Below are 1,153,433 nucleotides of genomic sequence, written 5' to 3' on the forward strand. Positions count from 1 at the left end.
TTAAACTCACAAGGAGCCAGAGGACCATGAACCCAGTGGGTTTACAGGTTAGTCTCCTGAGACATAGAATAGTGAAGGAGGGAGTAAAGGATAATCTTGGGAAAGTGAGACAGTGGAGAATAAACAGCACCTACCAAAAATAAGGAATACTAGAGACTGAATGCTTTGACTCAAAGAATTTTTTCCCCCTAAAAAATGGAGTTTCAGGCATGAAAAAGAGACCCCTCACAGTAAGACAACACTTCCTAGGAAAAGGCTGAACTGATCTCAAAGTTTGCATAATTCCCTTGAATATGTACAAATATAAATGTAGTAAATAATTTTTTGAATTGTCCAATTCCTACAGAAATCTTAATTCTCACTGGAAATTCTAAAAATATAAAGTGATTCAAGCTGACACTGAGATTTGACCATTGTAAATTGTAAGAAGCACCAACTTGTTCCTGACAATACCTGAGGGAGATCATAAAACATAATTTTAAGGGCAATCCAATCATACTATAAAAGCCATGAAATCACAAGCTGCGAAGTGTTTGGGTTTCCTCTCCCCGTCCCCAAATCAAATTCTCCAAATTGTTGGGTTTGGAGCTAAGTGAAAGAGAAAACACCGTACAATTGTGTTTCTTTTCTATGACTTTTCTTTAATTTTTGTTTTTTAATTTTGAAGAAGCAATCCTTTCTTTGAGAAAATTGCAAATATAGAGCATAAAAACATTTTGCCCCCTGAGCTATTTGAGACTATGCTGCCAATAAGATGCCCCGTTGCTCCCTAATACTTTAGTTTATATTTCCTATAAACAAAGGCACCCCTATACAGTCACAATGCAGACATCAAAACAAAAAAAATACTATTCATGCTGCATCACTAGCCAATACTCAGACCCATTCAAATTCCTTCCACTTGTTCAAAAATTGTTCTTGTGGAGCAAAATATTTCATTTCAGAATCACCCATGTATTTAGTTGTTATGATCTTTCTGCTCATTGCCTCTGAAAGGTTCCCCACTCCTTCCTTGACTTTCAAGATCTTGAGAGTTTTGAAGATTACAGATCATTTATTTTGTAGAACATTCCTCATGACTGTTAACTGATACTCTAAGAAAAAAATGGGCTTTTTTGAGGTTACCTCATGATTGAATTCAGGTTATATATATTTGGCAAGAATAGCTCAGAGTATGTTGTGTTCTATGAAAGTTCTCTGCTCAGAAAAGTCAATTTCCCCTTGGCAATTGATAGCTATTGTGTATGCGTGCCTGCGTGCGTGCGTGTGTGTGTATGGGGGGGTGAGATTATATGAAAATCTTATTCCTCATCAAACTATCAATATATTCATCTATATAATAAAAACCCAGTGGTCGTAACACCATAATGATCAAAGACCAGTCATTAGGAGGTGCATTGAACACCTCTTGGTCCCTCCGCCCTCATCCCTCAGCCCGTGAGCAGAGGCTTTTGTGGCAGGTATTGTGGGGCATGAGCTACTAGCGGGGCACAAGCTAATATCAGCACAGAGCTAAAAACAGTGGAGAAAGGACGACCAGCTGAGGCAAGCAGAAGCGAGCTACTCGCGCACAATTTTGTTCGCACTGCGTCTGGCCTCGACTATATACATCATACAGTATGAACTCATAGATTCCTTTTATTCAATGGCTAAGAATCAGTTATGACCATAATTTTTAGGGAGGGAGGAAAGGATGGGAAGATGGAGAGAGAGAGAGAGAGAGAGAGAGAGAGAGAGAGAGAGAGAGAGAGAGAGAGAGAGAGAGAGAGAGAGAGAGAGAGAGGGAAGAGAGAGAGAGAGAGAGAGAGAGAGAGAAGAGGAGAGAGACATTAACGTAAGAGAGATACATTGATTGGTTGCCTCCCACATGCACCCGACTGGGTAGGGATAGAATCTGCAACCCAGTTATATGCTCTTGACTGGGAATCATTCTAAGCACTGGGCAACACCAGCCAGGACTATAAATATTATTTTAATGCCCAAATTGCCCCAGATATGGCCACTGGAAGCCTCTTTAAGATGACTTCTGTGTCACTCTGACATGTTCCCATAATATTTTAAGAGCATTTCTTCACTTTCTGGCATAAGATGTTAGAGGCTCTCATTGTGTACTCTCCTTGCCCTGGTTTTTGAACCAAGCATTTATTCCAGCTCTGGCTCTCTATACAGAAGAACAGTATTGGAAGCCAAGACCATGGACAAGTTGTGCTGGTTGTTTCTGTGGTGTCACTAATCTTAGTCCCCTGTTAGTGAACAGAAATAGGTAAGTAACATAAGGATGATATGAGATAATTTCCTCTATACATATATATATGTTTGCATATAACTAATTTCATATCATTTTCTTTATATTAAAAATACTTTCATCATGATATCTTGATATCTCTGCTCATTATTCTAAAATCTCCTGCCTTTAAGAATAAAAGTTTAGGGGCAATCCTTTGGCCCCAAGCAGAGGACACATTTTTCATTTTTACCTATTTGGAGGAAGAGGAGAAACTCCCATGACCCCCTCATTTTGATCTGCACCTGTACCTACAAGATCAGGTTAGTAGGAGGACTGAGTGGATACATTTAGCGATGTTCCCTTTGTGATGGTAACCTTTGGGAGATAATGGTCTGTCCTTTTTAAAAACAGACAATTAAACTAGATTGATTACAAGGGTAATTATAGTGTTTTTAACCACTCTGGAACTTATTTTATTATCCTTTCCTTATATTTTATAGCCAATACATCTGAACAAAAACCCATCCCCAGCCAGTATTTTCCATCAGATGGATTTGGAGAGGAACTATTGTCAGGCTGCTGGCGAGACAAGGTTCTTCAGGTCAGCACACCTGAGCTTCCAGCTTCATTGTTCAGGCAGGAAATCACCCAATTTCCCTGCATTGTATATATTCTCTTCTTTAAACTATACATTTTAAGTGTACTTTTATAAATGAGTACCACACAAACTGACAAAGGCCTTGGGGAAAGTTAATGTTTTGTTGTTATTAACTTATCACGCAACTACAATCCCAAGGCATTCTTTCAGGCAATAAACCATATTCCTTTTGCTGTTGACTCACCCTTTATTTTTATGGCCCATTAACCAGTGCTGAATTAAAATCGAATTTGTATAAATGATATAATACTCATATAAATAGTCTTGCAATCTAGCTAGTCATCTGAATATTCAGTACATTGCATTGTCCAGAGAAGTTTATGAATCAAACACAAGCTTAGACTTTAAATCATCGATGGTCAAAAACATTCTTATTTTAAAACCTATAGCTAAAATTGGGGGGTGAAAAGATGTTAAAAAGTGCCAAAGAAGATAAATTGGGCCCAAACTTTAGATAATGTTTCATTAACACAGCAAAGCTGGAGTTTGTGGCTGAATGAAACCTGTGCTCTTTGTTGGCAAAGGTAAAGATTATGAACTTCGTGTTTTGTTTATGTAATTGTGCCATTTCATAGTGACACTGAAGGTTTATGTACTAATTTTCCCACTTCTCAATACTGATACCATCAAGATATACTAAAGCTTTTCTGTGTGCATCCACTCACTACCTTAAAAAGAAGAAGAAGAACTAAACAATTTTTAAATGGAAAATTTTCTGTGATTCTAATGAGATGTTTGGAGTTCTCCGAAGCACTAATTATAATAATTTGATTCTCATTCTCTTCCTCAAAGTAATAAGCAGTTCTTATTTTTGAGAGAAGAATTTAACTCCTTTATTTCCTCTTGAATGAAGGAGGTGAGCCTCTCAGCTCCTGTAGGGTTTTCCACAGAAAAGTTGTTCATATTTGCTTTTATTTTATTAATAGAAATAATAAATGCCCCCCCCCCCCTCGGCCTGGCCCAGCTGGGCCATATGACAGAAGGGTGGGAAATGTCACTTGAGGTTCAGGTAGTCAATTAGCAAAGCCATCACCAAGGAGATGGCTTTCTCAGAATCAATTGCTACAGTACTGTGATGCATCCTGCTCCCAAATATTTCTCCCACATTGCATAAAGTATGTCATTTCACTGTGTGCTGCTGGAAGGAATTTTGCCAACCAGACATCTATTGATATTCGGCTGGTATGCTACGCTTTGAAAATAAGAGGAGGTCATGTGATAGAAAGATAGGAGCTTGGAGTCAAATGAACTTGGCCCCATTTCTGACTCCACCATATAAAAAACTCTTCTGTAAAAGGGAGGATGGGACCTATCATTGGGTTAATGGTAGCAATTACATGAGGTGACACATAAAATGTAGTTTGAAGCTTGGTTATCCTAGATGTCCAAGACCTAGATTTCTATTAATAAAATAAAAGCAAATATGAACAACTTCAGGTTTTGAAATCTTCAGTTGGATTAATGTAGTATTTCACTCTTCTAGTATAATTAACCCAACTAAGTACATGGGAATGCGAGGAGCAATGCCTCTCAGTACTCTCAAACCCAATCGCCCCCTTTTAAAACTATACCTGGTAAATAGCTTTTCAATGCTCTACTTATTATCTTGAAATGAAATTACAGATCATAAAACCTAAAATTGGATATTTAAATTTTTAAATGCCATTATTATAAACAGAATCAAAATCAAAGCAATTTAAAATAAAGTAATTCACATTTTAGAGAGTGAAGTCTTGACTCAGGAACATTACTATAAAAAGTTAAACGGACCCTCACCCCTTTGTGTAGACTCTCCATGAATACAGTTGATACAAATTCAGGCTGACTAAGATGTTTCATGATGGTGATGTCAATACCATGAACAACATCATGGGATTTGCTAAAATTATGACTAATTTTGGAAACTACAAGGGGGAAAATAGGATCTTCCCTAAATGTATATGCAACTGTATGGTTGGAAAAGACTATTTATATTAAAATTGTCCCCCAAATAATCTTCATTAACAATTAATCAACCCAGGCACATACCCTTGACTAAGAATCAAACCTGAGGCTCTTTGGTGTGCAAACTGATGTTCTAACCACTGAGAAACACTGGCCAGGGTGCAAATTGGTATTTTAAATACTTGGCTTTAGCATCCCTCTGAAACCTTGGAACTTTTTATTTTGTAAGACCAAATTTCAAGAATTATTAAGGTATAAAACTAATTGTGGTACTGGCTATAAGAAACATATTTCAATAAAGATGGGTGGGCTTAAGGCAGCTCTGAGTGAATCAGGGAGGAAAATATTTGTGGAGGACTTGGGAGGATATTCAGGGTTGGGAGAATGTTCTGAGGAAATCTGTAGGGGAGAAAAAAAATCATCATACACTCAGGGATCGATTTGACTAAAGCTAAGCTTCATGTATAATAGAATTGTAATAAAAATGGGGCTCAGTGAATTACAGTGTGATACAATTGATGGGAGAAGAGATTTCTGTCAACTGAGAAATACTGTACAAGTATCAAGTATTGTTTTATTTTCACCAAGAGCCTGAAATCAGCAAGTGAAATATGAAGAAGTCTTGCAGGAGATAATGCCCAAGTCCAAGGTCAGCCAATCATGTCCCAGTAGAAGCAGAGAACTAGAAAAGCTATTTAACTTTCTGGGAAATAGGCAGTTATGCAAGTAGTTGGCATCAAGGGAAAGAACTCAAGCCTCCCCCCCCCCCCCCCCCCCCCCCGGCCCCGAGAGACTACTAAAAGCAAGGGAACACTTAAGTCACAAAGAAATGATATATCTTCAGCAGGTGACCAAGATATAAACTTAGATCTGGCACCACATACAAAGGATCCCAAGAAACAGGTAAAAAACTCAGTGAACAGAACTAAAATATAAGGTCAGAGTGGTACCAATAAAGAGGCTTCCTTGCTTTTGAACCTCTGAAGTACTACACGAGGTTCCTTAAACTTTTATCTTGGCTGGAAAGGGTGGCCTCAGCTCTTAGTTAACTGTTTCTAGCCATAAGGATTGGAAAATAAGGGGGTAATGGAGAAGACACCCAGAAGAGCAGTTGTATTTAAAATCGTATGTTTACTCTGACCCATTGCCATCTGCTGGATGTACTGAGAAGATTGAAGATCTTACTATTCAGCAGAGGAAAATATCATAATCAAGTGATGATGCCTTCCGTGGGCATGGGACAGAGGTCAATACATGCACTGCATGCCCATCATTCCTTCATAAGAACATTCCAAATTAGTGATAAGGTCCTGGAATGAATCAGGGTCAGAGCGTGGCAGATCACAATTACCAGACTGAAAGATCATGATTTTATGTGAGCTCTAAGGGTTGTTCCTGGAAGGTCAGGGTCAACAGAGAAGTGCACTTCTGGTGTTAGCTTAGGTTAACTGAGCAGGTTTGCAGAAAAGGTAGGTTCCTCAGGATAGCTACTATTCTTCGACATCTGGGTTTGTGGTTCTCAGTTTCTCTCTAGTGTGAGAAATGGGATTCTGTGCCCTCGTGTTAAATTTTCTGTGCAGTGAGTTGTAAAAGCAATTGCCAATAAGAATTATTTCATGTACACATAATCCCCTGTGTAGCATGCTGCAAATTTATTCATGATCTTCTCCAGCTAATATGAGGCAACTCAGCTGCAGTGCTAAAAATGACAGGATGATTTATATATGAAACTGAAATTCACATTAAAATTCTTCTACTTGATCTCCTGCTCTGGAATTTGAAGGGGTGTTTAAAAAATAACCTTTCCAAAGGTAAGATGAGCAGGTGGGAGATTAGCATTATTGCTCATCTACGGTAGAATTTGTGCTGCTTGTGAATATGTGGAATAAAGATATTGAAGAAATGACACAAAACTGATGTATATATTAAGCAAAATTATAATTTTAATCTGAAAATTGATAAATATATATCCTACTGAAAACCCATTTTATAGATGAAGAAAATGAGACCTAGAGAACTGTAGAGTCTCACCAAATTTGTATAACAGAGGCAGAAAGGTGATTTGATTTAAAGCTGCCATGCGCAAAGCGCTTGTGCTTTCCTCCCTATCATGATGTTTGAGTTTTTTCTTGAAGTACCATTAGTATCCTCCAGTTCCAAAGATTAAAAATCTCTGCGCACTTCCTATGTCTTTCTCCCCGACTCCTAGGTACCTTATTGTCAGGTACAAATATCTGCCTGTTCTGCAAACCTAACTTTTGCATTTGTCTCTTCCTTTTTTTTTCTTCTTTTTTTTTCTTTTTTTTCTTTTTTTCATTTACTCATGGATTTCTGAAATGGTCCTCTGTAGGAACATCTTCATTACCTCGGTGGTCTTTTAAAAAAATATATTTAATTGATTTTTTTTTTTTATAGAGAGGAAGAGAGAGGGATAGTGAGTTAGAAACATTGATGAGAGAGAAACATCGGTCAGTTGCCTTCTGCACACTCCCTACTGGTTATGTCGCTGCAACCAACGTACATGCCCTTGACCAGAATCGAATCTGGGACCCTTGAGTCTGTAGGCCGACACTCTATCCACTGAACCAAACTGGTTAAGGTGCCTCGGTGGTCTTTATATTTTTTCTTCTTTGTCATATTCCATAAACTACAATCCATTTTAGGTTTCTACACTATGTTTTATACCATCTCTCCCAGAATCAAATGCTTCAATGATATCCATTTCCTGTTGACTCAAGTCCAAGATTGTTATAGATTGAGGTCCAAGAAGGACGAGATTCTAAAACCTAGCCCCAAGTCCTGACCCACTTCCACAGAAAATCACTCTTTTATGCCCCATATCATATTTTATGTATATAAATATAAATTACATAAAGATAATACATTTTGTAGCTGTATACATATAGATGTGTGTCACCTTATAAACTTGTATTCATATATTACATTTAAATTTGCTGAACTCCCCAAAGGTTTGGCACTCAGAGAGCACTTCTGACCTGCTTCCTCTGGGCTTGCTTGTTGACTGCTTTGTCATACAGGCTCAGGCATATAGTGAGTAGCTGAAACTCCCCTCCCAATGATTTGTTCCACCAATTCCTTATCCACGCATTTCCATTCCACTGAATTAGTCCAGTCTCTAGGAATGAGTACTGTAGTGGCTCCATCTACTCACTCCTCCCCATCATTCTCTCTTCCTCCCATCACTGCCATCCAGACTGCGTTCTTTTCTACCATTTCAGTTTCTACCCATTCTACTCAAACACCATTTTTTCTTTATTCAGCCTGTCTTGATTATTCAATTGGAAGGGTTTTGTCCCCTCAAGTGTCCTATCACTTAACATTTACAGTAGAAGGCACTTAACAGTAAGCGCCCTAAATGCCTTGTATTGAAATTATTTGTTTGCATGTTTTATATCCTTGTGTATAATAAGGGTTGCTTTGCCAATGTTTGATTCATAGAGTAGTTAGTGCCAAAAGAGAGAACAAATATGAAATGCTAGTTCAAGATGGAACACTGACACATTTCCTAACATTAATAATAACAAAAATGGAACTGGGAGTAAAAAGGAAAGGGATTATTAGCAAACTAAAATCTTGAGGGATTTCTGAAGAGTAGAACAACTTGCAGATAGATATAAACTGGCAGGCATTTTAGAACCCCATAGAAAGAGAAAGATTCTAAACTGTCTTTTTAAAAAAGCAACATGTGTTAAACTAACACTAGACTTTGCATTAGCGAAAGCTAATATTTGATGTCAATGGAGCAATAATGATATGAGAGAAATCACATTAACAGTTTAAAAAAAAGCAATAAGAAATTCAAAAGGATGTCTGAGGAAGAAGAGGATACGTATGTGTTTTAAGACAGGTGGCACTGACTTATGACCAGGAGAAAAGATAAATCTCAGAGCAGCTTCTTTACTGCTGGCAAAGAAATAATCCTTCCAGAACGTGAAGTCTGAGGGCTACATGAAATAGTCTTCATGCAGAAAATAGACAGTGTCATACAAATGAGTGATATCTTTACTGACAGAAAGAAAGGAAATTACAAAGTGAGATTAAGGAAACAAGATGAAAATAAACCATGGTCCCCAAATGAAATATTGACATTATTTTTTAGCAGTTGACGAAGTTTTTAAATAACAAAAATCAAACAAATATTACTAAGGTGATTCATAGGAAAAGGGAAGGTTGACTGATATTTTCAATTCAGTATAATCACAAGCCATAATTACTTTACCATGATTTTCTTTTCTAGACAGTGATTTATCACTTTTTATATAAAGACCAGCTTTTAAAAGTTTTTGAAAAAATTTAAACTTTATAGGAATCTAAGAATGTGTACTCATTACTGAGAGAAACTTTTTAAGTTCAGCAAGTTCTTCAGTTTTTTTATGTCCAATAAATGAGCAAAACTAAGTGTAATATTTTAATGGATTATTTAAGTTCCTTTTTATTATTTTTATTTAAAAAAATTTTAAATTACAGTTGACATTTAATATTATTTTATATTAGTTTCAGGTGTACAGTGGTTAAACATTTATATAATTTACAAAGTGATCCCCTGATATGTCTAGTACCCACCTGGCACCATACATAGTTACTACAATATTATTGACTATATTCCCTATGCTGTACTTCATATGCCCATGATTATTTTGTAACTGCTAATTTGTAATATTTAATTCTTTCACCTTTTTCACCCAGTTCCCTCAACCCCCTCCCACCTGACATCCATTATTTTGTTATTTGCATTTATTAATCTGTTTCTGTTTTAGTTTGTTCATTTATTTTGTTCTTTAGATTCCATATGTAAGTGATATCATTTGATATTTGTCTTTCTCAATCCAACGTTTTTACTTAGCATGATACTCTTTAGGTCCATTAATGTTGTCACAAAGAGTAAATTTTATTCTTTTTTTATGGCCAAGTAATATTCCATTGTATATATGTAACACTTCTTCTTTACTCAATTGTGTATGGATGGGCACTTGAGTTGCTTTAATATCTTGGCTAGTATTCTAAATAATGCTGCAACCCTAGCCAATTTGGCTCAGTGGATAGAGCATTAGCCTGTGACTGAAGGGTCCGTGGCTCCATTCTGGTCAAGGGCAAGTACCTGGGTTGCAGGATCCTCCCAGGTCCCGGCCATGGTCAGCACGCTTGCAGGAGGCAACCAATTGATGCATTTCTCTCACATTGATGTTTCTCTCTGTCTTCCCCTCTCTCTTCTACTATTTCTAAAAATCAATGGAAAAATATCCTCAGGTGAGGATTAAAAATAATAATTAAACAAATAAATAAATAAATAAAACTGCAATGAACATAGGGGTGCATGTGTCTTTTTTGTATTAGTATTTTGGATTTCTTCAGATAAATACTCAGAAATGGAATTGCTGAGTCATAAAGTATTAATATAATACTTTAGTTTAAATATAACAGTTGTTTTCTCATGATTATTCTATTGTCCACTTTTCTAAACTTTATAGTATGAGCCTGTACTATTTTTAAAACAAAAATATAATGTATCATTTAAAGTAAATAATTGTATTAAAAGTCCAAAATAAATATCTTGAATGCTTTCACTTAGAGTATTGTAACCCATACCAGAATGTGCTCAAACTTAAAGAGACATGAAGTAGTGTTTCAGTCTACTGTGCTTTTTATTCTTTCACTTTTTAAATTAAAAAGTCAAGTAGCCTATTTACTTTGAGCTTAGAGTTTTATTACTTCTGATTAATTTAACTAACATCAATGTATAACTCAAAATTTCCTTTTATTTGGAAAAAATAAACTTTGAAATTTTAAATAAAATTTATCAAGATTTGATTTAAAAAATTTAATTGGTGTAATGTGTAGCCAAGATAAAGAATTCCTGATTGAAATTCATTATGTCCACAAATAAATGTAGCTTAAAAATCGGGGATTGCAAATTGACTCCTCTGGTATAAAAATGATGCTACCACACACTTGCTCTGGATTCTAGTTCTAGAAATGATGACCGTCTTGGGTTCCATAGCAAGGTCTAATTTAATTGAGATAGTCTGAACGCATTCCACAGTTTACTAGTAAAGGCTATGCGATGGCTCTTTAAGGTAAGTAACTCACCATAATAAGCCCTCTCGAATAAATCTTGGAGTAACACAGAACACCTGTACAAGGCTGCTGGGGAAGTCTAATGTTATTGAACATGTCATTACTTAACAAGTATTCAAGTGCACTTTATATATACTTATACCAAAAAGTTCTCCCCTAGTGATTTGCTTGTCTACACGAGGCTCCCCAAAATGGAGATAGTATTGAAGCTATTTTTGCCTCTGTTTTCAAACTAACTAATAAAGACAGATGTTTTCCTACTCATGGTCCCCCTGGGGCTAATCTCTATGACATTAGCAGATCTCTGTGTGTAGATTTATTATTGTTCTACCCTTGCAAATATGCATTGAATAATTAATTGATGTATTTATTTATAAACTTACTAGAAGCATGGTGCATGAATTCATGCATGGGTGGGGTCCCTCAGCCTGGCTGGTAATGGGAGCTGAACAGAGCATCTCACCCAGTCCCAACTGGGGCCACAGGAAGTTGGCCAGCCAGGGACAGGGGCTGGGAGAGGGAGGGAATAAAAAGGTGAGGGGCTGCGGGAGGTTGGCTGGCTGTGGGAGCACACTGACCACCAGGGGGCAGCTCCTGAGTTGAGCCTCTGCCTCTTGTAATCAGTGTACTGCTTAGTGACTGGTCAACCGGTTATTCTGGTAATGGTAACTTAGATTTTTATGTATATAGATTTGCTTATATTTTTCCATTTAAGTTTCCAGTAAAGATTTAAGACAAAATGACTTCTAATGCATGCCTTGTCCCCTCTTCTCTCATCTTCCTTTGCAGAATGTATTCTAGGGCTCCAATTCAGGCTGAAGTGGCTAGTGAGTGTCATGCTGGGTTGCCTGTTTAAACACCCTGACTCTGTGTGATGTGGCTGTAGTCTGTTTGTTTACTCCCCAGTCCATATGGCCCATTGACAGCAGAAAGCAACTTTGCTCATCTTTACAGTTGGGGTGCTGACAGATGACAGATGTCAGTAAGAGATGGCTCTCTCACACATGGCCAACCAATCACCAGGCACTCCCCAATGGTGGGGACAAGATTCCAGCCAACAGATGGCTTGGCCTGTCTCAATTAGGCCGTAATTAATCATTTTGCCTAAAAACCTTCTTTTTTAGGTTTCTCTTAAGAGTTGTCACTCATTCCCATATGCCCTGATTTTCTCAGTCTCCAAACATTCTTTCACAATGTCATTCAGGCACTTGACATTTCACACAAGTACATTTCTACAGATTCAGCCAAACAAAGTCCCAAAAAGCTAATGATGAAACCAGCAATGGTTAATACATCACAAAGAAACAAATTAGGGATAGCTGCTTTATGAATATTTTAGGAAAAGATTCATTGCTTCTTTTAAAAACACGCATGTTCTAAGAGGCACAAGTACTTTCTTACAGCTTCTCCCTCTTTCTGCTATTCTGTATGTCTCAAGAAGATTGTTTTTTTCTCAACTGGGATTCTCCATCTAATTATTTGTGTAAAAAAGTCCCAGGTCTTTTGGCTAAAGTCATGTATCACAGCCTCACTACAGAATGGCCTGTGATTGGAAAGAACTTCATTAGGAAGTTTTTCAAAAGAAGCAGTGGTATCCAGAGAGGTACTCCTCATCTGATGGCTTCATGCAGACCCTGAATCCTCTTCTCTCTCTCTCTCTCTCTCTCTCTCTCTCTCTCTCTCTCTCTCTCTCTCTCTCTCTCTGTGTGTGTGTGTTTCCTGTTGCATTGAATTCTTATTGTGAGAGATTTTATGTTTCACAAATATAAAAGTATTTTAGAATCCAGTATATATACCTAATAGAGAAATACAATACATAATTTAAAAGGCTATAGAGTATTCTGACATAAAAAATGTGAAAAGTTCTATTAAAGAGTAAAGTCCTATTTATTTTGTCCATGTCTACTACTAAGGAAATAACTTTCCCCAAGATAAATGGTATTTTTTTTTAATTATGTGGAACAGAAGTTTTCCAAAGGGAAAGAAAAATATCTCTTCAAAAATCTGAATATCTTTGACTCAGTGAGTGCACTAGAAAAAAATATTTAAAATAAACTCATATCCATGATTTGTAGAAGGAAAAACCTGCCACATATTAAATTATGGTGGGAAACATGTTGCTTTCATCAAATCTTGGGTTTTATGTAACTTAAATTAAATTTAAGTACTTTTTTCTTGAAAAAAAATTAGCCCTCGCCAGTTTGGCTCAGTGGATAGAGTGTCGGCCTGCAAACCAAGGAGTCCCTGGTTCAATTCAGGTCAAGGGCATGTACCTCTATTGCAGGCTCCTCCGCGACCTGGGTCCTGGTCAGGGCGTGTGCAGGAGGCAACCAATCAATTCATTTCTCTCACACTCTCTCATTGATATTTCTCTCTGCCTTTCCCTCTCTATTCCACTCTCTAAAAATGAATGGAAAAATATCCTGGGGTGAGGATTAAAAAAAAAAAATTAAATGTCCATAGGAATACATCTCTTGAACTCTACCACAATGTTATTACCACCAGTTGGCCACATTCCTTACATCTGGGGACATCACAGTCCATTGATCGCTAACATGATGACACTTCACAGCTTCCACAAGTCATTACCATGTGGGGAAAAGGTGTGTAGTGAGGAGGTCTCCATCCATGGATCAGGACAGGCTGAGGAGATATATACCTTCCCAAATCTACATCTTATGAAGCCAGCTGTCAGGGCTTATTAATTGTGCAGCATTGGTCCAGTTGCCTATCATACTAGCAGTTCCTTCAGAGTTGCCCTCATTTGTAATATTAAAGTTCATGCAAGAGTTCTAACCTTTAGGCTTGTGTTAAAAGCCTTTGGGAGTGTATGCAACTTGCTTTAGTAATGTTCTATGTCAGTGGTCAGCAAACTCTTTAATCAACAGGACCAAATATCAACAGTACAATGATTGAAATTTCTTTTGAGAGCCAAATTTTTTAAACTTAAACTTCTTCTAACGCCACTTCTTTAAAATAAACTCCCCCAGGACATGGTATTTTGTGGAAGAGCCACACTCAAGGGGCCAAAGAACCACATGTGGCTTGTGAGCCACAGTTTGCCGACCACTGGTCTTTGTAATCCACACATATAAAAAGCAAGTAATCAGAAATTGTATTGAAAATAATGTATAACAATTTATGCTCTTAATTTTACCTTTAGCTGTTTTTTAAAATATATTTTATTGATTTTTTACAGAGAGGAATGGAGAGAAATAGAGAGTAAGAAACATCAATCAGCTGCCTCCTGCACATCTCCCACTGGGGATGTACCCGCAACCAAGGTACATGCCCTTGACTGGAATCGAACCTGGGACCTTTCAGTCCTCAGGCTGATGCTCTATCCACTGAGACAAACTGGTTTTGGCTATCTTTAAATGTTTTTAACAAAATTACCATTTCTAACAGTTCATAGAATTAGTTTGTCAGAATGAGACTACACATAGATAATTAATTTGTAGAAGCTGATATTTTATGAAAGCTATTATAACTCTAATCTGTAACTGTTGGCTATTGTGAGGTAATGAAGCCAGAAAAACAAGATCAAATCTAGGCTTGGTAATCTTTTAATTTTTGGCCTTACTGAGAACATGACCTTCTATGTTTGGGTTCTCTCAGGAAACAAGCATCTGAGTGTAAGCAATATACTAGGATGCTCTTCCTCCATGGGCAATAAAGCAGTTTAGAGAAGGGAGAATCTGAGCAAAGGTGAGATTTCAGAAGAAGACCTGGACTTCACAGGATTCTGTAGGGGCTCTGGAGAGTGTGTCCAGACTCAGTCCAAGTACTAGGTGTTTCTACTTCCACACTAGGCATTGGCCTTGAGCTGCTGCTGGTGGTGGTGATTGAGGGGATTTCTGACTCTTTACCAGTTGGGCCATGAACCACGTGGCCAAACCAGTCTCTGAAGGTGGCTGATGTGAGCCATTAGTGGGCAGCTCACAGAAGTGAGGAAAAGCACAGAACTGGTGAAGAACAGATATTACGTTACTTGCACAGGGGTTGGGTGAGCACAAACTCTGCCTGCTGTGCTGACTTTGGCAAAATTACGCTCTCAGAAGACCATATTCCTAACCCATAAGAAAAAAAATGTGCATGTGTAGGTGGGGTTACATAAAAAGACAATGCTATTGGGAGGATTAAATGACATACTATCTGAAAGTGCCTGCCACAGTATTTCAAATACATGAACCAATTAACAGCTCTTACTTTACTCTTCAGGCTTTTTAAAGTAAACTGTTTTTCTTTTTCTTTTTTTAAAAATATATATTTGTATTGATTTCAGAGAGGAAGGGAGAAGGAGAGAGAAATTGAATCATCAATGATGAGAGAGAATCATTGATTGGCTGCCTCCTGCATGATCCACACTGGGAATCTAACCAGCAACCCAGGCATGTGCCCTGACCACGAATTGAACCATGACCTCCTGGTTCATAGGATGATGCTCAACCGCTGAGCCACACTGGCTGGGCAATAAACTGCTTTTCTATATCATTCCCAGCTTAGAAATATTCAGTATTCCTTATTTCCCATAGAAAGCACCTTATTTTGGCATTGGAGCTTATTTACCAAAGTAAATCAAACACTTTTACCAGCTACACCTTAGATCAAAACTATTTAACTTGAAGTTGTTGGAACCCACAAAGTCCACCATGAACGCCTCTGAAATAGTGTGGGCAATATAGATTGCATCTTTTTCTAGAAAAAAAGGGCACATCACTTGGAGAGAGAAGATGGTGTTGAGCCCAAGTTCCATGTCGTTCGTTTGTACTGAATGATCTTTAAATCATTCGCAAGTCAGTTTTGTCATCAGGTAAATGGAGATTTTGGCCATGAGACCTCATGAGTTGTGAGGATTAAGTGAGTTAGTAAAAAGCACTTATATGAAAAATAATGCATGGAACATTGAAATTATGTGTGTTACTGTTTATATTACTGCTAGTACTGTTAGCAGGGTTACTATTATCATGATCATATCATTATAGGCTTAAAGGGGTCTGTGTTCTAAAAAATGTTTGAGAACCGCTGCTGCTGAGTAACAGCAATGCTGGCTTACAGTCTTGCTCTCTGAAGCCCATATACATATTTCCGCATCTGTGCCTTTGCTCGTGTGCTAACTTCCTCTGAAGTGTCCTCTCCTAACACACTTGGGCCAAATCCTTCATTTGCCCAGCTGTTATTGATGTTTCTATCTCTCTCCCTCTCCCCTCCTCTCTGAAATCAATAAAAACATATTTTAAAAAAAATTAAGCACAGTAGAAGGCTAGTCCCTGCTTATATGACCTGATGTTCAGCAGCAGCCTCATAGAATCAGTAAATCCTAAGCATAGGACACTCAAATACTCTGTGTTCAATGCATCACTTTAATGTAGCTTATCCCTCTTGCCAAAGTAAAAAACAAACAAACAAAGAATGAGTTAGTCCCTTAAAAAGACACATGGATGTTATGGGTGCCTTACAGAATGCCTGGCACATAGTAGGTGCTCAATAGTTACTGAGTAGATAAAATAACTAGTAGTAAGGTTTTACTTAAGTTACCGATGGAGTATCAATATTGATGAATCCTAGGGCATCTTTACTTATTAAAATATATTATGTAAAGGAGGAAAAATACTATTCCTATCACAGTCAGGGAGAAGTTGAAGCGTTAAAACAGAACCAGAAGAAAGAACTAGATTTTTCTAGCAAAGTGTCACTAACTATAGCAAGCTATTGCATGACACTAAAATAACTGTTGCTGTGGGGCTGCTTAATGATACCTCGTTAGTGATAGAAGATAATGACATGATAAGGGCAAGATTCATTGACCTTTCAAAGGCTTTTGATTTACTAAATGACACTGTTGGATAAGCTAATTAAATTTGGCTTTTCTCCTGCAGTGATGGCTAGGTTCTGATCTCATTTGATTAGTAAGAAAAATCAGGCAGTGTTTTAAGGCTATCAGCCTGATTTATTACTATTCCTAACTGATGGTGCCTTAGGGCTCAATAACCAATTGACTTTATTTATTTTAAAATGATCTTTCTGATGCTAGAGATAAGCCAAGAATTCACTTATAGAGCAATGATAATACCCCTTCAAATAATGTTTCCCTTATAGTGTCCCAGACCTTAATATATTTTTTCCATCAGAGTCACTACATTTGCCAACAAGGAAGATTTTGAACAATAAACTTACTGATGGTGAAAACATTATGTGGTGACAAACTCCCCTGACGCAGATAGAAGCAAACACATCCGAATCTAAGAAAAGCAGAAAGACAAAAGGTTTGGTATAATTTAGTTAGTCATCAAGTCTACCTAATTATCAGTTTCCAGGTAATTGGCTGCAGGTCCATGCAGCTCTATTTCAATGATAAGAGCTTGGAATTTTTCTCAATAAATACCAGTTTGGTCTCCTACACCCAAGTCCTACATTGAACTACAGACTAATCTATAATGGGGAAAAAATAACTACATTTATTTTCTAGACTGAGGCATATATTTAAAATTTTTGACACCTACAAAATCTCAGAATTATATTCTTCATTTAATTTGAATTACATTCTTCAATGACTATGGTTAAATGCAAAGGCTGTAAAGCAATCTTGTTTTTAACTAAAATAAAGTTAGTTTTTAGAACTTGAAAGTTTAGATTTATTTCTCTTAGACGTTCAAAGACACACTTGTAAATAGTCATTCAAAATGTGGAGCTGCACTCTAAGGGTGAAATAAGTCATATTTCATAGCTAGACTTTTTAGGAGAATGATAAATTGGGCTTCTGACCTCTCTATTGTATAATAGAGAACAGCACAGAGTTACAATCCTATTAACAACATACACCTACCATCTGCCCCCACAGCCATTTTGCTCCTAGGCATTCAACCAAGAGAAATGAAAGCATATTTTCATAGGCAAGTATTCATAGGAGATTTATTTGTAATAGCCAAAAACTGAAAGCTACTTAAATGTCCATGAATGGTGGCACATATATACTATGCTACACAATTCAGCAATAAAAAGGCCAGTTATGTATACTTGCAATGATATTGATGAATCTCAATTTCTTTTGTATGAAGTTCCTAAAAATCCAAACTCATATAATGACAAAAAGCAGATCAGTGTTTACCGGAGGCTTGGGTGGGAGGGGGCCAGTGGGGTATTGGGATATATGGTAGTCATTGTTCTCTAGGCCAATGATTTTCAACTGGTGTACCACAGCAGGCACTCTGACATGTAGTAAACATTTTTTAAACATGCAGAAAATGATTTGGCTCAGTGGATAGAGCGCCGGCCTGCGGACTGAGAGGTCCCAGGTTCAATTCCAGTTAAGGGCATGCATATTGGTTGCGGGCACATCCCTGTAGGATGTGTGCAGGAGGTGGCTGATTGATGTTTCTCTCTCATTGATGTTTCTAGCTCTCTACCTCTCTCCCTTCCTCTCTGTAAAAAAAATCAATAAATTACATTAAAAATTTTTTTTTAAACATGCAATACCTGATTATTTAGTCAGGGGCCTACCTCATTTCCCTTAGATTATCAAATTTAAAAAAAAAATGATGACAATAGCCAATACAATAGTGGCCCAGTGAGAATAAATCAAATGATACCTATTATTTTTCTCAGATCAGCAAAAAAGTATATATATATATTTTTGGTGAACTGAAGAATTTTAAGTAGTTTATGTGTGCCATGATAGGAAAAAGGTTGGAAACCACTGCTCAAGAGAAAATGAACTAACAGCATGTATAGAGATAAAGATAGAGATAGATTTATTTTAAGGAATTGTCTCACATGATTGTGGAGATTCAAGTGTAAAATCTGGAGGGAAGAGCCATCTCCTGGCAGTATTGTTATCACTAAAAGGGTATAAGACTTTTCTCTTAAGGCCGTCAACTGACTGGATGAAGCCTATCCACATTATAGTGGGCAATCTGCTTTACTCAACATCTACTGATTTAAATATCACTCATCCAATAAAACACCTTCACAGAAATATCCAGAATAATAGCCGTAACTGGTTTGGCTCAGTGGATAGAGCATCAGTCTGCAGACTGAAAGGTCCCAGGTTCGATTCCGGTCAAGGGCATGTACCGTGTCAATAAAATATATTTTTAAAAAAGAAATATCCAGAATAATATTTGACCAAATATCAGGGCACCAGGGCCCAGACAGCTTGATATATAGTATTAATCATCATAAGAAGTGACAGGAGGGAAGATTACAAAAGGGAAAGCAGGAAATTGGAGGTTTTGAATACGCCGATTCTCCTAATTGTAGTGATGGCGTCATGACTGTATACATAGTGAAAGTTTACCAGTCTTTACACTTTACACATGGACAGTTGATAGTATGTTGATAAAATTTCAATAAAGTTGCTAAAAAAAATAAAACAGACTCAATCTTAAAAAGATAACAGCTGAGTTGGCTGTTATGAGCTTGGGAGGAAGAGGCCTCCACAGGCCTCACCCATGTGCCTTAAGTGACTTCTTTTAAAAATGTCCACAAACAATGAAATGGAATTTTTCACATGAGAATAAACTATGCACAATAATAATTGTCCATAAGTGTGTGTTTTTTTAATTGCATACTGAGAAAAATGAGATAAACAGTATGTTTGACACTCATCTGGTAGCATTGAAGACTGCAGATTTCTAGTATAACTATTTTCTTTAGATAAAGTAGGTTTTAAAAAGAGCCCATTATATGGTGTGTGGTTTTCCGATGCTGTAAAATAGATGAGGGCATGTCATATTTTTGTACAAAATTCATGTTGACAGGGGCATTGCATACCAATGGATGGTGACTTCTGGCAAGATAATTAATTCCTAAATGGGATGCATAGTTTATCTTTTTCTTTCTCTCCCAACCTGCTCCCACCCCCAACTGGTAATTGGTAGATAATTATTTTAGTAGCAAAACAAACCTTTAAATTATACACTCTTTCTTGTGGAAAAATATGAATTAAATTTATTTCATGGTTGTAAATGCTAATGAGAATCTGAGAGATGTGTTAAATGAAAGTCTAAATGGTCAGTTAATATTATTTAGGCCCACTAGGCTCAAGGCCTTCAAAAATAATAATGAATCATTCTTACTAGTAAAGGGAAGCTTTACAATAATAACTAAGTTGAACTTTTAACAAATGTTGTTTTCTGGTCTTATACTTCAGCATTTGAAGTTGATATGACTCCCTGATCTGTAGGATAGGTGAAGGTTGTCTTTCATTGATCTTCAACTTATATAATTGATTCACTGAGTTGACCTGGGTGAAAATGCCTCTCAGAATTTGCCTGGCTCAGCAGAATTAAATGGGGATCTTTTCAGAAGTCATGCAGACTCAGAATCCTCCCCAATACAGTGTCTCAGGAAGCACTGACAATTAATTGTATGGTTACAAGGGAACTGAAACAAGTTTATTATCATCAGTGCAAATGGCTACTACAAATGTTGAAAGATCAACTCTGAAAACATCCTATGTAATAAAAGGGTAATATGCAAATAGACCAATAGCAAAATAACAGAATAACCAATCAAAGTGTAATATGCTAATGCTGCTCAACCGCTCGCTATGATGCTATGATATGCACTGATCAACAGGGGGAAGACAGTTAACTGGTTAACCAGTCACTATGACATGCACTGACCACCAGGGGGCAGATGCTCCAACCAGTAGGTTAGCTTGCTGCTGGGGTCCAGCGTATTAGGACTGAGCGAGATGGGCCAGACTGCCTTGGAGCCCTCCCAGTGGAGTCCCTCAGCCTGGCCTGTGCCCTCTCATAATCCAGGACCCCATGAGGGATGTTAGAGAGCTGGTTTCAGCCACTCTCCTTGGGAAGGTGCCTTCTGCGGCAGCACAAGCCTCTTGTGAATCGTATTGATTGGGTGAGACTGATTGATTGGGTGTGAGTCCATGGCAGTGGGACTGAAATGAGCAGGACTGGCAGGTAGGAGCTGCAGGGGGCATTATACTGCTGGTTTCAGCCCTAGCCCTGCAGGCCACCTAGAGAGACACCCCCCCCCACCACCACCCATGCATGATTTTGTGCACCAGGCCTCCAGTATAGAATAATCACACTTAAAAAATATAATTATACCCCAATACTTCTTATACATCTGCCAACCACACTCCTTTCTTAGCCTACATGTATAGAAAGAATCGACTCTACCCAGAAAGCTGAAGTTGTGGGAGAACATTCTCCTTTTACTGAGTGATAAACAAGTTTAGTTAGCTTGTGCTTTCACTCAGGGTGTCTAGTTCCAGGAGACACTGCACTAGGCTGTGGTTCCTCATTAGTATTCTCCCTGGGATGGTAGAGACACTCTCATCAATATCCCAAAGGGGATAGTCACTTATGAATCAATTTATGATAGTCACATAAATACCTTTGTAGTTGTTGTATAATTTACATTTTTTGTAAGACTCCTGTAAAAAATTAAGGAGTGGCCAACATTATTATTCCCTTTTTATGTGCAAGGGAGCAGAGCCAGAAGGAAGTTAAATGACTTGGCGAGGTTGAAGCTGGTTTAGGCAGAGGAAGAGCAATGCCTTGTCTTTTATTGTTGCAAATTAGTTTATTTCTCCTGGGAAGGGGGTGGACTCTACCATCCACCACTTTCTAGTTTCTTATTACATAAGGAAACCAATGCTTTTCCCATAAATATTTGTCTTCCCTCCTCTAACATGATAAGAGGACTGAAAGAAATGGAATCAGGAACTTTTTTTTTCTTGATGCAAACCATGTATCAAACATTATTTCTCCAGCAACGCTAATAACCTCAGTAGGGCTTGGACTACCTTTTAAATACAGGCCTAAGTATTCTGTGACTTCAAAGGGAAGCTACAGTAATTGGGGCAAGGGTGAGGGGGTTTGCTTTATGTTCATTTATTTTTGCATCACTAGAGGACAAAGGGATACTTGCTAAAATGCTTGTCTGATTTCCCCAAATTAAACCTGTGTTTTTGAGCAAGCTTTTCCACTTTCACCCTGTATGTGTCTCTTGTGATCACTTCATATCCAGACAGGAGAAAACAACTGCAGTAATTGCCGACTTAATTGGCAAGCATGGATCTCCAGGCTGCACTTACATGTCTTGTCATGTCAGGTTGCTAGACAATCCTCAGCCGCTCCAGAATCCCGTTATTCCCAAGACGGGCACTTGTGCATGCCTTTCATTTTCCAATCTCTCTTAAACCTCATACTCCACTCCTGCTGGTTTTAACCACCTAGATTGGGGGGGGGGGGGGTAGACAGACACCTGCAGCCACTTAGCCAGTCACAAGGAGGCTTCTGCATGTGTGTGTGTGTGTGTGTGTGTGTGTGTGTGTGTGTGTGTTTGCAAATTCTATTCACGAAATGTACCCACTGGTGGATCTGAGCTAGCAAAGGGTGAGGTATCCCTCAGGGGTCCGTCTTCACAGTACGCAGGCCCCAGGGTTGTTATGGCAGAGGAATGCAGGCTTAGGATTTTTCAGCAGGCTGAGGATGAAATTGCTTATTGAAACTGGAAATAAAAATAATGAAACGACAAGATCACAGAAATCTAAGGATTTTAGAGTTGAAAGGGACCATAGAGAACATTTAACTTAATCCTCTCTTTTGGGATAAAATGTGGGTCTAAGTCCCGATGAGGTTAAAAGATTTTAAGGAGGATAATTTTGTATTTCTCTTTATTTCTTCCTCAAGGGCTTTCAATATTTTTTGTTTGTTTTGTCTGTTCTTTGAGAGGCAACTCATAATTATACTTGATATTGGGGTGGGAGAGGCAGATAAACTGAAGGTAATTTGCATTTTTATTTTTGCATTTTACATGTGAATAAATTATGTCTGAGGAATTCACAGTGTTATTGAATGAATCTGCAACCCTAATACCGTCCTAATGATAGAATTTAAACTTATTGGAAGTGGTCCAGATTTCTGATTTTGATCACTGTCCATATTTAAGTCCAACCTTCTCTCTTTCTATTCCCCTGCACCCCAACATAACATAAACCATAAGGGATCAAAGTTGATTGTCTTCCTAAACCCTCTGAAATAACGATACACGTGCTCACTTAACAATCAGATAATTATATATCCTCATCTAAAGCAGGCCTCATTTATCAATACAAAAGGTGAAAATATCAATAAAATTTTAAAAATCTTGGGGCTTTTCCTGCTTCCACTCTTGGTTCAGCATCTATTTCTACGTTATTTGCCATACTTTTGGAGTCATAGACCTTTTGGACATGATCCCTCAGCCAAAAAAATAACATACATACTTGTACAGAATTCTGTTTACAACTTCTAGGAAATATAAATATATTAGGTTAAGAACCACTATTTAAAATCCAATCCATATTTTTAGAGTTAGTTAATGGCTGAACTTGTGCTGAGAGTCAAGCTGAACCAATGGTAAGTCAACTGATGTTAAGAAGGATATTTAGCTAAGACTGAGGACAGAACCCAGTTTAAAGCCATTAGCCAGACCACAAATATTTGTAATAAATGAGACTTCTTGCAAATGGACATAGTGGAGACTCATCAATGAAGAATTTTGATAAATTTAAGGATAATAACCTTAGTAGTAAATACACATAAAAATAAATACAAATGAGATGAAAAGTCAATGAAACGTTTTAATAAATGTTATTATTTCCATAATACCCAAAATATGGGGTGCAGATGTGGTTAGCATAAAAAGAGTTTTCTAAAACAACTTTTCATCGAAGGTGAGCCAAAGGTCACAATAATGTAATTCATGTAGAATGTATATATTTCAAGAAGAGCAGAATTATGTGATGAAGTTGCAATGCACACAGAGTTAAGGAAAATAAACATAGTGCACTGGACCTTGAAGATTCTTAAGTTTACACTTTGCTGAAATTCCAGAAACCGTTTAGAGGTAAGATCTTGAAGAAGAGAATCTTCTAGTTTGATGAATTTTAGGAATTGTAGAAAATGGAGAGAAGTCACATGTTATTGAAAGACACATATCCTTTAGTACTTATACAACACAAAGACGAACTGCAAGTTATCAATTTAAAGAGCCTTAACGTAATGCAATTATTTATTGAATATTTACTATTTGGGGGACTGCATGGTGTAAGACAAGATAGCGAGGGAGGACAGCAACCCCAGTAAAGTCTAAATTATGATTTCTATAATCAAAGATATTATTGAGAAAAAATAGTATACATAAAACTGTTAACACTAGGCAAGATTTGAGTATTGGCACAAGAAACGATTTTAAAAATAGAGCAAGAAATATGAAGGAAGAAAGAGATCAATGAAAACATATTTTGTAGAGGATGTTCTGGAAGAGCTGGGAATTAAATGGATTTGGGGTTTGGAGAGTATTTGGAGAAGGGGGAGAGTCTGGAAAAAAGGGCCTGTTGTCTTTAGTTACCTCATGCTGCAGGAAAATAGGCCCCTGCACTTGAACTTGAAGGTGGAAGAAAGTGTTCTAATCTGTTACCATTCTCTGAACAGCAGCACTGAGGAACAGAGGGACAGCATAGTCCTTCTGAGATGATAACCTTAAATGGAGAGTAGCCTGCCACCCCATCCCTACCCCCCACATCCCTTTTCAAGGCTGCATGGAATGGAACATTGCAAACCCAGGGTGTGCCTGACATTTTGTAGCAGGTGTGACCAATTAAGTCAGTGAAAATATTAGCCAACAGGGCTGTTGGGTGTCATGTAGACAAAACAACAGAGTGGAGTGGCCAAATCTGTCATTTATATCAAGCTATTATTTTGAAGACATGTAATTACGGATCTCACTTCTTATTGCAGGCTTTGCTGATATCTATTTTAATGAGAGTAGGGAGTAAGGTGTTCTGGGGGTGGAGGGAGAGATAATGTTTTCCTCAAGGGAAAAGGATTGCCTTCTCCAGCGGAAATTATTGCATGGTAATTTCCAAGCGAGGGGATGCGAAGAAAGAAAAGGTTATTTATTTCGGGGAGGGGGGGAGAGGAGATTTATAAGGTGAGTGTTTCATAAGATGTATCCCAGAGTACACTCTGGATTTACCTAAACAAAGTCGAACAGATAAATGCCCTTGGTTAGTGAAATGATTTATCTCAATTCTTTCAAGTGTGAAATGCCTTGTTATTTACATGATCCAGACTTGCAAAAACTGTGTGTTGTTGGTTTGGATTCTCCAGGGCATAAGATCCCTGTCACCAGGGACTTCAGAGCAGAGTTTTATGTTTGCTTGCTTTTGTTTTTACTTTTTTACTTTTTAAAAATCTATTTACTTTTTAGTAAATGTAGTAAACACTTCTTTAATGTCATTTAAAACTCATATGTGTATAATCTCAACCAAAAAAAAATCAATGATAATATTGAGTATGCCTTTCTAACTACCCAATCACTGGAGAATTCAAAATGCCCTATTGGTCAATTGAGTCCTCCATGCCCCAATTTATCAGTCTTTGAAGGTTGGAGAGATTTTAATGGCCACAACCTTGGGAATATATTTTTATTCTCTATTTTTTTGTGCCCTTTCTCTTAGCAAGGCACTTTCAGATACATCTTCTTAAGTTACAAATACCACTTAGATATGGGAATGAGCAAATAAAAATGAAGTAACATAAATAGGCACTTATGTACTCAAATATAAATAGCTAACTGAAACCATATCCATTTTTGTTGTTTTTTTCCCCCACTTCAAGAATTGGTTATAGAAGTCTGTGCATGGGAGTCTAAACTCTGTTGATAATGTGAATTCAGATACATCTATGTAAGCATGAAGGGCCAGAATCTACTTGTCTTACCAGAAGCTTCTCTCCAAAGTGAAGAGGAGGCTGATGAATGGGGCACAAGGGTTATGGGTTGTGGTTAGAGTGAAGGAAAGAAGTAGAGAGGGCCCTGGCCATTGTGGCTCCGTTGGTTGGGAATTGTCCCATGAATCAAAAGGTTGCTGGTTGATTCTCTGTCAGGGCACTTGCCTGGGTTGCTGGTTTGATCCCAAGTAAGGGGTATGCAGGAGGAAGCCCATTAATGTTCTGCTCTCACATTGATGTTTCTCTTTCTCTCTTCCTCTCTCTCCTTCTCTCACCAAAAATAAGTATTTTTTTTTAAAGAGATAGATGATTTTGAAAACCTATGTGTCATCAGATTGATTTCCCATCTAGGACCTTAGGACCCACACCAACATCCTTGGGTGAGAAAAGTATTTTAGAGAGTGAGTAAAGAAAAAAGATGTGCATGTGTAAAACTTCTGAAAGATACCACAGCACAGAGAAGCACTGCCTTTTGCCCTGTGGACAGAATGCAGCAGAACAGAAAGATGGTATCTACACCGTCACAATCCCCACCACTCATAAGGAGTTGGCTATACATGGGGGTACAAAGGAGAGCATGGAGGGTAGTATAGTCAGCGCCAGCAGCAGAAGGTTGAACATGCAGTCTATTTCTGGAATTTGGCCACAGAAATGAGGCTGCCACCAAAGACCCAGGTGATTTTCATGGGGAGGAGAAATCCCGCCATGGTGGCTGGGGGCACCTCATGTGACACCACAGTAAACCCCAAGTCTCTGTAAATTTCAAGAGGGAAATTGACAATCTACTAATTCTCTACTGGGGGACTGAGCCAAAGATCCTGTTATTATTACCACGGGAAAACCTGGGACACTCACCAGGATTCTTGGCAGGGGTCGGGGGGAAGATGTTTCTCATGTCTCTAATTTCCACTGTATAATAAACCATTTTGGTTTGTTCATATCTGTTAGGCATAAGAGTCCCCCCACCCCCTCAAAGTTTGAATTCCCTAGCCATCTAGCTTTGGTCAAGTTATTTCAGCTTTTGAACTCCAGTTTTTTCATCCACAGAGATGTATAAAGTCACTATCTCATCAGTTGCTTTTGGATTAAATGAGATGTACGTAAGGTACTTTCATAATCAAATTGGTGAAGCTGGAGGGTCCTTTTCTACATGTTGCACTGACTGCCAAGTTGGACCCCTTGGGCTGACCAGCATCTCTGTGCCGATGACTCCCATGTTGACATCTCTGGGTCCAAACTCCATCCTGAGGTCTAGGCTTGTATACCCAGCTGTTTACACAGTCATTTGAGAAATGGCAGCATCAGAGAAGAGTTGGGATTAACTTAGCCCTCCCCCAACTAATGCCATTGGCTGCTATAGAAGTTACTCTCTTTTGCCTCAGCTTCCTGCTTATTAATTGGGTTTATAACAATACCTACCTCTGCTGCGTTAAGAAGATTAAATGAGTTGATATATGTAAAATGCTTAAAACATGTGTGGTCCATGGTAAGTACAGTAATTCCTCCCTTAACATTGTCGATAGGTGCTGTGAATTTAAGTAAAATTAGGTATAACGAACTCAGTGTTATGATAGGCTAATTGATAGAAACAATAGTTAAGCTCTTAAGCCATCTCATCCAATATAATGAAATGATATTGGATAAAAAGATGTTATTCAAAGATCTGTTGTACTTAGTATACTTTGGATCTTATTGTCACCACTGAATTTCTAAAAGGCATCTTATCTTTCAAACATTGAAACAGCTCTGGACATCCTGTCATGTCCAAGGTCACTCATTCCAATAGTCATTCAATGAGTATTTATAGAGCACTGCCTGATATCACTCTGGGAATATGGATTTCTATTCTCACAAAGCTGATATTCTAGAGCAGAGGCACACAACAAACAAGTAACAAAATCTGGGTCTGGCCCATTTTCATCTGTAGCCCCATAAGCTAGGATCTGCCATGTGGCTAAATCTCCCACCTCATTTCACACACATTGCTTTTTCTCACACTGCAGTCACACTGTTCTCTGAAAAGAGCATGCAGAGAATAATATAATCAGAGCTGTGGTGGAGAATTATAATGAAAATTCAGAAACTCATACAAACTTCTGATTTTAATTTTAGGGTCACTGAGAACGGTCTCTCTATGGTCCTTGGTTTTTTTTTTTTTTTTTTCTGTTCTCTAATGATTTTGTTTTCTCTAGGCTTCCTTTCCTGGTATCTTTATAACACTCTCACCCCCTGCCTCGTACTTAATACATTAAACAGTTCCCTTTCAATTAAAAGAGAATAGTCTTTCAAATGCTCATGAGACAATAGATTGCTAAAAAGTTTTGCATGAATATTTAGCCATATGAGTTATGATAATTAAAACTACTTGTACATATGAATCCATAATAAGAGATGTGAAAATTTACACATGAGGATAGATGTTCATCAGTGTTGCTTCCATTAGCAAAAAATATGAAAAACAACTAACTATATAACAATAAGATTAAATAATTTAATGTGCATGTACAATGTGTATATAATGACAAAAAAGATATTGTATTAGGCAAAAGGAAAGGGTTTTAAGACTGAGTGCATTGTATAGTTCCATTAAAAATATTTATCTACCCCTAGAGGCAGGCTGGCAGGATACACTCCAAAATGTAAAACACATGGGTTAACCTATGAAACTGGGATTGTTTTCTTATTTATATATTCTAAAATAATAAGTATGCATCAGGTTTTTAATGAGAGAATAATGAAGTAAAATCATAAATGAAAGGAATAAAAGTAAAAATGGAAATAATCAGTGGTGTGGCTGAGAGGACACAAGAGAGGAGAGGTTCTAGGTCATTTGATTGAAAATTATATTTTAGGTGTAGGGAAGAAATGTTCCCATTGTATTCTGCATTTAAACCCATCACAGGACTTACATTTCTGCATTATATTATATATATATATATATATATATATATATATATATATATATATAATATATATAATTTTTTTGTCATTTATTAATTAAGGTATTACATATGTCTCCTTTTCCCCTTATTGTCCCCCCAGCACATGCCATCACACCCCCCCCCCAGTGAGTGTGTCCATTGGTTATGCTTATATGTACGCATATGAGTCCTTTGGTTGATCTCTCCTGCCTCCCCCCACCCTTCCCTGCCTTCCCTCTGAGGTTTGATGGTCTGTTCAATGCTTCTCTGTCTCTGGATCTATTTTTAAAAATCTATTTTTGTCCATCAGTTTATGTTGTTTATTATATTCCCCAAATGAGTGAGATCATGTGATATTTATCTTTCTCCAATTGGCTTAGTTCACTTAGCATAAGGCTCTCACAGGTCATCCATGCTGTTGTGAATGATAGGAGTTCCTTCTTTTTTGTAGCAGCATAGTCTTCCATTGAGTAGATGTATCACAGTTTTTTAATCCATCTGCTTATGGGCACTTAAGGCTGTTTCCCAATCTTAACTGTTGTAAATCATGCTTCCATGAACATAGGGATGCATCTATCCTTTCTGATTGGTATTTCTGGTTTCTTGGGATATATTCCTAGAAGTGGGATCACTGGTCAAATGAAAGTTCCATTTTTAATTTTTTGAGGAAATTTCATACTGTCTTCCACAGTGGCTTCACAAGTCTGCATTCCCATCAGCAGTGAATGAGGGTTCCTTTTTCTCTACATCCTTGCCAGCACTTGTCATTTGTTGATTTGTTGATGATAGCCATTCTTACAGTTGTGATATGGTACCTCATTGTCATTTTGATTTGCATCTCTTGGATGATTAGTGACTTTGAACATGTTTTCATATATCTCTTGTCCTTCTGTATGTCCTCTTTCAAAAAGTGTCTATTTAGGTCATTTGCCCATTTTTTGATTGGATTGCTCATCTTTCTTTTGTTAAGTTGTATGAGTTCCCTATAAATTTTGGAGATTAAACCCTTATCAGAGATAACATCGGCAAATATGTTCTCCCTTGCAGTGGGGCTTTCTTGGTGTTTTGTCGATGGTTTCTTTTACTGTGCAGAAGATTTTTATTTTAATGTAGTCCCTTTTGTTTATTTTCTCCTTAGTTTCCATTGCCCTAGAAGATATATTGGTGAAGATATTGCTTCAGCATATGCATGATATTTTGCTGGCTGTGGATGCCTCTAAGATTTTTATGGTTTCCTGTCTTACATTTAAGTCCTTTATCCATTTTGAGTTTATTTTTTGTATGTGTAAGTTGGTGGTCTAGTTTCTTTTTTCATATATCTGACTAATTTTCCCAACACCATTTATTGAAGAGACTGTTTTGATTCCATTGCATGCTCTTGCCTTTTTTGTTAAATATAAATTGAGCATAGTGGCTTAGGTCAATTTCTGGGTTCTCTGTTCTGTTCCATTGGTCTATCTGTCTGTTCCTATGCCAGTGCCAGGCATTTTTGAGGGCAGTGGCTTTGTAATATAGCTTGATATCTGGTATTGATATTTGTTATTCTTTCTCAGGATTGCTGCAGCTATTCAAGGTCTTTTTTTTATTTATTCTAGATGAATTTTTGGAGAGTTGGTTCTAGGTCTGTGAAATATGTCGTTTCTATTTTAATGGGGAGTATTGAATCTATAGATTGCTTTGGGTAGTATAGACATTTTAATGATTTGATTCTACTAATCCATGAACATTGTATGTTCTTCCATTTGTTTATGTCTTCCTCTATTTGTTTTTCAATGTCCTGTAGTTTTCTTAGGAGAGGTCTTTTACCTCCTTAGTGAAGTTTATTCCTAGGTATCTTAATTTTTTTGTTGCAATGGCAAATGGGATATTTTTAAAATCTCTCTTTCTGTAAGTTCACTATTGGTGTATAAAAGTGCCATAGATTTCTTGGTGTTAATTTTGTATACTGCTACATTGCCAAATTCATTTATTAAGTCTAATAATTTTTTGATGGAGTCTTTAGAGTTTTCTATATTGAGTATTTTGCCATCTGAAAATAATGACAGTTTTAGCTCTTCTTTTTTTCAATTTAGATACCTTTTATTTCTTCTTGTTGTTTAATTGATATGGCTAGCACTTCTAGTAATATGTTGAACAGGAGTAGTGAGAGTGGGCATCCTTGTCTTGTACCTTTCTGTTATTAGATTAAATGATTTTAGTTTTTGCCCATTTGCATTTTATATTTTTGAAAAATATATTTTTATTTATTTCAGAAAGTAAGGGAGAGGGAGAGAGATAGAAATATCCGTGATGAGAGAGAATCATTCAGCAACATAGTCATGCTCTAGTATGACTTACTGAAAACAAAAACACTGAACCTACTGAGGGGTTAGTCTTGCTTCATATTCCTGCTGCACCAAAACTTAATATAGCTTAAGGTCACAATGGTACCCTGCCTTGAACTTTTCCCTTCTTGGGATTGTCCAAATATATGGATGCCTATTTGGGGATCAGAAGGTGGCACAGCATTTCTACAGCTCACAAATACCATTCCAGTCTGTATTGCTGTGGGGAAACTTTAACCAACTTCTGGGGTTGGAGTGGGGCACTCAGAAGTCATACACCAAATACTTAGGAACCAGTGAGGCACAAGACATTTCCAATAAAAACACAGACCAGTCTGATATCTGAAGCTGTATCTAAGGCTCACTGTGGGGCCAGACATGAACTTTTCAGTTACTGGATAATGATGAGGGTCCCTAATCAAGGCCCTATGAGCAGTTGCTATTTGCCAAGTATGGAGATGTTTGGGTATTTTATCAATGGGTAGGCAACAAGTGCATCCTAGTTTTGGATGGGTCCTGTTTGTAGTTTAATATGTGCTTCTCCAGAGGATTCCCAGGAGAGGTAGTCTGTGAATGCTAGAAACAGAACTGTCAGATCTTGGGGGGAAAGGCTTTTTTTTGTGCAAACCAATTGATATGGTCCAGGTCTTGATGGTGGGGAAGGAGAAAGACTTTCAGAGAATAAAACGGTTGTTACGGAGTCCAGCCAGGTCACCTCCTGTGCCTAATCAGTTACATTGCTGCAGAGTGCTGGCTGGCTCTGCCCTGGCATACAAGAAACAATGGGACACTGGCTTTATTAATTACAGTGCTTGCCCAATGGAACTATTTGCCTCCATTCATAATTCATGGACATCTTTGCTAAATAAATACTGGGTTATCCACTCATTCCAAGCAATTATCTAAAAGAAGTTACATCCATCACAAGAATTCATAAACTGGGAGGCTTGAGTATAAAAATTTCTAATTAAAGGAAGCCTACTTTTAATAGCATATGCCCCCATTCTCATGCCGATGCAATAAATACATACCAGAACTGGAAATAAGATGCCAACTGGGATGATACATTAGAATGCATCCACAGGCCCTCTCCTGTGGAGTGCGGGTACTATAGTGGAACATTCATAAAGCTTTCTTCACCGTTTGACAATGAACAGTAGAAGCTCTGAGTGTCCACACTGAGGCATCTGGATTCTCCTATTGGCACCAGGATTCAGACAGAACATGCCCAGGGCCATGGCAGTAGGGCCTGTGGGCCTCAGCCCTCTTGTCTCTATATTGCTGCTGAATTCACACCACTTGGACACCCAGCAGTCACACCGGCCTGTGTTAACATTCAGTGAAAGCCAGGCCAGGTTGAAAATCAGGACCCACACATGTTCCAGGATATCAGAGATCAGAGGGTCTCCGCAGGAGATTGCCTCATTCCAGCTTTCAAAGCCTCAAAGGAAACCTTAGCACCAACACGTCTCTCTTCCATGCCTCTGTGTTTGAATAGCAAATCATTAGGGCTTCCTCGGGTCTATGTCAGCCCATGAGTTAAGTAAATTATGCATGGAAACAGGTGGTTTCTTGCTGCCCTTACTCTCCCACGTGATTACAGCAACCAGCTCAAGTGAAGTTGGTGCCTTTTCCAGTGTTGTAACAAAATCCTCCTGTTGACTTTGATGTAAAGACTTGGGCGACTATTCAAATGAGTTCTTTCTTTGGTCCAATCTTGTTTCCAACTTTTACTTCTTATAGGAAACGGCCTTCTTCTCATCAAACATATTATTGGTAATGGTCCTGGGTTATACATAAATATTTATGCCACAGTCAGTCTTGAAAATTGTTTTAAAAAAATGAAACTGAGCTTCTCATATAAATGTTGTCACCTGGCTCCCCCATTTGTTTGTTGATTGGGATAACACACATAAATAAGTCCCAATATCCTATAGGGCCCATTGTGACCACCTGTTGCCTCACATTTTACCAAACATGAATAGAAATGGAAAAGATTATAAATTAAACATTCCATTAAAAAAAAAAGCAGAATAAAGGATCAGTATGGAACTTTATTTTTAAGATTTCACAGACCCATAAAACTAAAAGCAAATTAGCTTCTGTTGCCTAGTCTGACTCCAAAATATTTTGGGGCATTTTGGGGCCAAATCTTTGAGTGGCATAGAATGATGACTACTTTAGAAGTTTGTAAAAATAAATATTGATAATAATGATTTGAAAAAGCAGAACCATTCTAATAAAATTGTGTAAAGTTGTTTTCAAAATAGAACTTGTCATGTAAGCATCATTATTCCTCTATTCTGGCTCTATATTTAAAGGTCTTCATCTTTTTGTTTTCTCATCTTGAACAGTGAAATAAGATTGCCTATCTTCCACCTAGTTATAACAATTAATAAAGGAACATGTGTTTGGCATTTGGAATTTTGTATATAAGGTTCATTCTAACTATTGCGCAGTCTTATGCATTTTAGTTATCTACACTTAAAAAAGAGAAATATGCAAATTGACCATACCTAAACAATGCCCACCAGCCAATGAAAAGTATGCAAATTAACCCAACAAAGATGGTAGGTTAATTTGCATATGCAGGCATCCAGCGGCCTGGGTCCTGGGAACATGCTCAGGACCCAGGCTGCTCAAAGCCTGTAGGCCTGCTCCTAGGCCCTGAACATGTGGGACCCCAGAATGGCCCTGGTCACTTCTGGGTGGGGTGGCAGAGGCTTGAGCAGGTTGGGAGCGGAGCAGGGTTTGGGGGGCCTTGCCCAAGCCATGGCAGAGGCTTGATTGGAACTGGGGGACCCTGCCCAAGTTGTGTCACAGGCTTAATCGGAGCAGGGGGGCCCTGCCCAATCTGTGGCAGAGGCTTGAGCAGGCCTGGAGATGGGGGTGGAGGTGCCAGCCTTGGCTTGCCAGCAGTCCTGCCCCTGCACGTAAGCTGTAGAGGAAACAACTTTTCTGACCTCTCATTGGCTAAGCCACTGGTAATGTTCTTGGTAACTTGGGTAATAAGAATCCAAAAAGGTGATCTAGGGTTTTTCCACCACACTCCTGGAGGAAAAAAGAGGGCTAAGAAATGTTAGATCTTTCCCTAGCCAGTTTGACCCAGTGGAGAATGCCTCGGCCTGCCAGCTGCAGGGTCTGTATTTGATTCTGATCCAGGGCATGCACCAAGGTTTCAGGCTCCTCCCTGGCCGGGGCCCAGGTCAGGGCTCATGCAAGAGGCAACCAATCAAAGTGTCCCTCTCACGTTGATGTTTCTCTCTGTCTTTCCCTCTCTCTTCCACACTCTCTAAAAATCAATGCAAACATATCCTCAGGCTATGAAAAAGAAAGAAAGTAATGTCATATCCTATAAAGGCGCATCTTGAAAATGCCTAAAGAAAATTGTCATTTTTTCATGGTGAAGGGACTGGAGTCCGTGTTGATGAAAACACATTGATGGCTGCAGCGGCTGGCAGTGGCTGTAGTAGCAGGATGATTGAGCTGGTGCCTTCCCCTGATCAGCCCAGTCGCCTCCCACAAAGGGAGACTAGATTGTGGCTTAGGCTTGCTCCCCATGGGGAACGGGCCTAAGCCATCAGTAGGACATTCCCTGAGGGCTCCCAGTCTGTGAGAAGGGGCAGGCTGGACTGAGGGACACTCCCCCTGTCCCCCCAGTACACGAATTTCATGCACTGGGCCCCTAGTCCTATATAATAAAAGGTTAATATGCAAATTATCCCCTCAACCACAATTTAGACTGGGAATTTAACCAGTAGTTTGACCAGGGGGCAGGGCCAGCTGGCCAACCACCCTCAGACCTCCCTTTGGCCAACTCCACCTCCAAACTTCCCTTCTAGAGGTCAGGGGCGGGACCTGCCAGCCAACTGCCAGTGACCCCTCTTTCTTGTTGGCTGACCCCTGATTGGTCCTTCCACCCTGATCAGGACGGGCTGGCCAGACCCCACCCATGCACGAATTTGTGCACTGGGCCTTTAGCTTACTATAATGTAGAATTAAAACTATCACATTTTGTAATTTTCAACTATCATACCCTACAGTCTATTGTCAGTCACAATGAATATTATTTAAAAACTGATTATTGCTTCTTTTCTGATGCATTGCATTGTGTAGAAAACAGTGTTGCATGTATAAATGACAAAACAGCAATTCTTTATTGTAAACATGAAGTATTATATAATTTTTCTTCATCCTGAGAGCAGCTATCATATTCTCAGAAGGTTTTGTTCTATAAAAAATAGCAAATTGAGCCTGTGTGAGGTCTCTGTCAGTTTTCAAAATTTCAAAGAGCACTTTCTAAAGAAAGAAATGTAATATTCATATTATAAATTTTTCTCAGAAATGTATATTTTTGAGAAAGCATGGTTAGATTTCAAAAGATGGTTATTGCTTTGTGATGAGTCAATAAGTGTCAATTGCCTGCATAGCATGATTCAAAATAATCTAAGCAAAATAAAATAATTATAATGATAACATCTTGAGCTTATATTTATTCTGAAGAATACATATTGAGTCATATAACCTAATTTAGTTGTAAAATCTCTGAAAGTTAGTGGGATATTGTATTCCAAAATGCAGCAATACAAAGAAATTCACAAGTATTCTACAAGCTATGAAATTCACAAGTTGACAATAAGTTGAAGGTAGAGTCTCACTTCCTATCCCCTATTAAATTAATTTCCATCAATAATTGTATACAAAATATTGGTTTGGAAAAAAGTGATAGGTTTCTATAAAGCTGCTTTCTTTCCTTCATTTGTTTCCTGCCTTTCACAAACACTAATAGCAGCTATTTATTCAATTGTTTATTCAACTCCTATAGTATGTTGTACAGTGTATTGTGCTAGGTACTGAGAATATGACAGTAAATCAAAGAGAAAACATTTCTACATCATTGAGCTGCTATTATAGTGGGTGTAGAGAGAGAATGAACTCTCCCCTCTCTTTATGTGTGTATATGCATACTAGGGTATATTAGATGTTGTTAACTATTGAAAAAAAATTAAGCAAGAAAAAGGGTATGGAGGACCAATGGTGGAAATAATAATGGTATAAATTTAATTTTCTTTTTCAATAACATGACAGACAACTTCTAGGAGGACAATATTGAGATAGGCAGCTACCTGGACTGGTTATCATATTAGGCAACTACTATCCGAGAACCAGTCACTATCAGGAGAGGCAGCTGCCAGGCCAGGCACTATATGGAAAGGCAGATATAGGGGCTTGACCATGTTATTACAAGCATCTACATTACCATTCTGTAACAGGTAATAATAAAAAGTGGGGAAATACAATATGGTCTCAAATGGAAAGAAAAAAAAAAGAGTAATGAAATAGGGGATTCATGGAGAGACCCCATAAGACAATGTAGCCAGGCACTGAGCTCAGCACAAGGATAAAGATTAAAAGTTATGCCGAAACCGGTTTGGCTCAGTGGATAGAGTGTTGGCCTGTGGACTGATAGGTCCTGGGTTCGATTCCGGTCAAGGGCATGTACGTTGGTTGTGGGCACATCCTCAGTAGGGGGTGTGCAAGAGGCAGCTGATTGATGTCTCTCTCATCGATGTTTCTAACTCTCCATTCCTCTATCTTCCTCTCTATAAAAAATTAATAAAAAAATATATTTTTAAAAAGTTACACAGCCCTTTCTTGTGCAGAGAGGTAAGGGGCAATGTGGAAGAAGTATAAGAGAGAATAATTTGTGTGCTAACAGGTACATGTATCAGACTGTGATTTTGCTTTCTGAAAACCAGTTCAACTCTTTCCCTTTTATTTTACTTTGCTGAAATGTCTGGGAAAATAACATTCTTAATAGCTGAGCCTTCTGTGTAGCCAGGGTTAGTCGCATGGCCCAGTTCTTACCAGCAAGAGGCAAATAGAAATCCCTAAAGAAGACATCTCTTTTCAAAGAAGAGGGCAAATCCTGTAGAACAAAGTCCGCTACCTTCTCCCTCTTGCTTCCTGGGATATTTATTCAATGCCTGGAAGTTGCAGAGGTCTCCCCATGATCCTGAGGACCTGGAATAAGGCAAAGGAAGGATGCTGTGTTTCTGTGACATCATTTGCAGTTACCCACTTTGGACTACAGATTCTGTCTCTTTTGTAAATAAAAACAAAAACAAAACAAAACAAAAAAAAACCTCTTTGCCAGTAAAGAAGTTCAGGAAGCCACTGCTTGCCAATACTGTTTTGAGAAAGCACCAAGGAATGGGGAAGGCCGATGGATCCTGGGCATTAGCAGGGTTGATGCTAAGCACCAATTGTTTGTGTTGACATAGCGGTGGCTCAAGGCAATTCCCTAACCCAGTGGTTGGCAAACCGTGGCTTCCAAGCCACATGTGGCTCTTTGGCCCCTTGAGTGTTCTAATGCCACTTCTTCAAAATAAACTCTCCCAGGCTGAAGACCAACTTCAGCCTGTATGTTTCAATAGCACTGTATGTGCACACCTGCGTGTGGTATTTTGTGGAAGAGCCACACTCAAGGGGCCAAAAAGCGGAATGTGGCTTGCAAGCCAGGGTTTGCTGACCACTGCCCTAACCTAATAATCCTTTTACTGTTTACCAAACTTTACCTTTGATATACCTGTATGCATTGCTAAAGGGAAAATGTGTATTCAAGTAAATAAAAGGTGGACCATGCCAGATGTCACTTTGTTCCTTTAAGAATGAGGCTCTACCTGGCCTCCAATGCCTTCTAAATTCATATTTCTTGTATAGCATTTTCATTTGTGCATGGGTCCCTCCTTCAGATCCTGAACCTTGCCACAAAAGTAGTGGTAAAGGAGGATTTTCATTTCAAGGCCTGCAAGTTTCATTAACAACTAGTGGTCTGGTGCATGGATTTCTGCACATTGAAATGAAATTAATTAGAAGAAAGATTCCTGCAGTAATCACATTACTGCAAAAAATTTATGTTAAAATAGTATATGTAATATATTATTATAAAGTTAAAACAAACATGCAATTGGCATCAGTGAGAGCTTTATCTGTATTGTGCATGTATGAGTCAATGTTTATTTTTAAATTGCCAGTGTACCTCATGTACTAGCCAGTCAGTTGTTCAGATGGTCAGACAGATGGACAGACAGATGGACAGTCACTTAGCCTTTTATATATATAGTCTAGAGGCCTAGTGCATGAAATTCGTACATTAGGGGGTGGGTGTCCCTCAGCCCAGCCTGCACCCTCTCTAATCTGGGACCCCTCGAGGGATGTCATACTACTGGTTTAGGCTTGATCTCTCTCACAATCCAGGACTGCTGGCTCCTAACACTCGCCTGCTTACCTTCCTGATTATCCCTAACCACTTCTGCCTGTTGGCCCAATCGTCCCCCTAACTGATCCCCCGCCAGCCTGGTAGACCCTAACTGTCCTTCCCTGTAGGCCTGGATGCCCCCAACTACCCTCCCATGCTGACCTGGTCCCCCTCAACAGCCCTCCCCTGCTGGCCATCTTCTGGCAGCCAGTTTGTGGAGGCCATCTTGTGGTGGTCATCTTGTGATGACGTTAGGGCATAGCACTAGGGCGTGAAGGCCAACTAGACTTTTATTAGTATATATGGCCTAAACAAATAGGGGTCTGTTCTTTTGTAGCAGAAGCCTTAAAAAGGATCTGAACCATTTGGGTAGGAGAATTAGGAGAAGGTAGTCTTTTTTTTTTTTTTTTTTTTTTTTTTTTTTCCAGAGAGAATGACCTTGCTCCTAGGCCTTGAAAATCATTAGAGACTTTCCTAAGTGGCAAAGTAGGGAGTGTGATGAAACTAATGTCATCAATGGTATCACTCTGAAAGGGGAGCAGTTTTTGGAAGAAGGTGGAATTTACTGGGGAGCTCAAAGAACTTTTGTTTATGTGGATTACAGCTACAGATATTTATAAGATTGGACTTAAAAAGGGAAAAGTTGTTAATATATTCACTTACTAATTCTTAAAGAGTAACAATAATGAAATCAATGTTAAGATAAACAACATACATGGATGAAAACAACCATATTTTCCAACCCATAAAAATGTGAGAATCGTGACATTAAAGACATTTTGCAAATCTCTTTAATGTCTGGCTTAATGAAAGACAGCTGGGTTCTCATATCTGCTTTTGTATGCATGCTATTGTGATCTATTGTTTTGGCTTAAGCAGAGGGAGGAAAATCTGGCCTCACACAGATATGAGGCTTTAGAAGAGAGGAGTACTATATAGTCTTTTCAGAAAGTTCTCAATGTTCTTCTTTAGTGCTTAAGCACAATTCAACACAGGTTGTTTGGGAAAGGTCAGGTGAACATGGTAACTAAAATCACATCATTGCACTCCCCATGTGCAATTACTTTAAAAGTCATTGGTCTAGCTGGCACTTTGATTGGATATTTTACTGGTGCACAATTCGGTAAGTTATGCAGTTAACACATATTCATATGCAATATTTCAACAATCACATTTCTTATTCTCACCACTGATCTAATCAGAAAACTTTAATTTCCAGAAAACCGTTAAGCTCATAATTGCAAATACTGTGTCCAAAGTTCCAATTTCTCTAAACTCAGCATTTGGCAACAAATACTGTCAATTGTGTGTGTGAGAGAGATGATGAAATCACTTTATTCATTCTGGAGAAAATATTTGCCAGCATCCCACATTTAATGGCCATAGTTTGTCTGTCAGCTGTTCTTTCAAGTAAAAATATTGTTTCATGAAAAAAACTATTAGTTCAGCTCACAACTCAGTATCATTAGTATTTTTCCTCAATCACCCTGTTTTGATTTCCAGCAAAAGTACTTCATGCATACTTCTTATTTCATCATTCAGAATAATAAAAGTACCTACTTATGGGGCAAGTTTTAATTTTAAAAATTAATGTGCAATTAAGAACATATTTAAATAAACTTAGGTTTTCAAATAATTTCCATGTTATGGTACTAAAAAAAAAAAGTATTTGTGATAGGCATTTAGACAGACCTGAGCAGAGCAAACACAATAGGCCAGGTACAGAGGTCACTAGGGCAGAAAGCCCCGGATATTTAGCAAAGGGCAATATAAGGTGGGACCTGCTCCTCAGGGTGAGTTTTCTTCCCCTAGCATTAGCCTGGTCATGAGGTTTGGACTCCCGGACCTTTCTTCTCTAGAGATAACATCGAGGCCTCAATTGTATTTCAGCTCCTAGCCCAGAAAAATAGCAAAACCAGACAAGCAACTCCATGCCTAACCTCAGGAGCAGCTGAAATGAATAATGACTTCCAACCAATCAGTGGAGACCAAAACCCTAAAAGAACACACCTGGAAAGCTGCTGAATATTCTATTGAGATCTTCCCCTGGGACATCCCCTAAGATCTCCATCTTTAAAAAAACCCTTAGGGCAGAGTACCCAGCAGGTTCTTTCCAGAAGCATGAGCTCACCTTTCCCCTCCCACCAGGCACCTCACCTGTACCTTTCTCACTTCTAAGCTCCAAGGGCCCTTTTTTGTTTTCATCTAGAACTTGTTTCCTAAGCCCATTTCTTCTACAAATTACTTCTTCCACCTCTGTGATTTTATAAATAAACTAGAGGCCCCAGTGCACGAAATTTTTGCACAGGTAGGGTCCCTAGACCTGACTGGCGATTAGGGCTGATTGGGGCATTTGGGCATTCCTTCTCCTGGCCAAAGCCTTCCTTCCTTCTGCACTGCCCCAGATGGTCAGCACAGGTCATAGCGAATGATCGAATTCCAGGTCTCCTGGTGGAACTCCCAAGGGTCCCACAGCCTGGCCTGTGTCCTGTCATAATCTAGGACCCCTTGGTGGAACGTAAGACTGCCAGGTTTTGGCCCGATCCTTTGGCCGTGGTCTGTGGCCTGCTATGATTAGGCTGAAACCTGATCTGAGGTGTGTAGCAGTGCCAAAGTGGCAGGCAGCCGGGGAGGAGTCCCAGCTGGGGCTGGACCCAACTGCACTGCCGCTCATCCTGGCCCTGCTGTGCTTGCCACTTCTGCCGCCTCAGCTTGATAGCATTGCCTCAGAGGTGGGAGAGGCTCCCACAGCTGCACTTGTCAGCTGTGAGACTGGCCTCTGGCTGAGTGGTGTTCCTGATGTGGGAGCTCACTGACCACCAGGGACAGCTCCTGTGTTGTGTGTGTCTTCCCCCTGGTGGTCAGTACATGTCATAACAACTGGTTGTTCCAGTCGCTTTGTCTTAGTGGTCATTTAGGCTTTATAGATTAAAGATAGATAGATGATAGATAGATAGATAGATAGATAGATAGGTAGATAGATAGATAGATATTCTCTTATTGTTTGGGTCTTGGCTTTGAATTATTTCCTAGCCAAAACTCAAGTACAAAGGCTGTTGAACACAAGTCTAGTCTGACCTTACCAATCTAACACTTGGTGCCATTCCAGCAGTTGGCAACAAATTGAATACTTGATCAGCAATGTCATTATACTTGCTTTCATATCAAGAGGGCAAATGTTAATACAGCATAAAAGGCAAGTAATACCTAAGTATAATTTTAAGAGTAGTTGATCTTGACACCTGAAAAGGTCTCAAGGATCCCCAGGGGCCTGCAGCAATACTCACTATAGAACTGTGGTTTTCAAAGATTAGTTTGCATTAAAATCACTTTCGGGGCTTATTAAAATGCAAATTGTTGGGCCCCACCACAAGAATTTCTAGAAGTTCCCATGTGCTGCTGCTGATGATGACTTGGAGACCATAGTTTGAGAACCACTGTAGAAGAAAGTAACTCAGTTCTTTAATATTGGAAGGTAAGATCCATATATGTACAATTATAAGCATGCTCTACATCCTTGTAGCATTGTATTTCACACAAAAATTGCATTATGTCAATAATTTGGCAATCAAAATAGTTTGTGTAGTGTTGTTGCTATTGGAATATTTTTTCAGACTAGCAACTTGGAAGAAGATAGGATATTATAAATATACCATGGCCATGTCATGAGGGTACCTGTTACACCACTTCTCATCAAGGTTCTCAGGAGGTAAGATCATGTATATTATTCAAGACCAACATAACTTTGGGGGCCTGTTTCCTGAAATGTTTCTAGAATCAGTAATTAGGCAACTGCTCAGTTATAGCTATATGACCCATAAAAGAACTGCCTGTAAGGACAAGCTGCTTTTGTGCAAAGCCCAGATCTCTCTCAATGTCCTCAGTTTCCAGTAGAAATGAGTGAGTCTGAGATTTTATTTTGCCTGTCAAGGAAATCTCACTGAAATAAAGAAGGCTGCTTATCAGAGTTTCAGAACTAGCCTTCAAGGTTACTATGTCTAAGTAACTTCAAGGTCACTTTAAGTTAAAAAAAAATAAGTTTGATGGCTGAGGAATGGTACAGTAGACAAGCTCTCATTTCAAATATCAAAATAACTCAAAAATGTCCACACTATAATTACTTTTGTCAAACTATATATTTTAGATTCATTGAGTTCAGGAAAGGATGGTTAAACGACATGAAAAATTGAACACATATTTTTTTCTTTCTGCAATGATGAAGTAACATTGCATTTCTCAGTACTCTGCTGTTAGCTGGTTTTTAAAAATTTATTGGCATGATATCCCAGTCAGCCCCAACATCACTCAAATTTTTTAAATATTTATTTTCTGCTAAGGAAAAACACAAGAAAGTGAGATATAGTAATAATCAAGTTCATGAATGAATATCAAAAGAAGCAATTTTCAGGTGTCTAGTATCAAATGTGTCACTTTTATTTCACTTATAAACAGCATTTCTAGATATTTAACATGTTTTATTTCTCATAGATATAATTTATATTAGAATAGCACAAATACATCTTTTACCCATTTTGGTTAGATTTTTAAGACATTCATTACACACTTTAGAATTACAGAAAGATTTAAGTATAACATTTTGTATGCCGTCAAGAAAGAAGGAAGATGAAATCCTGGTAAGGGAAGATGCTAAATCACACAATTTGCTGTAGTGGTTGAATAATTCTTAGGAAAGAATAATGTCCAAGTTCTTAGGATCAATGAAGGTTTTATTTGTCTAAAATTATCACCACCAGTATTGACTTTCAGAAAGTCACAGAACCGGAATAGGTCATTGTAGTTACTCTTACCTGTTTTCAAAAACAAAGAACTAAGACACTTTAAAAAGTGTATTATTTATTCCACTTCTACACTCATTGCAACATTCACTAGTTGGTGACCTTGATGTAATCCATTCACCTTCAGTAGATTTATGGTTGGTATATATTTCAAATAAACGTTTGTAGAAAACTAAACCATCAGCATTCTCTCAGTTTTCCTTGATAGCATAAGTGAGGTTTTGCAAGCAGATAAAATTCTGCTTTTCTCCCAAATGGACCATGTATAATATGGAGAGGTTAACCAGAGTGTATAGGGCCTCTCAGCATCATTTTGCATTAGCTTTGTGGTAGGTGGCAGGAACGACACCAGGTTTCTGACCAGTGGGGTCAAATTGGACCTGGGTTCAGCAACCTCAGTACTTGAGCTCTGGCTAGGAAAGAATTCAGATTCAAGACTCAAACTCCTAGGGAAGATTTGTTTGGGCAAGCAAAGAGAAAGTACACTGGAAGAGAAATTTTGAGAGGGCTCAAAAAGCTCTTCCCAGGGAAGTGAGCTAAAATTCCTTCTAACCTCTCAGTGTGTGTGGTGTGTGTGTGTGTGTGTGTGTGTGTGTGTGTGTGTGTGTGTGTGTGTTTGTGTGTGTGTATGTGTATGTGTGTGTTGGGGGTGAAGTGGGGAGGGATTGAGTTTAATTGCTTTCTTCTTCAAACTGACCTACCAGGATCTGTAGTGTCATCTTCTGTCCTTGTATGGAAGATACATGGGGCTTTCCTCCAGCCCCCTTGTTCTCTAGAAAGGTGGGGATCTACCACATAGCTTAACCATGTGCCAGGGGAGGTAAGGTCAGGAGAATGTGACATGCATGACCAGAGGCATTCTAGGGTGGAGAGGGGTTCTTAGGGGTGAGGTCCTGATTAGCAGTACTTACCTTCAATATTTGCTCTACCATTTTTTTTCCATTGTTAGGTGTCCGGGACATTCTGTCCTGATGAACTTCTATAGTTGACCCATGGTCCTTGCTCTGCTCCTGTCTAACTGCCTACCACGGCTTCACCACAGAGATCTAGCCTCCTGCATTTAGGATATCCACACAGTCCTTGTTCACATGAAAGGCAGCCCATTTAGGGACATCTGAAGGTTTCTAATAAAGTTGAAAAACATTGAAATATCCCCAAATATCTGCTTAATCACAGCAGCTATAAACCAGAAAGAATGAAACTAGGTGCACCTCTTTATCTCTTCTTTAATATATATTGTATATTAATATATGGCTTTTTTTAATATGTATATATATTTATTGGGTTTGTGTGTGTTTTTTTACAGAGAGGAAGGGAAAAGAATAGAGAGTTAGAAACATTCATGAGAGAGAAACATCAATCAGCTGCCTCCTGCACACCCCAAAACAGGCCGGCAACCAAGGTACATGCCCTTGATCAGCATCAAACTTGGGACTCTTCAGTCCACAGGCAGCTGCTGTATTCACTGAGCCAAGCCAGCCAGGGCTTTGCCACTTCTTTAACTGCTGTTTTTCTTTCCAGGACTTGACTTTTGGCAAGATGCTGAATGCTAGAGCCACCAAATAATTGCTTGGTGGTGGTGGTGATTTCTCTGATTTGGCTTTGTATTCCTCTATCTTTTAGAACTGTGCTTTTCAACCCATGTGTGGAAAGAATTTTTAAAACATGTGATACCTGACTATGTAGTCAGGTGCACTGACCTTTTTTCCCTTATGTTGTCAAATAAAAGAAGATGACAACAGCCAACACAACAATAGCAGTCCAGTGTGAATGAGTCAAAATTATGCCTATTTTCCTGTCAGAACAGCAAAATCATATTATTTGGTGTGCCACAGAATTTTAGTAATTAGTTTATGTGTTCAATGAGATGGAAAATGTTGAAAATCACTGTTTTAGAAGATTGCTTTCAAAGCATGTGGCTGTGGAGTAGAAAAAAAAAACCCAAAACATTAATGTTCTCAAGAGGAAAATGAGAATCCTTGGATTCAGAGTGCAATGTGAAAAGATACTCCATGACTGTCAATGGCAGATCCCCAACTTCTCAGAAGTTTGCACTCCATGCTTATCACAAGTATAAGAGAGAAAGTGCTCAGTGATTCAAAGAATCAATTTCATAAAGAAAAATTTAAAATGCTTATTTAATATGTAAGGAACAACTTATTTTTGAGCAATAGTGCATTTCAATGTGTTTTAGAAAATTTACTCAAACTAGTTAACTCTATGAGAATAAGAAAAGGAGGGGGGAATAAGATTTGACACAGAGCATTGGGTACACCAAAAATATGCCAACGTCTTCAGGAGTCACTTTTTATTTGACTATGTTAACAATTGTCTATTTAGTTGCCTAAATCTTACTACTGAGCTGGATGTTATATAGAGCATGAGGCAGGAGAAATAATGGTCTTATCCAATTTGAGTTCAATAAATAATTATTTATAGCAATATAATCCTAGAAATTAAAAGTAAGTCAAATCCTTCTTAAATAATCTAGTGAAAGTTATCTTACAGGGAGAGGTAGTTGACATCATGTTTCATTGAAAATCAGAAAAGCAGAAGATGGAAATCTAATGCTATAATGATCAATTGTGGATTTTTTGTTATATAATTAAGGTATTGACCATATGAAAAAGGTCAGTATAAATGTGCAGAGAGTTCAGCAAAACAGAAGTCAGAAAACACAAAATTATAGTATGCTTTTATTTTTTTAAATATATTTTTTATTGATTTTGTACAGAGAGGAAGGGAGAGAGATAGAGAGTTAGAAACATCGATGAGAGTCATCGATCAGCTGCCTCTTGCACACCCCCTACTAGGGATATGCCCGCAACCAAGGTACATGCCCTTGACCGGAATCAAACCCGGGACCTTTCAGTCCCCAAGCTGACGCTCTATCCATTGAGCCAAACCGGTTTCGGGTATAGTATGCTTTTAAAGAGAGAAACCTGATTACCCGAGCAGTGTGCTCAATTTCAAAACCTAGAGAACTCACTAAGTTTTCACGTTATCTGAGGAAATTATTTATTAACATTATTGAACTCTCACTCTGATTCCTACCTGTCTTTGGATTCCCTGAAAACTGCATGGTAAAAATTGTAAATTCTGCATAGTACATTCAAGTACTTTGATCTCTGTAAAACATACTTCTCCTTTTTCATATTATAACTTGAAATGCTGGTTTATACATTGATCTCTTAGAAGTTGTCAATGTAAATTAATCCTCCAAACTTCTACATGTCGAAGTATATGACAAAAAAACAAAAACAAAAAACAACAACAACTTTCTAGACAAGTAATCTGAGAGTCCAACCCTTTCACACAGCAACCCCACTAAATCCTTTACCAGCAGTGAAGTCTTGACCTAATGGAAAACGAATGACTGTCCTCTTTGTGCTAACTACATCAGCACTTACATTTTTGCTCTGACGCCATTATTACCAAAACCTAATTACATATCTGCACTGTATAATTTCTGGATCCCAGGACTAACAATAAAGTTGAATGTGAATATTACCTGGGATCAGAATGCCATTTGTAGATCCATGTTTCTTGGAGTAGGACTTGAGGTTTTGCTAGAAACCTATGTCATTGCAGGTAAGCCTTTTCTGTAGTCCCATTCCACAGAGAGCTGAGGAAATAATGCACTTGGGAAGGTAATCCCAGGAACTGTGAAGAGTGGCTGGCTCTCCAAGCCTTTGGACAAGTCTCCTGAAGTGGTCTCTGGTATCACAGCCACCATACGTCACTCTGCTGTCATCTGTCTTGAATAGGTCGTGGTGAGCAGTACCCTCTACAGACCTACAGAATGAATGGCTGAATATGTTGCTGTCACTACAATGGCAGGGACATCTGTTTTGTTCCATTCCAGGAAGCCACTGTTTATAGCCTACCGAATGGATGCTTCTAATGCTTCTTTTGGAGTTAACATTTCATGAATTAGGTAGTTTGTCAGATTAAGGTAAACTCATTCATCAGAGATCATTTAAGGACCCAGAGGCATTTAAAGACTAGTATGGATGGACCTATGAGATTTTCTCAGGGAATGACAAACAGGTTTCAACTCCCATTTCTAAATGATGGATCATAGCCACCAACCCAATAGTTGATGCTGTGTATTATTTAAAAGAAGTCTGGAACTCTGTCTAGACTCAGTGGTAGAAAGTACCCTGTTAACTCATCATGTCAGCCGTGTGTGTAAAAGCCACTTCTTAAAATATCTTCCAAATGTAGGCCACTCCTAATCTTCTCCAAATATCTTACTTCATAATTGGGGAGATTGAGATTTAAAGAAAAAAATTCCTGTATTATCATTTACTTATTCACAATGAATCATCCTCAGAAGAAAAAAGTCATTGATGCCCTAACGATGGGGACAGTGAAGCATTCATTAATTTCTTCATTATAACAAATAAAAGTATCACTCCTTACAGGGAATTCTGCTAAATCTGGAAGTCCAGCATCTCTGTTTTAGATATTCTGTCATTCTAAAGACCTGGGCCTGAGTTTTAAGGAATATTTAGGAGAAGAAAGATTTTATGCCTAATAAATTTCTATCATTTTGCATTCAGAACTTACAAATTGTTAAAAATTGCATTGGCAAGAGAGAATGTGTGATGAGGAAATTAGAAACAAATTTTGAAAAACTTTGAAGGAGTGTTTAGTACTTGATGGAGGGCTTTGAATACTGGAAAAAATTTTAAATATATTTTATTGATTTTTTTACAGAGAGGAAGGGAGAGGGATAGAGAGTTGGAAACATAGATGAGAGAGAAACAGTGGTCAGCTTTCTCCTGCACACCCCCCAATGGAGATGTGCCCGCAACCAAGGTACATGCCCTTGCCTGGAATTGAATCTGGGATTATTCAGTCCGCAGGACAATGCTCTATCTACCCACTGAGCCAAACCAGTCAGGGCAATACTACAAGATTTTAGACTCACTTTTATAGACCAGGATTTCTCAACCTTGACAAAATTGGTATTTTGGGCCAGATAATTCTTTATCGTGGTAGGCTACCCTGATATTGTAGGATGTTTAGCAGCATTCTTGGTCTCTATTCACTAAATGTAAGAAGCACCCCCTGCCCAAGTTTTCAAAACAAAACAAAACAAAAAAATTTGTCCAGACATTGTCACATGTCTCTTGGGGAACAAAAACATCTCAATTCCGATTCAACCTCTGATCTAACTACATCAGTAGCTAAAAGCCTCTGGGAATTATTACAAAAGGAAGCACACGATGAGGGATTTAAGGAAGATTAATCTTTCATTATAGTAGGATGGATGTTTTATTTAAACTTTATAACCTACCTATTTATGTGGTATTTTAGATTGTTTTAAATGGGTAGTTTAAAAGGAATTTAGTGAAGGAAGAAATGACTTTTTAGGAAATAATTTTATTTATTTATTTGTTTATTCAAAAAATATTTATTGACCAACAAATATGCTCTAAACATGAGAATAGGAGGGTGATTGGAGGTGTGGCTCCTGGACATACAGATCTTAGTCTACAGGGACAGGCAATTAAATAAATAATGCAGTGTATCAGTTGTTCTTAAAAATTAACAGAATTTGATGTAACTGGAGAGCTTGGTCATCCAAATAGCTGGGTCCCACTCTCGGAGCTTCTGACTCAGTAGGTCTGACTTAGGTGAAGCTAGAGATTTTGCCTTCTGACAATTCACAGGTGACTATACTGCCCAAGGAACTACACTTTGAGAATGATAGCAACGGAGCATGCTAGAATGAGGTAATGGCCAATAGCAATGAAATTCACCTGTAAGCCACCCTTAAGAATGTCTGGGGTTAAACTAGAGGAAGGGGACAGGTAAACCTTAAGGCCAAAGAGTTATGATTCCAGACACAGGCCTAAAAGTGAGAGCCAATGAGGCCCATAAAAAGTTAAGTTTTTTTGTGTGTGTTTTTTTTTAAACAGAAAATCATTACTGAAACTTGTGACAGTGTGTCAGTGTTAGTCACAGTATGGACTTTCCGCACAGCAAATGGAGAGCTATGCTTTGTGGCTCTAAAAACAAATACAGAAATATTAGGAAGAAACTTTTGTCATGATATTGATCACACTGAATTTATTTGCATGCCTTTCCATCCTAAACTGAGCATGGAGGTTAGAATAGGTTTATTATTTTCTGCCAGTCTCCAGGCAAATGCCTGGCACAATGTATCTATCCTCTTGCCTGAGACATTGATCACATTTTAAAAATTTATTTTGTTTTCTAGTTTTTATATCCAATGTTTTTATTTTCAGGTTGTGGCTTTGAAAATACTAACAAAGTCATGATTTCCTCAATATCTACTAATAGCTATTTCCATTATTTCTATGTTTCCACTGTTAAAGGAATCTTGCCAATGGGGTTTGTTTGTTTTCTTATAAACTGAAAAGGATGCCAAAAATAATAGATATATTGAGCTAAATCTTAGGTATATTTACTTTTTTTTCAAATATGTTTTATTTATTTTTTACAGAGAGGAAGAGAGTTAGAAACATCGTTGAGAAAGAAACATCAATCAGCTGCCTCCTGCACACCTCCTACTGGGGATGTGCCCACAACCAAGGTACATGCCCTTGACCAGAATCAAACCTGAGTCCTTTCAGTCCTCAGGCCAACACTCTATCCACTGAGCCAAACCTGTTAGGGCAGTATATTTACTTTTAAACATGGAGTCTTCAGAATTTACTTCAGTGATTATCTTGCCCAATGTCTTCCATATGACAACTGACAAACAGCTTTCCAATGTTCGATAATTTAACTCAGAGCACACAACTAGGTATGAGAAGACTTAGAAGATGAATCCAGGTCTTCTTAAACACAAAAAAGTATTCTTACCTATCTTTGTCAGTTAGGTCATATTTGGCAATACAATTGTGTATTATTTGATAGGATGTGTTAATTGGTACTGGCAACTAACTCCTAAAATTTTTCTGCAGTTTCTAAGCAGGGTTTGATATGTTCTAAAAGGAGTTGTCCTCTACCTACCTGTATTATGGCCCCTGGCATGTTTGCTAAGATATGCACATGTAGGTACAAAAAGAAGCCCCATTGCCCCTGGCGAAGACAAATCACAAACTCCATTCTCTGAAACATCTGCTTCCTGGGGAACAGAAAGAATGCTTTAAGGATGGTGGAATTTAGTATTCTGTTCCCACCTTAGGCCCACAACCTTCATCAACTTCATTCTGATGAGAATATAGATTTCTGAAAGCTCCCTTACATTGTTCTCCATTCCAAATATTGTATAACTGCCTTGCAATTCTCCAAAAGATTAATTTTGTAATAGTTTGGTTGTTAAAATGTTCCTTTAAATGATTGCAGTTAAGAATATCTCAAATTGTCAAGATAATAATAGCACCTTGTGTTTATTAAGAGTTTTTCTTCATCTGGGGATCTCAGTGTTTTCCAATGTACCCCTCAGGGCCTGCAGAAACACCTCGCTAAACAAAAGGGAATCCTTTACCCCTATCAGAAAGTGCCTTCTTAGTTTGAAAGTGAAGCATTTTTGTTAAATCTGTCATGGCTTTTTTTTTTTCTTTTTTTTTTTCCCCATGTGAATATTGAAATCTGGTACTTGGAAATTGGGCAGGTTGCTTTGATCTACTTTAGAAATGCAATCATTGAAACATTTCTCCTTGTATCTCTGATTATCCTGTTCTCCAAAGTATTATGCAAATTTCTTAAAATGCACTCGCTGATGATGAATCTTATAAAAAAAAAAATGTCCTATTGATGTGCTGTAAAGAAATGCGGTTTTAAAGGCGTGGAAAAGGTGTTAAGAGAACAAAGTCCTTTCCCAGCTCTTCGCTTCATTAAACACTCTGAAGGGGCTATCTAAAGGGCAAAGCCTTGAATGGTTAGGTTATCACAACGAAAACCTCCGGCCCGAGGAACCTACTTCAGCAAAGAGACTCCTAGTTGCCTGTGTGTAGATGATAAAAATGAACAAAAGCTCCAGCCCACTTGTGAAAGCAGAGTTTAGAATGCACTGAAAGCATAACAGAATTGAGGATAACATTTACTCCAGAGTTATTGCAGACGTAGGAAGACAATCCCTTCCAATTGGGGGAGACTGATTTTGAGAGCAGGAGCATCAAGGTAATTAGTCAATACACATATCATGATCATGAAGGAGATCTGGATGATACGCACAGATACAAATAAAGATAAGGTATAACAGTGAGGCCTTCAAATAAGCAGCATGTGTTTTATTCTTTGGCTATATCTTTGTTATTAAAAATAAATTGTACTGTGATCAAGACAGAATAGCATTCACTAATAATAAATCCTGCTCTGAAAATACATTTTGGTAAGTATTATGAGCTTTTAGACTTCTACTGTTCCAAGCATGCAATAAAGGAGATAAGAAGAGATCTTTATTGCTCACCCTTGCAGGTAGACATCGGACCAGCTCTTTGCCAAGTTAACATTAATCATAAAACCTTTTGATCTTTTTTTTCAGCAAGATAGAAAGAAAATGAATTACAAATATTTATGTGGAGTTTAATGTCTCAGGCAGCACGGTTGTAAAAGATGGAGACCCCCATAATAAATAGCAAACTGCTGGGAATGTTTTTAATTCAAAGACTTGATACCCATCTCAGCATTGTCCAATTTCTATAGCAATGGACATTCATGCTGGGAACGTGGTTTAAATATATAATGTTTTTGTTTTATAGTTGCGGGGAAGTTACCCTGTCCTTTATGTTTATTATCAATTTAATTAATGATTAAAAGCTTTGGTCAATCTTTAGAATGTTTCTTTTGGTTTTTACAATGATCAGTTTCATTATTAACAGATCCTTTGAATTAATGTGTATCATGGGAGGGTAGGTAGAGCCATCCCGTTGCTAGGCCCCGAGTTTTCTCTTAATGATATTTGTCTGAAAAAATAAAGTTTTTTCAGAGTCTTATTTGCACATACAAATCTTCAAACCTAAAACCTTCCTATATTTTACTTTTGTGGTGGAGAAAAATATTGAGAAAATAGATGATACACAGATTTAAACAGAAGAAAATAAGAAAATGTTATTGGTTTGCTTGCGATTAAAAAACAACAACATTCACACAGCAAAAACATTCTCCTTAGTATGAAACACTTCAGCGCGCCCACCTGAGCACACCCAATTCTCTTTTATTCTTAAAGTCCTCCTGATGCCTCATATTGTTCCCACTTCAGATTTTCTATATAGTTGAGAGTAAATTGAACTGAAATGGAATTCTTAGTAGGCATAATTTTCTCTACCTTTATAAAAAAAATTCTAGGCCAGAATCTGATGAGCTGATCTCATTGCTTCTGCAACAGTTAGATAAGCTGAGGACTGATTCATTCAAAACTAGAATAGACTCAGAGCTAGAGAAACGCAAGCCTTAGCTTCTATCAAATGAAGTTACTCCATTTACATATATTTCTGTTTTCTTTAAGTCAAAATATGATTTATATAAAACATCGTTTTCAATTTCATATTGTACTAATCCTTCGGAAGTTTTGGCTATAGTGATTGTTTAAAGTCCAGTTATTGACCCAAAAGTTTGTCACAGGTTTAGTTTTGCTTTCTTTTACTCATATTCTGAAACTGACCAGTTCTCACCTGATAACATGTAAAACACTTAACCAATTAAACACATATCTAATCCCCCATAAACTCAGAAATCTGGCTGGGCGTGGGCTTTTTCAGGTCATATCTGTTTCTCCTATGGTCTACCATTTGGCCATCTTCTTAATATCAGTAATGGACCGGGGGAAAGGTAGAAATTATGTTGAAGGGCTGGGCACAAATTTAATGAGGCAAATTGGGATGAGGCAATTTATCAGTACAATGCCTGGCAGAGTTGTTTGCTGATCAAAACTAGCTGGGTGCATTGCCATTCTGGAGTGTCACTTAGCTTGCAATTTCACGCATCTCACAGGGCAGGGATCATTATTTGATCCCTTTTCTTCTTTTGTGTGTCATTGTGAAACCAATCAAATAAAATATTAGCTTTAGTTCGCCATACCCTATGCCATTAAAAAGACATTCAATCAATCAATCAGTCTTGTCTCTAAAAAGTTCCCATAGACTTATCGCAACATAAATTCCCAGGCAAACTAAATTTGAAATGAAGAAAAGTAGAATACTTCCATTAGATTGCTTTTACAGGCTCTTGGCCTCCTCCTTTCCCCAACTGGGCTCAGCAACTGAATATTATTAATCCCACCCTGTTTTCTTTAAGACCATAAAGGCATGTGGAATACTATTTATTTCACAGCTTCATTGCAATGCATTTAATTCATTAATAAAATAGCAGTAAAATTCACACCAAATTTATGTTGCCAGGCTGAGACTGTGTCTGAGAGGTTTATAGTTTTGTGTCAGCCAAATAAAATATGATGCTTGACAACATTCTCTTTGTGATATATGACACTTAGAGTTGCTACTGAACAGTTCATCCTCACTGAAATATTATTTAAATAGTATTATTCATCATTGAGATACAACCATGAACCAAATTCCCCTCATTATAGATCTAGATCCTTCACCTTATTAATGATCTTTAATGGCTGGGAAGAGTAACTGCTAATAACCACTCTATGCCAATTATACTATAGTAATAAATAAATATCTCCTAAGGTTATGAAATGGTTATTTTCTCCACACTTGAAATTACATGAGGATAAATGTAGGGAAACACAGAGATAGGATTTCTGATACTTACATGCAGACAATTGGATGACCCTAACAAAGGAAACATGCTATTTAAATAACACAGACTCTGCAGAGCCCTTTATTACCTACTTGATTATGCTTGAGTGTCCTACAACCTATCTTTCTTCCCACTGCTACGGGGCCTTATTTAGGCTGTTGTCAAAATTTCTTCACTTAGCCACTTAACTATGTCCAAAATATTTGTGCCTTTATCCTAGCTGCTTCAGTACCTGTGAGAGCTTCCTTATATTCTTCAATGCTTAAGGAACTTTTGCTCAACTCCAAGGAAACATTTCCTCTTCTTTGAAACCTTTCCTACATCCTGTAAACAAAACTGAGCACTCCTCCTTGGGAACCCCTGTAATGATGTATGTATCTTAGCACATTCAGTAGTGTTTGATTACATGCCTCATTCCTCAAAAGTACATATTTCTCAAGTTAATCTTTGTGATCATAGCACTTGGTGGAATGTGTTAAACTAAGCACTCAACAGGCAATTTGATATATGAATGAATGAATGAATGAATGAATGAATGAATGAAGTGGAATCTAAAGATTGAAAAATATTTTTTATTAATTTCTAAGATTGTTGCTGGACTTTAACTCTTTCAATGTGTGCTAGCTATTTGATTGCTGCTGGTCACCTAACATAGCTATAGTTCTCAATTAGGGAGGGTGCTCATTTATGATTGCTTATTTGTTTTCTTTCTTCCCCATAAATAGGAGCTTCTTAAGATTAGATCTTTAGAGTTTGGCTTCTCTGTATTTCCATCTTACACTGTACATGGTGCTCAAGAGAACTAAAGCCATAATCTTTGCCAGTAACACCTGCAGGTAATGGCCTTTATACAGTCTCTTAAAAAATGTGCACTGCTTTGGCCTCCTATAAAAATCATGAAAATTGGAAAAACACTTGGAACTACTCAGAAAATGATATACATGTTGTGTTCAGTCAAAAAATTTTTAATTTGTGAACTATTTTGCAACAAATAGTTTGAAAGGTTTCACTTTAAATCTCCAGGATAATTGATACATTTGATTATATATTTGAATATCAGATAGACATGGCTAAATTCTAATTTTAAGCTTACAAATTTCAGATAAAGTTTAAATACTCTTTTACATCTGAGAGGACAATACTGGGGATGTTTATTAAATTAAGTGAATATACTAAAAACAAAATCATTGCCGAAACCGGTTTGGCTCAAAGGATAGAGCGTCAGCCTGCGGACTGAAAGGTCCCAGGTTCCATTCCAGTCAAGGGCATGTACCTTGGTTGCAGGCACATCCCCAGTGGGGGTTGTGCAGGAGGCAGTTGGTCGATGTTTCTCTCTCATCGATGTTTCTGGCTCTCTTTTCTTCTCCCTTTCTCTCTGTAAAAAAATCAATAAAATATATATTTTAAAAATCATTACTTTTACTTTGTTGTAAGATGTAAACAACCTGGGTTTCTTTTGTGACATTTCTGGTAATTTAATTTTTGGACAGAGGAAATGTGAAAGTTTTATAAATAAAACTAATTTTTGAAAATGCACACTAAAATGGACTGTTTGGAGACACTGTATTATGTCTCTCCTTTAAAAAAGGTTAAATGTCAGTTCATCTGGGCTAAGTTCCACCCAGTTACAGATGCTCTTTAGCCTGCAGGTCCATTCCTCGGTGGGTGGGGTCTAAAGTGAGTCTCTCTCATGACTGTTGTTCCTGGAGCCTGAGCAGAGAGCCTTGCATGCTCCTTGTTCATCCAGTTATGGCCTCGCCCCTCTACTCCACTGTGTTTGTTTAGTCTGGGGCTGAGTGTTTGTCTCTGTTTCCTGACTTGGACAATTATTCCCTTCTGAAAATGAAATTCTGCCCTGGATTCCAGCTGACTTGGGTTTAGCTGGCCAAGCCCTTCTCCTCAGGGACTGGATTATGGCCCATCTCCCCAGCCACTCACTGCTTCAAACCACAACGTTGTGTCTGGAGAAAGGATCTTGTTGAAGTGTGATGTGTGTTGTTCATTGTTGTCTTCCCCATGCCTAGCATTGCATCCACTACAGAGAATATGAGTATCAGGTAAATGAGAGAAAGAATGAGTTAAGCCTCCCAAAACTCCTCAGATAAGGACCCTACTTCCATTGTAAGCTTCTATTTACAGTCAACTTTCACAGAAGAGTCATCCTTGCTAACGCTCTGTTTCCCATTGCAAAGGTACTAAGTCTCCTAGAAATCTTACAGTTAAGATTCCTCCTATGATGCCCATCTGGCAGATCAGTCTTCTCATATATAAGAGAAAACACAGACTAAAAGTTATTTTATGCCACAACTTGATAAATTGTTATTTGGACTGTTGTTCACTCACCTTGGGCCCGCATTCTATGCCACTGACCACTAATCCTACTTGGTTTATTCATGTTTTCTAACCATCACAGCCTTTCAGTCTATGGAATACAGACAATTATTCTTGAATATGAATTTGCCTCAAATGAAGATGGGGAGGCAACCCAGAATTTCCACAATAGTTTTCAAGCTTAATGGGCTTTCTGAAGAAGTGAATACTTCTCCCATGCAGAGAAGCAGAGAAGAGAATGTAGAGAAAAATTTGAGAACTTTGTGTTAAGCTTTGTAAAATCAATCTTCTCATCTGAAATATAAGTATTATAAAGTTTATCTTAAAAGTTTTGGGGCTGATATTTAATAAAGTATTCAGCAAATTGTTGTGACATGCTATTCAGATTAGGCTAATGGTATCAAAACTCTACCAAGGAATCTAAAACATCCATTCATTTTACCACAAATTATATGAAATAAGGGATCCAAAATATTTTTATTTAAAAACCCTTAAAAATGGTGTATGTATAGTAATGATATTAGACCAATTGGAATAATTTTTACCATTAATTTTCCAAGATTGAAATTTTAATTTAAGAGCTACACAATTAGGAAAAATAGTTCACAGTGGTCCTATTGATTTAATCATATAGTAGAATCCTTTTTACCTCCTATTAATTTTTTAAAAAGTACTTTTCTTTATATGATAGTAATACAATTATTTAACATTTAAAATTTGTTCTGCTTTCTTCCTCTTTAGCATAAAAATAACTGGAATGAAAACAACAACAACAACAACAACAACATTGCATTACATCACAACTGGTTGACTAGATATATACTTAAACTCTTGTTCTTGCTGGTATATTCCTTCATATGATGCAATGGACCATTTCATGACTTCAATTTGACCTTTTAATTTGTCACATGGACAAAAAGATGTGGTTTATGTAGGCCAGGATATAATAAAGTGTTTACCATCATACTTCATAAAACTGAAATCTGCATCTTGAGGGGTTTGGGAGATGTGAGGAGAAGAGGAGGAATGTTTGAGAGGGCAATGCATGCCAGGTACTGTACCACTTTGTACACAAATCAGTCTCATTTCCATTTTAATTCCAATACTGAAGATGGATAATTTCCTCACTTTACAAATGACAAGCTTAAATTTCAAAGAGATTAAGTAACTATAACAGGATTACCTAAGTAGCCAGTAACTATCAGAGTAGAGAGTTGAATGCAGGCCTCTCTGTTGCTACATCCAACTTTGTTTCTACAGCATTATGCTGCTACTGTTTCTTCTCCAGCTACTCATTTCTTAATTGCACAGTAGAATCCTAACATTTCTGCTCACACTTCTTCACTAAAACAGCCTTCTCCAAGGACACCAACGCCCCACACACTCCAAACCAATTGGTCTCCTATTATAATAGTTTTTGTTTCTGTGATGGCTGAGTAGCTTGGCATCCTATTGATTGGACTGTTTCCTCTTCCAACTCCTGTTTTTAGCAACTAGCAAAACATTTTCTCTTTTATTATCTTCTTGTTTCTTGGGCCATCTCTTTGGTGACTTTCACATTCTTCTGTTTACTAAAGTGGGCATGTTACAGGACTTAAGACTGAAATTTGTTCTTTTTCCTTTTATTTTCTCCCCATAGAATCAGTCATCAAATTTGTGTAGATAACTCCATGTCATCAACTTGTAATATATTCACTTCAGAATATCTCATTGGACATCCTCTTCTCATCTCTGCTGTTTGTTTAAATTAGCTGGTTTGATTTCCTGAATTTTTTTTAACTTGTCTCATTATATAACATACTCTTTTCATTTTGCTGAAGACTCTACCACTCCATTATTTATATTATCACAGTTATGTCAATTGGTAGACACTGAAGGCAGTTAAGTTTGTGATCAATCAAAAATCAACTTTGCAAGTGTCAACTCATCTAGTGTAGGGGTCAGCAAACTCCTGTCCATGGATTAAGTCTGGCTTGCTGCCTGCTTTTATACATAACGTTTCTGTGGAACTCAGCCATGACTATCTGTTTTGTTTTTTATTGTTTATGACTACTTTTGTGCTATAACAACAGAATTAAGTCGTTCTAACAGAGAAAATATAGCCATAAACAATATTTATTAACTGGCCTTTTACAGAAAAAGTTTGCCAATCCCAAATCTTACTCCTATTTCAGATTTCTTTGTTTTGAGTGATAGCACTAATGTTCTTGCTGTAACTCAGTTAAAAGCTACATGTCATCATGATTCTTTCACCTCTTTCATTTCTAATCACAGGACATTCCATACATTTATTTCTCTCTAAAGTCTCTCAAAGCCTATTTTTTTCTTTCCTCAGAGTCATTTCACTAATTCACATTATACTTATTCTTCAACTAATTTCTCCACTTTTACATTTTTGCCTCTTGCTCATCATATGATGCACTTACTAATTTTCTAACAGTTCCTTCAGAACTTCTAAGGAGTCACTCATTAGACTATGTCACAGATTCACCTTATTAGTAATCTTTTATCACAAAGAGCTTCAATTATCACCAGTCCACACATGGCTTAACAGCTAACACATGATTTAAGGAAGGTCACTAAGGATAAATAGTATGTCTAAAGTTATATACCCTGGCCACAGCAGAGTTGGAATTATAATGAAATTATTTTGGCTATTAATACACATCTTTATTTATTGATTGATTTTTACTATTTAGCCTCTCATACACAACTGTCTGACCTCAGTGTAGTCTCTAAAGATCTCCTGTTACTGTCCTAAATGAACCTATAGTTCTGAAAAATACTTCTACTTCCCATCTTTACATTTTAATTTTAGTCTTTGTTCCTGAATACCACACCCTCTCTCTACTTTGCATTTTTTAATAGGCCACCTCAAAACCTTTTCCTCTATGAATCTTTTATGAGTTTTTGTACTTTCTCATGTTCTCTTTTGAGATTTATTGTTTGTAGCAATATTATAAACACAATTGACTCATTATTATTTAGATTTTGCCAAATATATTATATGTCTAAGTGTATTATAACCCTAAATTTTCTGGGTAGGAGCTCCATTGCTAGCATTGAGGTGGAATGAGTTGTGGGGCATGCCAGAACCTAGGAACAAAATGCACTGGTGGGATAAAGAGGAAGAAGCCAGGCCTAAAGGGACTGAGGTTGAGGAACAGCAAAGCTACCCCTTAGAGCATGCCCTTGATGAGGGTGACCAGAGGTCCACTCCAGTTTCCTTCTGGTAAGTGCTTGTCCACACATAGTTTCCATTTTGGTTGAGGGCATACTCATAAACACTGCATATGCAGGCTCTCCAAGTTCAGTAGGACACCTTGCTTTAGGAGGAAGTTCAAGTTCAAACATAGAAAGTGGAGCTGATAAAGATATGGATATGATGGCAGGACATTAATTCTGGGGGCTTGGGTCATGTAAGACCTTAATCCCAATAAGAAAAGAGAATTCGGAACTGAAAACAGAACCCAAAATCTATTTACAAAGACCAATCCACTGTGGCAGGGATGTGGAGAGTCTTATGATTTTGTTAGTCCTCCTGGAACTGCTGGTCCCTAGGGGCTGGCGGTCTGAGAAGATTGACTCATAAGCTGTGTTTGGTCAGTTTGGGCTTGTGAATCAATGGAGCTAAACCTGCTTGTTGGAGCTGAGAAACCTAAACAATAAGAGGTTCTGGGAAATATAGGGACTAATGTCCTTCTCAGATGCCAAGCACTTATCACTGTATTTGACTTATATCAGCCTTTCAATGCATTTGTTGCTGCTACTGAAGAGAATCGCAAGTCATCTTGTGTTTACTTAAGGCACTTACAGCAGAGCAATGGTATGGAAGGCAAGGAGATAGAAGGGGAATGGAGACGAAGCCACAATTAAAGATGGGTGTGAAATGTCATTTATGTGAAATTGTCAGAGATGCAACTTTTCATTATTCTGCATTCATTTGGTGACAGAAAACCTGATAGAAAGGAAGAGAATAAAGGGTTTGGGAAGAAGACACTGTAAGATCATCCAAGGTCAGAAACTATTTATTATGCATTCATCTCCAGAACAGGCCTGGCCCATCCATGGTGGATCCCTAGAAATATGATGATTGATTGATGGGAAGGGAAAATAGTTTGTTTGTTTGTTTGTTTGTTTGTTTTAAGGGGGAGAAAGTATATTCAGAAGGAGGTGGTGGCATGGAAATTGACCACCATGCTGGAAAATGTTTGCTCAATTTGAGAAAAGTGTCTCCTACCTTGTCAAGCTGATGACATCTATTTAAATAGACAAGTGATATCACTGGGAAAGGCTAGATGCCCTGATTAAGGCCACCTAACAAAGTCCTAGATGGATCCAATAACATGTTTCATCTTATTTTGTTTCCTGGTCACTTTTTACTTAATAGTCTTTCTTATGAGAGAAGCAAATGACACTGATCAGAAAAACAAACAAACAAAAACAAAGAAAAGAAGAAAAAAACACACACCACATAGTATCCTTTAGTTAAAGAAATAGGCAGCTTTCATGGTGGCTTCTGCTTAATAGGTTAACAGTTAAGGTGGGAAAGAAAAAGTCCTGCTTGGCTTAGAATCCTATTTTAAGGTAATTTTAAGGTCTGTTCATGCTGAAATTTCACTGGCATTTTGGGAGCAAAATGGAGCCTGTCTTCAATCCCATGGCATCTCCTGTTAGCCCTCTCCCTCAGAAAAGCCGTTACCAAACGCAACTCACAAAGAGTGTTTATTTAAAAGATATTCTTTTGTGACAAACTGGGATTTATTCTTAGAGCTGCTGATTGAACACTTTAATTTACAAACGGGTTTCCCAAAGCCTCGCAAAGCCACCAGATGCAAAGAAGAGTGGCCGCATCCCCTTGCTCAGCCTGTTTAATGCAGGCAATATGGTAAACGGCGCTCTGGGGGAAGGTTTCAGAAGTGCATTTAATTGCATTTTCCACTTCTCTTAACAGCAAGGGATTAAGCTGAGATGGAATGTAATGGAACCTGCTCCATCCCAGCACCTCGAAGGGGAGGAAAGGAGAGGAATGCACAATGGTGAGCTTGTCGGGAAGAAATGCCATCATCTCTATATAAATAAGTTCAGGGAGGATCAAGAGCAAGTGCATAGATCTATATGGTAAGTTTTCTGGTGGTCAGTCTGCAATGACAAACATCCGAAGGTAACTCCCGTTTATTGAAAGTGACTTTTGTCTCCTGTAATGGCATCTTGGTTTCAGAAATAAATTCTAATATGTATTTTATGTGCAACACCGTATAAATCATTTATATCCTATTGGTCCAGACAATAGAGAATCAGGGATATGTGGACTGGAGAAGCTGCTGCGTCCTGTGTGCTGAACTTTCCATTTCTTTGGGCAGCTGTCATACCAGAAGGCTTATGAAGAAACTCGGCTATGTAGTCAAAGGTGAGCTAGGGGTTAGTTTGCAACATGCCACTGAGTCACATCCTTTTAGCCCTGCACTTATGTCATTTTCATAGATTCTGCTTAGTCCCTAACAGGGCATGTTGAATGAGTTGCTTCATATTCTCACATGTAGTCTCATAAAGTCTGGGCTTCCTCAATAGATTAGAACTTTGGTAGTTTCTCTCAAAATGGGGTTTGCCCTTAACCATCTGTGTCAGGATCAATTAGAAGCTTATTAAAGGGGAAAATTCATCCATCTTCAAACCTTGTGAATTAAAATCTGAATTTTCCCCCAGGTGATTGATTATTCTACACAATAACTTTGAAAGCTGGTATCATACAAGAATATTCAATGGTCCTGTTTGGTCTATTCGTTGGTTCTTATGGGGCTAGTTAGAAATTGTTTCAACAAGCACTGGCAAGTCGTTCCAAAATGGCATAAACTAAAATTTGCTGGTGAAATTTGAAGAACATGAGAACTTTCATGATTTCACCCTATAATTTGTCACAGTGTCAGTTCCTGTCAAACAGCAAACACCTCAGTCATGTTTGAAATACATACCACCTCCCTCCCTAAAACCAAACCCGAATCCAATGTGCTCAGGGTGAGCTTGCTACAGCAACCATCTCCAGCTCTCAGTGGCCTCACACCATGCATGGAGGATTATTTGTTCCTCTTGCCATTGGTCAGAGACCAGGGCTTCTTCCATGTAGTGGCTCCATGGTGCCCTGAGGCTTAGAGTTCAAGGTGATGGTGCCCTGCTTCCAACCAGCAGAAGAGGGAGGAGAGAATGAATAGACATAAGCTTGCAAGGGCCAGGCCCTGAAGTGCTAAGTGTCAGTTAAGTTCTGACTTCACTGAGCAGAAATCTGTTCCCTGACTATACATCCCCTGCCACTGCTCCTGAGGCTGATTGTATCCCTGTATTGCTAAATGGGAAGATAATAACTGCCCAAACATTTAAATTTAATCCTTAAATGAGATAATATACGCAAAGTGCCCATAATCGTGGATGACATACAATAGGCACTTAATGCAAGTGAAACCTTCCCTCCTTGACTCTTATAATGCTTAGTAATAGCTTTTTGAAACTAATTACATTAATTTTTTGGTTTATAGGTAATCTGCTAACTTTTCCTACATAGTGGGAAATTAATTTTACATTGATAGTACACAAGCAAAACGCTTAGTGAAACTTCAGAGGTGAAGGCTTGGGCTGAAAATCTCACATCTGCTATTTAACAGCTGTTTCATATCTTTGTCTCAATTCTTAAACCTTTATACTAGAGATAGTAACAGTTCTTACTTCTCAGGGCATTATGAGAATTAGCAAACTCAAATACTTAACAGAGTGTCTGGAAAAACATCTATAATAATAAAAGCATAATATGCTAATTAGATTGGAGTCTTTCCAGACGACCTTCCACACAAAGCTGGATCTTCGAGGGAAGCCCGGGTCCCAGGTGCCAGAGGGAAGCCTGTGCCAGCAGCTGGGTAATGGAAGGCCTACTCTTGAATTAATTTTGTGCATCAGGCCTCTAGTAGACAATAAATGTTAGTTACCATAAGTCTTAACTTCCCTGAAAGGTTGACAATGGAATGTGTGAGACAGAAAACGCTGGGAAGAACAAGCACCATTCAATGCCTCCATCGGTTCAGAAAAAGCTTCTGTGAAGTAAGTTGGTAGATTTTTAGTAGTATATTAAACAATTAACTTGGAAATTTATAAGTGTTCAGGGGGATAAACAAAACGACAGTTTAAATTTTATTGGCAAGACTATAAGTGTTCCCAATAAGACCATATACACTCCCATTGGATTTTTTTAAATAAAAAGATTTTACATTCATTCTCTTAGACTGCAAAATTTATCTCTCAGTTAGGACTTAACAAATCTGGAATTCTTACATGTGGAGGTGGAGGTGGAAATGGTGGGAAGTTTCCAAAATGTACATAATGAGTCGGTGGTAGACAAAATATATCCAATCTGTTCTCTGGGAAACTATAGTTTTTATTTTTCAGTTAGAACTAAAGTCTAAATGCTGGTTAACATTGCATTTAAAACATAAGAAAAAACCATATAGAACATAGTTGTCAAAAATTAATGCACTGTAATATCAGTAATTATTAATACTGCAAAGTCTTTACAAACTTGTTTAAGCCTGGTTAATAAGAAAACCGTCTCTCTTTTTACTCTTTACAAAATTAAGCATTAACCAGGCAATTCTAGTAACCATATGTTGTTGTGACCATACTGTGGACTTTCAGTCCAACACAGACAATTCTTTCATACCTATACATGCCCAACCTTAGATAAAGAAAAATCAATTCACTCTATGATATGGTGAAATGCTTTGGAAGTTGGGCTTAGGTAACAATTACCTATTTGCTTTGCCACCACCAACTTTGACCTCTAATTCTCAAGAAGGAAAAAAAAACAAAACAAAAAAAAACCCCACCTCATGTTAATAGTTAAACAATTACTTCATTAATTGTAGATTTAAAAGGGTCTTAGAGAGATGGTCTTTTAAAATGGCAGATTGACTATCCTTTCCCTAAGAGAATCGCCATGTTTCTGCATTCTTGCTGTGAAAGAGATAGGGAGTCCTCAAAGATCCACAGTACAATGAAAGGAAAAAAAGACACATCAATGACTTCTTGTTATACGTCTTAAAAATATGACAATTGCCCTGACTGGTGTCTCAGTTGGTTGTAGTGTCATCCTGTAGACCAAAAAGTTGTGGGTTTGATTCCTGGTGGTGGGGACATGTATGGGAGGCAACCCAATCTCTCTCTCTCTCTGTTCTCTCTCTCTCTCTCTCTCTCTCTCTCTCTCTCTCTCTCTCTCTCTCTCTCTGTTTGTCTCTCTCTCTCTCTCTCTCTCTCTCTCTCTCTCTCTCTCTCTCTCTCTCTCCCATCTCTCTCTCCCATCTCTCTCTTCTTTCCTTTCCCTTTTCTCTAAAATCAGTAAGCAGCTGAAACCGGTTTGGCTCAGTGGATAGAGCATCGGCCTGCGAACTAAAAGGTCCCAGGTTCGATTCCGGTCAAGAGCATGTACATTGGTTGCAGGCACATCCACCATAGGAGGTGTGCAGGAGGCAGCTGGTTGATGTATCTCTCTCATCGATGTTTCTAGCTCTCTATCCCTCTCTCTTCCTCTCTGTAAAAAATCAATAAAATATATTTTAAAAAAATAAAATAAAAAAATAAAATCAGTAAGCATATCCTCAGGTGAGGATTTTTAAAAAAAGGATATAAAAATTGGCCAAATTTTAAATTCCCAGACAAGTCAGAAGACTGCCAACTACCACTTAATCATAAACCAACTATATAAGGTAATTGTATTTATTTTAAAACAACCTGTATAAGACCAGGCATAATGTGGCTCAATGCTGAAGAATGTGATCAGTAATTTTGAAAGCTAGTGTGGTTACTTCCAGAGCTTTACAAGTTTACCTTGGAAAACTGACATAGCTTTGTGAGACCCGATTTTCTCATTTATAACACTTCTAATGATTGATAACAAGGCAGACCTGAATGTACTGGCAGAAATATTGTATCCCAATTCTTTATTTTTTTTCACATTGTAAAGATAATATAATAATTGTACTTAATAGTTATTTGCCACTTTATATATTTCAAAGGCTTTTATAAGCATTTTATAAGCACTTGCCCAGTAAATCCTCATAATAACTCTATTAGATTTATATTGTGATTATATTCATTTACATATGAAGCAGCAAAGGTAAAGGGAAGTTGAGTACTTACCTCAGGTCTATTTGAACAGTTTGATGTCATAGCCCATACTCCCTATCATTATACCAGACTAGAGGCCTGGCTAGCACAGATCCGTGCACCAGTGGGGTCCCTTGGCCTGGCCTGAGTAGGTTGGACCAAAACTGGATCTTCAACATCCCCCAAGGGATCCCAGATTATGAGAGATTGCAGGCCAGGCCAAGAGACCCCACCAGTGCATGATTGGGGCGTGAGAGGGCTCCAAGGTGTGTCTGGTCCAACTCCTCCAGTCCTGCCTAATGGGCCAGACCCTGGCAGCAAGCTAACCTACTGGTCAGAATGCCTGTCTCTTGGTGGTCAGTGTGCATCATAGCAAATGGTTGAACTGTCAAATGAATGGTTGGAAACTTAGCATATTAGACTTTTGTTACATAGGATGCAGGTCAGGAGCTATTTCTGGAGTATATATGCTGTGTTAGTCATTGATTTGGGATGCAAAATCAAAAGAATGAACAAGAGACACAAATGCCTGTCCTTTGGAAAAACATTTTGGTGAGATTGTAGATCATAAAAATAACTTACATTTATTGAACATTTGCTATGTGATATGATAATCTTATATAATTTAGAAACTATTCTTATAATGTGGGTAATATTTTATTCCATTTTCTGAATAAGATAAGGGTTATTTCTCAGCTACAAGCTTTTTATATAACTATACAGAGCACAGTAGTAAGAGAAAAACATTTTTATCTGCATTTTTGAACTAAATTGGAGGAATAAAATCAATAGCAATATTGGTTTGGATCAAGCTTGGGATCTGCTGACTTTTTAGTTTTCCTTCAAATAAGTCTAGGCTGATTTATTAGATACTCAACTTTTTGTCTGATAAACACAATATTTGCTTTCCATTTGTACTTGTCCAACCAAATTGGTATGGGATGTGGCAGGCTGTGTTCCCAGGCCAACTTTATTGGTTAGGCTTCCTCCTATGTAACACTAATCAATTCTCATACTTGTCTTCAAATGGTTGTTGTGACTATTAAATGAAATAACCTACTTAAACCTTTACCTGGATACCTGGCATGTATCAGGTACTTACTGTGTGTTGGCTGCCAAACAGCCACCAGGAGGGTGTCTAAAAGGCCATTTGGAAAGTGCTTAGGGGGTCTCACCTGTGCCCCAAATTGATGGACACAGGGACTGAAATAAAACTACTGAATACCCTCAAAGACAGTGGGATCTCAAGATGAGAAACACAATAGGCACCGACGAACAAAGAGAAGTAACTTTAGGGAACAAACTGAGTTGGGGATCAAGTGGCGCAGAAGAGATGAGATGGAGAGAGGTCCAAACAAGAGGCAATTGCAAAAGGCAGAGTCCGGTGTTTCTCCCTCACCATGAGGAGCTCACAGGTCATGAGAAAATTGATGTGTACATTTCAAAGAAAGGGGAACTATATAGGAGAGCTATGGGCTATTTGAAAATGGATTTGACATTTAAATGGGATTCACGGTGGGAAGACTTTAATTTTCTGTTTATAATTTTCATTCAACTTCTGATGACACCAACTCACCTGAGAAAATGAAACAGAGTAACATAGTCTACACTTTCCTTTGTTATAACATACGCTTATCTGTGAAATTCAGAACCCAGCAGAGTGTTCAGAACTCTGGGCCTGTTTAAAGTTTGAAAACAAAAGGGAAAGCCCATTGATTATCTCTTCAAATATTAGCTCTAGAATGCCACCAAAGTAGAATTTGAGGAATGAGGAAGGCACCAGGGGGTCCACAGAGGCAGCAAGCTATATTCTTGTTGCTAAAAAGTGTTCACTTTATATCAGTCTGGAGTTGCAAATTCATTTTGAAGACTGCTTAAGCAAACTTCATAATTACTTCAATATTTAATCACTAATTGTTTATGCCCTGTTTGGAGCTCACAGGAATTTCATTTCTCATGGAAATCATTATTTCATTCAGTAGTTCTAATTGTTACAAAACTCAAGTCTGTGTTGACTTGAAATCTACTTGAATTTGACTTGAATTAAATAAGGATATTGGTGGCCAAATGGATCAGAGTGCCTCAAACTCATTGCTTACTTGAGAATTTAGTTTTCTTAGAAGAATCCTATATAATAAAAGCCTAGGTGGCACCACATCCTCATGTAATGTCATCACAAGATGACTGCATGCTCAGTGGAGGTGGGGCCCAGTGGCCACTTTGTGTTGTGAGGCCTAGGGGTCTCCTGACTTTTCATGGCTCAGAGGAGGCTGATCCTTATGTCTTCACCCCCTCACATGGAGGAGGTGAGTTGCAGTAGGGGAGGGCAGCTGTGGGTGGTCAGGCCAGCAGGGGAGGGCAGTTGTGTGTAATCAGGCCAGCATGGGAGGGCAGTTGTGGGCCATAAGGCCCGCAGGGGAAGGCAGATCAGGCCAGCAGGGGAAAGCCAGCAGGGGAGCTGTTAGGTGTCAATCAGGCTGGCAGGGGAGTGGTTAGGGGGCGATCAGTCTGACATGCAGAAGTGATTAGGGGCAATCAGGCAGGCAGTGAGGTTAGCGGTTAGGAACCAGCCATCCCAGGTTGTGAGGAAGATTATGACTGCCAGTTTAGGCCCAATCCTGTAGAGGTCCCAGATTGGAGAGGTTGCAGGCCAAGTTGAGGAACACCACCCTCCCCCTCCCCTACCCCCCCGCCCCCCCGGCCCCATGCACTAATTTTGTGCACTGTGCTGCTAGTAAAACTATAAGGAAAATATCTGGTTTTTCAGAACAGCAATAAACAAACAATATACCAACAAACAAATAATAAACCAAAAAACACATTTATTGTTTTGTTTTGTTTTAATTTAAGTAAAAGTGTCTTTGGTAAGAAATTCAGAAGGTACAAAAACACAATAATTTAATTTGAAGTGATTTACATTATGGGGATAATAAATCACAGGTTTGAATTAAACTACAAAGCACAGAATTTAATCCATGAAGGATATTGGTAGCTATTCTTTGTCTCTCCTATATCTTATTAATTTAAAATGAAAAGTAAAACTAAGAAACAAGCACTTTCAGAACATACAATACTAATTTTACATGTAATTAGAACTAACAATTTCTTTTCATTTATAGAACATACTCCAATGACCTTTGAGGCTGGTGGCATGATAGGACATTAGCTTATAATTATGCTTTGATTTGCAATGAAAAGTTGAAATGACTGTTCCTGTCAAATCTAATAACAGAATGTTAAAATATGAAGCATTATTGCCCTCCTCTGGTACATTTTGATATAACATTTCTAGAAAGGATTTTAACAAAATAACAATTTTAAAAAATCTTTTTACACACTAGAAATGAACATTTTTCCTTATGAATTTATACCTAATCTATTTAAAAATAATTATTTTATGTGATTTTTTAAAATTAAGAATGGTGTATCAATCTTTGGAAATCCAGATATAAATTAATGAGCCAGAAAATGTAGGAAAAATAATAATGGCTGTTAATATCATGCATTCATAAGACATTTTCAAAGAGCACTTAATACATGTTTTCTCATTTAGTCCCACATTATCCCCAGGAGGAAGCAAATCATTACATTTTATTTGTTCAACTTCCTAGGTCTGTTGTTTCAGTTTATAATTGATTTTTCAAATGCAAGTGAAGACATCCAATTTGCATTTTTTTGTGATTCAGCCATGCTTTTCATCCTACAATACCAGCAAAAGACAGTGTGTAAATATGTGTAAATAAATTATAAGGTCTCTAGGAATGATACTGATCCCCACCCAGAACCAAAGGGACAACTATTTGTTTTCCAATGAAACCTAATCCAGTGAGGGATTTCCACCATCCCATCTGGTCTTTAAAATGAAAATCTTAGATCAAAAGGCGAGATAAGGCATCATTTATATTTAATTATAATTTATGATCCACTTAAGCGTTGACCCCCCTGTTCCAAATCAGACTTTATTTCTTATTTTCATATCCAGAAGAGAAAAATACATGTATCCTTCGTTTAAGGACTCGAGGGATTACAGAATGATGGCTACACTCTGGTTTCTATCTGTGGCCGCATGAAAGAAAATACAGATGGGAACTATTTGCTTTGTATTTGTGTAAGAAATTGTCAGGGTCTTGTTTATGTGTATTTTATTTTCCTCTGTCTTATGAAAACTTCACATTTTTAGGGTCTGCAACGAGGTTACTGAAGGATATTCCTATCTGTACATTTGGCCCATTTCATTAATAATACTTCCCAGGGTTCAGCTGAGTAGTGCAGAGACCAAATCTTAAAGCTTTGTCCTAATTGCACTGCTAAATAAAAACAAATTGCTTTTTATGTGTCTTAGTTTATAAAGCCCTAGAGTGTTCTCATGTTATAAAGTGCTTCATAGCAAGTTTGTTATGATACTTAATAACTGAAGTCTAGGATGAAAATCAAAGCGGACTGTCTTTTACCTCATGGTAGCCCATAGCAACTAACATTCTGTCACTCACACACGGTGAGCTCCCAAAGGAGGTTTTCAACCACTGATTCAGGAAACCCAGAACTATGTGATGAAATCCAATTGTGAGCTAGTCACTTTGTTGGCAGACTATATACTGGAGTGAGCCCTACAGATGTGGCTTTACCTTTAAAGACCCCAGTCGTGGAAATAGTTATATAGCAGATCAAGAGACAAATTTACTACTGGAATAAGCACCTGGAGGAGAAAAAAAGAGAGAATAACAGGGAATTATCAAGAGATTATGAAGGCCTCTGTGGGTCTGGTGCCGGATTTTATCACATCTCAGATGCTCTGATTATAAGGTACATTGATATTATATGCTCCACTTTAAAAAGGTTGCTAATTAAACTATAACCCAAAGCTCCCCTTTAATTAGAATATCTATTCATATTTATCAGAAGATATTATTCTAGACATATTTTGTCATAGATTTTTAAAAATTATATATATAATCTTTGGGTGAACATAGAAAGAAAAATATGAACAGAATAAGTTAAGGTAAATCTAAAACTTTCGTGTGTGCAGTGTTCTTTTGAGAGGGAGTGGAATAAGAAGCAACAGAAAGACCTGGTATAGAAAATGATGAGACTTCTTGCTGTCAGGGGAGCAGAGAAATAGGGCCATACTTGTAGGTGGACATGTTGGAAGAATATTGGGGATATTGATGAGAATAATGCACAGAGTGCAAAGTGGAAAGAGCAATCCCTCTATTTGCTCAAGTCACTGTCTCCTCCTGACATCTGAGTGCAATAATCCACAGAGTGCAAAGTGGAGGAGCAGATCCTAAAGAAGGTAGAGGGGGACGTGACCTTGGACTGGTGTGTGCATTGTTCTCTACTAGGAGACGGGTTGCTCCTTTTTTTGAAAGGGCAGAAAGAAGTGGGAGCTGATTCAGGTGGGGTGTTAGACTTGAGATGAAGAGATCACAGGGTTTCAGTCTGAAGTTTACTAGTCTCTCAATTGACCATGACACCAACTCATCAGAGGATTTGTGAGAAGGAGGTTACTAGAGATTTTAGAATTGAAAAGAGTTATCAAATAATTTTTGCAAAGGGGCAAAAAATGTATCTCACCAGAAAACTTGTAAGTTTGTTGGACAGTGTTGCAGAGACTACTTGCATGCTGGAGAGATCTAGCAACTATTTCCTATATGGGACAGGCCAGAGATGTATATGTTTGGATTTTTTCCTACATTAAGGTTTTCCCTGCAAAGATATTAAGATAAACCCCAAGGAAGTCAGATTAATTGCAAGGAAATAATTGCCACACTTTCAGAGCATTTACTATATGTTAAGCTTTGTTTTCGAACAATTTGCATAAATTAACCCATTTAGCACTTACAATGATTCAATGAGACAGGAATTATTATGATTATACTAGCGCTCCCATTTTATAGGTGAGGAAACTAAGATACACGGAGGTTAAATGACATGTGTAAGGTCACAACCAGTAAATGGGAGAGCCTGGGATCAAAACTTGTTAGTAAGAGTCTGGAGGCTGCGTTGACTGTTCTTTCAAATGCAATGCTTTAATCTTGTGATTTCATTGGAATACAGTTATAAATAGGGAAAAGAGGAGTATAAGGGATGGAAAAAAAATTGTCCAGTCAATGAATTAGAAGATTTGATAAGATCCTGTTGGGTCTAGATTTTTCACCTATGTGTGACTTGAACGTATAAAAAGAATATTGTATAAAAAGAAAAGATAATCAGTTTTGTGCCTTTTTAAAAAATCCTGGTGCCACAGGGGAATAAGAGATTGAGGACAAACAAGACTGGAACACAGAGATCCTTTAGAAGATTCTTCTAACAATTTACTAGAAGTGTTAGTGTCATACTAGGAGAGTATAGGAATGAAAAAACAATGAACACTTAGGAGACACACTGAAGTGGTAGAATCAACAGGACTCTAGGTTTGCTAGAGAAAAAGAAGGAATCAGTGAAGAGTCTCAACTTTCTGAATGATGTAACTGGAAGCTAGAACCATCGATCAGGACAGACACTGAGAATCTTGAAAATATGTTTTCAACTGTGGACATCTTGAGTTTGAGAAGCCAAAAGGATATCTTGAAAAAGAACTTTCGTTGGGATTTGGTGGTTACATGAATATGAGGCACAATGGAGAAATCTAGGTTGGATTTAAATAAGACTAAAAGTTACCAGCTTGTTGTTTATAACTGAAGTCATGGAGAGGCTGTGCTCACCCAAGGACGCAGTGGCACAGGGGAAGGATTAGGGCGGAAGTCTGAGGTGGGCTGAGGAGACGGAGGAAACAGGAAAGAAGGAGGAGGGGGACTGGGTAAGAAAGGCCAGAGAGCAATCAAAAGGATCTGAAGTCATGGGAGCAATGAGAGGAAACAGGTCAAGAAGCAGGGAGTAGTGACCAAGCGCTGCAGAAGGTCAAGAAAGATAAAGCTAAATGTGTCCACTGACTTAATTGACAAGGAAATCATTGATGACCTCAATGAGAGGCCTCACGCTGAAGCAAATGGGTAGATGATAGATTTTAGGGGTTAAAAAGGGACAGGAAGGTGAAGAGGCAGAGACAGCAAGTTTAAACAAGTCTTTGACAAAGTTAGTTAAAGTGGAGGAAAAAGCGCTATCGCTAGTGGGGTCAAGTGTTTATTTTAAGATGGAGGATAAAGAATGTTTAAGTAGTGCTTACAAGAATCCATTTGGGGGGCGGGAGGAGGGGGGAAGCAAAAGATATAGAAAAAAATTATTGGGAGAGAAAAATCCCTGAAGATGTCAGGAGGAGACAGTGACTTGAGTACAGAGAGAGGGAACTTCCATGGCCAGTATGTGACATATGTGTTTGGACACAAGTGAATGATCACAGTAAGTGACAGTAGTGACCGAAAGATAGCTTGTCTTTTCTCTGAAAACTGGAAGGTGAGGTCATTTGCTGAAATTCAGTGGATATTAGGAAAGTCAAAGGTCTGAGAAGGGAAAAGACTATTTGAAATAACCACTGCAGAGAACAGGAGAGAGAAAGCATAGTTAGCACAATAGGAGTGTTTGTTTTCATGATCAGACATTCTTTATTTGTAGGGGCACCAAGCAGCATTATTGTACTTTTTTTTTTTCTTCAGGTGCTCTCAGCATCCTGGGTAAAATGTGGGGGGACATTCATTATGGATGGGGTTGTGGCTGGAAAGTGTAATGAAGAGAATCTGAGTTACTGGTGTAGACAACACATAAATCATAATGGTTAATGTGGTGGGTCATAGAATTTAAACTGGGTAAGGAAGGTAATACGTCCAAGGTGGGCCTGACAAAGATGTGCCTGGACTTGAAGTCCCTCCCTGAGGGCAGGTCCCACTGAAGTGAAAAAAACTTGTGTGACTGGTATGCTAAAGGGGGAAAAAAAGTGCTTAAGAGTTCAAAAATTTGATCACAAATTTAACTTTTTGCTTCCTAATCTCTGTTCATTTTATAGAGTATAATATTTTTCTGCCCCTGGGTGAAAACTCTTGCATGCCCCTGATTTTTTTTTTTTTCTCTCTCTCATAGGTAATAGAGAATCCTATGGCCACTTCATATTCTAAACACTGCTTTGAAGTGTTTAAAACTCTCATTCTCAGTTGATAATCACAATGCTAAATGTGAAGGGGGTTCTGTCTCTCCTTGCCACCAGCTGCAACATGCTTCAGGATAAAATAATACTGAAGGATAAAGAGTCTTCTTCTGTCATCTTTACTGTCCTCCAATTTACCTGTCACACCACAGAACTTTTCTTCCTCACTCCATGAATATCCTTCATTGGTACTTAACCCATTTATTTTATCTACTGAACGCAAATGTACATTATTTTGATATTTGTACATTTGTTGAAGTGCATTTTTCTTTATTAAGGACTATGTGTGGCAGAATAATTAATTAAAATGGTAAAAAGGTTAATCTCTTATACTTTCCCTTTTTCTTTGATTTCAGGCTGATGGCGCAAGCTTTGCAATACACTTTCTCAAGAAAAACAAGAGTAACTGGAATTCAACAGATTTTCTGTGTTCTGTAGGAAACCTTCGCCTTAGTTGGAATTAACCTACCTGGAGGGGAAGGGAAGAAGAAGAACATTTTTGAACATGAAGACGGAGAGAAGGAAAAAGCTAGGAGACCGTTGAGGCTCATGGCCTGAGTCTCACAAGGCAACAGGGGATTCAGAATCTAGACTCCTGTGTTCCCATCCTGTATTAGTTTCCTGTGGCTGCTGTAACAAAGAACCATAAGTGGGGTTACTCAAAACTAGTGTCAAATATTCTTCTGAAGTGTTCATATTTTCCTTTCTCCAGTGTACAGCCATTCTAACAACCACAAAAAAGCCAAGGAAAAAGATTTATAAAATATGAGTGGTCCAGAGCATGAAATTTGTGCATAGAGGGTTTCCAATCAGGGACCCCTAGGGGGATGTACGACTGCTGGTTTAGGCACAATCCCACAGGAATCATGCCTAAACGGGCAGTTGGACATCCCCCTTGCAATCTGGGACCACTGGCTCTTAACCGCTCACCTGCCTACCTGCCTGATTGCCCCTAACTGCTTCTGCCTGCCTGATTGCCCTTAACTGCCCTCCCTTGCTGGCCCGAACTCACCCCCAACAGCCCTTACCTGCCAACCTGATCTCACCTCCTACTGCCTCTGCCTGCCTGATCACCCCTAACTTCTCTCCCCTGCCAGCCTGGTTGCCCCCAACTGCCCTCCCAGTCAGTATCAAAAGCTCTGCCTTTTAGGCAGCCATTGGCTCCTCACAATTCACCCAGATTTATTTATTTTTATTTATTTATTTATTATTTTTTTAAAATATATATATATTTTTTATTGATTTTTGTACAGAGAGGAAGGGAGAGAGAGAGAGAGTTAGAAACATCAATGAGAGAGAGTCATCGATCAGCTGCCTCTTGCACACCCCCTACTGGGGATATGCCCTCAACCAAGGCACATGCCCTTGACCGGAATTGAACCCAGGACCCTTCAGTCCCCAAGCCGTCGCTCTATCCATTGAGCCAAACCGATCTTGGCAATTCACCCAGATTTAGTTCTGATTGGTCAGTTTCTATGCCAGTCAGCATCTCTGGGCCTATCTCCAAACCTGATCAGAGAGGCAGGCTGATCTGCAGCCCCCACAGAAGCCTGGAGAGAAATAGAGGCATGGCTGCTGGTGAAGAGAAAGAGAAAGTCAATGGCTGATCAACAGCTGCCATGGAGGCTGTGGATCAGATCTTGCCTCTCTCTTTGGGCCTCTCTCCAGGCCTGATCCGGAGTCCCCTTGGCAATCAGTGATGGGTCGCTACACCCGCACTGCAGCAGTCAGTGCTGGGTTGCCACCTCAACTCAGCACTGACTGCAGGACTGACTTCCAGTGTTTGGTGGAGCCTTTGGTCGGTTGTTACAGACCCTGGGTTTTTATATATTAGGATGATTTTCACTGTGGCTATGTTAGAGGAAACTTCCTCAAGGACATCTTACATTCATCCAAGAAGAACTATGTCTGTGAACAGGGTTGATTCTGTCAATTTGGATTGATGACATAAATTCCCATTGCAGGGATTCATATCAGGTTTTGAGAGACTTGGAAGTTAAATAAATCAATGGATACCTTAGTACACTGCCCATCTATTTAATTCTTAGGCTGACTATGACCCATTAACCACCTCCACTGATGGCTTTGGAGCAAAACACTGAATGACACTACACTCCTGCTTCCCATTTCTATAATTTCACCCCTTGTGTCTAGCTTTTAAAGACTTCCATATGGCCTCTGTCTCTCAGAGCTTATCACTTCTACTAAAATCAAGTTGCCCATTTCAAAGGATGCACCTCTCACTCTTCTCCCTGTGATGTTACCCAAGAGCTTTCTAACGTTTCTCTTAGCTGTGAAATTTTTAACATTTTAGCAAATGATTACATTCTCACATAGTAAAGGAGTAAGTGAACTATTTGCATATAATAATCTACCCCAACATTGCCAATTCCCCTAAGCTTTTTGATTCCTTTCTCTACATGATGTCAGTTATGGAATTTCAGCCACATTAAATTCAGTACATCATTCAGTCTATGCTGCAGTCACCCAAGCAAACTGCTTCATCCACATCAGCTGCTTGAACTACCACATTAAATTTATATCCTCAGGAAAGTATGCCCCAAGCAATAAATTTGCTCTGACCCAACATTATAGTGGTCTTGTTGGCCTAAAAATCTTACATTTCATTCCCACAAATACATGCTACTTTTCTGCTAATATAAATTGGCACAATGTAGCAATGACTTATGTGTACAAGTTGTGTCTTCCAAAATAAAAATTTATAATATTTCCATTCAAAATATGCTGGAAGAAGATTATATTTTTGAGTCTGCAAGAAAAAGTGTTTGGTGGTAACCCCTTGTAATAGAACTGTCTCAGATGAAATTTCATACCAGCTTAAGTAAGCACAGTCCTCGCTCATACAGAGAAGAGGGTCACATCTGTAGGCAAGAACCGGCTTAGCAAGATTTGGCATTCAAAATTCTTATTTTCATCTTACTCCAAAATCTCTGGGTCATACTCCTGTCTAATCCTTTCCCTAGGCGCACTTAATAACTTTGGCAATGGTGTGAATCCAACTTGCTTCATAAATATGCAACCTGAATAATTTCATATTTGGTTGGAGTGTTTTGCTAACCTACTCGGTGGCTATCAGAAGGATGGCATTTTTAAAGCCACTCGTTCTTTGACTGTAAATTGAGTTGGGAGCTTAAAGCCCTGTCCTAACCTTTTCTTTCTTTATGATCTTTGTAGTCAGAAATAGATATTCTAGCCCATAGTATTTACTCATCATATGTGCTTCCATACTGTGACATTTGGATGTAGCACATACTTGATACACCAATACCTCTCTTTTCACCAACACATCAACCCAAACAATAGGTAAAAATGTCACTTGGTAAATTAATACAAACAAGTTGCTCTTAATAAATACATTTGGAATTTTTTTTAACTTTAAATGTTAACCAGATTTCTTTACTGCAAAAGTTCTTGCCTGGTCATTGTGGTTGAGCAATTGACCCATGAACCAAGAAGTCACTGATTTGATTCTTCCTCAGGGCACATGGCCAGGTTGTAGGCTCAATCCCTCATTAGAGATGTGCAGGAGGCAGCCATTCAATGTGCCTCTCTCATCCATGTCTCCATTTTTCTATTTCTGTCCCTCTTTTTCTCTAAAATCAATGAAAATATATATTTATTTTTAAAATAAAGTGTAATGTATATAAAGAATCTTTCCCCCAGACAATCTCATTGAAGCAATGTTCCTCAGGATATACTTAGAAAATACTACATTAAATCTTAGCATTTTTTTCAATGTACTTGTATTACCTGGATTAAATTCTTGTGATTTTCCTGTATTATTTTTCTATTGCAGTGTAATATATATATATATATATATATATATATATATATATATATCCTACCTAATAAAAAAGTAATATACAAATTAAGCATCACTCCACTCAAGCCATGCCCACCAGCCATGCCTGACCAGCCAATAGAACGACTATGCAAATTAACCCCAACCAGGATGGCTGCAGAGCAGTTGAGAGCAGTTGAGAGCCTTGGGTTTCCCTGGCAGCAGAAGCCAAGCTTTCCACCTGCCCTAGTGGCCTAAGCCTCCACTCAAGGATACAAAGTTTCAATTATAGAAGATAAATCCCAAGAAAAATGGTGGCAGCCACAGAGCTGGAAAGAGCAGGCTAGGGTTGCCCCCAACAACAGAGGAAGCAAAGCTTTCCTTCTGTCCTGGCTGGCCTAAGCTTCCACCCAAAACTACAAAGTTTCAATTATAGAAGATACATAGAACCAGTGAACAGGGGGCTTGGCTCTGCTTCAGGCTACAAAGTTTCAATTGTAGAAGGTAAATAAATTCCAGATACCAGGGCCTCCGCTTGAGGGGGGGGGGGAGGGGGGAGGGGGGTGGCCAGTCTGCAAACCACCACAGGCACCTCTCCAGGCCCCCCCACAGCCCAAGGGAACCCTCACCCTGATCCAGGACACCCTTCAGGGCAAACCAGCTGGCTCCCACCCATGCACCAGGCATCTATCCTATCTAATAAAAGAGTAATATACAGATTGACCATCACTCCAACACACAAGATGACTGCCCCCATCTGGTCAAAGATTCTACCCCCATGGGTAGAATCTTGTGGACACAAAATGACCAACAGGGGAGGGCAGTTGGGAGGCACCGGGCCTGCAAGGGAGGACAGTTGAGAGGGACCAGGTCTGCAAGGGAGGGCAGTTGGAGGCTATCAACCCTATAGGGGAGGGCAGTTTGGGGTAGTCAGGCCAGAAGAGGAGGGAAGTTGGGGCCAGACAGGCTAGCAGGGGAGCAATTAAACATCAATTAGGCTGGCGTGGGATTGGTTAGGGGGTGATCAGGCTAGCAGACAGAAGAAGTTAAAGACAATCAGAAAGGCAGACAGGTGAGCAGTTGGGAGCCAGCAGTCCTGGATTGTGAGAGGGATGTCCAACATCCCTCAAGGGGACCCAGATTGGAGAAGGTGCAGGCTGGGCTGAGGGACACTCCCCCTCCCCCCCCGCCCGTGCACGAATTTCATGCACAGGGCCTCTAAATATATATGAGAGAGAGAGGGAGAGAGAGGTAATATGTAAATTGTCCATTATGGTGTCACAGTAATGACCAAGGCTGTGCACATGTAGCACATCTAGGTCCCCATCCCACCCCCCTACGTGCGGTGGTGGTATCTCACTCTCACCTCCCCAAGCTGCGCAGCTCCCTTCCACTCCAGTGAGTGGCTCCTGCCTCCTGTGGGGCAGCAGCCACTCGCTCCCACCTCCTGAGGAAGTGTGCAGTTCCGTGGAAGCAGCAGGACTCCCACTGGCTCCAGCAGTAGTGACAGCTTACTGAGCACAGTATCATGGACTGGGCTACTAGTTTTATCCTGAACATAACTTCTTTAAAAGATCCACATAGATTTTTCTCAGTTTCTGTAGGTCAGTAGTCCATAAATGTTTTAGCTAGATCACTCTTAGGTTCTCAAATGTTCTTAGTTGAGTCTCTCAGAACTGCAGCATCATCTGAGACTTTGCATAACTCAGTTCCTTAGTATTGTGAGATTGGTGGCTTATTTGTTTCATTAGCAAATTTGCTTGTTTTATGCTAACTGCTAATCAAAGACTACCCTCAGCTCCTAGAGATCACCTTCAGTTTCTTGCCATGTGTGCTTCCCAACATGCACAACCCTCAACCTGGAGCTTGACTCTTCAAAGCCAGCATGGGAGGATGCCACTGCCATCTTACAAGATACAATTATGTAATTATATGTGCATAAACATGTATATCCATCACCTTTCCCTATTCAAGGGAGGGAAGAAAGTTATAGAACCCCTTCCTGCCCCCATATACACTCAAAGGAGAAGATGATCCAAACCAGAAGATGATCCAAACCAGTATTTCTGCTACACTTTCCTTTTTTTTTTTTTTTTAAATATATTTTATTGATTTTTTTTACAGAGAGGAAGGGAGAAGGATAGAGAGCTAGAAACATCGATGAGGGAGAATCATCAATCAGCTGCCTCTTGAACAACCCCTACTGGGATGTGCCCGCAACCAAGGTACATGCCCTTGACCAGAATCGAACCTGGGACCTTTCAGTCCACAGGTCGACGCTCTATCCACTGAGCCAAACCGGTTTCGGCTACACTTTCCTTTTTGAATATGTGTTTGTTTCTCACTTAGGGGGAAATGGTTAGGTTTATGTATATATTCCATAGGCCAGATTGCCAGGTTTGCATGTTCTGTTACCTAGTCCTTTTAAATAAAAATACAACGAAATGTTACCCTATCATAGCGAACTCAGCAGACAACGTTTTTTTTTGTTTTGTTTTGTTTTGTTTTAGCTTTGTTTGATGCAATGTCCCATTGTCTACTGTCAAGAAAGTCCCTGGTTCAGCTTTACATGCATAAAGATCCCAGGAAGGTATGAAAAGGAGGACATGAGTTAAGAATTAGGACATGGGGAGGCCATGAGGAAATGTAGGCTACATGAAATTTTGTGGTACTCAGTAGGAGGAATTCTCCATTGGAATTCAGAAGACTTTCCTTTGTGGTTAAGCTCTTAATCTTTGCATGTGACAAATATTGGCAGCTATCAATAGTTTGCTTTAAAAAAATTTCCTGGGATCATCTGCTCTGAAATAATATTATATTCAGAACATTTTTAAAACTTTAAGAAATGATTCTCTCAAGCTGTTTTATGTGATATTTCCCTGACATAATTTTGTTAGTGTACAGGAAGTACTATTTTTAATATTAAGTGAATGACATTGTTCAGATGAATCGGGTACCCAAACTCCATGGAGTACAGGCCAAAGCCAACCAAAACCACCTGGGGTTATACATGCTTTTTCAACATCTCTATTTTCTTTTCCCCCATTAGCATGGATAATTAATAATTAGTTGTAGTTTCAAAACAGCATTGGTATAAAAAAAATAACTGCAGAACTCATAATATTCTATGATTATGGTGTTCCCTATTTTGAAAATATCCCCTCAACTAATTTGCTTTTCTTCCTTTCCAAGATGTGTCCCCTCCAATTTGAGGAACTTGGAACAAAGTTGTCTATTTGGTTGAACCTAGTATTTGTTTTGGCTCATAATCCCATCACATAGCATACAATTGACTTTACATTTAGAGTAGAAAAATCTCTATGCCAAGATTTGCTAATAACACTATCTCTCTTCAGCCTGGGCAGCTAATTATTCTCCAGGTAGAACAAGAAACATAAAGAGATGTTCATTATTTTTTACTTGTTTTTAAACTAATTATTTTTGAAATAAAGAAATTCTTAAATTTTTGTAAAAAGAATTGGTTATGATCTAAAAGTTTATATTAAAGTTGCTGAATATTTAATGCATTTCCCCATAAATGAAATGATATGAATTGTGGTTAGGTTTCTAACATAATAACAGTAACTACTTATTGACAGTCTCATCAATTTTTCATTGTTCCACTTTTTCCCTAAATTTCTGTTTTATCTCTTCTGTAGGTTAGCAAACTTTTCCCATAAAGATGCAGATAGTACATACTTTAGGTTTGGCTAACCATCCATCTTGGTTACAAACACTCAAAGCTGCCATTTTAATGAGGAAGCATTCACAGACGATACATATGAGTATGTATTAAAAAAAAATACCCAAAACTTTATGGAAACTAAATTTTGAACTTTATATAGAAAAATAGTTTTTATGAAGAACCAAAATTTTAGTTTCTAGTATTTATCAGCTTTTAGATGAGGTAAAGTGTGTGTGTGTGTGTGTGTGTGTGTGTGTGCATTATGTTTTATATTGTTTTTAGAGATAAAAGGAGAGGGAGAGAGAGAAAGAGAAATATCAGTGATTAAAAAGAATCATTGATCTACTGCCTTTTGCATGCCCCGTTCTGAGGACTGAGCCGACAAATTGTGCATGTGCCCTTGACCGGAATCCAGCCCTTCAATCCGCAGGCCTACATTCTATCCACTGAGCCAAACCTAAAGGCTAGGTGGAATATTCTTCATATCACAGAAATAACTCATTTAATAGCTTGAGTGATTTGTTCACTTTCCAGCTCATGATTTTCTGATGTTTTGACCTAGATTCAGACTCTAAAATAAGACTCTATGATTTCACAATATCCTTACAATGTTTAATTTTTATTTGATTTTCATGAATTTTTTTTCAGTTGTAAATTGCTGTAGCAATGCTTAAATTTTGCTATTTACTGTTTGTTATTTGAGAATTATAGTGGCAATGCCAACTTGTGTATATTATAACAACTTCATTTAAAAACAAGAACACTTCATTATCTAACAAATCATTATGTAGCTCAGAAGACATTAGCTTCAACTATTAATGGACATAATATGAGTTTCAGAGTCCTTAAGAATGGGCTATAATATTAGCTAATTTTCAGTTTTGGCTAAGGTAGTCATATTTATAAGATAACCATATTTATGTATAAGGCAGTCACACCATGACTCAGAATGATATTGATTTATTTTGTTAATGAATATGGATACCTGTTTTTTTGCATAGCCTAACCATACTAAGTATTTGATATTGAATATTTGAATAGTTAACTATCAGTCAGTACTAAATTACATTGCTAATGAGAGCTAGTGTGCAGATATTATTCCTATATATGAACAAGTGTTCTTTGTTGAATTCCAATCTATAATTAGGTCTATAGATTAAGTCTCAGAGACCAATCAGACCATTCACAAATTTGCACAGGAGAATGAGAGAGGAAATTGTGCAAACCCAAATTATCTTACTAGAAAATTAAATCAAGTGTTTGATCCACTTATTAATAGTCATCAGGATTGATGCTGCAGGCAAATACTATTATTTGTTATGGGTTGAATTGCGTATTTTAAAAAGATATGTTGAAATTTTAGCCCCCAGGACCTATAAATATTACCTTATTTGGCAGCCCCAGGACCTATGAATAAGACCTTATTTGGCAAACAGATATACTCAGGTTCAGAAGAGGTCATTAGGATGGGCCCTAATCCCAAAGTAGAGGAGAGACATGGGGAGGAGAACACCAGGTGAAGACACAGAGACACAAGGGAGGAAGATGACCATGAGACCATGAGACCATGAGATAACAGAGGCAGCGATTGGAGGTATGCAACCAAAGGCCCAGGAACTCCTAGGGCTACCAGAAGCTCCAAGGAGCAAGAAAGTACCTTCCCTTAGCAGTTTCAGAGGGAGTATGGCCCTGTCCACACCTTGATTTTGGACTTCTAGCCTCCTGAGCTGTGAAAAAATATATTTTGTTGTTTTAAACCATCCAGCTTGTGGCACTCTGTTTAGGCAACCCTAGGAAACTAATGCAGATTTATTCACATGAGAAATTTTTGGTGAGAGGGTAGAGGTGGAGGGGATTTCCACAATTTCCAATTGTGGAATTAAATAGTAGTTATTCTTTCCTGTTTGAAGTTTGAGCTAAACACACTATTTGGGGATCATACAGCACCATCTTCTGGGCATCTGTCTTAACTGCTCAACTTACTGAATAGATTCTTTTGTTGCTTGCAATATAAAAACAAAATACAACAATGCAAAAAAAACAAAACAAAACCCCAAAAAACTTTTTGAGCACTTATTATTATTGAAATATTGTGTAAGCTTTCCTGGGAATATTGCTTATACATCCAAATAACTACAATACAAAACAAAAAACTTACAAGCACCACAATTTAGGGTGAAAATGGAAGGCTTGATTAGAATTCTATTTAAAAAATTAAAAATTAATCCCAATGCATATTATTTTACTTTGAAAAGTATTGAAACAAATTAAAATGTCAACCTTATTTTTAAGTCAACACAGTATTTAATCCAAATAATTTCAGATTCATTTGCATCTCTAGAAAACTCAGTTTTAAAAATTTATAAATTTTTATGTACACAATAGAGGCCCAGTGCATGAAAACTCATGCATTGGAGATTGGAAGGGGGTCCCTCAGCCCAGCCTGCCCCCTCTCACAGTCTGGGAGCCCTTAGGGATGGGAGATGACCCAGTTATCAGGAGATGGGATGTTCCCATCACACCTCTGCTGCTGCCATTGCAGACAAGATAGCCTCAGCAGGCCCTGGTTACCTGAGCCTTGGGATGGCCCTGGGTGGCTCGGGGGCTGAGGGTGGGTCAGCCACACTGTGTGCCTGCCACCAGGGCTGAAAGGATTGGAGACTCTGGAGGAGCTGAGGGGACTGGGTGCTGCCATCTTGTGGCTATGAGTGCCACCATTTTTGTGATGGCATGATGGTAAATTTGCATATTCCCTCTTTATTAGATAGGATGTTCATGATATATATCAATATAATATGTAACTATAATATATGTAGTGTACCATAACTAGTACCACTATTTGCCAAAGAAACAATGTAAATCGGTGTTTATAGATAGGAAGTCTATTTATAACTTGTGAAATTGCATAGGAAATAAAAAAAGTAGTGCTTATAAATATTTAACTGCTCTTTATACAGATTTAATGCAATATGGCTACTTTACTAATTAAACATAAATGATACATGTATATCCACACTTATATCTACATAAATTAATGATTATTCTTTTTTGTTTATTTGGGATTTTTTTAAAGGTTCATATAAGGACATATTAATAAATATTGATCTATTCATCCATTATTTATGTAGGTTAAAAAATTGTCAGTATAGTTGCCCTTTATTTTTTATATCTTTGGAGAATTTAGGTGAATATGGTATTTATTAATATGGTAAAAATCTTTATAATTTTTATTTCATTTTCTGCTATCTCAAGACACATAAATATATCATGAGGATCTAACTAAATTTATAAATTATACATTTGTATTGACTATTTCAAGAGAACTTCAAATATTTTGGGGGGGAGAATCAATTAAAAAATAAAAGAGGTTAAATTCCCTTGGATATGTTGTCATCTACTTGTTAGACCACATGTGTCAAACACAAGGCCCGTGGGCCAAATCCGTCCCACCAGGCCTTGCAATGTGGCCCGCACCACGCTGTCATCACTGCACTCCGCTGCGTTTCCATCACAATGACAGTTTATGACTGTTCAGTAAACCATTCGGCCCGCGATTTAGGCTGGATTTTAGATTTTGGCCCCTTCTCTGATTGAGTTTGACACCCCTATGTTAGACTTTACATAGGGAAGGAGCTGGAAATGGTATGCTGAATTACTACAAAGCATTCAACTATTTTTACTGACAGGACCCATAGATTTTTCATCTAGGTTCACAAAAGACATACTTTTTAGTTTAATTTTTCTTATAAAATAATTTTTTTTTTATGGAAGGGTAATGCTGGTGTCATAAAGTGAGTTGGGAAAAATTTCTCCTATTACATTTTCTGAGAGAGTTTTTACTGGCTTGTTTGTTTTTTTTTTCCTTAAACATTTGATAGATTCACTAATGAAGCCATTTTATAGTGGAGCTTCCTACAAAATGGTTTGGACTATGAGTTGTAGGGCTCCCACTACAAAATGGTTTGGACTATGAATTCAATTTTCATTGATACACACAGAGCTATTTGAGTGACCTATTTCTTCTTGAATGAACTTTTGTAGTTTGTGAGATCTTTGAGAGACTTTTAAAATTTTATCTAACTTGAAATTATTGGCAAAAAGTTATTTGTAATATTATCAGAGCATCATTGTAATGCCTATAGCATCTGTAGTTATAACCTGCTATTTCTTATTTGGTGGTGTGAGTTCTCTCTTTCTCCAGATGAGTCTAACTCTAGGGCATTGTCAATGTTGATCATTTCAAAAGCAAGCTTTTGGCTTTGCTACTTTTCTCTATTTTTATTTTGTAATTTTATTGACTTCTGTCTGTGTCAGTTTGGGTTGATATAACAGACTATTAATATTATGAAATGAGTGGTTTAAACAAAAAACATTTATTTCTCACAGTTCTGGAGACTGGGAGGTCCAAGATCCAGGTGAAGGCAAATCCAATGTCTATTCAGGGCCCTGTTTCTAGTTTGCAGATGGTTACCTTCATGGCAGGGAGAAAGATTGTCTCTCATGTGACTCATCTTATAAGGTACTAATTCCATCATGGATGTTAGTCTTTCATGACCTAATTACATTTAAAAAGCTCCATCTCCAAAAACCATCACATGGGGAATTAATGTTTCAACATATGAATTTGGGGTGGGGGGAGCACAAACATTTAGTTTGTAGCAATACCTGCTCTTATATTATTATTTCTTTCTTCTAACTGAAGTTGAATACAATGAATGTTTCTTTCCTTATCTCTTGGTTAAACCCATTACCAGTAACTTGCTTATTATATACTAGAAGCTTGATGCATGGAGATTTATGCAAGAATGGACCTTCCTTTCCCTGGCTGCCGGCATCACCTTTCAGCTCCAGCCCTGGAGCTGCCTCTTTCTGCTCTGGCCCCGCCTTCCCATGTTGCTCAGGGTCCTGAGCAGTTCAGGCAGTGCCTTGGTGACAATGCAAGCATCCCCCTCCACCCCCAGTCACTCAGGACCTGACTATGCAAATTATCCTGCCATCTTTGTTGGGTTAATTTGCATGCTCACTCCTGATTGGCTGATGGGTGTCGTGAAGGTACAGTCAATTTGTATCATTCTCTTTTATTAGTGTAGGTTATTTTGAAATATAGTGCCATTTGTAACAAGATAGATTGGCCTTGAAAACATTATGCAAAATGAAATAAGTCAGTCAGAAAAAGGTAAGAACTACAGTATATGATTTCACTCGCAGGTGGGATATAAAACTGTAACTCATGAACACATACAGCACTGTGGTGATTATCAGAGGGAAAAGGGTAGGGGAGGAAGGGGACTCTAATGTAAGGTGACATAAGATTTGACTTTGGGTGGTGGAAGCATGGTACAATACAGAGATGATATAAAATAGAAACTCACACCTGAAACTAAGTTCATGTTGACCAATGCCACCCCAATCAATTTAATCCTATTTAACAATAGAGTAACCTGCAAATTAACCATCACTCCAAGACAAGAATGGGGACGCCCATATCCACAAGATGGCAGCACCCAGTCCTCTTAGCCCCGCCAGAGTCCCCAAGTCTGCCAGTGGCAGTCCAGGGAGTCTAACTGGGAGATGCCAACCACTCAGCTATCCCTGCCCAGGGGTGGCAGCCCAGAGTGCCCCACTGGGAGGCACCAGCGCCCAGCACTATCCCTCGGCCATAGCAGCTGCAGCTTGGGCTGGGATCTTAGTCATGTAGAGCCATGCAACAAAGCCGGGCAATCCCTGGCAGCTTGGGCTGGGGTCTCAGAATGGCAGGGCCTTGCACCTAAACTGCAGGACCCCCTGGCCCCAGCGGCAGCTTGGCTGGGGTCTCAGACCTGCAAGGGCCTCGCACCCAAGCTGCAGGATCCCCTAGCAGCTGCAGCAGCCTGGGCTGGGGCCGTGCACTCCCACTACACTATCCCTGGCCAGGGTGAGATACCTGCCTAGACTGGGATCTCAGTCTGGCCAGAATGTGATCCCTTTCCAGCAGTCTCAACCACTGAGTCCCACCAGCCAGGCAGATATGGAGGAATCTTAAGTGTTTCTTTTTTTATAACATATATTTTATTTATTTATTTATTTATTTATTTATTTACAGAGGAAGGGAAAGGGATAGAGAGATAAAAACATCTATGAGAGAGAAACATTGATCGGCTGCCTCTTGCACACTCCCCACTGGGTATGTGCCACCAACTAAGGTACATACCCTTAACCAGAATTGAACCTGGGACCCTTGAGTCTGCAGGCCAATGCTCCATCCACTGAGCCAAACCAGTAAGGACTGTCCAATATGCTAAAGAAAAAACACCCTACCTAATAAAGAGGGAATATGCAAAGGAGGGCATTTGGGAGTGACTAGGGTGTCAGGGGAGGGCAGTTGGGGACAATTGAGCTGGCAGGGGAGCAGTGAGGCATCGATCAGGCTAGCAGGGGAGTGGTTAGGGGGTGATCAGGCTGGCAGGCAGAGCAGTTAGGGGCAATCAGGAAGGCAGGCAGACAAGTAGTTGGGAACCAGCAGTCCTAGATTGTGAAAGGGATGTCTGACTACCTGTTTAGGTCTGATCAGGCCTAAACAGGCAGTTAGACATCTTCCAAGGGGTCCCAGATTGGAGAGGTGCAGGTTGGGCTGAGGGACACTTCCCCTGACCCCCGTGCATGAATTTTGTGCTCCGGGCTTCTAGTAAATATATATATATAAAAAAAACTCAATATATGTTTAAAAATGATATATCTTGCTATATATAGTTATGAAAATACTAAATAAAGGGCCACAGGAAATCTAGGTTTTTTTGCAAGCAGATTTTTATGAAATTATAGAAATTTTTCTGAGCATCCAGAAAATATAGATTCTACAGAGAATTTCTAACCTCCTTTATGATTATTAATCCTGAGCTGTATGTAATGTTGGGTTTATAATAAGACATTACTTAAATTTACATGTCTTGTATAATATTACTTAGGTTCTCCCTTTTTATATATTTTCCTGAAAAACAGTAATTTTTCTATAAATTTTGAGAGAATGAGTCCCAACCACAAAAATTATTGGACACAAAGAAAATGTCATTACTTGAGAGCAACAAAGGACTATAAAGGATTAGAAAGCAAATTCTCTTTAAGCCATATGACAATAACTTTCACTAAGTATAAACTTCTCAAAATAGAATGTAATATCTCTTTTTCATCTTGACTTTCACCCTGAATACATGTTTGTCTATTTTAAATCATGTCAACTGATTTTCTCAGGAATGCCATACCCATATGGTATGATCATACTCATTCAATATTGAACCCAAACTTTTTTTAAAAATGTATTTTGATTGATTTAAGAGAGGTAGTGAGAGGGAGAAAGAGATAGAAACATCAATGATGAGAGAGAATCATTGATCAGCTGCCTCCTGCATGACCCCTATTGGGGATCGAGGCTGCTACGTGGGCATGTGCCCTGACTGAGAATCAGACCATGATCTCCTGGTTCATAGGTTGATGCTCAACCAATGCGCCACACTGGCTGGGTTGAACCCAAACTTTTATTCTAAGAGGTTTGGTAACTATAAATCTGTGGCTAGAACACTTTGTAAAATCATTAATCTTGAGGACCAAAAAAATCAAGAATGGAAAAATGGGAACTCCTTTCACCACCTAATTTTATTGCATTTCTCTTATATTTTTGTCAATTAAAAATGCAATTTCTTTCTATTACATAACGTTATAATTGAATTTTAAATAATTTTGTTTATTCTTGCTTCTACCAGATGAGCAAGATTATATTAAATATTCTGTAAGGGGGAGAAGAAGGTCCTGGTTTTAGAAAAGTCTCCCTGTGTCTAAGCAAAGGAGTTCCTTGTCGTGTGAACTTGCCTCTTCTGGCTGCAGCCCTGAGGCTCTCTCCAGTTCTCTGTGCCCTGCACGAAGATCCCTTTGGCCTCTGTGCCTTTGCACATGGCCACAATTTCTGTCTGCCCTTTGCTTGCTAAACTCCTATTTGTTTATTAAGATGTCACTTTATCTGAGAAACTTGCCAATCAGAGTTGGCCACACTCTCTGAGTCTTGCAGCTCCTCCAAAAGTTTAGGATTAAAAAAGGCTTTTATGCAGGCTTGTTGAAAGAGCCAGAAATGAATTATTAGAAGTGTCTGACCCTGACAGATGCTTAAAGAAAAAGTGATGTCTTTCTTTAGCCTTCTTTGTTCTAACCAACATGGCCCGGCATCACTCATTTCTCACCAGAGGTCTTATTTTCCACAGTTTTAATCATTGTCATAGAAAGTTGATATACCTTTCCCACACTCTCCCCTTCATCTGCATTGATACAGCACATAGGGTGTGGAAGAAGGACGAGATTAAAAAGCCTGGGCTTTTGCTGAAACCGGTTTGGCTCAGTGGTAGAGCGTCGGTCTGCGGACTGAAAGGTCCCAGGTTTGATTCCAGTCAAGGGCATGTACCTTGGTTGCAGGCACATTCCTAGTAGGGGGTGTGCAAGAGGCAGCTGATTGATGTTTCTCTCCCATCGATGTTTCTAACTCTCTATCCCTCTCTCTTCCTCTCTGTAAAAACTCAATAAAATATCCAAAAAAATAAAAATTAAAAATAAATAAATAAAAAACCTGGGCCTTTGCATTAATCTCAGGAGAGGTACCCACAGGATGTTAAAGGGGCAACAAGTAAACATCAACTGTGCTAAGCTGTTGGATATTTTGTTGTCTTCTCTTCAGGGCAGCAAGTGTTGTCCTAACTAAAAGAATGATTCATGCTGCCTTGAGGCAGTTCCCCAGGATGCTGCTCATATTTCCAAAGGTGCACAGGTTGTCCTTGATCCCAACTCTGTTCTTTCTGGGTTCTTGATTTGATGAATGGCTGCACTGGAAAACTGAGGTTCCCCTTTATATATTTTTCCCCTTTCTTAGTCTTTATCACTCATATTCAGAAAGATTTCAAGCCCCATTAATTTTACATCATAGTATTTCTCAAATTCACCCCTTTTCTCTGTCTCATTTGCTGCTGCATTTGTTCAGATTCTCATTATTTCTCACCAATATTGCAGTCCTTTAGTGCCTTCCTTCCTTCAGTGTGTGCTCTATACTGCTGCCAAGGGGAAAATTTTAAGTGCATAAAGTTCATTATGCAGTATTATTTTTTTTGAAAAGTCTAATGTCTTTATTTAACTTTGAGGGTCAAATCCAAACTTCTAGGCTGGGCTAGGGGACCAGCCTGCTCTCTCTGTAGCCCTGAAGCTCTCTGCAATTCAGTGGCTGCAGGAAGATCCCTTTGACTTCTGTGTTTTTGCTCATGGCCACAATTTCTGTCTGTCTCTGCTTGCAGAAGTCCTATGTGATTATTAAGATGTCACTTTAGCTGTGGAACTTTAACTCCTGCCAATCAGAGTTAAATGTTTCCAGAGTACTCTAAGTTTCCCATGCTCTTGACTTATCTCTCTGCATTATAATGGTATGCCCACAGTGATCCAAAAATACTTCTTTTGGATATTCCTGCAAAGTCTAGCTTAGTTCCAATGACATGGAGGTTTCTCAGTAATTTTTTTCCCCAATTCCTATAATAAAAGCCTAACATGCAAATTGTTCCCTGGACCAGGAGTTCAATCGGGAGCTTGACCAGGGGCCAGGGCCACCATCCTATCACAGGAAGGAAAGTCCTGGACAGCAGCTGACAGTGCTAGGAAATGTACACATGCATGAATTTCATGCATTAGGCCTCTAGTAAATGAATAAAACTCATTAATTTAAGCAGTTTATCTATCCATCCTATCTAATAATCCTATCTAGTAAAAGAATAATATGCAAATTGACCATCACTCCAACACACAAGATGGCCGCCCCCATGTGATCAAAGATGGCCACCACAAGATGGCCAGCAGAGGAGGGCAGTTGTGAGGATTCAGTCCAGTTGGGAAGGGCAGTTGGAGAGAACCAGGCCTGCAGGGGAGGGAAGTTGTGGGGGGACCAGGCCAGCAGGGGAGTGCAGTTAGAGACAACCAGGCTGGCAAGGGAGAGCAGTTGGGGGTTACTAAGTCAGCAGGGGAGGGCAGTTGGGAGCAACCAGGCCTGCAGAGGAGGGCAGTTATGGGTGACTAGGCTGGCAGGGGAGGGCAATTAGGGGCAATTGTTCTGGCAGGGGAGCAGTTAGGTGTTGATCACACTGGCAGGGGAGTGGTTAGGGAGAGATCAGGCTGGCAGGGGAGTGGTTAGGGGCAGGCAGGCAGGCAGGTGAGCAGTAGTTGGGAGCCAGCAGTCCTGGATTGTGAGAGGGATGTTCCAGATTGGAGAGGGTGCAAGCTGGGCTGAGGGACACAACCCCATCCATGTATCAATTTCATGCACCGGGCCTCTAGTTTCATATAAACTAATAATGGAAATATGAGCTATAATTACTCTTCTCAAATGTAAATTAGGGTTTGATTTTAAGATTCAGGTGTATGTTTTTTCCCCCTCCCATTTTCTGGAAACTTCAATAAACTAAAACAGAAAAAGAAATCTATATAATGATACCTTTGACTATCATAAGACACATTTTTATTACCCAGAAATTTTATTGGTATTCATCGTGTGATGGAAAAGAGAAATGCCATTCTGCTCCCCCACCTTTTGTTCTGAGTTGAACTTGATTGCAGCATCAGCATGATGCTCCCTCCTCTCCAAGGAAGAGCTTCAGCAATCAGGGTGCAGGCCGCCTAAGAGATGGAGTGTTCAAGTGGCGTGTTGCCTTCCCACATGATGAACGCTGAGTGTACCAGGGATGCTGTGACAGGGATACAAATCATATTGTACCCAGGCTTCATCTGTTTTCCTCTGATGTCACCGAAAAATAAATTCTCACTGTATACTCACCTTTAGGAGAGGCGTAGGGATAACTAGAAGATTAATTGATTGGCCAACTTCAGAGGGAAAAGAAAGAAGAAACTGATGTTAATCTGTTCTATGGATGAAATCCCATGCTGATTTGACATGGTAAATATATATTTTGCAGGATTTAGCTATTTGTAATTGCACGGGTATGTAAAATTCAAGATAGGTTAAAGAATCCATTTTCTTTAGTCTTATGTCTTTCAAAATATGTCTGCACATTGAAAGCAATAGTGCTATGATTGTATAGTTTTCAAAGTATTCAGACAAATACAAAATCAGTGGTTTTGTGGGGGTGTTTTGGGAAAGTTAGAGACTTATAAAGATGCTATTACTCCGTAAAAATAAAAATAAAAAAATTCTCAAGAATTTAAAAAAATATATGTTCAATAAAATTGTATTTCTGTGGAGGTTAAATTTTCATTTCAGTGGAAATGCATGACATTTTAAATATAACATTTTGAAAGTAATATGTGTAAATACAAACTTCTAACTTTAGAAAAACCAGTCATAATTTGACTCTTCAATTTATTCTTATGAGAGTATTCACAATCTGTTTTCCTATGTCATTTAGAAAACAGTATTTCTTTGTGAGTCATTGTAATAGATTATGGCATCAAAGTTGTTATTTTTTCCTAGAAAAGTAAAGGGTCGTGGCTGCCCAACTAAACTTATTCTAATAATGCAACATTTAATACATTTTACCACTGTTCACACTACTTTTCTGATACCATCACTGAATTCTTTTCATTTCATGGAAAAGTCTATGGTTAAACACAACACCAACCCTAGTGTAGCTCATTTCAAATGATCCTGGAATTGAGATTTAGAAAACTATAAAAAGACAGCTTTTGAAAAACCATAGGAATTAAATAAAAATGTATGCTATCTCATGGGGAAAGGCAAGCTGCAAAACAAAAACAAAAACAAAAACTCTGCCAAACTTTACATTCTAATTTTTGTAAAAATACCTGAAAACATTTTACATGTTTTATTTATCATAATGCTGTGCATTTTGCATATTCAAAAATTGTATTTTGCTGTATCATATTTCAGAAGAAGGAAATTGCCTTAAATCAAAATGCTTTGGCTCAACCCGATGTTTATCTACAGCTGTAACAAATGTTTCTCCAAGATTTTCATCAAAACTGAATCACTATTAAAGGCTTAGAAACTAACTTTGTTTCTATTAGATTTCATTTGCTGATAACTTTTGCATACCCTTTAGATAAAGGAGAAGAAAAAATAGATATATGATTTCTGGTGTTTGTTTTTCATATACAGTTTGTGAGGGGGTAAATTGATTCATCATTTTGGATCCCATCTAAATTCATCATCATTTTGGATCTTATCCAGGTTTATGAATTTAAATATAATGTGTATGCCCATGGTAGATGAATAATTTTGTTCTCATTCTTTACTTCCCTCTGTATCCATATCATTTTACCCTTTCTTCCACAAGAAGTACAGTGACACTTCTCACTTTCTAACTTTGGAGTTGGCCTTGACAGTTGGTTTAGCCAATGGGATGATGTTAGGCAGAAGCTTGAACTATGGACTTACTCTCTTATATCTCTGCTATAATAAGAGGGTAGCTGCTGTCCTTTGGTGTTTCTCAATAGTGAAATCCTTGTCAACTTCCTCAGCAATAGCCATGATTATATCACCAACTCATCACCTGTTGTACCTAGAAACATCATGAAGGTAGATGTTGTGTTTGTGAGCCAAGGCAGCAGCAGGACTAATCCAAGTGACTGAAGTTGCCTTCACTCCTTAGCAGGGGTACACTGGTCTTTTTTGACAGATTAATAAAGTTGGCAAAAACTACTACCTCAACTGTGCTGTTCCATTTTTTTCATAACCACATGTAAATGTAGCTGAGAATAATAAATTAAGGCACAAAAGAGAAAGAAGTTAAACAAAACACTGAAACCATTACAATTAGATAGGTAATATTTTGGAATCCCAATCAGCAAAATGATCAAAGTTAACATACATGTTTGCATAAGGAAGTTTATATTTCAATATAATTCTATTTTGAGAGAAAACATTTGGGTCAGAAACATAATGGTAGTGAGAAAAAAAAAAAAAGCAAATTAATCTAATTTGTAACCTAGCCATCCAAAGAAATAGACATTAATGAACCTTTGCAGGGGCTTCCATAGCCTTGTAATTTTTAAGAATTTCATATTTTAATGATTTTAGAATTTATAATTTAAGAAATAAAGCATTTCTCGAGTTACTAGCATATTATATAATGATATAATGAAATTTACTTTTCCTCACATTATTCTTAGTCTCTCAGAATTGTGTGATATTGAATTTTTATTTCATGCTTCTATTCACTTAAAATTTATATTTGAGTGAATTAAGAAAAACAATTTTAAAATTATATGTTTATAGTCTTGTCTCTATTTTTAATGTATCACATTATCCAGAAAACTTAGAAAAATTGGAAATATGGCTCATTAAGTTTTGGTGCAAACATGAATATGCTTACTATGATACAGAAATAAAAGTCATATAGAGGAAAAGGAAGAAAAAGAAAAAGTTAAAAGAAGAATAATAATCTTTAATTCAAACTTTTTCTAATGTGTACATAGAACTTTAACTTTTGCCTTACTTTTTTCCTCCTGTATGTTATCTATGGTGCAGTGAAATAGTCAATGAGAAATAAACATAAGTTGAAATTTTCTTTTCAAAACAAATGACCCCTAGTTAGATAGCACTCAGACAACTGGAATCTTGAAGCAGCCAGTGTTGCAGTGAGCTGAAAGTTTTAGGAGGAACACTCACTGTTTCTATATGCACAAATCAATAGCTTATATTCATGGATCAATGTTCATCTCCTGGCTTTCACCTAAAGTTGTAAAAGTGAGAGCATTTGAAGATGTTAGTTATAGTCAGAAATATGGAGTGGGCTAAATATAATCCAACTAAAGGCCCAGTGCACTGAGGGAGGGGGTCTCCCAGCTAGGCCTGCACCCTCTCACAGTCTGGGACCCCTCGCTCCTATATCTCCCCAGTCTTGAGCTTGGCTTCTGGCTAAGCCACACTCCCCCTGTGGGAGCACACTGATCACCAGGGGACAGCTTCTGTGTTAAGCGTCTGCCCCCTGATGGTTTATGCACATCATAGCAACTGGTTGTTCTGCTGTTCAGTCAATTTGCATATTAAGGTTTTATTATATAGGATATGAATGGATTAAGCAGTGATCTTGGTTAACCTCATTTCACTCATTCTTATCTCTCATTCCATTTGGAATTTAAGAAATAAGGCATTTTTCTAGCTACCAGCATCTCACCCATTGTGTGAGAGGTGGATGGAATGGGAAGAGAGATAGGAATGAGTAAAATGAGAAATGTTAATCAAGATCTAAGCTTAATCCATTTACTTTAACTTTATCAAAACTTCTGTTTTCTTCTAAAATTTTTTCAGTGTGATTTTATTCCATGAAAATAATAGTACTTATGTACAGAAGAGATGTCAACTCATTTTAGACATATATTCATGCTGAAAAAGATTCAATATAATGTAAGGTTGTTTCTTTTCCCTTTTTCTTTTTGTTTAATGAATCCAGGCATCAAATATTTATACTTTAAAAAATATTCATGGGTACTTAAAAAACCCTTGAAGGTTGCATCATTATTTCCACTGCTACTTCAGATCAAGTTACACTTGTGCATGATATGACCTCTCAATTGTTATGGACTTCTTTAACTTTTGCTTTAGTCAACATGTTTGTTGGGAGTGGGGTAGACATAAAGAAACAAACTCTGTCTATAGAACACATTTTATTCTATAACATATGAAAACTCTTTCAAATTGTGTCCAAAAACTCATTGACGATCGGTTTGCTAAATTAAAGATGGGAAGTGTTTCTAGAAGAAGTAATTCAGCAACTCTGAAAGATTTTCAGGATCAGTCTCTACAAACAAGCAGAAAGACTCACTTCATGAATAAGTATCATTATAATAAATTATTGCTGAGGACCCATTATATTCAGAAACATTTATTTTTTTTATTTTATTTAAGCCCCAAATCATCCCATGAGATATTTTAACTTCATGAGGTCTCCTGTTCCAATATATAATTGGCCTCCCTTGGTCACATGATCAGGGGTGCCAAACATGGTACCCAAACCATGGCTTTACCCATAAGATCCCATGCTTCTTATCTATGTTTTTTTAAAAATAAAAAAATTAAAAACCCTTAAACCAACCACTTCTTTGCTAGGTGCTTCATCAAGGTGCTTCCATTGACCCCCTTCACCTTTACTTCCAAAATATTGAATAGTGCCACGGAATGAATTGTGTGCAAAGGTGTTTGTCCAAAGATATTGGATAGCTTCTTTTGTAATTTGTAATTTTTAATCAATACTTCGTTATTACATAAGTAGCTGAGAGTTTGAAGAAAGTAAATTCTACTCCCAAAGTATGTTCGAAACCTAAAAATCTCACTGTGATCCAGAGCCAGATTTTGAAATTTGCAAATAGACTTGGTTTGAGTTCCACCTTTGCGTTGCTTATCTGTGTGGCCCTGGATAAAATAGCGAGGAGATCAATTGCTTTTAACTTTAATCTGAATCTTCAAAGCAAAATGCATCTTTCATATTTTGCTTTATGCCTTAAGTTTTATTATATGGCAGGGGATATTATCATTAGTTAGAGTATTTCTGGAATTTGAAGCAGGTCGGTCATCCCTGTAAATGTCATGGAGACAGGGCTGTAAGTGCCACTCAGTTTCTTTCCCTCCTCTTTCTTAAAGCTTTGTCATTCACCATCGCCTACTGTCTTCATGCCATATTCAATATTTATTATGCATCATAAATTGTTGAAAGATAGACAAGATTCTGGATATTTCAAAATTATTAATTCTTCCTTAGTGGAGACAGTTTGAGAGTCTGTTTTCCACACCAAAGATAAAGATTTTGACTGAGCATGCTGCTCAAACTTTAGCAAAAATTAGACATCATTCATCATAATGTTATATGTGTATTGTTATGGACTGAATAATTTTGTGCTTAAAGCTTTACTTATAAGCAGTGTTTCTACATCTATATTTATAAATATTCATGTGACATATGAATCTGCAATGTGAAACCCACAGATACCAATGGTCTACTGTAATTCCACTTATGTTGACATTTGACTTTTCAGTATCAATATATTCCACACTCTGGAATTTTTCTAGTGTAGAGAAAAAGGCAATCATAAACTTGGGAAAATCTCTTTTATACATTTGTGGAAAAAATATTTTCTTAGTTTTCAACTTGCTTTCAAAAATAATTGTTTTAATATCATAATTCATTATCCAGTATTCAATGATTATTCACTAAAAGAAAAATGGATCAAGATGGTGGTTACAAAGGTGCAAGGTCTTCTTTTTTTTTCTGTCAGGATTAATGTATGTACAACATCAAGCATGTGTAAATAGAAAAATGACTGTAAGGATCAATGGGTGCAGAGAGATTAGCATTTTCAAATGGCCGTTCTTGACTTTGTAAAGGAGTCATTGCTTATTTGGATTCTTTACCTGACCCCAGGAAAAGCTGCTTCAGTTCAGTGTGTCAGTGGAAATATAGAGGAATGGTCACACACGTTTGCTAATAAGTACTAGGCACTGGTATCATCTCACATAAGAAGATAAATGTGCATGGTAAGGAAAAAATCCTACAGACTATTCCAACTTTAACTGACTTGTTGGAGAATTACAAGTCACATCCCTTCTCTCCTTACATCTATTCTTGACCTAAGTTATAGTTTACTTACAATTAATATTGCATTGTTCCTCTCAGTTCTTGGCACTGTCTTCTGGATGTCCTACCTCTTGTATAAAGTATTTTTGTTACCCATCTTTTGGCTGCCATTCTCCCCAAACTAAAGCTAAGTGGAACCTTCCAGTCCTCTTCTACTGGAAAAGAACTTGTATCAGTTGCAAAAAATATTAGGGGAAAGCAAAACTCTACTTGTGAAGGAATATTGTTTTGCCCAGTGTCTCGTGGGTGGAACTTGTATTTTTGTCGATGGGTCATTTTTCTGAAAAGAAAAGAAAAAAAGATAGAAATGCGTCTGGCATGAACAGAAGCATAAGGGGCATTGAGAAATAAACTTCGGAGTGGCTTTTGCACAGCAGAGGTAGGTAAAGGTCATAACAAGCTTTTCCTGGGCCGTATAACTCAAAGTCCTGAAGATGTCAGTTGAATAAGAGCTCACCAACTAAGTTCTTCCTCAGGAGACATCGGCCACCCCCTCACCCTCTGTCATTGCCCCCCCCCCCCTTACTTTCCTCATTCCCTAGCTCCACTAAATCTACATTCTACCACCAGGTAGGCATTTAAAAATGCTCATTCCTGTAAGTGTTTAAAATATGCAACAATTCAAAGCCCATCCCCAGCCACTTCGCACCCACATGTCCCTAGAAATAGCACATTTCTGTAAAACAAAACTACTGTCTCTCTACGTGTGTGTGTACATATGAATGTGTCTGCACACGTGAATGTGTTTGCATTTGTATGAAAAAGACAATTTTTCAAAAAGGAACAAAAAGTAGAGAATTTTGTATTTCGGTGGTGTTTTTGTTTTGCGTTTTGTATTTGCACAGACCATTTTAGGATTTGCAGTCTCAACAAAACACTATTAAAACAAAGAATCTAGTAAAATATTTGTGCATGTTCTGCTAAACAATTCTAGCAATTTTATTAAGCAATACCTTTATTATTTTTGAATATTCTTAACAGACTGGAACAAAACATTTTTTTTTATTCAAAACAAAATATGCATACTATACGCATGTCGCAGGGTTAAGTATGATGCAGAGATTAAAGTTTGTTTGAACAAAAACAAATGCCTGGGGGGATTTCATAGCTATAAAGTCAGTAACTAAATTTTGTTCGCTAAGAGGACCTTTTCTATGGTTTTCCTTCATCTCTCGGCTACACAGCAAACATATCTGAAGTGCACTTCCCAAGTGTAGTTAGAGAATAGGAAGGAATGTAAAGTATTTTTTTTTAATTATTTGTTTTGTTTGTTTGGTTTTTTAAAAACAGCCCTTATTAACTCTTCCTTCCACTGATTCTACTGTAAACTCATAAAAGCCTTTTTTTAATATATATATATTTATATATATATAAAGCAAATTCATAGACACTCAGCGGGTGAAATGTTCCCACAAAAAGAAAAAAGTACAAACAGAGCGATCAGATTTCTCCTCTTTTCTTCAACTATCTAGAGCATGTTAGAGTGATACAGTTTTTGTACTTGAATGAAAATGGCTAACCTATTTTTTTTTTTTTAAGAAAAAGTTCTTTTTTTTGTGATAATGCAGAATTGCATACACTTTATACCTGGAATAATTTAAAACCATATGTTGGGGAAGTCCTGGAGTAAAATCGTGTATATTCTGTATACTGCAGGTGTTTGAGCATGTCTCTACTATCTCCTTTGCCAATGATGAAGGAGGAAGAAGAAATCCAGATTGGTGTTCTTGGCCTCTTTGTCCCCTTACAAGGGCCAAAATGGGGTCCCAGGTCACTGCAACAGAACTGACGTCACAATGAAAGTCCACCTTTGCCTCTTCTCACCCCGATGCCAGGAGGCCACTCGGAGCCACCTGACCGGTGAGAAAGGGCTGGGGGCCTTGGGCAATGGGAGTGGGAGCAAAAAAGTTCATGGTAATTTTCTTTGCTTTTATTTTGTTTTCAACATAAAAATATGTTCAACTGTCTGATTCCACCTATCATGGGGAACACTTGTTTGTTCAGCTAACCCCCTTGTCTGTTGTCTGCTCCATTGCGGGGTTTGTGCAACAGCGGCTAAGAGGCCTACCAGAGTGTGCACGTCCGTTCACTGTGGCCACACAGACAGAAGCAAGCGGATGTTGTATGCTGAAGGGAGAGAGGAGGGCCAGAGGAGGAAAGGCTGGGGAAGGTGCGGGTTCTCAAGGCAGGAGGGAGAGTTAGGAAATTCTTTTTAATTTTTTTCTCTCTTTTTTTTCTTTTTTATGATTTTTTTTGTTTTGTTTATTTATTTATTTATTTTTTTTTTGCTATACCACAAAGTCATAGCAATCATTCCTCTAATAGAAACTGACAGGACATAGAGACAGAACTATCTGATGAACATACACAATGACTAGAAATATATATATATATAGAGAGAGAGAGATAGAGAGAGAGAGAGAGACAGTGAAAAGACTTAGTTTACCTCTGAGAAAGCATCCCCTGAAATAAATCCTGTATTAACAAGTGCAAAAAACAAACAAACGAAACCAACCCAAACCAAAAACCAAAGCGAATTAAACGCCCAAACATTAAAACACAGTGTATAAAATGGTGTGAGAAATAGAAGTCCCTTGGCAGCCTTTCAGTCAATAAAAAGCTGTGCGTGTGTCCTTGTTTGGATTCAGGCCCATCTTTTTCCATGTTACCCTACAGGCCCCGCAAGAAGTGATCGGAGGGTAAAAGCACCCAGTCTCTATGACATCTGACCAGTTGCGTTTTCTTGGCGGGGCCAAGGCTGCTCTGGTGACCCTTGGCGGTGATACTCTGTCCTTCCCCTGCTACTCCTCATTGGCCGAGCTTTCCTCCAGCGTGTTGATGGCTCCAAAGCTCAGTGCCGTGGTGTTCTGTGCAGCGGAGGCTGTGAGCACTGTATGTAAGAGAATCAGTACCAGGACACACAGTTTGAGTCTGCTGTTGCACAGTCTTGTCGCTGAGGAAACTGGGAGCGACGTCCTGTGACGGGAGCCACTGTTCTCCACCTCTCCTTTGGATGGGTTGCTTTTTGGCTCCTGTCTCCTGACGTCACAGCATTCTGGTTCATCATTGGTGAGAAAGGTCTCGTAGAGCCCTGCAGGATGAAGACAGTGGATGGTTAACAGGGAAGGAAGACCTGGGAAGGAGCTCATAGTAGAGAGAAGCTGTTATGTCAGCGTTCTGACCCACAAAAAAAAAAAAAAAAAAAAAAAAAAAAAAAAAAAAAAAAAAATCATACAAGTAATGCAGCATTTTGTAAAGGGAAGGAAAGTCAAGACAGTCTGGATAAACAGTCAACTGTTCTCTCAAACCAGTCCTTTTAAGTTCCTCACTGTGTTCTTTTTATTTTCCTGGTGGTCATTCTATGAAAGCTCTGGGTTGTGACGAATATAGAATGAAAGATGTTATTAGATCCAAATCATAACCTGAGGTTCTGAATCAACTTGGTGACCAAGGACATGCAACAATCCTTTTTCTTTAACAGGAACCTGACTAATTAATGAATTCCTAAAGTAACATTAACTAGTTGTGCTAAGTGAAATAACTAACCAATCAAAATATCATAGCTATAGGAACCAACTCCTCTCATGCACCTCACCATTTCCTCTATTCCCCTGTGTTGGGGGGCAGATATAGAATGGGCATAACTATCTACACATCCAGTAGGTGACCATTTCCTTTTAATTTATTTCCTAAATATTTCTTTTATTCTCCCATATGCTATTCTATCGATGACTGCCTAATGGGACCATTTGAGGCTTAAATGAAATAAATAATGTAAGCGCATCTTTTGCCTGTTCCACTACAGGAGGAGCCACTCTCTGCTCTTGGTTTTCTCCACTTCGAAAAACTATCCTCACTCAGCACTGCCTTTCAGTGAATACCTATCCATATCACACCCTCACTCTCACACTCTTTCTTTTTTATTCCCTCCTGGAGAGCTTCTTCTCTTGCTCCCTTCCCTTTTCCTTCTTCTTTTAAAACTACATATTGTTCTTATATTACAATTGATAGATGGGTAGTTCTGAAACTTTCAAAATGGTGAAAAGAATAAAACCACTGGTGCCTTAGCCAGTGGCTCAGTTGGTTGAAGCATCATTCCATACACTAGAAAATGGTTATGTGTTTGACTCCCGGTCAGGGTACGGCTAGGTTGTGGGTTCCATCCCCATGTGGGATGCCTAGGGGAGGCAACTGATCAATGTTTCTCTCACATCAATGTTTCTCTCTCTCTTCCTCTCTAAAATCAATAACACATAATCTCAGGTGGGGGTAAAAAAAAGAAAGAAAATAACTGGCTACTCACTATCTTTCAACATTGTTTCTTGCTATATTATATTAATACATATGTCATGTTTTATGTAATTGTATAAACCATTTTGCACTGGACTGAAACATTGTCTCAAACTGATATAATGAAGTTTCTACACAAATTTTATTATATTACACTCAAGCTTGAAAAAAACTAAAAAATAAGAATGGAGCAATTGGAATGATTAAATTAGAGTTTGTATGTAAAGTGCTTGGCTCAGTGCCTATCACATAAATAAGCTTTAAAAATTGGCTACCATTAATAATAATAGCAATTAATAGTGAGTCATGACTCCACATAAATAATGCAATCTAAAATATCCTTTCCTCTCTCTCCAGACTCATTGCTACTGTTCCAGCTATCCTGAACTCCTCCCGGCTCTTCTCAGAACACGTGGTACTTTCTCCCAAGTCTGTATCATTGTCCAGGCTTCTTTCCTTCCTGGTATCTTCTCCATCTACTCATACAACACCTATTCACATTTTTTTCTTCAACTTCAGCTCACAGAAAATCCCTTGTGTGAAACCTGCACACACATGCCTGGGCTGTGAGTGCATCTTGTGTAACTTCAAGAGAGCAATTATTATTAGTTCTTTTACTCTCAATTGCTCATTTTCATGTCAATTTCCTTACTCATTTGTCAACTTAAAAGCAAGAAATATGTATTTTCAGCTTTGCGTTCCCAATGGGTTGCAGAAGACCTAAGCAAAACAGATACTTGATGAGCATTTATTACATGAATAAACTCAATATATATTTATTTAATAAAATAATTTATTAAATGATATATTATACACTGCAATCTTCAGTTTCCTTGAAAGAAATGAACAATATATCCTTATAACGATGCTTACAATATTCATTTCTTCTTAGGCATTCAAAGGTAAACTTCACCTTCGCCTAGATAGAATATGGAAAAAAAACTGAATTAATGAGGTCTGTAGCTGCGACATTTTTATTGTATGATATTTTCTTATATCATATAAGTTAACTACTGGTAAGACTAATCATTTATTGAAGCATAAGTTTTCCAAAATTATACTCTATACGGAAGAGAGTTTACAGTTAAGATAAAAATAGAAATCTAAAGGTCATTTAGATCAACGTTTTAGAATGTTCATAGTCAGAAAATGTTTAATAATGTCACTCCAATAAAAAGGTCTTCCAAAAAAACAGACCCGTAAACAGGGAAGCATCGATCAGACTGTCAAGCCTCTCAGAGGGAAAGTAGGGGAGGGTGGGAGAAAGGGGGATAGGTCGACCAAAGGACTTGTTTGCATGCATATAAGCCTAACCAGTGGTCATGGACAACAGGGGGTGGGTATATGTGGGGAGGGGTTTGGGATGGGAATGGGGGGATGAGAAACAATTATGTGATACCATAATCAATAAATTTAAAAAAAAGATTTTCCAAGTTAGCTCAATAGCTAGATTGCTGATTTATAATTATCAATAAAGTTAGCTCAATAGTTAGATTGCTGATTTATAATTACCAGTAAAGTCATTTCAGAAAAGTAACGATGTTCAATCAAACAAATACATGTATTCTTCTTTTTGACTGACAAAATGAATACTCTATATCCCCTGTGCATCTTGTAATTTGAGTTTTTATTCAGACATACATGCATGTATTTTAACAACCACATAAAACTTCTTACAAAATAATAAAAAAATGTCCCTACCCCCATCCTGAATTCTTTCTTCTTAGAGTCAATTGTAACTCTTTTAGTGTCTCTGTACTTAGCGCCATATTGTAAATAGCTTGCTTTGTGCTTTTTTTGAGTTTTCATTTTTAATGTGAGGATAAAACATTCCTTCTCCTGCTTCCTCCAGCTTATATGATCCCCACCATACCACCACCATCCCCATTCCACCCTGGTAGTGAGTCTGCTGTTCATTCTTTGCTTTATTAGGATGTTGTAAAAACAATGCTAATTCAGACAAGTAGTAAATTTTAGTTTAGTTACCATTATTAAACCATTTTTTCCCTAGAGTTTTCTATGTACTTATAAATTCAATCCCAAATATTTTACCAATTATTTCAATTGAGTCAGATGTTCTATCAAGTTGATCTTTCTGAAGAAATATCTCCTGGAGCCTACCACCTGGACTGGTTGTTTTTTATGCCTGGTACATAACTACCAGCCTGAAAATCCTAATAAAGTATCCTCTTGGGATGCTTGCTGCCTCTCTCCTTTGGACTCCCTATTTCTTATATCCTCTGCCTCCTTTTTCAAATTGGTGGACCATGTCATCTAGTACAAGGAAAAGCTCATGGGAGTAAATGTCTAAAAATGTGTTTATTTTACTGCATATTTAATTGATTGTTTGGCTGAGTATGAGATTCTGGTTTAGAAAATCTTATCCTTCAAATGTACTCGAGCATCATTCCCACATTAAATTGTTGGACCTTTGGGACGTGTCCTTTAATTTTCTTATCTCATCTCTCCTATTTGATATCACTTCATCCCTTGCTCTGATTTTTGGAGGGTTTGGTGAGCTTTATCCTGTAATAATTTTATTGAGTTTTTCTCTCTTTTTTTCCTACCACATTTTAATTTCCATGAGCACTTTTATGTACTCTCAATGTTATTTTTTAAGTGTTCTCATTTTATAATTGCAATATATTCTTTTATTGGTCTCAGATATTTGCAGCTATTTTATTTCTCATGTTTTATTTCCTCTCTGCATAGGCTCTGTTTTCTCCAAATCACTTTGTTGATTTTTTTGTTTGTTTGTCTATTATTATTATTATTATTATTATTTGCATGGAAAGCCTGCACATTCTAGATTGTCTGCCTCTATGAAAAAGTATTGGGATCTCGGCACCCAAAACTGATTATGAGCTGTGAGCTGCACTGTAGAAGGACCTGCGTCAACTGTTCTGATGGAGACATTTTTTAAATGTCTTCCTTAGGTTGTTTGGGTTACCCAGAAAATGTCCAATATCTGTTCAGCAGTGTGAAAGCTGGGCAGCCAGTTTCCTTAGAGCTGATGGGAGAAGGCAGTTTGGTGGGGTAAGGGCTGGTGGAGAATCTCAACCTTCAGTGTGTATGTGGCACTCACTTAATCCCCATTTTGGGCCCCTACCTGAGCTCCTCCTGGTGTCACCAGGACAATAATGCTCTGGAGTCATCTCTGAAAATATAGTTCCCCTCCTCCACACACATATTCCAAGTCTTTTCTCTAAGGTGAGGAAGGGGAAATTGCGAGGCTGGAGAGGTGGGCATGGGCTATGGAGATCTATCAGCTTCTTAAACATATTTTGTTGCCTCCTCCAAACGTCTTCCACTGTCAACTCTTGTGCCTGGAGGGAGTCTGGGAATTACAGATGTGCAGTCTATAAATCTGCTTGATGCTTGGTTTCCTCTCTGCTGCTTCTAGCCCTCAACAAAGCCTTGAGCAGGCATCAACATTCTTTGTTGTTTCTAAGAGGTTTGTGGTTACTGTCTCCTTATCTATTCTTCTATTCTTTTGGATGTATGCCTCAAAACAATTTATTTTCTTTTGGGTTTGCCTAGAAAATGGTACTGCTTTTTTCTCTATATCATTGTGCCCTGTCTTGAATTCTGACAGATGTCTGTTTCTCTGTTAGATACATTTATGAATAAACAGGACCTACAGCCTGCTAAGTGTTTCTTGGTTTATGTGATGGACGGTGGGGTGCATCACCCAGAGGTCCCCCAGGACATGGACACTTGCCCTTCCATCTGGGAATGCTGTAGGCAACTAGATCCCACCTCAGTGTCTTCCCAGATACCACCCATGGATGAGCCTTACCTAAAGTTTCTGGGACCCTGGGCAGCTGCCTTCAAGAATCAGGGAATCTGTGAACTGCCATCCCAGCCTCAGACCTTTTCCCTCTTCCAAATCCTCCTTCTCCGACTTCCTCACAAGTATAGTTCCCAGTGTCCACCCCAGTAAACCATTTGCACACAGACATGCTTCCGGGGGAAGCCTACTTATAGCAGCTAACTCTTCTCATCACTCAAAGGAACTATAAGAACATATTTCCAAATGAAAATAATAATAATATTTTAAACTATAATCATATTGCACAAATATCTAAGTGATTATGGTTAGAAAAGAAAAGCACATTTTCAGATCATGAAACGTTGTTCTGATATATTTTGCTTGCAAAATGTTCTATTTGTAATATATAATGAATCATTGCCTGCTATTTGACATTACATAAGAATAATTATAGAAACTATTGCTCAATCTTATAATACCAACCTCATGGAGGTTGTTTTTTTTTTTTGAGGATTAAAAAAATACATATAAACTATTGAGAATAGTACCTAGAGGATAGTAAAATCTCACATAATATTTTAATTATTCCCATTATAAATTAGGAAGGAGGTTAAAATACATATAATTAAAATTCTTTTGCTGATTTCAATTAGTCTAACCCACTCACAGAAACACCTTGTTTTTCACTGCTCAACACAATTACTCTATTCTACTATGGTCATTATAAATATTAGTTAAGTACAGGGAAGTCAAATATTTTCAGGAAATCCTTAGAATAAACACATGATATTATTTAAATGTAATCCTTCATTATCCCAAGCAATTTACCTTTTATCATCTTTAAATCCAAGGAGTTATGAGACTAATTTTTCTTTTCTTTTTTTAATATATATTTTATTGATTTTTTTACAGAGAGGAAGGGAGAAGGGATAGAGAGCTAGAAATATCGATGAGAGAGAAACATCGACCAGCTGCTTCCTGCACACCCCCCACTGGGGATGTGCCCGCAACCAATGTACATGCCCTTGACCAGAATCGAACATGGGACCCTTCAGTCCACAGACCGACACTATCCACTGAGCCAAACCAGTTTTGGCTGAGACTAATTTTTGAAATATTTGCACTAGTAACTAATTTAATATATTTTTTTTAATCCAAAAGTTTAGAAAACAGTGAGGTAAAAAGAGGAGGAAAATCACCCCAAATGTGAATTTGTTAGGATTAATACAAAACAAAACAAAACAAAACAAAACAAAACAAAAAAACAGTTGGAATTTATTTTCACCATTTAAAAGGATAATACAAACATACATTTACACATACATAACATTTGCATATGATATATAGATTTTGAGTTATTATTTTTTGTGTGGGAACAAACTGTAATATAGTTTCATCTTTTTGCATGTGCCTTTCCAGTTTTCCCAGCACCATTTATTGAATAGACTTTATTTTTTCCACTGTATGTTTTTGGCTCCTTTGTCAAAACTTATTTGCACATATACATTTGGTTTTATTTCTGGGTTCTCAATTCTGTTTCATTGGTCTGTGTGTCTATTTTTCTGCCAATACCTTGTTGTTTTGATTGATGTAGCTCTGTAGTATAATTTGAAGTCAGGTAGTGTGATAACTTGGGCTTCTAAATTCTCAGGATTGTTTAGTCTATTTGGGGTCTTTTGTGGTTCCACAAAAATTTGATGATTTTTTTGTTCTATTTAACTAAAAAATGGCATTGGGATTTTTATGGGGATTGCATAAAATCTGTATATTGCTTTCAGTAATATGACCATTTTAACTATATTAGTTCTTCCAATCCATAAACATGGGACATCTTTCCATTTTGTTGTGTATTTTTTAATCTCTTTTAATAACCATTTGTCATTTTCAGTATATATCAATAGGTCCTTCACTTTCTTTGCTAAGCTTATTCCTAGGTACTTTATTCTTTCTGTTGCCACTGCAAAATGAATTTTTTTTTCTTCATTTCTTTTCCTGAAGCTTTCATTGTTTTTTTTTTTTTTTTTTTTTTTTTTTTTTTTTTTTTTTTTTTTTTTTTTTTTTTTTTTTATTTTAACACTGTTTAAGTCTATATAACGGCTCATCTCATAGAGGAGGGGACCGGAATAGGTTAGACTTTGTTGCTATAGCAAGCTCAAATTGTGTCAGACAGTGTCCATCATCTGCCACAGAGTGTTGTGAAGCTTTCATTGTTTTAATCTTTATCTTGTTCTATATCTATAAGTTTCACAATGATTAAAATGGAGATTTTAATCAATTTACATTTATTTTAGATTTGTAGTGCTTGGTCTTGCTTTCAGTAGATAATAACATTTCCAAACATTTAAAAGAAAGTTTCTTTATCATTCCCTTTGCTTTCCATCATATACTCTCTGAGCATATTTAGATTCATATTTTCATAATTTCTTAAATGTATGCTGTTATTCATTTTATTAGAACTTATATTTTTAAAAATTATATCCATTTGAATCTAAATGTACCTAACTAATAAGGAAATTAAAGTTTTACTTCCTTAAACTCCTTATCCCACAACCTCTTTTGTCTATAATCAGATGTTTTATACTTATTTATTGTCAAATTACTATCATTTTATGTCTTCCATACCAGTGGTTATTAAAAATATTCACATATTATTTTATAACAATCTCAATTCAGGGATTATTTATTTGCAATTAACAGAAACCCACTGGAGCTAAGTTATGTGAAAAACAACAACAAAAAACAGGTGGTAGAAAGAATATTAGAAAAATTCCATCCCATTTAATGAAATACAAGACCAACAGCGTGCCAGGCAATATAAAGAACAGCATTATAGCATAACATGGAGTTGGGTGTGCTTCATCTGAGTGGCAAACATTGCACTGTAATTAATCTGTTGCCTCCTGCACACCCCCAATCCCTCGCAGGCAAATCTTTGCTGCTTTTCGTGTATATGTGCAAACATGACTTCATTGCTTTGCTCTCTTGGTCAGGATTGCTGGGTTCCAACGACACACTTCTAGGGAAGCAGATCTATTTGATTTGTTTTTCTTGTCCAACCAGTTACCCTCAAGAGAGATTCCATGTAACTAACAAAACTGAGAAAATTTCTCTTTGAAAGAAAGGTGTGACCTCAGTAATTTTCTTCCTAATTAAATGTGATATTTTCCTCTTGCATCTTGCAGAATATTCTCTTCATTTTCAAAATTTAAGAACATTTTCAATTAGATATAATTTCCATAATTTTGGCAGAATGAGGAGAAGCATAGTTAGATAGATGGATAGATAGATAGATAGATAGATAGATAGATTTTTTATAGGAGGAAGAGATAGGGATAGAGAGTTAGAAACATTGATGAGAGTGAAACATCATCCAGCTGCCTCCTGCATAACCCCTACCAGGGATGTGTCCACAACCAAGGTACAAACTCTTGACCGGAATCAAACCTGGGACCCTTCAGTCCTCAGACCGACGCTCTATCCACTGAGCCAAAAACGGTTTCGGTATAGGAAGAGTAGCACTTTTATCTGTCAATAGGGTGTCTGTAAACTCAAGATATTTCCTCATATATCTTTGATTCTTCCTTTCTCCAGTTTCATGTTTTGTATGTTTTCAATTTATCACATCGCCCTGTCATCATTTTTATATTCTTCATCTCCACTTTGAACTTTGTCTTTGCATTCTTTAAGTTTATCTGCCACTTTGTTTTTCCCAACTTCTCTATGGTTGATATTGTACATCTATATAGATTTGCAGTTTTGTCCTGAAATATTTTATTTTTTTAATCTAAATCCATTGTTAGTTTTCCACTTCCCAGCCAAATTCCCATTCACCCTTTTCTCCATATTTTAAAGGGTCCTTATATACTGAATTTTATTGAGAGGATATGGTAATAAGTTTATTCTTGTAGAAACTTTTCTCAAGTGTATGCTATTCTGCCTTTCAAAATCTGTCTCCCTTCTTTTATTAGGTTCCGTATTTCATTTATGTGTGCTAAAGGCTGAATGAAATCAAAAGTATTCTTAAAAATCTAAGTCCTAGTACCACAGAAGGTGACCTTATTTGGAAATAGTATTAAATGACTTAATCAAGTTAAGTTGAGGTCATTTTGGGGCCATAATCCAATATGACCTTTGGAAGTTTTTTGTTTTTGCTTCTTGTTTGTTTGTTTTTATGTTGGGAGTGATTACCTTCATAATTATAAACAATATATTCATGCAACTATTTCTTATTTCAGTGATTTTTAGATCATAGCTAATTATTCTCAACTGAGATAGCTGAGTAAATTCATGTCACTATAATTATGTTTTACCCTATTAATCCCCAAAGTTGGCCAGTCCTTGCTTTTGTTCTAAAACTATCGATACAGTTACATTTTCCTGTTTTTTGTTCCATATGTTAAATTTAAAAATTAAAAGTAAAAAATAAAAGTCCTTAATTTAATTTCATTTAATTACAAAAATTATTCAAATTATTCTAAATACAGGCATGGGGAAAAGTAGGTTTACAGCTGTTTGTATGGAAAATAAAACACTGGTTAATAAGTAATAACACAAGAATAAACTCTGTTTCACATACTCACATCTGTAAACCTACTTTTACCCACCCTTGTATTAGGCAAAATAGATGATCACTTTTTAGACTTACCAGTTCATAAAATTTATGAAAATGTTGGTAGCTTTATATTTAAATTGTCTTTTATTTTTTAAGTAATCAGAAAAAATATTATACCATCATCCTTATATCACTAACTTATCCAGATTTATAACTATACCAAGTTCAATGTTGTAATATGAACAGTTTACTTTGTTGCACAGATATTATCTTAAAATTTATTATTACTGTATCATCAACATGGAGATGCTGTATTATCCTCTTTCTTCTGTTACTTGTTTGTTCTACAGTAAAACTTCAGTTTTTTTCATATGTGATGTATGGAAAGTAAACTTTCAAGAGTATGTATATTTAATTTTAACAAACTTTATTCTGTTTAAGAGATATTTCTCCTGGGCATCACATCCTACATTCATAATCTTTTTCTTCTAATACTGTTGGCAACACAACTTCACTGTGTCTTAGTATCCAGTTTGTGTGTAAAATTCTTATTGATGTTTAACAAATTACTACAAATTTAGCAGCTTAAAACAACATGAACTTATTTAATTACAGTTCTGTATCTCAGAAGTTAGAAGGGTTGACTGGTTTCTCTGCTCTGTGTTCACAAGTCCAAAATCAAGATGTTGGCAGGGCTGATTTCTTTTCTGGAGCTTATAAGGAAGATTTGCTTCAAAGCTCATTCAGTTTGTTAGCAGAATTTGGTTCTCTGTGTGTGCAGGACTGAGGTTCCAATTCCCTTGTACGCTGTTGGCTGGGTTTGTTCTCAACTTCTAGAACTCGCCTGTCCCCACTCCTTAGATTATGGGCCCTTTCTCCACCTTCAAAGGCAGCAATGGCACACAGAACCTTTCTCATTTTTCCAGTCTCTCCAATCTCTCCTTCTGCCATATCTTTCCTGTCTCTTATATGGTGTCTCTCTGATCGACTCTGCTGTATTCTGTGTTTTTTTCAGGGCCCGTGCATTTAGATTGGTCTAAGACAGATAATCCAAGATAATGTCCCCATCTCAAGGTCTTTAATCTTAATAATATTGACAAAGTCCCTTTTGCTACGTAATACATTCACTGGTTCTGGGAATTAGGTCAGGGCCATCTTTTGAAGGGCGCATTATTCAGTCCCTCTGGCCCCCAAAGATTCACATTAATGCTACATGCAAAACAGTCACCCTATCCAAGGTCCCCAAAGTCTCCAACCAATGCAGCATTGACTCAAAGTGCAGAAATCTCTAAATCTCATCAGTTTTAAATCCTCCCAAATCTCATTACCTAAATCATCTAAATTAGGCCTGGATGTGATCTGGGCATAACCCATGCAGAGATAAAATTTCTTTCCATCTGTGAAGCTAGAGCAAGTTATGTTCCCAATGTACAATGGTGAGACAGGTGTAAACTAATAATTACAGATATTCTGCTTCAAAAAGGGAGAACATGGAAGAAAAATGGGTCCAGTTCAAATTTGAAATCCACCTACGCTAACTCCATTAGGTTTTCAGACCCGGGAAAAATCCTCTGTGGTTCTCAGCTCCATCCTCTGGGTTCCAAGCTTTGCCCCCTCTGATTTACCCTTCTTTTTTTTTTTATGAACAGGAGTATATATTTGGAGCTGAGTAGTTTCATGAGCATGTTTCTTGCCAGATAATGGGGGGGAAGGTGTCCAATGGCCAGCATTTCTTTATTTTATCCCATCTCTGTTCCTTTTAGTCCAAGCTGGCAGTATTTTTGCTGGTGTAACATTCTCAACAACTTTGTGAGAATCTTATCTGTGTCACAGGGATTCACTCCATTTGATAAGAAGCTCCTCCACGGATCTTTCCTAGATAATAGTTTCTCTATTTTTGGCTGTTGCTCAGATGGCTGAGGGTATCTTTAATCTCCTCAGAAGCCTTTTGTGTAACTGAACACTCTGACCTTGCAAGCTTTCCGAGGTGTCAGAATGGTTGCACAGCCACACCCTCGAGTATTTTGTTTTGTTTTCTCTAGAAATATGCTTTCCTGGCAGCAATGTTTTAAATCTCTCACTGTCTTGGTAGACTGTAATTTTTCCAAGTCATCAAATCACGGATTCTTATTGTTTCAGTTTTCTAAATTTATCTTTGCCTTTTTGTGTTTTAGTGTAGGCAGTAAAAAGAAAGCAGGTAACACCTTAAACATTTTGCTGGGAAATCCCCTCAGCTTATAGAGCCAACTTCACCACTTTAACCATTTCTGCTTTCCATGTAACTGCAGGTGTAAACTATCCTGCTAAGCTTTCTCATACTATATATCATGTTTCCAATTTCTATGAACACATTTCTCATTTCTTTCTAACCCCTAATCCACAGCCTCTACAACACCTATTTCTACTAGCATCCTTTGCAAGGCAATCTGGGTTTTTTCTGTCATGCCTCTCAAAATTCTTCCATCTTTCCCCACTGCCTACTAGCACAGCACTTCTATATTTCTAGACAATTATTACAGCAGCACTCAACTTCTAGTACCAAAATCTATATCTATTTTCTATAGCTGTTGTAAAAATTGTCACAGATACAGTGGCTTAAAATGACACCCATTTATTATCTCAAAGTACTGTAGGTCAGAAGCCTGAGTTGGTTCAATTGGTTTCTCTACTCTGTGTCCTGAGGCTGAAATTAGGGTATTGGCCTTTATTATTAAGGCTGATAGCGAATAACAGAATACAGTTTCATGTAATTGTGGAAGTGAGATTTCTGTTTTCTTGCTGGCTGTTGACTGGAGATTCTTAGCTTCTGGAGGATACCTGAATTCCCTGGCTCATGGCTCTTTTCTCCATCTTTAAAAAAATATATATATATATATTATTGATTCTTTTACAGAGAGGAAGAGAGAGGGATAGAGAGTTAGAAACATCGATGAGAGAGAATCATCAATCAGCTGCCTCCTGCAAACCCCCCATTGGAGATGTGCCCGCAACCAAGGTACATGCCCTTGACCGGAATCGAACCTGGGACCCTTCAGTCCACAGGCCGATGCTCTATCCACTGAGCCAAACCTGTTTCGGCCCTTTTCTCCATCTTAAAATCTAGCAACAGTGGGTGAGTTCTTCCCATTATTCTATTTCTCAGATCTACTTCATCTTTGTGGCCAACCCTTCTGTGTCTTGTGATTATATTGGGTTCACTTGGATGATCCAGGATGATCTCCTTACTTTAAGGTAAGCTGATTAGTAAATTAATCTTATGTGCAAAGTCCCCTTTATTATGTAATGTAGCAGATTTATAGGCATAAAATCAACGCAGAGCTTGGGGGATCAAAATCCTGCTACCACACTGATATCCATACTCTCCTAATTTCATGAGGACTTAAGTTGCTTATCCTCTATGAAATCTCTTTGAATATTTCATATATCTGTTGTACACTAAAATCTGAAAAAGATATGTCTATATATAGCTTCTTTTAGTAGGCCTTCCAATCAGAAACCATGGTTTTCCTCCATTGGATAAATTCCTTCAAGGAATGCTTTGATAATTTATAATTTCCTCCACTTCCACCTTTCTTTTCTTTTTTTGTTATTGTTCTTTCCTTATCTGGTTTACAGTCAGTGGATACTGATCCTTCCACATAACATTTTACACTCTTGTCACCTTCAATTTCAAGTTTGTCCAGGAGGCACAATTCTTCATAGCATGGGTGCATGGAGATCAATTAGACAAATTGCAGTTCCTTCCCTCTGACTCCCAAAAGTCATTCCTGTGAAGGCTTGCTCACATCCTTCTCAATAGCTCACTCATCTTTAGAAAGCAGATAATGGTATTTGTAGGCAAACACCACCATTACATAGATAGGAATGGGAATGACCATATTTCTGCCAATAGTCGTTCACCCTCAGGGGATTTCTGGTGTTTTTATTCTGCTTCCCTCTGTACTCCCCATAAACAAAACCAAGATCATCAAAGAATCCTATTGGAAGAGCAGTTCTCACCTCTGCTGAGATCTGTTTTAGAGCCTGCTCTGGAGGCTCTCCCAATTCTGGCAGTATGCTAAATGGTACATCTGCCTTTTCTCTTATATATGCAATTTTACTCTGTTTTAATAACATCTCATTTTCTAGGTTTCATTACCTCTTGAATGTACCTTATTTTGTAGTTTTTACTTCAATTTTCATAGGTTTAGAGACAGTTCAGAAGTAAAATTTTGACTTTAGCTTGCCGATTTGAATCAGAAGTCACACTCATACATAGTATCAAGACAATTTTTCTTTTTCTGTAAATTATTAATGTTGCAGAAACAGTTTTTGTAATTAGTGTTTCAACTTTAATATCTTTTCATTTTATATTTGCTACATAGTGATTTCACATGATTATAATTTAGGGTTTATTTAGAAATTACTTACTGAAATACAAAATCAACACTGGCATAAAAATTGTGCCCACTATTTTTTAAAGATAATGATAATAAAATAATGATTTCTAGAGAATTCACTAATTTTCTAGTTATTTTATAATTAAGCTGGTAAAACAATATAAAATTAGAGGGCATGTAAAAATCACACCTAGAAAACAATTTCCAAATCAAAGTGAACATCTGCAAAAAGAACTAGACTTATGAATGTTTTATATATTTATAGAGTATTATTTTTAAGCAAGATAAATTGTTAAGTAATTAATATATATAGTTTAAAGGATTATTTCTTTTCTTAGGGGTATAGGAGCACGTATATCAGATATGTATAATGAATAAAGCCTAGAATCACTTTTATATCTAACTAATATTAATAGCATTATATATTTTTTTCTTCTAAGTGACATTGTTGAAAGTAAGGATCATTTATTCCCTCCATGCTGATACTCTAAACACCTAGCAGGCTGCTTATCTCCGAAAGAACATACGTATTTGCTTAATGAGGGGAAGGAAATAGGAATAATACATGCACTAACACCTTGAGTTGTAAGAGAATGTTTCAATTGAATGCATTAGATAACAAGACAAATCAATGTGACCTAATGGTAAACTGTATGTACACATATTAGAGATACGTGACACAGACTCTCAAGAACAGGCCATACAAATAAATACATGGCTGCATAAAGGCCTGTCAGAGCTGAACGCTAATTATATATTATATTGCTCTAAAAAACTGAAAATTATGCTAATTAAACTTAAAATCGAATGCCCACATTAAAATGGCAGAGATATTCTACAGTGAGTTCTCTCATTCTTTGAAACCTATGTATGCTAAGTTGATTAACTCATTGGGCATTTGAAATATCTTGAAGCTAAGCAGAGAATTTCCTCAACAGAGTCTAAAGTTTTCCAGGATTTTACTGGAACAAAGACTGTCTGCAGCCAGAGAAAATAGAGTTTAAACAGAAAACTAGCAAATGCTGTTAAATATCATATTTCACATTGTTGTTTTCCCCTAAAAGCTTACAGTGATTTTTTTTATTATGAAAAATGTATTGTAAGAAACTAGAAAACAGTTAATGAACAAAGAAAATACACACTCACCAAATATATCATTTAATTTTCTCTAATGAATCCTTTAGTGGTTGCCTTCATGAAGACTTTATAGGGTGGTGTGGAGGAAAGCCATAGCAATTACTGGAAGAGAGGTTAGGCACTGGAGGGCAGCTGTTTGCATCTGCACCCAGCATCAAAACAATGCAAAGTTCAAGCACTGAGTACTGGGGGGCAGAAAGACTCATCCTTCTTCTTGTTCTGATAAGCTACCATGTACCAGGGGCTCCAGGTGGATCTGGTAAAAGTCACATGCAAAAGGAATAAAAAAAAAGCTCAATTCCTTCTCTTTCATCACTAGGAACAAAGTATTGTTGCAAGTGGCTTTCACTTTTTCGGTTGGATTGCTCTCACAAGAAGGAAGGGTATTTAAAGGAATTTCTCAAAGTACATTCAAGAATTCACAGAAATTTGTAAAAGTGTGTCATGTGAATCTATATTACAGGAGGATGTGAAAAAAATTGGATCTCTCTCCTGGGATGTTTCTGTGACTTCCTGTTGAGCAATATAGTGAGTTCAGCGTCATTGCTCAAGAAGCTATGTTAAGAAAACTATGTTCCTTGTTAAGAACAGTACCTATTATGTTCTATTTCTCTTTATTTTTGTTATTTTTCTCTGGAAATGGCTCAGTGGGGTTCACATATTGTAAATCAGTGTCATTAGTTACTATATATCTCAGTCTTTTTTTAAATTTAGAAATCCTTGGTAACTATGAGTCTGTAAAGGAAATATCCTTGAAAAACAGGAAACTATGTAAATAATTCTGTAGCTGCAGTATCTCAAACCATGAGTTGTGATTGAAGAGACAGTTTTGCTAATGCTTTGATCCATCAATGTATTTAGAGTATGAACAACATTTCCTGCCTTTCTTCCTAAAGAGAAAACCAGACTTTCCGTGTAATCACAGAATACATACAAAATTATCCCTACGTCTGTGTATACTCATGCATATGTAGACACACGTTAATGGCTTCAAGGCATGTAAACACCTCATAAATAGACCCTGACTTCAGAAATATGCTTTATTTTCAATGAGTTAAGGGAAAATCATTTTCCTAATTTGATGCACCAGTTTTTGAAACACTAAATGGGAACAAAAACAGTTGTGATTTGAATCAAAATGATTTTACTCAAAACAAATGCCAGAACTTATGTTGGCAATACACTGACTCTAATGAAAAGAAAATATTCTAGAACAGTTTGTGGAACAGATAAGAAAACCAGTCTCAATATTTCAAAGTCAATATGAAATCTAACAAAGAATAATTAACCACCTTTATTTTTCAGATTTGAATTGAACTGATTTCCAGTAGTTTTGACATTTGAAGTAGGACATTCAAGTGAAAATAAAGTAATATAAAAAAATTAGAAAAAAACATTGGAAGCAGTGGCATTAATGGCAGGCAGGTAGATGTTTGAGGGATGGACTGTGGGTCCATTTGAAGAATATATCACTCATTAGAGTGCATACTTCCACTAAAAACAAAGTTGTATCATACAGTCACACATATTTTCCACTGAGTGAGATTCTGGCACATCAGTTGCCAAAGGAAATGTCTCAGGCAGCAGCATAATAATTGTTTAATCTCCTATTTTCAAGACCAAGTAGAGGGGCATAATTATGATTCATTTAATCCAATGGCACCTTAAGTTATTTCTATGTGTTTCTTCCTGACTATTGCTCTCTGGTATCACTGATTTACATCTGACTTCGAAAAAGCAAAACTCAAATATTCACCCAATGAAAGGAGTCTAACAATGGCTGCTAATTTGTAAAAGAATAAGGTTAAAGTGATAGAGACACAATAAAAAGTTATTAGTCTCTCTCTCTCTCTCTCTCTCTTTTTTTTTTTTTTTTTTTTTTTGACAAATAAAACCTTAGTTACAACTCTTATTTGAGATATATGGTCATTCCTTCAATGATCTCTATTGTCTTCCATGGATTACTTTTATGTGTGTGTATTTAGCAAGACCTATTAAACAGAGAAAATATGTATGAAGAATAATAAAAGGATGTTTTATATTTGTCTCCCAGAAGCAATAAAATCAATATAAAGCAATGTTTTGAATGAGAAGTTAGGCTCCTTGGTCCCCTCCGCTTGACATTTATAGTGTTTGTTACGTCAACCATTCTACTCCAGGTGAGTAAAAGTGCATTCTGTTTTCTACAATAAACAAAGATGTTGGGAAAGGAAAATGTTCATGGTAATGACAGAGAGAGAGAGAGAAGAAAGGAAGAAAAGTATGTATTAAATTAAGAATTATCCCTAGCTGGTTTGGCTCAGTGGATAGATTATTGGCCTGTAGAATGAATGGCTCCAGTTTCGATTCCAGTCAAGGGCACAGGCCTGATTATGAGCTCAATCCCCAGTAGTGGGTGTGCAAGCTTCTTTCTCATCATTGATATTTATATATCTTTCTCCTATCCTCCCTTCCTCTCTGAAATTAATAAAATGTTTTTAAATTAAAAATTAGACAATAAGAAGCAAGTAAAAGAGAAAGAAAAAGGACCAATGTAAAAGAGTCTAATATTATAGCACTTAAAGAATTGAAAAAAATAAGGATGTGTAATATTTTACTTATAACAATAAGAAATATTCATTATAGCCTTGGCCAGATGGCTCAGTTGGTTAGAGCATCATTCCGTACACCAAAAAAGTTGCAGGTTTGATTCCGGTTCAGGGCATATAAGTGGGTTGTGGGTTCATTCATTCCCTGGTCTGGGATGGTAGGTTTGCAATTGGTCAATGTTTCTCACATTGAGGTTTCTCTCTCCCACACCCTCCTTCCTCTCTCTAAAAATCAATAAGCATATCCTTGAGTAAAGAGAGAAAAATACTCATTAAAATTCCTTGTGCCCACAAAGGCCTGAGAAATGAGGGGTGTAATACACTGTTGGGGAAAATCTCTGTTCTTATAAACTTTCTGAGTTTTGGACAATAAATATCAAAAGCCTAAAGGTTTTATGTGGCCTTTTACCTTCCAAGTGAAATCCATGAGTTTAAGGAAATAAATCAGAAGTGAATGTAAATAAGTATGCATACAGCATTTTTATATAGCAATAATATAAATGAAAAGTTTTACAAATAGTAAATAACTTACATAACTTACATTATACTTATTTGCTTTATTATTATAAAAACTAGAGGCCTGGTGCACAAAATTCATGCACTGTGGGGGGGAGGGTATCCCTCAGCCCAGCCTGTACCCCTCCAATCTGGGATCCCCCTTACAATCCAGGACTGCTGGCTCCCAACTGCTCCACTGTCTGCTTTCCTTATTGCCCCTAACCACTTCTGCCTGCCAGCATGGTCACCCCCTAACCACTCCCTGCCAGCCTGATTGATGCCTAACTGCTCCCCAGCCAGCCTGATTGCCCCCAACTGCCCTCCCCTGCTGATCTGGTTGCCTCCAACTGCCCTCCCCTGCAGGCCTGGTCTCCCCTAACTGCCCTCCCCTGCAGGCCTGGTTTTACCCCAACTGTCCTCCCCTCCTGGCCTGATTGCCCACAACTACCTTCCCTGCCAGCCATTTTGTGGTGGCCATCTTTGACCACACAGGGGTGGCCATTTTGTGCAATGGTGTGAGGTTCAATTTGCATATTACCTTTTTATTATATAGGATATTAAATTGTTCTATAGAAGCACATTTAATAATTTGAAGCACTACTAATGGTATAAAATGATTTCCCCTTGTGAATAGATTGTAGTTTTTTCTTATTATTTTATTTTTGCATATATGCACATACATTTATGCACATAAATGTTTTGAAAATGATTAAGCATACATTTTAATTTTCCTTACTGTATTTGACCAAAATGGTTAGATTGTCAAAGACATGCATTTCTTTAACTATTGGGTGGCATAGGAGCAGTAAGCCCAATATTTAAGATGAGAATGCTTTGAGCTGTCACTGGGCACTTACCAGCAGAGTCACTCTGGGAAATTCACTTGGACTTCCTTGGTCTCCTTGGAGACAGGGGCAGTATTATAGTGGGTAACTGTTATTAGTGTGGGGAACATCTATTGTCCCTTTTGGGAATAGCATCCAGATTTTATTTGGGAGAATAGTCCTCCCCCACTTGTTGGATGCAATGCAGGTGGGGCTGGTGTAGCAGCTCCATATACAGAAGGGCCCTAACTAACCTAACTGAACAGGGCATTCCATTCTCCTCCTACAGGGATTGCTCAAGTGTGGGCATGCAACTTCAATCAGGACTGTGCGGCTTTAAGGCAAGACTCCAATGAAAATTATTGGGAATGAAGTGATACCATCCTGCTGCAGTTTCTAAACTGAGAGGTTATAAATACTTAGCTGCTAGTAAAATCAACTAACAAAGAGAGAAATTGAGCTCAGAGGAGAAAAAGATCTAAAGCTAAAGCTGGAGCCAGAACTAGAAGAAATAGTTCCATATCTATAGTTAATATTCCCATGTATTTCTATGTGTCAGTATGTCTACATATGTCAACATATCTATCTGTCTGTCTGCTTGTCTATCTATCCATCTATCTATCTATCTATCTATCTATCTATCTATCTATCATCTCTAATAAATATCCTGATAATTATCTCTGGAAATTTCAAGTATATGAACCAATAAATTCTCTTTTTGCTTAAGTCAGTTTTAGTTAGGTTTCTTCCACTTGCAAGAAACATCACCAATTCATCCAGTCTCCTCACAGAGACACTGTCAAGATTTAATGAGATCATGTAATTTAAGTGCTTGGCTGAATGTCTTGTGCATACTAATCACTCACAATTACTAGCCAGTAATAATGCAGGGAGTAGTTATAATAATAATGGTCATGACATATATACACAGTAAGCTAGTCTGGAGGCTATTAAATCTTCATCACGGAGTTTATCTTTGTTTAGGAAATAATTTGTTTAAACCTGGGAAAACATACTTTCTCTGTATTCCATTTTCACTTCTGTAGAGTTCTGATAATAACTACACTCTCCATACTTATATCCCAGGAAAGTTATAAAGATATAGTAATTTGTTTCCTTCCTCTGCTCTATTTGTTACTTGACATGTAATGCCTTCAGTCCAGAATTTATTTATTTCTGCAGATTAACATGAACCACATCTGTTAATTTTGTGTCAAACACCACAATCTAGCATAATGCCTTGTACATAATAAATATTGTAGGCAAAATGACAGGCCCCTGAGATGTCCACATTCTCATCCTCAGAGCTTGTGAATATCTTGTAACATGATAAATAAGAATTAAGGATGCAGGTAGAATTAAGGTTGCTTATTAGCTGAACTTATAATAAGATAACTTTGGATTTTGGAAATGAGACTAATCTAATCACATGAGCCTTTTAAAAGGGAAGAAGAAGGCCAAATCCTGGGTAAGAGAGATTTGAAACAAGCACACATCTTGTTCCCCTATTGCTGACTTTGAACATGGGGGAAGAGAACCACAAGCCAAGAAATGTGGGTGGCTTCCAGAAGCTGGGGATATCCTTGGTGGACATCCAGCAAGGAAAGAAGGTCTTACAATATAAAGAGACTGAATTCTGCCAACAATCTGGATGACCAGGAACCATATCCTCTCCTGGAGCCTCCAGGAGGGACACAGCTGGTGGGCACTTTGATTTCAGCCCAGTGATATCCAAGTCCAACTATGGCCTAAAGAATGTGGTGCTAATGCATTTGTGTTGTTTTAAGCCGCTAAATGCAGGGCAATTTATTCAAGCAGCAATAGAAAACAAATGCAAGGGGTCTTTAGCAACTTCTTGTTGAATGAGTGGACATGCAAGAGAAAATACCTAGGGGAAAGAATACAGAACATAAATTTTATATGCATCCACCATCTGTATTCTTAGACATTTCTCTGTAGTGTAGAGGCATTTTATAATGAAAGCAGGAAGGATTTACAACCCTCTGGAGTCAAGCTTGAGAAATGAGAAAGTGACAATTAAGAGGAGGTTACAAAAAAAATTATTGTGAAGAGTACAGAAGACCAATAAGCTATGTTATGTCGGAAGTCAGATGGGTATTGGCTTCTACTGCTAGCCTTTCTGTGAACTTGGTGAAGCTACCTAATTTCTCTAATCTTTAGGGTTTTTTTATGTACTATAGGTAATTGTTAAGTATCCTGTTGGACAAATATGAGTCAAGAAAGCTCCACCTGCTACTTCATTCCTGCAGACATTTTGTAAGTGGTCACCATATCTATCATCTCCAATGAACCAGTCCAAGAGATCCCAATTATCCTTAGCAATCCAGGCCCGATAGTTTATGGAGCCAATGTGAAGCCCACCCAAGAGAGCTGGATAACAATGTGGGTCCTTTTAGCTCTAAAATTCTATGCCTTTACGTCTGAAGTTTCCCTTCATTATATGCTCACATTTGCTTCTTTTTGTGCTAACGATGGAGCTCGTGATGTTTAATAAATCTTATGTTTTTATTGATAAAAGTTTCTCCATGCTTTTAAAAGTTATTCCTTTGTGAAAAAAAAGTAAAGAAATGAACAGAGAAATAAATCATTTTTTATAAGGATTAAAACTTGGAATTTGAAAGCTACCTACAAATTTCATAAAACTGTTATATAAAACTATATCCTTCTAATACCACAAGAGTAGGCTAGAAATGACTAGATCAAACACATTCCCAAGTAAAAGACAATTTATTTGTATATAGCTTATTTGGCTTGATTTTTTTTTAAAGAAACCCTCTTCTCTTCAATAGACTTTATTTATTTTTAGAGTAGTTTTAATACTGAGCAGAAAGTACAAAGAGCGGTTATATTTTTCCAAATAAAAATTCACTAACTGAAATTTTCTGAGATGAAGGGTTTTTAGACTTGGACACAGCACACAAACCAGCATTGCAAATTGACAGTGGTTCTAAATGTCTTCAAAAGGAGAGTCATGAAATTTATAAAAATGATTTTATTTTATAATTTAAAATTAACTGTATAGGTTAATGCTCTCTTCTTCATTATTACTATACATAATTATTATCCTCTAAATCCTCTTGACTGAGCTCCCTGTTGCCCTTATAATTCCTTTTTATTGCTCCCTCTCCTCTAATCCTCTAAAATGGGAAATTTGTCTTCATAAAAGAGTTAGACATTATTCTATGCTTAAACACACAAATAGAATATATTTGTTTTAGTCCAAAATTGTTAGGCATTGCTCAGAGCTGCTGTAACAAAGTGCAACAGACTGGGTGGCATAAACAACAGAAATTTATGATATTATGGCCTGGAGGCTGGAAGTCCAAGATCAGGGCATTGGTAAGGTTGGTTCATGCATGGCCATTTTTCCCCCCTGGGTCTCTTCACATTATCTTCCCATTGTGTGTGCCTGCATGCCCAAATTTCCCCTTTTGATAAATACACTAGTAGCCCTACACACAAATTTGTGTGCCAGTAGCTCTCTGCAGGGCCTGCCACTCCACACCAGCTTCCCAAAGGCTCTCCATGGCCCAGCGGCCCATCTGTGGCCAGGTGCAAAATGCTTGCCTTGTTGGCGGGGCAATGATGAAGCTTTCTGCGCCCCAGCCTATCCAGAGATCCATCCATGGCAGGGTATGGAAGTCCGCTCATGCTGCCTGCTCTCAGTGGCTACCCCCCACCCTCAGGATTGGGGGACTCTGGCGGGGCTAAGAGAACTGGATGCCACAATCTTGTGCCATCTTTGTGATGGAGTGATGGTTAATTTGCATATTACCCTGTTATTAGATAGGATTGTTAGAGGATAAATTGTGTGCCCTAAAGTTAATATATTGAAGCCCTAATTTCCTCAAAGTACCTCAAAATGTGACCATATTTAGAGAGAGGGCCTTTAGAGAAGTGATTAAGTTAAAATGAGGTATTTAGGGTAGATCCTCATCCAATCTGATTGGTGTCCACATGAAAGGAGAGAAAATGAGTTTTTAGAGGGGACATAGTCCAATCTGATTGGTGCCCTCATAGAAAGATGGAATTTGGGCAAACATGCAAAGGCACATGCAAAGGGAAGACCATGTGAGACACAGCAAGAAGGAGGCATAGAAGAGAAACCTCCAGATATATAACTCTACCAACACTTTAATCTTGGTCTTCTGGCCTCCAGAACTGGGAGACAGTAATTTATGTTGTTTAAATCACCCAGTCCACACTATCTTGTCACGGCAGCCTAGCAAATCAATATATACATTAATCAGTATTGGATTGGGTCCCACCCTAATGACCTCATTGTAACTTAATTGCCTCCATAAAGACCCAATTTTCAAATTAGATCACATTATGAGGTCCTGGGGATTAGGATGTCAGCATATGAACTTAGGGGATAGGGATCACACTTGACCTGTGACAGTCAGTTTGGGAAACCCATTTAAAATGTAAATTCCATAAGGTAAGCTATCACATAATTTATTTGGACTTTTTTTTTTTTTTGTAAGTCCCAGCATTCCAGGTGAGTAAGGAAGGCACAGAAGGATGGTCTCAACTTGATTCAACAGGAGTCAATATAATTCCTGTGACAGGAGGATGGAATGTGAGGGACAAATGGCTTCAGAATGAAATATTGATATTCTTATTGACTGCAGAGGGGAGATGGTTTGTTACAGTGCATCTAACTGTCAACCTTTCTCTGTGTGTGTGAATGCTAATATCTCTGGCTGATGGAATCAGGCAGAAGGCACCTGGTGGTCCTGCAGGCCATCACCTGCACCTCTGCCTGCCCCAGACTTCTCCTCCACCTGGGAGGGCCTCTTCTCACTTATAACAAAGATTGCCACATATTCATTTAGGCTATCACTCATGGATTAATTCATTCCATATTTGTTTATGGAGCACTATGTGTCAGACACTTCTGTGGGCACTGAGGATACAGCCATAAACTGCAGAGAGCTCACCCTAATCCAACTCCCTGTGAGATGTAAGTAAGTAAGTGCTGTGCAGCACAGTCGGTGCAAAGCAGCTGGAAACACTGGATGCTGTGTCTTATATGCTCTCTGCCCAGCCCTGGGCCATCCAAGAAGGCCTCCTAATGGAATGCCAGTTGCTGAAGGATTAGTCAGATGAAGGCTTGAGGGAGAAACCTGTGCCAGGCAGAGGAAACTAACATATTGGCTGGCATTTTAAGTGCTGGATTCCAAAAGGGAGATGGTGAGGCTGGTGGGGGATGGCGGAGCAACAAGGGGCAGATCCAGCCTCATGAAGGAGCTTAGGGACCCTCCTGAGGACATTTAGACTTTGAGAGAAGGACACTATCTGTGCCCAGAATGGGCTGCATGGTCAATATCTCCCAGCTAGTCCACTTTCACTTCTTTATATCGTGTTTATTCTCCAGAAAACATCATGTAGGAAATAATCTTTGCCGAACTGAATTTAATAACTGAAGATAAGAAATCACCAAAACAGCTATCAGTTAGGAGCTGATTAATCACTACCTGCTGAAGAGGGGAAAGAGCTGGCTTAATTTTCACTCTTCAGTATCTTTCAAATGTTGTGCCATGTGCATGGATTGCCAATTCAAAAATAAGTAAATCCAATTTATTTATTTCAAGTGTATTAATATAATACCAGTTACTTCAGTTCCAGCAACATTGGTGTGTCATATGATTTAGCTCCTATTCATGGAGGTGGCAATTCTATTTTCAAACTAAAAAACAGAAAAGCAGGGAAAGTGAGGGGGAGTTAGGGGCACAGTTAAAATAAATGCTCAAGCAGTGAAAAGGTCTATCGAACATATTGGCAGGCATTACTTGCAAGAAAAAAGACAGCTATTAAGAACTGTATTGGCTTTGTATTCAGTTCCTAAATACTGGCCTTTAAAATACAATATTGTTGGAAGAAATGTTGATTTATTGCCTTACATGCACATAGATCAGACTTTAAAAGAGACCAGAGATAGCAGCCTTTGACTCTTGAGAGTTCAAAAAGAGACTATATTTTTACATGATCTTCGTAAGAAGATCCATGACGCAATAAGAAACAGATCCTATCTCGGAACAATTATTTCCCTTGTGGTTGGAGTTGCTTTAATTTTCCTTGCAATGCTTGTTTCCAAAGTTGGAAGGAAGAAGTTGGACTTCCTGGGGCTTTCCAAGTCCCCATGCACAGAGAAAGATTGACTAGTGGCAAGTGCTCCGAATGAGCCCCAACAAAGCTCCCCCCCCCCCAATCTGATAGTGACATGTTGGGTGAAGGAAGGGCTGACAGTGCAGCCACCAGGACCCTGCCTTACCAGGAGGAACAGAGCCTGTGGTGAAGCCTGCATGCTCACACTCCCGGCCTGATCTGATCATCCTTCTGACAGCACAAAGTGGTCGCTGAAGGGATAATGTATCACATTTGGAAGGTAATGCAATCCAAAAGGTAATAAAGGCAATAAAACAGCATCCTACAAGTTTCATATACAACTGGGCTTTGTATTTCCAAGCTTTCATGTGGGGAGGTTACTCATTTATTCTATTTATGTTGCTCTTCCTAAATTAATTCCCTCCTGTTTTTCTTGAGTTATTTATTTTTGGTGTTTGTTTTTGTTTTATTTTGTTTTTGAACTGCCTTTATTAATTTTAAAGCCACACTTAAAAAAACTGGATTTCAGCCCAGTGGGTGTGGCTCAGTGAGTGAGTGTTGACCTATGAACCAGGAGGTCATACATGCCTGGGTTGTGGGGTTGATCCCCAGTGTGGGGCATACATGAGGCAGCCAATCAATGATTCTCTCTCATGATTGCTGTTTCTATCTCTCCCTCTCCCTTCCTCCCTGAAATCAATAAAAATACATTAAAAACTCACATACATACACAAACAAAAACTGATTTTCAAATTTTAAATCTAAAATGTTCCCTCTTATAATTACCTACATTACTTGTGAAATTCAACTGTATTGATTACATATAAATAAATTATTATGTGTGCTTATATATAAATTAACTATATGTGATATAATATACAGGGCTGTATATCTCCAAAGCACAAAGAGAATACTATAGAATATGAAAATGAAATTTTCTAAAGAAATTTCAAAAATTATTTTGAACAGTGACTGCATCACGGGTATAAAAACTATACCCAAGTTTCTAAATTTTACTAATTTGAAGAAAACTGCACACTGAGGAGATGCTAATATTCTTCCTGTAAAACTGGACATTTGATTATCTGATAAATTAGAAATGATGAGTACCAACAACAATCTCATCGGGTAATTTCAAGCCAACCCATCAAAATGACAAGATTTCAAAATTGAGAATAATTAATTTTTCATTTTAAAAGGTATCACATGTATTATTTGCCCACGGGACACAAACATACATTTGCAGCTGGACACAAGTTAGAAAGTCATTTAAATTCACAAATATTATCTACAGGAACATTTAGAAACTGTGGTGCTTTCTCTTTCACACTAACATGTTTGTAAGTATGCAATTCACCCATCTGACCAAAAAAATTTAGCCAGTTAAGCACATTTTCTAGACAATAGTGAGCCAGACAGTTCTTCTTTCTTTAAACAGAAAAAGATGTTCTAGGCAGAAAATACTTGTCACTTTCATTTTCAGTGTGATGTCCTGACCCCAGGCCATGGTGCTTCATGGTAGAAAATGGCCTTGCACAGACCACAGGCTGTGGGCTGATCTCGTTCACCAACTGACGGACTTTCTCCAGCTGTTCTGCAGTCTGGAAACATTTGCTTACAGACTAATTTCAGGATGGACTGACTGGTCATTTCCTGTGATTCAAACACTGGACTAATAGCCAGGAAATGGGGGTCTATTAACAGGTTGGGGGTGGGGACCGGGCTCCGTGTAATCCTGTGTAAAAGCAGCATCAGACTAGATGACCTGCACTTTGGGCTTGCTCTGAAACTGACTCAGTCTGTAACCACGTGAGATAATTGTTGTGTCCAAAGCAGTTCAAAACAGCTACAAGGTGGGGATAAATGTTTCACAGAAGTGATTAATTGTAGAAAAAGTAGGTAAATATCTTCATTAAGATTTCACCTATTCTTGGAAATCCCTCTTTGCCTAAATCATCCTTCTTAAATTGACATTCCAGGATGAGAGCTCTTCCTTTGGCTTATTATTTCAACCGCTACCATGTCACTTGTAAACACCGCTGAGTATTATTGGGCAGGTAGAGTTCTGGGGAACCTATGCAATACTGTAATGATGTAATGGCGTGATGACATCATGATGTGAGTCTCATCTCATCCCTGCCCTGTTCTAGAGAAGATCTCTAAATTTTGATTCAATTTCCACCTAAGCATAGACTAACCTACTCAGGGTCCAAGTGCCCTGCACTGCTCCTCTGTTCGGGTAGCTTTTGATAGTTCTGGCTGAAGCTAAAGATGCTGTCATTCATTCCTAGACAGTTCACTGGGCATGTGCTTCACATCAAGATCAGTGTCGCTTCTCTGATGAGTTAACAGGCAATTGTGGTCCTATGTTATTAGGATCCTCCCTAGATGGCATCAAAGAGGACAGCTTCCTTCTCAGTCTACCTTCTATCCTCACTTTCCTGGTGACAGGTAAGGAAATGGCCACAGGCTCAGCCTTCATGGCCCTATGGAACAAACAGCAAGCTCACTGAACCTTTTTTTCAGAGATGATTCCACTCTGGGCCATGCAACTGCCCCGGGCAGGTTTTCTCAACATTCCCTAGTCTAATCCCTTTCATTTCTCCTCTGAATTGGGTGTACTGTAGAGATGAAAGGAAGAAGGGCAACTTGAATTATGTTAGGATTTCCCCCAAGGTTTGTCCAAATGAATAGGCTTGGAAGGGTATGGTCCCCATTATCAGCAACCCTGGAGGTAGGTAGAATTTATCTACAAATTCCTCCTGGCTCTGCAGTGAAGATCATTCACGATGACTTAGAGCCAGATGGCTTCCTACCACAACACAGGCAAGCATGATGTCTGCATTCTCCTCTGGAGCTACAGCAGTCTGTCCTTCCACGAGTACCGCCTGCTGGGCCAGAGAAGCTCACATTGCAATGACTCTGTTCTCAATAACCTCGTGGGCTGAGTATTCCAGAGGCTCAGCAGTGTTAGCCACTTGTAGAGACAAGGAAATGAAACCCAACTAGGTCTGACTTCTCCAAAATTCACAGCTATTGGCAGCATCCAGACATCCTAATTTGTCCCCCAGAGCTCATCTCCTGCATTACGTCCCTGCACCAAGGCAAACTTGAGCTGTTGGGAATGCATTCAGAGACGAACTCAGGAAAGACAATCTCAAGTATGCATTTGCTGAAATCAGGTCTAAATATATGAACTTGAATAAACCTCAGTATTTTAATGGGTGAAGATGTCCCAAACACTTGAAGTTACTACAGTCTACTTTTTAAAATAACCTCTTTTAATGTTTCTTTCTTTTATTCTGATCATACCATCTCCCTTTACATTTTTCTTTTAGAATAACACTTTAATTTATTTACGGAAGTATTTTGAATGACTTCAAATTGTGCTATAACTGGTCATTTCAGCAAATGACACCTTTCTTCAGAACACCCCTCATTTTAGAAAATAATAAAACATAGTCTCACACTGAGGAAACACAGAGATTAAAAATAGCATAGACGTACAAATTTAAATCCACAGGTAGCAGTTTTTTTTCTATTAAAATAACTCTTTAATGAGAAAATATTTTATGCTATCTTTTAAAATTATTTATTATGACTCCCTAATGATGCATTCTGGAAATGATCTTTCATAGTTGTGAATTCTCTCATATTAATTATTCAACATTAAACATTAAAATCTTCCTTTTTAATATGATCAATATGCATGTAAAATTATTTTCTCTCTTTTTTTTCTCTCAAAGGATTACTTATTTCTCTTGCCTGTAGGCAATAATATCCTTAAATTCCTCTGCAGTAGCGAACGTCAGCCACCAGGGGGCGTGCACCCTCCAGCACATCATTACCAAGCCTGTCAGTAAAATACAGCCCACAGTATTATATTTTCCCAAGAGGCAGAAACATAACCTTATTCTTGTCACAGCTAAAAAAATGAAATGCCGAATTTACATAAAATTATCAAAATATGTTTTATTTCAATTTTCAGTAACCCCCAGCAGACCAACTTTTACTCTTTCTTTCAATAATTTTTCTATGAAAAATATAGCAGCAAATCATGCCAGTTCCATTTTACCTATCAATCAAATGGTAATTTTCATAATGTGTGTTACCATAGCACCCACAGCCTGTGATATTCCGCCACTCTGTTTTCTTACTGTTGGTGCCCTATTGCAGGTAAGCAATCAAGGATTCCTCTAGGGGACTGGAGAACAAGGAAAGGAGTGTAATCACCTCAGTGATGGGTTGACAACACAGAATCCATCGACGACTCCACCCCCTCACTTTAAAGATAAGGAAACCAAGTTTCTAAACTAGGAGTGCATTGTGCGAACTGAGTTTGCGAACACAGCCCACCTTGGAAAGCTTTAGCTCAATAATGACTGACAGTAAGTGACAGGTTCCCCTGACAGTGCCTCAGAGTTCCTCCCTAATTAATTCCTAAAACACTCCTTCGGCAATGAGTCAGCTTTATTCTTTTTTTTTTTTTTTGTGTGTGTGTGTGTGTGCTTTATTCTTTAATAGGAAATCCAAGAGAGATCGCAGACAAAAGTGTCTTTCCTTTTTCTCTTAAAACGAAAGCAGTGTTAAACATACAAAAAGGGGCTCTTCTTGTCATCTAGACTTGTGGGTAGAACATTTGGTCATGACCTTCTGTAACATCCTCAGTGAAGGCATTATATAGCAATAGACATGCATTCTCAAGTATTTCAGGTTTTTCCATACATCGTGGACAGACAGGATCATAGACACCTGAAATAGCTGATGATCAAAACATTAACATTTAAAATATTCAAGTTTAGGATGTGGGTAAGTTATGTAAGCATTTTAAAGAAGAGATGTACTAAATATTGAATCTGATAACTGTCACCACAATTATGACCAACTCCAGATTATTTAAAGAAATATTGTCTGCTCTGAATCTTCTAATTGGCTCATTGATTCCAAGGGCTGAGAGGCACTTTTCCTGAGTCAGATAATCCCTAAGCTTCAGTATATATCTAGTAAAAACCCATAGGAGAGGAAGAACTGACACCTTATAATTCCACATCTTTAAAAGGCTGCAGACAGAGACCTCTAAGAAAAAGTCATCACCACACCACTAGTTTGTCATCTTGGAGAAGCGCCTTGAGCAAAATTGACCCTCACTTGGACAAATTCTGGCAACAAGTCAAATGGAGTTATATGCTTACTGAATGCTTTCTTGAGTTGACTCTTAGAGGAGATTTCTATCCTTCAGGAAGCTGTGAATTGGATGTATTTCCAATACATAATAGGAAAATCAGTATAATTAAATATGTTGACTTTAAAGAAAACTCTATTTTTTCAACTCTTGGTGATCAATGATTATATTTTTTATTATATAGAATGAAAATAATACCGTTTATTAATTTATTAAGGGAGAGATTGTTGGAAGCAAGATTAAGACCAACATAGTTGATGAATTCCTTTTAATGGAATGTGATTAGTGACTGTCATTATACCTTTTTGCAATGAGAAAGAAGTGCAACATCTGCTATTGCTTGTGCACCTGAAAATTTGCTATGAGCCTACCATTCCAGGTGGCTTTAGGTTGTCTGCAGCCAATTGGAAAACTAGGGAAAAAATACTCCCATTTCTCTACTATATTTGGTCTAATTATTCCTGAGTATGGAAGACATTTCATTCAAAATGCATAAAAAGTCATCTGAGATGACTCACAATCACTCCAAAATTATCTAAAAGGCTAGTTATTTGGATTTTCATGTCCATCTATAAGAAATGAACCTCCAAAACTTGTGGGATAATATTTGGAACAAATATATAAGCCTCACTAGTTTCCCTAGAAATGTGACCAGTCCCTTGGCTTCATAGATTTAGCCAGTGATCCTTGAGAACATTCTCTGGGTAACTTCTTCCCAGTCAGGGCCTATTCTGGGTCCTGTCTGAGGGATCCTCACCCTGAGACCTAAGGTGGAAAATGATGGATGCTAGTTATCAAAATAGAGAACAATCCTTCCAGGAGACCTCGGTCACACCTTAGAAAAGAGGATCAATCTGAAAAGTAGTATTTTTATTGCTGAAAACTTTCATAGAACTTCAGAATTAAATAACTTCAGAATTTATTCTGTACATTGTTGAGAAGTTTAGTAACAAAAGGAACTTGAGCCCAACTGATGTGTACAGTGGAAGGAGAGCAAGATTCTCACTTATTCAGTGAGGAGATGCTCCCTGATAGCTTTGCATGTCCATGGCATTTCCTTCTGGGCCCAATGACAAATATCTTTCCTGTCTTGGAAAAAAGATGGAATGTAGCTATGGCTAGGAAAGGTGATTTTACAAAATCCAAAAACAATTAGAAATATCATATAAGGTGGGTTTTCTGTTCATGTTGTGCAGAAAGAGATTAAATCTCATCTTTGGCTTTCTGATGGCCTTGAAAGCATACAAGGAAAGTCACTGAACATTCAAACTTGTATTTCAGATTCACACCAACAGATAAAAGATCAGGAAGCAGATGATAAAGACTTCATTTGTAGCCTTACTCTAATTTGAGAACCCGGTGAAAGCTCCTGACCTTCACTAGAAAAAATAATCTATTTGCATGTGAATAAGCAAACCTATGATCTTTACATAAAATTCCATGAGTTTCTCCAAAGTCCTAAAATTGTCATTGAATTGAACACCTTAACTTAATGAGCCTTTATTGAAAATTTTATGTGAAAAGTCAAGTGAATTGATACCCTGTGTCTAGTGAATTTTGGTTCAGATTCAAAGAAAGAAGATATTAATATCCTTCTTCCCTCTCCCTTCCCTCCCTTTTTTCCTTCCTCCCTCTCTCCATCCCTTCTTTCCTTCCATCTCCTCTCTGTCTCTCTCTCTCTCTCTCTCTCTCCCCCCCACACACTTTCCCTTTGTCATCCATCAGAGAGAAACTACATGAAAGATGATATCAGTGTCAAATCAGAACAACAACAATTTTGGCAAACCAGTTTACATTTCACAAATCACTTTCTCATGGACAATAGCTATGGCCTATTGACAACATACCTTGTGTTTCTCCCTTATTTGTAATATTTATAGCAAACATGCATCAAAACTGTTAATATCACTAATTTTCTAATGAGGAGATGGTGCCTCAGAGAGAGTGCACAGCAGAAATAGGTCAAAAGTGCTGATTCCTAACCTTTCCTCAATGCTCTTCCCACAACATGGGGCAAAGAAATTCTCATCCAGTGCGTAAGCAGGTTCTTACTGGAGAACTTCGGTGAACTATTTCTTGATGGCTTATCACTTAGAAAAGGATGGTTAATAGATAGGCATGTAAATATTGATATAGAAATAATTTGATAAGTGTTTTGTTGAGCATTTCAATTTGTTGCTCTGTCTTAGAGAGGTTACATAAAGTCTGGTGTAAGAAGAGGGATTCTGTGTTTCTCAATACCTATGATGGTGTGTTTTATTCCTAAAACTTGAAAACATGTCATGTTGCAAGCTAATCATCTAATTACAAGGATGCTGCCCAGCACTGTCTTACTAAGAGGACACAGGGCAAAGCTCTGCAGGTCATGCACCAGGCAGGCTGTCTTGTTCTCCCCCATCCCTCACCACTGATTTCAGAAAACAGCTATTACGCTTATCCTTGGCATCTTATTCTGTCTACATTATGCAATGCTTATAAAGTATACAGAAATTGAATGCTGATACTGGTGTTTCGCCCAGGCTGAATCCTCTGCTTAAAGAAGTAAACACTGTTCATGGGAAATATAAGATAAAATTATATCTGGCCATCATTGTGTGGCTCTAACACACACACACACACACACACACACACACACACACACACGATAACTGAGGTGGACATTGCTTTATGCTCTTGATAATTATTTAAGGTAACACTTCTCAGAAAACAAACTTGGCACATAGACTTGTTATCAATTTGAAGAAACATGATTTTATTAGCCTCATCACGTCAGCTGTTCTTAGGAAATATAAAGGCAATGTAGGCAGAACCCAACCTAGTTTAAGTCAAATTGAAGTATATCTCATGGTTGCTGACACTTTGCCCTCAGAATTATCCTTGGACAAAGCTAATGGCTGTGGTCACAGGTAGACTGTAGAAGAATCTGGCCTTTCCAAACCCAGGCCTTTCGGGGAGTCTATGAAGGCAGCGTGGAAAATTACCAGCCATATCTTCAAGGTTACATCAGTGGAAAGAAGCAACAAAGCAAACCAACATTATGTAAGGAGAGGCCGGGCGACAGAAGCCTGCCGCACCCTCTGTACCTGTACAGATGAAACTGGAGAGTCCCCCGTAGATGACTTCATCATTGTCGGGCAATATAAACGGACACCTCGTCTGAACCTCCAAACAGTATTGCTTGCAAGGAATTGTCTTTCTGCAGTTAAACTGTGCGACTTCAAAGTACTGGGAACACAGCCAGGCTTTGTAGACAATCTGGAAAAAGGGAAAGAGAGAGAAGAATCAGAAATAGGGAGGAATGACAACAGTCTGCCTCTAATGAAGAATATGCTGTGGTTTTAAGTGGACCGTGAAAGAAAATTCTCATTTTGAACCGACATATTTACCCAATGTCAGCTGCAAGTGATAAAAACGTAGCAACGCAAGTCTGCAATAGAGCAAAGCGGTATTTGCTGAATCCCTTCAGAGAATACAAAAGTAATGTGACGTCTGATTTGGTGTAACTCATTTGAAAAACAGTGGAGGTAAGTAGGACCTGAAGTTTTCCAAATCCAGTAACAGAGAAAGTGAAGGAAATCACGGACTGTGCCCATACATGGTTATTTACTGCAGTGTGCCTGGTGAGTGGGCTCTCCCAATAGGCATTCCCCCAGCTATGCTTCCAAAGGACACTAGATGGCGCTGAGTCCTCGACAACGGCCCCACAGATCCAGAAGCACAGAACTACAATAGTAGCAGTGAATATTTACTTTCATGACTCACATCAAATGCATTAAACATCTCATCCTCTGAAAGCCCGGAAACACCCAGCCTAGGTCAGCCATAACACACTGTGATGCTACAGGACGGAAACTCATCAGAACCACAAATGGGACCTTTGAGATACTGTGTGATCCACATGAACATTTCTTCCTGTTTATTTAATTTCATAAAAATGTGAAATGATTATGGTTTCGTTTATCTCTTTGTTTTTTGTTTCTTATAGGTATTTAGGAAAATAAATGTTGAAAAAAATGTCGTTTTTCTAATAGAAGGAAGTAAGCTGAACATAAACTCAAATACTGGTCTACAGTAGAGATCACGGTGATTCAGGGATTTGCCAGACTTTTGGCACCAGTGGCTTCTGTCAGTTATGTCCACCAGACAAGTGGATGTTTTACAGTTAAATGTACACTAAGGGATTATAAATACTTGACTATAATAACAGGAATAATAACTAGTATTTAGCAATTTCATACTCTGCTTTAAGAAAGTTACATACATTTTTCCACACGCCATTCTCAGTACACTCACAGAAGGTAACTATTATTCATACTTTTTATACAAATAATAAGTAGTAATAGAAGTAAGCAGAAGATCCAAAATCCAAACCCAAATTCTGTAGGATTCCAAATCCTGCACTCTTCATAATTACATTTAATTAGAATGGTTTTTCAAAAGATCTTAAGAAATCACAAGAGAGTTTGCAGATTAGTCTGAAATCAGCACTGAATTGCATGTATCCAATCAGTGTCTATTTGGTCTAAGAAAGATTGAATTGAATTTTTATTTATAACTTTTTATTGGTTTGATTAAAATAAAGCTTTATTATTTGATCAGAGGAGTCTCAGTGGGGATAAAATGGGATGCATGTGAATTCAGCTAAAACTTTAGATACCTAAAAGTAATTTTACTTGCTATTTCCATGGGTTCATAATCACCATATAACCTGGTGAAAACATATACAACAATCAGTATTTTAATAGGTCTTTTGAACAGATCTTACCATAAAATATCTGCATTGAAAATTGCACTAGAAATAATACTACTATAGCTGAGGAAGTCCCAAAGATTTCTTAAATTTTAATTGGGAAGTGGGGTGGAGTGTGTGGTGAGGGACATGAGGTAGCTGTGCTGTGATGTCATCCCCACACAGAGAGCTAACAGCATCAGTCTCAGGACAGAGGGGGGGAAAAAATGCCATGATTTTCTAACTGTACTTTGGGGAAGTTGGAGATAGTTTTCAAAATACCATTAGTATTTGTCCAATATGACATAATATGGAATGTGATAGATGCTATTTACGATACAAACTGAGCTGTCATCCAAGAATTGTCCATGTCTGCTTTGGGAGCCCTGGTTTAGACTTCCTTTTTTAGGTACTAGAGGAAGTTGACCATGTTTATGTATACAGTTCTAACAACAGTACAATTCCATTACAAAGAAAGCTTACATTCTGCTCATTTGGATTCTAAAGATTAGAGTCATTGCTTTTCTCTCAGGGAATGGCCCTGTGTAATTCCAGAAAATTACATGTATGTATTTTTTATGGGCCAGACTGCTCTCCATTTGTTCTCCCAGTTCAGTTTGGCAAAATTGTTCTAATTAAAATGGCTTATGACTATGAAGTCACCCGTAAACTCTATCTGAAGAAACAATATCTCCTCTCTCACGGGTGATGGGGTATTATTGAAGTCTCTCAGGATATATGCACATCCTCTTTTTATTCAGTCTCCTTAGCATTGTCGGATGGAAAGAGATCCATGTTTATTCTGGATTCTTAAATACTATGTCAGCTATATTTCCTTCGTGGATTTTTGGCTTACACAAGTCATCAAATCAGTTTTTATAAATGTCACGTTGTAGTGATAAAGAAAGCGATGATGATTTGCAGAGTCACCAGCAGAATTCTGGATCACCCATAGCAACCTCTCTGTCCAGGTTTCAAGACATCATCAATTCTTTTGACCCAAGTCCTAGACTTTTGAAATGCAACAGAATATTCTTCATTTGAGTTTTAACTATTTTCTAAAATTTTAATTCCAAGGATGCAATATGTCTGAAAGCAATCAGGGGAAACTTTGTGGGCGGAAAAAGAAAGCGAGGTGCTTATTGTTGCTTCAATATCTGAGGGAATTGTTGCTATGTGCTGATGTTGATAGCTTTCAAATGTGAAATTAGATGATAAAGACAAGAGACAAAATAGACAGGTGAATATTGGTATGAAGAAGAACTTTCTTGCCAGAGGTACAAAAATAAAGTGGGCTGAGTTGTGAGGTCTTGAGTTCTCTATAACTGGAAAAGGTCTAATAGAGTTTAGAAAACTCTTTTCAATATGCTGTGCGAGGATTTGTGTTAGGAAGATGAAAGAACTAAATGGTTCCGATATAATTTCTAATGCACTTTGGCAAGTGTTTTGAGAGAAAGAGGCTGAGAAAACATTATTTTGAATTGGCACAAAGCTGAAGAAACAAAATAATTAGTTTTTAAAAGTACTAAAACATTTTAAAATTAAAAACAAACATGGTGCCGAAACCGGATTGGCTCAGTGGATAGAGCATCGGCCTGTGGACTGAAAGGTCCCAGGTTTGATTCTGGTCAAGGGCATGTACCTTGGTTGCGGGCACATCCCCAGTAGGAGGTGTGCAAGAGGCAGCTGATTGATGTTTCTCTCTCATCGATGTTTCTAACTTTCTATACCTCTCTCTTCCTCTCTGTAAAAAATCAATAAAATATATTTTAAAAAAAACAAGCATGGTGAGAAGCAAATATACTAATCTTAATTCATAAGAACTCCAAACTAACAAAGAAGGTCAGAAGTCTTGTTTTATAAAATAGACAGGTGAATATTGGTATGAAGAAGAACTTTCTTGCCAGAGGTACAAAAATAAAGTGGGCTGAGTTGTGAGGTCTTGAGTTCTCTATAACTGGAAAAGGTCTAATAGAGTTTAGAAAACTCTTTTCAATATGCTGTGCGAGGATTTGTGTTAGGAAGATGAGAGAACTAAATGGTTCCGATATAATTTCTAATGCACTTTGGCAAGTGTTTTGAGAGAAAGAGGCTGAGAAAACATTATTTTGAATTGGCACAAAGCTGAAGAAACAAAATAATTAGTTTTTAAAAGTACTAAAACATTTTAAAATTAAAAACAAACATGGTGCCGAAACCGGATTGGCTCAGTGGATAGAGCATCGGCCTGTGGACTGAAAGGTCCCAGGTTTGATTCTGGTCAAGGGCATGTACCTTGGTTGCGGGCACATCCCCAGTAGGAGGTGTGCAAGAGGCAGCTGATTGATGTTTCTCTCTCATCGATGTTTCTAACTTTCTATACCTCTCTCTTCCTCTCTGTAAAAAATCAATAAAATATATTTTAAAAAAAACAAGCATGGTGAGAAGCAAATATACTAATCTTAATTCATAAGAACTCCAAACTAACAAAGAAGGTCAGAAGTCTTGTTTTATAATGGTTTAGCCTTATCCTATAATGAGAAACATTAGTAGCTCGTTTTTCTAGGTGTCACTAAATGATGTACATTATTATAAGATGCTTAACCATTATTTTGGAAAGAAACAAGTGTGTGTAAGGTGATGAGCAAACAACATCCCCCTACATCCCTCATTAAGAGCTTGTACCATGTTCTACCTGTAGAAGTCGTTATGTTTGCCAGGACAATTCAAATGTACCATTCACCCACACTCTCACCTCTGTGCTTGGAAATTACCTTTGACTATATAAAAAATGTGCTTGGAGAGCTGCCCATCTTTCAGTAATAGAGACTATTCTTCACTTACAGTTAAGAAAAGGAGCAGAGTAAATTTTTTAAATGGCCTAACTGAGAACACTAATTTTACTTAAGACTTGGGTAACAATTTTCCCTTTTCTCTCAAAGCATTTATCATTTGTTATTTTTCTTCATGAAATCCTTGAGATGGGTTTGATAAATATTTTATGAGAGAAAAAACAAACAGTTACAGAGAGATTACAGTAACAAACAAATGGAATCCAGTGTATGAGCCCTAATGTCATTGGGAACTCTTACAACTGTAACTCCTCTTAGAGAACATAGAAAGTGATGACTGTAGAAAAAAGTGTGGGTCTCTGGAGTCACCAAGGCATGATGTTCCAGAGCGAGAAGGTCCTAGAGACTGCCCACATGAGTCTCATGTCACCGTGGGAATTGGGAGCTGGGAGGACTACAGGTGATGGCACCCCACATCCCTGACAAACAGGCCATTGTTTTTATAATGCACCACGGTATTTGGAAGGTACCATCTGAGTATTATCCATTCCTAACATATCCTTTTTTGTTTGTTTGTTTGTTTGTTTTTTATTCCTGCAAGTCACTTCATTTCAGGCTGCTCTTTGGAAACTCTCCCTAACAATTATGCACAGTGGGCTGCAATACACCACCACCTCCACTTAACAGTGGGCTGAATTCTGCATCTTCTCTGTACTCATATTCACTCAGTGACAAAGGCCTGTTGGAAGATGTGGGTGAGGAGAGCAGCGGTGAGGAGAGGAGGGGTAATCCAAGGTAATCCTGACTTAATTTCCAGACTCTCGATGAAGACTGGTTTGTTTTTTGAAAGATAATTTTCAGGATTCATCAAGGTTTGGGTCAAACATGATTGAATTGAAAAATTCGGGAGATAGACAGAAGGAGGGTTCTTTGCCTGCCCCTGGCTAAGGGAAGTAATGTTAAACGGGGGCAAAGGGGGTACTGGCTCCGGAAGGGAATGCTTTAAGTGGATAGAGGATGAACATGAAATAGTCACCATTTTGTTCATTAGAAGTTACCCCAGTGCTCTCAATAATCATGGTTGTAAGAATTACCTTCACAAGTGACCTCACTCTATTCTATGTCAGGTTCTCATGACCTCTCTTGGCCCTAGATGTCCCATGTGACTGAGGTTAATGCTGTGAATAGCTTTTCACAAAATGCCCAAGATTGGTATTTTTCCAATAGAGGCTTAAGTTCTCATTTCTTTTAAATATATTCCTCCCTCCTCAGAATTTATATTTATGGCTTAGAACTAGGTAGAATATTTATGCTTCAAATATCTGTTAGCCTCCTGCAAAAATCATGCTGGTTACAAATTTTTATTATTAAGAAAAAATGTCAGGTAGGGAAAATGGCTGTCATCGTCACATTAGAAGGTTGAGTTCCCTTTTCCCCCAAGTATTGGCAAAAGCTGACTCCTTTTACATTTATAATATGTGTTGATACATTTTTTGAGATCCTTTTCTGTCAACTCTTATGTGTGAGTGGCCTGAGTTTTGAGTGCGTGGGTGAAATAATTGGTTATGTAAGCAGTAGTCTGCTATAGCAACTGCCTCGGGCTAAGGCTTTTTGATGCATAACACATGTTACAATTATAAGTGGAGGTGAAAGTCAAAATAAATTCTCACATTCATGCATCTGAATGTCTTCTTTCTTCTATATGTGTCAGTGTCTGGTTAAAGCACATTGCACTCAGAAATTGGAAACACTGATGTATTCTAAGATGAAAACAAGAAAATAAAACTCCTGCCTAAGGATAGGCTAAGTCACCTGTGGAAGGATATTAAGAGATGAATAGTATTCTGAGAACCAGGCTCCTTGATCCATCAAAGACTTATACTGCAGCACACCTTGTCCTCCAGGGCCATATCTTGACTTCATTTCCTAAATAAAATGCAAATGTCTTTCTATTTTCTGATGATGACTCACATTTTGGGTCCTGTTATAAGACTTGGTCTATTCTCCTGAACTTCAGAACGCCCCTATCTTTTGGAGCCACCTTACATTTTCAAGTCCACTGAAATCATTCTCAATACCGTAGTATAACACCAGGCTCCATCTATACAGGAGAGGGGATTGGTCTGTAAAGAGGCAAGGTCAATCTGGCCCACAATGCTAGACAGATGTGGTATCCTGTAGGTCTACAGACACATGATAGTAAAAATGACACAAAATAAATCAACTCTACTGAGCTCTCTTGAATAGGGAAACTGGAGAAATTTATCAGTATGTTTCTAGCGCTATACAACTAATACAAAGCCAGATTAGTTTCTTCTTCCCCTCTCTGCCTCATTAATATACACCTTGTGTTTTATGTGCTCAATGCCTTCCTTGTATCATCTCCCTTTCCCTCCCCATCTCACTATGAGTTGGAGTTAGCCTGAACTGTTTGTTCCACAGAAACTGTTCTTTCTATGCCACCCGGCCTCTCTAACAGTAAGCCCAGCTGCTACAATTGGTTATTTTCTTATTTGGCCTCTTGGGAGCATTGAACACTATTGATGAAACTCCTTCTTGAAATGTAGTACCTCTGAGTATGGAATGCCATTTATCCTGGTTTTCCTCTTACCTTTGAGCCATTCATCTATGTCTTTATTTGTAGCAATTATCCTTTGTTTCCTCTGCTATTACTCAAAATGTTGATATTCCTTAGGCTTCTGTGTTAAACTTTCTTCTACACATTCTTTTAGGGCAATCATCTACTCTGATGATTCAGCTATTGTTTTTGATATTGTGAAGCCTAAATCTTTACTTTCAATTCATATCTTCTCTCTCTCTCTCCCTCCCTCCCTCCCTCCCTCCCTCCCTCCCTCCCTCCCTCCCTCCCTCCCTCCCTCCTTTCCTCCCTCCCTCCCTCCCTCCTGATATATCTGTAAACTAGCTTGCAGATATCTCTCTTTAACAGCTTTCTCATCTCAATCTCTACATGTCCAGAGCAGAGTTCAGCATCTTCTCTTCAGAAAGAAGCAAGATGTGATAAATCTGGGAGTCATCGTTGATATCTTCTCCTGCTCCCTCCCACAACTATTTCATCACCAGGCCCTATGAACATACTTCTGCAGTATCTTTAATATCTGTTCAAATATCTTGGTTTTCTATTGACATCCTATCATAATCCCAGCTACCCATTTTGGTATCTTCAGTCATGAAATCCTCCTCCATGTTGTTCCCTAAACTGCCAGTAGTGTGATATTTATAAAATTAACTTGATATGTTACTATTATGTCACTTAAATTACTCAGGATCTCTCCACACAATCATGAAAAATTCAAACTCCTTAACCATCTCAGAGCTTTGTGACCTTGCCCTTCTTAGTACACCAGCCTCATTTCTCTCCACTCCCATCCTGACACTGTGCTCTCTGGCCATGCAGAGTGAAGTGCAGGGTTGCTAAATATGGCATGCACCCATGCTCTTCTGTCCACCTCCTTCACAAATCCCTCCGCCTGGTTGATTCCTGGTGTGACCTCCTCTGTAAGCCGTCCTTGACATGACCTAAGCTCGACTCTGAAATGGACTCTTCCTATGGACTTACAGTAAGTGCAACATTCTTTCTTCACCTGCCTCCCCTTCCAGGTTACCCAAATCAGGTCTTGTGCACTTTTATTTTCTCAGTACCCTAGGTGTTCCTGGGAGTAATACATCTTCCGTGGGATTGTCATTTGAAATTTGTACCATGGTCTTCTGGCTTGCACAGCACTGTCTTGTGATTTGGTTAGTGTGAGCCAGTCCACCTGGCTCTGAGATCCTGCACAGAATAGAGACTCCAACTATGAACCCTGAGAAGCTTCTAAGACCTTAGGTGCTATGAATTTTCTTTTCTTTTCTTTTTTTTAATGATCAGCTAACTTTTATTGGAGGTCAAATAAATCCTTTAGGATTTTTATTTTTTATTTAGAAATAAAAACTTTATTACCTACTTCATGAATTGAACCTCTCTTTGCAAACATATATTGTGGCTTAGGTCCTGAGACATAACATGGGGTTTTGTTCCAAGCAGAGAAAATCTTCTGCAAAGAGGAGACAAAGTGTGCTTTAAGGCATAGAGCTTATGGAAAGCCCACAGAGCTTCAGAGGACAGAATTTATTCTGAATTTGTTATTTGAAATGGACAGACATTCTTGGCAAAATGTGTCTGGCAGACAGATCACACTAACTCATACCTTGCCCAAATAATTCAGAAATGTAAATATTAAAAATAATAGTAATAGGTGAATTAAGGTCACAGTTAGTAAATAACCATTTCTTTTGGTGTCAAGAAAGATGTGTTTTAATGAGCAGCTGGCCTTCACTGGATTATCATGTTAAGGGCAAAGATGGCAGTAGCTCTGCTAGTGGGCATAGGAAGAGAAGGGAGGTCTTCCATGGAGACCACTTCTGAGTGTGAGCCACAGGTGGACATAACTGCTGTGTCTCAATGGCTTTCCCTAAAGCAGGAAAAGACAGGAATAAATGAAAGCTCCTTTTGTAGAGGATCAGCTAATCAATACCTTTAAATGCAGCAGTATTACATGTTTTATGGTCCTCTAAACACGTTATGTATTTAACCCGGCCTGTGTCAACTACCACAAAAGTTCCAGTGATCCTATTACAACTTAGAGCTTTTAAAAGACAGCATGTGAATACGTCAATATGAATTCACTTTTAAGCTCCATACCTTAACCAAGTTGAGAATGTTGAAAAGGACTTAAAAGGTATGAAATCAATGAAGAAAGAGAAGTGAGAGTCTGTAGATAAGAAATCTGAAACAAGTAGTAAGCATATGAAGGAATAGTATATTTACCAAGAAATGAGTAGAATTAATATATAAGGCTTTCCTTGTTTTGTAGTACTCAAACAGGGATCCATGGACCACTTAATTAATAAATAAATGAGTGTGATAATCCATAATCTAGAATAGATTTATAATAAGAAATCAGTAAATTCACTAAAAACTGGAGATGTATTAATTTCTCATAAAACTAGATAAATAGAATTGGACTTACTATATATGTCTCACCTCATAAATACAAAAAGGTCTAAAAAAGTTAATTCATAGTTTTGTCACATAATACAAAGTAAAATATGTAAAAATGAAATAAAGTAAAATTAGCTATCTAAGAATCCAATAATTTTATATAGCCACATGTCTCATAGAACTAGAAGATAAAATGCTTTGGGTATATATCTAAATTTTCTTCTTTGCAATACTGTTGGGCATTTCTATAATAATAATGCATAACAGAAACCCTACTTTACCAATATCAGATTTGTAAGAGTTTTCAATTGAAACAATAACAAATCTATTTTTACTCAAAGAAGATGCTGCTGCCCCTGGGTTGAGCAGGCTCTTTGCATTTTTTATTTTTCCATGGAGGTGAGTATGTCTGAGTTTGTTATCACAGAGGCAATGCTCAACAGCTAGTGGCTAATAATACCATGCTATCATTTACAGTTTCTGCTTTATCCTAACATGTCCTGCTTGATAAGAGCAGGTACAGGATATGGTGATATCAAACCATGCATGGCACATGGTTTTAGAAACATGCTATTTATTTAAACATGGTCTGTGTTGACTGTCAGGAAAGTGCCAGTGGTTCTATTAGAATTTTTAGCTTTAAGAAGTCACATAGTGAACACTTCAAAATTCCATTTAGAATACAGAGCTATTGCCTATTATCATGAAAAGAAGAAGCTAATTGATTCCTATGAACATTGGCTTCAAAGGTATTATTCAATCTATCTGTTAATCGAAAATTATTTATTAAGAGCCAGCTCTGGGCCTCCTCTTGAGATCAGGAATGGAGAACAGGTTGAAAATTTCATTATAAGATATTTTCCTGGCATCAGAAATAGTATCTTCAAATTAAAGGAGACAAGGTGAGATGTGCTTAGAGGTGTGTTACTATCAGGGCACCTCAGCTTGGAGAAAGCAGAAACCAGGGCTGACTGAGGGTGGAGGCGGTGTCTGGGGAAGAGAAGAGAGCAGTCCATGAAAAAGAGTTACATGGCACTTCAAAGAGAGGACTAGAGTGGAGGTTAGTGTGCCTGTGATACAGGAAAGAAAAGAGGGGGGGAAAAAGGGGGGAGAAAGTCGGGAAAGAAGGAAGCAGATAATTCAATATCTATTCTACTCATTCTCTCCACCAGGTATCTTCAAGGCATCATCTATGTGAGTGTGACTATTCCAATTATACAGAGATGAAAAGAATAAGACTCAGAAAATTTCAGCAAGTCACCCAGCAGAACATAGCAGAGTCAGGCTAATTCGGGTCATTTTACCGGAATGTGGTTTATTATTCACCATAGTCTAGTGTAAACCAACACTAACTCCTGATAGTTTACATGGAGTTTTTACTGAGTTGCAAGAAATATCTCTTTTAGGGGTAAGCTGTGGAAGTCAAACATTTTCAACACTTCATAGTTTGTTTCATTTATCAATAAGATATTTCAGCAACTACTATGCATTTTACACTATAGTGAAATATTTTAAATTCAGCAAAGGATCACAACGTTTCTGATTGTATTAATACATGCTTAAAACTCCAAGCGTCAGTGACATGAGTAATACTATTGTTAATGTGAAAAGAACTAGAATTATGTCTGGAAAAAAAAAAAAGCCTAACACTAGAACCAATAGCCATTTCTCTAATTAGGAAGCTCGTTTCTAACCTAGGTCTGAAATTGCTTCTCTCCTTTCCTCTTCTCTCCTCTCTTTTCCTTTCCTCTTCTCTTTTTCTCTTTCTCCCTTAGTCTGACTGATTATTTCTCACATAAACATTTATTCAACTATTAAATTATATAGAACTGACACTCAGTTGTATATCTTCTAGGCTATACTTGCTAAATTTTCACTCTATCCATTTAAAATTTTAGCATATTTCCCTTACATCAAGAATTCTTTAAAAGGATACACATGAATTATTATATTGTATGTACATTTAAAAATATACACGAAACATAAGTAATTATAAAGAGTAGGATAAATAATAACTGTAGACAGAATTTTAATATTTTCTTGTCATACTCTAATGGATCATCCGGTGTGTAAATGCCTCATTTATGAGAAGCCTAAGAAGGTTAAAAAAAATTGTAAACTTTTTGAGAGCTGAAAATATGTATAAATTGTGAATCTGTGTGGCACAGACATTGAAAACTGAGCATTTTCTTGAATTATACAAGCAAATTTTAATAAAATTTATCTAATCAACTAGACAAAAAAATCAGAATAAGGGTAAAAACCTGGTATATCTTTATTCTACAATTAATACTCCATCAGTGGCAGGATTTGGCCTCTGGAAGGACTCAGTTATTTCTTGCACAAATGAATGAGTGCACATACATACAAGTTGAAGGTGAATCTAAATGGCCACAGCCAGTGAAATAGACTTTTGCAAATCCCTCCTGTTCTATTTAGTTGGGTTATTTTCTTGACCAATTTATTATTATTATTTGATTTTAAAAATGTAGACATTAAGGGCATCCATATACGTTGATGAAATTTTGTAGGTCGTGCTGAATGTCCACAGGCAGGTGGCTGACTTTGCACCAATCGAGAGGTTCCAGAGACATTGCACCGGTAGACAGCTTCAGACCATACCAGGTTATAAACCTACCACCTTCACAAGTGACACATTCTAGGGTGAACTTGGTGAGCACAAAGCCCCACTGAAGCAAGTCCTGCTTCATGGATTTTCTCCTCTGCAGCTAATCCTTCAACTGTAGTTGCAACTGGTCCTTGCAGCCAGTTTGCCTGGGGGCGGGGGGGAGGTTAATCCCTCCCAGTGTCACCAACAGCAATGAAGGCTCAACTACAACAAGGCACACAGCCCACACACAAAGGCACATCTGGAGTTCCAGCTCAGGTGACAGGGGAGGCTGTTTCACTGGGCCTTACAGGACACCTACTGCACAAGGTCACTCTACTAAGTCCAGGAGACATAGCAGGTCTAGCTAATTCACAGAAACAAACATTGGGAAGCAGCCAAAATGCAGAGACAAAGAACTAGCTCCCAAATAAAACAATACAGGAAATAGAATACATGTCTAATAAATGCAGAGAGTTCAAACAATGCTGATTGGTAAAACACAGTCCAAAACAATGCTGATTGGTAAAATGTGAGGTTTGGTTGTATTCATGGTAATGCCTTAAAATTTAAAACTAACAATTTGCCACCATATAGTGTGTTTTTGCTGTCCTGACTACCATAGTCCCTGAAATAAGCACCTTAATAAATTATTTTTACTCAATTTCAAATAAGGTTTAATGATTATTTTAAACCAACTGCAATAAGAAACTTTTGTGGTTTAGTACTGATTGTGAAAAAAGAAATGTGTTTTTATTACACAAACTCCAAATTATACAAACTCCAAAATAAGACATTGGTTATTAAAAGTTTACCACTATGTGGAAATCGAGGAGAGGATCCAAGATGGCTGCGCAGATAAACACCTAACAGCAGCCACACAACAATTTCAATAAAATACAACTAAAATATAAAATGGACATTGCCCAGAGCTATAGGAAGTTGACTGACTGAAAATTCTACAACAAGAAGGAAAGAGAAAACCAGAAGGAAAATCAGAGGAGCTGTAAAAGCCTAAGGTACGGAGACAAGATGCGTGCGCGTGCACGGAGAGGATGGAGCCGGAGAGGAGGGGGAGGCTGAATGCCTGGCTGGCGTTCCCTAGAGGGAAGGAAATAAAAGCTCCGGACTGGGCTGAACCCCAGACCAACAGCACTGAACTCCAGTTCTAGGCCAGACCTTGGGGACCCAGGCTCAAACAGAGGGAGACAGGGCTGTGAGGTGGAATCCCAGAGGAGCAGCGAAAAGCAGAGCCCTTGGAGTCACACACATTGCAAGCAGAGGAAGGACTGTTGACTCTGATGCTAGACTACCCTGGCAGGAAGGAAACAAAGGCTCCAGGCTGGGAGGAGTGCGATGAGGAGTGGGAGCCGCCGCCGGGCACCGGCAAGGACCTGGGTGACAGGGCCCCCAGACGGGGAGGCGCCACTGGGCCCTCGACCGCTGATCGCCGGCCACGGAGACAAGGCCGGGGGCTGCTTCCTAGGCGGTGCCAACCCGGGCAACAGGCTGAAGCCGCGCAGGAGGCCAAGGAGAACAAAGGGGCGCCGAGGGCCAGCCTGCTGAGCTTCCAGGACAAGGAGGAAGAAACTGAAGAAGTTTTCAATGTGAAGAAATCAAGTTATAGCAAAAAGATAGTAAAATTACTTAAGAAAGAATACAAAGAAGATCTTGAAAAATCGAACATTAAGACAGAACTCAACTCAGTAGCCAACATTGCAACATAAATGCGTTTAAAAAAAAAACAAAAAAAAACCAATGTTGGAGTGGCGGCTGCCAGGCCTGGAGCAGCCAGGCCTGGGGAAGTGGCAGCCAGGCCTGGAGCTGCAGCAGCTGGGCCCGGAGCAGCCAGGCACAGAGAAGCCGGGTCGGGAGCAGCCAGGCCTGGAGCAGCAGCAGCCAGGACCGGAGCGGCAGCAGCTGGGCCCGGAGCAGCCAGGCTTGGAGCAGCAGCGGCCAGGCCCGAAGCAGCCAGGCCTGTAACAGCCGTGTCAGGAGCAACCAGGCCCAGAGCAGCAGCATCCACGCCCAGAGCAGCAGCAACCGGGCCCAAGCCAGACCCGGAGCAGCTGGTTGTGGAGCGGCCCAGAGCAACAGAGGCCAGGCCCGGAGCAGCCGCTGGAACAGCTTGCTCCACACCTGCCCATGCCCCAGGGCTGCTTCTCTGACATGGCTGGAAACTTTTGGGGGAACTTGAGGGTATGCGGAATCAAGTGATGAAGGCTCAGATCTGGATGTGTTGAGTTGTTGTAGCACTGGGGTGTTGATCTGTGAGTGCCTCCTGTGGGGTCTGGATGAGGTTGGTTGATCTATTTGGAAATGTCTTTTGTGTGAAGTGTATCCTTGGGCATGTGGAGGTATTATTGATTTGAGAAAATGCTAAGTAATTGATTTACTACCTGAAAAATTTGAAGTTCTGAAGGTTTAAGGTCTCTTGCCAAAAAGAGGTTTTAAAGCTAACACCTTAATTTTAAAGGAGAAAGGGGAGGACAGGCCCTTCCCACCCAGAACAGGTAATCCAATTCCAGCCAGCAGCTATCTTTAAACAATGTGTTCATTTACATTTGAATGGCTACGCCTTTTGATAGCCTAAGGGCAAGTTTACATGTAAACAAGTTTGCTTCTCAGTCCCCAGGGCAGAAAAAACAAGGTTTAAAATTATTAGATTTTAAAATTTAATCTTAAAAATATAAAACTTTATTAATTAAAAAAACCCCAAAAACCAAGGAAATTAAAAGTTTACCAATATGTCAATGGGAGAGAATCCATAACTGATAAATTGATATTCTATATGATTTCTCACTGAAATACTGCAACATAAAGAATAAATGGAAACAAAACAAGCAGCAATTTCATACCAAAATGGGAAGATTTAGTTAACATTTAAACTTAAACACTGCCGAAACCGGTTTGGCTCAGTGGAAGAGCCTCTGTTTGCGGACTGATAGGTCCCAGGTTCGATTCTGGTCAAGGACATGTACATTGGTTGCAGGCACATCCCCAGTTAGGGGTGTGCAGGAGGCAGCTGTTCTATGTTTCTCTCTCACGGATGTTTCTAGCTCTCTATCCCTCTCCCTTCCTCTCTGTAAAAAATCAATAAGATATATTTAAAAAATAAAATACACTTAAATACTGACCAATCTCTCAGGGGGTGGGGCAATGAAGTGTGTAAATGGAACTCAAATAACAAAGTGAAATTATCATAGAGAGACTGCAGGCACAAATCAAAGAACCATCATTTCCTCAATACTCTCACCACACACACACACACACACACACACACACACACACACTTTCTTTACAGTTTGTCAAGTCACATCCTATATAATAAAGAGTTAATATGCAAAAGATCATCATCCCCTTGTACAAGAGGGCTGCCCCCATGTGGCCACCATAAGATGGCTGGCAAGGGAGGGCAGTTAGGGGCGACCAGACCTGTAGGGGAGGGAAGTTGGGGGTGACAGGGCCTGCAGGGGAGGGCAGTTAGGGGCGGGCATTCGGGCTGCCAGGGGAGCAGTTAGGCGTCAATCAGGCTTGGAGGGGAGTGGTTAGGGGTTATCTGGCTGTCAGGGAGAAGTGTTTAAGGGCAATCAGGCAGGCAGGCATGTTAGTGGTTGGGAGCCAGCAGTCCCAGATTGTGAGAGGGATGCCCAACTGCCAGTTTAGACCCCAATCCTGAGAGATCAGGCTTAAACTGGCAATTGGACATCTTCTGAGGGTTCCAGATTGGAGAGAATGCAGGCTGGGCTGAGGGACACCCCCACCCAGTGCACAAATTTCATGCACCAGGCCTCTAGTTATCATATAAAGGAAAAATACTTGTTGCCTGTTCCACTTACACTTACACTGATACTGAGCTATGACATATGAGTTAAAAATAAAAACACCTTACTACTTTCCACATTTATGAATAATCCTTATAGCTTTTGTTTTTTTCTGGATAGAATTGTGATTCCAATAGTCTTTACAGAAGTTAGTTCCCTTGATAAAGGTTGTTTTCTTGAAGGTCAGTGAGTTGAAAGGAGAATGATTGACCATGGCAAGTGGCTAAATTTAAACACACACCACTGCAGAAGTAACAGAGCAGCCAAAGCACAGACTGGAGGGAAGATTCCAGGTGAGAGAGAGCAGAAAGGGATACTATCTGTATGATATTAAGTAAAGAAATCAGAAAACCTTGGCAAAAATACAGTTTGGATTTATTCCTTAGAATTTAAGATGTTCTCCATTATTTAAAGTCAGTTTCATCCACAAAATGTCTTTTATATTTCTATTACAAGGCTAAAACAATGTTAGTTGCATGTCATTGGAATGTGTAAACCTTTAGAAGGGAAATTGTTTATTTTAAAGTGAGAAAAAATTACTCAATAACCTATTTCTCTTGCACATAGCACACATATAAGAGGTCATTCAGAAAGGTAAATAACAAAACAAGATCCTGGTCTTTAAATTTCATAAACCTACAGTCTGAGGGGTTTTAATATCAGTTTCCTGATTGTTCTTAATTACTATCAATCTGAAGCATTATAATAATGATCACAGAAAATAGGTGATTTAAGATCTTACAAAAGCAACACGTTGAGCAAAAGCAAAAGACAACCACTAATACTTCCCTAACACTTACTAGTATGGATAAAATTATCACATGTAGTAGCTAATTTGATTTTCACATTTGATTCTCTAAGGTAGATAGTAGTATTTCTTCTTTTTTATGGATGTGAAAAATGAGACCCAGAAACTTTAAATCCCTAACCGAGGTAACCAAGCTAAGCTGAGGAGGCAGCATTTAAAACCCAGGCTGTCTGTCTGTTTTCTGATCCCTTACATTTAGTCACGTGGCTACATGGCATCTATGATGACTGCTAGATATTTTACATTCAGGAAAGTATGTAGTCCACTTTTTTTCACTATATATGTTATATGTATAATAGATATTCTTGAATTATATCATTTCAGAAGATTTATTTAAGCCAAATAGACTAAAAGTGTTGAGCAACTCAAGACACCATTGGAGCAGCATGGAACATTCTTTGAGGTTGTACTCAAACCTCCAATCCCTCTCTACACATCTTCCATTTTATAAAACATAGGTGTTGTATACATCTACACAGACTTTAACTGTGTAAACATTTTCTCAATATTTTTTTGTGAAAAAAGAGTATGACTGTCTTTAGTTACCCTCAGGCAAGCATTACAAATGCCTCTAAATCCTGCAGTTCTGACTGGTTGTGAATCATATGATATCTGTTCATTGGTTGTATTGATTTCTCCTTTGAAAATGTGGGTGTTAAAGCACTGTATCACCCACTAGACTCTTCATAAGGACAACACTTTGATATTCTAGAGAGCCTACCATATCTGGCTCTGTGCCTTGATGTACGAAGAGTTGTTGAATGGGCTTGATTATTGCCAGCTGCTGAAGATGTTCATGACACAAGGTGTGTCAAACTCCTAAGGAAAATAGTTGTAAACACCATGTGTGCAAAGGCCTTTAAATATCAAAACAGTGATTAAGAATGAATTCAAACCTTCTGATCAAATATTCTTAGTAATTACTTTAACTTAAAATTCTAGCAAACTGCTTTTCTGAAATATATATCTTCTCCATTAAGTAACCCAAGATTGCATAGTACTGGTGATTTTCATGTCTTGATAGACAAGAAAGTAGTTATGGCTAAAAACAATCAAACTCCTCTTCATATATGCCAGTTTACATCATGAAATTGACAACAAAATGGAAAAGAGTACATAATGGTGACATAAGAGTCCTTCAAATGAGAAAGATCCCTGGGAAGCCATTTATTACTGGTTATGTGTTAAAGAAGTGCATTTATTTGCACTTAGCTTATTTATTTGCTTTTTAGTTAGTGAAAATGGAAGATAAAAGTGACCATATATTGATATATGTGAAGAAAAATAAAATTCAGTCTAATAAGACTTTGCTAATGGTAGGTGTTTCTGTCATCACAGGGAAAAGAAGCATAGAAGTTAAAGGTATACCTCTCTTTGTGGGAGCATGGTGGGGGTGGGGGTGCTATGACATAAACTACTCATGTTCTATTGTCACATCATTTCAAATAGATACCAAAAAAGTTCAGTCCTTTTGAGATGCTTATATTGTTCTTTGGAACAACATCAAACACAGAGAATAATATACAATTTGAAGAGTTTTGGAGATTCTTGGTTGATGATGCTTCTGCTGGAAAATCCCTCCATTTCAATTATTAAGATTCTCTTGCAGCTTCCCAGATGCTATGTCATTTGAATGTTTTATAGTATTTTTCGATATTAGTTTGCCTTTAGCTCCGAGCATAATACTCTTCGGACCAGAGCTCACTCAGATAAAATATGAACCATATTTTAGACGCATGTACTCAGCTACTGTGAAGTATGCAATAGTAAACTTAGATGAGCATATTCATTTTGGATTTAATTTAAAAATTTTAATAAGGAAATATATCATGGGAAATACTACATGCTAATCTAAAATCAATACCAATCATGATGATGGGGGCTAAGGGCTGCTGGAGGAAGGCATATTCTCTCTCTGAGGACAGGGTATTTTCATTATGTCAGCCCTGCGATAATAAAGAGAGTGTCAGGATCATTCCTCATACTGGGGGGACGCGCAACACCTGCAGCATAATTAGGCACTCAGAATCTGTTTGTATCTCAAAAGTGCTTTATATAACTGTTATTATGCATCAAGGGATGCTTCTGGCTCAGCCGCTTTTTCACAGCAGAGTTCAAGAGAGCAGGTCAAGGAGTTCACAGGAGATGCAGAGAGCGTGAGAAATCTGGAGGAAAGCTTGTTTACCAAGAGAGAAAGCAAAGCTTCTATGGGAAAAGCAGTGCGTGGGACCCAGGAACACTTATAGTTTCATGCTTGGTGCTAAATCAATTCCCCTCTCTGCACCCTGGCTCTGGGAGCAGAGATCATTAAGAATACATTTAAGTGCTTAATTGGGTTTTGAAGGAGGTTTCTCCATTAACATTAATTAAAGTCTCCCTGGGCCCAAGAAAGCTCATTTGGCAGGTAGGGGTTTTCCGGGTTTGCTTATCTTTCTATTGCTGCCTCAGCAAAACTCTTTTTCTTGCCACTTTCAGAGGAGGCTTCAAGCATAGACAAAAAACAACCAACCAATCAAACAAACAAAAACAAAACAAAACACACAAACAAACAAACAAACAATAACAAAACAAAACAAAAAACCACCCCTTTTCATTCTGTGATGGAAGATTTGCACATTACAAGAAGTCCTTCATAGGCTTTTGCCCTTGAGAAGGAAGATAATTAGAATTATGGTGAAATAATATGTTAGTTGTTGCTAACTGTCAGCAGTTAACTTGTGATGGAGATGCAGCCTTTATGGGTGAAAACCCTTCTGAATTAAAATTATTATCTCATGAGTATATTGTTTATTAGATTGAGCCATACGAAATTCCTGATATTCAACCATTCTCATCTATAAAAAATGGCAATTTTGTATGGTTCAATTGAATACATAAGAAACTCTAGATTTTATACAAAAGTAAAAAATATACTCACAAAATTTAAGGAGACTTTTTTTTTTTCTCTCCATCTTTATATATCCTTGAATTTCCAAAGCATATCTATCAATATATCTGGGCATGTGGACTAGAAGCACAAAATGTCAGCCACTTTATCTCTGGTTGTCTTTGTGGTGAAAAGCCTTTTTTTGTGTTTAACATATTATCATTATTGCATTTATTTCGATATGTTCATGCATCTAGTCTTTGATATTTTTTTCTTTGCCCTTCAGTATGTAAGGAACAGTGGAAATCAAATAGGAAAATTACAAACTTCATGATAATATGTATTGCTTGCCTAGTAAGTGTTGTGATAAATACAAATATGACATAATGAGAAAAAATGGAAGCAAACCACAGAAAGAGCTAGACAAGAAGAAATAAAAGAGAAAAGCAGTCAGCCAGGCTACACAGTACAGGAAGTGAACCATTGTGAGTACCTTAGATATTGAAAACCCAGTGATAGCAGTGGTGGCTCTAAATTCAAGAGTTTGCAACTTACCCATGGAAAGCTAAGGAGCATGCGTTTTGAAATGGAAAATGGGCCGATATAGTTTTTGTAAAAATATTTGCCCAGGGTAAGAATGAATATGAGATCTAAGACTGTCCACATGACACAAAAATCTTTATATAAAACCTTCACATTTCTCAGTTCTTTGCATATTGTGGTGTTAAATATCTTGTGCAATATTAATGATGTTAAACATTACAAAGGTATAATTTATTAGAGAGTAAAGTTTTCTAGGTGGTGGCTTTATGGTTTGTATGATCAGTGTTTTCTTTTTTTTGCCCTGTGCTGTGAATAATTATACATATTGGAAGTTACATTAACTTTAGACTAAAAAAAACCCTGCCTTTACATAGAGAAGTTCCGCATAAGAAATTGATGCCCCATGTTTTGTTTTGTTTTGTTTTGTTTTTGTTTTTTTTTATGTCTTTGCTTCTCATCACTGTTATCAACCAGCTACATTTAGGTCACTGTTTTTTTTTATCAGCTTCTGGCTATAAGATACAAATAAAGCAGTTAATTATGTGTGTATGTGATTTTGAAAACCAATCGTGATTTGTGCATTTAAAAGCATAACCCAGAACCATATGAGATGGCTTCGAGGTAAAGGGAGGAAGAACTAAAAATATTAGAACTAAAAATATTAAAAATCTTTTAAATTGTCTTCTTAACTGATGACTGCAGACAGTATCCCTGGCAGCAGACAAGTTTTGATGTTTCATATTATGTGAAAGCAGTCTAACATTTTAAATCTATTTCTTTTTCTTTCCTAATAATAGCATTCAAAACGGGTGGGTGTTAAGAAGTGTATCGAGACATCTATGAAAGTTAAGGCACTTGATATTAAGCAAGAGACATCTATGAAAGTTAAGGCACTTGATTTAAGCAAGCTTGATCTAGCACTCTGATCTAAAATTAAGCATTTGCAAATAATGTCTGGAAAGAATGAAGAGATATGTAAGTCAGTCTTACAAATCACGGCCATTTCCTCCTTTGCAGTCACCATTTGCGTAAGCACTTGGAAATAAAGCCAAGGCCATTAGGTGGGTAAGGAAGGGCATGCACTTTTATTCCTACCATAGTGTCTGGCATTGACTTTAGAGGATGACCAAGTGGGGAGTTCAAAGTAAGGGGAAAAATGGAGCTAATCAGTAAGGCTATCAGATAATGGAAAAAAGACAGTCTCAGATTGCAATCATCTTGGTAGCTAGAGAGTACTAGAGATCTGAAATATGGAGAAGAGGGAAACAATGACGCAACTTACAAATTCCTTTTATTTCTAAGATTCTATGCTATTTCACCTAGCACGAGAAACAGATCTAGAAATCAATCCAATGCATCATTCTGTCCACAAAGGTTCTGCCCACGACTTGGGAAAGTCACAAAAGGACTCTTCAAAGTACCTACCCAGTTGATAAGCTCACATCTTTAGATGTATACTTAAAATTCAGGAAACTGCATTATTTTAAGAATGTTTCTCCCTTCATCAGAGATCTAGGCTGAGATGACACATGCATTTTCTCAGGATGGACACAGAGTACTCAGAGACAAAGAGCCAAAGCCCCTTGCAAAAATATTTTGTGCATAAACTCCTGGAAAACCAGTAACATACAATAAAAAGAGCCTACATTTTTGAGCACTTACTCTTTTTCTAGTTGTTCTACTTTACACACTATGAATCATGTTTATCCTCTAAATCATTCCATGCAGTAGGTGCTACTGTATGCCCATCTTTACAGATACAGGAACTGAGTCTCAGAGAAGTTAAGTAACTTGCCTAGGACCACACAGGTCATTGGTATTGGAACAAGACTTTGAACTGAAACAGGCTAACTTCAGAACCCATGTTCTTCTCTGCTTCGATATACTGCTTGTGTTTTAGAGAGTGTTTTTAAGTTAAAGGGGAAGCTTTTTTGGTTCTGTGCCATTAAGAATTGGCATAAAATAACTAAAATAGTTAAGTTGAAAAGGGATCTGCTTTGATTCTGAATTTTAAACAAGAACAAATGTAAAGCAGATTCCTCTCTGTGTTACATTGTGAAACCTCACATCAGAAAGACGGGGAAGAAACCTGGAAACAGGCACAGAGGGGAAGGTGAAATGCAGGACACAATTCAAAGACCATGCAAGAGGGTCTCATAGTCATATGGATATTGGCATCTTCTTTTTCTAGTGAGAAAAGATTACAAGTTGAAATAGAAGAGTTGGAGTTTGTCATATCTGAAAACAACAAGCCATTTAGAAGAAGGTAACAAGGTGTAGCATTCACATTCCACAGCGTGAGCCCATTAATCCTCCATCCACTTAGACTTCTTAAAGCCTTGAATTAGAGCACCTTGGTGGGCACTGAAATAGATATTCGAGTGGAATACACCCCCAACAGAAAACTGCAGCCAAAATTTGGGGGCATGAAAAATGCAAAAATACCCATGAGTGGTTTGCTTCCAGAGTTCCGAAGGCGTATTTCTGTCTGGCTCTGCTCTGTGTTACATAAGCAGATCTTAGGCAGGAAGAGCCGAGCAACAATCGATACTTGCTAAATTGAATTTAGTGCCTGAACAACTACATGTACCACACGAGGCCACATGAAAAGAAAGAGAGAGAAAAAAAGAGGGGAGAGGGAAATCTTAAAATAACACACATACAACTGTTTTATTCCTAATATAACTGGTCAAATAATAAAATGAACAATAATTTATCCCCTTATATTTAAAAAATATTTTATTATTGAAATGCATTTACAGAATCATACTGTTTATTTCCAAATCTACTTTGCATCCAACCATTGACTGAAGGAAAGAATAATTTCTTCTGTTTTTTTCTTGTCTAAACATTATGTCATTTAAAAATGCATACTTTTCTGATGCCAAGGGAAAATTGATTGTATAGGTATTTAAAAATGCAATGAGTAAAATAATCATAATTTGGAAGAGTATAATTCATAAAATATGCACAAGACAACTAACACACCACTTTTAAAAGTTTTCATTCTCAAATTAAAAAAAAAAAAAAATACTATGATTAAGAATCTACAGTCTAGGCCGAAACCGGTTTGGTTCAATGGATAGAGCGTAGGCTTGGGGACTGAAAGGTCCCGGGTTCGATTCGGATCAAGGGCATGTACTTTGGTTGCGGGCATATCCCCAGTAGGGGGTGTGCAAGAGGCAGCTGATCGATAACGCTCTCTCATCAATGTTTCTAACTCTCTATCTCTCTCTCTTCCTTTCTGTAAAAATCAATAAAATATATTAAAAAAAGAATCTACAGTCTATTTGTAAAATGGCAAAGAATAAGAGTTCTAGATGATATAATACTATTATCTTGTTGTACCACATGAGCTTATTCTATTACTACATCCCTTTTATTACATTATTTGAATGATTACATTACTGTACAAATTACATGACAAATAGAAGCGCAATAGAATAAAGAAGTACACTGCTAAAAAGTATTTAATTTTCCAGGGGTATAGACAAAGGATTAATTCCAAGATTCAGAATCTCAAATGAAAAAGTACACATTGGGCCAATGTTTATTTTACATGGATCCAGCACACTTAACTGGAGATTTTTGTATGCTCCATTTAAAAATATATATATTTAAGAGAGAACCAAGATGGTGGCATATGCAAACACCTAAACTGCTGCCTTGCACAACCACTTCAAAAGTACAACTAAAAGAAAAAACAGACATCATCCAGAACCACAAGAAGGCTGGCTGAATGGAAATTCTACAACTAGAAAGAAAGAGAAAAGCACACTGAGACTCAAAGGAACTGCAGAAGGCAGAGGTCAGAGGCGAGCACACAGAGAGGGCAGGCAACTGAGTATGTGGCTGACTTTCTCAGGAGGGAGACACAAGCTCCTAACAGCTCTGTACTCCAGTTCCAGGTGAGACTCTGGAGACCCAGACTCATTGGGGAAGAAACTGGACTGTCTGGCAGCGGGCGAAACTCAAGGGCAGCTTTCCTTCAGAGGTGCTTGCAGCAATTACCGTGAGACACAGACCCAGAAGCCTCGGGAAGCCATTGCTGTATGCTCTGTCCTGAGTCTCCGCCCCATTCAAGCTAAGCCCAGAGGCATTTGCAAGTCTTGTCTCCCAAGGCTGCCTCCAGCACAGAAATTCTCCCAGCATAGACACAGCTGATCCTCACAGCCAATTGGCCTGGAGGTCAATTCCTCCCAGTGATACCAACAACAGTCAAGACTTAACTATAACAACACTGTGCACATAATCCACAAAGGAGTATACCAAGAGTGTCCACCTCAGGTAACTGGGGAGGATGAGCCACTGGGCTTTATAGGACACCTAGCACACAAAGACATTCTATCAACTCAGGGAAGTAGCCAAAATATGGAGACAAAGAAACAGGTCACAAATGAAAGAAACAGAGGAAAGAAAATAACTGAATATAAAGTTCAAAACCATGGTTATAAGATTTTTCAAGAATTTTCTAGAAAAGGCTGATAAATTTAGTGAGACCCTCGAGGATATGAAAAAGGACCAACTAGAAATTAAGCATACACTGACTGAAATATAATTAATTGATTTTACAGAGAGGAAGAAAGAGGGATAGTTAGAAACAGCGATCAGCTGCCTCCTGCACACTCTCAACTGGGGATTGAGCCCACAACCGAGTTAATTGCCCTTGATCAGTATCAAACCAGGGACCCTTCAGTTTGCAGCTGATGCTCTATCCACTGAGCCTAACCAGTTAGGGCTGCATGCTCTATATTTAAAGACTGATAAGTTAGCATGCTCTTCCAAATTCTCTCTATCTTTCCTCCATGTATTTTTAAATTAAACAAATTCGAAATCAAAAGGAAAAGGAGACTCCCGGAGCTTTGGTGAGCCCCTCTCACTAAGGGAACATGGGGACTGTGCCTGTGTCTTCAGGCACAAGGCAGAGCCACCTGCACGGCAGAGTCTGTGCCAAGAGCGACCTGATTACCCTTTCACACGGAGGAATGTCCTTGAGGTGGCAACATTTTGAGTTCTCTGCTTTAATGAGGATGCCACTTTTATAAACATCAAAGACAGGCTGGACAGCCAGCCTGGCAAAGCAGAGGGTTTCCACCAGCCAGCCCTGTGGTGGACAGCTGATTGGGCCATGTGGGAAAGTAGCAGAGTATTCTCTGCCAAGATCATCCACTCTCCTTCACCTAGGGCTATTTGGCCTTGCTGAGAGCAACAGCAAGTGACTTCCCCCAGTCCTTACTATTGTATCTTAGGCACAAGCTCATTAAAAAAAGAAGACATTAGGTTAAATCTTCTACTCCTTTGCTTTAAATTTCAAAATGCCTTCCAACATGGTTATTCCTAAGAAATGGTCTATGACATCTCTATTTTGAGTAATTACAGTTTGACTGATTGACACCCAGAATCCCTTCCTCAGACTTCAGACAGACTTGACATGATAATCCTCATGCTCTGCTTTCTTGAATGCTAATGAGCCACAGTGCAGCTCCCATGCCCCCCTGCCTCTGCACTTCCTTCATCCTAATGATTTTCATATCAAATGAATCCCCGCTTATCCTTCCTCTGACTGTGGAAACCTGAAAATCTCCATAACATTCATGTTTTATTTTTCACATTCTTTGTCTGTATAGATTACATGGCATGATACCACTAATCATTTTACCACCTATTAGAAATAATACTAGAAATCAATAAACATGCAATATTATAGAAATACAATTCCTTCCTATTGTTTAAGTAACCCCTGAAAGTAGTTAGTTACTATATAATTATGAATAATTCCACCTTATTAAAATTTTGTGCTACCTAAACAGTAACATAAAAATAATTCAAGTTTGTGAACAGAAATAAAAAAAACCACACACACACATATTGTGTCCAATGCAAAATAATTTGTTTTTAAGTTTCAAAGAGATACCATTTTTAAGAATATGATAAATCAAATGTTTTTCAAGGAATTATGACAGAATTATATGAAATGAAAGGTAGCAGCTGATATTATTCTAGTCAGTTCAATTAATACTTAGAGTGGGTTTACTCCTTGAAAGGCATTAGTTAATATTGTTATCTTCCAAGCTCTCTTCACTTGTGAGTACTATCATGACAATTGATGCCAAGTTACAGAGAAAACCCTCCAAAAGAAAAGGACGTCTCCTATATAAATGTATAATAATTGCCTGCACTCTCCTAACGGTGCTGGAGAGAAATTTGCAGCAGGTGCCATGTCTGCTGCCTCTTTCTCCTCTGACCTCTGCCCCAGTGCCATCTGCTGAAGATGGCAGAAAAGGTGGGAAAACTGACATCTCCACAGCCTGCTAGTGTGGGGCTCTCTGCTTCCTGCTGGAGTTTGTACCAGGTCACAGCATTCTGACTGGTCTCGGACATGCTGTCTACTAGTAGACACAGAGAAAGGGTATCGTATGGAAATAAAGGTCCAGCGAAGCATCAGAATTTTTCAGGTTGACAAAGCCGGCAGCCTCTATAGAATGTTTAAAACGGTCCAGGGTAGCTGCATTCAGCCAGAAGTCAGTCTCTTCTGATAATGTGCAGGGCTGTTGTCAAGATAGAGGAGAAGAAAAGCCTGGCTGCTTTCCCTGGAACAGCCCGGGGATAGCAGAACTGCAAACTCCCTGGTGAGGAGAGCTCCCAGGACTCATATCTTCATTGTAAAACGGAACACAGACACAGAGTGGTGTGTTCTCAATGCAACACATCAGATGAGTGACACAAAAACTGTTAACTCTCATCTCTCCAGTTAGTAGTTAAGTTATATTTGACCAATATAATTATATTCCTGGCACCTGGTATAAGATACACATTATATATTTTCCCCTCTGTTATTTTTCTGTCCTCAATTATTTTGTGAGATGCTGTAACAAACACACACATTGTCCATTATAAATAATTTAGGTTAGCCAGTTAGTTAATTATAGAAATGGGAATATTTATTTCAAAAGAAAGGCTGAAGATAGGTATGAAGAAGTTAAACTCTCAGTAGGGAGATCTAAAACACACATCTATAATAATAAAAGCATAATATGCTAATTAGACCAGATGTCCTTCCAGACAAAACCACAGCAGTGGGGGCTGAGGCAGAGGCGGCCTCCGGGGCGGGGGGGGGCCAATCTCCTGGCAGGAATTTTGTGCTTCGGGTCTCGAGTTTAGAATATAAGTAGGTAAAACATTAAAGTTCTAAGCGTGAAGAAAACATAAAAATATTTAGAAATACTCAGTGCCCTAACTTTATAAAAATAATAACCTCAATTATGTGCTCTAAATCATATCTATATGACTCTGGTGTTGCTGGCTACACATCACTCATGGCCTTCTACCTGTAACTCTGAGTCTTCACATGGCACTTGCCTGTTCTGTAAGGATACTGGTCATAATGGACTAAAACCCACCCTTTTATCTATAAAGACCTATTTCCAAATAAGACCATGTTCACAAGTACAATAGGGGTAAACCTACTTCCCAACTTGTAGATAGGCACTTACTAATACATTCTCTAAGGCATGTACTCCTGTAAATATAACAATCCCACAATTATTATTGCTATCCCTGTTTTATAGCTTAAGAAACTGAGATTGAGATAACGTAAGTAACTTGTCCAAGGTCATATACATAGTGAGAGGAACAGCGGTCTAGAACTCAGGAGGTCAGGCCCTCTTAAGCATGATATACCACACAGCCTCTTTGTATGAGGAGGAAGAAATAAAATAATGCGTGGAAAACACCCAGAAATGGACCTGGACACATTACCAGGTTATATAACTGTTTATTCAAATATTTTAAACAATCATGACATTTGCTTAATGCCTATTTTTCTGTTATACTATTAAAATCATGGAGTTATATACCCCTACTATGTAGTATATAGTAGGATGTAATTTTATTGCATGAATGAAAGGAAGTTTCATTATCTTGAAATTATTCTTTCAATTTATTGTTCGATTTCTACCAACCACAGGCATTATTATTATTTATTTATTTTTTTGTAGAAACCATTTGTGTTGGTTTGATAAGGGTACCATAACAAAAGACCACAGACTGGGTGACTTATACAACAGAAATTTATTTTCTCACAATTCTAGAGACTAGAAGTCCAAGGTTAAGGTGCCAGCAGGCGTAGTTTCACCTGAGGTCTCTCTTTTTGGTTTACAGTTGACCCTCTTTAGCTCATGTTCTCACATGTTTTTCCTTCTACCCCCGTCTGTGTTCTCATTCTCTAGTCTCATAAGGATACTAATCATAATAGATTAGGGTCTACCCTATTGACTTCCTTTTAACTTAATCACCATTTTGAAGGTCCTATTTCCAAATATAGTCACATTCCGAGATACTAGGGGTCAGAGTTTTAACCCAAATATAGACTCAAGGGAGATACAATTCAACCTCTTACAGCATTGATACATTAACCCTCCATTTTGACCTAGAGTGACTTCTAAGCTATATTTTCTAGAAACAGAAATTAACTTTCTTCCAGATTTGCCTTAAGAGAGCTCTGAATCTCTGGACTCCTTTGGCTTTCATGATGTCTTCCTCATGGTTTTCTTCCCATGACCATTTTCCATCAGGTATTTTTCTTCCTGCTTCTAAAGCGCTTACTTCCCAAAGGCCTATGTTACTGTTCTTTCCCTCCATGGCTCCGAGGAAATGCACATATTTTTGTGTGTTGATGGCTCCCAGGTTTATATTTTAAACCCCAGTCTCTGTCCTGAGCTCTAAACAGTGTCCAACCACACATTAGCTTTTTTCACCCCAAATGACCCAGTAAACTCATCTGCTTTCTTCCAAAACTATGCTTTAATAGTGTCTTACAATTAATGGCACTAACTTATGTAAGCTAAAAACCTGTTACTTGTTATGGGTTGACTTGTGTTACCCCAAAACATATGTTGAAATTCTAAGTACTTGTGAATGTGACCTTTTTTTTGGAAACAGGGTCTTTGTGGATAAAATCAAGTTAAGACAAAATCACTGGAGTGTATCTAATTCAACATGACCAGTGTCCTTATAAGAACAGCAAGTGCCACTTGAGGACACAGAGATGCAAGGAGAAGGCCATGAGTGATTTGCAGCCAGTGACTAGAAGATAGGAGAGAGGCATAGAAGTTTCCCCCAGAGCCCTCCAAACAGCATGATTATGCCAACACCTTGACTTTGGACTTCAGTCTTCTAAGTGTGAAAGCATAAAACTGCCCAGTTTGTGAAATTACAACAGCACTGGGAAATGGGTACAGCACTCAATCTAAAATTCCTTTCCTCTTCTTTTATTTCCCACATTCAATCACGTTTGTTCTGTGTTTTGTCCTGCAAGTTCCCTAAACAATCTTCCTCTTTCCATTCTTATGCCATAGTTCAGGCCTTCATTATTTCTCTTTCTGAATGTTATCGATACATGCTATTTTTTCTCTTTCTATAATCTTGTTCCATTATAACTCCTCCTTCACACCACACAACTGTTAAAATGCACTAAAACAATCCTCCATAAGGCTCTACCTTTTAAAAAAGCACATATTCTTCTGTAGCTTATCTTCAACCACATGATAAAATCCAAGTGTTTTGGAATGACTTATAAGGCCCATTTCCTTGATTGATTGCTGGTTTTCACGGAACCCATTGCCTGCCTTTCAATTTACAAGAACAGCAAATTGCTTGATACTCTGCCTACACAAAAACCAATTGTCCACGACACTTATTTAGTGCTGCTCTTGTACCATCTGTCTGGAGGTCCCTTTTCTTCTTGATTTACTGGACCAATACATACTCATCATCCCAGTTTTAGCTCATAAAGAAACCTTGATTTTTTTCCTACACTTAGCCACATGTGCTCCCACAGCATTTTAGATGGAGCTAACTGTTCTGGTTTTACACTCTATGGACTGAGAACTCTTTTATGGCAGAAGCTATCCTCAACCAGCAGTCTTCTGAGCTGGAGGTGCTCAATGAAAATGTGCTTATCTGAACGGCTTCCTTACTTGTAAATATGCTAGCCATCCATTTTAGAATAAAAGCCGTGGCACCCATACCCTTCATCTAATTCAGAGAGGAAGATGAGGTTTTAAGAGTTAAATGACTTTTTCTTAGGCAATGCGATTGATAAGCTGTAATTTCAAATCCTAGATGTATCATACTGCACCATGCTGGCTCTATGTTTTATGATTATGACCCTTGCCACAAATTATATCTACTGAACAAGTAGGGCCCCTCTTATACATGTTTAGTTCCATCCTGGAAAAGGAGCCTTATTTTACACTGTTATCTATACTTTTTGTGACCATTCAGATTAGAGATAATAAATTTGTTCACTATGTTTATGTGTCTTCTATGTAAGATTTTGGAGACACACACACACAGAGAGAGAGAGAGAGGAAGAGAGAGAGAGAGAGGAAGAGAGACTATTGAATATTTCAAGTCTGTAGGCCATTGTTTTGTTTTCTATATTTATTGCTATGCTTTTGTTTGGATTTTGGCAGATTCGGTCTCTGTGGTATAAAATAACGCTATTGTTATCCCATCTGTCCCTGGTGATTTATTTTTCTCAATACTTTCAAGGTAGCTCACTTCACTTTCTAAAATTACAGGGTTTTTTTCAGAGGGATCTTATTCTGAGAGGTCTAAAATCCTTCTGTCTCCTCTGTATAGATTTTCAGTATACTGTTTCCACCCTCCCTTTATTTTCTTCTTATGTTGATCATGTCATAGTTATCTACCTCTATGTTATAGTAATTGAAAAACTGCATTCGGTATTCTAACCCTGCTTTTATCACCTTTTACTCTTCTCTTTCATCTGTCTTTAACAACCTTCAACGTTTCTTCTGTCCTTCATCTGATTTGTCTTTCCTTTTTTGTTTCTAGCATTGTCTTTTCCCTTTCTTTCTTTCCTAATTATTTGCTAGTTTTATCCCACAGTTCTTTTGGCTCCTGGTCAATAAAGTTTAAGGGTATAAATCTTTTTTTTTTTTTTCATGTTGACCTTAAATTCATCTGGAGTGTTATCTACCTTACATTTAGGCACTATGATTCTCTTGGTGGTTCTCTTCTTCAGCTTTGTTCTCATGTTTGATATTAACAGTTCATGGTCAGTACCACAATCTGCTCTTGATCTTGTTTTCACAAAGAGAATACAGCCCCTCCATCTCCTACTTCCAATTGTATAGTCTACTTGATTTCTGTATTGGCTTTCTGGTGATGCACATTTATACAGTCAACTGTTTGGTTGTTAGAAGCATGCATTTATGATGTACAAGTTGTTGGCTTCACAGAAATCCATGAGCCATTCCTTCTGCTTCATTCCTGACATCTAGTCCAAATTTTCCAAGACATTTGTTTCCATTTTATTTCCTGCTTTTGCATTCCAATCATCTATAATTACTAGCATGTCTTGTTTTGGTGTCTAATCAATTCCTTCTTAAATATGTATGTAAAACCTTTCAACTTTATCTTTTTCAGTCTCTTTAGCATAGACCTGAATGATGGTTATGTTAACATATTTTCCTAGAAGTCAGAGCTTGTATGATATAACCTAACTCCCTGTGTTACATCTTGCCAAAGTATCAAAGTCACCTGCTTTTTCTGAGTTTGTCATTTCCAGAGTAGAACACTTTATAGTTACCTGGCCATAAATATCCCACCTCAGTTATTTTAGTTCAATAACACCAAGCACTTATTGTTAGATGTTCCATTTCTTGCTCTACAATTTCCAGTGCACCTTAGTTCATGCTTGTGTCCCATGTTCCAATTATACATGTGGTGTAGAATCATCCTTTCCTTTCATGTGTGTGCACATCAGGCACCAAATGTCCTTACAGCTTTGGTCAAGTTGCGTTATTGACAACCATGCTATTCATACCTATTCTCTGCTCTGCCCCCATAACAATTTGAATAATGTCTGACCTGGGATTCTCATCTTTCAGCACTATCTCATTTTTCATTTTGGATGATTTGATCATATGATTTTTCAAAGTAAAATGAAAAGAAAAAAAAAAGAATAAGAGAAGAAAAATTAGCAGAGGCCACCATTGTTTCCCCCCCGCCCAAACCACATGTTCTTGAGCCTGTGGTGTTTCAAGATAGTCTATAGCTAAATAAAATGTGCCATCAGCAGAGCTAAAAGCACAGTTATCATAAACCATGTTAATTTTCAATGTCTTTAACATCAGAAGTTAAGACCAGCTGGACTGAAAAGTGCATTGGTGTCCTGGCTGATCACTACTCAGTTACAGCATCTCCAACAATTTGAGGTAAAATAATAAAGGGAGCTGGAAAACTTGGTATCTATTCAAAATAATTGCCTGAAGTTTTAACAATATAGTGAAGTCTACTTGATAAGGACATGAATTCTTTTTATTCACTCATTAACTTTGTAATCATGAGCATATATCTGTGCTCCTCTGTGCCTTAGTTTCTTTCTATTTGTAAAAATGGGCTATGAGTGATACTCAGGTCATTAGTTGTGAGGATTTAATGATCAATAGAAGAAAAGTCATTGAAAGTGGCTGGCATACAATGGGTATCTGTTTTGATGTTGTTTGGAAAGCTTACACAGATCCATGCTCGGCTACTGTATGTGTAATCCAATAAGTCATTTAATTATTCTAACCCTCAGTTTGTCTGCAGAATGGGAATGTATTTCACAGGTTTTTTTGATACTGGTAATAAGTAAGTCATAAATGTGACATGTAGTCAAACAGTGATTTGCATAGAGTTGACAAAAAGCAGTTCCCTTCTTTGTTCCCAGAAGAATCAGCACATGTAAATTTTTCTAAGGCCTTGAAAGAAGCAGTAAAGCATATCAAAAAAGTACCTTGGCTGGTACATGGGGGAGGGCCTGCTGACTCTGCAAGATCTTCAAAAATCTTATTTTCCAATTAGCACTGCTCTTGCTGTTGAAAAGCCTCCAACTTTTTAAACCCTTGGATGAACAGAACACTTAGTCACTCACCCCTAGTTATATTCCTAGCTCAGAAAAGTATGTAAAGATATCTTCAGAGAGGCTCTTGTACAACCAGAGAATGATTCTGCTCAAAGACTTTCTGGTTCTAAGCCTGGAATTGTTTTTTTCTGCCTATCCCTTCTCCACACATTCCTGCAAGCAGCCCTGTGTCCTCACTGTGGTGGTGACAGAAACTGTGGAGGGCAAGGAGGACCCCTGCTGGGAAGGTCCTTCCATTTTCCTCTTCCATGACCTGCTCCAGGTGAGCACGCAGCAGGAGCTGTCAGGCTCTGACAGCAAGAAGGAATGAAAGAGAAATATGGAAGGACAGCTAAACATGCTGAGTACAAGGAGTTTTCTTTTAATTCTTTTACGGAATAAAGTAACATGTTGTGTTTTGCCATTGGTAAATTGCTTTTCTCTCATAATATTTGAACAAGTTGTGGATAATATGTTTTGAATTAATTAACATTTATTTTAATTAATTGATCAACATTAATTAACACAGAATTCATAAATAATTTAAATGTATGGCTGTGTGCATATTATTTGCTACTATGTCTCTCTGTTTATGTAAAGATCGATTTTGCAGTATGGCATATGGAAATAATACCACAGAGCAAAGACAGGGTTTATAGAATCTGCTACTCTCTAGATATAAGTAGGTTATATAAAATCTCTGGCTCTTCCCATATAAATTGAATTTGGCTCTAGCCAATATGCTTCAGTTGATTGGCATCCTGTGCACCAAAATGTTGCTGGTTTGATTTCTATTCAGTGTATAACATATAGCCAGATTGTGGGTTCAGTCCCTGGTTGGGGCATGCACATGAGGCAACCGATTGATGTTTCACTCCCATATCAATGTTTCTCTCTCACTTTCCCTTCCTCTCTCTCTACTATTGATAAAAAAACAAAACAAAACAACAACATTAAAAATAAATTTAATTTCTTGGACAGATAATCTCTCAACTATCTTTCAATTTCTTCTCTGTTAGCAAAAGCACTAATATTCTTATCTTGCATCAATCATACCTCCAAAGAATCTCTAGAATACATTTAAGTTGTCCCTTTACTCCCTAAGCCAAGCCGCCCTCTGTCTTAGCCACCCAATTACATTCTGGCTCCAACCCAATCCATCTTCACACAGTGGGCAGGGAGTGTAACTCAAACTTAATCAGTTCCTGATTCCAAGCCTTTGTTGCCCTCTCATTGCACTGGGAAATAATTATACTCAATATTTCATGCCTAAGACCTTCCATGATCTGACCACTGTCTAGTTTTCTGACATTTTTCTTAAGAGTCTGCTACTTTGTAGTTATTTCATATCTTCAAATAGGCTAAGTTCTTTCTGCATCTTATGCATTTTATATGCTGGAATGCCACCTACCCTGTCCCTCTTCTTTTTTTCTGATTTCAGTAAATGCTATGTCCTTAGAGAGTACTCCCACCATTTGATTGATTTGAATTTGGCCCCGGTTCTCACTCCCCTTGTTCCCTGTCCTGCTGGTTTCCTCTATGGAACTTATCGCCATGGGTACAGTTATGCCTTCGTGTACTTGATTACCATGCGTCTCCATCCAAATCCTAGGCCTTCTAGAACCACATGGGTCTCATTTGTTGCCCAGCATTGAACAGTATGATTGGAATCTGATAGAAATTCACTAAGTATTTTAAAAGCAATGAATGGACAAACAAATGAGCTGTGCATCTGTACACAGAAAGATCTAGAAAAGGGCTTTCAGATATTTAATGTTACCGTCCCTTTCAGTATCCTTTTTTTGTTTTAAAGTTTTATTTTGATTTCTTTTACCCACAGTTTTGATGAACAATGCTGTCTGTACATGTAAGCAGGGCTGACAGTCAAGCATCAGTAAACTGAAAAATACCCTCTGTTGTGGCTCCAGGAGGCAGCTGGAAATGAGAAAAAGAGGCGAGATATCCCCATTTGACTTCATGCTGTGCGTTCTGTGAGGAATTCAGTTTTGCTAAAAACTGCTCAGTGGTTGAAGGGTATTTCCTATCTGTCCCCTTCCTTTCCTCCCTAATCCAATCACTGAAGAAACATACTGCATAAAGCCACGCTGAAGCTTCTGAAGTCACAAATATCAGGTCAGCTTCCTGAACCATAAGAAAGTTGACTTTGTATTGAACTCATCAATTAAAAGGCATATCAAGGACTTTGAAACAACCTGTACCACCATGTTGTGCCAAAATTTGCTATAATTTTCCCTCAACAGGTCATTTAAAATCCTGCAACAAATTATTCCATTGTTCACATTGACTCTGTGCAATGACAATGCAAAAACAACAACAAAAAACAACTGATCCAAAACAATGATGTTGGTAAAATAAATATTAATTGCTGTGGTGATTTGGCTTGGGAAAATATGTTTATTGTAATTTCTGATCATCAAAAAAGTATACTATCAATATAGTATTGAAAGGAATTTAGGGATAAAATAGGCAAGTTTAGGGAGTCTTAGGAATAAAGAGGGTCCATCGGGAAGGAACCTGTTGGATAGGGCTTGGAGCTGCCAGAAGGTACATATTCACAGAGAATAGAAAGTTGCCACATGATAAGGCAAGAAGAAGGTGTACATTCACAGAATATAATTAAAAGTGACAGAGTATGGGGGGTGGGGAAGAAACATATGTTCCCAGGAGATAGAAGATTGTTACAAAATAAGAGGAAGGGAGAGAGTGGATACCACGTTGGTTTTGTTTGGGCTTTGAAGCTGATATTCTGCAAAAAAGAGTGACCAATTAGAAAAGCACAGTCATAAAATGGGAAAGAGGTCCAATTAGAAGAGAACATGAAGAGACAAAGAACTACAGTTTCTATGATCCTTAGAAAAGGGGGGCTTAGTGGATAACCCCCTTAGGAACTCCTTTCCTGTGTAGGAGTCTTTATTTGCTTCCAATAAATTTCCACACTTTTACTAACAAGTCCTTTTATATTTTATTTTTATTTTCTTAAAATATATTTTATTGATTTTTCACAGAGAGGAAGAGAGAGGGATAGAGAGTTAGAAACATCGATGAGAGAGAATCATCAATCAGCTGCCTCTTGCACACCCCCTACTGGGGATGTGCCCGCAACCAAGGTACATGCCCTTGACCGGAATCGAACCTGGGACCTTTCAGTCTGCAGGCCGACTCTCTATCCACTGAGCCAAACCCGTTTCGGCTACTAACAAGTTCTTTTAGTCTGGAGATTGTATTCTTCAAACTTTGTGAGATGAGAGCCCCCAAGGGGGAGATCTACTCCCTGAACCCCACTTTTTAGTATGTACTGTCACTATAGTTGGGTATTCATGCCACTATTTATTATTTAAATGCTATCTGAGCTTTATCACGGTGACCTAGCATCTTCTGAGATTAGATTCTGAAAGAAAAGAGATGGTGAATATGAATGTTAGTCTTAAGAAGATTGATTTGTTTTTCTTCGTGTGTAGATGTGGTTCTTATTCTGACTTGGATTCTTCATATCAATAGTCAAATACTTCCAGTGTTTTGGGAACTTACATTATCTGGAACTTATACAAATTTTAGCTTAATTTTTTATTTCTGTTTTCATTTAGTCTGAGCAGTCCTACCTCATAGTGTTGTAATGAAAAGTTCAATTTTGCTTACCAATTTTGTTTAGTTTCAATAGCTACTAAGTTATCATCTGACCTGATAATCAGCAGATAGCAAACAGATAAGTCTGCCTTTCTTACTATTTATTAAACTAAGAATCAATGGCCTCACCAAGGGCCATTTGCACTTCATAGTGCATTAGCTGAACAAAAATACAATTATTTTGCAATTTAACACTAACTTTAATTTATAAAGCAGCTATTTATCAGAGCCAGGCTTAACTAATTTTGAAATCCTAGCGTCAAAGACATATGTTGAATATGGCAGCATGGGAAACTGTAGCTCCTCATTATGGCTTTGTGACATTAAGAGTTTATTTCTAAAATTGGAGGCATAGTAACAAGCATCTGTTAAATGAAAAGTAGCTATTTTTTTTTCACCTGAGTTTCTTATATAAAGAAAAATACGGTTTTCATGATGATTTGTAGCAAGTCATGGATTTGTTAAAATTTTAAAATTTACTTTCCATTGTTACCAGTATAGAGTGAAATCAAACTAAAATTTTATTTCATTCAGTTTTTTAAAAGTTACACACAAGAAATTATTGTGTCCTGGATCATAATTTATATATCCTGTAACTAATATAACTTATTCAGAGCCATAGCTCACCAAGAAATAACTGATTTCTAAGACAATACATTTTTAATAGCTTTGCTTTATCTTACCCTGCTGTGAAATAAGTCCTAAGAAAGTAATTTTAACCACTTTATGTACTGGTGACTTATATATTATTTTCCTGATTTTTTTCTTAGTATTTTTTAAAATATATTTTATTGATTTTTTACAGAGAGAAAGGAAGAGGGGTAGAAAGCTAGAACCATCGATGAGAGAGAGACATCAACCAGCTGCCTCCTGCACACCCCCTACTGGGGATATGCCCTCTACCAATGTACATGTCCTTGACCAGAATCGAACCTGGGACCTTTCAGTCCGCAGACCTACACTCTATCCACTGAGCCAAACCAGTTTCGGCTCCTTAGTATCTTTTTTTACCTAGAAATGTTTGCCTTAAGAGAGAGGCTCAAATCTTGTCAAATGGGGGTGGAAAGGGTAATATTTTGATATGTTTTCCAAAATAATTTTCTCTCAAAAAATTTAAAGTAAGGGAATTATTTCTGGGATATTCAGCCCAAAGCAAGTTTCTGCCTCCCATTAGAGATTTGTCACTTCAATGTGGATGACTCCCAATCCATACCTCTAGGCCTCAGACTATTTTTTTTTTTTTTTTTGTGAGGGTTAGCCCCACATTCTGAATGGAGCACAAGCATTTCCTCTGGGAGGAACAGATGTCACCTCAAACCTGAGCTTAGTTTCATCTAAAACTGAATCCACCACCTTCCTCCTCAAGCCAGCATATCCTTTCAGCATATTTGCTCTGCTAATTTTGCTGGTACCTAGAGTGACCTCCCCTCACTCCAGCCACATGCCCCATCTCATTCTGCACAAACAGCAATAGCCTGCTTCTCTGAAACCCAGAGTCTTTTGTACATGCTTCGTCTGTGTTTTTTAAAATTTAATTGGACATGCTTCAAGCTGTATAAAATACTTTACTTGCAGTTGTAAGTGTTCTAACAACAAAGACAAAAATCATCTTTTTCATCCTTTAAGGTCCAGATCTCTCCCAGCGTACCTCAGTTCATTATCTTAGAACTATTTCTTTTACATTATACAATACATTAAGTTGTGATTTTGTGATATATAACAATTTTTTTAAGAGAACAAAGCAGGCAGAGTTAGAATCCTGCTTCAATATCAAAACTAAAGCTTGAAATCCTATTAGAAAATGCAGGATATGTTTTATCCATTCATCTTCTTTGCTTTCTCTTTCAAAAATCGAATTCTCCCCTTAAAACGCTTGTTTTGTTTTTCAGAACTTGGCGAGATGTGACAGAATTCTCATGGAGTAAAATGTATGACTTTCAAAAAGATTGTTCCATTGTATTTATGTATTTTGATCCCTCATGAGTATCTGCTGAAGATGATAATATCTGATAAAAGCAGTAACAACAAAAATATTGCTCCATTTGGGATGTTTTGGGCAGAATTTTTTGCCACAGAAAATATTAAACCTGAATAAGACTATTAAAAAATATATGGTTATATTGGCTCTAGAAGAAAACGCTACTGTGGAGATTATTCTTAATTATGTTACCAAACATCCAAACATCATGCTTATGCTGGGAAGTAGGAAAGAAGGAAGTTTCACCTTCCAGTGGCATTTCCAAAAATTATAATAAACAACTAATGAGATGGTAACTTTCTGGGTTAAAAGAACATTTCTATGTCAGTTGTTGCACTGATTTGTGAAAGTTTCCACTGGATTACTTTCATTTATGAATTTTAGTGTTTCCATTACAAAAGTTATTTGCAAGGATTTACTTCCATCTGTAAAAATTTACTCAGACTTGTAAATGAACCTTTCCTAGCCAGGGAATAAATTCTTCTTACCCAATTTCATTTTTAATAAGTTTGGCCTTTTTGTCTCCTTGAGTTAACATGGAGGAAAAGGAAACTGTTGGGAACATTACAGGGATTCTAGATTAATGCTACCAATAACCTGCTGTTTGAAACACATAATAACAAAATATTATAAGGCACTACTAAACCTGTGGTTTCTTCTTCGTTGATATTGGCAGGGCAAGTTTTAATAATTTATTTTATTTATTTTTCAAATTTTATCTAGTGTCATCTATTGAAATAAAATAACTGGGCATGATGATGACAGACAAAATCTATTTACTTCTTTTATCTTAACAGACAAGGATAATCAATGTTCTTCATGATAATACCCCAAAATGAATTTGATTTGCATAACCATTCAGAACAAATAAGAAAACAAGAAATATAATTTGCTTATTTTTGAATAAATTCTGATACAAAGCAACTTTTAGGAATCCTTTGTGAAAAGATGCTTAATGGAAAATAAATGAAAGAACTGCCTCAGATTTTAGGAATGAAAATAATATTATACACCAAGATCACAAGTTAAATGTATGATAGAATCACATGTACTCGACAGAGCACTCCACTACTCAAGGGAGATCTGGGAATATCTGTTATTTTGATTGAAATGGAATTTAATGAATTTGATGTAGTAGGAAACAAAAAGTAACAGTGATGGAATCAGGTTAAAATCAAGAAGGCAAAGCATGAATCTTAAGAAATGACTGTGGGATTTTGAATTCACAGAGCCAGAAACAAATAGCAAAACCATCCATTGGTTCAGTCTGCCTGACTTCTGTAATAGAAACGTGCTGGCTAGGAATCAGTGTGCCATGGAGCAGGTCACACCTGGGCATTTTGTTCCAGTCTAGCACATCACTATAGCTTAGTGATGATGTGTAAAGAAATAGGAAAGATCACTGGCCATTATCAAGCTTCTCGGTGAAAATTCACATTGACAGGATAGCTTTAAGCATTTCAGATGAAATGGTACCCTACCAAGTATATCAACATTATTAACACTACCACCACTTTGCTGTCCCAAAAGTAAGTGGGTGAGGGAAATTATTTAGAAAGGTAAAGTTAAAATGGGGGTATGAAGACAGAAGAATGTGAGCTCTTCACAAGGGAATAGGACTGTCACAAAACAAAGAACATGAATTAGGAAAAAAAACAAAACCTCAAGTATTCAGCTAAATCTGGAATTAAATTTTATGCAAAAGCATTTACTCTACAATAAATGTGCAGGTGCTCTCTTTAGCAAGAATGCTACGCTTAGCATTCAGGCTACAACATATAATTTACTGCTGAGGTCTTGCTAGCTTAGTTATCCAACAGATTATGGCTTACTCTGCGGTCTTGTTGACAACCATTGAAAGTAATTCCATTCACCAAAATTCTTGCAAAAATTTGGCAAGTCGAGACTTTCAAAATTCCCTGTAGCCAAAGGAAAAGCTAACAGTAAAATGGAATTTAATAAAATCTAACTTCTAATTTTTTTTCTGAAGCTACACTTTCAGACATGGAAGCCACTGACCACATGTGGCTTTTAAAATTAAATTTGAATTAATTCAAAATAAAATAAAATTTACCGTCCAGTTTTTCAGTTGTACTAGCCACATTTCAAGTTCTTGATAGCCGCATGTGCTCCTATTGGACACCATAGGTATAGAACATTTCCCATCCTTGCAGGAAGTTCTAATAGACAAGTATTATTAGTCTAGAGTCATGGTGGGCAAACTGCAGCTCATGAGCTACATGTGACTCTTTGGCCCCTTGAGTGTGGCTTTTCCACAAAATACCATGGCCTGGGCAAGTCTATTTTGAAGAAGGCATTAGAAGAAGTTAAAGTTAAAAAAATTGGCTCTCAAAAGAAATTTCAATTGTTGTACTGTTGATATTTGGATCTTTTGACTAATGAGTTTGTCAACCACTGGTCTAGAGAGTTTACTAGAACATGTTCATGATATGAGAACTTTGAGTGTACAGACTAATGTACAGTATTTTATCCTCATAAATAGAGTGCAGAATTAGGCAGTTTCTAAGTAAAAAATTGATAGATCTGGACACTACATTCTAATAAAAACAAAAAACATTTAAAACTTTTTCTGGAAGACTGATTTAAGAAGAGAACTATATAAAACAGACGTGTGATTTGTTTACATGACATGTAAACATACATTTTCAAAGCAAAACTTATATTTTTATGTGTTTATTAGAGGCCTGATGCATAAAATTCACTCATGGGTAGGGTCCCTAGACTTGGCCAGCGATCTGTCCCAGTCTGTGGGGTGACCAACAGGGTGACAGGGGACTTCCTTCCTTCCTTCCTTCCTTCCTTCCTTCCTTCCTTCCTTCCTTCCTTCCTTCCTTTCTTCCTTCCTTCCTTCCTTTTTTCCTTCCTTCCTTTCTTCCTTCTTTCCTTCCTTCCTTCCTTCCTTCCTTCCTTCCTTCCTTCCTTCCTTCTTTCCTTCCTTCCTTCCTTCTTCCCTTTTACATCTACATTTAAAATATATATGTTGTCAAATCATGTTGTCCTTTAGTTTTTATCTAAAAGTTTTTGTTTTGTAAAAGTTTTGCTTTTGGAATTACATGTGTTAATCATATGTTTGATTTTTCATATGGACTAATGAAATGCAGATCAATTAATCACTTTATAAACACACACCTGGTTTTCAGGGGCATTCCCTCAGTTATAAATCACTGGTTATCAACCCTAGATGCTCATTAGCATCACTTGGGGAAGTTTTAATATAGAACATGATTTGTTTCCAAATCAGAACAATTATAATAGATCCTGTAAGAATTAACTAGGGCACTGATAGTTTCTTTTCAAGCCCCCCTAGTTAATATTACTGCACAGCCAAGGTTGAGGAGTATGAATGAGATAAATCCTTTACTATTACTGGGACCCTAAATTAGAATTAGATGCAATTCTGGCTATATATCATAAAAAATAATCTATTTATTTAACAGACATTATAACATAGAGGAAAAGTATATTTATATAACTGAAATAATCTAAACTCTATTTCTGTTATTAACCAAAAAAGGTATTTAGGGTATTCATATCACACACACAAAAAGAATTTAAAATATGAGCCTCAACAATAGTGAAAATAATTTTAAAATACTAAAAAACAAACAAACAAAAAACTATTGAGCCAAACAAGGGAATAGCAAAACAAACAAACAAACAAGCAAAAAAAACCCCACAATGATGATCATAATTTATGTGTTATTATTACTTTTAAATTTTTAACTTCATTTTCCTCATTTGGGGCAGTAGTAACATTAGACTCAGTCAGTGTGATAGAAGTATTACCCATTTTAGTTTTCACTAACATCTTGTGCTATAATTTTCTTTTTTTAAGGGAATTAAAAAAAAATATATATATATATATATATATATATATATATATATATATATATATATATTTCATTGATTTTGTAAAGAGAGGAAAAGAGAGGAAGAGAGTTAGAAACATTGGAGAGAGAATCATCGATCAGCTGCCTCTTGCACACCCCCTGCTGGGGATGTGCCCGCAACCAAGGTACATTCCCTTGATCAGAATCAAATCTGGGACCTTTCAGTCCACAGGCCAATGCTCTATTCACTGAGCCAAACCGGTTTCGGCATGTGCTATAATTTTCAGAAAGGATAGGAAAATGCAAAGCACAGTTTTTCACTAGTTTGGGCACATTGTGCAGCTGAACTTGTTCTCCAAGGAATGCCTGCATTTCAACTTCACAGTCACCTTCATAATTAGCTGGTTAATATTAATAACAGGAAGAGAGCAAGGAGAGGCCAGGCATTATAGGCATAGGTAACTGGGCAGCTTCACCAGAAAACTGCCACTTCATGCTCCCAGGGAACCACCACCGGTCCATTCCCTGCAAATCACTGGGGGAAGGGATCGAACAAAGGGGAAGATGGGCGCATGTACAGTGAAGTCAGGATGACATCACCTAAGGAAGGTACATGACTGTCAGTCTAACTTGGGAAACAAAGATAATTGGCTGGGCGAGTGGAGCCACTGCAAGTGCAGGAAATCCTGAAGTCATCATTGGTTAAGCTCCTAGTTATAAGCCCAAGACAGAGAAGTTCTGGCGCTCTCATTCTTCTTGCTAGCCTGCTCTTGCACTCCTATTTCTCACTTACTCTGTGACCCACACTCATCCATTGTCCCTCCTATGAATACCCTATGAATTGGCCTTAAGCAGCTGCATGGCTCAGGGCCATGTGGATCCTACATGCAATGGACTGCAGCTAGGGACACAAACCAAGCTAGCCAGACACTGACTGGACTCGACTGGACTGTGCTTTAGTATGGAGCAGAAACTCTGAGCAGTGACTAATCCTAGCTCTATTGAAGACATTTTCCATGGTGAGATGAGGGAGATGGGACCTTGGAGGGGAATTCCCTTAATGTTACTTCATCAACAAAGCTTTCCATGATGCCTCATCCTCCATCAGTGCCTCAGGAGATTCCTGTTCCCATAGCATCCCAGGAGCCCCACTTCCACCAGTGACACATGGGGACGCAGAGGGCATCCCACTGATAAAAATTATAGTAAATTCAGAAAGCAGCAAACCCAAAAAGTCAAAGAAAGTGATATCTCTGGGTGATCAGAAAAAAAGTCACCGAAGTAGAATAATAAAATAAGACACTGATCTCCATTTTGTCTCAGTTTAAAAAGATATACATTTTGTAAAAGCAGAACAGAACATTTTGCTTCTACAGACTTAAAACCTTCCCCAAGTATGCTAAGTGCTCTCATTAGAGATCAGCACAGCCAATGGGCAGTGACCTCGGAACCACTCTGGAGTAAAAGATTACAAACTTTGATGTGTCTTCAAAAACAAGAACACTGTAAACTACAGATAGGGGAGTCGTGGGATGTAATTATAATAAAGCCAAAGATGGGATAATAGAAGCAATATAAGACAAAATGTGTTGGTAGGATTTATCAATTTATTTGTATTCTACGACTAAGAGGGACATGCTCTACTCACATACATTTGGGAGTTTCATAGTTGAATTTTGAGAAAGCAAAGATTGTGTGAGTCTATTAAATAATGGTATTTTGGATGTGTCAGATTTGATTTCCTATAATTGTATATTGTATGATTTTCTAAAACCAGCACATATAATTTTTAAATTAATCCACCTTTGCTAAGACCTTTGAAATAATGTATTTCATTCTCTTTTGGTGGCCATCCCTTTTCCCCTGGTTTGATTTATTTTTCTTGTCTATTCTCGGAATTCTTTATTCCCATTTATCAAGGGAAAGCTTTGTTTTGGGAGCCCTGAAGCATGTCTACTTAGCAACAAGTTAGACACCCAGCAGGTGGTTTCTAAATCCATTTGCTAATAAAGTACAAGAGACACTGAGTGACTGATGGCTGGTACTCCTTTGGTAGCAGGAAAACTTTGGACTGTTTTCAGAGGCACAGGTCTCCTCAGGATGTCATGCACCACAGCAGGAAGCCAGCTTACTCCCTTTAGCAAATCCCTAGACTCCACCCTAAGCTGTCAGGAAGTTGCTTCATCCTCCCCCTTTTCAACTGAGTTTGTGTTCTCAGCATCTCTAACGCTTGTTTACATGATGTAATCAGATCATATTCTAAAATACTAACTAGAATAAACTGGCTTATGAAACACTAACTCCTTAGCACAACTCTTGCCTATTCCTGTAACCTAATCTCCTGTCATTCTCTTTATTACCTCTCTCCAGACACACAGGTCCTTCCACTTCTCTCTGAACATACCAAGCACATTCCTGACATTTGTTGTATCAATTCCCTTCCTCTCATCATTCCCTGTCCCAAATCTCCATATGTCAGTTAATGTTCGGCTTAAATCATAGCTCTTCTGAGGAGCCTTCCCTCTCAGTGCCCACACTGTCTCTATATCCTTCATAGCATATACGCCTGACTCTATATTATATTCTTGAGTTTACTTGTTTATTGTGTGTCTTTCCCATAAAAACATATACTTTGTTGTGACAAGGATTTTGTTCTATTCACCACTGTATTCCCAGTGCCCCAAATAACATCTGCATATCAAAGATGTTTAATCAGAATATATTAAATGCATTTACTTAAACTGTAAGCATTCAGGAGCTTGGTAAGAATAAGATGAGTTAACAGTCACCGAATGCCAAGTGTACACACTGTATGTGTTCCAACTATTTAATCCCCACCATAGTTTCATGAGGGAGAGGTTGTTCTCATTTTCATTTTACAAAATAGAGATGGAACACATTAGTCTGTCAAGGAATACAGCTAGAGGTGAACAAAGTTGGAATTTGAACTCAGGTCATTCCGTTGAAAGCTCACACTTTGGGCCTTACACTATACCAAAAGGCATCACATGAGAACTAAGACATGCTGAGTGCTGAATAGTAAATAGAAAGGAGAGCTGTGCATATTACAAGACAGAGATGAGGATAAATGGAGGGCAGAAAGGTAGTGGAAAAGGCTTAGCGAAGGTTTCTAGCACCATAGTCTAAAACATTGGTCGGCAAACTGCGACTTGCGAGCCACATGAGGCTCTTTGGCCCCTTGAGTATGGCTCTTTCACAAAATACCATGGCCTGGGCCAGTCTATTTTGAAGAAGCTGCATTAGAAAAAGTCTAAGTTTAAAAAATTTGGCTCTCAAAATAAATTTCAGTCACTGTACTGTTGATATTTGGCTCTGATAACTAATGAGTTTGCCGACCTTTGGTCTAAAACATTACCAAAGTAGGGAACTGTTTTATCTGTAGCCACCACTACCATTTGTAAAAGACTATCCTAAAATAAATAAGGCACTGAGTGATATGACATAACCTTCAACTGTCTCATAGGAGACATTTCTTTTAAATTATAATCATCACTAACAGAACTTTTATTGTATCATTATTTATTTCAATCTCCCCAATGGAACTAGAATTTTGAGAAAATCGTATTTGTCTTATATAATTTAACCAAGCTATTGTTGTTAGCATATTGATTTATAACCTTCAAATATCCTGTTTAATTACATTAACTCAAGGAAAACACACACAGTAGTAGTTAATAAATATAATTGGACCTATGGAAATCCATATTTACTTAATCTTTTCAAAATTAGTTTAGTTCGTTTCTTAAAAGATATGCTATTGCTAAACTCAGGACATAGTTAATTTATCTTAATTTTCTCATCACAGACATTTCACAAATAGCCTTTAGAACCTCTACTCCACAGGAAAAAGAGTTAGTAGTGCTTGGAAATATCTGTCTATTTCATTCATCAACCTGTAATTCCTATTTTAAAGCAGGAAAAATTAACAAATCTCTCAAAGGCTGCATATTCTGTCCCTAAATGGGGGCATACTAGCAGAAAACACAATGAACTCTTTCATCCTTTTCTACATTTTTCTGTTTTACTGATTAAATGTTTTTGTTGTTCTTCATTCTTACCAAAAAAGATCTTTCATTTTTCTGCTCATCCCTTTATGTTTTACTATTTTCTAGTAAAGTAACATTTAAGTCAGAGTGTGAGTTGGTATTCGATTCTGATGCAGCAACTATGTGTATTACCCAAAATAAGGATCAAATGTATAGATGGCTCTACAATGTACAGTGAGGACTCTCTGAGGAACAGAGTAATATTCACAGCCTTATTGAGTCTGGACTGACATCCTTGGAAAGGCAGGAATAATTAACTCTATTTTATAGATACACAAATTTAACTTCTATTTAAAGATAGTGGGAGGCCTAATAAAAAATCTACAATAAGTAACATTTTTCAAGTTCTTAATATATGTCAAGCACATGTATTATATACAGTATATAATGCTTATTACAAATCCAGAATGCTGTTATTGCTATTATCATCATTTTATAACTTAAAGCGACATGGGCCATTTTTTTCCCCTCCACTTCTTGTAAGTGACAGATCCGAGGTATAAACTTAATTTGTCTGTCTCTGGAGCCATCTCTTTAATCACTTTTTTTTTTTACTGTTCAAATAAAGAGGTAAAATCTTGTCAATTGATCATGCATTTGCTGGCCATCTAATATAGGAAGGTATTATCAATATCTTAAGAACTTTGAGAAATCAGATATTGGCACAGGCAATAATGACCAACATTATTTGACAGTGGAAAGCCCAATGTTAAATTTTCAGGAATTTTGCAAAGTAGTTATCAAAATAGATATTACTAAAAATTAAATTATATAACTTTACAATTAAGTAAATGTTGGGAATAAATACTCAAAATGCATCTCTACTTAATTACTTTATGACATTTTACTATTATTATTATTATTATTATTATTATTACCTGTGTTCTTGAAGTTATTTACATTGAGTGTGTTTGGATGGTGAAAACGTTGCTAATGGAAGGCTACTGTACATCTCTTCTTAGTTCCACATTCAGGAATGTCACATTGATATCTTGAGATCGGCCACATGTAAGTACTTACACCACAGAAATAGGTAAACAACATAAATTACTCATACAGCTGGCCTAATTTATTGTTTTGTTGATTGGCTAGCCTTAAAAAATGATGGAGAAAATGTTAATAAGTCATATAAAGCTTAAAAGTTCTGGCATATTTGGTAGCACAGCATTAAGAAGTATTTTTCCATGGTTCAAAAGCCACCATCCAAACCAGGAAAAAAGTTGCTCTTACATCACTACATGACAGATGAGTGAAGTTTTAATTTTTGTCATCACTGTATCACTTTCTTCGTACTAGTTAATATGACCAAAAATATCAACCAACATTCATGATGGGATTATAATAATTTGTCAGTTGCAACCATAGTTTGGTTGCACATACAAAAGTTTGCAAATGTCAGCAAAATATTCTGTATGCATCATTTGGCTATATAGAATTTATAACAAAGAGTAGTGTGTATTTTTCCTTTAGTAAATTGTGTGTGTGCTCCAAATCCACTATATCAGTAAAATGTATAATAAGCTTAGTGTACATATGCCTATCATATGCCTTTGCATCTGCTGTTGACCAGTTACCAGTATGGCAGCAAGTAAGACAGTCATAATCTCATCTCTCATGGAGCATAGAATTATTCAACTTAAGATAGAAAATTTTAAATACTTGATTCATCTAACATATACTTAAAATATCAGTGTATAAGAGCTATCATGAATACTCATGAGACTTGAAAATCATTCTTTCCAATTTTTTTATTGATTTAGATTTAATCTCTTATAGGTTCTAGAAGAAATCACTGGGATAGTTGTAAAGAGCCCAGAGCATCACTAAAATGGGTTTTTCTCTTTGATCTTGAGAAATGGCAGCAAGAAACTCTCCATCTGTGAAGAAGCCAGTGACCTATTTCCCACTACCTGATGCCCTGAGGTATCCAGAGGCATGGGCAGTCATCACTGCAGATGGAGCCTTTGCTGCTGAGACACAGGACTTGCAGAAAGACTGACTTGGGCTGGGGCGGGGGAGATGGAGTGTTGTAGGTCTACTGAGAATGGATGAGGGACAAAGCAACACTGTTAAGAGCTCCTGAGCCCTCCCTATGGCCTCTGCAAGTCTTTTTCCTACCAGGACTGAAATAGAAGGGAGAAAAACGTGGCTCTAAGTGACGGAAACATTTAGCAAGTTACAGAGCTCTTTTTCAAAGGGAAATATGCTTCTATAACAATCAATAAACAGTGAAGAATATATATATGTGTGGACTCATATATGTACATATATATGTAAATGACTCTAGTGTAGCTCATAGAGTAGTTTTTGAAAGGATTATTTGTTTTCCATACAAATATACTTTTGTGAAACAACCTGGCATATTTGGTAATAGCAGAAGACTTAAAAGAAAGTCTTGTTCTTATCTTAAGTAAAATGTATATAAATTAAATAATTTAATTACATAATAAATGTGAGAATTATTTTTTATTTTAGGATTTTAAAAATATTTATTTATTTATTTACTTACTTATCCTCCCTAAATATATTTCCTATTGATTTTTTTAGAGAGGGAGGAATAGAGAGAGATAAGGGGAAGGGAGGGAGGGAGAGAGAGAGAGAGAGAGAGAGAAGAGAGAAACATTGGTGTGAGAAGGACACATCTATTGGTTGTCTCCCACATGTGCCCTGACCAGGCTAAGGTTCAAACCTGGAACCCAGGTCCGTGCCCTTGACTGGGAGTGGAACCCACAATCTTTCAGCCTGTGGCTGACTCTCCAACCATTGAGCAAAACCAGCCAGTGCTTTTTATTTTAATTTTAGTTTGCTTAATTGGTACTTTAGGCATAACAAACATTGTTCCAGTTTGTTTTGTTTTTAACAGTGCAGACACCCACACCACTGCCTCCCCAAATATTTAAAATCCATAAAACAAAATGTTTTATGCTGCTATGTTTCATTCTTCTAGAACAGAGAGTCAATATATAGCCCAGAGTCAAATGATCATAATTGGCTTGATAGATTGGTCAAATCTAAAATGGTGAAATTTAATTAGGATAAATTCAAAGTCCTGACCCTAGTAAGTCTGAAAGTTAACTGTATAAGTACTTGAGGTATGATTTATCTGAAGCTAATTGCATAAGTTTGATATGATCCATCAGGATGATATGGACAGCAATATGCCATTTTGATCTCTCAGTTCTTAGAGAATGGCACATTACAAATAATAGTAAGATTTATTTGGCACTAGTGATAACAACACAGAGTGTTATGTTCATTTCTTTTTGCTATGTTGACAAAGTGAAAAGCTTCCACAAGCAAGAGGACTAGAATGACAAATGGTCTATAAAGATCAATGTGTATATTTAGGAATAGCTTACAGAATGAAGAATGTTTTCATGGGCAGAGACAGAAAGAAGTATAAGGTGCTTTTTAATATGTGTAGGACATTCATGGTGAATCAGGATGTGTGGCTCCCCAGTACAAAATTTAAATGATAAGGTGCTACTTTCACAGAATTAGCCTTTTTTAAAAAAAACAAAAAACAAAAAACATGTATTTTTACTGATTTGAAAGGAAGGGATAGGGAGAAAGATGGAGACTTCAATGAGAGAGAATCATTGACCGACTGTCTCCTGCATGCTCCACACTGGGGATCAAGCCTACAACCCCGGCATATGCCTTGCCCAGGAATTGAATCAGGACCTCCTAATTCATAGGTTGACACACAACCACTGAGCCACTCCAGCCAGGATCATATAGTTAAGATCTGCTACATTTGGCTCTGACCTCTTACCTTTAAAAAGGATGTAGGCAGAAACCACATGATCATTTTTGTAGAGGAAGTTAGAGCCTCAAAACATGGAATAGAAAGCATTTAGTCTCTTTCCAAATATTGTCTGAAATTTTGTAAAATCCCACTCATATGTCGAGACACAGAGATCATCATAACAAGGAAACTGGGTTCTAACTCAGATTGTTGTGCAAAAGTTGAGGTCAGGAAGCCACAAAAAGAATGTTGCAAAACAAGTAACAACAAAAATAAAAAGTGGGAGAAAAAGCAAATGTGATCTACTATTGAGAACCTGTGCTAGAAGGTCCAAGGATATAAGAAGAAGGAATTCAGAATTAAAGGAAAGCAACATGAAGTCCCTTAGCCAACGCATATGGAGGTAATAGCCAAGGAAATGTCAGATAATACAGAGAATGATCCATTGGATTAAGTTGACTTCAGAGACTGAACTACCTCTAGAATTCCAGTCATTTGAGTAAATAAGTCCCTTCTTATTAAAAAAAAAAAAGTAGTAAATACATCAGAGGAAAAATATCTCAACTATTACAGTTTAAAATTAGAAATTTCAAGGCACAGTTTTATAGGCATAAAAGATTTCCTTTAACAAAAAACCACCTTAATTTCTACAAAATATCAAGACATGGAAATTTACCTAGGCCACATGTATATTTCCAAAGCAGTTCTGGGATCATTTGTCCACAGCTAGATCATTAATTTTGAAACCTAGATTAATGTTCCTGAGTTCAACACTATATCTCACTTAATTCATTTTATACTCAGTGTGGCAGACTTTCCATTTCATAAGATAATTTTCAAGTAAAGCGAAAAGTATTATTTGTTTATTTCAATGCACTTATAATGTGACAACAAATCATATTTATGAATTTATTTGTTATTTCCTTGTGTGCTCACACACTAGCACTCACATTAAGGAATAAACAAATAAAGTTAGCAATCTTCTACCTATTATTATAACAAATATAGCTATCATTAGGGACATGTGAAAGATTCCATAGATAACACTTATACTATACATCAAACCAATACAACAGTCCCTTCCAAAGAATACAAATATATCCAAAAGGCATTTGATATAGGCACAAAAAACAATTATTACCCCAGAAAAACAGATTTTTTTTGCATGCTGAAAATTTACATTACTATTTGAATAACTACTGTTTATAAAAGTACTAGAGGCCCAGTGCATGGATTTGTGCACCAATAGGGTCACTCAAGCCTGACCTGCTGGGATTGGGCCGAAGCTGGCTCTTCAACATCCTTTGAAGGGTCTTGGATTGCAAGAAGATGGTTTGTGGGTGGCACACCCCAGAATCGGGCTCCCTCCTCTCTAGTTCTGGGCGCTTCACCCAGGAACCACAGCTGCCAAGTCACCACAGCTCAATAGCTCCTGCATTGAGTGTCTGCTCTCTGGTGATCATTGAGCATCATAGCTACCAGTCAGATGGTTGGCTTAGGCTTTTATATATAAAGATATCACTTAGGCTACCTGACTGGATGGATGCTCCTAACTCTGAAATATTTCCTATATTATCAGGAAAAAAATATACCAAGGGACTCTACTAATTTGCATTGCCTTAGGGTCACTCTCTCACTCTTGGGCAAGATCACTTCATTGTACATGGGTGACCTCAAGATATTGTAAAAATAAAAAGGACAAGTTACTTGACAACATCTTCCATAATTGTACTGTCTGCATGTAGTGCCCAGTGTATGAGTATTTGGGCAAGATAAAGAGAATTACAAACTTGATGCTCGTATGGGGAAGATGCAAGACTCCTCCATCAAATGTTTAATAGCAGGAGCAATGAACTTAAATGGTTAGCAAAAGTGTAGAAAGACCAGGGAGGGCTAAGGTGACTATCCATCCTGGTTTGCAGGGTCTTTAGCAAAGTCCTCCATCTGAAAGAAACAGTCCTGGCTGATCAGGCTGGTTGGTCACCCTTGGAGGACTCTGCTTAATCTAAAACTAAACTCTATATCCTAGGAGTGGGCATATAGACTCCCAAACTCTCCAAAAATGACAATAACAGCATATATACACATATACATACATAACTATATGTGTGTAAAAATACAGTTGACATGAAGAATGGGTGATTTAGAGGCACTAACCTCTTGCAGTACAAAAATCCAGGTATAGTTTTTGACTACCCCAAAACTTAACTACTCATGGAAGATTGGTTCTAGGACCTCCAAAAGATACCAAACTCCAAAGATATCAAAGTCCACTAAATCCTTTACATACAATGGTGAGAACAAGCATATCAAACTGAAAAGCTAACACAGGCCAAATAAACAAGGTTTAATTTTATGTGGCCACAAATAAGAAAGCTTTAATTTCCATAGAAAATTATTTCAGTACAGATTTGCTGAATACAAAGGGCTGAAATAAATGAGTAATCTATATATATATAAAACCTTAGTGACCATTACGACTGATTGATTGGAATGACTGGTTGACCTGTTGCTGTGATGCACACTGACCACCAGGGGACAGATGCTCAATGCAGGAGCCCCTGGTAGTCAGTGGGCTCCCATAGTGGGAGTTTCATTCAGCCTCAGCCAGAAGCTGGGCTCATAGCTGGTGAGTGCAGCTGCAGCAGCTGTGGCAGCAAGATCAGCAGGAACAGCGGAGCTAGGTAGAGCAGCAGCTGAGCTATGCCCACCCCAACTGGGGTTCCTCCCTAGCTGCTTGCTGCTTCAGCACTACTACATTCCTCAGGATCTCAGATTTTGAGAAGACACAGGCCAGGCTGAGGGACTCCACACATGCATGAATCAGTGCACCAGGCCACTAGGTCTTAACATAAAATAATAGGACATTTTAATAAAAATAATATTTTTTTTCTTGAACATTCACTTACCAGACACTGAATAACTGCCTAAATTAATAAATATAACACAAGTAATCCTATTTTTGTTGTTCTTCAAAAGCGAAATATTTCCTGTTGCACACACCAAACAAGTCAGTACAAGACTAATGACATGGCAAGAGGCAATTGCCTGCTAAAATATTTGCTGCTAGAATTAGTGGAAAGAAATGATGCATGATATGCCTATGCACAAGGTGCAAAAGGGAAATGAATGCAACAAGATTATAGTAATCAGTCATTATTGAATGTTTATTAATGATTATGTATAAGAGGATACTGTAAAAATTAAGTCACAAAATTTTTACTAAAATGTTTCTTACTATTAAATTGGCTGGGCCATAAAAATATTCATTGTGGGCAGCATGCTGCCCATGGGCTGAGAGTTTGACATGCTTGGTGTAGAACAATGCATACAATTAACCCTCAGATTTCCATCACAAGTCAAATGTGGTCTGTTGAATCTGAAGATGGGAAACTCTTGAATATGGAGGGCCAAATATATTTATTGAAAAAAAAAAATCTGAGTAGTTCAAACCTGTGTTTTCAAGAGTCAACTCTATACTTATTTACACATGCACAGACACACACATATGTATCAAGGGACTCACATATGTGTCTATGACTCTTTGCTTGATTATTACCAATCCATCTTGATTTTATTGTAGTTCCTGAGTGTGCAGACTACCAAATCTTTTCATGGCTGCTGTAATCCATTTATTTGTTAATGGTCCATAGAATATATTTTATTATATCTCCCTACTGTGAAAATTATTCTGGGCCTTTATTTGAATTGGAAACAAGTGGTTAGGGCTTATAACTTCCTTTTATACCTAACTGTTATTCACAGCCAACTCACAGCAATAGCTGATGCAAATCCTTTGGCTGAGTTAGGGATGTGGTTGACTATTCCTTAGAAAATGGTATTTAGATTTTAAGTTGATTAATATAAAGAGTACTTTTAGCAGATTCAGATACAAAATTGATTTGAGAGAAAATGTGCATTTACTTTTTTTCTCCATTCATGATATTCAAATTCCAAAATGTGAGAAACATGCTATTGTTTTTATGCTATCTTTATTTTCTATAATGCTTAATGGACATTTTTTTCGGTTGTGGTAAATCAATATTAAGTTTTTCATCAACTGTTGCCAAAAATTGGTTTATAATCATTAGTTTATATACACAAATGACTTCTTTCTCATCTCTTTTTAAAGACAATTCATTTAATGGGTTTCTTTTAGAAGCCTATTAGGAAAAGCATATGGTTCTTTGACTAAATTGAAATAATCATTGAATTTTGTTTTTAAATGAGTTGGCCAATTTAGATATGTCTAAGGGATTATCTTGCACATGGGAGGCAATTTACTAGGTTGAGAGAGGGGGAAATACTTGATTATTTTGCTCTTGATCATCATTACCTGTACTGCTATCAAAAGCTTTATATACTCCATCATCCATTGGATCAATATACTTTATTTGTTAATTATAAATAGTACCTTCAGTTTAAAATATTTTTAGAAATATGGAAGTGTATATGATTTTTTAAAGGAACAAAAATATCATTTACAGCAAACTTTACCCCACCCAACATCAATGCCCACACCCTGCTCTAAAAGAAACAACTGTCACTAATTTGATGTTTATTTTTCCCATTGATTTTCTATGCATTTATATTTGTATGTATCTGTGTGGCTGCTGCAATATTTTGCAATGATCATTTAAAATATATCCATAATAATAAAAGCATAATATGCTAATTAGACTGGATGTCTCAGAACTAAGTCAGGGCTGCAGTCAAGGCTACGAGGGAGAGATCCAGGCAGCAGCTGTGGCTGTGAAGGCCTACTCCTGCAGGAATTTTGTGCATCAGGCCTCTACTAAATAGAATAACATTATATGTTACTATTTTATTATTAGATTTGATTTTTTTTCATTGATGCTGTCTTATATATTAATGTGATTATACAATGTTCATTTTAATGGCTGTATGTGTGCTTTGAACTTTAATTAACCATATCCTGATCTCTGGGCATTTGAGTACTTTCTAATCTTACACTCCTTCAAACACTGTTGCATGAAATAGGCTTTCACATATATTTTTATGTACAAGAAGTACTTTTAGCCCTAACTGGTTTGACTCAGTGGATAGAGTGTCAGCCTGTGGACTGAAGGGACCCAGGTTTGATTCTGGTCATGTACCTCTGTTGTGGGCACATCCCCACTGGGGCATGTGTAGAAGGCAACTGAATGATGCTTCTCTCTCATTGAAGTTCCTAACTCTCTATTCCTCTCCCTTTCTCTCTGTTGAAAAATTATTAAGATATATATATTTTTTAAAAAAGTACTTTTACAAGAACAATTTCTTAACAATTACCTAGCAGATGAGAAGGCACTTTACCTTTTGTGAAGTGCTGTCAAATGTACCTTGTAAGAAGAGCTATATGTCATCCACTTTTTTATTTTTACAATTGGTTGATTTTAGAAAGGAAGTGTTTTATTCTGGCTGTAGTATACTTTTTCTGATTATAGTAAGATGAAATATCTTATGTTTTTGACCAATTATTTTTTCCATGAACTATCGATATCTATACTTTTCCAAACTTTCTATTGAGTTGCTTGGTTCTTCCTCATTGATTTATTGAATTTCTTTCTATATTATTCTCCATCTAGACCCAATATTAAATTTGGTTATTATTAATACTAGAGGCCTGGTGCATGGATTCATGCACCAGTGGGATCCCTTGGCTTGGCCTGTGTCCTCTCGCATTCCTGGACCCATCAGAGGATGGCAGGCTGCTGGTTTCAGCCCGATACCCACAGGCCAGGCTAGAGGGACTCCAATGATGCACAAATCTGTGTACCAAGCCTCTAATATTCATGTAAGATTTTTGGTTTATCTCTTCCCACCCTCCCCTCTTTCCCTTCCCTCTGAGATTCATCAGTCCGTTCCATGTTTCCATGCCTGTGCGTTGAGCATCTTCCCCCTGGTGGTCAGTGCATGTCATAGTTACTGGTCAAATGGTTGAATGGTCAGATATCACTTAGGTTTTATACCATATATAGATAACATATGACTTGATTCTCCTTAGTTCATTGAGTGTTTTGAAACATTAATTTAACTTCCAAATGTCAAAAACATTTTTAAGCATTGCCACGGTAGTTGCGTTTTCTAAAACGATATGTTTAGAGAAATTACCACAGTTACTTTGGTTTGTGAATATGATTATTTTTCCACGTAATTAATATTTTGGAAATCTTGTCATTTTTCACAAGAAAATGATATCAGCAAAGATTAAATAAAATGACTATTTCTGAAGTATTTCTTAATAAAGAAATTAGCAGTGTAGCTTCAGTGTCAGGAATTATAAAAATATAGAAGCAAATATTTGAGTTTTCCCTAAGATGTGAGAGATCATTATCTCAGGTTCTCTTTCATTTATCCTCTTCCTGGAAGGCATGCCAAGTGTTATAATCTATTTCCAGCAAGTGAGACAAAGAAAGGTTAAATGTCCTTGCAAAACAATCCAGCAAATATAAAGTTTCAGTGACCCATGCAAGGTAACCTATAAATTCTCTTCACAAGCTAAATTATAGTATAAATTTTCCTTTTTTCATTCAAGGTACTCTTTCCTATCACACTGACAGATTTTTAGCCACCTGGTTAGTCCCAGGGTGACTTTGTCATGGATATAAACACTCAGGCATGTTTTGTGTTTTTTAAAATTTAACTGAAAAACTGTCACTATTATTTGTCCTCCTAAAATTAAATAAATTATCCTTGTGAAGAAGGATACAAGGTTGTTCACTGCAAGTTAACATAGTGTTTTGCGTACATAGATTCTAGCAAATATATGGCCACCTCTATTGCTGATTAACAAGATTTCATACTATGTGCAAACATCTGTTTTCTTTGTTGGCATTGATTTCTTCTTACTCAGCTTATTACTCCCATTGCTCTAGGTTTCCCACCCTGTGTTTGGCCTTCATCTGCAGAAAAATTTGATACCTGTGATTTACTTTATCTATTTTTAAACTATGAATACAGGAGTACAGTGTGATGGGAAAAACACATCACAAACATTGACCAAAGTCACAGCACATCAGAATGTAATTTCTAACTACCATTCTTTAGAAGAAGAAGAAAAAAAGATAAAAGATCATGAAACATAATTATGTTAAAAACCAGCTGTGTGAGTTATTATTATAACAAGATGCCCTTCTATTGTTTGATGATAGCACTTTGCTTTGTTTTTTCAATGGGGTTAGATTCTAGCACTATGGTTAAATTAAACAGCGTGGAACTGAAAAAACGCATGGCCACAGCACTGAGCTCCTTCGTTTCTGACCTGCGTTGTGCTGCACACAATCCAGCAAATATAAACCTGGTGTGTGCAGCACAACGCAGCTGGAAGAGTGTGACCCAGAGCCAACCAAGTCCTCTTCCTGCACCATGATGTTTACAGAGCAAGTGCTGTTTCAAGCCTTGTTCTGCCTCATTTTACACAAGGCTTAACTGAGGCAAGTATTTCACTGCTGGGCCAGTCCTAAAATTGAGGTTTCCCTGAAATCCCTTGTTTTCCGGCGAAGGCTCCTTCCACCATATTTTATTGTATTTTCTGTTAGGATCCATCAGTCAGTCAGTAAATGCTTATTGATCACCTATTTTGTGCCAAGCAGTGTGACAGAAGCTGAAAATAAATGTCAACATAGAGTTGAGTCTAGCTGAGACTGTAGCTTAGATACCAAATAAAAGTGAACAATTAAGATACAGCCATGTAAAGTGATGCCAGAAGCACAAATTGATAAACGAGGGAAGTAAAAGGGAAACTGCAGAACAGATGAGTGGTTGCCAGGGATTCAGGAGGGGAAGGTGAGAGTCGGGAATGGCTATAAAAGTCATATCAGGGATATTTGTAGTGATCAAATTGTATTTTGTCTGTGGTTGTGCGTACTCAAATTCACAACTAATCAAATTATATACAAACTAGAAGCCCCCTGCAGGAAGATTACTGCAATAGGGCTTCCTGCTGCAGTCTCCGCTGGCCCACCTGCTTCCCTCCCTTCTCTGTAGCCCTGCCTGCTTCTCTCACTTCTCCCCGCCCCTCTTGCTTCCCTTCCTTCTTCACCGCCTCCCTTGCTTGCTTCTCCACAGCTTTGCTCCTTTTTGCAGTGCTTGGCTTCTTTCTAAGCCCTCTACAGTGTTCACTCTGGCCTGGATATGCAAATTAACCGCCATCTTAGTTGAGTTAATTTGCATGCTCGCCCTGATTGGTTGGTAGGCATGGCTTGTGGGTGTAGCAAAGGTATGGTTGATTTGCATGTTTCTCTTTTATTAGAGAGGATAAACACACACATCATCACACAAATAAATACAAGTAAACCTGGAGTAATATGAGTAGGATTGATTGATTGTGCCATTATTAATATCCTGGTTGTGATATTGGACTACAGCGTTGCAAGATAATACCACTATGGTATTATGGAATATAAGGTACATGGAATATCTCTGTAGAATTACTTCTACAGCTGCATGTGAACTTACAATTATCTCATTTAAAAGTTCAATAAAAATAGAAGAGAAGGCTTTACTATTATAGATTGGTGAATCAGACCATTTTCTGAAAGAAGTCATGTTTAAACTAAGACCCAGAAGACAAGTTAGATGAATGAGGAGAAGTGGGAGTCAGGGGGGTGGTATTTGAGAAAAGAAGAAGTAGCATATTCAAAGGCCCAGAGCCAGGAAAGCCTAACTAGTTGTAGACACTAAGAGAAGATCAGTCTGGTTAAAGCATAGAGAGCAGGAAAGGGTGTCTCAATGTGATTTTTAAGAGTGAGCAAGAAGCCAGATTTTTGGGGACACTGAAGTCATAATAAGTATTCTTCTTGCTTTTTTTTTTTTTTTTTACTTTTTGCCAAGGGTAATCTGTTTTAAGGAGAAGAGTAATATGATTAGATGAGTGTTTTTCTATTATCACTCTGGCTGTAGAGTGCAGATTGAATTAGAAATGGGGAAATAGTGAGTGGGAAGAGAGTACTTGAGAAGCTACAGCAATAATGGGGGTGGGGGGGAAATACAAGTACCAGGCAAATTGATATCAATATGAGTGGAGAAAATAGATGGACTCAGGCTTTATTTAGAAAGTAAAGAAATGGACTGGGTAATTGATTAGATAAATCTATGCCAGAAACACCTGAAAAAAGACTGGGGTCAAGGGGTTCGAGAGTAAGATCGATTTTTGGAAAGGATGCCTATAGTATTTTAAATGGGTCTATCTGTAAGTTTGATTTAATTTAATTTTTTATTTCTGTAAGTCAATTCCTCTGTAGCAAATCATTCTATAGTTCTTAGAGTCATGCTTTGAAATATAATAATTGAGTATCCTTTTCTTTTTTTAAATATGGAGTGCCTTAAGAAGTTACTAGCACACCAATCAAAGTTGCAATACAAATGTCAACATAATAATATAACATGCAAATGCACATACATATATAATATATATGTATCCAAATAAACACACATAAAATTAACATGTTTGCTGACCAATAAGCAGAACTGAGAAATTTCTCCCCAAAAGAAATTCATTGTCAGTGTTTTGGATGGATATTTGTTCAGTCACATTTGAAGATTCCCTCTAAGCATGCCAAACTTTTGGCAAGGCATGCAGCCTGTCAGCCACGAGTCAGATATGCTTGCCTACACAATTCTGTACACATTTTTACAACTGTAAGGAAGTTAGTTTGTTTAATAATTCCTGTCTTGTACAATATATAGTTCATGCAATGATGTTGAAGGCTCATCAGGAAGTTATAAATCAGTAGTAGAGCAGATTTTTAGTCCTTCAAGCCTTTTACCCACTTAATAGACCATCAAAACCATTAAAAGCCTTTGAGAAAACTTTCAAGCAAGGGGAAAAGTGCTATAAATCGCAGTTTGCTTTGAAATGCCAACATGTTTATGGTACTATTAAAACTAAGAAAAGCTAAAGTTGTGAGTACCTAAGGAAATCTGATTATAGCCAATAAAGAAAGGCTGTTATATCAGAGATGAATATTAATACTGACATAAAATAAGTAATACACACTGATTATAGCTATAATATAGATATAAGAATAAAGCATGTATACATACATATACATGCTTTTACCAGAGAAAGTATATGGCATGAGCATGCTTTAACACAGCATGTAAAGTTCATGATATCATGCCATATTTTCTCAATAAGTTTTGGATTGTTTTCACTGTCTAAGTTATAACTATTTTATTAATAGTATTCTCAAAATTAACTTCCCTTTCAGGCGTCTTCAAACTACGGCCCGCGGGCCACATGCGGCCCGCAGAGGAGTCTGATCCAGCCCGCCAGGTTTTTTGGGCAGTGAGCGCAGCCGAGGTGTTACAGTAGGAATTAGTAGTTCATATAGTCCGGCCCTCCAGCTCTCTGAGGGACCGTGATCTGGCCCCCACTTTAAAAAGTTTGAGGACCCCGATAGTCAAGCATTATCAGAAGCCATGCCAAGAATCGGATCATCCCAAGAACCTATCCCAAAAGAAGTTCTTAGAAAGTGTTTTCCTTATTGTTGTTCTTGATGATTGAATGGCCATTTTTAATGTAACAGAGGTAGATGGATGAGAGAAATATTATATACCAGACACTACACAGAACATAGAAGGAGCTGCATTTACATTGTGAGAAGAAATGTTGTGTCTGCACACAAAGTGGGTTGAAAACATATCAGTACAATGAAAGACAGAGAAATAGTGAATTTCTGCATTTTACAGAACTAATTGATATGCAATCATCAGAAATGGAATACTGTATTGAAAAGGACATTCAGCATGCCATGAAAAATATGTGGCAAAATGACAGCAGCAGCAGCCTCTGCCAACAATACTTATATCCAAAGGCAGAAAATAGTCTTAAGCTTTTACAACACAACACAGAGTTATTCCAGCCTATCACAATTCCTTTAGAGTAGCAGTGCCTTCACCGAGCTCACTTTGCAAACGCTCAACAATACCACTCAAAACAACTACCTAAATGGTCTGAACTATCTGAAAATAATTGAGCCATGAAGACAGTCTTGGTTTAGTAAGGTTGTTACATTTTAGAGGGGTGCTTAATTTCTTCTTTTCACTAACTGATTCGGTAGATAACAAAATGGAAATTTCTGTCTTACCAGGTTTTTACAAGTTATAGTCATCTCTTAATTCTTCTAAACAAATTATATCCAAAGTTTTTACCAATTTTCAATATATATTGTACCATGGAACAGAAAGTGTTTACTTATTTGGCTGGTATTAATTTAACTTTGTTATATATTAGGCACCAGATTTTTTTTTTTTTTTTTTTTAGCTGAGTGCAGTGTTAATAAATTGTACTTGGGCATTCTGAATAAAAGCTTCACTTTAGGATGATTTCGTAGCATCAGTGTGTAAAACATGCACCTTTTCTAAAAACTTGTTTTTCTTATAAATGGGAAATATATCCTGGTTTTACATTAACTTAAAATTAAATTTAAGTATGATGCACTCGGTATTGATTTGAAATATTTTATGCGTGGCCACTTGCAGCCAGAGCTATTATGTTATTTGATACGCTTCTGGCCATATTGTATCCCTTTGACTTTACCAAACCATTTGTTGGCTAAGCAGTCTTTCTTTTGAAAAATATTTATGAATTTGTCAAACACAGACACATACTAGGAATATCTCAGTACATATATAATTGCTTCAGCTGCATCTCTTTTCCTCAGTCATAAAATATTTCTGAATCATCTATAATGAAATTAACTTTAAGACAGACATTAAATAATCACTATACTCAATACATGATATCATCAAATTTTAAATGGGTACATTTCTTCCAGCTCAAAGATCATATTCCCTGTCATTTCTTGCAGCTTGAAATACCATAGATTTAAGGAACTCCCAATGAGATATAGGTAGGGAAGTGGAAATGTCCTCATAGGAATAGGGTGTACCTTTTTGACTTTACCTTCTTCCAGATGCTTTGCAGGTGGATATAACAGCTGGACCTTCTGCCATCTGGGAACATGCTCACCATGGAAAACCATATGTGGGGGAGCTGTGGTCTCTGATAGCAAAAAGTCCCAATTGCTGTGCCCACTTTATTGGACTGAGAGTCATAAATTCCTATTTTGCTCAATGCACTATAGTATAGGTCTTTGTAACTTGCAGCCAAACAAAGCTCTAATTAATAGAACAGCAGTACCTGCTAACACTGATGTACTGAAAGCACTGAGTGTAAATAGCTTTGTAAATAAGTATATTATCCTCATTTTCAATAGTTTTAAAATGTCTCTTTATTGATGCAGCTTGAGTTATTAAATTTACTGTGAAATTTGGATCAATAAATCATTCATACAGCATCACACAAAATTAAAATTACATTGAACACTGTCCAGTGTCTCCATATTTTTACTTACTAGACAAGACAAAAAAAAACAAACCACTAACACATTTATCTGTCCATCTATGAGAGATAAATCAAGGCAAATAAATCTAGGAAAGATTTATTCCCACACTATGCAAATAAAAAGTTTTGAAACTTAACATATAATGAAACATTATGTAATATTTAACAGACATGAACATGTAATACCATTAGGATCAAAATTTAACTTGGTTACAGAGGAGAGCTTCAAATATTGAGTTGGGACACCATATTTTAATATCTTTTGGAGTGCAGATTGACGGAGAAAAGAAAAAATACTATCAAGAACCAAAAATTATTGAGGGGGGAGGGAATGGCAAACAGAGTTTCTGTGGAAATAAGCTTGTTTTAGCTGGGATACATACCATGTTTCCCCGAAAATAAGACATCCTCCGAAAATAAGACCTAGTGCATGGAAAGATAAGATATCCCCTGAAAATAAGACCTAGCGCAACTTTGGGAGAAAAAATTAATATAAGTCACTGTCTTATTTTCGGGGAAACAGAGTAGTACAGTACAGTGTTGGGCTCGTGCCAAACAACTGGGAACTTCCCAAAAGAAGATGCTGAGCCAGCATCCTTGTGGCCTCCCTGGATCAGAGAGGTGTAGCGGAGTGCAGAATTAAGAAGACCCTCAACTGCAAATTCGTATGGGTGTGGAGACCTGCATTTTGCCAGGGAGAGGAATTATCACCCTAATAGTTTCTCAAGGAGTCTATGATATTAAAGAAGTTTAAAAGAACCCAAATCTTCAGACGCTGAGTGGTCTGTTTTACTTATTTTTTCCTACTTTCATACATAATTTTGTACTGGTGAATTTGCATTTTTGCATAGATGCCCACACAGCCAGTATCTGCCCTTGCTTCTGCACCTGGTGGTTATGCAAATGAGTGAAGATATGCTACATTTCACAAACTTAGGTTACAACAGAGCTATTTTCTTCTGTGGGACTTCTAGCAACCAGTGTATTGCAATTTGATAATACCAATACAATAGAAGCGTACAGTGTGGCAAAACAGAACAAACGAGATTTACAGCAACATTAGATTTTCAGAAGACATTACTTCTAGCTCAAAACATGTTCCACCCATTCTCTTGGTTAAGGAAAGCAAGTAAAGCTTTTAGAGTGTGGAAGTAGCATAATGGTTGTGATATTTCAAAAAGATGGATGCTGGCATGTGGAGATGCTCTGGGCATGTAGAAGATTGGCAGGGAGATCAATTAGAAGACTAGGGTAGTGGAACAGGTAGAACTGATAAAGACCTTATCTGGCTCTAAGGAAAACAATGAGAAAGAAGGGAACAATTTGAGAAATGTTGCCAAGAATGACATAACAATACTTAGTGATGGTTAGATATAAAGGGAGACAATTGAAAAATATTGCTTTCCTGATGAACCCATGTTTTTGATGGATTGGTGGGATCATATATATAAACTATGCACAGTTAAAAAAGTTGTAAAAAACAAAACACAAAACTTTTTTTTTTTTTTTGCTTTGAAATGGCTAGTGCCAACAAACCCTCTCCAAGCATCATTCTGCTAAATTTCTGATTGCCACAGTTTTCTTAAAGAGATGGATTATTTTAAAAATTAAAATTTCAAAAGTATCTATGTATTTTTGCAAACATTTCTCTAATAGGGATATGAAAGTCGTATCTCAGAAGTTATGTTTCAATCAAGTGTTTAAATTTAAATTTTATATTCTCCCATCTCCAAAGTAAGACAGTTTATATCTCTCCCATCTCCAAATTTTATAACCTCTTTATCCTAAAGAGATAGACCCATTAAAAACTATAGAATAAATTACCCTGTTGGGGGTCCGATTAGCAAACACCATACAACTTTAAGAGTTAGATAATAGGTACTATTCTTAACTTTGCCTCATTTTTTTTTTCTCTCTCAGGAAAGGAATAATGACATATTTTCCTTTCATATTTTCCTACTCTAGGCACATTCCCCTAAAAACTCAACTACCCAGAAGGAAACTATCTATTCCTCCTCTAGGTCAAATCTTAGCTGTTTCAAGTTACCTACAGCCAGGAAGAGCCATTATCAGTATCTAAATTTGGTTCTTGGCTGTCAGGCTTGCTCATTAGCATTGTACTGGGAAAAGGCTACTTGAAATCACTCATCCTACTATAAAAATTGGCTTTTAAAGCCAGTCACTAAAAGATGTAAATATGTTTGCTATTTCTGGCTCTTTCCTCCATATCCCCAGCTTTTACTTTGCCTCCTTCCCACTCCACATTATCAACCAATTCCTAGCATTTCTTCTGTTTTCCTGCTATTTCACAAAGCATCAGTGAGAAAGTTTATGAAATTGATTTTTAACTGTCGTATCAAACTAAAATTACTCTAAAATGAAATAGTGAGAGTTTAACAAATGAAAATGATGTCATGGGCACTATAAGTTACTTGTTTTACATATTCTGTCCCACATCAGTGTCACGGAACCCTCCCATGTGGACTTTTTAAAAATGTAGTTGGTTCCATTTACAGTGTAAAGCTTTTACTATATGCTATTATTCTCCCCATGAATTTGACATTGCTGATTTAATAATTGAGGGGTGGCCGAAACCGGTTTGGCTCAGTGGATAGAGTGTCAGCCTGCAAACTGAAAGGTCCCGGGTTCGATTCCAGTCAAGGGCATGTACTGGGTTGCGGGCACATCCCCAGTAGGAGGTGTGTAAGAGGCAGCTGATCAATGATTCTCTCTCATCGATGTTTCTAACTCTCTACCCCTCTCCTTTCCTCTCTGTAAAAATCAATAAAATATATTTTAAAAAATAATTGAGGGGGGGAGCGGTCAAAAACAGCCAAATGTTTCAATTTTACACCATGATTTATGGGCAAGTTGTTGCAAGATGTTTAAAAATGTGTCACAAAAATGGATTACCTAGTTAATCATAGGTCACCTCACCATTCAGTACTTTTTTTGTCGTTGTTCTGAGGATATTTAGTAGAGGGAAGAGTTGGTTCGGGCTAGATTGTTTGATTTTGATACCAATCAATCTCTAAATCAATCTGGACTCAATTTTGATCTTTGTCTACCAAAGCAGGTTTTTCAAAAATTTAAGAATCACTCTAATAAGTGAATTTTATTTGATATTTGTCCATGCAGGATAGATAGATAGATAGATAGATAGATAGATAGATAGATACAATGAAACAACAGACAATAAACTCCCTGGAATTAGGGGTTGCGGGTTTTTTCCTCCTCTTTATTTCTGGTACTTCTATAATATTTCTTATCACTCAATAGTACCACCAATGTGATGAATAAGTGAATTAATGAAAAGTGAGGGAGTGAGTGAATGAGTCTAGCAGTTTCTCATAATCTAAGATCCTGGAGCAAGAGAAGAATGCCATAAAGTCCGAACACATTAGCTAAATTTGGATGCTAATAGTATCAATAGTTTATGTAAAATAAAACCATTTACCAACTAATTACAAGACTTGAGTTGTTGGGGTTTCCCCTTTTTTTTTCAGGGGTGAGAGGAGGGTAATAATAATAGTACCTTTACCTAATCTTATTTGCCTACAAATGACTAGCTATGAAGCAGAGTTACTGAAAAAACGACTATTAGCCTTTGAAGATTTTATGTGCTTTAATCTTCTGCTAAACTTTCCACATTGCAGCAAGGTTACTGAAGAAAGTCAGTAATAACACTGATTAAATTCAAGGTAAATGAATGTCATTTGTTCTCAACTGTCCATCTGCATATTTGTTTTTTGCAGGACATTTTCTTTTTTCCCCAAAAACATCTGCCCTCTCTTAACCCCCACAGTTTCTACATTGAACTCTGACTGGACTGAGATAAAGGCCATCATAATTTGAGCTCTCAGAATTTTCCTCAAAAACACTCATCTACTCTTTATTTCACACAGGAGGAAATATCTTCCCCTTTCTTCAATTCTTTCTACTAAAATCATCCAGAGATGCTCTTGAAAACTGCTCTTCCCAGACCTTCACCAACAATTATCTCATTATCTCTTAGTCTTTAATCTTTCCATCCCCAACCACTCAACTCTGCCTACATAATGCTTTCTTGTCTAAAAATCCTACCTTCAATTTTGCATCTTTGCAACAAGCAGTCTTATCTCTTCCCTCTTTTTTTTTTTTTAAATCATCACTCCCCACAATCTCTACTCCCTACTTTCATTTCCTCTTCACTTGATCAATAATGACTTGCAACTATTGCTTCCCAAGGCCAGCAGTTACTTTGTAAAAGCCAAACTAAGATGGCATTTTCTCAATTCTTTCTCTTCTGTCTTCTACAGTTCCTAAACTAGTTTATCTGCCTCTACTTTTTGCATTCTCCAGATGGATTGTCTTGTTACATGATCAATACTGCACTTTGTGCCTCTGAACCTTGAAGTACTCCCACTGACAATTTCCAACTGTTCCATTTCCCTCTTTACCATGTAAAGATCAAATGCTCTTATTTGATGAAAACGATCCCTCACTACTGTGAAATTTCAAGTCTCAATTTTTCTCTCTTAAAAAACTTCAATCATGTATGAGTTAGTAGTATAAATGTTGCATTTCTCTTTTATAAAGGGAACTGCATAATATATCTTTTCTTTTTATCTTTGCATCAACATTATGATAATTGAGGTCTCATCAAACACCCAGGAGTGTCCCATGTTTAATCACAAAGAAGTTGCTGATTGACTAAATGATAAATGCAGACTTGTTAATTGATTAACTTCCAAAATATAATCACATGATGTATAAACAGAAGGTAACCTATATTTTAAATGCCTTTATTGTTTGAAAGCAAACTATTCTTAAGATAAAATTTATCAAAGTTGAATAAATTTTATCTGAATGAATATTCATTCAGAGATCATAATAATCTGGCCACTCAGTGTGTGTGTGTGTGTGTGTATGTAATATATATATATATATATATATATATATATATATATATATGTGTGTGTGTGTGTGTGTGTGTGTGTGTGTATTATTTATATATTATAAGGATTGCACCCTTACAAATATTTATTTGTTAACATTTTAATTTATTCCAAAATTACCAGTTGAGTACCTGCTGCATGCATAATACTTCTGGTGTTTTGAAAATACAAAAATAAATTAGACAAAAATCTTGCTCTTAAGGGACTCAATATAATAGAGAATACAAGAAATATACACAAATAGCTCTGATTAAAGGTTGAGAGTGATATGTCCCGCAAGACCATTACAGACGAAATGCCATGGGAGGTCTTGAAATAATGAGGTTCTTTTCACAGCATGAAGGAACAAGAAAGGCATCACAGAAATGTGGAATTTGAGCTGCTCCTTTAACAATTGGCATAATTTGGACATGCGGGGAGAATATTTCAATTAAAGGAAACAAAATGAAAAGAGGCAAAGAGGTCATTTCAGAGTGTCTATGCTTCTGCTTATGGTAGAAACAGAACACAGAGACAGAGAAAGGACTGCCAAAAGCGGTAGCAATTAAACCCTTGAGTGGTGATGTATTGTAGTATCTCTCCTGGCCTATGAAGACGGTGGATCCACAGTCCTGACTTCCTTGAACCTGACCCAGGAGGCTTTCAGTCTGTACTGACTGTACTGCCCACCGAGAAGACGCACCTTAGTGAAAGAAGAGGGAAGAATCAGGAGTGCAGACTCTCTCAGCTGTTACCTTAGTTAGTGTAATAAAAATATGACACTGCTGATTTGGACAACCCTGTCTCCACTACCATTTATCATCAGTAACACCAATATTCCATCCCATGCAAAGCCTTTTGAGATCAGGCTTAAATCATATGGCAAACAATGAAATGAATAATCACCAATGCCATCAGCTTCTGTGCTAGGTGCTTTAACCAAAATATACAATGTTTTCACTTAAGTAAGGCCTGAGTTAAGGTTATAACAGAGACAATGGACAGAAAGGATAAGGGAGAGGTAGAATTGGTGAACTTGTTGACTCATCAAATAGTTGGTGTGGTCGCCAGTTCCAAGTTTGCCCTAGTGATTCTGGCCTCTTGGTGGGGTTAGTGACCTTATAATAATAAACAAACAAACAAACAAACATAGAATGTTATCTCTTTTTCTCTCCCTGGATAAATCAAGAAGAGATCCTATTAGCCTCAGAGAAAATGAACCATCTATAAGCCAAGAGAGCTTTTTGCACTTCAATATTGGATTTATGCACTCCAAAACTGCCAGAAATAAATATAAGCCACTCAGCTTATGGTATTTTGTTATGGCATCCCAGTTAACTAATATAGTAATCCAATAGAAATTGTGGAGCTGAAAAGTACAATAACAGAAATAAAGTAAATGTTAGATAGCTTCAAATGCAGAGTAGAACAGACAGAAGAAATATCAGCAAATCTGAAGATTAAACAATTAAAAGTATCCAGTATAAGGAGTGGAAAGAAAAAAAAAGTGAAGTGGACAAAATTCTAAGGAATTTATGGTAACTATCAAATTAATCAATGTGTAAATGATGGGAGTCTCTGAGGTAGAAAAGAGAGGAATAAATTAAAGGGGGGGGGGGACACTTCCTAAATTTGTTGACATTAAATAACTGTATGAATTCAAGAACCTCTAAGAATTCAAGTAGGATAAATGCAAAAAGATCCACATTGGAACACTTTGCAATCAAAGTTGAAAGCCAAAGAAAAATAGAGAATCTTATACATTACTGACAGGAATATAAAATGGTTCAGTTGCTATGCAAAACAGTTTGGAAGTTCTTATAAAATGTGAACATATAATTACTATATGACCCAACAATAAAAGAATGAAAACAGGTACTCAAATACAAGATATATGTATGTATACATTCACAGTACTGTTGACAATAGCCAAAAAGTGATAGAGTCCAATTGTCATTGTGTTTATATATATATAAACTCAATTGGCAATCTTATATAATAAAATCCTAATATGCAAATTGTCCCCTCTGGTGGTCAATTAACCTAGAGACCAGGAGTTCAACTGCTCACTATGACACCAGGGGGTGGCATGAAATGAAGGAAGGCCCTGGCCAGAACCCAGAAGGCTCCAATCAGCCCTGAATGCTGGCCAGGCTTAGGGACCCTATCCATGCACAAATTTTATGCACTAGGCCTCTAATTATCTCAAAATTTATTTATGCTAATATGTATACAATGGAATATTACTCAGTCATAAAAAGAATAAAGTACTATTACATGTCACAGCATAAGTGAACTTTGAAAACATGCTAAGGGAAAGAAGTCAGACACAGAAGACTGAATACAGTGTGATTCCATTTATACGAAATACCCACAATAGGAAAATCCATAGAGACAGAACTTAGACTGATGGTTCCAAGGGTCTGGGGGAAGAAAAATAGTGAAATTTTGATTAATGGAGAGATGAAACTATTTTAGAACTAGATAGAGGTGGTGTTTGTACAGCATTGTAAAAAAAAATGTCAATGAAATAATTGTTCACTTTAAATTGGTTAATTTTATGTTATGTGAATTTTACTTGAATGAATTATTTTTAAAATAGACACAGACTCATAAGCCTGTATAAGCCATATTTCCAGAAAGGAGTGCAATATTACCTTACTGCAGAATTGATAAGAGCTGTTAGTGACAATATATATGATAACTATAGTCTTCACTCCCATGCCTCAAGATACACTATTTGGAAAACTGTTCTGGTACAAAACAGTTTGTACTGGTTCAGTCTGTGTCATTAAAACTTTACAGCAAACACAACACCATATAGTAATCAATCTGATCCCCTCTGTATAAGAGTATGTTTTAGGAAGTTCAGACTTTCTCCTTCTGCAGTGACATCCCCAAATCATAGATAATGTAAACTAGTGTGTTACTATAATTCTTGATTGCTATCTTAGAAGTTATTTTTATTTTGTTTGATCCTCTGATACCCTAAATAGGTCAAATAAGGAGTAAGCAATTAAGATTTCTTCCAGAATTCACAAAGCTTTTTCAAAAGGGAGGCTTATTATATTACATGGAATTCTGATTACCAAAGATGAGATATGTATCCTAAATGATCTGAAATTTGCTTAAAGTTTAAGAAGTCATTATTAATGAATTTAAGATCCTGTGTGTTTCTGGGTCTGTATTTTCACTGTGACATACAGATACTTCAAAAGACTTGATCTTTGCTTTTAGGTCTTTCTCTATTAATAAAGGATAACAAAATACCAAATATAAAATTTTAATAACTAACTCTATCATAAAACCCTGATAAAACCCCTTCTTTATCATAAAACCCTGTCTAATCAAAATTCACAACTGCTTTTTTTAAGCCATATTTAATAGCAAACCAGCTTTATGTCTTGGTAGAAAATATAGAAAATATTTTTTATGTGTAGATAAAGAAAACTATTGCATAGGTTATATGTTCTTATCCCTAGTACAAGTTCTCTGTTAGCTAAATTTTAGAGTTAAAATAACAACAAATTCACCAAATAGAACAAACAGCTCAAAAAAAATATATTACAAAGACTATGCGAAAAGAAGATATGCTCATTCTCCTTAACAGTGTCTCATTTACTATTAATAAATAAATTAGGTTTATTTTTATCCAACCTCCATTGCCTCAAGGCACTTTTGCACTTTTTATTCCCTGCGCTTTAAATGTTTTCTCCATTCTCTCTTTATGGAGGTTCCGTCACTGATACTATATTATATACTTACCAGAGGGCCTGTGCACTAGAGGCTGAGCAGGGGTCCCTCAGCCTGGCCTGGGGGATCGGACTCAAACTGGCTCTTTGACCTTCCCGAGGGGCCCTGGATTGTGAGACGGAGATGGCCAGGCCAAAGGACCCCACTGGTGTACGATTAGGGCAAGGGAGGGACACAAGAGGTTGGCCAGCTGGGGAGGGACCACAGGAGAATTCCACGGCAGGACCCCAGCAGCAAGTTACCCTACCTGTTGACTGTCTGCCCCTGGTGGTCAGTGCACATCATAGTGAGCAGTTGAGTGGCCTTAGCATATCATTAGCATATGATGCTTCAATTGAACAGCCAACCAGATGACTAGACACTTAGCATATTAGGCTTTTATTATGTAGGGTGTGCTTACTTTTATCTACCCACTAAAATATAGGCATCATGTAGTATCAAAGCTTGTCCTGTTCACTGCTGAATCCTCATCACTTAGTACCTGGCACAAAATAAATGCTCTATAATTACTCACCAAAAGTGTTGTTATATATCGCTTCTCGGCCTTTTGGCTAAGATCAAGTGTAAAAGTGTTGTTATATGAGTTCTCTTAAATATCTTATTTTCTGTGTGTTTTTATTTTTATAATGTAAGTAATACATTATAGAGGTATACATGGTATAATACAACATACATATATTTTATATGTATACTAGTATGCCCATACTATATTTTTGTATGCGTACACAGTCTCACAGATACACACACAGACACCTCTTGGGGAGAGGTCTTCAAAACTGTTAACTGATGGTTTGGAGACCATTGAACTACATATATACATATACAACATACATATATTTTATATGTATACTAGTATGCCCATACTATATTTTTGTATGCGTACACAGTCTCACAGATACACACACAGACACCTCTTGGGGAGAGGTCTTCAAAACTGTTAACTGATGGTTTGGAGACCATTGAACTAGGAAGATAATCCAAATTTTCTGATCCTTCCAGGGAGTGTAGACATCTGAGTGTACACAATCAAATCCATCATCTCCATCTGCAGTCATCCAGCTGAGTCCTTTGTGGCTAAAACAAGCTATTTCCTGGATGAATTCATCACCAACACTCTACCAGAATAGCTTAGAATATAGATGTTTCAATGCCTAAAGGAACATTAAAAAATATGGAGATCCCTATGAGTCAAAAAATGCAAATGAATTGGTATTGAAGAATAAATGAATTTAAAGACAAGCCATTTCCTAGGACCAGTAGTCACAGTAAAGGCCTTGTTCAAATGCGGGCAAGTGCTCACCATGAGTTTGTCAAGGAACTTTCAGGAGAACAAGAGTGGCAGGTTTTCTGATAGAAAAAAAAAAAAATGGCAGAACTGCCCTATATTTGCAGTACACTGGGACTTCAGTAGAATTCACTGGCAGAATTCATTTGTCAAGCTTTGGAAATGCTAAGAATCCATTATCTCAGAAATCTTCCAATCTCACCTTTCTTTCAAGTGGAAACTAAAATACTTTTCTCTAAAAATTATGGCAGATGATTTCATGTCAGAAAACTTCTTTTAGTGATATAAGTAGCAAATATAATTCCCACTTCCTTAAAAAAATAATTATAAAAGAAAAATGTATTGCTTGTATCAGTATTTTTTTAATAAAATTACTTCTAATTTTCTGGGGCTTTCTATTCTTTGAAGCCACTCCAAAATTATTAAAACAGGTGGAGAGCAAGGGGAAGAGAGGCGAAGAGGGAGGAGAAGAGCAGGGGAAACAGAAGGGAGAGGGAAGAGAGCAGAAGGATAGACAGGGAGAAAGGGGAAGAGAAGATGACAGGGCAGTAGGAGAGCAAGAAGCAGGAAGACTGCTGATTAGCTTCAAACTATAAGTATTGAATTACTTTGATTTTTGAACTAAAGTATTGATTTTTAAAATCATATTTTATTTCTTTAGAACAAAATCCTATGGGCTTAAATTTCACCTTCACCTGTCAAAAACTGATTGTTTAAAGCAACACTGTTTTAAAAGTTTCTCAAAAGCACTCAGAAACTACTATCTTAATTTTCTGGCAAGTTGATATTTTGAACTATCCATGTAAATTCTGAAACAATTTCTGACTGAATTCATTTCACATGCAAGAGTTTAAAGAACTAAACAACAAAAATAAAAAAGCAAAATACAGGGAACATTCAAAACATTAAAAAAAATTGCCAATTAAGCTCCATTTCCAATTTTATGTGCATTTCCTTATCTAATTTAATAAGAAAAATTAATGAAAATGAGAATTTGCACAGTACTATCAAATTAATAGCAGTGCCCCAAACTGTATTTCCTCTGCCAAAAATAAACACTGCCAAATGAATAATTGTATTGCATCCAACTGAATTTTCAGTTGTAATCAATTATGTTTATTTTTAAAATTTCTTTAAATGTATCAGAAGAATAACGGGAATATACACTAACCCAACGCTAATAAAAATCAATTAAGTTTGTTTTTTGCTTATTTTTGTGAGGTTGGCTACCTTTTTAAGGAAGATTTAGTGAATATTTATCAGTGAAACAAAAAACCTATGAAAGTATATGCAGACTGCAGAATGACTAGGAGGGAGCTAGCACAAAGATGAAGAAGCATTAGTTCCTAACTTGGGAGTAAGCATTGCCCCCTCCCCACCAAAAAAATCATTTCTTTCTTTAAAAAATATACATTTTATTGATTTTTTAGAGAGAGGAAGGGAGAGGAATAGAGAGTTAGAAACATTGATGAGAAACATTGATTAGCTGCCTCCTGCACATACTGGGGGTGTACCAGCAACCAAGGTACATGCCCTTGACCAGAATGAAACCGGGGACCCTTCAGTCCGTAGGCTGATGCTCTATCCACTGAGCCAAACCAGTAAGGGCCACACACACACACACACACACACACACACACACACACAAATAAATAAATAAATAAATAAATAAATAAATAAATTTCATTAAAGCTCTTACTTCACCTTGTTAGTTTCAGCTACCCTGAGAAACTTATTTTTTAATTTCAATTAATTTTAATTTTTTCTTTTTTTGTTGAATATGTTGGGGTGACATTGGTTAATAGAATGATATATGTTTCAAGTATACAATTCTATAATACATCACCTGTATCATGCACTGTGTGTTGCCCATCCCAATTCAAGTTCCTCATATCACCATTTATCCCCCCCATAGGCTCTTCTACTGCCCCCAGTCCCTTTTCCCTCTAACAGTCACCATACTATTGTCTGTGTCTATTAGGTGTCTTTATGTGTGGTGTTTTTTTGTTTGTTTTAGTTTTTGCTTTTTTTCACTTAATCCATTTATCTTTTTCATCCAGCCCCCCAATCTCCCTCTCCTTTAACAACTATCAGTATGTTTTACACTGAGAAACATTTTAAGAGAAAGCATCTGGCTTTATATTGACAAGCAGTGGGTATCAGCTGACCCTAGATTTCATTCTTTTAACAAATATTTTGTACAGAGTGACTCATCCGTCAATCTTCTAGGTCACAGCAGCATACCAATGCCAAAATCCTTATGGAAGAGAGAAAATTTCCAGGTAAGAAGTGAATAAAATAATAACCTTGGAGAGTGGCAAAAGCTGATTATAACAAGGTAATGTGATTTAAAGTGTTTGCAAATTAGGTTCTAAGGAAGAATGAGGTCCTGAGGGTCAGCTCTGCTCCATCCAATGTCAAGGTGGAGCCACTCACACAGATAACTGGGAGCAGATGTTATCGTAACGTGTCTGGAAAACTTATAAAATTAATGCCACATTATTAATCACCACCCAGACCCACATAGACTATTAGAGCTCTAATAGAAAATACAAATTAATTGATTTGAGCTCTAATAGAAAATACAAATGACATTCATGTTGGGTATTCCTAACTTTCTGAGTCTGCATAAGGGGTCTCTCCTCTGGGACTTTATTGTGAATCTCCATCTGAGCCATATTTTAGCTGTTGATCCTCCCCCCCCCCCCCCCCCCCCCGCATTCCCACCTTTCTCACTAAATGGAAAGTTCTATGGGAGGAAAAAGTTATGTCTGAATTGTTTTTACATTCAGAGGACATAGATACACAAAAGGAGTGCTCTCTGGATGTTTAATGACTACTTTGATAATGAAAAATTTTTTTTTCCTCAAATTACCAGTAAAATCATTGAGATCTTATACAATTCATCACCTGTCTGAGTCTGCTTTCTCTCTCTCTCTCTCTCTCTCTCTCTCTCTCTCTCTCTCTCTCTCTCTCTCTCTCTCTCTCTCTCAACTTCTATGTCTAAAACTTAGAAGGATAGGATATCTGACCTTCGTATATTAAAAGGAAAGGGCACCTTTATCTTTGTATTTCACACAAGAAGGCAGCCAGTTATTTCCAAAGGGCTAGATTTTGGAAAATGTAACTCCTAAGAAGAAAAGGAGAAAACTTCAATAAAACTTATTTTTTTAAGTTTTAACAATCATTTTTGAAGTGATTTAACATATGGCAACATGGAGCAGACTTAATGAATTATTGCTGAATAGATTATAGCCACATGGATGTGATCCATGCATGTATTAGGAGCAAAATGAGAAACAGGACACATTTATAAATATCTCCATGAATCAACACAAGTCAAATAGTGTTATCCAATTCTCTGATGAATTCTTGAAAAATTAGAGGGAGCACTTATTATCGTAGAAGCCACTGGCTATCCACTCAAAATATGTCTCAAACTGTAGCCAAAGTTTTCTACAATATTGGGAAAATTTTATAGATTAGGTTTTGATTATAATCTATACTAATAAAAGGGTAATATGCAAATTAGTTGGGACACCCTCATGCAACAACTGAACAGTAGGCTGCGTGGGGTGACCAAGCTGGCAGTGGAGGGAGATGGGGGTGACCATGCTGGCAGGGGCGACAATTGGGTGTGACCAGGCCAGCATGCAGGGCAGTGAGGGGTGACCCCGCTGGCAGAGGGGGGCAGTGAGGGGCAGTCTGGCTGGTGGGAGGGGTAGTTGAGGGTGTCCAGGCTGGTGGGGGGGCAGTTAAGGGTTACCAGGCCAGAGGGGGGGACAGTTGGGAGTGACCAACCTGGCAGGGTGGCAGTTAGGGGCGACCAGGCCAGAAGGGGGGGGCAGTGAGGGTCAATTGGGAAGGCAGGCAGGTGAGCTATTAGGTGACAGCGGTCCCAGATTGTGAGAGGGATGTCTGACTGTCTGTTTAGGCTTGATCCCCAGGACTGGGCCTAAATGGGCAGTCAGACAATCCCCAAGGGGTCCTAGATTGGAGAGGGTGCAGGCTGGGCTGAGGGGACCCTCTCCCCTGCAAGAATTTTATGCACGGGGCCTCTAGTATGTATACACACACACACACACACACACACACACACACACACACACACACAAAATCTATAAAATTTAACAGAGGCTGCTAGGTTTACTTAAACCATCCTAATTCCTAAATTTAATGGTTTGTACAGTGGTTTTGCTGCTTCCTTGCAGTTTTAGCCTATTCAACATCCATCCATGCATTTGGTCATGTGTTTATTCACAAATTCATTAAGCAAAACAGAGGACCATTGTGATATGAAGAATTGAAAAGTGAAAAACTAATATATATATATAGCAATGCTTCCAATCTAGTAGGATATATACAACAAAGGTAAAAATTACTGAAATATAACATAATCAGTAGCATCAATAGAAACCTTCAAACACAGTCCCAAATAAGCACTATAAATAACTTTTGCAGCAGAATTACCTCTGATATTACATATTATGTGAATTTGAAAGGGTCACTTTCATTTTTCACCTTCATTTTATCATGTGAAAATTAGAATACTATAAGAATTAGGTTTTTATGAAATCATCACTATATACTTATTCTATAAATTATTTTTTAGAATGAAGTTATTTCTACAAGTTATTGTATAGCACTTTTATTCTCTAGCTCATTCTTAAAATAAAACTTTTTGGTGACAATTCTTATAGTCTATATTTAATTATTCTAATGTACTTTGCATGGTAAAAATGAAGAATAAATATAACAACAAAAGGGAATGTGCTGCTTCATATTCAATTAGCCTTGGTCTAGCTTGTAAAAGATGGCCCTAAAAGCAAGAACAATTGAAAAAGCTAGGGTAAAAATCTATTTGCATAATTAGTTACCAAAGATGTGAGAAGTTGAGAACCCATAACCTTAAAAAGATGGGTGACACAGAGGTGGACCCTTTACTTAAACGTTTTCTTGTCCATTTTTACTTGAAGCATTTGTTGACATAAGCTGTGGTGTATCAGGGATAAATACTTGACAAAAGTTGTGCTTTGGGCCAGATTTGGGCTGCAGACTCTTCTGATCTAGAGCCTCAGGTAATCTTTTTATTTCCGTTCTTCGTGAATTAAACATGATATTCTCTACATTCTTGACCACCTTCTTTTGCTTAGTTGTTGCTATTCATTTTGTTATAGCCATCAAGTGGATATTGAAATAAAACTTCATTGTGGTTTTGATTCTCCTATTTCCCTAATGATGTATGATAAGCATTTTTTCATAGGCCGTTTGTATATTTTCTTTGGAGAAATGTCTAATGAAATATTTTGCCCATTTTTATTTGTCTTTTTGTTGCACTGTTATAGAAGATTTTTAGAAAAAGATTTTGTGGATATTAAATTCCTATAATAAAATTCAGACAAAAATAGCTTGACTTGATCAGAAACACAGAAATCAAGAGAGAAAACTCATCAAACTATACATCTATTTTTTATGCATTTTTCTGCATGTATATCATAGTTCAACTAAAAATAAATTTTAAAATTTCACATATTTGTGCCATAAGTGTAAAATTATTTTGATTTCCAAATTTCTTCCTATTTGAGATGCTTGTTATTATAGATAGAGAATAAAAAATATCAGAATTGTGTAATCTAAATTTCTCAAGTTCCTAAAAGCCATGAAACTCTTGGACTTGGCATCATTCTCTCTTAGCTATTACAAACATGAAGTAATTTCTTTTTCTAAAATTTTCATTTTTGCTACACATTACATAACTCATTACTACTCTAAATTACTTCTTGATGTTCAAAATTCATGAGGAATTAGCTGTTCTCTTCAATAATTATTTTTCTTCCGAAACAATTGAATTTGGAAAAAGGAAACTAAAAATAAAGCACATACTATCTTTTAGCAGATTGAGATTTTTTTTCCAGGAAATATTCAGATAGTTAAATAGTCTACATTTATATTTTAGTAAGTGTATCTTAATGTATTTCTTTATTTTAATTTTCATGATCAGAATCCTTTTGAAAAATATATCAAAACACAATTTCTAACTCTGGGTTTAGTTTCATCCAAGATTTAAAAAAAAAAAGATATACACACAATTCACAATTTCTTATGACGATGTCATTTTTTACCATATAATTTTGTTCTATATGATTCAGAAGAGATAAAAATGTGATTATAAATTTAAAAGTCATGGTTAACATTGCAGATACTCAGAGGAGCATCACCCTTCTCATGTTAGACATAGTATTTTCATATTTGGCCACACTTATTTGTTTTTAGTAGTATAACTGATCCCTCAATATTGAATTTGAGGTAGTAATCAACATTAAATTGTGATTTTAAGAAATTTATAATTAAAATTTAGGCTAAAAATAGAAAAATATGGTTTTGAATTTGGGACTTAACAACAAATACATAAGAGATAGAGTTGTGGAAAGAGATGAATTTACTGAGACTACTAGTATACAGAGAGCACAGTAATGACAGTGTCTTAAATATATATGTATGTTTATTTATTTCAGAGAGGAAAGGAGAGAAAGAAAGATGGACATCAATGATGAGAGAGAATCATTGATTGGCTGTCTCCTGCATGCCACCCACTATGGACCTAGCCAGCAACCTGGCTAGGAATTGAATATGCCCTGACCTGGAATTGAATCATGACTTCCTGGTTCATAGTTCCATTGAGGCACACCATCCATATTGCATTGCATTTTAAAGAAATTTAAGCATTCAGAGAGTTGGACCACTCTAAATGTTCAAAATGTGGGTCCAAGACTAGAATTCTTAATTTCTCATTCTTTGTCTACTGATCCTTAAGAACCTTTAATAATTATATTGTACTTCAGACTAGGAAGAAAATCCAATTAAAGAATACAGAGTGGAGTGTAAGAGGAGAGCCACACCATGGTGGTTCGCCAAGGAAACCCAGTGCCAATGAGATGGTGATGATAAGAATGTCAGTTGCTGGAGAGAGGTCGGGTCTTGGTCAAATTGTAACCCTATGCAAATATTATCTCATATTTATCACTGTTGTTATTATTCCATGAATGCACTAAAGACCATTAGGTAATTATGAGCACAGGCTAACTCCTGGAAAATAAATGCGGAAGCCTTCCAAGGTCTTACTGGAGTTCTTTTTTGAATACAAAATAATAGGAATGCAAATGAGGTCCTTCATGCACAGTGATGATAAGCTATTTAAAGAAATGCAGCCAGCAGTTTTAAAACAGTCTATTGAACAAAATCAACACTCCCATTCAACTCTATGCCCACACTTCCAAGTCATGGTCTATGCTAGTGTGTTCCCAACTTGGGGCACACACCCCATAGGGGAGCAGTTTGATTTTTAAGGTGGGAAATTTGGAGAATGAGTTATTAACAATGAGTGTTTTGCATTTCTTATGGTACTAGGAGCCTCATATACAGTGTGTGTGTGTGTGTGTGTGTATGTGTGTGTGTATATATATATATATATATATATATATATATATGCATATTTATGCATTTCAGTTTTCTATTATATGTTCTGAAACTTTATTTTCTATTTTTTCATATCACTTCATAATATTATTATTATTATTTTTAACAATTTCTTAGTGATTTCCTCAGTACTTCAATTAGTCTTTTGTTCTTTTATTTTTCTCTTTCCTGGAAGCCATGTTCTTTGGGAAGCTTGTTTAGACCAATCTTTTTAGGCTTCCTCCATGTGAATAGGAGTTCACTTTTAATAATAATTATATGTCATGGGGTGGTAGGGGCGCACATCAGAATGTTAGAGATGTGTAGGTGGGGCCTGGCCAAAAAAAATGTTGGGAACCACTATCTATGCACATCAATTAGCTGGTCATAAGTCAACAAATCATACTATTTCCCATTGCCAAGTTAAAAATACTTATTGTGTCTCTACAATGTGATCAGGACTTTGCTTTAGAGATCAAAAGGAGGCATAAGAATTTCTTTTCTTTACTGTCTTTAGGTTATTTTTATTAAAAACATCAACATAATAACTCATAAAAATCACATATGTATATATTCCTTATCTGGGAAGTACTTTAAAGTATCAATTATTTTGGTATAAACACAAAAGTTTAAAGGTGGATGCTTATAGGTTAATGGGATTTCTAAAACATCTGGCATAATAATCTTCACACCCTTCATTTATTTATCCAAGTGCTAACTTATTTATTTGGGTTAAGTTAAAAACATCAAAGTGTTTTAAACTTATCTATCTCCTTCACATGCTTTAGATGTCATGAAAGGACAAGTTTATATCCATGAGAAATTATAACTCTGACACAGTGAGGTTGGCAGAAAAGGGCCTGGATCCTTAATGGCATCACTGATTTACCAAACCAACCATATGCCCCATTGAATCACACAGCCATGAAAAGAAATGGAAAAGTGATACTTGGAGAAACATAGAATATCTTATAGATTTCATGTTGAGCAAAAGAAGCTAAGCACAAAAAAATGTATACTGCATATTTCCTTATAGCTGTAATTTTAGTAAAAGACTCAATAATCAAGTACTCATATCAGTAGCTGCCTCTGGAGATTGGGGGCTGACTGGGAGGTAATAAGAAGGAAACACTTTTGGAAGAAAAAATGGTTTATACTGTGAAAAGATGTAGATTACACATGTATATCCATTTGTCAAAACTGTACTGCTGAGATGCATGCATTTCAATGCCTGTAATTTTTACCTTAAAATGTGTGGGAGTTAGGGAGAGGGTGGAAGTGTTGATGAAATAAGAATGCAGAACTGTTGAAGTTAGATGACATGTGTGTGGGGATTCATTTGTTCCTTTTCTTTTGTACATGCTTAGTGTTTTCTGAAGTTATAAATTTAAAAGATTACAAATTAAAAAAAGATAAAAATGTTTATATAAATAAATTAAATTTAAAAATTATCTCAAAGTAATTATTCATTCTATATAAAAATATCTTTATTAGCTTCTTTGAAAATAATAATGGCTCTTAGATGGACCAAATATAAACACAAAAACAAACAAACAAACAAACAAAAAACACAGGGTTTGATCTCTCACATTGACATAAGATCAATATTGCATCATCGGTATAGAACTGAACCACTCAGGTGCTCTCCACTTCCCATCTGTAGCAGACATGCACACTCGTGGGTAATATAGCAACAGTGAAATCAAAGTCAGAGTTCACTGCCATGTTTCACACTCATGTTTATGTGTGATTTTGGCCAATGATTTTGTTGTCACTTAGTATCAATGAGGACTAGTTTCAATGATGAAATTTGGAATTTCAATGATTTGCAAACACTCAACATTGAACGGATTAACATTTACAATTTGGGGGACTAAAAGAACAGGTTCTGATCCAGATCTGTCAACAAAAGTGCCCACCATCATAATCACCACAAGGACAAACATTTTATTTTCAGCCAAGAAGTAACTGGAAAAAACTATCTTACCTAATATTTTTACTGTAAGAATGAGGAGCAACTTTAATTTTATTTTAAAGACACCCCATCTTTTTTTAAAATATATTTTATTGATTTTTTACAGAGAGGAAGAGAGAGGGACAGAGAGTTAGAAACATTGATGAGAGAGAATCATCAATTAGCTGCCTCTTGCACACCCCCTACTGGGGATGTGCTTGCAACCAAGGTACATGCCCTTGACCAGAATCGAACCTGGGACCTTTCAGTCCACAGGCCGACGCTCTATCCACTGAGCCAAACCGGTTTCAGCAAAACATCCCATCTTTACAATGTTAAATATCACCAGGAAGTCCTGACATGACATTTTTTTCCTGAATAAGTTTTCCCATACTTATGCCTATTTCCTCCTAAACATATGCCACCACTCCCTATGAAAGCCCTGCTACCTTTGCGGGTCTTACTCCCTTTAATTGACAGCATGCACACCTATGATGAAGTAGTGGCGCCTCAAACTACTTGTCACAGCTTTTACTCCCATTAGAATCACCAGGGGAGCTTAGAACTTCTAGTGCCCAGCTGCACCCTATTAAATCAGAATCCCTGGGGTTGGATAAACTCCCAGATTATCTCAATATGCAGCCAAGTTGGAGAACCAGCAGCTTAGAGCTTCTGTTGTGCTGTGTTGCCTTTCCCCTTACTAATAACTAACTAAAGGCTGAGAAAATATTCCTCCTCAGTTGCTTTTATTTAGTGTTTTTTTTTTCCAGTGCCTTCTCTTTATAAACAATCAAAATAGTAAATTCCATTTATATAATTGTATCTTTAATACAACAATAATAAATATTATTACTACGACTGCTATACTTATTTGTCTCTAAATCACTCTTAGTGATATTTTATTGATACTCATACCTGAGTCACCCAGGTAGCACACCATCTGTGCTCACCATGTAACCACTCCAACGTGGCCACTATCACCCCCACATTATAATGAGAAGACTCAAAGTCAAAGACTTCATGTGATTTCCCCAAATTCTAGAGCCTGTAAATAGCAGGGTTTGAACATGGGTCTCCATGGGACTGTTAGGCCTATTTAACATGCTATGTCTTACAAATTATTCCTGCTCCAGCAGCCTTCTTTGTTCCATTTATAAGAAATCTGTGCAGTGGTTTTTATTTTTATTTATTTTAAAGATATATTTCATTGATCTTTCTACAGAGAGGAAGGGAGAGGGATAGAGAGCTAGAAACATCGATGAGAGAGAAACATAGATCAGCTGCCTCCTGCACACCCCCTACAGGGGATATACCCACAACCTAGGTACATGCCCTTGACCAGAATCGAACCTGGGACCCTTCAGTCTGAAGTCCGATGCTCTATCCACTGAGCCAAACCGATCAGGGCTGTGCAGTGGTTTTTAATATAGCCTGTATCCAAATCCTCTCTTCACTCTATTTTGCAAAATGAAACAAAACTTTATATTTTGCATTAACTCCCATAAATTACAAAGGCAAATACTAAACTACAGAATATAACTTTTCAGTATTTAACCAGAGTAGTTGCAATAAATATGCATGCTGAAACAAAATAAAAGACCTCCTCAATTGCTTTTAAATTAAACCCACATTTATCTTTATTTCTACAAGAGTTATAAAACTAAATACATAAATTCTATCATGGTATTGGGGAAACTAGCACTCTCAGATATTGTGGATGTTAAAGGCATACTCTTTAAGGAAAGCAGTTGCAATACATATTAGGGACTTTTTAATGCTCGTACTTTTGATTCACTAATTCTACTTTAAAAGCCTCTTCACTATCTGAAATGTGAAAAATATTTATTAATCAACATATTTATAACAAAATTACTTATATCAGCAAAAAAAAAAAATGGTATGCTCTTACAGGGATGGCCCCATAGGCTATTCTTTTTCAAGCCAATACCTGTTCATGGGTATCAGCACACTATTTCTTCTCCTGACATTAGCTACCAGCCTCTTCAGACTTGAATTCTGTCCAAACTTTCCATTTTAAAAATTCCTATACATTTTTTGAGGTGCTTAATTTATTTGACTTCTAATACAATTAAAGGCATTGTAGGCTTCAGACCAAATACATCTTGACTGCATGTGTATCTTTTTTTAATGGAGATGAACAAATTTTTTAATGTTTCTTTTTAAATTGATATTTTAGAGAGAGAGGAAGGGAGATGGATAGAAAGATAGAAACATTGATGAGAGAAACATTGATCAGCTGCCTCCTGCACTCCCCCTACTAGGGATTATGCTTGCAACCTGGGCATGTATCCTGACCTGAAACTGGAACCAGTAACCTCTTGGTTCATGGGTCCAATGTCAACCACTGAGCCACTCTGGCTGGGCTGTGTGTCTATCTTTCACAAGAGCAACATTACAATAGAAATGTGCTTATCAATTTGAATGTGTTAACTAACCAGGGAGTTTATTAATGGTATGGACATTGTCTCGTTCATTTTCATATTTGCTGAAACTTTGTAGTTCCATCAAAATGCTGATGTGTGAATAAACAATACCATGATGAGCAAACAGAACTTGCTTTTGTTTGGTGAAATGCTTTCTCTGTGTACACAAAAGGTTAGAAACAACAGACATGAACATAGTGGTTTCCAGAAAAATGTCATCCAGCCCTTCTAATTTTCATCTCAGATTCAGTGGCATCCGGAGTCCTTGACCATATTAATTGCACCCAGAAATATTCCTGCTTCTAAATACCAAAGAGCATGATCACTATCATTTTATGTTTTTCAAAATTCTAAGAGAAATCTCAAGTCAAGTATGACTCAGACGTTGACAAGAAAAGGCAGAGTTTATTTTAATCGGGAAAGCAAGAGGTGACATTTAATAAACTGGCATCAACCTGATAAGAGATCAAAGCACACGTCTATAGCAAGGTGTCCAAAAGATAAATCTGGAGAACTTATTCCATTATGAGGCAACGTTGGTTAAACTTAAAATGGAGGTTGGGGTTTGGTAGAAATAATTTGTGTGATCAATCCCAATTCTGAGTCTCAGTTAACATTTTGCTCAGGTGGCACTGACTATCATATAGTTGGAACATATAGCCAATTCCTCTTAAAAGCACATTGCTTTTGGATTTGTAATGGATTTGGTTATCATGTGGTTCAAATTTCAGCCTTACATTAATTGTATAGAAATCTCTTATAAAACTCATTCCCTGAGTTCTACAATAAAGAAGACTTCTCTTAAGTAAAGGCTTACAGCCATTATATTTTTTTTCATTTGAAGAGCAGGGAACCCTGGCAGATTATGCTAAACATCCCAGATGTCAAGTCTATATGGCATTTTGATTCATGAGGCACCAGCAAGTTGGGATGCAAAAGCAGGGGTGGGTTTTTTGTGGGATTTTGTTTTCATGTATGTGTTTGTGTTTATTTGCTTCTAATATCTTAATACATCAGGTCTAAAAATGTGGTTTCTATTGAAGAAGGAAATACATTTTTGATGCCTCTCAGCAGTGATGTTTATGTGAAAGTATCACCATGAATTACATTTAATCAAATATAAAGAAGAAAGGTAGCTTTCCTAACATGAAAAGAAAACTGAAGGACAACACAAACCCCAATTTTTTTTCATATAGAATTATATCAACTACTTTATCATAAAACAAATTGAAATTATCTGTGATTATTAAAGACCTTATTCTGTTGAAAAGACTAGTGTGAAATTAGAAAACGTGGCCCAAGGGAATAAAAAAAAAAGGTATCAATCTGATAAGAAAACAACTCAGAACTAGCCAAATATCCTGAATGATGTTATAACACATCTCTTCCCCTGACACACACACCACAGAATAAGATAATTTTTCAGCTATTCCCATCTCCATTATCAGTACAATTTATATTATTTTTGCTTGAAAGTATCTCATCTATAGTCCCAGTGGGGGAAAAAACCCAAAACAGTGAAGAAGTCTAGTTCAGGAAACTAGTTCCTGTTACCTCCCAGCATGCCTCTTTTAAAGATAAACATGGTTACAATCCAATTAAACTATAATTGAAAGTGTATGTCAATTTCAAAAGAGTCATTAGAAAAGCAAAAGAGTTAATGTTACCTATTTAATCTGAAAACCACCAGATCTTGAAACATGTCTTATCATCTACAAATAATTTTCTAATTAATAAAACACCTATTTATTTTGTACTTTATTAGGCTTACTGGCTTAGAAGTGAATACTGTAGCACATTAGTCAAAAAAGAGTTTTCTTAAGACATATAGCCAAAACCAGTTTGGCTCAGTGGATAGAGCATCGGTCTGCGGACTGAAGGGTCCTAGGTTTGATTCCAGTCAAGGACATGTACCTTGGTTTCAGGCACATCCTCAGTAGCGGGTGTGTAAGAGGCAGCTGGTCGATGATTCTCTCTCAGCGATGTTTCTAACTCTCTATCCCTCTCTCTTCCTCTCTATAAAAAATCAATAAAATATATTAAAATAAAGACTGAACTATATGTAATTGTTCATTAAATTATACAATACTCTCAGAGCAAAGTCAACACAATTCAGTTTCCTAAAAACAGCTCAATAAAAACCTACACAGAATTAAATGGCAGACTTCATGTTTTAAGATGACAAAATTCAGATAGTTCTAAACATGCTTTCTGCACTTAGAAGTCATAAATATAAAATTGTGTTTCGAAGCAGAAACACAATTTTTATGAAACTCAGGGGCATTTAAAACCCAGAATTGTAATTTATTTTTAAAAATTATGAAAGCAACAGAGAAGTGGTTAGCACAGCAAACTGCAATAATTCCAAAATTCCCACCACCAAGGAGAGATTAGACACTCAGCTTTTTAAGTGTCTCTCTACTAATCACAAAAATACAACAATTAAATTTCACAAAATATTTGAGAAGTTTCCTTACTTACCATTGAAACCAAAACAAGGCTACAGAGAAAATATGGGTAAACTGTCATAATACACAGAGCAGAAGAAAATGCTGATATTACGAATATGGTTATTTTTCACAGAAATAAAAGAAGAAAAGCTGCATTCATGACATAAGTATTATGAAAAGAAACTAAAGAAGAAAACAGACCTCTCGAAAATGTAAAATATAGTAGCTGAAATTAAATAACTATAAAATTTGAAAGATAAAATGAGGAAATCTTCATTAGGAAGTAACAAAGAAAACACAAAAGACGGGAATTAAGAAACTAGCCGAGTGCAGGATGAAGAATAGGCACAAATAAGTAATCAATGAAAACATCCCAAAATATAGAATGTAGATGATAAGGGATAAGATTTTTTTTTTTTTCAATAAAGCAATATAAAGGTATTCTCCAGGATTTAAGGCATGTGTATCCAGATTAAAAAGACTAATCGTGCTCTGGGTTGGTAGCTCTGTTGGTTAAAGCATTATGCCAATACTAGAGGCCCAATGCATGAAATTTGTGCACAAGTGGGGCTCGTAGGCCTGGCCAGCGATCAGGGCTGATCAGGGCCAGGCCAATCAGGGCCGGGCCAGAGAGGAGGTGATAGTCGCAGGGCGCCATGGAAGAAACAGACACCGGACCCTGACGCTGCCATCCTTGGCGCCTTGCCACAATGAGGTTCTCGGCCTCCCCCCATCCTCCTTCCCTTGCTTCTGTGCTGCCAACATGGTGGTCGGGTGGTGGGCAGATTGGGACCTGTTGGCCTGGGGAAGGAATGAGGCAAGAAAGGTTAGCTACTGGCCCTGAAGAGGGAGTCAGTCCTCAGGACCCCTGGAAAAATGGACCACGTCTACCACCACCCTTCCTCAGATCCCCATCCCAGCCCAGGGCCTGAAGGCCCCAGCAGGGTTCGGAGTAGTGGTGATGGTCGCCAGGCTGGGAGCAGAAGGAATGGATGCTGGACACCAACGCATCTATCGTTGGCTCTTTGCCACTGTGTGGTTCCCTGCCGTCCCTCCACTCCTCCTTCCCTTACTGCTGCACTGCCACCATGGTGGGTGGGCAGTGGACCCTTGGGGCCCGCCTTCCAGGGGGAGAGGCAGGGCATGGGAAGTTGGTCACTGGCCCCATGGAGGGAGTGATCCTCAGCCCCCTGGGAATGGGATCATATCAGCAACCACCCAGCCCTGGGTCCCTGTCCCAGCCCCTAGCCCAACCCCAATCATGCAATTAGGGCCTGCTTGCTCAGGGGGGTGAGGGGGGAATGGAGGAGGTTGGCCAGCCAAGGGCAGGGCCTGCCAGTCTGGGGGAGGGACTGCAGAAGTTTGGGTGGCCAGGGGAGGTTGGCTGTGGGAATTCACTGACCACCAGGGGCAGCTCCTACATTGAGTGCATGTCATAGCAACTGGTCGTTCTGATCATTCCAGTCCTTCTGGTCGCTTAGACTTTTATATGTATAGGCTAGAGGCCCAGTGCACGAATCTGTGCACAGGTGGGGGACCCTCGGCCTGGCCGATGATCGAGGCAATCGGGGAGGAACTGCAGGAGGTTGGCCGGCTGTGGGAGGTTGGCTGTGGGAACGCACTGACCACCAAGGGGCAGCTCCTCTGTTGAGCATGTGTCCCCTAGTGATCAGTGTGCATCATACCCAACAGGTCAACGGGTCATTTGGTCATAATGGTAGCTTAGGCTTTTATACATATAGATGCCAAGGTTGCAGGTTTGATCCCTGGTCAGAAACATACAAGAAGCAACCAACGAATGCACAAATAAGAGGAACAACAAATTAATGTTTCTCTCTTTCTCACTGTAAAATCAATAAAATTTTAAAAAAATGAAAAGACTAATCATAACCACAACCCCAATAATCTTAAAGAAAACTTGGACAAAAAAAAAAAGTACAACAGCAACTCACTATTCATAACTTACTAGTTTGGTCATCTTCTAATTAACTTGTAAATCTACTCATTTTCTCTTGAGCCTCTCTCCCAATGCCCCAACAAGGGCCATCATCATTCCTGTCCTAGAACACTTTGATTGCCTCCAAATTAGATTTTGGCCTCCAGCTGGCCTCCTGGAATCTACTTTCCACCAGATACTATGAATAATCCTCTACAAATGCAAGTCCTTTCATCTCCTCGTTGCCTCAGGATAGTGTACTATTTCCTTAATGAGACTCTGCATGATGTTCCCCGATTTAGCCTTTTTTGATTTATTTTGCACCACTCTCTAAACTCCACTTATCTCCTCTGAGTTGTAGTAGCCAGTTAGACAGGCATGAGCAGAGTAGGAATGACAGGAGTGGTATAGAACATCACCATGGTGGGAAGTCTTGGGTGACTAGCAAAAGACAGTTATAAGAGGGGACATCACCCACAGGGTGTCCTTTCCTTCCTCAGCATATTGCTGGTCATGCAGTTCAGCCCTTTCCCTGACATTCCCTCCCCTGGCATCTCACTAGTCATGCCCAGGGGAACAAAGATGTCAGAGAATAGCTTCATATGACTTCCATACAAGCCCTTGCTCAACCACTCCTTTCAGCATCTGATGAGGTTCTAATCCACATAAAATAATCTTAGGAATAAAGCTTTGGGTTTGTTGACAACAGAGGCAGAGTACTGGTCAAACTAGAGACAACTTCTAGGCCTCAGTTTTGTTTCAGTTCCAGGCTGGTGGGGGGAGGGGAGGTTAAGGGGGCAAGGGGCTGGGAGAGGGCAACACCATGGTTGACATCATTAGGACCAGCTTTGATGACTAATGACCCTCTGCCCTGGCACCAACCAATCCAGTGGAGACCAGGATCTTGAAAGGACACACCTAGAAAGTTGCACATGTAAAATGCTTCATTAACACTTAAAAATATTAGCTGGATTAAGAAACAAGCACCCAGCCAATGCTGTTGAGTGATTGAGGACCTATTGAACCAGGAGGTCACAGATAGGTTCCCAGTAAGGGCACATTCCTGGATTGCATGCTGGATCCCGAGTGAGGGGGAATTGCAGGAGGCAGCTGATCAATGATTCTCATCATTGATGTTTCTATCTCCCTCTCCCTTCATCTCTGAAATAAAAACAAAAACAAATATATATATATATATATATATATATATATATATATATATGAAAAAGAGCTTATATTCCAAATTCAAATAATGAAATCAAAGCAAAATAATTGCCAACTTGTAGAGTAAGATAACTAGTCTGAAAATACTTTCAGTGTTGCTCCTTCATTTTTCCATAATAATGTCAACTCAAACATTCTTGGTTATCCTGTGGACTGCCACTTATTCTTCAACAAGTAATTGGATACATCCATGAGAATTTATTGCCCTCACCTAAATCCAACTTGAATAAAATGAAAAATGTGACATTTTCCTTCAGACTGGTTCTCTTCTCTGTACCATTTTTGTGTATCATAACAAAAAATGTGAAAGAATTCAGGAATTCTTTTCTGTTGTTTGTATAAACACTTAGTCATAAGTTTTTCTTGTTTTCTTTAAAATAGCTATCATACTCACCCAGCTTCATGAACTGTAATGTTAGCTCTGTGACTGCTTCACCTACATGAGCATTACTGACAAATTCATACTGTTTCTCATTGAGAATTTTTGGTACTTACGAGTTACTGTATCCCTGCTGCATGGGAGCTTCTCTGTCTGACTTAAAAAACCTTCCTTAGTCTTACCTTGACTGCCTTGTGTTGGTTGCTTACTTTGTCATATAAAAGCCTAAGCAATCAGTCAACTGACCAACCGAAGGACTGGTCAACCAACTGCTATGATGTGCACTGACCACTAGGGAGCAGACGCTCAATGCAGGAGCTGCATCCTGATGGTCAGTGTGCTCCTACAGTGGGAGCACCACTCAGCTAACAGATGGGAGCCAGATGCTGAGCTCACATCTGGCGAGTGCTGCTATGGAGGTGCAAGCCTCTTCTGATGGGATTGACAGGGCACAAGCCCATGCAGATGCAGCGGGGCCAGGATGAGTGGGAGCAGCACAGCGCCAGGCCCGGGCTCAGGCTCCTCCACAGTACTTCCTGCTTCAAGCACTGCTACATCCTTCCGGGGATGTAGGACTGCAAGTTGAGGCCCGGTCCCCGCAGGCCAGGAGATCAGGCCAAAATCTGCAGTCCTATATCCTCAGATGGGTCTAGGATTGCGAAAGAGCACAGGGCAGGCTGAGGAACCCCACTGGTGCATGAATTCGGGTACTGGGCCTCTATTATAAAATAAAACATTACAGGCAATTTTATACTGGCATTGAGTAAAAGAAATGTTCAATGTTCTTTGTCTCCCCCTCTCCCCCAAGATGTACCATTGAAGTGTTTTCTATCTTCAAAATTCAGTTCTAGCAGATCTTCCAAACTCATCAACTATTAACTATGAAAACTCTGGAGCTCTTTTCCATACACAGCTTCAGTCTCTATTTTTGTTTAATGGTCTTTTAAAAAGTCTACAGCATATTTCTTTGCTTGAAATTTTTACTTTTGGCTTCCTCTTCTCAAAGTACTAAAAATAATCATATTCTTTTCCCAATAAAAATGATAAATGCAGTTAAACTTTAAAGAATCTTAAAACAACACTTAAATATTTCATTAAGCCATCATTGTAACTATAACAACACAGAATAAGTGAAGAATACTGAAACATTTATAAAAGTAAACACCTCAGTTTTAATTTTAATTCTAGTAATATAAAAGCAATATATTTTCTAGAAAGAGAAAAACAGGTTGCTCCTTTGTAGATATGAAACTTCTCTAACATTATTGTAGAAACATTAGTAGCCAAGACTATAACTCTGATTTTGCAATCAGAATAATTCTTCTTAGTGTTATGTTTACATTTTTAAATCAACTATGATGGAACTTATTCAGCAAAATAAAAGATTATTTGAAAGTACAGTATGGTTGTTTTCAGGTAAGGTAATAGTCAAGATAATAACTATTTTCTTTATTTAGCAAGCTGGTATATAATATTCATTGAGACAGGAACACTTGCCTATTTATATATAGCTGTTCCTCAAATAACGAGTTTCATTCAATATCATGTTGGAGTTTGCACATTCTCCCTGGTCTGTGTGGGTTTCCTCTACGTACGCTGGTTTCCTGCCACATCCTGAAGATGTGCATGGTAGGTGAGGTGAGTGGGTGAGTCTGATTGTACCAGTCTGAGTCAGTAGGGGGGTAGGTGTGAGTGGGCCCTGGAATGGAAGGGCATCCTGCCTAGGATCGGTCTTGCCTTGTGCCCTAAGCTACCTAGATAGTTTCTGGACACCCTTGACCCTGAACACTGGAATAAGCAGGTTTATTATCATTTCTCATTTTTATTAATCTTTCTAAATTTATTTCAATGTTTAACATTCTAAGTTTTTTTAAGTCTTTACTTAGAAGTTCAGTGATGCTTCTGTGGCCAGAAATATGTTGTAGTAATGTAATTCTTGTTTATATTAATTAGCCAATGACAAAGCAGCACAGTAAAGGGAACTCAACTTGCTAAACCATCTCAGTCCTAAGAGCTTAAAAAAATGTTAGAGGACAGATACAAGATATTAATCAATATTGATTGAAAAATGTGAGAAAGGAAGTGCCACAAGATAAGGCTGGACAAACTGACTATTCATAAATGGGCTCATAAAAAAGAAAAAGAAAAAAAAAGTGGGGTTTAGATGGTAAAACAATGAGTCACAAAATATTGAAGAGATAAATATTTAACAGAATGCTATGGTGATTCAGGGTAAGAACAAAGATGGGAAGATTAAGATGATGCCAAGGTCACAACATGGCTACATGGCTGAAAAGAGCTACCACTAATCTGATACTGGAAATGCACGAGAAGCTCGATTGAAAGGTGAGACCCAGACACCAACTTAGAGTTTAAATCTGAAACATATGTGATGCATTCATTTGAGACATTTAGCAGGAGCTTAGAGAAAAGGACTCTGGTTACAAATGTAGCCTTGATGGCAAATCGACTATTCATGAAAATACAGGCATCTAAGTGATTTCCTAAAAAAAGGGATCTCATGACTTTTGGTTTGTCCTGTGTAATGTTATACATACAGATTTATGTAGGAAACCAGGTGGAGGAGGGCAATGCGAGGGGAGGGGGGGAAGGGGACCTCTGTGATACTTTAAACAATAAAGATTCAAAAAAGATTTAGTCATAAAACAGCATATATTAAGGTAAAAAGGAAAACACCTCTTCTGTAGTCTTTCCTTTGGTACTTTTCCCTTTAGTCTTCCTACTCCACAAAAACAGAACCTCAAAGAAAACCACCTTTTCCTGACCTACCCTGCTGCAAGTCAGTAAAACCTATCTTCCAGACCTTTAAGGCACTTCCACACATGAATCCTTCATTTCACAGAATGAAGTCAAGGAGCTGAAACAGAGTTAGACTGATAGGTACATATGCAGGTTCTGGAAAAGATAATAAAATAGCAGTACCGGGGAACAAATCTTGAGACAATCAGTGACTATTTCTACAAGCCTTCCATTATTAATAAATAATTGTTTAATATTGCAAGAATCAAAGTTTCTTTGAGTAAGGAACAGAGGCTTAATGAACATTTACTGAGTTCTTTATCCTGGACAAATGATCGGTGACAGGGCAAGCCTGCTCATGTCGCCTCAGTTGATTGCAAGTCTTTATCTTATGCTGATATGATAGATTGTAAGATCTCTGATATTCCTCCTGGCTGTGAATCTCTATGAATAATGAATGATGACATCGTCTCAACAAGAGCTATTGCATTTTTAAGAATCTTATGTCCTATCAATATTTATAAAAATAGTTTATGTGACCTTGTAAGCCAAAGGTGTTTGAAACGTGGGGAAGTTTGCAATATCATTATACACTGTACTTTTAAGATAAATACCAAAACTTACAATGGATGAAGCAAATCTAGAAGACACAGTCAAGTGGATGACAAGTATTTTTTATTTTCCCTGGTAATATATTCATTTTACTTTTCCCCATCAATATTCAACATTCTAATTAGGGGCCTTTAAATTTGAAAAGTGTAGTTTCTGAGATAAATTAATGAGTGGAAGGGAACAGGCTGGCTAAAAGAACAGAACAAGCGATTTTATTTTCCTGAATATTGAGACTAAAATATGAGAACATTGCCAGTGATTGATAATGAGTATTAATCATTTTCCCTGTAATTTGTGCAATTTTCACTTGTAGAAGAACATCTCGAACTCCACTGGAAACATTAAATTTTCTTTGAGAATTGAAGAAAAAAGCTACACTTAGCAAGTTTGTTCCAAGTGTTTAATTCCTGATTTCAGGAATAATTAGTAAGGTGACTTTCTGAGGATCAGTACTTGCACAAACTTTTTCTCACTGGAAAAGTAGCCCATTCTGTTTTTAGGCAACTCTGAGTGGTAAAAAGGTTGTGCTCCTCTGGAATCGAACTCCAGTTTTCAGTAATTTCTGTGGGTTGTTCCTGGTCCTGCATCTACACTGAGTGGCCAGATTATTATGATCTCTGAACTCATAATAATCTGGCCACTCAGTGTGTGTGTGTGTGTGTGTGTGTGTGTGCATATATATGAGGTCTAGTACATGAATTCATGCATGGGTGGGATCCGGCCAGCCTACCAGTGGGAGGGGACATGGGTAGTTGGCCTGCCTGCCTCCTGGTCGAACTCCTGGTAGAGGGGACAATTTGCATATTAGCCTTTTATTATATAGGATATACACTGAGTGACTAGATTATTATATGTTCAGAGATTATAATAATCTGGCCACTCAGTGTAGAAATACATGGACTTTGTCTATTATTCTTTAAAGCCACCTTTTCAGGTGTTTCTACAGATTTTCTATCTGTTAACACTTTTCTGATTATAATTTTGTCAATATCCCTGACTTCTAAAGACTAAAAAAATAAATTTCTGACATAGTCAATTCAGATGAAATTAGATTTTTACCTCCTTTTCTGTATTAATGGAGCCTAATACCTTACTATTATTATCTTTTAGTTGCCATACCACTCACCCTTTTGGCTTACACCGAATATAGTTTTTGTTAAACTACTCAGCTTTGTCTTTGTGCAGATTTTATCTGAACCTAGTCACGACATCCATATTGACCCCTAGGATGATCATTGTTTCAATTGGTTGGCCATGCTTTGTATAAGCCCTGCAGTTCGTTCTCCTCTCAGACTGCTATTTTCCTCTTCACATTCTCCAGAAACAACTTCAAACAGCTATCATCTCACCTACCAATCCTATCTAATAAAAGAGTAACATACAAATTGACCATCACTCCGACACACAAGATGGCCACCCCCATGTGGTCAAAGATGGCCATCACAAGATGGATGGCAAGGGAGGGCAGTTGTGGGCAATTAGGCGAGCAGGGGAGGGCAGTTGGGATGGACCAGGCCTGCAAGGGAGGACAATTAGGGGCAATCTGGCCAGCAGGGGAGCAGTTAAGCATTGATCAGGCTGTCAGGGAAGTGATTAGGGGGCAATCAGGCAGGCAGGCAGGTGAGCAGTTGGGAGCCAGCAGTCCTGGATTGTGAGAGTGATGTCCAACTGCCCGTTTAGGCCCAAACCCATTGGGATTGGGCCTAAAGGAGCAGTCAGACATCCCTCGAGGGTTCCCAGATTGGAGAAGGTGCAGACTGGACTGAGGGACATCCCTCCCCCTCACCCCCGTGCATGAATTTTATGCACCGTGCCTCTAGTACTATAAACAAACCAATTTATCTATATCTTATCTAAAAGGCTGCCATAAGACATTTTGTTAAATGCCTCATTAAAAACAATAAAGAATCTCTAGAAAATAAATAATCTTTGGCCTGAGATTAGATTTAACTGATTTTGGATTTTTATGATGAGTTCTTGTTTTTCAAGCAAACACAAGCCAGTCACTGGATATGACAAAGCAACTATGGATTTATTATGCTATCTGACTTAATTCCTTTTTGTCTTCCTTTGAAGATTAGAAAAAAATATTGTCTGAAATTTTCTGATGCCTTCAAGATAATCCCAGGTTTCTGCATGAATGCCAAGACTTATTTTACACCACTGATTTCACTTGCACTTTTCCAATAAAATTGAAATGAGTGGTTTCTCTGTTTTTCAGGGTCTTGTATTTTCATGAAGAAAGACTTGTCAATGCATAAGACAAGCAAGGACACAATGCTACAGTTCTGCCATTGCTCCCTTTTTAAGCTCCCAGCAGCAGGATTCAGATCTATCTCCAAAAAAAAAAAAAACTGCAAGTGCCTTCATGCTGCACAACTTCTGATTAGCTTTAAAATAGTTCAATTAAAGAATATTATACCTGTAAATTCCCAGGATCTATTGAGCAGCTTTAAAAGCTCCACTCTCATTTTAGAATACTTAACAATCTTGCTTCATTTGAGGTTTTCATTTTCAGATCACCACTTTAAATTTTTTTTGAGAAATCCATCTCTTTGTTCCAGATATTCAGCATTATATCCCTATTGCTCTTTTCTGGGGGGTGAGAGGAGCAGGGTATCTGGGATTGTTTTATTAGCCTCTGAGTTTCTGAGTTTGCCCTCCTAATTGTTTCTCTACTTTGTCTTTGAAGTTATCATTTTAAAATATAAATTTAGCCCTGGCCAATGTGGCTCAGCTGGTTGAGCATCATCCTGTGTACTGAAAGGTCTCTGGTTTGATTCCTGGCTGAGGCACATACCTGGGTTGCTCATTCTATCCCCAGTAGGGGGCGTGTTGGAGGTAGCTGATTGATGTTTCCCTTACACATCAATATCCCCTCCCCTCTACATTTCTCTTCCTCTCTCTCTAAAAATCAATAAAATATTTTAGAAAAGTGAGAAAACAAAATATGAGAAAGGGAAAAATAAGAAGGAAAAAAAGTAAAGAAATGATTAAAAAGAAGAGAAAACAAGCCAACTAGTCCAAGTCCAACAGGTCACAAAAATCAGCTTCCTGGGCTACAAAGTCCAAACACCTCAGCCCAGCCAGGGAACAGTTAGTACTTCCATCACAACTGCACCTTATGGGGACAGAGCAGGAAAAGGACCAATCATGGCTGGTAATAAACCACTGTGTTTTCTCACCTGTGGTTTAAGACCCTTTTACTCTGGGGGAAAAAGGCCCCCAAAGAGTTTTTTGTCTGTTTCTTTCTTTATGTGGGATATTACAGATTGATATTTATATTATTAGCAATGAAAGTCTGTAAAACAAAACAACAAAAAAGAAAAAGAAAAATCTAACTTATTCTCATGCTCCAGGTCTCAGTTCAAAAATCACCTGCTTAGCCCTAGTCAGTCTGCTCAGTGGATAGAGCATTGGCCTGAATCGATGTGTTTCTCTCACATCAGTATTTCTCTCTGTCTTTCCCTCTCTCTCCCATTTTCTTTAAAAATCAATGGAAAAATATTCTCAGGTGAGGATTTTAAAAATATTTATCACCTGCTTAGAGAGGGCCTCCCTGATCCATCCATTGCTACCTAGCTCAATCAGCTCATCATATTTGTCTGCTTTATACCACTAACATATATATGATTCTTGCTTACTACCTGTCTTTCCCATAATGGTAGGAGCACATGACTACAGTGTCCTCCATGTCTAGAACAGTGAGTAGCAACAAAATATGAGTTTAATAAATATCTGTTGGCTGCATTAAAAGATTTTTGAGAACAAAAGAAGATGTGGCCAACTTGTTATTTAATAAAAAATGATTCATAAAATATCTTAAAAATAAACAGTATGGTTCTAACAAAGATTGACCTTGAGAAGATCATGCTAAGTGAAATAAGCCAGGCAGAAAAATCTAAGAATCCATATGATTTCATTCATATATGGAATATAAAACTGAAACTCACAGACACGGACAACAGTATGGTGATTACCAGAGGGAAGGGGATGGGGAGACAGGAAAGGGTAAAGGGAATCAAGTATATGTTAACAGAAGATGATTTGACTTTGTGTGGTGGGCACACAATGCAATATACAGGTCATGTATCAGAGAAATGTGCACTTGAAACCTATATGATCTTATTAACTAATGTTACCCCAATAAATTTAATTTAAAAATTCACACATACACACACACACCACAATCATGTTCTATCCTCACTCAGCTCTTAAGATAGGAAGGAGAAAGGCTGATTTCTGGGTTTCCAGATGTGGGTGCTTGGTGAGGCTAAGGAAAGGCCAACTGGTAGGAGCCTGGCTATGAAAGAAGACTATCCCTTCCACCAGTGGTACTTGCCAAGGGAATGTGAATTTGGATCTACAATGAGACTGCAAGTATTTGCACACTTTGGGAACCCATTACCAGATCACACAAAGGACTTACCAGGTGAACTTGAGTAGGTCACTTAGGTAGATTTCTGTTACTTAAATAGACCACCTCTATGGGGAGAAATAACGTGAAGCTTGTTAATTTACATTTGTAAAAGTACTTTGAAATCTCTGTATGAAAAAAATTCTGCATAGGTACAAAGTGTGAGTTAATATGTTGGGTCATATTTTACTCTTTTATGGTGATATAGAGGGAATAGGCAGGCAGTCTGAGGACACTTACAAGGAGCCTCGGCATATTATATCTAATTTTTTATTTTAAATTTGTATACCGAAAGACATGTAGGATGTACATATTCTTTATATATGGTATAAACTTTTTCAGCAGTAGGAGAAACAAAAGTGGCTTTAAAGAAGGTTCATTTTATTGTTGTTCCAACATTTTGACAAATATTTCCCAGAATTGCCTATTATTTTTCTAATTCATAGTATCTTATAGTTTAAATAAAAGTTCACCTCAAAATGACTACATTTTAAAACATTTTGCTTTTTTTATCCATGAAAAGCTTTTTGAAACCCATTTTAACCTTCTTCCCCCTTTAGGTTTAATCTATTTACCTACATTCACTAGAGACAATTTCAAATTTGCATTTCTGGGTCAATTTTAAAGTGATTCACCTTGTAGTGAATTTACTGGTAACAAATGAAAGTATTACATTTTTAAAATGCAAAGAAGCAAACAAAAATGTTTTAAGCAGTATTCAGGGCATCTTTGCATATTTAGAGGCACATTTCTATAAGAAGTTTAATAAATTCTAAGAAAGTATCTTATGCTCAATGATAACATTGCATAAAGGTCTAAGTGTTGGTTAATGCATTCCACTTTTTCACCATATTTATACATTAGTTCTTGGTATAGTGCATCTGATTTTTGTGAGAGAGAGAGAAAGAGAGAGAGAGAGAGAAAGAGAGAGAGAGAGAGAGAGAGAGAGAGAGAGAGAGAGAGAGAGAAAGAGAGAGAGAGAGAGAGAGAGAGAGAGAGAGAGAGAGAGAGCGAGAGAGAGAGAAGGAAAGAGGGAGAGAGGGAGAGAGAGAGAATGCAATAGATATGTGTGTAATCTCATGAAACAGAGCCAAATTCTCTTGAATTCTTTTCCATTTGTCAATAATTTATATTACTTTTAAAGAAATTGTTATTCACTGCAGAAGAGAAGCTAAATGTATTGATACAGAACAGCTATGCAAAAATAAGTACTGTCAACACAACATATATTATTAAATGCCACATAGACAGTTTTTTCAACTATGATATTAACAAAACCTAGAAGAGCCAATTTGCTCACTCTGACAATCTTAAATGATTTATGTTTATTGCCACAAAATGAATTTGCTGAAGCAATTGAATCAATTCAAAGATAACTATTGCCATCACTCCATCCTGCCAAAGATAGTCCCTTCAATCAAATACTATCTTAAAATTGTCAGTGGCTTCTTTATAGATATAGAAATACCCTGTTAACAATAAGATTTATTTTCCCTGTTCTAACATTTTCATGGTACTTAATGTGAAAAGTGTATGTGCATATTACTATAAAAATGGCATAATATAACCTATAATAATAAAAGGGTAATATGCTAATTAGAACAGACATTATTCCGGACAAAGCCAGGGCCAGAGGGTAGCCCAGGTCCCAGGTGCCAGAGGGAAGCCGGTGCCAGCAACTGGTGGAAGGAAGGCCTACTCTTGCATGAATTTCGTGCATCAGACCTCTAATACAATATAAATAAAGATAAAATAAGTCAAAGGCTGTGATATAATGGTTAAGATTATAATGCATAATAATGAGATACCTTTTGAAGTGTCTATGTTTTTCTTCTAAATTCCTTCACTTTTATTTTTTAGTTAATCCTTGGGACAAATCCTGTGAGACATATTTTATGGTCCTAATTTGACCAATGAAGAGAAATTCATGGAAAATAATAACTTGTTCAAAATCTGTCAGTTTCAGAGCTAAGAGCAAAAAACATTTTTGAAGTAAATTTTCTTTATTCTATAGTAACTGCTAGTTTAAGAAAATAATCCTATTTGTTATCTGATCATGTCACTAGCATAAAGTCATCAGACAAGAAAAATATGCATATTTCAAAGAATATTTTTAAATTTGTGGTAGTAGAAGTAATTTTGAATGCTGAAAAGAGAGGTGTTGGATCTTGTTTTCTGTTCAACTCAAAGCTCTGTTGAACTATACTCTTTGCAAGAGAAATCATTTTATAAAACAAAGGCAATATGGATGAGATCATCATGTCTGAACTATTCTATAATGGGTAATATTCTAATAGGTTGTCATTTATATACTTTAATACATTCTTTCCTATTACTGGGCTTCGGCATAATTACCACTTCATCAAATGTCACTGAGTGTCCTGGATATAGTAATATGTGAAGCTTGTGAATAATTTCAGGTTGATGAAACATGATGATAGCAATACTTCTCAAAACTTTCACTGACTCAAACCACCAGGCTTCAAATACATCTCACTGTGGGTGACCATCTCACTTTCTCTACTCCTTAGGTATCATCAGAGATTGCAACACCAACCTGCAAATGGCTAATAATACCTTCTTAGTAATTAGTTTCAACAACCATCAGATATCAATAGTGTGATGGTTAATTTTATGTGACCAGTGATGGTACGGGTTACTAGGTCCATATCTTTGCCCCTGTCATTCCGTCTTGGTAGTGTCCACCCAATTCCAGGCTATCTTAGCCTAATGTAATTTTCTTTTTAATAATAATCCTTCTTCTTTCAACTCCACACATACACACACACACACACACACACACACACACACACACCACACATACATACACACACACACACACACACACACACACACACACACACCACACACTTTGGTTCAGCTCTCATTCTTACAGTCTCTCACAGCAACTTGTAATCCCTCCCCACCCCAGACTTGTCACACTCTACTCCCAGTGCCTGTCATGGCTTTAAAAGTTTAAATCAAACTTTTCTTGAAGTTTGTACAAACTTTTTTAAAAAAATAATTATCTAATTTATTTCAACTTAAACTCAAGAATCCAACCTGATATCAGAAGCCTTCACATAGAGCATTTTTCTTCTGTCAGTTGCAGGGCACTTTATTTTATTATTTTTTATATTTTTATTTTTTTAATATATTTTATTGATTTTTTTTTACAGAGAAAAAGGAAGAGGGGATAGAGAGTTAGAAACATGGATGAGAGAGAAACATCAATCAGCTGCCTCCTGCACACACCACCCCTCACCAGAAATGTGCCTGCAACCAAAGTACATCCCCTTGACCAGAATCGAATCCGGGACCCTTCAGCCCTCAGGCTGATGCTCTATCCACTGAGCCAAACAGGTTTCGCAGTTGCAGGGCACTTTAAAGGGCTTTTATACAACCGGTAGTTTCTCTGCTCTCTCCTTTAAGGTCCATGAATACACAAGTGTTTACAGGAATAAAACATACTTCTAAACAAACAGCATAGTGCCTCCTAAATCATTTTATCCACGTTCTTGGAAAACAACTTTCCCATTTCATTTTTTAAAGGAAGAAAATGGAGGGATACACTTGCCATCCACAGCCTGGGCCTGTGCATGCACAGGAGGGAATAAATGGGAGGCACTGGTGGTTCCTGGGTTCCTCCACACAGTGGTTGTCTTAACCATCAGACATTTACCACTTTTGCAGCATCCCAAGGAATTCAGTTCCAGTACTAATCAAAAGGATTTTCAGGGACAAATAGTTTAAGCCAATATATCTATAAAAAATATTAATGAGGTTTTAAATCAGAGATTTTTAACTAGCATGACATATAACATATTAGCTTTTATAAATGAGATAGAGTTTCTTAGTAAGACTAGATTATCAGGATCACGAGATATGTAATACTCAAGACCAAAAGTGCACCTTACATACTAAGTATCCTTAAACTATTATTTTAAATAGCAGGTTTTCTTAGAAACTGAAAATGTGCCTTGTGAAACTTAGAAAAGCACAATGTCAAAACAAAATCTTAGTAAACATTAAAGTTGGCTTTGATAAAAGAGATTGAGTTTTCAGTGCAAGAAAGTTTGCAAAATTTTCCTGGAAATCCATTTAGCGATTTAATAACCAAATGATGTGGAAAGGAGTCTTCACCTTAGTAAACAAAGTCTCTTGTCAAGAATCCAGGAAACAGCATGTCCTGACCTAGGTAACTGTTTTCCAACAAATGTAATTTTCAAGTATCTAATAGCTACCTTCCAAAGAAAATCTAGCTTGACTCTTTAATTTACTTTTTGAGAAAAAAGTTGTCCCCACAGGTTTTATTGTCTAACTTCGCCCTTTAACATTTTAGATGATTTCTTTCCTCTTCCCTTTTATTTTGGATCTATTGTAGTCTAAATGTTTGTGTCCCTCCTCCCCCATTCATATGTTGAAGCCTTAACCTCCAAAGTGATAGTATTAAGAGGTGGGGCTTTTGGGGAGTGATTAGATTAGGTCACAAGGGTGGGGTCCTCATGATGAGATTAGTGCCCTTTTAACTGAGAGCTTTCCCTCCCTCTTCCCTTGCTATGTGAGATTAAAGCAAGAAGACAGTTGTCTGTAATCTGGAAGAGAGTCCTCACTAAAATTCAAACATGTAAATACCTGATCTCAGACTTCCAACCTCCAGAACTGTAATAAATAAATGTCTGTTGTTTATGCTACCTAATCTGTGGTCCTTTTTTATTTTTTAATTTTTTATTATTATTTTTTTTTTTTATAGCAGCCTGAACTGATTAAGACAAGGTCCTATGACTTGTAGAAGTGCAGTTTGGAAATGAGACTTTTGCTTTTTGCTTGAGAGGCATCAGCACCCTTGATTCTGATGAACTCAAAGACAGGAAGCTCACTGAGAAATGTCCAGGTACTTTCGCCTAGCCTAGATGCTTTTAGTCTCTAGCCTCAGGATTTCCAGAGTGAAGGGTGAGGGAAGCTTGAGGTTGGCTTTATTGAATATTACATTGAGCAAAATCCTAGTCAGACATTTCAAGGCAAGTGGCTCTTGTCAAAACTGCAGTATATCTGACTTAAATATGCATCATAAATCCAGGAGACTTGCAGCCCCATAAGTAGGAGGAGGAGATTGGTTATTCTGGCTCTGATGATTAAGAATGTGAGACTTTGTCTACTTGATGGCAAAGGGGAAAAGATGCTGACAAATACATAAGACACATGTCTCCATGATGCCTGATATTTACCATCTATTAATGTCAACATAGTATTTTAATTTTTATCTGTATCTTTTTATTAAGATGGAATTTAAGAGAATAACACCCTGAATTAAACTAGTTCTCCTTTAATTTCTGTTGAGGTGAAAAATACATAGGGGCTATTATGACAGAGATAGTTTATATTTATAACCCCAAATGAGAAAGGAAAACAAATCAAAACAAAACAAAAAAAAATAGTGCTGTATATGCTGGGGTTTAAGTATATTTGCTTTCACTTTCTTCTCTCAACTGATCTCTCAAATCCAGAATTATAGCATGAGGATTTTTCATAGATGCAGGTTCTGTGAAATTTTTCAAGCCATGGGTCTGTGTCACCATGGTTACACAGGGATACTGGATAAAAGTGCTTCCAGCAATAATTGTTTCATATTTGTGTACTAACAGCTGAACTGCATCTTTCAATTTAAAATGTGATCAGTCTAAATTCAAACTCTGTCATGAAGAACACCATAGAATGTTCCAAAAAAGAATAAAAATGAAAATGCTAGCCTAATTCTTTTTAAAATACATGAAAATAATTCTATCAACTTATCCCCTTTTCTACATCAACATCTGTACATTCTTTAATTATATAATGAATCTTTTCAATCCCTGACTATAACCTGTATTATGAAATAGAGAAATGTAAGATGGTCCAGAACTTATATAAATATATAGTAATTATAATAATATAGAATAGGGTGGTAAGAGAGCTATAGATACTAACAATTTTAAATGTTCACTTTTTCTAAAGTGTTTAAAATCAATTTTAGCTTTATAATATTGAACAAAAATGTCTATATATTAATTTTATTTGTGTTAGCATTTAGAGGAATTTCAAGCCTGACTTTTTTTCTCCTTATATCTTTCTCAGTAAGTGTTTTGAAGATATAGAACAATTGTTCAATTTTTTTGTGAAGACTGAATTGGTTCATAACTAATAAAAATGACATAAGATATAATGACAATGTTTTTGTGGCATTATGAATGTTTACCAGGTGCACCTCATCACATTTTAACCAGATGATACGTACCAGAGAAGAAACCCAGTCTCAAGACCTCATTTCACAACTTGGTAAACCTAGCGCTTCCCCCTCCCCAATTCAAGTAACTTATAGAAATCTATATAGTGAACTAGTAGCAGAGTCAGTATTTAAATCTTGTTCTCCTGATGGATATCCCAGGCTCTTCCTATACTTTATTGTAATATTATAATAACTTTTAGATAACTATCCATTAGAACATAATGAGATTTTTAAATATAATATGTACAACTTTCAATTAATAGAGGGTATTATTGTCCATATTTAAAATACTCAGAAATGGTCAGGCACTTAGAAAAGAAAGCCTTTAGTTCCTGGAATAACCACCTTCTGTATATAAAACAGTCTGCTTTTGAATACATAGATGTTGTTAAAACAACAATAAACAGCCTACTTTGAAAAAAATTCATTAGTTCCCTAACAACACTGGAATGACCCTTCCTGCCCTGCATAAATTATGTACTCAGCAGAAGGAACAAAAACACATTTAACCACAGTGCCACCTGGCACACAGATAGAGAATTTAAACACGGGAGAGAATTAAATGAAAACTGTTTAAACAGTGAAAAAAATATTCTGCAGAGGAGCAGCAGGAGTAGAAAAACACAACCAAAGGGCACCCCTTTCACCTACCTCAACAGATGGCATTTCTCAGAGCTACAGAGAGGAGCAAAGGGAGCCCCTTTGTTCACCAGAGGTACAAGGTCAGATTACCAGAATTACAAACACTGATGTTTCCACTCCTGGGCAAACCGAAGAACAGCTGCATTAGCCTGTTTCTATGAAAACCCACTGCTGAAACTAAATCTTATCTGTATTCAGAAATGATTTTAAAATAGTAAAAGATTAATACAATTCTACACCTGATAAAATTTTAAAATAAATTGCAAAATATTTACAGTAAATTTGTCCCTCACAGCAGTTATGTCCTATTAAGGACATTATTAAGGACATAACTGAATTAGTGAAGACTGTGCCATTGGTACTAGGGGGAACACAGGGTTGGGCTCCTATGAGCTTCCGCGCAGAACATTTTCATCAATCAATCAATGCATGAATTTGTTTTATGTGTGCTTCTGTTTAAAGGCAGCTTATATAATATATATTGTTGATTCAATAACTGTGAACTCATGACAAACAGCACAGTAACTTGTGGCTGAATGACTCTTCTCTAACAGATGCATTTTCCCATATGGTACGTCACAGCCTTCTAATGCTCTGAGGAACCGCTAGACAGCACTTTAGCACTATGCTTGGGAGCCATTTTAAACAGCAAAATCCCCAGGAAAGAGTATTAAAAAAAAATGTAAAAAATATGATACTACATAGACTACAAAAAGAGCTTAAACAAGAAGCAAACAAACCATTGCCTTGGGTGACCTCAGCTGGGAACGTGCCCCTTGAGCAAATTTGTCATGGTCCCTGAATGACCATGGAGGTACCCCATATGGACTGTGGGGGGGGATGTTACAAATAAATTTTATTTTTTTAATTAAAAATATTTTATTAAGTTTTTACAGAGAGGAAGAGAGAGGGATAGAAAGCTAGAAACATCAATGAGAGAGAAGCATCGATCAGCTGCCTTTTGCACACCCCCTACTGGGGATAGGCCCGCAACCAAGGTACATGCCCTTGACCGGAATCGAACCCGGGACCTTTCAGTCCAGAGGCCGATGCTCTATCTGCTGAGCCAAACCAGTTTTGGCTACAAATAAATTTTAGTTTGAAAATACAATATCAATGAAGGACTATGAGGCAGAACTTAAAAAGGGACATCAAATATTCAAATAATTGAGATCTCCTAAATGGGTTGCTCCATAAACAGTGCTCTACAATGCAGAGCAAGTGAACTCAACATGGAACCAATGAGCTGCCCCTCCCTTCTTTCCTCAGGAGCACAGTGAATGCTTCCAATCTGTAAAAGGAATTGCTTCTGATGGTTGATTTGGGTTGTATTTTACTTGCTATTCAAAAACTTATTGTAATTTGCAAGTTTCAGAATTCCTCACTGATGAATAATTGAGAAAAAAGGGTGTATCTTTATTTTTGTATATTTATTTTCTTTTGAATTCCCCCTAAACAAAGGGAATGGATTCATTTATTCATGTCAGTGCTTCACTCATGAAGCTATGTTTAGAAGTTAACAAATGCTTCAGCAAATTTAAAAATCCACATTGTAAAGAAAGCTAGCATTAATTAAATATTCTTGCTATATTTTAATTCATGTGATGGCAGATCAAATTCGAGGAAATCAATATTCAACAAATCCTTATTTAACATAGTACTGATATTTTAAGGTTTGCATAGAGGGCCATGATTATTCCATAGGCAGATTTTCCCCAGAATATGTATATTTTGAAAAAACAATGCTTCATTGCAGAATCTGATCATCTGATTTGATCATCCAGTTAAGAACATGTGACCCATCAGGTCAACAAGCAAGCTTCAACTCCTCACTTTGACCCTCACTTGTGTATTCAGAGACTTTCCCAATGTCTCCCTCACAGGCACCCTGCCAAATGAGCTCTGATTCTGTAGAATGTTTCTTTAAATCTTGGTTACACATTCTTCCATAAAGCTCTGTCACCTCCTTAGTGAAAATTTTCAGAAATTCATCAGAGGCAAGATATTTTTTAACCTTGAAAAATGAAAGCAGGGGGAAAAGTTGTATTTAGAATTTGCAATTCATACTAGAAATGGAGCTTTTCTCAGGCCCCACTTAGGGCTCTGGTTTTAGTGTGTGTGTGTGTGTGTGTGTGTGTGTGTGTGTGTGTGTGTGTAAGTTTCTTAAATGGCTCTTTACACAAATTGAAAGCAATTACCTTCCTATTTGGGGGAAATAATGGAGTATCTAAATACAGGAATGAGGAACAAAATGTGAGGTTTGTTTACTAAGGTGTTGAGCCTATCAGTGTTGCGATGTTTTGTTTTCTGAGGGAAACAAAAGCAGTATTCTAGGCACAGGCAGAATGGTGATGGAGACTTATATTACCGCTTATTATTGGTGATGGTGTTTTTGTTATTCTGTTTTTGGGATTTTGAGAGTTGCTGTCAGAGAAAAGGAAACGGTGGGGAAATCTAAAAGTCTCACATTCTTGAGTCTGCAAATCTCCTCAGTGGCATGGTCAGGCTGAGGTTTAGAGGAATGGATCTGGAGAGAACACTGTCCCCACCCTGCCTGTCTCAAAGCCAGTACAAATGTGCTGGGGAGGGCTTTGGTTTGGGGGGAGCCGGAAAGACTACCTTCTGCTAAAGAGAGAAAATAAGCTGGAACTAAGTAATTTCCATCTTAAATCTCCTGGAAATTAAAATTGGTGGCTTGGGCTAGATGAGAACATTCAATTCCCCGGGACTTTGCATTAAGTGATACCTCACTGTGGAACAGTTACCAAAACAACGGCTCCCGAATACCCTGCATTAAGGATACTGCAAATGACCGAGTGTTTTGCAGCTATAAGCGGTCTTCACCAGGCCTCAGAAAGTGCCAGGGGAAGCACATAGAAAACTTCCAATTAAATCTCACAGAGCAATGACCTTTTCCTTTCTTTCATCTGCAATTAAATATCTCCTTTTAATTTTCAGCCACTTTAAAAGTAATTTGAAAATCCCAACCAGGAGGCATGTTTGTGACATCGTCATGGCCACCTCAAAATCAATAGCTATTGAGAAGTAGATTTTTTTAAAATATATTTCCAACCAACTATACTTGATTTTAATTAATAAAGATTCAAATTCTAAACTTTAACTAGTTCTTTTTTTCAGTTGTTTTAATTGCATCTTTCAGGTTTTTTTTTTTTTTTTTTTAATTAAAATAGTAAATTAGTGCAGCAGAGAACTGCAGAAAAGATGAGTGTTTTGGAAATGGTGAAGGATTTCTTTGTAGTCTTCCTCTTTCTTGTAAAAATGAATATCTTATTAGTATTTAAAATCCATTAATAAATTAATGACCTGGAAAATTCTATCCTAGAGCCCTCACACTACAAACAAAAATAATTGAATTATTATATATTTAATTTGTGGGTTGCTAATCACACAACAGACACACATTTGCTGAAATCATATAGAGGAGAACCCAATCTCTGTTTTCTAACATTGTCAGGAAGACAAGTTGCAACAACTCATCACAGTCTGAACCTACAAGGTTTCATTTTTTTTTCTGTGGTAATGTACATGAGTGGTAATCCCCATGTAGCCTGAAGCTGCGAGTGAAGGCCATTATCTGTGGCAGTAGCTGTTTTTTCTTCTCTTATTATGAAACAACCCTGAAAATAATCTATTGCTGAACAGCTTTACATTTTCCCCCAACAGACTAATTCAAGCAAGACTCTTCTGAATGGAAAACAATAAATTCAGGTTTATCGTTTAGCTTGATTTGAAGCATCTCCAAGTCATTTCTTTCCGATTATTCTATTTTGCAGAAACAATAGGATCCAGACAGAAAATTAAGAACACTATTGGAGAGTCTGTTTCTAATCAATATTAATGCATTCATGAATTGTCAATAACAGGAAAAGAGACCAGTGTTATTCTTCTTTTATCTTAGACAGGAGGTTGTCCTAAGGAGAAAGTATTTACTTTTGTTAGCTATAAGAATAGGTTAGAAGAAAAGGGCTTATTCTGGGCATGACACCTATCATGCTGTGGGCGATACATTGGGACATACAAGTATCTGGGTGGTTAGAGAGAAAGCCTAGGACTGATCCTTTAAAATGCCAGGTATTGATGTACCTCTCTTGGACATCAGTGAAATATGGAAATCGTAATTCTATTATTTCTTTAATTTTACTGATAGGGTGATTACTTTGCAGCAGAGAAAACTTACTGTGTCCATATTTACAGACTAAAACCCAGTACTATATATGTTTGGCTTTCAAATGTAACCTCTTTCTTTTAAAGTTATTGTGTATCTTTGAATTATTGAGAGAATTGAGAGGAATTTTGGGGCACCTCACTTAGATGCTAAAGTTTGTTGATGTGTATAATGTATTTCCGGAGAAATTAATACTGAGAAAGACGAGGAGAGAAATACTTTGTCTTGGCATCATGCCTGCTATGCTACTCCATCTCTCAATGACATGTCCTTTTTCTCTTTGTGTCCTGGGAAGGCCTTGTGAGGCCATTGTTACTGCAATTTCCTCTGTGAAACAGTCAAGATACAAGAGCAGAAATACTTAGGTAGAGAAAAAAGTTAAAGAAAATATCCAGGGATTCGGAATTGTGAATGCACCATAGTGCAATATGGTTGAAGACTTTGGAATCCGAGAAACTGAATGTCAATCTAGACTCTGCCACTTAAAGTTTTGATTTTGAACTGCTTAATATCTCTAAATCTCAATTGTCTTATGTGCATAATAAAAATAATACCATAGCAGATTGCTGAGAAAATTAAAAATAAATATACATACTGGGCCATCATGCACATAATAGCAATGTAAAATTTTGTAACAGTTATGATATTCTGGGACAATCTGACATTCATCACTGATTGAAAACCTAATATGTATAGAGTGTTATATTTTATCCATTAAAAGATGCATGTATGTCCACATTTTAACATCTCTGATACTAGGATGTTTCTTAGCTAAAATAACTTCTTAAATTCTATGAAATAGAGTATTTTATATAGTTATAGAATAATGAAAAAAATCTTTGCTAAATTTGAGCTCTTACTATGTGCTGAGCAGTAACCTCTTTGTATTGATTATTTGGCCTAATTCTTATAACAACCCTCCTGGGGAATAGTTCCTTCCTATAAAAGGTTAAGTCCTTTCTTTGGTATTGATTTGAGAGAGAGAGAGAGAGAGAGAGAGAGAGAGAGAGAGAGAGAGAGAGAGAAAGAGAAAGAGAGCCTCTGATCAATTGCCTGCTTCCCCATACCCCAACCAGGGATCAAACCCAACCTGGGTATATGCCCTAACCATGAATCAAACCCACCATCTCTTGGTGCACTGGGCAATACTCCAAACAACTGAGCCACACTGGTACTTAGGGAAGTAGTTAGAATAGGAGATCAAATACTAGTTTTGGAAGGAAGACAAGACTGGGTTGCTAATTAAGAAAATATTTAACCTTTTACCTTTCTTGCCAGTAAAAGAACATAAATATATTCACAACGAAATTAATTGTATTTAGTAGTTAAGACACACTCAGTCTATAATTAGGTTACTCACCTTGGATTACTTGCTTTGTTACTTATTATATGTATGACTTTGGCCACTGACCTATCCTTGTAAATCAATTTTCACATCTGTAAAATGGAGCTGATAATTGATCAACATACTCTGAGTATGTTCTGAGGATTAGGTAAGTTAATATTTGTAAAGCTCCTAGAAAAGTTCCTGTCATATACTAAGCACTAGTTAAGATTAGCTCTCGTCTAATACATCTGTGAAGTTTAAAGGAGACTGCTTAGAAATATCTGCTGCTATGCAGTGAGGGGCCTTTTTAGCCTGTGTCTTTCCTAAAGATGCATATATAAAACAGACTACAAACAGAGTCCTATCTTAAATTTAAACTAATTTCAAAATTTACATTTTACTTTCCATCTATTTTTTATCTTACTATTTTTGTTTATCCTGTTGACTTAAGAGATTTATGTATTGTGTTTATTTAAAATGTGGTAAAATCCCAGCAGTTACTTAGGGCAAAGATGCTCGTCTATCAAATAATCATATTTACATCCTTTGACAGCACCTCTCAAGTTTAATGAGCATGCAAGTTGCTTGGAGGTTTTGTCAAAATAATAGATTCTTATCCTCTGGTTCAGTGTGTGTGTGTGTGTGTGTGTGTGTGTGTGTGTATGTGTGTGTGTGTGCACACACACACACGCATGTGTATGTGTTCGTGTGCATACACATACACATATAGATTCATATGAACATACACACATTTCTTAATATGTTCCACTATGATTTTTCTCTTAAGAAAACCACTTTCCTTTTCAATTCTTTTATTATATTTCCTATTCTTGGGTAGTTCTGCTTACTGTTTGAGGCTAGAAAACATTAAAAACAGTTCTCAATTTACCATGTAAAAAGTCCTAAGAGAAAGTCACCCCTGACCTCTCTATTTCAAAGACATCAGAACTTCCTCAGAGATCTGGCCCAGGTCAGCCATTACCATGCTAATCTGTTATTCCCTCTTACATTTGTATCTTGTCATGTGCATTCCTTTAAAAGCTTCCTTTTGAAATTTTTATTTAGATAGGAATTAAAGTGTGAAAGAAAGAGAGCATTTGTGGGAAAGTAGGAATTGCTGTCTATTTTACTGAAAGCAGAATACAAATAGACTCATTATGTTTGAAGGATACCAAGGGCCACATACAACCTAGCTGTCTCTTTTCCTTTCTACTGTGGCCATGGGAAGTCTACCTTTGGTCCATTTTCTGTTTCAGTGTTATAATATTTATTTCTTTTTTAAAAATTCTATTGATTGATTGATTTTAGAGAAAAAAGAGAGAAACATGGATTTGTTGTTCCACTTATTCATGCACCCATTGGTTGATTCTTGTTATGTGCCCTGATGGGGGATTGAACCTACTTTAGCATATGAGGACAACGCTCTAACCAACTGAGCTACCTGGCCAGGGCTGAATATTTTATTTGTATTCCTGATTTATTTCCTCATAAATTCAATTTAAGCAGAACATGTTATTTTAAACAAATAGTGTTCGCCTCATACTGACTGCAATGGGGCAGCTCTTGAACCATCACATTTATGTGGACAAGTCACCAGATCAGGGAAGGAACTTTAGAGACAGGTTTTTGCTCTGCAGAATGCCAGTAAATTTTAGAATAAAAGTTAGTTGAAAATTTTCAGAAAAAAGTAAAGTTCAGTTACTGTCTAATTTTTTTGTTTCCTAATGCTTTTTCCCTAGAACACCACATACCCTTTCTGTCAACATGCTGAATAATGGCAGTGATTTCTGACACTTGATGCTAAGGACAACAAGGCCAGACTACAGCAATAATAAAAACTGAACAAGTCTGGGACCTGATAAGACACTTCCCAGGAGCCTACCTTTGTATAAAGTATTAAATATTTGGACCAGGGTTCCTATATAGAAGAGTGCCTTTCTCTGTTGGTGTACTTGATAATGTATGATACAATGGAGTGATATGAGAAGCACAGTTAACTTTTGAAAACTGACCTAAATACATGAGTGATAGATAGATAGATAGATAGATAGATAGGTAGAGGAAACAAGCCACCACTTAAGTGTATAGATTATATATTAGCTCTTTAATCCTCACCACAATCCATTGGTACTATTATTTCCCATATATATATATATATATATATATATATATATATATATATATAATTTACAAAAACAAAATCACAGCAAGAAGACATCCATATGACAATGTAAGCAGAGACTGGTGTGATGCAACTTCGAGCCAATAAGCACCAATGGTTAATAAGCAACCACCACAAGTTAGGACAGATTCTTCATCTGAGCCCCTGAGAAGGAACCAATCCTGCTTTTATACTTTTGGCTCCTGCACTATTGAGAGTATACATTTGTGTTGTTTTAAGCCCCAGTTGCAGTTCTTTATTGTGGCAGCCCTAGGAAACAAATACACCACCTGTGAGGCAGGTGCTATTCTCTCTTCCACAGAGGAAACCAGGGCATGGAGAGGTAGGGGACCTGCCCAAGGACCCACAAGTGGGAGGGAAAGAGCTGGAACTCAGATGTTTCTGAGTCCATGCTTTTGACAAATCTCCTTTGCTGCTTATATGAATGATGCATGGTGAAGTATTTTTCTCTTAAGATTGTGAATTTCCTCATTTTTCAAGTAAAGTTTTGATCTCTTGTTAAGATCTGGCTCAAAGCCATCTTCAGACATTGCTATAGATAGATTCTTGTAAGTCCCTTTCTTCACAGTTCAAAATTTTTGCTGAGAATGCACCATCCAGAAAAAATAGCTCCCCTGGGAGCAGGCTGGGTTGACAAGCCATGATTCTACACAAGAAGAATATGTCCACAGAAATTCATTCCTCACATTGAAAGATGGTCTTCCCCCAGCCACTGCTCTTGATGTCTCAATTCTATGAAGCTATTATAGCCCAATTTCTATGAAGCCTTTTACTGGGATGTGCCGTTCTATACTTTCAAATTCCTGTTTGTTGTTTAACAATAAAGTGTTAATTTAGATTTTTTCCCCCCATGGGACAGTGGGTACTAGGTCCCTCTCCTTAACTATTAGCACATACATGAGAGTTGTATTTTATTGTGGTTCAAAAACAAATAACATGATTTATTTTTATAAGGACAACAGCATTATTGGACTTAGGACCCATGCTTCTCCTGTGTGACTTTATCTTAATTTAATTATATCTACAAAGACTTTATTTCAGGTGAGCAGGACAACAGCTGACAGGACCTCAAGGGCCAGTCAGGCTCCCCGAGGGTTTGTGCAGGAGCTGGTCTGCTAGGTTGGCTAGGAGAGAGTGTGCTGCCCACCTGGCTTCTGGGTGACACTGCTGGGGGCCCAGAGGGCCATGCTGAGCCCCAACCTGCAAGCATTTGGCTGTGCTTACCACATCTCCACATGGGGACTTGGAAGCTGTAACTCAGGCAGAGTGGGACGCATGGGGGCTAGGGGGCCCATGTGCTGCCTAAGGCCCAGAGGTCAGCTGGGACTTGCCTTTCATGCCAGATGCTCACGCTTCAATTGCATGCCAGGCCTAGGGACTGCACCCATGCACCACTTTTGTGCACCGGGCCTCTAGTAAAATGTAATTGTTCACGTTTGTTTATGAAGGAAGGAGACTACAAAAGCCATAATCTGGACCTTGGAATGAACATCTTTCTTCAGTTTTATCAAACCTCTCTCCAAGGAGCCTCTACTGATGATGGCTGGCTGTGGCTCTGCCTTGACCTACCTGCCTGTGGAGTAAACTCCCTGCTTGCCTAGGGGACCACCAACCACCTAATGCCCTTTCCTTTCTATAGATCATTCTACCTGAGAAATCAAGCATTCTTTGGCACCTGAAATTTCAAAGGGACTATGGGTCCCCGGATGAGCAAACACACGTTTTGACTTGTGAAGTAAGGTACACAAAATAGTCTATGTCATTACTGCGAGCCTATGCCAAGCTCCACTCACGCAGCTACAACACAATCTACTTTACAATTCTATCATCTTCTGCTTCACGGGCAGACTATCTAGCCACGTCAAATAATGATGAGCATAAAATGCCTGACCCTGAAGTGAAGAGTCAGTCTGTCCTTATTTCTGGGCTCTTGGTTAATAACACAGAGTGCAAATAGGAAAGTCTGCATTTGAATCAAACGAAAACAAAGCGACTTTGTAATTGTCAACCAAATCTCAGTAAGTGGTTGCTTATCACAATGTATAAAACTTAAACTTCAGTGTCTGCTGAGCATGTCACAAGGTTGTCCATGAAGGGTTCCAAGCTTTTAAGATGCATGGTCATTATGATGCAAATGCTGCAGAGAGTACACTCCCCTAATCAGCAGTTACTCCACATGGGGCTGGATTTGATCTTGTTTGTTTGTACCTCACAGCATAAGGAGGAAAAGCATCGCCACCCCTTCTCATTCTAAAAAGTGTCCACGCCACTGACATGCTTTCTGAGACACCATTTTAGAGAATTGAAGTTATTCTATTGATTAAACTTAACTAGCTGGAAACATTTCTCAATTGTTTTTACACTGTCTGGGACTAGCTTGAATGTTGCTTATTGTGTTCAACTTCTTGAGAAACCATAAAATAGATTATCAACATTTCATTGAATGATTGATTTGTCATTTTTAGAAGAAAAATTAATTACTTGTGCAATTTATGGATCAAGTAAGTTAATTTAATACACATAAATTATGAATTATCAGACTTTATAAAGAAGCATTTCATTGACATTAAACAGGCAAGTTTACTCAGGAGCAACTTTAGCCCTTCAACAGATATCAAGAAATGTGTCAAATCTATTGGGGAAATGTTACAAATGAATATAATAAACATATTTTTTTAATCATTAATGAGGAAATGTTCACTTATCTCATTTGGTGACAACTCATACATATTTTAGAGCAAGCAGACATTTATTGTTTTAATGATTTAAAAAAATATATGTAGAATGATATTTTTAAGTCATTTAAACACATATAAATAAAAATCAATGAAATCTGATATAATATACCCTTCATGTTTATTCATTTCTATTTACTTCGTATTAAAACTCTCTTGGGTTTCAAATGATAACTTTTTCTTTATGAACAGTAGAGAGCAAAGATGCCTAGATGAGACCCCAACCCTTCTTTGAGAGTGTGTGTTTTTTTTTGTTCCTTGCCAAATGAGACAGAAAAAAAAAAAAATTCCCACTGAACTATTTTTGTAACCTCAAACTCATCGGTATGTCAAACTCATCGGTATGTCATCTTAAGGGACAAAGAGTAATTAATTAATCACTGAGAGTTTTGAACACAGAAGAGAAAAGAACAGGAAGAGGGGAGTGAATTAAGTTACAAGGTGTTTCAAGCAAGACTATGTATGAGATCCAGTCTCTTTTATCAGTTAGATATATATTGGTTTTGGCAACAGTAATTTTGGCAAAATAATGGGTTCCACTATATATATTCCATATATTTCTGAAAAAGATGTGCAAAAAATGCACACTAGAATTTGAAAAAAATTAAAAATGAAATATTTTAATAAGGTAGGACACCCATTTCTTAGTCAAGGTATGTGAGTGCATTTAATCATTAAGGTTTCTAATTAAATTCAATGAAAATCTAGGATTAGTGGCTACACACCCTCTATCGAACTAAAGGCCCCTTTACTGTGACAAATTACTGTCTGTGATATGGGGTCCTGGATATCCACCCTTTAGCAAACACAAGCAGATGCAGTACTCCTAACACAGGTGCAGTCAGCACAGCCCAAAACCTCAGAAACTTCATAGATTTTCTGCAAAGCTCTAAATACATTATTATAGTACTGATTCATGTTTTCAACAAACTAGTAGTTCTCAAAGATAATCTTTATTAGATATTTTAGGCAGAGGAAGATTTAATGAAAATAAAAAGTCTACTACACTGTGGGGATGCTCAGTTAATTAAGTTTTCAAAATGTCAAGGGTGTACATTTAAAAAAATATATGTGGGATGATATTTTTAGGTCATTTAAACACATATGAATAAAAAAATCAATGAACTCTGCTATAATGTACCCTTCATGTTTATTTAGGTCTCTCGTGAGCCCAACACAGTTTCCTAACTTAAAATTCTTATAAATTATTACATATCTACTAAGGAACCTTATGTTCTTGGAAAGCGAAATTATAATTTGGGTCATCTTTATTACTTCAAAATTAACACAATTTATCCTGTTTTTCTAGCATTCATTTGTTCTGTAGCCTGCTGACATCTCTCATTCCCTATCCTCCTCAATGGGTAGAACTCAGGATCAGGAAAGATGATATAAATAATAAGATCATGCAAATCATTCCACTGGGGCAAAGCTTTAAAAATTTATGATTTCCTATAATAACTGGCATCTATGTTTTTTAAAAGTTCATGATTGAACAAACAAAAATAAATAAAACTCTTGTTAAAATACATTTCTCTTATTAGCAACACTTGATAGGAACATATTCTGTGGTCAAATCCATAAGGTCCAACAAATTTGATTGCCAAACTTCCACTAGAAATTTTATTTTATCTTCAAACAAGAATTTGAAAGACATAAGTCAGCCTTGGTTGGGTAGCTCAGTTGGTTAGAGTGTCAACCTGATATGCCAAGGTTGTGGGTTCCATCTCTGGTCAGGACACATATAAGAAGAAACTAATAAATGTAAAAATAAGTGGAAAAACAAATTGATGTCTCTCTCCCTTTCCCTCTTTCTTTCCCTCTCTCAAGTTAATATATAAAAAATGGGGAGGAAATGATTCCAACCAAGCAAAATTCATTGATTCTGCTTTACTCAAGCCTTTTCTAAGTTACAATCCCACTGTTTAAACAAATGTTTGGTGAATCATAGTACCCTATTCATAAATATACAGTGAGAGACAAGGAGATGAATCAAACAGAAAGAAGCATGAATCCAAATGGAGAAATCAGAGATGTACAAGAATAACTATATATAATACAGTGAAGAAATTAGAGAGGTATTTTTTTTAATGTGATGACATGCCTTTGAAAGAGAGATGATTTCTGGCTGAAAGACCAAGGGAAATGTCATGAAAACAGCAGCTTTGAAGAACTTGCACAGATGAATGAAGAAGAGAGGCATTTCAAGGGGAGAGCCCCTGCTATTTTCCCCACAGTACTGCATTCACTCTGACAAAAAGTAAATGTTACCACCAATGAGCTGAGACATAATCTGAAAATAATAATGGGGAATAATTCCATATTGTTCTTGCAGAGCAATGTAGTAACATATGAGCATAAATTAGAGAACTTAGTTTAATTGGTTATTTCTTAAGGAGCTTTCAAATAAACAACACAGATCGCTGATGGAATAGGGGTCACTGTGGGGCTCTCCATGGGCTGTTATTTGCATTAGACAGTATCATTGAGTTTAATTGAATATAGTATTCAGCAGGCCATTTAGGCTTACACAAAAACATAAATTTGTAATAAAAAAGAAAAATAAATAAATTTAACTCTAAATAAAATAATTATACAATCACAGTGAATAAAATAGACAGATAAATTATATATAATATATGTTAATATAAATTTATACAAATAAATGTTTCTGTATATATATATATATATATATATACTCACATATATAAAAACATATACATATTCACATATTTTTTCTATCCACCTAGTTTTTACACTTAGTATTTATTATCAAATGTATTAATAATGTAATAGTATTAACTGTGTATGTGCATACATATATGCTATAGTTATATTATTATGATTACATTTTATATATAAAATAGGATATTGTCATTATATTGTATAGTCCATAGTGTGTGTGTGTGTGTGTGTGTATATATATATATATGTGTGTGTGTGTGTGTGTGTGTGTGTATGTGTGTGTGTGTATATATATATATATATATATATATATATATATATATATATATATATATAATTTGTTATGAGTTCAGGCTCTGGAGTACAAACTAGGATTTGATTCCTGGCTTCATTGTTTGTATGCTATTTTACCTTAAGAAAATTATCTAACTTTTCTGAGTCTTAGTTTCCTTAACTGCCAAAAGAGGAGAATAATGGTAATTATCACATAAATTATTTGAGTTTTAGAGAGATAAAGATGAGAAGCACTTTATAGTACATGAATTTAATAAATGTTAGCAAAAAGGATACTTCCCCAATATGAACCCACTTATAGCCTATGTAGTCCACTCAACCACATGCTAAGAAATATAGAAAGTTAATAGTTAATTAAACTTGAGGACTAGGCCTCCTTGTTTAAGGAATCCTGAAGAAGAAACTCTCAGCACATGACTTTTTTAAAATATCCAAAGAAACACAGTGTGTGAATTAAGAATACAATGTCTTCTGCCATCACTAGGAGAATAAACCATATGTGTGGCCCCTGCATCATTGAACACACTCTATTATGCAAGAGAAATTAGTCAACATCCCCAAGGTGGGATTTATGCTCATGTACAAGCCTGAAAACCATGACAACATACATAATTGAAATGGTGATTTTGAGGAATACTGTGCTTTTTTCTATTTACACACTGGTTTTTGTTTGTTTGTTTGTTTGTTTGTTTTTTTGCTTTTTTTTTTAAACCTGGTGAAAAGACAAAGCAGCATGGAAAGAATATTTATACTGCAGCTCAAAATTTTATCAGCATTTCAACCACAGTTTTAAAAATTCTTAAAATTAACTTTGTGTCAATTCCTGGTTTTCAAAGCTGCTTCACGTCCTGTTGGAGAACCTGAACAATTCTGCCGAGTCTTGCTTTAATTTTACCTTCTCTGTTCTAGCCAGACCAAAAGCCCTTAAAATATGCTCTGAACAATCCTTCCCCTGAAATTGTGTTCACTGTTCTCTATTATTCAAATCTATTCTCTCTACTCTCAGATCAAATGATTCCTCTCTTACAGGGATTTTTCTCTGGATACTCTAACCCACCGTGAACATCTCATCTTAACATAATTAAACTATTCCTTTGATTTGCAGCATAATTATATTGTTCCATTGATTTGCTGTATGTTGCTAATTTATGTATTTTGTGATTGTCCTGTTTCTTTTACTAGACTTCAAATATATGAATTAATATAGACTTTGCTTTTCCACACTTCAGTGTTAAAAATGGAAGAATGTGTTATCTAGTTAGATTTATAACTAACTAGATTTTTTATAACAAAAAAGAGTTATTGAATAACTGCTGTGATGTCATTTCATAAAAAACACAAACAGAATATCCCTTTATAAATGGCCAGCTTAATAAATATTAACAAAGCATTGAATGCTGTGTTGATAATAATTATGAAGTTCTACTTTCTGAAATGTTCTTCCCTTTCCCCTTCCCTTCCCTTCCCTTCCCTTCCCTTCCCTTCCCTTCCCTTCCCTTCCCTTCCCTTCCCTTCCCTTCCCTTCCCTTCCCTTCCCTTCCCTTCTCTTCCCTGCCTTTCCTTTCTTATTCCTTCCTTTTCTATTTCTTTCTATCACTTCCTTCATTTTTTCCTCCCTTCCTTCCTTTTTTTCTCAATGGCAATATATCTCCACTTTAGGATCCAAATAAACAAACAAACAAACAACAACAACAAAAAAAAACAACTTTGCTGACTCTAGAATGTGGAATTTTAAACACTTTTTAGTGTGTCAAAATCAAAGTGCTCTTTTGGGCTCCAATTGTTAGTCTCCCATCTGAATGGAGCCTGTGTTCCCGGACAACAGTGGCAGAAGGATACTATGCAACTACCTATGATTATAATTTGTTCATCTGCACTTTAATGAATAAATTAGCATGCCGCATCAGTTCTGCTCCACTGTCATGATAAAACTTGCATTTGTATAACCTGTAATCATTTTCACTATGGGCACAAGGGAGAAATTGATTTTTAAAGTTGACAACCACACGTGTGTTTATGCTATTGCATAGATGTGAGAATTTGCAAGTGACTTGTAGCAACATGCAAGAGACCAGTTAAAATCAAATGCATTACAATAAAAAATTACTCTGATGATATCTGGCTATTATGCCACTAATAGACAATAAAAGTAGGCACTTTCATGCATTCACAAGTCAACAAATTGCATTGGAAATAAAGTGAATCAGAGCCTAAAGAAAGTTATGTAATATTGCTAGTTATTTTTGACTCGATAGTGTATTAGAACCCAAACTGGATTTGAATTGTAACACAATCGCCACTAAACTATGGTTGCCAGATCCCCAAATAATTCAGGCCCCAAACTCTTTTCCCTCCTCACTTCTATATAAAAAACCTGTTGGTATCATCAAATCCACTTGGAACTAAACTGCAAATGAGATATTTTTACATTGGAGGAGGCTTATTTATTTATTTATTTATACCAATTTCAGCTAATCTTTTTTTATATGAAATTTTTACCCATATATGGAGAAAAATAATAATAAATGAATCCTTACATACCATCATTAAGTTTCATCTCATAGCAAGTTATAATTGATCTATATCCTCAGCCACTTTTCATACTCTACATTATTGTGAAGTAAATATCAAACATTATATTAATATACTTCATTTCAAAAATATACTTAAAATCTTTTTAAAATTTAACCTCAGTATCATTGATTATCAGACCAAATTTTAAAATAATGTCTTAATGTAATTAATATTTTTATGTTATTGCCTAATTTATAATAGTTTGTTCAAATCAGAATGGCTAGCATTAACACATCAACAAATGACAAGTGCTGCCAAAGATGTGGAAAAAAGGGAACCAATACACTGCTAGTGGGAATGCAGACTGGTGCAGCAACTATGGAAAACAGTATGGAGTTTCCTCAAAAAATTAAAAATGGAACTGCCATTTGACCTAGTAATCCCACTTCTAGGAATATATCCCAAGAAGCCAGAAACACCAAATCTGAATAAATATATGTATTCTGATGTTCATAGCAGCATTATTTACAATAGCTAAGATCTGGAAACAACCCCAATTTTCATCCGTAGATGAATGGATTAAAAAAACTGTGGTACATTTATATAATGGAATACTATGCAGCAGTAAAAAAAGATACTGCTGATAGCATGGAGGGACCTGGATTTTATTATCTTAAGTGAAATAAGCAAGTCAAAAAAGACAAGTATCACATGATCTCACTAATATGTGGAGTCTAATGAGCAAAATAAACTGATGAACAAAAAATATCCAGAGCTGAAACCGATTTGGCTCAGTGGATAGAGTGCCGGCCTGGGGAGTGAAGGGTTCTTGGTTCGATTCCTGTCAAGGGCATGTACCTTGGTTGCAGACACATCCCCAGTGGGGGGTGTGCAGGAGGTAGTTGATCGATGTTTCTCTCTCATGATGTTTCTGACTCTCTATCTCTCTCCCTTTCTCTCTGTAAAAAATCAATAAAATATATTAAAAAAAAAAAAAAGATCCAGAGACATGGTAGCATTCAACAGGCTGACATATTTCAGAGGAAACGGTGGGGGTGGGAAGAGATTAACCAATGGATTTATATGCATATGCATAGCCCATGGACTGACAATAGTGCAGGGAAGGCCTGGGCAGGGGGCAGGAGTGGGGTGAAGGGTGTCAGTGAGAGATAAAAGGGGACATCTGTAATACTTTCAACAATAAAGATAAATTAAAATGAGGTTTAAAAATGTTAACATTTTCTTTCTATTTCATCTAAAGGTAGTGATGATCTTAACATGAGTGTGGACACATGGTTGGACACAAGAAAGGTCACAAGTTCATCAACACTTGTTCCTAATAGCCTGACAGGCTCGCCCAGGACCATGTGGTGTTGACAGTGAGACAAAGAAGAGATGATACTTTTCATCATTCAAGTCTAGGACTGTGTTTTGTGAAAGCTTACTTTTTCCCCCTATCTTTGCCTCAAGAAGAGACAAGTCGAATGTTTACTTGAAAATACTCACTATACATTATGATGGACTTGCTGTTGTAAAAGGGGTCAGACCAGTCCTACCCATTTTGACTCGGTGGATAGAGAACCACCCTGTGGACTGAAGGGTCCTGGGTTTGATTCTGGTCAAGGGCTCATACCTCGGTTGCAGGCTCCCAGCCCTAGTTGGGGGAATGCAAGAGGCAACCAATCGATGTGTCTCTTTCACATTGGTGTTTCTCTCTGCTTTTTTCATCTCCCTTCTACTCTCTCTAAAACCCAATGGGAAAAAAATGTCCTCAGATGAGGATTAAAAAATAAGTAAAATAATAAAAGTGGTCAGACGAAATTTGAAAAGGTCCAGAAAAATACAGCTGAAAAATATATATATTCACTGCAAGCTAGGAGCATGTTGGCAGGTGTCAGGGCAAGCGTGAGATGAGATGACTGTTTGCTGCTTTCCACTTGCCAAACGACCTTCATTATTTTCCAAAGCTCAGAATTGTTCTCTCCGAGCTCTCATTATTTTAACGCTTTTGCCTGGCATCTGAACAAAGGAACTTCAAGCCACAGGTATACAGCTCTCACTTCAATCTTCTTCCTCTACTTTACAGTTTTCTCTCTAGAGTTTTTGACCTGAGGAAATGTGGCAAAATGTGCAGAAGCAGAAATAAACGACAGATGCGTGGATACCATACTTAGGCCCTTTTCTGTTCTGCTGGTGCTTATGGATGCCGAGGATGCCATCAAGTTGCTGGAAAGATTGTCTTCCTCATGCAGAGGCATTCTGATGAACAAAGAGGATGAAATCTAGCCTCATTTGTGTGTAACCCAAGTCAGACAGTAAACGGGCTTGTTTAAATCCAAACATCACTAATTTAATAGCTCTTCTGAGTTACAGCTTCTTCGGATTATCAAATTATTCCTCAAACTATGCAGTTATGAATTTTTCTACACTCTTGTGTATTATTCAGCATTACCAGTATCCCTCATCCCCCTGTCCCTAGACTATGCCTGAGCTCCCTGCATAACAAGTACCTTGCTATTTGGTTACAGTATTATAAAACTGGACAGCCAATTAGCATGCAACAATCTATACTAATAATAGTCAAATGTGTAAACTGACCACACCTCTGTGATGCCTACAGCCAATCAGGAGCAAGTATGCAAATTAACACGACAAAGATGACAGACCTGTGGGCAACATGGAGGTACATAGGCTCTGAGTGGCCTGGGGTAGGGTGGACATCCCCAGGACCCTGCCCACGTCGAACCTGTGACCAGCACATGCACACGCCAGCGCCAAGTGGCCAGAGTCCTGGGGACGCCACTGGAGTGTCCGGTCCTGTCAGCCAGGTCTGGGGGCAGCTGGAGTTCACAGTTATTTTCCTTTGTGCGGTCCCTGGACCAGAAGCAGAAATTAAGAGAGCAGGAAGCACTCGGAATTCTGGGAATCGTAGTTCTGTTGGCAGATGCATTGTGGGATCTCCTAGACCACATGTGTCAAACACATGGCCGCGGGCCAAATCCGTCCCGCCAGGCCTTGCAATGTGGCCCGCACCGCGCTGTCATCACTGCACTCCGCTGTGTTTCCATCACAATGACAGTTTATGACTGTTCAGTAAACCATTCGGCCCGGGATTTAGGCTGGATTTTAGATTTTGGCCCCTTCTCTGATTGAGTTCGACACCCCTATCCTAAACACTAAAGCAAAATGGATCTGGAGCAAGTTACTGTTGTGGGTGGGGGATGGAGGGAAAGCAAAGGTGAGAGACATAAGTAAAGTCATCGTGTCAAGGAAAAATTAAAGGGAAGATATCCTTCAATTTCTAGGAAATCTCCACCAATGGAGCAAAGAAAAAAAAAAAAAAAGACCTTTATTATTCTGTGAGCAACACACCAAACTGGGTTGGGGTATCAGAAAATTCGCTTATATGATTGCAAAGAAAGACAGAAACTCCCGGATTGGAGAGGGCTCCCCTGAGGGCTCCCAGATTAGAGAGGGTGCAGGTCGGGCTGAGGGACACCACCCCCCCATATATGAATCTTCATGAACTGGGCCCCTAGTGGGATTATAAAACCTACTGTGGCTCTGCTCTACATTTCCCTGTGTGCTGAATGCATTAAAACAAGTTACACAGCAAATATAGATATCACCCTAAAGCACATGGAGACACATAGAGTGATACTCATTCACACGTTATTTTGATAGAATCAACAAAGTCATTCTTAGCATGTGCAGATGCTCAATCCAGAAAGAGCGCTGGTGTAACAGCTTCATTCAGGAAGAACTTCTCTATGACTAATGGTTTCTATAAAATCTGGATTCCTGTACATGGGAAGTGTAAAGCAGAAAGCGTGCTATGATTATTATGCACACAGTATGTTAGGTTATACACAGAGGTTGATCTCTCCTTAAGATGGGACATTTTTTCAAATATCTAAACTTGAAGGAAAAATTATAATTATTGGACTTTCTGTTCTATTCCTCCTGTTCCCTTTTGATCTCTGCCTGCTACTAAGTTCCCAAATGCAAAACAAAGCTTGCTCAGGGCTTGCAATCAAAAACAGGCCTGCACATGTGGGATGAGTAAGTTCATATAAATGTACAAAGTTCTCAGGCCAACTTATTTTTGAAGCAAGAGATTCTTATAGTAACCATTATTTTCCCTTTATTTTATTTCTTCAACAATACATTGTCAATACAGATAATGTGGACCATACCTTTAACTCTTTCAAATGACTTCTGCTTTGGAAGAAAAATTAAGCTGTGGCATTAAAAAATGCAAAATAACAGTGGCTTAAGCAATGCAGAAGTTTATATCTCTGCCAATGAATCACGGCCCATTCTCTCTTCCCTGTGGATCTGTGGCCCTCAATATACAGTTCCCACACCAAGGCATCACACCCATAATGAAGCTTCCAGAAAGGAAGAAATGGTAGAAACAAGGTCCTCCCTTTCAGACACTTCCTGGATGTTCTGAACATCTCTTTTATCTGCAGCTCACTGGCAAGGGCTTTGTTATATGGGAAGTGAGGCTTTATTTTGAGTGTCTGTCTAGGGGCATGGCTAACCTCTTGGGGGAGAGAGGAAGGAATACTGGAGACAATTAGTTTCATACTCGAAAGAGTAAAAGTGAAAAGGCAAGAGATAGAAACTGAAAGTTAAGATGAACAAGACAAAAGGGGCTAACTATATGGTGATGAAAGGAGATTAGACTTTGGGTGGTAAGCACACAATATAATATGCAAATGATAATCTCAGAGGGAAGGGGAGTAGGTAGGAAGAGATTTACCTAAGAATGTATATCCATACTAGTGGCCCGGTGCACATTAAAAGGAAACTAATTAGAAAAAATATTTTAATATCACTATTCACCCTTTCTTTCAGAGATGAAAGAAAATCAGTAAAATGTAGGTGAAAATATAGATTAATAAAAAATAATAACAACATGATATAAAAATGAATATTTTCCAAGAAATGTTTACTGTCAGAATCTTTATTTATCATTAATTTTTAAAAATATGCTGGGCATTCTGGAAAACTTATATCATTTGGACAAACTTTGCCTTTGCTATAACATTGAGTAAATTTTCCATCAGATGGTTTTTCATCGAAGAAATTTAGGGATAGGCAAAATTGACATATGACAGTCATTCCACCACAACTGTGTTAGATAATTGCTTCTTAGTTTACCTCATTTTTGCTATGAATGCAGTTCCTACCAGTATTGGTAGTACTTGTAGATGACTGTTCTTCAGACATATTCTATCAACAACATCACTTTCAGCTTCAGAGGTACATTGTGGTAATAGTGGTCTTCAGACATATTCTGTTGACAATTTCGGCTTCAAAATGTCAATAAAAACATGTCATTCCCCAGTTCATATAAATGTACAAAGTTCTCAGGCCAACTTATTTTTGAGGCAAGAGATTCTTATAGTAACCATTATTTCCACCTTTTGCAGGCTAGGCTGGGCTGGGTTGTGGACTGCATTTTGTGCCATGGCGGCATTGGCTGCTTTTTGGTGGGTCATTCTAGGGTGACCGCGGGGCCTGTGTTCCACTTGGGGGGAAGCCAAATGTTGCTTTGTCAGCACCAGGTCTACTGTGCCATTTCTCTGTGTGCATCACAGCAGCTCTGTGTTGAGCATCTGCCCCCTGGTGGTCAGTGTGTGTCATAGTGACCAGTTGGACAGTGGGAAGGATACAACATATTAGCCTTTTATCTATCTATCTACCAATCCTTCAATTAACCATACCTTTAATTCATAGTTGTGGTGGAGTGACTGTCACATGTCAATTTTGCCTAGATAGATATAGATATAGATATAGTTATAGACATAGACATAGACATAGACATAGACATAGACATAGACATAGACATAGACATAGACATGCATAATCCTGGACATAGACAATAGTGCAGTGAAGGCCTGGGGAAGGAGTAGGGAGGAGGGGCTCAATGGGGGAAAAAGGAGGCATCTGCAATACATTCAACAACAAAGATAATTTAAAAAAAAGAATACAAAAGAATTGTACATTTCAAATTTATATAACGTATTAAGCAATGTTTAATAAAAGTTTAGGCAAGGAAAGAAACATTATAACTAAGCTACATATTTTTAAATTTTAGAAATTAATTTTAAAAACACTGTGGGAGTAATCCCTTACCACACACTCCATCTTCCTCATAAAAACACAATTCAGGAATGAATTATAATAAAAGAATGAGCCATGGATCACTCTCCGCCACATCGCAGGCCTGTGCCCCATCAGTTGATGCTGATTAAGGGTACACAGGTTGCTCAGCCCTGAATTAGATTGACCTGAATATTTTTCCAGAATTCACTCTGTCCTGAAGTCTTATTTCAGATGGAGAAGCTGAAGGACAAAGTCTTGTCCTCATTTCCTGTTTGTATATATTGAGTATGAATTTCCTATTTGATTAGCATTTCTCCTGCGTGGCGGAAGAAAGCCAAACTTGAAAAGGAATTAATTACAACTGTGGTCTGAATTTTGCTCCACCTAAAGGACTCTCATAAAGCCTGCGGCTTAATTAGAAGACTCACTGGCCCGAGGACAAGGTATCTAGCACATTTTCATAAGATCACATCCTTATCATGGTCAGGAGTTTCCTACAGAGACACAGATTCTCACATCCAGATTTACATCTCATTGTGCAAAAATAATAAAGTACTATACTATTTCATTTTTATATTCAAACTATTATGAGATGCAAAGAGAGGAAATATCATTATCCAATGATAAACTACTAGGCAAGCATTAGGATAGGCTAAGAAAATTGCTCATGTCAGGACTGGGCTTAAAGATTTCAGGTAGACTATGACCCTGTACAAAAAAGATGCATTTATATAAGTAATCTTAGTTTTAAAGGGTATGTTTTTCTAAAGATGTTATCTTTGACTTCAGTGCAACCGTTATACTGATTATTCGATTCACTATGTAAAGTGCTAAATTATTGAGCATTTTATTTTATGTATGGAAAACATGGGGTTCTGTGTACTAAAATTATATTCATAAACAGACATAAATTGGGTTTTTATGCTTCATTTTAATTCTTAGAAAAACTCATGAGTCATTGCATCTAGGTCCCTCAAGCCATTTTCCTATACTCAGAGTTGTAATACAAATATAGTGGCTTCACTCCCAAAGTCCATATAAAGCTCTTCATTATATGACATACGGTACTCTTTGTATTAGTTTCCTGTGGCTGCTGTAAAAAAGTACCACAAACTTGGTTGCTTAAAAACAGCAGAATTGTATACTCTCACAGTTCTGGAGGCCAGAAGTCTAACCCTGAGGTGTTGGTAGGGCCATCATTCCTCCAAAGGTTCTAGGAGAGATTCTGTTATCTGCCTTTTTTTTTTGGTGTTTGAAGGGGAAAGCTCCTGCATTGAGTGTCTGCCCTCTGGTGGTCAGTGAGTGTCATAGCAACTGGTCAACTGATTGTTCTGGTCATTCTGCATTTGGTCGCTGGGCTTTTATTATGTAGGATAATAAAAAGATAGTTGGTATTTTTCCCCCCACACTCTTAACTATGGTGCCTTTCCAAAGATTGTCTTGGGATAAATATGATAAGATAATTCAGGTCTTATTAAAATGTCTCTTTCATTTATTTATTAGACTAAAGAGGAGAGAAAATATGCAAATTATCATGGCTTTTTTTTTTTGGGGGGGGGGGGAGGGTGTTAATCCTCAACAGAGGATATTTTCCCATTGGTTTTTTGAGAGAGGAAGGGAGACACAAAGAGAGAAACATCAATGTGAGGGAGATACATCTATTGGTTGCCTCCTATACAGGCCCCAGTGAGAGCCCAGTATGGAGCCTGCAACTGGATGTATGTCCTCTTGAACAGAATCAAATAGGGACCCTTTAGTCCACAGGTTTATGCTCTATCCACTGAGCCAAACTTGCTAGGGCATAACTTCTATTTTTTTTTTTCTTCATTCATTTATTTATTTATTTATCCTCACCCCAGGATATTTTCCCATTGATTTTTTAGAGAAAGTGGAAGACATAAGGAAAGGCAGAGAGAAACATCAATGTAAGAGAATCACATGAATTGCTTGCTTCTGCATGTGCCCCAACCAGGGCCTGAGCCTGGAAACAGCCTGCAACCAATGTAAGTACCCTTGACCAGAATTGAACCTGGGACCCTTTGGTCCACAGGCCAATGTTCTATCCACTGAGCCAAACCAGCTAGTGCACTTTTATTTTTTATGAATTAAAATAAACAGGAATTGCCCCAAAGGAGAAAAAATGATCATGGAAATCTTGTAGATAGAATGCCATTATTCTGAAACATACAATTTTACTTTCAATAGTTAAATCTCTACTGACTGGAGGAACAGAAAATACAAGTCTGTGTACTTCACAAAGAATAAAAAAGAAACTCCAGTTTCATTTCTGCCTTCCAAATTGTAGTTTGGGGGTAGGTTATCTTTCCTGCGACTACCTGTCTGGAAGCGATCACTGAGGAATCCATACCTGTGTATACCACATGCAGTGAGGTGAATCAGCACTGCTGGAAGAAGTACATCTCCACAATAATGTACTCCTGGCTTCACTCTGGAAGAAACTCGATATTCCAGAGTTCCTAGGGAGAATTCTAACACCTTCTTTCAAAGATCTGTCTATTACCTTGGCTTCTCAAAATGAGTAAACTCAAAAACTACAAAGGCCAAATCAAAAGCTGGTGGACCACTGGTGAGCCAAAGTCTACCCTTAGTGGTCACAATGAACTCGGATCAACATAGACTTTAATCAGTCAGATGTAGGTTGGTCTTTGAATAGATATGAAAGTGATTTCATGTGAAGAAAATATAAAGGCTTCATAATTTTTAATTTTTCACCTATTTAACAACTTACTCCTCAGGTACTGCTTCATGCAGAGTGTGTTAGAAAGCAAAATGACACATGGAGTTGAGAGAGCCTAATTTTAGTAAGTCCTTATTCTCTGGGCCTGAGTTTCCTCCATGGCAAACCTAGGTGAAAGTTCTGGAACAAGAGTTTTAAGATACCATCCCAAGAAAACCCCCAAATGTAAAATAGGAAAGGTGGTACTTTATTAGAATAAGCATATGTTATGATATTGATCGTCCTTAAATCTTTAATTATGAGGAAGTCAATTTAGCCAGAGAAAATATGTCTTTTTGAAATTAGCATTTATGATGGAGGGTTTTGGTTTTATACAGGTCTTACTATCCATTTATGTTCTTGTATTGACTCTGTGAAATTGTGATTAAAAAAAATTAGTAATTAACCTTCCAATTCAGGATATTTTTAACCAAGAAGAAATGGTGGAAGTTAAAGAGCCCTGGTCAAAGGATAAATGACATCTGATGCATGAAAACTGTATTAAGTTTTAGAAATATTTAAACATAGCCTGTGAAATAGAAATGTAATCAAACTTTCCCAGACATTCCCCATCCATTTCCTACAGAGTTTGAAAATAACCTGTCAACATGACCTCTAAGAGCTCTTCCAGTCTGAAAATTCTGTGACTGTGTATTTATCCTCCAAGCTCCAAAGGGGCCTGTTGAGTGAGCTCCTGTTTGGACTCTGCAAAGCTCAGGGAAGTCTCAGCTGCAAATGCAACAAGAGTAGGTGAGATGCTAGAAAAATAAATTATTTCAGATGAACTCAAGTCTCTCTTTCTTTCATCTTTCAGACTCATCTAATCCCTTCTAATGCTAAGGTTTTAACAATGTGCATGTGATTTAAAGACTGGGAAATCTCCTCTCGATCAAATCCTTCCCTGGCAGTGCCACCATGCCTGCGATTTCTATTTTTGCTACCCTTCCTTCGGGGTAAGATACAAGATGCCTCTATTGAAACAATAATAACTTGACAGGGACATGGGACATGGCAGCCATGAACACCTCCGGCAAACTTAAATATAACTTGTAATTTGCATAACCACATCATTTTATTCTCATATGCCACAACTATTCATTGAAAGTCATATTACTTATCTCTAAGCTAATTTCTGCCATCTAGGAATTTGAAATTTAGCAGAGAAGAAATATTTGATGACATTATAACACTAAAATAAAACATACAATACGTTAAAGGCAAAAAACATGAATTAAAACAAAAGCTCTGACAGGTGTAGTAATTAATTAGGGAAGATCTTCGATTAGATGAGATACTGGAAAACAGCCTGCGAGCATTCATCAGTGCTTCAATGTGCCCTTCAGAACACTAATCTCTGATCAGATAGGTTTGGAGAGATGCAAGAGTGCATCACTGTGGTGTTTAGATACCCAGGCCATAAGAAACTCTAAGGAAAATTTGCTTCATGCTGTTTCCCTCTGCATTTCTCAAATAGAAATAACTACTAATATAATTTGCTCACTCTCTGTAATATTTATAGCTTAAGTATCAAATACATCTGGATTGGATCCCAATTCCTCCACTGCTAGCCTCTGCTCAATGAGGTCATTTCATTTCTCTGAGCCCCTATGTCTTTACTTGTAAACTGGAAATAACAATGCATACTCTGATTTCTTAAGGATTCATTCCTATAACTTGAGTTACATAATCATTGCATGAATAATAAAAATGAATTTATTGATATATCAGGCATAAAGAACACCTAATGGAGGGCAAGATTCTTTCTAGGAGCTCAACACATGTGGGTTCCCATTTCCTTTGCCTTTTATTCTTTATTACAGAAGAATAAGGCCTACCAAGAAAGTGAGTTTTTAAGGATCACACCTGAAAAGCAGACCTGAAACTAGTACCCAGCATTCTTGGCAGCTGGCTCTGGGTTTTTTGAGATCTTTGACAGAGAAGCAGACCCCAGGACAGACTGAAGTCCAAAAATGGAATCTAGTTATGGCAATGAGTTTAAATTCCATTTTTAAGGACCGTTATGTATGAGACAGCTTAGTGCAGTGGTTCCCAACATTTTTATGGCTATATCCCATCTAAGCATCTCTAAAATCCTGATGCCCCCCAGTGACATATAATTCTTATTATTTAAAAAGTGAACTCTTTACACGTGAAAGAAGCTTAAAAGGCCATTAACTTGGTCTAAACAAGCTTTCAAAGAACGTGGCTTCCATGCAAGAGAAAAAAAGAAAAGAATTAAAGGACAGTTGAAAGGACTGAGGAAGAAATTGTTAAAAAATAATAACACGAAGTAAAATGAAAAAATAGCAGACAAAGTTTTAAAGCATGTAATAGAGAACTGAAATGCATAAATGTGTCACAAGATAGATTTACATACTGTATATGAAGCCCTTAGAACTGTAAGAAATGCAAAAAATTTCCCTGTTAATAACTCATTCTCGAATCGCCCCCCTTCAAAATCAAATTGTTCCCCTGTGGTGTGTGTGCTCCACATTGGGAACCCTTGATTTAGTGACTCCACCAACATTACAGTGAACGCTGGGATCCCAAACCCCTACTCACTTTGGATTATACTCAAGCTCCTACAGCTACTGAAATATGGGTCCTCAACTGTCCAGTAGCTTTCCTAAACCAGACCAAGTAAAGAAGGTTGTTCAAATTTCCAGAGATAACTTATCTAACTTTGAAAGATACTCCTCATATCAGGCCTTTTAAACCTGCTCTTTGAAACAACCACAAGAGGGCAACACTATCATTTTCTTAAATAGCCTTCAAAAGCGAGAGTTAGTCCAATTTACCATACAAAACTCATACTTTCAATTTGTTATCAGTCAAAACAATCTATTTTATTTATATAACTTTTCATTCATTTAAAATCTTTATGAAAAATAGGTTGAAGATGATCAATAGTTTTAACATCATACTTAATATTCCTTAAAATGAAACATTGTTCTTCCTTTAACCCTTTAAAAAATGACTTTTAGAATGTTTCTTCTCAAGGATAAGTATTAATATTAAAACATTGATCTTTCCAATGTTTCTTTGATTAGCATGCTTCCCATGTTATTTTTAAACTGTTATCTTCCCATAATCACATCATGTTTCCCCAACCTATATCTGCTGGACTTGTCCCTCCATGGAAATATGCATTCTGTGTGGAACAATTCACAGTCAAGAACATGGAATTATTTCAGGGAGAATTCAGCCACTCTGATTCAGCACATGACTGCATCAGACAATCTTCATTGGGCTAGTTTTCAATCCAAGAGATTAAAAAGGTAGACTGTCTATCAAATTCTGAAATATAATTTATTTCTCAATGTTTCTTGTTTTATATTACAGGCTCAGCAGTATTTAAAAAATGACAACTTAAATATCATTAAGCAGCTTTCATTTGTTGTAATCATCATAGAATAGCTTGAGGAAATACTGAGTGAGACACTACAATGTACCAGATCTTTTGGACAGACACTACAATGTACTAGATCTTTTGGACAGAGAAGCTGGAGGCTCTGACCTAATCTCACAAGGACAATCTATAATAATAAAAATGTAATATGCTAATTAGACTGGACAGCTGGATGATCTTCCAGAAGTCCTTCCGGATGACCTTCCAGACAAAGCCAGGGCTGCTGGTGCCAAGGCAACCCACTGCAGCTGCAAGGGTGGAGCCCCTTGCACGAATTTCATGCGTTAGGGCCTCTAGTGTAAACAGAAAAAGAGAATTCATTGTCCAAATTTATTTTGTGTGATTTTTTTTCCTCTGAGGTCATTTGACTGACAACTCATTTTGATAAGATGAGAAATGTTCCCTGAGTATTTTTACATAAGCTTGGCAAAGACATACAATTTTGTAAGTTAAACTAATATGCTCTATGGAAAGGTGGAATTTAAAAAATTCAACTTCATATATTCTAATTATATAAATGACTCAATTATGTATTCTCAGGTTCTACAGGCAAAAAGTACATGCATAAATCCAATTGCATTAATTTTGATAGAGTAAATATAGCATATTTTGAATTGCAACAATTATGATTCCAGGAATAAAAATAAATAAATGGGGTGAGTTGTGATATCACTTATGTATGCATTTGTGTACATGTTTAGCTTTCAAGTATATAGTTTTAAAAATACATTTTAATGTAAAAGTTATACTTGACATTTTCTGCCTAACCAATCCAATGAAGACAAATTATACATTCTTTTAGTACATCATATGTTATCATAGAGTGACTCTGGAAAATGCTCGGTCACATTCCTCAAAAATCTCATTACTATGAAAAAGCATATTAAAGAAGAAAAAGCATTATGTCATAAAAATATCTATCCTGTAGATAATTAGAAAGTAACTCATCTTTGTATTTTGTCCAATTTCAGTGCTTAACAGCTTCATATTGTACATTTTCCATCATCAATTGAGAAAAAAAATTACAGAACAAGAGTAATAGGTAAATTACTGTAAGCTTTAATTTAGAATTTTTAATAATTTAATATTTTAATACTTTAAATAATATAACAAGTCATAAAGTAAAGAAAGACTAGGACAAAGAAGTAGCTCCAAGTTTTGGAAAAGGATCAACACAGATCACTACTCCCTTATCCTGATAAACATCTTACCTAATAATAGAGAACCATGTAAATTGACCATACCTCTGCTATGCCCACAGCCAATCAGAGTGAGTATGCAAATTAACCAAACAAAGATGGGGGTTAATTTGCATACATACCTGGGTCTGGGGCACACAAGTCACTACCAGCTGGGTATTGGAGGGCAGGGGTGGGGTGGGGGTGGGCCCTTCCTAAGGCTGAAGCCTCCGCCAAGGCTTTAGGCATGGGAAGGGGCCTAGCCTGCAATTGAAGGGTCTGGGGTTGCCCGCTTCCCAAGCCTAAAGCCTGGGATGGAAGCTTTAGGCTTGAAAAGGGGCTGAGCCTGGGATTGGAGGGAAGGGGAAAAATCAATGGAAAGAGCCGGGACTGGTTTGGCTCAATGGATAGAGCGCTGGCTTGGGGACTGAAAGGTCCCGGGTTCGATTCCGGTCAAGGGCATGTACCTTGGTTGCGGGCATATCCCCAGTAGGGGGTATGCAAGAGGCAGCTGATTGATGACTCTCTCTCATCAATGTTTCTAACTCTCTCTCTCTCTCCCTTCCTCTCTGTACAAAATCAATAAAATATATTTAAAAAAAAAAATCAATGGAAAGATATCCTCAAGTGAGGATAAAAAGAAAAATAAAGAAATGTCATAGCCTATGACAGATACATCTTGAAAATGCCTAAAGAAAGTTGTCATTTTTTCATGGTGAAGGGACGAGTCTGTGTTGATGGTGGCTATAGTGACTGGCAGTGGCTACAGCAGCCAGGTGAGGGGGCTGGCACCTTCCCCTGATCAGCCTGGTGGCCTCCTGCAAAGCCATCAGTAGGATATCCCCTGAGGACTCCCAGTATGTGAGAGGGGGCAGGTTGGGCTGAAGGATCCCTCCCCAGTGCATGGATCTTGTATACTGAGCCCCTAGTTCACAATAAAAACAAACAAAATTCTAGAGAAAGTTTAGAAAGGATATACCAACCAAATTAGGTTAGGGAGTGGAACTGGGAAGGTGGGAAATGGTGTGATAGCTGGGCTTGAAGATGACCCAAATAATAGCCACATGCTACTAGGCACTACCCCCTACACACACACACACACACACACACACACACACACACACACACACAAAATAACTTTCATTTTCTTTTCTAAATATTTCCTCCTTTCTTTTAGATAATAGCAGTATTCATGTAAGCATCACAAAAGCAGCTACTCTGCCTATCTTGCTTACCTCTGTACCCCCATGCTTGGAAAAGTACCTGGCACATAATAGGCTTTTAATAAATGTTTGTTAAATAAATTCAGTGAGTAATCATTTTCAATTAAAAGTCTGAAGCTGGTGATAGATGAAAATGACCAGAAGACCCTGCAAATATAATAAAGTATGTTCTCTCTTCAGGGAGTTGCTGGACAATGTAACAGTCTTCAAATTATGTTCAATATCTAAAAATTACTGCAGCTCTGACCTATATAATAAGGCAAGCCCATATAAATACACCAAATGTTTTAAAACCCAGAAAAAGAAGGCCCATTTACCAATGATAAAGCTGTAATGCATACTTGCCACAGTAGGAAAGGAGGATGAAAATTTACCTACTTTGTCACATATGGTCTACGAAAGTGAAGACAATTGCAGAACCAAGAAGATTGATTGTGCGGCAAGTTCATGATCACTGGCCTCAGCCAGGTCCTCCAAATGTCCAGCGATTGTGTGTTTCTCTTGTCAACACCCTTGCCTATCCCCCCACCCCCGCCTTCCTCCTGTTCAGCACAATGATGGTTGTGAAGCCTCCTTTACTCCCTCAGAAACTTCACACTAGCTGATCTCCTTGTCCTCCCTCTCAGTCTAATGTTGCCTCCTATTCAGCAAAGAAGATAGAAACCATGGAAGGCAATGCATTCACCATCTAGTAAGCTCACCTGTTGTCCTACCCTGTTCTGATAAGATAGCAGCCCTGCCTGGCATGGTATTCATCCTCTTCCTACCATCTTAGGACTGGGGCTGGACCTGTTACCAGACCTCAGGTGTGTCCTTTCTCCTAATGTAAGGGTTAGATGAGCCCTGGAGCCAGGGATGGATGGGGACTTTATGGGTCCAAGTGTGACAAGGAGACAGCTCTGAGCCTGGCACTTGGGAGTGGCTCAGTCACCACCTTTTCCCCTGAGTCACAATGTCACTCAGCCCTGGGCCTGCATCCCAAAAGGGAAGCGGCGGAGAAACTGAGTCATGCACTTCCCTTCTGCACTTCACACAGTTGTCAGCAGTGGGTTTTAGAAATAGAAGGAATTCCAGAGGTTCACAAAGAAGAGAAAAGAGACAGAAACTGGGAGAAAGCCAACATCTTTTCCCAGAATCAAGGCTTGGGCCCTGCCCTTAATTGTTATTTCTCAAATTTGTATGACAAAGCATAACATGACCTGAGAGATGGACATCAATTTATTTTCAAAATAATCTTGTTAATAAATCACTTCTGACTCTAAATTTAAGTGAGGACTGGATGCATCTACTGGACACAATCTATTTATGCCAATATTCATTTCCTAAAACAACCTTTTCTTCTTGCTCCTCTCTGTCTTAGCTTTAATAGGACATGATTTATTTGCTTAAAAGCCATCCCCTCGCTCTTTCAAGCAGCTTCTCTTTTGTGGCTACCTCAGAGTTTAAACAGTTGCAATTTAGAATGTAACAGACAATAAGTTCTGAGTGCCCAGGAGTTGTCTGAAAGTTAAAAGTTATAACAGTTCCTTTTATATTCTTTACAATGCTAGGAAAAATGTTTTTCTCCCAAGAGTAAATAAGAGATTCTTACAAATTTGAATAATGCCAAAAAGTACTGGATTTCAATACCTGAGATATGCTGTATATGAACAGTGAATGGTGGTTTATTACATTGCAATGGCTCTTTTCCAGGTTAATAATTTGGAGATCTATAAATATATGTAGATCTATATTAAATATACTTTAATATAGCCAATTTTGATTTGTAATTGCATTGTCAGATTAAACATGCAAAGGCATACCTCGCCAAGTGCTTTTAAACATTGTGAAAATCCATTTCTATGCTTATTCGGAGAATAAACTTTCTCTGAAGATTGCTTCACTTTTTTTTTTCATGGCCATAAACACTCTGACAAATTAGTACAAATTCTGGCTCACTGTGCTAAGAATATTTAGTTGAGTATTTAAAAACATGGAAATTCATTTGATTTATTGACAGTGCTCTTATTGAAAAACACAGCTAAGAAAATGTATATATAATTAACCTTGCAAGAAATCCTAGGTACTACAACAGAATTTTTTTCAAAACTTTTAAATATTATTGTTGAAAAATAAGATATATAGGCATTTACCCGCACCCCCTTTTTAAAAAATACCTATTGTTTGATATAAAAACAAATAGTATATTTATAATCATGAAACACAGGAAAGTCAGGGCTTAACATATTAAACAAAAAACAAAATCAAGAACACATTAATTTAGTATGCTTTTATTCTTGGTAGCATTTTGACCAAAGTAATGATCACCATGTGGGTTGATAAGTTTCTGCTAACACAACTCCTTATTGTATCTTGAAAAAGTAATTATTGTGCTAGGTAATTTATAGGGCCTCTTCTAACAAAATTATTTTATCTTTATAGACCACCTTGTATGTTACCAATTATTTTAAATAGGTTTGGAAGGTTCCATTCCTTAAGTAGCTCAAAAAAGCACTTTATGTTCTGTTCAGTGATAACCCAGAAATAACCATTGTAGTAGGCTGTTAATTAATTATAGCTTCTCTTATAGCCAAGGAACATGGCCCAAAACAAATCACAGTGTCTATAAATGTCCTAGCCCCAACCTAGGCCTGATTTGGTTATTGCTATAGTAACTCTCCATCGGTTTCTAAAAATGGCCTAAATGTCTGTGTTTCCATAAAGCCAAAATGATAATTTGTGAATATGATGTTTCCCCGCTCTGAGTGTATTTCAGAGTTCATGGGAGAAAACCAAGTCTGAGAATCACATTGGGAAAAAGCAAAGGGTGTAAGACAAAGGGTGTAAGCTTGGTACCCACACTGGCATCACCAGGGAACTTCCTTCCTTCATAGGGAGTGTTACCACCACCAGCTCAGCCTTGCCATCTGTCAATCATTTTCACTCAGTACTCTGTAGTCCCACCTAAGAATTCTCTTTTCTTTCCTCACCCAAGAAAACTTGTCTGGTTAACTGCACCTCAGCCTGAGTCCTTTATTCAAACTAATTAAGCTTCAGACAAAGATACGCTTTCAGACATGTCATAGAATACACTTCTATTTCTAGAGAAATGATCACTTGAATAGGTCACACAAGTTTTATACTCAAGGCTAAGATAAAAGTCTCTTAAATCAATAGGATGTAGATATGCCAAAATTCCAAGAGAGAGGTGAATAAATGCTCTATTCTAAAGACCACACTCCCCTGTAAATTCATTATGAACACCTTTTAAGTTTCAAGAAAACAAAATTATACACATGCCAAGATTTTTTTTAATGGCAGATTGTTTTTTTTTTCTTTATGACACTGAGAAAGTAATATAATCTTTTATAGTTATATCAGTACATTCAGTACTCATTTATATCATCATTTGCAGTCATTAATTGAATATACCAACTAAAATAAGAATTTAAAAAGCATTCGTATTTTTAATGTTTTCACTTTTGCAACTTAAATAAACGCAGCCTAAAAAATTCCAAATTTCCCAGCCTTTGCCAGATTTTTGATACTTGAAAACTGTTTCCTTTATGATTCTATTTTTCTTAAACACACACACACACACACACACACACACACACACACCTATTTATTTATGTGACAATGATTACAAAAATAAAATATAAAACTAGAAAAACAAATCATCTTAAGGGGAAAATCTTATATGAGGATGGAGTACTTCATAGTATTAACCAAAGAAATGCAGAACTTGGGTGCATATTTGTGTGGCAAAGAGACATAAAAGTATTAATTTAAGGCAGTTCTGAGATTTCAAGTAGAGGTGCCATTCTGATCTCCTCCTCCCTTGAAACTTCCCTCACGCCTCTTTCAGCACAAGAGACATAGGTTGTTATTTTGTTGAGGGAGTATTTTCTAAAAACAGACAAAGAAAACAGAGAATATTCCATTTCTGAATAAAAGAGAAAGGAATTTGTCAAAAGATGGAGATTAAAAATGGATATATTTTAGTAGTACAGGTTTGCTTTCATGTCCTATATATTGTTTTGTGTGTGTTTTTTTTTTTTTTTTAAGGTTTTTATTAAAGAGAAGAGTGAAATCTGGAGAGAGAAAAAAAAAAGATGGAGAAAGAAAAAAGGGAATATCAGTCCTTTCTGTCTCTCCAAGACTAAGTTCTAAGAGGATGGGCTGGCATGATAGATATGGGGACCCATGAATCATTGATGGGTTATCTAAGAAGAAGGGCCCATCATAGGCTATTTCCCAGACACATTACTGCTAATTCCTGATCCAGCAGGCACAGGAGCAAGGTCACTGTTCTCTTCCTAGATCTTCTGTTCTTTTTGGTGCCTGTGCTCCATTCTGCATCAATATCCAATAGCTACCCCTGGTGGACAAGCACCCTTTATATCCCCCTCCTTGAATTCCTACCCAATCTCCATTGTCACTTACTGTTGGAACTGCACTCCCAGTTCCACCTCCACTCCCCACTGCTGGCTGTTGTTCCTCCCTTAATATCTCCCCTCTCAGAAGACAGCAACCATCACTAACTCTATTGTGTAGGCAAAAAAACAAAAAAACAAATAACACACACACACACACACACACACACACACACACACCTCAAAAACAAAAACAAATAAAACAAACAAAAAACAAAACAAAACATAGGAGTCATCTGGGCTTTCTTTATTTTCTTCTATCTCTCTCCTAATCTATTAAATGGTTTTTGCTCCTCACAAAGGTCCTGCTCTAGCAATCATTATCTCTTACTGAGCTTCTGTAATAGTCTCCTCACCAAATCCCTTGTGTCTATTCTATACTAGGGGTGTCGAACTCAATCAGAGAAGGGGCCAAAATCTAAAATCCAGCCTAAATCGCGGGCCGAATGGTTTACTGAACAGTCATAAACTGTCATTGTGATGGAAACGCAGCGGAGTGCAGTGATGACAGCGCTGTGCGGGCCACATTGCAAGGCCTGGCAGGACGGATTTGGCCCACGGGCCTTGTGTTTGACACATGTGTTCTATACTATCAGGAATATTTTATTCTCAAAGTAGCCTGAATTACCTGCCCCAAACCTACATTAATCAGATCATGTTATACTTCATTCCACTACCCTCCAGTGGCTTTTAATGCATTCAGAGTAAAATGCAACCTCCTCACAATGATTACTAGGCCCTAGTTGTCTAGACCCGTGGTTGGCAAACTGCGGCTCACAAGCCACATGCGGATCTTTGGCCCCTTGAGTGTGGCTCTTCCACAAAATACCATGGCCTGGGCAAGTCTATTTTGAAGAAGTGATGTTAAAAGAAGTTTAAGTTTAAAAAAATTGGCTCTCAAAAGAAATTTCAATCGTTGTACTGTTGATATTTGGCTCTGTTGACTAATGAGTTTGCCGACCACTGGTCTAGACCTTTCCTGATTCTTCAAAGTCTTTTCCAATTTATCCCGGCCATGTTCATTCCCCTGTAGCCACATTGGCTTTCTGGTGGATCTAAATTACACCAACTCATTTCCTCCTTTCTCAAGACCATTGCACTTGCCTTTCTTACCACCTAAAATTATTTTTACATTTTCATGTTTTAAAAAATATTTTAACTGGTTTTCGAGAGGGAGAAAGATAGGGATAGAGAGATAAAAACATTAATGAGAGAGAATCATAGATCAGCTGCCTCCTGCACACCCTTTATTGGGAACTAAAACTGCAACTAGGCATGTGTCCTGACCTGGAATTGAACCATGACCTCCTGTTTCATAGGTCCATGCCCAACCACTGAGCAACACTGGCTGGGCTACATTTTCATCTTTATGTAATGACATTTCTTTAAAAGGCCTTCTTGGACAACAGTACTTAAAATGGTCTGCCCCTCTTCACAATTAACTTTTCACCCTACTTTATTTATTTCATATTTCTCATTACTTTTTGAAATTGCATTGGATATTTATTTAATTATTAATTTCTAGCTTTCTTACTGGAATATTAGATCTACAAGGGCAGGAACTTTCTCTGTTCTCCAAGTGTATTCTCAGGTTCTAGAACAGTGCTTGGGATAAAGTATAATAGGAGCGACACAAATAGCTGTTGTATAAATGAATAAAAATAAGGTTACAATATAGTGTCTTTAGGCATGTGTGGAGGCCTCTGATTCTCCTCCCTCTAACTCCAAGAGAAACATTTCTATCTGGCCAATTGCTATCTATAACAGAAAAAAAATTGAATGATCATATAAGTAGCTAATCTTAACTCAGAGTCTATCTGAATCACTAGAGGTTAAAAGGAATGGAACTCACTCAAATGAGTTACACAATTGAAATTTTCCAATAATCTGAAAAAAATTAATGTAATGAATAAAACTGTAACTTAATTGTTTTTGTGAGAATTTTTTTGGCTAAAAAATAGTGAATTTGTGTTAAGAAATAATAATACCCAATTTTACTTCACACCACTAAAACATTCACTTAACCATATTAATGTTGTCACTTCCTATAATTTACAAATAATGATTTATAATCTTGCATTCTTAAAATCATTAGCTAATGATATAAATATGAGTTTTTCATTAGGCATGCTAGATAAACTCAGAATTATTGTTTTACTTGGTTGACTCTATAAAATTTTATGGCTACATGTTCCCAGGGAAAGGAAGAGGCTTATGGACTTGAAATGTGCTATTTGCTAAAAATGATTTTTAAATTTATAACACCTAAAGAGCATAAGTGTGAAGCCATTTTATAATGACGATCATGTTATATACATGATATGTGATATGTTTATTGTAATATGTACATAGTATATGCATGATATGTACACAGCATGATTATGTATGGTGATAGATAAATGATGGCTTGTTTATAGTCTTTCCCTGTGTTCTCACAGACCAGAAGAATCAGAAAGCTTGTTGTGATCTCTTTTATGTAAGTATTAGAGGCTCAGTGCACAAAATTCAGCCTGTGCCCTCTCACAGTCTAGGAGCCTTTGGGGGCTATCCAACAGGGAGCAGGCCTAAGCCGGCAGTCGGACATCTTTGGGCTACCACCACTGAGCTCACCAGCCATGAGCCTGGCTCAGGGCTTCTGGCTGAGTGGTGTACCCCCTGTGCGAGTGCACTGACCACAAGGAGAAAGCTTCTGCATTGAGCATTAGTGTGCATCATAGCAACTGGTCTGCCATTCAGCCATTTAGTCAATTTGCATATTAGCCTTTTATTATATAAGATTAATCCTTCACTAGGGCTCTACCCTCATAATCTACCCACATCCAAAGGTTCTACTTCCCAAAACCATCTACTTGGAGGTTAAATTTCAACATATGAATATTGAGGATACACATTAATTCTATAACACTTATTATTCTGGAATCATACAACTTTATCTCATTTCATGTGTTTTCTTAATTTTTTTCACTTCTTATTTTGAAATCATTTTAGACTTACAGAAGAGTTTCAAATAAATAGTACACAGAATTCCTATATATCCTTCAACTAGGCTCTCTTAATGTTAGTTAACATATTATGTAATCACTAGAGGCCTGGTACAAAAAATCTATGCACAGGGGAAGTGCTCAGCCTAGACTGTACCCTCTTCAATCCAGGGCCCCACAGGGAATGTCCAACTGCCAGGATTAGGCCTAAACCAGCAGTCAGGCATCCCTCTCGTAATACGGGACTGTTGGTCCTAACTGCTCGCCTGCCTGTCTGATCAACCCTAACTGCCTCTGCCTGCCAGCCTTATTGCTTCTAACCTTACTTCCCAGCTGGCCTAGTTGCCCCTAACCATTTCTGCCTCAGTCTCCACCACCATGGCTTTGTCTGGAGGGACTCCAGTCTAATTAGCATATTGCCCTTTTATTAGTATAGATAGTGTAATGATCAGAACTAAGAAATTAAAGTCAATATAATGCTATCTATTAACTAAAGAACAATTCTTTTCCCCCTCAAATGTGTATTTTATGAAAGGAATGAATTCAAGATTCCATATTGCCTTAGTTGTCCTGCCTCCTTAGGATCCTTCAATCTGTGACCATTTCCCTCTTTCCTTGTCTTCATGTCCTTGACACTTTGGGAGAGTAATGGTCAGTTGTTTGCAGAATGTCCCTCAGTTTGACAGTGGGCACTAAGAAGGGTGTCATCTGATATTGAGTTCAATATTTCCCCCCCTGAACTCTTCTGCTCTTACAAGATGCATCAGCTTTTGGCTAGGTGGCTTCTGTTATCTCTGCTTTAGCGCGTAAACTTAAGTGTGAAACAGACAGCAGAGAGCTGGGACAGTGTGAAGTGATTACAAGATACCCAGAGATTACAGCCCCAAAGCTCCTAGCTGCAGCCACTAGGGAGAGGAGAAATGTAACACTAAGACTGATATATAGAAATCTAAGTTTTTAGCACATATACTAAATGTTTATATACTATAACTTATTAGTTGGGTACATTTTGAAAATTTCATGACCTCATTACACTAAGGGTGTGTGTGTGTGTGTGTGTGTGTGTGTGTGTAAGTATATATATATATATATATATATATATATATATATATATATATATATATATATATTGATTTCACAGAGGAAGGGAAAGAGAGGGAGAGAGGGAGAGAAATGTCAATGATGAGCAAATAATTGATCAGCTGCCTCCTGCATGCCCCACATGAGAGATCAAGCCCACAACCTGGGCATATGCCCTGATCAAAAATCAAACCATGACCTCCTGCTTCTTAGGTTGATGCAAATAAATCTACCTCAGAAATAAGCCACTTTTCCTGGGGGTATTATATGATTCCTGCTATTTAACACACAATTTTAGTATTAAAATCACAAGATAATTTTGTGGCCCTTTTCTTCTGAAAATGGTCTTTGCTTTTATTCACCTACAATTGAGCTATTGAATAGTTAAATTAAACCTATTAATATTTAACTATTATATGATTTCATCTCATTTGCAAACAAATGCTCCATCTGCTGGTGTTCTACTAAAATGGTTATAATTTAACATACTAATTTAATGTCCATGAACATCAGTCTCTTTGCTTTTAACATGTAAAATTAATTTACATTTTAGTTTTTTAAAAAAATTCTCCTACAACAATCAACTTTGAAGTTGAATGCTCCAAAGCTCTACATGTTTAAAAAAATATGTTTTTCTCTGTGGGTAATAATTGATGTTTATCCCCTTGATATGCTTAAAAATATTTGGGGTGTTAAAATATTTGGGGATATTTTACTAGGACCTCCTGCTTCATAGATTGACACTCAACCACTAAGCCACAGCACCTTAGTTCATATTTAATGCACTCTCCTAGTACAAGTAGGTATTATTTGCTTTATCAATTCCCATTGAATGCAACTTAAAAATTAAAACACTTTGTTAAAGCAGCACATTTACACCTCACATGTCCATGTGTGTCTACAGAAGACTGGATTTGGCTTCTCACTTTACTTTTTAGAAAGTCTGGGAATTTAGTACCAGAGCTATTAATAATTATTATATTTTTGAGAAAGCAAGTCATTCTTGTGAATTTTTATTTGAATTGGGAACAATTTGTTATTTTCCCCCTATAATTTATATTTTTATAGTGATTAAAGTAAAATAACATTTCTCCCAAATTTTAAGTGAGTCAATTATAATCTAAATAAGTGAAACCAAGCAAGGCATATATTTTTAATTGCACAGATAACATATGAATCTTTGTTTATGAGCATCCTCTATTGATTTTTTCCAATTAACTTCTCTCCCTCTGAAGGTAATTATATTAAGTGCAAAACAAGCTGAATCAGGCTGATGAAAGAAAAGGTTAAGTAAGACCCAACTTCATCTATATGATTAAAAATAAAAACAAAACATATAATTGATAAAGATTCCCATATGGAAAATATGTTAATTTTGCTTTCTAAGACTTGATGTAACAAGTAGTTTACTTCCTAATGATTATGCCTTTAGAATTGAGAGTGTTTAGAATTGGGAGTCAGACTTGTACATTCTGCTGTGGGACTTCAGACATGCAAATTAGTCCCTGTAAGTCTGTTTCTCCATCTGTAGAAAGCAGATGAAAATATCCATACCCACTTTATCTATATATTATAAAAGGCCTGTGCCGTAACGCCTTAATGCCCAGTGACTGGACTGGGAACCATGGGGAACTCAGTGGATGGCGATGGCGGCCAGAGCGAAGCAGCCCGGGTCACCAGAAGGTGCATGGAGCACCTCTTGGTCCATCCCTATCAGCCCATGAGCCACTTGCAGAGGTAGGGCCGGGCTCCGGGCTCCTGCAGTGTGACCCACAGACTCTGATGGCAGCAAGGCTGGTGCCTAGCAGGTGGGCGGGTGGGAGGGGCATGGGTGGGTGGGCGGGGCTGTGTGATTTCATGCACTGGGCTTCTACTATAGTTATAAATATTAAATTACCTAATGGCAGCAAAGAGGTTCACATAGCTCTGGCACATATTAAGGGATAATTAAATGTTACCTATTATTCCCATCTTTATTATTTCAAAAATCTCTAAAATTAACAAAAAAGCTTTATTTTTTTCAAGTTCAGTTGAAAAAAACTTTTCATCTCTTTTGTGTTTTTTCCTTTGCTAAATAAATTCTTTTATTAAACTCAAAATCATGTCTATGACAAGGAGAAGTAAAGCCAAGGTTCTTAACTTCTTGGAAATTAATTACACTGAGAGTATCTTAAAGTAAAAGGTTTACATGCTACTTAGAGTACAAGATTTTGTTTTATTTAATAGTGTGCAAACTGTATATTCCCATCCTTAGCACATAGTGTTAAAGGAACAAATTCTTTATTTCCATATTCTACTTCTATTTACAGAAAGTGCTATTTCATAGTATATTTTAACATTTTGTTCTCACTCATTAATGATATTTAAGTTGAACAGAAAGGACCTTTCTTAATTCAATTCAGATACAGAATTAGAAAGAAATAGTACTTATTAGAATATGAATAGTCCGTTAGATCATAATCATAAAATTAAAACAATATGTTCCTATATGGAGCCCTAAAATGGATGAGAACGCCTCAAACTCAAAAACCAGACACTTTCCAATTTTAGTATTAAAATAGAGAGAACAACTTTCACTTTTAAATGACATAAAAATCACACTTTTTATAAACTCGGCTGAACATGAGATTATGGTTTCTTTATGTGTTTAATTTTCTCAGTGAGAATTGGCTTATTAAGCTTGACATTGAGGCTTGATAATAAATTACAATTCAAAGATAGAAATATTCATTCAAAATACCCTTTCTTAAAAAATTATGTTCATGTAATTTTTAGATTACTTACAAAAAAAGCATGTAAAGGTTTATGGACAGAAGCCTCTTTGGTTGGCTCTCTCTAAGTCAAATTGATATATCTTGAATAATGTTCAACCACTTCAGTTCTAAGAGTGAAAAAATTGTGTGAAGGATATTCCTTCTTAATTTGTGAGCAGTGTGCACTCTCTCGTTATTTTATACAACTGTTCTCACTACTTGTAAAGCCTCTCCATACTCCATATTGCTTCTTTGTCCATTAGGGTTTTTGTACCAATGTACGGGGTGGCTTAAAAACAGTTCTGGAGAATGCAAGTCCAAGGTCAGGTGCCAGCATAATCTGATTGTGGTGAGGGGAAGGCCCTCTTCCTGGATGCAGAAGGCTGACTTCTCACTTTAACCTCCCAGGGCCGAAAGGGGCAGGAGATTTCACGAGGCTCTTGTTAAAAGGACACCAATCCCATCATTAGGGCTCCACTCTCCTGATGCCCTCACATGGGGCGGAGGGGCGGGGGTTGTTAGAATTTCAATATCCAAATTTTTGGGGAAACACAAACTTTCAATCCAAACACTCTTCCAACTAGTCATTCTCTATAATGCCACACTGGATTGTCACCTGCTTTGGAAATATTTTCCTGGATTTCTAAATCCAAATAACTCTTGATTTTGAGATAAGAGCTTCAGTCCTTATTTCAAAATATTTAACTGCATGATCCTTTATAATTATGAATTCTAGAAAATTAGGGAAATGGCTTGATGGCCAAAAAATTTAATATTCTAATGAATGTATGATAACTCTATTGTAAATAGGGTCACAGATTTTTCCCTGGCCAGTCCCTGAAGCTATCCACCTGTTCTCACCTGTACCTCAGGTATCACTCGAGTTTTTATACAGAGATCTTAGAGATCAAAGGAAGATAATATAAGATGATGGGTATTCCAGGGACGTGATAAAGACAAAGTTATCTTTTAAGTAAAAGCGACATGTTAAAAAGAGAGCTGCACACAGATTTTTCATGTAGTGAACTGCATCACAAATTAAAGACTGACACATTTTCTCAGTCTAGAAAGACTTCACTTTATGTATTAGATTCCATTCCTTCCACCTCCCAGTACCCCCGCAAATACACACACACACACACACACACACACACACACACACACACAACTTTAGTGTCAGTATCCTTAGCTACTTCAAATAAATAGTACAATGATAGACACATCCTGGGAGAGAGAAGAAAAATAGTTGATAAAAGGCATTTCAGGCATTTAAAATGGCTTACAGATTTGGACAAATCTGACAGAAATTAAGTTATTTTCTGCAAGTGATCCAAATGTGAACTTTTGAAACTCAGAGGCATTTCAGAAATCTGTATTACTCGTTGTCTGAACTGATTTGTCTAGTTGTGTGACCACAGGTGGGATGCTGTTTGACAGAGAGTTTCTGTCCCTGGTCTCACCCCCACCAGGCAACACTGGACAGCAGGTCCTTTCACTGCTTCACAAAGCTGAAGTCTCCAGAACAAGACATGACTTATCTTCACACCTGTAATAGGCTCATGTCAGCCCCACTGATTGGGGTTCACTGCTTGCCTGTCTACTGCTGTCTTGTTCAATTGAAAGCACACTGCTAGATTAAAAGGAGAATTTCTGGGATCGCACACAAGATCTACGCAGCGCCAGGAAAACTGAATTCTCCTGAATGTGATACAAGTTCAAAGATAAATCGTGATCTGAGATTAGGTTTATGTAATTCGTGTCATGAGAGGTTAAGTTTTCCCCAAAACTGTCAGCTGAACTGTAGATTCAGAATGTGTGCAGGACAAATGGTGCCACATTTTCAAGCCTGTGAAGTTGACAATTGGTTGAGCAGCAGCCCACATTATGCATAAAATTGGCTGAAATTCACAGGTATTTGCACTTTTCAAAAAAGCTAAGTCATTCTTCAGCCTGATTAATGCATAAGCCTTGGCGCACCTAACGCATGGTAGAGGTGTTGTCATGGGTCTTCTCATCAAAGCTAGTCCCTGTTTTGTCTTTTTCTCTCGCTCTCTTCATTGGCACGATTTTGGAAAGCATGTGTTGCACATCCATTGTGTACCTTTCCCTGCGGACTTCCTCTTGCTGTCTCCTTCCTTCTGCTAATGTCTGAAGCACATCAGCAGCATCAGCCTCTGTCCTCACCCACCCGCTTCCCTCTGGCCACTGACTCTCAGAAACAAGAGTGATGATCTTTGGTCTAGTAATTAAAGAATCAGAGGTATAATATAATGTTCCCAAATTTCTCTCATAGTGCTTAATCATTTATAATATTCACCATTTGAATTTAACAGAAATAGATTTTTTCAACTCTGATCTCATGTAACAGGGGGAAAAAAAGTCATATTTTATTACCCAGAATATTTTATGTCTATTGACCAGGCTACTGTACAAAGATAGAGAAGCATATATGATCTCCATTTTTCAAAACCTCTGTACTAAAGTCTCTATTCTCAAATACTTGAAAATCTGTAAAACTACAGGAGACCAAGTAAGCTGCTATGCCCATACATAAATCTGTGCTCTATTCTTATACAGATGTCTGCCCTAACACTACCTGTGTTCAAGTATTTAAGAAATTGGAAAGACTGAGAACGCAATCATCTGATCTATATTTATAAAAGCCCAAGTGACCGTTAGGACTGAACGACTGGAATGACCGGTCAACCACTCACTATGATGCGCACTGACGAACAGGGGGCAGAAGCTCAGTGCAGGAGCTGTCCCCTGGTGGTCAGTGAACTCCCATAGCCAACCTCCCATGGCCAGTCAGCCACTCGCGCTCCCTCCCCACAGCCAGCTGGCCCTCATCAGCCCCTGGTGCTAAACAATTCATAGACAACCTGCTTCTGGGCTAAGGTTTCCTACGTAGCAGAGCAGCTCCCTCGCTGTGATTGATTGAAAGTCAGACCTCCACACAAGGATTTGTCTAACTCTTTTCCTCACCCTTCCCAGGGGCCCACCTGCCCACTGTGGTGGCAGTGGTACATGGTGAGGGAAGGAGGAGGGCGGGAGGCAGGGTACCCTGTAGTGGTGGTGTGCCCACAGCAATGCCGGCTTTCAGCATCTGTTCCTTCTGCACCTGGCCCTGCGACCATTGCCCTCTCTCCTGACCCCACCAGGACCTTAGGACCCCGGACTGGGGCAGGGAACCAGGGGTGGGTGGCAGTAGATGCAGACCCTTTCCCAAAGAGGGCTGAGGGCTGGCTTCCTCCTCAGGACCAGTGGCCAACCTCTTGTGGTACCTCCCCTTATTTCTCCCCCCAGGTCATCAGGCTCTGATTGGCCCAGCCCCAATCAGCCTGCCCAGATAGGCCAGGCCTAGCCCCGATTAGCTCTTATCACTGGCCAGGCCTAGGGACTCCACCCATGTATGAATTCATGCACCAGGCCTCTAGTAATAAATAAGACCTTGGTGTCACGCAAACAAATCAGGTATACTTTGCAACCTTAGGGAGAAACTCTCGCCCTAGGTAGAGAAGGTGCAGGTTTTACAATGAAGTGCTTTTAAATTCAGTGCTCTTCATCAAGTAAGACAGATGACCTGCTTCTCTACCCCTCTGTCATAACACACACAGCATGCTGTGGAGGAAAGAAAGAGGTCCAGCAGGAGAGTCCATAAAGTGCTAGAATCACTTGCTATGGTGCTAACATAGCAAGATCATCCCAATTCACAAGAGAAGACTCTCAAGAAATGAGCAGCTAGAAATGCAGGTTCCCCTTGCCCGCCCACCTGGCAGCACCTCCAGCTTCTTTGCACTACACCCTTTGTCTCTTCTGCTGCTCCATAGGCTTGAAAACCACCTCTTAGTTGCTATCTCCTATACAAACCCATGCTGAACACTCATGAATCCCTTTTTCTGTCATATTCTGATATTCTACAGGACGGATATCAGACAGAGACAGTCCCATCATGTATCAACTTTTCTTTACTGTTTCTAGAAGTAGCTGGACAGGCTCTCAATGGTCAGTTTTTCCAAGGGTAAAGGAGACATGTGTTTCTGTGTCTATAGGTGTGTGTGGTCTACAGTCTCAGTTAAAAAGGTAGCATCTATTATCTTGGGCCTTGGAAGAATTAAAAGTGAAACAGTCCCATATTAACATCCTATTATACCAAGATGGCAGGAAGGTTTCTAGCCAGAGAGGGCAGACAAACAATCCATGGAGGAGTTATGGTCCTCGGGAGGGGGGTGGGTGGGAAGAGGTTGAAGGCAGTACCTAGGGGGACAAATAATAGCTCATTTTAGGAACTGAAAGAATGCCAGTGTGCAGCTGAGTATAGCAAAGTCCAGAGGAAGAAAGGAAGGAAGAAATGGGGTGGGGGAGGGCAGGGGGAAGAAAGCACATAGTAAAATTGTTTTTCATGTGAACTTAACAATTCATTAAAGAGATTTAAAGTTACTCTGATATTTTAGTGACCATAAAGAGTTAGATGGGAATGCAGAGGATCCCTTAATTTTGACTTATATCTTATGCAGCTTTAAAAAATTTCTAGATTTTTCAGTATGAATCATTTTCTTAAGGAAAAATACGAGGAGGTGTCAGGGGAGGAAGAGAAGGAGATGAAGTCACTGATTTAGCCATTTGGCTTCTTGGCAATTTACCCAGATTTTATAAACTTTTTAAACTTATCAATACTTGCTGGAAGCAGTGGGCCTGTGAAGGTCTTTGCCATGAAGCTGGAACAATTAATTGCTACGTGGCATGAAGCAAATGTCTACCCTTTGTTGGGACCCTTTCCCTTCTGGGGAAGGAGATGCTATGTAATTTTCAATAACTTTCTGGCTTAATGGGCCCATGGCTTCCTCTGCCAAAGGGAGAGAAAGAACAGGAACTATTAAATAAAATAGCTTAAAAAATAGGGATTATGTTTACATCAGCCAGCTAAAAGTTAGTGATGATTAAATTAAGTGTAAGAATATAATTCTCTGCCAGGCATCTCAAAAAATTCAACAATGGAATTGAGCCCAAATGACTTGAGCAGTTTGGGGTTTTAATGTTTCATTGTAAAACCTTATCTGTACATAACTATGTGAATTTTAATTCAAAGTTGATAGAAATGGAAAAAAACAAAACTGACTTAACATAATATATCTCTATTAGAATTTTATGTACCGCAGATGACAAAGAAATGAAAAAGAGGCACATTCTAAGATCCTATGTAATAAAAAGGTAATATGCAAATCTATCGCATGGCCGAACAATGGAACAACCATCAGGAAGACCATCTGGGACCATGCTATGACACTCACTGCTGCCAGGCTAGCCAAGGCAGGTGAAATGCGATTGGTTGGGGCCTGGCCATTACCCCATGATTGCCCTGCAGAGGGAGGCCCAGGCCACCTGCTGTGGGATGATCAACTGGGAGGCTCCAGGATCACCCCAAAGAGGGAAGCCCAGGCCACCAGCTAGCAGGCTGCAGCTGGTGGGTGGAGCCTCTCTTTGTAAGGGAAGCCTGGGTCATAGTGTTGGAGGGAAGCCAGTGGGAAGCCTAGGTCCTGGGTGCCAGAGGGAAGCCTGTGCCAGCAGCTGTGGGAAAGAAGGCATACTCTTGCACTAATTGCATGCATTGGGCCTCTAGTGTATAAATAAAACAATAAAAAGTAAAATGCTACATAATAAATGTAGAGATTGATAGGTAAACAAATAGCATTAAAATGTCTAGGAAGTGAATAATTGCAGCCAGTCCTGGATAAAAAATGGTAATTAAGTAACATACAAATAACTTCACACCAAAGATATTTTACGTAATTATACTAATCTCTTTAATAAGTTGCAATACCTTTTTTCTTATTGGCTGTCAATTTAATATTACTATTTTTTATATATTTTTATTGATTTTAGAGAGGAGGAGAAGGAGTAGGAGGAGGAGAAAGGAGAAAGAGAGAGAGAAAGAGAGAGAGAGAGAGAGAGAGAGAGAGAGAGAGAGAGAGAGAGAGAAACATCAATGATAAGACAGAATCATTGATTGGCTGCCTCCTACATGCCCCACATTGGGGATCGAGCCCACAACCTGGGATATGCCCTGACCATGAATTGAACTGTGACTTTCTGATTCATAGTTCTATACTCAACCAGAGCTATCCTGGCAGGACAATAGGTTAATATTATAGCAAATACTTACATAAGGTTGATTAAAAATACTAATTTCCATTTTATTAGAAGTCACTTGTTCAATAACTTATTAAAATTATAATGGGAAATATTTAGACAGCATTCAGACCAACACTGGCAGTGAACAATTAATGTACTTGAGAAATCTAATCAACTTAAAATAAATGAGACCTTAAAATTATGCAGGTTTTTTGTGTTTTTGTGTGTGTGTGTGTGTGTGCGTGTGTGTGTGTCAAAATTGCCTTTGTAAATGAGTAAACTCTATGTGATGTGACCATATACCACACCATTCAATATGGGACACTTTTAATAGTGAAAGAGGAGATATTAACAGGCTGAGATATAATTGTAAACTGGGGCCATCAAAGACCAGGTATACATAATCTATTTGAATACCAGGCATCAAGGTTGGTGAATTAATCTCTGCAGTACAGAGATTAATTTCATTATGGAAGTATTTCTTAAAGCTTGTTTTTGAACTAAAAACAATGAAAAGACACAATAAATTGTTAAAATTATCGAAACTTCTGGGCAAGGATCATTCTTAGAGACATTTTGTGAAGTTAAGATACATTAAGCTAAAGTGAGATTTTCATAGCAGAATAAAACATTGGGTTAATAATTGATCAGAAGGCATCATCCAGAAATGTATGGGCCCTGCTGAATAGATGTCGACCACTGAACAGAGGCCAGAAAAGGACAATGGGAGCACAAACGAAAACAAGAAACAGGGAAGGATAGTAAAACAAACTCGTAACATTTCCAGCATTTCCAATATGGCCAGCAAAGTGGCAGGGATGGGACAAGAGGGTCATTTCAATGGGGATATCAGTAATGTTTTGCTTCATTAAATTAAACAACATATTTTTGGGTTTATGTGCTTGGTGCTAAAGGCGATACAAAAATATAAGGAATAGGTCCCCCCACCCACTAAAGATATTAATAGGCTGTTGGGAAGCAGCTACATGAGAAATGAGAGTGTTAATGTTTTCAAAGAAGACCAGCTTTTACATGACAAGAAAACTAATTAGTCAAGTTGATTGCCTTTGTGTTCATAGCAGCAGTCAGTTGAAAAGACATTTTAAAAAACTGAGATAATCTTATCCACCACACTAATTGAATTGATTCCACTGCTTATATTGTACTTTCACCTTCTGTGATGGTGGTTGAGTTGACTGATGACCATGCTCACTTGGTCAGCCCTGAAGTGGCACTAGGAAGACAAGACCTTAGCAACATCGAAGTCAATAACAGCCTCACTGAAGGTCATAGACTGAAGGCCACAGTAAACCTCCCAGTAACTACTCAGAGCTTTCTAAGGAGGTGCAAGTAAAATTAGCACCTCCTCCCACTTCCCTCTGAGGTCCAAGGACTACAGGTCTGAGATTTATCACTATGCACCTACAGGTATGTCTTTGAGGTTTACCCCTTTTTATAATGCTTTTGTTGGACAGCATGTTTGTAGTTTTCTCTGAAACTGTATTAGCTTGCTAAGGATGTCACAAGAAAGTACTCAAGAGGGTGGCTTAAATTACAGAAATTTAATGTCTCACAGTTTGGAGCCTAGAAATCAGAGTTGGTTTCTTCTGTGGCCTCTTTCCCAGGAATATGGATAGTCACCCTCTCTCTGTGTCTTCACATGGTCTTTCCTATGTGTCCATTCCCAAATTTCCTCTTCTTACAAGGACAATGAGCATATTGGATTAGAACCCACCCTAATGACTCCATTTTAATTTAATTACATCTTTAAAGATTCTATCTCCAAATACGGTCACACTCTGAGGTATTCGGGGGTTAACACTGTCTTAGTGAGCTAAGCTGCCATAAAAAATATTTCAGAACGGGTGGCTTAAACAGTAGAAATTGATTTGCTCATAGTTCTAGAGACTGAAAGTCCAAAATCAGGGTGCCAGCCCAATTCGTGTCTGGTAAAAACTCTCTCCTTACATTGTAAATGCTGTCTTCCTGTGTCCTCACATCCAAGTAGGTCTTCCTTTTTTTATAAATGTGCCAGCCTTATCAGATTAGGGCTCCATTCTTTTGACCTCATAAAACCTTTGTCATCTCATAAATCCAAATATAGTCATATTTAGTCATATTGAGAGTTAGGGCTTCAATATATGAATTTGGGGTACACAATTCCATCCATAGCAGAATTGACCATACACATTTGTGGGGTGCATAGTTTACCCATTATGGCAATATTTTGTTATTCAAAGAACCTTCCTATGGCCATTTCTACCTTTGGTTTTGGAGGAGTGCAAGAAAAATCACTCAGGGAAGCTCTCCAAAATTGGTGCTCCAGCAGGCACAGCTGTGCTACCAAGAATAGCATGTACAAGGTTGGTGCTTGTGTTTTGTTTTGTTTTGTTTTTCAAGCAGGAGACATTTTAATATCCCATTCAAATGCTTAAAATGTTTATGGATACTGATCTTCTATGACTAACCATCAGGAAAGAATGACAGAAAATGACCATTATGGCAATAAACAGACTGCAAGGTATCATGGAGACAATCCTCACAGGTAAGGCCAGGTAAGGCTAAGGCTTAATAATAACATTGGGCACTCATGAAAAATATTCTAAAAAAACCCATCATTAACACTTAATGAGATTTTTTTTTTAGAATAAAATGCTCTAGTGCCATACTTCCTTTAAGTTACATGTCAGAAGAGTTAGTACAGGTCTTTTACACTTTAGTGGAGATGGGTTTCTCATTAGAGTGTATCTTGCTTACACCCTCACTTATAAAGGGGGTGGGGAGAAAGAGAAAGAGAGAGAGAGAGAGAGAGAGAGAGAGAGAGAGAGAGAGAGAGAGAGAGAGAGAGAGAGAGAGAGAGAGGGAGAAGAGAAATGACTTATAGGAGATTATAAAGTAGGAAATTATAAATATTAATTGATTGATATTAAGCAGACTGTCATTATCTTAAGTGATTAAGATAATGACAGAGACTAAAGAAAGCAATATTACCCCAGGGGCATATTTAAAGGATAGAACACTAACCTTTGTGAAATTTCTGACACCAGGGACTACAGGTCAAGGTTCTCATTTGCATTGCCCCACACACAACACACATCTGTTGGCTGGGTCTAAACTGGTGGATCATAATCCTAGTAGGAAAATTAGGACTATCCTGAGGACCACTCCTGAAGTCTGCTGCTCCAGAATCCTCCACAGAAGCCCACTTCTGGTGCTTATGCCACACAATATCCATAGCTGATTGCCTTCTTCCTGACCCTTTTTTTTCTATTCTCTATCCTCACAATTGATGAGAGGAGGAAAACTTATAATAATTAGAGATGATCCAAGGCCTTCCCTTAGTTCTTTGTATTCCTGATACTAAGGTATGAAGAATGACAAGCAACCTTGATGAGAACTTGGAAACGCTTTGCAAACTCATTGCTCTGACCCTATATGTCTAACTTAGACTAGTATGCACATCAATTACTAATTATAGGACAAGTCAACAACAAAGATAATTCCCAGGCACGCCTATGCCAATCACTCAGGGTTCTATTCTCATTGTATGTAAGCTATTCTCCAGCCTGCCTGAATTTCAGTCTGTACTTAAACAATACTTGGTATTTACAATTGGCTTCCAACAGTTGGATTTTCAGAGTTTCTTAGAGCTTCAAAGTCAGAGTCTTAGACTAATCACTTTGTTTCATATTTGTCAAGTAGAATAGCCTATTACAGTTTCCAGCTTTAGACCTTGGAACCTAATTCCTGGCTAGAGTCTATTAGTGGTCATGGAAAGGAGGGGTATCAGAAAGGTACTTTGGTGTTTAATATTAATGTCTTTCTATATATAGAGAATTCCAACATCCTAAAAGTAACCCAGGGATTGGCGTATAAGGCTTATGATATAAATTATGGCCACCAAGAAAAGTGGTTAAAATTGGAGTGGCTAATACACTGTTACATAATTGATCCTGTTATAGATGAATTTGACTGATATTTATTCATTCTCCTTCAACAGCTTGACAAGGTTCTAGAAGCACAGAAATAATGGAAAATTCATATTTCACCTTACTTGTGCTCTTCAAAAAAAGAATTTGGTATTTGTTCTCTAAACTCCACAGTTAAGGTTAAAATTCTAACCTTTAAATATCCATTTTGAAGGAACAAGGAGTGATGCATCTCCTTGTAAAATGATACCTTTTTACACGTTTTCTTTTATTTCAGCTATCCAAATCAGAGACTACAAAAGCTTAAAATTGGTGAGATACAGATTTCTTCTGGTTATATAATGGATTCAGAGAAGGGAGATTTCATCTTCAACTCAGAAAAAAACAGACATGGAATTTTAAATGTTGGCAGTGTGAGAAATTTAAAACTATAAACAAACATCCAAAAAATCTCAAGTAATATAGATTAAATAAACAACACTAATTCTAATATTTAATAACATGCATCTCATCTAATCAATATTTATTTTTTAAAATATATTTTTATTGATTTCAAAGAGGAAGGAGAGGAGAGAGAGAGAGAGGAGAGAGAGAGACATCAATGATGAGAAAGAAAAATTGATTGGCTGCCATCTGCATACCCCAAACTGGAGAAAGAGCTCACACCCTGTGTGCTCTGGCTGGGAATCAAACCATGACCTCTTGGTTCATAGGTCAACCCTGAACTGCTGGCTGGGTCTAACAACAGTCACGTTAATGGATACTTTTTAAAACTAAGAGGAAACATTTTAAAATCATGATTCTTACTGTATTGTTCTTATGTGGAATAAACATATTTTAGCTGGTTTTTCTTCATTGGGAATTTATTTACTTTTCTCTATTACTTTCCCCTGGTACAAATTATGCCCATATATGTTATTGACAATACGCTAATTTGACATGTTAATACAGATGAAATATTTTGATACATGTAAGTGTCTTGATCACTGATATGTCCCTGAGCACATAGCTGAGAACATATAGATGTGTATGTGCATGAATGTGTGCATTCAAATAAATGAGCACTTACTTTGGCATATCCAACAGAACTCCTACAATATAGTGAAATGTTCAACACTTATAATTATCCAACTTGCACTGTACTTCCCTAAAATAAATAACTCAAAATCAAAACAAAACACACATACACACAAAATGCTTAAGAGAAAATAAATTTGTCCAGTTGGTGAAAGAGAAAGGTTCTCCTCACATATCTGCTCAGCCCCAGTGCTTCTCAAAAAATACCATGGTTCTGGCCATGTCATGATAATGTGTGCTCACTGTGTCTTTAACTGCAGAACCCCGGTTAACCCAAAGTCCCTGGCTTCTCACTTAGTAGAAGAACTCAGATCTTCACATTCCACTAATGCCTTCAGAGTCTCAAGTAATGGGAAAATCTTGAGATGCATTACCAAGAGAAAAAAAATAGCAGAATTCCCTAAACCCTTGCTTTGATATTTATTAGAATTATTATGTAATTTCTTTGATTATTTTTTCCATGAACATTATGATGAAAATGTCCATACAAAAACAAATTTGAAAGCACAAAAGAATGTTAAGCTATGCAATAATTATATCATTTTGCATAGCTATTGCTGCATAGGTGAATTATTTATATTAAATTATGTCAAATAAAGTCATTGCATAATGATATTTCTTTTTAAATCATAATACTTCTTTTAAAAGCATTTTACAGCCCATAATGTATAATAAAAATGACACTAGAATTTAAATTTTTCTAATTGTGGGTGATGCATTCATTTAATGCCACATTTATTTTAGATCTCGACCTCAGGATTGCATACTATGTCTCATACATGTTAATTGTTTAATAAATTGATTCACAAATTATCCAATTTTCTAGCTTTTCAAACATAATTAGGCATATTAACATATATGAGTTTAGCATATTATCAATTAGTTATGCAAATTGAAGTATGGATTATTCAATAGAAAGCTAAGTATTTTTAATAGTACACAATGCCTCTAATTTCACTATACCTCTCTAATTTTTCTAAAATTTTACCACCTTTCTGAATTGTCTTTTCTTAGAACGCTAGTAAAAAATATATAAATTTAAATCTGCTTTTATTAACTGACCTTAACACAATCAATTGTACTTTTTATCCTTAAAAATGTCTTACAGTCTTTTGTAGTGGCATAGTTTATAAAACAAACCTTGATATATCACTGGGCTCACAAGTAAATGACTGGGTCAATTTAGATAAGACCCCACGTAGACACTCCTTCCCCAATGAAATTATTTAGTTTCCTGATTAAACCAATCCCCGAGATGGGCTATAAGAACTCTTCAGAGGAAATAAAATCTTAATTACATTATATATATATTCCAATTAGGCCAACATATAAATCCTGGTTAAACACAGAAAACCTGAAGTCAAACCTGGGATGCTAAAAGAATTTCATTTTCTTGTTCAGTAGTTCACTGATGACTATGCAGTCTCTTTTAAAATAATATTTGAAATATCTCTATCACAACAAATACTGCATATAAAACAAATTATTTATTTTGTCAACTGCTTTTTGTATGACAGGCTTTTCTTTAGAGTTGTTCATTTCCATGTCAAAAGGAAAAATATTGTGCATCACTAAAATAAACAGAGCATTTTAAAAGTATCATCACTCAACTGAAAGAATTGTCACTTTTAAAAACAATGTTGAGCTTCTATTCCTGTTGTAATAATTGCCAACCAGTTCTACTGGCACTTGACTAGAGGTAAATGATTGCACAATATATATATAGGATAGGGTAAAGTCATAATCACACCCACATTGAACAGCTCAAAGTGATCAGGGACTCTTAACACAAACAATCTGACTTTTAATTATTTTTGAATTAATTTAACTTCTCATTTATTCATCTTAGCATTTCTTACAAAAAGGCATTTTAATCCCCATACTTGAAGAAGTCAGACTCTTAGAGAACCCTCAGTGATCCCCACTGTCCTGGTATTCATGTCCATATGTAATCATCGCCCCCAGAATGGGGGCTGGCCTACAGAGCTGATGGGATGTCCCTTCCATGCCAACATTTCATAAGGCACCAACTAACACACTCACTCCTTTGCTGGCTCGGCTGAAGCAAGCAACCCAGCTGGAGAGGCCTCTGTAGTCTGGAACTGAGCAGGGCCTGCAGCCAGGAGGGAACTGAGATGCTTCGTTCAACAACCCTCAGAACCTGAATCCTCCCAACAACCACAAGAACTTGGAAATAGATCCTTCTACAGTCAAGCCTTCGGATGAGGCACCAGCTCTGCCCGGCACTTTGAATGCAGCCCTGGAGGTACTCAGAACACAGAAGCCAGCAAAGCTGTGCCTGGCTATCCGATCCATTAATAACGTGAGAAAATAAGTGAGTGTTGTTTTAAGGCACTAAATTGTCATAATTTGTTGAACAGGAAAAGGCAACTAATACAATACAATACCTGACAATATACCATGGTTGTATTTGGATTTTATGTTATTAATGGCTGGCTCATAAATATTTCAACTAGAGTTATCATGTTACAACCACATTTTCATTGAAAGACACAGAAAATAAAGACTGAAGTCAAACAGAGCTGAATGTCAAATCTGTGTGTTTATGCAAATATTGTAATTTAAATTCTTGTGGCTTCAGGTTTCTTCAGGTTTCCCTCTAAAAGGGGTGATATTGTTCTTATTTCAGAGAGTTTTAGGAAGTATATGAAGTGACAGTGTGCTCACTAAACAGGTTATATAAAATCATGACTTAAAATTCTAAAAAATATAATCCATGAATTTTAAGATATTTTCCTTATTTTTGCCCACTCCGAGATTCTGCCTTACCTACTCTCTATTTGCAACACAATCTATTGCCTCAAGTGTTAATCCCTAGCAGTTTCTGTTTATTTGAACTTTAAAATGCATAATGCAACATTTTAAATGTGCTTTGAAGGTGAGAAAGAATGCCCTTTTCATATCCTATATGGCATGCCCAATGTAATACTTAAGCAAGTTGCTAAGTCAATCCTGCAAAGCATAAAAAGAATGCTCACTGGATTTAATGCTAAGCACTGAAGCAAGTTCTTCCATGAGGAAATTCAATATCCCCCCGCCCCCAGAAGATAAAAGGAAAGCAATGATTTACCACTTTTAGAACATTCTAGAGGTGGTGAAGTGAAAGTAAGTTTATAGTTGTGAATATGCAAAGCACAGACTTTATTTGTGTACTATTTTTATAAATTATTGTATTATTTTCCTTATGAACAACTGTAAATCTACTTTTGCCACACCTGTATTTACAATTGAAATTATATGACTTTTACATTATTTTTTTACTTTCTTTTTTTAAATTTCTTTATTGATTATGGTATCACATAATTGTTCTCATCCCTTCATTCCCATACCAAACCCTCCTCATGTATGCCCACCCCCTGTTGTCCATGACTTCTGGTAGGCTTATATGCATGCACACAAGTCCTTTGTTGGTATCTTCCCTTTGCCTCCACCCTCCCATACCTTCCCTCTGAGGTACGTTATTTTTTTTTTTTTACTTTTTTATCTGAACTAACAGAATCTTATATTTACTTTATGTTAAAGGTGGTCAGATGATGATTTTGATCTATAAAAAAAGGAATAAAAGGGGAAGAATTACTTTTGCACCATAATCTTTTGAATTAGATAACATAAAAGTGAGGCTACAGATTCATGAGTGTGAACAGTTGTTTTTATCTGTATTTTATCAGGGTGTAATAAATAAAATATTGAAAACTATAAAAGTTTGTTCCTAGATATTTCTACAAGACACAGACATGAAAGTATATCATTGTCATAATAAAAGTAACCTTAAATTCCACCCAACAGAAATACTTGGAGCTGAGCACTGAGTTACTTTAGGCTGTGTTTTTTGAAATGTGCAAGAAATACATTTCCTTTAATAGCGAACTTACATTTAAACTATCAAGATCCTAGGGCTGGTGTGAACAAAGTCTTGTGAACAAGGGATTTTGGAAAGTAATGTGAAACTCAAAGAAACATAAAGACATTTAAGGAGGGTTGTGGATTTTCCTTTGTTGCAGGGCTCATGACACATTTCTTTCTTCTGAGAATGCTTTATTGCAATCCTCCCCACAGGCGGAATGTAAAATATAAAATCTGAAGTAGAAATCAAGAATGTATTTCTCATTTAGACATTCAGGTGTTCAGCTCTCACTGCAGGCCAAGCGCTGTGCTAAGCACTGCAGACAGAGCATGGAAAGCAGCATTGTTCATCCTTCACTGTGCTTCTCTGCAGCAAGGAAGTCAGATATTGGACAGGTGACAACATGGACGATGAGCGTCATCAAGAGGAGCAGGAAATATTAGGGGGGTCAAAAAAAAAAGAAAGAAGAAAGGAAGGAAGGAAGGAAGGAAGGAAGGAAGGAAGGAAGGAAGGAAGGAAGGAAGGAAGAAAGAAAGAAAGAAAGAAAGAAAGAAAGAAAGAAAGAAAGAAAGAAAGAAAGAAAGAAAGAAAGAAAGAAAGAAAGAAAGAAAGAAAGAAAGAAGCACATTTACTGAGCACATACACTCACGTACCACACTGTGGCACTGACCTCGGGAGGGCATCAGGAGTAACTTCCCAGAAGAAGTCACTTTAAAAAGGTGAGAATAGCCGAAACCGGTTTGGCTCAGTGGTAGAGCCTCGGTCTGCGGACTGAAGGGTCCCGGGTTCGATTCCGATCAAGGGCATGTACCTGGGTTGTGGGCACATCCCAGATAAGGGGTGTGCAAGAGGCAGCTGGTTGATGTTTCTCTCTCATCGATGTTTCTAGCTCTCTATCTCTCTCTTTCCTCTCTGTAAAGAATCAATAAAATATATTAAAAAAAAAAAAAAGGTGAGAACAGCTGGGCAGTTAATGGGACTGAAATAGAGGGCCATCCCAGGAAGAGAAGACAGCATGAGAGAAGGTTCAGGCAAAACACAATAGAATGCCAGCAAGAAGTTCATTTGGAACACCTCTGCAGATTCAGAGGACTAAGGGTGAGGGGAGGGAGGTGTGGGGTGTATGGATACTGGGGAGGACAGTGGTGTGCAAAAGAAAGCAGCTGGAGTTAAGACCAAGAGGGTTGTCAAAAGTCAAATAGCATACTCTTAGAATTATGAGCATACATTGTTCCTCTCTTTTCTGTTTTATCTTAAGAACAACTGGAAGCTGCTGATATGATCGGATGTGTACTTCAAAAATCTGATAATCCACAAGTTACAATTTCCCAGCTAAATGAGCTGTGACTCTAAGTGACAGGGACAGAAATACCATAAGGTCAAGATTTCCACACAATTAAATGGTAGTTTCCCAGGCGAAAGTCAGTTTTCTCTGAAATGACAGCAATACCAACGGTGGCTAACACTTATTAAATATTTATTTATACCAAGCACCTCGCTAAATATGGCCCAGAAATCATCCATTTAATCTTCAGCATCATGCTATAGAACAGGTACTATTATTTTCAGTTAATGGATAAAAACTTGAATATTACTGATATTAAAAACAAAACAACAACAACAAAAAAACCTTGCCCAGATTGAAAAAGATTAGTAAATGATCATCCTGTTTTGGTATGCATTGCATCTGCTGCCTCCAGGGAAGCCACTGCTTGGATCATTCCATATCCTAATGTTGACTTGTTGCTGCCATTATTATTAAACTCACAGACTGCCAGACATACTATCTTCACCAGCACCATGCATGTTCATAAAGGAGATTAGCAGCATAGTGCTTGCTATGCTTGTGTCCCCCGAAGCAAGCCACAGTTTCATAATTGCTGAGTTCATATTGCATTTAATGTGCTTTGCATATCACTGTCACATAATGTTATGTCTGTAACATAGCATAAGACAGTTATTCAGTCAGATGCTGCATTGAGAATATTTGCAGAACTATAATATCAAGAGAATGCAATCATCCATTAACACATTAACCAATGCAGCACAATGTTATGACTCTAGTTACAGCTTCACCACAAGAGAGCTTCTAGCATAATGAAATCATCTAAAAAAGGAAAAATGGATTTTATACTATATGAACTAGCAGAGTCTTCATTTTTAACAGTAAAAGAAATATGCTTGTACAAAGGTGTTTTCTAGCAAAAACACCCATTTTTTCAGTCTGGCCCAGTGGCTCAGTTGGCTGGAGCATAGTGCTGGACACCAAAAAAGTTCAGGGTTCATTTCCAGGTCAGGGCACATGCCTAGATTGATAGTTCGATCCCATGTCAGGAGCGAGTAAGGGAGGCAACCAATCAATCTTTCTCTCACATCCATATTTTCGGTCTCTCTGTCTCTTCCTTCTTCTTTCTTTCTAAAAATCAATAAACATACTCTCAGGTGAGAATTAAACACACACACACACACACACACACACACACACACACACACACGCTCTCTGCAAAAAACACCCATTTTTCTCATTAGAGAAATATGAGAAAAATTTTTCATCCTATGATATATGAAAGCCATGCAGATTTTTATAAACTTAATCTGGATTTTTTGAATGTATTAATAGTAGTCTTCTTGCCAAAAGGAGGAACCAGTTACAAAGGAATACAATGTAAATAAAGAATAATCCCGCCCTAGCCAAAACTGGTTTGGCTCAGTGGATAGAGTGTAGGCCTGCAGACTGAAGGTGCTTGGGTTTGATTCCAGTCAAGGGCATATACTTTGATTGCAGGATTGATCTCCAGTAGGGGTTGTGCTGCAGGCAGCTGATTGATGTTTCTCTCTCATCATGTTTCTAACTCTTTATCCCTCTCCTTTCCTCTCTGAAAAAAATCAATAAAATATATATTTTTAAGAAGAAGAATATTTTTTTCTATCTGCCAAGCTGGGGAAAAAAAGGTTTTAGATTTTATGGGAAATATTTAATATTCATTATAATGCAATGTATGCATTAATATCATATTTGAGCAATTGGCTCTAACTAAATAAGCTTGAAAGGAATAATTTATTACCACATAATTCTAAGAGCATGTTATTTGCAATGATTTAAAGGTTAAGTGCTAACAGTCTTAAGTTATATTTTGAGTATAAGAAACAACATTTTTACATTTAGATCTCATCCATTAAATGCCTCTGCCAAATAATAACTAAAGAGGAAAATGGTAAAAGCAAACTTTATTAACCTTCTTAAATAATATCTGTATAATTTTTAAGATTATGTATGTTTAAAATAGGATTGGTATAATTAAATTGTGGATCCTAGCTAATTGAAGTAAAGTTACATGGTAAGTAAAAAGAAAAAAAAACCTCATGTCTTTATTGACTATTTTTCTCCTTTTGTGAATCATCTCTGTATTTTACTAATTTTTCTAATTTGAAGCTACTTTTTTTTTACATCACATTGATCACATATTACAAGTATATATAAAGAATATAAAGATTTTGTTATATATATTGCAAAAACTTCTCAGGTTTTTATTCAACCTTCATTCATTTAAATAGGAACTTTGGTCATATAGAAATATCTTTATGTTTTAAAATTTATGTAGTCATAATTACACCCATATATACAATACATAAAAATCTAAGTGACTGAATGACTGATCAACCAATTGCTATGATTCGCACTGACCACCCAGGGGGCAGATACTCCATGCACTCCCATAGCTAACCTCTCATGGTCCCTCGCCCTGGTTGGCCAACCTCCCATGGTAAACTGCCCCCAGCTGGCTGGCCCTGATTGGTCCTGATTGCAACTGGGCAAGAGGGCCCCAATCAGCCCAATCACTGGCCAGGCGAGGGACCCCACCCGTGCACAAATGTGTGCCCTGGGCCTCTAGTATTAAAATAATTTACTATAATAATAATATGTTTTGAAAAGCCTTACCTTACTAAACATTATAAAAAAAACAGACATGTATATTTATTGTATTTTATGTCACTTTTTAATATTTGACCTTAACATTAATTTAATAAAAAGTGGGAAGTATAATCCAGTTTTCCTCCTTCCATCCCTTTTTCATTCCCCCTTTCTCCATCTTTTTTTAAATTTTATTTTAAGCAGCTACCCCATCATCCCAACTGTATTTATTATTAAGCAATAAGTATTTCTTTATTTGTAATTCCACTAATAACATAGTTGTTTATTATGAGCTCTCTATTCTGTTCCATGACCTGCCTGCCTGTTCCATGTGCCAATATCACTATCACTCCAGAGGGGTTGCTAAAGACAACCCTGCCAAGAGCCAACTCCCTGAAAGATACATTTGCTGAAGTTCCAATTCAGTTCATTGACCAATTTATTAAAACTGTATTTCTCAGACAGGGGGACTAAGAGAGCTCTATGGACCCATGATAGAACTGGGACTATAGGAGACCCTTTTCAGTTTTCTTTTCTCAAACACCTCTCTGCTCTTCCACCTGCCTGCTTCCTACCTTAACATGTATTGATAATAAAAGTATTTTCTTTCTCTGCAACCTTTGTGGAAAGGTTTTCTGGTTTGGGAGTTTTTGCTTTTAATTATATTTCCCCAATAAATGCCACTGAATCAAATTCCTTCCTCCAACCTTTACTTTTCTGATCATTTTCTAATATTTATTCAGACATACAATTCAGAATTAATTTCTGGAGTTAAAAATTAAAAGGATTTGTAGATTCAGACTGAGTTTAAATTTAATATAAACATTAGACTTGAGATTAATGTTTTCGTAGCCTTGGACTTAACATAGAGAAGGTAATTATTTGTTTGTTTGTTTGTTTGTTTTTGCATTTCCCCCCTTTTGTTTGTCCTGATAGTCCGTAGGTTTCCTTTTATAGATTTTGGTATCCTTGTTAAATTTATACCTATAAGTTTTATGAATAACTGATTTTGTTTTGTTTTGAAAATACTTTTATCGATTTCAGAGAGGAACTGAGAGGAAGAAAGAGAGAAACATCAATGATGACAGAGAATCATTGATCAGCTGCCTCCTGCATGCTCCCTACTGGGGATGGAGCCTGAAACCCAGGCATGTGCCCTGACCTGGACTTGAACCCTTGATCTCCAGGTTCATAGGTCAACACTCAACCACTGAGCCACGCTGGCTGGCTGATTTTGTTTTAAAATTAAATTTGTACGACATTTTTCTCAGTAACTGAGATCTATGAAATACTATATTTTTAATATCTAAATATAATAATATTTTAAAAAATTTATAAGCTTATTTTTATAACATTGTTAAACTGAGACACAAAAAGTGAACTGATTTTACTACATATTTGGATATAGAAAATATGTCTATGAAATTCTCTCTGCTTAGTACATAAACAGCTATCTTAATTTTTTTTTTATTATAAGGGTGAAGGGCCAGTGAATTAAAAGAGTAAAAGGATTCATCAAAGAATATATTATATCTGGGAAGTAAAAGTTTATGGAATTTTACATCCACTTCCAAATGTCCAACATCATGAGGAAAGAAATGAGGATCAAAACGAGAGACTTTTTTTTTTTTTTCTGTGCACAAAACAGTCTCCTCTGCTTGGAAACAACAGTACATACTGTACTACCTAAATTGAAACAGATTTAGGATTAGTGGTGGGCGAAAACTGGCAAGTTTTCCTTCATATGAATCTTGCTGACAACATAGCAGATTTCCTTATTCTGAAAGAAAAAAAAAAGCTCTTGAAACTTTCTAAAGCAATAGAAAAATGATATTTATGACATTTCACCCAAATTAATTATTGTTACTGTCACAGGCAGTTCACTCTGAATATGTGGAAAATTAAATTGCATGATCACATTATGTAGTCGTATGGTTTAGCTTTCCTCTAACTGTAAATGCAGAAGAAATTAGTTCATCCAGTTTTGCATTCTACTTTTCATTTGAAATCTTTTGTAAGATTTTTTGATAGACATGCCCAAATTCTGTGTTCCAATGTGACCTGGTACCTAAGTAGGTTTTCCTGTATCTAACTACAACATTGAGAAGTCCTATTTTCGAACATAAACTCTAGACTATAGGAGAGATTTGTTATCTGACATCCAGGACTTACTTGAGTTGAAAGCCTGATCCCTGAGTGTTTTTTATAGCTATTTTGCACTTGAATTCTTCTTCTTCTTCTTTTTTTAAATTTTAGCTTCTTTGATTGGCATTAGTATTTTATTTTATGTTATTAAATTTCTTTATTGATTATGGTATCACATAATTGTCCTCATCCCTCCGTTCTTCTATTCGCCCTCCCAAATGCGTGTTCTTAATAGCAGTATTTGCATATTTACTTACACTATTTCTTATGTTTGTATTTTCCTGTCTCAACTTGATTCAAAACTTGAAGTGAAGAAGGAAGAAATCCTCCCTCCCTGCTTCTGAGGACCTGTTGGTGAACTGACTTCTCCTTCTCAGGACCTTGGGTTCCTGTCACACTGGTGCTCATGTGTGCAGCTTCCTATGGAGTGCTGAAGTAACAATTTATCATGTCTGGTACTGATAGGACCCGTCTCAATATATTGGCAAAACTGCAAAAATGAAAAGTTAAAAAAATGGTAGCAAGTTTGAGTTTGCTCTCTAGAGAGGCAATTACTTTCTATATCCATTTTCAATTGCTATTAGGACATACAGTTATACAATTCAACTTCCTTGTTCCCCAGAAAAAAAAATGAAAAGTTTAATACTGTTTTAAATTAATAGTTTTGAATTGTTTTCAATGTTGAAGAAAACAAAAACAAGCGAATTCAACCACTAAACTGTTTTATAGCCATACTTATTTTATTCAGATGGTTTCTCTAACATAAATTTTTCATACATTGATGACTTGACTTTATAAAAATGTATTCCTTCTTTTCTTGAAAGAAACTAATTAATAAAATAATAATTATCTGTAAGGGAAAGCAAAAAAATAGGTTTTATTTTTTATTGTCAGATAGCATCTATTTCTAGCTGAGAATAATTTTGTTGGAGCTCATGTATCTTTGATGAGAAGTTACAGCTGTAAAATGAGAGCATAGAGGCAATCATCTAAAAGTGATGATAGCCACGTGTATGGCTTTCATTTCAGAAATGATATTGTCTCCTTAGGGTTTCTAATGGAATCCATTCAATGCATTAATCTAGGAAAAGTCAGCCACACACCATACAGGCATATATGGATATATTTGCATATTTTATGTGCCTTTATTTATCTAGGAAACATTTTATAACTTCCTACTTGGTGTTTTGTGTGTGTGTGTGTGTATGTGTGTGTGTACGTGCGCGTATGTGCACGCGCATGTGCATTTCTGCATTTTTCCAGGCAATCTATTCAGTATCCCTCTGTTGTTGTTTCTTTATTTTAATTTTAGGGGTTTCCTTAACTATGTTTCTAAACAACAAAAATAAAAGTTGTAATTGGTTTTTATTTCATCAACATACAACACTGAAGTGACTTTAAACATGGAAGGAGCACTGGCTGGGTAGCTCAGCTGGTTGGAGCATTATCCCAATACACCAAGGTTTCAGGTTCCATCCCAGGTCATACAAGAAGCAACCAATGAGTAAGTGGATGAGTAGAACAGCAAATAGATGCTTCTCTTTCTTTCTCTAAAGTCAATAAATCAAAATTTAAAAAATATAAACATGGAAGGAAATGCCACTTTTATACCAAATATCCACTTTTCAGCAATGCATACTTAATTGAAACAAGGAAAGGGAATCTATTTCACCTAGCCCCATGACCTGTGCTGTAATCTTACACAGTCCTCTCAGAGCTCTGATGATCTTTACTGAAAAAAACAAAAGCAAACAAACAAACAAACAAAAACCCTAATCACAGATTTGTGCTGTTTTTTGGTGTTTTTTTTTTTGTGTGTGTGTTTGTGTGTGCGCGCGTGCGTGTGTGTGTGTGTGTGTGTGTGTGTGTGTGTATGTTTTCCCCCTTCATTTATATCCCAGAACTGATTGCAAAGGAGAATTTTAACTGTCTGTTATTTCCAGGTAGTCATAGTTGTATATTTGTTTACTGGGGATACACTGTGCTATTTAGGGATGTAAAATAGCTACTTAATAAAAGAGGACATTGCAATTCTGATTCAGAAAGCAATAAATTATAAATGAAAGTGAAAACAAAGTGTGCCAAGTACATCTTACCAGGTATTTCATTCAATAAACATAATAAGCCAGAAAGGTAGACATGAAGGTAGTTATGCCCTGTTGTTACAGTGCTACTCCTTGAGCTCTATCACCCTGATGTATGTCACACATGCAGGGTGGACTCCATGATGCCACCTCAGCGGACAGGGAGAAAGAGCTGAGAAGCTACGTCAGGAAGCATCACCATAAGCTTCCGTATTCATTCTGCATTCTCCCTTTTCTGTAAACATTGAAAGAATGGTGCTTGGTGGCATAAAGGGTCACTGTGTTGCTGATTTTCAGCTCAATTTTCACCATAGCACTGACTAAAACCCAACTTTGGAAGAGGCAAACTGACAATATAGAGAATTTAGAAGCAGAACAACACGATTTGTATTTTCTGAAGGGGACAGTCGATAAGGCATGCGATTCTCCTTAGATATTCTAATCCTTGTGAGGTAAAGGCTCCTTCCATGTCACTTTTAGAATCTTATCTCTGCAATGCACTCCATGTAATTTATAGGTCACTTCCCAGGGGAAGTAGTACTGTTCCCATTCATCATCATGGTTACAGCCATGCTTATGAAAAGACTTATCAATTGCTGTCTCTATATATCTAGCTAGGTATCATACCAAAATATTAAACTCATTATCCTCATTACTAGGAGTTTACTATTAAATACTGATGAGATTGATATTAAAATACTAGAGGCCTGGTGCACGAATTAGTGCACCAGTGGGGTCACTTGGCTTGGCCTCCAAGAGCAGGCTGAAACCAGCTCTTCGACATCCCCTGAGAGGTCCCGGATTGCAAGAGAATGCAGGCCAGACTGAAGGATCACCCCCCCACTCCCCCAATGCATGATCAGGGCTGGGGAGGTACTATGAGAGGGCTCCAGGGCATGTCTGGCCCCCTCTCACTTAGTCCCAATTGGCCAGATTCCAGCAGCAAGCTAACCTATCTGTTAAAGCATCTGCCCCATGGCAGTCAGTACATGTCATAGTGAGCTATTGAGAAGCCTTAGCATATCATTAGCATATTACTCTTTGATTGGTTGAATGGCTGACCAGTTGATCAGACACTTAGCATATTAGGATTTTATTATATAAGATATTCTGATTGTATTTAAGCCTTAGGATCTCAACTATTCACATGCATTTTACCTTAGTACATGAATACAATGAAGAAGAGCTTAACTCATCAAACTATTCACTGGCCATATTTTATTTTAAATTAGGGAAGTATTCCATGACACCTTAATAAAGCTTAAGAACTACTGCATGAATAATAATAATCACATTCAACACATTAATGGGCCTTAATAGAGTAAATAATTGTTCAAATTCCTGCTTTATATTATTTTCAAGACATTAAGATAGAAAGTTGAGTATAATAGGCTGCCATTGCCCAGGTGCCCACTTCCTAATCTCTAGAACCTGTGTGTGTGTGTGTGTGTGTGTGTGTGTGTGTGTGTGTGTGTGTACACTAGAGACTAGAGACCCAGAGCATAAAATTCATGCACTGGGCCAGGGGAGGCAGGGAAGGTCCCTCAGCCCAGCCTGCCCACTCTCACAACCCAGGAGTTTTCGGGTTTTCGGGGGATGTCTGACTGACAGCTGGAATTCCTTAGTGCTGAGGTGGAGGTGGAAGGGGCTCCCACCACCACTGTCCCTGAGCTCGCCAGCTGTGAGCCTGGCTTCTGGCTGAGTGGCCCTTCCCCTGTGAGAGTGTACTGACCACCAGGGGGCAGCTCCTGCATTGAGTTTCTGCCCCCTGGTGATCAGTGCATGTCATAACTACCAGTCGTTCTGCCATTCAGTGGATTTAACTATTAGCCTTTCATTATATACTAGTGGCCTAGTATACAAAATTCATGCATGGCAGGGGGAGGGGGGAGTTCCCTCAGTTGAGCCTGCACCCTCTCCAATCTGGGACCCCTTGAAGGATGTCTGACTACTGGCAGTCAGACATCCCTCTTACAATCAGGACCTCTGATGGTCAGTGCATGTCATAGCAAGCAGTTGAGTGGCTTTAGCATATCATTAGCATATTACACTTTGGTTGAACAGTCAACATGTCACCGGATGACTGGACACTTAGTGTATTAGGCTTTTATTATATAGGACATATAGCCTATATAAATGCTAATTCACTGTACCTTCGCCTTGCCCACAGCCAATCAGAGGTGTTATGCAAATTAACCCAGCAAAGATGGCAGCCTCCATGTGCTGCCCTACCTGCCCCCATCGCTGAGGAACCCAGGCAGAGGTGGTGCTCTGATCACTGAGGGACCCTGGTGGTGCCATCATCACCGGGGTCCAAGCCCTGACCCTGAAAGAAGGTGGAAGGCAGTGGCCAGAGCCAAGGCCTGGATCCCCAGTGCCGGAGGAAAACTGATGCTGGCAGCCAGGTGAAGGAAGGTCTATTGGAAGGTCTATTGCACAGATCTTCATGCAATGGGCCTCTAATATATATATATATATATATATATATATATATATATATATATATATATATGGCAAAGGAAACATTGTAAACAGGAGTAAGTTAGGGACTTTGAGATGGAGAAGTTATTCTGGACTATGTGTTGACACAACATAACCACAAGAGTCCTTATAAGGCAAAGAGAGAGGCAGGTGTGTTAGAGGAAGATGTGACTATGGAAGCTGAGGTGAGAATGATGTGATTTATGCCTGGAGATCAGGAGTCAAGGAATGCAGACAGTCCCTGGGCAGCCACTAGAAGCTGGAGAAGGAAGGAAATCAATACTTCCCTCGGATCTCCAAAAGAAATGCAGTTGACATCTTGGTTTTAACCCAGTGAAAGCAATTTTGGTATTTTGGCCCCCAGAACTGTATGATGAGAGTTGTGTTGTCTTAAGCCACTAAATTAGTGATCATTTGTTCCAGCAGTGATAGGAAACTAATACAGTGATAATGCACTGAGTCAGAAATACGTCAGTTGTGTTCATATCCAGATATGAACATGTCCACTCCTGCCTTGGGAGACAGCAATATTCTGATGCATTTCTTTTCACTATTCACTTGAAAAGGGAAAGCCAATTTGGAACTAGTAATGTAGTTATTTGAGAGTGGATTCTGAATAGCAATGCTCAGGAAAAGTAGGACAGATACACAGGGGCAGATAATTTGGAGCATAAGTTCCTAAGTCTAAAAAGTCCAAGATGTACTTAGTGGAACAATGAGCCAGAAGCAGGAAAGTGACTCTGTGTAAAGGTGTTTGTCATTTTATGTTCAGTAAACCAGGTGTTGTACTGGTCATTCTCCAGTGACTATTCCACCTTCACTGGTGGGAAAACCAGTGCTCTGAAAGAAAAGCTTTCTTCACACACAGCAAATACTATTTCAAAAAGAGGACAAACAACTTGAAGAAAATACCCTTTTTCCTTATTTTCTTCTCAAATGACAGAAAAGAGGAAAAAAACATGAGAGAAAATGTACAAATAATTCCTGCATATACTTCACTGTTACTTTTTATTACAAATCGTATAATATTCTCATATTGAATATTTTCAGCTCACATGAAAAACAAAATAAATCTTGGAGACCCAGTAACATTTCTAGCTTTGAAATTGCTCTGGGAAGGCAAGAAGTTATTATTATGAATTTAGTTAAAACATATGGACAATCCTGGTGGATCTGCCAAAAGCTTTAGAATGATTTCATACACTGAATATAATCCTTCAAATTAATATGTTTTTACCTCAAAGCAAAATTTGATTATATGATTTAGACAACTTATTTAAGTAGTCCTTAGAACAATTATTTTTACTTTTAGAATGACTCTCAATTTGAGTTTGCCTAATGCTTCATCATGATTAAATTCAGAGTATGCCTTTTTTTTTGAGCAACAAAACCACAGAAATGGTGCTGTGCCCGACGCTTCATATCATATCAGGAGATGCAGGATGCTGACATGTCTCATTACTGGTGATTTTCACTTTGATTACATGGTTAATGTGATATCTGTCAGGTTTCTCCTTTGTACAGTTATTATTTTCTCTTTTGCAATTAATAAATATCTTACAAAACTATGCAAAAATCTGTTCTCTCATTATAGTGTAAGCTACTTAATTTAGCATCCACTGATGCTAAGTGTCTGAAATAATTATTACTGGAATGTCAGCTAAATGGCAATTTTCTATTTCAATCATCGTTTCTGTATGTATTAACTGTAATTTTACTGTAATGAAGAAGACACAGCCAATAAAATCCCTGTATGGTGTTGTGGGACAGGCCTGGGGATATGGTAATTTCTACTTCCAAATACAGTAGACAGATGTATACATCCTTCTGCTGCTATAAACCATGAGGATAGCACACATAAGAACAGATGATAGAGGATGACAAAGGTGGAGGACAGGAAAGAAAAAAAGAAGAGGAGTAAGAAGGAGAGCAGCAGCAATGCTTAGAAAATGAACAAGTTTCAATATTCTACTTGAAAATCCTGGCTAACTTCAAACAAGCACTGGAGAGATATTTGATTTGGGACTTATCATCTAGTGCATGCAGTATCATTGATCCTATTTATTTACCATTCTTCAATCTATCCACCTCCTTTTCATCAACTTCTTATGAATGTTCCTTAATGCTTCAGATACAAACTATTAGCACAGATCAAATTATTTGTCTTTCATTCCATGTAAACAAGAGAAAAATCTTCCCTTAAAGGGAAAAACAAATTTGAAGTCATTGTCTTTCTCCTGAATTGAGATACCCCCTGCCCACAGGCTTATATTTCTGGGCTATAGTATTCACTCATCTCCACTCCCACTAAATAAGCAGTAGGCTGGTGGCCTTTTCTCTCCTGTCTAACAGATGCTTTTCATTGTAGGTAATAGCAGCTCACATGTATTTGGTGCTCCCCATATGCTGACTATATGCATACTCTCATGGCTCTCCACACAGTATTTCATTTAAACCTCTCAACCACAGTACGAGATAAAAACATATTGTTCCTGCTATAAAGACAAGGATGGGAAGGTAAAAATGGTTTCAGAAGCCCAGGTAAATGTCTCCTTGGTCAGGAGAGTCAAAGCAACCTGACTTTATAAAACTCAGCTCTGTACACTGTCCATACCACTTCCCTGTTGAGAATGCCAACCAGGGGGAAGCAATTTCTGTAGGTTTCAAGTATTGTCATTAAATATTTAAGAACTATTTTCTACATATATAGAGTGTTAAAAATATCATAAAAGGGCCAAAAAGTATTGCCTCACATCTTATTTTCTGCTCATAAAAACAGTACCTGTTTATTGAGCAGTATTCAGTAACAGATTCTCTGCAAGCATTGAGTATTCATATCCAACTATTGAAGAGTTACTAAGATTATCTTCACTTTGCAGATATGCTGTGTCATAGATATATGTAAGTTGTCAAGCCAGGACTTGGTTCCAGACTTCCTTATTCTAAAATCTGTTTATAATCATTTTTTGACACTGAGTAATTAGCATTTTTAAAAAAGGTTTATCAGGGTTAACAGAAACAAAGAATTAATAAGTTAGAGAGGGAGATACTTGATCTTCACTGATTCCAGAACCAGAATTAGACTACCTTAGTAACCATGGAGCCAACATAAATACACCTATGCCTCCAGAAGCTTGGGGCAAACTTCTTTTGTTTGACAATTTTCCAAGGCTACCAACCCTAGACAAATGAGTATACATCATGTGATTTAGCAAGTTACTTTTAAAGAACATCAAATTATTAACCCAACAGAGCCATTTGTATCTGTCAGCATTTATCTAGATCTTGAGAAATAGTGTTTCTACGTCTAATAGAATTCTTAATCTGCTTCACATTTCAATTGTTTTTGAATGCATGCATTATTATCAGATTTCATTCAGTACTAGCTACACATCATATGAACTGGTACAGCTGACTCTTGGAGAATTCTCCAGAGTAATCTGAGATTCCTTCCTCCATCTGGAAATGAGCTGTCTTCTCATGTACACAAAGGCAGTTCTGACATGCCATGTACCAATAGACTGCTGTTGTATACTGTTACCAGAATACTATTTTAATATAAGGGATTATAGATGACTCTATAAAAGCCAATTTATCTATATCATCACAATTGAACAAAATAGTTGGGTAAAGAATCAGTGTCATTGTTGGGAAGAAACTTTAAAACATTTTAGATTTTACTTAGAAATGTAACATTGATAATATACCATCGTTCTATTCAATTCCTATTGATCTCAATTTCTGTGACTTTTGTTCAAGTTCACTTGATTTTCAAGGAATCTTAAGATTTCCCAAGTAATTAGTTATTAGCAGGTCACTAAAATGTTTATTTACAAGTGCTTTTGTATTCTACATGATGAAATGAGACTGCTGGCTATACATCTCTCTATTCTTTAGTATTTTCTTATGAATGGGACACAAAAAAACACAGACTTGTCAGTTACAAAGTTCCTCATTCTTCCTGTTCAGTGAGAAAGTAGTACCTGCTCTGAGAAGCTTGTCCTGTTAGACAAACCAAACCTTCTCTAGAAAATCAAAGTTGCATTTTGCTCCTAATTTTCCCTACTGGCAACAGTAAGGAATTTGATTGGATCAAGGTCCCAATTGCTAGCCAAAAATAAATTTAGAGAAAATAAATTTAGAAAAAAATTACTAATGGTATTTACTTTAAAGCAACACTGGTTGAAGCAATAAGCCTAACCACAACCACAAATTAAATGTGGATAAAGATTTAGATACATTCTTCCTGTTGGTCAGTAATTTGGCATAAACAAATTTCAAAGGAGAAAAAAACAACAACTCATCAGTGAATCAAGCTAAAAACATAATAAAAGCATTTAAAAAATAGCATAAAGGGTACATATATTTAACATCTATATATATATAAAATCCTAAGCAACCCCTATGATGGAGTGACCAGAATGACTAGAATGACAGTTCGCTATGATGTGCACTGACCACTAGGGCATATATACTCAATGCAGGTGCTGCCCCCAGACCTCAGGCCAACCTCCTGGTCCCTCCCCCTGACTGGCAGGCCCCCAGGCTGGGACAGGGAATGGGGGGTGAGTGGTAGTGAATGCGGCCCCTTCCCCAGGGGGGCCAAGGGTTGGCTCCCTCCTTGAAACTGGAGGTTAATCTCCCAGGTCCCACACCCTTATCTTACTCCCGGCCAGCAGGCCCTGATAGGCCCAATGCCCACCAGCTATGGTGGTGGTTGGCCCCTTCCCCTGGTTGGCAGGTCCCAATCACCTGATCAGGGCTGGGCCCCAGGCTGGGACAGAGAACCAGGAGTGGGTGGCAGCAGATGCGAGTGGTAAGGGAAAGGGGGGGGGGCAAGAAGGTGGGCAACTGCTCTGTGATAGCATGTGGGTGGTAAGGGAAGAAAGAGGCCTGGAGGCGGGGAACCTGATTGGCCCTGATCACCAGCCTGGCCTAAGCCCCCCCACCCCCACCCCGCACCTGTTCATGAATTTTGTGCACCAGGCCTCTAGCAAGTAGTGTAAAAGGAGAAGAAAAGAGAATAGCAAAGTTAGGAATAAGCTATTAGAAAAAAATTGACATCCTGCTAACTCAGATTTTTATTTGTTATTTGTGAAAATAGCATATTGAATAGCTCTGTACCAGAAAATGTTATATATTTTCCGACTCAATTGCTTGCTCAATCCTATCACCACTCAGCCTACTCTTCTTGGAAGAGGCATGCTTTACTGTAAGTTCCAAGAGAACAGAAATTGTTGAATAAGTGAATAAATGTGCTTCAGCATTTTAGCAACCTACAGACAGAACAGATACTGGAATTTTCACCTGACCAACATTAGGGCCTATGGGATGTTCACCTCTTATGAATGCTCAAACTCCTCCACCACCTTTGTGTTTTTTTCTTCTGTGTGTTTTTTTGTTAATCCTCACCTGAGGATGTTTTTTTCCCATTGATTATTAGAGAGGGTAGAAGGCAGGGAGGAAGGGCCACAAAGACAACGAGAACAAGAGAGAGAGAGAGAGAGAAATTGATGTGAAAGAGACACATCTATTGCTTGTTTCCCACACAGGAGGGATGGAACCTGCAACACAGGTACATGCCCTCAACGAGTTATCAAACCTACAACCCTTTGGTGAGTATGGCTAGGCTCTATCCAAAAGCAACACTGGCTAGGGTTCCTCCACCATCTTTGAACTGCCTAAGTGTATTTGGGATCATTTTTTTTCTCATATTTTTGCAGTGAATCATTAATATACACGAGGAACATGTAAAAGGTGCAATCACATTTGCTCTTTAGAGGAATGAGAGTTTGGCCATTAGAACTCTACAGCAAGATTCTATCCTGTTGATAGAAGTGATAATGTAGCTTTAGAATTTCCACATTTTCCCAACCAAATAAGCCTTCAAATACTTATACCAATGGTTTTTATCAGACTGCTTCTAGAATCATGGTTTCTATTTCTTTACCTCTCAGCAGCTTGCTTCTTGGAAAAGCTTGCTCAATGATGTCATGCAACTTTGAGTCATACAATAATACAGATTTTAGACTCTTGATATAATGGAATAAAATGTAATACAATCATTAAAACTAATCATTATAAAGACTATAAAATTAAGTTATCTCTTATATTATGTGAAATAATTACCTAGATTATATAATCTATATAATGTTAATCAATTACTTCAACTATTATATTAGTATATTCTAAATTTACATGTAAAAGAAATTAATAAGCAAAACTAAAATGTTTCAATGTCAGGATTTTGTGTTAACAGATAATTTTTTATAATTTAAAAAACTAAGGATGTTGACATTTAAAACAGGTACTCAAAATTGAGGTGATTTAAATTTTTATTAAATCATTATTTTACCTCATTTCATATACAAAATAACACTATATATACCATATTCCCATTGTTTTTTTTAAGATCAACTTTACAATACTTGTGGATTTTGTTCACTTTTTTATACTCTTACTGCATTTCCTCCAAAATATTTTTAGCTCCAGACTGTAACAAAAAGGATATATATATTTTTTTAAATTTAAAAAGCAGTCTGACATAATTTGGTAAGTCATTTTTTACTGTTTGGGGAATTATATTTTACCAAGAGATATACTACCTGAAGAATAAAAATACACATTTCTTTGAATTTCATTTCTTAAAATATAAACTTCTTAAGGAACAGGATGAATATTCATGAAACTAGAGCTGAGTTGTCAGTTTTAGATAATAAATTCTTAAATAATACTTCAAATGAGTCAAGTTTGGGTGGAAAGAAAGAAGAAAGATGATGGCAGCAAAAAGAGATGGAAAGCGTAGATTTTAAGAAAGTTTGGTGACATCCTTGCTCTTTTTAATTAAATAAATAAAGCAAAACACCTGTCTTGTGCTGTCTAGGGCATGCTCAAAGCTGGAGCAATTCGACACAGGGAACAGAGTTTCCTTCTCAGATCCAATTATGAGCTTCCTCTTTGGAGTGGTCTCAAAAGATTTGCTCATAACCTGGCTGAGAGCTCTGTTCCAGGAATGCCAATTCTCCATCTAAGCACTATTAGAGATGGGGAAGAAGACAAAGCCATCTCTAAAATTCAGTATTGAAAGGAAAATGTACTTCAAGTCAACAAGCATGTATTTAGTTGGAAATATTCCATTAGTTTTCTAGGACAAAGAACCTTGCTTAGGGAGAAAAACACCCAGCTATCTACAGCAATAAAGTAATTGATGAGACAGAATTACTGGGGAAGAAATAGATGAAATTGGTTGGAAATATTTCTTTGAAGAGGGGGTGCAAGAGCTTATCTCTGGGGTATGGTACAGTACTAATAAGTACAGCTGACTCTAGTAAGATATAGCACTCGCCATGAGCTGGGCCTCTTCTAGTCTTTCATACTTAATTACTCAGGCTCATTCCTGTTACAATTAGCCCAATGGGGTTAATGATAGTATTATCTCATTTTGGAGATGAGGAAACTGAGGTTCAGAAATTATAAGTAATTTATCGGGGATCACAACACACCTTCTATAAAGGATCTAACTATAATCAGAACCTTGGCAATATGGACCCACCTGGGATTTTCACCATTACCCTATGCTGCCAACTGTTCTGGAAATCAGGAAATGTGGGTTATTGACAGCTTCATGTCAAAACAATTTCCAGAACCCATTTTTATCACCAAAATTTGAGAGGTATTTGAAACTGGATTACTTTTATGTTCTTTCAGATTTCTAAAAATCTGAAAACAGAACCTTCCAGAATCAGGAAAAAGCCCAAGAAAAGGTGCTGAACAGCAAAGTTATGGGAACTATGAGAACAGAGGATGACACAGTAGTATGTTGTTAAATTCTAGATCCTCAAAGTTCTAAGCGAATACTTTTTTAAACAACACATTTATTTCTATCTATCTATTCAATCTTTAATGCTTTTAAGGAAGTTTCAAGCTAAATATTTCATTGTTAATTAATTGTTCATGGTGCTCGCTTGGTATCTTATTTTAACAAACTATGTGCTTTATGTTGCAACTTAACATCAATTCTGCTAATAACAATCCTACAACATTTTCATTATTCAAATAACCCTCCATACAAGGGTGTAAGGAAGTCATTAGACATTTAAAGATAAATTCTTCAGCATGGTTATTGAGTGTTTAATGTGAACCAGGTGTTCTATGGGGTTTTAATCATATAACTTTGTCTCTGAAATGCTTGCAGTCTGGATTGTTTAGATCTTTAATACAAAGGATTATAAAGTAGTCAACATGTTGTTCATATGTATTGTATGATGCTTACTTCCTAAATATAAATTAATAATATTTCTAGGTAGAGCACCAATTGCTAAATGAAGGAGAATGAAGAGGCCACCTAATGCTATCCTAACATTCTGTTTAGATAACATGGCAAAATCAAAGTGGAGTAATATTGGGTTCTTGCCCACTGGAGAACCACATTCACTAGTGTTCCTGAAACTAACTAATGTGCAAAAAGAGAAGAGTCTACAGTGAAGTGCAGTGTGTTCGTCCCTTCTCCTTTTCTTATGCAATATTGTTATCAATGACTTAAGGCTCCTTATCAATTTGCAGTGCTTACAAACTGCTAGAATAATAGATATAAAGACAGAATCACAATTAAAGCAGTCAAATGTTGGAGAAACATAAAACTAAAATACCTGAGTTAAATTTAACAGGGGTAAGTGTAAAAATCCTAAATTCAATCTATCAAATATACATATACGGTTTTTAAGGCATTGTTAAAGCAACTTGATGTCAAACCTGAGGATTTTCGATATTCCAACTTAATAAGATCAACACTTCATAAAACTGTTAAACACGTAAAGTATTAGATTGCTTAACTTTCCTATATAAGAGCTCAGTGATCACATTTGGATTTAAGTGTTCAGTTCTGAGTCCTAATATTGAGACATCAATTTCTAAAGAATACATTCACAGCAGGGTAAATCAAATGAAGACAGATTTTGGAATATATATATTCATTCACTTGTCCACACATTCAAATATACTTCTAGCAAAGCTATTACCATATGACACATCAACCCTTGTTTTGGGTATCTATCTGAAAAAAAAAGGAAAATATTTACTCACAAAGATATATGTACCCTTATGTTTATTGCAACATTATTCACAGAGGTCTAGACATAAAAACAGCTGAAGTGTTCTTCAATAGATGATTGAATAAAGATGTGGATATATATACAATGGAATACTGTTCAACTATAAGAAAAGTTGAAACACTGCCATTTGTGATAACATAAGATGGATCCTGAGAATATCATGCTAACCAAAATAAGTCAGACAGAAAAAGTCGAGAACCATATGATTTCTCTCATATGTGAGATATAAAACTGAAAGCAACAAATGAACAAACAAGAAAAACAAACAAAAACTCAGAGACAGACAACAGTATGGTGTTTACCAAAGTGAAGGGGAGTGGGAAGGTAGAAAAGAGCTCAAATATATTGTTATGGGAGATTTGACTTTGGGTGGTAGGCACACAATGCAATATGCAGCTGATGTATCATAGAATTATATACTTGACACATATAATTTTATTAGCCAAAGTCATCGCAATAAATTTAATTTTAAAAAGTTGATCATGTAACAACAACAAAAATGTTATTGCATGATATAAAATTGGAATATAATATTGATCAAGACAGAGGATTCAAATAACCAGAATTGGACCTAAAAAGACTAAGGAGCTAACAGATGCTTAAGTTCCTAATCAAACACAGTTCGGTCTGACTCCAAAGAACATAATTTAGTCACTCTACTACTTTGCTCTTCCTAATGCTGTCCTCTTCATGTTGGCCAAGTGAATCTCTTTCTTAATCACACTCCTCATTGTCAAGCACTAGCATCAGTTGGCTTCTAGATGTGCTTGAGGAGGTCCCAGTTGATGTCTGATGTGCCAGTTTAACCATAAATAGTGCCTCCCAAAACTCACACATGCACACACTGTTCCAGGTTGGACAATCAGTAATTTGGTCACGTTGACTAGCACCATGATGCCATTAGGTTTCTATGCGTAACTAAAACTGATTGGATTTTTTGCTGCTAATAGGAGAAAATGATAAGTAGGTTTGTGTGATAGAGCCTTGGCTCAGCTTCTAAGAGTGCAATGAATACATAGCCATGTCCTTAATGGGCACAGCACTATCTCAAGACCATGTAATGTACCCCAAAATATGTATGCCTCTATACATGCAGTTTTCTCTTCCTCTAATTCCCCAATCACCTGTTCTGTCTACAAGGTTCAGTTAAAAAATTGAACCCCCAGACCCTAAGACAACCATATGCATTTAGGAGAGCAGCAGTTACATGAATCCCGAAGAAACTAAAACAACAACAACAAAAAACAGTAGTCACCAAAATAATTTTGCATGTTCTATAGTTCAAATGAGGAACCTCATTCCAAATTTCTTGGTTACATTACATTTTCAGCATTATATTCTCTGTTGTCACAAATTTCAGTGCTTCTCTATGTTGGCTACATGCTAGAAGGAGCTTGAAAATAATAATGATGTTCAAGTTACATCCTAAAAAATCAATCTTTCTGGAGTGGGGGCCAGGCATTAAAGGCTGTCCAAGTGATACCATTGTAATAACCTAGTTATTATTTAATCAGGAAGGAGGGAAAGGGAAGACAAAGTCATATAAGCGTGCCATTTATACAGCCTTGGGAAATAGCTGCCTTTGAAACTTTCCTAGTTTGTTCCCCACTGATTGATGGAAGAAGGGAGTAGACAAAGGCAGTTTAGACTCATGCTCAGTAAGATCTGAGTGAGGTGGAAAGGTGTTTACCTGCTTACCCATCAATCACACCTGAAATCAAGCCAGTGGTCAAGATGGGGTGTGGCCACTGCAAGTGTGAGAAACCTGAATATTTAAACTTCCAAATAATGCTAACTCCTCTGTCTCTCTCTGTCTCTCTCTCTCTGTCTCTCTCTCTCTGTCTCTCTCTCTTTCTCTCTCTCTCTCTCTCTTACACACACACACACACACACACACACACACACATTATATATATACATTATATATATATACACACAATATATATATATATATATATATATATATACACACACATATATATATATATACTTGCTGGGCCCTCTTGAGACTCTTATTGCAGGAGCAGGTTCCCCTGTGGCCACACAGGTCATGGCCATGTGGGTTTCCACACATGGACGATCAGACTTTAACTAGCTGCAACATGGAATGGAAGCCCTGGGCGCTGGCCTTGTTTCTGGCTTTTTTGAACTACCAGCTGCCCCTCTTTCAGGACTGGCTTGAGGGAAATGGGACATTGGAAACTGAGGAATGTAACTCTATGCCAATAAAATATCTTACCACCTCTCATCCTCACTTGGGGGCTTCTGAAAATTCTTATTTCAGTGGCACCCCAAGAACCCATAAACAATGGAAGGTTCCCACTGATGTGGCCCTCTGGTAGCACAAGGATATTTCAATATGCAGTCAAGGTTGAGAACTACTTCTGTGAATAAGCAAATGTGTGGGGAAGCCAGTTGTCAGAGGCACCCAATCATATACCACTAGATAGATGGGCATTCATCTAAAATTCCCTGCCTATGCAAATTCAAACCTTCAATGAGATTCTTCAACTTCCTTTGGGCCTTATGTGCTCATGGTCACTCTGCCCCCCAGGCTCTGTCATCTACTTGTGCTGTTTTCAGTTTTCATTTGGGATTTCAATAATTTTTCCATTCAAATGAGTTCAGATTATGATTGGCTCTAGTTATAATTTTTGACAGTGGAGGGTACATTTTTGTTTATGAATGCAAATACTTAATGATCACAAATTAGATATTCATCTCCTAAAATATTCCCACAAAGATGCTGCATCTCATCCCATGGAGCCCTCAAGTTTACACCTTCTTACAATCTCTTAACTCCCTCGCCCACCTCTTGCTCTTTTATTTCTATCTCAAAATAAAGTAATGCTTGACCTTACAGAGAAATCTTGCCATAGGAGTTAACCATTTCCTAATGCTTACCTTCACTTTCAAGCAAATTATGGAGGTATCTTCTCAGAAACAGCCTAACCCTATGAAGAATTCTGGTACTAGTAGCTAATATTAAAAAATGCTCCCTTTTTATAATTACTAAATAAATGAAAGAAGAATAAATTTATTTTTATCATCATGCAATATACTAGCTTGAGGCTGGAAAAAATGACCAGTTTTTATATAATACATAACACATAATAATGAAAAAGACCAGTTGCTAATAATATTCTGAGGATAGATTAACTATTTCTTCTGCAAATACAATTATCTTTAATTGTCTGAGCCATATTTTCTTAACCGGTCACAGACTGAGTTTCGAGGGTAATTTGCCTGTTCTATCCCAAATTAGTCTACTGCTAGTGTTTCACATTATGGAAAGAAGATTTAAAGAGGTAATTAGTTCTCTTTCTTCCTGGAAGAGCAGTTTCCACTTCTTCAGTTAAAAGTGGTTCATTTCATGTCAAGATGGAAGCACTATGATCACTGATTATGTACCATCAAAAATTCTTAGAGGAGTGAAAGGGAAAGATTTCCCTAGAGATCACTTTCCATTTACGCTATAAGGTTAAATAGACACCCAGATGCTCTGCTTAAATAAACACATCTCAAGAAACACACAAGCAGAAGATGTGCCAGCTGATGTGAGATAAACACTGGGGAGCTGGCAGAGCTCTAAACATGCCAGGAGGACATGGCCAACTAGCCTTGTCCACTTAAGACTAGAAAATAGGAGCAAATTAGTTGTCCACTGAATGAGGAGGATGGGCTAAAACATCAAGGAAATGTCAAGGGAGAATCAGGAGCCTGATATCATTCCCTACTAAAATCAAAGTAAATTGACCAATTGCATATCCAATTTTATTTTATGTATTTTAATATATATTTTTATTGATTTCAGAGAGGAAAGAAGAGGGAGAGAGAGAGATAGAAACATCAATGATGAAAGAGAATCATGGATCAGCTGCCTTCTGCATACCCCAAACTGGGGATCAAACCAGCAACCTGGGCATGTACCCTGACCAGGAATCAAGCCCCAACCTCCTGGTTCATAGGTCAACGCTCAACCACTGAGCCATGCCAGCTGGGCTGCATATCCAAATGTAGAATTTCAGAACTATATATTCCATTTTGTAAACAAGAGGTCTCTGTTGTTTTTTAAATATATTTTTATTAATTTCTAAGAGGAAGTGAGAATTAGAAATAGAAAAAAATCAATGATAAGAGAGAATAATTGATAGGCTGCCTCCTGCATGCCCCACACTGAGGATTGAGCAGCAACCTGGGCATATGCCCTGACGGAATTGAACCATGACCTCCTGGTTCATAGATCAATCACTGAGCTGTATCAGCCAGGCAAGAGGTCTGGTTTTAATGTCAGATTATCCCATTCTTTATTGCATTTGAAGGATACTTTATTATCATGCAAAGATAACTTAGAGTAGTCAATGAATGCCATAGTTTTGATTTGTATATGAAATTAGAAGCTTTATACCAATTTACTGTAGGATGATTTTTCATTACCACTTAAAGTTAATGTGCATTTTACTCCTTTCTCAGTAGGTAAAGAGAAATATAATCTCTCAACTTATTTGTAAAGATCCATCATCATAAAGATGATAAAATCCACACTAATCAGATTTATAAAGAATTTCATATAATTCATCTGAGGCTATTCGGTTAGATTTTTCTTTCTGCTTATTATGCCAATCCAGCCCTCCTGCAACTTTCTGTGAGTTGGTTCTGGAATCCCAAAATTTACACATTTCCAAAAATAAACAATAAAACTCACAGATTTAGTACAACTTGCATCACTAGACCTAACTCCTAGGAGTATAGCTACTCATACTGAAGGCAGCATTCAGTGTTTGAGAACACAGACCTGGAGTCAGACAAATCTTACTTTATATTATAGCTCTGCCACTTTCTAGCAAGGACCTCTAGCAACTAGAATATCCTCTCCAAGATACATTTTTCCTGCTTTGCAAATATGGAAAATATTGCATATCAAAGAATTCTTGTAGGGATTTGATAGGATAGCAGAGGGCCCAAAATGTGGGGAGTGCTCAGTCGATGTAGATGCGTTCATCCATATTCACAGGAAGACGCATAGGAAGAAGCATTACCACACTGCACATTCATACCCATTTTACCTATAGCATCAAACTTATCTCTAAGCCGGCCTCAGAAGGTGACAGTCATCAAATAACTAGAGATTTCTGGAGACATTGGGTGTATTTCAAAGATATATTTCTTAATAAGGCTCTTGCTTCAGTTTCATGAAGAAATTAGCGAGATTTGTGGGGGTAACTTAGACAATGCATTACCATTTATAAATATGTGGATAAAAAGCCCAAAGCTCAAAGATTCCAGCCACTTCTACTTGAGAACAACAAAATGGGCACATCTCCCTAATCCTGGCTCTGAAACATCAAGCTGTGGGTTTCTGAAAAAGTTTCCCACCTGTAGGAGAGTTGAGAAAATATTAAAAATATAATAACCTTAGAGATTGATTAGAGAGAAAAAAAAAGTCAAGTTAGCTCAAAATGATGTTAGCAGACCCATTTTAGGTATTTTATTAAATTAATAAAATCACAGTTTTACCAATTTTTCTAAGTGACCAATCTATGAGTTCCTTAAATCTCTTCTGCATGATTATATATGGATACAAAGGTTTGTTTCCCATTCATAAAATGGTTACATCTTGTGTTAACTTGGTGAAAAATATAGCAATTTTGACATAGTTAATAACCCAGCCATTGTTTACCTGAAGAAAACTTAGAAGTAGTTGAGCTTTTACTCTGTTCAGACAAGTAGATGATATAGAATTGCTGAAGATGAAAAATAATTCAGTGAAATGGGTAACAAGCCTTTGATAAATAGTCACTCCATCACAATGTCACTGAAGAAATGAGAGTGAGAAGGAATGAGAACAAGAGTGGGGGTGGTGAAGAGAGCAGAGAGAAAGGGAGAGGGAGAGAATGAAACACACACACACACACACACACACACACACACACACACACACACAGATCGAGATTATATCATGTAAACAGCACAATAATCTGATGAGAGAATGGCCCTTTCTTTTCTGAGAACTTTGATTATTGAGAGTACAGGGCTCTATCATTCCCAGAAGGAACTACTGCAGCCTCCCTATTCAACCAAAAGCAGAGTTTCCTCCCTGAGATCCCTAGCAGCTGTTAGTGCTGTAGGACTCAGCCCAACACATCCGAGTCACTGGAATTTTTGTCACAAACAAAACTGGTCAGAGGTTCAACTCATTAAGATCATCTTCCTAAAATCAAACTACATAAAAACCTTATCTTAGACAGAAAAGTATAGCAACAATAACAGTAAAGAAAGCAAGTTTGGCCAATAAACTTATAGTCCTTATTAATATATTTGTTCTTCAATTCATAGTATTCTTAATATGCTTCTAAATAATTGCTTAAACATGTTCCCAGAAATAATTCTAGTAATTACCACTATCTCTGCTCAAAATATAATCCAAGTAGAAAATTTGCTTCATTGATAAAAGGTAAGCAAACAATTAAACAATACATCTTTACAAATCTAGAAATATTTTTAAGGTAGAATTCACTCATTTATAAGAAGGATAATATATCATGACCAAATGAGAATTATCTCAATGTAACTGGTGTAAATTTTGAAAATAAACCCTTGACACTTCCTGTATTAGCATAATAACAAGAAAAATATTTGTGATCACTTTAATCAATGCTGAAAAAAAGCATTTGACAAAATGCAACACTCAGTCATGATAAAAACTGCCAGCAAACAAAAAACAAAAGGGAAATTCTTCTCTTTCTGATAATGAGCAGTGAAAAAATAACATCATAATTAATGGTGTATTTATTGAACCTTTTTTCCCCTTAAGATTGAGAACAAGGCAAGAATTTGCATTCTCAATACATTAACATTAGAGGCCAGTGCACTAATTTGTGCATGGGTGGGGACTGGCTGCCCCCCGCCCCTCTTGAAGGAGGGCAACCAGGAGTGGGGTCGGCTGGAGGGAGTGACCATGGAAGGTTGGTCAGATGGCCTCACCCTCAATCTGGCCAGTTGGTCAGCCGCAGTATGTGTGATAGTGTCTGGTCAATTGGTCATTCTGGTTATTCAGGTTGCTTGGCTTTTATATATATAGATTGTGCCTGCTTGCTCTCTTAAGGACTTTTAATAATATATACCAACAACATAATCTTATACATGCCATGTTCATTTATTTAAAATCATATTGTTATGTTTTTAGTGTTTATGTTTAAATTCAGAGATGTCATCTATTGTTAATGAGTTGAGGGAAAGAGAATTCATGCAACCCATACAGAACAAGTGTTTTGTTTTTTTGTTTTAATCACAAATATTTGAAATCACAGTAAGCATATTTAATGCTTAGCAACCACAATGCTGGATGATTGTTATCTTTATTCTAACATAGATTTACATGTTAATTTAATGTAAAGAGCCTGAAGACAGAGACCATATATCCTTCATATTCTGTGATTTTCACTCTGAGCACTTAATATTCTGGCCCTGTATCCAACAGGAGAGTTATGGCATCTAAAGAAAAATATAGACCTAGCCTAACCAGTGGTCACAGACAACAGCGGGGTGGGGGCATTCTTGGGGAGGGGTTTGGGATGGGAATGGGGGGATGAGGACAAATATGTGATTCCTTAATCAATAAAGTAATTTTAAAAAAGAAAAATACAGACTAATTTTCTAGAAGGAAGATAGCAAGAACATTCAGTATTAATAGGACTAGCACTAACAAACCAACCTCTTTTAGTCTTTCTCTTTACAAGCTGGTTTTAACCAGGACCTAGTTCTTGGCCTTGTTCTCATTCTTCTGTTGTTGCTAGTGTTGGCTGGGTCTTCACAGTGGAGAGTGACACTATTTCCCAAATATCTACAGAAAACGCCACATGCCCTTGGGTTGTAATTTTATGAGGAAAGACAACTTACATGCCTGGATAAGTTCTCCTCTTCCTAATGCAATGTTGCTCCAACTTCTTTCCACATTTCTTTCCCTCACGTATTGTCTTCCTCTAATTACCCCATTCTCTATATGCATTGATCTATCAATCTCAGTGTTATTAGGGCCATTTTCTTTCAGCCAGATAGAGTTAAACCACAGTTACTCCACTTCCATAGCATACTTTATGGTTTCAATATTTCTTTGTCCTCTGAATCTATGCTCAAAAGTCTACCTTCATAGTGAGACCAGATTTTTGCTGCCAAACTAAAAGAGTTTCCCTGGAAATAGCCTCAGATGATTCAGGGCAGGGGAAAGAAGAGGAAGGAAAAGAGAAAAAAAAAACCACACATCTTACTCTTGACTGTATTATCCCCTAACTGTGATTGAAATTATAAAACAAATTACAGATTACCGATACTGATAATCTAAAATATATGGGCATTAATTGTGTATACACACACACACACACACACACACACACACACACACACACACACATATATATATATACACAGTATGTATATACAATACATATATACAGTATATACATATTTGCAGTATATATAGCATGTATATATACAGTGTATATATATATATGTTTTAATATCTAAACTTTTTAAAACAAATGCATCTATTTATTAATTCAGAGTATCTGACTTTACCCATTACCACTGCAGTTTATGCAGAATCAGAAGAATGCAGCAGGAAGAGATATAAGACGTTTTCTAGCTCAGCACCTTTCTTTGAGGCATTAGAGATATATTTTGAAACTCTAAGAGAGGTTGACTAATATATCTCAATATTATTTTGCATTACGATTCCTCCTTTTGTAGACAACAAAAGGTCATCCTAAGTACTTGAGTTTCAGAAAGGGTTTTATGGAATATAAAAATGAGAGGGTTGTGGGGGATGAGAGGAACATCATAGTTAATATAACAAAATATCAACTCAATAGAGTTGCTTTAACTGGAGTAACTTACATTTTATATAGGTGGTGCAACTAAGCAAACCAGAAGTCAAATAATACGTCACATTCTTCTTTAAGTCAACAAGTGTTTATTTAGTACCTACTAGTGCTGTTCCAAGTGCTGGGAAAGTAACAGAAAACTTTTTGTTTATTTGTTGTTTAAGTCAGTGGTAGTGCTTGGATTGAGTATATGGAAAAAAGAGAAGGGGATGGTGTGTTCTGAGCTATGAGTAGTTCTACTGCTGAAGCACAATGTGTGAAGGAGGGGTAAACCCTGGGACACAAAGCAGAAAATCAAGCATTTGTTTAGTCTGCATATTTATTGCGATTTATTTTTATTTATGAGGAAGATGGCACAGAATCTTGCTTGAAAATGAATTTTAGGGAGTTAACAAAATTCAGTAAATTTAAAATCTAGGTATTTAAGCCAATTTCTGCCATTAGAGTAAACTTGTTCTATATTCCTTGAACTATGTTGTTGTTTAGAGAACTCCTTCAGACACAACTTCATCTCAATCTCAGACAAGCTTTCAGTTATAATTTTCTTTTGGTGATTTTTAATAAAATAAACACACAACTGCTATTGTCTTCAACCAGTGCAACCAAGTCACCAAATTGTAACACAGGTAGATGTTAGCTAAAAGATCCCTCGCGAACCCCCAAATCAATGTTTTAAAAATTGTGTAGGAGAGTCAAAACCAGTTTGACTCAGTGGATAGTGGCTCAGCCTGTGGACTGAAAGGTCCCAGGTTCAATTCCGGTCAAGGGCATATACCTTGGTTGCGGGCACATCCCCAGTAGGAGGTGTGCAAGAGGCAGCTGATTGATGATTCTCTCTATCATTGATGTTTCTAACTCTCTATCCTTCTCTCTTCCTCTCTGTAAAAAAATCAATGAAATATATTTAAAAAATTATGTAGGAGAGTCTGTTATGACTCCCTTCAAGTATTTAGTTCTGTATAATTTTCCATTTTAACCAAATCCCAGAAAACTCATTCTATTAAATAATATGAGACTCTTGCTCCTTGGATCATTTCTGTCAGAGACAGAATTTTGATATCTGATGATATTGATGTATTTCATTATTAATTCAATCATCAGAAGATGACATAGTCAGAGAAGACAGAATTTTCCTGAGGCACATAAGTCAGTTATTATGAAATTGTTCTTCTCTACAATTAGGTTAGATCTAGAAAGAAATGTAACCTGAGGTAAATTAAGGAAATGTATAGATCACTGCAGTTTATGCATAAACTTTTATGAAATCAGATGTACTGGCTTGATGTAAAGAGGGAGGACACCCCCTAACCATGGAATGGCACTTCATGAGAATGAGGCAGAAATAATCTTATCTTTTGTAGTGTCCAAACTTGAAGGTGAAGAAGAAGGGCTCAGGGGAGGGTTTAAGGTAATTAAGATCAATTATGGATTGGTTGCTGCTTCTGAGTCAGAACTGGGAGGGGCAGGATTGACTAGTGACTGGATGACACCATGGAGCTAGGACAGTTCAATAGTTGTATATGCCAATGATAGAAAAAAAGAGCCAAGTGGATATGTTCAATGGTTGTATCCACCAGTAATAGATGAAAATAGCCAATGGACATGGGGCTTTATTGATAGGAAAGTAGGGGTTGTTATGGCAATCTTCAGCCACTGCCAAGACCTTGGGAGACACAGTATTTCCTGCTCATTTGCAACTTAATCTGAGTCTGTATTCTCAGATGCATTCCCTATAGGCCTGCTTTCTTTCCTTTCCAGTCCAGCAGCTGATCTCCATGAGTTGCAGATGGTATGTTGGACCATAACTCAGGCTTGGCCTTTAGCTTTTTAGGTCTACAAGTTATATGTTTCAGATTCCATTAGGAAATATTGATGATTGAAACCAAAATGCTGATTTAATATTTTATCATTAGAGATAAAGCTATTCATAAGTTGGACAACATGACTTCTGCAGGCAGAACTATATGGTAAGGTTTATCATAATTAGAATCTTGCATTGTGAACACAGAATGAATAAAATCATATGCAAAGATAAGAATATTTATGGCACCAGGTGACATAGCCTGGTGAGTTCATCTTAGCCTAGGCAGAACACAGATGGTGGATAAGATTACCTGTTTTGAAATTTTGGCTCCACTACTGTGTGACCTTGAATAACTTACTTAACTTCTCTGTGCCCCAGATTTCTCATGTGTGAAGTCAGTATAATAATCTACTTCATAGGGTTATCAGGAGGATTTAATAAAATAGGTGTAGTATCTAGTACAAAATCTGTATAGAAATATATTGGTTGATTTTATTCTCATTACTAGTGTTATTACTATAGATCTACAATTCTTATCAGCTTCTGTCTTGGCTTATTCAGATAGATACTTCGTGTGTGTGCGTGTGTGTGTGTGTGTGTGTGTGTGTTTGTGTGTGTGTGTTTGTGTGTGTGAGAGAAAGAGAGAGAGAGAGAGAGAGAGAGAGAGAGAGATTTTTACTAAGTTTTCTGGCTTAATAATCTTTCTTCTAATAAACAATTTAATTAAAACATATTTTAATTTGGTAAAAATAAAGTGTTATAAAGTCTTATTGGCCAGGAAGACAATTTTTAAACTCTTTGCTCTGACTAATTATATGCTTATGTTCTCTATAGTTTACTTATTACTGAGGAGCTATAGTTTCCAGGTTCTCAAGGAAGAGGTGATAATGGGCTGGTCTGAGTAATTGGGGACAGTCTTGGTTTGAGGAAACCAATCTTTTCATCTACTTAACATTTTTCTGTTTAAAATTATTGTTCTTTGTACAGTTTCACTTACATCTAAATCATCAGGTCTGATTTACATCTGTTTGAATTGTTGGGCTTCGGTTTAAGATTTATATATAGGAAGAACTCAACCAATCAGACATTCAAAAACACGTTTTTGTGATATGCATGTAGGTATAAAGAAGTGTTATTGTATGTGAGGTCCTGCCTAGATAAGAATTGGGTAAATGCCTTCTGTGTTCTAGGTTTGCTCTATATTCCTCTGGCTTGAGGAAATTACATATGCATTGGGTGATTCTAAAAGCTACAGGGCACAAAACATCAATAATCAAGTTTTAATGTGTCCTTCCTTGTCTCTTATGCAAATTGCTTAACAAAACAATGCCATATAAGAAGAGAAGTGCATCTTGACTCAGGAAATGGGGAAACCAGTATAGGGTTGGGGCTCAATTCTTAGGAAAGATACAAATGTCCCTCTGAGTCACTTTTTGCTACTCTAAGAGCCATGGTTGCAGCCTGTATAAGAACCATAGGTCAGCTGCTATAGCACAAGGCACATTTAATTTGAAAATTTGAAAGCAAAAATGAAGAGAGCAGAAATATATATGTTAAGTAATTTTTCCATTTCTCTCAGCAGTAGATTCCTCATTCATGACCTAAATTCTATCTGCTAATTTTTTGGAGAACCAGAAGAAATCAATGGTCAAATCTTGTTGATATTTCCAACATAGAAACCTTCCTCCATCCCTCATCATCTTTCTCCTCCTCCTACGACCCCAACCATTTTTTTAAATGTATTTTATTATTTGTTTTTTTACAGAGAGGAAGAGAGAGTGATAGAGAGACAGAGAAACATATTATAGATTAGCTGCCTCCTGCATATACTAGGGGTGTGCCCGCAACCAAGGTGCATTCCCTTGAATGGAATCAAATCTGGGACCCTCTAGTCCTCAGGCCAATGCTCTACCCACTGAGCCAAACTGGTTATGGCCCAACCATTTCTTGACCATAAAATCTTTGAGGTCACCTAATAATCTCACTCCTACTTTTTATTTGGAAATTAAGGCATCAAGACATGTTCACCTAAGCAGTAATCTTTCCCAAATCTACATTAGTTCATGATACTAAACTGTGTATCAATGTGGGATAATCTTATCAGTGAAGCTTAATTGCTATATGACAACTCTAAAACTCAGTTTTCTCACATATAAAGGAGGGATCATATCCAATTCCCAGGTGGTTATGAGAACTAGATGTTACAATAAATGTGTTTGCCAAGCAGATATTTAATAAAAACCCAATAAGCTTCATACGTGTTTTAGAAAAATGGAAAATAAAAACAATTTGGTAAATAGGATGCCAAACAACATATTTTATTTCATATTATGTGAAAAATAATGTTTTATTGGCTGTAAACTGAGAGGTCATTTTATTTAAAAAGGGCAATTTCATATTCTGGAATTTTTCTGACAAGGGAAAATGTAGAGTCCAAAGAACATTAACCACCTAGTATCAAAGCCCACAGCTACTAAGTTCTTCTAGCCACAGAGCCTGCAGCATCAGAACCTGACAAGTGCAGCCATTGTTCAAGTGCAGCGGACTCCCTGCACTTGACCTTGCCTTGCTGCATTTAGGAGATGTTGGTATGCTTCTGTTACAGCCAGGAAAAGACTTCTTACAGCATTTAAAAGACATCTTACCAATCTTATAGCTCTGAGGAACTGGTAACTGCTCTTTGAAATACTGTTCAATTCTGCTTACCTCCTGCCAGTCCACTGAGGCTTAAAGTTGCTCCCTACCTTTCTCATAAAGTATTTATTAGCCCATCTCCTAAGCCCCAGTCAGCTTTCCTATTTTTCCTTGAGTTCTACAGTTACTTTGTGTCTTGGTCCCACCTTATACATCACTAGCTCCATCTCATCATGGGGCCATGTATCCTGTCAAACAATGTCTACTCGTTATGTGACAACAATTGGAACTAAATTGATAAAAAAAAAAAAGATATCATGTAGATATACTAAAGAGGAAATGTGAATTTTAAACAGTGTTCTCTTTCCAGTACTTTAACCTAAGGAAAAGTCCCAGTTTCAGGAAACCTAGTCACAAGACCTGGAAGTTAGAGGAGACAATTTTTGACAGTTAGCATCTTAGATCATTTTACTCTACTTCAGCATAGATTTGGCATTGTCTATGGAAATGGTGAAGTAGAATACTTATATAATATTTACATGGAAGAATATGTACAAAATGGATCATGTAGTAGATTGGTGGTCATACCTATGTGTACACATTTGCATTTTCTTTATGTGCTTTCATATGCATTACAGATTCATTCAACCATTGTAGGAACATACAGTGAGTTGTTTTAGGTGACAAGGAACTTAAAACTCTGCAATGGACTCTCATGTGTGTATATTAAAAGCCCTGGAATTGTTTTTGAACATTAAGTTCCTAAAAGTGCCACAGTGGACTTCCATGTTAGAGTCCCAAAGAAATGATATTATTATATCCTACTTGTGGTTCACTTAAGCATTGTGATAGATGCTGCAGGGCTATCCCTGGCTGTCCTATGAATTTCACCTAACTATCTGCAGAGCAGAACTGTACCATCAAAACATCACAGAGGCAGTGGGCAGGATCCAGAGGATAGGTTGGGCAGCAGGTGAAACTGGAACAAGAACTGGTTGGGAAATTCCATTATTGTCTAAATTAGGGAAGAAAGCCTGACCTAGATTATTGACAATGAAGAATAAAGAATAAAATGGATGAGAAGGAAGAGGTAACATTGTCAAGGGTGTATTAAAGGACTAAAGAGATAAAGGAATTAAAAGTGACTGAGAAGTTCCAAACAAGAAGACTGGTAACATATAACAAAGATTAAAAAAAAAAAAGTATAGGGAGGTAATGTTCAAGCGGGTTTGCAGAAGTGGAAAGGAGAAACTTGATGTTCAACCTGTTGTCAGGTGCTGGGGGAACATGAGATCAGGACATCAATCTGGCCATGCAGCTCAGAAGAGAGATAAATTCTAGAAATGTGGGTTAATGAGCAAAGCTGTGTTTAATAATAATAGCCAACATCTATAAAGCTCTTAATGTGTCAGAGTCTATTCTTAGTCCTTTTAATACAGAAACTAATCTCATCATCACAACAATCTATGTGGCAGATCTCATTATATTCCAAACTTTACATATATGTAAACAGAGGTACAGAGAGGTTAGATGCCTTGCCTAGAATTGCACAACTAGTAAATAGGCAGAGCAGACTGCCTCCTATGGCTGCTTTCTCATTCACTATGATACCTTGGCCACTTTGGCACCAACAATTTTCTTTAGAGTGTTTGTCCAGGAGGAGGTGAGGTTGAGAGATAGTAATTTCAGGGTGATGTAAATAAGGTAAGAGATTAAAAATGACATAAAAATGGCATACTTCCTCCTATTTGTCCCCACTGGACTCCAAGCCCGGTTGCTGCATTCTAGTTAGCAACATTATAAATAGGATCTACATCTAAGACTTTATGCTCAGGTGTAACATGATAGATGATATTATTAAGAAGACAGTGTAGCTGAAAGATAAATCTTTAAGAACACCTCACCTACATTTTTTAGGACTGGTGAGAGCAAAGCAAATGAGAAAGACAGGAGAGGAATAATCAGCAAGGATGTGGAGAAAAATAGACAGGGCTAATCACAAAGCCCTGAGACTGAAACAACCCAGGGGAGAAAGGGGATTCTGAAGAGTGTTTGAGAGAGAAGAAAGGTGCAAGGTGCTGGGGGGGGGGGGGAATGGGGGGGGTGTTGAGGACCAAGAAGAGAATTGCACATAGGCATTTGAAAGATTTGTGCACAGATTTTAATAGAACCGTTTCTGCAGTGTGATTCAGGAAACCCAACTTCAAAGCCATGAAATACAGAAGTAAGATGAGATGAAGAAAGCATTCAGGTTAGACTGCTTCCCAGAGCAATCTGGGGTGTGGAATCGATTAGGCGACACAGTATTTTTAACGTGGGGAGAAGGGAATAGAAATAAAAAGGCCATATGTAAGGCATCTTAGAGATGGCACAGGTGACTTCCTCGGGCTCTGTGGCCTGAACTGGTTTAAAATTGAGAATAGAAGCAGGACTAGGCACTGCCCAGGAACCTCATTTGTTGCCAGTCTCATTAGGCATCACTAATAGTTACAAACAGATAATTTGCAAGAAGATGAAAGAATCCAAATTCATGTTGCCAATACTAGATATTTAACTAATGGAAAATATAGGCTTTGAATTCACTGTGAAAACCTCGAGAGATGAGCTAAATTTTAACTACTTTGTGCCCTGGAGAGGATGTTTCAATGCCTGGTTGTACCAGATGGGGTGTGAGTCACAGAACAGGAAATGACACTGGATTTCACATTATTTTGCTTACACAAAGGATGTGGACCTTCTGAAACCAGTTGCCCTGTAGATGAAATAAAAACCCAGAGGGAGGCAATTAGGACAACTGTGCTCCGCTGAGCCGTGGTGAGCAAGGGATGCAGGCTGGGTCCGAGTTCTGTGGTAGAACACCAGAGATGGCAGGATCCTGCCAGCGCAGACAGGTGGGAAATCTGTCTTCTTATGCTGGATGCAGAGGCCAGATGTGAGGACCCCTGCCTGAGATTTATATGGTTATATAACCCTGCAGATTCAATCGGTCCAGGGAGTAGGTCTGTGAGTTAATTAGGTTCTCCCAATTGCCCCTGCTATTGGTCATACTGTGGGTGTCAAGATTTCTTCTTTTGAAGCACACAGGCTGGATTAGGTGAATTTAAAGGGTTATAATAACATATTGTGTCTTGATCATGTAGGGGTTGTAATCCTCAGAACCAATAGCACTTATTAAGCTGAGAGACAGAGAGAGAGAGAGAGAGAGAGAGAGAGAGAGAGAGAGAGAGAGAGAGAGAGAGAGAGAGAGAGAGAGAGAGAGAGAGAGAGAGAAAGAGTCGAGCACACTATGTGGGCTTTACAGAATGACAGGAAATGGTGTTATTTTAAAAATCAGCGGGACAAAGAGCATATTTGAAAGATGCTCAGGATATTTTAGTCCATTTTCTCTTTCCTCCAGCATTTTTATTCACCGTCCTCCTCCCTGGTTTTCTCACTCTGCTTTATACCTGAACAGACACCTCTCTTATCCAGAAAAATCATTTCTCTATTGACATAATTGATCTCCATGATTTCTGATCAATTTCTTTTTTAAATGAATTGTGCATGATTCCTTCTAATTTTTCTTTATCTTTATACACTGATTGGCCAGATTATTATGATCTCTGAGTGAATAATAATCTGGCCACTCAGTGTGTGTGTGTGTGTGTGTCTGTGTGTGTGTGTGTGTGTGTGTGTGTGTGTGTGTGTGTTTATATTAGAGGTCCCGTGCATGAATTCGTGCATGGTTGGGGTCCAGCCAGCCTAGACAGGGGGAGGGGACATTGTCAGTTGGCTGGCCTGCCTGCTGGTTGAATTCCTGGTCGAGAGAACAATTTGTATATTAGCCTTTAATTATATAGGATATACACTGAGGGGCCAGATTATTATGCATTCAGAGATCATAATAATCTGGTCACTCAGTGTATTCCCCACTCCTTTAATGAAATCCTAATGCTTAAACGATATCATAGTGTCAAAGTTCAAAAGTAAACTTACTTGTAAAACAGAGTGGACAGTCTGCAGCTTTCATTTGGTGTGCAAATTGCTGAGACAGGATATGAGTTTCACCCATCCTGCTTGCTTGCTTATTTTCTATTTTATTGGTTTCCCTGATATCTCTCTCTTCCTCTCATATCATATCTCTCTCTCTCTCTCTCTCTCTCTCTCTCTCTCTCTCTCTCTCTCTCTCTCTCTCCCTCCCTCCCTCCCTCCCTCCCTCCCTCCCTCCCTCCCTCCCTCCCTCCCTCTTCCCCTAACCCCTGCCTGCCTAATATAAAAGAGGGGCATGGAAACTCTATACATCAGCTTCAGTGCAACTAAAGGTAAATCAACTACTTGCTGCCTGACATGGAACTCAGGGGACCAGGGAGGCAAAGCAGACCACAAAGAACGTCTAGACCAAGAAAATTCTTGCAAAGACTGAGTAATAGCTGCTCACTTGTACCTTATCATTTACCCATACCATAAAAAAAACACACAAGCCCCCAAAATATACCTTGTAAGAGTGAAAGTTAATCCCAGCATGTTCTGCTCTGTACTTCCATGTATCCACAAGGTTCTAGAGAAACTACAAGCTGGTATTAGCTCAACCTCTAGAGATGGTTGGGTCTCTCTTCCTTCTGTTGTGAAGAAAGTCCTCCACTCTGTCTAAGCCTTAGACTCTAAGGAATGGCTTTTCCTGCTTGTCAACCCACAGGTTGAGAACCGCTAGCAGGGTCACCTAAGACCATCAGAAAACACAGATATTTACATTACGATTCACAACAGTAGCAAAATTACAGTTATGAAGTAGCAACGAAAATAATTTTATGGTTGAGGTCACCACAACATTAGGAACTGTATTAAAGGGTTGTGGCATTAGAAAGGTTGAGAACCACTGGTCAAAAGGCATGACAGTAGGTTAGGGAACCTGTGTGGACCTTCTTCATTGCCACAGGCCGGGCGGGGGGAAGCCATGTTAAAAAGTAAAAAGGCAGACGGGAAATTAAATTTGTCAAGAGTTAGGGCTTTCCCTCCCCTAACACCACAGCCCCTGTGAAACATATAAAAGTGAAAGCAATGGTGAACATTGAGAACACAGCTACCCAGATTTTTGTCACCTATGACATTTATTACTACTTTTTCAGAATTTATTATCTAAATAATCTAACAACTTAAAAAGTCATTACTTGGGACCAGTAGGGATCACCTAATAAATAATGCCACATCTACTTGGAACTCTCTTCCTAGCCTAATCAGTTTAATAAAATATTTAGGGTTTCTAAACAATATTTCCTGGCTCTTCATCAGACTCTCCTTACTTAGTGTACAAATGGGGAAACTCTTTCTACCATTTGTGATTTCACAGTAGGAAGGTTTTTGTTTGTTTGTTTTCTCCACTGTTTATATATTGTGTCTTATGAGATTTGATCTTCTATCACAGTCTCAGATTTCTTACCGGTTTTGCTTCAGGAAGATAAAACAAAACATCTCTTTGTTCAGAAGTTGTTACCTCTTACATAGATGACATGTGAGAAGTCTCCTCTTGTGTTGATATTTTTTTAAAAAAATATTAAAGTCACGATAAGTTCTAGGAAAAGGTATCATCTCATTAAAGAGATAAGATCTGAGCAATATGAATCTTCTCAAAAAATGTCATAAGAAAGAATAAGATTATATATGTTCCCTACCCCATTGAGAAGCTGTATAAATTAATGGCTTTATTTAATCCAGGAATTTAAATGTTAAGATTTACATGCTATCATGTGAGAGCATGAGATCACTATTAGAAGGAAGGAGACATGTAGAAAAATCAGTGCTCAAATCACTAGAATGAGTGTTTTCATACTTAGTTTTTCTACTAAAGTTGAATAAACCCTGCTTTAATGCTAAAGAAGTTTACATCCAACAACTTGATGGTATGATTTAAAGGGAAAGCTTTCCTTGAGGCAATGACACATTTAAGATATTCAAATATCAGCTTCAGGAGGGACATTCAAAATATTTTATCTAAATGCCTAAGTTTACTGGTGCAAAGCTAAAACCTGCAATGGTTTACCCTTGGCCACCCCTTAACCAGAGATAGCCAAGTACTCCTCACTGGGCCTGTGAGAAATCCCAGATGGAAAATCAGAAGACAGTGAAAGAACATGGAGAGTTCTGAGGTCACATGACTATTGTCATTGACCTAAATCATGAGATAATGTGCTAATCGGCAAACACTGTGCTGAGCCCAGGAATGTGTGGCAGGCAGGAGAGAAGAAGAAAGGGATTCTATTCTATAACTCAAACAATTACTAGAATAAAACTTGATGGTTTAGACTAGAGAATGCTTAATATTCCATTTGTTATCCTGGTAACTACATATTTATAGGCTAAGGTAAAATAAAAATAAAATGTGCTTGGTTTTGAACACTCCACAAATTTGTTTATTGCTCAAAGCCAAATGGCCAATTGAGGATAATAGGAAGAGATGTGAACAGAAATCTAAAATAGTTTTCTAAAACAAATGGCCTAACGTTGATATGGGTTAAGAAAGCCAAACAAATAAACACTTTCAAAAGCATGTTTCTATGGCTTTATTTTTAAATTTATTTTTAGCAACTTTGTTCACATTTATTTTTCCACGAGCACAACAGTGAAACTATAGTACTCTTAAGAGACATTCCCAAATGCAAACAGAGATGTTGTTGGCACCCGTCTATTTATTTTTTGTTGTTAATTCTTTTTCATGTTGTTCATACCACATTGTTTAACTGAAAAAATACTCTGCAGCACTATGGTAACCTCTCATGCTCTATCCTCTTATATTTCACAGCTCTCAAAAATCACAGCAGCAGGAGGAGAATAATGCAGGGAAAAACGTTCTGCATTAATGCATCTGCTCATTTATGTTTTTGTTAAAAACATCTACTTAATGATGATTTCATGCTAGACACAATATAAGGAAAGCAAAGAAAAAGTATATCCTATGTCAGAAGATAGGTAAGCCTGGTCAGTGTTGCTCAGTGGTTGAGGTCACGGTTCTATTGCCCCTCAGGGCACATGCCTGGGTTGTAGGCTTGATGTCCAGGAGGCAGCCAATCAATAATTCTCTCTCATCATTGATGTTTCGATCTCTCTCTCCCTCTCTCTTCCTTTCTGAAGTTAATAAAATACATTTAAAAAATTAATAAGCTATTTTTTAAATCTATTTCTTTATTGATTTCAGAGAGGATGGAAGAGGGAGAGAGAGAGATAGAAACATCAATGGTGAGAGAGAATCATGGGTCAGCTGCCTTCTGCATGCCCCCTTCTGGGGATTGAACCCTCAATCTAAGCATATGCCCTTGGCTGGAATCAAACCTGAGACCCTTCAGTTCTATCCACTGAGCCAAATTAGCTAGGGCAAGAAGTTATTTTTAAAAGCAATTTAGATACAATAACAGAGACATGATCCAGGGAGAAAAAAACTGATAAATTGGATTTTATTAACATTAAAACTTTTGCTCTTTGCAGACATTGATGAGATAATCATCCGACAAGCCATAAATTGGGAGAAAATATTTCCAAAACACATATCCAAAGAACTCATAAAACTCAACAAAGGAAACAAGGAACCCGATTTCAAAAAATGGGCAAAGATCTGAACAGACACTTTACCAAAGAAGATATACAGATGAAATAAGCATAATTTTTTTTAAAGATATCCTTTCACTTCGCAAAGTGATGTCTTTAAAGTAAATATATATTTTTTAAAAAGTATCTTTATTAACATGCAGTGAGAAAAGCTGTTCTCAACCTACACATAAAAGAGGGCTCAATAAAGCAAGAGATTGATAAATGGTACTGCATAAATATAAAAACAACCTTTTTTCATCAGAGGCCTCATGATAGTGTGTATTTTTATGGTACACTGCCCTTATTTTCACTGACAGAGTTCAAGAAATAGTCTCACTCCAAACCTGCTGATTATGAAAGCCTCGGCTCTGCACGCAGAGCTGTGCTGAAGAGAAAGTACAAGTCCCTTGGGTGTCAGAATATCCTTTCAAGGCTTCACATTTTCACCAGTTTTTTTTTTTTTTTTTTTTTACATCTTTTCTGTGCCTGAGAACTGAAGTCTTACATTTTGGAACCAAACCAAATGTTTAATTAAAAAGTGAAATGAATATTCCTTTATATCTCACTTCTTTCATCTCAACCCCAAGGAGGCAAGAGTGGGAGGTGACAAGATGATAAATTAAAAAGCTCAGACATCCCCAGAGATACACAGCCTCCACGTTTATCCCCAGGAAGCGCAGCTATGCATCCCCCTAGCCAGACTCTGCACCAGAGGGACCTTAGGTGGGAGTGTAGCCACCAGGGTTATTGACACTTTACAGAACATTCAATTATTTTTCTATTTTAAACACATCTCAAAACTCAGAGATTTGGCACCTACCTCTAATATTATTAATTAGCAACTGATATCTAGAGTATTATTCTGTGTGAGGAGCAGGTGGGCTCAGTTCCAATATACTTACTTTTTTTCTAGGCCCGTGGTTGGCAAACTGCGGCTCTTTGACCCCTTGAGTGTGGCTCTTCCACAAAATACCATGGCCTGGATGAGTCTATTTTGAAGAAGTGGCGATAGAAGAAGTTTTAAGTTTTAAAAAATTGGCTCTCAAAAGAAATTTCAATCGTTGTACTGTTGATATTTGGCTCTGTTGACTAATGAGTTTGCCAACCACTGTTCTAGGCTGTTTGTTCTATAGAAAATGTTCCTGGGCATCAAATTCAATTTCTGCAGAAGGTGCACAGAATTCTGTGGTGAAACAAAGCATTGATCTATTTTGTACCTTGAAAATTTAATGATAGATTTTGATATCATGCTATATTTTGCAAGGTGGCACATAATATATGTCTACATATTTACTTTATACATATTATAGTTATATCTGGTATTCTATATGCCAGACTGTGTATAATGATAATAAAAATTTGCCATAACTTTTCTTAATGTCATTTTGTTTTTGTCCCAACTCATATTTCTCAGGCAAAATTATTCTACAAATTATTTTTCTTCTGAAAATTCTTTACAGGCTATATCAAATTTAGCCTTTAAATACAAGAACAACTTTGACTAATGGCACTATAATCTAACCATGGGTAGTAGAGGTTTTTGTCAGCATAATCCTATTTTATAAAAAGGACTCAGTTGGTACATCAGAGCACATATTTTAATATTTTATGTGGAAGTTAAACCCAGCTAATAAGATATAGAGTATAAAATCAGAGCATACTGCCTTAATTTTTACTGACTACCAAAAGAAGATTTTTTTTTGTGAGGCCCCATACCACAAAAACCTGAAGGCTAAATAAAGCCCAAAGCTATGGACTAGTCCTCAAAGTCTAAGATTTATCAATTTCTTTTAAAGTTAAAATAATTTATATTATTTTAAAAAGATTAAATCTAATAAAATTATTTTTGAGAAACTTATAGTCTTATTGAATAAAAAAAGTAAACATTAATTGCAAATACCCTTGTATTAATGAAAATGATCATTACCTTGAAGTAATTAAAACTGGGTGAAATCATGCTATGATTTGTTTAAAGATCTGCATGTAACGCCACTTATTAAATAAATATGTATAAAGCATATTAGATTCATTGTCCAGTTGAAAAATATTTATAAAAATGCTTTAGAAGCATTTCTTTATCTCTGTATTGAACTTCCAAAACCCTGTGTTCTACATAAGAACAGTCTAGACATTACCATCCCACCATGAGGTAGAAAGAATAAAAAATATATCATTTTCTTGCATGTGTATTTTGCCTTCAACTAAGTCAGAGATATCTTTTAAAAATGATGCCTTCCATTTTTTTCTCTTTATTTTCCCATTTCTGCATTCACTAAGTATATCCTACAGGTTTTCAAAACATGGTTTTTTAACGGTGCTTTTAAGATGCGATGAAATACTAAATTGAACTGAATGAAGCAGCATGGACTTTTCTTCTCCCTCCTTTAGCCTTGGTCTCAAATGCCAGCCTTTTCCAGTCATCACAATGATAAAGTTAAAAATAAAAAAGCTTGTGTGGCTCAGTTGGTTGGAGCATCATCCCATACACTGTAAGGTCTTGGGTTCCATTCCTGGTCAGGGCACAAACCCCAGTTTAAGTCAGGGAAACTGATCAATGACCAATGTTTCTCTCTCTCTCTCTCTCTCTCTCTCTCTCTCTCTCTCTCTCTCTCTCTCTCTCTCTCTCTCTCCCTCTCTCTCTCTCTCCCTCTCTTTCTCTCTCCCTCTCTTTCTCTCTAAAATTAATAAGAAACATTTCCTTGGGTGAGGGAGGTGGGAAGGTTAGTCTCATTCATATCCTCGGGCAGTCAGTCAACATTTAGATGTTTCCCTTGGCTTTGTAAACACTGGATTTGACCCTCACATTTCTAGTATTTCTGCTGAATTGAGGTTGAAAACTTCCAAAGAAGATTTTCTCTGTTTATCCAAACATTTTGCCATTTTATATACTCCACATTAAAGGAAAGATCAATGTTGAGTTCCTTTGCTAACTGTCACTGCAAGCTATCAAAATTTTTGAAAGGCTCTTTGATAATCCAAGAAATATGAATGCAGCATACTGAAGTGTGAACAAACATAAAGTTTATATTTTAGCTGGTTCCCTAAAATAAAAGGAAATGTAAAATATGTAAAATGTAAAATGTGCCTTATTATTATTTATTATGAATCTATAAATACATAATGGATATTGCACATATGTAAAGAATGTTAGGTCATGTTAGGAGTTTCAGAAATGCATTTATATATTTTTACAACCACTCAAGAAGAAATATTGAGTTGAAAATGCTGAGTATTGAGAATGTAGAAGAATAAAGCCTGTGGAATTATTGTAATAAAATGTGGTGTGCAATAAAGGGTTCATTCAGCAGATCCTAGTGGTACAAGTCCTGCACATCACAAAAAAGGCCTGTTCCAGGAGGATGGTCCTTAACTGGATCCTGGGGTTATAACCTCTCAGCCCTAGAAGATCCTGCTTGATAACAGTGTTTGCTTATCCCTTAGGTTCTATCTCTCAGGTATCAGTAGTTTGACCAGAGTTTATGTTTTCATGTAACTTAAAGTAAGTGCCTTTTTTTCTACCAGAATACATTCCATTTAGCCAAACTCACTGAGGTCTTACTTCCACAGATATAACCAGTTTTTTTTGTTTGTATGTTTATTTGTTTGTAAATGAGATTAAAATATATTTTTAAAAATCATAGGGATGAAAAATACCTTCTAAGTACCTCATTTTCCACAAAATATTTTCCTATATAGTACATTTGTTATTTTCCAATATGAGCTAAACATGAAGTCTTTGAATATGTCATTTGAATTAAGTCACTCTTATCTAAATCTTGCTGATAAAGCTAGTCATTCTACTTGGAGATGCTCAAAAACAAATACATGGGTATCTAGGCACAATATTTGAAATAGGTACCATCCAGGAAATGGAACAAAAAGTTATCATTAGAGAACTCAGGTGGGGCACTAGATTTTTAGAGAGGATGCTAGAAGAGCTGAAACTGAGAGGCAAACAAAGTAATAGGTCACAACTCAATGGAACTTACATTCAAATTCAGCTATCACTCATTGACTATATGGGGAAGCTACTTCTCTGTAGGGTTCCACATATAACATTTTGTTTTCACACAGAAGTTTTAATTACCATCAAATAATCAAATGCCTGATGCTTTGGACAATGGGTTTATTGGAGAGTCTTAGGATAATAAGAATTTACTCTTCAATGTAAATTTACTCTTAAAGATACCCTGAAGAGAAGAGTAATAAACTAATAAAATTAAGTATAATTATAACTTAATTTTATTTTAGAAGTTACTAAAGAAATTCTCGGAGGAATCATTGTCTCTCTCAGCTCAATGAAATGGACAGAATTAAGTCAGAAAGTGACGGAGCTTGAGGGAGAAATTATTTTCTCACAGAGCTCTTTATGAAGAGTTCTTCAATCTGCATAATGTAGGAACTCACATAGGGAAACTCATACCCACAGTCTTCACCCAACACAAAAATGCAACTTTTCCTATAAATTGCTGAGACAGGATGCCTCTGGAGACACATTTATTGAGAAGAGAAGATTCCAGGTCTGCAAACAACCATATTCTTTTGGGAAATCAATCAGTACTGAGTTTACACATTGAGTTTATGACAGAAATATATATTTCAAAAATGAAAGCTTCTAGGATTAATGTAATTACTTTTAAAAGTGGCACAGAGTTACAAACAACATCCTATCCTTGCAGGCCACTTTATGTCTGATTTGACATTTTATGGACACAAATTACCTCCATGTTCTCTGCACTTTGAAATATAAGCACATATCAAAGACAGTGATTATAAAATTAGATATTTTGGTTTGTTAGCTGTATAGTATAAAGATCTGATACATAGGTTCAGAATTTCTAATTTCTATCACCAACTATCTGACCATTTCAGAATATATTTTCTCATGTATGACATGTATGTTAAGTTAAATTACATTTTGTTTGCAAAAGTATATAATCTGCTTTTGAAATACAGTGAGGATATTAAATTAATCTAATTGTAATATATTGCAAGCAAAGTGAAAATCATTCTGAGTTAGAACTCTAATATATTCCTTTGATATTTGGAGAGTATCAGGCCATCCAAAACACTTACTCTTTCATATAGCAGCTAATAAATTATAACTAACTTTTGATTGTTTTATTAATTCTGTTTATAGGTACACCTCAACTTAGGCAAGTGGAGTTGAGTGGTCTGCATTTAATCTCATCAGACAATGATGATAGATTTCTGTTGGAATAGCTAAATGGACTCACCTGGTAGAAATTCTCTGGCAGCAGAGACAACCACAGAGACCTTCTGCTGGGTCAATTAACACAAGTGTTCCTCTAATGAGCCAAGAGAGGTGTTTAGAAACTCAGGTATCAATTATTTTTTACATCAACAAACAATTTAGGAGAATAACTAGACTTTTTGAGTGGACAGTAATTCTTTTCAAAATATAAGTCATGTTAATGTGACCTTAAAAATATTTCCATGTGGCCAAAACCGGTTTGGCTCAATGGATAGAGCGTCAGCCTTCGGACTAAAAGGTCCCGGGTTCGATTCCAGTCAAGGGCATGTACCTTGGTTGCGGGCACAACCCCTGTAGGGGGTATGCAGGAGGCAGCTGATCGATGTTTCTCTCTCTCATTGATGTTTCTACCTCTCTATCTCTAGCCCTTCCTCTCTGTAAAAAATCAATAAAATATATTTTTAAAAAATATTTCCATGTGGTGCTTAGAGATTCATTAATAGCAACTGTAGTCAGGGAAACTGAGTCAAGGAACAAATCCAAGTAAAATGACAGACAGTGGGCAGTAACCAAGTTAATAAGCGTAAAAACCAATCCCAAGGATGTTGCTAAGGCAAAATTCATTGAAAGGACCAGTCTGAAACTAATAAGCTTCCTCTCCCCTAGCACACTAGGTTCTTAGGTTGATGGTAGGACATAGGCTCCCCTGTGCCCACATGGCCATAAGCCATGGAGTATTAGACTTTAAGTAGGTTGGATACTAAACTACTCCCTACTGTAACATGGAAAGGAAGCTCTGGACACTGGCCTGTTCCTGGAACCCTAGATGCACCTTTTCCAGGAACGGCTTCTCTCAATAAACTTCAGTTCCACTTACTCTTTTTGTCTGAGAGTACATTCTTCGATTTTGCAAGACAACGAACTTGGGACTCAATACCTCACATTTCAGTTTCATTATGACTTTGGTGATTAAAATTGCTAAATAATTATTTTCTAAACAGAATTAAAGTGTCAAATGAGGTTTTAAGTGAGATATGGTCCAAAAACAGGGAAATGAAGTAACCAATACTTCCTTTTTAATTATACTCCTCATTCATTAATATCCTGACTCTCAAAGAGAATCTTATGCTTCTACAGTCTTAGTCTATTGAAAAACACTGAGACACAGGAAATGTATTTGAAACCTGTAGTAACTTTTTAAAGTCAAAGTGGATTATTTTTCAAGAAATATGGAGGCAATTAATATTGTGGAAGGGATAAATGATTTATTTATATTCATGCACAATTATCTCCATGCAATTTCTCTTTACCCCGTTTTTTGTTTGTTTGTTTGTTTGTTGTTGTTTTTTGTTTGTTTGTTTGTTTGTTTGTGTGTGTGTGTGTGTGTGTGTGTGTGTGTGTGTGTGTTTGTTTTTGTTTTCTCTTCCCCTTTCTCTCTCTCTAGATTTCCTTCATGAAAAGTTTTGCAACACTAAGTATGAGATTGAAGCTCAGGAACATGAGCAACTTAAAGCACTTCTGTCTTGATATAGGGCAGGGGAAATTTTTTTTTTTCAAGATGTTTGATTTTCATAAAGAAGCAAATACACTGATCAGTTGAGGGGACTTTTATTTATAACAAAACCTCTAAGCTAAATTGAGCTATTGAAAGCCAACTTCTTTTAGCAGTATTTCTCCTGGCATTTTTCTCCTTTATAGTGAGGACAATGGGGCTCAGTGAGGTTAGGTAGATGGACCAGGAACACATTGCTGGTGAATACAAGAGCCGAACTTGAAACCAGGCATGCTGATTTCACAGAACCTCTTTTAACAACACTAATTTTGCCTTTGTGGAGGTAAAACTTACTCATTAGCTAGATAATTCATTTGATAAGTCATTCATTTGAAAAAGCATTTATTAGCTACATCATTCCAGCATATCTGCCTTGCAGTATTTTCACACAAATTTGTTCTTCAGTAAAATTCCAAATTGCTATATCATGTGTCTTTGGGATCTTTATAGCATAGTTAAATCTCTTTATATGAAAGGCCTACTGTGTTTTGTACTCTGGTCCAAAAATGAAGTATTTTAGAACTTTAATAGAGATTATATGAGATAAGGTAAACTCTATAGCCCTAAGTATTCGATAAAAATAGGATTGCTTTTAAATTTAATTTTAAACAGAATATACTGATGAAGGCATTCTTATATCCTCTGGTTAATATATCTACTAATCTTACTATATTCTTTATAAACATTACAAAGTAAAACAAGCAAGGGGGAGGAAGCTTTGATACTGAAGAACCCCTTGATGTTACTGAAGATTAATATCAAAATATGTTAGTTCTTTTGACCATCAGAAAAGTTCTGTAGCATCATCCAGTTCTTTAAGGCTAAAAATCTTTTCTTTTACTTATTGCGTTTAAACTGATCTGTCAAACATACAACTATTAGACTGATTGCTAAGAATTTGAGTTACATGTTAGGGAATAATTGCAGTGTTCGTCTATTGAGTCTATGAAAAAGCTACTGGAGAAAAATGTTCATTCCATGCATGGTTGAATAAATTTCATACCATGAAACTTCTCTCCAGAAATGAAAATTGGACATACCAAAAATTCCTAATAAATCAAAGACTACCTTGAAATGGTTTGTTACACATAAATCTTCCTCACAACGATTTAATAAGCTAACAGTCTTTCTTCACACTGTCCTTTAACAAAGCAGAATAAAATAAACAATAAACTAGTGATGTTTTATTTTCTAGTAAATATAAGTTATTATCATATAAAAGCAATCATACTGAACTATTGTTTATGTTATTTCTCTCTTAAACACAGAAACAGATATACTAACTCTGACTTTTCAGTTGATTTTTAATTATATTAAAAAATCTGATTATTATATCTAATTATATTAAAATTATTAATTATATTAAAATTATCTATTAAGCATCTATTAGATAAAAAATAGCATTCTAGAAAGAAAAATACATATTGCCTTCGGTCTAAGAGTTTCCAGTGAGCAGTATGAGTAAAAATCCAAGGGAAGAATGAGCAAGTGCTATTGGGGGGTTAGGAGAGGTGTTAAAAGGACTAGATGGGTCTAATTAGCAGCATAAGCAACACTTCTTGGCAAAGGTGATGTTTGATAGGGGCCTTGGAGGGTCAGAATATAGAAAGGGACCTTGAGCTTCATGACACTGTGATTTTAAGTGGTCCTACCTAACCAAGTAATTAAAATACCATGAGTTTTAGTAGAAGTAGAGGATGTTGACTTAGGCCCATGGTCAGCAAACTCATTAGTCAACAGAGCCAAATATCAACAGTACAACGGTTGAAATTTCTTTTGAGAGCCAAATTTTTTAAACTTAAACTTCTTCTAGCGCCACTTCTTCAAAACAGACTCGCCCACACCGTGGTATTTTGTGGAAGAGCCACATTGAAGGGGCCAAAGAGCTGCATATGGCTCATGAGCCACAGTTTGCCTACCACTGACTTAGGCCATGCAGAAAGTGTTCAACCATCCTAATTTCTGCCATCTGCATAGAATGGATGATCCCAGTGTGGTGAATTGTATGTGTCAGCGTGGGTGGGCTATTATGCCCAGATATTTGGTCAAACACCATTCTAGATGTTGCTAGGAAGGCATTTGTTACATGGCATTAATCTTTGAATTAGTAGCCTTTGGGCAAAGGAAATGATGCTCCATAATGTGGGTGGGCTTTATCAAATCAGTTGAATGTCTTATGAGAAAAAGGCTGATTACTCTAAGGAAGAGGGAATTCCACCTCTTGGACTCAAGATTGCAACATTAACACTTCCATGGTCTCCAGGAAATTTTGTACTTGCCCCAAAACTGCATGAGCTAATTTCTTAAAATAAATATCTCACTCTTTCTATTTGTCTGTCAATTCTTCTACACACACACACACACACACACACACACACACAATATTAATTCTCTTTTTCTAGAGAACCCTATTACACCCAGAAAAAACCCTAATGAAGAAGTTATTTGTTAACAAAGTAAGTTTTATGATATTCTTCTATGATTGTAGCAGAGTACATAAATATAGGACAGAGAGCATTGAATAAGAAAAAAGGGAATGGACAAAAACAGAGAAAATGCATTGAGTTTTTTAAGTAAAGTGGGCACCCACATTTTTCAGAACACATGAGAAATAAGTTTTTTAAACAAAATAATTAATAAAAATAAACTTTAAATGCATTTTTAGCAAGAGCTTAGGGAGTGATCTACAATAATTGTCCTTGGAAAACACAGATGTATTTTGGTCAAGATAAACCTGGGGAATGGATAGTAGTCCTACAGAGAAGATAAAATGTGGGCCTGACTAGTAGATAATCAAGAGGAAGAATATGAACAAAATCAGCCCCAAAGCATTTTCCCAGCTACAGTGTTAAAGTTCATTGTGACTAGTAATTTGAAAATGTAAATCACCATCTCCTTTTACCCCTTTCCAATTAATACTGTGTCATCCTCCTGGCCTCAATGGCACATAAATCTCCCTGAGTGGCCTTCCCCAATTCATGCTGAGGGTAATACTTAAGAAATGCCCTCCCTTACTAAACAGGTCTGGGATGTCATGGATTTAAATTTATAATTGAAATTATCTATCAGTGGCTGCCTCCCAAACAGTGTGTGAGCTCCCCTTACAATATTGCTCATTTATTGTGCTCATTTTATTCATCTAGGTTCATAGTGCATAGAAAGCATAATCAATATCTACCAAGTAATGAATGAATACATGTATATTGTATAATCAGCATAATGAATGCTTTAGCTAATCTAGATAAAATTCCACATTCAAAATTTCTTTGATTCTAAGACAACTTTACCTATCATGTCATAATATTTTTTAAATGTAGTCATGTAATAAAATTAATAACTTGCCATATTTTAATTATCTTTGTTTTTTCTTACTCTTATACTTGGCAAAATATTGGATTTGAAAAAATGCGAAGTATATTTGGTCTTCATTTAATCAGATTTTGTCCTGTAATATATAGAAATCTCATTTATTAAGGCAAATAAAGCAGTAATTTTTCAGAGTATTTCCTAGTTTTTTTATCTACAGACACAAGTATTGGACTTCACAGGAATCACTATACAAAATAGATCAGATCATGTTAGAACTGTTAAACATCCATTTTTGTTTTATGAACTTTGAACTAATTATTATTATACTAGAGGCCAATGCAGGAATTCGTGTACAAGTCAGGGTCCCTTGGGTTGGCCTGCAGGATCAGATTGAAACTTGTTCACTGACATCCCCTGAGGGGTCCTGGATTGTGAGAGGGTGCAGATCAGGCTGAGGGACCTCACTGGAGCACAATTGGGGCTGTGGAGGGATGCAGGAGGTTGGACAGAATCTAAACTTTAGAGTTAAAAAGGTTTTCAAAAGAATATACACATACATATTCTAACACACATGTATATATAAAATCTTATAAGAATATCATAATAATATATATTACTGCTATTACTGTTATTATTATGATAATCCCTTTTCTCACATTTATTTGTAGGTTAAATGTTTTATCTATAGTCTCACAGCAAGTAAATGAAAAACTCAACATTAAATGTAAATTTCCAAACTCTACAATTTCATTCTTTTCCCTCAACCACTATAGCACGTTGAAGAATGTAAAAAAAAAAACAAACAAAAAACAAAAAAAAAACATGAGAAATTCACTGTTCATTATTGTTTACAGACACTAGACAAATAATTGAAACAAATGTGTGTATAATATGTTTAAATATTATAGTACTTTTAGAAAAAAATGAAATATGTACTTTTTCTATATTCACTATTGAAATGAACTCATTTTGTGTCCATTTGTGACTCTCTTTCTTTATAAACACTTCTGGAAAATTACTTTAGGGAGTAGTCATATTTTCAATCATAGGAACACATTAGCTGTCTGAAAGTTAAATTATTCTTTAGTACTTTGAAATCCCCAAAGGACCTTGGCAAGGAGAACCATTGGTTTGTCAGGGGGAGAGTGGATGCTTTGGACTGAGAAGGACTTTCTTCTTTTTCCTTTTTCCTTTTTCCATTATCAAGGTTAAATGAAGAACAAGCAAAGCTCTGCAAGGTCTTTCTAATGCCCACTTACAGATTTCCCATGCCAGACAATAGATATTTGTAGAGTGAATCCCATTGAATAAATGTTTCTAATCCATTCATAGCTATTCTTTACATCCTGCATGCAATGCAGTGTGCTTTAGTAGCAGGCAGGAAAATATGGGGAGAGCTTCTTCTATTGACATTCATCAGAAGATGTTTGTACAAAGTTCTCAAAGGTAAAAGAAGGGTGTGATGAAATCCTAAGAAAAGCTTTCTTAAGAGCAGCAGAAGGCAATCATTGTATTTCAAATCAGAACTCCATGGACACATAAGCAGAGATAGTCTTTAGAGAAACTGGAGTTCACAACCATAATAATTCATCATCAGTTTGAGAATGTCTCAGAGAGCTCAGAGGGATCACCTTGCAGACTATTTGTCTTTAGGGTGTTTCCAATGATCAAAGCACTTGACTGGTGGGGCATGATGGAATATAAAATTCTGCTTCTGTTTATACCCTCGCAGGACTGCTGACCTCATAAACACACACATGGGTCTTAAAAAGAATCTTATTTTTCAGCAAATATCCTAAATGTGCAGCAATGGTATCAGTGTCATCGAGTATGTTTTCATGGGTAATTACCACTCTCCCAAAAATGAAGGCTTTGCCAGTTGTGTAGTGTGTGTCTGAGTCCTTTTTGGAGATGAAAGCAATGCATTTATTTCACTACTGCCTCATTCAGTGGTTGTTAATGAGTAAAAATTAATTAGACCCTTTACTGGCCCTTCTGCTAGAACTTGAGCAAGCTCACTACCTAGATCCCATTAGCTCTTTTTGCATTTCCCAGCATTCTAAAACTCCAGATATCTGCAATAACATCAGCCCTCTTATTTTGTAAAGGCTGACCCACCAGTGCAGAGCAGTTTATTGAAGGGCAAACACCTAAATATATATCACTGCTTTTTAAACAACTAGTCTAGTTTGCTCTCTCTTACCTGCATATATTTCCCAAATCTCATTTACACTCAGATATTCAGACAAAATTGGTGAAAAAGGTGATGGGATTGAGAGGTACAGATTGGTGGTTACAAAATAGTCATGGGACTGTAAAGCACAGCAGAGGAAATATAGTCAATGACATTGTGATAAGTATGTATGGTGCCAGGTGGGTACTGAAACTCTCAGGGAAAACACTTTGTAAAGAATATGATGTTTTAACCTCTATGCTGTACGCCTGGAACTAATACAAAAATAATATTGAATATAAACTGCATTTGAAAAAAAAACTTTTTAAAAAAGACAAAATTGTAAATACTTTAGAGACTGAACTTCCTGAAATCAGGAAGAGGTTCAGTCTCAGATACTTCTGGTACCCAGTAGACAAAAAAGTTTGCAAAGGACTTTCAGCAACTAGTCACTGAATGCACAAATGAATAATTGCTCTAATGGTAAAATCAATGCACCTGTACACAACTGCTATAAGCCATTTGATATAATGATTACCTAAAATTGAACTAAAGTGAAAAAATATTAGCATACATTCAGAGTCTTTGGGTATGGGGCCTTTGCTCAGTTCCCAGAATACCATGCTCTCTTGCAAAGTATGTGGGGAGCTTTGAATAATAAATAATCTCACCCTGACACCCCATCTCCTCTTATAGTTATTTCAAGCTAATTAAATTCTTAAGGGAACATGTCCAAATCCCTAGACCCGTGGCTCTAGAGCCACTGTTTGCCACTCTGTTGACTAATGAGTTTGCAGACCACTGCCCTAGACCATAACAGGATTCTCTATTATATGTTCTCATAGCACTTAAAACAGTATAGTCACCCATAAATTTGTGAAATCATTGCCTGTCCTATGTATGTCTCCTCCTTTACACCCATCCAGCCAAATCCTGCAGCTCCAATGTTTTTAATCCCAGCTTATCTCAGAATCTAGCTTCATGTCAGGCATAAAGTTGAGTGCACAAAATATTTATCATTGTGAAAAGGCCAAAACACATATGCAGAGTGACCCTCTGCCTCTATGAATTGTAAAGGAGCTCAAAATATTGGACAAATAAGCCTTTTTTTTAAAAAAAAAGCTTTGATCTGATGTACTAGTTAGTCGACATATCTAATAATTAGAAATTGATATAAGAAAATGTTTAGCCGAAATTGGTTTGGCTCAGTGGATAGCGTGTCTGCCTGTGGACTGAAAAGACCCTGGTTCGATTCCAGTCAAGGGCATGCACCTTGGTTGCAGGCATGTCCCCAGTAGGGGGTGTGCAGGAGGCAGCCAATCGATGTTTCTAACTCTTTATCCCTCTCTCTTCCTCTCTGTGAAAAATCAATAAAATATATATTTAAAAAGAAAAGAAAATGTTTAGTTTTTAGTTGTTAAAACACAGATTAAAGATAACAGGAATAGAGAGTAATTGTTGGGGAAAAAATTATAGGAAGAGCCCTCAGTAGAAGAATGCAGACACAAGAATCTAGAAGGAAGCAGCATTTTTATGAAGCAATGACAAAAAAAAATTCCCATTTCCTGGATTCCCATATCTCTGAGAGTAGGGGGAAAGCTGGATTCCTAGGGTAGAGAAGCCAACTTTTTCTGTGTTTTGAGATGTTTCCTGGCTTGGAGTTAGTATGTCTGGCCGCTTACAATGTACCTGGGATGAGTGCCCCAAAGGCGAGTCGGTAAGAGAAACCCAGCCATAGAAGGTAAACACAGGATTCCTTTTTGACTTTGTCATGTCCGCTGTCCAATCTGAATTTTCCTGAAGGGGAAGAAGATGGATGAGTGCAGCATTTTATCTACCCCTTTCATTCCCTTCTTATCATATACTAGAGGCCCGGTGCATGAGAGTGTGTGTGCTTCCCTCATTCCAGCCTGCACCATCTCCAGTCTGGGACCCCTTGAGGGATCGGGCCTAAACAGGCAGTAAGACATCCCTCTCACAATCCAGGACTGCTGGCTCACAACTGCTTGCCTGCCTGCCTTCCTGATTGCCCTGAACTGCTTCTGCCTGCTAGCCTGATCACCCCCTAGCCACTCCCATGCCAGCCTGATTGATGTCTAACTGCTCCCCTGCCAGCCTGTTTGCCCCCAACTTCCTCCCTCTGCTGGCCTGGTCACCCCTAACTGCTCTCTCCTGCAGGGTTGATCACCTCCAACTGCCTTCTCTTGCAGGTCTGATGCCTCCCAACTGCCCTCCCCTGCTGGCTATCTTGTGGTGGCTATCTTGTGTCCACTTAGGGACAAGATCTTTGACCACATGGGGGCAGCCATCTTGTGATTTGGAGTGATGGTCAATCTCATATTATTACTCTTTTATTAGATAGGATAGAGGCCTGGTGCATGGGTGGGGGGCAGCTGGTTTGCCCTGAAGAGTGTGCCGGATGAGGGTGGATGTTCCCTTGGGTTGTGGGGTGGCCTGGGCGAGGGTCCTGTGGTGGTTTGCAGTCCAGCCATGCCCCTTGGCGACCCAAGCAAAGGCCCTGATATCTGGCATTTATTTACCTTCTACAATTGAAACTTTGTAACCTGGAGCAGAGCCAAGCCTCCTGCTTGATCCATGGCTGCAGCCATTTCTGTTTGGATTTGTTTACCTTCTATAATTGAAACTTGGTAGCTTTGAGTGGAAGCCGAGACTGGCCAAGGTATGTGGAAAGCTTGGCTTCCTCTATTGCTGGGGAAACCCAAGCCTCTCAACTGCTCTCCCTGCTACAGCCATCTTGGTTGATTTGCATATGTACTATGATTGACTGATGGACAGGGCTGGTGGACGTGGTTTGTGGGTGCAGTGGAGTGATGGTTAATTGGCATATTACTATTTTATTAAGTAGGATGTTTTTAACTCATTGGCTGTGGATACCCTATGGGGGTGGGTGAAGCAAAATTATTATTACATTTTTTAGAAGTATTTACACTTTGAAAAACATTATTATTATTTTCTTAATATATTCCATATAATGAGTTGTCACAAGGATCTAAAAATGCATCTATTCATAAAAATGCATCTATTCAAATCCTAATTTTAATAAGACTTATACCAACTTAAAAATTAGGAGAGCTGATTATATATAAAGTATAAAGAAAATAATTTAAAAAATAGAATATACTTTCCTCAAATGCAGTAACCCTGACTGTGTGGATCCTGCTGTGATCCAAAGGCTGACCATGAAGACTATTCCCAAGAGCATTTGATTAGTCTGAAATCACCCTTGAATGAAGAGTATCATCTACTATCTGCTATCATCCCCCCCTCTTAGAAACTCCCTAATATGTATGTTACAATTTTAAAAAAGGAGGGGGGGCTTACTATTATATTTAATTCATAGACTTTCAATTCTAAATGATGATAATGGAGAATTATCTGGGGATAACTAAAAGTGAACAAACCATTTGTAATTTTCACAGACAATTCCATAGACTTGGAAAGTAAGTTTCCAGATATCTGGGTATGTCTGGACAGTGACTATATTGCTGATAAGGACCCTACAATCAATCAGGGGCCTCTGTGAAAAAGTAGAGGATGTATGACTGACAGTATGGAAACTCTGCATACTAAAAGAACAATTTCATTAGTTCAACATGCATTTAAGCCACATGGTGGAACCATGTTGTTAGAAATGTATATCCACTTGATGCTAAATTCTGTAGAACATTTTATTATTTCCCCACCAAATGTCTCATTTTTCAAAAAGGTGCCATTATCTATATCAGTATCACCCCCTTGGGGTTTTCTCTGCACGTTTATTATGTAGAAACATATCGCAGCATAACAAAAAGATAATGTAAGGTACTTCAGAGACTAGTAAAAGTGTTTTATCAATTCAAAGAATTCCTAGTTACTCTGAAAAGAAACCCTAAACTGTTGACAATACACTTAAGTGTCCAGAAACAAGGACACCCACATCCTTACTCCAACTTACTGTTGGACCTCAGCAAAAGTAAGCCAAGTATCTTACAAACTCAACTTAAAAAGGCAGCACACCTCTCTACCTCAGTCATATATACCATGTTTCCCCAAAAATAAAACAGCCTATGAAAATAAGACCTATTTACAGGTTTCCTTCTGAGTGAAATATAAGGCACCCCCGTGAAAATAAGTCCCCCCCCAGGCTCTGTCTCAGAATGAAAATTAATTTACCATAAATTGGTAGCTAGGGCCACCACGACTGGCATCTAGCAACCAGTGACCTTACACGGAGTCCTGACATCACTGCTGTGTGGAGGCGGAGCGGAGGTTGGAGTGAGCAGTGAGCGCGGGGCGGGAGAGAGGAGGAGACTTTCTCAGATGCCTGTAGAAGAACAGGAGGATTAGAGCAGAAGGATGCAGTGAAGGTGGTGAGTGCTGGTCTGTCTCTGGTGACACTACCTGATGCTCCCAGCTGCCCTCATGATGACTGAAAGGTTCTCAGTCAGTAGCAGACCCTGCTCCAGCCCAGATCCAGGCCCCAGCAAGCCCAGCGACAGTCCCCAGGCAGGCCCCAGGGGGTAAATGTCATTTTAAGTGATCCCCCTCCCCTCACCTTGATACCCCAATTCCTTTTTTTTTTTTTTACTCCTAGAAATGAGAGCAAAAAGAAAAAGCTACTCCATGGAGTTCAAGAAAGGAATCATGGAAGACTCTTGGGGCCAAAATCTTACTGCTTTCTGCAAAGAGAAGATGTTGAGTATCTGATTGGTCTGAAAATGGTGAGCAGAGTATGGTAACCTCATTGAACAAGTGGACAAGGGAAATGCTAAAAAGCACAAGTGTGGATCAGGTCGGCAACCATTATTTTCCAAGCTGGAAGACCTGATCTGTGAATGGGTTGTTGACAGGAGAGCAAAGGCTTTGGTTGTGAATAGGGCTCAGATTCAAGAATTTGCCCTTGCAATGGCACCACAGTTTGACATAGCCCCCAAAGACTTCAAAGCATCACAACACTGGCTGGATAATTTCCTTCTGTGAAGTGAACTGTCTTTAAGAAGATCTACCAGTACAACATTGTTTAGGTTGGAAGATACTTAAGTTATTAAGTTAGCACTTGCATTCAAGTCCTTTATTGATGATGCTGACTTCTCTAAATACAATCTTTCCAACATGATTGTTATGGATGAAACTGCAGTGTTTATGGGCCAATCATCACAAACAACAATTGAACAGTGGGGTACCTCCTTAGTGTACATCCCCTTCACTGCTTACGAAAGTGCATGTGTTTCCTGTATTTTGGCAATTCATCTGGATGGCACTAAAATCCCACCTTTAATCATTTCTAAGGGCAAGAAGGAAAAGATTGAATGTGTTTTGGGTGTTTTTATTCTTGAAACTGAAAAGCCTGGGCTACATAAGCAGTTATAAGGGAGTGGGTTGATTTAATGCTGCAGCTTGTTATGTGAGGGAGCCAAAGAGGTCTGCTAGTCTGGGATGCAGCTAGCACTCACCATGCTAAAGACATGAAGACATTTCTTCACAAAAGAAAAATAGATCAGATGATGATTCCCGCAGGAATGATGGCCTATCTCCAGACTTTGGATACTGCAATAAATAAGCCTTTCAAAGACAATTTGCACATGGAAATTAATGACTACATTGAAAATAAAATAGAGAGAAATTAGCGTGGAAACTTTGTGAAACCTAAACTGCAAGAAGTTGTGATTTGGGTGAAGAATTCATGGGAGAAAATCACTGACAGTTGCATTATAAATGCACTGCGAGCAGGCTACCTTGACAAGAAGTACTCATTTAAAGACAGTGCTATTGCTAAACATGAGATATTTGGTCCACTGATTCTGAAAGAAATGGAGTCACAAGAAATTCACCAGGAAATTCAGGAATTGGATTGTTATGATGATGTTCCAGAAGATGATGACATGATTGTCATTGAATAAATGAGTAAATTCTTGATACTGTAGGATTCACAGTTTGTCTGGTTTATGTTGACAACTACCGTACTACCGTACCATATACAGGTAATAAATTTCCTTTATTTTCATTTAACAATAAATGTGTACCATATTTTTCTTCATGGATAAATAAGACATCCCCTGAAAATAAGACCTAGCACATCTTTGGGAGCAAAAATTAATATAAGACACTGTTATTTTTGGCGAAACAGGGAAACAAATACCTATGAGTCAGAAAAGATAGTGGGTTACAGCTGAGGATGTCTGTTTTAAGAAGAAATAAAAAAAAATTGGGAAAGAGAAAATGTCCTGAGTTGATGCCTTGCACAGTGAATCACCCAATCGAGGGGGAACTAACCGTGAGGACATTTTGTGGATTGGAGGTGGCAAATGGAGAATTCTAATTCACATTTATACAGGCTGGAAGGATGTCTGACTCCCCCTGGAGGGTCACATACGAATGATTTTTGTCAGTTATAAGTGACAGTCATTGCAAGAAATCCCTCTAGGTGAAGGACTTGAGGTATGAGAAAAAAAAAGAAAAGTGGGCCAAAACTGGGTTGGCTCAGTGGATAGAACATTGGCCTGCAGACTGAAAGGTCCCAGGTTCGATTCTGGTCAAGGGCATGTACCTCAGTTGCAGGCACATCCCCAGTAGGGATTGTGCAGGAGGGGGCTGATCGATGTTTCAATTCTCTATCTCTTTCTCTTCCTCTCTGTAAAAAAATCAATAAAATATATTAAAAAATAAATAAAATAAAAGCTCTCCCCTTAGATTATTTTTCTGTTTTTTTGTTTTTTGTTTTTTGTTTTTTGTTTTAAGGGAAAAGTGGGATGATGTTTGCAGAGAAGGCATGGTTTCCAGAAGAGAATAGAATGCTGCATTTAGAGTTGATTTTACAGTTTTACAGGGTCCAGGTTGCCTTGCCAAGACTGCAGGAAGAAGGTGAGGACCAGCCACCTGGGGCTGAGTCCTCTAAAGGAGGGTCCTTGATCTGGGTACAAAAGGGTGCCATGTGAGTAGGATTGGCCCTATCCTCTAGCCCTGCAAAGACTAAGGATGTGACTGCAGAAGGCAGAAGCAATAACTGGAATGTGCAAGTTATCAAAATAACGGCATGAGAAACCACTGCTAATGCATTCATTTATCTCTAGTTTGCCCCATATTTAACATCCTCACTTACTCCCACCCCCTACACACACACTCTCTTTTAGAACAACAATAATATGTTTTAGTAAACATGAAACAGTATGGAAATCGTGAGGCACATTTGATTCACTCTCATAAATATTGCTGTAAAAAAGAGAAAAAGAGAAAAAAGCTGAAGACAAAGATAAAAGTGCTAAAGAAAAGGTAGGATCGGTTATTTTAAATAATAATGATTATCATTGGCATTATTTTTATACTGATAAATGATGCCTGAGAACATATACCCCTTAAGGCACTCTGGCAGGCTGCAAATGTATTTTTGCCTTATTTTCGCAGGCCTGTTGTAAACTTACTCTGACACAGAGGATTGATGGCCCCAGAAACAGTACCAGACTGATGGCTTAAAAAGTCAATTACCTAGTCTTGCCTTCCCAGGTTTTCGTGTGCCTTCTCTTGCACCACTGCCTCCTTAAATTTCTCCTTCTATAAAGCCTCACTTCGTGGGTCACCGGCTCAACGAAGAAGGCTTCACTGGCTCCCCAATGGCTTGTTACATCTCACCTGTAACTCTAAAACTGCAATTCTACAGTATTTTTATAATTGGCTGTTTATTTGTCTCTCTTCTACTTTCCTATCAGTTCCTCACTGTCTGCAAGTAGGGTGTTTTCTTAGATACGAAAGAAATAAAGTGTGTTGAATAAATTAGTAAGATTTGGCTAATGGGTGTTCTTCACAAATAAGCAACAAAAGCTATTTCTAAAGTGTGTTGAATAAATTAGTAAGATTTGGCTAATGGGTGTTCTTCACAAATAAGCAACAAAAGCTTTTAAGATTCAAAACCAGTTCAATCAAAACTTCAAGGTTGGGGGAGATACACAATTTTATTTTCTTTGAGGATAATACATCTGTAACCAAGAAAAGACAGTTGTTGAAATGACTTCACAATGATATTCATATGTAGAATAACTATGAAAAATGGAGCAACCTATATTAAAAACTGATGAATTAGAATTTATCATGAAAACTGTATGCATTGGAGGATCATCCACCATTTTATAATCTTTAGAACTGCTTGACATGCTTTCATAACTAGTCTTAACCTTTGTGCTTTTATCTTCTCATTATGTGCAGGACAAATGTCATTTGCATTTCCTGTATGAGGAACTTTAAGGTCAGTGGGAAAAAGGTTCTCCTGAGCCTCAGCTCAGTGTTGTTGGACAAATAAAAATGGCAGGGAATGGCCAGAAAAGACATTCTATTGGAAAATCTGCACAGAGAAAATAATGCCAGCAAGAAATGATGCAAAGTAAAATTGATTTTGAGTGTTTCACCAACACCCGTCTTACAAATAAACAAGTTGGGCTCTACTAGGTCTACTGCTAACTTAGTGTATTTGTTTTGGGTGGAGTTTTTTTAGATGTGAGTGCATCACCTTGGTTTTACTGAAGGAACTGGTACTTTTATTCCACCTGCACAAATACTGACTGCAGTAAAATGCACAGTAAAGAATGTTTGGAAATATAAAATTTTCATGGAATAAGAGATAAACAGCATATGAAAATGAAATAAAATATTAAGAGGAAGCTGTGGACTATGTAGAAGATTTATTGGTTGGTTTCATCAGTATTTAATTACTTGGCTTGTCTATAAACAGGTCAAATAATAGTGGTTCTAAAAATTGATATGATTTGAGTTTTAAGTATTTGAAATACTGACAAAAAGAGGTAAAAGTAACTCATAATCAAAAAAGTATTCATACAGAACCAGCATTTACCCCTTGCCATGGTTGAAGTGATGGGAGAAAGTGACCCCAAGAATCGGGATAGACAAAATAATCTGGTTTTGACAGCAGAGTCCATAAGTAAGGTAGCTAGGTTCAACAGGTAGGTAGGAAGAGGGTGAGTGGAATTTTTATTCTCTCCATATAAAGAGAAGCCTTGTAACTTTATTTATAAAGGGGAAAATACAAGAATGAAAGAACACACCCAAAATTTCAACTAAGCACAAAGACCTAACATCTACCTAGTTATCATGCCCACTTTCTCTATAACTCTAACCACATTAGCTTTTTCTCAGTTCCTGTAAAACAGTACACTGCTTCTCACCTCAAGGTTTCTCTGCATTTGGTACTCTCTGGTCTAAGTAGCTCCTTTCTGCAGATACCAGGTCAGTTGTCTTCTTTTCAGATAAGACTTCCTTGGTCTCTCTGACCAAATTAATTGCCTTTTATCACATGTTATGAACTCCCAAAACTATGAACTTCTTCCCTGTAACACTATTTCAGCTGGGATGTTTAGTGTTTTGTGTATAGTTCTTTGAATAATACTTACATCCCCATAGTGGACTATAAGCTTTATGAGGAGGACAGCCAGATCTTAACTTAACTTTGGACTTCCCTGCCTGACAAGTACAGAAGCTGAAATTTGTCCTAATATTCTAAATGAATTAACTTTTAAAAATCTCATCTCTATTCCTAAAGCCAGGTACTCTTTGCTGGAGAGTCAACATTCCTTTCTTTATGCAAAAAAATCCTTCTAAGAAAAATGAACAAAGATAAAAAGCATTAAGGACCCTTAGAAGGAAAGAATCATAGGCAACATTTTGAGGTATGGAGATTTGTTTATCATATTCCCATGTCCCCTTATAGAGGTATGGATGATTTGCTCAATTCATATAATAAACCAAGCTATCAAAGAGCTTCTGCAATCTCATGCTTCATTCTCTGGACCTCATTCATAACTAGTAATCCTCATATTTTTATCTTTTTGTAATATTTGCATTTCAGTAGAGAACAAATATTGAAGCTAAAATAACAAACATTTATTTGTGGTATTTCCAACTGTGAGTGTACCTTTTCACCCCTAAATAATCAAGATGCACAAATTGTTAGGTTGACCAAGCCAAGCATATTGCTCTACCTGGGCAGCCCCATATCTCAGGAATTACCTCCAGGATGCAAAGCTCAAAAAGTTAATTTTTGTCATTGAGTAATGTTGGCTGGGAGAAAGTACATAATTTCAATGTCAGCCCCCAAAATAAGTGCTGAAAGCAGAGTTCTTTTAAGTTTCAAAAGTGTATGGTGTCAGTTATTCAGCATCCATGGTCCCTGTTGCTGATTTCCCCCCAACAACTGGTGTGAGCAGCCATGACTACAGTTTGCAGTGTTGGAACATCTAGAGCTGCACTCCTAATGATGCAAATCATTAGTCTTCACAGTCTCATGATTGCCAATGGCTTAACCATTGTGCATTGTATCCAAATAGTGCTAGTTTACCTATAATATGATTAATATTGTGACCATACTTACTAATAGTCCACATGGTGAAAACAAGGATGATTACTCCCAAGGCAACATGACCCAGACATTACTTAAAAAAAGGAAGCTAAATGACAGTGTTATTTTAATGGAAGATGGAAAAACACATAAAACTGGATCATGGAGGCCCAGGAGCATGGTTGGTCATTGAACATTGACCTATGAAGCCCAGGAGTTCATATTTCAATTCCCAGTCCAGGCACATGCCCGGGTTGCTGACTCAATTTCCAGTGTGGGGTGTGAAGGAGGCAGCTGATCAATGATTCTCTCATCATTGATGTTTCTATCTCTCTCTGCTTCTCTCTTTCTCTCTGAAATTAATGGAAATGAGTTTAAATTAATAGAAATGAATTTAAAATATATATTTTTTAAACTGGATTATGGAGGTAAATAACCAAAAGAGAGCATATTTCACAATAGAATTTGCTTTGGGCATGGTGGAGAATGGGATGTGCAAGCACATTTGAAGACTGAATCTCCCAAGTCAGCCTAAGACAAAGATGTAGTTTTAAGTCAATCAAAAGATTTTGTCTCCCTCCACAAAACACAAATACTCAGTGAAACATAGCAGCCACTGAATTGGTTAGTGTGTACTTCATAAATGAATACACATTATCACAGAGCAAAAACAAACATTAACCTATCATTCAAACACATGTTACTATACCATTATTCTGTTGATGGCTCAATAAAACCAAGTAGAGTAACATTTCCTGAATCAGAGGTTGTAACTGAAATGTTCCATGGGTAAACAACAGAGGAATTTTGACAACAGATGTGTTGATCCTATAGCATAAAACCGATTTTGACAGATCTTACTAACAAGCGTGCTTTCTATAATATATCAGATGATGTGTCCAATCACAGCAATAAAAACATGGTCTTCCTAGCTCTTCAATATTTTGCTCTAAAAATCTGAGTTTTACATTGTCACCTTGATTTCTATAAAAATTTTAATCAAAGTACAGAAAACACAAACAAAAATTGTAGGTTCTTGATACCTTATTTAAATGCAGACTAGTCTTTGCTTATGTATCTGCATATGTGGCAGATGGCACAAATACAAATTTTGGTACATTCCAGTCAGACTATAAACTCTATACTCATGCCCTTATCTAGCCACAATAAATTACCTTCCAAATAAATGTCCTGTATGACTCATATTCAATACTGTGAAATGGGGTTTGATTTGTCTCCCTGTGCCTGTGAGGCTTTCATCATAAAAGTTTTGGTAAGTTTTCAGTTGCCTCAAAACATACAAAAGCACTTAATGAGATATTTTTAAAATGTAGAGCTATGGGAGGATATACCACCTACAGAAAAGATGGTTATTATTGTTCTCAGCCATAGAAAAAATGTTAACAATGTTGACCTGGTGTACAATTATACTTTCAAAGTGTTGGGGGAAAGTTAGTTCACTAATTTACCATAGAAGCACAATGAGGATGAGAATGGAGAAAAAGAATACAATAAAACAAAAATACATATGCTGCTCTTCCAAAACTAATGATCTTTGAGGAGGCCAGAAATTGCCTAGGAAGGGATAAACTGACTAAGACTGAGTTGCTCAACACTATGAGTAAGCTATGACAAAAACTCAAGAGAAGAAAAAAAAAATCTAAAAACAAAACAAAACAACAAACAACAAACACACAGCAACCAAAAAAGAAAACATCTTATTTAAAAATAAAATAAAAAAGAAATTACTTAAAACTTTTTGAAAAAACATTACCACAAAAGGACAAACAAATGTAATAGTTCTTTCTCAGTTTATTTACTATATTGTAACTTATTGGGAAACCAACTTTTTTCACAAGTTCAAAATTACCTTTGGCTTTAAAAACATGCTCTCTAAGAAAGAGCAGGTTCTCTTATGAATACATCCAATGTGCTTTAGAGCATTTTAGTCACAGATAGCTGGTATGATGAATGTATAGACACAAAGGACCTAATTGAAAAACAGCTAGTCTACCAACACAAGCCTGGAGGTACAAAGCGGATGATCATGTTTAGGAAGCTGTAATTTGATCCTACAAGTCTAAAACCTGCTGTTGCTAGAAAATAAAAAGTTGGATTAAAAAACTGGGACATCTACACAATGGAATACTATGCAGCACTCAGAATAAAGAAGCACTCTTACCATTCACAACAGCATAGATAGATAAGGAGAGCATTATGCTAAGCAAAATAAATCAGTCAGAGAAAGATAAATATAACATTATCTCACCCATTTGTGAAATATAATGAGCAACATAAACTGATGAATGAAAATAGATACAGAGACAGAGAAGCATGGAACAGACCATCAAACCTCAGAGGGAAGGCAGGGGATGGTGAGGGTGGTGGAGGTAAGGGGAAGAGATCAACCAAAGGCCTTGTATGCATGGATATAAGCATAACCAATGGACATAGACAGTAGGGTGGTGAGGGCATGTCCTGGGGGGTGGGGGTGGCTGGGGAGAGGTCAATGGGAGGAAAAGAAGACATATTTTATACTATAAAAATAATTTTTTAAAAAGTAAAATGCTGGGTATCCCATGCTCCAATGCCTTTGTGGAAAGGATATTGAACATGTTTGCCTTTGTAAGAAAAAAATACTGTTTTATGATGTACAACCAGCTTGTTTGATTGCCTTCCAAGTTGTGCCTGTTATTCCAAAAAAAAAATAATAAGATTTAGTTTTTTATTTTATTAGTTTGGTGTTAGAGCGATTGGATATGTATTCCCTAATTAAAGAAATATCACATAAAACAATCCTGGCCAGAGAATCTGTTTTTAAACATCAAAGAAGAATGAAGAAAGTTATGGCTGATGATGGACTTGTTTTGTATTTAAAGAAAGGCTGAGAAAATATTAATGTCATAGCAAAGTAGCTAAGCAGATAAAATTTGTCAGGCTGTGGAAAGCTCAAAGAAAAATTCCTGTCATTGAATGTATGGCAGGATAACTACAAAGCAATCGCATGGTCTTGGGAGAGAACTGTGGGAAGAACAGAAACAACTTATGTTGGAGAAATAAGAAGGCCCTGAGATGTCTGCTGCTTGATCATTGTTAAAAATGACTCCAGGTTTCTGTAAGTCAATTGAATTGGGGCAGTGACTTAAGAAGTAGGCAAGTTTTGTGCAGGAACAGATATGGGAAGATGATGACTAGTGATCAAAGGGTAAGATTTACTGCTGCAATTTTAAAAAGAGAAAATGGTGAGAAGAAGACATTAAGAGAACAATGTAGAATTAACAAGTGATTTTAGACCCAGGAGATGCCCTGAAAATGAGACTATCTCAATTTTAAAGGGAAAGAAAATGAATGAGTACACACAGATTATGAAAAAAAAAATTAAACAGAAAATTGTTTGTTGTTCTTGTTTCTTTTAGCATTTTAATAAGTACAAGTTTCTTCAGCCAGTAATGAAAACACCAGTCCTGAAGATTGTCACACAGCAAAAGGCTAGAAAAGATTCTTTCAGTTTAATTTAAAAAATCATTGGGAGAATAGTTAGAAGCAGTTTTCATTCAGAAGCAGTTTTTATTCTCATTGAATGAGAATAAATATATGGAGAAAGAGTAACGGTAACTGATTTTTAAAATGTTATCAGGGTTTCATCATACATGCATACAAATACACACACACACATACACCTATAATGCAGCCCTACTGACCACTATACTTCAGTAAAAAGAAAAGATCAACAAACTTGTGAATAAAACTAAGATTATGTCTGATTTTTTATTAAATATTTTAGTCAATAAAGGAATGCCAATAGGAAAAATACCTCATATACAGTCACTTAACAAATTTATTAATATAGACTACAGGAAGAGCAATTCTTCAAATATTGAAAGGATTTCTCCTAAACATTTTGAGAATTATAGATGCACAGAATTCACAAACTATTAGAATTTAATCTCTATTTCATATCTACTGGTTATGCACAATAAAGTATTTTAAGTATCTTTGTCTCAGAAGCAATGGTAATCCTACTTTTTGGTTGGACATTCTAGGTTATGTGCCACAATGCATGACCTTTATTAAGTCACTATTTCATGCTATCTTAATAAGATGTATTTTTACAGTATAATTCTGAAAATTGAGAACACTGGAAAGAAGACTGAGATTTAGAGGCCAATAAAAAAAATAAACAATTATTTGCTTATGCTTTTGGTATATCTTTCCTGCTATCCATAATTTGACATATTATTTTCTAGTTATTCTAAATTTCTTTCATATGCAATATTTTTCTTTTCCTTGAGCTATAAGTGACTTTGGTACTTTTATTTTCATTATATATACATTATCTAGTATAATGTTTATTTGTTATTTTTTAAATAATATGATGATAGATAACTTTTGTTTCTCTGAGATAACTCATTATATTTAAAACTCATCTTAAGATTCCATTGAAAAGATCAGATATAAAAATAGAATCAAAATTACATATGCTATCAAAACAGATCACACTTGGTTTATAAGTCAACTGTATCAATTATTATATATGAGGTTAAAAGTTTCAGTTGAACTTGTTAGCAAGAGTATGGGAAGGCTTAACGGTCTAACATATACTAGTATTAATTAGAAATACAGAAAAATACCCCACCATTTTGTTTTTCTGGCTATAAAAAATATGTCTTAGATATCATTTTATGCTTAACATCGCACATCACTTTGCTAATACTGGAGAGAAGGACTGGGAAGGAGGAAGGAAGGGAGGGAAGGAGAGAAGGAAGGAAAGAAGAGAGGCAGGGAGGAAAGGTGAGAGAGAGGAGGAAGGAAGAGAGATTGATTGATCAATTCCCTCCCAAGGATTGCACCCACAATCTAGGTATGTGCCCTAACTGGGAATTGAACCCTCAACCTTTTGATATATGGGATGACAATCCAACCAACAGAGCCAGTCATCGAGGGTAGATTTTCTCATACAATTTTCAGTATAGATCTGTAAATTGTTTAAGGTGGCCAGTAATGGAAATAGAATTCTAGTTTCTGTTGAATGTGGTAGTTTAAAAAGGATAAATGAAATAGTGATTTACTAAAAAATAAGAGAAAAGCAATTTTTTTGCATCCTTTCATCTTATGAACTATATGACTTCAGGCATTCCTTTTAAATGTGAATAAGAGTTTTTGAGGCATAACATAACAAGAACAACTAACAATTTATCCAACTGAAAAAATGAAACTTTTGAAGGCCATTTCATTGCTTTTCACATGAACAAATGCAAATAAAGTTATAGTTCAGAGCTTTCTTTTGAGGAGGCAATACTAATCCCTCAAATTAAAAATGACAGAATAAATCTCTTGTCATTTGCAGACTCTACTGTATTTGACCTAGAAGAATACAGATTATTTCTGTTAGCAGAACAATCTGCTTCTACTACTGAGTGCCTGCTTCATAAGGTCAAGTATGCTAAGAATGCATAATCTTGAATGATAAATAAGGCTTCCCTCGTTTTTTAATACTGTGGAGATTCTTAGGAAAATATAAATATGAGAAGAACCCTTTGAGACTGCTTCATTGTGTGAAAATTAGAAAAATACAATATCAATTCTTCTTTTTCATAAAAGACCTTTAAGATATGTTTGAGCTTTCCAGCCTCCCTGTGTCCCTCCAGCAACTCATTCTTTATTAAACACAGTGTAAATCCCCCTACAGTTTTCTGAGTGAAATCCCTTGGGAGAATTTTACTTAAAGGCATACATATTGTATAGCTCAGATGTTATTTAGAACAGCAAGCTAAATAAATGGTATTCACCAAAGATAATTTTAAAAAAAATGAGAAATTCAATGGCCTTGATGAGATCCCATCTTAATGGGAAACCACCTGATTCCATCACTACCAGTCCCCTCCCATGGGCCCAGAGCTCCTTATGTCACACCTGGGACTTTAGGTGTACCCCTCCTTTCTTTCATTTTTTTAAAGTATGTTTTTATTGATTTCAGAGAGGAAAGGAAAGGAAACATCAATGATGAGAGAAAATCATTAATTGTCTGCTTCCTATACACCACGGACTGGGGATCCAGCCTGCAACCTGGGCATGTCCCCTGATCAGGAATTGAACCATGACCTCCTGGTCCATAGGTTGATGCTCAACCAAAGAGCCATGCTGGCTAGGCTACCCCTTCTTTCTTAAATCTATATATTAGGCATTATGCTTCTTATAACCATTTAAACAATAAATTATAAAATATTGGAAATGTTTTCTGACAATGCAATAAAAATGAAAGCAGATAGATGGTTAAGTCTAGCCCTTTCCTTTTATACTTGTGCTTTGTGATATTTGGCTTCCTAAAAGCTTTCAGAAAGTGTAGCTAAATTAAAATTGATATTGTAATTTAATGAGAATTTGTTTTCAAAAACGATTTATAAAAGTGAAGCTATAGCTCACTCATTTAATTGTGAAAATAACCATGCAAGGGTTGAGTGAATGCAGCCCCATGCTCTGAAGGTGCATCCAGCCCCAGGGGATGGCCCACGGGTTAGTTAGTTTCAGTGTGGAGAACACTGCTGCAGGCTCAGAGCCCTCAGGCTGAATTCTACCAGCACACTGGTAAGGTCTGACTTCAAGTTCAAAATATAAAATTGAATGCAATGTCTTTAGCTGAAGCAAACCCTCTCTCAGCCTCTTCCAGAGGGAGCCCTCCAGTCAGGCCAGCTCTTCTATTTAGCTTTCCTCTATAGTCTACCCTTAGAGGCATTAGGAATTGTGGCCTTTAACAAAGGCAGATGTGATAAGAAAGAATAGACCAAGTTTTTAAATAGACCCTCTGTGGCTATTATTGTTCATTGTAAATGTTTTGAAAGAAAACTAATTTTTTTAATCAAAATGCCCCAATTATATCACTATTCAGTTTCACATTCCTTAATAGGTTTTAAATTGTTTATAACCTAAAGTGCAAAGTTCTTCATATCAATATTGAACACCTCTCCAAAATCTGAGCTTAGCTTTTTGATTTTATATTATGCACTAACCTCTTCCCAACATTCATATTTTCCTTGAGTATAGCATATCTTTTAGCTTGGACCATTCTCCCTGTTTTTCGCCTTCAATTACTATCATTACATCTGGCACCATTCTAAATGTCCCTCTTCTGTCATTCTTCATTCTAGGAAAGGGATTATCTTAGGTAAAGTCACTCTGAGCTCTCAGGTCTAGTTACTCCCTCATTACACATCTGTTTACTCAACAAATATTTAGTGAATGTTACATATGCCAGGACCTTGCTTTCAGCCCTGGAAATAGTGTTGAACAAAGCAGACAAAGGTTCCTGCTTCAGAGTTTATGCACTAGGGAGGGAAACAGACAACACATAGATAAGCCTTTTGTGCCTTTTGTGCACCTGTAGGAAGCTCCAAGGACTATGCAAAGAATTACATGGGCAAGGGCTAGAGAGTGACTGGAACTCAAAAAGAGCTCTGCACAGGTGACAGCAGGGGAGCAGAGGAAAGCCTGGGGTGAGGTCAGTGCCTCCTGAATATGTAGATGAAATGTTACAAGCATACAGTACAGCAAGATCGAAACATTGCAGCGGGAATAAAGCACTTGTAAGAAATGTTGAGGACGTCGGAGAAGCGCAACTGCGATGAGTAAGGGGAGGCAGCCTTCAGGGCCCATGCAAAGAGGAGTGGATTTTATTCCAAGTGTAAAGGAAAGCTGAAGAAGGTTGAATAAGAAATGGCATGAGCTGACCTGTTGTCCAAAAGCATCCCTCCCTGTGCTGGATAAGAGGCTCTCAGAAGGGACAGGGAGCTCAGAGATGACTTCTGACCATGGTCCAGGTGAGAGGTGAGAGCAGCTGGGAGGAAAGGGTTAGAGAATCTGGTGTATGTGGAAGGTAGGATGCCAGATTGACTAATGGACTACATAGGATGTGAGGAAAGAAAGAGTAAGTCAAGTACAACGTTCATGTGTGAGACATGACAACTAGGAATGGAGAAGAATCAGAGAACACTGGTAGAAGAGTATGTTTTGTGGGCAGTAGAGAATAAGACTACTGTTGGGTATGTATGATACATCCAAATGGTGATTGCCAATGGAAATTTTTATTACAGCATTAAATGTGTGAATCTTAAATTTCCAGAGCTGGCCATATAAAATTGGAATTTATTAGATTTGATACATCCATATTATTGTGAAAAATTTTTAGTCTTAGTATCTTAATTACATATGGAAAATTTGTTTTCTTGGCATGAAATAAAACGTCATTGGAGAGAGAACATTATCTTCAGAGTGGTTTGCATATAACTACAATCTGATGTATAGTTAAGTTCAATGGCTATTGGCTAAACTAATGAAAATAACATTTAAAATGTCAGTGGTTTGATACATTGTGAATTTTGTTCATAAAACCAATTCTCAATTCTTTCAAGCTTGTCAAATGTTTTTGTATTGACATTTATTAACATTTATGATGTACAACATCTTACCATGACAATGTTCAAATATGAAGGTACATTTTGTTATTATTATGTTAATTTATGATATCACAATAGATGAGAAATTAAAGATTCTATTTAGGCCAGAAAGGCCTTTAAGAAACATTAATTTAAGGACATGAAGTCAAATTTAATTATTTCTTTCTGAAGTCAAACCATGCCATATCTGTTCCTATTCACTTATTGCAATAACATTTAAAATAATACACTAGATTTAATCTCAATATAAAAAGGCCATATAGAACAAGACCACAGCTAGTGTCATACTCATCAGTAAAAAACTGAAAGCTTTTCCTCTAAGACCAGGAGCAATATAAAGGTACCCAGATAAGTTCTGGAGATCTGTACAACACAGTGCTTGTAGTTAACTAAACTTTATTATATATGTAAAATTTGTTATGAGGGTAAATATTATGTTAAGTGTTCTTAACACACACATACCAAATAATAATAATAATCTATCATAATAAAAGCGTAATACACTAATTAGACTGGACAACCTTCCAGATGAAGCCCGGTTGTGAGGGAAGCCTGGGTCCTGGGTGCTGAAGGGAAGCATGGGTCCCGGATGCCAGAGGGAAACCGTGCCTGCAGCCTGGGGAAGGAAGGCCTACTATTTCACAAATTCCATGCATTGGGTCTCTAGTATTAATAATAATAGTTTGAGAAGGAACTTTGAGAGATAATGGCTATGTCTATGGCCTTTATGGACCTGTATATTGTATCTATTAAATCTGTACAGCTTTTCACATTAACAATCATACTTCAATTAAATTGATTTTAAAATATACTAGATTTAAAAATAAAATAGCATTAAACAGCTTAATTAAGATATAATTCACATACAATACAGTGCACCCATTTATTCAACAATTTAATCACCACAATCTAATTTTAGAACACTCTTGTCACCCCCAAAAGAAAACATGTAACTGTTAGCAGTCACCCATGTCAACTCAAGGTAATCGCTATTTTAATTTTTTGTTTTTCCATACTTCCTATTTTGGAAATATCATATAAATGGAATAACAAAAATATGTAAACTGTTATGAGAACTTCATTATTTTGTAGTGAATAAAATGTAATTCTATGTTTAGCCACCTTTTATCAATTAGTCATTTGATAACAATTGGGTTGTTTTCCCTTTTGGGATATTCAGAACAAAACTGCTATGAGCATTCATGTACAATATTTTGAGTGGGTATATGTTTTCATTTTTTCTTGAGTATATAATTAAGAGTATAATTGTGGGTAATAGTATCTTTCTAAAAATCTATTTTAAACTATTATACAATTCAGAAATTTTAATTTGCCCAAAAACATAATTTCTATAAAAGAAAAAAATGCCGACTCTCTAGGATAGTGATAATTTCTAATTGACTTGGGAGTTCTCTCACAGAGCATGTACAAAATCCATGTATTCTTCATTCAGCATTAAATGAATACACATGAAAATACTAAGCCATTTTTCAAGGAGGAAATCATTATTCAGATTGTAATAGAGCTTCATAAATAGAATTTTATGTTAAGCTGACCTAGTTTAAGCATTATAGTAGGGATTTCCTAGTCGTCAGGTTTTGAGGAAATTGCAGATTTTTAAACTATAAATATGGCAGCAAAATGTAAGAAGAAGCTAGGTTTTTCTTCAAATTTACTTGCCTTCATTAACTTAGAATGTGGGACACTTGTTTTAAGTGGCTCCAAAGGATATATATGTATTTTATATGCTAGTATTATTAAGTGACTGAAGGGAAAAAAAGAGTTACTTGAGACAAAAAACAATTGAGGAAACCAAGGGTTAACAAACCTGCTTACATGTGTTTAAAAGTCCAAGTCACCTTCTTTCTTATTTCTATTTTAATTTAAAGTCATCTCAATATGTCCTAGTTTTACATCCTCCAGAAAGAAAAGAAGAGCAGAAACGTTCAAGACAGTGAAGTTCCTGGTAGCTCTCAAGCAGCCCTTGTCCCAGTGTAGCAAAGTTGCTTGGAAATCAGGAATTTTAGATCTAAGTTTCTAAAACTGTCTTACTTTCTTTATATTGGAATTCCTTCAAACCATAAAAGCAATACTTTCAAAAGAGTAGGGAATCACTAGCACTCATGGTTGCACGGATATTTGAAGAGCCAAATGAAAAGTTTAAGTTAAAAGGAAAAAGAGGCTGGCTGTGTTAAGTTTTTTAAAAACTTTAAGTTAAAAGAAAAGAAACAAACAAATAAAAAACAATGGCTGTCAGTAGACCAAAAATTGCTCAGTTAACTGGGTGCTCCCAGAATGGGATGGTTGGACTGCCTTCTCTCACCCACATATCCTTGCGGCTCATTCTCCTCTGAATTTAACCTGCATAAAATAGGCTCATTAATTAGAAAAAATAGTAATACATTATTCTGGACCATCCTTTATAAAAATTTATCTATTATGATGTCTGAAAATTGGAAATATTTGTAGGAACTTTTGGCTCTTACCATAAGGATGAAAAGAGGTATTCATGATTGTTGTTTTATAATGTTCAAGGTGGTAAATATTTGTGGAAATTCTGCTTGTTTCATAAAACCTTAAAAACATTGATTCAACTCTTTATCTTAGAAATCCAAATATTTGGATTTCTCAGGTTAGTCATAAGTGCTTTAATAAAATATTAGGTCTAGTAATAATTAATGTCGTTTTCTAATACTTTTTTAAATCGAATTTATTTAAACAATACAACAAAATTTAATCAACAATATAGTTGCCGTTGTTTTCTACTACTTGTGCCCAATGCTCAGGAAGCATTTTAATTCCTCTGTTATAAAATTCTTGTGATTTTGATGCAAAAAATTCGGTCAATGCATTTTTGAGGCATTCTTCATTATTAAATTTTTTTCCAAGAAGAAAGTTTTGCAAAGAACGAAACAAATGGTAATCGGAAGGGGCAATATCAGGAGAATATGCAGGTTGAGGGAGAACTTCCCAATCCAACTGGCGCAGTTTTTCAGCAGTGATTCTTGCAGTATGCGGTCGTGCGTTATCTTGGTGAAGAATTACGCCCTTCCGATTAATCAGCGTGGGTTCTTTTTCTCTTAAAGCTTGGGCTAACCTTTCCAATTGGGCACTATACACTGCACTTGTAATGGTTTGGTTAGATGGTAAAAGTTCATAATGAAGAATTCCTTTAAAATTCCACCAAACACACATCACTTTTTTCGCATGCAAGTCAGGTTTTGGCGTGGGCTGCGGAGCCTCATTTTTGTCCAACCATTGAGGCCGCCTTTTCAAATTAACATACAGCACCCATTTTTCATCTCCGGTAACAATTTGCTCTAAAAACGGCAAACGGTTTTGACGAGAGAGGAGCGAACTGCAAATTGTGACTCTTTGATTAAGGTTGTTGTCGGTCAACTCATGAGGAACCCATTTTCCAAACTTTTGGACTTTGCCAAGTGCACGCAATTGATTGGAAATTGTTTTTTGTGAACAATTTAAAGTTGTCGCAAGCTCTTGTTGGGTAATTTGAGGATTTTGCACCAAAAGAGCTTGAAGAGCTTCTTGATCAAAATTGGACACACAGCCTCGAACACTCTTGTCATCTAACGAAAAATTTCCCTCGCGAAATTTCTCAAACCAACGCTGGCATTTTCTGGTGCTAACTGCATCTTGACCAAGAGCACTACAGATGTTTTTTGCAGCCTCACTTGCTTTTCTTCCTAATTGGAACTCGTAAAGCATGCAGTGCCGAATATGCTCTTCATCTGCCATCTTCTTAGGCCTAGTTTTGCAACAAAAACCAAACCAAACACAAACTTTTTCAAGCAAAACTTGTTAATTGCACTTCACACATTCTGTAGATACTACGTGTTTGAAGGTTATGTCAATACAAGTCAATGCCAAGCAAGATTTTAAATGAATGTTTAAAAATGACATTAATGATTACTAGACCCGATAAGTAACATAAGAAGTTTACAAATATATTATACCAATATATTCACATATAGATATGTTAATTGAATAATATTATATGGTACTATATTATACTAGAAGCCCAATGCACAAAGATTTGTACAAGAATGGGCCTTACTTCCCCTGGCTGCTGGCACCACCTTCACTCTAGCCCAGAGCTGCCTTTCTGCCTTCCCACACTGGCCAGAGGCCCACAGTGTCTGGGGCAGTGCAGAACACATGCATCATTGCCATGGCAATGAAGCAGGTGTACCACTCCACCCAGGCCACTCAGCACCTGTGTATGCAAATTAACCCACCATCTTTCTTGGGTTAATTTGTATACTCATTCCTGATTGGCTGGTGGGTGTCACGAAGGTATGGTCAATTTGCAACTTTCTCTTTTATTAGTGTAGATAGTTGATGATAATAACTACATGTGACATATATAGAGTCAATATATGGTCATTGTAATCACTGGTGATTAGTACTAGTGAAAATAAATAAATTTGATATAAAATTTAGAGCCGAATGCCTTGCCTGGTAGAAGCTTTATAACTAAACAGGTGTTGACTCTTGAGCAAGTCACTTAATCTCTCTTAAACTTCGAATTTACATCTGTAATACAAAGAGGAAAAATTAACTTTCACATATGGACAATAAAATGCTACTCTATGGAATCTGACTTCACCATCATCTTTCAAACTCATTCTGATTTTTTTTTTCCTTGAGCAGATTGCTGAAAAGCAACAACACAAATAAATATCTAAAGAAAAATCCAGCTATATATTATCACAGGTTTCAATTACACAGACAATCTCCTCAGCATAACTGATATAGAATCAGAAAGAAATAGCCAGCCAAATCACCCTCATAAATGGAGATCAAAGCTAAACATTTTTTTACTTGTTTAAAGTAAGCAAGAAAATAAGATAACAAACAAACAAACAAACAAGCAAACAAGAAAATAAGATACTCTGCATGCTTACTGAGTTTAAAATTAAAATTTCAGAAATTTTTGTCTTTTGTTAGAATGCATTAACATGAAAATAAGTCTAACATCAGAAGAATTATTTGCAAATTATATTTTAAAGATCCAACAGTCAATAATGCAGCTAAAAATTTGAGATACATAAACACGTTTATGTTAAAAATAAAATTTATACATATAAAATTGTTATTATTTATCAGATTCTATTTCAAACAGAAATGTTTAGAAAATATACAAATTTAGCCTACTGTTGCAGAACTGATTTATCAGATTATACTATTAGTGTATATATTTATATTTAATAACATTATATGTACAATTTACATAGTGTTTTATAATATTGTACATATAGACACACATATTTACACCAAACATACCAGACACTTTGGGGGATCTTATTCCAAATTTATCATATTCAATTGATTGTTGTAGTTTTTACTGTTTTAGTGCTTTAACTCTGGGAAACTAAATAATGATGAAGAAGTAAATTAATAATTAGGTAATTGTTGACTAAGTTTACTATAACCAAAGTCTCACAAGAAAGATTTTAGTAGGAAAGAATTTTTGAGAAACAAATTTAATATTGACAGATGGGGATTAGAACAATGGGAAAGTGCAATGTTGGAATATTCATGCTTCAAAGACACAATACTTGCCAGGCTGTTCTTGAACCTTATGAACTTTGCACAATGTCATTAACACATTATTACTTCCTTTTTTTTCTCTCAAAATTTAAACATTTCTGTTAGATGTACATTAATCTCATTGTTGCAATGTATCAAAAAGCAATGCATTAAGAAGTAAATTAGCAACAATAACTATTAGCCAATACAATAGTTTTCTTTATAACTATTAAGCAAACTTGATTCTCCACTGAAATTCTTTAAAAAAAATTGTTTAACTAAAATTTAAGCTTGCTATTGTTGTCCCTTAATAAAATTTATATCCTATATAATACCTAATCAAAGTTCAACTATGTTTGTGATTATGATAGTGTTATTTCCATGATAACATTCCATTTCACTGATGTTTTCACACCTAACACCCATGTCCTCCTCTTACTAACTCGGAGAGAACCAGCAATTAAACCTGTCTTATATAATTTTATTAGATAATGTCACCTTAATAAATTCAATAAAAGGAAGCATTAAAAAAAAAAAACTGTCTTGCACCATGATTCTCAAGGACACTGCACAATAAAGGTTGTGAGCAGTATAGAAGAGGAAAGTTTTCCCATTTGAGCCTATAACAGAGGATTTTGTTTCCTTGCTTTTCAATGAAATATCAAGTAAAATCAGACAGAATCACAGCAGAGGTTGATCGTGCTCTGCGTCCTGGAGATTTTCAAAATAAAACAGAAATAAAACTTACCTTTCTCAAGTGTTTAGTATTTTTCAGACACTATGTTAAATACTATAAATCCAATTTAATTTAATACTAACTATAATCCTACAACATTAATATCATCATGCCCAATTTGTAAATGGCAAAATAGGTGAGAAACACAAGTCACCTCTGGCATCCTAGAGTTTGTCCATCACTCACAGCCAGGCCTTGGCATTCTGCTGGTGAACACAAAACTATCTGACAGATCATCAACAACAGAGAAGGCCACTCTGTGACCATGGCAGATCAAGGGCACTCGGTAATTCTGCCTGAACGCAGACAAAATATGAACACTGTGCAAACCACAGATGGTCAAATACCCTTCTCTCCTACCACAAGTGACTGTCTCACTCTGGTTTTCCTTTCTCCTAAGTAAGTTTTATTAGTGCCCCATGATTCCCCATGGTGTTTTCTCCCCGCACTACAATGAGGAATATTCCAGTGTTTCTAGTGATATTCAATGCCTCTGATGATGGTGGGCACTGACAAAGTAAAACTCAGCAAGTTTGTTTTTAATTTTTTTTAATTAAGGTAATATTGCTTAATAACATATGAGTTTCAGATGCACAGCATTATATTTTGATATTTGTATACACTATGGTGTGCTCACACTTACTTACCGTATATAACCCCCTTTAGACAACTTGTCCTTACTTCACTCACTCCATTCCCCCCTAAAAACCACCATTCTCTTGTCTATATCTATGAATTTCTTAGTTTATTTTATGCTTTTTTTTGTTTTATATTCCAGATATGAGTGAAATTACTGTAAGTGACTTCATTAGATGATAAATCTTTTAATGAACAAAAGTAGATTTTAAACTCTTTTAATTTTCTTTTTTTTCAGGTGTTAAACTCTTGTCTTCTATTATCTGCCTACATCATTGCAGCCCAAGTTAATTTTATATAACTTGTGACATGTGGCATGCTATCGGAGTCATGAGAATCTCAAATATAGATTTACAGACAAGTGGAGAAGAGACACACAAAAATCACATAGAGAGGGTGGGAGGAGTTGGCAAATAAAATTCATCCAACAATGTGCAGATGCGGGGATGAGTAAGAAATGTTAAAATAATGCCCAAAATGCCCAAATTCTGATGAACTCCAACAAAAGGATGAGTTAACAAGTCCATGACAGTGAGTACAGGCTTAAGTGCCTTACATGGATTAACATGTTTCTCATCATACCACCACGAGTCAGATTTTATTCAGATTTTACAAATGGAGAAATTAAGGCACTGAGAAAACATCCTGGCAAATGGTTTATTGCAGCTGATAAATGACCATGACAGGATGCACATTTTAGGACTATAGGCAAAATAATTACACATGTACTTATAAGATTTAATTTGTTAAATCTACAAATTGGAAATTGGACAAAATGATATGGTCATTCGAAAAGTATTGTGGAAACAGTCATTCACCTCTACCTGATCTGCTGCCTTTGTGTTGAATAGTTTTCTGAGTACCTGAAAGTAATTACCCAAAGCACATCTCCTTCACATCCCAAATGTCTGAGAGACAGTCGTCTCTTTGATGACTTTTCTGAAAGTCAAGTGCCAGATCACAAAAGCATCCTTACAATGTTGGTTCTTGTTGTTTTCATATCCTCTGGGGATATATATCTGAACCACATACTGCACTGCTTTCCAAAATAATCTTTAGGAAAAGCTTGTTTACTTCAATATCTAAAGCTTACCGCTGTAGGAACATACCCCTGAGGAGTAAATATTAGGCCTATATTAAATTTCATTGCTTTGTAAATATCATTTGGTGACCTATTATAAGAAGCATTAAAATACCATTGCTTGAGTTTATTTCAAGCCAATATGTCTTCCCATAACAGCAATTTCAGAATAAGTATTTAAGATAACACAGCATGGTCTGAAGGCCTTCATAAGGACTCAAATATAAGACAATACCAATGTTTTTGAGGAATAATGTTTAGGAGAAGTCAAGCCTCCCTTAATATTTGTGAATACAAGGTAGTTGCTGATTACTACACACCATCTACCACTTTTCCAGGTGCTCTGTGGAAAAGTAATTTATGAAAAGTGTTAATTTGGTTAAGGTAAAAACTAAGTCATTTGTGTTTACTTTTTTCTCTGAAAAAAAAAAAAATTCAGAACTACAAAAAAGTTGCCTAAATTGTATTTTGGGTGTTCTTAGGCTATGAATCTCTGGAATTCTCTCATTTCAAGCCCTTTGAGGAACCCATGCATTTCTCTGCCTTAGAGGAGGTTTGCATTGTGGAGAAGCAAGCAGCAGTTGTGTGAGACCAGAGCATCCTGACTTTTCCCTTCTGGTATCTGAACTAATTAAAAGGTTACTGCTACAGCAATGAAGGAGAGAAGTGCCTTTAAATGGTGATGGTAGAACGTAAAGGTATTGCCTCAAACCTAAATAAATGGTGGAGATGCATGGATATCAAAGACTCCAGGTACTGAGGAGTGACTAAAGATAACACCAAGAGATGCTAAACCACAGAGAATTGGGCCCAAGGCAGTTGGAAGACCCAGAATGTCAGGTTTTATGTGCCACAATTCAATAGACAGTGGCTGTTTTAGTGACTATTGGACCTATGGTTTGAGAAGGTCTATACCTTTGTTCAGCATAAAAACCCTGAGTTCTTTGAATGACCTCAGGGTTGGAGAACCTCTGGGCCATTTGTAAAGTTAAAGATGAAACTTATGACTCAGGTTTGATTTAAGTAAACGTAAGCTAACTTTTCTTGCATACATGTATTGTTTCAGAAAGATTTACACCTTCCATGTGGAAGTGTGGAATGAAGTAGTATACATTATTTTTATTTACTGAATCCTACCTTTCTTTGTTCAGAGAGCTCCAAGAGATTTGCTCAAGGTCACAGAACAAGTGAATGATTAAACCTATACTTGAACAGGGGGTCTGTAAAATTTCCCCACTGGGCTGTTTACTCCATTTGACTGAATCATTGGATAGACAACAAGATACAAAAGTAGAGAAGTAGTCAGACTACGGAATTATAGTGCACTGGTAGGCAATGGACAATGTGGTCAGATAAAATCTTTATTTATAAAACAGCTATTTATCATGTAATTCCTATAATAAACAGGAATAGACCCTGCTCTCAAAGAACTCCAGAAAGGTTATGGGAGCTGCCTGCTCTGTGTCCACTTCACTCTTCTGAGCAACAGTTTGTTCATTTACAGAATATCAGAAATATTAATAGGTGTACTCTCTGGATGGAAGTTTTGAGGATAAAAGGCATGCTTTTGTGAAACTGCACTGCAATTATTATAGAAACTACTCCAAAAGGATGCTATGAGTTGTATAAACAATTGAATGGTCCCTGGTGTAAGGTTTGAGGGGCAGGAAATGGAAGTCAGAGACCAAGCCATATTAAAGGGGAGATTTATTCCACAGTAATGAGAGAGATTCATTATGGAGTAGGCAGAAAAACCAGGATTAGAGGAGGGGAGGAGAAGAAGGAGGACTGCAGCTGGACTGCCTTCTGCAGACTGGAAGAGACAGTAACATGTGCAGGGGTGGAGACTCTTTTTGAGGGGGAGGGACAGGAAGAGGTGGGCCCCAGGGCACTCACCACATACTGATTGGTGGTTCAATGTCTTGGGGATGTCTCAGCCACAGATGCCAGGAATGTCATAACTCTGCCCACTAGTTGGGGGAGGCAGGATCTATCACCTGGTACCTGAACCTTTGCGTTGACATTAAGAATGAAAAGGTTAGGATGAGAGATTGTCTGGTAGAAAGAGATAAAGATTCAAGATCATATTTTTTCTCTTAAAAATTCAGGATTATAGTGTATTGAGCAGTAAATATCAATATGTTGAGTGTTTACCATGCAAAGCTCTTTTTAAAATATATATATAGTTTATTGATTTTTTTTACAGAGAGAAGGAGAGAGGGATAGAGAGCTAGAAATGTCGATGAGAGAGAAACATCGACCAGCTGCCTCCTGCACCCCCCCCACCGGGGATGTGCCTGCAACCAAGGTACATGCCCTTGACCAGAATCAAACCCAGGACCTTTTAAGTCCACAGACCGAAGCTCTACCACTGAGCCAAACCGGTTTTGGCCACGCAAAGCTCTTTGTATCAGTTAAGCCATTGTAACCTTATAACAACCTTTGATGGTAGGTATTGCCATCATCCCCTTAAAACAGGAAAGAAAACATTTGTAGTAAACTAGAGAGAATTGCCTCAAATCAGACAGTTTCATAATAAATGCTGGGTTAGAAAACCAGTTCTGTCCTGTCCATGAACAGAGCCCATATTCATATTCAGTACTAACAATACCAGGTACTGACCATAAATAAGTATGCTATAACACAACCCTTTAAATTGTGAGTTTGAGATATTTATTCCCCGTTCTCCTCATCACCGTCTTCACAGTCCTTGGACTACATGCTGCCCACCTCCCTGGCCCTGGGATAGCTCCTTTGTCAAACTCATTTCTGGAGCTGAATTGAAGTGGAAATGACACTATTTTACCTACTGTGTTAAGAAAGGAAGAAGGAATAATTTCCAGTCTTAGTGGAGAACAGGAAGCTCCACTGATTCAGGACAGAGATGAGTAAAAAGTGGGTACTGATAACAAATCCTTATAAGGCCTCCAAACTCATTTGGTCAGCCCTGCCAAGACATTAGGGATGAGTTAAATATTTGACCAAAGATAGCGGCTACCTTTTAAGTTGACAATTTTGTATGGCCTTCAAATTATGTTATAAATATCCAAATAGTCAGTGACAGAAAAAAGGTTCCCCACCTCTGGTTTAGAAGGAAACTGTATCTCAGGCAGAAGCACTCCAAAAAAGGATGAACTGATTGTTCTGTGTAGAGGGCCCGCCCTGCGAAGGCACAAGGGCATTTCTTTAATTATTGTCAGCTGAACTCAGGGTGATGGGCAGAGCCACACCCTGGGAACATGCTTCCCCAAAAAGGCTGGATATGTTATCAGTACGGACTTTTTACCTTTGTCCTGGTGTCAGAAGTGAGCGTGGGTATGTAAATCCAGTGAAGCACCAGGAATGCTAGGGCCTACTCAAGAATGCTAATAAGCTCCTTTGATCCTAAGTTTTGGTGATACTTCCTGTTAATTTGGGATATATAAATAAATGCTATACACTATCTGTGCTTGGGGTTCCTGCCCCTCCATCAGAGGAGGCAGCGTCCCACCCAGCTCCCAGTTTATATTTATATTTCTGCATCTTGCTTTCTTTCTTTTTTTCATTTCTCAATAGCTCCTCTACTTGGAACCGGACCTGTTACTTGGAACCGGACCTGTTCCTTTTCCATGCTGGACATGGAAAAGAGATAACGTCCCACAGTTCTGAGCAAAATGGAACATGGGAAGAGAGGGACACATTTCAGGACAGCCTACTTGTACTTCTCTGAACATTCATTCTGTGAGTTGAAGCAATTGGGCATGACCTCCATAGTTCTAAGGAGAAAAGAAAAAGGCTGACACTTGATCCACAAGAAAAAAAAAGTCACCATCCAGCTTTCTTAAAATGACAGAAGACAAAGATGACAATCAGAGTCTGTGTTTGAGCTCTATAAGTAGAGAGAAAAACCCCAGCAGATTTTAGAACAATATGAGCTAACCCAGGAATGTGACGGAAAACAGTGTGTGAAAGAAGAGGGTAGGTTATTTTCTTGCTGATCCATCCCAATTAAAACACCATTTAAAAAAAAACATTTTGTTAAGTGTAGAGAAACTATCTTTAAATACAAGAACATGCCATGCTATAAACAAAGAAATGTTATTTAATTTGATAACTAATTTAATTTCTCTCTGTTTTATTAATATATAGTTCTTTCACAACTTATTGCAAGTCTTAAGACTGTGTGTACAATAATAATCATAATTAAAATAATTTTGTAGTGACTAAATCTCATTTTGAAAAAAAAAAGACTTTGCATGGTGGTGGCTCCTCCTTTATGGTCTCCAATTTAAAAAAAAATACATTTTATTGATTTTTTACAGAGAAGAAGGGAGAGAGTTAGAAACATTGATGAGAGAGAAACATCGATCAGCTGCCTCCTGCACACCCCCTACTGGGGATGTGCCTGCAACCAAGGTATATGGCCTTGTCCAGAATCGAAACTGGGACCTTTTAGTCTGCAGGCCGATGCTCTATCCAAACTGGTTTAGGCAGGTCTCCAATTTTTTAAAAAATTTATGAATTTAGTATGTAGGAATGACCAGCACAGTCCCATTCCCACTTTTTAATTGCATACCACATGGGACTAGTTTTAATAAATATTAGGACATTCACTGATATTTTCCAAAATAAACATTTAAACTTATGTTTTGTCAATTTACAAAAATGGACATGGTCTTTGATTAACATCAGATCCCAAAGCTTCTAAATTTCAATATATTTACAATGTAGCCTTGGAGAACTTTGGCCAATAAGAATCATTAGGTAACTAGTGGCCCAGCACACAAAATTTATGCATGTGGTGGAGGAGGTCCTCAGCCTGGCCTGCACCCTCTCACAATCTGGGATCCCTCAGGGGATGTCAGGCCTAAACCAGCAACTGAACAATCCCTTTCACAATCCAGGATGCTACATGCACCAGTGACCATACTTTTCAAATGGGTAAAAGGCATCTTGCTGTTGTACGGGAAGCTAGATTTTTTTTTACCCTGATTATAAAAACTAGTACATAAGAAGATCCTATGAGGCAGTAGTAACATTTCCCCCATCTTATGGGTAGAAAAACTGAGACAGAGAGAAGTTAAGTCATTGGCTTTGTGTCAGAATCAGGGCTGACCACAAAATGTGCAAGCCAGAGGCCATACATGTCATATTTGCATCATCCTGTTTTTCCAGTGTTAGAGTAGCCTTGCCATGTTTTAATTTTTAAATCTAAGAGACTGTTTCCAACATATGGGGTTGGGTCCCTAGGCCTTGCCAGCAATCAGGGCTATCTGTTAGGCGACTGATAGGCGGGGCGATTGAGGAGCCCCAGCTGACACCTGCCTTGGCTGGCAGCCTGGCTCCACCTGCTGGCCAGCCCTACCCTCCACATTGCTGCCACCAGTCACCTCCCTCTCAGGGGCAGATGCTCAATGCAGGATCTGCCCCCTTGGTGGTCAGTGCATGTCATATTCAGTCAATTTGCATATTAGGGTTTTATTATATAGGATGGCTTATAATGTTTTTTTCATAACCAATTATAAGTTACAGATAAAGTATTGTATAATTATTATTCATGTTGGTCTCCAATAAGAATTTTTGTATTTGAGATTCTCAAAAAGAGTTGAAAACTTCTTTGGGCACTTAATCCCAATTTCTTGTAGTTTACAAAGGCATAGATCACTTCTAATTTTGCACCATTCTAAAAATCTATCTGGAAGAACTGGACAGAGACAGAGAGCCTGATTCTCCTTTTCATCTCTCTTTTCACAATCATTTGTCTTCCACTTAATACACACAGAAAAAGGGCATATCTCTTACACATCCTGCATCTTACTATGTGCCATTCTCCAGGAATAGATGCAGCTTTACAGGGAACAAGATTTTTTTAAAAGACAATTTTAAATACTGGTACAGGTGAGGAGAATGCAAATCCTCCTCTGATTGTATCACAAATCCTTTTATAATTCAAGGTGAAAATAATAGATTTATCAACTGGCAACATATCATCCTCATCTTAGACTATCTTTAAAGGCCAGTGTTTCGTCACTCTAGCCTAGTTCTCCCTTTTAAAAATATTTGTTTATTGATTTTAGACAGAGAGGAAGGAGAAAGAAAGAGAAAGAGTAACACTGATTTGTTGTTACACTTATTTATGAATTCATTGGTTGATTCTTGTATGTTCTCTGGCCTGGGATCAAACCTGCAAACTTGGTGTATTTGGACAAGGCTCTAACAAACTGAACTACCTGAACAGGGCTAGCCTAGTTGTTTTATCTTCTCTCTCTACTTTAACCCTTTATAGGATTCACCTATTTTTTTTTAAGGCTTCAGTAATAATTATTCATATTTTACAATATCTATGTACTTATTCATATAATTTTATTTGGGGTTCTTTAGAGCACCCACTAGGTCTAATTTTACATAAACTTTCACTTTCAGTTCACATCTTGTTGAGACAACACTGGATGATGCTCATTTCACTAGAAGATTTTCAAAACAAGTTTTGGAAAGATAACAAGTTAAAAAAAATAGGAATATGGAGTCATAAGCTTAGCATGTCAAAAACCGAATGCAGCATTTGTTTCCCATCTCAAACTATGGTTTGGTAACACTGATCACAGAGAAGTGCATACATTCAATGAAGTTGGGGTGGAGGTGAGGGGAGAGATGAATATCAAAAGAAATAAAAGGAGGGGAGAAAAGCCATTGACATCATTCTTAATATTATCCACGCAGTGGAACTGAGTAGGAATTATGAAAAAGAGATGGAATTTAGAGCTGTAATTCTCCACATTTGTTATTGTTGTGGATCATTCACAGGTGGCAAAACACTGCTGTCAGTTCTACCAATGCACAGAACGATTCACAAGAGGCACAGGTGAGCAGTTCAGAGATATTTCTGAATCTGCATTGCAAAAGTGCCTCTGTGGAGTTTTTATATACAGAGCCTTTCCCAATATTTCTTGAAAAACATGTTGCAGAGAGAGCCCCAAGTATCAAGACTTGTCAATGGTGTGAAAGCTAGAGCAGAACGGATTGCATTCTTAGGGTCACTGCTTTTAGCTTTCAAGTCTGTATCAGGAGGATCAGCTGTTCCTCTCAATGGAAATAAGGCAAATCAGAAGAATGAATATTTTTAAGATAAAAGTTAAATTATTCTTTTAAATGTGTCCCTAAAATGAAAGCAGCTTTTTTTTTCTGATTATAAAAATAATTAAGCCGGGACTGGTTTGGCTCAGTGGATAGAGCATCAGCCTGTGGACTGAAAGGTCCCAGGTTCAATTCCGATGAAGGGCATGTACCTTGGTTGCGGGCACATCCCCAGTAGGGGGTGTGCAAGAGGCAGCTGATCAATGATTCTCTCTCATCGATGTTTCTAACTCTCTATCTCTCTCTCTTCCTCTCTGTAAAAAAATTAGTAAAATATATTTTAAAAATAATTAAGCTAAGAAAAATCAATATTAAAAATATTCAATTAAGTTATAACATCATAGTTTCATTTATTAATATAAAATGGGTATATTTTATATCAGTACATGTAATGATGTACAGAATTGCATCACATGAAATTACCTTACGTTATTTAGACAGTTCCTAACTGATACATATGTTGTTATTTTCAATTTTTTTAAATGATGATGACCTTTGATGATACATATCTATACACATGTGTTTTATTCCAAAAGTGGTACTTCTGGGAAAGGGCATGCAATAGAAATGTTAGATACATTTTAATAACTCGCACAACAAAATTTTTCATAGTTTTAAATTTCATCAATAACAAGAGAATTTCTACGGTAATTCCAACCCTCAGCAATGATGGAATTTTTTTTAAAAATATATAGAAAGTTTAAGATCTTGTCAGAAAAATTAAGCAGAGAATCTGCAATTGACTAGAAATGAATGGCTGGAGTTCAGTAAAGAGACCAAAGAAAATATAAGTTTGGAAGCTATTTCCATGATAATATAATATGTTAGAAGAAGCCAAGATAATTAATGTAATTTTTCAAATAAAAAAAATGTGTAAGGGAAAAGAATTCATAAATCCAAATTTCTTTTAAAAATGTCAACATTTGAAGGGTGAAAAAAAGGAGATCTATAAACAAAGTTAGAATGGGAGATCAGCAAAGTAGCAGGAAAATAACAAGAAGGCAGCAAAGAAACTGAAAATAAAGGAGGGCAGTATAACAAAAGGCAAGGTAGAGAGTAATGTTATTTTTTTTTAAGAATATAACATAATAATAATTAGCACTCAGAGCACTTTGCAGTCTAATCATATGAATTTTAGAATACCCTTGGTATGGTGAGAGTCAATCAAAAGGAAAACTTGGATAAAATGAAATAAGATGGATCGCTTAAGAGTTTACTCAACCTTGGCAATTCCAGGAAGTCAAAATCTTGGGTGAAGGGAGGAAATGTTGACTCTCTTGTAAATTACTGAATATATAATATTTACACATTCTCAGTTTCCGATGATTTCCAGAGCCATAGTTCAGCAGCTGCAGTTTAAAAGCTGTGAGTTTAAACATTTCAGTGTAACAGCTGAGGAACTTGTTCTCGGAAAACAGAAACCCCAGGAGACACAGAGAGCTGCCAAGCGCTGAAAGTTCAACCCACCATTTCTGACTTCGTTTTCCACACGGGGCTTTGGAGAGCTTAACCTGCAGATGAGTCAGTAAATCTTAAACATTTCGGAGGTTGTGTGAATCCCCGTTTGAGGAGAGTTTTAAATTTTAAGTTAATAGACAAATTGATTTTTGTGGGTGTACACATGGGCAGATTTTTGTAACATCCACCATAATCAGATTACAGAATTATCCCATCACCCCTCATACTTCCTTTGTACTGCATTCCTTTAAAGGCACACAACTCCCTCACTCCTAGCCTCCAGCAAGTGCTTTTGATCAGCATAGAGCTTTTTCTTTTCCAGAATGTAATAGCAATGGAATCATATAGTATGTAACCTTCTGAGATCATTATAAATAGAGTTTCAATAAACATGTATGTACAAACTTGTTTGAATATAGGTTTACATATTTGACTGCATAAATGCCAACCATTAGTTCAAAAGAAAGGAGTGAGATTCTGGGGTAATATAATAAGTAAATGTTTAATTTTATAAAAAATGAACAAAGTTTTCCAGAGTATCTTTAACATTTTATACTTTTTACAAGATTTTGCTTCATCGATATATAAGAGATCCAGATATTCTGCATCCTCACTGGCACATCTTGATATTGCTGTCTCTTTATTCTATCTAACAAAGAGGTAATATGCAAATTGACCATCTCTCCAACACACAAGATAGCCATGCCCATTTGGGCAAAGATGGCCGCCCCCATATGAACACAAGATGGCCACCACAAGATGCTCGCAGGGGAGAACAGTTGTGGGCGATCAGGCCAGCAGAGGAGGGCAATTGGGGTAACCAGGCCTGCATTGAAAGGCAGTTGGGAGTGACCAGGCCAGCAGGAGAGGACAGTTAGGGGTGACCAGGCAGGCAAGGGAGGGCAGTTAGGCGTGACAGAGCCAGTAGAGGATGGCAGTTGGGAATGACCAGACAGGCAGGGGATGGCAGTTAGGGGGGACCTAGGCCTACAGAGGAGGGCAGTTAGGGGCAATTGGGCCAGCAGTGGAAGGCAGTTAGGGGCAATCAGGCTGGCAGGAGAAGGCAGTTAGGGTCAACCAGGCTGGCAAGAGAGTGGTTAGGGCATGATCAGGCTGGCAGGCAGAGTGGTTAGGGGCAATCAGGTAGGCAGGCAGGCAGGCAAGCAGACGATCCAAGGGGAATGGGCCTAAAAGGGCAGTCAGACATCTCTCAAGGAGTCCCAGTGGGCTGAGGGACACACTCACACACCCCATGCACAAATTTCGTGCACCAGGCGTTTAGTTATACTGTATTTAAATATAAAGACTATACTGGTATATGTGTGTATGCATATTTAATGTTAGTTATTATAATAGGTTGTGGTATTTTATGTGGTTTTGCATTTCTATAATGGCTAATAATTTTTAACATCTTGTCATGTGTTTAAGTATTATCCATATGTCCTCTTTGGCAACCTGTCTTTACATGTTTTCTTCCCATGTTTTTTAATTGAGTTGTTTGCTTTTTATACTATTGGTTTTAAGTGTTCTTTGTATACTTTCTATAAAAGTTACACTTTGCAAATATTACCCCTTTACCCAGTTTGCAGTTTCTTTTCACTCTTCAACTTTTACTCACAAAACAAAGGCTTTCTTTATTAAAATCTTTCCTTTATTATCATGTTTTCTCTTATATTTCCTTCTAAAGGAACTTTTTCTTTGTGACCACTGTTTTTTCCTGAGCATCTCTGTGTTTAGATAAAGTATGTTAAGATAATGTGGCCTTTTAGCTAAAAGAGTGGCTCTGAGCTCAGTCCTCCAGTGAGTATTCATCTACTAAAAGCTTTTCCTGGCAGCAACTAACATTCTGTTTACTGACACCCTTATCTCTTAACTCTGTTTCAATTGATTGTTTTATGTTATCTGTTTATCGCCTAGCAGAGAAAATGGAGAGTCCTTGTACAGGATGGTTGTGTGAATAATTTAATATTCATAATTCATCTCATGCATTATTTTCCAAAGCAGTATGGCAAGTCTGACAGATTCTGAGCACTTGAGTTGCATTCTAACTACAAATAAGTTTATTGTAGTAAGATGAACATCCAAAAAAAAAATATTGTTTAGCAAGGGGAGTCTAAAAGTGTGATGGAAATTGCTAATTGATTATAATTGATATGATTTAAAGGTCAAAACAAATAGTAATCTGAAATTGCAGGAGTGGGATGAATCCTATGGAGAAATGTAGCTTCTGCCTCTGTGTCTAGAGAGCATTAAAATCGAGACGTTCAAAGTCAACAAAACCCATCCGACTTTTAGATTTCTGCTGCTCAGGAAAAAAAAAAAAAAAAAAGTGAGTCAAGAAAACACTTTCAGACATAAGACAGCGTGGCAAATGTTTGGTCTATTAAGTGACAAGATGAAATTAAAGTGAGAACAAGTTTAGCCTAACCTAGTTATGACCCAATTGATCTGCAGGAGATCCACCGAGACTCTTGAAGAACAGCACTTAAAAATGAGGCCAGGCAGGATATGTCTATGCCACATACTTGCAATGTGTCTTCTGGAGTTTTCTAATTAACCTCAATGAAATTTCAAAGATGATTTTTCTTCTGCCTTAAGTGGTAAGAATAATAAAAAAATTAAAAAAAACAGTTTCAGGTAGGACAACGATGTACTGATTTTAACTTGGGGAATTGCAGCTGCTGACCCACTGTCATGGGGAATCACTTTGAAGTGTAAGAAAATGGACGGATTTGTGCTAATATACCTCTGTGCTCAACTTGGCTCCTTTGTGAAAAATTGTTAACATTTGCAAACAGTTTAGAGGGCATCTGTGGGAACATGAACAGGGAAACTTTGATGATAAAAAAAAAAAAATCATGTTCTGAGCACTCACATAGATATGTTCCATTTTAGAAGAATAAATCTTTAATTTTCAAACAGTTATTTGAAATATGTACACACATGCATATTTTTTATGATTGATAACTAACCGTAGAATTTTTTTTGCCACAATTTAAAGAACTCTAGGTAGTTTAAGCTTATCTTGATTTTTCTTCTTTAAAAAATAACATTTATTATATTTTAAAAGTAGTTTACTACACATAAATATAAACATAATTGATCCTTTAAAATTAATGTGGTCCTTACTAATAAAATTGAAAGAATATCCACTAATTAAGAAATGCAAGTAGATATGAATATAATAGTTCCAAATGGCAAATTTTGTGAGGAAGATAGCTTAAAAATATTCTCCCTAATTTAATTAATCTAAACAATAATACATAACCTGCAGGTTTGTAATAACAATTAAAAACATTATCATGTTTGACTAATTAGAATAATTTTCACAGTGGGGCCAATTTGCTCATTTACATAATAAACAAACTTTACATTTATGTCATATTAAAAATAAGTAAAATAATACACTCTACTTAAGAAAATGTATGATTATCCTGTCATTGCAGCATTGATTTTTCTGTCTCATATGTCTCATCTATTTATATAATTAGCTTTGGATATTAAAAAAATTCTCGAGGTTGCGGAGAAAAAGGAACCCTCGTGCACTGCTGGTGGGAATGCAGACTGGTGCAACCACTGTGGAGAACAGTGTGGAATTATCTCAAAAAACTGAAAATGGAACTCCCATTTGATCCAGTAATCCCACTCCTAGGAATATATCCCAAGAAACTAGAAACACCAATCAGAAAGGATATATGCACCCCTATGTTCATAGCAGCACAATCTACAATAGCCAGAATTTGGAAACAGCCTAGGTGCCCATTAGCAGATGATTGGATCCAAAAACTATGGTACATCTACTCAATGGAATACTATGCTGCCATAAAAAAGAAGGAATTCTCATCATTTGCAGCAACCTGGATGGAATTGGAGAACATCATGCTGAGTGAAATAAGCCAATCAATGAAAGAGAAACACCACATGACCTCACTCATTTGTGGATAATAAAGATCATTATAAACTGATGAACCAAAAGATAGATACAGAGACAGTAAAGCAACAAGCAGATTGTCAAATTTCAGCGGAAAGGGGAGGAGGATCTGGGGGATATAATAGATCAACTGAAAGACTTGTATACATGCATATAAGTACAACCAATGGACATAAAGCTCTGGGGAGGGAGGGGATGTGTGGAAGGGAGGGAGGGGGAAAAATCAATAAAATATGTAAAAAATAAATAAATAAATAAATAAATAAAAAAGAAAAAAAAAGGAAAAAAAAAGAAAAAATTCTCAAAAACTTTAATTTAGAGAAACTATAAATCTCTAAAATGATAGTAGTTTATAAATTAATTTAGAAATATGATCATAGTTTTGTGCTGGTTTCTAAAAAAATAGGAAATTACAATTATATTGGCCAAAGATGAAATGTTGGCCCCTAGATAGGCCTCAAAATTTACTTTAGCTTTATTGGCAGAACTACTAGAAAAACAACATAAAAACAATACCTATAAAATATTAAAAATTATATGAAAGCCAATTAACTATAAGTAATAAGCTAAAACTTAACATTTTAGATACTGGATTGCTTAGACAGAATTAAATTATTTGTTGCCTGCCATTTGAATTAAAATTTTAAATCATTTTATCTAGATATAAATATTTCCACTAAAATATACAGTTGAAACCATAACTTTTTTCTATGTTTGTTTTTTTATATCGTCACCCAAGAATATTTCTCCTTTGACTTTTTAGAGAGAGTGGAAAGGGAGAAGGAGAGAAACTGACAGAGAGAAATACAGAGAGACATTCATGTGTGAGAGTCCATCTATCAGTTGCCTCTAGGGCTGGGGATCAAACTCACAATCCAGGTACATGCCCTTTACTAGGAATGGAACCCATGATCTAACACTCCAACCACTGTACAGCACTGGCCAGGGCTGTAACTATAACTTTTAAAGAGACTCAGTTTTGTCAATCTTTTTTCTTTGCCTTTCTGTAAATTAATTGACAGAAATCTTTATAGACGTTCACACATTTAAAATGCTCATGGTACATTTATTATTATTTATGTAGTATTAGAAAGGCCTTTCTTTGAAATATAAATCAAAACAAGCTCACCAACTAAACCCTCTCATCCCCTTGAATCCCACCTGTGTTGCATGTGGCTCTGTGGAACCTGGAAGGGGACAGTCAGAGATCATGGCTTCAGTTAAGGACTTAATGGGAGCTTAATACTTCTAAGGGAGAGTCGTCATATGTCATTAAATAACAAGAGGTAAAATCAGGTCTTCAAACTGTCTGATAACCCAATGAGTTAATTTTATTGGTCAAGGAGAGGAGAAAGATTACAAAGGTCTTATGTTGAAGGGAGAACCAAGGAACTAAGGGCTGCAAGAAGATATCCTTTGCACAGTAGAGAGAGAATGAAGGGGGGAGGGGAGGTGAAGGGATAGAATGTGAGAGGGAAATCTCAAGTAATGGTTCTGAAAGTGTGGTCTTTGGAACAGCGTCATTTGCAAGCTTGGAAACTTGGGAGAAATATATGTTCTCAGGTCCTTCCCAGGCCTACTATATCAGAAACTCTGTGGAGGGGCCCAGGCAATTGTGTTTTTACAAGTCCTCCTGATGGTTTTGATGCACACTCAATTTTGAGAACCACAAATGTGTTTACTTCAGAATTTCTGCTTCATCTTCTGATTACCTCAGGGCCCTCTGACATCCAAATGAGCTTTTTATACAAGTACTTTGCACGTAATTAGTTAACCCAATTTGAAAGATAACTTGAACATGTATTCCCCTTACACATGTGATCTGTGTCATAGCTGAGATGTGACATTTGATTATTTTCTGACTTCATTATTATAACTTGTTTACTTAGTGACTGGGGCACATTTTTCATCATGCCACTTGAGCATTTTAATTGAAATAGCATTCATTTAACACCTGATTTCTACAATATCTGGGGATTATTTTCTACTCTGCCATCTCAACAGTATTTTTTATACTCATGTTTAAGGTGGTATTATTGTTGTCGTACATCAGAACGACCAGCTCAAGAATGCCCAGGAGCAGCCAGCCATTGTGAATGAATGAGAGGGCTACAAATATGTGTTGGGGCTACAACTGACTCACAATCTATCTGCTTCCCACATCTGAATGACTTATCTTCCAATTACTACACAGGCTTTTTCTTTGTAGTTATATTTCTTTCATTTGGATCTCTTAAATGTTCTAAATTACATGACATGCATAGATGTTCCTAGCTGTAGATGATATGACTTTGTGCCTACATCATAAATGGTGAAGCTGGGACACAAACCCAGTTCTTTCTGACTCCAAAGCAGATATTCTTATTTACCATGAGGCATTGGCCTTGCTTTATTTATTGAATATATTACCGAGATGTATAAACTTACAAAGTCTAGGTTATATAAGTTTTTATTGATAGCATAATTTTAAAAATAGTTCTACTTAATGAAAAGTTTCTTAAAATACCTTTTTTTAAAATCAACAAATTAAGAAGACAAAAACAGATAGCCACCAGCTTTTGTTAGCCCAATGAGAATTAAAGTGTTCCTAAGATATGTAGTAATAATCATCTGCAAGGCAATTTCTAAAAGCATTATGATATTGTAGGCAACTCCCAGCAGAACAACACTGCTAAGTCATTCCTTGCCATAATTGAAGAATGTTCTTTAGGCCTTAATGTGGGTGCAAATGGCATTTTCCTTTAGTATAGCAGAGACTGGATTTTACATGGACTTTTGCTCTTACCGTAAGGCTCTAACCCATTGAAAAGGAATATAACTCCAAATCCTTCAGCCTCTACTAATGTTGAACATATAAAAAGTATTGTTAAATTTGATAAAGCTAAAAAGATTGCCTCTGAGTTCTCACTTGACTGCTTTTCAGTATACTACATAGATAACATCTATCATGATAAAAAAAATAGTATCATATGTTCTAAAGTTTCATTCTTAAATTAATATTTTTATATTTGTGTATATATGCTGACCAAAAGGTAGAACATGCCTTTTAGAGCAGTAATAATTTGCTTTTGTAAAGCAGGATTAGTTAGAAACTTGTCAGTTTCCACAGTAGCTGCTAGCCACTGAATTTTCAAATGCTGAGTTCATGAGAGGCAAAAATCAAGCAATCCTTCTTATACCCATAACAGTTTATATAAATTAAAGTAGTCCTATTTTCAAACTCCTGACAATATAGCAACACTAATGAATGGACCTTGACACTAATGTCAGAAGATGTACTTACGAGGTGATATATAAACATATACCAAAAATATTTTGAAATATACTCAAACAATACGAATCTAAGCATATTAAGGCTTACCTACATGAACTAATTTGATAATAGTAAGATATTTATTACCTTTAATAAGGTAGTAAATTCTGATTAACAATCCATGTAAGACATTCTTTTTTATACCTGACATCAAATTATACTATAGAGCTACAATAATCAAAACAGCATGGTATTGGCAGGAAAAAAAAATCACACAAAGATCAATGGAACAGAAATGAGATCCCAGAGATAAAAATCACATGTATATGAACAAATAATTTTTGACAAAGGAGCCAAAAACACAAAATGGAGAAAATAAAGGCTCTTCAATAAATGTTTGGGGATGGGGGTGGAGGTTAGAAAAGCCACATGAAAAACAATCTGGGGATTATTTTCTACTCTGCCATCTCAACGGTATTTTTTATACTCATGTAACTGGGTTTCAGTTTGTCCTCATGTACATAAACTAATTCAAAATGGATCAAAGGCCTACATATAAGATCCAAAACAATATACCACATAGAAGAAAACACAGGTACTAAACTTATGGACCTTGGTTGTAGAAAACATTTTAAGAATTTGACCCCAAAGGCAAGGGAAATAAAGGCAAAAATAAATGAATGAGACTATATCAAACTAAAAAGCTTCTAAAACAAACACAAAAGCAACCAAGCAAATAGGAGATAACATTTGCAATAGCTCTTACAAGGGGTTGATACCCATAATATATAAAGAACTGATACAGCCCAACACCAAAAAAAACAAAATAAAACAAAAAACAACAAACAATCCAAATAAAAGTTACCAGAAGACCTGAACAGACACTTCTACCAAGAAGAAATACAAACAGCCAATAGATATATGAAAAGATGCTCAACTTCACTAGCTATTAGGGAAATGCAAATCAAAACTCCAATGAAATACCACCTAATAGCTGTTAGAATGGCTATTATCAATAAGACAGGTAATAGAAAGTGTTGGAGAGGGTGCAAAAAAAAAAAAAAAAAAAAAAAAAAAAAAGGAACTCTCATTCACTTCTGGTGGGAATGTAAACTGGTACAGTCACTATGGAAAAAAGTATAGTAGTTCCTCAAGATATAAAAAATAGAGTTACCATATGAAACAACAATTTTTCTTCTGGATATCTACCTGAAAAACTCAAGAAAACATTTATTTGCAATGATATATGCACCCTTATTTTCACTGTGGCCTTATTCATGGTGGCCAAGACATGGAGAAAACCAAAGTGTCCTTCACTAGAGTTCTGGATTAAAAAAAAATATGTGGTACACATATATTATGAAATAGTATTGAGCCATAAGAAAGGATAAAATACTGCCATTTGGGACAACATGAATGGACCTTGATAATACTGACCTTGATAATACTATGTATGCTAAGCGAAATAAGTCAATCAGAAAATGCTAAGAACCATATGATTTCACTCATATATGGGATATAAAACTGAAACTCAGACACAAACAACAGCATGCTGGTTGCCAGAAGAAAGGGGTAGGGAGCTGTAAAGGGTAAAAGGGCCAAAAATATGGTGAAGGAAGATAATTTAACTTTGGCAGGCACGCAATGTAATATATAAATCACGTATCATAGAAATGTACACTTGAAGCCTATATGATGTCATTAACTGAGCCACTGCAATAATTTAAAAAAGACAATTTCAATAACAACCATTAGAATTTCCACCTGTTAAATTAATTTTATAGTCTCCTAGTGGATTTCTTAATTAGACTTGTTATTACAAAGAATATTAAATGAATTAAAAACAGCCCTGACAACTACTTGTAATAAACAAAAATTAAAAGCAAAATTTATGCTTCTTACTTTTCTCCACCCAAAGCTTTTAATAATCTTACAAATGTATTATAATGAATTATTCAACTGCCACATGAAAAAGCAGGCATGTTTGAAGAAGGCCTTGTCATTCCAAAGATGAGGCTGGTTACTGGAGTGTGTTCCAGCCTGCTCTTGAAGAGGCTGTTAGAGCTCAGAGACAGAACTCTCTTATGGCTTTGGGATAGTAATTTAGAATGCATGCATCTGCAGAAGTATCCTTTCTCCTCCTTCACTGTCTGGATCAAAAGGAGCATTTAAGCAGAAGAAAAGAATAGTTTTAATTCTAAACTCAAGACCTCTAAATGACCAATCACTTGGCATTTAGAAAGAGAGAATAAGATTTATGTCCCCTGTGGACCACACTACATCCCAGCACTTAAATTATACATAGCTTAAATCTCCACTATGCACTTCATATTTTTTATTTCAGAAGTATGTGTATATATGATTTTAAGTGATATATGTGAGTGTTACTGATAAAAGACTAGGTAGAATAAAGGTAATCTTATTAAATGAGTGGCTTGACAGTAAAAAAGTCTACAGATGGGTTGTATCTATTAATTTCAGCCAACAGCCTTTAATAGTAGTAACGTGACAGCTTTCTAATATAAGTATGGAACAAAAGATAAAGAAAAGGAAAATTTTTAAATGTTTTCCCAGGATGAAGAGAAGCAGTAAACTACTATATTCATTCACCAAACCTCTATCCCTGGATGACTGTTTTGCCTCCATGACATTTGAAGGCAGCTCAAAGAACTAACTGAAGTGTGTCACCACCTTGCTGTTTTACTTATATTTTAGCAAGAAATCAGAAGGATCTCTCAATAAATATGAATAGAGACACTCCAGAAAAGTATATATTCAAAATAATTTCTACACACCATGACTTTTTTATACTTAGCTCATTTTTTTTTTTTAATGAAGAAGCAGGGGAAAAAATTTGAATTAATGTGAGGCCAGAGTTCAGAGGTTGACTTATGCCATCCAAGCCTGCCATTCACCAAAGTTTTGGGCCTAAGCAGCATAAACCAGCATGAACTCAATTTCTCTTCCCACAAGCATGAGAAGAAAATCTTACCTATCACCATTATGATTGCAATAAATGGAATTTTGCCATCATGGGGATGAAACACTACTGCATTAGTAGCTGGCATGTTCAAAATGCAAAGAGCCTGACTTTTTAGAAAATTACTCATATTGGTTTATTAATTTTATGTTGCTAAAATGCAAATATTTACTTGAGTGTAATTACAGATATCAGTGGATACACAGCTATGCCATGACTGAGATATATAGGGTTCAGAGAGGTCTATTCATTCAACAAAATGCATTGTGGGATATTATTCCTCTCTGCACTGTCTGCTCCCCCAAAACTCCCATTTTCTTATGAGAGTCAGGCAAAGCAAGTGTTAAGTTATGGTGTAGTAAATACTATAGTTTAGGGAAATGTAGGTGCTTTCCTTCACATTTACATGGACACATGATCTGCTCTCAGGCGGTCAACCTCCAGAGGAGATTATGTCTGATCTGTGTTTTGAAAGATAAACAAAGGTAAGTTAAGCAAAGGAACTGAGGGGTGAAGGGAATTATTCAGTCTTGGGGAAAAACATAACCAGCACCTACTCTGTGACAAGGGTTCAGGATACTGTGGGGAGCAGAGACTTGGTATCTACCTTTGTGTATCTCCAGTGTCCATGTTACATTAAGTTGATTACATATACTAATTAAACATAGTAAATATGAGCAAAACACACTGGTAGATATTGAGAGCTTGAGCTCTGCAATCTGATATTAGGGCTTGAATCCTGGATCATGCCCTCAATGGATGTGAGTTCTTAGACAAGTTACTTAGCCTTACAGTCATATAAGGATTGAATAAGAAAGTGCATGCAGAATAGTTGGAGTTATATCTGACAGGTTGTATTGAATCAATGTTGTACTGCAAACACAAGCACACAGAGTTCCACAAACACAAAAACACGTGCTTCGTGGGAGCTCATGATAGGGCTACCGGGACTATTTATTTATTTATTTATTTATTTATTTTTTAAGGAAAGAAAGATTTGATTTATTTGTTCATAAAGAGTATCAACCCACCATCAGGGGCAGATAAAAAACAATGCAGTGTGCATCTGATGCAATGATATGACTGTATGAGCTCCATTGATTGAAATACTAGACAGCTCTGCCAAAGCCGGTTTGGCTCAGTGGTAGAGCATCGGTCTGCGGACTGAAAGGTCCCAGGTTCGATTCCGGTCAAGGGCATGTACATTGGTTGCGGGCACATCCCCGGTGGGGGGTGTGTAGGAGGCAGCTGGTCGATGTTTCTCTCTCGTTGACGTTTCTAGCTCTCTATCTCTCTCCCTTCTTCTCTGTAAAAAAAATCAATAAAATATTTTTAAAAAAATGAAATACTACACAGCTCTATCTGGTTGCAAGATAAGATACATTTTTCAATTTTGAGATTAAGCATGAATATAGTAACTGGTGGTCTTGAGTATAGCGCTATAGACACACATAATTATAATCACTAGCTAACTAAGATTTTTAAAAGTTTCATGAAGGCATTTAATGAACAGGTTATTAGCTTTGTGGTCTTTAAAAATCTATCAAATGAGATTGTTTTATTAAACAAATTATGTTTACTAAGCATTTTCTTTTGAGCTATTTTCCATGTAGTTAAAGTCTATGAACATTATTGTCAAATAACTGAGTAATTAATTACCTTCAGTGTAGATTTCATTTCTGTTACTGTACCGGGCCCATTTAAAAGATTCAGAGGAAGTGACATTCAACTGAGACCTGAGGCATATGAACAGAGGGGAATGTAAAAGGAAGGAGAGAACAAGAAGGGGATTTGAGATGGAGAGTTTTCCTTGACTTCTTTGATAGAAATCTTGCTATTGAGATTTGAAGTCTTAAGCAAGAGTTAAAAATACGATGAATGAACCCAATTTAATAAATGTGTAAAGGATCTGAATAGCTATTGCCCCAAGGAATATATACAAATGGCCAATAAATACATAAAAGCATGGTTGGCATTATTAGTCATCAGGGAAATGCAAATCCAATACATAATGAGATACCACTTCACACACCATGGTAATGACTAGAATTGAGAATCAGATAATAACCATTGGTGAGGATGGGGAGAAATCAGAACATGCATAGTTGATTGGGATTGTAAAATGGCACAGCTACTTTGGAAAATGGTTTGGCATTCCTCAATTGTTTAAACACAGAGTTCCACATGAACTAGCAATTCTTCTCCTGGGTATATATGCCAAATAATTTAAAACACAAATATTCATAGTAACACTATTTACAATATCTGAAAGGTGAAAACAAGGCCCATCAAAAGATGACTGAGAAAAAAAAAAGCCCTTTATCCATATTATGAAACATTATTCAATGATGAAAAGGAACATGGTGCTGAGAAATATAATAATAAAGGTGAATTTTGAAAATATTATGCTAAGTAAAAGAAGCCAGTCACAAACGATCACATCCTTTATGGTTCAGTTTTAAAAATGTCTAGAACAGACAAATCTATAGACACAGGAAGTAACTTAGTGATTGCTCAGGGATGGGGGCTGGTTGGAAATGACAGCACAAAGGGGTAGTAACTATAGGGTACCAGCTTTCTTTTTACGTTGATGAAAATGTTCTAAAATTATCTATGGACGTATCTATGGACAAGTTAAATAACATTGAATTGTACACTTTATATGGGTGAATTGTACAGTATGTAAGTTATACCTCTAAAAATCTATTTTATTTAATAAATATATTAGATTTGTCCAATAGTATGCACTTTTGAAAAGAAGAAAAAAAACCAGATCAATATCAATATTTTCACTCTACTTAATATACTTATTTTATATGTAGTTTAGTATGAAGTCAAAAGCCAGAGATTTTCAATATACCACATATGAAAATAAAAGTAAAACAAAACACAAGTTATTCTGTACATATCGTTGTGGAACTTTATTGCTTTTCAAAAGATTGAAAATAAAAGTTAAATTATTAACTGCAAATTTTTCTTAAAAATTATGATAAAGTGTTATCCATTTAGACTATTAAATGATGCTATCATTTATCATTTTAATTTATGTTTTGAAAACATTAGAAGCCATGGCATTCAGATAGTTTATATTCCTTGATAATTTATATAAACTTTCTTAATCCCATTATCTATTTAACTCCCTTTCTCCTCACAATTTGTAGTGATTACTGGTCTAGCCATCACCTTGGTAAATATTATTGTTAAGTTTCTCATCTCTATTTCCCAAAGAACCATAACTCACCCAGTTTTGCTATCAGTTGAAATCACCCCACATGTACCCTAATCAAAACATATTTAACAGACTTGCTGAAGTGAAACTATTGTCTTTTGGAAAAGTGAATTACACACTAAAATGTATTTAATTATTGTGCAGCTATAGCATTGGCATTTAACAAAGTTATTACTAAGCTTATTTACTTTGCAGCACAACATTGTTATTTTTCAGGACAAATTTTTTTTCTTAAATTAAAAATAAAATTGTTCCTGTAACAGATACCAAACTGACTAAATATATCTCAAGGTATCTTTAGCATTAAAATGCGAAACACGTTTCATGATATGTTGAAATTTGATTTCAGCTCACTTTATTTAAAACATCAACAACCACAAAACAAAAATCACATATCATTAATTCAAGTCTAATAGCTAAGATGTTATACCGACCTACTTGTGGGGGAAATGACCCAAGTACGCTCATGGCTGTTTACATGAAAAGGCAGGTATAATTCAGTCAATCATCAGAGATCATCATTTACAGGGTATCTTCCAAAAGAAAGATTTTTATGGTGTATTTTAGAGTTCTCAACCTTAATAGCACTTCAGAGTTGCAAATAAAACTAGAATGAAAATAGTGGAACTACAGTGAGAATCTAAAATGGCAAGCTATTTATGAAGGATAAAAATATATTGTCAATATATATGGCCAAGGGTGTGTTTTTGTAAATCTAACAGTAAGTTACTTCCAGTTAGGAAAAACAATTTTGAAAATAAATTCAAACTATCTTAAAACCCAAATATATCAGAATGCACCCTTTTGCTATAGTCAGACAATCTAAGTATGCAACCATGATAATAGCAAGCTAATGCATAACAAGTTAAATTATGAAAAATCATTCTAAGCAAACTAATAATAATTTGCTAACATAAAGGCAGTGGGATGATGCGTGCTTTTAGATAAGTGACCTCTGTGCCATCAAAAGAGAATAACATTTTGACTTTACCAAATCCTTAGTTAAAAAGTTTCATCATTCGTGATATTATTTTAATATGCTCTATATTCCCAGTTCAGACACTTCCTTACTTCAAATGAGTCTAGCTATAATTGATAACAGATGTCTTAACTATCCCAAATGAAAACAACAATCTTTCCCCACTACAATAAACAAAAATGTCTCAAAGGCAAAATAGAAGCATATGCAATTCCCAAAGTCAGAATTTCAGTCTGTTCTAATCCATTTTACTGCTAAACTTAGTTTAACAATATGTATTTTGGTCCAACAGGCCACAATGCCAACATCTGCACTTATCATCCGGCAACTACATAACCTCTGCCTCAATCACCTGTGTGGGAGCTTTTTCCTCTCCAACTCAAGGAACCTATCAAAGACACCTGCCTTGGGGGAGAACGAAATGAGGGATATTTTGAACATGAGGTGAGGAGAAGAAAAGAGATTCGTTCATAGACATTTTGAGCATCAACCCTGCACCAACCATTGTATAAAGAGCTGGATGGAGCTAGAGGTGAAAAAATTCACACCACAGTCCACTTTACAAGACAGACTTGAAACAACTAACAATCACACAATACATGTACAATCACAGATTGTACTGGATGCTTTCAATGCAAAGTACATGTTGAATTGTGTCTCTTTCAAAAATATCTTGAAGTCCTTTCCTCCTAGCACCTTAAGTGTAACCTTATTTGGAAATTGGATCTTTGCACATGCAGTCAAGGTAAGATGCAGTCATTAGGGTAAACTCTAATCCAATATGGCTGGTCTCCTGGTAATGAGACAGCAACTGCAGAAGCCAATTTGCATGGAGGGAAGATGTGAAGAGACATAAGGAGAATGCTCTATGATGACAGATGAAGAGAGAGAAGTGATGCATCCACAAGCCAAGGAACGCCAAGAATGGCCAGCAACAGTGGAAGCAAAGAGAGGCAAGGAACAGATTTCCCCCTGGAGCCTTCAGAGAGAATATGGCCCTGCCTATACCATGATTTCCGACTTCTATCCTCCAGGAGTAGAGAATAAAATCTTGCTGTTCTAAATAATCCCGTTTGTGGTACTTTATTGCAGCAGCAACAGCAGGAAACTAATACACTATGAAAGAGGATAGCAGGAATGCTTGAGCTTATCATAGGAGGGAGGGAAGAAGGCCAGAAAGGAGTTCCCTGAAGAAGTGGATTTGGAGTTTGAGATCTGAAGGAGGAGCAGGGTCAACTAATTGAGTGAAGGATAAATATAGTGTGTTTCCAGGCAGGGACCAGCATGGTGTGAAGACCTGAGGAAGCAAGATGTCTAATGCATTCCTACTGCAAAGAGGATGATGCCTGGAGACAATGGAGTCAGCATGGGTAATGAGGTAGAAAGGGCAGGATCATAAAGGCCTCATGGACCTCATGGGAGAGAAACTCATTATCACACATCTAAGCAGAAGACAGATTCAATACACAACTCTCTCCTCCTTTGATTTCTTATACCCTGTAATAGATCATGGGGACATACGCATATCCCTAATAACTAGTTTGTGTCTTCAATAATATGGCTTTTTTCCAATTGCAAACATTTTCTAGAAAAAAAAATGCTGCTATTTTGCAGGCAAATAAAAACAGGAGTTTCTTTGACTAGATGTTCATGTCTCCAGGTCAAGGGCCTGAAAATACCTTTATCTTTCCCCAGTTCCCATTGGGGAGTCTGAAGCTGCTGGGCCTTGCTCCTTCCTGAGAAGTTACAGCCAACAACCCAGTAGTACTTGTAATCTCTCACTTGGCCTCTGTTGTCCTGGGGGCACTGTGCCTGTGAAGGCCATTGTGATTTATCCCTTCTGCTGCTCTGCAGGCAGGCCTGGGTAAAGAGGAAAAGTGCCACTTGAACGTAGTGCTCTTAACAGATACCTACTGTGTTTGTCCACAAGGCAAAAGGAATCAAATAGAAAGCATAAACAGACTGTGCTGTGGTTTTTAGTCTTTCCTATCACAGGTTTGCCCAGAAAATCTCTTACATATTTCTTAATTGACCCCATGGGTGATAAGTGTCCAGAGAATAATAGCCCAAATTATTTCATTTTAAACTAGGTTCAGCTCTCCTAAATACTGCATTAATTTGTAGATTCATGTTGTACACTGACCTTTTTATTTGCACTTCCAGGGGGCAAAAAAGCTCTAGCTGTAACCTGAAGCACCACAAATACAAATCAATAATCCTTCACTGCGAGGCAAGCTTACTGTGTTGTTTCTTTCTTCCTCTTTCTGTTGGCTAGCTTTCTACACACTAGTCTTGCTGTAACTAAAACTCTTAATACTAATACTAAATAAATAAAAAAACAGATAAAATCCCACTGATATAGAATATATATATATATATATATATATATATATATATATATATATATGTGTGTGTGTGTGTGTGTGTGTGTGTGTGTGTGTATATATATATATATATATATATATATATATATATATTAATATATAAAACAATTTTAGGAAACAATAAAAAAGTTGTCAAATATATTAATGCTACTATAAGAAAAAAAATAGAAGTGTGATATCCAAGATAAATGTATAATGTATGTACTATTTATGTATTTAAAATGGCCTATGTAGGAATACACATATACTGTATATTCAGCTATGGCTATATCTATTTATAGTGCTTTGTATACCCAAGTAACATTTTCTGCAGAACTCATTGTATTTGGGTACCTAATATCATATCTGCCATGTTATTGAAGAGGGAGGAAGTTGTTTTTTATAATAATCTATTGTAGAGGGAGAAAACATGGCAAAAAGGATTTGCATAAAAACACTAGCAAGAAGGATTTCCTAATTCCAACTCCAAAATGAGCTGTGTGAGAGTTACTAAATCACTTAATCTTTCTTATCATCTTAGGCTCCTCATTGGCAGGTGGAGATAACAATACCTGCCTCATAGTTTTTCCTATAGTTTTGTAAAGAAAATTAAATGATAATGTATTTATAGAGCCCTGGCTCAGTGCCTGACACTTGGAGACAGTCCAAAAACTGGCGGTTATTAATAATAGTCATAATTTATTAACAATTACATTGTAAGTCATACTTGAATGGCATTAGAAAAGATGTATAACACTATAGTTTTTAATATATTTATGACTCGTGGAGGGGAAAGGTGTTGAAGGGGTTGTGTTTTCCCTAAAGAGAAATGTTCTATGGAAACTGAAATCCAGAAAAGCTGAATTCTGGTATGGGACCCCAGATCATTCCATTTTATAATTCTTACTAGAATGAAATAAATTTCAATTGTTTTGGAATTTAAGACACTACTACCCATAGTAAATACTACCCATAGTTACCAAGTTAATTTGTTAACAGTTGTTGAATGACATCATAGTTAAGGATACTGTATGTTTACCTTTGGCCAGGTACTATAAAAAGTACTTAATTACACCTCACAATAGCTCTCTAAGGTGGCAGGCATCATCGTCCCGAGTTTACAGATGAGGTCACTGAGACATGACTTGCCAGTGTGACACAGATAGCAAATGGCAGAGCCAGATTCAAAGTGAGGATAGTGGCTCCAGAGCCTATGTTTCTAATCTGCATACACTGTCCACCCCTACTGATCATCCTAACTGTTCAACACACAGGCCCACATTAGAGCAATTTCATCTAAGGCTAGCAGATTTTAACAGAGTGGTAAATGCATACTTCTATTAAATTGAAATATTGACCTAGCTTATAATCCATTAGTAAAACAAATACCATGTTTCCCCAAAAATAAGACATCCTCCGAAAATAAGACCTTGCGCATAGAAAGATAAGACATCCCCTGAAAATAAGACCTAGCACATCTTTGGGAGCAAAAATTAATATAAGACACTGTCTTATTTTCGGGGAAACAAGGTACTATTTTAAAAATCTAGATAGAAGAGCTGTGTCTGCAAGACCACCTGCAGCAAGACCAAAGACAAGTGATGACAGAAGTGTTCTATTAGGAAAGAAGAAGCAGTAGATGGCCCATCCTGACCATTATGAGCACTATAAACCCTGCCCCCATTTCAGTGGCTGACATAATGTTTCTTTCTCCTCCACCATCCACAGTCCCTTCTAGGTGTCTTCTAACACCCCCTGGCTCCTCTGTATCCCACCTCTGCTCCTCTTTTAGTTCCATAACACACTAGTAGTGCCACGAAGTGTGCTGTAAGACTACTGATGCTTATGAGACTCAAAAAAGTGCCTCGTTATTAAATTAAATTAATGCACTGGGCAAATCATGCATTAACAAATTACTCTATGTCAAGAAAACATACAATTTGATAGAATCTCTTCCTTTGCGGGAAGAATTTTGTGATCTTTAAACCTTTTACAGGAATCACAATGCTACAGACATTAACTGGGCTCATTTGTGCATATTGCTTTCTCATAAACAGAGGATTTGGGAAACGTCTTCTACAGGTACCACAAAAACTCCCCCAGCCCAGTCTTTCTAAGTTTCAGACCTTCTTTACTGTGAAACATTCAAGGGACTATATCTGTATTGATTCTGGTTATTCTAGAAAAGGGGGAAAAAAAACATATGAAAAAGATGGATGCTTATGTTATAGTTTTGCAGTTCAAGTTTTATATTGCAATTTAATGCTAGGGTATTTAGAATGTTTATGGAGTCATATCACATTTTGGGGATTTTAAAGACATATGCTTTGCCAGTGATTTACTTCCACTATATGTTACCAAAATATGGTGCATACTAATATTAAATAGAGCATAAAACATATAAGCCATTGGATAAAAACTCTGAATTGTTCTCTAGTAAATTGATGAATTAAAACTGAATACTTAGTGGTCTTCATTTAATTGTAAAATGTTGAGAGTTTCATTTCTCATAAATACAAACAGATAGATTTCCAACCACATCCATATTTAGTAAATAGGAACCAACACAGACCAAATAACAGAAATGGTTCTGAGAGAAAACTCTACCCAACGTTTGAAAGTAAGATGTGTTTCATGATCTATAAAAGCTAGGGGCTCATTACCAAATCTTTGTATAAAACTGTTTTTAAAACATGTAAGAAACCCCATTGTAACTAATGTACTCACTTTTCAAAAAATACCATTTCAGTTAGTGGGCCTAGAGCAATTATCAATAATCATATCCTGTGACATGCCCACAGCACCCTGACCCTAACCTGCTATTCTTTATGGTAGACGTGTTGGGAGTTGCACTGTACTTAAAATGTAAATACATTTTTAAACAAATATTTATACAGTATTTATTAGGATCCAGGAATGATAAGAGACCCTGTACATGCATATTCTAATCTTTATAAAAAACCATGCAGGTGGCTGAGAGATGTGGGAAGCACCTGCAACCAGGCAGGATCTCCTTATGAACTGACAGAGAGTCTGAGTGCAATTTCGAGCCCATGCCAGGCAGACTGTGGCAGAAGGTGCAGACTTCTCTTTGCAGGAAACTGTCTTCAGTTTTCTGTAGATTAACTGAGAGGACAGAACTATGTCTGTTCTTCTGCCCAGTTCCGTGGTCTTAGCCAGAGGTCCCAGGAAAAAGACTCCGGGGTTGATTTTATGAGTCAGATGGCTTGTGGCTTCAAAGAGGTCGTGAAGAAAGCTACAGCAGAGCTGAGCATTCCTGCCCTGAAAGCCAAGTGCCTCCAGCCAAGAGAGGCCTGAGGGAAGGCAGTGCAAATAGTTAGAAGCCTTTGCAGGTTGGGGACACAGGGGAGCCTATCCTTTGACAGAGATGACACTCCCTCAAGCAGTGCCCCATGGCAGTGGCAGGGAAGCTCAGGGACACTCCCAGGGAGCAGAAGGCTAGATGTGAGAGCCTGTGGGGAGTCAAAGTAGACCATGGCTCCATCTCGTTGAATATATTATTTATACATGTTTTGACTTCAGAGTTTCTTCCTTTCTAATAGCTTCCGGTAGTGGCTTACCATGCATACCCGCTGCTCTTGGTTTTTCACTGTGTCTGTGTAATTCTCCTTCTCCAGCGGCCATTGAGGCATAAGGATAAATATTGTCATTTCTTCAATGGAGAGGAGGTCTTCCCCTCTGCAAAATGCACAGTCAGGCTGGCTCACAAGGAAGGGACCAGCATGCTGAGGGAGAATGGCGGACAATGCCCAAGTAGGGAGGAACTGACATGTAGATGGGAGAAATGCCAAGGAGCTTGCTAACTCTGCAGTGAGCCCTGCAAGTGCTGGACACAAAAACAGTGCAGAAAAGGCTGTGAGCCCAAACTACCCAGGGAGGCTGCCACTGAAAGATGTCTGCTCTCTCCTAAATATCTCAGGTGAAAAAGATCAGGTTGTGCTGTAAAACAATCACTCTCACTTGAGCAATTATTGCAACTGTCTAATTATTCCAGTTGGCAGCAACCACAATAATCCAATTCATCATTTAACAGGCTGCTTAATTATGTTGTGATTCACAACCCCTAACCATTAGAATAGGGCTCTGGAACAGGATAATGCAAGTTTCTTCATGCAAATTATCATTCCAAGTTCTTTGTGAGAGAAGAAAATATTCAATTGTAGTAAAACAAATTTGGGAAGCTCTCTAGAAAACCAAATTCACTTTAGATAACAATCATTAACTTTTCTCTGCTTATTCAAATTGCCTTCATGTTTTTTTAATGCATCATTCATCAGGTAGCAAAATATATTATCAAATGCAATTGATATAGATCTTTTTCTTTGTGTTTGTTTTATTGTGCAAAAACCATGCAACATGAGGTCCACCTATTTTTTTAATCTAACAATTTTTAAAAAAATATGTTTATATTGATTTTTAGAGAAAGTGGAAGGTAGAGAGATAGAGAGACAGAAACATCCATGAGAAAAACATCATTGATTGGCTGCCTCCGGCATGCCCCCTACTGGGGATTGAGCCAGCAACCTGGACATGTGCCCTGACCAGGAATCAAACTGGTGACTTCTTGGATCATGCGTCGATGTTCAACCATTGACCCACACTGGCTGGCCTGACAAATTTAAGTGTACATAACAGCATTGTTAACTATGGGCATGATATTGTGCAACAGATCTCTGGAACTTAAGCATCTTGCATGACATAAATTTATAACCATTGAATAGCAACTCCTCATATCCCCTAGCCCTGGCAAACACCATTCTACTTTCTGCTTCAATGGGATTAATCACTTTTGATAACTCATACAAGTGATGAGATTATCAGTATTTGTCCTCTTGTTATTGGTTTATTTCCCTTCCAATAATGTTCTCAGAGTTCATCCACATTGTGCATGTGTCAGGATTCCCTTCCTTTTCAAGGGTAAATATATATATATATATATACCAATTTTCTCTTTTTTTAATATATTTTATTGATTTTTAACAGAGAGGAAGAGAGAGGGATAGAGAGCTAGAAACCTCAATGAGAGAGAAACATCGACCAGCTGCCTCTTGCACACCCCCTACCGGGGATGTGCCCGCAACCAAGGTACATGCCCTTGACCAGAATGGAACCTGGGACCTTTCAGTTAGCAGACAGACGCTCTACCACTGAGTCAAACCGGCTTCGGTACCAATTTTCTTTATTTATCTGTCAATGAACACTAAGGCTGCTTTAATATTTTGGCTATTGTGAATAATGCTTCAGTGAACATGGGAGTACGGATATATCTAGGATCTTGATTTTAATTTATGTGAATACATACCCAGAAATTGGATCATTGGATGGTATGGTAGTTCTACTTTTAATTTTTTTAAGAATTTCTATATTATTTTCCATTGTGGCTGTATTGCTTTATATTTGCACCAATAGTTATTCGGGTCTTTTTTAATGACTGAGTAAAACTTACATATGTTGAGAATATTGTTGAAATCAAAACAAATGTTTCAATGTTACCTAAAATAATATACTTTGGCAATATTAAAAAATAACCTTTTTTTACACAAATTATTATTGAATATTATCAAACTCTAAATCAATAAAAATTTTTAAAGATTAGTCTAAGAGTACATTATATCTTCAAAAAAGTAGGATTTTTTTCTTGAAGGTTGTTCTGGTTTTATATTTAAGCAAAAATTAAATGTAAAACCAGAGAGAAGGACAAGCAGGAAAGATAAGGAATACTTTGCTAACATAGAGAACATAAGCAAATACAGTCAATAGTACACTGTTTGCGTGATGCAAATTCCCAACCTCTGACATGCCAGATGTAGTGGTTATTGGGGTATAGCAGTTTACCTCCCCAAAATAGGGAAATGGTTTAATCAGATCTTATATCATTGGAAATAAAATAATATCTGTTCTTTAATCAATTTTTATGGCCAGAAGCTTACTTTTTTTAAAAAACAAATTTGTAATTAATTTCAGAGCGGTAGGAAGAGGAAGAGAGAAAGAAATATCAATGAGAATCATTGATTGGCTGCCTCCTGCACACCCCCTACTGGGGTTCGAGCCCAAAACCCTGGGCATGTGCCCTTGACCAGAATCAAACCTGGGGCTCTTCAGTCTGCAGCAGACACTCTATACCCACTGAGCCAAACCAGCTAGAACAAGAAGCATACTTCTTAACAAGAATATTGTTTTGTTTAAAGAAAACAAAACAAAAAAACATTCATCCATTTTTTTTTTTTTTTCATTCTTTCACCTAAATTGAGTGCTGAATATGCCCTGGACCTCTTCTAAACAGGGCTACCATTGCAAACACAACAATCCATGAATAAGCACAGTCTATATGGAGTTTTTATTTAACTCCTCCAGAGGTATACTGGAGGGTATGGGGATAATTTCACATAGCCAATTCAAATTCGAGATAAGGTGGAAAGGTTGGGAAGACTATGTGAGAAGAGGGTTGGTTAAGATTTCCATGCTGCTGATAGAAGAGGAAGAGCCTGCTCTTTGCCAGTTATATCTCATCCTAACAACCCCACTCTGGAAAATAAATAAGTGCCTACCATTTCCCCATTCAAGCTTAACCAGGAATACTTGAATTCCTTTAATCCTGAGACCTTTTAATGTCTTTAATTCTGAAAAGGACCTTAATTAATTGTTAGCTTAATTTACTTAAATTTTTATTTGGCACCTTATTTTCATTATATTTAATTGTACATTATTGTTTACCCGTTTTAGCAATTTATTAAATTATGCTATTTTTTTAATAGCATAGAGAATTTATTGAAATTGGGCTAGTTGGCCAGATACTTTTTATACCAACATATGACCATGCACGATGCCATTCCTCCTGGTAGGTAAAGCCAGAAAGATCATGCTGGTGTGCTCAGACTGAGCTACTACTGCCCTTTTTCAAATGGTTCCTATGACCTGAATATCAACCATTAGTAGAGATTAACCACTTCACAAATAAATTCAATAGAACTGAAAAATTTAAGGATTTGCCAAAGGGCATGCTTACCACTAAATTGACACTGATTTCAGGAGACATAGACGTTATCACTACAATCAACAGTTATATAAATATTTATTTTGTTTTGAATATGAAGGAAATTTACTTGGAGTTGGGGTTAAAGAATTAGTAGGACTCGGGACACTTCAAACTCAAAAATGTATGGGCTTTGAGTATAACTGTGATTCTGTTCATTCATTTGTCATCACCATGAGCATTGCAGGCCATGTCTTTCTACCTGGCTCTTTTTCCCTAAACTTGAATTCATATATCTTCCATGAGTTTCACAAAATAAAGAATAGAAAGGTTTAATACAGCTCTTAACATATAGTGAATTCTCAACAAGGTTATTTTCCTTTAGCAATATTAATATTATCATCTATGGACACTGTGATTTGTTTTAGCTTCAAACATTAAAGGTTCAATCATCCTTTTTCTAATTTTCTTATAAATCTTTTCTATAGACTGTGGACCATATAAGTTGATGGCATAAGGTGGAGTTCCTACTTTTAAAGCAATGGAAATGGGTTTGGGCTGATTACAGTATAAAATAAATGTTTTGGAATTGCCTAAAACACTTGAGAAACAGAATCCTGAAATGGTATATGCAATATGGCCCAAATCACATATTATATAAACAGTGCCCAAATGCATGACACAACTAACAGAATACTCCTGGCACCATACGGGATTTTAGAGACTTGTTGCCTGCCTAAATGATGAGGCCCTTCCTGGCTCTAATGTCACAGCTGCCCTGGAAAATATATGATGTTACTCTTCCTTTAATCATTTCATTTCTCAGAAATGCAGCCATTTTTTTTTGAGATGGAAGAAAACACATTTTATAGAACAGAACATTTAGGCACAGAAAATTTGGGTGTTTTTCATAAGAAACGGAGTCTTTGGATCCCAAATTCCATTTCAATATGCTTTCTGCCATACCACACTTTGCAAGAAAATGCAAATAAAAACCAAACAACTGAAAAACCTACACTTATATGAATAGAAAAGATGCTCCAGAGTAACTCTAATTTCCTCTATTAAAAAAAATAATGTTATCAAAAGTACCTGCTGTCAACATTGAATCTGTGGATTCAGGGTTATGTGGGATGTCTTTGTCACAGTGGTCATTCAGATTGGAAAGGCGCTGCACTCAGAAGGACTATCGTGATAAAACAGAACCCATACCCAAACTATATACTCATGGATGCACTCAGGCCATTGGCCCAATAACTCTTCAGCTTCTCTTGTGACTCTTCCAATAATAAAAAGGTATACAAATTTGATGAAGGAAAAATTAATCACTTCCAAATATTGCATGAAATTTGTGGTATGTCTATGAATAAAACTTGGATCTCTTATTTTCTAGTGGAGCATTCCAATATACTAAATGTATCTCTAAATACAGTATTCTACATATCTTAAAAAGAAAATACTAATATGACCACATAAACAAAATACTAAATGACTGTGGCTGTTTATGCTTATTTTCACAATGAGAGCATAACCAACTCATTCCCTGCTCTTGACATTGGTTAAAGTATGGCTTGCACTGGAATTTGATTTTGGGAGGTTGAGGCGGTGGAGATATACTATGTGAAAGAGACATCCCAAACTGCAGCGAAATACGAAGAAGCAGAGAGGATAACTGTCTTCAAGGACTAGCCTGTGTAGTTGAAGAAAGGGTGATACAAAAGGCTTTGATGAGTAACCCCCAGAACTTGCATAGTATAAATGGGACCAGACAGAGAGAATGGTTTATTTTAGGTAAAGAAAAATTCTTTGATTTCTTAAAGATTTCGCCTCATAAAAACAAAACAGATGCCCCATCCAGTTTTGCTCAGTGGATAGAGCCATCCACCTACAAACTGAAAAGTCCTGGGTTCAATTCGATTCAAGGGCGAATACCTAGGTTGCAGGCTCTTCATTGGCCTGGGCCTGGGTCAGAACTCATTCAGGAGGCAACCAGTTTATATGTTTCTCTTATATTAATATTTCTTTCTGTCTTTCCCTCTCTCTTCCACCCTCTCTAAAAATCTATAGAGAAATACCTTTGGGTGAGGATCAAAAACAAAATAACAAACAAACAAAAACAGATAAGGGAACCTGAAAAAGATACAAAGAGTACAACAAAAAGTAAAAATAAATGAAGAAACAGTGGGAACAGGAAATTATATACAAGAGAAGTCAGATGAAATCAAGAGAAAAGTAAACATCCAACAATACACTATTTGTTTTTATTTGAGCTTCCTAGATCCAAACTCAGGATGAAAATCTTATCAGAATTGGAAATCATAGTATCTGTAGAGGTGGCATACCCTGTCTATATGCATTAAGTTGTTCAGGAGAGGAATGGCTACCCAGGAAGATGGAGACTCTCTATCTAGGGGTGTAAAGATCTTGCTAGTTGTATCATTTGTTAATGTTCACTAAGGATAACATTTTAAATTAAAAACAAAAATTAACATAAATGTTTTTATACAAAGGGGAAAGGATAATAATAATTTTAAATAAATCAATGTTGGTGAGAGAAAAGGAGAGGAAAAGGGGAGACACTACGGGGATGGAATCCATGGTGATGGATAAGGAACTGGCTGAGGAAGACTTGAAGTCAAATCATTCCAAGGTTCCCCTCTGTAACAATGAAAAACGAGATCCCATTAAGCAACACCAGGGACATGAGCTCCTTTCTTGGAAATGCAACAAGTAGAGAATGGAGGAAACGAGTTGGTTTGGACATGTTGAGTTTGAAAAGCCAGTAGAATTTTCAATCAGACTTAATCAAATCTGCAGGCTTCTGGAGCATACTTTAGAAAATTGGCAAAGGAATGTGCTGGAAAGGATGATGATGATGATGATGATGATAATAATAATAATAATAATAATAATAATAATACTCCAGGTAGGAAAGGAAAAGAGAAAGGGGCCACTGCAGGGTAGACAAAGTGGGTTTAGAGGGGCATTTGGGGGGCGGGGGATTTGGGGATCTGGAAAAAGGAAAGAGAACCCTTTGAAGAGAGCTAATATTCAAGGATCTGATCGGATGACTTTTTCTAAGAACACTGCAAACAAAAAAGCAAAATAGATATGACATGACACTCTGTATTATGTAGAAAGGCTTTCACTCCAAAATTAAATATATTTAATATTTTATTTCAATACTTTTTTACTGTTTAATTTAGTCTTTAAATGTATTTTTAAATATGATATAAATTAGGCTTAGAATTTATATTTTAAATGAAGAGGAATTTCCCAAAATGGTGTGATTGCTAATTAGCACATTCTTTCTGCTCATCTTCTATAATAAAAGTGTAATATGTTAAGTTTCTGACCTATTGGTCAACCTTTTGGTAGACTGCTCGACCAGTCACTATGACATACACTGACCACCAGGGGAAAGACATTCCAACTAGTAGGTTAGATTGCAGCTGGGTTCCGGCCAATTGGAACTAGGCAAGAGGGTTGGACACGCCCTGGAGCCCTCCAATGGTCCCTCCCTGGCAGCCATGATCACCCCAATCAGGGCAACTCCCAGGCTGGCCAGCCCCTATCGGCCCCAGGAGGGACTAGGCGAGACAGCCTGATCAGCCCGATTGCCGGCCGGGCCAAGGGACCCCTCCCATGCATGAATTCGTGCACTGGGCTTCTAGTGTCTTCATGATATAATAAATTCACACGCGAGCACACACACACACACACACACCTGCACTCTGTGCTCTCTGTAATCTATTGTTGCTCAGAAACTCCAATCATTTTAAAATGTTCATATCTTTATATTTAGTAAGGCACAAAAGCAACTTTCTTAAAAACACAATTTGAAAGTCCTCTCTACAAACATTATGTAAACAAGATAAACTCCCATTATGGTTGAAAGCATGTAATTAATTACTTGTTCTCAGCATACCTTTTTTGAGGCTTATTTTCTAACATCACCCACTACTAAACAGACATTTTGAGAACAGCATTTTATTTTTTAATACTTTATGTAAGTTCATTATTTTGTGTCATTACATATGTGCTCTAATGTTGAATGACCTTGCCAGTATTTTCCCTGAATTGTTTGTGAGCAATATACTCATTTATGTTGTTTGTCCCTAAGAAGAAGGATCTTCTCTTATATATAATATTAACAACACAGCTCTTAGAGTTACTTAATGTCATAGCGATACCATAGTTTCATCTAATATTCATCCCATGTTGCAATTTTGACAAACCCAATGATGTCCTATATAACATGTCCCTGTTCTGATATAGAATTCAGCCTAGGATACATACTAGATATATTTAGTTGCCATGTTTCTTAAGTCTCCATTTAATGATACTGATATTTTAAAACCAAAGGCAACTTATTTTATAGAATGTTTCTTTGCCTGATGTAGTATCACCAGAATTATATATAAAACCGTGATTCTTGGGGTATCAAATGTGAAGGCACTCAGTGTCTGTCTAGTGCCCCTGGTATGTTAATCTTAAATTCTCAGTCAAGAGGTGTCTCATAGTTTCACTGAGATTACCACATTTCCCTTGAACGAATAAGCTATCTCTAGGAAGAAACTTGGAGAACATATAAATACTCTGCTTCCTGTCAAATTTTAATTTTTGAATTCCTCCCTATTACTTTTTAAGATTACCATCTTTGTGGAGACCATTTCACCAGCCCCAGAGCACAGCTAATTGCTTTTCCTCCTGTGCTGCCAACAGAGCCTGTGCATGCCCATCTACATTACCCATTATAAGTTCCTGAGTACGTAGTTGTCTGTCCCTTTATCAACTTTTCAAAGGCAGGGGTAGCACTTACAGGTATTTCTCAGCTTGTGAATTAGTTAGGAACTTACATTTTACTGAAAGAAACCCTCCAAGGTTTGCCACGTTACATTATAAAATAAGATGCAAAATGGAGGGCCATTTCATACTTCCTTGAATTTAAGCATATTTAATAAAGTCTAATAACTGCCTAGTAGACCATCCTATATAATAAATACCTAATATGCAAATCAATGGAACAGCAGAACGAAGGACCAGTCAGCGGTGGAGGAGAGGGGAGGCGTGGGAACCTGGCTGGCAAGCAGGTGGTGCCAGGCCAGCCAAGGCAGGTGACAATGGGCAGAGGGAGGGGCCGGTGATTGGGGGCTGGGAATTGGGGAACAGCAGCGGCCAACATTTGGTAGCTAAGGGGGGCTGGCTGGCCACTCAAAGGCCGACCCTGTCCCCCAGTAGGTCCGTGAGTCACCTCCCGTAGAGGGAGGCCAGACTGTGGCTCAGGCCCGTTCCCCATGTGGGCCTAAACTGTCAGTCAGATATGCTGAGGGCTCATGGTCTGAGAGAAGGCATAGGCCAAGCTGAGAGACTCCCACTCCCCAAGCGCACAAACTTTCGTGCACCCGGCCTCTAGTCAGATAATAAAAAAGAGATTTTGCTATTTTGACTCTACCTGGAGATCGTGAAAATAAACAAATAAAAAGTTGTCTTCTACCTCTGGGCCCACTGTGTTGCATGACTTGAACACATGGGCACACTTTCTCACAACCTCTGAAGCTAGTACTAGTATATCTTGGCATACATTTAACTTTCATTGTCATTCTGCAACACATGCTATTTTGAATAAGTCTTATGCTAGCATCTGTGCAGTCTTATTTCTAAGAGACATGACAGTCAGAGGCTGTATGTGTAATTTGTGTATTCCATCCTGATCTGCCTCTCGGTTCCTCACTGCATGACTATTCTGGAAGCTGGGAGGCTGTATGCTTGGAGCTGTTGTGTTACACAGATTCCACCCCTTCTGTGCCTCTTCTGCTCTGTATGTGACCCGCAGCAGCTGCAGCAAGGGCTCTGTGAAGATATCTGTGATAAATACAAGCGTTTCCATTTTATTTTGCTCTGAACAGACTGGTTTAGTGCTAGGCATCTAGTGGTCTTTAAATCACAGTCTCCTTTGTAGGGTCTCCAGGTTTCAGCCTACAAATGTGACACTCAGAATCTTAATGCCATTGGTTTCCAAGATCTTACGAACTCACTAAGAGCCATTCTTGACCTTCCCTGGCACTCCAGGCTATAGGAGGCTCAGTTGGTCCCTGTCCTGAGGAGAATTGTGCAGTGACCTGAAGGAACAGGAGTGGGCGCTGTGAGTTCCCTTTTTCATTTTAAAGAATTTTGCCTCCCAGCCAACCAGAGCCCACCCATTTCCCCTGTTCAGTTTCCTTTCTGTTCCACCTCATAACTCTGATTCCGACTTCTGAAATGTTGGAGTTGGTTCTACGGAGAACTCAGATGGGCTGGCATTTTGAACTCAGAGTTTGAAAGTCTTCATCAAACAAACAGATTAATGTGAGAAAAATGTGTTTAATGATTTTTTACAACTGTTTATTGAAATCTGATATTTTTGAAAAGCATTGATGAAACAAGAGGTTAGTGTAAGGCACATTTCCTGGGATTTGAGCAGTAAAAACACTGACTGCAACACAGCCCTTGCATGGAAGTGAATAGTGGACTGAGGAAGAGGACAACTGTATGTGAATTTCAGCTGCTGATTAAAATCTCAAGCCCTCAGATCAACAATCAGCCTGGTCTGTAAAATTAAGGACAGGCCAGACAGCACTGATCACTTTTGACAGAGATAATCAGTGGTGCGAGTGCCTGCTCCTGAAAGAGCAGGTAGAGGGCCCTCAAAATCAGCGCTGCTTTAAAAAAAAAAAAAAAAAAAAATAGCATCTTAGGACCAACCCAGAACGGGGAATCAGAACCTGCATTGCAGCATGTTTCTTAGGTGACTTGCATATTGCTTCACGTGTGAGAAGCAATGCCCATATTTCATGTACGTTTAAAATGGTGACATCAACTCACAAAGTTGATTTCACAGGAGGAAAAGACACTTTATACTACAAGATAATATTTATTTATTCCCATAAAGCCCCAGTGTCCCTTAGCGCTGCCCCTTGGCTGAAAGTCTCTGAAGACAGTGCGGCTACATAACCCTGGGCAGTTGCAAGGGAATCAAAGGAAAACATTACGATTCTGGTCACTGGCGGCAGCACCAGCTGTTATGTAATTCTGTTATAAAGCTATTTCCTGCTACTGGAGGGTTTGAAATAACATTTACTTGTATAATTTTAATTCCATTTAGTTTATCCATCCGGGGCCAAATAAAAAGCATAAATTAATCCACTATGAATATGTCAGGCAGATAACCATTTTAAAATATGAGAGAATTAAATGTTACTTACAAATACTTGATAACCTTAACTTTCCAAAGATTTCTAAACATCTATTGTATGCCTCCTATTGGACCCATTATTGTTCATCGAGACTGTATTTTCTAAACTTTTTCAGTTCTTAGCATTATGTGGAAGATATGGATACACTGGGAAAGAAGGAGCTGCTAAAAGAAAGGAGATAATGCCCCACCCTAAAGGGGGGATGAGGCCTCCTCTATTTCTGTACCTCAGGGGCTCCTCTCTCAAGTTTAAATGTGCAACTAATCCATTGTAAGGGCTTGTTAGCTCCAATATTCAATAATTCTAAATTTATGTTTGCCAAGGGACTCACACAGACTGAAAGTGAAGGGATGGAAAAATATTTCAGGCAAACAAATTTTTTTAAAAAGCTGGGGTAGCAATATGTATATCTGACAAAATAGACCTCAAAGTGAAGGCCAGAACAAGTGATAAGGAAGGCCACTTCACAATACTAAAGGGATTGATACAACAAGAGGATATAACTCTGGTAATCATATATGCATCCAATTCAGGAGCACTAAATACAATAAAATAAATAAATAAATAAATAAATAAATAAATAAATAAATAAATACTCCTGGAAGATAGCAAGGAAGAAAACAACAACAATACAATCATAGTAATCATATCGATAGTAGGGGACTTTAATACCCCACTGACATCACTGAATAAATACTCTAAACAAAAAATCAGCAAAACAGCAATCCTAAATAACTCACTAAATCAGATGAACTTAGTTGAAAATTTCAGAACATTTCACCCTGAAGCTATGGAATATACATTCTTCTCAAGTGCACATGGGACATTTTCAAAGATAGACCACATAATGGGTCACAGGCAAAGTCTCTCCAAATTTAAGAAGATTGAAATCATACCAAGCATCTTCTCAGACTACAATGGCATAGTATTAGAAGACAACTACAATAAAAACAATAAAAAATTCAAACACTTGGAGGCTGAATAGCATGGTATTAAATGATTGGGATGCAAAGAGATAAAAGAAATTAAATTTATTTTTGTTTGGTTTTAAAATACATATTAAAACATAAAGAAGCTATGAAAATATGATAGGTGTTGAAGGGAGTGAAGGAGGAAGGGGGCTACAGAGAGAGAGAGAGAGATTGATTTTTAAAAAATCAACTTTACTGCCTAAAATTGTGAATGTTCCTAAAAGAGGAGCAGTTGCCAGTCACCCTTCAAGGTCCCTCTCTGCCTTCTGACCAACGTTGTCCTGGAGTAAACCTTAAACCATGTCTTTTCAATAGCGAGGTTGATCTATGTGGCTGGAACTTTCTGAATTTACCCTGGTTGCTCCTTCTCACCCTCAGTAGGGCACAAACTAATCCTAGGGCCCCAGAAACCTAGTTTCTGGAACTTTAATCCTGGAGGCAACCCTGCTTCTGCTCAGAGCAGCTCAATAATCACTCCACATGCAAAGCCACTTGAACACTCACACTGCCATCTTTCCTCCCTCTGTCCTAGAAGAGATCACTGCCTCTGAATCAGCCCAAAGCATGTTCTGCTCTGGGCCTGGAGCGGGGTTGAGGGGAGGGAATAAGGGAACAAGGCTTCTCCTTTGGTCAGCTTTCTTAATCCACAGTTTAGCTAGGGGAAGCAGGGTCTCTTTATTCTTTGCATGTAAATCAAAGTCATTAGTATCCTGAGTGCAAAGCTACCCCTTTAGGTAAGTCTGTGATAAGGCTTATAAGGCAAAGAGGTGACATTGCTTCTATAGAGATAATGCATAACACCTCACCACAAGAATTCCCACATGTTCACAAATCTCAAGGAACATTTACAGATGTATTTTGGGATCAGAATTATATATAAAAGCATAAATGTGGTTTAAACTTTTACATTGCCCAATGCCTCTATAGATTAATGAAAATGCCTACAAAAAAAAGACATTTTCCTTTTACATGAAGTCATGTTTAAATCTTGGAAGAACTGGCAGGTGAAACTGGTAATAGTGAGAGAAAAATATGTTGTAATGAAGTGTGTTATTTGATGAAGTAGGAGAACAAATTGAAGAGGAAAAAAGCAGAAATAGAATAAATAAAATAGAATCAAGAAAAAGATACAGGTGAATCATGGTGACTTGAAATATGCACAGGAGAGAGTAAAGGGCAGGAACAAAGGATGATGAACAAATGTGAAAATGTAGGAAAACAAAGAGTAATAACTGCGGAAAGCTAGCACACTGCAAAGGAAATGAAATTGAACAAAACCAAAGACAGGAAGCCAATATAAAATGAAAACAAATAGTGTCAAATAAGAAGAAGAAATAAAAAGCCAGAGATGACCAGAGGAAACAGAATAATGGCTCAATATAACAAGAACTCATACAACTTAACAAAGGAAAACAAACAAGACAATTAAAAAAGAGACTTATCCAAAGTGGACATACAGATGGCCAAGAGACATATGAAAAAATGCTCAAAGTCACTGATCATCAGAGATATGCAAATTAAAATGACAATGAGGTATCACCCCATACCTGTCAGAATGGCTACAATCAACAAATGACAAGTGCTGGCAAGGAAAGAAAACCCAAGTACACTGCTGGTGGAATGAAGACTAGTGCAGCCTCTGTGGAAAACTGTATGGAGTTTCTTCAAAAAAAATTAAAAATGGAATTGCCATCTGATCCAGTAATACACTTCTAGAAATATATCCTAAGAAATACAAAACACTAATCAGAAAGAATGTATGTACCCCTATGTTCACAGCAGCACAATTTACAATAGCTAAGATCTGGAAACAGCCCAAGTGGCCATTAGTAGATGAGGAGATAAAAAAGCTGTGGTACATTTACACAATGGGATACTATGTAGCTATAAAGATGATCTCTTACCCTCTGAGATGTGTTAACATAAAAAACCATTGAAACCTGTAAAGAATTTTTGTGAGTTTATTGGAGCCAAACTGTCGACATGAGCCAAGAAGCAGAACCTCAATGAATTGAGATAATGGTCCTGAGAATGGTGGGTTACATCTATATTTATACATTGCAATCAAAGAAAAAGGGTCTTAGGTGGGTTATATGAAGTCCATTGATGATAGACTAGAGATGTGGGAGAAAGCAAAGCAGGGAAATTCCTGGGATTGGATAAAAAGTAAAATGATGGTGGGTACAGGAACAATTAACATGATAATAAAGGAATTTGTGGTATCTGTCCTGGCACCCAGTAGATTAGGTTGTGCCCCAAGGAGTCCAAAAAAAGGGAAGTTACAAGTAACCCAGACATTTCAAGGATATGTTATCATAGATGCAAAGAGACAGATAGGCTCAGTTAAGGTAAAGGTTGACCTTGTCAGTGAAGATACCAGCCTAGGATGTAACTACCCACCATAACTGCTTTTAGTTAAAGTTTAATTTCAGACCATCTTTTGTGGTTACTTTAGGCCTCTGAGTTTGTAAGACTGCCATGCAGGCCTCCCCTGAGCTTGTCAGGTTAGCATATGGCCGCTTTCAAACACAGATGCATGGAGGGACCTGGAGAGTATTAAGCTAAGTGAAATAAACCATTCAGATAAAGATAACCATCACATGATCTCACTCATAGGTGGAATCTAATTAACAAAATAAACTGATGAACAAAATAGATTCAGAATCATAGAAGCATGGAACAGACAGAGAAATCTCAGAGGGAAGATGGATGGAGGGGTGGGGAGGGGAGAGATTAACTGGGGAATTTTATATTTATACTAGAGGCCAGGTGTACAAAATTCATGCATGGGAATTCATGCTGGGGTGGGAGGGGAGAATTCCCCTCAGCCCAGCCTGCACCCTCTCCAATCCAGGACCCCTCAGGACATCTCTCTCAAAATCTGGGACCACTGGCTCCTAACTGTTCATCTGCCTGCCTGCCTGATCACCCCTAACTACCTCTGCCAATCTGCTGGCCTGATTGGCCCTAACTGCCCCACTCCCTGCAGGTCTGGTGGCCTTCAGCTATCCTCCCCCCTCACCCCCCTGCCTAGCCAGGTCATCCCCAACTGTCCCTCCATCATGCTGGCCTTGTTGCCCCTAAATGCCCCCTCCCTGAAGGCCCAGTTTCCCCTCACTGCCCCCCCTGCTGGCCTGGTCACCCCATGCAGCCTGTGTTCGATTGTCCATCTGGTTGTTTCAGTACTGACAGCCCCTGGCTTTTTATATATTAGGATACTAGTATACTAGCCCAAGGACACAGACAATAGTGTGGTAAAAGCTGGGAGGGGCAGGAACAGGGTGAAGGGGGTTACAGAGGGGGAGGGGGGATGTGGGGGAAGAGAGAGAACATCTGTAATACTTTCAACAATAACAATATGTTTAAAAAAAAGAAATTATTGAAATAAAGAGATGAGTACAACAGGAAATCTAGAAATGTGATAAAATATGCCAAGAAGGAAGCATTGATCAAATAAAAACAAAACAAAACAGAACCGTAATTAAAAGGACTAGAGAAGAGGCAAAAGGATATTTTGAAAAGAAAGCATTCTTGGAAGCTGAACCTAAATTTGTCACAGATTCTTTCTGCAACTCAAGCAAGTAATTATTCCCCATAGACTTTGATTTCCTCATCTGTAAGACAAAATAGTTATCATCATGCTAAATAATATGCATGTGTGTGCATGCATGTGTGTACATATTTATGCATTGTGTGTATATGTATATATCAGGATTAGGATATGGCCTGTTTTCTTCCCTTCATTTATTATTATTTTTTTTATTTTAAATTTTAAATTATAGCCGAAACCAGTTTGGCTCAGTCGATAGTGCGTCAGTCTGCAGACTGAAAGGTCCCAGGTTCCATTCTGGTCAAGGGCGTGTACCTTGGTTGTGGGCACATCCCCAGTATGGGGTATGCAGGAGGCAGTAGGTTGATTTTTCTCTCTCATCGATGTTTCTAGCTCTCTATCCCTCTCCCTTCCTCTCTGTAAAAAAATCAATAAAATATATTTTAAAAACTTTTTTTCTATTACAGTTGACATATAATATTAGTTTCAGGTGTATAACATAGTGATTAGACATTTATATAACTTATGAACTCTCTGGACACTGGCTTTGCTTCTAGCTCTGCTGAATCCCCCAGCTGCACCTCTTTCAGAACTGGATTAAGGGAATTGGGACTTTGCAACCTAAGGGATGTAATTCCATGCAAGTACAGTTTTCTACTACATCACATCTTCCTGTAGAAGCCTCTGAAAATGTGGTACCCAAAGAACCCCACTCCCATTAGCAAAGGAAAAGGCCAATCCATGCAATTCTCTTATAATATAAGATCCATTCTTCTCTCTTATTTTTCATACTTTATAATCTCTTAAGGCTTCTATCGGGTCTAGTAATAATTAATGTCGTTTTTAACATTCGTTTAAAATCTTGCTTGGCGTTGACTTGTATTGAGATAACCTTCAAACAGGTGGTATCTACAGAACATGTGAAGTGCAATTAACAAGCTTTGCTTGAAAAAGTTTGTGTTTGGTTTGGTTTTTGTTGCAAAACTAGGGCTAAGAAGATGGCGGATGAAGAGCATATTCGGCACTGCATGCTTTACGAGTTCCAATTAGGAAGAAAAGCAAGTGAGGCTGCAAAAAACATCTGTAGTGCTCTTGGTCAAGATGCAGTTAGCGCCAGAAAATGCCAGCGTTGGTTTGAGAAATTTCGCGAGGGAAATTTTTCGTTAGATGACAAGAGTGGTCAAGGCCGTGTGTCCAATTTTGATCAAGAAGCTCTTCAAGCTCTTTTGGTGCAAAATCCTCAAATTACCCAACGACAGCTTGCGACAACTTTAAATTGTTCACAAAAAACAATTTCCAATCAATTGCGTGCACTTGGCAAAGTCCAAAAGTTTGGAAAATGGGTTCCTCATGAGTTGACCAACAACAACTGTAATCAAAGAGTCACAATTTGCAGTTTGCTCCTCTCTCATCAAAACCGTTTGCCGTTTTTAGAGCAAATTGTTACCGGAGATAAAAAATGGGTGCTGTATGTTAATTTGAAAAGGCGGCCTCAATGGTTGGACAAAAATGAGGCTCCGCAGCCCATGCCAAAACCTGACTTGCATGCGAAAAAAGTGATGTTGTGTGTTTGGTGGAATTTTAAAGGAATTCTTCATTATGAATTTTTTCCATCTAACCAAACCATTACAAGTGCAGTGTATAGTGCCCAACTGGAAAGGTTAGCCCAAGCTTTAAGAGAAAAAGAACCCGCGCTGATTAATCGGAAGGGCGTAATTCTTCACCACGATAACGCACGACCGCATACTGCAAGAATCACTGCTGAAAAACTGCGCCAGGTGGAATGGGAAGTTCTCCCTCAACCTGCCTATTCTGATATTGCCCCTTCCAATTACCATTTGTTTCGTTCTTTGCAAAACTTTCTTCTTGCAAAAAAATTTAATGAAGAATGCCTCAAAAATGCATTGACCGAATTTTTTGCATCAAAATCACAAGAATTTTATAACAGAGGGATTAAAATGCTTCCTGAGCATTGGGCACAAGTAGTAGAAAACAACGGCAACTATATTGTTGATTAAATTTTGTTGTATTGTTTAAATAAATTCGATTTAAAAAACTATTAGAAAACGACATTAATTATTACTAGACCTAATATGTCTTCCAAAATGAGTATAGTTGAACTTTTCTCATGAATCTGATTATTCTTGAGGTTGATGGGCCTATAATACTTTGCCCAAGCAGAATTTTGAATTTCCCTATAATATTTTGCAATTGATTTCACTAGTGACCTCTAGTAGTAACTTCTTACAGGAAACATTTTCAAATATTTAAATTTCTTTCTAAGATAGAAAAAAACATTTCTCAATATCAAAAGTAACCTAACATATATCTAAGGCCTAATTTTTCAGTAAAATATAATTCTATTTTTCTAGATAGAGGAAACATACATTGCAGCACAGATAGATTATAATTTGCTTTGATGTAGGCTTTCTTATTGAGAGGCAATTGTTATAGGAAGAATTTTTAAGTGATAGAAAATTTTTTCAAGAAGATATTCTTTTGTCACCTAAAGTTAAGAATTCCTATAAAAGCATCCATCCTATTTATGGCATTGGAAAGGATTTTATGAGAGGCATTTCATAAAAGATATTCACAAGTTTACAGGCAAGGAAGGATTTTGCAAAAGACTTGAGCAGAGCATGTTCAATTAGAAATGAGGTATACTTGCAGCATTTCACACACTCTGCAGATTTGTGCAATGACAAATATGAACATAAATATGCTCCATTTCAGAAACAGAGGTAAGGAGGTCTATAGTCACAGCCAAGCCTTTCTGAACTTCCATGACCATAGTGAGAGCAATTTCTGAGGTGAAAGGCCTCTAGAGTTTGAGCTGAGATAGCCAAAGTCCCCCAGTGATGTTGGGGTCTATCTTATCTGGCTAAAGTATAAGGTAAGATAAATAACTGACCAAGGTAATCAGAATATCTACAGTACTTAGCACATAGGGGAGTCTGAGACAGGAACTTTTAGCCCCCAATATGCTCTTCCTCTTTTTGTCAGTGTCCTCAGCTAAAAGACTACTGTTGCCAGTCAAGTCACTCTGGCATCCAGGTGTGGGATTGTGAATAAGTTCTGGTACCTGAGGTATAAAGAGAACTTCTAGGTAAAGTCTAGGAATGCTACTCAGAGAGCATTTAACCAGTCTTTCCTGTTTCATGTTGCCTCAAGTGGATAGGATGGCTTGAGCTTCCATATCCATTAGATTATGTTGAGGACAGAAGTTACTTGTTAGGATTGTAGACCATAAAGATAGAAGAACATAAATAATATAAGTCACTTAGGTACCTGATATAACAGCTCTGAGCGGTCCATCTCTGGACTCCTACTGCATTAGAAAGAAACAAATTTTGGTCCTGTGTAAGCCAGTGTTATTTCGAAGTTCCATTTTTGCATCAACACATGATCCTAAATGACACAGTGCTCAGAGATATGATCAAATAGACAGACATAATTAGCAAACCTAGTTTTCTTGTTGCATATGAGAGTAAATTTTAAAAATTCAATGTATCACTCCTTTTTCTAAATAATTGATCTTGTGCTATGAACATACAAAGAAAATACTTTTATTTGATACCAAGACTATATCTCTAAATTAGAATCACTTACTGGAGATCATGCTTTGCTGTTTCATAAGAAGTGAGATTCATAGATAAAACTTAGTGACCAGTTGTTAGCTGATCAAAGTCTCCTAATGTAAAAGGTTAAATGGCCCAGCTATTCTGCAGGCCTGTACTTGATTACACAGCTTTAAACTCCTATAGGACACACTGACTCTTCAATCTCCATGAACAGCCCTGCTCTGGCAAAAGATGTTACACTGAATTATAAATAGACTCTGAACTCCAGGTCAAGATTGACATGGAGCATAGTTTGGGTATAAAATAAAGTACCTGCATGCATATTTGGGAAGGTGTGTGTATGTGTGCCTGCGTGTGTGTGTGTGTGTGTGTGTGTGTGTGTGTGTGTGTAAAGGTTTAACACACTAAGTGCCTGATTCCTGATCAAGAGTAAGGGCATAAATAAAACAGTGATAGGATCAGACCTGATTAATTTTTCTGTCCTACTAGAATCAGGAAGTGAGAGTACAATCTACTGTCCTCTTCAAATTTTAATTTAATGATGAAAGGGAATCTCTCTGACAGGCCTCACTGCAGATAATGATTCAGCACCTATTAGACCAGATTTAAATGCACTAAAAAGTTCATTTCAGATAATAACTGTAGAATTAGTAATTTATGCATATTCATTAACATCCTTTCTGGGTCTAAAATTCCCAAGAGTAAAATAATTATTACCCCAAAGGGGGAAAACATTTTCTTTCTCTATTCTCCTGCAAATCATTTGCTTGGACTAAGTTTGAAGCCTTTTATATGTTAGAAACTCTAACAGGTGATGGGGGTCGGGGAGACAAAGACAAAAAAAGTCATGATACCTACTCAACAAAAACTTCATAGTCTAGTGAAAGAGGCTAATGTAAAAAGGCAGTTAGCCCACAATGTGATATGCTATAGTAAGACTATGTACAAGTTCATGCATATGGGTCACCTACATTTAGGTCTATGTTTGTACAAGTTAGAGCCTCAAGCCCAAAAACTAGTCTAATGTTTGACATTTTCCTTTCTCCCATCTTCTACATCTAATCCATTAGCAAGTTCCTTTACTTCTACTGCATTCCTTCTTAACTTCTATCAATGTGATCAAAGTCATTTGTATATCTTATCTAAATGACTACCATAACCTACAATTGGTTGTTAAGTTTTCATGCTGAGAACCTTATAATTCATATCCTGTCACATTTCTATTTGGATATTCATTTTCCTAATCGATATCCATAAAGTATTTTCTTTTAGAGTACCATGTTCCAATATGCCCTCCCTTTGCCCCACTAACACTTTTGCTTGGTTCCTACCCAAGAGATTTTCCATCTATTCATTCATTGTATGTAATGCTCTGCCTCCATTCAGTGTATAGATGGGGCCTTTCTATCATCCACGTCTCATCTCTAATGACACCTATCAGGAAGGTCTGCTCTGGCTGATTGTTCCAAAGCAGCACTATCCTAGATGCTCTTCATTACATCCTATCTCAAATAATATCATTGTTTATTTGTTCAATTTTTATGTGTCTTCCTTTAAGAATATGTTCAAAGGAACTTTTTCTGTTTCTTCATTCTGTAACTGTGCCTATCACATAGAAGGAAATCAGTTAATGTTTCCCTAATACATAAAACTGTAAGCATGCATTCTTTCTGTGTTTGGAGGAAGAAGCTGAAAACTCTGGGGAGTCATGTTTCGTGCACAGATTTTTGCCTTTTTCTGAATCACAACTGAATACTTTCACAGCAGTGGGCTAGGTGCCAGTTCTGCCCAGTGAGGATGAGGCGGGATGGAGATTCAAAAGTCAAAGAAAAAGGAAATAATAAAAGGAAAGTCACTATAACAATAGAAGAAAAACCGTTCCTCATTGTGCCAATCTGAACAGGACTCAAGAGGTATTCAATGAGACAGAGACCAGAGAAAAATGGTGGAAATATGGTAACCCAAGTAAGGGCTAAGTAAAAGGCTCTGGCAGTAAAAACAAAGACTTGGGGGGAAAAATTCAAGAAAGTAGAGTTATTTCTGTTTTGTTTGCTTTGTTTACTCCTTGGAGGCATTTCAATTAGGCTACAGCAAGCTAACCACTGATTCAGGACAGCATTTGTCAAAGGCTGAGCAAATGCAGTATTATTGTTTCTTCTTGGTATTACTTGAAATGGAGCAAGTGCTATTTTTCCATATATAAAAAGTAACCCTATTTTTGGGCCAAAAAGAGGAGAGCAGAATTAACAGAGCAAAACTCTGTAACTTGGTGGACTATAACTTGTTTCTGACACAAACCTTTAGCATTTCCTACTTAGCATTTATCTTAATTGTTAAATATGTATTTAATTTAAAATTTTAACATAATGTCCCTCTAGTGTAAAGCAACCAGAAGATAGCAATGCACTTTTGAAATCAATGGTCTTGCTAATTTAACAAAACTAACACATAAAATCGGTATAGTACAAGAAAATTGTATAAGGAGAGGTAACTGAATTATGAACAAAAGTAAACAGATAGTTCTGGAGCAAAGTTTTTGTGGAGCAAAGTTTTAATGAGACACAATGAAAATATATTCCAATAATCTCTAGATAATAGATGTAATGCAAGCAAATACATTCTTGAGCCCTGTTGACTCTTCCTTCATAAGCAAATTGCATTTCCTACTTCCACACCAATTCAGACACTCAGCAAGTCACATTAAATAGCATCCTACTTTCTGTGACTATTCTCCCCATCATCTTATATAAATCCATAATAATGATAACTGTTCTTGTTCCTAACAATTCCATCCCTTGGTGATTATTTCCTCATCAGATCCCATTGGGAACTTACTCCTCATATGATTCATTTGCAGTACAATTATAAGCTTTCTTCCACCAATTTTTACATTTTATGCTATATGGCCACTGATGTCTCCTATGTCACTGGGTGCTTAACACACAACTCTGAACATGGTGTATATCATTAGTATTACATACAATATGTTAAGTAAGAAAAGAAAAAGAAAATTAGTGTGCCAGGATAATAAACTATAGTAAGAGTGATCCATTAAAATGATCATTTTAAAATGGCCACTGTGATTTTAAGACTAGTTTTAAAATATGCACCTTGCAATAAAAATTGTTTGAACCCTTAGTTTAATAAGATAAACAGATAGTGAAAATACACTAGGTAAGCATGTATGCCTGTTGACATTCTCTTACCTGAAGAGACTCAGGATTCTTAATCTAACATGAATGATGAATATTTTAGGAAATACTCAAACTTTCAGAAATCGTACATGGAATTTTGTCTGTGTGTACATTTTATAGGGGTACAAATACCTGGCTCTCATCATATGTTCAAATCAGTTTGTCCCTATGGCTTACTATCCACCAAAATGTATGGAAACATTTCCCTCCACCTGCTTGTTAATTTGTCCTTTTCTCTGCCTCTGATTGTTCCTCTCCTCTCCTCATTATCTCCTTCTTCAGTGAAAGAGAGAGGTTTACCCCAACCCTAATGACAAAAAAGCTTCCCTTAATTTTCTATTTTCTGTCATCAGAGAGTGCACAGCAATGAGGCCTAAGGACCATGCAGGGCGTAGACTACATTCTAAAAGGAACTTGGTATTTGAACATATAGAACCTATAGTTTTAATTTACAGAAAATTATTTAAAGATGTGCAATAACCTATGGGCTCTCCCACAAACAACTCTCCCTTTCCTGTTTCTAAAGGGAATGCAAACATTTACTTGAATGAATAGCACACAAGGACAAGGAAGTCAATCAAAATTTTTCCCTAAAATATTTTACTTCAGCTCAATTAAAAATTATAAAGTTTAATTTGATAAAACTTTTATGACCTTAGTGTTCATATAATAAATATTTTCTGTCTATTGGTGTGTGGCCCAAGATAATAAACTATAGTAAGAGAGATCCATTAAAATGAATGCAAGATTAATATGCATCACATACATAAGAAAAGTAGACACATATCAGAGTTATTTCAGAGCTTTAAAAGAAACTATCATTTGAAATGTCAGATAGTCTGAAGCTACCACTTATAAGCAAGACACTTACAAAGTAAGATCACTGATAATATTTTAATGCATGGCTGTTTAAGAAAATAAGCTATTTTCTTCTAAATGTTGGCTATGAAGAACTCATTGTTTTCTACATTCATTTATCAGCTCATACCTGCAGGTTAACATCATAAATTTAGCCTCAAAGCAGCAGTGATCAATATGTCAAGAACAACAGTTAGAAGAAGCTTTTAAATTATTGCTTCCTGAGGGAATGTCAAGTATCAAAATGGTTCTCATTTTTTATCACTGAAGTAAATAATATTAAACAAAACAGAAATATTAACTGAACTGCCACATGCTTTTAGTTGGTTTGTCCTTTCATTTATGATAAATGGACAAGTTCATTTCTGATAGCAGGTGGGTCTCACTCTCATTTTGGTAGCTGCTCAGATGGAAAGTCTCTGTGACAGGCATTGATCCATTTGAAGCCCACAGACTTGGTGGTTCTCACATTCCTCCTGCCTTGCTGATTCTTTATCCCAGTTCATTGTGTTTTTAGGATTATTATTATTATTATTATTAGTAGTAGTAGTAGTAGTAGTAGTAAAGTAGTGCAGTTATCATTAGTACTTAATATCAGGCTACCACTCAGAGATGCCTATTAGGTATTATACAGTGCTGGCTTCCTCAAATAATTAAAAATAATTTATCCTCACAGTAGCCTTGGAAGAGATTTTTATTTCATTGTGAAGATGACTAACAGAGACCCAGAAAGATAAAGTTATTCACTGTAAGCACAAAAGTAGAATGTGATAAAATTGCAATTCAGACTTATTCTGATTTCACAGTCTTAACTTTTATATTGGGCACTGATCTCCCTTCAAAAACAGATTTTTAATAATCCATTGTTTAAACAAATCAAATAGAGACTCTCTTCTGTTCTTTCACCTGAAAATCAATACAAATAAATTTGGAAAATTCTAGCTGGACTTTTTAGCCAGTGAGTCAAACCAATATGACTGGCCTGGTAAAGATGAGCAAACAAGAAATATTTGGTAAACCCAACAGCTCACAGAGGGAAAGAAAAATCCAACTGAAAGAAACATGAGGCTTTACCTCTTAGAGAAGGCCAAAGATTTTATTTCAGGAGCAAAGAAATTACTGCCAGGTTTCTAAAGAAGAGTACAAAAGGCAAAGACAAGACTTCTGAATTTTCTTTTCTTAAAGAAAAAAAATGTATTAGATAAGATTCCACAGATGATGCTTTAGCCCAGCATCTATTCATTTCGGCAGAGCATTCTGTATAGTTGCTCCACTATAGGAAATTACCAATCATTTATCATCACCTACTTCCTGCTGGTTGGGGCCTCACAACCCAGCTGACAGCCTCTGCCATCTGTTCTTGGATCATAGTCAGGAACAATAAATATCTCAGAACAACAAAGTAATGCTCTTGGTGTTTATTCTCTCTCTCCTCCTATCCCCCATTACCACATACCAATATCATAAACGCACTGTGTGGCATTTCATTAATTCAATCGCTCGTTTTACAACATTTTTTTTTCTATTGGGGAAAAGTATCAATTCTCTGAAATTTCACACAAAATCTGTATTTCATTACTTTTGACCTTATGTTTAGCACTGGAACATTTGCCTATGACAGAGCTAGAATTCAAAGTTAGTACTCTAAAGACAGCAATTTTCAACATTTTTCATCTTATGGCACATAGCATAAACTAATTACAAAATCTGCAGCACACAAAAGTATATTTTTGCTGATCTGACAAAAAAGATATAATTTTGATTTATTCACACCTAGTGTTGTGTTGGTTGTTGTCACTTTTTATTTGAGAATCTAAGGGGGAAAAAGTCAGTGCCCTTGACTAAACAGTTAGGTACTACATGTTTTAAAAAGTCTTGCAGTAGCAGCACACTGGTTGAAAATCACTACTGTGAGAAGACATCTACTGTGAAAACTTAAGTTCAAGCTCTGGAAGAATGCTTATCACCTCAACAGGCGACAAAATGTTGTCAAGCAATAATATTCATTTTACACTTACTGAGTATGAAGTGTATGAAGGAAAGAAAAGACAAGAAAGAAATAGTCAAGGAGATGCAAATTACAACATAGGGAATATAGTCAATATAGTCTAACTATGTATAGTGTCAGATCAGTGTGAGATTTATCGGAATAATCACTTGTTATATTACGTAATGACTAATCACTGGGGTGTACACTTGAACCTAATATAATAATGTATGTCAACTGTAATTGAAAAAATGATTTAAAAAAAGAAAGGAAGTTCAAGGACCCTGGTGATATTGTGGTATTCTAAGAAAAGAGCTAGTTCTAATTAGCAGCTCCATGGAGTCTTAACCTCAGTTTCCCCCTTTTATAAAGTGGGATCCATAACCATCTTACCTACTATAGAGAGTGGTAATGAAGAGGGTAAAGCACTAAAAGATGTAGTTTTACTATCCATTAATAAAGAGGATCCCAGTAGTCCATGTGGCATGAACATGTATGCATCTAAAGTTTGAGTGTCAGAGGGACCTTCACTTTCCTGTGGCTTCAAACACTTAAAGCAATCAATTCAACATGCTAGTAGAATACCAATGTGGTATGGGTCCATTTCAAATCATTTTACTGGATATTTAAATAAAAAATTTGAATATATCTATTCACGGTATGTAAGTTATTTAACTTCTGTTTTAGGATTATTCATTCAGAAATCATGCCTTTATTCACAGTCTCCTAAGCTGATTTTTGCTAGGAATAAGTTTTTCAAATGCATTTGAGTAAACAGTGTTTTATCATCAAAATGCTACCACTTTTGCATTCTACAATTTTCAACAATCTACCTTGGGTTACCTTTGGCTTCTAAGATTTATACACATAGAGAAACATGGCTAATAATTAAACAGAAAGAACTAAGGAGTCCTGGGGTGGAGGGGGGGAGAGAAACATTACACTTCTTAAATTTGCCATGAATCATGTATTATCCTAATATACTTCCACGAAAACATGAATTAACGGTAGAATGGATACATCTCATGAAACTGGTCACTTGGAAGAGAAGTCTTAAGCATGCCACTGGTGTGGGGGCCTGTGCTCAGGAGTATCTGCTTCTTGCTCCTCGGTCAGAACAACAAAACTACCCAGAGCTACCCCCAGCCTGTGATATAGCGTGTGGATAACTGAAGCTCCTGAAAGTTAACATTGAGGTTCAGGAGAGCAAGAGCAGTGTGATGGTACTTAAAGATTTCTGTCAGTAAAGGTTATCTTGCTTTAATAAGAGTATTATTCCCAGAGACTTATTTAATTACTAGAGGCCTGATGCACGGATTCATGCATCAGTGGGGTTCCTCAGCTTGGCGTGTTGGGATCGGGTCAAAACTGGCTCTCCAACATCCTCTGAGGGGTCCCAAATAGTGTAAGGGTACAGCATAGGTCAAGGGACCCTACAGGTGCACAATCACGGGTGGGGAAGGACAGTGGGAAGGTTCCAGGACATGCCCACTCTGTCTCACCCAGTCCCGATTGGCCAAACTCCAGCAGCAAGCTAACGTATTAGTTGAAGCATCTACCCCCTGATGGTCAGTGTACATCATAGTGACTAGTGGAACGGTTGAACAAATGGTCAGATACTTAGCTTATTAAGCCTTTATTATATAGGGAGCTACCATAGTCCACCCAAAAAGGGCTATTGCTAAAATGCCCACATGATGTGGATACTTCATAAACACCCTTTATTTTCATGGCGATACCATCCAAAAGCTTTTAGAGTGGAGTATCAGTGGTAGGCTACTATTGACACACACATATTCTGGCTGAGAATAAAGGTCCAAGGAGGCTTAATAGAATTTAGTTTATCAAATAAGTTAATGGCCCAAATCACTTCAGGCAATTTGGAGGCTCTGGTTAGATGCAATTTGACATAGGATAGTAACAGGCTCTGGAAAGAATGATTTGAGAAGCATGGCCATGACAGCCTTAGATGTCTGGAGGCCATAAGGAAAGCCCTTGATAACTGAACCAATTAAGCACATCTGAAAAAACAAGATGGCCCTAATTGGGCATAAAAAAAAGGGACCCAAGATATGATGGTTTGGGCACACGTGGAAGAAAGAGTGTAGTCATTAAAGAAGCACTTTGCTCATTATATTGTTTTGATGAAGGCCATTTGGTATTTATAAATCTGTTATTTGTGAATGGAGAAGGGAAAACAAGTAAATTTCCCTTGAATAATTCCTGGCGTGCAGTCTTAGGATTTTTAATTTCTACATCTGCATAATTTTGGCTGTCACAGAAAAAGAAATGCCCTTTAAATGTTTTATTCTGAATGGGCACACTTGGCACCATGTTGATGACATTCTGCATGTGTATAAAACTGAATCAATCATATTTTCCAAGAGTAATAAAAGGGAGAGAGAGAGAGAGAGAGAGACAGAGAGAGAGAGAGAGAGAGACAGAGAGAGAGAGTGAGAGAGAGAGAAATCTTTAAATGCATTCAGAGCATGAAACTCTCTATGAATGGCAATATTGTAACTTGGTGTCATCTGAAAAAATTGATTAAGCATTTAAAAATGCTAAAATTATCCACTTAACCAAAGACCAAGGTTCATTACTGTCCAAAATAATTTAATTACAATCCATTTCAATTGAAAATGTGTCTAAAATATTTAGGACAGAAAATAGCAAACAGGTTACTGCCAAGATATTTTGGACCATTATTTTGCTTATCAGTTTTCTAATATTAGTGTGGTAGTGTATACTGTGGTATCACAGAATTAATTCTCAAAAAGTCAAGAATCAAATGTTAATTTGTGAATTACCCAAATTTTTTATCTATATATTTCCCTTCTTCTGCCTTTCCACGTTTCGACAAATACTGGTTCACTAGCAGTGGTGAGAAAAATCAAGATGAAGTCAAATTTACATATACTACATATATTCATTAGCATTCAACTTTTGGTGACTTTTCCCAGTTACACGAGAAGCCAAAAGCAAATTCCAACTGTCTGTGCTTTGGTTGTTGTTTTTATTAAATGTCAATTTAAAAAGTTTTTGTTATAATAAATTCATTTAAGAAAATAATTCCTGAACATTATGTATTTTTACAAGTGCATTAAATGAATGGCATATTTAGTTGGGTTTTTGGAAGTTTAAAATTTTGTTTTATGGATTTGCTTTAATAGTCAAACAATTACAATAGATTAAGGGTACATTATTTCTTTAAATTTTTCTTTTTCCTGTGAGATAGAGAATAACTTGTATTTACCCCTAAAAATTAAATTGACATTATTAGAGTATATGTGCTATCCTTTAGTTTTATAACATCTAACATAAACTTCTCTGAGTTCTGTGTAATTAGGCTGCAATTGTGAAATGAAACATTAAAGTACAATATTTCCAAAACAACAATTCATGTGTAATTAGATACTGATTAGAAAGTAGATTATCTAGTAAACTAGTTTCTGCTTTGATTGCCTGTGTTATTTTTTTTAAATTCCCCGGAGACAGCGATCACATGCTGTGATGAGGCTCTCAATATTTGCTAAAACTTATAACATCAGTCAGGATAGCAAAACCAATTTCAATCTAGACTAGCTGGATCACTGACTTCTCAGTTGAAAGTACAAATAGGCACTAGTACTTCTACAGGCTAATATTTAGTTTTTACTTGAATGGAATTAATTGTGCTTTCTATTTTTGTTTACTGTTGGCATAAAAGACACTAGAGATGCATCAAGATTATAATTACTAAAGCTGTTAAGCACTGTTTTGACAAATATTATCATGAAAATACTAACCATCATATAGATAAGAAATATCTGATATTTGTTATGTAAAGATATGTGAAAATATTCAAAACATTTAAATGGTAACACTTCCACAACAATTAAAATATCAACATACGGCTTTTAAGATGAGAACTCTATTTATAAGATTTCTCCTTGCAAGGGACAGAAATGAGTTCATTAATCTCTTGATTTCCAAAATATCTGACAGTTGTTTAGGAAAAACAATGTTATGTATGAGCTTCAGGATAAATATTATTCTGCATGACCATTTATTGGTTGAAACAAAATAAATTTTCTTGAATTATAGAATATTAATTCTAAAATGAATAAACCATCTTTATAATATTCATAAGAACAAAAAATGTTTTTCTGATTTACAACATCACAGCACAACTATATGTTTTGTATATTTGGTGACATCAAATAAATATTTTGAAGAAAGAAAAAGTTATTTAAAATAGGTGGAGTTGCCCGGCTGGTGCGACCTCAGTGGCTGAGCATCAATCCATGAACCAGGAGGTCAGAGTTCGATTCCTGGTCAGGGGTCAGGGCACTTGCCAGGATTGCAGGCTTGATCTCCAACGAGGGCCATGCAGGAGGCAGCCAATCAATGATTCTCTCTCACCGCTGATGTTTCTCTTCCTTTCCCATCCTCTCTCTGAAATCAATAAAAACAATATTCAAATAAACAAACAAACAAATAAATAAATAGATAAATAAATAAATAAATAAATAAAGTAAAATGAAATAGGTAGAGTCCTTCTCAGAAGTTAAGAACAAACCTCAACCATCCCTAACACCTTTCTTTCACCATTTCTACATCTATCAGTGGTGAATTTCTCTGTCTTTCAGTAGCATTTCATGGACAATATTTTAAATTGGCATGTGAGAACTGATTTAGGCTATGTTTGTCCACATTGTTTATGTAAATAAACTCAGTACTCTCTTTATGGGTAGTTTTGTAAATCTCCTGCTCCATCAGTCTCCAACCTTTCACTCCACTTTCTGTAATATGCTTTTACCATATAGACACCTGGATACCTTGGTATATTATCTTGATTTAACTAATAAACTATGATATCATAGGAATTGTGTGACTACTATCTAATTTTAAAATTATCAAACTGTTTTAAACTCTATTATAGAGTTTATAAAGACTATGAAAAAACTTATTGACAAAAATAATATATAAATGTGAAATTAAGAGGCAGCTAACAAGAAACAGAAAACCAGTGAGCCAAATGCCTAATGGAACTAATAAGAATGAGAATAACAACAGATCCCATCAGGGGAACTCAATATTTCAGTGGTTCCAAGCATTTTATATAAACATAATATATTTATATAGACATCCTAATAAAGTTATACTTTACACAGAATATGTAAAAGAACTGAATAAAAAGGAAGTGGATATGAAGTGGGGTATGGATGGAAATAATCCAGAGACTTCTTTCTCAGAGCTTGGGTAAATGACATATGAGTAAGAATTTCCATTTGAGTGACCAAGTTTATAGCCAATCATTTGTGGCTTTAATACAGCAGATGGTTCCAAAACAGATATGATAGATAAATTGGAAAGATTCATGGTAGAAAGATGGCAACTGATCTCATGATTCCCTGGCTTGGAAAGAGCTGGGCTAGAAGCAAGCCTAGAGGCCAAGCTGCATAGGTATCTTGGCTCCCAGACCTGTAGGGCAAACATGATTCCAGTCTCAGGCTGATGCTTACCTGGACATCACTGGTGGCTTCTATCCCTTCTTTAGCCCAAAGTAGTCTTAGACAGGAGGGGCAAATATTCCAGGCATTGAGCTGTCATCACACTAAAAATAGACTGAGATTTGTCCCAAAGTGTTTCTTTGGTTTGAAAGAAGGAGTGTTTAAAGATGGGTGCCCAAGTTCCCATACTACCTGAGTTGTCCTTTATGACCTTGGTGTGGTGTCAAGCATGATCAAACCTGGGAGGACCAAAGCAGCAATATAACCTATGACCCAATTTACTTCAGTTCCAACTTCTGTACAATAAATCCATCTTGCAGCCTAGGCCTATGGATTCCTGGAAAGTGTCATATGACCTTAAAACAGAGGAAGTAAAGTTGTGGCCTGGATTACTAATGATTATGCATGGTATTGATGGCCAACTAGAAAGTGGACAGCTACAGCATGACAGACCATCTCTGGACATCTGTGAAGGCAGTGGGTAACAAAACCTTCACCAAGGGCAGAAGTTGGGGAAGTTCACTTTATCATTCACTCTGTCCAGCTATGGAAGGAGATACTGATTTGTGGCTTTGTTTAGTATTTTGCAATATGAGGCAGAGACATTGAAAAGGGCATAATTAGAAGATCCTTCACAAATATTTTGAGCTAAAGTTTATTGGATGTTCTTACCCAGTGGTCAAAATATTCAAACATATATATATTATATGAGACATCTTTACTGATGTCTCATATAATGCTCATCAGAGTGAAACCTCAAGTGGAAGATTCCATTACTCAAAAGTATCAAGTGGCAGATTCCATATTTTCCCTCATCAATGGAATGTAGAAACACAAACAAAAGAAACAAGGTTTCCTACATACAAATGGAATTGTGGTGGTTAAAAAAGGAAAACATGCCGGGACCGGTTTGGCTCAGTGGATAGAGCGTCGGCCTGCGGACTGAAAGGTCCCGGGTTCGATTCTGGTCAAGGGCATGTACCTTGGTTGCGGGCACATTCCCAGTAGGGGGTGTGCAAGAGGCAGCTGATCGATGATTCTCTCATCAATGTTTCTAACTATCTCTCTCTTCCTCTCTGTGAAAAATCAATAAAATATATATTTAAAAAAAAAAAAAGAAAAAAAAAAGGAAAACATGAGGGAGGACCACGTGAATAAAAGGGGTCAACTGCCTGGGACAGAGGAGACAAACATTAGGTGGTGATTACATAGCTGAGTGTGCTCTGTTGCACTACAAAGTTGTACAAGTGAAGTTTTATAATGTAATTAATTAACCCGGTTACCACAAAATGTAATAATGAAATAATTATTAAAATAAACTTTGTTAGTCCCCAAAACAAAATAAACAAACAAAAACAAACAATCTCTCTCCTTCTGCTTCTGGCCCCACCTACTTTTTTATTCTGTGTGTATCCCTGTGTTTTTTTCCTAAATTAATCAGTTTGGCATATTATCAAAAAATCTTACTTTTACTGCCAGTAAAGTAAGATTCTATCTATGAGAGTTTAATATATGAGAGCAGAAATAAAAATCATAACCAAAATAATTGCATATATTCATATATTTATATTTAAAGCACAAAAACACAATAATAGTTAAGTGATTCAAAACTCAACTACTTATGACGATGACCTCTATAACTTGGGGAATTAAAGTAAAATTAATAGTGTTGTTTTCCCTTTTAAAGAACGTGTTGAACTAGTGCTTTTCCAATAACAACTCTGTTAAAAGTTAGAAAATCTTGGTAAAAATAAAAAGTAGACATTGAACTTTTTGTATGTTTTCAGGCTACAGATTATCATATTTTACAACTATATAATTTCAAACATTAGATATTCCAGAAACGTAACACTTGCACACACAGAGACACACATGTGAAGGAGTTAGAAACCATTTCAGGCACATGAGACACCAAGACCACCACTGATGATCCTAAGGTGTTTTAATGTCATAGTAAAGAGAACAGAGCTCCCTCAGCTTTTATATATCAAACTGCAATGTAGTCATTTTAAAGTCATCACATTGCTAATAACCAGGGCAAAATGTTTCCTTGTAATTGGAGTACTTTGAATCTAGGACATAATGAGAACATAATGTGGCCCTAAGAAAAACTATTCTTGTACAAAACATTCTAAACAATAAAAAATTCAGGTCATTTCTCCTCTGTTGTTCACAATCTTCAGTATATTAAAAATTTTAGAAGGAGGAGCCTCAGATTTCTTATGGAATGCATTAGAAATAGCCACAGCAGAGAGTGCTGAGGAAAGTTTCCTATTACTGCCTGGATAGTTATGCTTTCCGTAGCCCACCGTCTTCACTAACTCATGGCAAACCAAAATAGTTGGTAGCAAATAAGTGCAATACCATGGTCTATTATATTGTTTATATAAGAAAAATAGACATATTTCCAATGCATGCTTTCAAATTGCCAGATCTACCAGATAATATTTCTTATGAAGTTGAATGCAAAACTCTGGTTAACATGTCCAAAATGAGATAGCTGTCACATTCATCATCCCGGACCATGAGTGGTGTATGATAAAAATGCAGAACAATTCCAAAAGAGTGAAAAAATAAACATTTAAAGAACTTGATATATTTGAACACGGAGTAAGAAAGCCCTACTCTACAGATGGTCAGGTGACCTGCCTGCCACCATTTTTTTAAACCTCTCATTATTTGTATAGTGCATCATCTGGATTTTCTACTAATTTTTGGATATTTCAGTGGCTTCAGTTTAGATATTTGGTTATCAGCTACTGAGATGATAAATAAAAAGTATAATGTTAAAGACTGTAGGATGGAAATTGCTAACAGGCAGCCTGTGGGGTGTGTGTGTGTGCGTGCATGCGTGCGTGCGTGCGTGCGTGTGTGTGTGTGTGTGTGAGAGAGAGAGAGAGAGAGTGTGTGTGTGTGTGTGTGTGTGTGTGTGAGAGAGAGAGAGAGAGAGAGAGAGAGAGAGAGAGAGAGAGAGAGAGAGAGAGAGAGAGAGAGAGAGATCAGGTTCTGAAAGAGAAGAAATCTTCATGGAGGAATAATTTAATAGAGAAAACATCTAGACAAATATAAGGTCGCAGATGTTTTGCAATATTAAGGTCTCTGTCAACCTCACATCTGGATAATAACCATGCTATGCCAAATCCTCTGAAGAAATTTAAGTGTCTCCTCATAGAAAAAGGCAATTTTCTTTAAGTTCAATGCACTTATCTCAGGGAAAGACATGGTGCCTGTCCTTTTAAGATGCTAAACTTTCTGAAGTTATCACCTGTCACTTAAAGTAACAGGGATGATTTGTTCTTCCAGGAATGTGACTCTATTGCCCTGTTTCAATCTGGCATTTGCTTGAGATATTTTGATCTACATTTAAGTTGAGATAAATGTAAATGATATTTTGCATATATCAAGGGAGCTGCTTTTTTATTATTTTCTCTCTGAGATTGTCAGAAGTGCTCTTCTAGATAAAGTGGACAAATTCTTAATACTATCTTGGAAAAAGTCTACCTGTTATGAAAGATACTAACAAAAAGCAGCATGTAATAGCTTTAATATCTTGTGACTTGTGAAACTAATGCATTTGCATGTGCAGGTATGCACACACACACACACACACACACACACATTTACAAATACATGTGGCACTCCTGCACAAGTACACGAGGTGAATTAAGGCAAAGATGGTTTAATTTGTGCTTTTGGTACAAGATTTAGGAAACTTCTACAGTAAATTCTCCTATCTAGCATCCCATCCCCCACACCATTGATTCTAAAACTTTCACAGAATAAAGACAGTGAAAATATTTGAATTTTAGTTTGTACAATTAAAGGTCCATTTGAGACTATAAATCTCATACCCATGAAAATGTTTTCTTTCCAGGGCTTTTGTTCTTGTAAATAATAGAGGTAACATAAAAGGTACTGAATTGTGCCAATGGCTTGTTTCTATAGGGGGGTGGAATCACAAAAGCTGTAAAAAGAAAAATAGTCAATTTTAGGTAGTTCAATACAATGGCAAACGAGAGCAGAAATGTATCCTGAACCTGGCCTGTGTGGCTCAGTGGTTAAGCATCGGCCCATGAACCAGTAGATTATGATTTGATCCCCAAAGCAGGAGGCAGCTGATCAATTATTCTATCATCATTAATGTTTCTTTCTCTCTCTCCCTCTTCTTTCCTCTCTGAAATCAATAAAAACATAAATAAAATAAATTACAGTTAAAAAAAATGTATCCTGAGACTGGAAAATATGCCTGATTTTTTTTTAAATAAAAAGAGCTTTTGTTGTTTATTGTAAAAATTAGACATAATTATTTTTTAATATATTTTATTTATTTTTTAACAGAGAGGAAGGGAGAGGGATAGAGAGTTAGAAACATGGATGAGAGAGAAACATCAGTCAGCTACCTCCTGCACATCCCCTACTGTGGATGTGCTTGCAACCAAGGTACATGCCCTTGACCGGAATCAAACCCAGGACCTTTCAGTCCACAGGCCAATGCTCTATCCACTGAGCCAAACCGGTTTTGGCTAGACATAATTATTTTTAAAAGTCAACCAATATAGTGAAAAATAAAAAAGTAAAATATATCTAGAATCCAATGTCCTATCACCTAGAAGGTGATATTAATGTTAATATTTTAATGTGTTCATATAACACGTTATGGACAAACACACAATAATTCATTGATGTGCAATTTCCTTCTTTACTTATTTTTATGTTGTGTGCACAAATAACTCTTTGATCCCTGCCTTCATCTTTAAAACAATTTTCAATTATCTTTCTGCTTAATCCTCTTATCTTCCAATCTCTAAATATTAAGTCTACCAAGGCACAGTCCTTAAATGTATATTCTCACATTTTAGGTAATCACAGCCAGTCCCAGAGTTTTAAATCAATTTAAAGACAGAAGTTTTCCCAACTGTCCACTTCTAGTCCTGAACATTCCCCTGAGCGCCAGCTTCATATATACAATTGCCCTAACAATATCATTATCTGGATACAAAAAAAAAAAAAAAAAAAAAAAGAAAGAAAGAAAGAAAGAAAGAAAGAAAGAAAGAAAGAAAGAAAGAAAGAAAGAAAGAAAAGAGAAAAAAAAGGTTAATCCTTCTTATCTCCAGAATGCTCCTTCCTCAGTCTTGTCCATAGCCAAGCGTGATTAAGTTGAGCAAAGGGCCTTATTATGATCTCATAGTCATTTGGTCTGGCCCTGGCAGGAAATTTTGGGTGACTTAATTAAAGGTTAGACCAAATATAGCAGAGTAAATTTTAAGTTGATAATTTGGGATGGCCCTCAAATGATGCTATAAACATCCACATGGGCTTTAGCAGAAAAAAGGTTCCCTACCCTAAAAGCAAAACAAAAACTCTCCTATCACATTTTCTCTGTTCAGAAAATAAAAACACTGATTCCTCTGATTTACATGCATTGGAATGTATTTGCTGGTCCTTCTCCATAGGATCTTCTTCCCCACACTACTGCAGAGTTTACTCCCCTCCTTAACTTAGGTCTCTAATCAAAACCCACAGTACAGAAAGGCTTTGCTTGACCATCCTGAGAGAGCAGCCTTCCTTTCCAGTATCATTGCTTGCTTACTGCAGTTTATTTTTCTTCTCACTTTTGATCTGACATAAGTTGTCTTCCCTGATTGCAAAGCCAAGTGGTGTTTAGTATTTTCTGTTGTTTGATTTTGGCTGCTCTTTCCTCAGACTAGAAGAGCAAGTAATGCAAAATAATTAATTTCAAATTAAGTAATCAAACCATTTTATGTTCTTTATAATATACAGTATGACTTTGTCACAATTTATTTTCCTGATAAATATGTGTGTTGGTTATATATTCTCACATCAAAAAAGTTTCAAAGAACATTTTTAGACTTGATTCTGAGCTCATGCCTAGACATAACTGTATTAGATTGTGGTATATCTGGTGTCATATTTTTAAAGTATATTTTATTGATTTCAGAGAGGAACGAAGAGGGAGAGACAGAAATGTCAATGATGAGAGAGAATCATTGATAGGCTACCTCCTGCACTCCCCAACTGGAGATTGAGCCTGCAACCTAGACATGTGCCCTGACCAGGAATTGAATCCTGACTTCCTGGTTCATAGGTTGATGCTCAACCACTGAGCCACTCCAGCTAGGCAACTGGTATCATATTTTTAAAATATTGTCAAATATCCCCAAAAAGTACAAAATTCTTCACCCCCTCTAGCAGTCTGACTTCCCATTTTTCCACCTACCAGCCAATACTTGTCGCTGCCAGACATTTAATTTTTTCTAAATATGATGAATATATACTACTCTATTACTTATTTCTACTTTAAATTAATTTCAAAATTAATGTGGTTGAGCATTATTTTATGTGCTCTTGTGTTTGTGTTTCCCTATCCAGGCTTTACATGTCAATTTTAACCAGTACAATGAGATAAGAAGCTAACAAATGCTATTTATTAAAAATAACAAAGAAATATGACTTGGTGTCTTTATTCAAATAAGTTATATAGTGCAGATTAGGGTAATTATATCTACATACCTGTTAAGCCCTTGGATAATTAAGTAGATTATAAAAATATCTAATTGTGTGTAATTAAAAAAACTTAAATATCTTCAAAGATTTTCCCATTATAGAGCCTAACTTCAACTTAATACTTTACTATTACTCAAATGAGATAACCATATATTTTAACTATAATCACAAAAATTGTTGACTAGTGTCTCAGTGGCTTATCACTTTATGGTTCATTCTCATCTCTGGTTAAGAAGCTGTAGGATACTCATCTTTCTAGGAAATACTATAGATAAGAAAATCACCATGACATTCAAGGCTGAAGATCATGTTACAATGACATTTATAGGAAAGGTTCCCCAACAATCAAATTTAAGGTTTTCTACATAATGTGATGTTAGTCTCATATATAACACCGATGGATATGCAACAGGTAACAAGCAAGGAAAGGCAACATTAACTTTTCAATGCCTATCAGGTTATTAATATTTTTACAGATAGAATGACTTTCCCTTCCTGAATGCTCACTATATGCCAGACCCTATGATAAGCACTTTACATGCAATCTCTCTTTTTAAAAAGTATACTCCAAAGTACATACAGTATTATTTCTGTTTATAGCTGTGGAAACTGAGATTTCATAATTTGCAGAAGGTGGAGTTTATTACAGTTGTCTCTAGAGATAGACTCTGAGCTGCTTTGCCCCGCTATCCTCAAAAGAACATTTTAAAGAAAGTGTTAAAGTATGGCTTCCATTTATGAAAAGGTATCAATTTCATAGAGTCACACCTAATACAATAGCATCCTGTGTTTTCCTTAAGTCAAAATTCTAAGAACTTGATGTGCTTTACTTCTAGCAAAATATGTTAATGTTCATGGCATTGAGTATATAACTTATCATCCTGCTCCCTTTCCAACTTAACTGGGCATCATAGCCAACTGTTCCTAAAAGAAGAAAAGACATTCTTCAAACTTCCTGTTAACTGACTCAGGACTTAGCTATAAAGATTTGTGACAGATGCAAGGATAACTTCATTTATAAGGCCTATTCTTTAACTGTATGTTATCATACTTTTGTTTTCAATATTTCCAACCATTTTAGCTTTTGCTATGGGCACTTTTATTATGGGTTTCATATAAAATAATTTGTGAAGAAAATAGGACTCTTACTATAAAGGGAAGAATACTAACTTGGTCTTTCTTGAAAATTTCCATCCCTGTGCATATGACACCGCAATGTTGTACAAGCTGAAAAAGATGTCTTATGCTCACATCTGTGTGTTTCTAGAGAGCTAGGCAGGGGTGTTCCTGATTAAGCAAATTGGATGGAATCATTGCTGCTGGGAAATAGCCCCTCCTCGCTGTTGAAGAAAATATTCATCGAAATATTTTTAGCAGACAACTTGTCCCATGCTGAGAAGCTAATGTCTCACCTCTTAAGTACCAGCTAATTCCTTCCAAAAACACATGGCTGTATCATTCAAATCATAATCCATCATGGGACACAACCTGGGGATGTTTGAATTTCACTACTCAATAGTCAATTCTTTTAACAGATTTCCCGGCATACCCTAAAGAACATAATTCTCCATGATCTACACAGCAGGCAAAATGCCCAATTTGAGAAGAACCTGATTTCTACTGTTTAAAGTCACATGTACATTAAAAAGTCCCTAAAAAGCATTTTTTCAATCCTTGCCACACTTACAACAACGGCCTAAGTGCTCACAATGACCAAACTTAAGCAGTTGGCATATCGGGTCTAGTAATAATTAATGTCGTTTTTAACATTCGTTTAAAATCTTGCTTGGCGTTGACTTGTATTGACATAACCTTCAAACACGTGGTATCTACAGAACGTGTGAAGTGCAATTAACAAGCTTTGCTTGAAAAAGTTTGTGTTTGGTTTGGTTTTTGTTGCAAAACTAGGGCTAAGAAGATGACGGATGAAGAGCATATTCGGCACTGCATGCTTTACGAGTTCCAATTAGGAAGAAAAGCAAGTGAGGCTGCAAAAAACATCTGTAGTGCTCTTGGTCAAGATGCAGTTAGCGCCAGAAAATGCCAGCGTTGGTTTGAGAAATTTCGCGAGGAAAATTTTTCGTTAGATGACAAGAGTGGTCGAGGCCGTGTGTCCAATTTTGATCAAGAAGCTCTTCAAGCTCTTTTGGTGCAAAATCCTCAAATTACCCAACAAGAGCTTGTAACAACTTTAAATTGTTCACAAAAAACAATTTCCAATCAATTGCGTGCACTTGGCAAAGTCCAAAAGTTTGGAAAATGGGTTCCTCATGAGTTGACTGACAACAACCTTAATCAAAGAGTCACAATTTGCAGTTCGCTCCTCTCTCGTCAAAACCGTTTGCCGTTTTTAGAGCAAATTGTTACCGGAGATGAACAATGGGTGTTGTATGTTAATTTGAAAAGGTGGCCTCAATGGTTGGACAAAAATGAGGCTCCGCAGCCCATGCCAAAACCTGACTTGCATGCGAAAAAAGTGATGTTGTGTGTTTGGTGGAATTTTAAAGGAATTCTTCATTATGAACTTTTACCATCTAACCAAACCATTACAAGTGCAGTGTATAGTGACCAATTGGAAAGGTTATCCCAAGCTTTAAGAGAAAAAGAACCCGCGCTGATTAATCGGAAGGGCATAATTCTTCACCGCGATAACGCACGACCGCATACTGCAAGAATCACTGCTGAAAAACTGTGCCAGTTGGAATGGGAAGTTCTCCCTCAACCTGCATATTCTCCTGATATTGCCCCTTCCGATTACCATTTGTTTCGTTCTTTGCAAAACTTTCTTCTTGGAAAAAAATTTAATAATGAAGAATGCCTCAAAAATGCATTGACCGAATTTTTTGCATCAAAATCACAAGAATTTTACAACAGAGGGATTAAAATGCTTCCTGAGCATTGGGCACAAGTAGTAGAAAACAACGGCAACTATATTGTTGATTAAATTTTGTTGTATTGTTTAAATAAATTCGATTTTAAAAAGTATTAGAAAACGACATTAATTATTACTAGACCTAATAGATCAACTACTCCCCAAGGAAACAGTTTTGTTTTTTTTAATATATTTTATTAATTTTTAACAGAGAGGAAAAGAGAGGGATAGAGAGCTAGAAACATCAATGAAAGAGAATCATTGATCAGCTGCCTCTTGCACACCACCTACTGGGGATGTCCCCGCAATCAAGATAAATGCCCTTGACTGGAATCAAACCTGGGACCTTTCAGTCCGCAGGCCTACGCTCTGAGCCAAGCCGGTTTTGGCAAGAAAACAGTTTCTATCTTCCTGTCAATTTTGTATTTCTTAACATCTTTTGAGAAGAAACAATTAAAGTTTACTTAGTGATACATAAAAACAAAATACAAGTTAAAACGGTTAACTTATTAACCCAAATCATGTTTCCAAGCTGAATAGTTGGTTGGTTGGTTCCATATTTTCTTAGCTAAGATCTTTCTCTGACTCACTAGTGATTTAGATTCCTTTAAAATGAATTTTATCTGTCTCACAAAGTGTAAAAAATTACTAGGCATGATTTGTTTTTATTTCTCAGCAATCTAACTTGGCTCAGTTAAAAAAGACATTAGTTGAACTATGCTCTGCCTTAGTCCATTTGTAAATGAAGGTGATTCCCTACATAACTACTAATTAGTTATGTGTCTACAGCTACTAGGGCATTTCTAGAAAACACTCATCGTCTTAGTTTATAATCCCAGCTCTGCCATCCTAAAGCTTCATGGTTCCATGGAATTTATAATGCCTATTTTGTAAAGACTTAACCCATAAAGTGGACACACAGATTCAGTCTGCAAAGGACTGTTGTGAGTATGAAGCAAATGAATCTGAAGTGCCTGTCACAGGGCAGCTGCTCAATAAGAGTGCTGTGAGAGGTAATTCCTGCATTAGAAAAATATGAAGGTTTTGGAAAATAAATATCTATTTTTAAAATAAAAGGTCTAAACTTCTAAAACACACACACATGCTTCAGTTTAAAATGGGCACCTGCTTTTTAGAAATTTCTTCAAATGTCCCTGCCAATTGGCCTGTTCCTTGTGAGAAATCATCTCACTTAGTAATAACCCGAGAGCGATTTGTGAGTTTTAGCTCAATAAGTGCTAAGCCTTTTGATTTCATATGTGATGTAATCAGTGTGTGTGTATTTTAAATCTCTCTTTCAAAACCATGGATATCATTATCTTTTTGATGAAAAAAAAAGTTAAAACTAAAAAGAAAATAGATATTTGGTTTTGAAACAGAATTCGGGAAAGCCTTCGGAAACCTACCTGAGCTCATATAACCAAATGCTTACTCTTTCTTCCTTTAGTCCAAAGCAAATGTCAGTAGCTGCTATTTTATCCCTCCTTTGTGGAACAAATGCCAGACAAGCTGACATATGAGAAGAGGTACAGTGTTCTGGGTCATCAGGAATAGTGAGAGACGCAATAGGATAAGCCAGTGCCTTATTGCCAAGAGTTCCCCACCACAGCGACTGAGCATGGCCAGTAAAAGCAATTCCAAAAGCACTTGGCTGTGTTCACTTCTTCCTGGACTGCAATAAAGCTGGATTTGCATTTTTTTTACCCACAGATAAAAATGCAGAAATAAAACATCAAGGCATGGAAAAGTAAAAAACTCTTCTAGAGCCATTATTGTTTTTATATGTATAGCATCCAACTTAATCATTTTTAAAACCATTTTAATATAGAAATGACACCCCTTATATACAAAGTAAAATTTCTCCAGTACCTATCAAGAAGTGCACATTTAGCAAGGAAAATTCATGACCAGTGCATTCAATTTGTCATGGGATTTAATAATCCAAATTAAAATGTTAGGTATTTTATATTTTAAGTCTTGCTTCTTTATATTTGAACCTATTTATATCCCACTGAATTTATATCCCACTGAATTTATATCCCACTAAATTTAACCAGAAAAATTTTTAAAAGACCAGGCTTCCATTTGAAGAAACAATCCAGGTATACTCTATGATACAAAGCTCTTTTTGAAATGCCTGATGACAGGAATCACTTACTTTACAATCTACTGCTTACATTGGACTGTCTTACCAGAGAACCATTAGTTACAGTCATTGTGCAAAAGGATTCTATAGTTTTCCTGTGTGTATCCATAAGAAACAACACAATGGTTCCTGTGACAAGTTGTTTGAATAGCAACTCAACAGCAGCTGAATGAACATTTTGGTTATACTTACCTGTATGAGAGATAAGGAAAAAACAATTTCTAGGAATTAGCAATAGTCAGACCATCACTGCAGTGGGTGGTAATTGGCCTGTGAAAAAGAGCTCCAAAAAAGAGGAGCCACAAAGAAAGCACATGGGGACCTCCTTGTGTGAGAGAAGGCAAAAAATAAGGAAAGTGCTACCAACTGATAAAAAACTAAGGCAAGGCAGGAAACCTGGTAGATTAAACAGCATAAGAATGACAAATGGAAAGACATTCCCTGAAAAAGCAAAACCATGAGGGTAGGGAAGTTGGGGGGAGGGATAGGTACTTGTTTTAGGTGTCCTGCTATTGCTCTCATTTCTTCTCTTTTGTTTTTCTCTTTAGCATTCCCACAGTTAGCTGGTCCCTGGTGTTTTCAAGCTCTCCCACTGCCTGTAACTTGATCCTGTGAATAACATTCAGGAGTTTTGTGATCACCTTCCCTTGTCAAAATTTCACTGTATCTCATTCTTAGAAGTGTTTGATACAGGTAACTAAACTAAACTGATAAATGCATTTTGTTCATTTATGCATTCATTCATTCAACATGTATTTTTTTGGAATATTCCACAGTGATTGTGACAAGCGTGATCTTTGTTCTCATGAAGAAAGTAATTAAAAAAAACAAATATATTAAAAGCTACTTATAGTTGTGAAAAGTGCATACAGGCTGCTGAGATAGGAAATACAAAAGGGTCTAAAGTAACACAATCAGGAAAAGCCTCTTTGAAGAAAGATTTCAGCTCAAATCAGATGAATCCAGAAGAAACCACACATTCACAGTGTGAGCCAAACATTATCTAAGAAGGCATAGGGGCTGGAGTATTTTGGGCCATTAGGTCATGGGATGATTGGATCATGTATTGTCCTAAGTGTTTCTGTCATAAGGGTCTTTCCTCTGAAAGATCCTTGAGTTTTAAATGGAAGTGTGACATATTTTAATTTATATGTTAAAAAAGATAATTTGGCCATAATGTGGAAAATGAATTGGAGTCCAGACAAGAGTGAAAGATGAGATACCACACTGAATGCCTCTGCAGCTCCCCAACTGAGAGAGAAGATGGGGGGAGGCCCAGATGCTGACAGTAGGGACAGAGGAGTGGCTAGATTTGAGACTCATTTTGCAGGACTGGCTGGTGGACTTCAACAGGTGTCAGAGTTATGGGGAATAAGTGTGAAGATTAGAGTATATGGGTTGGGAAGGAAACACCATTGGCAGTTTGGACATGGACTAAGATGTGGCAACAATGGCAAAAGCTTACTATTTCTTCCTAAATACTTGTTACATCTGCCTTTTCCTTTTTGTCCCTAATATGGAATAGCAATTTATCTAGAAGATCCTCCTCATCTGATTTCTGGAAGGACTCCAAGAGTGGTACTCCATAATTAAGTATCTTCTTACCTCACAGAAAAACGATGCTCCTAATGAAATGTGGTAATCAATGGGGATTTTGGAAGGAATGTTGATTTATGACAGAAAACTTAGCCTGGGTTGCCTCACAGTGCAAAATCTTTTGCACACTTGCAATTTTAGTTATTAGTTCATGATCAACTATACAACATTTTAGTACATTCAAATTTGTAAAGATAAAAAAAAATTCATCATCTAATGAATCCAGTATTATAGAAAATCACAGATGGTTTGACCTGGGCACCCAAGGCTCATTGAGTCCTGCCATCTGACTTATGTGAATGAGTTACTCGCTAAGTAGTTCGCCTCAAGGTAAATAGCTCGCTAATGGCAGAACTGGGACAAGCATGAAGTTCTTATCCATAGTGTATATCATGTAGACTTCTACTGTAATCATGATTAAATTTAACCACAATAACAGTAGCCAAAATTACTTGATAAATGGAAAAACATTCACTGGGCCAATATAAAAATTTCAGAGTCTCTAATGCCTGGGGCATGTTCTGTTTTCCTGTTAATTTCCATATATAAATAGAAAGTTGGAAAGACACAGGTATCCTTCTTTCTGTGTGTTCATAATTAAGTAATCTGGCACATAACAACTTTTTTCCCTGGCATTTTCCAGTTGGCTTTTCAGGGCTTTTAATAGTGAATAATCCCTAATTGTGATGTGTGAAATCTGTTCCAAAAAAACCTTCCAGAACAACAACAAAAAAGTCAGCAGTCCTTAGCCAAGAAGCTTATCATTGAAGTCCAAAGTACACATTGGACCCACAATTTGGTGGTGAGCCAGAAAAGGGATTTCAAATGCATGATGATGATTTGATCAACTGGGAAATACCCTTGATATTCAAAGCTATCTATCAATACCTGAGCTACAAAGAGCCACCAGACATTAATAGAGATAGTCTATGTAGAAAATAATGTGCTATTGTTTGAATGAGACAGGATCATTTCTAATTGTATGTGTTCTCTGGTAATTCTAAGAGGAAAAGAATTTTCTAGATGGAAAAGAATCCTGTTCAATATTTGTAAACATTCAGTTATAGGATTGCAAGAAAAGGTTCCAGGCTTGCAATCCTATAACTGAATGTTTGCAAATCTTGAACAGGATTCTTTTCCAGCTAGACCCTTTACCTGCAACATTTCTCACCTTTATAAATCATAAGATGTCTTTTACATCTATGTATTCCCTGGTAGATGGGCAGAGGTTTCTGATACTATTGCACAAAATGGCTTTGTCACAGCAGTAAGAACCTGGTACAGGTGATTTCTTTTCTGCTTCTGCCTTTGGCCAATTGAGGGTATAAAGTTACAACTGATGTATACATTTTGTACTTGATAACACCAAACTAACAAATCTTACCAAATATGTAGGTTCCTAAACATTGAGTTTATTTTCTACTCAAGAGTATTTTTCCTTTGGTATCCCATTCCTATATGACCATGCAGTAGAGAAATATGGAACTTTCTGGGCAAAGAAGGCATGATGGACATTTGCCTATCCTATTTAAAAGCTTCCCCTTGGCAAATTAGTCACTATTCCTGTGTGTTTCAAAGTTTTCCAAAATGCCTTTGATTTATTTGAAGAGAAAATTTAGTCCTTGGTACTGGAAGTAATCCTTTCTTTCTCATGCTCATCCTCTCTCTCCTATCTATCATCTCTTTATCTCTCTCTAACTTCAGTAGAAAGGACTCAACCCATTCACCCCTTCATAGCTTGCATAGTGCCCAGCTTACCGAGAGCTTAAATATAATGTACCCCTCACTGAGATTCCTAAGAAACATCATTCTGCCAAGTAGAATGTAATTAAGATCAGACCAACTCATGATCTTAAAGGTTTTGCAGCAGACCCATCCCATCATGGAAGGCATGTGATGTTCTAGTTGCTCTTCCAGTTAATAATTATATCTGGCTGTCTGAACTGTCCCTGCAATTTCATAAAATTCTTGTCCTAAATTACAGTGTTCACACATTAATCCACTATGAAGTAGTTTGCATATTTCAAGGTCAGTAAGAATATGTTCTTTTTGTACTTTTTGTATTTCTTATTTGATAGACATTATTTATCTAGTGATATTAATATTCTTAAGGTCAAAAGGATTATAGAAACATGAAAGTATATATCTTTAATTAGTGACAATGCTGAACTATCTAATCTCTATTAAGAAGCTGTGAATCATGAGAAACAAGACAGTATAAGAATCCTGTTTAGTGAATTTTAAACTAAATTAGACCGACATATTGGGTCTAGTAATAATTAATGTCGTTTTTAAACATTCTTTTAAAATCTTGCTTGGCATTGACTTGTATTGACATAACCTTCAAACACGTGGTATCTACAGAACGTGTGAAGTGCAATTAACAAGTTTTGCTTGAAAAAGTTTGTGTTTGGTTTGGTTTTTGTTGCAAAACTAGGGCTAAGAAGATGGTGGATGAAGAGCATATTCGGCACTGCATGCTTTACGAGTTTCAATTAGGAAGAAAAGCAAGTGAGGCTGCAAAAAACATCTGTAGTGCTCTTGGTCAAGATGCAGTTAGCGCCAGAAAATGCCAGCGTTGGTTTGAGAAATTTCGCGAGGGAAATTTTTCGTTAGATGACAAGAGTGGTCGAGGCCGTGTGTCCAATTTTGATCAAGAAGCTCTTCAAGCTCTTTTGGTGCAAAATCCTCAAATTACCCAACAAGAGCTTGTGACAACTTTAAATTGTTCACAAAAAACAATTTCCAATCAATTGCGTGCACTTGGCAAAGTCCAAAAGTTTGAAAAATGGGTTCCTCATTAGTTGACCGACAACAACCATAATCAAAGAGTCACAATTTGCAGTTCGCTCCTCTCTCGTCAAAACCGTTTGCCGTTTACAGAGCAAATTGTTACCGGAAATAAAGAATGGGTGCTGTATGTTAATTTGAAAAGGCGGCCTCAATGGTTGGACAAAAATGAGGCTCCGCAGCCCACGCCAAAACCTGTCTTGCATGCAAAAAAAGTGATGTTGTGTGTTTGGTGGAATTTTAAAGGAATTCTTCATTATGAACTTTTACCATTTAACCAAACCATTACAAGTGCAGTGTATAGTGCCCAATTGGAAAGGTTAGCCCAAGCTTTAAGAGAAAAAGAACCCGCGCTGATTAATCGGAAGGGCGTAATTCTTCACCACGATAACGCACGACCGCATACTGCAAGAATCACTGCTGAAAAACTGCACCAGTTGGAATGGGAAGTTCTCCCTCAACCTGCATATTCTCCTGATATTGCCCCTTCCAATTACTATTTGTTTCGTTCTTTGCAAAACTTTCTTCTTGGAAAAAAATTTAATAATGAAGAATGCCTCAAAAATGCATTGACCGAATTTTTTGCACCAAAATCACAAGAATTTTACAACAGAGGGATTAAAATGCTTCCTGAGTGTTTGGCACAAGTAGTAGAAAACAACAGCAACTATATTGTTGATTAAATTTTGTTGTATTGTTTAAATAAATTCGATTTTTTTTTTAAAAAAAAGGTATTAGAAAACGACATTAATTATTACTAGACCTAATAAAATTAGAAGGAGAATTGCTGAGTCATCAGAAGCACAGGCCTACCAGAGGATAATCATGTTTTCCATGCCTGCTGTCCTCATTCTGTGATACTGCTAGCAGGCTCTCACTTTCAAATGGTTGCATTGTTTTTCCTTTCTTACAGTTGTTAGAACATTAATTTCTGCTTCTACTTTGAGTATTCTTGCTTGTCAAAAACAATACACATTTAAATCCCAGACATTCCTGAATGTGATGCATGGCAATATAACCTGTCACCCCTACTCACATACCAAACGCTCAAAATCCATGTTACCCCACTGAGGCTACCTATAATGAAGGCTTAGACCAGGCTCTGACCTCCTTAGCAGAAACCATGCTGAAGTACAATCCCTGGGGTTCTGATCCAAGTGTTATCCTGAAGAAATGAGTCCCCTAAGCCTCTGTCTTCCTCTTTGCTCCAAGAGTCAGTTCTGTTATATGTAACTAGGAATAAAATCGCCCTCTGCCCAGGAGATGATGCTGTGATTCATGGAATGATATCTGAAATATGTCTATGAGAGAATTTGTCTAAGAATTGCGACTCTATTCCACTGATCTTTTGTCTCTGATGAATTTCTCTTGCTCACCTCAGAGATAAGCTACAGAAAAGAGGAAAAAAAAAACATACTATATAAAATTCTGGGGTTGCTTTTGCCTCAAGAATTTAGAAATAAATTTGACCAGGTGGGATATCAATGATTAGTCAGTAAACACCTCCCTATTCACCAGCAAACATCATTCTATTTCTAATCCAACTCAGGTTAATTTATTAGGATTTTTTGTTTTGTTTTGTTTTTGTTTTTTTGTCAACTCAGGTTAACTTAATACTTTTTATTTTTGCCTCCTTTAAAGCAGTACACCTATAGGGAATGGTTTTCAGAAACTAGTCATAGAAGTGAAATGCAGAGTGAATCTCCAGTGGTTTCCTATGAAAATCAGAAAAACACATTGATATAAGACCATATATATACTAAACATAGACTCACTGCATCATGCAAAATTGTAGAGACCATAAAATAAACCTGAATTGATCAGCAAAACATACTGTATGCCAAAAGACAAAGCTGTATGATAATACTTATATGTGGAAACAAAATAGAAAACAGAATGGTGGTTGCCAGGCTGGGAGAAATAGAGATGTTGATCAAAGGGTACAAACTCCCAGTTATAAAAGAGATGTTCTGAGGATCTAATGCACAGCATGGTGATTATAGTTAATAATATCTATATATGTAAAAGCCTAATACAATAGGTCCTCGGGTTACATAGTAGATCCATTCCTAAGGTGTGTCGTAATGCGATTTTCACCATAAGCCTGAACCCACCTACATAAGCACCTACGTCACTCACATGGAGCACATATAGAACAGCAATGATGTGAAGCAGTAAATAAATAAATAAATAAATAAATAAATAAATAAATAAATAAAAGAAAGATAGCAATTCCCGACCTTTACTTGTGGTAAGTAAATAATAAAAAACATAAAGCACATATGTGCATATGTCAAAATGACAGAACTTGTAGGATGTCTGACTGATCACCCCTAACTGCTCTCCCTTGCTGGCCTGATTCTCCTAATCACCTAACTTCTCTCCCCTGCCAGCATGATCCCCCTACCTGCTCTCCTCTGCCAGCATGATCCTACTAACCGCCTGTGCCTTGGTCCCTGTGGCTTTATCCAGAAGGACATCTGGAAGACATCCAGTCTAATTAGCATATTACCCTTTTATTAGTATTGATACTTGAAAGTTGCTAGGATAATATATCTTAAATGTTCTCCCCTTGAAAAAGAAATGGTAGTTATGATGGAGATATTAGCTAACATTATGGTGTTAATTATTTTGCAATAGTATCACATCAACACATTATAAAACTTAAATGTGCACAATATTATGTCAATTGCATCTCAATAGAGTTGGGAATAATTTGAATAAATTATTTTTAAGTGAAAAGCACACATACACACACACAAACAGAACCTTTGTGGTATGTTGCTACTGTTGCCAAGAACGGGCTTCTAAGAATGCAATGAGTCTACTCCAAGCTTGATCAGGTGACTTGAGTCACCAGGACATGTAACTTCTTCGTGAGAGTTCACAGATACCATAAATTATAACACACACACACACACACAACTCTGTATTATCTAGGATTAGTCTTTCAAGTTTTTATTAACATAATTGAGAGAATTTATAAATATTTCCTCTATCTCCTATCATGGCTTCTTTTCTAGGCTGTATTCAAAGAAACACAGATGTAGTAATATTTCTTTATATGCATTTTTAGGAAAATATTTTTATACACAATCACATGTTTAGGTTGAAGGTCTATATTACTCAGAATGAAAACATTTCCAAGAGTAAATAAATCAGAAAATAATTTAATTCCCCTTGAGCCATACCTTTAAAGTTACTCTTGGAAATGTTTTGAATGCTTAAGAATATTAAATGCAAAAATATTCCAGTCTTAAGTTAAACATAAGTAAATGTAGTATCTGCACCATTGTTTCTGTTATATGCATAGTTTGAGTCAACTGCACAAAACCTCCATAAAATGCAGAGCAATGGCAAGCTTCCCACGGTTAAAAAGAATGAGGTGGGGTTATTCTCTGGATTCCTCAACTTCTCTTGAGAATTCTAAAACGGAGTAAATGATCATAAATATATATTCATTCATTAAGTAAATAAAATGGCTACATATAGAAAACAATATTAATTAGGAAAGACTTTTTGGATTAGATAATACTTAATCAAGAAATATAATAGAAGGAAGGAAATCGGTTTGAGCCAAAGAATAAGAAAGTATTTATAAAAAGAGAAAATGATATGAAAAGCATTTTAAAATAAGACAATAAATGAAAACATAGATAGGAATGGGACTACCATGTCAATAGATAGACTCAGTTAGTTGTATAACCAAATAATCAAATATCATCAATTCCATTTGCATAGTACTTTAATATCTGTAAAATATTTTTAATAGTATAGGATTAACTCCTTGATGACAAATAACTCAGTGATAGAGAAATAAACATCCTCATTTTAACAAACCAAGAAATAACGATTCAGAAATGCTGGTAAAATATCTAAAGATACAATACTTAAAAGAAAGTGACAGAGGTAGTATGAAAATTTCATCTTGCTTACTATCTAATGCTCTTCTACTAAGCCATTGTGTGGTTTATAAAATTTAAGTACATATTTATGTGGCTACTGTCAAACAAGGATCGGGAAAAATATAGGAGACAAATATTAAAGCTCTGAAAATATAAATTATTTGCTATAACTCTTATCTCTCGTAGTATACTAGAGAGTCTTAGTAAAAATTCTTAAGATAGTAGGCACTCCTTTATCTATAGTTCTAGGGGGAAAACACACAGAAAGTGTGTAATATTTTCTACAGCAAGTTATAGTTTGATTTAAAATAATTTTTAAGGATGGTATAAACCTTGTCTTTTTTAAAGTGAATTATTATTTTAATTTATTCACAATCACTTAGAAAACAAAATTATTCAATAAATTATAGAATAAATTTATTGCTCTTATTCTGAAATCTGTTATCTCTAATCTTAATACCCACCATTCTCACCTCATAGTGTGCATCCCTTCAGACTGTTTCATACACACAAACACACATGCCCATGCGCACACACACAAACACAGACATATACACAAACATGCAAATACAAATTTTCATTTTCCTCTTTATTACATAAAATGTAGCATACTAGATACATTATCATGCACTGTTTTAAAATGTAACCTATCCTGAGATATTTTATAATCAATATGATAAATATCCTTTCTTTAAAATAGCTGCAGAGTATGTCAATAGTGGATGTTTATAGACGGGTACTCAAGTTCTTCCTAATTTTTGTTGTAAACATTTAAATAGTGAATTGTAGAACAGACATAGTTAAATTGTAATGTTAAGCTGAAACCGGTTTGGCTCAATGGATAGAGCGTTGGCTTGAGGACTGAAAGGTCCCGGGTTTGATTCCTGTCAAGGGCATGTACAGTACCTTGGTTGCAGGCATATCCCCAGTAGGGGGTGTGCAAGAGGCAGCTGATCAATGACTCTCTCTCATCAATGTTTCTAACTCTCTATCTCTCTCCCTTCCTCTCTGTACAAAAATCAATAAAATATATACTTTTTTTTTTAATTGTAATGTTAAAATTACCCCTATCTAGGATCTTTGACCTTTAATTCTCAACCCTCCCTCAATTTCTCTTTTCATCATCATGCTCTTTGCTGGTATTACCACTATCCTTTTATTTAAAATATATTTTTATTGATTTCAGAGAAGGAGAGGGAGACAGAGAGAGTTAGAAACATCAAAAATGAGAATCATTGATCAGCTGCCTCCTGCATGTCCCCAACTCGAATCAAACACAAGACTCTTCAATCTGCAGGCCTATTCTCTATATCCAATGAGCCAAACCAGTTAGGGCACCATTATCCTTCTTGACTTCTCAGTAAAGAAAGAGGTAAGAGGGAAGCAGGATAAGAAAAGTATGCTCAAGTTCCACATTTTCAAGGCAAATGTTAGGTTATATTTTCAGGCCACAGTTAAAATAACATTCAATTTCAGTAAACCACAAACCTTTATAAATATCTTTTTTAACACATGGGTTCTTCTGGCTTTTCCAGCATGCATTAATCATATATGCATATGATTTCATTTGCCTGTTAAGATCCAGAGCAAATTATTTATGCTGAATAATTACCAACAATTATGGAGCAGACACTGAATTCCCACATTGAGTATCACTTTTTCTTGCCATTGAAGATAAATTTCCACTAGGGCCTGATAATTGGTTCCTAACCTATCTCTTCTTTCAGCTTTATGTACAAAGCTGAAAGATTCATCTTAACCCAGAGGCATGTAACTTAAAGAAGAAAAAAAAGAAAACATGTTTCAAATGTTTTTGATAAAAAGGGCTGAAAGGAGAGCATCTTAATTATTCATAAAAGACGTCGACTCTCATATTTAGCAGAAAAGAGCACAAAGATATGAATCATCAACTCCTAATAATTAGCTACATCTTAAGTGATATAACAATTTAAAGTGTTGTTCGACAGAACATGTTAAAACATGTCTTATAGATATTGCACAACACCATTTGTTCCTCTCTTTCCTTTCCACAGGTTAGTGCTGCATTGGATGTGAGGCATCAGTTGTCTCTACACAATGTTTTTTTCTAAGAATTCAAAGCTTATAAATGACAGGCTGAAAAAAAAATGACTAGGGCTCTTTTGCTCCATTTAAACCCAATGCTCATTTTCTCTTCATCATTCCCTAATATGGCCTTTCATCTGCCGACCAGGCCAAGGGAACATTATCCTTTCCCAGAAAGGGTGATATTTCTGGGATAAATGTGCTTTCTAGTCTGAGCCCTGCACCAACAAAACCTGTTGAAAAGAGAAAATGCATTCCTATCTGACATCAAATAACTATTCTGACTGATTATTTTCTCTGAACTGACAGGTTGTTTTGGCAATATAGACACGAATGTAGGCAATGTAGTGCATAAATGATACAATGAGGGGTTCCATAGTCAAAGCAGAAAAATTGTACAGTGGTTCACTAGACACTCAGTATTTACTTGATTCAATAACAACTATTGTAAAATTACTATGTAGATTGTAAAAGGTTTTTTAAAAACTTGTTAATCTTATGCAGTACATGAAATTGGAACATAATGGCAATGGGCATTTAGTAGATTTCATTAATAACTAATGAGATAAAAGATACGTCAAAAATACACTGTGCTCCCACTTTTACAAATCTATCACAATCAATGACACTGTAAAGGAGTTATATGCAATGGTGAACCTTAAATTATTATTTATAACTGAAAAGTGGAAACAAAAAAAATCTCTACAACAAGGACGTGGTGAAATAAATAAGCATTCTATTTCCCATTCTTCTCTGCCACATACTCCAAGGATGAATTCAAAAAGGTGAGTCAATTTCAGAGTTACATAGAGTTTCTCATGATTCCCCCAAGATCCTTCAAGGAGCACTTCTAAAAGTTGAGTCACTTTCAAGGTAGTGTCACACACACACACACACACACACACACACACACACACACACACAAAGGAATTAAAACCTAGAGAAGGTGATTTTTGCCCCCTGTTTAAATATTTTAATTCAACTAAATTTAGTTTGGTTTCTGTACCAGTGAACTTGAGAAAGTTTTGATTACCAAGAAGATAAGTAATTGTTTGTTCTGAATATGGGAATTAGAGAGTAGTATTCAAAAAATGTATTAAAGATAATGAGTACTTTGTGAGCCAAAGCACCACACCAGCTTGATTCCATCATCCTAATTTATCAGACTCTGTATTATGAAAATGGGCAGATTTCTTCAGGCTTTTTCTCCTTCTAAGAAAAGCCTATAGGGAGCCCATGACTTAACAGAAAATCACATTCCTTTCATAGTTATTTACCATGGGCAAGAAGGAAGTGGTCTTTCAGTGGGTGCCAGTGAAACTTGAATGACGTTGTTTCTTTTGTATTTATATTTTCTCTACCTGAAAACCCCCTGAATGTCAGCATCCAGGACACACTCTTCCCTAGAAGCCTAGGAGTGCAATTGCCTAACTTACATTTTAAAACCCACTCACAAGGCTTTAAAAAAATGATTCTTAGAAATCACCTTGGAACAAAGAATTAAATAAAATAGCAGGACTGAGAAAGAACGTAACTATGGGCTTGCAGGGGTTCAGAATAAGTCTGTCCAGGATGTGCCACTTTGGCATGTGGAGCTGAAGACAATTAAGGCCCAAAAGATTCAGGAATAGCTTTTATCTCCCCCTGACCTAGTTGAAAGGATTTAGATAGTCAGCCTGGCCCAGGAAGAGATGTCTCACCAGAGAAAACTATAAAGAGTAAGAGCAAGGTATAGTAGACTGGGAGAAACTTAGCAAAGTCTTTTTTGTTTTAAATCCTTTCTGTATCTCGCTGTCTCTGCATGGCATGACAAACATTTGTTTTGTCGTCTTCCTATAAATGATGTCCCAGACTCTTGATCCCTTCTCTTTGGCTCAGAAGAGCATGAGAGCCTCGATTATCTGACTATCTGTGGGCTTCATATTCTTATGGAGCCCGTGTATGTATGAAGTTAAATTGGATTTTCTGCTGTGAATCTGTCTCACGTCAATTTAATTATCAGACCAGTCAAAAAAGAACCTAGGTAGGTAGAAGATAAAATTTCCCTCCTCAACAGACTCTTCCCACGTTGCATTATCATGTTTTCTTTCTCCCTTCCACTATTATTTTTGGTTCTCAGCTTCGTTCTAACAACATCATGCTTTCCAGAGGAAATGAATGAATACCTTCCACAGATTGGCTTAATTTTCCTTAAACTTGTAAATAGTTATCATCTAGGATTTTTTTTTTTTTTCTGAAACCCAGCTCATGTGGAAAATAGCAATGTAATTGTAAAGGTTTTTATCTGCATTGAAAGTACAAAAGTGAAATATACATAACCAATGAGTATAATTCTACTTTCATTTCTCAGGAATGTTTATATGGAATATATATACATGTGATGAGGGTAAAATGATTTACTCATATTTCTGAAAATGTACAAGCTGTCATGCAAATCAGATTTATATTGCTTCAGCCATATGATTGATCCTTTATGCTTATTTGTGTGTTTTGAATGAACCCTCATGAAATAGACACTTGACATCTTCCCACAGCAAGGCATTTCATTTAGAAAGACAGACAAGATGCATGCTCTGATCATGGGATGTTATAAATCAATAGACAGTCTGAATGTTTCGCTTTGCATTTTTGCAGTGCATTGTAGCTGATTTAAGGCAAAGCCCAAAGTCCTTTCCATGAAATAGACATTATACATCCCAAGTCCCACTTTTCCTTCACTAGGCTATCCCTTTATAGCATCATTCTTTATATATATATGAAATTGAATTTTTACAGAGAGGAAGAGAGAGGCATAGAGAGCCAGAAACATCAATGAGAGAAGAACATCCACCAGCTGCCTCCTGCACACCCCACACTGGGGATGTGCCCGCAACCAAGGTACATACCCTTGACCGAATCGAACCCGGGACCCTTGAGTCCGCAGGCCAATGCTCTAGCCACTGAGCCAAACCGGTTAGGACTATAGCATTATTCTTTTCAAGTAGACTGTCCATTGAGTATATTAATTGATCTCTTGCCGTTTTGTGGACCACAGTAAAAAACTGAGGCCCCTGGCAAATTGTTAGAGTTAACACATCCCAGTTGAGGCAGCCTAGGCTTCACTTCACCTACTTTAGTGTCACACAAATGTCTGAGAAGTGTGTTACCAGTTAAACATTTCATAAAATATGTTTCACATGATTAAAAGGTATATTGATCCAATGTACTCACAACTATATAGCAAATGGAATGGATAATTAGCTTAAAGAAGCTTGCTCAATTATTTTCCATATGAAAACGTAACATGGTTTTTCCTTTGCTTGAGGTAATTCTTAATGCTCTTTTAAAATAAGAGACTATCAGACTTTTAAGTAATATTTTGAACATTTTTTTAGTCACAATTATTTTCTGTCATATTCAAGAAAGGAGCCATCACCCTAACCGGTTTGGCTCAGTACAATAGATAGAGCATTGGCCTGCGGACTCAAGAATCCCAGGTTTGATTCCAGTCAAGGGCATGTACCTTGGTTGCGGGCACATACCCAGTAGGGAGTGTGCAGGAGGCAGCTGATGGATGCTTCTCTCTCATCGATGTTTCTAGCTCTTTATCCCTCTCCCTGTCTTTCTGTAAAATAAATAAATAAATAAATAAATAAATAAATAAATAAATAAATAAAATATATTTTTAAAAATAGAAAGGATACATTGTCTAAAGTGACACTGACAATTTGCAAAAATGTTACTTAAAAAAAATTAAACAAACAAAGGCTGATTAGTTTTCATATGGAATGCCAAATGGCATTCATGTTTAAAAATTATTATTGATATTTTACTACAAAATGTTGTATTAAGCACTTGGGCAGTTTTCAATAATCAGGACACTGAGGTATCAAAATGCTATGCAAACATAAACCTGGGGTTAAGAAGTGAGGTTACTGTGCTCTTTTTCAGTAATTTTTTTTCCAATTAAATTTCATATATCTTAGGACATTCCTTTTACTTTTACATGTTATTGTAAGTAACAGTTGTATTTTTTAAAAAATAGATTTTATTGATTTTTTTACAGAGAGGAAGGGAGAGAGGTAGAGAGCAAAAAACGTCGATGAGAGAGAAACATCGACCAGCTGCCTCTTGCACACCCCCTACCGGGGATGTGCCCGCAACCAATGTACATGCCCCTGACCGGAATCGAACATGAGACCCTTCAGCCCGCAGACCAATGCTCTACCACTGAGCCAAACCGGTTTCGGCAGTACCAGTTGTATTTATAGTTTTCTCTCTACTAAGAATATACTTGAGAGATGTAGTAATTTCTACTCTCTTTTCTCTCATGAAAACCCCACATGAAACTGAATTAAATTCCTTAAGACTAATATGCACTAAATAATAAATGTTTCTTGATAGCCTGGCTGGTGTAGTACAGTAGTTAAGCATTGACCTATGACTCAGGAGGCCACAGTTCCATTCCTGATCAGGGAAGATGCCCGGATGTGGGCTTGATCCCCAGTTCAGGAGGCAGCTGATCAGTGAATCTCTCTCATCATTGATGTTTCTATTTCTCTCTCCCTCTCCTTTCCTCTCTGAAGTCAATAAAGATATTTTTAAATATTCTAGATGTATAATCAAAGGCCGAGTCAACTTCATGAAATTCTCATTTTTTTCATCAATACTCAGAAGTGACTTTTTTACTTCACCTTTGACTCTAGGATGCTATTTTTGAAAACAATGATTATATAATTGCCATTAATATATCATTCTATTCTCACCCCTTATACATATATTTATTCAGGTCAACATAAAAATATTTTGTGGGGAAGCACGGGACTTGGCTGGAAAGTCTGTAAGGAGGATTCTCCAGAAGATCTGGGTCCTCTGGAGGGCAACTTGCCAAAGGTGGCAGGCCCTGCCTTGACTTTTCCAAATAAGTCCCGTGCTCCCCTACAACATTTAAAATATGTGTTTATAATTATCTATAAGAGGTTTATAATATTGTGCTCTAAGTCATAAAATCATGTCATTGGAAATTATGCTTGAGATTTTGGGCAATTATGTAATCCATTTAGAATACTTTTTTTGATTCACATATCTACATCAGGCTTCAATTCTCACTTTTCTCTTGAGTTTTACACCTATATTTTATGGTCTAATGGCTATCATCTCTTGGCTAATAGTCATGTTTTACCAAACTCAGTATTTCCCCTCATGTTCCCAGTCGCTCTGTCTATCTTGATTAATAATGGCATCATTCATCATATTACTAAGCTACAAACATTGAAGTCATTCTCAGCAACTGTTTTCCTACTGTATTCATTTTCAACTGGTCACCAACTTCGGTAACTTCTATTTCCAAAAGAAAGATAGATGATAGATAGATAGATAGATAGATAGATAGATAGATAGATAGATAGATATTTTAGAAAAGCTATACTGATTAGTGGGAGAAGTTCTTGGAAACAAAAATACTACTTAGGAAGCTGTTTAAGCAATCCAGAAAGTAATTATGTGATTTTTCTTAAAAAATATATGAGAATAAATACATGTATACTCACCATGCACTCAAGTAGATTATTATTTTTAAATATGTTTTATTGAGTTTTTACAGAGAGGGGTAGAAAACTAGAAACATCGATGAGAGAGAAACATCGATCAGCTGCCTCTTGCACACCCCCTTCTGGGGATGTGCCCGCAACCGAAGTACATGCCCTTGACCAGAATCGAACCTGGGACCTTTCAGTCTGAAATCCAAAGCTATATCCACTAAGCCAAAGCAATTTTGGCTCAAGTAGATTATTTATGTACATATGTATCTATAATCTATATGTATACATATCTATTTATCAATGCCTTTGATGAGTGCCCTTTTCTAATTAAGTGCATTTTCTTGCACAAGACACTCTTTAAAGTGTTCTATGCTCTCTGTCCACTCTACCCTCTTTCCACTGTCCATACCTTTGAGTTTATTGCAAAACCCCAGGCAGTCATCCTTGTTCATTCATCACCCCTCTATGGATCATGAATTTTTTTTACTTTAGGGCCTTTTCTTTAGATCATTTTTCTTCCTAAATTCCTTCAACATCCAGATATCAGTGGAAAAAAATCTCAAATACCATCCTCTGTCACCAAAATAGCATTAAAATGCAGTTCTTTCTTAGAGAACTAGAAAGACATCACTGTACAAAATTACTGTATCATCTCATCCACCAGAGCCTCTGAAGGTAGGGATACTGTTTTTATCATCTCTCTACCTGCTGTCCCTGCCATAGAGTAAGCTTTTAATTGTTTTAAAAGCCTGTTGAATTAATAATTGGGACAAAACTTATTTTTTGTTCTATTTATTAATAGCTGGTTTAGATTTCATTTTGCATATATAGATATTACCTAAGTCTGGCAAAAAAAAAAGGGGGGGGGGACAGAAAGGAGTTCTGAGATATTGTTTGTAAAATATGGATGGTTAGTTATGTCATGACATTTTTAAAATTCCTATCTGTTGAGGTGATTGCTAGATCAATTATGAGACAGAAAAGATGAGAATTAATGTTCATCCAACAGGAAGTGAAGCAATTACCTTTGTAACTCAACTCAAAATTCCCAGCTTTTGCATCTATAGACCTGAATGTTTAAAATGGCTTACTTTGCCCTAACCGGTTTGGCTCAGTGGATAGAGCATTGGCCTGCGGAATGGAAGGTCCCAGGTTCTATTCCAGTCAAGGGCACGTACCTTGGTTGTGGACCCAGTAGGAGGTGTGCAGGAGGCAGCTGATCAATGTTTCTAACTCTCTATCCCTCTCCCTTCCTCTCTAAAAAAATCAATAATATATATATATTTTTTAATAAATAAAACGGCTTACTTTTTTATGCTGTACTTTCAAATATTCTTTAATAAATGTTATAATAAAACCTGACACATCTAGTACCTACTTGTGTCCTCCTGTGTTGGAGGGTTATGCTTGCCTGCCCCCCACTTGTTCCATATAGGTTTTGCTTCATTATTTTACAAATGTGGACCAGAATCTGAACATATAATATTTTCATAATGGAAATAGCATTGCTAAAGGGAGAAATGTACTGTCTTTTAAGATCCTTTTCTTTGTCTTTCTTCACTATCCTCTGTCCTCATCTTTTCCTTTCCCTATGAAGCTATCTTCCTAATAACACTTAAACTACTATAATTTTCCACATCTAGGCATACTCCCAAGATCATTGATCCTCTCTTTTTCTTTTTCTTTCTTTTTAATCCTCACTTGAGGATATGTTTTTCATTAAACTTTAGAGAGAAAGAAAGGGAGAGGGACACACAGAGAGAAGCATCCCATGGTTGTCTCCGGTATGCACCTTTGCTGGGGATTGAACCTGTAACCTGGATATTTGCCCTGACTGGGAATCGAACCCATGACCTTTTGGTGCATGAACTAAAGTTCCAAGCAACTGAGCCACACAGGCCACGGCTTTCTCTTCCATATTTGTTTAATTTATTTTTATTGTTGAAAGTATTATAGATGTCCCCATTTCCCCTCATTGACCCCACTGTAACCTACACCTCCAGGTCTTCACTACACTCTTGTTTTTGTCTTTTAATGACATCTTCACCACGTCTTCAACTACCTCTCCAGGCTGATGTCACTTGCCCCTAATTCCCTTATCAAACCCAGTAATAGAGGGTGAAAATTTCTTTCACTCTTAGCTGCTTGTATCCAGAAGTCTTAAAGGCTAAACTTGATAGCAATTTATATTTATTTTAAGACATACAGAGCATAAACCTTATATTCAAAATAAATAAGGAAACACGGAATATGATTAATGTATCCTTTCCTCTCTGTAGAAAGAAAACTCAGAAAACTGAAAATAAAAGCAAAAACTTTTGACAAGCCTCATGAAAAAGCATGGAAGTGCAGGTGTGTAGACATCATTGACAGATTTCAATTAGTGCAACTCTTTTTAAAATTAGCACCTGTCTTTAGAGAGAACTGGCATGCAAAATAAGGCAAGCATGCATATTTAGATAGGAAAATCTGGTGATTCTAAAAATCATAACTTATTTTTAAAATTGGGGGAGGTGATGAATAGGCTTTACTTATAAAGTGAAGATGCTTGAATAGCGTATTCTGTTGTACTGACATGTATAGTTTGACATAAAGGCAGACAAATTTCAAAGTTAGTAACATTTCAAAAATAAATGTTTAGAGACTTCCATGTACATGAAACACAAATATAAAATACAGATATAAGGAATTATGAAAACAATAATGTCAAATATTAAAAAAAAATTAGGTCAGGTCACTTAAGAACTCATATGATCTATCCTGACACTCATATAACCCTGTACTCCACAGTAATCATATCTAGAATATGAATGGTGGAAATAGGTAATTTCTGATATTATTTCAAGTTCCTTCATCCTATCACAATGTATCATTTTATAACTTATCATTGTGAAATGATCATTCTATATTGTTAATGCTGAAACATGGACCTGTCACTAACATTACTTTAATCCAATTCATTCATTATTTCCTGTGAAAATAAATTCTTTAAAGTGGAAATATCATTTAAAATTAGGCCAGGAAGCCCTGAAGAGGGACCTCTCACATACTTCTTGCATCTTACATACCAATTATTTTGACAAGGGAAGATATTTCCCTCCCATAGGAATTTTATCTCCTGCTTTGAATAAAAAGAAGGAAAATCCCTCTCTGTGCCAGAAGTAATGCATTAACCACCAATAACAGCCAATGAGAAAACATCACAACCTAAAACTCTTCTTCTCCAGTAATCTTTTGTTCAAAACAACCCTCCCAATTTCCTCCTAAAACTTAATAAAAGCTTACCTTCCTTGCGTTTTAGGACTTGCTTATGTCTCAACATAGCTTGCATATCCCAAATTGCAATTCTCTCCTATTCACAAGTGAACTAATTTTGCTCATAAAATAACTGGCTTTTGCTTTTGTGTCTTGACACTCACTTGATTTTTGTGATACTTTATGACCTGGACCTCAAAAATGTCACATTTCTACCTTGTTAAACGTATTTTCTTATATTTTTCTTCCTTCTTAAACATTGAGTAATAATATAAAGACAAGTCCAGAAAATTTTCATTTAAGTTTACCATACAAACATTTGCCCAAAGTTTTATAACTATATCTATCTATATCTATCTATCTATCTATCTATCTATCTATCTATCTATCTATCGATCTATCTATCTATACACATCTATATCTATATTTATCTATCTATATCTAAAGCTATAGCTATGTCCATATCTCTAACTATCTATCTATCTATCTATCTATCTATCTATCTATCTATCTATATAATCTGTCTATATATAATGCTCAGAGAATTATATGAATTTTAACAATACATTTTTAAAAATCAAGATATACTAAATGCTAGCTCTTTATGAAATTATGTAGAATTATAGGACTGACTCCAAGCAAGGGACTATCTGGAAAGATAGGTAAGGATGAGGGAAAGACAATGAGTAACTAATGCTGATACTTACATCTCACTTGGGAAAATGTCATTAATATATGTGAACAAATCAGAAAACAATTTTTTTTCCTCTAAAACATATGGTGTTGCATCAGAAGTTTAGAGAGAGAAGAAAACTGTAGAGCTTGGAGTAATATAAAAGATTTATTTTTGGAGGTGGGACTTCAGCTAAATTGTGAAAGATTTAGATAAACAAAGAAGAGAAAAAACACAGAGGCGGGAAAATGATATGAAAAGAGACCCAGATACAGTATTTCCTGCCTTCCTCTCTCTCCCTTCTGTCCTCCCTCCTTCTCTCCTTCCCTTCCTTTCTACCTAGGAAGGGAAGGATAGTAAAGATCATGGGAAAAATCAAACTGAAAAATCTCAAAACAAAAAAGTCAATGATTCACATCAAGGCAGAAAACAGACCAAAGGGATGATATTCAATGTCTTACAGTTTCTATCAAATGCTATTACAGCACTAAAGAGAAAAATGTTAATGATGGACATGAGATACAGCAAGAGAGTTATAGTCAACTATAAAAAGCACTGTTTTAGGGAAGTATTAGGAATAAGGCCTATAAGCAGTGTAAAGTTATAGTCATCCAAACAAAGAAAAGAGTATTCTATTTGTAAATTAACTTTTATTCTCTGTTTTATGTTTATCCAAATTACAATTTGGATTACAATTATTAATTCATACAACTAATAATTAAAATTTTTGACCAAAGATGAGTATACGAATATCTTAACAACTAGAATCCCTTTCAAAAAGTGTGGGGCTGTTGACTTTGACACATCTGCAAACTCCATTGCCTTCATGTCCTGATGATTACCATTTGAGGCTAATGCAAATTTCTTAAACCATCCTCTGTCTTCAGTCCACTACTTGCTGGCTGCTTATCCTTGGACAATTCAATTAGCCATGCTAAATTTTAATTCACCCATCCATAAAATGGGAATGGCAACAACTTTAATAAACTGGTACATTTGTTTGAAGAATTGAACTTAACAGTGCTTAGAAAACTCTTAACCCTATCAATGCCACATGATTATTACCTAATGTTAATTGTAATTATTAGTAGCAGCCCAAATCAAGGACAAACTTATGAATTAAGCAGTTAAATGATTGGCTTGAATAGGAGGTAAAAGCTTATTCTCAAATTTACAAATATAATCTGTTCTCTCTCTCTACCTTATTCAGTTATTAAACCTGTAAACCTCAATCTGACTGGGACATGTTCAGGAAGAAAAACCACACAAATGAGGTGTAAATGAAGACATTTAAGACATGTTTGTAAGGTATGGAATTGAAGATAAGTAGGAGACTCCATAGGTTTGGAATGAACACCCTAATTAGTGCAGTTTGAATCTGCACCAAAGGAAGGATAAAGCAGAAGGTCAATCAAGTTCCCCTTCCATTGTTGAGAAGCACAAACTCACTACATCAAAGAGTTGAATTACTTAATAAATTAAGCAGCATAAGTTGATCCAAAAATCATAGCTGATAAATAAGAAATAAACTGAAATAAAATATGGCTGAATTTTAAAGTTTTAAAACAAACAACTATTTGAAATGGTCTGGTGCTAATTCTATAGGGCTTGCAAGATAACCCAAAACATTGTTTCATTGCATGTTATTTAAAAGATTGAATTGTGGTTGCTCAATATATAAGTTTGTTAAAAAGAATGACCATACATTTAACTATTTTCAGGAATAATTAGTAAAGGGTAAACCCTTTTCTTTATTTCTCACTCTAACAGAATAAAATGCCCTCATAACTCAGTGATGGTTTAGTATGTGTGCACTTTTTAAAAATATATATACCGTATTTTTCGGACCATAAGACGCACTTTTTCCACCCCAGAAGTGGGGGGAAAAGTCCCTGCGTCTTATGGTCCAAATATAGCCTACACATATACTTTAAAAAAAAAGTTTTTTTACTTGCCCGGCTCTGTATGGTCTCTGTGTGCTTGCCCGGCTCTAAAATGGTTCTAAATGCTGCTGTTTACTTTACAGGGTTGATTACATGTGTTTATGACTGTGATGTTGGGTTTTAATGCACATAAAATATTTTAGGACACTATTTGTTTCAGAATCTTTTTTTCTTCATTTCCCTTCTCTAAAAACTGGTGTGTCTTATGGTCCGGTGCGTCTTATGGTCCGAAAAATACAGTATATTTTATTGATTCTTTTACAGAGAGGAAGGGAGAGAGATAGAGAGCCAGAAATGTCTATGAGAAAGAAACATCGACTAGCCGCTTCCTGCACATCCCCTACCGGGGATGTGCCTGCAGCCAATATACATGCCCTTGACTGGAATCGAAACTGGGACCTTTCAGTCCGCAGACCGACGCTCTACCACTGAGCCAAACCGGCTTTAGCAGTATGTGTGCACTTTTTACCATACATCATTTTGTTTTGCATTTTGAAATAATGGTGGATTTTTTATTACTCTTAAACAATTTTGTACAGTAAGTGAAATATGTTTTAAAACATAAAATTATAGCAGTCTTTGAAACAGTCTTCATTTTTTATAATTCACTTAATTAGTATTCTCTGTGTATCTTTTGTTCAGTATTCCAGTTATTTTTAATATTTCAGTATTTCTTAATACATCAGTTTTCTTTATGAGATTTGGGATTTATAAATATGAAACTGAAACAACAGTCTTTGGATCAGGTATTGTTCAGAGTTCACTTTGATCCATCACTTCATGGAACTATTTATCAGCAAGAAAAAATTATTTTTGAAAATACTTCTATAAGAATTTTCCCCCTAAATGTTTTATTTTCATAAATATTTTTCTAAGAATAATGTTTCAGTGAAAGAAATACATTTGACATATATGTTACTTCTTTCTGGGTAAGGCCTAATAACAATAATGAAAGATCCTCCAAATAGTTAACATTAATTATGCTACTTCTGGATCTTGAGATCAATATGAGGCCCTGTGTTAAGATGTGAATGATTAAAAGGAGTAATAACCTATCTTTAAAGACTCAGCACTGTAGTTGGGAGGAAGAAATATAGAATAGGGGATAAAATAGCAGTGAGAACCATTTTAGTAAATGACTAAAATATACCACTATAGCTAAGGTACTTTTCTCAACCCTTGATTTAAAATCATTTAATCATTTAATCCCATCAATATTTATGGAAGTGAGATCTTTATTATCCCTGTTTTGTAAATAAGAGAAATGGATGCCCAAGGTTGCACAACAGAAAGTAGCAGAGCTATAATTAATACTGTCCATTATATCAGCACCTGTAAAATGATGCATGAATAAAGGAAAACTGTATTGGAAGTTCTTCAAAGGTAGGAACCATGTATATATAATATTTTTGCTTCTGCAAATTATATACCATATTGCTAAGAATATAATAAGTGTGTAATTATTTAATTAGTTCATAGCAACAAATATCATGAGTAAGTTCAGGTATCTCCAGCTACTTTGGCATGAACATACTTCTTTAGGGAAATCTGCTCATATAATTTTCCCCTCTACCATGAGAACAAAGAGAACCGAATGAAGCTAACGTATGGGTTTTATAAATCTCTCCTTTGTTCTTCATATAACTTTTACCTGCACTTGCAGTCTGTCTTTGGTGAGAATCCACTGCAGTGGTAAGATAAAAATGGACAGGTGTCATTGAGAAAGATGTGGCTGCCCCACTTCTTAGCATCTTTTTTCCTACATACATTCACTCCCCTACTTTTTCAGCAAAGATGCTATTTTGTCAGTATGCGTCTATGAAGAATATGTGAGCATATATGCTCATTTATAATTTGCTAATGATTGGGACTTTCAAAGTCTTTTGCTTAAAATGATCAGTTATTATCTGAGTTTAAGTATCTTGTGATAGCAGCTAACTAACCCACAAAGGGGAGTCTCTTTCAACGATACAGAAATAGTTCATGGAGGCTAAATGCAGGAAGCACAGTTGGATCTCAAAAGACAGGAACAAAACCCAGAGCACCAAGTTCCTCTCCATTCTTATTGAGTTTGGCTTCGTTTTTCAGTCTCTGTAAAGACTGGTGCTTCTGTTTCTCAAATGTCGGAAAATAGCCACAGTCTGGATCGACTTTGCTCTCCATTGTGTTAGGCAATCACCAGAGTTGCACAGCCCCAATTCTACGGATGACAGCGCTTCATCAGGCATTACATCCTGGACTTGGCTGGGGTAGAACTTAGCAGAGCTAAAGGGAATAAACAATCTAGAACACAGTGTTCCATGCATAATCTGTATGTTACCTAGGGGACATTAGAGAACCTCAGTACCCAGTTTTCATAGTACACGAGTGCAATCCAGGTATCTTGGGAGTGGGATTCGGCATCATTAGCTGCAATGGCTTCCCTGGTGATTCCAGTGTACAACCACATATGAAAAACAGTGCTGAGGCCAATGGGGGTCCTGGGACTAACAGCACCAACATTGCCTGGCAGCTTGTTAGACATTCAGAAATCCCCTAGAACTACCGGATCAGTATCTTAAAAGAATCTCCAGGTGATGTTTATGCACAGTGAAAGCTGAGAAGCTTTACTGACACAGATCCTGCTTAACACACATAGCAGGACTGGTAGCAATTGAAGGCTATATAACTCATGGAGTTATAGTTACACTAAAAGCAAATGTTTCACTTGTTTATTTCTCTGTGATTCTGTGATTCAGTTACCCAAGTTAAAACATTGCCTTGTCTGCACAATATATATATATATATATATATATATATATATATATATATATATATGTGTGTGTGTGTGTGTGTGTGTGTGTGTGTGTGTGTGTGTTGAAGTCAGCATTTATCAGCACACATTTATCAAGTCAATGCTGTGTGTCCAGCACTGTATCAAACAGTAGATTTTCAGTTTCCAACAAATAAAATATATACTTTATATGCCCAGGAAATAAGATGCTGATCATGAGGCACATTACATGTTGTTGAGCTGAAATTAATCCGTCTTTTTCCCCACCACGTAATATTTATCTACGAATATTAGCATACGTCTCCTAAAAATATGAATGAGATTTTTCCTAGATCAACCCATTTTTATTTGTATCTGAAATGTCTACACTTCCTGTGGAAGGACATACTAGTGCCTCGACCGGCAAACTGTGACTCTCGAGCCACATGCGGCTCTTTGACCCCTTGAGTATGGCTCTTTCACAAAAAACCAGAGCCTGGGTGAATCTATTTTGAAGAAGTGTCATTAGAAGAAGTTTAAGTTTAAAAAATTTGACTCTCAAAAGAAATTTCAAACGTTGTGCTATTAATATTTGGCTCTGTTGACTAATTACACATATGTAAAACCTTAATCAATAAAGAAAAAAATAAAGAAAAATACACAAATAAAATATGGTGACTATACTTGTATACTTGAAATGTGCTAAGAAACTAGCTCTTAAGTGTTCTCACCACACAGGCAAAGAGATAAAACTATGTGAGGTGATAGATATGTTAATTAGCTTGATTGTGGTAATCATTTCACAGTGTAAATGTATATCAAACCATCAGGTTTTATACTTTCAATCTACATGGGTCAATTATACCTCAATAAATCTGAGAAAAAAAACAGAAGTGGTTATTTGAGGAAATAACCAATTAATAAAGGCAGACAGAAAAAAATGAGTAATTTTATTTTATTCTCTATAATTTTCTTTATTTCCAAGTCTCAAATTTTAATATACTATCTTTTATAATGAGGAAAAAAATACATTTTCAATTCTTCAAGGAAAGAGGGTTTTTGAACCATAGGGAAAGTAGCATTGTGCCTGATGCCACAAAACCTTTGAATTATAACTTAAATCCCATTGTTGCCTTCCCTGCTCACTCAGCAACCTTGTGCCTTCTGATAACTCACTTCCTGTGTAGCCTGGGGGAGTGGGAAGCCAAGCTGTAGAGGCAGGGGCCACTGGCCTGCCTGGCAGCTGGATTTTGCATTGAAAAAGAGAGAGAAGTTCATGGTCAGGAGATGGAAACTCTTCCTGCCACTGAATTACAGGTGGATTTGTAATGACAGGTTCCACAACTGTGTACTAGCTTCTGCTAATCCAAAGAGTGCTGCCACGTACTCAGAGCTATGCTGCTACTATTTCCAATTTTCCTAACAGCCCACCAGGTTTCCTTTTATTTCCTTCTGTTTATATACACAGAAACTGAAGTGATTTTTCTTGTCAAATGACAAATTGCCAATAAATGTCAGACACTGAACTTCAAACCATGTCTAATTAACTTTAAAGCATGTATCTCTCCCATTCAACCACCCTACATGGAACTTACTTGAAGGAATTCTTCTCAATTACTTTAGCACCATAGACCATGAAAAAAAAAAAAAGTGTAGCCCTAACTGGTTTTGCTCAGTGCATATTATACATGTGTCAAACACAAGGCCCGCGGGCCAAATCCGTCCCGCCAGGCCTTGCAATGTGGCCCGCACCGCGCTGTCATCACTGCACTCTGCTGCGTTTCCATCACAATGACAGTTTATGACTGTTCAGTAAACCATTCGGCCCGCGATTTAGGCTGGATTTTAGATTTTGGCCCCTTCTCTGATTGAGTTCGACACCCCTAGCATAGAACTTCAACCTATGGACTCAAGTGTCCCAGATTTGATTCAGTCAAGGGCATATACCTGAGTTGCTGGCACATCCCCAGTAGGAGGTGTGCAGGAGGCAGCTGATTGATGTTTCTGTCTCACTGATGTTTCCAACTCCCTTCCTCTCTGTTAAAAAAAAAAATGTGTGGAAAGATATTGATATGTTTTTTACTTAAGATGACCTGAGTAGCTTAAATAGTGAATAACTCAAAACACAATTGGGCTAATTTAGTGTCTCTTCTCCTTTTGGGTTCCTCATTCCTGGGTCTCATGGCAAAATGCAATGCCAAGTTTGTCTCCTAAGCTGCAAGAGATGGCAGAAAGCACTAGTGCTTCCTCTGCCTCTCAGCAGCTGCTCTCACCTGAGTCCTCACTGGCTCGCCCTGCATCAGTGGTCAGCAGATAACCTCTCCCTGAAACCAGAATGTGTGGGTCCTTCTGGTGTGACTGCTTCGGCAGCTGTCTGGTTCTCTCAAACACTCTTTACAAATGTGATCTGACTTTGCTACTTGTTCTCTGTAGGAGCAATGGCCAACTACAAGCTAGTCCATCACAACTGGGAGGAAATTTTATTTTATAAATGGAAAACATTCTCTCCCTAGTTCTCTTCCACACATACTCCCTGGATAATTCTCAACTATTTAGGATAAAACAAAGAAACAGACAAGATGTAAGTGGGTAGGAACCTTTTGACATTCTATAATAATAGCAGGAGTACTTTCTTAACATCATGATCTCTCCCACCACAGAGAAGCTACTCTCCTGAAACAAATTCTTTGAAGTTGATCTTTATCTCTCTTTTCTATGGCTTTCATCTTGTGCTTCATTCTCCACAGTTAAAATGCCCAGTGATTTGTTGATCAGATGACCTAGATTATTCCTTAGACTTAATTACTGGGTAATTTTTTGCCTTTTATGTGAATTATTTCTCTATTAATGTATATTTGATTTCCAATAAAAATTAAGTAATACTACATATAAATCAATTTGATGAGATTCCTACATTTAGCTTTATTTAACCATGACATATACTATAAATCTTTTTACATTAGCAACTGTCTTTGTGCCTTTGTCAGTAAAATTTTAATGTTCATTCATGAATTCATTAGGGTGCATCTTAATGGCCTCAGTGGTTTAAAAAAATATATATAGTAACTTTATTCTTCTAAAGCAAATGATAAGGATTTATATAATCTTTTTTAAGATTTGGCAACATTACTAGTAGAAATGTAAATGGACTCAAATGTTGGTCAAGCAATTTCATTATAGGAATTTACTCTGCAAATGTATTTGTTCACGTGGACAAAGATGTACAGACTACAGTGATTATTATAACTTAATTATATGTCAAAAGTTTGGAAATATCCTAAGACATGTTAACTTGGACTGGTTAAATTATGTTAAACATATTCAATGATTCAATGTGAAGATTGAAATAATTTGATATGTGATAATATAAACAATCTTTAAAACATATTGGTAAATGAAAACAAATAAAAAGAAAGAAATTAAAAGATTGGGATGTGACCCAGAAAAGTATATAAGAAAGTGAACAAATCTCTGCCACCCATCTCCCAAGTTGAGAGAGACAGACTTTTTTTTTATTATGTGTTCTTAAATGCTATTTTGTGTAGCATGTTACCTTTTTAATAAAAATATTATACTCAATTATAATAGAACATATGCAACACTGGTTCATTCCATTTAAAGTGTTGCATAGTGTTCTATGACATTTTTTAAATTCTTATAGATTGCTTCCACAAAAGCAGAATCACAATCTTAACACATCCCTTATGAAGGCCTTAATAACTTAATAATGTGAGTGAGATACTATGTAAAACAAACTACTACGTTTTATTACAGCAGAAACATGGGGTTCTGGTTTAAAAGTCCACTAGTGACAAACATATTTGTCCTGAGCAACTTGCTGCTGACTCTGAGTTAAATTAGTCAGAAATAAATTAGAGAGGAAAAAAAATATATGAAAATCAAATTGCTTTAAATATGACCTAGAGCCGAAGCTGGTTTGGCTCTGTGGATAGAGCGTAGGACTGCTGACTGAAAGGTCCCGGGTTTGATTCTGGTCAAGGGCATGTACCTTGGTTGCAGGCACATCCCAATAGGGGGTGTGCAGGAGGCAGCTGATCAATGATTCTCTCTCATTGATGTTTCTAATTCTCTATCCCTCTCTCTTCCTCTCTGTAAAAAAATCAATAAAATATAAATAAATAAATAAATAAATAAATCCTAGAGATATTTATATTATGGAGAGGTCGTTAGTGTTATAGAATGTAGGGACATTAAATATTATATTCTCCAAATTTTAAGTCATTGAGCTTCATCACAAATTAAAGTGAGAAAATGTTATTTTAAAACTTACCTAAGAATTTTTTTTCAAAAAGATTAGCAACTTAAAAAGACCTGCTGTGAAATTTACTTGTTTATAAAATACAATAACTTATTTCCTAAATTATATGCATTATGTCAAGATATTGATAATAAAATAATTAACATTGTTTTTAAAAAATTAATAGACTAGCACATGTGTCAAACACAAGGCCCGCGGGCCAAATCCGTCCCGCCAGGCCTTGCAATGTGGCCCGCACCGCGCTGTCATCACTGCACTCCGCTGCGTTTCCATCACAATGACAGTTTATGACTGTTCAGTAAACCATTCGGCCCGTGATTTAGGCTGGATTTTAGATTTTGGCCCCTTCTCTGATTGAGTTCGACACCCCTAGTTTAGAGCAATTCTGGGCTTACTGAATACTTGGTAGAGTTCCATATGCCTCTCTCTCCAAAGTATCCCTTATTGTTAAAATATTGCCTTAGCATATTTGTTGCAATTGATAAACCAACATGCTACTTTATGGTTAAAGTGTGATGTTTACATTAAAGTTCACTGTTTATTCTCTGGGTTTTCATAAATGTTTAATGGCATGTATCCTCCTTTACAGTATCATACAGAATAATTTCACTGCCCTAAGCATCCCCTGCACTCCACCTAAAAAAAAACAAGAAAACAACAAGAACAACAAAAAACCTTGGAAACCACTAATTTTTTTCCTGCCTCCATAATATTGCTTTTTCCAGAATGTCATATGATTGGAATCCTAGAGTATATACCCTTTTTAGTCCTGTTTCTTTCGGTTAGAAATATGTAATTAATGTTATTCCATGTCTTTTTGTGGTTTGATAGCTCATTTCTTTTTAGCACTACATAATATCCCATTGAATGGATGACCCAAAGTTTGCTTATCCATTGCCCTGTTGTAGGACAATGTTTTAGCAACGATGAATAAACCTATTTACTATAAACATCCTTGTGCTGGTGTTTGTATGGGTATATTTTCAATATATTTAGGTAAACACCAAGGAAAATGATTGCTAAATCATATGGTTGATGCATGTTTAGCTTTGTAAAACTGCTCATTGTCTTCCAAAGTAGCTGTGCCAGTTCGCATTCCTACTAGCAATGAATGAGAGCTCCTGTTTTTCAAATCCTTGCCAGCATTTGTTGTTGTCAGTGTTTGGAATTTCAGTCATTCTAAGAGGTATATAGAGGTATTTTATTTTATTTCATGACTAGGGGCCCATTGCAGGAAGATTCCTACAAGCCACCAGCTCCTCAGTCACACTTGCCCCCTGTACCGCCCCCAACCCTGCACTTTCCCTCTGGCAGCCACCTTGCTTTCTGCTTTTCATCCCTCTTCCTTCTATGCTGTCTTCAGTCTTCACTCCTCCCTCCCTCCACATATGCAAATTAACCACCATTTTTGTTGGGTTAATTTGCATACTAGCTCTGATTGGCCGTAGCAAAGGTACGGTCAATTAGCATTTTTCTATTTTATTAATGTAAATTCCCTAATGACATATAAGTTGAATATCTTTTCAAATGCCTATTTGCCCTCTGAATATCTTTGCTAAGGAGCCTGCTCAGATCTTTTTGTCCATTCTTTAGTTAGGCTAGTTTTTGTCTTAGAATTCTTTGCATATTTTTAATACAAGTCTTTTACAGTTATGTATTTTGTAAATATTTATCTATCCCAGTCTATGGCTTCTTATTTCTTTCTCTACATAGCACTGTTTTAAATGTTTAAAAAAATTACATTAAAAAGTTATACTATGGATTAACCTTGTTTCTTTCCTTTCCATCACACTACATGGAAACTTTCCATTTTTATTGTTTACGTAGATATTCAGGCTCTTATACAGGGGCTTGGATTTCTTGATACTGGGGATTAAAACAAAAAATACAAATATATAGTGTTGTGTTTACAACATAAACATTCTTTAAAATTACTCTTTGGTGTTATATGTTATATAATAGAATTTCCTTAACTAGTTTTCTAGGGGAATGACAGTATAATAATTGTGTGTTTTGTCCCCAAAGTTATATTTTTATTTAAAATTATTAAATCAGATGTTTCCTTTGCCAATCATTTATATTTGAGTCCTGGATTATAGAGTTATTTCATATACATTACTTTCCCCATGAGGCAGATTTACTGAATAATGTGCATATTTACCTTTATCCAATTTTTTTAAGTGCAAATAAGATTTTCCACATAAGAAGTTGATCAGCCACAGGGGGAAAAAATATCCTGGAGAATTATTGAGAAGAAAATGGCATGCTATGTTGGATAGTAGTTAAAAAGAAAGTTATACTGGTAATATAGCTGAGATAGCACAGAAGATTCAACTTTTGAATAACGGACTTTTTAAGGAAAATTTGTATTTTGTGGTTTGCTATGTCCTCAAGTCCAAGCGAAGAGGATGATCCTCAGCACAATGGTACAGACACGGGTCAGGTCCTAGCTCCTAAAAGTCACCTTGTCATTTAAAAGTGTAATTCTACATTGTGAGTTACTTTGTTCATTAAAATATGAAATTTAAAAGAATAAGAACAATAGATTAAAAATCATATTTGGTAATGTGATCTAAATTTTAAAAAGATTACATTTGCTCTGCTGATCCCTCCATATTTTTTTATATATTTAGAAAGCTTCCTTCAACCATTTAAAAAAAATCTTTATTGTTTAAAAATATATGTACATATACAGTATTCTTTTTCCCCCAGTGAACTCTCCCCACATGCCTTTATCCCTCTAGTGTCTGTGTCCATTGGTTATGCTTATAGGGTTGATCTCTAACCTCCCCCACCCTCCTCTGACTTCCCTCTGAAGTTTGACAGTCTGTTTGATGCTTCTCTGTCTCTGGATCTATATTTGTTCATCAGTTTATGTTGTTCATTATATTCCAAAAATGAGTGAGATCTTATGATATTTATCTTTCTCCAACTGGCTTATTTTACTTAGCATAATGCTGAATTTAAACACTTTTCAAAAGTGGACATACAGAAGGCCCCAAGAGACATATAAAAACATGCTCAAAGTCACTAATCATCCAAGAGATGCAAATCAAAATGACAATGAGATACCATCTCATACCAGTCAGAATGGCTATCATCAACAAATCAACAAATGACAAGTGCTGGTGAGAATGTGGGAAAAAAAAGGAACCCTCATGCACTGCTAGTGGGAATGCAGATTGGTACAGCCTCTGTGGAAAACAGTATAGTGTTTCCTCAAAAAATTAAAAATGGAACTCCCATTTGACCCAGTAATCCCACTTCTAGGAATATATCCCAAGAAATCAGAAACACCAATCAAAAGGACATATGCACCCCTATGTTCATAGCAGCACAATTTACAATAGCTAAGATTTGTATTTTAGCCTAAGTGCCCATCAGCAGATGAATAGATTAAAAGACTGTGGTACTGCCAAAACCGGTTTGACTCAGTGGATAGAGCATCAGCCTGTGAGCTGGAAGGTCCCACATTTGATTCTGGGCAAGGGCATGTACCTTGGTTGCAGGCACATCCCCAGTAGTGGATATGCAGGAGGCAGCTGATTGATGTTTTTCTTATTAATGTTTCTAACTCTCTATCTCTCTCCCCCTCTGTAAAAAAGTCAATGCAATATATTTTAATAAAAAACAAACTGTGGTACATCTACACAATGGAATACTACACTACTGGAGAGAGAGAGAGAGAGAGAGAGAAAGAGAGAGAGAGAGAGAGAGAGAGAGGGAGAGAGAGAGAGATAAGAGATCAACCGAAGGATTTGTATGCATTCATATAAGCATAACCAATGAACAAAAAACTCTGGGGAGGGAGGGCATGTATGAGAGTGGGGGGAGGGGTAACAATGGTAAGATAGGTACACATATAATACATTAATTTAAAAAAAGGGGGGGAAGAACTCTTATCATTCATAACAGCATGGATGGACATGGAGAGCATTATGATCCCTCCATATTTAAAATTAGTACTTTAAAAGTTTGTTGGTAAGTCTAGATTGGAGGAGTTTGGGCCACATGAGACACATCCTGAACAATTATTAATAATACACTCTTTATCTGGTAACATGAAGCAGACACAGATGCCTCCCAAGTTTATAATGGCATATGCAAAGGAAGATCACTCTAGTTCCTGAAGTCAGCAAATTCTCCCATGGGAAAGGACCAACTGGCAGGCAGTCTGGAGCTGGCCCCATGGGAGAGTGCAATGAGGTTACGCCACCTGGCAGTAGCAGTTTAAAGTCTCCTCTAGCAAAATCAAATGATTCTTGGCAAATACTGCATTTGAATAGTAATATCTGCTTAGGGAAATAATTCAAATCCATTACTTTATTTGATCCTAAAAACTTATGACAGTGGAGGGAAATGAGTTATTAATCCTATTTTATATGTGGCAACAGAGTAAGGGACTTGCCCAGGGTCACATAATACACTTCATGAGGCTCCTTTCATTCTCAATCTTTATTTGCCCAAAGCAATAATTGGAAAGCAGTGGCAACAGATCATGTCAGGGATGCTTTAAAACATTTCACTATTGTAGCTCTTCGATGCCAAAATGATGAGTCATCCATACCATTTTTTCTATTATCTCACTTGGATAAATAGCTCAGATTTCATAAATATTTTGATGTCTTAGCGCAGAGATTTTCCGCTAGTATGGCACAACAGACACACTAGTGTTCCACAAGAATTTTAAAAACCTTTTCTCCTTAGATTGTCAAATAAAAAATGACAACACCCAACACCACAATAGCCATCCAGTGTGAATAAGTCAAAATTATACCTATTTTCTGTCTGATCAGGGAAAATATATATTTTGGTGTGCTGCAGAATTTTAGTAATTAGTTTATGTGTGCCATGAGATGAAAAATGTTGAAAAATGTTGATAATTGTTATCTTAGAGACTTGATTGATTTCTGTATGTGCACTGGCAGGGGTAAAGGATATCCCTAAAACAGGCAAAACCTACATATTAACATATTGAAATTGTACCTGCAATAACAATAATGAAAAATTAGATGGACATAGTATTAAACCTAACTTTAACTTTAAAAACTAGTTTGGCCGGTATCGCTCTGTGGTGAGCATTAACCTATGAACCAAGATGTCAGGGTTCGATTCCTGGTCAGGGCACATGTCTGGGTTGCTGCTCGTTCCCCAGTGGGGGACAAGCAGGAGGTGGCTGATCAATGATTCTCTTCATTGATGTTTTTATCTCTCTCTCCCTCTCTCTTCCTCTCTGAAATCAATAAAATATTTTGGGGGGGAAATAGCCTGCTCATTGGAGCAACATGTAAATTACTGTTGAAAAAGACATTTCAGCTTGCTCAGGGAATAAAACACAAGTCCTACCCACACTTCTATCTTCCAGCACTTTAAACAGTCTCTGAGCACAGCTGAAACCCCAGCTTACTGTAAGAAGTTCCTAAAGAATTGTCTCACAATGCTGTATTTTTAATACAATACACTTGGAGATGACTAAATCTCAAGTACTAAGATCAAATTTAATTGAAATAAGATTCAGGGTAGAATGAATGAAGGGTATAAAGGAAGAAGGATCCATCTTTCCATGGATGTTCAAACAGGACTATGGGGATTGTCCTCTGTGAGTACATCAAACCTAATTTTAATCATGGAAGTGTTCCATTTTAATGAGTGAGAGATTATGAATAAGAAAAAGATCTGATTTCAAAACTTACATTTATAGATACAGGTATGATCACTTCTATAAATATTTTTATTACACTTTTTTTGAAACACAGTAGGCAGAACGCTAAAATACTGTATTTTTTTTAAAAAAAAATTTACTTCATTTTCAGTCTAGGAAATCCAGTTGTCAAATCAAGCTGTTACTTGAGTTTAAAGCATTTTGCAACCTGATGCTGTTGAACAGGTAAAAATAAAAGTATGACAAATTAATAAGAAACAATGTATCAAATAGAAAACTAATGGTCATATTTTTTCATATCATTAAAATGATAAATGCATCTGGGATTTTTAAACTCTCCTCATCAAGCATATGTGTGTGCAGGGAACCTAATGCTCACAAAGACATTCTTATCATTTTTTAAAGTTTGAAACTTTGAGGTCATAGCCCTTGAAACATTCCAGGAGTAGTGTTCTGCTTCCATTTTTTTCTGCCTGTCCTTACCTTGATAAATGTATCATCCTTGCATTGTCAATAAAGGCCCTTACCCTTGGAATAAATTTATTGATTATCCCCTTTTCACAATAAGGAAAACACCAATGATTAGCAGCACTATACCATTTAGTGCCTAAGGTCATCCACCCGCAATTTATCCACAGCTTGTGATATATCCACAAATTAACTTTCCTTTTTTCCATGACTTCTGCAAACTACATTTAGCAGAGATAATGCAAGTTCAAGGAACCTTTCTCTAAAGATTGCAGATTGAGAATAACTATGACATTCCACTGCCCCCTACTTGTCAGGAAATAAAACTTCAAAGCAAAAGCATTGGGTGGGGGGGAGAGGGGCGGGGAGGAGCATGCAAACCTTTCTGATAGTAGCATTTCTAGCTTTGAGATTTAACTTCACCTCTACAGTAGGCCCCCAGGACATTATTCAATAGAATCACTGTATTGCATCTCTTTGTATTGTAGAAGCTAAAAAATAAATAATTAGAATGGGCAAAGAATTTTTTGGTCATGTTTATGGTTGTATTTTTCCATCTGACTCTTAGATATCATTGTTATTGGGGAAATTTTAAGTAAAGAGGAAGAAAAAAAAATTCAACTATGACTATTTCATAGTGGGGAAATGAACATTCAAATATAGCAGTCAACCTGGGTAACCTTTACTTTATTCTAGAAAACCTAATATATATATTTTTTGAAAAAGAAAAAAAGACTGTAAATCTTGTCAGGAAACCTCTAAAGCTCAGTTTCTTATGCTGGTGAAAATGTCTCCATACCATTTTTCTTCATACTTAGATATTCCTTTACTATGATTTTTTTTTCAACATTGTTAATGATAATTTTGTTTGAAGCAAATATGCTGCATGACATTCAATATCTTTAAAACAAAGGTCTTTCCTTTTTTAAAAATGGCATAAGAAAATTCCACTTATCCTTAATAATAATAAAAGACACTCTATTAGTTAGGATAGATTAATGTACAACACTCTGGATCTGTATGTGCAGCCTTTACTAGCCCCAATCTTATCATCACCATCTAAACACCCAATACTCTCTCTCAGCCAATATTTTTTCTTTTAAAAAAAAAATGTATTTTATTGATTTTTTACAGAGAGGAAAAGAGGGGTATAGAGAATTAGAAACATCGTTGAGAGAGAATCATCGATCAGCTGCCTCTTGCACACCCCCTACTGGGGATGTGCTAGCAACCAAGGTATATGCCCTTGACCGGAATCAAACCCGGGACCTTTCAGTCCGCAGGCCGACGCTCTATCCACTGAGCCAAACCGGTTTCGGGAGCCTATATATTTTCCATCACCCAACCAATCACATGAATTATAAAAAGTTAAAAGGAACCAGAGTAATTTATCTTTTTAAAATTTTTATCAGTTTCATTTTGTAATTTTTTCCCCTGAAGCTAATGTAAGACATGATGTGTCTGTGTATCTGATTTTGTAAAGTAAGAAGAAAAGAAAAATCAGTACTTCTTTGAGTTTAATCCAGGCACTATATAATTTTGGTAACTTTGTCTCTCTAATTTTCAGCTACTAACTCTCTGAAAAATAAGACTGCCAGGTGAAATAAATAATTTTTTAATGTATAGAAAACTTTGCATTTATTGCAAAGCACTGGCATAGGCTTGGTGTTCATTTATTCTGTGTTATTTGTGTATATGTGTGTGGGAGTCTAATGTGTAGTAGGGAACAAAGTGCAAAAAGAATGAATGGTACAAGTTATGAAAAATAAATGCAATATTCATCTCTTTAAATATTTCAACAAAGATCCAGTGGTCAAATTACTGAAAAGCAATCTCTAACCTCAAATGCTATTAAAAAAAAAAAAGATAGGCTACCAAAGGGAATAAGATAGATGTAATAACATGAAAATAAGAACAAAGAACATTGTTAAAAGCAAATACCTTTTAGTATGAATAAAATGTCACTGTTTAGTCAAGGCTAATTTTGTTAATATTATAAAGGAAAAATCAGGTATTTACTATGATTCAAACATAACTTTCAGAAGTCATAGCACTAAATTCAATATAAAAGCATACTCAGTAATATAAAAAAGAAAGAGCCCTAAAACATTAAGTACAATATGTTCTTATTGCACTTACTACATTTCTCCATCAGAATGTCTTAATATCCATCATTAATTTTTTTGAAAAATAGTATTTTAAAAATCCAGGGAATTTTGCATGAGGCTTTTAAATAAATGAAGCTTACTTACTTTAAGTATCTACTCAGAGTACTGATGTTATTCCAAAATAGCATCTCATTTGCACAGTATCTTAGATTACATGAGTCAAATTTATTTAAATTGCAAAATTATTGCATATACTATTATATTTATAGCAACCTTATTGCTTTCTATTTTTATTTCCACTTTTACCACAAACATGAGCAAGATACTAGTGAAAAAGTAATATTTGGAGACACAAAGATGTTGGAGTTAGTAAATACATCTTAAAAGAAAAAAGTATTGCTATACATAAATAATAATATTGATGATTATTTTATGATGAATATTTATTATTATAATATGTATTCACTCTGCTTTTAAGAAAATATTAAAACTTAAACAGATATCAGTAGATATACTTTAGCTAACAGAAATTAAGCACCCTAAATATCTTCCTTTTTTGATTTTATAATATACCTATTGCTTATATTATTCAACTTAAACTTTTTCCCATATGCTATCAAATTAAGGACAGGGGTGCATACACATATACCCTCAGCATGAAGCAAAAGAAGGCAGTCAACATTACAGAGGTTTCGTGCACATATTGTTCCTTATGTTATTGATTATTTAATGTTTTACTTTGCCAGTAGACTAACCATTGGTGAGGGGAAGACTATATCCACTTACTTACTAATGCATTCCCGACTTCTAGAATAGCAATTGCACACAGCTAAGCCTCAATCACCATTTTCGAAAGGAGGCGTGAATAGATCAAGTAAGTCAGATATATGGGGGAAAGGATAATTAAGGAGTTTGCATTATAGAAAATGAATTTTTGATCTGCAAAAAAAAGTGTCATGGATTTAAGTAGCAAATGTCTGCTGTAAGATTAACATAGAGTATTATTTAAGAACATGGCATTTCAAGAAAAATAATCTATACTCTTTTATTTTATCACATTTAAATTAAATGTATAAATTTTGTTTGTTGAATTGTTAGCCTATTAGGTAACTCATAAACCATCTTTTCCATACATTTTTATAGAAGGAGAAACTAATAGGGAATTATCCAATTGAGAAGCCTGTTCAAACAGGTTATAGAAAAAAGTATTTACCAATTATCTACTTATTTTTACATTGAGGCATCATTTATTTTAGTCCCTAGTCATCTAACACTAATAAATGTAACCAAGCCATTTTTGTTCTTAGCATAAAGTAATTTTCTCTCTTTTTTTGTTTTTGTTACATATTAAGGTGTAGAAATGTTGGAATCTGTTGACTAAATAATTAGCTTTATTTGTTACTTCCAATGCATTTTGAGCTTTTCATATAGATAGACCATCCCCAAGTAAAATATATTCTCTCTACTCTACCCATAGTACATATAGGAACAGAATAAATTAAAAATAACCTCCAAAGTCTAGATTCTTAGAGACTGCCACAATTGCTCAACTGGAAACAATAATCTCATTGAGGGATTTTCAAGGTCAAACTTACTCGCCTTTTATTTCCCACTACTCACATGCATGCACATGCACATTGAGGAGGGAAATTGTAAATAAACATTAAAAATTTAAGCAAGTGAAAATATGAGTGCCATTTCAATGTGAGCCCAAATCCTCATGGCTGTTGCATCTGAAATTGAGAAAGATCAGAAAGTGAGTCTCTTTCCCCCTCAGGGAACTGGATACTATAACTGGCCTGTAGACAGCAGCTAACTAGTTGAGTCACCTATCTGTAGAGGCAGGAAGAGCATTCCCAGGTCACGACAGCCCAGAAAATAAGGTAATTCCACCTAGCTAGAGTTCTGTAGGTCACACCTGACAGGCATCCTGCGCCTTGACCTAGACTCTATGCCTTTATATTTCAATGGGAAAAGAAATTGAAGATAAATATCAGGGACTACACAGTGACCTGTAAGTAGTCCCTTCAGACAAGGAGAGGTGTTTTGAGATCCCAAATGAACAAGAAAAATCCCTATGTGACAAAGGTGAAAATGGAACAATATATCAACATGATCCTCAAAAGTTTCTTATTTCATTCATAACTCAGAAAGCAGCATAATTATCCTTCTCAACTCAAAATCATAATAAAACATGAACATACAACATTAGTCTGGAAACTAAATAGCATCTCTCTCCTCTTTCTCTGTCATCTTTTCTCTTTGTTTCGCAGTTTCATTATGATCTATCTAGGCGTGAATATCACTTTTGCTTACCATTGTTGGGAACTGGTGAACCTACTGGATATGAAGATTGGTGGGGTTTACTGATTCTGCAAAATTCTCATCTATCTTTGAATTTTGTCTCCTGCCAATTATCTCTTCTCTGTTGAGCAATTTTCCTTATCTTATGCAAGGGCCTTATCTGTCCACCATCCATGCCTCTTGATTTCTTTTTCACATTCTTCATCTCTGTCTGCTTTTCAATCTTTATGATGCTCTATCATCTTCCCTAATAGTGTCTACTATTTTAGGTCATCTCATATTATGTATCAATACCCTGTTCCTCCCATTGTATTTCACATTAAATACTAAATTTATATCTTAACCTCTAAACAAAAAGGACTGGCCACTTTACCTCACTTACTAGGATTTTTCAAAAACCCACTGTCATTTTCAAAACCTGATTCTTATCATCACTTGAGACAGTTTTATTTCTAAAAATATCAAACTCGCCGAAACCGGTTTGGCTCAGTGGTAAAGCTTCGGTCTGCGGACTGAAGGGTCCCAGGTTCGATTCCGGTCAGGATCATGTGCATTGGTTGCGGGCACATCCCCGGTGGGGGGTGTGCAAGAGGCAGCTGGTCAATGTTTCTCTCTCATCAATGTTTCTAGCTCTCTATCTCTCTCCCTTCCTCTCTGTAAAAAAATCAATAAAATATATTTAAAAAATTAAGCTCAAAATTCTCATCCTGCCCCCAGCAGTCCTTCAACCTCATGGAAGTTTCCTTACCTTTACCTACATTTATCATTTTGTACCACTATCATTAAAACAATCTACCTTATCGAAGTAATTCCTCAATTCTGGTCCCTTACCACCGCTAGGACAAAAATGTGATTGTCATTCATTCCCTCCTCAAATTGTTTATTCAGTAAACAATTACTTGCCCTGGCTGGCGTTGCCCAGTTGGTTGAGTGCCTCCCATATGCCAAGAGGGCAGCATTTCTGTTTCTGGTCAGGGCACCTGCCAGGGTTGCAGGCTCAAGACCTAGGTAGGGAGGGAGGGGCCCACAGCACGTAGGAGGCAGCTGATCGTTGTTTTCCCCTCATCGATGTTTCTCTCCCCTCTCCCTTCCTTTCTCTCTGAAACCAATAAAAACATATTTTATCTAAAATTAAAAAAAAACTAAAAAAAGAAAGCAATTACTTCATCATTAAATGAAAAGAGGTCCTTAACAGTCTAAAACCCGACTATATATCCAGCTCTTCTTGTCCATGTGCTCCACAATGCTCCAGGTGAGCCAACTAAACTTTGTAAATTGTCAGCATGCACCATTATTTATTCCCATTTTTTCTATAGCCTTTCATGTTAAGTATTCTATTTGGGATCTCCTCAACTAACCACGACTCAGCGTACACATGCATGTGTGCATGTGCACCTACATGCGCGCGTGTGCGCACGCACACACACATTCACACACACACACTTTTCCTCCTAATTAAAACTATTCATCATTTAAGAATTCACTGTTGTCGAATCCAGTTTGGCTCAGTGGATAGAGTGTTGGCCTGCGGACTGAAGGGTCCCGGGTTTGATTCCGGTCAAGGGCATGTACCTTGGTTGTGGGCACATCCCAGGTAGGGGGTGTGCAAGAGGCAGCTAATCGACGATTCTCTCTCATCGACGTTTCTAACTCTCTATCCCTCTCTCTTCCTTTCTGTAAAAAATCAATAAAATATATTTTTTTTAAAGAATTCACTGTGATTATGCTACAAGAAAGCCAACCATATCTCCCAGGTTGAACCAAGAGTTAGTTCTTTTGTGGGGTTTTATGAAAATACTTGAGGCCCAGTGCACAAATTCATGTACAGGTGTGGCCCCTCAGCCTGGCCTGTGATTGGGGCCCATTGGGGCCATCTCACCTAGTCCCAATCAGGGCCCCACAGGGCCAGCCAGGGAAGGTACCATGGGAGGTTGGCCAGCTGTGGGAGGTTGGCTGTGGGAGCGCACTGACCACCAAGGGGCAGCTCGTGCATTGAGTATCTGCCTCCTGGTGGTCAGTGAGCATCACAGTGACTGGTTGTAATGGTTGCTTAGGCTTTTTTCTTTTAATATATTTTATTGTGGGTTTTTTTTTGTTGTTGTTGTTGTGTTTTTTTTTGTTGTTTTTTTGTTTTTGATGCTCTATCCACTGAGTGAAACTGGTTAGGGCTAGGCTTTTATATATTGATTTTTTTATTGATTTTAGAGAAGAAGGGAGAGGGAAAGAGACAAAGAAACATCAATGATGAGAGAGAATCATTGACTAGCTGCCTACTGTATGCCCTACACTGGGGATCCTGCAACCCAGGCATGTGCCCTGACTGGGAATTGAACTGTGAACTCTTGGTCCATAGTTTGTTCAACCACTGAGCTGCACTGGCCAGGCAAGAACCAATTCTTTGTGTTGCATGCCATCCCATTTATACTGCTACCCTATAATTTGCAGGTAATCTATTGTATTTATCTTTTCCCCAGCTAGACTGCTGGTTCCTTATCACAATAGTGTCTTTTATATTCCTGTCTTTAGTACCCTGTGGAGTGTCTGTTGGCATTGAAAACAAAGTCAAATGAATGAATACCTTAAAAGATCATCCTTCTTTCCCCTCAAACTATCAACATTTAATTTATTCTTAGAAACCCTCTCTCCTATAGCACTTATTCTTCAATTCATCGGTAAAGTACATACTTTTGTTAGCTTGAGAAAGCAGGTATATAATTTGTTTTTACTTTTGGATCTGTATTCATGACATATTTAAGGAATGATGCCCAACAACCAAATTGCACTTGTGTCTTTTGTAAGAGGCCCATTAAACTAGGACTACAGTAAGTACGAAATGCATGATGAAGAAGCTTTCTAACAAATAAAAGCAGTAGGAATCTAATACCTTAAATAAGACATGCCACATAACTCAAAGTTTAATTCACTTAGCATTACATAAATGTTCTGTGAAAACTGAATTACCTCCCATCTCACAGTTTGAGATAACATCCTGTCATCCATCATCACTAGGAAAATCATGGGTTCCCAGGCCAAGCCACATTGAGGAAATTATGCCTAGCTAATAAGAAATGTCAAGGAATAAATATATTCCACAATATTAATTTTATTCATAAGTTAGGTCTGATACTTAAACTTGTTAAACTCTTATCCAGAAGGAAATTAAAAAAAAAAAAGTTTTCTCAATCTTTCAGCCTAATCTATAATTTTATGATTTTAGATATTTCTGTGGCTATAATATTTTTATAAACTGTATGAAGAAATTATTAGTATTTACTTTGGTTCTTGCATTAGTATTCTAAATGCAAGAATCCCCTGTAGGTAGAAAGGCATGGAGGTGAGGTTATAGAACAAAGCTTCTATCATTCCACTAAAATCCAATTCCTTCTCCTAGTATTTTTGGGCATGGAAGTCTTCTGACTCATGTTTTCTCTCCCCTCCTACATTGGCAACCACTCTTTCATTCTCTTTAAGTCCCATGGTCCTGTCATGATACCGTGGCCAGGGCTGGTGATGAACATGCTGAAAGTAACCATGGTTGCAAGATATACCAGAAAACATACATATGGTATCCTGGGCACTAAATTTGACCAGTTGGCAGTGAAAATACTTTTAGAATATGCCTCTGTGACAGACTAGAAGAGCAAATAAAGTATATAATTTACTAAACCTCCTTTTAAAAAAATTTGCTTTCACTATTACTGATGTCCTAATGTTCCCCCACCTTTGCCTACCTCCCCCTACATCTCTTCCCGCTTCTCTCTAACCAATACCACACTGTTGTCTGTGTCTCTGGGCTGGTTATACATATGTGCTCTTTGGTTAATCCCCTTACCTTCTTTCATCTAGTACCCCCTCCCATCTCCCCTCTGACAGCTGTCAGTCTGTTCCATGTATCCTTGCCTCTGTTTCTGTTTTGTTTACTTTGTACAATAGATTCCACATATAAGTGAGACCATACAACATTTGTCTTTCTCTGATGTGCTTATTTCACTTAGGATAAGATCTCCATGTTTGTCATGCTGTCCCAAAAGATAAGAGTTCCTTCTTTTTATGGTTGTATAGTATTCCAATGTGTAACACAATCTTTTTATCCACTCATTTACTGGTGGGCACTGGGGCTGTTTCCAGATCTTAGCATGTGTAAATAACACTGCTATGAACAGAGGGGTGCATATATTCTTTTGAATCAATGTGTGTGTGTGTGTGTGTGTGTGTGTGTGTGTGTGTGTTTAAGATCTATTCCCAGAAGTGGGATCACTGAGTCAAAAGACAGTGCCATTTTTAATTTTTTTGACAAAACTTCATACTGTTTTCCACAGTGGCTGCCCAAGTATACATTCCAATCAGCAGTGCACAAGGGTTCCATTTTCTCCACATCCCTGATAGACCTTGTTGTTGATTTATTGATGGTAGCGATTCTGGCAGGTAGGAGTCAATATTTCATTGTTGTTTTAATTGCATCTCTCTGACGATTAGTGACATTTAACATTTTTTCCATATGTATATTGACCATTTGTATGTTCTTTTTGGAAAAGGGTCTATTCATGTACTTTGCCCATTTTCTAACTGGGTTACTTATCTTCTTAGTGTTGAGTCGCATAAGCTCTTCATATATTTTGGGAATTACCACCTGATTAGATGTCTCATTGGCAAATATATTTTTCCATAGAGTGGGCTCCATTTTCATTTTGTTGATATTTCTTTTGCTGTGCAGAAGCTTTTCAGTTTGATGTAGTCCAGTGTCTATTTTTTTCCTTTGTTTCCTTGTCCTAAGAGATATATTGGCAGCCTCCATATTTTATTTAACAAACTTTTAAAATTATTGAAAGCATAAGTAGTATTTTAATATGAAACTCAACAATCATTTTTTAAAAAACATAGAAAATATATGAGAATAATGTTTCAAAAATTGGGTTTGATTTTAGCCATCATAATATTATTTCCTACAAATGTATTTCATTAAGTTCTCAAGCACCATGTCCATTAAGATAATTTGAAAATAAAATTAATGTCAATTCTTTTTCATAAAATTCTGTGATTTTAAAGATTCTAATAGTTTAAATTACTAAGAAATTATGTAAAATGTTATTATGCTATATTCGGTTTTTAAGAAATAAAAGAAAAGGAAATCTACATTTAGGAACATACTCCAACTAATTGATAATGAATACTATTATTAGTTATAAAAAGGCAATCTCAATTTTCAGGGGCTCAATGACTACATATAAAATTGAAAGCAGACTTACTTAGCTCAACTAAAGTAAGACTGTGCATATTTTAAGGTAAGCATATTCTAAATTTTAGAAATTAAAATTAAATTAGTCATGCACAATTAACTCAGAATTCAATTTCATTTTTTTAAAATTTTGGATAGTTTTACATTATTCACTTTAATATGTTTAAATATGGAAGTTTAAATAATTAATTCATCTAAGTTAACAAGATATATATTCCTCTCCCACTTACTGTCACACTCAGTATTCAGTATTAGTGAATCCCTGACAATGAAAAACAAACTATGCTGCTTTTATATAGGAATCACCTCAGTCTCAGAGTTATAAGCTCTTAGGCTAAAATGTATTGTGGCATTTCATACTTGAACAAGAATGTTCAACTATTTGGGAGATGATAAATTTAGTGTTTTCTTTGTATACCTGAGCACATAAAATTCATTCATCAGTTCCTTAAGAAACATATTTTTCTTTCTCTGTACAAAAATAAGAGCCCTGAATATAAAACTGATGATGTGAAATTATTTTATCCTAAAGCCAAAAATGATCTTCAAATGGTATGTAGTAGATACCACCACTGCAGGAAAATACCCAATTAAACTATCTTCAGTAAATGAGAACTTAGGTGGTCTTTAATGATCTTTAAAGCAGAAAACTTAACTATCCTTTTTAAATGTAGAACTTGACACCTTATACCACAGTTTAACTACAGTAACACGTGTTAAATTTTCAGTATAATTAACTTGGGGAATATGTTATATTTTATTTCACATATTTAGAAAAAAGTTACAATACTTTATTATAGAAATCAAAAAGATTTAAATATATATAATCCATTATGTAAGACATTGTCAGTCTTATGCCTTCATCTTTTTTAAATATATTTTTTATTGATTTTTTACAGAGAGGAATTGAAAGGGATAGAGAGTTAGAAACATCGATGAGAGAGAAACATCAATTAGCTGCCTCCTGCACATCCCCCGCTGGGGATGTGCCCACAATCAAGGTACATGCCCTTGACCGGAATTGAACTCGGGACCCCTCGGTCCACAGGCTGATGTGCTATCCACTGAGCAAGAGCAGTCAGGCGCCTTCATCTTTTTATAAAAACTATTCTTGACAATTGCATCAATAACCTCCTCATTATCAAATTTAATAATAAATTCTCAATTTTCTTACTAGGATCTCTCAACATTTGTACAACTGAACCTTCCTTTTCTTAAACATTTTCTATATTTGGACTCTTGGACCCCACACAATCCAGCACTCCTATTTTTCTCCATTTCTGGTTTCTCCTCAACTCCTAAACTTCTTCCTGTTGTAGTGGCCCAGGCTCTATCCTTGGACTTCTTCTTTCTCTATATTCATTCTTTTGTGACCCACCAAACCCCATCACGTTAAATGTTTTCTGTATGCTGATGACTCCCAATTCTTACCTCTAGGTCAGAAATCTATATTGAAGCTTAAACCCATATATTAACTGCCTACTTCATGTCTAATATACATCTCAGAAAGGCACACCCAAGACAGAGTCTTGACCTGCAAAGTCTTCTTTTTTGAAGTTAGAAGGGGGTTCATTCTTCCAGTTTTCAGACTTCCATTCTTCTCTTTTCTTTCACACCTATACCATCTGTCCACATACCTGCTCTGTTCTTCCTACATTCCAATTATACTCACAACCCAACCACTTCCCATCCCATTGACAGCTTCTCCACGACCCTCTCTTGTCTCAAATGGGTCATCACATTAGCCTTCTAACTAATCTTCACTTGCCAACCTCCTCGAAGTCTAGTGTCATCACAATAGTCAATATAGATCAGCTCACAGCCCCCTTCTGAACAAAACCCTCACAATGAAGTGAGTTGTTTCTCACTTTATTCAGAAAAAAAGCCAACACCATAATGATCATCTGCAAGGCTTTAGCTGATCTGTATTCCCCACCACTCTCCAAATCCAAATCTATGAACTTCTCTCCTGTTACTTTTCTTCACTGAACCAACTTCTTTCTGTCTTCACTCATTTCTAATTCATGTCTGATATTCTATGCTTTACTATACATACAAACATAAGAAAATAGTTCCCCTGGATATATGAGATGGAGTTGTGGCACCCACAGCCCTTAATTTTCTTCACTGTATTCTTTTATTTCATTCTAAAAATTTGTCTAACTTAGTTGCTATTCAATATCATTTTATATTCAGGTGTGTAACATAGCGGTTAGATAATTATATAACTTACAAAGTGATTATCAAGATAATTCAAGTGCCCACCTGGCACCATACATAATGGATCAGCACTGTATTCTTTTAATCCAGTGTGACTTTCTGCATTCATCTTTATTTAACTTGATCCTAGCATCTTTTCCTATAAGCACTGCTGCAGTTTTCCAAGGGTATCTTAAATTTGAAGTCTATCTGCCCAAGTGATTCTGTCCCCCTCCTTCATACCACAAATTGACACTTTGGTTTCACCATGTGACCACATAGACAACTCAGACAAAGTGGAACAACAGTGGACAAGTGAAACAGGAAGTGAAAAGAGACATCTGTACTCCAAGTTATCCCTCCATACTTAACACCGATTTTCTACACATATAAAAAGAAAATGTTCACAACAAGCAAGCAGTGAGATTTATCGTTGTGTTTACTCCAAGACCTGGAAGGATATTTCTAAAGAGAGATAAATGAAGACATATGCTATTACTATAATGATAGTGAACGAAATGATAGAGATAAAACAGGCAGGTTTAGGGAGCCTTAGAGATAAAGAAGGTCCATGGGAGAAGAATGCATAGGTGGGGGTTTGAAGACACCAAAATGCTTATCTTACTTGTACAGAGGATAGGGAAATGCCACCGGAAACTGTGTGTCAGGGGGAAGTAGGTGTCCAGGCAGATGGAAACATTTTTGGCCTGAGCAATTAAAACCAAGGTCAGAGGTGTCTCTGGCCTGAGCAACTGGGAGATCAAAAGCAACTCCAATCAGAAAGAAAAGAGGGAAAGGAAGAGGGCGCTACCACCTGGGCTTTGAGCTTAGAAACTATGTACCAGTAGCAGAGCAACCAATGAGGAAAGCTCAGGGGTCCTGAATTAAGAAAGATCCAGTGAGAAGGTGTCAGGATCAAATAAAAAACCACAACATATATAAACTAGAGACAAAAGAACACAAGACAGATTTTTCAGGGAGTTGGGGGGGCTGCGGGGGAGAGACATATGTACTACTACTTGTAATGCTTCAAACAAACAAACAAACAAACAAAAAGACAAATTTTTCTATTTTAAATGTTTGGATTTAGATTTTTTTTCCAGATGAGAGAGAGAGGAGAGAGGAGAGAGGAGAGAGAGAGAGAGAGAGAGAGAGGAGAGAGAGAGAGAGAGAGAGAGAGAGAGAGAGAGAGAGAGAGAGAGAGAGAGAGAGAGAGAGAGAAAGACTTCCATTTGTGGACACCTCCCCATAGGGTCCCCTTTGGGGACACCCGGGCCCAGATGGGGTTTGTATATGCTTCCAATAAACTTCTACATTTTTATTAAAGAAATCTATTAATCCACGAATTTATTCTTCATCTTTGCTGGACAAGAACCGACAAGAAGTCTGCCTCCTAACCCTATCTTTCAATACATCTTTGTCTTGAGCAAAAGTTTTCTTTTTCACTATATGGGCAGGATAAATATTGTAATGGACATGTTTCCATATCAGCTTTGGCTGCAATGAATATTAAAAGACAAATTTGTGGATCATTTCTAGCAAGCATAAAGTAATTCATGGCTTCTAATTCTTCAGAAAACAAATTTCCCCCTCCCTTTTCCAACTCCAAGAACTAAGTGTAACCTACCTACCATAGTACCATACTGTTATGGGTGGAAACTGTGCTCTCCTGCATAATTTTAATGCTTATTTGTATTCTAGCTCACCTTATCATGTTGTTTGTGCTTTAAAATTTCCTTAAATAATTTTTAATGTGGAGAATACATAAAGAAAATATGGGGTAGGAGGTGCAGAGGAGCTTGGGCTGCTGTGAGGTGGAGCCCCAACTTGCAACTTCCCGAGGAAACTCTCCTCCCCCAAAGCTACTTAGTTCTGTGTATCTGATACCTAGATAACTAAATCGAGCTTTGTTGGTTTGTTTCCATGGTTGCAACATTCAGGAGGAGTAATTACATTTGGTTGGGGTTCCTGAGTTAATGACAGCAATTATTCCTCTCTTCCCCACTTTAGGACTTACACTACTGACACCGGAATCAAGAGCAACTCTGTGACATCTGAGTTGTGCTCATGGAGACTCCACGCCTCTCCGCCCTTTGAGACTCCATGCATGAAATACTTTATTATAAATCTAACAGCTTTTCATTTATAATTTATCCATGGCTCATCACCTACCTCAGAGGAATAGTCTGAAATTAAATGAGATTGAGTCTAGAGGATACTATGAGCTTCTTGGAAGACAGACATCCTATAAATAGTGCACTACATATTAGAATGATCTAATGACTTTTCACTTTCAGATAATAACTTTTAAAATAAAAATAAAATAAAAGCTCAAACAGCTTCAAAATTAGAAATACTAAACTGTACTCTAAAATTCTTGTTTTTACACTTTTCATATTTATAAATCTAAATACTCTTGGAAAATTTCACTATATGGCATTGCATTGATGTTGTTTGTATTTTTTTTTGGGGGGGAGAAGAACAACTGTAATAATCTGAACAATAAAGATTAATTTTAAAAAGTTTGTATTTTTCTTATGTTTGTAATTATATATTCATTTATACAATTAATAAACACTTTGTGAAACTCTTATATATGAGCACTCTCCTAGGCTTGAGGTCCAAGAGAAAAAAAGGAGAAAGATCTGACTCTGGTTTTCAGGAGATGTTCTGGATAATGGGAAATGTCAGTGATACCTATGCTTATGCATAGATTTTGCACTTTAATTTGGATTTACAATACTTACTATTTTTTGAGTACTAACTAGTAACATTAGTCAGTTGAAAAGACTGTGCAGAAAAAGGTGATAATGCAGACAATGCTTAAAAATTACAAAGTGTCAGATTTTGAATGCTACACTAAAACTGCTTTATATATAATTACCTGAGTCCAAACTTCCATCCAAATAAATACAGAGACATATGATGGTGGAGTAGGACATTAAAGGAGCAAACAAATTCAATAATTCAATACCAGGTGAACGATTGGCAGAGGCTGCTGAAAGTATCAGATTTCCTGAAATGGCACAGAGCTGCCACATGAACAATCTAACATCTGTTACTTACAACAGGTTTACAAGAGGAGCTTGTGTGAGCTCATCTCAAAGGGTTACCAACACAACCATGTTTTTTGGAGGTGAGCTGCACAGTGGCGTATTTATGTCCCTCTTTTCAACAGAGTTTTCTGCTAATGTTGGTGCACTCAAATGTAGGACCCAAAAGCCACAAGATCAATTATTGATTCTTTTTGGGAGAAAATCTGGTGAGGAAAAGCAGAAGAATTTTGGGATACAAGGTGAGAACAAATACAAGGACAATTCTGGAGTGCCTTTTCAGCATCCATCCTCCCACCTGCTGGCTCTGCACAGCCTTATTATTCTCTCTAGGTCATGAAATTGTGCGGATAATGAGGTTTCAGATTCTCAGTGATGAAAGCTTGACTCAACTTAAATGATGTTTGGAATTATTTGGTCCCCTTCTATGATTTTTAATGATTTCGAGAAAATAGTTGCTTTTAAATCTTCCGTTAGGAAATGAATCATTTGGACTTCACCAGATGCTGGTGCACAGTGATAAATTTATGCTACCGGTTTAGAGTCACTTATTGAAATTGGTCATCAAGTTTAGTAAATATAAGACCATCTGAAGATAATTAGCTGGTTTGCCTAAAGGTGAATCCATGATACAGAAGGACAGGCTGAGACAGACAAAAACAATATGAATTTAAACAAAATTTTAAACTGTACCTACAGAAAACATGGTCTTGGTGACTAGTCAAGTAGTCATACTCCTAAAAATATTCTCCTACACATATTCACAAGCACACACACAAGAACATAGGAAGGGTCAAGTCTCTCATTTATTCTGACATTTGCAAGATAACTATGAGTGAACATGAGATAAAGACTTAAGTAGGGTCTCTAAGAAAGATAGATGGGGCTGCAAGTCAACATGTTTGAGGCTCCATTTTGTCATGTAAAATAGGGGCAGTGATTTGTTTTTTGTGGGGCTCTTTATATATTAAAGGACCTAATACATAAAATGCCCAGTATTGCTTCTGCCACAAAGTAGGAGCTTCTAATGGTGACTAGTTATATAACCTTACTATTTTGTTGTTGTTTGAGGGATATGACTATTTCCTAGTCACTAAGACCATGCTCTCCTTAGGTGTGTTTCAGGATTGTATTTAAATTCACTCAACATGTTGATGTCTGTCTCAGTTCATCTTTCTAGATAATAGATTTACCTTTGTACAAACCAGCTAATTATCTTCAGATGGTCTTAGATTTATTAAGAAAAATCCACAAAAGTTAAACAACCAATGATCAATAATGACATGAAAAATGTGACCAAAGTCTTCAATAATCAAAGAATATAAGTTAATATGATGCAATATTCCTGTCCAGGAGATAGTCATATACCTAGAAAGAAATGCACCAAAATAGTAAATAGTGTTTATTACTTTGTGATGGAAATGTTTTGCGTGTGTTTTTATAGTTTTCTGAACTTAATTTTTTTTAAAGTCGGTAAAACTATGTTGAAGATATAGACCTCATAGGTTTCTAAGAGTTCAAATTAAATCAACCCTGTGAAACCCCAAACCTGGCACCTGGCAGAGCAGACATTTATACAATGTGAGATATTCTTCCTTTCCTTTATGCTCCAGTCTCCAATGGCCATGTATTCATCAAAGAACAATCTTGAAGCTGCTATCCAGCTGTGAATCATCAATAAATACATCATCTAATCCTTTCTCCAATATGTCCAGAAGGGGGTCATGAGACCTTCCCAGATAGTTTGCTAAAATTGATTTTAAAAAATTATTAATATAGTTATTATGTTTTCAATCTAAAAATGCCGTTTACATATTTGTCCAGCCCTTTACCTCTTAGAAAATAACATGACATGCCTTATCCTAAAAGGTGGGGCTCTGGTTCAAGGAATATAGTCAGCATCCAGCATAGGGAATGGCATGGGATAGATGGCTTAGTATAGATTAGAGATTATTTTTAATACCATTTTGTCAAAAATAAAATAGGTAACCAGAGAAAGGATATAGGTCAAGAAGAGAGCCAAGGTTGCCCTGCTGGGAAACTTGTTTAAATGTGAATTAGAAATTATTGCCTTTTAAAAATCTGATGCTTTTAAAAATATGTTTGTATTGATTTTCAAAGAGGAAGAGAGGATAGAGAGATGGAAACATCGATGAGAGAGAAATATCATCAATTGGTTGTCTCTTGCACACCCCCCAATGGGAACCAGCCCGTTACCCAGGCATGTGCCCCGACTGGAAATTGAACCAGTGACCGCTTGGTTCATGGATCGATGTCCAACCATTGAGCCACACCAGCTAGGCAATCTATCATTCTTTCATATCATCCTCTGTCTCATTACTTCAAAAATCTTTACTTTTTTTTCTTATATCCATTGGCAGTGATATCAGAAGTGTAGTTCCATCAATACTTGCACTCCTTCTTCATAAACTCACTAGCTAAACTCTGGTGAGATAAGGCTGATTTAAGATTATCCATAGAAAACATTTTCCAAGGTCATCATTGACCTGCCAACAGTAGACTGCTCTCCTCCCAATGCTTGCTCACAATGTCTGACATTTCCCAACACCTCTTCATCCCCTTTCCTCTCCCTGCCCTTCTACCCCTGCTTTTCTTTTGCTAGGTCCTCTTGAGTGCCTTCACATGGGGATCTATTTATTTCACAAAATAGAGATTGCCACTTCTAATCCAATAATGCTAATAGCAGTTACATATCTAGACTTGACCTCAAAGATGACCGGCATCCACCCCAAAATGCCATTAATGCTTCCTTCAGTGCTGCTGCATGTTTGGCCTTTTCTCGAATCTGCTAGAGCACATGTGTCAAACACAAGGCCCGCGGGCCAAATCCGTCCCGCCAGGCCTTGCAATGTGGCCCGCACCGCGCTGTCATCACTGCACTCCGCTGCGTTTCCATCACAATGACAGTTTATGACTGTTCAGTAAACCATTCGGCCCGCGATTTAGGCTGGATTTTAGATTTTGGCCCCTTCTCTGATTGAGTTCAACACCCCTATGCTAGAGAGTTCAACAGTATCATTATTAGGCTTCATTTTCCCTCTTCGCCTTCTCCTCTCTTTCTTCTCCTCTGTGGTTACTTAACATTCAGAAAATGTGAGGGGAATTTCTTAGGGAAAATTTTTAACAAAATTAGTAGGGAAAATGTATTGCATATAAAATGCCCATTTCACCAGGCCCCTCTTATAGCCAGAGGTGGGGCTTGTCCCTAGAACCTATCCTAGTCCATTCTCTAGAAGCCAGAGGGGTGATGGGTAAACTACAGAAGTATAATGATTCTGCTGACCCTAACCACGCTATACAGATCTTGTCCTCTCAGGATCAAAAGATTTAGAATCCCTCTGCCAAGATGGGCAAAAGGATCTGTGAGCACAAGATCCCAGTGTTGATCAACTAAAAAATGAGATGGAAATCTCTGCAGAAGTCATTCAGGTGAACCTACTGGTGCTGATCCATGTGCAGAGGTAGGAAGCATAGGGACAACATGTGTTCCCTCCTCACATCGGTGGCCGGTACTATAAAATGGGCAGCAGCTATTAAATGTCATCCAAAGTGTATCTACAGGGACAAGAGGCAACATCAATCCATCACTTAATTTTCACTTTTAGTTTCAACATGGAGCTCAGTGTCTAATCTGGTTTCCTGGTATCGCATGCTCCTCGTCCGGGTGTGACCCATGAAAAGATTCAAAAACAAAGAACAAGAGCCAAAAACCTGCACAGAGTCACTGCTCTGCAATGCAATCTGAGCATGATCAACAAACAGAACAGGGCAGGCCACCTTCCTTTTCCAAAATCTGCATTATGGCAAATTCTCTTTTTATAACCACCTTCAACGATGCAAACATACCACTCTCATTTTCCATTTCACCCTAGAGCACATACTATTACTTATATTGTCCTTTCATAATTAGAAACTTGTGTTCACACTGAAGTCTACCCTTTGTTTCCAACTTATTTCTTTTGGAATAATCAGCACTTATTCATGAATTCTTATTTTTTCCCCCATTTAGCCTTAATTTGGTGCAGTCACCACATTATGCAATGTGGTGGGCCTGTGATTGCCTCCTTAAGGGCTAAAATTGGAGACTGGAGAGAGACTGATAAAGAAAACAATTACAATTCTACCATATATCTTACAATGCATTGTAAATAAATAAGGCAGAGGCCAGAAGAGATAATGAAAAACTTCGCTCTAAATATAGTAAGACCATAAAACAAGATTTTCCAAAGTATAGGAGACTGAAGGGCTTTCTGGATTTAGGAACCAGGATAAAGTTCATGGTAGCTGGAAGAGGAGACCAAGTAATGGAAGAGAATTTTGTCCAACTAGCAGTTTACCTTCCCTCCCTCCCCAGCTACTCAAAAACAAGATGTGAGTGGAAGTTTGAAGCTCCATTCTGAGGACTATGTTTAACCAGTCTGAGAAGTTGAGCACACGGGAACCTGGCTGTGTGATGAAGTTTGTGTCAAAGTGCTGAGGCCGGCCCTGATGGAAGCCGGGTACAGGTCGTCTGCAGTATGTGGGCAAGAGAGACACAGACCAGCCCCAGCCAAAGACCTGAGGAAATTGGGTCTGAGGAGGCATTTTTGCTCTTTTTTAAAGGATTCAATTCAAATATCACCTTTCATATCTTTTCTCCCCTTCTAGAAGAACACTGACATTCTGTGCACTATCTCCAGGGCAATGTGCTTCTCCTTCTGCTCTGACGTTGGTCCCTGCCCATTATAGCTCTCCCCACTGGATTAGAGGCTCCTTTGTCCCCAAGATCCTGTAGCACCTGCTCATAGACAGCATCATCACCCTGCAGACACTTGTTGAATAAAAGTACTCAGAGTTGTTCTCATGGCTTTTCTATGGGGGGGAAAGATATTTATTTTCAGATATGTGTAAAAATTCTAAACTCATCTTGCATTACACCTCTTTCACCCTTTGTTTCTTTCTCAGGGAATCTTAGAAATATGAAAGTGTATCATTAATTATATTAGTGGCCCGGTGCATGGATTCGTGCACATTGAAAGGAAATTAATTAGAAGATTCATGTGGTAATTATGTTACTGCAAAAAAAAAAATTACATGTTAAAATAGTATATATAACATAGTATAAAATTAAAATATGCATTAATTCTGACTAACCCAAGACATACTTTCAAAGTTAAACTAATACTAAAGAGTTTTTTGTCAAACTGGAAAAAAAAACGGTTCCAACAATATTAGCAATCACATTATATCTGTACGTATATGCAGAATCCTTACGTTCATTCTCCCTCAAAAGCTAACCCTAGATAACAAGTGATCTAACCAAATAATCAGTTCATCCAGAGAGTGTAATGTGTTTAAAGACAGGGTCTCTATTCTGAGCAAATGGTTCCTGTCCAGGCTGGAGACAATGCCCAGCACTGTGTAATTCATGCACACGTGCTAGTGGCCCACACAAAAGTTCCATGTCACCATAAATTATGCAACCCAGAGCCCATTAGAAAGACAAACTCCCCGAGAGCAAGGCCTATGACCTGGGAAATGGCACTAACAACTTCCCAGAGGGAAGAGGACATCCTTAGGACTCCCTTTCTGGAAACAACACAGAGGGCTAGAGCATGTCTCACTGAGCCAGACCTCTTATCTGTGTTACTTATATCCACAAATCTACTTTACAGAAGAATTTGAGTTGGCTATTTGTCCAGAATCAGAATTCTTATTAGTAAAAACATAATCATTCACTACACAGTAAATAGAAAGGGCCGTTTTGATCTATCTATGTTCATTGGTATAAATACTTCTAGGGAAAAGAAACAACAACAAAAAAAATGTAGGTTTTAAGGTTTTAAAGCTAAAATAATGCAATGTTCAATGCTGCATTCGGAAATGTTTTTAAAAGAAAGCACATGTTCATAAAGAAATGCCCTTGATGACTTTAGAACAATCAGTTGGTTTGCAAAAGTAAAACACAACAATTGTTATTATTTGGGTATTTAATGTTAATTAAACTTTAGTCTGGCATTGTCTGAACAATACAAACATTTCTTAATTAATATTTTTGTATCATTACATGATTTATTTACTATCACAGGGGCATTAGATACAATGAGTCTACTGTTTCAAAAAATAACACCACATTTTTATAGTCCTTTGTCTGTTCTATAACCATCCTTTCAAATATTGGTATTTTGCCAGGATTCAAGTTTCTGCTTCCATTGTATGTGATTCTTTCCACACCCCTGGATCATCACACCTACTTCCATGAACTTCATAAATCACCTGTACTTTAATTTCTCCTCACTACCTACAACCAGGCCTTACCTCTCCCAGTCTCTTCTCATGTCTCACTTTCTCTCTTTCACTACCTCTCTCTGAAGGCAGAGATATGCACAGTTCCAGGTTTTTCGACCTGAAATGAGCATCTCATTCTCCTCAATCAATAACTCTTTTGATTAAGCAAAATAATATGGTTATATCTTTTGAGCCTTTGTTTTTGAGGCAAACACAATGATGTTCTCATTTAATCCTCACCAATCCAAGCAAGTGGGTCTTATTTCCTTCTTACATAGAAGATGGGATTTAGAGATTTAAGCTGTTTCCCAAGAATGGAGGAGCACAAGAGGACCACAACCCAGGCTGAGTATCCACACTGGTGACCACCTTGCTGAATGCAACACAGGTGCTCTTGTCGGGAGAGCCCTCCCTGGCCCCACTAGGAATGGCAGGGTCCCTTCTGTGGATGTAATTTCAAATTGTGTTATGTATTTTTCTACCATGCCATCAGGCACACTGTATCACACAAATAGAACACCAGGCCCTTATCTTTGATAGCCATGATTCAGCTCATTGAGTTGAACATATTCTGAAATTTTATTTTTTGCTGTATATTTAATATCAAAATAGTTCAATCAGATGAATATGCCAAGAAATTTGCTCATGACAAACACAGGACTTAGTCCATTTAAACTGTTGCCAACATTTCCTGGAAGATGTGTGCAGTATCTTGTCCTTTCATTGTTTCATGGTAGTTACTATGGCAAGGAAGCAAGTATTACCAAAGGTCATTTTTATTGGGCCAATTCCAAATGAAGCCAGGAATGTCATTCATTTACTGGAGTTTAAAAACTTTCTTCACCCTCTTATTGCCACTAATTGCAGGCAGCCTGGTATAGGGGAAATTCAGGATCTCAGAATGGGGAACCACTCCCTATCAAATTTCTAGGTCAAATTGGAAACTTCTAGCTGCAGATAGAACTTCAAAGCTACAAGTGCACCATCCCAAAGTCACCAAGGCCTTCATGGAAGGTCACCTACTGACACAGGAGCTCTGGAAGAACCCCAGGCCTGTTCCTTCTTGCTCTGGAAAATGTGTATTCAAATAAAATAAATCCATATTGAAGTCAAATGACCCTTCTGAACCTTAGAACTTCCAATTATATGTGCATTAAAAATACAACTTTTCCAACCCACAGTCATAGAGACTTAGCAGGATCCACTGTCCAGAGATGGGCAGTCAGTTTTCTGGGAATTCTTGCTTGAAGAATCAACCTTTGGATAGTCTTAGATGTTTAACTGCAGAAGAGGTGTAAAGAAAAAATCCAGGGCATGCTTACTTTGGGCATAGAAGACAAGATAAAAAAAAATATGTGGGATATTTGAAAAATGTAAAATGATCTATCAGGGCTGACCAGGTGGACTGGGCTTGCTTACAGGGCTGCGATGCCATGTTCAAGCCCTCACCTTCTGTTGTGTCCTCAACATGTAGTTACACGTGATTTTTAAATGAGGGGAGTTATACGACTATCTTTTAGAAACACAATTTCAGCTACCATTTAGAGCAGGGGTGGAAACGTATGGGCCTTGCCAATGCATTAGGGAAGAGTTAATAAAATATCTGACCAAATATAGCAGGCCAGTTATTAAGCTGATAATTTTGTATGGCCCATGAATGATGTTATAAATATCCCAATGGTCCTTGGCATAAAAAAGGTTCCCCACCCCTTAGAGGAATTTAAAGGGAAAATATTTGTATTTGAATATATACAAAAAATATATAGATATGCATGTGTGTTTGTGTGTGTGTATATATATATTATATACTAATATAGATGCCAAATGTATACATACACACATACATCTCACAGCCAAATGTGCAATATATACATAATAAATTTTTAAATGTATAAAACATTGCCTATGTTTGTTTTTTATTATAAGACTATAAAATTATTAGACTTTGAAAATCATGTAAATAACCTTAATAAAGCAAAAAATGGTGGAGTGAATGAAATACCAGAAAAATTTTAAATTCCTATAGAATTTAAATATCTAGTTCTTAAAATCTCTTAAAGATGATAAGACATTGGCTGAATTTGGGGGTCAGAATTACATATGACTAGATAAAGTAAACTGCATATCTGATGTCCAGGATATACAAATCATTATAAACATTACAGAGGAAAATAAATTTTTTATCAAGATTCTTTAAAGGGTTAAATATCATTTTTGTAATTCCTCTCCTAAAATTGTGACATAGAAAATAATCAGGCTTGAGTACAAAGATGCATAATCAATCATGTTAACAAGGGTATTATTTATAGGATTTAAAATGAAAACAAATTTCACTGTTCGACAACAGGGGAACAGTAAAATATTTCATGGCAAATTCATATAAAGGAATATTATATAGGCAAAACTATGTCCTAAAGAAAAAGATATAACAAATTGTTAAGTGAAAAATGCAAGTCACAAAACAACAATATTATTATCTAAATATTGCTTAAAAGGCTTTTCATCATGTTATTCACTTACTGATTTGAATCACATTATTCAGTCCACACATCCAGTTCTGATTACATGGTAAAGAATGAAAATGTGAAATGTGAGATAAATGGAAGCAGATACAATCAAGCAAACAAAACAAAACAGTAAAGACCTTTGATTCCGATGCCTTACAGAGGTTTAAACTGAATTTTCTAGAACATTTCTCATACCTGTGTTTAGAGAGACGGCTTCTCATTTTTTAAACCTTTCAAGTATGTTTCCACCACAGGAAATTGTGGAAAATGTCTATATACAGCAATGGTCTGACTATATTTTCAGTGGAATCCTGACTTTCTGTATTTCTTAATAACCACGACACAAACAATTACAGAAGTCACAGTCCATTTTGTGTGTGTGTCAAGATGAAAAATATTCCCGGCTAGACTGTTTTTGAAGCCCATGACCTTTCTTGCAGCACTTGCACAGCCAACGGTTTACACATTCAGTTTACACTTTAAACAGCTTTCTCTTTCCTACCGAGGAACTGGATGCGCTAGAGGACATTCTTAATGCAAGGGATTAATCCTGTGCCCAGAGGTCAGCTGCTGGGAAGGGGGGAAGGTATGGTGAGTTCAGGGGAGAGAGAGGAGATGTGGGGAGGAAATCTCCGGATCTTCACTTCAAAAATATTCTAGAATGACCCATTCACTGTAGATAAATGTTCCCAGGGCTCCTGAGAAGTGGCCGGGGAAGTTTCCTAAAATAGCACCCTGTCCTAAACTGTCCTTCACAAAGCCAAATCTCTGTGACTGCAAGCAGGTCACCAACCTCTTTGTACATTGGTTTCATCTGTTGTACCTCACGAGGCAATTCGTAAAGTATTTGGCAAGTAATTGGTGTTTGATACATGATTGTTCCTTTGACTGGAAATATCTTTAATGATGACTGTGTTCTGTAGTTTTCACTCACACACCATGTATCCGGCTTTAAACTCTGGACCCACACATTTTATATATTCTCGGATAGTCTCAACTTCCTATAGGTTTAAAAAATATTCAATAAGGATAATTTACTAGGTCAATAATTTAATATTTGATTTTTATGTTAGTCGGTTTTTTCACATAAATAAAATTTATAGTAGAAAGATATAGCTTTTCAGACTAAGTTTTATTGGAAATTAAAATCATCTTTAATTACAAATAATCCTAGGGTAGAGCCCTAATGTTTTTTTTTATTTTCTTTATTAATTCCCTTTTAGGAATACCTAATGCTTAGCATATAGTAACTGCTCAATAAGCATTTGTGGAAGGAATAAAAAGTCTGTGCTCTGCTGAGGGATAGAACCTGGGACTGGGTGGGAGGAGGGGCAGTTACAGGCACTGTGCAGCTAACTTTCTCCCTTACCTTATTATGTTATGAAGGTGCAAGTTGGTTAGGATTATAGAATGTAACTTTTGAGAGCCAACAACCCCACTGGGTGGAGGCAGGCAGGAAGCCATGAAGGGGCGGGGGTGTGTGTCTGTGCCCTGACAAAATGTATGCATCCACCTCTTCAGAGACCCTCACAGTCCTTCCTTGATTTTATCAGAGCTCTGTCACCACAGCAGTCCATGGCCCCAGGAACCACAGTGTTCCTTACTCTCCAGTGGTCTAGTTTCACCTGGCTTCAGCGAATTTCATTGGCACCAAAGAACCTCTCACTGGAAGCAATAATTTTCACAATGAAGCTCCGCCCCACTGACTGCAAGTGGAATTTGCAGGGAACCTCAATTTAAGAATTAGATTTCTTTTTTTTTACTGTTTTTTTTTGTTTGTTTTTTTTACATTTCTTTATTGATTAAGGTATCACATATTTGTCCTCATCCCCCCATTCCCATCCCCCATCTCTCCCCACGCATGCCCCCACCCCCTGTTGTCCTTGACCACTGGTTAGGCTCCTATGTTTGCATATAAGTCCTTTGGTTGATCTCTCCCCTTTATCCCCACCCTCCCCTCCACTCCCTCCCTCTGAGGTCCAAAGGAATTAGATTTCTTAAGCAAAGCCTGAATACTCTGCTCTAGGGTGTATTTGAAGCTGGTGACTATATTCAGTTCCATTTCTGAGAAGTCAGAACACATTGTTCTCTACTCTGCTTTGCTCCCTTCTTTGAGGAGGAAGCCTAATTCCCTCACGTGGGGGGATGTGGTACATCTGAAGGTGTCTCCCCAGCAGCCATTGGGATGTATGTATGTATTATGAAATTGACCATACTGACTTCAAAAGAATTATGTCATCAAGTCTAATATATGAATAAGATAAAAGGGATACTGACTTGGTTGAGCCTGGGCCTGGGGACAGGCTGTCATAGCTAACCCATTGCTCCCTAAAAGGCCCTGTATTACATTCAGGAACCCTATGTTTCCAGGGAGAAAAGTTTGGACAAATGAATCACTAGTTTACACAACCTCTGTGCCCAGTTATTCTCTAAAACCGATTACCGAATACCATCCTGAAGAAAGGAAGGAGAGCCAGGTTGGCCTCTGCAGTGAGCGGGGTAGGCTGAGCCAGAGGAGATGCAGGAACAAATTGTCCATAACCTCACAGGCTGGTGCAATCTTGTGACACTTAACGTTGCCATCTGGACCCTGCACTACCCTGTGGTGCCTATGAGAGGTCACCCCCTCTAGGAAACCCCAAGGGCTGCAAACCCCCTACTGCTTCTTCTGTTCTCTGCCCTGAACCTGCTAGTCCCAGAAGCCTTGACTATTTATAGATACAGGTTCCTGGGAAGCAGCAAGTAGAAATGATACTGTGGCCTGATTCACTCCTCTCCAGGACCACCAAGAGAGCTGCCGAGTCCCCCTCCATCATCACTCTCTTGGAGTATGTGCATCCTGGACTGTTGTCCCACCGCGGAGCACCTGCCTGGGCATTTCACAGACAGACATGGCTAAACAATGCATCTGAAACCAACTGGAAAAAAAGTCAATTTCAGAATATGTTATAGGGTTTGTCAATGCTCATCCCAAACTTTCAAAAACTCCATATACACTCAGATTTTACTGACATCTAACAAGCCTCTGGCAAGTGCTAGCCTTGCACAAACTCTTCTACGGGGGTGCATTTACTTTAACCCCCTAGCGATACTGTGATGGAGATCATATCACTGACTCCATGTTGAAGCTAAAAGGAAAGACAGTAGTAAAAGGCATTTTAAGCCCTAGCTAGTTGGTGGGTAGAGCGTCGGCTTGCAAACTGAAGGGTCCCGGGTTTGATTCCAGTCAGAGGCACATGCCTGGGTTGTGGTCCTGATCCTCAGTAGAGGACATGCAGGAGGCACCCGATCAGTGATTCTCTCTCATCAATGATGTTTCTATCTCTCCCTCTCCCTTTCTCAATGAAATCAATAAAAATACATTTAATTTTTTTAAATGTATTTTAAGAAGCAAAACAACAGCTTGCAAATGTGATGTCCTTCCTCTACAGGGTGGAACTCCCACCTGCCTCCCTGGCCTGTCTTACATCTGTATGAGGTTTGAATGTTTACAAAATACACCTATTCCTTTGGTCTCCATGATCATTCTACGAGGTAGGTTTTATTTTCCCCTTTTTTGTCATCCCTTTCAGTTTGCCTATTCCATGATCATGCAAACATCCCTTGTGTTAAAGATAGTTTTAAAAATTTACAGGAAAAGTCATTTTAACTACTTTTGTATTCTCAGAACAGAAGATGTTACTAGACTTCAAGTAATTATGCATTGGATAATGATAATTATGAATACTCAATGGCTTTTTCTAAAGATTGAGAAATTACAGAAGACATTCTACAGAGGAGAGTGATAAAAATTACACAACTCTTTCTCCCTTTACTTTTATTTCAAATCATTGTTGCTATCTCTATTGGGAACAAATGTTTGTTTGTATCTCAAAGTCCTTATGCTTAGGACTTTGATATGTGGATAAATAAGAAACTAATAATGCCATATTTAAAGATATAACCTTTGCTTGTTCAGTCTCTATCCCATGGCCCAGATCTTCCTGTCAACCCTGTGCTCCACATTACCCCACATGCTATTGGGTATTTAAGGCCCATATTTATGCTACTTCACTCCAAGAAAGCAACTAATTTCTTGAAGTTACCAACTATTTCATTTAATTCACTTTTCCTGTATAGTAAATTATAAAGAGCTAAGGTCCAACTTAACTTTATATAAAGTCCCTGAATCTCCCCATAATATCATCAAGAAACTGCATTTTGATTTTAGATAATCAGTCACAAAATACAGTGGGGGAATTAATTAATAATATATGTTCTTGTTAGATAAGTATGGTAATGTTATCTACCTAAAAAAATAAAAAATAAGTTTGGGTAGAGCCACACTACCCAATACTATAAGCACTAGTAACATGTAGCTATTTTATATTTGCAGATAAAATACTTAGTATGAACATGTCATGTGAAATATTTGGGAAATAGTTATATGGAAATGTATTTGTTGTTTGTCTGTTGTTTGAACTGGATGTTCAGTATTTTTTATCTGTTAAAGCTGACCATCCTAGGCTATTGAAATTAAGACTGTATTTAAAATTAAGTATAACTGGAAATTCCAATTGTCAAGTGCACTAGCCATATGCCACATGCTCACTAACCCTAAGCAGCATCTGGTTCTGTAGACCTCGGACAGGGCCAAGATTGTGGAGAGGTCTCCTGGAAAGCCCTGGGAAGAAGACCTGCAATCCCCAAGCCAGTTAGTATGCAAGAAACTTTAAAAATAACAACCTTCTTCTCAGCCCTTTGATGCAGCATTTTAACATTTTAACATAAAATATAATACACTAATATGACAATTCCAGACACTGCTACTAACAATACCAGCTGACAATTTTGAACTGCTTTCTAGATGGCAGATGCTCTGTTAGATGTGTTAACCATATTCCCATATCGTTTTGATTAAAATCTAATGATAGAGGCACGGCTCATGTTTGTGGAACTGGCTTGCGGCCGTTCCTTCACTTCCCCACGGCTATTTAGATCCGAAGCAGTGGCATCGCAGCCTAGGCACCTAACACCCGATGCCTGTCTACACCAATCCTCTCCTCTCAACTCATTGTGGAGGGTTTACCTTTCACAAGGACATAAGGTAGGATTTTACCTCAAATATCCTCAAGCTTCACATTAGTAAATTTACATTAACTGCTATTTCTGTTAACTTGGATGAGTGGTAAGTAATCCCAGGTTTACCAAATATATATATATTAGTATGTAATGCCTTAGATAGCCATAGCAAACCTCTAGTCAATTGTTTTTACAGTTTTCTAAAAAAAAAATTTAAAAAAATGAAAATAACATTTCTAAGGGGCTATTCAAATAAAATGTAACCAGATGTTTGTTTATTTTCTGTCTACGATTTTACGGGGGAAAACCCAAGGGCGTGGTCAAAGGCAGCATTTCTCTGTGCTGCTCACTGCACAGCTCTTGCCTAGGCGGCCCCAGGGGCAAAGGCCATGGACCTGCAACCCAAGAACTGGGAGGAATCTGCTCAGAGAATTCCCAGGTCAGAGGCCAAGATTGGCAGAATGTGGCTCCTGGGTCTGGTGACATAGCTACATTACCTAATGAAAATGTCACCAAAGTGAGACGGACAAGAAATTCTAAATTGAGGCCATAGGTGAGGATGATGGTAATAAGGAGAAGCAGGAAGGCACATTTTAAATGAAGTAGAAGGACATAATGGCACAGAACAAAAAGACCCAGTCGGAAAAGTCTAGACTTTCCTTCTGTCATTGGACTGGGCAGGAAGGTTGATCAGACAGCTTGCTTCCCTGGGGATAATTTCTCTCTAGTCCCATTGAAAACACATCCAGAGAGGAGTCACCCTGCCAAGATTCACAGTGATGTGGGGCCCCTGCCTGTGCTCTCCAGGAGGCAGACTTTCAATGCACAACCCCACCCCCGACCCCTGTCACCCTGTCTCACCTCTTCCCTCTTATCTTTTATCTGCCCTTCCTTTCCAACTATCTTGCCTTTTCTTTCTCCTTTCTCCTCCCTCCTCTGTATTACTCAGTCCTACTGCTTTTTATGGAGACATCTTTTTTTTAATAACAGATATAAAACAATACACAATTCTTTGCTTTAAGGTCCCAGTAAATACAGAATCACACTGGAGTTGAATTTTGCAGGACTGTCCTAACAAGTGAAATTGAAACTACCTTGGTGCTAGGTTGACAATTAAAAAGAATAGACTGTGGTTTTATATTAATAGAACTGTCCCAAAGCAAAATTTTAAGAGATGGTCATTTGAGCCTAAACTGAAGCTCTGAAAATAATATTGAAACATTCAATTTAATAAAGAATTAGACATCAAAGAGTCATGGCAAATATTTTTAAAAAATGACTTAGGGGTGGAGGTGGATTTAGAATTCTCCCTACAAATCCGGGGATGCAAGAGTAGTGAAAAGCAAAATAAGCCAGGCAGAGAAAGATAAATATCACATGATCTAACTCATTTGTGGAATATAATGAACAACATAAACTGATGAACAAAAACATATTCAGAGACAGGGAAGCATGGATCAGACTGTCAAAACTCAAAGGGAAGGTAGGGGAGGGTGGGGGTAAGGGGAAGAGATCCACCAAAGGACTTGTGTGCATGCAGATAAGCCTAACCAATGGACACAAACGCCAGTGGCCTGAGGGCATGAATGCCCCCTCCCCTCGGGAACAATGGGGGGATAAGAACCCATATGTAATACCTTAATGAAGAAAAAATATATAAAAAAAAAGAAAGAAAAATCTAATCTAATAGGCTTCTACCTTTCATTTAAGTTGATTTTCACACTTTGGTTATTTTTAAATACCGTATTTTTCGGACCATAACACGCACCAGTTTTTAGAGAAGGGAAATGAAGAAAAAAAGATTCTGAAACAAATAGTGTCCTAAAATATTTTATGTGCATTAAAACCCAACATCACAGTCATAAACACATGTAATCAACCCTGTAAACAGCAGCATTTAGAACCATTTTAGAGCCGGGCAAGCACACAGAGACCACACAGAGCCGGGCAAGTAAAAAAACTTTTTTTTTTAAAGTATATGTGTAGGTTATATTTGGACCATAAGACGCAGGGACTTTTTCCCCCCACTTCTGGGGGGAAAAAAGTGCGTCTTATGGTCTGAAAAATACGGTAATAAAATATTTATTTCTAACCTAAACAAAATAAAAGAGCAGTGAAAAGAAAAATTTTTTTCTAGAAAAAGTTTTCAAATTTTTTATATGGGTAAATGAATAAGTTATGACAACTCTGAAAACATCCTAAGTCTGTCTTTCAACTTAATACCATTTATGTAGCTCCATTCCCTTTGCAAATTGAAGACATCATCAAAGGTCAAATCTAGAATAGTATATATATTTTTTAAATTTAAATTCTTTATTATTTAAAGTATTACATGAGTCTTTTTCACCTATTGATCTCTCCCCAGCCGCTCCCATCTCCCAGCACATGCCCTCACCCCACTACTGTCTGTGTCCATTGCTTATGCTCATATGCATGCACACAAGTTCTTTGGTTGATCTCTTAGCCCCTCACCCCCTGCCTTCCCTCATTGATTGAACAGTGGGCTCAATGCTTCTATGTCTCTGGTTCTATTGTATTTTTTGTTCATCAGTTTATATTGAATGGTATAAATTTTATCATTTAAATAATCAAACACTATAACTCCCTGTAGATATAACTAAACCTTAATGTGCACCCTTTTGAAAGCAATTATTAGTTAGATTTAACATTTGAATATGTAAAAATGGGAAAAAATGCAAAGGAAAGCTTAAGAAAGGAATACCCCTATTAATCCCCTCTTGCTAATGTGTTAGCTGATTCAATACTCACAGCAAATCTTCAAAGTAAGTCTTATCCTGGCCAGTGTGGCTGAGTTGGTTGGGCATCATCCCCTGCACTGAACTGTTGCTGTTTCAATTCTGGTCAGGGCATATGCCTGGGTTTTGAGCTTGATCCCCAGTAAGAGGCTTGAAGGAGGCAGCTGATCAATGTTTTTCTCTCTCTCCCTCTTCGTTCCAATCTCTCTCTCTCTCACTAGGAAAAAAACAAAAACTATCTATCTATCTATCTATCTATCTATCTATATATCTATCTATATATATATATGTGTGTGTGTGTGTGTGTGTGTGTGTGTGTGTGTGTGTGTGTGTGTGTATTAGAAGCCTGATGCATGAAGATTTGTGCAAGAATAGACCTCCCTCCCTGGCTGCTGGCACTGCCTTTGCCCCAGACCAGAGATGCTTTTCTGCCTTCCCATGCTGCCCAGAGGTCCAGAATGCTGGGGTGGTGCGAAACACCTGCATCATCACCATGGCAATAATGCAGGCGTCCCACCCAGCCACTGGGCACCTGCATATGCAAATTAATCCACCATTTTTGTTGGGTTAATATGCATACTCACTCCTGATTGGCTAGTGGGTGTCACAAAAGTACAATTAATTTGCATCTTACTCTTTCATTAGTGTAGATATATATACACATATATATCTATATTAATATATATAATAAAAGCATAATATGCTAATTGGACTAGAGAGCCAAATGACCTTCAGATGAAATCAGGGCTGCAAGGTCCAAGGCAAGCCACCATGGCTGCAAGGGCAGAGCCCCTTGCACAAATTTCGTGCATTGGGCCTCTAGTGTGTGTGTGTGTGTGTGTGTGTGTGTGTATGGAAGAGTTACTTTTCCAAGTTTACAGATAAAAAACGTGAGCACAGGAGAGTTTAAGAAATTGTTTCAGAGGTAAAAACAAAGAAAACTGAACTGAGATTCAAATTCAGTTTTGCTGTGGTCCCAAGTCCATGCTTGGGCCTTTCTATAATGCTTGAAGCTTTAATGCAATCAAAGATTCAAATGAGAATGCTCATAATACAAGGAAGGATGTACAGTGCTTCACCAACAGGGAAGAGATGTAAATTAGAACCTTCATATTCTTAATATGGAGTTCACAGGTTCAACAGCATTTAAGTTTGCAGGACTTGATTTCCCTGGGGAGAATTCAATGTAGGATGGTTGGAATGATAGTTTTTAAGTGTGTTTTTCTGAGAACTGAAGTGGTTTTTGCATTGTCTCCTGGGGAATTAGTGAGTGATTTAATCTAAAGAAAACATTCAAAATTAAAGATATTTTGATTAAGTGGAAGAGATAAACCATTTACACTGAGAGTGCTCATGTTACAACTTCAAAGAATTAATGGTCAGAACAAACAGTTTGAGGGAGGATGGGTGATTGATGCCACTCAGAATAGCCCCTTAAGCCAAGAACCAAATGCTGTCTTTGTGAAAGGATGAAGAAATAATAAGAAGTAGAAATTTAACCATTCATGCTATCAAAATTGTGAAGAGTTTCTACCAGTCATGAAGAAGTCTCACAAACAAGATGATGGTAAGAATATAGATCGTGCATGTGCCCTTGCAGAGATTTGGAAAATCCATTCAGTTTTATGGAAATTTGTGCCAAGAATCCATTCTCTGTTATGAGTTAAATTGTGTTCCCTCAAAATTCACATGCTGCAGTCCTAACTGAAAGCACCTACAGAAATGTACCCATTTGCGAAACAGGGCCATTGCAAATGCAATTAATCAAGTTGAGATCATTAGGGTGGGCCCTTAATCTAATCTGACTCATGTCCATCTAGAAAAGGGAAATTTGGGCATAAATGCAGACACAGGGAGAGTGCCCTGGAAAGATGAAAGCAGAGACTGGGGTGATGCAGGAAAAGCCAGGGAATGCCAAAGATTGTCAGAAACCTCTGGAAACTAGGGGAGAAGCCTGGAACCAATTCTTGCTCACAGCCTCCAGAAGGAACAAACCTGCCCACACCCTGAAGGCCTGCTAGGCTCCAGAATGATGAGCGTTTCTGCAGTTGAGTGTCCCAGTTTGTGGCATCTTGTTTGTGGCTGCCCTAGCAGACTAATAAAGCATCCCAGGAAGCATTTCTCAACCTTTTATATATATATATATATATATATATATATATATATATATATATATATATATAGTGCATTGGATCATAAAGGCATGACCCATACACACTTTACACTGCAGGTCAGAACCAAAGTGACATAAAGAGCTCATCTCCTGTCTAGCTTGAATCAGAGTTCCATTTTTCTTAATAGCATGTGTCCCCCACCCCCACCCCTCCCCACAGGCAAACAATGTAGCAACAAATTAACAATGGAATATTGAAAGAGGCAAGTATCTAAAATGCATGTATACTATACTACGTATTCTCAAATATTGCATATGAATGGTATGCTTTGTTGGATAGTTTGTGGTATATTCCACAAATGTGAATAAAAATAAAAACAGTATATGTATGAAGCAAACGTAGTCAAAGAGAGCTAACCATCTTTGGCGAAAATCTATTTCTGTTAAAAAACATTTAAAACCACAATACCCTCACCTCACCATTATTTTGTGGATAAACTGAGGAGAAAACAATGGCATATCTATTTATTTTCTCTTCACCTGCAAGCATAGTTTTTAGCACATAGTACATATATAATGTTTCTCAAGTCTGCAAAGTAAACAAATGAAGCAAAATAAAATTTTAATAGTTGAGCACTATAATACTAGGCAGAATTTTTTACATAAAGAGACAAGTAGAGATGTTGAGGTTTATAGGTAATTCATATTTAAATCATTCAATTAGTAGTTTTGACATCTAGAAAGATCAAAGTCAGATAAAAAGCTTAATTACAAAATAAGATGCAATTTTCAATACACGTCCTAATTCAACAAGCTTTTGTTGAATAAATTAGTGCCATTTTATGGAGGGGAATATGCTGTACATTTGCTATTCTACAAATGACTCTTAGTGCAAGCCTTTATTAGTCATCCTTGACTCTGTGAGACCTACCACAGTAGAAGGCACCAGAGTAGTGCTGGTAAAAGTTATGCTACGTATAATTTACATTTCAAAACTTCCAATACCTTACAAATGTTAATTATGGTGAACATCCATTTGATAATGGGTGGTTCAAAATCTGATTTCCATTTCACAGCTGAGAACTTCACACAAATGGAGAGCAGACAAAGAGGGTAATTAATGGACTGAGGAGTCAGACACACTCAAAGTACCAGCTCTGCTACCTACTTAGTACTAAGTATATGTGGGTAAAGTACTTCACATCTCGAGAACTTCAAGCATGTGTGTGTGTGTGTGTGTGTGTGTGTGTGTGTGTGTGTGTGCGCGCGCGCATGCGCGCGCGCACGCGCATGCGAGTGTGTGTTTGGGTCCATAGTTTTGTATGTATATGATTATATGTGTGTACATAAAATGTGTGTATGCATATATAATGTTATTTCTGTTATATATATAGGCAGATATTTGTGTGTGTATACATATACGCACATATATGTCATATGTAAACAAGATATCAGAATGAATAATATATCATAAAAATGTTTGGGAATTTAAATTAGATAATTACATAAAGTACCCATAGGGTTGCCAAAACCAGTTTGGTTCAGTGGTTAGAGCATTGGCCTGAGGACTGAAAGGTCCCAGGTTCGATTCTGGTCAAGGGCATGTACCTTGGTTGTGGGCACATCCCCATTAGGGGGTATGCAGGAGGCAGCTGATCGATGTTTCTCTCTAATTGATATTTCTAACTCTCTATCCCTCTCTCTTCCTCTCTGTAAAAAATCAATAAAATGTTTTAAAAAATACCCATATTGTTTGTTATACAAAATGCTTAAGAAATAGCAGCTATTATTTAATTTTTCTAAATTATATTGGAAATTGCTTCCATATTTTGGTCTTAATTTTATAATTGACCTGGTTTTTATATTCTCTATATTGTGTCCCAGCCTGTATACTACTTCTACTTTTCTACATTTTTATGTACATTCTTTCTCTATCTTATATTTCCCCTCCACATTAGCTTTTTATTTTCTTTCTTTAAATAAACATGAAGTTAATATGTATAATGATCAATAATAAAGGGTAAAGAATTTGGTATATTGAGACAATTTTGGTGAGTTTTAGAGAATGTCTAAATAATGATTACATAGAAGGTAATTACCTGACTAAAGCTACATATTAAGGCTATGGAAACTAAAATTGGAAATGTAAACTAATTTAACAAGTACCTAACGCTTTAATAGAATAACTATCTCTAGGACAAATATTTATAAAAAGCTTTCTGGTATGTTTTATCTCAGGCTATGAAATAATTCTTAACAGCATGGGGTTTGTTAGGACTAGCTTATGTGAAGACACTGATTTACTGTTTAAATAAAAAACTTAAGTAGCATTTGAATTAAAAACCTGTTTTCCTTGCATTTCATTTCTTAACAACTTTGTGATTCACACCATTTAAACTTTCTCTTAACAAACAACTCTACTCTTCTCTAAAGTACTTTTCACATAGTGGCAGATTCAAAATCTCAAAAAACAAAAACATATGGGGAAAAGTCCTCTCCATACTGAGTCCATCCACCCATTTTCCTAGTTTCCAGTGTGTAATAGATGTAAACCAACTGTCTATATATACAAAGAGGCAGGGTCCATATTGCCCAAAATGACCGAGGGCTCTACCAAATATCGGGTCTAGTAATAATTAATGTCGTTTTTAAACATTCGTTTAAAATCTGGCTTGGCGTTGACTTGTATTGACATAACCTTCAAACACGTGGTATCTGCAGAATGTGTGTAGTGCAATTTACAAGTTTTGCTTGAAAAAGTTTGTGTTTGGTTTGGTTTTTGTTGCAAAACTAGGGCTAAGAAGATGGCGGATGAAGAGCATATTCGGCACTGCATGCTTTACGAGTTCCAATTAGGAAAAAAAGCAAGTGAGGCTGCAAAAAACATCTGTAGTGCTCTTGGTCAAGATGCAGTTAGCACCAGAAAATGCCAGCGTTGGTTTGAGAAATTTCGCGAGGGAAATTTTTCGTTAGATGACAAGCGTGGTGGAGGACATGTGTCCAATTTTGATCAAGAAGCTCTTCAAGCTCTTTTGGTGCAAAATCCTCAAATTACCCAACAAGAGCTTGCAACAACTTTAAATTGTTCACAAAAAACAATTTCCAATCAATTGCGTGCACTTGGCAAAGTCCAAAAGTTTGGAAAATGGGTTCCTCATTAGTTGACCGACAACAACCATAATCAAAGAGTCACAATTTGCAGTTCGCTCCTCTCTCGTCAAAACCGTTTGCCGTTTACAGAGCAAATTGTTACCGGAGATGACGAATGGGTGCTGTATGTTAATTTGAAAAGGCGGCCTCAATGGTTGGACAAAAATGAGGCTCCGCAGCCCATGCCAAAACCTGACTTGCATGCAAAAAAAATGATGTTGTGTGTTTGGTGGAATTTTAAAGGAATTCTTCATTATGAACTTTTACCATCTAACCAAACCATTACAAGTGCAGTGTATAGTGCCCAATTGGAAAGGTTAGCCCAAGCTTTAAGAGAAAAAGAACCCGCGCTGATTAATCGGAAGGGTGTAATTCTTCACCACGATAACGCATGACCGCATACTGCAAGAATCACTGCTGAAAAACTGCGCCAGGTGGAATGGGAAGTTCTCCCTCAACCTGCATATTCTCCTGATATTGCCCCTTCCGATTACCATTTGTTTCGTTCTTTGCAAAACTTTCTTCTTGGAAAATAATTTAATAATGAAGAATGCCTCAAAAATGCATTGACCGATTTTTTGCATCAAAATCACAAGAATTTTACAACAGAGGGATTAAAATGCTTCCTGAGCATTGGGCACAAGTAGTAGAAAACAACGGCAACTATATTGTTGATTAAATTTTGTTTTATTGTTTAAATAAATTTGATTTAAAAAAGTATTAGAAAACGACAGTAATTATTACTAGACCTAGGTGTGGTGCCTCAGTGACCCAAGACTGACTGCTGAGGGGGCTGAGATCAAGCCCAGAGACAAAAGCAGAGTCTGATCACAGTCTCCATTGCAGTCAGTGCTAGATCCACCTGGTAGAAGTCAGTCCTGGCGACCCAGCACTGACTGCTGAGGGGGCTGCAATCAGGCCAGGAGAGAGGCCCAGAGAGAAAAGCAGGGTCTGATCGCAGCCTCCATAGCAGTCAGTGCTGGGTCAGTAAGTGAACATAGAGTCAATTAATATTAAGTGAACATAAGGTAGATTAATATCTCTTAGAGAGAAATTGAGAATATAAAGTACAATGTAGAGCCATTACTTATATTATTTCACATAACATTCTTTCAACTAAGATATTTTCCTGTATTTAAAATGTATCTGTATTGTTGAAAGTAAAACAGATGTCCCTTTGTTATTGTTTTGTTTTGTTTTTTCCCATTGATCTCCTCCACCCTGTACCCACCCTTTCCAGACCTTCATCGGACTATTGTCTGTGTCCATGGGCTATTCCTCTCTGATACATAAAAATCTAGAAATATTTAGAGACAATAAAATAAAAGATATGACAGATAAATATTGAACAGAAGGGTTGAAGTTGCTGCATGAATGTTGGATACAGGCTTGAAGCCAAAACACAACTCATGAGATAAAGTTAGTCATTGTAATCTAACAAAAGGTTCTTTTCACTAAAGAGATAAGCTAGTTCCCAAAACTTATACATATAATAGAACACTGTGGGGGGTTCAGATTGAGCCCCACCAAGGTGTGTCTCAGGGATATGCAGATTTTTGAGCTAAGGGCAATTTTAGCTTCAGGCTCAAGTGAAAATTCTACCCCTCTCTTTAGCTACCTAAAAAAAATTGAATTAGAGGTCTTGCCCATAGTAAGACATTATCCTATATAATAAAAGGCTAATATGCAAATTGAACGGCAGAATGACCAGTCACTATGACACGCACTGACCACCAGAGGGGCAGATGCCCAATGCAGGAGCTGTCCCCTGGTGGTCAGTGTTTTCCCACAGGGGAAACGCTGCTCAGCCTGAAGCCAGGCTCATAGCTGGCTAGTGCAGCAACAGTGGAGGGAGCCTCTCCTGCCTCCACAGCAGCGATAAGAATGTCCGCTCCAGAGTGGGCCTAAGCCATCAGTCAGACATCCCTGAGGGCTCCTGGATTGCAGAGGGAACACTCACCTGCCTCCGAGTGCTTGGGCCTCTAGTACATACTATATAAAATCTCCATCCTTTGATACAAATAGTGTCAACAGCACACAGACTGTTGTGCATTTTACTGTTTTGGTTTCTTTGTTTTTCTTTTTTTGCTGTGACTGTACTCACATTTTCATTACCGTTAGTGTGGGCTATCAATTGTGTGGAGAGAAGTTTTTTAAACTTTATTTTTGACATTATTACAGCTGTCCCCATCCTTCCCCCTTTGCCCACTTCCACTTGACACCCCCTCCCCATCCTTGGCAATCCCCACACTGTTGTCTATATCTATGGGTTATGCATATATGTCCTTTGGCTAATTGCTTCACCTTCTTTCATCCAGTCCCCCCAACACCCTCTCCTTGGACAGCTGTCAATCTGTTCCAAGTATCCATGCCTGTTTCTATTTTGCTCGACTTTCTTAACAATTTCATTTGGAAATCTCTACAAGTCAATTCTTAAAGACCATCCTCATTCTTTTTATAAATAGCAAATTACTTACTAGTCCATGATATAAATGTATCAATAATTTATTTAATCAGATGATAGAATTTTAGGTGGTTTCTTCCTATTTTTTTCCTTATTATAAAAATAGTGATGTAATTAATATCTTTGTACATATATAATTTCTCAAATGTGTAAGTCCAAATTGTTTGACAAAGTATTTACACTATATAAAATCATAAGATTCTGCCAAATTACCTTCCAAAAGGATTTTGCTAATTTAGACATCCAACAGCAATTACAACCTACTCTCTATTCCTCTACTATTCAGGCATCTTCAAACTACGGCCCGCGGGCCACATGCAGCCCGCAGAGGAGTCTGATCCGGCCCGCCAGGTTTTTTGGGCAGTGAGCACAGCCGAGGTGTTACAATAGGAATTAGTAGTTCATATAGTCCGGCCCTCCAGCTCTCTGAGGGACCGTGATCTGGCCCCCACTTTAAAAAGTTTGAGGACCCCTGCGTCTTGCCCTCCCTGGTTCAGCCAGGGGAAATTCTCTAACTGCTCACCACAGTACCAACTAGCATCACTTTCTGTCAGAGGCTGTTTCCTGTTCCCACAGCTTTCTCCAACCTATTCCCAGTAAACCAGTGCAATACCTCAAAAATATATTTACAGGATAGACTCCTTGCTAAATGTTTACTTATTAAACATATATGCTTTATGATTAAAATCTTTCCAAAAACATTAAAAATTGTAAAATTCCATTCCATTAAAAATTGTAAAATTCCATTCTCTGAGCTCAAGACCACAAGTTGTCTGCCCTCACCCACAATGATTACGAATTTTAATTATACAAAGGGGTCAGCAGAATGAGGACTACATTTCACAGCCTTCTTTATAGATTTGGTCTGGTCTTGAGTCTAATGAGGTATGAGCCAACTGTAGCCAATTTCTGGGGCTTAGCTGCAAAGGGAGGATCTGCCTGTTCTTTTTTTTCCTGCTAAGTGCAATGTTTACTCAGTGGTGGTAAACCTCTAGGACCTTGAGGATTTTGGATGGCAGAGCAATGAGACAGAGCAAGCCTAGGATCCTCATAACCTCGGGGAGCAGTGCTGCCTTAAAAGTTTGGAATCTGATGACAGACATAAAAAATAATTCTATTTTGTTTAAGGAGTCTGTCACTTCAAGCCTCTGCAATTCATAACTGAACATATATTATCGTGAATATGCCTTCCTATGCATATGCAGAGTCAACCAATGTTTCATTCAATTAGGAAGTCAAGAATTATGATAAATATTTTATGGAAGTAATGTTAATGTGACCTTTCAGGTTTGGGGTATTACTGATGTTTGTCTTCCTGAGCCAGTAATAATTGAAACCGCTTTGAATGAATCTGTCACTATACTCAGGACCAAAAAAAAAGAAGCTACTTGGAGAAAGTGTATTGCTGTGATTGGAGTGTTTTGATGGAGGGGAGAGAAATTACTACAGAGTCCTGAACCTTGATTAGGGGATGGGTGTTCCACAGTATGAAACAATTACTCTGAATTTCTCTGAATACTTTCTCTCCAAATCATTTCTAAACAGGCAACTGAAAGGTCATAATCCTCTCCAGCCACAGTCATGCTAAGCAAGAACTCTCATGAACATGTATCTTGTCCTGATGTGAGGGGAGAAAAAAAACAGGATGAGAGCGCATTAGGAAAAATTCATGTTTCTTTATTAAAAGAGGTGGCACAGTATGCTCATGACAGCTGACTCACTTGGATAGAAATTAGTGAGTTCCTAAAACTATGCAGCCCACCGGAAGCAAATAAATAAGGAAATCCCAACTGATTATGAACTATAGTTGAAAGCACACAGCGCAGTGACCAACACAACTGGCCAAATGTTTGTTTGAAAGCACACTGTACTCTATTGAAGCAGAAAAAGAGCTAAGTACATTCATATGTATATGGAATTGTTGATGGCACTGAGCTAATGGTGGAGTTTTGAAGTCAGGCAGATTCGATTTAAATTAAGGCACTTTCAGTTACTATCTGAATGACATTAGCTAACGTACTCAATTTTCTTGGCTTTTAGTTTCATTCTATGAAAGTAATGATGTGAGTAGCAGCTACTATAATTAATACAGGCAACAGAAATTTTAAAATGTCAGTTTCTATACAAAGCTTATTATGACAAGTGTCCCTTACCCATCTCTTCTGACTCACCAGGCTTGCTTCTCAGAAACAGCCACTATTACCATTTTAATTGTTTCTTTTAGTAGTTAAAGTTATATTTCTAAAAACATAGCTATTAAATATTATTTCTTAAATTACACATTTTAGAAATTTTCTATTCATTGTCCATTATGGTGGATAGATATTCTACAGTCTCAAGCAATATCTTAGTTAAATTAATTGGCTTATATATTATATAACTATTTACAGATTTGTCCCTTCTGGATCCAAACATTACAATATGTATGTGTTTTTTGTACAATTTTTGCTTTTCTTTGAGTTAAAAAATAATTTGTATCTCTTCACTTGCTTATTTTTTTTTACATATCCACTATGAAAATTTACCAAAGATACCTATAAAAGCTTTATCAATCTAATCCACTTATTTTCAAATTCACCAGATAACCAATCAATTCTATTTTATTTCATTTTCTTTTATCTGGAGAACTTCATGCTAGAGCTTTTCTAGTCTTACCCCATCTGGAGCATCTCTTTCCTCTCTTCTTTATTAAATCTCCCGTTTCCTAGATCTCAAGCTTTTCCTTTCCATGATTTACTCCATTATTTGGATCCAGCATAGCCTCTCTAGCTTTGTGACAAATATTGAAAGGAAGGTAAAAAAAAATTTTATGTTCAAAATATCTTTATTTTTCTCTTTTATTGATAGTTTGGCTGGCTATATCATTAAGGGAAAAAAAATCTTTATTTCAGAAATTGAAAGGCATTGATTGTTCTGTCTTCTAGCTTCCAATGTGGCTCTTAAGATATTTCATTGAATTGGATGCATTTGCATGAAAACTTTTTCTTTTATAGACACTGTTGGATTTTAATATTATGTTTGGCAGCCTGAAATAATATGATAGTGTACCTTAGCTAGAGTTTTCCACCATCCATTATTCTGCTTGCATGGTGGTCTTTTTTATCTGAAGATCTGTGCTCTCCAATTATGGAATATATTAAAGAAATACTTCTCTCTCTTTAATAAGATCCTATTTATTTCCCTTTGTTGTCCCTTTTTGGGATTCAAAATAGTAAGATATGAAAATTTCTGAATTATTTTTATCTCATTTACTAATCTTTTCTATTCTCTTGTCTATCCCTTTCCTTTTCATAGTACCCTTTGGGAAAATACCCTTATTGCTAGATTAGAATTCATCTGTCAATTATTGTTAGCACTTATATTTCTAATTTCCAAGAGCTCTTTTTCAGTTATAACAATTTATCTCACATACTACCCAGCTCTTATCTCAGAATGCAAGTACATTTATCCTGAGCCAGTTGGAATTGTGGGCTCCCAGATTCTAGTGTCACTGTCTTTTGTTTGGGATTATGAGGTAACCCCAAGGCCAATTTCATTTTCTCCAGCATTGGGAAATATTGCATGGCTGCAGGCTTTCTCAGGTAAAATGTTAAGAAGACAGGAGCCACATCATTCAGTGTAGAATGTGATACACTCATTGTGCTTTTATTTATAAACTTTACTCTATAATTGAGGTGCCCTGAACCTTAGCTTCTCTGGCTCATTTACTATAGAAAATAAACAGGGAGGAAAAGGAAAAAGAGGAGATAGAATGCTCTCTGGCTGTTTATTTCTGTATCTGTGGGTCTAATGAATGTGCGAACAGACTTCAACCAGTCTTCCCATTATCAGTCTCATGTCTGGCCTATATAATTCAAGGAAATTGGCTCCTCCATGTTCTGACCTCCTTGTCTGTGTTATGTGCCCAGCTTTGAAAGACATTCTCTCATTTAAAGTTTATATCAACTATGTGAAACAGGTGCAAATATTACTCCTTTTGTAGACAAGAAAAAGGAGGCATTCCCAAGGTCAAGACACTCTAAAATGCTGGTGGCAAGACCTCAAACCCAGCTTTGACCAACTAGGAAGTTATGCTTTTATATGTTTATGCTTTTTTATGCTTTTATACTACCCCCTTCATAAAGATATCATGATGGCACCCTATGTATGTTGTGGACATAGCTGCTAGGTTTTTTGTTGTTGTTTTTGTTGTTGTTAATCCTCAGCTGCAGATATTTTTTCCATTGACTTTTAGGGAATTAGAGAGAGAAAGAGACAGAGAAACATGGATGTCAGAGAGACACATCAGTTGGTTGCATCCTGCGCGTACCCTGACCAGGACTGGGGATCAAGCCTGCAACCAAGGTACGTGCCCTTGTCCAGGAATCGGACCTGAACCCTTCAATCTATGGGCCTATATTCTCTATCATCTGAGCCAATTGGTAAGGCATTGTTTTGTTTCTTAAAGAAACCTGAATTTAAATAAATCCAAACCCATTGCACTGAGCTCAGGAAAGTGCTTGTGAGACGGGCATGTAACACAGGAGAATACACTTACTTTTTCAATATTGGCAGATTGTGTAGCCTAAGGCAGTGAGTTGCAGAAAGTTCATGTGCCAAGTCTACAAAATGATAGTAGTCTGTGTGTGTATACGCATATATACATGTATACATGTGTATGTGTGTGTGTACATGTGTGTATACATACACATTTATTTACATTTGAAATCCGAATCGGATCATGTTGCATAAGTGTGAAACCTCACAGAGTCTGGCATTATGGAACAACAGAAATGGTATCAAACGGAAGCAAAACTCTGACTTAGAAAGAAAAACAAAGTGAGAGAGTAATATGATTGTCCTTATAATGTACTCCAAAGGCAAGGCTCTACCATAAAAGGAGGGAAAAATGGTTGAATTAGCTACCAACCTCTACTGAGGACAGATAGAAAAAAAGACGCCTTTCAGAATAAGAAAACAAACAGATGCTTTAGTGCGAGTTTTTATACAAAATGTGCGAGGTATTTGTTCTTATTATTATTTCCATTGAGAGCTTTTCTTTTATTTTTTAGTGGTTGTTTACTTTATTTATCTGGCCATGGGTTTGCAGTAGGGAGGCAGGAGGTGGCTAGTTACCGCTCCAGCTGACACATACTGCAGATACATAAGGGAGGAGGGAAAGGCGGGGGAGCTGCTTAGTGCTGCAGAGGCTGAGACACTGAAGGAGCTGTCAGAAGCTTAACTCAGCAGGGAGTCTGAGTTTTAACTCCAGTGACACCAGTGACTATAACAGACATCTGGATAAATGACAAATTATTCAGTTTAAGGGCATAGGCTTAACATCCTGCTAAACTGCAGAAAAAGAGAAAGCCGAAGGTCTGCAGTATTCTGAGACAACAGGACTCAATCTTTAGTGGCAATGAACTGCCTAAAAAAAAAAAAGAAAAAAAAATTAAATGCTTTCTGCCTACACTCTACACAGGAGGGAAAGACAAATTATAAGCCAGCAACGTGGCCAGAACTCTGCTCAATTCCAGATATTATATATTTCCTCTTTCATCCTATATATCTTTTTCTATAAATACATGATGTGCAAGGACAGGAGGCCCTGCCAGACAGATTGTATTGACAGTTACTTCATTAAGCTAATAAGGCTTCCTACTAAGATTCCTCACATGCATTCTTTTGAAGCAGATGCATTTTATCTTGAGAATATTCTGTTGTCATATTTGTTTCTTTATGCCTAACTGCCCCTCCAAGAGCTTTCCTTAATGCAGATTTGTACTTAGTATTTAATGCAGTCTATTTTATTTGGCAACTTGAAAGCAGGATTAGTCCTGAGCAAAGCGGTGTCATCCAAAAACACAAAAGAATGGATTTTTTAAAGGAAAGAGCATAACTCCAGTCCCTACTCACAGGGGGCAGGCTGTACTAGCATGAGTGCCTATCCTCGAGCTGGTTCAATGACTAGATATACTGAGGGCCTTCAATTTTTTCACTTTAAACTTCCCATCTTCTAACCTAAAACATCAACAAGAAAATGTTTCTCTCTTAATAGTTTTAATTTCATTAGTAGCTAATGCAACTACTTAATTTTTTAACATACATGGGGAGATAATTCTATCTTGCAGTTTTTAAATTAAGTGCATCATATGAGTACTCTGTCACTTGGACATTCAGGTTAGCTGAAGTAAGTCTAATAATCTGGCAAAATTTCATTTCCTTGCTTTCTTCAGTCATAAAAATGATGTATCTGATATCAGTGATAAAAAGATGTAACTAGATTTTTATGTATCATAAGGCTTTTTCATCATTTCTGGTTGCTTCCTTTTAAAATCCCCCTTCAACATTTGAGACACTCTCTACCTTTTCAGCTAACACTCACTCTCACCAGCAAATTGAAAATTCCAGACACTCACTTTCCCTTCTGCTCCACATCAAAGGCACAGGCATAAGTCTCTTGCTCTGCCAACCAGAAGCACTCACTCCCTATTCTGAACAGGACACTAATGACACAAAGAGAAAAGAAATGCACAGAACAGGTTGTGGTGAGGGTTTGCAACAGCCACAGTGTTCACTGTCCCACAGATGGTTATGGTGACATTTTTATCTGGCTAGATTTGGGAGATGGATTGCATTGTTCATAGCGATATAGCTTTCCAGATGGGTTAGCAGGCTTTCGTAGTTTCCCTTAGCTACCCAATAGCCTTAAATGCAATTTACTTTTATGTTTAAACTAGAGGCCCAGTGCACAAAATTTGTGCATGTGGGAAGTAGTGCTGTCCCTCAGTCCTACCTGAACTCTCTCCAATCTGGGACCCCTCAGTAGGGTGCCCGACTGCTGGTTTAGGCCCACATGCATTGGGCCTAAACCAGCATTCAGACATACCTCTCATAATCCAGAACTGCTGGCTCCTAATCACTAACCTACCTGCCAGCCTGATTGACACCTAAATGCTTCCCTCCTCCCCCAGCCTGATCACCCCCAACTATCCTCCCCTGCCAACCTGGTTGCCCCCAACTGCCCTCCCCTGCTGGCCATCTTGTGGTGGCCATCTTGTGGCTGCCATCTTTGTGGCTTCCATCTTGTGATGATTGAAGGCAGCCATCTTGTGGTGGCCATCTTGTGATGATGTTGTGCGAGAGCATGAGGCCAACTAGGCTTTTATTATATAGGACTAGACTCATAATTGGTTAATGTCTGTTGCTTGCAAATAAGAACTCTTATGGATACTCTACGTTTTCTGTTTGCTCTAATTTTCAGCTTGCGAACTTTTAGAGCAAAAAGACACAATGATCCCTAATTTTAGAAGTGCTTGTTATTCTAATACAAATAATTATAACCTCTCCCAAACTGTTTTCTGGATGGCAGCAAAGAAAAGATGAATAGAGTCCATTAGCTGTCATCTAGAAAATGCTCATAGAAATTTTTATATCAAGAAAATGATGGGGACCTTTAAAAGTCATAATAACATTTGCTTCTAGGGAACACTCTTCCCTTAGGTAGAAATATATTGCTTTCATTTTTCTCCATTATTTCTGTAAGCAGGATATTCTTGCTGGGGGAAAAGAACAATTCTTGTTTGAGACTACAACTACCCTTTAAAGTCACCCTCTTTCTTGTGGCTGAAAGTCTGTTTTATGGATAATCCTTTCGTAGTTTCCCTTAGCTACTATTTCAGGAGATCAGGTTGATCTCCTGAAATAGTCTCTATCCCTGACATATGCATAGTCAAGAGCACTGCTATACCAGACATCATGTAAAGTGTGGAAAGAAAGAAAAGACAACTATGTCACAGTCTTTGTCTTCAAGGGTAAGCTTAGTATTAAATAACATTAATAATAAAAGACATGCTCTAATTATCTCAAAAGAGGTAACTGCCAAGTGTCTTTCAGGTTATCAGGTGAGATGTGCTCTGCAGGGAGAATGGGGATGATTTATGACATTCTCTGTTAGGTCTCTGGATCAGAGTCTGAAATTCTTCACTCTGAATGCATGCCAACCAGGCAGCTAGCTGACCACAAAAGTGCTTCTTGTGTGTAACTTATACTGGAAAAAAAAGATCTAGGTTGCTAATGTGACACTGTAATTTCTGAGACAATGTCTCCAATAGAGTAAAATCATTTTGGAAATTCTGTCTTATTCATCAGTCTCCTGTGAAATTGGTTTCCAGTAGTCAGCAGCTAGAAATGGATCAATAGTTTTAAGAGGCATATGGAGTTTAGAAACTCTTCTGGGCCATTTTATATTTTAAGCAGCTCAGAATAAACACTCAAGAACTCTTCCCTACACTATTTAAAATAGTTACAGCATATGACGATCCCAATCACAATGGCACTTTTCACAATGGCACTTTTCAACACATTCCAGTCTTATTCCATAGTGTTCAGTCCCAAATATAGAACATTTCTAATAGGAGTTTGACGAGATGTCAAATATGCTGAAGGACCAGGTTAAGTAAAAGCACCTGTGTCCTCATCACAGACATCCCAAACCTCTGGATATCCATTCCCTGTTCCAAGAGTTGACAACAATTGCTCATTCTATAATTGACAAAAATTCAAATCCTCTAGATTGGCTCATTCTTGATAAACATTCTTATTTGATTTATCATCATCATCATCATCATCATCATCATCATCTTTTGATCATTATCACCATCATCACTACCACCACCACCATTGTTATATTTTAGCATTTACATTTAACCAAAGACAGAGATTTTCAAAACCCAAAGATAATTCCAGAAGAACAAAAGTTCTGAATTAGGGGTCTTTCAATTAATTATTCAAAATACCAGTATTTTTTTAATCTCTTAAGCAATGAAAAATTATGGCTCTGCTCTCAAAAGAACTTAAGTATAGTGCAATCCAAGAGAACAGTGTGCAGTGATGGAAATGTTATATACCTGAAGCCACTACACACATGTAGTTTTTGAGTGCTTAAAATGAAGCTGGCAGAAGAGAGAAAAGGAATTTTTACTTTCTTTAATTCTAATTAATTTCAATTTAATTTTAAATAGCAAAACATAAATATTGGCTATTGTAAAGCACAAGGTAACTTTAGTGGATTATTGTTAAGAATGTAATTTTTAAAAAGGGTCAAAAATATTTTTCATTATATTACTTTTCCCCTCTTTCAACATTTGTTATTTAGTATAAAAATAATATGACTACTTTATAATTTTTTTATTTTCATGATAAAACAAAATGTTATCAGAAATAGAGTGAGTTATTTCTTATTAAATATATATATATATATATATATATATATATATACATATACATATATATATAATATATAGGACATTTATAACTGTATATACAGTCTTCATTATTAATATGATGCCTTCTTTATGATGATAGCTTTATTGAAATTTAGTAATTTCATCAAATTTGGCTAACATAAGCATCCAATGGCAAATGGGTAAGATATCTGTTATCCCAAGATATTTTGCAAATAACCACATCTCATTCTTTTGATATACATTTAAGATTTATGGCAACAATGTGGATCTATAAAAACCAGCATGGATACTTCCCTCTGAAATAACCTATATAAATAAAAGACTAATATGCAAATAGACGGAATGGCAGAACAACTGGATCAACCGAACAACTGTTCTCCATAACGTGCGCTGGCCACCAGGGGGCGTGCCTGCAACATGGCAGGCATTGGCCAAGGCAGGATGGTGGAGCAGATGAACAGGGGTGCCAGACTAAGGCAGGTGCCAGTCACTATCATTGGGGCAAGCCTCTGGTGGTTACTGAAAATTCTTTGCTCCCTCATCCTGCAGTCCCATCCAGAACTTGTGCCTGCTGCTGGCACTAGCCCCGGCCCCACACATACTCGCTGCTAACACCAGAGCCACTGCTTGCACTCACTTCCAGTGCCCAATTGCTCAGCACCACCAGCTGGTGCAAGTGGCGGCTGCCAACCCTCATCGCCCCTGAGGGCTTCTTTATCTCCCCCGCTCCTGAGGAGTGATCAGGATAGCAGCAGCCACTCACACTCATTGACTGTGATGGCCCCACTTGAACCAACTGTTGGAGTTGACCTCAGTCACTCCACTTTTAGCAGGTGTTAGCAGGGCCAGCGCCATTAGCCCTTGGGAGCGGTGGTAGCAGGATCAGGGCTGCCAGCAGACAGAGGACCAGGGCCCACAGTGGGAGAATCTGGGCAGGGGCACGGAGGATGGGCCAAGACCCAACCCTGTGCCTTGAGGCCCACAGTTCCTTTCAAGGTGCATGAATTCGTGCACTGGGCCCCTACTGCCTGCTTTAAAAGCTTATGCTAATTGTTACATTTCCATGGGTCTTATTTGATTAGAAATAATTAAATCTACCTGTTAGTAATTCTTGTTAGTAATTTAAGACCACCTCAAAAAACACTTATTTATTTATTTATTTATTTATTATTTATTTATTTATTTATTTATTTATTTGTAATGCCTCCAAATAGTGGGATTTCTCCTTCTTCTGAAATTTTCAGGAATTTACCACACACTGATATCTTATAGCAGTTATATGTACCTCATTTCCAGAGCACATAAAAAACAACTTGAGATAAAAGGCTGTGTCTTGCACAGCATCATATTACCTGCAGGAACTAAAAGAGTGTCCTTCCCTCAGCATATATTACAAGAGTATTTAGGAATGTGAATTTTGTATTACATTCTCACACTACACAAAACATGCAATTCTTTTGGTATAGTGTTCCCTTTAATCTAGCATAAAGTATATGTATTCAGGAAGAAAAAAAGCAGCTGGTTGTACAAGTAACCAGGAAAATGTTCATGAATATGCTATCAAAGTTTTTCTTTTCATCCTGGGGATATCTGTGTTCCATGAGGGTTTGTAGGGCCACGTTTGTAGAAAGAAAAATATCTTATTAATCTATGACAAACCCCAGGTTTGTTCAGGAAGAGTTTCAAACAGCATTCTCAAGAGTACTTCTAAATACTACTTCCTATAGAAACAAACAGAAAGACGGGCTAGAAGAGCATATTTTTGCAATAACTATTGATAGTTTTTTTTTTTATTCCCAACTAATAGAAAATGTGCTTAATGAATATTTCTAATGAAATAATACTTTAGCCAAAACCTGTTTGGCTCAGTGGTAGAGCGTCAGTCTGTGGACTGAAAGGTCCCAGGTTCGATTCCGGTCAGGGGCATGTATGTTGGTTGCAGGCACATCCCCGGTAGGGAGTGTGCAAGAGGCAGCTGGTCGATGTTTCTCTCTCATCGATGTTTCTAGCTCTCTATCTCTCTCCTTTCCTCTCTGTAAAATATCAATAAAATATTTAAAAAAAAAAAAGAAATAATACTTTAAATCTGCTGCTTGGAATTTAAAAAATTTGTTTGTGGTTTTTAAAATGTATTTTAATTATAGTTAACATAACATACAGTATTATATTGGTTTTAATGGTACAACATAATTATTCAACATTCATATACCTTGCAAAGGGACACCACAGTAAGTCTAGTAACCATCTGTCACTGTGCATAACTATGGGTAAAAAGTAGGTTTACAGTTGTAATACAGATAAATAATACAATAATTAATAAATAATACTTGAATAAACTGTTTCACATACTCACAAAGGTAATCCTACTTTTGCCCACCTTTGTGTAATTCTCCATACTATATGTCATATCTCTGTGACTTATTTTATGACTAGAGGCCTGGTGCACGAAATTTGTGCCTGCGGGCTGGGTGGGTGGAGGGTGGGGGTTGTCCCTCAGCCCAGCCTGCACCATTTACAATCTGGGACCCCTTGAGGGATATCTAACTGCCTTCTCATAATCCAGGATTGCTGGATCCCAACTGCTCACCTGCCTGCCTTCCTGATTATCCCTAACTGCTTCTACCTGCCAGCCTGATCACCCCCTAACCACTCCCATGACAGCCTGATTGATGTCTAACTGTTCCCCTAACAGCCCGTTTACCCCCAACTTCTCTCCTCTGCCAGCCTGGTCACCCCTAATTGCCCTCCCCTGCAGGGTTGATCGCCTTCAACTGCCCTCCCCTGCAGGCCTGATGCCTGCCAACTGCCCTCCCCTACTTACCTGATCACCCACAACTGCCTTCCTTTGCAGGCCTAGTCCCTCCCAACTGCCCTCCACTGCCCTCCATCTTGAAGTGGCCATCTTGTGTCCACATGGGGGCAAAATCTTTGACCACATGGGGGCAGCCATCTTGTGTGTTGGAGTGATGGTCAATCTGCATATTACTCTTTTATTAGATAGGATAGAGGCCTGGTGCATGGGTGGGAGCCAGCTGGTTTGCCCTGAAGTGCATCCCAGATCAGGGTGGGGGTTCCCTTGGGGCATAATGCAGCCTGAGCGAGGGGGCCTGTGGTGGTTTTCCGGCTGGCCATGCCTCCCAGAAACCCAAGTGGAGGCCCTGGTATCTGGGATATATTTACTTTTGAATAATTGAAACTTTGTAGCCTTGAGCAGAGCCAAACTTCCTGCTAGCTCTGTGGTGGCAGCCATTTCTGTTTGGATTTGTTTACCTTCTATAATTGAAGCTTTGTAGTCTTGAGTGGAGGTTTAAGCCAGCTAGGGCAGGTGGAAAGCTTGGCTTCTTCTGTTGCCAGAGAAATCCTAGCCTTCCTCCTGGTCTCTGTGGCCACAGCCATCATGGTTGGGGTTAATTTTCATACTCACTCTGATTGGCTGGTAGGTGTGGCTTGTGGGGCAGAGTGATGGTTAATTTGCAAATTACTCTTTAATTAGGTAGGTTTGAAAGTTTGTACTTCTTTTTTTTTTTTAATAATGTTATCACTTTCATTTTTTAAATATATTTTATTGATTTTTAACAGAGAGAAAGGGAGAGAGATAGAGAGCTAGAAACGTCGATGAGAGAGAAACATCGACCAGCTGCCTCTTGAACACCCCCTACCTGGATGTGCCCACAACCAAGGTATATGCCCTTGACCCGAATCGAACCTGGGACCTTTCAGTCCGCAGACCGACGCTCTACCACTGAGCCAAACTGGCTTCGGCGAGAGTTTGTACTTCTTAATCCCCTTTTCCTTTTCAACCCATTTCCCCTCATTGCTCCCCTATAAGGTACCTCATTCAATTCAGATGCAGGTTTTTTGGAAGCCTCCTTCAGAGGTACCTCCATCAAGGAAAGACAGTGTCTGGCTGTCTTTCTTTTTTATATATTTGCAACCATTGATGATCACTGCCTAGATCCATTAATTCATTAAAAGCTACAAAATAATCATATTATGCTTTTACCATTTCTTTTTTTAGTAACACAAATAATTACTTAGTTATCTATTGTTTGTATAGATATGGTTTGATCAATGCTGATGTCCTTTCATTTACTAGTTTTCAATATAATGAGTACATTCTCCAGTATCCTCTAATGGTACCAAAGACTGTTGCTATTTTGGTCTCAGTTTTTCATAATTTGATTTGTAATCTCTCTGACAATTAGATACAGTTAATTTTTTTCTTTTTTTATTTTGCTTTCAGTATTAGATATTGCTTTACTTTTAATTTTATTTTTATAATTATATAAAATATAATACCTACAAAACAAGGTATATTCAAAGAAGTCTACCTTTTATTTCTGTTCTTTTCAATCAGTCTCTTTTTTTTGGTAGAGCATGAGATTCTTAATAAAAATATAATGACATGAGACAATTTAGATTATTTTTATAGCAAGAGAACCAGATTTTTATATGGACTACCTAAAGTCATGCAAAAGTCCCCAGAGAGAATACACAAATAAGATCCTAATTATATCAATCCCTTCATGTCAAATAAAAAAAAATCCTTTAAGCTTTCAACTTAATTAAATAATCTTAATATATACATAATTTATCTTTTAATATCACAATGCTCACATGCTACAGATTATGCTTCAATTTGATAATAAGAATCTAAAAAATCTGCCCAAATCAGTGACTCTATTAAACTCAGATGTTACATTGGCATTTGGAGAATTTTTGATACCTATAATTCTTTCTTTTATGTCTCTCCCTTGGAAGAGATATTAAGCAGTGACATTCCAAAAAAACAATTTAAAAAAACAAACAGAAAGAATGAACCCTAAACAAACAAACAGATGGAAATAACAGCAATAAAACAGAGACTAGAACAATACACAGACAAAAAAAAAAAAAAAATGTTAGATGTAAGCCATACACACAAACTGAGTTCAGAGGTCCTGGATTAAGCTGAGATCCAGGATGATTGAGGCCTTGAGCGCCATAGAAATTAATTTTGAAGGTTCTGTTTCAAGATTTGATTAACAATTAGAAAATATAATGCAGAGTGATACAGATGTAGAGAAGCAGAAATGCAAACTATAAAGCCCCTTCCACAACCCCAGCTTTGTTTGGAGGAGAATGAATCTTGCCAGATGGAGGGCTGTTATACTTGTAATTTTACTGTGGCATGTCCTAGAAGGATTAAAAAAAATAGAAAAGAAAAGAAACATGAAAGCACTGAAAATGTCACACAGTGTGAAAGGCATGCATGAAAAGGTCCAGAGCAGTCTTCCAGCACACAGATTACAAAAGCTTTTCAAATTGTTTCCTCAAAACAGCTGCAGTGGTTTGATTCCTTAAATTCAAAAGCTTCCCTCTTATGTGCTATCAAAGATGGAACTGACTTGCTAACCCACTAACCAAACAGACAGTGTCCTGAGGTCCACCCAGGTTTCACTTCCACCTGGAGATGGACCTGGCCATTGTGCTATCCTGGCGCTGTGGTGCAAGTCCTTGTCTCCCGAGCAAGTCAATTAAGAGCTACAGTATCCCTGCAGGTGCAACAAGGCTCTCCTGACCCAAATCTGCTGATCAGATGGTGGCCACATGAGGGACAGCCACTGTCAAGCAGCATCTAGTGTTACCAAGAATGGCAGTCCTAAATTCATTTTCTAGTTTAATTATATTCTTCTAATTTATTTGTTTCTTCAGAAAGCAGAGCATCTATACTAAAAAAAGAGAAAAATGCAAATTCCCTTCACTCAGCTACATCCAATAGCCAATCAGAGTGAGTATGCAAATTAACCTGAAAAGATGGCAGGAGCCCAACCCCCTACCTCTTCCGGGCCTGTGGGAGTCTGGGGAGTCTGGTGCCAGCACTGGTAGTCCAGATACCAGCACCTGCGACTGGCTACAGCCTGGTAGATGGAGAAGCCACCAACCATGCAGTCTTGGGCACCAGTACCTGCTGCTGGCTGTGGCTTGGGAGACGGAGAAGCTGCCCACCCTGTGGTCCCAGGTGCCAGCACTTGTGACTGCAACCCAGGAGAAGCAATCTGCCCACCATCCCCTGAGGCTGCATCAGTGTGGGCACCTATGGCTAACCAGAGGGAGGGAAGCCAGGATCCTGGGTGCCTGTGGTCAGCTGGAGGAGGGAATCTTGGGTACTGGATTCAGGTCCCAGGCAGTGGTGGTTAGAGGCAATCAAGCCATTAGGGAAGCAGTTAGGGACAATCAGGCTCGCAGGCAGAAGCAGTTAGGGGCAATCAAGCAGGCAGGTGAGCAGGTAGGAGCCAGCAGTTCTGGATTTTGAGAGGGATGTCTGACTGCCAATTATCTCCTGAGGGGTCCCAGATTGGAGAGGGTGCAGGCTAGGCTGAGGGACACCCTTCCCCTCCTCCCTCTGGGCACAAATTTTGTACACAGGGCAACTAGTTTCAAATATTCATTGTCCTTTGAGGGAAATTAGTGCCATAAATGGATTTTACTCTCAGATCACAACAGTATAACTGTTCATTGTTCCTTTCTTAATTCGTGACATATTTTCCTTTTTTAAGGACTCTGATAGTTTTCTACTGAACATAATCATATAAACTTATAATGACAAAGGTGATGTTTATTGCTTGCATAATGCAGGTTAGGCATGTGCTGAGTGCATTAATAAATGTACACATATAATGATTACCATGGAATTGTATGGTAGAAACTGTTATTATCTACATCCTATAGATAAGGTGACAGAGTGTAGAGGGATTAACTACATCTTCTGAAATCACACAAGTAGATTTAAGAGTGAGTTGTATGAACTAGTGTTACAATCAATGTGCTGTCATAATCTTACCCCAGTTTGTCAGCTTAGTCCTGAATACTTAGCAAATAACAAAGTATGGAAGCAAGAGCATAATAAAATGGAGAGTTTAAATAGCCAGCATATACATTATGTCTATTCTATATTTATCAGTAATTTTTCTGCATCAGCATTTTTAAAAGGTTAAAGGACAGCATGACCCAATACCTTAACCCTTCCTAATGTATAAATTGAGTCTTGCATGGTAAGAAACAGGATCATTGAATTTAAAGAAAACAAGAATTGCCTAATGGGCAGTATACTGTGTAGATAAAAGGAGAGAAGTGTTGTTTTGTTTTGTTGTTTTTTTAATATATTTTTATTGATTTTTTTACATAGAGGAAGAGAGATGGATAGAGAGTTAGAAACATTGATGAGAGAGAATCATCGATCAGCTGCCTCCTACTGGGGATGTGCCCGCAACCAATATACATGCCCTTGACTGGAATTGAACCTGGGACCCTTCAGTCCACAGACCGAAGCTCTATCCACTGAGCCAAACTGGTTTCAGCAGAGAGAAGTGTTTTTAATAATTAAGTGACATGAATGAAAATCAAGATCGAGAGAGACAGAACAGGAAACAGGAACAAATCTCATATTTGACTTCGGAAGCCCTAGACAAGGGCCCTACTTAAGCATTTACTACCAGTGGGCCCTGGCACAAATTATTTCAACTCTATGGATTTACATTGACTGTATAGAAGGAGCAGATTATCACTAAAGCCTTTGGCAGGTTTTAATTTGTTGATTATAAGTTTTAATGTGGAGAGTCCATTTCATGACCAACATTGCATTTATCATTGATCGTGAGATATGATGATTAAAACAAACAATAAAAAGTTTGGAATCAACAAATTCTAAATCTTTCTTTACAGCCTTTCCCTAGCTTCTTCACATGATGGCAGCAAATTGCCCTCAATTATTTTTTCCTCACAATTTGGGCAGTTAATTAATCAGAACAGAACATCTATCAATTTTGTGTATTCATTTTTTCCGCTTTGATGTTCTGAGTTTGTGTCCTATGAATTTGTTGTAGATGTATCTGTATTACTTCTTACCTTAAATTCCAAGAATCCAGGGCAACATTCTTTGCCTATGGTTTTTGTGCCTGAGTTTCATATCACAAAATGTCTCAAAAATGAACCAGGTTCTTCTATAAAAAGCAGAGCTGCTCCAAGAAAGGTAAGTATAGAAACTGAGAGCATTTTGAAACATTTTTATAGATTAGGAGAATCACATTTTGCACATGGCACCCACTACTTGGTGTGTTTGTTTTGAGACTCAGTGATGAGCTGTGGCATGTACAGGAGATGACCATGGGCTAAGATGCAAGAGGAAAAAGTGAGTGCTTCAGTTGAGATAGTTTGCAAAGCACTGCCCTATTGCATGAAATTCTGGCATAGAAGCCTCGAGTGTCTTCTGCTCACCACTGCGGTTAGCCACAGTTTGCTTAATTAGCAGTGAATGACTGACATTTTTAAATGAAAACAAAAGTTCAAAAAGTTGCAATGAAGGGCTTCCTGAAAGTGAAGAATCAGTACAAAAAAATAATAATAAATGAATGTGTAAAGAACATGTCATACTAGATTTGTTTGTTGTTGTTGTTGTTGTTGTTTCTGACTTTGCTTTATCAAAGTTTTCCACGTTCAATGCATGGAACACAGTTAATTTTGGGAAGCTACAGACTGATGGTACCTGTAAAAATTAGGTGTCCATCACTCAGGCAGTAATTCAAACCCATTTATTTCAAACCCTCCAGGCAACATTAATATCCAAGTTCACTCTCTCAATGCTTCCATCAAGACCATTCAGATGTTCTCAAAGGCACCAGACACATTTACACTTCTTCGCTGGCGTTATTACCAAGGATAAGAGAGTGCTGAAAGGTTCAAAATTCACCCACTGGAGTCCTTGCATTTGGAAAAGAAAACTCTCAATCACTCCAAACAGTGCTCCCTGATTTCAGCCAGGTGTAAAATTCACCCAGGGGGAAAAGTCACAGCATATTATATTTCACTGCACTGTATTTTTCTCCTCCATCCTTGCTGCAAAGGCTTTATCAATGTTCAAGGTTGAGTACAGGAGTGAGAACAGCTTGATTGCTTTTTCCTCCTGATCTCATTCTCAGTACATCCAGGTCACAGCTCGATAAGGAAGAGGAACACCGCACTTAAGGTACAGGCAAATTATTTGAAAAATCCACCTTCTCTTCACTTACTGTGTAATCAGGGGACAGATTTTGAAATCTTTACAGGACATTATGCTGGAAATGCCTCCTTCCCCAAAGAGGATTTGCAGTGGCCAGCTTAGCTGGGCACAGAAAAGGTGGCTGTATTTGAACATGGATTTGTTTCCAGGTGAAATTTCTTGAATGGCTAATAAGACCTTACATGGATCATATGCCTCATTAGAAAGGATAATGAATGGTAAGTTTGGTAGGAAGAGAATTCAGATAGTGGTGGGTTGAAAAGTGGAGTTGTAGAGAGAAACTCAAATTTTGATTACTTGTTTTAATAGGAAAGTGGATTTTGAAAAGGGAAGAAGACTCAGACTATTGAATGTGAGCCCTGGATGGTGTGCTCAGTAGTTAGAGTGCTGGCCTGCACATCACTGGATCATAGGTTTGATTCCTCATCAAGGGCACATACCTCAGATGCAAGTTGGATCTTGGGCCTTAGTCAGGGCCTGGGAGGGAGGCAATCAATGCATATCTCTCTCTCTCCCCCTCCCTCCCTCCCTCCTTCCCTCTTCGTTCCTCTCTCTCTCCCTTTCTCTCCTTCATTCCCTTCCATTCCACCTTTCCACTCTCTAAAAAAAAAAAAAAAAAAAAAAAAAAAGGAAAATATCCTTGGTCGAGAATTAACAACAACAAAAATAATAATGTGTTCCAACTGCTTATCTGTGCTGGAACCACTACAGCTTCCTCAGTAGTGGTCCTCAAAGCTCACTTACATAGTTCACATCGGTGCACCCTTCTGGTTCAGTTCAGTTTTCCTATGTATGCCAATAAGAATTTCTTGTACCCTCACTCATTAATTATAGTTGTATCCACTGGGAGTAAACATCAACAGAATCCCTCTTCTAACTGACAACTATATAGATATTTGAATCAGTTGGTCATGCTCTCCAGAGTCAATCCAATATATTCATAATCTACAAAATGCCCCAGTACAATATGTTCACCAACAGTACAAACACTACCTTGGAACTTACAGAAATGAAAATCTCAGGGCTCACCACAAACCTAGTGAGTCAGAAATCCTGAGCTGGAATCCAGCAAGCACTTGTTTAACGAACTTTGGGTATTTATGATGCACACCAAGGTTTGAGAACTGAGTTAGAAAATCCTTAAAAGGAAGGAGAAGAGAAACTAGGAAACCTGTGAGGTATGAAATCAAGAGGTGGCAAATTATGCTCACCAAAGTAACTGGTATATGTTGTCCAGGACCCAGAGCATTGTGGTAATAAGCAAGAAATGGCAAGGAGGAGTAGATTGAACCAGACAGACAAGGACTGATTCTCAACAACAACAAAAATGAGATTTTATCTTCTGCCTTTTTCATCTTTCAAATTGCTGCAACAATACCCTCCATGCCTTCATCTCCTCCTTTTTCTCTAAAATCTACAATCATGATAGCTTGTGTCTGCATTAAATGAGACAAATTACACATGATGCTGATCCCTAGTAGGTACTCAGTAAATGGCATTATCATGATCTCATTTTAGGTTACCAGTTTTCCTTTTGTTCTTCAGAAATATTTTGAGAGAGCTGTTATTTCTATTTCCTCATACCTACTCTCTGTAACTACTTGAAATCTTGTGACTATCTACAGATGTTACCAATAACCTCTTAGCTTACAAATTATCAGAGTACCTTGAGTTTTCTAAGATTTAATCCTGTTGATTTGTCCTGTTTGCCCACTACTTCCAAAATTGTCCTTGTAAATATGTCTAGTGTCTCTTTTTTTACTGTCTCCCATAAATGTAAATATTCACCATCCTTTCCTCTCTAACTCCCTCTTTTTCGATGATAATAATCACGCTTACCACTTGGACCATTCACTGCTTTTTAAAAATTACTTCCACAATCTAGTTATTGTATTCTGATCATTTTTCTCAGCTCCAAAGCTGCACTTCTACTGGCCTACTGGACACCTGCACTAGGTGTTTCAGAAAGCACACACACAATAACGTAATTAAAATCTAGCTCCTCATCTTCTCTCAGTTCCAACTAAATTCTCCATGTTTATGGTTGAAAGATTCATTGCTGATAACAGAATCTTTTTGGGGGGATTCAGGCTTGAAAGACCATAGTCATATTTTACTCTTATTTTCTCCGTTTCCCAACACTTACTCATATGCTTCTGCCACATTCAACTCTTTATCACCTCAATCCCAGACTAATAAAATGTTTTTGTGTTTGTTTGGGGTTTTTATTTTATTTTATTTTTTTTTGGGGGGGGGACATTTTCAGGGCCTCTCTCACCCAAATTCATTGCAAATATGGCTGCATGACTTATTTCCCTGAATGCAGAGGCGCAATGTTGCTCTCCTGCTCCCCACTGATCTATCCACTCCCTTTGTTCAGGTCTCTCTGTTTGGTATGTGGTCCCCATCCCCACCGACTAAGGCCCCACTCCGAACTCATCCCACCTTTGCGGCTTCTCTCATTATCTACTAACTCCATAGAGCCCTTCTTGCTTACTTCCAGCTAGACATAATTTTTATCCCATAGCACACTGCTGCCCTCCACCCAATAAGCTAGCCACTCATTGGGCCTGCAGATGGTTTATCTGTATATTCAATCTCAAAGACAATCGTGCTCTGCTCATTTTTGTACCAGCCACAACTCCAAGCATCATATTTATAAGTCTTAAGAGTCCAGCAATGCGTGTTGAATTGAATTTTTAAGTTCTGCATTTGACCACCTAAAAGATTGCAGCAGCAAATTAGCCAAATCAAATGATGGAAGAAATCTGGCTGGGGAACCAGAGAGTTTGTTATTTTCTCAAGCAGTACCCATCTGTCTGCCCTGCAGTTCTAATCTGCATCCTTTTAATGAGTGATCGCTTTATAGAGCATAATCATGCTGGGCTGAGGGTAGTGATTCCTCCCCACACCTGAGTAAACACAGGTTGAAACATATCTGTTTACACCAGAGGTTACATGCATGCTTTTTCTTTTTTTCCATTCAGGCAGACTACTGCAGCTCCATTTGTCCATAAGCAAATCTGAACTGAACTCTGAGATAACAGGAGCCATTCTCTTCTAAATCAATTCATATCTATATAAATGGTAGTGCTCTTCAGGGCTATTTCATCATGTGTGTAATGTGAATGTTTACCTTGTATTAGTTCAAAACCAGTTTGCCATTGAATTTCAACATATCTATAATAATAAAAGTGTAATATGCAAATCAACCAAACAGCAGAACAACTGTTCAGACATCAGGAAGACAGCGCTATGACACACACTGGCACCAGGCCAGCCAAGGCAGATGCGATGACATTGGTCCGGGGGCCCAGCCATCATCATCCATGATCGCCCCCTCAGTGGGAGGTCACAGGGCTCCCAGATTGCAAGAAGGCATAGGTCAGGCTTGAGGAACCCCCCTCCCAAGTGCATAAATTTTGTGCACCAGACCTCTAGTACGTGTGTGTGTGTGTGTGTGTGTGTGTGTGTGTGTGTGTGGCAATTATCCTAACTTTCATTTCATCAAGGACAGGATTGTAAATGCTCTGGATGGCATGCAACAAATTGTATGAAATAGAGTTAACAAGAGAAAATAAGGTAGCTTCTTAGGGAACACAGTAAACGAAGTCAACTAAGGTTACTTGGCTGCCGCTTCTATTTCTCCCTGCCCTCTGGTCCCTCATTTTCTTCTAGCAGCACCCATGACTAAAGGAAAACACAGCCCTCCACCATCCAGAGATATGGGCAGTGCAGTGAAAGTAAACTGCTGCACATTTAGAGAAGAAAGCAGCACAAGCAGGTCAAGTCCATACCTACAAACGTCATTTTCAATGCTACATGGCATTTCAAAGAGAGCAGGTTTCATATTTCATGTTCTTTGTGTTCCTGGGGGGGGAAAAATGCAGAATGCAGGTCTTTCTAGTGAGGTGCAAATTCATCTTTCTCTCTGCATACAAATGGGAGAATCCGTGGCCTAGTCCCTCCCTGCACGGCCCTGTGCTGCAGGAAATTACAGTAAGTTCACCCACTTCTGAGCTCTGCCCACAATATTCAATGAGGGCTTCTTTGGCAGAATCCAAACACCTCGCTCCTGGGGAATGATGGACTCCAGGGATAACCTCAATCTGCATTTTTGCTTCTCATTAGACTAATCTTCCTGCCTAGTGTAGTGGCAAACAGAATATATAATACCCTCCCTGTCTCCCCTGGGAGAGAGGAAACCTCTGAGCGAGAGGCATTCTGGAGACTGGATCTCTCATATACATCCTGCCATCGTTTCATGAATATTTTTAAACTTTCTCCAACTACATATGCATCCATTAGGCTTCTGCCATGCTCTGCTTACCCACCCGCTCTAGTGAATGATAAATTAGGGAAGTCATCAGTGAGTGCTTTTTATTTCAGCCTTTGAGTTTTAGACCGTTATAAAGTCAAAATGAAACATTCAGCAGGTTAAGAAATTCTAGTGAAATTATATGTATACCATAACCGAAACAGAGAGACAGACAGACAGACAGTCAGAGAAAGGAAAAGAGAAGGAAGGGAGAAGAAGGGAAGGAGGGAGAAAAAGAGAAAAAAAGAACATTAAAGAATTATTAGTCAGGCCAGGGTGCCCCAATGGTTGAGTGTCGAGAATCTGGTTTGATTCCAAGTCAAGGCACATGCTCGAGTTTTGGACTTGATCCCCAGTAGGGTGCATGCAGGAGACAGCTAATCCATGTTTCCCTCTCATGGATTTCTACTTCTCTATCCTTCTCCCTTCCCCTCTCTCTAAAACCAATAAAAACATATTTTTGGGAGGGAGGAGAAGAATTCAATACATGGTCTTATAAAATGAACATGGTGCCCATCTCCTTTCTATATTCAGAGAGCCGAGACTGACAAAAACAAAGAAATAGGCTTTGAAACTGGAAGATTTGGTGGTTCATGCATCAGGAACTGAGGCATAAGTTCAGCCACCTCCTTCCTTGCCTGGCTGCGTGACTTGAATGTTCCAGAACCAAAAGGGCAGAAGAAGCACCGTTTGACTCAAGAGTGATTTCTTGTGGTGCCTTTCTACGGTTCCTCTTACAACACTGCTACGTCCCTTCTTCAAATGTCTGCCTATAGCTCTAGCAGCCCAGTGTGGGAGGAAGGCTTTGCATCCAGACAGACCTGAGATCAAACCCAGATATATCTAGCCATATCCACCAAGCAGCCCACTAAACCTCCCTAAAATGGAAGTAAGAAAATGCCATTTTCAGGGTTGCTGTGACAATCTCAAATATTAAATTTAAGCTTTCAGCCCAGCTCTGAGCACACATCTGGAGCAAACCCTAAAGGGTGGCTATTATAATAGTCACACAAGTTAGGATTTCCTATGCATTTATTTGTCACAGATTTTCAATATTTTAAAAAACCTTACAAGCAATCTAGTTAGAAGCCACACCCAAAGCTGAAATTCCTTGCGCAATAATCCCTATTAATTATTGAATTTATTCATAAAATTGAACCCACCTGTTGAGTACCCAAGAAGGTAACAAATATGAAATGAGGCATGTGATTCCTGGGTTACTCCTTTACGAATGCCCCAGTCCAGAAGGCCTGGTTTTGTGATCTCTGACTATGCACCTTTATCCTGCAATTACTATTGTTAGATATTTAGATTTAGGTATCTTCCAGACCCTGAAAACTCATAGTCTAGTGTAACAGTTCAAAAAATTCATTTTCATAGTATATATAATAAGTATGTATATATATATATACACATACATATATAATAATATATAAAATTAAATTTCTTAGACATGACCTTAAAGCTGGAATGAATATAGCTGAAAAATTCTGAAAGATGGAAACACAAAACTTAATAGATCCTGTGTCTCTGCTCTGTGCCAGGGGTTTTATTGGCAGCTGGGAGGGAGGCACAAGAACACCCTCCCTGTTCTATGCAACTAATATCCGATGACCTGCTGTGGAACCTTTCTGAGTGTGGATCACGTATAAACCAAAACAAATGATATCCTGGAGGCAGGATAAAAGATACGATCAACTTAAACCTCCAAGGAAACCAATTTTAAATTGTAACAAGTACTGTTTCTTCCTGTTTTATATAACTGCAAGAGAACTTATACACTTTCAACACTCCTCAGATGATGTCATTTAAAATAAAACGCCTCCCATCTATGCCAGTACCATATCCCTTATTACCTGTAGCGACATTCAACTATTTCTTCTTCATCATATGCTATACCTTTGACACTGGTATTATCTCTTAATGAGTTTCTGTTCTTTATCTTCCTCTTTAGCCCCCAAGTTCAGTCTGGTAAGCTCTTAGACTTGGTTTAAAACAATCTTTTAAATAGCTTGTGCTTTCATTCATTCAGCAAATAGTTTCTGAAGGCCTAACATGTGATAGGTAGAAGATACAGTCTCTGTCCTCAATGAACTGTGTGTATAAGAATAAAGGGTTACATGAGCATATTACAATAACATAAACTAGACTGGGTTGATCAACCTTTGAGCATGCCAGGTCTAAGGCACCATAAAAGATGGACTGAACATGTAAACATAGAAGGCAGGAAATGCACTTCCTTGAGTTACTGAATGAACAATAGACATAGAGAGAGCACAATTTTGATGTGGAAAATGTCAAAGTCTAGAATTTTCTCAAGCAATGCCAGTCAGCCTTATAGAATGGATACAAATTGAAAGTGAATATCTCTAATGGAAGCATAGAAAAAAAAATCACATCCAAAGGCTAAAGATTCATATTGTTATTCATTCAGCATGGTGCCTGCTACATTTTGAATCCTGCAAAATATTTCAACTCTCTTACTTCCTCCTCCCCTCCCCACAAAAAAACTTTTAGCTATCAAGCCTGAGAGCTCACCTGTGAAGATCATTTCTAAGTTCTAGTATCCATCTTTAATCATTTTGTTGGGTTCTGTCATGTAATGTCTCTCCAACTGTCTCTACCTGACAGATTTTGCACATATCAAAAAGAGCTAATTAATTGATTAATTAATTAAAAAGTAATAAGAATCACTTGTTTTGTAATTAAAAGTTTACCATTCAGGACAATCTTCCTTTATCAAAGTGCTCTCTCCCAAAATTTTGATAGTGGAAATTACTACTTTGTAAGGAATTGGGTAAACCCTAAACACTGGAAAATTGCAGAATTATTTCCTATATTGAGGCTAGAGGTAGGCCTAGTCAGATTCAGAAGAAATATACTCATAAAAATATTATTTTAAAAAGAAAGTGAAATTTCTAGTGGCATACCACCTAAAGCAATAGATTGTCTGGCCTGAGTTATTCTTCTTATATCTAAACTTAGGGCTCCAAAATGAAGATGTATAATTCTTAGCTTCACATCACTGACTCATTAGATGCAAAAACCAAACCAAACAAAACAAAACATCTCTCAATTAACCAGTGTTCCTACTGAATGATAATGTCCATTAAATAAAAAAGATATACACAATTGATGTTAAAGCTACATTGTCTCTCTCTTCCCACCATATTTACAACCACCTCCCCAAAATTCATTTTAGATTGTGTAATGTCAATATATTTCTGATACAATGCATGCCTTAGTCATGAGAGAAAGAAGCAATTAAAGATTTTATTCATATATTAAAATTTGATGTTACACATTCAAAGCAGAGTAAAATCTCTCTTATAATGCAGGCTAGACCATTATGTACATAATCACATTGCAGGCAACTTGATTCAATTACCATAGTTATATGCTACAGGTTTCCTGCGAGAATTTGGGGATAGGGAGGGCTTGGTCTTGTTTTACTTTTATTAAACAGGCCCTGATTTGGTATAGTTAAATTATAGAAAATAGAATGGTACACAAAAGGCTTCACATATTTTTAAAACCACGGACAAAAATTATATCTAACTTGCATTTGTATCAAAGTAAACTATCTTCCATTAAATCAACTCATATTAAAAAGTTTCTTTGTTGTTTGGGAATAATTAAATTATAAATTCATTGAAGTTTTACTTTTGAATATAGATAAGACTGAAATACACTGCCTTTGCTGTCCCTTATCTCTGACTGTAAAGACATGTCTATGAGGGGGAATCAATAGTCACATTCAACAATGACCTGGTAGAGAATGGGGTGGGTCTATCTGTCCAGAAATTATATAGTCTTGCTACTATCTATTTAATTTTGGTGGCAGTCAAAAGTTCTTCATTGGTATAGAATTGCCCTGGTATTAACCTTTTTCTGACAACTTTTGCAAAACACCCAATTAATGGTCAAAAAAGACATGTGAATGAGACAGTAGCAGGGAAGCAAGAATAGACGATACCAAAGATATATAATGTCTACTTTAAAGGATTTTCTTGATCAAATCTAGGGAAGCTTACAAATCTAGGGATGATTTGAAAATTAAATTTTACACATATTAAATCTGAAACCTGCAGAGATACACTGGCCCTTTGGAGTTCAGTGCATAACTTTTTAAAGTTTAAATTAAATAATTAGTACTTATTTATATATTATAATTAAATAAAATTATACTAATTGAAATTACTATAGTCAAATATGTATTACATATGATATATATTAAAATTATGTTTATGCAACATGCTATATATTATACATGGCTGTAATTAATAAACATTAATACAAATACATATTATATATAAAAATATACATATAATATACCATGTTTACATTTGTGTGTCTGTGTGTGTTTGTGTCTGTGTATGTGTATAATGTGATAATTTCTTGATAATTTCTTATTGGATTGTCCAAAAGTTGAGTTTTTACTTCTGCAATAAATCTATGTTTTAATTATACAGTTCCCACAAATGCAGGGAGGATAAATACTTTTAAATTTCAAAATCAATAGGGCCAAATGTAATTTTTTAAAATGGTCCCTGAGGCTCATTGCAAACAGAGTAGACTTCTGGAGAAGTAAGAAAAAAAAATGGTCCAACATAGCTAAGAAGGTTGTTAAGCTAGCAGAGTGAAACTGAAAAGAATGTCAATTATGTAATTTCAAGAGAAAAATTCCTCCTGAAGCAATTAAGCATTAAGTGGGATTAGTTTAGTGGCTGATTTATTGAATTATTTATAGAACAACTCCAACTATCCAACTGGGCTTCACAGAAGGTTTTTTAAAGTAGACCCACATCTAAGTTGTGATTTTCCTTTGGTTTCCCTCAGCAAACTCCAATTTTATTGTGCTTTAGAAAGGCATACATATTTGTTACCTGAACTAGAAATTTGTGTTTGTTTTAATATTTTATCTTTGATACATGTTTTCTAGTAGCAACTTTTACTATTTTATCAAACTTTAATATGAACATATGTATGAAGACTCAAGAAGTTCATATATGCTGTATTTACTAATATTCTTTATATGTCCATTAGAATTTTATAATGATAAATATGTATTCAAAGTTAAGTGCTAAGCTAAATAATTAAAGTTGGAAAATAAGAGATTACTTTTCATAGGAAAATAGATGTTTGCAAATACATATTATTGTTTACAAAGAAAACACAGAAAATTAAAGAGGAAAGGGTGAGATTTGTTACATATATCTCTTTGGGGGAGAAATCCACGACTATTTTGGACCCCCAGTTTCCAAAAAGTTCTACCTTGATTTTCTTTTCTAAGACATATTATTGTCTTAGCTGTTATAATCTGGTTGGCGTGTTATGCTTTTATCAGTTATTTATTTTTACTTTTCCAAGTTTGGGGCTCATGACTGCCTCCTGGTAAAACTATACATTTCTAAAATTTCAGCATTGTGGAGCAGAAGATTGTCAAAAAGAGATACACACACATGAGACTGTTCATTATAGTAAAGAAAATGGCATTTGTTGCAGTATAGACTTGAGGCCAGTGTGTTTTATACTAAAATGACATACAGAGGCACAGCTTGCCATGAAAAAAAAAAAAAGTGATAATATACACAAAGAAACAAACTAAAATAATCTTGTAAACTATTTATTTGAAGTGATAAAAACAATTAGATGCATTATTTCTCTATCTCTAGTTGACTTTGCATGGTTGTTCCAAAATTTCACTATTAAAAAATTATTCTGCGCTGGAACTGGTTTGGCTCAGTGGATGAGCGTTGGCCTGAGGACTGAAAGGTCCCAGGGTTCGATTCCGGGCAAGGGCATGTACCTTGGTTGCAGGCACATCCCCAGTAGGGGGTGTGCAAGAGGCAGCTGATCGGTGATTCTCTCTCATCGATGTTTCTAACTCTCTATCCCTCTCTCTTCCTCTCTGTGAAAAATCAATAAAATATACTAAAAAATTAAAAAATTAAAAAATTAAAAATTATTCTGGGACTTGTGGCTGTTTCAGAGGCTGAGGGTATCCGAACTTTGGGGAAGGGGGGCGGGGAGAAGACATTTACTCTCTGGGCCATCAACTACACACTCAATTTGACTAAGTTGGAAAACTAGAGCCCTACATACAAATGCATCAGTTTTGTGTTGCAACGATCAAAGAAAAATTTTACATTTCTAAATAGTTGTGAAAAAAATAATACAAAGAAGAATATGTGATAGAAACTGTATATTGACTGAAAACTCTAAAGCCTTAAGCATTTACCATCCTGTCCTTTACAATAAAAGCTGCCAATCCCTGACCTAAGCCATTATTTGACCTATCTTAAATCTCCTATTGTGTCTCATCCTTAACAAATGCTATTTAGGATACATTATATTGCTATTGAGAAAAACTAAATGAGGAAATGTAATGTATAATGATGTTAGGTATTAATTTATTCTCAATTTTGTAAATGAGTTTAAATAAATCAAACAGGTAGAATTGCCCCTTTGGCCAAGTATAGTGGATGGACCTCGGTGTATATGCCTAGAAGAACTGACTCAAATCAAGTGCAAGTATTTATTGACTTTCTACTCCATGCAGTGTAGTCAAATTTCCTAGATCTATAAAACTCTTGGTCAATCTAACAAAAGTAATTTCTACTGATTATCAGTAATATGATCTCTACAGTACCTTTTTTCTAAGCCTGCTACTAAAATTGGTACAGGAAAGATTAAACATCTGTCTATTCTGGAAAAAAAAAATGCAAGAACACATTTATAAAGTAGGCTTCTACATACAAATTTGCAGTCAAGAATCTTCTCATTATTTTTCTTAAGTGATTTTTCTTCACAAAAGTCGGCACAAATGAGTTACTGAAAAGTTTGCTGATACACAAATGTTTTCTACACATTTTTCATATCAGAGGGCTTCAGGGTCAACCAGCACTCTCTTATGTAATAACTGAGCCATATCCTCCATAATATGAAAATTAATCAGGACTCTGGTTCCTAAATTTGTTGTGACTGACATTAGCTGCTGGATTGAGTATGTTTTTATTTTGTTTTGTTTTGTTTGTTTTTTTTAACTTTAGCCATGACAGAAAGTCACTTGGGACTTTAGTCAAATTTAGCATTTTCCCAGCTTTTCTTTGTTCATTGAATTAAATCACTGGCTGGAGTGGAAATGAGTTTGTAATAATTCCTACTGTTCCAATCTAATATTTATATTCCTTTAAAAAATTGGTATTACCTTGGATTAATATAAACTGAGTGGACAGATTATTATGATCTCTGAACTAAGTGTGTGTGTGTGTGTGTGTGTGTGTGTGTGTGTGTGTGTGTGTATTAGAGGCCTGGTGCATGAATTTGTGCATGGGTGGGGTCCGGCAAGCTTTGCTAGGGGAAGGGGACATGGGTGGTTGGCTGGCCTGCCTGCTGGTCAAACTCCTGGTCGAGGGGACAATTTGCATATTAGCCTTATATTATATTGGATATACACTAAGTGGCCAGATTATTATGCATTCAGAGATCATAATAATCTGGCCACTCTGTGTATATTTCAGAAACAATTTTTAAAATGTCCTATGGACAAAATTTCCAACATATTTTTCAATAAAAATAACACATTTTTTAATGTTTTGAAGTACAAAATAATCTATATCCTATATAATAAAGAGCTAATATGCTAATTAGACCAAACAGCAGAACCAATCGTCTGGTCAACCTTCTGGAGGACCTTCCAGATGAAATCGAGGCTGCGAGGGCCAGCCAAGGAAGACAGAGCTGTGAGGACCAAGCCCCTTGCATGAATTTTGTGCATTAGGCCTCTAGTATATATATATAAAAGTTTAAGTGACCATTACAACACAACAACCAGAACAACTGGAACAACCAGTCACTATGAAATGCACTGACCACCAGGGGGAAGATGCTTAATGCAAGAGCTACCCAAACCTGTAGGCAACAATTGCTGATGGGCCTACCAGCCAACCTCCTGGTCTCTCTCCCCAGATGGCAGCCCTGATCACCTGATCAGGGAAAGGCCCCTGGGCTGGGATGGGGATCTAGGGGTGGGTGACAGTGGATGAGACCCCTTTCCCAGGGGGTTGGGGCCAGTGGCCAATCTCCCAGGTCCCTCCTCCTGTACCTCCCCTGGCAGGCAAGCCCCAATTGGCCCACCACCCATCTGCCATATGGCAGTTGGCCCCTCCTCCTGGCCAGCAGGCCCCAATCACCCAATCAGGGCTTGCCAGCCAACCACCCAGTCCCTCCCCCAGCCAGCAGGTCCCAAATGCCCAATCAGTGCTAGGCCCTGGTTTGAGACGGGGAACCTGGGGTGGGTGGCAGCAGACATAGGAGGGGAGGGAAAGTGGAGTGGGGTAGGCAAGGAGTGGGGATGGCAGGGAGGCGGGGAACCTGATTGGCCCTGATAGCCAGGCAGGCCTAGGGACCCTACCCGTGCATAAATTTCATTCACTGGGCTTCTAGGATTATGTAAAATCGTATGACCACCTCGGAAGGCTTGCTGCCATCTATTTACCTTCTATTGTAAATCAGCAATTGAGTAATATAATCCAAACTGCATGCCAGTGATACTGTAGGAACCAAGCAACATTCTTCTTGGTAGGCTAACAGGAACTCAAATGTTAGTGTCGGAGTCTATAAACAATTAGAGATACTGGAGCATATAAACCCTGAATTACCTGTGGGTTTTCAGCCTCCAAGCAGTGATGAAGTGCTTAGCACCACACACCACCTGTATGTTAATGGATAACCATCTAACAGCAGGACCTGCATGTCAAACATGTTAAGAGCATGAGAGCTGTCCCTACAGTATAACTTATGTAAGTGAGCATTATTAAAGAATTTCTTGATATTATTTTTGCTATATCTTCCTTAGGAAGTTAGCATGCTGACTAGCTTTCCTAAAGACAAATTGTAGAAGGAATTTTTGTACCAAGGGGTAGAAGCCATCCTGTATCTTTGCAGGAGGTGATTTGAATTATATTCCTCCAATAAGAAAAATGTATCCCTAAATTAAATCAACAAGAATAGCATGATTCACTCTCAATAATACCTTTTATAGCATATGTCAATTCTCAATATAATGTTACACTTTGGGGGTAACAGTTGAGAAAAGTCTAGGTGGGGATCTACATATTAATTTATTCAATACTAAATTTAAAGATGCCTTAAAATCTTTGGCTCTTTCTTCCTTTGCCCTATAAAATTTTCCATAGGGCTAATTGGTACTGTAGGAATCTTTACAATAAGGAAAAGCAAAGAAAGGAACATTGGGATTAGGAATTAACTTCTTGAACTGACATATTCCTCATAGGTTAACTTCTCACATCATTCCCTCTTTTTCTAGTGATTCTTGGCTCTTTCTTAGCTATCTAGGGAGCAATTTTATTTATCCTTCCCCACAAATCTTTTCTAGATAGTTTTAACTTGATTTTGCACACTGTATAAATATGAATGCATACAAAGGTGGGCAAAGATTTTCAAACTTACAGCTATGAGTATGAAAACCAGAGTTTATTCTTATAATATTTATTAATCACTGTAATTATTTTTATATGAATAACTGTAGACTTACTTTTGCTGCACTCTGCATTTTAGTAGTATACACATAGCATATATGTGTAGTATTATATACATCCTATGTATAAATGCACATAGATGGCTTGTACTGATTTTAATTCCTGATTTTATGTCTGTACTGTGTGCAGTGCACACCGTAAGTTTTTCATTTGCTGGCAGGTCTTTGAACACTGTGCGCACTTGAAAAGATTTATTAACTACCCAAAAGTCAAGCCATCCAGAGGCTCGGCCAGCTTCACAGGAAGTCATGTTGAACTGGGTTTAGAATTGGCGTCCCTGCTTCCTTTTCTTCTGTGTGAGAGTAAGGATGATGCCCCAACTGTGACTGAATAGGTTTACTCTGCCCTCCCTGCCTCAGCAGACTGCCATGTGATTCTCCACCCCCGTATCTAGGACATACCTTCAATAAAAGTGCAAGCAGCTAGCTCCTCTTAAGTATTATACAGGACTAGAGAAGGAGGAGAATCTTTGCCTCCTAGTACTCATCTATGCTAAACTATTTTTCTCAGTAGTGAAATTTGTGGCCTTCCCTCACCTTTTGCCAGACTTTGGTTGTCATGATAAACAGATATGCAAAGTAATGTAAATCTATTACAGAAAACAGGCAAACCAAAGAGTGACTCTTCCCTTCATCTTTCCTCCGTTTTCCATAAAGATGTCACACGGAAGATTTCACCCACATTCAGTAGAAACTTGGTTTTCTGTAAGTTATTTTTAGAAGTCAGATAAAGTCAAGGAGTGAGTACAGCACTGCTTGAAAACGCATTGTGGTAATTTAATGGAATAACAGAAAATCAAGAAGTGAGGCAGCCCCCTGCAGAACGAGAAGGGCTCCTGGATCAAAAGCACCTTCACTCAAGTTTTCTAGAAATATTGGGCATTTCTGTGGGTTCATAAATTATTCATTAGGATAAAAAAATACCTGGCTTATTAACCCAATAGTCATTCATGCCTTATGTCACACTTTAAAAATTAAGCCACCATCTAGTCCCCACCAGCCTGGATGACCCGGAAGTGCAGAAGCAGCTGCACACCACGTTGCCATCATTTGCCTCCCAGAACACGCTTACGTTTTCCCACCAGCCGTTCCAGTATCACCGTATTCAAGAGAGCAAACTTATACTATAACAAAGTTGAAGGCTTCTGTTTATTCAGCATGGCTTACATCTTATGTTGTTTTCTTGTTGAATTCCCAAGGCAAGTACAGAATTTTGGTCACACGGAATAGTTCAATAAATTACACTGTACATTTTAGTATATCTAGTTGTGTCTTTAAACAGTAAAATCACACAAATAGACAGCGATACATCGTAGATCTACTACTTAAAAAAAAAAAAAAGCGCAGGCATGTTAGTATCAACCTAAAACAGGGATATATCTGTACTAGATTCAAACCAAGAAAAGCAGTTTTACTAATTCCTAATCCATAATGTAAAGAGATCAATGACCAAAAAAAAAAAAAAAAAGAAATATCATGACATCAAAAGCCACCAAGGTAATTAGTAAAGCTTAATTTATATGCATAATTACTTTTAGATCTCATGTGACATCAAAACTTGTTCTGAGGATACACACAGCTATACCTCTCTCCCAGAAGAGGAAGACAAAGGAATAGAAGATGTATACAGAGGAGTTTGGTCTTGCCACACTTCACTTAATTATGCTAGTACGTATAGTAGTACCAGCCAATGATGACTCCTATAATATTATATAAATTTAAAAAGGTCATAGTTAGAGAACATCTATGATGTTGCACTGTGAGGTAAGAGAAAACTCATGGATCTTTTCTGCCCTTTCAACTGCATTACAATGGAATTAAAGAAAGAGCCAATAGTTAATATAGGGTATTGAAAAATATATTTTCTTTTCTGCTGTCAAACCACTGGCCATATAAATCCTTATAATTTTTTAAACTGTATTACATAGTAAAATCTGTGGCCTAATGGAAACAAGCTTTGGAACCAGAAAGCTGCAGGTTTTTTTGTTTGTTTGTTTTTGTTTTACATGCATTTGTTTTTTTATTGAATATTTTTATTTACTGGGTTGACATTGGTTCATAAAATTATACAGGTTTCAGGTATAAGATGCAGTTTTAGCTCTCCCTGCCAAAAGATTGGTGACTTGGATAAGATACTACCTATAACATGGATGACAATGCTTATCACATAAGAATATTAATAAGATGCCCTAACCAGTTTGGCTCAGTGGAGAGAGTGTCGGCCTGTGGACTGAAGGGTCCCAGGTTCGATTCCGGTAAAGGGCATGTACCTTGGTTGCAGGCACATCCCCAGTAGGAGGTGTGCAGGAGGCAGCTGATCGATATTTCTAACTCTCTATCCTTCTCTCTTCCTCACTGTAAAAAAATCAATAAAATATATTTTTAAATAATATTAATAGGATGAAAGTAAGATATGTAATGTGTTCACATTACTAACTGATGGTGAGAACAACTCAGAGTACTCTCACTGTATGTTAGTGGTTTGTATAACATTATATTACATTAGATCCTCCAAAGTGAATTTCCTTCTGCTTCCCCTCCTCCAGCTACACTCCCAGAACTATTAGAGACCAAAGTTTAGACATTACCCCCAATCCCCTTCTTTAGGGGAAGAGAAAGAGTAGCTGACTGGTAAACTAAACCCCATCTGGGGATCTGTGGGATCAAAAGCTATCAGTCCTGAGAGCAAAAAAATATAGATGCAAGTAGGAGAGCCTGCCTGCCCAACATGAAACCAATTTCCCATCAGAAAATCTGATGGGCTGACAGCTCAGAAATAGGGGTAAGGACTTGATCCAATAACATGAATCCCCGAGGCCACCTACTCTCATCAGACTCCCCAAGAAAGAGGATTATAATAACCCAATTTTATTTTATTAATTTTTAGCTCAGCATATATTTAAACCTAGGCAATAATGCCATACCAAAACCAATATGCCTTTGTAGCAGACTAAGTAATGGGCATTTCTAGATAACAAATGATCCGGAATATTACATGCTTGGATGAATAAAATAATTTGCAGAGAATGGCCAAATGTTTTCAGCCAATATGAGTGTTGGCAGTTAGCCTTTTCTACTGACTTTAAAATACTGACTAGCCCACTTTAGTCAGGAAGCCACTATGAAATCAGAATGTTCACCTCTCCAAATTCCCCATCTGAAGACACATATGTTTAATTTTTCTTAGCTCTTGGAATCAGTTGGGATACGGGTAAGTGGCAAAGTAGGAAAGAAAACATGGACTACCTGCACTAGCTCAAATAGACCCCTTTGGAAGCTGTGATCATGAAATAATTTTTTAAATTAGAATGTCTAATCTTATTAATAAAAGTAGATAATATACAAAGAGCTGAGGCTTTCTAGATTTGAATACGAATATTTGACAGATTCTTGTCAAAAGGAGACAGGCTTCTCTTCCAGCAGCCTCTTAACCACAAGCTGTTCATGGTATGAGGATAACATAGAAATGCAATAAGCTCTGGAATCTGAAAACTGCATCATTGCAGTGAATAGATAATGTGTATTCTTGAACTCCTAGTCCTTTTTAGTGAATTTAAGCCCTTAAGTCATTTTTATGTCTGTTTCTCTTTTTAAAATATATTTTTATTGATTTCAGAGAGGAAGGAAGAGGGAGAGAGAAATAGAAACATCAATGATGACAGAGAATCATTAATCAATTGCCTCCTGCACACCCCACCCTGGGGATTGAGCCCACAATCAAGGCATGTGCCCTGACCAGGAATCAAACCATGTCCTCCTGGATAATAGGTAGACATTCAGCCACTGAGCCATGCTGCCTGAGCTGTTAATGTTATTTTCCCTACTAGACTATAAAGACTCTGATAGCAGGGACAATCCCAGCATACTGACAATAACACTGTGCTGTCTTGCTTATATGATGTGACTTACAGCCCAATGGGATATAAAAGAAGAAACATGATATTTTATGGCTTCTCTGACAATCACACCAAGACAAACACACACACACACACACACACACACACACACACACACACGTACATATCTAATAAGCAATATCTAACCAGTTGCTCTCTGTTTGTGAAAAATTTGGACACTTTCATTGGTGTAGCAGCAGCTGTGGCAGCAGCATTTATTAGGTCGTATAACATTTCCTTGTTGGAGTTCACTTGTTGGATTGTTCATGCAGGTTGATTACACCCCTGCTACTGCTGCTGTCAGGAGGCTTCCCTGAAAATAAGATGCTGTAGTTCCCAGGCGGGAACGAATCTGTACAAATAAACAGCAAACCCACTCACTGCTTTGCACTTGACTATGCATCTCTTTAAGATGCGTCTATTGTTATTTCTCTAAAGAACTCCCAGGTATAGAGCACAGCCCCAAGTTCAACTTGGATGTGAGATCACCATTCAAATGATAGGGGTTTTCAATTATCTTTTTTTTTTCCCAGCTCAATCCTGCTGCCTGTAAATCCTAGTCACTTAATTTACTGCTTTTAGTTTAAAATTTATGAATAAACCAGAGTGAATCAGACTGGTAGCTAATTTCAAGCATGAAGAGACACTGATAAATGAGAAAAATAACGGCTAAGAGAGTAGTGCCTGAGTAGAGGCCAGCAACACCCTTCTCCACAATTTAAAACAAAAACAAAAGCCACTCCTCCATATTAATATCTTCCTGCACTAATTTGGCAGGGGATTCCCAGGCAGTGAAGAAATACTAATGGCCTGCCAGCCACAGGGGCAGCTCTGCATTTCTAATTACACAGATTTCCATAAATCACAGCGTGTTTTATCTGTTCAACTAGTTTGGAAGCCAGCAGAGAATCACACCAACTTTTTGTGAGCTGTTCCTTTATTCTAAACATTAAAAGACTATTATTAAGTCTTTATAAACAGCATTGTTAATAGCTGAATAAGAGTTTGTCATACAGAAGCACAAGTAACCTCTTCATTAGCCATTATGTGATTTCCAGTTTTCATGATTATTACAGTATTAACGATTTCAGGAAACCACCTCTCAGCAGTTTGTTGTTGTTGCTTCTATAGCTAACAATAAATGAAATCCCTAGGTCAAAAATGATGAATATGTATAAGTTTACTGAGCCAAACTATTTTTGAAATAGGTTTTATTAACATTCCAGTGCAATGCAGACTTCCCACTCACTGAATCCTAAATAGTATCAGAGACTTCCATTTTAAAACTAATTATTTTTTAAACTATTGATGGGGAAAATTGGAAGATTGCTGTTTTCAAAATCTATGCAACGTTTGCTAACCCTTTTCTGTGTTTAATGCCATTTACACTTCCTATATTACAATCACTATTTTTTCTTAGACCTAAAAATATTTGCTGGTTTCTGGGACTAGGAGTTAAAATCAAACACTAGATGTTATTTAGTTTCGCTGTAAAATCATACATAAATGACTTCCAGAGAAGCTGAAAGACCTACAGCAGGAAAAAATTTCCTAATTATTTATAGACTTCTTTCATTTTGAATGAGGATATCAGTTATCTGATGTATATGAGAAGTGTGCTCTGAATAAGAGGTCATCATTTTCTGTTCAGATTGGCTTTGATCCATTTTGTAGACTCAAGACCTTTATGGATATTTGACAGATTGCACTGTAACTATGTGCTTTACATCATTCCTAATCATGGACACACACTTTGCCCAATCTCCCTACTTCTATATATTTCCTTGTTCACAAACTCTTTTTCATGCTAACAATCAACTTATATCAAATAATTAGTAACTTGAGTATACAGGAGGAAACAACAAGACTACTTTACTCAATAACAATAGATGATTAAGAGCTTCCCCTATAACTCTAGAATGGCTAAGTTAGAAAGGCAGAAGTGAAGTAAAAATATTTCAAAAGAACTATGTATAATTTGCAAGGAGAAAACTAAAATGAAATTATGCACTCCAAAACCATGTTTGCTCAAAAACCTGACTGCAGGGTTTTCTGATCATACATTGGACAAACTCTCACCTGCTGATACTGATCTCATTGAATCATCAGGAACATATGGTGACAAATATACTGTATATCTAATGTGTTATTGGACTAATGCCATACTAATTGCACAAGGTAAACACTGTTATTCATTAGGACCTAGTGGAACTAAACTCCAACATGCATTCAAATCAACATGACTAAGTATATGCTTTGCACAATTTCTATTCCAGATATATTTTCACAATTCCAAGGTAAAAAATAATATCTGAGAATATAGAAAATTATGCACTTTCCATTAAAAATAAAAGATTCATAATGAGAATATCCTGTTAAGAATAAAAACAAAACCACAGAATAGAATTAAGACAGATACAATCAATGCGGTATCTGTTGATAATACTATATCTGTAGTATTATCTTTTATTTCTGGGGATTATAGAATGCAAGTTTTAAATATTTATTTATTTATTTATTTATTTATTTATTTATTTATTGGTTTGGGAGAATTAGTACAGTTGACTCTTGAAAAACTGGGTTTGAATTGCATGGGTCCACTTACATAGATTTTTTTTTCATTAAATACCTGAACTGCTTTTGATCTGCAGGTGGGAGTCTGGGATTAGGAGGGTGGACTGTATGCAATGATATAGGCCATTTTGTATAGGGGACTTGAACATCCACAAATTTTGGTATCAGAGTGGGGGCCTGGAACCAATCCTCCACAGATACATTAGGGACATACTTTATTTGGGGGGAGTCAAAAGTTATACACTGATTTTTGACTGCATAGGAGGTCTGTGTTCCTAAACCCCTACATTGTTCAAGGGTCAACTGTACATTCTTCACGGTGTGCAGAATTCTTAGCATACTGCCATTCATTCATTTGCTCATACATTTAAAATTGTCTACCTAATGTCTGTTAGGTGCCAGGCTCTGTGCTAGGGATTGTGAATATATACACAAACAAGATAGATATCAGTGCTGCTCTCAAAGAGTTTACACCTGTCAGGAAACAAGGAAGGAAGTAAACACAGAGATAGTTTCTGTGCACACTGCTTAAGGGATACCTGCAAGCAAAATTTAATTTGCCCTCAGCATGGTTAAAGAAACAAAAACTACACCAAACGCATTTCTTAAAAATCCAAGTAGTACTGCTTTGGGATTGAGAAAGGTGCTGGTGAAACATGATTAAATATATACATATAAGTATTAAATCTATATATAAATTTATGTATACAGATATAAATTTATATATATACTCTGGAGGGGGTGGTGCCTCAACCAAGCCTGCCCCCTCTCACAGTCTGAGAGCCCTCAAGGCCAGGAGGCAGCCCAGTGATCAGGGGAATGCAATGCCCCATCACACCTCTGCTGCCTCTGCTGCCAGCAGTGCAAGCCTCGGCTGGCCCTGGTTACCTGAGCCTTGAGTGGCTCTGGGCGGCCCTGGGCAGCCCTAGGCAACTGGGCAGCTGCCATCTGAAGCTTGCCTGAGCCTCAGACTCCCTTGGTAGCTGGGGGACTGAGCGGACTGGGGGACTCTTGGCACCTGGGGGACTGCGAGGGCTGAAGGAACTGGGTGCCAACATATTGTAGCTGTGGGTGCTGCCATCTTTGAGGGTGGGACAATCAATTAGCATACCCCCTCCTTATTGGCTGTAGGCACCACCATCTTTGCAATGGGATGAGGGTCAATTAGCATATTCCCTCTTTATTAGATAGGATATGTTCTAGGTTATTTGCTTAAAACATTTTTTCAACTATCATATAATGTTTTAGCTATATGATTTCAATAAAATTGCTTTCAGAAAGACTGTATAAAAGCAGTTAATGAAAAGGTATTTATCTTTTTTGTCTTTATTGCGTCAAAAAAACAATGCTTAGATTAATAATAAACTGATCTTTCCTTGATCAATTTATGCTTTTGAAAATATTTTTCCTAAGAAAGGTTAAATTATTTTTAATGTGTAATTTTTATTTTTAAGGTTTTCCTGTGAAATGCATAGATAATATTCTTTGTCATATTGGTTATTTGGGAAATCACAATAGTCAGAGAAAATCATAATAGTCAGTGGAATTCTAGAACCAATATAATATATAAAAGGCCAGGGTTGTAATGACTGAAGTTTGACCAACTTGGAAGTCCTTCAGTCAGTGCTGGGTTGCCAGCGTGACCCAGAGCTGACTGCCCAGGGGCCTGAGTCCCAGAGAGAAAAGCACGGTCTGATCTGCAGCCTGAGTGGCTGCTGTTGATTAGTACTTGCCTCTCTCTCTCTCTCTCTCTCTCTCTCTCTCTCTCTCTCTCTCTCTCTCTCTCTCTCTCTCTCCCTCTCTCCATCCCCCTCTCTCTCTCTCCCTCCGTCCCCCCCCCTCTCTCTCTCTCTCTCTCTTTCTTTCTTTCTGAGCTTCGCCAGGAGCTTTTCTTTCTCTCCCAGCCTCTTCCAGGGCTGCTATTAAGCCCCGCCTCTCTGAATAGGCCAGACATAGGCCTGGAGATGCTGATTGTCATAGGAACCAACCAATCAGAACCAAATGTGAGCGCTGTGAAGAACCAATGGCTGTCTAGGAGGTGGAGCTTTCGGTGTTGATTGGCATAGGAACTGACCAGTTCAAGGTGACCAATCCTTCAAGGGAGGGCAGTGAGGGGTGACAAGGCCTGCAGGGGAGGGCAGTTAGGGGTAATCGGGCTGGCACGGGAGCAGTTAGGCATCAATCAGTCTGGCAGGGGAGTGGTTAGGGGGTGACCAGGCTGCCTGGCATAAGCAGTTAGGGACGATCAGGCAGGCAGGTAGGCAAGTGGTTGGGAGCCAGCAGTTCTGGATTGTGAGAGGGATCCCAGATTGAAGAGGGTACAGGCTGGGCTGAGAGATACCACCCTCTCCTTGTACACAAATTTTGTACACTGGGTCTCTAGTATTATAATAACTTTGTATAGTGTCAGATGGATACTAGATTTATCGGGGTGGTCACTTAGTAAGTTATATAATTTCTAATCACTAGTCTGTATTGTATGTCAACTGCAAGTGAGAAAATATAAGAATAAGTTTTTAGAAAGAAATATTACCTATTTAACAAACACACACACAGCCACATACAAAGACAAATTTAATGTTTCTAAGAATACAAACCTTAAGATTAAATTCTAGACTGAGAAGAATTTAGCAAGAATTGTGTTTATTTGTATATTTCTTTCCTCTCACAGTGCCTGGCACATGGTGGTCCTTTGCACCCCTGAATAAATGACTCAACTGTACAGTCTTTTTATTCCATTTCATTCATACTAATCATCAACTGCAACAAGTAAGTTGGATTCATTATCAACTGCAATAAAAGTCTCTTAACAAACACAAAAATAACAATATTCCACTCCATCAAAGGTTTTTAGCATGAAGTACCTAGAGTCAAAGGAATACAAACATTGACTTTTCATTGTGACTAAAACACAAATAAATTAGAAAAAAGATAACACATGATTTTATTATTTTTCAGAATAATTTCTGAAGCAAGGTTTTTCTTCCCACCTATAGAAAGTTACACAGAACAAGACAAAATGTAAGGTTTTTCCTGATACAATGAGAACACTGATTAAGAGGGAAGAAACCAGTAGAGAAATCTATACTTGTGAAAAAATAATGATCAATATTTTCCTTACCTGGTAAAGGAAATAGAGCTACAAATTCAAGAAGCACAGAGAATCCCAGACAAAAGACATATCATAATTAAAATATGAAAGGTTAAAAGGCAGGAAAGGTTACTATATGTGTGTCATATATTAGCTGTGTGTATTAGTCAATCTGCTGATGCTCACTAGCACTCAGTTTCAATAAATGTTCATGAGAATGTTGGATTAGATCATTATAAAAATCTCTTAAAGTTCTAAAATCCACCCTACACTGCTATTGCTCCTTAGCCAACATAGATCCAATCCTATTTCTCACTTCATTTTTATTTCATAAAGGGTTTCACATAATAACCAATAAAAAATAATAAAATATTTATCATGACCTGTGTCTATTCTTTCTGATTCAAAACACCCTCAAATCAGGGAATTCCTGTATTCAAACACAGCGTCAATATTTATTATTTATTACAGCCAGCAAAGCAGAACAAAAACTCGGATCCTGAGCTCACCTCACGGTACCTAATAAATATTGATGCCTCAATGTGTGTCTAAAGGAAATAGATAACCTGTTGGAAAAGAAAATCAAATTTCCTTTCAAGACATTATGGGAAACATTTTGTTACAGAACTTGATTTTTCACTGTTTAGCACTTTGTTTTAGCAAAGACTTTTAGAGACAAATTGCTTTTTAATTCATCCATGACTGCAAATTAGCAGTTATTCTCTACTTACTTAGAAAGTTTGCTATAAAAAAAAAAAACTATATTCTTAATTATTTTTTCTACATCTTTGCTGCAGATGCTCGAAAATTTTGAAGCATCTTCTTAATGTTAACTGGAAAGAAACATTCAACGTAAACACTTTTTAAACAGGGACTTACAAGCAACCATTCATATATATTCCACTAATAAGATTGAAGATTAAATTCCATTCTTTAGGCAGGCAATTGGCTACCATTCTGAGATAGAACAAGTTTCTATTATAATAAATGTAGCTAAAAGAATACCATGGCTTCTACATTCTATCAAAACATTTATGTATATATATGCCATGATTCAAATCCAAAGGCCCCATTTCGGGCCTTGACAGAAAATCAGCAATGAAATTTAAATTGCCTAAGAATCTATAATAATCTATAATAATAAAAGCATAAAATGCCAATTAGACCAGATGTCCTTCTGGATGTCCTTCCAGACGACCTTCCGGATGAAGCTGGGGCTGCAAAGGAAGCCCAGGGCCCTGTTGCCTGCTGGCGGTTAGAGGGAAGCTCAGGTCCTGGTGCCAGAGGAAGGCCCAAGTCCCAGGTGCCAGAGGAAGCCAGTGCTGGCAGCTGGGGGAAGGAAGGTCTACTCTTGCACAAATTTTGTGCATTGGGCCTCTATTATACAAAATCAGATTATGTTTAATAATATACAAGGCATACAAGCTCCATAGCTGGTACTTCATTCCAGTGTCTATAAGAATGTCCACAACCACAGAGTTAAGCTCAGACTCACAACATGTGGCATGACAAAGATGTTAAGAAGGGGGCTAATGAGATGCCCATGCCTGTACCCCTGTAAAGATATTTTATGAGCTGCCAGGGACAAAAGCAGGAACAAAAACATGCCTTAGCCAGTGTCCGATAATCACTGCTATTACCCAATACACTCAACAACAAAAAAGAGGAGATTTTGCTTTTTTTTTTTTTTTTTTTATACTCACTTTCCCAAGCCCTCTTTCCTTCTCCCAGTTACTGGGCTCCCTTTTGCTATTTATATTACACATTCTCTTCCATCCATTCTACCCCCCATTCTGGATCTCTAGCAAAACAGCTGGAGAAATCTCACCTTGCTCTAAGAGGCTATTTCCATTCCCATTGTTTCTGTACTATACAAAACTATTGTTTCCAAAAATAGCAAATTCTTAGATCATCCTACTATGTTCCAAATACTTTACCAAGTACTTTCCATATATTGATTATTAAATACTCACAATAACTCTCAACAAACAGTACTATTATTTTCTCTATTTATAGTTGAGATAACCAAGGTAGAAAATGTAGCAAATATATAAATGTTCCCAAAATCTTTAGTAGATGAAGAACCCAGAAACCCACACTCTTAACCAGTAAACCCTACTGCCTCATAAATCATTTTGTGATACGAATTTTTGAAAATTGAAAGTTGTTGGGACTTAATTTATGTATGGCTTTGTAGATGATTTTTAAAAATTAATGAACATATAATTTTTAATTAAATATTTTTTTCAGTTTTCTCTACAAGTCTTAATTAATCAGACTTTCCACTAGGTTGTTTCATTCTTCCTTATATTTGCTTATTATTCATTTCCTTGACATAACTGAAAAAAATATCAATATTATGTTAAAATCTCTCATTTATGTCAGTCCAGTTCTGTAGTTCTATCAATTTTGCAGTGTTAACACTTTAATCTTTTTTGTTAATTGCATACAATTGTAGAATTATTAAATCTTTCTGGTGAATTACAGTGAACTCAGATGGGAAGAGGAAAATTTGTTAAACATATTCTTACTGAAGTGTAAAGGAATCCACATTTAAATTTCCCAAGGCCATTTAATATTTTGAATCAAATGGTTCAATAAATAATTGTCCGATGGTTTATTTATTACAGCCAATGGTTCAATAAATAATTTTTTCTACTTAATAATCTCAATGGTTCAATAAATAATTTTTTCTACTTAATAATCTCAAAAAACTTCATACTTTTAAATGGCTTTAAAAATTGAGAATAAAATATTTTTGTGCAAAGTAGTTTCCTAGACTACCTGAATCTCACCAGGATTTTTATCACAAAGAAAGCTGGCTTCAAGGTCACACAACTTGCCTCTATTTAACCAATATAGCTCCAAATTCTATCCACTCTATTGAAGGGGTAAGGAACCTTTTTTCTGGGTGAGGCCATTTGGATAGTTATAACATCATTCTCAGGCCATACGAAATCATCAACTTAAAAATTAGCCTGTTATCTTTAGTCAAACATGTAATTAACTCACTCCTAGTGCCTTGGCAGGGCCAGGCCAAATGATTTTGTAGAACTTATGAGGCCTATGGGTTGGACATTCCCCAACCCGGCTCTATTGCCTCAAACACCTAGCTCTATACATCTTTTCCCCCAATGGGCTTACACTTTTGCAAAATGGTCAAATTCTGATATATATCTAATATCTGAATGGCAGTCTTGAGAACTAGTGGAGTGTTTTATATGTCCATTCCATTTAATAAAAGACTAATATGCAAATTGGCCAAATGGTGAATGACTGGTTACTATGATGTGCACGATCCACAAGGGGGCAGATACTCATTGCAGGAGCTGCCCCCTGGTGGTCAGTATGCTCTCACAGGGGAGCACTGCTCAGACAGAAGCCAGGAGCACAGCTGGTGAGTGCAGCGGCAGTGGCAGGAGCTTCTCCTGCCTCTGCAGCAGCACTAAGGATGTCTGATTGTTGGCTTAGGCCTGCTCCTTCCTCCCCACCCTAGGTGGCAGGCCTAAATAGTCAGTCAGACATCCCCTGAGGGCTCCCAGACTGTAAGAGGTCACAGGCGAGGCTGAGGCTGCCCCCCAAGTGCACGAATTTGGTGCACTGAGCCTCTACTATTATATAATCCACCGTAGTTATGTTGTTCATTTTCCTTAGATATAGATAACTAAAATTTTGCCATGTAATAGTGGCCTTTTTTAAAAAGCCAACCTTTCAGAATACATTTGTGTTGCTTCTACAAAAATTGGGACTTTATTTTTTAATCTAAAGAATCACAGTTAAAATGCATATATGACTTTGTACTGAGACTGCAAAAAAAAAATTTCAAAAGTTTTAAAGGCTTATGGTAAAATTTCATTATGAATTTAATTAATATTATTTCTTGCATATAATCAGTGGTATATTTCATAGAATGATGTTATGTCTCACCAAATACTTTCCCTGTTCTTATTATTAATGAGGAGCATCTTAAGTGAAGACATGTTGTTCCTGTAAGTAATGGTTTCAATTTTAACAAAATGGTAAAGTTGAATCTCAACTACAGTAATTTAACTGCTCTTCGTTGGCCTGGTGAAAACACTCTGAGTTTTCCTATCTTTTTAGGGATCAACTGTTATGTTAAGTGTTAAATCACACTGAAAGGAGGGAAAAGCATGAGAAAATGAAAGGCAAGATTCTATCATGTAATGTTCCATCTGCTTTTTCAGTAGATAATTTTATATGTATTAACTTAAAGCACATAAAATATTCCACATAAGATACCTTGTTTAACATAAGAAGTAAAAAGGGAATTTTACAAAATAACAAATGAACAAGTCTTTAAACTATACCACCAATGGCTATTTTTGCTAAATAGATGATAATTACTTATTAATACAATTATTCTCTGTGAGGTCAGATTATTAACTTTCATTCATGTGTATTCCTGCTAAATCTCCAGTGTCCATAGCACAGTTTCTTGCTCATGAAGGCTCTCAATAAATATTTGTGAACTGACCTGAATATTAATTATACTCATTAGTCATGAATAATTCTGTAATGAGAGCATTGAATGTCTTCTGATATTTAACTTAATGTCTTAAATATTTAATTGAAGCTAGTGATAAAAATTAGAAATCCTTAGCATGTGAAAATACGTGCTAAACACTGGGTAGGGATTTCACACAGAAGGTTTGATTTACATATGCTATTTGTTCTTTTATACACAAAGAATGAGTCTGAGGATGAGGGAAAGAATTCGTGAAGCTCTGTAAGAATCTAAAGTTATAAAGCTGGCCCTAGTGGGTTTGCTTAGTGACTAGAGCATCGGCCTGAGGACTGAAGAGTTGCAGACTAATTCTTGCACGTAGGTGTTTCTCTCTCTGTCTGTCCTCCTCCCTACCACTCACTCTCTCTAAAAACCACTGGAAAAATTGTCCTTGGGTAAGGATTAAAAACAACAAAAAGACAGCAGGAAAAGATCATTTATCCATATGGAAAGTGTCAAATAACATTATATATGTGTGTACTTTGCATGTGGAATGCTATGTGAGGCACTGAGATTTGTGACATTAGAATAAAAGATGAGTAAAATAATGATCCGCATAACTATTATTATACTTCCCAACATCTGATCATCTGGCCCAATGTATGCTATTCTTAAGAGATGCTCATCACGAGTCAACTTGGGAAATGCTTTATGGTATAATGATTATTATATATGGCACATGGCATATTAAACCCTACAAAATCTTTTTATTTTTGGAAATCTGTTTTAAGATTCTTTTCTTTTTATAAACTTAAAATGGAAGAATCTGCAATGATGTAGAAAATGTTACGATTTGTGGGAACTTCCTGCCAAGCTCACCTCTATGTAGAGAACTATCACTCCCTCTATCTGAACTGTCATAGCTGTACTTTATAATATAAATATAGTGTAAACCACGTAGGTGGCCACATTAAAAACCATACAATACACACATGTGAAGTTCATTTCAATAATACATTTTATTTCACATATCTAAAGTCTTATCATTTCAGCATTTAGTCAAAATAAAAGTTATCCCTGTAATATTCTACTTCCTTTTTTCCATTTGATATCTTCAAAATTTTGTATTTTATACATACAGCATATCTTAGATGCTAACATTTCAAAGGTCAAATACAGTTCTATCAAAGCAAAGATAGAGGATCACAGATCTTAAGTGATTTTTTTTCCAGATGTTACCATGGAAATCCACTACACTAAAATGTCATAAAATATAAGAAATATGCAAATAAGCTTCTTTATTTTTAATTTAGAAAGCTGAATGTTGTTACATTTTAAATAACTAATTAATTTTATATCTTTCCACCATATAGGAGAGCCAAAGAAGCAACATAGAAAACCTCCAGTAAAGACTATATCCTAGAGTGCATAGGTGACAGTCTAACAGGTGGCAACTTTAATTTGGTAGCCTCTTGAGTGAGTGATAAAACAAAGCAGAGATTGATTTATCTCTGTGAGCTACAACGCTGAGTGGAATGTGCTATTAAGCATTCTAAAGCAGCAACTTCATTTCCTCCAGGGCAAGGCATACTTAGTAAGGAAAGCTGCTTTACCATAAATTAATCTATTTTGTAGACTTAAGAGGTTTCAGCTGGATGACATGTCTTAACCTTTCTGGAGTGTGTAAATTATTGTAAGGCTCATAGTAAAAAAGCAGAGTATAAGCCAATAATACGTATTTCACATTGGTTTTTTCAACTTATAGGGAAAAGTTCACTTGTGTTTATGGAGGCTTTCTTTTGGGTTAAATATAATGGGAAAGTGACCTTGAAGAATATCTCTGTTTTGTAAAAGGTTGGGGAAAATTTACTTAGATAAAAAAAAAAAAATAGCAACAATAAATAGCTATGCAGTCCCCAACAGCTTGTCCTTGAGTTAAACACAAAACGCTAACTGGATTGACTGTTTTTCTTTAAAAGAATACATTTAGATTTATCAATTACAAAGTATGATCAACTCATCTGGCAATGTTTCAAAACAAAATACTGATTCACATCTACAGAGAGAAACTTTACAGAGATGAAGAACAGCAGATGAACTTCAATGTGCGTGCATAGACAACATCAGGATTGAGGTTCTTGTTCAAATTCAAGTTTGACTTAGTTGTTTAGGATGGCACCTGAAGTGTGCATTTTCAGCAAGACTAGTATTTGAATCATTCATAACTAAATATTAAATTGTTCATTATCAATACATATAAAACATAAGTACAAATTCATGATGGAGGCTCCACATTGTAACATGAATCAAAATAAAATTTAGCCTAAGCAGGTCTGACACAGCTTTTGTCTCCTCACAACTGTTTATAAAAAGTTTATCCTTTATTCAATATGCATGCTTAACTGTATTGAACACCTCCAGGGATTTGTTGCCATTTCAATTATTCCTTGTGGCTCATAAACCGTGAATATCAATTTTCACAAGTACATCTTGGGTCAGGGACAATCCTAAAAGGGTGCAGGAAAAGAGCGTTTGTGATGAGTGAAAGCAACAACTAATCCGAGAAAGAAGACCCACCTTTCCTCTTTCACACAATACACTAGGGCATAAGACTCACTGCATTGTGAAATTGATTGTTTGTTCACATACAAAGGTTTAAAGATCTGATTTTGTTGTAATGACATTAGATATACTTGTCACGTAAATCTTCACAATGAGTCTCATAAATTCTTTGATGTGTTATTGTCATGAGTTTTAGTTAATAAGTTCATATTATAGGCTACAAATGGACATGCACACCTTAACTTCCAGTTGTCCCTCATTAAACATAATCAAGGATACTTTGCAAAGGAAAAAATTCTGTGCAGATATGACCATGGGCTGAAGACATAGTAACACAAAAACCGTGCCCTCCATAAGCTTTGAGGTGTTCAAGACATCATCCATGACTTTAAACAAGAAACCAAAATCGGTTTGGCTCAGTGGATAGAGCATAGGCCTGCAGACTGAAAGGTCCCAGGTTCGATTCCAGTCAAGGGCATGTACCTCTGTTGCAGGCACATTCCCCAGTAGAGGGTGTGCAAGAGGCAGCTGACCGATGTTTCTCTCTCATCAATGTTTCTAACTCTCTATCCCTCTCTCTTCCTCTCTGTAAAAAATCAATAAAATACATTTTTTTTAAAAAGAAAGAAACAAGGCTGTTGTGAAGCCGTGTGTGCCAGTGTGGAGGAGCGAGAGATAAATACAGGAAAGGATGAAACCTGCAACATTCAGTTGGTAATGTGAGGTCACCTCTAAACTAGCAATGAGGAAGACATTCCCTATTGGGAGGATTGATGGGGAGGATGGGCGTAACTAACAGGGGCTTCATTTGAGGGAAATGAGGAAGAACATGAACACAACTTCTTATTCATGTTAACATTAGCCTTGGTTTTTGTTCTTTCAGCATATACTATTGGAAGAGATTAACTAAAGAACTTAAATGCATATATTCATAACCCATGGACACAGACAATGGTGTGGTAAAGAACTAGGGAGGGGGGCGGGAGCGGGGTGGAGAGGGTCAATGGGGGGGAAACGGGTGACATGTGTAATACTTTAAACAATAAAGATAATTTTTTTTAAAAGAAAGTCTATCTGAACAATAAGGAGCTAGAGATTTGTAAAAAAAAAAAAAAAAAACTGTAGGCCCTACTTCTGAAAAACTCTTAATTTTGTCTAACAAATAGAATGGAGTCATTGTGGATATAAAGAGTTGTGCATATCACTATTCCCAAAGTATCTCTTCCAATGTTTTGAAAAGGTTAGGTGAATAGATGTTTACAGACACATATTTCCCTTATGTAATTGACTAAATGTTGGCTGTGTCACTGAAGGATAGATAGGTTCTAAGATCTAAATATAAATTTTTAAGAGTATTATTTATTGATCAGTAAAATCAAGCATCTGTCAAATGAATCACTTGACTTTCTTTTTTTCAAACTGGATGCTTGAATGATTTAATCAATTTGAAAAATTTTGTAAAATCATCTTAAGTTTTGGATGCCATTCTCAGTGTTAATGGCACATGAATAACCTCTTATTCTGAAGCATTATTTGTTTGACGACTGACAAAGATGATATGTTATCTATCTCTTTATTTCTCTATTTTATTTATACATTCCAATTAACAGTGGTTTCCCATCATCCTCTAGAAAAAAAAATGACAAAGGGAAGTAGCAACAAAATGCAGCCCCTGTTTTGTGTTATTTAGGCAATGCAAGCAAAACATCTGATTGAGAAATGGGTTAAAAAGGTCAAAGGTACTCCAATAGGATTTTCATTTCAAGTGGGCCTTCTTATCTGTGGCATTCCTTCCTACACTACTATTAATAAATTGGTGTGGGTTTTATATTAACAAAGCTATAAGTTTCCAGAATAAATAATCTTCCAGTGATGTATGGTCATCACCTTTTCATAACTCTCAAACTATCAAAGCTATTAAACAAGGCAGTTATTTTAAGTTTTATATAAAAGCACATTCACTTTCTCATTGCAACTCATTTATTGCATCAAAACAAAGCAGGCCATCCTTGCCATACTTTTGGCTTTTGCTGAAATGCATGCTTAGAATAATTTCTTATGCATAATGAAAACAATGCTTAAATATGGAATTGTTTTATTCAGGGTCTCAATAAAGATTTCAAAAGAACCACAAAACCCAAAATTAAATGCCCAAATGTCCAAATTGCATGACTCTATGAAGGCACAGTAAATTATCTAGTCTGAAAATAGATGAGGATGACCTATACAAATGATAGGTGCCCCATTAGTTGCCTGGTGGGAAGCAGTGGTATGAAAGGTGCTTGTAGCTTTTGTAATAGACTCTCCTCCTCTCCATGGCTTAAGAAGAAATGGCAAACACCAAGAATACCCCTTTATCTTCGTAGAAATGTGTAGAGGAAATGGGTTCATGTGTGCCTCTGAATCTGGTTCTTAGGAGTTCAACTATCCCAAATTCCTGGTTTAACTGCTGCCTGCCAGATTAGGTGTTAATCTCAGCCCTTCAACTTTCACAGAATCCATTAGCCTGCATTCCACCTATGTTTTTTTCCACCCTACTTGCTCACATCTCTACTTATCCTCTTGGTTTGGAAGATAATTAGGTACCTTCAAATAGCATTTTTGTTTGTTTGTTTGTTTGTTTGTTTGTTTTGTGGTGTGTGTTTTTGTGGGGTGTTTTGGCCCCTCTCTTTGGGACTTAATTGCTTGAAAATGCTGATCTCTTGCCAGAGGGTCTGTCATTCTTTCCAGAATATTTTTCCTCAATCCTTTCAGCCCTTTCCTTCAGCTATGTTCTGCTGAGAATGAGGAGTCTATCCAGATACTACAATGCTGTTTATTTTTATGTGAAACCAGAGCAGGTTACAATAATATTATATATAATGTTATGAGCCATTCAAAGTTTATTTTCTCCAATTTTTAAAACCTCTTTCTTGTGCTTCCTTTCCTATAACTTACATCAAATTAGATTTCTGTCCTAGGAAAGGCATTGGCGGTGCATCTTTCTTTCACTGATGCTTTTCCCTAGAGAGCGATGGAGCTCAAGAGGCAAACTTGTGGCTGCTTCCATTGCTAGTTACATGTCTATGGCAAATATTAAAGTTTATCTTAACCTTAGTTTTCTTACCTTAAAAATGGGGACAGCAATAATGTCACCCTCATGAGGATGCTGTGACAATCATAGACACCACATGTCAGACAAATTATCCGACATGAGAAGGCATTAGTAGACATTAGCTATTTTGATTAGGCCATCACTGCATTGAGACATTTTTTATATTTTACTAATATCAAAGTACATTTCAATGGTATTTCAAGTTTTTGTTCACATTTTTGTTTGTCCTAAAATCTGTCGCATCTTTTAGGGAACTGTTTCCAAGTCAGTTTTGTATTCATAAATTCTGTTATGTTTTCTGGCACGCAGTAGGTACTCAATAAATGCTTGTGAAAATAATGTAATAAATGAATTAATAAGTTAAGAGATAATGCAGTCTAAGAGCTGATGTGTCAGACTTGACTCTTGTTTAATGGCAGTGCTCATTACAACATAATGCTAATCTATAATATACTCATGCCCCATTCTTCATGTGTTAATGACTATAATGCTATTATGTCAGAACTGTTTATATGTATACTTTCTCACTTAATCTTCACCACAACCCTGTGATATAGGTTCAATCAGTAGCCTCTTTTTACAGTTGAGGAAATTGAGGAACAGAGAGGATAAGACTATTGTCAATGTCACTTAGCTGAGGAGTGATACAGATGGAATTAGAACCGAGGCTGTCTGACTTCAGAACTGAGACAACTCATCACTTTCTTACATTGCTTTCCACATTGCTGTGTTTCTCAAGTTCAATATTTCTAATGTTAACAACAATAAAAAGGACTTTGATCCAGATTTAGGGTAACTTGTTAATGTTTTTTCCTCCCTGATGGCTTCCTGAAGCTACAGCTGATGAACCATGACTCTTCTTCCTTCCCTCTGGCTGCCATGGCTAGCAAGTTGTATAGTTGATGTGAGAAAACCAAGGGCAACTGCTTTTTTTATTTTTTTATTTTATTTTTTAGTATATTTTATTGAGTTTTTACAGAGAGGAAGGGAGAAAAGGGATAAAGAGTTAGAAATATCGGTGAGAGAGAAACATCGATCAGCTGCCTCCTGCACATCCCCCACTGGAGATGTCCCCACAACCAAGGCACACACCCTTGACTGGAATTGAACTTGGGACCCTTCAGTCCGCAGGCCAATGCTCTATCCACTGAGCCAAACTGGTTTCGGCAAGGGCAACTGCTTTTAGGATAATCTAGGATGATTTACTATGTCAGTGTTAATAGGATATCATTATTGGGCTATCATAGGCCAGGTGCATAAGAGCCAACTTGTTATGGCAGCCTAGCCGTCCTTTCCTAGAAAATCCAAGAGGTCTGATTCAGCCTTTCCAAATCTCAGTTCCCTTGTATTTGAAATGATGGGTATAGTACTTTATCATATTGTTGTAAAGAATAAATGAAAACTCGCGCGAGAGCTTAAAATATTGCCTAGCTTACAGTAGAGCTTTGTGTTTCTCATCCAAATTAAATTGGCAAGTCAGTGGAGAGACATGGGAATTTATATCAATAACTGAACTATGATATAGCCTCTGAGATATAGTGTACTAGCTATATACATGTAGAGAGATACTATGTTATAACAAATATTCCTCTTGACTCTGAAAAGAGGAAGACATGTCTATAAAAATTGTAATTTCTGGCTGGTCCTTGTAGAAAAATTTTAACTCCAGCAAAGCATGGCTATTTTTACAGTGATCCATTCCTATAGATTCCATGCGGGCAAAGGCAAGAACTGTTTTCCTAAAACTCCAGCCAAACTGCCTAGCAGTAAAGGCTTACATGTAAGAGGAACTCGACAAATATCTGTTGGATCAATTAGTAAATAATAGAGCATATGAAAACCAAAATGATATACAGAGTGTTAAAGTCAGAAGTATTTTTAATGTTTTTTCATTGATGAAAAATTTAGGCTGAGAAATGTTGTAATTTTGGCCAAAATAGTTAATCTAGCCAGGATTTTAATACAGGAACATAGAATTTCTGACTGTAAAATTGGTGACTGTAGTTTTTTTTTAGGGGAATTAAATCAAAAGTTCAAGTTTCTTTTGGAACCTAGTGGTGATTGCACGTGGACTTTATTTTCCTAACATATTTAAAAGTGTATTGGGTCTGATGAGAGTCCCCAGTAAGGCCAAGAGCTTCTACTAATATTTGCAAACCATTCAAAAAATGAATGGCATGACATACAAAATTGGAGCTCTATAACACATGTATGCACATAAATATACACAAATAAATTGAATCATAATTACTTCTTAAATACATTGGAGATATCAAGAGAAACAAGTTATGGAAATAAGTGACTGCTCATTTTGCATTCATTAAGGGGAAAAATATTCACACTCACTAACTGTAGCATAGTAGACACTCATTTAATGGTTGATGAATACAAGCATAACAAGATGACTTCATTAAGTAATTAATTTAATAATGAATTGTTTAAAGTACTTGAAATTGGTCACATAAGGGGAAAAATATTTTATCTGGACTGGAAACATAAAACAATCTTTAGAATCTAGTTGATTTTAAGCTAGCACAAAATAGTGACACATTTTTAACTGTTAAGGAAAAGACAGAGCTTAAAACACAAACATTATTATTAAATACAAGATAAACTTTTGAAGGTTAATTTTTGTTTTATTTTGTTTCAGAAAATTTATTGAGAAATGGAGAGGTATAGTTAGGAAAAGAATAAAAAGTCAAGGAAATATATCTGTAAAAAAATCAAGGCTCTGAAATATTAAGATAAAATTTTTAGTTCACCCCATGATAAAGTAATAACATGATTATTTTCTAAATAACTTCAAGATATGGTCATATAGTAGCTTTAAAAAAAGATATTAGGCCACATTCAAGATTATTTTTAAACTAGCTTATTGTATGAATATGATTTATAATACTAAACTATGATTTATGATGCATATCAAGATAGTTTCACATTTTCTGGTGCTATCTTTGTTCTAGCTCATGTTTTTGATGAGAAAATTGAAAATAATCCATCAGGAATATGAACAAGCTGGATGTGTCAAAGATGTGAATAAAATACCATATTTTCCGGCGTAAAAGACAACACTGTGTTCTAGTAAAAAGCCTGCTCAGATTGGCCAGAGTCAGAGAGGCGGTCTATTAAAAAAAGAACTGGTGTTGCCTCGGAAGTGGGAGGTAGTCTTACACAGCGAATATAGGCCTAAACCTATGTTTTAACTGTAAAATTAGGGGTTGTCTTCTACGCTGGAAAATACGGTATGTATCACAAGTTAAATAGCTTTTGTAGACATATGGCCAATATACTGTTAACCTTAATTAAGAACTAGTACTTTTGTTTTACCTTTGGATGAAACTGAGTTCTTTAAAATATGAACTGTGACTTATTCATCCTAAATTTCTTAGGTCCATCTGCATCGTGCATTTTAGATACTCATTTAATGTTCATTTAATAAAGGGTATATAAGAGGTAAGAAACCTTTTTTAATGAACTAGGTAATAAAGATATATCCTGTAACTTTCCATTCTATAATATAAATTTAAGTATTATTTTTAAACCAAGAACAATCTCAACTGGTAGATATTTTGTTTATACATTTTAAATGTCACATTTTTTAAAAAACAGTACTTCATGGAAAGAACACTGCTTTCAGAGGTTGTTATCAGGTGTTTCTCTCATACAGGGACCATGCTCTCAGAGATTTTGTTATAATAGGTTAATATCCAAGGTCATGGCCCAATAATCAAGATTTAATTACTGTGTTTCCCATGGTTATTTCACCACAGAATTTCTTTTGTCATTGAATATATTTTGGGAAAGGCTGTTTAAATGATACTGCACATTTCAGATTAATCTGTCCTTTGCTGGTGTATTTCCTACATTGTTACTAAGGAATTTTTTTCACATTAACATTTCATGGGACACCTCCAAGGCCTCACTGAACTTATATTTCAGACTGAATTTATCTAAAAAACAAACAAAACAAAAAAACTCGGGGACATACTGACTATATTATTTGTGCTTGGAAAGAGTGTTTTTTGTTTTTTGTTTTTCTTCCTCCATATCAATTATGGAAACTCTCCAAATGGTCAACCTACCACAATATTCATTCACATTACTTACTAACATATAGGAATATATTACATATACTAATACATTGTTTAGTAACAAAAATTCAGCCAAGTATCTTTTAAAGACCTACTTGACTTTATTGAACAATTCATGAATTGGGCAGCATCCCATCTAGCAAGTAGAAAGGGGCTCAGGAAGGCTACAGAAAGGGAAATAATTTCAGAGGCTGCACAAGGAAATCACAAACAAACAAACAAACAAACAAAACAGCATTATTTCGGTCAGAATCATAGCCTTTTGGGGAAGAAAGGTATCAATTTTAGGAGAATTATCTCATCTTCCTTTGGGGGATGGAAATGCCTATGTGTAATTACCTTATAGGTGCTGACCAGAAAATTCCAGGATGAGCAGTTAAGACTGGTTTCCTGGTGGTGGATGCAAGGATGCAATGCAATTAAGTGAGGTATCAAGCCTTGATGGGCTTATAATATGATTCCATATTGAGCCTAACATTTGTGTGTGTGTGTGTGTGTGTGTGTGTGTGTGTTTAATGCCCTCCAATATACTCAATAGCCATTGTACATGTTATATATTAATTATAATAATAATTATTATAAATCTTCTAAAATATACTTATATGTTTATTCAAAATCCAAGTATTTATAATATGCTAAAACAACTTTATATAAAAATACCTTCTCAAACCAATCTAAAATTTGGGGTTTGAAAATACTAGTCTATAGAAATAAAATTAAATGTTAATTTTATATTTTGGTTAGACTTTTTTGAACTTTAATCGCTAACACAATGCAAATCTAAACTGCAAGATTCAATATTACATTGTCCAATGAAATTGTTTCATGTCCCTTTGAGAAGAAAGCAGACACATCAAGTGATTTTTAGTAAGGTGCTAATCCAAGCTCTCTTAGTCCTCACAAGGAAGAAGACAAATGACTAAAAGGACTGCTAAAAGTCAAATAAAATTTAGGCCCAAACCAGAAATGCAGCCAAAGAATCGCCGGAAGCAAAGAAGACCCAGTGAAAAAGGAAATCAGCAAGTTCTGTAAACAGGGAGGAGAAAACTTAAAGGTTAGGTCATTAAATATTTAATTGACTAGTCAAAGTCAGAGAGAACAGAGCCATCAAAAGAAGTTTTACAATGTTCCCATTGAGATTTCATCCAGGCCATTAATATATCCTTCTAATTACACAAGACAACTGACAGGCGAGCTGTTGGTAAACCCTGCACTTTTAAGACACATAATTGGACAATGTTTTCAAAGGGATAGAAAGATCATTGGTAAGAGAGTCTGTATTATTTACTTGTAAAGCCATGGTATTTTGAAGTCTATATCTGAAATTGAATCCCCAGTATCTCTCTTCTTATGCATGCCTTCCCACTCTTTAAACATATCTCCTTATTTGTAACATGAAGATGAGAAAACACTCTATAAAGTTTTAGCAATGCCTTAAAATACACACTAGAGCAGGACATGCCATCATTTGTAAACAGACAAATTCTATTATAAATGGCATTACGGAGTTATGCCTGCATGTGTACAAATGTGTGTAGGTATTGACATGATTTTGCCTGAAATGACCTTTAGCAGCACCCATATAACTCACTGTGTTTTAAATGAAAGCACATCATACAGTTGTTATTCTCCCTAATGTGAAGGTACTAATGCAATTCTAGGATAGTTCTCAGAAGGAATGTACTTGTCACTTAATGCATATGTAGATATGTGATCTTCTGTAATATTCTAGATGTGGACCATGAAAGTAAATCTTGTATGGCATTATAGAGGATTTAAGGACACTGAATTAGCCTTTACTAGGTAATAACCAGTTATTGCTACAAAACATCCATGCAGGGCTAGACTCCGCCTCTGCTGCCCCATCACACTTGGATATATGGCAGGGAGAAGGAATCCTGGGCTCTTGACTGCATTTCTTCTGGCCATGGAGGCAAATCATAGGAAATGCCAAGCCATATTTACTTATCTAATCACCATGTGACTTTAACTTTAGAAAAACTACAATAAAGGTCACATGGTGTAAAAGCCCATCTTGTTATTTTTTTGTATCTGTTTCTGCACCCATGGTATTCATTTTGTTTCTGAGAGAAATGCACTGTGGGGTACTTCTGAATCATTTCCCCATGTGAACCTTTATCTGTATTTTTCTCCTTTTCTGTGGCATTTTCCCTCTGACTCTCTTACTCTTTTGTTCCCTTCCCCCCATTTCAAATTCTTTCTGTTTTCAGTTTCCTGCTTCCGTTAGCCATAATGTAAAATAAAATAACAGCAAGTCACTTTGGGGCCTTTTCTGTAATATGAAAATAAAAATTAATTTGCATATACTTCTTTGCTTTTAATTGATTATTTTTATGGACCAGATGCTATTACAGCAAAGGATGGGGCACAAGTCCCTTTCTCTGCCTTTAAATGAACTGTTTCTAAATGATTACATGAAAGAACTAAATGCTAATTTGCAATTTAATTCTTTACATACATTTCATTTTAGTAAAATTGGCCTTATATTTTCAATTGAATCAGCACTCTGTGAATGTTGCATTAACATAAAGGCATTGCCCTAGCCTGGTGGCTTAGTTGGTTGGAATATCATCTTGCACATCAATTGTGTTTTAATTCTGTTCAGGCCATGTACCTAGGTTGTGAATTTGATCCCTGGTCAGGGAGCATTCAGGAGGCAACTGATGAAAATTTATTTCTCACATCAATGATTCTCTCTCTTCCTCTCTAGTCTTCTCTCTAAAAATCAATAGACATAACTTTGGATGAGAACTAAAATAATAATGATAATAATAATAATAATAATAATAATCACAAAGGTACCAATAACTTCATAATATGAAAGATTATTTTTCTTTTGTTTTACATATATAGATATATATCCTTTCATAGTTTGACAGTTATAAACTAGGTTGCCCTACCTGGTTTGGCTCAGTGAATAGAGCATTGGCCTAAGGACTAAAGGGTCTAGTCAAGGACACATGCCTGGGTTTCAAGCTTGATCCCCAGTAGGGGTTGTGCAGGAGGCAGCGGATTAATTATTCTCTCTCATTATTGATGTTTCTCTCTCTCCTCCCTTCCTCTCTGAAATCAATAAAAATATTTAAAAAATAGTGTTTGATACTCAACAATCTGCTTAAATATGTATTGATTAAACATATTAACCCAAATAGTAACTGAGACAGCAAATTAACTGCAGATTTCAATGCATAATTCTCCTATCATTATTAATACTAATAGGCCTGCCTTTTTGTTTTGTAATAAAATTTCACTTGAAAGAAAATTAATTTTTAATGACCTGTGCATGCATTTTTTTTTTAATCTGATTTTCACTTTATTTCAAAAGGAAATATTTGGTGAGCATATTGTTACCTAAGACTGACTTACTCATTTCTAAAGCAGAATTTCTAACACAACTCCTAACTCATTGTTTGCTTAGTATGAAAGATGCCTCTTTTATTGACTTGGTCAGTAGGAATGATACAGATTCATCTTCCTAACACTGCCCTCAGTGAGATTTGCTAAGGTTCTCAGGTGGTCATTAGCCACAGTCCTCTCCTAGTAGAAAGGGAATGGGACTGCAGAAAGGCTCATTATAGCTGCACCCATATCATTTATCCAATTACACCCACCTCCTAACTCAACATGAAGGATAATCATCAAATGTAAGCAGCAGTAGCCTCTGATGATGCTATTATGGATGGTCACTCTCTTCTTTCTCCTTTTTATTTTTACAATAAGCTAAGAAAATCATAGTTAGAGAGATAGATGATAGATAGATAGATAGATAGATAGATAGATGATAGATAGATAGATAGATAGATAGATAGATAGATAGATAGATAGAGATATTGATTAATTTGGTGTTACACTTATTGATGCATTCATTGATGTTTTTTGTGTGCGCCCAGACTGGATAGTGAAACCACCTTGGCATATCAAGATGATGCTCTACTGAGCTATCTGGCCAGGGATAAAGTATATCTATTTTTTAAAAAGACAGTAATGTGACCTAGATAAGAGGAATTTAAATCAGCTTGTTGATTATACCGCTAAATGATGTGATTTGTCATAAACATAATGTTTCCCAAATATTTATAAAGGTTTAATAATAGTTGTTCTCTAAATATTTGTTCTTTTAAATGCCCCCAAATCTCAATAATGTTCACTAGTTTAAATATTAATAACTTAGTAGATTTAAATAAACTAAAGTGATATTTCAGGACTATTCACTGAAATCAGGTTTTATAAATGATACAATCAAGGCCCCTATTTTCATTTATTATGAATATAAAGAGTGAGTGGGCAGATATTCTATTTACTACATGGTCTCATGAGAGATCATTCAATTTAAGTTTTAAATCTGTCTGCATTTTAAACCCATTTTTATTTTAAAATTCTATCTTTAGTGTTACTGTGTCATATATATATTCACACACAGAGACATGTACATTTATATACACTAATTGCAACTAAATATTATGTAAATGGGTTTGTGCATTTCTATGCTGAGCTCTAATAACTAACCAAGGTAAGATGACAGTTTAGTGTGCTTTTACTTATATGACAAACTATATTGTCCAATCCTCATCAACCTGATATACTAAGTCTTGGAATTTTGTTGTTAGATAGAATTTTTAAGGAGAAATTGAGAAACCCCATTGGACTGGATTCATTCAGAATAAGAGTCTGGTGATACCCAGCTCTTTGGAAATGGGTATTTATGGCTTGCGGAACATTTGTAGAGCAAGGAAAAATCTGTAAATTGCAATTAGCACAACAAAGCTGAAAAATGAAGTTGTGATATTTCAGTGCATATGGTGGTGGGGATTTCTGTGGTGTGCTAATCCTAGCAACATATTTTCTTTCCATTCAGTCATAATTCTCATTTAGAGAAGCTGCAAATATATCTACTAGATATTTCTCGGTGGGTGAAGAGCAGCTCTTGTTCTAGAGAGTTATCAAGGATGCAGTAATTTGGTCTGACCTAAAGCAGGGACTACATGTCCTCCATGCATACACTAATCCTGAGTGGTAAGATAAACGACTTTGTAATTGGTATTCTTTCAGTGTAATGGCTGGAAAGTTACTAATCACACTTAGCTCTCCAAAGGGCTTGACTTGAGAATATACAGTTGATCTCAACACAGAGAATATTTAGCTTAAGGAATTGTATACTTTACTAATCCTAATCCATCACTGACCTGAATATTTTTCCCTGTTTCCATTGACTTTACAGATCTTGCTCATTTGATGAATATTCTTGTGATAAAAGAGATTTATTAGTATTAGTTATTATGCTTTTCGCTTGACAACACAGAATGGCCAATTTTGATATAAACACAGTAATTTTTAGGTGCTTGTTATAAGAATTCAAATGTACTTGATTTTTATTTTTTTCTTTCTTATGTAATTGTCACCTAGATGAGACCAAGTCCCTTCATTAGAATGCTATATGAGACATGGATGTCAAGGTCTTTAGATCTTTCTGGCCCCCATATCCCTCTTTCAGATAGATAGGTAAGTAGATTGATAGATGGGTGGATGATATATGGATGGATGGATGGATGGATGGATGGATGGATGGATAGACATAGGCATACTTATAGACTATAACAGACAATAATCCTGTATAATAAAAGCCTAATATGGTAAGTGTTTGACCTTTTGACTGTTTGATCTGTCACTCTGATGTGCACTGACCACCAGGGGGCAGACACTCCAAACAATAGTTTAGCTTGCTGCTGGGGGGGCTGGTCGATTGGGACTGGGCAAGATGGGCCAGACTTGCCCTGGAGCCCTCCCTCGGTCCCTTCTTGGCCCCAGTGGTGCACCAGTGGGGTCCCTTGACCTGGCTTGAGCCGTGTCACAACCAGAGCTTCCTGGAGAATGTCAGAGAGGTGGTTTCGGCCCGATCCCTGCAAGCCAAGCCAAGGGACCCCATTGGTGCACACATCTGTGCACTGGGCCTCTAGTATCCTATATAATAAAAGGCCATAAGCGTCATGACTGGAATGACTACTTGACCAGTTACCATGAGGTGCATTGAGCACCTCTCAGACCATCCCCCACAGCTCCAATTGAAACAAGGTGGGTGGTGGTTGGGTTGGATGGTGAGCACAGCAAGCAGTGGCGGGTTACCATGCATGATTTCACGCACTGGGCCTCTAGTATATATATAATAAAGCTTAGCCTCAGGATTTTGCAGTATTTTTGCCATCTAGTTCCTCTCCTAACATGCCCAGTTCCATAATACAATATTTCCATCTCAGCTGACAGAAGTGGGAAATAAAACAAAGGCGCCAGCACAGCGGGGACATTTTTTTGATGCTATTGTGGTACTTGATCATAAACTTCCTGACAGGCTTTTCCAGAGCTCATAGAATAGAAAAGCGTGAACATCAGCTGAAAAGATGAAGAGCAAACTGCCAAGATGATGATGTGAATTTAAATATACGCTGCCAAACAGGAGGAAGAAGGTGGTATAAATCACACTTAGGGTAGGGTGCCAGAGGGGCGAGCTGCTGCTGATGGAGTGAGGTACACCTCTTGGCCTGTGCTGGGAAAACTCATTCAGATGCCTGGATACCTCGTAACCCTGTCTTTATGTAGATTTGTATAATACTGATATATTAATTTGATGATATAAAATAGTAAGTAATTTGCTAGTAGAATGTGTGTATTATAAATCCTGGTAATACCACTGTTAACATAAGAATACATGTCAATGACAAAAATCAGTTTCTAAGTTTTTAAAAAATGTTTTCTTTATTTTCTAGCAATATTTATTTGTTGCTTTTTTTAAATAAATGGTGTTTGTTTTTGACAAGTAGGAACAGGCCCCAGTGCCTAAAGAAATATTTTTGAAGGATATTTAAAATGGAAGCAATCTCATCTGCTATTAGTATTTTTCTCCTTAATAAACTGGAAAGGCCTGTTATTTTTTCTTTTTTTCTTTTTTCCTTTCTTTTAATTTTGCCGGGCCTGACAAGTAGCCCTTGAACTGTGGATGAACGGGTTACTCAGACACAGTTTGACTGTGAAAGAGAGGGCTAAGGGGCTTGCCCAGCTCTAGTGGCCAGAGCAGCCTCTATTGCCTGCCTCCTTAAACCTTTATTGGAATTTTTATCTTTAGATACAATCATTAGGGTGAGGAATTTTAGGAGGACATATATGTTTACATTGTACTCTAGGCCAGGGCATCCAGGGATTAAGCATAAGATTTGCAGTAAAGACCCTGGGGTCTACATATGCATAGACTTGTTTGGAAAGGTCAAGGACTAATGAGGGACACCATCTTCGACACTCCCCTGTCTCCCTAAGTCAGAATTCTGGTAAATAGGGCAGGCGGCCTTCCACACACTTCCCCTTTATCAGAATGTCCTCCTTACAACTCTCCAACCAAGTCTCTTGTGCGCCCCAATATAATTTCAGCATGGAAAACTTTGTATAGATCTTGGATGTTGTGAAAGTACATTATGTGAGAACCAGTGATTTAGTGTGGAGGAAATAATATCAGTACAGCTAAATAATGACTTAAGGCTATAAGTGGACATTGTTTGGAGGATGGCATCTAGTGACACTAATTTATTGGAATAGTTATTTTTATCTATTGAGGTCTAATTGGTGACTGATCCTTGGGGGAGGAGGAGGTTAAGAGCAGTTTAATTGGGTATCTCTTATTTGTATAGATATTAATTTTCACAGTTTTCCATTTATGTTGTGTAAATGTTTCAAAGATCTTACAAAATACATGACAATGGTTTCAAATGATTTATTGGATGCCAGAAAGAGTATGAAAACAGGTGTGCTCATTGTTATTCTTTGCAGTATCTGTGAAGGCTGGTACCCAGTGTGTTGGAAAATCTGTAATTACTTTTTTTGCCTCAATTTCCTTTCTAAAAACCTTGTGATGGAAAGAGACTTGACTTGGTGTAGTGAACACACAATGAAGTACACAGATGATGTCTTATAGAATTGTACACCTGAAACCTATATAATTTTATTAACATCCCCTCAATAAATTTATTAAAAATACACTTTGCAATAGGTTCTTATTGACCTTCAGCTATAATTGTATCCTTAAGAAACTTCAGAAGACATTTTAGAAGTATGTATTTTATTTTTAATTGTGGTAAAATTTACCATCTTAGCCATTTTTAAGTGTACAGTTCAGTATTGTCAAGTATATTCACATTATTGCATAACAGATCTACAGAACTTTTTTTTAAAAAAATTCTTCTACATTGAAACTGTGTGCCCATTAGACAATTCCTCCTTTCCCCTTTTCCCCAGCCTCTGGCAAACACTATCCTGTAAGACTTTTGTGACCTGGCTCCTGCCCATGTTGTTTATTTTTCTATAACTCATCTTAAAACGTGCAGGCACACAGTCTTTTCCTTCCCCATTCATATTGCTTCCACTTTGTTTCCATTGGTTGGGACAGTTGTCCCCCCACCCTTATATGGTTAACTTCCAACTCAACTTTTAGATACAAATTTATAAGACTCCTAGATTGGGAGATGTACACCTACTATGTGCTCTTAACATCTCTGCACCTTATACAAGGTGGTGCAAAAGTGGATTTATAGTGGTTAGTGTGGAAAATAACACAATAATTAACAATACAAAAGCAAACTGTGTTTAGTGTACTCGTAGCTGCAAACTTATTTTTGTCCCTCCCTGTACTTTCAAGTATTATAATAATTAGCTTTACTTTTTTTTTTTCCTGATAGAATGTGAGCCCTTTGAAACTAAAATCACTATCCACGTTAATAAGGACATCTACATTAACTAGTCCAATGACTGGAAAATTAATAGTAAATATAACTCTCTAAAGGGCTTGACAACATAGAATGGCCATTTTGGCACAACCACAGTAATTTTTGGGTGCTGGTTGTAAGAAGTTAAATGTACTTGATTTTATTTTTTGTACATTACTGTCACCTAGATGAGACAAAGATCCTTCATTAGAATGCTTACTAGACATTGAAGACATCTCTAGGTCTTTCTGCCTCTTTCTCTGTCTTTCTGGTAGATACATACATACAAACATACATCACAGATACATAGATACATAGATATAGGCATATTCATAGATTTTTTATAGTATATAGATATATAGATATAGACATATTTATAGATGTTTATATATAATATAAAGGTTAATCTTATTTTATTACTAGCACCATAGGACACACTAAACAAATAGCTGTTGATTGGATAAATGGGTCAGTACTCAAAATACCTAAATTTGACTCTTTACACTTATTGGTTGTGTGCCCCTTGGATAAATAATAATAATAATGCTGTTTACAATAATAATAATTTCAGCAGTAATGACAGGGGTAGCATACTGCCATCACTGACATTTATAGAGCATTTATGTAGTTGTAGGGATTTTCCAGCCTGTATATTAACTCAGTGTTCCTAATACCTCATGTGGTAGGTTTATGATTATGACTGTTGTGCAGATGAGTAAATAGGACAGATGTTAAACACAGCTCAAAAGAACAGAACTGTCCCTGGAATTAAGCATTTTTGAAATTGATGTCATATACAGAAATATATTGATGTGTTAGACCCCATTTCCTTATTTATGATAAGGATTATTATAATCATTTCAAATATGAATGATGAGCATTAAATGTTCTAATCTATGCAAGCTTCTTAGTATATAGTGAAAATTCAATGAATGACAATAATTACTCTCATATGTCAGGTACCTGGCTTAGTGCTTATAACGATGTAGGCTTTCAGTAAATGTTATTATAGCTCCTTTCTTCCCTGTCTTCTTCCTTAACTGGAGCAAATCACAGACAATTACTAGTGCAAAATAATTAGGACAGGAGTATATTGCAATGGCCACAAAAAATATGAGTTACAATTGGTATAATCTGTAAAAGAAGAACAAGATTTAAGAAGAATACAGTATCCTGTAGCTGGATTGCTAATACTTGGTTACGATTGTGATAAAAATGTCTGGCATTTGATTCATACTTATAACTTTGAAAGCATGTTCACTTTTTCATGCCATTTGTATTTTATAGCTGACCTTGAGAGAAAGGATAGGATATCACACTTCACATTTTATAAAGTCACTTGCTGAAGATAAGAATAGTTAGGGCACAAAGAATTACTGGAAATTGTATTTTTAGATTATTTGCTCTGTAAAAATATAATTCATTATGAAATGAGGACATTTTCTGAATGGAAGAGGAAATTTCACAAGTTCATACAACAGACATAAACTGGGACGATCCAGGGCCAACCAAGAGGTAAGGTGCCCTTCCTTTATGCACATTCTTCCTTCATTTGTTCACCTTTTCTATTCTCTTGCCCATCAAGCATCACCCTGACTAAAAAAAATTCTTTCTTGCTTTTCTTTCTTTCTCTTTCTTTCCCCTCCCTCCCTCCCCTCCCCCCTTCTTTCCCCCTCCCTCCCTTCCCCCCCTCCCTCCCTCCCTTTGTCCTCCACCCCCCCCCTCTCTCTTTCTTTCTTCCTTTCTTTCTATTTCTTCTTTCGTTAATCCTCACCTGAGGATAGTTTTTTTTGTTTGTTTGTTTGTTTGTTTGTTTTTACTGATTTTTAGAGAGAGTGGAATGGAGTGGGAGAGATAGAGAAACATCTATGTGAGAGAGAGACATATATTGGTTGCCTTCCATAAGAGCCCTGGACTGGGGCCAGGAATCAAACCTGCAACCCAGGAACGTGCCCTTGACAGGGAATTTAACCCATGACCCTTTGGTCTGCAGGCTGACACTCTAACTGCTGAGTAACCAGCCAGGGCAAATATTTCTTCCTGGATCTCCAGAGGATGATTTTTTTTTTCTCTTCCTGAGGGCTTCCATAGTTCAGTTTGTTATGTGCAAATATCAAATGTATGTAATTGGAAAAGAAGAGATTTATGCCATGGCTGATCAACAGCCCCTGAACAATGGATGGACAGATTACTCTGACACAGTTGCACTATGAAAGAGAGGGCTAAGGGGTTGCCTGGCTCAAGGGACCAAGCAGTCTCCATTGCCTCCCTGGTTAGTCTTTTATTGTACAGCAGTTTGAGATAAAATTTATTTTTTAGATATAATAAGTTGGATGAGTAATCTTAGTAGGACACATGTGTTTGCATTGTCCTCAGGCAAGGTACCTAAAGATTAGGTATAAGGGATACCAGTAAACACCCGGGGGTCTGCATGTGCACAGACTTGTTTGGAAAGGTCAGGGAATAATTAGGGTACTGCCTTCGACACTGCCCTGTCTCCCTAAGTCAGAATTCTAATAAACAGGGCAAGCGGCCTTCAACACACTTCCCTTTTCTCAGAATGTCTCTCTTACAAACTATCCAACCAAGTGTCGGGTGCTCCCCAACAATTTTCCTTTAGGCAATGACTGACTATACACACTAGAAGCCTGATGCATGAAATTCATGCAAGGGGCTCAGCCCTTGAGGCCCCTGCTGCCTCTCGACCTGCAGCCCCACCCATTGGTCATTCTGGATGGTCATTCCTGAAGGCTGTTCCACCCTCAGGTCTAATTAGCATATTAGCTCTTTATTATATAGGATATTATATGTAGACATATGTATACTTATAGTGTATTTGGGGTAAAGGCTGACTAGCCTGACATACTTGATGAAGTTCGCTTCTGTGACTAAATTATCCATTTCTCTGTTGAATCTTCTTCTATTAACTGTATTAAATCGTATAGTAGTCTCCTAATGCTTCTGTAACAATGTATCACAAGGTGGGTAGCTTAAAACAACAAAAGTGTATGTATTCTTTCACAGTACTGAAGAGTAGAAGTCCCAAATCAAGCTGTGTGCAGAGGTGATTGTTTCTGAGGGCTCTGAATAGTCTGTTCAGTCTCTCTTCCAGCTCTGGTAGTGCTGTATGTTTGCCTTGGAGATTGATCCATCACTCCAGTCCTCTGCTTGCACATGGTTTTCCCCTGAGGGCCGGTGTCTTTACTAGGGATTTTTGTTGGTCATGTTGGATCAGGGACTCATCTTACTTCAGAACGAGCTCATCATGACATTACATTTGCAATGACCTTATTTCCAAAAGCTCATGTTTTGAGGTACTTGGGATTAGAAATTAAACATATTTTGGGGATGAAGGAGTGACTTTTAAACCCACAATAGTAACAACAATCAAACCAGATCAAATTATAGGAGGATTTGCTAAAGTTGCACAATCTGTGTTGAGCTATCTATTGTTTTACTTTGTTTTAGTAAAGCAAGAAAATACAGAATTAATTGTGTCTGCTGAAAATACCACCTCATATTGACCCTTTCTTTTCATTGCATGGAAGATGGTGATGGGATTTAATTTTATAGCTAGGAATTATAAACAGAGCTACTGTAAAATGAACATTTTGCTTCCATATATGTGTGAAAATCAAATGTTTTCTCTATTTGTCATGGTTAAAACGTATGAAAATTACCTCTCAGGTTTACAAAAATTATATTAGTGTTTTATAGATAATTTTAAGTTGATTCTATTCATATTATATTTCTATTTTAGTCATGAATAGTTGTTGATTTGTATGGGAAACAATTTGGCATTTTAGCAGAATTATATAGACTATTATGTTGGATATGACAAAGAAGCTATCATACATTGTATGGAATGTATGTGTTTAGTAAATTTGGTAAATGTTCTTACAAACCTGTTCCCAGAAATGTTCTCCCTATGACACTGTGACATGACATGCTTACTTCTTGTCTTGTTTAAATGGTCTGCTGATTTATTTGCTGGGAAATTTTCATTTAATAGATTTAAATGGCACATTTGATGCCCTTAAAGAACTGACTCCAAAAGACCTGAAGAAGGAGACCAGAACAAATGAAAGAACTTGTTGAAAACACCCAGGGCTTTTTTTAGGATGGCTGCATATTTAATAGGAGTGCACAGAGAGACTTGGCTGCAAAAATGCCCCTGCAAACTTGAGCTGTATGGACAGAAACACAGGATGCACCTATCTTCTTTATTTTCTGCTGTGTGGAATGTATTTAGAACATGATGTTTAAACCTGGGCACCACCTTTTAAGAAGGAACTTAATTAGAGTGTGCCCAAAGGAGGAAAATCGGGACAATGGGAAGTTAAAGTGATACCCTGTGAGGAGTGATTAAAAGAACTGGGAATATTGTACTTGTTGGACTGAACACCTAAAGAGGGAGGGGTAAAGTGATGCTTATAGAAGAGGGATGGAAACTGGTGTGACTTTTGATACATACTGATGTTTGGTGAAGGCAGATTACAGAAGAGGGTTAAGATGGGAATGTGACATTTTAGTGGAGGGGTGAGTCACCTATTTCTAAAAGGATTTTAGCATAGATTTTCTGTAGGAGGTGGAGATGGAGGCCACAAACCCTAAAGTCCCTCCCCACCCCTAACTTGCTGAATCCTCTTTCTTCTCTTCCCTCTCATTCTCCAGAATCAACAAAGGCTCTGCGCAGAATCCTTTATATCAGAAATTTATTTTCATTTATTTGTTTGTTAATTTATTTGATTGAATTTATTGGAGTGGAATTGGTTAATAAAATTATATATGTTTCAGGTGTGCAATCCCACATCATCTGCATATTGTATTGTGTGTTCACCACTCAAATCAAGTCTTCCGTTACTATTTATCCATCCTCTCCCTGTCTTTCCCTCGGGTAATCACCATACTATTGACTGTGCCTATGAGTTTTTGTTTGTTTTTATTTGTTGGGTTTTTGGGTTTGTTTGTTTGTTTGTTGTTGTTTTTTTGCTTAACCCCTTCCCTTATTTCACCCAGCCCCCCAACAGTTGTATCTATGGATCTGTTTCTATTTTATTTGTTTATTTTGTTAAACAACCAATGGCTCACAAAGCTTCAATTCTCACTATTCAATATTACCTCCTAAATTGATATATATTTAGCCACAAACTTGTACACTTTTCCAGTAGCAATTATTGTTTACTTAAAAATATTACTATTTAATTGTTCCTAATCTTACATTCTCTATAGCCAATATATCATCAATGTTTTTCTTTCTTTTATTTAGGTCAGTAAGATTTTAAGAACTATAGTATTTCATATTTTAAATATTTTAGCTAAATTGTTGCAGAGGTATGCCAATATTTTCTTAGCTTCATGCTTTTTCATACATGAATCTCAATAGCCCTCTTTCATTATCCTGTGTATATTCAATTATCTTATCTTATTGATCTAACTAAGAATGAATATCTTCACACATGCATTGTTATAACATTCATTCAAATATCTGAGTTTGTGTTTCTTCTTTGGCTATTTCAACTTTGCCAATGTTTACTCAGAAACAGAATAGTCCATCTGTAATACCACTTTCATTACCATATTTATTGTATTTTAAGTAATTTTTCTTTCCATATTTCATTGAGGGATGATACAACAAGAGAATCAGCTATTTCATGATCTCTGATTCATACATATGGTGATATTATTAACAAATCACATCCAGTGACTTTCAAACAGTAACATTTTTCTATGTGCCTTTCTGCATATAATGAGTTAGGGTGAAGGTATCTAGTCCTAATTCTTCTCTTGAAATGCTCTACCATTCTCATATTCCTCTCTTAGCCAAATTTAGTAGCTGTCAAAATATATAGAGATAGATAGATAGATAGATATAGATATATATAGATATATATAGATAGATATATATTGATTTCTAGCATCCCAAGAACTAGTTATTTCCTATTTTGCCTTTTTTACTAATTTTACATTGACATTTGCATAGATTAAGCTGATTTTTCTCCACATTTAGATAATTTAATTAATCCTTTCAAGCTGCCTTTTAAATTCCTTCTCTTACTTCTCTTTCCACCTGGCCCTAAAACTTTAGTTAACTTTCTTTTACCTATGAAGTAGATATTAGTGAAAATCTTGAGTAAATGTTGGGTACTTATTGGTGAGTATGTAAATTGGTATAGCCATTATGAAAAACAGTATACAAAAATCCTACTTCTCTGTATTTATCTGAAAGAAATTAAATCATCTATATAATAAAAGCCTAAGTGACTGTTACGACCGAATAACTGGAATGACCGGTCAACCATTCACTAGGATGCACACTGACCACCAGGGGGCAGAAGCTCAATGCAGGAGTTGATCCTTGATGATAAGTGCACTCCCACAGCCAACCTCCCACTGTTAGCCAACCTCCCATGGCCCCTACCCTGCCCCTGCCATCCAACCTCCTGCAGCCCCTTCCTCCACCTAGCCAACCTCCCTATCTGGCCCGATTGGGGGTGGGGGAGCAGCCAGCCAACCTCCCGTGGTCCCTCCCGCTGGCCAGCCCTACCTCACAGCTGGCTGGCCCTTCAATAGGCCTCAATTTGTGGCCAGGCTGAGGGACTCCACCAGTGAGCAAATCCATGCACTGGGCTTCTAGTTATCTCTTAAAGATATATACATCCCACATTTATTGCATATTATTCAAAATACTTGAGACATAAAAACAACCTGTGACAAATAAATAGATCAAGAAAATGTGGTATATATATACACTGATAAGAATGAAGGAAATCCCATCGTTTGTGTCATTAATGAATTTTGAGGACATTGTGCTAACTGTAATGTATCAAACAAAAAAGGCCAAATACTGTATGGTCTCATTTATATGTGGAATCTAAAAAGCCAAATTCATAGAAACAGAAATTAGATCAGTGATTTTCAGAGGTTAGAGGATAGGAAAAAAATGATGTTGGTTAAAGGATACAAAATGAATACATTCTGGAAAGCATGGTGTCTATTGTTAATAATTTATTGTATACTTGAAAATTGCTGAGAGTAGATCTTAAATTTTCTTACTGTTACAACAAATAATTGCCAATTATATGAATTTAAGAATGTTAGCAAATCTTACAGCAGTAATCATTTTGCAATATATATCTGCAAAAAATCATCACATTGTACACCTTAAACTTAAACAATGTTGTATGTTAACTAGAGGCTCGGTGCATGGATTCATGCACCAGTGGGGTTCCTCAGCCTGGCCTGAATCCTCTCACAATTTGGGATCCCTTGGGGAATGTCAGACTGCTGATTTCAGCCTATTCCCCGCAGTCCCACATCCCCTGAGGGATGTAGTAATGCATGAATCAGCCGCACTGCTCCCACTCATACTGCCCGCTGTGCCTGCAGCCACCTCTTGGTAGCGCTGCCACAGAGGCGGGAGAGGTGTTTGGTGCCCTTAGGTCAGCTGAGTGGTGCTCCTGCTGTGGGAGCACACAGACCACCAGAGGGCAGCTCCTGCATTGAGAGTCTTCCCCCTGGTGGTCAGTGTGCATCATAGCGAACAGTCAACCGAACCTTCGATCATTTGGCTGCTTAGGCTTTTAGATAGATAGATGATTGATAGATAGATAGATATCTCAACAAAGCTAGCTTTAAAAAAAACAAAAAAACTTTTTTAAAAAATATATGTTTTTATTGATTTCAGAGAGGAAGAAAGAGGGGCATAGAAACATCCATGATGAGAGAGAATCATGGATTGGCTGCCTCTTGCATGCCCCGCACTGGGATCGAGCTTTAAACCAGGCATGTGCCCTTACAAGGAATTGAACTGTGGACTCCTGGTTTCTAGGTTGATGCATAAAAAAACCTTTTGTAATACTTTCAAAAAAATAGAAAGTTGGCTTTTGGAGAATAGAGAGCAAGGTTTTAGTCATTTTTACGTTTCTAATATTTATACTGTCCCTCTAACAGTGTACCATCCCTCACAATTTAGATGCTTATTTATTGAATTGAATAAATACCTGCTAAGTATTTTATCAGTTGCATAAAGTAGAACACAGCAGAAATGTCAAATATTTATCAAATTTATGATGGCATTGTAGTTCACTTTTTACTTGTGATAGTACTGCAAATCTCTCCTCATGCAAGGGGGAAAATAACCAAATCATCTATTAGTATTATGCAAAAGATCTAATTTTATTTGCACATTTTTGGAACTACATAAAAATAAAGTTCATTTTTCATTCAGTGACTTTCCCCCACATTAATCGGTCTAAAGCAAAACGAGGTGCTACATGAAAGACCGTCTATCTCACATGTGTCAAACACAAGGCCCACAGGCCAAATCCGTCCCGCCAGGCCTTGCAATGTGGCCCGCACCGCGCTGTCATCACTGCACTCCGCTGCGTTTCCATCACAATGACAGTTTATGACTGTTCAGTAAACCATTCGGCCCTCTATTTAGGCTGGATTTTAGATTTTGGCCCCTTCTCTGATTGAGTTCAACACCCCTAGTCTATCTACTTGGAGAAGAGGCTATATACATGACTTAAGAGATTTAAAAATCAACATCCAAGTGAAGAAGCAGCCTGGGTAATTTGTTGACTTTCTAAACTCTGATCTACAGTTTGGATCTGTACAAAACTTTAATTCAGCTCACCCCAACTTCCCACATGTAAACTCTGTTCTTTTTCTAACTCCAGATGCTACTTGAGTCTATCCACATCCATTTATCCCTCACTAATACGATTACATGTTTGAAATGTTTTTTAAGAGTGTGATGTTTTTGTTCTGATCGCTTAAAATGTATCAGCAACTCCCATTAATTGGTAGAGGCACACATTTTCCAGACAACCAGACCATGTTAGAAGCAAAACCCATCCTTCAGCTCTTCTTCAGAGCACTTTATCTGGGGCTCCAATTTTGAGTTAGATGCCTCTATTTTATGCCTCTAAAAACTCTATTCTTTTATTTTAATTCTTTATTTAATTGACTGTTGCCTGCATTTCCTGTAATCATTATGTGGAGGGTAGCTCTATATGTTTTAATCATTATATCGATAATATCCTCATTGCCTACAGCTCAGTAACAGCTGTTGAATGAATAAGTGTACCAACTGACTATTCTATAGTCAATATTTCTTACTAATTTTATACAAAAATGACTTATGAGTTAAACTCTGTTGTTGTTGTTTTACTTTTTTTCTAACTCCATTTTATATGTTAAAGATAGTAAAGAAGACCAAGTTACATTTCTGTAGGCCAATTTTGTAAGAAAATCATATGAAAACCTTTTCACTGTTGGAGGTGAACTCACTCCCTTTCCTATGCAGCAGATCTGAGCTTCTAGGAGGCCAGAAAGTCCTGTCTGTGTTACAAAAAACCAATGCCATGCTACTGCTCCCTTCGATCAAGGTGAACTCCCTTCTAAAGAGTCATAAGCATGTATCAGCAGCTGCAGATAGTGTATGAGATATCAGGAAACTTGCAAACTTTAGGGCCTACCTATATTTGTTTGTTTTAGATAAACAGATAACCATGAAGTCACGGCCTAAGTAACTATTGCTCTGAATGATGAATCTGAAATAGAAATTGTGATTTTTGAGCAACCAAAACAGGAGGAGGAGACAGGGAAAGTGCATGATGCTAGAAGTCACTGAAGCAACAACTGTCTTGTGCTGTTATTCAAAAACATACACAATACCAGAAGAGCTGCTCCTATGTGTCAGTTCCGGAAGTGTTCTCCTAGTTGCCATCAACTCTTTTTCTTCCTTTATACATAATAGAAATGAACATAGCAGAAGTGTTAAATATTGTCTAACAGTGTCACCACTGAAGAATCAGTTCAAGGCCTGCTTTGATCAATATTTAAATTTAAATTGACATTGAGATACAAAGAGGTGCCAATGCCAGACTTGCAAATGGTTATACTCTGATGACACTGGTTTCCAAAACATGCAGCAATAAATAATACTTTTCCTGGATGTAATTCTAGAGTCTATCGTATCTCAGCGTCTGACAGAATACAGATGGCACTCAAATTAAAACAATGTAAGAAAACTTTATTTACAAGAGGACAATTGTGGACAAGATGTAAGGGGTAGTGTGAAAGCCAGGGAATAGTTTTTTCACAACCAACACCCCAAAAGACAAGGAGAGAGAAAAAAAAAATAAGAGAAAGTTCTAGAAGGGTTTCTTTTGGAAGATCAAGGCCACTTGACGACCCAACCAGGACAATCAATATCATAGGAAGGAAACCAAGGAATAAATACCCTAACCTCAGCCTCGCTCCTTCATCTCATCTTTTCCTGAGGGAACCACTTACCTTACCCAAATTGTCAGGAGCCTCATGAAGATAAAGTTTTGAGTCCACCTCCCACAGTAGAGTGAACAAAATGGTACAGAGAGTTATGTATTGGGACAGATTGATGTCTGGTGTTTCTGCCATCTCTTTTTGAGAGGTTAATAAGCCTACTTAGTAGAGAGACATCCTGAAACCTTAATATAATTGTACATAATTATTCTGTCTCCCATTATATGCTTACTATTGATCTGCATTTAAAATCTACTATTAAATTATTATGTGCATCTAATATTATTTCTTTGTTATGTATTAAACTGTTGTCACTATTTATTTCTGAGGATTAAAAAATTCTTTTAAGCAATTCCTTTATCTAGCCATAATAGAAAATATTTTGATGCTGATGAGAAATCCATACATATATGCATGCAACAATTATTTTGACCATTCTAAAACCCCAGTTTTAAATTTGTCCAATAATAGCGATATATGGCAGAAAATATCATCACAATTTTATGGATGGAAATGTTTCTATATGTGAGTTTATTCACAGATACAAAACTCATTAAAGGCTCAAAGGCATTGAAAATTCACATGAATTGACTTCCTAATATGCCTTTTGTTCTCTTTATGATTCAGTTTGTGCCTTTAACTTTATCCAAAAAAATAAAAATAAAAATGATACCAGACATATATTATGTGGCTGATGTTAAAAGAATTAAAAGCTATTGCCAGTGTTTGTATGTCTTCTTATGAGTTTTAGGGAATGGAACTCAGAGCTAACCTGACTTAGTTATCTTCCTGTAAGTAGTGTATCATTTATTCTAGTAAGCTAGTAAGTAAAATAAGATTTCCAAACTTGTTTCTTTAGAAATAGATTAATGCCAATCTGAACCCTCTTGCAAACTAATATATGTAGTTCATGGATTAGGTAATAAAAACACTCTTTTCTTAGACTCTATAGTTTGTCTTTAGTTTTTAATGTGTATTTTTCCCTATGACATAATTCATTATTTTAGAACCATGCGGTTACATCCATTACTGTGACTCATGAAACTTTACTTCATTGATACCACCAGATTATATAGGCATCTACCAACAGATGTGCTTTCTAATTATCTCATGGACATCTCAAAGCTATTATGTCCATGAATCTACTTCTTTATTTGTTTAGTTTACCCAGTGCAATCACTATATAAACAGTGGTGTAAATCTGAACTCTGAGTGCTGTTCTTAGCACTTAAATCTTCTCTGCCCTCCACATGTGAATCCTGTCAATTCTACCTCTTTACTTTTCTGTTTTCCTCCATCCCATCATCACTGTCTTCATTGACCTTCACTTCTTCTCAGCTGGATCCCTACAATAGTCTCCTAATTATGAGCTCAGTGGATAAAGCATCGGCCTGTGGACTGAAGGGTCCCAGGTTTGATTCCGGTCAACGGCATGTACCTTGGTTGCGGGAACATCCCCAGTGGGAGGTGTGCAGGAGGCAGCTGATAGATGTTGCTCTCTCGTTGATGTTTTTAACTCTCTATCCCTCTCCCTTCTTCTCTGTAAAAAAAAAATATATATATATATATAATATAATATATTATCTTAAAAATCAATGGAAAAACTATCCTCTTTTGATACGGATAACAAAACAAACCAAAACAAAAAAAGAAGAAATATACAATTAATTATTTTAAATGCTAGCCTGAAGGTTGAGCATAACAAAAAGCAGCATGTTTAGCCTAGTTTGATTAATGAAACCTTATTAGGTTAAAGAGAAGCCTGAGTGTCTGCCACAAATGATATTCTGACTGGAGAGAAGAAACTGTCAGAGGTAACAAAAGGAGGTTTTGCTCCAACTTAACTGCTCCCTTGGGTTGTGAATAAAGTAGATCAAAGCCTCATCTGAACTGAACCAAAAGTAGAAATAAGACTTAGGGAACAGTGAAATAAAAGGAAAAATTTGAGTGAGTGTGTGTGTGTGTGTGTGTGTGTGTGTGTGTGTGTGTTTACACTGTACAATGTCAGTGGAAATTTGTACTGTCAACCCTAGAACTGAGTATGATGTAAGAATTGTTCTAACCTATAAGTTGATAATAAATTTAAGGTTAGTCAATGTCATCTCAACATATCAAATAAAATAGCTCTACCCAATATCATTTAATATGCTATCTTGAATATTTTACTATTTTTTCCCAAAATATGTTGACATGTAGCAAGTAATGCCCCATTCTGCTTTTATTAAGAAGTTAGTTTATATCAAACTTTTAGTATTAGTATTTTTAAATCTCATCTTCAAAGTTTCTGTCACGAATGAGTCACAAATTTGAGTCAAGCTTAGTTATTCTGAATCAATTTCTACTGCAATTTTAGGTTATAATGTCTCTCCCACCTACATGCCTATAATGAATTCTGGTATCCAGACACAAATAAACCCACTTCAGCTTAATTACTTTCTTTAGTCTTTAAATTGACAATGAATCATTACAGATTTTTTCTTAATTTAAGTCTTTAAAAGTTGCTGAAAATCATCTGGAAAAAAAGAAGATGAGCTTCAATATGAAATTCATTAACCCATCCTATTCATTCTTCATTTTTAGCATAGTAACTAATAATAAAAGCATCCCAAACAGGTGAGAGAATCTTCACTGTTTTTAAATATAGGATGCCCAAAAAGATGTGTACACACACTGTTAATAATTAGAAAGACAGAGTTTATTAAAATACATTTTATTTTCAAAATTGAGCTATCAGCTGTTAAAGTATAAATACATTTTTTAGGTGGACACACTGTACATCAGGAAAAAAAAAGGCTAAATATCTTAAGTAAATTTTTCTCACAGCCATTTTATATTTAACCAATTTATCTTTAACCTAAGTTCATGCACTGAAGCATACCCCTATTTCTAGTTCTATCCCCCTTGAAATGAAAAACAAGCCTGTCACCTTTTCATCAAATCTGAATGCTTATGCTTATGTTACTCTTTTGGCCTCACCCCATCCCATTCCCCATCCCCAACCTAAAACATGGTTGTTTTCCTGTGAACTTGTAACCTCTCCTATTGAATAATTTCTGTCTATCTTTTCCCAGTTCTATTTTAATTGTTAGACTCCTGAACTGTAAAGAGATGCACAGGATCTCAAAATGCTGATTATAATGAGAAAGTCTTTATCCTCTATTCAGAGTAACATGGAATTGTGTGTTTTTTATTGCTCAATGTTAAGTGCTTAAAACAAAATATGCCAATATATTATAAAAAAAACATTTTTTCACAACTTCCTTCATCCAATAACAACAAAATTCCTACTAAAAGTTGAGATGTGTTCCAGTTTCCAAGTATTCTTTCAATCTATATAACTGGCGGGGGTTGGGGAGAGTGAAACTAACTATCCCTATTGTATACCTATGGGACATTAGGAGGAATGGGGACTCCATTACGAAATAATTCTGTAAGGCAAATTTCTACCACAAAGAAACCACTGAATAATTATTTTACTTATGCTCTTTGAGTTATATTTAGAATGTTTGTACAATATTTCCATGCCTAAAGCTATGTTGAAACCAAGTAATTGGTTTAAGTCCTTAAACAATAGAGAGAGAAAAATATCTGTCTGAACGAGTTCTTTTAGCATTGAAGAGACAAAAAAATATATCTTTGGATTAATTTATTCCCAGTAGCCTTACTGACTGAGATTGTAACAATGAAAACAAAATAAAAGAAGCAGAGTGAACATTCACATTAATTTCACAAGGTGTTTATTTGCATACACAAATAATTGAGAATAAAAGAACACGCATCAGGCAAAAATTAGCTAAGGTAGTGTTAGAGTTCTGCATCTGCAATTTTTATTCAGAACTCGGGGGTAATGACAAACCTTGCCTGTGCTTCTGGACAAGATAAACTACAGTCAAGTAATATTTAGGTCAATCTAATTTACTCATTCTCATGTTTAAAAAAAAAATCAGTACACATTTTGTAAAAGAGGAAAATGAAACCCCACTGATCTAAAGAAGAGAAAAGCTTCAACAAGGCTAGTCATATCTAGTTAGGCATCCTTTTATGGAAGCCACAGATCAACAAATTAAGTCTCACTGAAAGGATTAGTCCATCCCTTTCTAGTCTAAGGTTTTCCACTAGTGCCACATACCCTTTCCTACCTTTAAGCATGTTTAAAATGCTGGAAGAAAGGGCATTTATGTTTTTCAGGATGAAGCCATCCTCAAACAATCCATGTTCATAAGGTAGAAGGCTCTCTTTTATGATTTCAACGAATCACATTATACACATATCATATAGTGCTTGCAATCACTAAACCATAATAATTATAAGTTAATAATGAATGAGAATTTAGCATGCATTTAAAATATTCCATTGATTATAACCTCCTCCAATCAAAGGACATTTTTCTTCTCTACCTTGTCAATGACACTTCTCTAAACATAGAATAAAGGAAAATTCCTTGGCAGAAAATATAAACCTCTGACACATGCATTCTCTTCCTTCATCATAGTTCGCCATACGTCCTACATTATTTTCCTATTGTGCACATAGAATGTATTAACAGGCCAAATGAAATGCATGTTAATAAAAACCAAACAAGATGGCTATCTTTTTCTATATTTAACAAATTTGAAAGCAACTTAAAACAATTTAAATAGCATAACCATTTTTTCTTAACTTGGGATAGAGCAGATTCTACGAAGTCCTTCAAAAACAAGGCATATCGCTACACTTTGGAAAACAATATTCTTAACCACAGAGACAAGTGGATTTCTAAGAAGGTATATCAGTTTCCCCATTATTTATGCTTTCTGCTTTTACCCTTATGAATGTGGGATGCAATTACCCTTATGAATATGGGATGCAATGGCACCTGTCCATTCACTAACAGTTAGTGAAAATCACCAATTGTTGATGGCAGTCAGTTTTAGCTTTGTGTGTTTTCTTGTTCTTTGGGTTCAAAATTATATTTCAAAGGCCACATTAATAAAATAAGAGCCACACTAAATATATGTTGCAAGTTGAATATGCTAATTTCTTGTCTCTAGAGATTAAGATATTTCCACTCAGAATTGAGACACCACCATTATGTAAATTAATACACAACTTTTCTAAAAGAAAAACAGAAATTCCTGAAACTATAGTTGCAAAATTCTATAGTAGTCTTTTGAGAGAATAACATTATCAGTATTATCAATTTCTTCCTTCTCATTTTTCTTTTTCCCCTTTATTTATTTCATTTGTGTACTTCCTATCTTTTCTTTTGAATTTTGAAATATATTCAAAAAGCAGCTGAGCCAATTGATAGTGAAGCTTAAATTATTAAAAGAAGTATAACCAGAACGGAAATTCTTTTACTTTGGAATGTTTTATGGTTCCATTTTAAATACTTCTAAAAAGAGTTTGCCAATGCAAGATAAAATATCTCTTTTCCAAGCTAAATCTTTCTGGCTAGTCTGACTTTGAATGTAGCCCATAGTCTATAAAGTTAAGGTAATAAAGACAAACAATGTGCCCTAAATTGTTTTGGAACAAAATACAAGGTTCTACAAATCACTAATAATAGTAAAAACATAAATTGTGGCCTTTTGAGCCTTTATCTATGCCAAAGACTTTATGTTTCTCTTTTAATCGTTTTTTTCTAGTCTTATTTACAGAAAAAGCCTGTCACAAAAAGTCATATCTATTTAAATCCTGCAACCATCCTAACCGGTTTGGCTCAGTGGATAGAGCATCGGCCTGCAGACTGAAGGGTCCCAGGTTTGATTCCAGTCAAGGGCATGTACCTTGGTTGCAGGAACATCCCCAGTAGGAGGTGTGCAGGAGGCAGTTGATGGATGTTTCTCTCTCATCAATGTTTCTAGCTCTCTATCCCTTTCCCTTCCCCTCTGTAAAAAAACAATAAAATATATTTTAAAAAATAAAATCCTGCAACCAGAAAATGGCAAAATTTAGTACCCCCAATTCTTCTTTATCCCTAAAGTCTATGTTCCTTACCATGGTATCTACGCCTTCTACTTTGTGCATAATCCTCACAAACCACATCAGGGAAGCCTTGTAAACATGATCGTGACCTTAGACATTTATACAATTATCAAAACACCTTCTGTTGGGGTATGAAAGCATGCACTGCAAAATCATCAGCCAATTAAGTAAGCTGCCACCAGCTCCTCTCATTATGCCCTATTTGCAGCCTCTTTCGTGGATTGGCTTAGCACAGGATCCTGTTTGGTACTGATGCTTCTAAATGAGGTAATGTACCACCAGTATGTACAGTGCTCAACACAGGGCCAGGGCCATGCTATACACTCTGTAAATACTGGTTTTCCTAAACCTCCTTTTCACCTGGCTTTTCCTGGCATATATATAATGCAAACAGGGGGATGCTGCAAACAATGTAAAGAGTGTAAGTTTATCGGCTTTTCTGCAATCCAACCACTATCTCTGGTCAAGGCTGGAAGTTTGGACTCATTATTTACTCTGACAATTAACAGGGCTTGTGGGCTTGTTTTGCTTATAGTAATAAATCTTAGGGTAGAAGGATCTACAGATTGATTCTTGGGTGCTTTTGAAATCGGAATTAACACACATTAACATGTTTTATGCAAAGGAGCATCAAGAGAATGCTAAAACTCTAACACTTCGATGATTAAGTCAGCACATAACAAGCAGAACAGCAAGGATGAGGGCCAAACGTTGCCCAGATTCCCTTTACACAGCAAGGAGAAACAACAACAGGTAAGTAACTTCTGCGATCTTAGTCACATCTATTTAAACTAATTATTAGAGACAGGAGAAAGCAAGGTACATTTTAGACATCAGAAAAATAAAAATATGAGAGAGGAAGTGAAAGGGAGAAAGGGGGGAATATAGAACAAAAGAAGGAAAAAAAATGCTTAACAATCATTTTGAAGAACCAAACTATGCCTAACACTTCTTTTGAAATCCCCACACGTGAAGAGCATACTATTTGTTGGTTGACTGAAGTATAGAAATAAGAAAGAGAGAAAAGGAAAGATTTTTTTAAGGTAGTAGAGTCTAAAGGGTTTTTTTTGTTGTTGTTGTTGTTTTGTTTTGTTTTGTTTTGTTTGTTTTTTAGGTATCACTTAGCATTACATATTGCCTGAATTTTGTGGGCAAGAAAATTAAAGCTTGAGTGAGTTAGCAGGTTCCAGATACTTAACTTTAAATTTGAAAACTTGTAAAAAAAATTCTTTGGAATTCGTTTGTGTTATTTTTTCCCCTCAGAAGCTCTCTCATGGCTTGAATTTATGCAATCAAATAAAAAAAGTAGTCAAAATAATTTCTAAATTTAACTCTTCCTCTCAGAATCACTTAGATTGAGTTAGATATTGTTTCTTTCCTAAAATAATAAACCATAGGTACTTGTAGCAAAATCTTGATGGTTGCTCTAGAATTATCTTTCATCTAACCAAAGAACATCGGTGGTATCAACAAACTATCTTATACCAACTCTAGTTCCTCCATCACATTTCAAGGATATTGGGTGGCATAATTTATCTTGTTACAGGTTCTATAAATGTTGTCAGTAAACTATTTAAATGCCTTTCAGAAATGCACGCTCTCATTTACTTTGACTAATCCTGTAGCCTTTTCTACAGATTAATACAAAATTCAAAGGTACACTGCTTGACATAATGTTAAGGTATTTGTTTAAAAACCTTTAGAACTATAACAATGTCACAAAAATCTAGTGATTCTAGATGACTACATGTAATTATTTCATTAAACTATTCCTCACTGCCTCCATAGTTAATTTTCTTTCCTACACAGAAAACAAAGCAATAAGACACCTCCCAGGTATTACAGAGGAGTAGATTAACTGGTGTACTAGGATTATGTCAATTTGTTTAAAAATATTTGCAAGAAAAGTTTTGAATAGATGGGCAGTTATAAGAGGGCTGGGTGCAATTATAATACAGTCATACGTAATACTCTGATACTATCATTCTCTTACATATCGGGAATTCCAAGGAAATCCAGTATAAAGTAGTAATTATAAGACATTATTCTGGCAGGACCTTGGCAGCTTCAATAGAAAATAAAATTCAGTACATCCCATTCCTTACAAGGCCTTCTAGAAACTGACTGCAGAAAATTAAAATCCTGTCAGGGGCCAACTAACTATGTGCCTTAGATTCCTGACATAATATTCAGTGAATGTGAACAGATTTTAATTTCATGTCCTAATTACCACTGGTAGAGAGCAACTTTGAAAATGTTTTACAAGGATGAACCCAATCTACTCAGTCAGCTCTATAAAATTGGCTGTGAATAAATGCATAAACTTAGCCCTCCTATTTGCCTGATTTTTTTTCTCTTTCTTCATCCCACACCCTTCATTATGCTGGCTGAATAAAATGATTGTGAATTACTCTCTGCCTTTGGCACATCTTATTGACTGAAGTCTGTATCAGTGGTTTGAGGTGCCATCTTGTTTGCCCATATGTTTAGGTGTGAATATGATGTAGGAATTCTTTAAAATGGAAATTTGCATGAAATCTGTCTTATACAAACACCTCAATAGGAAAAACTCTTCACTGGAAATACCTTTAGCTCTATTATCAAGATCTTTTCTCTCATGGATAAAGAAAAGATTTATATAAAAATACTTAATAGAGCAAGAGTAAAACTTAGTGGAAAGTTGGGTTCAAATGAACAGCTATTTAATGAGGAATAAATTCAGTTGCACTAGTTATTCAAACCTCCATCAGCACCCTTCACATAAAAATGGTAAGGTCTCTTACAAGGAGTAAGAGAAAAAGCTGACTAGAAGAATAACCAATTCAGTGTCATTCAATCATGCATACAGTTTTTAAAAAATATTTACTAAGCTTTTGCGCATTGTGCTGTACTATGGAATAACCCTTGCAGACATGGGGAAAAAATGGACCATGCCCTCTCAAATTAGAAAAAGGTATAAGGATTGTGCCTATTACTTGAAATAAACAAATGAACAGCTCATAAAACCAGAGGGGACTGGATTTGATTTGCAAATTACATTTATATGAATTCAAGGAAAAATTATAATAGCTTAGTGACTTCAAATATCTAAACTTAGCACTTTTAAAATTGACACTATTTAGTCAATATTTCTCTCAAAATCCTAGTTGTTTCCAGGAAATATTAATGAGAACTTGTTCCAAGTTCAAAAGTAAGTAACAACTTTATGAAGTCAAATATGGTTGTGTTCCTTATATATTTAATCACAATTCTTTTGCTTCAAATTAAATTGTAAGGACTTAAGTACAATGACATGCAAGAGCAAATGTTATATCATCATTTATGTTCCATAAACATAGCATAATTTAAATCACTGAGTATATCACTGTCTTGATTGGTAACCCCAGACACTTGGCATCAAATCATCCTTGAGTTAGTCAGCTAACAACAGTAATTGAAATATGTTTAGAGGAGTGTAATTATTCTTAGTTTATGTTTTTATAAGCTCAATTATCTCACATTTGAGATAGCATTAACTACATCAGAGTGTAAGTAAATTATATAGGAATTATATAGGTCATTGGGCCATATTTTAAAGATTTCTAAGAGCATATTCTTATATACTATATCCAGTCCTCTTACATGTATATATATTACCATCAATTTCCCCCTCAAGTAAGTCAAGTTTACTAGTGTCATCAGCACTGCCATTTTCACCAAGCTTCTCTTTACAATGTTTCACTTGTATGCTTTCAGCCATAGGTATGGATAATGTTTTAGGATATGCAACATCTACTCCTTGATGATTATGAAATAAACTCATTTATTCTACACCCCCCAGAGGGGGCTTTTTTATTCTTATACAGGGAAGGGAGATGGGAAAAGCTCTAATAGACTGCGGAGTCTATCCACTTTCTAAACCCTTTTTTCTTTCTTTCTTTCATTAATCCTCACCCGAGGATATTTTTTCCCCATTGATTTTCAAAGAATGGGAGGGAGAGTGAGGGGAAGAGAAACATTAATTGAGAGAGACACATCAATTGGTGGCCTGCAGGAGGAGAGTGAACCTGCAACCCAGGTATGTGCCCTTGACTGGGAATGGAACAAGCAACCCTTTGGTGCACAGGCTGAGACTCTAACCACTGAACCACGCTGTCCAGGGCCTGACCCTTTCCTTATTTCCATGTAGGAAAATAGATTTCATGATTGCAAAATTTCTAAATTAAACTCTATAAGTCAATACAGAATTAGTGAGAAATGGCATACTTTATTTAATCGTATGTACACTTAATCTTTAAGATTAGTGATCACAAGATTCAATTTATATACAAAGAAAGCATTTTTTTTCTAGAGTCTTGAAAGTCTTAGATAAGCATTGATAAATCTTCTAACTCTTGTCAGCGTTATGCTTTCTGTTTAAGCAATGCCTGTGGCTTTTTCTGGACCAGATCCCTGCAGTAGACAGTGCTGCTGATCATAAAACCACAGAAAAAGTTTCATACACCAAATTAAAGGACCATTCCAAGCACCTTCAGGTTTAAGAAATAAAGTGAAAACATACTGATTGCTTTTATACTGGTATTCAATGTTATGAACAGGTTTTATAGAATTTTATATCTCAAAAACCATGGAGAAATATTCAGAAACCTCCCCTGTTTTGTTACAGTTTCAGAAGGCAAGTATTTTGAACTAAGCATACAAACCTCAAAGTGACCTGGAGAGAAAAGGAGAGAAAAGGAGAGTGCATGCATTTGTTCAGAGATGACCTAGTTTCTACACTAAATATTCCACTGTGCTCCAGGTTCTGTTACGAACAGCTTTAAAATTCCCTGTGCCCTCAGGTGCTTCCTTAATGCAGCCACTGATGATGTGGGTTCACACTGACCTTTTTATGTGGGGGAGGATGAAATAGAATATATTGTGTTGTATCAGATATAGAAATAGTAAAACACTGAAATGTTAAAAATCCTAGATCAAATTAAAGAAATTATCTCAGAAGAGAACTATAAAGTGTAATGAACCTTGAGGCATACAAATTATTACTAAAGTCACTTATTATATTGTGTCCCTCTCAATATCATTTCATTAAATTTTAAATGGTAACAATATATAATTTTATGAGTTTTACAGTGTCAGATTATTCATTTTTCATGAAATATGTTGTAAAATGTGACATCTTGTCAGAAAAGCAAAAAATGTCGGTACACCAAGTAGATGAGAAAATCTGAAATTTATTTTGGGGAATTTTTCATACCAAAGTCACTTTTTAATCTTTGAAATAGCATTATTATATTTTACAACTAAACTAAAAGATCTGTATTTTATTTTGGGTATACCTCCAAACAACAACAATTAATTAAAAACAAAGACTTTTCAATAACCCCTATATTCAAACTCCAAACATATACTATTAAGTGCAAGAAATCAATAATAGATACTTAAATACTCCTGACTGGCACATGTTATGTTTTATTCCTTTTTGTTCACATTCTTACAAATTATATTACTCTGCTAGTAGACACCTTATAATTCCTTTTCAAAGTTAAAACTTTGGTAAATTCCTCTTAGTTCCTATTCTATCTAATTTTAAAAAATGCATTTAAAACTCAAACTATCAAGCCAGTAGAATACCTAATGTACATGGCAAAAGAACATAGCAGTGTATTTAGTTTTTGTTTTGTTTTTTTATTATTACTAATCCCCTCATGACTTCTTTGTATATTGAGTGATAAAATATCCAATGTGTAAGTAAGATATCATTGATACAAGGGCCTGTTTATTCAGCTTCATGAAACACTTTATATTATGACAAAATATAATCCTCAACATCTGATGTATACTATGTGCATCTGAAATGCAAACTATCACAATGCCATACATCATGATATATTATTGAATAACCTTACTGTTCCTGGCCAATTCTGCAAAGGCTGATAAAATCAAATAAATAAAAACAAAAAGCTTAACACTGCAAATAAATGGTCTATGAACATCTAAAATGCCACAACAAAGAAATGAAAGTTTCCAAAACTGATGAGCATTGATTTTCTCCAAAACAAAAAATGACTCGGAGCCATTACCTTGTTTCCACCCAAGCAGCACTTGCAGATTTTATATTATTCTTTCTACCCTGCATGACCTACATATTTTGATAAAACAGGAAATGTATCAATGGTAATTAAACTCACAAGATTTCAATGTAGTTTATTCTACAAACTATAATTGATGTGGAGTGCAATTTTTTTCTAGAAAGTTCTAGACCTTCCTCATCAACAGGCTGTCTGATTTTAGAAAAGTTACTTTTTTCCTCTTTAGGCCTCTTTTAGCTTATTCATCAAAGGGGACCATAACAATCACCTAACTTGCAAGGGTATTCTGGGACCCAAGTGCTTTTGCAGCCTAGATAAATACCCCACAGAAAATTCCTCATAAAGATTAACACACAAGTGATTCCACCAAACAATATTTACAATATAATGCTTATAATACTTATTTAGATTTTTCCATATTAAAGGAACCTCTCCCATCCAGGTTTGGGTTTTTTGGGTTTTTTTTTTTTTTCTTTCTTGGAAAATACAAATTTCTCTTAGCTTTTGGAAATTTCTTCCAAGATTATCCCTACTTTTGGCTTGTTTAAGCATATCTTTCTCTTTTTCCTGACTTCCCGAACAGCATTGTGTTAGCTTTCACAGGCCTCGCTATTAGCATCAGCCATGAACAAAGATTTAGAGAAATACAGATTATTCACAAGGGGGAAAAAAAGCTTAGCTGATAGAGGAATTGGTCTTTGCCATTTCCATGTCACTTCCAGTTTTGACAGAATCCCCACTATATAGATTATATATATATATATATATATATATATATATATATATATATATATATATATATTCCTTAGATAGATTATTGAGAGCAATGTAGAAAAACTGTTTAGTAAAAGAAAAGGCATTTTGGAACGTAATTTCCTGAAACCTCTCAAAAGGTATTTCCTAGTTTCCACTCACAATATAAAACATAACTGGGAATAAGGTCAAAAAAATCTCCTAAGGCAAGTCAGAATCAAAGTGCTCTGTGACCAGATTGTCCAATTCAGCACTGGCTCCCAAAACAGGAAATAGGTGACTAAATCAGTCTATGAACTAGTAAGTCTAATTTTATTGATTAACATCAAGAACAGGGCTAAAATTCCTCCTTTTCAAACATCATGGTCACGCAAAATTTGCTGTAAAAGACCAGTGAGAAACAATCTACTATTGGAAGCTTCTCTTCCCTGACAACAAGGCGGCCTTGGTGTCAAAATAAGATGCAGAAGAGCCTCAAGTGGGGAGTGTGTGGAGTCAACATTCCAGAACTTTTTAAATCACATATACTGCAAAGAAACAGAACTCCAATCTCAATCCACTTCTTAATACTGCTGTTAATTAGACCATGGTTTTCCTAACAGAACAGAAAACAAAGTTTTTTATCTGGTAATGGGCAAGACCACGTAAATAATTTTTCTTCTGAAGCCACACATCTCTTCTTGTGCATTCACTGCTTTCTTTCCAGTTACCTCTGTCCCTCTCAGGTTTCCCACCTCCTGCACAATCTCCAATATCAGCAGCAATGGACTCTGCCTCATGACAATATGCCATTTGAAGTCACTCCCCCGGGCTTTCCTGACAACATTTTTATATTTACTCGGGAAAAATTCAAACCCTAAAAAATTTTCCTTGGCTTCTGAGTCACCCCAAATTCATATGGATGTCCTTCCTTTCTACAGCAAATGAAAAGAGCTAGCTCTGTCCCAAAGGGCTGCTGGGCTGTCCCGTCTTAAACATAAACCAGATACGCCCTCAATTTTTCAAAGACTTGCTTTTGCTGTAGTCGCCTGTCTCATAAGGGCTCTGAATACCAACCGTACTGATATTCTCACATTGAATTTCTCAAGCAGGACTTTCACTCCCCAAATGTAAAAATTCCACATGCGTACCACTGGCCCTCAGCTTCTGTCCACCTGTACAATTCTCTAGGACACAGAATTTATATTAATGTAAATGTCTCCAAATTTCTCAGGTATGCCTTAATTTTTTCTTTCATCCTTATGATCTCCATTCTGTCTTAAGGAAGAAAGCCGCTGAAACCGGTTTGGCTCAATGGATAGAGCGTCGGCTAGAGGACTGAAGGGTCCCGGGTTCGATTCCGGTCAAGGGCATGTACCTTGGTTGCAGGCATATCCCCAGTAGGGGGTGTGCAAGAGGCAGCTGATCGATGACTCTCTCTCATCGATGTTTCTAACTCTCTATCTCTCTCCCTTCCTCTCTGTACAAAATCAATAAAATATATTTTTTTTTAAAAAAAAAAGGAAGAAAGCCTTCTATTCCTTTTTTAGATAAACAGCTTTTTTTTTTCTTTTTGTCTCCTGTCCATCATTTTCCCTCAGATCTTACTGGCACCTCCCCTTGTTAAGCATTCTCATGTTTCCTTCATCTCACAAGTCCACGACATATTATGACTCCATCTAATTCTCTTACTTGCTAAGGTAAAAAGCAATTTACATTTATTAGCTCCACTTTGCCATTTTCTCTGCCCTAAACATGCTCAAACTGGTTTCTTTTCCGTTTCTCCATTTCCGCAGAAATGGTTTTCCCCAAGGTCAGCACCCCTTCCAATAGTAAAACCATAGTCTGCACATGACTCAGTATGTCTACAGTATTTGACACTTTTGGCCTATTCCTGGAATCATATCACTTTTTGTTATATTATGACGATTCAATACTGCTTTTCCTTCTAAAACATGATAATACATCTCAGAGTCTCTTCATTCTTCATTCTATGCTCAGCCATACTAAAGATAATCTCTCCTAGATCACTATCATCATTTCTATTCTTTCCGTGCTTCATATATTTACTAGAGGCCTGGTACATGAATTCATGCATGGGTTGGGTCCCTCAGCCTGGCCAGCAATTGGGGCCTATAGGGGCTGGCAAGGGGGGGACCATGGCAGGTTGGCTGGCTGCCGAAAGTTGGCTGTGGGAGCACACTGAACACCAGGGGTAGCTCCTGCATTGAGCATCTATCCCTGGTGGTCGGTGACCAGTCATAACAGATACTTAGGCTTTTATATATATAGATTCCTATAATTTAATTTAATCACTTCTGTGTCAATGATACCCAAGACCATATTTTGGTCATCATCTATACTGAATTGTATATTCACTTTTCAATAGCTTCTTATACATTTATGCATGGCTGTCTTGATAATATCTCCAGTTGCAGAGAGATTAAGCATATGCATGGCTGTCTTGATAATATCTCCAGTTGCAGAGAGATTAAACAAATTTATAATTTTTCAAAAACAACTTCTTCCATCATTATCCAGCTCATTGCTATGACCATTCTTTTCATAATTAGAGTGAAACTCATGATGGCCTAAGATTTCTTTCTCTTCTATATTCATTGCATTCATTCAGGCACCAATTCCTGTCAATTCTTAGTTTAAAATCTCTCCATCCCCTTTTTTGTTTTGTATCTGAATATTGTTCTGTGACATGTATCTCAGAACAGTGTCTCTCCATAGTTTGTTACATTAGTATCTTAAACAATCTTCCTCAGTCTCCTGCCTCTCCATTTTATCTACAATGCAACCAGATTAACCTCTATATAGTTCTCCATATATAGTGTTTATATGTAACCATATAATATCCACAATGATGTATGTAAAATATAACATACAAATTAATGAGCAAATATATTCTTTGATGCTCAATGATACATTACACCCTTTACTTTACTAAAATCCTCCTTATGAAATGCAGGCCTTCTATTAGATGAGTTTTTCAAACATTACACCCTTTACAAAATCCTCCTTATGAAATGCAGGCCTTCTATTAGCCGAGTTTTTCAAACATTACACCCTTTACGAAAATCCTCCTTATGAAATGCAGGCCTTCTATTAGCTGAGTTTTTCAGACTGTTTATTTTCTTAAACCAATGCATATTGCTCCAGTGAACATGACCTAAGCTCCAGGCTTATTAGAAAATTAATTGCTACTGAAACATGTTGTGCAATTTTATACTTGCTTTTACTCATTCTGCTTCCTCACTAGGAATGCTATTTCCCTTTTGTCCACTAAAAAAATTCTACTAATCCATCTAACACCAACATAAATGTGACAATTCTATAAACGTAATAACTGTCCCTTTCACTTTGATTACAGAGCTTTTATTCTGATACACCTTTTATATTTTATGTTGATTGACCTCTACGTATAAGATATATGTGTGTATGTGTATATATAGGATATATTTTTTAATAAAGGGAATATATATATATATTTCACAGGAACTGCATCTTATTAAACTTTTTCGCTTCCTAAGATCTAAAATACGCTTTTTCTTCATTTTTATACCTTTCACTGTTTTCACTGAAAAATTCATTGTAAAAGTTGAAAGTTTTCTCTATTAAACATGTGCATAAGGCATAAGAAATTGATTTTAAGACAGGGAAAGTATTTTAATTTTGAATACTATACAATATTTAATATTTAAAAATAGTTATTAATAGCCAGATTTTACAACTGATTAAATCTTAAATTCCAGAAAAAAATAAAATTTCACTCATTTCACCTAGCTATATATTAATAAAAGACCTATATGTACAATAGATGTTATAATACCCAGTAAAAATACAGTTTTATTTTCATTAACAGTAAGTAAATATAACTACAAACTGAATTTTTCCAGCATAAGCACTATTGACCTACCCTAAATAATTAAATTTCTATTATAACAGTGTTTGTTGACTTTCCAGTGAATACCAGGAAGATATCTGGAGATGGTTTGTTCATTTAGAATAGTGAAGAAGACCACAGGATATGGGTTCACTTGACTAAAGTATAGGAAATATGTGACACTGACTACGCTGGGTCTCACAAACCATATGATTTTTAATCATGCCAATGAAACAGCATTTCTGATTAATGGCTACAAAGTTGGTGTTATAATATTAATATTCAAACATCTATTTATGTTTAATTATCATAACATAGAACTTCATACAACATAGTTAATATTTGACATGTAAAACTTCTCATGATTGATTGTATGTAATTAGTATATATTTTCCAAGCCAAAGTTTCTGTTTTCAAGGAGTATGATATTATGTAAATGTCCACATAATGCTACATTGTTTCTGTCGATAATATTATGAGATTTTAGAAAGCTTGGCCTTATTGGAATAAGATTAGCATGTTTCTCCATAAATAATCATTATGGCACAAGGCATGAGCAAATTTTCATAAACTGTGATTTGTACGCTTTGAATAAATATGTTTGTTTGTATGTGTCATTTGTCCACAGAAAATTAGCACAATGAACAAAGAAACCAAAGCTATAATTAAGTTGATAAAAAATGATTATTATATTTTGACAAAGCATTATAGGTCTTAAAAGCGGCTGATTTAGAAACAAGCTTACTATCTAAATAAACAAAGCATAAAACATATGAACCTACTTAGAGAAAACCAAATTATTTAATCCTTCATATAGTAACATCATTTTGAAAAGTTCATAATATATATTTTAGGAAACTCAAATTGTTTTAATATTTTTTCTTGTGTGATTTTACAGTTTCTCATAAATTTGGCTATATACAAGGTGAATTTTATTATATACTAGTGTCCTGGTGCACGAAATTCATGCACGGAGGGGGGGGTCCCTCAGCCCAGCCTGCACTCTCTCTAATTGGGGATGACTGACTGCCTGTTTAGGCCTAATCCAGATCAGGCCTAATCCAGATCAGGCCTAAACCGGCAGTTGGACATCCCTCTCACAATCTGGGACCACTGGCTCCTAACTGCTCACCTGCCTAATTGCCCCTAACTGTCTCTGCCTGCCTGATTTCCCCTAACTCCTCTGCCTGCCTGCTTGATTGCCCCTAACTGCCCTCCCCTACTGGCCTGATCTCACTCCCAACTGCTCTCCCCTGCTGGCCTGATCTTGCCCCCAACTGCCTCTGCCTGCCTGATCTTGCCCCCAACTGCCCTCCCTTGCAGGCCTCACCTCACCCCCAACTGTCCTCCTCCACTGGCCAATTTGGTTCTGATTGGTCGGTTTCTATGCCAGTCAGTGTCAAAAGTTCTGCCTCCAAGGCAGCCATTGGTTCCTCACACTACACCCAGATTTGATTCTGATTGGTCAGTTTCTATGCCAGTCAGTGTCTCTGGGCCTATGAACGGGGCCTGATCAGAAAGGTGGGGCTGATCAGCAGCTCCGGTGGAGGTCTGGAGATCAATGGGAGGAGCAGCCTCTGGCCAGACTGGGAGAGAAAGAGAGAGGCAAGTCCTGACCAAAAGCTGCCACAGAGGCAACAGATCAGTCCCTGCTTCTCTCTTTAGGCGTCTCTCTGACCCTGATTCACAGCCCCCTCAGCAGTCAGTCAGCCCCCTGCACCTGAAGCAGAAGCTATGGCAACCCTGTGGTGACTGCAGGACTGACTTCCGGTTGGTCAAGCATCAGTCATTACTAGATGTTATGACCCATGGTTTTTATATATTAGGATTACTAGAAGACCAGTGGGATCCCATGGCCTGGTCTGTGTGATCAGATCGAAACCTGCTTTCTGACATCCCCCACGATGTCGCAGACTGTGAGATGGCACCGGCCAGGTAGAGGGACCCCACCAGTGCAGGATCAGGATCAGGGAGGGACGCGGGAGGTTGGGCAGCCTGGGAAGAATCATGGGAAGGATCCAGGGCATGTCCAGCCTATGTTGCTCAGTCCCGATAGGCCAGACCCGAGCAGCAAGCTAACCTACCAGTTCGAACATCTGCCTCCTGGTGGTCAGTGCACATCATAGCAAGCTGTTAAGTGGCCTTATCATATAATCATTAGCATATTATGCTTTGATCAGTTGAACAGATGACCAGATGACTAGACTTTAGCATATTAGGCTTTTATTATATAGGTCTAGAGGCCCAGTGCACAAAATTTGTGCACTGGGGGAAGGAGTCCTTCATCCTATCCTCACAGTCCGGGAGCAGTCTGGCCTCCCTCTGCGGGAGGTGACCGGGCTGATCAAAGGAAGGTGCCACCCACATCACCCCACTGCTGCTGCCACTGCCAACCACCACAGCCAACTCTAGTTCCCTTCACAACAAAAAAGTGTCCACTCCAGGCCTGCTCAAGCCTCACTGTGGCATCTCAGACATGCCATTCTCAATAAGTATCTATTGAATAAATGGATAAATTTTTTGTAATCACTTCATTGGCTAAGTCTCCATTTCCCACTAAAGTATAAGTATATGAGATAAGAGACCATATCTATCTTGTTCACTCTGAATTTCCAGTGTTAACCCAGTGACTGGCACAAATAGAGCAGACACTCAATAAAAACCTTTAAATAGGAATGATTCTATAAATAGTTATAAGTCTTCAGTTTTACCTCAACAGTGTTTTTTGCATTTGTGTGCTCTTTATTTTCCAAGCTTGCGACATCATTATCTTTTGCATGGACAGCTTATGTTTATGTTCCTTCACAAATTATAAATATTAGTCACTTCCCATTGACCACTAAGTAAGATTTAGACTTAAATTATTTTATGGGGATATTACTAGTTTTCTGGCACTACATTATCATGAAGGGAATTCAAAGTCTCCACCTGGACTCAATCTCTCAATATCTCTCTCTCTCCCTCTCTTTCTCTCTCTCTTTCTCTTTCTCTCCTTCATTCTTCCTTCACCCTCCTCTCAAACATATTTCATAATCTACATCTTATTGTGGTCCTTGCAACCTCTATTTTGTAGTTTTTGATTTGCAGTATTTGTTTATATACTTATCTAAACTGATTCTAGCTTATTGCCAGTTTCTTCAGCAACAGAGATTCATTTGCAGGAAATCTAAAATTTCTTCTAAATCCTTGAAATGCAGATTACAGAATTACTCATATTTCAGAATCTATGCTTTCTATTTCCTCACCTTGTCCTGTCTCACAGAACCCAGCTTGGTAAAATCCTATGCTCCCTTTTTGGTCTGAAAAGATATGCAGACATCTCTGCTCTTGCACATACACTTCTTGGGAGTAGATTCCTTATCTCACATATCATTTGCATCATCTATGGTGCCACACAGTGTTTTGCACAATGTAAGAGCTCAATAAATACGTATTTCATCAATGATGTATGGGTTGTTTTGGGAATGCAAGGCTTTCTATTTTACCAAAGAAGTTTTACAGTCAACTGGACTCATTGTTAACCATATATTTTTATGCTTATGAATGAGTCTAATGGCCTGAATCACACTCGCATTTTTAAAAATGAATGCACACACAGATATGACATTTACTTTGAATGGATTATCCCAGACTCTTCATCGTGCATCACACAAGCAGGCTAAAATTGCCCTCAGCCTTTTTGCCCGCAGCTCCCTGTCTGCCTTGTCAAGGTGCTGACACACAAACATATTTTTTTCAAAACCTGGCAGGCAAAAGCTTATGGCAGTTAGAGTCCAAAAGCCTAAATGACAATTTCCAAATGAATGTTGGGAGAGTTCATCTATTTCCCCTTATCTATTATATAAATCTTTCTCTTCCTGCTTAAGCCTTCACATTTTAATAGAAAATGCATGTTTCCCAGCACTAACTACATTGATATTTCTGTCACAGTACTTGCTGCTTACAGAGATTTTCCTCTTCTAGTCTGTAGCTTAATAACCACAGAAGACACTGATTTGGCAAAATATGACATTATTGCATGATGTAGTTCATTATAAATGTTAGAAGCCTGGCAGCAAACACCCCTGACATATATTTATTCCAGGTACTGGGAAAATTATTCTGTTACTTGAACTCTCATGTACATGGATAAGTTGCATACTATTTGTTTTGTATACTCCCTCCCCATAGCATTTCATCAAAAAGATAGGAATATGAAATACAAACTACAATCATTATATGTGCATATGCATCACTGCCTATTTCCTTTAATGTAAAATATGTCTCTAGAACTAAACACAAATGTCTAAGAACTAAAAATATTTCTGTGCCTAAGTATGATTTTTTTTACCTGTTTACTAATTAACATAATTTATGAAATTTTAGTTCATTTTAGCAATATTTGTAAGGAAGAGAATTTTCTTCCCAATTCACTGATGGATTACACCCTGCTATTTAACTACTGATTGGTTTAAAGACTGACTTACTTTTTTATGAACAATGGTTAGTGATATGACTTTATTTGGATTCCACCAGTTACCCAATTAGTGTCTTCTTCCTGTTCCAAGATTAAAGCTAATCTAACCTACCACATTGCATTTAATTCTCATGTCTCCCAGTCTCCTCTGGTCTGTGACAGTTTCTCAATATGTCTTTATCATTTTTGACCTTGACAGTCTGAAGAATACTGGCCGGGTATTTTGAAGAATGCCCCCAAGCAAGATTTGTCTATATCTTTTTTTTTTTTTTTTTCAAGATTAGGCTGGGATTGTGAGCCTTTGGAAAGAATACCATAGAGAATAAATGCCTCATCACATCATATCAGAGGGTGCATGATAGCAACCTGTCATCACTGCATCATCTACGTTTAGATTTATGCCTGTGGTATATGACTATAGAAATAGTTATTGATGCTCGGTGCAAATAAATGAACAATGGTAAACAACTGAGCAAAGGATAAGTATTTATAGATGCCTTTGATGACCTTCCAAAGACTTCTGCACTATTCTTTTATGTAACTTTAAATATCCTATACAATAAAAGGGCAATGTGCAAATAGACCAAAACCAATCAAAGCATAATATTCTAATGCTATGCTTAGACTACTCAACTGCTCGCTATGACGTGCACAGACCACTAGGGGGCAGACAGTCAACCGGTCGGTCAGTTGCTATGAGGTACACTGACCACCAGGTGGTAGGTTAGCTTGCTGCTGGGGTCCAGCTGATAGGGACTGAGTGAGATGGGTCAGAAACATACTGGAGCCCTCCCATGGTCCCTTCACAGCTAGACCAGTGGGGTCCCCAGCCTGGCCTGCACCCTCTTGCAATCCGAGTCCCCTCGGGGGATGTTGGAGAGCCGGTTTCGGCCTCCATCCCACAGGCCACTCCCCTTGGGAGGGAGCCAGATGCAGGTCTCATGGCTGGTGAGCACTGCTGTGGCAGAGTGAGCCTCTTCCCATTAGGACTCTATTGGGCACGAGCCCATGGCAGGCACAGTGGGGCCGGGATGAGCAGGAGCAGCAGGTAGGAGCTACAGCTGGCATTGGAATGCAGGTTTCAGCCCAATCCCTGCAGGCCACCCAGAAATACCCCACCCATGCATGAATTCATGCACCGGGCCTCTGGTGCTTGTATAAGCATATGCTAGTAGATTTTAGAGTGATAACACCTGAAGTTAAATGTTGTGTATGCTCTTTACTAGCTGTGTGATACAGGACATCTTATTTAACCACCCTGTTCTCAGAGCTCTCATCTGTAAACTATGAATAATAATAATGCTTATTTCATAAGGTTACTATGAGGAATCAGTGAGTTAATGCATGTAAATTGTTTCTTGTATGGCTGGTATCTAGGAAATGCTACTATTACTAGGATGATTGTTGCTCTTATTATTATCACCCATTAGACAATATGCTCCTTAAAGCCAAGAATGACTTCTATTTTCTCACCTTGAGTAACATGTTATTGGTACATAACTAGCTTTTAATCAATGTTTATAGCATAAACAAATGGCTATTTCTATTATTATAGTTACTTCATATTAAAATAATTAAACATAATTGTGTTTTTTCACTAGATTGTTTGGCTGATAACAGTAGGGGGCATATCAGAGTCATCTGTTTTGACTCTTGTACCTAACAGTGTCAAACATATAGTAAATATTTATCTTATCTAATGAATGACCAGCTTAGGAAATAAATGAAAATAAACTTGAAAATAAACTATAAATAGATTAATTGCTTTACAGCCATTTCCCCCCCCATAATTTCCTTAACTACTTGCCTTTTGGTGATTCCATGGGATTGAAAAGGCTATAATGGAATTCATTCTCCATTAATACAAAGCCTGGGGAAACATTCCTCAGATTGGAGAACACGAGTAAATAAAGGGAAGCATGGAAACCCATGGGTCCGATATTCTACACAGGAAATTCTGACCTACACTGGACTAGATTAAAGGATTAAAATAACCTATTCAAATACAAAGCTGCTTGTCTCCCAGCTCCATTCTGTATGTGTTGACTCCTCCATTCTTCATATACAGTAAGTGTAGGGAAATCACAGAGTTGAAGGAGAAGTCAGAACCATAACTGTAGTTAATTTCTGATGAGAGTCCTGGGAAGTGTGGGTGCACATGCTTTATGGAATGTAGTTCTGGCATGTATATCGGGCCTTTCCATCGTTATGTAGTCATGATTGTGCTTACGTTGCACCACTGCCCTTATGGATTTTGGTTTGCCACTTCAATGGCTGGTGTCTGAAATGTGAAAGTACGAGATAAAGTAATAAGTTGCTTTCCACCTCTCCTGAATACTGGGGACATGAGCCCAAACAACAAATTGAGAAGTTATGCTATTGTTGTTATTTATTTTCTTGTTTGTTTAGATTAGAATAGTATTTTGGATATGTACTAAGGAAAGGCAATATTGAGAATAATAAACTCATCATTCTCAGAAGTAAAATGCAATTGGCAATTTCTAGGGAATAAGGGATACACACCTGGGCAAGGCAGGGCAGAGTTAGAATTTCTGGCCTATGTTACTAACTAGCTTTGTTGTTTTGTGATAAGCGACCTAAAATCTACCTTATGATATTCCCTCAGTTATAAAATGATGAGACTGGTTTGTGGATGATCCTCAACGATTAAAAGGCTTTATAACTATAATTTCTTATCTAGATATAATTTATTGTCTCTAACCTAATCTAAAAGAAGGGTGCTACCTAATCACTGAAATGCCATCTTTTAAAATATCAAAGCCATATGACACTTAAAAAATGTTGATGCTCTTTAATTTAAGGAAATTGAGATATATAATATTTCATCAGAATACTCTTTCCTTCATCTTAACTCTTTCCTCAACCCATAATTGGGCCTTAATCCTTATGTACTATGTTAAAAATACAACTTGCAAAGAGCATTAATCAACTCCTGAAAATATTTAATAATGAAAGCCAAAAGGATAATTAAAAGTAAATAAATTCACATACTTGTAGAAAATAATTGACTTCACATTTCCCTCATATAAGCAGCTCTTCGCCCCTGCAAAACTATAAAAAGAGAACCCAGTACTTTAGGCGGAGCTTGAAGATGGCGACCGAACAGTTGGACTTGTTCTGACTCTGGTCCCAGAACAGATAGAAACAGCATCTGAGTCGCTCAGGGAATGTTGATTGGCAGCTAAGGGGCTTCGGAATTCTCTAGGAAGGTAAGGAAAGGTCCGCTGGACAGGATTTCCGACCAAGAGGCCAGCACTGCCGCGGCTGCGGTGGCTCTCCCAGCGAGCTCTCGCGGAGAGAAGGCAGCGCCATCTTACCAGGAAAGGAGGAGCATCCCTGAGGCCTGGAAAAACACGCAGCGGGGAGGTCCATCAAGCAGCTGAGAAGCCCGAATTGGCACGGGCGCGTGGAATCCGGGGAGTTCTTCGGTCACCCACGGAAAGGTCAGAGTTTGCGGGGACAGCCTAGGGGACCGGGGTCCCGCGGCCCAGGCAGCTACGGTAGCCGGGGAGCTCCAACCCCTCCCTCAGGGTAGCCGGGAGCGCGCACTACCGGCCGCCGAGCGGCACCCAAAGAAGGCTGTAGCGACACCTAGTGCTGGGTTTGACGTTATCCTCCCCAGAAGCGGGACTTGTTTAAAACGCCACAGGTCACTGGACAGAGCGTTAAGAATCTCGGCTGTTTCGCCAAGGGCGGAACATCTGGACACCTTGGTGCCTGATGCCCTTCACCCCCTTGCTTCTGAATACTAGGGAAGGACTGCCCAGTTGGACATATCCGGGGAAATTGCAGGGGGAAATTGCCTTCCTGGAAACAAGGGATCTGTACCAGAAGAGATAGTCTGGGAGCCAGCTGGCACCCTGCCAGCTAGAGCCATAGAGAAAGAAGGCCAGAGCAACCAAAAGACTGGGAGGTCAAACCAGTAACACTGACACCTAAGAGCTGAATTACAAACTGCCTTTTTTTTTTTTTTTTTTTTTTTTTCCTTCTCTTTTCTTTTCTTTTATCTTTTAATTAATCAAAAATAAATGGACACAAATAACTAAGATATAGTCTACTTAAAATTAAGGATTACCTTACAAATCTGAGGTGCAGTGGAATGCTGGGAACTGCAAGACTTTCTGGGCCGAGAATCAGGAGTGCCAAATACATTAACAGAGGAAGTGAATGACCACTACTGGACATTTTTATGCTAATTTTACTATTATTTTATTTTCATTTTTTACCTCTTTTATTTAATCTTCATTTTTTATATCTTTTACTTAAGAAACGATTTTTTTTTCTTACTTGATTTTACCTTTTTAATTATTACATTTTTCAATCTCTATCATCACTATTACTACTGCTATTTTTTAATTTTTTTTTTTTTCTTTCCCTCTTCAGTACCATTTTATTTTTTTTCTTTATTTTACCTTGGGAGTAACCTTCATTCTATTTTAATCTCTACTATAGCATCATTCAACCCTATCTCAACTCGATCTTTACACCATCACTCTCTTGCTAAACTTTACCCTTTTAGTCTACAGTTTATCCTATCCCTTTCTGGCTTTAGTTTTTCCTCTATTCTTTCTGTATACCCCCTGCTAAAACTCTCACTATACGTATAGACCTATGTTCCAACCCCTGATCCAAGTGTATAAATACCAATCTCTGCACTATATTAACTAGTAAAAAAAAAAAAAAAAAAAAAAAAGAAAAATTGTTCTCCCCTCTATCCTTTTCGCATTGTTTGTGTGAAGGTTGATTATTGTGAATTTTTAGGCTTGTTAGTGAAATTGTTATGCTTATTACTGTGTTGTTATTGTTGATTTGTATTTTTTTTTAAATACTCTGTTTTTGTTTGTATCTTTTACTTCTGTATATCATAGCCTTACTTAATAATAGGGGATATTGTAGTTTGTATTAATCTCCAAGTATTGTTACTGGCATTGGCTGGGTTCAGTGGTTGTTCTATGGCAGTTTTCTCCACATATATATAGTTTGTTTCCCATTTCTCTTTTAGTTTGCTTCTTCTCTCTCTTTCTCTCTCTCTCTCCTTTCTTTTTTTTCCCTGTTTTCCAACTTTATTTTGTCATTACTTTTTTTCCTCTTTTTCTATCTCTTTATCCCTCTTTTTTTTATTTTATTTACTTAAATTTTTTTAATTTTAATTTTTACTTTTTTAAATTTTTCTTTATTTTATTTTTACCTTTCTTCCTTCTTTCCTATCCCCTAAGTTGCCTTTCTCTAGTGGTCACCTTTACTAAAGGTTATTAATATTGTAAGTACATTCCTGTTAAGTGCCTCTTGTGTTGTACCAGGTAGTGTTTGTATTTTGAAATTTTAAATCAACGCAGGAGAAGGAACACCACATAACCAGACATCCTGAGAAGAGAGGCCATGGGGAGACAAAAACATAGTCCGCACATGAAAGAAAAGCAGGCATCACCAGAAAAGGAAGTAAACGAGCCCGAGGTAAGCAGCCTACCAGAGCAAGAATTCAGAATAATGATCATAGGATGGCTAAAAAGAATGGAAGAGAAATTTGACAATAACCAAGAAGAAATGAGGAAGAACCATGAGGAACTGAAGAAGAACCATGAGGAATTGAAGAAGAACCAAGAAGAAATGAAAAATGACATCGCTACCATGAAGAACTCAATAGAAAGCATCAAGAGTAGACTAGAGGAAGCAGAGGACCACATCAGTGAGCTAGAAGATAAGATGGAAAAAAATACCCAAGTAGAGCAGCTTCTAGAAAAAAAGATTAAAAAGCAGGAGGAGAGCCTACGGGAGCTTTGGGACATTACAAAACAAAATAATATTCGAATAATAGGGGTTCCAGAAGGAAAGGAAACTGAGGTAGACATGGAAAAAGTATTTCAAGAAATAATGACAGAAAACTTTCCTGAAATAGAGAAGAAAAAACCCACACAAATCCAAGATGCTCGCAGAGTCCCAAGCAAAATGAATCCCAGAAGACAGACTCCAAGGCACATTATAATCAAATTGGCAAACAACAATGACAAAGTAAGAATCTTAAAAGCAGCCAGAGAGAGACAGGAAGTTACATACAAAGGAACCCCCATCAGACTAGCAACTGATTTCTCAACAGAAACTTACCAGGCCAGAAGGGAATGGGATGAAATATACAAAGTCATGCAAAGGAAGGGTCTGAATCCAAGAATACTGTACCCAGCAAGGCTATCAATCAAAATTGAAGGGGAAATCAGGAGCTTCACAGACAAAAAAAGACTGAAGGAATTTATCTCCACCAAACCAGCAATGCAAGAAATGCTAAAGGGTCTACTGTAAAAATAAAGAAATAGGAAGTGAAGAAGGAACACGGGTATAGAATAAAAATGGCATCAAATGTGTACCTATCAATAATAACCTTAAACGTAAATGGATTAAATGCTCCAATCAAAAGACATAGGGTAACAGATTGGATAAGAAAACAAGACCCATACATCTGTTGTCTACAAGAAACCCACCTCAGAAAAAAAGATGCACACAGACTGAGGGTGAAGGGATGGAAAAAAGTTTTCCAGGCAAATGGAAATGAAAAAAAAGCTGGGGTAGCAATACTTATATCTGACAAATTAGATCTCAGAGTGAAGGACATAATAAGAGATAATGAAGGCCACTTCATAATACTAAAGGGAACAATCCAACAAGAAGAAATAACCCTGGTAAATATATATGCACCCAATACAGGAGCAACCAAATACATTAAAAAACTGCTGGAGGACATTAAGAGAGAGATTAATAACAATACAATCATAGTAGGAGATTTTAATACCCCACTGTCACCCTTCGACAAATCATCTAAACAAAAAATCAGCAAAGAAATATCAATCCTAAGGGACTCACTAGACCAGATGGAATTAATTGACATCTTCAGAACACTCCACCCCAAAGCCACAGAATATACATTCTTCTCAAGTGCACATGGGACATTCTCAAAGATAGACCACATTTTGGGTCATAGGCAAAGTCTCTTCAAATTCAAGAAGATAGAAATCATATCAAGTATCTTCTCAGACCATAATGGCATAAAACTGGAAATTAACTACAATAAAAATAATCAAACACATGGAGACTAAACAGCACGCTATTAAACAAGGACTGGGTTACCAGAGAAATCAAGGAAGAAATTAAAAACATCCTGGAAACAAATGACAATGAAAACACAACAATCCAAAATCTATGGGACACAGCAAAAGCAGTCTTAAGAGGGAAGTTCATATCCTTACAAGCCTATTGCAAAAAACTAGAAAAAAGGGTAACAGATGATCTAACTCTACAACTCAAAGAGTTAGAAAAGGAGCAACAAGAAAAGCCCAGTGTAAGCAGAAGGAAGGAAATAACAAAAATCAGAGCACAGATAAACGACATAGAGACCAAAAAAACAATACATAAGATCAACAAAACCAAGAGCTGGTTCTTTGAAAGAATAAACAAGATAGATGAACCTCTAGCCAGGCTAACTAAGAAACAAAGAGAGAGGACCCAAATAAACAAAATCAGAAATGAAAGAGGTGAAATAACAACAGACCCCAACGAAATACAACGGATTGTTACAAAATACTACGAACAACTCTATTCCAACAAACTGAACAACCTGGAGGAAATGGACATATTCCTAGAAAAATACAAACTTCCAAAACTCGATCAGGAAGAATCTAAAAATCTCAATAGACCAGTGACTTGGGAAGAAATTGAAACAGTCATCAGAAAGCTTCCAGCAAACAAAAGCCCAGGGCCAGATGGCTTCACAGGAGAGTTTTACCAAATATTCAAGGAAGAACTAAGACCTATCCTCCTCAGACTTTTCCAAAAAAATTCAAGAGGAAGGAACACTTCCAAACTCCTTCTATGAAGCCAGCATCACCCTAATACCAAAACCAGATAAAGACAACTCAATGAAAGAGAATTACAGGCCAATATCCCTCATGAACATAGATGCCAAAATCCTCAACAAAATCCTAGCAAATCGGCTCCAGCAGAGCATCACAAAGATCATACACCATGACCAAGTAGGATTTATTCCAGGAATGCAAGGATGGTACAATATCCGCAAATCAATAAACGTGATACATCACATAAACAAATTGAAAGATAAAAATCATATAGTCATATCAATTGATGCAGAAAAAGCATTCGATAAAATCCAACACCCTTTCCTGATAAAAACTCTTAACAAGGTGGGAGTACAAGGATCATACCTCAACATAATAAAAGCTATATATGATAAACCCACAGCCAACATTATACTCAATGGGCAAAAACTAAAACCATTCCCTCTAAGAACAGGAACAAGACAGGGATGCCCACTTTCGCCACTCCTGTTTGACATAGTACTGGAAGTACTAGCCATTGCAATTAGACAAGAGGAGGAAATAAAAGGCATCCAAATTGGAAAAGAAGAAGTAAAGTTATCCTTATTTGCAGATGACATGATATTGTACATAAAGAACCCAAAAGACTCCATTAAGAAACTAATTGACTTAATAAATGAATTTGGCAATGTAGCAGGATACAAAATTAACGCCAAGAAATCCATGGCATTTCTATACACCAACAGTGAAACTACAGAAACAGAGACTAAAAAAGCAATTCCATTTACCATCGCACCAAAAAAATTAAGATACCTAGGAATAAATTTAACTAAGGAAGTAAAGGATCTATATGCAGAAAATTACACGACATTGAAAAAAGAGATAGAGGATGATGTAAGGAGATGGAAGAACATACCATGTTTATGGATTGGTAGAATCAACATTATCAAAATGTCCATACTTCCTAAAGCAATCTATAGGTTCAATGCACTCCCCATTAAAATACCAAGGGCATATTTCACTGACCTAGAAAGAACTCTCCAACAGTTCATTTGGAACAATAAAAGACCCCGAATAGCCACAGCAATCCTGAGAAAGAAGGGTAAAGTAGGAGGGATCTCAATACCGGACTTCAAACTGTATTACAAAGCCACTGTTCTCAAAACAACCTGGTACTGGCACAAGAACAGACATATAGATCAATGGAATAGAATCGAGAACCCAGATATCAACCCAAATCAATATGCTCAATTAATATTTGACAAAGGAGGCACGAATATACAATGGAGTCAAGACAGTTTCTTCAATAAATGGTGTGGGGAAAATTGGGTAGACACATGCAAAAGAATGAAACTAGATCACCAACTTACACCATACACAAAAATAAACTCAAAATGGATACAGGACTTAAACATCAGACGGGAAACCATAAAAATACTAGAAGCATCCTCAGGCAGCAAAATCTCAGACGTATGCCAAAAGAACTTCTTCACTGATACTGCCCCTAGGGCAATGGAAGCTAAAGAGAAAATAAACAAATGGGACTACATCAAAATAAAAAGCTTTTTTACAGCAAAAGAAACCATCAACAAAACAACAAGAAAGCCCACTGTGTGGGAGAACATATTTGCAAATAACACCACTGATAAAGGTTTAATCTCTAACATCTACAGACAGCTGATACAACTAAATAAAAGGAAGATGAATGATCCAATTAAGAAATGGGCAAGGGACCTAAATAGAATATTTTCAAAAGAAGACAGAAGGAAGGCCAAAAGGCACATGAAAACATGCTCAAAGTCACTAATTATACGAGAGATGCAAATCAAAACAACAATGCGGTACCATCTCACACCTGTCAGAATGGCCAACATCAACAAATCGACAAACGACAAGTGTTGGCGAGGTTGCGGAGAAAAAGGAACCCTCGTGCACTGCTGGTGGGAATGCAGACTGGTGCAACCACTGTGGAGAACAGTGTGGAGTTTCCTCAAAAAACTGAAAATGGAACTCCCATTTGATCCAGTAATCCCACTCCTAGGAATATATCCCAAGAAACTAGAAACACCAATCAGAAAGGATATATGCACCCCTATGTTCATAGCAGCACAATCTACAATAGCCAGAATTTGGAAACAGCCTAGGTGCCCGTCAGCAGATGATTGGATCCAAAAACTATGGTACATCTACACAATGGAATACTATGCTGCCATAAAGAAGAAGGAATTCTCATCATTTGCAGCAACCTGGATGGAATTGGAGAACATCATGCTGAGTGAAATAAGCCAATCAATGAAAGAGAAACACCACATGACCTCACTCATTTGTGGATAATAAAGAGCATTATAAACTGATGAACCAAAAGATAGATATAGAGACAGTAAAGCAACAAGCAGATTGTCAAATTACAGCGGGGAGGGGAGGAGGATCTGGGGGAGATAACAGATCAACCGAAGGACTTGTATACATGCATATAAGTACAACCAATGGACATAAAACTATGGGGAGGGAGGGGATATGGGGGAGGGAGGGAGGGGGCAAAAAAAAATCATTAAAATATGTAAAAATAAATAAATAAATAAATTAAAAAAAAAAAGAGAACCCAGTACTTTAAACAATAAAACATTTTTTTTTAAAGAGAATCCATAACTTTTAAAGGAGCAGTTACCATTCTATCGAAGTCCAATGATGTACCTGTATTTTGACTGCATGTATAATAGTATATAACCTATCGGCACTTTTCTGTCGCCTGGAGTAGAAAATATTAGATTGAGAAAATGAGAAAGAGAAAGAGAGCGTGAGCAAGCAAGCTGTGGTTCACTTGAAGTCCTTGAAGAGTGGCCTTTTTGAACTAGTCCATTCCTATGTAGGTGCCAGATTACTCCTGTGTGCATCTGTTTATGTGTGCATACGTGTGTGTGCATACATATGTAGCTCTTACCATAGTTTAAAGTCACTCAAGCAACAACACAACCGGAGAGGGTGTGCCTCAGGGAATGCCTGCAGATGAAAAGCTGTCAACCACAGCAGGAGGACCATGCACAATACAGAAAGCAAGAATAATATCTGCTTGCTTAAAACATAAGAGCATGACCTACAAAAGAGCAGACAAAAAGCATCATCTAAAAAAGATGCCACGGGGACTGCAGGCTGAAAGTGTAAAGCAGAAAAAAGAAAGAAAGAAAAAAAATCAGAGAAGACAGCTTGTAAACACTTTTGGGCGAGGGTAGGAAAGTCCTTTTAGCATTACGCAGGTAAAGAGACTACAGTCAGTGCACAGAGAAGAGGACCTTTCCCTCTAAACAGGAAATAGCCTTTGAATTCAGGAATATTTCAATTAAAACTCATCCATCTTAATATATATATATGACCTTGGGTAAACACTCTTCACTCCCCCAACCTCAGCTGCAGGAGCCCAGGAATAACATTTGTCAGAGACAGAGAGCTTGCTGCAGAATCACTGAACACACCTGTTCTTAGAAAGAAACCCAGTGTCTTCCCACAAGGGTCCTGATCATAAGGAAGCATTAGAATCAAATGCCAAAACCCACTTTTACAGGCCAGCTAACATGATGGCCCCTAGAGTCTCTAGGCCAATGTATCCCACTTGCTTTTAATTAACTACTGCCCAACATTTTTGTGTGGTTTTATGTTTATTTGCTGCTATAATCTTTGTCTGTGTTGTAGTCCATTCAGGTTTCAGGCTAGATCCCCAGTAGTGGGTGTGCAGGAGGCAGCCAATCAATGATTCTCTCTCACTATTGATGTTTCTCTCTCTCTCTCTTTCTCTCTCTCTCTCTCTCTCTCTCTCTCTCTCTCTCTCTCTCTCTTCTATCTCTATCTCTATCTCTATCTCTATCTCTATCTTTCTCTCTGCCTCTCCTTTCCTTTATGAAATACATTCTCAAAAAATAAATAAATTTTAAAAAATGGAACTTGGGTAAATTTTGGAAAGGGCCATTAAAAATATATCTTTTACACAGAAAAAGATAAATTCTAGGAATGCCCATGTAGATAGATTTATTTGAACAAAACGGCAGCAGACGAGAAGAGGAAATGTTTTGTCTCTCAGTGAAAGTCTCGTTACTGCCATTTAGCTTGCCACGCCAATGTGTATTCATAGCGCGAGGCACTAAGCAGATGATAGAGATTTTACAGTGTCCCAGCAAATCAAAGGAATCTGTGAATTGGATGCCACATGATTTCTCATTTGGGTAATTTTCAGCTTAGTTTTAAAATGCTGACAGCACTTTTATTAAACTATATAATCTTCCTTTTATAAAAGGCTTTTATGAGTAATTAGATCTAAGGTTCCCCTTAAGTATGGTTTGCACTTCAAGTTTTGTTATTCATGTGTGGTTCTACTCTTCAGTCACTATAGTGAGCACAGGAAGTGAAAAGGCCTCAGGTCAGGCTCTGGGTAGCAACTGCATCCATACATCAGAGTGGGGCAAACATTTTTCTATAACTCACCGCATTTGATTTTATGGAGTCAAATTATTCAGAAAGTAAAGTGATTTTTGAAAGTTGAATCACAGAGATATTTTTCCCCCCAAAGAGAAAAATACTATGAGGAACTTGAGAATACATAGTGATTCACATTAAATTCAATCAGAACACACACACTTAATAAACACAAGAACATATAAAATCTCCCCTAATGCCCTGGCTGGTTTGGATCAATGAATAGAGCATCTGCCTGCAGACAGAGGAGTCCCGGGTTCCATTCCAGCCAAGGGCACATGCCTGGGTTGCGGGCTCGATCCCCAGTGAGGGGCATGTAGGAGGCAGCCAATCAGTGTTTCTCTCTCTCATTAATGTTTCTATCTGTCTCTCCCTCTCCCTTCCTCTCTGAAATCAATAAAATATATTTTAAAATAAAATAAAATCTCTCCTAACAACAAACATGATTTCCATTTCTGGTGCATTCTCATCCAATATCTCTTTTCAGAAAAGATTTATTTCTGCTTAGAGAAGCAGATAAGAGAATAATGACTTAACAATTAGTTACCTATTCAAAACCTAAGACTGATGAAAATTCATATTTCACTCCATAATTAGCAACTCAATCTATATTGATAGGGATGCAGTTTCATATCAGTTTGGAGGGACAGTATCATTTCACCATTCCAGTTATGTGCGTATCTTTACTTGGACAAAGATATTTCTCTAAGTAGTTATATTATGTGCACTGTTTGGTTTGGGTTTGTTTTTTCCCTGGCCCAAGGTTCAATACAATCTGTACCCATTGTCTCAACTTAGAAGTTTTTAAAGAAGGCTTCAAAGATGCCCACTCTCTCTTTTTTATTTGTTTGTTTGTTTGTTTGTTTTTACAGGTAAGACTTGTTGACCAAATAAACAAAACTGCAGAGGCAAATCTGAGAATGCAAGGTATATATGTGATCAAGATTTTTCTATTACTAATTATGCCATTATTATTTACTCAAACCAAAGAGATCTCAGGGTGACATGGGAGTGAAATACAAATACCTATCCCTCCATCCAGCTTTCTTATTTGTGCCACCCTATCGCTAGGAAACAATCTGCTTCTAACAGCCTTGGTTAGTCAAAGCCTGGGGCTCTGATAACCACATTTACCTCAGAAATCACATGCATATTTCACAAATTTACTAGATCAAAAAAACACAGAGGTGAACCTGACATTTTAATGTTAATATAACATGTACCCACAATAGAAAGGAAATAAGTTTAGAATTCAAGACATTTGTTTTCTTTCAACTATTGCATAAAACCAGGCCTTCAGACACTTTCAGGCAAAAGCATTGACATTTAGGGGGTCATGTTATCAACAGAACCTCCTCTTTGCATTTTGACATTATAATACAATTTAAAAGAAAAATATTTTCAGTGTCACTGTTGAAAGGACATGAAGCCATGTAAGGATTAGCAAGAAGGAGTAACAGGATAATTTGACTGCCTCTACCACCCTAACACACCGAGGACTCCATTTATATGATCCCAAGAATGCCATCACTACCCTTGGGAACCCTCATCTAATAAGTAAGAAAACTACATTGACACCACTTTGATCCAACTGTCCATGGCCCATCTGACTTTGTACTCCATCTTTATATTCAAAGCAATCTGATTCAGTGTGTGGTCTAAAAATTGATAAGATGAATAGTTTAAATCGTGCAAACCAAACTATTTATCTTTCCAACCTAAAACTCCATACCCATTAATCAAAAGGCCCCCATTCCATCTTCCTTCTAATTGCCAGCAACCACCATTTTCTGTCTCTATGAATTTAACATTTTTGGCCTTAGGAAGGCAGTTATGTCTTTAATACAAATGAATAATATATATATATCGATATATATATATATATATATATATATATATGTCAGGTTTAAAATAAGCTCTCTACTTTACATTGTGCATTAGTTGAATGAAGAGTTATCTCTTCTTCCTTTATTTCTCCTATAGAATTTTTTTTGGTAAAATTTTTCTTGCTCATTCTCTATTATCCTAGTTACTTCTATATGTTAAAACTAATCTTCTATATGCCAATTTCCCAATCATGATTGAACTATCAAATTTATTTAGTTTTTTGTGTGCCCTATTTAACTTAATTTTTCCTTGTGTTTGATAGTCAGAGTTCACAATTGTCTCACACAGAAAATATGTTAAAAATAAGATAATATGTGTAGCATGCAATGAAAGATCAAAAGATTAAATGAGTCAGAAATGTCTCAATAAGTGTCAAAATGAAAGGCAAGATTTTTGCAGGCTCCGTAGTTGTCCAATGGATAAAGAAAATGTGACATGTATATTGGAATATTATGCAGCCTTTTAGAAGAAGGAAATTTTGCCCCATGCAACAACATAGATGAGCCTGGAGAACATTATGCTAAATGACATAAGTCACTCACAGAAGGACAAATACTGCAACATTGCACTTAATAAATTATCTAAAATAGTCAAATCCATACAGAGTAAAATGATAACTACCAGGGGAGGGGAAGAGAAAATGGATAGTTGCTATTCAGCAATATAAAGTTTCAGTTATATAAGATGAATACATTCTGATGATATGCTATACAGCACAATGCTAAAGTTAACCATACTGTATTATACACTTAAAAACTATTTAAATATGTTTTTATGTATTTCAGAGAGAGGAAGAGAGAGATGGAAACAGAGATGAGAGAGAAATGTTGATTGACTGCCTCCTGCATGCCCCCTACTGGGATAGAGCCTGCAACACATAAATGTGCCATGACCAAGAATCTAACTCTGACCTCCGGGTTCATGGGAGGACACTCAACCAACTGAGCCCCACTGGTTAGGCTAAAAAATTTTAAGAGGATAGATACCATGCTGTGTTCTTACCACAATAAATAGAAGATTTTGAGCCCCTTGCTACCTAATCCCCCATAATGCTTCCCATGAAAAGATACTGCTTTATGACACCATTCTACTTCCTTCTCATAACATTTAAATTTTTGGTATTTTGCATAGTTAACCTTTTACTTTTAATAATGCCATTTATTAATATATGTATTAACTCTGGCAACTTTGAGGAATAAATTCCAAACATAATATTAAATGAGACCATTTTGTTTTATATATGAGTTGGAGGACATAAGACTGATTTTTTTACATTTTTAAATAACCATAAAGCACTGATGTCAAGAGGGGTAGGAGGTGGGAAGAAGAATGCAATGAATCATCCCCTACTTATCAGCCAAGCTGTGAGATGGTAGCCATCAGGGTACCAGCCCAACAAGGATGGCAATTAATGTTGCACTAACTGAGTAAACAATTAATGGGTATAATTAAAGAGAATCTGAATCTTGTGTCTAAATGGTGCCCTAGACAGCTGGATAATTTGTCTGGAGAAAAAGCTTGCTCTCCAATTTTTGTGAAGAAAAAATGAATCATTTTTTATTCTTGTATACCCTATTTGGATGATAAAGATAACTCTCTCAGAAACATATACATTATGATATTTCAACTCTGCTAAAGTATGGTATGCAATTTAATTTTTAAATTCTGTCAAAAGATTATTCATCTGAATTGCTACTTCCCTTATTGTGGGATTATAATATCCTGTATAACAAATCATTCAGAAAGGTTTCTAAAAAACAACAAGAAAGCCAAATTAATTCTAGGTTTAATATGACAGCAAATGGCACCCTGTCAGAAAGGGAAGAGAATTTCCACAGATACACTATATACGATAGCCTTCAGCACGGCATTGATACCTAAGTTAGCACTTTCCTTTTTCTGCTGTTTCTTTCTTACATGAAAACATATGATCATACATCATCCATAATGTCTGCTGTTGGGTCAATGAGTAGTTAATTACTTATTTTTTCCTTCAATGTAGCATGAAATTACAAGATGGTTGTCCAGATATAATGTCAAGTTAAAAATGAAGGTCATGGAAGCACATCAGAGTACAACTGCACATATAAAATGGCACATAGAAATCATTTTCTATTCTTGGGTACACAAAAAATTAAAAGCCCTCAAATGTTTAGATAGATGTCATCAGAATATTTTCCCTCTCAAAGGTGGAAAGGCAGACTGCCCTCACATTTCTCCTCCTAACTTCCTGCACTGCAAAAGCTGGCACAAATGAGCATATTTACCTTAAAGAAAATGGGCCATATTACCCACCCATTCATGCCTCCCAAAGTCAGGAGGAATAAGCCCTGACTTTGGGGCTGTCTCTTCCATCAACTGAATCTTCCCTAAGAATGAAGAAATGAGGGACTTTTATGACACTGATTTTGAAGCAATGGAAAGCACAAAACTACACAGTGAACCCATTAAAGCTAACTTAAAAGCAGGAACAAGTTTAATAGGCCAGACAGTGACTGAGGACTCAGCTTGTTCTTAAGGACATTTAGTAAGTATATAAATGATCTATGGCATAAGATAGGTTAAATGACAATATGGATTCACCTATGCATACTATATCAGGCTGTGTGCTTCATACTCTTATTTTTATCATTAAAACAAAAATTCAAACACAGGCTGTGACACAGAGAGCCAGCCTCACTTTAGGAACAATTCAGAAGCAATTGTATGTAAATTTTAGAAAATATTTTGCTTGCAAAACTGCCTTGCATTACTTGTGTTTCATTCAAGAAGCACTGAGAAGGGTAAAACATACCTTGAAATAAAGGTAGTTGAACACTAACATTTACATACTGGTGTTTTTTTTGTGTGTGTTTTTTGTTGTTGTTGTTGTTGTTACGTATGCCAGTTAGGACACCATCAAGAATGAGAAGTTTCTGAGAAACGTATTAGCCCATTGGATCATGAGATGGAATATTTTTAAATAATCAAAACATAACGGTTTTAATTAGGAAAAACAGTAGCATCTTAACATAAAAATAAGAAAATCAGAATTCTGCAATATTCTGTTAAAAGTTACTCTGTATTTGAAGGGTATTTAACTAGCGATGAAAGTCTTGACCTAGCTTCAGAACTCCTTTTAATCCCCAAGAGACCAGTGACCTCAGGCGAGTTGCCCTACTTTTGTTGTTGAAACAATTTATGTGAAAAGCTTTGTAATATTACTAACATTGGGAGATGTTCTTCACAACCCGTTTTATAAACTCATCCATCTCAAAGAGCATCTACTAGGGATAAACACAGGGGGCTGGTACTGAGGCAGGGTGAGAGGAAGAGCAGCAGACACAGTCTCAAAGTTGCCGGTTCTGAATGAAGTATGTTGGTGCAATGGTGATTGTTTGTAGCAAAAAAGAGCTTAGTCCTCCCCTTGTCGAATGCACCTCCACAAGTTTCTCTAGGCATCGATCATTCTGAAGGGCTGCGGTGAGTTCTGTAAGCACAGAGGCCATTGCGAATAATCGGTCCTGTAGTTAGTGGGAAGATGCTGAGGATGCAGAGAGATGCCAATGCTTGTATGCTACAGGATGACCTGAAAGAGGCTGGGGAGCATTCCAGGCTCTGAATGCCTCACCAGTTACATGGACTTTCCCTGGAGTCGCATGATATATGCTTTCACTTACTAGATATCGTGCCAACCAGTTTTAGAAAAGACATTTGGTGAAATAAATGTAAATGATATTTTTGCCAAGAAAGATAGTTTGAAAACCTCAAAGATCATTTCACCGAGGATCCTCTGTGAAAAACCAGTCGTAAGTAAATTATAAGGAAATTTCCATCATTAGATTATCCAGATTTAAAAAAAAAAAATAGGTCCAAAAACTCATGTTAAGACACTTTATTCTTCAGAAATGTGCTATGGTTTGGTATTCATATTAGGCACTTTACGTTTAGATTGAACTTCCAAAGGCTGGAAGCTGAACATGAGAACCACTCATGAAAGGGTGGGTTTCTGAAGATCTTGTCTTTAACCATTTTTCACATCTGCCAGGGAATCATGCCATCAAGCCATGAGGGCAGCCAAATAACCAGCATCCATCACCATCATCTGAGAGCTTGTGAGAAATGCTCACTCAAACCCTACCCCATGAACAAATCAAAATCTGCATTTTAAACAGATTTTGGAAGATTTGCATATAAGATACAGTGACAAGCACCATCACAAAGTACTTTTTCCTAAAGCAGTAGATTAAGTTGTCAGTGAATGTTTTGGTAAGTTCAACTCTGGTATTTATGTATTTATTTTTGCAATGCTTACACCTTACATAGCATCCTACATTTGGAAATCATTTTGTTTTTCCTATTCAAAGGAGACTCACAGACACATTTCTTAAATGCATTTCAAATTGAGTTGCACCTAAAAGCTAATTGATGGGAAGCATGCTTGCATGAATATGTATCTAGCTATAGCATAGATTAGAGAGATCTTAGCAGAAACAATGAAGACAGCAGAATGCAAAAAGTGCTTTAGAGGTCTTTTCTATTCAGGCGATTATTTAAATTCTTGCCAAATGCACCACCTCTGTAGTCCCTCCCCCATCCTTGTGATCTCACTTGGCTTAAAAAAATACATGCTGTTAAAGGTTCCAGTTATTCCTGAGCAGGTGAGAGGGTAACACGGAGCTCTTTAACCGCTGGTGTGCAAGGAGCTCGGGGATGTTTTATAACATATTAAAGTCGTAATATGGAAGTCATATATGAAAACATAGTCTCTCAGTTTATTGGGGAGTCATTATTATGTTATAGCCAGTGAAGAATTAACCTTACAGAATGAGAGAACTACAGATTGCTCGCCACACATATCTGTAGATACCTTATCTTTAGCTACAAAATTCAGATTCAGGCTCTGTGTTTGATTCTAGGTCTTGCCCTCCCAAAGAGCAAGGATTCATAATTACCTTCTCCACCACCCCAAAATAAGTTAATAGCTGTCATCCTCAGGGGAGAAAAATGCCTGATTTGTAATAAGACTGTGAGTAAAATGTTGATATTTGGCTAGACAATCTAGTTCAGTGCTTTGAACAATCTTTATGCCGTGAAGATGAAAATGATGTTACTGTTCTTGTTCTAGTCACCATGTGTAAGAGCTTATCTGTTATTCAAGTGGTGATCTAATGAACTTACTTTATCTTCCAGATTCTAATCTCTTAACCTACTTAAAGTCCCAGTTTCCTCATCTAATATGCTTCCATTTTCAATTTAAAATGTTTGTAATTTTATAAATGGATACTCTACAAATGCACATATGCTCTGAATGTCCTATGGTCTTGCCATAGAAAAAAGAGACCTACAAAATGATCCTATAAATATCCTAAAATCTAAATAAAGAGAAATTAAAATAAATGAGCACAAATGATAAAACTCTTTAGCAATGTCACCATTTTTTTAAGTCACTTATTCGCACATGCTTCATAAAACAGTAAAATCCAAAATAATAATGATTTCAAGCTGATAGTTTATTGCTTACTTTGAAAAGGAGAAAATTGGCTGAAACCAGATTGGCTCAGTGGATAGAGCATCGACCTGCGGACTGAAAGGTCCCAGGTTCAATTCCTATCAAGGGCATGTACCTTGGTTGTGGCACATCCCCAGTAGGGGGTGTGCAAGAGGCAGCTGATTGATATTTCTCTCATCGATGTTTCTAACTCTCTGTCCCTCTCTCTTCCTCTCTGTAAAATCAATAAAAATATATTTTTTTTAAAAAAAAGAGAGAGAAAATTGCCAAAACTGGTTTGCTCAGTGGATAGATCATCAGCCTGCAGACTGAAGGGTCCCAGGTTCGATTCCTGTCAAGGACACATACTTTGGTTGCGGGCACATTCCCAGTAAGGGGTGTGCAGGAGGCAGCTAATTGGTATTTCTCTCATCGATGTTTCTAACTCTCTATCTCTCTCCCTTTCTCTCTGTAAAAAAAAATCGATAAAATATATATATTTTTTTTAAAGAAAAGAAAAGGAGAAAGCTTAGCACTAGGTAATGCATATTGGTTTAGTGGCTCCAAATACTCATCAAGTAACCTGGCTAAACTGCCCTATTCTTGGGATACAGACTTTCCTTATCAAAGTTCAAGATGCCTGCTGGAGCTGGAGAACACTTGCATCCTGGATAGCAAAATGGATAGATACAAAGAAAAGTATTGACTTTTCCCTTTAGCATAACCCCACTGAAGAACAGCCCTGAATTTTATTGGCTAGTACTTGGTCACGTGGCCCTACATAACTGCATGAGTTCAGGAAACAGTAAAGAGAGAATGACTACTTCTCTATAATTCAAGATCCTACTCAACCTTATAGTTCAATTTAAAATGCACTTTCTAAAGAGAATCTTCCCTAATCCTTCCTTGTTGAACTTGACCTTTTCCATGTGATTCACAACATCCTGATAGTTTTAAGCTATCGTGTTTCTCCCATTGAATGATATGCTACTTGGGGGCAGAGGTCATCAGTGCATTTATCTATCCAGGGATTCAACAAACAAGAATGAAAGGATGTCTCCCATAATTTTCATATAGAAAAATAAGTATTTTTAAACTATGCAACTACACATAAGCAGGTTTCAAATAATAAAAGTTTAACAGCACTTAGGCTTTGCAATCCACTGAGAGATTGCGGTAGTCTGGGCATGTCTGCGCCTCCATCTGTTCCTGCCAAAACTACTGTCTAAGGATCTGGACAAGGAGCAAAAGCCCTGACTCTTTCCACCTTCAGGTGCCATTTTGAAGGGGAAAGAGCTGGTCAGAGACCAGCATTTAGCACAATCGATGCCATTACAGGAATGTTTTCATTAAAATAGAAAAAAATAGTAATAAAATGCTTAAGGGGAAAATAACAGGAAATCCCCAGCATTCAAATAACCTATAAAATCATCACAGGTCACAGATGTTCTCTCTTGTTCTAGTCCTTGATTATTCTCTGTGAGAATGACTCGGGGCTTTTATTGATCACAGCAAACAAAAATGCAAAAGACAAGCTCTAATCTCTGCTAAACTTTTTCTTTTTTTCTTAAGCTCAAACTAGAAAAAATGAAAATGCTGTCCTTTTATTATAGTTGTTGCTTAACTTTTCTTTGTTTCCTTTTGCTTTTGCACACCACATCTCACAAAGACTGCTTTACACTGCCATGAGGAAAGCTATTGCTTGAATCAGTTCTGGGGGGAAAGTTGATCGCATATTTTGCTTTTTTGCTTTTTATATTTCCTGCAAGCTGAAATCTCAAATATTCTTGCAAAAGAATGCTTTTCACAAAACAATCATTTTAAAATACATGTAGATAAAATATCAATGAACTAGAAGACTGGTGCATAAAATTCATGCACTCAGGGGGTCCCTCAGCCCAGCCTGCACCCTCTTCACAGTCCAGGAGCCCTCAGACATCCTGATTGCTGCTGCAGAGGCAGAGAGACTCCTGCCACAGCTGCAGCGCTCACCAGCCATGAGCCCGGCTTCTCGCCCAGTGGTAGCACACTGACCACCAGGGGGCAGCTTCTACATTGAGCATCTGCCCCCTGGTGGTCAATATGCATCATAGAGACCAGTTGTTCCGCCATCAGGCTGAAATAGGCTCTCTGACATCCCCTGAAAGGTCCCAGATTGTGAGAGGTCACAGGCCAGGCCAATGGACCCCATAGGTGCATGATCAGGGGCTGGGGAGGGATGTGGGAGGTTAGCCATCCAGGAAAGGACTGCAGAGGGCTCTAAGGCATGTCTAGCTTGTCTTGCTCAATCCGCCAAACCACAGCAGCAAGCTAACCTACTGGTCGGAGTTTCTGCTCCCTGGTGGTCAGTGCAAGTTATAGCAACTGGTCGACCAGTCGACTGTGCCCCCTGGTGGTCAGTACATGTCAATTGAGTGGCCTTAGCATATCATTAGCATATTACACTTTAATTGGTTAAATTGACAACAGGACAACCAAAAACTTAGCATATTAAGCTTTTATTATATAGGATAGTTTTAAGAATGCAAATATTTTTCTTTCTACTTATACATTAAAATTTTTTTATCTATAAAGGTGAAATATATTCTTTTCATATACACATAATTATTTTGAACTATTCTGATCTCATTTTTAAACGTTTTGGACAATTTGACTATATGTAGTAAGGTAAGACAAACAATAAAAAAATCATTTTTCTTTAAAATATTTGACATATCATTAAAGTAAACATGATCTAAAATTTAAAAACTCATAAATATCATAATTTAAAAAAAAACATTAAAAGTGATACAATCCATTAGTGTGTGATGAGGTAAGCCTAGTTCAATATAAGAAAATCAAAATTAAGAAGATGAAATTACTTGTGCAGGGTCACAAAGAAATAGTGTCTACTATAGATATTTTGTATACAGCCTTTTTAAAGTTCACCAAGTGGTGACAATTATATTATGTTGCAAAAATTATAATTTTTTTCCAAATCATATGTGTAGATTAAAAGTATGTTATATATAAAGATTAAAGGTAGATATTTGTACATTTGCCAAAAAAGAATAATATTTATTTAAATTCTCTTGAGTTTTGTTTATTTTAGTGTCTCAAATTATACCGGACATAAGCCCCTCACGAATGTCTCTTAAAGAAAGAGTTTCATGACTAAACAAATTCAGAGATTCACTAAGCACAGAGATATATGGAAAACTCTAAGTATACCTACTATAAAAGTATAATTAACATTTTTTAAAGCTTTTTAAATCAAATTGCAGACATACTTGAGCACAAAATTCTTTATCTTTCAGTATCTCTTAACAACCTATGTAATTAGTCATTCCCCAGAACACTCTTTGGAAAAAAATTGACAGTGATTTAATATAATCTTGGCAAGTCTTTAGGAAAAGGACATCTGCCTGTGTGATATTTATTCCCAGCTTTTAATTTAGGTATCACTAGGACACTCCCCCTACACTCCAACGAGCTTCTGTGTGTTCTCTCCAATTAAAGAATCATCCAGATATTCTTATACAAGCTAAGGGTATGCCATGTGCATTGTATCCAGGCCACTGATACTTACCTAGGTAGTAGAAATAAATTTAACATTTAATGACGTTGAGCAGACCATCAATGGGTAATTGATGGCAGCCTGCATTCTTTTATATGCCAAGTATATTTTATTTGTCTCTGGCACTAAAAATGTGTAATGTGCCTTCCATTATTCTAAGTGCTTTACTAATCTAGACTTACATAATCTTTATAACAACTCCAGGAGTTAGGTTGCTATAAACAACCCCTTCTTACAGCTAAAGAAACTGAGTCAGAGTAGTTAAGCAAACAATAAACAGAGAGAGCATTTCAAAATTGCAGAGACATGATAATAAATTATACTACAGGGTCATCATAATCAGAACAGCATGATACTGACATAAAAATGAGACATATAAATCAATGGAACAGAGTGGAAAACCCAAAGCTGAGCCAACCTCTATATGGTCAATTAGTAACAGGGAAGGCAAGAACATACAATGGGTGAAGACTGTCTATTCAATAAATGTTGAGAAAATTGCATATACTTACATTAAATTTTAAGCTAATTAAATTTAGATAAAACTAAAGATTTAGTTCCTCAGTCCCCCTCAACTGCTATACCCTGCAGGCCTGGTACTCTTCCCCCCAACTTCCCTCCCTTGCTGGCCTGGTCTCCCCTAACTGCCCACAACTGCCCTCCCTGTGGCCACATTGTGGTGGCCATCTTGTGTCCACATGGGGGCAGCCATCTTTGACTACATGGGGGCAGCCATCTTGTGTCTTGGAGTGATGGTCAATTTGCATATTACTCTTTTATTGGATTGGATTCTGAGTCTCATTTGATGGATTTCACTCTCCTTTTCTTTCATTATAGATCTAAAGTGTATTCGCCATTTCATCGATACATAAAATCAAAACTATACAAACAGTAAGCTGTGGCCAGGACTGCTCATGGAAAGTTTGGAGTGGATGGAAATAGAAATTGTCTAGGCCAAAATACAAGGAAGGTAAGGACTAGTGGCTATATTTTTTGTACATGTTACACTTTAAGTCCCACATTAACCTACTTATATAAAAGTACAAGGATTATGAATTATTTCTTTGCTGATATGCCTAAAGATAGAAAGGTAGCAAGCCCAGAGGTGAATGGATTTATTTTCATATACCTTTCCTGTATCTACAGAAGGCATACAAGAAATCAACTGTCTTGACAATCTATTTATATTTTCACATTTCTCAACTTCTATTACTAGGAGTCAAAGCTACTTTAATCCAAGTACAAGTCAAAAGGTCTCACTAGGTATCATGGTCTGGACCAGTAATTTATCAGACTCATGATTCCTTCTCTGTCATATTTCTACATTAGAAATAAAGCACATTATGTTCAATAATCTTAAAATACTTCAAACCATCATAGGAAGCCTTAGTTAAAATGGAAAAATATCAGACACATTATGATATTCTAAATTATTGTCATGACAAATGAACAAATGCTCAGTGTAAATCTGACTACTGGGGAGTTTCCTCGTCTAAAATGAGGATTTTTATGCAAACAACTCAATAGAGCCTGACAAATTTTATAAATGGTAAACTATTATTTAATCCAATGAGGCTTCTGACATTGAGATATTCCTAAATTATGATAATAATTAACATTTCAAATAATGGAGAGAATAAGTTATATGTCAAAGTCAAGTAAGATATATTTTTTAAATAACATCAAGACAAAAAAAATGGTTTCTTATTGCATAGGCTAAATGTGTAGAATATTTTTTATATATATATTTTATTGATTTTGTACAGAGAGGAAGGGAGAGAGATAGAGAGTTAGAAAGGTCGATGAGAGAGAGTCATCGATCAGCTGCCTCTTTCACACCCCCTACTTGGTATATGCCTGCAACCAAGGTACATGCCCTTGACCGGAATCAAACCCGGGACCCTTCAGTCCCCAAGCCGACGCTCTATCCATTGAGCCAAACCGGTCTCGGCTAGAATATTTTTAAATGGACTAATCAAAAACAAAATGCCCAGTTGGCTGAAGTTGAGAAGTAAAGTTTAGTAACTTTGAAAATAGATTCTGAACTATGGGTCTCAAAGAATATTGAATTTACTTTCTTTATTACTATGTGCGTGTTTCTCTCTTTTTATTCTATTCACTTTTGATAGATCACTCATTAAATACAAACTTCCTAATGAATCTGATAAAAAATAGTATCCTTGAATATATGACTTAAAATTCAAAGGTACTGGATGTATTTAAGAAATGAAAAGTAACTTGTTTTATGAAAGGTAACTTTTCACCAAAAGCAAACTGAATGGATTTACAAAAGATAGAGTATAAATAACTTTGAAAAAACAAGTATCTTTGCAATAGACAACTAATAAGCATGTCTGAATTTAAGAAAAAGTATGGCTGAATTTAGGAAGACCATGTCTGTTTTGTGCTTTTATAATGCTCTTTTCTTTAAACGTTATTTTTAATTAAAATATCCCAGTCTCTTTTGTTGACAACAAAAATAAATAGGAAGCATCTGTTAGATGCTAATATTTATGACTGGAAATAAGTAAGTACATGGTATTGAATAGCAAACTGTAAGTAACCACTAATTAAATATAGATTTAAACAAAATCTAGAAAAGCAGCAACTATGTGAGAGAAACTTATGAAATGACCAGAAGAAAGCTGATAATAAGAAGCATAAATTTAAACTAAAAGCCAAGTCATTATGTTAGGTAGATTATTATTTTTTTTCAGGATGTTAGTCAAAATTTTAAAATTCACTATTATGTAGGTCACTCTTAAAATATACTTCAATGGGGTTTTACAGAATAAAATGTTTTGCCTCTCGATTCAATCTTATTAAAAGAAAATTAAACAATAACTATAACTGAGTTCAGTATTCAACAGTTCTCACTGCAGACTAGTTCTTCATAATTTTTTGCATTAAAATATCTTCAGACCTTTAATAAAGCTAATCATAATACAGTAATTATATGAATCATGGTTTGATTTGAAAAAATCCAACAACTACTAATAGTTTGACAATGGAATGAATATAGTTTGAAATGAAGAGATGGGTTTGTTTAACTTCTTTCTCCCTAATTCAAATAAGATTTTCACATTGTTATTCAGCATGACTTCATCTAAAAAACATGCAGGAAAAGAACATAGCTGAATTGTGCCTGATTTCCTCAAGAATCTAGCCTAAAGTTAAGTGTTTCTGGGAGTCACCACAGATTTGGCTACTCAACTTAATAACATTTTTTATGCTTATGGAATTAAAACTAGATTTTCTCCAACTGAATATTATCTACTAGAGGCCCGGTGTATGAAATTCATGCACAAGGGAGGGGGGATGTCTCTCAGCCCAGCCTGCACCCTCTCCAATCTGGGATCCCTCAAGGGATGTCAGACTGCCTATTTAGATAGGATCGGGCCTAAATGAGCAGTCAGACATCCCTCTCACAATCCAGGACTGCTGACTCCTAACTGCTCACCTGCCTGCCTTCCTGATTGCCCCTAACTGCTTCTGCCTACCAGCCTGATCAACCCCTAACCACTCACCTGACAGCCTGATTGTTGCCTAACTGCTCCCCTGCCAGCCTGTTTGCCCCTAACTGCCCACCCCTGCAGGCCTGATATCCCCCAACTGCTCTCCCCTGTAGGCCTGGGTACCCCCCTAACTGCCCTTCCCTGCAAGCCCAGTCTCCCCCAACTTCTCTCCTTTGCCGGCCTGGTCATGCCTTAACTGCCCTCCCCTGTAGGCTTGATTGCCCCCAACTGCCCTCCCTTGCAGGCCTAGTCCCTCCCAACTGCCCTCCCCTGATGGCCTGATCACCTACAACTGCTCTCCCTTGCAGACCTTGCCCCTTCCAATTTCCATCTCCTACTGGCCATCTTGTGGCAGCTATATTGTGTCCACATGGGGGCAGCCATCTTGTGTGTTGGAGTGATAGTTAATTTGCATATTACTCTTTTACTAGAAAGGATAGAGGCCTGGTGTATGGGTGGGGGCCAGCTGGTTTGCCCTGAAGGGTGTCCCAGATCAGGATGGGGGTTCCCTTGCAGCATGGGGCAGCCTGGGTAAGGGACCTGTGGTGATTTTCAGGCCAGCCACATGCCCCTGCAACCCAAGCAGAGGCCCTAGTATCTAGGATTTATCTATCTTCTATAATTGAAACGTTGTGGCCTTAAGTGGAGGCCAAGGCAGGCCAGGGCTGTGGAAGCTTGGCTTCATCTATTGCTGGGGGAGACTCAAACCTCCTTCTCTCTCCAGCTCCATGGCTGCAGCCATTTTTGTTGGGATTTATTATCTTCTATAATTGAAACTTTTTAGCCTTGAGTGGAAGCCTGGGCTGGCCCGGCTTTGTGGAAAGCTTGGCTTCCTCCCTTGCTGGGGAAACCCAAGCCTCCTGCTCTCTCTGTAGCACAGCCATATTGGTTGGGTTAATTTGCATACTTGCTCCTGATTGGCTGGTGGATGTGAGCTGTGGGTGTAGTGGAGTGATAGTTAATTTGCATATTGCTCTTTTATTATGTAAGATTAAACAAACATTTAGTGAACAACTATGTTCTTGTGTAAGGCAAAGATAAATAATGAGTCTTGCAGTTAATTTCATATAGCACATAATTTCTAAGCCACTAATTATGCATATAAACAAAAACATGCACATAGTTTAATATTCATTTCAGAATGTCCAGGAAGATTAATCCATAAATAGCACAGGGAAAACCCAGAAACAATTTTTAATTTTTAATTTTGCACTAGATGATGATGATCATCACCATGATCATGATGATCATGACCCAAGTCCAAATGAAGGATTGCTAATTCCATTTTTTTCTGTTAAATGCGAAATGATGCTATCAAGTAGAATATGCTTAGAATCATTTTTCAAATAGTAATGATACATTGCAGTGATCCATTTCTTCTTCTTTATTTATTCAAATATATTTTTATTTTTCACAGTATTACAGATGACTCCTACCACCCCCAACTCCCCCATTTCTACTTCTTTAAATAATTGGAAGGTCTGGTCTGTGCTGTAGGATAAAATTACCTGATGACAAAGAATAGTTGGAAGTTGAGGTAAGCAGCAGACTTTAGTCTTACACTGTTTGCCTAACACACCAATATAACTTACTACTTCTTCATACAAAATCATGCCAGCACCTTAATCAATAAAGAAATTAATAAAAATAAACCATGCCAGCTCCTCAATGAATATAAATCCAAAAAAAAACAGAACATTATCTCCAATAGCTGGGTTTCCAATAATAAGCAAATACTTTAATAAAGGTCATAGGCTAGATACAAAAATGTGTATGTAGCTCCTAGGGAATATCTGGCATTCTGGGGTTGGTGGGGGTAAAATTATTCTAGTAGGGTCAAAATATTTGAAAAAATGGAGTTTCCAGATCTCTGTTTATAAAGGCAGTTGCTCTAAAGTGCTTTCATGTTTATTTCAAATCCCATTGCTGAAACCTTTAATCTGAATTTAGCATTATGGGCAGCATCCCAGACAAATGAGATTATATATGGATGACTAAATAGGCCTATGTGATTACTGCATTGGTCTAAATAAACCAGTCTTATTATAAGGATTATAAGTCACCACTTAGAAACTACAGGTTCTAAAGATTCAATAATTTGCCGGGACCGGTTTAGCTCAATGGATAGAGCGTCGGCTTGGGGACTGAAGGGACCCGGGTTCGATTCCGGTCAAGGGCATGTACCTTGGTTGCGGGCATATCCCCGGTAGGGGGTGTGCAAGAGGCAACTGATCGATGACTCTCTCTCATCGATGTTTCTAACTCTCTGTCTCTCTCCCTTCCTCTCTGTACAAAAATCAATAAAATATATTTAAAAAAAAAAAAAAAAAAAAAAAAAAAAGATTCAATAATTTACCCTAAAATACATTTTAGAAAACAGACTGCATTTGTCTAAAGCCATTATGTGCTATTTATCATCCCATAATTAGAGTACATTTTTCAATTTTTAAAAAATATTTCAAGGTAAACTATAAAATTTAATTTAGTACAGAATTAATTTTGGAAGAAATAAATAAGAAGGTTCGGAAATGACCATTTCCAATTTCTTTGATTAAAATTCTATTTTCCCCATGCAGTATCATGTCTAATGAATTGTTTACTTACCTATGTTCCCACAGTAAAACATATTTATATTTCATAGTTCTGATGTTCTTCCACAGATATTTTAAAATATTTATATCAAATATTTCTTGGTTTAGTCAAACATAAAACAAAAAGAAACACGTATTATGTCTGAAACAATAAAAAAATATGCGAAATTATCTCCGATTATCTAAAGAAGAATGGTTTTGAGGGATCTTTACAAGAAATGGGTGTGTCAATAACCTCTAAGGTGGCTCCATGATTCCCCTTTCTGGTCTTTAGATCCTTGTAGAGCCTCTCCTTGAGGGGGGTCAGGACTTGCTTCCAAAACAAAACAGAGCAAGCAGCCTAAACTGGTCTGGCTCAGTGGATAGAGCGTAGGCCTACTGACTGAAGGGTTGAGGGCATGTAACTTGGTTGCTGGCAAATCCCCAGTAGGGGGTGTGCAGGAGGCAGCTCATTAATGTTTTTCTCTCATTGATGTTTCTAACTCTCTATCCCTCTCTATCTCTCTATAAAAAAATCAATAAAATACTTTAAAAAAAAAAAAAGAGCAAAGGTGAGGGGCATCATTTTCATGATGTCATAAGATTAGAACATTCATCTTGTTGAGAACCTTCCCCCTTGCTGGCTTTACAGAAGGAAGCTGCCAGGTTGTGATCTAGTCCAGAGAAGGTCACATGGGAAAGAAGCAAGGACATTTTCCAGCCAATGGGCAGCAAGTGTTTGTGGTCCTCAGTTCCACAGTCTGTATGGCACAAATTCCACCAATACCACATCAGCTTGGAATCTGATGTTTCCCTAGTAGAGTTTGAGATGAGACCCTAACCTGGCCCACATCTTTACTCTATAGGATATACCAAAGCCACAAACAGACTTCTGACCCACAAATAATTGTGCGATATTAACCCTGCATTGTTTTAAATCTCTAAATTTGCACTTAGCAATAGATAACAAATACAATGGAATTTCTAAACCTGCCTCATTTTCACCTAAACTTCAAAAACAGGTGAAGTGTAATATTATCCCACTTTTGAAATAACCCATGAAAAATAGTGACTACTCTGTTGAATAAAAAGTCTAGAAAATCACTCAGAAAACTGGTTGGCATTTTCTTTCATGGTGATCATTTACTTCTTTGTATTCTCCCCAGCAGTTAGATAATGTTGCGTGCTCCTGACTACTAGTATACCATAACCAGTTTCTTTTGTGATTTCTCTACATATTAGCTTTTAATTCTTCTCAAAATATTTCAGGTGAACTGAATATGCAAATTTGTACAAATGCTATTTACAATGTGCTAGTAGGTATATTTTCAAAGAACTGATAATTTTCCTGTGTGTGTGAAAATGTAACTATTTTCTCCTAAAGATCAGTAGGACTGAGTAGCTAAGACAGACTAGCATGATACTCGCCCACTTGAAAATGCTCGGTATAAATTCCAAGTAAAGGATTCAATTTCAAGAGGACTAGTTCACTATGGTTTCTTAATGTAAAATTAAATTCAAAATATGAGAATTTCATCTGAATATCCCAGCTAATGCAGCCTTAAAATCACTTTTAAAATTTCAGCAGAAATATAATGTAGCTTTAATTGTTTGAGCAGTTATTTTGATGTCTATCGTATTGCCACAAATGGCACATATTGTAACACATTAGTATAATTCAGTGAAAGAAGTAAGAAAATTATGTCTCCTAAACTCCCAGAGCAGTGTGCAATCTCCTCCACAGCACTGTGTATATGCAACCTCAAAGGGTATATTTTCAGTTATATTGCACACAACCTGTTCATAGGCATACTATCTTACCATCATATATCTCATACTTCCTCAGATGACAAATTGTGCACAAGAGTCGGTACATAAATATTTGCTGCTAAATGAATTAAATGACTGGCAGGGGGAAAATGTGATAATTACAGCTTCAAGAAACTACTCACCAGCATTACAAACCAGAGAGGAAAATAATTCAATAAAACATATGAGGCCACATAGGTTTCCTGTGTTTTAAAGTTCATTAGTTTTATTCAGTGGAACTTCTCACATAAGAAAGAATCATTCTACAAGCTATTACTCAATACTATCCTAGTTAGGCATCTATAATAATAAAAGCATAATATGCTAATTAGACCTTCTGGATGAAGCCGTGGCTGCACAGGTACAGGGTGCCTGCTGGCAGCCGGAGAGAAGCCCAGGTCCTGGGTGCAGGAGCGAAGCCTGGGTCCTGGGTGCCAGAGGGAAGCCAGTGCCAGCAGCCAGGGGAAGAAAGACCTACTCTTGCACGAATTTTGTGCATCAGGCTTCCACTTGCTACATAATACATAACCCAAAAATAATTTAAATCAACAACCATTGTATTACAGTCTAGAATTCTGTGGATTGGTTAAGTCAGATATTATATAATGGAGTCATTTTTCTTCCCCCCCCCCCCAAAAAAAAAAAAATCTAGTGTTTTGAAAAGATTTAAAGGGTTCGAGATCACTTAAATGGGGTAGATGTCGGACTCATCTGGAGGAATCAATCACATATCTGGCACCATCAGGTCAAAGGTTGAGCTCGACTGACACTGTCTACAAGAAAGCCTGCCTTTTTATGTGACTTGGACTTTCTCACAGTATGGTGATCCTGGGTTAACTGAGCATTTTACTTGACAGCTAAAGATTCAAACTGCATGGCCTTTTATCACCTATCATAGTAGTCACAGAGCATTACATATACACAATCTTTTGAGTGAAGCAGTCACACACATATCCAGATTCAAAGGGAGGGCATGCTTGCACCCCTCAGTAGGAGGAATGTCAAAGAATCTGCTTCCATGTTTTATAACAATCATAAGCTCATTACCTAATTTTCTTTCTTTCCTTCTTTACAAATATTAGATAAGAATAAACATGACAGATTCTCTAGCTTTAATAGTATTATCAAAATCCAATAGAAGAAACAACTAGACTAGTGTATATATATATATATATATATACAGGGTGGGATAAATGTAGGTTTATAGTTGTTAATATAAAAAATAATACAATAATCCTATAAAATTAAAGCCCAGCAACCTAAATGGCAGAACAATCAGAAAGACCAGAGACCAAAGACCATGTCTCCTCACCCCAGCTGGCCCCACCCCAATCGGGGACATGGCCAGACTGCAAACTTCTAGAGGCCCCTCACCTCACTCCTTTCGGCCCTGTCCCCCAGCAGGGCCACCCACCCCTATCAGGGGCCTGGCCAGCCTGCAAACAGCCCTCAGCTCCTAGCCCTGCTGGCCCCGCCCCTCAGCAGGGACCAGCACCCTGATCCTGGGCCTCTAACCTATATAATAAAAGGTTAATATGCAAATTGATCCTAATAATGGAATGATCAGACAACCACTCAACCAGTCACTATGAGGCACACTGACCACCTCTAGGTCTCTTTCCCCGGCCAGCAGGCACCAAATGCACTATGGTGAACATGTAACCAGGGATGGGTGGCAGGGGATGTGGGTGGCACCAGGCCAAGGCCCCCAATTCACCAACTGCCCCACACACAGAGGTCAACCCGTGACGAGGGCTGGGTCAGAAAGCAGGTAGAAATGGCCATCAGACTCTAATAACCCAATGGTGAGTGGGGAACTGGAGGTAGGTGGCAGTGGTGGGCAGGGCCGGCTGTGGGCAGCCTGGGAAGATGGCCCTTATCACAGGCCAGACCTAGGGACCATACCCCCACATGAACTTCATGCACCAGGCCTCTAGTTAATAAATAATAATGCAAGAATAAACTGTGTTTTGTGTACTCACAACTGTAAACCTTCTTTTGCCCCTTCCTGTATAGACAAATTTCATTTTATAGATGTATCATGTAAACTGTTCCTAGACAATGACGTTAAGCTAATATTTTCAGTGATTTCTTATTTTCTTCCTTTTCAATAATCAGTAATCTCTGACCACCAAGATTGCTTCCATAAAGTAGCAATGTGATAGAACATGAATGTAAACTAGTTGTTAAAAGCTTTAGTTAGGAAACCTGTGCCCTAGGGCTTTGTTCACTTATCTACAAAATGGGAAAATTACCAGTCCTACTTCATAGGGTTAAATTAATGGTCTGGTATCAATACTAGGTTCTAATTATTAACGAACATTATCTTAACAGAGAAGAAAATAGCCCTCCAGCGTTGGGCATAACTTTGCTGGACATCCATGAATCAAATTAAAGTTCATAAGGAAATTTATCTAAGTCACTTGAATGTATAAAGACAGAGATACAGATTTACAATTCTTTTCCCTGTACGAGGATTGTTTACTGAGGTCAAACTTTCTTCGAGTGACCAAAAAGTCATAGTACTGATTTGTATGAGTAACAGACTTTCCACAAAAGGATTCAGCTTCTTCCTTGTTTCGTCACTAACACTAGTTCATTTCACAATGTGATATAGTACAGGAAGATGTTTAAAAAGTGACCTTTAAAACATCTGCCTGTGAGTTATTTGAATTTTAGAAACCTTTTGAACTGTTCTGGTTAATTCCTCAGATGATATAATAATTTTGCTGCTCTAAACATCCTAGCTAGTTACCAGAATAGTAAAGAAAAAAAACAAACAAACATATATCTATACTTTTTATTCCAATGGTTGATTAATCAAAAAGTTTCTATCATGCTGTCAAATAGTTTATCTTGCTTTTTCCTCTAAAGTGGAAACTTGCTTCAATCTCTTCTAGATTTTATTATCATAATAAAGTTATGGTAGCTTTCCAGTTTCTTAAAATTCATCAACTAACTAGAAGCAGCAAACAATGATATATTTTTCCTAAAGACTTCTAAATTTGGAAAATTATATTGGCTTAAAGAAATGCTTATCTGGAAAGGTTCAATGATGAATAGTTACATCTTTCTTTAAATGGCCAGATTAAGAAAACACATCCCCACCACAAGCTATCACATAATTGCACTGCTGTTTATTACTTTTCATACCCATAATTACTCATAAAGAAACATGTACAAACAAAATACTGTGTTTATGTTTCTTTCCAAATAAAAAGCTCTGATGTACAGCAACAAAGATATCAAACTACATAGTTTATAAAATTGATATTTTGTAATTATGTCATTCAGAGCCCACTGTATTTTTAGAGGGAAACAACAAACTTTCATAAACAAGTCAGAGGAAACAGCTTCAGGTTGAGCGTGCAGCACTGTCCCGACACCAAGGCTCTGAGTAAAATCCAATTTTTACTTACAGGTTGAAAGCAGGACCATTTGAAAAGGAAAATTTGTTACAAAAAAAAAATTTTTTGTCTGTTTCTCTCAGTAACAGATTATGAGAACAACTTTTGGATCAAGAGATTTGTTTATGTGTCTTTTAATCTTAATCTCATTAAAATGCATCTGAAAAAGTAAAGAATTTTCTGGACTCTCCTGCATACTCCTTCCTTCCCTTGCTTTAACAATCATCCTGTTCATATATAAATTTTTTCGTATTTTTCATGTCCATATATGAGTCACACATGATGAAAGGTCTAATTATTTATTCTTTTTTTAACTAGGTTCACTGTGGGATATCTTATACCTCAGTAACTAAATAACTATTGTCATATAATAATAGTGCTCAAGTAGGTTATCAAAGAACAGTTTCCACTGCAGATGGTTTTTTTAAAGTAATATTCATTTGTCCCTATAATATGTTTTTATCTTATACAGTACATAAAAATATATGAAAAAAATACATTCCCAGAGGAAATTATTACAAATTAAGTTATTTAAGTGTTCTTCATATACCATCCTTTAAGGCAGCTGGATTGCAATTATCATATCTTTGCAAAGAATCACTGTGACAATTCTGAGAAAATGCGTGATTCTCTTCGGTGCTAATATTTCTTTGGCCCATCTGGCTCAAGGCTCATTCCACTGCAAGAAGTGGTAGCCATTACTTGGAGAAGTCAGAGGAACTTAAGTGAAAGAGCCTCATAGGAAATTCTCTTTAATAATTTATCACATGGATAATCATGGTATTAAAAAAAAATAAAACAGTAAGGTAAGAACAGGCTCAGAGCACCCAGAATGGACACAGCATTAAATGAACAAGAGTAAATTATTATAATCAGTCAAAGAAAGGAAATGGAAACTCTCAAATATTGTGTATTTTCCATGCTCTATTTGCAGCATCAGTTCAGCTAGTCAGCCATTTAATCTTTTTCCATTTATTTCAACTATTGGGCTATTAAGGAAAATTATTATATTTGGGTGAAATATGATTTTCCCCCCTAAAACATATCTATCGTGAGCTAACTTTCTACTTCACCAACTCTAGCCTTGACGTGAGGGGAAAAGGAAATTGTTGAGAGCTGCATTGTGCCTTTCACCACATATTTTAGTATTATTATATAATCAAGTTGCTAAAAAATCAAATTTTCACTGTTTAGTTTTTGCATGTATCTGTTTATAGTGAGTAATTAAACATCTATCCAATTAAACAGCATAGTATTCCATTGTGTAAATGTATCACAGTTGTTTTTTTTTAAATATACTTTATTGACTTTTTACAGAGAGGAAAGGAGAGGGATAGAGAGCTAGAAACATTGATGAGAGAAAAACATCAACCAGCTGCCTCCTGCATATTCCCTACCAGGGATGTGCCCACAACCGAGGTACATGCCCTTGACCAGAATCGAACCTGGGTCCTTTCACCGAAGCTCTATTCACTGAGCCAAACTGGTTTCGGCTGTACCACAGCTTTTTAACCCACTCATAAATGATTGATGGGCACTTGGGCTGCTTTCAGATCTGGGCTATTGTAAATAAAGCTGCTATAAACATAGGGGTGCATTTATTCTTTCAAAGTGGAACTTCAGGATTCTTAGGATATATTCCCAGAAGTGGGATTGCTGGGTCAAAAGAAAGTTCCTTTCTTTGAGGAAACTCCACACTGTTTTTTATAGTGGCTGCACCAGTCTTATATACATCCTTACCAGCACTTGTTTGTTGATTTATTGATGATAGCCATTCTGATAGGTGTGAGAGATATTGCATTGTGGTTTCATTTTGCATCTCTCTGATGATTAGTAGCATTGAAAAAATTTTCATATACCTATTGGCTATCTGTATGTCCTCTGTGGAGAAATGTTTATTCAGTTTCTTTGCCCACTTTTTTTCCCTTTTTTTTTTTCTTCCTGGTGTTGAGTTGTTTAATAGATATAGATGTAGATGTATTGATAGATGTAGATGTAGATATAGATGTAGATATAGATATAGATGATATAGATATAGATGCAGATATAGATGATATAGATATAGATATAGATATAGATATAGATATAGATATAAATGATATAGATATAAGTATAGATATAGAGATAGATATAGATATAGATATAGATATAGATATAGATATATAGATATATCCATTGGCAAATATCTTCTTCCACACAATGGGTTTTCTTTTCATTTTGTTGATGGTTTCTTTTACTGTGCAAAAGCATTTTAATTTCACATAGTGCCATTTATTTTTTTCCTTTGTTCCCCTTGCTACCAGAGATGTCAGAGGTGGGGGAAAGGAGGAAAAAGGACATCTGTAATAGTGTCAACAACAAAAATAAAGTTCAAAAAAATCTTGATATTGGAGAAGTAAGCACTACTTCCTTAATAGGTTGTACCATATTTCAGACAAACATTATTAGCCAAAAAATAAATTAACAAAACAGTGTTTCAATTCCTCACAGATTTATATTTGTCTCAATTATATGGTTTATTGGTCTTAATTTTCTTTTTCTGTGTGGACACAGCCAAAGTGGGAGTTAGAAAAAGCTGATAGTCATTCAAGGGCAGAGGAAGCTAATGACAGCGAACTCTCCAGCCAGCACGTTGTGGTGCTGCCCGTCTTGACAGCATGACAAGGCAAAGCCTTTCCTCCCTTTGTGGATGTTAAGATTTATTCCTGCATTAGGGCCTTTATGAAATAATTGAGAGAAATAAAAAATTAATCCCCGATAGCCTTAAGAAATCATTTTAGATGATTATTATGAAGTTAAGTTTCTGAATATCAGATGGACAAAAGTAGGTTTACAGTTGTTTGTATGAAAAATAACAGAATAATTAATAAGTAATAAACAAGAATCAACTCTGTGTTTCGCATACTCAGAACTGTAAACTTACTTTTGCCACACCCTGCACATGTTTGGCTTATTCCAAAGAACAAAATAACTAAATACTGGATCAATTATTTTTAAAATGCTAGAAATCGAATTAGTTGAACGGAAAAATCAAATCCATGGCTACGCAGCTGACCATTGTGACAACCGAAAAACCAAATAATTACTATTCATCAATGAAGCCAAACAATGCCAGCAAGAACTTTGTTCACTTAGATTTCAATCCCCTCCTCTTTACTTGAATTTTCACTTAAATTTAATAGAAATGAAGTTTAAAAAGTCTAAACTGAAATAATATGAAAGGACTTACTTTTTATAACTGATTCTACAATTTCAATATATTTTTATAAATTTCATGGTACAAATAGAATACATGAAACTTGTCAAACTTGCCAAATTTCCACAAAGCCCAGACACAGATTCCATTGACAGCAAGATCATTTGCATTTCCATGTGGTCTTGCATTTCCCACTATTTCAGATGGACTTTGACATGAAGTCATTGCCTCAGGAAGCACAGGTGCCCCACAACTTCTTGCCTAATGGCCCATAACAGCAAGTCCAGCTTTCACTATGGAAAAGGAAAAATCCTTTGTGTTTTTAAACAGCTTTTATCTAGGATCATTGTGATTCTTGAGGGTAAATATATCATCACTGTCTTTTTTGAAATGCCTCATTGGAAACTAAGTGGAAAATCTCTTTCAGGTTGTTGATCTATGCTAGGACAGTGTTGGTTAGAAACCAATTGTTGGATCAGGAGGACAAATTTGTCAAGGTGCTCTACCAGCTCAGTTTCTAAATGGCTGAGATAGTACAGTCTTACTGCCTTGCACTGTGAAGTGGCTCTCTCTTCTCAGAGTGCCTTGAATTGAGGGGACCACTACTTGCCAGCTACATTTTATTGCACATTGTTCGGTTCCTTCTCTCAGGGACTCCTTAAACTGTATATAAGTATCCCCATTGTACAGGAATTGATGGAAAAATTATTTGAAACTAGGCCTTTCTAACTTTTCAGCCAAGACTCATTCCTTATACCAAAACGTTACAAGAAAAAGAATTTGGATGAAGTTATATTGCCAAAGAACTTTATATTCTATTCACTCCTGCTGTCATCCATCCACATTCTCTCAAAAAAGAAAAAAAAAAACAAAACCACAAACACTAGACATAAGCAATTATTTGTAACAGAGTGGATAGTATATTATAGTAGTTTAGTCAAACCCATGAAATTAAGATCCAGATATTACTGGGTTTGAATTCAGGTTATTACACACTTACCTGTGAGCACCTGGGCACATTTCCTAACTTTTAGCCTTAGTCAGTCACCCCAAACTAATATCTTGCCTATAATATTGGGTTGTTATGGGGAATAAATAAGATAAGGATGCTGAAATTGTCAATGTAGGATTTGTTTATTGTAAAAATGTAATAGATGGGTACAATTCCATGAGAGCATGGAATTTTTACAATAATAATATCCCCAAAGAACTGGATGTGGGAATGAATTGATATATGTAAAAGAAGTGCTGTGACACCAATGGAGAAAGGTCATATGATGCACCATGTCTTTCCCAATCTGACCATGTTGTTGAGTCCCGCTTTGCTCAAAATAATTATTTGAGATTTTATAGTAGTGATTGATGTGTTTATTATAGGAAGAAAAGAATGTCTATTTTTAATATTAGTAATAAAAATTTACTATAAATTATTCTAACTCAGTTCCTATCTATCTTCAGGGTAAGCTCATGTAGTTGATTCACTCTTTCTCAGAATTATTCAAACTGATAACAATAGGGACTAGAGAAGTAATTTAAAGTGTTCAAGGCTATTTCTTAAAACCAAAGTAATATTACTAAGAGCAAGGTGTTAGGCTAGGAAAATACTTACATTTTCTATGTAATAAAATTTTTTCTTTGATGGAACTGGCAATAAGTACTCTTTCACAATGCAAATAAGTACTATTTCATTTCTGTGTGCCTCATTAGATGTCAAAGGATACTGGATGGAATATTTAAAAATCATCTAGTCAAATTGCAACACATAGGCTAGATGCCTTCTAGGGTCATGGCAGATAGCTCCCAATCCACTTACACATTTCCGTAGCAATGGGCTCAGAAGTTATCAGGCAACCAACATTTCCCATGGTTTCCTTTAATAAAGCACTCTTCCCTGTACAGAGTACAGATATTCCTAAAACACCTTACACACAGCCCTTTTCTCATTCCTACAGCCATAGGAAGTACTGAATAGTAAGACTCCACTCACACATATGATTCATATCAAGTTAAAGAACCTTACTATGACTCCCTGTGTCATCTCTTTCTCAGGGCAATCGTGCTCCCATGTACGGAGTACAGCTTAGAGTCTACCCAACTCAGACTTCTGTATATTGGCACTTCCCATGTTTGCTCTGTCCGCCGGCTCTAGTTCAAGGTAATCTTTGACCCTTCTTCTTCTCCTTCCCCAATCAATAAAAATACTAAGTATAGCACAGTGGGCAAATGTGGGTGGAGCAGAAAATAACCAAGACAACAAAACAAAATATGAAGTTAAGTATCTAGAATGCGGGACAAAGGGCTCCACCTTTTAATATAGAATTGGGGCCCATGACTCTACAATGAATAACAAACTATATAACACACAACTTTCCTCAAGATTATTTTTACCCATCAGTTTCCAGATTATGGAAGATCATTACAATGATTTATACACTTAAACCTCTGAGATGTTTGTGAACAAAAGTGCTCAAGCCAGTTTAGACTAATTTAAGAATATCTACTCATTTTAAAACCCAGCACATGTTCATTCTAATCTGAAATAACAGAGAAAAAATTCAAGCACTAGGAATAAAACATTTTCACTGCAGCTGAACTTTTTTTTCCATTATACTCCAATGTTGGTCAATAATTTAGAGAAACAGATGAATGTAGATGTAATAAAGCAGAGAATTTTACCATACAAAATGAAAAGTCTGCTTATAACCTTTTGTAAATGAGTGTTATTTAACAGAAAATTTGTGAGCTCTCAAGTGAAGACTATATTAATTTTACTGATGTTTCCCATGGCTTTTTCTCCATGGGTTTTAATGAATTGCTACAATTTATTGGGCATCACCAAGCCATAGCTTAAGTACTTTGATATGCCTGTGAATCTCAATTTCTCCCCCATAAACATCCTGTGAAAAGGATACTACAGTCCCTATTTTAACTTGAACAATGTCATATAACTAATAAATGGTGATTAATGTTAGGAATTAAACCAAATCTATGCTCAACTGTTCCTTTAACCATACTTCTTTATTAGGGTTACAATTAATTTCTAACTCTAAATTTTAAGTTATATTTGTACACTCTGGACTAGTAATAAATGGAAGACCATCACCTCTTTGGAATATGTAGCTATCATTAATTATTCTGAGTCTGATACTTTCAACCTCATACTCTTATCTGGGTTACAGATTAAAAGCTACAAATATTCTAAAGTTTATTTCACCATAAAATATTTATTACTCACATCTTCCCACCTACTCCATTTTCCATTTCTTTTCACTGACTAGTTAATGAAGAGTAGTTTGGACTAGTCCTTATTTCCTCTACTTCAACACATTCCTTAATTCATCACAATCTGACCTTTCTTCCTACCATTCAATTGAAACTACTCTTGTAAAGTCAACAAATAAAACTGCCAAATTCATTGTCCAATTTCTAGGCTTTATCCTACAAGTTCTTTCTACAAGATAAGACACTCCTTACTGATCCTGAATCTTTTTTAAAATCCTTCCCTATGGCTTTCAAATCATTCCATTCTCATGATTCTCACCTTTGTCTGTCTCTACTTCTTCTCCCTCTACTCTCTTTTGTTCTCTTTCTCTCCCCACCTTCCCCCTCCTTTTATTTTCTTTTTTTTTTTAATATATTTTATTGATTTTCCACAGAGAGGAAGGGAGAGGGACAGAGAGCTAGAAATGTCGATGAGAGAGAAACATTGATCAGCTGCCTCTTGCACACCCCCTACTGGGGACATGCCAGCAACCCAAGTACATGCCCTTGACTGGAATCGAACCTGGGACCCTTCAATCCGCAGACCGACCCTCTATCGATTGAGCCAAACCAGTCTTGGCCCTCCCCCTTATTTTCATTCTCATTCTCATTCCTTTGTTTCCTCTCAATATCTTTCTCTGGTACCTTTTCTACACAAACCCTTAAGTGTTGTTCTTTCTTAGGATTCATCTTTGGTATTCTCTCCATATAATATTTTTGTGAAGTTATCTAATCTCTTTCCATACTCCCTGAATGAAACCGAAAGGTAGATAGTAAACTTCATACCCAAACTCCCTCCTCAAGTGGTATCTGCTACTACCGTGTTCCCCCAAAAATAAGACATCCTCCGAAAATAAAACCTAACACATGGAAAGATGAGACATCCCCTAAAAATAAGACCTAGCACAACTTTGGAAGAAAAAATTAATATGAGACACTGTCTTATTTTTGGGGAAACAGGGTATCTACTAGACATCCTGATATCATTATCTCCAAAAATGAACTTCTTGTTTCTTTGACCATTCTCAATTCCAACTTGTTATTCCTCTTATATTGCCTATCTCATTAAATGGTATCAAAATTCACAGCCTAACCTTTTATAAAGCTTGAATCATATCCCTCCACTACATAGCAACTTGTAAATTTGAACTCAGAAAAGTCTCCTGAATCTTCTTGTGTTTCTTCTCTACTTTCATAACTCCTGCAGTAATTTAGAATGTTCTGCCCAATAGCCACTTGGGGCTCTTTAAACATAAATTAATTAACATTAAATATAATTTAAAATTCAGTTCTTAACTCACCCTAACCACATTTCATGTGTTCAATTGCCACACATTGCTAGTGGCTACTATATTGGAAAGAATGGATCACTATGGAAAGTTCTGTTGGAGAGTGTTGATTTAGAGTCATCCTATTACTCCCAAGGAAGAGAGTCAATTCTGACTTGGTCTCCCTGGCATAAGTTCATCCTATTCCAAACTATAATCACATTGCTGTCAGAGATTACTTTTGAGAAAAACAAATCATCCCATGTGATTCCTTGATTAAAATTCCTCTCTGATATTTTGTCATATAAGGAATAAAATTCAAAGGCCTTAGAACAGGATACATGATCCTTCACAATTGAGCACTAACATTTTCCCAGAGGTATTTCCTACAACTATTGACACATACCTTACTCAGGGTTATGGATGGAATTGTATCCCCCAAATTCATATGTTGAAACCCTGACCCCAACCCCCACCTCCTCAGTGTGACTGAATTTGAAGACAGGGCCTAAAAGGAGCTAATAAAAATTAGATAAAAATTAAAATGTCTTAAGTATTACAGATGTTAGATAATACAGAGACAGTTCTTAATTAATACACTCAAACATTTTAATGCAATAAGTTAAAAATAGGACACTGATTAAAAATCATAAAGTCAATGTATCTTATTTAACTTGTAAGTTCAGCATAAGAACAATCACAGACATCCTAAGTTTACTTCCTCCCACTAAATTTTATACACATCATTTTACCTGCTCAGTTCTAGCCCAGAGTATTCTGCTGAATTTATTCATTTTCATATCTCCTGCCTAAGCCTTTGAAATGATGAACCTGGAATTTCTGACTATTCATCCCAGCTGTCCAGGACTCTGTCATCTTAGCTTGTTTATCACTTGTAAAATATTTTTAATGATAAATTAAAATAAAAAGATGTAAATATGGTAAGATTCCTAACAGTTGTTAAATCTATGTTTTACAGGTATATGTAGGCTTAGTATATTAATTTCCTCATTCTTTGGTATGTTTGTAATACTAATAATGAAAGAGAAAAAGAACATACATTCAAGCAATAGTGTACTATATCTTTAACACTACCATCAATTTGGCCTTGGAATAGTTAACTTATGTTCACACTTTACTCATCTGTAAAATCTGTGATAATACCTCAAAGAAAGAACATAAAGAATAAATGATTTAGAGTAGTTTCTGACTTCCAAAGCATATTAGCTTGTTATTGAAGCTTGTTTCAATACTTAAGTTTCTGAGTGATTTAAATAATTTTCTGCAAGAGCTAATGCATTGTCATAATCACCCATTTACCTCTCAGTTTGATGTTTTTTCAAATAAATGAAATCAGTAACAGGTTGGTAAGAAATAGACTGGTCATTTTTTATAGGAGTAGAGATACAGAGAGAAAAGACTTCTGAACTTCAGATTTCTCCTGGGATTCAGCCCCTGAATATGCATCTTCCACATGCCAGGAGAGGACACAGCAAGATGATAGCAAGAAAGCACACAGAGGAAGGAGTGGAAGAGTTCTCTTTTGACTAGAGCCTATTTTCCTTCTTGTGCAAGGTAGAGAAGCTGATAAACAAAATCCCCATGCATTTCCATAGACATGATTATTGCATTCACCTATCACGCATGTGTGGCTATCCTACTGCTACTGCTAAAATCAACAACAGTATTTAAACAGATAATGAACTTCTATTTTTTGCAGGATTTTTTTTTTTTTTTTTTTTGCCATCTGTGGTATCCTCTACAGCATTTTGTTTATAAATGACTAAATGCAGAAATAGACTACAGTGGTGGGGAGATGGTAAGAAACTGTTTTCCTTTTAACACTTCACACACCCAAAAAGTAAATGTTTTCATACATTCCAGTACAACACAATACAAATCATTAACTATTTATTAGGAAGAAAAAAAAAAAGGCAAATGTAACTCTCTTATTTCCAGTTTTAGGGAATGAGAGTAAATTAGAACATATCATGAGGAAATTTCATTATTTGGATTGCAATAATATTTAATTTATTATTAAGTAAAACTTAGATTTAGTGTTTCCAACATCGTGTAATATAAAATGTTAACAAATAAAACGACGAATATTACTATCCCTTCAAAACAGAGCAATCAGATAATTTTAAAACTAATTCCAAAAATTAAGGTTAGTAGTAATCTGTGATTACATAGCCATTTGTCTTCAAAAAAACTACATAAATGTTATACTAGTTATTCCAGTATTACAGAAATAAACAAAAAAATAAAACCACTTATCATCACAATAAAAAAATTTTAAAAAATAGTAATTTTCTAAGTTTACAAAAGCGAATAGATAAAGTCAAGAAAATGTCTATTTTTAAAATAAATCTGATTCATGCAAAATACTATGGAGAGTGTTCATGTCTGTGTATGTGGGGGGTTTTTTTCCCCCTTAAAATAAACCATACACTTTAAAAAAAATTTTCAGCCATTTATATAGCCCAAAATTTGAGACAGACATACAGCCAGGCTCCTCTAGTCAAATAGTTGAGCAGTCTCACAGACAAACATGTGCTCAGCCCATTATTGAACACCAGCATAATGACTCAGTTTGGGCTAAAAGACAGAATATTGACAGCCAATAGGCTCACTCTTACACATTTCAAACTCTGGTCCTTTGTGCAACCACCATCTTCTCTCCATATTCTCTTCTGGAACATCCCTTAACCCTTTCTACTCAGTTGATTCACTTCTCATCTATTTCCTCAGCCCACTCACAGCACTTTTGCTCCCTGACCTCTAGCTCTGTCCTATTGCCTTTACCACTTTAAAAAATATATGTCCCAGTTCCAGTCTCATCAGTTTAACAAATTAGATTATACTGATGCACAGGAGCTAAAAGGTCTTATCACATTAGTTGTCAATGTCAACTAGAAGAGTTGTTCTCAACCTTGGCCACACATCATCAGAGAAAGTGGAAGATCCCAAGTTCATGACACAAGCCAGGGGAATGAAATCAGAATCTCTTAGGGCTGGGGGCGTTTTTAAAGATTTCCCAGGACATTCCAAGGATCACTGATCTACAGTATCGATTCACTGATATTGAAGAAACATCTTTGCAGTGTAAATCAATATAAAGTAAATAGCAAAATGTTTATGCCCAATCAATGTGAGGTTAACATTGAAGATAAAAATTGAAAAGAAAACTGGGAATCAAAATTAAAGCAATTGGTCAAATTATTCAAATTAAAGTATTATTTTATTTGAAATAGTTATATGTATACTTGTATACTCAATCTAGCACGAAAACTATCTTAATAGATTATCATATATATGTGGGGTGGCATGAGACTAGGAGCATTATTGATTTCCTTTGCTTCATACTTTAATCCACCGTGCACATGCACACACTGACATCATACAATTAAAGCAATTAAAACCAATGTGTAATAGCATTTATTAAAATTTTAAGCCCTAGATAGTTACTAATTTGATACAGTTACAAGTCCAAAGTAAAAATAATTATTCTTTACCCTATAAAAACATCAGGTATCTAATATTAAGATAAAATGTTGGTTGTTTTCCTATAAAAATAAAATGTAATTCATAAAATTAGTGGTCATATATAAAACAAAAAATAGGAAAAACAAAAATCTGGGTCATAAAACTTGTTATGATAACGGTTTTTGACCTTAAAATGGCCTTAATAATGGTTAAAATGATTATCTGAAGGGTTAGACTGTTTGACTTTGTAGACAAGCAATTCAGCTATAGCGATAGGATTTGAAAATAATAAAGTGGTAGAATGCAAAAAAAGATCTATTTGCATATGTATTCCACATTCCTGGACAATGTCACACTATTTACAATAGCACTTAATCAACAGCAAAACAATATTTTTAATAAAAATAATTATTAGATATTTGATTTTATTTTAAATATATTCTGTCAAGAATCTATAGTGCATGATGCCAAAATGAGTTAAGAACTTAAGAAAGATTCAAATTGTACATTAGGTAATCCAAATTATATATGCTCGAACTGGTTAATGTTTGTGAGCAGTTTCTGCAAACAATGCACAAAGCTTCAGGTACTACGATTATTATATGTGCCTTACATTGGCAGAGCATCCTTTGGCCATTATCTGTTAAATAATAATAAAAAATAAAATCTGTTACATGAGATTATAAAAATAAAAAATTGGAAATGCATGCATTCTTGAGAATATAAAGATTAGTATCTATTATGAGAGAACTAAAATACAAATGATGCAATATCTATGTTCTAATTTAATCTCAAATCTACCTTCACTGATCATCTGGCTTAATTTAAGGTATAGTACTCATAAATACATAAAGCTATCAATAATAAAAGTTTCCCAGTAACAAAGTAATTTGTATTTCTTAAATAGCGCAGTTTTATAATATATATCTTCACATATGTTTAGGAGCTAAAGGACAAGAGAAAATACTTATTTAAGTTTAAAAAAAAAAAAACACAAGCATTTTAATAATATACATATGTAATTTTGTAGCTTAGAATACTGCATATTTAAATATTAGCAACCAACTTAAAGAGTATTACAGATTTGTTACTCTTATTATACATTAAAGATCATTTTGAAAACTACCGAGAATTACTGTCATCATTTTTGCTACTTGACTTATGTAATATAGCAGCTTGAATTTTTTTCCCCATAAATTACTTCCCAGATAAATGTGCATATTTACTCTTAAAATTAAGCCAGCTATTTCTCAGAATATTAAAAAATATTCTTGGGTACAAATAATTTTATTATGTGTTCAATATAAATGTTCACTAAAATAAATCCAAGCTGCGTTTAATCTCCAAATACTATGGACTCAAGGTACTATGATTGAATTAGATCAATATAAAAGTTTGTTTGCTTTTTCAGCACAGGGCGTCAAAAGCCCTTCAAAACAAGTTAAATCAAAAATAAATTTAATCAATTCTATTTTATATATGGAATGTGGCTTTTTGTAAATGGAGGGCAATATAAAATTAGAAGGTAATAATATGTCCTTAAGTATTAAAAATTAGAAGTTACTACATTAATAATTTAATTATATGGGCCTAATAAAGTTAATATTTCTCCTAAAATATAAACTTTAATAAATTGTATAACTAATATGACTAAGTATATTCTACCTACATATTTACAAATATATTTATAAACTATTAAATTATATTTTTCATGAATATATTATCAATTCCAGAAATATAATGCATTTGCTTTTAACATAGCCTTGGGCTTTGTGGCTATCTTAAAATATGGAAAAATTTTCATAGAATGTATATCTTGAGCAAAGTCCTTGATGACGGTCACAATTTCATAATTATAGTTATGTCTGAAATAACTAAGTGTTTAGAAAGAAACTCAGACACATTATTTAAAGTAGCATTTTAAGGCATGTAATATTATTTGTATGTGGATGTCTTTGTGGTCTTTTCAGAATCATAAAGAAACTACATATTAAATTAAGGAAATAACCAATCAATTTGTAAGTTATCAACCAGGAACACTTGAAATTTAAATTTGAAACTCTAATTATTAAAAACAGTTATTATGGGGGGAAATGTTTTAAATAGAAAAAAAAATCACACAACCAAGAAAATAGCTACAAGATATCACAAGCAATAAATCATGTATGTGGTGATGAGAAACTCAAATGGCTGTGCTTACTTTTTATATGAAGAAAAAAAGTTCCTAAGAAGTTAAGACTTTTATAATGCACTGTTGTGTATACAGTTAAAAATTACCACTTTATATAAAAACACAATGCAGAAGTAGTTCATAAAATTACAAATTAATTTCACCTGCATTATACCTTACAGTTATGATGACAAATACAAAGTTAAGAATTATTTCAGGTCAAGAGGAAAATACAGTTACTTATATTTAAAATTTGGATATTTGAGCAAAAATATATTTGAAGAGCTAATTTGAAAATATGCTGCAGTCTATTAACCATAACTATCTTTTAAATACTGAACCTATGCAAGTTGGAATTGACAGAAGTTTATATGAGAATTACGTTCAGAAAAGGAAGCAAATTTATATTATTACAAGATACCACTTTTAAATACAAATACTGCACTGAAATGCTTATAACCTTTTTATGAATAGCAAAATTAGCAGACACACCATTTTCCTTATTTTTATAATTCCAATGCAACATATCTCATCATAATAAATAGCTATGCAATAAATTATTAACAGCTGCCATTAAGAATAACTTTAATCCCCAGGCATTAGTTATAGTGATATGGCTAAGGAAAGTATTTAGGAAAGTTTAAAATCCATTTATGTTATGAAGTGGCATTCTAAATTAATGTTGTAAACTCAGTATTAGTCTTTTCAAAGAAAATCTGTTTCTGGTCTTAAAAAACTTTGAAAAGCAAGTTTAGTTTAATTGTCAAAAGCACAACTAATCAAAGTAAAGTACAGCCCTTGAACTATGCTCATTTTAAATAGATTTCTTAGACCAGTTCTCATGTCAAAGAATCACAATGCATTTTTATCAATACTGCCCTTGATTGCACTTCTCCAGTACAACGCAAGTGAAACAGAAGAGAGACAATTTTCCTTTTCCTGTGTGGTGTTAAGGTAGTAGTAAAGAGAAAGGAAAAGAGAGAGTGTAGTATATTATTCCTTTTTAAAAGCAATTCCATTTTTTGTGTTATTTAATAAGTTACCCTTGGAACAAAACATAAAGGCTTACTAAGATTCTGTCATCATTTCTTCCCTACTAAAATGTCACTCACTGCAGTATCTTTAACAGAGCTCTTGGGTAATCTCATTTCAGCACCACGGACAGTGATACTTCTACTAGGAAGTGCATCACCCGTGGTGCATTGGCCATTTCTTAAGAAACTTGAATACACTTTTTTTGGTCAATCAGCAAGGTTAACAGCCATTGTTATATTAAACAAAAATAGACTGAATACTATACACATTATTAAGGAGTTTAGTACTTTTTTATCCCTAGCACCATCCATTTGCCCTTTAATATTTCTGAAGAACATGCTGAAAATACAAGCTAATTACATAAGGTACCTGATAAAACCTAACACAGACCATTGATCACCAGATACTTAATTGAAACTCTCCACTCAATAATTATTGAAACGTCTAAGAGAAAGCAGAAAACGTATTGTGAGTCAGTATGCTTTGGTAGGCCTCCAGACTTTCCAAACAACCAGAACTATCTCTGTAGAACAGGTAAAATGTGTTTTTGCTTCTTCCTACATAAACAACTACAAACACGTTCTCTTTTCCCTCTGGTCAACCAACTTAATGACGTCACTCTCTGAAAATTCATGTGTGCAGGTGCACAAGCCAAATCACACGTGCCTTTCTCTGACTCTTCTGATTTGGGCTGGGATCATTAGTACGCAGTCGCATCATGTCTTCTTAACAAGCCATATTCAAATCGCATTTTTTTAAAATAAGGTAACAGAGTTTGAACCAATCACTTATCTGTAAGAGGTCATGTAAGCCCTAGCTTTATTATCTGAGAAAACCAGGGTGTCCCCTGATTTTCCAGGGATTCCCAGAAGAAGGCACCAGTCCACCAGTCATCCACGAGGTATTCCCAACTCAAGCACCAAGTCAAGCTCTTACAACCACAATGACGACGCCTGAAGGAACAAAACCAGAGCCACAGAGCCACTGGGAGGAGAGGGGGAGGAGGAAGGCGGGAGGGGACAACTTTAAAAACTCTAGGAAACAATCCAACAAAATAAAACAGCTGGAAAAGCTCAAGAAGGGCACGAGAAAAAAGAAAATCCACTGGTCCTACCTTACAGTCCTCGGGACAGGATTTCACCGAGTACTCCTGCGATTGCAAGTATTTGTGGAGCACGCTCTCGAACTCTTCGTACTTCTCCTGAGCGTGGTGGTCGTAGTCTTGGTAAGCCTCGACGCACTGCCTGCAGGTGGTCATCTCGCCGCCCTCCTTGAGCACCACATCCAGACTACAGTTCAACGTGCTGGGGCTGGACAGCCCCGAGAACAACTCCCAGAGTGTGTAGGAATTACAAAACGAAAGGTAAAAATCTGACAAGTTCCAGAGTGGACTTGGACGTGTCCCTCTCACCTGCTGCTGCTGGGGCTGCTGCTGCTGCTGCTGCTCCTCCCCCCGGGCCGCCGCCACCCCCTGACTCCAGTTCCTGGCGCACACGGCGTCCGCGCTCTCCACCGTGAAGCACTGGCCCGAGGACGCGCCTTGGGGGTAACAAGTCTCCAGGCGCCACGCGGGCTTGGCAGAGTTTCCTAGAAAAAGAGCCTTGCTCCGGTTGCTTTTGCCCCCGCTGCCCTTGCCTCCTCCGCCTCTGCTGCGGCCGTCTCCTGGGGAAGGGGGCAGGGTGGGGGACGAGGAGGAGGAGGAGGCGGAGAGCAGTCTGAGCGCCTGGGCAGCAGCGGGCGAGGACTCCCCCATGCTCGCCAGGAGCGCGGGCCAGGAGGGCTCCTGCGGCCGTGGCCGCTGCTGCTGTTGCTGCCGCTGCTGCCTCTGCTGTTGCTGCCGCTGCTGATGCTGATGCTGTTGCTGCTGATGCTGCTGCTGATGCTCCTTGTCCCGGGTTCGGGTCAGCTTGGCCTCGGCGCAAAACCACAAGTGATCAGAGAGCAGGACGGTGAAAAACAAGAGAGATGCCAGAGACAGTCGCCATTTCTGAGCCCTCTCCGAATCGATGAACGGTTTCTCGTTCTCCCGGGGTGCCGCCAACCAGATTTTTAAGCCGTCGTCATACTGCCGACACATCCAAGCACCCCTGGTCATATTTTGGGAACGCACAGCCCGGGCCGACTCCACCGTGAGGGCTCCTGTGCCGGTGTCACCACAATATGCATTGACTTAAAGGGTTTAATTTCCTTATCCCCTCCTCCCGTTTCTTCTCTCTCTCTCTCTCTCTCTCTCTCTCTCTCTCTCTTCCTCTCCCTTTCCCTCTCTCCCTTTCCCCCCCTCTTTTCTCTCTCTCTCTCTTTTGCCTACATAAATATGACTAGGCTTTGGAGGAAGATCTGACTTGCTTTTCCAACCTAATCATCAGCCGACCCCATCCTCTGTAGAGTAGGAAACAATAGTGGAGAGAGAGAGAGAGAGAGAGAGAGAGAGAGGCGGTTGGAGGTGGCTGCGCTGGTGGTGGCCGGTGGCGAGCTGGGTGCAGGAGGTGAGGTGATGGTGGAGGTGGCGGGTGGCTCTGCGCGGCTCCCCTCACCCCGGCATGGTCAGCGCACGGGTCCCCATGGCCCTGCGGAGGGCAGCCCGCTCTTCCCGGGCAGGGGCATGCCGCGTCTCCGCTGCCCGCAGACAGACAGCGACCAGTGCGCCTCCCCGGTGGCTCTCCTCCTCCTCTTCCTCCTCCTTCTCCTCCTCCTCCTTCGCCTCTCCTCCTCTTCCTCTTCCTTTCCTTCTTCTCCTGTCTCTCCTCCTCCTGCTGCTCCTGCTACTTCTCGCAGTCTCTCCCGGTGGAGTCCGGAGCCTGGGCAGCCACCACCGCAGGCAGAGCTCTCCCTCCCCCCCACCCCCCACCCCGCGCTCCAACTGCTGCTGCCGCCGCCGCCGCCGCCGCTGTGGCAGGTCTGCCCGAGGGCGCCTCCGCCGCCGCCGCCACCACCGGGCTCCGACTGCTGACGCCGCCTCCCCCGGACCTTGGGGCCGAATCGCCTGGGCTGGGCCTCCCGAGAGCCACAGTCATCTTCAGTCCCCGGCTAAGTTGCCGCCATCTTCGTCCTGGAGAAACACTTTTTTTTTTGGGGGGGGGGGGGGGGGGCAGCGCTGGCTTTTGCGTCATCTCCTCCCGCGCAGAGATCGCTCCATCCTGGCGCATTGGCACCGCTCCGGCCGGGCGGGCGGCAGGGGGGGAGGGCGAGTGCGCGCGGGGCTGGGGGAGGGGGAGGTGCGGCTGTGCCACCGGCCCCGCCTGGGCTTCTGAGCTCCAGTGCCTGCTCCTTCCTTTCCGTGTCCCCTGCCTCACCTTTGGGTTTTTGTTTGTTTTTTGTTTGTTTGTTTTTTTTCTTTCTGTGGGCGCTGGCAAAAGTCAGGATGCAGATGCATGGCTGAAGATGCTAGCTCATTTCTTCAGCGTCTCCCTCCCCCTGCCTCTCTGCCTCTGGAAAAAGTCGGAGTGGCAAGCAGCCGATCCCAGGTTTTTGGGGGGAGAGGGTCAGAGTAGTGCTCTCTGAACTGAGTGATGATAGACTTCAAAGGACAGGTTGCAGGGGTGGGGGGCAAAGGGGGGTAAGGAAGTAAACACGAACAGGCTAGAGGAGAGAGGAGGTGACATCTGGTTTCTTTGTATGCATCTCGGGATCCCTAAAAAAAAAAAAAAAAAAAAAAAAAAAAAAAAAAAAAAAAAAAAAAAAAACAACTAGAGATCAACAACTACCAGTGAGTTACATGATTCTGCCAAGTGAGTTTAGTGCTTTATATGGAACGGGTGCTGTGTGTATCTACAACTATACCTGCCGCTGTAAAGATTACAGCGACGTATTTCATATTTGAAAGTCCAAGGTTAGAAACGGCCTCATAGAGTCAGAAAAAGACAGTGAGACCTGGGATGATATCAGGGGTCACCGCCTAGCCCTCGGCTTGGATTTCAACGTCTTGATTTCGGAGGATTCCTCCTCGGATTGGGAAGCATAAAAAAGCTTCCCTTAACCCCATTCCCCACCGAGATAGGCTTTGCTGTCACCCAAGACTTCCGCAGCATCAGGCCATCGGCTGCCTGCCTGGGTGAAAGCCGCTGAGTCCAAGCCTCTGGTGCCCCTTAGCGTTGGTTCTTGGAGTTCCAAGAAAGCAACAGACGCTCTGGGAAAGGGGTCCCCAGGCTCCCAGCTCCTGCAGGTTGATGCTCTGAGCAAACATTAGTCTGGCTTTATCTGGGAACCCTGCCCACTCTGTCCCTCACTCCCACCAGAGCTGCAGAGCTGCTGGAGCAGGAGGCTACGCCTGTGCCTGGACCCTCAGCACGGCCATGTGCAGAGTCCTCTCTGTTGTTGGTGGTCAAGGAAAGCCATTTGTTCTATCTGGCATTTGCTGTATCCCTTCCTTTCTTCCTAACAACCCTCATTCTCTGTTGGGTGCACATTCATATGGGCAGTATTAGGGTACTAGTGTTCTAAGTAAGTATATGGGGAAACCAAAGGAATGGATCATGATATTCATTTTTTAGAGATGCTAAGGGTGTTGGGTTGCCTGAGAAAGGAGAAATGTTTAAATGTCAACTTGCAAAACATAACGGGCAGGATTCAACCAACTAGTTCTGTGCTCAATATAATAGGGTGGATACTATATTTTACCCAGGTAAATTCCAAGTTCCTAAAAACTAGATGCAGTGACTATTAAAAGCATGGTGCAGTTGACCATTGATTGGTCTGTCAGGTAATGTCTTAGAAAGAACATTTGTGTACCTATATCATTCTGACTCTTTGGATTTCATTGTGTTGCTTTTTTTTTTTTTAACTACATGAAGGATCCCAAAATTTACAGATATGTTTTCTATGGCAAGTTCATCCTGACATTAAAGCATCTTTAAATAAGCAAAAATTGAGGGTTTAATGAAAATTTTTTTTAAATTTTTTCTGTGCTTAAGCTGAGGAGACAGTCTTTCTATTTTCTTTTCTTTTCTTAATTCATCTTTATTGTTTAAAGTATAACAGATATCCCCTTTTCTCCCCCAATGAGCTGCTCCACTCTGCTCCTGCTCTCTCTCAAGGCCTTTGCCACCCTATTGTCTGTGTCCACGGGTTAGGCATATATGTACATAAGTTCTTGATTTAGTTTCTTCCTGCACCCCTCTTCTCACTACAATATCTCAGTTGGATGCATGCTTCAATGTCTCTGAATCTATTTTGTTCATCAGTTTATTTTATTCATTAGATTCCACATATATGTGAGATCGTGTGATACTTGTCTTTCTCTGACTGGCTTATTTCACTTAGGATAAAATACTATCCAGGTCTTTCCATGGTGCCTCAAAGGGTTTTGATAGTTTAAATTATTTTGACATTGAATAAAATATTCTTTTCTCAAACAGTGATGTGGATAAAGATATCCTTTGAAGAAAATCTAAATTTTGGAAAGCATTGTTTTTTCTCCTACCCTCTTCTTGTGATTACTCTTTCCTTAAATTCAAAACTTCAACTACTTAAACCAAATCAGATTTATATACAACATAAAGTCTGCTTGCAGACATAAGTGAGTAGAAGATCTGGCATTTTCCATTGTATAAATAAATACATGTAGAAGATAATATCAAAAGTCTGCATTTCTATTACTTGATAGATTTTGTAGAACATAAAAATGAGCATATTATATTTTAAATCCTGAAATTATCCCCTTTTGTTTTGAACCTGCTGAGCCTTTGTTGATGAAACTCAGGGTGAGGATATTTTTAATCTTAAATTTTTAAGGAATTTTTCTTTCTTATCTCTGTTATCTCTATCTTTAGCTCTATCTAGATTGTTATTTAATATCTACATTACAGGATTTAATTTCATACTTGTTTCTCTTATCTGCCCCTTCATTCTTCTTCACCCCGTTTCTTCCTAATTTAAAGCTGCTGGCTAGACAGGTTTATATTTATCTTTATCTCTCCTGTGTAAGAAGAAGCTCAGAAAATCCATGGCTATGGAAGTCCTCAGGGTATCCTTGAGCTGAAATTCTCACACAGAAAGCTCCTGGGCAGCTAGAGTGAGTATCAGAACACAAAGATGATCTGAGGACAGGTAGAATTTTAATATGAAAAGGGAAAATTCACCAGAATACTTCTGTTCATCCAAAGGGAGAAAGGTGAGCAAAGTGACTGAGTATCTACCCAAGTGTGCACCCCACCACCACCTCCCAGCCTGGCTCCCTTTGCATACCCTATGCCTCCAACCCAGGCAACATAAACTTTCAGCTCAAGTCATACCGGTTCCTTTTCACAGCGATGAATAAGTTCTTCTTCTAAGAATAAAAAGTGGCAGAAGTTCTGCTGAAATGAACTATCACATTTGTTCTTAAAATACATATACTTTCTTCTCCCAAATCCAGTTTTTTACTAACACCCTTCCCCAATCACAACCACTTCAAGTTTATACTTTTCTTCACAATCCATGACCACTAGTCTAGACTTGTGCTCCCTGTTGAGTGCTGTTGCTATTGGCAGATAGATTCATTATGATTCCCACGGTGGTTTAAAGCTGAAAACCACCAGAACTACTGATATCAAACTAATTACAATTCCTTTTGACAGTGTTTCTCAGTATTGCCTCTATTGACATTTGGGGTTGATACTTCTTTGTTGTGGATGGCTGCCCTATATTTTGTATGAGGTTCAACAGCCTCCCTAGTCTCACCTCACAAGATACCAATAACACAATGCCTTCTCCCCAGTTTTGACAACTAAAACCATCACCAAGCATTGCCAAATGTCCCCTGGAAGCAAACTTGCTCCCAAGTAAGAACCACTGCTTTAGAAACATCTCAAAGTAGTAGTGGTTACCTAATTCATATCTGCATGGGAGTTCTGGCATCAGAAATAAAGCTATAACTTTTTCTCTAACACAGGGTATTTATAATCTAAGAAATATTCACCGGGCATCATCACCTCATCATATATGTCATTATAAAATAATTTTTAAAGACTAAAATTTTGAAATTCCTTTAACCTCTCTTGCCTATACAAAGTTAAGGGGATAACTGACAATTATCATTTAAATCTGATTAAGGTCAGAATTTTTCTCCATAACTCAGACTAAATTATTATTGATTAACCAGATTGCTTGTATTTTTTTAAAAAAAAAATACTTCTTATTGATTTTTAGAGAGAGAGGAGGGAAAGGGAGAGAGTGAAACATCTATTGGCTGCCTTCTATATGTCCCCTACTGAGGATCGAGCCCCAGGCATGTGCCCTGACCAGGAATTTAACCTGCAATGGATGATTAATGGATGATTCCCAAACAAGTGATTCACACCAGCCAGGGCTGCTTGTACTTTTTATGTGGATCCTCTAATATAATATATCATAAACTAAACTAAATATATACATCTGTTCGTGTATATGTAAATCTACAAGTTCTGTATGATATTGTAGAAAATTACAAAAAACAAATAAGCAATTTAAAAAGTCATAAATAGCCAGGACCGGTTTGGCTCAATGGATAGAGCGTCGGCTTGGGGACTGAAGGGTCCCGGGTTCGATTCCGGTCAAGGGCATGTACCTTGGTTGCGGGCATATTCCCAGTAGGGGGTGTGCAAGAGGCAGCTGATTGATGACTCTCTCTCATCGATGTTTCTAACTCTCTATCTCTCTCCCTTCCTCTCTGTACAAAATCAATAAAATATATTTTTTTAAAAAATAAAAATAAAAAAATAAAAAGTCATAAATAATCCCAACATCCAGATATAGTCACTATTTCTCTTTTGAGGTATCTCTCTAATATTTACGTTATATCATAAATCCCTGTTTTGTGACATTTGGGATTCACGTAAGAAGTATGATGTATCCATGTTTATTAGATAATAATGCAAGTTTTCCTTTGAAGAAGCAAAACTGAGCTCTGTTATTTTTTATCTTATTACTATGCATATCTAATCTCACAAAAATTCCAATCATGTTTAGCAAAAAGCTGATGTACTGCATTAAAATAATAGTGTTTATATGATTTTTTAATAATTAGGATAATAATACTCTCTATAATAGGCTATATTTAAGTATTTGTTGTAAGGTAATCTGGACCTTGCCTTCTTCTAATAGTTCCTATGAGTCAGCACGTTTTAAAATGAGATAGATTTAAGGGTGCAGGCTCTCTGAAAGTAAATTGTTATTGACAATCCCAAGTCTGCTCGCTCTCTTTTGATTCTAGAATGAACATGGGAAGACTGAGATGAAAGAGCATGTCTTGGCTCTTGAAGCTTAATTAAGGTGCTGAGATAATTAGGCCAGCAACCATGATACAAAGAAAATTACTCAACAGTTAGCAATTTGGGAAACTCCAGATGAGGAGGGGAGTTCTCATCTAATTTTGAGAGGGACCAGATAGTAAGGTACTAAGCACTGAGCAACATTAGGAAGAATCCTTGAAAACGACACCAGTTGTCAAGGACTCTAATTCTTAGATGAGCATCAAGGCATGGAGGACCTATGGGTGAGTGGGCTGTGCTGGAGTGTGTGTGGTGGGGAATCAAAAAGAAGATGAGAGAAAGGCTGGGGTTCCACATAAATGATAGCACATAGTAAGTGAAGGTTCTGCTAAAGGTGGTTGGGATTCATTGAGGAAATTTAGACAGTGGTTAAAAGTTCCATTTTCATTAACATCAATGCTCACAAAAATCAAAATGGGACATATGTTAGAAAAAGGTGTTGAGGGTAGTAAATGTTGATTCTTATTAGCTGATTCATTCAAATGTAGCACAGTGGAGGGGGGGAGAAAATACCAGTCGTTTGTCTGGGAGGTAGGTTTCATTTATCAGAAAAAGCAGGTTGTGGAGTCTAGAAGCTCCTATGTAGGTTTTACCTAAGAGTGTGACTAATGGGCATACAGAAGTTTAATAGCACAGGCACATTTCAGGAGGGTACTGAATCGTACACAATTGCAAATTCATTGTGTTGAGGGATATGGCAATCGGATGTGTTTTTCACAAGAGAACACTGCAGAAATGACCTATACATTTATCATAGCTCTGTGTTTATTTTTTAGGGTGTCTTTTATGCTTATATACTTCCAAGAATTAAAGGTCTTAAGTTATTTGGCTATACTTACTTTAATGAAAATCTGTATTTTTATTCCCATTTAAACACTAATTGTTAATGCATTACACTGTAGATAGGGTTTGTTTGTTTGTTTGTTTTTTACTGTTTTTATATTATATAAATAATAAAATGTTTTTGTGTTTTTAAATATTTACTCTTATACCCTAGATTTAACATCTGCCAAATAATTTTACAACAGAAAAGTCAAATTAAGAATATCTATTTTTATTAGCAAAAACCATTACTTGAATAGTCCTCTCCCTAAGTCAAAAGTATGTAATCCTGAGATACTTTTTTTCACTTTGAATGTCTTGTGGACAACACAAAAAAAAAAAAAACACAAAAAAAAAAATCCAATTAAAAATGGGCAAAGGACCTGAATAGACACTTCTCCATAGAAAGCCAACAGACACATAAAAAGATGGTCAATTTCACCGGTCATCAGAGAAATGCAAATTAAAATCACAATGATGCCACCTTACACTTGTCATAACAAGTGTTTCCTAGGATATGAAAACACTTGTTATGACAAGTGTAAGGTGGCATCATGCACTATTGATGGAAAGGCAGATTGGTCCAGCCATTGTGGAAAGTAGTATGGAGTAACTTCAAAAAGTGAAAAATGGAACTGCCTTATGGCCCAATGATTTCACTTCTGGGAATTTATCCTAAGAAATGCAAAACATTAATTGGAAAGAATATATGCATCCTTATGTTCATTGCAGCCAAGAACTGGAAGCAGCACAAGTACCCATCAGTAGATGAGTGGATAACAAACCTAGGGTACATTTACACAATGGAATACTACTTGGCCATGAAGAATAAGGACATTTTACCCTTTGTGACAGCATGGCTATACCTATGCTAAGTGAAATAAGCCAGTCAGAGAAAGACAAGTACCACATGATTTTATTCATATGTGAGATCTAATGAACAAAATGAACTAACAAGCAAAATATTATAGATACAGATTCATAGATAGAGAGCAGGCTGACAGCTCTATCAGGGGTGGGTCTGGGTAGGAATAGTGGGGGGATTTAACAAAAAGGAAAAAAAACTCATGGACAGGGATAGCAGTGTGATAATTGCTGGGGAGAAGTGGGAGGGAGAAAGTAAGAGAGGGGATGAGGGATAAATGGTGATGGATGGAGACTTGACTTGGAGTGGTGAATACACAATATAGTGTACAAGTGATGTCTTATGGAATTATGCACATGAAACCTGTATAATTTTGTTAACCATTGTCACCAAAAAAAATAAGTAAATAAAATAAATTAAAAATAGAAGGGATGGTCTTAAGATAATATATTTGAGTTTGCCATATATTTAGGCACATATATGGTTTAACAGAATTTCAATAAAACATGAATTTTTTTGTAGAACCTCAAAAGTTATGAAGACTGTCTGGAATCATGAATAGATATTAGAATGAAGCCTTCCCGAATGTGTTCCTGCTACACTTTGCAGTTGTCATAGGAACATCTGTCTCACTTTCAACTGACTTTCAAGGTGCTCCATCACTGTACTCTACAGGAAAGCATGCCAGGCAGGGGATATAAATGGTGAGGTATTCATTCCATGAACATTTGATTCAGCCTCTGCCCCTCCATCTCTCTACAGCACTCAGAAAATCTCCAGCCAGAATATGGGTGAAGCCAGAGGGCCAGATCTCAGAATGCCACACCTGGGCAGTTATTCCCAGATATTATAATGCTGGTGCTTGTTTCCACAGTACTATCCAAAGATAGATCTATAACACTAGCTACAGATTTAATCATAAATTAGTATCAGACACATGCACAGAAAAGTGGGCTTGATATATTTCTCTTAAGAGTTCTCAGGCTTTCAAATCAACAGAGGCAGTAGCGACAGAGATCAGGTTCTCCAGGTAGAGCTCTCTTCTTGGCTTGCAGATGGTAGCTTTTTCACTCAGTAAACCCATGTCCAGAGAAAAGAAGCAAACTCTCTAGTGTCTCTTGATATGAGGGCATTAATCTTATTGTGAGGACCCCACCCTCATGACTTTTAATCACTCCAATTACTTGCCAAAGGCCCCATCTCCTAATACCACCACATTGGTGGGTAAGGCTTCAATATATACATTTGGGATTGACACAATTCCACCCATAGAAACTTGTATGATTCTGTTTACATTTATAAAAAATACTTTAAAATCCAATAAACACTGGATAGTGGTTATCTCTGAGGGGCAGGATTAAATGGCAGAATAAAAACTACTTTGAATTATTTTATTAGAATTCATGGGTAGCAAGTGATGTGATCATTTTGGCAGCACATTTTTGAATATCCAAGTTTTTCTTTATGGAAAAATAAAGAAATCAATTAGGATAATGAAGGGGGAAACAACGATGGCATATTCCACAAAACTCGATGACAAAGAGTGTCTAAAGAGCCTAAGAAATGTTTGGGTTAGGTCAAACCAATACAGGTAACTATCTGTGAAGTAAGAATGGTAGGATGTGTGGGAATGCACAACCTACAAATCCTGCAGAAACCAATGTTATTTCCAACTTCTACTTGCCCCCAAACAAAAGATGAAACTTTGAGTTTAAAAGCCTGAGAAGGCAAAGAGCCACAGACACACCCGAAGCCCTGAAAGCCTCCAAGTTGCTGGCAAGTTCAAAAAATCTGAAGGCCGGGCTTCAAACACTGGTATGACAGAGCCAATCTCTGTGAGCCTCAGAAATACCTCAAATCCTCTCCTTTGGGCGAGGAGAGGTTTGTTTGGAGGAACAGCTGGAGAGACAGGATCCAAACTGAGCAGAGAAGGAACACTGGGGATGAGGGTGAGAGAATGTTTTAATGACCCAGAGGAGAGATCTCCCATAGAAGCAGATCCAAGAAGTAGTAGGAAGCAGGAGAATAACTAAGGCTGAGAGCCTGACCTTGAACAGAAAGGCTCCTGAGCCCTGGGGCTGGGCCTTGAGTAAGAGTGGGGAAAAATTCATCCTGATTTAGAAATACCAAGGAAGTTCTACCCAACAGAGGTGAGACCATGTTCTGCATCCTTCAGGAAAACAACGGTTCCACAAGTCAGCAGGGAAACGGAGAAAGCTTCCCTAGCCCAACCTTGTCTCATCATCAAAGGGAATATATTCTAATCCATTAAAGTCACCAGAAGAATGACAAGGAGAAAGATTTAAAAAAAATAAACCTATTAACATTTTGACAGATAACAAAAGCACACCAGAAATGTGTAGGCAAATGTGTAGGAACTATTGTCTAATATTTTATATTCATCCAGAAGGATTTTTTTTTTTAATTCAAAGCTTTGAAATATCCAATCAAAACTATCAAAGTTCAGAAATGGTATGGCTAAACCAAACCTACTATGTGTGATTGAATTATTTTACAAACAGTTTTTTAAAAAATTGACCCCAATTTGTTCAAAAGTTGTTGAAAATATTTTAATCCAAGTATTCAGTGAATAGAGTGCTAAGAAACTTCAGCTTTTGAATAACTGGTGGACAGCAATTATTGCAAATAGACCTTTCAAGCAAAAAGACATTGAAAATTATCCTGACAAAAGCAAGGGAGGAAGTGAACAAATCAAATAGTGAGAGCTCAGATGATGTAGAGAATTTCATTTTGAACTTCTATAAGTATGATTTGGAGTATCTTGGATTATGAGAAGAATTTTTGATGAAGTTCCTATTTTAATTGGATAAATTTATGTTCTGACTGGTACAAAATGAAACAGAGAAGGCCTGTGATTTCTTCCAGCATATAAATTAGGTGAAACATTAAAAAGAATCTTAAATAGAATCGACTATATTAAAGTAATTTTTTCTTGTAAATTTTTTTCAAAGAAAGATGATTTGAGTGAGGACTAAAAGATAATACCCACAAAATATGTTGGTAGAATAACTACACATTTACTATTTTTTAAAGAGACAAGAAAATCCTACACAGTTACTATTTTTTAAAAGACAAGAAAATCCATTAAGCAGAATTTGCTCAGAGCTTACTAGGTAACTAAAAAACAAAAAGGAGTATTTTCTCAAAAATATTTGGGTTTCCAGAGAAAGTCAAAGATCTCAACAAACATAAAATTATTAACCATAAACTTAAAATTTTGAGATTTCAATATTTTTATAACAAATTACATATCATATTGAAAAACAAACTTTATTTTCTGAAAAATACTAATGACAGAATAAAACAAACAGATGTAGGTAAGAAATCCTATATAATACTAGTAAAAGGCTAGTAAATTGTCCCCTTGACTGTGAGTTCAACCAGGGGGCAGGGCGAGATGGCCAACCTCCCACTCCCTTTCCACCCTCATCTCCCATCCCCAGCCAGCCTGATAAGCCAAATAGGGGCTGGATGGCCAGACACCACTCATGCACGAATTCGTGCACCAGGCCTCTAATAGTTTCATAATATGATCAAGATTTTAATTATACTTCTTTTACTATCTTTTAATGTTGAAAGTAAAACAAGATTTTTAAGATCTGCTTTAATGTGTATAATATTATTATAGACTGAAGGTCTGTGTCCCCCTAAAATTCATATATTGAAACCTAATCCCCAAAGTAATGAATGATAAGAGAGTGCAGCTTAAACTGAAAAATGTATTCAGGAGACCATCACAATTTTCGAATCTGAACTGGACAAAATAAAACCTATATCTGTAAGTGACTTTTATTTGAGCTACTAAGTAGACTCTTTACGTAGAAGAGTTTAAATTGATTTTTCTATCCCTTGCATCTAAAAAAGATCTGACATTCCATAGGTCATCAAAACTTGACACCCCAGAATTTTCCAATATACACACCTAACTATCTCTCATACTTGTATATGGTACACAATTAATTAAAATGCAAATAGTTTATATTTGAAATGCAAGAAGCAAATAGAGCCTTCACCCCAGTTGTTTTCCCTTAAGCATCATCTATCCCTTTAACACTGGTTTCAAGTTATTGTTATCACCCATGCTAACTAGCTTCATCATACACCGCCATTACCTTCCGCTACTTTACTACCTTGAAGCATAACACACAAAAGCCTCATATATTTAGTAAAGACACTGATGTTGCACTTGGGTTTAAATCTCTCTTCATAAGGAACCATGTTTGTGACTACAAGTTAATTGACTCAAGTTAATTGAAACAAAATGTCCTCATCTATAAAACTAGTGTTCATAATAGTATGTGCTCATAAAGTTGTACAGACTAAATAAAACATATACAGGAACTTGTAATAAAGTGTTTAAAAGTGCCTATTCTGGGCCAGTTAGTGTGTGCTCTGACCAGGGAAATGTCTTTATTAGCCATGAGACATTGGGCAGATTGGTGCTTCACTGTTTTCATCTATAAAATTTGGATAATAATAGCAGCATTTTCACAGTTTTGCTGCAAGACTTTAACAAAAGGAGTGCTTAGAACAGGGATTGCTCCTTAACAATCACCCAGTAATTATTTACTTTTATTATTAGAGAATAATAAAACTTTAAAAGTACCTGGCATATAATAAATGTTATCAATTAAACAACATTAGTACTATCAAGAATGAAAGACTGGATATCACTACCAATTCTACAGTCATTAGAGAATAACATGAAAAATATGATTTGGGCCCGTTTGGCTCAGTGGAGAGAGTGAGGGCCTGCAGACTGAGGGGTCCCGGGTTTAATTCCCATTAAAGACACATTCCAGGGTTGTGGGCTCAATACCTAGTGGGGGCATGAAGGAGGCAGCCAATCGGTGATTCTCTCTCATCACTGATTTTTCTCTCTCTGTCCCTCTCCCTTCCCTCTTTGAAAGCAATAAAAATATATTTTAAAAATATTATGGATGATGTTATGACAATAAATCTGACAACTTAGATTAAATTGACAAATTCCTTGAAATATAAAACATACCCAAACTAATACAAAAAGGATTAAGCAGCAGATCCAGAGAACAGAGATTTCAAAGTAGAAAAGAAAATATTTTCAACAAATAGCCCTAGAACAACAAAGTAGAGAACGGATAGATAGGAGGATGAATAAACAAACTATGCCAAATTTATTCAACAAAATGCTTCTTGCCAATAAAATGAAACTACTAATAGTGTCAACATGGATAATTGTAAAAAAAACATTGTACCGATCCACACACAAAGAGTACATACTAAGTTATTCCATTTATATAAATTTAACAACAATATTCAACTAATCTATAGTTATAGGAATAAAAAAAGTACTTATCTATGGAGGGTTAAGATTTACTAAAGGGGAAAAAATGAAAATACTTAGACTGATGTAAATGATTTATATCATGAATGAAGATAAAAGGGTGTATTATATGTCAACATTGATCAAATTTTAATTTTTTAAAAAAGTCACATGAAAGTAGTGAGATGGGAAATATGTGAATTCAGACATACTTTTTAAAAAAGGCAAATACTCAAGGAAAATATACCCACCAAATAACATGACAGAGAAGTTTGGCTTCCTACAATAAAGTAGTAGATGGTTTTAGAAGAGTCCTCTTGTTGGATATATCCCAAAATATATATTTTACAAAGAAAAAAAATGCCAAAAAGTGAGCTTGGTGTTTTGGTGTCATTTTCTCCCATCAGAATATTGCTAATTTAAAATATGCCATTGGAGATTTAGTTAAGTCAAAAATGACAGCTGACAGACTAGAAAGTTGAGCAGAGCTTTAAGTCATTGCACAGGATTTAAGAGACAAAAATCAGATGCAGTAATAGGAAAAGGATCTTCTTCCTAAGACTCCCTAGTTTAGCCCAGATGGCATGGCTCAGTGGTTGACATCCAACCTATGATCAGAAGAGTTCACAGTTCGATTTGAGTTTACAGTTTGATTCCTGGTTGGGGTTGTGACAGCCAATGAATGTTTCTGTCACATCATTGATGTTTCTATATCTCTCTCCCTCCCTCTCTGAAATGAATAAAAATGTATATTTAAAAAAAAAAAAAAAAAAGAATTCCTAGCCGAGATCAGTTTGGCTCAGTAGATAGAGCGTCAGCTTGCAGACTCAAGGGTTCTGGGTTCAATTCCGGTCAACAGCATGTACCTTGGTTGCGGGCACATCCCCAGTAGGGAGTGTGCAGGAGACAGCTGATCAATGTTTCTTTCTCATCGATGTTTCTAGCTCTCTGTCCCTCTCTCTTCCTCTCTGTGGAAAACGAATAAAATATATTTTTTTTAAAAAAGAGAACCCCTAGGTTAGTTCTTCTTTATTTATAGGATTTATCCCATTGTTACTGAAGACTTTTAGGAGTTAGATGATACGTTCAAATAGGCTCAAGCCTGCCTTTTTGTACTAGCCCCCTACATCTGAAACAAATCGATCTCCTGCCGAATCTGGAGCAGGGAAAGCAGAGAGCATTCCAGAATTTCCCCTGGGGCTGAGTCACATCTGTCTTAACCCCAACTTCTGAATCCCAAGCTGAACTACTGAATCTTGTTTTCTACCATTCAATGATGCCTCCTAATCTTTTTTCTCCTGAATTAGCTTCAATAATTACATGAATTTAGGGATATTCTTTAATCTCTCACAGAACTCTCTTTTTTTTTTTTTTTTTTTTTTTTGGTGGGGCTTGGGGGGAGGTTAAATACTTTGTTTAATAGAGTGAGTTTGCTCCCACAACAGTTTTATCTAACCAAGACTAATTTCTAAACTCCACAGCACAGCAAAGGTATTTTCTGCAGTTTTTGCTATAGAAGAAAATAAATACCAAAATTCTAGGAACTCTCTATATCACTCCCTACCTAGTTCAAGTGCTCTGGGCATCAGCTTAGAAACAAGAATTGGATGGTGTGGACAGATATAATTCTTAATGCCAAGCCTTGCAAACTTTCCATTTGTATCAGTCACTTCTGTCTAAGGCCTGTCATTTTCCTGAAGTTTCAGTGACATATTATAACACCAACTCAAAATTCTCCAATCCTGTTCCTGGTACTGTATTTCCTACAAATATTTCTAGATACAGGTAGCATCAAGAGTTCAGAACTGTGCTTGAAAGCCAATAATCCCACAACAGCTAGCCAGCCCTGAGGGTCTCCTGGGTGAAGGAAAGGGACTTTCATCACACATATTATATGTAGTATTTGCCATGTTCAAACAACTCATGCTTCTTGATAAATGTTTTCACTTTCAAAGCTTGGTTACACCCCAATTTCCACATTTTCCTATTGCCACATAACTTCTTGGCCTTTCTCTAGTAAATTCACACAGGACTCCAGGGTCTGGCTCTCCACCTGAAACACTAACTCTTGAAATGCACAATTCACAAAAGTTCCAATTAGGATCTCAGGTAAGTTTTCACAAAGCTTCAATCTATGCACTATTCTGGGTTAAAAACCATAAGAAGTGAGGGTGTCTGTTTGCTTTGCTGTCTCAGGTGCCTGCCTCACCTTATTTGGTTATCTTTCTAAAAAATTTTTGAAGAAAATGCTATTCATTGAGGGACCAAAACTCTACATAGAGCACCAAAATAAGCAGTAACAATCCCAATCACATATGACCCTCTCTTCTTAAATTTTTACTGCTCTCATATAATCTTCAAACATTATCCTTTCTTGCCACAGAGTGTTCTCAACTGCAAATAAAAATGGTTTCTCTCAAGCACTGTGAGTGGTTGTATAAATTTAAAGAACATTTCTGGAGACCAGTTTGGTGATATAGGTCAAAATGTACAATGAATGCCCTAGCCGGTTTGGCACAGCAGATAGAGCGTCCGACTGCAGACTGAAGGGTCTCAGGTTTAATTCCAGTCAAGGGCATGACCTCAGTTGCACGCTCCTCCCTGATTGGGCCCTGGTTGGGGCACATGTAGGAGGCAACCAATCAATGTGTCTCTCTCACATTGATGTTTCTCTCTATCTTTCCCTCTCTCTCCCACTCTCTTTAAAATCAATGGGAAAATATCCTCTGGTGAGGATTAACAAACAAACAAACAAAAATGTACAATGAGTACTACATGTGATTCAAAATAGTCTTTCCCATGAAATAAAGAAAATATTCCTAGATGAGGACTAGGTCATGTGTAAGAATGTTCCTTGCAATTTTTAAAATAATAGAAGCAAGTAAAGAAAGGTATGTGATCGAAAAATATATGGGCAAACTTAAATGATTTTAAAAGATGAAGTTTAACTATTAGTTATTAGTAAAGATAAAATTCATTAGTAAACAAGAAAGTAAAACATTAAAAAAGAGTAGAAGAAATTTGCCCTTATTAATTGGGCAGAATTTTAAAAGAATGAAATATATAACGGTAAAGAGGGTAGGGGTTTGAGTAAGTAGCATTCACAAAATTTTGAAGCACTTATTGATATAATAATACTTGTCTGTAAATATAACCTGGAAATATTTGTGACTAGTTAAATTAATATTCATTTTGAGTCAATAATTTCAATCCTAGGAACTCTTCAAAATAAATAATCACACAAAGGTGTAAGATAAATATATATTTTATATGTGCAAGGTTGTTCATTCTATTTTTATATGAAGTAGTAATGGTCAACACTGAAAAAAATTTGGATACATTTTGGTAATGTCATAATATGACAATACTGTTCAACTACTGAAAATAATGAAGCCAGTACATGAACTAATTTAGAGAGCTATCCACTTCAGAAGATAAGGGGGAATGTTTACAGTTAAAGCTAAAAGAAAAAGCAAATTGCAAAATAAAAATAGTAACTGCATTCATGTGAAATGTCCTTGCTCCCATTGAAACAAGAAAACACACTGTATAAAATAAAAGCATGCTTCTCTTTAACAATATTGAAGAGCAATGAATGCAAACAAATCTAAATTAAATAAATTCTTGAGAGGATAAATCCTTCAGTGGGTAAAGAGAGACAATTGCTGGTAGTTGTGGGCCAGTTGCCCAAAGTAGGTATAGGTAAGTAGGAGATGAATGCTAAAACTGGAGAAACCTTTCTAGAAAAGGAGAAACCAGCCACACTTTCATTAATGTTGTTTGGAAAATCTGGTTGGTACCTGGAAGAGCATTAAATACACACACACACACACACACACACACACACACACAAATGTGTATCTTTACTTGACAGTTATCCTCCACTAGAATTTTGCTAAGTTAACTGAGGGAAAGTAGAGCTAGAAAAGAGAGAACCACTGGAGTTAAACTTGGAACTAAGCTTAACATAACTAAAGCTACTAACAAACATTCAGTTCCAGGTAATACATGAAAGATCAAACAGTCCCTCTATCAATGCAAGGAGTTGAAGGTTGGGAAAAAGGGCAATAATGCTTCCTGCTATTTCATTTGAAACTCAAAGACCTAAAGTAACTACATAGGATGTCTGAAATTAAAACTTTAACCAAAAGTGTTTTATGGTGAATAGTCATGTCCTAGGCCAGTTTCTTCCCTGACAAAGGTCAACCTTTACCTTAACTGAGCTTACTGTCCTTTTGCATCTATATAATATATAATTGAAATGCCAAGGTAATTGTAACTTCCCTTTTCCAGACCCCTCAGAGTATAACCAAATGCACTTGGGTGCCAGAACTGAAACCATAAATCCCTTAATTGTTATTGTTATCACGTTAATAGTTGACTTATTTTATTTTATTTTTTCCTATTTTTAGGTGAAAAAAACTAAGCTCCTGCAAATTTATTAATTTCCCTGCATCAAATAGGAAGTAATAAGTTCTGTAAGATTGATTGAAAACCTACTTAGTTCCTCTGTAGGATGTTGTTATATCCACACAACAATCAAATTTTAAGCCAATTCTTGAAATAAAGTACAATTTTTAACTTTAGATATATTTGAAACTGAATCTGCAAAGGAGAAAATGGGTGACCTTTCCCCCTAGTCTTCATACACCATTACATGCTTCTCTGCATGTCTGAGAGGAGGGGATAACTCTCACGTTTAAACTTCACTGCATTAAAGGATGATGGCTGTTAGCTTATTTCATAGTAGCATTCATTTTCTAGATTGTATTGACTAGAAATATCGCTTCAACTCCACTCACCATGGCAACAAGACAGCTGAAGATTCTTACAGCTTGCCTAGTAAAGAAAAATACTTTCAAACACCCTTTGATGCTAAAATCAGTTTTGTTTTTACAGTACCACAAGAAGCTACTGATGATGAGGGATATCACCATACATTTCAGATGGAGTCACCTAGCAGGAGCACTGAGGGATCTATAAGAAAGTAAAGGAAGGCGGGAAGGAAGGGCTATCTCATGTTCATAAACTTGAACACACATTTATACACACATATGCTCCCATGAAGCATCCTTCATTTATATAATTACACACACTTCGTTGTACGATGTTTCCTATTTGTTTAGCTGTTTCCTCCAATTAAACTATAATTTTTAAAAAAACAATCATAATTTCCTAGAACACAGAGACCACTCTTTATTCACCCTTGAACCTCCATCATTCTTTCAAAGTATGTGTTGATAAAATAATAAATTAAGATTTTTATAAAAGAACAAAAACATAGGAAATAAAGACTAGTTAACTTTAAACAACTTCAGAATTCTTAGCATGAAAGGCATTGCAAGAATCTCTTTTTCTTGAATGCATTATTTGAGGCGAAACATGTTATGCAGGCTATTTTCCTCTTTCTCTTAAGATAGGAGGCAAAGCCTTTTGTCCAAGGGTATTTGCTCAAGAGATTAATAACTAATTGAGTTAGACTAGATACATTTGGAAAGGTAAATGCAAAGGCCTTGCCAAGTAAGTTAGGTAATGGCTTAAAAAGCCTCATTGAAATGATTTTATTTACTTATTTATTTCTAGTGGTTAGTTCTCATTTATGTATATAACTGAGACTTGATTACACACACTATAAGAATGGCTAAGTTGCAGCTCTGTATTAAAAGAGTTTGCTTTGTTTCCTGTGCCTGAGAAAGTTTCCTGAGAGCTTAGTTTTCAGGACCCGGAGGCCACAAGGGTAGTTCTCTGTTCTTGCCTTCTAGTCATCCACAAACAATGGCTTCCATTTGAAGAGAGATGTATCGGTGGTATGCTGTCAATCTGATAAGACAATGTCACTGAACACAGAGTTGAGAACAAATGCACAATAGTACTCCTTGCGGTAGTGATTATATATAATAAGATATAAACAATTTTGAATAAAATAGTAGTAAAATAATTCATTAGTGAGGAAACTTGAATATTTTTAATTTTGTTTTAATATGATTTAAGTATGAGTTCATATCATTTGATTTGTAATAAAGATTGTGTTAAAATTTTAACAGTCATTTGTTAGGAGTGGGTGGGAGCCCACTCCAGCCCATCACTGGATACTGGCTCTGTAGTGCTGCCTCAGATTACAATGAGTCAGGGGTGTGTTAGCTGATTTCTTAACATGGCAACTCCTGGCCTAAGTAAGCAGGTATTCAGTCTTCCCCAGCTTATACAACCAAGGCACAGACACATAGCAATGGGGGTTACTGAGGAAAAGTAGAGGTAGAGAAATCACACTGTGCAATGTTTTCATATTCCCTCCCACTCTGCAGAAGCAGCTTATGTTAGGCAGAGCTGGTCACACCAAGGAAGTGCACAGGATAAGGATCAAATCCTGGGCATTAATCTGTGTAGTAAAGAGAAATGGGAGCAAAGAGCATGAGACTTACTATATAATGATTAGGCTCTACAGCAGCGGTTCTCAACCGCTAGCTAGCAGGGTCACCTAAGACCATCGGAAAACAGATATTTACATTACAATTGATAACAGTGGCAAAATTACAGTTATGAAGTAGCAATGAAAATAATTTTATGGTTGGGGGTCACCACAACATGAGGAACTGTATTAAAGGGTTGAAGCATTAAGAAGGTTGAGAACCACTGCTCTAGAGTATTTTGAATGGGCTTTTCTTTACCCCATACTAACTTAGAGATTCCCCCAAGAAAAGCAGATTTGACTGTTGTTTCTTTTTCAGGCTAGATTTTAGCTTTTCCATGCCATCCAATGTTTCTAAACGGTATAAACAGATACCAGAAGTTCTTAGATCTCTTTATGAGGTAGGAAGTAGGAATAAGATCAGCTTGTGGAGTCTGAACTCTTGAAGGGAAGGATGATTTCCCAGTCAATTCTGTGCCATTGATATCTTGGTCAAAAGATGGAAAGTAAAGGTGAAGGCTACTGATAGAGGATCTGAGGAACTACCAACCACACAGATGTGTGCACTAGAAGGTGATCAGGCTTTCATCATGCTAAAAAGAAATGGAGCCCTGACCGGTTTGGCTCAGTGGATAGAACATCGGCCTGCGGACTCAATGGTCCTGGGTTCAATTCCAGTCAAGGGCATATACCTTGGTTGTGAGCACATACCCAGTAGGGAGTGTGCAGGAGGCAGCTAATCAATGTTTCTCTCTCATCTATGTTTCTATCTCTCTATCCCTCTCCCTTCCTCTCTGTAAAAATCAATAAGATATATTTTTAAAATAAAAATAAAAACAAATGGGTTACACATTTTGCCAGCTACTGCTTTCAGCAGAAATTCCAGCAGAGATCAGTAAGAAACCATAGAACCCACATTAAATAGAAGATCCCTACTCTTCTATTGCCATGTGAAAGAGTAAGCCTTCTCATACACCTGGGCATCATCTTGGGCAGAGGAATGAGGATGGAGTAATATTAGAGACTGAACATGTTTCCCTAAGAGCAGTGACCAATTCCTCAAAATAAAGTACTATTTAAATTATCCCATGGGACAGAGTTTATTTAATACATTGGGATTATATTGTATTTTCCCATTTGCCAATGAGAAGGGAACTCTAAAGCGAAAAATATATTTTAAACAGGAGATAAGAAAGAAATTAAATTTATTTCACACATTTGAGTATAAAATTAATATATCCATAACTTTTTCATAAAATATTCTTAGCAATCCAAGGCAAGTTTCCATATGGGGTGGTACCAATTTTGATTTAATTACTTTGGTGTGTAAGATATTATCTTTTCTCTATTCTTTTACTATTACTATTTCAAAGAAACAAATTAATATATCAACTATCTCCCTTTAGAAAAAAAAAATATCTTCTATCTGTAGAAAAGAAGAAAATGAAATTCACATAAAGTTACATGACCTGCTCAAGATCAAATGGTCGTTGGATAATGGAACTGGTACATACCCCACGCCTCCTCATGCCTACTGTGATGCTATTTCCATGTGTCACCCTCTTTTGTTAAAAATACTTACTGGGCTGCTAGTCATTTGTTCCTAGCCCAGAAATCCTGTTCTTTAAGAGAAGTCACAGGAGATTTTCTGCCTCTCATTAGCAACTTTTATTTAATTGGTACTTTTGATAAGGTTTTGAATGCAAGATTTAGAATGACCAAAGTCATATGTCAAGGAGGGGAAAAAGGCTTTTTCATCAAAAATCCTTTCATTTCTATACTAGAAAATATTAATAAAATAATCCAAATATTTTATCTGCACTGATTCCATAGCTCCCTGCTGGTGAAAATATCTGGGATGAAAACATCTTCAACCAATGTCTTTAAAGAGAGTATTCAAATTCTAGATAGTAGGATATGTCATTCTCTCATATGTCATCATTCATTCTTATTGTATTTTGATAAAATAATACTGTCTTTTATTTCTTCTTTTTGGAATGCTTTGATGTTTTCTTTGTCAATTATTGTGACTATTTAAGGATGAATGGTCATTTTGTTGACAAGAGTCAATAGTAGATAAGGTATTATACAAGTAAGTCAACTAGTGTTAAACTATAATGTGGAGATCCATAAGCACTATAATGGCAGGTAACCAAAATATTGGTGTTATTTTTACAGAGAAAGTAAATATTTGGTCCTAAAATGCCTCCATGGACAAAACAAAGCTGCAGGGGACTGATAATATGAGAATGAATAAAAGTCACTGTAGAAGTTCTTAAACTTTAAGAATTTCTGGTTTATCTAACTTTGTATATCAAGCTTTAGAAATCCTATTTTTAGTCAAATCTAAATCCATGCCAAGAGAACATCTCACCTGGCCAGGTGTGCTTCATCAATCACTGAGGTATCTTATAATTTATCATTTTGGAGCAAAAATGCCCTCAGACCTGAAGAAGACCTCATCCATCACTTACAGACTCAGACTGTACAATCTGGCCTGAGGCAATTCATAAATTTAGTGCCTGAGAATCAAGATAAAGAAACAATTTTCATTATAGCTCTAAGAGTCATGTTCAAAAATGCCTTCAATAATCCGTAGTTTCCTTGAGCTTGTGGATGGGCATATGGCCATTTAATTTTTAAAAAGTATTTCTGGCTGAAACCAGTTTGGCTCAGTGGATAGAGCATTGGCCTGTGGACTGAAAGGTCCCAGGTTCGATTCCTGTCAAGGGCATGTACCTTGGTTGTGGGCACATCCCCAGTAAGGGGTGTGCAGGAGGCAGCTGGTGGATGTTTCTCTCTTATCAATGTTTCTAACTCTCTATCCCTCTCCCTTCCTCTCTGTAAAAAATTAATAAAATATATTAAATAAATAAATAAATAATTAAAAAGCATTTCTGTTGTCAAGATGCAGAATGCATTATATCAAGTAGATATTTATATTCATCAAATTATCTAGGTCCAAATTATCAAGGCTCATGCTTTGTTTTTTCCACTTGCTATAAAATACAGTTGTTATTCCATGTAATTAAATAATTAATTTAATGATTTTATAGCAATCTATTAAATAGACCTAATTTATTTAAGTGGCCCACTATTGTTGGACCTTCAGATTGAGTCCTACTCTTACACATTAAGAACAATTGATCTACAACTTTTAAGATTGCATAAGTTTTCTAGTAAAATTTTTAGCATGAACCCAATATATCAGTGTATATTTATAAATCATATACAATTCCAGATATTTATTTTTAATTTATGAATATATTTCAATTTTTCCCCAAAAATTGTGTAAAGACTTTAGATGGAAATTTTTTTAAGCCTACTTACTGCCCTAACTGGTTTGGCTCAGTGGATAGAGCATTGGCCTACGGACTCAAGGGTTCCAGGTTTGATTCTGATCAAGGGCATGTACCTTCGTTGTGGGAACTTACCCAGTAGGGAGTGTTCAGGAGGCAGCTGATCAATGTTTCCAACTCTCTATCCCTCTCCCTTCGTCTATAAAAAAATCAATGAAAATATTAAAAAACATAAATTACACTGTAAAAATAAAATAAAAATAAAACCCATTTACTGTGCAAAATGTCTGCAGGAAAAAAAAATCTGTGTTTCCTTTGCAGTTTACTTTGACACTTTGCTAGTATGATTATGAAGTAGCCTTCAATCAAGAAAATTCCACTCTTCTATAGACATAACTTTTAACTGTGTTTTTAATATTACATGCTTCTCACTTTCAGTTCATATCTTTGTTTGTCTTCAATGTCCTGTCTATTTTCAAAATAAGGAAGAATTAGATACTTAAGTTATTTATTTAACCTCATTTTTACTTGCATTTGAAATGTCCACTTTCATGATTTTACCTAAACTTTAATGGTAGAATGGAATTTTTTAAAAATGTTACTACATGAAGATGATGAAAATGGATCATTTGGGGAGGAAAAAAAGTCCCTTCATGGCTGAGGTCATATTAGTAAACATGTTTGTAAAATCATGTTATGATGAGGTCAGGATGGGTATCATGAAACTTAGCTGCACTCTTCCCTTTACTTCCTTCTTTTCCTCCATGTATATAACCAGAGGGTTTCACAATTCCACACACATTAATGGGGTGTTCTCTCACCAAACCTTTGAGCCAATCTTGCTGTGAGTCCCCCCCCCATGCCCCTCCTGCAGCCACCTCACAGAGTACAGTTTCAATCCTAGGCCCCCTATCTCCCCGGAAAGAGGAAAAGAAAAGGCATATTAGCCATTGGTCAAAGATGCCCAAGTTAGTGGGAAGCCTCCAGGAGAGAGCAGCCCATTGGCTGGAGCTGTCATGCACTATGCCCAAGGCCACACCCATTCCTCAGAGGTTGGATCCAAAGGCCATTACAAAGGCCTGTCCATTTGGCCCATCTCAAGACAATTAGGAAGGACCATTCTGTTTCTAAGGCCCGATTTCCTGTGTATTGCAGTTTGGGTTTCCTGAAAGGCATAATCTGTGAGAGTGTTTAGCACGAACGATGTGTATTAATATACCCTAGATTAAGGTGACCCGACATCCTGTTTTGGGCGGGACAGTCCCAATTTTTAACAATTTGTCCCGCCTCTCACGACGTCTTAAAATAGTCCAAAGATTTAAAAGATTCTTTCCAAAAATCGGGACTTTTTAAAATGCCGCGGGACGCGGGACAAATTGTGAAAAATCGGGACTGTCCCACCAAAAGCGGGACATCTGGTCACCTTACCTTAGAACCAAGACCTATGGAAGAAATGGAAAAGACAGTATGAAAAAATGGAAAAGACAGGGACCTTGAGCACTTGTCCCTGGCTATGTATGTATACATAGGCCTGGTCATGGAAAAGTTTCTACTTAAATTCTTAACAGAAAAATATTAAAACAACAACGAGACTTGTAATGCTAAAGTGATAATATTTCCACTTCTATATAAAATTCTGGGGTTGATGAATGTTGGACTTCTGTTGTAGCTTTCATGATGTGTTTAGGGGAACCTCTATCCTAAGAATCACTATATAATTATGATTGAGGACGCCTACTGTACACTTGCTTTCTGTCCTCCCCTGTCCTTAGGATGTTAGCTTGTAAGGTCAGGGACATTTTCTGGTGGTCCAGCATCTAAAAGAGTTTGTATCATATAAAATTGTTAACAATTGTTGAATGAATTGCCAAGTTGGTTTTTATATGACAGTGTGACTAAGAGCTATGCATGTACACATAATTGTTATTGCTTGGTGTTCATTTTTCATGGCTGTCTGCTCACAGTTTAAACAAATTAGGCAGCAAATTGCCCTGAGACATTTCTGTTGCACAATTTTTGCCAGAATGGTGAACCTTTAAAATTTAGGGTCATGTCTGTAGAAGCTATTAAACTAAGTGCCAAAAAATATTAAAATTCAATTTCTTGATACAGGAGCACTGGCAAAAAAAAATAGATCAAAGATTGGGCAATGCTTACCATATACAGTAATATTCCTTTATTCATGGGAGATATATTCCAAGACTCCCAGTGGATACCTTAAACTATGGATAATACTGAGCCCAATATACTCTATGTTGCTTCTATACATGCATAGCTATGGTAAAGTTTAACTTATAAATTAGACACAGTAAAATATTATCAACAATAATTAATAATATAATAAAATAAATAACAATATACTATAAAAAACTTATGTGAATGTGATATTATTACGTAAAATAAGGGCTACTTGTTCACTAGCACTGCAATACCATCACAGTCAATTTGATAACCTAGATGACTAAGTGACTAACAGCATATGTAGTGTGGATACCCTGGACAACAGGATGATTCATATCCAGAGTGGAGCAGAGCAGGAAGGTGTGAGATTTCATCATGCTACTCAAACCTGCGCACAACATGGACAACATGCGGTGACTGCTGGGGGGAGGTAGAGGAGGGCATAGAGGGGATAAATTGTAATAGAAAAAAAATAACATAAATTATTTTTATGAATTGTATATTTCTGGGATATTCCATTGCCCTTACACTGTGCTACATACACACTGATACACACACACACACACACACACACACACACACACACACCACATTGCCATTGCCCATCTTTTCCTTTATTGCAAGTTAGCATCCACATTACCAATATAGTTCATTTTGAAGATGAGCCCTATTAAGAGATACAATATTAAATTCAGCAGAAGTCATGTCAGGCTTTTTCCAACACCTCCATAGGAAAGCAGAAGGAATGATTTGGGGCTAGTTTATGTGGTCCTGTACTCAGGCCCCATGTTAATATGTTTCCAATAACAATTGTAATAATTGTTCATTGTAGAAAAAGCCTAAAAGCATGGGGGGGGGGGAAAGTAATTGTTCCTCTTATTCTTACTAATAAAAGAGAAGCATTTTGGTATTTTTATGGTCATTTATACATGTGTGTACACACACCTCCACACGTATGTCGTCAGGTCTGGATTTCTCTGTGGCATTTAAAGGCTAAAACGTAACACTTTTTAAATGTATGTAAACAACCCAAATGTGCCTTCAGAGTTCTCTCCTTGATGCTGAACAGAAATGTAGTGTTTAGGGTTCAAGTCCCTTGGCAGCCGTCCCACAGTCCACAAAGCCCGGAAGGTCACTGGCCGCTGGTCACTGTCCTGGTCTCCTTGTTGCTAGGATGCTCTCCTCAGGCTGTGATCTATGTTTGAGGGTGACCACCTTCTCTAGAAATGCAACATCCTTTGAGCCGAGTTTGTTCACCTGAGAACTTCATCTCCGTTCTAGGATCTTTTCGATGTATCCCCATACTCATTCTCAATTACATTTTATTTTTGCACCTAGTTTTCAAGCAAATTCCTATAAGAGCAAATTTCGAACTATTATATCTGAGCTTTCAGGACAACATTATTTTTCTCTCCTTCAAAAATATGCATTTACAGATCTTCTATTGAAGTTATCTCCTTGGTTACTCTTACAACTAAATTTCTTCCTTACCAATTACAAGCCTGTTGACCTCAGGCCACATCTTAGGTCTCTCAATGGGTGGCAAATGCTGTGTAGTGTTCCTAAATGATTTCCTTGTTTCTGGAGGATTTTATCTAGTGCCATTTTGCTACTAGATCATCTCCTCCCTCAATTGTCTGAGTGTCTAGCAGGCTGGATGAATGGCATACAGACATCTTATTACCACTGTCCTAAGATAGAAATAGTTACTGGAGAAGAGAGCGTCTGAGCATTACCAACCTAACTTCCCCTTTTTATCCATCAGTCACTGAAAAAGGAATGTCAAAGACACAAAGTCAGTGGGCTGGATGTTTCTGAGAATGATGAAGCAGCAGGGACTCCCACACCCATACCAAGAGCTAGAGGAAGATTGATAGATTTGCCAACTGCCAGAAGCCCTGTTAGAAGTGCATAAGGCCGCGGAAACTGTGGGCTTGATAGTTTGTGGAGAAAAGTTCAGAGCAGAATGAAGGAGGCCAGAGACCAGGAAGAGGGCAGAGTGAAGGAGAGAGTGTCTGGTGTGCTCTTTTCTCCCTGCAGTGTAGCTGTACCAAGGTCGCTGCCTGCATCATCTCAGTGTGGCACGCAGAGTAGAAGGAAGGCATCAATCGGAACACAAACTCGCAGACATTTCAGCATGAACTCCATCCTAAATCCCCCTCCACACCCCAAAGGCAAGATGATTACAACTAGGAAGATCACCTTAGAAAAATAGCAGTGCAAGGACAAAGGGGCACTATTATAATTGCCAACGAATTACTGTCTTGAGACACGCTCCCAACCCCTACATCCATCACCAAGAGCATAAGATAGTCACAGCATTGTGCAAAACCTTTTGCAGCACGCATGGCCAGCAAGCTCACCGGGCGGTCCTGAGAAGCATTTCAAGAGCACAGCTTTGTTCAGTTAGGTCAGCACAGGTTTACTCATCCAACAATCAGCACCTCCTCCTCCCCCACCCCTACCCCCTTCTCCTCCCAAAGGGGACCTCCAGGTGTGGTCTCCAACCCCTCCTTCTCCGGAGTTCTCCCCTACCTGAGCGCAGACCCCAATCCGGTGAACTCGGGGAGGTTTTCTTCCATGAGGCCTTGCTTGCTTCTCTCCTGAATGTCCACCGACGGGGAGGACGGAGGCCTCGGGAGCTCAGACGCCAGATCTCCTGCCACGGAGAGGACCTTGCAGGTCCAGAGGTGGCTCAGTCAAGTTCAGCCTCTTCCCCTTTGGAAACACTGGCCGTGGCCGTGGACAGATGGGAGGGCACCACCTCCTGCACCTGCCCGCTTCTTGGGGAAACAGGCTCCGCAGCTTTCCCGCCAAATCCATCATTCCAAGACAGTGCAGTGTTGCATTATGGGAGCCACGTGAACCGCAGGGCCCGAGACTGCAGAGGTTCTGGCTGGGAACACGATTTCTCCCTGAGGGTGGAACTCTGTGCGGTGAGTCCTGATACAGAAAAGAGAGGGGGGGGGGGGGGGGGGAGGGAGGGGAGGAACTGGCCTCCAAGGGCGGCCCTGAACCCATCTGCAGGCCGCTCTGCAGCGGAGGAAGGCGTGGTGGGCGCATGCGCTGCAGAAGCCTCCTGTAGGTCCAGGAGGTGGTGTAGGCACGGTGGGTGCCTGAGGCTACAGCTAGGGCAGGGCAGTCTCTTTATTGGTGATTTTGAAACTGTTGTGCAACTGTGTTTGTTGACGCAGTGCTGTGTCAGAGGGGCCTGTGACTCAGGACACGGGCGCTGGGTCTGCTACTGCTTCAGTCACTTGGGGCTGCAACAGAGAAAATTCCCAGAGTGGAAAGGATGTTGGGTGGTAAATGTTTCCCCACAAGCAGGCACCTACTAGGCTTGAGATGGAAAATTTAGCACCTGGAAGTGGCCGCAAGACCTGCCCTGGGAAGACATGATGTTGATACCCAAGGATGAGGATAAACCCAGGCAAGGCTCGCCTGCGGAGAGCTTTCTGATGCACCGTTGTGATTCAGCATTCCTAAGATCTGGCCCCAGAAACCGGGTGTAAGCTCAGAGGTAGCCCTAAAGGGTGTTTTCTAACTTCAGACTGGGTTCCAAGAAAGGCCTTGTGGTAGCTCATGTCCTTCTATTGTAGTTCCTGTCTTTACAGGTCCTTCTAAGAAGAATCTCAAAAAAGGCAGGTTCTCCTAGTTTGTGAAGGCGTTTTTGTTGTTTCTGTTATATGTTAAAATAGTACACAAGTACTATTTTAATTGTCATGTATAATTCTACCACCATCAACTCAGAGAAGACGCCATCCCCTGAAAAACGCACTTGTGCCAATTTGTAGTCTACACCTTTAACCACTGATTTGTTGTAAGTGCTTTACCTTTTCTAGTGTCATATACATGGAATGGCACTTTGCCTTACGAGTCGTCTTTGTAAACTTTGATGCCGCATTTGTAAAAGTGGGTAATTTACAAACCTTGCAGTGTTTCTTGGAGTTTAAAATTTTTGACACTGCCCAATAAAGGAACAAATATTATTCCTTCAAAACAGAGATTTCACTATTATGAGCTATATAAATCTGAATAAGATCCATGCTTAGCTTTCTTAATTTGAATAATGGGAGGGATTATGAGAGCAAGGAAGTCAAGTGAGATACTAATAGTTACAAAATCACATAATCCCTATATCACTGAGAAAACATAAATTGATTCCGAATTGGCACAGCTATATAAAACAAAGATAAACCGAATCACTTATACCAGGCAAAGTAAAATTAATAGAGCACACAATTGAAGAATTTAAATTAGCCTTATTAAGAATTCTCAAAGAGATAAGGAAATATAAACAGTTATAATAAGAGTCAAGGGTCAGTATTGCATTGATTTGTTTTATTATCAATTAATATGGAGACATAACTAAACAGATTGGAGAAGTATATTTAGCTAAACACAAACCAATGAACTCAAAGTTCAAATTGTGATACATTTCTAAACGGGAAAAGATAAATAAGTAGATAATGCAAAATAAAAGTTTAGGAATATTGAGAATAGGAAAAAAAATGCAACTACATCAATATAAAAAGAGTGCTCAAGGACAGAAACAATTTTTAAAAGAATATTAGACTTTCCAAAAATATGAGAAAAATATTAACGGATTGAAAGCTTCAGAGTATTCACAAGATCGTATCTCGAAACACTTTTGTGAAATTTAAGCAAATTAAAGGGAAAAAAATGCTTCATAAGCTCTAGAGAAGAAAGAAATATGTACTGAAAACCAATTCCAACCAAATCTACCTCAAATTTTTAACAGCAATTTTGATGGAAGAAAAAACTACTATATTATTTTCAGGCATTTAAGTAATTCTAATACTATGGTTTTATATTCAATTCAATTATCACTGGATCAATCATTAAAATAAAGAATTTTTCAGCCTTTGAAAGCATCAGATGGTTTGTTTACCAGAGCAAGGTCTACTTATATACACTCTTGGGGAAAGTGCTGGAGTAAGAAGAAAGCAGTATCATGGAGGATGGAGGAGCTGATGGAATTAATGGTTTTACATAATTTAATAAAATTTAATATTTTCTCAAAAAAACAAAATACAAGTAACAAAAGTATATTCTTAACTTAGATCTAAAATTCTAAATGTTTTTATTAAACATTGCCTGAGGTACAGAGGTAAAGAAAAATACAGTACCAACTCATTTTTAGTTTATTTTTTTTAATTAATTCTCACCAGGTGATATTTTTCCATTGACTTTTAGAGATAGTGGAAGGGAGGGGAATAGAGAGAGAGAAACATCAATGTGAGAAAGACACATCAATTGGTTTCCTCATGAACAACGCCATGACCATGGCTGAGAATTGAGCCTGCAACCCAGGTACATGCCCTTGACCAGAATCAAACCCATGACCCTTCAGTCCGAGGGACAACACTCAATTCACTGATCAAAACTGGCTAACAGTTTGCTCACAAGCAAATTTAAAACACATATTGTTCAGCAATATATACTATTATGATAAATCTGCAAGAAAATAAGAAGAAATTGTTATCACCAAATTAAGTAGAAAGATGCTATTGTGAGGGAGGAATTGGGAACAAGATTGGGGAGTGGCCCATATGCCATTCCAAAGTACTAATATATTGCCTTAGAGAGGCATTGATTCATGGGGTTCATTTTATTATTATTTAACTTTACATATTTGCCAACAATATATTCTATAACCTATTTTTGAAACCAAATATTTATTATAATTGCTGAAATTTCTGTGCTTAGTGGGCATCAGCATAGACATTTTCATAAATAACAAATGATATGCTACTGCAGGGCTGGGGAATATCCAGCCAGAAGGCCCTATATAGCCTGCAAAATCCTTGGATCTGGCCCTACCAAGGCATTAAAGCTGGGTTAATGAAATGTTTGACCAAACATAGCAGTTTAATTTTTGAGTTAATTTTGTATGGCCAGCGAATAAATATTCAAATGGCCCTTGGCAGTAAAAAAGTCCCCACCCCTGTTTTAAAGAATAATTTTCACCACTGCCAATAATGAAAATTTACATGAGTGGAGGTGCATTGTCTTTTAATTCTAAGACATCTTGCAATTCTTTAATCTGTGATGAGTTTGACAAGTTTGCACCATGCTATTCAGTGTTTCAAATGCACAAACAAAAAATTATTTGAAGTTGTCCAAGGAGTGCTTAGATAATATGATAGTGCTTATAAACAGGCACACACTTATTTTGGAAACCAAAGTATACAAAATAAAATACTGTGAGTGGTGGAGTATAACAAACATTTTTTTTGTTTGATTTCTCTTTGAACTTTTAAAGAGCACTGTACAATCTAATGTATTCTTAGCTAAAAACATTGTTTCATAGAAAGTCTTTTTAAATGAATGACTTGTGGTTAAAAAGTAATGAATAAATTAGAAATTGACCAAAATGTATCCAATGAATAAATATCAAGACTGGCATTTCATCTCACTATCTTTATATGAATTGCACCTGAATTTCCAGTTTGGAATATTGTGCCATGACAGCACAGCTAGGTTTGGTGAGCCTGAGGAGGGGCAGTGAAGGATTAAAGAAAAGACAGACAAAGAGAATATAGCTGGGGCTTGGTGGATCTCCATGCCTGATGAGGACACAGAAAAGGATCCACCTGGCAAGCTGAGGCTTTATTTTATGGTCACAGAAAAACAAGGTATTGGTCAACATAGTTACAATGTTCTTGTGAGTTTCAATTGTTTTGGCAGTACCTGCTGCATCTCTCACAGCCCACTAGCTGCTTAGGAATGATCCCATAAGGTCTAGCTTAATTATGCTAAGAGGGCTCTGCCCTCTAAGCTGGGACTTGTTTGTGGCTCTGCCATAGGTCAATCCAAGGCTTAATCCTTTAACTGCTCCCTACATCTCCCCCTTCTTTTGTTTTTTAAGCTACTATAAAAAAAGTAAAACTTGAACATCAAGAACAAAGTTCTGACTATTAAAGCAATAACAAAACAATGCCAATGCAAAAACCAAACTACAGAGATGTTAACCAGTGGTCAGCAAACTCATTAGTCAACAGAGCCAAATATCAACAGTACAACAATTGAAATTTATTTTGAGAACCAAATTTTTTAAAATTAAATTTATTCTAATGTCACTTCTTCAAAATAGACTCACCATGGCCATGGTACTTTGTAGAAGGTCCACACTCAAGGGGCCAAAGAGCTGCATGTGGCTCAGTTTGCTGACCATGGATGTTAATATTTTAAAATTTGAATATGAAGAACAAAGTTCTGGCTATTAAAATAATAACGAAACAATGCTAATGCAACAACAGCAGTGAGAGAAATTATCTACAGACATGTTAACATTTTTAGCTACTAAAAGAAAGTTTTGGCTACAAAATGAAAGGTATCTGCTCATATTTGGTCATGCAACACTTTACAGAAAACTGGCAGCTCACCAAAGCTAGTCAGCACCTCAGCCCCTTGTGTACCATTCATTTATTCTTCCACATCACTATCATTGGGGCAACTCTCAGTCTTTTGAACGAAGGGACAAGGACAAGGAGCTTCTCTGGGCCCTCTGTACCCCATCCAACCACTGGTGCTCCTTCTCCATCTCCTTGATGAGGAGGCCCACAGCTGCTGCAGGTTGGAGAGCCTCTGTGGTTGCGAAAATGTTGTCAATGTGAGGCTGGTGCTGTGGATTTCCTTCTGGAGGATCTGATTTTTCTTTATAATCCTCAGATTTGGACAGTCTTAATTTCCCATGTTTTACATTTAGGTATTACTAAACTGTTCTCCTTACCTCCCTTTTTGCTTTCTACACATGCTTCACTGGAGCGTCCTTTCACCTTGCAGTTGTAGTGGTCCTGTACTCAGGCCCCATGTTGAGCACCACATGCCGTGCCAGCACAGCCAGGTTTGGTAAGCCTGAGGAGGGGTGGTGAAGGATTAAAGAAAAGACAAAGAGTATATAGCTTGGACTCAGTGGATCTCCCATGCCTAGATGAGGACACAGAAAATGATCCAGCCAGCAAGCTGAGGCTTCATTTTATAGTCACAGAAAAGCAAGGTAGTGGTCAACATACCCTGTTTCCCTGAAAATAAGACAGTGTCTTATATTAGTTTTTGCTCCCAAAGATGCGCTAGGTCTTATTTTCAGGGGATGTCTTATTTTTCCATGAAGAAGAATATGGTACACATTTATTGTTAAATGAAAATAAAGGAAATTTATTACCTGTATATGGTACGGTAGTATGGTAGTTGTCAACACAAACCAGACAAACTGTGAATCCTACAGTATCAAGAATTTACTCATTTATTCAATGACAATCATGTCGTCATCATCTGGAACATCATCATAACAATCCAATTCCTGAATTTCCTGGTAAATTTCTTGTGACTCCATTTCTTTCAGAATCAGTGGACCAAATCTCTCATGTTTAGCAATAGCATTCTGAGACAGAGCCTGGGGGGGGGGGGGGGGGGGGGGGCTTATTTTCAGGGGTATGCCTTATATTTCACTCAGAAGGAAACCTGTAAGTAGGTCTTATTTTCGGAGGATGCTTTATTTTCGGGGAAACACAGTAATTACAATGTTCTTGTGAGTTTTGTTTTACTTGCTGCATCTCCCACAGCTCATTAGCTACCTAGGAAGAATCTAAGTAGTGGCCATCATGTCAAGCTTAATTATGCTAAGAGGTTTCTGCCCTCTAAGATGGGACTTGTTTGTGCCTCTGCCACAGGTTAATCCGAGGCTTATACCCACTCCCTACAGAATATGAACTTTTAGAGCATACTACTTCTATCTGTTTGTCTTATTTGCATTCAGACTTCTGTACACCTTAGAAGTTTAGTTTAAATGATTGAAGGTATTATTAACCTACTGTAAGATTCCAAATGTTGTCATTCTTTGAGGTTAGAAACAAATAATTGAATCAGAGACAAGTTTGTATCAACAAATTCATGGAATGTTTGGGAATGGTGGCTGGTGTCTGAAAAAGAAATGTATTATAATCTCATAGCAGCATTTTAAAAATTACATTTGAGATGGAGATTTTACTAAAGCCTAGATTTTTAGCTGATGTATAAAAATGGTTTCAGTAATATTCTGGCGTTTACTACACAGCACATTAGTGAATCACTGGAGAGAATTTTCATGACAAGTATTGAGAGAATCTGAAGGCAAACTGCCTACCTCCATTTATGCCAAAGATACCCAATGTTAAAAATGCAAATAGATACACTCCTTCCTCTGCATGCTTAACACTATGCAAATACAAACTTGGGCCCATTATAATATGCACCATAAAAGTAAATAAGCAAACACACTCTCTTGACATATTTTGTGATGCAGTTGTACAAGACTTTCTGTTTACAAAGGAATTTCAAACTGCTGGTCTTCATGTTTATACTCTGCTTACAAGATATCTGTGTTGGAAGTTTTCTTTTTTTTTCTTCCTAGTATGTTTTATGCAAAACCCACATAAGATTACTGATCTAAAATAAATGTATTTTTAAGAGCCTGCGTGAATCTTGGTGATCTTTCATTATGGAAAGAGCAGCAGCCAGCAGTGCAGCTAATGTTTGATATATACTAAAGGAAGGAAAGATAATCAAGAAATTAAATTTAGCCCTAGCTTGTTTAGCTCAGTCCATAGAGCATCAGCCTGCAGACCCAAGAGTCCCAAGTTTGATTCTGGTCAAGGGCACATGCCTTGGTCTAACGTGCAGGAGGCAGCCAATCAACGATTCCCTCTCATCATTGATGTTTCTATTCTTCCGCTCCCTTCCTGAAATCAATAAAAATATTTTTAAAAGAAATTAAATTTAATAAGTGATATATGATACTAGCATAAGTTGAATTATAATGAATGTTCACTGTTATTCTGGTTGCTTTTATTATTTTCTAAACCCATATCACTTCAAAAAGCCATTGCTTTGGCAGTTAAAAATATCCTTTTTAGAATATACAATGCTTACATAAAAAGTATGTATACCAAAATAGTACAGTTTTCATTATGTATGCATGAAAACATGGGTGTGTACAGAAAATAAAGTTTCTAAGAGAGACATATTCAATTCAGAAGCAAGGCATTAGCATTTTTCTAAAATGTGATATCTCAAAAAAACAATATTATGTAATATTATATATAATGTATTTCAGATATAATTTATATTTCACAATTGAATCCTATTTGAACAGTTGACCTAAGTATGACTCGGTATTTTTCTGGCATGCACCAAGGCCTCTGAAAAATATTAAAACTGAGGAAAGAAAAGAACTGTGTTTGAGGCACATTATTTGACAGGGGCCAGAGTGCCCCATTCACACCTCTCCAATGTGTCTTCTGTAGTTTTCAGAGTTCTTTTTCTAACATGAAATTGCAATTATGTTTCTGTCCTTTACATTTTTTCAATGTATCTTTATTCTCTACAGGCTAAAACAAAATTTCCTTTTTATAACATATCATGGTCTAATTATGCCCACGCATCACACTTATTTTCTACTCCTTCAACAGCCGTTGTTTCTTTGTTTGGCTTTTTATTTTCTTTTTTTATGTTATATTTTTGTTTTATACTCAAAATCTGTTTTGGAGGTTATCACCTCTATGTGATTTTGCAATGCTTCCATTCATTTTTTATGTTTAGAAGGATATTGGCATTACCCTCTCTGCCCTGCACCGGAGGGAAGCATGTGAAATCAAATACCGTAAGTCAGAGTATACCATACATTTAGAAAATGTAATTGGGTGAGAAGATAATGACCCAAAATGAGCCAATTTACCTCCTACTCAGAACTTTTACTATAACATTAAGAAAACAGCAATGACAACGATAAAACTGCTTATCCTCTAGGTAAGCTACGATGATAGATGGGAATTGTCAGCTTTGGTTGCTATCTTTGTTGGCTCACTGAGAATGAGGGCAACACAGAGAAAAGAAGATACAAGGGGTGGAAACAAAAGGAGAGTCCAGATAATGTGATTTGAATGCCTGGATAATGCTATTCCAGAAACCACATTCCTTTTATTTATATGAGTACAAATAGTCCTTTATTTCCCCCTAAATTCATTTGGGACAAGTTTCCATCTTTGTAACTGATGGTCATTACTAATTCATCCTCCCATCTGCAACTCAAACAATATCCTGCAAATACTGGGCTCTTATGCTTTCCAAGACAATTGATGTCATTTTCACCTTTCCGTGGCTTGACACAAATCTCGTCTTCTAAAACTCTCCCATTGCTTGTGAGCCTAGTTAACCATATCTCAACATTTCACTCCTAAATAAAACGTTTCCTCTACTGTCGAGATTTCTCTGGCTCCATCACGAATTTAGTTCACTCTGTTCCTACTTTTCTGGAAATGACAGTTTGTATCCAATAAAAATGTCCTTTTTTATGTGTTCATAGTACTTGTCATGGAAGTTGAGGACAAAAATGTTAAAGCAAATCATGGCAGTGTCTGGTACTTTGTAGGTTTTATTTATATCCCATATAAATAAAGAAATCTGTTGTTTCAATTTAGGGATCAGAAATCTGAAATCAGGTTTTCATCAGGGTTATGCTTCCTCTGAAACCTTAAGAAAGAATCCTTTCTTGCCTCTTTCTAACTTCTCGTGGTTTTCTGGCAATCTAGGTAGGTATAGCACTTCAATCCTCTGCCTTGTCACTTAGCATTTTCTCTGTGTGCCTGTGTCTCCTTATGAGCATCTTCTTCTCTTATAAGACACCAATGATAATAGTTATGGGCACACCATAAGGAGCTCATCTTTACATCTGTACAAATAAAGCCAGTTATGTTCTTCTCTTCAACACATAATTACCTATGAAAAATATGCACATAAGCATCTTGAAATGAAAGAACTCTTCCCCTATATCCAAAGTTTCATCTGTTTGAAAATAAGACCAATAAAACAGGTTTTCTAAAATAATGTCTTATTAGAAATGAACATTCTTTCCTTTTTAGCACCTTGCAATCTGTTAATTTTATTATGTAACCTTCAGCTAATAATGGAATGAAAAAACAGCTATTTATGCAGTTTTTTTATGTTTAGAGGGCTAATACCAATCCTAATCCTAAAGTCAGTTTTAAAATATAAACCAGGTTTTGCACTTGGTCATCAGTTCCACAATATCTCACTAGAAGAATATGCATCACTGCATAATCATTGCCAGATATGATTCAGAAATATTAATTATTGGAAGCATTGTTCATTGCTTATGACTATTAATAAAATATGCATTACTAGGAAGTCCTGATTGCATCTAATGCTGCTTATGTAGAAGAAGCAAAACACCCATTTTGAAGCTAGTATTAAAAGCATCAGAATAAATCTAAATCTAAAGGGTAATTTAAATTAGATGTATAGGGTTTTATTAGTGAATTAAATTTATTCTTATGCACACAGGTGGATGGCTAGGTTATGGCCTATAAGCTATTCCTCTTATAGGAGATACTTTTCCCTTTCTCTAAAGATTGGCTATTTACTGGCAAGTGAACTCAGAGGACCAGATGGCCAAAGCCATACGAGATCATTAGACATTTCCTGTTAAGATTTTGGACAACAATTAACAGAAGCCCAGCAGGAGTTTCCCACTGTTGACCCCTAAAGGGTGGCTAATCAGCAGCATATGTGTTTATTTATACCAGCAGGCCCTTTTAATTAACAGCTCTGAGGTGTGTACTTTTTGGAAGTTAGTACAGTATATTAGGAAACAGTTCTGATCAGACCCAGTTATAAAGTATAAGTCATATTAAAATTGAAGGCTAAAGACAACAAAATGTCAAGAAGTCTAGTCCTGGTACAGATGAACCAAATATTTACAGGTTCTCCCCAGAAAAAGTTCTTTGGTTAGTGCCAAGGATTGCCAAGGGTTGATCACTCTCCCACCTTTGTCTGTGATCATAGTACTGCCCTAATATTTGGACTGTTCCCTCATATACCAAAACCATAATATTCTTCTCCATGCATCTTGCAAGTATATCCTTTATCAACAATGATGCAGGTATCATTGCTTGTATAGAGTGGGCTTCATGATATATGCACAATGTACTGTAGGCAGTAGAGTATCGATGATATGACAGCTATATTACTTCGTTTTATTTTTAAAATATGTTTTTGTGGGTTTTTTTTTTTTAATGTGTTGCTGTTTCAGAGAGAGGAAGGGAGAAGGAGAGATAGAAATACCAATGATGAGGGAGAATTATCAATTGCCTGTCTCCTGCATGCCCCCTACTGTAGATCAAGCTGGAAACCTGGGCATGTGCCCTGACTGGGAATCAAACTATGACCTCCTGGTTCATGAGTCAATACTCAACCACTGAGCAACATTGACCAGGATCTATTTTATTGTTTTAATTAAATTTATTGGGGTGACATTGGTTAATAAGATCATATAATTTTCAAGTCTACATTTCTACAATACATGATCTGTATGTTGCATTGTGTGACTTCCACCCAAAGTCAAACCACTTTCTGTCCAAAAGAAGGATTTGGTATAATTATATCCTTTCCATGATTGGGAAAATTGCATGAATCCTATAAAATGCTTCCTTGAGAAAAAATATAAGCAATAGGAGGGGGAGTAGTCATATACCATAATAGCAATACAAGAAAAATACATTGTTAGTTGGAGTGTTAATGTAACTGATGAGATCCAGATTTTGATTGCATTTAGAAAGTCACTAATTTTACTTAAAATGAATAAACACTAAGACAATGACTTTTTGAACAGATATACCCTGTTAACTCACCTGCTATTATGTTACCTTACATTTTGTGGAGACTAAACTGAACCATTATTGTATTCTAAAGGAATAGACAAGAAGAATGATATCATAATATATGTATGATGACCATGTTTCACATCACAACAGAGAACTCTAAAATCTTATAGGGGTCATTAAAATGATACTTGTATTTAAAAGTGATAATGAAACTTCACCTTGTAGTCTGTGATTACATTTAAAAATTCATTGCCTTACATTTTTATAGATTGAGTAATATTGTTTTGTTTGGATAATGAAGCAGTAAGTTCTAGTCAAACAGTAAACTAATAAAAGTTATAATACTTTTTTATATATTACAGTAAACCAGCTTATATCATAGAATAAGAGGCTTTAAATAATGTTAGAAATTTTAGCAATAATTTGATCAAATTTATTTAACATTGCTGGGGTCTCATATTCTTTATTTTAATGTAATAACTTAAGCAAAAACTTTCAACAAGCTTTGGTAGAGGGAAAATTGGAATCCAAGTCTTTTGACCTGTTCAATACATTTTCAGCCCCAATATGGTATGCCTTAAATATTGGGTGATCCATTAATTGTTTGGGACCTAGGAATTTGGTAAATATAGTATCATCATTTTTCATTATAAACTTTATGGGAAAATAATATCTATGCTAGTGACGGGATACCTAAAATAATCTCATATAGAAAATATCTATCTACTTTTTGGCTCGTGTGGCTCAGTTGGCTGCACATGGTCCTGTGTATTCGGAAATTGCCAGTTTGATTGCCAGTCAAGGGCACATGCTGAAGTTGCAGGCTTGATCCCCAATAGGGGGGCATACAGGAGGCAGCCAGTTGATAATTCTTTCTCTCCCTCTCCCTTCCTCTTTCTCTAAAAACCAATAAACTATTCTGAAAGAAAGGAGAAGAAAGAAAGAAAGAAAGAAAGAAAGAAAGAAAGAAAGAAGAAAGAAAGAAAGAAAGAAAGAAGAAAGAAAGAAAGAAAGAAAGAAAGAAAAAAGGAAGGAAGGAAGGAAGGAAGGAAGGAAGGAAGGAAGGAAGGAGGGAGGGAGGGGAGGGAGGGAGGGAGGGAGGGAGGGAGGAAGGAAGGAAGGAAGGAAGGAAGGAAGAGCGAGCCAAAGACTCTCAATACACAAATATGTGAGCCCTAACAAAAAAAGATACCTACCAAGAAGGGCTTCTGGTGCCTAACTCGACTCAAATTTTTAAAAACAGGCCTTCTCAAAGGGAGTAGCCAGTCCTGAACTACCTGCCTCTGTACTGAACTGCCTGCCTGCAATATGTTTCTGCCATCTGAACCAGCCCTTATAAAGGAATGTAGAGTCCTATTTCAACCAGTAGGACTGAGGCTTAACCCATACAATCCGAGCTGCACAGCTCTGACCAACCAGAGCAGTTCTATTCTGACCAATCAGGACAGTGCCTTTGGGACCAATTGAACTAAAGATTTGGAGTCCTAATTTGCATGATGACAGACTAATCAGGGACCAGCCACCAGCACTTCTGTCCATATAAGTTAGCTCCTCTCTGGCTCTAGGAGGGAACTTTCCCTTTCCACAGAAGACTGTGTCTCACTGGCAGACCCATGAAGCTTAAAGCAGACAAGCAAGGAGCAGAGCAGATCTTGAAGGAGCAGAAGAGAGCTGTCTAACCAGTTAGGGGCCTGGCCCCAAGAGCTGCCTCACAACCTTGTTAAATCACAATTGAGCTGTTTTGCACTGACTAATATTTCCTTTTTCACTGTATCCAAATGTGGATTCCTACTGCCATTCAATTGGGGCCAACAACCATCAGGTGATAAAGAAAATGTATATTTTGAATAACAAAATATTTTCATGAATTATAATTTTAAGTGGAAGGAAAACTTTGCCAAATTGATTTTGAATGTATTTTCCATACAATTAACCTTGTATTCATAGTTAAATATGTTTATTTAGAAATGGATATGTTCTTTGTAGAATAAAACTTTTTTTTTTTTTTTACTAATTTTTCTTTCTTACTACCATGCATGTTATAACTTTTAAAGACAAACACTGTAGTGGCAAAGATAAATGCACACATGAAAATTGGGAAAATATTTTCTGGTAGGCTTATTAGAATTCATTCTTCCATATTCAAAAGGAATTTGCAGTGCCAATGTTAGAGATGAAGTAACTTTTAAAAATTGTACCATTCCTAGGGGGAGGCTGAGTGCCTGGCTCGCGTTCCCTAGAGGGAAGGAGATAAAAGCTCCGGACTGTGCTGAACCCCAGACCCGACAGTGCTGAACCCCAGTTCTAGGCCAGACCCTAGGGACCCAGGCTTATACAGAGGGAGCCTGGGCTGTAAGGCAGAACCCTGGGGGAGCGGTGAAAGGCAGAGCCCCCAGAGGCACGCACATTGCGCATAGAGGACGGACCATTGACTCTGCTGCCAGATTGCCCTGGCGGGAAGGAGACAAAAGCTCCAGACTGTGCAGAGCCCCAGTTCCGACTGCTCTGAGCCCCAGTTCCAGGCTCACTGGGGGAGAGACTAGACTGTTTGGCAGCAGACGAAAATCGAGGGCACCTTTCTCTCAGAGGTGCTTGCAGCGAGTACTGAAGGACCATGAGAAACACCGAGACTCAGTTGCTTCATAGGGCATGGCTGACAGAAGCCAAAGCTGTAGGCTCCATCCTGAAACTCCTCCCCATCCAGGCAGAACACAGAGACTTTTAAGGCTACCAACTCAGGGAAGCTGCAAAAATGCCAAGACAAGGAAATAGATCACAAACTAAAGAAATGGAGGACAAAAAGTGACTGGATATAGAGTTCAAAACCACACTTATAAGGTTGTTTAAGAATCTCCTAGAAAAGGCTGATAAAATAAACGAGACCTATGAAGATATGAAGAGGGGTCAACTAGAAATAATAAGGGATAAACAAGAAATAATAAGGGATCAATAAGAAATAATAAGGGATCAAAAAGAAATAAAGAATACATTGTCTGAAATAAAAAATATTATACAGAGTCCTAAAAAAGGATGGAAGATCGCAAGAATCAAGTCAAAGATTTGGAACATAAAGAGCCAGAAGACACTCCTCCACAGAAGCAAGAAGGCAAGAGAATCCAGAAAGTTGAAGATAATGTAAGAAACCTCTGGGACAACTTCAAGCGAACCAACATCAGAATTATAGGGGTCCCAGAAGATGAGAGAGAGCAAGATATCAAAAACATACTGAAAGAAATAGTGACAGAAAACTTCCCCCACCTGGTGAAGGAATTAGACTTACAAGTCCAGGAAGCACACAGAACTCCAAACAAAAGGAATCCAAAGAAGACCACACCAAGACAAATCATAATTAAAATTCCAAGAGCAAAAGACAAAGAGAGAATATTAAAAGCAGCAAGAGCAAAGCAGGTAGTTACCTATAAAGGAGCACCTATACGATTGTCAGCTGATTTCTCAACAGAAACCATGCAGGCCAGACGGGAATGGCAAGAAATATTCAAGGTGATGAATAGTAAGAACCTACAGCCAAAAATAATCTATCCAGCAAAGCTTCCACTCAGAATCGAAGGCCAGATAAAGAGCTTCACCAATAAAAAAAAAGCCAAAGGAGTTCATTACCACCAAACCAGAATTATATGAATTGCTGAAGAGGGTTCTTTTGGAAGAGGAAGAAAATAAAGATAAAAATTATGAACAACAAATACGTAACTATCAACAAGTGAATCTAAAAACCAATTTTTTTTTTAAATCTGATGAACAATATTAACTGTAGAATATAATAGAATCAGAGGTATGGAAGGGGAGTGAACTGATGATTCTCAGGGAAAAGGGGAGAGGGGGTGTGGGAAGAGACTGAACATAAACTGTGCACCTATGGATGAGGACAATGAGGGGTGGAGAAAGGGCAGAGGGTGGGGTGGGAACCTGGTGGAGGGGAGCAATGGAGGGGGGGAAGAGGAACATCTATAATAATATGAACAATAAAGATTTATTTAAAAAATAAAAATAAATAAATAAATAAATAAATAAATAAATAAATAAATAAAATTGTACCATTTCTTATTAATTTTAAAAACCAAGTCACACTGAAGTGACTGCAGTGGGTGGAATTTATCTTAAGATCACATGAAGAATAAATAGTGGGTAGAAATCACATTATAGAGACACAAATACCTCCAACAGAATTTTTCCGGATGCAATGCATATGTTGCCATGATGGGAGAAAGATGTCTTTCACCTCAGCAAATGTTGTCTCCTGCTTGCAACACAAGTGTCCTGCCATACTGTTGAGCCCATTACTCACTATATGTATTTGTTTTCCTTAGCTCTAGTCTTCTGGCAACTACAAAGTGTTTCTATTTCCTCCAAATTGAAATTGTCCTTTTGGGATGAACCTTTGAATGGAAACACCAGTCTCCATCAAGTATTAAGTACCTCATCTCATCGAGTGCACATTCCCTGGGGTAGCTAGTAGAGCAATGATTAGCTTGTAGCTATTGTGTTTGCTTAGGTGGTTATCTTTCATGCAGCCATCTGTTCCCCAGGTTCATGTGAAACAAAGCATAGTAACATTTAGGAAGAGAGTTGGTTATATTGCAGATTGTGGCATTTGAAAGAAAAGTAATGAAACTTTTAGGAACTAGTCTTAAATTGCTAACACTAGAAGTGCTATCTATCATCATCATCACCATAATCAAACTTTGATAAAGATGATTACTAAAGGCCTTTGTAATTCAAATCCTGAAGAATTTCAAGGCAAAATAACATACTACTAATAAAAACACCCTTTAAGCAAATTTTATCCTCTGAATTGAAGTGCTGTTTGGGAAATTGATGGTAATTTCTCCTGATTTATGATTAACATTGGGGCTGGATTACACTTTCCATTTTGTTTCTTAGTAATGAATGTGCTAGCATGAAGGATGTACCAGGTCTAAAAATGAAGTTTTCAGGGTCACGCCAGCTCCCATTGTTAGAGGCAGTTTTTGCAGTCTTAAATTACAACTTTCACAATTTTTTCTACATGAAGCAAGCAGAACTGCATAGGGGCTATAACATATAGAACAATTTGACTGTCTCATTTTTTTTGTCTTAGTCACATAATGAATGGCCCTATAATCAGCCTTTCTGTTTATTTTTGCTTATCTATGCTTCAGTGATTGCTATATGGCCATTAATCACAGAATCATTCAAGCTAATATGATAACAGCTATTTTGCTGCTGACCTCTCTTTTTTAGCATGGTTTGCTTAAAAGCATTGCCAAGATGAAGAAATTATTGCTAAGGTATACCTTTTTTCTAATAGAATTTTGTTAGTCAAAAATGTGCTATAACTGTACACAAAATAAGAAGCAGAAAACTGAAGTTATTATTTTGATAAAACAAAGCAATGCAATGTTGTCACCAAATGATTGAAATACCACTCAAGTAGATTTAAAACTGTCCAAAACATCCATTTTTACTTCATTCACATCCTATGAAGTATTTTATGGTTTTCTTCCTTATGTGATGTCTGAATGTTGCCCAAATTAAATCTGCTAGTGACATCTGCAAATTTGGATTTATGTTATATGGGACTTTACTCAGAAAGAAATTTTTTTAAATGTAATCATTAAAAACATACACTAAATTATTCTAATTTGTAAACAAGCATGTTGCATTTGTTAAATCTTAGAAAATTCAACTATGTTGTAAAATCTGGAAAAAAATAAAATTATAATTTTCTAAAATTAACTTATGATCAAGTTAGAGGTTTTAATTAATATTTTATATTTTTAAATTTAATATGTAATTTATTCTGGTTGCTGTAAGTGGAAAATATTTTAGAAATATTATGTATAAATTAATGTAAATGAAATCACTAAAGCATAAGTTAGTTATGAGATAAATTGTGTTTCCCTCCCCCCCAAAAAAAAAAAAAAAAATATGTGTTGCAGTCCTAACCTCCACTACTTCAAAATTTGGAAATAATGTGTTTCAAATATAATTAACCCCATTAAGATGAAGTTAACTGGAGTACAGTGGGCCCCTAATTCAATATCACCATGTCTTTTATAAGAAGCCAGTGGTGTGAAGTTGGATGATTAGAGTGATGCATCTACAAGCCAAGGAATGTCAAAGACTGCCCGCAAACTAGCAGGAAGAGAAAAGAAAGAACCCTCCCCTGCAGTCTTCAGAGAAAGCACGACCCAGCTGACACCTTGAATATAGACTTCTAACTCCTGGAATTGTTTGACAATAGATTTCTATTGTGCTAAGCCATTCAGTCTTTGGTACTTTGTTATAGTACCCCTAGGAAACTAATATGGGGTTCTTCATAAATGATTAGTAAACACATACCAGGTTGAAAATGCATGAATATTTCTCTCAGTCTCAGCAACATATTACTGATGATTTAACATTTCTTCTTAATGGTCTGATAAGTAAAATAAACCATCATATTCTTGATGACTTAACACTTGTTAATAATGCCCTATTATTTATAACTCAGCATTAAAAGTCTTGGGGTTCAGGTTGAGAGGCCAAATTATAGGCCCTTTTCTAACAGGTACGGTATTCTGAAAAGGTAAGTTGTCTTGAATGTTGTTTAAGTTTTTTAATGAGGTTATTATTTAGGACAGAAGCAAGTCTTGAAAATAAGCACATTGTTATTGACAATGAAAAACTAAAATGAAAAGAAGAGTGCAGTGACCTGAATTGTAAAGGCAAAATATCTTACCGAAGTAGATAACTTCTGAGCCAAGTTTAAAGCCTGACCAGCATGGCTCAGTGGTTGAGCATTGACCTATGAGCCAGGAGGTCACAGTTCAATTCCCTGTCAGGGCACATATCTAAGTTGCAGGATCAATCACCAGTGGGAGATGTGCAGGAGGCAGCCAGTTAATGATTCTCTCTTATCATTAATGTTTCTATCTATCTCCCTCTCCTTTCCTCTCTGAAATCAATATAATCTATACACACACACACACACACAGAGTGGCCAGATTATTATGATCTTGAATGCATAATTATCTGGCCACTCAGTATATATTCTATATAATAAAAGGCTAATATGCAAATTATCCCCTAGACCAGGAGTTCGACCAGCAAGCAGGCAGGCCAGCCAACTGCCCATGTCCCTTCCCCCTGGGCAGGCTGGCCAGACCCCATCCACACTGGGTAGCCAGATTATTATGAATCAGAGATCATAATAATTTGGCCACTCAATATATTGTATATTTAAAATAATAAATGCACTTATTCCATGAACAAGGGCATTCTGAGGGATGATAGTGGGCATGAGAAAAGATAACATGAAAGTTTCAATATTCATCCAGCTGACTTTATGCTTCAGTCCCACTCAAGGTTTTAGTCTAGGTTTCACCCTTTGTAACATTGAACAAACTGTAAGTGAATTTAAAAGAGACATATTAAACAAGTCAACGTTTCTCGAATTGCAAGTTTCAGGGGGAAAAAATGAAAAGGAATTGCAAACATTAGGGCACTTGGCTGATCGGTAACAGTAGAACAGGTTCTTCTTTAATATTAGCTAATATATAACACATACCTTCCCACAAGTTCCCTTCCCTGTGTGACCACACCCATCATCTTAGCATTGCTTCCCCAATGTTGAAACATTGCAAATCAATCATAACTCAATTTTCTTCTTACACAGGGGCAGCTATGAATCCTCATCTCAGCAAGGAGGTATCTTCTATCAGTTAAATCGGGGATGATGGTGTGTGTGTGTGTGTTAATAAGTGGAAATGTATAACCAGATTCCTTAGAAAGGGTGAAAGAGATGGAGTGGTAAGCACTTCAGGATTTAGCAAATGAAAAAAGAATAGTTTCACATGAAACTGAGAGAAAATAAAATTTTTGCTTCCTAGAAAACATAAGCTCATATGTTTTATTCATTAACAAAAGTCTTTTGATAGCCTTTATGTTAGTCGACAGCAGCTAATTCATTAGCAGATGACACCAGCTTGCTTTCACAAGTACATTTAATATAGCGTAATTTAAGGATTTATGTTTCAAACTAAGTACCATTTATGCTGTCTGGCACCTCTCCTTCCTCTTTTCTATCACAAAGTGTCAACTGTGAGTGAAGCAGCTTCCAGCAATGAGACCTCTGGACAGATGTTCTTCCCTTCCTGCTTGGGAAACTCACTGGCAGTGTGTCACTCCCGTGAGCTCCCTGGCAAAACAGATGTGCTGTGTGCAACCCACAGTCTGACCTGTTCTAAGCCTTTTAATAAGAAACTGGTCACTATATTGTAATATCTGTGACGAATTAATGAATGAACAAAATGATGATTCCGAGTTGCATGAATTAATTTTGCTACTTGAAAGGCACACATTTTCATCTTTAAGTATATGGAGAGGAAACATTTCAATTATAAGAACAGTTAAAGTAGACTAATATGGTAAAGTGACACCCTTCTTCAGATACTGTTTCTTTATGCAATATTGGTTAAATAATTTTCTGGGCTCAGTGTAAAATAAAAAGGTCGAAGTCCACAGTGGGGACAGTAAGCTGTTAGTGTCTCTTGTTCAGGTGTCATGCCGGGGGGTTCTTTTCCCATCCTTACAAAAGGGTTCAGCATTCTGGAGAAAGGGGCTGATGAGTAGATTATTAAAGAGTCTGGAGACAAAAGATAATTTTGAAAGGCATTAGGAGTCAGAGGATGTTCAGCTAAAGGATCTGAACACTCTCTTGTCTAAGAACCCCATTCTATTTATAAACACAATTTGTTCTAAGGCAAGGTGGAAATATACACTTCAAAGGGCAAGGTATCAAAGAGTATTGTCATTTTGGGGAATAGTCTACAGCTGTTCACATGTTTGACCAACAGAAGGCAATAAAATGCCCTAAGCTGTCTGGCAGTTAGCAATCCTATTCAGGTTTGGGGGAAGTGCCATTTAACCATTTCCAACAGGTAATTTTATATGTACCTCAACCTTGTTGAGCTGCCCAAGCTTCACCAACCTTTTGGTGAAATTCTTGTAATTATTATATGCTGAAATTCATTCTCATCAGTAAGGGGCAACCAGGTAGGTGGGGAGTGGGGGGCAATAAGGGGTGACCAGGCCAGTGAGTGGAGGCAGCTGGGGGCAATCAGACTAGCAGGGGGTGTCAGTTGCAGGTGACCAGGCTGGCAGGGAGGGGAGTAAGGGGGCGAACAGGCTGGCAGCAGTAGTAGCAGTTAGGAGCAACCAAGCTGCTGGAGGAGGGGGGAATGGAGGGAGACAATTAGCAGCAACTAGGCCAGCAGGGGGGAATTAAGGGGCAACGAGGCTGGTGGGGGCGGTAAGGTGAGATCAAGCCAGGATGGGGGCAGTTGGGGGCAACCAGGCCAGCAGAGATGAGTTAGGGGCAATCAAGCAGGTAAGCAGTTAGGAGCCAGTGGTCTCGGTTTTACCCTATTTATTGGTTGCATCATTTTCTCTTATGCTTGATCCCAGGGATTGGGCCTAAACCAGCAGTCAGACATCCCCTAAGGGATCTCAGATTAGAAAGGGTGCAGGCTGGGCTGAGGGGACACCCCCCCCCCCATGCACCAATTTCATGTACCAGGCTTCTAGTAAGATTATAATGGAGCTGAAAATTTTCTGCTGGTTAATGAGGTCTTGTATAAGTTCTTACTCATGTGTCTGTGGTGATACTGGTGTAAACAAACCTACTGTACTGTCAATTATATAAAAATATAGAACATCTATAATAATAAAAGGGTAATATGCTAATTAGACTGGATGTCTTCCAGATGTCATTCTGGATGTTTTTCCTGACAAAGCTGGGGCTGGGGGGAAGCTGACCCAGGTCCCAGGTGCCTGCAGACTGCCTGAGGGAAGCCAGCTGGGGTCCCAGGTACCAGGGGGAAGCCAGGGAAGGAATGCCCACTCTTGCATGAATTTTTGTCCATTGGGCCTCTAGTGCTATATATAATACTTAATAATAATAATAAATTACTATTTTACTGGTTTGTTTACTCCACTGTACTTTTTATAATTTTAGTGTATATTCTTTCTACTTGCTGTAAAACATTATACTCTGGCAGCAGTCTCATACATATTCTACTTAACCCTATCTCCTTTTTTTATGTTCTATTATTTTATCTTAATGATGACTCATATATTTCAGCCCTTTGTGGGGGTTTTTAAATATATTTTATTGATTTTTTTACAAAAAGGAAGGGAAAAGAATAGAGAATTAGAAACATCAATCAGCTGCCTCCTGCGCACCTCCTTCTGGGGATGTGCCCACAACCAAGTGCATACCCTTGACCAGAATCAAACATGGGATCCTTCAGTCTGCAGGCCAATGCTCTATTACTGAGCCAAACCAGTTAGTGCTTTACACTATCTCTTGGTTGCATCATTTTCTCTTATGCTTGATTAATCTCATGTGGTTTTGTTCATCATGGCCTCTACAAAACCCACTTTAATGTTGTCCATAAAAGGCCACATCAAGTGATTGACTTGAAAATGAAAGTAAAACTTGATTAAGAATGAGGAAGGTGGAAAATCAATGATGGTTATTGCGATCTACTCAGGCATATCCCATTCTACCATAGCTACAATTTTGAACAAGAACAAAGTGATGGAAGCTGCTAAAGGGTCTGTTTCATTGAAGGTGATGAGAGTAACAAAATTCAAGATGGACATACGCTGAGTGGCCAGATTATTATTATCTCTGAACTCATAATAATCTGGCCACTCAGTGTATGTCCTATATAATAAAAGGCTAATATGCAAATTGTCCCCTCGACTAGGCATTCCACCAGCAGGCAGGCTGGCCAACCGCCCATATCCCCTCCCCCTGGCTGGGCTGGCTGGACCCCACCCATGCACGAATTCATGCACTGGGCCTCTAATATATATATATATTTTTTTTTTTTGAGTGGCCAGATTATTATGCGTTCAGAGATCATAATAATTTGGCCACTCAGTGTATATAACACATAAAGAAACTTCTAGTGACCTGAATTAAAGATCAGACACCAAAGTATAGTCCTCTCAACACTATGACAATCACAGCCAAAGCAAAAAGTTTGTTTGCAATTTTTAAAAAATGCTGGACTGACTACAATGTTGAAGTTCTTTTAGCTCTGGATGATATGAATAATAATTCAAAAATCATTATTTTTTTTACATAATGTGAAAATGAGTGGTGAGTGCTGATGTGAAGGCAGCAGAAGAATTTTTGAAAACTCTAGATGTGCTGATTATAGAGTAAAATTACTTGCTAGAGCAGATATTCAGTCTGAATGAAAACTCCCTCTTCTGGAAATGGATGCCTGAAAGGGCTTTCATCCTTAAGGCAGCCAAGGCAATGCCAGGTTTCAAAGCTTTTAATGACAGTCTTAGTTGGGGGAAGTATGGGAGGCTACAAATTGAAACCCTTTGTGATCTGGCACAGTAATAACCTCAGGGCCTTTAGGTATCAGCAAGGTCACACTGCTAGTGTCCTACAGGGACATCAAGAAGTCATGCATGACCCAGCCCCGCTTCCAAAATGCCTTCCATTGACTGCTAAGCCAGTGAAATGGAGAAGCACTGTTTGGAGAATAACGTACCTTTCAAGATTTTGCTTATTGTTGGTAATGCTCCCAGACATCCTCCTTTTATTGATCATCTTCATCCCAGTATCAAAGAGTGTTTCTTTCTCCAAACATCAGCTCATAGATCAGAGTTATGGATAATGGAGTTATAGAGACTTTTAAGGCTTCTTGCCTGAGGAGGTCCTTTGCCAGGGTACAGCTGCAACTGAGGAAAACACCAAGAAGACTCTGAAGCAATTCTAGAAGTAGTACATCTATTGACTGCATCAAGACTGTTGCTTGAGCTTGAGGTGATGTCTCCAAGGAATATCTGAATGGCATCTGAGCATTTTATGGTTACTTTGTCTTCTGAGTTATAAGTGTTCTTTGTAAATTCTGGCTAAAAGTCCTTTATCATAAAAATGTTTTGCAAATATCTATCCTGGCCTCTTTCTTATCTTCTCATTTTCTTAATGGTGATTTCATTTAATGACTTAATTTTTTTTTAGGGCAGTTTTAGGTTCTCAGCAAATTTGAGAGTAAGATTTAAAGATATCCTATATTACCTCTACTCCCACACATTAACATAACATCTCCCACCAATGTGTAAATATCTTACATTTAATGCACCTATATTGATGTATCATAGAAGTCCATAGTTTATGTCAGGGTTCACTCTTGGTGTTATATATTCTATGAGTTTGGGCAAATATATAATGACATATATTCACCATTGTAGCACCACACAGACTGTTTTCACTTTCCTGAATATCTCCTGTGCTCTGCTTATTTATCTTTCTTCCTCGTAGCCTCTCTTGCAACCACTAATCTTTTTCTGTCTCCATAGTTTTGCCTTTTCTAGAATGGCTTCTTTCACTTAGTAATATAATTAGAATCATATAGTATGTGGCCTTTTCAGACCCACTTCTTTCACTCATTAATATGCACTTAAGGTTCCTTAATATCTGTTCATGGCTTGATACCTCATTTTCTTTTAGGGCTGAATTGTATTTCATTGTCTGGGTGAATCTCAGGTTGTTTAAACACTCACCCATTGAAGGACATCTTGGTTACTTCCAAGTTTTAACAACTGTGAATAAAGCTATTATAAATATATGTGTGCAGGCTTTTGTGTGCACATAAATTTTCAAATACTTTGGGTAAACACCAAGGAGTGTGATTGCTGGATCATTTGGTAAGAATATGTTTACTTTTGTAAGAAACCACCCAACTGTCTTTGAAAAGAGCTGTACCATTTTGCATTCCCATAAGCAATGAATGAGAATTTCTGTTGCTCCATATCCTTTGCAACATTTGGTATAGTCAGTGTTCCAGATTTTGGCCATTCTAATAGGTATGTATTAATGGTGATTTCTGAAATGAAAATTCTGCATTCTGAATTTTGGTGAGGTCCAAGTGATTTCTTTTTTCTTTTATGAACTATGTTTTTAGTGTCATAACTAAAAAATAGTTGCCTAACCCAAGGTGTCAACAATTTTCTCCTATTTTTTCCTCATATTTCATTGTTTTAGTTATATAATTTAGGTCTATGATCCATTTTGAGTTAATTGTGTGAGTGGAATGAAGAATAGTTATAAGTCCATCTTCTTGCATATGGATATTCAATTGTTCCTGCACCATTTGTTGAACAGACTGCCTTCCTCCCTCCTCTCACCCCCCACCCCCCGCAGTGAATGTTCTTGGCACCTTTGTCAAAAAACAAACTAACTATAAGTGTAATTTTTTTTTTCTGTATTCTGAATCCTGTTTCATTTGTCTATGTGTCTATATTTACTATTTTGATAACTGGAGCTTTATATTAAATTGTGAAATAGTTTCGTGAAAGTCCTCAACTTTTTTACAAATTGTTTTGGCTATTCTACATGTTTTGCAAATTCATGTTACATTTTCTAATTAGCTTGTTAATTTCTGCAACAAAAAAATACTGTAATTTTGATAGTGATAAAATAAAAACCACAGATCAATTTGGGGGATACTGCCTTCTTAATATTATTGACTCTTTCAATCCATGAGCATGGAACGTATCTCCATCTGTTTATATTTTAATTTCTCTGAACCATTAAAAAGTTTTATAATTTTTACTCTTTACTTATGCTTATTAAATTTATTCATAAATATTATTTTTAATGCTATTGTGAATGTAACTTTATTCTTAATTTTATTTTTGGATTTCTCATTGCTTATAAGCACGTATTAAACCTGAAACAATGGTGAACAAACAATCCTGGCTACATATATGGAGAATAGTAGAAAATACTCAGAGAGAAAAAAATAGCATTTTAATATACAATTGAACTAATGTGATATACATATATGTTTGTAAAATAAAAACCTTGTATTTCTCTCTTCTTTGAGGGGAGGGAGTAATAAATACTCATTGGTTATAATATGAGAGTCACTGGAAGTTGAAATATCAAGGAATTCAGCCGCACCTGTGTTAACCTCAGTTTTCTGGCCCATCTCCTCTACCTATACAGCCAAGACTGTGGCATTCACTGGTTTCCAGATTCCTTTTTGCCACCCTTTCTACAAACTATTTTTTTTAACACGCTAAATAGCTTAGTGGTGAAGTACATGGGTTCTGGATTCAATCCTAGTTCAACACACACCAGTAGTGAGACCCTGTGGGGAGCTTCAGTTTCTTTCAGTTAAAAGAGAAAGTTGTTTTTGTCTATAAGGCTCCACCAGTCCAGTCATCTGCAGATACATGAAATGTGTGTTTTTGTACTAATTTCATACAAGCCTAAGCTGAAAATATTGTCTCTATTTTGAAAATATATATGTATATTCATTTCTGTTATTTAGTCCAAGTTGAATTCTGTAACCATGGATAAAGATAATTTTATCACAGTGATTTTTGATCCTTATATAGTCCAAGAAAGTTAACTGAAAAACTAAATTGATTCAAAACTTTTAAATATCATAGATAATGTCTCTTGTAGAATAAAAGAATACCTATGTAATAATTTAGAACACTGAATTTAGAGAGAGGATTTAGTGGGTTTATACCAAAAATTCTCCATATTTTGCAATAACAGAGTAATTACTAGTTGTTTCTTATAGGCAGTTTCATATGTTTAGTGACTTAAAATTATTTTAGAACCCACATGGCAGCAACTCATCAAGGACAAAATGTCCTCACACCACTTAAAGTAAAATGAGGGCTTAGTTTATTCAGAGAGCATAAAATTGTTAAATTAAGTGCTTTAAAGGAAATGTTATTTACCGGCATGAATCTTGACTTTCAGTCCTCAGAGGCTGAATGGTGGTCAATTTATGTCCTGGTTCTGCATAATAAATAGAAAGCAGAACTTAGTTAATAAAATAAAATAAAAATGTGCTCTCTGGTAATAAACCACCATATTCCCTGTAAAATGCCTGTTAGGACCAGCCATTTTCGCTGAAATAAACAATCTAGTTTTGCCATATGTGAAGTGGCTTTCATTTCGTAGCTCATGAGTTAAGAGCTGTTATTAAGCTTGTTCTGAAAACCCTCATACCTGTCTTTTTGTATTTACTGGCTTTCATTGTGATGTGTATAGCAGTGATTCAAAGGAACTGAATTGGTGTTGTTACATACATAGTTCTTCAGAACAGATATGTGATCATTTTTAAACAAATTTCTCCTGTGGAAACTGAGATCCATATGGTATGAAAATAACTTAGTGATTAATAGTATACACAACACAAGTGAAGAAGAAATATAACTATTTTCTAAGTTAATGCAGCATCAAGAACAGAGTAGTGCCCAAGCTGGTTTGGCTCAATGGATAGAGCTTTGGCCTGTGGACTGAAGGGTCCCAGGTTCAGTTCTGGTCAAGGGCACATATCTAAGTTGTGGGCTCAATCCCCATTAGAGGGCATGCAGGAGATAGCATACCAATGATGCTCTCTCACCATTGATAGTTCTATCTCTCCCTCTCTAAAATCAATAAAAATTAAAATAAATTTTTTAAAAGTAGCTATGGAACATGGGGAGGACATACCTGCAACCAAAATTAGATGTTTCAGGGCCAGAAGGGAGGAGAAAGCTATAGGAAATTTACTTTTCATAACCTTATAAAAAATAATCACAGGAAATATAATCATTCTTAACTAATAATAGACAAACATGTAAATTGACCATACCTCTGCTACGCCCACAGCCAATCAGAGTGAGTGTGTAAATTAGAAGGTCAAAGATGGTGGCCGCCCAGCTGCTCTAGGCGTGAAGTGGCCAGGCAGGGCAGGACGCCTGCTATAAGAGGAAGGGTGGGGGAAGGGGCATGAGAAGGGATCTACAGGAGCAGACTGGTGAAGACAAAGATGGCAAGACCCTGGCTGGAGCAAAGGCCTGGGTCCCGGGTGCCAGAGGAAAACCAGTGCTGGAAGCCAAGGGAAGGAAGGCCTATTGCACAAATCTCTTTGTGCATCAGGCCTCTAGCAGTATTATAATATTATGTGTGGTGTCAGATGGGTATTAGACTTATTGGAGTGATTACTTTGTAAGTTATCTAAATGTTGAATAGCTGAAATTAATATAATGTTATAAATCAACTGTAATTGAAAAAAAATTTAAGAACTAAAAAACTTGGGTGTAGAAGGCTGTAAATTACTCCTTCCCCTACCTCCCAACCATCCATCCCAAATATAACAAAACTTTTTGAAAATATGACCTAAGCTAACTTCCTTATTTTTAGTTTCTATGACAGAAGGTTACAATTTCCAAGTCCCTTACCACTCTACATCCTTGGTTTTTCTGAAAGAGATATAAAGGGTCGCCGAAACCGGTTTGGCTCAGTGGTAGAGCGTCAGTCTACGGACTGAAAGATCCCAGGTTCGATTCCGGTCAAGGGTATGTACCTGAGTTGTGGGCACATCCCCAGTAGGGGGTGTGCAAGAGGCAGGTGGTCGATGTTTCTCTCTCATCAATGTTTCTAGCTCTCTATATCTCTCCCTTCCTCTCTGTAAAAAATCAATAAAATATCTTTTTTTTAAAAAAAGAGATATAAAGGGTGTCCATAGCTGGCCCCATGGGTGTGATGTGGACAATTACACAGGGCCCTGTACTCAGAAGAACCCCATGTGTAGTATAATTCCCTGCTGTTGCCATATTAAAATTTCTAATACTTTTTTAACACAGGGCTCCACATTTTATTTTGCACTGGGTCTTACAAATCTTGTAGACAATACTAGGTGCCCTATTTTTGTTGAAAGGTTTAGATAAAATCCTATGAATAGCTTTGTGATTTGGAGAAATAGCATTAACTTTTTGTAGGAATAAGATTAGATGAGAGTGAACCTAATGCAATGAAGTATTTTAATATAGCAAGGCTTAAGTGGGGTGGACAGCTTTATTCCAGAAAATGTAAGAGAATGAAATGAACTTATTGGAGGAAAAATAACAATAAAATAATTAAAATGAAAAAAATGGTCCAAAAGAGATTTTCAAACCAATTCATTTACATATAGTAAATAAATATCTTAATGTTATCATAATAGAATTCATAAACACATTAAGTAAATAATAAAATTGGCTAAATTGGAGTGAATCCAAGAATGCAAGATTTTTTTAAATTAACAAATGTATTACTATAATTCATCATATTCATGTATCTAAAAGGAAAAATAAAACATCTCCATTAATATTGGAATAGCATTTTAAGATTCAAAATCTGTTCTTGGTAAAAATGTATAATGATACAATTGAAATAGATTGGTTTTAAAACAACAAAAAGCAAAAGCAACATGATCAAATTTAGTTAGGAATACTAAACACATCAGGAAAAGGCTAAATGTGTACTCCTTAACATTGGCACAGTACTATTTAACATCATCTGTTCATTACCTTTGCAATCTGATCCTTTGTATTTAAGTAAAATATTGAAAGTTTCTTCTATTTGTTTTCTTTAAATTGGGTTGTTTATATTTCCTGTTATTCCTGTAATCATTTTAGAAAATTATATTTTTCTAATAAGTATTTCTTTTACCCATACTAAAACAGATTAAAAAATTATTCTATTATGATTCTTTTAAATTATTCTTTTTTGCCAATTCTTTTTACTTCTTTTTACATTATTTTTCAAAATTTGAGATTTTTAAATTTTTTCTTAGATAGAAATTTATGTTCTGTATATTAATTTTTCAAAAACCCAACTTTTAGATTAATTTATTATTTTCCTAAATCTCTATTTTCTAGCTCTTTAACTTCTGTCTTTATGCATTCTTATATTCTGATCTCCTTTGTTTTATTTTATTGCTTATTCTCTAATCAACATAGAAAATCAATATAGATCCTTGAATCCTGCCTTTGATGTTGAAAATATTTTTATCTTTTTACTACTTTAGAAGGACCTGCTGAACCAGGCTTATCTAGTCTATAAAAATATTTTCGACAGAACATCTTACTGCCCTCGTGGGTCCTTTTTATTTTTGGAGTTAATATATAGCATTTAGGGTGTTGGTCTGATCTGTTGGTTATGTATCCCATTATCTTGCTATTATAAGTGAGGCACAGAACAAGAGAAGCTCTACGTCAGGTCTAGCCTGGTGAACCTTCTCTCATATTTGGGTTTTAAAAATCCCAAATATTCAATGGTAACAGAAATGTGTATGGCAAATGAACTTGTTTCTAGCAAGCTCCAACAGGATCATGCAAGCACAAACCCCTAAATGTTTGGAGAAAAATTATCACCTATTGAGCATATACCTTATGCTCCTTTAAGGGAACTGTTTCTGGCTTATTCCTAAGATCTAGTAGAGCCTGAATGCATGTCTTATCTAGTAGACATTGAATGCAAATCATTTCCCATCCTGAACTTTTGATATCTGACCTTGACATCACAAGGCTGAATGTGCTCAACAGCAATATCTGATTACTAGTTGGGTTAAAACTCTCATATTTGTGCAGTAATAACAGGTAATACAGTTTTAGTATTATACTAGAAGCCTGGTGCATGAAATTTGTGCACAAGGGGTGTGTGTCCCTCAACCCAGCTTGCACCTTCTCCAGTCTGGGACTCCTCGAGGGATGTCTGACTGCCCATTTAGGCCCAATCCCACTGGCAGTCAGGCAGTCGGACATCCCTCTCACAATCCAGGACTGCTGCCTCCAAACCACTCACCTGCCTGCCTGCCTGATTGCCCCAATATGATTCTGCCTGCCAGCCTGATAACCCCCTAACCATTCCCCTGCCAGCCTGATAGACATATAACTGCTCCCCTGCTGGCCTGATTGCCCCTCTTTGCCCTCCCTTGCCAGCCTGATCCCCCCTAACTGCCCTCCCCTGAAGGCCTGGTCCCCCCAACTGCCCTCCCCTGCAGGCCTGGTCACCCCCAACCGACCTCTTCTGCCTACCTGGTTACCTCTAACTGCTCTCCTTTGCAGGCCTGATTGCCCCAACTGCCCTCCTTTGCAGGCCTGATCCCTCCCAATTGCCCTCCACTTTCTGCCAACTTGTGGTGGCCACCTTGAATCCAGATGGGGCAGCCATCTTTGACCACATAGGGGCATTCATCTTGTGTGTTGGAGTGACAGTCAATTTGCATATTACTCTTTTATTAGATAGGATTGAAATCACAAATTCTCTTTCCTGTCCAGAAATTATTGTACTATGGCAAGATGTGAGAAAGGTGCTTTCTTATGAGCCACTGAGGGGAGTCCCTTCACCCTCACCTTCCTTCCACACTATGTTTTAACATCTGCAGAAAACAATTATACTGAAAAGGCAAAAATAATTCCAGCCTGTCACCAATGGCCAGATGTTAAGATGTTCAGTATAAATAACAGTTATTCTAATATAAAAAAGTACTGGTGCTTAAAATTGCATAATAAATGTAAATACTTTATATAATTAATGTTTAAATATCATTTTCTCAAGGGAAACTTAAAGAAAAAGGAACAAAGTAGATGACAAAGCCAGTTATTACACTTAAATTAATTGTTGATTTTATATAAAAAAAGATTTGCTATGAAAGTTTACCCATTGTATGATGATATACAGTATATGCTTAGATGTTATAAGCAAGTACTAGTTTTAATTTTAAAATAATTAATTGATTAAAGGCCTATTCTATGTTACACACAGTGCTTGTCAGTTTATTTGATTATGTATCCTTGAAGAATCAGAAAATTTATTTTTTCTATCTATATTGCACCTATGTAGATTTACTAAACTTTGTACTTGAACCTTTCCTCTTTTCAATGATTCCCATATGCCCTCAATCATTTTTCTTTCTAGTCTTGAATTCATTCTCAGTAATGAATAAATGCTATTCTTCCAGTTTGTCAGTTTTAACCACTTTTCCACATAATTATGCAAAATATTTTAAAGCAAATATGAAGTAAAATTTGACTTCTGGCAGTTAGGAATGGCCATTTTATGCATTTGTCCATTCATCCAATGAAGAGATAAGTAAGATAGATTAATGTTTAACAGTTTTAACTTGAAAGGTGGAGTTAAGATCTTGGTGTTATGGGGAACTTATTTGATCAAGGGCAAGTTATCCTCTCTAAATTGAGTTGCCTCGTCTGAGAAAAATTACACAGGATGTGAGTAGCTCTGCAATAAAAGATGCTTATGTTTCTGCACAGTTAGAGCTTTCTAAGTAAATTTTACTGATATGTGGATCAGAGCTAAAAGCAAACCTCAGGATATCACTTTGGTACTGAATAGACTGAGAACTTCAGAGATTTACTAACTCTGGAGTCACACACACGGACATTCTGGGTGGATAGGATTAGGGTGGGAAGGCCCGGGATCATGGGGACTCCACGTTTATCACTTCTCTGGGATTTATTTACATCTGAAGAGTTGGAGTAAGACATTTTAAGGCAGACTTAGTGTGAAGAGGACAGGGAGACAGTTATTTCTTTTCTCATTCTAATCTGTTCACATTTATTTTCCTCTGCTCCTTGCCAACAATACAGATTTTGTATGTGTAGGACATTTTCCCTGGCTTTTGCCACCATGGCTCAGGGATAAGAACAGGGAGACACAGAGGAGCCACATTGTGGGTTACTATGAAATAATAAGAAACCTCTATGATCTAAAACACTTGTGGGTGCATTTAGGACAGAATTAATAAAGAAGAATATTAAAACGATTATTTATTGCAAATAGTAAGTATTTTAATATGTGAAAATACTTTTCACAGTATCTAGTCCCTACTAAGTCTTCAGTTATTTTTACCCGTGATTGTATCCTGCTTCGTTTTAGCTCCTGTGAGTGAAAAGTAATCTTTTAGGTATTCCTTCAGGGTATCTCCCATTGGAAATAGAGAAACTAGCAGGTTTATTAAAAGTTGGCTGTATCCATTGTATAATTCCAAAACAAAGCATCCATGAGGAATTATAACAAAACAAAACAAAAAGTTTCTCCTTGTTCTGGAGAGTTATCAGTGTACATTTACATGAGTTGAGGCTATAGCATGGGTCATTTAATTGCAAATTTTAATATTTAGGCATATGGGACCCTTGATGCCAAATTAACAATTTCAAATCTTCATGTTGAAAGTATTTCTATGACCCACAGGTGTAGCTCACAGGTTCAGAGTCGACCTATGAACCAGGAGGTCATGGGTTTGATTCCCAGTCAGGGAACATGGGAAGGTTGCAGGCTTGATCCCAAATTGGGGGTTGGGGGGGGTGGGGGAGGCAGCTGATCAATGATTCTTTCTCATCATTGATATTTCTATCTCTCCCTCTCCCTTCCTCTCTGAAATCAATAATATATATATATATATATATATATATATATATATATATATATATATATTTAAAAGTGTATCTCTCAATAACCTAATCCAGCAATAATAGTACTGCCATTTTCTTAGGATATAGTCAAATCATTAAAATACAAAAGAAAAATTTAGGACACAAGTGCACAGCTGTTGTTTAAACAAAGCAAGAAATCACATTAGCAATCAGGACACTTTAAGATCTAAAAATGGTTCCAAGATAAATTTAAACACTTCTTTAAAGACTCCATGCCTTTGAAAGTGATAAAAGTTAACAAACAAATGCAGAATTAAAAGAACATGGGGTCTGAATACAGACAATCAAAAGGACACACAGAAAAATACCAATTTTCATTTGTAAATAAAATATTCAATCCAGTTATGACTTAAGCATATAAAGTTAAAAAACTCAGTCCAGATATCTACAAATAAAGCTGTAAATATAATCTTGGTCATTGGTAATTAACATTTTTTTACCCCAAAAGATTGACTCTACACTGATGGTAGTAGGGTGGTACCATATTTGAGCACAAGACATATTGATGTCATATGGCCAGTTTGCATCTGTTGAGCTATCCATTGGCCTCTTTTAGTCTTTGGTCATTTGTCATTCAGCTTTGCCTGTAGGATCTTAGAAGACCTGTGACCCTTTCCGAGTCACAGAGGGACTCAGAGCAGAGGGGAATGATTTATTATTTCCATGCCACACTGCAACCCAGGAATCCTATCAACCTCCTATGATTAACTTAGTTCTATTTTAGAACCATGAAAACGATTGTTTCTCTTGTGGCCTGGGATGGGGAGGAATGTTATAGGATTGCTTCGGGTTCGTCCTTCTCCCAGTTTCTACAAGGCTGATCTTTCATCACTCTGCCTTTTTTTTTTCTCCAGAGAGAAATGGAGAGGGAGAGAGAGATAGAAACACCAACGATGAGAGAGAATCAACTAGGGCATATGCCCTGACGGGGAATCGAACCATGACCTCCTAGTTCATAAGTCGATGCTCAGCCACCAAGCCATACCAGCCGGGCTCATTATTCTGTCTTTAACTCTTTTCTTGGAGAGGTTAGATAAGAGTTGTTCAAAGGAAGTTTCTGAGGTGATGGAATATGCTGTATTTCCATTACTAATACAATCGCCCTACATTCATATAGCACTTGAAATGTGGCTAGTGCAAGAATAAAATTGATTTTTATTTCATTTTAGACGTTCTAAGTGTAAATAGCCACATGCAGCTAATGGATAGTATGTTAAACATGTTATACATTGTGGGGAAGAATAACAAAAATAATTTAGAGGAAGAGGCTGTAATGGCTTAGACAGACTATAAAGTGAATAGTTAATTCATGAAGGTCAGAGTAGAAGAATAGAGATTTTAAAAAACAAAAACAAAAAATACAGGGATTAGGTCACCTGAAATACACGGGTGCATAAATATAAAGTATAAAATCAGTAAATTACTTCCACCTAATGAATAAAATAAAATAACCTTAAACCAAGCTCTAAAGTTAGGGAAGTTTCCTGGAAGTTTAATAAATTCAATTTCTCAAAAACATGTTCATTTACATATTATCTATTTGGTGGTGGATTTTTTTTTTTTTTTTTTTTAGCTCCTTTGGTTGATTGCCTTTAAAATTGTTTAGTCTTAAAATAACTTAAATAAATTCTTTGGACTTTTTTTTGTTTTGACGTTCTCATTTTGCAGCTGCTGAGTGTTGAATTGTCTCATGCAGCTGATAGTGTCTAAATTGCATGTCATATATGGCATTGCTCAACTAAACTTTGTTAACTGTTCTGCTAAAACATTAAATTTACATGAGGTAATAATGCAAATGCAAATGAGGAGAAACCACTTATAGTATGACAGAAAAAAAATCCGGGGTTCAGAAGTAGGCTTCATTTTAAGTAGTTTGCTTTCCTACAAAGAACATACAAATGTCAGATCACCTATTTTTACATCTTGATTCTTGTTTTGAAAAATATAGGTGTCACCTATCTATGACATCTATTGATAGGTGTCATACATTTATATGTTAATTTAACCTATCAGAAAGGTGTATGACTTAAACTTTCTTTTATTCCAGTAATTTACATATAAAAATAAAACATGAAACCTCAAATTATCAAAATCCAGAAATTCCATGGGAACATATTTTAGGCAGGCTTTTCATAAATCTAAAAGCCTTGATGAAGGCAGAAAAATTCCAATTTCTGCTCATTTGAGAAATTGTATCATTCAGTAGATGTAGCCTAAACTGTGTTTCTTTAAAATGGTGTCATTTTCCTTTATTTACTGTCTACCTACTGACAATCTACCAAGCATCAGAGACCCTTGATGTATTGAGGATTCTGTAAAGGACACATCAGTATTGGTTTTTACTCACAAAGAAATCACTTTTGCATTATTTTAAAAACAAAACTGGAATTGAATTCATGCTATTAACAAACTTTAGCTGATAAACCATTTGCTAGTTTGCATTAGTGTGACAGCAATCTCCAGAATGTTACATATACTAGTATATATACCTTAGTTAACAGTGCATACAAGAACTCATATAATTACAAATTATTATTAAAATGTTCCCTGAAGAGATCTTTGAAACTTCTGATAGTCCATCAAAATCACAAAAGTTTTAATTGTTTCATTTTCTCAAATAATTCAAACACAAAACATTTTCAGATTTTCGTGATTTCTGTTTCTACTGTTCCAAAAATAAAACTTGCTTTTACTCTATCTTTGTTCAAGGACTAGGCATGCCTGCTAATCAAGTGTTTCTAGCTTTGGAGGGAGCAATCAGTGACCAGTATGTCTGAAATGAAATGAGAAAAGAGGGGGGGGGAGAAGAAGAACGAATATAGCTGGAACATAAAGGTTCAAAAAAATAGCAATCAAATATGACCTTTCTGAAGACAAATGCTTTGAACAATTTTGAAAATGTACTATGCAGAAGATATATAACCAAGTACTGATAAAAATGCCAGCTGCCCTTTTTTATTTAAATGCATCATCATATGAACTATGCATAGTCATTATGCTGATTGAATGCCAGGTAACATTAGTGATTTATTTTTCATGGAAAATTAAACATTATTACCGAAAACTTTATGCTGAGTAACTAAAACATGCACATCTTTTATTTTATTTTTCAGCAAATTCTATGATGAACCAGAAGTCTTTATATTCTCCCCAATATTGAGAGATTCACACCAAAACATAAGCTATAAAATTGTTGGGGAAAGAAAAAGAAAGCTGTAATTTTTGTTGTTATATAAGGGGGTTGACATTCCTATGTCACTGTTAAATAATGCTAGTTAAATAATGTAATTTTAAAAACAACAATTTCCTTGGTTAAGTTAATATATTATTTTGTACATGTTAAAGACACAGAAAGCAAAATTATAATCTTCAAAATTATCCATAATTCTATCTTCTTATTAGTTTTTAAATTGATATAAACTACACATTTTTTTAAAATTAGGATCCAATTTTACCTAAGATAGTAAATCTTATCTTTGTTCCAGATTCTTAGTGCCAAATTGCTTTCTAAAATAATTGTGCCCCTATATACATTTTTTCACCATTATTGTTGTATTCTGAACTAAAAATAAATCTGTCTTATTACATAATTAGAATTTGTTCCACTTTGGAAACATTTAAAAGTGCATATAAGCAAAATATAGAAAAAAATTAAAAACATTATTTGTTGCAATGAAATGGTCACTGTTAATACACTGATATATCTACTTCTAGTCATGGGAGAAATGTTCCCTGAGAGGAAGGATTTTGGAGTCAACCTATTGGGGTACAAATTCTGGCTCCATTTGTAACAGCCATGGTACCAACTTTTTTATGCTTTTGATTCCTTGTTGGTGAAATGGGGATAATAATTGTTTCTAACTCATTGAGCTGATTTGAAGGAAGAGTGCTCAATATAAGTGACATAATAAAATACTTAAATTTGTGAATAAGTGCAAAGAAATGTGTTTAGAGAAAGAAAGTCTTTGTGAAGTTACTAGCCTGGTTCAAGAGCAGCACTTAAGAAAGCAGAATACCCTGGTGGCCAAAGAACTTTCTTCACTCTGGCTCTTCAGGGCTTTGGGGATTGTCCAGTAACAGCTAAATGATAGCAATTGTTCCTTTCCCAACCTCACCAAGTTTCTTTTTTGAAAATTTTTATTTAATAAATGGAGGTGATGGTGGTGATAGAAATTGTAAGGGCAGAGCCATAATTCCCTTTCTTTTTTGTTTTAATTTGTTTATTCCTACCCTTTCCCCTTTGGCAACCATCACCTTGTTTTCTATATCTATCTGGTTTGTTTATTCATTTATTTTGTTTTTTAGATTCTACATACAAAAGATTATATAATTCTTGTCTTTCTCAGTCTGACTTACTTCACTTAGCATAATACCCTCTAGGTTTATGCATGTTGTCCCAAATGGTAAAATTTCATTCTTTTTATTGCTGCATATTATTCCATTGTATATATACCACATCTTACTTATACACTCATTTCTTGATGGATATCTAAGTTGATTCTAAACTTGGCTATTACCAGAAATGCTCCAATGAACATAGGGGTATGTGTATCTTTTGAATGTTTTTCTTTGGATAAATACCAGAAGAAATTTGCTGGATCATATGTCAACTCTATTTTCAATTTTTTGAGGAATTGTCATACTGTTTGCCATTCTGACTACACTAATTTACAGTCCCACCAACAGTGTATGAGGGTTTCCTGAACCAGCCACTCCAGTGAGGAGGGGATAACTACCAGACCCACCACAGGTGTAAAAAGTTCATACTAAAGGTGGCCCCTGTGCAACGCCTGGCTCATGGGAACTGGGATAATTGGTAAAAAGTAGTTTTGGCAAAAAAACAAGCACAACACTACCAACTACTGTACTTAAAGGAATCAATTACCTATCTTTTCACACTGGATTAGGTTATTTTTCTTCCATGTTCCTACATCTCTAATTCCACTTCAGATTGGCAATCTAATTTTCTTCAGCATTAAATTTGTGCAGATGTAAAATAACTTTGATTAGTTCCTGAAGCTGATTTTATGGCATTTTTATGATTAATTCTTCTTGCATCAGACTTCTTAGATCACCTGTTCCAATATGATCAATTGACTCATTTTCTCTCTTACTTTTAAATAACATTTTAATTATTTCATTTTCTTCCGGCAGTGTACTTAAACTTTCTCCTCTGCTCTCTTTTTATACTTTGTGTCAATAAAGTGCTATTTTCTCATCTGTAAAATAGACGTAGTTGGATTAAATACTATGGATTGTATGCCTCTGTCAATGACAGAAAATATTCTATAAGAATTTGTTTTATAATTACTTTTAAGATATCAGATTAATCTTTACAGAAATAAACCCTGGGAAAAACGTTTTTATATTTCCATACACAAAAAGTCCTAGAACTCATCATTGTATTAATGGCCTTTAGCCTGCAAATTCAGTATGTAATTTTAGGCTTGGAAATATAGCATTGGTTTTACTTCTCAAAATTACAACTGTGGATAATCTTTCATTCATGTCTCAGAATATGACATGTACTTTTTTAGGATGGGTTACTTCAAAGAGGTGGAAAATTGGGAGTCATTTATTTAGGTTAGTTGAAAAAGCAAGCACTTTTAAGGAAAGTATATTTACCAAATTTGAAACTGCTTTGATATTTCCAGATGATCTAGTTTATTCTCCTTCTTCCAGAGGCTATCTTTTAGAATTCCACCTTCAACATGACAGTAAGTGTATTCTGGTAAAAGCACAAGCTTATCTTACGTTAGTTTCTTGCTTAAGTAGGTGACTAGCCATGGAGCTGCCAGCAGCTTGTCTTATTTCATATGTTTCTCGCACCCTCCACAGGTCCCGGCTGCCACTATCTGTTGCCTGACATGCTTCTCCCTGTGCACACTGGTGGTCCCCAATCGCCCATGTGTGAGCAGATGGTGGGCAGTTGGATGGCCCCGATGTTCTCTCTCTCGCGTTTTCTGGAAATGATAGTTTGAAGTTGTTTGCCTTTTTCCTCTTAAGCTCTTTTCACAGCTGTAGGCAAACACTTCGCTTCATTCGCCTTCACCCCTGCTAGAATCTGTCATGAAAATGCAGGGAACTGACAGAATTTCAATGTTGTGAAACCACAGTGCGTGCTGTCACTTCCTCCTGCAGAGCTCCTGCCCAGTGATTTAACAGACCTGCTCTGACACGGTGTGAACCTGGCAAGGAGAGGCAATTGCTCCCTGAAAAGCTGTTGATTTTTCTCCTAACAGAGCTCAAACGTGTTATACAAGGTAAAAACACAAACCCCTTCTTCCTGAGAACCCAATATATCTATTACCAAGCTATACATGTATATACAAATGCAAGTCCCTGTCCTGACCTAGTGTTTGAAAAGAGGTGCAAGTGATACTAAAAGGCAACTGTCTGTGTATTTTGGGGAAGGAGGATGGGGCTCAATTTACAGTGTACACGTACATTTTGAACTAAATTTCAAAAATATAACCAAAACACAGATGGAGCTTCTTAATATCAACTAGTTTGTCAACTAATAGCTTAATTTTCTATGTAATCTGAGCTAAAACATTCCCATTCTAAATGCTATGTATGCCGAAACCGGTTTGGCTCAATGGATAGAGCATCGGCTTGGGAACTGAAAGGTCCCGGTTCAATTCCTGTCAAGGGCACGTGACTTGGTTGCGGGCATATCCCCAGTAGGGGGTGTGCAAGAGGCAGCTGATCGATGACTCTCATCAATGTTTCTAACTATCTCTCTCCCTTCTTCTCTGTACAAAATCAATCAATAAATATATATATATATATATATATATATATATATATATTTTTTAAATGCTATGTAATATAATGTGTTCTAATCATCATTCTATAACTACCTTGCTTTATGCTGAAGGATTTATTAGTGTTATTTCTATGCATATTGCTAAGTCAATCACAACAGTACATAGCTTGAGACACAAAAAACAGAGCCTAATTATGCAAAATAAAATGACTATTTTAATATTCATAAAATACTAGGGCATGCCACAAGCAATATTTCTGAATATTTTATGTTAATACAATGTCTGCTTATATCTTGCTAATACCACATCATAATTTTAAATATTTAATTTTATATTAGACTAGAGGCCCAGTGCACCAATTCATGCACAGGTGGGGTCCCTCAGCCTGGCCAGCGATTGGGGCCATCTCACTCAGTCCCGTTTGGGACCGATGGGGGCCAGCCACCTGGGGAGGGACTGCAGGAGGGCTCCAAGGTGTGTCCGGCCCTCTTGCCCAGTCCTGATCTGCTGGACCTCAGCAGCAAGCTAACCTACTGGTCGGAGCATCTGCCCTGATGGTCAGTGTGCATCATAGCTACTGGTCAAGCAGTCAAATGAATGGTCGACCGATGGGTCAGATACTTAGCATATTATGCTTTTATTATATAGTATAAGTAAAATATTTCTTCATAGCATATAACATAGAAGAAAGTATTTAATAAAAGTACTAAGATCCAAAAGAATTATTTTTCTGAAATGGTCAAACTAACTTCAAAGTCATTTTCTTAAGTTTTGATAGTAATAATAGTAATTATCTTGCCTAGAGCATATATTTGATTGTCAGTATAGAAAATGTTCAAATTAAATGTTTCCTGGTATGTTTTTATTTGAGTGGACATCTAACTAGAAAGGTCATGGCTTTAATATGAGGTTTTCTGAATTTCAAAGACAATACTTCAAAAATATCAAAAATTATGATGAAAATAGCATTAGTGACCTTAAAAACAGTAGATTGTTTAACAAACATCCTTGTAGTTGAGTCATGGTGCAGTTTTTCTCCCATCTCTTTCAAATATTTACATCAAATTGCACACATTAACCAAAAGGAAAATGAAGTATGGTATGTGCTTACTGTTGGGAAATATTTAACCTTTCTCCTCTTATTGTAGCCCAGCTCATCATCTCCCCAGGGACAGCAGCTACTCCTGACACTTGGTTCATCCAAAGTTATGTCTCAAACCTCAAAAACCCCTCTCCTTTCTAAAATCACTACCTATATCTCAGGTTAGACGTTTTACCTTCTTTTGTAGTATATTCTGTCTCTAGACTCCTACCTTGTTCTTCCACATTTGTACAGTGAGCTCTCACTCTTACAACATTGAGAGGAAGGAGGGATATAAGAATTTTTAAATCTTATTTGTATGAACATATTCATAATTTGCGTCTTCATAGTATTTCCTTTTCACTCACTCCTCAGACATCCGGACATGATGCACCTCTAACAACCACTCCTTGAATTAGGAAACAACACTTCCAAATTAAATTGATTGATATTTTACCACAGTAATTTAACTGGGGATGGGACTGACCCCAAAGGGCATTTGAAAATCTTTGTGTCCATTTGTTTTGTTTTGTTTTGTTCTCTGTTTTGTTTTACTAGCAACCATGATTCTGGAACACAGTTTGCCTTGAGTGGCTTCACAGATGGAAAAGAAACATTGCACCGCTACACCACTTTAAGGGATAGTGAGTTAGAACACAAAGCATTTCATCCTTTGGAACATTTTACCACAAGACAGGAAAGGATTGGAGAAGGCATTGGGTTCTTTACTTTGCATCTGAATAAGAATAAACACAACCTTGAAAAATCAGAATGCCTTGAAGAGAAAACTTTAAGAGGATTGAAATTTCAGAATTCCTTTTAAAAATTGGGAGCAGGAGTATAGAGAGGATAGAAAAAAATATGATACCAGCTGGCTACCACATGGGCTGGGGAGTTTTTCATGAGGATTGATAAAAAGATTTATACCTCACCTCAAACCTGGTTATCCTGGCTGGGGTCCTCCCAGTAGCTACATCTCTATCTCATTCAAGTTTTTAAAAATAGTCTCTCCAAGAGCTATATTGACTTCCAGGTTCATTGCAGCAGTATTCACATATTCACAACATCCAAGATGAAGAACCAACCTGTTTCTGTCCACAGATGGATAGGTCAAAAGGATGGGGCGCCCTAACTGGTTTGGCTCAATGGATAGAGCATCAGCCTGCAGACTCAAGGGTCCCAGGTTCGATTCTTCAAGGTCAAGGGCATGTACCTTGGTTGTGGGCACATCCCCAGTAGGGGGTGTGCAAGAGGCAGCTGATTGATGTTTCTCTCTCATTGATGTTTCTAACTCTCTATTCTTCTCCCTTCCTCTCTGTAAAAATAAAATCAATAAAATACAATATATATTTTTAAAAGAAGATGGGGTATGTATATATACAATGGAATGTTATTCAGACAAGAAAGAAGGAAATCCATTCTTTTGCAACAGCATGGATAAACCTAGAGGACATTATGCAAAGAGAAAGAAATACTGAGTGATCTCACTTTTTGTGGAATCAAAAAAAAAAAATGTTGAATTCAAAGAAACAGAGAGTAGAATGATGGTTACCAGAGCCTGGAGGTGAGGCATATAGGGAGATGCTGGTCAAAGGGTACAAGCCTTCAGTCATCTGATGAGTAAGCTCTAGGCATCTGATAGGAGGTCTGGTGATTATAATAGTTACTAACCCTAGAAATTTGCTGAGAACAGATCTTAAGCATTCTTACTACAACAAATATAAAGTTAATTATGTGGAGTGAAGTAACTCAATTAATATGATTGTGCTAATTATTTCACAAAGTATATGTATATTCAATTAGTACATCATATACTATAAATATATTCAATTTTATTTGTCAACTAGAGGCTCAGTACACAATTTGTGCACTTGTGGGTGGGGGTGATCCCTCAGCCCAGCCTGTGACCTCTGGCAGTCCAGGAATCCTTGGGAGATGTCCAACTGATGGATGACCGATTCTATTGGGCCTAAGCTGGCAGTCAAGACATCCTTAAGACTGCCATGGAGGCGGAAGAGGCTTCCACCACCACTACTGAGCTCAACAGCCGTGACCCCAGCTTCTAGCTGAGCGATGCTCTCCCTGTGGGACTGAGCTGAAACTGGCTCTCTGACATTCCTCGAGAGGTCCCAGATTGCAAAAGGGTGCAAGCCAGGCCAAGGGATCCGACCTGTACACAAACAGGGCCAGGGAGAGATGTGGGAGGGCTTCAGGGCATGTCCAGCCCATCTCATTCAGTCCCTGATCTGCCAGACCCCAACAGCAAGCTAACCTACTGGTTGGAGCATCTGCCCCTGATGGTCAGTGCACATCATAGCGACTGGTTGACCAGTCAATTGTCTGTGCCTTCCCCCTCCCAGTGGTCAGTGCATGCCATAACAAGCAGTTGAGCAGCCTTAGCATATCATTAGCATATTACATTTTGATTGGTTGAACAGCCAACCAGTCAACCATACACTTAGCACATTAGACTTTTATTATATGGGATTATACCTCAATAAAGCAGGAAAACAAGATTAAAAATAAATCTGAACTCTGTCTGATCCTCTGATCTAATGATGTGCATTTTATCTCATACTTTCCCAGAGGAAAAGACAAAGAAAATACTGCACCTATGAGACTACTCCATTTCCCAATAGAAGACTGTATCTGATACAAATAGCATGGTAGGCTGAGGACTTGAATAAACCCTCATCCTGAAGAGAAAGTGGAATTTGTCAATTCAAAAACTAGGCAAGCATGGGAAAACTTGGTGAACCAGAGGTAAATTGAGCACAGAATCTGATTTTGTCCTGAAAACATTTGCCAAATCAGGAGGGGGGAAATAATGCATAGTGTGCTGTAGTCAAATTAACCCCAGTATAGATTAGGTGAAGCATATAATAGGAAATTCTTTGCCCATAAATTGGGACCCCCAAAGGGCTACTTCCTCAGAGTAAACATAAACAGAAATTGCCATTCCTCACACCACTCGCTCACAAGCCCAGGCGTGCAAGGGTAATCGCCTGTCTGGATCTGTGAGAGGTGAAAAATTGCCTGTCTGAATATAAAAAGACAAGGTGTTGTCCTGTGAGTTGGCATTCCAGAGCCACACTGAGTAGAGCCTACAATGCTATTGGGAGTGATCTTGGCTGCCACATCTCTCAGTTGCGTGGCAGATACAAATGAAGACCCTCCCTAAAAAATGCCTTCTCATTCCTGCCCCCCAAAGAGTCCCACAAACAAATGTCAAGAAAAGAATGCGACCCAGACACAAAAATAACTAAACACAAGGCAAATAGACTCTAACCATAAGCAAAGCCTTGTAATTTAATGGAGAAAAAAATTAAATAAACAAGACATTTGATTTGTCAAAGGTAGATTAATAACTATGGTTTTATGTTAAATGAGCTAAAAAAATAGCTTGAAAATATATGGACAAAGAAAGTATAAGGAATTAATAAATAGATTTTGAAAATATTCACAAAATTTCCTGTTGAAATTTATATATATATATATATATATATATATATATATATATATATATATTAGTTACTATATATATATATTAACTAAAATTTAAAACACAGGGATGGGTGTAGTAGTCTCAGGTTGGATTCCCTGAAGAATCAGGCTCTCCACCTGTTCTGCCTTTTCTTGCTCTCTCTGTGTGTGCTTCAGTGCCCCAAAAACTCTTCCACTATTTCATAGGCTGACAGAGCTCCTCTGCAGAAAGGAGAAGGCAGGAAACCAACTACAGAGATGGTTAGGAGCATTTCTCCATTATTTCAGGGATTTTTCTCTGTCTGAATCTTCCCAAACTGCACCTCAGTTCTATCCTGCTATGGTTACAAAAACATAAAAACTGTACTCTTCATTCTTTTCTAACATTCTTATGCCATTCATATGTCTAAAAGTATCTTGCTGAATGAGTCTTTTCATACACTTTTAGTGACATAGGGTATTTTATTTTTACAAAGCATACTATGCATTTATGTCTCCAAACATGCAAGTGCATAATTGAAACAGGAAGGAGGACAAGAAAATAAGAGGCTGGATGTTATAGAGATAACTTTCATGGATATTGAAAATGTCAAAATTAATACAAGAGAGACTAACAGTGAGTGAAATGGGGAGTAAACCAGAAGTCTGTACGTGACTATTATGAACCCCATTTTTTCTGATGCTGTGGCACAATCTTTATATTCTGAAATATAAATCGCATGCAGACAATGTTAGTCAACAGACTATCCTACCAGACATATAAGTTGGTTATACCATAGAGGGTGCAATATAAATAATTTCTCACCCATTATACATAAATGGCTAGGTTTACATTTGTGTGTTTATGTACACACCAAAATTTATGTAAGCATACAGACCCAGTTTAAAAAGTTGGATTTGCTATGTAACCTCTATCAGAGCCAACAAGAGGGCAGGTGGCCCTAACTAGAAACCTCAACATATATCTGATGGCTTCTTAGAGCATAGGCAATAAGTTCTAGACTGTTTTCCATCCATTATGTGATTCTATTAAATTTTAAATCTCAAGCCTGATTCTTCTTACATTTGTTTGCTTCACAGTGCTATGTAGATATGGAACTATAAAAGTATAAAGATGATAAAGTAAACATGTTTTACTGCAAGCATATATATCTTCATATAAAGCTCTATGAGTATTTATAATTAGGTCTAATAAAATTAAGCAAGAAACCTTTTCTGATAATAAGCTTTGAAAGTATTACTATATCTATTATTAGGTCTAATACAAGTTGTCAAAAAACACTTCCTTATAATAAACTTTGAAAGCACCACATTTCAGAAAGTACTTTTCTGAGAATAAGTGTTTGTGAATAACATAAGAAGTGGGTTAAAGAAGGATGAAATCACAGAAACCAGCTTACCTGACAAGAGTATTGTGTTTTCTCTCAGAAAATCTTAATGAAAATACCAGGTCCCTTTGCATGTTTTCTAATGTTGAAACCAAAGATCACAAGACTTTATATTTGCAGCCAATTTTAGAACATGTCAGTTTAAATATATTTGACTTTACATAAGATGCCCAAAATTTAGGCTGATTTTTTACCTTTTTATTCCTTTCTTCTAAAATAATTAAAAAGAAAAAAAAATACTCATATGATGAGGAAAATGAGCCATTTTGGAGGCATGGGGAGCCTAACTCTGTACCTAGTTAATTAGTATCTCTAATGCACATTCCTGTTAGTCTATACAGTCTAGTCACTGTCCCTTTCATAATTATCTAGACTTGTAAGACCTATTTACCTAAATATTCACATCTTACAGAGGCCATAAACCATGGACAATACACAACCTCCAGAAGGGTTATCAGTGCTGGCGCCAAGCCAGGCCTTTAGGTGTGGTCTCACGTCCCCCATCCCAACACAAGGGGCTTTTTGCAAAGCGCAAAAACGTCTGGAAGTCTGATCCATATATGGGGGACAAAGAAACCAAAGGGCATAAAGAGAAAGCTTCCTCCATATTGGTTTGCTCAGGATTTGGAAACAGGCTCCCCTAAGTCATGGTACTAGTACATCTGGAAATAAATGGGTTTTATTTATTTCCAGATGTATTAGTACCTGTATCTCTGAGTACTCCTGTGTGTGTATTTTCTGGTCTCCTGGCAAATTCTGTAACACATACATACAGATAACAGTATGGTGATTACCAGAGGGAAAGAGGGCTGGGGGAGGTGTAAGAACATAAAAGGGGGATAAATGTTGATGGAAGGAGACTCGACTTGGGATGGTGAACACACAATACAATATATAGATGATGTATTCTAGAATTGTCTTCCTGAAATCTGCATAATTTTATTAACCAATGCCATTCCAATAAACTCAATAAACAAACAAATAAAGCCTCTTGCTTTCTTCACAGTGATCAGAAAATGAAATACTATCTGGTGTTCCAGCTGTAACCATGGAGTTCCTAGCATGTCTCTACAAGACTCTTGGGAATTCTACACAAATTTGGAAACAATACATGCTCACAGAGTCATTACAGGGAAGAAAACAGATGGTTCTGTGACTTGAATTTGTGTAATTTTACGTGTTCAGGACAAGTTCAATTAAATAAAAATCACAGTAGTATTTTAATAAGAAGTAACTGTCTGGACAATTTCTATTTTAGAAAAAAGTAATTCTGGCTTTTATTTCACTTCCCCTTTGTCCCTCCTGCTGGTGAGAATATTTGGCATTTTCCATCTTAAGATACCAAAGCTTGAAAATAATTTATATTGTTCTGTCATGTTTTGAACTCTTATTGTTTTTGATGTGGGAAGGCAACATTACTTGGTGATAAGGCGTTTGTACATTGGGGTAGGCAGGTGGAGTTCAAGACCTTGAACAAGTAATCAATTTGTGCCTCAGTTTTCTTATTGTTCTGCATAGGGTAAATAACACCATTTACTTCATAAACCCTTTGTGAGAAGATATTATTTGGAAAATAGCCTTGAAACCTAGGAGACAATCAAACTTCCATGTCTTTATAAATTGCTATAGGTTTGGACATACAGGCAAAAAGCTATGCCATATATTCACTGGTTTTATTCTTCTTTAATGATATGGTTTAGCATAAATAGAATAATAGTGTAGACCCATCTATCTAAATTATTCCCTTGAATGATTCTTCACTTTGAGACCCAGTGTCTTGAATGTAACTAAAAGCAAATGTCTCCAAGGGAAATGTGGGGTGATAATGAAGTGAACTTTTTAGAAATGAGCTACTTAAGATTTTTGCACACTTTCTAGACACATTGGGGCTTGGGTATATTTTTTTGCCTCCCATAGTGTCAATATTTGGAAAAAGAAAAATCATAGGTAATAACTTGTTAATTGTGAATAAGGTGATGTTTCCGTGCAATTATATATTTTGTCCTATGTTCATACAGTATTATCAATGATAAGCTATGTGAGTGTATGTTAGAAATTAGAGGTTAAATGACTTGCTTTATCAAAAACTGGACTATAAAAACCAGAATAGCAATTAGAAAGAGCTACTTATCCCTATTTTTCATACACGAATTATAACAGAGTATCATCCTGTAAAGCTATTGATAGATCCTATAGACCAGAAGACTAAAACTGCCATCTCCATAACTGGCTACTTAGAAGGACAAAGGAGATTATTCATGTTACTTTTTTTTTTTTTTTTTAATGTATTTGTGTTGCTTTTAAGGGAAGTTCTTTGCAGGTCTTTTTCCGCATTGATTTTAAAGACAAGCTTTTTTTAGCAGCACACGCGCACACACACACACACACACACACACAAACCAGGTCAAAAAAGCCTTTTCAATTATCTGTAGTAATTACAGTGGGAGTTTTGTACTTCGTGTTTCCATTTTCTAAAGAACATGGGGGATTTGGAAGAACTGATAAGTGAAAAGAACATTAATTTTATATAGTGCCTCAAGACTTCTCAACATGAAGCCTGTTTCCAGAGATTGATTTCCTCTTTTGTACTTTTTTGAAATGGAAACATGCAATCATGAATTCCAGTTCCAATACAGCAAAGTAAGTTACATTGCAAGATTTTGCTGAAATGGTTAAGCCACAAATACCATTTTTGAAAAATGCTTTATTAAAGTATAGTTGACACATAATATTATATTAGTTTCAGGTGTACAGCATATTGATTTGACATTTATATACCTTATGATGTGATTACTCCAATAAGTCTAGTAACCATCTGTCACCGTGCAAAGTTATTACAGGTTTATTGACTATATTCCCTGTGCTGTACACAACATTCTGTGGCTTATTGATTTTATAACTGGAAGTTGTGCTTCTTATTCCCCTTAACTTTTCACCTACCTTCCCTCTCACCTCTGGAACCATCAGTTTGTACCCCGTATCTATAAGTATGTTTCTGTTTTGTTTTGTTTGTTGCTTTGTTTTATTTCATTTGGATTTCACATATAAATAAAATCATACAGTATTTATCTTTCTTTGTCTGATTTATAATATGCTCTAGGTCCCTCCATGTTATATCAACATTTTATTTTTTATTGGTGAGTAATATCATATATATAATAATTTCTTTATCCATTCATCTATCAATGGACACTTGGGTTGCTCCCAAACACCTTTTAACCATTATCATGCCTACCAAAATTCTAGGTAAAATTGCAAAAAATTACTGAAACCGGTTTGGCTCAGTGGATAGAGTGTCAGCCTGTGGACTGAAGGGTCCAGGGTTCGATTCCAGTCAAGGCCATGTACCTTGGTTTTGGGCACATCCCCAGTGGGGGGGGGGGTGCAAGAGGCAGCTGATTGATGTTTCTCTCTCATTGATGTTTCTAACTTTCTATCCCTCTCCCTTCCTCTCTGTAAAAAAATAAATAAAATATATTTTAAAAAATTATTTAATGGACATACTCACAGTTCTCTCACACTGTTCCATATGCATGAGAAGCAGAACAGTACAAAGAATTTATGTTGCACAGAAACAAGAAAAAAAAGGAGTCTGTATTTTCCTTATGAGACAGTCCATAATTGAACTCTAGTAAACATAGACTCTATACATTTTTAGTAATGTTTCTAAAATTCATAGCTACTCTGAAGTCAGTTTCAAACTTTGACAATAAAATAAGCCATAATAAGTAATTCTTACTTGCATGCAAAATATCGTGGAATATATTATGGATAGTAATCATTGCATCATATACTTCTCCATAATTGCAATGCTTCCCAGTTTTCAAAATGCTCTCAATTACAATATGACAGAAAAATACATTTCTTGGAATAGCTTATATCTGAGTATTACATTAAATTATATTATTAAAAGTGTTTAAAACTAACTCTTCAGAGACATAGCTAGAAATCTAGTAATAAAGACCAGTGTACTAATGCAACTAGTACTTGGGTTTCAGTGTAATTTTAAAGTCCAGGTTGATTAATCATTTATTTTGAGCTATTAAAACTCATCCTTGGATGCAGCTGAAGTACAAATCCCATCTCAGTTGGTTTATCCTATTATACATGTAATCAAATAAATTGGGACTTACCTACAGCATGGGCCTTCCAAAAAGTTCCCATTATTTAAGATTCACTTTCTAAGGTTATTACAAAAATGGAGTTTAAGGAATTTACAAAAACACCTTGATTGAATTATTTTCTAGTTTAAAATTTTCTCTTATTGTTATTTGACAACATTCTGGTGATTTTCCTTCAAAACTTACACATAAATACTTTGCAGTAGTTTATTTGCTTTGATTTTTTTTTTTTTTGCCACAGAGAAAAATGATCTCTGCTTTTAATTGGTATATGTACAGTTTCATATTTAAAGTGAATATTGATATACTTATATTGATATCTACCATGTATTAATAAGACATATTACATCATCTGGTGAGATTTCTGGACATAAGACCCATGTAAAAGTACAGGGTCTCCCAAGAATATAGACCAGGTGTCTCTGTCTTTTATGCTAGTCTACTATTTGGTCTTACCAGTTTATGGTTTCAACTAGCTAAGCTGATCTCAGCTCTAATTCTCTGTTTTTGCCTATTTGTGACTTTGAGGTGGCCATTTTCACTATGATTTCAGTTCTCTAATGAGCCCAAGAAAAGTCATTGTTTTCTTTTAACTTTTTAAAAAATATATTTTAATTTATTTCAGAGAGGAAAGGAGGAGAGATAGAAACTTCAATGATGTGAGGGAATCATTGATTGGCTGCCTTCTGCATGCCCCCAACGGGGAATCAAGACCACAACCCAGATTTGTGCCATTGATGGGAATTTAACCCAGGACCCTTTAGTCCAGAGGCCTACGCTCTATCCACTAAGTCCAACTAGTTAGGTCTCTTTTAACTTTTTATTATAAGAACAAGATTTCCAAGATCTTTACATGAAGAACTGAAACAAGAAATCCTACAATTATGCTTTCATATTTAAATAATTGTATAATGTACCACATTAAGAGAACAATGAAAATAAAAATGCAGAAAGAGCATTGAACAAAAGTAAACAATCTTTCCTAATAAAGCATTTTTTAAAATACTCTCAGGAAACTACAAATTCAATGGAATTTTCTAAATCTGATGAAATGTTTTTATGAAAAACTACAACTAAAGTGCAACAGGAAATATTAAACATATTTTCCATAAGATCAAGTATAAGGTAAGAATGTTCACCCTAGCTACTGCCATTCAACAATCTATCATAAGTTAATATTTTTTAAGTAATTCTTTCTGAAGTGAATTTTTTATGTTTTTTCATATTTAAATATCAGCTACACTTGAATAGAGATTCTATTGCTTTTAGGTTTTTATGCATACTTAATCCTTCTCAGGTGAAAATATTTTATATAATAAAAGCCTAATATGCTAAGTATCTGGTTGACCAGTTGGCTGTTCAACCAATCAAAGCATAATATGCTAATGATATGCTAAGGCAACTCAACTGCTCTCTATGACATGCACTGACTACCAGGGAGCAGATGCTCTGACCAGTAAGTTAGCTTGCTGCTCGGGTCCAGCCAATCCAGACTGAGCAAGATGTGCCAGATATGCCCTGGAGCCCTCCCACAATCCCTCCTCAACTGGCCAACCTCCCACATCCCTCCCTAGCCCCAATCATGCACCAGTGGTGTCCTTTGGCCTGGCCTGTGCCCCCTCGCAATCCAGGACCCCTTGGGAGATGTCAGAATGCTGGTTTCAGCCTGATCCCACAGGTGAGGCCGAGCCACCCCACTGGTGCGTGAATTCATGCACCAGGCCTCTAGTTTTTAATAATGTTCTCTCTATCTCCTAGGGGAGATCTCCTATCTCTAGGATATATCATTATATTTCCTTTTTTTCCAATCACATAAATTGACATTTGGCCAACTGATTTTTCCACATAGAATTTTTCTAAGCTTTTCTCTCTTGATTTTTACTTTCACTTTAATATCCCATAGTTGCCGAAGCCAGTTTGGCTCAGTGGTAGAGCGTCGGTCTGCGGACTGAAAGGTCCCAGGTTCAATTCCGGTCAAGGGCATGTACATTGGTTGCAGGCACATTCCCGGTAGGGGGTGTGCAAGAGGCAGCTGGTCGATGTTTCTAGCTCTCTATCTCTCTCCCTTCCTCTCTGTAAAAAATCAATAAAATATATATATATTTTTTAAATATATCCCATAGTTGACAAGAACAAAATCTAAATAAAAGGAAATATCTTTAAAGTAAACCATACAGTTGGGGAAACATATGCCTCATAAAAATCTATATTATGACTATATGAATCTTAGACTTATATTAAGAATACATAAATTTTTATTAAATGATTCACATATTTTATGAACATTTTGCTTTCCTTAAGACATCTTTATCTCAATGTACACTTACTCATGTCAAGGACTGAAAATATTTTCTGACACCACCCCACCCCCCAAAAAAATCCATGTTCATTGATTTTTAATTAAACACCACTGATCTACCTTTAGATAAAGATAATATAATGATGAAATGATTAAACATTCTTAAATTAATTTAAAATTTTTAATTTTTTTGAAATTAATATTAAAATTAATTTTTTTATGAATCTGTATGAAAGTTTCACCACTTTAAATATTACATAAAATAAAACTGAGAACTTATTAAATACTAGAGGACCAGCCAGGAGGTGGTCCTGTGGGTAATTGGCAGGTCAGCCCTGCCCATGATTGAACTCCTAATCGAATTCCTGATCAAGGGGACAATTGGCATATTAGCATTTTATTACATAGGATTTAGTTGACAGAAGGGATCCATCTTATATTTATACTAAGACTATAAATTTTAGAGAGAGATAAGATTATAAATTTTAGATGCTGTAGAAAAGACCACAATGGGAGAAAGGAGATTAATATGATACAGAGATATATATAACATGAAACAGTTATATATAAGCCTAGTAAAAGGGTATAACAACTATGAAGAAAACTAAAAGTTTAAATATATAATAAGATTATCTAAATTGATAAGAAATGCTAATATAACTTCAGAAGATTAATTTGTAAAATTCATGAGGACACAACTTACATAAATAGAAAAATAATAAACATGTATATGGAAAAACATGTTTGTTAAAAGAGCTAAACAAGAATACATTTTGTTAATAAGAGATGTAAATTATAACTGACTTGAAGTAAACTTTTGGCATATTGACAAGGCATTTAAAAATGGTAGTGACTCAGGTTGTCTCAAATTTTACTAAAAAAATGGTGTAAGGTCATACTGATAATTTAAAATGGTAGGACCATACTCATTATGAGACATAATTTTCATGCTGTTTAGTAACCCCATAGCCTGTAATTATTTCAAAAGAAGTATTATTAAATATGAAAAATGCATAAAAGCAGAAAGATTTTATAGCATTTTAATATAATATAAAATCAGAACAAAATGATTGTTTAATAATGTGAAAATTATTTATTACCATTCAGTAAGATGGTATTTAAAATTATAATTGAGAAGTTAAGATGGTTAAGAAAATTAATTGCCAGGCTTCTTTTCCCAGCATTACAAAGGGTTCAGCATTCTGGAGAAAGGGGTTGATGCATAGTTCAAGGAGTCCAAGGATGAAAGATAATTTTGAAAGGCATTGGGAGTCAGAGGATCTTCAGCTAAAGGAACTGAAGACTATCCTTTTCTAAGAACCTTGTGCTATTTATTAACATAATTTGTCCTAAGGCAAGGTGAAGATATGCATTTCAAAGGATAACATTTCAAAGAGTAGTTTTACAGAAGCATTGTCAGTTTGGGGAATAGCCTATGGCTATTCAGGTGTTGGCCAAAAGGAGGCAATAAAATGCCTTGAGCTGTCTGGCAGCAGACAATATTCAGCTTTGGGGGAAGTGCTATTTACCCATTCCAATAGGTAATTACATATGTAGCTTACCCTTGTTGAGCTGCCCAAGCTTCACCAACCCTTTGGTGAAATTATTGTAATTATTACATGTTGGAATTGGTTCCCTGCAATTAATCATGATATAAAAATAGACAGAATGTTTACATAAGACCAAGTCAATAAAAGAAGAGCCTACTTGGCCCTAAATTAAAAATGTATCAGCAATATTTGTATAAGAATGATCAAATTAGTAAGCTTTTTCTCATTTTTCTCTCATATCAAAATTATACTATCGGGTCTAGTAATAATTAAGGTCGTTTTAGACATTCGTTTAAAATCTTGCTTGGCGTTGACTTGTATTGACATAACCTTCAAACACGTGGTATCTACAGAACGTGTGAAGTGCAATTAACAAGTTTTGCTTGAAAAAGTTTGTGCTTGTTTTGGTTTTTGTTGCAAAACTAGGGCTAAGAAGATGGCGGATGAAGAGCATATTCGGCACTGCATGCTTTATGAGTTCCAATTAGGAAGAAAAGCAAGTGAGGCTGCAAAAAACATCTGTAGTGCTCTTGGTCAAGATGCAGTTAGTGCCAGAAAATGCCAGCGTTGGTTTGAGAAATTTCACGAGGGAAATTTTTTGTTAGATGACAAGAGTGGTCAAGGCCGTGTGTCCAATTTTGATCAAGAAGCTCTTCAAGCTCTTTTGGTGCAAAATCCTCAAATTACCCAACAAGAGCTTGCGACAACTTTCAATTGCTCACAAAAAACAATTTCCAATCAATTGCGTGCACTTGGCAAAGTCCAAAAGTTTGGAAAATGGGTTCCTCATGAGTTGACCGACAACAACCGTAATCAAAGAGTCACAATTTGCAGTTCGCTCCTCTCTCGTCAAAACCGTTTGCCGTTTTTAGAGCAAATTGTTACCGGAGATGAAGAATGGGTGCTGTATGTTAATTTGAAAAGGCGGCCTCAATGGTTGGACAAAAATGAGGCTCCGCAGCCCACGCCAAAACCTGACTTGCATGCGAAAAAAGTGATGTTGTGTGTTTGGTGGAATTTTAAAGGAATTCTTCATTATGAACTTTTACCATCTAACCAAACCATTACAAGTGCAGTGTATAGTGCCCAATTGGAAAGGTTAGCCCAAGCTTTAAGAGAAAAAGAACCCACGCTGATTAATCGGAAGGGTGTAATTCTTCACCACGATAACGCACGACCGCATACTGCAAGAATCACTGCTGAAAAACTGCGCCAGTTGGAATGGGAAGTTCTCCCTCAACCTGCATATTCTCCTGATATTGCCCCTTCCGATTACCATTTGTTTCGTCCTTTGCAAAACTTTCTTCTTGGAAAAAAATTTAAAAATGAAGAATGCCTCAAAAATGCATTGACCGAATTTTTTGCATCAAAATCACAAGAATTTTACAACAGAGGGATTAAAATGCTTCCTGAGCATTGGGCACAAGTAGTAGAAAACAACGGCAACTATATTGTTGATTAAATTTTGTTGTATTGTTTAAATAAATTTGATTTAAAAAAGTATTAGAAAACGACATTAATTATTACTAGACCTAATACTCATAATGAAAACTATATATAAAAGCAAAACAAAATGAAGCTACATGTGTAAGTCAAAACAGAGATAATATATGTAAGAGCCATATTTAAGTTAGCACAAATCACCACTACTTAATAATATTTTAAATATAACTATTCATCAATATGACTAAATAACATGAGAAAAACAAATTGATTACCAAGACCTTTGTGTGTGTTGGGGGGGGAAGGGGAGTTGGAAGGAGGAGGGTGGAAGAAGAATCTTCTTTCTTTTCCTGTAAACTTGTGAATTTTATTCCTAATGTTTCCATGTGAACTTATTTTTGTAAATGTGCTAAATAAATGCAGAGTTAAAGTCAACCATCTCAGTCTTGGCTTTAAAGAAAAAATAGAATTTCACATCACTGATCTCTCTAGTAGTGCATACATTCTACTAATGTCTCCTCAACGAACCTAATACAGCAGAAAGAGAGAAAGAAAAAAAGAAGAAAGGGCAGGAGAGAATATTGATTGATTAGTTTGTTAATGAAAAAAAAATTGAAACCTGTAAAGAATTTTAGTGAGTTTATTTGAGCCAAACTGTCGGCATATGCCGGGAAGCAGAACCTCAACGGATTGAGATAATGCTCTGGAGAATGGTGGGTTACCTTTCTATATTTATACATTGCAATCAAAGGAAAGGGATGTAGGTGAGTTACATGAAATTCATTGGTGATAGATTAGGGAAGTGGAACAAAGGGGGGAGAGGGGGGACACCTCTGGGATAGGGTAAAAGGTTAAATGGTGGGCATGAGCTTCTTTTACAGAGATGGATACAGGATACTCTAACGTAATTAACAGTTGACAATTAACTTGATAACAATATCAATGAGGGAATGTCCATTTTGTTGTGCTCTGAGGGGTCCGGAGTAAAAAGAAAGTTACAAGTTACCCAGACATCTCACAGTTAAGTTATCTTAGAGGCAGGAAGGCACATAGGTGGGCTCAGTAAAAAAGATCGAAGTTGATCTTTGTCAGGTGAAATATCTGGGACATGACTACCCACTATAACCTGTTTGTAGTTAGATATTAAATTTTCTTTTTCTTTTTTTAATTTTTTAAAATATATATATAAATCTTTATTGTTCATATTATTACAAATGTTCCTCATTTTTCCCCCCTCCATTGTTCCCTTCCACCAGGTTCCCACCCCACCCTCTGCCCTTTCCCCACCCGCCATTAGATATTAAATTTTCAAACCATCTTTTGTGGTTATTTTAGGTCTCTGAGTTTGCAAGACTGCCACACAGGCCTTCCCTGAGCTTGTCAGGTTAGCATGTGGCTTTTTCCTTTCACAGTTTATTACATGTTTAAATATCTCTAGAGGAGTGTCTTCATAGTTCTCTAAAGAACATATATATATATATATATATATATATATATATATATATATATATTATAAACTATGGATATATTTAATTCTATATTCATTCATAAATATTTATGCCATTCAATACTAGCAAATGTTTCACTATTTTCAAGCTACAGTGAAGGTTTTATTATTTAAACAATTTGTGGAATTTTATGAAACATATTTTATGCTTTTTGTGTGTGTTTCTTCAGAATATAAACTCCTAAATGATAGACATTTTGCTTTTTTTTTTTTTTTGCAAACTTTTTATAGTGACTTCTTAAAATAGTTCTATATGTAAAATTTGGATGCAGCAAAACACATGACTAAAAAAATAACCCACTGAAACCAGTTTGGCTCAGTGAATAGTGTCTGAAAGGTCCCAGGTTCAATTCCAGTCAAGGGCATGTACATTGGCGGGGGGTGTGCAAGGGGCAGCTGGTCGATGTTTCCCTCTCATCGACGTTTCTAGCTCTCTATCTCTCTCCCTTCCTCTCTGTGGAAAATCAATAAAATATATTTTTTTAAATTAAAAATAAATAATAACCCAACAGCAATTCCAGTTGTGCTTAGAATTATATAGAAGAAGCCTAGAAACTCACTCCCTTTGTTAAAAGAGCTAAGCAAGAATCCATCGTTATCTGCAAACTGGCTTCAGTTTGATTCCAGGGAAGCTCTGAACATTACTTGCTCTTCAGTATTTTCTCCTACAAGTGATCTAGGCTTCAGACCCCCTCCCTCTTTTAGTTGTTGAGTAACTGGTTGCCTGAGAGAGGCCTTGAGGGCAGAACACTCTGGGCAAGATGACTCCCTTTATAATGCATAGTGTTGTACAAGGCAATTTGTAGACTCTGAATAAAAAAAAATTTAAATGTTAAAAACTATGTGCCTGAATGTTCCATAGTTTTACTCATGTTCAACATAATCTGAACTGAATTCATTTTTCTTCTCAAAGCCTGTTTCTACACCCACTTATTCCATCTTAATCTTATTATTATCTTCTCAGACACTGGAGCAAGAGATTTCTAAGTCAAATTTATTTCTTACTTGCCTTTATTCACTCATAAATAATTCATTAATTCCACAAATATTGCTGCTAGGAACTAAAATAAGCGCTGGTGACACAGAGTCAAATAAAACACAGCCTCTGCTTTCAAAGATAATTGTATCTAGTGGGAAAGAGAGACAAGTAAATCATGATTCAAAGAACAATGTGCAAAGGGCAATGGCAGGACAAAGAAGGGGCATTAGGCGGGAGGCCAAGAGAAGTAGGGATGTCTTCACAGAGAAGGGAGCCTTAATCAGAATTTGGAAGAATGAATGGGAGGGAGCTATAGAGGATGGGGTGAAGGGCAGAGGAAATGGTGTATGCCAAGACGCGGAGGGTTCACTGGTGTCAGCAAGCAGCACAGAATGGCCAGCGTGGAAACTAAAGGTCAGAGGGTTGGAAGCAAGCTAGAGAGGCAGAGAAGGCCAGCCCTGTCTTCCAAATGCCAGACACCCCTTGGGGTCCAGGGCCCAGGGAGAAGGAGCCAAACAGACACTGTCTTGTGAGAAGGGCATTTTTGTCTTAATCTTTGAAAGCTCTAGAGCAGGGGTGTCGAACTCAATCAGAGAAGGGGCCAAAATCTAAAATCCAGCCTAAATCGCGGGCCGAATGGTTTACTGAACAGTCATAAACTGACAATGTTAACCAGAAATGTGAATTTAAAATGAGTGGAACAATCTTTTCCTTAACAGTGCTGTTAACCAACTCACATGCTATCAAGCAAAACAGTAATATTGGTATCAAGCAAAACAGTAATATTGGAATGTACCTAAAATGCTCATTGTTTTGTTTTCTGGCTAGATGTCTGACACCGTTTTCCCCGGATCAATGAGTCAATGTTCAGTTTTATTTCTTGGGCTGTAGCAACCCGCAAAACAGCATGGAGGTTGTCATCGGTAATGCGTGATCTGTGCTTGTTTTTGTTCAGATTCATTATTGAAAACATCTGTTCACAAAGATAGGTGCTCCCGAACATGGATAGAATATGGGCAGCATGAAGTCAGAGCTCTGGCATTGAGTCAGGGGGCAGTAGAGGGTAGAAGTCCTCAATTTCAACATCCTGAAACCTTGATTTCAGGCCACTGTCAGACTGAAGCTCGATTATCTCCATCTGAAGGTGATTGGGCACATTGTTGACATCAACTGTAAAAGGATTGGCAAAGATGTCAAAGCCTGAGTGCTGTGTTCTAAAGTCAGAGAAGCGCCGCTCAAATTCACTTAGTAAACGGCTAACTTTGGTAGCCAGCCGACTGCAAGGAAAAGTACCAGAAATAGTGGTTGAGATACTCAAACAAATGGGAAAGTGGGCAAGATTGTCCTGTTCCAGTTGGGACTTCCATAGTTGAAGTTTACGCTGGAATGCTGTGATCATGTCAGACATCTTCGTGATGACTTGTTTGCGTCCCTGCAGCTTCAGATTCAGTTGGGTGAGATGATCGCATATGTCACACATCATAGCAAAATCACATAGCCAGGCGGGATCCGACAGTTCAGGCAAGGGCTTTCCTTTACTTTCCATGAAAAGAGCAATTTGTTCTCTGAGCTCAAAAAATCTTTTGAGGACTGCGCTTTTGCTCAGCCATCTTACTTCTGTGTGGTATGGCACGTCTCCATGCTCTGCACCCACCTCCTGTAAAAACTGCTGGAACTGGCGATGATTCAGGCCACATGCCCGTATACAGTTAATAGTTTTAATGACTGTGGTCATTATGTCATTCATGTCCAGAACTTTTCCACACATAGCCTCTTGGTGGATAATGCAATGATAAGTAATCAAGGGTGTGTGGCAGTGACTTTTTTGCATTCTTTCCTTCATTAGTCCAACCAAGCCTTTCTTTTCTCCGCACATTGAAGGTGCGCCATCGGTAGTTAGCCCCACCAACTTTTCCCAGGGTAATTTAAAATTATTTATAGATTTCTCCAAAGCCTCAAATATATCTCTACCAGTCGTCATCCCATGCATGGCAGCTACATCCAAAAGTTCCTCAGTGACAGAGAGGTCGGTCTTCATAGCACGTATAAAGATGGACAGCTGTGCTGTATCAGTGTTGTCTGTGCTTTCATCGATAGAAAGTGAAAAAGCGAGATAACTGCATGCCTGTTCGGCCAGCTGTGATGATAGATTTCCTGAGAGTTCTTGAACTCTATCTGCAATGGTGTTTCTTGACAAACTGACATTTTGAAAACTCTGTATCTGGTCTGGGCATACTTGCTCACACACTTTTAGCATGCATTGCTTCAAAAAGGCACCCTCTGAAAAACACCTTGAAGTACGGGCAATTTCTTCAGCCACTATAAAGCTTGCTTTCACTGCAGCATCATTTTTCGCTGTAGCCTTTGTAAACATTTGCTGCTGTGATTGTAGTTTGCCTTTTAGTTCTTTAACAATTTTATGCTTTTCTTCCAAAGTATATTTGCCATACTTAACATTATGTTTGGTGTCAAAATGACGACGTATATTGTACTCTTTCATCACTGACACTGTCTCATAACACAATATACACACTGGTTTGCCCTCTCTAAGCACAAACATGTATTCATTTTCCCATTTGTCATTAAATTGTCTGCCTTCACCATCAACTTTTCTTTTCCTGGACATTTTGGGATCAATATTGGCAGTAAAAGATGTAGTTTATTGGAAATCTGCGTTAGAAGGAAAAAGTTGAAAACTGCACAGGGATAGCTTGATTTGGCCGATGTAGTGGAGGAAAAAAAAGTCAGTCAATAAATGCCTGGCTGGGTACAGATAGCAGATTCTGTTGCAATTTTTATGCCTGCACTTTATGCCAGGAATTGGCAGCTTCTGCTGTGTATTTTTTATGCCCGCACACTCACTCTCTCCTCTGCTCTGCCACCCGCACAACCACATCAGATGCCGGACTATAGGTCACGCCTCCTGAATCTCGAGGGACTTGTTATCACAAGCATCCTATGTCACCGCGCGTCATTGTGATGGAACACAGCGGAGTGCAGTGATGACAGCGCGGTGCGGGCCACATTGCAAGGCCTGGCGGGCCAGATTTGGCCCGCGGGCCTTGTGTTTGACATGTGTGCTCTAGAGAGTAGTTGAGAGATTTTATGCAGGGTTTTACATTTTGTGTGTGTGTGTGTGTGTGTGTGTGTGTGTGTGTGTGCACTTGAGCATGCACGTGAACTCACTATTATTTCAAAAAAATTTTTCTCTTTTACATTTTTTTATTAAATTATTATCTGTGTGCAAAATTTTTATATGGTTTACATATATTAGGTTTTCAGCAATTATCTTATGGCCGAAGTAGTTCAAAATGGAAATACAGTATTATCTAATGTATTCTAGCCACTGAAGACTCAGAAGCAAGTAGGAACCAGTACCTACTCTGGCAAACTCACAATCCATAAGTAATAAAGCATGTACAATATAATGTGGTAAATATTTGTGTTAAGATATGGATCAGCTGCTACAAGAGTGCAGAAAAAGGCTAACTGCATCAAACTTAACTCTCCACTGGGCCTTGTTGGATGCCAGTGACAAGGCTTCTTTATCTAAGTAACAACAGACAACCTTTAGATAAGTTATTCAAGAACCTTCAGGAGAATTGAGGACCATTTGTCTGTGAATAGTAAATCCTCTTTTGACTTCTCAGTTCTTATTAAAACTTGTTTTTTATTAAAACATTCTAAATTTAACAAAATGTTTGTAGATATCAGTGAAAAGTTGTATTTTAGTGCTTGCTAGTTGAAAAGGCATCTATACTAATAAAAGGGTAATATGGTAATTAGACCAGACATCCATCCGGACATCCTTCCGGACAAAGCCATGGTGGTGGGGGCTGAGGCAGAGGTGGTTAGGGGCGAGCAGGCCAGCAGGGGAGCAGTTAGGGGCAACCAGGCTGGCAGGGGAGGGCAATTAAGGGCAACCAGGCCAGTAGGCAGAAGTGGTTAGGGGCGATCAGGCAGGCAGATGAGTGGTTAGGAGCCAGCGATCCCAGATTGTGAGAGGGATGTCCAAGAGGTCCCAGATTGGAGAGGGTGCAGACTGAGCTGAGGAATTCCCCTCTCCCCCTGCACAAATTTCATGCACCAGGCCTCTAGCATAATGATAAAACTGTACTCTTAAATATTTTAAGTACTTTTTTTTTTTACCATAGTTTTATAGTAGATTCTATAACTATTTGGAAAAATGAGGGGCTGTACCCGTGGGTTTGTATTTGCATGTGTTATGGGTGTATATGAAAGACATATTTGCAAGAATTATTTAAAAGCAATGCTAATGAGGCTGCCTCTTTGATTAAGGAAAGAAAAGTTGATAATGACTTCTAAACATAAAGGAGGAATGTAATTTAATGAGGGATAAAAAAAACAACAACAGTAAAATGGATAAACACATTCAAACTTCCCCCAATAATTTGATGATACATGATCTAATAAATACTACTGAGTAAGTTTGATGCAGTTAGCCTACTGAGTAAGTGCCAGCCACTGGGCAGAGAGGTTTTCTCATTCATTATCTCATTTTATTAAAAGAGCAAAAAGACAAGAAAAATAAGGACTGCTTTCAAATATGTAAAAAATATAACATGGTAGAATGAGTGAGCTAGTACTAGGGATTACAAGGAACCAGATTTTGGTTTCAAAAAAGGTTATTTAATAATGTGACACACAAAACAATAAAGCCATACCAAAAACAACTGACAAAATATCTACATAATTATTACAATTTCTAACAAAGGTTTTAAGTCTTACATCTGATGTTGAAAGCATATAAACATAAATTTTATTGAGAAAATATATTGATATATAAAATACAATAATTTTGAGACTTTTAATAGACAAATTATATTATATATATTTTATGTTATACATATACTAGAGGCCTGGTGCATGAATTAATGCATGAGTAGGGTTCTTCAGCCTGGCCGGTGATTGGGACCAATTGGGGCCATCTTGCTCATTCCTCATTGGGCCAGGGGCCAACCTCCCATGGCCCTTCCACCTGCTGGCAGGCTAGGGGAGAGAGGCTGTGGGAGGGGCCAGGGAGGTTGCCAGTGGTGGGGAGCTGAGAGGGGACCAGCTGGCCAGGGGGAGGGACCACGGGATGGTGGCCAGCTGCAGGAGGTTTCCTGTAGGAGTGCACTGATGACCGTGGGGCAGCTCCTACATTGAGCATCTGATCCCTGGTGGTAGTGCACGTCATAGCGATTGGTCAGCCGGACCTTCTGGTCATTCAGTAGTTCAGTCGCTTAGGCTTTTATATATATATAGATAACAGTATTATACATAACATGTAAAATATAACAACAATATCATGTGAAAAGATTCAATAAGTCAGGAGCAGGGCCCACAATTGGTATTTTTATAAAAATCCATAAGTGTAATGTGCATCAGTATGAGAATATCTGACCTGGAAAAATGTTAGGTTCAAATTAAATAAGATAGGTTGTGGCCAAGTAAGAATCTTAAAGGATAAATCTTGTGATTATCAAGGACCCTTCAATGAAACTCAAAGTACTTTTAGGTGTAAAAAATATCCTGAAAATTATAATTTTTCTATATTTAACATTCAATTTGGGATGCCAAAATCAAAATAAATGTTATAGGAAATTTCTACATTTGATTAAGACAGGACCTTGGGCGCCTATAAGACAATACCCAGTAAGTGACAATAAAGCATTTAAAAATAAACCCAGCCTTGCCATGCCAGTGTGGCACAGTTGGTTGAGTATCCTCCCATACACCAACAGTGCCCAGTCTGATTACTGGTGGTACCCCGGGTTGTAGGCTCAGTCTGATTACTGGTTTTATCCCGGGTTGTGTACCCCAGTAGGGGGAATGCAGGAGGCAGCTATCAAGGTTTCTCATCTATGTTTCTCTGTCTCCCTCTCCCTTCCTCTCTCTCTTTCTAAAAAAAAACAAAACAAAACCAAAAAAAAAACATGACAAACTGAAAGTTAATGAATTTTTTTGAGCCCATCAGAGGAGAAAGAAATAGGGTCTAAACATTTGCTTAGGAGCAGACACCTCTGGGTGCAATATAATCTGCTAGGACGTTTAACTAGAACAGTGTTTCCCAAAGAAAGTGTGGTGCGTGTACCCCCAGGGGTAGGGAAGAGTTTGGTGGGGGTACGCGTTGCACTGGACTTTGATGGGGATATGCACTGCACCATGCTTAGCTGTGCCTAATTCTACGTTCTCATGAGTACGAGGGGTATTCAGCGTTACGAAAATTATAGAAGGGGTACACATATGTCAAAAGTTTGGGGGAAAATGAACTAGAACATTAAAAGCTGACTGTGGGCTACTGTGAGAGTGTAAAGCTCCTAGGGCAGCGTGGGGGAGGGGGCACTTCCCTAGAGAGGTTCTTCCACTCCTAGGGGCCTTTGTCCCAGGATACCCACCAGGCTCACTCTAGGAAAATCAGAAAGAATTCTCTCCTCTCCTACCCCACCCCACTGAGAAAATCAGCCCAGAACCGTCCCCTCTCTCTCCACTGGAGAAAATGAAGACTGAATCTGCAGGGGACGGCACTGGTGACGCTCTGCTGTAGTGGAAGAGGGAACAGAGCCACCGCTGAGACTCAGCACAGATTCATCCCTCTTAACACCCCTAAATAGGAAAAAAAGCTCATCTGCAGAAGAGGGGTGCACAACCACAACCCCTCAACTAGAGGGCACTGCAGCTGATGGAGGAAGAGGGTCGGGGAAGAAGTGCTGCAACTGTAGAAAGAGCAGGGTATCTTGTGAGGGCTGCACACCCAAGATTCAGGTTCCCGGGTCTTCTCCAATTCTGCAATCTAATCAGAATACATTAATGAACTCACCCACCCGCCTCTGCTCCCATCCCATAGTCATGCTAGCATGCCCCCTATTAAAAATTAGGGAAATCTGGGGAGAACTGCAGAAGGAAAATGCCCTCAAGGGAGAAACACAAGCTGAAGGCACACAACCCACAGGGGAGATAAGAAGATATCACTGGGGGAATGGAAGTGTGTGGGGCCCATAACAACAAATTTTAACTCCAGCAACTAGAGCAACAACAAACATTGCATCCAGCTCAAATCCTGACTAGATGAAAACAAACCCCATACTATAAAGACATGGCAGAAGGAAAATACTTTCCTCAGCATCTGCTTTCATATATTGTACAATATGTCCAACCTTTAACACAAAATTGCCAGGCATACCAAAAGGCAAGAAAAATGAAGTCTGAAGAATTATCATTATAACCAAAATAGTTATGAAATAGATGCCGAGCTATTAAATGGGGAATTTATAAATAATTCTGATTACTATGTTAAAGGTTGTAAGTAGGGAAAGTAGATAACATGCAAGATCAGTCAGAAGATAATTTCAGCAGAGACAATCTCTAACAGCACATTAAAAACAATGTAAAAAAAAAAAGCAATAGTTGAATGAAAACATTAGCAATAAAAAACATAATCACAGAAACTGCACTGGTCTCATCAGTAGACTTGACATGAGAGGAACGTGATAAAAAGTCAGAAGCTTGGATCTAAATACTGAAGTAAAGAGTGTTGGAAATGAAACAAATGAAGAAAAAAGAAGGTTTTTGATATTTTAATGGCTTTAAAAGATAAATTATTGTTAAGGACTAGTATAATAATGTTAACAATGTATTGTGTGGTTATAACATATGTAAAACTAAAATGTATGACAAAATTGGCACCGGGGATGGGAGGGAGAAATGAGGAATATACTCCTGTGATTTTCTCACGCTATGCCTGATATAGTATAATACTTATACTAATAGGTGGCTTTAGATTATTGGAAATTATATTTTGTACACTCTAGTGCATAATCTTCTCCTTAGTTAGAGTGGTAGAGTGCACTTTTCTCTATCCTATGGACTAGTACTTTATTTGCATATGACTTATCTCGCAATAAAATTATTATCATGAAAGAGAAGACACTCTCAATATACAGTTATAGCCCATCTAACTAAACTATACTTTTGTTTCATCATTTTAACTGATGTTCGTAGTTCATTTCATTCTGTTCTGGCCCAGGTCCTGTAACAAACATACTGTAGACTGAGTAGCTTATAAACAACATAAAATGTATTCTTACTGTTCTGGAAGCTGAAGGTGCCAGTGGATTCAGTGTCTGGTGGAGTCCAATTCCTGGTTCATAGATGACCATCTTCTTGCTGTCCTTTCACTCGGCAGGAGTGAGAGATTCTCTGGAGTTTCTTTTATGAGGGCACGAATCCCATTCATGAAGGTTTTACCCTAATGATCTGATTACCACTCAAAGCCTCCACCTCTCAATACTATCACATTAGGGGTAAGATTTCAACATCTGAACTTTAGGTGGGAAACAGACATTCATTCTATAGCACACTTTTGCAAAATATACACCATCTACAATTTCTTCCCCCTATATTGCTTCATTGGCCAGTATACCTTTCCTTAAATTCACTGATTTAATAGACTCTGAAATTATAATACTAATTAATGCTAATCAATTTTTACAAAAATCCTTTTTTTTAATTTTATTAATCAGTGTTGCCTAACAATATTAACTACTCTTTACTGAGTCTCCTTCCCAGAGGTGGCCAGAGATGCTTGCCCTCAGGAAAGCCTGCTGAGAGGAGCCTCACTGATTGTCAGCTCCAGCCATTGACCCTTTGAGTCTGCACCAGGTTTGTGCTGAGACCATACCTTCTCCGGGTTGCTACCAGTTAATGAATGAACATGGAAGAGGTATCAGAGCCATTCCTACCTGATATAAGACCCTTCCAAGGGGTAACCGTTGCTGGAAGCCCTCCATTGACCTGTGAAGCTGTGATCTTATAGTCTCTCTATCTGACCCATTCTCTCTCTCTTTGTATGGTGGTCTGATATAACTCATAATCTGAAAACTTTCCTGCTTGTTTGTCTGTTTCTGACCCAACCCCCTTTATTTGTCCCAAAATTTCCCTTAATAAATTTTTTGCACACCTAATTCCATCTGTTCCTTAGAGAACCATGGCAAACCATTTATATGTTAAGCATTCAACATTATTAAGGCTAATCTTTACAAGTAAATATTGCTATCATCATTTTAAAGTGATAAAATTTACTTCTAGGTAATTTGAATTTGTTTCTTCTTGGCACCGAATTTCATACTCTTTCTACTATTACACAGCACAATCTCTATTGATCAGCAAGTTCCCTTGCAAATGGCTCAAATGCTGCTTGGGTTGTTAATCATATTTTAGGCAAATAGTTGTCTTAGGTATTTGTGTATCTTCTAAATGTTCTATACCAAATCTAGTTTGATTGATTATATATGTATGATCTGTCTCAAAATTGATTAATTGTATCTGCAATTTGATAAAAGATTTTAGAATCACAAAAAGATGAGCAATTCCATAAAGTACAAGCATAATCTCTACATACTCATAAAACATGTTTAAATTACTGTTCTACCACTTTCTAGACATTTTCAACTTTATCTGATAGGTCAAAAATATTAAGACATTTTGGTACCTAAGCAAAATGGAGGTACTTGTAAAAATAACCTAAAGGCCCTTGTAATCCAAAAACTTGAAATTTCTGAGTTAGGGAACAAAAGAAATCTATAAATGTAAGTTATGATTTAGAAGTGACATTTTTATACCTGGATTCACTGTGCAAGCACAGAGCAGACTTTTCCATCATATAAATTTCTTTATAAAAGGAATAGCAGTGCCCTTGCCTCCAAATATAACTGAGGATGGAATTTAAAAGTGCCAAACCTTCCACCACTAATTACTCTTAACAAATTAGCAGGCCAAGCTTTCTCAAGTGTCAGGCATAGAATGCATGTTTAACTGGTTCTTTTATAAATGACAGATTGTGCTCTGTTTGAAATAAAACAACTTGAAAGCCATGATTAATATGAACTCTTCTTAAGAATGCTAATAACTTCTAGAAAAAAGTTTTGAGCTACTGTCCAAAGATTAGCTCAATAAAAATTTATATTGCCCAGATGCTTAGTTGGATAGAACATTATCCTATAAACTAAAATGGTTTCAAGTTTGATTCCAGGTCAGGGCACATACGTAGGTTGCAGGTTGGATTCCCCATTGAGGCATGTAGGTTAGACAACTGATCGATTTTCTCTCTCCCTTTCCTCCTCCTCCTCCTCCTCCTCTTCTTCTTTTTCTTCTTCTTCTTCTTCTTCTTCTTCTTCTTCTTCTTCTTCTTCTTCTTCTTCTTCTTCTTCTTCTCTCTCTCTCTCTCTCTCTCTCTCTCTCTCTCTCTCTCTCTCTCCTGCTCCTTCTCCCTCTCCCTCTTGAGTCAAAAAACATATCCTCAGGTAAGGATTAAGAAAAATTAATATTTTAACATCTTACTCAGGAAAAGAAAACTTACCACTGTATTAGTAATAGTAACATAAGATTTGTGTTAAGCCAAAATTTTAAAACTCTGACTAAAATGAAAAAGAGAAATTGAAGTGAGATTAAAAATATAATGGCTCAGGAGTAATAGTTGTCAATCCAATTGACAAGTTGGATTACTCAAACCATAGAAACAATTGACATTTAATTTGTATAAAGATTACTGACTCACTACTAACTAGTACAATTATTAACTACTAAAATTTTCATTATCTTAGTGACAAAGTATAAGCCATGTTGTTGTGCCTTGCAGCACTACTTCTTCATTGTCATCACTATCATGATCACCATCATAGCTATGACCGTCTTAGTTCTGAACCTATGAGATATAATATAATTTGTCCAGTTGAAAGTCACAGCCATTTTAGTTGTTCCAATAGGCATTTTTTTCTGCTTTAAAACATAGTATATCCTTTCTTCTACCAAAAGTAACAAAATAGAACAGAATATGAGAGGTGACTCATTAGTAGGATATATACAATGAAGAATTTAGGAGTAAAAGGTGTATTATGTCTACAACTTACTCTGAAATGGCTGAGAGAAAAAAAATAAAACCATTATAATGTTAATATTGGGGGATTTAGGGCAAAGGGTATCCAGCAATTCTTTGTTCTATTTTTATTTATTTATTTACTAGAGGCCTGGTGCATGGATTCGTGCACCGGTGGGTCCCTCGGCCTGGAATGCAGAGATCAGTGACCTCCACGTCACCACAGCCCTACCTTACCTGCCAGTAAGTGGCATCCAGCCCACTGTACGCATCGATCCCATAGAGCACAAAGTAGTGCATGAAGTAGCAGGTGGCCAGGGAAGAGCCCTAGCACAAGGGGTCCCAGATTGGAGGGGGTGCAGGCTGGGCTGAGGGACACCCCCTACCCCCATGTATGAATTTCGTGCACCAGGCTTCTAGTCTATAATAAGAAAGAAATCACTTTACATGTCAATAATTGTAAGTAGACAAAAAAATAGAACCAATTATATATTAGATATCTGCTACACTTTGTGCTAGGTATTTTAGATTATCCTATATGTAATCCTCCTAAGAACTCCTCTGAGATTTCTGTTACAAGACCCATTTTATAGATGTGAACATTGAGTGCCAGAGAAATAGCAGGCTTTAAAAAAAGAAGCAGGTTTTAAGCACAGTTGTATTTTCATCCAGTTCAGAACATAAGACAATATTAACATTACAAAATGTTTGGAAAAATAAGTGTATACTGTACCATATAAAATACAGTAAAAGAAGCTAGCAATATTAATCCCTAAGAAGAGAAGATGTGATAGCCAAGGGTCATTCTAGAAAGATTGGCAGGGTTTGAATAAACAACAGTTTAAGACCTAAAACTATTGTTCAAAGGTCCATGAAATTTTTACTATTTAAAAAAATAATGTTGATAATGAAATTCATCTTTCTTACTGTCAGAGAAGGAAGTTTCAACTAAGCAGGAAGAGAAAGGCCAGAATGGACACTGGTTTTGGATTAGAATCAGAGACAACAGTGTGAATACATGTCTATTTAATATGTAAATTCAAGTAGATAAATGGAGAACTAATTATAGAGATTTGTGCATGTACAGGCTATGCATGAATTCATATTAGTGTAAGTAAACATGTTAGGAGGGACTTTTTTACAGAAGAATTTCAAACATGGAACTTAATTCTACTACCATAGTTTATTTACAAAAACAAAAAAAACAAATCAGGCCAATTATTTCCTCTTGTCATTTTCTTTCTTTTATTTTTATTTTTTAAAATATATATTATTGATTTCAGAGAGGAAGGAAGAGGGAGAGAGAGATGGAAACATCAATGATGAGAATCATTGATTGGCTGCCTCTTGCACACTCCCTACTGGGGATCGAGCCTGCAACCCAGGCATGTGCCCTTGGCCAGAATTGAACCCCGGGACCCTTCAGTTGGCAGGCTGACGCTCTATCCATTGAGCCATACCTGCTAGGGCGTCTTGTCATTTTCTAAATATTGTCACAAAAACATTGTTTAAATGTTACAGCCTAGAACCACTCATCATTCAACAATATTGCACGGAACTTAAAATTGTACACTACTTTCTCCATTAGATCAAACTTTATGTTCAACATCTAAACTGAATCCTTAAGCTAGCTAGAGAATTTAATTTTTAAAAAATATTTTTAATATATTTTTATTGATTTCAGAGAGGAATAGAGAGATGAAACACAATGATGAGAGGATCATTGATAGGCTGCCTCCTGGGGATTGAACCTGTAACCCAGACATGTGCCCTAACTGGGAATCAAACCATAACCTCCTGGTTCATAGTTTAATCTCAACCACTGAGTCACCTATATAGATAATTTTAAAGAAAATCCAGATACTGAGAGGAAAAGGAAACACCAAGAGGAAGATGATAGTGTCGGCTCAAAGAAACTTGTTTAAGAGCAAAATAAAATTTCTCTTTTCCAGAGTGAGTGTTATGATAAGCTAACATAAATAAGTCAGCTACACCGGAGAAGAAATTTGATGACAAGCAGTTTGAAAGTGGATTGACTATTGTTAATATATAGTGGTGATTTATGCTTGGCAGGACTACTTTTTATTAATCATTACTTGAATTTCTAAAAGATCCCAAAACAGTAAATTGTCAAGTTAACATCTTGAAAATTGCATTTTTCAAGACATAAAGCATTTTTACAGGGCTGGTTAGCAGATTTAAAGACAAGATTCAGTGAAATGGGCTTTTTGATTGGTGTGTTAATTTTCTTAATAAAAATTAATTTCAAAATTAATTTGGTTTTAATCAATTGCTTATTAGAGTGTCATGTAAGAGGTAAGTATCAAAGATGCAAAAGAAAAAAAACCTGACATCCCGATGCCATGAATAAACTGCCATTCTAAGTCGAAGGTGCTCATCAAAATAAATCAAAGTTGCTTGATAAGCTAACAGGTCATATGGCTTTCTTTGTGATTTGGAAAGATAGCTGCTATAGAGGATATGATAGTTTAACACCTTCAATTAGTGTTATTTTATTGAACCTGAAAATAAGGTTGCAATTATGCACTGATGCATATTTCTCCTTGGTAATTTGAACAATAGGATCATCTGCACAAAATAATAGTCTGTTGCTTTAATCCTTGCCCCCCTTTTTTTTTGTATTATGTATCAGTGTTCCAGTACTTAAAAACAAATCTATACAGTAAAAGCCTAAGTGACTGTTATGGCAGAACGGATCAGAAGAACCGGTCACTATGATGTGCACTGACCATCAAGGGGCAGTCACTCAATGCAGGAGCTGCCCCCTGGTGGTCAGTGTGCTCCCATAGGGGGAGTGCCGCTCAGCCAGAAGCAGGGCTCAGGGCTGGCGAGCACAGTGGTAATGGTGGAAGCCTCTCCTGCCTCTGTGGCAGTGCTAAGAAACAGTGAACAGGTGGGCACTAAGGAGTGAGGGGTCCTAGACTGCAAGAGGGTACAGGCTGGGCTGAGGGACATTCTTCCCCACCCCACCCCCAGGGCACAAAGTATTTTTATAATTGCCATCTATAATTACCTATGTGAGCATCATATATATATATATATATATATATATATATATATATATATATATATATATATATATATGGTGGGGTAAAAGACTTACATTGTTCATATGAAAATAATACAATAATTAATAATACAAGAATAAACTGTTTTATGTACTCACAACTGTAAACCTACTTTTGCCCAACCCTGTGTGTGTGTGTGTGTGTGTATGATATATGTATTTAATATATGTATTTAATTGGTATAAAAATGCATAATGTAACTTTATACTCTGAACAATTCCAAGGTGATATTTTGGATCCTTATATTTTTACATTTATTCTTTGTGTCTAACACTGTCTAAGACTTTGAAAAAATGTTTTGAAATAAATCAAAGCATCAATAACTAGGCCTGATGTTCTTTTGTCCCATAATCTTTAATTAGGAAGACATTTAAATCCTTTAAATGATTATAATCTTTAATCGGGAAAGCATTTAAATCCTTTAAATGATTATTAAAGGCTTTTCAGTCGTCACAGAAATGAAGTAAAGCCCAGTAGCATTCACTAAGGAACTGTGAGACCCTATGAATGAGAAGCTGTGCTTCCCGATCACTCAGTTTCTGAGTTGGTACTGAGCATCCCCTACAATAGGAGTCAAGAGAAGTTGTAAGCCCAGATTTATATGGAAATTCTCACAACACTGAAAAGCTCTCCAGGGTTGCTTTTAAGCAATGGGTAGAATATATGTGCAATACATGATGTCAGTCTGCCTCAGAGTGTATGTCTCGAAGCACCCACTTCTTGTGAGCAGAAGTAAGATGTTCACATTGTATGATGAATCTAATGCCATACCCCATGCAAAGTGACCATGTGTGTTTGTAAACTTGAGTTGGCAAAGACAAAAAAGAAACGTCCAAAAAATATTCTGTTATGCATCTCTTCCTTACTAATCATAACAGAGTCTTACTGAAACCCCAAGGATCCACTGATTCACAATATTATCACCCAAAGTTAATGAGCTGTAAATTCTGCCAAATAATAGTCCTAGATAGGAGGAACAAGGGTTTGTGACTTGGACTAATTATGGCAAAGGGCATCATGTTTGACAAATGATTTGTTGCAAACCTGTGGCAGAGTAAGCCAGAGGAAATTGCTGCCGTGAGGCTCATCAGCTAGGGTTCATCAATTGGCTTGGGTTAATTCAGTTTCCTGACATCTAGTTCTTTCAAGAGGTTATTTTTGACATTGGGCGGTTTTGTTCTACACTTTATCAGATCTCTAACAAGGTTGTTCATCATCAATTATTTAATGTTTCTAAAATGAAAAAACAACACACTTAACCACTCCTAAAGTGAAAAATAAGCTTGTATTCCTGTTGTCTTATATTTTGATTATTATAGCCATCTCTTTGAAGATATTTTTGCCTTTTCCCTTACTTTCAAATGTTTTGAAAATATAAAATTTCACTTTTGTGCCATTATATTTATTGTATTCCTTCAGTTTGATTTTTTGTTGTTGTTGTGGTTAATCCTCACCCAAGGATATTTTTCAATTGATGTTTTAGACAGAATGGAAGGGAGAGGGTGAGACACATTGATGTGAGAGAGATACATCAGTTGGTTGCCTCCTGCATGCACCCCGACCAGGGCTAGGGAACCTGCAACCAAGGTATGTGCCTTTGACCAGAATCAAACCTGGGACCCTTCCGTTGGTAGGCCAATGCTCTATTTACTGAGCCAAACTGACTAGGACTGTATTTTTTTATTGTAAAACAAGTTTCCTTTGGTTTGAAGCTGAGGAAAGTTGTTGTCTACATAATGTTCCTGTAATTTATTGTGCTTTTATAAGATGGTTTTCATTCTTCTTAATGTTATTAACTGCACCTTCATACATTCTTGCATAAAGGGAGCTAACAAGTATAAGTGCCATTGGATGCTATGTAGTGATTGTATGAATGGATGACCACTTCTAAGAGTGGGAGGGATCATATAGATTTCTTTTCTTAGTATATTAATCAGCATGGTAAAATAGTAATCAATTTCTTTTAATGACCCAGTAATTTCACTTCCGGGAATAGATCCAAAGGAACACAAAACACAAATTTGAAAAAAATATATGCACCCCTATATTCATTGCAGCATTGTTTATAAGAGGAAAGATATGGAAGCAGCTCAAGTGCCCATCAGTAGATAAGTGGATAACAAGTGTTGGTATAGATATACAATGAAATATTACTCAGCCATAAAAAAGAATGAAATCTAAAGAACAAAATAAACAAACAAAATTGAAACAGACCATAGATATAGAGAACAGTTGATGGTTACCAGAAGGGGAGAGAGTTTGGAGAACTGCATACAAAAAGTGAAGGGATTAAGAAGTACACTATGGTAGTTACAAAATAGTCACAGGGATATAAAGTACAGCATAGAGTAGTATATAGTCAGTGATATTATAACTTCTGATATGTATGGTACCAAGTGGATACTTACAATATCATTGGAATCTCTTTGTAAAGCATAGAATTATCTACCCACTGTGCTGTACACCCAAAACTAATGTAAAATAACATTGAATATCAGCTGTAATAGAAAAAAAAAATTTTTTTAATCTAAAAAAAAGAAAACAGAAAACATTTGATATACAGAATCTATACTAATAAAAGGGTAATATACTAATTAGACCAAATGTCTTCCAAAGCTGCAGTGACTGCTGTTGCGAGGGCAGGGCCGAGTCTCAGGCAGCTGCGGTGGCCAGCAGTGGCAGCAGCAGTGGTGTGATGGTGGTGTCACCTTCCCCTGATCGGTCCAGTCGCCTCCCCCAGAGGGAGGCCAGAGGCAGCAGTGAGAGGGTGATGGGAGCAGTGACTTCCCATGATCGACCAGTCACTTCCCGCCAAAGGAGGCCAGACCATGGCTTAGACCCACTCCCCATGGGGAGTGGGCTTAAGCCATCAGTAGGACATCCCCTAAGGGCTGCCAGACTGTGAGAGGGGGCAGGCCCAGCTGAAGGACCTCCCGCTCAGTGCACAAATTTTTATGCACCAGGCCTCTAGTTAGATATAAAATATAAGATAGTGTTAGTGTTCACATTATAACCAGGCAACAGGTGTACATAGAAATTATGATCCAAATTTATAACAAACTAGTTTAAGAAGAGAGGGGTGCATAAAACTGAAGAGGTAAAAGTGTATATCAGAGTTATGGAGTTATTGTGGTTAGCTGCTCTTATTTTCTATGTTAAGACTTACTTAGTTTCAGGTGATATAAACCCAAGCCAGATTAGCTTTCTCAACATAAAGGAAATGTATGGGCTTGCAGCTGGGCAGTCCTAGAGCTCTGTTGTCTCCAGAGATTACAATAATCTCATTCACTGGCAGGCTGCCTTCATGAGGTAACCAAGATTGAGGTAGGAAGTTCCTGCTTATGTCATTCTCCTGACTAACCAGCTCAGGGGAAATCAAAAGCATATCACTCCTGATTGTTCCAGCAGATGACTTTGGAGGATTCTGATCAGGGCCTCTTGGGTTAAATGCTAATCTATTTGATAATTACGGTACACCAGATAGATAGTTCCAAGTTATGCCCAACTTTGGTGCAAGACAAGGAGAGGCGTCAGAGCTATTTAATCTCCATGAAGTAAGTCCTACACAAGAAGGCTTGGTTTGCAATCTGAAAGGGCATGGTGTTGGCTGGAGATAGTACCTGTGGTCTTCCTGATATCTGTAGTCACTACTGGCCACTGCAACCTCATTTCCAAGAGGCCTGCTGGAGCACACAGCCTTTCACACAGACCCTGAAAGAAGGATAGTGACCATCAAAAATGGACAAATATGTTGAATGTGCAGGCCCTTTTTTTAATCTTCTTGATCCTACTCTCTTCTCTTCTCGATTTATATGGGCTCTGATTCTGTTTATCAATCTCTGTCATTCTGATGCCAGCCCTACAATCTGATCTAACTTATCTCTTTTTAGAGCCTGAGCAAGAATGGCCAGAGATCCTTGCATGCACATGTTTTGACAGCTTATTCCATTGTTTATTGCTTTTAATATTTTTATCTGTTAACAGCACTATTTGAGACAAATGTCCTATCCTAAATCACCAAATCCTGTACAGTTGTGTGTTCTTATTTGTAAAACAGATATGACAGCTTTTAACCGAAGTAGTGGAGTGCTTCCTAGTTAGTCCCCCTCACAGAAAAAGTTTACCTAGTATTCAAAGATGCAGGCGTCTCCTCTGATTTCAACATTTTAGTGTTTGTATACAAAAGCCTTTCTTCTGAATGATTTGAATCTGCCTTACAGAATTTAATATCCCCCTTGGTTTAGAGAAAGCAATATCCTCCAGTTTTATCTTCCTGGATGCGAGCTCTGGGCCCGGGGTTGGCACTCTGGATGAAGGGTGTCAGGTATGAGCTTCCACAGCCTGGCGACAGAGCCCTCAATAATCCTCTTAATGGCATTTCTTGGAAGAACAAGATAATCAACAGTGTCAGGTTTTATCATTTTTCTGATTTCTTATGGTATTCTAAAGCATAACATTTCCCAGAGTAACATGCCATTGAAATCTTCTCAGTGAGATGGAACCTTGGAAATGTGTCTTTGCTCCTGGGTTTAGGCCAGTTCAGAAGCAGTGTAGTGCAATGAGCAGCAAACCTGGCAGAATGTCTGGATGAACATGCAGGGAGCTGGGGTGGAGGTAGATTTCCATTCTCTGGAAATAAAATTTGTGAATTAATAGAACTAGACTGCATCTTTTAAGTAAAATATATTATAGTAAATACAATTTTAGAATATATGAAAACAAAAGAAAAATGAGGAAGAGCCAATGATTGTACAAGTTTGAGACTCTTATTATCAAGGAAGGAGGATTGAATGGGAAGTTGGGGAGCCCTGAGGGCTGGGGTGAAGGATTGAGGTCTAAGAGATGTAAAAAGTGTGCATTGGGCCAGCGTCCTTTTGGGGCTGAGTACCTGGGAGGCCTTCTGGGAGGCCTTCAATACCATATCATCGCATAGAGACTTTTCATGACTTTAGTGCACCATCCTCGCTGGAGAGAAAAATCTAGAGACAGTAATGTAGGAATTCCAGGGACTTCACTTTGCTCCCACACTGACACTCCAGGTATGCTTCTGAAATTCATTTCCTAATTTTCATAGACTTGAATTCAAACAACAACAACAGCAACACACACACACACACACACACACACACACACACACACACACTGCTGTTTCTTTTTTGGAGATTGTGCGTAATAGAGACCGAGATTTCGGAGTGGCTAGCTTAGAACAGTGCCTGACAGAAAACCAATGCTTTGTTGCTGTTGTTATTGTGAATATGATTATTGACATTAGGGATAATGTGGCAAATGAGAGAAATTCATAACTGGAAATTAAACATAATGACCTACATTTGTATAAGTGATGTATTATTCCATGATGCATTATGGTGCTAGAGACCAGCTTATTTTATGGAGGCTATATTTAGAAATAAAATACATCTAAAGAGAAACAGTCTATGTAACCCATGATTTCAAATATGTCAATAAAATGTGCTTTTTAATTACACTTTTATTTTGTGTAGAATTATATTGGGTCTCCAAAAAATGTATACACACTTTTTTTTCTTCTGATAGCTCAATTGAAGTTTCTTTGTTTTTGTTTTTTCAGATTAACCAACTGGAATTAATCATTATTCAAAGTGTGTATTTGTAAGCTAAACTTTTTATAAAATAAAGAAATACTTCAAATTAAATTTTCTCCCTGTGAGAATGAAATAAAAATTCTTAGAATAGCCCTGGGCTGGTGGCTCAATTATTTAGAACGTTGTCCCAAGACACCAAGATTCCAGATTCAATTCCCATTCAGGGCACATACAAGAATAAACTGAGTTAAAACCTGTTTCCACCACACGGTAAATGATGATTCTGAGCATGTTAGTTAACATCCTTAAAACTCATTTTTTTTTTATGTCAAATAGAGGTGATGACAATAGTAATTCTTACCTTGTAAGGTACTTGTGACTAGCATTTAAACTGCTTGAGCCATAACAGTGATAGAGCGTCAGCCTGCAGACTGAAAGGTCCTGGGTTGGATTCCGGTCAAGGGCATGTACCTTGGTTGTGGGCACATCCCCAGAAGGGGGTGTGCAAGAGGCAGTTGATCAATGTTTCTCTCTCATCGATGTTTCTAACTCTCTATCCCTCTCTCTTCCTCTCTGTAAAAAAAAAAATCAATAAAATATATTTTTTTAAATAAACTGACACAATGCAAAAAGCATTTTCAAAGTTTTGATAAGTGACTTTTAATGTGCTATTATTGCTTCCTTTTTTTCCCCCCATTCTAGCAACCTGGGGCCTGATTATTTTCACTCTTGGGGAAAAATTGTTCATTAAATGAAATACCAAAAACCATGGAGTCTGAAGCCTGGGTTGAGACAAGAGTATTGATCTTTTTTAAAGCTTTCCGTGATTCTAACGTGAAGCCAATAGCAAGAACTATCACTTTTGCCACTGTCAGCAGATGAAAATCCTCCCTAGCCTTAGCTGCTTCTGGATCTTTACACAAAACTCAGATTCCTGGTGAGAGGATCTTTTAACATTAGCTTGGGCAATGTCTCCACACTGAGGTCAGAGTTTCACTGACTGTATTCAAGGTGGGAAAGACTGTTTCCCAAAGAAAGGAATGTAGGCCCTATCTGGTTTGGCTCAGCGGATAGAGTGTCTGCCTATGGACTGAAGGTTCGATTCCCATCAAAGGCATGTGCCTTGTTTGCAGTCATGTCCCCAATAGGGGGTGTGCAGGAGGCAACTGACTGATGTTTCTAACTCTCTATCTCTTTCCCTTCCTCTCTGAAAAAAATCAATAAAATATATATATTTTAAATTTTTTATAAAAAAAAAAGAAAGGGATGCAGGACAGACCAGAGCTGAGGAGGCCACTGCAGTACCCAATAATAATTAAAAGACAGCATTCAGGTATTCTCTAAGAGAACATGAAAAGATAATGGAAATGTTCTACAGCTTGTTTCAACTCATGGTTACTCAAGATAAAATTACCTGAATGCTTAAGATCGGTGCATTTTATTACATATAAATTTTAAATAAATAGATATGTAAATAAATAAACCAACAAACAACTTTATAAAAACTTTGGTGACTCAAACTGTCTGCAATGGTAAGATGTAATTTATTAGCAGTCTTTCAATCCTGTTCTGTATTATGAAGGAAAAGAGCCACATGCTAACCTGACAAGCTCAGGGGAGGCTTGCGTGGCAGTCTTGCAAAATCAGAGACCTAAAATAACCACAAAAGATGGTTTGAAATTTAAATATCTAACTACCCTGTTTCCCCGAAAATAAGACAGTGTCTTATATTAATTTTTCTCCCAAAGTTGCGCTAGGTCTTATTTTCAGGGGATGTCTTATTTTGGGGGAAGCATGGTACAAACAGGTTATAGTGGGCAGTCAAGTCCTAGACCAATATTTCACCTGACAAAGATGAACTTTGATCTTCTTTACTGAGCCCATTTGCCTTCCGCCTCTAAGATAACATATTTGTGAGTTGTCTGGTTAAATTGTAACTTCCCTTTTTCTGGAGCCACTGGGGCACAACCGAATGTGATGGGCAACCGGACTGGTGCCTCAAATTCCTTTGATATCATGTTAATTGCTCCTGCACTCACCTAAGTACTGGCCATCGTTTTACTTTTTATCCAATCCCAGGGGTTTCCCACCACTTTGCTTTCTTCTGCCTCCTTAATCCATCACCAATGAATTTCATGTAACCCACCTATGTCTCTCCTTTGATTGCAATGTATAAATAGAAATGTAACCTGCCATTCTTTGGAGCATTATCTCAATCCATTGAGGTTCTGCTTCCCAACATATGTCGATAGTTTGGCTCAAATAAACTCACAAAAATTCTATACAGGTTTCAATGGGTTTTTTGTTGTTTTTTTTTGTTAACAGTATCATGATCTACAATTCAATAAAAAATGAAAGAGGAAACTCAGAAGGAAAAAAAACACACAGTAATTTGTTTTTTTAATATTTTTTTATTTCTAAATTCAAGTTAGTAGATCAAAGATTAAGAATCCCATACACACATGCACTTACAGATGAAATAATGCATCTGCAATATTCAGGCAATCACTTTCATTTTCTTCCTTCACTGTTAAGTGGATTTAATAGTGGATTTACTAGTACTAGTGCTTTATAAAATCGCTTCATTATTAATATGGTTAGAATATATAGAGCCTCTTTTAAAATTTTAGTCTCCTATATATCATTTAAAACTTGTCCCTTAGAATAGTATTATAATACCCATTTGCAGTTGAGAAAAAAAGTAACATTTTAATTGACTTAATAAAAAAGGAATTTAAAAGGTTTTATTCTGTTGTAACTTGTATTTCTATAAATATAATGTTCAAGAAATGTATGTATATCATTACCTCCTGTTTTGAATAAAAAAGCAAGATACTGGAGAACAGACCAAAAAGCCTATATTTGTATATTTTTCCTTGATTTCCTTTATAAAAAAGAGTCCTATTTAGTTTGGGTTCTGTGTAACTCTTTGAAATCCAAATGTTTATGTGTGCAGCATTATTTTTATATTTGAAGTCAACCACACATATAACCACATTTCTACACACATGTCTATATGTTTTCTAATCTCTAAATAAAATTATTTATATGATCAACTAATTTATATACTCTTTTTATCTGCTAATATTTATTAGTATTAGCAGTGAGTTCTGAGTTGAGCACTGTGTTTGAATATATATAGAACCCATAACCTCATAGAAATCCTCTCTATCGCTTGTTTTGAGAAACAGGTGGAGAAAAAATCTCTAAGCCAAAAAAAATAGTAATAAAAAATTGTGAGGGAAATGATGAAAAGGACTTGGAAGAAAGATACTGGAGAGATAACTTACAAGTAATGACAATCCTAGATAGAGGAGCGAAAGGCCAAATAATATTGAAAATCAGCCAGAGGTGAAAAAACAGCGGGGATCATTCCCAAATCCTGGGACAGTTTTGTGTCATGTCTAGGTCTCAATCCTGAATTCCAAGAACAAAGAAAATAGTGTAACTTTGTGATAAGGCAAATTAAATGAAAGGATAAAAATGGAATCCAGTCATTGATGAAAAAGCCTGATAGATAGATAGATAGATAGATAGATAGATAGATAGATAGATAGATAGATAGATTGCAGTGGAACAATATTCTAAACTTTGGAGAGACCGGGACTGGAACCAAGAATACTGTAGCAAGACAAGATAGCATCCATCTGCTCAGAAAAATAAAGATAGTCTTGGAATTTCAAAGATTAAGAGGCATTCTGCCTGAGCTGGTCTTGGCTTGTTGGCTCTGAGCTCATGCCCTCTCCTTCCCTAGGGTCTGTGTCCTCAAACCAAGCATCCCAGGCCTCTTGGAAAGCTGGCTTCTGAATAGCTTCTAATCATAGGAAACCCTGACAGGAGGTTGACAATTGGAGAAAAGATAAACCGAGATAATTCGTCTTCCTCTCTGCTTCAGGCATCCTTGGCTCACACTGACTCTCTTCTATGATTCCAGGTCCCATTGCAATTCTGGCAATACTGCCTCGTCTCTTATCCCTCCAGCCCTAATTGAAATAGCTGTTTCTTGCTATTGCTAACCAATGGGCTGCCTCATCTCTACCCACACTTTTACCACTAGTTTCCTGTGATTAGTCTTCCAGCTACTGAAGTGCCTCGCCTGGACTCTGTTTCATTGACAAGAACCTGATACATTGTCTGCATTTATGATCTCCAATATCCTAAGTATTCTGAGAAATAACTGTTGAAACAGAGCAAATATCTCAGGGAACACTAAGAGGAAGAAAGAGTTAGAGAATCCATTTAAATTCATATAACAATGGATTTTGCAATACATTGTTAAGCACTAATGGGTGATGATAATGAAAATGAGGTTTTGAAAAAATATCTTTTTGTAAAGCTCCTTAAAATAAAAGAGATGTATAAGAAGGGTGAGTTTAATAACATTCTGGAAATAAATAATTGTAGAGTCTCTTGGAGAAAGGAGGAAATGGAAAAATTCCAAGTATTTTTAAGATTTCATCTTGGGATTGGGGAATGATGGCAAGTAAATGTAGGGGGCATGCAAAATTATTTAATACTGATATGTTCTCATAAAATAGGAAGGAGGTTTGGAAAACATCCTGGAACTTCCAACTTCACAGGAAAAATTTTTTAAAAATTCAACCATGAAAATTTTTTAAAAATCACAAAAGAAGAGAAAATAACACCATAAAATAATTACTAAGTATACATGCAACTTAAAGATTTAGACTAACTTTATCACTTAGGATACAAAATGTCAGTGGGTTAAAATGTCATCTCATATAAAATAAATGTGAGACTATGATAAACAAAAATAGCTATTATTTACAAAACAAGGTGACAGAAAAAGGTTTAAAGTTAAGTGGATGTCAAAGGCACACCAAACAAATGAAAATGAAAAGAAAGCCCCCAATGTAATGTTCACATCAAATCATACAAAACTCGGGCTAAAAGCATTAAATGGGGCAAAAGTTAACTATTACATATGATTTTAAAATGTGTAGATTTCAAAAAATAAACCTTGCCAAAACTGGTTTGGCTCAGTGGATAGAGCGTCAGCCTGCGGACTGAAAGGTCCTGGGTTCAATTCTGGTCAAGGGCATGTAGCTGGGTTGCGTGCACATCCCCAGTAGGAGGTGTGCAGGAGGCGGCTGATTGATGATTCTCTCTCAGCGATGTTTCTAACTCTCTATCCCTCTCCTTTCCTCTCTGTAAAAAAATCAATAAAATATATTTTTAAAAAAACAAATAAGTAAACCTTTATGCCTCAACCACCATACATGTATGTGTACACACAGACACACATGCACACGCACACACATACATGTGGAGAGGAGGTAGTAAAGCAGAGATTTTCTAACATTGTCATTGCAGGCCTGACTCTTTGCCAAAGCTTCTGATGGAGGAAACAGAATAGCATCAAACAGCATCATTAGGCTTTTAGAATCAGGCAGCAGCTGTATTAATAAAGGAGATGGCTTTCTAAGCTGAGAAATGAGAGTAATAAAACAGATTTCTTTTTGTCTCTTGTCTCTGCAAACTTATTAAGTGAACATCAAATTTGCATCAATGTTACAAGACCCCTGAGAGTCAAGCCTTGCTCCTGAAGTGCCATGCAACTCTCCATGCTCATGTCTGGGAGCAGCTCTTCAAGGAGTGTACCCTTGCCTGTTGTAGTGGTCTTAGATGAGAACAGATGGTATCTAAGGTCTCTTCCAGATCTGTTATTCCAATATATTGAAAAGTTTCTACCAGGTAGCTACTACTCATAAAGCATATGGCAGTATATTCTCAGATGTGTATGCAGCACAGTCTCCTTTCATAGGGAATAAAAATTTTCTGGAAGTTTAATTATATAGTGACTTAAATCTTTACAACCTGGTATAAATTCTTACTCTCAATAGTCCTACCCACCTATAAAATCAAAAGAAAGTATATAATAAGTGAAAACAAAACTAGAGAAGTAAATTTTTTAACAATCAAAAGTATTTATTCAACTAGATTATTTTGTTGAAATCCAATTATAAATGATTACTTTAATAATAAAGAATATTTATTTAATAATGAGGATTTTCCTATGTCTAGCTCTGTTTTAATATTCCATGCTGACTTAAATATACTGTATTATAGAAAATGTCTGCTTCCTTAGAAATGTTTTATAAAATATTAAGTATAAGACTTGACTATTTGAGCTAGTCAGGCTTTTCACTTTAATGAAGCAACTATAAGATGTTCTCTTATACTAATTTTAATTAGAATTTACTAGTCAGTTCTGTACTATTATCTACATGAATATGAAGTTTGCATTGCTGCATTACCAAATTCTGCACTTTGCTGTTATGTATTGTAATCACCACCACTATCAGGAACATAAAGAGTCTTCATTGACAATGAATTGTTGACAAATACTCTGCTCACAATATGAAGGTGGAAATGTGTGATGGCAGAGGTTGTTTTCAACTTACCCAGCTTCTGTGTTATGGTCCAATTTCTGTCCCATTTTTTTTCAAGGTATTGCAAACCTCTCATTCTTACAGTGTACCACAAATGTTTACATGTGGTGTTTACCTGCAGTAAAGTTAAACACAAAGATAATTATTGTGGTAGAAATTAAGAGCTAGGAATCCATTACAAGCAGTAATGCATTATCCAGAATATACTTATATTAAATGTGCAATTAAAGGTAAAGTCAAAACACAATATGAAAAACTTCAAAGCTTCTAAGAATGTTTCCTGGGCTAGTAGAAAATTTTGGATCAGTTTAAGAAATATGGATTTTTTTTTCTCCCCGTCAGAATGGCTTAATTCGTTAAACATCATCCTGCACACCAAAAGATTGCCAGTTCAATTCCCAGTCTGGGCACATATCTGGGTTGTGGGTTCCATTTCTGGTCAGAGCACTAAAGGAAGGTAACCAATCAATGTTTTTCTTTCACATCAATGTTTCTTTTTCTTTCTTTACCTCTCCCTCTCTCTAAGCATGTCCTCTAGTAAGGATTAAATATGCATATGGATTTTGAGCATAACAACTAATAAAAATATCAAAATACTTTTAATTGAATACAGAGAAGTTTGAAGCTAGGAAACTAATGGAAGAATCTAAATACTTTATCAAGGTTATAAATAATCCTGTTATCTGTTGCCAAACCGATTTTCTTACTTACAGAAAATATAACCTGTAGAAGATAAATCTAAATTTCCAACTAGTGGTTTCCAAAATTTATCTAGATGAGAAATAGCACAAATATGTAGAAACATCAGTTATTCTCTCAGATCTTTGCTTTACTTGGCTTATTTATCTACTCAGTTGCTTTGAAGTAGGCAGGAGAAAATAACCTCTTTAATTTCCACCTTCCCTCAGTGAGAAATGGTGATGTTAATGAACAAAATATTTTCAAAGAGAAAAGAACAAGAAGGAGACAGAGGCAGGGAAAATGAACTAACTGGCTAACATGCTTCCCTGCACAGAGATCTGGCTGTCTCTCTAAAATAATTAGAATTTGAAGTATTTTTTAAAGGTTTACATTTCTGGTATTTTGAAAAAGATCAATGTTTGTCAGCAAGATACTTGTACAATTTGAAAGGAAAATTTTAGATGTATCCTTCTTTCAATAAAAAATAGGTAACAATATTAATGGACATATGATCAGGATTCAACTTGAGGGCATTCCTGTTAGAACAGTCACTGTTTTCCATGTGACAACGGAAAATATTTCATGTGACAACTGAAAATATGGAGAAGTTTTGATATCACTTTACTATACTTTATGGTGGGGGGGAGTAAGTAAACCTTTTAATTTACAGTGTTTTAATTAAATTTATTGGAGTGACATCTATACTAATAAAAGAGTAATATGCAAATTGGTGAGGATGCCCTCACAGTAACCAGTGAACAGCAGTCTGTGTGGGCCAGTTAGGGGCAATCAGGCAGGCAGAGAGGTGAGCAGTTAAGAGCCAGCGGTCCTGAATTGTGAGAAGGATGTCCAGCTGCTGGTTTAGGCCTGATCCCGGGGATTGGGCCTAAACCAGCAGTCAGACATCCCCCAAGTGGTCTTGGATTGGAGATTGTGCAGGCTTGGCTGAGGGGACCCCCCCAACATGCACGAATTTCAGGCATCTGGCATCTAGTTGGTTAATAAGATCATAGAAGTTTCAAGTGCACATTTCTATGATACATGGTCTATATATTGCATTATATGCCCACCACCTAAGTCAAATCATCTTTCATCACCATATATTAGATACTGCCTCCTGGCACATACACCAGTATTTTTAATTTAGAGTTACTTAATGCTTGTTTTTTAAGACAAAATTCTGTAATTGTATCTGGAATCAAATGGGTGATTATTGAAGCAGGAAGGAACGTTAGACACTGGCTCACCTTATCTCTTTATAACAGAACTAAGCCTGACTCAGGGAATATAGCTTATTTGTAAGGGGATGGTAAATTTCATTAGATGAAATTTGGGTTAGGGTATTAGTTCCATGATTAATTATACCATGACCAGAATTAAAGGTATTCACCTTTCTAAACTTCATTATCCTTAACCATAAAATATGAATGATAGTATCTATTAAATATAAGGTTGCCAGGAAGGCTGGGTCAGATATGAGCACAAAGTATACTGAATATGAAAAGTGCCTAATAAATGGCACCTATTATTAATGCTTGAGATCACAAGATTAATGACTATTCTATGATGGCATAAGCCACAGAAAACATATGTTCTTCAGGTCATTATCCTCTATCTAACACTAACCAGCACTCACTATTATGGAGAGAACTTTGAATTAACAAGATGCCTGTGTTCTTGTCTTGACTTTGATAGTCATTCTACCCAGGATTTGGAATATTAGGTCTAGTAATACTTAATGTCGTTTTCTAATACTTTTTAAAATAGAATTTATTTAAACAATACAACAAAATTTAATCAACAATATAGTTGCCGTTGTTTTCTACTACTTGTGCCCAATGCTCAGGAAGCATTTTAATCCCTCTGTTGTAAAATTCTTGTGATTTTGATGCAAAAAATTCGGTCAATGCATTTTTGAGGCATTCTTCATTATTAATTTTTTTTCCAAGAAGAAAGTTTTGCAAAGAACGAAACAAATGGTAATCGGAAGGGGCAATATCAGGAGAATATGCAGGTTGAGGGAGAACTTCCCATTCCAACTGGCACAGTTTTTCAGCAGTAACTCTTGCAGTATGCAGTCGTGCGTTATCGTGGTGAAGAATTACGCCCTTCCGATTAATCAGCACAGGTTCTTTTTCTCTTAAAGCTTGGGCTAACCTTTCCAATTGGGCACTATACACTGCACTTGTAATGGTTTGGTTAGATGGTAAAAGTTCATAATGAAGAATTCCTTTAAAATTCCACCAAACACACAGCATCACTTTTTTCGCATGCAAGTCAGGTTTTGGCATGGGCTGCGGAGCCTCATTTTTGTCCAACCATTGAGGCCGCCTTTTCAAATTAACATACAGCACCCATTCTTCATCTCCAGTAACAATTTGCTCTAAAAACGGCAAACGGTTTTGACGAGAGAGGAGCGAACTGCAAATTGTGACTCTTTGATTACGGTTGTTGTCGGTCAACTCATGAGGAACCCATTTTCCAAACTTTTGGACTTTGCCAAGTGCACGCAATTGATTGGAAATTGTTTTTTGTGAACAATTTAAAGTTGTCGCAAGCTCTTGTTGGGTAATTTGAGGATTTTTGCACCAAAAGAGCTTGAAGAGCTTCTTGATCAAAATTGGACACACGGCCTCGACCACTCTTGTCATCTAACGAAAAATTTCCCTCGTGAAATTTCTCAAACCAACGCTGGCATTTCCTGGCGCTAACTGCATCTTGACCAAGAGCACTACAGATGTTTTTTGCAGCCTCACTTGCTTTTCTTTCTAATTGGAACTCGTAAAGCATGCAGTGCCAAATATGCTCTTCATCCGCCATCTTCTTAGCCCTAGTTTTGCAACAAAAACCAAACCAAACACAAACTTTTTCAAGCAAAACTTGTTAATTGCACTTCACACGTTCTGTAGATACCACGTGTTTGAAGGTTATGTCAATACAAGTCAACGCCAAGCAAGATTTTAAACGAATGTTTAAAAACGACATTAATTATTACTAGACCCAATATATCACTATAATTTCTTTGGACCTTGTTTCTCATACTACCATAAGGCAATCTTTTGTATCCTTTAAATGCTTTTCTAGAGGTAAAATTATATCATTATCTACTTTTATCTGAGTTACTAGTCTCTGAATGATTTGTTGACTGCTCATAGCTTTTACACAAGGTAGGTGAAGAGATTGCTCTTGAGTTGACACAACGAAAAAATGACTGAATTTTGACTTTTCCATTCTCTACACATTTTCTGTTACTCTGTGGCAATCAATAACAAAAAAAATTAGTGTGTGATGATCATTATTAAGTAAGATGATGGACCTTTTGGGTGACTCAAATTTGAAAAGGTAAATATACACTTAGGAAGAAAACTAACTTCACTCAACCCTAAGCATAGCTTATGGTGGATATTCAGTGCTATTCATGCCTAGTATATGACTAAAAGAAAAAAATTGAATGTTAACTGTTTTTAACATAGGTAAGACTCATATATTAAGAAGACAGCCAGTTACAACTAAATACTTCCTGTCCTTCTTTCCTGTACTATATTTCATTTACAGACACATTGCTCTTTCATTTTATAGTCTCAGTCACACACACATTTCATTACTCAGGCAGATACAGGATATATATGGATATATACCAAGTCAAATATCCCCTTTCCCACCCTCCCCCCCCCCAAAAAAAAAAGAATGAAAACACAAGTGGTAGAAAATAACTTTTTCCTAAAACCTTTCAGAATCCTTCAACTTGTCTTTGAAATTAAGTTAGTTCATGAGTTTAGACAATTTTTCCACCGAAAATGCTAGTCATTCTCATCTCTGATCATATATGCAAGAAGGAAAAACTGAATATATCAAAATCAGGTTTGGGGGAAGATTCGGGGCTCCACCACATACCAGCCTGACACAAACCTGTTAGAATATTTCATCATTTCTAAAATTTCATGTTTGACTGCTCACCAACTTCCTGTGATTCAGTGAGTCTGTCCTCCCTAATCACTCCTCTATTATACACCATCTTTTGGCTGTAAAAATGTCTTCCCTTATCTCTGAATACATATGCTCTTCCAAGCAACATTGTACGTATGTATGCTGCCCCATTTGCATCAATGTTCCATTACTTTTCCGTATTTGGAAAATGTCTAACCACATTAAAAAACCTATGCAGGTTGTTCTGTTCTTTCCTCTGCTTCCTCACACATATGCTGAGACCACCCAGTAGAGCCCTTATAAATTTATGTTGTAAGGCATTGTCTTTCATTGCCTTTCTAACCTAACTATGCAGGAGTATTCAAATGTTCAATGTATTATTCACTTTTATATCAATGGTAATTTTGGTTGAATCAAATGGATTGAAAGATTCAGAGTTTCTCTAAACTTCTAAGAGCAAGTGTTCCAACAGCAGGAGACTTTAAAAGGGAAAATGACTTAAGAGTGATGGTAGGCTCTCATAATAAAATTGTGAAGCTATATTGACATAAGATCTTGCTAAGAAAAAAAAGTCTTTACCTACTTGAAGAAGCAGATATATGCTATTCTCTAATGAATTAAGATATCAAAGGGTGTGTATACAAAATAGAAAACTAGGTCAGAGAAAAGATGAGAGCTCAGAAGTAAGGTGATTCACTCGGGGGCACTGAACTATCCATGGAACTTTGTTCTTCCATGGGGAAGCAAAATGGGAAGAAAGGTTGCAATGTCCACCATACCACAGCAGATGTATCCTGAGACAGTGTCATTATCAAAGGAGGCAGATTGAAGTGATAAGGTGTATTAATCAGACTGGGAAAATCTTCCTAGCTTCATGTCCTCCCAGAGATATTAATCAGGTCCTTGTCAAGGTCTGGAGTATAGGTCACTTGGAGAAGGAGAATAGAAGAGAATAAATAGATTATTAGAGCTACAACCAAATGAGTTAGTGGGAGCCTCATCTCCAGCAAGGTATTAATATAATAATACAAATCAGGATCTGGGGAGGTCAGTTATTAGACTGAGAAGTTATAGTCTGGGAAACTATAACTACAGATATAGGGGAGTGGACAACAGAGGACTAGGAACAAGAGACTTTAAAAGGGAAAATGACTCAAGAATGATGCTAGGCTCCTTAGGCAGTGAGATTAACTCTCCTCTAAAAGATGAAAGTGGTGATTCAAATGTATTACTGGCTGTTTTAGTTAGATCTTCTAGCAGAGTGAGGTCAGGGAAGATAAAAACAGAATACAGAGTCAACAATGCAATGTGGCTACTTTTAGCTATTTAATTCTAGTCTTTATTAACTAGAGTAAATTAAAAGAAATTTATTATCAAGTGTAAAATAGTGATCAACATCTTATATTTGCACTGCCAGCTGCACACCAAGAATGTCATGTTATGTTTTTAGCATGCATGTTAAAATGGAAAAAGACACATGAACATACTGAATGGACATGAGTAGTCAAAATTCAAGATAACCTCAAACTATACTATATAAATGCAAGGTTCTTTTTAGCCAGAAAGGAGAAAATATGAATCATTATACCACTACCTAAATGTAGAAGTGAACTAAATCTAGACATCATGAAGCTGAAGAGAATTTATAGTCTATCAAAATACAAAGACCTTTTCACTTTTTTCAGTAGTAGAGTTGCCGAAACAAAAATAAAATGATCTGCAAAATATATACTTTATGAAACATGCTCATTGATGAAATATTTTGTTCAGTATAAGTAAAAAAGAAATTAAAATTATCAACTCAGTGATATATCTGTCTTTCAAAATCAATTCTTTTATTAAAAGCAATTAAAAATTTTCCCTAGTTGTCCTAGATCTTATGATTTCTTACCTTTTTTTTTTCTTTTTCACTACTATAAATAGTATTCTTTTAAACTTATATATTCAAAGAGCTATTACTAATGAATGGGAACAAAACTGGTTTTCACACACTGATGTAATATCAAGCAACATAACCTGCAAATCAGATTAGATATGCATGCTAATTTTAACTATTGTAAAAAGTAAAAAAATAAATACAAAATACACTATTAACAGCCTATCTAATAAAAGAGTAATATGCAAATTAACCATCACTCTGCTACACTCACAAGCCAGGCCCACCAGCCATTCAGGAGTCAGTATGAAAATTAACCCAACCAAAATGGCTGCTGCCATGGAGCGAGCAGAAGGCTTGGGTTTCCCCAGCAATGGAGGAAGCCAAACTTTCCACACACCCTGTGGACCCAGGCCTCTACTCAAGGCTACAACGTTTCAATTATAAAAGATAAATAAATACCAACAAAAATGGTGGCAACCACAGAGCTGGAGAGAGCAGGAGGCTTGAGTTGCCCCCAGTGATGGAGGAAGCCAAGCTCCTGCAGCCCTGGACTGCCTTGGCCTACACTCAAGGCTATAAAATTTCAATTATAGAAGATAAATAAGTCCCAGATACCAGGTCCTCCACTTAGGTTGCAGGGGGAAGGGAGGAGGGGAAGTGGCCGGCCTGCAAACCACCACAGACTCCTCACCCAGGCCACCCCATGCCTCAAGGGAACCCCAAGGGAACCCCAACCTGATATGGGATACCCTTCAGGGAAAACCAGCTGGCCCCCACCTGTGCACCAGGCCTCTATCCTATCTTAAAAAAAAAAAAAAAAAGTAATATGCAAATTGACCATCACTCCAACACGCAAGATGGCTGCCCACCCCCATGTGGTCAAAGATGGCTGCCCCCATCTAGACTTAAGATGGCCACCACAAGTTGGCCATCAGGGGAGGGCTGTTGGGAGGGACCAGGGCTGCAAGGGAGGGCAGTAGTGGGGGACCCAGGCCTGCCAGGGAGAGCAGTTGGGGGTACCAGGCCTAAAGGGAAGGGCAGTTAGGGGAGACCAGGCTTGCAGGGGAGGCAGTTAGGGGCAAACAGGCTGGCAGGGGAACAGTTAGGCATCAATCAAGCTGGCAGGGGAGTAGTTAGGGGGTGATCAGGCTGATAGGCAGAAGCTGTTAGAGGCAATCAGGCAAGAAGACAAGTGAGGAGTTGGGAGCCAGCAGTCCTGAATTGTGAAAGGGATGTCCCAGATTAGAGAGGGTGCAGGCTGGGCTGAGGGACACCCCCACACACACCGTGTACAAATTTTGTGCACCAGGCCTCTAGTTAACCTATAAAACTCTAAGATGTTACTAAAAATAAACCTCTTAAACTTTAACTTAGAACTTGTCCACAAAAGTTTTTTAAAATCCTAGAATAGTTTTCTAAAATCCTAGAATATTCTTTAAGACATGCTACTTATGGACTCAGGAGAATCAAACACTGAAAGAAATCAATCTGTAGAAATTATGAATGTGTAAAATTTAGGAACCTTTATAACTGTGCTGTTACATTTCTTTGTTTGTTTTCCCTGCCTCTTTCTTTGAGGTTGCCAGTAAAATCTTTACAAATAACCGAAACTGGTTTGGTTCAGTGGATAGAGCGTCAGCCTTTGGACTGAAAGGTCCCAGGTTTGATACTGGTCAAGGGTATGTACCTTGGTTGCGGGCACAACCCCAGTAGGGGGTGTGCAAGAGGCAGCTGATCAATGATTCTCTCTCATTGATGTTTCTGACTCTCTGTCCCTCTCTCTTCCTCTCTGTAAAAAATCAATAAAATATATTTTTTTAAAAAAATCTTTACAAATAAAGAGTACCTTGTATTTCTTTTCTCAGGCCTCAGTAAGAATTGGGAAAACAGGGATCATGGAGAAGATTCAACAACAACAAAGACGAAATAAAAGGTGCTGTCTTTTAAAGGGGGCCACGTGGCAGAGTTTCCCTGAGTCGGCTGGGAGGAAGACAGGAAAAATATGGGGAGACCATTTGCAGAATTCTTTCAGGCTCTTTCTCCTCTCCTTGGAGTCTAGGAGAGGGAGAAACCCATTCCAGCACCACCTTGCACAATTTAACAACTTGACTAACACCCTTGTGGGAACCAAGGCACTGAATCCTGCCACACTTCACCCAGATCATGTAAAAAATAAACCTGCCGGCTTCTGCCTGATGCTAAGGGGCAATGCCCTTACATTTCCCTGAAGTCCAAGGTCTGATTTGGAGAACTGGGAAGCACACTCCTCGTTGCTTTAGAAGGCTCTTGGTTGGAGGGAAGATTGATCTTTCCAAGGTTTAATGAAGTATTTCACAGTGACATTCTCATTTTCATCTTTGCACCAGGCTTTCCTGACAGTGCTCTGGATTAGATATTTGCTCAGAAACCAATTTTTAATTTTAGCATTGTTTGGCATCTGGAAAGCTGGGAGCCTTCCAAACGAGCAAGTCACGATGTATTTTTGTTGAAAAAGTCCTTCCTTTATGTGTTCCTGTCCTCTCACATTTTATAATAGCCAGTGGGAGCCACCACGTAACACTGGCAACAACACCCTGGCCGGAAATGTCCTCAGCTAAATCACCGAGCAAATTAGGTACATTTTCTACTTTCCACATTCGCACAGGTAACAGCGCAGCCTGCCCCTTGTAGCTCTACATTAACAAGCCCACACACTATCATTTCAAATCATAGCTCCTCCATTCATTGCATATGGGAGAGTTTTTAGCCTCTAAAACAGCACATTAAATTTTTGGTACTATCTCATCCACCAGGATCTCAATTCTCAATGCATACTGCCATTTTCCCATCAATGGCAATATGGGAAGAGGAGATGAGGATAGGGAAGGGAGGGAGGGAAGGAGGAAGTTGGGGAGCGGCAGACCGGGTAGATGGGCAATAAGTGGAGAAAAATAATCATTAAAAACAACCCTATGTTTAGCATGATGTTCCCTAGGGCCAGTTCAGACCTAGAATAAGTACATGATTTTAATCATTAAGATCCTGCTTTGTGTCTCAGCTCCATATCTGACATTATAACTGTACAAGTTTAAGAACATCCGTTTACCTCTCTGAGTCCCCAGTGTATCTTCTGAGGAATGGCAGAAGATAGCCAATGTCTCTTTGGTTCTAAGATCTTAAGCTTGTGCTGCCTTTGGAATACTTGTGCATAAAAGAGAGTGAAACCAAACAACCAATGGGTCTGGGCTGCTTGAAGATGAGTCCTATATGAGCTTTTATTCCAATAATGCTGGCAGTATGGAAGCGCAGCAGGTCATCTAGGAAAATCTGCTCGGCAGCTCCTGCTCCCCATAAGCCAGCTGCTTATGTGGGGTCCAAGGACAAAGATTACATTGGGAAGTGGGTAAAGGAAATAAAAACGGATATGCAAAACAAAAATGGGTTCTATAAGCATGAGGAAGTGAACAAAAGGAATAAGAATGGGTAAAATGGTTACAGATTACAGGCAATGCAGGCTGGGGGTTTGCAAAGGCAGGGGGCATCCTGGACTCCATTGTTTTTTTTCTGCAAAAACACTGTTAGTCCTTCCATGATAATAGGCAGCTCCCAGATGGGAAGAATGGGCTGAATTTCCAAAAACGAACTCCCAGGTCCTGCTTGCAACTCCCAGCCAGGTTAGAATGTGCATTCTTTAATCAGAACAAAACAATCTACTGTTAATAGAGCTTGACTGATATTCTTATTTCTTATAACTAATATCTAGTTACCAATATTCTATGTCTGCCCCTAACAAGAGTATGCATCCATCCTCACCTTCAATGTCAGAGGGTGATTGCTGTCAGAGAACTGCTGCACAAATCCCTAATGTGTCTTCCGTGTTAATATACCACAAGGGAGCCACAAGGTGCTGGTGCAGTCACTGTTTTCCTTGTTTGTTCAAATAGAGCTGTACCAACTTTGACTGTTCACTGTCACCTGCTACTGAGTAAATTTGAAGATCTAATTGGCTTTATTAAGCAACTCATGAGTCAAGCAGCATTCTGTCTAGCAACTACCCTGTTTCTCCAAAAATAAGACAGTGTCTTATGTTAATTTTTGCTCCCAAAGATGCGCTAGGTCTTATTTTCAGGGGATGTCTTATTTTTCCATGAAGAAGAATACGGTGCACATTTATTGTTAAATGAAAAAAAAAGGAAATTTATTACCTGTATACGGTACAGTAGTACGGTAGTTGTCAACACAAACCAGACAAACTGTGAATCCTACAGTATTAAGAATTTACTCATTTATTCAATGACAATCATGTCATCATCTTCTGGAACATCATCATAACAATCCAACTCCTGAATTTCCTGGTAAATTTCTTGTGATTCCATTTCTTTCAGAATCAGTGGACCAAATCTCTCATATATTTCACTCAGAAGGAAACCTGTAAGAAGGTCTTATTTTCGGAGAAACACGGTAGAAGGGACGCTCTCAAACAGTGGTTCTCAACCTTCCTAATGCTTCGGCCCTTTAATACCGTTCCTCACGTTGTGGTGACCCCCAACCATAAAATTATTTTTGTTACTACTTTATAACTAATTTTGCTACTGTTAATGTATCATAATGTAAATATCTGTGTTTTCCGATGCCAGAGTTAATAACATAAAAATGTTTCACTGTGGCTCTGAACTTAAGGACCTCTTCCCCTTTTGAATTTAAGACCTTGATATTCTCACCTTTATTATTCACATATTGCTTAAGTTCTTAATTTATGTGTCATACTAACCACTGGAAAGTCAGTCAAGATAACTACAAAACAGTACTCCTATCCTAATGGACCTCACAGGAAGACAAAACATTTTGCTAACTAGTGTTATATAATAAGAACTATAATACTGACATGTATATACCTATGAATAAGAGTAGGTTACTCGCCTGTCCAGTTTGGCTCAGTGGAAGAGCGTCGGTCTGCGGACTGAAAGGTCCCGGGTTCGATTCCAGTCAAGGGCATGAACATTGGTTGCGGGCACATCCCTGGTAGGGGGTGTGCAGGAGGCAGCTGGTCGATGTTTCTCTCTCATTGACGTTTCTAGCTCTCTATCCCTCTCTCCTCCTCTCTGTAAAAAATCAATAAAATATATTTAAAAAAATAAAAATAATAAAGAGTAGGTTACTCATGTCCTCTGAGTGGATCAAAAAATGCTCCAGGCCCTAGCTGGTTGGACTCAATGGATAGAGCATTAGCCTGAAGGGTCCCAGGTTCAATTCCAGTCAAGAGCATATGCCTGAGTTGTAGGCACGATCCTCAGTAGGAGGTATGCAGGGGGCAGCTGATCAATGATTCTCTCTCATCAGCGATGTTTCTCTCTCTTTCTCTCTCTCTGTCTCTCTCTCTCCATTCTGAAATAAATAAAAATGTTTTAAAAAATGCTCCAGATTAAATGTGACATTTGAACTGAGACTTAAAGGACAGACGTGTGGCAAGCAGTAGGCACAGCATGCATGAGAGCAGAAATATGAAAGTTTATTGCATGTTTAGGAAAAATAATGAGTAATTTGCTTCACCATTATGATATTCCCAAAACATTAAGAAGATAAATGTTCCTTACATTCTCAAGCTAAAAGATATGAGATGGTTAAAAATGTTCAGCTCATGCAGCTGGAAATAGGAACAAATTCTTAAACTAATATTATTATTAATCCCTTAATCATCCCTAGTTAGAGGCTCTTTAATTTACATTGACTTCCATTTCATGAAACCAGAAATAATCATCACATTTGGGGAGGCAGCTGAAATCAGTGCATTTTTTTTATTCTGTTAACTCTGGTCCTGCTGAGGAAACTGGCTTGTGTGCCTTTTTTCTCAATAGTCCCTCCAGCTTCATTTTCCTGAGCTTTCTCATCCTGGATCCCACAGTTTGCCACTGATATCATTTGTTCTCTAATGAGATCGAGGTCTGTATTTGCTATTGTCGATTCCTACCTAATGTTAACATCCTGCAGAGGTAGGGTCCTCATTAAGGGCCATTCATGATTTGGCTAATACCCTCCCCCCCACCCCACCCCCACCCCCCGCCAACTATCTTTTTAACACACAGTGTTATTATGAGAAGGCTAACAGGCTAATTCCAATGTAACCCTGATTTTTTTTGGGGGGAGGGGAGGCAGGGGGAAGAGTGGGGCCTAGCAATCTGAATCTGTGCCAGCAATCTAATGTACATTCTTGATAACCTATAATTAAGTCATTGCCCCTTTCTCCACAAACTGGTCTTGCAAGACCTGTTACCTAAATGCTTGCATTTTACTGAGGCGTAGACCGGTCCCTGAATGGGGTATTATCAGTGCTGGCACCAGGCCGGGCCCTTAGGTATGGTCTCAAGACCCCCAACACCTGAGCTTTCTGCAAAGCCCATGAAAGCTCCGGAAGTATAATCCATATTTGGGGGACAAAGACACCAAAAGGGTATAAAGGAAAAGCTCCCGCTATATTGCTGTGCTCAGATTCTGGAGGCGACTCCTCTGAGACCGCTGGCATAATAAAGCTGTGTAACTCCATTTCTCTAAGCATTGCTTGGATTTCTTCAGTCTACTACAACAATTAAAATAAAACTGAATTGTGTCCCACTCTCTCATATAACAGACTGGGAGCTAAATTCACATGTGTCCCCAGATATTCTTTAATTTCTAAGACAAGTTCTTAAAATAATCCAAAACCTGGCTGAAACCGGTTTGGCTCAGTGGTAGAGCGTCGGTCTGTGGACTGAAGGGTCCCAGGTTCAATTCCGGTCAGGGGCATATACCTTGGTTGCGGGCACATCTCCGGTGGGGGGTGCAGGAGGCAGCTGGTCGGTGTTTCTCTTTCATCGATGTTTCTAACTCTCTATCTCTTTCCCTTCCTCTCTGTAAAAAATCAATAAAAACATATTTTAAAAATATAATAATTAAATAAATAATCCAAAACCAGTCTAAGTTGAACAGGAAAACAAGGAGAGCACCTAAAATGATAAATAAGGAAAAATAAGATTTTTGTTGACATATCATCATCACTATGATCAAAAGATTTTTGGAATGCTATTAGCATCTTTACATTACAAGGACATGGATATAAAACAATACAGATTTAAGAAAGCTACAAAGAAGGTTAGTAGCTACATTAGTAAAATATGATTGCATAATCATGAAATGTGTAAATAGTTGATACTAATATTTTAGGTGTGATTAGGTGTTCAGTGAATTTTAAGAATAAAAATTGTTGCAGTCTTCTATAAAAGGAAAAAGAGGTCCCTTTAGGCTGGCATGTATTACACTAATTTGCTACACCTGCTCCTAAAACCTAAACTATCAAATGCACAGCTGGCTTGTGCCTTGAAGTCACTATCATTTTAGTTTGCCAGCTAATTAGTGTTCTCTTCTCCAACCATGTATATACGTGATAAGGGGAAACTAACATTGACTGAGACTATCCTTCAATCTAGTGTTGTGCTCATCGTAATGAGATATCTTTTGAAATTCAAGTTAAATTGACTTAAAATCCATATCAAGTCCCTAAGGAACTCTGCCTGCCTTCCTAATGGGAAACAGGGGTGGGATGGGTGGAGAGGAATAGTTAGAGTGTTTAAAAGCCTTCTCACTGTAATCTCTTGTGATAGCCTTGGGAACTGACCTCTCTTTTGGTCCAGAATGGGGTTTAGTCTGTGTCCTGGACAGGTGCTCTCCCACAAGATGAATCTTGTTTAGAAAATCTATTTCTATTTTAAGGTCCTGTATTTTGGTGTCTATTCTTTGTGTTATAAACCTAGAATAGCAGTGTGCTGTTTTGCATGCTGTAGCAATGCTGGTGATTGGCTTCAATGTCTAGCAGACTTTTCCTGAGCAAAAAATCAAATTCTTGTATGTTAATTAACCAATAACTAACTTCTTTCCCCCTACCCCATGGAAAACGTTTTCCATATTTCAAAACAGTAACTTCCTCATATTGAAGCACTGGCAAAAATTCAATACCAATACAAATGTAAAAACCGGTCCCGGCACAAATGTAAATTTCTTAGGAGGTCGAAATATGTGTGTCAGGTGAACTTTATGAATTTCTTTTAAGGTCAGAATTTTTTAAACATATAAAACAATTAGAAACAATATACACCAATAGGGTGTGCAAAATAAGCCACAGTTCAAATTTAAGCTGAATAACCAAACCATGTAAATAACCTCAACTAATATTTGCTAACATCTAAAACATGGCACATATTTTCAATAATTTAAAATTTAGTTAAAATCTTCTCATCTCCCACTCCCTAGAGGAAATACAACTTCAAAAAATAATAAATCCAATTATGTACCCATGGTAGGAGATTCTGGCATTCAATATAGCTGAGTTCAACAGAAATAAAGAAAATCATGAAGATTTATCAAGAATTTTAAAATGATCACTGGTAGCAATTTATTAGAAGCTCTAGATGAGAAAGGCAGTTCTCCACTTTCTAATAACAGCTAAGGTTGATGTTGCATAATATAATTTAACAGAACAGCATTCTGACCAATGATGAATACCTTATAAAACATGTTTTTGCCTATTCAGTGTTCCATTTTAAAGCTACTTATTTTGAACAATATTAAAAACTTAAAAATCCATTATGCCAACAATTTCCAGAAGTATTAACTGAACAATATGCCATTTTTAAGATGCCATTTATTAAATTGAAAGTAAAAGATGGGATATTCTGGGTTTTACAAAGTATTTAATTCAATACTTTGATTTCTCCCTATTTGCAAACTACCTTTTCTTCCTCAGAATGGAGGGCAGCGAGCATTATTCAGAGCTCCTACTCAAACCCCATCTCCAAGAATATGTCAGAGGAAATCTAAGATAAAAGTTCTGTTTAAGGTAAGAAGATTCCAGTCTCATTCTAACAATATTTCATTCCAACAAACTGTCATGCCAGCTATTCCATCAATGACTAGTAAAACGATCACTGAAAACAAATAGCAGCACCCTCATTATATAATTTTACGTGGACTGCCTTGCATCCAAATTCATGCATGTGGAACATTTGTACGATACATTAGTGTTAAGAATTGAAAAAGCCATCTACAAATGTCCTTTCTTCATTCTGAAATCTATATCATTGTTTTCAAAACTGAAAACGAAACATCCTGACTATACACTAAAAACATGTTAGAGCAGAATATAAGAATGTTCTGGAAAACTTCAGAACTGACCTTCTGACAGAGTGCCTTTGTTAGTGTTTAAACCTCTAGGAAGAGTTAAAAGGAGACTACTGAATATTAAACAGGTATTTACTTAAACACTGTTGATTTCTATTAGCCAAACAGCCCTAAAAAACCAACAGGTTTCTCAGGAATTTGAAACAATAATCAACTTCTTGTATGTTAAGTGATCATTAACATAACAAAGCCTAGTTAAAGTCAATGAATATGCATAAGATAATTCCCAGCTTTCTGGCCTCATCTGCAACTACTTTACCCTTTTCCTATATCTAACAAATATGGGTTTGCATCCATACACATGTTATATTCATCTTGCTCATGTGGCATTGTTTCACAAAAGCTCAAACTTTAATTACTTATGAAAAATCTGTAAAGATGCAGATAAGGTGTTGCTTAGCCAGTGATATCTTCCTGAACCCTAGAATGGATTGCATATCATCTGAGCAGGTGATCAACTGAGAAATAAACTAAATAATATTAGAATTACCTGTTTGTTTATCTGTCTCCTCCATTAAGTTATAAACTCTCCATTATCATTTCAGATTTTTGCAACCTGTAATTATATATTTCAAGGGGTAATCTTCGGACTATTATATACCTCAATATACTTTTTTAAAAGAATGTAACATTTTGTCTAGCTTTTAATTTGATTCTCCAAAACTCCTTGCATAGCTCAAATGGAAAATGGGTGCTTAATATATATTAGTAGACCTGACTTGAATAATGAGCTAAGTTATAATAGGGTTGTATTATATCAATAATTAACGTTTTAGTCAAATCCTGTGACAAAGAACAAAGCTTAATTCACCCTAGAAAGGGCACAAAGCTCTTGATAATGACAAGATTAAAGACCTATTAATATTTCATAGAAAATATGATCATTAACATTTATCTATTATGCCTACCATTTTTAATGTTATGTCATTTTATGACTTAATATGTTAGTTATATGAAATTCAGTTTTCCCCTTATTTGATGTTTATTTTTTAGATGCCAATTGGCTATAAATATATGCAAATTTGAAGCTTTGGGAACACATCATTCCTTCTCTGAAATAGTGTAATACTGTGGAGAAATTAACTAAGTTAAACTACAAAGCATCTATACATTAAACAAAATTTATATGTAGTTCAGGGGAATAAAACCGAGATAAGGAATGACACAGTACACTTGGTTAAAATACTCAAATAGAAAAAAAAATATGTATCTTAAAAATAAATATCTAAAATAATGATAATTATGGATGAAATGATAAGTGAGCTCATAAAGATAACAGATATTCGAAATACGTTGAACCACGTCATTAAAACAGATGAGTTATATGACAAAACATATTTTCTTGATTTCACACAACAGGATACTACCTGCTTTCTTGTAAGTGAATAAATGTAATTTATAGATTTGAACATTCATTTGCAGAGAAACTGCTATGGTGAGAATGTACTTTCATCAAGAATAGAGTGATAATTATATTATTAAGCAGGCACAAGATTGTTTTCACCCTTGGTATCTCTCACTCTATAATCTGTACTCCCTTTGCTCTTCAATGACTCATATTTCTTCAAAGTTACCAATTGTCAGACCCCACACTCAAAAGAACACTTCAAATTAGATCTTACATAAGCTAATTGAGGAAAATGCTGTCCAAAGGAAAAATATCTTATTGAGCATTTGAGTGTATTAAAATCCTCATCTCCTTGATTCATCTTCTACAAATGCATTTATTAAATTGCAGGGGCAAAAATATGCAGCATTTGGGTAAAGATTTGGTCATATGTTGGACCTCAAAAATAATTTTTCCTTTTATTTTTGTATTTCAGTATAGACTTTATACGATACAGAGCATTCTCGGACAGTAGTATGTATAAGTTCATTATACAATTATTATTTGTAATTTCTAGCTCAAGAAAACAATCATTCTCAGAATTTTATAACACATCATTAAGGTGGGTCCCGTTTTTGACACTTGCATATATTATGGTAGGTTGGTGTGAAATATTACCATAATCAAGAGAAAGTAGTAGTTCCCAGTATGCCAACTATAAATTGCTAATTTAGCAAAAGCCATTATCATTATCCCTCAAAGACTTCTCTGTGTGTGGCCCCGAGCTGGGTGCTCTATATCTGTCTTCCCCGACAAATTCCTTTATATGACTTCAGTAATAGCCCCACAGTTAGGTCCCCATATGGTTAAAGAGAAGCAGCACAAGGTAGCCAAGTTAGCCAGGTTAGAACAGAATACACTGAAGAAAATATATGGAATAAGCATGTAAGGGGCTGGGCAAAAGTAGGTTTACAGTAGTGAGAATGCAAAATGGAGTTTATTCTTGTATTATTACATAGTAATTATTGCAGTATTTTCCACAAGAACAATTGTAAACCTACTTTTGCCCTGTATACGGACAAACATGAAGTTAATTAAAACATTAATAAGCATTTCATATACACCGAGTGGACAGATTATTATGATCTCTGAACGCATAATAATCTGGCCGTTCAGTGTGTGTGTGTGTGTGTGTGTGTGTGTGTGTGTGTGTATGAGGCCCAGTGCATGAATTCGTGCATGGGTGGGGTTCAGCAAGCCTGGCCAGGGGGAGGGGACATGGGTGCTTGGCCAGCCTGCCTGCTAGTCAAACTCCTGGTCAAGAGAACAATTTGCATATTAGCCTTTTATTATATAGAATATACACTGAGTGGTCAGATTATTATGTGTTCAGAGATCATAATAATATGGCCATTCAGTGTATGTCCAGTGAGTTAAATAATAAAACTAAAATATGAGAATAGTAGGTCCCTATATAAATCTTTTAGATGCATTCATGCTAATTTAATCTAACATTTCCCAGTGATGCTTTGTTGACCAGTTTCTTCATGACATGACTCCACTTTTTTTTTTTCTTAATCGATTATTGATGTGTCATACTAATTCAAATGGAATTTCACTTGGTTTCCTAGAATTTACAAAGTTTTACTACTCAAATAGAAAGAGAATATGATTTGGAGTCAGATGACCTGGATGAGAACACAGCCTCTGTTGCTCTGTGAATCCTGGAATATATATTCACATTCTCTGAGCTGTGCTTCCCTCATCTGTTAAATTGACCTAAGAATATTTTTACAGTGTTGTTGAAAAGATTCGGTGAAATTATACCTGTAGAACTTCTCAGCACAGAAATGGCTATTGTTACTCCAGGCCATTTTAAAAATCCAACTGCTAAAAGAAAAGGTAATTATATTGTTGGTTTTCTACCCTGATGGGGCTTTGAGTGCTTTATTCTAATTCCTGGAAAAGAAGAAAAAGTGTAAGAGCAGTGACTATTCTACTCTCACCATGGTGCCCCTGGCTGTTCCCTTCCAGAGGATGGTCTGTCAGCCCATTTACCTCCACCACCCGGTTATGTCCAAGGATATTGTCTCCCTTTTCCTCAATACTTTGCTAGAGCTTTCTCTTAACTGTACCTATAGTGAATTTTATGACTCAATGGACTCACTGCTTCTAGATATAATTTTGAAATAGGCAAAAGTGGATAAGTAGAGAGAAAGAGTCCAATGAATATTCAACAAAAAATAAGTAATAAAACAAGAAATTTAAGTATTGTAATGAAATCAGGAATAGCTTGGTGAGAAAAAAATCATTGTGAATTTTATATACACTTATTATAGGATGTTAGGGATATATCCATACTGAGAGTATACAGGCTATACATATACATCATATGCATGCACTGTAGTTTCTGCTAGCCAAATTTTCCATTAAAATGAGATGTGTATGAATTTTTGAAAAAGTGAATGATGTATAACTTCCCTTTTACCTCAGAAATTTATTAATCTATCCAAAGCTATCAATAAGCAATTAAATCAGAGGTTTTCAAGTTTTTTAAAGATGTATTCAGAAAGAACTAAATAGTACTCAAATAGTCATCCTGACAATTTTTGCAGAACAGAGCATATTATGGGGAAAAATATACTAGCTATTAAAATGCAATTTTGAGCTAATAACATTTTTTAAGGTGCTGGTTACTAACCAAGGAAGGATTATGGTACTTTTGTTTTTGTTTAGAATAATCTCATCTCATACATATTTGCCTAAATGTATTTTCATTCTGAGGATAATATAATTTTATCTGATAAAGTTACTTTTTAATGCCTACAGTTTTTAAGAAATTAAAAATAGCTGTCACAGCCAAAACCGATTTGGCTCAGTGGATAGAGCATCGGTCTGCAGACTGAAGGGTCCCGGGTTCAATTCCGGTCAAGGGCATGTGCCTTGGTTTCGGGCATATCCCCAGTAGTGGGTGTGCAAGAGGCAGCTGGTCGATCTTTCTCTCTCGTTGATGTTTCTAGCTCTCTATCCTTCTCCCTTCCTCTCTGTAAAAAATCAATAAAATATATTTATTTTTTTAAAAAAATAGCTATCACAGATTCCATCCTGAATAGTGTAGAGAAGTGTAGAGAAGTTTGGTCAGAATTGTATTTGACTTTTCCCAATGGTATTGAAAGAGTGAAAAAAAGAAAATTCAGTTAGGACCATAAAGCCTGGTCTATTTAGCCAAAACCTAAAATAAATTCGATGGACTGAAATTAGTAATTACAGTGAAAATAATTTAATAGATCTAAAAATAAATATTGTGAAGAGGAGAAGGAATATAGGAACGGAAGGTTCCCGCAGTATTTGGTCCACAGAGAAGGACCGATGTGACACTAATAGAGCTCAAGTTTCCTTTTGCTTATGGCCCCTTCCAAGCCCTGAGAAAGGCCCTAAGCAATGTGTTCTTATAATCATGAATGTAAGAATTTAGAACAATCCACCACTCCCCACCTCAAAAAAAGCCTTCTTGGATCTTCATTTCATATTACATCAAAACAGATTCAGACAAATTCCAGATTCAACTAAACAAAACACTAAGCTATGGATTAAACTATAGAATAATTTGGGGGAAAAATATGTGTTTAACAAGCCAGTTGAGGAAGATCCAGCAAACTTCAATGTAATTAAAAATCAAAGGAAATTGACCTATTTGGTACAATAGGCTGATGTTTTCCACAGAACACACCAAGCCCATCACAAGGGTAGTTGACAATGAGATTGCAGGGAACATCCATCGTCAGCTTCTTAGCAGAGTTACCCATCCTTTGGCAACCACTGTGCCTATGTGTTTGAGGCAGAGCTGAGCCATCCTTAGCTGTAAGGGTAAGGGAAGAGGGGTTGATTGCCTTAAACCAGTCAATCAAGCCCATTCCCTGGTCTCAGCAGTTGGTTCAAGGAAAATCCAGTAGCCAAAGGAAAACAGTAAGATGTGAGAAGATATTTACTAAGGTCTTCCAGGAAAGGGAAGTTCCCTGTTCTTCCCACAGAGGGTGTTTGGGGAGATGCTCTCTCCTCTTCTGAGCTATATGATGTGAGAGTTGAGGTCTGGGACTCCTAAAACCATTTTTGCTGTTTCATGAAAAGTGACTCGGAGGGAGTCTGGTGGACGGTTGTGCAATCCCGTAGAGAGAGAATGAAATTAACATTAAGTGAGGCAGAGGGAAGAGTTTCGATGAATCATGCTCCTGGGTGCATTGTTTCAGTTATTATGTAAATGCTCACTACATGCCAGATTTTTCATTTCAAACCCAGTAAATTTACTTTGTTGTTTAAAGCAGTTCAAGTTGGGTTTTGCATATTCACAACACAGGACATTCCAAATGATGCGTTTTTTGGTTTTTTTGTGTGTGTTTTTTTTTTGTTTTGTTTTAATTTATATTTTCCAAGGCAAATGAGTGGATTTCAAGCAGGGTGCCCAAATCATTCACAGACAGTCCCCCAAAGATAAAAATTCCCAGTAACACCTTAGGACGTAATTCCTCACTGTATAAATAATTCATGATGGGACTCCACTGAATATATCTACCCTGATGCTCTTAAGATGGAAACTGACTTATAAACAATGTATGTTCTTCTAACGTGAAAGGACTAGCCTTCAACTTTTTAGGATTTCACAGTTTGTAAAGCTGTTTTATGTGTATTATCTCATTCAGTCTAGGAAACCAAAAGAAGCTTATGTTGGCCAAGATCCCGGGAACATGCTTTTAGAAAGAGTCGATGTCTATCTCCATCCAACTGACATTGATATTGATTCATTTTTTCAGTTCTTTATAATTGTATAGGTGCTATAAACCCAGCATTACTGTAACACACTACTCACACATCTACCATCCCATAAGTCACAAAACCAACCCACCCCATTTTTGGTTGATGGTCACTGGTTCAGTAACCCTTCTGCTGAGTGGGAAGTTTGTGAGCTTGTTGAGAGACAGACTGGGTTTGCAACTGCCCACATTTACCAAGTATAGAACATTTGGAGAAGTGACTTAAACACGTCGGGCCTCCAATTTATCATGTGGAGGCAGGGATAATAAACATCCACATCACAGAGTTTTGAGCACTAAGCAAGATAATTCCTTTTATGTTCTTTTATTCTTCCTGAAACTTGTCTTATCCCCTCTAATTCTTTTATAAAAGTATGCACATTTTCAGACTTTTTAAATATATAAGTTTGACCATTTCATTGCCATGCTTAACCTCTTTCAGTGATTTTAGAATGAAACCTGAACTTTATATCAGGACTTCCAAGATTGGCCATAATCTATGGCCCTGGACTACCTTTTCACTTCCTGTCACTTGGCCACCCCTTACAGCTCTGTGATCCTGGGTGTAGATCTTGCCCCAAAGGTCCTGGATATCCCCCTCAGCGTGACTTTATCAGGCTTGTTCCTACTCTAGGCCTTGACCTCTCTTTCCTTGGAGCATTTACTTGAGTAGCACTGCTCATACTCAGACCTAACACTCTGACACCTGAGCCTGTGACCATACACCCTGCATTGTATTGAAGCAATATGCTCTCGTATGGATACGTTTAGAAGCCGTAACTCAAATGACATTGTTAGTGGTAAACATGCTTGTATAGACACTTACAAATCATCATGAGCTTTGTAGAAAATAATCACTGGTCTTGCACACACAAAGCCCATGATTCTGGGAACAGAACTGTGTAAAACTCCTTCCCATCTTAGCCTGCCCACCTCACCTGGCCTGGAGAACATAGATTCTCAAAGAAAAAGAAAAAGAAAAAAAAAAAGGGTGGAGTATACATAAAGTAAGTAAAAGTTATCACACTTCACTTTCATGCTCCCTAAAATCTCTCAAAACTGAGTATATATGGATGGATACACTTTATTTTTCTATACTAACCACCTGCAATTTTTAGTAAATGTGTTTTCAGATCTGCCAAAACAGAATATTTGTACTCCCATTGAATATAGGTACATATTATAGAATATTAATAACAAAGGAAGTCAAATTTTTCCAAGGGCAATTCTTCTTATACAGACTTTGTTCCAGTTTGAGAATGATGAAATGCTCAGAGGAAATAATTTTCTCTCTGTAGGGTGGCCTAGCATCTCAAATTGCCTGGCACCTGGATATTAAATTACTCAGAAGTTCAATTGATCACTGTTTGTTAATGCACATTGAGCCAGCATGGGAAATTGGCAATTGAAAAGTAGTTTCTGAGAAAGAAAAAAAAAATCAAAGATATTCATTTGGAGTTTTAATAAGAAATCCCAGAAAAGCTCAACAAGAAAATAGTTAAATTAACTTAAATTTTACTATTTTTATTTTTTTTCTCAAAGGCAGGAAAGCAGCTGAGATAGAAAATAAATTAATTTTATACTACTTCACAGACTTCACATGGATATTACCCATGGCCTTTAGAAGGAGCATTGCTTTTATCTATTTTAGAATGAGAGTAGCTAAGAAGTTAAAAGCTACCCAACCACTTAAAATTTTTGACTGGAAGCATACGCTAGTGAGATAAGACCATAAATCTAGATTTTCCTACTACTTGAAATAATAAGTCTTCTGAGCAGAAAGAAAACAGCCAAATTTTTGGTAAATTATCCCCTAGATAATATACTTCTGTATAAATATAAACAACTTTTACCATGGCTATATGTTCGAATGTGTTTTAAAATAATTTTAACTTTGGCAAGGACCTTCTGCATCCTAATTTATTGCACTATCTGTTAAATTCCTTTCTTAGTAATCATTTCAGAAATTACAACATGCACACTTGAGTTGGCAAATTTAGTAAAATTGAGTACCTTTATTAATTCCCAGACCTTAAAACACTTCAACTACATGTATTTCATCTTTTTGCTATTTGTGTAATTATTGTCTGCATTTTAATTTTACATATATTTTAAATTTCATGGATGCTACTATTATTATTTTGTACAATTAATATTCATTTAGATTTACTTATATATTTACTCAATTCATTATTTTTTATTTTTTCCTTAACATATATTTTTTCTGTATGAAGTAATTTTTTATATATGTGATCACTCTCCTTTTTACCTAGTGAACTCATCTTAGTGTTTTTTTAATAAAGTTTTACCAGCAACAAATTATCTCAATGTTAGTTTTTCTGAGAAATGCTGTTACTCTTTTCCTCCTCTTTCTAATGTCAATTACATATAAGAAGACATTTTCATCATATTTTATGTATCTTTGTACTTTTCTGTATTTTATTACATTTTTATCTGGATATTTTACTGACAGATCTTCCCTACAGATGAATGTAATCTGCAATTATAGCCATTTAATTAAGTTACTGTATTTTTCAACTGAAGATTTTCCTTGAATTCTTTTGTAAATTCAATTTATTGGGGTGGCATTGGTTAAAAAAAATATAAAGGGTTAAAGTTTAAAATTCTATGATACATCATCTATATATTAGTTCTTTTTACTGCACTCAAATTCTTCATGATGTCATTTATTTTCTGGATAATCATAATAATCATAATTATTGAAGGACTGTGATTACTAAGTCCATTATTTGGATAATCTGTAGTTCTGCTTCTATTGTTTGCTTTTTTTCTTTTATCTGCTTCTTGGCAAACCTGCTAATCATTGATTAAATGTTGGAAATATATATATATATGAACATCTGATCATCGACTGGTAGCTATGACGTGCAATCACCACCAGGGGGAAGATGCTCAATGCAGGAGCTGCCAAGCTGACACACAAAGAACCAGAGAGGAGGGAGCGGATTCCAGGTTACATCACCCAAGAACCACCTTCTCCCTCTGAGACCCCTCAGGGAATGTCGGAGTGCTGGTTTCAATAATAGTTTCAGTATGAAGGCCAGGTTGAGGGACCTCACCTGCTGGAGGCACCCCTACCCACTCCACAGATGACCTTTGAGCCATGATGGTACCCCAGGTACAGTAGGCTGGGAAGGGGGGGGGGCGGCGAGGGGGGGGGGGGGGGGACACACTGTGGGAGGTTGGTTCCAGGGCATGTCCGGCCCATCTCACCTAGTCCTGCCCTGTCAGCCACCTTTTAATTAATTTCCTTTCAGTGTGCATGGATCCTTGCACTGGGGCAGGAGTTTAATATGTAATTGTGAGTGAACACCTAGCTTTTGACAGGTATTTGGAATACAGAAAGATCTTCCCAACCTGATCAGGAATTGAGTTCTGCAGCATATGCATGTTTGTCCTACACCTGGGTGTGATTCTGTTTTCTCTCTACACCTGTAAGAGTTTACCTCCTGGTTTTGAGGTGGGTTTTGGATTTCAGACTTGAGAAGTCATGGTCAAGCCTATCCATTTTGGCTCAGTGGATAGAGCATCAGCCTGGGGACTGAAGTCGGAAGGTTCGACTCCGGTCAAGGGCACATGCCCAGGTTTCAGGCTTGATTCCCAGTGCAGAGCATGCAGGAGGCAGCTCATCAATGGTTCTCTCTCATCATTGATGTTTCTCTCTCACACACACTCTCCCTTCCTCTCTGAAATCAATATAATATATATATTTTTAAAAAGTCATGGTCCATTTCTGGTTTACATTTTTCTTAGGATGCAGCCCTTCAGGCATTCCAGCATCCCAACTAAGAGTCTGGGATGCCATATAAGGCACTCTTCCTTGGCAACCCCGAAATGCAAATTCATTGGTCTAGTGTGATGAAACTTACAAAAGCCCTGCTCACTCAGTCTTTGAGGAGTTGGCCTCCCAAATCCTTGATGGTTTGTAGTCCAAATGTCAATTTTACTCTCATGGTGCTATGTTGTAGATAATCTGCCAGATGGCTGGGAAGATTAATCAGCCAGGCGCTCAGAGAATATTCAGAAAAGTAGCCTTTATTGCAGATGCACTAATCCCATGACTCTGGGGAGTCAGTCTCCAAATACTAAGTGATGAATATAAACAAAGTTTTCCCTTTACACCCTTAGTTTTTTTGTCTCCCAAATATGGACCAGGTTCTGGACTTTTTGTGGGCTTTGCAGCCCTCATAATATCACACTCAGAGGCTTGTCTGGCACCAGCGCTGCCAACCCCCTCCGGGTGTTGTATTTGGTTCATGGTTTCTGGCTCTGTAAAATGGGAGTGTTCCGGGAAACAGGTTCTGCAAGGCAGGACAGGCGACACAGATAAGAATGGAGTAATTATTGGCTAGCAAGAGCATGCGTCAGAATGCAGGTTACTGGCACGGATTCAGATAGCTAGCCCTCCCCCCCTCCCCCACACACACATCCCAAAAGTCTTATTTTCCCTTTCATGATGAGAAAAAACAAACACAAAAACTCTGCACAGTCACTGGTCTCTGCTTAGGTTCCCCCGCCCTTAGTTCAGATTATTTTAAATATCAGCAAATGAAGTGCAGCATGGAATGTTAGGCTCAACTCCAATTCGTGATTTTCTCTTTTCTCGGTGATCTTAAACCCTCAAATTTTGGCTGCTCTGGTGCTTTCTGACTTCTCTGAACAGTTGTTTGGAGGTAGGGAGGCAAGTGAAAAGAGCTGTTTTACTTGTTGCTTTTCTAATTTTGGAGGACAGAGGTGTATGTTATTGGAATCTAGTCCATCATAGCTGGAAATGCAAGTATTTGCTGCAATATCTTAAAGTTACTGTATCATTTTGTCTATAATTCAATAAGTCCTACTAGCAAATATGATATGTTTCCTTAATTTAAACACAAATCTGCTATCATAAAAATAATAATCATTATTTAATGAAATCTAATATCAAGCCTATATTCAAAACTTCCCAAATGGCTAAAAATATTTCTTGAATTTGGATGCAAATGAAGAACAAACATTGCATTTTGTTGCTGTCTTATTTAATCTAGAGGCCCAGTGCTGGCAGTCGGACATCCTTAACACTGCCAAGAAGGCGGGAGAGGCTCCCACCACTGCCTCTGCTCTCATCAGCCATGAGTCCGGCTTCTGGCTGAGCAGTGTTCACCCTATGGACATGCACTGACTACCAGGCGGCAGCTCCTGAACTGAGCGTCTGCCCCCTGGTGGACAGTGTGCATCATTAATGACCAGTCATTCTGCTGTTTGGTCGATTTGTGTATTAGCCTTTTATTATATAGAACTAGTGGCCCGATGCACAAAATTCATGCATAGGGGGTAAGGGGTAGGGTGTTGGTTCCCTCAGGTAAGCCTGCACCCTCTCCAATCAGGGACCCCTCAGGGGATGTCTGACCACAATCTGGGACTGCTGGTTCCTAACCACTCACCGGCCTGCCTGCCTGATTGCCCCTAATCCCTCTGCCTGCCTGCCTGCCTGCCTGCCTGCCTGATCGCCCTAACACAGTGTAGCTTTTCTGTGTTCACAGCTACACTGTGTTCTAGTAAAAAGCCTGCTCATATTGGCCAGAGTCAGAGAGGCGGTCTATTAAAAAAAGAACTGGTGTTGCCTCGGAAGTGGGGGGTAGTATAAGACGACCCCCTAATTTTACAGTTAAAACATAGGTTTAGGCCTATATTTGCTGTATAAGACTACCCCCCACTTCCGAGGCAACACCAGTTCTTTTTTTAATAGACCGCTTCTCTGACTCTGGCCAATATGAGCAGGCTTTTTACTAGAACACAGTGTAGCTGTGAACACAGCTGCCTCTTGCACACCCCCTACTGGGGATATGCCCGCAACCAATGTGCATGCCCTTGACCAGAATCGAACCTGGGACCCTTCAGTCAGCAGACCGACGCTCTACCACTGAGCCAAACCGGCTTCGGCCCTTTTTTACATCTTACACTAAGCAGCTATTGCCCTTAAAACCCCTCCTCAGCCCACACCTTAGGTTCTGCCTTAGCAGTTCACCCAGGTTAGGTTCTGATTGGTTGGTTTCTATGCCAGTCAGCATCCAAAGCTCTGCCTCCTAGGCAGCCATTGGCTCCTCACACTTCACCCAGATTTGGTTCTGATTGGTCGGTTTCCACACCAGTCAGCTTCTCCAGGCCTATTAATGGGTCTGATCAGAGAGGTGGAGCTGATCAGCAGCCCCAGTAGAGGCCCACAAGAAAGATAGGTGTGCTGCTAACCAGGCCCAGAGATGCAAGGGCCGATAAACAGATGCCATGGCTATGGACCAGACCCTGCTTCTCTCTCCAGCCTCTCTTTGGCCTGATCCACAGCCCCCTCAGCAGTCAGTGCTGGGTCACCACAGCAACCCGGCACTGACTTCTGGTTGGTCAAGCCTTCGATCATTTTGGATATTACAGAGCCTGGGTTTTTATGTATAGGATAATAACCTCCCCCTCTATTTTAGGCAATTTTCACTTATAATAAAAGTGAAAGTTATTTTGTGTAGTTATTTTTATGTAGAATTTCCCATATTCTCAATTTTGCTAAATGCATTCTTGTCATTTTACTTGTTCCTCTTATCCTTGTGAATTCCGTAAATTGAAATTTGATACAGAAGTTTGATTATGTGGACAGACTCCACATGCTAACCTGACAAGCTCAGGGAAGAGCTGCATGGCAGTCCTGCACACTCGGAGACCTAAAGTAACCACAAAGGATGGTGTGAAATTAAAACTAACTAAAAGCAGTTATGGTAGATAGTCATGTCCTAGGCTGGTATTTTCCCTGACAAGGTCAAATTTTACCTTAACTGTGCCTATTGTCTTTTTGCATCTAAGATAACATACCTATGAAATGTCTGGGTAACTTGTAATTTTCCTTTTTCCAGACCCCTCAGCGCACAACCAAGTGTGGCTTGGCTGCCCGCCCAGAGGCCATAAATTCCTGCATTGTTATTGTTATCATGTTAATTGTTGACTGCTAACTATCCTGTACCCACCTAAGTAAAAGAAGTATGTCTCAATCATTTTATTTTTTATCCAATCCCAGAGGTTCTCCCCTCCCTTTGCTTTCTCCCGCCTCCCTAATCTATCACCAATGGATTTCATGTAGCCTACTTACATCTCCTCTTTTGGTTGTAATGTATAAAAAGAAGTGAAAAACCACCATTCTCTGGAGCATTATTCCAATCCCTTGAAATTCTGCTTCCCGGCAAATTGTTGACAGTTTGGTTCAAATAAATTCACAAAAGTTCTTTACAGGTTTGAATCTTTTTATGTTAACACTTATATTCAAATTTTTGACAAAAATACTTCAGAGTATTAAGATAATTTTCCACGCTACTCTTAATGATGTTGTAATATTGACTAATAGATCCAGGTGTTGTCAGCAAAAAAAACTTTTAATGAAAAATATCTTTGTCATAGACATATACTATATGGTCAATTTTATAACTCACTGTGGCTATCTTTAGGTGATATTGTGGGCTTCTATTTTCTTCATTTTGTGTCGTGCTTTTACCTTCAGTCATAATTGCATTTTTATTCAGTTTTAAGGGGCATATAAATTCATGTCAGGATATTTATGTGCTATTAAGGAAACTGGGCCTGTCCTTGAAGAACTCTCATGAGTAAAAAAGATAAAATAGGACATCATTTAACAGGGAGAGTAATATAAATACCCACAAGTCTAACCTGGACTCATAAACAAATTTATGTGTTCTCAAATGGACGGTACTATCCTTGGTGAGTATTTCAGACTGTGTCCCCTGCAAACTTCTTTAAAAAAAAAAAAAATTTTTTTTTATTGATTTCAGAGAGAAAAGGAGAGGAAGAGAGCAATAGAAACATCAATGATGAGAGAGAATCATTGATCAGCTGCCTCTTCACGCTCCTCACTGGGTACTGAGCCCTCAACCCAGGCACATGCCCTTGACTGGAATCAAACCTGGAGACCCTTCAGTCTGCAGGCTGATGCTCTATCCACTGAGCCAAACCCTCTAAGGCCCCTGCCAACTTCTATGTCGAGGTCCTCACCCCAAATGTGATGGTAATAGGAGGGGGTATAGCTCATAGCTGGGGTTCTCTGCCATTCTTCCTCCAAGATGCTGGTCTCCCTACCTCGGCCTCCTGGGCCAGCCCCGGGCCAGAAGCTGTTCTACACATACGGACAGATACCTCACGCTTGGGGATGCTTCAACTTTCCTTCCAGTCTGTGAATGAAAAGGTGTACCTCCTGATTTTGACAGGAACCGGCAGAGTATCCCTGAGCATAGTCCTCATTTTGTACACTGATACCACCTGGCTGTTGTCCTCAGGGCCATATTTTGCAGTTGTTTATTCTCTCCCTCGAATTAGGAAAGGGAGCTCTGCTTGGTTTCAGTTTGGCCAGCCTCTGTGCTGCCCACGGCTGCTAAGAAACCTGGGTGCGTGGTGCTTGGGGCCAGCCAACATCAACCAGGTGCAGCAGCAGCCGGACTTTGCACCACTTCACCCCCTGCAATCAGTCACTGAGTTCCTCCTGGCGTGAAGCACTGTGTGAAGTATATTAGTAGATAAGGTTGGGAGGGACTGAAAGTTAAAACTTGGCCCTCCTTTCGGAGGAATTTACAGTCTAGTTGGGGAAATAAGTGTAGAAAAATGCCAAGGGAAGCTCTCCGTCACATTGGTCTTGAAATGCAGGCTGCCATTGGTTCCAGCTACTCTGACACGCCCCCTCCTCCCAGTTCTCTTACATTTTACATGCTTCCCCTTCTTTGGTCAATATTTACCTTAGACCAATCATCATTACTGAAAAGGGCCGAGGAGGGAGGGGCTCTCCGGGCTTTAGGCCAGAAGATAATCAAGTATACAGAACAAAAGCGAGCCATGTATTCAAGGAAAAGCCCTTACTCCAGGGTCAGAGTGAGGTTTCCGGGAGAGAGGACATTAGAAGATAATGTGAGTGAATAATTAAGTAAAATCCGTAAACCAAAGGTTGTCTGTAAATCTGCTTATCCTTCCTAATGTTCACACCAAGAAAAAAAAAAAAAAAGGATGGGTACAAAACAAATATTCTGTAAGCTAGCTCTGCTCTCGTCCCCTGTCGTGGGGTTATGTAATCTAGTTACAGCGCAGATCCAACTAGGCTGAAAAAATCATCTCGGAATTGGATGCAGTTGGGGAAGCACAGAGGCACAATAAAGATTGATTCCCTCAATAATGCTCCAGATCCAGCGCCTTCTCCACAGGCCCGCGTCCTCCTTTGAGAATCTGTGCGCCCACGCGCATTTCCCTTCTCTCCTCAGCCCTTCCTTCGCCTTACATTAGCCTGCCCTGATTTGCACCATTTAAGTCCTTGAAATCCCAGTTTCTCTCCTACTTGAGTGATTTCTAGTTTTATTCATTAATTAATGTATTCTTTATTATTACTAACGAACTCCTTAATGACCTAGTAATTGCTCCAGTGTTTAACAATTTTTTTAAGTTTTCAGTTCTCTTTTCTAAAAACTCATTATTTTTTCCCCCTAATACTTTTAATGCTATTTAGTTATTACATTTACAACAATTAAGAGACATGATTTGTGGTTCAATGAGGGGGCAGTGCAGCCAAACTATCTGGTTAAAACCCTACCTGCTCCACTTAGCAGCTGTGAAAATTCAGCCCTTACTTCCGTTTTGTTGTTGGTAAAATGGGCACAATACAGTAATACCACAAGAAAGATTGCTGTATTAAATAAATGATACATATCGACTGCTCACAAGAGTGAAAAGCCAAGACTTAGCCTTTCAATAAACTTTAGCTATTATTATTATTGACCTTGTATGATATGCTATCTCCATACTGAAAAGTTATTTTCATTGCTAGCTTACACATGGTACTTTTAAATTAAAGAGAAGGAAGGGAACCCAGTCATATATATATATTTTTTGGGGGGCGGGGGGAAGGATGACACTGGTACATGGGATGACATTGTGTGTTCCTCTCCCCAAGTCAAGCCTTCCATCACCAATTATCCCCCCTATGCTCTCTTCCACCTCCCTCTCGGCAAGCACAACTGTTGTGCCTGTACACATGAATTTTTCTCTATGTTTCCCCTTTTTGCTCAACCCCTCTGCAAAACAGAGAAAACCCCTGCAAATAAAGAAAATCACAGGCCAGTCACATGAAATAGAGAACCTGCTGGTGGTGCTTAGATTTGTTTTGGTTTTTTTTTTTTTTTTTTTTTTTTTAAGAGGCTCTTCTGAGCTTTTGAGGTATTCTATGCTGCCACCTGCTGGATCGTCTCTGTTGGGTGAGGTTGTGACGAACCTTGCCGTGTTGTTTGATATAATTTCACATTTACTTAAAAATATTACTTAAAGCACGCATTCAACTAATATTTATCTGAGCAGTTGTTCTCAGTAGGTGACTCTATAAATAACTAAATGTGATTTTAAAATGCCCTGAGAGACTGTGTGGTCTGCAAAAAAAAAAAAAAAATCAATGTAGTTAGGAGCATCCTCATATTTACGATAATAGTCAGAAAGGCTCTCAGTTAGAAAATACACACTTCAGGGACTATTGTAATGAAAATAGAATGTAAAATATGATATTTAAAATATTTTATTTGAAATTAAAATAAATGTAAATGATTGATATCACAAAACAATTTTTTACTTGTATTTATTATAGAAATACTTCAGTATAAAATGAAGAAAATTATTACATAAACATGAAATGCTGAGATAAAAATCAATTATTTCTATTCAGGATGTTCAGTAAAAGATAAAATATATTTTTAAAAGACTTCTATTAGTTTCCACCAGTTGACAATTTTTGTTTTACATAGTTTAAGGTTCTTTTGATGGGACCTATTTATTTGCTATATGCTATGGCTGAGCTTTGAGCCAAAGTAAGAGATAAATTCATATGGAAGCTCAGAAAATAATATGAGAGAATTTCATTGTAACGCTTAGAAAATATAGCTGTTCATGGCTTAAAAGTTCTTAATCCAAAAAGAATCTTAGAGCAAATGAGATCTAAAGACAATAAAATACCTGACCTTGGAAGGTCAAAGCTACCAAGTAATAGAAAAATGCTGGGACACATTTCTAAACATTATTAATACAATTGAATTAGCACATATCTTTTAAAAGCTAGTAAATTATTAGATACTAGCTTCTCTGTCTGCAAGAAACTCAGGTTAGGGCTAAGAAAACCAGATTAGGAAATAAGACAGCTCTCTTCCTAGCTTTTCTGTTGAAGAGGTCTGCTCATTTGAATACACCTCTGCCCCACTCATGACCCTATATCTTATGGGTATTGTACCACATTATTGTTCATATGTTGAGTGTTAAGAACACAAGTGTAAGTCTTATGAGAGCTACAAAACTCTTCTCAGAAAAACTTTGATATCCATCTCACACACACACACACACACACACACACACACACTTGCCAGATCCCTAAATTTCTTTCTTGGACCCTTAAGTTTATAAAAACCCCAAGATCATAATCTATGCAAGGTACTTTTCAACACTAAAATCCAAGTAGTAAAGTCTGGGCCATCATGATGGCTGATTGCATGTGTCAATGCGACTGAACTACAAGATGCCCAACTATTTGGTCATCCTGAGTGTTTCTGTATGAGATTAACATTTGAATCAATAGACTGAATAAAGCAAATTGCCCTCCCTAATGTGAATGGGCCTCATTCAATCCAATTGAGGTTTAAATAGAACAAAAAGTCTGGGTAATAGGGGACTTCACACTACCTGAGTGTTTTTAAGCTAGATAGACATTGGTCTTCAACTTCCTTTGGATTTGGACTTGGACTTGGATTGGAACTTATTCCATCATCTCACCTGGGTTGCTAGCTTGCTGTCTTCAGAATTTAGGACTTCCGAGCCTCCATAACCTTATATAATAAAAGCCTAATTTACAAATTGTTCCACCGGGAGTTGTTCAGGAGTTGACCACTCACTATGATGTGCGCTGGCCACCAAGGGGCAATGCTGCGCTAGCAGTGAGCAGCAGTGGAGGCACTGCTGGCCCCAATGGGCTCTGATGAGAGCAGAACCAAGGCGGGATAGTGGAGCAGGTGAGTGGGTAGTGCCAGGCCAAGGTGGTGCAAGTGGGGGAAGAGGGGATGTGATCGTCCTGACGATCACCCCCCCACAGACAGCGACCAGCAGTGGCAGCAGGGGGCAGGGCCACCTGACTGATCCCTCTCCCTACCCCCCCCACCCCCCCGCAGAGGGCTACCAGCATGCCCTGATCACCTGATCTGGGTGAGCCCAGGCTGGGAAGGGGACCTGGGGGTGGGTGGCAGTGCTTGAGGTGCCAGGCGGTGTGTGTAGGGGGGGGGGGGGGTGTCCCTGTGACCTCTCATTGGCTAGCTGGTGGGGGTGATGGGGACGGAGGTGCAGTGAGAATGCGGGGGGGGGGGGTATCTGCCAAGCTCGCTCCCACTCCTCCTGCCACTCTCCCTCAGGATGCCAGGGCTCCCGCACCAGGGAAGCCCCCTGCGCTCAGGTGCTGGGCACTCACAGAGGAGCCCGCCCCGCACACGCATGGCCTCTTCCAGGTGAGCCAGGCCTCAGCCACCGGGACGCATGAACGGTCAGGTTCCCTGTGGGTTCTCACAGGAGCCAGTCTATGAGGCTGGCCAGGAGAGAATGCACTGCCCACCTGGCTTCACTGCAGTGCTGCTGAGAAGCCCAGAGGCCCATGCTATGCCCGGGCCCTGGTGGCTGGCCATGCTCATCACATCTCCCTGTGGGGACTCAGACACCATGACTCAGGTGGAGTGAGGCTTGCAGGGGCTTGAGGGCCCAAGTGCTGCCCAGGGCCCAGAGGTTAGCTGGGAGCTACCTTTCTACACCAGAAGCTCACTTCACACTGCGATCACCAGTCAGGCCTAGGGGCCACATTTGGGCAAGAATTTTGTGCACTAAGCCTCTAGTAGTATATATAATCTTTACAATAAAGCTTGTTTTAATATATCTGGAAGAACTCTGTAGTTATATATATATATATATATATATATATATATATATATATATATATAGAGAGAGAGAGAGAGAGAGAGAGAGAGAGAGAGAGAGAGAGAGAGAGAGAGAGAAGAATTCACAGTTTTCTGGACTTGGGAAGCTGGAAGAACGACATGACATAAAATGGTTGTGTATATTTCACTCTTTCTTTGTTCTCCAAGTGCAGGTTTGCAATGGTAGGCACCCACACTGAAAGACCTTTCTTCACACCATCAGGAACCCTAAGAACATCCACCCAAGCCATAGCAAGCGGCACCTGTGTCCATGCATGACAGTGGTGATTGAAAAACAGAAGACACATTTGTCAGAAGTGGGTCTGTCCCCTTCATGGTTCTGGTATTTTTCTGAGTCATCAACTAATGGCTTGTCCTTGTGATCTTTCCAGAAGTGGCCCCAATTTACTCCTAACTTCGTTACTGAGTCCACAATGCACCCATGAGTTCATGGCTCTTTTGGTCTATTTCTAGTCACCAACTAAAGAGCATGATTCCCAAATTCTACCACATAAAAGCATTTTGCCTTTCTTGCTTTTAGCCATTCAAGTCTCAGACCGTGTTCATTCCTGGGTGACTTGGCTCATCATGAAGGAGCATGAACCGAGAGTCAAGGAATGATGAGTAAGCAGGGGCTGCTCTTCTCAGTGACCTTTTATTGTGAGCATTCAGGAGGAAAGCTGACAAATGATTGCAAAATGTGACCAAACTTATTTTAATAATTGGATCACCTGCAATGTATCAGCCCCTTATATAGATTTGCATACATTTTAATTTTAAACCTGACAACAACTCACAAAAAACAGAATTACAGATGAGAAAACTGGGGTTCAGAGAGTTTAATAACCTATTCAAAGTCAGGCCAGCGATTTAAGTATGTCTGGTACCAACAGTACTCCATATTACTAGAATATCCAACCTCGTGGCCACATTGCTGAAACTTATGAGAATAGGATCAAGTTCTTCTCTTTTTATCCATTAATGTTTTAACTTCACTGCAGAATGGATCTAATATTATTAGCCAACTATTTGGAATTTGTCAGAAGATTTGTGTCTGTAAATACTAAATAGAGTGGTTTATCCAATAAATTTGATTGATTTTTTTCTTTTGTCAGACACCATATCCTTGAACTTGCTTCCCTGTTTTAGTACATATTTTCAGAAAAGCATCTTAGAACATGCTAAATGACCTAATTTCTTTTTCTAAATTATTTGTTCTCATCATAAACATTCTTAGGAACTACAATATTATAACCAATTTTCAGGTTTATAATTTCTGAATAATTTATGATTCCAAAGACTTTATTAGTACAGGCTTCTGACAATAAAGATGGTTCTCATTTCCTTACCGTATTCCTCACTATATTGATTACCTTTCCATTCCCAAAATGAAAGGGCCCACATAAGGATCACAATGGCTACTCTTCTGTCTTTTGCCATGATGGCTACAAATCCAAAGAGAACATAACTTCACACATTTATTTTTTGTGCCTCAAGAAGTATAATGCATGAAGTGGTCCAGCTTTAAAATTCAAATGAATGGACCTTGAGTATTATGCTAAGCAAAATAAGCCATTCAGAGAAAGATTTTGTATCACATGATCTCACTCATATGTGGAATCTAATGAACAAAATAAACTGATGAATAAAATATATCCAGAGGCATTGAAGCACGGAACAGATAATGAATTTCAAAGGGAAGGTGAGGGTGGGGAGTAAATGGGGAATGATTAACCAGGGAACTTATATAGGTACTAGAGGCCTGGTGCACAAAATCAGTTTACTATCAGCTTGTGGCTGGATGGCCTTCTGCTGCCACACAGCCCGCTGCTTGAGCTTCAGCAGCTACTGCTGGGCCACCACAGTATGTCCTGGAACACCATTGAGTGGATGAGTCATGCATGGAGGCAGGTTCACCGTAAGTTCCCTACATTTCCCTGAGTCGCTGAGTTGTTCAGACTGACTGCCTTCTACAGAGAACGGCACCAGGATCAGGCCTAAGCCGGCAGTCGGACATCCCTCTCACAGTCTGGGACCCCTTGGGGGATGTAATAGTGTGCCAAGTGGCAGGCAGCCAGCGAGGAGCCCGAATCAGGGCTGAGCACCACGCTGCTCATGCTCATCCCAGTCCTCTGCACCTGCTGCTGCAACTCGGTAGTGCTTACACAGAGTCAGGAGTGGCTCCCACTGTGGCAGCTGCACTCGCCAGTTGTGAGCCTGGCTTCTGGCTGAGCAGCACACTGTGGGAGCACACTGCCCACCAGGGGGCAGTTCCTGCATTGAGCATCTGCCCCCTGGTGGTCAGTGCACATATAGCAACTGCTTGTTTTGATCGTTCCACCATAACAGTTGCTTAGCCTTTTATTATATAGAAGATAAGATAATAGAGTAATAAAGGCCTGGGAGGGGCTGGTGTGAGGTGGAGAGGGTTAATAGGAGGAAAAACACACAAAGAAACAAAGAGGACATCTGTATTACTTTCAGCAATAAATGAAAAAATAAAATAAAACAAATTAATAAAGAATAGTGTGAGATCCCCAGTGTCTTCGTGCCTGCATGCTTGACATTGTATTGTTCTGAGGCCCTCTTGTCCTTAAAGTTTTGATTAAAAATAACAAGTTTCTACTTTTTAGCAAAACCTTGCCTTGAATTGGTTACCACTTTATAGCACCACTTTTCCAAGATAGAAGAAAAGAAGCAGAACAACTGATGGCTTTCTAGATGAGCCCTAACTTAAGGGTATTACAGAAATGTTATTATGCTCTCTCAGGGGGTTAGCAAGCTTTGTGCTTTTATACTGAATTGTTCTCTAATCTCATCAAGAAATCACTCCTCTCTATTTGGAGACTCACAATCCTTGGTAATGATAGTGTCACCTTATTTCCTACCTAAAAATAAAATCGATCTCTTTGCAAGGAAAGCCTTCAGACAAGAAATGTGATTTTTTTAAAGATAATTTCAAAGCAAAACATTACAGTATTTACTGAAAATGAGGATCTGCTTCAGATAAATGTGTGGATTAAGGGGCACCCATCTTTCTTATCCCTACTTTCACCTTTCCTGCCAACTAATATCATTCACCTCTTAAATTCATTCTCTCCTTTTTAACAGAGAGCCTGAGGAGTGGTAATAAATAGTCCCAAAAAAGATAATGGCTCCACACAATAGAAGCTTTTTTCTCAATTAAAAAAAAAAACCCACACACACACAAACACACACACACACACACACACACACACACACACACACACACAACAAGATGGGCATTCCCAGGAATCTTTTCTCCTTGTGTTCATTCAGGACCCAGGCTCCTTTCACATCACTTGTACTTACACTCTATTGGACAATAAGCTGCAGGACTAAAAGTTCATGCTGAGGTCCTAGGAATTTAGACCCAAGGCAGACAGTTCCCTCCCAGCTATAAAGGTCAGTTATGAATAGAGAATATGACCTGTGGTCCTGCTAGTCATTCCTGTCACATTATGCACACTTGCCATTAAGGAAAACTCAACTTTAGAGGCTCCTAACTCAACAAATGACTCCTAAAAATTGCTGCTTTTTCTACCTAGTCATGGTCTTGTTTTTATCTGAAATTTGAATATAAATTTCCAAGTAATGTATCAGGTGATTGTGAAAGAGCCAGGTCACAAGTTTTTGGATACTTGATAAAAATTTTTAAAGATTTAGAACAATGCTTTTCAAACTTGATTGTTCATGCAAAGCACGTGCTTTAAAAGGACTGTTGAGAATATCAAATAAGAACACATCAGACTTTGTACATTGTGAGGCTTAAACAATATTAGATATGATTGTTTCATTCAGAGCTTATGAAGAGCCCTGGCCAGTGTGCTCAGTTGGTTGGGTGTTGTCCTGTGCACCACAAGGTTTCTAGTTTGATTCCCAGTCAGGACATGGGTATTGGGCTCCATCCCTGGTAGGGGGTGTGCAGGAGGCAACTGACCGATGTTTTGCTCTCACATTGATGTTTCTCTCTGTCCCTCCGTCTCCTTCCTTCTCCAAAACCAAATTTAAAAAGAGTTTAAAAAACAGCTTATGAAGAGTTAGAAAAAAGAAAAAATGTTCAACTATTGGAATAAAATTGAAAGAAAACTGTAAAGGGAAAAATAGACAATATTTAAAACCCAGGTGATGCCATACAGCAAGGCTTTCAGCTCCTGGTACATTTCCATTTTAGTTCCTAGAAGACAAACCACAAACAGCCTTCAAACATATAACCCTGTATTTATCCTTACTCCTTTTCAATGTATTCCCCATAACACATAGAATATTTTAGTAAACCAGACTGAATGTATCATACCCCGTTTAAAATTCATCATTCAGCTGAAACAAATTTGGCTCAGTGGATAGAGTGTCGGCCTGCAGACAGAAAGGTCACAGGTTCGATTCCGGTCAAGGGCATGTACCTTGGTTGCGGGCACATCCCCAGTGGGGGGTATGCAAGAGGCAGCTGATTGATGATTCTCTCTCATTGATGTTTCTAACTCTCTATCCCTCTCTCTTCCTCTCTGTAAAAAAAAAATCAATAAAATATATTTTTTAAAAATAATAAAATAAAATTCTTCATTGACTTGCCATTGCCTTAGGATGAAAGTGAAATTCTCAACAGTATTTCTCCATCCCCATATCCCATCCCCATTAATCACCATTTCCTCTAGGGGGCCTTTTTCCAAGCCTAGGTTTCCCAATTCAAACACTTTCATACTTTATTACTATTTCTTGCTTATATTTCTGTGTTCCCCTCTAAGTCTGTAAGAATAATAAAGGCAAGCATTCTCTTCATCTTGATCACTACTTAATCCCCAGCTGCCACATCATGCCTTGTACACAGTTAGTGCTTAATAAGAAGATATGGTTTACACACACACACACACACACACACACACACACAACCAAACACTCAGGAATATTATTCAGCTATAAAAAAGAATAAAATATTGCCATTTGTGACAACATGGATGAACCATGAGGGCATTGTGCTGAATGAAATATCTGACAGAGAAAGACAAATACCATAGGATCTCACTTATATGTGGAGTCTAAAATAAACAAACAAAAATGCCAGACTCATAGACACAGAGAACAGAATGGTGGTTGCTAGAAGTGAGGCATGGGGAAGGATGGAAAGGGCAAAATGGGTGAAGGGGGTCAAAAAGTACAAACTTCCAGATATAAAATAAAGCAGTCATGGGGGTACAATGTATAGCATGGTGACTATCGTTAATAACACCGTATTTTGTATTGTGTATCTGAAACATATAATGGTGCCATGGCTGTCCTAGCTTTTAGCTTGACTCTACTATTTGTCTGTGATCTTGCTCCAGGTTTCAGTGTTCTTACAGTTTTGTGAAGCCATGCCTCCTGTCAGTCAGTCTCCAGATATGTATTGATTTTCGTGCTAGTCACCAGGCTGGCTGCTGGGAAAGTAGTTCAAGGAGAGCAAGCTGCTCCCTGTTCCCACAGGACAGCACATGCTGTTCTCATGGGGTGTGGAGAGTTTTGCAGCTCGGCTGGTGGTGCCACTCAATGTGGCCTCTCTTCTTTTTGGAAAGTCCCTTCTCATCAAGAGTTTTGAGTGGCCTGGGACTGGGTGACCCATCACTGAAAAATAAATGATATCCCAGGATCCAGCCAACTCCCTCTGTCCTCCCCTGGGGTGAGCCTACCAGGACTCTGTGTGAGGCTCTGGGCTTTTATCTTCTGTTCTGTTCCAGAGATTTAACTTTGGGGCACAGCTGTGATTTCTGCTTGGTATCGTCTTTTCCACTGAGCACATCAATTACTCACACAAAAGAAGATGCAGAAGCTCCTCGCTAAAATATATATTGCTGCCCAGAGAGGAGGATGAAGCAATTATTCTAGTACCTTCTTGACTAGGACTTCAAAGCCCATGTCAGTATCCAAAGATAGACACAGAACTCCAGAGAGAAAATTAACTGAAGGCAGGGCTTTTAATAATTCTTCACCTATCAATTCTGACCTCACCCCCTAAGCCTAAAACTCTCAAAGTTGCAATACACTTGTTTCCGAATAAAAGAAACAAAATTTGGCACACAGTACTATTTATTCATACTCTAATCACCTGCCGGTATTTGGGGATAAAATCAAGAAAACAAAGAACATTTGCTCCTTATGACTAGTAGTTCATCCAGGAATGTACAATAACCTAATAAAACATAAGGTGGGGTCTAAGCAATAAATATAAAATGATTAAATGGGCTAACAAGCACTAGATAAATTAAGAGTCTATACCACTCAGTGAAGTTGGTGAACTGCAGTGGGATGAGAGAATATAAAAAACTAAAGAGATGGGAAGCAATGTAGAGAATGCATGAGTTAGAAGTGTAAATAAAGAATAATGAAGCTGTTTTCTGAACTAGAAGGTCTACAACAGGCAATGTGTAGATGAAATGTGCTCCCACATTCCTTCATAGTGTGCTATAAAACTACAAAACTAGTGGGTATACTTTTAAACTGCTCACATTTTATGTCCTGAGCCAAGAAGAAGACTCTTGAGCAAGGCTAACGTGTAACATTTTCTGGTCTATTTACCAGGCACATCTCTAAACCCTTGTGTTTTTCTTCTTCCTCCCAAAAGCCCTTTAAGGAGAGTATTCCTAATACTCCTATTTTATGGGTGAGAAAGTTGAGTCAGAGAGAGGCTAAGCATTTCCCCCGAAGAAGTAGGACTTCCACCCCATGTGTTCTGACTCTAGGACCCTAAATTTAAACTGTTTCTTTGTACTTATTTTTGAAAATTCTTTCCTGGTCTCTAAGACTGGATTAGATGACCCTCCCAGGTGCTCTATTTCATCCTATCTCTCTCCATATCCCTTTGTTGGCATGGCCTGATTTTGTTTTTTTATTCAGCAAATCTATGAACTCTTTGAGGCATGCACAATGTCTTGTTGTATCACTAGTACCTATAACAGGCCCAGACTTTGTATTTGCAGAATTATTGAAAGACAAACATACAAATAAGTGAGTATTAAAACATCAAGACCACGAGAAGAAAATGCACTCTTGACCAGTAGGTGGCAGCAGTGAAAAGCTGGCAAAAAGAATGACTGCTGGGACTTGAAGAGGAACACTTTGGCTGGAAGCATACAGTTGGGCTACCAGTTTTGCCAGAGGAAGTCATCTTATTATATCAATAAATTTAGTTACTCTTCTCTAGGTGCCTTCCAAATTGCTGCACCTGTTTCCAGAAACTAGAACTTATTTCACTCGCAATATTCCTGTTGAACCTATTTTCCCATTAGCCTAACTTGTAAAATATTTCTTTTCATGGAACTGATAAAAGGGTTTATACATTTTACTTATCTAGTTAATCTATAATTCAAATACATACACGATACTTGCTCCAATTTGAAAGTATACTTTCCTGTTCTTGAATATTTGTGGTCTGAAGAAATTCTGCCTATCACCACAACCAGATATTGGGGAAAGATAAAGTTATCCAAAACTAGAAACCATTATTATTGAACAAGGAAGAGGGAAATGAATGTTTCCCTGTAGGTTTAACCACAGTCCAAACATCCTAGAAGAAGGTGCACTCAGCAATAAAACTAAGAAAGAATGTTTCTCCCACACTTATTAATATAACTGCCCATTCCTTCTAATAAAACTAGTTAGACTAGTGCTTCCCAATGTTTATGGCGCATATGAAACTCCCAGGGATCTTATTAAAATGCAGCTTCTGATGCAGGAGACTTTGGGGTGTGGTCAGAAATCCTACATTTCTAACAAGCTCCCAGGTGATGAGGCTCATGGTGTGGACCACAATTTCAGCTACAAAGATCTAGAGTGCAATTACAGCCAGCATTTTAAGGACAAGAATAATCTGCACCTGTGTATTAATAGGTATCAGGAGGCCACTGGTTAAATCTTAAGGGTATGAGTATTTCTTAATTATATTTTGACTTACCTTAATATACTTAGCTGAGTATTACATTGATAATTTTTAGAAAAGGGCATTTCCTGAGATGAATGTTCTATCTTTTCCTAGACTAACTCAAAATATAATATTTTGTTTATCCATTGCTGCATAAAAGCTATCCCCAAATCTCAGTGGCTTCAAACAATTTCATTCTATCTCACAATTTTGTGGGCCAGAAATGGAGGCAGGCATTCTCTGAGGTCACCAGTGGTTTTTACCCTGCAGTTAGTCAGATATTGAGGGTCCGAGGTGTTTTGATTGATATGTCTGGTGCCTCTAGAATGGTGGTTAGAAAGCTGAGGTTACCTGGATTCCTCTCCCATTCCATGGTTTCTGACTCTCTCCACGGCCTCTTCAGCAGGGTAAATGGGCATCTTACATGATGGCTCAAGCTTCAACATCAGCTGAAAGCTGCCACCCTCTTAAAAGAGAGAGGCATGGAGCTGTCATGGCATCACTTCCACCGTACTTTATTAGTCAAAGCTATTTCAGGCCAGCTCAGGTTCCAGGGAAGGAGAACTAGACCCTTTCCCTGGACAGGAAGAGGGTCGGTGTAGCCATCTTAAATCTCCCGCAGTTAGCCAGTATCAGAGAACAAATCAATGTTATGGAATAGGTGCATGTCTTTGTATTTGTTTGGAGGGGTAGAAAGAGCTGAAATATATTAATTTTTCTCAATAAAATTAGTCATATATTCAAATTAAATGTATTTGCATCTTGTTGCTTTACTTGACTATTGTACTCATAAGATGGAACACATTTAGGTTTAAAAATATGTTAGTTTTGAGAAATGTATACATTCTTTCTAAGTCTCAGGTTCTTTTTCTTAATATTTTTATTGATTTCAGAAGGAAGGGAGAAGGATAGACAGAAACATCAGTGGTGAGAGAGAGTCATTGATCGGTTACCTCCTGCACACCCTCCACTAGGGATCAAGCCAGAAACCCAGGGATGTGCACTTGGCCAGAATCCAATCTGGGACCACAGGCCGATGCTCTATCCACTTAGCCAAACCGGCTAGGGCTAGGTCTCAGTTTCTTATTATTGAGAGTAAGAACTTACTGATTGCTAAGCCTCCTTAAAACTCCAGGGTTCAAAAATATTTCATCTGTCACCTCATATGTAATATATTTCTAGTTGCTTTTTTAATATTTAATGTCTCAGAAGTATATAAATCTAAACAAAAAAGTATATGTGTGTTCATACATATAATTACCTATTTATACCCTCTCTGCCTCATCTTTATTTCCAGCAAGTTCTTCAAGAGCTTCTGCACAATTTAAGTACTGCTTATTTAAAGACTTACCATTTTAATTATAGACATCCTCCCTCTTTGAAAATCCTTTAGATGTTTAGGAAAATATTGCAGTGCACTCAAGCCCATATAATTTGTTTTTATGACATAAATTTAAAGCTTAACTAAAACATTTTTCAGCACAAATTATTAACTACTTTAAATATTTTGACCTTTTCATATCTCCTATAAAACATCTTCTTAAAGCTATAATTTCCAAAAAGTTAGAGCATGAAAAATATCCACCCATATACTACCTCGAGCACACTCTAACAATGAGTAACAGCAAACAGGTGGATTGGCATTCAGACATAGAATAGAAAGGAAAAAGGTTTACATCATCATAAAACAATGTCAAAAATTTCTAGCTGTTTAAGTACAGACTGAATTTTTTTTCAAGGGAGGAGGAAAAATTACACTGTACTTGTATCTCAGGAATCAAAAATTAAAGGGCTGGGATTAGGAGAAATGAACATCTTCAGATGTGCTAAATGCAGGCAAGGAGTGGGGTCTCAGTTGAGAATAAAGTATACAATGAAATAGGAAAGTGTGGGGAGAGAATAGCCCCCACACAGAAGGAAAGAAGCAAGCAGAGGATGAAGATTTGGGGTTGAGCAGTCAAGGTCAGCCAGAGGCTACAGGGATCCTGCAGGAAATGCAAATGCTCACCAAAAACAAGGACTGGAAGCTCCAACCAAGATTTTCACACATTCCAGCTGCAGAAAGCATCATGCATTCCCGTGTAGCTGTAAGCTGACACATATGTGGGCTAATTCCTAAATATACATGGTTTTATGCCCAAATTGGGAAAGTACCTATTATGGCTAAATTGTTTCCCCACTCTTCCCCCAAAATGTATATGTTGAAGCCTTAACCCTTTGTACCTTAAAATTTGTCTGTACTTGAGACAGGGCTAAAGAAAAAAAAAGAAAAAAAAAAGTTGATTTTGAGAAATTGAAGCATAATTTGAGTGTTGAAGAGGAGGCCATGGTGAATGGAGATGGGGATTGTTGAGAAATGGGTGTTTTGTTTTTTCACAACCTGGAAACAATATTCTGTGGTTTCTCAATCCCAAGACATTATTTTTTCTAATGCAGGGAGTTGCTTTTCATATATTGTCCTTAATAAGGACAACTTGTGTGCTAGACTTTTTATTTATACAAGAATGCTAAACTGGGCCTAGTCTTTAAGCTCATCATAAAGGTTTCTGAGGGAAGACTGAAGAAACCAAGAATCATATGATTCAGTTACAATGTTCGACATAGGTTGTTACCTTCATAATTTACAGTTCCTGTCACATAAAGGACACCTGGGAATTTTTACTTCTAATCTTACTTTATTTTGATATGTTGTATTACAAAATCAGCTCTTTATTTAAAGAGAGTAGGGGGGAGAGTGTGTATGTAAGGCTCATTCTCATACTTTCCTACTGAGTATTCTGGGTCCAGCCATTCTTTGCACATTAGACTTCACAGCAGAAAGGACTAGAGTTCAGGTCCATGATACTCCAGTCTCTATTTGGGGTCAGCAAGACCATCAGTGAATCAAAATTAGATTATACCTAACAACTCCTGTTTCCCATTAGTGAAAATATGTGACATAAATGAAGGAATCATTAGAAAAGAATAGGCATGTAGCCGAAACTGGTTTGGCTCAGTGGATAGAATGTCAGCCTGTGGACTGAAAGGTCCCAGGTTTGATTTCTGGCACGTCCCCAGTAGTGGGTGTGCAAGAGGCAGCTGATCAATGTTTCTCTCTCATCAATGTTTCTAACTCTCTATCCCTCTCTCCTCTCTGTGAAAAATCAATAAAATATATTTTTAAAAAAAGAATAGGCATCTAAAAAATTATTAGCTAAGGGGAGAAGGAAATGGACATATCTTATGAATCCCACTAGGAGAGAAAAGTAAGATATCTGATTTCAGTGCTTAATGTCTCACTTTTAAGTCCATACTAACTTAAGGTCTTAAAAACAAAACAAAACAAAATACAAAAAATAAGGCACTCATAATTATTACACTTACAGGTAATTGATGTTCATGTTTTGATATGATTTATAGATCACACTTTTTTCTATGCATTTAAAATATGCTTTTGTCCTAGCTGGTTTAGCTCAGTGAATATAGAGTGTTGGCCGGTAGAGTAAAGGGTCTTGGTTCAGTTCCAGTAAAGGGCACATGCCTGGGTTGCAGGTTTGATCCCTAGTAGGAAGCTTGCAGGTGGCAGCCAATCGATGATTCTCCCTCATCATTGATGTTTCTTTCTCTTTCTCCCTCTCCCCTCCTCTCTAAAATAAATAAAAAATATATTTAAAAATTAATTAAAATATACTTTTTAAAGATTGTATACCATATATGTAATTTTGCATACATTGCCTGTCATTAAATCTTCTTCCCCAATAATTTAGTGACGCTAGCAACTATAACATGAAGTATTCTATTATACCTAACCAGATTTTTCCCAATTTTTTTATATTGCAAAAAATATTGTAATGCACATCCTTATACATATGTCATCCATCAAAAGGGGACGCCACTTTAAAGAGTGATGGTAGCCAACAACTAAATCATGAAAAATGTAACTTCTCACTCTGTTCAAATAAATACATATAATTAAAATTATGCATATCATCACCACTCTCCCATCAGGTATTTGATGGTAACTGGTAATTAGCAACTGCTCCTACAGTGATCTCACTTACACTAATTAACAAAATCAAATAAGGTTGAAATTTATTGTCCTGTTCAGTGAATCATGAGTCTCGCAGCTGTTGTTACCAAGACCAGCATTAGTGCCTGATGTTAACAGATTGTATAAAAAAGTACTTTGCTGGTTATGTTAACAGGTGCATGAATTCGTGTTCCAGTGGGGTCCCTCAACTTGACCTGCAGGATGGAGCTGAAACTGGCTTTCCAACATCGCCCAAGGCATCCTGGATTGTGAATGGGTGCAGGCCAGGCAGAGGGACTCCACTGGTGCATGATTGGGGTCAGGGAGGTATGTGGGAGGTTGGCCAGCTGGGGATGGACTGAAGGAGGGCTTCAGGGCATGTCCAGCCTGTCTAGCTCAGTCCTGATCGGCCAGACCCCAGCAGCAAGCTAACCTACCAATTAGAGAGTCTGCCCCCCTGCCCCCCAATTAGAGAGTCTGCCCCCCAATTAGAGAGTCTGCCCCCCAGTGCATGTCATAGTGAGCAGTTCAGTGGCCTTAGCATATCATTAGCATATTACACTTTGATTGGTTGAATGGACAACCAGACACTTAGCATATTAGGCTTTTATTATATAGGATGAACTTATTCTAAGGGACAATATCACAAAATACACATCACCAAAGTTCTGTATTGAAAAAAGTTTAAACTTATTTTATTTACATTGGAATTTTCTATAAAAAAAAAAAAAAAAAAAAAAGGAAACTCCTTCAATTAAAGTTACATTAAAGGAAAATCAGAATATTCTGGAAAACAACCATTTTGAGATATATTCTTGCTGAGGAAATTCTATCTTCTCCAAGTTACTCCATTGCTATTTTTGGTCAGATAAAGATAACACTGCTGAATGGAGACCAAATCCATTTGGCAATTACTGTGCTATTTAATTTTTGGCATATTGTTGATCTAGACCGTCTAGACTCTAGATTCTAGAGTATCCACTTTGGACAACCAGATCTTGTATGTAAAATCTATGTTTACCATTATAGCACCAATATCCAAGTATGTTCATTGTCAGTGCAATGATAACAAGGAAAGAAAACTCTTGTGTCTTTGTTGTGAATAGACAAGATTCTTAGAATTAGCACTTATTCTTAAAAAGAAACAGAAAACGTAGAATTTAGCTTGAGCCTTATGCAAAACATGAATGCCAGGTAAATTGAAATCATTACAAAAATGTGTCAATAAAACAATCAAGGCTTCTTGATCTAGGCTGTTTGAAATAAATGGCATCCTTAACTCCAACAAATATGTTTAAGATGACATTGTTCATTGGGAAAAAGGAGACAAATGTAATACTTTAGTCAATAAAGAAAGAGAAAGAAAAAGGTGGCATTGTTTGTTAGAATTATTCTCACTAAACAAAAACATGTTTAAGATATTTTATTTCTATGTACTAAATAATTAAATATATAATTGTTTTCAATAGCAAAATCAATATAAAAATGTTTCATTTCTTCCTCCGAAAGGATGGTCACTGCACAGTCACCATTCCTGAATGTCCTACATTCCTGAATGGCATCATGGCATTAATAATGGAAAACGCTAAGGACTCTGCTGATTATACTTATTAGTGTGGACAAGTATGTATTTTATTTGTTGGTTATTCCTTGTTTTCAATAGATAATACATACACATAGTATGAAATCTAGAAAGTGTGAATGAGTGTAAAGACAAGAGAAAAAATCTCTTCCCAACCCCTGTTTACTTTTAGACCCTGACTTGCCTTTTCAGAAGAGAAGCTCCTGAGCAGGGCTGAAGAGATGTGATAGCCTGCGTTAAGCATGTCAGCACATATCTCCTCTTAAACAAACACTAATCATTAAAGACTCTACACAGTGTTCTGCAGCTTCCTTTACTTCTATTTTTAAATATATATATCTTTATTGATTTCGTAGAGGAAGGGAGAGGAAGAGCGAGAGAGAAACATCGATGATGAGAGAGAATCATTGATCGGCTGCCTCCTACACAGGGAGCGAGCCCTCAATCCAGGTATGTGCCCTGACCAGGAATCAAACCGTGATCTCCTGGTTTACAGGTCAATGCTCAACTACTGAGCCACATTGGCCTGCAATATGCAGCTTCCTTTATTTAAAAAACAACAACACAACAACATGAAAATGACATTCCCTATCAGGTTTGGCTCAGTGGATAGAGCATCAGCCTGTGGACTGAAGGGTCTGGTCAAGGCACATGCCTGGGTTGCGGGCTCAATCCCCAGTGGAGGGTATGCAAGAGGCAGCCAATCAATGATGCTCTCTCATCATTGATGTTTCTATCTCTCTCTCCCTATTCCTTCCTCTATGAAATCAATAAAAATATATTTTAAAAAAGAAAATGATTGCTCTGTCCTAATAATTTCATGCTATTGTATAATGGGCTGACATACTGTCATTTATTTAACTAAACATTTCTTAACATGTAAGATATTTATTCTCATTCATTATAGTTTAATTTCACAGTAACTATCCTTTTACATATGTGTAACAGCATCTGTATGATAATTCTCTGGAAATAAATAACTTGGCCAGAGTAAAAATGCATTTAAAATTTGAATACATGTTGCATTTTCCCCCATAGAGAATCACTATATACATGATATAAATATAGACACTTACATCAAGAAAGCATAAGAAAGCATGAGAATATACCTATTTTTCTCTAATTTTTATTAACACATATATCGTCAAAGTTTTGGTTTGCAAATTTGATAGTAAAACAAGAAATGAAACTTTAGCTAGTCTATCATGGATGAAACTATCTTTTTTTTTAAATTTAATAGCCAATTGTTTCCTTTGACACATCGTTTTATGTTTTTGAACATTTTTATGTACACTTGTATTTGTTATTTATTATCTAGTCAATAGCCTTTCTTACAAGAGCTCTTCATATAATAAAGAAAATGTCATTTTTCTCTATTTCATTAAAAATATTTTTATTACTGTGTCACTCCACTTGACTTATTTATGGTGTTTACTGCAAAGTATTTTTATAAATTTTATAAATTAAATTTAGCAACATTTTATTTTCTGGTTTCTATTTTTGTTTTCATATTTAAAACACCACTCTTCTAAATTTATATTGTGTGTGTGGCTTTGTTTGCTTTTCAATATCTGGGTTATCTGAAATATATTTGGTTTAAGCAATGAGACAGGGATTCAAATTGACTGTTTTCTAGATGACTATGCAGTTACCTCCAGACTATTAAATAATCCATCCCCCCCCCCCCATTGAACTGAAACATCACCTTTGTTAAACACTGAAGGTTATATATGAGTCCTATCAGAACTGGACAAAGCCAAACCCTATAGCTAGAACTTAGGCAGAGACAAGAATAGCTAACCCAGATTCACTCCAGCATGTCACCAACAAATACTTTTCCCAGATCGATGCTGAGGTAAAGATAAGACCGTCATATAAATCTAAAGGTCAGACTCTATGCCCTAAGAGAAAATTGTCACATTGTATATGATCAAGGGCTATATTGAAATTTAAGAGCATTATACTGTCAAAGAATAAATTATACTTATGGGACATGATATACATCTTATATCTAGGGGGGAAAAAGCATATTGTACTCTACCAGTGTCTTGGTTTCTTTAGGTTTTTCTAAATCATTTTATTATCTTCATTCTATCAAACAGTACAAATTACACAGTGACTCGTGGGCCAGAGAAAACCAGTTTGTAAGTATAAAAAATAGAATTTTTTTCCCTATGAGTTATTTTTGTTTCCTCATAACAATGTAAGTTGTAATATGGATTCTACCACCCTCCCTTGCTATAGACAGGGTGTGACAAAAGTAGGTTTATAGTTTTGACTACTCAAAACACAGAGTTTATTCTTATATTATTATTTATTTATTATTGTATTGTTTTCCACATAAACAATTCTAAGCCTGCTTTTGCACAACCCTGCATAATGTTGCAAAATTGAAAGAAATTTACTTCAACTTAGCATACTCATCCCAAAGCAAAAACTTATAATATTCTCAATTTTAATGAGCCAATTTATATACAGTCATATCCCTACTATCTAAAATTGGCTAAGGTCCCTGATGGCTATCTTTCTCCTTATAAAAGTTGCAAGTTATCAAAAATAAATTCAGTATCACTTAGGTCTTTGAGGCCTGATTGTGGTGAGCAAATGTAGTCATAGCAAAGGTCTTCCAGAGGTAATTAATAATTAATAGCATTTACATAAAGCTTTGCATCTTCAAAGGACTTTGCAAACACTAATTAACCCACATACTAACCCTTTTAAAGGAAGTAGGCAGGAATTAGCATTCATTTTATGAATGAAAAACTGACTTGTTATAAAGCTATGATTATGCATGGTCTAAAGGAGTTGCTCGCAAGTACTATAAGGTCTTGTTCCATTACAGTTCAGATTATTCTAGGATAAGTTCTCCCAATCTAAGCACTATTGAAATTTTTGTCTTGTGGAGGTTTTTCCATTATAGGATATTTAACAGTACACCTGACCTCTGCCCACTCAATGGAAGTCACACCACCTCAATCTTAACAATCAAAAAGTTTCCAGATGTTGCCAAACTCCTGGCTGGGGGGCAAAATAATCCCCAGTTGTGAACATTGTCTGTAAGAATGGGTAAAAAAAGATTGATAATTCCTGTTATAATATTTTGCCTTACAAATGTAGTTCTATACTCCAATTCACTTTATGTCATTATTATGTATCACAGAACCTTGGCAGCTATTATTTTTCCTTCCCACATTATGTACAAAAATAATAACAAATACAATGTAGTGTTCTAAGCATTGTCCTAACACACACACACACACACACACACACACACACACGCACACACACACAGATTTAGTCCTCAAAACAACCCTATAAAATGGGTATCATTTCACCGAAACCGGTTTGGCTCAGTGGATACAGCACCAGCCTACAGACTGAAGGGTCCCGGGTTCGATTCTGGTCAAGGGCATGTATATTGGTTGCGGGCACATTCCCAGTGGGGGTGGTGCGGGAGGCAGCTGGTCGATGTTTTTCTCTCATCGACGTTTCTACAATAGCTCTCTATCCCTCTCCCTTCCTCTCTGTAAAAAATCAATAAAATATATTTAAAATAAATAAAATAAAATAAAATAAAATAAAATGGGCATCATTTTAATCCCATTTTATACAAGAGGAGACTGAGGCACAGAACAATTCACCCAACTAAGAAGTCTGGATTTAAGCACAGGCACTTTTGTTCCACAGTATGTACTCTTTTTTTTCATTTCATTGAATTTATTGTGGTGACATTGGTTAATAAAATTATATAGTTTTCAGGTGTACAACTATATAATGCATCATCTGTATGTTATATTGTGTGTTCACCACCCAAAGTCAAGTCTCCTTCCATCACCATTTACTAGTATTCCCTCTACACCTTCTTCTTCCTTCTCAACCCCTTTTTCCCTCTTGGAATCACCATACTGTTGTCTGTGTCCATGAATTTTTCCTTTAATCCCTTCACCTTTTTTACCCAGCTTCATGGCCCCCTTGACAGTTTTCAGTCTATTCTCTATCTATGAGTCTGTTTCGATGTTGTTTATTAATTTATTTTGTTCATTAGATTCCACATAAGAGTGTAATTATACAGTGCTTGTCTTTCTCTGACTGGCTTATTTCACTTAGCACAATGTTCTCCAGATCCATTCATGCTGTTACAAAGGTAAGATTTTATTCTTTTTTATAGCTGAGTAGTATTTCATTGAGGAGGGGAAGAAAGAGGGAGAGAAAAGTACAAGAGGGAGGCAGAGAGGGAGGGGAAGAGAGGGAGCTGGAGAAGACACACTGGGGCAAGTCAGCTAATAGGATGGAGACTTACACAATGTAATCAGGGGAGTGCCATCCATCATTATTGTCATATTCTATTAATAAGAAGCAAATCACAAGCCCTGCCTATATTGAAATGGAGGGGGTTTCTATAAGGATGGTGGGGATCATGGGAACCTTACAATTTCACCACAGTGCGTCTTCTAAGCTTCAATGATACATCTCCCTTCCATAGGCAAAATACATTTGCCCCCTCCCAATGGATAGAGTCCCATCCATTACCTCAGCAAAGTACAAAACTCATCATCTAAATCAGGTTCAGGTGCAGATGAGGCTCCTGGTATAAACTGTAAGTCCAGCTCTCCATCTATGGACCTGCAAAACTGAAGGCACAATTTATCTGACACCCAATATGCAATAGCCGGGGAGAGATAAAATAACAGTTGAGGACTTTCCTCGTCAGTGAAAGGTAGAAATGAATTTCTGACCATTAAAGTTCTGAAATCCAGCCAAGCACATGCTGAGAGTTCCTGGATTCGTTGTCAAAGCTTGGACGTAATTCTCTGTGGCTTTTAGCTCCAATCTCTGCCCTCTGAGTCATTCTTTTTTTCATAAAAGAAGGCATATGTTTGCAGCTCAGTGGTCTTCTGAGACTGCTTCCTGCCAAGAGAATTTTGGTCGTTTTCCCTCAGTCTCTTTTCATTGTATACTCTCAGTCCAAGCTGGCAGTGTTTCTGCTGGAATAATTTTCTCAAGAATCTTATGGGTCCCCTGAGGATTTTAGTAGGGTTCTTTCCACTAGATAAAAATCACACAACAGATCTGTGTAAGATAAGACCTTCTCTCCTATTTGACCCCTTGCTGAGATGGTCCGGAAATAAACAACACAGCTAACTTTTCTACAGGCCCTCTAGTTTGATTGAGTGGATCTCTTGAAAAGACACTTTGTGAAGTTCAGTAATCTGTTGTTTATGTATTTCTGAGCAAAAGTTTGCACAATCACATCTTCAACTATTTCTAGATGCCACACATTTGAAGCAATTTTTTAATTTCAGCAGCTTTCCTGTCTGGAGAGGCTGAGAATTTTCAAAATCACCTAGCAGTGCTTTATTTTTCTTTAATCAACAAAAACAGATTTTATTTAAACCCTTTTGCATTTTATTATAAGTGGCAAGAAATCAAGATCATTGTAGGAGACAATTTCATTAAGCTTCTGCCACTACTTAACAATGATACCTTTTGCTTCAGTGTCCAATAATATGCTCCTCACTTCCTTTTGAGCCCCCACACTGACTGCCTCCTGGAAATCAGATTTCTACAGTCTGCTTGGTGATTTCAGTTTTCTTTAATGTGCTCTTCGAATTTTTTTCAGACTCTGCACATTACCCATGGCAAAGCTACTTTTAAAAATACATATTTTCTTATTTATTTCAGAGAGGAAGGGAGAGGGAGAGAGAAATAGAAACATTAATGACAGAAAACCACTGATTGGCCACCCCCTTCAGGCCCCACACTGGGGATCTAGCCCACCACCCACATGTGCCCTGACCAGGAATTGAACTATGATCTTCTGGTTCATAGGTTGATGCTCAACCACTGAACCACGCTGGTTGGGCCAAAGCTACTTCTTAGATATTTGTGTAGCAGCACTCTGCTTCTGGAATAAAAAATCCGTATTAGTTCTCTATTGCTACTTCCTCATCTGAAGGATAAATGGGGAACCATCACTTCCCCAATTTAATGGTTGTTGCAGATACTCATTCCTCGAGGTTGTGGATCCATGGCACTTCTTTAAAGCCATTAAGGGGAAGAGAGACTGTTTCATATGAGACATAGTAGAATCAAGACAAGAAACACGTGTTCAGTCTAAACACTTGAACAGAATGAAAACGATTGTTTGATATCACTTAGGTTTGGACTAACTTGCTCTGTAGCAATAGTCATTGGAACAATACTCCTAAATTCAATTTTTGTATTTTAATAAGTAAATCCATTTTAATTTTCTTTAAATGAATAATGAAAGTTAATCATGATTAGTTGGCAGAAATTTTAAAATAGCATACCATATCCAATTTGGAAACTTATTGCATATTAAAATACATGCTAAAATTAACTACAATATTTCAGCATCAGGAATATATAAAAATAATTCCAATTCACGATTATTAATTTTTGCAGATTATACTTAAAAATTTAGTGGATTATCATTTTAAATGTTTGGGCTTTTTTTTCCTCAAAGTGATTAGAAAAAGAGAACAACTGAAATTATTATTCATAAGCACTACTTTACAAATAAACACATTGTTGTTATGAATAGTGCTACGTTACTAATAAAGGAAAATTTGATATAATTGTCAGTATAGTATAGTTTATCTGCTGTTCAACATTGTTTGGGAATGGCTAGAACTTTGTAACTTAATATGATATACAGGAATTTGTATCAGATGAATATAATTTATTAGTCTGTTGATAATCATATTGATATATATGTGTAATGTTACTTATATGCTTTTCATGATTTATTTTATTTTAGTTAATGTGCCTTATTTTTTTATCTTTTATCTAAATATATATTATAAGAAAAAAGAAGTTACATATGAGACCAAGAATAAAAACCTTTCAAAATTGAATAAAAGCCCGAACCTCCACATCAGCAAGGGGTGTTCATACTTTTCATACTTAAGGGCTTGCATACTTTTCACTTTACCTCTTCTCAAAGGCCTGGCAGCCATTTCTCAGTGGTTAGAGAATCGGTCCACACACAAAAGAGTCTCAGGTTTGATTCCCAGTCAAGCGCCTGTACCTGGGTTGCAGGTTCCCTGCCCCACATCGATGTTTCTTTTTCGGTGGCTGTCGGTTTGGGGGGTGTCTGGCTTTTCTGGTTCTGTCGTCTTGCTTCTGGCTGCTTTGAGGGTGACTTTCGTAGCTACTTTGCTGTTTGCTTCTTCTTCTTTCTTTCTTTTCTTTCTTTCTTCGTTCTTTCTTTCTTCTTCTTTCCTTCCTCCTCCCTTCCTTCCTTCCTTCCTCCTCCCTCCCTCCCTCCCTCCCTCCCTCCCTCCCTCCCTTCCTCCCTTCCTTCCTTCCTTCCTTCCTTCCTTCCTTCCTTCCTCTCCCTCCTCTCTTCCCCCCTCCCCCCACTCTCTCCCTCCCTCCCCCCTCCTTTTCACTCCCTCTAAAATCAATGGGGAAAAAAAACCCTTGGGTGAGGATTTTTTTTTAAAGGCTTTCAAATTACTTCATTTCAAAAGAAAATTAACTCTATTATTTATCAATTCATTTGAAAAGCCCAATATAGTGAAATAATGACTAACTTAAACATCTTTGTAAACTCTTGTTAGTCCTCAAACTATCAGTTGAAAACAATGATCTACCCTAAACCAAAACACGCTTCAGATTGCCAGTTGTCACTTACCGCTACATTGCATGACTCAGAGCACCCTCGTGCAGCTATGACAATATCTAGTTTCTGGCAGGAAGGAAGTAAATTAGAAAGTGAAGTGGATGAAAAAATTACCACAATAGCTCAGACTTTTCTTTTGGGACAATAGCTCATGCCCTCACTTCCTCCCCCACAAAAAACTCTTGCTCCAATAATTGTAAAAAACATTATTAGCATCATAAGAAAAAGGATGTATCTTACTTAAGTTATATAAAGCATGAAATTTAGGGAATGCATAGTACTGAACGGTATTTTTACCCTTAAATATGATGACATATATTTTGTAAGAATTTGAAGCTTTGTATTATTTGCTGAATTAAATTTACTTTTTGTTTCCTGAAAGTATACCTAAAATCTAGCTAGCAGTAGCTGCCAGTTCCCTTCAGCACCTAGAAAACTCTAAGTATCTTAAATCTCTAAGAAACAGTACTGCTATTCATTACAACTATCAGGAGCTTTGGCAATTTTACAATCATTATTTTAAACTGAATAACAAAATTTCAACTGACAGATTCTCAAGAAATTCATGAATTTGGATTCATTTATTTGTCTTATAACAAAAAGTACACTAGCATTGTTATAAAAACAACATTACTATTATTTTAGCAACAATCCAGTGCCAGGGTTATGTGAAGGTTTTGGCTTTTAATCACGATTCTGTGCTGGCTTTGACAGAAGTTGGTGGAATTGCAGTGGCTGTTTCTGAATTTCTACATGGAAATTTCTCAGTAACAGGGGCTTATAACAGGCAATTTGACAGAAAGAACAGATGTTTGTATTTTTGGAGAATAGCAAGATGATTTCTCTTGAAGTACTAGTACATTTGTTTAACTGATAGTTTGTGTATTTGTTTAGCTGGTAGTTTGAGGTTAGAGATTTAAAAAAGGTCAACTCTATGAAAGATAGTTTTATTTACATAAGATGGAGAAATCTCATGTCCGAATCCAAAGACTGATGGAAAAGCCACTGAGGGACCAAATGTCCTGCTTCTCCTCTTCCCACATGGTATCTTCCCACCAGCTGCCCACCACTCCCATCTGCCAATCAAATTCTCATATGAGGTTAACTTCTCATCATAAAGATAAGGGCACACTGATGGATAGACTCTAGGCTCTTGGACATATCAGAGGTTATAACCTCCTGCTTAGACAATATGCAGGAGGTTATGTGGCCCTTTAAAGGGTCAGATCTGGGATTAGAATGCAGATTTTATTGCCAAAATCAACACAATTTCCACTCTACCACACTGCTTCTTTTTTTTCTCTCTTCAGTTTTCCCACTTCTTTCTCTTTGCTTTGTTTCTCTTACTTTCTCAACCAATCAACTCTCGCATGTATTTTTTCTCTTTTTCACTCTTTAAATCTCCTCTCTCCATGTTTTACTCATTGGGTATTGAGGGGTTTCATTAGTTCCACATAGTTCCCTTGAACCTCATTAACATTACCCATGTGGAAGATTAGACTCAGGGAGAGCAGATAGAAAGCTGTAATAGCATCTGAACCTAGAGAGTGACAAAGACAGTCACAATGGTAAAGGTAAAAGTAAGGATACACTCCTCATTCAGCTAACATTTTTAGAGGGCCTGACATGTGCAGGCTCTTTTCTAAATGTTTCATGTATTTTAACTCATTCGGTCCTCCTGATAACTGGCTGGAGAGAGTACCTCCATTTTACAAATGAAAGCATGGAGGGCCTTGCCTACCTAAAGCAGAGATTCAAACCCAGGCAGTATTGCTCCAGAGATCTTGCTATCCAACAAACTTGATATAGGTAGAATCTTCGGGGATGCCCTGGATCTCTAAGTCTATGGGTTTCATATAAAGAAACTGTGGTATTTCTATACTTGAAGCTGTAGGAGCCAATGAATCACTCAGGTAAGAGAGGATAGCATGAAAAAGAAGGCTGAAAATAGGACACTGATCTTTAAAAAAAATATTACCCAAGTTGATGAGTGAACAAAAAAGTTGGGGCATATTTACATCATGGAATACTATGCAGCTATATAAAAAAGAAGGATCTTTTACCATTGGAGACAGCATGGAGGGACCTGGAGAGTATTGTGCTAAGCAAAATAAGCCAGTCAGAGAAAGATAAGTATCATATGATCTTACTCATATTTGGAATCTAATGAGCAAAAAGTCATGAGTAAAATAGATCCAGAGACATAGAAGCATGTAACAGACTGATGAATCTCAGAAGGCAGGCAGGAGGAAGGGGTGAGGGGGGGAGAGCAGCGGACATGGAGAGTGATTAATCGGGGAACTTATATACACATATGCATGGCCCATGGACACAGACAATAGTGGTGAAGGCCTGGGAGGGGATGGTGTGGGATAGAAGGGGCTAATGGGTGGCGGGTAGAAGACACCTGTAATATTTTCTATAATAAAGATATATTTTTTTAAAAATTTAAAGGGAACAAGAGTAAGAGAAGAAAAACCTAAGACAAAGATGATAAAGATATAAGGGGAAGTGAGAGTGGAAACATCCCTTTTCCATTGATTATGGTGTCTTTTGCTGAAAAAAGTTTAATTTTTTTTATGTAGTTAAATATATCAATGACTTCTGTGAGTTGAGGTTTACAGTCACTAAGGGTTTGTTTGTTTTTCATATATAATTCTTAAGTTCTTTTACCTTATTTTGAAAATTTTCTAATTCTGATATATGTAGTTCTTCCATACCTTTTATCATTTTTCTAAATGTATTCTAGCTTTTCTAAAACACAAGATTATGGTTGTTATCAGTTTTATGGCCATTTCTTTCTTGCATGCTTTTATTCTCTGTGGAAATGTTATTCTTCCAATTAGTCTCTTTTTGTCACATCACATTTTTGTACATTTAGCTTCGATACTTTTTGGTTACTTTTAGGTGAGATTAACTTTCCTGAACATTTTGAGGGAGGGGAGGATATGGTTAATGGCAACTTCTCTGATTTCACAGGACTCTCCCTTATCGGCTACTTTTCCAAAATATGGTAGTTTGCTTTCCTAAAATTTCGCTGGTACCCTCCCCATCTTTATCTGCACCTCCTATTTCTTCTCTCTTGGCCCTATGTTGCTCACTTTTTATTTCACACCCAGTAGCTTATTTTCAGGCCTGGAAAGGATCTTTGGTGGCTTAGTTTGGGGAATTCATAGGGTCTGTGCCCTTCTGATTTAGCTACGGCTCCTTTCCTCCATCAGATTGATTCCTGCTATCAGATTGAACAAAACCCTTCCGGGTTTCAGTGGCTGTTCTCTTTGGCCCACTGTGCTTTCCATTAATTACCTTCTGGCTATTTATGTATCGATAGTTCCTAGCTTTCTCAGGTTCCTCAGAGTCCCATACATTCCCTCTGTTTTTTTTTTTTTTTTCCAAAAAGACATTTTTATTGATTTCAGAGAGAAAAGGAGAGGGAGAGATAGAAACATCACTTATGAGAGACAACCACCAATTGGCTTCGCCCCACAGGCCCAAAACCCCAGCACATACCCCCAGTGGGAATTGAACTGCAGACTCCCCTAAGCCCCTCATAGATAGACGCTCAACCTCTTAGCCACACCACCCGGGCTTTCTTCACACAGGAAGTTTAGTTTATAATATGGGAATTTGTAGATTCAAGCACTATGTTATCCCTGCCACCATCATCCTCAAATTCAAAAGTTATTTGTTGTTGAATTTCATATACCAATTATTGCTACCTTTATTAATATATATAGTTTCATGACTAATATATTTTAAAATATTAAATCATCCTCACATTCATGAAAAATGGGTACTATTTAGAAATATTTTATTGCTCTTCTCTTTGTATGTAATATGTAATTTTAAAAAAGTGTTATTGGGCCATAACCGGTTTGGCTCAGTGGATAGAGTGTCGGTCTGAGGACTGAAAGGTCCCAGGTTCGATTCCGGTCAAGGGCATGTACATTGGTTGCGGGCACATCCCCAGTGGGGGGTGTGCAGGAGGCAGATGGTCGATGATTCTCTCTCATCAATGTTTCTAGCTCTCTGTCCCTCTCCCTTCCTCTCTGTAAAAAATCAATGAAATATATTTAAAATAAATAAATAAATAAAAATAAAAAAGTGCTATTGGTATTATTTTTTTCTATGTGGAACTGTAGTCAACAATTATTTTTAATATTTAAGTACTTTATCTAAATATAATTTAGACAGGATAAACTGTACAAATCACAAGTTTAGTAGGTTTTAACAAATATATATGTATATATCTGTGTGACCAACACATCAAACAAATTACCATAACTCCAGGAAGCTCCCTTTGCTCCTTTCCAGTCAACTCCCGCTTATTCCATGTGACAACTTTGTTCTGATTCCTTTTACATAGGCTAGTTTCCTTTTTTCCTGAACTTCATATAAATGGAATCATACAGTATGTATTACCGGCTCTTCTGAATAAAGTTTTGAATATTATGGAACAAATCATTTTCTGAACATAGCTTTCCCCCTCCATTTTGTAGATCTCTAAGGATGGATTTGCTGAATCATAGAGAAGGTATAGAACTTCATTTAAAAATCACAAGTTTTTCAGAATGGCACCATTTCACACTCACACTAATAATGTATGAAAGTTCTGTTTGTTCAAAATTTTGTGCTATATTTGTTAGATGTTAGTATTGAGGTTATGAAACCCTAAAAAATAAATAAATAAATAAATAAATAAATAAATAAATAAATAAATACTTAGGAAGATTTCCATGTTTTTTTCTATGATCCAAAAAGTGTCAAATATATTAATTATCAGTTCCTTTAAAGTAAGTGTGGGAAACCATTTTCTGCCAAGGGCTATCTGGATATTTACAACATCATTTGAGAACCATACACAATTATCAACTTAACAATTAGTTACGTTTGGTCAAACATTTAATTAATGCATTGGCAAGGCCAGACCAAATGATTTCTCGGGCTTGATGTTCCCCACCCCTGCTTTAAAGGCAATCCTCCGCCGAAACCAGTTTGGCTCAGTGGATAGAGCATCAGTCTTCGGACTGAAAGGTCCCAGGTTCAATTCTGGTCAAGGGTATGTACATTGGTTTCGGGCACATCCCTGTTGGGGTGTGCAGGAGGCGGCTGGTCCATGTTTCTCTCTCATCGATGTTTCTAGCTTTCTATCTCTCTCCTTCCTTTCTGTAAAAAAAAAAAAAAAAAAAAAAAAAAAAAAAAAAATCAATAAAATATATTTTTTTTAAAAAAAGGCAGTCCTCCTATGTCATCTCACCATGAATCACCGGCTTTGTTTGGTTAACCTTGCTTACTAGGTGATGTTCCCTTCTTCCCTCAATGTCCCAAGTACATCTCTTCAGAAAATTATCTTTTCTTCTTGATGGAAACTATGTAAGTATTTGTGTTCCCTTAACAGAATCTCTAACAAGCTCCTAACATTTGTGGGATGTAGAAACAGAGATATCACTTCATCTTATTTTTTAAGAAAATTGTATAAGTAATTTTAAGATAGACAAGCCAGGAAATGAAACTAGCATTTTGGACAATTCTCTTAAAATGCTGTATGCGGCCCAGGCGTCATGGCTCAGTGGTTAAGCATGGACCTATGAACCAGGAGGTCAAGGTTTGATTCCTGGTCGGGCACGTGCCTGGTTTGGGGCTCCATTCTCAGTGTGGGGTGTGCAGGAGGCAGCTGATCAATGGTTTTCTTGTCATTGATGTTTCCTCCCTTCCTCTCTGAAATCAATAAAAAAAAAAAGTTTTTAAAATGCTGTAATGTGAAAAATATTAGTAAAGAAATACAGGCTTGTTTAAATGTGGAGGGAGACAGCGTCTAAGAGAAATCAGAGAAAGAAGGAATTATTCTTCTTCTTTCTCTCCTGCCCACTAAAATGTGAAACAAATGAAGGCAGGAATTTTGCCCATTTTGTTTATTGCTGTTTGCTCAAATGCCAGAGTAGTGCTTACAATTTACAAGACTCTCATATTTGTGAATGATTACATTTTTAAAAGGCTAAGGGGTGCTATGGACTAAGGGTCTGGTCTTTGGGAAGTAATTATGTTTAGATGAGTTCATGAGGCCGTGTAGCCCCCATGATGGGAGTGGTGCCCTTATCAAATGAGGAGACCAGAGTTCTCTCCACCACAGGAAGATATAGCAGGAAGAGGCCAACTGTAAACCAGAAAGAGGACACACACCAGAAACCCACCTTGCTGGCACCCTGATCTTGGATTTCCAGCTTCTAGAAGTATGAGAGCTAAATGTTTATTGTTTAAACCACCCAGTCAGTAGTATCTTTGTTACACACTGAGTGGCCAGATTATTATGATCTCTGAACACATAATAATCTGGCCCCTCAGTGTATATCCTATATAATAAAAGGCTAATATGCAAATTGTCCCCTCAACCAGGAGTTCAACCAGCAGGCAGGCAGGCTGGCCAACCACCCATGTCCCCTTCCCCTGGCCAGGCTGGTCAGACTCCACCCATGCACGAATTCATGCATCTGGCCTCTAATATATATTTACACACATACATACACTGAGTGGCCAGATTATTAGGCATTCAGAAATCATAATAATCTGGCCACTCCATGTATCAGCTTGAATGAAGACAGGGGCAATCAAGAAGTTAGCCTTAGGAGCCTAAAATATCTTGTTTAAAATTCTTCAGTACATTTTTTTTTTTTTTGAGTTCCAGATACCACCATATTTTGTAGTGTGGCATTTAAGATCTGTCCTGATCTATTTACCTATTATACCTCCTCACACCTAAATTTACTTTACAAATATCCTCCCACACTTTTGCACTCTCCATGTTTTTACTTATAATGTCTTTCCCGTGCCAGGAAAAATCTTCCATAGCACCATGACTGATGAAATTCCACTTACCTTTCCAGAATCCACTCACTTATCAACCTCATGGGAGAGGCTATGTAAGAACAGCAGATAAAAGCTGAAGAGCCCTTTCGATGTGCTGGTTGCTTTCATTCTGTCAAACATTCTGGTTGACACAGGCATTGCTTCTATTTGAAAGTTTAGAAACTAAAGTTTAGAGTTTGTGATTTGCTCAAAATGGTTAGAAGTGGGATTGAGGCCTAGGAAGACTTGATTCTAAAGCTTGTACTCTTTTTTTCTGTACAACTCAGCTTTTGGGGCAATCCACTATTTCTTTAATTAGAATAACATTTATCTTTTGTATTCTAATTATATTTCTTTCCGTACACTCTTTGTAGATGAAATTGTGTGACCATAATGACTTCAAAATAATCTAGTTCTGTAAATATAAAAAAAGGTTAATCATTGCTAATTGTTGAGACAGGATGATATGCACATGCAGGGTTATTATACTATTCTATCTTCCGCATTTACAATTGTTCAGTAATAATATTAATATTTTAATAATAAACTTTTAAAAGAATGCTTATAAATATACATCAGTCTTCATGAAGATGTGTTAGTTATACATGAACTGGAGTTCAGCAAAGAAATAAGGTGGAAAATATGGGAGTTATCAGCACATCTTTTTGGGTGGGGGGTGTTGGGAGCCAGCAGAGTCGAGACAGCAACTCAGTCTTAAGGAAATAGAATTAAGTTCCTTCTAGCAGAAGTAATTCGGTGCCCTGAGGGCTTGGCCAGAAGATAAGATTAACCTGGGGCTTAGCATCTTCCTGTCTTCCTGCCTCTTCCCCTTCCTGATCCTCCCCCCTAGATAGCCCAGCCTTGGAATGTTGCACCTTGGAATGTTAACATCTTTGCAACTTCCCCTTCCTGATCCTCCCCCATGGACACTGCCAGGGACCCCTCTGCATGGGCGGCCCTGCCCCCCTTTGTCTCTGCTGTATAAATACAGCCATTTCAGAGAATAAAACTGAGGCTTGATCAGAACCTTGTCTTGCCTTCATTCTTTCACGTTCCTTGTTTCATTCTCTTAGGTGGTTCCTGTGTGCCCCCGTTGTTGTCCCGCGGGTCGGGACAGGGGGGTGTTAGTCAATTCTTTTTTTTTTTTATTAAATTATTATCTGTGTACACATTTTAACATTGCCCCCCTTCCCATATATACGCTCCCTCCCCAGAGTTTCGTGTCCATTGGTTGTACTTATATGCATGTTTACAAGTCCTTCAATTGAGCTATTATCTCCCCCAGATCTCCCTACCTGACCTGCTGTAATTTGACAGTTGACTTATTGCTTTACTGTCTCTATATCTATCTTTTGGTTCATCAGTTTAAAATGTTCTTTATTATCCATAAGTAAGTGAGGTCATGTGGTGTTTCTCTTTCATTGACTGGCTTATTTCACTCAGCATGATGTTCTCCAATTCCATCCAGGTTGCTGCAAATGAGAATTCCTTCTTTTTTATGGCAGCATAGTATTCCATTGTGTAGATGTACCATAGTTTTTTGATCCAATCATCTGCTGATCCAATCATCACCTAGGCTGTTTTCAAATTCTAGCTATTGTAGATTGTGCTGCTATGAAAACTAGAAACATCAATCAGAAAGGATATATGCACCCCTAAGTTCATATCAGCACATTTAAAGCCATGGGACAGGATGAGAATGCGTATGGAATGAATAAAAATAAAGAATAGGTCCAGCACCAAGTAACTGAACTCTCCAACATTTAGAGATGAGAAAAATCTTGAAAGGCATTTTTGCCAGGGTTTTGCAATGTGTCTTAAGTCACTAGAAAATACATTTTAATCAGTAATTCTATTTCTAGGAATGTATAAGAAATGAACAAGACTCGTGTATATAGACTATGTAAAATTTTTATTAAAAATGCTCAGAGGGAAAAGAGAAGGGAGGGAGGTGGCATGGTAAAATAGCCTGAAGGTGAATCAATGGGCTAGCCTGATACATTACAGTAGTCAATGGAATACTGTCCAGCAATTAAGAATGGTGTAGATATAGACTCAAAATGTATTGAGAAAAGCTGATCAAATACAGCATTATATTGTAGTTTGTTTTGTACTTATTTACACTATAATGTTAATATTTTGCACTAATCTTTCCATCAATAACCTAAAATAGTAAATGGTAAAATTTAGCTTTCCCCCACTTCATTTATCTGTGGTTTATAATTTTTCTCAGTAGATATTATAAATATATACAAGTTTAATTTTTAAATAAAACTCAGTAAGGAATACAAAATACAAATGACCTTAAATAGGAACATGACTTGAATTAATCAATATTTATATTGATACCATAACAGCTGACTGAAATAACTATTACTTTAAAATAAATATACCATAAGAAATCATTTCAATAGCATATAAATATTTTATTTAAATTAAGAAATGTAATAAAATTACATACATTTGTTCCACTGTTTGGGTAACATTTCTAATTTATTTATAAATAACCAATACACCATTTCTCAGGTACTAAATTCTAAGTATTTCAATAGTGTCATCAAAGTATATTTTTCAAAATGTGTAAGCTATATTCCACAATCTGGTATAGAAATCCAGACACAATATATACAATACACACTTTAACCCAAGGATAGTAATATTAAAAGTCAAGGCAACTTATTTCTCTGTACTGAAAGCTACAACACACAAGCCATTCTGAGATGAACTATTGCTAGAAAAATCATTGTGTGACTATCATTTATATTGATCTAATTTAAGTTTTTAGAACATTGTCATTCCACTTTTGCCAATTTAGCTGATGATATCACTAGCGAGGTCTTATTCATGAGCTTGACCTTAACCTTAAAAAATAAACTTGTTTACAACATTTCACATTTTTTCAAAATTCATCTTCAGTTTAAAAGACTTATTTTTACAAGTCCAATTGTAACAATTCTGCTTTTTTTCTTATAATGCTTTTATTAATACAAACTACCTTCAATATTATGAATTCAGAAAATCCTGTTTAGGTCAATATTCTGACTCTAAAACTTCCAACATGTATTTTATTAATATCTGAGTCAAACTTCTAGATTCTTATAGAAATATTACATAAAAATCTTTTATTTTAAACTTTTTTCATCTTAATTATAAATATCATCAACTACTACATTGCTAAAATAATTTCTTCTTTCTTGGCCTCAGGCCACTATCTTGTCTACCTTAAAAGTGAAAATTGTTTTCCTATATCTAATAACATTGTTCAAGCATAGCTACTGAGATAAAAATAAAATTTAGTTTAATATTTTATCATTATCACCTGTTAGGGGTTGGCCAAATCAGATGCTTTCCTCACTAGAAAAACAAGCTTTAAACCAAATACTGATTTTCCTCCTGTAATTCACATTTGTCTATTGAATCAATTACCCAACCTTCTTGCAGAATTTTAAACTTCCTCTTAAGAGTTCTTCGAAAAGCTTTAAAATCCGCAACACGATTATGATCCTCCCCGATGATTATATGAGACACTCCCTTCGCTAAACAAGAAACTACTTCTGCTCCATGAAATCGAAGCTCTAAGCCTGTGATAGCTAATCTTGTTCCCTCGATTTTGGTGTTCAAGTCATTAATAACGGTATACAAGTCCAAATAAACGGTGTGGTTTCGAAACATATTCAGGGGAGAGCAGTCCCAGGAATAGCGACACTCTAAATCAGCAATCACAGAGGCCATTTCTTTAGGAGTCTGCTCACCAGGATCTTTAATTCCAGAGAAGACTTCCTTCAGTTGGTCCAAATCTGTGTCAACAAAATAACTATCACCATAACAATCATATTCTCGGGCAAAATGTTGTTTTGTTGACGGGCACATATGAATCATGAAGTGAGGCTGCCATGGCACACAGCTTTTGGTCTTAAAACATTCTAACAGCCACTCAGGCTTGACCACATCGTGTTTATCTGAAGAAATTATATTTTTCACTCTTATGTTCTCAGACCCTGCGATAACGCAGTAGGTGTCTGGGCCTGGGTTTTGTACTAGGTACCCACCAAATTCTGCAATCCTGTTCTCCAGGTCAGGCTTTGGGTGGCCATTCATTCCACTCATAACACAAAACTCCACATCTTCAAATGTATTGGAAACTTTGTTTACATTAGAAAGGTTCGGTGCCTTTAAGTGCTCAATAATCCCAATAACTTTCTTAGTTTTGGGGGCAGCTTTCCGCTTTTTGACTTGGGGTTCATTATCACCACCGACATAAAGGTGTTTGGATGCCAGCTTTCCAGACGCTTTCCCTCGAAGCTGTTCTAAGTCATCCAGAGTCATGCACTCATGCCACTCCTTGTCTTCTCTGATCTTTTCAATCCGTGGGAAACGCAAAGTGCAGCCAGTTTTATACATGTCGCTGGGAACAATCTCTGATGCTTTGACCTGAACGATGACAGAATTGCAAGGCTCGATGTACACTTCGGGCTTCTCTGTTCCACATGAAATGCTACTCGGTGGAGCTTTTTTATGAAAAGGCCTCCAGTGCTTGGCCAGTTTCAAACCCAGATCATACAGTTCTTTCATGGTGTAACCTGAGCCAATACGGCAGAGAGTGTGAAACACCGATGGTTTTTCACCGGAAGCACGCTTCTCTGCGACAGCACACAGGAAATGAGACATCATTCCACCCCTCGAACCTTTACCCCAGTAGCCCCCGACAATTATGATGTCCAGTTCATCCATGAGGCCGTTTACGTACTCTGGTTTAATTTTTAACCATCCTTCTCCCCTTTTGTCTGGCTTATAAATGGATAGAGGGTTTTTTATCATGATTCCCTCTTCTCTCTTATCTATTGCTTCATTCAGAGCATCAATTGCTTCTTGATTAGTATGAGCTTGTGTTTTTTCCACTATTTGTATTCTGCCTGGTACTGGTGTAAAAATACTACCAAGAATTTCGTATCTCTTCCTCAGGGTTTCATGCCCTAGCTTTTTATCATTGACCATCAATACATCAAAAACACAATAACAAGTTTGCAGATCAGAATCCTCTACCATTCTTTTAATATCAAACTTATTCCCCTTTTGCATAAAAGTTTGCGTATTAGGATTGTAGGCCATCATCTCACCATCAAGGATACAATTCTGTATATCTGTTCTGAATGCATTATGAATGAAAGGTGTGAGAGAACCTTCCTGTGGAAAAGCACCAAACTGTTCCGTATATTTATATCCATTTCGGGAGAAATATGCATACACATCCCCATCTTTGTGCATTTGCATCCGCTCACCATCTAGCTTGGTTTCAATATAGAAACTCTGGTTTTTCATGTCCTTCTCGATTCGCTCAATATCTGCTATTGCAGCGAGCATTGGTTTAAAGGGGGAGAATAAAGTGATAGAGATATCACTGAGCCCTACTGAAGGGTCATGCAGTTGCCTACAGACTTTCTCCAGATCTGTGGTGACATTATGCAACTCAGCAGCATCATTATGAAAAATAGAAAACACAGTTTGCTGACTAAAACCTAGCTTTAAGTCCTTCACAATCATTCGTATTAGCCACTTTTGTTCAAGTGCTGAACTCTGAGTTATTAGCTGAAGAAGACTCTTCTTTATTAGGTCCTTTCTATTGGCAGAGTTATTGGAGGCAATTGAGTCCAAAATGTCATTCACTTGCTGGATGGTTAAACTTCCTTTCTGTAAACATCTTGGTTTCAACACAAAGTATGCAATCATGGCAAAGTCTCCGGCATCTCCACGGGTTCCAGTAGGTGTCCTGTAATTTAAAAGTTTAAGAGCATCTTTCCCATCTTTAGGTAAATTGAGCAATTCGATATAAAGCTTAGCAAGCATTGTTTCTTTGATTCCATAGGCCATTCTCTCTCTTTCTAGCTGAGGGAGAATAAGTCTCATTGCAGGATAAAAAGAGTCTGTGACATCTTTCTGGTTCTTATGAAGGGCATCATGAAATTTTCTCCAAGAATCTAAAAATTCCCTGAAGTGTCTTATTTTATCTGCACGTCCTTTACTTCTCTGTATCCGTTCTAATGTTGAACATAAATCTGCAAAAGGAACGTGAGATGCAACAGTTTGTGAAGTCTGTGAGGCAGCCATAGGAGCGATGGGTGAATCCTCTGGTTCAACTAATAAAACAGAAAAGAAAGTAACTTTAAGTAAAAGATAAAATTCAACTAAATATTTCATGTAAAGTCTTTAAAGAGAACACCTGGTTCATATGTTTGCCAAGTGAAAATAGATTAATGCTATAATGCTGCAAATAATGTCTTTTTAATCTCTACATTTAATAAAAACCATTTTATCTTAATTCTATTTGGTATTTATTATCAAAAGTATTAGTAGTCCCATTCTCTATAATTTACAACACTAAATTTAATTATTTTAATTTTCTTACTCCCTAAGTTACAGCTTCTATTGAAATTATTCCATTCCTTAGCACATAATGCAAAATATGATTGCTAATAATGATAATGACAAATAGGGCTCAATTCACTATATTTCTGAACTTCTTATATCTTTCCATTCTTTCTGTCAGGCACAGTACCAGAAATAAACTTCTTAAAACAGATGTTTTCAACAAATAATTGACTTACTGAATGAAATTCAGCTTTGTAGGAAGTTTGTGCTTCTATATAGACAGAACCTTTCACACACACACATACATACACACACACACACACACACAAAAAAAAAAAAAAAAAAAAGGGGGAGGAAACAGTTTCTTCTTTCTGACAAACAAAGCCTACAGCTAAGTTTACTTCCACTCCTTCACTGCTAGCTATGCCTAATCACTCTGGAATTCAAAACCCAACTCAAAATACCCTCCCATGAAATCTTGGCTTAACCTGTCTCTTTTAGTTCTATATTTTAACATAGTTGCTTACATTTTTATAAATTTGAATTCATTAGTACATTTTTTTTGTTCATATTCCCTGCCCATTATACCCACCCACCCACCAATTCAGTGACTGCACATGAACGAGGCACAGTGCTATGGGCAGATACCGTAGAATTGCCTTAAGAGAGCATACACCCTATAAAGAAAAGGGGACAAATGGGAACTAGTTATAAAATGCTAAGTGCTTTTAAAAAATAAAAACAACAGTGTGTCATGGCACAGAGCTTTTCACTGAAGTATCTTCTAAAGTTAGAAAGGAAATAAGAAAGTTAGAAAGGACCTTGTTGTGCTAAGGTCTAGAATATTTCCTAAAGCAGTCATGACAAGCGTGAATTTTTTCCCCACATTTTTAATATCCATGCAAGTTTTATTAGAATCTATAAGGTAACAGATCTATGGTTTAAACTATGTAACACTCACTTTTCAAAGGACTTAAGTAAAAATGTGTGCTCCATAAATACAGACTTCTGTTTTTATCTAGTGGTTTCAGACACCTCCTGGCACATTCCAGATAGCCCAGAGCGGTGTCACACAGGGGATGGGATGAACTGCTGTAGCACAGAGACCACAAACTCCCCACTCCTGCCAACAAAAACCATCAAATACCCTATGAGCACAAGGCTACGTTACCAAGCACAAGAAATGAATGGCTAACTGCTGTACCACACTGAATAAACTGTCAATCTCTAGAGATCAGAAACCATGCTGCAATTTGTGCCACAAGTGATTGGTGATTAGCAAGGCATAGGTCTGTTTGTTTAATGAATTACTAAACACACACACACACACACACACACACACACACACACACGGCTGGAGGCACTCAGGTTAAAAATATTCAACAGCTATGACTGCACCGAGAAAGATTCATAACAGCCACTTATTGGCCTTTAGGGAAAAAAGCCATATTTTTCAGTCTAATTCTTGACAAAGAAAAATCCCACTTCTACTAAGATAGTTAGATCAAGAGATAAACCCATGAGACTACATTCTTTTATCTTTGAATATACTAACTGCTTTTCCTCACTGTGTCTCATTTGCATAACCGAATGCACCACCTGGTTATGTTAACTGCCCTACCCCTCAAAACATGCTCCCTCGAGCCAGTATATTTTGGTATATAATGTTATTTTTATAACTTATATAATGTATGTTAAAATTAATTATGTAAAAAATACTTATTTGTATGTTCAATTATTAGTATACAGTTTTCAATGGATCTGTTGATTCTCTATGGTCTCAACAAGTTTCCCTCAACAAGTCGTAAAGACTCAAATTATTTTATACCAATCTTGAAATGTAGTTCCAGATGAAGACACATATAGATATATAGATAACAGTCTTACATACACGCCTACAAAATCACTGCAGCGGTCCCCCTCGCTCCTCTGCCCCCCCAAAACCGCCAGTGGATCCTGGATGAAGTCCTGGCCCCGGACACACCCCGTTCCTCTCTGAGCCCGGGGATCCCCATTGGGGTGGGGTGTCCCGGGAATCAGAATGCATGCAATTCAATTTCCCGACGCGGTTCCGGAGAGGCAAACGCGGGGGAGGTTCTGGTCCCCTGGCCGGACGTCCCGGGAGCGGGGTCCCGCCCGAGCCCCACGTCCCGCTTCCAGAGCCGCGCGGTCGCCCAAGTGGCCCGCACGCCGCACCTGTGGCTCCAGGCGGCGGCTGAACCCAACAGCTTTTGGCCCAAAAATAAGAATAATGAACGTGTGCGCTTTGCTGGACGCAAGATGGCCCCCTCGAGTCCAGCCTCCGCCGGCCCAGACCTCCCCGCGCCACAAAACTCCTACCTGACGCCGAGCCCACCGGGCGCCGCCGCCGAACCCGAAGCCGCAACTCAGAAGCCGGGTCGCCAGCTGCCCCCGCGCAGGCGCGGGCGCCACTCGTAGCGGCGGGAGCGCTGACGTCAGAGAAAGAACGCGCGCATGCGCGGTAGCATGCTATGGAGAGCCATGACGTCATAGGAATGTTGGGCGCAGGCGAGCGGGCGGAGGAAGCTGGGAGAAGGTACTGGGAATAGCACCCTCCTTGCAAGGCTGCGGAGCATCCGGGGATCCTTGGTAGCAGTGTAACTACAAACACAGCTCCCAACAGCCTCCTGAAGCAGCGGGTGCTTTTGGCAAGCGGTTGACCCATAAGCGTTGTTTTCGTAGCTGAGGGAGACCCAAGAAACTTTGTGCATGGGCTCCTTTCTCAGACCGTGAAGCCCTTTCTCTGCTTGGCCTGGCGGTGCAAAGTGACAGCCTCTCAGTTCTGTTCCTGTTTTGCTTTTATTTTTGTTTTATTATTATTTTTTAGTATATTTTATTGATTCTCCACAGAGGAAGGGAGAGGGACAGAGAGTTAGAAACATGGATTAGCTGTCTCCTGCACACCTCCCACTGGGGATGTGCCCACAATCCAGGTACATGCCCTTGGCCAGAATGAACCTGGGACCCCCACCCTCACCCCCACTCCCAGTCCATAGGCAGGCGCCCCATCCACTGAGCCAAACCTGTCAGGGCTCTGTTCCTGTTCGTAAGCAGTGGTATCTGGCTGGTTGGTTTTGAAAGCATGGGTTGAAGAAAATATCACCCATCACAAACCCTCTCCTGTTCCTTAAGTGGGAAAACTGGCTTTTGCAATATTGTCTGAGGCTGTCTGTCCTATTTGTTTCTCATGATGACACGACTTGGATGTGAGTTCTTGAAACAGGCTAGGAAGTCAGGTCAAGCAGAATAGGAAAACTGAGACAAATCAAACAAGCAGTATTGGCGCCATTTGGTAAATCCTATCTTCCAGGGACACTTAAGAGTAAATGGTTTGCACTTGCCTCCCCAACCAGAGGATAAATAGCTTAAATCACTGTGCACAGGGAAATAGCAGAAATCCAATTAGTGTCATATTCCATTCCCAAGGACATATGGAGGGAATAAATATCATTTTGGCACATCAGCATAAAAGTAATGAATATTCTGTTGAATCCTCCCCTAAGATTACCCATAAACTCCAAGCCTTTAAAACTCCTCAAACCGAAGGTCCCAGCAGTGCTCTCCCTTCCAGAAGCACCCTTCCCCTGATCTTCCCCCACAGGCACGCATCTCCTAAACTCTAAGGGACCCCAGAGGGTTGCAACTAGGGCAGCAATGGGCAGTGGCAGTTCATCCTGGGCAAATCATGTCGCCAAGGACCCCTTTTCTCTGACTTCTTAGTGATCTGAAGCAGCGCTGCCTAGGCTCATTTCTTCACCTAGTCCCTCCTCTGTTATCCTAGGCCCTTCCCTGTTTCCTTGTTCTCAGTTTCAATAAAGGTCCTCTAAAATTCACCTGTAATCATATACAAGTTTTCTTGCACAAAGTCAAGAACCCACACATTATTGGCCAGCCCTAGGCAGATCTGCTAAGGGCCAGGTCCTCTTTCTGGTAATGTTCTTATCTCTTAATACAGAAATAATACACAATTCATAACGACACATATCTCTATAATAAAGAAGCAGAGTGCAAGGACTGATCAAGATCAAAGGCTGACCATCTGGAAGTCAGGGTTGGGTTGCCATGGGAACCTAGTGCTGTCTACTGAGGCTGCAGGCCGGTGACCCAGCTTTCAGGCCCGGAAAGAGACTTGAAGAGAGAAGCAGAGGCTGATCTGTAGCGTCTGAGGCAGCTTTTGACCAGCACTTGCCTCTCTCTTTCCCTCCAAGCCTGGCCAGCATCCTGTGTCTATTTCTCTCCAGGCCTCTACCTGGGCTGCTGATCAGCCCTGCCTTTCTTATAAGGCCCTGTTGATAGGCCCAGAGACAATGACTGGGATAGAAACTGGCCAACCAGAACCAAATCTGGGTCAACTATGATAAGGCAGTGGCTGCCTAGGAGACAGAGCTTCTGACGCTGACTGGCATAGAAACTGACCAATCAGAAGCAAATCTGGGTCAACTGTGAAGAGCCAATGGCTGCCTAGGAGGTGGAGCTATTGACACTGACTGACATAGAAACTGACTAATTAGAACCAAATTGACCAGCAGGGGAAGGCAGTTAGGGGTGATCAGGCAGGTAGGCAGGTGAGCAGTTAGGAGTCAGCCATCCCAGATTGCGAGAACGATATCTCCGATTTCAGAAGGTGCAGGCTGGGCTGAGGGAACTGCCCGCTCCGTGCATATATTTCTTGCACTGGGCCACTAGTACAACTCATAATACAGATATAAACAACTGAATAATATAGATATAAATCAACTATGGATTCTTCTAGTATCTGTTCAAGGATTCAAATTAAAGTTATTATCAAACCTTTATTGAGCACCTGCTATGATATAGTAAATGCCCTGGGTATACAAGATTGAGAAATGAAAACAAACCCAGTCCTTAGGTTTCAGCAGCTGTTGATTTCTACTGACATTTTATTATTTTAGACTTTCTCATGGTTGTTTCAAAGAGAATCAAGGGTTTTTAATTGAGCATCTTACAGCTTTCTGTGATTATTAGTTTATTTATGTAAGCAATCTACCTTAGTGCCTGTCACTTTGGTGCTCAACAAAAGGAAGTTAACATAAGAAACAAACCTGCAAAGAATTTTTGTGAGTTTATTTGAGCCAAATTGGATAATTGCCGGGAAGCAGAATCTCAACATATTGAGATAATGCTCTGGACTCCATTCTCCGGGAGAATGGCGGTTTTTCACCTATTTTTATAAACTACCATCCAAGGAGGAGATGTAAGTAGGTTACATGAAATTCATTGGTGATAGATTAGGGTTGTGGGAGAAAGCAAAGCAGGGAAACCTCTGAATTTGGGTAAAAAGTAAAACTACAGACACATGCTTCTTTTGTTCCAGCATAGTTAGCAGTCAACAATTAACATGATAACAGTAACAATGAGGGAATTTGTAGTCTCTTCCCTGGTGCCCTGAGAGGTCAGAAAAAAGAGAAGTTTCCAGTAACCCTGACATTCCAAAGTTATGTTATCATAGATGCAAAAAAACAATAGGCTCTTTTAAGATCAAAGTAGACCTTTGTCAGGGAAAATACTGGTCTAGGACATGACTACCCACCATAGACTGCTTTTTAATTTAAAAAGTTTTAATATCAGCCGAAGCCGGTTTGGCTCAGTGGTAGAGCGTCGGTCTGCGGACTGAAGGGTCACAGGTTCGATTCCGGTCAGGGGCATGTACACTGGTTGCGGGCACATCCCCGGTGGGAGGTGTGCAGGAGGCAGCTGGTCGATGTTTCTCTCTCATCGACGTTTCTAGCTCTCATTTCTCTCCCTTCCTCTCTGTAAAAAATCAATAAAATATATATTTTAAAAAAAATAAAAAAGTTTTAATATCAGACCATCCTTTGTTGTTACTTTAGGTCTTTGAGTTTACAAGACCTCCACTCAGGCCTTCCCTACATCAGTGAGGTTAGTATGCGGCCCCTTTTTTTGTCCACACTTTTATCAAGCTTTTTTTTTTTTTTTTTTGACCTGGGGCTCTTGATCTGGTAGCAGAAATCAACACATTCTGTAAATATAAAACCGTGTACACAGAATAGCAAAAGGCCAAGTGAAAGGGGACAGGCATCTGTAAATAAACAATCCAGTACAATCACGTGTCCAGGGGGGTTAAAGGTGAAGCTAATAAAGCTCTAGTTTCAGGGGCACAATTGTGGGGCCACTTCCAAGCCCGGGAGAGTAGCCCTAGCAATGTCCCCTCGGTATTGTACTTTAGTAATTTGCAAAAAATAAGGTAATTTTTCATTCTTTTTATTTAAAAGAACTCCCTAATTCTTGCCAGATTTTCAGGCCCCACAAAAACCTCCATCTGCCCGATGGTCCACAGAAGTAGGAGAGGGCTGGGCTGGGAGAAAACAAACAAAAAGAGGAAAATAGTTAGGGAAGCGGTTTAAAGTACAGGAACTCACTCCTATTGTACTCATAACAACCATCTAGGCCAGACACTTTCGGCTGTAAACACGCTTTCAGCAGAGAGAGCTGATGGGTTCTGAGCTCTCACCCCAGAGACTTGGATTGGGGCCGGGAGGTCCCCAGACAACCCTCTGCAGAGCGGCTATCCCACTGGAATCGCGAAAACGCCCGCGGCCAGGCGCCTACGTATCTTGTCCATCTCCGGCCGCCGTCCTCGGCGACTCCGGGGCCTCGATTTCTGCGCATGCTCACTCCCCACTATAGGTAGAGACCAGGAGAGCGAGGCAGGCGGAGAGCCTGTGCTGTGGGAGCCGCCGCCGGGAGTATTTGCAGGCGACACCGACCGTGGGCCGGAAGTGGAGGAGTCCAGAGGACGCTCCGGGGCCTCGGGCTAGAGACTGAGGCGACGGCGGCGGCGGCGACCCCTCGCCCGGAGGAGGACGATGTGGAGCGACGGAAGCGGCGCGGGGGGACGCTGCTACGCGGCATCTGCTTGCGTGTCCGCGGCCGACTGCGCAGCCCGCGCGCGGGTCTAAGTAAGTGCGGGGTGGCCCCTGAGAGCCGCGGGGGCCGCCGGTCCCTGGAGGTCGCGGGGAGCGGAGGGGGTTGGGGGGTAGGGGAGAGGGAGGTGGCTGGCGGGCGCCTCTGTGGCGCCCGGGCCCTGAGCTGCGTCCTCGGGAGTCCCAGGCCTGCGGCACCCGCTCCCCGCCTCGCCGGCTCCGGGAGGAGCCGGGTCCGCAGCGGCCGCGGGTAGGAGCCCACATGGGCCGCCCTCTGTGGGAACATTGCCCAGGCCCGCCGGTGCCCTGCTGGGACGGTGCCGAAACGGTGTCTGAGAATCGTGTGTCGGTGGTCTTTCGGGTAACGTGTGCAGATCGAGACCTAGCAGTCATCCCGTCCCTCCCCCACACTGCCCGCACACTGATGGAAAAGTGGAATAAAAACCCCAGCTTCTAGGTCTGAGGCTTATAGCCCGGACCCATCCACGGTGTCACTAGCAGGTTTACACCTTCGGATGCAGGGCAGGAAGTTTTGGATGTTTAAGAAACAGCAGATCTTCCTCCCTCCCACCCGCACGTCCCCCCCCCCCCCCCATCCTCCCCCAATACCATTGAAGTCTATTTTTGTGAACAATTATTTTCTGCAAGTCGCGTTTCCTGTCAAGGTCTCATGACCAAGAACAAGACCTTTATTCCACAGCTTTTGCATATGTTTACTAGTAACTGCCCCAGAGGATATGGACTTTTTTAAGTTTCGATGTTTGATTTTCATTGATCTTCTCCTAGTTTCTTTGGCATAGATTAATACTTATTTGTGTACATGCTTAGATCAATCACCTGTCTTTTACTAACAGGTTACATTTTATTCCACTAGAGTAGAATATTAAGCTCCAAGAGTTATGTCGTAATTATCCTACTTAAGACATAGGACTGCACCATTCAGTGATTGTTAGAGAGACTTACTACGTGCCAGACATTGCTACCTACTGGAAATTCAGAGTTAGGCGAGACAAAGTCACTCTCATCATTAGAGTCTATGGAAAAGCCACTGCGTTATACTATAACTAGTAACCCTGCCCACTAATCCGTGTGCCAGTTGCTCGCTAGTAGCTCGTTGCCGCCTTCCTGTAGCTCCCCCGCCCCCCCACTCATAGTTTGCTGCCCTGCCCCCTCCTGTAGCGCTCTGCTATCTGCTTGTAGCTCACTGCCCCACCCTCCTGCTGATCCTTAGTGGTCCTTAAGCTTCAAGGTGTAACGTCTATTTGCATATTACATCTTTATCATATAGGAAGGATAGTAAGTGCTACCACATTAGTTTGTACGAAGTTTCACTGACTCTGCACTGACTGCCTTAAGTTTTGCCTCATAGGAGTAACTACAACTATTACTACCGTGTTTTATATTTGATCTCAGGAGTTTTGCAATTACCTGTTTCATCCTCTTATAGGTATGAGAAAGCTATTTAGAGAGGCAGAGTTGGCCAAAGCCACCTAGCTATTAACAAACCAAGCCCGAAAACACTCTCCACTGCACTACCCTGCCTCTCATTAATAGTTCATTTGAAATGATGAAAGCAAGTCAGCCTATGAGTATCTACAAACAGATCTTGGTGCACCACCTGCCTTTGACAGGCACATTTCATTACCCCTTGCCTTCTGGATTTACTATTGAAGTTGTCCTGGGTTAACGGTATGACTTAGTGGTGGATACAGGAAGCTTTAACCTAACATTCTCCTAGTATCTCCCCTCTCTTGTCACTTATCTCAGGAGAATGGATTTCCATCTCTGTTTTTCATTAATTCAGAATTATTACTCAGGAGATTCTAAAATTTTCCTAATTCTTATTTAGTCACTTCAAGGATGCCTGAGGCCCTTTTATACTCATTTTAGAATACACCTACAGAAGGTTCTAGTTCTAATTTATTCTGATTAAGATTTTTCCTGATATAATAGACTGCTACTACATCATTACATTTTCTGTTACTGCTTCTTATAGTGTTACTGGAATTATGAAGATGTAGAATTTCCAGAACATGAACTGGGATTTCATGCATTTAAAAGAGCTGGCCTGAGAGACTTCTTTTGTAACATTGATTTCATAAAAGAATAAATTATAAGTTTCATCCATGCAGTTTATAGTAAATCATTACCCCTTAGAACATTACCCCTTTGTAAGGAGGAAACTTCCTGGATTTCTTTGTCTTAATTCAAACATCTGTTTTGTATTGATGGCCTTATAGATTTTATTTTTTAACAATTTTCTTCCTTATATATATTTATAATCTTGGAATAAATTGGATTGGCTTCCTAAGTGACAATAATCATCTTTTTTTTTTTTTTATTCTGTCAGAGTTTACTATATTTACTAAGTCTTCCATACTTCAAGTAAGGGGAAAGCACAAAAATAACTGTTGCTGCCCAGTATAATTGAAATATCTGCTCAAGCAGATTTAAATCTCAGTTTTAAGTGCTGTCTGAACTGTTCAATTACTATCCAACATTTTCATAGGCAGTTATGTTCATTTGTCCCACAGGACTATTAATACACGCTTTTTCATTATTGATGGCATGTGGGTAACCATTAGGGAAATAGATGATTTATTCTGTGGTGTCTCCAGCACACTGGCTGAGAGCAGCTATTTGTGTTTCCGATTCAGCTGTGCAGCTGGCATGGTTTCTTAACTTCCCAGTGCTTAGCAGACAAGGAGATGTACTCAGGCAGGAAGGCAGAATCTGAGTTCTGTATTACCTGAAATGTGATGAGAAGCTGTGAATTCTCCCAGAGTGCCTAAGGAGCACCGTGGGATACTCAGTCTTCCCCTGTAATATAGATGTTAGCAGTGACACATGGAATTTGCTTTCCACTTTTACAGTTTTCACTTGAACCTATGCATTGTTCTATCACTTGTAGATATGTTTTTTAATGTATGAGCGATTTTTATTTTTAAACAAAGTATTCCTAAAATTATTAATTTAAGATGGACTTTAAGGAGCTTTAAAGTAATAGTTCACTAATGACTTAGGATATTTTTATTTAACTTATAATTGGTTAACCTTTAATCAAATCGTTTTTGGAAAATTCACATATAAGTAAAATCTTTTGTAGTTTACAAAGACCTTTTACTATTGGCAAAATCAGTAAATCAATATACACTATGCAATACAAAGTAAGCTTTTGCAAATACAAGTAGAGTAATTAGCATTTACTTTTATTTGGTGAGACAGTTCTTTATTAAAATATAATTTTATCTGTAATTGAAAGAATAACATATTTATCTGATTTACTCTGATAATTATTGGGACTATACTAATTAAACTGTACCATTGCAGTTTGAGTTTTAGTTCTTGATATATTTAAGTTGTTATTCTTTATTTTTAATTTTTTGTATAAAATGTTGTTGGGTAACTGATTCAAATAGATTACCAATGTCAGAGGGAGAGCAATAAAATTATTTGGCAAGGAGGAAGTTTAGGGTGGTTGTTACTCTGGACTTGGAGTTAATCTTCAATGTACTGTTTTACCATCATTTACTTTTTATTGGAGAGAATAACCTAAGAAACGCATGACAGTTTCTTGTGTACTTAATTCTTTTTCTCTCATTAATAACACACTCCTAAACCATACTATATATAATTGTTTAGCCAAAGTTGTGTTCTTTAATTTTAACTATGTGATCTTTAAAAATATGTTATTTTGATGAGGGAGGTCTGGGAAGAAGACTGAAAATGTCTGATGAATAAATTACTTTACAAACCTCAGTTGAAATATAAAATCACTACATCTTTGCCCATCAGAGATTTTTAGAGACCTGTTTTTAATCTTGGGTGCATACTTAAATTATTATTAAAAGTCACATAACCAGGGCCACCAACTTTCTACTATTTAGTAAAGACACTGCTATTTATAATCTAATCAATATTTCTCCAATTTTACCTTTTTTTTTTCTTCTATTGCCTGTAAAATAGAATTTGTGAGATCTTAGAGGTTATTTAGGTAACACCTCTTCCTTTTTACAAATGTAGAAATTTAGATCAAAATGGGGCACCACATTTTACCGTGGACTTATGAAGTGATCTGAGAATATATGATGCAGCACTCACTGGATTAAAGCCTTACATAGGGCCTAAACGAGGCTAAAAGATAATCTCTAAAATTTCTCATTTGTCTTATGTTTATGATCTTTGGGAACCTGAAGAATGTTGGTGTTTTTATTAAAGACTGGAGCACGGTGGATGGAATTTGTTCAAGGGGGTGGCGGGGTACCTCAGCCTGGCTGTACCCTCTCCAATCCAGGTCCCTTTGTGGGATGTCTGATTGCCGGTGTGGAATAGGGCCTAAACCGGCAGTCGGACATCCTTCTCGCAATCTGGGACCACTGGCTCCTATCTGCTCACCTGCCTGCCAGCCTGATTGCTCCTAACTGTGCTCCCCTGCTGGTCTGATTGCCCCTCACTGCTCTCCCCTGCTGGCCTGATCTCCCCTAACCACCTCTGCCTCGGACCCTGCCACCGTGGCTTTCTTTGGAAGGATGTCCAGAACATGTCCGGTCTATCTGGTCTAATTAGCATATTCCCTTTTATTAGTATAGATATTTATTTTCTAGTATCTAGCAAACTTTAGTAACCCGTATATGTATTAAATGAACAAAAGTTTTAACATAGTACATCATTCTAAATTAAGAAAGTCGGGGGGGGGGGGCAATAAGAGTGTATAGTAGGCAGTATAGAAAAGTAGTAACCAAACTTTGTTCTCAGAACTCCTGTACATTTTCTAATCCTCTTTACACTTTTTTAAAAAATTTGAGGATTCCAAAGAGTTTTTTATATGTGTGGACTAAATATAGATATATTTATTGTATTAGAAAAAATAGCAAGGAATATGGCATCATTTTACATTTTTATAAATATCTTTAATGTCTGCTTAATATAAGACAGGCAGGTTTTCATGTTTCATTCTCAAACAGTAGGTTGTTTTAGATGAAATATATAGAAAAAAATCAGGCCCACGCAAATTTATAGTTATAAAGGAGTATTTTTGTAGTCTTTTAAGATAGTCTATATATATAAAAGTCTAAGCGACTGTATATCCGTCTGACCTTCTGACCAACTGGCTGGTACATATGACATGCACTGGCAATTTAAAAGTAAACATTGACTCGTGCATGCCTGATACATATAAAGCTCTCATGCCAATTGCACATCTGTGCTTCAGTCTGTCATTGATTATGAATTTGGTTGTTTTTGTTGATATTCTGAAGCTGTGTTGTTTTTATATCACATTTTAATTTTTTTTATATCATCTTTGTTGTTACAGCATGTTATTAATTGATTTACATATTCATATGCATTTTACTAATTTTCTTTCATCTCTGACACTTTTATTATAGAGAAATGGCAAATAGCAATATTAAAATATTTCTTCTAATAAATTTCCTTTCAGTGTGCATAAATCCATGCACCAGGCCACTATTGTGGATATTCTCTAATACTACAATATTTAACAGGTGGTAGTTTCTTAAAAGTCATTTATTTACATTGTGAAATCTGAAACCCATATCAAAGAACTTTTTGTTTCTGTTACATTAAAATTCATTGTTTATTTTTTTCTTTATTGATTAAGGTGTTACATATGTGTACTTATCCCTCCATTCCCCCACACACACTCGTGCCCTCATCCCCCCAGTGTCCCTGTTCATTGGCTATGCTTATATACATGCATACAAGTCCTTTGATTGATCTCTCCTTCTTCTTCCCACACTCCCCTACCTTCCCTCTGAGGTTTGACGGTTTGATCAAAGCCTTACTTACATAGGGTCTAAACCAGGCTGAATCATAGTGCCCAGGTTCTTTTATTAATGCCGCTTGCACCCACAGATGCTTCTATGTCTCTGGGTATGTTTTTGTTCACCAGTTTATTGTTCACTTCCACAAATGAGTGAGATCATGTGATATTTATCTTTCTCTGACTGAGTTATTTTGCTTAGCATAATGCTTTTCAGTTCCACCCATGCTGTTGCAAATGATAGGAGTTCCTTTTCACAGCAGCATACTATTCCAATGTGCAGATGTCCCACAGTTTTCTAATCCACTCATCTGCTGATAGGCACCTAGGCTGTTCCTAAATCTTAACTATGGTGAATTGTGCTGCTATGAACATAGGGGTGCATATATCCTTTCTGATTGGTGTTTCTGGTTTCTTGGGCTATATTCCTAGAAGTGGAATAACTGAGTTAAATGGGAGTGCCATTTTTAGTTTTTCGAGGAAACTCCATACTGTTTTCCACAGTGGCTGCATTCCCACCAGCAGTGCATGAGGGTTCCCTTTTCTCCGAATTCTTGCCAGCACTTGTCATTTGTTGATTTGTTGATGATAGCTATTCTAGTGTGAGATGGTATCACATTGTCATTTTGATTTGCATCTCTTGGAAATTGGTGACTTTGAGCATGTTTTCGTATGTTTCTTGGCCTTCTGTGTATCCTCTTTCGAAAAGTTTATTTAGGTCCATTGCCCATTTTTGATTGGGTTATCTTCCTTTTAAGTTGTATGAGTTCCCAGAAAATATTGGAGATTAAACCCTTATTGGTGATAATATTGGCAAATATGTTCTCCCATGCAGTGAGCTTTCTTGTTTTGTTGATGGTTTCTTTTGCTGCGCAGAAGCTTTTGATTTTGATGTAGTTCCAGTTGTTTATTTTCTCTTTAGTTTCCATTGCCCTAAGAGCTGTATTGGTGAAGGTATTACTTCAGCATAAATCTGAGATTTTGCTGACCATGGATTCCTCTAAGATTTTATGGTTTCCCGTCTTACATTTAAGTCCTTTATCCATTTTGAAGTTTATTTTTGTGTATGGTATAAGTTGATGGTCTAGTTTCATTTTTTTGCATGTATCTGTCTAATTTTTCCAATACCATTTTCTGAAGAGACTGTCTTGACTTTATTGTATGTTCTTGCCTTCCTGTCGAATATTAATTGAGCATAGTGGTTTGGGTTGATATCTGGGTTCTCTATCCTATTCCATTGGTCTATATGTCTGTTATTGTGCCAGTACCAGGCAGTTTTAAGAACAGGATTGCTGCATCTATTTGGGGTCTTTTTTTATTCCATATGAATTTTTGGAGAGTTCTTTCTTAGTCTGTGAAATATGCCATTGATATTTTAATGGGGAGTGTATTGAATCTATAGATCGCTTTGGGTAGTATGGACATTTTAATGATGTTGATTCTACCAGTCCATGAACACGGTATGTTCTTCCATCTGTTTTTGTCTTCCTCTACCTCTTTTTTCAGTGTCCTCTAGTTTTCTGAGTACAGGTCTTTTACCTCCCTAGTTAAGTTTATTTCTAGGTATGTTAATTTTGGGATTTTTTTTTTTATTGTTTTTTAACCCATTCCTAATTTTGTGACACCATTCATTGGTACAAAACTATTTAGAAAATAATAGTTTGCCATATTGAGCAGATTTTGCAAATATTGACATGTCTAATAGTTTTTAAAATCTCCTCTCTATATATAAAACCCTAATAAGCAAATAGACCTAATGGCAGAACAACCTAACAACCGAACAACCAGTCACTATGACGTGCTGACCACCAGGTGGCGCGTGCAGAACATTACGGTGGTGGCAGCAGGTGCCAGAGCATAGAACATGGCAGGCTTTGGCTGCAGTGGGATGGTGGAGCAGTTGAGCAGGGGTGCCAGACCAAGGCAGGGTATTGGTTGCTGTCATCTGAGTGAGTCTCTGATGGTTACTGAAAACTCTTTGTTCCCACATGCTATGCCCCGCTTGAACCTGCTGCTGGTGCCAGCCCCGTATACACCCACTGCTGGCACTGGAACTGCTGCCAGCCCCTGGTGCCGGCCCCAATCACTTGGTGCCATAAGTGGTTGCGAGCAGCAGCTGCCGCCCCCAATCACCTCTCACGGCTTCTCCACCTCTGCCTACTTCTTAGGGGTGAAGGGGGTCGACAGCCTTTTCTAGCACCCGCTGCCAGCGTTGGCCCCACTTGCACCCATTGCTGGCTCCAGAGCTGCTGCTCGCACCCACTGATGGCACTGGCCCGCCCACTGCTAGTGTTGGAGCTGCTGCTCCCATCCGCTGCTGGCATCTGGCGCCAGCCCTGATTGCTCAGCGCTGTCAGTGGTGCAAGCAGTGGCTATCAGCCCTGATCGCCCCTGAGGGCTTCTCTACCTCTCCCTGCTCTTGAGGGGTGATCTGGGCAGCAGCCACTGCTAGCACGTGCTGATGATGCCAGCCTCGCTCACACCTGCTTCTGGTGCTGGCCCCAATTGCTCCAAGCTGTCAGCAAATGCAAGTGCGGCCAGCACCAGCAGCGTTTGGGAGTGGCAGCGGCAGGAGCATCAATATGCTGCTAATAGTTTAAAACCATTCCTTTAAAAGGAAATATATCTACTTGTCTATATATTATAATAAAAAGTTAATCATGCTTTTAAGTGTATTATTTCTTGAGAATTTCTTACTAAAATCCATTAGATTTATTAGCAAGAGAGGTTTGCTTTTTATGAGTGATCAGACTCTCATGATAGTAAGTAGTTAAGGAGTTAGCGGGGTGGTTAAAGTTACAGATAGATAGGTATTAGAGACATTTGACATGTGACAGCTGGTATGGTAACATGGCAAAAGGCAGAAGTGAGAAATTGATTTGAGATGTAGACATATGCAAATTGTACCCTCTACTGGGAGTTTGACCAGAAGTTCAACCAGGGGGCGGGGCCAGCTCACAGCTTCTCTTCCTGGCCAACTCCGTTTTTCCCCCGCCCCATCAAGAACCACAGGTTGAGAACCACTAGCAGGGTCCCCTAAGACCATCGGAATACACAGCTATTTACATTACGATTCATAACAGTAGCAAAATTACAGTTATGTAGCAGCGAAAATAATTTTATGGTTGGGGGTCACCACAACATGAGGAATTGTATTAAAGGGTCACGGCATTAGAAAGGTTGAGAACCACTGCTTTAGAGGGTAACTAATCACCTTGCTTATTTTTCATGATCAGCAGCAGTGGTCTTGTGTTCAGCTGGGCATTCACACTTAAGAGACCCAATGGACTATACCATACCTGGCACAAACCTCTCTGCTTTGTTGAAAGAAATGAGAGAGAAAACTCAGGAAATCAGCATCAGATGTATTGTTCCTAAGTGGTAGTTCAGGCTGGTGGAAAGATGACACATGGGTTGGTGCCTCCTGACTTGTTTTGTGCTCCACAAGACAGAGCCCACTCTTTTTACTTCTCACGTGGTATGTGTAGCTCTGCTCACTGCGCAATCCAGATTTAGCTCACCAATAGTGGTCAAGTTTACCACGCAAAATGTTGCTTAGAAACATAACTGATATGTTTCCAGGGAAACCATGCTAGAAGGTTAGCCAGAGGTAATTTTTATGGAGAGAAAAGGTTTTTGTTAACCCTTTACTCAATTTATTAACAAAATAAATGGAAAAATTTGTATAAATCTTGCTTTGGAACCTACTGTGGACTGTATCAGAGACACTATTCATTTATATCAACTATCATAGCATCTGGGATAATTTCAGCAAATTTAGTAAATAAAAGTTCTTCCTATGTTAATTTTGCTTGTCCTAGTTCCCTTATGATAAAGACTAGGGAGCAGAAATTATTGGCAAATTGGGTTATGTAAAAATAAGGCAGTCAGTGAATGGAGGTCTCTTTCTCTACCATTAGTGTGCCATAAACGTATTAGAAAGACAAGTAGACAATCCAGAGCAGTTTTTATTAACCTATCTTTAAAATTGACTTCCATTAGATGTTTCTCAAAATGAATTGGCATTTATTCTGACTCTCACAGTCCATTGTAAGATAATGTTTTTTTATCACAAAGTCATTTAGTTAAGGCGATGTTTCAGGAATGCTTTGTGGAAAACTGCAAGTTGAATATTTTCCCTAACCAATAATGGTCTCAAATATGCAATTTTTCTTATATCCACTCGTAAACATATATGTCCAATGCTCAGAACACAGTTATGCTTATTTAGAAGTGGAGAGAAATCTGGATTGAGGAGAAGTTTAATAATTCAGATATTAATATATTACTGGATTTTTTTTTTTTTTAATTTTACTCTTGTTATACTACCCAATAGGGAATGCAGTAGTGAAAAAACACACATAGCTTCTGGTCTATTTAAATTCAATATTGTATGTTGAAATTAGAAACTAAAGAGGCTACTTAAAACAATTATTTTTCAGTTTGAATAATTGAAAATTTTAACTGTATAGATTGTGTGTGTGTGTGTGTGTGTGTGTGGTTTGAATTTCAAAATATGCCTTGCCTAGATATTAGAAGCTTTGTATTTTATCTAGTGTTGCAATATGTTTTTTTTAGTCATTGATACACATTTTGTTTGATTTGAAAATTGAGTCAATTCATTCCTGGGATTATCTGGGTTATGGAAATGCTTTACCATGTCCTTTTCAAAATTTCACATTTTATTATTTCTTATAGTTGTGTGGTAAATTCTGATTTGATGTTAACTTGAGCAGAACACAGTAAAGAATGTAGTAGTACAGCCAGAAATACTTGGTCATAAAAGTAAAAAAAATTTAATATATCTATAGCATTTATAAATGCTTCTTAAAACTTCATTTGATAATACAGACATTTTAAGTTCTCATTCTACTGAAAAAATAATTCAGACTGGAAATAAGTGATAAACCCAAGATTATTCTGCAGATATGTATATGATAGCATAGACCAGTGGTCGGCAAACTGCGGCTTGCAAGCCACATGCGGCTCTTTGGCCCTTTGAGTGTGGCTCTTCTTTAAAATACCATGTTCTGGGCTAGTCTATTTTGAAGAAGTGGCGTTAGAAGAAGTTTAAGTTTAAAAACTTTGGCTCTCAAAAGAAATTTCAATCGTTGTACTGTTGATATTTGGCTCTATTGTCTAATGAGTTTGCCGACCACTGGCTGGAGACTTTAAGGCTGATGGGGTTTTTGTGGTTTTTCCCCTTACTATGTCGCCAAATAAGTGATGTTTGAGTTAACCGTCTCTCTAATACTTCTCAAAAATGATGGGTCTGATTATGAAAAAAATAAGTAAAAATTTTCACTAAAGAAATATATTAAATAATTTACTTTTGAAATGTTACAGTGCTCTAGTATATATTTTACATCCCAAACCTTGTTAATCCTAATTATTACACAAAATTCTTTTATCTTGTTGTATATAGTTAATGCCAGTGTGTTTCCTGTCTACATATGAAAATCACTCAGATATTGCTTATAATTAAAAAAATAAAATAAAATAAGTAAATGTTAGGTTAAATGTTTAAGTGACCTGATGTGTTGTTGAGAATTATCCACAACAACAAATGGATATAGAGAATAGCCCTGTCCACTTTAAGCTATTGGTAAATAACAGTCATAGATTGTGAAAGGCCTTTTTTGTTGACCTGGAACAATGATTCAGTATTTACTGTAATTGGCTTAATCTTTTAGTCTGATTTTTAACTAGTTCTGACACCTAGTGGTCAGGTTTTAGGTTTGGGTTTTTATTTACCTGACATACCTGCTTTCCTCTAGTATAGTGCTCATTGTAATTAAACTTGCTGCAACTGGGTGGCAGTATAGATTTCAGAGAAACTTCAGAAAAATATGATGTCCAGAGTCATTTGAACAAGAATTCAAATTTAAAATCTGTTTAACAAAATAGTAAATATGTTTCATGAAATAATAGTGAAAAATTGTTTTTTAATGAATCTCTTAAATTAGCTAACTCATCTTTATAGCCATTCTAACTTTATTTTGTATTTCTGTAGTGTTTAAACCTAACAAGATAAATTAAAATGCTACATTTATTACAGTTTTTCAGTACAGTTTTAAAAATTAGTCATTAATAATTATGTATCAAATGTAAGAGTGGTTTCTTTCTGATAGTTTGTTAGTAAAAGAGAATTTAATGTCTTTTAAAACTTGGTAAATATATAAGAAAAATTGTAATGTATCTTACCTCTTGCCATTTTAAGACAACATGCATACATTTTTTATTTGATTAAAAAGTTGACTTTTGATAGCTTTTTTTCTGAGTTTTCTTTTTATTAGTTGTATTTTTCAGCAGTATTTAAAAAAAAATTGTCTCTAATAAGTCACTTTCTTAATTTTTCTCTGGTTCTCAAAGAAAATTTCTGTTTCTTTTACACTTACTCCCCAAGTATTTATGGCTTTATCAATATAGCATAGCAATCAGTGTTGACTCACTGGTATGAAATTGCAATAAGGACTATATAAAATATTTTACATATTTTGTTATATTAGTAATCTGAAATTTCTTTTTAATCATATGGGAAAGACAAAATATTACTTTTTTCTGAATAATACAATATTAGAAATGAATGGTTAATTTAAATAAATTATTTTTTAAGTTTAACTGTGAAAACCTCCAGGTAGAGAGGAAAATATTTTATTTTTCTTGTTCTGGTTTAATTATATTTTTTTCTACAATGTAAAAATATATTGACAATATTATGTCAGATTGGTCTTGATAGGTTAGAATCTGTTAACTACCTCAGGTTTGCCTTCAAACTATCTCAGTAATAGTATAGAATTCCAAAATCTGTTGTGTTTCTATGCACTAATAAAGTATCAGAGAAATTCTGAAAAAAATCCAATTTTCAGTACCATCAAAAAGAGGAAGATGTCTAGGAATCAGTTTAACCAAGGAGGTGAAATACCAGTACACTGAAAATTGGAAGACATTAAATCAAAGAAATTGAAGAGACAATTAAGTTAAAAGCTATTCTATGCTCATAGATTGGAAGAATTAATATTCTTAACATGTTCATACTACCCAAAGCAAACTACATACTTAATATTGAGTCTGTATCAAAATCCATTGCCGTTTTTTACAGAAATAAAACAATTTATCCTAAAGTTTCTATAGAACCATAAAAGACCCCAAGTAGCCAAAGCAATCTTTAGTAAGGAAAAACAAAGTGGGAGGTATCACTCTTCCTGATTTCAAACTGTATTACAAAACTGTAGCAATCAAAACAGTATTGCATTGGCCCACAAATCAGTGGAACGAATAGGAGCCCAGAAATAAACCCACGCATACATGGTCAATTAATTTACAACAAAGAAGCTAAGAATACAATGGGAAAGGACAATCTCATCAATAAATGGTGCTGGATCACTATCTTACCATGCACAAAAGTTAACTCAAATTGGAGTAAAGACTTTAATGTAAGACCTGATATTTCTTTCCTAGAAAGAAAACAGTGCCAAGCCCCTTAATATAAGTTTTGGTAATGGTTTTTTGGATCTACACTAAAAGCAAAGGCAACAATAGCAAAAATAAACAAATGGAGTATATCAAATTTAAAAGCTTCTGAACAACAAAGGAAACCATCAACAAAATGAAAAGAAAACCTTTAAAGGGGAGAGAATATTTGCAAATCATATGTCTGGTAAAGGTTTAATATCCAAAATATATAAAAACCTCATATAAATCAGTAGCTAAAAAATAAGAGGGCAGAATGTCTGAATAAACATTTTTCTAAAGAAGATATACAGATGGCCAATAGGTACATGAAAACACTACTTATCAGGAAAACGCAAATCAAAACAATGAGGTACCACCTCATACCTGTTAAAATGCTAGCATAACAAACACAAGAAATAACAAATGTTAGTAAGGATGTGGAGAAAGGGAAACATTGTTCATAGTGGGTGGGATGTTAATTGGTACAGCCACCATGGAAACAGAATGGAGGCTCCTCAGAAAATTAAAAATACTGTAGAACTACAATATTATCCAGCAATTCCACTTCTCGCTGTTTATCTGAAGAAAATGAAAATACAGCCAGTCCACTTATACTTATCCCTGTGCCTCCCTGTTCTTTCATATAAAAATTGGGAACATGGAATCAACTTATTTTTCTATCAAATCAAGGATGAATGAAAGTACCTGGCAGTAAATGCTAGTAAGCACATTTCACAAAATGAATATAGTTTGATGACTATGATAGCACTGGAGGGAGAAGAGACTGTTGATAACAGAAGGAACAAGGGAAATTAGAGTAACCAGTTTTGTGGGTGGATTGATGTAAGCTTCTAAGGATTCATCTAGTATCGAGATTTATATGGATCATGGATCTAACCTTAAGAGATAAGTGTTAGATTACTGATAATGTCTCTCTTTTTTTTTTTTTAGGACACTTACAGAGAGCTACAATGGAAAAGTCCTGGATGCTGTGGAACTTTGTTGAAAGATGGCTAATAACCTTGGCCTCCTGGTCTTGGGCTCTCTGCCGAATTTCTCTCTTACCTTTAATAGTGACTTTTCATCTGTACGGAGGCATTATCTTACTTTTGTTAATAGTCATATCAATAGCAGGCATTCTATATAAATTCCAGGATGTATTGCTCTATTTTCCAGAACAGCCATCTTCCTCACGCCTTTATGTTCCCATGCCCACTGGTATTCCACATGAGAACATTTTTATCAGAACCAAAGATGGAGTGCGTCTGAATCTTATTTTGGTAAGATATACTGGAGACAATTCACCCTATTCTCCAACCATAATTTATTTTCATGGGAATGCAGGCAACATAGGTCACAGGTTACCAAATGCATTGCTTATGTTGGTTAACCTCAAAGTTAATCTTTTGCTTGTTGATTATCGAGGATACGGGAAAAGCGACGGAGAAGCAAGTGAAGAAGGACTCTACTTAGATTCTGAAGCTGTGCTAGACTATGTGATGACTAGACCTGACCTTGACAAAACAAAAATTTTTCTTTTTGGTCGTTCCTTGGGAGGAGCAGTGGCTATTCATTTGGCTTCTGAAAATTCACATAGGATTTCAGCTATTATGGTGGAGAACACATTTTTAAGCATACCGCATATGGCCAGGACTTTATTTTCATTTTTTCCAATGCGTTACCTTCCTTTATGGTGCTACAAAAATAAATTTTTGTCCTACAGAAAAATTTCTCAGTGCAGAATGCCTTCTCTTTTCATCTCTGGACTCTCTGACCAGTTAATTCCACCAGTAATGATGAAGCAGCTTTATGAACTCTCCCCATCTCGGACTAAGAGATTAGCCATTTTTCCTGATGGAACTCATAATGACACATGGCAATGCCAGGGTTACTTCACTAGCCTTGAACAGTTCATCAAAGAAGTAATAAAGAGTCATTCTCCTGAAGAAATGGCAAAAACTTCATCTAATGTGACAATTATATAATGTTTTTCTATTGCACTGTATTTTAATTTGTGCAGAATGATAAAGAATGTTCCTTTCTAGAAGTGTGTTATATCTGTACTTGTCTGAAGAGTGACATTAAATGTTGAAAGGACTTTAGTGCTCTTTAAAGATGATCCAAATAGTTTTTTACATTTAAAAAACTATAATTGTTGGGATTATTTCATACATTTTCATCAAACGTTTCAATGTGTTTATGTGTCTGTATCTTTAGTTTAATATGACAGAAGAATATATTCAAAAGTTTCTTGTTGCCAAAGTGTTATACTCTATATGATACTTAAGATTAATGGCTGGGTGTGGAAGGGGAGATATAAATGAGAAACCTTTGGATATTATTCCTTTAGTAAATATTGGGACAATCATGGTATATAAGCTTAGTTCTGTAACTGCATTTTTCACCTTAAAATAAAGTGCATGATGATGTTTTATTTCTTGAATTATGCAATGCAATGTTTTTAATGTAAATAGCACTGGTTATATACCAATGTATATGGTAACCTGGGTTATATCTATTTTTATGTAAACTATTTTGGTTTTGGCAAGAAGTGAAATTGAGGCCTGTGTGCAGGTTGCTATTGAATTTTGCTCTGGCGTATGCTGAGATTCAGCTTTTTCTTACAAATAAATGGGACCCCACTTTCCAACAAAAATGTACTGTGGTTTGTTAGGTATAGTCTGGATCATGGCATGCAAAAATAGAAATTTAGAATTTTACTGCAACTTTAGTGTGTGCATAATTGAACTTTTTTACATTTGTAGTTTTGGTGGCAAAGAGAATTTTACCTTTTATCAGTTTCATAAGTCTACAGGTAAACCACCAATGGCAGTCATAACTTATTTAAAAATTAAAGTAGGAACCCTTATTACATAATTATATATACTGTTTTACAGAAATTTCCTCATTTGACTTTTAAGTCCCAGTATTTAGGTATATCTAATCCACTAAAGTCAAGGTGTCATTTATTGGACTTTCTGAAAATAAATACAAGAAAAACAAAAAAGCTATGCTCTTTGGTTTAGTTATAATATTTTAGTTATAAAATAGAATTGTAACAAAAGACAATTTTCTACATGTAGGAATGTGGGGATGAAGGAATGCTACAACTTTTTATCACAGAACATATTATACATTTTACTATTAAATGACTATCAGTGGGAAGTAGTATTTAGTCATATAGAAATGTATGAAAAAAATCTTACTTTAAAAAAAGCTCTTTAAAATTGCAGGATTGACAAATATATATATATATACACACACATATATAAGCTATGAGGCATAATTGTACTAAGTTGTGTCAAGCAGTCCTCAAAAATTAGATGTATTTGAGCTCTGTGCAGTATGTCAGCTTTAGATGTAATATTTTGAATATTTTGGCTATATTTATTGGCTTCATGCAAGCAGCTAGAACAGAGAAATTATGGGTCAATAGTTTTGACCTAAACTTAAAATTCTTTCTATGGAGATAGGGCTAGAAATACTTTTGCCAAATAACATTCGTCTCATTCCCTTTATGTCAATATTTAGAAAACAGTAAATTACAGCAAATATTATTAATGTTTTTCTATAAATTATTGTAAAAAAAAAGTATGCTTTTAAAAACAAATTTGGTAATGCATATCATGAGAAGGTGTATTTTGTATGTATAATTTCACTACAATTAAAAGATACTTTTCATCTTGTCAATCATGTAGAATGACTGTCTTAAATAGTAATGTATTAAAAGGAAAGTATTTAATACAACAAAATCTATTGTATTTAGACATGAACTTACATGGAATACCTTAGACTTGTTTCATTCTTTAAAGTTTATAAAGTACCTTCTTATGTTTTCATATATTCATTTAGTCTACTACACTGTGAAGGAATTTATCAAATTTAGTTGTAAATATGCTGATGAAGCCTAACAGCTTTTTCTTCATCAGTGTTTTGTTTTCTGCTTTTTAAAATACTTCATGTTTATAAACAATCTTTTTTTCTTTTTAAGCCAGGACTTCAAAAGTTGTAAAGTACATGTATCCCATCCCTGTCTTCATTCTCTTTGGGTTAAGGAGCCTTTCTTCCTGCAGCAAAGGGTAGAGGCTGTTTCTAGGGCTGTAGTACCTGATTTCTACATTTGAGAATATTTCTTTAGATAGGAAGAAATAGAAAACAAATTCAGTTCTTCAAAATGTGTCTAACGTTTGGCCAAAGCATTTGGTGTTAATAAAATGTGAATTCTGAATGAGTCACTTTATTTTGGATTCATAGGTTTAGTGGGATTAGAAGTGTGTCCGTCTTGTGTAATAATTTCTGGCTTATCAAAGAGCAGCTATAAGAGTTTCTGAATGAATTTTAAGTTATTAAGCTGCAGTAAATTTTAAGTTATTAAGCTGCTATAAATTGGGAAATATTATTTAAAAATGCAAGATATAATTTATTTAGATCAAAATCTGTTTGTTTTTAAGGGATTATTGGGGAGAAATGGCAAAAGGGATCCTAAAAAGGGTATTGCAAAATATGGGGAAAATAGTTTATAGAAGATAAAAGAATAATACTAATAGAACAGAAAGAGCAACAAAGTGAAAGGTTATGTATTAAATGTAGATCTAGGAAATAATTGATGAGATTGATGAAAAGGAAATGTAACAATGCAGAACAGTTAAACATCAAACATTTCTAACAAAGTGACTGGAGCACCTAATATTGCCACTACCCTATACTTTTGCACTTTGGTTGTAAGGTAGATATTTTCAATTTTGAATTTTTAAATATATATTTTTTTACAATTTTGAATTTTTTAAATATATTTTTTTTATTAATTTCAGAGGGGAAGGTAGAGGGAGAGAGATAGAAACAGCAATGATGAGAGAGAATCATTGATTGGCTGACTCCTGCACGCCCTCTACTGGGAATCGAGCCCACAACCTGGGCATGTGCCCTTGACCAGTTTCGAACCGTGACCTGGTTCAAAAGTTGATGCTCAACCATTGAGCTGCAATTCTGAATTTTGTTATAGGGCAGCTTAGATTTACTTTTCCATGATAGGCTCTAGACACATGATAATTACCAAAACTCCAGTTTTGCTAATGTGTCACTGGATTGATTATGTTGTAATATTTCTTAATGAGAATTCATACCACCTCACACTTTCATATTTATTTCTTAAAGTTTGAAAGATTTGGTTTGAGGTGGGAATAGATTTGTTTGGTGGAATTAAAGAGTGAAGGCCATATGCAATTTTATATGTTATTTTGCAAGCTCAGCTTAAGTGTGGAAGTATAGTTTTTATTTAGTTCCTTGTTTTCTTGAGATTGTCACAGAAGACACTTTTTAAATTAGGTCATAGTTGAAATCGTTCACTGACCACCTCTCTGTTTCTCCTATTATATTTGACAACAATAAATGGGTTAAAAAAAATTAGATGCTTTTGGATTATCCACTTAAATTTATGTATTTTCATATCACTCAGGTAAAATTGAGAATGACAGAGCACAGACATCTATTTTTTAAATAATAGGATAGAAAAAGCATTCCTGATTATAATAACCATGTATGTACATCATCTTAGCTAATTAAAAATAATATATTCACTTGTATTGCAAAATAATGCATTCATCCAAATAGTAGTCAACATGTTTTTACCAAATGGCACAAATATACTTCCATTTATATTTTGTATCTTAAAAATATAGTCTAAAGTAAGACAGTGGATAAGAGACTTTTTTTAAACAAAAAGTACCATATATTCATATGAAACGGAGGAGTGTGTATTAATTTATAACATTTTCTGTCAGTACAGCATATACTTAAAATTCAAGTTGCTTTCAACCTTTTTAAGTATGTTCAGGATAAAGTAATCCAATTTCATAATGTAAATCATTTTTGTTGCCATATTTTATTTGAAGAAGTAATAACATTTTTAGCTTAAATTTGAATGTTATGTGCTAACCATGGCAAGCCAACATTTACATTTGTTTTTTATAATTTCTTTTAAAATATACTTTCTATTTTTCTGTACTGACATGCAATAAATTTATACATTGAAAGTTTGATTAATGTCTTAAAATATTTTGTATTCAGTTTAAAAAATATTTTCTATTAACCTAAGTTATATGGTAGGGCATTAAAGTTTTCTTAATGGTTAAATAAAATTCAGAATATATATTGAAATTAATTTATTATAATGATGGTGTGGATAGAAAATAGTTCTCTTTTCTTATACCCTCTTGCATCCATTTAATTTAAGCTAATACTAAATATTTTCTACATATGAGTCACTGGTGAATGACTAGGCCCCAGAGCATTTGCTTAATCTAGGAGGGAATAAATGTTCATTTTGTGGCCTTCAGATTTCATCAAGTGCCTTTTCATGAAATTCTTAGGTGTGTACATCATCTTAGCGTTAGCATTGAGTTAAAGGTTTGGGAAGATTTTCAGAAGGCCTTATATTCTTTCAACCTTAAAGGGTTTGTACCTTGCTTTCTGTGAGTGTGGGTGTGTGTATGAGGTTTTGTTTGTTTTGTTTAATCCCTTTACCTTTTTCACCCAGGCCAGAAACCTCTCCCCCAACCTCGCCCCACAGCCCCCCGCCTGTTGTCTGTATAGTGTCTGTAGCTTGCTTTCTTAACAGGAAACTGATATGTGTGAATAGTTTCAGAACTAGTAGCATGTTAGGAAAGTATGACAAACCTTAATAGCCCACCTGCAAACAGAGATGAAGAATTTGTTTCCTGGAAACCATCTTCCTATGGGTAAATCTGGTGGGAAGTAGGATCTCTCATGTATTTCCCTGAAAGATCGCCAACCTAAATCCCAAGATGGAGCAGTTTGTAGAACTATTTCTTATTTTCAAAAGATAATTTCACATTCCTATTTCACTCCAACTGTTGCTTTACCATCTGTTACATCTTAAAGTTCACGAACAATTGGATCTGGTTAGAGAATATAACTCCTATCTTATTAAGGGAAGGGAAGGAAAATACATTTCTTTTTTTTAATACCTGCAAGTGTAAGACCCAAGTGTAGAATGTAATGTCATTGAGCCCTCAACAAACCTTTTGAGTATTTTCAGTCCCATTTTATAATAAAATTAGAGGCCCAATGCATGAAAATTCATGCAAGAGTAGGCCTTCCCCCAGCTGCCAGCACCAGCACCTTGGACCTGGGCTGCTTCCCTCTGGCCCCAGCTTCGTCCAGAAGTACATCTGGTCTAATTAGCATATTACCATTTTACTATGATAGTAGGCTTTGAGTAGTTCAGTAAAGCTCAAGGTTGCCCAGAATGGAGCAATAATTTGAATCTGTCTCCAGTTCTATTATGTTGTCTCATATATGTTGTCTCAAACAGTTTGACAGTTTTTATTTATATGGTAATAGATTTAAGATGTTGAGATTGAATTAAAAGGCTCGTTCTTCAGGAACATGCCCCAAACAGACTGAATTAAAATATTAGGCCAGTCAGAGAAGATAATAAACAACATAAACTGATGAAAAAAACAAATCCAGAGACACAAGAAGCATCTTTTAGACCACATGTGTCAAACACAAGGCCCGCGGGCCAAATCCGTCCCGCCAGGCCTTGCAATGTGGCCCGCACCGCGCTGTCATCACTGCACTCCGCTGCGTTTCCATCACAATGACACTTTATGACTGTTCAGTAAACCATTCGGCCCGTGATTTAGGCTGGATTTTAGATTTTGGCCCCTTCTCTGATTGAGTTCGACACCCCTATTTTAGACCATCAAACCTCAGAGGGAAGGTAGGGGAGGGTGGGGGTAAGAGGGAGAGGTCAACCAAAGGACTTGTATGCATGCATATAAGCCTAACCAATGGTTCCAGGCAACAGGGAGTGAGGGTATGAGTTGGGGGGGGGGGGGGCAATAGGGAGATGAGGACACATGTATTACCTTAAAAGAAAAATAGAGATGATAAAAATTATTAGGAATAATACACAACTAATTCTTTTCAGAGTAAATATGTATTCCTGTAGGAAAGTTTATAAATTAATAGGGTTTCTCTCATCCTCTTTCCTTAGCCTTTTATAGATAACCACATCTCAAAAAATCAGGCAGTCATCTTCCTCACAAAATGAAACATACTTTTGAAACTGATTTTGCTATTTTTCCCCCAGTATGACTTATTTTCCCAACCTTACTACTACTGTCATACCAGTCCCTGAAATTATTTTATAATAGCTAACGTTTTTATTGAGTGCTTGTAATGTGCCAAGTGTTGTTCTGACTTCTTTTTTTTGGTCATTCTTGATAACTGAATAGAATGAGCTCGTTTCTGACTTCACTGATCCCACTTCTTGATCTTTGTCCTGTTCTAACTTGCTAGAAAAACTTCATGCCTTTTCCTTCTGAAGGACATTTATTAACTACATTTCTCATTAGATCAAAGTTAGACTTCTTGATCCATAGGGTCCTTCAGAAATTTTATGAATCAAACTCATTCCTCTTCTATTATAGTATGTGTTTACTCATTCCCAGTGCTTAAACCTGTCAATTGAATAGCCCAAATTCATGGTAGCTCCAACAAGTTTCTCCCCTGTCTAAATACCTATTGCCCCCACTACATTCTGTCCTTTGATCTTTGACTATATTCTGTCTACTTCCTTATTGCACACTGTCATATTTCCCTTTTGTGTGTCTTACTACTTCAGTAAACCAAGACATGGCAGACTGTCAAGCTTCTCTTCCACAGCACCTGGCATGGTGCTAAGCACCTTGGCGTTAAATATATTTTCTGTATAGAATGGGCTCACAGTTAAAAACTTCGTTCAAACATTTCCTTCTTTCAGAAGGAAAAAAGTGCACAAAGGCAATTGCTGTAATATTTTGTTTTGAAGTTTGAGACCTAGAATGACAACACACCCGGAAGAGAAATTAAACACACACACAAAACCAATGATTAAAGTGGAAAGACCAGAAGTTACCCATGTGTTTAAATTACTGTTCAATATTAAAGGGGTTACAATAATTATTCAGGACATTGCCACTTGGGGGATCTAAATGTTAGCATATCTCTATAGAGGAGCCTTGAACTCATACCTCTGAACCACATCGAGCATGGCCAGGAGTATACCTGAGGAGGGGCGGTGAAGGACTAAAGAAAACGGACAAGAGAATACAGATGGGGCCAGGTAGGATCACTGTGCCTGGATGAGGAAACAGTGTCACAGCCTGTAAGCCGCAGCTTTATTTTGTAATCAGATCACACAAATCAAAACGAGGGCAAGATGTTTACAATGTTCTTATGAATTTCAAACCTTCTTTCCTGTTGTTGATTTTCTCTGAACTCTGTCAAGCCTTGTTTTGGCAGCACTTGCTGTACCCCCTGCAGCCCACATCCCTTAGCTACCTAGGACTGCAGGGCTAGACTGTAAGGCTGGGCTTACAGCCATAGCCTTTGGCTATAAATGTGCTGGGAAAGCCCTCCAAGCTGGCATTTGTATATGGCTTTGCCACCTGTCATTCCGAGGCTCGAACCTGTCCGAATGCTGGAGCTACTCTCCACATACCTCAAAGTGTATGTCCTGGGAATAAGGGTCATGAAAATGCCAATAAGTGCCTGTGACATCTCATTGGTTTAAAAATAACAAGGATAATGATAATCTTTTAAAAAGGGACTCACAGGTACATATGGAAGAAATATAAAGAAATAAAAGTTGAGCCCTGGCCAAAGCCGGCTTGGCTCAGTGGTAGAGCGTCGGTCTGTGGACTGAAAGGTCCCAGGTTCAATTCTGGGCAAGGGCATGTACATTGGTTGCGGGCACATCCCCGGTAGGGGGTTTGCAAGAGGCAGCTGATCGATGTTTCTAGCTCTCTATTTCTCTCCCTCTCTGTAAAAAAATCAATAAAATATATTTTAAAAAAATTATTTCAAAATGGAGCAAAGACCTAGATGAAAACATAACTGCAATCTTTAGGTAATGATTTCTTAGGTGTGACACCAAAAGCACAAGCGGCAAAAGAAAAAATAGTGCTTGCCAAAGTGTATTTTATTTATTTATTTTAAAATATATTTTATTGATTTTTTACAGAGAGGAAGGGAGAGAGAGAGCTAGAAACGTCGATGAGAGAGAAACATCGACCTGCTGCCTCTTGCACACCCCTACCGGGGATGTGCCCGCAACCAACGTACATGACCCTGACCGGAATCGAACCCAGGACCTTTCAGTCCGCAGACCGACGCTCTACCACTGAGCCAAACCGGTTTTGGCAACCAAAGTGTATTTTAAATTGTGCCTCAAAGAACATTATCAAGAAAATAAAAAGGCAACCTACAGCATGGTAGAATATTCTTGCAAATCATATATCTGATAAGGGCTTTATTTCTAGAAGATAAAAATAACACAATTCAACAATATAAAGACAACCCAATTTAAAAATGGGCAAAGCATAGCCAGCTTGGCTCAGTGGATAGAACACAGGCCTGAGGAACGAAGGGTCATGGGTTCGATTCAGTCAAGGGCATGTACCTCAGTTGCAGGCTCCTCCCTGGCCTGGGCCCTGGTCAGGGTGCATGCAGAAGGCAACTGATCAATGTGTTTCTCTCACATCAATATTTCTCTCTGTCTTTCTCTCTCCCACTCTCTCTAAAAATCAATGGAAAAATCTCCTCAGGTGAGGATTAAAAAAAAATAGGCAAAGAATTTGAATAGACATTCTTCAGAGAAGACAGACCAATAGGAAAGATCTCAATGTCATTAGTAATAAGGGAAATGCAAATCAAAACTACATTGAGATATTCACACCACTAGGATGCATAAAATAAAACACATGGCCAAGCCAGTGATCCTTAGTGGTTGAATGTTGACCTATGAACCAGGAGGTCACAGTTCATTCCATTCACGGTCAGGGCACATGTCCCGGTTTGCTGTCTTGATCCCCAGTGTGGAGCATGCATGAGGCAGCCAATTAATGATTCTTTCTCATCATTGATATTTCTATCTATTTCTCCCTCTCCCTCTCTGAAATCAATAAAAATATTTTTTTAAAATATGGGCAACAATAAGCATCAGTGAGGATGTGAAGAAATATTGAACACATTGCTGGTGGGAATGTGAAATGGAGTAGCTACTTTGGAAAAAAGTCTAGCAGTTCTAAAAAATGTTTAAAGTGGAGCTAGCATAAGGCACTATTTTCTGAAACACTTTTATTAACCGTATTAACCTATAATCATGTTCTCATTATACACTTTAATTTATTGCTTCACTGTTATGTAAGATTTATTCATGAATTTAGCTGGTCATCCACAATCCTCATTAGAATTGGATTACCACACCTTTACTTACTTAACATCAACTCCTATAGGTTGACAATAAAAATTGTGACAATGTTAATTTTTATATTTTCTTTTTTTCCTTTGCTGGACACTGAGAGGTGACAGAAACGAACATAGTTATGATAAAGATAAAAGAGTAGGAAAAGGAGATGATGGCATTCACATTTAAAATGTCTGTTACTTTGGAATTTGTAGATGTGGAATTATTACCACCCATTGGCCAAGAGCAGACCAAGACAGTTCATTATAGTATTAGAGGAACAACGAACAAAATCCATGCACTGGGGGTCGGGGCGGGGTGGGGAGTCCCCTCAGCCTGGCCTGCGACGACACCAGCCTCCTGTGCCCCAGCCAGCCTCTGGCCAGAGAACCATCCGCCCTCTCTCCCTCCATGGACTGGGGCATCTGACACGGGGGCCTGTTGCTGGGGTGACACCATCAGCGTCCAGTGCCCCAGCCGCTAAGGGTGCCTCCATATTTGTGACGGAGTGATGGTTTATTTGCATATTGCCCTTTTATTAGATAGGATTGCCTCTGCTGTTACTGTAGCAGCAGAGAAGGAGAGGTTATTTATGATGCCCTTTTTATTCTGCTTCATTGATCTCTCTATCTTCATTTCAGTTCCACCCTCCTACTTATTGAAGCTTTGTAGAAAGTTTTGAAATCATTTAGTGTAAATCTGCAACATTTATTCATTTATTTTTGCATCAGGTTTTTTCCCCCCAAGATTTTTCTGACTAACCTAATTAGTTGAATTTCCATGCAAGAACTGAAACCAGAATGCTACTTTTTTATAAAAGCCTAGAAATTGATGGACTATCAATTTGGGTTGAATTAATATCTTAAAAATGCTCATCTTGAGGCTTTCTTTAAGTTCTCTCAACATTCTTTTTAACTTTCAGTTTATTTTCAAATATTACTATACCTCTTACATAAAATTTAGAACTTTATATTTATGTCTTTTTCTTCTTGTCTGTATGCTATTTTTGTTACTTATTTTGCTTCTATATACTATGTTATTCTCACACCAAAAACTCAAACACAGATGCATTGATATATCAATAAGAATAAATATTGGCCAAATAAAGAAGTTGCTCTTTTACACCAACTTAGTATTATCATTTTACTTTTTTAGAAAAAGAGTTGTTAAATGCATTGATAAAAGACTGAGATGCCACCTCCAATAGTTACTTTTCACAGAACTTGTAAAAAGAAAAAAAACAGGGATTAATCTTTTATTATTTTTTGTTGAGTTACAAAATTTTTATACATACACAGATGTTGAAATAATAAAATTGATGACCGTTCATTATTGGTTATTTAGATTCAGAATTTGCTTCTCTTTTTCTCCATATTTGCTTCACCTCTCTTGTCAGTTGGTTAGATTTATCATATACAATATGTATTTTTTTATGTTGAATAATTTCCAATAGCTTGCAGGTACAAAATCACTGTACCTCTCAAGAAAAATGGCATGCTAAGGTTATGTAGGTATGTAGGGATATCTCAGATGCAGGAGGTTTCCCAAGAGGCATGAAGCTTAGACCTGCCTCTTTGGCTTGCCTCCCTTGGGAGTGAGGCCAGCTCCCTCAAGTCTCAACTCTTCCTACCAGTTTTGAGATGGCCTCCTTTGCCAATCCTTGGTTAGAAGTCTCCTCTTCAGAGAATCTTTAGTTGGTAATTCACAGTGACTGTACCCCAATTTTTATTTCCAGTTTAGTTCAGAATAGATCTACCTATTCTGCTGCCATTTTATACCTCTGCTATTTGATTTGACATGTTATCTTTGTTGGTTAATTTATAAAGGATAATAAAAATTTCACATGAATTTTGGGCACTGCGTCATGGTTGTTTTTGCTGAGTGTGGAAATATCACCATGGGGCTGGATTGTGTTTAATTTTTGAAACCACTTGAAACTCATTATTCACTTTAAAATATGTAAACAACTGTAGCTGTGAGATAACAGATTACGCTTTTGCTTAAAATTCTGGGGATCACTCTTTTTTAAAAAACACTAGTAGTAAAACAAACAGGCTTATGTTTAACAGAAGAATAGACAAAAGTCAGCAAGTTCACTTTAAATAAATTCAGGAGTAATTAACAAGAAGTATAATTGATGAATTCTTACTAACCTGTGAGAATGTTTTATGACTGCCTACAATTATCTAATACAGATTTTACAATTTTTTGTATAAAATCATATTTCTTTTGAGCAACAAGACTTGGTAATAAAAAAATTTCCAAACAAGAAAGTCTTTAGATTTCTCTTTGAGTAGCACAGAAAACAAGAAAGTAGTCACTGGTTCTCAATAGAGGACTAAACATATAGAATTTAATCTTTTTAAAAAATATATTTAATTTACTTCAAAGAGGAAGAGAGAGGGAGAGAGAGAGATAAAAACAGCAATGACAAGAGAGAATCATTGATTGGCTGCCTCTTACATGTCCCACATTGGGGATTGAGCCCACAGCCCAGGCATGTGCCCTGACTGGGAATCAAACCATGACCTCCTGGCTCATATGCTCAACCACTGAGCCATGCGGCTGGGCTGGAATTTAATCTTAAGTGAGATTTTATGTTATTTTTTACTGTTTTCTCCAGCATGAGTAGACTCTTGGCAGTAATACTGGTGATTTGAAGTATGTGTATGTTTTTAGTGTTACTAGGTATTGCCAGATTGTTTTAAAAAAATAACTTTATTATTTTACGTTTTTGAAAATGTGTCCTGTGCTCATACCCTAACTAACAATCATCAATGCTTATCTTCATCAGTTTTTTTTTTTTCATTTTCTGTATTATTTTGGCTTATTTTATTCTTTCTCAAATTTCGCATGAGCATTTGATTCTTTTGAATATCATTGTATTTTGACTATGGCTTTGTTTTCAATGCTATAATCTTATGAATGAGTATTACTTTTGCTGTTTTAGTATAAATTATTTTTGTTCTGATCACTTTGTAGTTATTTCTAACTTCAGTTTTGCATACCTCCTTGATTTAAACTTTACCTGTGTATCTTTATGTTTTCAAGTAATCTACTCTTTGATCAACTTTTGTAAATATTTCTATTTTTATTAAATTATAATCATAAGTAGGATATTTCAGTTATCTGTTGCTACGTAATAAACCACCCTAATTTTGTGTCTTATAACTGTGATGATTTATTATTTTGGTGATTCTGTGGATTTTCTGAGTGGTTCTTTTGCAAGCTGCACTTCATTCACTCTTGTGGTACATGCCTCTGGTAGCCAGGCTGGGCTGGGAGCTTCAAGAAGGCCTGGCTCACATGTCTGGCAGTAGATGCTGGCTCTTGGCTGGGACACTCTGGTGCTTCTCCATGTGTCTTCTCATCACCAAGTAGGCCAGATAGACTTTCTTCTATGATAGTCTCAGGGAAGCCAGTCCAAGAGAGTAAAAGCTGAAAGTGGGTCACATTTGCCATTTCTTACTGGTCAAAGTAACTCACAAAGTCAACTAAGATTCAGTGGGCAAGGAAATAGAGGAATCCTTTGATAAGCAGAGCTACAGTCACATTGTAAAGTCACAAACCCCCACCAGAGGGCTTGTACCCTCAGGGAAACGTGCAGTTTATTGATGAGGCGTTTAAGGAGACTTTCCTTCCCTCTTCTCCCCTTATATTGTCCCAGTCTGAAGGACAGAAGGAGGAACTCTACTCATTGAGGTCCTTTGTGAGCTCTCAGAGGTTAAGGAAACTTGGCAAATTCATATGGGGCTCATGATAACTACTCCTGGAACCCATAGATTTCTGCTTACCCATTCATTCCAAGATCCACTGAGACTCCAGTCTCATATACAATACTGTAAATTCTTACTTTTTGGGGAAAAGCTTCACATCCTTTTTCTCTGCTTACGGCCAATTAGAACCAAGGTCTCACCAACCTCCAGCTAGTCTCTAGGCTCTCAGCTCCCTGCAGCTTTGCTCAGGGAAGATAGATAAAAAGTTGGTAGGAAGATGAAGAAGGAAGATTCACTTACATTGCATTTTCCACAAAATACCCTGGGTCCTCCCTTGGTTTGTCTTCTGTTTGAGGTGATTTACTCCTTACAAAGAGACTCATAATTTTGATTTGATATTTTCCTTTTTGAAAGAAGGGACTGAATTTATCTGGGTCCACATAGAAAAGGCAGGTCCATTAAATACATCTCCATATAATAGCACTTTTAAAGATGTTTTCTTAAGTTTCCTAATACTACTAAATAACCAAGTTATAAAAAATAACTCTATGGGACTGAAAATAAGACTTTCCTTAAATGAATTAGTTTTTCTGGCAATGCATGCTGACCTTTTCTTTTTACATTGTAGTTTTTAAAAGGACATTTGGAAAATTTCTGAAAGAATATTCAAAACTGTTGTGTGCAAAGTTTTTTAGTTGTAGGAATGTAAATATTCTCAATCTAGCAGAATTAAGATGTCTTTGGGTACATTAACCAACTTGGCTTAAAGAATAAGGAAAAAGTATTACTTAGTATGAGAAGTCCCCAGCCCTGACTGGGTGGTTTGGTTGCTTGGAGTGTTGTCCATACACCACAAGGTTGCTGGTTTGATTCCTAATCAGGGCATATACCTAGGCTGTGGGTTCCATCTTCAGTCATGATGCATATGGGAGACAACCGATTGATGTTTCTCTCTCACATTGATTCTCTATAAAATCAATAAAAACCGATCCTCAGGTGAGGATTAAAAAAGCAAAGAAGTTGACACCAAATAAGAGAATATGATTAAGTCAACAACACAATTGTGGTATTAAAGACCCAGATTTCTTCTGTGATCTTGCTCTCTTACCCTCAGACTGGCAGCCAGGACTTCACAGCAGTAGGTGGACAGCCAGTACTCTTCTAGACTGTTATATGCAGATATGTGACAGAACAAGAGTGTCCTTTTCTTGTGTTTCTCTTAAAAAATGATGCTATTTTTTTTTTTTCATAAGCCCTCTTTTAACATTGATGTATTTACTGGACTTTCCTCTTTTATGTGAACCCAGAATAAATCCAGTCACTTTTTCAAAAAGGAAAAATAACAATACCTGATTGTTAAAAACCTCTCATTTGTTTACTCTTAGTTATAAGTAGCCATTGGATGGAGTCACTAGAACTGCGTTGCAATGAATAGGATACTTTCATGCAATTGGTCAGCATCACACACAGATGGATATTGAAACAAAATCAGTTTCTAGATCTTGAGCAGGAAATAATCTGTTAAGATGGTGACAAAAAGTTGTGTGTATGGACGTTTCTGACTTCAGAGCCTGCTCTCCTAACTCCTAATAACTTACATTCAATAAATGAAATTTCAAATAAATCAGTAAAAACATGATATAATATACAGATAATGTATTATAGAATGTCTATCTGAAACTTGTATAGTTTTATTAACCAATGTCACCCCAATAAATTAAAGTAAAAAAAAGGAAATACCAAAAAATATGTTTTAAAACTCTGTTTTATTAATTTCTAAAAGTAAAGAGAATTTCATAAGTAATATTTCCTGCATGGGTAGAATAACTTTATCATTTCTCCCAACGTATTTGAGGTGGTCTAATCTAGCCAGGTATTATACTAGTATAAGTATTCTTGTGTGTCAATGTGTATTCTACAGGCTGTTCATTCATGTATATAAAATAGTAGATAATTGCATTGGCTGACACATATTCATCTTAATATTAATGAAAATATTCTTATGTAATTATTATAAAGGTAAGGAATGACACAACTAAATTGCACTCTAATTGAAAATAGCATTGAATACACTTAATAAAGACTAACATTCCAGAGCATTAAATTTGAAAGCAGCTGCACAACAAATAGAGAACATATTCACGAATGAAAATGAAGTTCTTACTAAAGTGCCCTTTTTTCCAACAATGACAAAAATTAAGCTCCAGCAAATGCATACACACTTCTCTTTTTAATATGTCTATTAAGAAAGAAATCAGCCTTGCCACTGACATTATTTTTTGTACAGGAAATGATCAGAGTTGTATAATTTTAAAAGCATATGTTTATTTTGCAGTTAAATTATACAAGTGATTAGCGTTTAGCCTTCGAAATCAAGTTTCACTGTAACTATAATAATCACTGATTGCATATCTATTTCTACCAGACAACAGCATGATTTTTTTTAAAAATGAAACTATTTTTAATATTCTGATTACTTTAGAAGCCATTTTACCCAGATCTGTTTTCAGGTACTTCTGCTTATCTAGAAAAACTGTCTCTGTGCTTGAATGATGTAACTCTTATGAAAGGCAATCTTTTCCTCAAAGAAAGGGGTTTACAAGGGATTTCCCCAAACCTCTAGTTCCACATAGTACTATTAAGCCAGAAGTTTATCATTAAACTTCTTAAATATTGGTGAAGTTTTCAGTATAAGAAGCAATCATTCAGCGAGTGGATGTTTGTTTTTTGCTGCGGTTTAGTCCCTTGGATAACTTAAATTCTATTTATTTATTTATTTATTTATTATTTTTTTAAATATATTTTATTGATTTTTTACAGAGAGGAAGAGAGAGGGATAAAGAGTTAGAAACATTGATGAGAGAGAATCATTGATCAGCTGCCTCTTGCACACCCCCTACTGGGGATGTGCCCACAACCAAAGTACATGCCCTTGACCAGAATCGAACCTGGGATCCTTCAGTCTGTAGGCCCACGCTCTATCCACTGAGCCAAATGGGTTTCGGCTTAAATTGTTTTTAAATGTACCCTCACACATTACTCCCTGCCCACTCTTAAGTGGATGGGACAAGGAACATGGTATCTCAATTTGTTAATTAAATTTTGTATAGCTCTGTTACAGGAGAATGCTTCATATTCCAGTTGAGAAAAAGAAGTGGGTGAAAAATAGCAAAATACTGACAAAGAATTCTGTGACTCAGATAGGGCAGCTTTTCCTCCCACGAATAAACCTGTGGTTTGGAGTATCATTCAGTAAATAAACATGCTATTTGTTTAACCAAATTTCAGTTGAATTACCGTCAAACCATTTCCTCCACAGGAAACAGGTCTTTAATTTATGGAATAATAACTTCCTCTTGTTCTTCTAATACGAAATTCAAAAGCAGATGAATGCCTCTTAGTTTTCTACCTGTCTTCAGAGAATTGTGTGATCATCATGAAGGACAAGCAAATGGTACAGTCTGCTTGCCCCATGTCTGGTCAGGGGAGGCCTCCATGCTGCCATTTGGGGAAGAAACTGGGTAAAATGGCTTCTAAAGTACTCAGAATCTCTTTGTGTTCAGAGCTGCCCACTGCTTGATCCACTGCTTGATCCATGTTCTAATATGGCCTGCACATAGGGTGGTCAGTGTCCCTCTTGAGAGGGTCGGCCATGATGTTCTCTGCCCAACAGAGCAACAAAGGCAGAAGGAATTCTCTAGAGCAATTAATTATTCTTTCTCTCTTCAGAACATTTACAACCGAATATGGAGACCATTAGCCAGTCATCAATGGAAGAAGGTTGACTCCCAGAAAGACGCAGTAATTGGTGAAAGAAGAGAGAAAGCAACTGATTTCTAGCCCTGCCTTGAATTCTTTTATTTCTGCGTTTTTGGGTAATATTAACACGCACACATGTAATCTCAGTCATTTCAGTTACTTTCATTCCGAAGGTTTATGTAATTCCCAAACTAATGCTTTTTAAAAATTGGAACACTATCTGATTGACACGGAAACAAAAGATACATGACGAAAGATTGTATTGCGTGATGTCTGAGCAAAAGGGTCTGCACACGCTCTCATAGAAGACTTCCATGAGAGAGATTAGAGAGCAGCTCATTTGGACACCCAGGTAATGATTAAAATAATTTATTATTTTTGTAAAATCATTTAAAAAGACCTTCGGACGTGTGGGCACGAAGGGAAAAATAATAACCCCAGCAGGTAAAAATGAGTAAGTCTGCTGGAATCACACTTAGCGAGACAAGGAGGAAACACGGGAGGGTAGCTCAGGGACACTCGGTGAAGGTGAAGACGTGCTTTCTCTTCAGCAGCTATTCGCCTGGGAAACTCTTGCAGAGGTTACACGTGCGCTATTGTGGGACTTGGTCATGTAACCTATCTCATGGGGTGGGTGAATGAAAGAAACAGTTCATGTCATGACAATGAATAAAAAATGGAAGCATATTAAATATAGTTCTACATTTTGGTAAACCTTAATACAATTTCCAGGGACGGTTATTATGCCATTTAACAGAGAGGTCACACATGTTATGCCCTGGCTCTCGAGCCCTTACTTACCTTCACTGAAATTATTTTTGAAACTGTCTTTTTGAAGATGACCTAGACATGTGTGGTGAGATAGAGCGAATGCGTCGCAGTCTTCGCACCCAGTTGTGCCTCACCAGGCCCTGGCAAGGGCGTGGTAACTCCATTATTGAAGTGTGAGCTCCTTACAGGATATGTAGGTGCCGGGGACAAAGCAACCAGAAACCAGAGAAGGTCCAGGTAGACAACTCAGGACGGGTGTCATTGGCAACAGCATCAAGCCTAACAACAGAGATTTGAAGCTAACGTGACCCTGGTTCGAATAGGTCACTAGGTAAACCTGTTAGATTAGGGCAGAGGCAGCCTAATGTGGATTAGTATTACCTAAGGTGTTACAGGGAAAGAGCAATGAATGGTGGGACTGAGGCATTGGAAGCTGGAAGTAAGGCCAATTCTCCTTCAAAACAGGGGTACTAGAAGCTCCAGAAATGGGGACAGCAGAGGTGGGCCTCTACTCAGGGAGGTCAAAGATGATGCAGGCTTCCCTTTAAAATATCGCCCCCTCCCCTTCCTCAAATCTAATCTAAACAGGCCTGCAAATTTCAGTCACATTCTTCTTATTACTTTGCTAAGATAATAACAGAAAGATCGCAAGATTGCTCCCCAGCGGACTCCTGTGTCTCCCTGGAGGATACTTCATTTTATTTTCTACTCGAGAACTGTTCATAAATCACTCTGCAGCTGAGTCCAGTTCAGTGCCAGGGCACTTCGCTTCTCTGACCTTCACATTCATTCTTTTTCTTACACCAGCAGGAACTTGAGCTTTCCTTTCCCCCTTCCCTGCAGACCCAGTTCTCTCAGCATGCCAAAAGGGAAGCTTGTGTCACTTAGGAGTTCTCTCTAACCCTAAGTCCCATCGTATCAATAGATTTATGGAAACTCGTTTGTGTCCGAATGCTATGAGATGTCATTAAAATTCTGAGAAAAACTGAAAGTGAAATGAGGAAGGCTGGTTGAGCAATCAGCTGGAAGTGCGAATGCCAGGAAGACCTATTGCACGTAGAGGCAGAGATGCAGCCGTGCGGGGAGAAAAAAATTCAGGAGAATTCTCCTGAGGGCACGCGCCAAGCTGGCCGCTGTAGTCAACGTAGGACATCAACAAACACAGATAACAGGAAATGACCCATTCCCCGTGGTCACTCATTCTGAAGACCCAAACCTTCAAAGCCCAAGGAGTGAAATGAATGACTCCACAGAAGGGAAGCAGGCACGCCTCTCTCCTGGTCTTAAGAGAAGAGAAGAAATGAAACTGAAGGAGTATGTCCCCATCCTCCCCCAGAAGGAAAGCCCCTCCGCCCGGTTCTCTGGAGATGGCTTGCTGCTGGCCTTGACCTTGCTGCTGGCCCTGGTGTCCTGCTGCCTCACGGTGGTGTCCTTCTGCAGAGTGGCTGCCCTGCAAGTGGAGCTGAAGAGCCTCCGGGAGGAACTGCTGGAGCACCGAGCTGAACAGCTGCCAGGCCCTCCCCGGGCGGGAGCAGCGGCCCCCAGGCCAGCTGTGCAGGAAGCTCCAGCTGCCACCTCGGCCCTGAAAGTAAGTTTGAAGCAGCAGAGCTGAGTGAGGCCTGGGCACAGTCCTTCCCACGGTGCTGCCTCTCCTTCCTCAGATTATCTTTGCCATAACCTGTTTTTTTCTTGCTCTTAGGAGATCTTAGCACCACCAGCTGCACAAGAAAGCAACTTCAGTCGGAGCATCAGGAAGAGGCGTGCTGTTCAGGGTCCAGAGGAAACAGGTATGTCTGCGGCACAGAAGCCTTTGGGGGTCAGAGATCCCAGTCTCCTCAGGGGCAGAGGACAGTCCTGGTTTGGGAGAGCGAGAGGTTGACATAACCTAGAAACTGCAAACTTGAGCATCTACACCAGAGGTGACTTTCCAGCAAGCCCGAGCACCAGCAGGTTTAATAGGCTGCACCACATGTTCTGTCCAATGAGCAGCCTCTGTGCATGGAAGTATTTGAGGAGGAAAAGGGGCTCATATTTCTCATGAAAGAGTTCCCTCCTGTGTCAGAAGCATTGTCCATCACTCTGGAAAAAAGCATTTCATATTAGCGTCGAACCGGTGCGTGACTACCTGGGTCAGGGAGTGTCAGCTTAAGACAAACGTTTCCTGAGGGTGCGCTATGAAATCGAATGGAGCAGGTGTGTGTACTTTATTTTGTTTTGTGCTTAACAGAGTTTGTTTTATATGCACAGACACACTGATTTTAAAGCTTCTCTGCAATGTGTACATAACCGTGATTTCTACCTTCCTTCATGTTCCACTTGTTCCACAGAAGTTTAAAGACTCTGAAAATCTATAGATTTAGTGGGGCCTCCTAAAATGCTCATTTTAAAGATGAAGAACATTTGCATCGCATTTACTAATAACACAATTTAATAAACACTTGGCATTATTTGACTTTGTAGTGAGGAACATTTTTTTGAGCACCAAATTAAAACACTAAGGTATAAAAAATTATAGACTGAGGTGTCTATAGAATGTGCCAAGCAGGGATGTCCTAGGATAAGTATTGTCACACCTATCATTCTTTTCATCTTTTATCATCACAGTGGCTGTGAGAAAAACAGAACATGTGTAATTATTTATATATATTTGTACTTCTGAAGAGAAATGTGTGAAAAATATAGAGACTAGGTGTTCTCTCTCTCTCTCTCACACACACATGCACATACACACACACAATCGACGCTTTGATTGTAAATTTGTTTTTCACTAAAAGTCTTATTTCTAAAAAAATATTTTTATTTCATAAAACCATATTTATATCTGGTTATCATATATGTGTGCCAATTATCAGAAACAATTGGGTTTAAATATTTTTAAACTAGGAAATGTATTTATACTATACCTTGACACATCAGTTATTTTCATATTTTGCATTTTATCATTTGTATTTTCTACATAATTGAAAAAATACAGCATTTATAACATGGTATATATTTTTATTCACTTATCATTATATATTAAGCATTTCCCCAATTGCTGAGTAATTCTCACACACCTATGTTACCTTATTCATTATGCAGTTATTTAACAATCATTCCCCCTCCACACACACCCCCCCCTTTTTTTTTACTATAATGGAATACACCAAAATTTTTGTGCAAATTTCTTTTGTGTATCAGGAATTATATGTTCAACATAAATTCTACAGCTGGAATGTCTGAACTAGAAAGGATAAATATTTTTATTACTCTTGCTACCTTCTACCATATTGTTTGCAAAATGAGTTATAAATGCAATTATAGTGTAGTGTACAAGTTCTCCACAGTTTTATAGCATCTTATTTTTTAAATTTTATTTTGGCTTGTTTAGTACCTGTAAAACAGTATCTCAAATTTAATTTGTTGCTTGCTTACAAATAAGAATTAAATTCTTTCCACATATTTTGTTAATTTCTAATTTTATCTTCTGCTAATTGTTATTTGTTACTGCCCTCATTTGTCTCTTCTATTTTTTATAATTTTGAATAAACTCTATATTAGACATATTGTGAACCAAAATTTTTATGTAAATATTTTACAATATTTTGCTGCTTTTTAAAACTTGTATAGAGATTTTGAATTTGTATATTTTAATGTGATAAATGTTTTCTTTTGATTTTCTCTTATACATCAAAGCTAAAAACATTTGTTAGCAACTTCTTAAATAGTCTATTCTCTGCTGTTTTGGATTTTTTTTTTATAACTTATTGTTTTAATTTTCTGTTCAACTCATTAATCTTTCTGGAATTTACTTTGGTAGAATATGTCATACATGCTTTGACTTTCCCTTTCTTCTATGTTTTTCTTCCAAACTGCTGCTAAATATCTCAACCAAATTTATTAGATGATATTTTTTAATTTGTTTGTGGTGGAAAGCTTTCTTTATGACATTCAATTCCTCATAGGTAGCTGAGTGTTTTTGAAGACTCTTTTTCATTGATTTGCTAATCTGTTTATCTGTATTAAATAAAACATTTTAAGTAATTTTATAATGTAACTAGAGGCAAAGCACGCACGAAATTGTGCACGAGTAACCCTCTACACGGACACTGGGCGAGCTGTGAGCCCCGCCTTGCCGCATGAGCTATGGGCCCCAGAGTCCCACCCACTGGTGCTGTGGGACCCAGAACAGAGTCCAGCCAGCCGGTGCCATGGGACCCAGAGCAGAGTTCTGCCCACTGGCACCACTGTGGGACCCTCAGTGCACCTCCTGGTGACAGGTCTTTGGTCATTACAGTGTTACAACCACTGGGTTTTTATTATATAGATGAGCTTCACTACTAGTAGGATCAGGACACCTCAGTCACCTTTAACCTTATGTGCTAGTATTCCCTTGCTTCTACCTATTAGTTTTAAAAATAAACCTTAACTTTACCATTGCACAGACTCAGCAGACTTAAGGAGGAAAGAATAGAATAAGAAGTCAATAACCTCTTGAGTTTTACTCCCCAAAATATTCTCTATTAATATTTTAAAACTCCTCCATGTGCGTGTTTTTACAGATATGTGTTTTTATGGCACTAAAAATTATATACTGAAGAATAAAGTCCCCAAATAATTTGCAATTTTTTAAAAGCTTAGAGAATAACAAAATTCTAACCAAGTGAATCAAAATTACCCAGTTTTCACAGTCCAGATGTAATCATTGTTGTCATCATGTTTTGCTTCCAATTTTTATAAACCTTTAATATACTATATGGGAGTGGGCAAAACTAGGTTTATAGTTGTATGAAAAATAGTAGAATAAATAATAAACTATATTTCATGTACTCACACTGTAAACCTACTTCACCCACCTCTGCATATAGGATATACGTGTAGTATATAGTATATATATATAGATATATCATGCATCTATATATATTGTATATAGTTTATAACTCTATATATCTATATATCTTTACATCTTTCTCTGTATACTCATAACATTAATAATCTTAGATGGAAGGTTTGAAGATAAGAGGCTTAGTGACAGATACTATGTGTACTATATGCTATTCATTGTCAATGAAATCAGCTAGACTGTTGTTATAGGCACTGTCCTTTTGTTTCATACTACTCTAAAATGAATGTATATACCCAATAATGTTGTCTGAAACTCTGATTTTGTTGTTATTTGGTAGGATTTTCTGCACAATGAGAAAATTCTATGCAGATTGAGCCTATGCAGTTTTCCTCGTGTTTTGTTTGTTTGTTTGTTTGTATGTTTCCATTCTAGTTCTGATTTGTTTCCAGGAAGGCTCAAATCCTTTGGTTGTCCCTTTTATATTCAAAGTGTTCACTTATGTTCTTATTTATTACTTTCATATATACACTTTGGATCATTAATGTTGTATTGGAACTTAAAACTGAGGAGACACATGAATTTTTACACTGTTTAATTTATATATTCAGTAATGTTTAATATCTCTATTAAATACTGAATTTAACTTCTTAATAAGACATGTGTTTAAATGTAGGCTTCACTATTCTTTCAAAGTTAATTTAAAAAGGTTTTGTTGCTGTTCTGGAACCTAAGCATTTTCAAATAGCTTGTTGAACTGTTAAAAATGTACATCATTTTAAGTAAATGATATAGCATTTGATCTCATACTTGTTTGTAAGCCACAGCAATGTATTTATGGATTTATAGTTAACAGAATTATAATATTGTTATTTTTATTTAGAACTCTACTTTCTTCATATACTTCTCAATGACAATGTGCCATTATTTTTGTCAAAAAGGTTCTTAGCTAAATATTGCCAACTAATACACCAGAATGTTACCTATTCTTATTTTTTTTAAAATATATTTTATTGATTTTTTACAGAGAGGAAAAGAGAGGGATAGAGAGTTAGAAACATCGATGAGATAGAATCATCAATCAGTTGCCTCTTGCACACCCCCTACTGGGGATGTGCCCACAACCCAGGTACATGCCCTTGATCGGAATCGAACCCGGGACCTTTCAGTCCACAGGCTGACGCTCTATCCACTGAGCCAAACCGGTTTTGGCCCTATTCTTACTTTTGATAAATCCAACATAAATCTCATTAGCCACTGCAAGGTTATTGTTTATATATACAATTTATAAGTAAATTTTAGTGTGTTGGTCTAGAAAGCACAACCTTCCAAGCAGCAGCAAGCTTAGTATTGCCTCAGTTTTTGCTATGAATTACATATCATCTAGCAAAACTGTTATCTATTCATTTGTATATTCCTGTCTGTACAACTAAAGAGTAGAAAGGTGTGTAGTCTGGCTCCTTTTTCTTCTTCTGTATACTTATCATAGCACTTATATCTGTAGGTATTCTTTTAATATTTGTAGTTGGATTTGGGCCTCACTTTGAAATGAGATAGATTGATTTGGAATTATTTTGTTGGTGGGATTTTTCCATATTTCATTTAGAGACCAAGTTATTAAATTTTAAACTTGTTGTTTCAAGCAACTAGTTAACCAAAGAATGAGCCTGATCACAAGGCTAGAGTCATGGGAGAGTTGAGAACCACATGCCTCTGATCTTGGTGCACCCCATAGACACAATTTGAACTGAAAAGTCATAGAGAAGCTCCTATATTCACAACCTTTTTAACTAAAATTTCATGGATTAATGGTTTCATTTAATTTTTTTCCTTTTTATCGAAGTATTACTTACACCTGATATAGTGTTCATATTTCAAGAATACAGCTTGATGAGTATTCATAAACTGAGCAGTAGATGAAAGGACCACCATCATCCCACACTCCCACTTGCTACTACTTCCAGTCTTCCCAGGGGTAAATGCTGCTTTTATTGAATTTCAAAATAAGCTACTTTGGCTCCAGTTTGTTTTCCTTGATTATGTTGTATTTCAAATAAAAGTCTTACTAAGTTTCATGGTTTTCATAATTTCTGATTATAGTATAACAACAGAAATGCGGGGAAACCCAGGATCAAAGAATTGCCAAATGGCTCCTATTAACCAAAAATTCACTTTTAAATCCCAGAAAGTGTATTTGGAGATATTCCTAATTTTAATTTTTAAAGTGATTGCCTTTAAAAATAGTACTCATTAAAAGATGTTCACAGCCGAAACCGGTTTGGCTCAGTGGTAGAGCGTTGGTCTGCGGACTGAAAGATCCCGGGTTCGATTCTGGTCAAGGGCATCTACGGAGGCTGTGGGCACATCCCCAGTGGGGGATGTGCAGGAGGCGGCTGGTCGATGTTTCTCTCTCATCGATGTTTCTGGCTCTCTATCTCTCTCCCTTCCTCTCTGTAAAAAATCAATAAAATATTAAAAAAAAAAAAAAAGATGTTCACAAATGGAATCATGATGACCCATATTTTGAACCCTCACCTCACTTTATCATGAATTATATTTACTGATTATATACTTGAATTTATAGAAATCTATTAATTTTAAAAACCTAAAGACAAGCATCTTTAGGAAGAAAATGAATTCTTTAAAATGAGCTTCTACTGAACCAATTATTTATTAATTTTAAATAAAATCAGGTGGTTTTTGTATTTTCTGCTTTTGATAGGGTATTTAACAGTTATTAGAAATCATGTGTTTTAAATTATAGAAAAACATACATTATTTTTATAATGTTTATTGTACTTGTCTGAACTGTAATAAAATAGTGATGAAAATATGAACAATTCAAAGAAATATAAAAATAAGAGTGCCCATAGTTAGTCTTCTAAATATTTATTGTGAGATTTTGACCAAACTGCTTTGTTGTTATTATTCTTTATTTATTTTTTTATCCTCACCTGAGAATATGTTTATTGATTTTAAGAAAGAGAAAGAGAAATATCAATGCAAGAGGGAATGTCAATTGGTTGCCTTCTATACATGCTCAGATTGAGAATCAAACCCACAAACTAGATATGGAATTAAACTCACAACCTTTCAGAATACAGGATGATGCTCCAACCAACTGAGTGCGCCACACCAGCCAGGGCTTCTTCATTTTTAAGTAAACTTTTTTAGTTTGTACTTATTTTAGAATTATAGAAAAATTGCAAAGATAGTACAGGAAGTTGCCATGTATTCTTCCTCCAGTGTCCCCTAATGTGAACATCTTACATTACCGTAGTACTTTTGTCACAACTAAGAAACCAACATTGGGACTTAACTAATAATGAAACTCCAAACTTTATTTGAATTTCACCAGTTTTCCCACTACAATCCTTTTTATGTCCTGGGAATCATCTAAGAGACCACACTGTATTACCATTTTCAAACAGAGTTTTGAATAGAAATTAACACCTAATATTGTAATTTAGCTGTTAATCAGGAGTAAACATTTTGATTGTTAAAATAAAAAATACCAATACTATTGTTGAGTTTTTATTTTTGAAATGTATAGTCCATTTCCTTTGCAAGGAAAGATGGGATTTCTGAGAGGTTTATAATGTCCAGTCTGTTTCATTGGCATTTCTGGCTCAGCTGTAACTTACATATTAAAAGCATAAAATGTAGAACTCAACCATCCAGTTTGTATCAAAATTAGGCTAACTGGAACCTCTTACCCAGTAAAGGCGTGTTCTTTCCTAGAACAGAAACAGCTGGCTGCTGTCATGGTAATCTTTGGCCAGATTCTTCCATGAGTGTTATTTTTTACCCCCTGCTTCAATAATGATAGACTCTTTTGTCAGTGTTGCAAGAGCAGGCTTCTGTTCAATTTTCAAAAAAGTATTTGAAATGAAAATAGTGATCTGACAACCAAATCTTTGAACCCTGTTCCTGTCAAATTTTGGGAAACACAAGAGCCAGGAAACAAATAAATCAATGGAGCCAAGAGTGACATTGCACCTCTTCCACATATTCTGCAAGGCTGCTAGTTTCCAAGAATTATTTTAGTTTTTGGGTATTGATTGAAAAACAAAACAGATAAACATAGAAAATAATGAATAAACATAATTAATGAGTAAATTATAATACTAGAAAATGCCAAATACATAAAAAAGTGAAAATATTAGCCCAGCCTGTGTGGCTCAGTGGTTAAGCATTGACTTATGAACCAGGAGGTCATGGTTTGATTCCTGGTCAAAGCATATGCCGGGTTGCAAGCTCGATCCATAACATGGAGTGTGCATGAGGCAGCTGATAGATGATTCTCTCTTATCATTAATTTTATATCCCTGTCTTCTCCCTTCCTCTCTGAAATCAATAAGAATATATTTTTTATAAAAGTAAAGATTTTAGGGCAGGGTTAAGGGCAAGGAAAGGGAAAGAGGATATGTTTCCATTTCAAATGGGGAGGCCAGGGTTAGTCTGTTTCTCTTGAGAGCTCAATAATTCTTTATGCTTTCAGTTAAAAAAAATTCAGACATGGGTAGGTATTTTACATATAAACTTCCTAATATTGAGGGATGTGTTCTCATTAATTCTGTAGGAATGGATAGTATTAGTTTTAATGTTTAAGTATGGTTTTTATAAGTCAACTCCTATTTTAAAAAAAACTACATTGGCAGCTGTCCTTTGTTTTGGTGGGATTTTCTTTAAAAGGATATACCCATTTCTAAACAATTAGAGAAGAAACATGTTTTCCTCATAAGAGAGTGAACAGCCACTATGTCAACCTCTGAGGTAGGCTTTCTGGAATATACAGAAAAGAGACTAGACAAACTGAGTTATTGGTTTGTTCCATGTGACTAAGCGCTGGGTTATGCCCTGTTGGTCTGTGATATCTTTTATAGTCTCAATAACCCTGTTAGGTTGTCATTACTGTCTTTATTTTAGATGGTATAATTGAGGCCCAGACAGCATCATTTCCTCCTCTCAACAAATTAAATATTTAGTTAGAGAAATTAAACAAAATTAATGTAAAATTTAAGATAATAAGCAATAATCTCTTTAGCTTTTATAAAGCACATGTAAATTATGACTGCAATGGAGTCTTACATTGTGAAATAGATATTATTTACATCATTTAGATAAGAAAACATTTCAAAATTATGTCAGTCTCACGATTAAACAGCTCATTGGTTTGAGAAGTCAATTCATTATCTATTGACTATAAATTCTGAGTTTTTACAATTATGCAAGCAGTATTTCCTTACTGTTCAAGTAAGATACCAGATTTGAGAAAAATCACTGACTCCTTTGATACGCAGACTTTTGCTAATATTATTAGCAGTGAAAGAAACATATAGTTATGGAATCATAGGATGTTAGTGATAATGACTATAGACTAAAAGATTTCCTACTCCTTGGGTTTGGAAGACTCAGTAGATTTGGGCAAGAGAAAACTGTAACCTAGAGTATGAAAACAGTAATAAAACAGGAAATAGAAAGAGTATAAAAGAGGCTTTATTTTAATAGGTGGAAGAGGCATAACACATGCCAACACCTTGACATTATCCTTTAACTCTTGTAAATTTTTAAAGATTTTTGCAAGTGCTGATTGATTTAAATGTTTTTACAAGTTAAGGCTTTTCTCTTCTCCTCTTCCTCCTATGGCTAGACTGTTTGAGACGGGGAAATTGAAAATAACTGCCTCATGATAGTTTCTGACATTGGTTTTGAAGTCACACATCAACTCATCCTTTTCCTCTTCTAACTGCTGCTGTAGAGTGTGTCAGGGAAATAATCAGTAAGAAATCAGGCAAAAGTACATAACCATTTACTTTAAAAATATAACAGCATGCTACAGTTCTGTAGATGAAGATTAAATACTTTATTATTGAGAATTATTGGTTATGGAAAATATTTTCAATATAACATGGGCCCAAAGATTTATTGTTAGAGGGTTCAGATATTATGGAAATAGGTTTTGTTTGTTTTTTAATAGAACCTATTTTCCCTAAAGCACTAATTTATTTAATGTATTATGAAGTAAGGATGGTTTTTAAATAATTATTTGGAAAAGTTATGATGACTATTTTCTTTTATAAATTGTTTCACATATTTCTGTTTCAGTCTGCTCTAACCCAGACATAACAAATTTGTAAATGATGATCCTTAATATCAGGTGACTCATGGTCAGTTAAAGAAACCATTAGTATGTATAGTGAAATGTATGTTCAAAGTATATTGGGATCAGGGAAAGAGCTGATATTTGACCTGAGCCCTGAAGGATGAAGGGGCTTTTTCCAGATGGAAAGCTTAGGTCTAATTATGCAGAGGAATGTCAGATACACGGTCATGGGTACATAAAGATGACCTCCTTTTCTGAAACTGTGTTTAAATATGTCTGAGTAGGTGAGTATAGTTCATGAGGCTGTGAAAGTAGACTTTGTTCTTATGTTCAAGAGTGGCTACTGAAGAAATTATAAATGTTAGAAGAACAAGATAAAATTTAAGTTTAGAAAGATAATTTTAGAGAAAATGCAAATGATGAACTAGGATTTGTAGAAAACACAAGAGGCATAACTTAGTAAGCAAATGTAATTTGTAAGAACCATAGGGGTAAAAATGTGAACATGCGGTACCCTGCTCCTGGTCTTCTCATTTTCATCTCTCTCTCTCCTTCACATAGACTTGCTGTGTCCTTCCAACATCAATCAGCCTTTCCATATATTGTGACTATGAATTTTGTCTGGAAATATCCTATTCCCTTAATTCTGATTTTAATGAAAGTGCCGTCATTCAGAGAGGCCTTCCTGATTTGGTCAAATGTCTGAGTATTCTCTCTCTCACACACAACTGCAACTTTAGTTCTGTTTTTATCATATTGATTCATGCTGTTCTTCCCACTGGATTGTAAATTTTATGAGGGTAGGAATTGCTTCCTTCCCCCCCTTTTTTTTGTATCCCTAGCACAACACGTGACATAAATATAGTGCTCAGTAAAATTGTTGAATGAGATATAAAATCTAAATTGAACAAAAATTAAAAATTAAAGCCATTAAAATTTGCTTATTGAATTTCAAGAGTGAGGAGGAAGGAATTAGGCATGTGTATAAAGTTTCTACCTTGAGCAACTCAGAGAACAGTTATATATCCATTAAGAGAAAAAAAGAGGAGTAAGAAGTGAGTGTATGAGGAAAATAAAGAAGTAGATTTGGGACATGTTGAACTTGATTAATCACTATGGCATTCAGACAGAAATATCCAGAAGTTGAAGATGTAACAGCCACTTGTGCAATTTATTACCTTTCTAGAGACATTCAAGCCTATTTCTATATTTGGTTTTAATTTCCTTAAATTTCAGACATCCTTGCATATTGTTTTTCGCCGGCAAATTACTGATATCCCGTGAGCTCTGAGTATACATCATTAAGTGAGAAATATTTTAAAACAATGCGAAGTTATGGCAAAAGAAAAAAACAAACAAACAAAAAAACACACCAACAACATACCAGTGGCAATGATGACTCAACTATAAAATTAATAATTTCAAGTTAAAATATTTGATCAATTGTAAAACAAAAGGCATTAGATGAAAATATTTGTTTTTCAGACTTTTTTTACTCTTGGTGTCTATGAGGCTATGTAAAGAGCTACCATTTTACATAACCTGCATTGCCTTAAGCATAGAATATAATTATATTGTGAGTGGCACATGACAATGACTAATTAATGCATAAAGCTGTCTACACATACACACACAGAAAATCTTTAATTTAAATATTTTTCTTTGCTCTTACCAGCTGTAGTTATTTGTTTTATTTTATCAACTCCTTTCTAGCCCTCAAATAAAAAAAGTTCCCCTTTTCCACTTCCCCAGGGCCATTATAGTACTACCATCTCCCTGAATTTCTCAGAATTGAAAGCTTATGTTTTTGTTTGTTTTTGCTTTTTAAAAAAGTTTTGTTTCTTTATAGTTTTTCATTCTCCTTCAAACACATATAGTCATTAGTCACAAACTTTTAATTTTTTTTTTACACTGTATCTTGGATACTTCATTTGTACAATTGCATTTTAGGCTAAATTATTCTCATATGTTTATTACCAATCAACAGCTGAAACTTGGATTGCTGTAGTCTCCCTTTATGGCAACTCATTTTATGCATAGACACATGTATGATCAACATGTATCAGGCTGGTTCCTCTCAAGATGAACAATTCCTGATTGTTTTTTCCTGTTTTATAGTAGGTGAAGTATGTACCTCTCAATTTAGTTCTCTAGAAATTCTTTTAAAACTCTCTCAACTCTTACTGGTTTCATAAGTAGCCACCCAAGCAAACTGTTTATCCTAGATCAAATAAAACTTTATAATCCAGTTTTCCACACCTAAATTGTTGTATTTCCATTCCAGTAGAAATTTTTATCCCAAAGCAGTTCTGTCTTCAATTTCTTCATAAAGCTATGTCTAGCATTTGGTCAATGTTTAGCTCTTTAAGAGATTTCTTCTAATTAAAATTTTCTAGCCAAATGAGCGAGAAGAATTATGAATTAGAAAGTAATACAACAAATATTAGCTATCCCATAAGCTTAAAAGTCTCTTTCCCTGATTAAATGGTATTTGAATATTACACTTAAGAAAGCAGATTTCGCCAGGACTGGTTTGGCTCAGTGGATAGAGCGTCGGCCTGCTGACTGAAGGGTCCCAGGTTCGATTCCGGTCAAGGTCATGTACCTTGGTTGCGGGCACATCCCCAGTGGGGGGTGTGCAAGAGGCAGCTGTTTCTCTCTCATCGACGTTTCTAACTCTCTGTCCCTCTCAATTCCTCTCTGTGTAAAATCAATAAAATATATTTAAAAAAAAAAAAAAGATTTCAAACTCAAAATGTTTTTGAATAGAAAATATTTAAATGCTATTTTGAAATAGAGAGTCCTAAAAGTCTGAACTGCAGATAAATGGATAATAGATAACAAATTTCCTAAGAAGAAGTTGAAATATGAAGAGATATATAACACTAATGGGGTTGATGGGACCTGGGCAACATCTAATGAGGAAATCTTACTTTTCTTTTTTTTTTTTTTAATGTATTTTTATTGATCTCACAGGGAAAGGAAGAGGGAGAGAGAGATAGATACATCAACGATGAGATGGAATCATTGATTGGCTCCCTCCTGCACACCCCCTACTGGGATGAAGCCCGCATGGGCCCCTGACCCGAATCGAAACTGGGTCCCTTCAGTCCACAGGCTGACATTCTATCCACCAAGCCAAACCGACTAGAGTGGAAATCTTATTTTTCAACAGAACTTGAAAAGCCCAGTGACTTCCTCTGGAACAATAATAAATAATGAATAGCACTAGCTTCAGTGAGTACTAGTATGGTTCAAACACTACTATTGAACTGTCACTTTTATATCCCATTTTCTTTTGTGTGTTTTTTTTTAACATAAATTTTTATTTTTTTTATCTTTATTATTTAAAGTATTAGAATGTCTCTGACTTTCAATTTTCATTGTCCCCCACCACCAGGTTCTCACCTCAGGCCTTCATCACCCTGTTGTCTGTGTTTATGGGCAATGCATTCATGCATATAAAGCCTTTGGTTGATCTCTTCCTACCCCCTCTCCCCTTCTTTCTGAGATTGCTCAGTCTGTTCCATGTTTCCATGCCTCTGGTTTTATTTGATTCATCAGTTTATTGTGATAGTGTAGATACATTTTCTTTTCTAAAGGGTATTTCTCGAAGTAAACTTTTCTTTCCATAGCATCTTTCCTTCTAAAATGTAGATTTCTGCTACTACATGATGGGATAGATCTTTGTATTTCAAAATGTAGGTTGTAGCCAAGTTTTAGTTAGACTGCAGAGATTAAAATTCAGTTAAAATTAAAATTTTCATACCAATTTTTGGTAGTATTGAAGCATCACACATTGTATAAAACTCTCTTACAGAAGTTTGGGGGAAACAGGGGAAGGGTTCATTGAAATAGGAAGTAATGTATTATAGTATTTCTTTGGTCTCTTTTTTATCAGCTTCACTTGGTCTTCATGCTCTCATACTGTCCTTCATTATGTTCCCAGTTTGTCGGATGCAATGTTGTTTCAGGAACAATAATGCTAACACTACTACTACTAGTAGTAGTATTAATAGTAGTACTACTAGCCAAGAGTGATTTTGCCATTATTACAATATATACTAAATGTTTCATGTGTATTATCTCATTTACGCTTTATAATATGCATGTACACATAAAGACAAAAGAAAGATGGGAATTTGGAAATTTGACCTTTGTCAGCATCCTCTTCTTTTCTCTCTGTGGAGGAAAGAGCAGAGTGTTAGGTGCTCTGACTGACCCTTGCCTCCCTCGCAAAAGCAATCAGGGTGCCTTATGAGTAGTAATTTCTTAAGAAGTATTTGTTAGAAAAATAGAAATGCATCTAAAAGAGGTTTAATGTGGCTCTATAGTGTGACCTTTGATATGGTGTGACCTTCAGACTTTAGCTGCTTTGGATGTTTCGTTACTTCTAAGTTCAAAGCCTCCTTACAACTGTTCTGCTTGTTACGATGTTTTTACATATTTTCATGGCAGAGGATCTGCCATAGTAACTGCACTGAGTCACACTTTCCTTATGGCACAGACATGACTGCCCTTGTTTTACAAATGTATGAAAGAATCACAGAGTAGGCCACATATGCTATTCTTATTGAATTGATCAGATTAACATAAAAATGTGTTAGAAATCTTCTTATAAAGGAATTTCAGTTTTTAACATTATATTCCACCTTTAAATGCCAACGGAAATTTCTTAACAGATTTTCTTGTGTGATAAGTCCCTTTAGTGGAATTCTTTTTAGGCCAATGCACTTGCACAGCCTCAGAATACCATATAAAGTTATTGTATCTGTTATTCTATGCTTTAAATATTATAAATTTTTCAGTTAATCAACTGAAGCAAAAATTCATGTCAAGCTCTTAAAGTCTATACATTGAGAAGCATGTTTTAAAGTATTCAATTCTGAGTAAAATACTTGATAGATAATAAAAATATAAACTAATAGTTTCTTTATTTAAAATAGGTACACTTGGGTTTATATATTTCAAATATATTTACTGTTTTGATTTTCTCTACTTATTTTGCTTTTACCTGATGACTTTTGTCTTTATTTAATAGAATAGTTTTTTATTCCCTTGAATATTCTCTGCAATATTCTATTGTACAATATATGATATGCATTGATGCTTCCCAACTACTGTACTGATTAAGCAGTTTTAGGGAAATGCTTCCATTTTATTTTTAAAAGATGTTCTAGCTCTTCTCTTTTGGGTGCAAATATTTTAACAAAAGCCTGACTTTGGATCCAGAGTGAAACAGATGTGGTTTCCATCTCAGATCCTGAGCAAGTTGTTTACACTCTACAAGACTTAGCTTTCAGCACATAATTTTTAGGATTTTTTTGTTTTTGAGGTTGGATTTGTGTCTTTTCAATAAATGTTAGCAAAGATCACATACTTACTTTATTTCAACAGCATATAGTTTTTCTAAAACATGAATTTTAAAGGACAAATTATATTTCAAGTACAAGATATAATAAAAAACCATGGACAACTTTCATAAAGTAATTTTAGGAACAATATACAAGCTCTGTAGAAAGTATAATAGATTTGGTGTTACTGGGGAATGAGTTTGTAGCTTTATGTTCTAAGTCATCTTAGTTCCCTTACTATTTCAAGTAACTAAAATGATACATTTTTGCTTTTCAGTCATTCAAGACTGCTTGCAACTGATTGCAGACAGTGACATGCCTACTATACGAAAAGGTAACAAAATAGTCCCAGTAATTTTTCCACTTAGAATCCAGTATAGTCCAATTAGTTGTAAGTTTCAAGTCCAAAGACTGTATTCAAATTTCAGGTCAAAGCAACTCTCTATTTCAAACTTCTTATAGTCAGATGTAAAATAAAAATAAAAATATTCAAAATAATTAGGGAATAGGTATGTTAATATTTTAAAACAGAATTATCTTAGAGACACTAATACTTAGAAATATTATAGCATATGATAAAACAAAATCAATATTACAGCAAATTCAATTTTTTATTATTTAGAAACAATTTTTTATTATTTAGAGGTCCAGTGCACGAAAATTTGTGCACTCCGGGGGGTCCCTCAGCCTGGCCTTCACCCTCTTGCAGTCCGGGACCCCTTGGGTGATATCCACCTGCCACCTTAGGGCCACTCCCCAGGGGATCAGGCCTAAATTGACAGTCTGACATCCCTCTGTAAGCCCAGGAGCCCTTGGGGGATGTCCGACTGACATCTTAGGTGTGGTTCTCCTGTCTCCCCTCCCCCTCCCCCCGGGAGCAGGCCTAAACTGCAGTTGGACATTCTTAGCGCTGCCTAGGAGGTAGGACAGGCTCCTGCCTCTGCTGCTGCACTCACAGTCATCAGCCCGGCTTGTGGCCGAGCAGAGAACCCTCTGTGGGAGCACACTGACCACCAGAGAACAGCTCCTTCATTGAGCATCTATCTGCTGGTGGTCAGTGCACATCATAGCAACTGGTCATTCCCACTCGTTCTATTGTTAGGGTCAATTTGCATATTACCCTTTTATTATATAGGATCATTTTGGCTTTTATAATGCCACAAGATTATCACACACAAATATTAATTATCCTTTTATATTAGGTTGTAGAAATCATAGTAGGATGAAGATAAAACCAGACCTATCATAAACATCTTACACTAATTAATTTATTGATAAATATATAATATGTATAAATAAGTAACCACAACATTCTGATGATGAACCTTCAATGTGAAATTATTGCTTTATATTTTACATCCAATGGTTAAGAATACACAATGTTATAATTACTGTGTGGGCACTGGGACTTAAGAGTGACTAAAATACATGTGGTTCCTTACTTTCATAGAATTTACCTTCTGATGAAGGAAAAACAAAAAAGAAATGAACAAGATGTAAATGCTATTCATAAAATTAAATGCTATTGAGAAGCATAAAGCCATCCAGGGGCAAGGCAATGTTTGGGTTGTGACTCATAAAGGGAATTCAAAAGTGGCAGGAAATTAAGCTGGAGCCAGGAATGGGGAAACAAGTCCAGATAATGAATTTGGATTGGCCTTTGTAATGATTCCCAGGAGTGCTATCTTGCATGCGTATTTTTCTGCGTGACGTTAGTTATTTTAAACATAACACAAATATTAAACTATTTTGAAACTATATTAATGGCTCTGCATTTTCCAAAGACCTATGTTTCCAACTTTTAATAGGCAGCAAACTGTTTCCTAAGAATTAAAATTAAGCCAGCCAAAGACCCTGAAGTCCAAAGATAAAATTTTTGAAAATATGACTTGGAAAAGATTTGTTTTGCACATTTGGCCAAAAAAAAATGCTATAATCTACACAGAAAAAATACAGCTGCTACTCCATTGTGAGTATGAACTGCTCAGTGTTATGATTTTTTTGATGTGGTGGCTGCTTTCCACCGATCTGCGGTGCACATCTGGTGCTTTGCGCTTTGGACCATGGGTTGGCTTTGTGATGCCAGCAAGCCTTGGACAGTATGTAAATGTAAGTATGCATGTACGTTTCAGTAACATTGCTCTACTGTGCCCCATAAATTTTGATATGTTGTTTCAATTTTTATTTGTCACAAGATATATCTTCATTTACCTTTTGGCATAATTGATGATGCTTCAATGGACTGAGCCACCTGGCCAGGGATCTATTTTCCTTTTGACTTGTTTTTTGACCCACTGGTTGTTCAGGAATGTGTTGTTTAACATCCATGCATTTGTGAATGTTCCAGTTTTCCTCCTGTTATTGATTTCTATTTTCATGCTGTTGTGGTTGGAAAAGATACCTAATATGATTTCAGTATTTTCAAACTTTTGGGACTTATTTGCACCCTAATATTTCATCTATCCTGGAGAATTTTCCTGTTACTTAAGAAAACTGTGTGTTTTGGTACTGCAGAATAGAATATTTTGTATATCTGTTAAGTTTACTTAGTCTGTAGTGTTGTCCAGGTATTCTGTTTCTATACTAATTTTCTTTTGGATGATGTATCTATTTTTAAAATGGGGTATTGAATTTTTCTCTATTATTATTGTTTACTTCCTCTTCAAGAGCTCTTAATGTTTTCTTGACACATATAGATCTCCAATGTAGTGTATGTATGTATATGTGTATATATATATATATATATATATATATATACACACACACACACACACACATACACACACATATACACACATACATTTGTTATATCCTCTTGATGATTATCATATAATGACTTCCTTTGTCTCTTTTGACAGTTTTTGACTATCCATTTGGTCTGATATAAGAATAGCCACTTCTCTCTTTTGTTTACTATTTACATAGAATATTGTTTTCTAACCTTTCCATTTAATACTCTCTGTGTCCTTAAAGTTAAAGTGATTCTCTTATAGGCAGCACATGGTTGGACTTTTTTTTAACCATTCAGCCATTCTCAATGTTTACTTCCCGCTCCCCCACACTTTATGTTATTGATGTGATAGTTTACATTTTTTATATTGTGTAACTTTTAAATTACTGTAGTCATAGTTCTTTTTAATACTTTTGTCTTTTAACTTTTACACCAGAGTGAAAGTGATTTATAACTCATTACCTTGTAGATTTGCTTAGTTATCTTTACATTCAATGAAGCAGTTACCTCTTCCAGTCTTTCTGGACTTATTTTGACTGGGAAACATGTTTTTTTGGTTAGCAGGGCTTGGTATTAGCCACTCTAAGATCCCCTTTGCTTCCTTTCTTCTCTACTGAAGGAACAGCATCAGTTCTCTGCTTTTCTTCAACCATGCACACACACACAAAAAAATGTTGGCTATAAGGGGGTGTTCTCCCCTTTTCTTTATTCCTAAAAGTATCAGGGACCAAGCTCTTTTGCTTTATCCATGTTTGGTATGAGGCAAGATAGAAATCAGCTCCACAGAAGGCAGGCTCCCCACCCCTCCACAGGAGGGAATCATAGGCTGAGGCAGTCTTCTTGGTGCTGAGTGAAACCTGTTAAGGGGAGGGACTAATGTGAGAACACTTTGTGCTCCTTTAGGATGCTTCTACTTCTTAGCTGGATTCTGAATTTTTTTTCAAGGTATTTTGGTTCCAATAATATTGTTAAATTATTGTTTCTGAGGAGAGGTAATTTATAAGGCTTTCTACTTTGCCATGTCTTGCTGACATAATCCCTCATTCAGAATTTAAATATGTAATCCTGCCTTTTGCCTACATAGTTTCAAGTGGGAAGGAAGTCAGCTGTTATTACTAGGCATCCCTTGTAATTGAGGAGTTGCTTTTCTCTTGCTGCTTTCATGATTCTATCCTATTTGTCTTTGAACTGATTCATTTTGATATGTCTTGGTATGGGTTTTTTTTTGAGTTTATCCTTCTTGGAAGTCATTGAATTTTTTTGATGTATAGATTTATTCTTCTTCAGAGTTGGGAAGAGATTGGCAATTATTTCTTCAAATATTCTTTGTGTGCTTTTCTCATTCTGGAACTCTCTTAATTCTTTACTGAGGGCATACTATGTGCTAGGCTTTATTCTAAACATTTGGGTTAAACCATAGCACAACCATAGCCTTGGCCTTATGGAGTAGAATCTATGTCTGTATATGAGCATGAATGTAGATGTATATGCATGTGTATGCAGTGGGGAGAAATATAAACAGTACCTAAAAACAAATGAACATGTACCCTCTTTAATAGGAATATTTCCAGTAAGTGGTAATGGAAAAAATGAAATGCAGTAAGCATTGCTCAGAGTCACTTAAAATGCAGTAAGGAGGACACTGAGTAGGTAGGGCCTAAGCACATCCCGTGTCTCAGTTCTTAGAACTGTTGTTAAGTCGTTGACCTGTTGCTAAACTCAACTCAAAGTTGAACAACAAACATTCTGGATCCATGATTGCTACATGGACATCTACGGACTTCACTTCCTCTTCATCATGGTGACCAGATTGAAGCTTCCATCTTATATAAAAACTACTGTTTGAAATTTTAATCCTGCTATTTGGCTTCTGTAAATGCTTGCTTGCTTAAATAATAATGGAAATAAGACTATTCCCATTTCAGAGAGGCCATTAAACCTTCCTCAGACAAAATTATCAGTTCTGGCACCATGCCAAGCCTTTGGTTGAGGTCTCAAGGCCCCAGCACATAGGGGCCCTTTAAGAACTTGCAAAAGGAACTGGAAACACCCCATATTTGGAAGACAAAGAAGGTAAACACATATAAATAGGGAAAATTCCTCCATATTAGGGCCCAGAATTTAAGAGACATTTTCCTCTGGACCAGCGTGTAATAAATGTAACTTCATCTCTCTAAAAATTGCTTGGTTCTTCTCCGGTTTTTCTGTAACAAGACCATCTGCATTCTTCACCTTGAAAGGACCAATCCATTTACACAGTGGATCTAACATTATTTCAGTGAAAAGAGGAGTTTGCTTTCTCCTGATAAATGCTTACAAACTCATTGTGTCTGCTCTGGGAACAAAAGGAAAACAGAACTATCTCTCTTAGTGTGTTATTCGGAGACACTTTGTACAACCTTTGTCTCAACCTTTCCCATCCAGCCCTTATTAGGGAAATTGCTGGAATTCAGAAGAATGAGAGAAAAACTAGACATTACAAATCAAGGGTTTGGTCTTGGTTAATATGTAAATAACAGCGGAAAAACCAGTGGAGTACTGGGATTTGTCGTAGTCGTCGTTGTCGTTGTCGTCGTCGTCTTCTTCTTCTTCTTCTTCTTCTTCTTCTTCTTCTTCTTCTTCTTCAAGATAAAATTCTCCTCTATGTCTCAAACTTAGTTTACTAATTAGGCAGAGGTGAAAAACTGCTTTTCTCCATTTCCTGTTTATAAATTGTTCTCTTCATTGTAGGAGATTACACATTTGTTCCCTGGCTTCTCAGCTTCAAAAGAGGAAGAGCCCTAGAAGAAAGAGAAAATAAAATATTAGTTAAAGAAACCGGTTACTTTTTTATATATGGCCAGGTAGGTTCCACCCTTATTCTGCTGTTGCTGTACAATGCCTCCCATTTTGTGCTCAACTCTGACAAAGCTCTTTGGTTTCTTTCTCAGGTTTTATACACCGATAGCACGTTTGCCATGGGACACCTAATACAGAGGAAAAAAGTCCATGTCTTTGGGGATGAATTGAGCCTGGTGACTTTGTTCAGATGTATTCAAAACATGCCTGAAACACTACCCAATAATTCCTGTTATTCAGCTGGTAAATAATAGTTCTCTGTAAATAGGCAGAAAGACATTCCTCCATATACTGTGTGGTTTTGATTATCTTGAGTGATAAGCTGGTCTGTTTTAATTGAGGCAGATAAAATCATTACTAATAGTTTTATGATTTTTAAAATTTTTTTATTGATTTTTTCACAGAGAAGAAGGGAGAGGGAGAGAGAGTTAGAAACATCGATGAGAGAGAAACATCAATCAGCTGCCTCCTGCACACTCCCTACTTGGGATGTGCCCGCAACCAAGGTATATGCCCTTGATGGAATCAAACCTGGGACCCTTGAGTCCGCAGGCCAACGCTCTATCCACTGAACCAAACCGGTTAGGGCAGTTTTATCATTTTTATACACATAATAATCTCATATACATATAGTAATTTCATAGAAACCAACATTGAGAACCATTCTAAGCTGTATTTTCTTCACCCTGTAATAACAACAGTGATAATAATAAAAGTGTAATATGTTAATTAGACCAGACGACCTTCCAGACGAAGCAGGGGGTGGGGTGGGGGGAGCTGTGAGGGAAATCTGGGTTCTAGGTGCCAGAGAGAAGCTGGAGAAGGGAGGCCTACTCTTGCTGGAATTTCATGCACCAGGCCTCTAGTAGAAGAATAAGAGAATGATTACCATGTGCCAGGCACCCTGGTCTGAACTTTATGGTTGTTCACTTAACCTTCCTGTTTTAGGGAGATGGAATCTAAGACTCACATTCCAGAACTTGGTTTAAAGCAGCCAGGTTGATTCCAGAATGTGAGCTGCCAGGAACTTTTTTTTTTTAATTTCTTTATTGATTATGGTATCACATAATTGTCCTCATCCCCCCATTCCCATCCCAAATCCCTCCCTACATATGTCTCCACACCCTGTTGTCCATGACCACTGGTTAGGCTTATATGCATGCACACAAGTCCTTTAGATGATCTCTCTCCTTTTCCCCCAACCTCCCCTACCTTCCCTCTGAGGTTTGACAGTCTGTCTCCAGGTCTGTTTCTGTTCATCAATTTATGTTGTTCATTATTTCCCTTAGATGCATTAGATCACGTGATACAAGGAATACCCTTATAAGAACCGAAACTGAGACAAGCCGTAATGGTTATGCTGAGAGGCAAATGAATCAGTCTGTAGTGAGTTTTTTTTCTAGGCCAACAGTTCCAGAAACTCTTCTTTACTTGCTATGGAAGACATCCCCCCTTGGCTGATGAGAGCATCAGGTCAGGTTGCCCAGTGGCTTCTCTCAGTTTCACAAAGGTGACATCTAGTGTAATAGATCCCAGACAGGTGACTTGGGGAAGTGAAAGTGGGGCAGTGAACCTGCATTTCAACTCAGGGGCAGTGAAGATGCGGAGAGAAAAGAGAAAGGGTAGGCTTTGTTCATTTCGGGTCTGTTTGGGCTGTATTGACAGCATGGCCTTTATTTTGTTTGGGGAGTAATTCCAAATGAATCAAGGCTGGTATTAGGAGAGAAAAAAAGAATATTTGCCTTAATTCATTCATTCCTCTCTGGTGAGTATGACAAACCCATTTGGAACCCTGAGGAATATCTTCAGTTGCCGTTGCCACGCATAGCAGAGTTGGATACTGGCTACTCAACTGGAAGTGACTTATTTCAAAGGCTTTTACTAACAAATGCACAATGAATCAGAGAGAAAGGGAAACAGCATGTGATAATATGGATGATGTCACTCCGGGTCTGCAGCCATAAACAGCTTTAACAGGGCGATGAGGAAATTTGTTACATTGGAAACCCCTAATTTTCATTAAAAGAAAAAAGAAAAAAAAAAAGCTTCCCTGCTCCCAGCAATGACTAGTATTTTGGTGTTGCAAAATTCTATTTAAATGAGGCTATATCAACCTGCTATTTACTTATATCCATTAGTAGTTACAGCTTTACAGTGAACTTTCAGATTTTCTAATAAGCTGCTGCTCTCATATTTACTTTCTTGACAGATTTCCTAGGTGCCTTGCCTTTTAAGAATAAATAACTCAACCCTGAAGATATTTATCCATGCTAATAGCTTAGTATTAAATAAAACCATTCTGTAGGAAAATTCAGGTTTGTAATATTTATCTGTTCTAGGGAACTTGTGTTCAAAATCATTAAAAACTATACATAACTGTGTAAATGTCCAAGTTGCTTCCATAGTAACCCCCCAAAAAAGTTTAACTGGTCCTTTTGAGGGACCCGACATAATACCAAAGAACCTCTTTTGTACACAAAGCAGAAACTTATTCATTATTCCATTTACAAGTTAAATACGTTTATTGTAGAAAAGTTTAGATTGCTAAAAGCGCAAAGAATTGAAATAGCCAATAACTTAGTGTAGTAATTTTAAATAGATTCTACCTTAAAAGTAGTCAGTTTTTATGGATAAGTTGTATAGATGCATGTGGAAGCATATAAATGGTATGAGGTCTAGAATTTTCTCCAAATTATGGATGAAATAAGATTGAGAATGGGTTAACAATCATTGGACTAAATACTGAGTACATGGAGTTTATATTATTCTCTCTACTTTAGAAAACTTTTTTTTTAAATACTTGGCATTTATTAACTCATTAAATCCTCATAACTCTATGAGTGATATTATTACCTCTATGTTTTAAGGTTAGTAATAATAATACACACAGGGAAATTAAGAAACTTGACTAAGATCATACATTTTGCTATATCTGGCTTCTTCAAGAAATCAACTCCTCTAGTTGTTATAATCGTGGGGTTTTATAGCAAGCAAAGTACTACTTGTGTTTTTATTTTAGGAAAGAAGCATTATGGGGATGAAAGGATGTTTTCTTTCAATTTACTTTAGAAAACTTTTGACAATTTCCTAAGAAAAATAAAAAACAAAACATGTTTTGGTGGGGGAGCATCATTCCCATTTTATTTAAGAATTAATATTACTTAATGCTTTGGGATCTATAGCCTTTTTCAAAATATTAGATTATCTTTAATCTCTATGATAATGACTAATCTCTTCAACAAAAATTTTCAGTCTTTTTAATGACTATTTAGTCATTAAATGCTTTGCCAGTCCTATAAAATATACATATTACCCTTAATGGTACCCAAAACTATGTTTTTTTGTTTGTTGTCTGTCTTGGTCATTAAAAACAACACAAGATCTTTGGAGACAAAAAACAAAAAATTTGTCACACATACTATGTGTGTCTAGAAAGGTGTCTGGTACATCATAAATGTTCAGTATATAAACACCGATTAATTGTTACCCCAAATAATTGGATACTTTGGGCTCAATAATAGATGTTAACACAGCTGTGTTCATTGTGAGTACATTTTCAGTGTACATTAACGAAATGACGCAATTACTTTTTAAAATGTTAATTGAAAGTGTTGACAATTCAGATACTATTTTGTTTGTTGGTTTCTTTGTCTCTTCTCTTGCTCTCCTCTTTCTTTTCTTTCCTATAGATATTTTTAAATGTATTTTTATTGATTTCAGAAAGGAAGAGAGATAGAAACATCAATGATGAGAGAGAATTATTGATGGACTGCCTCCTACTGGGGGTTGAGCCCACAACCTGGGCTTGTGCTCTTGACCAGAATTGAACCCGGGACCCCTCAATCTGCAGGCTGACGCAATATCCCCTGAGCCAAGTTGGCTAGGGCCATATAGATATTTTTTAATGGGGTCAGAAATTACCTGAAATAGTGAGTGTAGTGCCTGAATTGTGTTTTTTATTCCTGAATTACAAAATATGTCATTGTAATTAGGCACATAAAGATTTATTGGTTAGTTTTAAGAAGGTATTTTGTTGTTTTTGCTTATAAAAACAGATATAGTTATTAAAGGAAACATAAAAAATAAAAGGCTATAACAAGTAATCCAAATTACTCCTTATCCCATAATCTTGCCTCTAGAGAAACACTGTGTAATAGATGTGCTTTGCTAATGAATAGTATTTTGTTTTATACTTTTTAATGATTTATATATTTTATATGTACATTTAAACGTAAATATAGTTGTGTATTTTTATTTAAAATTATTATAAAAAGTTTATCATTTCAATAAAATGAAGCAAAATCATTTTGAACTATATAATATCCCATCAATTGATGTGCTATGATTTACTTAACATTTTTTTTCTTAAACTTTAACATTTGGTTCCTGTTTAGATTCTCCACTTTATAAGCAGTAAGCAGTAAATACATTTACATCTGCTGGAACTTCTTTTTTCATTTCTTTTAACTTTCCTTTAGGCTAGTAGAATAGTAACTGGTTTAGAAGTCCATTGTTGTAATTTGAAGTGTAAATGCCTACCTACATTAACCTTTTTCCAAACAAAATTGTTTATTTAATATTCCTTTTGTTTTCTTTCCCATTGGACAACCACTTAACGTTCTTGTAAACCATTCTTTTCCAGGCATTGCAAAGCTGGAAGAAGGAGATGAACTTCTACTTGCAATACCACGTGGAGATGCTAAAATATCACAGGATGGAGATGGCACTTTTTTTGGTGCATTGAAACTTCTGTGACCTACTTATACCTTGTCTGTGGCTAATTTCCTCCTTCTCTATCTATCTCTAAGGAGAAAGCACTTAACTGGAAATACCAAAAGGGGAAAAAAACTGGTTACCATAGCCTTTTCTGTGAGCTATTTGTTTTGGTTTGCTGAAACTAGACAGGACAGGAAATTTAACAGACAACCACAGCCAAAGGGTGTCATGTGAATTACAAGAAGTGGAGCTCATTTAAGGAAAGATAGAATTAGAAAGACTTTTTTCACTATAAAGCCATGTCAACCAATTTAGGCACAGCCTTGTCTAAGAGGAAGCTCAGGGTTCGAAAGGGCCGTAAATGATTTGTTCAAAAATGGTATTCTGTTTTTTACTATGAAACAAGTGCCCATTTCCATAGGACAGTAAGACATTTGGGGGAAATCTCAGAATTCATCCTCTAATTTTATGTAAAATACACCCCTCTCCTTTTCAGTTAACCTTGGAGAAAGTAAAAAGAAAAAATATATAGAAATTTTGCATTCCTCTACATGTAAAAGTAATTAAAGCCTAAATTTAAACATCATATTAAATAAGTAAAGATATAGTACTCTTTAAGTCTTTTTTTGGTTTATTTCACGTTTGCAATTTTTCTCTCTGATATTATAAATTACCCAATGGAACACTCCCCAACAGCTTTTATAGAAGGGGAATAATTCTCTCATGTGCCAGCACTTATGTGTGTTGTTTGTAGCTAATATTCAGAAACTTAATGTAGGATAATTTTAATTCATGCATATAATCATTAATTGAAAACATAACTGTAATTGTTCTTATATAAAAACAAAATCTTCACTAGAAATTAATGAATACATTTGTAATAATGTAATATAAATTTCCTTTATTTCCTATTGTATTTTAAACCATTGCTATTGTTGTTCACATGTCCCAGCCTTTAAAAATAGTCATGTTAGCCAAAACCGGTTTGGCTCAGTGGATAGAGCCTCAGCCTGCATACTGGAAGGTCCAGGTTTGATTCTGGTCAAGGGCACAGGAGGCAGTTGATCGATGTTTCTAGTACTCTCTCTCTTCCTCTCTGTAAAAAATCAATAAAATATATTTAAAAACAAAACAAAAAACAGTCATATTATTAGCTTTACTGAAGGTGATGTTTAATTCAACTTCTTGGCATCCTGAAGTATGCTGTGTGCTATATGCTTTTTATAAAGTTGCCATATGCCAGAAGATATCACCTGATTTTCATTTTATAAAGAATCACATCTGAGAATGCTATAATACTTACATTTATTACATCTTACTAGTATTTCCCCTTTGTTTTGCTTGTTGTTTTTTAAATGTCATCAGTTTAAAGGGCTTTCACTTCATTAAACAGTTTCTTTCATAAGTTTAATCAGTAGGTGGAAGAATAGACCCTGGTCAGCACTAAATTTTCCCATCTGTATAAAGACAATTTTAAAGGTATAATTTTCAAAACAAAAGGAATGATTTGTATTTTTGTATATAAACTTAAACTTTGTTTAAATATAATTTTGACTTTTTTGGTTAAAACAAAATCTATTGTGCAATTATTTTGTTTTACAATATAATAATTGAAAGGAAGGGATAGGTAGGGTAGGAGTTTTGATACCCAGAGGAGGTTAGGAATTTTCTTAGTGTTGCTGCTACCTTGGATTGCCAAATAAAAACATCTGAGTCTTTTGCCTCATTTTTTATTGACTTTGTCTAACACCACTCCTCTTTTAGTTTCTTTCTATATAACTATCAAATGCCATTTGTAAAATTAGGTACATACTTGTAAAGTATTATAAAGTAACATGTTAGGGCATGACAATAAAATATTTGAAATCATGAATATTTTACATATTTCCAAAAGGGTTTGTAGCCTTAGCCAGTTTGGCTCAGTGGATAAAGCATTGGCCTGCAGACTGAAGGGTCCCAGGTTCAATTTCAGTCAAGGGCATGTACCTTGGTTGGGGGCACATCTCCAGTAGGAGGTGTGCAGGAGGCAGCTGATCGATGTTTCTCTCTCTACCCCTCTCCCTTCCTGTCTGTAAAAAATCAATAAAATACATTTAAATTAAAAAAATGATTTGTACACATTAGTATTATATAAAGAAAGGAAATAAATTACATATTTCTTCAAGAATAAGCTTGAAAAGATAATCCTGCAATTTAACAAGCTTTCACACTAAGCTATTAAAATCTGCAGCTTAAACCATTATTCTTTATAAATGACCTAGCACCGTGGTCAGCAAACTGCAGCTCGAGCCACATGCGGCTCTTTGGCCCCTTGAGTGTGGCTCTTCCACAAAATACCACAGCCTGGGTGAGTCTATTTTGAAGAAGTGGCATTAGAAGAAGTTTTAAAAATTTGGCTCTCAAAACAAATTTCAATCGTTGTACTTACTGTTGACATTTGGCTCTGTTGACTAATGAGTTTGCCCACCACTGACCTAGTATATTTTGTCCGCAGGTGTAGAATTCAGCCACATAAAATATTCTTAAATCTTATTTTACGTTAGGTTTAAACCATTGTTAAGATGTGAACCCTATCTTCCTCATATGTGAAATGTGAGGGATATTAGACTTAGGTTGAGTGAAAGTTCATTTAGATGTCAGGAAAGAGAAGATCAGGTGTGTTTGGGGCTTCCACCACAGCAGCAGCTGCTGGAATTCCCACTGCTCTACCCTTCCCCCAACCTAATTTACGGGGGGGGGGGGGGGGGGGGCTTGGAAATGATACTAGGATTACCTACAACAGAACATTTCTAAGGTGTAAGTGTATGGGTCCAGTCCAGACACTCATGTCTAAAATCTGAAATCAGGAGTTGTGATGATGAATAGCTAACTGAGGGTATTAAATTGTTCCCTTGTGTGGGAACTAAGCTGGTTAGCACAGCACCCAGAGGGAAATAATGTGCAGCCCTCAGTGGCCTCTGGAGAAATCAGCTCCACCCTCAGTCATTGTGTAAGAGGAGGTCCTCCCTCCCAGTGTGGTGTGTTATGGATGCAGCAAGTTATTGATACAATTTCATAAATTCCTTTGTCATTTGAATTGTGAATTATAAAATAGTGCCTGTTATCTGGCTGGCCCTATGCTAAGAACCTGGGAGTTATAAAAGATTGCTTACTCCGGATCAACTGCATGCACATTCACATTGTAAAATTAATCTTGTAAATTTGTATAAATTTGATTTACTTTTTTTTCCCCTCTTTGAGGACATTTGTCACACTATGATTTTATGAGTAGTCCCTCACAACCTAACAAAAAAGAGAAACAACTTCAGTGTCTGGCTGTGTAGATAAAGGTATGCCTACATAATGGAACGCTGTGCAGCCATTAGAATTATATCCTAGAACTCGATTCCAAGTCCTGGGAGATGATCAAGAGAGTCAAGTGGAAAAAATAGTTATAACAGCATGTAGAGAATGATCCCATTTTTGGTAAATAAAAATATATCAGCATGAAAATAAAGGACTAAAGAAAAGCAAACAGGAAAGCAATGGTGATTATCTTTGAGTGCAGGGGTTATCAGATGGAACAGTTTTAATTTCCTTTCCCTGCCTTCTTTAAATGTTCTACAATAAGCATGCACTGTTTTAATGATGGGATACTTCTCACTTCCTGAACTGTTACTAGAAGGAGAGTTTCACCACAGGATCTATCTTTATTAACAGACTCTTATTAATTGGCCAGGTGGCCTCTCTCTCCCTCTTATTCGTTTATTTATTTATTTTTTTACAATAACTAAAATTTGGAAACAGCCCAAGTGCTTATCATTAGATGAATGGATAAAAAAAGCTCTGGTACATTTACACAATGGAATACCATGCACCTGTGGAAAAGAAGCATCTCTTACTCTTCGGGACATCGTGGATGGATCTGAAGACTATTATGCTAAGAGAAATAAGCCAATCAGAGAAAGACAAACATCACATGATCTCACTTCTTTATGGAATCTAATGAACAAAACGAATTGACCAACAAGATAAAACCTGAAGCACGGAGACATGGAACAGATTGACATACCTCAATGTGGGGGTAGGGAGTGAGAAGACATAAACCAGAGAAGTTATGTACCCATATGCACAGTCCATGGACATGGGAAAAAGAGTGGTGAAGGCCTGGGGAAGGGGGATAGGGGCTGGGCAGAGGGGGCTAACGCAGGGGAAAATGAGGGGCATTTGTAATCAACAATAAAAATATATAAAATAAATTTGATTAGCTTTTACAAATTAATTATGATTAGAAAGGAAATCTAAGATCTCTGGCCTTGCTCACGTCAGAGCAGCTCCTCCGGGTTCGTCGTCTTTGGGCCAGACACAGGAGTGAAGGGCTGGCATGGGGCCGGCAGCATCTCCAAACATGGGCTGTCCCTGCGAAGCCATGTCCAGACCGTCAGAAGGGAGTGCAATTTTCTTTTAAGCTTTGTTTGAGGTTGTCTTTGATCTTCACATTGGCATTATCCAAGTAGACTAAGCCCTTTTTTTTTAAAAATATATTTTATTGATTTTTTACAGAGAGGAAGGGAGAGAGATAGAGAGCTAGAAACATTGATGAGAGAGAAAAACATCGACCAGTTGCCTCTTGCACACCCCCTACCGGGGATGTGCCCGCAACCAATGTACATGCCCTTGACTGGAATCGAACCTGAGACCTTTCAGTCCTCAGACTGACACTCTACCACTGAGCCAAATCAGTTTCGGCAGACTAAGCCTTTTGTTATGTAAAAAAAATAATTAAATGACATTGTGTTTAAGATCACTTTAAAAATAAAGATAATAAAATTATAGAAATATATTAGCAATACAGTATGAGGGAAAAATTGTTGATTATTTAGATTTATTTTACAACTAGAGGCCTGGTACACAAAATTCATGCACTGGGGTGGGGGTGGGGTGCGGGTGTTCCCTAAGCCCGGCCTGCACCTCTCACAGTCTAGGAGCCCTTGGGGGATGTCTGACTGCCGGCATAGGCCTGCTCCCCTGGTGCTCACCAGCTGTGAGGCTGGCTTCTGGCTAAGCAGGACTCCCCCTGTGGGAGCACACTGACCACCACGGGCAGCTCCTGCATTGAGCTTCTGCCCTCTGGTGGTCAGTGCGCATCATAGTGACCAGTGATTCCACCATTTGGTCAATTTGCATATTAGTCTTTCATTATGTAGGATCTTATGGCCCTTAGCAATACTTAGAATTATATATTTAGAATATATGATACTTTTTTTTCCTCTACAATTTTGGGCATGTGAAAATATGTTAGGCATTTGTTTTGTTTTTGTTTTATCTTGTATGTTTTTGTAGTCCTACTGCAACTGTGCACTGTATGTAAAACTAATCACAAAGATAGGAACTAATGTGCTGAGATTGAGTGAGTAGCTCTGTGCGACGAAGAAATGTTTAAGATGGTGTTATGACACTGAACTGTCAATTTGGATCATCCAGTGGCTGATTAATTTGTCATTTTCAAGGACTAAACAAATGAGATCAACAATACAGAAACAATGATATATCTGGTATGCAGCAGTGCAAGTTGATTAATTTCTTTAACATTTCCAGCTTCACAAAAGTAGCAATTTTTCACAAATAAATGACTAAAATAATGAAACCCATTTTAGACCATTTAGAGGAAAACATTGGTAATATCATGTCTCTCTGTGTCCCCACCTGTTGCTGTTGGAAGTGGGCTCCTTAGGGTGTCATGGGAATAAATCTTTCCTGAACCCCCCGTGGGAGAATGAGGTGCTGTGGAAAGTTATCTTTCTGTGGAATTAAACCCCTTAGTTTCCAAAGTCCCATCTCCCTCCATTCTACCATGAAAAAACAAAAACAAAAACAAAAACCATTTGTCTTAGGCAGAGCTAAGATCAAAGCCATTGCCCAGAGTTTTTGTTCCATATGTTCCCAGCTGCAGTCCGCATGGCCATGTGGCTTCTGGGGTTACATGCCTGTGGAGGCACACAGCAAGTGCAGGTCACGGAGCAAAGAGAAACTGGAGTGCAAGTGGCAAGGGAGAGAATTCTTTGTTTGGGGGATTTTACGTGGGGGCTTACCCAATGAATCCTTCAGGATTTCACATGCTTGCAGTGGCTCCAACCCTGTGGCTAATTATATTTTTTCCCAGGTTAGGCTGACAGGCAGATACCTTCCCTATCTCACCACCACTTCTCTAAGCATGTGTCCATCATCCTCTTTGTTGGACCCCTTCCCCAGTGCTTTGCAGGGAATGAACTGATGGTTCCCTGTGGAATGTGAAGTTGCAGCTTCCTGGTGAAGCTGCCCTGATGATCATGCTTATAATGTCTGGCATCCCCTTTGCTCCTTTTCTATCTTTAATATTATAATAGCTAGCTAGTTATGCTAGTAACAACATTACCTTTAGGCTTGTATATTGATAGTGGCAGATATATTCTATGAGAATGTTTTTTATAAAACTAATTCTATTGTGTGTGCTTTTAAAGCTTAGTAAAAACCAAAAGTGTTGCAGAAGACCAAAGAAAACCAAAAACGCTTCTAAGAAAAAGGAGGGACACTGTTTAATACACCAGCGGATTCAGGGAACAGCCTTCCAAATCTGAGTGAAGGAACACACCTGGGGCTTTCCTTTATATCTCCCTCCCTGTGGTCTTTGTCCCAAAAGCATGGATTATGCTTCAGGTCCTTTTCTTGGGCCTTGCAAGAAGGTCCCCAGGTGTTGGGGGTCTCCAGGCCATATCTGATGGTCTGGCCTGGTGCCAGCGTTAATAACCCTCCCTCTAGAGCAGTGCACTGTTCACAGTAACCAGTTCTGCAAGACCAGTATCTGGAAAGGAGATAGGGACTTCATTAAAGGTTATCAAGAATGTGCACTGAGTTTGCTGGCTTGGATTCAGATCACTAGCCCCAAATATCAGGGTTACATTGGAATTAGCCCTTTTAGCCTTTTGAATAGCAGGCCAAATATTCTCCCTTGGCGCTGATTATGAAGTGGCAAAATTCCATCTGGACAAGCTTCTGGGATGACCATGATGTGGCCACCGAGTGCAAGCTCATTGTCAGCGATCTCCTGTCACATCGAGGTCCTGACCCCTCCCCCCCACTCTCTGGTTATCAGAGGCCATAGAAGAGGTTCAGCTTGTTTACTGTCATCATTCAACATTAGATGATAGTGTCGAATGGACAAATAATAGGAAGAAATAGGTATGAGAGGAGGGAGGGAATTCTTTTCCATTGAAGTGACAGATTCACCCTTCCTTACATGTTTTTGAACTTCTGACTTTGGAGGCACACAGCAAATGCAGGTCACAGACCAAAGAGAAACTCTGCTTATAAATTTAAAGCTTATAAAAATATAGGGAAGAAGGAGTATAAGGATATCTCTTATATCCTTTACTTTTATCCCCCAAATGTTAGCATTTTACAGAACTAAAATCACAATTAGGACGGTACCTTTGATACAACATGGTCTTGCATGTGAATAATAATTGCCCATCACCCCCCTTCTTGATAGCCATTATAGCCAGATACACACACACACACACACACACACACACACACACATACACACACTATATTAGAAAGGAGTATTTGGAGACAAAACTGGCCACCCAAGCAGTACACATGGCCTCACACACTCTCTGGAAGGCCTCATTTTTAGTTCAATCCCCTGCTCTTGCCACCTTGAACTTCATAATAGTTTTCCAACAAGGGGTCCCGCATTTTTATTTTGCACTGGGCCCCACAAATGATGAAGTGTCCCTGCTTGAAGATATTAGAAGACGTGGAGAATGGTAGTTAAGAGCACATCTCTAGGACCACACCCATGGAATTCAAATCCCAGTTAGGTTGTTTACTAGTAATAGTTTTATAATTTGGGGGATGAAGGTAACAGAACTGGTAAACTCATGGAGTTGCTATGAGAAATAAACGAACTGATATAGTGTGTGGCACATTCTGAGTGCTAAATATTTTTGCTTAAAAGACATGTGTACCCATATCCTCAGACACACACACACACACACACACACACACACACACATACACATGCACACACGCATGCAAACACACACATTAAGAATGGGGATTTAAATTGGAACTCAAAGAAGGAAAGAGACATGCACTCTTTGGTTTTATTTTTGCAAAAGAAAGGAAAGATAAATTGTCAGGAAACTAAGAAATACCTGGTTTGGTTGTTTAGTTTTAAGATATCGATATATTTAATAGATCATGAGAGAGAGAAGAGGAGAAGAGGAGGGGAGGGGAGGGGAGGGGAGGGGAGGGGAGGGGAGGGAAGAGAAGAAGGAGTGGAGGGGAGGGGAGGGGAGAGGAGGGGAGGGAAGGGAAGGGAAGGGAAAAGGAAGAGGCCTCTTGGGTTTAGAAACATTTCTGGCCCTTCTTCAGGTCCTTCCCTCTACTCAGCAATGCAAATGAAAATGAAAACAAACATCTCTTATCTATCACACCTCACCCTGGAAGCTAAGTATTTTCAAAACTTAGGAGACAGGTGGGGCAAAAACTTCAGTTTGGGAACAGAAGATCATCCTAAATGTAACCAGATAGTAGTGAGAGGGAACCAGATTCAGAAGATCAGATGGCGATAGCAAGAGAACCAAATAAGAGGGAATTTGATGAGAAAGAATGTCCACAGGGAAGACTCTTTCCTGGGCCAAGGGGTTTCCATATGATACCTACCGGCCTGCAGGACTAAGCTGGGAGCAAAGAGGGTAGAAGGAGGGAAGGGTTTTGCCCAGCCTCCCTCTAAGTGCTGAGAAACAATTGGTCCTGTTTGAGGAGTTTCAACAGGGAGCAAGCATAGAGCCGGGGTCCCTGATCACCTAGTGGAGTAGGAGCCACACTCAGTATGAACAGAACTGTGCGGGTAGCATCACTTAGGAACAAAAACACAGCCACATTTTTATTTGCATTTCAGATAAGTCTATTGCATAATACATGGCAGTCTGGCTCCCTTGGATGTTAAGACAAATTGATTAATTTATTTTCTTAAGTGTTAACCTCACAGTTGACAGAGCTGCCAGATTAGAGTCCAAAACCGCAGTTTAAATGAACTAGATATTTCTAAACAGCATCCTGCCTGCTGAGAAGTCGCCTCGATCACCTTGAAAGGTTGCCATGCAGCCTGGGAGGGAAGCCCTCCGGAGAAGACGGGCTGCTTTAGTGTTGAAATCCGGGTCTGTGGCGAGTGAGGATGTGGTCTGTGCATTGAGAGATCTGTCTTCATACATCAAGAGAGGAAATTTAGCACTTAGTGTACATTCCTTTTAACCCACATTAGCAGAATGGATACATCACCAGACCAGCTCATTTTCATTTATGAAACTCATAAGTCATTGGACTTCTAGTTGTTGCCTGAGTGTTAACTTGGGGAGCAAGGAGTCCAGTTCTGTCTCAAGAAGAGTTGGTTGCAGCAGGCTTTCTCTCTTGGGAGCACTAAGGTGCCTCCTCTCCCCCCACACCCCCACTCCCTCTACATCCCCCCAGGCAAGGTACCTTTGCCTTTCTCTTTCCTAAGCTCTGTTATAAATAAGGCAAGCCCCCCAAGTCAGGGGTTCTGGTAGAATACCAAATATATTTGGGAGCCAGGCAGCAAGGCAAACATTTTTACTTTTATGTAGAAGGGGGCACACACATGGTCTGAAAGCACATGCACTTATAATCCCTTATGCATGTGACCTGTCCTTTGCTCTTGATTGGAGATCAGGTGCATAGTCTTTTGTGATTGGCTAATTCAAAGGGAAGGGTTGGCCTTTACTGTTTCAAGATGGCAGCCCCCAGAGGAGGTGCAAGCCATGCGGCCACCATGGCAGCTGCCAAGTCATGCAGTCCACAATAATGGCAGCTGTCTAAACTGTTCTTTGACAGAAAAGATGATTTGTTTATTCTCACAATTCTCCTCTTTTCTTTATTTAAACTCTTCTCTTCAAACTTGGCTGACATTCATTGACTTTCATGCTCTGCAGTGTCTAGAAAAAGACTAATTTGCTGTTTGGTCAATGTGGTTTCAACGAATCCTTGGATAAGACATAGGAGGATGTGACATCCCATCACTGTAGCTCCTAAACAAAGGAGTGAAGTGGACACTGTTGTTCTAGTGCACATGTGTCAAACACAAGGCCCGCGGGCCAAATCCGTCCTGCCAGGCCTTGCAATGTGGCTCGCACCGTGCTGTCATCACTGCACTCCACTGTGTTTCCATCACAATGACAGTTTATGACTGTTCAGTAAACCATTCGGCCCGCGATTTAGGCTGGATTTTAGATTTTGGCCCCTTCCTGATTGAGTTCGACACCCCTATTCTAGTGCATCAGAGAAAGGACCTTGATCCCAGGCTCCACTTCATGTCACTAAAACTGCCAGTGCCTTAGGCTCAGTGATGGTCCATCTGCTGTGTTGTCAGAGTTGAATGCACAGCACTGGCCCCAACATAGTACATCTTCCTCCTTCTTCTGCCTGTTTTCCCAGGTACCCCGCTGCTGGCATCTAGCTGTTCACTGTCCATTTAACTGCATCTCAGTTATAGTTAACAAGACTTTTCTGGTTCTAGAAAATATAATTAATCCACCACATTCTTGTTCACAGTGGGCCACCAACACAGGACATACTCAAACCGTGCAGCAATCTGATTTCTAGCCTTAAACTCCTTGGCACTCCTCCTACAACCCCAATGTGTATATATGGGGATCAAAGGACCCCCCTAGACTCTCTTTCCTCTTCCTAGTCTGTCTATCCATTGAAAAAGGTTTATTATATGCCAACATGAAAGGCAGCCAATTGTATCAGAGCACAAGGTCCACTTCATTTTCTGGGCAAGGCCACAAGTCAGGGTCCCTCATGACACCACCAGACATCAGCACGGGGTACCAGCAGTGCAGTAATGGGCTTCTGAGGATACTCAGCCATTTATGCATCCGGATACATTTCTCATAAACTCTGAGCACTATTCCCCACATTGAGAGGCAGGAAATATGGTTTACTTCGGAGGATGGGCTAGATTTTTTTTTTTTTTTGGGGGGGGGGGGGAAGGGTCTTAGCTCTTTACCTCTGTTGGATGGGAACAACAGGGTGAGAATCTTACAGGAAACGTTTCCCCAGGTGGTTTCCTCCTGGTATAAGGCAAGCACACATTCCATTCTGTTATTGTCTGAGATCCAACCGAATGGGAATGGGACCACTTGGGCCTCTAGCCTTCTTGCCACACATGTGTAACAGTCACTTTTATTCAGGGCATGTACAGAATATTTAATCCATTCCACTCAGGCATTCATTTCCTTATATCCTACTTTTATTTGCATGGTGGTGGCAGTGGCATAGGGGATCTCGTCCTGTGACATCTACTCCTAAATCTAGTCCTAGCCAATCTTTTGACCTAAAGGCTGAAATATCCAAGTCATTCAAGTTATCTATAACCGATAACGTAACTGGGTAAGCATGATCCAGATTGTACACATTTCTTCAGCCCACATTGTAAGACCCTGCAATTTGTCAGATTCCTTAAGCAAATAGAGCCTGTTGAGGGCCCCTTGGGAACGCACATGGATGACCTTTAAATTAATGTCAGCTGAGTCCAAAGTGACTGGCATGGCTGTCCCGGAAACAGCCTTCCAAAATGTGGGAGACTATTATCAGTACTGATTTCTTATCTTTGGAATGAGGAACGAATAGGACCTTGGCTTACCCAGGTCTTGATATGCTAAATCCCAGGAATGAAGGAGTGAATAGGACCTGGGCACACCAAAACTTCTTTGACCTTAAACCCTCCTCTGAAAATCAATAAATGTGCTATGTTGTCTATGGTGGGTGGTTGACTGTCTCTCCATCAAAGTGGCAGCTTGAATCTATTTCTGTGTCTTCGTCTCTTTTTTATTTTTTTCCCTTTAATTTTTTTTTTTTTTTTTTTTTTTTTTTTTATATGGAGAGGAAGGGAGAGAGATAGAGAGTTAGAAACATTGATGAGAGAGAAACATCCATCAGCTGCCTCTTGCACATCCTCTACCGGGGATGTCCCACAACCAACGCATATGCCCTTTACCAGATTAGAACCTGGGACCCTTCAGTCCACAGTCTGACGCTCTATCCATTGAGCCAAACCAGTCAGGGCTCCCTTTAATTCTTAATCCCCAGTTCCTCCACTCAGGTACCTGTTGTTTTCCGTGCAGGTCACGGAAAACAGAGAAACAGTTCCCCCCCCCCTCCCCCGCAAGAGCCAAGTACATGATGGTTATTAAGACAGCACACAGTTTTTAGTATCACTTTTAAGGGGATATGTCCTGGTATGGCTGTTCAAGTTGAGGTGTGTTGGCCCTTAACCCGTGTGTGATGGATCCAACCTTGCTCTGCAGTCCGAACAGCTGTCTCTCAGGTAAGGTCCTTCCCAGGAGGCTTCCAACTTGCTTCCCTTCCAAATCTTGATTAGAACATAGTCTTCTGGTCGATGGTGATAAACCAGAAACTCAAGAGGGCCTTGCGCCAGGAGGCCTTCTAACCTGAGAGATTAAAGTAGAAGAGAAACCCAGTACATAGTTCTTAAGAAATTGGTCCATAGTTTTCAATGTAAGATCTTGAGGCATTCCAGGGCTTATTGGAATCACCTACAGTCAACTCTAGATTAAAAAAAAACACAAACTTTTTAAAAATTCAAACCTTAGGAAGGTTGTCAAACTTGATTTTATCAAAAGATTATATATTAAAGTGTATTAGATAGGAAGATATCCCAGCAAACTTCAGTTCCTATGATTAAAAAGTGGTCTTTTATTAAATACCCAATTAATATAACATAATTATTTTACTAGAAATGAAGTAACCAAAATAAGGCTTATTTTATAACTTCATTTGTCCTAATGACGCTAATTGGATTTCTCCCATTAGTCTTCCTGAGTACTTTGGCATAAGCTATTTACCCTCTGTTTAGGAAGGCAAAATGCAAATCATTGACTTTTAAGTGTCTTTGGTTTAGGGAAAACAGGGTTTTCTAGGTGGTTGCAAACTGCTGTTTTAATATTTCAGTTTCCCTGCTCTGTCCTTGCTTACTGGCCTATATCATTTAATCAATTTCCGTTTAACATTTCTTCTTTATAAACTTCTTATAATTACCACAAATATTCTTACAACTTTCAAAAAAACCCACATTTTTACAATTTCCAGAAATAACCACCTTTAGAAACCACCTTCTTTTTCCTTCAAAATACATAACCATGCCTCAGTCCTTCCAGTAAGCATCTCCATTCCAATATTCTTTCTGTTCACACCATCAGCAATTTGTACAGACCTTTTTTTTTTAATGTATTAGAATTCTTCAGTCTTAGAAACCTTAATTTTTCAGTAATTTACAAAAATTAAACAGCCAGCATCTCTTAGATTCACATTTATCAACACACTTTTTATAATTATTCTAAAAGACATTAATTATATTTAAACTGGTTTTAATATTAAAAATTTGGTTCAGACCAATTAATTCTCTTTTTTAATCAGGTCAATAAAATATTATATCCTAGGCGAAATTTTACCATACATATTATACATAAAGACTACAATATGTTTTGAACTAATTTTTCCAGAGAAAGTACAAAATTGCTTTTCTCAAAAATGAATTTCTATACTTTATGCATTTTTACAACCCTAATTTCTCCCAACTTAATTTGAACTTTTAACTCTTAGTAGCCTCAAATTTTAGGTGGCAAGTTAATACTTAGCATTTCTCAGATTAGTAATACATTTATATTTTAAGAGAATTTCTCAAATAAAATACAAGACATATTTAATTAATAGATTCAAATCTATCTACTAGATTTTTCGTACAAGGCAAACTCAGATTAATCTTTTATTTTAAAATGCCTAGCTATTTTATAATTTTTATTATTTAATTAGGCAAACTCCAAAGTTTTAAGTTACCAAAGACTTTGGAAAATTATGTATAAACTGCTACATTCTTCCGTAGAGATACATCATCTAAAGTTAGTGCTGCCCCTTCTGTTTCTGTCCCCCCAGGCCCGCTCTTCCCTAGGCCACTTTCTTGAGATGTCAGGTCAATGATTGGTGCTTGGCACAACAGGTCCTCAGGGTCTGGCCCAGAGTACTTTCTCATTTGATCTTTCAGTCTTGGTAAATTAGGAATATCCTTCTTTGCCTTGATGAATATTAAAGACTTTATTTCGGTTCTGAGACTGGGGAACTGCTTCCTTAATTCCTTTAATGATTAGCTCCCTAAGGTCTCTCATGTGCCCTCTATGGTCCATGTTGTTAAGTTCCCACTGAGGCTCTGGGTTTGGAAATTTCTCATCTGCTGGAAGCAGACCAAGGCCAGTCGTGGGCTCCCTTTCCCAGATAGTCATAACTGACTTTCAAACCAATCCCCCTTCTTTTAGTCTAGCTAGTCAGCTGAGCCACATGAGTCTTATAACAGTGTTTCTCTTTCTCTCTCTCTCTCTCTCTCTCTCTCTCTCTCTCTCTCTCTCTCTCTCTCTCTCTCTCTCTCTCTTATTGTTCCAACTCCTTTCACAGCCTAGAAAAGTGGGTTTCTGGTGGTGCAGTGACCTCATGGCTGTTGGAGCCTTATCAAGACAGCTCTCCTCCAAGGGGAAGGCTGGGATTGTAAATTTCCATCTTGGGTCTTCCCTCAGATCATCCCTGGGATGAATAGGGAAGGGAAGGCAGGACAAGGGTCTTATTCCTGTATGACCTGTTCTCCTTTAGATTTTTACTGAAAAGCTTTATGTATTAACAACTTTGAGATTTTTTTAAAGCCAATTATTATCTAAAGCATTTCTTGACTAATTTTGTAACAGGGATTTGAATTATGCTGTTAACTATGATTGCCCTTTCTGTTCAAAGAAAGGACATGCTAATTTGGCTGGGAATCCTATGCCTCCAGGACCACCCTTGAAATGTGGTCCATTCCCATTCAAGAACTGCCCATTTTCTTGCTGCTGTGCCCTCAAGGTCAGCCTTAGTTCCACCTTGGCTGGTCTGCACAGGCTTGTGATGTCACAGCAGGCAGTGGCCATCCGCTTCCCATCCCCGTCACGTTCTGGCCCCATTTCAGCCCGGTTCTGGTTCCATTCTGGTCTCATCCCGGTTAATACCAATGCTGACTAACGGATATTTAATGGACATAATGCTGGGTGGGGTTTTGTAATTTTCTCCGCCCTTTCCAGTTCAGCAAGCCCCAAAGCACAGCCTTCCATTCTGCCATTTGGAAACCTCTGTCTTTTTCTTTTTTCTTTCCCCTCCCACTTTGCCTCGGGTGGGGAGATAATGGTTTGTTAACCACAAGCAGTTATCTTCCTTTATTTTAAACTCCACTGGATTGCAACCTTTAAAAATGTTATACTTTGAAATTCATCTAAGACGTATCGACAGAAATTTCACTAGCTAAGTAAACAAATTAAAACAACAACTACTACAACAACAACAACAACAACAACAACAAAAAACAGACATAAAATGTCAACGCACACTCTCATACAGCCATGCACAACACTAAAAGTTTATTCCAAGAGTGATGTCTCTGTCCCTGGTTCGGGAATTTGCCTCCCCAGAACCTCAGCATTCTCCCAATGGATTTATTTTGTGGGAATGTATTCCCTAGGCCTAGAATTTCTGTTTCCCAGCCTCAGCAGGTTTCCGGTGACTATGTACTCAACCCCCCATGTTGGAGATTTCTTGCACTCCCCGAGATCTGCTTCATCCCCTCTGGCCACTTCCCTCACAGGAGAATGGAACCACAGATCAGAACTCTGCACTTGCTTTATGTCCAAGACACACATGCCTTACCTCTGAGGACACCCAATCACCAAAGTAGTACTCTGGTCCATTTCCTACCTTGGCTCATGCATGAGGTTACCTGATTGCCACGGGTCTTACTTTGGCCCTTTCTGTCTTGCTGGCTGACTTTTGATCCCGAGCTCATAGTCAACTCAGGGGTAATGGTTGTCCCTCCTCACCAAGGCTACAGTAACTTGACAGTGGGGTGCATTGCCTCAGGAGAGGGTCCATTTACCCTGTGGTGACAGATGGTATGTCAGACGTGCCCCCAAATTGTTAGAAATAAGACAAGACCCCTAAGGCAGGGGTTCTCGTAGAATACAAACATACTCAGGAGCCAGACAATAAGGCAAACACTTTTACTTCTACGTAGAAGGGTGCACACACATGGTTTGGAAGATCATGCACACCAAACAGGCAGGCTGCTTGGGTTTATAATCCTTTACACATGTGACCTGTCCTTTGCTCTTGATTGGAGCTCTGGTGCACAGTCTTTCATGTTTGGCTAATTCAAAGGGAGGAGTTTGCCTTTGCTGTTTCAAGATGGCAGCCCCCAGGGGAGCTGCAAGCCATGCGGCCAACATAGTGGCTGCCAAGTCACGCAGTCCAAAATGGTGGCCGTCTAAACTGTTCTTTTACAGAAAAGATGATTTGTTTATTCTCACAGCTCCAAGGGCCCTTCTGCCTCTGTAACTCATTGCCTGAGCCCACATAGACCAGCTGGCTCACTTCTTCTGAGTAAGTTACTTTGTAAATTTCCAAATAAACTTTCTCTTACAATTTGAAGGAGAAAAGGTTGTTCACCCGCCTGTAGTGAGAGACTCTGAGTTTCCCAATACATGACCTGAGAGTGAAAAATAAGGAAACTATTTTTCAAATAATGAAGTGTAAAGAAACTAGAAGTTTCTATACAAGTGGAATAAATTAAAAAAGAAAGGACCTCCCTCCCAGTCAAATAAATTTTAACAATAGAGAGGAAAAGGAATAAGAATGCAACAAAGGAGGGAGGGAGGGGTATTTTCAATATTTAAAGAGCTATAACATGTTGGAGGATAAAATTAGAATCAATGGATAGAGCTTACAGATTTTCTTCTTTTTCCTTTTTAATAGCCTTATTAAGGTACAAATGGCCCATTTAAAATGCAAAATTGAATATTTAAAAAAAATAAATCTTTATTGCTCAGATTATTACAGTTGTTCCTCTTTTTTTTCTCCTAACCCCCCTCCACTCGGTTCCCACCCCACCCATGCCCTTACTCCATCCCCCACTGTCCTCATCCATAAGTGTAAGATTTTTGTCCGATCTCTTCCTGTACCCTCCACACAAGAATTGTCTGTCTACTCCCTTTCTATGCCTCTGATTCTATTATACTCACTAGTTTATTCTGTTCATCAGATTTTTTTATTCACTTGATTTTTAGATTTACTTGTTGATAGACATGTATTTGTTGTCACTTTGTTGTTCATAGTTTTTATCTTTACCTTTTTCTTCTTCTTCCTCTTCTTAAAGAATACCCTTCAGCATTTCATATAATACTGGTTTGGCAGTGATGAACTTCTTTAGCTTTTTCTTAACTGTGAAGTTCTTTGTCTGACCTTCAATTCTAAAGGATAGCTTTGCTGGGTAGAGTAATCTTGGTTGTAGGTTCTTGCTATTCATCACTTTGAATATTTCTTGTCACTCCCTTCTGGCTTTATAGTTTCTGTTGAGAAATCAGCTGACAGTCATATGGATGCTCCCTTGAAGGTAACTAACTGTTTGCTGCTTTTAATATTCTCTCTTTGTCTTTTGTTCTTGGCATTTTAATTATGATGTGTCTTGGTGTGGTCCTCTTTGGATTCCTCTTGTTTGGGGTTCTCTGTGCTTCCTGGACTTGTAAGTCTATTTCTTTCACCAGGTAAGAGAAATTTTCTGTCATTATTTCTTCTATCTCTTCTTCTGGCACCTCCATAATTTAGATGTTGGTACATTTGAAGTTGTCCCAGAGGCTCCTTACATTATCTTCATATTTTGGACTCTTTTTTTCTTTTTGCTCTCCCAGTTGGGTATTTTTTGCTTCCTTGTATTTTAAATCTTTGACTTGATTCTTGGGATCCTTTAGTCTACTGTTGAATTTCTGTATATTATTCTTTATTTCAATCAGTGTATGCTTAATTTCTGACTGGTCCTTTTTTTTTTTTTTTTTTTTTTTTTTTTGCATTCTTACTAAGATCCTTGAATGTCTCACTAAGTTCCTTGGAGGTTTCTAGAAGATTCTTGAGTAAATGTATAACTGTGGTTTTGAACTCTATATCCAGTAGTTTGCTTTCCTCCATTTCTTTCATTTGGACATGTTTCTTTGTCTTTGCATTTTGGCTGCTTTCTTGTGTTGATAGAGTGGCTTTGTATGCTAGGTGTCTTATAGGGCCCAGTGGCTGAGCCTCCCCAGTTACCTGAGGTGGACACTCTTGGAACATTCCTTTGTGGGCTGTGTGCATAGTCTTGTTGTAGTTAAGTCTTGATTGCTATTGGTATCACTGGGAGGAATTGACCTCCAGGCCAATTGGCTGTGAGGACAAGTTGTGTATACAATGGAAGAACTGCTGTGCTGGAGACACCCTTATTGGGCAGAACTTGCTTAGTGGGACTTTGGTGCTCACTGAGTCTGCCCCTTGAGTGTATTGTTTATGGAGATGAAGTGTTGTAATCAAGTATGGTCTCACATTGACCACTGGGTACACTGGCTCTTAGATCTCCAAGAAGGTGCAAAGTCAGCCACTGCCTGAGGCCACCCAGCAGGAGCTACAGAGAGATCTGCAGATTCCTCCTCTTTGTATGGGGTTTGGAAGCACCCGGGTTAGGCCCAGCTGTAAAGCAAGGCAGGCTGCTGCTGCCAGGCCATGGGCCTTCTTATGGAAGTTTTGGAACTTTCTGACTCAGCTGCAGTTTGTTATGTTTTAGGCTGCAAAAGGACAGGCCATTTATATGCAAGAGCTGCTGTGCACAGCTTGGGTGAGTTTGTAAATTGAGTGGGGAGGGTTTTAAGGGATCACCAGGGTGGGGCAAACAGCAATGGCTGCCAGTCAGCCCTGTACAAGGGAGATCCCTACGTCTTTGTGTCCTACACCCCCATGCAAGAATAATGATTGCTGCGAGCACCTCTGAGGTGCCAAGAACCAAAGAGAGAACTAAAACCATTCCCTCTAAGAACAGGAACAAGACAGGGATGCCCACTCTCGCCACTCCTATTTGACATAGTACTGGAAGTACTAGCCATTGCAATTAGACAAGAGGAGGAAATAAAAGGCATTCAAATTGGAAAAGAAGAAGTAAAGTTATCCTTATTTGCAGATGACATGATATTGTACATAAAAAAAACCAAAAGACTCCATTAAAAAACTAATTGACTTAATAAATGAATTTGGCAATGTAGCAGGATACAAAATTAATGCCAAGAAATCCATGGCTTTTCTATACACCAACAGAGAAACTGCAGAAACAGAGACTAAAAAAGCAATTCCATTTACCATCGCACCAAAAAAATTAAGATACCTAGGAATAAATTTAACTAAGGAAGTAAAGGACCTATATGTGGAAAACTACACGACACTGAAAAAAGAGATAGAGGAAGATGTAAGGAGATGAAAGAACATACCATGTTCATGGATTGGTAGGATCAACATCATCAAAATGTCCATACCTCCTAAAGCAATCTATAGGTTCAATGCACTCCCCATTAAAATACCAACGACATATTTCACCGACCTAGAAAGAACTCTCCAAAAGTTCATTTGGAACAATAAAAGACCCCGAATAGCCACAGCAATCCTGAGAAAGAAGAGTAAAGTAGGAGGGATCTCAATACCAGACTTCAAACTATTGTATATTACAAAGCCACTGTTCTCAAAACAGCCTGGTGCTGGCACAAGAACAGACATATAGATCAATGGAATCGAATCGAGAACCCAGATATCAACCCAAATCACTATGCTCAATTAATATTTGACAAAGGAGGCATGAATATACAATGGAGTCAAGACAGTTTCTTCAATAAATGGTGTTGGGAAAATTGGACAGACACATGCAAAAGAATGAAACTAGATCACCAACTTACACCATTCACAAAAATAAACTCAAAATGGATACAGGACTTAAACATCAGATGGGAAACCATAAAAATACTAGAAGCATCCACAGGCAGCAAAATCTCAGACGTATGCCAAAAGAACTTCTTCACTGATACTACCCCTAGGGCAATGGAAGCTAAAGAGAAAATAAACAAATGGGACTACATCAAAATAAAAAGCTTTTTTACAGCAAAAGAAACCATCAACGAAACAACAAGAAAGCCCACAGTGTGGGAGAACATATTTGCAAACGATACCACTGATAAAGGTTTAATCTCCAACATCTACAAACAGCTTATACAACTAAATGAAAGGAAGATAAATAATCCAATTAAAAAATGGGCAATGGCCCTAAATAGAACATTTTCAAAAGAAGACAGAAGGAAGGCCAAAAGGCACATGAAAACATGCTCAAAGTCACTAATTGTCCGAAAGATGCAAATCAAAACAACAATGCGGTACCATCTCACACCTGTCAGAATGGCCAACATCAACAAATCAACAAACGACAAGTGTTGGCGAGGTTGCGGAGAAAAAGGAACTCTCGTGCACTGCTAGTGGGAATGCAGACTGATGCAACCACTGTGGAGAACAGTGTGGAGTTTCCTCAAAAAACTGAAAATGGAACTCCCATTTGATCCAGTAATCCCACTTCTAGGAATATATCCCAAGAAACTAGAAACACCAATCAGAAAGGATATATGCACCCCTATGTTCATAGCAGCACAATCTACAATAGCCAGAATTTGGAAACAGCCTAAGTGTCAGTCAGCAGATGATTGGATCCAAAAACTATGTACATCTACACAATGGAATAATATGCTGCCATAAAAAAGAAGGAATTCTCATCATTTGCAGCAACCTGGATGGAATTGGAGAACATCATGCTGAGTGAAATAAGCCAATCAATGAAAGAGAAATACCACATGACCTCACTCATTTGTGGATAATAAAGAGCATTATAAACTGATGAACCAAAAGATAGATATAGAGACAGTATATCAACAAGTAGACTGTCAAATTACAGCGGGGAGGGGAGGAAGATCTGGGGGAGATAATAGATCAACCGAAGGACTTTTATAGATGCATATAAGTACAACCAATGGACACAAAACTCTGGGGAGGGAGGGGATGTGTGGGAGGGAGGAAGGGGGGCAAAAAAAAATCAATAAAATATATTAAAAAAAATAAATAAAACATTAGAAACTTGAAATTATATTCCCAAGAAGGAAGGGGAGAGGCTTAGGAGAAAGATGAAAAAGAAGAAAAAAACACACAAAACCTCTGTTTTTTATAAAATATTTCAAGGACTCTTTTTATTTTAGAATAGACTTAGATTTACAATAGGTTACAAAGATCAGAGTTCTGTGTGCTCCTCACCCAGCTTCACCTGTTGTTAATATCCTACATTACCTACATTGTCACAACCCCACAGTGAAAATTGGTATACGTACTACTATTGACAGAACTGTACATTGTATTAGAATTTTGTAGGATTTCTTACTACTTCTTTCTGTTTCCTAGTATCCAATTCAAGCTACCTCATTGCATTTCGTTGTCACATCTCCTCCTCTTTTCTCTGATAGTTTCTTGTTTCCATTACCTGGCATTTCTGCGGATAACTGAGCAGGTTATTTGTAAAATCCCTCCAGCCTGGGTTTGTCTGATACTTTTCTCATGGTTAGAATGGAATTATTATGCCTTTGGGAAGAACAGCAAAGAAATGGAGTGCCCTTCTCATCACATCTGACCAGAGATACACTATCATCTGAACTGGTCATGTTTTCCAAGTTTCCAATTAATGAATTTTAAAATCATATGCTTTTATATTAATTATATTACTTAACTGCATATGCTACATTAATGTGGAAGCAAACACGCAAAAATGTTCAGCTTGAGTGATGCAGCAATCAATGTCCCACCTTTGCCTTGTTGAGATGTTGTGCATACCTGTAACCACTAGAGGGAAGCACAAGAACAACTAAAGTGAATGGCTAAACTATTTTTTGTTGTTAACCTTACTCTTAAATGCAATTACATTGATAGACAAATACTAAAAATGATAAAACCAGGAACTAGAAGAATGTGAAAAGACCAACCAAGCCCTTTTAGTGTTTCTTCAAACAATATTCAACTTCTAAAGGAAGTTTTTGCAATATCACAATTTCTACTCTCTTCCAACAGATGGAAGTTGATGCCTGATGAGTTGAACAAAATGGTTTACAAACCTGGAAACTTTGTCAAGCCCTGTCTATTGTTTCCATGCAGCTAGCTTAACACACCTTGGAAATGTATCTTTTCAGAAGTGAAAATGCCCTCAAGAGAACACATAATCTTATTAACCATCCTGTAACCCAATCCCTAATTTGGCTTCCCCCACCTCCGTGTACTTCCTTACATCTCTCCTTAAATGGAAACACATAAAAGAAACTTATTTTGGGGAGCATTTGCACTCTTGTGCTGTGGCATTTGTTTGTCAATTTGGCTTAAATTCATAACAATTCTCTACAGGTTTGGATGTTTTTTACATCCCCATAAGGCATAGTATGTAAACAGTTTAATAACAAAGTACAGTTTTTCAAGCAATTTGGTGATGACAGGGAAGGAGGACAGTAGCTGGAGAGGCATCCGGGACAGGCACACCAGCCAATACCCTGGGTGGGTTTGAAGAAGAGGCAAGTGATGGTGGAAACTGGAGACCCTGGGAAGTTGGGGATCCAGTATGAATGCAAGGAGATGGCTTTCGGTAGCCTTCATCGGATGGCAGGTGAGAATAACCTAAAGACAGAAGGTGCAGAAGGCAAGAAGAGAGAGGAGAAGGAATATAGTGCCTGAAGGCTTTATTTTCTTTGTAAGGTAGAAGCTAAGTTTACTAACTGCAGAAAGAGTGTGCCCCATTCATGGCTAAAGGGTCTAATCCTCCTTGGCCCTTGCCTCTGTGCTCAGATATGTTTTGCTGTCTAAGAGCAGCCTGCCTCAGGCACTACCTGATTTCTGTTGCTAGCAGCAAGTCTTTTCTCTTTCTTTCCCCTTCACTCTCACTCTCCATCCTTCCTTGTTCAACACAAGCAGGGGAGGGTATAGATTCTATTGCTTTTTCAATAATCTCTTATCCAATCAATGTAAAAATTTAGAGTCCCAATGACCCTTTTTGTTAAAGGACTTAGTGTTTCTATTTTCAAATAGTTTAATAAAGGCAATAGATTGGCTTTAGTAAATGATTTTTAAAAAATATATTTTATTGCTTTTTTTTACAGAGAGGAAAAGAGAGAGACAGAGAGCTAGAACCATCCATGAGAGAGAAACATCGATCAGCTGCCTCCTGCACATCCCCCACTGGGGATGTGCCCACAACCAATGTACATGCCCTTGACTGGAATCGAACCTAGGACCCCTCAGTCCGCAGGCTGACTCTCTATCCACTGAGCCAAACCGGTTTCGGCTTTAATAAATGATTTAATGACAATTTACAGCATTATCCAGAGCGTAGAAGTTGTGGGAGGGCAGGTTTGTATTTCCTCCACCAGCCCTGACATCCCTCCACCCATCAAACACCCTCCCTCTCCAGCCTGGGAGCCGCACAGGAGTCTGGGAGGCACTAAACTGCCCGCAGCTTCATTGTCTTCCCTTTGACAAAACGTTTTCTTTAAATTGAAGACTTGCAAGTCCTGTTGAAGTTCCTGATATGAAGCTCTATTCAGGCTGCAATGGTCATAACCTTCACATTTGTTTCCTGAACCGAACGAATTCAATTCATGGTAGAGAATGCATCTATGTCCCTCTTCCTTTTCATTTCTAATTAGCTTTTGAGTTTAACAATGAATTAAGTTTAATAGAGCTGGAACTAGAGGTAGCCTCATTGAATTTCTCTTACTTTTGTTTGAACTGGACTAGCCATGCATCACTAGGAATAAATGAATTTATGTGTATTGTGAATTGTATTAAATATATACCATAAATATTAGACTTTTAATGATGGTATTACTAATATTTAAGATACATCATAATTTTAATGGTTATGTTATTCATATTTATCTTGGAGTTCCAGATCATAAACTTTTTTTTAAATTAATGCCCCAAATCAAAACAATGGGACAACCCAGGGCATCTTTAATATTTCTGGACCATAAACATTTTACTCTAGGAAAAACCTTCTGCAAATCTTCACTCACACTCTCTTCTTTGAACTTACAAGCTATGAACTAATAATTGTGGAGCAGGGCACATATGTATCTAAAATGGCAGCCAGGATGGCATCACTGCTATTTTGCTCTGTTTAATTAAAAGTTGAATATAAGAATGTCTGTTTATCTAGAAATTTATGTTCTTTGTCATGAAGCTTTTGCATCTTTCTCTCCATTTGGAGTCGCTTAAGCCTTCTTCTGAAATGACTGAGAACTTTATTTTGACCTATTTTATGTATCTTATCGCATTACCTAGAAAAGCAAGCGGGTATTGTGACAGGGGTAGGAGACATAGAGTCCAATGGGACTGGTTGGAATCCCAACAGTGCCAGGTTTAGGTATGCATTCCTGAGCACATCTAAATAGACTCCCATAGTCTGTCTCTTGATCTGTAAAACAGGGGTAGTAATCTGTATAGAATTGATGTAAGAATCAGAAATGAGTTTATAAGACATGTAGCTCAGTTCCTGCCCATGGTGGGTCTGATAGTTATCTGCATCCTCTGTGTGTCTCTGTTGATGCTGATCAGGGCAAAGTCTGTCTCGATCTTATGATCTTACTCACCATTCTATCTCCATTGCTTTAGCACAGTGTTTTGCTCATAAAAGGTATATACTTTTGCTTCTTGATTGAGGAAATTAATTATTAAAGGAATGAAGCTCTCATAAACCCCAACTTAAGAAAATATGGAAAGCTGTGTAATTTTGATTTTCCTGCCCTATATCAACTTCTTTCTCAATAGAGATATGGGCTCTTTCCTTATGCATTAGGTAAGGTCTTATTGAGAGAAATAAAGCATTTTTTTTTTACATCTCAAGTAAATAGAATTGAAATGCTCACAAAGAATTGAAGTAGTCCCTTCTGTTCCCTGCATACACAATCCCAACTGTCAACACAGCAGGTCAGAGGCACTTCTTATCAATAAGCTAATAATTCATTGACTCTGGGTAAGTCACAATTCAGATAAGAAATATTTGAGGTAAAGGTCACATTGGTTTTATTCCTTAATCTTTGCAAGAGATTGTGAGAGATTATGACTTCCATTTAAAAATGTTATTTATTTTCTAATATCATGAGCAAATAAATTTAATAAATGACAATTGTTTCTTCTTTCTCTGTTCTTGAATTCAAATGTCACAAAAAAAGGCTAATAGGTAAAGTAATATAACTGTGGACTTGTTTTAATGAAGAAATTTGGGATATAAGCACTTGGGTTATTTTTTCCCTCTTCTGCTTATGTTTTGGAGATTTCAGATAATGATGGGAGTTGACTGGTAGAATGAGAGTGGGAGAACTTAGCTTGCAGAAAGCTAAGTTTCGCCTCTTTCATCTTCATTTTGCCTCTACTAAAGTAGACTAAGTCTTTACCATACAAAGTCCCAAGGGGGGAAAAACCAAGAAGAAATAATTTTCAGTCATTATAGGTCATCATTAGCTTAAATAAATCATCACTTTTCCTTGAGCTTCTCCCATCATCTCAGTGGAGGATGTTTGATATAATTTTCTAATGTTGAAAGTTAGATTTGGGGTCAGTAACATTTTACTATTATTAGTCTCTGTATTAAGTGGTTAACTGTTTGTTTAGGTTCTGATAAAGGCCTATACTTTCTAAGCAAGCAGCAGAACACTGGGAATATCCCAGTTTGGTAACTCTTTCTTATTCCTGATTTTTCTTTCTTTCAAACTTACTCCAAGCAAATGATTTATTTATGCCTAAAGACAATCTCTCTGATGAGAAAGAATCCTTGAAGATCACTCCAATTAATTGGTAGGAGCTACACAGAGCACTGTGTTAAGAAATAGCTTTTGACTAGGCTGAAAGCAATTTAGCCAAAGCAATCCAGTTTACTGTGCGATGAAATTGAAAGTAAGATGAGCAACAGAAAAATGAAAATGAATATTCTTTCAAGGGTGTTTGTTTTTTAAGCATAGTGCTTCTTAAAATTATTTCTTAAAATGTCTAAATGCTATTAAGGACTTGGGGAAGGGATTTCTACTTTACTTCTTCCTAACTTACCTTTTTAAAAATTACATTTTCTCATTCCTGCTTTGCTCTCTTTGCAATAACAAAAATGTGGAAAACCTCAGATACCCATACATCAAGAATTGTGCAGTCCTTATAGTAATTATCTCTGGGTAGTTAATATTGTGATGCATTCTTTAGAGAAGGTATTATCTTCTTCTCCTTTAATCTATTAAACATAGAGATAAATTAATTAGAAAAACATAAAAAAGAAATTGAGAGTATTGATAAAGATATGAAAATTTGATGAAAAGATTCAAAGACAGAAGGCTTAATTTATAACAGGGAACAATTGAAGGCTTCAATCCAATCCTGGTCCTTAATTTTTAACACAAAAGGCTGCTTCATTTCCTGTAATTATTACCACTAGAGGGGGTACAATGATAATGTCTGCTTCTTCATTTCTCTGGGGGCTAATAATAGAAAGCTTTTCTTCCCAAGAACTGCATAAACTGGAAACTGAAATGCTCATACATCTTATTTTTTAATGAAAAATCAATCATTTAAATTCCTTTTAGTCTGACCGTGTGCTTCTTAAATTTTATTTTATTGATGAGAGAGATGGGGGAGAGAGAGAAAGAGAGAGAGCAATTTGTTGTTCTATTTATTTATACATTCATTGGTTGATTGATTCTTGTATGCTCCCTGACGGGGAATAGAACCCACAACCTTGGCATAGTAGGATGCCCTAACCAACTGAGCTATCTGGCCAGGACCTAATCTCAGGGCTACAGGTTCTGTGTTTTTGTTAGCCCTTCTCCCTGTCCATTCTCCTCCATGTCCTGCTGCATTTGCCCTTTCTGTTCCTCTGGGAAACATCAAGAAATGACTACAATATACAATAATCAGCGATGGCAAGACAGTCACTGACATGCGAGTCAGGCAATTTCAGAACTCAAGAATAGGAGGGCATATAATATTAATATCCTAATAATTTATGGAAAGGCCAGAGAAGGGAGATCTGATATTTAACGTCTCTAAAGGGAAGATCAGTTCTGATATTTTGTCGATGCTGCCAAGGAGAGAAGAGGAAACATGGAAACAGAAGCATACAGAAAGAAACTTGCATTTTTGGTCAATGTTGTGCAAGCAGAAAAACATTTGGCTTTGCTTCTGAGATGTCTGAGACCTTCATGTGCCACAATTGTCAGACAAAAATATTGTGTACCTGGGGATAAACCAAAAATATTATAGCATATCACCCTGGTGGTTCTATGCCCAAAATATAATAATAAAATCTTGGCTATTTTACTAGTAGATAAACCTAGATTTCCTAAGAAAATACTTTATCCCTGATTTTTAATATGTTGGTATTTGGGATACATCATAAACTTTTTTGAATATGATAACTGCTTGAGAATTGCTGTTTTTCCATTATGAGCAGGCTAATATAAACTTTACTAAGCTTGGTAATTTGTAATTGTTAAAAATATTCATTGCCCTGCTTGGTGTTGCTCAGTGGCCAGAGCATTGGCCCTCACACTAAAAGGTCGTGGATTTGATTCCCATTGAAGGGCTTGTACCTGGGTTGTAGGTTTGATTCCCAGCCTCCATCAGGGCACGTGCAAGAGGCAACTGATTGATATGTCTCTCTCACATGGATGTTTCTCTCTCCCTCTTCCCTTTCCACTCTCTCTAAAAAAGTCCATGGAAAAAAATATCCTCAGGTGAGGAGATTATATCTATATATATATAAATAAATATAAAAAAATATCCTCAGGTGAGGAGATTATAATCTCCTCACCTGAGGATATTTTTTTATATTTATTTATATATATATAGTTTGTTTGTTTGTTTGTTTTGTTTGTTACATTTCTTGTTTGGTGAGCCAGTCATTCTGAAGTTTGACTCTCCTTGAACTTCTTGTAAAAGAAATTTTTCTTTCATTTTCAAAGTGATTCTGTAGCTGAATCTTCCTTTGACCACATTTTCAACACATCACCTACACTCCTTCCAAAGACCTTTGATGAAGAAGAAATCCCACTTTCAGAAATAACAACAGGTCTTAATGTAATACACAGGTGACAGTTTTCCATGGACCTATTTAAGCAAATCTCTAAATCTTTGCACTATTTCATCCAACCAAAAAAGTAGGGACCGCAGCCTGCAATCCTATATAATAAAAGAGTAATATGCAAATTGACCATCACTCCAACACACAAGATGGCTACCCGCATGTGGACACAAGATGCCTTTTAAAACAAATGAGCAGTTACATGCTTTGCTCTGGATGAGTTGTTTCAAAATGTACCTCCTACCTCATCTATCTTGGACTTAAAAAATCCCCCCAAACCAAAAATCCTGGGCATATCCGACAACAAATACTGAAAAATCTCAGTGGAAACACAAAAGCCTCTCTATTGGGATTTGTCAGACATATTTTTCATGATTAGAATGGGTTATGGGTTTCTGGGAGGAAGATCAAAAAGTACCATTTGCCACATTATATTGAGTGTGCATAATTTGTGACTGATGCTGGCCTTAATCACCTGGCTGAGGTAGAGTTTGTCATGTTTCTCCGCTGTAAACATTTAGGGAAGAAGATCATTATGTTTATCCCACATCTAAGACTGGAAAGTTATGCTTCACTCTTTGAGGGTATAACATGTAGATTACATGAAATCATTTGTAAATTACTTGAAATTCTTCTGCATGGGAGATTTGTTTCTCCCATATTTATTAATGTATTCACTTATTTATTTATACCATATGGACTCATGGATGTTTATTGTATACTTTGAGTATAATCCACTATTTCTTTATTTTGTCACTCAAATTGTTCCTACTTCGACTACCAATACCTCAATTACCCAGAAGTTTCCCACTAATATTTCCCTTTATCTTCTTTTCTTATTCTAAAAAAAAAAAAAAAAAAAAAGCTATAAAAAGACAAAATAGCTTTGGGATGTCCAAAATGGCTACTTTGATTTATTGTGTGGTTTTTTTTTTGTAAAATAATTAGTAAGGCTTTTAATAAGGAAATTAAAATGCATCTGACATTTTAAAAAAGCCAGTCATAATAAAGAGCATCATTTATACCACAAGTCAATTCTCTAAATATTAATATGTGTATTTTATGAAAATTACTATTAAAAGTCAAATAGAATTCATCCAATTTGGCCGAGACCGGTTTGGCTCAGTGGATAGAGCGTCGGCTTGGGGACTGAAGGGACCCGGGTTCGATTCCGGTCAAGGGCATGTACCTTGGTTGCAGGAATATCCCCAGTAGGGTGTGTGCAAGAGGCAGCTGATCGATGACTCTCTCATTGATGTTTCTAGCTCTCTATCTCTCTCCCTTCCTCTCTGTACAAAATCAATAAAATATATTAAAAAAAAAAAAGAATTCATCCAATTTGGAAATGGATATGAGTCTTAAAATTCATGTGAAAGTGCAAATCTCTGGGAATAGCCAACAAAACTCATTTTAAAACCCACTTAGCAGATGTCAGCAAATACCATAAAGCTAGTAGAATCGACTCAATACTGTGTTGGCATAGAGATAAATAAATAGATTAGTTTAAACAAATAGTAAACTAAATCATTTTAACTGACATAACCCAGCAATACAGCCCAGTTTACATGTGATAAAATATTAGCGGTATGTTAGCTCAGTGGGAAAAGGTTGGCTTATTTAACAAATGGTGACGGAACAACTGTTTAGCTATATCAAAGAGAACATTTAAGACCACAGGAACTAAGAGTCCCACCAGTGGCATGTGTGGGTGCGTGCGTGCGTGTGTGTGTGTGCGTGTGTGCGTGGCCAAAGGGAATGACAGGGGGGCAAAGCTGGCAAGTGAGGTGTGACAGTCAGTCTTGCAGGAAAAATAGAAATCCACTTTTTGTCCATGAAGCAGACGAAAAACAATCATATACACACTTTAGGGAAAAGTGGGCAGAATGGGAAGGATTTGAAAGAGAGAACATAAAATGTGGGAGGCCTAGGACAAGAGGGTTTGGGAAGACAAGAAGTGCAAAGATGAAGGGTTTTAAGAATTCAGTGAAGAGCTCTGATAATCAGGGAGGCAAACCCCTGAGTCAAATTTGGCCCCTTTATCATTTTGCTTCCCCCTGCCAGATCCATTTCAAATATATGTCCTCCCACCCTCTTTATTGTAACTGGTTTACAGCTTTCAGGCCCCCACTAACGTACTCACTCCAGGGAAACTGAAGGTCCTGTGGGTCAGAACCCAACGTGAAATGTCCCCAAGCATAAGAGACCACATGTAATCAAAATACTGCATTAGGTCAAGCCTGGGCCCCAGTTGGCGGGCTTGTGTTTCTCTCTGCAACTTGCCTTCAGCTGTGGGTTGTGTGACGCGGCAGGTGGAACCCAGCTGGGACACGACAGACCTACAGCTGTCTGAGGAGGAGGCTGAGGTGTAAATCCTTTTCAAAACAAAGGCTAGATTAGATTTAAAGTTCAAGTGTGAGCAAACTTCATAATGCAAAAGGTCTTTGTAAAAAACACAGAGCATGAACTAAGATGAAAGCAATAGTGAAAATAAACGTCTTCATGTTTTATGGCATTCAAACTATACCATAATGATAAGCATGGGAAATCTGGCTTTTAGATCTTCCCGTTCTCTCTTCTTAAACTTTCTATTATTATTATTATTATTATTATTATTATTATTATTATTATATCAGTTTATTCAGTAAATACTTTTTGCCAGGTATTCTAATAGGATTACTTACGCTCACTTTATTCTTCATTGCCAGGTTATTTTATTAAACCTTATTTTATCAGCTAACTTTTCTGTAGCCATATAGCTAGGAAGTGAAAAATTTGTAATCAACTTCAAGTATATATGGCTCTAAAGAATATGCTTTTTTTATGTTATATTTCCTCCCAATTAAGCCAAAACAGCAAACTACTTGGAATATGGAAAAGTCAGACATTTTGGTAATGTATTTTGCCCTTAAAGCAAATTGCTTTCATTCCTGAATTAGATAAATTATCCAATCACTTCAATGTAAGCACTGAATCTGATGAAGATGAAAAATGCTGTTTTTCAGCATTTTTTCTTATATCCTTACTGACCAGGTTTAGAATCTGATAGTCATTAAGATGATTATTTATACATCTAAAGAAGTCACCAAATTTTCTAACCCTCAGTTACTCATCTATGATTGGGTTGTTCCAAAATAAGAATAGATATACACATATCTAGAGAATAATATCCACTAAGTAAGTGGCAATTTTCCTCTCTATCATACTCTTATCCCGCCTCCTTTTCCCCTCACACCCCCCCACCCCAACCTCAGACCTACAGTGTTCTTAGGCCCCTAAAAGTGTGCACTTTTCATTTTAAACAATGATTTTGTGGTAGAATGGCATTTAACCCCACCCCCCAAGTAAATATACAATGAAGGACTCTTAGTACTAAGGTGAACAGAGAAAAAAACAAACAAATAAACAAAAAAACAACAACGGTCAATTGTAAGATAATCCAACATTCTCAAATCTCAGAAAATTGGTATTGGTTTATTTAAAAAGTTCCAAGAAAAGGTAAGATTTGGCATGCATTCATTTAAAGAATTAGACACTGTAAAGAAGAAAGAAGTGTTTGAAAGGGCAAGCGCAAAAGGTTACGCAGAGAGGCTATGACAAACAGTTCTGCAATAACATCGTACAAAAACTAGTAATAAAATGGTGAAGAAATAACGAGAAATAAACCACTAAACAAACCATGTTGCCAGAAAGCTTTGAATACCACCAGTGTTTAATACTGTCAATTTAGTCTCTCAAGGTCATAATGTGAATCATAATTTCTAACCCATTTGGCTTGATATAAACCTAGCAGTTACTATAGATTATCCGAGGCAGAGACGAGAAGGCTGAAGTGAAAATAAAGGGTGACCTTTAATACTGAGGCCAGAAACTGGATGTTTTCACTGATATAAGAAAGCAGAGCAAGCGAGACCAAGAGAATGCAGCACTCCATTTTTCCTGAAAGTGACCAACATGCATTGCCCTCCTACCAGTTTCTCTTGACCTTTGGGATAGAGTCCTTCTTTTAAAGAGCCTAAGTTTCATTCCGCTATGTTTCAAAGAATCCAGAGTTCTATGACCGCCATAGGAGAAAGGACGTCATCGCTCCTTCACAATTTGTGAGATTGAAAATAAAAGTCGAAATCTTTGTTGAGGGCACGTCTTTCTCAGACAATCCTCTGAGAGCCATTATATTGAAAGCCACGGATGCATTTAACCTCTCGTTTGTGACTCTGAGAGTCTCTCAGCTGAGTGAGGAAGGGCACTTATGTCAAAAGTGATGTACATAAATGTTCAAAACTATCTAATGTCAAAAAAGACAAATTGCCGGAAGGAACTGGCATATTTTGAACTTGGATGTACAGGAAATAAGGTGGTAAAAAAAATGTCCTGTCATTGGGTCTAGGTAATTGAAGAATCACTGAGTTGAAGCCTGAACAGAAAGGAAGACAGGAAGATGAATTTAGTGTCCTTCTTCATCTATATACTATTGACAGGTTACCTAACAACATAGCTGTTGGATGAAGAATTGTAAGTAAGGCAGACAGATACATTGGTGTGGTCTGCTTACTTGCTTTGTTCCAATGGGTTTAGCTTGAAGGCACATCAATTTTCATTAAAAAAATTAAACAGAATGTTGGGATGCAATAGTTTATTCTAAAAACTTCTGTCTCAATCCATCAACTATTATTGTTGAGTATATGCAAGATAAATGCTCCACTTACAATATTCAAAATGATAAAGATATAGACCCTGTTTTCAAGTAACAGTCACTCTTTGGGTATGCTAAATTCCATCTCCACAGAATAAGCTTGGTAGGAATTCATTACATTTTAATATAGCGCTCCCTTATGATGGATCAAATAATATGGAATGCCAACTGTAATTGAAAATTAAAAAAAAAGTTTTTAAAACACTGAATGAAGCAAGAAAGCTGATCACATGGCTAATAGAAGGGATAGCAGGAAGGGAGCAGCAAGTGGGAGGGTGCCTGGAGTGTTTGGGGGACTGGGCACCTGCGGGGAACAGAATGAGAAGAATAGAACCAGGAGATGAGGTCACACGGGCTGTGGGGCCTGTTACTGTAGGGCCCTGTAGAGGATGGAAAGCGTTTTAGTTTGTTCTCATCTCCAGAGTTGTGCATAGATATGTCTTATAGTTTTAACAGGTTTACACTGATGATTGTGTGGAGAGTATACCATAGAGAAGCTGAAGGAAGTCAGAAAGATAGAAGGCATAATCAGGGAGGAAGTCAGAGAGTTAGAGCAATAATTAAACCAGGGTTAATGGTGACCGTGGCCAGGAGTTGGCCAGGAGGAGAGCAGAAAATAGACAACACGAGACACTGCTAGAAGGAATGTAAGGTTTGAGAGTAGGAGAAGATTCAGGAATGAAGGCTTGTAGGATGTAATTGCCATTGTCTGAGATTAGGAAGATTTATGGGATGAGATCACATTGATGCAGATAAAGAAAATTGCTTTTGGACATACGATTTTAGGCTAGAATGATTCCAAATAGAGGGACCAGTAGATAGATTTACATGTGGTTTATGGAGTTTGGGAAAGTCTGAACTATAAATATAAATTTGGGACTCATCAACAAGCAGGTAGTATTTAAGGCTATGAAACTGAATGATATCAACTAGAGAATTAGTAGGATTAAAAAAAAAAGAATTTTTAGAGATAGAGGAAGGGAGAGGGAGAGAGAAAGAGAAACATTGATGTGAGAGCAAAACTTTGATCAGTTGCCTCCTGCATGCCCCAGCTGAGGATGGAGCCTTCAATAAATGGCAACCTTTCAGTGCATGTGATGATTCCCAACCAACTGAGCTACACTGGCCAGGCACAGGGGCAGGGATTGGAGCAGAGGCATAGCCAACCTGGAATGTTCAGAGCAGCATTTCAGATTTTTCACTAGTAAATCCATCCCTCAGTTGCCTTTCCCCCCTCTCAATCTCCTGTTTTCTTTATTTTCACCACAATTGAGCACTTTAATTTTCTCTTAATTGCTTTATTCATTACTACCAGATTACCAACTAGATAGTAAAATATTTTTTGTTTTTCTTTAGAGAACTGATATTTTTTATATAATTCATAAGAATGTTAGACACTAGTAAGCACTCAAATACATTCTTTTAAAAGATAGAACTTTATAATCATACTTTTCTTTTATCAGAAATAATCACAGTCCTAATTTTAGATTGTTATAGAACTCTAGCAGAGGTGAGACTACTGAAGGCATTCACGATTTCATGATTTCAATTTTCACTTGATCTTAGCCAAAAGGCCGAAGAAGTGATCATGATTTCAATTTTCAAAAGTCTAGGTTGGTGGTTACTTATTGATCCTACCTTAAAGGTACACTTGTCAATTTTATTAGGGTTTACTTGTTTTCAGGAAAAAAAAAAAATTTAAAACAACAAAAAGAAATAAAAGACACCCAATTCCCTTCCTAGAATTTTCCCAATGATATTACCTTTAACAATATTTTCACTCACTCCTTGTGTATTTACAGAGTGTGATGCTAAAAATACCATCTGAGACAGCTGGGTTGTAGATTACAGAAACTACAGTTGTTCAGGGTAAACTTTTAAACGTCATCTGAGTATCAGTTATTAATACCACCACCGCAAAGGTTTTCTTTTCCTTTTAAAAAACTGAAATGAAAGCCACAGAATTAGGCCTTTCAAGCAATATAAATTATTTTTAAAAACGCTCATGTCATGATAATAGAATGAAGTATATAAATAATGTCTCTGAACAGAGTGCCACTAGAAGAATTGACAATGGAAAGCCAAATATATGTAGCACAATTGCATAAACTAGTAAGAATAGATATGAAGTCAATAAAGCAGGACAAAAATATGAAGTACTAGTAGATTTATAAACTGCATCTATGAAAGAGTGAAATAGATATGGCAATCGCAAATGCTGATGACCCTCACTCAGCCTTAAGGAATTGAACTGGACCCTCAGCGAGGACTTCCGAATATTTATTGAGCACCTATTGCAGGGTATTTTCACACCCATGATCTCAGTTAATCCCTGCAACACTCTCTGGAATGTGTATTATTTTCCACATTTTATAGGTGGGGCACCTATGCTTGCACATGGCAAAGTACTTGCCCCTAACCCCCCTTATTACTTCTTGTAGATTCACAATATACACCAAAGAGTAACAATTTAAAAATCAAATTATAAGGCGTAGGAACTAAGGACAACAGGAGTGAAGGAAATTTATGTGCAGTGATCTGCAAATCTTACCCACACGATGGAGCAGACTCTCAATATAGACCCTGCCAATCAAAGGTCAGAAACATCACCTACATTCCGGGGGCCAGCACTTTAAAATGAAAACACTCGTGACTTCGGAATCACAAATAGACTGACACTATTATTTTTTCTTCTCAGTGGAGGCGAAAATGACATCCTGTGAACTAGTTTATATTTTAAGAATTTGAAAGATCTTGCCTAGTTCCATTGAGATGTGTAAGGAAGTTACATCAAGTTTTCTCCACTGTGGCAGCATTTACATTTTGGATCAAATAATTCCTTGTAGTGAGGATGTCCTTCACATTCTAGGATGATTGACAGTATCCTTGGTCTCTGCCTTATTAGGTGCCAGCAGCACCCTCCCTCCCTCACTAGTTATGACCATCAACAATATCCCCAGACATTGCTAGTTGTCCTTGAGAGGTGGGGAACAAGGTGCTCCCCAACTGGGACAGAGTTAGATAATGGTGTAATGCCCAAGTGTCTTAAACCCCAAAGACTACCAGGGAGCCGAATCCGATGCAATTGCAGAAAGCCTGTATTTATTTTGGACTAGTCCGAGCCCAGTCTCACCTACACCAACAAGGGCATGGGTGAGAAAGAGGAAGAACTTAACATATCAATGGTTTTTATAGGGAGGGTGGTGCCGCTACCTTGGCTGACCTGATTGGTTGGGTTAGGCCTAGGGTCCATTTACCTGGAGCTGGACCTGCCCCACCCTGCCCTCTCACCCCGCCCTGCCCCCTCACCCTGCCTGCCCTCTCAAATGGTAGCACTGAGTTGTAACCTACATTTGCACAGAGCTTGTGACTTCAAATTGGAAACAAGGTTTGTTAAAGATAAATATCGTGTTTCAAAGAAATTGTGTTAAAATTAGTTTAATGTAAGTGAGCTATAAAATGTATTGACATTTCTATTAAACTAGAGGCATGATGCATGAAATTTATGCAAGGGGCTCGGCCCCTGCTACTGTCTCAGCTGCCTCTGCCTTGGGCCTCCCTCCCCCACACCCCCTTGTAGTTTTGTTGGGAAGGTCATCCGGAAGGATGTCCAGTCTAATTAGCATATTACGCTTTTATTATTAAAGATGATATATTGAAATATCCCAATGCCATTGAATTTTCTGAATGTTCCAATATCCTCTTTAGAAACATGAATTACATGAAAACCACGTGTTGCCCTTAGTCTCAAATTTTAGTTACTTCTGTGATTTAATTTTGCTCTAAGATATTTACTTTTCAGCAACAGACAAGTTTATTTTCCTTGTTGCTGAATATTTCTATGTTATGCTGAACTCGGTGGAGTGTTTTAGAGCAGCTATTTGTGGAATTGTATGGAAATACTGAAGTCCTTTTATTTTAGAACTACACATCTTCATATTCTGTGCTGCAATTTTATGCAATTCAGTTAGAAAATGAATCTATTCTTCTGGCTGCTTTGAACTCATTTACATTCTTCAGAGTACCTCAGCAGGAAGCCTTTAATAATCGTGGTGCGCTATTTTTCTATTTTACTTTGTTCATCTTCTTACAAGAGGCTAGTGACTCCAAACCTGCTTCCTTCCTTTCCTATTGTGTGCTAGGTAAACTTAGGCTGATTTTTGTTAGATTTAAAGTGGAGAGTAGGATTATTTACTTGAGATAGTAACGGAAAATCTTCCATTCATAGTAGAGCTACTTAACATTCAAGGGTATGACTGAAATGCCAATAATATGATTTGTTTCCTGATAATCTTGATTAGCAAGTAAATATGAACAATGCCATGAAATTATATATTTTAATATTTTCATTCCCACATAAACCTCATGTAACTCAGTAGAAGCGAGAAATGTTTTCATAATCTCAGAAAGCATTCTCCACTGCAGTGCAACTTAACGATAGTCAACAATAAATAAAACTAATCAGTTCTTTTTAACAGTAGTATATTAAATGGTATGGGGAAATGGGCATTAAAAGAAAAACATTTATTATATTAAAACTACAGCTAAAGACGGTCACTTCTTTCTTTGGAAATCATTGTTAGCAGAAATGTAAATAGTATGCTGACAGTCCACACTACCTTTTGTTACTAAAAGCATAGCTCATCTTTCTCCTTCCTTGGTAAAGGTGACTTTCGCCACTGTAACAGACACACTGACATGCCAGTGACCCCAAGCAATTATCCTTAATAGCTGTAGATTACCAAAAGAAAAACAAAGCACATGCCCTAGTGTTAACCATAGTGAGAGGTCCTTGTCTCCCCTGGTTGCTAGTGGGAGTGGGCTTCTACCAACCTCTTAATTAGTTTCCTTCAACTAGGGATGTAGGAAATAACTAGAGTAGTACTAGCAGTTACTGTTTGTTACTCTGTCAGCAATAAAAATCAACTTCTTGCAGCACAGTTGTTATAAATGTCTCAAAATATAATTTATGCTCTTCACTACTTTGAAGTTATGGGAGTTTATTAAATTTGGCTGTAGGAGTGTTATTTGAAGCACACATATGACTATATATGCACATATAAAACTATTGCTATTTAACAAAGTTGGTTTTAATATTTTTGATAGTTATATTTCAACTAGTTTCCTGTGTAATCATATTTCATTTTATGTGCTTAAAAACATTGCTCTGGGAAGGAGTTCATAAACTTCACAGGTTGCCAAAGAAGTCTTACACACACACACACACACACACACACACACACACACATACACACGCATGCACAAAGATTATCCTGGCATAAATACAGACATAAAGATCATTAAAGAGCTACTAGTGCATCATGGACCAATTGATAGCCACCACAATAAATCTGAAAAACTGTAAATTATTACCCTATGATTGAGTGGAGAACCTTAAGGAGCAACCGAGAGCTTCAACTTAAAAATAGAAAGAAAGAAAAATGTTTTTCAGAAATCCCGGCAGCCAAGGGTAAGCTATGAGGACAGGAAGGACTGACCTCTTTCAGTTTCACATTTTACTACTGGCTAGGAGGACTAAAGGGTCCACAACTCATTTCCTATTGACTACAGCTAGGACCTTCCCACCAATTCTCCCCCCCCTCCACCCCCCTCCCCCCCTTCAAAGGGGCACATTCCAGGCAGGAGGAGGAATACAGGCCACTGAATCAAATAACTCTCTTTCAAAAATGTATGTCCAGAATTTTGCTGATATCCAGTGACTTCTAGTGGGTTAACGTGCGTGTGTTGGCTTCCTTTCCTTGGGTGGGCTTGCGCTTCTGCAGCCGTTGGGGGAAATGTTTGGTCCACAACCTCAAGTTTGGAAACCATTGAGTTTCCACTGCTCAGAATAACTATTTACTGTCCTCACATTGCTCTCTCACATATGCCCTCAGGCCAAATTCAGAAATGTCCCAGGAAACAGGTGACCTCTCTTGGTACTCTGCTTAACAATGCTTCTGCCCCTTAGCTCTCATCCAGTTATACCAGGTCTGCATGCCTCAAAGACTGCTCAGGGAAATATTCTAAGTCACTTTGTACTGTAATCAGTGTAAACAAACAAAATTTACATTTTGATTATGTTTGGCTCATAGAGGTGTGATGGATGTGTGAAATATCCTTAGGCCATGTTAAAAAGCCTCAAGCCCCTCACACTGTAGAGTTAGTGAACCTGGCACATACAGACATTACCAATCAATCACTGCACTAGCCTCAGCGAGGGCGGGGATCAGAGTCCTGCACCAAACAGTCCCTAGGGCAGCCAATTCATTGCTAATTTATCACGTTGGGACTAATGTTGAAGCCTCCACATGATCCTTATTCTAATTCTCTCTCTGCCACTGACATGTGGTGTGACCTTGAGCCAACCATGCCTCTTAGTCTTGACTTTTCCATCTATAAAATAAATGGGGGCTCATTTTTCAATTCTATCATCATTAGCCCGACTGGAAGAAAGAAGGTAGAATACATAATATTGAGGTTTCATGCAATCTATAATTTTATCATGAAAAGCATATTATATTAGATTGCCTGTGAGCATCTGAATATTGCACTAACTTTCTGTGACTTAAATGTGAGATTATAATAATCCAGAGTATTATAGCTCATGGAAGACATTTACAACAATTCTATTTATAAAGCAAAGCTAGATCATCATCCAGGAATGATTTCTTGTTGCTGATCAAGAATACTGTAAATTAAGGCCAACTAACAATAAAACAATGTTTGTTTGTTTTTAAAGCACACCCCACCCCTATCCCCAGCATTCCTTTCTAAAAATTTTCAAGTCTTAGTAATTAACTCTAGCTTCCAATTACACTGTTTTTAGCACTCAGTGTTCACATGAGAGCAATCCGACCAAAATTCACGTAACATATGGAGCTGCAGCTGTTACAGAAAAACAAGCCTGAGAAGGCTTTGATGCTTGCCTCCCAATCCCAGGTATAGGGACTAGAACGTGAAATTAAGGGTTGCAATCCATTTCCAGCTATGCAGCATTGTAAACACTGCCATTAATAGCCATTTGATTATGTATTTAATTCTCTCTAGAGATAGACTTTTGTAGGGAGAGGCAGAACTATCCTTGCAAGTCATGAGGTTCTGGTGCTCAAAATCGCACCCTCAGGAGTTGGTGCAGGCACTCGTGTGACCTTGGGAAGCTATCAACTTCTTTGTGCCCTGTATTCGCATACATAGAAAGGAGACAGCATCTGTCACAGTGTACTTGTGTGGCTACCTTGGATGGCATATGCACAATTCTTAGAACACTGTCATCAAGAATAGTCCAACAAATATGAACTATTGTAATTTACATAAAAGAAAAAATGTTTCAAGGTGTTAAGTGTCTCCTGCTGTGGACTGAGCTCCTTGGCCCACAGCCACAGCACCACAGAAACTACTTCTATGATTCCATGTTTCTCTGAGGACACCTGCTAAATTTTGGCATCTGCATCAGTGCTGTCCAGGCTGTGTACACATGATGATTCATTTTGTTGTGGCTCATGAAGCAACATCAGAGCTCAGAGTTTATGCCTGTAGGATATTATCATGCTACAAGCTGGCCAATGCCTGCATCTGGATCAATCTGGAAGGCTGGACCATCACAGATTCAAATACCCTGAGGCAGGTCAAGGGTGAGGGAACCCATTGCTCTTCTATTCCTGTGTGGATGTGAAGCTCATAACCCCAGCAGATATCACAGTGTTGAAGATTAAGAAGCAGTGGGTCCTCTCTTCTAGAGATCTGATCCCTCTGTTTGCTTGGCTCTCAGGTGAGACCTCCCTCCCCATCCACAAATCAGGGGCTGTCCAACAGAACCACTGTGTTTTGATTTACCATCACCAGGCACAACGCAGGAAGGTCCCAATAATGTCTGGTCTCTAGGACAAATCTTTAACTGGCACACTTGCCATCAAGCCCCAGGGCCTACTCTCGTTTTAATAACATCACGAGAAGGACAGGGTTCCTGGCTTATAAGCAGGAAACCGAACTCTGGCCACCCCATTGCAAAGGTTGCACACCAGACCAAACCAATTAAAATCAGAACCTCTGGCAACGAACCGGCAAATCCAGATGATTTCAACTTGTCTAGTTCAATGAACAGCAAAGTCTGAGAACCACTAATTTAGAGCTGATGTCCTTGTTACCCATAGTGTGATCCCAGCTGCTCTGACTCCATGGAGCTTGTGAGCAAAGCAGATTCTCGGGCCACTCCAGGCCTGCTGAGTCAGAATCTACATTTTAACTGGGTCCCCTGATGAACGCACATTAAGTTTTGAGAAGCTCTGGTGCAGAAACTGCACTGTAATTAAATCGTTCTCAGCCTGCCCTTACATTCCATCACCAGACAGCTTAAAAGTCCACATATCTGTCCGTTTCCATAGCCCCTCAGATTTCACCAGTCTGGAGGGAGGCACTGGCCTGGATGCTTCTCTCAAGATTAAGAACCACTGCAACTAAACTGTGCCATATCACGGCACTTCCCATCCTTATCTACAGGTGTTGTTGGCAAATTGAGTTTAGCGATGCAACGGGTTCAAAAAGATACTCTCAAAACACAAGGAGACATTTTTCCTCCTAACATTTTAGTCAAATGCTTACTTCCAAGCCTTTCCATTCCCTTTCCTTAAAAACGTAAAGGGCAATTAGACTACTCTCTCACTCAATAATTGATGCTGGACCCTAATGAATGAATTTTGACTTTTAGCTACAGAAAATATTTTTTATTAAAATATATCATAAACAGGGATGGGCAAAAGCCGATTTACAGTTGTTCACATGGAAAATACAGAATAAACTCTGCTTCTCATACTCACCACTGTACACCTACGCTTGCCCTGCCTTGTAGGTCTTGTTTTGTTTTGCTAAGTAATGGTATGTATGGGCCCCACAGTTTGAGGCTCTGAAGTAAATGTCACATTGACTTAACAAGAAAACTAAATTACTCATGAGTCTGCTTTATTCAGTACACCGACAAAAAGAAAATTACCCTGTTAAACAGGCAAGGAAGACTTTATTCAAGACTATTGCCACAGGTAGAGAGGGCGAACTCAAGGCTGCTGAAAGAAAAGGTAGGAGAGTTTCTAAGTGAAGGGATGAGCCGTGGAAAGGTGCTAGAGGACCTTAGAGGAAGGTTGGTCCATGTGAATAGGCCCTTCAGGTTGGCTAATTGTTATTTATTGGAAACTAGAGGCCTGGTACATGAGAATTCTGGAATCATAGAAATAGTTTCTGTGGGGCTATGGCTGTGGGCCAAGGAGCTCAGTCCACAGCAGGAGACACCTAACAACTTGAAACATTTTTTTTTGTAAATTACAATAATTTATATTTGTTGGACTATTCCTGGCTGACAGTGTTCTAAGAATTGTGCATATGTCCTCCAAGGTAGCCACACAAGTACACTGTGACAGATGCTGTCTCCCTCAGCCTGGCCTGCTCCCTCTCACAGTCTGGGAGCCCTCAGGAGCAGGAGAAGACCCAGTGATCAGGGGCAGCACAAGCCTCAGCTGCCCTGGTTACCTGAGCCTCGGGCAGCCCTGGGTGGCTGGACAGCCGCCATCTAAGGCTTGCTTGCACCTTGTGCTGGCCCTGGGTGGCTAGGGGCAGAGGGGACTGGGGGACTCTGGAGGCAGGTGCGCAGAGTGGCTGGACCTGCCTGGGGGTGGGCCTGACTGTGCCCTGTCACCCTGGAGGGACTGTGGGGACTGGGTACCACCATCTTGTGGCTGTGGGTGCTGCCTTCTTTGAGGGCATGGCAGTCAGTTAACGTATTTCCTCTTTGATAGGATTAGACTCCTGTTCCACCCCACGGAAACTGGGGCAGGAGGTGGTATCTTCCCTCATGACTGTATTTCAAAGGAAGAACTCTCAGGTCCTTAAGAAAGTCTTTGTAAGGTTATAAAATTGACAAGAAGCTTTCAATCAAATGTATATGCATTTCAAGGAGGGCTCAGTGTAGGAAAAAGGCCCTGCCTCTGTGAGTAGTTTGTTGCAGACTCAGTCAAGGGTAAGGACTCAGACTGGAGCCCCTCTGGTGACTTAGACACCGTCTTCTTTCTCTACGCATTTTTTCCCCCCTCTATGCATTTTTAATAGGAGAACTCCCCTAGACGGGGTGCCCCATTCCTTCGTACCTTGGTGGTGGGCTGGTCACACAATTGACATTTGGCTTAACAGAATGGATTGGCTCTGTTTAGGCCTTGACACTAAATTTTATCATCAGTTTCATTTATGCTAGACCCCAAAATCATGAATTAATGTTAAAGACTTCAATTTTCCATTTTTCTTTATTTGTATCTCTTTTGGGAACCATACAGAAAGAAGACATGATTCTTGGGAAAGAATTCTCAGATTCTTGGTCAATAAATCTATTATTATTTAATAACTTTTAAGCACTATATTCATGACTTAACAAGAAGCCAGATTGCAGTGGAGTGAAGGGTAAATGAGTGAAGGAACTGGCCAAAGTGAATGAACACAGCAGTGTCTTCTCCCCAGAAGATTGGCTGGGAGTTGGGACACTCATTCTCCCCCAAATGCTCTTTCTAAGGACACTTTGACTTTCATCTAACATATTCAGTCATAATTATCAATAATTTTGCTTCACCATTGGCCTTTGATACTGATGTGCTCCCATTTCTCTATACTCTATTTTAGTAAATTGTTCACACATTTTCTGGGATAGGAAGTTGGAAGTCTTCTATATCCATTCTTTCTGTAGTCTTAGGATCCTGTCAATTACCCAACCTTGTGACTTGATGCCTTGCAATTCCATTCTCCCCTTTTCACCTGCACTGGTATCCCCTGTGTGCCCTCATTTTCTCTCTCCCGGGTCATGGATGAGCTGCCCACTTCGTTCCTTGACTAATCCTGTGTTATCTCTACATCAGCAACAGAGCAATTTTCCTAACATAAAAGCAGATCGGCAAGGTGTGACATTGGGAGAAACCCGGTAAAGGGTACATTAAATCCCTCCATGTTATTCTTTAAAACTGAATGTGAACCTACAGTTATCTCAAAATTAAAAGTCAAAGTAATGAATAGTGCCTCTTCTTTTCTTACAATATTTTAAATTATGTTCCAGAATTTTCAAATCCCTTAATGAACTAGCCTCTTGCCTTCCAGTTCAGTTTGACTTCTTGCCACATCCTGTCGTTGTACTGCTCCTGCCCTGTAGTGAACCACTTATAGATTCCCAAAATCTCCCATATTCTCTCACATCTCATCTTGGTCGTTGAAGAAGCTCCCTTTGGTGTGGGCTCCTCTGCAACTTGTCAGTTTGAAGTTCCTTTTTATCCCTCCAATCTCTGCTTAGATCCTGCTCTTTCTCTGAAGCCTTTCTACATGGCCTCAAACTGACCTACACGTTTCATATTTAAAACTGTACAGTAATTTATGTATACCTCAAGTGTTTTCGCTCTAAAATAAAAGGTCTTTTTGCATATCTCCCTCCCCAGACTGTAGGCCCTGTGTTAACAGAGGCTATCTTCACTTATGTCTGTATTTCTAGTAGCTGAGACAATACAAAGTTCAATAAATATTTGTTATATGAACACCTGAATCCACTTCTTGCTTTCACTGACAGCCTTAATTTAAAATGCATTGATGTCCCCAAATGTCTCTAAGTACTTATTTTGCTCTTTTGGATGCTTCTTGTTTATTCTAAAAATTATATGAAAGTTCATGGAAAAGAAATAACATTTTGCACTTCACATAAAAATTCAGATGAAAAGAGTGAACAAAATATTATATATTCAAAACATAGCTTATATTCTAGACTCTTAAATTAATAAGGAGGTGATTATACCTTTTTTTCCACCCACAGCACATGAGTGGCCCTTATTTTTACTATTTGTAGAAAACAGATACTTAGATTTCAAAAATTGTTTTACAAAATGGCCAGCAGCAGTTTGAAGCATTTCAACAGTGCTTATGAACTCCACTTTTGTGACCCAAACAAAACTATTATTCCATGTTCAAAAAGCAAGACTTGTCCCAAGTGGACATGTTATCCATCCTGTGGATACTCAGGCCATGCTGCTCAGGTCCCATTTGTGTTTGTGTCTCCTTCCATCTTCTCTTCTCCATCATCGATGAGACTTAACTTGCCAGGGATCTGACTGGACTGGACTGCAGCAAGCCCTTCAGCCTCCACCTCAGCCACAGGTGATGTGCTGACAATGGTTCTTGATCCCTTCTGCATCCCCTTGAAATGGACCACCTTTGTTTGTGTCAGTTGGTAATCAGCATCTGGATTGAAATCTTAGTTTCACCTTCTGGAAATCTAATACTCTTGACTTGTGGAACTTTATAAATTACACTAGAGGCCCAGTGCACAAAATTCATGCACTGGGGCAGGGGAGGGGGCCCTTACCCCAGCTGTGCCCTTACGCAGTTCGGGACTCTTAAGGGGATGTCTGACTACTGCACACCCCTCTCTCAGTCTGGGGCTCTCATAGTCCAGGACCCCTTACTCCTTACTGCCCACCTGCAGTGAAGGCAGGAGAGGCTTCTGCCACCAATGCTGCACTTGCCAGCTGTGACCCCGGCTTCTGGCAGAGCAGCGCTCCCCTTGTGGGAGTGCACTGATCAACAGGGGGCAGCTCTTGCATTGAGCATCTGCCCCCTGGTGGTCAGTGCGCATCATAGCAACTGGTCATTCTGGTTGTTCTGCCATAAGGTTGCTTAGGCTTTTATTATATAGAAGGTCTATAATACTTCTTATTTTTTTCAGGACTTCTTAGAAAACGTAAGTCAGCAATTTGAGAGATGCCAAATGATCCAGATCACACAGTTCAGTTCCACAAGGCTGTTGTTGTTGAGAGTGAGTTCTGTCAACAGGGCAGTCTGATCAAGTCTCTCACCTATACAGTAGAACATGATAACCTCTGGGTGCACTGACAATCAAATTTCTAATCCTGCAAAAGTGAGCACCGGATCTGAAAATGGGTGATCATACCAGGTTAGCAGTTCCCTAAGGAAGCTCCCTGCCTAGGTGATCAAAAAAAGAGTCACTAATGCAGTTTGATTTCTCCTCATAAAACTTTTTTTTTTTTTTTTTTTTTTTTTTTTTTTTTTTTAAGTAGAAACAACTCTGATGAGCAGATAGCTAATGGTGAAGTTTTTCTTGGGTAATCAGAACAATGAAAGTGAACTTGAGCAATACAAATTAAGTCAAAATTTCCCCATTACATTAATTCATTACCATATTGTTCACATATGAGTAAAAGATATAAGATCACAGTTGTTTCTTTCTACTTCTTTTTCTAACTTGGATATTAGGAATGAATGATATCATGCATTAAATAGGTATTTTACAACTGAACACTTTGGCTTTTAGAAAAGGCAATTCAATTCAAATTAGCTTGTATTAGATAATGGCTTTATTTAAATGAATGAAATTCTTTATATGTGTTTTTAATATGATTTAAAGCCAAACATAATAAACCCAATATGTCAGGTTATTGTAATCAATCATCAAAAATGAATATAAATGTAACATTTTTTAAAAACATAATAAATAATTCTTTATAGGGTTTATCTTATTACAAAACAATTTACTATATTTCATATATGTGTAAAAGTAATTAACTGTGCCTGGTTGACAAGTTCCACAGTGTCCTATGTAGTGTAAAAACTTACTTATTAAATGTACAAACCTTATATAAATACACACACACATATCCCCTATTATATTCAACCCAATGAAGGGTACTAAAAGATGGTGCTAAGTTTTGTATAATTAGAATAGTCAGTGAACTGAAAAATTAGAAAAGATCATTGTTAGTGGAGCTACATGTTTTCACTTGCATGTGAGTGAAAAGAAAAAGTAGTCAAAACAACTCAAAATATTATAAAATGGATTAGAGTCATTAAAATAGTGAAAAGTGTTAAAATTGCTATCCAAATTGCAAATATAAAAAGTGACTCTGGTTCCTGGCCAGCATTGCTCAGTGGTTAGAGCACTGGTCCACACACTGAAGGGTTGTGGGTTTGATTCCCAGTCAAGGGCAATACCTGGGTTGCAGGTTCTACCCCTAGCATGGCTGGGGCAAGTGTGGGAGGTAATCAACTGGTGTGTCTCTTTCATCTCTCTCTCTCTCTCTCTCTCTCTCTCTCTCTCTCTCTCTATATATATATATATATATATATATATATATATATATATATATATATCAATGGGAAAATGTTCTTGGGTAAGGATTAACAACAAAAAGACTTTTGAATAAATGTAAAATAAGTAGAAGATTATCCCTTCATATCTCTATGGCTTTTACCAATTTTTTTTTCTTCTCTGAATCAGTTTGTTTATTTTTGAAGTGGAATAACTAAACTTCAACACCTGAGACAGACATGTCTCTAGGGGAGCCCCTTTGCCACCAAAGATAGAGAAAACTCCTTAATCCTTTGTTCTGTGTCTTACAGAGTCATGTTATTGTACTTAAAATAGTTAAAGGATATGTGCTCTCATATAGTTCCCACTCAAAGTGTGCACACACACACAGAATTTAAATGGTTTGAAGGAAAGAAAAATACTTTATGTGTATCCTGCACTAAACAAGGCAACTCCATATGTTTTTGGTATTATTTGGATTAAATGAAAACATTGGTTTCTCAAATAAATTATATGAGTTAGATGAAATCCTTAATTTGAATATAGTGAATAATGCTTGACACAATTTATCACTCTATTAATTAATTCCCAAGTGGCATAAAATAACCAGATCCTCATTCAATAATGTTTCAGCATAAGCAAAATTATGTAACTCAAAATAAAATTGAGGCATCATGTGCATAAGAAGTTAAATGTGTGAAGGAATTGAAATGAGTCTGGATTCCACAGGATATTCTATGTATGTTAGCATTTAGGACAGCGCTTGGTGCAGAATAAGTGTAAAATTCATATTATGAACATCATCACCATCCACACAGCCACCTCATCATTTCCAATCTTGTTTGGTCTGTAACCACGACAACAAACCAATAAGTATCTATACAAAAGTAAAAAATCTTTTTATCACCATTAGGATTTGAGACTGTCCACTCAATGACAAAGTATGGATGTAACTAATTCTACTGATAAGGTATGTGTTGGAGGGTTGACCTACTCAATCAAGATTTTTTATTTCTCCTTAAGAAACAGGTATCACCCAAGAAAAGGTAGGATGATCTATTAATTGCAAGATCTTACCTGCGATTCAGAGACCTGATGAGAAAATAATTAGGTTCTTCTCAGGATTAGCAATGGAGTTAGAGACACTGTGAACCCTTAAAAACAAATGTACAGAAAATAGGGCCAAATGGCACATTTTGCCGGGTGTAGGACATCAAAGTGAACAATATCTACAAGGGGCAGACAGGCAGAAACCTGGCAGCAAGGACAGCTGTAAACCTTTGTTTCCATGTTCTCCAATCTGTCCCTTGTGCCAGAGGTAGGGGGCAGCTTGGGGACCAAGGAGTGTTGTACAGGGGTGAAGAAAGAAGACACTGATATAGAAAATCAAAGCCTATTGCATGTTAAACCTGGTTATTATACTGGGACATTTGCACACTGATCTGTTTTCCAGCAGTAGATTGAAAAGATTTAACTATGAGTGGATGGAAAGTTAGAATAAAAAGCTTACTTTTCAATATGTGTCAAAGTTAAGTATAGAAATCAACACACACACACACACACACACACACACACACACACACACACAGCAAATGGGATCTGTAAAGAAATTCTGCATCATAATAAGAGCAGACAAAAATAAAAGGATACTTTTTATCACCATTGGAATTTGAGGCTGATCTGCACTCAGTGAAGACTTAAATGTCTGATCTTTACTTCAGAGAGTATAAATTCAGAGTGACACAGGTATTAGGAAGAATGCATTTATGACTGAACGATGATCAACAATGCAGATGGTGGTAGCAATCTGAAGCTCACATACCCTGTCTCAAAGGGAAACTTGAAATCAGCCCCTGCTCAGGGTTATCCAGTGAGGTTTTTAAATTGAATCTGCAAATAGTTATTGGAGCTTTCATACTATTTGTAGTATTGTGTGTGCCAAATAAAATATATCTGTAGGTCACAAGTAGCCTAGGAGAGCCAATATATAGCCTATTCATGCACCAAATAAGTGTATTCAATATTTATATCTGAAAATATTAGAACCACAAAGGCCTAATTACCATAAATATAATATTTTACTCTTGAACTTGGACAGAACAAGGAAGCAAAACACAAATAAGCAAACAAACAAAAAAAAATAGATGGATAGATAGATGATAGATAGATGAGTAGGTAAAATTAGTTCATAATCAGTGAGGTTCATCTTAGAAAAGCAAGTCTAATTTAACATTATTAAGACTTCATAAGTGAAACAAATGAAGTTTTGACAGGAATAGAGAAAGTAGTGAAGTTCAATATCTTAGACTGTTCGAATCTAAGATTGTGGTGATTTTTGCACAACTCTGAATATATTAAAACCACAGAATTGTATACTCTAAAAGGGTACATTTTATGTATGTGAATTATATTTTCGAAAACTGTTATCTATAATAATAAAAGTGTAATATGCTAATTAGCCGAGACAGCTGAATGACCTTCTAGATTTCATTTCAGACGTCCTTCCTGATGAAGCCACAGTGGGGGGGTGAGGCAGAGACTGTTAGGTGTGATCAGGCAGGCAGGCAAGCAGTTAGGGGTGATGAGGCAGGCAGGCAAGTAGTTAGGGGCAGTCAGGCAGGCAGTCGAGTGGTTAGAGGTGACCAGGCAGGCAGGTGAGCGTTTAGGAGCCAATAGTCCTGGATTGGAAGAGGAATGTCTGTCTGCCAGTCATCCAGGGATTGGGCCTAAACCATTAATCAGATATCCCCACAGGGGTCCAGGATTGCAAAAGGGTGCTGACCTGGCTGAGGGGACCCCCCCCCCCCCCCCCGTGCATGAATTTCATGCACTGGGCCTCTAGTAAAAAAATAAAGAATAAAGTAGGTTCTGTTTTTATGACAATAGTAAATACATAAAAATATTTAAAATGGAAATTCAGTACATAACAAGAGTGAGCTTTTTTTAAAAAAAGTAAAACACAAGGAAAAGAAATAACTAAATGCCTATTAATAAGGGTATCTATAATAATAAAAGCATAATATGCTAATTAAACCAGACGTCCTTCTGAGACTGCTGCTGCTAGGGCCAGGACAGTGACTGGGGCTGCTACCTTGGCTGTTGGAGCCCCTTGCACAAATTTTGGGCATTTGGCCTCTGGTAAACTATAAAGAACAACAATTTTACACAATCATAAATAATTGGCATCTAATAAAGAAAAGAATTGTCTGGTAGGCTGTCATGAATTTTTTAACCAATGAGGGTTAAAAAAACATGGTGTGTGCTCATACGTATATACTTGCTCCCATGCAAACAAATAAATCTAAAATACACACCATTGGTAAGAGTGGTTACCTTTTAAATAGAGTAGATGCCATTTTATAATATGATAGCAGTTATCATTTTAACAGTTTAAAATAAATTAATTTCCTTTATTTGATTTTTTGGTGTGATTTGAAATTAATTAAAGATCAATGATGAAAATCACTGGTGGTCCTTGTCCCTCCTGCTTTCTGTTATCTGAAACAGTGACAGAAACACTGAATATTAAAGTCTATTCAAGAAAATCATCCTGGGGGAAAATGTCCATGGCTTAAAAAAGCTAGGAGTAAAATAGTATGTATAAGTAGAATATTAAAATCAACAAAAGTTAAACCTCTTTATGACATGAATCTCAATATACAAAATCAGGTCAGCGTGGTGTAATATACATAAAAAAAACTGGACACCATACAGAAAATAGAAAATTCAGCTTTATTTATTTTCTGGCCTGAAGCGGTGTGTATTCCAGTGTCTTACTGAGCATCAAGGCAATGGGAAGGCTGTCTACAATCATTCTGCCTAAATCATGCCAACCCTTACATTTTCCTGGCTCTTGTGAGTGCAGTGGACAGAAGCAATTCCATCTGAGTTTTGCCACCTGCAAGGGTTCCCATATGCCAAGCAGGGAGGCAAGGAGGTGAGGAGGCAGCAGGGCCCCTGATCCAGGAGACCCTTCTTTTAGGTGCCAAAGATCTCACTTCCCTCCCAGGTGTATGGGGACTCCCTCCATCCCATTGCCTGTCACTCAAGGCTTTCCTCTTCCCAGGACCCTCCAGAACCAAAACCCTCCAAAAGTTTTAGGCTTTTATAGTGGCTGGGGAGAGACTGCCTTCCCTTTCATCTCAGCCAAATCTCAGGAGAGGGATTTATAAAAAAACTAGAGGCCTGTTGTATGACGATTCATGCAATATGCCTTACTTCCCCTGGCTGCCGGCATCTGTTTTCTTCCGGCACCCAGGACCCAGGCCTTTGCTCCAGCTGCAGTGGAGAAGCCAAACCTCTTCAGTCTTCAGTCTTCAGTCTTTACTCTGTGCCTGAGTATGCAAATTAACCCGCCAGGTGTTAATTGGCTGGTGGGTGTTGTGGAGGTATGGTCAATTTGCATATTTCTCTTTTATTGGTGTAGATTACAAATCCTGGCTACCTGTTTTAAATGAAAGAGAGAAAATTATAAGAAGTATGTACTTAAAACAATGTACTATTGCCCTAGCTGGTTTGGCTCAGTGAATAGAGCATTGGCCTGTGAACTGAAGGGCCCCAGGTTCGATACTGGTCAAGGGTATATGCTGGGGTTGCTTTTTCAATCCCCAGTAGGGGATGTGCAGGAGGCAGCTGATTAATGATTCTCTCTTATCACTGATGTTTCTATCTCTCTCTTTCTCTCTGAAATCAATAATATATATGTATTATTGATTTATACATCTCAAAACAATGCAAATATGCAAATATATATGATCCATACATCTCAAAACAATGTATTATTTAAATAACTTATCTTGGACACATAAAGAAAGCAAATTTAGGCAAGTCAAATTTTAAACATAGTGAAAATGCTGTTAACTTACAAATAAAAGGTCAGTCTGTACAGCGTGGTTGAGCATCAACCTATGAACAAGAGGGTCACAGTTCGATTCCCAGGCAGAATACTTTCCTGGGATGCAATGTGGGACATGCAGGAAGCAGCCAACCAATGACTCTCTCTTTTTATTTCTATCTCTTTCTCCCCCTCTAAAATCAATAAAAATATATTTAAATATAAATAAATAAAAGGCCCAAGTAGGAGGCAACAAGCATTTATTTGAGATCCAAAAGAGTAGCTCTTCAGGATGCATGGATTCAGACAGAAACCCAAATAGTGTTGGATTAGGGGGTGAAGGCAAGGGGTTTTTATGAGAAAGAAAAGGGGAATAATTACATGAATAGAAGAAAGGGATTTCTATGGGTGCCAACAGGCTATGTTGTTCTCTAGCTATACACGGTGCTGCTAATTCTAAAGAATGTCTTTAATTTTCAGGCTCCTCACAAGGTCTGCTTTCCTGTTAGCTTTGCAAACACTTTGAAATACAATGCCAGTCTGGACAAGTCCAAAGGTTATTTCGCCCACTCCAAACACTCCCAAGTTTGGGGAGCAAGACAGATAAGTCAATTCCTCTGGGACGGCAGCTGCGACTTCCTCCTGCAGTGGCTCCATGTATAATATATTCTTCTTCACAGTACTGATGGCAAAAAAAAGCAGCAGAGACAACAGAGCCTTGCTATCAAATTTTAAAGAAAGCTGCAGCATCAAGTTAGAGGAGAAAAGCCTCTTCCCCCAGTCCTGGCTGGGTCTAGATCAGAGACGCCTATCTGGGGGAGGCAGAGCCTGCCTGTGACCCCTTCCTCTGCTGCACCACATCCCCCTCTCAAACCCTTGGCAAAGTGCATCTTATTTGCTTTTCAAACTCCAGATTTCCCAGCAGGCGTTATCTCTGAATCTTTCCCCCTAGGAATGTAATGCACCTCGGTGCACACAAGAAGAAAACACTGCTGGCTGTCCGGCTCTGCTACACTGTCTTTATGAGGAGAAGCCCCTTCCCCTATTAGGAGAAAGTGACCGTGTGTAGCCTGCATAAATAACATTGCCGGAAATGACCAATGTGTCTCTAAACAACATTTCTCTTCTTTTCATTCAGAGAAAACTGGAAGCAGAACAAAAGAGTAAAACCATATAAAAAGAAGAGTATAAAGGCATTGACAAAGAGGATCATTTGGTATTATCACAAAAAGTCTAATCGATTTTTGATTAAAGAGGGAAGTTGTATTTTGCAGGATTTTTACTCATTTAAAAATAAGGTATGCCTGGGTCTTTTCTTTAAGAATTTATCTAAAATTAGTTTCCTTTCTATGCAGAATTTGAATACATTATAAAAATAAAAGAATATTAGTCTTTCATATAATACATCAAATTTACATTTCTTTTCACTTCTTATCATGTCTTTTTTTTTTTTTTTTAAGGTGAAAAAATAGATGCTAAGTTCTGGATCCAAGGTTATAAAAACTATTAGCTACCGCCAGACAGATTATGATAAAATTCCTGCTTTTGTCTGCAGTTTATACCAAGTGTAAAACTAAAATATATTCCACAGAAGACAGCAAGTGCAGCCCATTTAGCAAAAGCCTTATCAGTCTCTGTAAAAGGAACTGATTATATTGCAGTAGCTAGACTTTGATGTGTGAATGTTTTACATACACTTTAAAAATCTGTGTTTAAATTCTAGTGAACAGAAAGCAAGAAATATCTAGTATTAGGAACATGCTAATGTTTAAAGTGTTCTGTTTTTATATTTTTTATTTTTTTAAATTATTTTGAAATTAATGTTTCAAATGCCTGGCTTACTCAAGTTCTTAAATATGGGAATGTAACAATTTTAATGCAATGTATTCTAAACAATTTACAACACCCTTGCTTATCTAATAGCACTTTGGTTATCTAGAAAACCCCCCCCAAAATGTTTATTAGGCTCTGTGGATAGAGCATCAGCCCATAGGCTGAAGAGTCATAGGTTCAATTCTGATCATCCCCAGACCTAGTTATCCACAGCCATTGTCAGGGTGCATGTGGAAGGGAATCAATGATGTGTCTCTCTTACATCAATGTTTTCCTCTCTCTGTCACCGTCTTTTCCACTCTTAAAAATATATATAAAATTTTATATATATTTGCTATGCATGTTACTTATGCTGGAAATGTCCAAAATTCTACTTTTCTTTGTGAGCTCTTTGTTCTTGCTTATCTAATAGCACTTTGATTATCTAGAAAAAGCAAAATGCTTATAGCTGACCTCAGAAAATATTTAAAACAGCCTGGTTAGTGTGGCTAAGTGGTTGAGCATTGACCTATGAACCAGGAGGTCATAGTTCAATTCCTGATCGGGGCACATGCTTGGGTTGCTGGCTGGGTCCCTGGTGGGGGTTGTTTAGGTGTCAGCTGATCAATGGTTCTCTCTCATCATTGATGTTTCTATCTCTCCCTCTTTCTTCCTCTCTGAAATCAACAAAATATATTTAAAAATAAATAAATGAATACATAAAATCTAAAAAGAAAAATAGGTAAATAGCTTCTTAGAAAGAAATTAATACATTATAATATATTAATTAATACAGGGTAAGGCAAATGTAGGTTTATAGTTGTTTATATGAAAAATATACAGTAATTAATAAATAATAATAAAAGAATAAAGTATATTTTGCATACTCAGAACTGCAAACCTACTTTTGCCATACTCTGTATGTCAAAGGAAAAAAAATGCAACACCCTGATTGAGACTGAAAATCTATATCATTCCTGATATAAGCTATTAATAAATTAGGACTTTACAAATGTATTTATAGATCAAATTCAGCTTAATGATTATTAGTAAAAAATAAAAAAGATTTTATTAAAGTCAGAAAGAAAAATCAAGAACATTCACTACCACTATTGCTCTTTGTTGTTTAGAGGCAACTAGTCAAAGTAATTTATTCAAGAGAATGAAAAAAACTGCAGTAAAACTCTAAAGCAGAAGCACACAACATTATTTGTGAATAGTAAGGGGAAATCCAAGAGAATGAACTGAATGCATTAGATTAAATGATTAGAAAATTTAATAAGGTGACTCATTGAACAGTTAATATATAAAATCATTAGGCACATATATGTAAATATCCACTTATAAATATAGTGGATTAGAAGTCCTAATTTTCAAAAGCAACATTACAGATAGCAGAGCAGAGGAGCACCAGTTCTCCTTTTCACACAGGATTGGGCATATAAGTAATTTAAAAAACCCCTCTTACTCCAGACCTTTAAGCAAGAGCAATTTGCAATTCCAGGGCTGCTCACAATTCAGTCTCTATTCTCTCCCATCCCAGAGATAAACCTGTCTGACTTCAATGAGTGCTGGAGATTAATTCCAGCATGTCATAATAAATGCAAGAAATTCCTCAAAAGGTTGATGGGCTTCTATATTCAGCAGGGCTGAATACATGTTATTGCCTCCTGCTGGCCAAATATCTGAATAGCCGAAGGCAGTTCCCCCCAAACTGACAATGCCTACTGTATACTAAACCTTACCTTTGATATGTATATCTATTTTGCTATAGGGAAAAATGTGGGAATAAAAAGAACCCCGAATCCAGAGATAAAAGAACTTGGTTACTGAAGCTAAGCCTTCCTCTGGTTCCCCCATGGATTACAAATTTATATTATATTTCTAGTCTCTTTATTAATTTACATGCAGTGCCTTCTCCAGATTCCTGAACTCTTCTAGATTCTGGATATCAACCTGGCAAGTGAGAGAAATGAGTTCATACTTCTATGAAAAGATTGTGTACAAATATTCATGGCATCTTTACTTATGATGATTCTGAATAGGAAACATCCCAAGTATGTATCAATGAGAGAGTAGATAAAAATGTGTGAGATTAAAAAAAAAAAAATATATATATATATATATATATATATATATATATATATATATATATATTATTGTTTTTTTACAGAGAGGAAGAGAGAGGGATAGAGAGTTAGAAACATCGATGAGAGAGAATCATCGATCAGCTGCTTCTTGCACACTGGGGATGTGCCTGCAACCAAGGTACATACCCTTGACTGAAATAGAACCTGGGACCTTTCAGTCTGCAGGCTGACACTCTATCCACTGAGCCAAACCAGTTTTGGGAAAAATGTGTGAGATGTTTATACAATGTAGGACAATAAAAAGGAAAAGAGAATAATCCTACTTGTAATGCAGATGGATTGCACAGAAATAAGGATGAGAGAAAAAACTGGACATAAAGGAGATTATACTTTACAATTCCATTTTAAAGTATGGATTAAGATCAGGCAAAACCAATATATAATGACTGAAATTAGAACAGTGTCTGCCTTTAGGGTCCAGATATTAAATAGGAAGGAGCCCAAAGGAGTATTTTGGGTGATGAAGATAATGTATGTCTTGATCTGAGTGACAGCTATATAAATATATATACACATGCACACATATTTGTATATATAGGAAGAGGAAAGCAAGGGAGGGGAGAAAGAGTGAGAGAGGAAAGAAGGAGGAAGAAAGAGAGAGCTGGACACAAATTAAACTGCAAGTTGCTGTTGGCTTAAGGTTTGGGGTAACAGCAGTTGTTAAAATTACTAATATGTTTAACCCTGAGTGAAAAGAAAAACTGATGCTTTCCTGATCTGATATATTTAATGTTGCTTTTGAAAATTAAGACTTATTTATAAGTGAATATTGTTTGTACATATGCAGCCTAATGATTTTATATATTACTAGAGGCCCATTCATGAAATTCATACCCTTTGGGGTGGAGGGACCCTCAGCCCAGCCTGAGCCCTCTTGCAGTCCAAGAGCCTTTGAGGGATGTCTGACTTATGCTTTAGGCCTGCTTCCTGTGGGGAGCGGGCCTAAGCCTGCAGTGGGACATCCTTAGCGCAGCCATGGAGGGATGAAGGCAGAAGGTAGAGATTATAAATCTTATACATTACTATATCTTTGGTATCTAGGAGATTTAAAAAAAATCAATAGGTTTGTAAAATTATTAAAGGAGTTTATTGACAAATTTACTTGAACAAAACAAAAGATTGAAATAGATTTACTTATTCAACAAAATAACTATTGTGGGGGTCATTCTATTTGGCATGACCTATTCTTGAAGCTAGTGTTATAACACTGAACAGAACAGAAAACTCTCTCTTCTCAGCAAACTGCATTTTAGTTGTGTATTTACTAAAAATTAAAGTCTATTAAAAATTTTCTATGACAACAAAGCAAGAAAGTGCTCAGAAGACACACACACACACACAAACACACACACACCATGAAGACATGTCAAAGGGCGTAGGTGGCAGCCTGATGGGGTTCCTACTGGCCAAATCTAGGACTGGACTCTACTGAAGGCTGAACAAAATAAAACAAAAAGATTCTAAAAGAACATTATTGAGAAATCAGACAAATATGGAAAGTTTATGGTAGAATAAAGTATTATACTAAGGTTAAATCTTCTGAATTTGTCCTGAGATTACACAGAAGGATATTATATTTTTAGGAAATACACATTGACATATTAAATTATCAAAGAGCATAATGTATTTATCCTACTCTCAAGACACTCTGAAAAAAAAAAAAAAGACAAATATAAATTGTGGCAATTGTTAAAACAAACTGGTGGACCTGGCTGAAGATTATCTGGGAATTCTTTATATTGTTCTCCAATTTTTCTAAAAGTACAAACTTATTTCAAAACAAAACCAAAGTAAAAATTAGGGGAAAAAATCTTGTCTTCATTTCCCATGTTATGAAAAGCAAATAAGAATCCTCCTTGATGGAGCTGAGCCCACAGCTTGCTGTGTCAACGTGTGAGTTTCACCAACATAACACATCTACTTGCTCCTGTACAGGAGTGAGGCCCTGGGTAGCTGGTGACGGCTGCAGGCATGGGCCTGGGCTTTGTGCGCCTCATGTGTCAGCAGTGATGCTGGTTGGCTAACAGACACAGCCTTCCTTTAGCTTTTGTGTGCCAAGAGAAATGGATCAGAAATCCTTTAGTTTTTCAAGGAAGCAAAGTAAATGAAATGTTACAGAGCCTAGAATACAAAGTGTGTGTGTGTGTGTGTGTGTGTGTGTGTGTGTGTGTGTGTGTGTACTACTTCTATATCTTTCTTGGCTTAGCTATGCTAAATTTGTATCCAACATGGTTAGATTTCACCTTAATCTCATTAACAACTGGTGATTACCTGATGGCAGCTAACCGGTGGTGAAGGCAGACTGAGAACAAGAACTTAAATAATCTTTCTAGGACTTCTGGATAAAGGCCAATCCTTTAGCTGTCAAAGATAGGTCGCAATGGTTTTTCAGAGTCAAGTGTTTTATTTGGAATCATTAGTCCCCAAGCTGACATTTCTAGCCCAGGTCAGTGTACCTGTACCAGGATGTTGCTAGGTTTGGGCAGAGACTCAAAACGCCAAGCACAACACGAGAATATCAGTTGCCAAGAACATACATGCGCTAGCAGGGATGCTTGGAGACTGTCAGTTTTCTGCCAACCCATCCTGCACCTTGCCGAGATGAAATAAAAGACACTAGAAAGTGAGAAAATCGCTGGAATCTTTACATGTGTGAGAGAGCAGGGGGGCTTCCCTCCCTTAACATCACGTTAGATGACAGGGAGCTCTAAGAGCATCTTCTGGGGGACTTGGCATATGCCCCTGGAGTGTGAGTCAGAGCAACTGATATGTGGCTCACACCCAAAGAGTCTGAAGACAAGAGGCTAAGAGAGGAGCTGCCAACTGAATGCTTGAAAAGCAAAGCAGCATGGCTGTGTGGGGAGTAGTGAATACTCACAGAGAGAAAATTTCCGGCACGGATCCAATGGGGAACTTGCAGATGGGGCTGGCTAAGAATGAGCTGAAAGGGATCCCACTCCAGAGAGGGTACCTGGGGGAAGAAAGAGATCCCACAGGGAGGATGGGCTTCTGGAAACCCAGATGATAAGGGTAAGTTTTAAGTTATCAGCAAAAGAGGCTTGTGCTAAAGAGATTGCAATGGGAGAACCCCAGCTGGGAATGTCTGCAAAAGCTAGGAAATTAGGCAACTTAAAGAAAAAGTGCTCTTCATGCAAGACTTTATTCTCCTAAAAAAAACCCAAACCACTTCATACAATTGTTTTTATCAGATCACTGAAGTTTTCGTTGAGAACCTGGGGCCCTTCATGCCAAGTGTCCTATGCATCTATCTCATGTAAAGCTCCCGCCTTTTCATGGGCACTGTTCACTCCAGGCCCACTAGGCTTCTGGTTGGTCCCCAGATACATTGTGTTTCATGACTCAGGAACCATACATTCCTCAAAGGGTCTCTCTCCCTTTCTTCAATTATATCTCATCCTACAAAACTTAACCTAGGCATTATGATTTTCTAAATATTTCCTGATACTACTTTCGATTTATGTGCTCCATCCCAGCCTTCCTGTCATCATTTACACTTTGGTAGCACCTCTCATACACTGCTGGGAGAAACACCTTCTTTACTCTCTCTCTCCGTCACTGTTCTTTTGGCTCCTGTATGCCTTTTTTGTTTGTTTGTTGTTGTTGTCTTTTTGTTTTGTTTTGTTTTGTTTTGTTATTTCCACCCTCGGCACATGCTTGACACTGATCATGTGTTTGCTAATTGTTTGTTGAATAGGTGAAAGAAGGACTAATGGGTGAATGGCTTTGTTAATGCTGTATGTTATTATTGTTGTGATGGTGATGTGTAGTAATCACTTCCGTTCAATAATGCCTTGTAGTTTGCAAAGTGTTTTCTTATGTATTATCCTATTTGTTCCTTCAGCCTGTCCAAAAGGAAGCTAAGTTAATAGAGGTTAAAGAACCTGGGAATTTAAAGAAGTGTTTCTTTTTGAATTTGAAACAATCAAAACTTTTTCTTCTTTTTTTTTTTTCCTGGTAAAACAAAATTTTTCAGGTTCACCATGTAATTTTTTTGTTCCATCCCTGAAGCCAACTACTTCTCCAAAGAGTGGTGGTTCTTTATAGGAGAATATGGGTACCAGGACTGCTCACTTTACTGGGGTGTCACTATTGTCAGTCTCCCTCAGTAGGCAGAGCTAGGGGAACACACACACATACCCAAGCACTTACATTTACATTTATATCTATACTAGAGGCCTGATGCACAAAATTCATGCAAGGGGCTTGGCCCATGGTGTCCTGCCTACTGATTGTTCCAGAAGGTTGTTCTTTTGTCCAGTCTAATTAGCATATTAGCTCTTTATTATATAGGATCTAGCTACATAGACTGAAAACCACGAGTTTCAGTCCACCAATACATCCAACTCTAATTCATCATCACGAGGCTTTTTCTAGTTTTCTCATGTTCCCTTCTCTGACAATAAATTTTGTTTTAAATCACTAGTTTTAATCATTTTTTTTAAAGTGAGATTCTTAGGGACAGGAGAGTAATTCCATACACTGCAATTTTCTAAGGGTGGATATTTAGGGCCTGCCTAAACCAATGAAATAGTATTTTTAACTAATCTTTGTTGTTGAAGGTATTACACATGTTCTCTTTTTTCTCCCATTGACTCCTTATTGCCTCACCTGTCTACCACTCCAGGCCTCAACCACCCTTTTGTCTGTGTCCATGGCTTATGCATATGTGCATACTAGCTGTCTCTTCCCACCCACCTACCCACTCCCACTTTTCCTTCCTCTGAAATTTCACAGTCTGTTCCATGCTTCTATGTCTCTAGATCTATTTTGTTCAACAGATTATTTTGTTCATTAGATTTAATATATACTAGGTGTACCATTAAAATCTGTGGTGAATTATGAGCTTCTAAAACCAAGCGAAACCATTGCTATCAACAACAAATAATCAATTTGAACCACGCTTTGATGGCGAAATGACCAGAATGGGTCAGAAGATATGGCAAAGTAATTTTGCTTCATGATGACGCACCATTAAACACTTCAAAAGCAGTTAAAGACACATTAAAAGATCTTGCCTGGGAAGTATTAACTCACCCACTGAATTCACTAGACCTTGCTCCTTCAGATTACCACTAGTTCCAATCTATGATACATGCATTTTCTGAACAGCACTTCAAAAAGTACGAAGAGGTGGAAAATTGGGTCTCTTAATGGTTTGTCTCAAAACAAAGAAAGTTTTATTAAGATGGTATCCAAAAATTATCTGAAAGATGAGGAAATGTGTAGCTAGTGATGGACATTACATTTAATAAAGCACTTTTGATGTTTCTCTTGAAATTAACATGTTTTCTTTAATTACAAAATCCGCTCTTATTAACCGGCGCACCTAGTATGTGATTTCAGGTGATACTTGTCCTTCTCTGATTGGCTTATTTTGCTCACCACAAGACTCTTCTGGTCTCTCCATATTGTCTTAAAAGGTAAGAGATCCTTCTTTCTTACTGCTGCATAGTATTCCATGGCATAAATGTACCACAGATTTTTTTTATCCACTCATCTACTGATGGGCAATTGGGCTGTTTTCAGATCTTAGCTATTGTAAATTGTGCTGCTATGAATGCATACATTCTTTCTGATTGGTGTTTCAGGATTCTTAGGATGTATTCCTAGAAGTGGGGTCACTGAGTCAAATGGCAGTCACATATTTATTATTTACTTTTTTGGTCACTCTCCGATAGATTGCCAATTTCCTGTCTCTACCCTCTACCTTAGAGGAAAGCCCTCCTCCACCTGCCTGGGCTTTAATCACCAGGCCAGGCCAAATTGTCTCACTCAGGGGAGTCACTTTGTTCCCACTGCTGCAGCTCCAACACTCAGTGACGAACAGCTCCCTCCCATCTGAGACTCACCATCCTACTCCAGCTCTGAGCTCCCTCTCTGGGCTGCCCACTCTCTACTGTCAGAACAGGTGGCTACCTGCTTTAGTTCACACAATGGCATTAGGTTTGAGTTGTTCAGCACAGGAAGAGTAGAAAGAAGGGAGACAAGCAATTTTAAATAGCAGGGGAAATAAGGAACATAGAAATTTCAATTCTAATTTGCTTGCCCTTCAAACAACTCCCTGGTATTTCTACACGTGTAGGAGCTAAAGAGCCTCAGTTGCCTTAATCTAGTGAAGCATGAAATAGCCATATGCCTTAATGGGCTTAATGGCTCATTTCAGGAACAGCAAAATACTACTTCGGTTTTTCTTAAAGGGGTGCTCCAATTGAAGAGGCTCACTCAGTGTATTAGTTACTACTTAAATTAGCTCCAACATTTTTCTTGAGTAATAGTTCAATGAATATTCTTGTAAGGAAAATCTGATAATTTTCCTAGGATAAAGTCCTAGAAATGAAATAAATTGCTGGTTCTAAGAGTGAATGTTTTCAAAAATATCATTGTTATGTCTATATTTATATCTATATCTAACCCTAAAATATATCAGTTTTACTATAAAATATATAAAAAAGTAAGCATGTAAAGAACCATCTCATAACAGAGAATTATATACCTATATGTTTATATGTCACATTTAAATATATTTATTCAGAACACATGGAACTGTGCCTCACACAGACTAGGCACCCAATACATTTGTGTGTGTGTATATACTAGTATATATATATATACACACATATAACATTTTGTATATGTCATATGTGATGGTATACATGCTCTGCAGACTCCGTCATTTTTAGCCCACAAACCCTCTGATCCCTATGCTATTATAATTTTGGCTCATTGGCTTCCAATTAGCCTTTCTTTCCAGCAACAATCACATTCTCTCTCTGGCGCAGGACTGCCCTCTGCTAACTGGGCGCTTCTTTGCCCGTGTGTTGAGATATTATGGATGCCTGCGTTTGCTACTTCCCTGAAAGCAGGCCTGCAACTAATGAGTGAGGGAGAGGGTGGGAAGCAGAACCTTTTGAGTCCTTTTGTGTTTGGTAGAGAGGACTCAATGCCTTGAACAGGGTGCTAGAGCTCCCTACAAGATTGCCCTAAAGCAATGGTCGGCAAACTGTGGCTCACAAGCCACATGCGGCTCCTTGGCCCCTTGAGTGTGGCTCTTCCACAAAATACCACGGTCTGGGCAAGTCTATTTTGAAGAAGTGGAGTTAGAAGAAGTTTAAATTTTAAAATTTGGCTCTCCAAAGAAATTTTAATTGTTGTACTGTTGATATTTGGCTCTGTTGACTAATGATTTTGCTGACCACTGCCCTAACGTGACCCTTGGTGACTGTTCAATATTGCACCCATGGTTGGCCCGACCCCAATTCCCTATTCCACTAGTTTTTCCTGAAAGCATTTTCACATGAATTTTTAGCTCTGTGTCTGCTTATAGGAGATTATTTAAGGCTGTTTTTGAACCTACCTTTTCCACATAAAATATTCCCTAGGAAATAGGTTAATATTTAGTGCAAATATTATTTAGTGCAAACTAGTCTGTCATAAAACTGTAACTCATTTAAAAATTGGAAACTATTGGATGATATTAATTTTAGTTATTCAGTGAACATCCTTATATCCAAAACTTGGTGTTTTTATAATTTCACTAGCATGTTTCTAGACATAAAATGTTGAGGCAAAATAATTATACTATTCAAATGTCTTTGATGAATAGTCTCCACCATTAACATAGCAATAATTGTTCAGTTGTGTGTAAATATTCCAAGATGCTACCAATGTCATCACAATTAGATGTTCTCCTATTAAAAATATTCACAATTTTTAAGTATTACATAGTATCTTATTATTGGACTTGTTTTATTATGTTATATATTTTTTGGCCATTTTTGTATTTTCTTCAGATACTGTTATTTAGATAATTGTTGCTTATTTTCCATCTTTTCATTGATTTAAAGGAGCTTTAAATTATTTAAAATAATTAATTAAATGTCCCTTGTATATGATGTAAATATTTTTACTTGCTCCTTTTTGGTTTTCTCTGCAATGTGAGACATAGATAAGGGAGTTAAATTTTTTAAATAGTGAAGTCTATCAACCTTGAGTGGTGCTTAAATAATCTCTTCCCCATCAAAATGGCATATAAATATTAACTCATGTATTTTTCAGATAGTTTTATAATTATTTTGGTATAGAGATGATATAAGTCTCTCCTTGGTCCCCAAATGGCCTAGTTTTTATGTCTGTTTATAATCTATCCTTTTCTTATTAATTTGAAATGACACTTTTATCATTTACTAAATCATAAACATACTCAAAGCTATTCCTGATGTCTTCTCTGCTTTAGTAATCCAGGGTCTTATCTAGTCCAGGTTTTAACTATTGCATATTTAAATATCTTTTGACATCTAATTAACTATTGCATATTTATAATATCTTTTGTCATGGCGGCCCAGCACTGACTGCTGAGTGGACTATGATCATGCTTGGACAGAGGCCGGGAGAGAAAAGCAGGGTCTGATCACAGCCCCTGTAGCAGTCAGTGCTGGGTCAGCATGGCAGAAGTCAGTCCTGAAGTCAATGAATGTAGGGTCAATTAACATTAAGTGAACATAGGGTCAATAAATATCTCTTTGAGAGAGGTTGAGAATTTAAAGTACAGTGTAGAGCAGTTACTTATATTATTTCACATAAAACTCTTTTCAACTAAGATATTTTTCTTTATTTAAAATGTATCTTTATTGTTGAAACTGTTACAGATGTCCCTTTGTTTTAGTTTTATTTTTTCCCTATTGATCTCCTCCACCCTGCACCCGCCCCTTCCAGGCCTTTGCCAGACTATTGTCTGTATCCATAGGCTATTCCTATCTAATACATAAAAATCTAGAAAGATTTAGAGACAATAAAATAAAAGATATGTCAGGTAAACACTGAACAGAAGAGCTGAAGTTGCTGCATGAATACTGGATACAGGCTTAAAGCCAAAACACAACTCATGAGATAAAGTTAGTCATTGTAACATAGCAAAAGGTTCCTCTCACTAAAGAGATAAGATGGTTCCCAATACTTATACACATAATAGAACAGTGTGGGGGTTCAGAATGAGCCTCACCAAGATGTGTCTCAGTGATATGCAGATTTTTGAGCTAAGGGCAATTTTAGCTTCAGGCTCAAGTGAAAATTCTGCCCCTCCCTTTAACTACCTAAAAAAAATTGAATTAGAGGCCTTGCCCATAATAACATATTATTCTATATAATAAAAGGCTAATATGCAAATCGACTGAACAGCAGAACGGCTGGTTGCTATGACACGCACAGACCACCAAGGGGCAGATGCTCAATAGAGGAGCTGTCTCATGGTGGTCAGTGTTCTCCCACAGGGGGAGCACCACTCAGCCAGAAGCCGGGCTCATGCTGGCTAGTCAGCAGCAGTGGTGGGAGCTTCTCCCATCTATGAGGTAGCACTAAGGATGTCCAACTAATGGCTTAGGCCCACTCCCTATGGACATCTCCTGAGGGCTTCCAGACTGCAAATGGGTACAGTCTGGGCTGAGGGACAACACCCCCTCTGAGTGCATGGATTTCATGCACTGGGCCTCTAGTAAGAATGTAAGAGGAAGAGAGTTAATAAACAACAATGCCAATAGATCACTAGTAAGAATTTTAAAAAACTAAAAAATGTAAGCATCCTGATAAAAAACAAAACAAAACAAAAAACTAATCAGCATTTATCTCAACCAGGCTGCTTTGTGATTAGAAATGGAATATTGTTCAACTTGAATTTCTGCCATTAGTAGGAAAGAGTCAAATCTTTTGAGATAGAATTATATTGTCTTTGGTCTAAATTGCAACTGAATAAATTGTCTGTGAATGAATTCAGTTCTCATCCCCATCCTGAAACTTTGATGGACTATACTGATTTGTCATCAGATGAATTACTGGTTCTATTTGACTTTGAAGTATATCACAAATATCTCTCTATTGCTCAGAAAGGAAATGTTAGCTGCTCTATATATTCTGCATTTTTTTTATATAGGGCATTTTATTTTGTAAACAAACTGTTATTGTAGATATGGTTAGTTATTCATTTCTGATATTTGATATTTGAAACGTAGATGGGAGTAGAAGCCACAGCCCTAGAAAGTGGCATTTTTCAGCCTAAAGCAGCTCCTGGCAGAAATTTCTATTACTATAACTGAATGAGATTAAGCATCACATTGAATTTGTATTTAGATAACCTTGTCACTTTCCATTACCTACTTCTAAACAGTTATGAATAAGTAAAACCCCCCACTGTCCTTCACGGATTTGTGCCAATGTCAGGGAAATAAGCACCGAATTGTGCCATTATCATATTGCCTTTGATAGTTCATGTATTCTAGTTAAAGAAGATTGATAAACTAGTCTGAGATTATTTTGTAGGATCAAAAATGATCACTGTGGTCCTATAGCTTAGAGTTCATTTCTCAATCCATTTAGACTTTGCAGATTTGAAAACTCCATTCTTCCAAATGAAACTATGCTCTTCTTAACTGCATAGTGTAGGTGCTTATGCTCAGCACAGGAGTCTTCAGCAGGCAGGGCAGTTGTGTGATAGACATGGAAGCTGTGGGAGAGACACTAAAGCTTATGTTATGGTCATGGACTTGACTATCACACAGCAATTACAATGATCAATCATGACACTCTTCTAAGAAGCTCTAGGATTATGCTTTGAAAAATCACTTTTCTGACAGCATACATAACAGATATAATAATCACAATTCTCTGAATATTAAGAATAACCATAGTATCTCCAAAAATAATTGTAAAATAAGACAGTGGTTTTTTTGTTGTTTGTTTGTGTGTGTGTGTGTTTCTTTCTTTCTTCCTTCCTTCCTTCCTTCCTTTCTTTTTTTCTTTTTTTTTTTTTTGCATGCTAGCTAAATCAGAGATTGTCAATCTACAGACTACAGATCAAATCCCAATGTTTGTCTGTATGACCCATAAGCTACAAGTGGTTTGTTCATTTTTAAATGGTTGGAACATTTCAATGTACATGAAATTTCTATGAAACTCAAATCCCACTGTCCACAGCTAAAGTTTTACGGGCACTCAGCCATGCTCATTTGCCTGTGTATTGTCTAAGGCTGTCTTCAGGCTATGCACTCAGAGGTTCTGAGCAGCTGCTGAATCAGTCTAAATAAAGAACACGCTCTGCAATGGTCCCCATCAAAGCTTTGCCAAGAGGCACCACCTATCACCGCTGTCTGTGTCTCCATGATGAGTTGAACCACAGGCTGTGCCAGCTGGGTGGCTAATTAATCACAGGGGTCCCTTTGTGTTCTGACAACTCAGAAAATGTCACCAGGTTCTGCTACCTTGTGGCCCACGTGTTCCCCAGGGGGAACTATATCTGCTGTGGGGGCAGATTTAATAGTGGTTGTTATCATCAGGAACTGTCTGTAAGCCCTTTTTCTCATGGCCAAACCATTTGTTACCAGTAATCAATAGTATTTAAGGTCAAGATCCTCACAGTGAGTGGTCCCTGCCCCCTTCTGTGTGGGTATACATTCCAAGACCCCCAGTGGATGCCTGAAATAGAAAATGGTACTAAATCTATGCACCGATGATAAAGTTTAATTTATAAATGAGGCACAGTAAGACATTGATAACAGTAACTAACATCAAAATTGAATAATTATAATGATATCAGCAGCCCAGTGCACAAATTCATGCACCTTGAAAGGAACTGTGGGCAATGAGGCTGCAGTGGGCACAGGGGCGGGTCTCGGCCCATTCTCCATGCTCCCACCTGGCCCCTTCCACCGTGGCCCCTGGTCCCCTGTCTGTAGGCAGTCTCACTCCTGCCACTACCACTCCGAGGTGCTGATGGTGCTGGCCCCACTTACACCCAATGATGATGTGGAGGAATTGGGGTCGTGCCAGCAGCAGGTGCAGGTGGGGCTGGCACCCATCAGCAGATGCAAGTGGTGGATGCTGCCTCATCGCCCCTCAGGAGCAGGGGGAGGTAGAGAGAAGCCCTCAGGGGAGATTGGGGCTAGCAGCTGTTGCTTGTACCTGCTGATGGTGCTGAGCAATCAGGCCGGGTGCCGAACACTGGCAGTATATGTGAATGGGGATGGCAAACAAGTGCGAGTGCCAGGAAGGACCATTGCTCATGGAGCAAAGCATTTTCAGTAACCACCAGAAGATCACCCTGATGACAGCAACTGGTGCCTTGCCTTGGTCTGGTGACCCCACTCACCTGCTCCACCATCCTGCTGCAGCCAATGCCTGCCATGTTCCTCACTCTGCCACCTGCTGCCGATGCTTGCCTGGTGGTCAGTGCATGTCATAGAGACCAGTTTTTTGGTTGTTCACTTGTTCAATTGTTCTGCTGTTAGACTAGAGGCCTGGTGCATGAAATTCGTGCTTGGCAGGGGTGAAGGTCCTTCAGCCCAACCTGCACCCTCTCCAATCTGAGATCCTTCAGGGGATGTCCAACTGCCAGCACTTGGACATCCCTCTCACAATCTGGGACCTTTGGCTCCTAACCGCTCACCTGCCTGCCTGCCTGATTCTCCATAACCACTCTACCTGCCTGTTGATTGGCCCGAACTGCTCTCCCCTGCCAGCCTAATCCCTCTAACTGCTCTTTCCTATTGGCCTGATTACCCAAACTGCTCTCCCCTGCCAGCCAAATCACCCCTAACTGTTCTTCCATGCTGGCCTGACCACTCCTGGCTGCTCTCCCCTGCTGGTGTGTTGCCCCTAACTGCCTCTGCCTCAGCCCCTGCCACTGTGGCTTTGTCTGGAAGGATGACTGGAAGGATGTCATGAAGATGTCCGGTCTATTCAATCTAATTAGCATATTCCCCTTTTATTAGTATAGATATTATAATAAAAGTTATGTAAATATGGTCTCTCTTTCTTATTGTATTGTACTCATCCTTCTTCATCTTTTGATGATGTGAGATGATAAAATGCCTTATTAAGTTGACAACTTTCACCTTTTCAATTAAAAGAAGCATTTAAGCTGGCCAGTGTGGCTCAGTGGTTGAGTGCTGACCTATGAACCAGGAGGTCATGGTTCGATTCCTAGTCAGGGCACATGCCTGGGTTGCCGGTTTGGTCTCCAGTGTGGGGAGTGCAGGAGACAGCCAATCAATGATTCTCTCTTGTTATTGCTGTTTATATCTCTCTCTTCCTCTCCCTTCCTCTCTGAAATCAATAAAAATATATTTAAAATAAATAAATAAATAAAAGAAGCATTTAAGGGCTTCTCTTTGGCGTATCAGAATTGCCAGCTCACCATTCTTGAACTTTGGGCCATTATTAAGTAAAATAAAGGTTACTTGAACATAAGCACTTTGGTATCTGGACAGTTTCCTGCTAACAGAAATGGTTATTAAGTGCCTAAAGGAGGGAAGCATATACAGTGTAGATCCACTGGACAAAGGGGTGAATCATGTCCCGGGAGGGACAGAACAGGACAGGGCAAGATTTAATGATGCTATTCAGAATAGCACACAATTTAATACTAAGGAATTGTTTTATTTCTGGAATTTTCCATTTAATATTTTCAAACTATGATTGAATGGATGCCTGGAACTTCTGAAAGTAAAACCATAGAAAGAGAAACTGCAGATAAGGGCTTGCTACTGTATTTGCATCTGCTTTAGAAAGTAGGTGCTCTGACTCACTAATATTTCCTCAGATTTGCAGGTGCCTAGCACAATAGGTTAACAAGGGGTACAGGGGCAGGCTAAATAGCCATCTCAGATGGTGGATAAAGAAAATTTGAATTTATTTAAGAAATGGGGATGAGGGATGGGATATCCAAAGGGAAGGGATGCACAGCATGGAGCCAAGGGGACATTGGATCAAAGAGAGCAGCACCCAGGAGCTAAAGTTTCATTCTTGTCTGTAGTCTCTGGCGAGAGACTTTTGTGGTCAGTGGGTTTGGGGGCTGAGGTGGTGAGCTTGGAATGTGGATGGAATGCAGTTGTCTTCCAGACAGTTTCAGTTCCTTTTTGGTCTGACTCCTAGTGTTCAGCAAGCTTTTTCCTGGTCATTTTTTTTCTCCTGTGGCAGGAAGCTTACAAATGGCCATTAAATATTGCATTGCCCTATAGTTCTAACGTGCAAGCATACATCTCATGGTGGTTTCGCCATTGCACAGGTGCAGTGAATCTTGGTCCAGTGCTCATCCCATTGATACATTCAGCTAGCCTTAGGTTCATTCTCCATCTCACGTAACCCATAGACTGGCCTAAAGGGAATTAAGTTGGACAGAGATAAAAATATGCCTGGGCTGTGACACACTGTGATATTGTGATTTATAAGAAAATACATATTTCCTCTTTATCCTGTTTCTGGTACAAAGCTTCTAAAACTTTTAGAATTTCCTAAGCCATGAGAGAGATAAAGGTGTTTTTGTTATGCTAATGAGGTAAATTTTGGAAAGCACCTAAGGATGGGCTTGTTGCCAGGGAAATCAACCATGAGTACAGGGCTTTCCTTGGAGACAGTGAATGGAGGTTGAATTCATCTCCAATGGCCTTTGAGTCAATCTGTCATACCTATGAATGAAGCCTCCTTAAATATCTAAAGGACTGGATTAGGGGAGCTTCCTGTTGATAAACACTTGGAGACATGGGGGGAATGGGGAGCTCAGCGACAGCATGGGAGCTCCATGCCCTTTTTCTGAACCTTACTGTCTGCAGTTTTTTGTTTTTTTTTTTTTTTCCTGGCTGTTCCTGAGGTGTAGCTTTTCATAATAAAATGGTGATCTAAATAGTAAGGAAAATGTTTCTCTGAGTTCTGTGAGCAAGTTAATTGAACTCAAGGAGGCGTCCTTGGACTGTCCAATTCATAGCCAGTTGGTCAAAAGCCCAGGTGATGACATGAGCTTGGAATTGGCAACTAAAGTGGAGGGCGGTTTTGTAGAACTGAGCCCTGAACTTGTGGAATCTAATGCTATCTTCAGATAGAGAATGCCAGAACTGAGTTGAATTGTAGGACACCCAGCTGGTATCTCCAAGGATTGCTTGGTGGTATAGGAGACTCCCTACCTCCACATATTGCACTTTGGTGATCAGAACCACCTTGAATACACAGTAATCCCTGAGAAACAACTTCTGGGTTCTCCACAATTGAGATGTAGATGACAAGAGCACAACACACAAAAATTCATGGGGAAAATTAAAAAAGAGGGCATCCCGTTTCTTTTCCTCTGATGACTATCAAATTCTTGGCAGTGTTAATGCTCCTATTTTGATAGATTCTATGACTATATAAAATTTTATAAAGTTCAGATAAGAGACGGAAGTAACACCCCTACCCCCTACCCCAGACAAACATCTTCCCAACACAGTGCAAAAAAGGAGCTCTGTGGGATCCACATAGCTTTGGCTTAATTTTCATGGTAGAGAGCTCTAGACCTGCCAAGAAAGTCCCTTTGTTTTGCCATCTTTAGTTACTAGATCTCCCTCCCACCCCATTATATTTTTTCCTGTTTTTTGCAGTCATAAAATAACAGGGTTAAGCGTAGTCCCTTTTCTATTGCAAGACACATTATCATACAGAAGGCAATTATTATGGTTCTCTCAGCTTCCACTTTCAAGTTAGGTATTCTTGAGCTATTCCTAGCAAAGCCCTCTTTTCAGATGCTCTGCAGCTGGACTGCCCTCCTTTGGACACACAGTCAGATTTAGTAAGGACAGCTCCGAACAGAAATCCCTTGTACACTGATTAGGCTAGGGTTCTTTAGAGAGACCATTGAATATCTTGCTAAGTTACACACCTTTTCAGCACCTGTTTTTGGTTGTTGTTGTCGTTGCTTGTTTTTTGGCAAAACATTAAAACGGAACACAAAGATCAGTCAAGCTGGTGCCTTTTGGGCACAGAATTTTTCTCCTGAGCCCTTTCTTAGTTTATAGAGAAACCTGTAAGGATGCTGAACTCACTCTTTCACTGTTTCACAAAAACATGGTGCAAAGTAACCTAGGTGAAAACAAAATCCTTCTTTTCAAGCTGCCTTAACTGTGTGGCACATTTTGTGTAAGAAGATAGATTAAAGAACTGAAGTTTGTTTGCAATATTTAGAATGGAAGAGGCAAACACTGACAAATACAACCAGATTATGGTGTACTGATTTCCAGAAAAGTTACTATGGAACGTGTACAGGGACTAACACTCCACTGACTTGATTATGCATCTTTATTTGGAGCTGGGAAATGAAGACAAACAGCAACCACTTTGTTATTTCTAAACTGATCTCGATTTGGAAAATATTGTAAATATCACCAAAGGAAAGAACCTAATATTTAAAACAGAATAAGGGAAGTTAAAAATACACATGGGAAATAATAAGGTGCAGTTTAGCCTGGATAATTCCAGTTAGTAGATCTAGGAACCAGCAATCCAGATCAGTTGATCAGGAAGGGAAATGCTTAGAAAGCCATGAGCAATCGTGCTGGGGAAAAAACCCTTAGATTGCACAATAGATAGGAGTTTGCAATTGGAGAGCTGGCAAATCCGGTGTGACTTCAGCTATAACCAAGGAATTATTATGCCCTGAGGTGTAATCTTTCCGTCTGTCATACCAATGAAGCGGGAGAATTCTAAGTAGACAGAAATAAACTCTATGACATTCAGTGTGCCTCAATGTCATAAAGATGTGATAACATTTGAGGGATTCAAGAACTTGAATATCAGAGGAAGAAAAGAATTCACTTAGAAAATATGTGCAAGAAATGGAGTCTACGTGAATATTCTCACCTCATACTTTATGTGCAGTGAAAAAAAAGTAGTGAGAATATTTTTCAGGGATGTCTCTCCAAGAGCACAATATTATGTGAATTGTTTAATTGCATGCAAATGACAGATTCAGACTCAGAGCCTAAGTGATTTGCATTCCTATCTCTAGAATGTGAGTCTACCACTTGAAAATATTGGAAAGATGTAAACAGGAAGGAGGGAAGTGGGCTGATTCTGTGTATCGGCAGAATCAGAGTTTGAAATTCAAAAATGGCATCCTATTGAGAATGCATGTGTTTCACGATAAGTGGTTTCAGTATCCTGCCTTTTTTCAAATAAATAGCAGATTATTTCTGTTTTCTTTAATATCACTAGGCGCATTTTGCAAGACAGATGGCCTTGATGGCCCACGACACCAATATTCTAAATTCCCTGCCCAACTGTAACAATAATGTCCTTTCAAATTTAATAACACCTGTCACCCAGGGGACTCATGACCCTTCTCGAGTTTCATTATATGCAACATTTCATTAGCTTGGTTGTCTCTTTTGTTACTCTCTGGAAGGAAAGAATCGTATTAGGGGTGTGCAAATTGGCTGATATTATGATTTAAATTAGTTAATTTTTAAAAAATTTGTGTAATAATTGGACTCACTATTCCCCACACATTGATTCATGGTGTAATTACTATATTTTAATCTTTTACTGAATTGTGTCTTGACAATTAGTGTATTTAAAGAAGGTGAACTCTAAATGTGCTTTTCTCTTTCAACATAAACAAAAAGTAATGTCTTTTATATATTTACTAGAAGCCCAATGCATGAAATTCATGCAAAAATAGACCTTCTTTTCCTGGGCTGCCAGCACTGGCTTCCCTCTGGCACCCAGGATCCGGGCTTCCCTCGCAGCCCTGACATTGTCTGGAAGGTCATCGGGAAGGACTCCCGGAAGGATATCTGGGTCTAATTAGTATGTTACACTTCTATTATTATAGATAACGGACATGGAATGTTTCTCATAAACTCTGTTAATTTACAGAGGAATCGAAAGGACTTTAAACTTACTCTTTTATTATTTATGAAAACATGGTTAACTTCATGAAATGTTATCTTTTTGGAATTGAGAGCCAAAGGAAAGAGGGCTACTTAGATTACTCACTTGGAGATATTTGATGGGCTGCAGGTCTCTGACTTCACTGAACAAAAATATTACTCCTGCAGGATACAGAGGGCAATTTCGTCTACACACCACAATTACTTTTTATTATATGTACTTTTTCTGTTCCCCTGTCACCTCCTACAGCCTACATCATCCTTCCTCCAAACACTCCAAGGTTTATTCCTTCTTATGTTTAGGATAGCCCATAATTGGAGAATGAATATAATATTACTGGTTAGTATTTGTTTTCAACAGAACAAACACCTACTTATTTTCCACCTATATGAATAATAATAAGTTCTCAGAGCCTTAAATGTTCACATGTTGTGTGATTTATCTAAGGTAGTTAACCAACTGGTTGAATCAGTCATTTCATTGAAAGCATGAAAAGTGACCTTCAGGCTTTGGTTGTTTTTGTCACTTTTACACACCCAATTTGGTGAACAGAGTGTTATTGAACAAGGTTTTTGGCAGCCTGGACTAGATTTTTCTCTCCTTAACAGTTCCACAATAATAGCAACCAACCAACCAACCAACCAACCGAATAAACAACAACAACAAAAGAGTAGCAAACATGTGCATGCAGTTCCCGTGCCAGGAATAGTGAACGAGCACTCTGCTCATTTTAATTTAGGGGAACTCTAAAATGGGAATGGGAACTTACAGAGAACTTCAGAAATATATCCAAGGCATGTAGACACTCCATGGAGCCAGGGGTATTCAGAATGCCGTGTTATATCAACCACGGAAAGAACATTAACCTAAGTGCCCCAAAGGGCTGCACAGTTCTCAGGACCCAGTGCAGAACAAAAGGAGTGGTCCTTGTTTAAAAGAGATCAATAATTTCATGGCAGTAACAGCAGAGCATGAAACCAAGTGTCAGGTCCTTCTAAGTATGTATGTAGCTCTGGACTACAGCTTCTGTCACCCTCCACAGTCACCTCTGCTATAGGCCTCCGCTTCCTTTTTAGAAATTGAAGTGTTGACCTGCAGTGAGGCACCGTAATTTTCATTGGTTCTGTGTTGGTAAGTGCTCCCTCTCTGGATCCCACGTCTGTCATTGATTGGAGGAAGGAGCCAGCGGTCATAGGTTGCAAGACACACACACACACATACCCCCATGCATTTTCCTCAATTAGCTGTATAACCAGGAGTCACTTATGTCAAGGACCAAATGGAGGTGGTCAACACAGGTACATGAAAGAAACTTAACCTAACTTTACAGGAACTTACAGTTCTCAGAAGCCAGTAGAGGACACCAGCCAATTCCCAAACACCAAGTCTGTTTACACCATTTCTGTTCTCCTGACTGAGCTGCCCTGATCCACAAAAGAGAGAAGACCACTTAGCAATCAATCAGCTGAAAAAGCCATATAACTTCTTTTTTTTTTTTTTAAAGATCCTAACCTGAGGATATGTTTATTGATTTTAGAGAGAGAGGAAAGGAGAAAAACATGGATGTGTATTTATCCTATAAAAATCCCTTAGCCTATGAGCAACGTGAAATTTATTATTTCTGGAGCCTTAAGTAACTGAGTTGCTTGCAATAAATGCATCTTTAAAAGCATTTTTCTGCTTTGTTTATTTTGTAACAGAGCTTGGTTGTTGCTGTTTTTTAAAGATGACAATAATAATAAAACCTTACCTTATCCATAAACACCCTTTTCCTGGAGACAACGATTTTTTTGTTAGTTTTTTAAAACTGTTGACACTATTACAATGCCCCCTTTTTTCTCATCTTTGCCCACCTCCACTCAGCTACCATTCCTCCCTTGGACTTCACCATACTGTTGTCTGTGGCCATGGGCTATGCATATATGTTCTTTGGCTAATCCCTTCACTTTCTTTTATTCAATCTTCCCAATCCCCACAGACTTTGGTTTTTGACTCATCAAATACTTGACTAGCTTTATTCATTTAGATAAAATTTGATTACATGGTTATATTGTATCTTGTATTCATATTGCCCCCCCCCTCAAATTGCCAAGGCTGATCCTTTCATTGTGTGCATGTATACACACACACACACACACACACACACACACACACACATACCCCCATGCATTTTTCTTAATGTATATTGCTACTATCAAAATGCGTCTCCCGAAGTATGAAGATCTGCACCTATCTGAGGAAGATGAGACTCATGAAATAGCTATGCTGGTAGATCATCTATAGGAGCTTATAAATCATTTATTCCAGAGATTCCAATGGTTTATATTTTCAGGAACACTAATGACAGAAAGCTGGTTGTTTTATATTCATATTTATTTCTTAACTAGAGGTTTGGTGTACAAAATTCTTGCATGGGGAGGGAGGTGAGTCTCTCAGCCCAGCCTGCACCCTCCCTCTCTAATTCGGGACCCTTCGGGGGATGTCTGACTGCCTCTTGCAACCTATGACCGCTGGCTCCTAACTGCTTGCCTAATTGCCCCTAACTGCTCCCCTACTGGCCTAATCACGCCTAACTGCTCCCTTGCTGAATGATCACCCCTAACAGCCTTTGCCTGGCACCGCACCTAGGACTCAGGATTCCCTCCTCCAGCCAGTAGTAGGCATCCAGGACCTAGGCTTCCCTTACTCTGGATGGCCACAGGCATCCAGGACCCCAGCCAGCTTTGCCCAGGCCGGCTGCAGCTGCAGGGGACCATGGGCAGGTGGCTTTGCCTGGGCTGCAGCTGCAGGTGCCTACAACCATGGGGTGGGTTGCTTGTCCCTCTCCCGGGCCACAGCCTGGCTGGTCCCATTTCCTCTCTTGTGAGCTTATTTGTGCTTGGCTGGTCCCCATTCCTCTCTCCCCAGTGTTGAGTGTCTGAGCTGTTAAGGTGTGATGGCATGAGGGCATGATGGCCATTTATATATTAGCTCTTTATTATATAGGATTTTTACAATAAAAATTTTTTATTTATTTTTTCCTTATTTTGTATTTTTCTGAGAAATGAAATTTATAATTTTCCTCAGGAAAAATAATTAGTTTATTTAAATTGAATAGTTGTGTTTGTGCCTGACATCCAATTCAGACCTCATATGCAAGATGTTTAAAAATGACAATTGCTCCAGATTGTTTGCTTTTTACTTCATTTTTCAGAATCATGAGTCCTCCATCTGTCCTTTAAACTAACACTTCAGGATACCTGCTATCAGTATAACTGAAACACTTACTACATAGCTTAATTGCTACTGTCATCAGTGCTATTACAAGGAGTGTTATTTTGTGCTAAGATTTCTTTGGATATTTTACTTTATTTCTTATTCTGTTAAAGTAAGAAATTATTGAGTATTTTACCTATTTATTCTTCATCTGTGTTCCTCCCTACACCTACTTAAATCTACTCATGTTTATTCTGTACCAGAAATGTTAATTACAGAAGTAGCTAATTTTGATTGACAAACTTCACGATATCCAAATACTCAAATTAGAATTAATTCCACAAAAGAATGTATTTGTGCCCTGGCTCAGTAGCTCAGTTGGTTAGAGCATCATCCAGACATACAAAGGTTTTGGGTCCAACCCCTGGTCAGGGCACATACAAGAATCAACCAATGAATGCATTAATAGGTGGAACAACAAATCAATATTTCTCTCTCTCTCTCTCTCTCTCTCTCTCTCTCTCTCTCTCGTCAGTCAATAAAATTTTCTTAAAGAATGTATTTGAATAACAAACAAAACTCCCAAATGATTCTAAATGAGTTATTTTTATAATAAAAACAACTGGTGAAACTTATTTCACCTTGATAATGGACTATATTTCGATGTAATACTGACAAAAGCTCATGTTTGCCAGCGACAGGATATCCTTATTACTGACCGTGGCAGCCAGCCACCAAGATGGAATATGGTCCCTCACAGAACAACCTTCTCTCTCTCTCTCTCTCTCTCTCTCTCTCTCTCTCTCTCTCTCTCTCTCTCTCTCTCTCTCCCTCTCTCTCTTTTTCTTTTTCACCTTTACCCTCTCTCTTTCTCTCTCTCTTATTTTTCCTCTCACTCTTTTAGACCCATGGTTGGCAAACTGCAGCTTTCTAGCCACATGTGGCTCTTTGGTCCCTTGAGTGTGGCTCTTCCACAAAATACCATGGCCTGGACAAGTCTATTTTGAAGAAGTGGCACTAGAAGAAGCTTAAGTTTAAAAAATTTGGCTCTCAAAAGAAATTTCAATAGTTGTACTGTTGATATTTGGCTCTGTTGACTAATGAGTTTGCCGACCACTGTCTTAGACCACCTGGTCTGGTGGAAGCCAGCTGCTATGTTGTAAGTACACTCTGGCAGCACAGGGTGAGACTTCCGTGACAAGAAGCAGAGGTCCTTGCCAATGCTAGTGAGGAGCCAAGGCCTCTTCAGGACCATGCGAGTGGGTTTAGAAGCACATCCTAAGCCTAGTGGAGACCTGAGAGGACTGCTGTCTCAGCTGACAGTTTGACTGCAACCTCCTGAGAGGGCCTGAACCAGGCACCTGCTTAAACCACTGCTGAATTTAGCTATGTGAGAAAACAAATGTTGTTTGGAGCTGCTGAGATTTAAGGCTAATTTGTTACATGGCAATAAATAACTATAATGACCAACTAAAATAAAGAGAATATAACTGTGAACATAAAATAAAGAGAATAAAATTATATCCAGAGGTAACTGTCATAGTGTACAGTTTCCTTTTATGTTCTTTAGAGTTGTTTTTGTTATTAGGAAATGATTAAAGCAAGAATGAATAAATTGACAAAGAAATAATTGTATTGATGGCTTAGACATAATTTTCTCCACTACACCAAAGATCACCTGCCAGTTTTTTGTTTTTGATTTTTAATAAAAATATATTTTATTGATTTTTTTAAAGAAAGTAAGGAAGAGGGATAGAGAGCTAGAAACATTGGCCAGTTATCTCCTGCACACCCCCTGGTGCCTGCAATCAATGTATATGCCCTTGACCGAAATTGAACCTGGGACCTTCCAGTCCGCAGGCTGACACTCTATCCACCAAACCAAACGGGTTTCAGCATCACCTGCCAGTTTTTTAAAGCCTCCTTTCATCTGGCCCTGTCCTACCCTGTTTCCCCCAAAATAAAACATCCTCTGAAAATAAGTCCTACTTACAGGTTTCCTTCTGAGTGAAATATAAGGCATCCCCCCCGAAAATAAGGCCCCCCCAGGCTCTGTCTCAGAGTGAAAACTAATTTACTGTAAACTGGTCACTAGGGCCGCCCTGACTGGTGTCTAGCAGCCAGTGAAGTTCCCCAGAGTCCTGACATCACTGCTGTGTGGAGGTGGAGCGGAGGTCAGAGTGAGCGGTGAGCGCAGGGCAGGAGAGAGGAGACTTTCGCAGATGCGTGTAGAAGAACAGGAGGATTAGAGCGGATGGGACAGGCGAAGGTGGTGAGTGCTGGTCTGTCTCTGGTGACACTACCTAATGCTCTCGGATGCCCTCATGATGACTGAAGGTTCTCAGTCAGTGGCAGACCCTGCTCCAGCCCAGATCCAGGCCCCAACAAGCCCAGTGACAGTCCCCAGGCAGGTCCCCGGGGGTAAATGTCTGATAAAGGGGTAGAGAGGATGTCTGGTGAAGGTGTTCAGTGGCACAGGGGTGGGGGGAAGGGGATCACTTAAAATGACACAGGAGGATCAGAAGGGGCAATCAAAATGAAGGAGGATCAAAAGGGGTTACTAAAATGGTAATTCCCCCCTCTGATTCTCCTGTGCCATTTTGATCCCCCCCTCTGATCCCCCCTGTGTCATTTTAAGTGATCCCTCTCCCCCACCTTGATACCCCAATTCATTTTTTTTACCCCTAGAAATGAGTGCAAAAAGAAAAAGCTACTCCGTGGAGTACAAGAAAGGAATCGTAGAAGACTCGTGGGGCCAAAATCTTACTGCTTTCTGCAAAGAGAAGATGTTGAGTATCTGATTGGTCTGAAAATGGTGAGCAGAGTATGGTAACCTCATTGAACAAGTGGACAAGGGAAATGCTAAAAAGCGCAAGTGTGGATCAGGTCGGCAACCATTATTTTCCTAGCTAGAAGACCTGATCTGTGAATGGGTTGTTGACAGGAGAGCAGAGGCTTTGGTTGTGAATAGGGCTCAGATTCAGGAATTTGCCCTTGCAATGGCACCACAGTTTGACATAGCCCCTGAAGATTTCAAAGCATCACAACACTGGCTGGATAATTTCCTTCAGCAAAGTGAACTGTCTTTAAGAAGATCTACAACATTGTTTAGGTTGGAAGTTACTCAAGTTATTAAGCAAACACTTGCATTCAAGTCCTTAATTGATGATGCTAACTTCTCTAAATGTAATCTTTCCAACATGATTGCTATGGATGAAATTGCAGTATTTATGGGCAAATCATCTCAAACAACAATTGAACAGCATTGAACAGCAGGGTGCCTCCTTAGTGTACATTTCCTCCACTGCTTACGAAAGTGCATGTGTTTCCTATATTTTGGCAATTTATCTGGATGGCACTAAAATCCCACCTTTAATCATTTCTAAGGGCAAGAGGGAAAAGAGTGAATGTGTTTTGGGCGTTTTTATTCTTGAAACTGAAAAAGCCTGGGCCACACAAGCAGTTATAAGGAATTAGGTCGATTTAATGCTGCCGCTTGTTATGCGAGGGAGCCAAAGAGGTCTGCTAGTCTGGGATGCAGCCAGTCCTCACCATGCTAAAGACATGAAGACATTTCTTCACGAAAGAAAAATAGATCAGATAACGATTCCCGCAGGAATGACAGCCTATCTCCAGACTCTTGATATTGCAATAAAAAAGCCATTCAAAGACAATTTACACATAGAAATTAATGACTACATTGAAAATAGAATGGAGAGAAATCAGCGTGGAAACTTTGTGAAACCTAAACTGCAAGAAGTTGTGACTTGAGTGAAGAATTCATGGGAGAAAATCACTGACAGTTGCATTGCAAATGTAGTGCGAGCAGGCTACCTTGACAAGAAGTACTCATTTAAAGACAGTGCTATTGCTAAACATGAGAGATTTGGTCCACTGATTCTGAAAGAAATGGAGTCACAAGAAATTCACCAGGAAATTTAGGAATTGGATTGTTATGATGATGTTCCAGAAGATGATGACATGATTGTCATTGAATAAATGAGTAAATTCTTGATACTGTAGGATTTACAGTTTGTCTGGTTTGTGTTGACAACTACCGTACTACCGTACCATATACAGGTAATAATTTTCCTTTATTTTCATTTAACAATAAATGTGTACTGTATTCTTCTTCATGGAAAAATAAGACATCCCCTGAAAATAAAACCTAGCGCATCTTTGGGAGCAAAAATTAATATAAGACAGTCTTATTTTTTGGGAAACAGGGTACCTGTTTAACTATTTTCCACCACTTCTTAGCAAGTCTAGGGACTAGCCAGACATTCTATTCCAGGAAGGCAATAAATCTTCAGAGATACCATGTTCTCAGTCCTTCATCCACCATATGAAATCCCAACTCTCCTTCAAAGCACTGTTCCCACGTCATCTTGTTCACCTGATGGAGAGCCCCCCTTCTTTGGACTACGTTACTCCATTTTGCACCCATTGCAAATCTGGCTAGTTTATATACCTTTCATTTAAAATGTGACAATTTGACTTCTCTTTCAGAGGATAGATTCTAAAAATACAAGGATTCTAAGAGCAGCTAGCTCAGCACTAAATACATTTGATTCACATAATTAAATTCTGGTGGGTTAAAAGATGCATTATGACCAAACAATAAACACATACTGATAGTGCCTTATGATTTACCAGTAACTTTCCTAAACATTATCTCATTACAATTCATTCAGCTAGGACCAGTGTGATGGGCTGAGTTGCGTACCCCTCTCCATTTATACGATGAAACGTAACCCTCAGATTGTGACTGAATTTGGAGACAGGCTCTTTAAAAAAGATAATTAAGGTAAAATGAGGTCATCTGGGTGGGCCTTAATCCAGCACAACTCACGTCCAAAGAGGAGAATCTCTGGACAGACACACACATGTGAGGACACAGGAGAAGAATATCATCCACAAGGCAAGGAGAGAGGCTTCGGAGGGACACCACGAGCTCGGATTTCTCTCCTCCTGAAAATAAATTTTGTTGTTTAAGCCCTTGTTGCCCTGGCAAATTAACACAGATGTTTCCATAGATGCGAGGCCACGAGGTTGATACCTACTCAATGAGGAGCATTGACACCTGAGACCCCCGCCCAGCACTGCCAACTCTGTCTGAGCCTTGGGCATGTATGCACTTCGATCTTTATGAATAGAAGTTTATTGAGTGTGTTTTGTCTTTATTTTCTTGACTTTAGGTTAACAGGTTCACCTTACAAGTCTTTTTTAAAATTAAGTTGATCAAGTCAATGAGGCCCAACCATAAAACCTTACTACTTGCTTTATTCATAATGAAATAAACTCAGATTTAAAATAAGCTTATGTTGTAGTAGCCAGTTATCTTTGAGGACAGCAGAGTTGAAAAAGATACACTGCATGCATGCTTTTCATGTAAAAAATGTATATGTAATATTTTTAGCATCTTCCACAAAGCTCCTAATTCTAACCACTATTCCAGTGCAGATTTATAAAAAGCGATCTATGTGGAACATTAGGAAGATGAAGTGGCATGCATAATGTCTGGTATTTGCTTTCAATGTGTGTGTATAGGGGGGCAGATGAATTAATACTGGAGAATGTTAATAGTTCAAAGTGAATAATGAGAACATGGACTTTGTTTTACTGTTGTGTATTGTTTGTGTAGCAGATATGGGGAGACAGAGATATAAAGATATAGAGAAGCAGAGATAGAGCTAGAGAGCAAAAACAGAATACCGTATGACTAGGCAGTCAGGGGCTACCTGTTAAATAGGAGAGTGGGCTTGGAACTTGAGGCAGGGAGAGCCTCTGGCACTAACTTTGAAGCCACTGTGGAATCTCTGCAGCACAGTAAAGAAGAGCCTCCTCTGTTTTAAAAGGCCAAGAGTGGGGCAGGCAAGTCTGTTCCACTTGACCTGCAATTGATGGCAAATGATGCTATATATATTTTTTTTTATTGTGGGAGCAGATGATTCTCTTCCTATTGTCAGTTTGTAAGAAATATCTTCTATCTCATTCATTTGTGAATTCATTAATTTTTTAAAAAATATATTCAACAACTAATATTGCCAGGCACTGAGGCCAATAACCTGGATATTATGAATTATTAAGGTGATTTCCATCTAGTGAGATGCACAAGGAAATACACAATTTCTACATAAAATAATCTGAGAAGAAATTACTTTCTGCTGAACTTGGAATAAGGTAAGAGGAAATCTTTATACTACCAGTGCAGTTGTATCAGTGAGCTATGCCATAACAATTCTGAGTAATAAATGACTCTGAACTGTAATGACTTAAACTAATTATCACGTATTTAGCTCATGAGTGGACAGGTTGGTGATTTAGGCAGGACTCCGTTGGGTGTTGTTTCTGGTTTCAGGTTGCTTTGCTTATGTGTGAAGTCAAATGCCTGTGGCCGATCCAGGATGGCCTCAGCAGGATCCACTCCACATGCCTCCAGGAGACACAGGCTCCTGGTGTTGGAGACTCAACACACTGAGCTTTTCAAACCCCTGCATTAGCCAAATAAGTCATGTGGCCAAACCAAACCTGGGGTAAAGCCAACTGGCCACCATGGTGGTTCTCTCATTAGCTCCCAATATAGACAAAGATATTCAATCAAGGTATTCATTCAATGGATGGGTACTTTTTAGTATCCCAATAAAGCAGCCACAGATCTAAGGAGCTGGGTGCTACTGCTTTATTCAGGACAGCCCAGGATGTATCATTTAAGCTGCAGTATCTCCCTGGGAGGTTCTAATAGTCTACTGTTTTGGGATGACTTCCCTTTTGCCACCATCCCTCCCCAATTTTGGGTTCAGCTGCATATCAGGTCAGGAGAACCAGAGTTCCACCGTGCAGATGGGGGTGAGGACAGGGGCCAGCAAGGGCCATGTCACAGCTTCCTAGGTTCCAATGACTAACTCAGCCTATAGCATCTTTGGGGGGCAGTGCTAAAAAACCCTGCCAACCTGGGAGAATTATACTAAATCACAACCATTTCTCTATAACCAAGAAAAGAACTGTCATGACAACATCAAACTCAATGGGTATCCTAGAATGCAGGGAGCCCTTTGATGCCCGTAAATTCCATAATTAGCTTAAAGGAGACAGAAGGATAATTGGGAAAGATTCATCAGAATAGCAGATGAGCCCTTTGTCATTTAGGGGTAGGCTAGTAATTAATAACCTCTAAAGAGATTGCTAAACTAACAGCCCAATCTGTCTTAGAATCAAAACCACATCAGTGAAGGGAAATAGCATTTCAAAGATTGCAACTTACCCAGTAGGTGTAAATCACACATGGAAACTGCATTATATATTAATATTTTGGATTCTGGAAATAAATTTGGTTTATTTTAGGGAGTTAACTATCTACTATGAAATATATATATATGTATATGTATATGTGTGTGTATATACATATATGATTTTAAAATAGTTGATATATATTTTAAATATAAAATTTTTAATTCTCACCCAAGGATATATTTTTATTGATTTTTAGAGAGAGAGGAAGGGAAGATGAGAGAGAGAAAGAGAGAGAAACATCAATGTGACAGATACATACCTCAACCAGTGATCAAATATGCAACTTAGGTATGTGCCCAGAATCAAACCTTCAAACTTTTTGGTGTATGCTCCAAATATTTGATCACTGTAGAAACTTAGAAGATTAGTATATATAAGATTAGTGTATATATAAGATTAATATATATATATTAATATATTAATTAGTATATATACTAATATTATATATACACTAAGTATATATAAGACATGGTTATACATCTATATACACTTAGACATGATTAATTCACTCAAATTAACCATGATTATTAAAAATGTCATCTAAAACTTGGGTAAAATAAACTGAGCCGAATTACCTGAATTAAGACATAGCTCTCTCTCAACATATAAAGTGCACTGGGGAAAAACACATTCTCAATATAAATCTACCAAAAGTATATATTGTAGTATAGTGGTTAAGACCACACTGTTTTTCAATTTGGCAAGTTACTTTATCTCCCTGTGAGGGTTTATAAAATGATGATACTAATTATACTTAAACAAAAGATTGTTGTGAAAATTAAAAGTGTTAACACATGTAAAACGCTTAGTGCAGTTCCTGAAACATTGCACTGGGAAAGTATTGTTGTAATCAAGAATCTTCTATTAATTTGGTGGTTCTGAGGTTGAAATCCCCAACACTTAATTTAAGTAATGTTCATTAAGTGCAAAGAGTTTCACCAGACTCTGGAGGGATATCAAAAGCAAAGAAATGTTCACCCTGCTGTGAAGGAACTTACAAGCCAATGGAGACTGCAGTTACATATAAAATAATATAATGTGATCAAGTTAGGTTAAAAAACCAAAAGCCTATCGAACCAGAAAGAACTCTGTCCATTGATGGTCAGAGAAATGAGGTTAAGAGCTAAGAGGAGGTGTAACTTCTGGGGTTCCTTGCAGGGAAAAGGGATTTGGAATAGGTACAAAGAAGAGAGAATTCCAAGACAGAAGAATAATTTGAGTAAATTTATGGAATTTAGAAAAATCAAGATGCATTTATGTCTTAATAAAAATCACTAGAAAGTCAGAGAAATAAGCTCTACGACATTATTATAGTTTGTATCATATGACTCACATACATTATTCACCACAAGTACTACATGTCCTTCAAATTCCAGCAAAGTATAATCAGACCCCATGAAAGGAAAGGGCCTAAGCATTCTCAACCTGTGCCAGTGGGGGCTGGAGTTGAGACAACTTTTTTTTTTTTAATTAGTTATACATCTAAAATGCATAATAAACTTTATGTCTTTTAATTCAACAATTATGCTTCTAATTGATCCTAAGGAGATGATTAGAGATGTACAAAAAACTTCATATAGCGAGGATGTGAATTCCAGTTCTACCTACAAAATTTGGAAACAGCAAAGATGTCAAACCATGGAACAATGGCTAAACATAACTATTGGTGCCATTCATGCAACAGAATATTCTGCAGCCAGAGTTTTTAGTCTAAAACTATTTATTAAGCCATTAAAACTTACCTTCTTGAGGAGTATTTAAAGGTATAGGAAAATTCTCATGACATATTTTAAAGTGTAAAGAAGAAATTATATTTAGTAAAAGCAGAATGCCTCCAATTTTGTAAGAGAATTATTTATAAGATATAATATAAAACAAAAATATTTATAATAATTATTTATGGGTGCCAGAGATATACATTTAATTTTTTCTCAAATGCTTTATTCATTCATTATTTTGTCATTGCTTTTATAATAATAGAGGGGGGGAAATAAACATTTTTATAATACTTTAGAATAAATAAGCCCAGGTAAGGAGCAGCCTGAACATACATTTTTCCCCAGAATATAGAATGAAATTTTCTAAGCCTCCTACAGTGATTGATCAAATATATAGTTTTCAGTTAGCCTTTAGCACACACTTGTAATTGTCAACCACAATGACATACCAAGTAAATCAATGATAACTAAAGTGTACTAACTAAATAAAAGATATCTAAACCGTGTTTCATTAGAAAAGAAAGCAGATGCGATGCTTCAGAACAAGAGAGGAGGCACCATTCCTTATTATTAGCTGGCATGTCTCCAAAATACAGCATTCATTGTTATTTTTCAGGGAACCAAATGATTACTGGGTAAGGTTAGTACTATGGGCCTAAGTTAGGATAGAAAAGATCTTCATCAGATTTTTTAAAAATGGAACTAATTTTAAGTTAACATTCTTGATTAAAATTTTTAAAAAGTTTTATTAAAATACAAGAAACCAGAAAAATTACTTAGTATTGAATCAAAGAATAGTGAGTGCTTCTTTAGGACCTGAGCGGGTGAATCTGACTCATTAGACCTACTAATGAGTAAAAAACAAAACAAAAAAAAACCACCCAAAACACACACATACACACATACACACACACACATCCAAAAAACAAGCAAAAATCAAGAAGGGAGTATTTGAAAGTGTGTTTGGATCCCGTTTTTGTAGACTATATGAAAATTATTGATGTTTGAAAACTATTTTGTAAATTAAAACTAGATCACATGAATGAAATATATCTTTGTTACTGAGAACTATAAATAAATATTTTTCTCAATCTAATTTATAAAAGGAGGTGGCCTTCCCTAACTAACCTGTTCACAGAAGGTCTATACTATCATTACTATCATCTTTATCACAACTGCCTCTTCCTTCCTTTCCCAGTCCTACCCAACATTTTAATGCTCTTTCTTGCTTGTTATTTCTCTCCCCACTTAGATGTTTAATCTATGAAGACAGCTGGTCTACCTTTTATGAGTACTAGTATACTCAGCACATATCTGTTTATTGAAAGAAGAAATGAATAATCATGTTATGTAGTCCATTATATTTAAAATCTCTTCAGATAACCACATGTATAAGTGGATTATTTTAATCCTTTCAATGGAAATGTAATTTCAATGACAAGAAAGAGAAAACTGGTTTTGAAGTATATGATTTAGTGTAATCTTTGTTCCTTTTTTTTTTTTTTTGCCACGACAAAAATAGTAATCTAAGGCAAAGACCTCGTATTTATCTGAGTGATATTATAAATTAAATCCTAGGGGAGAATTGTTTGTGATCCAGAGACTGACAGCTTCTCTTAGACTAATGAGGTAACAATAGTACTTTTTTATAATATATTTTAAGAGTAATAATGGTGGAGAAAGCAGAAGTGTGCAATTGTATTATTCTTAACTTTGAAATAGGAAGTCTATTTTAAGCTTCTCTAATAGTTATTTTTCTTTATTCTCATGAAACAAGTACTAAATATGACATGGAAATTGTTGCACTTTCAAATTATATCCCCTTTAGAGGGCTAAGCAATGTGTTTGTAGAAGCTCCATGTCTTGGGATTTTTTTTTTTTTCATCAGTGACTCTAGGATTTCTAATAAAATTCCTCCTGGTCTCTCAATTTCAACTAATTACTAAGCGTCTATTTGGGGCATTATTTAAAAATGTTGACTTGATATTTGACTAGCCCAGTTTGGAACTGTGCGACTTTGGGCAATTTATTTCTTCATATTACAAATAATGGCTGCTAGTGTGAAGATTAGAGGTAAACCCATTTGTTGGTACAATTAGAACGGAACCAGTATATGTTAACATTGCTGCTTCTGCAGTTGCCACTGTGGTTATTGTCATGATTATTATTTGATTCTGACAGAGGTTGCCATTGACCTTAGAAATTGAGTAGATAATGATCAAGGAGCACATGACATGAGCTACATTTATGGAATTTCCTCAGGATTTACAGAATTTTCTACCTCATTTCTGGTTGACATTCTCTCACTTCATCAGTTTCCGAAAGTTGGATATGCTCACTAATTTTACCTCTTTTACCAGTAGAGACTATGGCAGTCAACACTCATAGTGAGGAAACAAAGTGGTCCTTTCCCAGGAGTCCTGCAGTAATAATGCCACTAGTTTATATACTTAACCTGCCCCAGGCATGCTCAGGGCTTTATAAGTATTTAATTCATTTACCCCTCTTAACAAATTTGCAAGGCAGTTGCTATTATTATGTCCATTTTACAAATGAGCAAACTGAGGTTCAGAGTGTTTACACTACTTGAACAAGGACACTGACTTTAAATAGGAGAACTGTGCAACCATAGAACATGCCCATTATCTTAAAACTAGTGGTATGAGCTTGGACCCAGTAACATTACCTAATACCAGGTAGCTCCTGAAGTCCACAGGGAATACTCCCCACTCCCCCTAAATCCTGGACAACCTGGAAACTGTAGTCATTTCTCCCTTTTCAATATTTAGCTGAAGTTATGGGGAGACATGGTAGGTGCCCAACAATACTTAGTTGGCTTTCTGCTTACAACAGTTGCATAACCCGGTTACTTCTGCAGTTCAGTCCTTGAGGCCTGCTCTCCTTGTTAAAGGAAAAGGTCTGGCCATGGCCTCTTAGAGGCATGACACTCTGAGAAATACTTCAAACAACTATTAATTTAAAAATTAGAAAATTATCCCAGCTGGTACAGCTCAGTTGGTTCAGTGTCTAACCCATGTACCAAGAGATTACCAGTTCAATTCCTGGTCAGGACACATGCCTAGGTTGTGGGCTCAATCTCCAATAGGGGGTGTGCAGGAGGCAGAGAATCAATATCTTATTCTCACATCCATGTTTCTCACTCTCACTCTTCCTTCCTCTCTCTCTAGAATCAATAAAAACATGTTTAAAAATAAAATAATAAAAACTAGGAAATTAGTTAAACTACCAATCATGAAGCTGTCAGGATATAGTAAAGGGGCCGACACTATATTGACTGAATTGTGAAGCAGAGGAAAAGCACTAAACAATATATTCAATTTTCAAAGAAAAATAAGGTATCCCAAAAATCTAATAAATGTCATGATACCCCTGAGATACTTGGAGCAGAGAAATAGTCTGGATTAACATGTATAAAACCATTATTTTTCTACACACTTCCCTAATCTCTGGAGAAGCCCTTTCTGGTATGGAGCTAATTTTGTAAAACTCAAGCCTCAAGCAGAATTCCTCTATCTATAGGCAAGACTCAGCAGAATCTATTGATCTGAAGGCCCTGGGAACAAAGCAGACTTGACCAAAATGGAATAAGAGCGACTGAGCATCTCACTGTCATATTAAAATTTTGTGAAAGCAGGGAGCCACGGAGAACTCACACACAGCACCATGTATCCTCCGGGGTGGTGGTGGTGGGGTCTTTGCACTCTATTTCACTAGTTTGATTATAACACAAAGTGATAAGTTTGAGATTATGATATGGTCAGTCCTTGAACTGAAACCAGACTTTGTGATTTGGTCTCGATAAAAGTCCATTTTTACTTATTTTCACTTGGAGCTTAATGTATCAATAGTTATGTGTGTTCATACCAAAAAGATCAGGCAGGTCTTTAATATACATTATTAATACTCTCTTTGAAATATTACTCCACTACATTTGTTTTCACCTCCAAGTACTACAAGCTGCAAACTCCCCAAAATATTTTTGTATTTAAATGCAGATTAATGGGCTCTTATCATTTGTGAATTAAAATCCCATCAATTGGCTCACAAAATCTTCTTTAAATTGCTCTATTAAAATTAAATGATCAGTAAAAGCAAAACTGATTTGACTAGGGGTGCCTCAACCAGAGAAAAAAGGAGGCTGACTACTATAGGAATTTGGTCATTTCTTTAGAACTGTGGTCCGCAAACTACGGCTCATGAGCCACATGCAGTTCTTTGGCCCCTTGAGTGTGGCTCTTCCACAAAATACCATGGCCTGGGTGAGTCTATGTTGAAGAAGGGGCATTAAAAGAAGTTTTAAAAATTTGGCTCTCAAGAGAAATTTCGATCGTTGTACTGTTGATATTAGGCTCTGTTGACTAATGAGTTTGCCGACCACTGCTTTAGAAGAAATATTACATTTTGACTTTTTAAAAATTAGCTAAGTCCAAATACATAATTATATGAATTCTTTCATTAAACTTAATTTTGTGTGTGTGTGTGTGTGTGTGTGTGTGTGTGTGTGTGACTGCAGTCTAAATGCTATACTCTTTTCTCATTCCTAACAAAATGCTTTAATTGGTTAATTAGAAACTGAATAAATTTCTGGAGGGGAAGAAAAAAAAAAGATACTGTTTGGTACTCTCTCATGCAGTAATATACATCTCAATGAGAGTGCTTTTAAGATTGCTTAGAAACATTCATTTCTGGTTCATTTCCATCACTAAACCATTAGCTAGATGGTGATGGAGAAAGAGAAGTCTGCATTCGCTCACATTTTGAATTGTTACAAAGTACAAAGCAGAGCGAAGGCATATCAATAAAGGGAGTTCAGGCAGACCCTGCTGTGCTCTGCAGGCCCGCCCATCTCCTGCCCCTGTCAAGTGTCAGCAGGTATTTTTGTCAGGGTTGCTGGCATTATCAACTTCCTGGTCCTCTTACTGAAGATTCCATGTATGGCATGGGCCCTGCAAAACTTGTCATCTACTTGCTTGGAACCTCTCAAAGCAAGAGATTCCTACTGGAACTAGGATTTGGGGATTTTATGCACAAAAATCACACAAGAGACTGTTGAATGCTTTGCTACAGTCAGGAGACACTATACTGATAGTTCAGGTTTCCTCCTGAACTATCAGTATTATAGCATTATTAAGAAAGGAAGTGTTGTTAGTGTGTCATGCCTTAGTCTTAAGAGAATCTGTTTTAATTCTGGGTTCAAACGATGATTTTCTTTTATAAGTAATCTGCTCATTGGGAAAGGAATTGATTCTTTTCTACAGGTTGAAATGAAATCTACATCTGACTTTAAGAGATTAGGTTGGTTATTGTATTTTTAATAGTTTTTCATTTCTTTGTTTTACGGCCTTTTTTGAAAAGGGCAATGAAGAGGAATTGAAGACTTAAGAAAACCAGACCATTTTAATTGTGTGTAAATTTAAAATCTTAAGGAAATCTTAAAGAGACAATAGCAGTGTAATAAAACACTGTACTAGAAAGTGCCAAATATAATTAACCACACAACAGTAATTTGCAAATGACTAGAAGAGGAAACTCCTGCTGGTTTTACAGTGAACACTGGAGCTGAGCCCTCGTGGAGAACTTTCACTCTGGCATTTGGATTGGAAGTCCTGTGAACCTGTTGAAAATATGGGTTCCAAGAAACAGGGAATAAAACAAAAAGGAAAACTAGGCTCTGAAAATGAGTGTTAACACTTTTGTAAATCTGCCAAGATCCTCAATACAACTGCCAAAGTTGTGATGTTCGGAAAAACACAGCGGAATTGCTGACATGCATGGGGCATAAATGACTATTCATTGAATGAATGCTGCAGCTTATATGTGACTGCTTTCCCCGGCTGACTAATATATCAAGCATGGTACTTGTTTTGTGCTCTGAAAAACTTTCTCCATTACCATAGTAACCTCGACATGTTGGCGGAAGCTGATGTCATTCAAGGTATTATTCATTCCTAGTGAATTGATACTTAGAGTGCTAATAAGTTTCAGGGAGATAAAGAGAACTAAGTGTACATACTGGTTAAACATTACTTAACCCTTTCACCCCGCACAGTCCTCACAAGCCCACTGAGGGGATTGCTGAAGAAGGTGTAAAATGCCGCCTGAGTTGAGGAAGGTTATGTAGCAAGGGTCACCATTAGATTATAGGTTACTTTGTGCAGTAGGTTTATATTGTTGTATTAATCTGCTTAGGCTCCAGTCACAAAATAGCACACACTGGATGGCTTAAAGAACAAAAATTATTTTTATACAGTCCTGGGGGCTAGATGTCTAAGATCGAGGTGATGGAAATTTTGGTTTCTGGTGAGGACACGCTTCCGGTCTTGCAAGCAGTTAGTTGCCTTTTGGCTGTGTCCTGGTGGAGAGAGAGAGTTCTGGTGTCTCTTCCTCTTCTTATAAGGATGCCAGCCTTATCTGATTAGATGTCCACCCTTCTGATGTCATTTATCCTTAATTACCACTCTGAAAGCCCTATCTCCCTAAAGTAACAGTCGCAGTTCGGATTGGGGCTTGAACACATCAATTTGGTTGGGGGTGGGGAATACAATTCAGTCCATAACAATCATCCTACCTTTTTTATATTTAAGATAAAAAACTTAGATAATACATTTCTAGTGGATAAATGTTTTTGTTTTCAAACATATTTTTATTGATTTCAGAGAGGAAGGGAGAGGGAGAGAGGGAGAGAAACATCAATGGTGAGAGAGAATCATTGATTGGCTGCCTCCTGCATGTTCCCTACTGGGGATTGAGCCTGCAACCCAGGCTTGTGCCCTTGACTCTTATTGAACCCAGAGATGGTTTTTCTTTTATTTAAACCAGAAGACAAGACCAAATTTAAGCATAATAAAGACCAAGATAATCTTGTATGTAAACCTGAATGGGTTAGTATCATTGAAATATATCTCTACATCTATATGTTGTAGTTGTGTGTATATATAAACTTATGTTAGAAATATTAAACCTTCATTTAAATTAAGAGCAGAAAAAATAGCTTACATTCTATTTAGTTTTGTCCTTAAGTATAAACTTAAGCATTCTCCTATATGAGCTTAAACTTTAATTTTATTTTACACTTGGATTTGTTTTCATGTGACAGATAGTTATAGGAATATTCACAGAGTGTAGGAGTCAGAAGCTGGATAAACTCTCCACTAAGAATGTGTACAGACCCACCAGTACATTTAAGGTAATGAAAGGCTTGACTTAAAATATGCTGTGGGCAGAGTATGGACCAATTAGTAATACACAGCTGTAATGATCCCCAGCTTCACTGAGTCATTGGCCAATGGGCAACGACTCTCTCAGTAGGGAGTGAGAATACACAAGGAATGGAGGAAATAATTAAACATGAGTTCAGGAATAGTAAGCAGCTGCCTATGTCTGAAACAAAGCACAGCCATTAGAGACCGCTCTAGTTGGAATGTTTATTCCCCTCTGTAAGTCATATGTTAAACACCTAATGCTAGGTGTGATGGTATCAGGAGGTCCAACCTCTGGTAATTATGTCAAAAGGGCAATGACCTCATAAAGGAGATTAATGCCCTTATAAAAGAGATCCTCTGGAGCCATGTGAGGACAAAGAGAGAAGTATGAGATCTAAAAGAGGGCCCTTCACCTGATCATACTGGAATCCTGATCTCAGACTCCCAGCCTCTAAAACTGTGAGAAATACAATTGTATTGTTTATAAGCCACCCACTGTGGCATTTTGTTCTAGCAGGTGAACAGACTAAAATAGAGACTAATGAGGCCAGAGAAGCCCATAAGAGCCATGTCTGTAGGACTTCATACCTTATATAATAAAAGGTTAACATACAAATTGTCCCCTGGACCGGGATTTTTGACTGGAAGTTCGACCAGGGGTTAGACCAGGTGGCAGAGCCGGCCAACTGCTCATGGCCAACTGCCCCTGGCTGGCCCCCCCACCACCCAGTCCTTCATCCCTATTGGGAGTGGGGCTGGCCAGTCTACCACTCTTTGTCCCTCCCCTCAGCTGGCCTAGCCTAATTGTCCCGATCAGGGAGGGCCGGCCAGACCCCACCCATGCAAGAATTTGTGCACTGGGCCTCTAGTACTAAGAAGCTTGACCCGAATGCTACCAGAAGCCACGCAGTGAAGGCTTTCATATTAAGTGATATGACATGACAAAGTTTTATTTTAGAAAAATCAATCTGGTGAAATGTTGAAGGACCATGGCACTACCTCCACCAATTTTCTTCACAGTAGATTCCTTCATGCTACTTAGATCTTATCTCAAATATAATTTCTTTAGAGAAGCTTTCTCTCGCCCTACAATCTCAAGTTCTTTGGAGAGAACTTATAAAAAACTGACCTTTAATTGTTGTTTGGTTGTTTATTTATGCTGTACCCCTCCTGCCACTAAAATGAAACCTCCATGGAAGAAGGGTCTTTGTTTGTTTGACCATCCTTGAAGGAATGAATGAATATGGGCAGGACTGAATATGGACAGAAAGGTCAATGAACAACTATGGCAGTAATCTAAAGAAAGAGGAAAAAAAACTGAATAAGATAGAAGTAGGGAGGGGTGAATCAGAATATAAAGATTTGAGAAGTATTTAAGATGCAGAACCAACTAGATTTTTTAACTAGTTGAATATGGACAGGAGCTGTGAACTTTGGCATGATGATGGTGCCTTCATAGGGATAGGGGACCATTCAGGGTTGGATGTGAGAGGGACCGAGGAGAGTAATGATGCTGTTTGGGGTAGTCTGCTTTTTCAGAGGGACTGTATCTAAGTAAAAATGACTATACTGATCTGATTTTAGGAAAAGTGAGTTAACACAGGAATAAATTTAGTAGGAGACTAAGAGTAGATTTTGCAAACATAAGTATTAAAGAATGAACAGAAAGAGAGAAGTCCATAAATATATGCAGCACGTAGAGAGGTAGGAGGGAAACAAGGATGGGGGACTGTTATCAAGACCAAGGAGGGAAATATTGTACTTTCAGGAAGGGAAAGGGGTTGCTGGTCACAAGGGTGATAGGGGTTCACAAAAAAGAACAGAAAAGTATCTCTTGGATTTGATAATATAGCAATTGTTAGGGACCTTGTAAAGTGTTGTGTGGTATGTTTTTTTTTTTTTTTAATGGATTCATTGACATATAGTTTTTTCTAGTTTACATTCAATATTTTTTGTACTAGTTTCAGTTGTATAGCCAAGTGGTTAGACAACCATATACTTTATAAAGTGTTCCCCCTGATATATTCAGTACCCACCTGGCACCATACATAGTTATTATAATAATATTTACTATGTTTTCTATAGATACAGAGAACAGACTGATGGTTGCAAGAGGGGAGGGAGGTTGGGGGCCTGGATAAAAAAGTTGAAAGTATTGAGAAGTACAGATTGGTAGTTGCAAAAGAGTCATTGGGAAAATCTGATTTTAATGAAGTTGTGTAGACAGGCACAATATTTCATTGGCTTTAGGAGTGAACAGAAAAAAGGTAGATAGAGTTAAATTATACAGGGGGGAAATGGCAGAAAGTAATAACTCAATAGTGTTGGCCAGTGATTAGAAGACAATTTCATGTGACATATTTGAGTATATTTACAGGTAGACAGAAAACAATATGTGGAGGAAAAGAAGTAGAAGATAGAGGAGATGGTGGAGTCAGGAGCTCTCAGTGAGTATTAGTCTTGGGAAGACAAGTATAGAATGATGGAAGAATTATCAATATCAAGATGCATCCTCAACTCCTGGGCACCTGGGTTCCTGTTAAGCGGCACCCCCTGTGTCCTATACAAAGGTGCTTAGCAGTTAGGGAGGGTGGGTTGGTAAGATATGTGTGCCAAGCTTTCTTTGTGCTTTGGAGTGATGGTACCTCCCAAAAGCAGACTTTTAGTGTCTTGGATGCAATGTTATGATTCTTTTCCAGAGAGGACACTTGTAATATTCTCTCAATTAAAAAGTATATGAGTGATCCGACATACAATAACACTTCACTTTTTAATTCGTAAAGGACTCCTAATCCAGTACTTATTTGGACTTCATAACATCCTCCAGACAGTTGTGCTGCTACAATTTTACAATTTTACAAGGAAAATGAGAACCAGAGGTTTAATAATCTGATCAAGGCAACATGATTACAAAGTGACAAACCGGATTAAATCTATGATCAATTAAATCTTATTCAAGTAATGATGTACTATACCAAAGGTCAGCAATTTTCAACTGGTGTGTTATAGGAATTTTCAACTGGTGTGCTACATGTGGTACCTGACTATTTAGTCAGGGGTAGTGACTGCTTTTCCTTTAGATTGTCAAATAAAAAAATGACAGCAGCCAACACAATAGCCGTCCATTGTGGAAGAATAAAAATTATACCTATTTTTTCTGTCAGATCAACAAAAAGTACAACATATTTTTTTTGTGTGCTGCAGAATTTCAGTAACCAGGTTATGTGTCCCATTGAGATGAAAAAGGTTGAAAATATCTACCATAGATAAATATTTAAAAATGATGTTCAGTGAAGAATTACAGATTTCTATGGCTATCTTTGCATTTTCTTTTCAATTGGAAGAAGAGACGAATGCTAGGCATGAAGAAATAGAACTTTTGAAACTGAGCTTGGGCTCATCAAGGACTTTTCTCATGCTCTAAAGAGAAAAAAGAAAAAAAATAGGGCTAAGGTATTATTTAGCTTACAAAGTCCTAAGATGGAAAAAAAGTTGTATTCATGTAAAAGTTAATAGAGCTTTTGGAAAATATATTGAAAGTTCACCTGGGCTGAGAATTGGCCAATATTATTAATAATTACATGGGGCCAAATTCTGGTTACATTAAGAAAGTGTAACAGGGACTGGCTATACTCTCTCACAGAAAACAACTAAAAAAATTAGACAAAATATGTGAAATAATGCTTTTCAAGAAATTGAACATCAGGCAATAAAGGAGAGTGATCCCTGAGAGATAGGGAACCAGGTGAGCCTTCTTAGTGCTACAGTGCAGGCAGGATGACCTAGGCAGAGACTGGCCAGCTCCTTGGCTTGAGAAGACCAATGAGAAGAGCTGAGAGTCGGGTTAACAACAGGGACTGAGGGTCCCCACTGACTGTTCTAAGTGTGCTGCTAATTACATGGGTGTGAAGGAATGGCCCAGGATGGGGAGAGAAGTACTGAAAGTATGGAGGGAACAGTACTTACAGCTCACTGAGGGCTGGGAGCAGTGTCTGTTTTTTTCAGTCATGTTTAAAATGGATGAAAAAGTAGAAGGGTTTTGAGCAAAGGAAAACACAAAGCCCAGCTTGGATTTTAAAAGGATTGTTCCAGCTACTATATGAAGAGGGACTGTAATAAGAGTGAAAGTAGCAGAGATTTAATTTCAGAGGCTAAAGCACAACCCAAGGCATAGATGGTGGTGATGGCTTGGACTAGGTGACAGCTATCATCTTTGTTACTGCAAGTAAGGAAAAGTGAGTTGCTTCTCTCTGTGATTTGAAGGGAAAGCCAACAGAATTTGTCCATGGGACAAATGTGTAAAAAGAAGGTTCCAGTTTCACCCTAAGCAAGTGGGAAAACCAGAGTTGCCCTGTACTAGAGGGTGATATACAACATATTTGAACAAATGGGTAAGATGGAAGCAGGTTGAAGACACACACTTACCACCAGAGATAATATAATATCACTTGCATCACAATATTAATATTTTCATCCTTAGGAAAATGTTAGTCTTCTTTACTAAAACAAAATATGGATTAGCCAGGGAACTTCCTTCACCTTGTTGGAAAACAGAATCACTGAACAGAGCAAAGTCTTTAAGGATTCCCATCCTACATATTACCAAGTGGGTCTTTATATGACCATTCACAGAAAAAATCCAAAAGACTTTTAAACCGAATATGAGTGTGTATTCATTTTGTAAATAAAATTCTCTACCTTTGGAGTTTAACAGCCATGTAAGAATTACTTTTAAAGGGAAAATGGGAACATTCCTGTATGCCTGGGATACCTAAACCTTCTAGCTTAATTTTTCAACTGCCCTAGGCTGCTTCCTTTCCTCTCCCCTGTTAAGAGCTGCAAATCACTTAAACAAAGACCTGTGATCCAGTCTCTGTATCTTGGGAGCTGGACCTAAGACATATAAACAGACAGCTTTACTAAGGGGTTAGACATCTGATTGCCTCAGAAGGAAAGCACTGGTTTTTATTTGAACAAAGGAGATAAAAATCACTTTAACCCCATCATACACATACAGCCACTATTAACATTTTTATATATGTTGTCTCCTCTTCCATCTATAAAAATGCGTGTGTGATTAAATCTCAACACTAGCTATACTATATTCCCTAAACAATAAAGCTTAGACACCGTTCTCTGCCATTACACATTCTCCTAAAGCTTCATTTATAAGGGCTGAGTGGAATTCTATGAGTCGGGCAATCGAAGTAGCAATTGGGGTCACACGACTTTCTAAGCTGAAGATAAGATTGGCTCAAAATCCCCATATAATAGATAGGAGAAAGTTCAATGCCCTCCCTGGGATTTCTGTAAATTACTAAGGGTGTTATTTTCTCACCATCAATCCTGCCTATGCTCAGGCTTCCATTCAATTAGTTTTCTCTGTCTCACATACGATCGCCTTGTCTGCGCATTGACCCAGGTATTTTCCTTCATAAAAATCTCCCAGAAAGCACATGCATGTGTGACTACCTGAGGATTTGGGGTTCACCTTGCTGGCATGCAAAAAAACCTAGCTACTAACATTAGATATCACTGCTTTTAATATATTTCTTAGTTGAGGGTGGTTGTTTTTTTAAGGCTCCACTTTCATATTTTAGTTCTCAGCATTTATCTATGCTCCTTCCTCCTTCTCCTCCATTTCTAGACATTTATCCACTTTTCTGACCCTTTCTCTACAGAGCAAAACTGAGTTTCTCCCTTTTACTTTCAGAAAACAACGCAGCTTTCGGCAGTGTCTGTTCCTGAGCTGACTCAAAAGATAATTCTTCCATTTTCTTTTCTTTTCGTTTCTTCCTTTCTTTCTTTCTTTCTTTCTTTCTTTCTTTCTTTCTTTCTTTCTTTCTTTCTTTCTTTCTTTCTTTCTTTCTTTCTTTCTTTCTTTAAAAATATACTTTATTGATTTTTTACAGAGAGGAGGAGAGAGGGATAGAGAGCTAGAAACGTCGATGAGAGAGAAACATCGACCAGCTGCCTCTTGCAAACAATGTACATGCCCTTGACCTGAATCGAACCTGGAACCTTTCAGTCCGCAAACGCTCTATCCACTGAGCCAAAATGTTGAATATTTACTAGTAAAATGGTTCCACTTTCTTGCCAATACGAGTAACTCTATGATGAATATCTTTATGGCTAAATCTGCATCTACATTTTGTATCTTCCTTTTTTAGATGCCTGGAATGAGGATTTCTATATAAAATGTATGGACATTTTTTTAAAGCTTGTCATACATTTTGGACACTTGCTTTCTAGAAAAGCTATGCCAATCTATACTGCCAGTAGTAGTATGTGTAAAGACCTCTGCCTTCTCTCAGTGTTCTAATTGATTTAATTTTTACCTATCTGCTATTTGAAAGTATGCTCTTGCTTTTTAATTGATATCTTTAATTGTGACTGTGCTTGAATATTTTTCCTCATGTTTGATGGAAATAGGAGCCATCCTTCTCTCCTGAATGGCTCTTTATTCTCCTAGAAGCTCATCTTTTTTTTTTTTTTAAATATATTTTATTGATATTTTACAGAGAGGAGGAGAGAGGGATAGAGAGCTAGAAATGTCGATGTGAGAGAAACATCGACCAGCTGCCTCTTGCACATCCCCTAACCGGGGATGTGCCCGCAACCAATGTACATGCCCTTGACCGGAATCAAACCTGGGACCTTTCAGTCCCCAAGCCAACACTCCACCACTGAGCCAAACCGGTTTCGGCGAAGCTCATCTTTTGAATTTAATGATTTTTCTAAATTTTAATAATGCTTTGCATACTTGGTCTACTAACATACTCTTTGTCAAGTATTTCAGTCTGTGTCTGCCACAGTTAACCTGCAGATAGATAACATTTTAAAGTGGGGATATAAAGACTCATCCTTTCCTTTATGCTTCCTGACTTTGGGGTCTAGTCTGTGCCCTCTAAGCTTACTCAGAGTTCCCTGGTCCCTGTGTAAGCCCCTCCCATTGATTGTAAAATAAACTATTGACTTACTTCTGTTGAACAGAGCATGGCAGAAGTTATAAAGTGTCATTCACAACATGACTGTGGCTCCACTTGAGTTCTCTCTCTTTCTCTTTCCCTCTCTCTCTCTCTGTCTCTCTCTCTCTCTGTCTCTCTCTGTCTCTCTGTCTCTCTGTCTCTCTGTCTCTCTCTCTCTCTCAAACCAGGAAGAAGCTCTGTAGAGAGCCCATGTGGACATCCCTAAAATTGAGCCTAGTTGACCCCTTGATTGCAGCCTCCTGAGAGAAGATGGATCTGAACTACCAGGCTAAGCCATACCCAGTTCCTAATCCACAGAAACAGAGATAACACCTTTTGTTTTATAAACTGCTGAGTTTTGGAGCAATTTTTTTATGCATCGATAAAGAACTGAAACAATGGTTATCTTATGAAATCCTTAAATTCAACATCATAAAAAATTCACCTGTAATTTATCCTAGTTCTGTTATGATTTCATCTCAATAGTTTAATGCTTAACACATTTAGGATGTATTTTTGCACTAGATAGACTACTTTAAAAATATATTTTTTTTCTTGTAAAATTAGGATAACACTTCTCTATCTTTATTGTGGGATTTCTGCATGATGAAGTGAGAAACCATTTGTGAAAATACTTTATATCATAATTGTTAATTCCTTTTATTGTGGTTGCATACAGTGAAAGATAGAACCCTTTACATAACTATCTTAATTTATCATATGTTGTATTGATTATGCCTTTTTATTTTCTGTATGTTTGATACTTTGGGATTTTGCAGCCCTGATTATTCTGGAGGAACTGCCCTTCCCAGGCTTAGCAAGTATATCTTTCATATGCAAATCAACTAATCCAGACCCCCAAACCCAACCATCTCTTCGATGGGGCTCTCATACTCCTCTCTTATTATCCTGCCCTAATCACTCCAGGGCCAGGTATCAGATAACTAAGAACACCCAGAGCACACTGAAATTATTCAGATTAGCCAATCCGAAAGCTGATTACACTGTCTAGTTTCCTCCTTGCTGCAGAAACTGCAGTAAAGACTCTTGTTCATGTTGTTCTGCCTCTCAGGAGCTGTGAGTATAACAACCCATCTTTTCAATGAGTCATCTTCTGCTCTATTGGTCTTAACATACCTGAATAATAATAACATCCCCATTTTTAAAGACATGTGTGTGTAACTATCTATGTAGTTGCTGTTAAATATTATATGCATATACATGCATGTGTGTGTGTGTGTATATATATATACTAGAGGCCCAGTGCATGAAATTTGTGCAAGGGGTGTGAGTCCCTCAGCCCAGCCTGCACCCTCTCCAATCTGGAACCCCTCAAGGAATGTCTGACTGCCCAGTAGGATCGGGCCTAAATGGGCAGTCAGACATCCCTTTCACAATCGGGGACTGTTGGCTCTCAGCTGCTTGCCTGCCTTTCTTCCTGATTGACCCTAACCGCTTTTGTCTGCCAGCCTGATCATCCCTTAACCAATCCCCTGCCAGCCTGATTGATGTCTAACTGCTCCTCTGCCAGCCTGTTTGCCCCTACTGTCCTCCCCTGCAGGCCTGGTCACCTCTAACTGCCCTCCCCTGAAGGTCTGGTCATCCTTAACTGACCTCCCCTGCAGGCCTGTTTTCCCCTAACTGCCCTCCCCTGCAGGCTTGACCCCTCCTAACTGCCCTCCTCTGCATCCCTGGACCCCCTCAACTGCTCTCCCCTGTAGATTTAGGTCTCCCCCAACTGCCTTTCCCTGCAGGCCTGGTTGCCCCCAACTTGCCTTCTCTGCTGGCCTGGTCACCTCTAACTGCCCTCCCCTGCAGGCTTGATCACCCCCAACTTCCCTCCCTTGTAGGCCTCATCCCTCCCAACTGCTCTTCCCTACTGGCCATCTTGTGTCCACATGGGGGCAGCCATCTTGTGTGTTTGGGTGATGGCCAATTTGCATATTACTCTTTTATTAGATAGGATAGAGGCCTGGTACAAAGGTGGGGGCCAGCTAGTTTGCCCTGAAGTGTGTCCCAGGTCAGGGTGGGGGTTCCCTTGGGGCATGGGATAGCCTGGGCAAGGGGCCTGTGGTGGTTTGCAGGCCGGTCATGCCCCCCTCCCCACTTCCCCTGGCAACTCAAGTGGAGGCCCTGGTATCTGAGATTTATTTATCTTCTATAATTGAAACTTTATAGCCTTGAGCAGAGACCAAGGCAGGCCAGGGTGTGCAGAAAGCTTGGCTTCCTCCATTGCCAGGGAAATCCAAGACTCCTGCTTGCACAGTGGCCACAGCCATCTTGGTTGGGTTAATTTGCATGCCCACTTCTGATTGGCTTGTGGGTGTGCTTGTGGGTATAATGGAGTGGTGATTAATTTGCATATTACTCTTTTATTAGATAGAATAAAATGTATATGGTTGCTCTTGCAGTTATTATTGCTTTTTAAATTTTCACCCAAGGATGTATTTATTGATTTAGAGAGTAAGTAAGGGGAGGAGGAAGAGGGAGAGAAAGAGAGATAAGAGAGAGAAGCATTGATCTGTTACCTCTTTCAAATACCCCAACCACAGGATCAAATCAGAAATCTAGGCTTGTGCCCTTGACCGGGAACCAAAACTGAGACGTTTTGGTGTATGTGACGGTGCTCCAACCCACTGAGTTACGCAGACGAGGGCAGTTGCTCTTGCTTTTAATAAAATTACTGTTAGGTTCTTTTGCAAGGGAATTATGCTATTCTTTTTGTATCCTCAATGCTTGTTATGCTAACTGATTGAATAATCTGAGGGAGAAAAACGACAATTTTGCAACATATAGTATCCCTTCTAAATCTTCTTTGGTGATACAGACCGCATTTGTAAGCTCCATTTCTTTAATTACATTACTTATGGCCATTGGGAGATTCTCAGCAGATCCACAAGGGAAGCGTTTTCCTGTTCTGGATCAGACTATCAGCTTGCTCTTGTGGTTTAGTATTGCAGCTTTTTCAATGAAATTTATGGTGTTTCTCTTACGGGCAGTTGCCAGTTGCACCTTTTGAGCTTACCATAAAATGATAGTGTAAGCAGCATTACCATCCTTCAACATTTATGGGCCGTGCAGTGTGAAGATGGGACCCTGAGGTACAGCTCTCCTTGCGAGTCAATCAGCCAAATGTAAAACATTCTTCTGTCCATGATATAGGCAATCTTCTCAGACAATCACATGGTGGTGAAACTGGGAGAGAAAAGAACAAAACACAAAAAACTTGCCAGATTGCATTTTTTCTCAGGTAAAAAAATAAGCATCTAACAATGTATTTCAACCATTTAGCTTATCATACAGTAAATTCTCCTCTTCTATAGCTTGAATAGAGAAAAAAGGGGGAGAAATCAAACAGGTAAGAGATAAGGGAGGGCTGAGATTGTCATTAAATGGCACTGAGGGATGAGATAGAGTTGAATAAAGGATAAATGAAGAGTGACAGGAGAGAAATGTGGGCAGTGAAGTGAGAGCAGCTGTTCGGGCCATAAACTGGGAAGCAGGCTCAGAACAATGAGTCGGGTGGATTTAGCACAATTCTAACCCACTCTCTGGGGCCTACAGGACAGCACTATGAAAAAGCAGTACCAAATAAGCCAGGCAAAGAAAGACAAATATAGCACGATCTCATCATTTATGGAATATAATGAACAACATAAACTGATGAACAAAAACAGATCCAGAGACAGAGAAGCATAGATCAGACCATCAAACCTCAGAGGGAAGGTAGGGAAGGGTGGGGGTAATGGGGAGAGATCAACCAAAGGACTTGTATGCATGCATATAAGCCTAACCAATGCCTAACAAGAAGGGGGTGAGGGAATGAGTGAGTGGGATGGGAGGAGGGTAATGGGGGAATAAGGACACACATGTAACACCTTAATCAATAAAGATTTTTTTTTTTTTAATTAGGGGAAAAAAAGCAGCACCCGCCAAGTGGTACTTCTGCGCGTTTATCTTGAAAGGGTGTGAGCTGGAACTTCTGTAGCCCGGGTTCTGCACATCTTCCCAGGCCATCTGGGTAAAGACTGCACCAGGCTACCCACTTCCGCCTTTGCTGATGCACAGTGTCCCAGGATAGAAGTGACGGAAGAGAGTGTCACAGCACTTTCTCTGGATTGGGTAAGACACGGTGGAAGGAGCTTTGGGATCAGAAAACCAGACCTCCATGAGACTTACCGTATTTTTCGGACCATACAACGCTCCGGACAATAAGACGCACCAGTTTTTAGAGAAGGGAAATGAAGAAAAAAAGGTTCTGAAACAAATAGTGTCCTAAAATATTTTATGTGCATTAAAACCCAACATCACAGTCATAAACACATGTAATCAACCCTGTAAAGTAAACAGCAGCATTTAGAACCATTTTAGAGCCGGGCAAGCACACAGAGACCACACAGAGCCGGGCAAGTAAAAAAACTTTTTTTTTTAAAAGTATATGTGTAGGCTATATTTGGACCATAAGACGCAGGGACTTTTCCCCCCCACTTCTGGGGGGGAAAAAGTGCGTCTTATGGTCCGAAAAATACGGTATAATTGCTTCTCTAGGCAGCTGAATGGTTTTGAGCACCCATTGACCTCCTTGAAAGATTCAGTTCTATTGGCGAAATAGGATCAATGCTAGCAATTTAAAGCTTACACATTACACAAGGTTGCTGTGATATTCTCAAAGGAGATACGTGATATTAAAAGCTGTAAATAGGAAAGAATTGCACCAGCTCAGAGTGGGGGAGCTCCAGAGATCCGTGGGGCAGGATGTTGGAGGCAGGCCCTGTCCCACATCTACGAAGGCAGAATCTGCATTTTCCCATTTCCCAGGCAGCTCACATGCATGTTAAAGACTAACAAACAGTCTTTTAAGTCACCTTGGTACATAGGAGATGTTCAGCTTAGTTTTCATACTTAAGAGCATTTCTTGGGTAAAGCTTATATACCTCTGATCAAAATTCAGAAAAAAATAACTTTTTAATGCAAACTAGTAATTAAATGATAAGTTTAAATGAAAGTATAACTTTATGCCTGGAGTTCAGGAGAGGTACAGGAAAGGAATATACAATTTGGAGTTATGGGATTTGGATTTGAGCCCCAAATCTCTCCCTCACCCAATTAGGTCAGTTGCTCAAAATCTGAAAGCTCAGTGGTCTCATACATAAAATGGAAGTGATATGTTAATAAATGCAAGTTATAAATGCAAGATTAAAAAAACACACCCTAAATAATAATTGTTTTTGTAGAATGGTAAGATTAGAAGACCTATTGAATATAACGGTGATTTGTAAGCTATGTAGCAATTCATACATGTTAATTGTTATTTTGGTTGCTTCTATTTTGAAATGCTTGACATTTTTTCAATCCTGAGAATCCTAAAAGGTAAAATTAGCTGCAATCATTCTTGCAATACTGCCTCTTAGACAACCTGGTTAGGGGTATCTCTGAATGAAATGCCCTGATTAAAATATTTTCCCCAGACCAAAATAACAAGGAAGGAAATTGTGGCTCCTCTAGCAAGTAATACACAGTTATCTTGTGAAGGATGCAAATGTTAAAAATGATCATGTTTACATTCGTTTTTACTGCTTAGATTGAAACACTCAGGAGGTTCAATTTTAGCAGCTACTCATGCTCACTATATTACTAATCAATGATTACAAATGGCATTCCATAAGATTTTACAATCATTTATAAATCGTTTGGAGAGAGTATTGTGCACCTTCTCTCATCTTAAGGTCTTCCTTCTATTTGGCTTTTGCCTTTATTTTAAATTCATTCATTTTTTTTCTACTTTATAATATTTTTCCTTGTAAGCTATCTTATATCCTTTTGGAAAGATGAGAAGACTAAGTATACATAAATAAATAGATATCTCAGAGTACTCTTCATAAGCCAGTTATGTTGGAGATAAATATACATTATCGATATATACATTACACATGTATGTATGCATACATTATACATGTATAGTATATAGATCTTAAATGCTTTTTATGATGGAACCAAAATGAGATGTTGAGTTAGATATTAATCACACATCACAATTGTACTTGGTAAATTGTTAAAAATTCAAGTTTTAAAACTTGCATTTTTAAAGACCAATGATATTTTTGCTTTTATTCTTAGTGATTTTCTAGTAAAACAGGAACCATGTGAAAATATAATGGATAAAACAAACCACTGTGGTCTCTAGAGATATATTTGAAAAGATGTTTCATTTTTTTCTGGCAAATATATTCACTACAAAGAAATTTTGAAAATGCCCAGAGGTGATGGCATTTACACAATTGATTTGAAACAAAGCAAAATGATTGATAACATAGATTTTAACATTGAAACAACGTTGCAAACCGACATTCACATTTAAGGTTTAAGCACAGTTAAGAGAGGCCTGACCTTGGTTGAGAATCAAGCTGGCCTCCAGTGCATCAGCCGCGAGGCAGGGGATGGTTTTCTAAGAGTCCTGCAGATGTGAAAGGCTTTCCAGAGGATCTTCTCTCTGCTCTCAGCTCTTGACTAAGAAGAAACAAGTAAATTATAGAATCAGAAAAACTGGCTTCGGGAACCTCTAGCCTTTGTTCAGTTCCCTCCCATCCTCCGGTGGTATCTTTTCTTTCTGACCATTCTTTAAGAGTATCTCAGGACCTTCTAGCAAGTGGAAAAGAAATCCTACTGTCACCCATATTGATTGTAAATGAATTCCCTGTCATATGTCAGCTCCCATACGCTCTCACATGTTTGTTTCTAAATATTTTCTTTTTACTTTTGGAAGAAAATAATTTCTTGTTAAAATTTTTAGCTAATATAAAAAAATTAAGAGGTTTATTTTTATTTTATTTATTTTTTTATAGGAGGTGGATAATATTCTTACTTACAACCATATTATACTTAGGACCAGCCTGACACTGAATTTGCTGACTGTTTTCATGGCTCCATAAAAAGGAGGAAACAAAATTCAGACTGTGAGTAGACAGTCCTGTTGCTTCCCTTCACTTCTCATTCTTCTGTTGCTTTCCTCAAATGACCCTCCTATCCCTTTCCTCCAAGCCCCTGAGATGTTTAACTTCAAAAATGGCTCTTAGGCCAAAACCGGTTTGGCTCAGTGGTAGACCGTCGTTCTGCGGACTGAAAGGTCCCAGGTTTGATTCCGGTCAAGGGCATGTACCTTGGCTGCGGGCACATCCCCGGTAGGGGGTGTGCAAGAGGCAGCTGGTCGATGTTTCTCTCTCATCGACGTGTCTAGCTCTCTATCTCTCTCCCTTCCACCTCTCTGTAAATATCTCAATAAAATATATTTTTAAAAAAATGGCTCTTAGGATGGCCTCTCCTCTGCCTGGTGCCTTTGATTCCCTTCGGTGCCACATATCAAGGATGCTGCCATGTCCTGATCCTCTGTTCTTACCATCTTAGCTTCGATAGCCTCTAGGCTACCTGACAGGACCAGAGGGGCAGGAACAGTAGTTGAAGTGTCTGTGTGGATGTATTTGGGGGACCTGGAAGAAGACTGGATAGACTATTGTGGATGAGCTTCTAAGAGCATCTAAGACTCTAAGATCATGAAGAGGTAGGTAGATATTGAAGAATAAATATAGAAAATGTTTGCTTTTTAAAGATAAAATCTTAAATATGGAGTGATATCTTATATAGCAATACTATATGCCCGATGCAAGAAGATTCATGCAGAATGGGCCTTCCGTACCCTGGCTGCCAGCACAACCTTTGTTCCACCCTGGTTAAGCAATTAACCATATTTGTTGGGTTAATTTGCATACTCACTCCTGATTGGCTGGTGGGTGTCACAAAGATACAGTCAATTTGCATCTTTCTCTTTTATTAGTGTAGATGTCCTATTGAACTCAGTTATAAATGCAAGATTTGAAAAAACACCCTGTAACAAAGAAACAAGCTGTTTTGGCTACTGGACTATGATGTTAATTATAAAGGACTATATTACCTTTCAAATTTAATTAGCATAAAATATAATAATAATTACATAAATCACTAGCTCTGTCAGATTCAGCTAGATGAAAGTGTTGATTGCAATAATAAAGTCAATATACATATGTCAATCATCAAGAATTGCTGAAATTATAATAAGGTTGTATGGTCACTTATCCAAATCATTTAATCACATCTTTAAAAATATGTACATAGCACTCATGAGGAATGGAGAAGAGTCATACTGTCTGGTGTTGATAGGCAATCTAATAAGTAAAATGCCAGTGTAAGAACAGAAATGAACCATAGGGTTACAGCTTAAACAGACTGCATAAAGTTAGAGACCATCAGTTTCTACATGACTGCATTGATCTGGGAAGGACATTTTACTGCAAATATAGACGGGGCTCAAAGTCTTGGTTGGAAAATGCATTTTATTTTAGGTCAGTATGTAAAAAAGTCTATTTATATAAAAAACAGGGGCAACGAGGGAGCAATTAAACTGGAGTCAGAGTCTGTGTGGCATAAAGCTTGAATGGGACTATGTCTAAGATAATAAGACCCAGGAGATGAGAATGTGGGACAGAATGAGGACCTTGTGGGGAAAAGGAGCTGGTGTAGCTGTATGAGGCATCTCCAGGCTGAGAGCTCAGGTGATAGACACACCTGTGGTGTCCCAGTTGCAGAGCTTGATACACTCGGAAAGTAATTTGCTGTTTGTTTAATAAAGTGAAAAAGATTTCCGGCCTAGACCCTTTGATGGAAGTGAAATCATTTTATTGTAAACTGTAGCCTATTCTTTGCAGCAGTGCTAAATATTCTTCCGGTAACAGAATTTAGCAGAAATGTGTTGTTCTCTTCTTTACCTCAGGAGTTTTCAGGACTCTATCATTGCTCCACACTGATTGTTAGAAAATAGAAGTGAGGGGACACAGATAATGGTCAATTATAAATGAGTGATGAAGTCTATTTAAATAAAAAGAAAAACAATTATCCTCTAGAAAGAATACTTTAAAATAAGAAATGTTCCCAGATCACTTTTATATCTATAAAATTATAAACATTTTATGAGCAATTCAGATTTATAAATAGATTTTACACCACAAATGTGGTCTAGATATCCACTACAAATGTCTAAAGATGATTAAACTTCATTATTTTTATCAATAAGCTTTGCATACAAGTGACATTCATGTCTCCATGGTAACTAATGCATGTTGATGTTGGTTCAGAACCTCAGTAGTTCAAGGCTGAAATTAGAAACTGACCCTAGTACATGGAGGGCAGGGAGAGACCATAGAAATAGGAAGGCCAGTCCAGATGGGTAGGTGGAAGGTTAATAAGCAAGGGAACTTACAGAGGAAACTTGTCTTGGGTGCTGCAAGATGAGTATATCTCCATACCCACCTGCCAGAATCTTAAAAGTTTTAGAGAGTCGTGAATAGTGTGCAGTTACTTCTTCAATTCAGATGGTCTCACAAACTCATTGCTCTCTCAAGAACCCATTGCTCTTTCAAGGCTGTGTCCTTGAAAATGGCTGCTGGTGTGGGAACGGTGGGCTGAACAGACATTCCAAAGAAAAGAGCATGGGGAGGGGCCTGGTATTCCCAGGGAATTGCAACTGGAGGGTCCATGACTGTTACTTCCTCTTAGTGGCCTCCTTCCACAGAATCCTACCTTAAATATAAAGACAAATATTTTTTAAAGTAAAAAGATAGAATGAGATACCATGCAAACACTAATTAAAAAACAATAGCTGGAGTGGCCAGCCATATCAGTGTCAGAAAAAGCAGATTTCAACAAACGGAATACTATTAGGGATAAAGGAGTTCATTTCAAAATGATAAAGAGGTTAATGTAGAGGGCCTCCTGGGAAGGCACATGGGCAATTTTCCTTAATTATCGTCAGCTGAACTCAAGGCTTAGGCAGAGCCACACCTTGGAAACATGTTTCCCCAAGATGGCAGTCTTGTCAGCTTGGCCTTCATTTCAGCCCAGGTGTTGGCAGGGGTGGGACTAGATATGTAAATCCAGGCATGCTAGGGCCTACTTAAGAATGCAAATAAGTTGGTGATAACTTCCTGGTATTGGGGGTATAAAATAAATGCACTGGGAAGGGTTGTCATTGTCTTCCTGCCTCTCCAGCAGGCAGAATGGTGGCCCATCCAGCACCCAGCTTAAAATCTATCTCTGTGTCTTCTCTCTTTATTTCTATTATTTCTCAATCCCTGGCCACCTCTACTTAGAATCGGTTGGTTCATCTCTCTTTCTGCACAGGATGTGGAAAACGGAGATCCCCACCATGTCTGGCCCCCCGCAGCATCAGGTCCCTGCAGATGAATTCATCAGAATTCTGAATATTGTGCAATCAAAACAGAAATTCTAAACACATGAAAACCTGACAGAACTCTACAGAGAAGCATAACAATTCACAACTATAATTGAAGACTTCAACGCCCCTCCCTCTGTAATTGGAAGAATAGAGTGTTTAGTCAGTTCAGGTTGTTCTGACAATTACCATAGGCCTGAGGGGCTTATCAACAACACAAATTTATTTCTCGGAGTTCTGGAACCTGGAAGACTGACATTAGATGGCTGGCATGTTCCTACTGAGAAAGAACCTCTTCTGGATTCTGGAAGTTGGTCTTGTTGTATCCTCACATGTCAGCTGCCCTTTTTTTTTGTAAGGGCACTCATCCCACTCATGAGAGCTCCACCATCATGATCTAATCACCTATCATAGGCACTTCCTCCCAATACATCATATTGTGGGGGTTAGATTTCAACATATGAATTTTGGAGGTACACAAACATTCAGCCTATAGTAACTAGAGAAACTATTATAGACTTTCATACAAATTGTAAAGCAGGAGTTATATAATGTAGCATCGATTTAAACAAATGATACTGATAATAATAAATATATATCAAATGATATCGATGGAATTCTTCGTTTTCTGGCACAAACCAATACTTTTAGATGTATTGTTTCATGAGAAATGGATATTGTTGTTTCCCAAGTAGCTGTTAAGAATTAGCAAATGATTTTAATCCCATGTTTCAGTTTCCAGTTTATTCAAAAAAGGTATGTAAGGGACACACTAGATTATGAGCATAATAACATATACGGCATTTATGTCACACACCTTTCCAGAAGATGAAGCTAATCATTTATGTTCTGAAAAGCGACAACTTTAATTCAAGATGTAAAAATAGCTGCATTCTATTGAGGCAATCTTCTTGAAGTATGAAGTACCATATGGGCCCGGGGAATCTAGAAAAGGCATACTTCTGCGATAGCAACAGAATCACTATTTCAGAATCAGACGTCTCCTTGTAAACAGCATGCTCGCCAATGGCAAACCAGCATTTCTATCTCTCTTTAAAGAGAAAAATTACCCTTGGAAACTGAACCAACATTGACATCCTTAATAATATATTGCCTATATGCTTGAATAGCATAATCATTTTAAAAAACCTTATCAGAATTGCTTGTGTATTTGAAGCCACTGTGATGACCGCATGAGGAAAATGTGATGCGAATAGCTAGATGTTTGTGATTCATGGCTTTTTCTTTATTTTTCCCCCTCTTAATGTCTTCTAAAAACTATAAGCTAATGCTGTAGAAACTTAGATACCGGTATATGATAGAAATAAACATATATCAAATATACCATGTATATTTGAAAAATATAACCTCAATAAATCCACATTAGTATTTGAATAGACACCTTTTGTTTGCTATCTGTAGAGTGTAAGTGCCAGTTACCAGAGCTAACTTTTGATAAGGTAAATTTGTGCAAGGGTCTTCCTCCATGCAAATCTTACAATATAGAGAGGCATGAAATGGTTTCACATAGTATGCAATACAATAAGCAGAAACATGTACTATTCCTCACAGTCTATTTCTATGTCCTTGTGCAAATGTATATAACAAGAAAATAATTAGCTGACAAAGGATTATTTTGCGATTCATTCATAGTCATTCTTACTATCCCAGATTATTCTTAGTACCTTGGTTGAAGTGCTTCGACAAAGTCAATGATTTTGTAAATTATTTTTCTAAGATTTAAAGTTGACTTGGGGCTCCACTCTTGTCATATTATGTATGGAAGACATCTCCTTGGCAAAGCGTGGACAGTAAAACATGTTGACCGAGCCAACTAAGAACACAAGTTGGGGATGTAGGGGGTGGAAGCCTTCTATTTTGTTATGAAAATTGCCACAGGGAGCAGCCGTTTCCTAGGCTAGAGCGAGGCTGGTCTTTGTCCCTGTTCCTCCTGTCTTATGCTGAAGTTCCTATTTCGGAGCAGATTTCCAGGAGCATCTTGAAGGCTTTCAAATACCCGAAGGTGAAGGACTGTTTGGTGTCTGAATCTGTACACAGGGGTCACTCCTCTGGCACAGTCACCGCGATGGCCTTTGTTCTGAGTCTGGCTGTCCAACGGGGAGGCCCACTCCTAGGTCACCGCTCCCCAGCCACTGGCCAGGGGATCCATGTCTGCCCGCCCTCCTTCCCCCCTCCTACTCCCATGCTTCTTGTCCAAGTCAGGAATGAAAAGTTTGCAGAGTGAGCCCAATTCTTAGATCGCAGCCAAGCGAGAGGCGGGAGAGCCCGGAGGGGAGGATCGAAGAAGCTGGAATGAGAGAGAGAGAGAGAGAGAGAGAGAGAGAGAGAGAGAGAGAGAGAGAGAGAGAGAGAGAGAGAGAGAGAGACGCGGTTTCCGACGACGTGTGAAAGCGTGGGAAGGAGGGAGGCTGGAGACCCGGAGGGGCCCCCCTGGAGGGAGTGCAGGGAGGCGAGCCCCGCACCCCGGCCGCGGCTGGAGAGTGAGACGCGGGGAGGGACGGCAGGCGCCCCTGGGAGTTGGATCACTCAGCCCCGTGGCTGCGGGGCGCGCGGGGAGGGGCGAGCGCGTCCGCAATCGCTGTGCTCCGATCGGAGAGCGAGCACAGCCCACCAGGCGGCGAGCGGCAGCCCCCAGCCCCTCGGGCCGGACAGCGATCGCTGCGCCCCCTGCTCCGAGCGAGCCCCGCTCCGGGCACAGAGGACCCGCCGCCCGCGCCCCGCGCCCCGGCTCCGCGCGGCCCCTCCCGGGCGCACCCGGATCGAACCTCCGCGGAAGGTTGCCGGCGGCTCCCGCGGACCCTTCTCCGCAGGTAGGAGCGAGGGGGGCGCCGTGCGCGGTCCCCGGCGCCGGGCAGGTGGCCGAGCAGCCGCGCCTCCCGGTCCGGAGGTCGATGGGGAGCTCAGATCTCCCTCCCCGAGGCGCTGGCGACCCCCGGAGGGTGCGGGGTGCTCGCACCTGTGTCGCTGGTGCCCAGGGCGCCCATCCAGAGTCCCGGCTTGGAGAGGGGGCGCGGGGGGCGGCTGCAGGTCCCTTTCCCGGGAAAGGGGCGCGGGGAGGCGTGTGGATGGGAGCCCAGAGCCGAACCCCGCTGAAGTCCGGATCGAGCCCAGCGGAGAGGGCGAAACCCGCCCTTTGGAGGGACGGGGAAGCCTCCCGTTGCCAAGGGAGATGGGGAAGCGGAGGGGCCACCTAGACAGCCCCGGTAGGGGAGGCGCGGGATGGGGGGTTGGGGGGCGTCGTTCCTTTTTTTATTTTGCTTCGGGCACGGAAAGGAGCGACTACTTCAGAGAACAAAGATGTGGGGTTGGAGGAGGGCTCCCTGGCGATCTACGGACCCCTGTCCGCGACCCCCGCCAGACCCTGTCCGCTCCATTGTCTGGGAGCCCGGACACTGCGTGTGGGACCAAGTAGGCGGCTGGGTACCCACCGGAGGCTCTTCGTGCGCGGCTCCCGCTCCCCATCCTCCACCCCTCCCCAAACCCCCACCCCATCCTCCCTGGCTGGGTAAACCCAAGTAGGTCGGTGGAAGTGCTGGGTTTCATTGGTACCTTTTTTATGCCCCTGAAAGTAATGAAGATGATTTCCACCAAGTTCTCTTAGCATTTCAATCATTTATGGAAAGGCTGTAGTCACTGCCCCTGGTTAGATCTCTGTTTTTTTGGGGAAGGGGGCCAAATACATTTAAATTACGTGTTAATTGTTTGCCATTTAGAAGAATGATTTAGCCATTGAAGGAGGGGGAGGGGGTGTGTGTTTTGCTAACCTGGGCCAAGTCAAACTTAGCTGCTCCGAGTTGGCCAGAGGAGTTAGTGAGTAGAAAAGGCAGGTGGGAAAGGCGGTCCTTGTCCTGCCAGGTGCCTGAGCCCAGAGAGCAGCGCTAGTCCTCTTAGAGCCAAAGAGGACGAGCCGAGGCTTTCTTTGAGGATCCTGGGAATGTCTGGGATCTCGGTCCAGGGGAAAGGGAAAAGGTCCTGTCCATGTTTGCCACGGGCTGGCGGTATTTATGAAGCCCCCGCAGTCTATCCCTACATCGCTTAATGATTTTCTTTCTTTCTTTTTTTTTAAAAAAATATTTTATTGATTTTGTACAGAGAGTAAGGGAGAGAGATAGAGAGTTAGAAACATCCATGAGAGAGAGTCATCGATCAGCTGCCTCTTGCACACCCCCTACTGGGGATATGCCCGCAACCAAGGTACATGCCCTTGACCGGAATCGAACCCAGGACCTTTCAGTCCCCAAGCCGACGCTCTATCCATTGAGCCAAACCGGTTTCGGCAGCTTAGTGATTTTTCAGTTAGAATTAACACGAACAACAGGAGACCCTAAAGTCATCCACGGGGAGCTCTTGAAATCAAAGCGACAGGAGGGAGGAGGGGGCAAGCACCTACCTGGACCCTCAGGCTCTTCTCTGTGGGATAGCTGCCAAAATCAGTTTTGCTTTTAATATTGTTAAAGTCTTTTGGGAAGTCATTTGTCATCCTGGATTAAGGCTTTTGCAACAACAACAACAAAAGTCTGTGTGAAGTTGTTTAGTTTATTGAAATTACACAAGTGTGTGTGACATATACTTAACATTAACAGCAGCTGTGGTTCCTCATCACCTGTGATCCACCTATGTGAGCTGATGAGGTTTATATCTGACAGACTTCTTGGAAACCAGAATATATGGCGTTGCTTGTTGCTTAGAAAACAGTACTAATATGTCTCCTGGATGTATTAATCCCTATAAAAATCATCCAGAATGTGATATTTGCTTATTCAAAGAAAAGATGAATCAATACAATTTCATCTTGAGGGCATGGTGCTAGGTTTGATTTTTATCCGTGTCCTACAAGAACTGGGGGAGTGAAATGATTTATTCAGTATACACTAAGTGGAAGTATTTTACTTTGCTTGTGCAATTAATACTCGAAAGATTTTCCCCCCTCTGATGTGAGAATGCGTGAAGGTACAAGCTCCACTAGCTGCGGAGGCAGGCTGTTAATGTGTTCTGTGGGTAAGTCAACATTCCTGCAGATAAATAAGAATGCACATTAAATATGAACACCGTGCAGAACATGGATCTTCTTGAAGGAGATTAAATAACAATAGAAACATGCTCCTTAAGAAATCAGAAAATAAAATCCGTTGAGTAAAAGCATTATGTATCCGTGTAACTTGCAGATCATTAAATGTGTTCAAACACTTGCATAAGTGAGAAAAGACATTGTATTGGAACTGGGATATTTGAAAACGATCCTTCTTTAAACATGAGACTGTGGTTGGTTAGCTGAGCACTTAAAATGTTCAGCTCAACATATCTGCCTTTTCAGGACTGGATGGCCTGGGCAAATCTGGGCCAACGACAGCACGTGTTCATAGACTGAGAAAACATTTGGGTGAAAAGGAACCTGTGGAGTGATCTTTCCAGCTCCCATTACTATAAATGAAGAGAATAAGGTGCAGAGGATTTAGGCCATTTCTTTCAAGATCACAGAGCTAGATCTTGGCAAGATCCTTGCTCTGTCTTCTCTGGAAACAGGAGTGTCAGATGTGTGGGAAGGTAGGGGAGTTTGGTTATTTCCCTGAGTGGAAGGCTCACAGGTGACTCCTTTGGTAGGAGGTAAGTTTTTACATCGGTGATCTTCTCACTCCTCACCTCACCCCTTCTCATAGGGTTCTTCTTCTGGCCACTTCTTTTGTTCTATTCTTCTCTGTACTAAGAAGAATACATTGTTCTGTAGGTGGTCCAGAATGCAAAAAAAAAAAAAAAAAAAAAAAAAAGTGAGCATGTCAAATGAACGGGAAAGATTAAAAATGCATCCAGTTTACCCTTTTGGGTTTAAAAATGATCCAGGCACAAAAAAAGATGATTTTTGCTTGCAGTGCATTGAGGTGTGGAAGCAGTTATAGGAAGTACAGTGTCTTCACCCATAGAAACTGAGAAGCTCATAGTAACCACAGCTGACCATTTCATAAGTTGCTTTTCCACCTAAGATCTTGCTTGATACAACTGGTCTTAGGAGGATGAAGGTGGGCATTGTCATTTATTCCAAATCCCCCATTTCAGATAATGGAAATCTGTTTCTTTTTTCTTTTTTTAAATAAATCTTTATTGTTCAGATTATTACAAATGTGTTCCTCCCTCCCCCCCTCAGTTGCTCCCCTCCACCAGGTTCCCACCCCACCTTCTGTCCTTTCCCCGCCCCCCATTGTCCTCATCCATAGGTGCACAGTTTTTGTTCAGTCTCTTCCTGCACCTCCCACTGCCCTTTTCCCTGAGAATAGTCAGTCCACTCTCCTTCCATACCTCTGATTCTATTATATTCACCAGTTAATATTATTCATCAGATTTTTTAATTCCCTTGGATTTTAGTTTCACTTGTTGATAGTCACGTATTTGTTGTTCATAATTTTTATCTTTATCTTCTTCCTCTTCCTAAATAATCCCCTTCAGCAATTTATATAATTCTGGTTTGGCGGTCATGAACTCCTTTAGCTTTTTTTTATTTGTGAAGCTCTTTATCTGGCCTTCAATTCTGAATGATAGCTTTGCTGGGTTAAGTATTTTTGGCTCTAGGTTCTTGCTATTCATCACCTTGAATATTTCTTGCCATTCCCGTCTGGCCTGCATGGTTTCTGTTGAGAAATCAGCTGACAATCCTATGGGTGCTCCTTTATGGGTAACTACCTGCTTTTCTCTTGCTGCTTTTAATATTCTCTCTTTGTCTTTTGCTCTTGGGATTTTAATTATAATGTGTCTTGGTGTGGTCCTTTTTGGATTCCTTTTGTTTGGGGTTCTGTGTGCTTCCTGGACTTGTAAGTCTATTTCTTTCCCCAAGTGGGGGAAGTTTTCTGTCACTATTTTTTCCAGTATTCTTTCAGTATCTTGTTCTCTCTCTTCTTCTGGGACCCCCATAATTCTGATGTTGGTACGCTTGAAATTGTCCCAGAGGTTTCTTACACTACCTTCAACTTTCTGGATTCTCTTGTCTTCTTGCTTCTGCAGAGGAGTGTCCTCTGGCTCTTTGTGTTCTAAATCTTTGTCTTGATTCTTGCGATCTTCCATTCTGTTTTTAGGACTCTGTGTAATTTTTTTTTATTTCCGACAATGTTTTCTTTATTTCTAGTTGATCTCTTTTTATTTCTAGTTGATCCCTTTTCATATCCTCATAGGTCTCATTTATTTTATCGGCCTTTTTTAGGATATTCTTGAAAAGCCTTATAACTGTAGTTTTGAACTCAATGTCCATTCTTTTCTTTTCCTCCATCTTCCTTTGTGTCCTGCCTCTTGCCTGCATTTTAGTTGTTTCCCTGATTTGATGGGATAGTTTTGTGTGCTAGGTATTCTGGTAGAGCCAAGTAGCACAGCTTTCCCAGTTACCTGTGGTGGACAGTCTTGGTGTAGCCCTTTGTGGGCTGTGTGTGCAGTCTTGTTGTCAAGCCTTGCTTATTGTTGGTATCACTGGGAAGTGTTGCTCTCCAAGCCAATTAGCTGTGAAGATCAGCATTTCAGCTAGGAGGGCTTCTGTACTCTGCTTGGATGAGGCGGAGTCTTGGGGTGGTGCAGACAATCTTTGGTTCCCTGTCAGTCTCACCTTAGAAAAGTCCTGTTTGCGGTGAGTCTCACCAGATTGGTTGCAGGCGCACGCACCTCTTTGGTAAAGGTGCAGACAAGCTATGGATTCTGGCCAGTCCATCCTTAGAGAAAGCCAGCCTCTGGGAGAGCTTCTCTGCTCAGCTTGGATGGGGCGGAGTCTCGGGTTGGTGCAGACAAGCTTTGTTTTCCCGTCGGCTCCTCCCCAAGTCCCGCAGTAATGGCCACTAGCTTCACACACCTTTGAGAGATCTCTACCCGCTGCCTGACAGTCTGGCCTCTCCCTGACTGTGGCCATCTATCAGAGCAATAGGGTGATTCTGCTTTCCTCCAGAACAAGAAAGCCAGCCGCGTGTTAGCTGTCTGTCCTCTCTGCACACCTGGAGTAAGCCAGTGCCTTTTCACGCGCACAGTTCTCTTTATCTTCACAGTTTCTGAGAGTCAGCGTGTCTTCTCTCTCCTTGCTAGATGGCAGAGCCTCCTCTCAGCTAGCCATCCAGTGCTTCAGGCTGGATTCGGGTGTCTACTCTATGCCACCATCTTGATTTCTCTGTTTCTTCTTCTTTGTATCAAAGCCCTCCTCCCTCCCCTATCCCCTGGCAAAATTAGATGCTCTTCATAGATGATCATCACATTGTATGTTTACCACTCTAACTCTGTTTGTTTTCACCTTTGAATCCCAATCACTTGTCTAGAATGTGGCCCTCAGTAAGGATTCAGTCAATTTTTTTTAGAAAATATTGAACTAATGAGTTCATTTAAATCAAGCATTTATATTCAACTGGCCTCTTTTAATCATGGACCTTTTTTTCAAGGGAATGTGCCAATACTTTTTAGATGATAAAATGTTGAAAATTTTATTAACAGTTGTGTTGTGACATTTCCTGGAATGAGCAGTCATTCAAGTTCACAATAACTTGACTTAGAAAAGGAGAATACACATCTCTAAGGACTAGGGCAGGGTACTCCCTGGGCTGCCAATTCTACATGCCCCAGGGGTACCTTAAGAGTGGATTTCCTCAGCCTACCCCAGGCCTACAGATTAAGAGTCTGAAATGGAATATAAGAGTAGTCTCTCTCATCAAGCACTAAGTGGTTCTCATAAGTACTGCATTTGAAATCCATAGTGAGCTGATCATTCAAGAGGTTACAGTCTCCTCCCCCTAGATAGATATGTATCTCCTACTTTATATGGAATCTGCAATGATGTTCTTACTTGGTTAATCTCACATTTGATAGTAGCAATTAAGGAGATGATAATAAACTAGGTCATTGGTTTAAGGAAGTTTAGATTCACATTATCTAATTGTAACTAAAAGTATACACAGACAAAAAAACATTTTCAGATAGATTGTAAACTTTAAGTGGTGGAATTATATCAGCTGATTAACTTAAATACTACACAGGATTACAATAGTTTGTACTGTATATAATTGTGTTAAAGGGATTATTTTAAATGACATAGTCTTTTTATTTTCTGCACATGGAAAGAAACTTAATTAGAAGAAATATTTTAATATCGTTATTCGTGTCTTAATAGTGAAAAGAAAATAGGATTCTACCGAGTCTCCTATCTACCTATTCCAGGACTTCTGTGAGAATCATATGAGATGAGGCACAGGAAAATACTTCACAAACATTTGGTTAAACTGTAAAATGTATACACCTGGCTATAAAGCCAGTCAGGTTCCTGGGCTAAAGAAACTCCAAGGATGCTAGTCACTAGGAAGAGGAAGCCCGGCATTGTGATGTGATGTCATTACCCAGTGCTCAAGCCATCATTGCTGGTCTTGGCTGTGATTTTGTGAGGTGTTGCTCTGGGGTGGTTGTGGGCTTGTGTTCCTCTTGGGGGAAGCCGAGTGTTGGTTTGTCAGTGCTAGGTCTTTGGTGCCATTTATTTTTAAATGGCCAGTGCATGGCATGGCAGCTCCTGCGTTGAGCATCTACCCCTAGTGGTCAGTGCATGTCATAGCTACTGGTTGGATGGACAGACACTTAGCCTTTTATATATATAGATGTTTATTTCTGTGAAGATGAAAGAAGCTAGGAGTAGAATGCTTATACTCACTCTACTTCATTAGAGTTCATTCCTCAGGATTTGTAATTCAGCTTCTATTCAGAGAATGCTGCTGAACTAATTTTCTTACTCTGCTGTCCTTTCACTGAATAGCATTTGAAATCTGATGTCACACCCCTTAGCTACCTCTGGTTCCTTTATGTTTCCTTCTCTGGCTTTGCTGCTCTTGTCCAGATCCTCAGATTGGTTCTCCCATGCTCTCTCCTTTGGCCTTGCTTCTCCTGCTTCCATATTGCCCTAAGTTTCTCCTTTGTTCTCTATATTCCTGTGGCTGAGCTCCAGACCTGCATCTCCAATCCTGAGTTTTTTGGGTATTTTTACACTTGTATCTGCCTGCAGGACACTTTAGCTGTGTGCTCCATACCAAGTCTGATTTCATTTATCCAAACTGGAGTTCACAATCTATTATTGTCTTCAAGTCTATCTCCTGTTATTCCTATTTTGTTTTGTTTTTCTTCTTCTTTTCTTTCCTCTCCAAGTAGTAGAAGAACCATCTACATTTTTTCCCCATTTATTTTCTCTTTCTTTTTCCTCCCCCACTTCCCATTTTGAATCAGTCCTCAAGGCTTTACAATTTATCTTATAAATATTGCTGAGATTAGTTTTCTCTCTACTGACCTTTTATGACTGACCTTGGTCGACTCTTCATCACCCATCACCCCCTGCCAGAGATAAGGGCTCAATTCCTGATTCATCTTTCTGCTCTGGTCTTTCCTTCACATCTAGTCTTAGAGCTGCCAGAGTGATTTATCTTACCTGCAAATTTGATCGAGACTTCTTGTGGAAAAGACTTCAATACTTTCCGTTATTCTTATCACACAGTGCGTGCTCCTCTGCAGATCCCACCTTGTCCTTCTTGTTCCCACCCTCCAGCCTCTCCTCAGCTGTCCTGACCTACATTCCTGCCTTGGAGTTGCTTGGAGTCTTCTAAGAGAATTTAGCATTTCTTAACATGAAAACTGTACTGGTGCTCCTATGGGCTGTGGATGTGCTTCTTTGTACTTTGCTCACCTGGAGTCAAAGGCAGACCATCTTCCCCCAAACACCCATGTCCCATGGATGTCCCCCTTTGGGTCTCTTTTTATACCACAAACATCTTGTGCTTATTGTTTAGTGTTCCCTACTGTGTTTGAATATCTGACTTTTCCCTGTGTTATAATTATTAGTTCCTTACTCATCTCTGTGTGTCTAGATTGTTTAGATGTTATATGAATAGATATAAACATTGCACAGGCAAAAAGCAAGTTGCCTTAGAGGCCTGAAATATACCCTTGGAGATTTTTGACCCATAGTTTTCTATGCTGTGACCACTTGGAGCTTTCATCTCACTTTTATAAACCAGAAGTAATTTTAGATTGTAATCTACACTAATAAAAGAGAAAAATAAAAATTGACCGTACCTCTGCAACGCCCATTAGCCAATCAGGAGTGAGTATGCAAATTAACCCGACAAAGATGGCGGGTTAATTTGCATCTGCAGGCACCCAGCAGCATGGGTCCTGGGAACATGCATGGGATCCAGGCCGCTCAGAGCCTGTAGGCCTGTGCATAGGCCCTGAACGGCTAGGGTCCCAGAATGCCCCTGGCCACTCCTGGCCTTCAGGCCTTGGTGCCAAGTGGCCAGGGGCAGGGTGACAGAAGCTTAAATAGGACCAGAGCAGGGCTTGAGGAGGCCAGGAGATGGGGGTTGTGCCAGCCTTGGCTTACTAGCGGTCCTGCCTTTGTGTGTGAGCTGCAGAGGAAATACCTGTTCTGACTGCTCATTGGCTAAGCTCCCTGTATGCCACTGGTAATGTTCTTGGTAACTTGGGTAATAAGAATCCAAAAAGGTGATCTAAGGTTTTTCCACCACACTTCTGGAGAAAGAAACGAAGGTCTGTTGCTGGAGGGCTAAGAAATGTCATAACCTGCCCTAGCTGGTTTGGCTCATTGGATAATGCCTAGGCCTGTCCACCGCAGGGTCGGGTTCGATTTGGATCAAGGGCATGTACCTAAATTGCAGGCTCCTCCCTGGCTGGGGCCCAGATCAGGGCTATGTAGGAGGTAACCAATCAAAGTGTTCATCTCACATTGATGTTTCTCTTTGTTTTTCCCACTCTTTTCCACACCCTCTAAAAATCAATGGAAACATATTCTCAGATGAGGATAAAAAAAAAAATAAAGAAATGTCAGATGCTATGAAAGACATATCTTGAAAATGCCTAAAGCAAGTTGTCGTTTTTTCATGGTGAAGAACTAGAGTCCATGTTGATGAAAACAACTTGGCAGCTGCAGTGGTTGGCAGTGGCTGCAGCAGCAGAGTGATGGGGCTGGCACCTTCCTCTGATCAGCCCAGTCGCTTCCTGTAGAGAGATGACAGACTGTGGCTTAGGCCATCAGTAAGACATCCCCTGAGGGCTCCCAGTCTGTGAGAGGGGGACCCCCTACACACATACCCAGTGCATGAAATTTGTGCACTGGGCCCCTAGTAAATAATAAAAAAAGCATTTACTTGAGCAAAAAGAACTGCATCCCAGAAGGCACAGATTCAGGTAGCAACTTAAACCAGGTTCCACTGAAACAAAGGGGAGGCCATCTTTTATAGAGAAAGTTCCTGCTCAAGTTCCCAATTTTATCTGAATAGGTTGCCAAATTGTGTAGTTCTGATTTATCAGTGTAGATGCAAATAGAGATACAGTTTATGGAGTTATGTTAGACAGGACAGGTCTTAGTCCCTTGGTAGAAAGATGAAATGAAAACAGGGCTACCCTGCACTGGTTGACTCAGACTGTGTAAACAAGTGGAACACAGTGAGGGAGAGGTTTTTCCTGGCATACAGAATAATGACAAGCCCTGTCAGCAAATGGCCACTAGACTATAATTTATAAACTAGAGGTCTGGTGCACAAAATTTGTGCACTGGGCAGTGGGAGGGATCCCTTGGGGGATGTCCGCTTGCTAGCTTAGGCCTAATCCTAAGCCTGGGGAGGAGGAGGGGGCCATCAGGCTTAAGCCGGCAGTCAGACATCCCTCTCTCAGTCTGGGTCCCCTCACTTCTTATCACCTGCCTGCTGTGGAGGCAGGAGAGGCTTACACCACTGCCACTGCACTCGCCAGGTGTGAGCCTGACTTCTGGCTGAGCTGTGCTCCCCTTATGGGAGTGCACTGACCATCAGGGAGCAGCTCCTGCATTGAGTGTCTGCCCCCTGATGGTCAATGTGCATCATAGTGACTGGTTGTTCTGCTGTTCAGTCAGTTTGCATATTAGGGTTATATTATAAAATATGTTTGCCTTTGTTTGGCCATGGGGAGTTCATCCCAACAAATCAGGGGGATGTTGGTGCCTGTTTAACTCTGATAGGAGTCTCCAATTTGGGGTCCGGTAAAGAAGAAAGCTACTCAGTGCAAACATCTCAACTGTGATATATTGCGCATGGCTGTGAGAACAGCGCAGTGGAGGAGCTCAATCTATTACAGCTCAATTATGGAGCAGCACAGCTGTGGTGGTACTGGGGGGAGGCCTCTCTGTGGCTAGACAGCAGTGCTCTGCCCTGCTCTTCTCACTCTGGTCTGCCAAGATGTCTTCGGTGTTTCAGCTCCAGGGGGGAAACCCAGTCTTCTGTCTTCAGTGGAAGCACTCCCAGAGCCAGAGGGGTGCTGACTTATATAGAGAGAAGTTCTCACCCCTGATCCCTGATTGGTCCATTCTCATGCAGATGAGGACTCCAAATCCTTCCAGGTTGATTGGTCCAACAGGCACTGTCCTGATTGGTCAGAACAGAGCTACTCTGGTCCATGAAGATGCTAATGGGGATATAGCTGTGACATTTTAATTGATTTCAATCCTTTTGGTTGAAGTACAATTCCAACAACTCCTTTTGAAGGGCTGGATCACATGGCAGGAATAGGGTGCGGGCAGGGAACTCAGCCCGGGGCTTCTTCCTGAAGTGCAGATGCTGTTTTTAAATTTGACCCCAGTTAGTCACCAGGACCCCTTCTTGGTAAGGATCTTCTTTCTCCTGGTCCACAATGTCAAATGAACCTTCCTCCTCAGGGTCCACACTTTTTTATTGAATCTGCTCTCACTTCCATTTCCCCAGATCCTAACCTATTGATTCCTCTGACTCTTCATCTCCTTCTGCCTCCTATGAAAATCCTCTGCTCAATTTACAGATAAGGAAAAGAAAACCCAGTGAGACTGAATAAGTTATTCAAAGTTACACTGCTAGCTCAGGGTAGACCACGATTTGCATACAGGTTTGATTATTAATTCTGTGCTCTTTTTTTAAAAAAAAAATATATATATTTTATTGATTTTATACAGAGAGGAAGGGAGAGAGATAGAGAGTTAGAAACATCGATGAGAGATAGTCATCGATCAGCTGCCTCTTGCACACCCCCTACTGGGGATATGCCTGCAACCAAGGTACATGCCCTTGACCGGAATCAAACCTGGGACCTTTCAGTCCCCAAGCCGACGCTCTATCCATTGAGCCAAACCGGTCTCGGCTAATTTTGTGCTCTTATCACTGAGAAAAAAAAAAATCCAGGTTCCCCCTTTTTAAGAGATTTAAAAAAAAAATGTTTTTTTTTTTTTTTTTTTTTTTTTAAACAAGTACCATATAGAATACCATTACAGCCTGGGGCAACAAACCATGGCCCAAGGGCCAAACGCAACCTGTAGCCCATTTGTGTACTGCCTATAAGTGACACTGCACTGTTCACATTTTTAAAGGATACTAAACCAAACTCAAAACATAACAAAGAACTTGTGACCTACCCAGATCCCATGGCCCTGACTGCTCAAAATATTTACTGTCTTGACCTTTACAGAGAGTATTTGCTGAGCCTGTTATGGAGGAACAATGGGACCTAATGGTGAAGTTCAGTGCAATTTATGTGGAAACTGACATTGCTAAATAAACTGGACATAAAATAAGTTGTAAATTTACTGAATTGAAAGAAGCAAAAATGAAGGTAGAACTTATATACTTCATTCAAATGGTTGATACCTTTTATTTATTTCTTAAATTTTGGACGCTACTCATTTATCTATGAATCGTTACCGTAATAGACATTATTGGAAGTAACTAATACGAATAAAATAAATTAGGTAAATCCACATAAAAATCACTATGGATGTTTTTGTTTAATAAAATGCGATTGAAGGTAGGGGTAAGGGTGAGTTTGATGTCCAAGTTCTCACAAGCTGAACTGAATTTTACATAAAAATAGGCATTTGAATGTTTTATTGTTATAAGTAAACATTGGTTTCATTCTTTTCCATTTTTATTACTGGAATTAGTTGGTGTTTTTAAAAATAAACTTGGGACAGTAAAGCCTGTAGCATGTGGAACTGTATGCCTTTAATGAACACATTTAAAATATTAAATAGTTCCTTTAAGAATGATAAAGTCTTATTCAGGCTTCCTCATTTTCTTTCTAATTTAGATTCTTGGTTATAAGCAGCTCAGTAATATGTGGTTGGGAGTCCCTGGGTAGACATCGCTTCATGAACTCTGAAATCTTCTTTCAAAAAGTCTATTAATATGCCTTTTATCTTTATGATTTGGAATGGCAAGTCATTAACTTTACATTTATTTCAGTGATTTAAAACTAGTGCAAGAGCAAGACAAAAGAACTTAGGCACAAGAAACAAAGAACTTTATTAGAACAGAATACTGAGAAATTATATAGGTTTTAGCTTGCTGTTTCAGTGTACGGAAAGAAACAGCAGTTTCTTGGAATAAACCCAAGATATGTTATTTCTTAGGAAGAGGCTTGCTGAAGCGATAGATAATCCAAATAAGGATGGTAAACTGTTTTCTTAATACAGATAGCTAAAAGAAGCTGTGGTGTGGGAAACTGTAATGCAGTGTGAATGGTGAGAGGGTGAGCTTGAGGTGGACAAGCATTGCTTGGAGTTCCAGTCCTGCTGCTTATTTCTCTGGGACCATGAATACATGAAGAAAACCTTTCTGGGACTCATCTGTGACATGGGGTGAGCAAGGAGCCTGCCTGATAGGTTAAATGTGGCATTCAATGAGATGCAATTGTCTATATCTAGTTAACTTAAGGTTTTTCACTGAGCAGAAGCTCTGTAAACGTCTGCTATTGTTACCCACCTTAGTAGCTCACGGGAGAGTGGATTTTGAAATGTTAGGAGGAAAGATCTTTACATCCCAGTGGACAGAAATTGTAAAACCTGAAATGACAAAGAGAAAATGGGAGGCTTTAAAAGCAACACGATGACTTTATAGTCACACGTTATGAAGAAAAAGTCACATAGAAATGTCATGTCACTCCCCAGGGCCACTGGTGAGATGACATTTCATCAGGACATGTGTGCAAGGTGGAGATTTGGACAAATGTCCAAGCAAAGTAAAAAAAAAAAAAAAAAAAAAGAAGAAGACTAATGTGAGCCCACCCATAGAAAGAATTAACTATATCTTACCATGAGAGCAGGTATTAAAAAGTGCTAAAGAGAATAAACAGGATTATTTTTGTCATGCTTAGATTAAGAAAAGCAAGGTAGTGGTCGACGTCTGTTCAGGATTATTGATATAAACAGTAAAGATGATATAAAAGTGGATGTATCCATCAAGATTTTGGTCCTGATTGGGGCATGCATGGGGAGGGGTTTGGGATGGGATTGGGGTGATGAGGACAAATATGTGATACCTTAATAAATAAATAAATTAATAAAAAAGATTTTGGTCCCCACCCTCTGCATCAAAGAGAAGGAGTTTAAAAAAAGGAAACAGCTTAGAATCTTGGATTAGACCTTAACCTAGGTGAGGAAATTAAAAACAAAACTGTAGTTCTTTTAAGTGAAATCAGGTTAGGTTCAACTTTTGGGGAAAAAAAGCCATTGTGATTTTGATAGAGTTTGCATCGAATCTGCAGATCACTGGGGGCAATATGTGTATTTTATAATGTTAAGTCTTTTAATTCATCCACACAGGCTATGTTTTCATTTATCTTCTTTAATTCTATAATTAATACTTATAGTTTTCAGAATACAAGTACGGTAATTTGCTTTCTTGGTTAAATGTATTTGCAGTACTTTTTTAAATGATATATATTATAAATTGGATTGTTTTATTAATTTCCTTTTAAGATTGTTTATTAATAGTATATACTAAACAAAGCTATTCTAACAGTTATTGTGTGTGTGTGTGTGTGTGTGTGTGTGTGTGTGTGTGTAATATAGAGTTTTCTACATATAAGACAAAATAGATGATTTTACTTCTTCCTTTCCAATTTGGATGACTTTGATTTTTTTCCTTGTCTAATTGCTCTGGTTAAGATTTTCAGTTCTATGTCGATAGAAATAGTAAGAATTGACATCCTTGATTTGTTCCTGATTTTAGAGGAAAAGCTTCTAGTTTTTCAGTACTGAGTATGATGTTAATTCTGGCCTTTAATATAATCTTTATTACGTTGAGATAATTTTTTTTTATTCCTAGCTTCTTAAACATATATTATTGCAAAAAGATGTTGAATTTTGTCATATGATTTTTTTTTCTGTGTCAATTGATATAAACATATATTATTAGTCTTTCTGTTAATGTGGAGTACAAATTAATTGATTTTCATATATTGAAATATCCTTTCATCTCAGGGATAAATCCCACTTGGTCATGTGATCCAACTGAGTGTAGCTCAGGACTTTTCTTCTCTTATTGAGAGTCTCTCTACCTCTCTCTTTCTCTCTCTCTGTCTTTCCATACTGTCCTACTGTGGCCATGATACTGTCAGGACAGAAACTGACCTATAAATAAAGCTATCACAAGGTACAGCAGAAGTTGAATGAGAAGAGAATGGGACCAATGTTACGATCAATCAGCACCTGAAACATCCCTCTTGTCGTTACCTCTGAACTAGAATGTTTGTGGGTTACACAAGGAGTATAAGGAATTCTTTTAATTGAATTTTAAAGTTTTAAAGGTGAGAATTATAACACTCATAGAGAAACATGCATATAAATGCACACATAACTCTAAGGTAAACACATGTATCAGGAAATACACTATTATAAGCAACTCCACTACCCACTGCCTTTTATAGGTAGTGGTTTCTTCTGCTTTTCTGTATAGCTTTATCATATATGCATTGTTAACACTGTGGTTTTGTTCAGTCTGATAGTCAACTTAATGTAAATGGAATTGTCAATAATTGTTGTGTGAGTTGTAGCTTATTCAGTTTCATTGCTGGACATATTTCTTTCAGGATGTATTTATCCATTCTGCTGTTCCTGAGCTTTGGGTTTTTAGTTTTTAACTTGGGTATAATATGAATAATGCTACTCAGTCAAGTCCTGGCATGCCTTCTAGATGTATATGTGTATTTATGTATGTACAGTGTATACCTAGGGGGGAAGGATGGAGTCATTAATATGAATACTCTAGATCAGTGGTTGGCAAACTCATTAGTCAACAGAGCCAAATATCAACAGAACAATGACTGAAATTTCTTTTGAGAGCCAAATTTTTAAACTTAAACTTTTAACGCCACTTCTTCAAAATAGACTCGCCCAGGTGATGGTATTTTGTGGAAGAGCCACACTCAAGGGGCCAAAGAGCCACATGTGGCCCACAAGCCACGGTTTGCCAACCACAGCTCTACATGATTTAGATAAACATTTTGAAGTTCATTTTGAAATTCATAACAGGTCGACATTTTGGTTCAAGAATAAGATGGAATTTATTAGGGAGAATTGTAAATTTTGTTGATTGATTCAAAATATCAACAACACAGGTTCAAAATGCCTAAGATATGTCTTGATAATATAATATTTGGAATAAATATGTGGGTGGTAGTTGATTAATGCTCAATGCAGTATGCCCAATGCCACCATAATACATGCAGATATACTGCTGACATTGAAACTTAATGTTGAATATTCTGAGTAGTTGAGTTTACATTTAAAATAGCGTAATCAGCCGAAACCGGTTTGGCTCAATGGATAGAGCGTCGGCTTGGGGACTGAAGGGACCTGGGTTCGATTCAGGTCAAGGGCATGTACGTTGGTTGCAGTCATATCCCCAGTAGGGGGTGTGCAAGAGGCAGCTGATCGATGACTCTCTCTCATGGATGTTTCTAACTCTCTATCTCTTTCCCTTCCTCTCTGTACAAAATCAATAAAATATATTAAAAAAATAAAATAGTGTAATCATTTTGGGGAGTCATATATAATTAAGGATTTTACAAGCTGTAATATATACTAAAGGAAATAAACCAGAACGGTTAAATCTCAGAAAGACCAATGTGAAAGTTTATCTTGGGAAAGATATATCCTGGAAAAGGGTAGAGAGAATGTTGTTCCTTTCGTGTTGCCTATGTGTTATCTCTGTGTAGTCAACCTTGGAGCAGAGGGAGGGGTGGGACAAAACCATATTAAGGCATAATTGATGTGTTTAATAGTTTAATATAAATTTGGGCTATAATAATTTCAAGGGAAGGAACAGACCATCTTAACACACAGGGAGCTCACCATCAAATACATTTCGAATAGAAACTGGAGATGTGTAGATGTCCTGGGTTTAGATGGTCACTCATTAGAGTCTTCTCAGTTTATCTCTTTGCAGAGATGTAGGGAAAATTCACAGCCCCAAATAGGGACATCCTGGGAGGCTTAAATCTCCTGCTCCAAGCATTTCTTGAACAGAGAGGTGTTTCTTAATCCTAAATTATAGCTTCCATTCACATGTGTAGTGTGACTAAGATAACTGAACCTGTTTTCCATATAAATAATGGCTACTTGAAAAGGGTCAATGTCAAAACAAAGGAAAAAATAACTTCTAAGAGTAGATATGTAAAAAAAAAAAAGTTGTGCAAAATCACAAGCCATTGTGATTATGAGTTCTAACTTACGTAGCTCAGAGCAGTCTTGATTTACAGCAGCAGGAATTACAGTGGAGAGGGTTCTTGTTAAGAAAAAAGAATGTCAGAATTTCAAGATGCTTTACAAATTCAATGGTTCATTTTCTAAGACAATTTAACAACATTAAAAATATCAGACCAAAGGATGGACATACATTTAGTGATGAGTCCTGGAATTGACACACCATCCCTAAATACTTTGGTATACATGTTGCTTTAAAAGTGTTTAAGAACATAGAAAAAAAATCCTATTGCTTAGATATTTTCAAGAGATCAGTAGCATAATACATTTCTTAAGTCTGCAACATGATCATCTTACCAGAGGCAAGAAGTCCAGATTTCACACAGGTGAGCACAGAATAGTTTAATCTTTCATAGCAGATGGCTCCAAGTCAGTGGCCAATAACAATTTGTAACACACCAATGACAGTGTAAAAAAGCCAGCTCTCATTTTGGAATGCAACCTGCTTTATAAAAATAAAACAGGCTGGTGACTTTTTCTGTAGGATAGAACTCTGTTTATCTCTTCCCTTCTTTCTTCTTTTCTTCTTGTTTCCCTTCTTTCCTTCCTTCCACTCTGCTTAGCTATGGATTTAATTGAACATAGTTGTTTTCTTGCTTGGGTAAAAGTACTGTATATATAAGCACATTTATGCTTAACTGGCTATGATACACAAATTTCAACAATGTAAATAACAGTGTAAATAAGATGCACGCGGACAAAAATCACCTGTATGCAAAATATCACACACAGTGTATATCAGGGCAAAAATCTAACTTTTACCCAACATCCAGATGCTTTGTTGAAAATTTACAAAAGCTATCTCCTAAATGGCCAGTATGTAAAAGGAACAACAGGAAAACTATTTATGGGATTCAAAGTAATTGTACTAGGTAATGGCTCTCCTGTCTCCTCTTCCCCTTAAAAGAAGAAACTGCAGTTACTGGCATTGTATGAATTAACTGAAAACAGAAGTTTTCAAAAGTTAAGTACTTGTACATTTTAATACAAATAGGCCTTGACACTATAGCTCTGGGATCATTAATTTACAATGTAATAATTTATTATAATTTTGAGTATATTGTTACTGAGGAAATAAACTGAGGATAAAACTTTTAACGTATTACATTTCTTTGGGTTCCCGTTGACCTTCCTTCTCTCTCTTCTTTCTTCCCTATCTCCCTACTTTTATATGACCTGGACAAGTCATTTTATGTCAGTGTGATGGTGTCCTAATTTATAAAATGTGCTTCATATAATCTGTCTGGTCTGCTTCAGATTTAGTAAGATTTAAATGAAATGATGGATGTGAAAGTCATTTTAAAAACTATATATGCTCTCTATAGACACAATCTATATACTATATATATATATATATATATATATATATATATATATATAAAACAAAGTAAAAATGTACAATTACAATTGTAGTGAAATCATATGCCATTTTACTTGAAAAAATCAATTTATATGTGAGAGTAAATTAGACTATATTTGTTATTGGGATATCAGAAATAATTTTTTATATCTGCATTATGAATTTGAGACTGTTTTTTAGAACCTTGCCAATAAGTATTCATTTGAGGAATTAATACTCTTGAAATCTTGACTTAATAAAATATGGCAGTCCCATTGAACAAATTGGTATTTATCGAGAAGAAAATTGGCTAGTAAAAATCTATTGACAATCTGTTATATTTTTATAATTATATTAAGTTATAACATACATAGAAATTCTCTTCAGTCTCAGATACATTGAAGTCAATAAACTTATAACACACTCTGTGATGTAGATAATCAATGTAAAAACATAGAAGACAAATGAGATTGCATCAGAATAAAAGTGTGTATTATCAGAAGTAAAAATATCACAGTGACTTAGACCTCTCTCTTCCAGTGTTGATTAGCAGCAGATGCTCTGACACTCTTCTTCCAGTCGACAGCGAACTGGCATTTGTTAGGATTTGGGCCAATGGGCTCAAATTACTCTGTGTAATGGGTTAATTCCATCTTTCATATGTCCTCCCCCTCTGTCATCCCTCATCCAGCATCTCCCTTCTTTCCTTTCTCTCTCCCTGTTTTTATTCTTCAACTAGAGGCCCAGTGCATGGATTCATGCACATTGAAAAAAAATTAACTAGAAGAAATATTTTAGAGGCCAGGGAGGGACCACGGGAGGTTGGCTCCAGGGTGTGACTGGCCTGTCTTGCTCAGTCCTGATCAATCAGGGGTGATCAGAGCTGGGGAGGGACCTTGGTAGGGCTTCAGGTGTGTCTAGCCCATATCGCCCATTCTTGATCTGGCTGGACTCCAGCAGTAAGCTAACCTACCAGTCAGAGTGTCTGCCCCCAGTGGTCAGTGTGCATCATAGTGATTGGTGGGATGGTCAAACGAATGGTCAGACACATAGCATATTAGGCTTTTATTATATAGGATTCTTTCTTCCATTTTTTTTCTTCTTTCCCATTTTCCTTTTATCCAAAGTATCTGTGTGCCTGTTGGGCTACACATGAGATGGGAACAGCACATAACATGTTCTCTGACTTCCTGGGACTTAGCATCAAATGAAGAGAAGGGAAATGAGCCATGAGAAAAAGGCAGAGCACAAGCCAATGTGTGACTGTCGACCCAGCAAGATAAGAGTAGACAGTACATGTTAGAGACATTCCCAAAAAAGGCAGAAATTCCTGAGAATGACACTAAGATGATGGGGAAATTTCATGGAACTGTTGTGAATCTTAGATGATTCTGAGTCTGGCTCACTGCTGGCTGGCAAGCACAGTGGTGGTGGTGGGAGCCTCTCCTGCCTCCAAGGCAGTTAGACATCCCCCAAGGGCTCCCAGACTGTGAGAAGGCTCAGGCCAGGCTGAGGGACCTCTCCCTCCCCCTACACCATTTCCCTGTACCCACCCAGTGCATGAATCTTGTGCACCATGCACCAGGCCTCTAGTATATAATAAATAAACGAAGATTATATGATAAGATTGTATTGTATGTTAACTTTTTTTTTTTTTTTTTTGAAATTCAATGTTGGGTAGCAAATAGAGCAAACAATTAAAACTTTTGCAATGAATTCCAACTTATTTTAATTATTTATGATATTTACTTCTAGCACAGATATCTGTTAGAGGAAGAATGTTTTGTGTTTGGTTCCTTCTATCTCAAACATAACTGACTGTAGTGTAAACATCTTAGGTGTCTGCATGCTGCTTACTCCCTTGCCTAGTGCAGCTCCTTGGTAAGTAGCCCTCTTCAAACTGATAACTGTCCTCTTTATGTCAGGTAATCTGCCTCTGAGCCTGGTTGTTGGGACCTGACGTAGTTATGCTTGTAACTGTAATTATATCTAATGATCTGTTTTATAAACACAATGTTTTTTTCTTCCTGTGGGCAGTAAACTGGATCTGCATGTGGAAAAAATAGATGAGGAATGTGAGCATTACATATTTCAGAAAATGTTTCCATTTTTGTGTATATTTTCTGTTTTCTGACTTATGTTAAATACAACTTCATTATTATTCATCTCAAAGAACATAAATATTATGTTTTTTTTTAAGATTCTTGGAAATTATTCTTTGCAATTTTCTCAAACTTTGTTCTCAATAGAATATGTACAGAGTTGTATACCAAAGCTACTAAGTAGTTATTACTTATTTTCCAAATATGAAAGCAAAATCAAAGTTATGAAGAAAAGAAGGAAACAAACTAAGTACAGGACTATTTTGCACAGCTACTGAAGATATCCATATATTAGAAAAAAGAACTGGGCCGAAATGTTGGAGGTGCTCAAATTCTTCCCCATTCAGAAGGCAATGATGTATATGAATTATGTGATCCAAGTAATGTGCTGGTCAGCAAACCTCTGGCGAATATGTTCCTATTTGTCTACTGAATGAATTAAAAATATGAATACTTGAAAAATTCCGTATTGTCTGTTATTTATTTTCCTCATGGATTTAAAATTGTGTTTCAGGAGAGTCCAGTTCTTTAATGTGATAAATTCTGAAAATATACCAGGATGCAATTTTTTCATGAGTAAATGAAAGATTCTAAGGCTAATGTAACCAAGTTACATCATGGATGGGCAGCTTCAACACAGAAATATTTTGTCTCAGTTCTGGAGCTAGATGTTTAAGATCAAGGTGTCTGCAGAGTGGTGACTCTGATCCACACCTCTCCCGTAGCTTCTGGTTGGTAGGCTGATACTTTGGTGTGACTTGGCTTGTAGATCTCTCTATTCATCCTCAGTGCATATCTGTCCAATTTTTTTCTTTTATAAGAACATTAGTCATATTGGATTAGGGTGGACCAAATTAAGGTCAAATTCTGAAGTACTAGACACTAGTACTTTAATATTTATTTTTTAATTTTTAAATTTTATTTTTATTTTTTGTTGCCAGGGACACAATTCAAGCCATAACAGAGAATGTCCTTCCTGTCCTGGTAGCTCAGTTGGTTAAAGTGTCATCCTGATATACCAAGGTTATGGGTTCAATCTCCAGTCAGGGTACATAAAAGAAGCAACGGATGAATGCATAAATGAGTGGAACAACAAATCGATCTCTCCTCTCTCAAAATCAGTTGATTTTAAAAAATGCCAAAAAAAAGGCCCCAATCTTTTCTATGTAAGAGATACCTAGACATAGGGTAAGATTAAATATAGCCTGGGAGATGTAATAGAGATTTAGTAAGATAAATATTAGAGTGGAGAGAGGACCTGGGTATACTGGTTATAAGGATGAAAAAGCCATCATGTCTGGTTGAAGAAAGTTAGGGAGGTCTTAACCTCAGAGATTGATTCTAGAGTTGAATAACGTGTTGGAATTTGTCCAGTGAATACAAATCTCAAGTTTAACTTATCAAGAAGGAAACTCAGTTTTTGAACTAATCTTCCTTATTATCTAATTCCATTAATGGAGTCAATGGAATTAGTCTTCTCTCTCCTCCATCATTTTCATTTAAACAACAAATCTTATCTCTTCTTTTCTCTCAAAATAACTGTGTTCTTTCCCTCAGTTCCATTTTCACTGCTATTCCCCAGTGGCAGGTCTTCCTTCTAGAATGCCAGTGATATCCCTAAATTTGTCATCTTCCCTTCATCATCCATCCTGCACAGATTTATGCCTTTAGTACTAGTTTGGTCATTACTCTGCAGGCCCAAACCTTCAATATCTTTCCATCACCCTACCAATATTATGCAAGGTTTTCATTCTAGTAGTCAAATATTTTCATAGCCTAACCCCAGACTACATTTCTCAAGTGCACATTGAGAAGGATTAAAAGAATCTCAGCTTGCCAATGGACTTCAGAAGTCACCTTGTTTATCCCTCCATTACATATCCTTCACAACATCTCAACAAGGTGGTCATGTCTTCTGTCCCCAGTTTCAGGAACTTTGCCTGTTACAGAGCAGACTTATGTTCATGACTGTTTCAAGCATGTATGTGTGCTTTCTCACTTCTGCATTGTTATCTTTTCTGAAATATCTACACCTTTGCCCCTATTCATCCCATCATTCACGACTTGGCTAAGCTACAAACATTGCTATGAAAATTGACTGTGGCACTTAGATTATAACAATCGAACCAAGGATTGTGCTGTGATGACAGGATAAATGACAAATGTGAGCAAAATGATGAAATAAAGACTGAGATGATAATAGTATAGAGGAAAAAAATGTAAGTGGAATTTGGTTGTAAAGAATTTTTTAAATGTGTTTTTATTGATTTTAGAGAGAGAGAAAAGGAGAGGAAGAGAGAGATAGAAACGTTGATTGACCACCTCCTGCACATCCTCCTCCTGAATATCAAACCTGCAATCTAGGCACATGCACTGACTGGGAATCGAACCAGGTGACCTCTTGGTGCATGGGAAAATGCTCAGTCCACTGAACCACACTGTCTGGGCAAGGTTTTTGTTGAAATGTTATGTTTATGTAAAATATATTTTTGAAAATATGAAAATTTAAAAAGCAACTTGATTATTTCATGCTATTTCTGATTTCAAGTTAAAATGATCATCCTACAATTTATATTTATAAACCCTTTTGAAAAAAATCAAACTACTATGATATGATTAGTCTATATCCAGCAGTAGTAACAGAGAGGAAGTATGAGGATGAAAAGTATACACATAATAGGCACAGACATTACCTCTGGGTCCCACTAAGAATAAAAACCAAAATCACCTTACAGTGCCATTAGATAAAATATGAATGAGTGCAGCTGGTGCTGCTAACTAGTCTACCCCTCTTCATTTGCTTTCTCATGAATATGTTCCATAGTGGAGAATTATTGCCTCAAAACAACCTCACTTATTATATATATGTTAGGAAGCAATCAAAGTAATAGCTAAATTATTTGAATCTGCCAACTTTAAGTAGTCATCAGGTGGTAGGCATTTTTTGTTTATAACGGAAATAATTAAATGAATGGAGTAATGAATACCATTTACCAAATGTTGGGAAGGTTGTGCTCTGTTTCCAGTCCTTGGACCATGGGGTGAAGCTACCAGGCTTTGTAATTTTATTTGAATGCACATTTCAGTGGCAGTTTGTCCCTGTTTCACAGTGGCCTTTATGGTGTGTATTTTCCATCTGAAGAGGCAGCCCTGTATGAGAAATGAGATCTGGCATCCCAGCCAACAATACTGGCCTGGCCGTCAGGGGGCCGGCTGTGTAACTTTGAGGCACATCCTGATCCAGCTCATGTTTTCTGACCCATTAGAAGCATGTATAGCCAAATATGAAGTGGTAAATTCATGAGCAACTAGATATCTCTCAACCTCAGCACTGTTGACATGCTTTGTTTTGGGGTCTGTCCTGTGCATTGTAGAATGTTTAGCAGCATCCCTGACTGCTAACCTAGATGCTGGAAACATCCCTCCCCTCCCCTATCTTGACAACGAAATACATGTTCAGATATTGCCAAAAGGTAAAAGGAGCAAAATATATGCCCAATTGTAAAGCACTGATCTAGACATTAGTACCAACTTCATTATATTGTTTTTTCATTATATTGAGAGCTAAATACTTTGTGGCAACACCTACTCAATGAGTCAATGTGTGATTACTTAGCATGCCACGGAGGCTTATTATCTTATTAAAGGGGCTTTAACGACAGTCTTGAAACTAAAACCCATACATTTATCGTTCCTTCTATGTGCATTACACATAATATAAATGATGTAGAATTAATTACTTTTTATGCATCTTGCACATTTTCTGTGTATATTGCTTGGGCAAATGATGCCTTTTTTTTTTTTTTTTTTTTTAAGTTTGGCAACAGATGCTGCTCTTCATCCTCCTACTTCTGATTTATTTCTTTTGGGGGACAGGGAGGAGGGCAGCGGTGACACCAGCTGGTGAATGCAGAATTAATTACAGAGTGTTTCCCTCAAAAAAAGACACATGGATTACCAACCTCTAATGATTTTTGGCAGCTGTTCTTGTCCTTTTAAGATTACCAGTAACTGGACAGATACTTTATTCTTTTTCTTGGAAGCGTATGTTGCAATTTTTTTTTTTTTTTTTGGATTTGGACACTGGAAGCTTTGTTAGAGGCACCACAGCTGATGAAAATTTTAGGCTGTATCTGATCTTGACTCAGAAATCTAGTATAAAATTTACTAATTCACTGACTTTTAGATAGCACTTGAATTATGGTTAAATGCAATTGTATAAATAAATTTCAAAAAACACTGACTAACAATGAAAGTATTTATGTCTTAAAGGTAGAAAACTTTTGGAGAGGTGAAGAGTGATCTTTCTGTTTATATTGGATTTAAAAAAGAATGATCTCAATAATATTTAAATAGCTCTTAAAATCTGCTGTGTTCACAATAAAAAAATATTTTAAAATGAAAAAAAATGTTTAAAAGTAAAAACAACATAAAACAAAAAGACCTGCTGTATTCACGGCTGCAGTTGGGGATATATTCCTTCCCCTTCCCAAATGCTGATAAGTTAATGGTTTAATTGCATTGAAGTATCGTCTTTAAAAAAATGCAGGTGGGTTAAAACAATCTGCTACTGTTGCCATAGGTGGCGTTACTTCATTCTGTCTTCTCTGTACCATGATGGAATTCTAGAATTTCTGGTGGTTTTTGTACTTTAAGAAGTAATTGGAATACCTTTCCCTGTCATAGTTATTTTCATCCATATATCTGGTAGAAGCAATGATTTGATATATGAATAAATCTTCTAAGCTAAATTATTTCAATTTAAATTGTAGAATTGAAAGGAAGGACCTTACTAGTCTCAAAAATACAATCTACACACAGTTTTTAATTTCTCACTCCCCATTTTCCCCTCAGTCCACTAAATTTGAATTTAGGCCAAAGTGTTTTACTGACTGGTCCATTGGATATTCTCATAAATATTCTTTTATTTTTGCTCCCCCTCCCATCCCAGCATCATGCTGCAGATTTGATTGTTAATATTTTTCTCTAGTTTATAACTTTTTTATTTTTATGAAGAAGCAATATAGTGTAAGGGTTAAAAATTCAAAGTTGCTGTCAAACTGCCTGGGTTTGAATCTTTGTTCTGAAATAGTCTGATCTTGGAAAAAACCATTAAAGGTGCCATCTTGTTCTTTTATTGACAATTAAGGTCATGTTATTATATTGGGATGGAGTTACAGAATACTCTGAGATCACAGATGGTGAGTTAATTGTGATAAGGTTGGTGGATAAAATCAACCTGGCAAAATGGCCCATGACTTTAAGTGAATAAGCTCAGCTTTTAAAGACAAATATCTAACAAATATAGCATATTAAAACCAGCATTCATAAAGATAGCCCTTGAAACTTTAAAATTATTTAAACACATTTTTCAATATTTATAATAAAACAGTTACTCCTCCCCACATCAAACCAAGCGAGTTGCTCTAGAAATTCAAGTTTACAAGGACACATTACAGATTAAGTGTAGTCAATTTGAGTTTGATGGTAAATAGTAAGTAAATTTCAACACCTTTTTTCTTATTTTTTTAATAAGTGCATGCTCTGTTTTATCACATTCTTTATGTCAACACTCAGTTCTTTTTATGCTTCCTTATTAACTGTGCAGCAAGGCCTGCAACCTCTTGCTCCAGTTATAGTTTTTTGTAAAAACACAGAATCAAATAATATAGGGCTTATTTGTTTTTGTTTTCTACCCACTCAATAAAGAAATCATTAACACAGATTCCATTAGGTGCTCAAAATTGTTAGGCAATTTGATCATAGTGTATATGAGTCATCAATCAGTGTAGAGTGGTCATTTTGACATCACCATGCTATAGTATCCTATATAATAAAAGCTTAATATGCTAAGTATCTGGTCAGCTGTTCAACCAATTGAAGTATAGTATGCTAATGATATGCTAAGGCCACTCAACTGCTCGCTGTGATGTGCACTGACCACCAAGGGTGAGTCAACCAGTCCACCAGTCGCTATGATGTGCACTGACCACCAGAGGAATACGCTTCAACTGGTAGGTTAGCTTGCTGCTCGGGTCCAGTCATTGGGACTGAGTGAGACAGGCTTGACATGCCCTGGAGCCCTCTCACGGTCCCTCCCTGGTTGGCCAATCTTCTGCATCCCTCCCTGGTCCCGATTGTGCACCAGTGGGATCCCTAAATCTGGCCTGCACTCTCTTACAATCTGGAACCCCTGGGGGATGTCAGAGAACCAGTTTGGGCCCAGTGCTGGGATGACCAGTCGCTATGATGTGCACTGATCACCAGAAGCTGCCCCCTGGTGGTCAGTGTGCTCCCACAGGGGGAGTGCCATTCAGCCAGGAGCCGGGCTCACAGCTGGTGAGTGCAGCGGTAGTGGCAGGAGCCTCTCCCACCTCCAAGACAGTGCTAAGGATGTCCGACTGCCAACTTAGGCCTGGTCCTCACAGCAAGTAGAGGGCCTAAGCCAAACCATCAGTAAGACATTCCCTTAAGGCCCCCGTACTGTGAAAGGGCACAGGCCAGGCTGAGGGATCCCCTGAGAGTATGAATTTTTTGCACCAGGCCTCTAGTATATCAATAAATATTTTTTTGGACATGAGAGGGAAGTGTCACAATTTATTATTTTTTAAAATATATGTTTTTATTGGTTTTTAGAGATAGATGATGGAAGAGGGAGAGAGAGAAACATCAAACATCCTGTATGCCTCCTACTGAAAATTGAGCCTGTAATTGGGGCATGTGCACTTACCAGAAATCAAACCCCTCAAGCAACTGAGTCATACCAGCCAGAGCACAATTTATTCATTTAAGTTGTTAGGATTATTAATATAGGAATCTTAATTCAGACAAAATCCTGTTTTGTCTACCCTATTAAATGTTTTCAGTCACCCCTTGTAGTGTGCCTGTGTTAAAAGGTATACCAATGAAAGGATTCTTTGAAACTGAGAGTGTAGTGTTTTTATTATATTTATTAGATTATTTTAGTGTATTTATTCACAGACTTCAAAAATATGCTCCTTGCTTTATGATTCCTTCATGTTTCCTTTGTCTTTGGAGTAAATGGTTCACTGCAGTGACAGTCCACTTCCGACCTGATTCCATTGTTTGACACATGGAAAGTTGCTAACCATGGGGTACCCAAGCATCTGTTGAATTATGAGGATGTAAGATTACAGTAAACAAGAGGAGTAGAGAAGTGATAAACATTTACAGATATGAAACTTTAAGCAATTGTTACTAATGTTCCATGAACCACATTAGCATATATTTACCATATCTGACAGCTTTTAAAATATGGTATTTCTTTTTTAAGTAAAAGCATTGTAAATGAGGTGAAGGGCAAAATCTCATAAGGAGACAGACTCTACAAACAGTTATTAACCTTTGGGCCAGATGGCACAACTTGAGGCTGTTTATCAAGATCTGAGGATAGAAATTGGGACAAGAAACATTAAGTCCAATGCCAAGAATAAGACAAGAAACTAACATAATGAGAAGGCATTATCCTACTTGAATAAATACAGCAAGATATAAAGTGCAGATTCTTATATTAACTGCGAAAAATGAGTATTCTATTTTATGATTGGGAGGAGTAAGGACAGAATTGGGAAATGGGCAAGGAAGTTAGGAGACAGTACAAACTAATTTTTCCTTTCCTTTTTTTTTTTTTTACATTTTATTTCATTTTTTACATTTTATTTCTCTTCTCTGTTCCTCTCTTCCTCCTTCCCCCCTCTCTCCTCCCCTCTTTTCTTTTCTTCTTTCTTCCTTTCAGCTTTTAACCTTTTTTCTTAGAAGACATGGGATAAAAAAAAAAAAAGATAATACTTTAACTAAAGGAAGAGAAGGGAAGGTAAACAGGAAAGAAGACAAATCAAGGGTTTAAACCAGTCTAAGATATCAGGTCAGAAGAGATGGTTCAATAGCAATGTCTGAAGTGCAAAAAAAGTCTTGAGAGCAGAGAGAGGATTAACAATGCAGAATTAGAAAATTGCTTTATTTTCTTTGACCCTGGCTGGGCCACCTCTTTTGAGCATCCTGGTAGAACGAATAAATCCTTGGTCTAGAAGGCAGGATTTAATTCCAGTTGTATATTTACTAGCTGTGCAAGAAATGCACTTAACTAGTCTCATTCTGTTTTCTTAATTAAAAAAAACAAAGGGTTGGATTTATTTCACCCAAATTATTGTTTCTTTGTCACCAACAAGGCCTCTACATTAAAAAAAATCTCCTTATATTTTTCCCTTTTACCTTTCCAAATCCTTCAAAACATAACTTAAATACTATTTCCTCTGGAAAGGTTTCCTACTAATTTATACCAATTTGAAATAATCTCTCTACTTCCAAATCCTAATACCAGCTGCTAATGATGCCTACTAATTAACTGTAAATTAGTTATGTATTACATTATATTTGTTTCATTGTTAGCATACTATTTTCTTATATATTTTGATTCTCCCATCCAAGTACTAATCAGGCCCGACACTGCTTAGCTTCCGAGATCAGATGAGATCGGGCGCATTCAGGGTGGTATGGCCATAGACTATATTTTGATTCTCATTACTTCACCTTCATTATTAAGATTACTAGGGTCTTGGGAGCAAGGACCATTATTAAGATTACTAGGCTCTTGGGAGCAAGGAATATACTCTTTTATCACTACACACCTATCATGATCCTTAAAGAGACTATGTTCTCCATGAAATACTTCTTCATTTCTTTTTAAAAAATATATATTTTTATTGATTTCAGAGAGAAAGGGAGAGGTTGAAAGAGATAGAAACATTGATGATGAGAGAGAATCATGGATTGGCTGCATCCTGCACATTCCACAACCCAGGCATATGCTCTGATCTGGAATCAAACTGTGATCCTCTGGTTCATAGGTCGACACTCAACCATTGCATCACACTAGCCTGGCATTTCATCATTTGTTGAATTGCCAATCTGGAAATCTTATATATGTCCACATTAAGCTTATTTTTATAACTTAACAAAGTGCCCTATTTTGGAATCTCAAAAATATTCCAGTAGGGAAGAAAAATAATCTCTATATGTTTTTTGGATTTATATGTCCTTTGTTAAAACCCCATCGGTCAGCTCCTTGCTCTTCCAGAGTCAGCAATGTTCCCCGGCACATGGACTAAAAATGTTGGGAAAAATCAAATGGATCATCAGGAGCAGAGTGTGGACCCCAATTTTGTTGTCTCCAAGGCATTTTTTACCCTTGAACCTGACAATTGTGCTGTACATTACTGAATTGGCAGATTATATTACAATTGATTTTGCAAAAAATAAATAAATAATAATAATAATACAGCCCCATTTTGAATAATGTTATATTAATTAATTATGGTTTGCTTAGCCACCAGGGTTATAATTCATTGGGAATACCAGACACTTCTTGTGATGATCCTTGGTTGAACAGGACAAGTCTTAGGATGATTTTAGCTAAGTTAGCATATTCATTCATAGCCCATGTATGGTGTAGCGTGCATTCCCTTAGGTCCACCCAATTGGCACACAGTGACAGAGCAGTAACTTTATTGGAGAGGATTCCCTTGCTTTCTCTCTCACTTGGATTTTCTGAAACTCCAAATCTCTCCCAACAATTTGTAAGGTTGTGTTTCCTCTTCCTTGTGGCTTCCAAAGTGGGCTCCGTGTTGATGTGGCCCTGTATTGCCTGCTGCAAGATCCCTAGTTACTGCTGCAAAGTCTTCCATCTGCTGTTTCCAAGTCACTTCCCAGTTCTATGGGTGGGTTGATCGTAGAGAAAGATGAGCCTGAAAGATGAGAGCCCACACTTACACCACCTACAAGATGTCATTAGAAGGAGAAATGGCCAGGAAAGAAAAAAATAGGAGATGCACTAAGAAAGGAAAGAGAGATGAAAAGGGATAGTGGATAGTTCTAAAAGCAGACAACAGGGAAATGATTAATTGTATAGTGTGATAGGATTATAGGACTAGATCTTTATTTCTAGCACTGTTTTCTTTTTTTCTTTTTAGAGAAATTAGATTTGAATAGATCAAATGTCAATCCATGTTACTTAATTTCAGAATGGGGCCCTGATTTTCAAAAATAGGCTTTTAGTTTAATTGTGTTATGAACATATTACTTATATATGATTTGTTGGCTGTAAGTCTCCAGTTTGCTGAGCATAGAGCTCTCTGGAGGCAGATAATATATCTGCTTGACTACTGCCATATTCTTATATTAGTTAAGTGTCTAGCTCGTGGTAGAAACATAACTTTTAGTGTTTCTCTTCAAGTTATAATAAAAATTGTATCACCTATTTGTTATACTGTATTTCTAATTACTAAAAGGTTTGACATTTTTAATGACTGTTAATCATTGCACTTCCTTTTTGGAAAATTTACTGATTTATCATTTGGCTCTTAATTTCTTTATTAATCTTTGTGATGCTATTAAGTTTTTCTGTGACTATTGCCAGTATTTTCTAGCATTTATTGTTTATGCCTTTTAAAAAAATATATTTTTTTATTGATTTTATACAGAGAGGAAGGGAGAGAGATAGAGAGCTAGAAACATCGATGAGAGTCATCGATCAGCTGCCTCTTGCACACCCCCTACTGGGGATATGCCCGCAACCAAGGTACATGCCCTTGACCGGAATCGAACCCAGGACCCTTCAGTTCCCAAGCTATCCATTGAGCCAAACCGGTCCCGGCTGTTTATGCCTTTTTGAAATGAAGGTATTTTAAGTTGATTATCTTCATAGTTGTTGGTCTTTTCTTCAGTGGTCTCTTTGCACTGCTTCAGGCTTAGAAAGTATTTGGCCGTACAAAAGTCAGCCTGGTTGGAAGTGGGAATAGCATTTATATGGATCTGGAGTTGGCCTGGTGAAGAGGTTTTAAGGAAATAAAAGAAACCCAGTGAGATAAAAATTCTGAGTAAGACAGGACGGGATACCATGAAGTTAGGAGGATAGTCAGAGGTCATAGTGTACAGGGCTTGAGGCTGTATTAGGGGTTGGTGTCTTTGTTCTGAGGGAAATGTGTAGCCATGGAGGAGTTTTAAGTAAGAGAGTGATATGACCAGTGTAAAGACTGCTCTGGTGGTAATGTGCACAGCATTCACAGAAGACAGAGATGCAAGTAGAATGTGCAGTAGGGGTGCTCTTAGTAGTCAGTATAAAAGCAAGACTCAGGTAGTAGAAGTGCATGCATTTCAGAAATTTATTTTAGAGGTAGGACAGACAGGACTTGGGGGCAGATTTGATGAGGTGGAGTTTAGGGGAATAAGAAGATGTAGGGAAGATGACTAGATTTCTGGCCTGAGTACTTGGTGAGTGGAAGCACTGCTTATTGAGATGGAAAACACAGAAGAGCTGCTCAATTTGGGACCTGTTTATGCTTCATAAAGCTAATAAAAGGGCCCTGGCATAGGAATAAAAAATGAGTGAATGACTGACGATTAATATGGGTGTGGGTGAGCTGACAGGGTCAGAAAGAGTGAGAAAAAAAGGCTGGTTCTAACTTGCAATTACTCCTTCACTGAGATATCAGACTGACAGAGGAATTTTAGGCTCAGAAGGAGATAGAGAAGTTTCCATAGAAATGAAGGCATATTTCCTTGAAGTAAAAATTTCCTTGAATTAAAAAATGCAGAATTTTTGGGTAGTGATTTCAACTGCATGTATTCAATTGAGGATATAGCACCTTGCAAATGATTCTTTGATTTTAGTATGGGACTTGTTTTAAAAATAAGTTTTTATTGACTTTGGAGGGGGGTGGGGATGGTGGAGAAATATCTACATGAGAGAGAAACATCGATTGGCTGCCTCTCTCATGCACCCTGACCGAGGATCAAACCCACAACCTGAGTATGTGCCCTGACCCTGAATCAAACCTGTCACCTGTTGGTATAGGGGGACAATGAGCCACACTGGCAAGGGCAGGGACTTTTTTCTTTACTGGATGTTACACATGGCTTTCCTCCACTCCCTTATTTTTGGATAGCTGTGAAAGCGTATTTTATTTATGTTTGTTCAGGTAGGCTGTATATTTCTGAAAGAGGTAGGACTCAATGTAATTACTATAATCATCGTGCAATGATTGTTCTGATTATAAGAAGTTCTGTGATTTTTTTTTTCATTTTAATTCTGGCTTTATGTTTCATGTATTCGTACACGGTGTTTGTGTCTAATAATAACTTACTGCTTCAGCTACACTAATAGGAAGTTCAGGAGAAAGCCTTCAGACAAGAATACAATGTTAGTGTTATCTTTTAGGGTCGTAATAAAAAACCATTTATCTCCCATGGGCCATCATTGCTACATATTGTTATAGATAGTGAATGGTTTCATCTTGACTATCCCATAGCTTCTGGAGAAAGAGATCTACATGGTCAATATAAAGTTCATCAGTCCTAGAAGAAGCCCAGAGCTCAGAACATCCCACCTTCACTTGATTGTTGTGCTATCTCAGGCACCAATCACAAACTTGAATCTGGCCCTTGTTGTTGATAAAAATTACAAAAAGAATGGAGGATGTAAGTTTTAAATGTTCACTTTTTAAATTCTCTCAACTGAAAAAGGCATATCACCAATTCCTGCCTCTGCTCCTGCCTCTACCCAATGCCCCTCTGCCTTCCTTTTGTTTTGTTTTTTCCCCCAGCCTACAGCCACCACCTGGAGCTTTCTTGCTACACCACCAGATTAACATATATATATATATATATATATATATATATATATATATATATATATACACACACACACTATGCCGAATTGTCATTTATCAGAAAAATTGCATTTCAGTGTTGCATATTCTGTACTGGAGTTAAGAGAAATGGTTTGATGAGTGTTTGCCAAAGATTCTACCTATCTAAGAAAATATCCTTCTTAACATCAGTAGTTTACATGTGCACAGACAAATGATGGTTAATATCTGTTTTGTAGAATAGCAAACTGTCTCAGGAGTCTGAGAAGTCCTCACCATTGCACACTGCTAAGCAGGACAGGCCCACATTTCACTGGTATTGGTCAAATAGCAATCTGCACGGGCCCCTTCTCTTTTGGTTTTGAGTTCCTGGAGAACTGGCACTTCATCCTTTGAGCAAATGAATGATGAATGACCTAAAGCATATATTAAACTTCATGGCTTGTTCAGTAAACTAGCAAAGAACTCTAAATTGATGATTTGTCTCCCTGTGGCTCAAATATCTTACGATCTGTCAAATAGTAAATGGAATACTATGGTTAAGAAGGAATATTATGGTGGGTATGTGCAGATGTTTCTCACATTGAAAAATGAGTTTATTAATGGCATGCTTATGAAGAAAGTTCTAATCTGGGATTCTGTTACCGTATTTAATTAACTAGTCAGCCTTTGAAGATCCATGAAGCTCAGATCTAGAAGTGAGTGATAATCAATTTTTGATTTTACTCTGTACACAGCTAAAGAGAGGATGGTTGTAAAACTCAGAAAGCTCAGTCCAAAGAGTAGATCAATATTTTATTTTGCTTTATGTTGCTAGTAATCTAGTGGGAAGAAGTGCACACATGTTCCCTTTGTTTTTGTTTGGCTCTATACTTGCATAATTTACAAGGGGGTGTAGAGCTGGAAAAAGAGTATGAGATCATTTGTATTATTGCAAGTTGAGAGTTACATGCCAAGATTATGCAAACAGTATTTATCGCTAAAATTAAAATTAATAGATTGTAATGGGAAGTAAACATCAGCAGCAGAACATTCTTAAGAAAAAGATTCCAAATTTTGGGGATAAAGTTCAACTTTTTTTCCCCCACTAGCTATATGACTAGATATATCCTTTCTTTGATACAATTCTTGAATTAGATCTACAAAAAGTAAACTGCACTGACAAAGGTGGGAAATATTTGATATTATATTCAATATGCAAAATCATGCAGTGGTCAACGCAATGGTAAAAATACGAAGGGGTCCACAGTATGAATTTTGAATGCTGTATTTAAAAAAATAAATAAATCTTTATTGTTCATATTGTTACAAAAGTTCCTCATTTTTCCCCCCTCCACCAGGTTCCTATCCCACCTTCTGCCCTTTCTCCACCCCTATTGTCCTCATCCATAGGTGCACAGTTTATGTTCAATCTCTTTCCGCACCCCCCACTCCTCTTTTCCCCAAGAATCGTCAGTTCACTCCCCTTCCACACCTCTGATTCTATTATATTCAACAGTTAATATTGTTCATCAGGTTTTTTAATTCCCTTGGTTTTTAGATTCACCTGTTGATAATTACATATTTGTTGTTCATAATTTTTATCTCTATTTTCTTCCTCTTCCGAAAGAACCCCCTTCAGCAATTCATATAATTCTGGTTTGGTGGTGATGAACTCTTTTAGCTTTTTATTTTATTTTATTTGTGAAGCTCTTTATCTGGCCTTCGATTTTGAGTGATAGCTTTGTTGGGTAGAGTATTTTTGGCTGTAGGTTCTTGTTATTCATCACCTTGAATATTTCTTGCCATTCCTGTCTGGCCTGCATGGTTTCTGTTGAGAAATCAGCTGACATTCGTATGGGTGCTCCTTTATAGGTAACTACCTGCTTTTCTCTTGCTGCTTTTAATATTCTCTCTTTGTCTTTTGCTCTTGGAATTTTAATTATGATGTGTCTTGGTGTGGTCCTCTTTGGATTCCTTTTGTTTGAGGTTCTGTGTGCTTCCTAGACTTGTAAGTCTATTTCTTTCACCAGGTGGAAGAAGTTTTCTTTCACTACTTCTTTCAATATGTTTTTGGTATCTTGCTCTCTCTCTTCTTCTGGGACCCCCATAATTTTGATGTTGGTTCGCTTGAAGTTGTCTCAGAGGTTTCTTACACTATCTTCAACTTTTTGGATTCTCTTGTCTTCTTGCTTCTGTGGAGGAGTGTCCTCTGGCTCTTTATGTTCCAAATCTTTGACTTGATTCTTGCGATCTTCCATTCTGTTTTTAGGACTTTGTATAATACTTTTTATTTCAGACAATGTATTCTTTATTTCTAGTTAATCCCTTTTCATATCCTCATAGGTCTCACTTATTTTATCAGCTTTTTCTAGGAAATTCTTGAAAAACCTTATAAGTGTGGTTTTGAACTCTATATCCAGTCGTTTTTTGTCCTCCATTTCTTTTGTTTGTGATCTGTTTCCTTGTCTCGGCATTTTCGCTGTTTCTCTGAGTTGGTAGGGTGGCTTTGTGTGTTAAGGTGTCCTATATGGTTCAGTGGGTCAGCCTCCCAGTTATCTGAGGTGGACACTCTTGGTGTACCCCTTTGTGGACTGTGTGTACAGTCTTTCATAGTTAAGTCTTAATTGTTGTTGGTATCACTGGGAGGAAATGACCTCCAGGTCAATTGGCTGTGAGGATCAGCTGTGTCTATGCCAGGAGACAGAGTTGTTCAAAAGCCTTTGTGCTCAGCTTGGATGGGGCAGAGTTTCAGGGTGGATCCTACAGCCTTGGCTTCCTGTCAGCCCCGCCCTATGAGGTTCCTGAGTCTCAGTGTTCCTCAGTGTCCTTTGGTACTCGCTGCAAGCACCTCTGACAGAAAGGTGCCCTCAAGTTTCTCCCACTACCGGACAATCTAGTCTCTTCCCCAATGAGCCTGGAACTGGGGTTCATTGCGGTTGGAAGTGGGGTTCAGTGCAGTCTGGAGCTTTCGTCTCCTTCCCGCTAGGGCAATCCAGTACCACAGTCAACAATCAGTCCTTTGTGTACAATGTGCATGACTCTGGGGCTCTGCCTTTTGCCGCTCCCCTGAGTTTTCGCCTTACAGCCCAGATTCCCTCTGTATGAGCTTGGGTCTGGTCTAGAACTGGGGTTCAGTGCAGTTGGAACTGGGGCTCAGCACAGTCCAGAGCTTTTAACTTCTTTCTGCTAGGGCAATCCAATGGCACAGTCAACAGTCCCTCCTCTGCACGTGCAATGTGCTCGACTCTGGGGCTCTGCCTTTTGCCGCTCCCCTGAGTTTCTGCCTTACAGCCTAGAATCCCTCTGTATGAGCCTGGGACCCCAGGGTCTCACTCAGAACTGGGGTTCAGTGCTGTCGGAACTGGGGTTCATCACAGTCTGGAGCTTTATCTCCTTCCTGCTAGGGAATGCCAACCAGGCATTCAGCTGCCCCTCCTCTCCAGCTCCGTTCTCTCCCAACGTGCACATCATGTCTCTGTACCTTAGGCTTTTACAGCTCCTCTGATTTTCCTTCTGTTTTTCTCTTTCCTTCTAGTTGTAGAATTTCCAGTCAACTTTCCTTTAGTTCTGGATAATGTCCACTTAATATTTTAGTTGTATTTTTTGAAATTGTTGTGTGAGGCTACAGTTAGGCATTTACCTATGCCACCATCTTGGTTTCCTCTGATGGTTCAGCTTTGTCTTCTTGACTATATATAATCAGTACCTACATTACCTGGCATTTAGTAGGTGTGGGTTCTCTTAACATGACCCGCGTGGTTCAGGGCCCACTCAGGGTCTGGTTTCTGGAGAAGGTCGCACACTAAAATAAAGAGAGAGACTAGAAAATAGTTAATTTGGGAAAATGGGGGGCCAGGCAGGAGTCAACCTCTAGTGGGAAGACTACCTGAATGCTGTATTTTTATGCATTTTATTTTGTGGCAAAGAGTATCTTGTAGAACAATTAAATTGCAGTAGCTCCTGGGTTAAATGAAGATAGTGGAAAAGTTTTCTTTTATACATTTGGACAAAGCCTCCTTTTGCAAACAGTTGCACTTAAAGATGTTGTTGAAAAGAAATGAGCCTGGCATGACCAAGGAACTCATTGTAGGACTGCTTTAGTATGTGGTGTAATTGACAGTACCTCTCCACATGAAAGAGCTTAGATAGAACTTGTGTGATTGTAAACAGTTTTTTTTTTTTTTTTTTTTTTCAAATGCTCAGTTATGTTAAAACTAGAAAACTGGAGATTTTTCCACGCACAGAAAAGAATATATATAATAACTTTAGGAGGAATATACTTTTCCTGTTTCTTTACCTGTTTTTGTGTTTATCATAACAGGAATATTGTAGAGTGCTTATTTCTGAAGAGCCACTCTTAGAAAGTAGAGTGAAATGGAGCCCAGGGTGGCCAGTCCAAGCCCAGGGTGGCCAGTCCAGGAACACCCAGACCCGGAGTGGCCGGGCCCGGAGAGGCCGGGCCCAGAGCAGCCAGGTTGTGAGCAGCCAGGCCCAGAACAGCAGTAGCCAAGCCCGGAGCATCCAGGCCGGGAGCGGCCAGGCTCGGAGTGGCTGGGCCCGGGGCAGCTGGGCCCAGAGCAGCTGGGTCTGGTGCGGCCAGGCCTGGAGCAGCAGCTGCTAGGCTGGGAGCGGCCAGGCCCGGAGCAGCAGCTGCCAGGCTGGGAGCAGCCAGGCCCGGAGCAGCAGCTGCCAGGCTGGGAGCGGCCAGGCCCGGAGCAGCAGCTGCCAGGCTGGGAGCGGCCAGGCCCGGAGCAGCTGGGTCGGGTGCGGCCAGGTCCCGAGCAGCAGCTGCCAGGCTGGGAGTGGCCAGGCCTGGAGTGGCCGGGCCCGGAGCAGCCGGGCCCAGAGCAGCTGGGTCGGGTGTAGCCAGGCCCGGAGCAGCAGCAGCCAAGTCCAGAGCAACTAGGTCGGGAGCGGCAGTGACCAGACTCGGAGCAGCTGGTTGTGGAACGAACCAGAGCAACAGAGGCCAGTCCCGGAGCAGCCAGGCCCGGAACAGCTCGCTCCTCGCCTCCCCCTGCCCCACGGCTGCCTCTCAGACATGGCTGAAAACTTTTGCGGGAACTTGAGGGCCTGCTGAATCAAGTGATGAAGGCTTAGATCTGGATGTGTTGAGTTAGTATAGCGCTGGGGTGTTGATCTGTGAGTGCCTTGGGTGGGGCCTGGATGAGGCTGGTTGACCTATTTGGAAATGTCTTTTGTGTGAAGTGTATCATTGGGCATGTGGAGGTATTATTGATATGAGAAAATGCTAAGTAACTGATTTACTATCTGAAAAGGGATTTACTATCGGGGAAAGGGAGGGAGGAAAAGACTGAACATAAACTGTGCACCTATGGATGAGGACAATGGGGGATGGGGAGGGGGCGGAGGGTGGGGTGGGAACCTGGTGGAGGGGGAAAGAAATGAGGAACCTTTGTAATAATATGAACAATAAAGATTGATTTAAAAAAAAAAAAAAAAAAGAAAGTAGAGTGAAATGGGTTAATTGAATCAGAAGTGTAAAGCTGTGTTTTTCCAAAAGCAAAACTATTCCAGGAATGTAGTTTCAAAGTCAATTAGCCAAGAAAGAAAGGTTCTGTGTTATAAATTATAGAAAAATTTTAATTTTTCACATACTAACAATTATAAAAGTTAATTGTATTACTCAAAATACGTGTGATAAGTGGACATATGAAAGTTAGGGGAAATTTTAGGTGAGATAAATATCAAGATAGAGTGGAAGTTGTTCTCATTTTACATGGCCTAAGACTTGCTAAGAAGACCACATGATTTCTAAAGGAGAGTTAGCATTATTGAATGCTCATTGCTCAAAATTCCTCAATACCCTTAAGTGACTACTTACATTGGCTGTTTGTTACAATGTTATTCAAATAAAAAATTGGAAAATAAGTAAAAATTTAAACATTTTCTATAATTGACTTTAAAGACCTATAGTATATATATATATATATATATATATATATATATATATTATATATCTTTAGGGGTTTGTGTAAATATTAAAATTAATATAGATATAGTCACAGTATTTTTAAGGAATATGTCTTTGATACAATGAAATATTCAATATACAATTGATTAAACTATTCAGATATTTTACTCCATACTTTATTTTATGCTTTAAAGGTTATGGGTTAAACATTTTCTTTCTTTCTTTCTTTCTTTCTTTCTTTCTTTCTTTCTTTTTTTTTTTTTTTTTTAATATTTTACCATGGAAAAATTTTCCACATATTTAAAATAAGATAATAGAACAGTGAACTTTCAGATATTTCTAGATTTAAAGAATTGATATTTCTCAACAGAAAATTTTTTTTGGATTTTGGTTCTGTTACTTTCTTAATGTCTCAAATCCTATTGTATTTCTTGGAATAGATTAAATTCATATATTTATCCTTGGGATAAGTCTTCATCTTGAAATCATATCTGCAAATTCCCAGGAAGTAATAAACACACTGGGATTTGTGTAGATGTTGCTATTGATATTTTTACAAGGTTTCAGGAAATTTTCCATAATAACACTAAAGAGAAAATTGATTATTCCTATAATTTTAATAATATTCTTGAGAAACAGTTTTCTAAAACTGGAGTGAATCATAGAAAATTATGATGAAGCTCATCTGCATTTTATGCTGTGATTAATTTTCACACAAGCTATTAATTGTCACATTAAGATTTTATTGTTACATCACATATGTGATCTTTCCTTTATGAGTACATTCACACCAACATGAAGATAGATGTGTATTGATAAAACACTGTTTTTTATCCATAGATATAAAGTGTTTGATTTTGACCTAAAATATCATGCTTATTTTAACTAAAAACATCTTTAGATATCAAATATCACAAACCTCTCCTTACAGAAAGTATCAAATGCATATTTGGGAAGGATAAGAAAATTCATTAAATAGTGAGTACTATAATGATTTCTAAAGAAGATTTGTTTGAAGAAAGAGAAATTCACAAATGTTTTAAATTTTATTATAATAATATGTTTATTTTGATTATAAAATTTACAATAATACCCAATAGTTTTAGCATATTTTAAGGTTAATATAACTTAATAAAATAAGACTTTATTTTAGTAAAATTGTATCCCAGATTCTCTTAATTAACCATAATAAGTGTACCAGGCAAATTTGACTACTTTCAGTTAATACTTTAATCACACACTTTGTTAAAAGAATAAGCATGCCCTTGGGTAAGGATTAAGAAAAAGGAAATAATATTATTCATTCTTTAGTTTAAAATTTTTACAACCCATACCATACAGTGTTAGCTTTTTAATGGTTTAAGTCTTGTGGATACTAATATATTTAAATTAATATTTCAATTTGTGACAGTACCCATCCAATATTGATCTTCCTTTAATAGGGCACAAGACTCCAGAGATTTCCCAGTCATGTAAAACCTTAGATATTAGATGAGAATAAATGAATTGTTGAGTCATATTTTATTATATTTTAGAAATGTTTTTATTGATTTTATAGAGAGAGGACAGAAGAGCGATATATATAGAGAAAGAGAAACGGTGATTGGTTGCCTCCTGCACACCCCCTGCTGGGAATCGAGCCCACAACCTGGGCATGTGCCCTGACAGGGAATTGAATGGGGGATCTCTTGGTGCATGGATTGACGCTCAAGCACTGAGCCATATAAGTTGGGCTATTGAATCATATTTTAGATAAAAGGATCAGTGGAAGAAGGGTGGAGTTTGTTTATATGTTGGTCTAATACATGGCAGTGATCAAGCCTTGGGCATGTTGAGTCAGGATTGGATTTGGGTTTTTCACATTTTCCATGTTCCTGAACAACCTTAGTTTTCACGAATTGGAGATGTCTACCTACTAGGTTCTATGAGGACCTTATGTGAAAATCTGTAAGTAGTGTCTGCCATCAACCTCTCATGCACACTCATATTGGTGGTAAAGACTGCCATGCTGTTGAGATTTTGATTTTTGGCCATAATGGACGAAATTCATTCTAACTGAGGCAGGGTACCATTTTTAGGCATGAGCGCAAACCCTTATAGTCACAAGCTACCCAGGTCTGACAGGGAATTGAAGGGTGTTCTGACTGTGTGTGAAGCAGGGGTATAGAGAACAGTGAGGTTCCAGGCAGCTGAGATATGGCCTAGAGTAAGTGGCATTTAAATGGCTGGGAGTTTTAGAGATTTTTAAAAAAAATATATTTTATTGATTTTTTACAGAGAGGAAGAGAGAGGGATAGAGAGCTAGAAACATCGATGAGAGAGAATCATCGATCAGCTGCCTCCCGCACACCCCCCACTGGGGATGTGCCCGCAACCAAGGTATATGCCCTTCATAGGAATCGAACCCAGGACCCTTCAATCCACAGGCCAACGCTCTATCCATTGAGCCAAACCGGTTTCGGCAAGTTTTCTATTGCGGCTCTGGGCAGAAGTCCTTGGGGCTGCATCCTGAGCACATGGTTCCCAGGAGAAAGTTATTTATCTTTTATTCTGGTTTATTGTTATAAGAAAACTGCTCTCTCAGGAGGTTCTTCTGAAAATATGCTTTTCAAGGTCAATTAGTTTTGCGATGTTGAAACTGTAACAAGAAAACCTTGAAGGTATTTTAAAGTTTAAAGAAGAACTTTAAAGTTTAACTACAATAATATTTGTTTATTATGGTTATAAAATACAAAATAATACCTATTATCTCAGAGAAATCTCTCCCTCTCTCTCTCTCTCTCTCTCTCTCTCTCTTTCTCTCTCTCTCACACATACACACACACACACACACACACACACACACACACACACACAGAGCCTCACATGTAGTAGCTTATTACAAAGCTTGGCTGGCACTTTACCAATGCTAAATGTTTATTTTCTTTATTGCTTTCTGAATGTTCAGCAAAGAAAATACTCTCCGAAATACCATTTGACTGATAATGGAGGCCCAAAGAGTGTATTTGTACAAGAATGTTATAATCTCTTTTCTTCCCATTGCAGTACTGATACAACACAGACACCACAAGGGAGGTGGGGACCTTGTGTTTCCCTACTCTTCTCACTTTTGTTTTGCAGTATAATCAAAGTAATAAGATTTTGTATTCATAGTATACATTTCAGAACTGAATTTCAAATCACTGGAGAGAGAATTAAGTGAGTTTGGTAAGTGATAAATGTTATCCTTACTCTAGGTTAAAGGCAGAGAACAGAAATGAGAGCAGGCTCAGAATTAATTAGCCCATATCATGACTCCCAACAAAACTCACTTGTCTTTATCAATTGCCTTTCCCTGGGGCAGAGGGGCTCTTGATATTTCCAAAATATAATATTCCCACCATGGCAGGTTTCACATTACTGATGAAATATCACTGCACATAGTGGGAAGAGATGCACACTATTGATACTCGAGTGCCTGTGAAGGATGGCTGTTGCTCACCTCTCTTCACACCTGTAATCAAACCTTTTTGGACATTCAGTTAGTTATTTGCTGGATCTTTACTAGGTCATTTCCAAGAGCAATACTAACGGGGTTTTAAAGAAGTAGGATATGCAGTGTCTATCATCTGAGCCTAAAATTAATTTGGTAAAGGGAATGCTAGAAAGATTTCATTATATCACAGTTAGACATTATGATAGAAATGTTGAGTGAGGAAGGCCACTTAAAGCCAAATGAGCAGTGCTTTGAATTTGTCATCTTCCCTTCTAGTTCAGAGGCCAGGTCATTTAAACTTTCCAAGAGACAGTGTAGTTTTGAGGAGAGAGTGTTGAATCATCAAAAGGTCTAGGTCAGCCAAAACCTGTTTGGCTCAGTGGATAGAGCGTTGGTCTGAGAACTGAAAGGTCCTGGGTTCGATTACGGTCAAGGGCATATACCTTGGTTGTGGGCACATCCCCAGCAGGGGGTGTGCAAAAGGCAGCTGATCGATGTTTCTCTTTCATCGATGTTTCTAACTCTCTATCCCTCTCTCTTCCTCTCTAGAAAAAAATCAATAAAATATATTAAAAAAAAAAAAAAAAGATCTAGGTCAGTGGTCGACAAACTGCGGCTCGTGGGCCACATGTGGCTCTTTGGTCCCTTGACTGTTCTTTATAACACCATTTCTTCAAAATAGACTAGCCTAGGCCGAAAACCGACTTCTGCGCGTGGGCCATAAAGTTTCAATCGCACTCTATGTGCGTACCGCATGTGGTATTTTGTGGAAGAGCCACACTCCAGGGGCAAAAGAGCTGCATGTGGCTCATGAGCTGAGGTTTGCCTACCACTGGTCTAGGTTAAAAAGCTGAATTTTTACTTTCAACTCCAAGGTGTTGAGCAGGTTTTTAAATACACTCACTTACTGAGCCCATGTTTTCCTCGTATATGAAATATACAGAGTAGCCCTTTACAAAAACTGTGGTCTACTTTGCTAAAGTAGAGGAAAAACAATGTATTCAAATGATAAAAGTCAGTTTACAGGTGTACCAAGCTCTAATGCTGCAGCAACTCTGACTGTGGCGATGATGAGATGATGATAATGTTGTTGGTGGGAATGAAGATGTGGACGGTGATGTGGATAATGATGTGGATGACAATGTGGGTGATAAAGATAGTGATGATGATGATTGTGCTGTGCCAGCATGGCCAAGGGTGAACCTGAGGAGGGGCAGTGAAGGATTGAAGAAAAGACAGATAAGAGAATACAGCTGGGGCTGGGTGGATCTCTCTGCCTGAATGAGGACACAAAAGACCCAGTCTGTAAGCCTTTATAGTCCGATTAAAACAGGGTTAGATTAACATGTATACAAATGTTCTTGTTTTGGCAACACTCCCTGCACCTCTCGTAGCCCATTAGCTACTTAGGAAGGAATTAGGGAGGCTACACGGTCAGGCTTAATTATTCTAGGAGAGTTCTGCCCTCCAGCATGGGACTTGTTCGTGGCCAAGGCTTGACCCTAGAGCCGTTCCCTACAGATGATGATGATGGGGATGGTAATGATGATGATAAAAGTAGCTATTATGATGATAAGGTGATGGTGTGGTTGTGTTTACTAGTATAATGAAGGAGGCAGTGGTGGTGATGATGATGATGATGATGGGGATCTTAATAAATACTCTAACTTCAGCTTCCCACCATAGTATTTTAGGTCCAAATTTAGCAAATACAGTTTCTTGGGAATTTATTAATCATTGTAAGTAGTTGCATAGTATAGATTAGTAAAATAAAATGAGGAAGAGATCCCAACACATGTGTTCCTTCTTATGCAGTTACCAAGGTCCTATTCTCCTTTTTCTGGGAGGAAGCTCTCGTGTCACTGGGCCAACTGCAAAATTATTTTATGTAGAATTTGTAGAATTACCAACTACTCTATTTCTCTCTTTTCTCGGCTATCCTTGGGTGTTAAGTTAGTTTTATAAGGTCAAAAAGAAAGGAAAGGAAATTATCTGAAAACAAATTCTGGTCTGAAAAATACAGTTTTGCAGGAAAGAAAAGTTACCTAATATTTACATAGATCCTGTTCCTACTATTTCTAATATGGAGTCAGGCTATTAACACAAAATATTAAATAAACAGAACCTGGGTAAGAGACTAAATTGAGGAAGAATGGTTATTTAGAATCTATAGTCAGTATATGCCTATAAAGTGTTACACATGCCTTTCTTACTAAGTAAGAACTGCAGTAATTATGCTTTATTTTCATTCCATATCACAATCTATTTAAAAATGTAACTATAATCTTGAAAAACCCCAAATTGAATTCTTATTTCCACAAGTGATGTCTGGTTTAGTTTGTGATGTGTGAGTGTGTGTGTGTGTGTGTGTGTATGTGTGCAACCTTATATAGATACACTTTATCAACAACGATTCATTTTGTTTAGGAGAAAGTAGTGAAGAGAGTAATAAATCAGAATAACCATTGCACCATGACAATACATCCCAGTGCCAAGTACACTCTTATAGAAATCAGGGTTTTAAATGGTTGTTTTTGTGGGCTAGGAATGACCCAGAATATCTGTCCCTTTTTCTTTTTACAAAGACTAAATGATAAGGTATGATGATTACTTATTGCTTCCAATTTATTTGCTGTCTACTGGTTTTTGTTTGGTCAGATTTTACATTCTCCTCACGCAGATGGCCAGGCTTGCTGGTGAAGTCAGAGCTCTCTTGAGAAACAAATATTGCCTGAAGTACATGGTTCTAAATTCAATGTGTTTCTGGGGTCAGGTCAGCCAGGGTTTTATAGCTATTAACAATAAAGTACATACTGCATATTGTAATTGTGAATTTTAGCTCATCTACTTACCTTAAAAACATTTACCATATAAAAACAACAACACATTTCTCTTAACCTAAAGATCTCAGCTGGAAAGATTCTTATTTTTTGAGGTAGAAAACTACTTATGGTGAATTAGATTTTATATAATATGATTTTAATATAATAGTATTTTATCTTATTACACAATTTATAGAAATAAATAAGCCTATAATTTTATGCTTTTTTATATGCTATTTTAATGCTTTGAGAATTTAAAATATTAAAATTCTCAGAACATCATGCATGCATTTCCATTAGTTCAAGTTTAGTTTTATGTCTCAAGAGTGTTTTACAACTTTCCTTATATAGATTTTAGAAATTTATTTACATTTTATATAAAATTATAAACACATAGTTATATGTATATTAAAGTTGTGAATATATATATGTATAAACACCATCCATACTTTGTCAAACAATTTTTTTCTGTCACACTGAAGCATAACATGTTTTTGTGTTTTTATCCATAACATTTTATATTTTGAGGAGATAATTTGTTTATTCAAATTGGATAAACAAATCATGGTTGGATCTCCAATGCTATTCATAGTACATTGCATGTAGTGAATACTGAACGTACACTTGTTGAATAAATAAAAGCAGATATAGGTAAGTGTCTTCCCTCTCCCTAACCATTTTACTATGAAGCACATCTCTACCTTTAGACAAGGTTTAGATATTTTCAAAACTTGTCTTTAGTTATATTTAAGTAAAGTGTATTATAAGTGACAATGAACAAATATATTTTAGAGCAGAAGTTGCAAATTGGTGATTCATGGTAAATTTAGCAGATATCTCTGTTCTTCTCTAAGGTTTAATAAACTGTGTTTGTTAAGTGGTACCCTTATGAGCTCTCTGATTTTATCTGACTTCCTTGGACTGACTGATAGAGCAGGTGGGCCTAAACTTCTGCAGTTCCATGTACGTGACCTCCAGCCAGAGGTCTCTGCTGAAGGCCCAGGCCTCTTCCAGCTCATCCCAGTCACAGTCCTCACTTTGCTTTGCTCTTTCCCCTGAATCTTTTACTAATCATTTATCCCTCCTGGCCTTTGAAGACATTTGCATTTTCTGTCTGAATCCAGTGAGTTCACTGTTTGCCCAAGACAAAGACAAACTATCATATTTTGAGAGTCTACTAAGGGTCAGTCAGTTCTCTTACTATTTCACATTTATTTATCACAATAACTCCATAGGGCAGGCCTTCTTGTCTATGTTTCAGATAAAACAACAACAAAACAAAACCCAGATCTGTTTCAGGGCACATTTTAATAACACTTCTCCATGCCTGATCATAGGTATAGATTTATAATTTAACTGAAGGCATTGAATTCATTATTTATAAGATTAGTGGATTTTTAGTCTCTGAAAACTTTGTAAATTAATTCTCAAGCATTATTAATTTATTCAAAAACATTTCTTACGTTATTTTATTTTCTCAGTACCCAATGTAATTCTCTCTGCACTTTACACACTCAATAAAGAGTTGTTGGTGCTTGTTCAGTGATAAAAGATGAAGATACACAAAAAGGTAATAAATTATGAAAAAATTGTGGTTCACATCATCGGTTGTTATGTGCATCTTATGAACTTTTTTTCCCCAACAAGTGTCGTTTGGGGATAACGAAAGTGCTGCAGTAGCCTTGGTGGGAAAGTGTGGAGAGATTAGATCAGTTTGAATTTAGCTTCAATCAAATGAGCCTGGCAACGTTTTCATGAAACTAGGGTCTCACCTGGATATCCAAGAACAGGACCTGGAAGGCATCTGATTCTACATTGTAAGGAGGAAACCATGGAAGTAAGAGCAGAGCATCCAGTGAGGTCCATGTGGTTAAGTTAGTCCTTCTAAACAGGAGGCAGTGAGCCAGGAACTTTTATGAAAACCAATGGTGAATGTCTTTAGTTCTTTATTACCAGCTCTGTCCTCATTCTATTGGACTTTAGACTGTCATAATTAATGCAGCCTTCTACAAGTTTTTCACTCCCCACTCATAGTCTTCCACCTCAAGTCAGTTTCTTCTCTTGTATGTGCTTGCTTGTGCTAGCTGCTTCAAACGTAAACATGCTTACATGTATTTCATCACTTTATTTCCACTGTCTAGCTTTCATGTCAAATTTTTATCTTAAACCTAGACATAGCTATAGCTCCTCAACTAGTTTTTCTGTCTCTAGTTTCAAATTTGTCCACCACTAAGGCATCATTGTTATCTACGTTAACGACAGGTCATTCTCCTGCTTAAAGCCATCAACAACTCTCTATTTCCTCAAAATTAAATCCCAACTCTTTACTCGAAATGAGGAGAGGCAACATTTAGCCATTACCAGCCTTCTATCTGGCTTCTCTCTTCCTCACATTTCCAGATCATTAAAGATGGACTGTTTTTACTTCCCCCCACAAATTATTAGTAGTTTATCCTCAGCTCATTCATTATTACTATTCCTTATACAATTGATTGTTGTCCAGTCATTGAGAATCAGCTTGATATTCTATTGTCCAGAAAGATCTGACTACTCTGCCACCCTCTCCATCTTGAATTATGTGTTGTCTCTTTCATGATTCTGAAAAATTCCAATTTTATTATAAAAAAATATATCTATATTCCAACAGTGTCTTCCAACTGGACAGAACTATTCTTGAGGACAAGGTTTTGAGGAATGTCTTACTGACTGCTACATTCCCATATGTGGCAAGACAGAATAATCCCCCAAAGATATTCATGTCCTAATCCCCAGAATCTGTGAATATGTCCTCTTACATTGAAAAAGGGAGTTCACAGATGTGATCAAATTAGTAATTTTGTGATTGGGGTGTTATCTAGGATTCTGGGTGGTCCCAATATAATCTAACAGTCCTTATAAAAGAAAGGCAGGAGTGTCAGGAGTGAGGGAGAGATTAGAAGATACTATATCACTGGCTGTGAAGATGGGGCACAGGGTCAGAAATCAAGAAATGCAGGCAACTGGGCAAGGCAAGGGAACATATATTCCTTTGGATCCTCCAGAATGAACATAATACTACTGATACTTGTGTTGTTTTTTTCTCCTCTCCTCTCACTCCCCCAGTAAAACCCATTTTGGACTTCTGAATCCAAGGAATATAAAATAATTAATTTGTATCATTTTACATCAAGCTTGTAAAAATTTGTTATGGTACCAATGGGAAACAAATACAAAACATGTAGAGAGAGAGTTGGTAAATATTTGATGTGTGAGTAAATGAAAGATAAAATGGGGCTTATACAATCTAATGGAGCATATTAGATTTTATGCTGAAGGCTTGAGGGGAAGTTGGTCCCTATGGGATAGAAATAAAATTATATTGGAATTAGGGGGAAGAGGAGAGAGAAAATAAGATCGGTGCTTGTAGGTATCTGAGATGAAAAACTTTTAGGGTGTTGAGGTAATGGAAATAATATTAAATATGGTAATAAAAATCCCAACTCAACTCCCACTACATCAGAAGGCATTAGAACATGATGCCTTCTGAGGATGCGGAACAACAGGCTCTTTGATCATTTGCTGGTTGGAATGCAAAATGCTACAGCCACTTTGGAAGACAGCTTGATGGTTTATTACAAAACTGAACATACTCTCACCATATGACCAGCCATCATGCTCCTTGCTATTTATCTACACAAAAACCTGCACCTGGATGTTTGTAGCAGCTTTATTCATGATTGCAAAATCTTGGAAGCAACCAAAATATCCTTTAGTAAGTGAATGGATAAATTAAAGGTGTTGCAGACAATGGACTACTATTCAGCCTTTTTTTTTCTTTTTTTTTTTAAATAGAGCTACTAACTCATGCAAAGATATGAAAGAACCTTAAATGAATGATACTAAGTGAAGTAAACCGATCTGAAAAGGTCACATACTATATGATTCCAAATATGTGTTATTCTGGAAAAAGGCAGAGCTATGGAGACAGTAAAAACATCAGTAATTGCTAAGAGTTGGAATTGGGGAGGGATAAATAGAGTCATAGAGAATTTTCAGGACAGTGAAAATACTGTTTATGATACTATTAGTATTAATATAATGCTGGATACATGACATTATACATTTTTTCAAACCAATAAAATCTACAAAACCAAGAGTGAACCCTTATGTAAACTATGGACTTTGGGTCATGATGTTGTGTCAGTGTAGGCTCATCAGTTGTAACAAATGCATCACTCAGGTGGGGGATGATCATAATGGGGGAGACTGAGTATACTGGGGGTAAGAGATATATAGTAAATTCCTTATCCCTTCTTTAAATTTTATCATGAACCTAAAATTGCTCTAAAAAAAAAGTCCAGTCTTTCTTGGCTGTGTAGTTCAGCAGTTGGATGTCAACCCATGAACCAAGAGGTCTCTGGTTTGATTCCTGGTCAGGGCACATGCCTGGGTTGCAAGCTCGATCCCCAGTGGAGGGGTGAGATTGGGTGTGTGTGTGCAGGAGGAGGCCCCATCCCTGTTTCTCTCACATTGATGTTTTTATCTCTCTATACTTCTTTTTTCTCTCTCTAAAATCAATAAAAATATATTTAGAATATAATAATAAAATCTTAAGAAAAAGAAATCTTAACAAATTTGACTTAAAAAATAGGAGCTAGTTTTGGCAATGATGCAAAGTAGAAGGAATAACCATTAGCCAAGATTTCCTGCAGTGAACTGTGGTGCAGGTTCCCCGGCCCCTTCCTGGGCAAGATACTCTGGATTTCTGTCTTTGATGGCTCCCCGTGCACTTGGAACTGATTCCAGCTCTGTTTCATGTCCATGAAGCTGATGGGGCCAGCTGGCTGCCACACCGTCTCACTGTCTTTGTGCATCCATGACCTCTATTGCGGATGGGCAAGGAGTGGGGCAGATGAGCAATGAGGAGAGACAGCAAGCCTCGCGGATGGTTTAGCCACTGGCGACAGCATTCCTGTCCATCTGCTGTTTGACAGAGCTGCTAGGGGTCCTGCTTCCAGTGGCGTCAGCCCTTTGGCAGCTGTGCACAGGGTCTTGGAAAGCACAAATTCTTTGCTAGTGCCTGGTAGTCCAGCCCCACTATACCCTTGAGCTTTTAACTCAACTCTCTCTCATGTATGCTCAGGTGACGTCAGAAAATTACCCTCATAGTGATGTTGACACTTTACTCAGACTTAATGCCTGGGACCTGATAATGGAGTCTTTTGTTCTTTGAAGAAAGTATAAAAATACTTTTTTTTTCTTCTCACCTGCTAGAGTACAAAACAAAATTTAAAATAGAAAGCAAGCTGGCAATGTTAGTTATGCCATTTGTATTCTGTCATGACTTTTAATTAAGGCAAAAATAATATTGAATCATTTATAGCACTTATTTAAGTTATGATGTTTGTGGATCTGTAATTGAAATAAACTAAATTGAAAGAGGAAAGTAATGATTATCATTTGTCTTTATTTTATTATACTTACTAAAGCTTTCCTCCCTTCTAAATTTGCTTTTTCAATTATAAAACATTTATTGAGTCGCCCCCTGCTAATGCATTGAAAATGAATTATTGCACTTGGGAGAAAAGCATCCCATTATTTTTCCTCTTTTCTTCGTTGCCAGAAATGTTAACTTGCTCTTTGAGAATGCATATTAAGGAGAAACACTATAACCGAAGGCATGATTAAAAATGCACCTCAGTACTTGAGCTCCAACCATTCACATAGAGGTTCCAGGTTGGATTCCCGGGCACAGGCCTGGGTTGTGTGCTCTGTCCCCAGTAGGGAGTGTGCAGGAGGCAGCCGATCCATGTATCTCTCTCATCAATGTTCCTATCTCTCTCAATGAATAAAAACACATAAAAAATAAAAATAAAAATGCACCTAATAATTTATGCATTTGATAAATACCAGTGTTAGAAAGTTCATGTTTTGTAACACTGGCATTGTGCCTGTGCCTTTTTTATAAAAACATCTTGGTTTTGTAACCAGAAGAACATTGTCACCTTTGATAGAGCAGCTTACCTTCACACGCCTGGTTTCCTCAGACTTTTCTTAGCTGTTGGGGTTCTAAAGAATCCATCTGTCCCATCTTCATCTGCTTTCACACTATACAGCCCTGCTGAGGAATTTCATAATTTCATCATTAGATGAACCCAAAAGAACATATGGGAACTTCCTTATTGACATGTCAGCCCACATCATTTTGTAAGTTTCAGAGTCATATATTAGCAGTCAGTCCAGTGAGTCTCTTCCTATGGGTAGCTGCTGAGATCTGAGATTGAACTCCTGCTTTGTTCCTCAGATTAACAACCTGCCTGCCTGGATATAGCTCTGATGCTTTACTCTTAACTTACTCATCACGTGATCTTGCCCACTTGCCATCTCTTAAATATGTTTTCATCCATCTTACATTTAACACTGCAGCACATATATTTATACAACACACACATATACACACTTGTAACCAAAACATAAGTATAACTTATACTTGAAACAAAAGTTTTGCAAAACTTTTACCAGAGGGGATGGTTTCTATTTGAAGAGTAGAAACAATGCTATTGCCACCCACTAAATTGATTTCATGAACTAGTTTGCACATTGTTGTGGCTTACTTGAAGTTGGGGACAGTTGTCATTGAGTTCTATCCTCAAAGTAGGACATGATATGTTTTACATGAAAGCCTTAGAAGAGAAGAAGTTTTTAATTATGTAAATAGGATGGTGAAAATAGGCAAATAAATTATTCAAAAGAAAGTATTGACATTTTTATATAGCATTGTTTCTTATAAAGGCAAGGAGGTTATGCAAAGAAAAACTTGAGTACTACACATGCATTTTCCTTAAATTTATTGTTATATAGTAATAAAAGCATTTATAACATTATTAATACATATAAAAACAGATGGCAGAGACATACATATATTACCCCAGAGTGGGACTACATGATAATTGGATTGAGCCCAGCAACCAATCTAAGCATTCCTTGAGAATAATTGAGGTAATCTTTTTATTTTTTTATTTATTTTTATTTTTATTATTATTATTATTTTTTTAAATCAATCTTTATTGTTCATATTATTACAAAGGTTCCTCATTTCTTCCCCCTTCCACCAGGTTTCCACCCCACCCTCCGCCCCCTCCCCATCCCCCATTGTCCTCATCCATAGGTGCACAGTTTATGTTGTTATGTTGTCTCTTCCTCCCCCCCCCCCCCCACCCCACCCCCCTCTTCACGCACATCCTCCCCAACAGTCAGTCCACTCCCCTCCCATATCACCGACACTACTACAATGAACCGCTATTATTGTTCATCAGGTTTTTCAATCTCCTTTTATTGTTGTTGTTGTTTTTTTAATTAATAAACTTTTACACTTCTAAGAATAAATTTTAAAATCTAATAATTTTAAACCTTGTTTTTTTTCTGCCCTAGGAATTGAGAGCAAACTTGTTTACATGTAAACTTGCCCTTAGGCTATCAAAAGGTGTAGCCATTCAAGTGTAAATGGACACATTGTTTAAACATAGCTGCTGGTTGGAATTGGATTACCTGTTCTGGGTGGGAAGGGCTTGTCATTCCCTTTCTCCATTAAAATTAAGGTGTTAGCTTTAAAACCTCTTTTTGGCAAGAGACCTTAAACTTTTAGAACTTTAAAATTTTCAGATAGTAAATCAGTTACTTAGCATTTTCTCAAATCAATAATATAATTGAGGTAATCTTTAATTAAAATCTTATCTTCAATTTTCTTAAAGAAGCATTCCAAATATTAGGAACTTTTCAGTAAAATGAAAAAAAGTGTCTTCAGTTTTCCACAAAGAGATCTAGGCTCTTCTCTTAGCAAAGATAATGACGTCAGGGTTTTGGAAGCCATGCTGGTTGGGTCCTGGGTACTGGTGGTGATGATGCTGATGCTGTTGTTGCTATGAAGACCTGAAATGAGGTTTGAGGCAAGAGCCATGGATTGAAGATACCTTGGGCCAAAGCCATGTGCTTAACTGTATCAGAGAGCAGGTTTATCTGCCTACAACTATCAGTTGATCATTAGTTTCGTGAACAGATAGGGGTGTTTCTTGCTTTTCTTGGGTTGTATACATGTAGGTCCAGAATGGGAGACAACTGGGTGTCACCAGTGGATGGTTATATTCAGGTGAAAGAGCTGTCAGCTTGGAAGTGATAAGATACTAGTAATGATTTAGTTCTGCCATCTTTACTATATAACATTACTCTTGTTTTTGAAGCATATTTTATTTATTTTTCTCTACTTTTGGCATGGTCTTACAGTTCACTAACACTCATCTCAGCTCTGCCTGTATTGCACAAATTTCCTCTTTACACATTACCTGTAATTAACATATCCCATGCATATGCCTTTATCTCACAAACTACCAGCTTACCTACATTGTACATTGATTCCTTTTTATGAGTTCATCCAACATGTTTGTGTATCTTTTCTTTAATCAGAATTAAATATTCTCAAACATATTCTCAAACCCATGTCCTTCAACACATGCAGGTATTATAGCCATATACTGTGTTATGCCCTCATGACCTAGTGCCTCCCTCCTGTCATATCTGCCTGCTTTCCATTTGCTAGGCTAATTTTCATTCACCCTTCTAGACCTAGTTCTTGCTTTTCTTCCCTAGAAGCATCTGTGATCTTACCAGTCTGGAATAGAAATCGAGAGACAATGCTTCTTTCTCTTCATCTGTCATAGTGTTCAATCATAGTTTACTGCAACTTTACACTTACTGTTTCATTCTCTCACATTATACTGGGAACAGCTTCAGGAAAAAATTTTGTCTATTGGTATTCTGAGTTATCCCAGGTTGAGATATTTCCACAGAGGTACATGAAGATACGGTGTAGATAACAAACAATATTTCTATAGTTTTACTTCTACCTTCAGGTGCAAACATTCTGATTCCACTTCAAAACTGTGCCTTTCCCCATCATATAAGAAATTCCCAAAGAGGTATCACATGTGCATCCATCGAGTAGTCTTCTTAGCCAGCCTAGGAGTGTGCTGTTACACTTCTGTTCTTCCTTCAACTCCTTATGTCATCTGCTACTGAGGACTCTAGTGCCTGAGAAATGAGAGGAAAATAGTTTGAAACATCCCTCTGCTGCAGGTGCTAGTTCTGAAATGGAGCTGCATCATCCCCAATATACTCCAATGTCCCAAAGACACTGTGTTCTCTCAAAGTTGCTGTAACATTGGTTTTCCTTGATGAGCTGTATGAAGCTCTTTGGGAAGAACTTCCTGCATCTTCGGGCATGTATTCTCTATATTTCATACTCTCTTCATGGGTACAATTCAATGCTTTTGAATTGCCAACAAAATACGGAAATTGTATACCATGCTAATACTTTTCCTTCATCAAAATTTTTTAGTGTGACCTCTGTGATACTGCCCTGTCATTTTTTTGGCTTTTTCTTTGTGAGGTCAGAGCTCATCTTCCAAATTTTTCTATAAAAAAATAGTTCATTTTTTTGCCTTGAGTTACCGATGTTGGCTCCCTATTCTAAGTTATAAGTTTTGCCATCTCATTTGAGTACTAATCAAATTCTTCTTATTATCTACTTTTCTGTGTGGGGGTGGGTGGGGAGGGCTTCCTATTTTCCAGCTTTCAGTAGCTTCCCCAATTTATCATTTTTATTGAAAGCGAGGTGCCTCCATTCATCTTTTGGTGATGGTCTCTCATAAATGTTGAAGAGATCTGAATACTATCACTTCAACATTTATGTTATAACAAGTGCAAGCTTTCTAGACTATACAGAAATCTTAATTTATGTATTTATTCTTTTTTATTTGCTAGCTTCAAATATCCTGCCTATGTTTTGGACATCTTGTTTGTCACTTTTAATAAGTAGTTGTTAATTGGTTGGCTAGTCTCAAAAGAGGATCGTTACATGTTTGGACCAGTGTGTATTCCTTAAGCAAATTCTTATCATTTCTTTCCCTCAATCATTGACCAAGCTCTTATCAAGTGCTCATTGTGAGCTAAAGTGCATTTAAAAATCATGTAGAGTTAGCGGTACCCAGGTGAGTTGAATACAGATGATGTCTGCCAGAGTACAAGCAGGATAGGAAGGGTCTCTGAAGAGAGTGGATTGCAGATATTCTTTTTGTGATGAACATTAAGTAATACATTTAACACTGCAACAAACATATTTATGCACCACTCACATATACACACTTATAACTGAAACATAAGTATAACTTATAACTGAAGCGAAAGCTTCACAAAACTTACCAGAGGAGATGGTCTCTATTTGAAGAGTAGAAACAATGCTGGTTGCAACCCATTAAACTGGCTTTAAGAACCATAGTTTTCACATTGTTGTGGCTAACTTGAAGTTGGGGACACTAGTCGTTGATTTCTATCCTCAAAGCGGGACATGGTATGTTTACATGAAAATCTTAGAAAAGAAGAAGTTTTTAATTATATAAATAGGGTGGTGAAAATAGGCAAATAAATTATTCAAAAGAAAGAATTGATATTTTTATACAGCACTGTTTCTTATAAAGGCAAAGAAGTTATGCAAAGAAAAACTTGAGTACTACATATGATGTTCTCTTGTTTAAATTTGTTACATAGTGATAAAAAGTATATATAAAATTATATATACATAGAAAACTGGATGACAAATATATGCATACACTATCACATAGTGGGGGTACATGGTTATTGGATTGAGCCAAGAACCAACTCCAAACATCCTCTGAAAATAATTGAGGTAATCTTTCATTAGAATCTTATTTTCAATCTTCTTAAAGGGAGCATTCCAAATATTAGGAGCTTTTCAGTAAAATGAAAAAAAAAAATGTAATCCCAGTTTACCACAGAGGGCTTAATTCATTCTCCTAGCAAAGGTAATGACCCCAGGATTTTGGACGCCTGTGTTCTTTTTTCTATTCAGGTGTTCACTCTGCCAAGTCTGTCTGTCTTACTTTGAAGTCAAATTGGTTTTCATGGTTCCTGCTGGCTCCCTGACTCTTACTGAATTTTGCCCTAGGAAAAATCTCCCAGTTCTCCTGCCCTCTCCCATTTGGCATTAGCACAAGCATCCCTTGTCATGCTTCCTCAGCTCCATTCTGAATCAAAGGGCAAATCCTGAGGGAGAGACCCTTAACAGGGTCTGCTCACAGAAGAATTGCAGTTGGGAGAAACACACAGTGGAGGTGTTGGCAGACAGAGTCTGTGTCTGAGGGAAGTGAAGAGGAGTCAGAGGCATGCATTGCTGAGCAGCTAAAGCCACCCACTCAGCCCAGCTTCAGCTAATGGGTGATAAATGAATGTGCCCTCAGGGAGCTTTCCTTGCTTTGCTGGCAGAGCTGTTTCCTCCATGTTGTGCCTGCTGCCCCCTAAGGCACCCACTGGGTTGGGACATGCCACAGAGACCCAGCATGATGCCCTTGGAGGAAGTGATCTGTGAGAGAAGAGTGTAAACTCCAAAGCTGGTGGCATATGTTGTGTAGTGTTCTAAACCACCACCTTTCTCACTTGTTTGTATATTGATGAGTGCAGTTTAGTACTTGGGTCTGCCTGTCTCCACCGATGAAGGAGACAGTGTCCTGATGAGATGTCTGATTTTTCTTCACTTTGTAGAGACGTAACCTTAATAGCTCTGTTGTGGGTTGAATTGTATCACCCACAATGTCCTGTTGAATCCTAGCACCTCTGAAGGAAACCTTGTTTAAAAATAGGGTCTTTGCAGATGTAATTATAATTGACCAGTGTCCTTATAGATGAACACACAGAGTAAAGACAGCCATGTGAAGACAGAGGCAGGGATTGGGGTAAGGCAGACCAAGGAACCTTAAGGATCTCAGCCTAAGAGGAAGGCAAGGACAGATTCCTCCCCAGATGGTGGCCCTGATGACACCTTGATTCTGTACTTGTGGTGTCCAGAGGTCAGAGGATGGTTTTCTGTTGGTTTAGTATCACCTAGATACTTGGTCAATTAAAAGCTTTAATTTTAAAGAACTGCCTTTTATTTGAAATTATAATATTGTGGCTAGATATTCAGCTTAAAAAATGTGTTACTTAAACACTGTTCAGCTACTAGTAAACTGCAGGCCCTCTAACACCCCTAGTGATGGTAATACATGTTAGCACGTGTTCTTTTCTTTAGGGCTTGGAAAAATTTTTAAATGTGCACCAAAATGTACTCTCTAGCAGAAACAATTAACCTTTTATTTGCTTTTCTTGAATTACTATAACTTGGAATTGAAACATCAGTTTTAGAGTATCAGGGTAAGAATACGGAAAAGATCCATCTATAAAAGAACAGTGTTTCAGTTTGCCCGAGGCAGTTCACCATATACTGGAACTTGAACAGCAGAACTTGGCGGGTATGTTCCCATGTTGCTGAGTTGCTATGGCAATATCAAACCAATGAATGGACCACCTCCCAGAGACAGGGAGGTGAGTAAGTGTGAAATTGATTCAGTTGTACATAGGAATATGCTCAAGCCAAATTTGTCAGGATAAAATTTCTGGCAGGAAACGGCATTTTAAATTACATAGACATGATGAATATGATACTAAATACCTACTTTGGTTATTCTAGTAGAACGGTGTTGAAAAATTAAGTGAGTTATGGAAATTTTATGCTTTTTATGTATGTTTTGCACTTATTTTAGGTAATACTGATTTTGTTTTCATCGTATTTAAATTTGGATATTTAAAGCAGAACTTTACATTTGAGATAGATATTTAGTAATGCACTCTTGATATTAAATTGCTTTTATTTGCTCATTTTAGATAAACATGCTTAGAGAAATGACTATTTAGGGAAACATAAACATTTGTAAATTTAAGTTTGCGTTGAATAGTGTAAAATACAACAAGTAGTATAAATCAGTCAAAACCAAACATGTTTTTCTATTTTAATACTTAAGAAGCCTATGATCAGGCTCTCTAAAAATAATTTATTCACATGACATTATTTGTTTTCAGGACTCATTTTTAGCATGCAATTATTATACAGTGTTACTCTATGTTCAAAGTATGTATTGAACTTGGTCAATGTCATCTTTTATGATGAATGGTTTATTTTGAATAATATGATAAAATTGATGTGATTTGCTTGATTTCTTTTCTTATAATACATATACTAGGCTTTGTCTATTTCAAAAGATTGTTGAAAACACTATAGGAAAGAGAAGGATCTATCTGTGACCTGGTAATTACTGAAATACCTCTAACATCTATTGCAGTTTATATTAACAAAATATATTTAATAGGCATGATCCATTTGAAATTAGAAAATATCGAATCTCAGGGGACCCTTATGTACTAAGAGCTGTCCACTTTCCCATTAGTTTGACTTGTAGGACAGAAGAGCATGACTTGTTTACATAACAGAAACCAATATTTGCTCTCTTTTATTCTGGTGGCATAGACTTCCAAGGACAACATTTGCCAGATCCTGGGCAGAGCCCTGCTGACAGTGCATTTCTTCTTGGGAGATAAAATAAAGCAATGCTGTCTGAGTAATTTTTTTTATTTATGACTTTCCACTGATTTTTACAGTGAAAGGTACAAATGTTTTAACTAAAACTGAAGTTATGTAGTATAGAATGTGTTCTGTTTTGTTTAATGACCTAAATTGTGATTATACATGGATATTTAGAGACTAGCACATTTATATGTTGCTGTAGATAAGATTGCTTTTTGTATTGAATCACACATGTATTCATTCCTATGTAGATGCTATTACTTGTTTCTTCTGTGCAAACCCATTTAGAGCTATGAACACACATATCTAAGGAAAAATACGTATTTAAAATACTAAGTAAGACATGTTTCTCAAGGAAGTAAATGCAATATATTCTCTAGCACAAAGCACTTTTAGAATAATGGTGTATGATTTTAATAATAAAATACCATTTATTTCTGGTATGAAGGGAATAAGACTTTACAAAACAGAATCTCAGTAGACAGGACAATATTCCTAAATTAAACCTCTCTATTAATGTATTTATAGCATTTCTGAATCTGGACTGTATTCTAGTTTACTTGATCAAGTAAGGTTTTTCATAGAAGATATCCAACTACTAGAGGACATAAGAAGAGGTAGAGAGTAGAAAAAGGGATTATTCATTGTAAAATTACTTTAGCAATGCACACAGGCACATCATTAGGGCAGGTTTTAAGGCTAGCATGGTGTCAGTGGATGTCATACCATGGCCATCCAGAAGGTCATTCAGACAATCGTCCTGCTCTTCAGTTGTTCAGTTAATTTGCATATTATACTTTTATTATTATAGATATGCTAAGGCTGCTCAACCACTCGCTATGACTTGTACTCACTACCAGGGGGCAGACACTCCAAGTGATAATGTTAGCTTGCTGCTGGGGTCCAGCCAATTGGGATTGAGTGGGGACATGTCCTAGAACCCTCCCGTTGTCTCTCCCCAGCTAGCCAATCTCCCTCGTCCCTCCCTGGCCCCAACTGCCCTCCCCTGCTGACCTCATGACCCCTAACTGCTCTTCCTGGCTGGCCTCATGGCCCCAAACTACCCTTCCCTGCTGGCCTGATAGCCCCAACCTCCTCTGCCTTGGCCCCCACCACTGTGATTTTGTCCAGAAGGATGTTGGACGGTAGGAAGATGTCTGGTCTCCCAGTCTAATTACCATATTACCCTTTTATTAGTATAGATTATATTGTTGCTGGGGCACTCTTGGCCTCAAATCTGGTTTACTGCACACTTGCATTTGTGTTCTACACCCTGTATGCTAATGTCTGACCATCAGACTGGTGGCTATGACATGCACTGACCAACAGGGGCCTGATGCTCAGCACAAGAGCTGCCTAGCTGCAGTGCTTGTCAGTAGTGGTTCTTGAGTGATACACTCTATATCCAGAGAGGAGGGAGCCTCTCGGGATGTCAGAAAGCCAGTTTCAGCCTGATTCCCGCAGGCCAGGCTGAGAGACTCCACCTGCCATTGAGATCCCTCTCACTCTACAGATGCCGGAAAGGGACCACTGGAGGTTGGTTCCAGGGTGTGTCTGGTTCATGGCACCAAGTCCCACACCACCAGCCACCTTTTAATTAATTTCATTTCAATGTGCACGAATTCGTGCACTGGTTCACTAGGATATATGTGTTTCTGGGTTAATACCTTCATCTTCTTTCATCCAGTCTCTCTGATAGCTGTCAGTTTGTTAATGTATCCATGCTTCTGTTTCTATTTTGTTCATTAGATTTCACATATAAGTGAGATCATATAGTTTTTGTCTCTCTCTGGTTGGCTTGTTACACTTACCTGCTGTCTCAAAAGGTAAGAAGCACACCAGCATAGTATCACACTGTGTACATGTACCACAGTTATTAATCAACTCATCTGATGAGCACTTGGGCTGTTTCCAGATCTTAACTATTGTAAATTGTGCTGCTATCAATATAGAGGTGCAGATATTCTTTCTGATTGGTGTTTCTGTCTTCTTAGGATATATTCTTAGAAGTGGGATCACTGGATCAAATGACAGTTCTATTTTTATTTTATTTTTTGAAATTTTTAGGAAACTCCACACTGGCTTTTTGTAGTGCTTATAACAGTCTGTATTCTCACCAACAGTATACTAGGGGTTCTTTTTCTCCACATCCTCCCCAGCACTGTTATTTATTGATTTATTGATGATAGTCATTCTGGCAGGTGTGAGGTGGTACCTTATTGTCATTTTAATTTGCATTTCTCCAATGATTAATGACATTGAGCATCTTTTCATATGTCTCTTGGCCATTTGTATATCCTCTTTGGAGAAGTGTCTGTTCAGGTGTTCTGCCATTTTTTAATTGTGTTGTTTGTCTTAGTATGGAATTAAAAAAATCTCATCTGAGGATATGTTTTTATTGATGAGAGAAAGAGAAAGAGAAAGAGAGAGAGAGAGAAAGAGAGAGAGAGAGAGAGAGAGAGAGAGAGAGAGAGAGAATGTGTGAGAGAAACAGATTTGTTGCCTCCTGACCAGGGATCCAATCCAGAAGCTAGATATGTGCCCTGACTGAGAACCTCAAACCTTTCAGTGTACAAGATGACACTCTAACCCACTGAGACACACCAGTCAGGCTTGTCTTTATTCTTGACCTTGATCTCAATTTGTTTCTGTTAAGTCTATTTCACATGAGACATTTGCATAGATACTGGAAGTATGAAGTGAAATAGACAAAATTTCTAAACTTGAGGATTTTTTAAGGAGAAGAAGGATATTTCAGCCAGGAGAGGCAGGTGATACCCCTTTCATACAAACCCAAGCCAGGGAATAAGGAAGACATTTAATTGGAACATTTTAATTCATAGTATATATATTAGGAAACAGTGCTAAGAGGACAGACAGCAGGACAATTGCCAAGCATTCTTGTGTACTGTTTTGGAGATGACTTCCATGTCATGTGAAGACTGAGTTGGGATTAAAGGGATTGGTCAAGTGAAAGATATGAGTGTGTGTGTGGTGGGGATGGGGCAGGGGAGATAGTTTGGAGATGAGGACTTTTTCATACAAAAGAAAGACAGGATTTATTAAGCAACATTACAGTGCATGCAGTCATTCCCTAAAAGTTTATGGATGATGTTACCAGGTGATGAATGATGAAAAATTACTTGTTTTGCTGATCTCCAGGATTATATGGTTATCCACCCTAATGGGATCATATGTTGAAAATCATTTTTAAAGCATTAAATTGCAATACTACTATACATATTCAGCTTTAATGTTGATATTATAGATTCAGATAATGATAAAGATCATGATTGTGATAAAATATTAAGAATATTAAAGAACTTTCAAAGAGAAATAACATTTGAAGATTTATAAAATTGTATGGTCCAAGTTTTGGCTGTTATATTTTTAACAAAATTAAAGGAGCAATAGTGATTGTATTGTTTTTATTTCTGCTTTTAAAAACATATGTAGTATTTTTCTTTTGTACACATTTATTGTCTTCATTATTTTGATCAGAGAAGGCCCTCAGGATATAATATGAGAGCTACTTTTGGGAACACATCCGTAAATCATCCTGGAGATGGAGAAAGGACCCATACATCAAATTGACAGGGTTGAAGGTATTATTCACTGGGAATTCCTGTATTCAGATACCAAGGGTTCTAGAAGAGACTTTACTTAGAAAAGCTTTGCTGATACATGATTATAATATTCTTTTGGCTTGGTAAATAGTTGAATGTTAGTACATTGCAGATTTGAACCTTGTATTTCAGGATGAATATCACATATAAGCATAATGGACTTGAAATATTATAATCCAGTATATCACTATTTTTGAAAAGTTAGGAATGTGGCATATCTTTTGGTTACTTTTTAACAAAGACTAATTTTAAATGAAGTTGTGGCAGATATTATTGCACTTATATGGGTAAATATAGAAAAGGATTTAAAAAATGAAAATAGATCCATTGACAAAGTGTTAGAATGACGAATGATAATAATTTACTCACTTATGGATTTGGCATTGCTCTGTAATTTTCTAAATTACAAAGCTGATTCTGGCACACTGTAGAAAATTTGGAAAACAAAGATAAGAAAATGAAAGAATTAAAACTACTCTCAATATTACCAGGCAGAAAACAGTAAATATTATCCTTTTGGTACCTATCCAGTGACTCTTTATAAAAAATATATTTTACATATAAGATGCACATACATTACTTTACATAAAAAATGAATCACTATTTTTGGTAAGTTGTTGCTTTTTAAAGTATTTATTGTACTGTTATTTGACATAATTTAACAGTACTTTAAAATCCTATTGAAAAGACTACCAAAAGATTACAAGTTAAGGTTTCTAAGCAAGAAATATATCTCTGAGATTTATTTTATTGAAATTATTTCTGAATCAATTTCAATGAATATAATTAGATAAAGTTTTTGCATTATCTGTGATTTCTGATCAAATATTATGCAATGTCTGGTGTATGCTATTGGAGCAACTTCAAACAAAATTCTGTCACAGCTATAAGTATTGTCATTATTCATGACTCATGTTAATGATTTTAAAGCTATATTTTTTGCAGAGCAGTAATAAATTGAATTTTGATCTTAGAGTTTGCCCAATAGAGGCACAACTTATCCCTATATTTAATATGGAGTCTGAGATTCAGTGGTTCCCCTCCTAGCTGAATAACATAGTTGTTATTTAGTTATGAGATATTAATTTTTTCTTGAAGATCATTTTGAACTAAGAGTAATAGTGAACCACTAGGAAGATACTCTAAGGGTTATAATTAATCACACATATTTGAGCTTAGGTTTAAGTTTAGATAAAAATCTAAATTATTGTTTGTGCAAAATTATTGTAAGTTGAAGGATGGAGAAATAATTCAGTTTCTCTTTATAATAATGCTCAACATTCAGCAAATTGTTTTTAATTCCCTAAGACAACCTGTAAACTGAAATGGATGAATGTTTGGATTTGATAAGTTAACATAGAAATGTTTTTAGAAAATAAGCACTCAATTAGCACTGACTATTTTAAATAATCTTACATTGAAGAAATATAATAAGTTATATAGATATATATGTGATGCATACTTGAAACATACAGCCATATATCCCTGATCTAGTAAGAGATTATTAGAAAAAAATACTAACTTGAACAATATACAGATTTGAACTAAATTAAAATTGACAAAGTCTTTTATAAATGATAATTTTATACTGCAAATGAAGAAACAAACTTTTTAAAAACTAAAATGTCATTTAGCTATTTTAAAAATACTTTCATTTTAGAAGATATTCTGATCTTTATAACATTTTAAATTGAATATGTATATATGAAAATAAGCTAGGTACTATTAAAACTCCATTTGACAGGCTCAGAGAAATTGATTTATCCAAGGAAGGAAACAAATAAAAACAAAACAACACAGCAAGTAGAGACTTGGATCTATGCAGCAAGTAGAGATTTGGATCTATGATTCTCAACTCCCTCCCTGATAATAAATATCAAGTTGCAAATATTCTTTTTCAATAGAACACCTGTTCTTTTTTAAGTAATAGCAATTATGTAGCAAATGAATTATGGTCCTGTTTAAGGCTCAGTTATAAAGGCTATATGATATTTCACCACTTTAACTTAGCAAACAGCGTTATGTTAGAAGAGTTACAATTGCTTCAAAATTATATACATTTTAAATTAGACAGCAAAGCAGTATATTTAGATAATTTATTATGTAGATTAGGAATAGGATTTGAGTTAAGATTTTAAAGGTGTTTGTGAAGAAATATAAAATGAGGTTAGTGTTTGCTCATTTTTGGTACAACTGAGAATAACAATTCATGTATAAATTTTGTCCATCATGCAACTTCATATATATTTATACAACCAATTTCTCACATTAAAATTCTCTTTAAAAGTGGAAAAGCACCTAGATCTATTTCTAAGACACCAGGTTATTTTAACCATATAATCAAACTAGAGGCCCAGTGCACAAAATTAGTGCTCTAGGAGGGGGTGTCCCTCAGCCCAGCCTGCACTCTTTCCAATCTGGGACCACTCGAGAGATGTCTGAATGCCTGTTTAGGGCAGTTGGACATTCCTTTCACAATCCAGGACTGCTGGATCCCAACTGCTCACCTGCCTGCCTTTCTGCCGCTTCTGCCTGCCAGCCTGATCACCCCCTAACCACTCCCATGTCAGCCTGTTGATGTCTAACTGCTCCCCTGACAGCCTGTTTGCCCCCAACTTCCCTCCTCTGCCGGCCTGGTCACCCCTAACTGCCCTCCTCTGCAGGGTTGATCGCTTCGAACTGCCCTCCCCTGCTTGTCTGGTCCCTCCCAACTGCCCTTCCCTGCTGGCCATCTTGTGTCCACATAGGGGCAGGATCTTTGACCACATGGGGGCAGCCATCTTGTGTGTTGGAGTGATGGTCAATCTGCATATTACTCTTTTATTAGATAGGATTGTATTCTAAAAGCAGCTGAAAGCCATAATACACATATAGACAGAGATTAGCATCTGGTCTATAAGTCAGCCTTCTCAGAGAAAGACAAATACATCCTACTAAAGCCAGGACCAGAAGTATACTTTTAAAATTATATATATATATATATATATATATATATATATATATATATATATATATATATATATATATATATAGCAATGTAAACAAATACAAGTATACTGTAGGATACCTAGAAAACAAAGAAAATATCTAAAGAAGGAAATGTAATTTTAAAAATGGGCTGTAATGCCATCACTCAGGAATAACAACCTTCAAAGTCCCTCTGCAGGGCTTATACATTATATACACACATATTAACTTTACATGGTCGGCCATTCTGTCTATAAAATTTTGTGTGTGCTCTACATTCACAATATTACGTGCACTTTACTCAGATGTGCGTGTCTTGTGTTACAATCACCACTTTGCCTGTTGGGGGAAGGGGCATTTTTCTAATTTGTATTTTGAAAAATGTGGCTGTTTTCCAGCTGTACTGATAACAGAGATTGTGCAGACATGCCTCATTGCTTGCTAAGTGTTAAGTAGAAGAGTTAGTACAAAAAGTGGCATAATAAAATATGGTTTGTTCTGCAGCCTGTGTGCAGCAGGAACAGACTTTTCTGCATTCATTTAGAAGTTATAAATACAAGACAAAGCAAGACAGAAATCAGAGAGGAGTGTACTGGAGAAAAAGGAGGGGTAGATAGCCTTCCTTTCAAAACAATAACACTCCCCCTCCAAAAAAAGTAAGTCTTTATAACAAGAGCAATTTTTAAGAAGATATTGAGTTACAAAGGTATTTTTATGGCAGTCACCAATTATATTTGTAAGTAGTTCCACTTCACCTCTTCCAGGCACAATGTAGGGTTGACTGCACTTTCTAGGCCTTTCGTGTTTAGGTGGCACCATGGGGCGAGTTTGGGCAAATGTGATGAGAAAGTGTTTCTGTGTCTTTTCCAGGAAATGCCACTCTCTTGTGGTGTGAGGCCTTGGACACCCTTTTTCCTCTGAAAAAGGAAACTTTTGTGACTGGCAATGTTCAAGCCTAAACTGAATATAGACCCCCCTGCCCACCTCTGATGGCCTTGTAACATGAATGACAGAGAAACTTGGGTTGTTTTCAGCCACTGAGATTTGGGGTTGATTTCACCATGGTGTAATTTAGCCCTTTCTTACTCATAATTATTTCGTGTTTATGGATTTGTGTACAACATTTTGGAATATATATTGACTAACTGTATCCTTTCATGTTTGATCATGGAGAAGACATTGGAAAGGTGTTTTAAGGGCTAAAGAAGAGGCACAGTTAAAGTGAAGCCAAGAATACTGGTAGAATGTATTAAAACTATAGTTAACACACACCGTGGATTTCTGGATAGCTCCTGATTGTAGCTGTTGTCCTTGTATAATTATTAATAGTAACTTCTTTCCCTCTCTAGGGTTCTGGTTTAGATGATTAATTTTTATGGTAGTTCTAAAAAACCATGTGTTGACTTTTCCATCCTTACCTTTTCCTATTGGAAAGGATGTTTGATTTTCTTATTAACTTGATTAATATGCTTTAGTTCACTTTCATATTTATATTTTCCTTCTCACATATTATTATGCTATGTTTCTCAATTGCTGGCTTCTAGTGTTTTTCATTAGTGCACTACTTATTCTCCTCTGGATTATAATATACTGATTCTTCTTTAGCTCTTTACTTTACACCATCTGTAATAGTGAAATTTATTACTTTATGAAATTTCTATTAGTTTAGTCAGTACAGTAGGTTCTCAGGTTGTGTCGGAGATCCTTTCCTACGGCCTGACATAACACGATTTTCACCATAAGTCGGAATTCACCTACATAAGCACCTACGTCACTCACATGGAGCACATACACAGCAGTAATGAAGTAAAGCAGTAAAAAATATTAAAAGAAAGATAACAATTCCTGACCTTTTCTTGTGGTAAATACAGTTAATAATAAAAAACATAAAGATATATGTATATCTCGAAATGACTATTTTTTTTATTTTGTACTTTATTTTTTTAAAAAATATATTGATTTTTTTTTTACAGGGAGGAAGGGAGAGAGATAGAGAGTTAGAAATATCAATGAGAGAGAAACATCGATCAGCTGCCTCTTGCACACCTACTGGGGATGTGCCCGCAACCAAGGTACATGCCCTTGACCATAATCGAACCAGGGACCTTTCAGTCTACAGGCTGACACTCTATCCACTGAGCCAAATTAGAGCCAAACCAGTTTTGGAGGAATTTTAAAAAAATAAATAAATGGGAGATGGCAACGTAACCACAAAACTATGTACATCGAGTCCGATGTAACCCGAGGACTGTCTGTAATCAATATGACAACAAAGCAAATACCAATATAGAATTGTCTTCAGTCCCCAAAAGAAAATGACACCCAGTATTGGTCAATTTATCTTTTCAAAGAATTTTGTAGTCTTCCAGATCTAACTATATATACTGAATGGCCAGATTATTATGACCACCTGACATTTGGAGGCAAATTAGCTGTACACTGCATCGCATGGGATATGGAAGCCAAAGGCCTGTTCGAACACCTTTGCTGTCTGCAGTTACCAGGATAAAACATTTCCAATTCACATAGGAATACAAGGATAGGACAGTTGAGCATTGGGAAAAAGTCATGTGGTATGATGAATCACATTTCCAGTTGTATCATGCAGATGGCAGAGTAAGAATTTCGCAGAAATAACATGAAAACATGCACCCCACATGCATGAGTACAACCCTCCAAGCTGGTGGGGCCAGTGTTATGATTTGGGACATGTTTTCCTGGCATGATTTGGGCCCTTTAATTCATGTGGAACAACATCTGAATAGCACAACATACCTAAGTGTCATTGCTGATTAAATTCATCCTATCATGTTGATGGCATATCCCAATGGAGATGGCTTCTTCCAACAAGACAGTGGGCCATGCCACGGTGCTCACATTGTGCAGGAGTGGTTTCAAGAACATGAGGGAGACTTTACCTTGCTTAGGTGGCCCCCAAAATCATCAGATCTCAATCCAATTGAGCATTTGTGGGACCGAGTTAAAAGAGCCATCAGGCAGCTGGTTCCACAACCATCAAATCTCACAGAACTGGACAGTGCTATTCATCAGGCATGGTGTCAGATTCCTCTCATCACCTTTCCACATCTCATGGAGTCCATGCCAAGAAGAATCACTGCAGTATTAAAGGCAAAAGGTGGCCCAACAAAGTACTGATGGGGTGGTCATAATAATCTGGCCAATCAGTGTATATTGAACACCTCGTACTTTCTTTGCTTATTTCTATGTTTTATGCTGAAGTTGCTACTATTTAAAAAACATTTAGCTGGGACCGGTTTGGCTCAGTGGATAGAGCATCGGCCTGCGGACTGAAAGGTCCCAGGTTCGATTCCGGGCAAGGGCATGTACCCTGGTTGCAGGCACATGCCCAGTAGGGGGTGTGCAAAAGGCAACTGATCAATGATTCTCTATCATCGATGTTTCTAACTCTCTATCCCTCTCTCTTCCTCTCTGTGAAAAATCAATAAAATATATATATGTAAAAAACATTTAGAAGCCATTACCAAGTATTTTCTGGAATAACAACTGTGGAAAATTGAGGGAAATTTGGAAAGACTAGTCCAAATACAATCCTAAATTATAGTCCCGTTAGAGCAAAATGAGAGAGTGAACACCATGTGCAAGACTTGGCAACAGTGTTAAGATATTATGAACTTAGTTTAATTTTCCAAGCTCATATTTCTTCCATTTAATTCTCTCACATATACTTTCTTCCTTAATTAGTTGCCTTTATTCCTAAATGTCTCCAATTACTATCTAGAGAAGTAAAAATTAAGTAATCTATATTAAGCTCATTGAAAAATGATCAAATATCTGCAATATTATTGATGAGAAACTTTTGGGTTCTTAAAGATCATTATCAAAATGCCTCTGTTTTGACTGGTAGTTGCAAAACAGTCACAGGAATGTAAAGTACAACATAGCAAATATAGTCAATAATATTGTCCTAACTATGCATGGCACCAGGTGGATCCTAAAAATATTGGGGAAACACTCTGTAAAGTGTATGATTGTCTAATCCCTGTACTATGCACCTGATACTAATATAGACAATAATGAATGTAAGCTGTCATTGAAAAATTAATGTCTCTGTTTTCCAAACAGCATTTTTTTTTTAGCAAAGACTAAATTACCAGCATATTTTTTTTCCAATGCAAACTAGCAAAAACATGTAAACATCTCATTTAAAAACATCCCACATTTTCTAAGTGTTACATTTAGAAAGTAGTGTGAATCAGTCACTACTGGAATTGCACAAACTGGCCACTGAGAAAATGACCCCCATTTGTGTGACTTCATTGAGACTTAGTACCTGAATAAGCAGGTGAAATCCATCAAAGGACATAACCAACATGTGCGAGATGGGGGTCCCTGAATCTGGCATGGCAGAGTATCTCTTTGAGAAGCACACCTTGGGAGATAATGAGAGTTAAGCCTTGGGCTGGCTTCCCATAGCCACAGGAGTGACTTCCCTGATCACTAGAGCAATACGTGCTTGTTGGAATTGACTTTACCTTCTTTATAACTTGTACCAAATCATCCACTTATGTCTTTAATTTGTACCATTTCTTTTAAAAAAATATATATATTTTATTGATTTTTTTTTACAGAGAGGAAGAGAGAGGGATAGAGAGTCAGATACATCAATGAGAGAGAATCATCGATCAACTGCCTCTTGCACCTCCCCTCCCCTACTGGGGATGTGCCTGCAACTAAGGTACATGCTCTTGACTGGAATCGAACCTGGGACCTTTCAGTCTGCAGGTCGATGCTCTATCCCCTGAGCTAAACTGGTTTCAGCAAATTTGTACCATTTCTTAAAATAAGGTAATTTGCCCCTATTCCCCTCCAACTCCACAAAAAATATTCCACATTTTCCACAAAGCATTGTAAAATCTGAGTTTCATGTTGTAGCTCTCAACTGTATGCATTAGAATATTCCCTGAGATGTTTTTAATGACTACTAATGCCTGATCTCACCCCTAGAGGGTCAGATTTAATTGGTTGGGGCCCAGTATTGGTGCAATTTTGAAATTTCTCCAGGTGATTCTAATGAATCATCACTATGGGGAAACACAGTTTTAGTGGATCCCAATTTTTTTGGCATGCATACAAGCGTGTCCCCCAAGGAGTTATGTTGAAGTCATAACCCCTACTACTCCTGGATCTTATTTGGAATAATTAGTTGTGATGAGGTCATTCTGGAGGGAGGTGGGCCCTAATCCAATAACCAATGCCTTTGTAAGAAGAGGGAAATTTGAACACAGAGACAGAGATGACAATGTCTTGTCACAACATAGGGACTGGGGAGACACAAAAGTGAGAAGCTGAGTTGAGATGGAAGTGGAGACTGGCGTGATGCATTTACCACCTGAGGAACACCTAGGGATGACCAACCATATACACCAGAAACTAGAAGAAGCAAGGAAACACTCTCCCCTAGAACCTTCAGCAATAACCCTGCTGACACCTTGATTTCAGATTCCTAGCCTCCAACACCCTGAGAATGATCTGTCCTTGTAAGCTGCCCAGTTGTGGTACTTAGTTATGGCAGCCCTAGGACATGGATGCTGAGTATCATGGTCCTTTGTTTACTTTATTAAAAATATAGAAGGTCAGTTCTACTATATAAATACATAAACTGAATATCTGGGTATAGGTCATTGGTTGCTGATTTTTTTACTTAGATCTCCTTCCTTACAGTGTGTGGGCCAGCAGTGTTGACATATCTGGGACTTGTTGGAAAAGCTGTCTCAGGTCCTTTACCAGATCTGAATGGACTTTGCATTTGAAGACCCCTATAGTGAGTGAATCCTGTGCACCTTGCACTTTGACCAGCCTTGTCTTCAGGGGATAACAGAGTATCCCAAAGCATGAAATTGGTGGCTGTGGCCAAGAAAACAATTTTTAAGATGAGTGAGAGTATCAATCTTCCAGGAAATGTAGTTAGTTGATAAGAACAGTGATTTTTTTCTAAACATAAAGAAATAAAATTCAATATTTGAAAATACAGTTACAAATCGAGATCAACAGAAAATATTGATTTGCTTGCTTTTTAAAAGAAAAAAATATCTGGCATTCAGGTTCATAAATGGTTAATGTCTCCATCCTTTTATTTTGAGGGCTAGGCTATTTGTTTTTTTTTTCATTTTTAACTTACAGTCAATGGGCTTTCATAATGATTGGAGAGAAACATAATAAAACCAATTTCATGACTCATTTTTTCCTGACAGTCCTGGACAATGTGCTTTAGAGAAGAATGTATTTGGGTTTTGGTTTTACTGTGGTTGGGCCTTTGTGTGTGTGTTAACTGCTTTCTCTTTCTTCTTCCTTGTCCTTTTCACTGTGTAAATGACCTACTTTGAAGTTTCAAATAAAAACAAGTTAAATGGGCTTTTATTTGGCTCTTGATTTCGTCTTTTTCTAGCAAATTTGGAAGAGGTCCTGACTTTGAGTATAACATGGCTGAGTGTGGAGAAGGAGAGAAAGAGCTTTTCCTGTCTGGTACACTTACGAGAACTTTTCTAGCTCAAAGGGAAGCGACGGACCTGCCAATATTTGCACTCTATGAATAGAAACATTTGATTTAAAAAATACAAAAGTAAGAAATAAATGATGTTTACCTACTTTTTGAGACATAGGTTAACAAATCGTGAAGGAGCATTTTGTGAGTGTGTGTGTATGTTGCTGGCTAGCTACTGTAGGGGAAGAAACACAATCTTTCCTCTGTGCTCCCCAGCCTCTTTCCCTCCTCTCCCCTGGTTCTTAGCTGAAAGTTATATAACAAGAAAAAAAAACAAACCAGAAATTTATTAACATGTATACTTCATGTGCACACCAGGAAAAATTAGTAACTCAAAAGGTGACTTAGAATTCAGAAATAAATACTATCTTAATAGGGGAAGAGGCATGAAGTACAAGCCTCTTAGGAGAGAATAAGTTTATAGGGAAGATGAATGAGCCCTTAGAAGTATAGCAAAAGATGTCTTAAAGATGACTGATCTTGATTCACAGTCTGTTCCTGATGACCTGATGATTCCTTTGATTTGACCTGATGATTCATTTGTAGTCCCATGTGCATGAGGAGCATTGTTAGTTCTGTCAGAACAAGGGGTTCTGACCATAATGGGGTTTTAATGGAGAAAATATGAATCCAAAATAAATGTAATTGTGACAAAGTTTGTTTGGATGTGATGTCTACTGCTAGTCTCCTTACCTATGACAAGAGTCAATCTTGTTGATAAAACACCTATTGTTGTGGGAGTGAGCTGGTTATTTATAGCAATTGAGTTCTTTTTGGAGGATCTATAAACAGATTAAGGGAGTTCTGTTTTGTGGGTATCTATAGCTCAAAACTATCAACATAAAAAAGTGGCATATTTTGAGGGTGACATAATCTGAATTCCTACAGTCACGTATATTGGGGCTTCATAGGATTATTCTTTTGTCAATGCTTTGTTACCAGCATTGGTAACATGGTCATTCTCAATACAATTTGATGGCAGATTTTTTTTTTTTTTTTAAATTAAGCAACAAATTATGCTGCTGTTGAAATAGAAGACTTTGATATAATTATTATTTATTTGAATTTTAAGCATTTGTACTCTTTCCCATAAGAAATAACTAAAATTCCTTCAAAATAAAACACCCTAACCCTCTATAGAGAGTTATGCTTGAACTGAACTAGTTTGATGAAACTTCTGTTAGTTCTCGTGAACATGGATGGGATACAACATCTTTCTCCTTGTATTATATATATAGATATTCACACATACACTGTTATTTCAATGTGATCTTGTAGGGTAATATGTTAAAGTCTGTGAGTAAATGAAGAGCAATTAACTAGAGGTGAATATAATGCTCAAGATATGGGCTGACAACAGCTCCTGATGGGAGAACATTTGTAGCAGTTAGTATCAGTGCAATATGTAGAAAGATGGAAATAAACTAAAGTATTCTAAGAACTGTTCCAGAAAAACTGAAGATCAAAATGTAAGATTCAATGTGAGTATACTTAAAACTATATAGCATGTACAGATGGGATGCTGGGGTTGTGTGAATCTAACAGTACAGGGAGTGCTGGTAAAGGATTCTGGGAATAAATTACCTGAGGGCAGAGCTGTAGGGACAGGCCTGAACTACTATTTAGATCAGAGTTTTCTTCATTTGGGCACGTTCAAAAAATCATTAATGACAGTGAGGATTACAGACTATGCTTGATGTAGTGGCATATTTTGAGCTAAAACACTGGGAGGCTGTTACCCAGAACAGTGAACAAGGGTGGGTAGGACTAGCTAATGAAGGATTTGATAACTCCAGTCCTAGCCCCTGCCTTCCTCAGATTCTACCTATGGATTCCATAAATTGACCCAATCAAGATCAGGGGTCGCCATCATATACCATAAAACCACTGACCGAATTTTTCTGCACAAAGGTGTCTGTTGTGCTCCCACATGGCTCCCAAGTACTGGAAAGCAAGTTGAGCTTCCTGTCCAGTCAAAGTACCTCATCCCAACTTATCCTCTGAGGAGAGTAGGCCCTGCTATCTGGAATGAACAGCTAGCCTGTGCTATCTGCCAGCAGAACATAAACACTTTTTCCAAACCCCAATATTAGACATGCTATGCCTATGGTGGGTCAAGACAAAAATGAGACCCCTCCATTATCTTGTATGAATACAGACAAAAACATGACCATTATTAAAGCAATAGAAATTGCTAACCATCCCCCATGCTGATTAGTATGAGTGATGCTGCTTTAGCCTTGCTTTAGCCTTCCCTTCTAAGAGAGATTTATTGATTCCCAATCATAGAATTAACCCAATATTCTGACATCATATGATTCAGAGAAAAACCCTGGTTCTTGAAATCCACTCCACAATTACCAAGGCAGGCCACATCCCGTTATAAGCCCCTCTTACTGAGAGGCACACAATTCCACAGGTGTGCCGTCTCTCCACTGCAGTGAGCAGTTCCCAAACTTGTTCAACTTCAGGAGCGCTCCTGGGGTCGTCTCACCTTTGTACATGTTTGTTTCTCATGCCCTCTGACTGATTAAGCCACTCCTGGAATCCCCACTGGTTTATTCTACTCTTGCTAGCCAGGTGCTTGGCACCCTGCCCCCCTTTTTCTTTAAAAAACCCTCACTCGAGGATATTTTCCCATTGATTTTTAGAGAAAGTGGAAGGGAAAGGGAGAGACAGAGAGAAACAAGATGTGAGAGAGACACATCAATTGGCTGCCTCTCGCATGCCCCTGACTAGGACTGGGATCCTGCAATGGAGGTATTATGCCCTCGACCTGAATCAACCCCAGGCTCTATCCACTGAGCCGAACCAGCTAGGGCACATCCTACCATATTTATTTATTTATCTATTTATTTATTTAAAAAATATATTTTTTTTTTACAGAGAGGAAGAGAGAGGGATAGAGAGTTAGAAACATCGATGAGAGAGAATCATCAATCAGCTGCCTCTTGTACACCCCATACTGGGGATGTGCCTGCAACTAAGGTACATGCTCTTGACCGGAATCGAACCTGGGACCTTTCAGTCTGCAGGCCGACACTTTATCCACTGAGCCAAACCAGTTTCAGCCATCCTACCATTTTTAACAAATATGTTGGTTGGCATCTGTCCACGGTACTATTGGCTGCGTTTCACCTATGCTGCAATGCCTCATTTACCTGTGTCACAATGGAGCACTTGGAGGCTGAACATTTTCAGACAACTCTGGAACTCCGTGTGCACACACCTCACTGAATACTCTGGTGTGACACCGGCAGCTGGATTAGTTCTTAAATGCTCCACCACCAGCCCTATGTGGGTTGAGCAAATGCTGGGCCCTGTACCATTGCCTGTCTGATATATGACTGTTGTGAGCTTTCCAGGAATAGTCAGTCATATGCTGGATGGGACTCTTGAGTTGGAAGAATAATGCATCCATAGTTAGTGAGCTCCCAAATAAAAATTTCTGTGATGTTATACTCATAGAAGTTGAGGAGGACCGGTGTCTTCTTGCCTCTTTTTGACCTGTTATAGATTGCTTTGGCTGAAAAGGAAGCCAAGGTGACTTTTGGATCATAATATATAAAAAAATAATTTATTCCTTTCCAGTCTTTGAACTCTTAAAAATATATTGAATCTATATATTTTATAGGTATTTTGACTGTCTGAAAAATTTTGAAATAAAAATACCAAAATCTTAAGTTCCCTTTGAGGATTAGTTCTTTCTGTACATTTCATCTCTCCTTTTTAATGAGCTCCAATTGCGTTACATGGAGATATTTATTTGTCAGTGCCCAGTCACTGCAGCCTGGGCTGTCAGATGGGCAGACCAGCACTCACATTGCCTTCACTCGCTTTGCTCCAGCGTGTCATGGGAGGATTGGGCTTCTTTAATGCATTCTACAAAGTTGCATGAATTCATGGAATCAGGTCAAATTTTCCCACTCCCAAAGGATGAGCAAAATGTCGGGATCTAATATGTATTATAAGGGGCTCAGCTCAGAACTTGCCCTTGAGATTTTTTTTTTTTTTTTTTTTTTTTAGTTTTCTCAGGAGCAGTTTCGAATATTTTGGAACGTTCCATTTCCGAATGATTAAAACAGCCACTGCAGGCTAAGGTGGTGACATTCTGTTAGTGGAAGGCTAATCCAGTCTCTAATAACCCACTACTGGCTGCTCCCCACAGACACTCTGCCTGCCAGGCCCTCTAATCACTGTGCTGCCAAAGCCCCTCTCCACCTGCTGGGCAGTGTTTTGACAAGAAACAAGGATTTAGCCCTAAGCAGCCTCTGATCCCTCCAATAAATAAAGCTGCTGATTGTCACCCCCTCCTCTTCCCTTCCTGAACTCCCCTCCAATTCTTTCTGTGTGACAAGTCTCCCTGGTAAACCTTTAACTTTATTTGTTAAATTGATTTTGGTGTGCATCACACTGGCTACTTGGAGTACTGCTAGCAATTAAAAAAAAAAAAGATAATGTACAAATCAGAGTTCTTTACAAACTCATTTTTTTTTTTTAACCTAGACTTGAGACTTGACTTCTTGTTAATTAAAGAGCTGCACTACAGTCACAAATGAGTCATGGCCAACTGCTGTGGAGATGAATTTGGGGCTGTCTTCAGGTCAACCTGAGCTTCTTTGTTTTCTAGAATGACTTTTTTTTTGGGGGAAAAAAAAGCTAGGCTTTGACTTACAGGAATCAGCCCATCAGCTGCCTGAGAGGAAGCAGGGGAGGGGGAAGTTGCCTCAGACTGAGTGTTGGATGGGATCTGCATGCGGAGACTTAGAGTCAGCACAGAGGAGAGAGGAGAGATTTCAAAGGTTGTATTTTCCTTCTGATCCGAGCCTCTCACCCACACTGTGGTAAGTGGGTCAGCTCTAGTTCACTCTTCCGTTCAGGAGAAGAGAGGAAACCCATGCAGACTTAACCCTGCATTTTCCACAGATGAGTTTTATTTCCCTGATTTTAACTTTAGAATGTGTATCTTCTACTATCAAACTTTTTTCTTCCTTCCTTTGTTTCTGTTTTGCTTTTTTGCCTTTTGATGTAATCGTTTACATTTGCAGTTGAATGCAATCCGTCTCTTTAAAAAAATCTTAGCTCTAGCTCTAGCCCTAGCCTGTTTGGCTTAGTGGATAGAGCATTAGCCTGCAGACTGAAGGGTCCCAGGTTAGATTCAGGTCAAGGGCACATGCCTGAGTTGCGGCCTCAATTCCCAGTAGGGGGCGTGCAGGAGGCTGCCCATCAGTGATTCTCATCATGAATGTTTCTCTCCCTTCTTTTCTGAAATCAATAAAAATATATTTTTAAAAAATCTTTAGCTCTGAATCAAACTTAAAAATATAAATAAGTCTTTTTTTTTTAAGAAAAAGAAATGCTAGCATAGTTCTAAAAGACTAAGGAGGAAAAAAGGTGATTTTCCCCCTCTGATATACATGCTTCAGCAAATTCTTATGTGCAATTTAAGATTGAAGCTTGTACTGGAAAATAGTCACTTTCCTTATTCAAGTACACAGAAACATTCACATGCCACTGCAGTGTATATAGTACAACTTAAAACTACAGGCATTTTTATTTGTTTTCACAAAACATAGTGTATTTTCATTATATCTAATTTGACTGAATTTTTCAACCTTGACAATGACTTTTAAAAAAGTAATAGCTGTCATTTATTATTGCTTCCTGTATGCCAGGCGCTTTTGGTCTTTTACATGCATCATGTCACTATATACAACAAACTCACGAGTTAGGCATTTTTGTTACTCCCTTAAAATATATTTCTATTAAAGAGGTATATAATCACTGTTAAGAAAAAACAAATGATTTTGAAGGGCTCATATTGAAAACAATTTATCTCTTGCCCCTAAGCATGTTCACCTAAGTTTTTAACCCAGAGGTAAACACATTTATTTTTGCTTTTAGCTCCTTATTCCTCCAGATTCCTGACAACATACCAATATGGCAATTATTTTATTTAGATGTTGTTTATTGATATTCTGCTATGATAGACAGTGATTAAATTGATCCTGTATCTTCTTTTATGCCATCCTACATCTATCTCCCTTTTGTCTCCTTAGTTGAATATATATACAGTTATTTTTGCTTTCTTTCTTATTTCTTACCTTTGAAACCTCAAAAATATAACTAAACTTGTATTTATTGTTGAATTTGCCATAAGATGTTTTTAACTCTTCATTTTATAAAATATAATTGTTAGCTCTCCTACGCTTTCCTGCACTGTTATTCTCTCCTCTACTTTCAAATCTCTATCAGTCATACCTTGATTTTGATCAGTTTGAAGCATATGGAATTGATGATATGTGATTGCTTTGAACCTACAAAATTAGCAGTGTCATATGGTTGTGGCCAAGGTGGTTACAATTACATTGCACTTCTTAACCATTCTTGTCTTCCATATGTATGTGATGGTTTTAAATGGAAAAATAGTTATTATTATTTATATTATTATAGTTAACAGAGGGAAGAGGGTCTCATCCTCCGCAGATGCTCGTGGGAGTGGACTTCTTGCGATACCCCAAGAAAAAGAGTTTTTTTAGACGTGCACAGGAGAACACGTGGTTTTTATTTCCGTGGAATTATATCCGAGTTTCCAGAGTTCCATTCCCTTTTGCCCAGTAATAGGAAAAGTATAGCTGGGGTTTCAGTAGAGTTAAAACCAGAGCCACTGTCCAGCGTTTCCTTTTCATGTTGGAGCTGTGTCCAATCCAGCATCAGCCTAACTTAGCTTGCATTTCTTGCTGTAGTCCAGCAGTCCATTGCATGTGGGGTACACAAGGCCCCATGGCCGTGGAGGAAACATGGGTGAATGCACAGAAGCCAAGAGAATGTCAAGAGCATCAAAGAGAAAGAACTTCGTGTAGGAGATTATGTATTCCCCAACTTTTGCAGGCTTGCAGTGGCAATGATCTTTGTTCCCAGGTGTGACTGACAGACAGATACCTTCCCTATGTCACCCCAACTTTACTGGGCATGCATCTATCTCCCCTTTGTTGAGTCCCTTCCCCCAGGATTTTGAAGAGAATAGGCTGGTGGTTCCCTAAGGAGTGCAAAGTTGCAGCTTTCTGGTGAAGCTTCCCAAATGACATGCTTAAAATGTCTGGTTTCCTCCTTTGCTTCTCTGCTATCTATACTAATAAAGAGATAATATGCTAATGGTAGGGACAATGTATGCATAATGACTGGACCATTAGCATATTAGCTCTTTATTAGTTCCTATCAGCAGGAGACTGCCTTGTGTGCCACAGGGTATTGCTCTGGAGACAGGGCAGAAAAAGGGAGGTACTCGGATCTGGGACCAACCTGTGCTGGGGAAGATGAGGGTGAGAGCCCATAAGGCCCCTCTCACCAGTTCTTCTCTGCTCACACTCAGAGCACCCCGCCACCCACCTGCCAGGGGAAGTAGCACAACACAGCAAGCGGAAGGCTTCCATTCTCTCCTCTGGTGCCATGATGGGCAGAGTTGCCAGATTGCTCTGGAGATGGGATGGAAGCGGGGAGGCACCTGGAGAAGGCGGGACCAGCCCCGAGGTGACTCGAGGGACTGAGGTCAGGGCTTGAAGTAACCAGAGAAGGCCAGAGGGTTCGGAGGCTGGACCAGGCACACTGGAGCTCTGCGTGGAGAGGTGCAGGTGTCAAGGCAGGGCAGGGAGTGGGTGGGCGGTATTGCGTGATTTTGCACACTGAGCTCCTAGTTATTAATAACTAGCTAATTACAAAGGTATCATTATAACTATATAAATGTTTAGAAATAGGAACACAGTGAAAAAGATGATCTCTTCCTTCTTTATGAGCCCTTTATGTTCTTTACTTTAGAATGCAGTCTTCTTTTGAGCAGTCCACTATTTCTTTTATCCAGAGACACAGGTGCTCTACTTCTGGGGGAAAAATTATATATGCTGCTTTAGCACTGGCAAGGTTAGTCATTAGCATTTTGGAGATAGCTGTGCTAGTGAGATAAATGAGAAAGGTGTGCAGGGATCAATTTCAGTGTCACTTTTATTTGTTTATTCTGCAAATATTTATTGAGAACCTAACCCATATCAGATATTGTGTGATAGGACAAAGAATAAATCAGACACAGACCCCTGACTTCAAGGCGCTGTGAGTATTTTGTGGCACTCTACAAAATAAATATTGGACTGACCAACTGTGTGAGTGTGTGCGCATATGTGTGTATAAACCTAGGCTAGGATTCTGCTCATATTCACTAAAATTTTAGATCATGTTTAGATTTTTCTGTAAGTTGTGACCCTTTTCCTTTCCTTTTTTTTTAAAAACTGAATTCTAATAAAGTATAAATAACTCGTTTACTCTAATATTAGATTTCTTAGCTATAAATTGGAGATATGATTTTCATTGGTATTAATTGGTCTGGAAAGATTCTGTTTAAATTATTTTTAAATGAAATTTTAAGTTCAGATAATAAACCAAATTTGAATTGTCCTTTCATAGTTGCAAATTTTTTAAAAGCTGTTATTATTGTGATAGTTTGAAGTTTTTAAAATTTTGTTTTTTCACTGTTCCTATATTATACTAGAGGCCCAGTGCATGAATTCGTGCACCAGTGGGGTCCCTCGGCTTGGCCTGCAGGATCAGGCCAAAACTGGCTCTCTGACATCCCCTGGGGGGTCCTGGATTGTGAGAGGGCATAGGCCAGGCCAAGGGACCCCACGGGTGCATGATTGGGGCTGGGGAGGGATACTGGAGGTTGGCCAGTCAGAGAAGGACGGCGGGAGGGCTCCAGAGCATGTCTGGCCCATCTCAATAGTCCCAATCAGCCTGACCCCAGCAGCAAGCTAACCTACCAGTTGGAGCGTCTGCCCTCTGGTGGTCAGTGCATGTTATAGTGAGTGGTTGAGCAACCTTAGCATATCATTAGCATATTATGCTTTGATTGGTTGAACAGTCGACTGGTCCACTGAACACTTAGCATATTAGGCTTTTATTATATAGAACTAGGGGCCCGGTGCATGAAATTTGTGCATGGTGGGTGAGGGGTTTCTTCAGCCCAGCCTGCACCCTCTCCAATCCAGGACCCCTCGGGGGATGTTCGACTGCTGGCTTAGGAGATCAGGTCTAAACCAGCAATTGGTCATCTGCCTCACAATCCAGGACAACTGGCTTCTAACTTCTCACCTGCCTGCCTGCCTGATCATCCCTAACTGCCCTCCATGCCAGCCTGATCACCCTTAACAGCCTCTACCTGCTGAACTGATCACCCCCAAATTTCTCCCTTGCCCCCCTGCCAGCCTGGTCACCCCCAACTGCTCCCTCCTACTGGCCTGGTCACTCCTAACTGCCCCTCCCCTGCTGACCTGGTCACCCCCACTGCCACCCCTCTACTGGCCTGGTCACTCCCAACTGCTTCCCCCTGCTAGCCTGGTTGTCCCTCACAGCCTCCCTGCCAGCCTGGTTGCCCCCAACTGCCCCTTCTGCCGGCCTGGTTGCCCCCCTGCTGGCCTGGTTGCCCCATGCAGCCTGCTATTCAGTTGTTACTGTGAGGCTGTCGTGACCAATATGCATATTACGCTTTTATTACTATAGATTATTAGTATAGATGAGTTGAAAGCATCCATTTGTTGTTGCTGAACCTGGTTTTCTTAGAAAAAAATGGCTTTAATGAAAAAATATATAGAAATGGACACATATGTGTTGATTTTTTTTGTGATCTGAAGAGACACTTATTCTCTCCCTTTATACTATTTTTACTCACTGGAATCTAGAACAACATGCTGTGAAAGTAAAATCAGTATATGAACAACTGGAAGTCAAACTTACCTGTGGTTTATTATTTTCTCACGTAGGCATTTCCTCTTCACAGATATCTTCATAAAACAACAAGGGTTGTGCTCACTTAGCCTATTATCAATAATTTGTAACCCATATGTCAGTCATAGTTCAGAGCCCACTTACATCGTAGTGATATCTCACACAGAGGAGCATCTAACACATAGTCAGTGCTGAATATATGTGTCCAGAACCAGTGAATGGATAAAATTAAATGAAACCCCACTCAATGACAGAGACAGTCAAAGCCTGCCTTGAATTTTCTGTCAATTCCTGGGCGGGGCAGGAGAGGGGTGCTAACATACCTATGTTTCCTTTTGGTTCAAGTCTTCTTGCACCAATTAGGAAAATGTTCTAGTTGTCTCACAAAACTATCCATGCTTTCCCAGTTTTGCAGTGAGAGAGTCCGGAAGTCAAATGAGGTTCTTTTTTGAACTTTTCATAACCTTGTACATACTCAAAAGAAAAGTCCACAGAAGAAAAAAAGCCGTGTGTGATTGCAGCAGGCTTTCTACAAACTTTGGGGCCATTTTCTCAGTTTCTATGTGTAGTGATTTGGCCATCCATTTGCATAGTCTCCTCTGTTTAGGCGCTCTCCCAGGAGCCTAGTTTTACAAATAAAATTGCTCAAGTGAACAAAGTCAGCATTTCTCTAATGATCCCTGTTTATCCTGATTCTTGACTTTTTAGGACTACTTTTTTTCTGGAACTATCATTCTAATGCAAAACTATTTGGCGGCACTGCTTTGAGAGAGTGGGTTGGGGGATTGATGAGCAAAAGTTACTCAAGAGTTTGCCATGATGCCAGACAGAACTGGGTCTGTATTTTGTCTCTGATACTTACTGATCTTTGATATATGGTGGACTTCTCCAAGCCTCAGCCTCCTCCTATGAACAGTGGGTAATTATAACAGTTTTACCTACCTTGCTGAGTTGTGAGCACAGTGCTGTTAGGTGCATTGCACACTGCCCAGCAACAAGTAAGCAGGCAATAGCACTCTTTTGTTAACACTGTAGTATTAATAGTACTACTGTTGCTTCTTTTACCCTCAGAAGACTTTGTGTTAGTTCCATCAATCATCTCTAGAAATTTTTGCTACTACAAAATTTACTACATTTAAAAATAGTTCGCTAGCGGGGGATCTCGCTGACCTAAAAAAGTTAAGAGTGGAGAAAAAGTGGTACATTAGACTGACTGTTATAACTGGACCTTTGACTTTTTGATAGAAATTCTAGTGCTTTGAAGTGAAAATGCTTTGAAACTTAGCCACCACTGTGTTTTTTTTGTGTGTGTTTTTTTAAATTATTTTTTATTTTATAGTTTCTTTGAAGCATGTATTACATGTAGCTCATGACATCTCTGATGATAAAATCAATTTTGTCATTTTACTATGGTTTTTAAAAGCAAATCAGCTTTTTAAACTTTATATTTTTCAGCAGGTCTTATTAAAAATAGGGTTTTCTTTCTTTCTTTCTTTCTTTCTTTCTTTCTTTCTTTCTTTCTTTCTTTCTTTTTTTCTTTCTTTCTTTCTTTCTCTCTTTCTTTCTTTCTTTTTTTTAAACACTGACATTCTGTCACACATTTTTCACCCTGAGGATTTTTCCCCCCCTGCTTTGCAGAAAGAAATATGGAGAGGGGAAAATGTAATACAAGGTCTTTTTTACTTGAGTGATTCTTAGACAACTTTGGACTCAGTGTGTAGAGTGTTTTGACCCATATGAAAAATCTCACAAAGAAAAAACATTTTCTTTTGGGAGGAAGGTCGGGGTAATCGTGGTGAATGTGTGCTTCTACTCAGCACACCATTTTCCTTTGGAAATGTATATCACATGGAGGTTTTGAAATTAGTGTTCCATGGCCTTTAGAATGTGTGAGAACAAATGAAAAATTAGAAAGCTTCCAAAAACCCTACTTAGATAATTTATTATAGCTACACCATCATAAGAATAAAGTAGCCTGGCTGACATGCTCAGTGGCTGAGTGTAGACCTATTAACTAGGAGGATATGGTTCGATTCCCAGTCAGGGCATATGCCCAGGCTGGGCTACTAGTTTGATCCCCAGTGTAGAGCCTCCAGGAGACAGCAGTTCAATGATTTTTTTTCTCATCATTGATGTTTCTATCTCTCTCTCCCTCCCCTTTTCTCTCTGAAATCAATTAAAAATATATTTTTTAATTTTATTTTTTTATTTCAAGAAAAACGATTTTAAGTATAATAATGTTACATGCAATAAATATTAATATCTCAAGAAAAACTATTTAAATTACAGTTTTATATGGAACAAACACTAGTTATTCAAGAAAAATGATCTTACATATAATAATATTACATGCAATAAACATTAATATTTCAGAAAAAATGATTTTAAGTATAATAATATTATACGAACTGTACTAACATAGTATGATATCTCAAAAGTTGTAGGAAATATTAAAATTCTGCAAATAACATGATTACTTCTGTTATATTCTAGAATATTTTTTTCTCTCTGGCTCTATTTTTGATCATCAGTTTATGTTGTTCATTATATTCCACAAATGAGTGAGATCATATGATATTTATCTTTCTTTGACTATCTTGTTTCACTTAGCATAATGCTCTCCAGGTCCATCTATGCTGTTGCAAATGGTAAGAATTCCTTTTTCCCCCCCTGCAGAGTAGTATTCCATTGTGTAGATGTACCACAGTTTTTTAATCCACTCATTTGCTGATGGGCACTTAGGCTGTTTCCAAATCTTAGCTATTGTAAATTGTGCTGATATGAACATAGGGGTGCATTTGTCCTTTCTGACTGGTGTTTCTGATTTCTTGGGATATATTCCTAGAATACAGAGTATGTATATTTTTTAAAAGAATAAACTATTTGAACTTTTGTAGGTTCCATTGCAATAGACTTTTTTTTAAAATTATTTTTTTGTCAAATGTATAAGAGTTGGGATTTAGTCTTATTTATTTGTTAATAATGGTAATATAATAATTTTTTCAAGTTTTGTGGTGACTCCAGGGCTCTTCGGTGTTGTGTTTGGAGATTGTGTAACTCAGGAATTAAGAGGCAACTTGCAGGACTCCCAGGACTGGAGCGCATTCTGCTGCATCCCACTCCTCCTGCTCTGCCCTAAGTCTTCCCTTTGTGTTTCCCACACCATTTAGAATACTGCTGGTGGGAACCAGGTTAACACTGATTAGCGCTCCGTTACTGGCCCTGTAAGTCACCTTGAGGAACATTATCAAGAGGTTTAGTAGTCTACATTTTCTCAGACCTCTCTCATTTTGGAGAGTGTGACCTTTTATTAAATTAGTGATCTTGATCCTCGCTACCTATGCAGGCATATAACATTTTATCAGTGTCTTTAAGATGTCTTCTTCATTTCACCCTATTTATACTTTCTTTAACTCTCCCTGCTCTGATGTACTTCTGGTAGTCACTATGTTTACATTAGGGATTTTGTTGTGATTTGGCAAAAATGTAATTTCGCACAACCAATAGTTGTCATGGAACACGTCACTAATAAGCTAAAATGCTAAAATGTCACAATATATGGAACAAATACATGCTATATTGTAATTTAGGCCTAGAGTCTTGCTTTTGAGAAATCAGTGTGTCCTGACTTTGCAATATTGAATGAAGATCACTTTATAAGTGGATGGTTTGGTCCTATGACATTCTAGAGAACTGAGGAATATTTTTTCTGCTAGGAACTAATGAAATATTTTTAGAAGGACTTTTATTTTTAAACTCCCATCAATGGAACCTATTTTCCCTCTATTCTGCAGATCTCCATGACTGACTGAAAATTTTCTGCTGAATTTGTAGGCAAACCTAGAGAGACTGTACCATAGTTATGGAAAGAGAAAAAAATATATATTGAAGGAATCCTGCCAAAGAAAAAACCTGGAAGTATTCCCAGTGTTCATTTTCTTATGTATTTCAAATAGCAAGGAAAACCCTGATGAACTCAAACCTGGTTTGAAAGTGAAAAAAAAAAAAGTCTCCAGAAAGCATTTGTAAATGAGAATTTTGACACAGATCTAAAATAACTTACAAAAGATTTACTCTGCTTTAGAGGACATTGTGCAATACCATGAAGCATCTTGCTTAAAAGCTAGCTGAGACAATTAGATTTGGACTATGTAATGATGATCCATGGGACAAATGGCCAGTGTTGCTAATTACAGAAAATCTTGGACATATTGACCTCATCTGAAAATGTTGTAATCAATCTGGGAAGCAATAAATGGAGTACTTTTCCTAATAGAGACAGTGCATGTGTACTGACTGTTCATTGTCTCTAGACCTAGTTATCTTTTATTTTTGCTCTAGGATTAGGTATATTTCTAAACTGAGCCAAGGCTGACAAACATTTGTGGGCTTACCTTAAAATGTTACTCTCTTATTTAATATGCAACCTTTATTTTCCTGATTTTAGATGTTGACTCTTGGACCTAAAATATTGGACTCATTCTGTTGATGTTTGGATTGGCCAATGTTTTATTTAAGGTGAAGCTATTTATCATTCTTTGTTTTAACTCATGCTATTAACCTTTTCAGATGAATTTTTAAATTTTCTTTCACTGTAAGTTCATATGAATGGCTTCGTTTTCACAGCACTGGCTATATTTTAACATTTTAGTGGCTGTGATTGTACCAGACTAAAGGGACAAAAGTGGTTAATCGACTAAATTTAATGTATGTGCTCACGCTATTTTCTTGTCTTTAAGACAAACTTTAATGGATTCTTCTTTTCTAAGCCCCCCCCCCCCCCCCGTAATGACTAGTGACCCTTGAGAGATAGAACAAAGTGAATGCATCGAGTACCTACCTATAGTATGTGTAGTTTTTTTTAAATTTTTTAAAAATATATTTTTATTGATTTTTTTTACAGCGAGGAAAAGAGAGGGATAGAGAGTTAGAAACATTGATGAGAGAGAATCATCTATCAGCTACCTCTTGCACACCCCCCACTGGGGATGTGCCTGCAACCAAGGTACATGCCCCTGACCAGAATCGAACCTGGGACCCTTCAGTCCGCAGGCTGATGCTCTATCCACTGAGCCAAACCAGCCTCAGAAGTGTGTGTAGTTTTTTAAGAGATATTAGAGATATTTTGGTGGAAAACAGCCCTGAACCAAGGCGATAACTCTGATACTCCCTTACTGGGAACATTTTAGCTTGTATAATATTCTTCCAAATGTATAAGAATTCTAACATTTGGAAGAAGAATGCAGTAAGAACTCAAGGAAATAAAGCTAACTTCGAGGTGGATCGGTTGATGTCTAGATGGATGAGTGGGTTTTGGAACTGTTCAGCAGGATGGTGCACTTTGGAAACATGCAATCCATGTGTGAACATTTCTACTTGTCCAGCATTATCTGTGGACTTGTCTGTGGAAAGAAACCATATCTGGTTCTTATTATGAGCAAAGCCCTTGAACCCCTTATCATAGTTTTGTATCATAGTTAATTTCCTTTCCCAAAGGACTGACTCATTGACCTAACGTAGACTGCTGTGATAATTATAGCCTTCAGTGCCAGGAAGATAATTACCTATGTTTCCAAGGAGCCTGTCTTCTTGACATATCTAAGAATATTTTCTTTGTTTATCTAAAAGAAATTTTCCACATCTGACTTACTCTCTGTGAAGAAAACAAATCCTTTCTAATGTGCTGATACCCTGCAATGTTCTAATGCCCCACAATGTTTTAGGATCTTTGATGGTCCCCAGATTCCTAGACAGGTGGTGTTAGCGGGGAAAGAAAGCAACCTCTATGTCTTCCCTGTTCCTTGTGGAACTTTTTTGGGACTGAACATGTTCATGTGTTGTCCAGTTCTAGTCAGCAATGTGGTGGTATCACACATCGTTCCCCTCTTCTGTCCTTCAGAGCATCCAACTCCTGGCTGTTCCGATGGGCATTTCACCACTTTCTTTTCTCCTGTGCCTTTCAGTTCCATGAGCTGTGGAGCTCTTCCTCATCTCAATCTCAGAATGTTGACAATAGCCCATTTTTGAAATGGGCAGTATAAACATCATTAAGCTTCCTTTGATTTTCTCAACTAGTCAGGATCTCTTTCCCACGGCACTTGGTAATTCTAAGGACTTGGTAATTATGACTTTCAGTTTTGCAGATTTCTGGAAATTCTGATGTTAGTTTTCATCATTGGTTTGGAAGATTCACATGAACATTTTACTCATGTAAGGCAGCCTAAGGCAGTGTTTAAATATGACCTTGTATTTACTGGGATACATTAGATGCTTATTATCAAATATTATATTTGCAGTTCCTGTGTGATTGGCCGCTGAGCTACCCTTCTCCCACTTCCTCCCCCACTGTACCACATGGCTGTTTTTTCAGTTCATCTATTAATAATTTGCCATTATCCTTCCTATATCAAGGACCTGAGCAGCCCAGGCCTCACTCTCTGCCCAGGGATTCCAGCCTTAGCTAACACCTACTCACTGTGCACATCTCATCTTAAATCCATTCTCATCCAAACCTGGCCCAAACCCCCTCTCCCACAAATAAAATAATACTTTTTCTGCTTTTTAAAAAATGTCCTGATATCTTATTCCTGACTTGTATAGTATTTTCCACATATTTAATGTACATACATACTTATCTGTCTATAACCTGAATAAACCTTGAACCCATTGCCCACTCCAGAGGGGAATGTCATTTTAAAAATTATTCTCCCATACTCCAAATCAACGTGAGATATCTATTCAGTGTAAGGAATTGTTTATCTTTATTAATTGAAAGACATTGAAAGACATCCAATTTAGGACCCTGAGCACGCTCCTTACAACCTGTTGTCCTTCTGCCTTATTCTTCCTGATTTTCCCAGAAATCAGGATCAGTATATCCCACTTGCCAGATGGCACAGACCTCACTGGGAGCTGGCCCCTGAGCTGTATCTGATCTCTCAAGTCTTGACCATCTGGACGAAACTCTGCTTTTCAGGCTCTTGTTTATTTGTTTCTTTTTTGCTTTGCCCCCTGGAATTTCCCTTAGCAAAGTGCTGTGGAGCCAACCACTCTCTTACTTGTCCTTGTTCAGGTGCTTGGCACCTACAAGGCCTGGCTGTTTGCTGATTCTACAGCATAAAGAGCAGGGGCAGTGGGCACTTCCCTGGGGAGAAGGTGCTAAAAGTGTGTGCAACGACAGAGTGCTCAGAGCAAGGAAAGATGGTGGGGAACCCTCTAGGACCATTGAAGGGCTGGGTCCTTACTGCCTATTGTGGTGTTTGATTACCGGCCCCACTAGGACAAGGGCAGAGGCCACTTCTGTTTGGTTCACTGCTCATCTCCTACTATGGTATGTGGCCCTCAGTATAGGTGCTCAATGGTATCAGTTAATGAATGAATGAAGGAGCAATACCCAGGAGACATTAAGCTGATGAGTCAATGCAATAGTAAGCTGAAAACACTAGAGGGAGATCAGAGGAGGACTTGGACCAAATGCTATAACACAAGTTAAGATTCAGCTGTGTTTGCTAGGATGGAAATCATACTCCTTCCCTCTTGTCTGAAAAAAAAAATGATGTAAAATCTGAACTGAGTCTGGTACAAATGCTGTCTCTGTTTTTAATACAGGGCATGATGGCCCATACCATCTGCAGAAAAAAAAAAGTAGTAAAAATGCTGGTATTGTGAGAAGATAAATCTTCATTTGAGTGGAAGTCTCATGAAATTGCATTCTATTATGAAACAGATGGGCTAGAATTAATACACTAATAGCAATCAGAAATGATCATTGATGGGCATGTGAAAGAATGCTAGGCTGAAAAAGATTGTGCTTGAAAGGAAATTGTATAGCAAGCCAGGACATTGTGTATAGTCAGTGAATTTACTATATTTTCACAAATAATCACGAATGCAATTCATAAAATACACAAAAGTAGGAAAGGACTTAGTACAAGCAGAATTGAGTTCACCTCAAGCGCTGGGACAGACTGCCATGCCTGTAACAGGCATCCTGAGATTCCTTTCAGTTTGACCATGAATAATGACCTCTCTAGCATTTTTTCTTCACCTGTAAAATGGAGGTAATACTAGTATACGGTTCACAGGGATTTGGTGAGGATCAGAGGGGCAAATGCACAGGAAAGTCTTAACACAGAGACTGGCACCTGTGTAGCAAGAATTTAGAGTGCTTGCTAACTCTTAGATGGTATCAGATTGAGGCCTTTATATTAATGTACCACATTTACTAACATTTACAGGATTCGGCCATTTCCTCTCTTTAGCTTCCCTTGTACTGCTTATGTTGTGCTAGAATTCTTTTTTTGGACTGCTTCTCAAAATGTTTGAGGCCTGGAGTGCTTTGTGTGAAAGAGTACTTTTCTGTCATTTTTGTACTGCTGCTGCATGCTGGTGCATCTGGTGGATAGATAAGGCCCCGGCAGCGGTTTATGAGAGTTTGCAGAGCAGTCTTGCTCTAAGGAAAATTTCAAATATGAATGGGAAGATGCTGATGGAAGTGCTGTATGTTGAAATTATATTAGCATTTACGTTTCAACTGCATTCACACTGCAGTTCATAGTAAATCCCCTTATTTTACTTTATTTGCTTCCCTCTTGGCTTCTGTACTGTTGGATCTGGCAGAGGCTTTGATAAGCAAATGGCTGAGTGCAGCTACCTCACAGGAACAGGTGACCTTGAGGCAGAGGAAGGAGAGAAGCTGGGAAGACAGAGTAGATAGAATTGGAAAATTAGTTTTTTGCTTTTTTGTTTTTTTAAAAAAAAGGAGTGTTCACCTTTTCTTTCACCTTCAATGCATTGTCTTGCTTTCCTCCAGATAAATAAAGGTCTGCTGAAAGTTCATTTTCAGATGCTTCAATAAGAAATTAAGTTGGCTTTTTTAAATAATAAAATGATCCAGTAGACCTCAGTGGCCGCAAAGCCATAGTGTTTAGAATGATGAATTCATACATCATCTTTAAAAATTAAAGATATCCAGTAAGTATCACATATGTCATTTTGAAAATGATGCCATATCTTCTGTCTAAATTTGCAAAATGTATCATTTCAGTGATCTGAAGTTCTATTTAATTTAGGTATTCCTAAGGAAAAATAAGTCAGCATAAAATATAAAGAGACACTGGTATAATAACATCTTATAGCTTTCAAGTTTCAAAGACCTGTGTGGTGGACCTGGTCTATTGTTTTCAGTTGCCGTAACCTACAGTAAAGAGACAAAAAAAGAACCTTAAATGAGCACCTATTCAATGAATCAAATTAATCATTTAAACAATTCTAAATTGGAAGTCACACTGAAACAAATGAGAAAGGAATTAATTTGGAACTACTAGAAAAAAATGACATGTAGCCAGTATTGGATTCAGTTCAATTTCAAATCAGAACAACTTTTATGTTTTACCATCTGCCTCTCCAAGAACTTTGTCAAATTTGAATACTACAGTCCTTAGAGATTCCTATATGAGGAAAGCTCTTGTAAAGGCCATTTAAAGAACATAAGACCAGAATAAAACATGTTGGTGCTTGTCCAGGAATTGAGTTAGTGCCTAGTGATTATTGAAAAGATAAATTGCATCCGTGATTTAGGGACTCAATATTCCATTTGACCTTCTGCCCTCTGCAAAACCACATGAAAATCCTGCAATCTTTTATCCTGTATAACAGATGAGCAAATGGAGGCTCAGGGAAGGCAAGCAACGGGATCCTACTCATCTCACCTATACATTGCTCAGAGTGGAATTGAAACCCACAATTCTCTAAACTTCTGGTTTTAGGGTATAACACTTATGAAACAAAACAGGCAAGAGGTATGAAACAAAAATTGTCTGCTAACTGTTCATGTTCTAGTTATATATTAAGGTGAACTATCTAGCAGGCAGGTGACATCCTCACAAACACATGCTTTACTTTTTTACACAAACACATATGTGTGTGCACCTCTATAGAGATTTTTAAAAATATATTTTATTGATATTTTACAGAGAGGAGAACGGGAGAGAGATAAAGAGCTAGAAACGTCGGTGAGAGAGAAATATCGACCAGCTGCCTCTTGCACACCTCCTACCAGGGATGTGCTCACAACCAATGTATATGCCCTTGACTGGAATTGAACCTTGGACCTTTCAGTCCGCAGACCGACGCTCTACCACTGAGCGAAACCGGTTTTGGCGAGATTTTAATCAATTGTAAGCTTTAGTTTATGGATAATATATGAATGTTATAATGTTTCAATGGCCTATTTTGTTGATTCTTCTGAAGCTCCCTCCAGACTGTAACTTTTTTATCATGTGGTCCCATGTCTTGCACATTGGCTATTCAATGAGTGAGTGAACGCCAAAAAAGGAATGCTCAAATAGGAAAGAAAACATGAATAGGGTGCTGATTCCAGAAAAATAAGTATCACTGTGCTTTAAACAAGGTTGTACTTAAATTGATTATTATGGTAAAACATAAGATTCTCCATGAGGTGGCATATTTGGGTGGTAGATACCAATGAGCCAGGAGGCAACCAATCAATGATGCTCTCTCATTGTCAATGTTTCTCTCTTTTCCCATCTTAAATCAATAAAAATACATTAAAATCTGTTACAATTGCTATAGCTTAGCAATTTATTTCATTTATCTAAAATTCCATTCCACTCCACCCCTCCTTAAATCCCTATACAAAATATATTTGTCTTCCCTCCATGAAGCTCTACTTCCTATCTGTAAATATTTTGTTAACACTACCCTTCTATTTACATTTATGGGTGACTAATCTGCACTTTACAAGCTCAGTAGTGATGGATAATCTAGGCATGAGAGTAAAACTTCATTGTATTAGCATCCTATTAGCATTTTGAGAGGAAGCCCACAAAGGACATAAATAAACCATAATGGAATGCAAGAGGCATCTAAGCAATAAGTCAGTGCAGCTCACCTAAGCAAAAAACAAAGGGGTGGGGGACATTGGAAGGGAGGCAGCTTATCCACCTTTGATTCTTGAGTGCTTTTTTCCCCACCTCATTTTCCCCACCTTCTTCCCTTCACCTCTTTTTTTTCTATAGGTCTTTTCTATGTGCATCTTCCTTTTCTCTCTCTTCTCCCTCCATATGTATGTAATATGTAGGGTGGAGTTATTCAGACAAAGGTGTTTGGGGGGTAAGAAAGGCGGGGAAGGATGTGCCAGACAGAGGTATGTGCTAAAGGTTGAGGGTCCCTGGAATACTCAAGAGTCAAAACATTAAAAAAAAAAAAAAAAAGGCATGACCACTGAGCAGGAGGTGATGTGCCAGTGATTAAGGGGATGGTGCACACTGTGGCCTGAGAGTTCTGGTGAGTCACGTGTTTTCCTGGCTGGGAAATCTTGGACACCTTGCTTAGTCTTTGTGTCCCAGTTTCTTCCTTTGTTAAAAAAGGATACTACCCACTTTATAGGCCTGTCACAAGGAATAAGTGACTTGATACTACTGAAGTGATTAGAATTATGCTTGTCACACAAGTACTTTTTTATTGTTTGCTATATAAAAATCAAGCCTTAGGAAAAAATTGAAGTCACTTCCTAGAACTGTTCACTTATAAGTTTATTTGCAGTTCTTAATTTTTTTCCAAATAATGTGAATATTTATTCTGGAAGTGCTAAGGGAATAATTGCACATATATGTATTTTTGACTACCTGTATTTTGGGACTGTTATGCTACTGAGATTGAAGCTACACTGAAGAAGAGAGGAATAAGTGCTGACAAATACTAGGCAGGATTAGTTCAAGTGACTTCTGGTATCCCCCATTCATTCTTCTGGCACCAATCCCATCTGGAACTTTTGGAACGTGGGCTTCTAGAGAAGATATACTTTCTAGGCTTCATGACATGAAATATATGAAAGAAATAGCGCATCAGAGGACACTGGGAAAAGGGCTGAAGAGAGGAGCTTGTAAGGAAGGAAACAGAAGTGGAGAGAGGGGTTTTCACATAGGCTTTGGAGGAACCTATATTTTAGTTGGCAAAGGACATATTCTCTGCTTTCCTTATTCATCAGAGCCCTTCCTCTCATCCTGGATTTCCCAGCAGCTTCCCAATTACAATATCATTCTTACTGTTTCCTGTTCAGTCACATCTTGCAATCAGAGATATATTCATAAGTTTCAAATCACCATCCTCCCTGGCATTAGAATATCTCATCAGACAGAAAGAGAGAGAGAGAGAGAGAGAGAGAGAGAGAGAGAGAGAGAGAGAGAGAGAGAGAGAGAGAATATAATGAAATATAAACAAGTCTGGAGTGGGAATTCTCTAAATCTCTCCAGAGCTATATCACTATCTCTAAGATGAGAAGAGTTTGTAGGTTAAATGGGTTCCAAATGAATATAAAATAATACATAGAAATTGAATAAATAACTAGTATATTTGAAGTTAAGTGCATGGATTGTTAAGCTATAGATATGATTCAACTCAAAGGGCATATTTTAAAGGACCATATCAATTAGGAAAGGAAAGGATAAAGGAGAGGCTCCAAATGTTACTACCTCAAAATTCTTTTCATTCTTTTTAGGAAAATAAAGATTATCTTTTAGGTCATCAACGTACTTCACATACTGTCTTCTAGGTGGCAGCTGGGTATAGATCTGCACAAGAATTTGGCCTTTATTTCTCAACTCTCTCTTTTAGTTAGGCCATCACTGATCTCTATAGTAATTTTCATTATTTGATTATACCACTACCTGTATAAAGCTGTTAACTACCTCAAATGGATTTAAGGACAAGGCAGACCATACTTAATTTATGGTTTGCATACATACATCATATTGCACACATGCACACAAACCAAGGTACAGTCATACAAACATAAACCAATACTGTTCATTTTTTATTTATAGTAAAAATATGCAAACTCTTGTTCAAGGTCCAACTTGAGGTAAAACAATATCTGCAAGTGGGCAAGTCATCCTAGAGAATTCTAACACATATGCTGGAGATGTTTCAAGGTGTTAGCTTTCAATTAAATAAATTTACAAATGTTTTTACAAATTTCCTTTCCTAGATACTTAATTTCATTGATACTTAGATTTCAAACCATTAGGGAGAAGAAAATCATAAAGGGAATGTGGGTAACTAGATGATAATTAGAGCATTCCATATTGTGTGTGTGTGTGTGTGTGTGTGTGTGTGTGTGTGTGTTTGTAGATATGTACATGTAGTATCCATGACATATTATGCTGTACTGCATTATAAAAAGAGCAATTTCCCATCTTTTTTGGAGCAAATTTAAAATTGTATTCTTTTTAAACTTTACATTACTGTTCAATGAAAATCTGAGTAAAAATTCTGATGAGTAATTACTAGCCCTTATAGTATATATGTACATTTAGCCTGGTTAGCATCCTCACTGCTCTGCTGACACAGAGGTCAGTCCCTTTTTTATTTATTTATTTTTATTATTATTATTATTATTATTATTTTTAAGTAATGCTGATCTATATTATAGTTTTCTTCTCTGTTCACCCCACAATTTACCTACAACTAAGTTAAGTGACTACTTGTTTTGGTAGGAGACTTGTGAAGCTGTTTGAAGGTGAGAGTCCTGAATCTGATAGCCAGTGGTTTAATTCACAAGCTGAACTGGAGATCAACCCCAACAGTTGGCAGACATGGGCTTGAAAGGCAGGGACCTGATCAGTCAGGCAAGGCAGGCTTGATCCTGGTCCTGAGGCTCCTGAGGGATGGCCAGTGAGACTGACTTTCTAAGAAGAATTGAGTTTATTTATTCCTTTTTCTTTTTGACAACTCAAATCTTTCTTTCTCTCAGCCTTCAGAAAAAAGACCCCTTACACCTTATAGGGCCTTAAATGATTAAACCAGAGTATTGCTCCAAGGAGAAGGTCTTGACTCCATCCACCCAAAAGCAGTCAGTATCTGCGACAGGTGACACGATGGATTTAATTCCCACCCATTTTGTGTGGGCCACCTGTGTGTGATTGCTTCCTCAAAGTCTAATATTCAAAGTCTAATATTCATAAACCCTAACCCATTCCCAGAGCAGAAGCAATGAGGCTTGTGTCATACAGCTTGGTTTTATTTTATGAACAATTTGTGCATGTGATTTACAGCCTCCTTTGGAATTTTTATATATGTAACCTGTGTATTGACACTCCACCTAAACCTGAGGTATTTGTAAACTTGAGTTTTAATTCCATCATTTAATAAAGTGTAAAAATGCAGAACTATTGGGTTTAGGAATTATTTATGAAAAACTGACATAAATAATAGATTTCTCCAATAGGGGTCAAAATGGAGTAGTATCTCATCTGTGAGATTTCATTAGAAAACCTATTTTGAAGCTATACATTACACATATCCCATTTTAAAATATATTTAATAATAAACAAGCATGTAATTCTTAAATGCTTGTCTGTCACTAGATTCATTTTAGTTTTATATTTTTTTTGACTGGGAAATAATTTAGCTTTATTTGAAGAAATCTGGTATTTCATGATGCTAACCTTTAAAAGAAAAAAAATCATGTTTTTTATCAGAAATACTGTGAATAGTGAGCAGCTGTTTGGTTTATAAAAGAGAAAAAAGAATTTCCTTATTATTACAAAATTCTTTTGAAATATTCTGTGTGACATTTAATGAGACACATTTTTCATTGTAATAATCTTGAAAGATAATAATATACTTAAGTCTTATTAGTGTGTGAGTTTTGTAGAAGTTAAAAAGAACAAACAAAAACCTTTTCCAAGCCAGGGTGGCTCAGTTGGTTGAGCATTGTCCTGTGCACCAAAAATTGCTGGTTTGATTCCTAGTCAGGGCACATACCTAGATTGCAGGTTCCAACCCTAATCTGAGTATGTATGGAATGCAACCAATAGTTTTCTCTCTCTCTCTCTCTCTCTCTCTCTCTCTCTCTCTCTCTCTCTCTCTCTCTCTCTCTCTCTCTCTCTCTCTCTTTCTCTCTCTTTCTCCCTTTCTCCCTCCCTCTTGCTAACTATGTCCTGGGATGAGTATACAAACAAACAAAACCCAAAACAAACAAATGAAACCAACCCCCTTTTCCAAATGCACTATTTCATTTTCTACTTGATCATGTTTTGTAAAATACTTAAATTACTCACAACATATTTAATGCAATCTAGGTTTTTCATTGTTACCATCATTACTGTCTCTGATTTTATATTGAACATGTCATATTTAAAGACCCTTGAATTATCGGTGATATGTTCTAACACTGAGATGAGTTTTGTAGAGATGAGTTTTCTATGTGGTTAAACATAGTTTTACTAATGTTTTCAGCATGAATACATGGTTTTTAGAGCAAAAAGATTAGAGAACTTATTAATCTGAGGAATTATATGTATATACAATTTTGTACCGTATAGAAGCCGACTCTAAGTACTTTCATAAACCTAAGAATACATTTTTTAAGAGAGCTTCTTTTAGCTTCTGTCAGTTGTTTCAGAGGTCTTTGTTTCTCATCTTATAATTTCTAGCACATTTCACTGTGCTGGTGTGGCTGATTATATATATTTTATCAGACTGCAAGCAGTTTGAGGGCAGGAATGAAAGCATCCTTCTCAATGTATGTCAAGTAGCAAAAACAATGACTTGTTAACTATTTACAGAATAAATGAGTAAGTTAATAATAAACACATTTGGTAATGAGCCCCTGGAATTTGGGGAGTGGTTACTAATCCCAGGGAACTTTGGTCAAGTTCTCACAAGTGCAGGGTTTAACTCTTGAATAACATTTTTTAGGATGGAAATCAATCATATTTTCAATAACTTTTTTTTTTTTGGTTAAGCAGACACCATGCTTCCCTGTGTCTTTTAATTTCAAAGAATATATGGTTTCATAGAACTCAGTTGTCTTAAAGATGTTTATTGAGTACATAGCAGTAATTTGCAGAAAACAGAAATTCATACATTTAAGAAAGGTGTGTAGACAACATACCTATGTGTTAAGAGGAGAGATATCTAGATGGATAGAACCTTCTTTAAAGAGACATTGGACAACATCCACATAAACTCGTAATTACTGTATGCATATATGAAGGACTTGTGTTAAGGTAAAAGGAGAGAATCTTGTTTTCTGGATGACAAACATAAATAGTTGTATCTTATAGTTTATTAGATAACATTTTAAAGCATACAAAAATCTTAATAGAATGTATATGCTTATATATAAAGCCTATGGTTTTGATATACTTTTATACCTGGGAAGCATTTAAAATAGTTACTCTCAATAATTAATTGTGGAAAGAATGAATAAATGAGGAATATCCATTTCTGATGAAGCCTTAAAATCTTTATTTTATTTCTTGGCAAAACAAGTTAAAGTGTTCATTGCAGTCATTCAATATGTAGCTAAATATTTTTTCCTTATTAATGTTAATGGCAACTTTTATTGAATACCAAAAATATAAGTTAGAATTTTTAGATGCAACTTTCAAATGTCTAGGATAAGGGATAGGAATTGTACTTCCCATGTGCAGTTGAGGAAACTGAGACTAAGAGGTTAAATAGCTTTCCGAGTTGTTACATGGTTAAGTGGTAGAATCTGGATTTGACTCAAGCCATTCCAATCCAAATCTTGAACTGAACTTGTATGCATCATACTACCAACACAGATTTCTTAGTGGTAATTTAAGTTATGACCCTTTGTTGCATAGATTGAAATTGTTAATCTTTGTGTTCAATAAGGACTCTATTCTTAGTTTTTCTGAGTAAGGTAATCCAAAACCTAGGCTTCTTCCATAGTACAATGTGCATGCTTACCATGCAGTTCGTGTCTGCCTTTGCAATGCCCTCAAAATCTGAAACACAAATGTTAGACTCTATCAACTCATTTTCAGAGATATTCAAAACCTATCAATTTGTGGGGGGACAATAAATTTGCATTTGCAAGTAACTTAAATGTGACCCCTTTCTTTGGCTAACATGGTTATTGCATTATGTTATTTATTTTTATTGCAATAACCCTTGAAGACCATATATTTATTTCTGATTGCAATTTGTTCAAACTTACATGGTTGTGCAGTGACATTCATTGCAGTCTGCAGAGGTAGTGGAATCCTAAATTTGTAAAGCTATGCAAACTAACAGCTTTTTGTGGATAATTTCAGTTTTACATTCTGCATAGAAAACAAAAAAAAGATGTGTTGTGAAATACCTTGTGATTGCTTCATTATTAGAGGCAGATCAAAGGACCCCTGATCCTAAGAGGTGATTATTTTGAGATCCTGATATCCATCTCCTATTCATACACAGCAACTGGTGGCAACTAAAAATAATTGGCTCTGCCAGCAGCTAAGAATCTGGTCACATTTGGCTCCTGGACAACGTGCACAAATGAGATTTAGGATCCTTCCTTAGTTGCTTCCCTCCAGCCCACTCATCATCTAGTTTGCTGCCATTTGAAAGCTATTGAAAAGCCATTAACAGGCAGGAACGGGAGAGCCGCACTGCAGCACACCTCCGTGCTGGCAGAATGTGGCTGCATGTGAGCACCAATTAGAATGGACTATTCCCGGGATTGTGGCACTAGGAGCCCTGTCAATCAAGGACACTACAATAGCACGTGCAGCACTGGTGGCTCCAGACCCACGGAGAGGCATTATCCTAACTCAGGCTGCAGAACGTGAATGAGTTTGAAGATTTTGCGTGATCATGGACCACAGCTCCTGTTCAATAATGCATCCTGAGGTAAACTGTTACCTGAGTCAGGGCTCTAAATAATGCATCTCCTGGGATCAACAGTTGTAGCAGAAGAGAATGCTGGAACCCACAGCAAGATTTTTCTCTGAGATGGAACGATGTCTCACTATCATTTTATCAAGGGCTGTAAGTAAGCTTGATATTTTGCTCATGTGGTTGTTTTCTTGAAATATTGTTTTATGCAGGTGCTAAAATTAAGGCAGGTCTTCTGGTATGCCACATCTGGGTGAATGACATAGAACAGTGACTTTGAAAGATGTTTTACATGCTAAATGCGTTTCCTCTTAATTTCAGGTTCCAAAATAATTCCAGTGTGAGCCAAATGCTGACAGTATAAAAATATGTAAAACTTTAGCTTTTTAAAGAAAAAGATACATACATTACTTTTTTTTTTTTTTAAAAGCAATCCATAAAAAGGAATCTTATAAGAATATTTCTGGAGATCAGTATATATTAATAAAGTGCTTGCATTAAAACTTAGTTTATTCATATATGGTGAGGACATTCAGTTGTCATTTTACTCTTAAGTTTTACTGCTTAATGCCTAAAGCCAGTGCTCAACTTGTAAGCTTGATTGTCAGGATTATCCTTGACTGTAAAGTTTTGTCCTTGCACCATTCACCTTGCAGTGCTCAGGGACTCGAGTGACATCTGTACTGTACCAAATGCTCTACACGGATGCCAGGAGGGTTTGTTCCTGGCTTTTCCGGTGGGTCCATCAAGGCTTTTTTCAGTGTCTGAATTTTACAGGATTTTCTGAGCTAGATAAAATCAGCATGTAAGCCTTCTCTGGATGGTAATAATGAAGAGGGAGACGTATTATAGCAGGAATGGCTTGCTAGATATACATTTTTCTCCAGTAGCACTTCTGAAAACTTCTGTACATTTATGTCATCTTCTTAAAGTTACACATGATGTTTATATAAAATGATTTCCTCTTAGGATGAGGGTTTTGTTGGCAAAGGACATCACAGTGTTACATGTAAATAACATAATTAAGGGAACACATGTATTGAAAGGATCTTGAGTTTTACCCTAAAGGATTCTGAAAAATAATGATAACTGAGAAGGATAAAATATTTGCTTTCCACTTGTCTTTTGTGGGGGATGTGTGTAGGTATTAAAACTCTGATTAATAAAAATAAAAATGGCTTACCCTTCAGCACAATCCAGAGAGGCATGTTTTTGTGTTGCAGAAAAATTTGAACTAAAAAAGAATTCACTGGTCAACTCCTAAGTTTGAAAATTAGCTCTTTAATTAATAAAAATTAGTCCCATGCAGCATATGTAGGAATTATGAGAATAGTCTGTTTTAACCCCTGAAATACTGGGCTTATTATCTTGCTGAAATCTATATCTATAAGACCGTGCTCCTGGCTGGTTTTGCATTGCTCCTCTTGTGTTACTGCACCAGCAGAATGTCATGATTTCTCTTCTCTGTGCCTCTGCAGCGGAAATCCCGAAACCTCTGCATCATTTCTGTAGGTGCCTGGGCTCCCATCAGGCAGAACGCTTCTGGTGGGAGGCAGCCATGGAACATGGGCAAAAAGCACAAGGGGACACAATGACATGAACTTGGGAGAGTCAGTGACGGCTACATTTGGCCGTCAAATATAGCAGGAAGCTGCTTCTTTCTGCTTTATATTATTTTTGTTTCAGCTGAATTATTGGAGTTCAGAATTTCAGAAAAGTAAAGGAAGGGATGATGTCTGGTCAATGGCAGCATTTGAGATAATTCTTGCCATCCAGATGAAATCTAAAATGAGTGAATAGCGAGATGTTCCAGATACTTGGGGAAAATGCTCCTCATGGATTTATCAAAGTAACTATCAATTACTTGCTGAAGACCTATGTTCCAAGCTCTGGGTTTGGCAATATGCATAAAATGAAAAAAAAAAAAAAGCCCCATGAATATTGTTGAATGCTAACTTCTTTGGCGGAATGTTACAGCGTGCTAAAGAAGTTCAGAAATTATGTCTCATTGTGTGCCACTCGTTAAGGGATATTTTATATCTTGAGCTGGAAACTGAAGGATGAATAGAATATAGAAGGAAAATTGAGGGCATTTATAGAATCAGAGGGATATTTTGCTAAGGATAGTAATCCACAATTTAATCGTTAAATTCCTGATGCATAAGATATTCCCATAATGCATTTCCTTGCCCCTTATAGGCACTGTTCTACTGGCAAGGTTAATGCCCACATTCTTCACATCTAGTCCTTACATGTGCTTTCTTTCTTCCATATTATGACCTTGGCTTATCACTGCACCATTTCCATTTCTAAGCTGGTCAGCAATGTGGGGAGGAAGTAGTCAGACTCCAGAGCAGGAGCAAAAGGTGAAAATGTGCAACAATGGAATCCTAGTAAGGGAGCCTATAGCAGAAGGTTGGGAGACCAATAAAGATTGTTTGCAATAAAGTTTAGTCATCTAAGGAAGTAGTCATTATTTACTATTAAAGTATGCATATGCTGGAAGATCTGAACCCAAATTCCAACCTTAGTTAACTCTGGCTTATGAAATATATAATTCAGTTATATTAATTATAATTAATTATATGCAAACAGAAACATACATATTCATATATTAATTATGAGTGAATATTTAATATAATTATATATACAATAATTATAATCATGGAATTATCAGTTACTTTTATAAACTGTCCTATTTTTTTCAAAATTGTCTACAATGGGCACGTTTTATTTTTACTCTCAGAAAAAGACAACTTTTAAGAGTGTGTAAAAGGGAATTCTCAGAAAGAAATGGCTTAGATTTGTATCAACACCCACATTCCTTTCTGACTCCTTGGAAACTGGCCTATTTCTGTGTGTTTCATATATCTTGTATAGACATGTTAAAAACTGGACTAGAACAATTTATCGCAGAAGTAAGATGCAGCAGGAAAGTTCAGGCACACTGCTACAAAAAGTGCTGATGTCTCATGTAACCCTCTGGCCAAGAAGTATCTTCAGATGAATCTATAGTGAGATTCTATCTCTGTATTGTACCTGTGGAGAGTGACCTGTGGATTTAGCCAGGTGCCTCAGCCGAGATGCAAGCAGAAATGAGAAATGGAAATTGAGGGCTCACAAAGTTTTTAGTGGCATGTGGAAACATGGAATTATATTTCTGCTTTACTCTTTCTTTTTTAATTTTATTTCTTTTTCTTTTTTATTGTTTAAAGTTTTACAAGTAGTTGTACATATGTCTCCTTTTTCCCCCCAGTTGACCTCCCCGCAGCCTCCCCTACCCACCCCACCCCTGCACATGCCCTCACCCCCCTCCCAGTGTCTTGCGTCCATTGCTTATGCTTATATGCATGCAAACAAGTCCTTCGGTTGATCTCTTACCTCCCTCCATTCCCTAACCCTTCCCAGCCTTCCTGCTGTCATTTGACAGCCTGTTCGATGCTTCTCTGTCTCTGTATCTATTTTTGTCCACCAGTTTATAATGTTCTTTATTATCCATAAATGAGTGAAATCATGTGGTATTTTTCTTTCACTGACTGGCTTATTTCGCTTAGCGTAATGCTGGCCAGTTCCATCCATGCTGTTGCAAATGGTAAGAATTCCTTCTCTTTTACAGCAGAGTCCTATTCCATTGTGTAGGGGTGTCGAACTCAATCAGAGAAGGGGCCAAAATCTAAAATCCAGCCTAAATCGCGGGCCGAATGGTTTAATGAACAGTCATAAACTGTCATTGTGATGGAAACGCAGCGGAGTGCAGTGATGACAGCGCGGTGCGGGCCACATTGCAAGGCCTGGCGGGACGGATTTGGCCCGCGGGCCTTGTGTTTGACACATGTGGTGTAGATGTACCACAGTTTTCTAATCCACTCATCTGCTGATGGGCATTTAGGCTGTTTCCAAATCTTAGCTATTGTAAATGGTGCTGCTATGAACATAGGGGTGCATATATCCTTTCTGATTGGTGTTTTTGGTTTCTTGGGATATACTCCTAGAAGTGGTATTACTGGATCAGATGGCAGTTCTATTTTTAATTTTTTGAGAAAACTCCATACTGTTTTCCACAGTGGCTATTTCACGACTGCATTTCCACCAGCAGTGCAAAAGGGTTCCTTTTTCTCTGCATCCTCACCAGCTCTTCTTGTCTGTTGATTTGTTGATGATAGCCTTTCTGACAGGTGTGAGGTGGTACCTCATTGTCATTTTGATTTGCATATTTTGGATGATTAGTGACTTTGAGCATGTTTTCATACCTCTCTTGGCTTTCTGAATGTCCTCTTTGAAAAAGTGTCTACTTGGGTCCTTTGCCCATTTTTTTTGACTGGATTGTTTATCTTCCTTTTGTTCCCTGTAAATGTTGGACATTAAACCCTTATCGGTGTTAACATTGTCAAACATGGTCTCCTATGCAGTGGGCTCTCTTGTTGTTTTGTTGATGGTTTCTTTTGCTGTGCAGAAGCTTTGTGTTTTAATGTAGTCCCATTTGTTTATTTTCTGCTTTATTCTTAACAAACTGGAGCAGAAACTTGAGGACTTCTCTATTAAATTACCTTATGTGTGTTGGGAATCTGTGTTGCCACAACTATGCCTGCCTATATCACTCCTTCTTTAATTTTTCTCTAATTATTTGAGGTTGGGGCAGTCCAGTTTACAATAGGAAAATGTTGAAGTTATTTTAAATGATATATTCTAGAACTGTTAATTCATTCATAGCTAACTAAGGATGAATTATACCAGAAAGACTGCTATTTTTCATATTAAACAAATTTTACAATACCAATGTCACCTTTCCCCCCCTCATCATTCATGCTCATAAATGCTATTCCCACTAAAATGCCTTCATTGATCTTTCCAGATTGTACATGCTGTTCATTTGTTTAAAAACTCCACTACAGCAAGTCTGCAGGCTCCATAAAAACACCAACACATGGTCTCACAATTGCTTCACTCTCCCTTAGCCCCACTCTTTACCCAAACCAGATCCCTAGGCAACCAAGGGACCCATTCACTCCATTGTCCTCATCTCCCTCTGTTGTGCTTTAGAGACAGATTCCTAAATCAGGTTGAACCCAACTTTCCAACTTATTTGTCCTTATACCAAAGTAGAAGGATGATCATTGAAGGATTTCAGAACAAAAATTAATTTCACTTTATATTGTTTGCCTAGAAGGCGTGATTGTTCATGAATAGAGATCCCTTAAATCTCCTACCCTGGGAAAATAGAATTCATCTGATAATAACTCCTGTATCTTCCCTTTATTAAATCTACAAAGCTGCCTACATATGAGCTCCTGAGATCATTTCCATTGTGTAACCATGAATTGTTCCTCTTTTTTTTAAAGTTTCTTTGATTAAAGTACCACATATTTGTCCTCATCCCTCCATTCCCATCCCACACTCCTCTCCACGCATGTCCCCCCCCCCCCCCCCCCCCCCCCCCCCCCCCCCCATTGTCCCTGACCACTGGTTAGGCTCATATGTATGCACACAAGCCCTTTGGTGATCTACACTCCCTCTGAGGTCCAACAGTCTGATCCATGCCTCCTTGTCTCTGGGTCTGTTCTTGTTCATCAAGCTATGTTATTCATCATTTTCCCTAGATGAGTGAGATCATGTCCTACTAGAAATACACTTATAAGAACCAAAATGAGACAAGCAATAATGGTTATGCTGAAAGGCAAGTGAATCAGTCTATAGTGAGTTCTTTTTGGGCCAACAGCTCTTTTGAGACCCAATTTCAATGTCAAACAGTTCCTTATGTGTACATGTCAGCAATGATATTTTAGTTCTGGATGGTGGACAAATGGTGGTAATGCAGGTCTGACCCTCTCCGGTTTCGGTGTTCCTCTTTGTATCCAAAGCCAATGTGTTCTTGACTCTACCTTCTATTTCCTCATTCTTTCACTTCTCAATTTTTATCCTGCATCACTAATCTCTACTGCACCATTTCCATCAGCATCAATGCATGGCCTAATATGCCCATCTTCACACAGTCTCTGTTGACCTCAAATTTCTTTCTGGCCACCATGCATTTCCTTGTGTTGATGATCTCAACTTGGAACAATTGCCTGTAATTACACAAGATTTCTGACCCTCATTTCCTTTTTCATTCTTCCAAATGTTGCCCCATTCAACATTGCAACGAATCCACTTAAGTAAAAACCACCTTTATGTGGCAAAATCCTATGGACATTAGTCCTTCCTCATGTTAATTTCTCACTTGACTGCTCCTTTCTCTTTTAGGAATTTTCTCTCTATTTTGCTGGCAACTTTTTCTCTGCCTCCTTGTCAGCTTCCTGTCCTTCTTAGAGCGTGGCTCTGAAACCGCAAAATTCCTGGTTGACTTCATTCATTCTGTGGCTTTGAATGCTACCTGTATTTTCCCTAATATGTACCTTTAACTCTGATATCTCCCTCCTTCCTATAACAACATGGACAGCTTTTCTGACCAATAAAGATACATCAAATTATTCTTGTTTTGATAGTTAGGCAATATTTCAGAGCTTTATTAAGCAATTTATAAACTCATCTCTTTTTGATAGGCATTAAAACATTATATTTGGCTTTTATTACTAGAGTATTGACCCACAAAAGCAGTATTGCTGAATCATTCGGCATGTGTAGTTTTAACTATGTAGTAACTGCCAATTTTTTTCCAAGAAGCTATAGCACTTGAGATTCCCACCACCATCAGAGAATGTTCATCCATCCCTGTATCTGCCAGCCTGGGATGCTATCTCCAAAAGCTGTCAACTCCATGGTTGAAATGTAGTTCCTCACAAGGCTCTGATTTTATTGTACTAACTAGAGATCCGATGCATGAAATTTGTGCAAGAGATGGCTTTCCTTCCCCTGGCTGCTGGCATCGGATTCCCTCTGGCACTCAGGACCTGGGCTTCCCTCAGGCCTCAGCTTCATCAGGAAGGACGGAAGGACGTCTGGTCTAATTTCTCACATAGAAATGAAGTTTCTTTTTTCTTTATAGATTTTAGTTTTGTTATTGCTTTGAGCTGGCTATTATTCCTAAATGATTAGTCTTCAACATCTTATTCTAAACTTTTATTTTTATATTTACAATTCTAATCCTTGAAAAATTAAGGTACAATATGAGATGATAGCACATTTTCCCTCCCTTTTATTGCTATATGAACCAATCATATCCACCCAAAATTTTTTAACATTTTAAATTTCAAAGTGTACTTGCATCTATTTCTGGTTTCTGCTATTTATACTGATCTGTTTGTCTAGTTTATGGCCATACTGTTTTGGTGACTATTGCTGTATAATAACTTTAATCCCTTCTGATTATTATTTTTCCTAGATATTCTCAAATATTTATGTTTCTATAGAAAACTAAAATGAACTAGTCTTAAAAGAAAATTCTAATTAGGACTTAAAAAACGTATCCAGCAATTTAAATTTAGCAATATATTAGAATAAGATCTGTAGATCAAGAGTATCTATAATTCTATTAAATAAATTGGTTTTAATACATAGTACAAGTGCCCCAAACTGATACTTATCTTTACAACATTATTGATAATTATAGGAATATTTTATATATTTATAAGAATTATAAGAATATTTTAATAAAATGATTTTATTGAATATTATTAAAATAAAGAAGAAAATAAGTAAAGCTCAAATACTAGTGATAAATCTAGGTCTCTTAAACCTAATACAATAAAGAAAAAGATACAAATCATTAATGTGCTAATGAGTTATATAGGCTACTCTCTTTCTATCTATTACATTTTGTCTATTCTTCCGCCCTTCACAGTTGTGAAGAAACAGAATTAAAGGATATATATAAAATGATAAAATTCTTGTAATATATGTATATGATTCAACATTTGTCTGTTATTCATATAGTTCACTTTTTAAACCAACTCTCATGAATGGCATGCCTACTTTTGTCCTGATGATCCCGCCAATGATAGATCTTTGTGTATTGCTACAGTGTTCACATTGCATTATTAAAGGCTTGTCATTATATCTGAGGAATCCAAACCGGTGTTCTTACCCAACATCTGTTATTCTAACGTGATACCTTCTGTAGGTTGTTTGGTGAATGAAAAGGGGCTCTTTATGCTTTCAATGATTGGCTTACACTTAGTGTCACTTTAGGAACATAAACATGCCTTAGTAACTTAGATCAGCTAGATAGATTTACTTGATTTCATTTTCCTTTTGTGTCATTAATTAATATCTTTATTTATTAATCTAAGAAATATTATTGAGCTCCTATTCTTTTCAAAGCACTAGTCTAAGGGCTAAGGATTAGAGGATAATCAAACAAGCTAACACCCCTCCCATTTTTATTTTTTAAATATATTCTTATTGATTTTCAGAGATAGGAAGGGAGAAAGAAATAGAAGCATCAGTGATGAGAATCATCAATCAATTGCCTCCAGCATGCCCCCTACTGGGGATTGAACCTGCAACCCATGCAGGTGCCCTGACTGGGAATCAAAGTGTGACCTCCTGGTTCATGGGTCAATGCTCAACCACTGAACCACACCAGTTGGACACCACTCCCATTTTTAAAAATATGCTTTTATTAATTTTAGAGAGAGGGATACTGTCAAGCCCAAACAGACCACTATATCCTATCAGCCCTGCAAATGTGGAATGTCTAAACTGAGTCTATGCTCTTTCTTCCTAAACATGAATGTCCAGATTATGAAGGACCTACAGGCCATGTCACCATGTATAGAATTTTCCTGAGAGTAATGGGAATTCAATAAAATCTTTCATCTGTAAGAATGGACAACAAAGCCCTGGTTGGGTAGCTCATTTGATTAGAGTATCCTGCCAGATAAGCCAAGGTTGTGGGTTCAATTCCCCGGGAAGGGCACGTAGAAGAAGCAACCACTGGATGCACAAATAAGTGGAGCAACAAACAACAGATTGATGTTTTTCTCCCCTTCTCAAAAAAAAGAAAAGAAAAAAAAAAAGAAACCCCCCCCACTAAAATAAAGAATGGACAGAAAAGAGTTGCATTAATTAGTAAGATCAAGTATGGAGAACAAGTGCAGGGGAGCAGCAGTGAAGTGCAAGAGGCCAGCTGGGTGTCTCATGTGACAATCCACACCTGGGTGGAAGGAAGTGCATACTGGTGAGTTACCTGAGACTGGATAAAAATGGACCAATATGAAAGAGACATGAGTACCAGGAACCTTAGGCTTTAGGCCAAATTTAGGAGTTGTGAAGGATGAAAGAAAGGATTATTCAAGACTGGCAGATTTTTGCTTGAGCAACTATGTGAATGGCATTACCATTAAGCTTCAGATGTGACCCAGAGGAGGAAGGGCAGGCTTGGCTAAACTGAGTTCCGTGGTGTCCAAGGAGAGCTGTCCCAGTAGGTAGTTGTATAAACAGGTCTAAAGCTCAGGTGAGAGATGTTTATTTAAGCCACTAGAGGCCAGTGCATGGAATTCATGCATGGGTAGGGACCCTAGCTGCTGCCGTCTGGGATTTCCCTTCTTTTGGCTGTCTTCCACCACCACCTCTGGGGCCTCCCTTCCTGCTGTTGGCCAGCTGGCCCCACCTCCTGGTCAAACTCCTGGTGGAGGGGACAATTTGCATATTAAGCTTTTATTATATAAGATGGTACAGGAAGAAGTAGCCGGCAAAAAAGAGACTAATCAGATCAGAAACTTATGAAAAATAAAGGAAGAGGAGTTCACGGAGGAATTCAGGGGTCTTTAGTTAAGAACACTAGCATAACAGTGTCAAGAGGCAGGGTCTGCTAAACAGCTGGCATAATGTGACATGAGTAGGGTACATGTTCCAGAGGATCCACTGGAACAATGGACAAAGAATCTTTTATTGATGTGGACACCAAGCTGAGTCAATGGATAGGTAAGAGTGGAATTCAAACTATAGGGCCTGGAGCCCATCAATGTGAATACAGAGCATTCACAAGCTTTGACTTCTAAAAGGTAAAGGAAGGCAGCTATGCTCACCCCAATACATTCAGTAAAAAAGTGACTGTGACAGCAAATAAAGGTAGTGGTGAATAAGCTAAAAGAAAAATAAAAGGAAAAAGTGATAAAGATCAAGTGGAGGACAGAGATATTTTCCTGAAAAAAAAGGTTTAAGAGTATAAATATAATACTTACATAGTTTTTATTTACTTTCTTACCTTTGAAAACTCAGTCCTATTTATTTCTTCATACTCACATCATTCAAAGCTATGTATTGGAACTGTTTTCTTTTAATCTTTGACATTTCCCCAATTTTTTGAGAAATTAAAATGACAACAACAATGCTAATGATGACAGTGCATTTTTAGAAAACCTTAACATAAAAGAAACATTGTTTTGTTTTTTTAACAATTTTCCTAAGTAAACTCATGCTAGAATAGTACCTATAAAATTGTGTTTTAAGAATGATTGTTATATGAAAACACCCTTTTGTACCAGGCTTTGAAAACTTCTGTTCCAAACCACAGTTGAATTATGTTTTCCTTTCTAAGGAGAATGCATCATAGAGCTGCAAAGTCCATTAAAATGTCTCATAAACTGTTGGGTTTTAAATTGAGTTATAGTACAGAAAACTATATGGAAGTCACTGTGGGCAGTTCACTAAATATATCAACTCCACAGATAGTTATGGTCTAAAAACTAATTGGAAGTTCCTTCATATTGTAAAGCAAGATGATGGTACACAAAATGGAAATGATGACACTGAATGAATTATTGGTACATTCTAAGCACTGCCCCAGTTTTGCTTGGTTCAGCTTGGCTCATAGGAAGTGGTGGAAGTGGCTGAGGGAAGGATAACTAAAGGCAGAACTTCATGATCTTCTGAATATGAAAAGGTGAAAGAGTCTTGAATTATTTATTATCTACAAATGAGGAGTGGCAGGAGAGACATTTAAATTAATGAATGCTTTTGTGGAAATCAATGGACTGTTTTTCTTCATTCTGGCTGTTGGTAGAAAAGAATGAAGTTACTCCTCTGAGTGGGATGGCAATAAGTAGGAGATTAATGAAGGATATGCCTCCTGGTGCCTCATATTTTAAGTACATAAAAGTCAATTCTGTGGAGTATTATAGAGAGGAGAAAACCATTCAAAGGTTGAATTGTTTCCTAAATTTCTAGTTTATTATTCTGTACTCTGACCAACTTGCCCAATTGTGGTCCATGCCCTTTCCTCAGGGCACTCAGGAACAGATCAGTGATGGGCCACAGGCTGCTTCACCTATTTATTCTCATGACATCCTAGACAAGCCTTAATCGTTCTCTATCTCACCACTGATCCATAAAGATCATCACCTCTGACATACCAGCAAAACCAGTTTAAGATATACCCGCAAAGCCCGCTGTACTATTCTCTGCCCCTGTGAACTGATTACAAATGTTGCCAGTGAGGGTGATGGAAGCAGCACATATCCTTCCCAACTCTTTGGGGAGCCTCAACTGCTACTTGTGGGACCCTTCAGGCTAATCCTAGGGTGTCTCAGCTAACTTTATAATTTTTTTTGTGTTTTGTTTTTCATCTTTGGTGTATCACTAACTTCTCTAGGACTTGGTACTTTTCCTCATTTGAAAAATGTAGCTGGTAATATCCCTTCATTGGTGTCTGTGAAAGTCAGTAAGTCTATTAATAATTCTCCCTTCCTTCCCTCCCTTTGTAATACATTCATCCATCTCTGAAGTCAAAACTTACTGAGCTACTGATGTATACAGAGTGGGTGCAGGTGCTGTCCTTATCTTTGAAAATGGCATATTCATTACCAGAATCCTGAAATCTGCAGTCCAGTGACAATATGTGTAAATTCTTAGAAATCTGTGACATGAATACAGATGGCGAATTTGGGGCAGGAATGGAGTTATGTTTTTTCTCACTTTTGCTTTTTAATCCTCACCCACAGACATACTTAGAGGAGGGAAGGAGGGAAGAGAAACATCTATAGGAGAGAGAAACATCTTGGTTGCCTTCTCTATGCTCCTGGGCTGGGGATTAAATGCACAATCTGACATGTGCCCTGACTGGGAATTGAACCGGCAACCTTTCATTGCACAAGGATGACACCCAACTGACTGAGCAACTCTGGCCAGGCCCCTCTTCCTCACTTTAACCAGATACCTGGTAGCACTAGGTATTATTTTTCCTCTAACTTCTCTAATTTACAAAAATAACAAGGGCTGGAATTTGTTTATAAAACTCTTTATTTCATATTTTAAAAGTGATTTAATTTAATTTAAAAATCATACCAAAAATTATTTTTCTCTTATTAAAAATGTTCATTGTAGCAGCATATAACTGAATATGCCCTAGTATTTTGAAACATCTATTTTAATCCTCTATTAAATTTTTTTGAAAAATTGGTTCTAAACTTAATTACCATTTTGTTTATTTTATTAAGTCAAGTTTATTGAGACATAATTTACTTCCCTAACTTTCTTTTGGGTGTATGTTTGATACATTTTGACAAATACAGACCATGATGTAAATGCTCCACAATCCAAATTTAGGACATTTCCTCAAACCAAAAAGTTTCCTAGTTCCAATTCACGATCTCCTCCCGTAACGACCAGCCCTGGGCATGACAGATCTCATTTCTGTCCCTGTAGCTTTACTTTTTCCAGAAAGCCATATAAATGAATCATAAAGTATGTGGTCTTTGAGATTGGCTTCTTTTACTCAGCCTAATACTCTTGATATCCATCCAAGTTGTTGTGTATATCAATTATTTTTTCCTTTTAATTACTGAGTAGTATTCCATGGAATGGATATACCATGGTTTGTTTATTCACCTACTGGGTAACATTTTTGTTTCCACTTTTTTGTCTGTCTATAATAATAAAAGCATAATATGCTAATTAGATCGGACATCCTTCCAGACAAAGCTGCAGTGGGCAGGGGCTGGAGCCAAGGCCCTTGAATGAATTTCATGCATCGGGCCTCTAGTTAAAAATAAATCTGCTATGAACAATTCTCTACTGACTTTTGAGTGGACATACACTTTCATTTCTCTGAGATAAATACAGGGATGCAATTGCTCAGTGTATAGAGTGTGCTTAGTAATTTGAAGAAAATGGCTTCTGTCTTTAATGCAATCCATCTGAGATTTATTCATGTTGATGCATGCAACTGATTTGTTCTCTTTTGCTGTTGAGTAATATCCTGTTGTATGGGCATACAACAGTGTGTTTCCATTTTCTAATTTGTGGGTGTTTTGGTTGTCTCCAATCTTTTATGATTATGAATAAAATCGCTATAAGTATTCATAGACAGTTTGTTTTTCTGTATCTTAACTCACTGAAATTCCTGACCTGCATAGAGAATTTGACTAGTAAGCAAAATAAATAGAAATATGGTTGTCAAACCACTGTGCTTTAGTTGGTAAGCAACAGGTTTGGGAAACACTCAATAGATGGCTTTATTTTTTAAAATCTCAATTTGACAGTTTTAGTCAGAAGATTATTGCTGTATCCCCACTTTCTCTGAGACTTGTATTCTCCAGGTTCATTAACCATGTTCCAGTCTTGATTTTTGTGTCCTTGCTTTAACTTGAGAGCAGTTCCTGAGCTCGTTCTGATACCAGAGCAGGCTTCTAGTCTCCATGTCTGTGTGGTTCAGCAGTGATAGCTCAGGACTGCTTCCACTGTGCACATGTCTGTCTCCTGTTTCTCATCTACAGGGTTTTTGTGCTGTTTCCGCTCATTCATTTTAAGATATCTGGTCTCAAAAGATTGGGGTATTTATTATATCCATACATACATATATTCATACAGCCAGCCAACTCCCTCCCTTCCTCCATTTTCACCTCTCTCCCTCCCTCCCTCCTTCTTTCTTCCTTTTTTTCTTTCAATTGTAAGCTATGTGCTGAAAAAATAAAATTTATTCTTGTTTTATTATATTAGCACAGTGAGGAGGCTTTCTCTTTAATTAGTAGAGGTAATGATTTTAATGAAAGGCTTATAGTTTCTTTACAATTCAAATGGCTTTTTAAAAAAGGAATTCTTAAAGAAAATCAAGTTTCTATTTATAGACACTCTCTAAAGTATATCACATTTAACATCTTTATTTTTATCTTGTTTTAATTCTATCTTCATCTGTTGATTTAAGCATAAATGAAATTTTAAAAGTATATTAATAATTGGTTTTCTGTATCATCCATTATATCATAGAAAGAGAAATCTGCATGAGAAAGTCACTCACATGAGAATTACAGAAATGATAGTTTAAAAATCGAGTTTGGAGTCCAGTGCTGTAAAAATACTTTTGGAATGTTTGATTTTTAATTTTAATGGCATCAGCAGTAGCAATTTTATTTCAAGACTATACAGAGAGTAATGCCATTGGCTTTTAAGAAATATTTCCCCCCTAAAAATTTAGAAGTTCCTAAGGTTTTTGTGGCTATAGTTTCAGCTATTCTTATGCCTTATCCTTGTTTCCCCAGATAATCAATGGTAGAGACATCCACGAGGAGGCATGAGCAGAGGTGGTGGCCATCTGGGTCTTTCATGTATGTGAGGGCTTACTTTTGCCAGATGTATGCTGAGTCTGGTTTTCTCATGCAAAGAAATACTGATCATACAATACACCTTATTTGTTGTTAAAACTGAACTTACATTAATAATATTGGACCCATTAATGATATAATAATATTTGATAAATAAATACAAGTTATCAATAGTAATCAGTTTACATAAATGATTGTCAATAATATTTATTGAAGACATGTTTTTACAATTTTTTTCTTTATTTTTCCCATATCAACAGTAATTTTCTGTATTAAAAATAAGCTACTAACTTTGTAAGGTTTAGTACGTACATTTTCTTTGTATCTTTAAAAGACCCCAATGTATTTCTTGACTTTCAAAGATCTCAATCTTGTCTATCTCTGCTTCAGATCTTCTTATACCACCTATCAACACTTCTTCCACCTCCCTTGTATGGAGCACTGTCTACATACAAAAATGTTGAGGAACAGATCTCTAGCAGTGGTTCTTACCAGCTATGACTCTGCAGAACAAACACAGTGAGTCATGACAGACAAGACAGGCCAACACAATGGGATCACAAGGACAGTGATAGAGTAGGAACCTCGGAGTATCTGAAGGAGTAGATATGGCCAATAATGACAGTAGAACCCAACACTTCCCATCAGTCTATGACCATTATGATGGATTCACCCTGTCACATTTTCAATCCTGTTGGCAGTTGAGTTGGGCAACAATTTTAATAACCCCCACTAGAACCACCTGAAGTAAGAGAGGAGAGGTGATTCTAGAAGAAATAATGGGCCACTGTAGGTAGTTAATGATAGTTTCAGATTCAGAAGACAGTAATGAAAATGGAAGCTATGTAAAAGGTTTGTTTGTTTGTGGCACTAATTAATAATATCTCCAATGGGCAAGGTAGAGCCCATTGATGATTACCTCAGAGAGTATGACTAGTTTTATTTGCTATACTAATATTCTGGGTTAGTATTAAGACAATGTATTTTTGAAAATTCTTCCTAGCAGAGTGGAGTGGTTTGAGACTAAAGCCCAGGGTGTTTACTGCAGTAACTAAGTTTTGAGATAATGAAGGTCCTTATGTTGGACATTGGCTTGTTTCTCTGAGAAGTATACTCTATGTTTTGGTAGTGGATTTTCAATTGTCCTTGAAAGAAACCTGGTTTCTTTTTTTCTGAAATTGTATCTTAAAAATTGATGTGAAGAGCAATGGAAATAATTTAAAACCACAAACTATAACCTAGACTGTTTTTTAGCCTAGAAAGTATAATAGAAATATTATCGTTCTTTCCTCAATTATTTTCTTTACTGATAAAAGTGGGAAAAAGCAGACTTTATAAATAAAGCCAAAATTAAGTACTAAATATAAAATTTAATTTTGTCTCAATTCATTTCAGGACTGAAAATATTTTATATCAAAATAATGGCATGCATCAAATATTTTATACCAAACTAACATCCTATAATAAAGAGGGAATATGCTAATTGACTGCCCTGCTCTCAAAAATGACAATGCTCACAGCCAATAAGGGGGGAATATGCTAATTGCCTGTCATGCCATCACAGATGGCAGCACCCACAGCCACAAGATGGCAGCACCCAGTCCCCTCAGCCCAGCCTCCAGAGTCCCCTAGTCCCCTCAGTCCTCCAGCTGCTCAGGGCCAGCCTGAGGTGCAGGCAAATCTCGGAATGTGGCTGCCCAGCTGTACAAGGCTGCCCACACCTCAGATAACCAGGACCGGCTGAGGTTTGCACTGCTCGCAGTGGCAGCAGCAGATGTATGATAGGCATCGCCTTCTCCTGATTGCTGGATTGTCTCTTGCCCCTGAGGGTTCCCGGACTGTGAGAAGGGGCAGGCTGGGCTGAGGGATCCCTACTCCAGTACATGAATTTTCATGCACCGGTCCTCTAGTTTTACATAATACAATTTGTCCAAGACAATGATGATATTAAAAAAAAAATATTTACAATCATGAAATTAAAATTGCATGGACACATACATACAAACTTTTAAATTAAAAAAAAAAGAAATTCAAAGAGGAACTGTTAAGGTAAAGCACATGTTTAGCTTTGGTTTTGTATTTGAAAGGTTTGCTTGTGCAATGTTTGTTTTTCAGTGTTGTTGCAGGACTCAGACTAAAGTCATCCAGGAAGCTGGTTGACTGACCAGTGGGGTCACGAAGCAGTCAGGACTTCTGTTTCCTCAGGAGGGAACCAGTATCCCATTCTCAGACAATCTGAACACCAGGGAATTTGTCTACTTAAAGAAATTGTTAGGAATGAATAGAGTGAGCGGAGTCTCTTTCAACTATGATTGAAGCTGTTGATGAGGATGATGTATTGATATGGATTCAGAGCAGAATATTATTTAAAGTCTGCAGACCCCAAAAATGTATATTTGGGGTAAGAATCCAACTCCGTTTTCTTGAGTCTGACCCAGGAATTCAAGGTTGTCTGATACTATTTTAATTTCACAGTATTGCCCTCTCTTGGAAGTGACAGGGCAGCAATTGGGGTTCCAAAACTTGCAAACACCCAGTAGTGGGATCATGGTAATTAGAAAGGCAGGGACAGTCATGAAGTGACAGGGTTTGATTTCAGCAATACGGCATGTAATTCAGAAGTATAGGAAAATAGCCATCAGAAGGCAGTTCTAATCTTAAAGGGGCTGGACTTCCCCAGAGAAGTTCTCACGGAGTTTGTAAATGATAATAGCTAGTTGATACCCAGAGGTGGCATTCCAAATCACCAGGCTCTGCACATCCTGAATGTAGCTGGGTTGTCTCTGAAAAGGAACATGGTCATTCAGTCCTCATATCATCAAAGTAAATTACTGTGTTAGTCATTAGCACATGGGCATGATTTGGGAACCACTATGACAGAGGACATGGTACCCTCCATGAACTATAGATTTGATTAGACATCTGGGTCCCCTGGGATAATGAATCAGGAACATGACCTCAGGATAACAATCTTCAGTTTTATTCTTACTCCAAAACAAATCCTTAAAAGAATTATGACTGTAAATCTATGTTCACTGAAAAGCTATTTATCATAATCAAATCACTTGTTATTAAATAAATATTGAAAGGGAAATATTAAATGTGGAAAGGAATAGATTGAGTTGGACAAAATAAATGCTCTTTAGAGTATACAATAATTTTTGTCATTTATGTTTGTTTCATTTCCATTTTAATGAAAAAAAACAAAACAATGTTCACATTTTTCTCATAGAAAAGCATGCCCTAATAATTGGATGGAAACCCTAGAAATGGACACATACTACATAAATTAAAAAAAAATAAAGACAGTAAAGTAGTGAGATAAAAATATTGTTGTTTTTTAAAGAATTTAAATTAAATTTATTTTTCTCTCAGAGAAGCATTTCAATGCAGGATTATATGAAACAGGCACTTTGGATTTAAATCTGAGATATTTTAGGGCATAACATCTATATCTTTTGCAAATGCAATTTCTTTGTCCTATTTTTTGCTCTATAAAAAAGGATATGGACCTGCAGCTTGATTGCAAGGATATTAAAATCTAGCCATTTTAAAATACTTCAATGCTTAAAAGGATTTTTTTTTAAGGCTCTGGGGGAGTATGTTGAAAGTGATTATACTCTTGTCTTTGAAAATCCTCACACTTCCTTTGTTTCATTGTCATTGTATATACGATAAAAAATAACTCTGGAACCATGTATTACAATTGATTCTGAGAATAAAACTTCTTCTAGGAGAGTTGTTGTGAGTGTAGCTATGAGAGAGAGAGAAATAGAGAGAGAGAGAAAGAGAGAGAGAAGTATTCTAATTTCCTTCCTTGAACAGCCACCTCTAGCCTCTTAAGAGATCATAGCAAACATTTTTATAAAGTTGGATAAATAATATGTTTGCAGATACATTTTTCATTAAATAAAATTCTGTATGTATCTTTTTAAAACCCCTGTGATGCAGCTCCCCTGTCTCCCCACATTTTTCTTATTGTAGCAAAACACAGAACATTTATTAGTTATCCATTTTTAAATGTCCAGTTCATAGTATTAAAGCATATCACATTGTTTTGACACAGATCTCCAGATCAGTTTTACCTTTAAAAATCTGATACTCTATGCTCATTAAACAACAACTCTCACTCTCTCCAGCCCCCTAGCAACCACAGTTCTAAATTGTTTCTATTAATTTGACTAATTAGGTACCTCATATAAGTGGAACTGTACAGTATTTGTCTATTTGATATATTTCCTTTAGCATTTTTTTCAGTGTTCATCTGGGTTATATCATGTGGTAGGATTTCCTTCATTTTAAAGATAGAATTATATTCTATTGCAGAGGTATGTATATACACCTTTTGTTTAACCAATCATCCAGTGATGCCATTTAGTTTCCTACAACTCTTGCCCACTGTGAACTATGCTGCAATGTACATTGGTGGGTAAATGATTATTTGGGATTCTGTTTTCAATTATTTTGGGTATGTACCTAGAAGTGGGATTTCTGAACCCTATAGTAGTTCTATTCTTATTTTTTGGAAGAACTGTTTTCTATAGTGGTTGAAACATTCTACAATCCCACCAACATTGCGAAAGGGTTCCTAATACTTCTTATTTTCTGAGTGTCTTCCGCCCGCCCCGTCCACCTCCCAGTAGTTATTCTAATGGGTGTGAGGCGATGGGTTATTGCAGTTTTTATTTGCATTTCACTGATGACTAGTGATTTTGAGCAACTTTTTATGTACTTGTGTATTTGTATATCATCTTTAGAGAAACAACTATTCAAATCCTTTGCCCATTTTTAAATTTGGTTATTGCTCTTTATATTGTTGAGTTGTGAGAGTTTTTTTTTTTTTTTAATATATTTGGATATTAGCCCCTTATCAGATATATGGTTTACAAATATTTTCTCCCATTCTATAGGTTGCCTTTTTACTCTGTTGACTGTGTTTTTTAATGTACAATAGTATTTTAGTTAGTCCAGTTTGTCTATTTATGCTTATTGCCTAAGCTTTTGGTGTCTTATCCGAGAAACCATTACTAAGTCCAATGTCATGAAATTTTTTTTTTCATCTATGAGTTTTATATTCTTATGGCACATAATCTCACCTAAAACGATAAGTATAATACATAATGTGGTTATTGAAAGACACTGGCAAACTGTTTCCTTGAATTAATGTGCTAGTTTATATACCCACTATGAGGACCAGGGACACTGCTTCTCCACATCATCACCAATATTTGTTAATATCATTAATGTAATTTATTTTTAATAGTCACCTGAGGATATTTAAAAAAATCTTTTTATTGATTTCTTACAGAGAGGAAGAGAGAGGGATAGAGTTAGAAACATTGATGAGAGGGAGGAATCATCGATCAGCTGCCTCTTGTATACCCCCTATTGGGGATGTGCCCGCAACCAGGGTACATGCCCTTGACCAGAATTGAACCTGGGACCTTTCAGTCCGCAGGCTGATGCTCTATCCACTGAGCTAAACTGGTTTTGGCCTGAGCATATTTTTTAATTGCTTTTAGAGAATATGGAAGGGCAGGGATGGGAGAGAAACATGGATGTGACACTACTACAGCAATATTTGTTGAAAAGACTTTCCTCATTGACTTGCTTTTACCCTTGTGTCACAAATGAATTGGCTGTATTTATGTGGAGCTAATTCTAGGTTCTCTATTCTGTTCCATTGATCTAAATGTCTATTCTTCAACCAATGCCAGGAACAGAAAGTATTGAAGAGATAATTGACAAAAGATATTAATTTCCTTAAAAAATAAGTTAATGGATCATTTACAAAATTGGTTTTTGTTACTCCTAATCTTTTTAATTACATGCTAGATTATTTTGTATTTATTTTATTTCCAATATATTTAAAAAGTTTTGTAGAGTTCATAGTTAGATGTGGGAGAGATACATCTTAAATTCAACTATGTTTTTCCAATATTATAACACTTATTATCTTTGTCAATTAGATGAGTATGAGATCATATTTTTAATTTTTCTATACATTAGTGAGACTGCTTGTATTGTTAGTTTTGAAAATGTGGCTTTCTTCTCTGTGTTTGTATTGATTTGTATTGAGCAAGATTAAGGACTATCAGTTCTAATAGCTGAGTTATAGAGGGTGTTGTTTTTAACATATGTGTAACACAGTATTTATAAAGTTAGCTAATTATTTTCCTCCTTCTACCCTTCTGGCCCTTACTTCTTTTACTTTTCCCCCTATGTTGACTAAAACCTTCATATTGCAGTAAGATAGAAGCCTTCCTTTCTAAAGCTGAAGCAAAATTTAAAGAAGTGCCATACATTCATAGGTATTTTAAAATAAGCCATTCTTTTACTCCATGAATGAATTACACACTCCTGGGTTCATTTAGCTAATATTCCTGTAGACTGCTTGCATGAGTAATTATAAATGAGATTGAACTGTAACTCCTTTTCTGTGTGATGTCCTCACTTGGTTTTGATAGCAAGTTTATGCTAATCTCCAAAATGAGTTGAGATCATTTTCATCTTAAAGTCCCAGTGATGAAGTTCAATAAGTTTTGACTAGACTGCTTCAGAAGTATGTGTCCTATAACTTTGTTATATTTAGTGATTGTCTTATAGATTGACAGCAGCACATATACAAAGATAGTTGATCCACTAATAATTAGACAAAAAAAGTTTCGGAGCCCAATACATCAAAGTTTAGACCATTTAAAATCAAAGCATGGGGAATTATTAAAAATGGAAATCTATTAAAGATCAATCTTTTATCATGTATGAATTTGAAATGTAACTGCCTTAGCTTCTGATTATCCAAACCATAAGTGGATTAATTTATGAACTACTCTCAGTGCTCCTTTTTGACAGCCTGAATGGGTTGCTCAATGATTCATGAGCTATCACTGCACACTCCCTAAACATTACTTCACAGTTAAAAACTAGAGGACTGTTGTGTTTATAATTCCAGGTGCATGGGAGATTTGATTGTAAAAGCTGAAAGAATAGAACTACCAACACTCAATTTCAGTGACTTAGAGTACAGATGGGTTTTCAGTAATGATGTCTAAGACAAAAACTAAAAGAGAAAAGATAAATTTGGCTACAATCAACTTTAAAATTGCCTACTGTAAAATCATCCTCCACGCTTGACTGTGTGCTACTCAGTACATGACCCTGTAATGCCATTGGTTTGATCTTTTTAAGATTTTCAGTGGCTCCAAAGATTCCCTGGGCACCTTCTGTAAAACCAGGGAAGTCATGGAAGTCCAAGTATCCTGAGAATCCAAGTCAGCGAATCAAATTTGGTGCAGATTTCTAAACAGATCTGAAATTAGGAGATGGTTCCCATCCATTATTAATGAACTCTCACAAACTGACAGTGATCATGGTTTTTATCAAAGAAACATACATAGAGAAATTTGTTATCACTTCAGGATTGCTATTGTTTCTGGGTTTAGGTCATTGAAAAGGGAGAGTTTATGTGTGGTTATCTGGTCCTCCTAATATCACTCTTACAAATACTTATTAAGAGTTTTATGAAAACATATGATGGTAAAATGTTGTCAAATTCTAAGAAACAACCAAAACGAAATTCTCCAATTCTATATTTTCTCCCATCATATATATATATATATATATATATATATATATATATATATATATATATATATATATATTATATAATACGACTGTAGAGAACCTCTCTCTTTTATTATTATTATATTTTAGCCTTTTTGGACCATTTACAACAATCATAAAATCTTCTCTTTTGCTGAAACCAGTTTGGCTCAGTGGATAGCGTCGGCCTGCAGACTGAAGGGTCCCAGGTTTGATTCCGGTCAAGGGCATGTACCTTGGTTGCGGACACATTCCCAGTAGGGGTGTGCAGGAGGCAGCTGATCAATGATTCTCTCTCATCGATGTTTCTAACTCTATCCCTCTCTCTTCCTCTCTGTAAAAAAATCAATAAAATATATATTTAAAAAAATCTTCTCTTTGGTCTTAGACAAGTCACAGCCTCTCTCAACTTAGTTTACTAAAACATAGGGATGATCTTACCTGGTGGCTGTGAGAATAACACTTTGAAAAGCATCAAGTGAAACAGAAATGGAAATAGCATCACAACTTGCTGTCTTTTCAAAGGAATATAGCCTCTTTCCAAAGATGAAGTAGCACTATCCTAACTGCATATTTCCAGATATGGCATATGATGAACCATATCTTTATGCTTGCATAGTTACTTTTACTTGCTTGAGACTTACATCATACATATGTCAAGAGAAAAACATATAAATGCATATCTGAACCTGTATTTGTGAGCCAGATTCCAGAACTTACATTGCTTTAACATTAATTTTCTGCCAATAGTAAAAATTTAAACAAGTGGTAAATATATAAATTAGTACAATTCCATTACAGGTGTTTGGGTGGAGTATATACGAAATAGTATCTGGAAAGAAAGTGAATATTTTCATTAACAGGACAGAGAACTCAGTTTGTTAATCAAAATATGAATAAGAGAAAGTATACAACAGCACCAATTACATTTATGATTTTGAGTTGCCAAGAGCAAAATCTCCATTCCATTGGAATCTTTATACTTACCCATTGTTAGGTTTCTTAGAAATGAATATTTACTAATCACTAGGAAATGTGTTTATCAATAAATTGGTGAAAAATGATCATAGTATCATATAAACAATGATAGCATAACTATGTTCTATATAAACAATGTATAGCATACATTAGAGTGGCAGAGTCATCAGGATATGCAAAACCAATTTTATTAGGTTGTGCTGAAAGAGAGTGGCTTTCTGCCAAAATGTATCACATAAAGTTTAGTCAGCATATTCAGTTAGGTGAAGAATCATAATGCAGTGGTAATACTTTTAAGGCTTGGGAGTGGCTTTAAAGAAATTAGAAAACGCGGATTGTTAAATATTAAACAAAACCACACCTCTATATCTACTTCTTTTAAAGTTTTTATTTTATTATCATACAATCTTTGTTTCTTTTTACTGAATTTATTGGGGTGACACTGGTTAACAAAATTATATAGATTTCATGTTCCCAATTCCACAACGCATCATATGTACACTGTATTGTGTGTTCACCACCCTAAGTTAAATATGCATCCATCATCCTTTATCCCTCCTACATCCTTCTCCACCTCCCCCACACCCTCTCTGCCAGGCAATAACCATGCCATCTTAAGTAAGATATTAACTCTCAAAAAGAGGGGGGAAATGATATTAATTCTGTTTTTCTTCCAGAGGAATGAATGAGTGTCTGACTTGTGAGATGGTAACAAGAAATCAAATATGTTCTGTAATGCTACTGTATTTGTTGTAATAATGGGTCTAGTGACTTTCCCATTTTGTTTCTTTCAGGTTGCTTTCAGCTATGTAATGTTTTCCGATCCCATGAAATGGAAATTGACCAGTGCTTGCTGGAGACCCTTCCCCTTGGGCAAAGGCAGCGGCTGGTGAAACGCATGCGCTGTGAACAAATCAAAGCCTACTATGAAAGAGAGAAGGCTTTTCAGAAGCAGGAAGGAGTCCTGAAAAAACTGAAGCATGGCAAGAATCAGAAAGTGCATTTTAACCTTGCTGACATGATTCAGGATGCAATTATACACCATGATGACAAAGAAGGTACAAGACATAAAACTGTTTTCTGACATGGTTTTTCTGTGTGGTTTGTTAGGGGTTTTTTTTTTTGTGTGTGTGTGTGTGTGAGGAAATGAAGGGTAGAATTTCTTTTAAATAGTAGGTGCTTTCTTTCAAGAAAAAATGATCTCATCTATGAACATAGTTAAAAGTCCCAAATCTCTCTTTTTTTTGTAAAAAAAATATATTTTATTGATTTTTTACAGAGAGGAAGGGAGAGATATAGAGAGCTAGAAACATCGATGAGAGAGAGACATAGATCAGCTGCCTCTTGCACACCCCCTACCTGGGATGTGCCTGCAACCAATATACACATGCCCTTGACTGGAATCGAACCTGGGACCCTTCAGTCCGCAGACCGACGCTCTACCCACTGAGCCAAACCGGTTTCAGCAGTCCCAAAACTCTTAGTAAACATTTCAAAAATGCAAAATTGTGGTAAAATTGTGGTATATCTTTTTAAAGAATTATCTACCTAAAGAACAATGCTTTCCTTGCAAATTGTTCATTCCAATTGTTAATGAAACTTTTAAAAATGAAATTGTTTCATTTGAAGAAGAGATTGTTCAATAAAATGTATTATTATGTCATTCATGAATAGACATAGTCATAAAATCAGTTCCTCTCAGACTTTCAGTCTATTGGTTTACCCCTTAAAATTGACTGGCTTGTAGTATCAAATTTTATTTAGACTATTTAATCCAAGTTTCAGTTGTTTTTACAAAACTATTAAACTTCTTATCTTTTATGTGTTTTTAGAATACAATTTCCAGTTATTTTTTTAAATTAGTGTTTTTATTTTCTTTGTAAAAATACAATGAAGTGGGATTGCTGGATCATATGGCAGTGCTATTTTTAATTTTTTTCAAGAAAATTGATCTTAAATATAATAATACTAGAGGCCCAGTGCATGAAATTTGTGCACAGGGGTGTGTGTCCCTTAGCCCAGCCTGCACCCTCTCCAAATTGGGACCCCTCAAGGGATGTCCTACTGCCCATTAGGCCTGATTCTAAATGGGCAGTCAAACATCCCTCTCACAATCCAGGACTGCTGGCTCCTAACAACTAGTCTGCCTGCCTTCCTGATTGCCCTGAACTGCTTCTGCCTGCCAGCCTGATCACCCCCTATCCACTCCCCTGCCAGCCTGATTGCCCCTAACTGCCCTCTTCTGAATGCCTGGTCACTCTGACTGCCCTCCCCTGAAAGCCTGGTCAGCCCTAACTGCCCTCCCTTGAAGGCATGGTCACCCTAACTTCTATCCCCTGCAAGCCTGCTCACCCCTAACTTCCCTCCCCTGCAGGCCTGGTCACTTCCAAATGCTCTCCCCTCCAGGCCTGCACGCTCCCCCCCCCCCCCCCCCCCCCCCCCCCCCCCCCCCCCCCCCACTGCACTTCCCTGCAGGCCTGATAGTCCCCAACTTCCCTTCTCTACCGGCCTAGTCACCCCTAAATGCCCTCCCTTGCAGGGTTGATCGCCTTCAACTGCCCTCCCTTGCAGGCCTGGTCCCTCCCAACTGCCTTCCCCTGCTGGCCATCTTGTGTCCACATAGGGGCAGGATCTTTGACCACATGGGGGCATCCATCTTGTGTGTTGGAGTGATGGTCAATCTGCATATTACTATTTTATTTGATAGGATAGAGGCCTGGTGCACAGGTGGGGGCCAGCTGGTTTGCCCTGAAGGGTGTCCCGGATCATGGTGGGGGTTCCCTTGGGGTGTGGGGTGGCCTGAGCAAGGGGCCTGTGGTATCTGGAATTTATTTACCTTCTATAATTGAAACTTTGTAGCCTGGAGTGGAGCCAAGCCTTCTGCTCTCTCAGTGGATGCTGCCATTTTTGTTTGGACTTATTCACCTTCTATAATTGAAACTTTGTATCCTTGAATGGAGGCTTAGGCCAACTAGGGCAACTGGAAAGCTTGGCTTCCTCCATTGCCTGGGAAACTCAAACCTCCCTCCTGCTCTCTATGGCTGTAGTCATCTTGGTTGGGTTTATTTGGATACTTGCTCTGATTGGCTGGTGGGTGTGGCTTGTGGGTTTAGCAGAGTGATGGTTATTTTGCATATTACTCTTTTATTAGGAAGGATGGAAGCAAAATTGTGTTCAATAACTAAGGTCAAAATTAGCATCAATGATGAAATAGTTGAATGACTTTTTGAATTTAGCAAAAGAGTTTGAATTTCTAATCAATTATTAAAATTTTAAGTACATTATTGTGATATAAATTAAAATGTTTTCCAAAGAGAAGTTTTAGCTCTGGCTGCCATAAAAAATACTATAGACTGGGTGGCTTAAACAACAGACACTATAGTCCAAGATCAACATGCCACTAGATTTGGTTCTTTTTTTTTTTTTTTTAAATTTGGAATGCTTGATACATTTGGGTGTTATCTTTGTGCAGGGTCCATGCTATCTTCTCTGTTTCCTTCCATTTTACTGGATGTGCCACTGAAGTGAGTGCAAGGATTGATTCTTAACAGCAGTTTTTCCACCTGAAAGATGTATCATTCTCACTGTATCCCACAAGGTGAAAAGAGCAAGCTCTGGTCTCTCTTTCTCTTCTTGTAAGGGTATTAATGTTATCATGGAGGTTCATCTTTATGATTTCATCTGACACCAATTACCTTCCAAGGCCCCAACTTCTAATATCATCACATTAGGTTAGGGCTTCCCTATATGAATTTGTAAAGGACAAATTCATAACAGATGATATATTTATGCTGTACTTGAAACTGACCCACATATGAAATAATAGTCACTTCTATTTCTTCTTTGGAGTCTTTTATCAACCTTGGAAACTCTCACATTAATGCTGAGATATCTTTTGTATCAGAGGGAAAATATTAATTTCTTGTAAATTTAAGAAATTAAATTTCATTGAAAATGTAAGCAATCTCTCTGTCTTGCATATGTTTACTTCTTTAGAACTGTATTTAGGAAAAAGTTTACATTTAGTCATGGTAGTCATATTTTCATTTATCTTTAAGCTACTCAAATAGTTATATGTACACATTTATATAATTGAGATAGTAAAATAATATTGCCACAAATCCTTTTCATTTAAGTAATTACTTAATTTTTTTTCAGATTGTGTATTTTTGTAAACTATAAACAACAACTTACTTCCAAGTACTTTTATTGGCTTACTGAGTATAAATAGTCAAATACACTACTTCAGTGGATGACATGATAAGGTTTATAGCATGTCATTTAGAAGCAATTCAGGGTTTTTGTTTCACTTTATAAAAGATGAATATTTGTAAGTATAAATTTAATATCTTTGATGCTTTATTGTTTTTCTTTTTGGGAGATGACATTTTAGTGTATAATGTGGCATTTTAATATATTGCATGAATGTAAAATGTGTTCAATTCTTTTCCATATTATATGGAAATTTGTTCCATATTTTATTTTAGAGCTTTTAATTCAACTCTCTGTGAGTCATATCATGTAAAAGAAAAAGAGAGGGGAGGAAGGGAGTAAATGAGAGAGAGAGAGAGAGAGAGAGAGAGAGAGAGAGAGAGAGAGAGAGAGAGAGAGGGAGGGAGAAGACTGGGAGAGTTAGAGACAGAAAAATGTCCATATGTCGAGAAAATTTAAATAGGAATGCAGTTTCCTCTGTTACAAGTGCTATTCTCAAATATCAGTCATTTTCATTAGTTAGTCCATAAATGTTTATTAAAAGTATTACAAATGACAATGAAGTGACTTTATTATTCTTTTATTATGTAGTACTTTACAGACATAGTCTTGTTTGTACTTCCAGCAGTCGCCAACTGGTGGTCTGTGGACCACTGGTGGACCCTGAGGTCCAAAAGGTTGGTGAGCACTGTTTGTAGTCACTTAATTCCTCTGATAGTCATATGCTACGGCATGTGATAGGATATTCTCCCCATCAAAGAGTGAGAGTATTGAACTCAGAACTCTTTATGGGTAATCTCTTTAGTTCACCTGCATTTGGAAACCATGATTTTGTCCACAACACTGTACTGACCTCAAGTTTATGTCTATTTTTTTAAAAAAAACCTTCTTTATGATTGACATGCAAACAGCTGTACATATTCATTGTGCAGAATTAAGGAGTTTGGAGATAAGCATACACTTGTGAAGCCATC

At 37.4% G+C, this 1,153,433-nt stretch overlaps 5 protein-coding genes, 1 long non-coding RNA gene and 2 other non-coding genes across 12 annotated transcripts in view; 4 read left to right on the top strand and 4 right to left on the bottom strand.

Annotated features, from left to right (window-relative positions):
• Nucleotides 1-99,718: 99,718 nt before the first annotated feature.
• On the bottom strand, nt 99,719-667,934 carry NALF1 (NALCN channel auxiliary factor 1). Of its 2 annotated transcripts, XM_045588777.1 has the most exons (4): nt 666,311-667,934; nt 133,741-133,912; nt 102,467-102,512; nt 100,332-100,394 (listed from the first exon to the last, which is right to left on the bottom strand). In XM_045588777.1, the coding sequence occupies exons 1-3, from the start codon at nt 667,289-667,291 to the stop codon at nt 102,490-102,492; spliced, it is 1,176 nt and encodes a 391-aa protein (XP_045444733.1). In that variant the 5' UTR covers nt 667,292-667,934; the 3' UTR covers nt 100,332-100,394; nt 102,467-102,489. The 2 variants fall into 2 exon arrangements, with proteins under 2 accessions (XP_036313884.1, XP_045444733.1); XM_036457991.2 differs by lacking the exon at nt 102,467-102,512 and having other exon boundaries at nt 99,719-100,394; nt 666,311-667,924.
• Nucleotides 107,441-107,564, bottom strand: LOC118731052. The gene has a single exon (XR_004991753.1). It is a non-coding gene; the product is annotated as a small nucleolar RNA SNORA28 (small nucleolar RNA).
• Nucleotides 667,935-842,960: 175,026 nt separating the features above from the next.
• LIG4 (DNA ligase 4) lies at nt 842,961-849,484 on the bottom strand. 2 transcript variants are annotated; one of them, XM_045588779.1, is made up of 2 exons: nt 849,378-849,484; nt 842,961-846,805 (listed from the first exon to the last, which is right to left on the bottom strand). In XM_045588779.1, exon 2 carries the CDS (start codon nt 846,774-846,776, stop codon nt 844,041-844,043), a length of 2,736 nt encoding a protein of 911 aa, XP_045444735.1. In that variant the 5' UTR covers nt 846,777-846,805; nt 849,378-849,484; the 3' UTR covers nt 842,961-844,040. The 2 variants fall into 2 exon arrangements, with proteins under 2 accessions (XP_045444735.1, XP_045444734.1); XM_045588778.1 differs by lacking the exon at nt 849,378-849,484 and adding an exon at nt 849,304-849,355 and having other exon boundaries at nt 842,961-846,807.
• A 4,245-nt stretch (nt 849,485-853,729) lies between these two features.
• On the top strand, nt 853,730-871,707 carry ABHD13 (abhydrolase domain containing 13). Of its 2 annotated transcripts, XM_036454925.2 has the most exons (3): nt 853,730-853,999; nt 856,621-856,870; nt 868,152-871,707. In XM_036454925.2, exon 3 carries the CDS (start codon nt 868,172-868,174, stop codon nt 869,183-869,185), a length of 1,014 nt encoding a protein of 337 aa, XP_036310818.1. In that variant the 5' UTR covers nt 853,730-853,999; nt 856,621-856,870; nt 868,152-868,171; the 3' UTR covers nt 869,186-871,707. The 2 variants fall into 2 exon arrangements, with proteins under 2 accessions (XP_036310818.1, XP_036310817.1); XM_036454924.2 differs by lacking the exon at nt 856,621-856,870.
• A 15,800-nt stretch (nt 871,708-887,507) lies between these two features.
• TNFSF13B (TNF superfamily member 13b) lies at nt 887,508-913,388 on the top strand. Of its 2 annotated transcripts, XM_036454926.2 has the most exons (6): nt 887,529-888,288; nt 888,400-888,487; nt 903,260-903,316; nt 908,444-908,556; nt 908,644-908,794; nt 913,194-913,388. In XM_036454926.2, the coding sequence occupies exons 1-6, from the start codon at nt 887,938-887,940 to the stop codon at nt 913,304-913,306; spliced, it is 873 nt and encodes a 290-aa protein (XP_036310819.1). In that variant the 5' UTR covers nt 887,529-887,937; the 3' UTR covers nt 913,307-913,388. The 2 variants fall into 2 exon arrangements, with proteins under 2 accessions (XP_036310820.1, XP_036310819.1); XM_036454927.2 differs by lacking the exon at nt 903,260-903,316 and having other exon boundaries at nt 887,508-888,288.
• A 166,810-nt stretch (nt 913,389-1,080,198) lies between these two features.
• LOC123653102 lies at nt 1,080,199-1,095,830 on the top strand. Its single transcript, XR_006742731.1, has 4 exons — nt 1,080,199-1,080,208; nt 1,082,643-1,082,645; nt 1,093,795-1,093,806; nt 1,095,467-1,095,830. It is a non-coding gene; the product is annotated as an uncharacterized LOC123653102 (long non-coding RNA).
• Nucleotides 1,095,831-1,125,075: 29,245 nt separating this feature from the next.
• MYO16 (myosin XVI) overlaps nt 1,125,076-1,153,433 on the top strand; it is a 414,776-nt gene continuing 386,418 nt past the window's right edge. The window contains exons 1-2 of the mRNA XM_036458153.2: nt 1,125,076-1,125,343; nt 1,149,042-1,149,305. Coding sequence (XP_036314046.1) covers nt 1,125,316-1,125,343; nt 1,149,042-1,149,305 — 292 coding nt within the window. The 5' untranslated portion in view covers nt 1,125,076-1,125,315. The remainder of the gene's footprint in view (nt 1,125,344-1,149,041; nt 1,149,306-1,153,433) is intronic.
• LOC118731009 lies at nt 1,151,675-1,151,779 on the bottom strand. The gene has a single exon (XR_004991719.1). It is a non-coding gene; the product is annotated as a U6 spliceosomal RNA (small nuclear RNA).

Source organism: Pipistrellus kuhlii, unplaced genomic scaffold (genome assembly GCF_014108245.1).
Source record: "Pipistrellus kuhlii isolate mPipKuh1 unplaced genomic scaffold, mPipKuh1.p scaffold_m20_p_3, whole genome shotgun sequence".
NCBI classification, from domain to species: Eukaryota; Metazoa; Chordata; class Mammalia; order Chiroptera; family Vespertilionidae; genus Pipistrellus; species Pipistrellus kuhlii.

Coding starts and splice junctions, on each gene's coding strand:
- NALF1 (XM_036457991.2), bottom strand. CDS start 667,291: ATGACCAGGGGTGCTTGGATGTGTCGGCAGTATGACGACGGCTTAAAA. Junction 133,913..666,310: donor CCTGTCCCGAGGACTGTAAG/GTAGGACCAGTG, acceptor CCCTTTTTCCAG/ATTGTCTACAAAGCCTGGCT. Junction 100,395..133,740: donor CTCCAGTTTCATCTGTACAG/GTACAGAGGGTG, acceptor TTCATCCTGCAG/GGCTCTACGAGACCTTTCTC.
- LIG4 (XM_045588779.1), bottom strand. CDS start 846,776: ATGGCTGCCTCACAGACTTCACAAACTGTTGCATCTCACGTTCCTTTT.
- ABHD13 (XM_036454925.2), top strand. CDS start 868,172: ATGGAAAAGTCCTGGATGCTGTGGAACTTTGTTGAAAGATGGCTAATA.
- TNFSF13B (XM_036454926.2), top strand. CDS start 887,938: ATGAATGACTCCACAGAAGGGAAGCAGGCACGCCTCTCTCCTGGTCTT. Junction 888,289..888,399: donor CTGCCACCTCGGCCCTGAAA/GTAAGTTTGAAG, acceptor TCTTGCTCTTAG/GAGATCTTAGCACCACCAGC. Junction 908,795..913,193: donor TAATTCCTGTTATTCAGCTG/GTAAATAATAGT, acceptor ATTCTTTTCCAG/GCATTGCAAAGCTGGAAGAA.